Below are 1,047,776 nucleotides of genomic sequence, written 5' to 3' on the forward strand. Positions count from 1 at the left end.
GCTCCAGCCTCGGCCCTGCCCATGCTCCTCCACAAAATGGGCACAGGAGACGATCCCGAGGCCTTCCTCGAGTTGTTCGAGAGGTCGGCCGAGGCCTGGGGCTGGCCGCCCGCGGACTGGCCGATGCGGCTGATCCCGCTGCTGACCGGAGAAGCCCAGATCGCCGCACAACAGCTGCCAGTCCAGAACCTCCTGGTCAACGAAGACCTCAAACGCGCCATCCTGCAGCGGGTCGGCCGGACCCCGCAGCAGAGCAGACAGCTGTTCCGGTCACTGGAGCTCGGGGAATCTGGCCGACCCTTCGCCTTTGCGCAGAAGCTCCGGGACTTGCGGCACGCAAGTGGTTGATGGTCGACGGACGCGACGTCGAGGGAATTATAAACCACGTGGTGCTGGAGCAATTCGTGGGTCCAGTGCCACCGCCCGACGTCGCTGAACCAGGCCATCCAGTTGGCGGAGGACCAGATGGTGGCGTGCCCAGGGGTCGGCGAACCCCTACCAGCAGCTTCTCTCTCTCTCTTCTCGCCCTGTCCCTCTACCCAGGTCCCATGGAGGATTCCTACCCAGGCCGGTGCCCCGCTGGAGGACCGGACCTACGGCTGAGCCGGTTCCCGCACCCAGAGCGCCGCCCAGGGGAACAGCCTCCGCCACTGCACCTCCTGCACCCCCACTCTCCCCACGCCAATCGCTTGACCCACTTCCCGCCATTGGGCTGGGCCGGCCTGTTGGCGTTGCGGGGACCCTGGACATTTTATCGACCGGTGCCCCATGATGGAGGTGGGGACACTGGTCAGGGTCCCTGACCCACCGCAGGCTGCCCCCGATCAAGCTGGGTTGTACCAAATATCAGTGAGTATTAAGGGGGGTACCTATCAGGCTTTGGTGGATTCAGGCTGTAACCAAACCTCCATCCATCAAAATCTGATACAACCGGAGGCATTGGATAAGAGCCGCACGATTAGGGTTTGGTGTGTGCACGGGGAGGTGATGGATTACCCTTTAATGCCAGTCATTATCCAATTTCCGGGCCAAAAGCATAGTGTGAAGGTGGCCGTTAGCCAACACCTCCGGCACCCGTTAATTTTGGGGACCAATTGGCCGGGGTTTAAAACACTATTGGGTTATTCTGGGACAAAAAGGAAGCAGGAGAGGGGAGCGGTCGCTCAGGTTGGAGAGGCTGTCCCAGAGGTTCGGAACGCGGTTGAAAGAAGGATTCTTTCAGAGCGTGATGACTTTCCTCTGGAACAGTCCCGAGATGAGACGCTTAAAAATGCGTTTGACCAGGTCCGTACAATCGACGGGCAGCCCCTCCACCCCGACCGACCGCCCTCATATCCTTATTTTGCTATCATAAAAGATAAGTTGTATCGGGTGACCCAAGACACCCAGTCAAAGCAAGATACAACTCAGTTATTAGTTCCGAAGAGCCGTCGGGAAATGCTTTTCCAGGCGGCTCACTGTAATCCGATGGCTGGACATTTAGGGCAGGCAGCTACACTAAATCGTTTAATGACCCGATTTTTCTGGCCGGGCATTCACGAGAACGTGCGCAAGTGGTGCGCGTCTTGTCGTGAATATCAGTTGGTGAATCCACCGGCCAACCCAAAAGCACCTGTGCCCTCTTCCCTTAATGGAGGTCCCCTTCGAAAGAATTGGAATGGACCTCATCGGGCCATTAGAACGATCTGCACGGGGGCATCGCTTTGCATTAGTCCTGGTGGATTATGCAACGCGATACCCAGAAGCAGTGCCGCTTCGCAATATTTCCGCTAAAAGCGTGGCGAGCGCACTGTTTAAATGAATCTCCCAGGTTGGAATCCCGAAAGAGATTCTCACCGATCAAGGCACGGCGTTCATGTCACGCACTATTCGCAAACTGTACGAATTATTGGGCATTATATCGATTCGCACCAGCGTCTATCACCCACAAACAGACGGCTTGGTGGAACGTTTTAATCGCACGTTAAAATCCATGATTCGTTAGTTTGTGCAGGAAGATGCCAAAAATTGGGATAAGTGGCTAGAACCCCTCTTGTTCGCTGTACGCGAGGTCCCCCAAGCCTCCACGGGGTTTTCCTCCTTCGAGCTTCTCTATGGGCGTCAGCCCCGCAGGGTACTGGACGTGCTTAGAGAGGCTTGGGAGGACGGACCTTCGAATTGCAAAAACGAAATTCAGTATGGCTTGGACCTGAGAACAAAACTCCAAACTTTGGGGCGGCTCTCTATGGAGAATTTGTTACAGGCTCAGGACAAGCAAAGTCGGCTGTACAACAGGGGGGCTAGACTACGCAAATTTGCACCGGGAGATAAAGTACTTGTATTGCTCCCCACATCCAGCTCTAAATTACTCGCGAAGTGGCAAGGGCCGTTTGGCGAGTCGGGGACCTCAACTATGAGGTTGTCCGATCAGATAGGGACGGGGCACATCAAATTTACCACCTCAACCTCCTTAAAAAATGGAATGAGGCGGAGTCAGTGGTGCTGGCGACGGTGGTTAGTGGGGAGGAGGATCTCGGTCCAGAAGCGAGTTCAAAACCCCAATCTCTCGCTCTGGCATTTGGTGGAGACCACCTCTCGCAGTCCCAGATCACTGACATACGTAATTTACAAGCAGAGTTTGCTGATGTGTTCTCGCCCCTACCTGGTCGGACAAATCTCATTCATCACCACGTTGAGACCGAACCGGGCGTAATAGTACGCAGCCGGCCGTAACGTTTACCTGAACATATAAAGAAAATAGTTCAGGATAATTCAGTAATAGAAGAATCCAACAGTGACTGGGCAAGCCCGATAGTTTTAGTGCCTAAAACCGACGGCTCCGTCCGGTTCTGTGTGGATTATCGCAAGTTGAATGCTGTGTCGAAATTCATTGCATATCCAATGCCACGGGTTGACGAATTACTTGATCGGCTCGGTACCGCTCGATTTTATTCGACACTGGATTTGACAAAAGGGTATTGGCAGATCCCCTTATCTCCAATATCTAAAGAAAAAACTGCTTTCACGACGCCGTTTGGATTACACCAATTTGTTACTCTTCCTTTCGGCTTGTTCGGGGCTCCCGCAACCTTCCAGCGCCTGATGGACAGAATTCTCCGGCCGCATACTGCATATGCCGCTGCTTACTTGGATGATATTATCATCTATAGTAATGACTGGCAGCGGCATATGCAGCATTTGCGAGCTGTCCTCAGGACGCTGCGAGGGGCGGGGCTCACCGCCAACCCAAAGAAGTGTGCAATTGGGCGCGTGGAAGTTAGGTATCTGGGCTTCCACTTGGGTCATGGACAGGTGCGTCCCCAAACTGATAAGACAGCAGCAGTTGCGACCTGTCCGAGACCTAAGACCAAAAAGGAGGATAGACAGTTCCTGGGGCTAGCTGGATATTACAGAAGGTTTGTGCCTAATTATTCGGACCTTGCTAGCCCGCTGACTGATCTGACTAAAAAGGAAGCACTAGATACTGTCCAGTGGACGGAGCGGTGTCAGCAGGCCTTTACTCAGATAAAGGCTGCTCTATTTGGCGGACCGCTCTTACAGGCTCCTAACTTTTCTCTCCCTTTTTCCCTACAGACTAACGCTTCGGACACAGGGCTGAGCGCAGTCTTGTCCCAGGAGATCGAGGGTGAAGAACGGCCGGTGCTGTACATTAGTTGGAAGCTCTCGAAGAGAGAGACTATGAACAGCACCATTGAAAAGGAAGCTTTAGCCATCAAGTGGGCCGTTCTCACCCTCCGCTACTACCTCCTGGGTCGAGAGTTCACCCTCTGTTCGGACCACGCTCCCCTGCAGTGTCTCCACCGCATGAAGGATACCAACGCGCGGATCACCCGTTGGTATCTGGCCTTACAGCCTTTTAAGTTCAAGGTGATCCACAGGCCGGGTGCACAGATGGTTGTGGCTGACTTCCTCTCCAGGAGGAGAGGGGGGAGGCTGCAGGCCGGACGGCTCCCCGGCTTGAGTCGGGCGGTGGGGGTTTGTGGCGAGGGTGTACGAGTCCCAGCCACGCCGACCCCTGTCTTCTTCCATCACACCAACACTGAACCTTCACTACAAAGCCATAACCGCATAATTATGTATAAATAGACCAGACACCGTCAGGTCTAAAATAGTACACATCAGTTAGAAATAACCCAACATACTACACCAATGAACCCAGACACTGTTGGGGTTATAAGTGGGTTTATATATGAAATGTATGGAATATAACCGGCAAAGCAGGTTTTATATATGTCATATAACCGGCCAAAAGCGGGTTTTATATATGTCATATAACCGTCCAAAAGCGGGTTTTGTATATGTCAATATAACCGGCAACGGCGGGTTTATGCATGAAATAAAACCGGCCAGCAGCGGGTTTTATATATATATATGTGAATGAGATTGTGCACAGTAATATATGACAAGACCGGCCACCGACGGGTCTTAATCATGCCGAAAACACCTTCGCCTGCAGGGAAGGCACTTCCATATTATAGAAACTCAGAAATGTGGAAGGCGAGGACCAGCGGCCACATCACAAATATCACTAATGGGAATGCCAGATGACCAAGCCCATGACGAGGCCATACCTCTGGTCGTATGGGCCTTGATACCTATAGGGCAAATTTGACCCGCTGCGGTATTAGCCATAGAAATAGCATCCACTATCCATCTAGACAGTCTTTGTTTAGTGACTGGATCCCCCTTGGATCTACCACCAAAGCAGACAAAAAGCTGTTCTGATTGTCTAAAAGACGCAGAACGCTCCAGATAGATTCTCAGTGCTCTGACAGGGCAGAGAAGATTAACCTCTCCATCCTCTGCAGAAGGAGGGAGGGCTGATAATGTCACCGCCTGTGCTCGGAACAGTGTTGAGAGCACTTTCGGAACGTAACCATGTCTGGGCTTCAGGATAACTCTGGAGTCATCTGGACCCAACTCCAAACATGCAGGGCTCACAGAGAGCGCCTGCAGATCACCCACTCGCTTGATAGATGCCAACGCCATAAGGAGAGCGGTCTTCAGCGAGAGAGGTTTTAGATCAACCGATTGGAGCGGTTCAAAAGGCGGACCTTTCAGAGCCCTCAGGACCATGGAGAGGTCCCAAGACGGCACAGACGGAGGTCTGGAGGGGTTCATTCTCCTAGCACCTTGAAGGAATCTCACGACCAGGTCGTTTCTTCCCAGTGACTGGGCAGCCACCAGAACATGATGTGCTGCTATGGCTGCCACATACACTTTGAGCGTGGACGGGGAGCGACCCGCATACAGCAGCTCCTGTAAGAATGAGAGAACCACAGATATCTCACATGACTCCGGGTCAGCCTGATTTTTCGAGCACCAGCTGGAAAAACCCGACCATTTCAAGCATAAAGGCGCCAAGTCGACGGGGCTCTGGCTTCAGATATGGTGCTTAAGACCTTCTCAGGAAGCTCCTTGGGTACCCGTTGAGGGGCCAAACATGGAGGGCCCATAAATCGGGTCTCGGATGCCACAATGTCCCGTTCGCCTGTGTGAGGAGGTCTTTCCTCAGAGGAAAAGGCCATGGGATTGTGTCCGATAACTGAACCAGTTCTGGGAACCACGGTCTGGTTTTCCAGAGAGGGGCCACCAGAAGGACTGGGCACCCGCTCTCTCTGATCGGTTTGATAACTTGTGGAATCATCGAGACGGGGGGGGGGGAAAGGCATAAAGGGGGCGGTTGGGCCAGACATGGGCCAGCGCGCCCCTATTCTTCGAGAAGAACAATTTGCAGTGGGTGTTGATTCTCGAGGCGAAAAGGCCGATTTCGGCCTCGCCAAACACCTTCAATATCAGACTGACTGTCTGTGGGAGTGTTGCCCCGTGAAAGCATATCCGCGCCCACATTCTGGACGCCCAGGATATGCGTTGGTTATGCGTCAGGTTAGTTTGTGCCCATAAGAGGAGGTCTCTCGCCATCGCATGCAGGTTTCCTGACCTGATGCCCCCCTGGCGATTTATGTAGGCCACCACTGACGTATTGTCTGTGCGGACTAAGACGTGGTGACCTCTGAGGTTCGACAGAAATGCTTTCAGGGCTAACCCAACTGCTTTCATCTCCAGACAGTTGATATGTAAGCTCTGCTCCGTGCTCGACCAGAGGCCGGATGCAGGCATGCCCTCGTGCAGCACTCCCCAACCCAGGTTAGACGCATCAGTAAGAACCACTTTCCTCCTGGAAATTGTTCCCATTGTCACCCCCTCGTGGTACCAGTTCTGAGCCCACCAGGGAATCAGGGTTCTTAAACAACCGTGATTCACCATAACGTGCAAGCTGCCTGACTGCCATGCATGAGTTGGGACACAGCGTTTCAGCCAATGCTGCAGCGGGCGCATGCGCAGTAATCCCATGCGGAGTACTGGCGATGCTGCTGCCATGAGACCAAGCAGTTTCTGAAATTTCTTTGAAAAATGAAAGTGCCTGCAAGCACTCGCACCGAGAGTGCGCGCTCTGGTGTGAGTCGCGCTGTCATAGCTCTCGAGTCTAAAACTGTGTCCAGAAAGATCACGCTCTGGCTGGGGGTTAGTTTGCTTTTTGAAACATTGATTGTGAAACCCAGGCATTTTAGATGGCCGAGAATCAAACCCCTGTGAGCTAATAGCTCGATTGTCGACTGTGCCAGCACCAGCCAGTCGTCGAGATAATTTAACATGCGCACTCCCCGATGTCTCAGAGGAGAAAGCGCTGCATCCACACACTTCGTGAAAGTACGGGGTGCCAACGATAGACCGAACGGCAGAACGGTGTATTGATAACCCTGGCCCTCGAAGGCGAATCTCAAGAATGGCCTGTGACGAGGATTTATTTGAATGTGAAAGTAAGCATCTTTCAGATCCATTGTGACAAACCAATCCCCCGGGCGCACTTGTGCGAGGATATGTTTGATAGTTAACATTTTGAAAGGCCGTCTCATGAGAGCTTTGTTCAAATGTCTCAAATCTAGAATGGGTCTGAGACCGCCGTCTTTTTTCGGAATCAGAAAATGGCGGCTGTAAAAACCCATATGTTTTAGCGCAGGGGGGACTAATTCTATCGCCCCTTTTGCTAATAGATTCTGTACTTCGGTGCGAAGCACGTGACCCACGTTGCTTTTCACCGAAGTCTCGAGAACCGCCTGAAATTTCGGGTGTCTGCGAGCAAATTGGAGCGAGTAACCACGCTTTATAGTGTTTATGACCCAACTCGACACATCAGTGATAGCTTGCCAGGCTAGAACCCGTGTGGCTAGGGCTTGACACACTGATTGGGGCTGGTCGCCTAATGTAGGGGGACATGATACCCTTATATTGGGAGTTGTGCACACACTGAGTATTGGACTGACTGTAAAAGCATATAGGGCGCTGATCTCCCTCGAACAGGACCGAGATGACTGAGCTGGAGAGATTGAAGCACGCGGGGACGTGGCCGGCGTGCGTTCACAAACGTCTGTGCTATCTGGATGCCGTTGGCTGAGGCGCTTCTTCCTCGGCTGAAGTAGGGCCGGAGAAGGAAGCGCGGGTGACGTGGCGCCGCCGTCTCGAGAAAGAGCTAGCCGAGTTCGCAGCACGGAGATAGGCATGCACTCGACAGAGAGTGCATTCTATGCGTGGTAGAGTCCCATGCATGAATACAGCTTGCGTGTTCGTAAGCCTCGCTTAACACGAGGCATATGGAACAACGCTGATACAGATATAAACACATAATAAACAGAAAAGGATTGAAAAGGATATCGCCGGATAGCCACAGGAGAGACGGCGTCAGGAGAAACACGGTTGAGATGTGTAGTCTGCTGAACTGTAGCTCGCTCGGGCTGAAGGCTTGTTCCTATGAGCTGTTCTAGCTGTGCAGCTGCAAATGCACTTTACAAAAAGGCTTCAGTAAATCGAGGAAAGAAGTTTCCGCCACTGCGTATAGCTACGCAATACGAAGTGACCGTTCGAAAGGGAACAAGTATTTCCCCCTTTTTTCCAGTACAGAATGTGTAAGGCAGTACTGCATTAGGAGTTTGCTCTCATCCTCATTTATATAGCGCTTTTAACAATGTAGATTGTTTCAAAGCAGCTTTACAGAGATAAACATATAATTTAAGGTAACAAAGATAGGTAACTCTAGACCAAATGAACACCCTGTAATTGTTCACTTGGTCTATAATATATTTTTTTAGCCCAAACACACTTGTCTCCATTCACACTTTTGTCTATGTTTTATTTAAAATTTTGTATTTCTACTTTGTAAAATAAAAAAGTGATATTAAAGTCGTTGATAGAAGTGTAAGATTTTCTTTTGTTTTTACGTATATTTGCAAAATGTCAAAAAATAAATGAGATCAACAAAATGACAACTTTATTTAGACAACGCAGTGGACTACAATATCATGCTGTAAATTATTTAGGCAACAAGAAAATAACACGCAGTGATAAAACACGCCAGTGAACTAAAATCCTAATGAATTCATTCACAAAACACCCCAATCACTCACACACACACACACACACACACACACACACACACACACACACACACACACACACACACACACACACACACACACACACACACACACACACACGAGAACGAGGGAGAAGATTATTCCTCACAATCAGCATCAATCGTTGACAAACACATAAAGTCAGCGTCTCATGTTGGCAGAGCAAACAGTCCTGAAATCAGCCATTTAGCAGCAGAACAGTGAATGAGTGGCAGTACTCTCCGCACTAAGGTTAAGGTGTCACTAAAAGGCAGAAAGCCCTAACTCATCTACCTCACATTTACCCCCCTAGGCTAACTATCTTTCTATCTGCATCTCCGGAGGGCCTATTACCCCTGTGGGCTTTGAGATCACTTTCCCCACATTAGTCACCACCTCTCTGTATCCTATGGGATTAATATCCTGCCATGATTCAAAACTGAAAAAAAAGTTCTGAAAGGTTGAAACTAAGTGTTCGAAATCTCAAAAAAATAAGATTTGCAAGCTTGCAAAATGTAAAAAAAATAAAATATCTCTGCAAACATTGTTGTTTTTGAGATTTCAGATTTCGCTGAGGTTGATAAGTGCCGATCTGGACATTCAAAAGTTTTCGCACCATTCTTCAGGAACAACAACTTCATTGATAAAATTATCCCACCATGCACTGGTTCTTCCCAGCTTAACTCAAAACCGACGCTCCATGTACGGTCGATACCACCGCTGCACACGGGAACTGTCACAGATCGCTGGAATAATAGCTTGCCTCCTGCGCATGTAGGCAGTTATAGCTTGATGAAATACAGAATTTACTTGCACTAACGTAATTGGTAGTCCAGGCTGTTGTTGTGCGTTTTCTTCCATTGTATGACATCCAATCAGAGAGCCGAGCGTGAGCCTCTGCGTCATCGTTTCTAAAGTCATCCGTTTTGACCCGTCTACACTAAAACGCCCTCCAGTGATTCAAAACGCAAAACGGGGTCGGCAGCGTTTCTAAACTTCTCTGTTTTAGATCTTCGTTTTTGCCGTTTTAGTGTGGACGGGACGTGCAAACGTAGCAAAAGGTCTGCGTTTCTAAACTAAAACGTAGTAGTGTGGATGAGGCCTCAGACTGAGCGAAAATGAAGCTTCGCAACCTCGCAACTTAAAAAAAAAAGCCTGGAGGGAGGGCCTTCTGCTCTTGGCCAATGCGTTGCTGTCTGCTGACGTACAGTCCAATCACAAGTCGTATTTACTGGAAAGGTGGGATTGACCGACTGCTCCGCCAATGACAAAAGCGCACAGGATAGAGACTATGCTGTTAGTACCGGAAAGATAAATGATCAGTTCATCTCTTCGATTTCGAGTCGTTCGTTCTTCAAGTCAGACTCACAAACCCATAGCACTATGCAGAAACATAGCGGCCTATCCCATAGACATCATATAGATAGATGCCCTATCGACCGCTACTGCCTATTGGCGCGGACGAGCCGTGGGGCCGCCATCTTAAACCGTTCACCCGCTCCGCTCAGTGTAATCTGTTTGGCAGGTGCAATGAGCTGCCAGCGCATTTAATTAATCATATCTCACTGAATACCGAACTGATTTTCACGCGGGTTTTTTTTGCTGCAAAGGTCATACGCGTAGCTACGATACAGGACACATTGAATATTTTGTTCACAAAATACAACCAATAGTACGGTAATGTTAAATCTTAAATCTTACTTGTGAAAAGTAATCCCCGAGTGATGGTCCGCCGATTTGAGCAGGAATATGCTGCACAGTGCTCTGGCATCTACTGCTGCTATGCAATGCAAATAGGAGTGTGACCGGTTTAAGATGGCGGCCGCATTTCTTGCGCCACAGCGGCCAAAAGGGCATCCATGATATCTATGGCCTATCCTACCCGATCCTACCCATAAGTCATTGCGCGTCGGTGACGACAGCATTTTTATTTTAAAAAATTACGGATGATTGTTCTTGTCGCCTAGCAATTGTGACAGCGGGAGTAATATTTGAACTGCACTTTTTTATATTCAACTGGGTTTTAAATTCCCATAGTACGGAACCCGGAAAGTCTCCTGTGGGGGAAAAAAACATTCCGTGGCGACGGTTGTGCAGTCCGTCCCCTCAGTTTATAAACTGTATCGAATTCTTAAACTGTTCCCTCGGTTTATCAAATCGTGCCCACGATGATTCAACCAGGCCACCTGCGCTATCTCACGACCAATTCGTACGAATTTGTACGAGTGATTAAAAAGTGGCTAATTCGTATGAATTCGTACGACCTCACTCGTACGAATTTGTAGGATTTGTCTGAACCCACGTGATGGGTAGGTTTAGGGGCGGGGTCAGGGGTAGGTTATTCGTACAAATTCATACGAATTGGGCAACTCGTAAAATATGTACGATTTAGCAAAAATCTTACTAATTCGTACAAGTGAGGTCGTATGAATTCGTACGAATTAGCCACCTCGTAAAATTCTTACGAATTGCCGTGAGATCGGGCTGGGATGCTTGCTTTGCATTGTGTTTAAACTTTTAAACACATTTTTAAAAATAAACATTCAGCAAACATTCATACATTATTTTATGATTAACATATTACTGTCTTCAGTGAACTCATTTATAGTTATAATTATAAACAAATAATAATAATAATAATAATAATTATATTAGTACATTTAGGCTACATATTTAGAAGCCGCTTTTATAAAAAAAAGGAACAAAGCAATTCCTTAAATGTCAGCCATAATACTGGTTAGACAATAATAATACAGGGCTAAGATTATCATAAATAAACACAAGATTTTGACGCATATCCAAGTGTTTGTGCAGAGTGTGGAGCGCGCACTGCATGGTACGGAGGCGCGGGCGCGGACACTTGCATTTTTCTATCAACAGTGGAAACAACTTAAAATAGGCTACTTTATCATTTCCGATCATACAGAAAAGAATAATACATCATTCGCAACTACTTTTATTTGTGCAAAAACGAATGGACGCAAAAGTACACGGACCGAAGACTATCAAACTTTTTCTACAAATACATTATTTTAAATATTTAATAATATAACGAAAAATGAACGGTTGTTGTAGTCTATTTTAAAACGCAAAGTTGAGCACCAAAATTTTAATTTGAACTGCACACGCTAAATGCTGTGCAAAAAAAATATATTGACGTATTTTCAGGTTTTTTTTAATGACTTACCCTTTATTAAATATTTGAAATATTCACAAATTAAAATGGAAAAATGTCGATTTTACTGGTTTTCTAAGGCCAAATTAGAACCTGGAAATTATATTGGAATTTGTTCGTTTAAAAGTATACATTTCAAGCTTTGTATAGGTAGGCTATTTTTTGTTTCAGTTCATTTTTTAGGCGCGCTCAAGTTCACGGAGATCATGGAAGCGCGCCTGATTGTTTTATTTTATTTTACAAAAGCACAACGTTTTCTTGTTATTGTGAGTCTACACAAATAAAAATATTGTGAGTACAGTTTATAAACTGAAGGGACGGAGTGCACAACCGTCGTCGGATTGTTTTTTTTCCCCACAGATGGAGGGTTTTTTCCCTCCATAATACAGGGTTGAAATATATATTTACCATATTCATATTCATCACATTTATGCTACATAATAAAAGAATGTTACCTTGATGCGATTTTGTAGGCTAGTGTATAGCCTAAGTGAACATTTGAACCATATGCCCATGTATGTTTTCTTTTCTTTTCATTACACTTTACGTAAATTAACACCCAATACTTGAACAGTTTGAAGTGTAATCTGGCAATTCATGAAGCAACTTCTGAATTGGGACGCAGCAAATTCTGGATCCATAGCTGTTTATTCAATTATAAAAAATGAATGATCAGGATGGCAGCTGTAGCCTACTCTCGCACCGTTGCTTGGCGCCAGGAGCGGTAATCGGGAACACCTGGATGCGCATCCTACGAAGGCTACATGGTGCGTCCTTCGAAGCACGAATAGGCTGCATCCTTCGAAGTCCGCGGCCTTCTGAGGATAGAGCCTTCACATTGGGACACAGCTTGTATGGGACTGACAGGAAGAACAAAAGACCCCGTCCCGAACCCGAAGACTCCAGACTTGCGAGAGATTAACTAATAATTTCTGTCGTGACTTCATGTACTTTATGCGATTTTGCGCGCATGCGCGATCAACACAAAATGAACGAATCACTCTCTGAGACAACTCGGTAGTCCCGAGTCATATTAAAGATTCGTTCAAAATGAACGAATCGTTCATGAACGACACATCACTATTGCGTATCCTGTGCGCTTTCGTCATTGGCGGAGCAGTAGGTCAATCACACCTTTCCAGTAAATACGACTTGTGATTGGACTGTACGACAGCAGACAGCAACGCATTGGCCAAGAGCAGAAGGCCCTCCCTCCAGGCTTTTTTTTTGTTAAGTTGCGAGGTTGCGAAGCTGAGTTTCAGAGCAGAGCTGCGTGACAATGCTGCCACAAATCACGTGAGTCGCAATCGCAACTGAGTGGGCGTATCTCCGCAAAGTGGGTGTTGTAAACTCAGCTCTGAAAAAATAGTCTGCAATAGGAGTGCAAATGTAATGTAATGTGATACGTTTCGCCCTTTCGAACATCAGTTTTCAGAGTTTCAAAACTTTTTTTCACCTATTCGCACACCAGTTTTCAGATCATCATTTACAAGGTTTCAAATCTGGAAAACAAACTAAACATTGGGAGAACAGTGACAAATTCGAAACTCTGAAAAAATGATTGCACAACACCGTAAAAAAACGTCTCGGTTACGTATGTAACCCTAGTTCCCTGATAGGGAATGAGACGCTGCGTCGAGCTGTGGGAACGCCTCTGCGTGTGTGCGTCATGAAGCACGTATGGAATCAGTCCAATGGAGAGACGGAACGTCATAGGCGGGTGACGTCATCGACCAGGAAACTATAAAGCACCCCCAAAACACAAGCGCGACAGCTTCTGATAGGCCTGAAGGAAGCGCTAACGGGCATGCTGGGAGTATGGCAGAACGACGCAGCGTCTCGTTTCCTATCAGGGAACTAGGGTTACATACGTAAATTTACGTATACGTAAATAAAAGTGCTGGCTAATGCTTATCGTAAATTCTCTAAGATTGTTATTCACGTCGACACTAATGATGTTCGACTCCGCCAGTCGGAGATCACCAAAATTAATATTAAAGAGGTGTTTGAACTCGCAAGTACGATGTCAGGCACTGTAATTTGCTCTGGCCCCCTTCCTGTTCGAAGGAGTGATGAGATAGTTAGCAGATTGTCATCACTCAATGGCTGGCTGTCTAAGTGGTGTCCGCAAAATAATATAGAATTCATAGACAATTGGAAAAGTTTTTGGGGCAAACCTGACCTGTTGAAAAGAGATGGTATTCATCCCTCCTGGGATGGTGCTGCTCTTCTCTCTAGTAATTTGGCTCATAGTCTTAGAGACAAAACATGACAATCTGGGGATCAGGTCAGGAAGCAGACAAACTGGCTAAACCGACCGTCTGCTAGCGGCCTCGCGTCACCAAGGTCAGATAAATCCCATCACATAGAGGCTCTTTCACCTAGATATCATCATATAGAGACTGTGTCTGTTCCCCGAATTTGGAAATCCAAAAAACGTCCAAACCGATCTAAGGTTAAAAATGTAATTGATATTCAACGAATAAAAAATTGATATAATACAGATGAGCAAACGATAAAGCTTGGGTTGCTGAATATTCGATCCCTTACTTCAAAAGCACTCATAGTTAATGATATGATTTCAGATTATAACCTAGATGTGCTCGGTATGACAGAAACCTGGCTAAAACCAGACGATTACATTACTTTAAATGAGTCCACCCCTCATGATTACTGTTATAAACAACTAACTCTATTGGAGTTAGACAACACGTGTCAGGACCTACTCATTGTCGTAATCATACTCTAGATCTAATATTATCACATGGAAACAATGTTGAAGCTGTTGAAATTCTGCAGCAGAGCGACGACATCTCAGATCATTATCTAGTCTCATTTAAATTACATTTAGCCAAGGCTGCAAAGCCAACTCCGTGTTACAAGTATGTTAGACCTATCACTTCTGCCACTAAAGATTGCTTTATCAATAATCTTCCTAATCAGTTTCATCGTCTCAGCATCCCAGATAGCTTAGAAGAACTTGATATTGCAACAGAAACTTTTAACTCTCTCCTTTCCAGCACTTTAGATACAGTTGCTCCGTTGCGCTTAAAGAAGATTAAAGAAAATAGTCCAACACCGTGGTACAACGAGCACACCCGGGCCCTTAAGAGAGCAGCCAGAAAAATGGAGCGCAACTGGAAGAAAACAAAACTAGAGGTATTTCGGATCTCATGGAAGAAGAGCTCGATTGCTTACAGAGAGGCTTTAAAAGCTGCTAGATCTGCTTATTTTTCAACCCTATTAGAAGAAAATAAACATAATCCAAGGTATTTATTTGAAAAAGTGGCTACACTAACGAAAAAGAAAGCTTCAAGCCCAGAAGTTTCCAAGAAACACATCAGTAATGACTTTATGAACTTCTTCACTTATAAGATTGATAATATTAGGGACACAATTATAACTATGCAACCGTCTACTACAGCATCACATCAGGGAGTGCATTTTTAGTCTCCCCGAGGTAAAATTTGATTCATTTGTTGCCATTGCAGAGGAAGAATTTTGCAAACTCGTTAATTCATCTAAATCGACAACATGTATGTTAGACCCTATACCGACTAAACTACTGAAAGAGATGCTTCCAGAAGTCATAGATCCTCTTCTTAACATCATTAATTCACCTTTGTCTCTAGGATACGTACCAAAAACCTTTAAGCTGGCTATGATTAAACCGCTTGTAAAAAAACGCAACTTGATCCTACAGAATTAGTCAATTACAGGCCGATCTCAAATCTACCTTTTCTGTCAAAGATACTAGAAAAGGCAGTATCCTCACAACTGTGTTCCTTTCTTAAAAGAAATGGTATCTGCGAGGATTTCCAGTCAGGATTTAGACTGCACCATAGCACTGAGACTGCTCTCATTAAAGTCACAAATGATTTGCTCTTATCATCCGATCGTGGTTGTATCTCTCTATTAGTGTTACTTGATCTTAGTGCTGCATTTGACACCATTGACCACAACATTCTCTTAAATAGACTAGAAAACTATGTTGGCATTAGTGGAATTGCACTAGCATGGTTTAAATCATATTTATCTGACCGCTATCAGTTTGTAGCAGTAAATGAAGAGATGTCTTATCGATCACAAGTTCAGTATGGCGTACCACAAGGCTCAGTACTAGGACCGTTGCTGTTCACTCTGTACATGCTACCTTTAGGAGATATCATTAGGAAACATGGCATTAGCTTTCACTGCTATACTGATGATACTCAGCTCTATATTTCTTCCAAACCTAACGAAACTCACCAATTCACAAAATTATCGGAATGCATAGTTGATATAAAAAATTGGATGACTAGTAATTTCCTACTACTAAATTCTGAAAAAACAGAGATTCTAATTATTGGACAAAAAACTTCCACACGTAATAACCTAGAATACCGTCTAACACTTGATGGCTGCTCTGTTAAGTCTTCGTCGTCAGTTAGGAACCTGGGTGTGCTCTTTGATACCAATCTTTCATTTGAAAGTCATGTGTCTAGTGTCTGTAAAACCGCATTTTTCCATCTTAAAAATATATCTAAATTACGTCATATGCTCTCATTGACAAATGCGCAACAACTAGTTCATGTGTTCATGACATCAAGGCTAGATTATTGTAATGCTCTACTGGGTGGTTGCCCTGCACACTTAATAAACAAACTACAGCTAGTTCAAAACGTAGCCGCTAGAGTTCTTACCAGAACCAGGAAGTACGACCATATTAGCCCGGTTCTGTCAACACTGCATTGGCTCCCTATTAAACATCGTATAAATTTTAAAATATTGCTGATTACTTACAAAGCACTAAATGGTTTAGCTCCCCAGTACTTGAGCGAGCTCTTAACGCATTATAGTCCTTCACGTCTACTGCAATCTCAAAACTCCGGCCAGTTGATAATACCTAGAATATATAAATCGACTGCTGGCGGTAGATCCTTTTCCTATTTAGCACCAAAACTTTGGAACAATCTTCCTAACATTGTCCGGGAAGCAAACACAGTCTGTCAGTTCAAAGCTAGACTAAAAACACATCTCTTTGACCTAGCATTCACACAACACTCTATAGACTTCTATAATTTAATATTAGGCTGCTTAGATTAGGTCAGCCGGAACTGGGAACACTTCCCTCAAATCCTGATGTACTCGTTACATCATAAGAAGAATGGCATCTACGCTAATTTTAGTGTCTTTGTTTATCCCGAGGTTTTCCCGCAGCCTGCTGGATCCAGGCCGTTTCCAGATCTGACGAAGGACTTTCGCCTGGACCTGATGACAATGCAGTGCTGAAGTGCCAACTAGCCTCTCCCTATGGAGGATCCCTATACCACTCTACAGATAAAGCGTTGTGGAATTTTTCGGTTCGCGTATCTACCCAAAGTGATAAGATAAAATAAAAATTCTGCATCAAAATTTATAGACAAGTAGTTTGTTTAGGCATGGTTTGTAAGGAATTATAAACCTGCGCACATATATTCAAACGCACATAACTATAGAATCACTTCTTAATGCGCATGTGAACGCCATCAGCGTCTATCACAGGTTCACGTTTAAAGTCTGTTTAGAGAGAACGGTGTCGTCTTAGCGGCCCCTAATTTAATAACAAATGATCATTTAGACGGAAGTGAATCAATCAAAACTAACTTTAGCTGGAAAAAACATTTTTCAAGAGCCACTATAAAACCAAACCAATCTCTGTTACCTTAAATTATATCTTTATCTCTGTAAAGCTGCTTTGAAACAATCTACATTGTTAAAAGCGCTATATAAATGAGGATGACTTGACTTGACGTAACCGAGACGTTCCCTTTCAAGGGAACTCGAGCTGCGTCAAGCTGTGGGAACGCCAATACCCACGTCGCCATAGGAGCAAATGACCGTCATGTGGGAACTAGCGCACAGAGGACGAGAGCACCTGCGCCCCAGGAGTGGAACTTAAGTCCAATTCATAGAACTTAACAAATGTATGCGGTGAGGACCACCCAGCCGCATCACAAACATCACTTAGCGATACTCCTGACAACAATGCCTTAGAAGCAGCCATACTCCTAGTAGAGTGGGCTCGTACAGCCAAAGGTGAAGGCTGACCAGCCGACTCATAAGCAAGTGAGATGGCCTCAACCACCCACTTGCTCATTCTCTGTTTAGACGCGGGACACCCTTTCCTGGGTGGCCCAAAGCACACAAATAACTGTTCTGATTTCCTCCACAGGGCAGCTCTGTGGACGTAAGCGTCTAATGCCCTAACCGGGCAGAGAAGGTTAAGTTTCTCCTGATCTGATGACACAAAAGGAGGAGGATAGAAAGCCTGCAGCACTGTAGGTCTAACAGCATTAGTAGGGACCTTAGGGACATAACCTGGTCTAGGGTATAGAAAAGCCTTAACCATACCAGGCGAAAACTCCAGGCACGAGGGTGCAACCGACAGAGCCTGCAAATCTCCGATTCTCTTAAGTGAGGAGATTGCAAGCAGAAAAAGAGTTTTATACGTGAGAAATTTCTCAGAAACTTCCTCAATAGGTTCAAAGGGGTCCAAAGAAAGGCCCTCTAGTACAATGGCCAAATCCCAAGTCGGCACCCTCATACGAACTGCAGGCCTCAGCCTCAAAGTGCCACGAAGGAAGCGAGTTATAAGTGGGTGTCTCCCAAGAGAAACTCCACTGAAAGGGACATGGTAAGCAGCTAGTGCCGCCACATACACCTTTAGTGTGGAGGGGGATAACCCTGCAGAGAAACGCTCCTGCAGAAACTCCAGCACTGCACCCACTGGGCCGTTAACTGGGTCCTGCCGGTGTTCTGCACACCAAGAAGTGAAAAGTTTCCACTTCAGGGCATATAACTTCCTCGTGGACGGAGCTCTGGAGTGAAGGATGGTCTCAACAACCTCAGTTGAGAGACCAGATTCTATGAGCTGGGCCCCCTCAGAGGCCAAGCCCACAGTTTCCACAACTCTGGGCGGGGGTGAAATATCGTACCGCCCTCCTGAGAGATTAGATCCCTCCTGATCGGAATCTCCAAGGGAAAGTCGTCCAGAAGAGATATTAGATCCGCGAACCATACTCGGCCCGGCCAGAACGGGGCTACTAGCAGTAGGCTGACCCCGTCCCGGCGAACCCTCTCCAGAACTCCTGGTAGCAGAGCAACCGGGGGAAAAGCATACAGACGTGACCTCGGCCACGGCTGTACCAGAGCGTCCAACCCCAGAGGGGCTGGCTGACTGATGGAGAACCACAGATGACAGTGCGTTGTCTCCTTGGAAGCGAATAGGTCCACCTTGGCGCGACCAAAACTCAACCAAAGGAGCTCCACCACCTCGGGGTGGAGCCTCCATTCCCCCGGCCTCTGCCCCTGCCTCGACAGGGAGTCTGCTACCACATTCAAATAACCAGGAAGATACATAGCTCTCAGAGACCGTAACTTCCCCTGGGACCACAGGAGGATCTGACGGGCCAACTTGTAAAGTGGACGCGACCGCAGGCCCCCCTGATGATTTATATACGAGACCACATGTTGTCTGACTGAACTAGCACATGATGACCTCTGAGGTCTGCTAGGAAGTGTTTCAAAGCTTGGAACACCGCCAACATCTCTAGACAATTTATATGCCATGATAGATGATGGTCCTGCCACAGACCTTGGGCTGGACGACCACTCATGACCGCCCCCCACCCTGTGAGGGAAGCATCCGTCGTTAGCATTAACCGACGACAAAGAGCCCCCAACACAGGCCCTTTGGATAGGAACCAGGTTTCTTTCCACATGACCAGAGCACAAAGGGAGCGCCGTGTGACTTTGATCGTGCAGAGGGGATTTCCCCTCGGGGAGAATCCCTTGGTCAGGAGCCACCACTGCAGTGGTCTCATGTACAACAGGCCGCAAGGTATAACGTTGGACGCTGCTGCCATCAGACCCAACAGTCTCTGAAACTGTTTACAGTGAGTAGCTGGCCTAGCTTTACTTGTTTCATAGCTGAAAGAATCGAAGCGATGCGGGTCGGAGAAAGTCGCGCCCGCATCGAGACCGAATCCCAAACAACGCCCAGAAAAGTGGTCTTCTGAGAAGGAGATAATACACTTTTCTTTGCGTTCAGCCTCAACCCCAACTTTCTTATATGAGCGAGAACGACATCTCGATGCTGAACCGCCATCTGCTCTGTCTGAGCTAAAATCGACCAATCATCGATGTAATTGAGGATACGAATGCCCGGAAACCTCAGGGGCACTAAAGCTGCATCCATGCATTTCGTGAAAGTGCGGGGTGATAAAGCTAGCCCAAATGGAAGAACCTTGTACTGGTACGCCTCGCCCCCGAAGGCGAACCTCAGGAACTTCCTGTGTTGCGGAAGGATGGAAATATGGAAGTACGCGTCCTTCAGATCTATCGTGACAAACCAGTCCTCGGATCTGATTTGTGACACGATCTGCTTGATAGTGAGCATCTTGAATTTTAGCTTCCCTACCGAGCGATTCAACAGGCACAGATCTAAAATTGGATTCGTTCTATAGCCTCCTATTGAAGGAGCGCTTTCACCTCTTGTTCCATTACCAGAGCCTGCTAGGGGCCCACCACTGTGGGCAGAACCCCTCTGAATTTTGGTGGACGACACCTGAATTGGATAGCATAACCCTTTTTTACTGTGTGCAGAACCCACTGAGATATTTTTGGAAGGCTTTTCCACTCTGCCAGAAATACTACCAAGGGTACCAGTCTCTCGAGACTGGCCTCTGGTATAGCTTGAGCAGCAAACACAGCGCCCTGTAACGGCGCACCGGCAGGGAACGACTGGCTTAACTGCTCTGAGACCCTCCTCAGAGGGGGCGAGCGTCCCTCGGGAAAGCGCTCGCTGGGACCGTCTGTGCCCCGGCATGAAGGCGGGGTTGGCAGAACGGCCCCTGAGGGCACCGAAGAAGAGCGGGCACCGTGTAATGCGGTGAAAACCTCTCTCCCACGGCAGGGACCACCCTCAGCAGCCAGTGGCGTCAGGACTTCTTCTTTGCCGAAGCCTTCTTGGCCATAATAACTGTCCTCAGATCAGTTTTGCCAGAAGACTTCGGCTGAGAGTGCCGCGTCTGGTCCCACTGTTTGGAAGGGGGAGCGCGAGACGCGACACTCTGCTTCTGTTGCGCCCTTTGTGAGGAGCTGACTGACGGCCTGGACTGCTCCCGCCCAGCAGTACCGGGGACATGAATTTTAAGAGGCATAAATTTCTGAAACGCTGCCGACTGTTTCTTCTCTTCCTGAAATCTATCTATGACAGTATTGACAGAATCACCAAAAAGACCATGAGGAGAGAGCGGAGCGTCCAAAAGAAAAGCTTTGTCTTTTTCTTTCATGCCAGAGAGATTTAACCATAGATGCCCTCTGCGGCCACCAGGGCTGCCATAGTACGGCCCATTAGCTTGGCCGACTCCTTGGTGGCCCGCAGAGATAAATCTGCAGCCTGACGCAGTTCGCGAACTACGTCAGTGCTGACCTCTTGAGTGTCACTCACATCCTTTAATAAGTCAGCCTGGTATGCCTGCAAGATGGACATCGTGTGCAGGCACGCCGAGGCTTGACCGGCTGCCGAATACGCCTTACCCACTAAAGCTGATGTACTTCTAAGAGGCTTAGAGGGTAAAAGTGGTGCTTTAAAAGAAGATGCAGCTTCAGCAGAAAGATGACTAGCAAGCGCCTCTTCTGCTTTGGGCATCGCCCCATAACCATGAGAATTTGCCCCCACAATGTTTGAATAAGTGGACGTTTGAGGGCTAAAAACACGATAAGAGACCGGCTTTTTCCACGATCTCGAAACCTCTGTGTGGAGATCAGGGAAGAAGGGCAAGCACCGGCGTGGAGGTTGAGAACGGGAAGGCAAAAATCTTTCATCTAATTTAGATTTTTCTCTAGACTCCTGCCTAACAGCTGGCCACTCGATGCTTAATTTAGAAACAGCACGAGTGAGCACCTCCATAAGCTCCTCACTTTCGGGAGAGCAAGATGGCGAATCATCGACATCTCCCGCATCCAGACTAACAACATCCAGATCCTCAGAACTGGATAGTTGCAGTACTGGGGCCTCAGTTCGGGGGGAAGAAACCGCAGAGCGTGCTTCCGAACCCGAGACTGAGGCACTGGATCTAACAGGTAAGGGCTGAGATAGGGCAAAGCCCGTCTCAAGCCCCGCTGTTAGATCCATCTGCGATCCCCACGAATGACGTCGCCGCTCAGCCTCGGCATAAGCGGGACCCGATCCGCGGGGATCGCGAACCGAACCACTCTCCTCAAAGAGTGATCGGCGGGAGCGGAGCGTTCTAAGAGGCAAACGCTCGCAATGCTCACAATCAGCCCCCTCGAGAGCTGACTGGGCATGCTGCACTCCCAAACAAACAACACATAAGCTGTGTCTATTCCCGCCCGTTAAATAGCGCGAACAGGGAGGAACACACTTCTTAAATTTCTGTTCGCTCGCCATTGTCTCTCAATTTAATATATATATATATAGTTTTTTTGAAATAGTGAAACTCCTGCTTAGTGACAGACAAAAACACTTGAGACAGATCCACATATAGCGCTTACTGAAGGCATAGAAGCCGTTCGCTCTTGTTTTTTGGGGGTGCTTTATAGTTTCCTGGTCGATGACGTCACCCGCCTATGACGTTCCGTCTCTCCATTGGACTGATTCCATACGTGCTTCATGACGCACACACGCAGAGGCGTTCCCACAGCTCGACGCAGCTTGAGCTCCCTTGAAAGGGAAAGAGGGTTGCACTTCTGAAGAAGGAAAACTCAAAAACAAAATTATGTTTGCATAGATTTTTTTTTTACCACTTTGCGAGCCTAAAAAACTCTGTTTTCAGAGTTTCAAAACTTTTTTTCACACAATCACACACCAGTTTTCAGATCACCATTTACAAGGTTTCAAACCTGGAAAACAAACTAATACAGTGGGAGAACACTGCCAATTTTGAAACTCTGAAAAATTGTTTGCGCAACATTGTAAAAAAAATGTTGCAGTTCTGAAGGAAATCTAAAAAACAACATAATGTTTGCAGAGATATTTTTTATTTTTTTACATTTTGCAAGCTTGCAAATTTTATTTTTCGATCTTGCAAAACTTTTTTTTTAAAGATTTTGAGTTTTCCAACACTTAGTTTCAACCTTTCAGAACTTTATTTTCAGTTTTGAATCATGGCAGGATATTAATCTAAATATCTAAATTAAAACCTTCTCCTCCTCATAAGGTGAAAGCAATCAAGTTCGGCTGCCCTATTACCCCTAAAATCCACTGGATCCGTCTACAGCGCGGAACGTCAGCGCCACGTTTTTGATGCGTCCCTAGCTCGTCGTCAAAGTCCACTGGAAGCGTCTCAGACGCGTTTCAGCAGCGGAGCGTTGGTCTCCACAGGGTGTTTTATTTGGAAAATCGACCGGATCCTCTATGCCGTTATGTGTCTGACTTCCTGCCCCGGTACGATGTACTCTGTGCTGCATGACGCGGCAAGCGGCGAAAATAGACCTGCTACCTATTCTCTGCGAAGCGGAGCGGAGAGACGGATCCAGTGGATTTTAGGGGTTAGGCTACAGCCAATTAGAAATTCACGACTTTCTAATTGAGTAGCCTTACCCCTAAAATCCACTGAATCCGTCTACGGCGCGGAATGTCAGCGTCGCGGATCCCGCAGCTAATCGCGGCCAATTATAGTCAATGCTCTAAAGTCCACCAGCTGCGGACGCAGCGCGTCTCAAAAGCGTCCCAGAAGCGGCTCTCCGCGCCGCTTCGCTAAAGATAGTCGCCTAGTCTATTTTTTACGGACCCGCGTCCAAGCCGCACCATGAATACAAAATAAAAGTCAAAAAACACTATCAATTTCAAAATAAACACCCTGTGGAGACTCCGCATCCCTACAGTTTGGACAACAATGCCTCTGATTGGATAGCAAGTAGGAAATAACAACAGAAAAAACTAATAGAAAGAATTCACTTAATTAAGTAACCCACTTACCTATTGTAGAAGCACAAAGAGGAAAATTGAAGAAAAAAATCAATAAGGTAGCACAATTAACTGTCTGCTCCTGAGCAAAAAGAAGACAAATGAACAACAAATAAACAACGCTCCGATTCTGAGGAAAAATGAAGACGTCACCAACCATCCGCTGCTGAAACGCGTCTGAGACGCTTCCAGTGGACTTTGACGCCGAGCTAGGGACGCATCAAAAACGTGGTGCTGACGTTCCGCGCCGTAGACGTAGACGTAGCCGTAGACGTCCTTCTCATTAGAATAATGAGAAGGAACCAAATCGCTTACCATAGCTATGCAGACGACACACAGCTCTACTTATCCCTATCGCCTAACGATTACAGCCCCATTGACTCCCTTTGCCAATGCATTGATGAAGTAAACAATTGGATGTGCCAAAACTTTCTTCAGTTAAACAAAGACAAAACTGAAGTCATTTCGTTTGGAAACAAAGATGAAGTTTTCAAGGTGAACGCATACCTTCAGTCTAGGGGTCAAACAACTAAAAATCAAGTCATGAATCTGGGTGTGTCTCTAGAGTCAGACCTTAGTTTCAGTAGTCATGTCAAAGCAATAACTAAATCAGCATACTATCACCTGAAAAATATTGCAAGAATTAGATGCTTTGTTTCCAGTCAAGACTTAGAAAAACTTGTGCATGCTTTCATCACCAGTAGGGTGGATTATTGTAATGGACTTCTCACTGGCCTTCCCAAAAAGACCATAAGACAGTTGCAGCTCATACAGAACGCTGCTGCTAGGATTCTGAGCAGAACCAGAAAATATGAACACATCACACCAGTCCTCAGGTCTTTACATTGGCTGCCAGTTACATTTAGGATTTATTTTAAAGTATTATTACTGGTATATAAATCATTCAATGGCCTAGGACCTCAATACATTGCAGATATGCTCACTGAATATAAACCCAACAGATCACTCAGATCATTAGGATCAAATCGGCTAGAAATACCAAGGGTTCACTCTAAGCATGGCGAGTCTACTTTTAGCTATTATGCCAGCCGCAGCTGGAACCAGCTTCCAGAAGAGATTAGATGTGCTCCTACAATAGTCACATTCAAATCCAGGCTCAAAACACATCTGTTTAGCTGTGCATTTACTGAATGAGCACTGTGCCACTGTTCGTCCGACTGTTTGCACTGTATTTTATTTTATGTTTTAATTACTCTGATTTCATGTGATTATTTCTGTATTTTATCTTTTATTCTAAACTGTTTTAATTATTCTGATTTCTTTTGATTATTTTAATTTCTTCTATGTAAAGCACTTTGAATTACCATTGTGTATGAAATGTGCTATATAAATAAACTTGCCTTGCCTTGCCTTGCCTAGACGGATCCAGTGGATTGGGTTACGGCCGTTTCACACCGCAAGCGTCAGCGGCGCGTGAGCAGCGCGTATTTTTTTCGGCGTGCATGTTAATCAATGAGTGCGTTCACACCGCGAGCAGGAGCAGCGCGTGAGCGACAAGCAGGAGCGTCGCGTGAGCAGCAGTGAAGCGGGGTTTCGGCTCCTAGTCTATTTTTGCTGCGCTGCTCACGCTTAATTACGGCCGTAATTGAGCGGTCATAAACACATTTGAAGTTAATTCAAAGCCCAAACTGAATAATTAAAAACAAGTTTTCTATACAGTACATTTTCTATAACATTTTATTTTCTTTATGTTAGTCTTCATTTCCTTTTGTGACATACTGCAATTCTTGTTAAAACACACTAGACATGCAAATTCTATGCGTTTTGGACACTTTTTGTGTGAAATCATATTCATTTTGTCCATCAAATGTGTGCTTTCACTTTAATTGAGCGTGAGCAGCGCAGCAAAAATAGTCTCGAAGCTGAAACCCCCGCTTCACTGCTGCTCACGCGACGCTCCTGCTTGACGCTCACGCGCTGCTCCTGCTCGCGGTGTGAACGCATTCATTGATTAACATGCACGCCGAAAAAAATATGCGCTGCTCACGCCGTTAAATGCCGTTGCTCATGAAACGGCCGTTAAAGTGAAAGTACACTTTTGATGGACAAAATTAATATGATTTCACACAAAAAGTGCCCAAAACGCATAGAATTTGCATGTCTAGTGTGTTTTAACAAGAACTGCAGTATGTCAGAAAAGGAAATGAAGATAACATAAAGAAAATAAAATTTTATAGAAAATGTACCCATTAAACTTGTTTTTAATTATTCAGTTTGGCCTTTGAACAAACTTCAAATGTGTTTATGACCAATTTCTTAAAACAAATTTTACAAAAGTTTTTGTAAGAATTGCTTCCTTATATGTAGCCTAGGCTATGTAGCCGGGGAGCCGCTGTTGTGACGCCTGTACAAACGCTTCCAGTGTGAATACTCGCGCGCGTCTGCAGCTGCAGTGACGATGTAGTAGCGCTGACGTGCTGCTCACGCGCCGCTGACGCTTGCGGTGTGAAACGGCCGTTAGTAAGGGAGAATGTTACCGCACACCACATAACTAATTAGAAGTGTTGTACAATCTCTGCAATCTGAACTTGTTTTACATTTTTAAAAAGAAAGACCGATTATAATGCAAATATAGGCTTTAATGACCTCACGGTGACATCATTCTTGCTCTGGATTTGAAAGTTGAACTAATTTAATCAATAACTTTTTAGAAGAACAAAGAATAATCACTTTTGAATAAAGTGAACAATTTAAAGTGACCAAAAAAAAAACACATTAATTTTATTCATTTTAGGACTTTCATTTTAACATAAAAACAACTTATCTTATATCAGCAAATCACCTCTCAATCCCCAACCAGTGTCCCAGGGTATAGGTTGTTGCAACAACAGAACTCTTTGTATTTGACATTCATCTGTGATTGTATAGTACATGTCCAAGTGAGTTTTATTTGTATTAGACAAATGTGGCTACAGTGTATCACAGTTTGAGAGATCTAGCACAAACAACCACTACTGCTCAAACAAAAAGTTAGGCTACCACACGTCGGTCTACTCCTATATAATTTCTTTCAGGAAAGACAAATCTAGTTTTACTACATTTATTCTTCATCCAATTCAATATTTTACTTTATCATATAGTTGTCAGCGGACATACTAAAATGTGTGTTTTATTTAAGAATTGCTGATGTAAAATCAGTTCTGTGTGTGTGTGTCATCGCATCGCTCGCGCGGTTAGGGCGTGGCCATGAGCTGTGATGTACAGTCAGAGCTCTGTCTGTTTTCCGCTAGGTGCTTGAAACGCCATGTGTTGCGCTCACGGTGCGTCACATTACTTCCCTACTGCTAATGCAAACTGTGAAGACACAGATGCAAGCCAGTTTAAAGAGGAACCTCAAACAATAAAAACAGCTCTGAATTATTTCAGGGTAAGTATTTGCACACTACCTCTTGAAAATCCCATATATTATTGTGACTTTCTGTAATAACTTTCTGCTCGTCAGTGGGAACTTCCTAGGAATCTGTCAGAATTTATGTATCTTTATCTGCCTCTAATGGTTTTAAATAATTCTCTTCAGGGAATTAATGCAAATGTTTTTTTGTGTGGTTTTTTTACACCAACAGATGGCCATGTTGGCAAATCACAAACTTTGGAGATCCGTGGATTATTGTTCTTTTGCCAGTGGACAAGCACCACAGAGTGACAGACAGACACATGACATCCTAACTAGCCTACTGTCTAAAGGTGTTTCTCTGTGAAGTGTGCAGCAATGGATTCTCTGTACATCGCTATAGAGCTAGTGATTGCCGTACTGTCAATCGCTGGTAATGTGCTGGTGTGCTGGGCTGTGGCCATCAACTCCACTCTTAAGAATGCCACTAATTACTTTCTAGTGTCACTAGCCGTGGCAGATATTCTGGTTGGCTGTCTTGCCATCCCTTTTGCCATCACTATAAGCATTGGACTGCACTCAGACTTTTATGGATGTCTTTTCCTGGCGTGTTTTGTTCTGGTACTGACTCAAAGTTCAATATTTAGCCTTCTTGCGGTTGCCATCGACAGATATCTGGCTGTAAAAATCCCCCTGAGGTGAGTGTTTCACGCTTATTAGTATTTCATTTTCATTGTCACTGAATTATTAATTACTACCTATTTATGACTCTTGGTTCTTAAATTACAATGGTAAAAAGCCTTACCTATATATACACCTAAACAGTGTATAGGCTACAACATTCCGCGCGTGACACCATAGCATGAATCTGTTCTTCAATGTCTTTGGCATTTTCAGCAGTACTTTTTTTCATTAGTATTGTTTAGTTTTTTCATCTTAAAAACACAACAAAATGACATCATCTTTCTTAAAAGTCGGTTATATCGAGTAACTATTATTCAGTTTATTCAAACACACAACAAAATGACTATCATCTTTCCTGAAAGGCGGTTATATTGAGTAACCACCTTTGAGATAAAGCAGCCTACTGGGATCAATTTGATGCTCGTGCGTCTGTTGCAATTCGTTCGAAGTTCATCTAGTTCATCAAAGTTAAAACACTGAACGACTTATTCAGGACACAGGACAGCACGAAGATGGCATACGCAGTCACAGTATACTGAACCTAAACTCGGCTTCCTGAAATGTATATATATATATATAGGTCTGATTTTCTTAATCTGTGTTGATCTGTTAATCTGATGAGGGCGGTTGAAAAGAAGGTTGTTTGTTGTCAAAGAATATGCCCTGATGATGAAGGACAGGGCTATGATAACAAACTTCAAGGATTAGGATTAAGAGAAAAAAAAAGATCAACAAAAATAAGTGGCAGTTCTAAACAATTAAATCTGAAATATATATTCTACATAATAAATAAATAGTTCCTTGTCGTTGCAATGCACATCATTATTTGAATGGTTGTCTCACGCAGTAAAAGGACCGAAACAGTTGTTTTACTCTTAGAATGTTAAACTAGCTAAAATGTAAATGTTTTCAAATCTCACGTTTTAGAGTGACATCTTTTCACACTGCTCAGTGTTGCTCGTGCTGCCCTATTTCTTCTGAATAAGTGGAAATCATTGGAAAGAATAGAGAAAGGAATACACTACATATCGACTGGTAAACAAAGGAAGTGTGCATGTAATTGCTGTAGCAATTACTGAAATTGAATATGCAGGGCTTGGGTTTCACTTCCATAGCCAACACTGTGTTAAGTCCTGTGGTAATAGAGTTTCTCTGGATTCAGTGTTTGATGATAGTGTGGAACAAGGGCTTTTCTAGAGTTTGATCATCACTGATGCTTTATGCATTGAAACTGTTTTACCATGGTCATTTTATCAATTTGACTAACCAAATTACCTTCATCAATGCAAAATTTACATTTTTCAACGGTTGATCATACCTAATGTAATTAAAAATTCCTGACAAAAAACACAAACAAATTCACTAGCATTTTCATGTGCAAACTGACTACATATTACCATTCATTACCTAAATGAAACAATCACTTCTAAAATCTTTCACTCATGATGACTAAACCAAGCCACAGACGATGAGAAATTAGAAGAGATAAGCAAGCATTCGTTTAGCAGTTAAAGGAATAGTTCATCCAAAAATGAAAATTCAGTAATTTATACAAACCTTTATGTCGTTCCCAACCCGTAAGACTCTTTTTCATCTTTGGAACACATATAAAGATCTTTTTGATGAAATCTGAGAGCTTTCTCTACTATAAAACTATAGTAGTTTTGTGCTTTCTGGCTATAAACTGACTTTGTTTATAGCCATTTGATTTTGAATTGATTTTTTGACATGCGAACATTGCACAAATATACAGTTTCCCGCTGTTTGCGCATAACAGATATTCTCCTACATTCGTCATAAAAACATCTCCAACTCATAAAGCTGAACCGTTGTGTCGTGCTGCTTATTTATCACGCTGTAAAAATGCCCCTCCACACGGCCAAAACCAGTCGTCTGTTTCCAAAACAAGGACTGGTGGGACGTTGTCCTGCTCCACTTCACAGACGCTGAGTAAAAGGAGAATTTTAGAATGATGGGAAACTAATTTGTATGACACTTTATTCAACAGGAAGAACAGCTCGTTCCGCGCGACATACGTCATTACGCTATTGCTACGTCGTTGCACACGCGCAGTCCTTTCAGTTTCGGTTTTCAATCCGATCAAGTGTTTACATGTCCTCTCGATCGGATTAGAAAAGGAATAAACCACACCTTTCAATCTGATCAAAATTTAATTTGGATCGAGCTCTATTGGATTAATTAAGGTCTTGATTAAGTAGTTAAAGCTACAATATGTATTTTTTTTCACCGCCAGAGGTCGCATTTTCAAAACAATAACAAAGATGAAGCTTGATGGAACATGAAGAAATGTGGAACTCTGGGAGATGTTGTTTTAACCATCCAGAGGTGTATAGAATTCACGAATCATATAAATTATATATCAGCTAATAAAATAGTTTTTGTATCACCTGTACGTTTGATCACATTATGTTATGTCATCGTAATGAATTAGCTGCCAGGAAAGTGAAATGTAATGCTATATTAGCCTGTTACTAAAATGTCTATTTGTCAAATTATTTGGTTGGTTAATGCTGTGCAGTTTTACACGTTTAAAACAATCGTACTAAAAGTACATTTGAACAAACCCACAGTATTTACAAGTAATGGCTAAATATTTTTGTGCAACACATACTTCATTTCACTGCCATAGACTTGGTCACCAGACTTGATAAAAAATACTGAAGTAAAAATATAAAAGTGCAATATAACTGTAGTGTACAATAAATCATATATATTTGCTTACCTGTCTATTAAAACAAATGCGAGAGCGACAGATCAAGTCCAAGTTTGTCACGAAACCCTCCTCATCCTGAAAACGCCACGCCGATATTGATCCTTGTTTTATTTCTCCGTTTTTCCCAAAGCCTATTTGCCTATGTTTAATTTTTTTGGGATTTTCTGTACTCGCCAATCTATAATCGTGAACCATGATGACTGAACAACACAACAGCGGTTTGCGTACATAAGCATACATAGATTCCTCATTAGCGGCTTATTATTATGGCCCATTGAAACGGCTGCTAATGAGGATTCTATGTATTGCCTCTATGGTTTATACAAGCGGAAACCGAGGATATTACGGATTACTTCATTGATATGCGACGATGACCAGGGATGAGCCATTATTAAAAAACGGAATTTCTCTGGATTTACAAAATCCTTGGGAACTTTTGGGATGATGTACAGTAAGTACACAACTATTTTCTGAAGAGACACAGTCTCTTTATATGAACAGATTTAACGTAGGCTTGTATTCACATTTAAACATCAGCGGACATAAACAGAAGTTCAACCGGACCTGCTTGATGGACGAGAACAAACTTTTGTGGATGTTCAAACGTGCAGCGTAACACATGACAACCTCATTGGTTCTTGCAGAATCTCAAATATACTCTGTAACACATGAGAACGAACCTCATTGGTTCCTGCTGAAGCTTAAATGTGCTGTGTAACACATGAGAACAAACTTTGTTGGTTCTTGCTGAAGTTTAAATGTGCAGCGTAACACATGAGAATGAACCTCATTGGTTCTTGCAGAAGCTCAAGCGTGCTTCATAACACACTAGAATGAACCTCATTGGTTCTTGCAGAAGCTTAAGCGTCCTGCGTAACACATGAGAATGAACCTCATTGGTTCTTGCACGTCAAGCGAACATGCTTGAGCTTCCATTTACCACAACTGGTGTGAGTTGATGAATGTTTCTATGTGAATAAAAGCCTAAATTCAATCTGTTCATCATAAAAAGTGATAGAGTCTCATCAGAAAATTTGGACAACCGCTCAATTCATATGGATTAGTTTTTTGATCTCTTTATGAAATTTGTGAAGTGTCAAAGTAGTAGTTCTCTTCATTCAACTAAATAATACAAATTCACATGCTACTCATCATCACGGCGATAAGCCCTAGTTACCTTTCCTCAGCTACAACGTCGTCATAATAATGCCTGGTCTGACTGAGAGTCGAGGATTCCACAAGGAAAAGTGGAGGAGGAGCACAGCGAGTGGGCGTGCAAAGGCGTATAATTAAAGAGGATTTTTGGGTATCAGCCTTCAAGTTTTAAATATTTCAAACTATGTAAATGATAACATTCAATGAATAGGAAAGCCTGTGTTTTGCGTACCAATTTTTCAGATGCATCTATCTTGTACTGTTACTTACCTCATCATACAATGATTTTTCAGGTAACTTTACTGGGGCTCGTGCCCTTGTAAAAGGGTCTAGTGGCACCCCTGGTGTAAAATAAGGAAATGCTTACAGTAGGTGACTAATGAAAGCCTTTCAGTGCACTCCAAATCATCTCAGATCCTGGGTGGTCATCTTACTCTTACTGTTTAATGGGCAAGATGAACGAATGTTTCTAGTTATGCCGTAGCTACTGGAAATACAGGCTTTTGGCATGATCGCTGTTAGTAGATGATCCAAAAGAAACCAAGTTTCCTCACAGTTCTGCCAAACAGTATTCCCGCTTCGGTTTTCATTCACCATACTAGACCACCACGTCTTTCTCTCACGCACATTCTCCGCTCTCATCTGTCTGTCTCTCTCTCTCCATCTCTTTTCCTGCGTATAAACAAAATCTCAGTGCTGACTGTTTAGCTGCATGTCCTCTGGCAGAAGGATTTAAATAGGGTTCAAGTTTCCTAAAATAGTAGGCCGCTATTATATAAATGTAAGCGTGGGCTTGAATCAGTTAGGAGCATCTTTTTTGAATTATTGGTTTTAACATAAGAAGAGGTGGTTAATGGCAGGACTTCCCCTTTCATTGGTGTGTGTATATATATATATATATATATTGTTTTTTATAATTTTATTTTTTTCTGAGTTGTCACCAGTTACCAGCATTTTTCAATAATATCATCTTTTTTTGTTCTCCATAAGAAATAAATATAATAGTGATACAGGTTTGGAACGTCATGAGGGTGATTTTTTTTTTTGAAAAATGAAAAAAGAACAAAAAAACATTTTGGATAAATTGTTTTGGATGAACCATCCATTTAATGTTCTTATTTAGCATTTAATGACCCTAAAAAATTAGATCGGTCATAAATAAGTTACAGCAAAGTGGGTTGGCGAACCATTACAGCAAAGTGGGTTGATGAACAGGTCAATGTATTGATTTTTTTTTTATGTGAAAAAATCCATTGGTGATTTTTGTCACAGTGGGAATGCAGGACAATGCCCTTAACCAATGATCATTAAATACAGAGTGTTTGGAATCAAAATTATTTGGAGTTTGGAATGCTGCTGGCCTTTTTTCTTTGGCAACATAATCTGTTTTTGGGGCGAAGCATTCTTTTAATGCTCCTGCTCACATTGTTAAGAGCAAAGCGTCTGAGACCTTCCCTTTAGTGCCATTGTGTAAACTGTTTTCACTTACACTAGAGCCTGTTGGCAGAGATCTTTGGTTTAAAGCGGAAGAGAGGCAGCTGAAGAACGGTAGGGTTAGAGGAGGGATTTGTGTGCGAAATAGAATGAAGGGGGGAAGAGAGAGAGGGTGATTGGGATGCCAGCGGGTTGTTGTCATGCCACAACTAATCCACTTTTCCCTCCATTCATGTGCCCTAAGAGTAGAGGGAATTTGGCACTGAGAGATAGAGAAAAGTGTTAAAGCTGAAAGAAGTGTCTAACAAAAAGAGTCTGTGCTCTTGGAGCTAAATGTAATTACATCATGTATCCTTGAATCTGAAACAAAGATTTTAGATAATATGGTTTAAATTATGCACTGCAAAAAAAGCCAAGGATGGAGAAAATAATGTGCAGAATTAGAAGTCAAAGCAATGGCCTTGCATCAAGTGCACATGCTCTACAAAATGATGCTGACATGGGTGACGTGAGTGTCTTTCCTAAGCGCTTTCCCATGATGCTATTGTAGGAATTGCTAAGGTTGTCACTGTGGACTTCCGGTTATGAGGTGTGCAGAGTAGTCGCGCGCTCAGCCTGCTCCTGCCGTTTAATTTTTAATTTTGTTGTCAAACCTTTATCTTTTTATTTAAAGTGTCAAAAAAGTTTAATAAACTGGTTGTAAGTGCCTGGTCCACTCTATCATGTCTAAGGCTAAAGGAAAGCACGCAGAAAAAGATAAGGAGTGTTCTTCAACGCCTAGCATTTCCATGGCCGACATTAGCTCACTCCTGGACGAACACAGAGAAGCCCTTTCGGATGATTTTAAATCCTCATTCGAGTCTCTTGCATCTACACTGGACAGCATTCATTCCACCATTACTGATCACTGGCAACGCATTGATTCTCTGGAAGTTAACGTCACTTCTGTTGACCAACGACTTCAGCATCTGGAGGGCGCTTACTCCGCTTTGCAGAAAGATAATGAGTTGCTTAAACTCAAAGTAGCTGATTTGGAGGGTCGCAGCAGACGCCAAAACATTCGGATTATAGGCTTACCCGAATCGATTCAAGGTCCTCGCCCATCCACGTTCTTTTCTCAACTACTTGTTGATGTTCTTGGCACGGAGGTCCTCACTTCACCCCCTGAGCTAGATCGCGCGCACCGGAGTCTCGCTCCTAAGCTGGCTCCGGGAGGCAGGCTGCGGCCTGTTATCCTGCGTTTCCAACGATTCCAAGTTTAAAAGACGTCGTAATCCGCGAGGCTCGCAAACGGGGTGTCCTGCTTTATAAAAGCCATACGATTTGTCTGTTTGACGACTACAACCCCGACGTTTTGAAGCAGCGTGCCGAGTACAGAGGTCCTATGGCCGAGCTATACAAGCGTGGATACAAGCCAGCGCTCCTCTACCCGGCCAGACTGCGCATCACTCTACCCAACGGGGATAAAACGTGGGTTCCATCCGCTTCAGATGCTGTCAAATTCGTTCAGGACCAGGACCAGGACTCCCACACGAACTCGTAAGCAAGCCAATTGACACTTTCTGATGTCACTATAAGAGTCTCTGCGGTCGAGGCTGCTATGGCGGTGCAGACCTTTTTCCTGTCTTTCATCGCATTCTTCGTCTTTTTACAGACGGTAAATGCATGTTACAGTACCCACTTTTTTTTTCTTTTTTTTAAAGTCCTGTATTTTTTGATTTTTACAACATGCATCCGTGCACTGTACACCTGCTGTAAGGTGAATGCTGTTTTGTTATCTTTTCAGTTGACTATTTACATGGGCCTCCCGGGTCTTATAAGTCCAAGCCTTGTTTTTTTTTTTATTTCAATGTGTTTTACTCTGGATTTTTGATAAGGTGTGACTTGTACTCTTTAGCTTTAATTGCACTTATATGTGTGGGCAGTGCGATTGCTATAGGGAAGTAGTAATACTCGCTGATCGTTGTATCAGAGTTGTGTTCGTTGCTGTTTTTGTTCTTTACGTCAACTTATTATTATTATTATTACTTTTTTTGTATGTGTGTTTAATTTTGTGTGCTACCTCCTAGTCCCTCTCTTTTGCTGCTGGAAATCTGTCATGGGTGCAGAGTTGTTGGATTATATCACCTCTAATATATCCTTTCTATATTAAATTATAACGCCAAGTTGGCATCTAGTGGTGGTTTGAGGTTTACCAGCTGGAATGTGAAGGGGCTAAATTCACCTGTGAAACGCAATAAAGTGATTGATCACTTGAAACATTTAAACACTAAAATTGCTTTTTTGCAGGAAACCCACCTTAAACCAACTGATCATCTTAAACTTCGTAGAGGGTGGGTAGGCCAACTCTACCATTCTTCATTTTCAAGTAAGACCCGTGGGACTGCAATCTTAGTGCATAAGTCAGTACCTCTGTCTGTCTCTAAAGTCATATCGGATCCCAATGGTCGCTTTATTATTGTTACAGGGAAAATTTTTGGCACTACTCTGACGTTAGCTAATGTGTATGGCCCAAACTGGGATAATGAGGATTTCTATAAAAAACTTTCTTTTTTCAATTCCTGATATAGTGTCTAGTCACCTTATTCTTGGTGGAGACTTTAATTGCTGTCTTGATCCCTCACTCGATCGCTCATCCAATAAGCCCCTCTCTCTATCTAAATCATCTAAAGTTATTCAGCTGTTTATGGAGCAGTATGCAGTCTCTGATGTATGGCGCTTCTTCAATCCCAGTGATAAGCAGTTTTCTTTTTTCTCTCCCGTACATGGTACTTTTACTCGAATCGACCTCTTTCTCATTGACAACAAGCTGCTCTCTTCTGTTAACAACAGTTTCTACAGTCCTATAGTTATTTCAGACCATGCCACTATCACAGTGGATATTTCATTTCCTGGTGTGTCCTTTACTCGATCCCCATGGCGCTTTAACTCGTTTCTACTTACTGACCCGGATTTTATAAAAAACATTAATAGTCGCATTGATCTTTTCATTTCCACTAATGTTAATTCAGAAGTGTCAGCGTCAACAATTTGGGAGGCATGCAAAGCTTATTTACGTGGAGAGATTATTTCTTACTCTGCTTTTCGGAAAAAGTTCACTGTTGAAAGGAGTATCTCTATCTCTAGGGAATTGGCTGACCTGCAGTCCAGATGTGAAGACGCACCTGAACCTGGACTAATCAAAGAATTGCTTGCTAAAAAGTCTGAATTTGATATTTTGCATTTTACAAAAAACTAAGGAGCTGGGGGGTTTAGCACTACCTAACTTCTTGTTTTATTACTGGGCTGCAAATGTTCGTAACATATTATTCTGGTGCTGTTCCAGTGATCATTAGCCCTGGTTGAGGATTGAGGAGGCTGCATGTTGCAGCTCTTCGCTTTTGTCTCTTCTGTGTCTTCCTCTCTCGTTGTCATCTTTAACCTACTCCAGTAATGTTATTGTTAAAAATTGTCTTAAGATCTGGTGTCAACTCAGACGCCATTTTACTTTACAGTCAACACCTCTTATATGCCCAGTGCACTTTAACCCCCTCTTTCCTCCCTCTTGCATTGATAAGGCTTTTGTGGCCTGGGTGGACCACGGGATCAGTTCCATTAAGAATCTTTACATTGACGGAACATTCGCTTCTTTTGAACAATTGACTCAAGTTTTTAACTTACCAAGGTTTCACTTTTTCAGGTATTTGCAAGTCCGGGACTTTGTCCGTAAGCATTTTCCGGGGTTCCCCTTGATCCCACCCTCCACCATTGTAGATACCATATCAAATATTAATCCTTATCAAAGAGGGGCCATCTCCACGATATATAACACCTTTTTCACATGTTACCCCTTGGCCTATGATAGTCTGCGGAGTACTTGGGCCAGGGATCTTAATATAGAGACAGAGACATGGCAGTCGATTTTGAAACGTGTACACACGTCATCTGTTTGTGCTCGCCACGGGGTTTTACAGTGTAAAGTTGTCCACAGAGTACACTGGTCTAAAAGTAAATAGCCCGCATGTTACCTGACATTGATCCAAGCTGTGACAAGTGTCATCTAGAACCAGCTAATTTAACTCACATGTTCTGGACTTGTCCTACTTTATCTTTTTTCTGGGAGTCTGTTTTTGACTCTCTTTCAGCTATCACTTCTGTTAATATCCATCCCTCTCCGCTAATCGGTATGTTTGGAATACCTCCTGATTACTCGTTGCCATCTCATTTCGTTGAGTTGGTAGCTTTTCTTACGCTGCTAGCGAGACGTTGTATTTTGATGAACTGGAAGGGTCCTCACACTCCTTCTCGTACTCAGTGGATAAAAGATGCCTTATTTTTTGCCAAATTGGAAAAAATTAAACACGGTCTTCGTGGTTCCTTGGATAAATTTTCAAGAATTTGGTTGCCTTTTTTAGAGCATGTTAAATCTGTACAGCTGGATGCAGTCTCAATTGACTGACTGACCACCCACCCTACTATCAATGTTGGTTATTCTGGCAACACACATTATTTACTAGGTTCTTGGATTACTCAACTTTACTTAGTGGACCTAGTTAAGGCTTACTTTGGCCTATGTCTGTATTATTATATACAGTTCTGTTATATCATATACTGTACTAAACTTGTCAGTGGGTTGAAGGACTTAGTGTTGGTGTTTTTGTATTGATTTTTTATTAATGTTTATTTATTTTAATTTTTTTTTTATTTTCTTTTTTGGTATTAAGTGTTTGTCTCTGTTGTTGTGAAAAATCCAATAAATAAATCATATATTAAAAAAAAGGTTGTCACTGTGCTTTTAGGGTGTTTTGGGTGCTAGGTGTTTACTGACTTCAGCTGAACCATCACACTGTTTTCTTTTAAAGTTGCTGAAGCTGAAATGAACTCTGTTTGCATTATTGATAAATTTTCCTGTTATCACTGTAAAGCCGCTTTGAAACAATCTGTATTGTATAAAGCGCTATATAAATAAAGGTGACAACTAGCAGTCAAAACACTCACCCCCAAATCACTGTAATGATGTTCTTGTCTGTAAATGACTCCTCCTTCCGTGTAAGTCTATCAGATTTTTTTTTAAGTCTATGAGATCTCCCAATTGAAAATAATTAGTCCAGTAGCTTGGCTGCATTTTTTTGAGTGCTGAGTACATAACAGTATAATATGGCACACATGCTGGAGGACAAGTTATGCATCAAAGTTTGATTAGTAAGAGGTTTGTTTAAATTAATAAGCCAGTGTTATTGTAGTATTATAATATAGTATTTTTTATTAATATTCTTGTGTGTGTGTGTGTGTATATATATATATATATATATATATATGACTAATACTAAAGCTATATATATATATATATATATATATATATTAGTTTTAGTATTAGTCATTTTATGTACTCATGTTTTTTGTTGTTAATGTTTTAGTCATTTTAGTACTGCAATTTCAACTCATTTCTAATTTTCACTTTGAGTGTTTAAGTTTTTCGTATAATATTTATATTTTATTTTGGTTACCAAAAACTTTTTTTAATAGTTTTAGTTAAGCATAACAACACTGCCCTAAATGTATGGAACAGTAACAGTAATGCTTGTGCAATAATGTAGTTTTCTGCAGGCAAACTTGTTTTATCAGTGCTTTCCCAACCCCCTCTCTATCTGTCACTGGGGCAGCACCACTGACGGCTCTGGCAGTCCAGGTCTCTCAGAGAAAGGTTATGGTGGGTGCGATGAATAATGCACCTCGTGTATTACTCATTTAGTCCATCAGTAGAAGAGGAATCAGAGCTGTCTGAGGATTCCTGATGAAGCGCCTCCAAGTGAAAGCTGAAGCCATCAGTCACTTGAGTGTTTATGTTGAGCTCTTTTCTCCTGATGAATGTCATTAAACTATAGACTAAATATAATGCTACTGGCTGCAAACAAATGATTCACAAGCTTTTTGTCAGAACTAAGTTCCTTTTCTGAGACTTTTTTTGTTTTGTGTTTTTGCAATTACTTTTTTTGTTGTTAAAGTGGAAGAACTGACTTCATACATCCACTAAAAATCAAAGTTCACATAGGTATTTTAGCAGAGTATCCACAGGTATAGTTCACTACTAAAGTTTGACAACCACAATGTGGCCTTTACTTTTTGTAAGTATGTTTATTTTGAAGAATACATCTGTTGAAACTTCAAAGTAGAATATAAAAATAGTGAAATATTTAAGGAAATAAAGTTACAGTGTGAGATATAATTTTTAAACAAAATGAATCTATACAGTGGGATCCAAAATTCTAGGGAATCTGGGAATTAGTTTTAAACCTTAAAAGTTTTAGGATTTTATAAAAACAGAAATGTGGCCTAAAATAAAGAAGAAATAATATTCTGCAATATTTCTAGGTCACTAATCAAATAAACTAATTTGTGACATTGATCATGTGGCTGTTTGTACAAATGGTCAGATGTTCTAATGCATAGGGATGGGCAACTCCGGTCCTCGAGGGCCACTGTCCTGCAGAGTTTAGCTCAAACCCTAATTAAACACACCTGAACAAGCTAATCAATGTTTTCAGGATTACTAAAAAAATATTTTTTGTCAGGGTTGGAGCTAAACTCTGCAGGACAGTGGCCCTCAAGGACTGGAGTTGCCCATCCCTGATTAGAACATCATTTGGTTTATCCCTATTTTGCATTTATTTTACTAATGCACATGCAATTGCAGATGCAAAATAGAAGCATTTTTATTAGTATTCTCAGACTTTTGGACCCCACTGTACAATATAATGAACTCAATGTTTAGCCAAAACTTGCTAAGTCTTTATTTATTCATCTTTTTTTCTCTGTACAGGTATAAGGAGCTTGTCACAGGGAAAAGGGCAAGAGAGATCATTGCCATTTTATGGATCTTATCCTTTATCATCGGACTCATCCCATTTGTGGGCTGGAACCGTAAAGACTTGTCCTGCTCCAGAAACGAAAGTGGCTCTATACAGACTGGCAACAGCAGTGATGCCGCTGACATGGAAACAGGCTTCTTGCAAAGCTGCTGCCTCGAGTGCTTCTTCGAGAACGTGGTGGACATGAGCTACATGGTGTACTTCAACTTCTTTGGTTGTGTGCTGCCGCCTCTGCTTATCATGCTGGGCATTTACATCAAGATCTTCACAGTAGCACGTAAACAGCTACGTCAGATCGAGCTCAAATGCAGCGTGAGTAATGGTGAGAATCACCACCATGGACTGCTGCAACGGGAGATTCGTGCCGCTAAATCGCTCTCCATCATTGTGGGCCTGTTCGCTCTCTGTTGGCTGCCTGTGCACATCTTGAACTGCCTCACTCTCTTCTACAGCGAGTTGGAGAAACCCAGTTTCATCATGAACACTGCCATCATCCTCTCGCACGCCAACTCTGCCGTCAATCCCATTATCTACGCCTACCGTATTCGGGAGTTCAGATTCACTTTTAGGAAGATTCTGAACCGCCATTTCCTTTGTCGACGGGACGATTTGTATCGCAGCTCCACTGGAAGCAGTATTCACAGAGACCAGATTACAATGACCATTGACCCTCTGCTATAGTAGTCTTTGTCAACCTTTTTGAGAGAAATGTTTACAGGCCAATGAACTGCAAACAACAAAGTCATAATCATGATGTCTAGCATGGCCCACTATTCATGAAGACCTTTCACATTGAGGACACGCTAGAAAAAAAAACCTCAATCACTACAAATTTGTGGAAATATTTATAGATTGTATTTCCAAGCACTAACAAACTTGAGCAGCGGCCTTAGGTCAAGCTAAGTGTTTATATTAACACAGGAATGAAAGCTAAGGGCTATCAGTGTGTCTCTGGAAATGCTGAATCACATGTATGAGAAACCTAAATGAAGATCCTGTAGAACAATAAAACAGTAATCTTGGGCAGCTTTAGTTCAATCTTCAATGATCTCGCGTCTGTAGAACAGCCCACAGGAACAATCTGTAATTATAAGGCACATCAGTTGAATACACCACCGTGGAACAGGGCACACAAAGAAACCGTGTCTGAGTGCTTGAAAGTATTAGGACTTTTCTTTTTTTATGATTGAGTCTAGACTGCTCCTATTGAGGAGCTGAATATACTGAATATACATGGATGAAAAATTACCCCACTTTTAGTCTTTTAATTATTTAAAAGGCATGTTTTCCAAGGAGTTACACTATAGCAGTACTGGTCAATCCACAGCTCAGTTAACTTCAATTTCATATTTAAAACCAAAATGACTCCTTCAAAAATCTCAATAAACATACTGTTCAGTGACCTCAGTAGTATTTGGACAGGCACACTTCAAAATGAATTGCATTACAAGACAAAAAGTGCCATAATTATCTTATTCTGAATTTTTGTCATTTTATTTTATAATATAAAAATTTATAAATATTCTTTCAAATAAATGTAACTTTGAAGGAGGCCCTGTTACTACATGACCATTATGCTCTCTTTCTTTCTAACATCTACACAGTGGGGTCCAAAAATCTGAGACAACTATTGAAAATGACACGTTTTTAAGGGGCGGCTCCTTTAAAGGGGTCATCGGATGCAAAATTCAATTTTAGATGGTGTTTGCATATAAATGTGTCTTTGCAGTGTGTGGACACAACCACCATAAAATGAAAAAATCCATTCACTCAAATCCTTTTAATCCTCAAATAGTCTAAACAGTCTCAATAATCAAGCCGTCTGGATTTTCTGAGCAATAAGATGTCAAATTGCTCATGCTCCGCCCAGGACCGCTGACGGACTGTCCCGTTTTAGCATATTTCCGCCCTCAGCCATTTGTATAAGTGCTGCCAAGGCCTGTCAGTAAATGGCAACGGTTATGATTGGCTAACTTCCTTGCATAGGAATAAAAGTATCAATGGCAAGTGTTTTGAAAACATTATCCATATAAATCCGTAATTTACAGGTAAAGCATTATGAAATTGTTTATTTGTGGTTTGCCATGTTGCTGCTCTCAAATCCAATACAGCTGACTGCTTCATCTGTCAAAAAAGAGGCATGATCTGTCATCATGCCTCATTTACAAAACAATCTGCAGTCAAATTCTCAGTACAAGCTTATAACCCTTCGACGCGATCCACAATGCCATTAAAAATAAACCATCCACTCGTTCCTGATGCTGGTATTCTTCTGAAGTCTCTACACAATGAGCTGTTTGAACAGGACGCGTCAAAACAATCGTTTCACATGAATGTTTCTGTTTAACTCTTTCATTTGTTCTCGCCTGCAGACTCAAGTGCGTGGAGTACGTCAGAAAGTTGTCACTGTTCCTGTGCAGGCATCTGTATACACAGTGGTGGATTTAGCAAATTGGGGGCCCAAAGCAAAGGTACGTATGGGGCCCCCCCATCCCATCTTTAAAAGAGAACGGAAAAAAAATTACTGACTGAAAGCTAATCTATGGGGAAGTAAAGGTTGGAGAGGAGAAAAAAAACCTTCACCCTTTAAACCCTGCATACATTTCTTTACTCCAAAATGAAGATGGAAAGCAGAGAACACACAAAGTGTAGTACTACACAAACTAATAGTCATGATGGAACCCAACAGAGAATACGGTTTCAGATAACACCTGTCTTTGCCAAAATGCCAGGAAAACCAGCACTGTTTATTATTTTTTTAGATGAAATCAATATCAATATAACCAGCAAGACAAGTAGTTAGGGTAAACCCCCACAAGCGGCAATATACTTATATTAGCCATATACAAATATTGCCAAGATGAATAATTGACTTTGTATGAGTGAGTGAGGGAGGTTGCAATTGGCATTGCACTTGAGATTGACATTTCAAACATTCTACAAACAAACATTTTTATGTTTATACTAGTTTATATATTTTATAATGTAATAATTTCACAGCTAATCTACAAATGAATGCAGAGACAACATAAAGACAGTATATTTTAAATACTTGTTTAATGGCATCTTTTTATGAATGAAGGTCAGTAGACCTATCACTGATACTAATACAGCTATTGATGTCTGATGCCCCCCTGCCCCGCCCCCCCCCCCCCAAATTTAAACATTAATTATGACCATCCAACATGACAGTGTAATTGAAAGCTGAAAAATTAACATTTATTAGGCTTCAAAAAATATATAACAACTTTTAATTTACGTGAACTTCAAACAATCATCACATAAACCCATCATAAATGTCATATTTACTTTTGCCCTTTCTGTAGGATGTAACGTTATACACGTTATCCTCACCTAGCGTCACTTCACATCTAACTGCAGCTGCTGTAGCGGCATGTATCCCTAACAGAAGGCGTAAAAAAGTGTGTCATTTTTTGGTAGCGTTGCCAAATACATATCGGTGTCTTTTTTCTTTTATTTGAGCCGCTTGGGTTACTTCGTTTCATTTTTGCGTTTAGACTCGTCTTGCTTCGTTGTGTACTTCCCAGTCTTCCTGTCATTGTGTTTATCTTTCGCCGTTTCGCGCCTCGGCGCGCAACGTTACGGACTAGTCCATTTTATTGAGAAAGTAAGGGGTGTTATGTGTAGGGACAGATAACCATGAACTGGACATTTAACTACTACTTCAACATTTCAACGTATTTCTTAAGAATATTAATAACATTTACTATGCTTTTGAAGCGTTCACGATGATATACAGACAGGGGGGTTGGGGGCCCCCCTACTATGACCGCTGTTAGGGGGCCCCAGGCAGCCGCCTACCTATGCCTCTATGTTAAGACCACCACTGTGTATACAAATAAGCTTTTATTTGCTTTTTGATGCGACAATTGTCAGCCGTTAAACCACTGAATGCCAAATAACAATGCGGTGCAAACTATTCGTCGATGTCTAATTTTCATCTTACTAATTATTTGGGTGAATGTAAATGTAGCTATTGGAGGCAGGCATATGCGAATAGATTTGCCAGTGTGACGTCAGAAATCTCACAATATCCAAACGAGCCATTTTTGGAGCTTGATAAAAAACAAAAAATCTTTATTTTAGAACCTTAAAATTAGATTTGAATCCCATATTTTCACTGTGGTCTCAGACATTTGGAGCTCAGTTATATTAGTGTCCCCAGATGTGGATGTCCATGTTTCTGTTGTCTGTCTAATGTGTCACAGCCCTTAGGAACACATTTGTTATTGAATGTCTGACTTGTGACAAAGTACCCAGACTGAAACAACAACAGCTGACCTGGAGCAAAGACTGTCTCCTCTAGAGAGAGATTTACAGTGTCACGACTGGAACTGGATAGTTTATAATGCTCTGTACTGTGAATACTTGCAACTCTGTTCTATAAATCACCAAGCACCTTTACAGTATAACCACAGATTTGGAGAGAGGTCTGATCCTCAACTAGCTCATCTAGGCCACATATTGAAAGTATAACAAATATGGTTTATAAAATTGAAAAGCTGAGAGCTGTTGCATTATTGTCCCCAGGTTAAGTCCCAATTTCCATCCCTTGCCAATTATTTCTCTCGCCACTATATATCTGTTGAGTAAAATTGGCAAAATAAATAAATAAAAATTTTTATATTTGGTGTGTGTTCTGAAGAGATCCTATTATTTAAAGAAAATTAATTGCATTTACATTGTGCACTAATTATGTCAGGTTATATTGTTAAAATAGCAATTGTAAGTCATTTGGATAAAAGCGTCAGCTAAATGAATAAATGTAAAACCTGACCAAGTGAAAGTTCATATCACTGCTTTAAACTGTTCTTTTGAGTATTGGTTACAAACAATTTCAGCAGAATTTAAGCACAATGTGCAATTTAAGCACATTTTATGGTGGTTTATTCAAAGTTCAGATGTTCTGATAGCATAAGTTCACGACACTTTTTAAAAATAAGGACACATAGTTGATGGTCTAACATAACCAGTTAATGAGCCCACATTTAGAAGTCATTTTGAAATAAAGGAAATGTATTATTATTATTAGATTTTGGGAGTGAATTGAACACTGTCCCCACTGTTTTTCAGTGTAAACAAATTACTTACTGGAAACAGCTGAATCAGACAGTGTGTGGATTTCATAAGCTCTGGTTTTTGTACCCAACTCAAACTGACAGATGCAATGATGCGTTTGTCCCTGACAATGACATGCCTTTTCCAACCGCCCCAAACTCAAACGAGTGCACATCCACAGCTGTGCCAACAGTCAAACCATGTTTCTATTTATTGAGGGGAAGAAAAACGCTCTCATTTTTGTGTTTTTAACAATCCTTTTTGTTTTACATCTAAATGATGTAAAAATAAATATATTTATTATTATTTGTAAGGGCTAAACTACAGGAGTGTGCCAGACATCTTGGACAATGGAGACGAATCTGTACTGCACTGCAAATGTTAGCTGACGTTTTATTCCTTTGCTGAAGTACTGTCTGGAGAAAGCAGTGAAACAAAAGGCCTTTTTTAACCAGTCCAGTGTAACTGAATTTTACTTTACAAAAAAAAGAAAAGAAAAAATGTCTGTGCTTTAAAATGTGTATGTTTTTGACGTATGTATTTGCCACTAATCAACATACACTGTGATGTTCTCTTTATGTTGGAAAATAGTTTCACGACAAAAACCTTTAGCATCAAAATGTCTTATTTGATGTAAATACATGATGCATGGTGAATTATTTTGTTAATAAAAGCAGTTTTGTATCTTTTGTGCCCTCTTCATATGAAACTTGGACAGTTTTAGCTCAGCTCAACTATGTTGCTGCTAAAATATCAGCGGCCCCATTATTTAAAAAGAAAACGTGTGTCTGTATGTGTGTGTTGTGAGAAAAAGTATACACGCAGCCTTTGTTCAAATAAACTTTTAACTAAGCCAAAGAAACAAAGTCCATGATTCTAAACTAGCTGATATACTTTAGTGCAAGTCAGAGTTTACCATATTTTAGTTCCCCAAATCATAATTAATTATATTTGTCCCACTATAGTAAGTGTCTTTGACTATAATACTATGTATTAAACTTTTAATTAATCATTACAATGCAATGCACTAGTTGTGTACATACACATTTTTGCATTGTACTTGTAATTAAAAAATAACTGCATGTAATTACAGCTATTATTAATTTCTGTAATTACATCTATAATTACACTGTTGACACTTCCCTTACCCTTAAACATACCCATTTCACCAAACCTGTCCCTAATCTAACACGTATTCCACCTCAATAGAACAACCTGAACACATTAAGCACATTGTACCTAACAATGTTTATGTAGTAAAGACATCTAAAATAAAGTTTGACCCACTCGTTATTAAATACCACATTGCCAAATTCTTGTCTGAAACACACAGAAAAAAAACTAAGCATAGAAGACTCAGAAAAAAATAACTAAAAGTTTATCTACATCTTGAAAGTAGTAGTTCTGCTACCATAAGTAAATATGCAGAATCAATATACAATAGGTAATGTAGTTTCTGCCAGTTAATTGGATACTGGCAGAAAATGTAACAATCAGTGTCATTGTCAAGTACTGCTCAGGTAGTAGATTGTACACAATACAATATAGGTTCCATTTTCCATTGGCATTTTCCATTACTTCCATCAGTTAAATATGAGACAATATGGCACTCCTGCAGAACATGGAAACTGAAATTGAAATACTGTACAGTAACAGCATCGGTGGAGTGACGCGGCAAGACATGTCATCGATGGATATACATTTCACCTGATATATTTCTGTATCTTTCGCTTCCTCTTTCTTGTTCCATTTTTTGTATTTCAATTACCTTTAACTTACACTAAATAAGTTCCCTTTTTGCATAGATGGAGCAGGAACAAACTCAGGCTAGATGTGCTTCATGACATTCTATTTAAATTTTATGCTACAAGTAACTTGAAAATACTTCCTCCTTTAAAACACAAGAACTTCCATCCCAGGATAAAAGTTCCAGATAAATAATTTGTTATTAAAGAGTCCACATTCACAAACCACTATAATTTGAACAGTAAAGTACACTGTATGCATGATTTTGGCATGGCACCAATTCGAATAATACATTTAATGCAGCAAATTCAAATTCTTAATGGATATATTGCCTCGAAAGATGAACACTTCCTTTATACTCACTAAAAAGCTGTCACATCTCAATTCATCACAATAATTCAGTTACGCTATAATTAATGAACCTGACTGCAAAATTAATCTCTTATTTAGCCTACATAATGTCTACACCTGGTTTATAATAAGTTAACTTATAACGAGAGGATTTGCGAGTGTGCTGAACTAAGCACTGGAAAAAAAACTCCAGAGTTTTGAGCGGCAAGTGGATTCTAACTTAAATGCTTCTGATTGGCCATTGTTTTCAATAAATGTTTGTGATTAGCTACATTAGTCAACACTGCAGTAAACAGAAGCTTTTGACGCTCTCAAGAGCGGAAACATCGACTTATTACAGAGAAAACTAATCCTAGACCAGTAGTAATGGGCAGCTCTTCATTGGTGCTGTTTCACAATGGAAGCAGCACATTTTTCCAGTCCCCATGTTAACAGATTGAGCAGGGGTGTCCAATCCTGCTCCTGGAGGGCCACCCACTTTCCAGCAGAGTTTAGCTCCAAACACAACTGAACCAGCTAATCAATGTCTTAAAAGGCATACTAAAAACTTACAGGCAGGTGTGTTGAGGCAAGTTGGAACTAAACTCTGCAGGACAGGGGCCCTCCAGGACCGAGTTTGGACACCCCTGGATTAGAGCATTCACACTGCATGCCAAGACAAAGCAGCGCATAGCAGGAACAGAGCAGAGGCGGCAATGCCGCGATCCGAGTCTATTTGCTGTGCCGCTTAATCTGAATTAAAGCCACAGTTAATGTTCAAAATACACCCGAGGTAACACGAAAAATAACAAATTTCACCATAAAATCATATGAGAGGTGTTTCATGTTTCACAATCACCATATGACATTTAGTGCTGTGAAAATAAATAAAAATAAATGAAAAAAATAAAAAAAATCACAAAAACATCACTGTCAAGGTTTTTTGCCCAAAACATCAAAGGCCAGTTTACACATTTTTTGTTTTGTTGTTAAGACCAAGTATTGTAACCCATAATCAGAATTTGTCCTCTGCATTTAACCCATCAGTTAGTGCAAATGTGCACACACATTAGGAGTAGCAAGTAGTGAACACACACACCCAGTGCAGTGGGCAGACATTTTTACTGTGGCGCCCAGGGACCGATTGGGGGTTAGGTTGCTCAAGGGCATCTCAGTCCTTTCTTGCTGGTATTGAGAATCTAACCCACAACCTTACCAGTCAGACTCTCTAACAATTAGGCCACGACTGCCCCTATTTGATTCGAACTAGATATATACAGAATGTTTATAGCCTATGCATATGTGTGTGGGACAGTAAGAGGATGCATGGTCGCATCAAGTGTCCACACAAGTCCTGAAAAGTGAAGCCAAACCATTTGGATAGCCCCCTGGTACCTGGCTGCAGTATAGGTCTTAAACCCCGCCCTCTCCATGTAATCAAATGTAAACCCAATTACATTTAAAAAATAAAAAATAAATAAAAAAAATCCCACACTTTGTCATTTTACTTAGTTCTTATAACGCAGACTTATGTTCAAGTGATCGTTTACCTAATAAGTTTGGTTTAGTTTTTTGATGCTATAAAAACGTTTTGTAATGTCATGATTGACAGCTGTGCTTGCAATTGAGTCTGCGGGAGTGGGAATATGGCAGGAATATGGGCGGGACATTGATGCTGCGGCTCCACCTCAGGATCACTACTGTGCAGAATCAGGCTCTGATCGACGTAATTGGCAACGACCATTTACTGGAATATCTAGGCATAATTTATCTACATGATGAATCGCACAGCACCTGGTTGAATCGCAGCAGAGTATGCTGCCCATCATAAATCAAAGCACACGACAGATGTCAGAGGAGAACACCTGAAAAACCTGACAGAATGAACAATACTCATCTGTATTTTTAGTACCAACTTGTGGATCAGCATGAAGTGTGAAAGCGTGCTGCCTCCAGTCTGTGTGTGCATCCAGTGTGAAACAGACGTTTCTCTGTGAAACTGTGAAACAGAGGTTATACAACTGAACGCTCCGCCTATTCCTTTTTGTAAAAAAAATAAAAAATAAAGGCTGCATTTATACTGCAAGTCATGTGCACAGATCCGATCTTTTGACCCATCTGTTTACATTCACTTTAGACAGGACTGGCATCCGATATCTGTTTACACATTAATTCCCGCCCAAAATGATTTTTGGTGATCATTCTACTATGCACATGGTAGACCCTGGTTTTGAAAGGCCGCACTATTAAAATTATTTATGTAATTCATGTTGGGTGGTCATGATTATTTGCCAGCATGGACAAAGTATAACAGCTGTCATGACTCATGAATGTTTTGCAGCGCAAAATGTGACGAAACAAACATATAGTCCGGAAATTATTTTATTTTATCTACAGCTCAGATGTCAGATATTAAATTCTGAAGTGAAATAAAGTAGCCCTTTAGTGTATTTTTTAATGAATTTCAATTAATTAACCAGCAAGAGAAAGGCACATCTTTCTCATAATACAGCATTAAAAAGTTAACGTAAACGTAAACGAATCGTCCTTGCCTTGTGGTGGCTTGGAACTCAAAGGCGTGTTTAGATGTAGTTTGGATGACCAGATATTGGATATGTATCTGATTTAAAACCTCATTTGGAAGTGGCTCAGATCGGATGCGAAAAAATCGGATCTCGTGTGGATTTTTGTTTTTAAAAATGTGGAACAAATTCCGATCTGTGTCAGATGTGAGTAAAAGATCAGGGCCCGTATTCATAAAGATTCTAAGAATCCTCTCAAAAAACTCTTAATTTAGCTTAAAATCTTTTACGTAGGAGTCTTAGCTTAAGAGCAATTTGGGACCGATCTGAGAGCAACTCTGAGTAAGGAAAAGACAAAAACTTTTATCTTAGTGAGGAGGCGGGGCTGACCCCGTTGCTATGTATGACACAATCTTTTGAAGACTGTGATTGGTAGGTTGTCCAAGAAGGAAAAAAAGAGTGATTTTAAGTATAGGGTCTATTCTAACCCTTCACTTTGAAATTACATGTGTAATCTTTCCGATTTGACCGTTCTCATACACATACATTATATATGTGTATATAAATCCTTTTTTTATTTACCATACTGTTAATTTCCTATAAGGTATTTAATTGGATTAGAATGATAAAAATTGTTCCACTCTTTCCAATTACACTGATTGCTGGCACGTCTATTTAAGTGGTGGTTTGAATGTTGGTTTTAATGTATCAAACATGGAATCAAAACCAAGAAGGATGAGAAAGCCCAACTGGACAGAGGAACAGTGTTTACTGTGAGCCCAGTTAGTGGATGAACGCAAGGCCATTCTTAAAGGAAAATTCGGCCCGGGTGTCACAGCACGTGGCAAGAAGCAGACGTGGGAGGGTATAGCACAAACTATTAACGGTTCATTCCCCCTGCTTGTGCGCACCAGTGAAGACTGCGAGAAATGCTGGTACGTGGTGCAATCAAAAGCCAGAGAGGAAATTGCAGCACACAAGCGGGAGTCATCACGCACAGGTGAGTGCTATAACACTTTTTTTTTAAATCGCTGGTAAACTTATCTTAAACAATTATAAGTATACTGTACATGTGGTTCACTGTATTGTTTTCAAGGGGGGGGACTACAAAAATGGTAATTTTAATAAACCAACAGCCAAGTAAAACAATATAAAGACACATTTTTCTTTAATATAGGCAAGGCCATTTCTCATATTTCTATGAACTGAAAAAACCCTAAATTGGCCTAAATTTATTTTAAATAACAGAAATTAAATGTTTTCTCCTTTCAGTTCAGTTTCTCCTTCAGCAGAAGAATGGGGAATAAAAATTGAGCTACTCAAAAATAAAACTAATAACAAATAACATTTTTTTGGTAACACTTTAAGGTAAGGGTACATGAATTATCATAAATTCATGCATGAATTCTGCATTCATTCATGCATTAATATCTCATGAATCATCAGGTACTAACACAAGTTCAACATTTTTCATTCATGACTTCATGGATGAACAACACCTTAATTAAAACATTAACTAAGATGAGCACATCATCATGAGTTATGATTTATTTCGCATGATCATGATGTTTTCTTTGTTCACAGTTATGCCACCATTAATAGCACATTGTTCATCAGTGTTTCAAAGGACTAGTCACCACTTTAGTTGAGGGGCCACACACATGATGAATTCCTTGATAGATAATGCTTAGTTAATGATGACTACTGTATTTGAATGTCAACAGAATTTGTGTGCTATGAGTTGCGATTGGTCTATTTTGGGGTCCGTCCAATACAGTAGTCATCATTAACTAAGCATTATCTACCAATGACTTCATCATGTGTGTGGCCCCTCAACTAAAGTGGTGACTAGGTCACTGACCTAGACAAAGAACAAAGAAAACATAATGATCATGTGTAATAAATCATAATTCATGATGATGTGCTCATCTTAGTTAATGTTTTAATTAAGGTGTTGTTCATCCATGAAATCATGAATGAAAAACGTTGAACTCGTGTTAGTTCCTGAGGATTCATGAGATATTAATGCATGAATAAATGCAGAATTCATGCATGAATTTATACATGAATTCATGATAATTCATGTACCCTTACCGTGTTACACATTTTTTTGTGTCTTTTTGTGTCATAATATCTTTCTAATGAAAATGTTGGTTAAGGTGTGTCTGTTTAGTCACGATTTTTATATTACATTCACTGTAACTTACATGAAATGCAAATTAGTAAACTGGGCTCTGTAAGGATTCCCACTTTAGCCCAGATCCCTCCCTTGTGGAGAGTATTCTTCATCATCCTCTTCATCAGCCCGATTGTCTGTGGGAGGGTCTGCAATTTGTCTAGCTTTACAGATGCTATGAAGCCCTGCACAGCCCTGCACTGTTATCACTTTGCAGACCTTTCCTGGTGCCAGTCGCACCTCTCCATGCAAAATGTGAAAGCGCCTCTTTAGTTGACCAATACCCCGCTCAACTACGGCTCGAGTTTTCTTGAGAGCTCTGTGAGTTAATGAAAATGAACAGAATTCAGTTGATATTTTCAAAATATAATGGGTTATTTGTGGGAGGTAGAGTAGCTTACAAATCTGCAACACATTTGTTGTTCTCTAAATTTGAAGTCCACACACATTACTTGTATGTTGTCACTCTTACCTGTTGTAATTTAGCTGTGACCCCTGGTCAGGACAGAGGTAAGGTGTGAGGAGCCATGGTTTACAAGGATAACCACTGTCCCCTAACAAGTGGCAATTTGCTGGAATACAACGTCCTTCAAACAGATGTCTCAGGCCACTCTCTGCCAGTATCCTGGTATCATGTGTTGCGCCGGGCCATTTTGCAACAATGTCTACAATCCTATAATATGCACTGAAAACAACTTGAACGTTTATGCTGTGGTACCTCTTTCTATTAACATAAACGTCCTCATCTTCTGACGGTGCAATAATTCGGATGTGGGTTCCATCAATTACTCCGACAACACCAGAGAAGCCTGCTATATTCATAAATGCAGTTTTTTGAGACTGCAAGCTGGGAATGTCCAGTGGAAACGAAATGAACTGCGGCACAATAAGAGGTTCTGAAAGTGCTGTAATTGTTTGTGTGATCACTCTGCTTACAGAAGGTTGTGACAAACCCAAATCATCACTGCTGCATTGTTGCATTTTCCCAGTTGCCAAATATCGTAATGTAGTGATTTCTTTTTAATTCTGGCACTATGGCATTTCTGCGCTGTGTCGGATATGTTAGCGCGTCTCTAATAAGATCAGTCACAAACATGATCCCTGCACGATCTAATCTGTAGCGTCTTATTAACTCACTGTCATCCATTGTCTTCAACATTTCTTCTCCCTCTTCGTCTTTCTGCCATTTTCTCCTCTGCTAAAGAAACTCTCTTAAGCCTCTTAAAAGTCCTGATCTGTGCTCCTAACAAATTTGACCTTAAGACCTCTTTTAACGGTTAAAATGCTTTCTGAATTACTTTTTTCTTTACTAGGATTTTTTCTTTAATTTTAAGAGTAAACGCCCATATTTCTAAGAATTTTCTAAGAATTTTGTCACTAGGAGCTACTCTTTTCATTAAGATTCTTTATGAATACGGGCCCAGATTTTTTCTGTCAGTGTAAACGCAGCCAAAATTCCTATAATGAGAAGAAAAAAAACTACAAACTTACAAGCAAACCCTTTAGTCTCCAAATTGATGTTTTGCCCATGCTCTACTGCCAATAGAAATAGTGTATACATTTGTAAAGACTCTCTGGACATACCAATTCGTGTGAATATAATAATAATAGCAACAACAACAGGGTTTTTACCACGGTTGTCATAAAAAATATAAAAAGTTAATTTTCATTTTTTAATGCATGACAAAATATAACAACACAAATATTTAATAAACGGTTCACAGATTTATTTTATGAATGCAACTTAACTAAGAACAAAACCCCAAAAGTAAAGTATTTGAAAGACAGAGCCTCACAGTCTCATTGTTTGTTGCTGAGACTCAGTCTAGAGAGCAGAATCTTCAAACAAACAGAAACTCCAAAAGTAAACGCAATCATGCTCAATGAACAGATGTACAGTCTCTGTAAAAAGATCAAATATTTTGCGAACACATACAAACATCTGGTATTTAGGGTTCAGCTTTGCTCATTTATTTACTTTCACAACATGTTTTTTTTATAATCTACAAAAGATCATCTTTCGAAAAGAAACACTGGGTTTTAATGCAAGTACACAACAATTTCCGAACTTTTAATTCTCATAGGCAAATGACAAGGAAGTCCAGTGTAATCCATAATGACAATAAATACCTGAATTGCTGCATGGAAGTTCTTATTAGAGTCCCTCTCTACTTCAGGATCAACTATTTATGTGCTGGCCTCAGTCTGCCCTGAGAGAATGTGGGTCATCTGCTGATCTGAGACCTGCTCCTGCTGGCACAAACCCATGGCCTGACTCAAGCAGGCCGCCAGGAGGTGCTTACACTAGAGAACACAGATATGGAAAACACATTTTAATAAAATGGCTCGAAATAATGGTAAGAGAAGAGCTTTGGTCCGACAGAAATAAACATAGAGGTTATACAACTGAACTATTCTAACACCAATTTGGTTATATAAGAATGACACTGTATAGGCTCAAGGTAAGATATGTTTCAAACTAATATTTATTGTGTGTAATGAATGATAGGAAATGCACAAAGCACCCATCTGTTCTCAATTTACTGTCACTGGCACTGCAGTCAAATCTGCGTACACACAAAACCACTGAAACCGACTCAAACTGATGTAGTTTACATGCCAGAACAGTACGAGGGTCTGTAATTCTGACACGGATACACTAACAACAGAGAAGAAGACTTATTATATAAACAAGCTGAATACAATAATATTAGGCACAGTAGCTTCTTTTCTTTTCTTTTTTACCAAGAACTTTATTGAACAATATGAAAAACCATAAATGGCCTGGTACAAAATTGGGATGAGTCGATATTCGATTAGTTAGCGGAAGCATAAAGCTTGCCACAAAGAACCGGCAAATAGCCTAATCATTATGAATGTGTCAAATATAACAAGGAGATTTGATTAATTTTATTAATAAACTAGTGTTTTCTGTGACGATGCTGACTCGCCACCTTCGCAGTATTGTGAAAGTGCCTATAGAGAGAAATGCACACTTCATACGGATAAGAGAGTTGTCTGCTTCTTTTCGTTTTGAATTGTTTTGTTTAAAAGTAGACATTTCAAGCTTTCTATAGATATATTACTGAGTTTCTGTTCATCTATGAAACAAGCTCCAGTTCACGAGCAATGCAAGTTATATCGCGCTGGCGCCTGCATGTCCTGATTGTAATGTCTGCTATATTTGCTTCTTATTTATTAAATCCAGGCAAATGGTTGATGAAACATTGATTCAAATTATGATACAATTTATACAAAACAAAATTCACTTTAAAGAAAGGCTTTATACAAAACTTAATAAAGTGGTCAAAATGATGTCTCTCAATATTGTGCATTGATTAGGCTACTCATATAGCTACTATCCACTTTTCATATAATCAACATAGATCAAATGGAAAAAAATAACTTATTTAAACATAAATATGAAACTAACTTTACTTTAATGGCTACAACACGTAGGCCTACAGTAAAGAGGAATTTAATGTCGGAGCGAACGCCATGTCACCAGTGAGCATGTGGGGCAGAGGTGCGTTTTTTGAATAATAATCAAATAATTCCCAGCGATCGTCGAATATTATTTTTGCTTGAAATGCCCATCCGTACAAAATACGAAATGTCTTAATCAGACAAAATACAAGCATCATAGCATAAGAAAGAAATGCAAATAAAGAAGTAAAATAAAAATACATTAAAGTAGGCCTAAATAAATAAAGAAATAAAAGCGGCTCAGTAGCTTCTGCAGCACGAACACAAGCATGTAGTCGGCAGTTGTTGTTGCTGGCTACTAATTTGGCGTGTCTGACTAATCGACACGTGGGGTGATGACATCATCGCAGAGGTGGGAGTAAGTCACACATGTGCAAGTCACAAGTCTTAACCTTCGAGTCTCAAGCAAGTCCAAGTAATTTTTTTATAAAGGCAAGTCAAGTCAAGTCACTCCCTTATGTCAAGCAAGTCAAGTCAAGTCGTAGCTTGGGTCACAAGTCACTGGCAAGTCATACAAACGTTTGACGATTTCACTGAATTTATATATTAAAATAAGTTTAAACTACAGAAGTTGTGGACTATGGTTTTATTTGCAACATTTTTTTTAATATATGCATTTCCACATATAGCTGAGTGGTTACTACAATAAAAATCTAAATGTAACTGAAATTAGGCCAACATTAAAGCATGAAAAAATAAATATGCCTCAAACATTGCAGAAGACCATTAAAAGGTATTAAACAATTCACAATTCAAGTATAATTCTTATGCGACCAAAGGCATTCTTCCAACTGGCATCCCCTTAATACAAGTTATATATTTTTAATTATGAAGTTAAAACCGCCAATAGGTGGCGCCAAATTACCGTATTAATGAACGAGTCATAGAAGCATTCATTTAACTTATGTTCAAAACGGCAGATTCGTTCTGGAACTAAGCAACTAGGTCACTGAATCACAAATACGCATAACTCTGTCTGTGGCTTGTTTGGAACTATTGTCATTGGAGAAATCGAGCAAAAACAGAAAATACTTGGAATATTAGGCTATGTCTAAATGTCACATCACAATATTCACTCTTTGTTTACTGAACTGTTTTATAAAATCATTATCACATTTGCAATCGCGTCAATATTCTGGAAATATTTTTTTAATATCATATGTTATAATTATGAAAATAACTGATACTAGGGCATTTTTTTCCACCACATTTTGAATTTTGGGTGCAATATTAATTCTGCTGGCATTTTGATAACATCTAATAGATGTAACCCCTGATAACATCTAACCCTGCTTTAAGAGAAACATAAAACACGACAAAACATTAACAGTTTTCTATGTTGTTTTTTGTCATTGGAAAGAACGACATATTTGGCTTTAAAGCATGATTTAAAAAGAAATGTGGCAAATGTTATACAAAACATATGACATCATTAATTATCATTTGAATATTGACAACATTAAGCTACATTTGTAAACATAATTGTGTATAAAGAGGCATGCTGTTTTGACTAATATTCTCGATTTAAAGATAGTCAAATTAACTATAACAAACAGGTTAAACAAGCCATAGCTTACTTTTAGACGTGGTGAATGAAGTTCGACTGTTCGAGGTTGTGATGGTCGTCCGATATCCCTTGCCAGTTATTATGCGTACAGCAAATCATCTTGTATGAATATAGTCAATTTCTAGTGTTTATATCCAAAAAGAAACGATGCTGGGAGATGTTTTTGTATTTAGCGCGCTCACCGTGATGTATGTTTTTCTGGGCTTGTGCAGTGTCACGCAATCGCGCAGAATCTGATGACTGGCGTCAATGGTTCCGTTGCTTTCATTTTGTTCATCAATTGATGTTGCGATGATAAATGTATATCAAGTCATTCTCGAGTCATACAGTTCAAGTCAAGTCAAGTCTCAAGTCATTGGATCTCAAATCAAAGTCAAGTCGAGTCATTTTCTTAATTTAGTCAAGCAAGTCTCAAGTCCTTAAATTTGCGACTCGAGTCTGACTCGAGTCAAGTCATGTGACTCGAGTCCCCCATCTCTGCATCATCGTCTCACAAAATATACGGATTATTATTATTGACATTCATGTTGGTCTACATGCTTGACTGCACCTGGAATCTCCCCCTACACCCCTGACCCCCGATATAGAGCCTCACCAACCCACCAACTCACATCTGATGAGAATCCCACATCATGTTCTTCTAGGGTTTGGCAGAGCAGGCAGGTTTATCACATTGAGGCGTTATCTAGCACATCAACTAAACTCTATTGCATTACACAGAGGACTATAAATAAACAAGAAAACCATTCCTCTCAGATCACATGGGTATAAAATGCATTTATATTTTGTTGCAGCTCGATAATAAAGGGAGGTCATGCTATCAGAGTGAAGCAGTGTATTTTGGGGCTGTCTCTGGATTTTCTTTCTCAGACTGGAGAACTAATTTTAGTCTCATTCCCTCCCCTGGGCTCAAAAGCAGGCTGATGCACATGCAACTGTGTGACAACAGATACTGGGGTCTCCTTTTGAAACAGACAGTCAAGAGAAAAGAGAAAACAAATAAAACCCCTGGAAATAACCACAGCAACAGGGAGCTGAAGAAAAGAGAAAAGGAAGACGCTTAAAATGAAATCAAGCAAATAAAAAAGAAGAGTTGCTACTAGGATGTTTGACCACAAATCTACTAGCATCACTATAAATACTGGGGTTCCACAAGGATGTGTCTTGTCACCTATTTTATTTTCCATAAACACAAATGAAATCATTAGTGGAATTAAGGGTACAGTATGTTACTTTTGAAATACGCAGACGACCTGGCTTTGGTGGCTTGTATGACAGATAAACAGTCCCTGATGGTTGGCTGGTTCCATGACAGTTCCCTAAAGTTGAATACAAGTAAAACCAAAGAGTTGTGTTGTGGGGGGTTTCATCCATCCAAAATCTCTTTTTCTCTTCTGAACCACTTGGGTTAGTGGAACAGGAAGTGGAACAGGTTGAATCCTGAATATTTATGTACTGTGATTGACAGCCGACTGTCCTCTGCACAATATGTGAACAGTGTCTGCAAGAAGGCTCGTCAGAGTTTATTTCTTCTGAGACGGTTGAAAAAAGGATTCATGTTAGACAGGACATTTTGACAACAGTGTATTACAACACTTGTGGAATCAGTAATGCCATTTAACATTGTTTCTTGGTATAGCTTACTTTCAGCTGAAAATAAGAAAATATTATCAATAATTATTAAGCAGGCATCTAAGATTACTGGGATCTCGCAGCTTCACCTCTCAGACCTTTATAATATGGCAGTAAAGAGGAAAGCAGCTTCTATTATTACAGACTCCACATTCTGGATTATTCACATTATTACAGACTCAGACTCTCTGTGATTCTTTTCATCTACTTCCATAAGGGTGCCGGTTCAGAACTCCCTTAGCTAGGAAGAAGGCTTATAGGAATTAGTTTGTGCCCAAAGCAGTGACTATTTTAAACAAGGTCAAGTGAATGTGTGTGGGTTGCAGGATTGTAGCCTCCATTGAAAATTTTTTAGATGTCTGTTACAATAATGAATTGTATGTTTATGAGTGAATGACAGAAATAAACTTGGAGAATGTATGTTGAATTGTATGTTGTTGATATGTATTGAATAAGAGCTTTTTAACCGAAGAAAAATTTCTATCACCAGTGATAGACAATCAAGTTTTTCTAAATTCTAAAAAAATTATTTGATGACCAAATAATTAACTTTAATTAAAAAATGTATATATATATATATATATATATATATATATATATATATATATATATATAAATATATAAAATCCATCTCTTTTCAAATGCATGTAAGTGCAAAAAGGTTTTTAAACAAAATCACCAGACAACTAATTGGTAATTATATTAGTTGTCAACAATTTTTTAACATCAATATCCATCAGTCTTATTGCTTATGGTTTGATATCAGCCCTACAAGCAGAAAATATTATATAAAATAAAAAAAAGAAACAGGATGAGGGTCTCAGGGGGTCTGTGAATGCAGCTGTGTGGTTGTGTGTGAGAGCAGAAAGAGGAAGTGACCTCACCATCAGACTCTCATTTCTCTTGAGCACAGAGAAAGTGAAGGCGGGGCATGGGCAGTAGTGACAGGACGTGAAGCACGTGTACAGATGACCTGATCCACCAAATACCTGTTGGAGAGATAACGGAGAGAGAAACAAAACTGAAATGTGAGATGAGTATTATGCTGAAGTTCACCATCACAGAGGATTTCAGCTTCCAAGAATACATACTTTGATTTTACAGTGTCAAACAATACAGGCAGACAAACAGTCAGATTGCCCTGTTAGGTCTCTACCATTACAACATATACATTGTATGTATGTGTATATACAGGTCCTTCTCAACAAATTAGCATATTGTGATAAAGTTCATTATTTTCCATAATGTAATGATAAAAATTAAACTTTCATATATTTTAGATTCATTGCACACCAACTGAAATATTTCAGGTCTTTTATTGTTTTAATACTGATGATTTTGGCATACACATCATGAAAACCCAAAATTCCTGTCTCAAAAAATTAGCATATCATGAAAAGGGTCTCTAAACAAGCTATTAACCTAATCATCTGAATCAACTAATTAACTCTAAACACCTGCAAAAGATTCTTGAGGCTTTTAAAAACTCCCAGCCTGTTTCATTACTCAAAACCGCAATCATGGGTAAGACTGCCGACCTGACTGCTGTCCAGAAGGCCATCATTGACACCCTCAAGCAAGAGGGTAAGACACAGAAAGAAATTTCTGAACAAATAGGCTGTTCCCAGAGTGCTGTATCAAGGCACCTCAGTGGGAAGTCTGTGGGAAGGAAAAAGTGTGGCAAAAAAACGCTGCCGAACGAGAAGAGGTGACCCGACCCTGAGGAAGATTGTGGAGAAGGACCGATTCCAGACCTCTGAGGACCTGCGGAAGCAGTGGACTGAGTCTGGAGTAGAAACATCCAGAGCCACCGTGCACAGGCGTGTGCAGGAAATGGGCTACAGGTGCCGCATTCCCCAGGTCAAGCCACTTTTGAACCAGAAACAGTGGCAGAAGCGCCTGAACTGGGCTACAGAGAAGCAGCACTGGACTGTTGCTCAGTTTTGCATGTCATTCGGAAATCAAGGTGCCAGAGTCTGGAGGAAGACTGGGGAGAAGGAAATGGCAAAATGCCTGAAGTCCAGTGTCAAGTACCTACAGTCAGTGATGGTCTGGGGTGCCATGTCAACTGCTGGTGTTGGTCCACTGTGTTTTATCAAGGGCAGGCTCACTGCAGCTAGCTATCAGGAGATTTTGGACCACTTCATGCTTCCATCTGCTGAAAAGCTTTATGGAGATGAAGATTTCATTTTTCAGCACGACCTGCCACCCGCTCACAGTGCCAAAACCACTGGTAAATGGTTTACTGACCATGGTATTACTGTGCTCAATTGGCCTGCCAACTCTCCTGACCTGAAACCCAAAGATAATCTGTGGGATATTGTGAAGAGAAAGTTGAGAGACGCAAGACCCAACACTCTGGATGAGCTTAAGGCCGCTATCGAAGCATCCTGGGCCTCCATAACACCTCAGCAGTGCCACAGGCTGATTGCCTCCATGCCACGCCACATTGAAGCAGTCATTTCTGCAAAAGGATTCCCGACCAAGTATTGAGTGCATAACTGAACTTAATTATTTGAAGGTTGACTTTTTTTTTGTATTAAAAACACTTCTTTTATTGGTCGGATGAAATATGCTAATTTTTTGAGACAGGAATTTTGGGTTTTCATGAGCTGTATGCCAAAATCATCAGTATTAAATGTAGGGTCTGGACCAATCAGACACACACTAATTATTCATATTCACTATATTTAATGAATATAAAGGTCTATGAAACTCTCCCCCAAAACTAACCTCACAAATGAAGTTACTTTGTCAGCCGGGTGTCCGGTTACAGAACACTTTAAGACTGATAACAGACTTTACGACCTCAAAGGAATGTGGCCACATGCGCCACATGCTTAAGAGAGAGAGACCATCTTTAATTAAATAAACTTTGCGGTGTTACTCTGATCTATGAAGGAACATGCCTCACAGAAACTGTGATGATTTACTGTCTCGTGTACTATTAGGTATAACAACATGGTATGTTTGATTGGGGTGTATGTGGTTGAACAACCACCCAACGGTCAATATAACCTCACCTGTATCATGCTTCCTAGCAAATTAATCCTCATTTAATGACACACACTTTGATGTACATCACCTTCTCTTAGAATGCAATGTGAATTTGTTATGTCTATTTGAGCTTGAATGAACAGTCTAAGCATGCTGGGGACAAAGACCATAAATCAACTAAGAGCCGCTTCCCCTCTCGGACATGTCACCTTACTCATAGGTCCATTCAAACCTTAGGGGCTGGTTCTTTCTAAGGGTATATCAGAGGCAGGCAACAGTGACCGCCCTCTCTTAGTTTTTTCATCCAGCCGCAACACTGTTCTGGTGAGACTGGGGAGCCCCCTCCCCCTCCACGGGGGCCCCAGGGCCCAGCAGGCCTCGATTCCAACCAGATCCGGCCTCATGGAAAAGAGAGAAGACTCTCTCACAAAGAACCAAGGACAATCTCAGGAGTTTTGGAACAAAGACTCCAACCAACAAAGACTCCAACCAACAACGACTCCAATCACCCATCCTTCCGACTTCCTCACTTCTCCTGGGTGCTTGGCGTGGCCTCAACAGAGTCCCAGGCCTTCACCAAACCAGTCATGCGTTCCTTGAGAAAGAGAACGCTCAACCAACTTCCACTTGTCACTGCCGGAACCATCAACGACTCCAATTTTCAACAACTTCAAGAATTGTTCCCATTACAAATGCAAGTATTCAATTCAATGAAATGTGAAAATGAAATTCTGATGGTTCTTCTCATAGACCCTCTTCCGGTTTCCAATTTCATCCTATCACTAACCTATTTATGTATTCATGTGTGTATGTTGTTTAGTTTATTTATATTCATATAAATATCTATATTTAGTTAATAAAACTTGTACATAATATGTATTTGGTTCTGTTTTGTTTGCAATACAAGTCACTTTACGATCACGGTTTTTGCTACTGGCTCAAAGTACTGTACAGGCGAAGAAATAATTATTCTTCGGTGGCCATGGAAGATACCCTTTATTAGAATAAATTAATAATCAAAATAGTTCGTTGGAAGAACTGATTAATTGATTGTAATATTAATTCAGCCACATCAAGTTAATCCAATTAACTGACCCAAATATTTATAATTAATAATAACAAGATATTATTGATTATTAATATTTCCAAAAAGCTGAGTTCCTTACATAATGGTGGAGAATTTTAAGGCATCGTATTAAACATTGTATGCAAGCAGACAGTAATCAATCATATGTTGTCCCATAAGTTTTATTAACATCTCATACATGCACGTACAAGTTTCTGAGTAAATCAGCAAAACTATAGCTTGAATATGCCTTCCTACGAATGGCAGAAAGTTCACAAATGCTATAATGCATATTTAAATCGTACGATAAGAAACTCCTGATATTAGCGAAGAAAGCCTAATTTCAGATATAAATCGAGCATAAGCCTTCTCTGACGAAGAAATCTCAGATTAGCCGCGCGCATAAATGGTACCAGAACTAATTAACCTGATATGGACGAAGAAATCTCCATTTTCAGCATTTTTGAATGTGATCTGAGCGATGTTCCTCAATCACCGATTAAGGCCTTATTATGCGTTACGTCATTCTATTCATATTGAACCGCTGAAGCGCTCATATGAAACAATCGCGTCGAATTAGTGGTATAAATTCTAGCTTAGCTAACTAGTAATTTGCCATTGTCTGTGAAAGAACGGTGCTGTTTTGATTTGTTAAAAAGAGTCACTCACACGCAACGTCGTGTCTAAGCGAGAGACTCAGTGCAAACTGTCAGCACAGCTCGATCGCTGCTCCGAACGATCTGTGTTGTTGGTTGGCATTGCGTCCGGAACGCGAGCAGGCGTTCCTATCTAGTTTTTCTGACAACAGCACCAATCTCACAGACCCTCGTGTAAACAAGCGACGGTTGTAGCCAATAGCTCCCTCAATCCTAACTTACACGCATGACTTACAAGTAAAACCCTCTACCTCGAGTGATAGTTTTAGCACCGCCTAAAAACTTAGACACGTTAGAGCGTAAAGTGTAACCTTAAACCAAAGACTATAGATTTTGCGTGATTTGAACTGAGTGATTTGAACACGAGTAATGAGTCAAAGCTCTTCGAGGCTTTGAATCAAAGGAGTCAACTGAGTCACAAATGACTCTTTGTTTGAAGCGCCCTCGCTGGCGACCCCTGCTGGTCAAAACAGTGGAAGTGTAGCGGAAACTCAAATCAACGGAACACCTTTTACAAACCAATCGCAAAGGTTTTATCAAAAGGTGTAATCAGGTAATGGCAATCCGCGAGCTACCTAATATCGTTTAATATGAGGTGTCTTTCAAGGCATAATATCTTAGTAAACCGTAGGGCTCGTTTTATGAAAGCTTGACTTGAAAGTCAATCAGACCCTTTATCAAATGCGTCATTAAATGTGTACGAATCTATAAAGTGATACGAGATCACATAGAGACCAGATACACAATGGTTCACGAACCGTTGAAATTTAAAACAATTTCGAAACAGCTATGACGCGTAACGAAGCCCAGTTTAATAAAATCACGTGACCTTAGCAGTGATACACTCCGAATGATTTGAGACGAATGATTCACCCTGGTGTCAGAGCTTCACGAAGCACGTCTCATAAGAGGGTCAAACCACCCTCTTCTCTCTCGACCCCTTCCTCTTGGTTTCACTTTCAGATTGAAACCCAGATACTTTGGGTTTTTATTTCTGTTTCTTTTATTTTTACTTAAATCTACCCCTATTTTATGTTGTGTATTTACACCTGTTGAGCCTGAATAGTCCTATTCAGTTAAATTGAATTTAATTAAATTGGGAATTTAATTAAATCAATTTGCTTAGTCAAGTTCCCCTCTAGTTACCAGAGCTATGAGAACACACAATGTTTACATACATTTTTTTATTTTTTTTTATTTTATTTCAATTTAGTTATTTACGTTTGTTTCAGCCTGAATTCTTATATTCAGCTAAAGAAAAAAAGAAGGGCTTAACTAAATTTGAAATTTAATTAAATTACTTGATACGCTTCCCTTTCCTTTTAGTTTTCTTAGAGCTATAAGGACGTTCTAACTTTACCTTTACCTTATTTTAGATCACTAGTCACTATCCTCATCTTCTCTCTCTCTATAGGATTACAATATCTAGCGACTGTTGTTTCCATAGCGAGTTACACAGGTCATTAATATCCTACTTCCTGTCTGTGTTTTACCCATCCTCACTCCTTAGCACCAAGCTAAGTACATGAAGTACGGCTAAACACAAACGCACAGTAGGCCCCAGACAGAACTGGAAACACTTCCCATTGTTTCTTCTTCTTCTTTTGGACCTTGAGATGTCTGATGTGTCCCTGGTAGCTTAGTCTAACAGCAGCATAACCCATAAGTGACTCCTGTTTACCTATGTCTCCTAGCTAAACCTAAATAGGTAAAACACTCCTTTCTTCCTCTTCTTTTCTGGTTTCATCCCATTGTTTTATTTTGGTTTTGCTCTATCTGTTACTCTCGTAGCACAACATGTGAGAAGAACCATCAGCATTTTTGAGTAATAGGTTATGACATGTAAGAGCCCAGTCATCAGTCGATGCTGCTTAAAGCACGTCAACTAAGATACTCAAAACTTTTTTTTTTGTTGTTGTGTGTGCTCACCAACACTAAATTTTAGCTGCTCCACATAGCCATTCTCCCACACATATAGCTCACCACCTCTGTAGAAACTTGCATTTGCCTTTGCCATTTCTCTCTCGTGTTCCCACAAGTGTTCCAGTAGGCCTCAGACACCCAGCCCTGCCACCAGGACCACCTGAAGACCCGGCAGAGCAGTGTCATGGACATCCTTCAGCCTGAAGCAGGCAACGACCTGCCACGGCAGAGGAAGGAACAGTTAGGCAACAATGAAAGCAGACGTCTGACACCCAGCCTGAGCCACCAAGAGCTGACCAGCATTATCTTCTCCTTGGCCATGCTCCCGTAGGCCTCAAACAGGAGGTAAATGAACTAACGCTGCCAGCCACAGGACTCCACAGAGAACGAACCCTGCTCAACGGGAGAAGGCACAGGACAGATGCAAGGACCCTGACAGAGCAGAGCAACTGAAAGAGATCATCAGTTTTCAGGCGGACGACAGCTCTGAGCACCTGCAAACCGACGGGTAAAGAACTGTTTCACTCAAAGAACTTAAAGAAATGGTTGAACTCAAAGAGAGCTAAAGCCATCAATGTGCAGCGGAAGTCCGAACACTGACTTAGCGATGCTGTAACATTATTGACGCACTCCATGTGGTCCAAAGAGAGCTGCAGCAGTCCAACCCACTGCAAATGGACCACACAAGAAAGATGGACCCTGCTGACCTTCACATTAGCAGCGTAAGCTTCCCCAGCCCTGCACAAAGGGGGGAGGAGCCAAAGCCTTTGGCTTAACACTTCACCAGACAGTGCCCTGAGAGCCCCTGCAGCTGCAGGAGGAAAAGGTAAATCAGACAAACCCTGAAATGGCACATGAAGTGACACTCAACAATCTCAAGTGAAAGGTCAGAAACATCCCTGCCAATCTACGAGACATTGATTTTCACCTGCAGTCTCCAACCGGTATGGCACACCGAGACAGACTCCATCTGATCTGGACACATCCAGCCCAGCTGGGCCCTGCCCAAACACCAAGCAGGACAGACCTAGAAGGCCCTGTGCTACCACCACCAACTCCGAACGAGTTGTCTGTGGAACTTACAACGAACCTGTGACGGAGGAGGACACAAGCTTCAAGAAACATTTCCTCCAAAACCAGTTAGTCACCATATTTTCACCTGCCCCCACGCAATGCCCACTCAACGATGTGTGACCTGATGCGGAAGGCCTCTAACACAGAAGGCCTCCCCAGAAAGGGTTCCTAAGACCCCATTGATCCTGAACTGCAAAACCAGAAGCCACACAGCATGAACACAATGCAAGACTCTGCTAAAAAGTCCCTGGTCAGCATAGGACATAAAACGTTTAAAGTAGATGAAAATGGGTGCTCAAAGAGCAGCAAGACTCTGCATTAGTAAAAATAGAATTTTACTGATATAAAGAAAATCTTGAATGGACGTGTAAGCCTCACCTGCCAACAGACTATGCACGACTCTTTTGAAACAAACATTTGCTACATGCTGGTTGAATTGGCACTGCTACACATTAGTTTCCATGACAATGAAGGGTTACAGGAAAACTAGCATGACCTAGAGCCCCTTCGTAACTACTGTTATCCTAAAAAAGTGCTTATTTGATCATTCCGATCCAAACGGGCCATGATATGCGATACACATTTTGATCACTAGCTGATGGCTTGTCTAAATGCAGATAAAACGATAGCTGGAATTGACATCTCTACTTAAAATAATAATAATAAAAAATAATAAAAAAAGGGGTCTTAACTGGTATCGGTAATTTCAGCATTAAAGCGTAAGTCTGTTTGACAAAGGAATCTCATCTCAGCGGCATGCAAACTGTACCGGTATTTATTAGTCTGCTTTGGTTGAAGGAATCCAAATTGCAGTATTGCTTAATCTGTTTCTGACGAAGGAATCTCAGTACAGTGTTATATACACGTAGACTTGGGTGATGCTCCCCTTTCTACAAAGTAAAGACCTTACAAATTATTGTTAGGTTGATGTAAATTCACCTAAATTTTGGCTGCATCTACAAGCAGAGAGCTACCTAGCGATCAAAACTGTTTACTCGCTGAAAAGTCAGTATTTATGCACGAGATGGACGTAACTATATAGGCTTAGACAAGCTTTTACTTACAGCAAATCTATTTCCTTACTTTGTAAACGAATAGAATAAGTTGTGTAAAGTAAAGAGAAGAGTTCCATGAGTAAAATTAGCAAATGCCAAAACACATTAGCATTTTACTGAATGTAACATCAAGTTCTTGAAAGACTTAAAGTATAGGCGCCCCCTTTTAACCCGTTTAAACATGCATAACTCAGTAAAATGTGTAGACATTCTTCAGGTACTGTTGAATTGTTCTGACATGCACTGGTTCCTATGACAACGACTTGTCACAGGAAGTGCTAACTCGTGACGTCATTTTGTAATCAAACCAGCCTAGGTGGCTAAGCTAACTTAACCTAGCGTCCATCCAGCTTAGGCTAAGCTAAGCTAACCTAGCATCCATCCAGCTTAGGCTAAGCTACATAATAACTTCTACAGTTAGCGGTTAGCATCATTTACTTGAAGCCTTAATTACAGCTTTTATGTATACAGCGCAAAGTATTCTAAAATACTTTCTTTAACCCCATTTAGGGTTTCTAATTTTTCTCTTTCCTTACTTTCAATTCTTCTCAGCTGAATTTCACCTTCACTAGTTTAGGCATAGTCCTTGCTGAGCGCTGTAGGCTAAATTTGCAGATGCCCTGGCAATTAAACCCAAGTTTAATTACATGTAAGCTGTGTAGCTAGAGAAGATTTATTATAGTTATGAGAATTTTCATCAGCATATTGACTAAACCTTTGGAGGGACACACACGGTGTGGTCTTAAACACGCAACAGCTGTGACCCACTAGGGAGTGTTGGTCCAGGCAAATCTAAAGGTTAGTCACTAGTGCTATTGATTATTCTCAATTTCAGATCATTACCGCTGTTTTGATTACTTACTTTATTTTTTTTATTTTATTCTTTTATTTCCACTTTGATAATAATAGCAGTCAGCTATTCCCTTGTCTATTCGGTCATCTATATGATTTAATTCCATTTCCTCTCTTGTTCGAATGTGGTTCTATTTCCCATTGGGCCCAGAAAGGAAACAGAGACACCTTTATTTGTGATTGTGTTTATTTTCAACAAGTGCACTCATTTTTGTGACCCTGCGACACAAGTAATTTCAACAATTACTAGGGCATAACTATAGTCCTGAGGATTGATAATAAGCATAATTTGAATAGGAAAGCTGTCCCTTTTCCTCCTATCCTTCACTTCGTCAAGCCGCAGTGAACCACCATTTAAGTCCAGAGAAATAATTTAGTCATAAGAACCATCTTAAGTCATTTATTTCATCTCGGCTATGCCCTTTCCAGGAAATACTCTAGGAACCACACAAGTCTTAGCCTCCTAACATCCACAGCTAAGATGATAAAGATACAAGAGACACATCACTAGCTAGATACACATGAAACACCTAACTTTATGCTACATATCTAGCGAACCCATTAAACAGTGGTTCTGAACTTTTAGGGTCATGAATTAGTCTCTCACCACAAGTGTGCCAAAATGTCACAGAGCCTCTGCTTAACCTGACCCCAACCTTCCAGCTTACCAAAGACTATGACAAACCAATGGACACTATGAGAAACCACCTCTAACCCCTCCAACCACCCACGAACGCCGTCTGCACCCACCGACAACCGGTGCCCCAGACAACTGAAATCAACAAGCACACGCTGCGTGCACAGGACAACACTCTGTGTTATGCACCTGATGACATCGCTGCGCCAAAGCTTGTGGTGCCACAGTGCAAAAGGGGGGTTCATGCCAGTGTATGCCCATGACGCAGCATGTGCTGCACACCGCAGCACCAGAACACCGAAGCAATTGGCATACCGGCGTCCTCGAAGCGGAAAGACTGTCCTAGCCAACAAAGGACGACAGTCGCTGAGATCTTTCCTCCCTTTCTCTCTCCCTCTCCCCTTTGTCTGTTCCAGGATGCTGCTGTGGTTAGTCTTCCTGTGCCTCCAGCCAACCAGAGGACAGCCGCAGTCGGTCATCTCACCAGGTCCGGTATCAGGCAGCGTCCCGAAGGAACAACCGGGACTCCTTATCACCAACTGCAGGACCCACACCCTGAGTGTATGTTCGACTCCACTCCCTCGCCCACGCTGAGGCCAATGTCGAACACATGCTCAACCAACTTGAAAAAAAAAATGTCACACAAGCAGAGCCAGATGGACACAACCGCCACTGCCGTCGGAACTCTGTTAACATTGGCATGTCCAGTGTCAACGCACTGAACCTAGCCACCGTGAGACAACGTGTGGCTGAAATTCAAACTGAAATCCCACAGCTAAAAGGGCAACTCACAACACAGAGTGCCTCCCTGCCGTCCATCGGCAAGACATCGAAGGGAACTGTGGTAATTCTCAACACCCACAGCGTTTGGCTGAACCAGACAGTGAACTCCATGAAACAGCTGTTTACTGTCTTCCAGAATGACTTTACTCAAACTCAGCTGGTCTGCAGTCTCTGATCCAAGACACACGCTGCCCTGCTGAGGCCAAACCTGAATCAAAGCTGGAAACCTCATCCTTCTTCAAGAACCACAATTTCACCCTAACTCCAGAATGACAGGTGATACCCAGTCAAGGCACCTTCTGCCCCAACACCTGCTGCAGAGACCTGTACTGGGCTACTGTCCACATCAACCGCCGTGGAACGACCACCACTCCAGAAGACGCCAGCAACCAGAGGCCACCATGGCCTTCCAGCCTTCTATGACAAAGGTGTGTCTGATCTGTCGGCACTTTCAACATCATGGTTGTCCTTGAGGGGGACAACAATGGTCGAAAGGGGGGGATGTAGGGTCTGGACCAATCAGACACACACTAATTATTCATATTCACTATATTTAATGAATATAAAGGTCTATGAAACTCTCCCCCAAAACTAACCTCACAAATGAAGTTACTTTGTCAGCCGGGTGTCCGGTTACAGAACACTTTAAGACTGATAACAGACTTTACGACCTCAAAGGAATGTGGCCACATGCGCCACATGCTTAAGAGAGAGAGACCATCTTTAATTAAATAAACTTTGCGGTGTTACTCTGATCTATGAAGGAACATGCCTCACAGAAACTGTGATGATTTACTGTCTCGTGTACTATTAGGTATAACAACATGGTATGTTTGATTGGGGTGTATGTGGTTGAACAACCACCCAACGGTCAATATAACCTCACCTGTATCATGCTTCCTAGCAAATTAATCCTCATTTAATGACACACACTTTGATGTACATCACCTTCTCTTAGAATGCAATGTGAATTTGTTATGTCTATTTGAGCTTGAATGAACAGTCTAAGCATGCTGGGGACAAAGACCATAAATCAACTAAGAGCCGCTTCCCCTCTCGGACATGTCACCTTACTCATAGGTCCATTCAAACCTTAGGGGCTGGTTCTTTCTAAGGGTATATCAGAGGCAGGCAACAGTGACCGCCCTCTCTTAGTTTTTTCATCCAGCCGCAACACTGTTCTGGTGAGACTGGGGAGCCCCCTCCCCCTCCACGGGGGCCCCAGGGCCCAGCAGGCCTCGATTCCAACCAGATCCGGCCTCATGGAAAAGAGAGAAGACTCTTTCACAAAGAACCAAGGACAATCTCAGGAGTTTTGGAACAAAGACTCCAACCAACAAAGACTCCAACCAACAACAACTCCAATCACCCATCCTTCCGACTTCCTCACTTCTCCTGGGTGCTCGGCGTGGCCTCAAAGAGTCCCAGGCCTTCACCAAACCAGTCATGCGTTCCTGGAGAAAGAGAACGCTCAACCAACTTCCACTTGACACTGCCGGAACCATCAACGACTCCAATTTTCAACAACTTCAAGAATTGTTCCCATTACAAATATAAGTATTCAATTCAATGAAATGTGAAAATGAAATTCTGATGGTTCTTCTCATAGACCCTCTTCCGGTTTCCAATTTCATCCTATCACTAACCTATTTATGTATTCATGTGTGTATGTTGTTTAGTTTATTTATATTCATATAAATATCTATATTTAGTTAATAAAACTTGTACATAATATGTATTTGGTTCTGTTTGCAATACAAGTCACTTTACGATCACGGTTTTTGCTACCGGCTCAAAGTACTGTACAGGCGAAGAAATAATTATTCTTCGGTGGCCATGGAAGATAACCTTTATTAGAATAAATTAATAATCAAAATAGTTCGTTGGAAGAACTGATTAATTGATTGTAATATTAATTCAGCCACATCAAGTTAATCCAATTAACTGACCCAAATATTTATAATTAATAATAACAAGATATTATTGATTATTAATATTTCCAAAAAGCTGAGTTCCTTACATAAAACAATAAAAGACCTGAAATATTTCAGTTGGTGTGCAATGAATCTAAAATATATGAAAGTTTAATTTTTATCATTACATTATGGAAAATAATGAACTTTATCACAATATGCTAATTTTTTGAGAAGGACCTGTATACAGTCGTGCTCAGAATTAATGGTAAATATGATCAAAACTGGCTGTAAAAAATAAATCTGTATTGTTTATCCTTATCCTTTCATTAAAAAAATTGCCAAAAATCTTTGTCCACAATTATTGGCACCCTTTTATTAAATACTTTTTGCAATCTCCTTTTGACAAGACAACAGCTCTGAGTTTTCTCCTATAATGCCTGATGAGTTTAGAAAACAACTGACAAGAGATCAGAGACCATTCGTACATACAGAATCTCTCCAGATCCTTCAGATTCCCAGATCCATGTTGGTACTTCTCTTCAGTTCACTCAACTCATCAGGTCAGGGAACTGGGACGGTCACAACAGAAGCTTCATTTTGTGCTCCGTAACAATTTTTTGTGTTGATTTTGATGTTTGTATTGGATCGTTGTCCTGATGGAAGATCCAACCACGGCCCATTATAAGATTTCTAGCAGAGGCCATCAGGTTTTGATTTTTTAAATGTTGATATTTGATAGAATCCACAATGCCATGTATCTGAACAAGAAGTCCAGAACCTCCAGCAAAACAATATGCCCACAACATTAAAGTTTCAACGGTATATTAAATTGTACACATGGGGTACGTTTTACCCTTGTGTGCACCAAACCCACCTAGCATGTTTGTTGCCAAAAATCTCTTCTTCTTTTTTCCCATCTGACCACAGAACCCTGTGCCGTTTGAAGTTCCAGTCATGTATGACAACTGAATTTGCTGGAGTTTGTTTTTGGACGAGCGAGGAAGATTTTTCTTGAAACCCTCCCAAACAACATGTGGTGATATAGGGGTTGTTTGATTTTTTTTTTAATAGGCTTTCTGACCCCAAGACTTAAGTAATCTCTGCAATTCTCCATCTGTGATCCTTGAAGAGTTTTTGGTCACTCAAACTGTTATCCTCACCATCCATTAAGGCAACATAGACACATGTCCTCTTCCTGAAAGATTCGTAACATCTTTAGTTGATTGGAACTTCTATTTTATTGCCCTGATGGTCAAAATGGTGATTTTCAATTCTTTAGCTATTTTCTTACAGCCACTTTCTATTTTGTGATGCTCAACAATCTTTTGTGTTTTCTTCATATTTAAACTCCTGTGAAACAAGAAGTCATAGCTAGACAATGTCATGTTCCTAATCACCCTGGTGTGCTAAAAAAGGTAAACATTAATGGGAATATACTTCAGAGATATTTGACTCATAAAAAATCCTAGGGGTGCTAATAATTGTGGCCAATGTGTTTTGGAGAAAAACATTTATTTCATAATGTGATTTCTATTTCTATTTTTCATCTGTACTCCCTGAAGCAACTGTGTGACGTTGTCTCTTCGCGCTACGAAGACTCTTAAGGTACAACTTAACTAAAGGTATACCATTTCTAGGCGTGTTCCCCGAACCTTAGGAAGCTGCTTAAGATATACCTTCTTTTGCGCGACGTTACCAGGTGCTGTCCGTGGCGATGGTGCTGAATTGGTTGATATCGATGGCTCGAGAATCAATTATTCACTCGTGCAGGGGTTGCTTCACTGCATTTTGTGAGAAAGCGGTGTTTTTTATAAAAGAAGCACTTCAGAAATAGTTGAAATAGCATTTATTAGGACTCATGGGATATTATAAAAAATAATCCAAAATATAATAGCCTACCCTACATATTTTAAAATTGTATCATATATTGCTGCCACAATAACCATTTCAAATTTTTACGTACTTTCTTCTCTTTCCCATTTTTGTTCGCTGAGGTGGAGCTGCGATGAAATATTGTTCTTGTAAATACTTTCCAGCATTTCAGTAAAAAAAGTGTACATCTTACGTATGGTGCTCAGCAGTGATCAAAAAGGATTTAAACAGTGAATTTTGAATCTCTTCTTGTAAACTCAGAGATGTGGATTCAGATGGCAATTAAATTACCACACGACGTGTGTGGAAAAACAGTAGGTAATTTGGCCAGGGATTTTTAAGCAGGTTGGGTGAGAAAAAACACTGACATTATGGATTCAGACGGCAATAAAATCAACGACTTACCCCTGTAAATGTTTAAAATACCGTACGAGACCATGAGAAACAATTAGGGTCCAAATAGGACTTAACTGACAGTAGCCTTCACTGGCCTTTGAAAGTGCTCCGCAGACGGCGCCGTCTTTTAGAACAACTATTCGTTGTATCGCTGCCATACTTTGAGCAAACTCCCCACCACAATCATTCCCTATGTACCTTTGAATGTTGTTAGATTTTTTATTATATTATCCAGTGTAATGACTATTTTATTCTTTGCATGAAAACACGAATTAGCCTAATTGAACACTGTCTGGGTGTATTCAAACGTTAGAATTATATTCGTATAGACCTGCAAAAATGATAAGGTAAAGCTAAGAGTGGTCCAGACCAACGTTCCGAACGTATGACTTAAGGCCTCATTATGCTTCTGCGTCAACTCCACGGCGTAGCTACGCCGTCACTCCTAAGGCGTTGTGGCCATTTTATGGTTCTGCGTCAGGTTGAGTTGCATCGCGGTGCATCTGACCAATCACAGCCCTTGTGATCTGCGTTGCCTCGACGCATAGTTACAATTTTTTTGAGGTGCACGTCGAGCTACGGCGGAGGGGTTCGCGGCGACGCAGAGGGGTCTGCGGAGGTACGCCGTCGAATCGACGCAGAAGCATAAAACAGGCTTTACAGAAGTCATACGTTCTTAATTAAGAACATTTCGGGACATACTTATTAACGATATGGTACAACTTAAGGTGTAACTTAAGAATGACGTAGCATTAAGAAGGTTTCGGGAAACCCAGTCCTGGTCATTTAACTAAGAAAAAGGGTAAAACATAAAAAAAAAAATGGTAATAAGAACTAAAACAATCTAACAAGAACTAGGACACACTTTGCAAAGCAGCTTCAATTCCTTCTTAAAATGCTGACAATGTGTGCATTGGGGTACATCTTCATTTTTCAAAAGGAAAAGCCTCCAGTTGTTTGAGGTATGAAGTAGTTGGAAATCTCATTTGCATTCTGCGCTCTGGAACGTCACAGAGAGATTTAATGTGTGTAGATCTGATGACTGGCAAGGTCAAGAAATGTGTATGATTTGTTCAGCAGTAAATATGGGATCATTACCATCCTGGAATATGGGAACATATTAAAATAAAATAGCTCCATATTTCTTGTTTGTCATACAATCATATAGCTCAACAATCCAGTCCAACAACACCTACATGATGGCCCCTCATCCTAGGGCAGCATGATTAAACTAAATAAAATCGAAAATGCGATATGGCTTAGTGTGTTTATCAAATCACAAAGGCTATGATTTCATTATATAAAACATTTGCTTCATTTGTGTTTCAAAATGAAAAGTGGCAGCGTTTTCATCCACATGAGCAGCTCATGACCCACCGGTGTTTCAGTGTCTCAGAGTGGCTCGCTTCACAGTAAATACTGCTCCACCATCTTTGCATGTGCTCAGAGTTTGGGTCGCTTTAACATGCATCTGGGAATGCAAAATGAAACGACCATCCTCCCATGCTTGTAATGAGAAGTACTTATCAACCAAAGAGCTTTAGAGGGCTTTAAATGCTTCCTGTGGTTTTCTGCCAAAAGTCTGATAGTTAATGTTTTGAAATTAAGAAACAAGGCAGCCATACATTTTACAGTTGTAAAGTGAAAAATGAAAAATTGAATTGAATTTGAAGTACTTAAATTTGTTATTTTACAGTGAAATATTAAAATTTTTGTAGGGGATTTTATTTTGTAATTTTTATAATAATAAGTATTATTATTTTACATTTTAAATCGCAATCACAATTTTTGGTAACACATTACAATAAGGTTTCATTAGTTCATGTATTAACTAACATGAAGTAACAATGAACAAAACATTTGTTACAGTATTTATTAATCTTTGTTAATGTTAGTTAAGAAAAATGCAGTCGTTCATTGTTTGATCATGTTAGTTAGTTGTCACAGTGCATTAGATGAATAAATGCTGTAGAAGTATTGTTCATTCTTAATTCATGGTGACTAAAGTATTTAACGAATAAAACCTTATTGTAAACTGTTACCCAATTTTTTTCAGAACAACAGCAATTAGTAACCAAACCCATCCAACAGCTTGCTAAGACACGGAGGAGGCCGCAGGATGCATTTGACCAAGTACAAATTTATCCAGGTGTAAGAAGAACTACAGAGGGGGAAATAATTATTTGATCCCTGCTGATTTTGTAAGTTCGCCCACTTACAAAGAAATGAAGGGTGTATTATTTTTATGGTAGGTTTATTTTAATGGATAAAGACAGAATGTCAACCAAAAAATCCAGAAAAAAAAACATTATATAAAGTTAACTAATGTATTAAACTACATTAGTTCTAATGTATAACTACATGAACTAATGTATTAACTAAGGTTAAAGGTTATAAATTGATTTGCATTACAATAAGTATTTGATCCCCAAGCAAAACATGCCTTAGTACTGGGTGGAGAAACCTTTGTGGGCAAGCACAGAGGTAAGACATTTCTTGTAGTTGGTCACCAGGTTTGTACACATCTCAGGAGGGATTTTGGTCCACTCCTCCTTTACAGATACTCTCAAAATCCTTGGCTGTCATTTGGCAACTCAAAGTTTCAGCTTGCTCCACAGATTTTTTATAGGATTAAGGTCTGGAGACTGGCTAGGCCAAGACCTTATTGTGCTTCTTTCTTGAGCCACTGCTTTGTTGCCTTGGCGGTATGTTTTGGGCCATTGTCATGCTGGAAGACTCATCCACGACCCCTCTTCAGTGTTCTAGGCAGAGGGAAGAAGGTTCTCGCCCAAGATTGAATGGTACCCCGTCCTTCAGCTCCTCAATACAGTATAATCGTCCTGTACTCTTAGCAAAGAAACAGGCTCAGAGAATAATGTTTCCACCTCCGTGCTTGACTGTAGGGATGGTGCTCTTGGGGTCATAGTCAGCATTTCTCTCCCTTCAAATACGGAGAGTTGAGGATGCCAAAGAGCTCAATTTTGGTCTCATCTGACCACAGCACTTTCTCCCAAGCCTTCTCTGAATCATTAGATATTTATTGGCAAACTTCAGACGGGCTTCTATATGTGCCTTCTTGAGCAGGGGGACCTTGCGTCTGCTGCAGGATTTCAATCCATTGCGGCATATTGTGTTACCAATAGTTTGCTTGGTGACTGTGGTCCCAACTGCCTTGAGATCATTGACAAGATCCTCCCGTGTAATTCCGTGATCCCTCACCTTTCTCATGATCATCCTTAGACCGAGGATTGATTTTTCAATTTGTATTTCTTTCATTTCTGAATAATCAGGCCAACAAAAGTCTCCTTGTCACCAAGCTTATTGCTGATGGTCTTGTAGCCCATTCCAGCTTTGTGCAGGTCTACAATCTGGTCCCTGACATTTGACAGCTCTTTGGTATTGCCCATGGTGGTGGAGAGTTTGGAATGGAATATACAGATTATGTGGACAGGTGTCCACTGACATTAGGAGTACTTTCTAATAGTGACAGGACTAATCTGCGTTCCACATGGGCATATAACCAATCTGTGGGAGGCAGAATTCTTGCTGGTTGGTAGGGGATCAAATATTTATTTCACTCAATCAAATGCTAATCAATTTACAACATTTATATAATGTGTTTTTCTGGATTTTTTGGTTGATATTCTGCCTCTCGCTGTTAAAATAAACCTACCATAAAAAAAGAATAGACCCTTCATTTCTTTGTAATTGGGCGAACTTACAAAATCAGCAGATGATAAAATAATTATTTCCCTCACTGTATAATAAAATACAACAGTGCAAGTTTTGTGCTCCTTATATCCCTTTACTTCTGTCTTCCCGAAATTAATCCCCTCCCCCAATTTCCTCAAAACTCAACAGAAAAACACACAAGACCTCTTTAATATTTTTTTCATAGAAAGCAATAAAATGAAATGGAAATCTTAAATCATCTGCATTTCTACAAACTGGTCATCTCATAAAATAATCATCACTTAACATTCTATAAGCTCCTTTATTGCTATCCATCTGTGTAAGCTGAAGTATCAGTACTAAAATATAACTTATGAAGGTATTATCTTGATGAATGAATCTTAGTGTAGCGGAAAACTCATCAGACCACACACTTTATTATCAGACCACGCACTCCATTATCAGGCAAACACTGATAAATCCCCTGCAGTAAAGCTGCTCCTCTCCCCTTTGAAGAAAAAAGGCCTCTCTTTGTCAAAGACTGACACCTCATTGCGGTGAGTCACAGGGAGGATAATTAGAAATGTGGAGCCACAGGAGTGAAAGCAGTGCAAAGGCCAGATACGTCGCAGTAGGAGAGAGCAGGACTGACGCTGACAAAACGTAATACTCACAGGATAATACAACACACCACTTAATTTCACATGCTAAGTACCTTCATAATGCACACTGAACATCACTCCTGTCTTTTTCACAATACACTTTGTCTTGACTTTGAGAGGAAGATTCTGACAGACCATCAACCGACAGCCAGCAAGATAAAGCCTGGTCTCATTTGTTTGGAAATTCGGCGAGGGTCAGATTACTGTAACATGGCCTTTTGGGATTCATTGAATTAGACAAAAAATATGACAACATCAGCATAAAGCAAATTTAATGCTTCCGCAGCAAACAGTGTTTACAGCATTATATAATACACTGTGAAGTGCCATTGTTGGTTGTCAGCAAATGCAACTTGCCATATTCTATCTACATATAAAAATACAAGAATCAGCTCAAATGTGCGCATTTGAAATTTCTTGACCCTGTATAACAGTGGTTCTCAACCTTTTTTGGGCCGGCGTCCCCCTTCCCTTTATCGAAGTCCCTTACTGGCCCCATCAAATAAAATGTAGTTTTGATTATTATTCTGTTTATTATAATTAGGCCAATTATTATATTTACACAACCAAGCAAATGTTTGGGGTCTTTTTTAAAGAAACTGATACTTTCATTCAGCAAGGATCCATTAAAATAATGAAAGAGTCTCAATAGAGGGATAAAATAAAGTATTTTACTCTGTACATTGTTTGGTTCCTGCTGTAGAGCCCTTGCAGCAGGATAACTGGGTGTCTGTGAGAAGGCATAGTTGTGGGACAAAATACCGCTCTTCCATTCCATTTAGAACATCAAACAGGTTCTCCCAACTCAGAGACGCACCCACTGAGAATCATGTTGAAAGTGCCCTAGTTATTGCCACCATAGTCACATGGCCAGAGCACCTGACATCAAATCAAATTTAAAAGTGCTGGCTAATGCGAATTGTAAATTCTCTAAGATTATTATTCATGTCGGCACTAATGATGTTCGACTTCACCAGTCGGAGATCACTAAAATTAACATTAAAGTGTGAACTTGCAAGTACAATGTCAAGACACTGTAATTTGCTCTGGCCCCCTTCCGGTTCGCCGGAGTGATGAGATATTTAGTAGACTGTCCTCACTCAATGGCTTGCTGTCTAAGTGGTGTCTGTAGAATAATATAGGGTTCATAAACAATTGGAAAAGTTTTTGGGGCAGACCTGATCTGTTAAAAAAGAGATGGTATTCATCCCTCCTGGCATGGTGCCACTCTTCTCTCTATATGGCACATAGTCTTTTATTTGAAACTTGACTATGTGATTCTGGTTCAGGTCAGGAAGCAGACAGACTGGCTAAATTGACCGTCAGCTAGCTGTCTCACGTCACAGAAGTCAGATAAATCCCATCACATAGAGACTCTTTCACCTAAATACCATCATATAGGGACTGTGTCTGTTCCACGAACAAGGAAATACAAAAAACTCATAAACCCATTTAAGGGTAAAAATTTAAAGCGTAACACTCGCCAAAATCCAACAGAGGGTCTTTTTGTGAATCTACCCGAGGCAAACTTTCGTTTAAAAGCATAATTAGGATGGAAACACCACTTATAAGATTCAAAAGGCAATTTGATGAAAATACGGCCAATCTTATAAGTAATTCAAAATCAAAAAGTAATACAAAATCATTCAAAATATCACGATCATTTTTTTTGTATCAGTCGATATCGATAATTAGCACGATAAATGTCAAATCTTTATTTCTTTCAGGTTTAAAGACAAATTTTTGCTCCTAATTGAAAGTTAATTGAAAGAAACCAGAGTGTTAATTGCAGTATTAAACTACTCTCTATTGTCAGAACATATCATGACAAACACTTGCCAAACAGGTGAACATTTCACATATCTGAGGTAGAACATTCAAACATTTGCCATTTTTCCTTAACAAAATAAATATCTTCATATTTTCAAGTCTTGAAACAGGTTTGTGTTGCAAGGATCTTCAGCACAGTTTGCAGTGCAGGCTGCAATATCAATATTACATGTTTTGTCTCGAAACGCATATTTGACAGTGAGTTGACAGTAGTATTAGCTTGAGTTAGGATGCAGATTTACTATGTTAAATTTATGTTCATTACCAAAAACAGTAACATCTGTTAAAAAAAAATGTAATGACTTCATTTTTATTTGGTAAAATGTAATATTCAGACGGTTTGAATTGTATTAAAATTAACCATTGGTCATCCAGTATCATGCATTCAAATCATGATAACCACAGATAAAACCAGGAATAGCCTATAGCACCTCACAATCATGGCAAAATGTAACTACGGTTTCTATGATATTTGTATGAAAAACCGTAGCCTAAATAAATTAATTAAATACTGAAATTATATTCCATTAGTCCTTTAATACATTGTCTACATTAATAATATAATACAATTCAATATGTATATCCCACATTTCATGGTGCAGTTAATATTACTAGGCTAACGTTACAGTAAATCCATGGTAAATGATGGGAATTTGTAGACGGAAAAGCCTTCTGACTGTAACGTTGCGCACATTGTTTCTCCTGTTTGTCAGTGCTGTTTCCTCTGCCTTTAAACTGGTTTAAATCACTGAGACATTTGTGTTCTTCGCTGAATTCAAGCGCTTCTCACTGGATCTCAAATGGTCCATGTGGCGCGCGGTTCAAATGAGTTTCGTTCCGCTTTTGATGCATAAACATTATTGAATATTTATCGAACTCTTGATATCGTTTTATCGAGGAAAAATTATATCGCAATAATTATCGTTTTATCACCCAACCCTAATTGAAATATGAAATGCAGATGAACAAATTATAAAGCTCGGGTTGCTGAATATTCGATCTGTTTTCGATCGATCGATCTGCTAAAACCAGACGATTACATTACTTTAAATGAGTCCACCCACTAAACTTATTGTTATAAACACACGCCATGCCTTAAAAGGAAAAGGTGGAAGTGTGTCTGTAATTTATAGTAATATCTTCAGTATTACTGCGAAGTCTAGTTTCAAATATAATTATTTTGATTAGGGCTGCAACTAACGATTATTTTGATAATCGATTAATCGGACGATTATTTTTTCGATTAATCGATTAATCGGATAGAAATTAAATTAGATTTTTTTTTTTATTATACCTAAATAAAACCGTAAATCAGGGTATTTATGTGTAAAAGTGTACTTTAAAAAGTGCAAAAGCCACACATTGAGTTTTACTAATATCAATATTTGCATTGTTTTTAATGATAATTGCTGATGGCAAGTTGACAAACATGATTATTGTTAAAAAAATGATATCCAACATATTATGTTTTAACACAATTTTTGTTAAAACAAATTTACACAGACATGTTGTTCAGATGTGAATATCTGAACTAAAAACAAACTAAAAACATCTAAAATATATAATTCATTTAATTTTTATTTAAAATTAATTATATATAAGGAATATAAGGATAAAGAATATAATATATATTATATATAATATATAAAAGAATATAATATAAGGATAAATTGATTAAATAAATATAGAAAGACTGAAAACAATTGTGTGAATGTAGAGCCGCAGTAGATCGCGTTTGAAAAACAATTAAAACTTAGTAGACAAATGCTATAAAAAGAGAACGGAATGGAGGTAACGTTACCCAGCAAGCTAACAGGCTTGAGTAAAGGACAGGAGAAATTATGCATTAGGGCACAAGCATTCGCTGAAAACCACTGAGTACAGTGACTAAAAAACAATATTTTACTGCTGCTGTTATTAACTGCCTTTGTATTTAATGCTTCACTTTGTAAACACCGTTTTATTTTAACCTATTTCTGCGGTAGCGCTATTTTAATCCATCACTTACGTTGCGAGCGAACTGATTGCACAACCTGATGCTCGAGACAAAATACAGACATCCCGGAAGTCCCGGGAGTCTCCCGCATATTGATTGCGGCTCCCTGATGCCCGCGAATTAGTTCAAACTCCCGATTCCCGAAATCTAGAGCGCGCAAGCAAGAGCGCGCGCGCTACACTGTTTGGAGCAGTCTCTTCTGTCTCGCATAGACAGAAGAGACTGCTCCAAACCGTGTAGCGCGCGCGCTCGGCAGAGCGCCTGAGGGAGAGAGACCTTGCGTGTGTGTGCGTACCAGTAAACGCTCCCCGTGACGTAAGCAGACCAACTAATCGATAATGACATTCGTTGACAACGATTTTCATAATCGATTATAATCGATTTTATCGATTAGTTGTTGCAGCCCTAATTTTGATGTGTTGGTGCTTAATGTAACACTATCTAGTGACAATGATAAATCCTGTTTGACACTTGTGCTGGCTACTGTCTACAGGCCACCGTACAGACTTTATCAAAGAATTTGTTGATTTTCTATCAGATTTAGTACTGGCTGCAGATGAAGTCGTATTTGTTGGTGATTTTAATATCCATTTAGATAATGAAAAAGACCCATTGGGTTTGGCATTTAGAGACATTCTGAATTCTATCAGAGTACACGTGTCAGGACCCACTCATTGTCGTAATCATACTTTTGATCTAATATTATCACATGGAATCAATGTTCATGCCATTGAAATTCTGCAGCAGAGCGATGACATCTCAGATCATTATCTAGTCTTGTGTATACTCCATTTAGCCAAGGTTGCAAAGCTGATTCCCTGTTACAAATATGTTAGAACTATCACTTTTGCCACTAACGATTGCTTTATTAATAATATTCCTGATCAGTTTAATCTCCTCAGGATCCCAGATAGCTTAGAAGAACTCGATATTGCAACAGAAACTATTGACTCTGTCTTTCCATCACTTTAGACACAGTTGCTCCCTTGCGCTTAAAGAAGATTAAAGAAACTAGTACAATGCCGTGGTACAACGAGCAAACTCGGGCCTTCGAGCGTAGCCAAAAAGATTGAGTGCAGCTGGAAGAAAACAAAACTAGACGTTTTTCGCATTTCGTGGAAAGAGTACGAAAGAGAGAACCCTCTGGGGTCTAAGGTGTTTTTGGGGTCCTTGAGATGTTTTGACATGCCCTGACATTTGTGTTTTTTTCAGTTGCTTAATCATATTAATGGCAATGGTCAAGTCAAGTCAAGTCAAATATATTTATATAGCGCTTTTCACAATACAGATTGTATCAAAGCTGCTTCACAGTATCAATCAAAACAACTTAATGTTTGTTTATTACTGGAAAAAAGACATCCAAGTTTGGTAGAGCTGATCAATGGTATGATTGGTTAATTAATTTGAATATCCCCAACTGAGCAAGCCAAAGGCAACAGTGGCAAGGAACCGAAAAACTCCATCCAGTGACCTAATGGTGTCCTAACACCCCATCAGGTGACCCAATGGAGAAAAAAAAACCTTGGGAGAACCCAGGCTCAGTCGGGGGCCAGTTCTCCTCTGGCGTTTATGAACTAGAGGCCGAATTTACAGTAACTGTAAGATAAAAAATTTATATGAATGCCTGGCTAAATAGATGCGTCTTCAGTCTAGTTTTAAACTGGGAGAGCGAGTCTGAGCAACGAACAATATCAGGAAGGCTATTCCAGAGCTTCGGAGCTAAATGTGAAAATGCTCTGCCTCCTTTGGTGGATCTGGATATCCTAGGAATGACCAGAAACCTCGAATCTAGTGATCTTAAAGAGCGCGATGGATTGTAAGGCGATAGAAGATCCGTTAAATAGACTGGAGCTAAACCATTTAGAGCTTTATAAGTCAAAAGCAATACCTTGTAATTAATACGGAACTTTATAGGTAACCAATGAAGTGATGATAAAATCGGTGTTATATGATCATATTTTCTTAATCTAGTAAGAACTCTAGCGGCTGCATTTTGGACTAACTGTAGCTTGTTTATTGAAGATGCAGGACAACCAGCTAATAAAGCATTACAGTAATCTAGTCTCGAGGTCATGAATGCATGAACTAACTTTTCTGCATCAGAGACTGATAGCATATTACGTAACTTAGCAATGTTTCTAAGGTGGAAAAAGGCTGTTTTTGTAACATATGAAATATGCTTTTCAAAAGACAGGTTGCAGTCTAATGTAACACCCAGGTCTTTTACTGTAGCGGATAGAGTAACAGGGCATCCTACTATGTTAAAGTCGTGCTGTGAAAGGTTTTGTGGACGGTTTTTAGAACCGATAAGTATTACCTCTGTCTTGTCTGGATTTAATAAAAGAAAATTATGCGTCATCCAATCTTTTATATCTTTAACACAATCTGTCAATTTGGATAATTTAGCGTATTCATCTGGCCGTGAGGAAATATATATTTGAGTGTCATCAGCATAACAATGGAAACTAATTCCATGTTTCCTTAGAATATTACCAAGTGGCAGCATATATATTGAGAATAATAAAGGGCCTAACACAGATCCCTGCGGCACTCCATAGTTTGCCGAAGTTATAATCGATTTTTCTCCATTTAAGTAGACGAAATGGTAGCGGTCAGATAAGTATGACCTGAACCAGCTTAATGCTTGTCCTTGAACACCAGTGTAATTTTGCAGTCGATCTAAGAGTATTGTGTGATCTATAGTATCGAACGCAGCACTAAGATCAAGTAAAACTAGTACTGAGATACAGCCTTGGTCCGAAGCTAAAAGTAAATCATTTGTGATTCTAACAAGCGCAGTTTCAGTGCTATGATGTGGCCTGAATCCAGACTGAAACTTTTCATAGATGTCGTTTTCTTGCAAGAAAGAGCCGAGTTGAGCTCTCGGCTGACAATGGTGACATTACACTATTTATCACAAACAGGGCTACCATAATATGTGAGCAACATGTATGTACATGTTTGTATTCTTGATAGAATAATGTTTATGCATGGTTATTGAAAAAACTAAAAATTAAAGTTTCTGAACTAAGTCCACAAAACGCATATTAAATATGTGTCCACAATACTTTTGACTAATGGATGGGGTCGCCTAGAGTTTTTGCTTCAAAATGATCTGAAAATCATCCTGCCTAATCATTCACATAAAACAATAGATTGATTTAAATCTTCACTTTTTGTTTGGAAAGGCAATATGATCCAACATGATCATGAATAATTATGTGGTTCACACCAGAGAAGATAATGACCCGCATAATGAATTGCATAATGAGCCTTTCATTCAGGTGCGTCACACAAGAAAGAATGCGAGGACTATATATATACAGGTCCTTCTCAAAAAATTAGCATATTGTGATAAAGTTCATTATTTTCCATAATGTAATGATAAAAATTAAACTTTCATATATTTTAGATTCATTGCACACCAACTGAAATATTTCAGGTCTTTTATTGTTTTAATACTGATGATTTTGGCATACAGCTCATGAAAACCCAAAATTCCTATCTCAAAAAATTAGCATATTTCATCCGACCAATAAAAGAAGTGTTTTTAATACAAAAAAAAAAGTCAACCTTCAAATAATTATGTTCAGTTATGCACTCAAGAGTCAATACTTGGTCGGGAATCCTTTTGCAGAAATGACTGCTTCAATGCGGCGTGGCATGGAGCCAATCAGCCTGTGGCACTGCTGAGGTGTTATGGAGGCCCAGGATGCTTCGATAGCGGCATTAAGCTCATCCAGAGTGTTGGGTCTTGCGTCTCTCAACTTTCTCTTCTCAATATCCCACAGATTCTCTATGGGGTTCAGGTCAGGAGAGATGGCGGGCCAATTGAGCACAGTAATACCATGGTCAGTAAACCATTTACCAGTGGTTTTGGCACTGTGAGCAGGTGCCAGGTCGTGCTAAAAAATGAAATCTTCATCTCCATAAAGCTTTTCAGCAGATGGAAGCATGAAGTGCTCCAAAATCTCCTGATAGCTAGCTGCATTGACCCTGCCCTTGATAAACACAGTGGACCAACACCAGCAGCTGACATGGCACCCCAGACCATCACTGACTGTGGGTACTTGACACTGGACTTCAGGCATTTTGGCATTTCTTTCTCCCCAGTCTTCCTCCAGACTCTGGCACCTTGATTTCCGAATGACATGCAAAACTGAGCAACAGTCCAGTGCTGCTTCTCTGTAGCCCAGGTCAGGCGCTTCTGCCGCTGTTTCTGGTTCAAAAGTGGCTTGACCTGGGGAATGCGGCACCTGTAGCCCATTTCCTGCACACGCCTGTGCACGGTGGCTCTGGATGTTTCTACTACAGACTCAGTCCACTGCTTCCGCAGGTCCCCCAAGGTCTGGAATCGGTCCTTCTCCACAATCTTCCTCAGGGTCCGGTCACCTCTTCTCGTTGTGCAGCGTTTTTTGCCACACTTTTTCCTTCCCACAGACTTCCCACTGAGGTGCCTTGATACAGCACTCTGGGAACAGCCTATTTGTTCAGAAATTTCTTTCTGTCTTACCCTCTTGCTTGAGGGTGTCAATGATGGCCTTCTGGACAGCAGTCAGGTCGGCAGTCTTACCCATGATTGCGGTTTTGAGTAATGAAACAGGCTGGGAGTTTTTAAAAGCCTCAGGAATCTTTTGCAGGTGTTTAGAGTTAATTAGTTGATTCAGATGATTAGGTTAATAGCTCGTTTAGAGACCCTTTTCATGATATGCTAATTTTTTGAGATAGGAATTTTGGGTTTTCATGAGCTGTATGCCAAAATCATCAGTATTAAAACAATAAAAGACCTGAAATATTTCAGTTGGTGTGCAATGAATCTAAAATATATGAAAGTTTAATTTTTATCATTACATTATGGAAAATAATTAACTTTATCACAATATGCTAATTTTTTGAGAAGGACCTGTATATATATATATATATTAGGGCTGGGTATTGACACAAATTTCACAATTCGATTCGATTTCGATTCACAAGCTTGCAATTCGATTCGATTACGATTCGATTCAATATTGATTATTTTGGATATCAGGTACAATACATGGCAAATTTTCTCAAGGAAAACAAATCTCTTAACCAATGCTGTAAACTATGGGAGTCAGTTGTATCATTAAAATTGTTTCATTAGCCTACTATAGCCTAATATTAAAGGTAAAGATTTACTGATTTGTATACAAACAATTACACTTTTATTTATTTTTCTAATAATAAAGTTATATGAAATATAAATATTTAAATGGTGGCTGTCATAAAAACTTGCCAGATTTATTCAAACATGCATTAAATATTGAAAAACAAAATAATTATAAAATAACATAAAATGCATATGTAATATGGTGCATATATTTAGCAAAATGCTCCTCTCTAGAGTTAATTTTTCTAGCTGACTAACGATTTCATGGTCACTGGATATGGTTTTTCTGAAGTAAATGTGACGTTACATGACATTGTTTACAAGCTGTTTCACTGACGTCTTTCCTCGGTTGAAACAATGATTGAGCGATTCCATGTGACAACAAGGATTTCGATAAGTTATACTCTATCTTTTAACACACTTTCAGATGCTCATTCATGTTTATTTCACGCTGTAACTGGTAATATTAAGGCGGAAGAGAAGATTATGTGTGCTAGGCGCTGCTGCTTCTCTTGAGCTGCGCCAGAGCGATCTCACGCCACAGCGCCAAAACGGTATTTATGTTTTTGAATTTCGTAAGAAAATGGACGTAATTTGAAATCTGAGACTTTGTTTCATATCAATAGTAACAAAGCACAAAGATTATTGCGTTTATTGGATGGGATGCGCGCTACAATGTTCCATTCATTCATCAACTGAAAACAGGATGACTAATCGATTCTTGGGATTTAAGAATCGATATCGGTTCGTAAAAATGAGAATCGATATTTTTTACCCAGCCCTAATATATATATATATATATATATATATATATATACAGGTCCTTCTCAAAAAATTAGCATATTGTGATAAAGTTCATTATTTTCCATAATGTAATGATACAAATTAAACTTTCATATATTTTAGATTCATTGCACACCAACTGAAATATTTCAGGTCTTTTATTGTTTTAATACTGATGATTTTGGCATACAGCTCATGAAAACCCAAAATTCCTATCTCAAAAAATTTGCATATCATGAAAAGGGTCTCTAAACGAGCTATTAACCTAATCATCTGAATCAACTAATTAACTCTAAACACCTGCAAAAGATTCCTGAGGCTTTTAAAAACTCCCAGCCTGTTTCATTACTCAAAACCGCAATCATGGGTAAGACTGCCGACCTGACTGCTGTCCAGAAGGCCATCATTGACACCCTCAAGCAAGAGGGTAAGACACAAAGAAATTTCTGAACAAATAGGCTGTTCCCAGAGTGCTGTATCAAGGCACCTCAGTGGGAAATCTGTGGGAAGGAAAAAGTGTGGCAAATAACGCTGCACAACGAGAAGAGGTGACCGGACCCTGAGGAAGATTGTGGAGAAGGACCGATTCCAGACCTTGGGGGACCTGCGGAAGCAGTGGACCGAGTCTGGAGTAGAAACATCCAGAGCCACCGTGCACAGGCGTGTGCAGGAAATGGGCTACAGGTGCCGCATTCCCCAGGTCAAGCCACTTTTGAACCAGAAACAGCGGCAGAAGCGCCTGACCTGGGCTACAGAGAAGCAGCACTGGACTGTTGCTCAGTGGTCCAAAGTACTTTTTTCAGATGAAAGCAAATTTTGCATGTCAATCGGAAATCAAGGTGCCAGAGTCTGGAGGAAGACTGGGTAGAAGGAAATGCCAAAATGCCTGAAGTCCAGTGTCAAGTACCCACAGTCAGTGATGGTCAGGGTGGTCCACTGTGTTTTATCAAGGGCAGGGTCCATGCAGCTAGCTATCAGGAGATTTTGGAGCACTTCATGCTTCCATCTGCTGAAAAGCTTTATGGAGATGAAGATTTCATTTTTCAGCATGACCTGGCACCTGCTCACAGTGCCAAAACCACTGGTAAATGGTTTACTGACCATGGTATTACTGTGCTCAATTGGCCTGCCAACTCTCGTGACCTGAACCCCATAGAGAATCTGTGGGATATTGTGAAGAGAAAGTTGAGAGACGCAAGACCCAACCCTCTGGATGAGCTAACCAAGGCCGCTATCGAAGCATCCTGGGCCTCCATACCACCTCAGCAGTGCCACAGGCTGATTGCCTCCATGCCATGCCGCATTGAAGCAGTCATTTCTGCAAAAGGATTCCCGACCAAGTATTGAGTGCATAACTGAACATAATTATTTGAAGGTTGACTTTTTTTGTATTAAAAACACTTCTTTTATTGGTCGGATGAAATATGCTAATTTTTTGAGATAGGAATTTTGGGTTTTCAAGAGCTGTATGCCAAAATCATCAGTATTAAAACAATAAAAGACCTGAAATATTTCAGTTGGGTGTGCAATGAGTCTAAAATATATGAAAGTTACATTTTTATCATTACATTATGGAAAATAATGAACTTTATCACAATATGCTAATTTTTTGAGAAGGACCTGTATATATATATAATCCAAATATAAATGTTGATGGTCCCTTTTGAACATTCTGTTAACTATAAGTAACTTTGCAACTCCATGTCAACATATCTGCAAACTCTTTATTGTGAGGGTCCTCCAACAGACACTAGAAGTACTGACTAGAAGTAACTTTGCAACTACATGTCAACTTATTCTAACCCTAACCCTACCAGTCTACTAATACTCTACTAATACTCTAATGAGAGTTAGTAGACATGAAGGTGCAATGTTACTTACTGTATAGACAACAGAATGTGTTAAAGGGACCATCAAAATAAAGTGAAACCATAAATTAAAGTCAAAAGCACATTTTTAGTACATAGTCATACCTGGAAACAAATCCTGTTCAAATAGGCTATATGGGTCATTCTAAAGAATTGGTTCAAAGTTAGAGTTGGAAACATCTTGAAAAGAAAATAGTCTTTTTCCATAAATTTCTTAAAAAGTATTCTTTTTTTAAAAGTAGGCCAATACATTTTATTATACATATTTCATAGTTAAGTATTCATTAGTTTGATATAGTTTACATTGGAACAAACACTATAATAACAGTTAGTTGATGAGTTTATTTATAACAAAACATACTATATATTTAACATATGAGCAAAAACTGGCTAACAAAAGTTTATTTGATGTCTATTTTAGTGTAATAACCTTAAAAATCTATCCAAAACTAGTCAACGAAATATTGTCTTTCATATTTCGTCTGTAACATAGTAAACAACTGCCGTTCTTTCATTCACACACAGACACCCGGCTGATTCATATTTAAACAGTCTTTTTGCAAGCTGTAGTCAGGGTTCCCACACCTTGGTTAACTTCAAATTCAAGGACCTTTCAAGGACTTTCCAGGTCCAATATCCTCAAATTCAAGGACTTAATGTAGGGACACATTTCAAGTGAGAAAAAGGTTACATCATGTTACCTTGTAAGATACATTGGTACAGTTACAGTTAGTTGTGTCAAACGACTATGCAAAAAAGCTTTTTTGGCCATATGACAGAGATCTGATATTCTATTTGTCGTATTTCTGTTTTGCATAAAACTGAAGAATATGCGGTATATTAACTTTTGCATGGATTTTATTGAAAATAGCTTAGCCTCATGTAACCAGAAGTTTTAAAGGTGCACTGTGTAACTTTTAGCGGCATCTAGTGGTGAGGCTGCGAATTGCAACCAACAGAAGTTATGGTCATCTGAGACAAAGATAAATAAAGAGATGGTTTACTTAATTATTCAGTAAAATAGGTTATTGCAAATATTATTGTTACTTGTTAATCATTGTGTCAGTGTTTTATCCGCTGACTTTAGCTTGCTTCTTTGCACGAAGAACAACAGTGACGAAACAAACGCATTTGTCTGTTTATGGCTTCTGTAGAAACATGGTGGCGCAAAATGGGTATTTCAATGTAAGGGGACCTACGATGTATGTAGATAGAAACGGCCCAGTCTACGGTAATAAAAACATAACAGTTCATTATGTGAGTTCTTTATACACCTCTGAAAATATAGTTAGGCCATCCTTAAAAATATTCTTGTTTGCCGTAACCCGACCGACCCTGTCAATTAAGGACGTACCCAATTATTTTATTTTTTTCCCTTTTAGTCCGACCGACTTGCCGGTTGTAACTTGCGTTAAGATCGACCGATTTTTTTTTACTCTTCAAACAACTAATTAAATAAACATATTAAATAAAATAATATTAATTATATTTTAGTTAGTATTGTGAAAGTTGCTTATGCCTACATACAAACGTAGGCTACGTTCTTTCTTTTAGATAAAAACCCGTGCGCCGTCATCGCCATCTATAATTGTTTACACCATTGGTCTACGCATGTCACACTATGGCTTGTACATTCGCTTCGTTTCTTTCACTGTTCGCGCTTGGTAATGATTAGGGATGAGTACCAAGACTCGGTATTAAATGGGCCCCGGGGCTGAATTTCAGCCATTTCTATATATGATAATATTAAACCATTTGTCTGTGATGCAATTTTGCTATTCGCAGTACTGAAGAGAGAGAGAGTGATCTCTCACGCGTAGCCACAGCGCGCACAACACGACAGCCCTGCTTAATGAGTGACAATGAGGACAGAACTAAACATTCAAACGTGGTTACACTTTATATCTGGGATATTATTCTAATTTTATTTTAGATTTCGGCTTTCAAAGATTAGAAAAAAAGATATTTGAGATGAAACCATTACAACTCATTCTGTCTAGCGCAACTTCCTTCCCTTCACAGCGATGCGCTGTCATTTCTTCATAAAACCCAAACGTACCGTCAGAATCAGCACGATCGGTGATTGTTGTAAAATGCAGACTCTACTGTTGCTAAATTGCGGACGCATTTAATCATTGAAAGAGCTATTAAAAGCACAAAAATCGCCGCAAGAAACGCTGTTCACAAGGCGACGCGCGCTCCGAAATGGACTGCAACGAGACAATAAAAGTATACTTAACTTTGGGCTTCATGTGCGCATCTAAACTATCAAATATTCATAAAATATAAAAATGACCAGCTCTGACATTCACTGAAACACAGTTTATGTCTTAAATGGGCGTAAATAGTTGGGAGAAAATGATGCTGCATCATTCACCTATTAGATCTGCACTCGGTCTGAAAGGGGCAGCGTCTAATAAACCTGCTGACGATTGAGCCGTTAATGCGAATCAAACAACAAAAGGCAGAGAAAATCACCCACAGCTCTTGAATGAATAACTTAAACTTTAAAGGGTAACTAAACCCCTGGTCAAAAGTAGGCAGAGCCCAGCGGAGATAGAGGCGACGAACCGAGGGCGGGGCTGAGCGGGGGGGCGTGCACCGCAGTGACAGCTGCTGTCAAACTAGCTAAAAGGGCGTGACGCAAGTAGCTTTGCAACAGAGCGGTCATTTGAAGTCGAGAACTTTTCTCCCCCACCTTCACATGAAGTGGAGGAGGGTGAATTGTCTGTGGACACCAGCTCAAACTGTCATTTTGTTTTTATAAATATTTTGACTACTGTCAAAAGTCATTTTGAGGTAATTTTTTCCAGGATTATTATGACTATTACGTTCAATATATTTTCCTGCTATGTGAAAAAAATAATCAGCAAATCGCACCGGCGTGTTTGTCGACACCAGAGGATTAACTTTAGCCTAATAAGAAGGAACATAAATTGTGATTAAAAATATATGCTCACTCACATCATGATGCCGCTGCAGAGGTGGAGTTCATGCAGGTATGAAGAGTAGCGTTTGGCGGCGCGAGCTGTGTGGAGAAGCCCATTTCCACCTCCATTGCGTTGGAGAAGCAATCCCACGTAAAATGCAGGTTGCACACTGGAGCGAATTGCGAGATTAACTACCTAGGCTACACGAAATAATCTAAATAACCATATAAATGCTATGCTAACTAGATGCTAATATATACAGTATCTATCCTGATCGTTTTCAATACTTGTAATTCCAACTCCTGACTCGCTACAGTAGTTTTGACGGAACCAGATGCTTTTATACCAGGGGCTGCCAAGGGCGTGGTGAGTTCGCACCAAGGGCGTGACCGAGTGACGTCAGAGAGTATTCTACGTAAGAGAGTACCCGTACTGCAGGAGCTTTCCGTTTAACCTGAAGAGGGCAGCACTCAGACGTTTTTGCACCATATATTTGAAAATTAAAACACTTTATACCCAAATGTCAAAAAATGTACTGGAATCAATGAACAGCATTTATGAAGATCCATTCTTACAGATAATTAACTAAAAAAAGTTGTTTTAGTGTTTAGTTACCCTTTAATAAGCATTAATCTATCTATGATAAACTATGCAGTGTTATTTTACATTTGATTACTAAATTATATTTATTTTCAGACAGAAACACTTAGGCCTACCTGAAAAGTAATTTTAGAGCTTCCTGAAATTAAAGCACTGTGTATATAATTTGTATCTTTGTTTAATTGTATTCTTTTTCTGAACATGTGTTTGTACTTATTTTTGCTTATCGTATCCTATCTCATGTATATAAAAAAAAGCCTGCACACTGCTGCATAACAAATAGCCTAAATATTTTATTCATTTTGTTAAAGCATTGATTTTTCTTTTGCTATAGATATTTTACATTTCAAAATATAAAGCAAATGTTAATTATTACCCGAATGTAAAAAAAAAAAAAAAAACACCAAAAAGAACCGATAAGAATACCGTTCAAGTACCGGATCGATAAGCAGTATCGGTAAGAGTAGTAATACTATTAAAACCTTAACGATACCCATCCCTAGTAATGATGCAGTAAATAAAATGTTTGCGGTCACCGTTCAAAGTCATATGGGTTTGGGCACCATAATAAATGCATTCTAAAAATGCATTAAAACATCTCAACACCGCTTTAACTTGGCACGAAGTTCTGGAAAAACTGTGCCCAGATCTTTTCCCCTCCTTCTCACCTGTCTAACGGTGATCGTGTCGACTGACCAGAAGGAAACCACTAAAATGTTGGTGGAGGAAACTCCAACTATTGAGGACGTCCTACAATTTGACCCTAAAATCAAAGTGGTTTCTTTTAAATTGAAATTTCAAAGTGAGCCACCACCACCGGCCTTTTTTTTTAAAACCAAAAATGTGTTTTAGGTGGACAGATCAATACAGTACACAAAACATGTAGGATGTTGGAAAATAACAATGTCTTTTCTGTTAACCAAATGCTTTTTAATATTCGCTATTACTTCAATGCAAGTGAACATGCTCACCGTTGTGTGTTGCTTAGTGACGTGTGTGTTCAAGTAAGCCAGAAATGGGCAAATTCTGCGCAATACGCTGTATTTAATATATCATGAGGACTCACGAGTTGCATATTTGCGCTAAATCGGCACAGATTTGGTTCCAAAGTTCATTTTTACCCTTATTTGGCGGGTTGGAGGGTGTTAATTTCAATCCCTGAATGTTGCACTCCTGTTTGTCATTGTGCACAAAACTTCATGCCAATAAATCATCAAAAATATTGCTGACTTGTGCGCGTCTCAAGCACCCTCTTTGCGTTAGTCCTAATGCCTGTTAGTTGTCTGTGGGAAATTTTTTTTTACATTTTTTTCCTAAATATTACACAATGCACTTTTAAGATATATGAATATACTTTTAAGTTTTTCTTACCTCATGGGTTTACATTATCTTAACAAGCAAAGCAATTCAACATTACTTAAAATATTTGGGCAACAGATTATTACAAATGTTTTATGTTTATTGAAAACAATGCACAAGCCCTATTCGGACATTAATTGTTTCTCATGTGTTGAGGACGTCTGTAAAAAAACATTTGCATCATGCATGGCACCTCAGTGATAAAACTCATGCATTCGGATGGCGATATATAGACGGTGGTAGAGCGGGTTTTGTAAGTCCACGAACACACGAACGTGGTCAGTCATATGACTGTCTGCTGTAAATAAAATGTCATATGCTTGGAATAATACGAATACATTTTTATTTTATTTAATAAAATAATGTATCATTTTATAATTTAATTCTCATTCATTGAGAAATGTCATTTTTTTAATTGTTTGACAATTCTCTCATGATATTTGGCACAAAGTGATGAGCCATGACCCATCTTTGCTTAAAAAGACTGAGAAGTACTTTTACACCCAAACATGATACCCTCAACTATTACCAATTCACCTGCTCAGTGTGGACTGTTTCAAAAGTTGGATAATCTAATTTGGATAATCTTTTCACTTTTATTTGGTCTCTGTCCCAACTTTTTTGGGGTGTGTTGCAGCCATCAAAATTTGTTCATATTTACAAAATACAATTTTGTTGGTCAGTGAAAACATTGGAGAACTTTTCTTTGTACTTTTGTCAGTTAAAAAAAGGTTAAATAGAATTAACAAATCACAGATTCTTGATTTTAATGCATTTTACAAAATGTCCAAACTTTTTCTGATTTGGGGTTGTCTTGTAAATACTTTCCAGCATTTCAGTAATAAAGTACATCTTTAAAATTACAGTTTAGCTCAACAGTTATCGTACTTATGGTGATGTTTATCAAAAAAATAAATTAAAAAAATTACGCAGGTGATGGGAGACAAACACTGACATTCTGGATTCGGACGGCAATAGAATCACAGACCAACTACTGTAAGTTAAATGATGAAAATACCTTACGACCCCATGAGAAACCATAACCGTCCGAATAGGGCTATTGACTGAACATATTATTTGGGTTCGGTGTAAGCACTGAAAACATATCACAACATGATATGCAGATCATTATAAAACATTCCAAATATCTTGAAACTTGCATTTTCCAGGCATCACGTTTCAGCGGTTTCAGCCTATTTTTGCAATGTTTCACATAGGGCTGCACGATATTGGAAAAAACTAACATTGCAATATTTTTCTTTTCTGCGATATATATTGCGATATGAAAAAACAGAGGAAGTTTCACCAGATTACTTCAGTTGCTCAATTTGAAAATAATTGAGCATCCTAAAAGAATTAAAAACTGATAAAAAATAATATTGAGATTGCTAATTCACTGTGCATGCAGAGCCTGCTCGTCCCTCACTAGTTACAAACCGTGTATCCAAGAACTCTTAAATTGGAGTAAATGATGTTATATCAGACAAACGTCTCTTGTAGATTAGACATGGAAATTGAGAACTTTCCAAGTTTTCCTTTTCTATCAAGCAGCAAAAAAGTTGAGGTGGTTGAGTTAATTTGACTTGCTTGGTATTGCACTGTTCTGCGATGTGACTATTGCGCAAGAGCACATTGCGATGATGATGCTCCGGCGATATATTGTGCAGTACTAGTTTCACGGTGTGTCTGTGAAACTTAACGTAACGTAATGCATAAATGTGCGTAACTAAGGTACATCAAGCACAAGCCAAGAAGTGTAGGTGAAATAACACATTAGCGGACCGGAGGGAATAAAATGGCATTTTTTTCCAAAAATTCAAGCACTTTCAAGGACCTGTATCTGTGAATGTATATTTTCAAAAACTATCCAGAGCCTTGGGAAAAATATTTCAGATTCACAAACTTCCAAGGATTTCAAGAACCCGTGGGAACCCTGTGTAGTAAACAAGAGCGCCCACCTGTGCCATTAATTCATTCACACACAGAAACGTGATTCAAATTTACATAGTCTTTTTGCGGTTTACAGACACTATTCCATATCGCGATTAGAACAAAGCACAAGAATAAAAAACTTACTATTCACAATTCTCAGCTGGATGCGTTGCTCCACGAAATGAAAATAAAACCAGCTCTTGTTCTGAGGTAAATTTCCCAGGCTTATTCCTCACAGCCTCGCAAGACGACATAGTACATTAATCTGATTAAACTTGGGTGTGTTTTATCGAGTTGACACGTTTGCATGTGTTGCCTCAGATCATTTGCGTTTGAATAGCGCGCGCTCTCCGTGGGCGTCACATTAGCAGAATAATGAGCTGCGAGAATGATGATAAAGAGAATGACTGACATCTCTCTCTTTTTATATAGATTACATAAACAGAGAATTTTTATTTTAGTTTTGAATTAGATAATTCAAAAGTACAGACAGAGAGGCAGAAAGCACACCCTGTTTATTTTCTTTATTTTACAAAAGAGCACTATGCACAATGTTTTATTTCAATTGTAAGTGGACACATAGACATTTAACAGTTCATTTTTTCATATTTCTTAAGTCTGTATGCCCAAAAATGACAGAGTATTTTAAGTCTATTTTGCTGCTATGTGAAAAAAAACAAGCAAAACGTGCCGGTGCGTTTGCCGACCCCAGAGGGTTAAAAACTGTTTTCGTCTCTCTTAGTAGAAAACAAACACAACCCTAGGTATTTATTTGATACAGTGGCTAAATTAATAAATAAATAAAGCTTCTACTTCTGAAGGTTCCAAACAGCATAGCAGTAAAGACAATTGAGAAAAATATTCGTATTCATAATATTTGGAAAACAATTATAACTATGCAACCGTCTACTACAGTATCGCATCAGACAATGCATTGTAGTGTCCCTGAGGAAAAATTCCATTCATTTGTTGCTATAGGAGAGGAAGAATTTTCTAAACTGGTTAAATCATCTAAATCAACAACATGTATGTTAGAACCTATACCGACTAAGCTACTGAAATAGAGGCTTCCAGAGGTCACAGATCTTCTTCTTAATATTAATTAATCTTTGTTACTAGGACATGTACCAAAAACTTTTAAGCTAGCTATTATTAAATCTCTTATTAAAAAAATGCAACTTGATCCTAGAAAATTAGTCAATTACAGGCTGATCTCAAATCTACCCTTTTTGTCAAAAATACTATAAAAGGTAGTATCTTTACAACTATGTTCCTTTTTAGAAAGAAATGGTATCTGCGAGGATTTCCAGTCAGGATTTAGGCTGTATCATAGTACTGAGACTGCTCTCATTAGAGATGATTTGCTCTTATCCGATCGTGGTTGTATCTCTTTATTAGTGTTACTGGATCTTAGTGCTGCATTTGATACCATCGACCACAACATTCTTTTGAATAGACTCGAAAGTGATGTTGGTATTAGTAGAATTGCATTAGCATGGTTTAAATCATACTTATCGGACCGTTATGTTTGTAGCAGTAAATGAAGAGATGTCATATCGATCACAAGTTCAGTATGGAGTACCACAAGGCTCAGTACTAGGACCGTTGCTTTTCACCCTGCACATTAGGGCTGCACGATTAATCGTTAAAAGATCACAATTTCGATTCAACCCCCCCAAACGAACGAGACTATTTTATTTGGAGGATGTGGGGGGCTGGGTGACCTCAGAATGACCCATAAATATTCTTTAAATATCTAAAAAAAATCGAAGCAGCACAAACAATAAAGCAAGTAACAGCACAAATGAAGTAAAATAGATTGAGCCTATTTTGCCGACGTTTTGCATTTGGTGGGGGCGGGGCCAACTTCACGCAGTGATTGACAAGAGCGGGAGGGAGGGGGCGAGGCAGGGGCGTGATCGGCCCGGAATGCATTTTCAATTTGCACATTGAATTTTGCTACATTCATTGCGGGACATTTAATGAAAATGCAATCGCAAGTGTCTTAACTGTGAATGTAAATGCAATTAAGAAAAATAACATTTAAATGATCATTTTGCTACAGTTTTTGCTTGAACATTTTAAACAGATCTAATAATTTCTTTAATATATTTTAATTTTAATTTTGCAACTTATAAAGCGTTAAAATATGTATTCAATTTACATATTAAAACATATGTATGAAATGGCAAATGTAAATTATATAATTGAATTATCATTTTCATTTAGCACCAAACGTAGCACAAATGTAATGGAAAATGTTAATTTAAATACAGAAATGCATTGCCATTTTACATATTGCATTATCATTTTGCATATTACATTTCAAATTGAATATTGCTACACATAAGCTTCCATAGCTATATGCCTGGTCATACATTTGATACTCTTCTCCATCATTTAATTATTGAAAATGAAAAACAAACATTTCTTTTAACCCTATAAAGCCTACTTTATCATAATTGATATGCAAATTTCTAAGGCCACTAAATTATTATTATTATTATATATTAAACAAAACTTTGCAGAAAAGTTAATATTTTTAGCAAATAAACAGTATAATTGTACTAAATGTCCACTTACAGGTCATAGTACACATGTCTTTTTGCTGTGAAATCTTTGATTTGTATAAGGCAAATGTAAGGATAACTTTTATATTGCAACTAATATTTAAAAATGAACACTCACTGGAGTGAAGCAAATTGGGTTCTATACTCGTTCGTCTGTCATACTTTTTCTTTTTTGAAAAGTAATTTTAAAATGTGTTCAGGCTTTTGAAAAACGTTGATTTGTACATCTCTCAATTATGATGATGTTTTGACCCAAATATGTAGAGCTCATAAAAGTAAGCACTTAAATAATTTACTAATACATGTTATTGGGAAATACGGAGTGAAAAATGATACTTAAATGAATTTTATGCAAGTAGTCTGCTATACTGTTGACTTTACACTGAAGATCTCATTAATTTACCCCACATTTTATCTTATAAAAATATCAGCAACTGCACTAAATTGCATATTTTTGCCCAGTTTGGACCTCTAAATAAAATTGTGGTGTTTTTTCCTCCTTGAGGTATGACTTCCAAATGTTCCTGTATATGAGCCAAAAAAGGCTGATGTATCAAATAGCATGCCTAAAAAAGCATGTATAGTATGTAAGCCTTTTAAAAATTGTCTAAACGTTCAATAAACAATGATTAGAAAAAAGAAAAAAATAGACTAATATTCTAAATTGTCAGGCTTTACAGGGTTAAATTTAATTGAATATACCATCTGCTTTCCGTGGGTGGTAATAACACCAGGCAAATAGGGATGAGTTTCGTGAATAAGCAACAATCTAATAAGCCTAATTTACAAAGTAGGAGTGTGTTGAAATAACAATGATTGAATTTAAATTGGGCAGCACTATACCAGGACATAGTGACTGGTTTAAACTGGACTGCAGCTGGTCACTGAATAAGAGTAAGAGGTTTATGTGCTTAAATACAGCTTGAAAAGTGGCAGTTAAAGTGATAGTTCACCCAAAAATGAAAATTAGACCATGATTTACTCACTCTCAAGCCATCCAAGGTGTATATGACATTCTTCCTTCAGACGAGAACAATCAGTGTTAGATTAAAAAAATGTCCTGGCTCTTCCAAGCTTTATAATGGCATTGAATGGTCGTTTCTGTTTTGAAGTCCATAAAGTGCATCCTGAGCTTGGAAGCTTGGAAGAGCCAAGAAATTTTTTAATATAACTCCGATTGTATTCGTCTGAAAGAAGAATGTCATATACACCTAGGATGACTTGACGGTGAGTAAATCATGGGCTAATTTTCATTTTTGGGTGAACTATCCCTTTAAGTGAATTTGTCCCCTTTACACATTTCAAAAACAGACTGGGCCAACAGTCTGTTGAGCATAGTTGAGCTAAACTAAGAATTTGCTCTGAATATCACCCACACTTCCAAACTGCCTGGGGCATGAAGAGAGAAGGGAAAAGAGATTAGACAGGAGATGCTACCATTCTGTATGGATATGCATAAAACATGAAAGAAAAGATTGTGTGAAATGAGTGAAGTAAAGGTCTGAAATCCCTAGTAAAGATCACACAGAGAGTATATGAAAGGGGCGGGGCAGTGAAAATAAATAGATTTCTAGGAATTGCTGAAAGAAATGCACTCGGTTTATTTTTCCCCTTTCCTAAAAATCTTTTTCCTGGAATGTCACCACGCCACTCACCGCAAGAGCAATCATAATCTCAAGCATAGTAATTTGAATCTTCTTTTGAACTTAACTGAAGATATTCAAGTGATGATGCGAGTCCACCTTACAGGTACATATTAGTAACAATCTCAGCTTGAGTTCACATAAAAAAATAAGTGTCCTCATTTTAAGCCCATGTGACGTGATTCAGCAAAACAGGAATTTTAACATGTTGAAAATGTACAACAGGATTATATAAATCTGGAATAGATCGTATCGTGAAAAGTGGTTGTTACAAGATTGAAGTCAGGTGGATGGGAGGAGAAGGGTTCAAGTAAAAGGAATGCGTGAAGACAGCCAAAAAGGAGGGTTGTTTTAGAGGTAGAGCAGTTAACAATAACATTTTGATTGAACATTATAAACACTTTTTTTTCTTTGGAATAATATGCATCAATGAATCATTCAAAATAAGGCAAGTTTTAATTTCATGCTGACAGTTTGTTTTAGAGTGTCCCCTCTTGAGTGTTTTTCATAACACAAAGAAATTTGAACAACAGCGGAAGCAAGCAGTCTTACTCAAACTTTACTTTAACAGACGTGACCATGTGGTGGTGTCTTTGCACAAAAGAGGATTTTAAAGTCTTGTGTAATTTACATGAGGCACAACAAAAATCAACATAGGCTTGTAAAGCAGTCGGTTTGAAAAACACTGGCCATTATTTCCCAGCGGCCCAAAGGCCAGTAGAGTCATTAGTGTCAGTGGAGCATTATCACAACAGCCTGAGCCTGGACTGATCTGCTGCTGCCAGTGTGAGCTACATTATGCAGCGGAAGGGAGTTTCACCATTAGACCAATGGATGAGCTGCCCATGTCCTGTTTACTTGTTTATAGTTTAGCAGACAGCCAAAATCAGAGGCAAAGTATCACATGTAAACGAGATTTTTAATATCACTGAAAAATGCCTGGAACTTAAATGTAAGAGTATACTGTATAAATGATAAACAATTAACAACTGGTTAAATGTAAGCTACTTTACCATATAGTTACTTTACCAGTACCATTCAGCTTCGCCACGATATAAATACAATTACATTTTAAAACGTATTAAAATAGAAAAAAAAGGTTGTTTTCAATCGTAATTTCACAATATTACTCTTTTTACTGTATTTTTGATCAAATAAATGCAGCCTGAGCATAATACACTTTAACATTTAACATAAAAAATCCCTTAAAATAGTTTTTAAATAAAAAAATTAAAAGAATCCTCCCCTTAATAGTTTGAAGGGAAAATAAATAAAAGGACCAGAATCACATTTAATTTTATCTTAATTAAAGAGTTGTGTTTCTTCTTTCTTTTGTTATCAGTTAATGGCCTAATGTACACTAGGGTACCATTTAAAGCTTTGCTATTTCTGTCCTATGTACTAGTGTAACTAAACAAAACTGCAAAAATAGCATATAGTGTAAAATGTTTTCTCCAACACACACCAGACTTCCACAGGTCACTCAAACAGCTGTTAAAGTGTATTTCAGTCAGTGAAACTGTAAGCAACAGTAGAGTGTTTGAGATTTATATCAACATGGAAACTACCTCATGGTGTCAGAAAAACATCCATGTCTATGTTATTTCTTGACTCTACCTACGCTACTGTAGGTAAGGACTCAATAAAGATTGTAAGTGAAGGTCACTGAACACTATGGCAACTGGACTGCAGCCCCAGGGCAGGACGTTATAAACCACAGCTGATCTTAATAGAGTATGACAGTCACAATGACATATTAATGAAGATTCTTTCCCCAGAGAGGGGCTGACTGACAGGATATTGGCTAATGGACCAACTGGAAACATTTACTACCACCACAAAACGACCCACCAGTGAATGTCTGCTACAGAAATGCAGCTGGATTTATGGTCTGAGTGCACCACAGACTTACACTTAAACAAACACACTTTTGCAACAAAAAAAAAACTCGAGGCCCAAAAGAAATCTGTGGACTGATTTGGTTCTGATTTCGGAGAAAACTTTAACCATGGAAAATACATCTGGTTGTACCACACTCTGAAGTGTGTTTAAAACTAAAAAACAGTTTGGCCTAAATATTTCTGGGGCATGTGTAAAACATACGGCGAATTCTCCAAAATCCAATTTAAGGTACTTGCACACTGAGTCCGAATTCACGTCCAAATTTTTCACACGTTAAAGAATAAATATGACCTCATGTTTTGTCAATCACGTTTACACACTGCCTCCTAAATTTTCGTCCGTCATAAAAAAAATTTGGATCGGATAAAGCCCAGTCCCCGCGTGCCTCACAATCTTCTCGGGACACCCCCTCACTGGTGCTTTTCTCGCAAAGGGATCTATGCCCCTCCTCTCAAGCGGCAGGACTTGTTTCGTTTGGCGCATCTGAGGAAGATGGCGACGACAGCCTGTCTCTGGTTGCATCTGAGGTAGAAGAGTGGCCGGGCTCGACAATTGACCCCGCCTCTCAATCCCAAGCCAGCGGAGAACGAGCGGGGACGTTGAATTTATTTGCATCCTCACGAAAGCCTTCAAGGGCCTCGACATTGAGTGGTCTCCGCCTCAGGAGCCCCCCAGAAGCCGTCTCGACGGGTGATTTCTGCCGGGGCGTCAGCAGACCCTTCGTCAAAGACCCCGTCCAGCAGCTGAAGTTCACAGACGCCTAAAGCCTGCAAAGCACTACCCGCTCCCGAAGCGTCAGGGCCCCCCGACCCAAGCTTGTGTTGGACCCTGAGCCTTGGAAGCCCTCCTAGTCGAATGACGGGGGAAAAGAGAGGGTTTAAGTCCTGCCGCAGCCGGACCTCCCTCGAAGAAAGCTTCTGCACTTCTCTTAGTCCCCTCTTCAGTTCAGGTGACTGGAGATGTTTTAACTGTAGAAAGTGGGCCCGTTTCAAAACACGCACCCCTACAAACAAATGCTGTAACGACCCAAATAAAGCACATAAAGAGCACTTTTAAATTAACCCCCCATATAACTACAAACAATGGGTCAATGTAAGGTGCGTGCCACTGCAGAAAAATGCTGTTTTTACAGCAGCTCATACAGAGCGAGAACTGAGTGTTTTCCTAACAGCCCCCCTCACAGTTCGGCCGGTTGGAAATGTTAAAAAATCAGTCACCAGGTCCGTTACAAAGCACGCGCCACTGATAACAAAAGCGGCGTTTATAGCAAACCCAAAACACTAGAAAAACAAAACACTTCCCCTGAGACAGCAGGATCTAGGATCAATCTTGCAAAGAGCACGCTGTTTCCCAGCCTGGTCGAGCCCGGAGAAGTGCCTACATATCGAATGCCTTGAAATGAGAGCGGTTTATTTAGCCCTGAAAACCTTCCACCCAGATCTGACGGGACACCACGTCATGGTCCGCACGGACAACATGTCAGTGGTGTCCTACATAAATCGCCAAGGCGGCCTCAGATTGGTCAGCCTGGATGTTATGGCCAGACTCCTCCTCCTTTGGGCATATGCCAACTTGCGCTTGCTAAGAGCGGTGCATGTACCGGGCATTCTGAACTAAAGTGTGGATGTGTTATCCAGAGACAAAGTTCCACCAGGGGAATGGTCTCTCCACCCTCAGACGGTTCACATGATCTGGAGCACTTTCAGCAAGGCAGAGGTCGACCTCTTCGCCTCAGCAGACAATGCTCACTGCCCAATATTATTTTCAAAGAAAAGGGATGCACTGGCCCACAACTGACCCTCCCACAGGTCATTGAACGTATCAAGGAGAGCAAGTGCTCAGTTCTCCTAATAGCCCCCTTCTGGAGATCCAAAACTTGGTTCCCAGACCTGGCGAAACTGCTGAAGGCAGCTCCCTCGCCCATAACGCTGAGGAAGGACCTCCTTACGCAGGCGAACGGGTCCATCTGGCACCCACGCTCAGATCTGTGCGCCCTACATGTATGGCCCCTCAATGGGTACCCAGGGACCTCCAAGAAGGAGTCCGAAACACCATGATTAAAGCTAGAGCACCATCTACCAGACGCCTCTATGCTCTCAAGTGTTTAGCGTTCGCATGCTGGAGTGCAGCACGAAACGTAGACCCTTCCCCTGAAAAGTACCACTAGTACTTTCTTTAGGAGCTGCTGGACGTGGGCAGGACCCCCTCCATGCTCAAAGTATATGTGGCGGCCATAGCGGCTTTTCACGTTCCCATTCCATGGGGAAAAGTGACCTGGTCATTCGTTGCCTCTAGGGGGCCAGGAGGCTCAACCCGCCTTGGCCACCCTCTGTTCCTTCCTGGGACCCCTGTTTGAGCCAATCCAGACGGCTGACCTTAAACCGCTTTCACTCAAAACCGCACTCCTACTAGCACTGGCGTCGGTCAAAAGAGTAAGCGACCTGCAAGTGCTTTTCATAAGCACTGCATGCCTTGAGTTTGGGCCTGGCGTCTCCAGAGTCGTGCTCAGACCAAGACACGGCTATGTTCCTAAGATGCTCTCAACACCGTTCAGAGCCCAGGTGATATCGCTATCAGCTCTTCCCCCGTTGGAAGATGATAATAATTTGAATCTGGTCTGATTTGTCAGGGCTCTCAGAATCTATCTAGAACGCTCCGCCACATTCAGACAGTCGAAACAGCTCTTTGTATGTTTTGGTGACCACACTAAAGGTCCGCCGGTCAAAACACAGAGACTTTCTAGATGGATAGTGGACGCTAGTTCCCTGAGAGTAGGGAACGAGTATTGTGTAGCCTGCCATGCTATTACGCTTGGCTCAGGTGCTGTCGCTTCAGTCTATTTAACCTGATTCTATGGCAAAATGGTCTGCTTATGGTTTGTGTAGTTGCTGCAGCACAGGCAATGAGCGAGCTAGGCGCTCTGCTCTTTGCTCGCTGTGCAGCTGCACTGCATTTTAAAATAAAGGCTATAAAATTCTCGAGAAAAGGAGTTTTCCCGGTGCATATAGCTGCACAATACTCGTTCCCTACTCTCAGGGAACCAAGGTTACGTTAGTAACCGATTACGTTTTGACAATTCAGAGCCACCGAATGACGAATATTAAAAACGCATCGAAAATTTCGGACTCAGTGTGCAAGGACCTTTAAAGTTGAGAATGTGATCGGAACGATTTAGCATCTCAGGGTACACGGTAGAAGCACTGACCTGGGGGCGTATTTCAGAAACTTTCTATTAACTTAAGTCTTAAGTTAAGATCTGACAAGTTAATTTAGGATTTTTCACAAATTTGTATTAAAGTAGCAAATCTGAAGTTGATTTAGGATTCTTATCCTATCTTACAAAATCTCATCTTACCTGTAGTTAAGAAATCTTAAACCCCTCCATCGAGTCCGGTAATCAACTCTCAGGTCTGTTACCAAGCAACCAACGACACACAAAAACAGCTGCTAAGAAGTAAAATGGAAAAACTGGAGAACGGAGAAACAAATAAGTGGTGCTTTTCGTTAAGTTTTGATAAGCTTGGTAGAAAAGGCAAAGCCTAATCCTTTTATTTTATAGGAGTCTGTAATTATTTGTCAGACTTTTGTTGTCAAAGTGCAGCACATCATTTGGGTGTTCACAATGTCTTTCCACCATCAAACAATCGCTGTTCTTCATCTTGTATCATTTGTTCCGATATTAACATAACACAGTACTGAGATTAAATTGCAGGAAATATTCCAATCACCCTAATATTCCAATCACCCTAAAAATGACTGTGCCACATCTTCACACCAAAGCTAAAAAATTATTTTAGATTGCATATTAAGGTACTCAATACATCCCTCTCACATTTCATTGTTCCTGTATTTTACTTCAGTCACTTTACATTCAGAGAGGCTCATCTGGCATGAGAGAACAGAGTTTAAAACTTGCTGTCTCATCACAGCACGATAAAGATGATCTTGAAACATGTCACACACATAAAAAAAAAATCATGATATAGTAATATTTCATTCTAATAATTATACAACAATACTTTTTTCTCAGAACTCAGTATTTGGAGTCACAATAGACCAACGCTACTTTTGCGTCATCGAAGGGTAACGCCCCTTTTTGGGGGAAAACAAACGGATACAGGGTTACAGAGGTGTCCCTTTGAAATGGTCGAAAACTGGATTAATGACCCCACGCAGTGGCCAAATATGGACTATTCAGACATCTACCACTATCTCGTGGAATCACCAAAATGTTGCCTATTTTTTTTGTCATTAACACACTCACAGTATGACAAACTAGATGATGAGGCCATGAGGGATGTTCCATTGTGGCGGTTTGTATTTTGGTGAAGAAATGATTTTCTTCTTCTTCCGAGAATTCAACACAGGTAAATACACTATTATCTCAGACCATGCCTCTGTTCGTTCAAGATAGCTTGTGAAATGATATATTAAAAATGTTAACCAAACCTAAAGTGATGGGAAAAGATGAGAGTTAGTTTTGCATTAGTTTTTGCGTTTAATTGCATAACTTTTGTGTTGATATAGGCTATATATTTCCTCCCAGCTCTTTATTTCATTCTCCAAAGTTTCTCTGGGGAAATTTTTCGTAGAAATTTTATGACCGAATAAAACTTTCTCGGGCAATTCAAAAGTTTTGCAAGTGAACGTAGAATAGAGATATAACGTTAATTTGTTAGGATCATACAGACTAACGCTACATATTTTGCCGTACAATGGTAACCTTTTTACAACTTTCAGAGTCCTAGCACTCTAGACACAAGCAGAAACCAGCCAAGTCCACTTTAGTCCTAGCCTGCCATTATTTCAACAGTAAAATCAGTTAACAGCCAAGGTAGCGTGCCTAGTGAGAGCTAACGTTAACGTTAATCACGTAGCTGCTAGCAGCTAACTAGTATAGCTAGTCGACAACAAAACTATGTCAATAGCTTAAATCAAGTTAAATATGATCCAAGTGACATGGCCTCATCGTCTAGTTTGTCATACTGTGAGTGTGTTAATGACTGAATTAACACTATTCAGACTATTCAGAGTGTGTAGATGTCTGAATAGTCAATATTTGGCCACTGCGTGGGGTCATTAATCCAGTTTTCGACCAATTCAAAGGGACATCTATGTAACCCTGTATCCAGTAGCTTCTTTAAATGCCGCTCACTGTCCTCGGTCGGCAAAGAGAGCGTGTATGTTTGTGCCATTTTTGCTATCAAGAAACTTTGCAGATCTAGAGCGAGTTCTGTTCTCAGAGGAATCCGTTTGTTTTCCCCCAAAAAGGGGCGTTACCTTTCGATGACGCAAAAGTAGCGTTGCTCTATAGAGAAGCCTACAACATTCATTTTCCACATAACTTAAATTGAAACACATATGAAGTAGCGAAGCACCAAGATTCTTAAAATCAAAAATATTCAGCCGAAACATCATTTTTTGCCAAAATAGTTTTAGAAAGGCAGAAATCATCATCCAAAACAGTGACGTTTAATTATCTATTTCATACACACAAGGAGGATAAGCTACAGAGGGTAAACATGTCAGCAGTGTGGATGCCAAATTTTGGCTAAATTAAGTGTTTAAGTAAAAAAATTATTTTGGTGCATCACTTATTACGGAGAGACAGAACATTAAAAATATTAAAGAGGTATATGTTACTTGTGAACTAGTTTATTGTCTGTTTTGGGTTCAGTTTGTTTCCATGGTTTTCCATTGTTTGATTATCAGTTACACCTGTTCTCCATTTCGTTAGTTGGTTTGCCCTGTGTATTTAAGCTCTGTTTCTCTTTCATTTCTTTGTCGTTCTCATCACGTGTTCCTGGTTGTTCAGTTCAGGTTTTGAGTGTAGTATTTTGTGCTCAGAGTTTAATAGTTATACAAATCATTACCGGAGGCGGACAGAGTACACAGCTTCATTACTTGAGTAAAAGTACAGATACACCTTGCTAAATTTCACTCAAGTACAAGTAAAAGTACTACATTCAAATGTCTACTTAAGTAAAAGTTAGGGATGCACGATATATCGACCACATATCGACATCGGCCGATAAATGGTCTTTTTTGATGTTATCGTTATCGATCCGATAAGAAAATTGGGCCGATATATCAAAGCCGATAAATAATAGATTATTTACTTCAGTTGAGAGATGCCGCTGTTCGCCATGATGGTTCTGAATGATTGGATTCACTTCGAAAAGGAAGAATACAGTTCAGTGTAACATGTGCAGCACAAATCTGTCACATAAGCTTCATAACATTATAATAAGAGCACGCCTGCAAAAGAATGTTGTGAATTCTTGTTCGCCAGTGTTTCAGCGCGAGCGCGTTGTGTCGGAAAGAGCGCGTCTATGGAGTTAAGCCTTCATGACGAGCACAGTCAAGTTCTCTTGAGCATTCGCAGCATTCTGTGCCATTGTAAGTTGTAATATGTTTATTTTGTGTGTGTATGTATATATATATATATATTTATATATAGGATGCGTTTGGTTGAGTTAATAAACGATGCACTAGCGCTTCATTGTGATCATCTTTATCTTTAGCGTGCGCAGCTCAAACAGCAATGCACATTTCTAACTATAATTTGGACTGTCATATATATGCCATTATAATGAGAACACTATTGTAATAAAACGTTGTGATTTCTCTGGGTTTAGTTGCCGTTTCAGCGCGTTGTTGTGGAATAGCGCGTCCAGAACAGGGAGATTAACCTACACATTATGACCAGCACAAGTTCGATTGTGCATTCAAGTCATTTTGTGCAGATAAGTCGTAATATATAGCTGATTTAATATAAATATCTGATTAATCTCACATGTGATGCGTTTCGTGGATTTAAACAACCTGCATGAAAAGTTCTTCAGTCTCCCGGTGCTCGTTCTCTTCAGCTTCAGCGCGCGCAGATAAAACAACAATGCAACATATTAAAAGCTATGATTGGGACTGTCATATGATTATAATTGTATTCACTATTTTAATAAATTTGTAAATTCTTTGGGTTTGCATTCTTCAGCAACCGTTGAGTTGATTAACCTTCTAGCAAAGCGATTCGATAACGTTCGTTCTCTTCAGCTTCAGCGCGCGCAGCTCATACATCAATGTCATTTGAAACAGTAACTAAGCATGCTATTAAAGATGTTTACTATTACTGTAATATCAAAAATGTTTAATTTTTTTCAAAAACATTGCATTATAATTAATAACTAACATTATTTTGTTCTCGTATTATTTTCATCAATGATATGGTTTGATTAAAATCATTTCCTTATTGTCCTTGCGGAGGCGATTCCATTTATTTTATTGATCGATGGCACAAGCATTTTGTTTCTTTAGGCTATATGCATCCCAATGTTATCCAATGACTTGTTTGCATTATTTAGGTATTTTAGATTTTTTTATAACACTTTACAATAAGGTCTCATTTGTTAATGCATTAACTAACATGAACTAACAGAGAGCAATAGCCTTTGTTATTGTTAGTTAAAAAAAAATGTGTGTTCATGTTAGTTCAGTGCATTGACTAATGTTAACAGATACAACTTTTTAAAAATGTCTTATAAAATGTTGAGCTTAACATTAACTAAGATTACTAAATGCTGTAGAAGTGTTCATTAATTGTTGGTTCATGCTAACTAATGCTAACAAAATTAAACCTTATTATGAAGTTTTACCATTTTTTAATGAAGAAAGTTGCCCATAGGAGTGTAAAATTAATTTTAAAAGTTAAGGAATCTTGTTCAAACTATACTGTATTGTATATGTTGTACTTGTATATATAAAAGTGTTTGAGACAAGGCTTTTAATGGTGAGCCTTTTGATATTGTATACAGGCTATCAAAGTATATCAAAATTTTAATTTAGATTTATCGGCCAATATAGCGGTTATCGGCTTACAAATGTAAAGAATTATCGGTTATCGGTATCGGCCAAAATGTCCATATCGGTGCATCCCTAGTAAAAGTACTGAAGTACTTGTTTTTAAAAGTACTTTAGTATCAAGAGTACAAGAGTACATTTTCTAACTATTGCATTACTACTGTCACATAGCTTACATTTATGTACAGAAACATCCTACATGAAAAATGTTAATGTTAATACCTTGGAGAATGTAAAAGGAATTGAAAGTAAAATCAAGTAATTTTCATGTTTTTACCATGTTGCTTTATTTAACATTTCTCACTTGCCCATAAGGCAATAGCACAATGGCAACGCTCTGACAAACCTCTGCTAGAGTTTTAATGGATTTTTTGCACCCACATTTGAACCTGTTTCGTCCATGGATTTGACTTTGGTGGAAAGCTGAAGGTGATTGCTGATACAGGCTGTCCCAATCAGTGGCGCCTGCACAATCCAATCACGTTTGAGAGGGAAACAACAAATTGAGGATTTCTGATAGGAGTGTGCCGGTTTCAGAATTGGTGATGACGGTTAGCCTATGACGCGAGCCAAATGTGACAGTTCGTAACATAACCGTCGTCGGGGGGGGGCAACTTAGTTTGAATAAACGAGCAGACACTGATTAGCTACTTGCTCTGTTTATTTAAAATTAACAGCAAGACAACTAGAAGTGAATGAGCTTTCCATTAAATGAATCACACACAGTAAACAAATCCTTAACAAAAAAACAACAACTTTGCAATGAACGTGCTTTGTTTTAAATAAATCACACACAAACAAAACCTTAACAACAACAAAAAAAAACTTTGCAATGAGCTGCAATTTAGACACGCAAACTGGGTGCCGGTGCGGATACATGCTCGGGCAGATGCGGCTTGAAGCTTGAAGTCGTTCATCCTCGGACGCGGCGTCGCGCGCTGTTACAAAAAAAAAAAAGCCGTGGACACAGCCAAGCGAAATGAGGTCTTGACGGTCTTGCGTCATTTTTGCCGCGCACACCTTCGCGCTCGTGCGGACCATACACGGTAAAAGAAACGGACGCATCGAGTATAAACAAGGCTTTACTCCATGTCAGCGCGTGCTCTGATCAGTAAAGGGGCACAGACCTCTCCCGAATCATCTCCAGCAGTAGCAGAAGCACCACTAACTCCGCCTACGTTTCCTTCGTAAGCTGATAATATTGGTATTCTCTATGATAAAAAATGTTTGTAAAAAAAATGAAATAACACGGTTTTGGCGGTTATAAAGTTCTAATGACGGTGTTCAGCTATAACCGTCGGTCTCACAGTTATATAATAACCGTTACACCCCTAGTTTCTGAGAATTTTTTTTTCCTTTTTTTTTATAAGTAGTAACGGGTACACACGGTTATGGATAGAAATGTAGTGGAGTAAAGAGTACAATATTTGCCTCTCAAATGTACTTGAGTAAAGTCATGAGTACTCACCAAAAATTATACTTGAGTAAAGTACAGATCCCTCCAAATTGTACTTAAGTACTGTACTCGAGTAAATGTACTCCGTTACTGTCCGGCTCTGATCATTACTGATAGCAATAAGATCCAGCCGATGCAATGAGTAATGAGTACAAAATGAACCACTTACACTGAGCTTCGTGACGCACTTCCGTTTGGAAAAAGTACATCTCACTTATTTCTGGTTGTTTACTTTCAATGTACTGTGGTCAATAAGTTGATCAGACACCATCTAAAATGAATGTCCACAATAAGATTTAAAAATTTTCCAACTTTTATTGACAGGAGAAGGTATATTCTAATGTTTACTGTGTGCAGAATTTTCCAAACTTATCGGAACATGAAGTTTTAATCCAACCCAAGCCGATCTGAGAGAGCACCGTGTGTTAAAAATACGCCATCATTCACCACAGGGTGTCTGTGTTCATCTAAACTAGTGACTGCGATGCTGAAATGTATGAGAACAGATGAATAACATCAGTACGAACGACGAAAATGTATTTATTTGGATTAAATATTTTAATCATTCTGTGTCATTTAATCATTGTGTCACAGTAGTTGACTGTCATTCTCCTCTACGCTGTGAACTGATTGAATAGCCAAGCCTATTTAACATTGTTATAGGCCCCTCGCGAGCATTCATTCATTTCAACTATTTTAAAAGACTGGAATAAACACCAGAGTACACAAGCAATCATTTTAATAGTCAATTTCATTTAAAAATGTAACGGGTATGAAATGTCCAAAAAAGAGAAGAAAAAAAACTGCTTAAAACAGCTTAGTGGATAAATATATTTAGCCTTTTTATCATTCAGAGTGGACAGTTGGAAAGAAAATATATTTATAGGAACATTTCAGCAGGCTCAAGATAATTAATACTGAGATCATTGTTCATTGTTTTAATCAATTGGCAGCCATAAAACATAGAGATAATCTGCATTCTCATGTATGTAGGTGCGCTGAACGCTCTAACCGGAAACTCCCGATATGTACTAACTAGAACGCAGAAGTAATTGTGCAAGTAATCCAATGGGAGAGAAAAAAGAAAAACATGTTCAATGTTTTCACATTATTGAACAAGAACACAAATTATTCCTGGAAAATACCTAAAAAAACATTTAATTACAGAAAATACTTCAATTTCCTGTAAAATTAAACTAAGCCTAGAATTACTGATGACAAATAGAGATGATAAATGCACAGAGGCAACAATGACTATCCAAAGCTGAATCACAGCAGGTCATAAAAAGGGCTGTTAACTTTTATTACTATATTGTTCATAGTTTTCTTAATGTTTGCTTTTCTTCTGTGCTGTCTTGCAGTAGGCGTTTAACAGACAAGCCTGGGTCTGTTAAACCCAGTTTAACAAACATATGTTGAGATCTACGGTCAGTCACGTGAGGAATTATGGGAAAACTGAGACAATTACACCCACCAACTGCCTCCTGGACATGGCTGATCACTCTAGACACTCAGGAACTGAGAGTTCAACATGACGAGTTCACCGTGGGTGGTGTTGGGATGTTTGACCATGGACCGTGGTTTGGTCACTATCAAAGATGGACGGGTCATAGCAAACTAAGGGGATTTAGGTCACTCTGGCTGACGGAGCATTTGTGAACTCCTTAATGGGTCATACAACCTATTTTAACACCAGTTAGTCCTTATGGCAGTTGTGAAAAATGCTACAAACATTTCCGTGGAAGGCTGTGGAGTGGAGGGGAGACAGATAGCACAACAGCGGCTTCTGATCCAGTCACTCTTATTACGTAAAAGCATCAAAGTGTACTTCAAAAAATGCAAGCTGCAATTCACCATTGCACACATCAAAATGAACAAATACACTCACCTAAAGGATTATTAGGAACACCATACTAATACTGTGTTTGACCCCCTTTTGCCTTCAGAACTGCCTTAATTTTATGTGGCATTGATTCAACAAGGTGCTGAAAGCATTCTTTAGAAATGTTGGCCCATATTGATAGGATAGCATCTTGCAGTTGATGGAGATTTGTGGGATGCACATCCAGGGCACGAAGCTCCCGTTCCACCACATCCCAAAGATGCTCTATTGGGTTGAGATCTGGTGACTGTGGGGGCCATTTTAGTACAGTGAACTCATTGTCATATTCAAGAAACCAATTTGAAATGATTCGAGTTTTGTGACATGGTGCATTATCCTGCTGGAGGTAGCCATCAGAGGATGGGTACATGGTGGCCATAAAGGGATGGACATGGTCAGAAACAATGCTCAGGTAGGCCGTGGCTTTTAAACGATGCCAAATTGGCACTAAGGGGCCTAAAGTGTGCCAAGAAAACATCCCCCACACCATTAAACCACCACCACCAGTCTGCACAGTGGTAACAAGGCATGATGGATCCATGTTCTCATTCTGTTTACGCCAAATTCTGACTCTACCATCTGAATGTCTCAACAGAAATCGAGACTCATCAGGCAACATTTTTCCAGTCTTCAACTGTCCAATTTTGGTGAGCTCTTGCAAATTGTAGCCTCTTTTTCCTATTTGTAGTGGAGATGAGTGGTACCCGGTGGGGTCTTCTGCTGTTGTAGCCCATCCGCCTCAAGGTTGTGCGTGTTGTGGCTTCACAAATGCTTTGGTGCATACCTCGGTTGTAACGAGTGGTTATTTCAGTCAAAGTTGCTCTTCTATCAGCTTGAATCAGTCGGGCCATTCTCCTCTCACCTCTAGCATCAACAAGGCATTTTCGCCCACAGGACTGCCAGATACTGGATGTTTTTCCCTTTTCACACCATTCTTTGTAAACCCTAGAAATGGTTGTGCGTGAAAATCGCAGTAATTGAGCATATTGTGAAATACTCAGACCGGCCCGTCTGGCACCAACAACCATGCCACGCTCAAAATTGCTTAAATCACCTTTCTTTCCCATTCTGACATTCAGTTGACGGACAACCTGAAGACGCAATATGCGTCATTTCCGATTCTTCTTCCTGTATCCAAAGACAACAACAACAGCAGCAGCACGCGGATAATGAATAGTTCGGGGCAGATAGCGATCGCATTTGTTTGCACTTTGGTGCTGGTACTGACCTCGCTCCAAAAGTATGCTGTGCTGCGTCTCGCCATGTTTACTTCCGGTATACTGCACACGGGTTTTTGTATGTGCCGAGAAGTTTCTCTACTCAAAAGACCAAGATTCCTTGCGAATAGAACATGCGCAGAACACAAATCATTATGAGGATATGCCGATACGCGTTTACATGACCAAAAATTCGGGTTAGAAAAGGGGTACCCCAGGTATCATATCCGGGTTTTTAAAATCCGGGAAATGAGCATATTCGGGTTTTTGCCGGTGTTTACATGGCCGTGCGTGACCGGGTTATTGCTAATATCCCGGTTTTGAACGGGTTATTGGCTGCATGTATACGTAGTCAGTGACCTTTCAACGTGATGACGTAGTTCCCGGCACGTTGCAGATCAGCTCAATCCGAACAATTGTAGTTAAAAAGTATATATATATATTTTTTCTTTTTGAAAATGACCTATCGTTTCGCTAGATAAGACCCTCTTCCTCAGCTGCAATCGTGCACAGACTGTTGAAGCACTTCAAAGACCTTTAAAACTGCATTGATTTGGACTTCAAAATAGTGGTTGCTATTGAAGTCCATTATTCGAAGAAAAATCCAGAAATCTTTTCCTCAAACTTAATTTCTCATCCACTGAGGAAAGAAAGACATGGATATCTTGGATGGCATTGGGGTGAGTAAATTATTAGGAAATTTTTCATTTTGAGGTGAACTAATCCTTTAATTATCCAGTTTTCTTTTGAAATTAAAATAAATGGATTCTAATGAATGGATTACATTGTCTTCTACTGTATGATGTGCAACACAAAAACCTCTGTTAAAATCTCAGAATATGTAATGAGGTTATCCTTGACAGTATTAGGGGCAATTTACACCGAACATGTTTTTGCGTTTAAAAAGAGTGAGAAGCAGGGCAGTGGAATGGGGGCGGATTTTTTTTTTTTAAATTGAACTTCTTTTAACTTAAACGCTACATTTTAAGAATGGTTTGTTTTGCTTGCTATGTGAGCCAGAGCATGTGAGCGAAGCGGAGCGGTGTGACGCTCAGCTCAATATTCCGCTCTATGCGCGTGCGCTCCACTCAGTCGCTCGAGTCCCAAGCGAACGTTCCACTGATGAATCGCTCACGCTCTTCGGTAAAACAAATCCCGCTCAGATCCCGCTCAGACATAAAATGTCTCTGTAGGCTACTTGCTTTCTGTTTGTACTTTGTAATGAATATCTCGAATAAATGTATCATTTACAGTAGCTAGGATTGTAAATAGAAGTTATTTCGGGGTGATTCTGAATAAAAGTCTGTTCTTTTTATTCATTTAAATGCATTAAATTAACTTAATTAAAAAACATTTCTAAGACCTTTGGCAAACTTGTTTATTAAATGCAGTAACTGAAAAGGTATATTTGATTTTTGTTATTTTATTTCCGTGAACATAACAGCAGTTGCAAAACAGGCATATTAAAACGCGCGCGCACACACAAACAAGATGCATCCTTAAAACAATATTTGAACTCCATAACCAACCCACTATTGCTTTAGCTAATTCACCGATTCTAAAACTACCAAATCACAATAGGGCATTCTGAGTAGAGCGAGCGGCGCTGAGCGGACGGAGCGAGCGGAGCGTAATCTTGAGAAAGGCGCTCTCCGCTCAGTAGGAAGTATTACCGCTCCGCTCCGCTCCCCTCTCCGCTCACACTCCGCTCCGCTCACATGCTCTGATGTGAGCACAACAGTCCAAGACGTCTATTTAGCACATTTACATGAATGGAAAACAATGGAAAAGCAGAGCAGTAATATTCTCGACCCATGATTTTCTGTGCAATAACTTGATAATTAAAATCAGGGCAGATTGATGTTTTAGCTAGTAATGGACAAAAATGAGCTTTTTGCTCAAACACACAAAAAAAATGTGTTTAGTCGAACCGAAACCAAAAATAAAGTTTCTGTAATAAAACTTAGGTAATTTAACTATTCTGTGCAGGGTAGGGTTGGGCCGCGACGGCTGACAGACATCACTTGATCTGTAACGTGAGATGGGCGCAGCCATGTTTGTTTGGGCCGCAGTTCAGAGATTCCTGTCTGTTGGATTTTTTACAGCACGTGAACACATCAGTTTCTCCCGAAATACATGAAAGTAAGTGGCCGGTGAACTGGGAGAAGAATAGAGTAAACTTTATAGTTATTTAAACTGTTTATCTGATATGAATAAAACACGTCGGCAAATATATTTTAATGGATTGTTATTGCTGCTTCAATAGACACCATTGTGTATTTTACAAACTATAAAAGTATGGTTTTGCTATAAATTATATGCATTTAAATGTCAGAAACCTAAAACAAACATTACGTGGTTAAAAACACTGAATAGTTGTGATATATGACAAGCGCTGAGCGCGACCGTGTTTGGCTCAGCACCAGCCATAGCGCAAAAGCACAGTTTGAATTTTGCAGTTAAGTAATGTCACGTCACTGTACATTCGCTCCTTGGTCGTCAGCTACTGCAGAGCGTGCCAAAATAGAAATTGCTGATGAGATGTTGAGGAAAATATCTAGTGGAAAATGAGAATGCTACTTTAGCCGTAAATAGATGTTGACATTCAAAATTTTCAGTCACCTGAAAAGCGCCGTTTCGGTAAATTATCCTCCAAAACCCTTCTGGCCGAAAACCAAAATTCTGTATTTTTGACATTTCAGCCAAATATTTTCTGTTGCCAAAATTTCGATGCATTACTACTTCGACATTTTTATCACAACTTCCGCCAAACATGGTTTAAATAAGTTTTTTTTCAGCAGCTGTGTGGAAAAACTTGATATGAGAGATTTTATAATGTTGCAGACATTTTTTGGCAGTATTTAGCAAACTCCCTTCTACCTGAAAAGCCTTTTGACTGCTAGGAGATGACACACATGTGACAGACCGTTGGTCCACCAGGTCCAATGCCTGAAGAGCACATGGGCCAAACACAAATCTCAATCTGAAACAGAGACAGAACAAGAGCAAATATACTTAGGGCATTTTAACACCTGTAGATTGTTTGTTTTGTTCCAAAACAGGGATTAAAATTGTTACAATGTTGCAATTTCTTCTGCGAAATAAAATACAAACGAAATATTTGTCGTAGGCTATCATCCTTTTTCCGTGTAAGGGTATTTACCATGAATGGCGTCAGCGCTGGTCAGCATTACACAGCGCGAGGAAGCCGTGGGGGGAAACCAGTGAGTCACGCATTGAATCAATGCCATTGGTCTTTGCCCAAAAGTGAAGCATTGCAGGCCAGCTGAGCCTTGAAAAGTGGAGCTCAAAGTTAAAAAATAATGAACACCTTGTTTCATTACATCTATCATTTAAGGAATCAGCTTTTTTGAACGTTTTTGTTGAACGGTTTAATGACTCACTCAAAGACAGTCCGTTGGCATAACAACTTCACGCTGAGTGACAGTCTTTCAATGCGCAGAGACGCTGTTTAGTTTCAGTTACATTGGTTACATTGTTTTTGTGTATGCTGACCACATCATAACACGTATTTATATAGCAACAAATAAATGGCGGTAAAACGCATATCGTGCTATTGAGCCACTCAAAATTACCGCAAGGGAAAATCCTTCACCGCGACAGCCCTACATACAGTTAATGTGTACTATTAAGTGCACTTAAAGTGTTCATATTGTGTGTACTTGTTTTAATGCACAAGATGTTAAGCATATGATTGTAATTAGTATGGGAGGGATCTCCCGATTTGATACTATCACGATGCTTTGGTGCCGATGCGATATGTATTGCGATTCTACAAGTATTGCGATTCGATATTGCAATATATTGCAAATTTTTTTAACACTAGATCATCGGGAAAAGTTAAATAATACACTTATACAGACTGTACTTTTTTTTTTTTTTTACCTTTTTTTGATTATACATGATGTATAAGATGAGTTATATTTACAAAAACTCATCACCACATCTTTCTGACTGTTATTTCTGATGCATCATACAATACTAAATTCTCTTGAATAAATGATCCAATAACAAATTCATTTTTTAACAGTCACTTGTCGCCACTTAGTGGCGAAACAATGTAATCGATAAATGCGTTATTTTAAGCACCAAGTTTCTATCAAAACCTGATTCTGATCGCTATCGTAGACATCGATGTCATCTTCTCCTCTTATTGTCACTTCCACTTCATGTAACATATATAGCATAGCCTTCAATGTCAGCACAGGATTTACATGTGATAAATGCAGGAAGATAGTCTGGCTGACGGAGAAGATTTCGGAACTAGACACGCATCCAAACTTTAACCCTCTGGGGTCTAAGGGGTTTTTGGGGTCCTTGAGGTGTTCTGACATGCTCTGACATTTGTGCTTTTTTCAGTTATTTATAAACATGTTAATGGCAAAGGTGTAATTCACTCTATATAGCACAAACAGGGCTACCGTAATATGGGAGCAACATGTATGTACATGTTTGTATTTTTTAGAGAATAATGTTTATGCGCGGTTATTGAAAAAACTAAAACTTAAAGTGTCTGAAATAAGGCCACAAAAAATGTTTGCTTCAAAATTATCTGAAAATCATCCTGCCTAATCATTTACACAAAACAATACATTGATTTAAATTTTATAAGACACCTTTTGTTTGGAAAGGCAATATGCGTGGAGGCGTGTTCACACCTGAGAAGACAAAGGCCGGATAATGTGCCACATACATAATGAGCTGCATATTAATTAGCCTTTCCCACAGGTGTGTCACAGGATCCCAAAGAATGCAAGGACAAAAGAAATTATCTATATATACATATTTTACAATTAGAAATTGTAAACAGTTACAAATAGGTTACAATTACAACAACAATTACAAATTTAAGAATATTTCAAGTGTATTTCTTTGTAAAAAGTGTACATTTTATCATGCGTATCAAAAAAGGCAGGATTCATTAGTTTGAATATTGGAACAAACACTATAATAACATCTTAGTTGATAATTCAATATACCTACATTATTTTTGACAAAACATCATACTATAGTATATTTAACTATGAGCAGAAATTGGTGAACAAAAGTGTACCTTAATGTGACAGTAGTCTTTTATTACAGTCAAAACTTTATAATCTATCCAAAACTAATCACAAAATCTTGTCTAAACATTCATATTTAGTCTGTAACATAATGGCCCTCATTTATCATTCTTGCGTAGAAACGGGAGTATATGTTGGCGTAAGATTATGCTTACACTCCTCTCACCGCCTGATTTATGAAGCTGTGCGTACCTTTGAAATTCAGGTGTACGCAATACCTGCCCTTGATAAATGCTGCGGCTGAAAACGATCGTCATTAGAATAACACGCCCCTATATATTCAAGTATCCGCTTCCCCCACACCCTCATTTTACGCCATGGACAGACGGAAGACGGCAAAGAGGAGACATTTCTCTGGAGATCAAGACCATCACCATCATGAAAAATTATTATTAAATCAAACAACAATATTGTTGATGATAAATTCAAAGTTAATTATATTTTTTTTCAAAACGCTATAAATCCATCCATTTTTTGTCTAAAAAAACAACAAAAACAAACATGAAATAAATAAAAGCCAAACAAAATAAATAGTAAAATAAATTAAATAGTAAAAATGAAAATAAATATTTCCAATGTCACGTTCCAATATTGTCCACCACATAAAACAAATAATTTAAAAATAACACACAAATACAGTCCTTTATTACAACAATGTTAAAAATACATTCAAATCATTTAGTAACACATTTAGGCTGATAGTCATTCGTGCCGAACTTGAAAAGTAATGCTAACAATATTCAGGCCTACTATTAGGCTACGTGTTGTAGCCATTAACTAAGTGCATTTAGTTTCATATTTGTTAAAAAATAATAATGTTATTTTTTCCCCATCTATGTTGATTATGAAAAGTGAACATAGGCTAAGATAGGATGCGCAATATATCGGGAGACATGCTCAGACATGATTTTGGCCACTTAATTAAGTTTTGTTTTGTAGAAAGCCTTTCTTTAAAGTGAATTCCGTTTTGTATAAATTGTATCTTAATTTTAATATTTTTTTCATCAACCTGGATTGCCTGGATTTAATAAATAAGCAAATAGCAGAAATATAATCATGAGTCATGACATGGAGGCGCGGACGCGGTCCCTTGCATTGCACGTGAACTGGAGCGCATCTCATCACAAATTAACCGAAACTCAGTATATGCCTCACAGACATGAGAAATTTATCTACAAAGAAAGCTTGAAATGTCTTTAAACGAAACAATTATAAACGAAAAGAAATAGGCTACTCTCTCTACATTTACATTACATTTACATTTATTCATTTAGCAGGCGCTTTTATCCAAAGCGACTTACAAATGAGAAAACAATAGAAGCAGTTAAACTAACAGTAGGACAACAATACGCAAGTGCTATAACCCCTCTCAGTTTAACTTTAGTGCATTTTCTTTTTATAGAATAGAAGAGAAGAGAAAGTGAAGAGAAAGTGTTAGTACTACTGAATCAAGTGCTGTCGAAAAGTGCTCTCTATAGGCGCGTTCACTACGGAGTTGGTGATCATCAATTTCATCTTTGCAGACACAACACTAGTTTATTAATAGAAATAAAATACAAATTTATTTTTAAAAATGGCGTTTATCGCGTTTTGGAAAAGAGCTCCTCATATCTTTTAGTTTGTCAGTGCGTTTTGTGGTGTAAGGAATTGTTTTTCTGCGCATTTCCGCACTAACTCTAAACGTGCGTACATGTACACCACCTCCTGACCTGGCGTAGGATTTGAGCGTGCCGTACGCCAACGTCCATATTGATAAATATCAAAGTCACCGTGGTTTTGGGTGTACGCCAGGTGTACGCTGGAAATTTGGTGTACGCACTTTTGATAAATGAGGGCCATTGTGTATGATATATTAGCATATACATGTGAATTTGCAGTTTGTTGCTTATACATACATTTTATTTCAACATATTTCAGTCTATTTTTACTCATCTTAGTAGGCTATAGCAATATAGTTTGGATGTGTTCATGTAAACATAACGTTTACTAATGTAGATGCGAGAGTGAATGAACGGCACAGACACGCGCTGTATAACTGTAGTAGGGCTGGACGATATGGCCAAATTTTATATCACGATATATTTCTTAATTTCGGTCGATACGATATAATTCCGATATGAACAATATAAAAGCCTCAGAAAAACTGCCAAGAACGCCCATAACAGATGTCTATTCCTACAATCTTCTGAAAAATGAATTTGCCAAGTCTATGAAATCTGCTGGAGTCTTTCGCTACTGCACCATAACAAACTACATGAAGCAATGAAATAACCCATCATAACAATAATATTCTCTTTTCAATACCTGCTACAAGACTATGAAAGCATATGGGTAGCAATATATAGTTTGAAATGTAATATGCAAAATGAAAATGTAATATGTAAAATGGCAATGCATTTCTGTTTTTAAATTTACATTTGCCATAACATTTGTGCAACATTTGGTACACAAAATGGAGGAATTTTTTTCCGATTTAAATCCCATTTCCTGCATTTACATAAATTTAGGGACTATGGTGTTACAAAATCCAGGAAATAATTAAGATGGTTATAATGATAAATTCTGCCAAAAATAAAAGTAGGCTACTAAACTATGTATAACAAAAATGTCTTACTTTTTTCAAGACTTGAGATAATCATTTTATAAAGTCAAAAATGTTCACCATTAATGTTTTGTGTGTAAATAAAACTGAAATATACAGCAATTGAATAAGGTTATCAAATAGTCTGAACTGCATAAATTATAAATTAAATATAGATTAATCCTTATTAAAGCTACACACGTTCTTTAGACAAGATCAGTGAGTAATTTGCTCTGTTCCCCTTTGTTCTTTGGTTAACTTAACTGACAGACAGAATTGGCTGCTGTCCCTTTAAGATCTGTCGCTGATGAGAGGATCTTACGCATTTAATTTTCCCATATAGGCTACTCTTAACTTTCATTTAAGATTTTATTTAACTCATTTAGACTGTTCTTGTGAGGATACAATTGACAAAACGGACATTTTGGCATGTGTGTGTTATTATTCAAGCGCTAAAGGAAGAGAACTGGATTCTGCGCGTCGTGTGTGTGTGTGTGTGTGTGTGCGCGCGTCAGGACATTCACAGGGAGCGATACCTGCTCATTAGAACTTTCGGTGAGCTATTTTTAGAGTGTGGACGCGACGTTCCTGGCCGCGGACGCGCGCATCGGCACAGTCTATCTCCTGATCCTCGTTTGATGTGTTCCCGCTGCTAGTCGGACTCGGCAGTCGTACTCCGGCACATTTTGCAGCACGCTGAAACACCGAAACACCACTGAATTAATACCACTGAATTAGTCTTTCCTCTCTTATCAACTATTTCGTATGCTTTCTCCTCACTTGTGGAAGCTCGTTCAGTCACATTTGCATTGTGGTCAGGGGCGCTCATTCTGTGGCTGAAACTTGCCGCGTTGGAGATCCGCTGTTCTGAGCAGTGGCTGCGTGTCTGTGGTGTACGTCATCAGGAAAGTAGCCAATTGTGTTCTGCTCTTTCTGACGGCTGCGGGCCTAACGTCAGTCAGTGACAAATGCTGCTATGTATATGAAATATCGAAAATGTGTTTAAAAATCATATCACCGTTATCGAAAAAAAAAAATATCGCGATATAAATTGATATTGAATTATTGTCCAGCCCTAAGCTGTAGTAAACAAAGCGCGCGCGCCTGTGCCGTTCATTCATCATTTAGCCTACACACAGACACACAATTCATATTTAAACAGTCTTTTTGCGGTTTACAGTCAGACACTATTCAATATCGCGATTAGAACAAAGCACTTAATGGATACGCTGGATACGCTGTGTACACAGCTGTAGTAAGATACTTACTAAACACGATGTGTTTTATAATCCAGCTGGTGGGCGTTGGCATGTTTGAATGGCTTGCCTTAGATCATTTGCGTTTGAATACCGCACGCTCTCCGTGGGCGTTGCACATTAACGCGTAATAGGTATAATGAGCTGAAAAGAAAAAGACTGACATCTCTCTCTTTTCATACAGATTACATAAACTGAGAAGATTTTTTTTTATATAAATTAATTCAGTTAAAAGAAGAGAGTTCAAGCTTCATTATGGAAAAACACTCGTGCCTGTATGACAAGTATTCGCGGAATTACAGTTAATTTTTCGGACGCGTTTCAGAATGGACTTAACTGACAGAGAGAAGGCAGAACGCGCATCATGTTTGTTTTTCTTTATTTGGCGAAAAGCACAACACTTTGTTTTTATTGTGAGTATCCACAAACAAATTGACACTTATCAGGATCTAATGATGTACAACACTTAATATGTAAGATAAAAATCAACAGAGTATTTTGAGTTTCTTTTGCACTGATAAGAAAAAAAGCGAGACTACGACCTCAGAGGGTTAATTGTAAGAATGCAAGGGCTTTAGATACTAATTTGGATGTGATTAGCTTAGCGAACACTGAACATTGTTCGGTTCCGGCTGTAGTAGAGCCTGTACGGCAGGGCAATTGGGTGACGGTGAGACGCTTTAGTCGCGGGAAAAAAACTCCACTCTTCTGTTCCGATAACAACATCAAATAGATTCTCCCCACTCAGTGAAACACCCACTGAGAATCCTCTTGAATGTGCCCTAGTTATTGGCGATTCTATTACACGGAACGTGAAAATAGAGACACCAGCCACCATAGTCACATGTTTGCCGGGAGCCAGAGCGCCTGATATCAAAGCAAATTTAAAAGTGCTGGCTAATGCTAATCGTAAATTCTCTAAGATTACTCTTCACGTCGGCACTAATGATGTTCGACTTCGCCAGTCGGAGATCACTAAAATGAACGTTAAAGAGGTGTGTGAACTTGCAAGTATGATGCCAGGCACTGTAATTTGCTTTGGCCCCCTTCCTGTTCGAAGGAGTGATGAGATCAGGGCTCGCAAAAACCCCGACGAGCTATCTGAAATAGTGTAATCAAATTGCTCCTTTTAATCACATTATTGACTAGTTATTTTGAAAAATATGACCGTGCAAGATTTTGGTCATGCTGATTTATCCGCAGCGCAATTTCTCATGAATCTCCGTGCCTGTTTCAAGAGAAACAAATGATCAGTGACGTAAGTTTGTTTTAAAAAGCTGGTGGGACAGGTGTGTGTGTGTGGGTATGTTCCTAATACAATGCAAAATCAGATATAAAAAATTCAAATAACAATTTGAGAAAAAAATAACATTACAATGTCTAGAAATCAATTTCAATAGTAACGTTACATTGGGTTTAATAATTTTTTTAATTAGATCCACTAATATTGTTAGTGCCGAGAATTTTCAAGTGAATAAATTAATAGATCAGCGATTTTGCTTGTGTACCTTAGTGGTCTTGTGGTTAAAACTTTTGCCAAGCGTGTCAGAGGGTCTGTGTTCTCATCCGCACAAGTATAGATTTTTTTTCCCATCATTCTTTCATCATTTTCTTATCAAAACCTAAAATGTTCATCAGTGGTTACAGTATATATCAAGCAGGGACACATTTGTGTGCATTTTGTTTTGTGATTTCACCAGAATGAAGAGTCTCCGCAACGGCGATAGAGTGAAGCGCATGTCCGAGTGAAGACTGTGTGAGCCACAAGAGAACACTGTATCCATGCAACAGTAAGAAGTTTATTGAAGATTCTAAGTAAAGCCATTTTGAGTTGATCCTTGTGTCTCCGTGGTTGATTGAGCTTTATTTTGAGTTAGAGGCAGAGAATGACGTGTGGTATCAGTTATTAACTCGACTCCTACTACTAAAACGTCTCGATTACGTTAATCCTCGTTCCCCGAGGAAGACGTGAGTCAGAAGTGGTTCTGACCGTAAAGCGGAAGCTCAGCAACTGTGGCAAGGGGACTCAAGTCTCTGTTCACTCCTCGGGGAACGAGGGTTACCATACGTAACCGAGACATTCCGCTTCGTCAGCTCACTGTGACTCCGAAGAATGATTCTGACGAATGGGGATATCTAACAAAACGCCACGGATGCTGGCCCTTCCAGCGCTCAGCTCGAGCCTCCTGGCCTGATCGCAGTGTTGGGCAGAAAGTAGGAGCTAGCAGAGAAGGTCAGTCATAGCTGTTCCACAAGACCCACTCAAGACCCTTGGGGAAGGGAACACTGCAGAAGCCACATCCTACCCCGGAGGGAGGCACTGTGACGGATACACATATGGACTAGCCAAGCAGGGTAGTCTACTGTTGTAGTGTTGCTTTGTTCTGATCCCATCTGACTTCTGACCTATAATGCTGCCTAAATCATAATCATACAGTGTTCGACTGAGCCTGGGTTCTCCCAAGGTTTTTTTTCTCCATTCTGTCACCTGATGGAGTTTTGGTTCCTTGCCCCTGTCGCCTTTTTCGCCTTTCTTCGCCATTGGCTTTTGGCTTGCTTAGTTGGGGACATTTAATTCTGTATTTAACAACACTATTACAACATTATTTTCTTGTTATCTCTGTAAAGCTGCTTTGAAACCATCTGTATTGTAAAAAGCGCTATATAAATAAAGGTGACTTGACTTGACCTGTACTACCCTGCTTGGCTAGTCCATATGTGTATCTGTCTATGGCAGTCTATGGCAGTCTCTGTGGTGGTTCCAGCCTAGATATAGGGGGGAAGAAAACCAGCAGAGACAAAGACACGGGCTTGTCCGCAGAGGATCTGATCGTGAAGGAATACACATATGGGGTCGCCGCAGGGACCGCTTCATACAGTATGGACACTAACAGGTTCCAACAATGCATACGAGTTTAGGCCTGGCGTCAGACGCTTCGCAACGTCTGACTGCTGAAGGGGTGCCAGAGGAACTCACAGGGTTAGCCATTTCTGGGGAACACTACTGGAGCAAATAGATGCACGTATCCGGCCCATGGGGGCGGGAGTGGCGTTGCAAGCCGACACTAAAAATGGGTCCCTCGCGCTACTGGCCACTTGGGGCGAGTATACGGGAAGATACGGGCTCTACACGGAGGCTAAGAATCTAACGAACGTGTTAGGTGTCGTGTCGCCCAGCCCGCAGCTCTACATATATCTGTCAGCGAGGCGCCCTTGAGCCAGAGTAGCCCTTTTCTGCTGGCCACCAGAAGAGGAACTAGATCGGGGAATAGGCAAATAGACTCCACCTCGTTTGAGGCACTTGAGTCTCGAAGCACCCAGGTGCTGAAGCAGGGATGACCTCGTCTACATAAAAAGGACGATAGTGCAAGCCTGCTGTGAACACTCACATTGTCATTGAAGTCGCAACATTCTGAGCTGTGAAAACAGCTGTTTTGCTATTGCGGCCAGCTATCGCTGTCTGCACTGTAACACTAACAACAGCTTGAAGAGGCGTTCTCCTGAAGAAGCAGAATCGTCTTTTGAAGTTAACCCCCTGGAGTCGGCTCTCGCTTTTTTTCTTATCAGTGCAAAAAAAACTCAAATAACTCAAATTTTTATCATACAGGCAAGTTTTATACATCATTAAAAACTGTTAAATGTCTTCTTTTTTTGTGTACACTAATAATAAAAACAAAAAGTTGTGTTTTTGGTAAAATAAAGAAAAAAAAAATGATGCACGTTCTGTCTTCTCTCTCAATGTGAGAGAGCATTCTGAAACATGACAGAAAATGATCTGTAACTCAGCCAATACCTGCCACCCACACATGAAAGTAATGTCTTTACAAAGCTTGAAGTCTCCTTTTTTAAATTAAGTAAATCATATCAAAAACAAATATTCTCGGTTTAAGAAATCCGTAAGAAAGCAGCAGCATGTACAGTTTCTCCAGCCTGAGCTCATTAACTTTAATTTGACCACACCCCCACGGGCACGAGTTGTTCTCATTCAAATGATCCACGTGAAGGAACGCAGAGTTGTTAACGCTCTCATCAGCTCTAAACAAAGAATCAGCGACTCCAGTATTTCTCTACTTTTCATCAGTTTGGAAGACTGTTTGTGCTGTGGATTTACCTTGGATTTACCTCAGAAGACGACGTTTTGATTATGAGAATTTTTAAGGTAAGAGACATAATAATAAGTGTTTTATTGTTGCATAGACTTTACATTGTAGATACTAAACTGGTGCCAGCCTAAAATGTTATGAAATGAGATACAAGTATGCTAGTATGAGTGTTTATTCTAATATGGTGAATATTTTAATGTTTAGACCTGTGCTTACTGTTAAATACTGTGTTTGTGGATATCTGCTCAGACGTAGATGTATAATGTAACAATAATGTTTCATAGTTTGGAGCGGCTCGATCGCTGCACGCGCTGAGTTTGGGTCTGAGTCACGCTGTGTGTTTGAAAAGCAAAACACGCCACGCATTAGGCTTCACGCCAAACTCATCATTTCATAACGAATAGAAATATTTGAAGTAACATATGATAAACAATATATGTTTGTCTAGTGTAATTAATGAAGTGTTCATTTTTAACGATTTATAGGCTGCCTGCTATCTAGGCTATTGTTATTATTTCATGCAGCCCTACACATGCCTATATACAAGGCACAACAAACTAGGTGTTCGTATATATATTTACAAAATACATATACATACATACACTGCCGTTCAAAAGTTTGGGGTCGGTAAGATTTTTAATGTTTTTAAAAGAAATCACTTATGCTCACCAATGCTGTATTTATTTGATTAAAAATACAAAACAAACCCAGTAATATTGTGAAATATTATTTCAATGTAAAACAGCTGTTTTCTATGTGAATATATAGTAAAAAGCGTAATTTATTCCTGTGATCAAAGCTGAATTTTCAGCATCATTACTCCAGTCTTCAGTGTCACATGATCCTTCAGAAATCAGTATAATATGATGTGATGCTCAAGAAACATTTATGATTATTATCAATGTTGAAAACAGTTGTGTAATTTTTTTTTAGAATTCTTTGATGAACAAAGTTAAAAACAACAGCATTTATTTGAAATAGAATCTTTTGTAACATTATAAATGTCTTTACTGTCACTTTTGATCAATTTAATTCCTCCTAGATGAATAAAAGTATTGATCCATTTTATTTATTTCCCCCAAAAAATAAAATAAAAATTCTTACTGACCCCAAAGTTTTGAACGGTAGTGTTTAATGTTACAAAAGATTATTTTTCAGATAAATGCTGTTCTTTTGAACTTTCTATTCATCAAAGAATTCTGAAATAAAAATGCAAATAACTGTTTTCAACATTGATGATAATGAAAAATGTTTCTTGAGCATCAAATCATCATATTATACTGATTTCTGAAGGATCATGTGACACTGAAGACTGGAGTAATGATGCTGAAAATTCAGCTTTGATCACAGGAATAAATTACACTTTACTATATTTACATAGAAAACAGCTGATTTACAGTGATTTGATTTCCATTACACGAGAGTAGATGTTAAAACTTCATGCCGATTTGTACTCGGCTTTCGCCAAGATAAGCACCAACTAAGACGTAGCTTTACAGTAACCTATACTTCTCCATCCATTTACGCATCTTTCCAAATGTGATTCCAAAGTGATGTGAATCTCCTTCTGTCTGGTGTTAATATTCAACGGCTGCAACCACAGTGCGGTTCCCTCATGACAACCGTCTTGAGATTGAGCAGAGTAGGGGACATCTCTAGGGACTTCAAGTGGGCACCTTCCATCCTCAGTGTTTCGTCGACTAGCCCACGACACCTCAAGAGGGCTCGACAGTGACTCTGGCGTCCAAGAGTCACCCCCCTCCGTCCCCCACTCAACTCAGCCCAGCTTACTGACCTTTACATCCCTCCTGCTGCTGAGGCTGCTCCTTTGACCAAACCACAATCTCTCACAACCTCTCCACAACCCGACCATACGCGCCAACCCGTTTGACTAAGGCTGTCGAGCCCCACTGCGGACGTTAAAGCGGTCAGTGGCAACGGTTCCGTATGGCATACTACCGCAAAACACAATATCTGTCTAAACACCAATCCTCATTCACGCAAAATACACAGGAACGTAATAACTGTAATTACTATGCAAACTATACAAATAAACCAACAGACTCATCAAATTGAAGAATTTTTCGAAACCGTAGCATGGCGGCCTGTACACAGCCAGCCAGACTCTTTCCGTCTCAACCACAGCCAGTTGCTGCTCCTCTCTGCTGCTTCAGATAAGTTCTTTACTGTGCGACGCAACTCTTGGCCACTGAAATCCTCCGTATTATTTCAAAATATTACACATAATGTGTGTGTATATATATATATATATATATATATATATATATATATATATATATATATATACACACATTATGTGTGTGTGAGTGAAAAATCTAAAATGTATTCCCAGAATCGTGCAGCCCTATAGTTTGTCTTGATATCAACTTGCGGGGTTGTTGTTACGTTGTTACTTACAGCTGTTTTTTTGTTTTTGTTTTTTAGAAAGGGACCAGATCCCGCTGGATGAGTCCTGCTGACTTCAACATTCACATGAGTCTCTGTACATGAACATGGTAAAATGAAAAGTCAAACACCTTGGACATGACAGGTATGTAGGCTACTATGTTTCAGGAATGGCACAAAGGTGTGTGACTGTTTAAGTCTTTGTCTTTAGATCAGTGTGTTTACTAATGTGCTTTTTGTCCTTTGTTGTGTATCTTTGGATTATGTTGTGTTGTAAATAAATCGAGACAATCTAAAAGCCATTCTTTTTTTAATTTTCCTCATTCTTTGTGCAAGGCTCCTCATATACCCCTTTTCCACCAAAAAAGAACGGGTTCGGAACTGGTGCTGGTTCAAAGTTGGTTCGGAGTTGGTTCAACTTGCGAACCTCCTCAGAACCTGTTTGTTTTTCCACTTCTAGAGCGCCCAGCGAACGACGTCGTTACGTCACTGTGTACGTCGCTTTACGTCTCAGCTAGAAACGCTTGCAAGTACAACATTACTTTGGGATTATCTCTAACTCGTGAACCAAGAAGGCTTTAAAAACAATTGAAATATGTAAGTCTTTTAATCTTTTCCTTTGATCTGTAATCTTTTCTGATTAGTTATGTACACCTGTCTTGTCTTTTTTTTCTCTCCGTTTATTTGTTCTATTTTGTGACTGTTTTCTTCTTTGCTTACATAATGTTTTCAATTAAAAAAATTAAAAAAAAGCTAGAAATGCTTGCGCCAACTTCAACCATAACAATTACAATGGCGGACTACATCGTGTTTCTGCAAATGTTTCTCCTGGCTTTGCGGTCAGAAAAGATGTTTAGGACACATCTAAACCCGCCCCCAGCCCCCGACGTAAGCATGACGTGGTAAAAGAACGGTTCTCTGGTTCTAGTCCAGCAAAGAGTTGGTGCCGCTTTGGAACCAGTTTTCCTGGCCGAGAACCGGTTCTTTGGCTGTCGAAACACAAAGAACTGGTTCGCGCGCAGGCACCGGCTCCGAACCGGCTCTCAAAACGCTTTGGTGGAAAAGGGGTAATAATGATCGGGCATGATAGCACCTGATAGGGCCATTAGGGGAGGGTCTTTGTCTTTCTCAGGTGTAAAATGCATTCATATTAATGAGAGATTCACGCATCCTCGCATAAAGCGTTCTCACACAAAACAAGTCATACAAATTTTAAATCAATATATTGTCTTATCTAAATGAGTATGCAGGATGATTTTCACATAGTTTTGGAGCAAATATTTTAGGCTATGTGATACAATTTTCAAAAGTCTTGTGAAGAAATAATCAATGGGTTTATTGACCTTATTTCAGTGACATTTTTTTTTGTTTTTTCACAAACCACGCATAAACATTATTATCTTAAAAATACAAACATGTACATACATGTTGCTCACATATTACTCTAGCCCCGTTTGTGCTATATAGAGTGAATTTACACCTTTGCCATTAACATGTTTATAAATAACTGAAAAAAGCACAAATGTCAGATTATGTCAGAACACCTCAAGGACCCCAAAAACCCCTTAGACCCCAGAGGGTTAAAACACTCTCAGATAAGATTGCAGAACAGGAACAGCATTCACCGTCTGGCTCCGAAGCGAAAGACAAGGACGCGAGGCATTATATGCTCGTACCGCGATGCACAGCAGCTGGTGCGATTATCGAATGCCAATGTGCATTGGCTCGTTTAGTTACACTCGAAGTAGATAGGCTCTCGCAAGTGATCCCCATTTGTCAGAATCACTTCTGACTCACGTCAATGTGAGCTGACGAAGGCGATCTAAAAATACAATATGGTGATTTAAATTATATTTGTACTTTCACTTTTTAGGAGTTCTAATTGCAAAGCGAGTCAAAATGACTATTACCAAACTTTAAAGGGCTAGTTCATCCAAAAACTAAAAGTCTGTCTTCATTTACTCACCGTCATGTCATTCTCGTGTGTAACGCATGCACATACATTAGAACGTCAGTTTTACAAATATTACAGAATTGCAGTAAGTGCGTTGATCAGCAAATCTGTTTATCAAATAAAGTGATATGTGTCTGCAGAATGCAGTTTACATCACCGATACATATTGTTGAATTTTATATTCCGCGATATATTGATATATCATTACACCCCTGATTTTTTTCTTGGTTCGGATAACTTTCACAAGATAGCCTTTCTAAATGGACCAAAATTTGTAAAGTGTAAGTAAACTGTCCTCTCATTTGTCAGAGTGCACGTTTATGTTGTGGGATTCCACTCATATCATTAATCTATGGTGGCCGAGAGAGCTAAACGTGCTGCAACTGAAGAAGACACAAGCAAATAGAAAAACACCTGCAAATTAAGAAAACATCTTATAATAATAATCACAACCTTTATTTTCTATAGCGACTTTAAATGTACATCTCAAAGCGCTGTTCGATCCCCATTTTCCACCATCTTCATCAGTTTCACAACACATGTGTGCTCTAAATAATTTCCTCATTATTTTCACCTGGGATGTTCCCATGATAACGCAGCATGGTGTCCATCAGCTCAATAGCTGTTATTACCAGAAATATCTTCTTATTGCTGTTAACATAAGTGTTGCAAATAAAAAAACATTTTATACAAAAAAGTTTTTAAAATATGCGTTATATATTTGTGTGCGAGTGTCCCAACTTTAAAACTTGCTGTCTCATATTTAGACCCTGCGTTACCTAACATTTCTTATGAAACATAACAAAATTTGTACAATGTAACTGATATACAGATTAATATCTTTCCCTCATGTTCTTTTTCTCTATATTTTCCATTTATTTAATTTAGTTTTCTCATTAGTATTCTCATGATATTGAAATACATTTTGTATATTGTATACAAAGTTGTATGTCATAAACATGTCATCGCTGTATGTTTTGCAAAAAAAATTTAAATAATAATAATAATAATAATAATAATAATAATAATAATAAAGTAGACTTTGAGCTGTAAGCATGTCCCAGCCGGGTTCGTCGCTTATTGGGGTCCCCTGGAAACATTTCCGCTGTGGTCTGTGCTATTTGCAGCGCATTTCTTTATTTGGTTGTGATTATTTGGAGCACACACGTGTTGTGAAACTGATGAAGATGTGTTCTTAATTTGCAGGTGTTTATCTATTTGCATGGGTTTTCTTCAGTTGCAGCACGTTGAGCTCTCTCGGCCACCGTAGTAATCCATCCGGATGGGTAAACAATACCTTTGCGGGCTCAAAGAGGGTATGAGCATGACGTCACCGTCGAGAGAGAACCAAAGAAATATAAATAACTGATTATGTTGCACACAAAGTATGCGTTTTCCCCGAGAGGTTTTTCTTTTTCTATGATTTTTTTGTATAGTAAAATAAAAACCTGTAGCTGCAGTTTACCCCTTTTTTGACCAAATAAAAAGTTGTCACATAAATACCTTGTCAGAAATACCGTAAAAACTCATCAAACTCTGTAATAAAGCCTGGTTCGTTGGGTTGGATTGCTTTCTCAATCTCACGACAAGTAAAATCGGTCCGATATGCCCTTAATGTAGGCCGAGACCAACTCATTTAGGGCATCTCGGACCGATTTTTTTTGGTGTGGATCAGAGCAAGATTGCCATATTCATAAATGCCTAAACTAACCGAACTAAGTGGGAAACGCATCAGGTTCCGAAACAAATGCTCCAAACAAGCCAGGTGTTAAAACGCCCTAAGAGTTAACATGGGAATTCATCTCTCTACCTAGAGGAAACCATGCTGGGTGAGATAAGACTGACAAGAACACAGGAAGCTGGGGCAACAAACCTCAGCACTAACTTTTAACCCAAAACATGGGCTGTTTCCTGTCTTCACACACACACAAAAAAATAAAATAGAAAATGTAATTTGTGAGCCAATCATGTCCTGAATTTCTAATTCAGAGAGAAGCATACATAAGCTAACATATGGCGTGATGATGACACTAAAACCACAATCAATCACCCAATAAAGCTAAAAGTGCTGATCTGTGAACAACCATTTATGGGGGAATGTGATACCCACATTACATCCCAGAAGAGTATTTACTGTGGTTTAGTGCTTCTCTCAGTGGTGGCCTGATGACTATCATTGTGGGTTTGAGGACCCTTTTAAAGTCATGATTTATTCAGACAATGACGTCTGTAAAGACAGTGATGTAAAGACATGCGTGTGTGCTTGAAACAGCCTGTGCTGAGTACATCTGGTAGTTAAGAGGTACGAGCTGGTTTCTGCACAGTGTTCAGTGCGGAATAACACAAAGGTCAACAATTGACCTTTCTCAACTCAACGGGTCAAAAGCATCCAAAATACTACCAGTCAGTAGTTTAAAGCACCTATGTGTAGTTTTTTAGGTATTTTATTATCTAAAATCAATATTATTATTCAAATGTGTCCTCAATGGTGTACAAATACCTCTGCCAATTATCTGACTTATCCTCGTAAACGAAGAATTTATTATCTTTATACACATGTGACCGGTAGGTCCACGGAGGCTTCCATGTCGTTCCGCCATCTTGAAAAACTATAATAGCAGAGAGGGTCAAAAAGTACTAGGCCAACGCGTTTCCACAACAAGTTTTTGTTCAGAGCCAGCGTCACGTAACTGAAAGCAGCAGGAACGGAGGAGCAGAGCAGTGAGAGGCGCTTGTCACTGCCCCGGCAAGTTTAAAAGGCTGCATTGCACTGTTATTATTCATACTGTAACATTAGTTTGTTCGTTGTGTCAAGTTGCAGTTTGTTTGAAATAACAAACCTGTTCACCCGAAGGAAAATTCGACAAAGTTCTATTAGAAGACATCCTATCATAGCTTTTTGGGACATAACAGCTACCGTAGATGCAACACGCATTTGAAAAAGCGAGGCGGACAATTCGTTTGAATGCAAAATACAATTTGACCGCTAGGTGGGAAAAAATTCCTACACAATGTCCCTTTAAGGCCAAACCTTATAATATTGTAAACGTGACTTAAGAGGAAGAAGAGGATAAAAAAATTACTTACGCTATTAGTAGGTCATCTGGTACTATACGAAAGAGGGAAACAAAGAGATACATGGTTACAGTTTTATAAACCTGAGAAATGTTAAAGCACCAAGCATTATGTTAAAGCACAAAAGCAACTGGCGGTCTTTTGGCGGTCTTTTGACTGGCGGTCAAAAGTTTTGAATAATTTAGATTAGTCTCTTAGACTAGATAGTCTCTTCTACTCACCAAGAGGGTGCACTTATTTGAACAAAAATACAATAAAAACTGTGATATTGTGAAATATTATTACAACTTAAAACAACTGTTTAGTTTTTTATATATATTTTAAAATGTCTTTTATTCCTTTTATGGCAAAACTGAATTTTCAGCAGCGTCACATGATTTTTCAGAAATTCTTCTAATATGCTGACTTGGTTCTTTTCTTCTTATTATTATAAACTTATTATAAACATTTCTTATTATTATCAACATTTCTTATTATTATCAATGTTGAAAACAGTACTGCAACTTCATGATAAATGATCATTCAAATGTTTGGGACAATAGAAAATCAAGGATGTATTAAATTGATTCATATGTATACTCGTATGTTACAAAATATTTCCATTTCAAATAAATGCTGTGCATTGAACTTTCTTTTCATCAAAGAATCCGGTAAAAATTTAGTTTCCACCAAATTATTTTAGCAGCAAAAAACAAAAGCCAGCAAATTACAATGATTTCTGAAGAATCATGAGACACTGAAGACTGAATTGGCTACTGAGAATTCAGTTTTGACATCACAAATAACATTTTAAAATACATTAATAATATTTCACAATATTACTGTTAACTGTATTTTTGATCAAATAAATTCAACCTTGGTGAGTATAAGAGACTTCTTCCAAAAACACTTTCTAAACTTTGGACAGCCAGTGCATGGTAAATGAAATACAAAATCTGGAAAAAATAACTACTTAATAGTTAAGTACATGTTAAAGATAGTAATAATAACCAATTATCAGTCATCCAAAACATCCTAATTTGGTTGTTTATTTTGGTCACCAATGTTCTCTGGAGAAAGACCCAAACAAATACAAATTGAAACGACATCTCAATCTCAAACACACTAGAGCGATCATTACTTCTCTAATCATCCTCCCTAGATATTTCTCTCTGGCATTGCTTGACATCAAAATACCAGCAAAATAATGTCGTTACTCTTATACAGATGTTCTGCATTAGGTCTTGTCTGCACACACATAAAGGTTTCACAAAAACTCTTATGAGCTTATTGATATTCTGATACATTTAATACAAGGATTCAAATTGCCATTAGGTTCTGAGGAACATGATGCTTTAAGGACATATTTTAACCGAAGTCCCTATATTTTGAATTTTATATTAAAGAAAAGCCTCAATACCATAGGCCATAAGACACACATTAAAAATAAAATAAAACCCACAGTACATGTTAGCTGTTTCAAACAGTTGTGAACTCCAGCAGTTGTGCTTGAAAGACATGCTGCTGTCTGATAGATGGGCCATGGTATTAGTGCGCTACCCTGTGTCCCAATTAGAAATTGCAGCTATTGCTACTCTCTTATCTTCTAAACTAAAGAGTAAAACGTTATTGTTAAAGTTCACTAACTTCACTGTTCACTTGATACATATGTATTATTAGGCCTAAGCTATGTTTTATGTCTGAGACCTAACTGAAAATCTTTTAACTAGAAATAAACTGAAATTTTATGGTCTAGATGTTTTAGGTTAAATGTGAAGAACAAGTTGCCTTTTGGAACCATATCAAATCGTGCTGAGCACATGATTATCATACTAAACCTACTATCCAAATACTGTAAAACTCATATTTGTATTGTAATTATGAACTGAAAATTATCCCCTTGCCTTGTTACACAATTTACTTTGATATTATCATTTGAAGGCTATATCACAATATGCACATTATGTACACTTGTGATCAGAGACTTCTGTGTACTGTGTGTGTGTGTGTGTGTGTGTGTGTGTGTGTGTGTGTGTGTGTGTGTGTGTGTGTGTGTGTGTGTGTGTGTGTGTGTGTGTGTGTGTGTGTGTGTGTGGCCTGGTAAACCCTACCTTATGGGGACAAAATGTCCCCATAAGGATGGCAATATCTGAAATCCTTGTTCGTGTGGGGACATTTTTTGGTCCCCATGAGGAAAACAGCTTATAAATCATACTAAGTGATGTTTTTTGAAAATGTAAAAATGCAGAAGTTTTCTGTGATGGGTAGGTTTAGGGGTAGGGTTAGTGTAAGGGAATAGAATATACAGTTTGTACAGTATAAAAATCATTATGTCTATGGAAAGTCCCCATAAAACATGGAAACACTACGTGTGTGTGTGTGTGTGTGTGTGTGTGTGTGTGTGTGTGTGTGTGTGTGTGTGTGTGTGTGTGTGTGTGTGTGTGTGTGTGTGTGTGTGTGATTAGCTTATTGTGTAGTACTATGTATGTTAACTAGTTTTCTAGTGTACTGCAAATGTTTCTGTAATGTTTCATCAGTCAATGGCTTCATCCAGCTGACTTGATATCAGTGAGCTTGAGCTTAATACTTACCCTTATTTGTCTCAGAGTAAGTTCTCTGAAGGTCTTTCAAAATCTGCGCAGCAACAGAAAGCAGAGATGAGTCCATAATTTACCTGAAAACTAAAACACGTTTCATTTGTCATTGTATAATAACGCCTGTAAATAATGTAAAATTTTTAAAGCTTTTCATTGGGATCTGTAATTATTTATATTATATATAACGATAGTATACTATGAAATTACTTGTCTTTAGTATATTTTTTCTCTTGCAAAACTGTATTGTGTAGTTAATTACAGGAGTTAACACTTAACGTTACTAGAAGTGTTCATATTTAGTATGTCCTCTCTATTAAGGTGCTTCTCAAACCTGTCCTGACCTGGAGTCTCCACCACTGTCTGCATATTTTTGCTCAAATGAGCTGGTGAGTGGACTGTACAAAATGTGCAGGGATGGGGAAGGTTTGAGAAGCACTGGAAAATGATCTTAAATTATCTAAACTACCTGAAACAAGCAAACCAATAAAATCAACAACTAAACATTGTATCTGAAAAAAAAACTTCAAGACGATTCGATGGGCGATTCTAAAAGCATCAACTGACCGAATATCTGCTGAATATATAAAGATTCGCGTGCCGCGTTTACACAGTAACTTACATATATTTACCGTGTTCGCGTTTCCCGCATAGACAGTAAAAGACAGTGCTGTTTCCCGCAGCACTCATTTGATGTTCTTCTTCTTCAGTAGTTTGTAAGACGTATAACATACCGTTGGTTTTTACCGCCACCTATGGTACTTGGACAGCATGGACAATTTATTTAAACCCTTTAAAAAGAAAAGAATATAACCCAGTAATAATATTAACAACTACTAAAATAATAGTAATAATAAAACAAACAATTGAGAAGAATAAGTTTCTTCTTCAATTTTAACTATTTAATACTATAATTTCCTCTGTAAAATGTCTGCACTGAAAATGTGCTGGGGCCTGATAGCCTATAAACGTTGCATATGCACAAAATTAAATATGAATGGTTATCATTATTTATTAAATCAGATTTACCGTTTGACCTTTTTTTAATTACCGGACCTTTTCTCCTAAAACTATAAATTGAATTAATTAATGCTGGAGTAATTATTTTACTTTCTATAATTTATGTAGACTATTTAAATTAGTTCTTATAAAACTTAAGTATTAAAATGAATCAATATTAATTTAACTGTGATTTCACTGTGAACAACTCATACAATTGCCTAATAATCAAATTTACTATGCCTTCACTATGTATTAACCAGTCTATGGTATTAACATGTGAGCTAGAGTGTGTCATAGGTATGCTTGTAATTTGCATTTGCAGAAAAAAAAATATATATATTATTACACAATATTTTTGACAATGGCATTCATCTTTTATTTTAGTGAAGTCGAGGAATTTGACAGAGCGATTGCAAAAAGAAGGGAAAAAGAAAGAACATTCGCCTACCAGAAAGTAATTATTTTACCTTTTGCATTTACATTACATTTTACATTTATACATTTAGCAGACGCTTTTATCCAAAGCGACTTATAAATGAGGAGTTTTTTTGATGCAATTGACAATTCTTTCTTCCTTTTTTCTCCTGTTTACAGCAAGATGATGTTTAGGTGATCGTTAAATAATGTACAGAATTGTTTATTATTGGTGTTTTGTCTATTCTTATTTGAGTTTTGCTTCACATTCAAAGTATCAAAAAACAGGTTCTGTAATGTTAGCATGGTATAATGTTAATTAGACAATTATAGGTTGAAGTGAAAGAAAAATTGGAATTTGAATTAAAAAAAACATTGTAGCAATATAATATCACACAATATTTTTCAGAAGATAGTTCAATCTGTAATTGTATCCCTTCCATCAGTCATTTTCTTTCAATTACACCCACGCTCAAAAAATAACTACTGGGTAATTTGTTAGTCAGAGAACACAATGAGTTTTTTTGGCACATGCATTAAGCAGGGAACGCAAATATTTATTTGGAAAACTTTAAATAAAACTAGAATGTACATTTCCAGAAGAAAATGTGAAGTGGTGCTTGCAGTGGCAAAACTCGCCACTCGGTTGCTAGGGCGTTGTTAGGCGGTTGCCAGGGTATTCTGGGTGGTTGCTATGGTGTTGCTAGGCGGTTGCTAGGGTGTTCTGGGTGGTTGCTAGGGTGTTGCTAGGGTAGTTGCTATGGAGTTGCTAGGGTGGTTGCTAGGGTATTCTGGGTGGTTGCTAGGGTGTTGCTAGGCGGTTGCTATGGTGTTCTGGGTGGTTGCAATGGTGTTGCTAGGCGGTTGCTACGGTATTCTGGGTGGTTGCTAGGCAGTTGCTAGAGTGTTCTGGGTGGTTGCTAGGGTGTTGCTAGGCGGTTGCTAGGGTATTCTGGGTGGTTGCTATGGTGTTGCTAGGTGGTTGCTAGGGTGTTCTGGTGGTTGCTAGGGTGTTCTGGGTGGTTGCTAGGGCGTTTCTAGGCAGTTGCTAGGGTGTTCTGGGTGGTTGCTAGGCGGTTGCTAGGGTGTTCTGGGTGGTTGTTAGGGTGTTGCTAGGGGGTTGCTAGGGTGTTGCTAGGTGGTTGCTAGGGTGTTTTGGGTGGTTGCTAGGGTGTTGCTAGGCGGTTGCTAGGGTGTTCTGGGTGGTTGCTAGGGTGTTGCTAGGGTGTTCTGGGTGGTTGCTAGGGTGTTGCTAGGCGGTTGCTAGGGTGTTCTGAGTGGTTGCTAGGGTGTTGCTAGGTGGTTGCTAGGGTATTCTAGGTGGTTGCTAGGGTGTTGCTAGGCGGTTGCTAGGGTGTTCTGGGTGGTTGCTAGGGTGTTGCTAGGCGGTTGCTAGGGTGTTCGGAGTGGTTGCTAGGGTGTTGCTAGGTGGTTGCTATGGTGTTTTGGGTGGTTGCTAGGGTGTTTTAGGTGGTTGCTATGGTATTCTGGATGGTTGCTATGGTGTTACTAGGTGGTTGGTAGTGTTCACATTTGGTTACTATAGAGTTTTTATAATGTTCATGGCATGATTTAGCACTTAGCTAATCAATATTAGCATGTAGCTATTCACAGCTAGCATGTTTAGCATGTTGAAAGTCCTGTGTGCTAGCATGAGTCAAAAGACCCAACCCCCATCTCTATACGATGTTCTGATGCAGAGATGTAGGTCTTGCAAAATGATTGCTAGGGTACTCTGTTTGGATGCTAGGGAGTGGCTTGGCAGCTGCCAATGATGAAACTCCAAAGGCTGCTTGTCAGTATGAATGCTATAAACCAACTCCCATGCCTCTGTGACATTCAGAATGGACGATATTCCTCTTTGGATTTTGGTTGCTAAGGTGCTCGACAATGGTTGCTAGGGCGTGGCTAGTAAGTGTTGAGGTGATTCAGGATTGGCTGTTTGCTGCCCCGAGTCAAACGAGACCACCCTCATGTTTCTATGACAATTCAGTCCAGAGATATCCCTTCGATCTCTTTCAATGGAAGTCTATGGGAGTTGTTGCTAAGGTGCTCTAAATGGTTGCTAGGACGTGGCTTGATAGCTTCACAATGATCCTGAGAGACTGATTGGTTGTCTGAGTAAAATGAGCCCGCCCCCTTGTCTCTATGACTCTGTGATCCAGAGCTATGTTCAATACAAAATCCCTATGCAATGTGTAGAACGGCCCATTTAATGGGCCGTCCAACACCATAGTAAGTCAATGGGGAAACTTTGGGCAGCTCCTGCCCCCCAGGGGTGCAACTTTTACCCCATTGTGTGGTATGTTCTTACAGAGCCTGTCAGCCTCTTCAAATGTGGTAAATTACACGTTTCTGCGACATCCTCCTTCCGAGCTACGACTCGTCAAAGTTTGATGCAATGTTAAGTCTATGGGATTTTTCGGCCGGTTTTTCGCCCCTGGGGCGAACATCGTACCCCTGACCCCTTATAAAAGTCATAGCACACCATTCCCGAACAGGCCGCACGTTTTGACGCCTCATTCGTGGGTCTGTGACAAAAACTGCGGGAGGAGTAGCGCGTCAAAAAGTGGCCAGAATAATAATAATAAGAACTAGAATGTACATTTCCAGAAGAAAATGTGAAGTGGTGCTTGCAGTGGCAAAACTCGCCACTCGGTTGCTAGGGCGTTGCTAGGCGGTTGCCAGGGTATTCTGGGTGGTTGATATGGTGTTGCTAGGCGGTTGCTAGGGTGTTCTGGGTGGTTGCTAGGGTGTTGCTAGGCAGTTGCTAGGGTGTTGCTAGGGTAGTTGCTATGGTGTTGCTAGGAGGTTGCTAGGGTATTCTGGGTGGTTGCTAGGGTGTTGCTAGGCGGTTGCTATGGTGTTCTGGGTGGTTGCAATGGTGTTGCTAGGCGGTTGCTAGGGTATTCTGGGTGGTTGCAAGGCGGTTGCTAGAGTGTTCTGGGTGGTTGCTAGGGTGTTGCTAGGCGGTTGCTAGGGTATTCTGATGTTGCTATGGTGTTGCTAGTTGGTTGCTAGGTTGTTCTGGTGGTTGCTAGGGTGTTCTGGGTGGATGCTAGGGCGTTGCTAGGCAGTTGCTAGGGTGTTCTGGGTGGTTGCTAGGGTTTTGCTAGCGTAATCTGGGTGGTTGCTATGGTGTTCTGGGTGGTTGCAATGGTGTTGCTAGGCGGTTGCTAGGGTATTCTGGGTGGTTGCTAGGCGGTTGCTAGAGTGTTCTGGGTGGTTGCTAGGGTGTTGCTCGGCGGTTGCTAGGGTATTCTGGGTGGTTGCTATGGTGTTGCTAGGTGATTGCTAGGGTGTTCTGGTGGTTGCTAGGTTGTTCTGGGTGGTTGCTAGGGCGTTGCTAGGCAGTTGCTAGGGTGTTCTGGGTGGTTGCTAGGGTGTTGCTAGGGTAATCTGGGTGGTTGCTATGGTGTTACTAGGTGGTTGGTAGTTGTCAAAGATGGTTACTGTTGAGTTTGTAGCATTTTATTGGCATGATTTAGCACTTAGCTAATCAATATTAGCATGTAGCTATTCACTGCTAGCATGTGTAGCATGTAGCAAGTCCTGTTTGCTAGCATGAGTCAAAAGAGCCAACCCCCATCTCTATACGATGTTCTGATGCAGAGATATTGGTCTTGCAAAACGGTTGCTAGGGTACTCTGTTTAGTTGCTAGGGAGTGGCTTGGCAGCTGCCAATCATGAAGCTCCAAAGTCAATGTGAATGTATCAACCAACCCCCATCTCTATACGATGTTTTGATGCAGAGATATAGGTCTTGCAAAATGGTTGCTAGGGTACTCTGTTTGGTTGCTAGGGAGTGGCTTGGCAGCTGCCAATCATGAAACTCCAAAGGCTTCTTGTCAGTATGAATGATATAAACGAACTCCCACGCCTTTGTGACATTCAGAATGGAAGATATCCCTCTTTGGATTTTTGTTGCTAAGGTGCTTGACAATGGTTGCTAGGGAGGGGTTAGGATATGTTGAGGTGATTCAGGATTGGCTGTTTGCTGCCCCGAGTCAAACGAGCCCACCCTCATGTTTCTATGACTCTTATATCCTGAGATATCCCTTTGATCTGTTTCAATGGAAGTCTATGGAACTTGTTGCTAAGGAGCTCTAAATGGTTGCTAGGGCGTGGCTTGATAGCTTCACAATGATCCTGAGAGACTGATTGGCCGTCTGAGTAAAATGAGCCCGCCCCTTTGTCTCTATGACACTGTGATCCAGAGTTATGTTCAATATAAAAGCGGTTTCTATGGTGTAGGACGGCCCATTTCATGGGCCGTCCTACACCATAGTAAGTCAATGGGGCAACTTTGGGCCGCTCCTGCCCCCCAGGGGTGCAACTTTTACCCCATTGTGTGGTATGTTCTTACAGAGCCTGTCAGCCTCTTCAAATGTGGTAAATTACACGTTTCTGCGACATCCTCCTTCCGAGCTACGACTCGTCAAAGTTTGATGCAATGTTAAATCTATGGGATTTTTCGGCCGGTTTTTCGCCCCTGGGGCGAACATCGTACCCCTGATCCCTTATAAAAGTCATAGCACACCATTCCTGAACAGGCCGCACGTTTTGACACCTCATTCATTGGTCTGTGACAAAAACTGCGGGAGGAGTAGCGCGTCAAAATGTGGCCAGAAGAATAAGAATAAGAACTAGAATGTACATTTCCAGAAGAAAATGTGAAGTGGTGCTTGCAGTGGCAAAACTCGCCACTCGGTTGCTAGGGCGTTGCTAGGCGGTTGCCAGGGTATTCTGGGTGGTTGCTATGGTGTTGCTAGGCGGTTGCTAGGGTGTTCTGGGTGGTTGCTAGGGTGTTGCTAGGCAGTTGCTAGGGTGTTGCTAGGGTAGTTGCTATGGTGTTGCTAGGAGGTTGCTATGGTATTCTGGGTGGTTGCTAGGGTGTTGCTAGGCGGTTGCTATGGTGTTCTGGGTGGTTGCAATGGTGTTGCTAGGCGGTTGCTAGGGTATTCTGGGTGGTTGCTAGAGTGTTCTGGGTGGTTGCTAGGGTGTTGCTAGCCGGTTGCTAGGGTATTCTGGGCGGTTGCTATGGTGTTGCTAGGCGGTTGCTAGGGTGTTCTGGTGGTTGCTAGGGTGTTGCTAGGCAGTTGCTAGGGTGTTCTGGGTAGTTGCTATGGTGTTGCTAGGCGGTTGCTAGGGTATTCTGTGTATTCTGGGTGGTTGCTATGGTGTTGCTAGGCGGTTGCTAGGGTGTTCTGGGTGGTTCCTAGGGTGTTGCTAGGGTGTCTGGGTGGTTGCTATGGTGTTGCTAGGGTATTCTGGATGGTTGCTAGGGCGTTGCTAGGTGGTTGCTAGGGTAATCTGAGTGGTTGCTAGGGCATTGCTAGGGTATCCTGGGTGGTTGCTAGGCTGTTGGTAGGGTGTTCTGGGTGGTTGCTAGGGCGTTGCTAGGCAGTTGCTAGGGTGTTCTGGGTGGTTGCTAGGGTTTTGCTAGGGTAATCTGGGTGGTTGCTATGGTGTTACTAGGTGGTTGGTAGTTGTCAAATATGGTTACTGTTGAGTTTGTAGCATTTTATTGGCATGGTTTAGCACTTAGCTAATCAATATTAGCTTGTAGCTATTCACTGCTAGCATGTGTAGGATGTAGCAAGTCCCGTTTGCTAGCATGAGTCAAAAGAGCCAACCCCCATCTCTATACGATGTTTTGATACAGAGATATAGGTCTTGCAAAACGGTTGCTAGGGTACTCTGTTTGGTTGCTAGGGAGTGGCTTTGCAGCTGCCAATCATGAAGCTCCAAAGTCAATGTGAATGTATAAACCAACCCCCATCTCTATACGATGTTTTGATGCAGAGATATAGGTCTTGCAAAATGGTTGCTAGGGTACTCTGTTTGGTTGCTAGGGAGTGGCTTGGCAGCTGCCAATCATGAAACTCCAAAAGGCTGCTTGTCAGTATAAATGATATAAACCAACTACCATGCCTCTGTGACATTCAGAATGGAAGATATCCCTGTTTGGATTTTGGTTGCTAAGGTGCTCGACAATGGTTGCTAGGGCGTGGCCAGTAAGAGTTGAGGTGATTCAGGATTGGCTGTTTGCTGCCCCGAGTCAAATGAGCCCACCCTCATGTTTCTATGACACTTATATCCTGAGATATCCCTTTGATCTGTTTCAATGGAAGTCTATGGAACTTGTTGCTAAGGAGCTCTAAATGGTTGCTAGGGCGTGGCTTGATAGCTTCACAATGATCCTGAGAGACTGATTGGCCGTCTGAGTAAAATGAGCCCGCCCCTTTGTCTCTACGACACTGTGATCCAGAGTTTTGTTCAATATAAAAGCGGTTTCTATGTAAGTCAATGGGGCAACTTTGGGCCGCTCCTGCCCCCCAGGGGTGAAACTTTTACCCCATTGTGTGGTATATTCTTACAGAGCCTGTCAGCCTCTTAAAATGTGGTAAATCACACGTTTCTGCGACATCCTCGTTCCGAGCTACGACTCGTCAAAGTTTGACGCAATGTTAAGTCTATGGGATTTTTCGGCCGGTTTTTCGCCCCTGGGGCGAACATCGTACCCCCGATCGCTTATAAAAGTCATAGCACACCATTCCCGAACAGGCCGCACGTTTTGACACCTCATTCATGGGTCTGTGACAAAAACTGCGGGAGGAGTAGCGCGTCAAAAAGTGGCCAGAAGAATAAGAATAAGAATAAGAATAAGAACTAGAATGTACATTTCCAGAAGAAAATGTGAAGTGGTGCTTGCAGTGGCAAAACTCGCCGCTCGGTTGCTAGGGTGTGGTACATTATTGCATACGAGCCAACAAACACGTCTGTACGATATTGTGGAGCTGAGATATGGCTTATTCATGTGTTTGTATGGTTACTAGGGTACGCTATATGGTTGCTATGGTGTACTTATACAGTGTTGTGGCAAAAATTCTGTTAAACATCATCACTGCGTAAGAGACACTCAGAGTCAAATTAATAAAAAGAAAAGTATTTATTCTTGCAAGAATAGGTTCAGTCTAGTACACAGAAGTTACGCTGTGCAAGAGAGTGACACACAACAGGAAGATATGAGACAGCCTTTATACTGTTTTCAAGGTTCCTCCTCACCCGCTGTACCTTTCACCCACTCAGATAAGGTCCTTACTGCTGTTCAGTTTCTACTTAAAGACACAAACTGGTACTGAAATAAACTGGCCAAAACTGACTGTCTCTAAGGTCAGAGGTCCTGTCCCATATGTTCCTGAAAAGTCACGCACAAGCACGTACACACATATACTTTTATACATTGAATAGGTTCTTTCTCTTATGATACCTGTTTGGGATCAATGACTATTAAAATTTCCACAACAATTCCCCCCTTTTTATCATTCAGATTACCCAATCATAATAATAAAAATAATAGAACAAATTTTAAGTCATTTCATCACACTTATACTCTTCATCTCTGGTTTTCACTGACCACTCTCTTAAACATTTGTGAAATAACATTTGGAAAAGTAAAAAGCCTAGGCTGTTTTTGTGGGGATAGTCCCTTAACTATTAGCAAGCAAGTAAAGACTTTATCTGCGGCCGGGCTGAATGAATAAGCACTGTTATTGCACTCCCGACCTAGGTCGGACCCTCAGTCACCTCAGTATAAACAAGAAATAGTGTATAGTTTAAGTAGGAAACACATCAATTTAACACATGGCATTTCAACAGGCTAAGAAATACGAAGAAATAAAAGTAGAATAAAATCCCTCATTTCGACCCCTCTCCTTGTACGTCAACACATAGCGGATAACCACAGCTTTTAACCTTCTGTTCATATCAAAAACATTCATAGAAATAAAGAAAAAGAAAAGGAAACATACACTTTAGCACATGTCACAGTAGCTCCCACTACTTGTATCATCATATTTTGTTCATCCAATTGAACAGACTCCCAGCTTTAACCAGTCTCTGTACTGAGCTGGAAACACACTATAATGCATGGTAAACATAACAATATTGATAATCCTATCGCTGAAATTGGTAGTACAGTACCCCCAACCCCCCAAAGATTAACCAATCTTATCCATTTACCATCAGTCCACGCCCATTTCCATACATCGCCTCCATTTTCCTAACCATATTTTCTTAACTTTTAACTCGATTCAGCCAATGGTTTTACTTAGTAAGCTCTATTTAACACCATATTTAATAAAATCTATCCAGAAAAGGTTTTATATTTTTTTTTATCCATTCTTTTAACCAATGTAGTTGTTCAAAATTAACTCTAATATTTCCATTACGGACACAATCAATATATTTTCTACATTTACAATCAAATCAATACCTAGTTTGATTCAATCAAACAAAATCATCACAAAAACAGATTCTTCTGTTAAACTTAAACCATCAGTTGTGTTGATCATCTCGTTCGCCCCACGGACGTTCCGTGTTCTTTTACCTTTAACTTTTAATTCAAACATGCTGTGGTTCTACTTAATAAGCTTCAACAATTATCCCTATAATTTACATTAATTAATAGATCTTCTCTTCCCAAAAACATTTTCCTTAAATATTTCCTAATGAATAAGTAACCAATCAAATCTTTTGATCTAGTGTATATCAATACTAAGCCCTATTTTGATTTAATCGAATCAAATCCTCAAAATAATCACAAAACCACATTCTTAAACCATTAGTTGGTTCACATCCTCCTCCAGGCGTGTTGATCATCTCGTTCGCCCCATGGACTATGGGATGGTTGTGGCCTGTTGGTGTGGGTGAGAGGCTTGGACCCAGGTGTCACACTCTCCAACCATTTTCTGATCCTTATAAGGTTTTCCCTTAAATCACGACCGCACCCCCACTGGAGTGAACTGTCACCTGTGAATGGAGACCTTAAGTATTTTGTTAGTGACCGCTTGTCTTGCCGCTCGTCCCCTTTGGTGTGACCTGTGGAATCAACAACCTGGAACATTATCTCCGGATAATTTCTTGCTCACTTAATAGCACTCGGGGTCCTTTTACCCTGAAAAACACTCAACCCCTGTCCTCATGTCCACACAATATTTATACATTTGGAACAGAATTAGTTCTGTTTGATCCAATCCTTCCTGACATTCTGTAAAAGGAAAATTTTAAGTTATGCGCTGCGCAGGTGTAGCACCTTTCTGCCACACTAATAACCCAGGCCAGGACAGTTAGCCAAATTCATCCATAACCATTATTTTATTGGGCCCATTTTGCCCTGTCTCCCAATCCTGCATGCTCTCTGTAAAGAGAAACAGATTTCGAGGTTATTGTCAGATAGTAAAGTACGTAGTTTCTTTTGTCTACTGTTCTCCCGTGGCCTTCGATGCCCTGGCGTTTCCTGTTGAAACAATCTTTGTTATTGGTGTGTGCGGCACACTCACAGACATCCATTTTGTTAGGCAGAAAAAATGGCTTCTTTCAGGGCTTTTATCAAATTACCCCTAGTGTTCTCCCAACATTTATTCAGCAAATGTGAACCCCTTAATAAACCATATTTGGCAATTGTTATACCATCTCCCTCTTGATGCACGACACAACTCGAGCATCAATTTAACATAACATTTAACATAGTGTTTTTTATAAAGTTTGCCATCAACACTAACCCAAACGTTGTCCTTCAGACAAATTTCCTTCAGACATCTTTCTCTGCCTCTGAAACAAAAATATTACATTCTTCACTTAAAGCCACAATCTCATCTTCTTATCGATGTATTTGAAAGGCAACGGCCCTCAGTCTCACAGCGTATTCTGCTTTTCAGGCCTGTTGTTTGGTCTCACAAGTCAGTCATCTACAAACATTTCCAAAGTCATCAATTTTCCCTATCGTGCTGTGCAGACTTGGTCAATGTCAGTCAATCATTTCTCCCCCTTTGTTCACAATAATCATAAATGCGAGGGGCTCTCTTGATAATTTCATGTTGACTTAGCCAATATGTCACTTTGTTTTTTCCCTCAAATCTACAACATTTTCATTTATCTCAGCCCATGCCAGATGGTGATCTACAACTACACAATTCCAATTTACTGATCTTCAAATCTACATTATGTATGACAAAAGTATTACTACCAGACAGAGCTTGATGGCCAATCAACTTAAAGCTTGTCCCATGTTCTGTATTGTCTCTTCATCAGAATTATCAGCTTCTTTGAAATTTGTCATTTGCCTTAACCCATCTGTAATGATAAACTCATTCCAGAGGTTAATGACGCAATATACACACCATTCAGGCGGAATATTAGTGCCCCAAACTAATACATACAAGACATAGAGTGCAGTCACCATCACACACACTAATATTAGACACATATTTTAACTGTTCATTTTTAATGTTCGCTTTTCATTATATCATCTCTAAAAAGATTTAAATTTTAAGTAAGATTTTAAACTTCACATTTTACTGTAGCTTTTACCTATTTTTACATGGTCTCTTAACCAGTTACAAAGCATGTCTGTTCATTATTCATTTCATCTTAGCAAAGTCAGCTGGGTTGTTTTGGTTCATTATCACTATTTTGTTCTTTAGCTTGCTCTATCAGGCCGATAACAGAAAGACAGACACAGTTACCATCCCTTCCTCCACTCAAGCAGTCTCTCTCACTATAAACAAATAATCTTTTTCAACAGCCTCCTAAGACTGTAATTTAGACAAATTGTAATATTAAATTTATTACATTAACCTTTCACCATTCACCTTTGTTATCCAGACTCTTCTCAAATCTACAAAAGCCTGTCTTCATCTTTAGCCACCACCATGTCCAACGACCTTCAGGAGTTAAAACTATGTTATAAACATATTAGCTCAACATTAACTCTTCTATACATTTTACTTGCCCATATGGCAACCGACATCATGTCCCTCATATAATTAAGTTTTGTTACTGTCTCCGCAGCAAATAATGGCAATCACCTCATGGAATCAGCTGGCTTTTGAAAGTCCACTCCCGCTAATCATTTATCTTTAATTTTCTTCTCTTCAGGGTGTCGTCCCCTGGCATAGTTTCAGACACTTGTCACAATGAAAAACAAGCCATACAACGAATGCGGTTTCTGGTGAGTGGTATAGAGGAACTCACATTTCTGGGTCAGACTGCCGTAAAGTTAATTTTAACCTCACAGCCCATCTCACCTCTCAATGCTCTGCTGACCCCGGTGGCCTCCAGTAATCAGCGCTCAACTCTCATACCTTTCTCACAAATAACACCTGTTTCGTGACCCCCTGCGTTGGGCTGTCCCCTGGCCAGGAAGATCATCCCGTCATTGAGTAGCCACTCGTACACACGTACACACTGGTGACCGCTCATTCCCAATACAATCAGTTTTCTTGAACAGAACTCAGCTGTTTTCTGGAGCTTAGGAAAGGCACGTTCAAGAGTCACCAGAGCCATTCCGATTGCCTAATAGTGTTCACAGGGAGACAGGTTAATAACAACAGTATTTAATCACTTAAATCCATTAACTATCTTAAAAGCAGCAACCTAGCTACTTAGACTATACTCAATGAATTTAGATCACAACCGTACATTCAGTGTACTTCATCTGTAGCCGGAGCCATCGGTCCTGAATGGTGGAGACTAAATTAGACAAAGTTGTTACTGGTCCTAAAATACGCTAATCAAAATGTCACCTCTATCGTTTAAGGTCTGTATTATTATTTTAAAGACTTCTTTAAAGTCATTCAGTTTTACATTTAAAACATTTACAAATACAAATTGCCCTCTGAACGGCAATGATTTCTTTTAACCTCTCCATGTCTATGATTTTCAACTGAAACACTGTGCTTTACTATCAAAAAATTTCTTTTCACTTATGACACAGGCTCAGATAACAGCTTTTATCTGACATTTAATGAGAGAGACTCTGAGGCATCCAAGACTGGTACACTGCCCTCTTATAAACTTCTAACATCAAACTTTATCTACCATATTTTAACTCTAGCCCAGCTTAAGGCCTCTTTGCCAGAAATTACATACGTTTTCAAATAAACATAGTTTTACAGTTGTCCTTTGCCCACGTCAGGGAATCTAGACATTACAAATTTCCACTCAGATTGAGTCTCTGTCGCACTGGCTGTTTCAGCCACAGCACACATCAGATTTAGATAAGCGAACTGTTTCATTACAGCCAATAGCAGACTTATCTTTTGAAAGCAAAACATCAGCCTCTAGCTCTTTCATGGTCAACTTTTCAAGCTGTTTGTTTACTCAGATGCCTTTCAACACATTTTACATTTAGCAACTGTTAATTCAGTAGCCTACTACTTCTGCTTATTTGTTCTTACATAAAAATAATTATTCTAGTTCTCAATAACGTTTCACATTTCTCAATCTCAATTACCATAGTTTAATATTTGACTTAAATTTTTCCTAGGAGTTTATCAATCTCCAATTAGGATTTAATTTTGACGAGGCAAGCACTCTCTGCTTGTGATACTTTTGCAGTTATTGTAAATCATCTGTGAGATTAGTCTCTCTATATAGTCTAAAATCTTTTTTTTTTAATGTTTAATTACAACACAATCATCCTGTTAGTTACTTTGATATATTTTGCTACTCACATTTGTTGGAGTCATTATCTGTAATTTTACCTCAACCTTTATTCATCAATTCACTTATAAAAATTACTATTATAGATCTTTTCTTCAAAAGGATTCACTTTAAGAGTTCAATCCTTTGACCTTGTTTTTATCTCTTGTTCCTTCTCAGACGAAAATGTTAATATCATCATATTAAACACTGATCTACTTTCAAGCCCACATTAACACCAGAAATTTATATCACTTAATTACACTTTGTTTATTACACCTTCTCGGTGGGCATTTACAGTTACGTGTTAAATTGTCCTGCTGACCACAATCAAGACACTCTCTGTCATCTAGTGGGTTCATGTGTCAGCCTCAACTACAGCATCAGACACCTGTCCTTTACTATAGTTTGATCACTGTGAGCTTGCAAACGGCTCCAACTTACTGCACACCCTTGAAGCAGTGTGTGTCCCATTCAGGAATGTAAACAGAGCCACTGATTAAGCAGTTCTCTGTATTCCTTTACAGTCCACCAGTGGCGGATTTAATCACAATAGCCAAATCATAATCTTCATCATTATCATTGGCCGCACATTAATTTTAATAAGCTGCATCGAAATGCTCAAAATATTCTAAGTTGTTTTCACAAAGATTTCGTTTAACTTTAGTCATACTTGTCCAGGGAAATTATCCCCGACCCATAATTTCATTTATAAAACAGACAATATCTTTTGCTTCAATTACTTAATATCAACAAATATCCAACATTATACATTATTGATTTCCAGAATTTTTGGTCAAAGTAGTCTTTACATTTTACTAATTTGGTATTATCATCAACAACCGTAATTACAGAACAAGTACATATCTAACATCCGGGAACCGGGCTGAATAATCAAACCCTGTTGCTGTACCTCCAGCATAGCTGGACCCTAGGTTCAAAACACAATGGTTATCAAACTAAAACTAAACCTAATTTCAATCATTATTTTACCATTAAAATATAGAATTTTTCCCCATTTTGCTTAATGAAACATTCCTTATCTTTATATCACATTAATCCCCGTTAATCATACAATGCCTTATTTTATTCTAAAACTTTTCATATCATTTAAACAGTTAATTTGACTTCCATAAATTCTGTCAGACCATGTCTATTTTCATCACATATAGTTTTCTACTATATTTCTCCTTTCTTTTCTCAAACATGCCAGTTCCTTCATTATCTTCTCCTTTCTTTTCTCAAACATGCCAGTTCCTTCATTATCTAACCAGTACATGATTGTTTGCACAATCCCCACACACACATGTCTCACACACCACCTTTTTGTTTTTTCACTTCAATATCTAAAACATACATTTCCCCCCATACTTTCCTAGTTCTACAGAAAACCGGTGTATCAAATTTGGCATGCTTACTCTGAGATTTTCCCATACTGGCTGTTTTCTGTTCCCTGTGGATTTCTCTTCAACGCGCGTTTTCTCTAATCTGTTTAGGCGTCCCCAACAGACCCGATTCTTTCTTTTAACCCAAATCGGTCGGGTTGCACTATTAGTGCCCTCCTAATTAAGGTTTACCAAAAACTGTTCTGGTTCCCCCTAATTAGCCTCAGTACCTAAAAACAATTTGCTCCGTCGTGGAACAACTAATTTTCAGGGTACCTATCTGTTTGAAATCTCTTGATCTGTTACAGTTCTCACTTAATCCCAGATTATTTATCTGCTTGAAATTTCTTGTTCTGTTACAGACCTCAATTAATCTCAGATCATTTTCCCTCGTATCTGTTTGAAATTTCTTGATCTATATAGATCTCAATTAATCTCAGATTACGTACCACAGAAACAGCCTTCAGCCAATATGGTTCAATTTCACTCTTCTCCCCAATTAAACTGAATTTAATTAACTTACCCAAAAGAAAATAAATTGAACTGTCTCTTACCAGAGATGCTTCTGTTGCCACCGGGTTCTTTCAATTGATTCCAGTGGAGTTTCTCCTGGCCCTGATAGCGGTCGGCCCCTCTCTCTGAAATTTACGAGGTAGAGCTGGAACTGCTCAGTCCAGGTGGCCAAACACCGTCCGCTCTCAGGTCCAGAAGGCACTTCCAAGGAATCCCACTCTGACACCAAAATTGTTGTGGCAAAAATTCTGTTAAACATCATCACTGCGTAAGAGACACTCAGAGTCAAATTAATAAAAAGAAAAGTATTTATTCTTGCAAGAATAGGTTCAGTCTAGTACACAGAAGTTACGCTGTGCAAGAGAGTGACACACAACAGGAAGATATGAGACAGCCTTTATACTGTTTTCAAGGTTCCTCCTCACCCGCTGTACCTTTCACCCACTCAGATAAGGTCCTTACTGCTGTTCAGTTTCTACTTAAAGACACAAACTGGTACTGAAATAAACTGGCCAAAACTGACTGTCTCTAAGGTCAGAGGTCCTGTCCCATATGTTCCTGAAAAGTCACGCACACGCACGTACACACATATACTTTTATACATTGAATAGGTTCTTTCTCTTATGATACCTGTTTGGGATCAATGACTATTAAAATTTCCACAACAACAGTTTATGAGATGATATTTGAGTCAAAAAAGCCAAACTCCATGTTTTTACTATTTTCTGGAGCTGAGATATGGCTTGTAAATGTAGTTTTATGGTTGCTAGGGTGCCCTAAGTGGTTGCTAGGGCACGGCTATGAAGTTATTATATCACTACTTATTGGCTTCTTGATAGGCCGAGTCAAAAGAGCCCAACCCCATGTCTGTCCGATATTTCAATTGGGTGATTATAGTTTAATGTTTTGTGTTTTGTCCTGGACAGAATGGAAAATGTATATTACCACATGCATGTACAGACGAAAGTCGCATACTTTCACATTCAGATAGCTCTGATCACAGGCACTTCGTGGGATTCGTGTTCAAAGGTGTCACTCCTCACGTTCTAGAAAAACGCAGCTAGTGCTTTTCCCTTTGAGAGTCAGTACGGAGCGCGTTACCTAGACGACAATGCAAAGAATTAAAGCCCCGCCTCACCCAGTTCGGGTACCGGACCTGGTTGAAACAATCATGCATTAGTTCTGGGGGGTTGCTATGGTGTTGCTAGGCGGTTGCTAGGGTATTATGGGTGGTTGCTATGGGGTTGTTAGGCAGTTGCTAGGGTGTTATGGGTGGTTGCTATGGTGTTGCTAGGTGGTTGCTAAGGTATTCTACTGGTTGCTAGGGTGTTGCTAGGCGGTTGCTAGGGTATTCTGGTTGGTTGCTAGGGTGTTGCTAGGGTATTCTGGGTGGTTGCTAGGCGGTTGCTAGGGTGATGCTAGTTGGTTGCTAAGGTGTTGCTAGGCGGTTGCTAGGGTGTTGCTAGGCAGTTATGGGTGGTTGCTAGGCGGTTGCTAAGGTATTGTGGGGGGTTGCTAGGCGGTTGCTAGGGTGTTCTGGGTGGTTGTTAGGCGGTTGCTAGGGTATCCTGGGTGGTTGCTAGGCGGTTGCTAGGGTATTCTGGGTGGCTGCTAGGGCGTTGCTAGGCGGTTGCTATGGTGTTGTAGGTGGTTGCTAGGGTATTCTGGGTGGTTGCTAGGGTGTTCTGGGTGGTTGCTAGGGTATCCTGGGTGGTTGCTAGGCGGTTGCTAGGGTGTTCTGGGTGGTTGCTAGGGCGTTGCTAGGCAGTTGCTAGGGTGTTCTGGGTGGTTGCTAGGGTGTTGCTAGGCGGTTGCTAGGGTATTCTGGATGGTTGCCAGGGTGTTGCTAGGCGGTTGCTAGGGTGTTTTGGGTGGTTGCTAGGGTGTTGCTAGGTGGTTGCTAGGGTATCCTGGGTGGTTGCTAGGCGGTTGCTAGGGTGTTCTGGGTGGTTGCTAGGGCGTTGCTAGGCAGTTGCTAGGGTGTTCTGGGTGGTTGCTAGGGTGTTGCTAGGGTAATTTGGGTGGTTGCTATGGTGTTACTAGGTGGTTGGTAGTTGTCAAAGATGGTTACTGTTGAGTTTGTAGCATTTTATTGGCATGATTTAGCACTTAGCTAATCAATATTAGCATGTAGCTATTCACTGCTAGCATGTTTAGCATGTAGCAAGTCCTGTTTGCTAGCATGAGTAAAAAGAGCCAACCCCCATCTCTATACGATGTTTTGATGCAGAGATATAGGTCTTGCAAAACGGTTGCTAGGGTACTATGTTTGGTTGCTAGGGAGTGGCTTGGCAGCTGCCAATCATGAAGCTCCAAAGTCAATGTGAATGTATCAACCAACCCCCATCTCTATACGATGTTTTGATGCAGAGATATAGGTCTTGCAAAATGGTTGCTAGGGTACTCTGTTTGGTTGCTAGGGAGTGGCTTGGCAGCTGCCAATCATGAAACTCCAAAGGCTGCTTGTCAGTATGAATGATATAAACCAACTCCCATGCCTCTGTGACATTCAGAATGGAAGATATCCCTCTTTGGATTTTGGTTGCTAAGGTGCTCGACAATGGTTGCTAGGGCGTGGCTAGGAAGTGTTGAGGTGATTCATGATTGGCTGTTTGCTGCCCCGAGTCAAACGAGACAACCCTCATGTTTCTATGACAATTCAGTCCAGAGATATCCCTTCGATCTCTTTCAATGGAAGTCTATGGGAGTTGTTGCTAAGGTGCTCTAAATGGTTGCTAGGGCGTGGCTTGATAGCTTCACAATGATCCTGAGAGACTGATTGGTTGTCTGAGTAAAATGAGCCCGCCCCTTTGTCTCTACGACACTGTGATCCAGAGTTATGTTCAATATAAAAGCGGTTTCTATGGTGTAGGACGGCCCATTTCATGGGCCGTCCTACACCATAGTAAGTCAATGGGGAAACTTTGGGCAGCTCCTGCCCCCCAGGGGTGCAACTTTTACCCCATTGTGTGGTATGTTCTTACAGAGTCTGTCAGCCTCTTCAAATGTGGTAAATTACACGTTTCTGCGACATCCTCGTTCCGAGCTACGACTCGTCAAAGTTTGACGCAATGTTAAGTCTATGGGATTTTTCGGCCGGTTTTTCGCCCCTGGGGCGAACATCGTACCCCCGATCCCTTATAAAAGTCATAGCACACCATTCCCGAACAGGCCGCACGTTTTGACGCCTCATTCGTGGGTCTGTGACAAAACTGCGGGAGGAGTAGCGCGTCAAAAAGTGGCCAGAAGAATAAGAATAAGAAGAATAAGAATAACTAGAATGTACATTTCCAGAAGAAAATGTGAAGTGGTGCTTGCAGTGGCAAAACTCGCCACTCGGTTGCTAGGGTGTGGTACATGATTGCATACTAGGCAACAAACATGTCTGTACTATGTTCTGGTGCTGAGATATGGCTTATTCTTGTTGTTCAGGTGGTTGCTAGGGCATTGCTAAGGTGTTCTGAGTGGTTGCTAGGGTGTTTTGGGTGGTTGCTAGGGTATTCTGGGTGGTTGCTAAGGTATTCTACTGGTTGCTAGGGTGTTGCTAGGCGGTTGCTAGGGTATTCTGGTTGGTTGCTAGGGTGTTGCTAGGCAGTTATGGGTGGTTGCTAGGCGGTTGCTAAGGTATTGTGGGGGGTTGCTAGGCGGTTGCTAGGGTGTTATGGGTGGTTGTTAGGCGGTTGCTAGGGTATCCTGGGTGGTTGCTAGGCGGTTGCTAGGGTATTCTGGGTGGCTGCTAGGGCGTTGCTAGGCGGTTGCTATGGTGTTGTAGGTGGTTGCTAGGGTATTCTGGGTGGTTGCTAGGGTGTTCTGGGTGGTTGCTAGGGTATCCTGGGTGGTTGCTAGGCGGTTGCTAGGGTGTTCTGGGTGGTTGCTAGGGCGTTGCTAGGCAGTTGCTAGGGTGTTCTGGGTGGTTGCTAGGGTGTTGCTAGGCGGTTGCTAGGGTATTCTGGATGGTTGCCAGGGTGTTGCTAGGCGGTTGCTAGGGTGTTTTGGGTGGTTGCTAGGGTGTTGCTAGGTGGTTGCTAGGGTATCCTGGGTGGTTGCTAGGCGGTTGCTAGGGTGTTCTGGGTGGTTGCTAGGGCGTTGCTAGGCAGTTGCTAGGGTGTTCTGGGTGGTTGCTAGGGTGTTGCTAGGGTAATTTGGGTGGTTGCTATGGTGTTACTAGGTGGTTGGTAGTTGTCAAAGATGGTTACTGTTGAGTTTGTAGCATTTTATTGGCATGATTTAGCACTTAGCTAATCAATATTAGCATGTAGCTATTCACTGCTAGCATGTTTAGCATGTAGCAAGTCCTGTTTGCTAGCATGAGTAAAAAGAGCCAACCCCCATCTCTATACGATGTTTTGATGCAGAGATATAGGTCTTGCAAAACGGTTGCTAGGGTACTATGTTTGGTTGCTAGGGAGTGGCTTGGCAGCTGCCAATCATGAAGCTCCAAAGTCAATGTGAATGTATCAACCAACCCCCATCTCTATACGATGTTTTGATGCAGAGATATAGGTCTTGCAAAATGGTTGCTAGGGTACTCTGTTTGGTTGCTAGGGAGTGGCTTGGCAGCTGCCAATCATGAAACTCCAAAGGCTGCTTGTCGGTATGAATGATATAAACCAACTCCCATGCCTCTGTGACATTCAGAATGGAAGATATCCCTCTTTGGATTTTGGTTGCTAAGGTGCTCGACAATGGTTGCTAGGGCGTGGCTAGGAAGTGTTGAGGTGATTCATGATTGGCTGTTTGCTGCCCCGAGTCAAACGAGACCACCCTCATGTTTCTATGACAATTCAGTCCAGAGATATCCCTTCGATCTCTTTCAATGGAAGTCTATGGGAGTTGTTGCTAAGGTGCTCTAAATGGTTGCTAGGGCGTGGCTTGATAGCTTCACAATGATCCTGAGAGACTGATTGGTTGTCTGAGTAAAATGAGCCTGCCCCTTTGTCTCTACGACACTGTGATCCAGAGTTATGTTCAATATAAAAGCGGTTTCTATGGTGTAGGACGGCCCATTTCATGGGCCGTCCTACACCATAGTAAGTCAATGGGGAAACTTTGGGCAGCTCCTGCCCCCCAGGGGTGCAACTTTTACCCCATTGTGTGGTATGTTCTTACAGAGTCTGTCAGCCTCTTCAAATGTGGTAAATTACACGTTTCTGCGACATCCTCGTTCCGAGCTACGACTCGTCAAAGTTTGACGCAATGTTAAGTCTATGGGATTTTTCGGCCGGTTTTTCGCCCCTGGGGCGAACATCGTACCCCCGATCCCTTATAAAAGTCATAGCACACCATTCCCGAACAGGCCGCACGTTTTGACGCCTCATTCGTGGGTCTGTGACAAAACTGCGGGAGGTGTAGCGCGTCAAAAAGTGGCCAGAAGAATAAGAATAAGAAGAATAAGAATAACTAGAATGTACATTTCCAGAAGAAAATGTGAAGTGGTGCTTGCAGTGGCAAAACTCGCCACTCGGTTGCTAGGGTGTGGTACATGATTGCATACTAGGCAACAAACATGTCTGTACTATGTTCTGGTGCTGAGATATGGCTTATTCTTGTTGTTCAGGTGGTTGCTAGGGCATTGCTAAGGTGTTCTGAGTGGTTGCTAGGGTGTTTTGGGTGGTTGCTAGGGTATTCTGGGTGGTTGCTAGGGTGTTCTGGTTGGTTGCTAGGGTATTTTGGGTGGTTGCTAGGGCATTGCTAGGGTGTTCTGGGTGGTTGCTAGGTGGTTGCTAGGGTGTTCTCTGTGGTTGCTATGGTGTTGCTAGGCGGTTGCTAGGGTATTCTGGGTGGTTGCTAGGGCGTTGCTAGGGTATTCTGGGTGGTTGCTAGGGCGTTGCTAGGCGGTTGCTAGGGTGTTCTGGGTGGTTGCCTGGGTGTTGCTAGGCGGTTGCTAGGGTATTCTGGATGGTTGCCTGGGTGTTGCTAGGCGGTTGCTAGGGTGTTTTGGGTGGTTGCTAGGGTGTTGCTAGGTGGTTGCTAGGGTGTTCTGAGTGGTTGCTAGGGTGTTGCTAGGCGGTTGCTAGGGTATCCTGGGTGGTTGCTAGGCGGTTGCTAGGGTGTTCTGGGTGGTTGCTAGGGCGTTGCTAGGCAGTTGCTAGGGTGTTCTGGGTGGTTGCTAGGGTGTTGCTAGGGTAATTTAGTGGTTGCTATGGTGTTACTAGGTGGTTGGTAGTTGTCAAAGATGGTTACTGTTGAGTTTGTAGCATTTTATTGGCATGATTTAGCACTTAGCTAATCAATATTAGCATGTAGCTATTCACTGCTAGCATGTTTAGCATGTAGCAAGTCCTGTTTGCTAGCATGAGTAAAAAGAGCCAACCCCCATCTCTATACGATGTTTTGATGCAGAGATATAGGTCTTGCAAAACGGTTGCTAGGGTACTATGTTTGGTTGCTAGGGAGTGGCTTGGCAGCTGCCAATCATGAAGCTCCAAAGTCAATGTGAATGTATAAACCAACCCCCATCTCTATACGATGTTTTGATGCAGAGATATAGGTCTTGCAAAATGGTTGCTAGGGTACTCTGTTTGGTTGCTAGGGAGTGGCTTGGCAGCTGCCAATCATGAAACTCCAAAGGCAGCTTGTCGGTATGAATGATATAAACCAACACCCATGCCTCTGTGACATTCAGAATGGAAGATATCCCTCTTTGGATTTTGGTTGCTAAGGTGCTCGACAATGGTTGCTAGGGCGTGGCTAGGAAGTGTTGAGGTGATTCATGATTGGCTGTTTGCTGCCCCGAGTCAAACGAGACCACCCTCATGTTTCTATGACAATTCAGTCCAGAGATATCCCTTCGATCTCTTTCAATGGAAGTCTATGGGAGTTGTTGCTAAGGTGCTCTAAATGGTTGCTAGGGCGTGGCTTGATAGCTTCACAATGATCCTGAGAGACTGATTGGTTGTCTGAGTAAAATGAGCCCGCCCCTTTGTCTCTACGACACTGTGATCCAGAGTTATGTTCAATATAAAAGCGGTTTCTATATTCGTCCTACACCATAGTAAGTCAATGGGGAAACTTTGGGCAGCTCCTGCCCCCTAGGGGTGCAACTTTTACCCCATTGTGTGGTATGTTCTTACAGAGTCTGTCAGCCTCTTCAAATGTGGTAAATTACACGTTTCTGCGACATCCTCGTTCCGAGCTACGACTCGTCGAAGTTTGACGCAATGTTAAGTCTATGGGATTTTTCGGCCGGTTTTTCGCCCCTGGGGCGAACATCGTACCCCCGATCCCTTATAAAAGTCATAGCACACCATTCCCGAACAGGCCGCACGTTTTGATGCCTCATTCGTGGGTCTGTGACAAAAACTGCGGGAGGAGTAGCGCGTCAAAAAGTGGCCAGAAGAATAAGAATAAGAAGAATAAGAATAATAAGTATGTGAGATAACAATAGTGTTGCTTTGCCATAGGCAAGCACCACTAATAATAAGTATGTGAGATAACAATAGTGTTGCTTTGCCATAGGCAAGCACCACTATTAAGTATGTGAGATAACAATAGTGTTGATTTGCCATAGGCAAGCACCACTAATAATAAGTATGCACAATAACACTAGTGTTGCTTTGCCATAGGCAAGCACCACTAATAAGAATAAGAATAATGAGTATGCACAATAACACTAGTGTTGCTTTGCCATAGGCAAGCACCACTAATAAGTATGGACAATAACAATAGTGTTGCTTTGCAAAGCACCACTAATAATAAGTATGCAAGAGAACACTAGTGTTGCTTTGCCATAGGCAAGCACCACTAATAAGAATAATAAGTATGCACAATAACACTATTGTTGCTTTGCCATAGGCAAGCACCACTAATAAGAATAAGAATAAGAATAAGAATAAGAATAATAAGTATGCACAATAACACTAGTGTTGCTTTGCCATAGGCAAGCACCACTAACTAGAATGTACATTTCCAGAAGAAAATGTGAAGTGGTGCTTGCATTGGCAAAACTCACCACTCGGTTGCTAGGGTGTGGTACATGATTGCATACGAGCCAACAAACATGTCTGTACTATGTTCTGGTGCTGAGATATGGCTTATTCATGTTGTTCAGGTGGTTGCTAGGTGGTTGCTAGGGTGTTCTGAGTGGTTGCTATGCGGTTGCTAGGGTGTTTTGGGTGGTTGCTAGGGTATTCTGGGTGGTTGCTAGGGCATTGCTAGGGTGTTCTGGGTGGTTGCTAGGCGGTTGCTAGGGTGTTTTGAGTGGTTGTTATGGTGTTGCTAAGCGGTTGCTAGGGTATTCTGGGTGGTTGCTAGGGTGTTGCTAGGGTGTTCTGGGTGGTTACTATGAGGTTGCTAGGTGGTTTCTATGAGGTTGCTAGGTGGTTGCTAGGGTGATCTGGGTGGTTGCTAGGCGGTTGCTAGGGTGTTCTAGGTGGTTGCTATGATGTTGCTAGGTGGTTGCTAGGATATTCTGGGTGGTTGCTATGGTGTTGCTAGGCAGTTGCTAGGGTATTTTGGGTGGTTGCTAGGGTGTTCTGGGCAGTTGCTAAGGTATTCTAGGTGGTTGCTATGATGTTACTAGGTGGTTGGTAGTTGTCACAGATGGTTACTATTGGAGTTCTTAGCATTTTCTTGGCATGATTTAGCACTTACCTAATTGCTATTAGCATGTAGCTATTCACAGCTAGCATGTGTAGCATGTTGGAAGTTCTGTTTGCTAGGATGAGTCAAAAGAACCAACCCCCATCTCTATACAATGTTCTGATGCAGAGATATATGTCTTGCAAAATGGTTGCTAGGGTACTCTGTTTGGTTGCTAGGGAGTGGCTTGGCAGTTGCCAATCATGAAACTCCAAAGACTGATTGTCAGTGTGAATGATATAAACCAACTCCCATGCCTCGGTGACATTTAGAATGGAAGATATCCTTCTTTGAATTTTGGTTGCTAAGGTGCTCAACAATGGTTGCTAGGGAGGGGCAAGGAAGTGTTGACATGATTCATGATTGGCTGTTTGCTGCCCCGAGTCAAACTTGTGTTAACCCCATCTCTATATGATGTTCTGATACAGAGATATAGGTCTTGCAAAATGGTTGCTAGGGTGCTCTGTTTGGTTGCTAGGGAGTGGCTTGGCAGCTGCCAGTCATGAAACTGAAAAGGCTGATTGTCAGTGTGAATGATATAAACCAACTCCCATGCCTCTGTGACATTCAGAATGGAAGATATCCCTCTATGGATTTTGGTTGCTAAGGTGCTCGACAATGGTTGCTAGGGAGGAGCTACGTAGTGTTGAGGTGATTCATTATTGGTTGTTTACTGCCCCGAGTCAAAAGAGTCCACCCTTGTGTTTCTATGACACTTCTATCCGGAGATATCCTTTTGATCTCTTTCAATAGAAGTCTATGGAACTTGTTGCTAAGGTGCTCTAAATGGTTGCTAGGGCGTGGCTTAATAGCTTCACAATGATCCTGAGAGACTGATTGGTCATCTGAGTAAAATGAGCCCGTCCCCTTGTCTCTATGACACTGTGATCCAGAGCTATGTTCAATACAAAATCCCTATGCAATGTGTAGAACGGCCCATTTCATGGGCCGTCCTACACCATAGTAAGTCAATGGGGCAACTTTGAGCAGCTCCTGACCCCCAGGGGTGCAACTTTTACCCCATTGTGAGGTATGTTCTTACAGAGCCTGTCAGCCTCTTCAAATGTGGCAAATCACACGTTTCTGTGAAATCTGATTTCTGAGGTATGACTCGTCAAAGTTTGTTGCAATGTTAAGTCTATGGGATTTTTTGGGGCGCTTTTTTGCCCCTGGGGCAATTACCGTACCCCCAATCTCTTAGAAAAGATGTAGCACACCTCTCCTCAATAAGCCGCACGATTTGACGCCTTTCTCAGGGGTCTGTGATGTCAGCATGTATTTTTTATAACATAGTAAAAGGTTGCCTATGGCCTACGGTTGCTAGGGTGCTGTAATTGGTTGCTAGGTTGAGGCTATGAAGATTTTAGACCATTACTTATTGGCTGCTTGATAATATAAATCCTCTGAGGGAGAGAGAGAGGGAGAGAAATGCAGGGGTGTCAGGCCCTTTGTGTCTGTGTGTGTGAAAAAGTCCGTTGGGATTTGAAATTCTGACATCGTACACCCGATCGCTTAGAAAAGTCATAGCACACCTCTCCTCAAAGAGCCGCACGATTTGACACCTCACTCAGGGGTCTGTGACAGAATTTGCGGGACGAGTTACGCGCCAAACTTTGTTCAGAATAATAATAAGAAGAATAACTAGAAACAGAGCATTTCCTGCGGAACATGCGTGTGAATGCTTAAAATGCTTAACTGAAATGCAAAGAAAGAAAGAAAGAAAGAAAGAAAGAAAGAAAGAAAGAAAGAAAGAAAGAAAGAAAGAAAGAAAGAAAGAAAGAAAGAAAGAAAGAAAGATGGATTAGTTAGAAAGAAAGAAAGATGGATTAGTTACAAAGAAAGAAAGATTAGGTAGAAAGAAAGAAAGATTAGGTAGAAGAAAGAAAGAAAGAAAGAAAGAAAGAAAGAAAGAAAGAAAGAAAGAAAGAAAGAAAGAAAGAAAGAAAGAAAGAAAGAAAGAAAGAAAGAAAGAAAGAGAAAGAAAGAGAAAGAAAGAAGGATTAGTTAGAAAGAAAGAAAGATGGATTAGTTAGAAAGAAAGAAAGATGGATTAGTTACAGAGAAAGAAAGATTAGGTAGAAAGAAAGAAAGAAAGAAAGAAAGAAAGAAAGAAAGAAAGAAAAGAAAGAAAGAAAGAAAGAAAAAGAAAGAAGGATTAGTTAGAAAGAAAGAAAGATGGATTAGTTAGAAAGAAGGAGATTAGGTAGAAAGAAAGAAAGAAATATTAGGTAGAAAGAAATGAATGAAAGAAAGAAAGAAAGAAAGAAAGAAAGAAAGAAAGAAAGAAAGAAAGAAAGAAAGAAAGAAAGAAAGAAAGAAAAAGAAAGAAGGATTAGTTAGAAAGAAAGAAAGATGGATTAGTTAGAAAGAAAGAAAGATTAGGTAGAAAGAAAGAAAGAAAGATTAGGTAGAAAGAAAGAAAGAAAGAAAGAAAGAAAGAAAGAAAGAAAGAAAGAAAGAAAGAAAGAAAGAAAGAAAGAAAGAAAGAAAAGAAAGAAGGATTAGTTAGAAAGAAAGAAAGATGGATTAGTTAGAAAGAAAGAAAGATTAGGTAGAAAGAAAGAAATAAGGATTAGGTAGAAAGAAAGAAAGAAAGAAAGAAAGATAGATTAGTTACAAAGAGAAAGAAAGAGGGAGGGAGAACAGGAGAAGCAGAAGCATAAATGCAACAAAAACCTGTAAAGTTCCTTCAGAAAAGAGCTCAGTGACTGTGCACCAATCAGAACACAGGACCAATTATGTGTGTCTCCCTTTGATCTGTGCCCCTTTGATCTGTGCTAATCAACATCACCTGTGCAATCAGCTTTCCTATTTAGAAAGAGGGCAAAATCGCTGATACTTGGCCTCGAACAAACCTCCCTAGAGACAAAACTATAGGTTGTATCGGCGAAATGACCTGACCGTGACCGTGAGCGAGACAAGGCCTTTGTGAACGATGTGATGTATTTTTTGTGTGGATAGAGTTGAAAAAAGAGACCACTTTGGCAAGTTGAAAAACTAGTGATCACAGCATTATGGACCAAAGTTTGACCTGAATTTATAATTGCTGCCAATGGAGGATTGTCTGTCACTCTTGTCCTTTGGAAGGACACAGAGGAAAAACTGTAAGTCCCAGGGATTTACTAAACACACATGAGGAAGCAAAACAAAAATACCTACGTTTCAAGTATAATTACATGCCCGAAGAGTTAAAATTGTGGCCAGGCCAGCGATTTAAAAATTATTTTTTACGATTAGTTTTCAAGCTGGCTCTCTCTAGCAGATGACATCACGTGCTCTAGCTCTGAACAGTCTCTCTCATCCGCTTCCATTAAAATCTGAGAAACGGCTTGAAAAACTTCATGAGACTAAAGTAGAGATTGTGAAAAAAGTATAAAAGATTTCAAAAAGTTGAATACAACGTTAATAGCTTAAAGATTTCTCAACATTTTAAAGTTGAAATGACAAAAATAGCTGAAAGTATGCAGAAGTAGTGGGCTTTGAAAGCAGAAGGAGCATAAAGCAGGATTTGAAGAATTCTCCATTGACTTACATGTTAAAAAAATGCACAAAAAGATTAATAATTTAAAAAGTATAAAAGTTATAAAAAAGAAAAATAATAGCACACATGTCCTTGAAAAGCTGAACATTTTGATACTTGAATGGTTTTTGTAGCACAAAGTAGAGAGGAGTTGAAAGCGACCACGGAAGAATACGGAATAATAATAATAAAGATTTGGATTTCAATAGTGTGAATGCTTGAAAGCATTCACACTAATAAGTATGCACAATAACAATAGTGATGCCTTGCCTTTGGCAAGCACCACTAACTAGAATGTACATTTCCAGAAGAAAATGTGGAGTGGTGCTTGCAGTGGCAAAACTCGCCACTCGGTTGCTAGGGTGTGGTACATGATTGCATACGAGCCAACAAACATGTCTGTACTATGTTCTGGTGCTGAGATATGGCTTATTCATGTTGTTCAGGTGGTTGCTAGGTGGTTGCTAGGGTGTTCTGAGTGGTTGCTATGCGGTTGCTAGGGTGTTTTGGGTGGTTGCTAGGGTATTCTGGGTGGTTGTTAGGGCGTTGCTAGGGTGTTCTGGGTGGTTGCTAGGCGGTTGCTAGGGTGTTTTGAGTGGTTGTTATGGTGTTGCTAAGCGGTTGCTAGGGTATTCTGGGTGGTTGCTAGGGTGTTGCTAGGGTGTTCTGGGTGGTTACTATGAGGTTGCTAGGTGGTTGCTATGAGGTTGCTAGGTGGTTGCTAGGGTGATCTGGGTGGTTGCTAGGCGGTTGCTAGGGTGTTCTGGGTGGTTGCTATGATGTTGCTAGGTGGTTGCTAGGATATTCTGGGTGGTTGCTATGGTGTTGCTAGGAAGTTGCTAGGGTATTTTGGGTGGTTGCTAGGGTGTTCTGGGCAGTTGCTACAGGGAACTACACTGCGACCACAATGGTCGCATATGCGACCTTTTGAAATGCCATTGCGACCCTAATTTTTAATGGGTCGCAAATGTATCACTGATTATTTTTGTACCTATGTTTTTAGGCAATATGCTATGCTTTACTATGAGCATTTATTAAAACAGAAATGTGTATTTTAAGAATACGTTTTATAACGTGCTCTGAGCATTCAACACATCAAGTTGGCTTCAGCCCCGCGACCGTTACTTAGATTAAAACGTACCATTGTATCAGTGCTGCGCGAGCTCTCTCTCTCAGAAACACGGACGCGCGCACACAGAGAGAGAGAAGATAATTGTAAAATGAAAATTGGCTATAGTTTAAATTTTGTTCTTGCTTGTTTTTTTTCTGTCAAAATGTCAGAAAGCATTTTGTATTATCCATCCGTGTTTTTAAAATTCGTTAAATGACGGCCGTTTTACTGCTAACACAGCCCTCATTATAGGCCTATGTCGGATTCATTTAACTTATACTTGATATTATTTTTATAATAAGTGATTTGTTATGCTATTATTGGACTTCTTTCTATTCATTGTCAACTGTTTTCTATAAATATGTTTGTATTGGCTAACATTTATTCAGCTAATGCGTGTCCTGTTTAAAATGTGCAATGTTCAAACGCAAAGACAGCACGTCACAAATAGAAGCCGTTTTCCCTGTATATTGGAATAATAAATACAACACTTTTTTTTTCAGCATTTTTTTTTTTACTCTTTTCTAGGGGTTTCTTAATTTTAGACAAGTTGACCAGCACACATTATATGCAATGCAATATAATGCATGCGTGTCCTATGTGTGACATATTTTGCACACAGGTAAAGGTGCCCAATATCAGTCATTTCTAAAGTAAAAAAAAGAAAAGAAAAGTGTTTTTAAAAATATCTCTTTATTTGATTATCAGTAAATTTGTTTTCTATACAGAGATATCGACCATAACAGCAATATTAATATCGGTTATCGGTATCGGCCACAATTTTCACATCGGTGCATCACTACTTACGAGTTCACGAGTCTGCCCATCTGTGCAAACCATAGCATGTTGAAATCCATTTTGCTCTTTATTGTGTACAGTATTTTCTATTGCAGTAAATCTATCCCAACCAATGTTAAAGAAAACAAAAACAAGGCGGCATGTGGTTTAAAACATGGCAAGTAAAATAAAAAGCACATCTGTATGCAATACAGTTTCATTATTGTTGATTATTATCCAGAGCGGCTTACTATAAATAATTTGTGCGACCAAATCATATTTTGCGCTAGTAACTGAAAAAGTTAGTAGTGCAAGTGCCACCAGTGGAAAAGGTTAGTGTAGTTCCCTGTGCTAAGGTATTCTAGGTGGTTGCTATGATGTTACTAGGTGGTTGGTAGTTGTCACAGATGGTTACTATTGGAGTTCTTAGCATTTTCTTGGCATGATTTAGCACTTACCTAATTGCTATTAGCATGTAGCTATTCACAGCTAGCATGTGTAGCATGTTGGAAGTCCTGTTTGCTAGCATGAGTCAAAAGAACCAATTCCCATCTCTATACAATGTTCTGATGCAGAGATATAGGTCTTGCAAAATGGTTGCTAGGGTGCTCTGTTTGGTTGCTAGGGAGTGGCTTTGTAGCTGCCAGTCATGAAACTGAAAAGGCTGATTGTCAGTGTGAATGATATAAACCAACTCCCATGCCTCTGTGACATTCAGAATGGAAGATATCCCTCTATGGATTTTGGTTGCTAAGGTGCTCGACAATGGTTGCTAGGGAGGGGCTACGTAGTGTTGAGGTGATTCATTATTGGTTGTTTACTGCCCCGAGTCAAACGAGTCCACCCTTGTGTTTCTATGACACTTCTATCCGGAGATATCCTTTTGATCTCTTTCAATAGAAGTCTATGGAACTTGTTGCTAAGGTGCTCTAAATGGTTGCTAGGGCGTGGCTTAATAGCTTCACAATGATCCTGAGGGACTGATTGGTCATCTGAGTAAAATGAGCCCGTCCCCTTGTCTCTATGACACTGTGATCCAGAGCTATGTTCAATACAAAATCCCTATGCAATGTGTAGAACGGCCCATTTCATGGCCCGTCCTACACCATAGTAAGTCAATGGGGCAACTTTGAGCAGCTCCTGCCCCCAGGGGTGCAACTTTTACCCCATTGTGAGGTATGTTCTTAAAGAGCCTGTCAGCCTCTTCAAATGTGGCAAATCACACGTTTCTGTGAAATCTGATTTCTGAGCTATGACTCGTCAAAGTTTGTTGCAATGTTAAGTCTATGGGATTTTTTTGGGCGCTTTTTTGCCCCTGGGGCAATTACCGTACCCCCGATCTCTTAGAAAAGATGTAGCACACCTCTCCTCAATAAGCCGCACGATTTGACGCCTTTCTCAGGGGTCTGTGATGTCAGCATGTATTTATTATAACATAGTAAAAGATAGTTACTATAGAGTTATTATAGAGTTCTTATAATCTTTATTAAAAAGTGCCTTTGCTATGGCCTACGGTTGCTAGGGTGCTGTAATTGGTTGCTAGATTGAGGCTGTGAAGATTTTAGACCATTACTTATTGGCTGCTTGATAATATAAATCCTCTGAGGGAGAGAGAGAGGGAGAGAAATGCAGGGGTGTCAGCAGGGCCGGATTAACAATTAGGGCAATTGGGCACTTGCCCAGGGGCCCACGACATCTAAGGGGCCCTGGGCACCAGGGGTGAAGTGGCAATCGGGAGAGTCGGGAGTTTCCGCTGTGGGCCGGTAGTGTTTCGAGGCCGCGAGGGCCGGTCTGATAAAATGTATTCATTGCAAGTTCGCCATGCGCACTTGTGGCCCAAGCGAGGGGAAGAAAACAAATATTTTGGATAATAAGTATGCACAATAACAATAGTGATACCTTGCCTTGGCAAGCACCACTAAAAAGAATAATAAGTATGGACAATAACAATAGTGTTGCCTTGCTTTCAGCAAGCACCACTAACGAGACCGTAATATTGCATCCTAATGTTTTCAATGGCATTTGGATAAGAGTGTTATACGATCTTCTGAACAGCAGGAGGCGCTGTCTTGAAAAACGAGTAGTCTGAGAATCCGGGACCCTGAGTGGGGACTGTAGCTCAAGGGGGTAATCCATCAGCCGGAAGTTGAAGCCTCGCGGGAGCCGCCATTGTAGCAGAACTTGTTAGCATTCCATTGACTCCCATTCATTTTGGCGTCACTTTGACAGCGAATAACTTTACATCTGAGGCGTCCAAAGACTTAATTTGTCCATTATTTATTTCTAAATAAACACGACAATGTATAAAAGGCTCCATTACTTTGTATCTTACGTTATGGCCCCGTAGAAGCCGTTTTTGTTAAAAACAGGCTAACGATTGCATCATAACCACGCGACTTTATGTCGCACAATAGAGACATTACCGTATAGACAAGAGGAGAAGCTCGCAGGCAATCATTTACTGTCTATGAGGCAATCGGGGGACATAGAGGCATAAAGTCAAGGGAGAAGCCCATAGATAGAGAGTCCATAAAAGCAATGGGACAAAATATTTTTTTTTCAACAATGAATTTGAGGAATTAGGTGATTCAGATTTGTTTTGCCACAGCTACTAGAAGATGTACAACCGTCAGACTGTCGTCACACTCAGTTTGAGCCTGCGGAGTCGCTTAGCCATCAGACAGGATGTGCAATAATCGGGCTTCAGTCAGTGTCCGTCTATGGAGAGTGTTGGCACTTCCTATTAGCCCCGTTGTATATCATCTTGGTTGCCGTTCCATTAGAATTCCACTGGAGGTGATCGCGGGCGAGTGCAGAATGAATGGGAGTCTATGGAGCTAGACGGCTAAATGTATCCCTTTCTCCTGCTTGTCGTTGAATCAACGTAGATTTTATTGTTGATTCCGCAAGTTCAATATAGATTATAGACCAAAAGTCGAATCAACGAGTACTTATGTCCTTTCGATTTCTTACATTGTGGCGGTTCTACCAACCGCCAACACCTAAAGAGGCGGTAATGCATTTATTTTTCTTTGTAAATAAATCACAAACACATTTTTTTTAGATATTTTTATTCCTTTCACAATGATGCTAGTTCCCAATCTGAGTGCACGCATTTCGGTTAATAGTAGTGATGTGTCCTCCCGTATCGAGGCTTCGAACCGTGTGTCGAGTAATCCGGGATGATTTGTGTGAAGCGCGTATCGAGGCTTGTGTCAGTGAAGTATGTGGTGACGTTTGAAGCCTCGCGAGCTGCCTGTACCACGTGACTGCTTCAGGAAGTGGTTCGCGGTTTGGTGGTCTATTTGAAATATAAGGGCCAGCAAAATGCAATGGATTCCCCCTCACATTTTGTGGACTTGGGACTTTGCGAGTTTGTTAGCGATCTATTAAAGCTTCTTTTTTTTGCGATGGAACCATGCGATGTCATTATAGTCACACTGCACGTTTTACATTTATTGTCCACTTGATGGCACAATAGAGCAAATTAAGCACCATGATGCTTCGGCACATGAGTGAACCAATTGGATGGAACGATTCAATGCTTTATGAAGCTTCATCACGCCATCACTAGTTAATAGTATTCATTTGAGAAGAATTGTTTAGTGATTTATACCTGTCTTTTGTTTCTCCACATGCGTCTGCCGAGTCATCTGCCAAAGGGGGTGCTGGACTTTGAGAGCACCTTTTATACTCCACCACAGGAAGTGGAAGGAACCAACTCCTGGCCGTGGGCAGAGGGACTCTGAACTACAAAGTTTTTAATAACACAGCAGCATGTGGATATTTTGTTTGTTAGGTTAATATTGGGTTTCAGTAGTGTTTCTTTGTACAGTATATTCTTATGGTTGGTGGTTGGGTTTATTTTGGGTCTTTTTAATTGTAGTCAATTAAGTTTTCCCCCTTTGTGTTTGATGTAGGTTAGCCTGTGTGTATATATGCCACCATTTTGTGTCATCCAGAAGGTCAGATTTTTTTTTACGTTCCGATTTATGTTGTGGTTCTGTTATGTTGACCTAAGTTCAGTTGAGACCCACTTTGATTAATTCTGTCGTTACTTTTTTTTTCCTAATGATTTGAAACTTTGTTTGATTTGTTGGCTAAATAAAGCAATTTTTTTGCAAATCCTTGACCTTGTGCCTTGCCTTTACTGCTTGGTCCGTGACAAGTGGTGGCAGCGGTGGAATCATTCACTACAGGACACAAGGGGTTTGGACTTTTTTTATATCTCCCCTTCTTTGCTGGAATGCCACGAGGAGGAGGAAGTAAAAGTACTGGAGGCGGTCAAGGACTACCAGTGGAAATTGAAGATCAAACCGACGATGGAGCTACTGGTGGAGGCACTGGCATGGAGGATAAAGATGTGGCAGACCCAACCATTGGTGACCTGGTAAGCATCTTTCGTACTCACATGGGGCAGCAGCAAGCCCGTGAGGCCAGATGGGAGCAGGAAGCAACCAGGCAAGAGAAGAGGTTCAAGGCACTTCAACACCAGTTTGGTCTTCTGCAATTGGAAGTTCAAGCAAGGAACTCATCTGCTTCTGGATCACCCTCTCCCCAGCAGAATAGCCAGGGTAATGGAGCGCAGGTTAGTTCACCATCTCAGGCAGCTTATCCACCAATAGCGTTCAAGCAGGGTGACTCTCAGTATGGTCAGTCTCATTCACGCTTCTGTAAAGAGCCTAAGCTTCAAAAATTAACTGATGCAGATGATATTGAACATTTTCTTATTACCTTTGAAATGATAGCAGTGGCCTGTCAGTGGCCAAAAGAAGATTGGGGCTTTCGACTTATTCCATTGCTGACAGGTAAGGCTAGAAGTGCCTATGTACACATGGATTTTGACGAGTCTCTGGATTATGATAAAGTTAAATGTGCCTTTCTCAAGAAATATGATATTAACCCTGAATCATATCGGCAGAGATTTAGATCTCTTAATGTGGAACCTGAGGAGACCCCAAAAGAGCTGTATGTAAGACTTAAGGAGCTTTATGGGAAATGGGTTCAACCAAGAGACAAAACTGTCGATGAGATTGGTGAAATTATTATTCTTGAACAATACTTGCGTATGCTGTCCCCTGAGTTGCAGGTTTGGATCAAAGAGCATGACCCACGGACTGCGGCAGAGGCTGCTTCATTAGCAGATGTGTTTGTAGCCGCACGCCGTAAAAATCCTTCCTGGGTTTGCAAGTCCTGGAAGGCTTCAAAGGATTTTCAGAAACCTGTCTTGGCTCAGCAACGCCCGTGATCACCAATAAGTAAGTCACCTGTGAAGGAGAATCGGCCACTTGCTCATGGTTCCGGTAAAAGTTTTAATGCAGTGCTTTGTTATTTATGTGGGCAAGAGGGGCATACAAAGCCAGCCTGTCCACATAATCCAGTAAAACTTACACAGATGTGCTATGCACCCTGGAAGAAATGTGAGCCTGGGGCCGCAGGTGAGGCAATCCCTTAAAGGGACATTGGTTGAAATTAATGGTTGAAACCTGAGGGCACTTATTAACACTGGAAGTAATCAAACACTAGTACATCGACGTTATATTCCTCCCCAGGCTGTCTGTACCATTGAGACGGTCCCTATTTGTTGTGTCCATGGGGATGAGAAACCTTATCCAACGGCAGATGTGTATGTCAAAGTGCAAGGGCAGACTTACCTGCTAAATGTTGGTGTCACTGATAACCTGCCTTTCCCAGTTGTGTTAGGTCATGATTTACCAGTGCTTCTTGACCTGATACAGCAGAGTTCCACCTGCAGCATGGCCTTGACCCGGGCTCAGGCACGGGCATCAACATCCCATCCAGGTGAAACAGATTGCACTTTGTTCTCTGCCTTTTTATGATGCCGAGGTTGAGGCCGAGCCAGGGAAGTCTCGTAAGTCTCGCAGGCAAAGACGGCAAAAAAAGTTCTATCACACAGAGGGAAAAACCCCTGTGAGGTCAACCGCTGAGCTGCCAATGGGTTTCCAATTACCGGTCAACATGGTGCAACTGCAGCAATAAGATGCTAGTTTATCTGACTATATCCAGAGTGCAAAGGCAAATGAAGGGAGAACTGATTAGGAGCATGGGTTTGAAGGCTATATCCTACAGAACAGTCTCCTTTACTATCAACACCGATCAAGAAACCAGCTGGTGGTTCCTAAAGTAGCTAGACAATCAGTACTTGCTTTAGGTCACTCCATTCCCTGGGCAGGCCACCTGGGGAAGCACAAAACAACAGCTTGTATCCACCACTATTTTTATTGGCCTGGTTTACGTAAAGATGTAGCCCAGTTCTGCCGGAGTTGTCCTCAGTGCCAGCAAACAACAACAAAACGTCCAAACAGAGCTCCCCTTCAGCCTCTACCAGTGATCAATACACCATTTGAACGTCTAGGACTGGATGTTGTTGGTCCAATGGAGAGGAGTAGGTTGGGGAACAGATTTATGCTTGTCGCTACGGATTATGCTACAAAGTACCCAGAAGTGTTTCCCCTGAAGTCAGTTAAAGCAAAGGCGGTAGCATCGTGCCTGGTTCAGTTCTTTTCAAGGGTTGGGTTTCTCAAAGAGATACTCACCGACCAAGGCACCAACTTTATGTCTAAGCTGCTGAAGGATGTGTATCAGTTGCTCGGAATCAAAGGTTTGAGAACTATACCTTATCCACAAACTGATGGGCTGACGGAACGGTTTAATCAGACACTCAAACAGATGCTCTGTAAGTTTGTTGATGAGACTGTCTCTGATTGGGACCAGTGGTTGCCTCGCCTTCAGTTCGCCTACAGAGAAGTGCCACAAGCTTCCACTGGGTTTTCACCATTCGAGCTGCTATATGGTCGTGAGGTGAGGGGGCCTTTGACCATCCTGAAAGAAATGTGGGAGGGACCCTCAATTGAGAAAGAACCCCTTAATGTTGTTTCTTATGTTCTTCAGATGAGAGAGAAACTGGAGAAAATGGCTACGCTGGCACAGGAGCACATGGCAGCTTCCCAGTTCAAGCAAAAGGCTTGGTATGACCGCTTGGCGAAAGAAAGGAGTTTTGAGGCTGGTCAGAAGGTGCTGGTGATGTTGCCTACACAGGAGAGCAAGCTTCTGGCTAGATGGCAAGGACCTTATGAGGTAATTAGAAAGATCAGCCCTACCACATATGAGATCTCCACTCCAGGTCGGAGCCGTCCAAGGATCCTGCACATCAACCTGCTGAAGGAATGGATTCCTAGACTGGAGGAAAATCCAGTGTGGAGACCGAGCGTGATGCTTATCCGGAGTGTGGGGGATGAGGAGATGGAAGAACAGTACTTGCCAGTGCCTGCCCCGTCAGTGCCTAATCTGGATCACCTCACAGATGTTCAGCAGTCACAGGTGAGGTCTCTTTTTATACCAGAAGTCTGTCAGGTAAACCCTGGCCATACAACACTGGTAGAGCATGACATTGTGTTGAAGAAAGATGCCCCTGTTAGATGTTTGAGTTACAGAATTCCTGAGCGCCTGCTGGGCCCACTGGAAAAATAAATTAATCTGATGCCGTCTCTTTGAATCATCGAACCCTGAAAAAGTGAGTGGTGCAATCTTGTTGTCTTGGTGCCTAAAAAAGATGGCACAATCAGATTTTACATTGATTTCAGATATCTGAATGCCATTTCCAAATTTGACTCCTATCCAACACCCCGTATTGATGACCTGATTGAACACTTAGGCAAGGCAAAGTACCTCACTACCATTGATCTGTGTAAAGGCTACTGGCAGGTCCCGTTAGCCCAGTCATGCCGTGAGTTAACAGCTTTCAAAACCCCCTGGGGACTCTATCATTTAACAGTTATGCCTTTTGGGGTGCATGGGGGCCTGGCTACTTTCCAGAGGCTTGTTGATAGAGTTCTGGGTGGCATGTCAGATTTCGCCTTGGCCCACCTGGATGACATTGTTGTCTATAGTAACACCTGGGAAGAACATCTGCAACATCTTAAAGTTGTCTTCAAGTGTCTCCAGGCTGCAGGACTCACAGTGAATGCTGCCAAGTGTACCTTTGCCAAAGCAGAAACTGAGTACCTGGGCCATGTCATTGGAGGAGGGGTCATCAAACCACAGGTGCAGAAGGTTCAGGCCATCCAGTCTTGCCCACTCCCACAGACCAGAACTCAGCTCAAGTCTTTTCTCGGTATGTCAGGTTGGTACCACAAATTCATACCTAACTACTCTGCTAGAGCAGCTGTGCTTACAGATATGACCAGTCCCAAAAAACCCAATCAGCTCTGTTGGACAGAAGAGGCCGAAACAGCCTAAAAAGACATCCAGCAGGCACTTAGCAGCGATCCTGTGTTGTACTGCCCGGACTTCAAACAACCATTCATTCTGCAGACTGACGCTTCAGACCGTGGGCTTTGTGTTGTGCTCCTTCAAGGCCCCGAAGGGTCCCGTCAGCCAGTGGCATATGTGAGTAGAAAACTCTACCCAAGGGAGGTGCGTTATTCTACAGTGGAGAAGGAATGTCTAGCAATCAAATGGGCTTTGGACTCTCTCAAATATTACCTCTTGGGGAGGGAATTTACCCTTGAGGTGGACCATAAAGCCCTGAAGTGGCTGGACAGGATGAAGGATACAAACAGTCGAATAACCCGTTGGTACCTGGCCATGCAACCTTATAAGTTTGAAGTACATTAAATCCCTGGCAAGCAGAATGCTACGGCTGACTACCTTTCCCGCTGTCCCAGCGAGTCTCCAGAGGAGGGGGAGTATGTGGCGGTTCTACCAACCGCCAACACCTAAAGTGGCGGTAATGCATTTATTTTTCTTTGTAAATAAATCACAAACACATTTTTTTCTAGATATTTTTCTTCCTTTCACAATGATGCTAGTTCCCAATCTGAGTGCACGCATTTCGGTTAATAGTATTCATTTGAGAAGAATTGTTTAGGGATTTATACCAGTCTTTTGTTTCTCCACATGCGGCTGCTGAGTCATCTGCCAAAGGGGGTGCTGGACTTTGAGAGCACCTTTTATACTCCACCACAGGAAGTGGAAGGAACCAACTCCTGGCTGTGGTCAGATGGACTCTGAACTGGCGCCAAGCAACGGTGCGAGAGTAGCCTACGGCTGCCATGTCCCGATGTGAAGCCTACCCAGCCTTCGAAGGACGCTCCGCATGTAGCCTTAGTAGGATTCCTGAATTGAGCATCCAGGTGTTCCCGATTACCGCTCCTGGCGCCAAGCAACGGTGCGAGAGTAGCCTACGGCTTCCATGTCCCAATGTGAAGCCTACCCAGCCTTCGAAGGATGCTCCGCATGTAGCCGTCGTAGGATTCCTGAATTGTGCATCCAGGTGTTCCCGATTACCGCTCCTGGTGCCAAGCAACGGTGCGAGAGTATCCTACGGCTGCCATCCTGATAATTCATTTTATATAATTGAATAAACAGTATTTTGTTTATATTTTACTATAATATAATATAATATAATATAATATAAGAACCTTATATTATTAAATAATTAAAATAATGTAGGCTATTTGTAGAAAAAGTTAGTCCTGGGTCCGTGTACTTTTGCGTCCATTCGTTTTTGCACAAATAAAAGTAGTTGCGAATGATGTATTATTATTTTCTGTATGACCAGAAATAAGTTGTTTAAGTTGTTTCCACTGTTGATAGAAAAATGCGAGTGTCCGCGCTCGCGCCTCCACACTCCACTTGGATATGCGTCAAAATCTTGTGTTTATTTATGATAATCTTAGCCCTGTATTATTATTGTCTAACCTGTATTATGACTGACATTTGACGAATTGCTTTGTTCCTTTTTTTGATAAAAGCGGCTTCTAAATAAGTAACCTACTAATAATAATAATGATAATTAGTATAATTATTATTTGTGCTTATAATTATAACTATAAATGAGTTCACTGAAGACAGTAGGCTAATATGTTAATCATAAAATAATTTATGAATGTTTATTTTTATATAATAAAACCTAACCTTGTGTTTGTGTTATATTTCTTTTTTATATGTGAAGTCTTTTTTTGCTTATTCTATTATACTGAGCTTTTTCCTCCCAAAAATGGAGTTTTAGAAAATTGAAGAAATTATCCATTTTAAAAACTGAAGTTTAAACACAATGCAAAGCATCCCTCATAAACAGGTGGCCTGGTTGAATCATCATGGGCACGATTTGTTAAACCGAGGGAACAGTTTAAGAATTCATGAGTACAGTACAGGTCCTTCTAAAAAAATTAGCATATTGTGATAAAGTTCATTATTTTCCATAATGTAATGATAATAATTAAACTTTCATATATTTTAGATTCATTGCACACCAACTGAAATATTTCAGGTATTTTATTGTTTTAATACTGATGATTTTGGCATACAGCTCATGAAAACCCAAAATTCCTATCTCAAAAAATTAGCATATTTCATCCGACCAATAAAATAATTGTTTTTAATACAAAAAAAGTCAACCTTCAAATAATTATGTTCAGTTATGCACTCAATACTTGGTCAGGAATCATTTTGCAGAAATGACTGCTTCAATGCGGCGTGGCATGGAGGCAATCAGCCTGTGGCACTACTACAGGTGTTATGGAGGCCCAGGATGCTTCGATAGCAGCCTTAAGCTCATCCAGAGTGTTGGGTCTTGCGTCTCTCAACTTTCTCTTCACAATATCCCACAGATTCTCTATGGGGTTCAGGTCAGGAGAGTTGGCAGGCCAATTGATACCATGGTCAGTAAACCATTTACCAGTGGTTTTGGCACTGTGAGCAGGTGCCAGGTCGTGCTGAAAAATGAAATCTTCATCTCCATAAAGCTTTTCAGCAGATGGAAGCATGAAGTGCTCCAAGATCTCCTGATAGCTAGCTGCATTGACCCTGCCCTTGATAAAACACAGTGGACCAACACCAGCAGCTGACATGGCACCCCAGACCATCACTGACTGTGGGTACTTGACACTGGACTTCAGGCATTTCCTTCTCCCCAGTCTTCCTCCAGACTCTGGCACCTTGATTTCCGAATGACATGCAAAATTTGCTTTCATCCGAAAAAAGTACTTTGGACCACTGAGCAACAGTCCAGTGCTGCTTCTCTGTAGCCCAGGTCAGGCGCTGTCTGTTTCTGGTTCAAAAGTGGCTTGACCTGGGGAATGCGGCACCTGTAGCTCATTTCCTGGACACGCCTGTGCACGGTGGCTCTGGATGTTTCTACTCCAGACTCAGTCCACTGCTTCCGCAGGTCCCCCAAGGTCTTGAATCGGTCCTTTTCCACAATCTTCCTCAGGGTCCGGTCACCTCTTCTCGTTGTGCAGCTTTTTTGCCACACTTTTTCCTTCCCACAGACTTCCCACTGAGGTGCCTTGATACAGCACTCTGGGAACAGCCTATTTGTTCAGAAATTTCTTTCTGTGTCTTACCCTCTTGCTTGAGGGTGTCAATGATGGCCTTCTGGACAGCAGTCAGGTCGGCAGTCTTACCCATGATTGCGGTTTTGAGTAATGAAACAGGCTGGGAGTTTTTAAAAGCCTCAGGAATCTTTTGCAGGTGTTTAGAGTTAATTAGTTGATTCAGATGATTAGGTTAATAGCTCGTTTAGAGACCCTTTTCATGATATGCTAATTTTTTGAGATAGGAATTTTGGGTTTTCATGAGCTGTATGCCAAAATCATCAGTATTAAAACAATAAAAGACCTGAAATATTTCAGTTGGTGTGCAATGAATCTAAAATATATGAAAGTTTAATTTTTATCATTACATTATGGAAAATAATGAACTTTATCACAATATGCTAATTTTTTGAGAAGGACCTGTATATAAACTGAGGGGACGGACTGCACAACCGTCGCCACGGATTGATTTTTTCCCACATGGGAGACTTTCCAGGCTCCGTACTACGGGAATATAAAACATCGCTATTAGGTCCTTAACAGATATAATTTTGACTGTCCTGTTGTGTTAATTTCATATGTTGATATTATCAGATTATAGATTCATAATAATACATATTATCGCCTATTTTTGTGAATTTTTTTAAAACTTTTATTTGCTATTTATGGCGTGTATGTTAAGCTCATAAGAATCTTTTTTAGCATAAAATTATTTTGATTAAAATAAATACTCTGACTAAACATACTTTGTTAATTATCACAAGCTTTTTTTTTTTTTTTTTTTTGTGTCAAATTGTGTCATCAGATGCATGTGCCTGAACTCAATTTTATAAGCTTATCGTAGTGTTCCCCATTCATTTCTAATCACCGGTCATTTTTGACCTGGGATCACCATGGATGTATAAAAGTTAAATAAAATGTTATGAAAATTGTCCAAATTTATTGTGTTCAGATGGCATGTGTGGACAAAGTCATAAAAACTTGTAACAGTCAGATTAAATAATAAATTTTTTAGAGAAAACTTTCGACTGGAAACACATTTTCATTGCCCAATACTTAACTGAGTTTGTTTTCTTATGTTGCAGGATACACTATTCACCGATGTGGCCTAGGGTGTAGGGATAAACTCTATTACCACTGCATCTATTGTCAGTCTATGCTGCTGCGTAAGGGTTATGCCACTTTGTAAGGCCGTCTAACTCGATCCAATGGCGGTATTCGAATTAGCGGCGAAGGTCTCTGCGTGTTACTGTCTTTTCTCGCGGCAAAGTATTTTTGGTTAAATGAAATACATTTTATCTTATATATTAACTCGTTTCATCTGACTCCATAAAATGAAAAGGTTTTTCAATGATATCTGTCAATCATTAAATATACGTTAATGTTTGACTATTCCTTTTAACTCCAATGAAAATAAAGTCAAAGTCTGTTAGAATAGGCCTAATCAAATATAACAATTTATTATGTCAGGTAAATGTATTATTAAAATTCCATAATCAATGCAAACCATCAAATGTTCTAGAACAAAGAGGAAAATCCTTTACCCGACACTGTATGGCTACGTGAGCTGAGAGTCGCGAGACCCTCAACCACACGGGCTAATCTGAATACAGAAAAACAGCCTTTAGCTCTCGTTGCATTTTCCTTATATAGCCAGACCTTATTTGATATGTAAAACTTGAGTTTAGTGGAAATGTACTGTATTCCCCCACCATTACTGGGGGTAGAAGTTGACCATCTGCTAAGAATAGTTGAAATTAGCCATCATGAATTTACACCTTTGGGAGTGCCTATAGAGACCACATTCCTTTGTGTGCCAGTCATTCCTAAACTCTTAAAAACCTTATTACCTTTTGTTTTACTTCTTTGGGAATGAGATTATTTAGTTCAAATTTACTATCAGATTTAATGTTATACCTTGACAAATACATCTTTAAAAAGATATAAGACTCAAGATTCAGTATTTGACCACTATTGTATTCTGAGAAACTTATAGTGACAGTTATGTCTTAATTTGTGTCAGGAGTTATGAAATGAAAAAATGAGTCGATACCTTTAATATGAATTATGAGCGTCAGCTGGTCCATTCATAAAAAACACTCCGTGTGTCGTCATGACAGCGATTCACAAAGCAACGTCCCTCAGGGCTTTAGCTCAAAAATGTGCAGACTTATAGAAATATTGATATATTCTCATAGATTCACATCATATTTCTATAGACAGGAATAATATTTATTGAATTTATACCCAAATGCGTCGATGTAATCATTATGATCGCTTCTTACTGAGATGTGCTGTGTTTTCAATTCATACCAATAGCCTGAGGGCGCTACATGCACAATAATGGTCCATATATGGATCATGAAGTAGACCCATAGTCATGTGACATTCCAGCACATCACCGATACAGAAAGTAGCTGACAGAGATCGCTGTAACATGCAGATAAAGATGTTTTGAAGACAATAAACATGATTGCAATGATATTTGAGTTACCTGTGTTCTTCAAGCCATGCCAGGTATTTCATAATAATAGATTATATTTATAATATTATGCTAATCGATATAGATTTCATCATCGTGCAGAACACTATAAATAATACATTTTCTGTCGGATTTTTTTGATCTGAAGCCAAATTAGATCACAGAAGATTATTTAAAACACTCGACTTGCGTTATATAGTAAGTTTAAAGCATGAACATGGTTTTAATCTAAATGGTCGTGTATGGTGTGCTAAGCTAACATGCTAGCTAGCCCAGGTGCACCTGCCACCAGCAGTTATTGTTTTATGATTTTTTTCTAAATGGGAATGCTTCCTGAAATGTTTCAGTGCATTTGATACCAGTTTCAAATATTTAGTGAGAACTTTGATAAAAGAAATTAGGGTTTGAAGCCCTATGAATAGCCTGTGAATAGCCAGTCGTTAGTAGCTATAATGAAAACAAAATAAATGCATATTTAGAGCCATAACCAGTCTGGAGAGGTGTAAATGTGTGCAGGGGAGACTGACACTGAATGGGGCTCGTTTGCACCACAAAACAATAGAGACAATAGACTGAAAAGATGACTCACAAGATGACTAAACATCAGTTTGCATTTTAGAGTCTAATCAAAATAAAGTAATTTGACATGATCTTGAAAAACATTTTATTTAAATACAGAGTTTTAGACTTATCATTTTCAGATTTTAAATATAAAATGGTCACACATATGGCTTAGCTGCAGTGCATTTCTAGATTGCTCCAGGGCCAACTTCAATTTTATTTTCATGAAGATGTTTCATAAAAATACATTTCTAATAACTTTACAAAACTTTGAAGCTATTTAAAAAAAAATCATTATGACAATAATTAATTCTACATTTACAATAAACTACCAGGTGTCAGCTGTCAAATGAGATCATACTTGTGCTTTTAGTGCAAAGGGTTCATGAACTGTATCTGTTTCAGTTTGGGTATGTCATTTCTGGGGATTTTTCAAAAGTGGGCTTGCAGCTTAACAGGTTAAAAAACATTTAACTGTGTGCCAGAAATATCAGTCTACATCAGTAGATATTTCAGAGCCATCTTCTGCCTAGGGCTGGACGATTTTGGCTAAAATCATAATCGCGATTAATCGAACAAGTTACCTCGATTACGATTATTGAACGATTATTTAAAATAAATTATTTCTCATGTGTCACTGGCAAGGCTTATACTGTAAATATTCACGGTTATTTTTTTAATGAAAGAATGCATAATCCTATCTTTGTGATTCTAAAATAAGGAAACACACAGATAGCTTTTAATGCTTACTTATTAAATATTTAAAACAATTGAATCAAACAAAGCATATAATGCTTGAAATAAAAACGTCTTATAAAAAAGTAATTAAGTTTTAATGTAAAAAGAAAGTTTCCTAAAAATATAGAAAATAGTTATTTTGGTAAACAAAATAAATTATTGTAAATATTGCCATCTTAAAAGTAAAATATAACTTGTATAAAACTAATCCTTTTCATATTGTGTAGCATTTGTAAATCCTTGTGTTATCGAAACCTGCTTTGTGGAGTGGAGGCACTTGTTGCTGGGCGTTTGTCAGTCTCTCTCTTTTTTGGCGTGTTTCTTTGGTACAAGCGGCTCCTGTTGCTGAGTTGACTCAGTGTTTGAGTTCCCTTTCACACAGAGATTCCGGAAAATACTCGGATAAAGTGGCCCGGGATTTGACCCGTTTGACTTTGCTTCATTCACACTGGCAGTGATTTTCCGGAATCAACAGAGTGCGTTCACACAGACACGCACAACCCGCAAAGACACGTGACATGTCCCAGCGGCGTCTATAATTTGCTTATGAGCTGCGATTTCTCTCGAGAAGCCACGCTTGTGCATTTTTTTTCTCTGATTCGATCATAAACTTGCGCGTTACGAACCGTTTCACGCTGGCGAACGATCCCGGCCTAGCGCCATCATTACAACACGGCATTGATTATGGCTTTTGTTCACACAGCGCGCGTTCCGGGACTGAACACGGCAATGTTACTATGTCCCCAACCTGCCATCAATCCCGGGTCGTGTTTGCGTTCACAGAAGGTGTTTGTTCTGGCAATTTCCCGGGATCAACGCGCTGTGTGAAAGGGGCTCATGTTGCTTCAACGTCGCAGACTGGACGGGGCGGAGTTACGTGACTACACACGCGGTAATATGTTTTAAGGGGAAAGTACATTAACACACAGTGGGCGGAAATATTAATAGGATTAAAAAACCGAAATAACCGACATGGTAAAATTACGTCGGTTCTAGGCTCTGAATTTCGGTTTCGATTATTTTTCGATTAATCATCCAGCCCTACTTCTGCCAGCATAGTGCAGTGTCCACCTTGTGCAGAGTCAGCCTCTATAATTTTGCCGTGTCCACCCAGTGCAGAGTCAACTGACCAAGGCATTCGTGCAGTCACAAGAGTCTGTGTGAGACCAGTTGTCCGGGAAAGGTGTCCTATGTGCAATGTGGTTATGAATAAACGTAACATTAGAAAGCACATTGACCGTAAGCATTCCAACCAGGTTTTGGACGTGAACTCCAAACACCACCTTATGAGTGAGTGTATTGATGAGGTAAATGGTATATATTCTGTCCAAAAGACGTTCCATGGTCACAGTGTCCCTCTTCATGTTCAGAATAAAACATGGGGTGAAAATCATCGTGTGTCCTGTGAGTCACAGGAATGTCAAGTAAACATGGATTTGGCGTGGAGGAGTGGCATGAAAGCCAATAGATGTGTACATCTGAGGTCAGTCACTTACTGTACCAACACAGCTAAGTCTAAAACACTACGGGAGGATTCACTGACAGAGATGGTGCAAACCAAATGGTTTAATGAAGACACAAGGGAGGGTTGCGTTGCACGACAAAGCTTATCCAGAGATGAAAATGTCCCTCTATCTGTCTGCTTAAATATTGGATTTCCTCAAATCAAGAAAATTGTATCTGTATTTGAGCCCACAGTGTCATATTACAGTGTTCTTGGACGAGTTATGGTGGTGTACAACACCAAATTAAACTCGTGGCATTGTCCATGTTCAAAAACGAGACGTTCCTGTCCATATATTTATGTGGCCAAGTGGCATTTTTTTGAAAGAGCAGCCTGAGTTGTTTAGGACAGTCCGTAGCACAGAAGAGGTGGTGGATTCAGTTGGTGAAACAGACAAGCATGAATGTCTGGGGGGCCCAGAGGAGGGAGAGGCCGTTCTATCTTATCCACCAAAAGGTGATGACCTGAGCCGTATGGTGAAATACATACTGACAGACAAGAAGCTACCTGCTGTGTTGCCCGATCATTTACGACTCCCATCAAAAGAATTCCAGTACCCAAGACAGGAAATGATATGCCAGAGGTGTCCAGGAAATGTGCCTCTCAGTGAACCGGCACTCATCACTGACAAAGCGAGAATCCTCACCAGCTTTGGCATTATTGAAGGTAGGTTACAATTCTATACACCAGATTTTACAATGTCACACGCTAACAAATGTGCCTTATACGTAAATATATTTCTCAGTTTAAATTAATGTATCTCCTGTTGAATCATCCAACCTCTAGATGTTTCCACTTACTGCAAACGTTGTCCGGTCTGTGACTTGTGTTACCGTTATCAAGAGTGGAAAGAGGGTGTGCACAATTTCAGTGACCACATATTGCTAGACCTGCCCTTGTGTGTCTCATTGAGAAACCTACTTCAGGTAATGTCTTTTGATATCAACATGACAAGCATGGCTTACGAGATCCATGAGAGCGGCAAGAGAACGGTGCGTGATTGATGAGCGTCATCACTGGTCTTGGCAATCACATGGCTTTAGCCCACCATGCTTGTCATAATCACTATGTTGATTTATAACACATTTCAAAAATTGTTTTGTTGTGACCCATTTACAAACCTAAACAAATACCAAAATTCAGCTATTGTTTTACCTACCCTAACCCTAACCCTACCCCTACCCCTACCCCTACCCTAACCAAGGTCCGTACAGCAGTCAGCAGAGCAGTAGATTACCTTCAGCTTAACACAGGAGTTAAGTTCCCTTCAAAGGATGCAGTGCTTCATGCGTATCTGCACTTTGAGGCCCTCACAGACCACGACTACAACTATTCCTGTGTGATCTGTGGTGATCACCCTGCTGTGGTCATAATGGATTTGCACAAAAAGGGTGCCTTTCATTTGTCAAGTAAGAATATGTCTGCTTAATGTACTGGTGCAACTGTTGTCAGTTTTTTGTTTTTTTGTGAAAAAAAAAAATATTTTTCTCTTCTTTACTTTTTAAGTAAGTGATCTGGAAGATCCTCCTGAGAGTTACAACGAGGAAGTGGATATTGACATGTTTTGGGACGCACTGGCTATGGAGATGATTGGTCGTGGATTTGTAAAAAGTAATTACAGCTTAAGAGCCTTATGATACCAATACCATTTGCATAATAATCCAAGATGTATTAACAAATAACTCTTTCTGTAATTCTGTGAAGGTTCAAAACACAATCCATTTTTGGTCCCACCAACTTACCACTTTTGCGCTCCATGGATTGGTCCACGCACAAGGTCAGATGTTGTACTCAATACAGAGTTTGCTAAAGTACAGGCTCCGCAATCTGTAGCTGAAGTGCAAGAAATCACAGTCACTGAGGACCGCCTGACAGATGAGCTTTCTAAACAAAAGGTATGTCAGTATTTAATCAACAAAGCATACTTAAAACATACTTACAGTTTGGTGCATTATGGAAAAAATTAAAATTAATCTTACCTAATTTAATATTTTTCTAACAGGACTACAGGTATTATATGTTCACATGCTTTTCTTTGTCTTACTTTGTTGACTAGGTGGGAGTTTTATGAAAGCTATGTAGAGAGTGTGGCTTAGATGCCACAGGATCTCGTAATGATCTTCTTCTTAGAATTTCCCTAAGATGAAATCAAGACAAGCTTACGATAAGGTGTTCCAGAAAATTTGGGTTGCCTCAGGTAATCACATTTTCATTGAAACATGAAGTGTTGGTGAACGGTGCATACTTTATTATGCTATTTGAAAATTGTACAAACGCCTAAACTTTACATATCGGAGTTCTAACCTGGTAGAAATGGAAGGTATTTTCAATGTAAAACCTATTACAAGTAAAAGTGAAGTACAAGAATATTCTACAAAATGGTAGCCTTTAATTCTTATACTGTCTTTATTTTAAAAAGCCAATTTTTTCCTCTTTTTAAAAGCCACTGTTAAATAATGTGTTTGTCTGTTTATAACAGCCACCAAGAAAAAGGCTGAAAAAAAAAAAACAGGTGGTGGTCCTGCACCACCACAATATACCCCAGCAGAGGAGCTGGCCCTCGGGTTGAATGAAAACCGACCCATTGTGGAGGGCATCCCTGGGGGCAGCTCTTCCTCAGACCCAAAGCCAGGGACCAGTAGCAGCAACACCTTTATTATTGGTAGGCTAAATGAGTTTTCAATTCTCTTAGTACACTGTAAAATTATTTGTTGCTGCATTAAATGAAGTATAATCCAAATGGCTTGTACAGTAATTTAAACCGTTTGTGAAAGTGAAAACTTCTAAACTTTTAGTTAATATAAAATATATTGCCATGAGTTATTGATCACATTATATTTTTTACAGTGTAGTTAATTGTAATGACAATTTTTTTTTTCCCCTCTTTTGTGCAGTTTTACATAATACACCAACACTTTTACCTGTTCCCAAGCAAGTGGTGGCTGAAGCATATGCAGTAAGTTGTGTACTTTTTCTAACTTGCATAAAGGGAAGAAAGTGCAACACTTTGTAATACCCATTTATTTCCATTGCACAGGACAGTGAAGAAACCCTCTCAGATGACTGTCCTTTGGAGGAAGAACCTGTAAGTGCATAAATAACTTTACACTAATTTGTATATACTTGTGTACCTATTCTTTCTGTCTGCAATATGAGTTGCAGGAGTCCACACCTACAGAAAGGCCTACAGAAAGGCCTACAGAAAGGCCTACAGAAGAGTCTGCACAAAGAACTGATACAGAGGTGGACAGTGTTGTACTTTTACTTTTTACTTTTGTTGCATGAGGCATGTTTTGACCCTTTTTCTTTCACAAAATGACACAGGGTGACATCCGTTCCCTATATAAACGGCATCTTCAACAAAAAATTGAGTATTTTGACCTGAAAAAACACAAATTAAGAGGAGAAATTGAACTTGACAACTTGAAAAAGAGAAAAATTGCACTAGAGATAGAGTTGCTTCAAAAGGACCTTCAGAGTAAGTGCTAATACATCATTTGACACATAGTAGTATTGCTGACTTTACATAACTATCTCTTATTGCAGGCAAAGGATGACTTGCTGGCTTTTCTTTATAAAGAATTGTTTAAATAAAACTCCAGGAACTAAGCATTTTTGTCTTGTCTTTTATTACACATTCAAAAATGGTGTTCCACAATTCTGTCCCGTGCAGCTCTGCCACTAGGTTGGTCCAAGTGCACTGGCTGGAGGTCATCATCAGGCTGCACCCCCACCACAGGGGTCCTCTCCTTTCTGATAGTGGCAATGTTATGCAATATGGCACATGCAACAATTATGTCACAGGCCCTGTCAGGTGCAACCCTCAGACCCTTCAGACACTGAAATCTTTCCTTTAGTTGCCCAAAGGTCATTTCAATGCGTGCCCTTGTCCTGGCTAGAGCTGCATTGTAACGGGTTTGTGGTCCAGGGTTTGGGTCAGGGAATGGCGTCATGAAGTACTGCCTGCAGGCATAGCCCCGGTCACCAAGCAGGACCCCGTCAAAATTCCCTGTATAATGGAAAAATGCAGTTTTGTTAGGCTCAGTATAAGTGTGTGTAATACTGTGAGCTTGACATTTATAAGTTCCCTTACCACGTTCAAATAATGTGCATAAATGTGACTCTCTGAAAATTCTTGAGTCATGCACTGATCCTGGCCATTTTGCTTCCACATTTGTTATAAGGAACATAGAGTCACACACCATCTAAGAGATTTTAGTCAGTCAACTGCATACTTTTTGATTACATTAATTTTTTTATGTAATATATTACTAATCTGGAATATTATAAATTGTAATAGTAACTTGCCTGCACATTTACACTGTGAACCCCCTTTCGGTTCACAAAATCCCCTTCATTGGGCCCTGGTGGGACCTTGATGGGGACGTGTGTGCAGTCTATGGCACCAATCACGTTAGGGAAGCCTGAAGGACACATACTGTTAGTCATACTTTTTGGCATGGTCATGATTGCATGTCATTAACAATTATAAATGTACCTGCAATAGCAAAAAAATTCTGCTTTACAACCTGGGGTCTTAAGTGGCTTGGAAATACCACAAAACCCCCTAAAAACTGCTTGAGTGCCAAGTAAACTTTGCGAATGGCACGACAGACAGCACTTTTCACTAAGTTCTCTGCATCTCCAATAGTGTAAAGGAACGTGCCACTCGCAAAGAATCTCAGGGCAATGCACACAGTCTGTGCAGTTGTCAAAGCCCGACTCCTCCGTGTTGAACATTTAATGTGTGGTTCCAGCAAATTAATGATGTAAATAACACCCTCACGAGAAAAACGATATCTCTCAAAAATTACACTGTCGCGCTGCGCTAAAGGATCCTGTCTATCCTGCAATACGCGATTAATTCGAAAAGCTCTGCGAATTATCCTCGCACCTTCCAAAACAGTTTGCTGTTTTAAAAATGGACAAGACATGGCTACGACAGACTTCCCGTATCACCTCCGCTTATAAAGCCGCAATCTAATCCTGTTTACATGAAATAAGCCTGCTCGCGAGCAGGTTCAAGCTGGCGCACCTGTTGCTATGACAGCAAGTCTAGGATGAGCTTCGAAGAACCAAACGATCCAAGATCATGCCAAATCGCCAACAATCAAATCCAGCTAACTGAGTTAGCGACGTACGAAGAACAGGCCCCTGTACTACAAAAGTACCATGGAACTTCACTTTACATGCTGGTCAGAAGGCACTGGTATGAATGTTTAGAAAATATACAACCAAAATAAATTATTGTAATTTTATTCATTGATAAATAATATTTGAGAATACCTGAACATTGTTTCAAGCTTGATTATGTCCTGGACACAATGAGGACTCCAGATGAGCAAATAGTGGATGTTGGCACAACCACGCTAAAACACTGACTTCATATCATTGGGTCTAGATCATCATGGAGTTGAGGCAACAGTAAGTTGTATGTTTGTATGTATAACAGTTTGTTTACTGCCACATAAGAAATGATTCACAAACATTTTCAAAAACCTCATTTGCCTCTAAATTGATGCAATTATACAGATTGCCAATTGCTGTTTCCAAATGATGAGCGATATTGGAATACATCAGGTATATTGATATGAATGATTACTCTCCCTCAAGATATTTTGCATGTTAACTGCTGTGTCAGTTCTAACAATTATTGAATTGATTAATTGTCAGGGAAAGGATGTACATGCCATTCATGCATATGTAATAGCAAGCTGGATGCCCCCTTTAAAAGCAGATCCTAATCTGTCTCTCCCAGTAAGTGAGCACTTTCTTGCCATTTCATTTTGATGCTTAAACACAATTGCATTTTGTGCCCATTAATATGAAAACTGTTATCTACTTTCTGTATGCATTTTCTCTTCAATATTATCTCAAAAGGTTGATGAAGCATCTAAGGACATGATTCTCCTTCCCATGTGGAAAACAAGACACTGGGTGTTGTGTGTAGGTTTATTTTGATATACTTCTGTAGACTATGTGTTTCTCTTGCTTGTTTGGCTTATTGGTTGGTGTTCTCTACAGTATGGTAAGTACACAAAATTTTTAGGCATTTGTGAAAAAATTATTAAACTGTCTAAAACAAATGTTTGTGGAACAACTTAAGTGCCCAAAACTATTTTCGTAACACTTTAACATACTGTTTGATTTCTTTGCTTTTCAAAATGCATGATTATGGTAAGTTACAAGACCTTTATCAGTCTGTTATATCAAACATAACATTGCAAAATTAATATGTTTCAGTATGCCCTACACATTGTATTGAATAAACCCGTTGATTTCACTGCTGTAAGTCTTATTTATCCACATTATATTAATATTATTGTTGTTAATGTTATTCATAGTATTCATTGAAGTATTGCTTTTTTCTCAGCATGACATTCCAGTCATCAGGCGGTGGTGGTGCCTTCTCCTCATGGAGAATTTTGCTCTTAGAGGGTAGGGTTTCCGATTATGCTTTTTTTAAAAACCAAATCATTATTATTTGTCCTTTAGCAGACACTGTTATCCAGAGTGACTTAGTAAACTAACTTCAGGGACAGTCCCCCCTGAAGCAACTTGGGGTAAGTGCCTTGCTCAGGGACAGAATGGTGACAGCCCCAGGGATTGAATTCACAACCATACTGTGTTCCATTTGGAAGCACAGAATATTGATGACTAGATAACCACCTGCTGCATTCTGCACAACTTTATGTTCTCATTGTTGTCTTTTTGTATTTTGTCAGACATGGAAGGTGGTTTGCACACTGGGCTGAGGAGGCCATGGCAGTTGGATCTTGCCTCACTGACAGTGAAGTACGTTTTTTTTGTCAAAGGTTGTTTTTTTAAAATCAGATTTTCAATATTCGACAATATACTATACTTAGACTTTCAGGGGACACAGAGATCAGTTGGGTTCTAAAAACACACACCAAGTAAGTCCCATTGCTCCAGGGTTGATCCTTGAAAGACGCTAAAAGACCCCTGTGAACATACACATGTAACCCAAGCCAAATGGTCTAGAGCTAGTCTGATCATTACAGGCATGTACTACTTTAAATGTATGTTCTTGCTAAATGTAATGTTGTAGTTTTATGATGTGGTATTAAAAAGGGCTTAAAAGTCATACATTAAACTGGTGAACAACTTGTATTAGTGTAGGGACATTGACCTTTGTTATTTTTGTTTGTTTTTGTAAAGTGGATTGATACAAATACCTGAATTCTCTCATGTGTAAATTAGAAGTATATCAACTCTGCCAATATGATGAGCAGCATCAGACAAGGTGTTGAATGGTTGAAGGAAAATCGCCAGCTGATGAAGAGCAAGTACTTGCCACCACGTATTTTCTGCATGGAGGAGGAAGATGCACTGAATGCCCTTGCTCGACTGCATACACATCGTGACACAGTTTTTGATGAGGATGATGAAATAAGGTCCCCATTCTATTTTACATTTAAAAACAGAGAGGACATGCTCTTTTTCATGTCAGAGGTTAGGGACAACAAAAATGTTAGACTGTCATCCTTTTACAACCCTGACATTTAATTTTTTTTTCTCTTATTGGTGACAGACTTGGTGTCTGCCTGTATGTATGTCTGTAAGCCTGTCTGTCTGTCTTGTCTGTATGTCTGTTTGTATGCCTTTCTGTATGCCTGTCTGTATGTATGTCTGTCTGTATGGTAATTGAATTAAATTATTAAATTGTATTCTTGGTAATGGCTCCGAAAATTAATAAAATATTTGAAATTATTGTAAATAGTTTGTGTTCAAGTCATTTGTTTCATTCGTGTTCAAGTTTACACATTAACCCCAATCAGGTTTAATTAACTTTTAATAAAGAATTATTAGACTTATATTGACTTAGACAAATAGTTCACCTTTTTAATGTCAATATGGAAGTTTGTGTGTTATATCAGGCATTTAACAATTAAGTGTGTACAAATTATACCAGGCTGTTCGTTTTTGGAGGGAAAACGTAAAAGATTGAACTGTTCATAACACAAACATTGTTTTATTTCAGTAAAGGACTCTGAAGGCCTGCGAGCAACAGTAGGAGCAAAAAATAACTAATAAGCTACAATAATTAATTGGTAACAATAATCATTAGATCGTTTTAGGACAGAACAATGTGACAGCGCATGCGCGGGTACGATCGTTTTAGGACAGAACAATGTGACATCGCATGCGTGGGTACAACTGTTCTGGTGAAACTGCGCATGCGCGGGGTAAAACTGCTGGGGTGAAACTGTTAGGGTAAAACTGTGGCTCTGCGGCTCTGCAGTCAGATATTATTGAATAGAAGTGCTGTCGTCACCGGCACGCAATGACTTATGGGGTAGGATCGGGTAGGACAGACCAGAGAATGGCCGTTTCTCAAAACCAAGAATGCAAAGAACGGACTTGTGTTCTTGGGGAGAACGCTCTTGCTAGTTGTTCTTGGAAGAATGAACTTATGGCGATGATACACAGGGCAACTTTTTGAGCAATGTTGATGGGCAATGTTGCCGTCAACGGGCAACCAGATGAGACACAGGGCCCACAACCGATCTAAATTATCCAGATAGAAATATATTGCCCATTTTCAATGGGAAAGTGCCCAAGCAACAATCACTGGGCAGGATTGCCCAGCAACATTGCTCAAAAATTTGCCCTGTGTATCATCACCTTTACAAGGTGAGGAGCACACAGAACGCTGCTGGCAGTTTGAGGCGATGTGTTCTTGCTGGTATTGCGCAATACCCCCGCACAGCGCTGTCTTCAGTACCCAAACATAACAAGAATTATTGATGATAACAGCCAGGTTTTATCGCCCAAGCCTACTTGGAATTCCTCCGACCAGTAAAGAGAGCCTTGTTGGCCGCTCGCCATTCAATCAATGCAGCGGTTTCCTCAGATGTCCCTTGGTTTAAATGAAAATGTTATCACATTAATTAGAATGTGTGGCGGGGGGGCGTGGTCTCCCAAAGTCTGTAGCGAGAGACGAGTCAGCGAGTTGTGCGGTGAGTAAGTGGGTCAAGTGCAGATGATGAACACCTGTGTCTGATTGCAGTGATTGGCGTGGAGACCGCATATAAGCTGCCAGGAAAGAGAGAATGGGGAGAGAGAGTGGCTTGGGACTCGCACGGGACCCACAGCAGTTACCAGCAGTGTTAGACACGGAGAGGAAAGAGTGGTCGACGGAACGAACTGAGCTATTGAGTAACGGGAAGAGTGATCGCTGGACTGAACCTTGAGAGCTGGAGACATACAGTGAGAGCTGGAACAGCGGGCAGAGTGTTTTTTTTTATATGCTGTAGTGAGATCTACGGTGAAGGCGCACGAGCGCACCTTTCTTTTGTTCTGTTATTTTTTCTGAATAAAGGACGAGTCCCAAGTTCGCCGACCGTGTCTTCTTCTTCCTTCACCCACACTGACTGAACTTTGTTACACTGGTGCCGAAATCGAGGAAGGAGAAGACCGCCGCCGCCATGCAGAACCCGCCAGGAACGCCATCTGCGGACCTCATTCAAACGCTCGCGTGTCTTCACAGGGAACAACACCACGCCCTGCTGGCCGTAAAGGAGGAGCAAGACCAACGGTTCCAGCTGCTTCTCCAAGGCCAGCAGGAAGACCGCGAGCTGTTCCGGAGCTGGCTCGACCGGGAGATTCGGGCCGTCCCTAATCCAGCTACGGCCTTTGCCCCGCCCCTCCCTCTCAACAAGATGGGGTCCCAGGATGATCCGGAGGCATTCCTGGACCTGTTTGAGAGGTCGGCCCCGAGTGGACTGGCCCCTGCGGCTCATTCCCATACTATCAGGAGAGTCGCAGATAGCTGCCCACCAACTGCCAGTCCAGAATCTCCTGGTCTATGAAGATCTGAGGCGCGCCATTCTACATTCTCCTTGAGCCTGAGCGAGTTCGGCCAGCCCTTCGTCATGGCGCAGCAGCTCCGGGACTCCTGCCGCAGATGGCTGATGGCCAACGGAGGCGACGTAGAGGATATTATCAGCAAGGTGGTACTGGAGCAGTTCATCACCAACCTGCCCAAGAAGACCGCGCAGTGGGTCCAGTGCCACCGCCCGACGTCGCTGGACCAGGCCATCCACCTGGCGGAGGATCACATGGTGGCGTGCCCAGGGGTCGGCGAGCCCCTCTCCTCTGTCTCTCTTCTCCCTCTCTCTCTCTTTCGTCCCCCTCTCTCCCCAAACCTGTTCCCCTTCCCAGGTCTCGTGGGGGGCTGATGCGCCGGCCGGCATCGAGGTGGAGAACGGGGCCGCCGGCGGAGCCCCTCCCCTCCCCCACTGGGGCGGCGGGGAGGCCTGGGCCGGCCTGTTGGCGCTGCTGGGATCCAGGACACTTTATAGACCGGTGTCCGGTGATGGAGGTAGGGACACTGATCCGGGTCCCCGACGCGCCACAGGCTGCCCCCGATCAAGCTGGCCTGTACCAGATACCAGTGAGTATCAAGGGGGGTACTTATCAGGCTTTGGTGGATTCAGGCTGCAACCAAACCTCCATTCATCAAAGCCTGATTCAACCGGGTGCATTGGATAACAGCCGCTTGGTTAAGGTACGGTGTGTGCACGGGGTGGTGGTGAGTTATCCTATAATGCCGGTGGTAATTCAATTTAGGGGACAAAAGCATAGCGTAGAGGTAGCAGTTAACCCGCACCTCCGACATCCGCTAATTCTGGGGACGAATTGGCCTGCTTTTGGGAAATTATTAGGGTCTTTATGCCCGGATGCATCTTGGGGAAAGAAAAGCAAGGGAAAGACAGCGGTTGTTCAGGTGGGAGATGCTGCAGGGGAACGGAGTGCTCTGGAGAGAACTATCCTCACCGAGCGCGATGATTTTCCCCTGGAGCAATCCCAGGATGAGACATTAAAACTTGCATTTGATCAGGTCCGTTCCATCGACGGCCAGGTACTCCACCCGGACCTTATCCCTACTTTGCTATTTTGAAGGATAAGTTGTATCGGGTGACCCAAGACACCCAGTCAAAAGAAGATACAACAGTTGTTAGTTCCGAAGAGCCGCCGGGAAATGCTTTTTCAGGCGGCTCACTGAAATCCAATGGCCGGGCATTTAGGTCAAACAGCGACAATAAACCGGCTCATGGCCCGATTCTTTTGGCCGGGCATTCACGAGAACGTGCGCAGGTGGTGCGCGTCTTGTCGGGAATGTCAGTTGGTGAACCCACCGGCCAATCCAAAAGCACCATTGTGCCCCCTCCCATTAATGCAGGTCCCCTTCGAACGAATTGGTATGGACCTAATCGGGCCATTAGAACGGTCAGCACGTGGGCACCGCTTTGCGTTAGTCCTGGTGGATTACGCAACGCGGTACCCTGAAGCAGTCCCGCTTCGTAACATTTCTGCCAAAAGTGTTGCAAAAGCGCGCTCTTTTCGTTAATCTCCCGGGTGGGAATCCTTAAAGAGATTCTCACCGATCAGAGCACGGCGTTCATGTCACGAACTATTCGCGAACTTTATGAATTATTGGGCGTTAAATCGATTCGCACTAGCGTCTACCACCCACAGACAGACGGACTAGTGGAACGGTTTAATCGCACTTTGAAGTCCATGATTCAAAAGTTTGTTCAAGAAGACGCCAAAAATTGGGATAAGTGGCTAGAACCCCTCTTGTTCGCTGTACGCGAGGTTCCCCAAGCCTCCACAGGGTTTTCCCCCTTCGAGCTTCTCTATGGACGTCAGCCCCGCGGGGTGTTAGATGTCCTTAGAGAGACTTGGGATGACGGACCGTCCGCTAGTAAGAACGAAATTCAGTATGTCTTGGACCTGAGAACAAAACTCCACCCTTTGGGGCGGATATCAATGGAGAATTTGTTACAGGCCCAGGACAAACAGAGTCAGCTGTACTACAGGGGGGCTAGACTTCGTCAATTTGCACCGGGAGATAAAGTGCTTGTATTACTCCCTACTTCTAGCTCTAAATTACTCGCAAAATGGCAAGGACCTTTTGAGGTCACACGGCGAGTTAGCGATCTCAATTATGAAGTAGTTCGAACGGACAGGGGCGGAGCACATCAAATTTATCACCTCAACCTCCTTAAAAAGTGGGTTGAGGCAGAGTCAGTGATGCTGGCGACGGTAGTGAGTGGAGAGGAGGATCTCGGGCCAGAGGCGAACACAAAACCACAATCTCTCGCGCTGGCTCTTGGTGGAGATCACCTCTCACCCTCCCAGCTCACTGACTTGAAAAATTTCTGGTCTTGCGAAGTCTGTAGCGAGAGACGAGTCAGCGAGTTGTGCGGTGAGTAAGTGGGTCAAGTGCAGATGATGCACACCTGTGTCTGATTGCAGTGATTGGCGTGGAGACCGCATATAAGCTGCCAGGAAAGAGAGAACGGGGCAAGAGAGTGGCTTGGGACTCGCACGGGACCTGCAGCAGTTACCAGCAGTGTTAGACACGGAGAGGAAAGAGTGGTCGACGGAACGAACTGAGCTATTGAGTAACGGGAAGAGTGATCACTGGACTGAACCTTGAGAGCTGGAGACATACAGTGAGAGCTGGTACAGCGGGCAGAGTGTTTTTTTTTATATGCTGAAGTGAGATCTACGGTGAAGGCGGACGAGCGCACCTTTCTTTTGTTCTGTTATTTTTTCTGAATAAAGTGCGAGTCTCAAGTTCGCCGACCCTGTCTTCTTCTTCCTTCACCCACACTGACTGAACTTTGTTACAGAATGCAATTATATAATAACAGCGCTAAGAAAAGTAACATTTTCTTACAGTTGTGGGTCTGGCTTTCTCATGCCATTTTTGCTCTGCTGCTATGGTCTCTTGACTGTGGGGTAAAACGAGTTTTTAGCATGACTGGCCGGTTGGCTCGCTAGCTACACCCGCGTGCGCTTATGGAGATTCTTCACTACCGAAAGCGTTTGAGCATATTTTTGATTCGCCATAAATTTTCATAAAAATGGCAATATTGGAAATCTACACAGTAGATTTTTCGCATCAAATGTTCTCAGATGTGAATTTAGTGATGAAATAGCATACTAAATTGTAGAAAAACGACTTACTGTTGTTCTGCCTTTCTGCTCCCTGCTCCTTTCCTTGAATGCCGAAATGAATGCTGGAATATTTCTGCCGTCAAGTTCACACAAGGGGTGATTCTCAATATCCCTCCTCGTCTCCTCGCTCCTCTGTCCTCCATCCTATGACCCGGAAACCAATCAAGTACAGCCATCTTGAAGGACATCTCTGTGGCGAACAGGACGGCCGAGGGACGTGAGAGAACGGCGCGAGGCCGGTGGTGTGATTGCTAATGAGCAACACCTGTGAAGCACACCGGTCTCGCATCTCTCACGGAGGAGCGGGAGCATAAAGGAGGAGCGACGACGTTGATGATCGAGAGAGGAACAGGCCTGTATTTTAGTTGAGTTTTGTTTTTTATATTTGTGTTTTATTTTAGCCAGCAGTCGTCCGCAAGGGGCTGCTGGCGGTATTTTAGTTTGTTTGGTTTTATTTAATAAAGTATGTTTAAATGTTTGCCGGTTCCCGCCTCCTTCTTCCCTGAACATTGCTACAATCTCAATTCTCTAATTGCACCGCGAGGAGTGAGGAGGCTTTCAGAGGAGTTATGAACGAGGATACACAGGTGTATCCTATGCGGAAGTGTTTTATTGACTAAACGTGAGGCACGTATACATTCTCCTCCCTCTTCACATCGGTCACAATCTTTTTAATTTATAGTTTACCTTTGCAGTTTATATAAACCACACATCTCACATATTTCAACACGGTATCTTGCTTTATTATTATTCATTATGAATTTCTTAAATAAACAAACTTCAACAACATAAGGACAGACCTTTGAGCGCTGCTGATGACGCTGTGAAGTGACGCTCGAGTGATCAAGTATTCCAATGTATAAAAAAAAAGATTTAATTCGATTCCTCCGTCCTCGTTTTCTTTCCTTGCGTCCTTCCCTCACAACCTACAGGGGAAGGAGCTGAGGCGCTAGGAAAGGAAGCGAGGAAAGGAAACGAGGATGCACAAATAAGAAATGAGAAGCACCCAAGTTACCAACCGATGCATCCTCGGTAAAATGGGCGTTTCAAGAACACTTCCGGGATTTTTAACCTTTCTTGCCAAAATGCAAACAGTGTATTGAGACAGTACTTGGGCAGCGACTGATGACGTTTCACAATTCCACAAGAACACAAGTACAGACAAGAACGCATATTGAGAAACAGGCATTGTCTAATATAGGGAGAAGTTTCACTCCCAATAAACTTCCGGGTTCTGAACTGCAGTTCCACTCTGGAGATATACCCCTAAAAATCTACTTTTCTCAGGATATAATTTTTTGTCTAGTAATTTGAATGTTGTTTTCGAAAGGAGATGTAAAGAAATTACAGATTACTGGGTGTTAGATTTTTTAGAGTCACTTATTTGCTTTAAAAAGTCTTTTAAAATGTCAATGACGTCATACACATCGTACGACCAGAGAACTGGAACTGCTTTACGGCAATCTTTCAGTCACTCTGATGCTTTCGCGATCTCACTTTCTTTTCTCTCGAGACATCGACAACACAGCTGACACAGGTAAATACACGTGCTAGAAGAGTTTTTGTTTTGTTGTTTTAAAAGACCATGCCAAAAATACACACACATACACACACACACAGTAAAAAAAAAAAAACTCCTATAGGTAACTCCTAAATAACCCATTCAGTCTGTAGAGGGTGATTCAGTGTAGTAGTTCAAATATTAACAAAACAATTTGTGTAGCAAGCTAGTAAGGGAAGAGTCCCCCCTCCCAACACGTATCGTTACGATCTGTGATAGCCCGTGCAACCTGGCCGATTTTGTACTTTAGCCAATTTGACATTTGGCCAACTTTCCCTCCCACGTGAACCACCGTAAATTCAGGTAGGCTTTGACAAGACAGGAGCACACTTACCGTTTTTCGTCCTTGGGAAATGAGAAATAGGACAACCCTTTCCCACTATTAGAACAATTTATCATTGCACACCTGCGAGGCATTTTTCTCCTTTTTCAATTTTTATTGATAATTGGCACTATTGAGTGGGACATGGGTGGTTGTTGTTTAAGGTGGCAATACTATACCTTATGTATCCTGTATTTCCTAACAAAATTGCGAAATTGAATTGGGACAGCCTTCATTGCGCCGCGGTGACGCAATCGGCCTTCAAATGCGGCCTTCGAAGATGCAGCCTTTGAATTGGGACATCCTTCGTTGCGCCGCTGTGACGCAATCGGCCTTCAAATGCGGCCAATCAGCCTTCAAATACGGCCTTCGAAGGACGTAGCCTTCACATTGGGACACAACTTTGGAGTCTGGTAGTGGATCTGACACCTGCGAGATCAAAGATGGACAGCGGGATTCAGGCTCATGCACAGTGTTGCTAATAAATGTAAGGTCCATGTAAGCAGTCCAAAAACAAGAAATAAACACTTAACCAAACCAAGACAGACTCTTGGAAGTGGGTGACAAAATACAAGGATTCCATAACAAGTGATTAAACAGACAGGGTATAAATAGACAGACACTAACAAGGTGATAATGAATAATGAGTCTGACAAGGGTGATGGGGATTGTAGTCCAATAGTGATTGACACCCTTTCAAGGAAGAGGACCTCTAGTGGCTACCCAGGGGACATCACCCAGACATTGTGACATAAATCATATTTTAAAATATATTAAAATCGAAAACAGTTTTTTAAATTGTAATAATATTTCACAAAATTACAGTTTTTGCTGTATTTTTAATTAAATAAATACAGCATTGGTAGATAAGTGACTTCTTTTAAAAACATTAAAAATTGTATCAATCCCAAATTTTTGAACATGTACATTGTGGCGAGGGACGGCCGAGGGACGTGAGAGAACGGCGCAAGGCCGGTGGTGCGATTGCTAATGAGCAACACCTGTATAGCACACCGGTCTCGCATCTCTCACGGAGGAGCAGAAGCATAAAGGGGGAGCGACGACATTAATGATCGAGAGAGGAACAGGCCTGATTTTAGTTGTTCTGGTTTTTGTATTTGTGTTTTATTTTAGCCAGCAGTCGTCCGCGAGGGGCTGCTGGCCGTTATGTTTATTTTGAGTAAGCCAGCAGTCGTCCGCGAGGGGCTGCTGGCGGTATTTTAGTTTGTTTATTTTATTTTAAATAAAGTATGTGTGATTGTTCGCCGGTTCCCGCCTCCTTCTTCCCTGAACATTGTTACATACATAAAGAAAAATGAATAATTATATTCAATACAGGAATAATTATATTCCCGTACAAGCCGTTTTGTAAAAATAGGCTAACGACTGCGTCATAACCACGCGACTCTCTGCACTCACAGCTAGCAAATAACTACAACCACATCCACAAAGATTGTAATTTAGACAAAAGATTAGTTGTCAAAAAATCTTTATTGGTGTCAGTAAATCTATATAATTGAACAGCTCGATTGTGGTCTCAGCCTTGAAAACTTGTGCAAGTAGCCGTGATACCCAATTATGCTGCACGATTAAGTAATTTTTCGAAAAGAAAAGCTGCAATTTCAACATGTTCAAGCATCCAGAATTATAGCCATGCTAATAACGTTTGTAAGAAACCAAACCGTTTGTAAATCCGTCAAGATTTCAGCGAGATAAGAGTAGTTGTGTTCGTGCAGATCACAGATCTTACATCAGGTACCACAGAGCCCGCCAGAAAGCTTGCCTGTGACAAGATGGCCGCCTGTGATGACGATAGAGACTCAGCCGTAAGACATCAATGCTGCGTTCCAGTCAAGGGGGTTATCCATCAGCCGGAAACTGAAGCCTCCCGGGGGCCGCCATTGTAGCAGAACTTCACCTGCTGTTAGCATTCCATTGACTCCCATTCATTTTAGCGTCACTTTGACAGCGAATAACTTTACATATGAGGCGACCAAAGACTTAATTTGTCCATTGTTTATTTCTAAAGAAACACGACTGTGGTGGGGGAGGAGTGGTTCAGCGAGGTCTGCGACGAGAGAGAGAGTGGAGAGACGAGCGGCGGTAAGTAGGTCAAGTGTAAAATGATACCTGTGTCTCGTTGCAGTAATTGGCGTGGGGAGACCGTATAAAGCAGACTTGAACCAGCGATCGAGGAGAGAGAAGGGCTGAGGTCTCGTGGGAAATGGGAAGAGGTCTTTGGTAAAGACAAACCTGATCGAGTGTTTTGAAACTGTGAATGAGATTTGTGTTCGACGTGCGCATGTGGCGCCAGACAGGGCTGGACTGGGACAGAAAATCGGCCCTGGCATTTTGGCACAGACTGGCCCACTACATATGATCATAAACACCACCCATCTTTGCACGCCCTTGAATATGTTCAACTACTATTCATTAAAAACACTAATGGCATGTAATGAGTGAGTAGGAACGAGTGAGAGTTAACAGATGAAATAAGTACAAAACTGTAATTTATTAATACAATTGAACTATACTCCGCAGCGATGCATCAAAAAACAAGCTATAAGCTGCACTGGCATAGCAATACCAGTGTTTCCCACAGGATCTTTGGTAAAACTGTGGTGGGTGGACCTCTGTCCCTCTAGGGGGGTTTGGGGGCATGCCCCCCCTAAGAAAATTGTGTGCATTTTAATGTTAAATTCATCAATCTGGTGCACTTTGAATGTTAAAAATTAAAAGCTCCAACCCATTTTTAGTGTGCAAATTAAACACAGAAAAAAAAAACTCTTTTAGTATAAAACTATATTTACTATATTACACTACTACATAATAATAGTTATAATTAATCTCAAGACAGTAGCCTAATAGCCATATATTGTAAAACAAATGCACTGAAAAATAAAGAAAACTTTCATAATTAGTTTAGTACTAATTTATAAACTTGAAAGAGATAAGCACATGATCTTTTATTTTGACGGAAACTGCATCAAGCTTTTATTTTGGCGGAAAACATGGATACAAACGCGTCTCATTAAACTTCTAGTAAATTGCTGTAATCGTCAACAATGCAGATGTGGAAATAATGCGTAACTAGGTAATGGGTTCCTACACTCATAGCCAAAGTGTTTTAAAAAGTAGTTCTGCTTACCACAGGCTCTACACTTTCTCATCTCTCTCCTGATACTCCTCACTATCCTCATCAGCCACTGGAGCTGATGAAGGTCCTGCTGCTGCAGAAAACACATATACTTTGACACATTTTACAGCGTCTGCTTGAAGGGCCTATATCTATTTTTCACGCTATTTCTCTGCACATTCCTTGCGTTTCTTCTCCATCTCTCAGACTATAGACAGATACACTTGACACTGCACGCTCACTCAAAACACAAATGGGGAGGTGTTTCAAGATGTGATTGGGCCAGCCCAGTGTCAATCAAGAAAACAACCAATGGGCCGCTGATCTACGTGTTTCATGGGCCGGTCTGTCTTTGCAAAAAAATATGAATTAACCCACTAACCCAGCGCCGTCAATTAAACAAAACAAAACGAATGGGCTGCCGATGTACGAGTTTTATGGGCCGTAAAAAATAAATAAAAATAAAAATATGAGATGTATCGGCCCAAAAAGCACGTCGGCCCACCGGGCATTTGCCCGGTATGCCAGATTACCAGTCCAGCCCTGGCGCCAGAGCTATGAGTTATTAAATAAAATACCCACGAGTCTCAGCCAGCTGACCCCGGTCTCCTTCCTTCACACTCACACGACAAGGGCTTGTATTACAACGACAATGTATAAAAGGCTCCATTACTTTGTATCTTACGTTATGTCCCCGTAGATGCCGTTTTTGTAAAAATAGGCTAACAATTGCGTCATAACCACGCAACTCTCTTGTCGCACAATAGAGAAATTACGTGTAGACAGGAAGAGAAGCTCGGAGGCAATCTTTTACTGTCTATGAGGCAATCGGGGGGACATGGAGAAATAAAGTCAAGGCCATAGATAGAGAGTCCATAAAAGCAATGGGACAAAATATTTCAACGTTTTTGAGGAATTGGAAATAATTCGGTATGTGGCACAGCTACTACAAAATTTACAACTGTCAGACAGGTTGCTCACGTCACATCTACGTCGTCAAGCTCAGTTTGAGCCTGCACAGTACTCTCAGCCATCAGGAAGTGAGTGCTAGGGCTGTCGCGATAACCGCAATATTGCAGTACCGCACTACTGACAGGCCAACCGCAGAGAAACGCAAGTAACCGCAGCAACCGCGAACCGCGTTTTCTTTTTTCATAAGGCAACCCTTCGTAGTTCATACCATGTGTATTGAATGTTAAATAAGTTAATAATGATAACAAGACTGTTTATCATGGTGATTTGTACAGAGAATTTGGACGTAAGCCTAAACAGACAGTGAATGTGTTCGACTGAGCGCGTGCGATTACCTGCGTCTGTCTTTGAAGTCAAGTCATGTATATTCGTGAAAAGGTTGCCGTTTCCAAGGAAAGCGAAATATTTGTCGTAGGCTATCATCCTTTTAACGTGTAAGGGTATTTACCATGAATGGCGTCAGCGGTGGTCAGCATTACACAGCGCGAGGAAGCCGTGGGGGGAAAGCAGCGAGTCACGCATTGAATCAATGCCATTGGTCTCTATTAAGTGAAGCATTGCTTCAGCTTTGCCCAAAAGTGAAGCATTGCTGGCCAGCTGAGCCTTGAAAAGTGGAGCTCAAAGTTAAAAAAATAATGAACACCTTGTTTCATTACATCTATCATTTAAGGAATCAGCTTTTTTGAACGTTTTTGTTGAATGAACGGTTTAATGACTCACTCAAAGACAGTCCGTTGGCATAACAACTGCGCGCTGAGTGACAGTCTTTCAATGCGCAGAGACGCTGTTTAGTTTCGGTTACATTGGTTACATTGTTTTTGTGTATGCTGACCACATCATAACAGGTATTTATATAGCAAATAAATATAAATAAATAAATGGTGGTAAAACCGCATATCGCGCTATTGAGCCACTCAAAATTACCGAAAGGGCTTCACCGCGACAGCCCTAGTGAGTGCTTCTAATTGGGCTTCACGTTTCTCCGTTGAAATCAAGGGGGTCTCTGTGTCCATTTCTTTTACTGTCTATGGTTCCAGTCCACAATTGACCCTTCGCTAAGCCCCGCCCTCCCTAGTTACTGTTGCTATGCCTGAACTACCTTTTTACAGTCTACGTGCCTGACCAGCTTTCGCGCCTGTCACGGTGTGTATGCACCGGTGTCATACATTCCCAATGAGATAATTAGTAATTTTTGGCGAACATATGAAATATCTGAGAGAGTAAGACAAAAGGATGCAGTATGCATTCGTGGGATATATCCACGACATAATATGCAACCGATTAGAGAATAATTTTATAAAAATTGAAGCTAAAGCCTATAGTCCCAGCGCAAGCAGCAGCCGCCTCATACGCTGACCAGAAACACACAAATTGAGGAACAGCTATGTTCGTGCACAGCAGGGTTAGTGAAATGTTAAAATAATCTAATAATTATAAATCAAACATCTTATCCATAAATCTTCTTGTGGAATAACACTAACACCGGGAGAGCACTGATCAGATTGGGTAAAAGTTACTCAGGCAGGGATAGTAGGCCGTCGATTAACAAAATGCTGAAATATATTTTAAAGTATGTCAGTGAGCCTCCGTCTTGCCTTTAATCGTCTTATTTTACGTTAAAATATATGCATTATGAACAAAGAACCGTCATTATTTCCAAGCAATAGGTGTTTTTGTTAATCCTGTGGACATTTAGTTGTGAATGGGGTCTCCCACACTGCTTGATCCACATCCATCATTTCTCCCCTTGGCTTTTAGATTTTCGAGAAGGAAAAAAATTCCACTCCCACGTCCAAACTTTTAGGATACCGGGCATCAGATTTGCACAATCCATACGCACAACGCTTCGGCATGTTTCCCTCGCTCGAAAGCTTGCCAGACCTCCCGTGCCTAGTTACGGTTGCTAAGACACGATTGGCCAGTGGCGGTTTTCGGGCATGGCTCAGCGAAGGGTCTATTGTCATGCCCTTCACTTACTAACTTTTTTTTTTATTGTTATTTATTTTTATTTTTTATGGGTAACACTTTATTTTCATGGTCCCCTTTGAACTTACTAACTTCCCTCCATCTCGTTCACTTGGATGTACGTCATTGCTAACGTTGCATGAATGCCCACTACTGGCGGAAACTGCAATTGGCTGAACTGCACGTCCTAAGCCCTCGATCACTTGGAATCTTCTTCTTCTTCTTCTTCTTTTACAGTTTAACTGGCGGTTGGCAAACCAACTTAAGGTGCATTTACAGCCACCTACCGGACAGGAGTGTGGTCGTCGAAAATAGTCAGAGGGAATTATTCATCTATGCGCACCTAGACCTATGGTATAAATATGCACATATTAAATACGGTCAAACAAACCCGTATTTTTGAGAAACCTCATGACTTGATTTTTAACACTTTTAGATACATCTCCTAAGAGATTAACTAAAGTAAGTGTTTTCTCTTCTTTTCTTCTGACATAGGACTGATGTTAAACTGCTATGCTCTTTCATGTAATTATTGCACTCTATTAGGACATGCTCAGCTGTTTCTGGCTGACCGCAATAATCACATGCTCCTGATGTTTCCCTATCCGGATCAAAGATATATTGAGACCTGAATGGCAAATCCTCAAACATGTCAGCACTGCCTCTTCTCTCCGGCTTCCATCCCTAGACCTACCCCCTCCCATATTTCTTTGCACACAGTAAAGATGTCTGCCAGTGTCATTACTATCCCACTGCTCTTGCCACATCCCCATCACTTTATTCATGATTTCAGAGGGACATTGTTGTTAACCACATCCAATTTCAAGGCCTGTTTAGCTAGAATATCCACCTCTTCATTTCCATCAACACCTACATGGGCAGGGACCCAAACAAACTGAACACAGACCTCTTTACTATGCAGCTGAAACAATATATGGTATATTTTGTATAATATATATAGTCTGCATGACTTTCCTGTTTTTATGCTTTTATGCTGTAGCGTCAATTACTTGTTTTAGGGAAGTTATTAACTCAAAGGGGGAATATTATTTATAAGATAATGAATATACATTACCGCATACACAAATTAAACTATCCCAAATAGGGACTAGGCTAAGCCTCCCCGTATATGAATCATTAACACGATTGCTCGTATTAATTATTAATATATGTTGGTAAAATCAGATCAATTATCAGGGTAAATTTTCATGTTATTCAAATGTAGTTTATCAAGCAATCTGTATCTGACTGGAGGCGAAGCTTCCTTATCACAACTTACCGGCCTGTAAACAGCAACAATACCCAAACAGTTATTTCACAATGAGACCCAAAGGATTTTTAGGAAGTTCTAGACAACCTAAAAACAGCATTTCTTTTAGATTATACTTGCATTGATATGGGGCGTTTTTGCGCAGCTGGTTTGAAAAGAAGTGTAGGCTGAATGTCCGGAGTTTCGCTCGGACGGAGGTAGGTAGATGTTGCGATCTCTTCAGCTCGTACGACAGATGATTCATCTTAAATTCGTTTCGTTCATGAATACACTTAACGAAGGAAAACTATCAACTGAGGTAGATCAACAGAAAGAAAAACTTAGATTAAAACAAATTTTAGAAGGCAAACGAAGAATTTCAATAATTGAAATTCTTGTTGAAGAAGGGTGGACCTCTCTCTCTGGCGTAGGACTGCAGAGAACAGACGTGGCGCTCCGAGTTTTGAAGGAGCCAGAGGCACACCTTTCTTACGTGCCTGATCCAATCGTTTGGGAGGAGGCGTGGTGGCCAACTTCGTTCCGGCCCATGTACAGAGGAGGCAGAAATGAATCATAAAACATTTATGGACTAGTATTAATAAAATAATGCAATATGTTGCACTTTGGGTGAAGGATTCTATACCATTGGATTTCTCGGATCATAACAATACCACGCAAGGTATTCCTGTGAGCTCGTAAGATAAAGATACATGATTCTTCATGATTAAACGCATATCAAGTTTGATTATACACCCTAAAGCTTATAGTTATAGCAATTGGTCACATGGGGATCGTGAAACACACCAGAGAAACATTTCATAAATTTAGAAAGGTACTTTGACCACAGGTAGTCAGGAATGAGTGTTTCTGTGTGTGTGTGTATGTGTAGAAAAGTTCATCCAGCGTTCAGCGGAGTGGTGAACTTTTGCTCACCCCCTGCGGGGAATTGTATGTGCGTATTCTGTGAATTGATGAGTTTAACACCAGAATAGTGGTTGACTATCTGGCTTCACAATGTCTTGTTTGTGTGGGGTAATCTCCAAAAAGGGGACCCTGGGGAGTTTTCCTACGGGATCTCCAGTCAGAGCGGCGCCTTTTGGTCACATGTCGGTAAAACAAGGCATTCCTTTGTTTACTCATTAGAGAAAAGCGCCGCGTGTGCTGATCAGAATCACTAATTTAATCAAGTCCGAACACCATTTGCTTTGTGTCACAGTCCACGAAGAGTGGAGCTGTGTTTGCAAATTAGAAACCAGTAATTTAGAAGAAATGGCAGAACTGACCATCTGCTTGCTGTTACAGTTCCCCCCTTGATGGTTCGGCAGGACCCGTGTGGGTGGGCCAAGAAAAATGGGTGGGCCTTGGGTGGGCCAAGACAATGGTTCGACGAGTCGAACCATCACGATCACACTAGTCAGATGGCAGGTGAATCATAAAAGTAGGATGCTGAAGATGGTTGTTAGGACTGAGGGCTCAGCTCGATGAGGTTCGCTGCGTTCTCTAGCGGGGAGTCTTCTTTCCGAAGGCCCCTCCGGAACCCTCCAGACACGGCTTTTGTGAGCTTGGCTGTTGAGGCTCGCGTCTCGTTGATTCGTCGGTACAGGATGTAGGCCAAGCCCAAGGTTAGGGTGTGGCCGATGATCGTTGAAATGCACAGGGCGGTCTCAGTGGCGGTCCATGCTTGAACGACAGGTGAAGTGTTCAGGATGGGCAATCTGGACAATGCTTGGAGGCCTGTGTCAAGGGGAGCGATGTCGATGATCTGTGACCCCACTTCCTCAATACATTTTTCCAGTTCTGGATCGAAAGTGAAGTTGCGATCCCTAAAGAAGGATGGAATCTCTAGCTCGGATTGGTATTCTTCACTCGGAAGGTGGTACAAGGCTAGGTTGTCCAGGTGGAGGATGGCTCCTCGTGGGACCTGAATCCACATGGTTTGATTCAGCAGGTTGACATGTGTAGCGGGGTCGTGCTGGTCATAGGTCAGTGTCGCCGACAGTACTGGAGTGTTAACGAGCCACCGGTTTCCCACAATCTCGGCTTGCATCTCGGTGACCTGGCTGCGAGGCTTGGCATCCGCCGGGCAACGTGTGTCACTGGCCAGATGTTGCAGGCCGCAGATTCTATCAGTGTTGTCTCTGAGGAACGGTTTGCCAGGGCAGAGATAGTGAATGTCTTTGGTGAGGGTACACATGTGCAGGTTCCGGGCTAAGTACAACTGGGTGTTGCTGTCGTGGTAAGCTACCACCTCGGGTGTCCGTATCCTCGCTGTGCAGGGTCAACATACAGTGGAATGGCACTGCCCAAAGAGTAGGCAAGGTGGATTTGTAACGGGTCAGTGGGTGTTGTTATGGCGGAAGCCAGCACGGTTTGCACCAGACTCAGGGGTATCAGGTATGGCGGGATCCTACGCATGGCTAAGCTGTCCATGGAGGAACTTATTTCTCGGAGCATGTCGGTCATTAATGCCGTGACCAACTGTGTTCGGGCAAAGTCATTCTGGAAAACTGTGAACAGCTGTTTCATGGAGCTCACAGTCTGATTCAACATGACGCTATGAGTGTTGAGGATTGTCACGGTTCCTCTCAGTGTCTTGCCAATGGTTTGCAGGTATGCACTTTGTGTGGTGAGATGTTCTTTTAACTGTGGAATTTCAGTCTGAATTTCGGCCACGTGCCGTCGCACCGTGGCTATGTTCACAGCGTTGACACTGGACATACCATTGTTTAACAGCGTGCATACAGCGGCAGCGGCTCCGAGCAACGCTCCCAGGAACCGCTATGAATGTTTGTTGTGTCCTCCCAATTCAGCTTGGGTGACGGTCATCTTCTCGAGTTGGTTTAGCATGTGCTCGACATCGGCTTCGACGTGGTTGAGGGCGGTTTCTGTCCATCGGGCACCAGCCCAGCCGTACTGGGCTACCGCTTTTGGGTAGTGCACACGGTAGACATTTCGAGGGTTGATTCGCACGTACACCTTCTGCGTGTGCGTTCGGCAGTTAGTAATCAGAAGTCCCGGTTGCTCTCTCAGCACGATGCCCGAGGCCGGTCCTGGTGAGATGATGTCGGCTGGCGGCTGGCCTCTGGTCGACTGAAAGCACATGATGGCAATCCACAGCAGCATCCTGTTACAGGCAAGAGAGAGAGAGGTATGGAGGAAAAAGGGGGAAGAGAGAAGGCACAGGTCAGCGAGGTTTGTCCCGGGTTGTGTGGGACAGTCTTTTCGCTGCGATGACGGCGGTTCAGTTTAGCTTGCATTGGCCCCTGCCTGTCGGTCCCCGCTAGTGGCCAGATGTCTTTTGATCTGATTGGGGTGGACCCATTTGAGAACTGGTTCTCTCGATCCTCGTTTTAGCTGGATTTGGTACGCAACGGGGGAGAGTTTGTTCACAATCTCTTGAGGTCCCGTCCAGTGGGGCAGGAACTTCTTTGACAGCCGCTGGGGTGGCAGGGCGAAACTGTAATACAGGACTTTTTCGCCCACATTGAGTTCCTCGTGTGATGCCTTTCGGTCATAGTATGCTTTCTGGCCTTCAGCGCTGTTTTTCAGGTGTTGCTGGCTGAAAGCGAAGGTTGTTTTCAAGTGTTTATGTAGCTCGTCCAGATACTGGAACGTGGTGTAGGCGGTGACAAGGTTGTGGTCTCCTGGTTGATACAACAGGTGTAATGGCAGGGTCATCTGCCGGCCGGTCATGAGATCAAACGGGGACACCCGTGTTGATTCCTGCGGGGTGGCTCTGATGGCCATCAGCAGAAGGGGGAGTTTCACATCCCAGTCTTTCTGATTAGCCAAAACGTACTTTCTTAGCATGTGGACCACCGTTCGGTCCGATCTCTCTACCGGCCCGGATGAGATTGGATGGTGGCTGATGTGAAGTTTAGCTTGTACATCTAGACATCTCCAGATCTTTTGCATGATCCCGGCAGTGAAATGGGTACCTCTGTCTGAGTTGACTCTCAGTGGCAATCCGAAACGGGAGAAGATGTGGTTCATCAGGAGATATGCCGTTGTTTGGGCAGTGTTGTTAGGTGCTGGCAAACACTCTACCCACTTGGTAAACTGACACACCACCGTGAGAAAGTACTTGTTGCCTCTTGTTGACCTGTGCAGAGGTCCTACCCGGTCATTTTGGAGGTCTGACCATGGGAACGTGATTCCTCTGCATTGCAATGGGGCTCTGTGATTTGGGTTTGTTGGTTGGAACTGACAGCAGACCAATCATTCTCTCACATACTCTGCCACATCTTGCTGCATGCCACCTGTCAAAGTGTCTCATACGTGGCTCTGGTACCATGGTGTCCAGCATAGGGTGTGTTGTGGGCGTGCATTAGCAACACCCCCCTCTGACACAGTGGCACCACGAGCCTAGGTGATGTGGTGTCATCGGGTGTCAAACCATAGAATGTTGTCCCGCACACGCAGCATATGTCTGGAGTTGTGTAGGTGTCTGAGGTATGAGTCATTATCAATGTCTGAAGGTGAGATAGGGTGGCAGGCGGGGTCAGAGAGGTGGTCAAGAATTGTCTTTATGGCAGTGTCTGTGGTCTGCATATCCGCGATATCGTTGTTGGAAATTTGCGGAGTTAGCGATAGCAGCTGTGAAGCTGGCGCCGTAGCAGGCAAGTGCCGTTTGCTGCGGGTTAGTACCGTTACATGGGGGGTAGGTGTGGGGTTTGGGGAAGACCACAGCTCACTGTGGAGGGCGCCCGCTTTGGCTAGGGGATCAGTGCAGTCATTAAAGTCTTTGTCTTGGCCTGGCAGTGTGGTCTTGTGATGTTATCACATTCCTGGAACAGGTGTTGGTTTTTGACAGGCTTGTTGTTTACCGTTTTGAAACCATTTAGTTGCCAGATCGGGAGGTGGCACACAAAACTGAGTCGGGCATAGTTAGAGTCTGTGCAGATGAGAAGTTCTCTGATGTTATGGGCTGATACAATTTGCAGAGTTATGAGAATGGCTGCTATCTCTACATACTGTGATGATTAGGGGCCCAGTTTGAAGTGTTATGGTAGCCATGGGTGGTTGTCAACCCACAGTACCCCTGCACCTGTGTAACCCGGGTGATCCAGGCTACATGTAGAAGAGTTGAGAGAGATGTAAAAAGATGAGAAAATTAAGAAAGAGAATAAGAGAGAAAAACGAGTGCTTTAGAAGAGAAAGTGTTTCGTCCAATCATGGATCGCACTGCATTGATTGACACTCCAACGAGCCAATGGTAGCAGCGCACTGGGACGGCGCCGGCGACACTGACACTGTCAGAGACAGTGAGAGAGAGAGAGAGCGAGTCAGACGAAACAGATGCACATTGAGTGATCTCTAGATATTCCGCATCAAAATATAGATATTGAGAAAAAGAGACTTGAATGCAGTCTAAAGATTACATTTTTGAGTGAAAGTGATTGAGCTTTGAAGAGCTGACGTCGAAGTGAGAAGACGACGAGGCAGAGAATCGAGAATAATAACCGATGTAGATACACGGAGCACCAAAAGCACCACAAATTATCTTCTTATTGGATAAGATGTAAAATTCTTGCCTTGGTGAGTTGTTTTTTTGATATTGACTGTTGAAGACTCAGCGGCAAATCAGTAGTGTGATATTAGCGTTCATATAGGCCGCTTATGCATAGTGTGTGAGCTAGTGCTAATTTGCACGTTGGGCTAAAGCTAATCACATGTGAAGATGCAAACGAGTCAATGAAGAGTGACAATGCCGTGTATAAGTGTCAAGATATTGAGTTAATATGTTGTTTGAAGTGTATACATGATGTTTGTTAATGAAAATGTTTGAATGGAAGATTAATTATTGTTCTGCCTTGTGTTTTTGCAAGGCTGGGTTTTTCGTTTTGTTTGTGTTTTCTTCTGAGAAATTGTGATCACCATCCTGGACACGTGAGACGCACATTAGCGTATGTAAAAGGCGAGCCACCCACGGAGACCATTTGATTGCTGAACTTTGACCTCGATTTCATCGAAACTGGTATGAGACATCTTTTCCTTTTGCTTTTGGACAAATGGAACTGAGACTTTTTTTCATATTTTTCCTTGAGCTTTGAACGGAGAAACTTTGATTCTGAACTGAACGGTTCTAAAGAGTCAACAACTCTTTTGATCCGAGTCATTTGATTCTGAACTGACATTAACTGAATGAATTCAGTGAATCTTAAATATTTGATTCATTTGGTTGAAAAGACTGTTGCATTTTGAAGGGAAAGAGTGATTTGAATTACTGAGCTGTAATATTTTGTTTTGAGAACATTGTTTATTGTTTCCTTCCAACTGTATTGGGGTATAAACAAACTGAGTCTGAGTTTTCTAAGAAGTTTTATTTTATTTCTGTTTTGTACAAAGTATATGACAATTGTTGTCAATTGAGTTGAATTGAGTTAATGAGTCCAGCTTCCTGAAATTTAAAAAAGAGAATTGATTATAAGCATTATCATACATTGTACGTTGTTAAATGAGAGTATTGAGATTTACATGCTCCAGACGAATTGCAATTAAGAATTGTTTCCAATGAATGCAAGATTCCAATCAGTAAACAGAGCTCTTGGTTTTCACCTACCTGCTGTGTTGCTTCCCTCTCTCCAGTAGCCGATCCTCACCTTCTGATCAGTTGGCCCATATTGAACCATATACGTGTGACACATCAGACCTACCACGTGTGCCATCGCTACACCTGCCTTTAGGATGCCCTTGTGGTTGTAGGAGCATCCGTCGACGTAAGCCATGGGCATGCCTTCGCACACATTGTTGTCAAAGTACCTGTGACAGGTCAGTGGTGGCTGTTGGGGCTCTGGTGTGTCCAGCATCGCAACAGGTGAGTTGTCAGAGCAGTTTTGACATGCAGCCAGGCGGTTTCCCAAAGCCGACTTGTGATTCTGTGCATATCGGGCCTCATCATCTCGTCCTTGGAGAGCCATTAACCATGTGGCTATGCGTGCATTGGTTACTACGCCATCTCGGATGCGTTAGCTGTTGAGGAACATTACGGGCTGGTGGCACGTGTCTATGATAACATTCTGTGCTCCAATGTAGCTGGAGAAACGCTGTATGGCCCATACTGTACAGAGCAAAGCTTTTTTGCAGTGTGAGAATTTACATTCTGGAGGGAGAAGTGTCTTGCTGGCATATGCGACCACCTTCTTGTCTTGGTCGTGCCGTTGGTATAGGCCAGCACTGAGACATTGGTCAGAAAATCCAGCTTCCAGGGAGAATTCCTTTTGAGGGTCGGGGTAAGCAAGACAGGGAGCTGTGCATAAAAGTCTTTTTAGTTCTGCCATGGCGTGTTGTTGAGCGTCTGACCAGACGAAAGGGCAATCCTTTTTCAGCAGAGCTGTGAGGGGCCTGGCGATGTCTGAATAGTTTTCGATGAACTGTCGAGAGTAATTGCATACCCCTAGAAAACTTTGCAGTTCAGAGACGTTAGTGGGAGGCTTGTTGTTTTGATTGGCGTGGATGGGGTTTGATTGTGGTTCGATGCCATGGGGTCTGATGAGCACGCCCACGTAGTTGACCTTGGTTTGACACCACTGTCCCTTGTGGAGGGCTATTTTGGCGCCGGCAGCGGACAACTGGTTCAAAACATAGTCTACTTCTTTCAGGTGGTCGGCCACCATCTTGCTCTTCATGAGAACATCATCTACATAAATCAGGTTGTAGTAATGTTCAGGGAAGAAGGAGGCTGGAACCGTGCACCCCCATGACCGCGCTGACCTCTGCTGGGTTGGAATGGTCGTGACTCTCTGTGGACAGGTTTGTAACTGAGGTGCTGTGCGCCCTCTAGGGACAGCTCTGAGCGGTGCTCAGAGATGTGGCAGATTGTGGGGTTTTTCACAGTCTTTTCAGAGATTGTTCTTTGTTTGATGTATGCTTTGTGAGCTAAGTCACGCAGTTGTTGGATCGACATAGTCCGCAGCTCGGATAAGACCCCGAGATGATGCGATAGGGTAGGGTGGAGATTCCGCAGGAACAAAGTTTTGAAATTCCAGTCCTCTTCCATGCCTGGCTCATAGCGTGATCCGAAGTAGGTTTGTCGGAGGCGGCCGTAGTAAGCTTGTGGGGTTTCCAGCCGGGCTTGTTTCAGATCCATTACCGCTATGATACCTTGGTCTGATTCTGGATCGGAGAATTTGCGAATCAGAGCTTGCCGCAATTGCGGGTAGTCCTTCTTGACAGTTTCTGGTTGACTGTCTAGGAAACTTCAATCGTCACAGCTCGAAGTGATCCTGAGGAGGTACAACTTATCCCAAGTAGTGGCGTTGGCCACGGTTTGTTGGTGAAAGTCAATGTCTTGTAAATAAGAGTGGACATCGTGACCTCCTTCTGGATTGGGAGTGATGGTCGGGATGTTTCTAGCCAGCTTGTCCAGTTCTTTAGGGGCCGTGCGGTACCTGTTGGCCCGACCCTTCGGGCTGTGGCCCCGCCCTTCGTCAGCTGGTGGGAATTCGTGGCGGCTGGCTAGTGTGATGTCGCGCCAAGGGCTTCCCTCCGCTTCGTCAACTTTGGGGGTTTGGCTGACAAGTGCAGGCTTGCTGGTGAGGGGAAATGGAGTGATGGGTGTCTCCCCCTCCAGGTCGCCCTGCAGTTTGTAAGCATACTTAAGTTCTCTGTGAACAACGTCAAGTTCATATTTTAGATCTTGTCTCTGTTGGACAAGCTCGTTAATTTCAGCTCGGGCTGCTTGAAAATGTCTTTCACATGCCTTGGCTTTGGCCTCTCTGTCTTTTAATTCAATCTCTGCTCTTTTCAAAAGAGCGTCGCCACGTAGCAGTTTGTCATGGAGTACCTCCGTGGTACGTTTCTCCACGGAGGTGGAACGTTTCTCCACGGACGTGGAGACTCTCTTGTCTGTGTCCATGCGCAGATCCTCCAAGGTCTTTTGCAGTCTTTCGACTTCCTTTTGTAATTTTGGGCGTTTAGTCCTTGGCTTCGACCTCCAGAAGTAGCTGATCCAGACGTCCCTGCGCGTGGTCCTTCTGTTTGCGGGCCTCCTCCAGTTGAGTCTTTAGTCCTGCGATTTCCTTTCCCAGATTGCCGTTATCCACCTCCGCCAAGCATGCCTGTGCCAGTTGTGTAAGTTGTGGGCTAGGCTTCCGATTATCCGGCTCCATTCCTTTGAATTGTAGGCTTGTGTGGGGTCATTGGACATTAGCAGGTCTACGTCAGCGTCCAGTTCCTGTCGGGTCAGGAGTTTTGGGTCGCCAGCGTCCTTGGGCAGACAGCCGGTTGTCATGGCTCTTAACCAAGCATCCAGATTGCTCCAATGGGCCGCGGGGCTGGAGGCTCGTGACATTCTGGTTCACTGTAGGTGAGAGAAACACGACACACACAAAAAGGGCCAATGCAAGCTTGTTTGAGGCTAACGAGCTGTAGTACGGCTGTGCCTTCTATAAAAATTTTGGCTAACTGATGTAGACAGTTAGGCGGCCAATTTACACGGGTCAGCGTGGGACCCGAAATAGAGGCTGCTCGGTTGTCACTCTATCATTTAGCTTCCTTGGGGTCTCTTGGTGAACTGAAATAAATAAATCACAACAGATCAAAACAAATCAAATCAAAGTTTATTTATAAAGCACCTTAAAAAAACACACTGTGTACCAAAGTGCTGTACAATTTCAAACGAATAAGATAAAACACAATAAAATACAAGGAAGAATACAATGTAAAAATGAAGAAGTAATAAAATACTATAGATATAAAATCAAAGTCTAGCAGTCAGCAAAGGCTTCATCAAACAAATATGTCTTAAGCTGAGATTTAAACATGGTTACAGTAGTAGAAGATTGGATGAACATTGGTAACCCATTCCACAACTTAGGAGCAGCGACTGAGAAAGCACAATCTCCTTTAGTTTTTATACGTGACCGAGGAATTTCAAGGAGCAGCTGATTTTGTGATCTCAGGGTTCTCTGTGAGCAACTCAAATGTATAAGTTCAGAAACATATTTTGGTGCCAGTCCATGCAAAGCTTTAAAAGTATATAAAAGTACCTTGTACTTTATTCTAAAATGAACTGGTAGCCAGTGTAACGAGGCCAAAATAGGGGATATATGATCCCTCATTTTTGTGTTTGTCAGCAACCTTGCTGCTGTATTTTGTACCCGCTGAAGACGTGACAGAGAAGACTGACTTATACCCAGATACAGAACATTACAGTAATCAAGACGCGAAGAAATAAAAGCATGAATTACTTTCTCCAGGTCACTGAATGATAGGATAGATTTAAGTTTAGATATATTTCGCACTTGAAAGAAACTATTCTTCACCACCGAATTTATCTGTCTATCAAATTTTAATTCTGTGTCAAAGATAAAACCCAGATTCTTAACCTGTGTCTTCAAATAGGATGACAGAGGTCCTAGTTTTCCAGCTATATTATTTGCACTGTCATTAGGGCCAAATATGATTATTTCTGTTTTATCCTTATTTAACTGGAGAAAGTTATTATTCATCCAGGATTTTACCTCTTTTAGACATTCAAAAAGTGTTTCCACAGATTTCTCATCTCCAGGCTTTCTCAGAACTTTCTCAAAACAAAAACAAAAGGAAGAGAATATCGAGAGGGAAAGAATAACTAAAACAAAAATATCGCAGTGAAAGTAACACCAAGGTGAATTGACCTGCGCTGTGGTGTAACCACTAATAACTCAGAGGGTGTGTCTTAGGGAGAAAGAGGTGAACCAAAAACTCAGAAAATATATCCGGGGGAATATCTAATATTCTGTGGCTTATACTAAGTGACAGGGTTTTATCAAAATTCAGTTTTACCTGAGGTGAACTGAGGTCAAACCCAGCTGGCCCCAGCGAGCGTGGTCAAACACTCCGGCGCCACCAAACACTTGACCGCCGTGACCTCGGGCTCTTCGTTGCTCTGCGTCACGGTTACGCCCTCTCAAACAGCGCGTGACTGTAAACACAACCTGATTATCTCCGAGATATCAACCTGGTGACTGCACTGCAAAGGTGGGTGGGGCCCAGAACCCACCAGCGAACTGGCGTGGCGACGCCTATGGTTTGTGCCCCGGTCCCAACAATTGACTTGTGCGTCGGCTTGGTGGTTGAACCTTCGAAGCACCAGGTTACTGATGTCACTTACTGCATGGCGAAACCAGTGGCAGAGATAAAAGAACTCGAGAGCCACCTCACGGTCAGTGCCGGCGACGCCAGTCGGCAGACTCGCCCACAGAGGTCAACCAAGGACTCCCACAATCCACCGCAGGTGCTGAGACTTTTACCTATACACACGCAAAATGGAATGAACAAGGTTCAAAGAGCTTAAAGTGAATCAAGATTTTTTTGCTTAAACCAAATTGAGTAATTTAGATATGTTGAAATAAAACAGAAACTACAATAAACCTGAAAAGGGATAATGTAGTAAACAAAATGACTTTGAAGAGAAGATTAATTTAACCTGGAAAGGAAAAACCAACTTAAGAGATGAACGGCTTTTGCCAACTAATGATAGCACAGAAAGTAATTAGACACGGATGGTAGTTATTGAAAATAACCTAACCCGATCGGAAGTTAGCAATTAACCCAGTGCATGTGGAAGCCGGAAGGGGGAGCGGTAGGCCGCTGTAGTGGGTTTGGAGCCTCAAGGGGGCGCACTTCCTTGCTGTGGTTCACCTTGACTGTTTGACACCATTAAAATTTCAATTCAAATTGGTTTAAACTCAAATCCAAATAAGCCTGGGGGAAAACTGACAGAGAATTAGAATGATTTCTTATAATAATCACAACAACACTGAAGTTGTTCGTAATGATTATAAAATAACCATCGGGAAAAGCATACATGAAATTGATTTCATACAGAGCACGTTCAGTAGAGGCTGATAGTTGGCTTGGGAAGGGTGTCTGCCACTAGGTGGCGTCTTGCTTTTCAGGGGGGTTATCCGATGACTAAAATGTGAGAAATTTATAGTGAAAAGACAACAAAACCAAAGAAGGAAAAAAAAATTAGTTTCAATTTAAATCAAATCTAGATACACTGGGGAAGGAGAAACAAAAGTTTTTGTTGTTGCAAAGGAATCAGAATGATTTCTGAAAATAATCACCTATACAACTGAAGTTATTAGTACCGATTAAAAAAAAATAAAAAAAAAAATAATAATAATAAAAAAAATATACATGTGTATATATATATATATATAAATATAACTCCGAGCAGTGATTGCGGGCCCAAGCCAGTGGCACCGCCACCCCGGTGCCTTTTACGGTGCCGCCAGCTTTGGCCCTTCATCGCTGCTCGCAGCTATATTTATATATATATATATATATATATATATATATATATATAAGAAGCCGCTGACACCGCCACCCCGGTGCCTTTAGGGTTATTGTGCACAACGTGCAAAAACGTAACCCCGCTTTGTCTGTTGAAAAGAAGTGTGCTGTAGAGCTTGCATCAGTGTGGGCTCTGCAAAAGTGCGCATCAAGGGCACATATCAACCACAAAGTATGCGTGAGCCAGAGATAGGAGTAAGTCAAGTCTCAAGTCCCTACCATCAAGCAGAGGTAGAAAGTCCAGGGGTCAGAAAGTAAAAGTCCTGCCATATTTGTATTCCACCCATGAACTCACACAGCAAAAACTTCAGTGTTAAATTAACTTTCCTGCGTTTCCACCTGATCGATTGCTCCTGTCTGCCTAGCTGCCTGCTGTGTTTTGTTTGCTTCGAGGCTGTAAGCTCCGTCTAAGCCTCGTATTAGCTTTGTATTTCTTTCTGTTTGGAACCATCATTTACTACTCTAAAGACTCAGGGGCGGATCTAATCCATGGGGAATTTGCATATCATAATTAATAATTGGTAATTAATAATTATTCATACATGTTTGGATTAGATCAGTCTTACATGTTAATAAAACTCCCGATAAGGGATGATATGTCATTTTACCTGCATACATGTCTGTGTATCCTTGCACTTAACCACAAGTTGATTGCAATTAACTACACGGACCACGTCTTACAAAACAGGCTAAATTGATTAGCTCAATTGTCAGACTAATATTTGTGGGAATCCACAATATCATCTTACTTTATAGGATTTCAGGAAAAGCAATTCTGTGGCCACAAGAATTGGGTTTCCTGCCCTATAAACACATACTCTTTAAAGTATCTTTAATTTGTAAGCTTGTTGCTATAAGATCTTTTGACACTTAAGGGACTTGAAAATGAGCAAAAAGGCAGTGCATCAATCAAATGAATATAATGAATTTAATAAGGCAGAACTACTTATGTATTTACTACGGTTACATGGGATATATGTATTTACAAACATAATAAACAACAAAACACGATAAGGCATCGATGAACGAGAAATGCATAGAGACAGAGCTCGTTTGCTGTTCCTGATCCTGATCGATTGCTCGTGTCTGCCTAGCTGCCTGCTGTGTTTTGTTTGCTTCGAGGCTGTAAGCTCCGTCTAAGCCTCGTATTAGCTTTGTATTTCTTTCTGTTTTGAACCATCATTTACTACCATTTCTAGTTGTTTATACTACTAAATACAGCTTAGACAACATCCCAGATTAACCTGACATCGCTACCTTCCGTTATTGTTAGAACAACACGCTAGTAACTCGCTAGCCTGTTAACGCGCCACCCGTGCGGTTAGTTATTTATTTTTTATTTTTTCCCTCCGCGCCCACGCCTCTGAGTTCATAAAAAGCCCAGGTGAGTAAGAATCAGTCAACAAACACGGTGAGTAATGTCTTGTCCTGTTATTGTCACCTGCACTTCATGTTACATGTTTAGCATAGCCTTCCCCGTCGGCAATATAGGGTTTATATGTGATAAATGCAAGGAAACAGTCAGGCTGACGGAGAAGATTTCAGAATTAGAAACACGCATCCAAACTTTAATTGAGGATAGTAAGTGTGCTAGAGCTTTAGATTCTACTTTGGATGCGCCTAGCATAGTGAACTCTTTACATGATTCGGTTCCGGCTGAATTATTGCCTGTGCAGCCAGGCAGATGGGTGACAGTGAGGGATCACTCTAGTCACGGATCAAAAAACCACTCTTCCGTTCCGATTACCACAACAAATCGATTTGCCCCACTCAGTGAAACACCCACTGAGAATTCTGTTGATTGTGCCCTGGTAATTGGCGATTCTATTACTAGGAATGTGAAAATAGGGACACCAGCCAACATAGTCACATGTTTGCCGGGAGCCAGAGCGCCTGACATCAAAGCAAATTTAAAAGTGCTGGCTAATGCTAATCGTAAATTCTCTAAGATTGTTTTTCACGTCGGCACTAATGATGTTCGAGTCCGCCAGTCGGAGATAACCAAAATTAACATTAAAGAGGTGTTTGAACTCGCAAGTACGATGTCAGGCACTGTAATTTGCTCTGGCCCCCTTCCTGTTCGAAGGAGTGATGAGATAGTTAGCAGATTGTCATCACTCAATGGCTGGCTGTCTAAGTGGTGTCCGCAAAATAATATAGAATTCATAGACAATTGGAAAAGTTTTTGGGGCAAACCTGACCTGTTGAAAAGAGATGGTATTCATCCCTCCTGGGATGGTGCTGCTCTTCTCTCTAGTAATTTGGCTCATAGTCTTGGAGACAAAACATGACAATCTGGGGCTCAGGTCAGGAAGCAGACAAACTGGCTAAACCGACCGTCTGCTAGCGGCCTCGCGTCACCAAGGTCAGATAAATCCCATCACATAGAGGCTCTTTCACCTAGATATCATCATATAGAGACTGTGTCTGTTCCCCGAATTTGGAAATCCAAAAAACGTCCAAACCGATCTAAGGTTAAAAATGTAATTGATATTCAACAAATAAAAAATAGATGATGCAGATGAGCAAACGATAAAGCTTGGGTTGCTGAGTATTCGATCCCTTACTTCAAAGGCACTCATAGTTAATGATATGATTTCAGATTATAACCTAGATGAGCTGTGTATGACAGAAACCTGGATAAAACCAGACGATTACATTACTTTAAATGAGTCCACCCCTCATGATTACTGTTATAAACATTAACCTCGCCTGAAAGGCAAAGGGGGAGGTGTTGCTGTAATTTATAGTAATATTTTCAAAACCACTAAAAAATCTAGTTTAAAACATATTTCTTTTGAAGTGTTGGTGCTTAATGTAAAAATATATAATGTAAACGATAAATCAAGTTTGAGAATTCTGCTGGCAACTGTCTACAGGCCACCAGGGCACCATAAAGATTATATCAAAGAATTTAGACTTTCTATCAGAATTAGTATTGACTGCAGATAAAGTCCTAATTGTTGGTGATTTTAATATACATGTAGATAATGGAAAAGATGCAATGGGATTGGCATTTAAAGACATTCTTTACTCTATTGGAGTTAGACAACACGTGTCAGGACCTACTCATTGTCGTAATCATACTCTAGATCTAATATTATCACATGGAATCAATGTTGATGCTGTTGAAATTCTGCAGCAGAGCAACGACATCTCAGATCATTATCTAGTCTCATGTAAATTACATTTAGCCAAGGCTGCAAAGCCAACTCCGTGTTACAAGTATGTTAGACCTATCACTTCTGCCACTAAAGATTGCTTTATCAATAATCTTCCTAATCAGTCTCATCGTCTCAGCATCCCAGATAGCTTAGAAGAACTTGATTTTGCAACAGAAACTTTTAACTCTCTCCTTTCCAGCACTTTAGATACAGTTGCTCCGTTGCGCTTAAAGAAGATTAAAGAAAATAGTCCAACACCGTGGTACAACGAGCACACCCGGGCCCTTAAGAGAGAAGCCAGAAAAATGGAGCGCAACTGGAAGAAAACTAAACTAGAGGTATTTCGGATTTCATGGAAGGAGAGCTCGATTGCTTACAGAGAGGCTTTAAAAGCTGCTAGATCTGCTTATTTTTCAACCCTATTAGAAGAAAATAAACATAATCCAAGGTATTTATTTGAAAAAGTGGCTACACTAACGAAAAAGAAAGCTTCAAGCCCAGAAGTTTCCAAGAAACACAGCAGTAATGACTTTATGAACTTCTTCACTTATAAGATTGATAATATTAGGGACAAAATTATAACTATGCAACCGTCTACAGCATCACATCAGGGAGTGCATTATAGTCTCCCCGAGGTAAAATTTGATTCATTTGTTGCCATAGGAGAGGAAGAATTTTGCAAACTCGTTAATTCATCTAAATCGACAACATGTATGTTAGACCCTATACCGACTAAACTACTGAAAGAGATGCTTCCAGAAGTCATAGATCCTCTTCTTAACATCATTAATTCATCTTTGTCTCTAGGATACGTACCAAAAACCTTTAAGCTGGCTATGATTAAACCGCTTGTTAAAAAAACGCAACTTGATCCTACAGAATTAGTCAATTACAGGCCGATCTCAAATCTACCTTTTCTGTCAAAGATACTAGAAAAGGCAGTATCCTCACAACTGTGTTCCTTTCTTAAAAGAAATGGTATCTGCGAGGATTTCCAGTCAGGATTTAGACCGCACCATAGCACTGAGACTGCTCTCATTAAAGTCACAAATGATTTGCTCTTATCATCCGATCGTGGTTGTAGCTCTCTATTAGTGTTACTTGATCTTAGTGCTGCATTTGACACCATTGACCACAACATTCTCTTAAATAGACTAGAAAACTATGTTGGCATTAGTGGAATTGCACTAGCATGGTTTAAATCATATTTATCTGACCGCTATCAGTTTGTAGCAGTAAATGAAGAGATGTCTGATCGATCACAAGTTCAGTATGGCGTACCACAAGGCTCAGTACTAGGACCGTTGCTGTTCACTCTGTACATGCTACCTTTAGGAGATATCATTAGGAAACATGGAATTAGCTTTCACTGTTATGCTGATGATACTCAGCTCTATATTTCTTCCAAACCTAACAAAACTCACCAATTCACAAAATTATCGGAATGCATAGTTGATATTAAAAATTGGATGACTAGTAATTTCCTACTACTAAATTCTGAAAAAACAGAGATTCTAATTATTGGAAAAAAAACTTCCACACGTAATAACCTAGAATACCGTCTAACACTTGATGGCTGCTCTGTTAAGTCTTCGTCGTCAGTTAGGAACCTGGGTGTGCTCTTTGATACCAATCTTTCATTTGAAAGTCACGTGTCTAGTGTCTGTAAAACCGCATTTTTCCATCTTAAAAATATATCTAAATTACGTCATATGCTCTCATTGACAAATGCGCAACAACTAGTTCATGCGTTCATGACATCAAGGCTAGATTATTGTAATGCTCTACTGGGTGGTTGCCCTGCACGCTTAATAAACAAACTACAGCTAGTTCAAAACGCAGCCGCTAGAGTTCTTACCAGAACCAGGAAGTACGACCATATTAGCCCGGTTCTGTCAACACTGCATTGGCTCCCTATTAAACATCGTATAAATTTTAAAATATTGCTGATTACTTACAAAGCACTAAATGGTTTAGCTCCCCAGTACTTGAGCGAGCTCTTAACGCATTATAGTCCTTCACGTCTATTGCGATCTCAAAACTCCGGCCAGTTGATAATACCTAGAATATATAAATCGACTGCTGGCGGTAGATCCTTTTCCTATTTAGCACCAAAACTTTGGAACAATCTTCCTAACATTGTCCGGGAAGCAGACACAGTCTGTCAGTTCAAAGCTAGACTAAAAACACATCTCTTTGACCTAGCATTCACATAACACTCTATAGACTTCTATAGTTCAATATTAGGCTGCTTCGATCAGGTCAGCCGGAACTGGGAACACTTCCCTCAAATCCTGATGTACTCGTTACATCATAAGAAGAATGGCATCTACGCTAATTTTAGTGTCTTTGTTTATCCCGAGGTTTTCCCGCAGCCTGCTGGATCCAGGCCGTTTCCAGATCTGACGAAGGACTTTCGCCTGGACCTGATGACAATGCAGTGCTGAAGTGCCAACTAGCCTCTCCCTATGGAGGATCCCTATACCACTCTACAGACAAAGCGTTGTGGAATTTATCGGTTCGCGTACCTACCCAAAGTGATAAGATAAAATAAAAATTCTGCATCAAAATTTATAGACAAGTAGTTTGTTTAGGCATGGTTTGTAAGGAATTACAAACCTGCGCACATATATTCAAACTCACATAACTATAGAATCAATTATTAATGCGCATGTGAACGCCATCAGCTTCTATCACAGGTACACGTTTAAAGTCTGTTTAGAGAGAACGGTGTCGTCTTAGCGGCCCCTAATTTAATAACAAATGATCATTTAGACGGAAGTGAATCAATCGAAACTAACTTTAGCTGGAAAAAACTTTTTTCAAGAGACACTATAAAACCAAACCAATCTCTGTTACCTTAAATTATATCTTTATCTCTGTAAAGCTGCTTTGGAACAATCTACATTGTTAAAAGCGCTATATAAATGAGGATGACTTGAATTGACTTGACTTGGCATTAACATGCGATCTTCGTGATCCGATCAAACAGATCGGATCATTAGCCAATCAGGACATTGTGCGTTTACATTTGTTCACATTAAGTAGCCTCTGTATCTGGATAACCGATCGGATTTCTGTTTCCTGCATAAATTAGGTCTGTGGCACGACACCAGATTAAGAGTAAAGATGATACAAATTAAACAATGTCCCAATTGCTTTCACTCACTCATTTTACTTTCAATCTCCAGTAATTAGATAAAATTAAATTTTTTTGAACGAAGGAATACTTCCAGAGTTGATCATACAAAAATAACTGGGTTGATTATGTTAAACATCGATCATCTGAGTTTAAGCTTATAGCGTGCAATGACTATATTGACAGAAATGGGAGATTGATAAACATGCTGAAACAATAAAAACATTCAACATTTAAAACATAAAAATAAATCAGATTCCGATTATTCCTCTGGCAAAGCAGAGTGCAGCTCTTTAAGATCTCATGACTGACTGTGATTGTACAAGCCGGCGATCGCCTCGTTCAGATAATGTTGCAAAAAATGAAAAATGACACACATAGTTGGTCTATCATGTAAGTCTAAATAAGATTGACGTTTATTGTAAGGTTCAAATAAGTTTCATTTCTTGTCTAAACTGCGTCTGGCCATTATTTTCCGACAGTCACGCGGGGAGACTGGGCGGGGATTTAAATTACGTCCACCTGTGAATGCAGACACGAGGGCTGGATTGCGTTTACATTACACTGAGATCCGATCACAATGCGTCCTCGACTACCTCCGAACCTGGACACGCTGATCGGATAACATTCCGATCAGAAGCGCGTTTACACCAAGCGGCAACCTCCCCGTCTCTCTCTTGAAACCAACACGGAAGTGAATTAAACTGCAATTCATCGACTGACCGCTTGAGGCAGGCTGCAAAAGTGAGTCAAATCTGTATCTCCCCCATGTTAAAATCCCCAACTTTACAGCAGAAAAAAATATGTTTACAGCCTGGAGCAAAAAGTGGTTTTGGTCTATATAGCTAATTTTGCCCTTCATGACAACTGTGAGGGGGGTGAATTTTTTTACACCTCATCCGTTTAAATTATATTAAGCCTTAAAGTTCTGCATAATTAAGGGCGTGGCCACTTGCGTGACTGGTGGATTGAGGCTGCTATAACTGCTAGCCGACGTTTGTCTCTGTTAACGTCACCCTCAGCTGCTGTACTTGCCATCTCTGCAGTGTTTGTGCTTTTTTCGGGATTATTTCATACAATTTAATACACGCATTATACCTTTGCCCACGCCGTTGGATTCCGTCGGTGTCGAGTATGGAGGGAACAACCAGCGTTGTATTTCCAGTTGTTTTCCTCGCATGCACTAATGGATGTCTGACAATTTTGTTGCTTTTTGGAGTATACTGTACAGGCTACACTCGTTATGCGGTACCGTTGCTCTCAAACTTTTAAGTGTTAAATAAAAAGTACCATGAGAAAATCCTGCAGGTGTCAGTGCTTTCTCTCCGTCCATGCAATAGATACACACCCTTGAATGAGCGCGGATTTCTAGTGCATTTACTTGAACTTCTGAGGTCATATTTTTGGTTTAACCCATTTGAGAAATTGAGAAGCGGCCAAAATCAGATTTTAAAATCAACTGAACTGAATAAAGCTCTTGATGAACTTGACCTGCGATGCCGCACTGACTGACATGTATGCGCATGAATCACTGTCACACGCACAAGCTCAGAGCAATATTGTAAGTTACTGCATGATAATACATTTTTAACTAGCAGAATAATAATGCATCCCGATACACATAGTCTCACTTTTAGTTACGTCTTTTAATTATTATAGTATTTTGAAGGGCAAAAACATGAACTTTAACTATTGGCTTTACTTCTACATTCAGCTGTCACTTTAGCACGAGGCCAGTAGCATAGCATTAGTACCTCAGCTCCACCCACGCTCCGCCTCTTTGCCCATTTTCTTTTATCCGGGAGTGACGAGAGCTGACGCGATGCCAAGATGGCGACGGTTGGCCCCGCCTACTTTAGGCTTCAAAAGCACTCTTCAGAAACCTACGGGTGACGTCACGGACACTACGTCCATATTTTTTTACAGTCTATGGTTTACACATGTCTTTTCAATGTGTATGTGGACAACATCCGGATACAGGTCGCATGTTAATGCCAAGTGTAAACGCAGCCCTTTGGCTCCAGACTCAAGAGTGTTAAAGTGTTAAAATGAGTGTTAAATTAACACTCAATAGTGTTAAAGTTAATGAGCTAATTAAGGCTGCAGTCTTTAGCCTCCTTGTTAGAGCGTTTGACTCTCATGCTGGAGACCCGGGTTCGAGGCCCGCTCGGAGTGGGTCGAGTGGGACCAGGGTGAAGAGGGGTTACATTGGTGCCGTGACCCGGATGGGAGTGAGGTTTAGGGGGGTGAGTGTAACGGAGGCCAGCTAGTAGTCGCTGTGCAAGTAAACCTCACTCCTCTGATCTCAAAAGGCTCTCTAGCGACAGATGCTAGAGGCTGCAGTCTTTAGCCTCCTTGTTAGAGCGCCTGACTCTCATGCCGGAGACCCGGGTTCGAGGCCCGCTCGGAGCGGGTCGAGTGGGACCCGGGTGAAGGGGGGTTACATATATAAAAAATAAAAGCATGCATTTTCAATGGATGAAAAAAATCCATTGAAAATCTTCACCTTTTCAAGGCTTGGGCCCTAATAATCCTTAGGAAAACAACAGGGCCTTCGCCTTTTCAAGGCTTGGGTTCGATCGCAACCGCGCCTCTCTCTCTCTCTCTCTCTCACACACACACAAAGTTCTATCGCGCCATCGCGCCTCTCTCGCGCGCACACACACACTCCAGCTTAAGAGAGAGGCGCGCGCCATCAAACTGTGTTTGTGTGTGTGAGAGAGAGAGAGAGAGAGAGAGAGAGAGAGAGAGAGAGAGAGAGAGAGAGAGAGAGAGAGAGAGAGAAGCGCGGGCGCGATCGAACTGTGTGTGTGTGTGTGTGCGCGCGTGTGAGAGAGAGAGGCGCGGGCATGGGCGCGATCGAACTGTGTGTGTGTGTGCACAGTGGAAACATACTCCGTCATTTTTTTCATACAGGACATCATTCAGACTGCAAACTGTTTACTTATATTTGTGTACACTCGCTATAAAACACAACATCCTCAGTCACATACGTAATATATGTATATATAAATATAATTTTGGACACAAGAGGGCAGTATAGCCCTATTTATGATTTTGTGTTTAAACTTTCACTGGAAGAGACCCCCCCCCCCTTTCCTTCTCACCCTCCCTACACAGACACACACACACAGAGAATGGCAGGGAACACTCTCTCTGTCTGAGAGAGGGAGAGAAAATTCTCAGAATCCACATTTAAACCACAATATCTGACTTTCTGTTGGTCGGAACTAATAACTGTAAATTAGAAAGTTTTTCGGCTTGAAGAGAACAATATACACGCCAAGTTTTGTAACTGTAGGTAAAACTCACTAAGTTATAACACACTTTATGTGTCCTCCTTTAGTCATAAATTCATTTCCTCGCCACGGCCAAACCGTTCGAGATGTCAAAAATCCGCTGGCAATTTATCATCCTCAATGTCTTGACTTCATGCTGACCGAGTTTCGTGGTGTTTGGATTAATTCTCTAGGAGAAGTATATAAAAAATAAAAGCATGCATTTTCCAAACAACCCATAATAGCTGACTTCCTGTTGAGCTTTCGTTAAACTTAGAGCACGAAAGTTGTTCGCCCCGATGAGATCTAAATATGTACCGAGTTTCATATTATTACATGCAAGCATGTTTGATATATGGACATGTGTTCGAGTCGCATTCCAGGGGGCGCTGTCGAGCCCCCGTGCCACGCCCGGGTACCAGCTTCAGCCCGGCCCTGATGGCCGCGGGTTCTGACCTGTGTGCAAAGTTTCAAGAGTTTTTGAGCACGTTAAGGGCCCCAAAACCTTGAAAAACATAAATAAAGGCATTCTCACTCAGCAGACAAATCCCCATCCCCCAAACACACGGAGAGACGTAGGGTCAGAGAGAGAAGATGAGAAAATTCTCCAAAATATCCACATTCAAACCAAAATATCTGACTTCTTGTTGGTCTGAGCTAATAACTGTAAATTAGAAAGTTGTCCAGCTTGATATGAACAATATACATACTGAGTTTTAAGATTGTAGATAAAAGTATAGACCTAACTCCCCCTCTTTTGTCAAAAGGTGGCGCTACTGAGCCCCTGCACCACGCCCGTTTCTGAAACTTTGCACATGTCTACTGGCTAATAAATGTGATGTGTCTGTCGAGTTTCATGCAATTTCAAGTATGCTAAGAGTCTCAAAAGCATAAAAAAATAATCTTAAAGTTTGATGCGTTACCACGGCAACAGTATCTAAGATATCAATAATCCTTTCACAGGTCTACATCTGCCGTGTGTTTACATTATACACATAAAGTTTTAAGCAAATCAGGTAAAAATAAGAGGGTGATTTAAAAGCATTTTGAAAGTGACACACTTCCTGCTGCCAGTTGGTGGCGCTATAACTTTGAATCACAATAGTCACATCCATGTGATCGGCCTCTTACAGCGAACACACTGCTGAAGTTTCATCAAGATCATTCAATGTATGCAGAAGTTATAACACACTTCCTGTTTCCATTATTCGCCATAAATTCGTTTCCTCGCCACGGCCAAACCGTTCGAGATATCAAAAATCCCCTGGCAATTTTTCATCCTCAATGTCTTGACTTCATGCACACCGAGTTTGGCGACGATCGGGTGAATTCCCTAGGAGAAGTGTTTCAAATTCATGAGCATGAGTTTCCAAACAACCCATAATAGCCGACTTCCTGTTGGGCTGGCGTAAAAAGTAAGAGTACGAAGGATATATGAAACGATGAGATCTATATGTGTACCGATTTTCATATTAATTCATGCAAGCGTGTTTGATATATGGACATGTTTCCGAATCCCGTTCCAGGGGGCGCTGTCGAGCCCCCCTGCCACGCCCGGGTACCATCTTCCGTCCGGCCCTGATGGCCGCGGGTTCTGACCCGTATGCAAAGTTTCAAGAGTTTTTGAGCACGTTAAGGCCCCCAAAAGGTAGTAAAATAATAATAATAATAATAATAAATATAGCTGCGAGCAGCGATTACGGGCCCAAGCCGGTGGCACCGCAACCACGGTGCCTTTAGTTACCTAAAGGCACCGGGGTGGCGGTACCGCCGGCTTTGGCCCTTCATCGCTGCTCGCAGCTATATTTATATATATATATATATATATATATATATATATATATATATATATATATATATATAAAGCCGGTGGCACCGCCACCCTGGTGCCTTTAGGGTTATTGTGCACGACGTGACACAAAATATCTGCTGGCTATCTGCCGAACGGCTCTGGTAGTTCCGCTTCAGCACTGATGATGTTGTAGAAATAGTGCGCTCTGGTTGGTCTGGATTATTCGGGATTTTTTATTTTACACAGAAATAAGTTATTTATAATTCAGATGAGAATAAAGTTAGTGTTGATTAAAATGAAGGAAAACAAATATATTGATCTGAAATATAGCACATTAATTTTAAATATATTTAGGTTCAATTACCAAACATACAATCTTAATTTAATTGAAGCAAACAATACATTTAAAAGATATGGGTTGTATGCACTTTTTTTTAATAAAAAAAGATATATATCCAAAAAACAAGGCCTTAAAGGGTTAAACTCTTGTCACTGTAACAGACACAATCTCTCTCTCTCTCACACACACACACACACACACACACACACACACACACACGTCAAGTCACTTCCATTTTAGATGCAATATTGAATAAGCAGAAAATTCGGATTTTCTGCTCTGAAAATATAAATAAGCATAAAAATTGAATAAGCACTTTTAATATTCTAAACAGAATAAGCACTAGTCGCTAATGAATAAGTACTAGTACTTAATGGAATAGATACTAGTATCTAAAAAATAAGTACTAGTAGCATGAAAATAGAGACTAGTAGGTTAAAATGATAAAATGTTAAAACGGCTTGCCATATTGGCTCAGAGAGAGAGAGAGAAAATGACCTTTTAGATACTAGTACCTATTAATAGATACTAGTATTTATTCAATAAATACTAGTACTAAGTCATTAGATAATAGTACCTATTAAATAGATACCAGTACTTATTCATTAGCTACTAATACGTATTCAAAAGAATATCTAAAGAATAAGCACTAGTATCTAAAGAATAGGCACTAGTACTAAAGAATAAGCACTAGTCGCTAATGAATAAGTACTAGTACTTAATGGAATAGATACTAGTATCTAAAAAATAAGTACTAGAAGCATGAAAATAGAGACTAGTAGGTTAAAATGATTAAATGTTAAAACGGCTTGCCATATTGGCTCAGAGAGAGAGAGAGAGAAAATGACCATATTCAAACCAAAATATCTGACTTCCTCTTGGTCTGAGCTAATGACAGTTAATTAGAAAGTTGTCCGGCTTGATCTGAACAATATGCGTACAGAGTTTTATGATTGTAGGTAAAACTATAAAACTAACCCCCCAACTTTTGTCAAAAGGTGGCGCTACTGAGTCCCTGCACCACGCCCGTTTCTGAAACTTTGCACATGTCTACAGGCTAATAAATGTGATCTGTCTGTCGAATGTCATGCAATTTTAAACAATTTCAGGCATGCTAAGAGTCTCAAAAGCATCCAAAAAGAATATTAAAGTTTGATGCGTTGCCACCAGTATCTAAGATATCAATAATGCTTTCACAGGTCTACATCTGCCGTGTATTTACATTATACAGATGAAGTTTGAAGCAAATCGGGTTAAAATAAGAGGGTGATTTCAAAGCATTTTGAAAGTGACACACTTCCTGCTGCCAGTTGGTGGCGCTATAACTTTGACTCACAATAGTCACATCCATGTGATCGGCCTCTTACAACGAACACACTGCTGAAGTTTCATTAAGATCAGCTAATGTATGCTGAAGTTATAACACACTTCCTGTTTCACGTTTCTCGCCATAAATTCGTTTCCTCGCCACGGCCAAACCGTTCGAGATATCAAAAATCCCCTGGCAATTTTTCATCCTCAATGTCTTGACTTCATGCTGACCGAGTTTCGTGGCATTTCTTTGAATTCTCTAGGAGAAGTACTTTAAATTCCATTGCATGCGTTTTAAAAACAACCCTAAATAGCCGACTTCCTGTTAGGCTGGGGTAAAAAGTAAGAGCATGAAGTATATATGAACCGATGAGATCTATATGTGTACCGAGTTTCATATTATTACATGCAAGCGTGTTTGATTTATGGACCAAGTTTTCGGACCCCGTTCCAGGGGGCGCTGTCGAGCCCCCCTGCCACGCCCGGGTACCATCTTCAGCCCGGCCCTGATGGCCGCGGGTTCTGACCCGTGTGCAAAGTTTCAAGAGTTTTCGAGCACGTTAAGGGCCCCAAAAGTGCCCGAATAGTCGTAAGAAAAATATAGAAAATGAGTTTCCAAACAACCCATAATAACCGACTTCCTGTTGGGCTGACGTAAAACTTAGAGCACGAAAGTTGTTTGGCCCGATGAGATCTATATGTGTACCGAGTTTCAGATTATTACATGCAAGCGTGTTTGATATATGGACAAGTGTTCAAATCCCGTTCCAGGGGGCGCTGTCGAGCCCCCCTGCCACGCCCGGGTACCATCTTCAGCCCGGCCCTGATGGCCGCGGGTTCTGACGCGTGTGCAAAGTTTCAAGAGTTTTTGAGCACGTTAAGGCCCTCAAAAGTGCCCAAAAGGTAGTAAAATAATAAAAAGAAGAAGAAGAAGAAGAAGAAATATAGCTGCGAGCAGCGATTACGGGCCCAAGCCGGTGGCACCGCAACCCCGGTGCCTTTAGTTACCTAAAGGCACCGGAGTGGCGGTGCCGCCGGCTTTGGCCCTTCATCGCTGCTCGCAGCTATATTTATATATATATATATATATATATATATATATATATATATATATATATATATATATATATATATATAAACAAGCCGGTGGCACCGCCACCCCGGTGCCTTTGGGGTTACTGTGCATGACGGGCAATAACGTAACCCCGCTTTGACCTTTGAGAAGATGTGTGCTGTAGAGCTTGCATTGGTGTGGGCTCTGCAAAAGTGTGCATTGAGGGCACATATCAACCACAAAGTATGCGTGAGCAACCTTCTGAAACCTAAAATGAAAAATGAGACACCCTACGGTCTCATGGACTTAATGGACACATGAAATAAGTACACAAGTTTGAAAGTTAAATGAAGTGTGCCAAGACAGAATATTTGCCTGATCTGATTAGAAAAATAGTTTGTGTGTGTGTGTGTGTGTGTGAGGCGTGATTGAACAATGTAGACATAAAAACATACTCCGTCCTTTTGTTCATACAGGACATTATTCAAACTGCAAAGTGTTTACTTATATTTGTGTACAATCGCAATAAAACACAACATTGTGCTTTTGTCAAACTGTACTGCTAAACTACAACTGTCACCCAACCAAAATCTCTTACACACACACACACACACACACACACACACACACACATAGTTTAAAAGCAAAAAAATCTTTTGGACATTCATCATATTGCATTGGTTTTCATTTCTTGTCCTCGAACAGAGCCCTAATCTGTTTATTTTTTCAGTTACACATTCTACATTGATTAAAAAAGAAAAATCAAATGTGTTTTTATTTTATACATAAATAAATAATCTATCATTCAGATGAGAATAAAGTTAGTGTTAGTTCAAATTTTAAGGAAAACAAATATATGATCTGAAATATAGCACATTCATTTAAAATTCATTCATGTTCAATTACCAAACATACAAATCTCAATGTAATTTAAAGCAAACAATACATTTAAAATATATGGGTTGTATGCTATTTTTTTAATATAAAAAGATATATATCCAAAAAGACAAGGCCTAAACTTTAACAAGGGTTAAACAATCACTGTAACAGACACAATCACACACACACACACACACACACACACACACACACGTCAAATCACTTACATTTTAGATGCAATATTGACTTTTTTTCTGTTTCAGCAGCGAAAATAGTTAAACAAAGATCACAGCAGAACCATCGAGGATCTCACAGCAACGCGTTCTCATTACTGAATGATTCAGCATTTTGAACGAATCAGTTGACTCAAAGATTCAACGACCAATCCATAATCTGTCTCATTCATGAATGACTCAGCCGTTCGAACGAATCGTTTGAACGAATGAATCAATGACTCGCTCATTAAAGACGGTCGCCTGGCGACACCTAATGACGGTTTAGTGATATGTTTAAAAGTATCATTCTTTCCAACGATTGTTAATTAACTCATATTTGAAACATAAGCTATATATATATATATATATATATATATATATATATATATATATATATATATATATATATATATATATATATATATACACATGTATACACAAAAATAAAATAAAAACACATTTGAAGCGTGTTTGCTTACTAAATTGTGAGCTGAACGAAAGTTGCAGCAAAGATCAGCAACAGGAGTCAAAATTCATTAATCACGAGAGTGAAGAGCTGACTGAAAAAAATGATGACGGAATATTTTGTGTAAAAGCGCCTATTTAAGCGAATCTGTCATTTACTCATTTGTTGTTGTGTTTTACCTGAAAACCGGAAACAATCGGCCCCCGATATGGTGCTAATTTTAAAGTGACACTAAAAAGTATGCGGCTGCACTGGCATTCATAACGGTGCGCGTCCATGGCGACGAGCGAGCAGAACAGAGCGAACGTTTTTTCATTTCTACTTCCATAGAAATTCATTCGAGCGCACTGCGAGCGCCACCACTATAAATGTCCGTGCGGACGTCCTTATACTTTACTTTCACTTTTATATTAGCGATTTAAAAGGCCTCGCTGGTGTCTAATGCCGATTAACCGGTGGGAAAAGATCCTCACAGCCACATACCTAATATATTTATATTTAATTACAATAGCCATACCTGATAAAAAAGTTTTATGTACTGAGTTGATATCATTTTGGACACAAGAGGGCAGTATAGCCCTTTGTATTACTTGATGTATTTATTTTTTAACTGAATAGCACATTCTGGCTGTTTTTAAACTTGTACATTATTCTTAAATTGAAAACAAGAATAAAATGGGTTTAGTTCTGATATTTGTGTAATTTTATCTAGAAATAAATGGTGTATAATTAATTTTTTAGAAGATATGAGGCTTTTAGTGTTTACTTTTTTGACATGACTTTAATCCCTCGCCATAGCAAAACAATTTGAGATATTCAATAGCCATTCACAATTTAGCTTCTTTAATGTATTTTCATCATGTTGAAAAAGTTTGGTGGGAATTGAATAAACCACTTAAGAGGAGTGGGTAAAAAATCAGAGGCTGATTTTGCCAAAAATCCACATTAAGACCAAAATAGCCCACTTCCTGTTGGGCTGGTTTGGCCCGATGAGATCTATATGTGTACCGAGTTTCATAATATTACATGCAAGTGTGTTTAATTTATGGACCAAATTTTCTGACCAAGTTTATGGACCAAGTTAATTTAATTAATAAACTAATTATATAAAACTATTTTCAATGCACTACAATTCAACTGGTTATATGCCTTTACTTATTAATACAACTTATTTAAAAAATACAAGGCGTAAGACATTTATTTTCTTTTTTAATGCAGGCCAGACCAAACAGCAGTGAAATGGTTAATCTAGCCCCCCTCCCCCTCCCCACACTCACAGACACACACACACACAGAGACGTAGGCTCAGAGAGAGAGAGACATAAAATGACAATTTTCAAACCAAAATATATGACTTCCTGTTGGTTGGAGCTATTGAGTGTAAATTAGAAAGTTGTCTGGCTGGAGGAGAACAATACACATACCGATTTTTATTACTGTAGATAAAATTAATCCCCCCACTTTTGACAAAAGGTGGCGCTACTGAGCCCCTCACCACGCCCGTTTCTGAAACTTTGCACATGTCTACTGGCTAATAAATGTGATGTGTCTGTCGAGTTTCATGCAATTTCAAGTATGCTAAGAGTCTCAAAAGCATAAAAAAAGAATATTAAAGTTTGATGCGTTGCCACGACAACAGTATCTAAGATATCAAGAATCCATTCACAGATCTACATCTGCCGTGTGTTTACATTATAGTAGTGAAGTTTGAAGCAAATCGGGTTAAAATAAGAGGGTGATTTCAAAGCATTTAGAAAGTGACACACTTCCTGCTGCCAGTTGGTGGCGCTATAACTTTGACTCACAATAGTCACATCCATATGATCGGCCTCTTACAGCGAACAGACTGTTGAAGTTTCATCAAGATCAGTTAATGTATGCAGAAGTTATAACACACTTCCTGTTTCCATTATTCGCCATAAATTAATTTCCTCGTCACGGCCAAACCGGTCGAGATATCAGAAATCCCCTGGCAATTTTTCATCCTCAATGTCTTGACATCATGCTGACCGAGTTTCGTTGCGATTGGTTGAATTCTCTAGGAGGAGTATATCGAATTCCAGAGGCATACGCTTCCAAACAAACCATAATAGCCGACTTCCTGTTGGGCTGGGGTAAAAAGTAAAAGTACAAAGGATATATAAACCAATGAGATCTATATGTGTACCGAGTTTCGTATTATTACATGCAAGCGTGTTTGATTTATGGACCAAGTTTTCGGACCCCGTTCCAGGGGGCGCTGTCGAGCCCCCATGCCACGCCCGGGTACCGCCTTCAGCCCGGCCCTGATGGCCGCGGGTTCTGACCTGTGTGCAAAGTTTCAAGAGTTTTCGTGCACTTTAAGAGCCCCAAAAGTGCCCGAATAGTCGTTATAATAATAATAATAATAATAATAATAATAATAATAATAATAATAATAATAATAATAATAATAATCCTTAGGAAAACAATAGGGCCTTCGCCTTTTCAAGGCTTGGGCCCTAATAATCCTTAGGAAAACAATAGGGCCTTCGCCTTTTCAAGGCTTGGGCCCTAATAATAATAATAATAATAATAATAATAATAATAATAATAATAATAATAATAGTAAATATATATATATATATATATATATATATAAATATAGCTGCGAGCAGCGATTACGGGCCCAAGCCGGTGGCACCGCAACCCCGGTGCCTTTAGTAAAGGCACCGGGGTGGCGGTACCGCCGGCTTTGGCCCTTCATCGCTGCTCGCAGCTATATATATATATATATATATATATATATATATATATATATATATATATATATAAGCCGGTGGCACCGCCACCCTGGTGCCTTTAGGGTTATTGTGCACGACGTGACACAAAATATCTGCTGGCTGTCTGCCGAACGGCTCTGGTAGTTCCGCTTCAGCACTGATGATGTTGTAGAAATAGTGCGCTCTGGTTGGTCTGGATTATTCGGGATTTTTTATTTTATACAGAAATAAGTTATTTATAATTCAGATGAGAATAAAGTTAGTGTTGATTAAAATGAAGGAAAACAAATATATTGATCTGAAATATAGCACATTAATTTTAAATTTATTTAGGTTCAATTACCAAACATACAATCTTAATTTAATTTAAAGCAAACAATACATTTAAAAGATATGGGTTGTATGCACTTTTTTTTTAATAAAAAAAGATATATATCCAAAAAACAAGGCCTTAAAGGGTTAAACTCTTGTCACTGTAACAGACACAAACTCTCTCTCTCTCACACACACACACACACACACACACACACACACACACACACACACACACACGTCAAGTCACTTCCATTTTAGATGCAATATTGAATAAGCAGAAAATTCGGATTTTCTGCTCTGAAAATATAAATAAGCATAAAAAATGAATAAGCACTTTTAATATTCGAAACAGAATAAGTATCTAAGATATCAAGAATCCATTCACAGGTCTACATCTGCCGTGTGTTTACATTATAGTAGTGAAGTTTGAAGCAAATCGGGTTAAAATAAGAGGGTGATTTCAAAGCATTTTGAAAGTGACACACAATGCGTTTCCAAACAACCCTAAATAGCCGACTTCCTGTTGGGCTGGGGTAAAAAGTAAATGCACGAAGGATACATGAACCGATGAGATCTATAATTGTACCGAGTTTCATATTATTACATGCAAGCGTGTTTGATTTATGGACCAAGTTTTCGGACCCCGTTCCAGGGGGCGCTGTCGAGCCCCCCTGCCACGCCCGGGTACCACCTTCAGCCCGGCCCTGATGGCCGCGGGTTATGACCCGTGTGCAAAGTTTCAAGAGTTTTCGTGCACGTTAAGAGCCCCAAAAGTGCCAGAATAGTCGTTAGAATAATAATAATAATAATAATAATAATAATAATAATAATAATAATAATCCTTAGGAAAACAATAGGGCCTTCGCCTTTTCAAGGCTTGGGCCCTAATAATCCTTAGGAAAACAATAGGGCCTTCGCCTTTTCAAGGCTTGGGCCCTAATAATAATAATCCTTAGGAAAACAATAGGGCCTTCGCCTTTTCAAGGCTTGGGCCCTAATGAGACACCCTACGGTCTCATGGACTTATCAAGACACATGAAATAAGTACACAAGTTTGAAAGTTATATGAAGTGTGCCAAGACAGAATATTTGCCTGATCTGATTAGAAAAATAGTTTGTGTGTGTGTGTGTGTGTGTGTGTGTGTGAGGCGTGATTGAACAATGTAGACATAAAAACATACTCCGTCCTTTTGTTCATACAGGACATTATTCAAACTGCAAAGTGTTTACTTATATTTGTGTACAATCGCAATAAAACACAACATTGTGCTGTAAGGAACTCAGCTTTTTGGAAATATTAATAATCAATAATATCTTGTTATTATTAATTATAAATATTTGGGTCAGTTAATTGGATTAACTTGATGTGGCTGAATTAATATTACAATCAATTAATCAGTTCTTCCAACGAACTATTTTGATTATTAATTTATTCTAATAAAGGGTATCTTCCATGGCCACCGAAGAATAATTATTTCTTCGCCTGTACAGTACTTTGAGCCAGTAGCAAAAACCGTGATCGTAAAGTGACTTGTATTGCAAACAAAACAGAACCAAATACATATTATGTACAAGTTTTATTAACTAAATATAGATATTTATATGAATATAAATAAACTAAACAACATACACACATGAATACATAAATAGGTTAGTGATAGGATGAAATTGGAAACCGGAAGAGGGTCTATGAGAAGAACCATCAGAATTTCATTTTCACATTTCATTGAATTGAATACTTGCATTTGTAATGGGAACAATTCTTGAAGTTGTTGAAAATTGGAGTCGTTGATGGTTCCGGCAGTGTCAAGTGGAAGTTGGTTGAGCGTTCTCTTTCTCCAGGAACGCATGACTGGTTTGGTGAAGGCCTGGGACTCTGTTGAGGCCACGCCGAGCACCCAGGAGAAGTGAGGAAGTCGGAAGGATGGGTGATTGGAGTCGTTGTTGGTTGGAGTCTTTGTTGGTTGGAGTCTTTGTTCCAAAACTCCTGAGATTGTCCTTGGTTCTTTGTGAGAGAGTCTTCTCTCTTTTCCATGAGGCCGGATCTGGTTGGAATCGAGGCCTGCTGGGCCCTGGGGCCCCCGTGGAGGGGGAGGGGGCTCCCCAGTCTCACCAGAACAGTGTTGCGGCTGGATGAAAAAACTAAGAGAGGGCGGTCACTGTTGCCTGCCTCTGATATACCCTGAGAAAGAACCAACCCCTTAGGTTTGAATGGACCTATGAGTAAGGTGACATGTCCGAGAGGGGAAGCGGCTCTTAGTTGATTTATGGTCTTTGTCCCCAGCATGCTTAGACTGTTCATTCAAGCTCAAATAGACATAACAAATTCACATTGCATTCTAAGAGAAGGTGATGTACATCAAAGTGTGTGTCATTAAATGAGGATTAATTTGCTAGGAAGCATGATACAGGTGAGGTTATTTTCAAGTGGAAGTTGGTTGAGCGTTCTCTTTGTTGGTTGGAGTCTTTGTTCCAAAACTCCTGAGATTGTCCTTGGTTCTTTGTGAGAGAGTCTTCTTTCTTTTCCATGAGGCCGGATCTGGTTGGAATCGAGGCCTGCTGGGCCCTGGGGCCCCCGTGGAGGGGGAGGGGGCTCCCCAGTCTCACCAGAACAGTGTTGCGGCTGGATGAAAAAACTAAGAGAGGGAGGTCACATGTGGACTGTCTCTAATAAGGCCTGGAGAAGATCCTCCCCTAAGGGTTGAACTCGACCAATCAGAAAGGGGACATGTCTGAGAGGGAAAGTGGCTCTTAGTTGATTTATGGTCTTTGTCCCCAGCATGCTTAGACTGTTCATTCAAGCTCAAATAGACATAACAAATTCACATTGCATTCTAAGAGAAGGTGATGTACATCAAAGTGTGTGTCATTAAATGAGGATTAATTTGCTAGGAAGCATGATACAGGTGAGGTTATTTTGACCGTTGGGTGGTTGTTCAACCACATACACCCCAATCAAACATACCATGTTGTTATACCTAATAGTACACGAGACAGTAAATCATCACAGTTTCTGTGAGGCATGTTCCTTCATAGATCAGAGTAACACCGCAAAGTTTATTTAATTAAAGATGGTCTCTCTCTCTTAAGCATGTGGCGCATGTGGCCACATTCCTTTGAGGTCGTAAAGTCTGTTATCAGTCTTAAAGTGTTCTGTAACCGGACACCCGGCTGACAAAGTAACTTCATTTGTGAGGTTAGTTTTGGGGGAGAGTTTCATAGACCTTTATATTCATTAAATATAGTGAATATGAATAATTAGTGTGTGTCTGATTGGTCCAGACCCTACAGTGCTTTTGTCAAACTGTACTGCTAAACTACAACTGTCACCCAACCAAAATCTCTTACACACACACACACACACACACACACACACACACACACACACACACACACACACACACGCACACGCACACGCACACACACACACACACACACACACACACACACACACACACACACACACACACACACACACACACACACACACACACACACACACAGTTTAAAAGCAAAAAAATCTTTTGGACATTCATCATATTGCATTGGTTTTCATTTCTTGTCCTCGAACAGAGCCCTAATCTGTTTATTTTTTCAGTTACACATTCTACATTGATTAAAAAAGAAAAATCAAATGTTTTTATTTTATACATAAATAAATAATCTATCATTCAGATGAGAATAAAGTTAGTGTCAGTTCAAATTTTAAGGAAAACAAATATATGATCTGAAATATAGCACATTCATTTAAAATTCATTCAGGTTCAATTACCAAACATACAAATCTCAATGTAATTTAAAGCAAACAATACATTTAAAATATATGGGTTGTATGCTATTTTTTTTATATAAAAAGATATATATCCAAAAAGACAAGGCCTAAACTTTAACAAGGGTTAAACAATCACTGTAACAGACACAATCACACACACACACACACACACACACACACACACACACACACACACACACACACACACACACACACACACACACACACACACACACACACACACACACACACACACACACACACACACACACATGTCTATGTTACTAACAGGGGACTATCACTTTTCATAATATAACTTTAAATATCTATTTTTTTATTTTTTTAAAAACCGACCAAGAGGGGACCTGAAACTCTGACCGATTTCTACCTTACCAACAGGGGACTCGTATAGCCTGCAATGGAACTGTGTGTGTGTGAACAGTGAAGTGAACTGGCAGGGAAATCTGTCTTCATAATGTATTGTAATATATATATATATATATATATATATATATATATATATATATATATATATATATATATATATATATATATATATATAGTGTGTATATGAGTTAGTGACATTGAAGTGAACTGGCAGTGAAGTCTGCCTTCATTGTTTAATATATGTATATGTATTCACTTTGTAAAAGTGGGGATTTAACACTTACTAGCATGAAGAACAATTATAAAAACAAACCGTGCATGATTTAACCTTTTATAAATCCTGCAATATTAGCCTAAAACGCCTAAAAAAGGCATACCCAAATTAAATTGCATGCTGTTCTTGAACCATTTGGAGTATATACATGCTTTTGGTCTCTTTTGAAAGGTGACACTCAGAGGTTCATTGTAAGTCTTACTGGTATTGAGTATACCATATACATGTCTATATTACTAACAGAGCAGTATCGCTCCACACTGGCCAAGAGGGGACTTTCTGAACGATTTCTATCCAACCAAGTGGGGACTGTGTGTGTGTGTGTGTGTGAAGTGAACTGGCAGGGAAATCTGTCTTCATTACAGTTACATTATATATATTTTATATACATTATTTATATATATATATTCACACAGGCATCAGAGATCAAAATATGTATAGATAAACATATACAATATAATATTAAAAAGAGAATGACCAAACCATCAGTTATCAAAAATAAAAAAAATAAATTTGAGTAAAGACCATTTGAATCTGTTTTTCATTCAACGTGTAAAAATACAGACAGCCCGAAGGAGAGGCGAGAAGGCGCCTCTTATCATTCTTAATATTATTTTCTTATTTAACGCTCTCTCTTCATAGATACTTTCTATGCTTTGTTATGCAGTCCCTAACAATTTACTTGCCATTGTTATGTGCCATTGCACACACACATGTCTATATTACTACCATATACATGTCTATATTACTAACAGAGCAGTATCGCTCCACACTGGCCAAGAGGGGACTTTCTGAACGATTTCTATCCAACCAAGTGGGGACTGTGTGTGTGTGTGTGTGTGTGTGTGTGTGTGTGTGTGTGTGTGTGTGTGTGTGTGTGTGTGTGTGTGTGTGTGTGTGTGTGTGTGTGTGTGTGTGTGTGTGTGTGTGTGTGTGTGTGAAGTGAACTGGCAGTGAAATCTGTTAGTTACATTATATATATTTTATATACATTATTTATATATATATATTCACACAGGCATCAGAGATCAAAATATGTATAGATAAACATATACATATATATATATATATATATATATATATATATATATATATATATATATATTCACTTCACTGTCACTCATATATATATATATATATATATATTAGGGCTGTCAAATGATTAATCGTGATTAAACATTTGACAGCCCTAATATATATATATATATATAATATATATATGAGTTAGTGACAGTGATGTGAATATATATATATATATATATATATATATATATATATATATATATATATATATAAGGTAGACCTCAAATATGCATTTTCTTTTTCTTAAACATGCCAAGATAGGACCTGCGACTCTGGACGATTTCTACCTTACCTACAGGGGACTCATATAGCCTGCAATGGATCTGTATGTGTGTGAACAGTGAAGTGAACTGGCAGTGAAATCTGTATTCATTTTGTAACTTATACATACTTATATATATATGTGTGTGTGTGTGTGTGTGTGTCATTATATAATGTTCAAACAGGCATCAAAGATCACAATATCAATATGCATAGAAAAACATATACAATGCAAAATTAAAAAAAGAATGACCAAACCATCAGTTATCAATTTTTTTTTAAAATAATTGCTTGAGGAAAGATCATTTAAATCTGCAACGGGGTAAAAAATACAGACGGCCAGAGTTCTAAAGCAGAGGCGAGAAGACGCCTCTTATCATTCATAATATTATTTTTATAATATTTTTTTTTCTTATTTAACGCTCTCTCTTCATAGTTTCTATGCTTTGTTATGCAGTCCCTACAATTTACTTGCCATTGTTATGTGCCATTGCACACACACATGTCTATATTACTACCATATACATGTCTATATTACTAACAGAGCAGTATCGCTCCACACTGGCCAAGAGGGGACTTTCTGAACGATTTCTATCCAACCAAGTGGGGACTGTGTGTGTGTGTGTGTTTGTGTGTGAAGTGAACTGGCAGGGAAATCTGTCTTCATTACAGTTACATTATATATATTTTATATACATTATTTATATATATATATATTCACACAGGCATCAGAGATCAAAATATGTATAGATAAACATATAAAATATAATATTAAAAAGAGAATGACCAAAGCATCAGTTATCAAAAGTTAAAAAATTAAATTTGAGTAAAGACCATTTGAATCTGTTTTTCATTCAACGTGTAAAAATACAGACAGCCCGACGGCAACAGTTCAAAAGCAGAGGCGAGAAGACGCCTCTTATCATTCTTAATATTATTTTCTTATTTAACACTCTCTCTTCATAGATACTTTCTATGCTTTGTTATGCAGTCCCTTTAGGGATTATGACAGAAAATAGCTCTTTAAGGTAACAATTTCTATGATTTAATGCAGAATAATGATTTTATTAATCAAAATGAACTTGGTCCCTAGTCAGATGGTAACGAACGATACCAGTTTGGCTACTTTGTACATTTCTTGCCATCACAAACACACTGTAAAGATTTTGGAGGTCAATCTCAAAATGTTATGTGGCCTTGCTGCACTGAACATTTTTAGTTGGTTCAGTTGAAATATATGAAGTAGGGATGTTCATTTAACATGTTTTTCTGACTGACAGCTGATGCTTGTTAACCAGTCATCATCAGTAACTGACATTATTTGAAGGTTAGATTAGAAGTAAATGGAATGAAGTGTCTGTGACCCATTCAAAATATGCAGTGCTTCTGTGAACACAGTAAACCAGAATACAAGTGTATACATAATAAAAAGTCCTACTCAAATTAACAATTAACAAACTAAAGTGCGATAAATAGTACACGCTTCAGGGTCTGTTTCCACGTCATAACTTTTTGGCCATTCATTTACACGAAAATGCCATTTTGGGGGCCCGACAATGCAAGCTTTTAAAAACGAGTTTCAAAGTGCAAGGTTTTGAAAACGATGCCTTTACTATCTGCATGTAAACAACATAAATGTGAATTTGTGAAAATGGTACGTCATTCCATGTCTCTATAGCACGTATTGTGTTTATCGTGCAATTTATACACGAAAAGGAGTTTTTACGTGCATATGATACGCATGGGTAGATTTAGAGTAGGTTTAGTAGTGGTGTGGGGTACGCATGTATTATACGTTTGGGTTAGGATTAGTGGTGTGGGGTGTGTGTGTGTATTATACGGAATAGAGTGTGTATCATATGCACGTAAAATACGAATTTTCACGTAAAAATTGTACGATAAACACAATGCGTGCTATAGAGATGCATTTTCATGAGATCAGGCTGGTCAAGCACAAGCATATAACATGTTCACATGCGTACTTATGATCACATGTTCACACGTTCATGAGGATTACGTGTTCGCGGGTTTATTTTTTGACAAAGCGACATCAACTACTGGCCTGGCTTGCATAATACTGCTCTTTTAGTGTTTAAAGGGTTTGTTTGTAGACAATGTTGTAGTTGTATTTAACAATATTTTACATTTTACACGCAGTTTTGACTGATATGTGTAGTGTATTACTTTAGTTTGAAAATTACTTCAATTATCTTTTTAACTGTTAACTGGTTTCAATCTTATTTATGGAACAGAAAGTTTTTGTCAGGGTCAGTCATTTCTCCTCTTCTGTCGCTCACCTCCACAAGGATCGATCTTGGCGCCCTCCCTTTACTCGTTCTACATGCTACCATTGGGTTCTATTTTAATAAGACATGGTGTTTCCTTCCATTCTTATGCTGATGACACCCAAATATATATATACCTATTGAAAGAAATGAACCGTCTGCTTTCATCTGTATATATCATTGTCCAAATATGATTGTGTTTAAAAAAATGCAAGTTAATGCCAAGTGTATAGGACCTTGTTTATTTTTTTGAATCAGTGAATATTTACATACACACACATTCAATCACTAGTTTTTGTTGCTGAGAGGTAGACAGTAAAACAACAATATGATAATCTCTACAAGATCCTCGGTTTATGTCTAAAAAAATAATTAAGTAAAAATATAGAAAATCATATGGGGTTATAGCAATGTATTGGTGAGTAAACGGTGAACTAGATTAAGTATGCAGAACTCCAAATAAACAATGTATATCCAGCCGTCTATTATCGCTGAAAAACACTGAGAAGGGTGATCATGAGTCATGACCCAGATGTGAAGTATCCATGAAGTAACTGCTATTCACTAGTGTGAATTGAGTTGTTTTAGTTACAAAAAACAGCAATATCCTGTCATTGACATACTGCTTAAAACTATTCTTTTGGAATGTGTGGTTAACAATTTACATTCAAGCTAGGTAAATTTGCCTTCACATATGATAATCACAGGTTATTGCAGTTTAGTAACTTCCATCCTGTTTTTATCTCGCTAGACCAGGTGTTAATAGGCTACATTAAATGCTTCAATTCACCTCAGATATACCAGCAGTAAAACAATCAGAGGCAGAATTGAGGCAGAAAAGCATATTGTTGTTGTAAATAAGCTATTCATCTAAGCGGTATACAAATCATTGTAAATAACCTGTTCAGTTGTAACAAGTGTATCATCTGTTTTTGCTTCGGCACTTATTATATTGTCTGCTCTACTCTTCGCAGAAGGTGGAAAAACATTTTGCCCACAACTTAGGGATGTGAAAATGGCTGTCACTCATTTACTTCACCTTACTTTATAGTTATTTAACGATTACATACTGGTAGTTGATGGTAAAACGTTAAAAAAAGTTAAAGTAAATAGGATTTTAAAAAGTCAAATACTTGTGTTCAAGTTCATATGTAAAAAACAGGAATTTTCCTTTTTAAATGGTTAGTTCTGTGGATATCTTAATAATATGGTAAAAGCTATTATGGAATGATTAAAATGTAATCTGTTTCCCTGTGGCATTTTATTTAAAAATCTTTAATCCCAATCAGAGCATTTGAGCAAAGATTCAAGTGCGCTCAACTCAAACGTTCCCAACCCAAGCAAACGCTCCACTCGTGTGCCGCTTACGCTCATCAGTGAACACATCTGATCAAATCCCGCTCCAACAGGTTGTTTTCTCTGTGCTAGATATATATTTCTCTTTGTCATAAACTTCTTGATCAAATGTCTTAATTGCAGTTGGCTTATGGATAACACTTAAGATATTTGTGAATTTAATCTCCTTAGCTCTTTAACCTCAATAATTTATTAATCTCTGTGAGGAGCGCAATGTAAGCAATCGGTAGTTATTAATATTTTTTAACTGGAAGTTATTACAAGCACTCGATTACGGTTTCTTATTTTGAGACAAAACACAAAAATAACATAAACATCCACTTCCATTCATAATTTCTTTTATGACCCCTCATCTGAGCCACACCAAATAAAATACAAACATACATTAAACGATACACTGTGGATATTTTGAAAACGTCTTAAAAAAATTGAATGAGGAACTGACTGGACGTATAGTAAGGGATGCAATTGTTAGAAATTATTTTTGACAGGATCATCTCTGATGATTGTTTCTTTGAAATTAATATGCGGCCATGAATGACAGCAAAATGGAATATATTATTTTTGTTTGTTATTGAAATCTGTTTGGGGGATTATTTAATGGGGACAAGATCATTTTCATTTTTACTTTACTATACTGTATAGCTTAATTGGTAGCATATGTCTACTTTATCTACTTTAGTCAAGTGCAAAATATAAATAAAAGTATGTACACTAAATTATACAAATTTATTATTTGACCAATTTTTAAGTTAGTACATTTTCTTCCTGGAATCCATCCCCCTGTTGAGATCAGGATAATCCTGTGTTTTCAGGTCAAGTCTTGAACAACACAAACTGAAGGTTTGATCCAGATTGAAACTAGGATTAGAATCCGTGATCTAATCTGATTTCAGATTCCTTCTTCCCCTTTGAACAACCCATTTTCAAGATTTGATCCAATCTGATAACCAAAATCCGATCAGCTTACTTTTGAAGAACTGGACCTTGATGCTAATTATATATCATGATTTATTTGGTCAAAAGAAGTCTCGTAAGAATTTTATTTTTACTAGAAAGACTATTGATATAAGATAGGTGAATATATATTATGATCAAATAATTGTGATGCATTACATGGGAAAATGGCTAAATAAAACAAAATAGTAATGATAATATATGAGGATCATGTCGCGTACCCTGCAGATGTGTGAAAGATTTGCAGACTGGCAACAAAAGAAACATGAATGGGCCATTTTGCAGTGGCAGCCATTAGAAAACAGGGCAAAATGGGGCCTACATGAGCTCAATGATTGTTTTAAATTAGCATTTTATTACCCTTCTCTAAAAACACATGCCATGAAAATTATTCATTGGCCCATTCAAACTCATTGGCCCAGTTACACAGACAGGGCTCAATTAGGACATTTAAGCAGCTTTTATAAGCATTCTTTAGAAAAACAAAACATTACTGGTGTGAACCTTGAGACAAAACAATGGCTCTGACATATGTTAAGATATGCTTTCAGTTAAAACAACTCAAACATGCATTTTAGTTTAAGACTAGCTTAAGCTAGTTTTTGAGTTTGTTTTAGAGACACCATCCTTAAATTTGGAATGGAACATAAACAGACATGGTTTCAGCTTTGTTTGTGTTCCTAGATCCATTTATCACATCCCTGTTTCAGACATTCAAAATATGTATTATCAAGTATTATCAATTTTATTACAGTTTTTATATTTGAGCTAACATATCTGTATCATACTAACAGTCTGAGTAAGTAACATTAAGCTCTCAAGTGTCGGCCTACTAAAGATAGGTAGGTTATGTGTAGTCAGCAAATCTTATGACATACTCATATGTCACTTATTCCCCACCTGCAAAACAAGGGCTGTCTTAGAAAATGTTAATGTGTTTAAATGTATATACATTGATATATAAACGAGTATGCAATTAATTAACATGTGGTGTGACTTGACTGTATAGTGCTAAATTACAGAGCTGATTGAAACATATCCCAATGGCTGTGATCAGATGCTTTCTCACCGTGTTTTCAGTCCCTGAGTGGACTAAGCTGCAACCCCCACTACCTGCAGGACATTTGCATCTCTATGGAGAACGGCTTCAAAGGCGAGACTGTGAAAGTTTTACCTTAGACCTAAAAATACACATGCTTTAAAAAACAAGTCATCCTATTTACATGCATAATCTGCATGCATAACCGGTAATCGTCCCAATCCGTACATTAAATGTGCAGATTTTTATTTATTTATTTTTTACATTGTGGTAAATTACTTTTTCCTGTCTTTTAAAATCTTTTAAATAGTAAATTAATTTTATCTCGCCTACCTTCTTTAAATGCTGCACCATCCCATTGTTTGATATTATTTTTTAACTTTTTCTTTATTGACTTTATCATGTTTTATCTGCCATTGATATAGGTTTGTGTTCTGTGCTCTATTTAAAATGCATACACAATAATACTAATTATGGAAAGGACTTTTTCCTGATCCAGTTGATGTTCACAACTGGATTTAAAACTAATTTACCAACAGATTCTACCCTTATTTTAAACTAGCTATTTGATTTCAATCACAGACACATTTGCATAACAGAACCAATAATGGTGGCTAATCATGGTTTATCCGATGGCCCAATCACTGCTGAGATAGCAAAATGTGTATCTCTCTATTCCGGGTTCCTAACTCACACTTCATTGTTTGCCATTTGAAAGAGCACAGCTTTAGAAGACTTCTACACGATTGTTTCCTACATTGGAGAGTTATCTTTCTGTTATAGTCTAAAGACTTATCTACCTACAAGATCCAAAGAAAAAGCGCACTGAGCCATTTCTCATCTCACTTTTTTTCTTTCCGAAGTAAAAGGTAAGTTGCACATTCTAACTTCATGTTATGATGATTTGTAAATGCTAACATTATACAATTGCAGAATATATGAGTCCCCTGTTGGTAAGGTAGACATCGGTTTGACTCGCAGGTCCTATCTTGGCATGTAAAAAAAAAAAAAAAATACATATTTGACGTCTACCTATATATATATACAAACATTGTTACAAACAAACCCTAAAAGGGCTGTATTATACAAGCCAGGCCAGTAGTTGATGTCGCTTTTGTCAAAAAATAAACCCTGCGAACACGTAATCCTCATGAACGTGTGAACATGTGACCATAAGTACGCATGTGAACATGTTATATGCTTGTGCTTGAGCAGACTGATCTCATGAAAATGCATCTCTATAGCACGCATTGTGTTTATCGTGCACTTTTTACATGAAAATTCGTATTTTACGTGCATATGATACACACTCTATTGCGTATAATACACACACACCCCACACCACTAATCCTAACCAAACGTATAATACATGCCACCCCACACCACTACTAAACCTATACCCTAAACCTACCCATGCGTATCATATGCACATAAACACTCCTTTTCGTGTATAAATTGCATAATAAACACAATGCTCGCTATACGCTAAATGAACATCCCTACTTCATATATTTCAACTGAACCAACTAAAAATGTTCAGTGCAGCAAGGCCACATAACATTTTGAGATTGACCTCCGAAATCTTTACAGTGTGTTTGTGATGGCAAGAAATGTACAAAGCAGCCAAACTGGTATCGTTCGTTACCATCTGACTGGGGACCGAGTTCATTTTGATTAATAAAATCATTATTCTGCATTAAATCATAGAAATTGTTACCTTAAAGGGCTATTTTCTGTCATAATCCCTAAAGGGACTGCATAACAAAGCATAGAAAGTATCTATGAAGAGAGAGTGTTAAATAAGAAAATAATATTAAGAATGATAAGAGGCGTCTTCTCGCCTCTGCTTTTGATCTGTTGCCGTCGGGCTGTCTGTATTTTTACACGTTGAATGAAAAACAGATTCAAATGGCCTTTACTCAAATTTAATTCTTTAATTTTTGATAACTGATGGTTTGGTCATTCTCTTTTTAATATTATATTGTATATGTTTATCTATACACATTTTGATCTCTGATGCCTGTGTGAATATATATATATAAATAATGTATATAAAATATATATAATGTAACTGTAATGAATTCAGACTTCACTGCCAGTTCACTTCACACACACACACACACACACACACACACAGTCCCCACTTGGTTGGATAGAAATCGTTCAGAAAGTCCCCTCTTGGCCAGTGTGGAGCGATACTGCTCTGTTAGTAATATAGACATGTATATGGTAGTAATATAGACATGTGTGTGTGCAATGGCACATAACAATGGCAAGTAAATTGTTAGGGACTGCATAACAAAGCATAGAAAGTATCTATGAAGATAGAGTGTTAAATAAGAAAAATAACATTATAAAAATAATATTAAGAATGATAAGAGGCGTCTTCTCGCCTCTGCTTTTGAACTGTGTCCGTCTGTATTTTTACCCCGTTGTAGATTTAAATGATCTTTCCTCAAGCAAATCTTTTTTTTTTTTGATAACGGATGAGGTTGGTCATTGTTTTTTTATTGTATATTGTATATGTTTATCTATGCATATTGTGATCTCTGATGCCTGTGTGAACACACAAACACACACACATACACACACATATATATATATATACAAAAAGTTATAAAATGAAGACAGACTGCACTGCCAGTTCACTTCACTGTTCACACACAGGTCCTCTGTTAGATAGGTAGACATCGTTCAGAGTTGCAGGTCCCATCTTGGCATGGTTCATTTTTTTTAGAGTAGAAATTATGTTTTAGTTAATAGGCAGCCGATACTATCAGTCGCATTATTAATATCTTGGTGTTCTTGACAATAAGCTTAAATGGGATATGTTGAACGGTCATATAGTGTAAGTATAAAGCCACAACAGAGAATTAATTTCCTAAAGCAATAACTTTCCTGTAATGTCCACAACATAAAGCTTCAGTTGTTTTATAGTGCTTTCATCGAAAGTGTTATGATATTCAGTATTATTTGTTTGCTTTTGAACTGTTGCCGTCGGGCTGTCTGTATTTTTTACCCGTTATATGTCTTTTCAATGGTCTTTCCTCAAAAAAATATTTTTTTTTAATTTTTGATAACTGATGGTTTGGTCATTCTCTTTTTAATATTATATTGTATATGTTTATCTATGCATATTTTGATCTCTGATGCCTGTGTGAATATATATATAAATAATGTATATAAAAGATATATAATGTAACTGTAATGAAGACAGATTTCACTGCCAGTTCACTTCACACACACACACACACACACACACACACACACACACACACACACACACACACACACACACACACACACACACACACACACACACACACACACACACACACACACACACACACACACACACACACACAGTCCCCACTTGGTTGGATAGAAATCGTTCAGAAAGTCCCCTCTTGGCCAGTGTGGAGCGATACTGCTCTGTTAGTAATATAGACATGTATATGGTAGTAATATAGACATGTGTGTGTGCAATGGCACATAACAATGGCAAGTAAATTGTAGGGACTGCATAACAAAGCATAGAAAGTATCTATGAAGAGAGAGCGTTATATAAAAATATAGTTTATAAAAATAATATTAAGAATGATACGTCTGTATTTTTACCACGTTGTAGATTTTAAGGGATAGTTCACCCCAAAATTAATATTTTTTCAGTAATTACTCTCCCTCATGTTGTTTAACCCAGTAAGACTTTCGTTCATCTTCGGGACACAAATTAAGATATTTCTGATTAAATCTGAGAGCTGTCTCACTCCTCCATAGGCTTCCAAGGGACTGAAACTTGCCGGCCCAGAAAAGTTATTAAAGAAATTGTTAAAATAGTCCGAGTGACTACAGCGGCTCAACCTTAAGTTTTTCAAGAGACGAGAATACTTTCTGTGCGCAAAAAAATAAACAAAAATAACGACTTTATTCAAGTATTAATTTCCTTCTCTGTCGGCCTCAAGATTTCACGTAGTGTAACATCGTAGAGCTTCTGGTTCAACGTCACACGCAGGCTCACTATTGGCCGACACTGGTCATGTGTGTGTGTGTGTGTGACGTCTTCCGAAGATGAACGAAAGTGTTACGGGGTTGAACAAAATGAGGGTGAGTAAATACTGACAGAATTTTCATTTTGGAGTGAACTATCCCTTTAAATGATCTTTCCTCAAGCAATCTTTTGTGATTCCCGTGTGAACATTATAATACATATATATATATATATATATATATATATATATATATATATATATATATATATATATATATATATATATATATATATATATATATAATTTACTAACACGTTCTAAGTGATCTTATGAACCACTGACAACTCCTAAATAACTGGTTGGTAAATAATGCTATACTTCATTTAGACATTGTAAATAGATCATTAATAAAGTATGAAAATACAATTATTAAACACATTATAGATATGCTATTAAAACAAGAATAAAGCATTTATAGCTGTATTTATATAATGCTTATTAATGTATTTTAATGCTTAATAAATGATGAATTATCAGTTCACTAATGCTTAACTAATGATTAATAGCATGCAGTTATTACAAAGTTACCCAAAGTTCCTTAACAAAGCAGCCAGTTAAACAGCAGCTCTACAGTCTCAGAGACTCTCTGGGACAGCAAGCCATGCAAACAATAGAGAAGTGTGAACGACGTGTGTTAATGGGCCATTGCAGTTCCTGCTCCAGCCTACAGGAGCGCTGCTGAGTATGGGCTTAAACACACACACACTTGCAGGTCCCCACTTGGTCAAAAATGTAAAAAATTTACCAGAGCGTTTTTTACTTGATTTGAACATGTTTTAAAGCATGACCAACAGGGGACTTGAAAAATGTCCCCACTTGGCTCGGCGGTCCCCTGTTGGTGAGTGTGTAACGACACCAAGGTCCCCACTTAGATAGGTAGACAAGTACACACACACACACACACACACACACACACACACACACACACACACACACACACACACACACAAACACACACACACACGTCAAATCACTTACATTTTAGATGCAATATTGACTTTTTTTCTGTTTCAGCAGCGAAAATAGTTAAACAAAGATCACAGCAGAACCATCGAGGATCTCACAGCAACGCGTTCTCATTACTGAATGATTCAGCATTTTGAACGAATCGGTTGACTCAAAGATTCAACGACCAATCCATAATCTGTCTCATTCATGAATGACTCAGCCGTTCGAACGAATCGTTTGAACGAATGAATCAGTGACTCGCTCATTAAGACGGTCGCCTGGCGACACCTAATGACGGTTTAGTGATATGTTTAAAAGTATCATTCTTTCCAACGATTGTTAATTAACTCATATTTGAAACATAAGCTATATATATATATATATATATATATATATATATATATATATATATATATATATATATATACACACATGTATACACAAAAATAAAATAAAAACACATTTGAAGCGTGTTTGCTTACTAAATTGTGAGCTGAACGAAAGTTGCAGCAAAGATCAGCAACAGGAGTCAAAATTCATTAATCACGAGAGTGAAGAGCTGACTGAAAAAAATGATGACGGAATATTTTGTGTAAAAGCGCCTATTTAAGCGAATCTGTCATTTACTCATTTGTTGTTGTGTTTGACCTGAAAACCGGAAACAATCGGCCCCCGATATGGTGCTAATTTTAAAGTGACACTAAAAAGTATGCGGCTGCATTGGCATTCATAACGGTGCGCGTCCATGGCGACGAGCGAGCAGAACAGAGCGAACGTTTTTTCATTTCTATTTCCATAGAAATTCATTCGAGCGCACTGCGAGCGCCACCACTATAAATGTCCGTGCGGACGTCCTTATACTTTACTTTCACTTTTATATTAGCGATTTAAATGGACTCGCTGGTGTCTAACGTCGATTAACCGGTGGGAAAAGATCCTCACAGCCACATACCTAATATATTTATATTTAATTACAATAGCCATACCTGATAAAAAAGTTTTATGTACTGAGTTGATATCATTTTGGACACAAGAGGGCAGTATAGCCCTTTGTATTACTTGATGTATTTATTTTTTAACTGAATAGCACATTCTGGCTGTTTTTAAACTTGTACATTATTCTTAAATTGAAAACAAGAATAAAATGGGTTTAGTTCTGATATTTGTGTAATTTTATCTAGAAATAAATGGTGTATAATTAATTTTTTAGAAGATATGAGGCTTTTAGTGTTTACTTTTTTGACATGACTTTAATCCCTCGCCATAGCAAAACAATTTGAGATATTCAATAGCCATTCACAATTTAGCTTCTTTAATGTATTTTCATCATGTTGAAAAAGTTTGGTGGGAATTGAATAAACCACTTAAGAGGAGTGGGTAAAAAATCAGAGGCTGATTTTGCCAAAAATCCACATTAAACCAAAATAGCCCACTTCCTGTTGGGCTGGCTTAAAGTTGTTTGGCCCGATGAAATCTATATGTGTACCGAGTTTCATAATATTACATGCAAGTGTGTTTAATTTATGGACCAAATTTTCTGACCAAGTTTATGGACCAAGTTAATTTAATTAATAAACTAATTATATAAAACTATTTGCAATGCACTACAATTCAACTGGTTATATGCCTTTACTTATTAATACAACTTATTTAAAAAATACAAGGCGTAAGACATTTATTTTCTTTTTTAATGCAGGCCAGACCAAACAGCAGTGAAATGGTTAATCTAGCACAGAGACGTAGGCTCAGAGAGAGAGAGACATAAAATGACAATTTTCAAACCAAAATATCTGACTTCCTGTTGGTTGGAGCTATTGAGTGTAAATTAGAAAGTTGTCTGGCTGGAGGAGAACAATACACATACCGATTTTTATTACTGTAGATAAAATTAATCCCCCCACTTTTGACAAAAGGTGGCGCTACTGAGCCCCTCACCACGCCCGTTTCTGAAACTTTGCACATGTCTACTGGCTAATAAATGTGATGTGTCTGTCGAGTTTCATGCAATTTCAAGTATGCTAAGAGTCTCAAAAGCATAAAAAAAGAATATTAAAGTTTGATGCGTTGCCACGACAACAGTATCTAAGATATCAAGAATCCATTCACAGGTCTACATCTGCCGTGTGTTTACATTATAGTAGTGAAGGTTGAAGCAAATCGGGTTAAAATAAGAGGGTGATTTCAAAGCATTTAGAAAGTGACACATTTCCTGCTGCCAGTTGGTGGCGCTATAACTTTGACTCACAATAGTCACATCCATGTGATCGGCCTCTTACAGCGAACAGACTGTTGAAGTTTCATCAAGATCAGTTAATGTATGAAGAAGTTATAACACACTTCCTGTTTCCATTATTCGCCATAATTTCGTTTCCTCGCCACGGCCAAACCGTTCGAGATATCAAAAATCCGCTGGCAATTTTTCATCCTCAATTGCTTGACTTCATGCCCACCGAGTTTGGTGGTGATTGGACGAATTTCCTAGGAGAAGTGTTTCGAATTCCATTGCATGCGTTTCCAAACAAACCATAATAGCCGACTTCCTGTTGGGCTGGGGTAAAAAGTAAAAGTACAAAGGATATATAAACCGATGAGATCTATATGTGTACCGAGTTTCATATTATTACATGCAAGCGTGTTTGATTTATGGACCAAGTTTTCGGACCCCGTTCCAGGGGGCGCTGGCGAGCCCCCCTGCCACGCCCGGGTACCATCTTCAGCCCGGCCCTGATGGCCGCAGGTTCTGACCTGTGTGCAAAGTTTCAAGAGTTTTCGTGCACATTAAGACCCTCAAAAGTGCCCAAATAGTCGTTAGAATAATAATAATAATAATAATAATAAATATAGCTGCGAGCAGCGATTACGGGCCCAAGCCGGTGGCACCGCAACCCCGGTGCCTTTAGTTGCCTAAAGGCACCGGGGTGGCGGTACCGCCAGCTTTGGCCCTCACACACACACACACACACACACACACACACACACACACATACACACGTCAAGTCACTTCCATTTTAGATGCAATATTGAATAAGCAGAAAATTCGGATTTTCTGCTCTGAAAATATAAATAAGCATACAAATTGAATAAGCACTTTTAATATTCTAAACAGAATAAGCACTAGTCGCTAATGAATAAGTACTAGTACTTAATGGAATAGATACTAGTATCTAAAAAATAAGTACTAGTAGCATGAAAATAGAGACTAGTAGGTTAAAATGATAAAATGTTAAAACGGCTTGCCATATTGGCTCAGAGAGAGAGAGAGAGAAAATGACCTTTTAGATACTAGTACCTATTAATAGACACTAGTATTTATTCAATAAATACTAGTACTAAGTCATTAGATACTAGTACCTATTAAATAGATACCAGTACTTATTCATTAGCTACTAATACGTATTCAAAGGAATATCTAAAGAATAAGCACTAGTATCTAAAGAATAGGCACTAGTACTAAAGAATAAGCACTAGTCGCTAATGAATAAGTACTAGTACTTAATGGAATAGATACTAGTATCTAAAAAATAAGTACTAGAAGCATGAAAATAGAGACTAGTAGGTTAAAATGATTAAATGTTAAAACGGCTTGCCATATTGGCTCAGAGAGAGAGCGAGAGAAAATGACCATATTCAAACCAAAATATCTGACTTCCTCTTGGTCTGAGCTAATGACAGTTAATTAGAAAGTTGTCCGGCTTGATCTGAACAATATGCGTACCGAGTTTTATGATTGTAGGATAAAACTATAAAACTAACCCCCCCACTTTTGTCAAAAGGTGGCGCTACTGAGTCCCTGCACCACGCCCGTTTCTGAAACTTTGCACATGTCTACTGGCTAATAAATGTGATCTGTCTGTCGAGTTTCATGCAATTTCAAGCAATTTCAGGCATGCTAAGAGTCTCAAAAGCATCCAAAAAGAATTTTAAGGTTTGATGCGTTGCCACGGCAACAGTATCAAAGATATCAATAATCCTTTCACAGGTCTACATCTGCCGTGTATTTACATTATACAGATGAAGTTTGAAGCAAATCGGGTTAAAATAAGAGGGTGATTTCAAAGCATTTTGAAAGTGACACACTTCCTGCTGCCAGTTGGTGGCACTATAACTTTGACTCACAATAGTCACATCCATGTGATCGGCCTCTTACAACGAACACACTGCTGAAGTTTCATTAAGATCAGCTAATGTATGCTGAAGTTATAACACACTTCCTGTTTCACGTTTCTCGCCATAAATTCGTTTCCTCGCCACGGCCAAACCGTTCGAGATATCAAAAATCCCCTGGCAATTTTTCATCCTCAATGTCTTGACTTCATGCTGACCGAGTTTCGTGGCATTTCTTTGAATTCTCTAGGAGAAGTACTTTAAATTCCATTGCATGCGTTTTACAAACAACCCTAAATAGCCGACTTCCTGTTGGGCTGGGGTAAAAAGTAAAAGTACAAAGGATATATAAACCGATGAGATCTATATGTGTACCGAGTTTCATATTATTACATGCAAGCGTGTTTGATTTATGGACCAAGTTTTCGGACCCCGTTCCAGGGGGCGCTGTCAAGCCCCCCTGCCACGCCCGGGTACCACCTTCAGCCCGGCCCTGATGGCCGCGGGTTCTGACCCGTGTGCAAAGTTTCAAGAGTTTTCGTGCACGTTAAGAGCCCCAAAAGTGCCCGAATAGTCGTTAGAATAATAATAATAATAATAAATATAGCTGCGAGCAGCGATTACGGGCCCAAGCCGGTGGCACCGCAACCCCGGTGCCTTTAAAGGCACCGGGGTGGCGGTACCGCCGGCTTTGGCCCTTCATCGCTGCTCGCAGCTATATTTATATATATATATATATATATATATATATATATATATATATATATATATATATATAAAAAGCCGGTGGCACCGCCACCCTGGTGGCCTTTAGGGTTATTGTGCACGACGTGACACAAAATATCTGCTGGCTATCTGCCGAACGGCTCTGGTAGTTCCGCTTCGGCACTGATGATGTTGTAGAAATAGTGCGCTCTGGTTGGTTGGATTATTCGGGATTTTTTATTTTATACAGAAATAAGTTATTTATAATTCAGATGAGAATAAAGTTAGTGTTGATTAAAATGAAGGAAAACAAATATATTGATCTGAAATATAGCACATTAATTTTAAATTTATTTAGGTTCAATTACCAAACATACAATCTTAATTTAATTTAAAGCAAACAATACATTTAAAAGATATGTGTTGTATGCACTTTTTTTTTAATAAAAAAAGATATAGATCCAAAAAACAAGGCCTTAAAGGGTTAAACTCTTGTCACTGTAACAGACACAATCTCTCTCTCTCTCTCACACACACACACACACACACACACACACACACACACACACACACACACACACACACACACACACGTCAAGTCACTTCCATGCAATATTGAATAAGCAGAAAATTCAGATTTTCTGCTCTGAAAATATAAATAAGCATAAAAATTGAATAAGCACTTTGAATATTCTAAACAGAATAAGCACTAGTCGCTAATGAATAAGTACTAGTACTTAATGGAATAGATACTAGTATCTAAAAAATAAGTACTAGTAGCATGAAAATAGAGACTAGTAGGTTAAAATGATTAAATGTTAAAACAGCTTGCCATATTGGCTCATAGAGAGTGAGAGAGAGAGAGAGAGAGAGAGAGAGAGAGAGAGAGAGAGAGAGAGAGAGAGAGAGAGAGAGAAAATGACCTTTTAGATACTAGTACCTATTAATAGATACTAGTATTTATTCAATAAATACTAGTACTAAGTCATTAGATACTAGTACCTATTAAATAGATACCAGTACTTATTCATTAGCTACTAATATGTATTCAAAAGAATATCTAAAGAATAAGCACTAGTATCTAAAGAATAGGCACTAGTACTAAAGAATAAGCACTAGTCGCTAATGAATAAGTACTAGTACTTAATGGAATAGATACTAGTATCTAAAAAATAAGTACTAGAAGCATGAAAATAGAGACTAGTAGGTTAAAATGATTAAATGTTAAAACGGCTTGCCATATTGGCTCAGAGAGAGAGAGAGAAAATGACCATATTCAAACCAAAATATCTGACTTCCTCTTGGTCTGAGCTAATGACAGTTAATTAGAAAGTTGTCCGGCTTGATCTGAACAATATGCGTACCGAGTTTTATGATTGTAGGTAAAACTATAAAACTAACCCCCCCACTTTTGTCAAAAGGTGGCGCTCCTGAGTCCCTGCACCACGCCCGTTTCTGAAACTTTGCACATGTCTACTGGCTAATAAATGTGATCTGTCTGTCGAGTTTCATGCAATTTCAAGCAATTTCAGGCATGCTAAGAGTCTCAAAAGCATCCAAAAATAATTTTAAAGTTTGATGCGTTGCCACGGCAACAGTATCAAAGATATCAATAATCCTTTCACAGGTCTACATCTGCCGTGTATTTACATTATACAGATGAAGTTTGAAGCAAATCGGGTTAAAATAAGAGGGTGATTTCAAAGCATTTTGAAAGTGACACACTTCCTGCTGCCAGTTGGTGGCGCTATAACTTTGACTCACAATAGTCACATCCATGTGATCGGCCTCTTACAACGAACACACTGCTGAAGTTTCATTAAGATCAGCTAATGTATGCTGAAGTTATAACACACTTCCTGTTTCACGTTTCTCGCCATAAATTCGTTTCCTCGCCACGGCCAAACCGTTCGAGATATCAAAAATCCCCTGGCAATTTTTCATCCTCAATGTCTTGACTTCATGCTGACCGAGTTTCGTGGCATTTCTTTGAATTCTCTAGGAGAAGTACTTTAAATTCCATTGCATGCGTTTTACAAACAAACCTAAATAGCCGACTTCCTGTTGGGCTGGGGTAAAAAGTAAGAGCATGAAGTATATATGAACCGATGAGATCTATATGTGTACCGAGTTTCATATTATTACATGCAAGCGTGTTTGATTTATGGACCAAGTTTTCGGACCCCGTTCCAGGGGGCGCAGTCGAGCCCCCCTGCCACGCCCGGGTACCATCTTCAGCCCGGCCCTGATGGCCGCGGGTTCTGACCCGTGTGCAAAGTTTCAAGAGTTTTCGAGCACGTTAAGGGCCCCAAAAGTGCCCGAATAGTCGTTAGAATAATAATAATAAATATAGCTGCGAGCAGCGATTACGGGCCCAAGCCGGTGGCACCGCAACCCCGGTGCCTTTAGTTACCTAAAGGCACCGGGGTGGCGGTGCCGGCGGCTTTGGCCCTTCATCGCTGCTCGCAGCTACATTTATATATATATATATATATATATATATATATATATATATAAAAAGCCGGTGGCACCTCCACCCTGGTGCCTTTAGGGTTATTGTGCACGACGTGACACAAAATATCTGCTGGCTATCTGCCAAACGGCTCTGGTAGTTCCGCTTCAGCACTGATGATATTGTAGAAATAGTGCGCTCTGGTTGGTCTGGATTATTCGGGATTTTTTATTTTATACAGAAATAAGTTATTTATAATTCAGATGAGAATAAAGTTAGTGTTGATTAAAATGATGGAAAACAAATATATTGATCTGAAATATAGAACATTAATTTTAAATTTATTTAGGTTCAATTACCAAACATACAATCTTAATTTAATTTAAAGCAAACAATACATTTAAAATATATTGGTTGTATGCACTTTTTTTTATAAAAAAAGATATATATCCAAAAAGACAAGGCCTTAAAGGGTTAAACTCTTGTCACTGTAACAGACACAATCTCTCTCTCTCTCTCTCACACACACACACACACACACACACACACACACACACACACACACACACACACACACGTCAAGTCACTTACATTTTAGATGCAATATTGAATAAGCAGAAAAATCGGATTTTCTGCTCTGAAAATATAAATAAGCATAAAAATTGAATAAGCACTTTGAATATTCTAAACAGAATGAGCACTAGTCGCTAATCAATAAGTACTAGTACCTAATGGAATAGATACTAGTATCTAAAAAATAAGTACTAGTAGCATGAAAATAGAGACTAGTAGGTTAAAATGATTAAATGTTAAAACAGCTTGCCATATTGGCTCATAGAGAGTGAGAGAGAGAGAGAGAGAGAGAGAGAGAGAGAGAGAGAGAGAGAGAGAGAGAGAGAGAGAGAGAGAGAGAAAATTACCTTTTAGATACTAGTACCTATTAATAGATACTAGTATTTATTCAATAAATACTAGTACTAAGTCATTAGATACTAGTACCTATTAAATAGATACCAGTACTTATTCATTAGCTACTAATACGTATTCAAAAGAATATCTAAAGAATAAGCACTAGTATCTAAAGAATAGGCACTAGTACTAAAGAATAAGCACTAGTTGCAAATGAATAAGTACTACTACTTAATGGAATAGATACTAGTATCTAAAAAATAAGTACTAGTAGCATGAAAATAGAGACTAGTAGGTTAAAATGATTAAATGTGAAAGTGGCTTGCCATATTGGCTCAGAGAGAGAGAGAGAGAGAGAGAAAATGACCATATTCAAACAACAATATATGACTTTCTGAGAGTCGGAGCTAATTACTTTAAATTAGAAAGTTGTTCGGCTTGAGGAGAAGAATATACATGCTGAGTTTTGTAACTGTAGGTAAAACTAACTAAGTTAAAACACACTTTATATGTCCTTTTTTAGTCATGAAAATTAATTTCCTCTCCGCGGCCAAACCGTTCGAGATATATCAAAAATCTGTCCGCAATTTAGCATCCTCAATGTCTTGACTTCATGCACACCGAGTTTGGCAATGATTGAATGAATTGCCTAGGAGTAGTACTTCAAATTCCACAGCGAGCGTTTTCCAAACAACCCATAATAGCCGATTTCCTGTTGGGCTGGCGTAAAACTTGACCGGGGGAAAGATGTTCGGCCCGATGAGATCTATATGTGTACTGAGTTTCATATTAATTCATGCAAGCGTGTTGGATATATGGACCAAATTGTAGGACCCCTTCAAGGGGGCGCTGTTGAGCCCCCCTGCCACGCCCGGGTACCAGCTTCAGCCCGGCCCTGGTGGCCGTGAGTTCTGACCTGTGTGCAAAGTTTCAAGAGTTTTTGAACACGTTGAGCCCCAAAAGCCCCTGAAACCTTGAACTCCATTAAAAGCAATAGACAAATCCCTCACACACAGAGACGAAGAGAGAGGGAGAGAAAATTCTCAGAAACATCCACATTCAAACTAAAATATCTGACTTCCTCTTGGTCTGAGCTAATGACAGTTAATTAGAAAGTTGTCCGGCTTGATCTGAACAATATGCGTACCGAGTTTTATGATTGTAGGTAAAACTATAAAACTAACACCCCCACTTTTGTCAAAAGGTGGCGCTACTGAGTCCCAGCACCACGCCCGTTTCTGAAATTTTGCACATGTCTACTGGCTAATAAATGTGATCTGTCTGACGAGTTTCATGCAACTTTAAGCAATGTCAGGCATGCTAAGAGTCTCAAAAGCATCCAAAAAGAATATTAAAGTTTGATGCGTTGCCATGGCAACAGTATCTAAGATATCAATAATCCTTTCACAGGTCTACATCTGGCGTGTGTCTACATTATACACATAAAGTTTGAAGCAAATCGGGTAAAAATAAGAGGGTGATTTAAAAGCATTTTGAAAGTGACACACTTCCTGCTGCCAGTTGGTGGCGCTATAACTTTGACTCACAATAGTCACATCCATGTGATCGGCCTCTTACAGCGAACACACTGCTGAAGTTTCATCAAGATCAGTTACTGTATGCTGAAGTTATAACACACTTCCTGTTTCCATTATTCGCCATAAATTCGTTTCCTCGCCACGGCCAAACCGTTCGAGATATCAAAAATCCCCTGGCAATTTTTCATCCTCAATGTCTTGAATTAATGCTGACCGAGTTTCGTGGCATTTCTTTGAATTCTCTATGAGAAGTACTTTAAATTCCATTGCATGCGTTTTACAACCCTAAATAGCCGACTTCCTGTTGGGCTGGGGTAAAAAGTAAGAGCATGAAGTATATATGAACCGATGAGATCTATATGTGTACCGAGTTTCATATTATTACATGCAAGCGTGTTTGATTTATGGACCAAGTTTTCGGACCCCGTTCCAGGGGGCGCTGTCGAACCCCCCTGCCACGCCCGGGTACCATCTTCAGCCCGACCCTGATGGCCGCAGGTTCTGACCTGTGTGCAAAGTTTCAAGAGTTTTCGTGCACGTTAAGAGCCCCAAAAGTGCCCGAATAGTCGTTAGAATAATAATAATAATAATAATAAATATAGCTGCGAGCAGCGATTACGGGCCCAAGCCGGTGGCACCGCAACCCTGGTGCCTTTAGTTACCTAAAGGCACCGGAGTGGCGGTGCCGCCGGCCTTGGCCCTTCATCGCTGCTCGCAGCTATATTATATATATATATATATATATATATATATATATATATATATATATATATATATATATATATAACAAGCCGGTGGCACCGCCACCCCGGTGCCTTTGGGGTTACTGTGCATGACGGGCAATAACGTAACCCCGCTTTGACCTTTGAGAAGATGTGTGCTGTAGAGCTTGCATTGGTGTGGGCTCTGCAAAAGTGTGCATTGAGGGCACATATCAACCACAAAGTATGCGTGAGCAACCTTCTGAAACCTAAAATGAAAAATGAGACACCCTACGGTCTCATGGACTTAATGGACACATGAAATAAGTACACAAGTTTGAAAGTTATATGAAGTGTGCCAAGACAGAATATTTGCCTGATCTGATTAGAAAAATAGTTTGTGTGTGTGTGTGTGTGAGGCGTGATTGAACAATGTAGACATAAAAACATACTCCGTCCTTTTGTTCATACAGGACATTATTCTTTTGTCAAGCTTTTGTCAAACTGTACTGCTAAACTACGACTGTCACCCAACCAAAATCTCTTACACACACACACACACACACACACACACACACACACACACACACACACACACACACACACACACACACATAGTTTAAAAGCAAAAAAATCTTTTGGACATTCATCATATTGCATTGGTTTTCATTTCTTGTCCTCGAACAGAGCCCTAATCTGTTTATTTTTTCAGTTACACATTCTACATTGATTAAAAAAGAAAAATCAAATGTGTTTTTATTTTATACATAAATAAATAATCTATCATTCAGATGAGAATAAAGTTAGTGTTAGTTCAAATTTTAAGGAAAACAAATATATGATCTGAAATATAGCACATTCATTTAAAATTCATTCAGGTTCAATTACCAAACATACAAATCTCAATGTAATTTAAAGCAAACAATACATTTAAAATATATGGGTTGTATGCGATTTTTTTTATATAAAAAGATATATATCCAAAAAGACAAGGCCTAAACTTTAACAAGGGTTAAACAATCACTGTAACAGACACAATCACACACACACACACACACACACACACACACACACACACACACACACACACACACACACACACACACACACACACACACACACACGTCAAATCACTTACATTTTAGATGCAATATTGACTTTTTTTCTGTTTCAGCAGCGAAAATAGTTAAACAAAGATCACAGCAGAACCATCGAGGATCTCACAGCAACGCGTTCTCATTACTGAATGATTCAGCATTTTGAACGAATCGGTTGACTCAAAGATTCAACGACCAATCCATAATCTGTCTCATTCATGAATGACTCAGCCGTTCGAACGAATCGTTTGAACGAATGAATCAATGACTCGCTCATTAAGACGGTCGCCTGGCGACACCTAATGACGGTCTAGTGATATGTTTAAAAGTATCATTCTTTCCAACGACTGTTAATTAACTCATATTTGAAACATAAGCTATATATATATATATATATATATATATATATACACACATGTATACACAAAAATAAAATAAAAACACATTTGAAGCGTGTTTGCTTACTAAATTGTGAGCTGAACGAAAGTTACTGCAAAGATCAGCAACAGGAGTCAAAATTTATTAATCACGAGAGTGAAGAGCTGACTGAAAAAAATGATGACGGAATATTTTGTGTAAAAGCGCCTATTTAAGCGAATCTGTCATTTACTCATTTGTTGTTGTGTTTTACCTGAAAACCGGAAACAATCGGCCCCCGATATGGTGCTAATTTTAAAGTGACACTAAAAAGTATGCGGCTGCACTGGCATTCATAACGGTGCGCGTCCATGGCGACGAGCGAGCAGAACAGAGCGAACGTTTTTTCATTTCTACTTCCATAGAAATTCATTCGAGCGCACTGCGAGCGCCACCACTATAAATGTCCGTGCGGACGTCCTTATACTTTACTTTCACTTTTATATTAGCGATTCAAAAGGCCTCGCTGGTGTCTAACGTCGATTAACCGGTGGGAAAAGATCCTCACAGCCACATACCTAATATATTTATATTTAATTACAATAGCCATACCTGATAAAAAAGTTTTATGTACTGAGTTGATATCATTTTGGACACAGTATAGCCCTTTGTATTACTTGATGTATTTATTTTTTAACTGAATAGCACATTCTGGCTGTTTTTAAACTTGTACATTATTCTTAAATTGAAAACAAGAATAAAATGGGTTTAGTTCTGATATTTGTGTAATTTTATCTAGAAATAAATGGTGTATAATTAATTTTTTAGAAGATATGAGGCTTTTAGTGTTTACTTTTTTGACATGACTTTAATCCCTCGCCATAGCAAAACAATTTGAGATATTCAATAGCCATTCACAATTTAGCTTCTTTAATGTATTTTCATCATGTTGAAAAAGTTTGGTGGGAATTGAATAAACCACTTAAGAGGAGTGGGTAAAAAATCAGAGGCTGATTTTGCCAAAAATCCACATTAAGACCAAAATAGCCCACTTCCTGTTGGGCTGGCTTAAAGTTGTTTGGCCCGATGAAATCTATATGTGTACCGAGTTTCATAATATTACATGCAAGTGTGTTTAATTTATGGACCAAATTTTCTGACCAAGTTTATGGACCAAGTTAATTTAATTAATAAACTAATTATATAAAACTATTTGCAATGCACTACAATTCAACTGGTTATATGCCTTTACTTATTAATACAACTTATTTAAAAAATACAAGGCGTAAGACATTTATTTTCTTTTTTAATGCAGGCCAGACCAAACAGCAGTGAAATGGTTAATCTAGCCCCCCTCCCCCTCCCCACACTCACAGACACGCACACACACAGAGACGTAGGCTCAGAGAGAGAGAGACATAAAATGACAATTTTCAAACCAAAATATCTGACTTCCTGTTGGTTGGAGCTATTGAGTGTAAATTAGAAAGTTGTCTGGCTGGAGGAGAACAATACACATACCGATTTTTATTACTGTAGATAAAATTAATCCCCCCACTTTTGACAAAAGGTGGCGCTACTGAGCCCCTCACCACGCCCGTTTCTGAAACTTTGCACATGTCTACTGGCTAATAAATGTGATGTGTCTGTCGAGTTTCATGCAATTTCAAGTATGCTAAGAGTCTCAAAAGCATAAAAAAAGAATATTAAAGTTTGATGCGTTGCCACGACAACAGTATCTAAGATATCAAGAATCCATTCACAGGTCTACATCTGCCGTGTGTTTACATTATAGTAGTGAAGGTTGAAGCAAATCGGGTTAAAATAAGAGGGTGATTTCAAAGCATTTAGAAAGTGACACATTTCCTGCTGCCAGTTGGTGGCGCTATAACTTTGACTCACAATAGTCACATCCATGTGATCGGCCTCTTACAGCGAACAGACTGTTGAAGTTTCATCAAGATCAGTTAATGTATGAAGAAGTTATAACACACTTCCTGTTTCCATTATTCGCCATAATTTCGTTTCCTCGCCACGGCCAAACCGTTCGAGATATCAAAAATCCGCTGGCAATTTTTCATCCTCAATTGCTTGACTTCATGCCCACCGAGTTTGGTGGTGATTGGACGAATTTCCTAGGAGAAGTGTTTCGAATTCCATTGCATGCGTTTCCAAACAAACCATAATAGCTGACTTCCTGTTGGGCTGGGGTAAAAAGTAAAAGTACAAAGGATATATAAACCGATGAGATCTATATGTGTACCGAGTTTCATATTATTACATGCAAGCGTGTTTGATTTATGGACCAAGTTTTCGGACCCCGTTCCAGGGGGCGCTGGCGAGCCCCCCTGCCACGCCCGGGTACCATCTTCAGCCCGGCCCTGATGGCCGCAGGTTCTGACCTGTGTGCAAAGTTTCAAGAGTTTTCGTGCACATTAAGACCCTCAAAAGTGCCCAAATAGTCGTTAGAATAATAATAATAATAATAATAATAAATATAGCTGCGAGCAGCGATTACGGGCCCAAGCCGGTGGCACCGCAACCCCGGTGCCTTTAGTTGCCTAAAGGCACCGGGGTGGCGGTACCGCCAGCTTTGGCCCTCACACACACACACACACACACATACACACGTCAAGTCACTTCCATTTTAGATGCAATATTGAATAAGCAGAAAATTCGGATTTTCTGCTCTGAAAATATAAATAAGCATACAAATTGAATAAGCACTTTTAATATTCTAAACAGAATAAGCACTAGTCGCTAATGAATAAGTACTAGTACTTAATGGAATAGATACTAGTATCTAAAAAATAAGTACTAGTAGCATGAAAATAGAGACTAGTAGGTTAAAATGATAAAATGTTAAAACGGCTTGCCATATTGGCTCAGAGAGAGAGAGAGAGAAAATGACCTTTTAGATACTAGTACCTATTAATAGACACTAGTATTTATTCAATAAATACTAGTACTAAGTCATTAGATACTAGTACCTATTAAATAGATACCAGTACTTATTCATTAGCTACTAATACGTATTCAAAGGAATATCTAAAGAATAAGCACTAGTATCTAAAGAATAGGCACTAGTACTAAAGAATAAGCACTAGTCGCTAATGAATAAGTACTAGTACTTAATGGAATAGATACTAGTATCTAAAAAATAAGTACTAGTAGCATGAAAATAGAGACTAGTAGGTTAAAATGATAAAATGTTAAAACGGCTTGCCATATTGGCTCAGAGAGAGAGAGAGAGAGAATGACCTTTTAGATACAAGTACCTATTAATAGATACTAGTATTTATTCAATAAATACTATTACTAAGTCATTAGATACTAGTACCTATTAAATAGATACCAGTACTTATTCATTAGCTACTAATACGTATTCAAAAGAATATCTAAAGAATAAGCACTAGTATCTAAAGAATAGGCACTAGTACTAAAGAATAAGCACTAGTCGCTAATGAATAAGTACTAGTACTTAATGGAATAGATACTAGTATCTAAAAAATAAGTACTAGAAGCATGAAAATAGAGACTAGTAGGTTAAAATGATTAAATGTTAAAACGGCTTGCCATATTGGCTCAGAGAGAGAGAGAGAGAAAATGACCATATTCAAACCAAAATATCTGACTTCCTCTTGGTCTGAGCTAATGACAGTTAATTAGAAAGTTGTCCGGCTTGATCTGAACAATATGCGTACCGAGTTTTATGATTGTAGATAAAACTATAAAACTAACCCCCCCACTTTTGTCAAAAGGTGGCGCTACTGAGTCCCTGCACCACGCCCGTTTCTGAAACTTTGCACGTCTACAGGCTAATAAATGTGATCTGTCTGTCGAGTTTCATGCAATTTTAAGCAATTTCAGGCATGCTAAGAGTCTCAAAAGCATCCAAAAAGAATATTAAAGTTTGATGCGTTGCCAAGGCACCAGTATCTAAGATATCAATAATCCTTTCACAGGTCTACATCTGCCGTGTATTTACATTATACAGATGAAGTTTGAAGCAAATCGGGTTAAAATAAGAGGGTGATTTCAAAGCATTTTGAAAGTGACACACTTCCTGCTGCCAGTTGGTGGCGCTATAACTTTGACTCACAATAGTCACATCCATGTGATCGGCCTCTTACAATGAAACACACTACTGAAGTTTCATTAAGATCAGCTAATGTATGCTGAAGTTATAACACACTTCCTGTTTCACGTTTCTCGCCATAATTTCGTTTCCTCGCCACGGCCAAACCGACTAATGCACTTATAGCACAACCTTCTGTGTTCTGCGTCTTTTCAGTATGCGTTGTTTTCAGCTGTCTGCCCTATTATTGTGCGTGCACTTCGCTCGTCTCGCGGATTTATTTTTTTACGCTGTGTTTTGTATGCATGCTTTTAACAGCTGTTCTGATGTTGTATGCACCAGCTAGGGTTGCCAACCGTTCCGTATAATACGGAATCGTTCCGTATTTGGCACATAAAAGGCTTGTTCCGTATTGAACTGATACGGAACGCACTTTGTTCCGTATTTTTGAGAATCAATTCAGTGCAAATCCATGACAGACGCATAGCTTCTAATATATATGTCAGACAGACTATGATGAATGAACGAAGACCCGCTGCTATAATGGCAAATTCGGGGACTTGGCGCCCCCTTGACGTGCTCTGACGTGTAATGACGTAGAGTTGGCTCATTGGTCGCACCTCAGAGGCGCCCGCGCCATTGGATGTGCAGTTCCCGCAGCACAGCCTATGAGCGAGCCAGACGCTCAATGTACGAGCTGTGCAGCTGCAAATGCGTTTTACAGGCTTCAGTAAATCGAGTAAAATGTGTTTCCGAAGACATTTGTAGGCTATGATAAGAAAATTTACTAAAATTAAAAATATATATTTTTTGCACTGGAAAGAACATTCTACAAGTCTAATTCTATTGAATAAGTTCGCACAAGGCTACAGAAAACTGTTGTGTTTATTTTTCTTCAAATGCAGTCTAAGCCGATGAGTTTTGAATGTTATATGTTGTATTTGTTTAAGTTAAAAAATAAAACGTATTATAAACTAAACAAATACATGGTTCATTTTTGGCAAAATGATCATGATAGCCTTTATATATCTATGTGGTTAAGTCTTGTATATTGATTAAGCCTACTTTGCTATTCTATAAATATATATGCGACAGGCCTAATAAGTTGCATTATAATATGATATAAAATGTATGAATTTCAGGGGTTATTTTTCAAAATTTTCTTCCGTGGGGGCATGCCACTACCACAGTTCTTTTTCAGTTTAGTTCTTTGTTGTATTGACCTGCTTCGGCATGTGTAACATTTTTCTGTCAACGTCCCGCGGATTTATTCCGGACGCTGTGTTTTGTATGCATGCTTTTAACAGCTGTTCTGATGTTGTATGCACCAGCAATTCTTGTTTCATTATGTTGTATGCGCCAGCGCCAATATACCCTTGTTGCTTCATTATTATCACTCTGTGATATTAGTCCCGCGTCGGCTCCGACCGTGTTCAGGGCGGAACTGTAGGCGCCAGCGAACTTTTGGCACTCTGCCAGCTAGATGCATGATTGTTTCAACTAGGCCGTTACCCGAACTGGGTGAGGCGGGGCTTTAGTTCTTTGTTGTATTGACCTGCTTCGGCATGTGTAACATTTTTCTGTCAACTCGCACCCGCGCCCCTCTCTCTCTCTCTCTCTCTCTCTCTCTCTCTCTCTCTCTCTCTCTCTCTCTCTCTCTCTCTCTCTCTTTCACTCACACACACACACAAAGTTCGATCGCGCTCGCCCCCTCCCCCCCCCCCCCTTCTCTCTCCCCCTCTCTCTCTCTCTCTCTCTCTCTCGCGCGCACACACACACACACACACACACACACTCCAGCATTGCAATCTTGACATCGCAGCCTGTTCATTATGCTGTGTTCACACCAAACGCGAATAAAATCATTATACTCTTTTGTTGAAGTATTTTCCATGAAGAATAATAGGCTATTGAACTCACAATTCAAGCAATCAGCCCCAGAAAAGGCGCTAATTTTGAAATTAAACTAATGGCTGCATGGGCATTCATAACGGTGCGCGCCCACGGTGAGGGACGAGCAGAACAGAGTGAACGTTGTTTAGTTCATTCCTACTTCCATAGGAATTAATTGAAAAAGCTCGCTCTACTCTGCACCATTTGTCTTGTGCGGACGTCCATATTATACTTTCGCTTTCAAGTTAGTGTTTTTAAACCCCCCAGCGGTGTCACATGTTGATTAACCGGTGGGAAATATTCCCATAGTAACATCCCTAATATATAAATATATATAAATTCAATAGGCCTACCTGATTTTGAACACAAGAGGGCAGTATAGCACTATATATGATTTGGATTATTATTATTTTTGACTAAACAACCATTCTGGCTGTTTTTAAACTTAAAAATAATTCTTAAATTGAAAAAAAGGAATAAAATGGGTTTAGTTCTAATATTTGTATAATTTTATATAAAAATAAATGGTGAATAATTACATTTTAGAAAGATACGAGACATGCCCTGATTCTTTTTTTGACATTACTTTAATCCCTCGACCATAGCAAAACCGTTTGAGATATTCAATATCCGTTCACAATTTAGCATCTTCAATGTATTTTCATCATGTTGAAAAAGTTTGGCGTGAATAAAATAAACTACTTAGGAGGAGTAGCTAAAAACTCAGAATCTGAAATCCACATTCAAACCAAAATATCTGACTTCCTGTTGTTCGGAGCCAAAATCTGTAAATTAAAAAGTTGTCCGGCTTGATCTGAACAATATGCCTACCGAGTTTTATGATTGCAGGTAAAACTATGAAACTAACCCTCTCACTTTTGTCAAAAGGTGGCGCTACTTAGCCCCACACAGACACACACACACACACAAACACAAACAGAATGGCAGGGGGACAAGAAATCCATTCAAACTACAATATCTGACTTTCTGTTGCTCTGAGCTAATGACTTTAAATTAGAAAGTTGATTGGCTTGATGAGAACAATATGCGTGGCAAGTTTTGTAACTGTAGGTAAAACGAGCAAAGTTATAACACACTTTATGTGTCCTTTTTTAGTCATAAAATTAATTTCCTCGCCACGGCCAAACCGTTCGAGATATCAAAAATCCCTCCGGAATTTAGCATCATCAATGTCTTGACGTCATGCTGACCGAGTTTGCTTGAAATCCAATCAATTCCCAAGGAGAATTAAATAGAATTTCAGGGGTATGCGTTTCCAAACAAACCATGATAGCCGGCTTCCTGTTGGGATGTCGTAAAACTTAGAGCACGAAAGTTGTTTAACCCAATGAGATCTATAAGTGTACAGAGTTTCATATTATTACATGCAAGTGTCTTTGATTTATGGACAAGTGTTCGAATCCCAGTCCAGGGGGCGCTGTCGGTCCGCCCTGCCACGCCCGGGTACCAGCTTCAGTCCGGCCCTGATGGCCACGGTTTCTGACCCGTGTGCAAAGTTTCAAGAGTTTTAGAGGATGTTAAGGGCCCCAAAAGCCCCCAAAACCTTGATCAACAATAATTAAAAGCTTTGTCACTCAAACAGACACATCCCCCTCCCCCCACAGACACAGAGGTATGCAGAGAGAGGGAGAGAGGGACAGAGATTACTCCAAAACATCCCATTTAAACCAAAATATCTGACTTCCTGTTGTTCGGAACCAAAATCTGTAAATTAGAAAGTTGTCCGGCTTGATCTGAACAATATGCCTACCGAGTTTTAAGATTGCAGGTAAAACTATGAAACTAACCCTCTCACTTTTGTCAAAAGGTGGCGCTACTGAGTCCCTGCACCACGCCCGTTCCTGAAACTTTGCACATGTCTACTGGCTAATATATGTGACATGTCTGTCGAGTTTCATGCAATTTCAAGCATGCTAAGAGTCTCAAAAGCATCAAAAAAGAATTTTAAAGTTTGATGTGTTGCCACGGCAACAGTATCAAAGATATCAAGAATCCATTCACAGGTCTACATCTGGCGTATGTTTACATTATACAGATGAAGTTTGAAACAAATTGGGTTAAAATAAGAGGGTGATTTCGAAGCATTTTGAAAGTGACACACTTCCTGCTGCCAGTTGGTGGCGCTATAACTTTGCCTCACAATAGTCACATCCATGTGATCGGCCTCTTACAGCGAACACACTGCTGAAGTTTCATCAAGATCAGTTAATGTATGCAGAAGTTATAACACACTTCCTGTTTCACGTTTCTCGCCATAATTTCGTTTCCTCGCCACGGCCAAACCGTTCGAGATATCAAAAATCCCCTCGCAATTTTTCATCCTCAATGTCTTGACTTCATGCTGACCGAGTTTCGTGGCATTTCTTTGAATTCTCTAGGAGAAGTACTTTAAATTCCATTGCATGCGTTTTACAAACAACCCTAAATAGCCGACTTCCTGTTGGGCTGGGGTAAAAAGTAAGAGCATGAAGTATATATGAACCGATGAGATCTATATGTGTACCGAGTTTCATATTCTTACATACAAGCGTGTTTGATTTATGGACCAAGTTTTCGGACCCCGTTCCAGGGGGCGCTGTCGAGCCCCCCTGCCACGCCCGGGTACCATCTTCACCCCGACCCTGATGGCCGCGGGTTCTGACCCGCGTGCAAAGTTTCAAGAGTTTTCGTGCACGTTAAGAGCCCCAAAAGTGCCCGAATAGTCGTAAGAAAAATAAAAGAGGAGAAAAAAAAATAAAATAATAATCCTTAGGAAAACAATAGGGCCTTCGCCTTTTCAAGGCTTGGGCCCTAATAATAATAATAATAATCCTTAGGAAAACAATAGGGCCTTCGCCTTTTCAAGGCTTGGGCCCTAATAATCCTTAGGAAAACAATAGGGCCTTCGCCTTTTCAAGGCGTGGGCCCTAATAATAATAATAATAATCCTTAGGAAAACAATAGGGCCTTCGCCTTTTCAAGGCTTGGGCCCTAAATAATCCTTAGGAAAACAATAGGGCCTTCGCCTTTTCAAGGCTTGGGCCCTAATAATAATCCTTAGGAAAACAATAGGGCCTTCGCCTTTTCAAGGCTTGGGCCCTAATAATAATCCTTAGGAAAACAATAGGGCCTTCGCCTTTTCAAGGCTTGGGCCCTAATAATCCTTAGGAAAACAATAGGGCCTTCGCCTTTTCAAGGCTTGGGCCCTAATAATAATATATATATATATATATATATATATATATATATATAGCTGCGAGCAGCGATTACGGGCCCAAGCCGGTGGCACCGCAACCCCGGTGCCTTTAGTTACCTAAAGGCACCGGGGTGGCGGTGCCGCCGGCTTTGGCCCTTCATCGCTGCTCGCAGCTATATATATATATATATATATATATATATATATATATATATATATATATATATAAAAAGCCTCCCTGGTGCCTTTAGGGTTATTGTGCACGACGTGACACAAAATATCTGCTCGCTATCTGCCCAACGGCTCTGGTAGTTCCACTTCAGCACTGATGATGTTGTAGAAATAGTGCGCTCTGGTTGGTCTGGATTATTCGGGATTTTTTATTTTATACAGAAATAAGTTATTTATAATTCAGATGAGAATAAAGTTAGTGTTGATTAAAATGAAGGAAAACAAATATATTGATCTGAAATATAGAACATTAATTTTAAATTTATTTAGGTTCAATTACCAAACATACAATCTTGATTTAATTTAAAGCAAACAATACATTTAAAATATATTGGTTGTATGCACTTTTTTTTATAAAAAAAGATATATATCCAAAAAGACAAGGCCTTAAAGGGTTAAACTCTTGTCACTGTAACAGACACAATCTCTCTCTCTCACACACACACACACTGGCTGGTACACACACGTATAGCTTTGAAAGACGCTGGAACACGCAGACGTCAGCAAGCTATAATCAAGGTATTTCAGAAATTGAGGAACACGCTCAATTCTTACCTTATTGTTGTGTGCTATTTTATATCTTGGGTTATTTTACTGCAGTTGAAAATAAAACATATATGGAGGCAGACAGACTAGAGTAACAGCTCTCTCTGGGGTGCATTCACTCAAGCAGCAGAATCCAATTCATTCAAACAGGGCGCGCGCTGCGCGCTCTCCATACGTCACACACAGACTCTCGAGGTACGGATCTCTCATCCGCACAAAATGAAAAGATAAATTACTTCGTATATGCTTACAATTTAGGTTAAACTGCCTGCATTCTCCACCAATAAAATGTAGCGGTTATACACCCGTATAAATATAACTAATTATTATTCATAACGGATTATGATCAATAATTAATAGTTTAATTCTTTTCAGAATTTACTGTAGCAGAATCAATAGTATGATCATTTTATCAGTTCATCCAATGAACGGGAAGCATAAACAATTATTAATTCTAGGAAATATAATATCTTCCTGGCCAAGAAAGACTAATTCCCAGCTAAAAGCTAAATTTAGAAATAATACAAGGTTAAAAGCATAGGTAGCTTTAGATCGCAGTTCAAGACAATACATCTGTAAGCACATAACACAAGACAATTATTTTTAAAATATAAACAAGACTTTATTGATTATCCTAGAACATAAAACTAATATCTAACACAAACACACGCACACAAACATTCATACGAGTTGCAGAAAGAAGAGAGTGAGGAAAGAATGAGTTTTAAGAGTGAGATGGTGAAATCCCAAGTTTCTATATGCACTTATAAGACATGACCTGAACGAACCATCAATCATTAATTTAACCCTTCTATCGTTTCTTAGGCGGGTTATGCAATTATATCTATATATACCAGTTCAGCTAAGAGTCTGGAGCCTACTTGCTTGTCCATGCGTTGCTTTTGGGGATTCTGGGAATCCGTCATAAAGGGGGTTTCCCGGTCCGTTCGTTTGGCTGATCTTCTCGTGTGCCTGGATAGATCTTGGACAGCCAGTCACGTAGTGTGTTGGCGCGGATGAATGAAAGTCTTTGAAGTTGGAAGCTGGTTTTGCAGTTGAAACGTTAAAACGAAACTTTGCAGCAAAACTTAACTTAGAACCGAGACTTTTAACGAGAAAATAAAGAAAAACTTAGGAAAGAAAGAAAATTTAGACGAGAGTAGATGATGATGGCTTGAATGAAACTGTTGAACCCGTCCTTCTGATCTTAATTTGGGTTCTTTGTCTCTACGCGTCTACATGGTTACTCTAACCATCGTCTGCTCCACCCGACTTGTTGTTCTGCCGAGACCTTTTTCGAGAGAGAGCCCGCCCGACTTCTGTTCTATTCTTCTAGCGCATTATTCTACTCAAGTCCTGTTCGGGTCTAAGGTTTTAAACTCAAGTGTTTTGTCCCGCCTCCTGGAGGAATTTGGAATTCGGACAATAATATACTATATGGTTATTTGAGAAGGGGGTCTTTTCTATCCCCCCCCCCCCCCCCCTTTCTCTCATCGTGAATCATGTGTTATCTGTGGTCTGCTTACTCATCAGCTCGAACAGAGGATTCAGTTTAGACATAATTTCCATTTTAAGAACATAAACATTTTTACACAGATTTCAATCAAGCCACCTTCTGAATCAATAATATATGAGCATAATGATAGGAAACACGATACACTTTCATTCACACAGGTAATAGTTACAACAATTAGATGACTTATATGTGATTAAGCATAATAGACACATACAGGGGTCATAGACACAATATAGAATTATGTAGTTGAACGATGTTAGATTATAAGTTCGTCAAGAATTGTTTTGTGATGATTGTATGCATTTTTATATGAAAAGTCTCTTGTCTCTGTGGTTTAAGAGGTCTCAACAATGAGGTCATTCAAAGGTCTTCAAGAAGGGGGAAGTCTGTTTTACATCTCTGTCATGGGACCTTGGTCCTTAAGAAAGACGTAGTCTGTTAGTCGCAGGGGTCCGGTGACCTCTTGTTAGGGCCTCTTGTTTCACCATTTCTGAACAGATCTGTTTTGCCAAATTATAAAACATTGACAACGTTCTTCCTTTAGTTAAACAATAAAAGGTCCTTCCAAGGCAGATCATCTGGAGCCTATGGCTCTGGGTCTGGTGATTTGATTCTGGAATGTGAAGACTCTTTGTGGGATCATGTATGAACAGTCACCTTAAAGCTTCAATAGCGTTTGGTTCATTCTCATTGTCTCTACAAAGCATAGGAATTACAAAGATACAGCTTGATACATAATTACACACGTTATAGTTACTTTAAAACTACAACAGCAATATATGTATTCCCATCTGACTTGGGCATGCCGACACACATAAAAACATATCAAATATATTTCGGTAAAGTCTACTAAATGAGGAAATTAGTAACGGTCCATGTATGTGTGTGCGTTTTGTAGAGAGCTTTCTCAGTCTCTTCGGAGAGCCGATTAAAATCTCTGTGAAGCTCGGACCTAGAGCTGGGGGTAATGTGTAGATTGTTCTGGCATCGCTCTGAGTGCCATAAAAGTGTTGAAAGGGCCATCTTCCCCAGACTTTTTGGTGCTGAGCTGGTTAATTATTAGACAGAGTCACACAGTTTGCAGTTTAAGGAAACTTAGCAAAAATGTGTTCATTAACAACGATGATTCAGCTTACACGAATCATGATTCATCCAGATGCATATGCTAAAGTCCCCCTTTTCGACGGATGAAGTCCCTTTGCGGACATCACCGGACGACACTCATTACAATGGGCGGATGGCAGGTGAATCATGACGGTCGTGTAGCAGGTGTTTCCTACTTGTCCTCTGCCTTTGGTTCCTCAGGCTGAAGGTCCATTTCGATAAGGTTTGACATGGTGTCTGTCGTGGCACCCCTTTTTCGCAGGTTCCGTTTGAAGCCTGGAGGAAAATGTCTCTGTGCTTGGTCATGGACGCAGACATCTCATTGACTCTTTTAAACAGGATGAAGGCCAGGCCCAGGGTCATGGCGTAACCTTCTGTTGTAGAGAGACACAGCGCGGTGTCAGCTGCGGTCCAGGCTTGGACGACAGGTGAGGTAGTCGAGATGGGCAGTCGAGACAAAGCTTGGAGGGCTGTGTCGATAGGAGCAATGTCGATTAGCTGGGATTCCTCTTTTTCAATCCCCAGTTCCAGTTCTGGATCTAGGGCGAAGTCGTGCTTCTTAAAGAAGGATGGGATTTCCAGTTCTGATTGATACTCTTCGCTTGGACGACGGTACGATGCCAGGTCATCAAGGTGGAGGATGGCACCATTCGGTACTTGAATCCACATGCTCTGGTTGAGCAAGGTGACACGGGTGGCACTGTCATGTTGGTCGTAGATGAGTGTAGCTGTGCGCACTGGGGTGTTAACGAGCCACCTGTCGCCTACAATCTCTGCTCGTGTCTCGGTGACTTGAGTTCGAGGCTTGGCCTCGGCAGGGCAGCGTGTGTCGCTGATCATGGGTTGCAACCCCCAGTGTTCTATAAATTTTAATGCAGAATTTTATTTTATCTTATCACTTTGGGTAGTTACGCGAACCGAAAAATTCCACAACGCTTTATCTGTAGAGTGGTATAGGGATCCTCCATAGGGAGAGGCTAGTTGGCACTTCAGCACTGCATTGTCATCAGGTCCAGGCGAAAGTCCTTCGTCAGATCTGGAAACGGCCTGGATCCGGCAGGCTGCGGGAAAACCTCGGGATAAACAAAGACACTAAAATCAGCGTAGATGCCATTCTTCTTATGATGTAACGAGTACACCAGGATTTAAGGGAAGTGTTCCCAGTTCCGGCTGACCTAATCTAAGCAGCCTAATATTGAATTATAGAAGTCTATAGAGTGTTATGTGAATGCTAGGTCAAAGAGATGTGTTTTTAGTCTAGCTTTGAACTGACAGACTGTGTCTGCTTCCCGGACAATGTTAGGAAGATTGTTCCAAAGTTTTGGTGCTAAATAGGAAAAGGATCTACCGCCAGCAGTCGATTTAGATATTCTAGGTATTATCAACTGGCAGGAGTTTTGAGATCGCAATAGACGTGAAGGACTATAATGCGTTAAGAGCTCGCTCAAGTACTGGGGAGCTAAACCATTTAGTGCTTTGTAAGTAATCAGCAATATTTGAAAATTTATACGATGTTTAATAGGGAGCCAATGCAGTGTTGACAGAACCGGGCTAATATGGTCGTACTTCCTGGTTCTGGTAAGAACTCTGGCGGCTGCGTTTTGAACTAGCTGTAGTTTGTTTATTAAGCGTGCTGGGCAACCACCCAGTAGAGCATTACAATAATCTAGCCTTGATGTCATGAACGCATTGTAGGGTCTGGACCAATCAGACACACACTAATTATTCATATTCACTATATTTAATGAATATAAAGGTCTATGAAACTCTCCCCCAAAACTAACCTCACAAATGAAGTTACTTTGTCAGCCGGGTGTCCGGTTACAGAACACTTTAAGACTGATAACAGACTTTACGACCTCAAAGGAATGTTGCCACATGCGCCACATGCTTAAGAGAGAGAGACCATCTTTAATTAAATAAACTTTGCGGTGTTACTCTGATCTATGAAGGAACATGCCTCACAGAAACTGTGATGATTTACTGTCTCGTGTACTATTAGGTATAACAACATGGTATGTTTGATTGGGGTGTATGTGGTTGAACAACCACCCAACAGTCAAAATAACCTCACCTGTATCATGCTTCCTAGCAAATTAATCCTCATTTAATGACACACACTTTGATGTACATCACCTTCTCTTAGAATGCAATGTGAATTTGTTATGTCTATTTGAGCTTGAATGAACAGTCTAAGCATGCTGGGGACAAAGACCATAAATCAACTAAGAGCCACTTTCCCTCTCAGACATGTCCCCTTTCTGATTGGTCGAGTTCAACCCTTAGGGGAGGATCTTTTCCAGGCCTTATTAGAGACAGTCCACATGTGACCTCCCTCTCTTAGTTTTTTCATCCAGCCGCAACACTGTTCTGGTGAGACTGGGGAGCCCCCTCCCCCTCCACGGGGGCCCCAGGGCCCAGCAGGCCTCGATTCCAACCAGATCCGGCCTCATGGAAAAGAGAGAAGACTCTCTCACAAAGAACCAAGGACAATCTCAGGAGTTTTGGAACAAAGACTCCAACCAACAAAGAGAACGCTCAACCAACTTCCACTTGACACTGCCGGAACCATCAACGACTCCAATTTTCAACAACTTCAAGAATTGTTCCCATTACAAATGCAAGTATTCAATTCAATGAAATGTGAAAATGAAATTCTGATGGTTCTTCTCATAGACCCTCTTCCGGTTTCCAATTTCATCCTATCACTAACCTATTTATGTATTCATGTGTCTATGTTGTTTAGTTTATTTATATTCATATAAATATCTATATTTAGTTAATAAAACTTGTACATAATATGTATTTGGTTCTGTTTTGTTTGCAATACAAGTCACTTTACGATCACGGTTTTTGCTACTGGCTCAAAGTACTGTACAGGCGAAGAAATAATTATTCTTCGGTGGCCATGGAAGATACCCTTTATTAGAATAAATTAATAATCAAAATAGTTCGTTGGAAGAACTGATTAATTGATTGTAATATTAATTCAGCCACATCAAGTTAATCCAATTAACTGACCCAAATATTTATAATTAATAATAACAAGATATTATTGATTATTAATATTTCCAAAAAGCTGAGTTCCTTACATAATGGTGGAGAATTTTAAGGCATCGTATTAAACATTGTATGCAAGCAGACAGTAATCAATCATATGTTGTCCCATAAGTTTTATTAACATCTCATACATGCACGTACAAGTTTCTGAGTAAATCAGCAAAACTATAGCTTGAATATGCCTTCCTACGAATGGCAGAAAGTTCACAAATGCTATAATGCATATTTAAATCGTACGATAAGAAACTCCTGATATTAGCGAAGAAAGCCTAATTTCAGATATAAATCGAGCATGAGCCTTCTCTGACAAAGAAATCTCAGATTAGCCGCGCGCATAAATGGTACCAGAACTAATTAACCTGATATGGACGAAGAAATCTCCATTTTCAGCATTTTTGAATGTGATCTGAGCGATGTTCCTCAATCACCGATTAAGGCCTTATTATGCGTTACGTCATTGTATTCATATTAAACCGCTGAAGCGCTCATATGAAACAATCGCGTCGAATTAGTGGTATAAATTCTAGCTTAGCTAACTAGTAATTTGCCATTGTCTGTGAAAGAACGGTGCTGTTTTGATTTGTTAAAAAGAGTCACTCACACGCAACGTTGTGTCTAAGCGAGAGACTCAGTGCAAACTGTCAGCACAGCTCGATCGCTGCTCCGAACGATCTGTGTTGTTGGTTGGCATTGCGTCCGGAACGCGAGCAGGCGTTCCTATCTAGTTTTTCTGACAACAGCACCAATCTCACAGACCCTCGTGTAAACAAGCGACGGTTGTAGCCAATAGCTCCCTCAATCCTAACTTACACGCATGACTTACAAGTAAAACCCTCTACCTCGAGTGATAGTTTTAGCACCGCCTAAAAACTTAGACACGTTAGAGCGTAAAGTGTAACCTTAAACCAAAGACTATAGATTTTGCGTGATTTGAACTGAGTGATTTGAACACGAGTAATGAGAGTCAAAGCTCTTCGAGGCTTTGAATCAAAGGAGTCAACTGAGTCACAAATGACTCTTTGTTTGAAGCGCCCTCGCTGGCGACCCCTGCTGGTCAAAACAGTGGAAGTGTAGCGGAAACTCAAATCAACGGAACACCTTTTACAAACCAATCGCAAAGGTTTTATCAAAAGGTGTAATCAGGTAATGGCAATCCACGAGCTGCCTAATATCGTTTAATATGAGGTGTCTTTCAAGGCATAATATCTTAGTAAACCGTAGGGCTCGTTTTATGAAAGCTTGACTTGAAAGTCAATCAGACCCTTTATCAAATGCGTCATTAAATGTGTACGAATCTATAAAGTGATACGAGATCACATAGAGACCAGATACACAATGGTTCACGAACCGTTGAAATTTAAAACAATTTCGAAACAGCTATGACGCGTAACGAAGCCCAGTTTAATAAAATCACGTGACCTTAGCAGTGATACACTCCGAATGATTTGAGACAAATGATTCACCCTGGTGTCAGAGCTTCACGAAGCACCTCTCATAAGAGGGTTAAACCACCCTCTTCTCTCTCTCTTTTTCTCTCTCGACCCCTTCCTCTTGGTTTCACTTTCAGATTGAAACCCAGATACTTTGGGTTTTTATTTGTGTTTCTTTTATTTTTACTTAAATCTACCCCTATTTTATTTTTGTGTATTTACACCTGTTGAGCCTGAATAGTCCTATTCAGTTAAATTGAATTTAATTAAATTGGGAATTTAATTAAATCAATTTGCTTAGTCAAGTTCCCCTCTAGTTACCAGAGCTATGAGAACACACAATGTTTACATACATTTTTTTATTTTTTTTTATTTTATTTCAATTTAGTTATTTACGTTTGTTTCAGCCTGAATTCTTATATTCAGCTAAAGAAAAAAAGAAGGGCTTAACTAAATTTGAAATTTAATTAAATTACTTGATACGCTTCCCTTTCCTTTTAGTTTTCTTAGAGCTATAAGGACGTTCTAACTTTACCTTTACCTTATTTTAGATCACTAGTCACTATCCTCATCTTCTCTCTCTCTATAGGATTACAATATCTAGCGACTGTTGTTTCCATAGCGAGTTACACAGGTCATTAATATCCTATTTCCTGTCTGTGTTTTACCCATCCTCACTCCTTAGCACCAAGCTAAGTACATGAAGTACGGCTAAACACAAACGCACAGTAGGCCCCAGACAGAACTGGAAACACTTCCCATTGTTTCTTCTTCTTCTTTTGGACCTTGAGATGTCTGATGTGTCCCTGGCAGCTTAGTCTAACAGCAGCATAACCCATAAGTGACTCCTGTTTACCTATGTCTCCTAGCTAAACCTAAATAGGTAAAACACTCCTTTCTTCCTCTTCTTTTCTGGTTTCATCCCATTGTTTTATTTTGGTTTTGCTCTATCTGTTACTCTCGTAGCACAACATGTGAGAAGAACCATCAGCATTTTTTGAGTAATAGGTTATGACATGTAATAGCCCAGTCATCAGTCGATGCTGCTTAAAGCACGTCAACTAAGATACTCAAAACTTTTTTTTTTTTGTTGTGTGTGCTCACCAACACTAAATTTTAGCTGCTCCACATAGCCATTCTCCCACACAGATAGCTCACCACCTCTGTAGAAACTTGCCTTTGCCATTTCTCTCTCGTGTTCCCACAAGTGTTCCAGTAGGCCTCAGACACCCAGCCCTGCCACCAGGACCACCTGAAGACCCGGCAGAGCAGTGTCATGGACATCCTTCAGCCTGAAGCAGGCAACGACCTGCCACGGCAGAGGAAGGAACAGTTAGGCAACAATGAAAGCAGACGTCTGACACCCAGCCTAAGCCACCAAGAGCTGACCAGCATTATCTTCTCCTTGGCCATGCTCCCGCAAGCCTCAAACAGGAGGTAAATGAACTAACGCTGCCAGCCACAGGACTCCACAGAGAACGAACCCTGCTCAACAGGAGAAGGCACAGGACAGATGCAAGGACCCTGACAGAGCAGAGCAACTGAAAGAGATCATCAGTTTTCAGGCGGACGACAGCTCTGAGCACCTGCAAACCGACGGGTAAAGAACTGTTTCACTCAAAGAACTTAAAGAAATGGTTGAACTCAAAGAGAGCTAAAGCCATCAATGTGCAGCGGAAGTCCGAACACTGACTTAGCGATGCTGTAACATTACTGACACACTCCATGTGGTCCAAAGAGAGCTGCAACAGTCCAACCCACTGCAAATGGACCACACAAGAAAGATGGACCCTGCTGACCTTCACATTAGCAGCGTAAGCTTCCCCAGCCCTGCACAAAGGGGGGAGGAGCCAAAGCCCTCGGCTTAACACTTCACCAGACAGTGCCCTGAGAGCCCCTGCAGCTGCAGGAGGAAAAGGTAAATCAGACAAACCCTGAAATGGCACATGAAGTGACACTCAACAATCTCAAGTGAAAGGTCAGAAACATCCCTGCCAATCTACGAGACATTGATTTTCACCTGCAGTCTCCAACCGGTATGGCACACCGAGACAGACTCCATCTGATCTGGACACATCCAGCCCAGCTGGGCCCTGCCCAAACACCAAGCAGGACAGACCTAGAAGGCCCTGTGCTACCACCACCAACTCTGAACGAGTTGTCTGTGGAACTTACAACGAACCTGTGACGGAGGAGGACACCAGCTTCAAGAAACTTTTCCTCCAAAACCAGTTAGTCACCATATTTTCACCTGCCCCCACGCAATGCCCACTCAACGATGCGTGACCTGATGCAGAAGGCCTCTAACACAGAAGGCCTCCCCAGAAAAGGTTCCTAAGACCCCATTGATTCTGAACTGCAAAGCCAGAAGCAAAGCTAGAATTTTACTGATATAAAGAAAATCTTGAATGGACGTGTAAGCCTCACCTGCCAACAGACTATGCACAACTCTTTTGAAACAAACATTTGCTACATGCTGGTTGAATTGGCACTGCTACATTAGTTTCCATGACAATGAAGGGTTACAGGAAACACTAGCTCCAAATAGGGCATACCTTGACGCCATAGTGTAGGAAAACCACCTGAGTTTTAAACTACTGTTAACCTACAGGCGTGCATTTGACCATTGCGGTCCAACTGGAACACAACATGCGATACGCATTTTGATCACTGGTTGCTGGCTTGTCTAAATGCAGATAAAACTATAGCGGGAATTGACATCTCTACTGTAAGTGAAAGAGTCTTAGATTTCCAACTGGTATCAGTAAGTTCAGCATTAAAGCGTAAGTCTGTTTGACAAAGGAATCTCATCTCAGCAGCTTGTAAACTGTACCGATATCTATCCTGCTTTGGTTAAAGAAATCCAAATTGCAGTATTGCTAAACCTGTTTCTGAAAAAGAAAGCTCAGGACAGTGTTATATATACGTAGACCTGGGTGATGCTCCCCTTTCTACAATGTAAAGGCCTTACAAATTATTGTTAGATTGATGTAATTCACCTAAATTTTTAGCTGCATCCACAAGCAGAGAGCTACCTAGCGATCAAAACTGTTCACTCGCTGAAAAGTCAGCATTTATGCATGAGAGGGACGTAACTATATAGGCTTAGACAAGCTTTGACTTACAGCAAATCTATTTCCTTACTTTGTAAACGAATAGAATAAGTTGTGTAAAGTAAAGAGAAGAGTTCCATGAGTAAAATTAGCAAATGCCAAAACACATTAGCATTTTACTGAATGTAACATCAAGTTCTTGAAAGACTTAAAGTATAGGCGCCCCCTTTTAACCCGTTTAAACATGCATAACTCAGTAAAATGTGTAGACATTCTTCAGGTACTGTTGAATTGTTCTGACATGCACTGGTTCCCATGACAACGACTTGTCACAGGAAGTGCTAACTCGTGACGTCATTTTGTAATCAAACCAGCCTAGGTGGCTAAGCTAACTTAACCTAGCGTCCATCCAGCTTAGGCTAAGCTAAGCTAACCTAGCATCCATCCAGCTTAGGCTAAGCTACATAATAACTTCTACAGTTAGCGGTTAGCATCATTTACTTGAAGCCTTAATTACAGCTTTTATGTATACAGCGCAAAGTATTCTAAAATACTTTCTTTAACCCCATTTAGGGTTTCTAATTTTTCTCTTTCCTTACTTTCAATTCTTCTCAGCTGAATTTCACCTTCACTAGTTTAGGCATAGTCCTTGCTGAGCGCTGTAGGCTAAATTTGCAGATGCCCTGGCAATTAAACCCAAGTTTAATTACATGTAAGCTGTGTAGCTAGAGAAGAATTATTATAGTTATGAGAATTTTCATCAGCATATTGACTAAACCTTTGGAGGGACACACACGGTGTGGTCTTAAACACGCAACAGCTGTGACCCACTAGGGAGTGTTGGTCCAGGCAAATCTAAAGGTTAGTCACTAGTGCTATTGATTATTCTCAATTTCAGATCATTACCGCTGTTTTGATTACTTTATTTTTTTTATTTTATTCTTTTATTTCCACTTTGATAATAATAGCAGTCAGCTATTCCCTTGTCTATTCGGTCATCTATATGATTTAATTCCATTTCCTCTCTTGTTCGAATGTGGTTCTATTTCCCATTGGGCCCAGAAAGGAAACAGAGACACCTTTATTTGTGATTGTGTTTATTTTCAACAAGTGCCCTCATTTTTGTGACCCTGCGACACAAGTAATTTCAACAATTACTAGGGCATAACTATAGTCCCGAGGATTGATAATAAGCATAATTTGAATAGGAAAGCTGTCCCTTTTCCTCCTATCCTTCACTTCGTCAAGCCGCAGTGAACCACCATTTAAGTCCAGAGAAATAATTTAGTCATAAGAACCATCTTAAGTCATTTATTTCATCTCGGCTATGCCCTTTCCAGGAAATACTCTAGGAACCACACAAGTCTTAGCCTCCTAACATCCACAGCTAAGATGATAAAGATACAAGAGACACATCACTAGCTAGATACACATGAAACACCTAACTTTATGCTACATATCTAGCGAACCCATTAAACAGTGGTTCTGAACTTTTAGGGTCATGAATTAGTCTCTCACCACAAGTGTGCCAAAATGTCACAGAGCCTCTGCTTAACCTGACCCCAACCTTCCAGCTTACCAAAGACTATGACAAACCAATGGACACTATGAGAAACCACCTCTAACCCCTCCAACCACCCACGAACGCCGTCTGCACCCACCGACAACCGGTGCCCCAGACAACTGAAATCAACAAGCACACGCTGCGTGCACAGGACAACACTCTGTGTTATGCACCTGATGACATCGCTGCGCCAAAGCTTGTGGTGCCACAGTGCAAAAGGGGGGTTCATGTCAGTGTATGCCCATGACGCAGCATGTGCTGCACACCGCAGCACCAGAACACCGAAGCAATTGGCATACCGGCGTCCTCGAAGCGGAAAGACTGTCCTAGCCAACAAAGGACGACAGTCGCTGAGATCTTTCCTCCCTTTCTCTCTCCCTCTCCCCTTTGTCTGTTCCAGGATGCTGCTGTGGTTAGTCTTCCTGTGCCTCCAGCCAACCAGAGGACAGCCGCAGTCGGTCATCTCACCAGGTCCGGTATCAGGCAGCGTCCCGAAGGAACAACCGGGACTCCTTATCACCAACTGCAGGACCCACACCCAGAGAGTGTATGTTCGACTCCACTCCCTCGCCCACGCTGAGGCCAATGTCGAACACATGCTCAACCAACTTGAAAAAAAAAAAATGTCACACAAGCAGAGCCAGATGGACACAACCGCCACTGCCGTCGGAACTCTGTTAACATTGGCATGTCCAGTGTCAACGCACTGAACCTAGCCACCGTGAGACAACGTGTGGCTGAAATTCAAACTGAAATCCCACAGCTAAAAGGGCAACTCACAACACAGAGTGCCTCCCTGCCGTCCATCGGCAAGACATCGAAGGGAACTGTGGTAATTCTCAACACCCACAGCGTTCGGCTGAACCAGACAGTGAACTCCATGAAACAGCTGTTTACTGTCTTCCAGAATGACTTTACTCAAACTCAGCTGGTCTGCAGTCTCTGATCCAAGACACACGCTGCCCTGCTGAGGCCAAACCTGAATCAAAGCTGGAAACCTCATCCTTCTTCAAGAACCACAATTTCACCCTAACTCCAGAATGACAGGTGATACCCAGTCAAGGCACCTTCTGCCCCAACACCTGCTGCAGAGACCTGTACTGGGCTACTGTCCACATCAACCGCCGTGGAACGACCACCACTCCAGAAGACGCCAGCAACCAGAGGCCACCATGGCCTTCCAGCCTTCTATGACAAAGGTGTGTCTGATCTGTCGGCACTTTCAACTTCGATCATGGTTGTCCTTGAGGGGGACAACAACGGTCGAAAGGGGGGGATGTAGGGTCTGGACCAATCAGACACACACTAATTATTCATATTCACTATATTTAATGAATATAAAGGTCTATGAAACTCTCCCCCAAAACTAACCTCACAAATGAAGTTACTTTGTCAGCCGGGTGTCCGGTTACAGAACACTTTAAGACTGATAACAGACTTTACGACCTCAAAGGAATGTTGCCACATGCGCCACATGCTTAAGAGAGAGAGACCATCTTTAATTAAATAAACTTTGCGGTGTTACTCTGATCTATGAAGGAACATGCCTCACAGAAACTGTGATGATTTACTGTCTCGTGTACTATTAGGTATAACAACATGGTATGTTTGATTGGGGTGTATGTGGTTGAACAACCACCCAACAGTCAATATAACCTCACCTGTATCATGCTTCCTAGCAAATTAATCCTCATTTAATGACACACACTTTGATGTACATCACCTTCTCTTAGAATGCAATGTGAATTTGTTATGTCTATTTGAGCTTGAATGAACAGTCTAAGCATGCTGGGGACAAAGACCATAAATCAACTAAGAGCCACTTTCCCTCTCAGACATGTCCCCTTTCTGATTGGTCGAGTTCAACCCTTAGGGGAGGATCTTCTCCAGGCCTTATTAGAGACAGTCCACATGTGACCTCCCTCTCTTAGTTTTTTCATCCAGCCGCAACACTGTTCTGGTGAGACTGGGGAGCCCCCTCCCCCTCCACGGGGGCCCCAGGGCCCAGCAGGCCTCGATTCCAACCAGATCCGGCCTCATGGAAAAGAGAGAAGACTCTCTCACAAAGAACCAAGGACAATCTCAGGAGTTTTGGAACAAAGACTCCAACCAACAAAGAGAACGCTCAACCAACTTCCACTTGACACTGCCGGAACCATCAACGACTCCAATTTTCAACAACTTCAAGAATTGTTCCCATTACAAATGCAAGTATTCAATTCAATGAAATGTGAAAATGAAATTCTGATGGTTCTTCTCATAGACCCTCTTCCGGTTTCCAATTTCATCCTATCACTAACCTATTTATGTATTCATGTGTGTATGTTGTTTAGTTTATTTATATTCATATAAATATCTATATTTAGTTAATAAAACTTGTACATAATATGTATTTGGTTCTGTTTTGTTTGCAATACAAGTCACTTTACGATCACGGTTTTTGCTACTGGCTCAAAGTACTGTACAGGCGAAGAAATAATTATTCTTCGGTGGCCATGGAAGATACCCTTTATTAGAATAAATTAATAATCAAAATAGTTCGTTGGAAGAACTGATTAATTGATTGTAATATTAATTCAGCCACATCAAGTTAATCCAATTAACTGACCCAAATATTTATAATTAATAATAACAAGATATTATTGATTATTAATATTTCCAAAAAGCTGAGTTCCTTACAGCATGAACTAGTTGTTCCGCATTTGTCAATAGAGCATATGACGTAATTTAGATATATTTTTAAGATGGAAAAATGCGGTTTTACAGACACTAGACACGTGACTTTCAAATGAAAGATTGGTATCAAAAAGCACACCCAGGTTCCTAACTGACAACGAAGACTTAACAGAGCAGCCATCAAGTGTTAGACGGTATTCTAGGTTATTACGTGTGGAAGTTTTTTTTTCCAATAATTAGAATCTCTGTTTTTTCAGAATTTAGTAGTAGGAAATTACTAGTCATCCAATTTTTGATATCAACTATGCATTCCGATAATTTGTGAATAGGTGAGTTTCGTTAGGTTTGGAAGAAATATAGAGCTGAGTATCATCAGCATAACAGTGAAAGCTAATTCCATGTTTCCTAATGATATCTCCTAAAGGTAGCATGTACAGAGTGAACAGCAGCAGTCCTAGTACTGAGCCTTGTGGTACACCATACTGAACTTGTGATCGATAAGACATCTCTTCATTTACTGCTACAAACTGATAGCGGTCAGATAAATATGATTTAAACCATGCTAATGCAATTCCATTAATGCCAACATAGTTTTCTAGTCTATTTAAGAGAATGTTGTGGTCAATGGTGTCAAATGCAGCACAAAGATCAAGTAACACTAATAGAGAGATACAACCACGATCGGATTATAAGAGCAAATCATTTGTGACTCTAATGAGAGCTGTCTCAGTGCTATGGTGCGGTCTAAATCCTGACTGGAAATCCTCGCAGATACCATTTCTTTCAAGAAAGGAACACAGTTGTGAGGATACTGCCTTTTCTAGTATCTTTGACAGAAAAGGTAGATTTGAGATCGGCCTGTAATTGACTAATTCTGTAGGATCAAGTTGCGTTTTTTTTTAATCATAGCCAGCTTAAAGGTTTTGGTACGTATCCTAGAGATAAAGACGAATTAAAGATGTTAAGAAGAGGATCTATGACTTCTGGAAGCATCTCTTTCAGTAGTTTAGTCGGTATAGGGACTACCATACATGTTGTCGATTTAGATGAATTAACGAGTTTGCAAAATTCTTCCTCTCCTATGGCAACAAATGAATCAAATTTTACTTCAGGGAGACTATAATGCACTCCCTGATGTGATGCTGTAGTAGACGGTTGCATAGTTATAATTTTGTCCCTAATATTATCAATCTTATAAGTGAAGAAGTTCATAAAGTCATTACTGCTGTGTTTCTTGGAAACTTCTGGGCTTGAAGCTTTCTTTTTCGTTAGTGTAGCCACTTTTTCAAATAAATACCTTGGATTATGTTTATTTTCTTTTAATAGGGTTAAAAAATAAGCAGATCTAGCAGCTTTTAAAGCCTCTCTTTAAGCAATCGAGCTCTCCTTCCATGAAATCCGAAATACCTCTAGTTTTGTTTTCTTCCAGTTGCGCTCCATTTTTCTGGCTGCTCTCTTAAGGGCCCGGGTGTGCTCGTTGTACCACGGCGTTGGACTATTTTCTTTAATCTTCTTTAAGCACAACGGAGCAACTGTGTCTAAAGTGCTGGAAAGGAGAGAGTTAAAAGTTTCTGTTGCAATATCAAGTTCTTCTAAGCTATCTGGGATGCTGAGACGATGAAACTGATTAGGAAGATTATTGATAAAGCAATCTTTAGTGGCAGAAGTGATAGGTCTAACATACTTGTAACACGGAGTTGGCTTTGCAGCCTTGGCTAAATGTAATTTACATGAGACTAGATAATGATCTGAGATGTCGTCGCTCTGCTGCAGAACTTTCAACAGCATCAACATTGATTCCATGTGATAATATTAGATCTAGAGTATGATTACGACAATGAGTAGGTCCTGACACGTGTTGTCTAACTCCAAAAGAGTTAAGAATGTCTTTAAATGCCAATCCCATTGCATCTTTTCCATTATCTACATGTATATTAAAATCACCAACAATTAGGAATTTATCTGCAGTCAATACTAATTCTGATAGAAAGTCAGCAAATTCTTTGATAAAATCTTTATGGTGCCCTGGTGGCCTGTATACAGTTGCCAGCAGAATTCTCAAACTTGATTTATCGTTTACATTATATATTTTTACATCAAGCACCAACACTTCAAAAGAAGTGTATTTAAAACTAGATTTTTTAGTGGTTTTGAAAATATTACTATAAATTACAGCAACACCTCCCCCTTTGCCTTTCAGGCGAGGTTCATGTTTATAACAGTAATCATGGGGGGTGGACTCATTTAAAGTAATGTAATCCTCTGGTTTTAGCCAGGTTTCTGTCATACACAGCACATCTAGGTTATAATCTGAAATCATATCATTAACTATGAGCGCTTTTGAAGTAAGGGATCGAATATTCAGCAACCCAAGGTTTATCGTTTGCTCATCTGTATTATATCTATTTTTTATTTGTTGAATATCAATTACATTTTTAACCTTAGATCGGTTTGGATGTTTTTTGGATTTCCAAATTCGGGGAACAGACACAGTCTCTATATGATGATATCTAGGTGAAAGAAGCTCTCTATGTGATGGTATTTATCTGACCTTGCGAGGCCGCTAGCAGATGGTCGGTTTAGCCAGTTTGTCTTTTTCCTGACCTGAGCCCCAGATTGTCATGTTTTGTCTCTAAGACTATGAGCCAAATTACTAGAGAGAAGAGCAGCACCATCCCAGGAGGGATGAATACCATCTATTTTCAACAGGTAAGGTTTGCCCCAAAAACTTTTCCAATTGTCTATGAATTCTATATTATTTTGCGGACACCACTTAGACAGCCAGCCATTGAGTGATGACAATCTGCTAACTATCTCATCACTCCTTCGAACAGGAAGGGTGCCAGAGCAAATTACAGTGCCTGACATCATACTTGCATATTTTCACGTTCCGTGTAATAGAATCGCCAATTACCAGGGCACAATCAACAGAATTCTCAGTGGGTGTTTCACTGGAGTGGGGCAAATCGTTGTTGTGGTAATCGGAACGGAAGAGTGTTTTTTTGATCCGCGACTAGAGGGATCCCTCACTGTCACCCATCTGCCTGGCTTCAGCCGGAACCGAATCATGTAAAGAGTTCACTATTCTAGGCGCATCCAAAATAGATCCTAAAGCTCTAGCACACTTACTATCCTCAATTAAAGTTTGGATGTGTGTTTCTAATTCTGAAATCTTCTCCGTCAGCCTGACTGTTTCCTTGCATTCATCACATATAAACCCTACATTGCCGACGGGGAAGGCTATGCTAAACATGTAACATGAAGTGCAGGTGACAATAACAGGACAAGACATTACTCACCGTGTTTGTTGACTGATTCTTACTCACCTGGGCTTTTTATGAACTCAGAGGCGCGGGCGCGCGAGAGAAAAACAAATAAATAACTGAGCGCACTGGTGGCGCGTTAACAGGCTAGCGAGTTACTAGCGTGTTGTGCTAACATTAACGGAAGCTAGCAATGTCAGGTTAATCTGAGATGTTGTCTAAGCTGTATTTAGTAGTATAAACAACTAGAAATGGTAGTAAATGATGGTTCAAAACAGAAAGAAATACAAAGCTAATACCAGGCTTAGACGGAGCTTACAGCCTTGAAGCAAACAAAACACAGCAGGCAGCTAGGCAGACAGGAGCAATCGATCAGGATCAGGAACAGCAATCCACTATTCAATATCGTGATTAGAACAAAACACTTAAGAATAAATGACTTACTACATCAGCTGGATCCGTTGCTCCTCGAAATGAAACTACCAGCACTTCTGGTACATTTTCCAGGGTAATTAGATAGTATTATTCCTCACAGGGTAGGGATACGCTGTGTTCACAGCGGTAGTAAGAAACTTACTAAACATGATTTTATAATCCAGATGGTGGGCGTTGGCATGTTTGCATGGCTTGCCTTAGATCATTTGCGTTTGAATACCGACATAACTTGTACCTAGGAAACCTTTCAAATTTTTGATCAAATAATAATGTGATTCATGAATGTATAAATTTACGGTCTTTGGATGTATTTCATCCATGTTTTTGTTTTCCCTGAGCAGTCCCTGTGAAAAACTACAATTTTTAAATGTAAATTTCTTTCGAAAATGCTCAGATCATGAAACCCTATTTTATTATCTGGTGTAAAGGCATAAAAAAAAAAGTTTGGTTCCGGTTGGTTGTCAGTTGAGGTCATGGGTCGGTAGGGACTTTTTTTTTTTTTGTCCAGTGGCAGCAAGTGATAGAAAGGAAATTATTCATATTATTTTTTTAGTTTTTATTTACAGTAGCGATGGAAAAGCTACTCTATTTTTTCATAACATAGCCTACCTATACATGTACTCTACCACCTTGTGTGTCCCACCATGTTACACACACACACGCTGATTTTAAATGTGTGCGCGGGGGCAAACGGGACGCCAGACGTCTCGTGAGTTCAGTGTTGGAAAGATCAGTTGTTTTAACCATTCATTAAAACGAATCGGTTCAAATGAGTCATTAGTTCGCGAATTGGACGTGTCATTATCGGACGTGTGCGCGTTGTGTGATTATCCCGGCGGCTAGGACATCCCACAAGATTTGTGTCATCATCACAGAAAACATTTCATCACAGGATAGTTTTTACTTTTATTTAAAGTGTGGTTTATATGTCAGCTGAATGTGTGGAACGCTTTGCAGAGAAGATAAGGCAACGTATTTTAGCACAATTCCCACCCAGCCGTAATTCAGGAAAAAAGAAATCTCCGAATGCTCCACATGAAACTTTAGTCTTCCGACCTTGCCATCGTGTCGATTTATTTTCATTAATATGTGCGAGGGAGAGAGAGCAAGACCATGCTTAGTTTTGAGACGTTGAAGCCTATACTTTCGCCTGGCTCCGCAGAGAGACCGGGTCTCTCTCTCTCTCTATCTCTGCTCGTTCAGTTCATGCGCCCTGTCATAAGCGCAGCAGTGCATCTACATGACAACAACGATGTGTGAACGCCCGTGGCTGCCAGACCCGTCGCCAGACCTCAGTCTTAAGGGGGGCATGTGAAATGCATGGGGGGGGGGGGGGGGGGGGGCACAATTATTATTAGCCTACAGCCTACGTATATTTATAATAATCAACTCTAGTCGCGCAGCACGTAATCATCACTTTTAAACATATAACCAACCGCAATATGACCAGGTCGCCTATAGGCTAGCCTACACCAAATTACATAGAAGCAACAGGGGCGGATCTACTGGGGTGGCAGCTGCCACCCCTAGTAAAGGTCTTGCCACCCCAGCTGCCACCCCATTGATGTCAGCCAGGCCGGCTGAAAATAAGAGACATTTACGGTAAAAATCTTTGTTTCCTGGGCGCCCCTAAACGCATCATGTGTAGAGCCTCTCCCGCCGGCGCCTCCCTCTCTCCCTCTCCCTCTCCCTCTGACATGCGCAGTCCAGCCAAGCAGCGACAAGTTTCAAGTGAGGCTCACGTGGACACACACGACGAAACACGGTAAGAAGAGAACACGCTTTTATACATCATATTTTCAAAAATGTCTTACATGCAACTCTATCAGAAGGGTCGATAATGTTACAATGGGACAGCCCGCCTCGCTAATATTGAACCAAAAAAAGTATTCTTGTTTTTAATGCGAACGCGGTGAATCCAAATGGCGGAGTCATTTGACCCTGCTTGCCTGCAAAGTAATGAGAATATCATAACGGCGTCATCATTTTATTTTCCTTTTAATTGCAAAGGTGGACAGATCAACACAGTACACAGAACATGTAGGATGTTGGAAAATAAAAATGTATTTTCTGTTAACCAAATGCTTTTTATTATTCGCTAGTGCTTCAATGCAAGTGAACAAGCGCGCCGTTATTTGTTGCGCAGTGACGTGTGTGTTCAAGTAAGCCAGAAATGCGCAGATTCCGCGCAATACGCTGTATTTAATATATCATGATGACTCACGAGTTGCGTATTTGCGCTAAATCTGCGCAGATTTGGCTACACGAACTTCCCCAGCAAAGTGAGTAAACATAGAAACACGCCAAATTGGCTCGTGATTTGACAGCGCGATTGGCGGGTGTTAATTTCAATCCCTGAATGTTGCTCTCCTGTTTGTCATTGTGCACGAAACAGAAATATTGCTGACTTGTGTGCGTCTCAAGCGCCCTCTACGCTCGTCCTAATGCATGTTAGTTGTTCGTGGATTTGCCTATATTTGGAGTTGAAAATGGAAACCTCTTCTTTAGACATGGAAAATCGATTTTACAATCGATTCATTGAACACTTATGTCTCACAAATCGAACAGGATTTTTTCACAAAAGTGACAGCCCTATTTGCAGTACGTTTAGTAAGCCATTATTTCAATCTCAGTGTGGTACTTTACTGTCATATAAATAACATGTATATCGTTCAATCATTAAAAAAAAGGAAAACTGAATTATTGACACTTAAGATGTGTTCATGTATCAAAACGAAACAGATCTTAAATCAAATGCATGCATAAAAAATGTCCAGTATGTCAAACATTGTTTACTTGACCCCACAATACTGTTTAATGGCAAAGACTAAGTGTTTCTCTTTCTTTTTTCTTTTTCTATAATGATGATGACCTAATGAATGGGAGAGGAGAGGGTTGGTCCTGATCTCCCATTGTGGCAGTAAGTAAAGTATTTTTGAGACATTGGATAATATGAAATATTTATTTTAATTGAATATTTTATTACATGAATCCCTTGTAGCCTAAAAATGAAGCGGAAAAGCAAATTTAAGTTTCTTGCACTTAAATGCACTTCCACTTGCAAATGAAATTATTTGCAAGATATTATTTTGTACTGGAGTGATGGCATTACCTGCTGTATTGTTTTTTATTGTGACTATACTGTATACATACATTTTTGCACTGCTGTTGTTCAGTATGTTCAACAAACATTATTTTACAGATGTAAAATATAGTCTGAAAACCAGATTTGCACTAATTGCACAATGATTTTTTTGTATCTACTTTTTGAAGGATATTGTGCTGTTCACACTGGATAAAATAAAACAAAGGATAAAAGATATTTTTTTTGTTGTTGTTTTTTTAAGGAAAAACATGTGAAACAATGTTAAACACATAAATACAGTGCACCAGCAGCATATAACCTTACATTGTCAAAGTGGTTTAACAGTTACAATACACAGGAAAAAGGCAAACCGTGTGGTTATAGACCTATTCACAGGGGATTAGAATTACCTAGGGACCTCAAGTTAAAAGGTGCTTCTAGTCATGTGTGAATCTACATGTCGGAGTTTGGAAAGTGTTTAAACAGCGTAATGAAATGTATTTTTACCGGTATATTTATGTCCGCAATTAAGCTAAATGTCATGCTATCAAAGCATTACTCTGACCAAAATTGTGTTTTTTTTATCCATTTAAAAAGTATAAAAGAGAAAATTACAGCGTTGCAGACATGAACAGTTGTACAATCTCGTGCATTCCATTTTTAGTCCTGGTTTGGAAAAGTCTTCCAGGTTTTGTCCTTGTCTGGAATTGTCTAAATTCTAGTGTAGTCATCAACCTGGCACTTTATAAATGCATTGTTTCAAGGACTAGTTGCAATCCAGATCTTCAAAGCCTGGTTCATTTAATCTTTTTTTGGTCTGTATAACAAATGTGATGTCTCACATCTGCTCTAGAAGCTAATTGGGTGCTTACAGAGGCTCACTCTCAGTTAGCACTTTTTACAGGACAAAGAATTATAATAACTTTATAGCTAAATAAGGAGCCAGGTACCAACTCCTGTGGCTCCCAAGATGATGATTTAAAAAAAGATTATTATTATTTTTAACAAAAGTTTACATTTTATCTGAGTTAGAAACCCCCTACTTATAATATGGACAATGCTACTATTTCTATATAGTTTTGGGAGGCTCAGCCTGCATCTAAACGGAAAAATTGCCTTGCGATCAAGCAAAACTTGCGTACCCCTGCTATAAACATTCGCCACCCCAGAAATTATCCCTGACCCTGCTTTCCACCCCGTGATTTTTTTCTAGATCCCCCCCTGAGAAGCAATGTTATGAATATCCATAAAACACTTGACTATACAACATATTATATGTAACACCAGAAGCATCTCTCAAACATTGCATTTTAAAGCAGTCAACAGAGAGATATGCATTGCCATGAGACATACACACGCACGCACATACACTCGCACAGAGACTTTGAATCTACCGGTACTTTGAGTGGAGGCAGCGCTGTCCTCTCTCCAGTCCCTCCTGTCAGTACAGCGGGAGGCGGCGTTTCTCCGAGCAGAACCTCCTCATCGAAGTATTCTTCCACTCGGAAGGAACTGAAGCGAGTATGCCGGGGAAACCTCGTTTTGAAACAGCTTTCAAAAATGCGCGGTAACTGTTGAGCGGCTTAGTTGTACGTAGCCTAACGTTATTTTTAGTAAGGCCGTGATAGGCTGTTGCAGTGTAGATTCCCATCAATCAAATAAAATCACACCATTGTTTCTTTATATTTTTATCGTTTTAATGATAAAGAATGCAACACAAAATTAGCAACTATGATAATATTAAAATTAAATTATCTGTGCCTCAAGTGGGGGGGCACAAGCATTTTTTGGGGCGGGCCCAGCCCCCTATGGGTAGCGACGGGTCTGGTGGCTGCCTCGTTTGTTCGCATTGCTGGAGGACAACAGGCTATACAAATACGGCGATGTACAAAAACATAAATTATAGTTCGCCTCAAAGTTTTTTATTTGTGTATTTATTTAATTTGCATTATTTCTTCCCCAAACTCATAAAATAAATTTGGGTCGCACATAAATTGACAGGGTCGGTCTGAAACCGGTGTTGTGCCGAATTTCGACCCCCTGCCAAATTATTACCCCCCTCGTTGAAGTCAGTACCTGATTGCCTAATCCTAACCCCACCCCTAATCCTAACCCCTCCCCCACAACTAATCCTAAACCTACCAATGCTAGGGGGGTAGTAATTTGGCAGGGGGCAAAATTCGGCACAACACCGGAACCAAACAAATTTTTTTCTTATGCCAAATCCACAGACTGTGTGGATGTCTTTTGCTGTTTTTTGTAACTGTTGATCTGTGAATTCGGGGTTCAAAAAATGCGCGAGACAATAACTAAGACACATGTTGTCATTCAAATTCGTTGGACAAATAATGCATATTATTTCGTTTTATTACTTCACTGATGGCAATGTCTGTGATTTTCCTACGTGGCCCCCGACCTCCCTGGTGATCCATAGCTACAGAAACTCTTAGAGATAAAAAGTTGTCTGTTGACACATCTCTGTTGCTTTGTGCAGCTCGTTCAATTTGATCAATGAATAATGATGGATCATGAATGCTCTCAGGTGTTAATACAGCATTTATAGACGTAGGTAAGCTGTCACCAGTTAGTGCTATGTTCACATAGCCCGAATCGCCTGCCGTCAGTTGAGAAAAATGTACAATCTCATTTAAAATATTGTGTAGACGATTATTAAAATCTGCCAAATCGTTTGTATCTATTTCATGGAGATTCAGTGTCCTATGGATTTCTAGTCCGTTGAAACGGGATCGAGAAGTTATTACAAAGTCGCCTAAGTGCCCTCCTTCAGTCGTCAGTGTATGAATTTTGTCCTGACTAAGACCCATATTAGGGAGCTGGTGATTATAATTCGAAAACCCATTACCGGACCATGGATTTCCCATTACCCATTACCCATTACCCATGGATTTCTAGTCCGTTGAAACGGGGTCGAGGAGTTATTACAAAGTCGCCTACGTGCCCTCCTTCAGTCGTCAGTGTATGAATTTCGTCCTGACTAAGACCCATATTAGGGAGTTGGTGATTATAATTCGAAAACCGAAAACTCGAAAACCGAAAACCGATTATAATTTTCATCATCATCACGCTCAGGCGTTTCTAACCATGTTCGTTGTTCGACTATAATATTTTGTAATCTTTCGGGTATGGATAGTTCACTTGAGTTTAGCATCCTTAGTTGTTCACGTATTAAAAGACGTAATTGTTCATTAGTACTGTGACGCCTTGATCTTATGTGTTCTACGTCTTCATCTGAGTCTGACTGCATATCAGTGTAAGATCTTTTAGAAGACATTTTGTTTTAATGTGTTACTAGTAGACTACAAATGAATACTCCAACACCGACACCGTTCACAAATAATATTAATGACTGCTAATGACTACGGATAACAACAACCTGTAGCAGTAATACAAATAACAATAAGAGTCAAATTAATAAAAAACAATAACAATCAAACAAATAAAAAGTAATCATCAAATATGAAAACTAGAGATAATAAAATGTATATTATTTCTATTTTTTTCAATAATTATTCCTCTCCAGTATCTTGTTCCTCTGAACTTAAACAGCACCCAAAGTCCGAGCCGTGGGCTCGTGCAGGCTTCGCAGGTGTTTCTTATAATCCACTCTGTCAGACGGTCCACAGTCCGTTAGTTTAGAGAGTTTTTAAACAGCCATCCGTGTCCTGTCATACTATGGGTGTGTGTGTGTGTGTGCATGGGAACTTTCTGCTGTCTTTTCCCACACGCACGTCATCTGTGAGGGGCGAGAATGGGCGAAGCCATCATGGGTTCGCGTGCTGTGTTCAGGACAGTCATTTGTGTCAGACCGCTGAGCTGAACGGTCACTATTTCACGATCCTGAGCGTGGGGATCTGTTGTTATTTTTTCTCACGCCTTTTCAGCACCTGGCGTGGGCGTGTCATGGGAGGAGTCTGTGTCTTGCTCTGAGCACAGTTTCAGTCTCTCTTTTTCCGGTCAGACCTCTGGAGAGTTTGGACGTGTTTCGTTGAGCTCCCAGGAAATTACATTTACACAACTTTGAACTGGATTACTTTTGTTCTTCTTTCAACAAACGGACTTGTAAAAACGTAAGGCTATTTCTTTGATACTGTGATTTTTAACACGATGTAGTTTTTAATATCATGACGTGTTTTTATTTAAAAAAATGTAAATAAAACTAAAGTTATGTGTATTTTAAACTTTATACAACCTTTTATACGCCTTTAAACACTATGTCATTGTGAAACTACTACTTTTGTTCAAATATATGTTAGAAAATAGATCTATTGCTTGATATAAAATTTTAATACATGCGGTTTTAGTTATTTTTGTGATTGTAAACCCCTTTTTTAAAACAGATGTTTTATGTAAAAATGGAACATTTTACAAAATAATGTGTGAAGGTTAAATGCTTGTACTGTGTCTTAATGATATAAATAGGCTTAATAGTTTTAAGCACTATACGTGTTATGTGAAAATTAAGACTTTTTCTTAATATGCGTGTTAGAAAATATATGTATTTGATAGATATCAATTTTAACATAATGATAGGTAAGCAGAGTTTTAACAAGTATTTACACCAGATGACAAATATATACATATATATATATATATATATATATATATAACATAGATCATTTCTGATAACTTTAAGAAAACACTATTTAAACTTTTTCATTAATGTTTTAATGTTTTACAAGTGTATGAACACTAAGACATATGTATTTTAACTTTATAACCCTTTAAACCCAGTGTTATTGTGAAAAAACACATCTTCAAATATAGTAATTAGATGTTTTAATTCTAGAACATTTTGTTAACTTTAAGAAAACACAATTTAAAACTTTTATTTATTTAATTATTTAATTATATTTTTAAATGTATTAATTATTTATTTTTTGTCTAAACGTTTTTAACATTTTACAAGAGTATGAAGACCGCTAAAAACACTTTTATACATTGTTTTAACATGATTTTGAACACTTTCAGATGTGTGTAAAAAGGACCATTCTTTAATAAAAACACTAAACCTATCTCAATAACAAATTGTGTTTATTATTTTTATAACTGTTGGTCCATTAAATCTCATGAAGCGTTTTCTTGGTTTTCTATGGGAGGGAAACGTAACGTACATTTAACGCTTTGCGTTCATATTATGTGCAAATTACTTTTCTATGCTTTATTACTAGGCATGGTGTTTCCTGAGTTTGGCCTTTTCATACCACTGTCTTAAATGCTTTGTGTTCATATTCTGTGTTGATCTGCGTTTCTGTACATAGTAGCCTATGCATTATTAGTATGGTATTGTTTACTGAGTTTGATGATATCATTTATTTATTTTAATATCAGTCTAATGCATTAAGCCATGTTAGCATTTCAGATCTTTATTTTTTTAAAGCAACAATAAATATACAAAGATTTGTACATGCACCTCACAACAACACCTTCAGATCATATTCAGATCGTCCCCGAGAAGCGGGTTTCGTGACATCATCACATATAACAGAAGTCCCATTTCATTGGCTAGGCGCCAACCATTAAAACGGCTCCATTGAACACCCCCACTCCCGCCCCCCTTCCTCTCTCGCCACCACTGAAGCCCCGTTCACACCGCCAGCGACACGCAGCGACAAAGCGACATGATCCCATTCATTTCAATGGAGCGCTGGCGACACCCAGCGACACGAGCGACAGTGACCGTTGGCGACAGAATGTGGGCGTGTCAAGCCCCGTTCACAGTACTGATCCACTTGTCCGTGCGACACTTCTGTTGCGCCGCGCTCCACTTTATTCCTATGGGTGACGTCACGCGACTTTAACGTGCCCGCAAAGCATCCCGGGAAGGCGGCGCTTCATTTGGAAAAATGCTGCGCGTCAAAAAGCTGGCCGATGCCCATCTTTATGCAAATGAATCCGTCAAACGCGACGCGTCTATCCAATAGAAGTAGTCTCTCGAAGGGCCTTTGTTCTAGACTGGCCGCTGGGTCAAAACCACGCCCATAGCGGTAAACTTGAGGAACGCCCATCAACTTACAAATGTGGAGAGGTGTGCGACACCACGCTTCAGTCGTGTCACACAAGTGGATCAGTACCGTCACACCGCCAGCGACACGCAGCGACAAAGCGACATGATCCCATTCATTTCAATGGAGCGCTGGCGACATCCGGCGACACGAGCGACAGTGACCGTTGGCGACAGAATGTGGGCGTGTCAAGCGACAAGAGACAAGCGACAAAAATTGAGAAATTTCAACTTTATGCAAATTGAGAAGCGATTTTCGCGAGCGACAACCAATAGGAAAGAAGCCTTTTCAGTGGAGCTCACGTCACCGTCTCGAGTGCAGGCAAGAGAGAAGAGTTCGAGGATGATTACACTGTTTAATATGATTTCACTGTAACCACATATATGGATATAATAAAATGATGCATGGAAAAGAAACTGTCGACATCTCAGTGAGTTTAATTCATACATTTATAGTTCGAGTTGTCTAATTTTATGATGCAAGTTTAGTACTGCTGCAGTTCATTTTACAGTTTCCCCTGCATTGTTTTGACTATTAGGGACAAGAAAATTGATTATTTGTCAAATACAAATGACGTTTTAGTAATTTGACAGTATGAGTGAGTTTAATTTGTTGATTGATCGATCGGTAATCTAGTAAATTATTTAATCCACTGAACACTGCTATGGTAATATAAAAACACTCTCCCAACAGCATATACTGTTTCTTTTTAGCCTAATTCCTAGTCAAATTAAAATTGTATAGTTGTATATATCACTTGTGATTGTATTTTGTATAGATATGGCCAGACGTGCAGTCTACCAATAACATTAGAGCGACAGCACTACGAACGCCCACAAGCGACATCACAGTACAGAGCCTAGCGACATACAGCGACAAAGTCGCTGGCGGTGTGAACGGGGCTTCAAGCGACAAGAGACAAGCGACAAAAGTTGAGAATTTTCAACTTTATGGAAATGAGAAGCGATTTTCGCGAGCGACAACCAATAGGAGTGAAGTCAGTGGAGTGCACGTGATCCGTCTGCTTTACTGCAGTGTCAATCCAAGATGGAGGAGAAGTTGATTTTAGCTGTTAGCAATTTCCCCGTGCTTTACGATATGTCTCTGTGTACATACAGAGACACATTTAAAAAAAATATATGCATGGAAAAACGTGTCTGGGTTTGTGGGGATATCAATTAAGTTTTGACTAAACTGCATGCAATATGGTCTACCTATTACAGTACAGTGTGTATGTATTCTAATAACTTGTGTGTTCTGCAAAACACTAGTAATAAAAACGGTACTATTTAATTACAAATTATAATTTAATTACTATTACAAATAATGAGTGTGTACTATTACATGCATATGTAAAAATAGAGAGTGAACCTACACGTGTGTGCAGTGCATATAATTATATATATATATATATATATATATATATAAAACAGGTGATGCTGCTATCATTATACATAATGATAATGTGTGTGTGTGTGATGTGTATGTTTGTGTTTTGTATTTTTAGTGGATTGCACAAATTATAATTTAATTACTACTACAAATAATGAGTGTGTACTATTACATGCATATGTAAAAATAGAGAGTGAACCTACACGTGTGTGCAGTGTATATAATTATATATATATATATATAAAAGAGCGTTAATCTCGCAATAAAAAATTTGACGCGGTTAAAACGGGTTTGCATTAACGCCGTTAATAACACGTTTAACTGACAGCACTAATATATATATATATATATATAACAGGTGATGCAGCTATCATTATACATAATGATAATGTGTGATGTCTATGTTTGTGTTTTGTATTTTTAGTGGAGGAGTGTAGGAAAAAGTGGAAGAACCTCAGTGTTCTTCCACTTTAGGAGGGAGATTAATAAAACAAAAGACCAAAAGAGAAGTGGGTCAGCAGCAGAGGGTCACAAACCGTGGAAGTACAGTGCCATCATGGGCTTTCTCAACCCTTTCATGGAGGCTAGACCCAGCAGTGGGAACATGCTGGAAAGGGTTAGGGAGCCCATGATGGCAACTGATCAGAGAGACGCGTCAAACTGGAAGGTAAAGCAAGTCAGCCAGTCAGTACTGAGCATCCAGGAAGTTCCAGCGTTCAGCCAGGAAGGTCCAGCGTTCAGCCAGGAAGGTCCATCGTTCAGCCAGGAAGGTCCATCGTTCAGCCAGGAAGGTCCAGCGTTCAGCCAGGAAGGTCCAGCTTTCAGCCAGGAAGGTCCAGTGTTCAGCCAGGCAGACCAAGAGCAGGCAGCCCCAGCGTTCAGCCAGGAAGGTCCAGCGTTCAGCCAGGAAGATCCAGCGTTCAGCCAGGCAGACCAAGAGCAGGCAGCCCCAGCGTTCAGCCAGGCAGACCAAGAGCAGGCAGCCCCAGCGTTTAGCCAGGCACACGTAGCGAGCAGCCAAGCAGACAACATATTGAGGCAAGAAGGAGAGCGCTCGAAAAGACAGAAGGGTGCAATGACGGTATTCGAGAAACAACTCATGGCTGCATTACACAGGGCAGAGGCATCATCTAGGCCACAATGTGTACCGTCAGAGGACCCAGATGAACTATTCATTCGAAGCTTGTTGCCCCAAATTAAACAGCTAAAACCAGGAAGAAAAGAGAGGCTGAAATTTGAAATACACAAATTAGTTTATGAGGCCAAGTGTAGTCCAGAAGAGGAAGAGAGCGGGGTACAGCTGACAAGGCCATGAGGGGTGTTAGTAAGCTTATTTACCCTGATGGTCCTGTCAGCTGTACCTTGTGTTCATAGTGTTTACACTTTTTGATGAACTATTCATTCGAAGCTTGTTGCCCCAAATTAAACAGCTACAAACAGGAAGAAAAGAGAAAACTAATTTGTGTATTTCAAATTTCAGCCTATGAGATCCAGTGTAGTCAAGAAGAGGAGGAGAGCGGGGTACAGCTGACAAGGCCATGAGGGGTGTTAGTAAGCTTATTTACCCTCATGGTCCTGTCAGCTGTACCTTGTGCAGTGTGTTCATAGTGTTTACACTTTTTGTGGTCCATGTTAAAAGACCATAACTGAAGTATTGTTAATCAAAATAATGAATGTATATATGTTTGAGGAGGAGAGAGGAGCCTATAGCTCGTGCCTCGAGAAAATAAAAACATCTGTTTGGTTTTGAGTATCTCTGAAAAACATCTGAGTTCAATTTTGATAAATAAATGCATACATTTGCCTCAGTTTTCAATCTGTTCCTTTTTGTGATTAAGTAGATAAGTAGATTGCTGAAAAAATAATTATATTTAAAAAGAGAATAATTTACTACATTTACCCTTATGATTTGCAATATAAAACAATTTAGTACATAATACAGTTTATAGCATATTAGAGAGTGTTTACAATACTGCATTGACTATAGAACAAGATTTAATATCTGCACTTTATGCATTTGGGGGTGATGTGTTTGCATAAGAAATGACACATGAAAAAAATTGCTCTTTTATTCAAATGTGGGTGGCTCTTAAAAGCGCCTTTGGTTTGTGTTTCTTCCGTGAAGAATTTCTTATGCCTGTGGCTGCCAAGGAACTGCACCCTCAGCACTGAAGTGCTTCACCAGTGTCTCCCTCGCACGCATTGCTTCCCGTGCAGCATTGTTGCTCCCTACTTGGCTGATGTCGTGCAGTCCAGAGGCTTCTCCGTCACAAGAATGGGAAACCGTTCTCCTCGTTGTCCTCCGCAGGAAGTTGTGTAGAACACAGGTGGCCTTTACACAGGTATCTGCATTGGAAGGACTAATGCCGATAACGCGCCGGTACATTCGCCACTGTGCTGCGAGTATACCAAACGCATTTTCCACAGTTAGTCAGTTTAGCCTGTAGTTAAACACCCTGTGTCTACTGGAAAGGGTGGTACCTGGGAAGGGTCTCATGAGGTCTCTACGGAGAGGGAAGGCTTCATCTGCCACAAAGACGTAAGGCTGGGGCCCCAGGTGCTCTGCTCCTGGCAGCAGCGTGTCCTCCGGTAAGCCAAGGGTGACACGGCGAAGGGCATAAAAAAAAAGGACTATTAGCCAGAGTCCCACCATCACTGGTCTTTCCATAACTGCCAACATCTATGATGCGGAAGCAGTATTTGGCATCTACAACTGCCAAAAGGACAATAGAGTATGTCCCTTTGTAGTTGTAGAATAGTGTCCCAGAGTTGTTTGGAGCCTGGATCACTACATGCTTCCCATCAATAGATCCTACACAGTTTGGAAAATTCCAGCGATGGTAGAACTCTGCTGCAATTTCCCGCCAGTCTTCTGTGGTGGGTACAGGCATGTACTCCTCCACCAGGGAGTCCCAAATGGCCTTTGCCACTTCTGCCACAATACCAGCCACAGTACTGTGTCCAACCCGGTAACTGAAGGCAATACTGCAGAAAGAATCCCCTGTTGCAAGGAATCTGTAAAAATGTGAAATATGCAATTGTCAAATCAGAAATTCATATGTATAATATGTTTAGCTATTAAAAAAAAAGACTGAATTCAATATAAGAAACAGCTTAATACCCTTTAAATCATACTAGGTTCGGTAGATGCATATATATATATAATACCCTTTAAATCATACTAGGTTCGGTAGATGCTTATATATATATATATATATATATATATATATATATATATATATATATATGTGCATCTACGGAACATGTGATGATTTATTAAAGGATATTAATCGGATATAATTAATATTATATAATATAATACATACACACACATATATACATATAGGGCTTCATGTTACAATTAAACTTAAGTACTTAAAGCTTAATAAATAGGTTACTCACCGTAAACAAATTGCCAGCCGTTCACCAGTTGAAATGGCTCGGCGGTAGTTTGTGTCCTCCTTCGCAATTAAGGGGCCAACTCTCCGCAGCAGCACATCAAACTGGGTCCAGTCCAGCCTGAAGTACTGCTGGAACCGGACTTCATCCAGCCGCAGTTCCTGCACCAGCCGGTGGTACTCGCCGTGCTGACTCCGAGCCTGAATGGTTCCGTGAACCCAGACAGACCGGCTTTTGCGCTTTCGCCGCAGATATGTAGCCGCAATGGCAAAAAGCAAGCGTTGTTCCTCTTTCATTGTTCACGTATTAAATTTAATGCACTGATTCCATTTAAATATTAAGTCATTTCCCTCCAAAATGTTTGTTTTTAGCGGCAAGAGAAATGATTCGATGTCAATAATGTAGGAGGGTGATCTGCTAATGACGTTTATAGGCAACCCGTAGTGGGAACGCCCACTAGCGACATGCATCTCTTGTCGCTGGCCACATGCAGCGACAAAATCGCTGGCGGTGTGAACGAGGCTTGAGTTGCAAGTAGGGGTGGGCGATACTGCAAAATACCGATACCGATACCTTTTCATTTTAAAAGCATGCACTTGAACTTACACGCACTTTCCTGTGCTAGAACAGTGTGTCATTTTTTATTGGGTGAATGCATCATTAATATGCTAAATCTGAATACGTTTTCATGACCACTAAATATTTTGTGATTTGTGCTCTCAACTCGCCCGTAATTAGTCAGTGACTTTTAACAAACTACCCTAATTATAGTAAATGCACTATTGTACACTAGCCTACTGTTCAAAAGTTTGAGGTCTGTAAGATTTTTAATTCTCTTTTGCATTTATTTGATCAAAAATACAAATAAAAATGTAATATTGTTTCAATTTAATATAGGGTATTCTGTAATTTATTCATGTGATCAAAGCTGCTTTTTCAGCATCATTACTCCAGTCTTCATGATCCTTCCTGAAGAGAATTCATTTTAATATGCTGATTTGCTGCTCAAGAAACATTTCTTATTATTATCAATGTTGAAAACAGTTTCATGTGTTTGTGTGAACCATGATACATTTTATGCAAAATTATTTGATGAACAAAGTTGAAAGAAAAGCATTTATATGATATAGATTATTTTTTAACAGTGTAAAAGCCTTGGCCGTCACTTTCGATCAATTTAATGCATCGATCCTTGTTGAATAAAAATATTAATTTCATTTAACAAATTTTACTGACGTCAACATTTTGAAACGTTATGTAAACCTTTAACTTGTTTATTGCGAAATAACTCCCGATGTTTCTCTGTCATCTAAGCAAGGCTTTGTTTCCCAAACACACTGTGAAAGAAGCACCAGCATCGAACACTCTCTGTGATTGACTGGTTTCATCTTGTATCCAGATGAGAAATAGTTCTACTCTACACAATTATTTGCTACATCCACTTATTTTTCAAATTAGAAGCTTTTTTTACGCACTGAATTGCGTTCGAAATTAATAAAAATTACTGGTAAAAAAACACACATTTGGATCGATATTTTTATGTGAGGATCGATCCTTTTCGATACCACGTCAGTATCGATACTTCAGGATCGATCCGCCCACCCCTAGTTGCAAGTGCACAAGTCAGTTTTGCACCTAATAATATCGCGAAAAGAGTAGCAAAAGTCAAGGCGCGAATTTGAAATTGCAGTGACAGATTTGAGAAGTTGCAAGTGCCTACTTGAGGTTGTACTGCGAGTGTGAATGTAAGAATACGTGCAAATATATATTACTATTTTGTGTCTGTCATTGTATCTTTGTGAATGTCATTTTACACATTTGTGACTGCTTGTCTGCAGCTTCAAATACAGAATACAGGTTTGTGACTATTGTCTGCGAGTGCAAATCTCATTGTTCAAGTTCATATTTTTATTTTACAAGTTTTCACATTGAAGCTGTGAGCGTACACGTACGAATATTTATTGTACAAGTTCTCAAATTCACATCTACGTGACCAGCAAGCAAATTTGCGTCTAAAAGACGTCTAATAGCCGTCAAAACACAGCCCAGACGTCTAGGCTAAAACACGGCTAAATTTGGGCTGTCAGTGAAAATCTGATAATATATATTTTTTAGCCTAAAACCTGAGATAAGCTCTCTAGTCAACGTGTACCCTCGCGCACACAGACAGACATACTTTTAATGACTGAGAACAGTGCAGAGTTTTGAAAAGCCTCCTTCTGCAGAGGACCATCCCCCTTCATGTTAAATTTCGCCATGAGGGAATTTGTGAAAACACTCAAATAAAAAAAATAAAAATGAGGTTGATTAACAATTGCGGTTAAAGAATGACATTTAAGAATGAACGTTAAAGGAAGTCTTTTTTAAGTTTCAGATTTGCTTATTAAATACTTATTCAGTATTGGAAGCAGAATATTTTACAATTGTTGCACATTTTGTTGGCTTTACCTGTCTAACATTCTTCTTGCACTGTCTTTGAGGTTTTTTCCTCTGATTTTGCACAACTTCGCCACCTGAAAAAACAAATGCCAATGTCAGTACAGGTAGTATTACAGTATATGCATAAGTTTACAAGTATTCACCAACCTTAAAGATTGATGCCCATTGACCAGCAAGTTTTACATCACAAACCCTATAAAACTCTATTTCAGCAGATTAAATTAATTAATTTAATACTACCAGTTATTTAGTTTAATTGTTCATTATAATTTTTTTTTAAATAATTATTGAAATTTTAAATCTTTTTTTTTTTACGTTTTATAAAAATAAAATCAATTTGAAATGTTTCAAACTCAATCAAAATTACCTAATGTACAATGAAAAAGATATGGTTTTTTTGGCTCATAGTCTCTTATTATTCAAAAAGCCATTGTTCAGTCATAGATTCAATATTATAGTTCAAATATAATATAAACTTGTCAAAGATGAGCGTTTTATGAGGAAAAGTTGCTTTAGAGTGTTTTTTTGTTTTGTTTTGTTACCATTGCTGCCCGGATATTTTCACTTTCCAACTGCCTCTCTAGGTTTTTGAAATCCTCCTCAGGGGCCAAGGTAGGCATCTGGAACACAGTGTCTGGCTCCACGTTTTTTCCAATTTTTCTAATGAACATATAAAGAAAATTAAATAGGTAATTCCCTAAATAAAGAAGTCATGTAATCATTTACTCACCTTCACGTGGTTCCAATCCTGTATGGGATTCTTTATGGTGTTCTCTGTTTATACAGGTTCTCGAGTTTTGCTACCAATTTACCTTCATATAAATTTTGCTCATCCGCAAATTAGTATGTGAATTCAACCAATGAGAGTTGCACACTTCTAGAATATTTTCTCACAAATGTCTTGTAGGCCTATATTTTTTTAGCACAAACACAAGTAGCCTACATAACTATAACTGCTTGAATCTGCTGCGACAAATCTCAAACACTGTTTTTCGCTTTCAAGTGACAAGTTTCAAGCGCTCTCCCTTTTGCACAATTGATCTATGTGAAATGTGTAGCAAAAGTGAGCTGTGCATCTGTGGAGGCAGTGAATATTCATGAGTTTCCCTGGCATGCGCGTGGAACTGCTCATTTTAGTTCAAGGTGCTGGTTTCTCAGCAGGTTTAATTAATTTTTTTTTTAAAATAAAGGTAAATATAGTTTCTGCGTCAACTTAAACTAAAATTCTGTATCGTTTCGTAAAGTTCATAATGTTTCTATTAATTTGCACGTTTTGTGCATTCGTCATATTCATGTATAACGCACAGCAAACTTCAACTCATCCTATAAATTACACCGCTTTAAAACTGTGTCTTTTACTAATCGTTATCATTTGTTGATTGCAATAAATGAAATAAACCCTCATAAATGTATCTGTAGGCTAACACCTTTTTTAAAATATATCCTGGTGTGATTGTTCTTCAATTCTTGTTCATTTAAATAAGCCAAATCATTTAAGACCACACACAATGTGTTGCTCTAATACACAAGTACAATTTGGATGAAACAAAATTGCATGGACAAAAGTGGATAAATTACATTTGGTAAAACTAGGTTACTGTAAATGAGGGAGAAAAAAACAAAACATTATTTTACAGAATATAATAAGCAACCAATTTGATGTTTTAAAAAAATTATATTTACAAAATATACATACTGGAAAAATAATGTAACAATATTTTTTTTTAATGTTTTGATTGCAAGGTGTGTTTGTGCTGGTTTTGAAATAATAATATATACATCTTTATATACATCTTACTGTTCAAAAGTTTAGTAAGGTTCTAAGGTAAGGTACCTCTAAGACTACATTTATCTGAAAAACAGTAATATTGTGAAATATTTTTATCAACTGTTTTCTATTTTAATGTTTTAAAAAATTATTGTGATGGCAGAGCTCGTTACTCTAGATGTCAGTGTGACACGACCCTACAGATAGACCCTTCTAATACTGATTTGCTGCTCAAGAAACATTTCTGATTATGATCACAGTTGAAAATGGTTGTGCTGCTTGAGGTGTGGAAATCATTATGCAGCATATGTTTTCAGGATTTTTTATGAATAGCATGTACAAAAGAACAACATTTATTTAAAATTATAATTTTTTTGTAACATTCTAAATGTCTTTGCTGTCATTTGTGATCAATTTAAGGAATCCTTGACCTTGCCTGCTATGAAAGTACAACATTTCTTAAATCATGATTCCAAACTTTTGTCATGCAAATCTTAAGTGATGAAAATGCCAGAATGTCATGTTTTAACATCGATCCAACAAAGTTTAAAAGGTTTCATTTTTCAAGAGTTCAAGTCAGAAGTGCCTCTAATTGAAGCCAAATTAAGAACATACATGTTTATGGAACTTTAAAAAAATGTTGAATGAGTGTTTGTTGTGCAACAAAATAGATCATGCATTTGTATCAATGATCATCATTATCATCCAGGCACACAGTGCAACACATAAGGACAAAGAAATAACATTACAAAGAGAAACATCAAAACGTGCAAACTAATAAAAACATTATGAGCTTTTTGAAATGATACACAATTGTATTTTAAGTTCGCGCTGAAATTATACCGAGATAGCAACATTGTTTCGGCCCAGATCCGTCCTACATCGGGCACTTGTGGAATACTCTGATCTGGCCCACATGCTGCTTGGAATGACGGCCCTTGGGCGGGCCGCTCCTGTTTGCCAGATCTAGGCCACAAGCAGGCCATAGCAATGTCAGCCAAGAGCAAAGAAATAAACCAGAACTGGATCTTATCTGAGCCACAAAGTCTTTGTATATTAAATACAGAGTCATCTAAGCCTTAATAAGCCTGTTAACTGGCAGAATCATTGAAGGAAAGAAGAGAACAGAAAAATAGACGAGCAGAAACACAAGAACTACAACTGACTTCAGACACAGTTAGATGAAATCAACTGAAGATAAAAACAGACATTAAATCTCTGAAGGATTAAACAACTCCACAAACAGCATTTCCAGCTTCACTTATTACTAACCAGACTGACTTTATTTCTGTCAGACGTCTAAAACATTCTTATTGAGAATTAACAGGGGTTTTACACCAATGTGTTTCATTTAACGTCACCATAACAGTGATCAGTGTTTTCATTAGTTCATTAGTTCATTAGGGCTCTTAACTCTTATTTGATCTTTTGTCTTTCTTAGCTGCTGAGACAGTGTGTGTGTTCAGCACATTTGTAGCCGCAAAGGAAGCTAAAGTGAAATGAGATCAGATCAATGATTGTCCCCTGTTGCTGGTTTTGTTATCGTCATGAAGTAGCCTGAATCAATGTCAATCGATTTTATCGCAATTATCACATTTAGCCTACATTACAAATTATTACAATAATGTTGCATTAAATCCACCAGTACTACGATAACCATTTACAATATTTTACCGAATGTGATCATAAAAATGTATTCTTGTATGGCACACACAGATATCATCAATCAGCGTATGTATCTCAACAATGGTGACAATCAACAAAATATTCAGATAATCGGATCAACTCTGATCATCACAAAAAAGCTACTTAATGTCTTTTCAAAAACAACAGCAAAAAAAAGCAAATATTTAGGGTTAAACATAATAGGACAATTCAGCTGCATAATTTATTCATGCTGCAGTGCATGCTGGGAGTTTTGTACTATGCTTGTACCCAGCATGCATTGCAGCAAGGCACTTTTGATTGTCACCATTGTTGAGATTCATATGATGATTGTTGATGTCTGTGTTTTTCACTCTACACCAATTTAATGTGCTGGTTGTTAAAATCTGATTGCTGGAATATAGGGTTTGTATCATAAATGTATTAATGTTCAATAAAATTTGTTGGTTTAATGCAAATGACATCAGAAAGTCAGGTTACTTCGTGATGACTATAAATGCTTCAACAGGTAACCATCATCACCTGACCTCATTTCACTTTAGCTTTCTTTGCTGCTGCAAATGTGTTTGACACTGTCACAGCAGCCAATTAAGTCAAAAGATTAAATCAGAGTTAAGAGCCCAACTAATGGAAACACTATTCACTGTTATGGTGACTTCAAATGAAACGGAGTTAAACCTCAGTTAATTCTCAATAAGATCTTTTTAGGCGTCTGACAGAAATAAAGTCAGTCTGCTTGGTAATAAGTGAAGCTGGTAATTCTGTTTGTGGAGTTGTTTAATCCTCCTCTGCTGAGATCTTCAGAGATTTAATGTCTTATTTTATCTTCAGTTGATTTCATCTAAGGCTGTGTCTGAAGTCAGTTGTAGTTCTTGTGTTTCTGCTCGTCTCTTTTTCTGTTCTCTTCTTTCCTTTAGTGATTCTGCCTGTTAACAGGTAGACTTATTAAGGCTGAGATGTCTCCATATTTAATATACAAAGACTTTGTGGCTCAGATAAGATCCAGTTCTGGTTTATTTATTTGCTCTTGGCTGACATGTGGCATTGCTATGGCCTGCTTGTGGCCAAGATCTGGCAAACAGGAGCGGTCTGCCCAAGGGCCATCATTCCACGCTGCATGTGAGCCAGATCAGAGTATTCCACAAGTGCCAGATGTGGGCCAGATCTGGGCCGAAACATTGTTGCTATCTGGGTATTTAGCTTTTTTAGAAGGAAATATTAGTTTCTCTAAATACCCGGCTATGTGTAAATGTGGCATCAAGCAGTTGTAGCCTCATACTTGTGTTTGTGCTAGAAAAATATACAAGACTTTAGTAAAAAAAATATTCTACAAGTGTGCAACTCTCATTGGATGAATTCACATACTGATTTTTTTCCCCATGTTACGTTTCACCAAATGCAGAACAATGCTTGCAATAACCAAGAATGTTTAACATAAACATTTATATGTGCATCCATACAGTTCAACTTAACTTTTACCAAAAAGTTGCCTGCACTTTTGGTTGACAATTACTTTCTTCTTGCTTACTGTGAGACTTTAAGTTACATTGTCTTTCAACCACATTGGCTTCCTTCTAAAACCATGTCTCAAGACATGGATGTTGACATTTTCCGGTGGTGGAGCAGAAGCCATCGCTCAGCTCGTTATTGTGTGTTCCTTTTTTCTTTATATTCTGCATAGGGTTTCTAAATTTTGATTACCCGTTCCTGACATGTACAGGTTTTCTCACCCTTACAGGGTCACCTTCATTTCAATTCAATTCAATTCAATTCAATTCACATTTATTTGTATAGTGCTTTTCACAATACAAATAATTTGAAAGCAGCTTTACAGAAACCTGAAACTCTGTTACTCTGAAACAGAGTCCACATTACGATTTAGAGTGTTCTGTTATCAGAGGTAACTTAATGAGGTAAGTTATGTATTTCAGAAATGTATACTGGTATACAAAATCACAATTAGCGAAAAATGTATCAATTTAAACAATGTAATAATTTAATGCAGAAATAATGATCTCATTGTAGTAATGAATACCTGTTTGTTAACAAATTATTATTTAGGAAAATGTAGCATTTGTTGATTCAAAGTTTGCATCATCTAAAGTCTTCCCAGGAGTTGGCGCCATCTCTTCATAGGTGTTGAGCATCCAAACTGGAGCTGACATACTCTCTAGTTACCTTAGGATTGGCATCCCAAGATAAAACAGAGAATCAAATAGAAAATAATTTGCGTTTAAGCAAGAATAATCATATGCTTTGATTTTATATAATTGTATGTTAGGAGATGCATTATATGAATGCTAAAGAGCTGCGTCTTTAATCTAGATTTAAACTGGGAGAGTGAGTCTGAACCCCGAACATTATCAGGAAGGCTATTCCAGAGTTTAGGAGCCAAATGTGAAAAGGCTCTCCCTCCTTTAGTGTACTTAGACTTAGGTACTACCAGAAGCCCAGAGTTTTGTGACCTTAAAGTGTGTGATGGATTGTTGGGCGATAGAAGATTAGTTAAATACACAGGAGCTAAATCATTTAGGGCCTTATCAGTCAGTAACAATACTTTGTAATTGATACGAAACTTAGGTATCCAGATAATAAAAACATTGGTGTTATATGATCATATTTTCTTGATCTAATCAGAACTCTAGCAGCTTCATTGTGGACTAATTGTAGCTTGTTTATTGAGGATGCAGGAGAACCAGCTAGTAAATGCATTACAGTAATCTAGTCTAGAGGTCATGGATGCATGAACTAACTTTTCTGCATCAGAAACAGACAGCAGCTTATCAATGTTTCGAGGTGGAAGAAGATTGTTTTTGTAACATATGATATATGATTTTCAAAAAGTTAAGTTGCTGTCTAACATAACACCCAGGTCTTTAACTGTAGAGGATGAAGTTACAGTACAACCTTCCAAATGCAAATTGTAATCTAAGAGATGTACAGGTTTTTGGTCCAATATGTAATACCTCAGTCTTAGCTTATTTTAATTGAAGAAAATTACAGGTCATCCAATATTTTATATCTTTAACACACTCTGTCAACTTAGATAATTTAGAGAATTAATCTGGTCGTGATTAAATATATAACTGAGTATCATTGGCATAACATTGGAAATGAATTCCATGTTTTCTTATAATATTACCAAGTGGCATCTGTAAGGGGATTTACAGTCAAAGACCTAGAACCAGATATGATGAATGAAAACCCGGAGTCAGAATTATAATAATTTAAAGAACAGTTTTACTGAAGATAGTTTGCAGTTTCATCAGGCATTCAGTCAGCTTCAAGACTCACAAGGAGTTTGTTGCTTACAATTACAAAGATCACAGCAATTATACCCTTCACCAAGGTCTAAGCTACGTCCTTGCTTCAGGTTGAATGATTCTGATTGGCTAAGAAATAGTTAAACATAGTGATTTTCCACACATATACAGATAGACTGAAACATATCTCCATTGATTATGCAGCTGACACTCGGACCCTGAAGTTAGGCACGTCGTGACCTTCCAGGTCGCAGATTTAGGTTGCAACTCAGTCAATCTCCAATAATGCCAGTGGTGAACGTAAGCTAAGTGGCACAAAAATTCTATGTCTAAAGTCTTAGCACATAAGAGTCAGTTACTGGGAATTAAGGAAGCCCATCAGTAAACAGGGTTTTAGATGTTGCAGGCCATTTGTTCTCAATATATTGAAGTTGACAATCTGCTACCTGGTTGTCAGCTCCACGTTTGTATTCCATGTCATAATTGAAACGGAGCAGTCTGGCAGACCATCAAGCTACTCTCAGTCCAGTTAACCCATGCCCTTAGTAGTCAACAGGGTAGTCAGGGCTTGGTGATCTGGTCTTAATTTGAATTGTATGCCCCACAGATACATTCACCAATGCTCAATGGCCCAGACACAAGTCAAGTTAAGTCAAGTCAAGTCACCTTTATTTATATAGCGCTTTTTACAATACAGATTGTTTCAAAGCAGCTTTACAGAGATAACAGGAAAATAATGTTGTCATAATATTGTTAAATATAAAAATTAAATGTCCCAAACTAAGCAAGCCAAAAGCCAATGACAACTAAGGCGAAGAAAGGCGAAAAAGGCGACAGTGGCAAGGGACCAAAACTCCATCAGGTGACAGAATGGAGAAGGCTCAGTCAGGGGGCCAGTTCTCTCCTCTTTCACAATATTTATCCATTTATCCAATTCCATCTGGTTGGGGATTGGAGTCATAACGCCGGTATGGAGATTAGTTTGTTGTGAGGTGTCCAAGAGGTCTTCACAGGGCTGATGAGGCTGGCACTTCAGGGATACGTTGTCGTCATGTCCATGTGATAGTCCTTCATCAGATCTGGATATGGCCTGGATCCGGCTGACTGCGGTAAAGCTCGGGATAAACAGAGAGACTAATAATAGCGTAGACGCCATCCTTCTTATGATGTACCAAGTACATCAGGATTTATGGGAAGTGTTCCCGGTTCCCGCTGATCTTAACTATGCAGCCTAACATTGAATTATAGAAGTCTATAATGTGTTATGGGTATGCTAAACCAAAGAGATGTGTTTTTAGATTTGAACTGACAGACTGTGTCTGCTTCCCGGACAATGTGAGGAAGATTGTTCCAAAGTTTTGGTGCTAAATAGGAAAAGGATCCTACGCCAGCAGTCAATTTTGATATTCTAGATATTATCAACTGGCTAGAATTTTGAGATCGCAATAGACGTGAAGGACTATAATGCGTTAAGAGCTCGCTCAAGTACTGGGGAGCTAAACCATTTAGTGCATTGTAAGTAATCAGCAATATTTCACACTTTATACAATATTTAATAGGGAGCCAATGCAGTGTTGACAGAACCAGGCTAATATGGTCATAATTCCTGGTTCTGGTAAGAACTTTAGCGGCTGCATTTTGGACCAGCTTTAGTTTATTTATTAAACGTGCAGGGCAACCACCCAGTAGAGCATTACAATAATCCAGCCTTGATGTCATGTACGCATGAACTAAAACTTTTTAATTGAGGGCATATGATGTAATTTAGATATATTTTTAAAATGAAAAAATGCGGTTTTACAGATAATAGACACGTGACTTTCAAATGAAAGATTAAAATGAAAGAGCACACCCAGGTTCCTAACCGATGACAGGGACTTGACAGAGCAGCCATCAAGTGTTAGACAGTCTTTTAGGTTATTACGTGAGGAAGTTTTTTGTCCAATAATTAGAATCTCTGTTTTTTCTGAATTAAGTATTAAAAAACTGGATGACTAGTAATTTCCTATTTCAGCTATGCATTCCGTTAATATTGTGGATTGTTAAATTTCGTCAGGGCGTGAAGAAATATAGAGCTGAGTATCATCAGCATAACAGTGAAAACTAATGCCATGCTTCCTAATGATATCTCCTAAAGGTAGCATGTACAGAGTGAACAGCAACAGTCCTAGTACTGTGCCTTGTGGTACACCATACTGAACTTTTGACCGATAAGACTGTAAATGAAGAGGGCTTCATTTACAGCTACAAACTGATAACGGTCAGGTAAGTATGATTTAAACCATTCTAGTGCAATTCCATTAATGCCAACATAATTTTCGAGTCTATTTAAAATAATGTTGTGGTCGATATACAGTACTAAGATCGAGTAACACTAACAGAGTGATTCAACCACGATCGGATGATAAGATGGCAAATCGGATGGCAAATCATTTGTGACTCTAATGAGAGCTGTCTCAGTACTATGATACGGTCTAAATCCTGATTGAAAATCCTTGCAGATACCATTTCTTTCTAAAAAGGAACAGTTGTGAAGATACTGCCTTTTCTAGTATCTTTGTCAGAAAAGGTAGATTCGAGATCGGCCTGTAATTGACTAATTGTGTAGCATCAATTTTTAACAAGCGGTTTAATCATAGCCAGCTCAAAAGTTTTTGGTACGTATCCTAATGATAAAGATGAATTCATGATATTAAGAAGAGGATCTATGACCTATCTCTTTCTTGGCTAAATGAAGAATCAATCAACATTGATTCCATGTGTAGCCCCCGGTAAGGCTATGGACATTTAAACACACTCAAGAGAACAGCAGCCGACAATGGATTGGCTGTAGCCTCTGCCGTCTAGCAATTGGGTGGGTGGGCAGTGTTTTGGCACTTCACACTTCACCAGGGTCACTGAACGCTCCTCGTACTCAGTCTCGACCTTCCAACATGTTTCAGAAACACACACGCACACCAACAGTAGTGCCGTTGGAAATCACTCACAACACCTTGCGCTCCTAACAGCACCCGGAACACTGCTGCACTTTAACCCGTTCGCAGCTAGCTACAATGTATGGCTACAGGCATAAGCACCCCAGGTGCCTATAAACCTGCCTGCTCTCAATTACCAAACCACTCCCACCCACATCAGGTAACGTAGCAATACGAGGTGGAGTGAAGGCGAGCAGAAACGAAGGAGGAGGGAGATGAGAGAGAGAGAAACAAAAGGACGCCTCAAACCCACAGGCTACACATGTGATAATATTAAATCTAGAGTATGATTATGACAATGAGTAGGTCCTGACACGTGTTGTCTAACTCCAATAGAGTTAAGAATGTCTTTAAATGCCAATCCCAATGCATCTTTTTCGTTATCTACATGTATATTAAAATCACCAACAATTAGGTCTTGTTCTGCAGCCAGTACTAACTCTGATAGAAAGTCAGCCAATTCTTTGATAAAGTCTGTATGGTGTCCTGTATACAGTAGCCAGCACAAATCTCAAATGTGATTTATCATTTACACTAGATTTTGTTACATTAAGCACGAACACTTCAAAAGAATTATATTTGAAACTAGACTTCTTAGTAATTCTGAAAATATTACTATAAATTACAGCAACACCTCCCCCTTTGCCTTTCATACGAGGCTCATGTTTATAACCGTATTCTTGGGGGGTGGAGTCATTTAAAGTAATGTAATTGTTTGGTTTTAGCCAGGTTTCTGTCAAACACAGCACATCTAGGTTATAGTCTGTAATCATATAATTTACAACTAGAAAATAAAGTTTGATGAGACAAACTTTAAGTTGGCTTGAGAAAGCCGGACCAGAGAGTTTGAATAAGTTTAAAGTTTAAAGAAAGAAAGATTAGTTAGAAAGAGAAAGAAAGATGGATTAGTTAGAAAGAAAGATGGATTAGTTAGAAAGAAAGAAAGATTAGTTAGAAACAAAGAAAGATTAGTTAGAAAGAAATATAGATTAGAAAGAAAGATTAGTTAGAAAGAAAGATAGATTAGTTAGAAAGAAAGAAAGATTAGTTAGAAAGAAAGAAAGAAAGAAAGAAAGAAAGAAGAAAGATTAGTTAGAAAGAAAGAAAGAAAGAAAAAAAGAAGAAAGATTAGAAAGAAAGAAAGAAAGAAAGAAAGAAAGAAAGAAGAAAGATTAGAAAGAAAGAAAGAAAGAAAGAAAGAAAGAAAGAAAGAAGAAAGATTAGTTAGAAAGAAAGAAAGAAAGAAGAAAGATTAGTTAGAAAGAAAGAAAGAAAGAAAGAAAGAAGAAAGATTAGTTAGAAAGAAAGAAAGAAAAAGTAAAAAAGAAAGAAAGAAAGAAAGAAAGAAAGAAAGAAGAAAGATTAGTTAGAAAGAAAGAAGAAAGATTAGTTAGAAAGAAAGAAGAAAGATTAGTTAGAAAGAAAGAAAGAAAGAAAGAAAGATTAGTTAGAAAGAAAGAAAGAAGAAATATCAGTTAGAAAGAAAGAAAGAAAGAAAGAAAGAAGAAAGATTAGTTAGAAAGAAAGAAGAAAGATTAGCTAGAAAGAAAGAAAGAAAGAAGAAAGATTAGTTAGAAAGAAAGAAAGAAAGAATTAGTTAGAAAGAAAGATTAGTTAGAAAGAAAGAAAGAAAGAAAGAAAGAAAGAAGAAAGATTAGTTAGAAAGAAAGAAAGAAAGAAAGAAGAAAGATTAGTTAGAAAGAAAGAAAGAAAGAAGAAAGATTAGTTAGAAAGAAAGAAAGAAAGAAGAAAGATTAGTTAGAAAGAAAGAAAGAAAGAAGAAAGATTAGTTAGAAAGAAAGAAAAAGAAAGAAAGAAAGAAAGAAAGAAAGAAAGAAGAAAGATTAGTTAGAAAGAAAGAAAGAAAGAAAGAAGAAAGATTAGTTAGAAAGAAAGAAAGAAATAAGAAAGATTAGTTAGAAAGAAAGAAAGAAAGAAGAAAGATTAGTTAGAAAGAAAGAAGAAAGAAGAAAGATTAGTTAGAAAGAAAGAAAGAAAGAAAGAAGAAAGATTAGTTAGAAAGAAAGAAAGAAAGAAAGAAAGAAAGAAAGAAGAAAGAAGAAAGATTAGTTAGAAAGAAAGAAAGAAAGAAATAAGAAAGATTAGTTAGAAAGAAAGAAAGAAAGAAGAAAGATTAGTTAGAAAGAAAGAAAGAAAGAAGAAAGATTAGTTAGAAAGAAAGAAAGAAAGAAAGATTAGTCAGAAAGAAAGAAAGAAAGAAAGAAAGAAAGAAAGAAGAAAGATTAGTTAGAAAGAAAGAAAGAAAGAATTAGTTAGAAAGAAAGATTAGTTAGAAAGAAAGAAAGAAGAAAGAAAGAAGAAAGATTAGTTAGAAAGAAAGAAGAAAGATTAGCTAGAAAGAAAGAAAGAAATAAGAAAGATTAGTTAGAAAGAAAGAAAGAAAGATTAGTTAGAAAGAAAGAAAGAAAGAAAGAAGAAAGAAGAAAGATTAGTTAGAAAGAAAGAATTAGTTAGAAAGAAAGATTAGTTAGAAAGAAAGAAAGAAAGAAGAAAGATTAGTTAGAAAGAAAGAAAGAAAGAAAGAAGAAAGATTAGTTAGAAAGAAAGAAAGAAAAAGAAAGAAAGAAAGAAAGATGAGTTAGAAAGAAAGAAAGAAAGAAAGAAAGAAGAAAGATTAGTTTGAAAGAAAGAAAGAAGAAAGATTAGTTAGAAAGAAAGAAGAAAGATTAGCTAGAAAGAAAGAAAGAAGAAAGATTAGTTAGAAAGAAAGAAAGAAAGAATTAAATAAGAAAGAAAGATTAGTTAGAAAGAAAGAAAGAAAGAAAGAAGAAAGATTAGTTAGAAAGAAAGAAAGAAAGAATTAGTTAGAAAGAAAGATTAGTTAGAAAGAAAGAAAGAAAGAAAGAAGAAAGATTAGTTAGAAAGAAAGAAAGATTAGTTAGAAAGAAAGAAAGATTAGTTAGAAAGAAAGAAGAAAGATTAGTTAGAAAGAAATATTAGTTAGAAAGAAAGAAAGAAGAAATATTAGTTAGAAAGAAAGAAAGAAAGAAAGAAAGAAAGAAAGAAAGAAAGAAAGAAAGAAGAAAGATTAGTTAGAAAGAAAGAAAGAAAGAGAAAGAAAGAAAGAAAGAAAAAAGAAAGATTAGTTAGAAAGAAAGAAAGAAAGAAGAAAGATTAGTTAGAAAGAAAGAAAGAAAGAAAGAAGAAAGATTAGTTAGAAAGAAAGAAAGAAAAAGAAAGAAAGAAAGAAAGATGAGTTAGAAAGAAAGAAAGAAAGAAAGAAGAAAGATTAGTTAGAAAGAAAGAAAGAAAGAAGAAAGATTAGTTAGAAAGAAAGAAGAAAGATTAGCTAGAAAGAAAGAAAGAAGAAAGATTAGTTAGAAAGAAAGAAAGAAAGAAAGAATTAAAGAAGAAAGAAAGATTAGTTAGAAAGAAAGAAAGAAAGAAAGAAAGAAAGAAAGAAGAAAGATTAGTTAGAAAGAAAGAAAGAAAGAATTAGTTAGAAAGAAAGATTAGTTAGAAACAGTGGCGGTTCTAGACCATTTCAACTGGGGGGGCCAACCTGGGGCCAGTTGTACTGTTAGAGGGGCCAGTTACATTTAGACCTTATTGTTGTCATATCATTTTCTGCACTGCACTGCAGGCATTAACAGGCAAAATACCATGTTTATAATCATTCAACAATGCATTTGCATTTCCATTATATTTTTACATTTGCATTACATATTCACTATTAGTCACAGTAACTGTAATTGACATGATGTCCTTCTTTCTCTTCATTTTGGTGAGAACTATAGAGCAAAAGCAATGGGGACCAAGAAGCGTATTAATTAATTTACTGAAAATAACTGACTTGCTAGGTAACTACTAACCGTTTACAGGGTTCCTGCACACTTTTCAAAGTCAAATTTAAGGCTTTTTAAGACCTGAAGAAATCAAAATTCATACCGTACATTAGGGGTGTGCAATATTGAAAAAATATATCTCAATATTTTCAATGTTTTGTTGATAATTAGATGATATTTTACTGATTGTGTTTTTGTGCTGGTGCCATGGCTGGTTTAGGCCTGTTGTTGACAGCAGACTTACAAAGATATTCATATTTTTTAATATTCTATGCAGTGGTCAGTTAACAGCAGGGACTGAAATTAATTTTTTTATTCATTTTTTATTAATTTAATTTGCCACCTTAAATTGATTTCCAGGGGCATTTTCACCTATATATGGACATTCTTTCTAAACTTATTTAGAGTTATGAATCACCTTTTATGTCAAATACTAACATTCAAATTATACAGTAATTATACTTATTTATACAATAATACTTAATTATACAGTACCACTGTTACCAGTCAAATGAAATAATTTAATCAATATCCATCTTTGCAGTGCAGAGGTGACACAGAAGCGGCATTAATATATTTACACTCCATTTATAATTGCATAAATAAAGCTATGAGATTTTTTTTAAATCAATATTTAAATATGAAATGATTTCTAATTGTAATGTTCTAATTAAAGGGTACTTTAAATATGAAACTAAAACCGCCAGTAGGCGGCGGCAAGTCACGGTCTTCATAAGTGAGTTGAGGGATTCATTCATTCAACCGATTCGTTCAAAAGGCTGATTCATTCGGGAAAGGAGCAAGTGATTCCTTCAAAACGCGGATTTCAGTCAATAAATCATCGCTGTCTGTTGCATTGAGACTCTGCTACGGTTTCATTTTGAAATTCTAGTCGGCGAAATAAAGGGAAAACAAACAATATTGACAATATTGTGTCTAAAAAGTAACTCCCAATGTTCACTTATTGTTAATTTAACTGTTGTAAAACATCAATATCACAGTTGCAATTGTGCACGGGAAAACGGCACTCTTGCTGATCTGATATTCTAATATAAGAACATAATATGATATAAATATAAGACATAAACTAATTTGGGGACATAGCCTACCTATGAACCGCACACAGCAGTGAAAGGACGAGAGATAAACGCGATGTCAGCTCACAGTGCCTCGTATACAGTTAAAACATTGATTACAATATCATAATAGACAATACACATCGCACACCCGATACGCACATAAAGAATGAACTTGCAACTGACCAGCTTTCTCCTTCTCTCCTCTCTCGCGTGCAGGAGACAGACGTTATTCTGCCGCGATTCCCGCGAATGTGATGCGAATTGTCACGTGAACAAGCAAATCCACAAAGATAGAATAATAAATTAAAAAAAATACGCATACAACGATAGCAAAAAAACAGTTTTGTAAAAAATATTTCACACTCCACATTTAGGGGGGCCACAAGGGGGGCCAAGCTTGTTGTCACAGGGGCACGGGCCCCCCTGGCCCCCCCTCTAGAACCGCCACAGGTTAGAAAGAAAGAAAGAAAGAAAGAAGAAAGATTAGTTAGAAAGAAAGAACGATTAGTTAGAAAGAAAGAAAGATTAGTTAGAAAGAAAGAAGAAAGATTAGTTAGAAAGAAGAAATATTAGTTAGAAAGAAAGAAAGAAGAAATATTAGTTAGAAAGAAAGAAAGAAAGAAAGAAAGAAAGAAAAAAGAAAGATTAGTTAGAAAGAAAGAAAGAAAGAAGAAAGATTAGTTAGAAAGAAAGAAAGAAAGAAGAAAGATTAGTAAGAAAGAAAGAAAGAAAGAAAGAAAGAAAGAAAGAAAGAAAGAAGAAAGATTAGTTAGAAAGAAAGAAAGAAAGAAAGAAGAAAGATTAGTTAGAAAGAAAGAAGAAAGATTAGTTAGAAAGAAAGAAGAAAGATTAGTTAGAAAGAAAGAAAGAAAGAAAGAAAGAAAGAAAGAAAGAAAGAAAGAAAGAAAGATTAGTTAGAAAGAAAGAAAGAAAGATTAGTTAGAAAGAAAGAAAGAAAGAAGAAAGATTAGTTAGAAAGAAAGAAAGAAAGAAGAAAGATTAGTTAGAAAGAAAGAAAGAAAAAGAAAGAAAGAAAGAAAGAAAGAAAGAAGAAAGATTAGTTAGAAAGAAAGAAAGAAGAAAGATTAGTTAGAAAGAAAGAAAGAAAGAAAGAAAGAAGAAAGATTAGTTAGAAAGAAAGAAAGATTAGTTAGAAAGAAAGAAAGATTAGTTAGAAAGAAAGAAGAAAGATTAGTTAGAAAGAAGAAATATTAGTTAGAAAGAAAGAAAGAAGAAATATTAGTTAGAAAGAAAGAAAGAAAGAAAGAAAGAAAGAAGAAAGATTAGTTAGAAAGAAAGAAAGATAGATTAGTTAGTAAGAAAAAAAGAAAAAAGAAATATTAGTTAGAAAGAAAGAAAGACAGAAAGAAGAAAGATTAGTTAGAAAGAAAGAAGAAAGATTAGTTAGAAAGAAAGAAAGAAAGAAAGAAGAAAGATTAGTTAGAAAGAAAGAAAGAAATAAAGAAAGAAAGAAGAAAGATTAGTTAGAAAGAAAGAAAGAAAGATAGATTAGTTAGTAAGAAAGAAAGATAGATTAGATAGATAGATAGATAGATAGATAGATGGATAGATTGATAGATAGATAGATAGATAGATAGATAGATAGATAGATAGATAGATAGATAGATAGATAGATAGATAGATAGATGGATAGATGGATAGATAGATAGATAGATAGATAGATAGAAAGAGATAGACAGATGGATAGATAGATAGATAGATAGATAGATAGATAGATAGATAGATAGATAGATAGAAAGAGATAGATAGATGGATAGATAGATAGAAAGAGATAGATAGATGGATAGATAGATAGATAGATAGATAGATAGATAGATAGAAAGAGATAGATAGATGGATAGATGGATAGATAGATAGATAGATAGATAGATAGATAGATAGATAGATAGATAGATAGATAGATAGATAGATAGAAAGAGATAGATAGATGGATAGATGGATAGATAGATAGATAGATGGATAGATAGATAGATAGATAGATAGATAGATAGATAGATAGATAGATAGATAGATAGATAGATAGATAGATAGATAGATAGATAGATAAGTTCATTAGTACATATAGAATGGTAGTTTAATTGAGTCTTGGGCTTCAGGGAGTTTAGATTTGAGTTTTTGTGTTGTACACTGCTGGGCCACCGTAGCCTTGGCTCAATTTGAACTGTTGCAATGAAAGTCAATGGGATTTTTATGATTTTTAATATTAATTTTTAAGAAATCTGAAAGTCAAATCAGTCTGAAAAGATATAGCACACTAAGTCAGAACAGTCTGAAGGTCTGACCCGAGTTTGGAGTTTGTAGAGTTAAAGCTCTAGGAGGAGTAGCAGTCAGAAAATTTTGGTTAAGAAAAAGAAGAAGAAAAAGAATAATAATAAGTTTAAATAGGATTTCAGTAAGTTGGCTTTCACAAGCCAACTTAATAAGTGCTTTTGAAGTATGGGATCGAATATTCAGCAACCCAAGCTTTATCATTTGTTCATTTGTATTATATCCTTTTTTAATTTGTTGAACATCAATTAAATTTAGATGGGTTTGGAATTTTTTTTGTATTTCCTAATTTGGGGAACAGACACAGTCTCTGATGATATCTAGGTGAAAGAGATATCCCATCTCAATGGGATGGGATTTATCTGACCTCAGTGACGTGAGACAGCTAGCAGGCGGTTGGTTTAGCCAGTTTGTCTGCTTCCTGACCTGAGCCCCAGATTGTCATGTTTGAGCTCTGAGACTATGTGCCATATTACTAGAGAGCAGAGCAGCACCACCCCAGGAGGAATGAATACCATCTCTTTTCAACAGGTCAGGTCTGCCCCAAAAACTTTTCCAATTGTCTATGAATTCTATATTATTTTGCAGACACCACTTAGAGGGGTTCTTTTTCAACTACAGAGTAGTCCTTTGTCAAAAGTTGTGGAAGCTGTCAGCTGTCACAGCTGTCAAAGTTCTGGAAGCAAAAGCCACAGTTCCTTATATTCCGACATATCTGGATGGATCTGAGACAGGATACCACCTATGCCATAGTTCGAAGCATCTGTTGTGACAATTGCGGGCAAAGCAGGGTCAAATAAAGCTAATGCAGGCCTCTCTGCAATCAGTTCTTTCACTTTCTGGAAACTTCTGTGTGCTTTGGTGATCCATGTGAAATTTCCGTGGTAATACTTTACAATAAGGTTCATTAGTTAACATTAGTTAATGTATTAACTAACATGAACTAACCATGAACAATCCATTTGTTATTATTTTTTAATCTTTGTTAATGTTAGGTAATACAAATACAGCTGTTCATTGTTAGTTTATGTTAGTTCACAGTCCATTCACTAATGTTAAAAAGATTTTAATAAAGTATCAGTAAATGTTAAAATTAACATGAACAAAAATTAATAAATGCTGTATACATACAGTTCATTAGTTAATTACATTAGTTAACATGAACAAATAATGAACCTTATTGTAAAGTGTTACCATTTTCGTTTCCTCTGGGCTCTCATAGGCTCAACAACTGCTGCGTAGCTCGGAATAAATTTAGCATACCAAGCAGAGAGACCTAGAAATAATCTTAGTGTGGACGCATCTGAAGGGCATTTTGTATTGCCTCCAAGTGGCTGTTGTCTGCCATCAACCCCTCTTCGGAAATGGTGTGTCCCAGGAATGTAGATATCTCCTGGTGTAACTTACATTTCTCTTCATTTAGACGCAAACCTGATTCTTGCAGTTTGTGCTGCACTGTTTTGAGGTGGGCATCATGACAATTATATCATCCAGATAAAACTGGACACCTGAAACATCTCTGAGAATAATAGACATCAGTTTTTGAAATGCTGCTGGGGCTGACACTGATCCATAACAGATTATCTTAAAAACGGAACAGGCCATGATCCATAACAGATTATCTTAAAAACGGAACAGGCCATCATGTGTTATAAATGCAGTCAGGTCTCTGCTTTCGTCATGTAGTGGAACCTGATGGTACACATATGCAAGATCGATTGTTGAAAACAACACAGTGCCTCTCAACTGTGAAAACAGTTCCTCGATGTGTGGAATGGGATAGCAGTCCACAATGATTGCTTTGTTGGGTTCCCTGAGATTCACACATTCTGATATAGTGTCAAACTTTACTACAGTTTACTATAAGTTGATCAGGCAATAAGGCAAGGCATCCACTCTTTCCATAATGTCTACCACTAACAGATGGTTCAGCTCAATAGACACAGGATCCCTTAAAGAAAAAGGCAGCCTGCAAAATGTGTGTTGCACAGGGATAGCATTTTCACGGAATTTTACTTTATCTACAAAGTTTTTTGCACAGCCAAAGCTTGGTGTGGCAGAATGAGACACCTGCTGCACAGGCTGTTTTTGGAGGTGATTACGTAATATCTTCCTTGAACCTGTGCCTAAAAGGAAGTCTATGCCCATCAGTGGGTTTTCACTTTTCATAACATAGAATATAGCAGGTACTGAACATTCTTCATTTTGTGCACAAGTCTTAATACATCAAGTACAGGAAGGTCATCTTTTGAATATCTGACAAGACGCACATCAGACTGTTCCAGGGACAGCTTAGAAAAGTACTGCTTGTATATACACTCTGGCAACAAAGATCCTGTATCAACACTTGATTATTGTAGTGCCTGACAATATACCCACTTCAATGTTACACAATTTTGTTTGCAGCAGGAGATGTGCTAGTCATGTACAAAACTGTCAGTTCAGGAACTTAAATTTCACAGATGTTCTGTTTCCGTGCAGAGTAATGATACTGGATCTTGAAAGCAGGGATTTGATCCCATCTAGACACAAAAGCATTCAGGCACTGCTCAGGCTCTTTAAATTCATCACAAAGGTGTTCACCTCCAGTTTATGTGCAGGCCATTCCAGTTTTATCATTTTTATATCGATCTCACTTCTGAAAAAGAAAATTATGAACTAACTTTGTGATAATGTTGTGTAATGTAGCATTGTTTGAGCATGTGAGCACATTGCACTTTATGTAATTGATTATCACTGGAGTTTTATAAGCTTTTTATATGCCATGCTGTAAATTATTTAAAGTTTTTTACAGCTATGAACTGTTTGATTTTTTTTTTTTGTTAAACTTTTGCTGTAATATATCCAACAATTCACACCATTGTAAAATCATCTCCCCCAAGCATATTTAAGATTTTTGACTTAAGACATACCTTTAATAAAACAAAAGACATGCTGTGCTCAAGGTACAATTTTATTTATTTTACTTTTGTGGAAAAAAGTCACATCAACATTTACCCTTGTTAATACAGTATACTCAATATCTTTCCAACAGAAATACAATACACCAGTTTTTAATTTCCTTTTAATCTTATATTAAAATATCAGATAGTTAGCAATCTAACAGTGCTTATGAAGTACGTCACCAGATTTTTTTCCCCCCTCTGCTCTGCCAGTGGCCTTCAGCAGTGAAGTAAAAATAATAATTAAATAAAATCATAATACAAAAATGAGCTTTTGTGTTTTCCTGCCTACTTTTTATCTGACAAGCTGAACATGCAAAAAAGGGCATTAACACAGATCTTTCTACAGAATACACTGAAGCATCACCAGACACTTCAAATTGCAAAGGTGACATTAACAATGTTACCTGACAATGTTTCCTCAAATCAAGACATAAAGTTTAGAATTTTCCAAGTATAATCTTACTACATTGCATTTCATGACTTGTCCCAAAAGCTGGCTCATTTAACTGTTATTTTCTCTCTTCTAAAGTATAATCAAGTCTATACCGACAGTTAGAATGAATCAAAAATAGGCCAAAAATCGCAAATGAAGGACTCAATAGAGTCTCAAAGTGTATTAGACTGTACAGGCACAATTAACAGTACATATTCGAATAAATATGGCAATTTTTGGCCTGGATGTACTTGGACAAGGAAGGTCTGGGATTTTCAATGTTTTGCCCATGAGGAAAAACTTACAGCAGATTTTATTTTTAACAAAAGCATTTGCTCTGTCTCTCTCTTACACGCACACACGCACGCACACACGCACGCACGCACGCACGCACGCACACACACACACACACACACACACGCACGCACACACACACACACACCTCACTGCCCTTGTAACACAACTGTACAAAAGCTTATGAAACAAAACAAAAACAAATAATATTCATAAAACATGGAAATGCTGATGTTTATTGGAATGTCTCTTGGGGAAGAGAGCAATTGCAGTTCACTTCCAGCCTCGGGATCACTGAACTGGGCTTTAGAGGAGCCATCACAACAGATGCAGACATCCCAGCATGCATCTGCAACTCTGACTAACCAACATTCCAGGACACTAATCTTCAGATGGGACGGTAAACAGGGTGTTTAATGTGGTAGGAAGTGTGTTTGTGTTTGTCAGGACTCCTGTGTGATAAGTACATTTCTATAAGGTGATACCGAATCCTGGGCTCGCTCCAGATCACCCTCCTCTCGGTGCAGTTCTTCTCCGTGCTGGAGTGAAGCTTAAGCCCCCTTTACACATGAACATGACTGGAGACAACAAATGCAGGGGAGAGCGGGCACAGTCTCTGTGTCCCCCTGCTGGACCATTGGCTTTGTACAGAAGTGGTGGGTTAGACGTCAGTTGAGAAATAGAGTGTATTCTTCTTCAGCTCAGCGAAGGATATTGGTGGATGCTGCAGGTAGTACAGCAATACCTGAACCTGTGACAGAGGAGGAAGAGAGAGGATGACTACAGTGATGCAATGATTATACTATCCTGACTCTAACAATCTCACAGCATTAAACATAAAACTGTCAGCATTATTCACCTGAACCACTAGATGGTGCTCCAACTCCTGCATGAACACCACTGTGAGTTATACTGAATAAACTGATAAAAAAAAAAAAAAAAACTGGGAACTACTACTTTTTAGTATAAAACTTGCTAGATTTGTTTAGAATCAGTTTAGAACCAGTACTGACTGAAGAAGAGGGAATGAGCACAATAATGTGTTCCAACCAGGCACAACAAAAGAGGACACAATATTTATAGTACCGTAATAACAATAATGGTTTTCAAGGACTACAATCAGAGATCTCACTTATCAAACAATATCTTTAGTATTTTTTAAATTCTAAAAAAAAGTAAATAGATTGATAAAAATATACTAATAAAACAAAATGGTAAAAATAAGTGCAGCACATGGGAATATCAACAAAGCCCTAGAACTTTCAATGCATTAAAGAGCAAATAGAAAGAGGGCATACACTTCTTATACGATTCTAATTAACCTCTTGATGCACACCCCCTTTTGAGCCCAAAACAGGAAAATGATATGCCTGAACTCAAATGGTTGTCTTTCCTTTACCCTTTAGAGTATGAGCATAGTTGTGGTATCATTTGAAAGAAGACGGATGGAGCTTTATTCTCAAAGTTTCAGAATGAATACAAAATAAACTAAAATATGATAAATTAAAATTCATTAAAATATGATAATAATAAGAATGCTTGCAACTGCTAGAAATATGATCAATACAAAGAGACAAGTCTTAAGAAGTTATGTTTATGTTTGCAGGATGGAAACTTCTGTCACGGCTGGTTAAGACTTTTGGCTCATGTAGATTGTTCAGTTTGAGATATGTCATTCACAAACCAAAGGGCAAAACAGTCAAAGTGCCTCTTCAATTCTGATACAGTAATCACGCTGGTTTAAATGACACATGACCGCATAAATAAACGTTTGAACTGAAGATGGCCTGGGGTCGTTGTGTAATGACAATACGGAAATCAGGAAAATGGATTAATCACAGACCACATCAGTTTCACTGTAATAATGATACACTGAAAGTGTATAGTGTATACCCATTATAGTGATATACAATCTATCCACGCTGGGCAAGACTCCACGAGTCCTTTCCATACACTTTAAAACTCTTGACATGAGGATTCACTGTGTAAGTCAGGACTGACCTGTGCCATGACATCATGTGACCAGATGTCGGAGGCCAGCGTGATGTGGGCCTTACTGCTCTCTGACTCTGAGGGTCTCAGCAGAGTTGGGCCAAACACTGTGGCCAAATTATGCAGAGACATCTTATTAACCGGCTCCTTCTCTGCCACCCTAAAATGAGAGGAAACCAAACATCAATACTGTCACATCTCGTTAACAATCATTAAGTTGAATGTTTCACAGTTTATGATGACTCAACACATGCACTGTAGCTCAAGTGTGATGTACAGAGTTAGCCAGCAGGCGTCTAGAATGAGCAGTGTTCATGATGTGCAGTGAATGTGATGTGTTAATTGGCGGCAGTTACAGTTGGCAATAACGTCTCTAGAGAGATTATTTGTGACAGTGTTTATAAACCCGAGGCCTAGCTTGCTAATTCCCGACGTTTCAGAGAGATTTGTGTGAATTGCGACAGCAGTTTCACATGTACTAAAATAAAACATTTATGATGGTGACTAAACTGATGTTGATATAAGGTGTCTGGCTTTAAAGAGTCAATGTAAACAACATTTAATCCAGACCTCTCTTAGGTTTGACCTCATGTAGTAAATTTGTTGAAAATTGCTGTTTACTGCTTAAAGAAGTTTGGGGTCGGTAAGATTCTTTATTGTTTTTGAACAAATATACTCATCCAGACTGCATTTACAGTAGGTAGTCAACCAAAATGCCTATTCATGGCATTAAAAACAACCCTGTCACACGTGACACTTGTTCGCAAAATCACCACCAGGTGGCACAAAGGGACGTTTTGCAACATTGCTCTGTGTAATTGTGACAATCTAGGCTACTTGTAAATGAGATAAAATAATGAAATAAATTACTGGTAATAATAATAGTAATATAGTATTATAACATTTAAACTTGGCTAATTATGTATCATATAAGTGCTTAATGTTCCAGTTGTTTGACTCCTGTTACAGTGAAATATTGCAGTGATGGAAGTGTGCTTACATTTTACTATACAGTACTAGCCAGTATTTTAGATTTTTAGACGAGGTGTGCATTATGCCTTTAAATAAATAAAACGACAGAAAAGGTGGATTTTTAGGTGGAACAGAGCTATAGTTTTCTTACAAATACATTTATTTACTTTGTCAATATTGTGAGCAAATTAGTGTGACTAAATAATTTAAATATAAAATGTTCGAAACTACATTTAAGCTAATTAAGCCTAATTCACTGATGAATTTCAACAGGTCATGCATGCACACAGTTTCACTGTAATAATGGTACACTGAAAGCTATAAGCAGAGCACTGATGTGCATCTTTAAACTTTTAAACACACCAAACCACAACACATTATAGCGATATACAATCTATCCATGCTCCACGAGTCCTTTCCATACACTGTAAAATTCTTGACATGAGGATTCACTGAGTAAGTCAGGACTGTGTGCAATGACATTGTCGGACCAGAAGTCGGAGACCAGCGTGATGTGGGCCTTACTGCTCTCTGACTCAGAGGGTCTCAGCAGAGTTGGGCCACACTACAAGCGTACTGCACCCGAGCCCAACTTAATCGCGAACCGCGTCCGTGCACAGTACGCAGAGATCACACTAGTCAAACGAACCAGAATTTGGGGGTCAAACGTGCTTGGGCGTACACTATGAAATGATCTTGCGTGAATTCTCTTTGTTTGTCTGTCTCAGACGCTCCTAATAGATATGGGGGATTGGGAAGGATAGTGTAGGACAATATAAAGATGTAAAAAAGTGTCAGATAGCCTGCCTGATAATGTGTTTTAACTTAAAGAGCAGGCAAAGGCAAAGTTCGTTTCAGGATAAATGCCTCAATGTGTCCAATCTTATTAAGCGTTTCAATTAGTTTTGTAGGGTTTAGAATGTTTCAGCCGTGTGTTATTATTGTCAACAATCTGGTATTACCTAACATGAACTGTTGAGGAACGTGGCGGTCAACTTTTATGGAAAAAAGGCTAAATAATTTGTTACAGTTTGTTTTTGTAATTGGTGTGTATGATGCGCAGCGGCATATACAGTATAATTATATACAATTATATTATATAATTATATTATATAATATGAAGTGTTTCTTTCTTCCATTTGTGAACATTTAATTTCATTACCTACATGAGAGAGGGAGCACATCAGCGAAGGGAGACAAAAAAACTTGCTGGAAGAGATCCAGCGTGTCCGAGAGAGAGGCAAAGAAAAACTCTGCTCTTAATTAATGCTGTCAGAAAATTTTATTAATCTATTGATGTCAGCAAACATCATTGAAGGGGAAATATTTAAAATGTTGTTTTACATCGGAAAGTGTTTCGAATCAATAAATTAATAAATTTTTATTTGTGACAAATATTAAACTAGAGACAAAATAATTATGTAGTTCCAAGAGCCTGAACCTCGAGCCCGGGAATTGAACTCAGATCACCTGTAGCATGGCTACGGTACATGATATATAGCGCTGCCCCCAAGGCTTCTGCCTTATCACTGTTAAAACTACGCTATCACTCTTAATACTCCAAATGTGTAGCCTATATAATTCACATTTCTATATTTTTTTTTATTTTATTACAAGGAGAAATTAACAGAATACATATTAAGAATATTTTTTTTATAAAGCGGGGTATTAGTACCTCGCCATTAGTACTTAGTCCATGAAAAAGTAAACAATTTTGACATTTAGGCTACTGTTCTGTTTGAATTCATTCTAAATGAATGATAGTATTTTATTGATAGTATTTATTTTTTGTAATCTCCAAATGGCGCAGTTGACTGCTGCTCGCAAAAACTGTGAAACATCCACATGTGAAACGTGAAAATCTATGGTTATAGTGACTCTTAGGGATTAAGAGCAGAAACGCATTTCCCGCCGCAACCATGGCGGTACCCGTGGCGGCCTAAAAAGCATTCTGGTTGAGTATCATCTGTATTTGTTAAAAACAGTAATATTGTGAAATGTGACCCTGGACCACAAAACCAGTCACATGGGTCATTTTTTTTTAATTGAGATTTATACATCATATGATAGCTGAAAAAATAAGCTTTCCATTTATGTTTAATGTATGGTTTGTTAGGATAGGACAATATTTGGCCGGGATACAACTATTTGAAAATCTGGAATCTGAGGGTGCAAAAAAATCTAAACATTGAGAAAATCGCCTTTAAAGTTCTACATTCATGTTTGTGATTGTGCTACATTCACTCAGAAAAATAAATAAATGTTTTATATATTTACGTTAGGAAATTTACTAAATATCTTCATGGAACATGATCTTTACTTAATATCCAAATGATTTTTAGCATAAAAGAAAAATCGATAATTTTGACCTATACAATGTATTGTCGGCTATTGCCACAAATATACCCTTGGTACTTGTGACTGTTTTTTGTGATCCAGGGTCACAAATATTATTACAAAAAAAAAAAAAAAAAAAAAAATTCATTAAATCATTATAATATTCTTATTTGCTGCTCAGGAAACACTGTGTGTGGGCTCTTACCTCTTCAGGTGTTCCAGTAGGGAGAGGAAAGTGATGAGATTTGGGTCTGGTAGTGACCGCAGCAGATGCATCATGCAGTTTTCTTTTGCTGCAGGATCTGATAGAGCTGTGATCAAGAGGAGTGTGATGATATTATTACACTAAATCATATGGATTCAAATGACCCTATTTACTACATATCACACTGTTATAACATAAAAATAAATAGTATAAAAATGTTTTAATGCTCTTTTAGGATGTTGAAACAATAAATGTGAAAGATCACATATGAAAAGTCATACCAATGCCCTCCATGAAGGCCGGGTACAGCCGGTCTGTGAGAAGAGGTTCTGGCAGCTCTCTGAAATACAATTTCAGTGTCCCTGCTATAGCATTAATGTCCATATCACTTAACATCATCAGGATATCTTTGGTATCTGAGTGAGAGAGACGGAGAGACGGAGAGAGAGAGAGAGAGAGAGAGAGAGAGAGAGAGAGAGAGAGAGAGAGAGAGAGAGAGAGAGAGAGAGAGAGAGAGAGAGAGAGAGAGAGAGAGAGAGAATTGTGTAAATTATTTGCCACATAACAAATGCAGGTTGAGTAATAAGCTCCTGGCATGACATATGACATAATAGTGAGTAACACATATATGTTATCTTAAGGTACGGCTCTGGATACTTCCTGCAGACTCTGTGTGAGTTTATTGAGCCAGCTGACAGCTGGAGGGGGTCAGGCCTCTGCATGGCCTTTCCCACAACACTGTTGCTGCTTTTAGACTCAATACACAGACCTTACAAAAAACAGAGAGAGTAAACAGAAACCAAAAAGAGACTGATGGGAAATAATCAAGAAAAGTCAAAGTGGAGAAAAATAAGGGAAGGGATCTGTTTTTTGCACCAGATTAAAAGCCACTCTGTGCGAAGCTGATGCAAACTGCCATGCCATCCCCGCCCACAACAGATTCAAATCAGATTGCAAAGATACCACCATGTCCACATAAAAAAATAAAGTCCTCCTGTAGTCAATAGTTTTTGTCAAAAATTCCTATGAAAATAATTTCTTCATGCCTTAAAATAACTTGAATGTAACTCTACACACTTGATTCATTTAGTATACATGGATCCACGAATATGCATATTTGTCCCCGCCTCCACTCAATCACATAATCTCAGAATACATGATTCATATTTACTGTAGTAAACTCTACACAATAGCAAGTGGAAATAATGGTTTAATTCAGCCATATATGTTTGAAACAGAAACTGATTCAGAAGAAGTGAAAGAGCGAATTATTGCGTTTTATGTATCGCTCTCTACGTCGAAAACATAACGTTAATTGATATGATTAACATTTGGCTTGACTACATTAACAAACAGTTAATAATGTGTTGTTAATGTTACACAAACCATGTTCCCATTCGCCATCTCAGAGTCAGAAAGCTGCCTTCTAAAAATCAACATCCTAAGAAGAAACACTTTGAGCAACTTAGAACATCAGTGGAGAAAGGGATATAGATCTTCATAACATTGTAATATACATTATATACATACAATTCACCCGCTATATTGCCAAATGTACCAGATTTTTCATATCAACAGAACAATATACCAGGAGAATCTGGCTTCTCTTGAGACGCCCTTGCTTCGCAGCATAGTTAATGATGCTAAAGCACGCCCTGCATGTTGACGGGATTGGTTACAACATGTTTGTGACGGTATGAGTCTTTGAGACTGTCTTTGGTAAACTGCATTTTTTAGAAGAAAGTACACAGCAATGATGTTGACTGATGAATTTGCACATGGTTTGTCTTAAAGCATATTAAAAACGCCCTATAGACATATAAACAACATTAAAAACTAGATTTTAAGGCTCATTTTGTACTTCTGCATATATAGTAGTTGTCATATCCTAGTTTGAGCGTGTGAAGTGTGATTGGCTAAGAGTCTCTTACTGGCGTCAAACGCAGCTTTGAGAGCCTGGATGTCTGTGGCCACTCCAGAGATCCTGTAAATGCCAACTTCATCAATACCTCTCTTCTCCACCTCCTCAATGCATTGCCGCACAATGTATGGCACCTTAGATCGTTCGCGCCTGTGGAACAACAACAGGCAAAATAAGTGTACATGATGTAAACAATCTAAACATACAGAAAACAACTGTGCAGGCTTTTTTATGAATGAAAAATATTGCTGCTCAGCAGGGCTGGACTGGGGATAAAATTCAGCCCTGGACAAATCCAGCCCATCTGGCCCCAAGTTACCATGTGAATGTTTTGCTGGGTTATAGGGCCTTAAATTGGAGTCAATAAATTAATAAATAAAAAAGAACAGAAACAAATGATGATATATATATTATTGAATACATGGTAAATGGAGTTAACAAACTTAAAATTGCATTTTTGTCACATAGAAATTAACTTGACTGTAAAACATTGATTTTGAGTTATGATGAAGCAAATTTACTGCTATTAAATTCTGTCATAATTTACTTTCCCTCATGTCATTCCAAACCTGTATGACTTACTTTCCTTCTGTGAAACGCAAAGGAAAATATTTTGAAGAATGTTGTAACCAAACCATTTGGTTACCCTTGACTACTGTTTTGTGCAAGTGAGCGGCCGGATCGCATTAAGAGTTCTCTGTTAGAACGGTGTCGTGTTAACGGTCCCTAAGTTAATAACTAATGAACTTTGCAACGGAAGTGAATCAATCAAAACGAACTTTAGCTAGACAATAACTTTATTCTAGAGCTGCTGTAAAGCCAAAACAATTTCTGTTACTTTAATTTCCTATTATCACTGTACAGCTGCTTTGAAACAATCTATATTGTTAAAAGCACTATATAAATGAAGGTGACTTGACTTGACTAAGTTTAGTTATGATAATAGGAGTTCAGCTTCTGAAATACGGTGTAAGCAGTAGACCAATCACTACAGACTGGGCCATCTGGCCAATCAGAGCAGAGTAGCTTGTGGAAAGGTGGGATTAAAGAGATTGATTCATCCATCGAGTTGTTTGAGAATCATTGAAAAATGTGGTGATGTATATCATGAGTAAAATAAAATAAAGCGTTTTTGACCTTGCATGTAAACCTGTTGTAGGAGACCTACAAAACAAACGACGGAATGAAGGAGACCATGTAGTACGATGGCAGCATGTCTGAACCATTTGACATCGAAAACGGCGTGAACCAAGCTTGTGCTCCAACCCTCTTCGGAATCCTCTTCTCCATTCTTCTGAAACATGCTTTTGGGAATTCAACCGAAGGGGTGTACATGCACACAAGATCAGACGGTAGACTCTATAACATCACAAGACTCAGAGCAAAAACCAAGGTGCGTGAGATCATCATTAGAGACATGCTTTTTGCCGATGACGCAGCAGTCACCTCTCACACTGAACAAGATCTACAGTGTCTGATGGACAGATTCTCCCAGGCCTGTAAAGACTTCGGTTTAACCATCAATCTGAAGAAGACCAACGTGCTAGGCCAAGATGTGGACACACCACCTGTCATCACCATCGACAATTACGAGCTTGTAGTGGTCCACCAGTTCATGTACCTGGGTTCCACCATCAGCGACAACCTTTCCTTAGATGCCGAAATCAAAAAACGCATCGGAAAGGCCGCAACAACCCTAGGACGACTGGCCACTCGCGTCTGGGAGAACGCCAAGCTGACCACCCAAACCAAGATGGCACTGTATAAAGCCTGCATAGTCAGCACCCTCCTGTACGGGAGTGAATCCTGGACAACATATGCCAAACAAGAGCAGAAGCTGAACAGTTACCACATGCGATGTCTCCGCCGTATCCTTGGCATCAACTGGAACGACAAAGTGCCCAATGCCCAGGTTCTTGCCTGTGCCAGCCTCCCCACCATGTACACGCTGCTCAGACAACGCAGACTGCGCTGGCTTGGCCACGTTTGCTGTTTGGAAGACGGGCGGATCCCCAAGGACATCCTCTATGGTGAACGTGGATCTGGCAAAAGACCCCAAGGTCGCCCCCAGTTGAGATATAAAGATGTCTGCAAGCGTGACATGAAAGCCCTCACATCAACACAGAGATTGTTGATGTGCAGCTGGGGCTACCTGCTCAAGAAACAGCTAAATACAGGCGAGGAGAAGATCTTGAAACTACCAGAAGAGAGGAGAGCCAGGCAGAAGACACGCGCACACGGACATCCACCCACGACCAACTACATCTGCACGTTGTGCAGCAGAGACTGTCACTCCCGCATCGGTCTCACCAGCCACCGATGATGCTGTTTTAGTTTCAACACTACAAACTCTTAGGGCGCAATATGCATGGTCGACAAATGACCGAAGGAGGCCTACTACTATGAGGTAAAAAAATAAAACAAATGTACAGACAAATTCACAATGAAATCAACATCCTTCATTTAGAAAACAGATAGGGTGAATTTTCATTTCATTCTGACTTTAAAGGTGATGGTACAACTTTTTAGAGCAATGTTACCGGGCAAATTGATGCTTTGGCTTTTTCCCATTGAGATTGGACAACAAATTTTCTATCTGGATACTTTAGATCGGTCATGGGTCCTGTTGTCTCACCTGGTAACCTGTTGACGGCAACAATGCCCAACAACATTGCTCAAAAACTTGCCCCATGTATCATCACCTTAAGGCTTGGCATTTCACTTACTTTGTTACCACGCTGATTTTGACCCCAAACACACCACTCTGTTTCTTTGATGGTGTCCGCTTTAAACTTAAGTCCCGACTTGTAAACTTCATGGAAAACTCCACTTTAATCTAAGAAGGAATAAGTAATGAGATAAATCCACATAAGTCACAGGAAACTACGTGTAATGCAATAATGCAAAAAGTATCAATATGTTTAATGAGAAATATATTAGTACCCCATTCATTTCTATGATGTCCATATGCCAGTTTTTGGACTGCACGGTCTGTGGGTCCAGCTGTAAAGAGACAAAGAGAAATGAGAGTGAGGATTGCTTCATCATTAAGCACCAAAAATGTATGATGCAATTATTGCTGCTCAATGCAATGCAAACACAATGAGCTCAAAGAATACTGTCATAGGTCAAAGGCTAGTGCTGAGGAGACCAGAGCGGACCATGAGTGCTGATGGATTATTAAATTAAATGCATAGTCCACCCAAAAATGAAAATACTTTCATCATTTATTCACCCTCACCCACAACTGTATGACTTTCTGTCATTAAGAAAAGAAAAAGAGAAAAAATATATATTTTTGAAGATTGTTGGTAACCAAACAGTTTTGGTTCCCATAAAAAAAATACAAAATAATAATAATACTAATAATAATTCATTACATTTATATAGCGCTTTTCTCAGGACTCAAAGCACTTTACATAGTAGGAGGAATCTCCTCAACCACCACCAATGTGCAGAATCCACCTGGATGATGCGACGGCAGCCGTATTGCGCCAGAACGCCCACCACACACCAGCTTACTGGTGGAGATGAGACAGTGATGAAGCCAATTAGTATATATATATGGGGATGATTAGTAGGCCATGATGGACAGAGGCCACTGGGCAAATTTGGCCAGGATTTTTCAGGACCTCGGTTTAACATCTCATCCGAAGGACGGTCTTCTTTTGTGTTCATCAGAAGAAAGAAATTCATACAGGTTTCGAATGACATGAAGGTGAGTAAATGATAGAGTTTTCATTTTTGGGTGAACTATCCCTTTAAGGTCGGTGAAAGAAATCAGAAAAATATTTTAACAATGAATACCAATAAATTGCCTCCTAAGGGAAACTGTTCCAAGGCTCAGACAGCCCCAGTTTTTAGTCTTTCAGGACAAATGTGGTTTATCAGGGTATGAGTGTATTTCAGGTTTACACATTTTTGAGCGATATAAACGATGATATAAACATCTGCACTGTCAAAATTCAAATGTATTTATTTGCATAGCAGTTTTCACAATACACATTGTTTCAAAGTAGCTTTACAGAAAATCATGATGTTAATGTTTATAATAACTTAATATCTTCATGCCTTGTGGTTGCAGTTAGAAGTAGTCTATACCCATACTCCTCAGGCAACCATTTTCAACCTACAACAGGGTCTTATTTTTTCTAATCTATTTTCTCTCTCTCTCTCGCTTTAAGTGTTTTTTTTTTTGATAAAGAAAAATCATCAAAAAATTCCCAGGCAGTCCTTTCTATAAAAAAACCCTGGGAAATGGACAGACAGTTTTGCCCTTAGTTATAATATATCCAGACTGTAAATGTGATAAAGTTAACTCTACTACACTGCTGAATAAGAGTCCAGCATGGATGAATCAAACCTGAACACTCTATAATGAACACGGTCTTCACAGTAACACAGCACTATAAACAATATGAATCAACAAAGCAAGAAATAAGAGTCAATACTGCAATAAACTTGTAACAGTCATAAAACGGTTATATTACGAGATTAAGCCATTAATGTCACATATTCCAGAGTGTTTACTATTACGCATAATTCACAATAACTCACACTACAATATTTAGGTGCTTTACTGTCCTGTGAACATACTACTCTGTGCAAAATCTGTGCTGTTTCCATTAACAAACAATTTGCTGAGGAGAAGAAACTTAGTCACACACACTCTCTCTCTCTCTCTCTCTCTCTCTCTCTCTCTCTCTCTCTCTCTCTCGCACGCACGCACGCACGCACACACGTTTCCCAAGCTACAAGCCACAGACAAGATGGATGGTGGGGAGGGCTCTTTAGGGAAGAACCTCCCTACTCTTAAACTAACCTGTCAATCAAACACAAAAGTGAAAGTCAAAATAATAAAAAACCTGACAGTCTTGACCATGTCTCAAACCAGTTCTCTACCGCTGATCACTGTTAGAAATCGTATTGCATTTAATTAAACTTCACTAACAATCAACATGAAGTAGGAACATAAGGGAACACAAACAGCACAAATGCTGACAAAACTCCCATAAAATGAACATTTTCAAGAAAACGTGTCTTAGGTTGAATAGCTTTTTATGAGAATGTCTAATAAAGTCTGTCAAACACATAAAACTGCATTAGCTTGTATCACTAAAATCAATTCTCTCAATGCAATTAGTGGGCAATCATCATTACTGATGCTGTTTATATACACATAATAGGGCTATAATGAGATTCTTATTGGATATTTATGGAATGTTGGAGCCTTGTTATTATCCTACTAAACCAATATGACATGTTTACACCAATTAAATTAGCAGGGTAATAAATGGATATTTTGAGACCATCTCATATTTTAGAGACATATTGCCCATGACACGCAATCATGATGGTCTGCATGGGTCCTCTCTGATATCATTTCGTTACTCATTTATTTATTTTACCCGGTACATTTCTGCACTACATCTTTTTTGATTTGATGGACAACAAATTCTCAAAAAAGTAATTATTTTCATTAATTTGTTCAGTTCATTTTTGACTGTATGCCTCAATAAAATATCAAAATGTTTTGTTTTTTTCTATTTAGAAATTAAAAACATGTTTATCATAGAGGAGGTGTATTCAAAACCCTGTATAAACTGCATTTTAAGTATTTTTCTTTAATAACTTAATATATCAGGACAAAAAGGTGAGTCATCTCACTGACCCACTGATAAACACATCAATTACATGTGGATGTCACTCTGCTTCATGAACTGTTAATAAACATAACCATATTTATCACTCTAAACATTTCTGAAAGCCATATTCTTGAATGTGAATGTAGCCTCACAGCACTCAAATTCACATGCTACACATGACCTTATCTGAGCCTTTCTCTAATCTTCTGGCAACTCCTACAGTACTTTATTAAAAATATATGGAATCAAATTTTCCATGATATGTCTAGAAAAACCTTTAATACAGCTAAACGGCTTACCCACTCAAAGACTCGCCTCATCTTCCCAAGTGCTTTCCTCCAAACTCTTACTAAAGGTCCCGGGGAATCACCACACCAACACCACTTTTCACTTTCCTCTGGGAAATTTTGTGATGAAAGAGTCCAAACTGAATATCTATGCTATGGGATTATTTCAACAGCATACACAATTGATTCCCTATAAACCAGCCTGGATATCAAGATGGTGGTGGGGTGAAGGTCAGAGTGGAAACTTTTGTTCTCATCACTCTCTACATGGAGCAACTATCTTCAAGATAATACACCAGTCAGTAGTATCTTCAATGTCCTCATTTAATCGTTCAGGGATTATACAGACAAAACAAAGATGGGAGCTTCTCTGCTCTGAATTGGTTTAAATTTAATCCCTGAAGTGTCAGCAGAGCTTGTGTCAACTAGACTCTCCCCTGTGAAGGCCTCATAGACACGACAGCCATCGGCACTGATCCTCAACAAACTCGTCCCCATACGCACGTGATGACTGCAATCTTCCACCAGATGAACTGCATAATATAATGTTCCGATCCAATCTGACTTCTGACCTGTAATGACGCCTGGATCATAATCATACACTCTTTGTTCGTTCTGATGGAGTTTTGGTTCCTTGCCACTGTCGCCTTTTTCACCTTTGTCGCCATTGGCTTTTGGCTTGCTTAGTAGGGGACATTTAATTTTATATTCAACAATATTATTACAACATTATTTTCCTGTTATCTCTGTAAAGCTGCTTTGAAACAATCTGCATTGTAAAAAGCGCTATATAAATAAAGGTGACTTGACTCTAATATCAGCCACATGGAGATTTATCTTGAATATGGGAGTGATTACAGAAATATACAGTAAGAAAAAAAAGGTAAAACATTATTTAACAGTGTTCTTGTTACATGTTACACAAACTTATTATAGTACTAATAGTAAAGTATGCATAATTGCAAGCAACTAACAATAAACCAAACCGTAAACCTAATCCTACAGTAAGTACATGTTTTGAATTAATATTACTTTTTATTTATGTAATTATGTATTAAACTGTAACAAGAACACATTAAAATAAAGTGTAACCAAAAAAAAAAGTACTGTGGTAGGTACAGTGATGGTATCAGATGGTATCAGACACCATGGTATTTACATTATTTAAAATTATGATGGTAATGCCAGTGGTGCAAACAACAACATGGCATTACCATGGTAAATGTCCAGAAAACATAGTATCAGCAAGATAAATATAAAAAGAACATAATACCATAGTACAAGTCCAAAAACATGATATTACCACAGGACATAAACCTGATATTACCATAGTAAATATCCAGCAACCATAGTATTACCAAAAAATAAATATAAAACAAACTTATAACAACTAGTATAGAGCACATAGACTGAACTTTGGAGATACAGATCCCCATTCTGTTCTCTTCTTTCCTCTCGTTCTCTAATTCAGCGTGTCCCTCCCCCTGCCCACCCCTTCTCCCTCTGTACTGCCAGCCTGCTGATGTACAGAGCAGGAACACAGTGTTCTCTGGCCGGCTACTCTCTGCTCTCTCTAGACTCAAAGAGACTCTGCATGGAGGATCCTTACAGAGAACAAAGGGAGGAAGAACATGATATCAGTTCATTTGTTATAAATACAGCAGGTGCATGCTGCACACACAAGGCCTTGTTAAGATTGCTATAAAGCCTCACTACTCCTCTGATTACGTACATGTATACTATTCCTCAGTGTAGAGCCACACACACACACACACACACACACACACACACACACACACACACACACACACACACACACACACACACACACACACACACACACACACACACACACACACACACACACACACACACACACACACACACACACACACACACAGGTTTTAGCTTTGAGAAGAGCTGCTGACTGACAGACTGCACATGGTTTAGCAAACAACTGACCTCACTGGCCAATTATGCTGCTCTCTCTAAAATAGAAAGTCTCTTTAAATACATCAACCAGATACAAACACAAACAGGTTTTAGCTTTGAGAAGAGCTGCTGACTGACAGACTGCACATGCTTCAGCAAACTACTGACCTCACTGGCCAATTATGCTGCTCTCTATAAAACAGAATGTCTCTTTAAATACATCAACCAGATAGTTAAGGTAATATCTGCAGAAACACACCCAGTCTACCTTCTGAATTGCAATAACACAGCTCTGTTTGATCAAAGTAAAATCAAATATTTAATTCACATTCCTTAATTAGAGTTTAAAACACTGTCAACATCCCTTTCTTCTCTTCCATTCCCTACTTCTATTCCTAACAATGAACTGCACAGAACAAATGTTTTACACCAAATCATCATATTAGAATGATTTCTGAAGGATCATGCGACACAGAAGACTTGAGTAATGGCTGCTGGAAATCCAGCTTTGACATCAAAGGAATAAATTACAAATGTAAATATTAAAACAGAAAACAGTTATTTTAAAATGTAATATCACAATATTTACTGTATTATCAAAGAAATGCAGCCTTGGAGCTTAGGAAACTTCTTTCGAAAACCTTGTACACTATATTCACATTCACACCCATACTGAGTCAGTTGTTCATAAGAGTCAGTTGTTCATGTACCCGAAATTAATTCTGTATGTTCGGACAATAAAATAAAACGATGAGACAGGAAGGCTAGCTCACAACTAATAAAACTATTTGTTTTATCATAGTACTGAAGATTCAGTAACAGTGCAGTCAACACTCTCAAGACACATACATTCAATTTACATTTAAAGGTGCAGTAAGCAATTTCTGAGAAACGCTGTTCAAAGTGGATCGGCCCGAGCACCACAACACACTTGAAACCAATCAGCAGTAGGGGGCGTATCTACACTCATGATGGGGAAGGAGAGAAAGTGAGGTAGAGGGAGATTTGAAGAAAGGCTGTAGAAAGAGAGTTGGCTGAGAGACATTACAAAATAAAAAAGGTCAGAGGAATATGACTGGAAAAAGGAGGGTTATGATCAGACAAGAGCTTTAGGACCAGCTGGGGTCGACCACCTCGCTTTTTTTTCTTAGTGCGAAAGAGACTCAAAATACTCTTTTTATTTTAGTCGATTTTTGTCATAAAGATATATATTATACATCACTCGAAACTGTTAAGTCTACTTTTATTTGTGTACACTCACGAAAGCAACAAAACTTTGTGCTTTTGTAAAATAAAGAAAACAAACAGGGTGTGCTTTTGCCATCTCAGTCTCTGTGAAAACGTTTCAAAAATGAACTGAAACACAGCAAATACTTGCCACTTCTAAAATGAAGTCATATAGAAAACAAATATTCTCTGTTTATATAATCCGTATGAAACTAACGAGAGGTACAGTTTCTAAAGGGTCTGCTTATTATCTTTAATCTGACCACACCCATGATCTGCACAGCCTTTTACATGCTAATCATCCAAGTGAACCACGCTAATCAATAAACGCCCCCATCACCTCAAAGCAAAGCATCAAGCTCCATCATTCTTCTTCTTTTCATTGAGTTTGGAAGATGCACTGTGAGGAATAAGCCTGGAATTTACCTCAGAAGAAGAAGAACTCGATTGATCCAGCAGAATGTGTTATTGTTACATAAACTTGTATACAAATTTTACTAGTTGAACTAGTGCCGGAGTAAAATGTGTCGACGGAAACATGTTGAAATATGAAATATAGGAAGGCAGGCAACATTTCAATGCTAAATAAATGTACAACCTAAATTGTAAATTAAATTGTAAATCTAAATTAGCAAATATGCTAAAATAAACCACAAATAGCTTTGTTCAACAAAGCTCTTAGTAAAATCTCACGCTGTTCCATAATGTCCTGACCATCCTATTCATCAATATCAGATGACATGCTCAAGCCAGACACCCAAAGTTACCCTACACACATCTCTCTGTAGCATGAGACCAGTAGTTACAACTCTCATTATGGAAACGTCTTGGCATTTGCAGGAGAGTGTGTGTTTGTTCAGTGTGTGGTGTGGGAACAAGCTGTAATTACTGTGGTATTCAGAGTTTGGCGTGTAGGTCAGGCTGATGTTTGCTTTAGTGTTCTGATTCACTGGTCTGATGTCACAAACTGGGCCTGCTGGGCCTCTTTCAGCAAACGTAACTTAATCACACAGGAAATGCCAATAATCTGCTGACTCATCAATGACATCCTCAGATATTTCACCATCATCGTACACATTTTGGTCTATAGCATATTTAAATCTCTTCCATTTAAGCTAAACACAACACTTGACCATACTTAAAAATGTACTGTGGTAGTACCAAGGTACAGTGACAGTATCAGATCACTATAGAATAGAACTTTGATATATACCATGGTATTGAATGATTATCATATATGGTAACTGTAAAAAAAAAAAAGGTAAAAAGCACTGTTACTTTTATTTCTTTGAACGTCGTATGGAATTATTGGAATTACCTTGGAGTACCATTTAACTACTATGGTTCAAGAATACCAAAGTACCATGTATTACCATGGTACTGGTACGTTTTTATATGGGAAGGTTCTTCGAAGAACACAATTGTTGAAGTAAAAAAAAACATGATCAAATAGTTTTTGTTTGTGTGACTACTAAAAATAGAACTAAAGTAACTGCAAAAAACTACCCCAGAAGTCGAGAAACCCAACTATTGTAAATACCCTGATAGTTAAGATATACTTTAAACAGACATTTATTACAGCAGTTACCATTAGATGCTAATGTCTCTGTTGCTAATAAATACAAACCAGTTAAACTAAAAGACGACAGCATCATAAATCAAGCTAAACATCTGCTAAATGAGAACCAGGAATAATATTAATAACTCCTCATGGACCCATTTTGTAAAATGCACAAATCAGAAGACAAAACATGAAAGAAGGATTGAATTATACCAATATTAAAGAATTCCAAAAAGCATCACGGTCGCTCTTTATTTTACAGTATGTGCACTTACAGGGTACTTAAGGTTCAGGGTTAGTACCTAGTTATTACCCAGTTATTGTAATTACTATAAGTACATAGTATGTACATGGGGAACAGAACTATAAAATAAAGTGCTACCAGCATTACTATGTATTTTTAACATGCTACAGTGAAAACTTTTGATGTACCATGCACAGTAAATGCCACTGCATAGGAATATAAGAATTTATGTAATGTAAGGTGTTAATTAACAACATGTACTTAAAGGTTGTATCAGTGATTTCTGGCCCAAAAATAAATGTCTAATCTTTCCTAACGATCCGCTAGCTGCCCGCCCCATAAGCATGCTGTCCAAAAACCGCGTCTCTGTAGTGAAAGTGAAAGTGAAAAGTGAAAGTGAAGTGAAAGTGAAAGTGACACGTGATGGCCAAGTATAGTAACCCATACTTGGAATTTGACCTCTGCATTTAACCCATCCAAGTAAGTGCACACACATTAGGAGCAGAGTAGTGAGTAGTGAAAACACACACACACTGCAAACGTGGATACACACACCCGGAGCAGCGGGCAGCCTTGAGTGGCGCCCGGGGAGCGATTGGGGGTTAGGTGCCTTGCTCAAGGACACCTCAGTCATATTCCTGCCGGTACTGGAATCGAACCAGCAACCTTTGAGTCACCAGTCCAACTCTGTTACCATTAGGCCATGACTGCCCCTGTAGGCAGCCTAGGCTCTGAGATCTGCACACAAAAACAAATGGGTACAACCACCACTCAAAACCAAAATAAACAGTGTTCCAACCAATCACTGACAGGGGCGGGTGTTGCTCCGATTTCGCGTCCAGCCGTGCACGAGCGCAAAACCTCACAACACCCGCCCCTGTCAGTGATTGGTTGGAACACTTTATTTTGGTTTTGAGTGGTGGTTGTACACATTTGTTTTTGTGTGCAGATCTCAGAGCCTACGCTGCCTACAGAGACGCGTTTTTTGGACGGCATGCTTATGGGGCGGGCAGCTAGCGGATCGTTAGGAAAGATTAGACATTTATTTTTGGGCCTGAAATCACTGATACAACCTTTAATATAGGGTTTGGGCTTGTAATTACGCATTAATTACTTAAGTCTACTTATTACTATAGAAAGTACATGTAAAAACAATGTAACAAGGACAATAAAATAAAGTGCCCTCACATTGGCAGCAGAAGATTTATGTGGGTGATAAAAGCATCCATTAGCATAATAGCTGGCATTTAAAGAGGAGCAAGGTTCATCAGTGCTTCAGTCATTAGCATGTTAAGACATGGAGCACCATTTGTGAGGCAGTATAGGCTGGAGAGAAGTTACAGAGGATAGGTTCATCTCTGGGGACATATTATTCTTCTCATGCATAATACATCTCTTTCACACAGACCCTCCCTCCTTCTGTTCTTTTCTTCTTTTCAAAAGAGGAGTAATTGCCACAAGGGTCACTATTACAAGCATTAGTGTAAACTGTGTTCTTCTACAATTAGTTTTCTCTTTCATGTGGCAACAATTTAGCAAATTCAGTACAATAGCACACATTCCTTGAGTCCTGAGGTTTGTTAAAGGGAGAGTTAACCCCAAAACAAAAATTCTGTCATAATTGACTCAACCCCAATTTGTTCCAAAACGGTATAGACTTTCTTCTGTGGAATATAAAAGAAGTCAATGAAAGTCAATGGGGTCCAATGTTGTTTGGACCCATTTTTTTGTTTGTTTTTGTTTCGCAGAACAAAGAAAGTCATACAGTGAATGACTGAATGTTTAATTCTGGGTGGACTATCCCTTTAATGTCACAGTAAGGAAAAAAAGTGCTCATAAAATACTGTACAAATGAATCACACTAGCATTAGGTTAGCAAATTATTCATATCTGTGCTTGCATAAAGAGCAGTGATACTTGACTGGTTTTGCTTCAGGACTGACTAACATTTTACATTGGACCTCGAGTGGTGACCCAACACAGTAGCAAAAATATGAACAGTCATACAAAAGTTATTTTCAGTCAATCATCTACATAATTTGACTAGTGACAGATGAATGTCACCTTTCATATTGACAACCAAATATTCAAGAGCAAGGTGATGAGCATATTTATATTATTGTCTTAACTATATATGATTATACTGTTATTTTCATTTTATTATTAGCATTTACCACTTTTTTACCCATGCTGCCCCAAACAGACCCACAAACCTGCAATTCATTCAGTTCAGAACCTTTGCTGTATTGAGTATGGCTTTATCTGAAATCACTCCATACACCCTTTAATGCACCATTGAACACAGATAAACACACACACTCTCTTGGCCTCAAAGACTCATTCAATATTCAGTCAATGAGACTGACCATCTGTGAGAGAGCTCACAAGTGTGTTTCCAAGCGCTGCAAAACGGGGTTTGTTTATAAATGTAATTGGCAGTAAGTGGCAATTATCTGTATATCTATTACACCTGTGTCTGATTATGATTATATATGAGTAAATGTCTTTGTCTACCTTTGACACACAGTCTTTATTGTTCAGTACCTGTTGGAATACAAACGCAGGGTGTGTCTACAGTACATGTATATGATTTAAAGGCAGAATTCCTTTATATAAAGGAATATGCTCCTAGAGCAAAACAATACAGAATGATGTTGGAGAAACAACAGAAGAAGAGGAAGTCATTGAAAGACAGACAGGATAAAAAAAGAAAAGAGGTAGAGAACTTCAAAAGAGCATGGGCTCAGCACACGGAAAGACTGTGTCCTGCTTTGTTGTGTACACTCTTAAAAATGAAGGCTACAAAAAAAGGGTTTTTTGCAGTGATGCCATAGAAGAACCATTTTTTCTTAGTCTTAAAAACATTTTAATCTGTAGAACCTTTTGTGCAAAGGAAAGGTTACATGGATGTTAGTGGTTCTTCGTGGAACCTGCCAATAAAGAACCTTTATTTTTAAGAGTGTAGAGTGAAAATGATGTGTTACAGCTACAGGATCCTAACCAAGGGGTTTTTGTCTGTTATCTGTCTGTCTCTATCGTCAGTCCTGGGTCAGTGGATCAGGAAGAGGATTAACTCCAACTGGGCAGAAGACACACATAAGTACAGCAGAGACTATTTAGCTTTGTTTTTACAGCCAGAAAGACTATGCACATAAATTACTGCTCAGGTGCTGGCAAGGCAGATACCCCATGTGGAGACACCTACATTTCTTTCACTCACTCACTCACTCACTCACTCACTCACTCACTCACTCACTCACTCACTCACTCACTCACTCACTCACTCACTCACTCACTCACTCACTCACTCACTCACTCACTCACTCACTCACTCACTCACACACACACACACACACACACACACACACACACACACACACACACACACACACACACACACACACACACACACACACACACACACACACACACACACACACACACACACACACACACACACACACCTACTCCCACAAGTTACATGCAGAGTCTGAAGGCACTGATCTCATCACAGCAGGATGATCATTCAGCAACAGTGAATGTTGAGCTACAATTAATTGGATCATGTGCCATTCACCAGTGCAATCCCATCAATGTTATAATACTGTAGTTATAATCAAAACAACACCCATCCCTTTCCTCTAAAGCAGGTCAGTAAGATTTATTCGATTTTTTTTAAAATAAATCAATACTTACTCAGCAAGGATGCATTAAACTAATCAAAAGGGACAGTTAAAGAGCTGCAGTCCATAACTTTTTTTTTGTGTTCAAAATGTATCAAATTTATATAATAAGCGACTACAATCACTACGGTACACCTATAATAAGTGCTGTATTCAGATTATTTTAGAGGTTGTACATATTTTGGGTTGTACCACTGCGGAGTAGCACAGTAGCTGCATGATTCGTCAAAGACATAAACAGAGAGAAGTAGCTCCGGCTACAATGTTCTACCGCAAGACACATGCAGTTCTGTTAATTAACCGCTTGAGTGCCAAAAGTTACGGACTGCAGCTTTAACATTTTGTTACAAAATATTTCTCTTTCAGATAAATGCTTTTCTTTTGAACTGTTAATCAAAAAATCCTCAAAAATACCATGATTTCCACAAAAGAATTAAGCAGCACAACAATTTCAACACTGATAATAATAAGAAATGTTTCTTGAGCATCAAATCAGCATATTATTAGAATGATTTCTGAAGGATCATGTGACACTTAAGACTGGAGTAATTGGTTGATGAAAATTCAGATTCGCCATCACAGGAATAAATACATCTTTAAAAATATGGCGCTTTTCCACTGCATGGTACGGTACGGCACGGCACAGGTCACTTGTGGCCCTTTTCCCCTGTATGGCTCGGCACGGCTCACTTGTGGTGCTTTTCCACTGCATGGTACGGTACAGCTCGGCTCGGCACGACTCACTTGTGGCGCTTTTCCACTGCATGGTACGGTACGGCTCGCTTCGGCTCACTTTAAATGGTACCACCTCTGTTGAGGTTCCAAGGGTACCGTACCGATACTAAAATGTGACGTGGACGCACTGTAGATGACTGATTGGTCAGACAGACAGAATCGTCACTACCGGCGTCATTGTATTTGCGAGACATCAAACCCGTTCGATTTAAATAGCCAGTAACAGCCACCGCTGTAGCACCTGTTTTAAAACTGCTTGCTTGAAGAAGAAAACAACTTCCAAAAAAGAAATTGCTGAATCGTGGTCAGTGGACGAGAAGCGCAGACGTTCCTCGTGTTGGTTGCCGAGGAGCGGATAAACTATAACTAACTATAACTATTATGATCAGTCATAATCCCACCCACTTTGAAGCGATACTAACTAGAGTGGAAAAGCAACCGAGCCGTGCCGCGCCGTACCACGCAGTGGAAAAGCAAAGCGAGCCGAACCGTACTGAGCCGTACCATCCAGGTGAAAAGCGCCAATAGATACAAATAGAAAACAATTATTTAAAATTGTAATTATATTTCACATTAACACTGTATTGAGTTCTTACTGAACCCAAAACACATCCTGTGATTTTAAGTAAATTCAATTAATAATTATTTAAAAAAATATGAATAATGTTCAATAAACAATTAACTCTCCTATTATCTTTGGGGTCTATTTGACCCCATTCAATGTTTAACGTCTGTAAATATATAATTATTATTATTTTTTTTTTGCTTCAGATTTAATGACTTTTCCTAATTTAAAGGGGACAACTCTGTAAACATAAAATTAACCTGCTGATATTTTTTCAATGTCCTGTACACATTTTGTAGCATCGGTGTTCCTTGGGGTCAATTTGAACCCAGGCTCTTTTAGCTGTATAAAACATAAGAAATATAAAAATTTCACACACATTTGTTTTGGTTGTTTTATTGAGGTCACTATAGCATATTATAATTGTATAATGTTCGTTATAATTTTACATAAATTGATTCCCCCCGTGCCGTGGGGGAGGGGAAAACATAATTCTCACGGTTTACCGAACAAAGGGGAGGAGCAAACATTATAAAAGCATGAACTGAGGCCTTCTAAACCATTTCTCTTTGTGCTCTGTGTGCTCTCTATGTTCTCCATCTCTCTCATTTGAAAATGACATCTAAACACCCTTGGCACCCTCGTCCTGATCTTTGGAACCTCCACGTGTGGCTCCTGGACGGGATGAGGCAGGTTGAGTATCCTAATACCAGCGGTGGTTGCTACCATCACTTCCGCTTAGCATCGTCCACGAGACATGTCTACACGTTGAAGTGGAACCTCTTCATCAACTGGGCTCTTCTCACCAAGAAGACCCCCGGAGATGTTCGATCAGTGTTGTGCACAACCTGATCGTCAGGTTCCTGAGGGGAGCGAGGAGACTGAATCCTCCTCGCCCTCCTCTCGTTCCCTCTTGGGACCTCTCAGTGGTTCTAACTGCCCTGCAGAGTGCTCCCTTTGAGCCTTTGTAATCAGTGGAGCTTAAGTTCCTGTCAATGAAGACAGCGCTCCTGGTTGCATTGGCCTCCATCAAGCTGGTAGGGGACATGCACACATTCTCCATTGACGAAGCGTGCCTGGAATTCGGGCCGGCTTACTCTCATGTGATCCTGAGACCCCGGCCTGGATATGTGCCCAAGGTTCCTACCACTCCCTTCCGGGACCAGGTGGTGAACCTGCAATCGCTGCCCCTGGAGGAGGCAGACCCAGCCTTGGCACTGCTCTGTCCAGTACGTGCTCTCCGCTCTGCCTAGTACGTGCTCTCTGCGAATATGTAGACAGAACGCAGTGTTTCAGGACCTCAGACCAGCTCTTTGTCTATTATAGTGGGAATCTGAAGGGAAAGGCTCTCTCCAAGCAAAGGTTGTCTCATTGGAAAAGATAGTGGACGCCTTTGCTTTGGAATACCAGCAGAAAGGTCGACTGTGCCCCCTTGATGTGACTGCCCACTCCCCGGAGTGTGGCGTCCTCCTGGGCTCTAGCGCATGCCGCCTCGCTAACAGACATCTGCAGAGCTGCAGGCTGGGCGACACCGAACACATTCGCCGGATTCAACTATCTCCGAGTAGAGCCTGTGTCCTCTCGTGTACTCGCTTCAACCCGCTAGTACTGGACCCGCTCAGGTGTCTAGCTTGCTCGCCATTCCACTCCACGGACTGGAAACGTGCGATATTGTCCTCAGGTGAGCTTCCCCGAAAGCCCTGAGCTCCTCCAGTACGTCGGCGCCAGTGTCTATTGCCTGCGCGTCGGCTAGGTGCCTCCCGTGTGCATGGTCCCTCCTTTCAGCGACCCCCACATGTGTATTTCCACTGTAAGCCTCTCTGAGCATGTGTTTTTCCCTTGGCAAGCCACATTGCCACCCCTGGGGTTGAAATATTCCACCTGTGGCTGGACACCCCAGTGTTCTCCATATGCATCCCTCCGGGTCATATGTGTATTCTTTTGAGATTTTTTTGAGAATTATACATAATCTGAACGCTGAATGAATAAGCTTCCCATTGATGTATGGGTTGCTAGGATAGGACAATATTTGGCCGATATACAAATATTTGAAAATCTGGAATCTGAGGGTTGCAAAAAAATCGAAACATTGAGAAAATCGCCTTTAAAGTTGTCCATTTATGTTCGCGATTGTGCTGCATTCATTCACAAAAATAAATGTCTTATATACATACGGTTGGAAAGTTACAAAATATCTTTATGGAACATGATCTTAATTTAATATCATAACGATTTTTGGCATATAAGAAAAATCGATAATTTTGACCCATACAATGTATTGTTGGCTATTGCCACAAATATACCCGTGCTTCTTGTGACTGGTTTGGTGATCCAGGGTCACAAATGTTCCATCATCAAAACCTTCCATTGTCTGAAAAAAATTTGGATTTTGATTCTGCATCACTGAATAAAGATTAATACATTAATTTCTAAATCATGCTCTGGATCTCAGCTATAAGAGCCTTTGTAAATGCATGAGAATAGCTGGTGTTATTAATAAAAGATTATACAATGGTGAGTGTGAGAGTAAAGGTGTGATCAACTGATCTTCATCAGTGGGTGGGTGATACCCGCCAGGGGCTCTGAGGACAGCAGGTTAAAGTGATAATTAACCTCTAACTGCAGCCAGAAACACACACACACACACACACACACACACGAGCGCGCACACACACACGAGCGCGCACACACACACACAAAAAAGTATATTTAATGTCTCCATGTACAGTTAAGTTGTAATATGTAATAATCTTCTGAAATTGAATACAGGTCAGATGAAGACAGGGGCACACAGGAAGATGTTTTAGGTTGGGGGTGCTATGTGTTGTTGTTGTTGTTTTTGTGGGAGGGGGGGGCACTCATTTAAACAGCATGCAAACCGGAAAATTTGACTGAATTTTTTACATTATTGATACTGCTTGCAATCATAATTCAATGGACAGGTCTACGTGAATTCAGCCTTTAAATAAAATGGGTATTGAGCGGTTTACACCAGAATAAAAGAGCCTGAAGGGCAAAAGGCAATAAAAATGAAAAAACAAAAACAAAACACGGTCTACCTTACACAACTTGCTTCCTGTGTGCATGTTTTAAAGAACATAATTCAACATATAAATAACACTTTTTTAATAGTGTTAAAAAAACACTATCACAAATAGTGTTTATCACAAATAAATTACTAAATGCTCAAAATTAATAAATGACCAAAATTTTAATTCTGACAGACACATATTCAAAATCACTTTCACGGACCTTTACCTTGACTGTTCCAAGCTGGTGGAATGACCTGCCTAACTCAACCCGAGCTTTTCATCAACATTTGACCCATTAATACTAACACTTACTATTCTATATATCTATACCATACATATGTACACACACACACACACACACGCACACAAAAACTTAACAGATTAATTTAAATGTTACTATATAGTAGTTAAAGAACTCAAATAAAGTGAGACTAACTAGTTATAGGATCAACTTTCTGCATTTCGAGACAAACAGCATGAAAAAGTGCAGTTTGCATTCAGTGACTTTCAGTTAGTTAAAGGCCAGGAAACAGACAGAAAACTGATAAAAAGAATGAGACCAGAAGCTAAAGAGAGAGCAAAAGTCAGAGAAAGAATGAAAGAGCGAGTGACCTTTTGCCGGAGCAGTTTACTCCGCACGCGGCCCCACAGTTTGGCGCCGCTGTTGGTGTGCTTTTTGATGGGTGAAGGATCGTCCACACAGCAGTGCTGCTCCACGCGCTCACACACTGAGTTTAGATTACAGTCCGTCACCATGATCTCTGTCATCCTGACTTTGTTCCTCTCGCAGCCACGCACAGAGAAAGAGAGGGGGGCGCTGACCCCCGGAACACCAGTACAACGATTCCCAAGGTAAAATCAAACTCTTCCCAAATTCTTCACAGCAAAAGGATAAAAAAACACTTTTCTAAAAGAATTAAAAATAAAGTAAAACGTTTTTTTTTTCTTCTTGTGCCTTTGTGAGATCACAATTTTCACTTCTTGTGTTAAGTGCCCTCTGAGGACAGAGCGATTAACAAAATGATAAAAAAATCAGCAGAAAAATGAACCCTGTGAAATAAAGGGCTCATTTCTGGAGGAAAGTAAACATTGACATGTTTTTGCCTTTTCTCAAGCTTAATATTTGAACTATAGATCCTTCAGTGTATGTTAAAGTAACACTCTCCTCCGCCTGCATCTCTCTCCTGCTGCGCTCTCCTCAACATCTGATCTCCAGAAAACAGAGAGTGAGAGGAAGAAAGAGTGGGAGGAGAAAAGGAGAGAGGGAGGGAGGGAGAGAGGGAGTGTGTGAGTTGATTCTATCACAAAGCAGTTTTTAAGTCTCCAGATGCGCGACGGAGGGAGAGGAACACAGATTCATAAAGGAGTAACGTTCTTTGTGTGCTGAGTTACCTCAGTATCATCAGAACATTTTACCCCAAATCAATAGAAATAACTATTATTTAAAGAAATTATTTTTTTGGATAAAGAAAAAAGTCTATTTGTAGAATTATTTTTTATAACAAATAAGCACATCTCTCACAATCAGATCAGATAAATATACAAAATATTTTATTTCGAGTAAATGGTCTTCCTTTAAATGTATGGTTTTCAAAGAATTATCAAGCAGAACAACTGTTTTCAACACTGATAATAATAAGAAATGTTTCTTGAGCACCAAATATCATTTTAGAATGATATCTAAAGGATCATGTAACGTGATGTATAATAAGGGCTGCTGAAATAATATTTCACAATATTACTGTTTTTACTGTGTTTTTGATAAGCCTTGGTGAGCATAAGAAACTTCTTTCAAAAATCCTTACCAACCCCACATTTTTGAATGGTAGAAAATAAATACAAATCGATTTATTTATTTATTTTATATTTCTACATAATTGTAACTTTTATACAGTCTTTAGTGTTGATTTAATAAAAAATAATTGTATAAAGTATTTTTTACTGTAATACTTTATTTACAGTAATGAGAATCATCACTGAGAAGAAGAAAAAAAAGAGTAAGAATCAAAATTTTAAGATGATTAAATTACTACAAATAATTTGATGGAAAACATACTTGTCTTGTCAGAAAAATAGTGTAAATAATGCAAAAATAATTAATGGTCCTAAAATATACGGCAAATATTTCTTCTTAGATTTCTGTTTTGACCTGGGCATGAAATATGACCTGGACATGTTTTCCTCACACTTGGCCAAAAACCTGTCAGTGACTGCCATCTGAGACCTGACCTGAATCACCATATTCTCTACTTCACAAACACAAAGTTAAAGACAAAAATACTCTTGTAAGAATTGATAAATTAGGAAATTCCAGGCAGTCTGTTTCGGGGGACTACCAGACACTGAGAGGACAAAAGGACCTCTCTGGAGATTACCATTTGAACTGGCCTTCATGCACCATTGAGACGAAAGTCTCACCTCCGAACCAACTTCATCTACATCTCCCCTCACCCCCACCTGAATGCACCCAAGAAAATGTAGTTTTAATGTGAATGATTATCACAGAGTATTTTCATGTTTAGAATTATTTAAAATGTCACGGTGCGACTGGTACAAATGTCCTATTTCCAAATAAGTAAAACAAAGGGTAATAAGGTTTTTGAGATTTTATGGATAACTAGCACACAAGGAGGTGTTGGCCTCTAGACAAAGGGTCTCCCTACACCCAGAGGTGCTACCTCTGAATGCAAATGTCTCACTGTTAGCAAATGGTTACTAGCAGGTAAATTTCCACTGTGAATGATGTTTAGATTTGAAATGAGGTCTGGGTATATAATGAAACGCAGCGAGAGCTCAGGGCCTTTTCTGTACTTCAGATCGGTCCGTGAGGCTGAGAGGAAGACCTCTCAGCCTCATGTATTTCTTAAAGTCGGGTTTGCATCTTCTCTCTATTCCAGAGCATTTGATGTTTTGTATCGATTATCTTTGAATTGATTATGAAATTGGCATGATACATTTACCTGACATAATAAATTGTTACATTTGATTATTTTAACTGACTCTGACATTGTTTTCATTGAAGAGTTAAACGGAATAGTCAAACATTCGCTCACTTTTAGTGAGGCACAGATATCATTGAAAAACCTTTTCATTTTATGGAGTCAGATGAAACGAGTTAATACATAAGATAAAATGTATTGCATTTAACCAAAAATACTTTGCCACGAGAAAAGACAGTAACACGCAAAGACCTTCACCGCTAATTCGAATACCGCCATTGGATCGAGTTAGACGGCCTTACACTCTTAAAGTTTTTGTGTCCGTGAAGACAAACATTTCATCATCTGACACTATTGTTACGGAGCACATTCTCTGCTTCAGTAATCTCAGCAGTGTGTGTCATTGGGAGCCTATGGCTGCATCTTGTGGGTGTTGGTGCATAGTATATATGTTGGTTATGTAAGCAGGAGTAGGATTGTTCTACATCTTCTGTCCTCGTGCTTAGTCTCTGGAGCTGCACGCAATGGTGTCAACCATGTAATTTTTCTTCTCTTTCTTTCCATTTGTCCTCATACCACCTTTCCTACATCCAAATCTTATTGCATAAGACCGGGAAAAAAACACTGTATTACTAGTTCTTTGTGAAAACCTCACAGGCACTGCAGGAACTGTGTCTGGTGTACGCAAAGATCAAAAGGGTGTACTTAAAAAAAAGTGGAACTAGTGCTGCAACATGCACCTAAGCACATCCAGTTACTCAGAAGTCATCTGAACATACTTTTCAGTTCCCCATGGAATCAGCATCCACAAAACCCGGCGGCACAATTCAAACCAAAAAAAATTCACAAAGTTCCATGTATTCCCTGCTTCCTGTGTGCAAGTTTAAAAAAAAAAAAATTGGCTAATTTGATTTAAATCAGTGTAGAAACTGTTTAGCATAGAAAGTGTACAGAGTCCATCTGGCTCGGGATTTTCAGAGCTGAGAGATCAAGACTGTTGAAGATCAGGTCAATATTCAAAGACATGTAAAATGATCAAGCTGCTGTTGGTTTGGCAAATATTTACAATAAGGTTTCATTTTTTAAAGTCCCCCTTTGGTTAAAATCAAGTTTGTAATCTTGTTTATATGTCTGTGGTGTTTTTAATGTGCTTTAAGACAAACCATGTGCAAATTCATGTCGACATCATTGCTGAGCATTTTCTCTTTAAAACTGAGGTGAACCAATGACAGTCTCAAAAACGTGGCTTGAAATCGCTGGTGTTTCTGACGTCATAAACTACCTTGTAACCAATCATGTCAATGTGCTGGCGGGCTTTAGCATATCATTAACATTGAACTAGCAGGGGAGAGATAACATCAAACAGATAGCTGTTAGATAACATAGGCAAACAAAAGGCTAATCATATTACAGTTATGTGTCCGATGTAAAGAGCGAAATCATTGTGCAGCGTTAATATCAGTAAGTTGGCCAAGTGAATCTCTGAGCTGGTGTGCGCGAGTGGAGGCGGGGCTAATCAGCATATTCATGAATCCACATATATTAAATGAAGCAAGGTGTCGAGTTACATTTAAGCTATTTTAAGGCATGATGAAAAAAATAAAGGGATACAATTACTGACTACAGTGGGACTTTAACACTAGATAAGTACATTAGTTAACATGAACTAACAATGATGAATTCTCCTAAAACATGTATTAATCTTAATTAATGTTAACATTTAGTAATCACACGTCATCAGCGCTTTTTAAGTTGGAATCTCGTAATTATTCTAATTCTAACGAGTGAATGCACCTTTACAAAACAGCTTTGAGTTATAACAATAACCGTTAATATGTTGTGTACGTTCATTACTATTGTAAAGTTTTGTGCTTTGAGACTTGAGGTAATTTGAAAGTGTTCCTCCCTCGACCAGCACAATCTCTGGTGATGCTTTGCAGACTCTGCTCTGGCTGTGCGCGGTCATGTGTTTTGGAAGAGGTGTGGCTTTGGAAAGAGCTCTTGAAGGGACGGACGGTGGGATCTTTTCCCTTTTTATGCTTTCAAAGCTAGCTTGCTATTGCTAGCCTCTACGTAACTGCACAGCCTAGCTTTATTGTACCTGAGCTAACATGAACTAACAACGAACAGCTGTATTTTTATTAAATATAACTAACAAAGATAAATAAATACTGTAAAAGTTAGTATTACTCATACTATAAAAATGTATATTACTCATAAATATTGTCTTTTACATTTTTCTTCTACTCTGTTTTTTTTGTAATGGTACCAAATGCAGTTACTCAGATATACTTCATTTTATTACTTACATTTACTCAGTTCATATGGTATATGTAATTGATATCACTGCTTTAAAATTTACTCAATATTTTTAAAATATAAAAATGTTTCACCACAATTGTTTCGTAAATCATAGTAAAAGTTTTTAGAGTGCACCTTGAACAGAAGAAATGTTTCCTCTGTGGTACATCTCTTCTCCAGAAGCATCATGCCCCCTTAGAGCAAAGTGATTTTGAAAGAAACTTCAAAAATATTTAAAATTATTATGAAAATAATTATTTGCACAGTAACCTGAAATGACAAAAAATTGTAATGACAAGACAAGAAATTACAGACAGACTCGATGATGGTGAGATCAGATCTCCATGTAGAGAATACCGGCTGTTGTCAGACTCCGTGTGCATACAAAAATCTCACTGAATTATTTTAATTAATGGCAAAAGAAATGTTTGGAAATGTAAAGATATACAAGATATAAATAACTGGCTTAAATTTTTAAATTGCTAATATATATATATATATATTTCATGTCTTGTCTTGCCTATAGTACCAAGTGAGCCGGGACTGAAACTGGTGAACCCTCCAAAAAGCAAAAATAGGTGCAGGATGCCCTTGTTCTTCTCTAGGAAAGTAGAACAAAATAAATAAATAAATAAATAAATCGAGTCGACTTTAGCATATAAAGGGGTTGGTAAGTGCTTCAGAAGGGTTCTCTCTTTCATCTTTTTAGAAACAACTGACAGTGATGCTTGTTAAACAGGTGAAGCTAAAGGCTGAAAGAGGGAGTTTAGATGAGGGCAGACACTCTATTCTCTTGCTTTTCTTTTTCTTCTCTGTCAGAGACTGGCAGCTTACAACAACAATGCATGAGGGAGGGGAACGGTTTTCATCTCACAGTCATTTTTCTTTTTTTTCTTCTCATGATTGTGATGACGTCCTGCTCTCTGTGGTTTTCCATTACACTGGTTGAGGGTGATCGAGTTCAGCATCCCACAACCTTAAAGGACAAGTGGCTTGGAGAATGGATGGATGAGGGTTGTCGCTGAGATAACCACAGGTCGATGTTCAGCAGTGGATAAAGCAAAGCTCACAATGACGTCTGTGTCTCATGACCTAAACTATTATAAGTGACAACGAATAAACTTAAACCAGAGGTACAATCATAACCTCAGTCCACAACCTTGTCTCACTAGTTATTCATGGACTCAATGACTACATCTGCATGAGGCATTCTGACCAGAGCCACACACATAAAGACAGAAAAAGGGTGGCCTTGTAACCATACGCTTATGTCTAAACCACATTTGTCCATTTTCAGATGCCACTTCACCGTAATCCGAAAGTCAAGTCAAGTCACCTTTATTTATATAGCACTTTTTAAAATACAGATTGTTTCAAAGCAACTTTACAGAGATAACAGGAAAATAATGTTGTAGAAGTCAGAAGTCAGATTGGATCATTATATTATGCAATTCATCTTGTTGAAGATTGGAGTCATCACGCGTGTATGGAGACGAGTTAAACATACTTCTTTTAGCGTTTTCATAATCACAGAACTCAACTCTACGAGATAATAATGTTTATATACAATGGTACTTTACATGCGTCCAAAAACATACTGTACAGCAATAACCAGACATACTGTAGTAGCAATTACAAGACATCATCAGTTGACATTATATTTAAAATGGTGTTTCATTTTTTTTTTAAAGATGCTAAAAAATGTCTCTTACAAAAAAATGCTCACCATGGCTGCACTTATTTAATCAAAAAGACTGTAAAATCAGTAATATTGTGAAATACAACATTATTACAATTTAAAATGCCTGCTTTCTTGTTTAATGTATGTTAAAATGTAATTTATTCCACCCGTATAAGAATAAGAATAAACAAAGAGAGCAGAAAACATGACAAGTAGTACAGCACAGATGTGTGTAATGGTGGTGATGTCGAAAGATGGGGATGGGGCTGGTTAAGGGGTGTGAGGTGTGTGAGGATGTAGTGGATGCTGTATAAGCTAATAGTCACACAGAAAATAAGAACTACCATTTTGGGCACTGGTAATACCATTGTATCCTTTAAAATAGCCCAAAATACCATAAATGAATACAGCGATTACTCATTACTGTGGTATACATCAAATTAAAAAAATATCACCATCACTGTACCATAGTTAAGTGTATAATTCCATCAGATGTAACACAAAAGTCATCGGGACAAGGATCTGCTACTGCACAGAAACACTGTGTCTGAATCACAATGATGCGGAACAGATGGAGAGGGGGAGAAGGAACCAAGGACAGAAAACAGGATAGGGGTTCCAGCCTTTCATGTGAGGAGCTGAGGGTTGGGTTTGTGAGGTGTGTCCTGAGGGAATGAGAGGGATTCTGAGTGCATTAGCAGCCCCTGCTTTCATGTGCGGAGTGCAGAGCCTGTCCCACATGAAACAAACTCTAATGATGGTTTTTAAATGGGACATCGGATGAAATTTTCACTTTTTTAAAAAGCTTTTTTTTGCATTTAGTTAGGTATCTGATTTGTCTGCCAACTGTTTAATAAGACGTTTTATAAGTGATGATTCGTTTTATTTTTGAAGGGAATGCGCCCCCATATACCTATATTAGTTTATGTCTGAGCAAATAATTTTACACCAGACTGCTTTGTGAACGAGGGTCAATACAAAAGTACCAACTGTTCGTGATCCAGCTTAAAGTTTCCGGAGCAATACTGGTTACGGCAGTAATGAAAGGGAGAGCACGCAGTTTATTACAGTTTATCAGAGTTGTTTTACAGATATAAAGTTTACCAGTTTATTTATCTTTTGTGTGATGTACTGTACAATAAACTTCATAAAACTCATCAGTAAAGTTTTGGCCATCATTTGGACGGGGTCCACTACAACAGGCATGTACTAATAGTGGATTAAAGAAAGATGACAACAGTTTATAACTAATTAAACTAAACTATACCTGTTATATATATATTCTCTGGTTCTCTAGGCATTATTGTCCGACTGACCAACTCCCGTTCGAACTGAACAGTGCTAATGACAGTTTTTGACATTTTCAGTGTGTGAGATTGTCCTGTTTTGATGAGCTCTTGTTTTTGCTCACCCCCCAAAAAGTGGCAATTTTAACATGCTATAAAATATTATCTCTGTGTTTTGAGCTAAAACTTTACATACACACTCTGGAGACTTATTTTACATCTTGTAAAAGGGGCATGCAATGTCCCAATTAATAACAAAAGCAGCCTCACAGTTATCATTCATCAACTCTTTCTGCGTGTGTGTGTGTGTGTGTGTGTGTGTGTGTGTGCGTGTATGTGTGTGTGTGTGTGTGTGTGTGCGTGTGCAGCACCTGAGGGGCAGAAAAAGTATTAGAGCACCATGACAGATCCCTAGATGATGCTAGGTTGCCACGGTAACTGTTTGCGCTACAATAACAATTTTAACCAAATCAATTTTCAGAACAGCCTAACTCTGACGTGCTGCAAGTGGAATTTTTTTTTAATAACAGCTCTGATGCAAGCATCTTTAGATATGCATCAACCATTTTAGAGACTAACAATGACCTTAATAACAACAACACAAAATACACACTCTCCACATCTGAAGACACACAAAAGCAGTTTTCGCTTTCTTTGAAATGTCACTGTAGTATCTCTCTCTCTCTCTCTAAGTGTGTGTGTGTGTGTGTTTGTGTGAGAGAGTGTTTTTAATGAACTCGACAGATTGTCCCAGTTTTATCTCATTTGAGCATCATGTGGATGATATTGTATCTGATATTCCACAGCAATGATTAAGAATCCCAATATTCTGTACGGGGATTCTCTGTGATTTCTTCTCATAAAGAAATATCTGGGTCATACTTAAGCACAAAATCAAATGAAATAATAAAATTAAAATAATAATTAAAAAATAATAGAAAGAAGAAATAATAAAAACAGGGAAAAACAATTCATTAAAAAAATGAAGCATATTTTAGGAGATATTTTAGCATGAATTAAAATGTACAAATGTATAAATATAATAAACTTTTTTGTTCACATAACAGCACTGACAATATGATGAATATGTGTAATATTAATAGTAGAGACAAAATCCACGCTCATATCATAACAGCATATACAAATTGTTTTATAACATTAAAACAATATTTAAAAAAAAAAGGTATTTAGGGGACATTCATGCACTCTAAAATAGTCTGTAAAAAAGGGCCTAATGTACTGTTATTATGAATTTTCCATGTTGATTTTTTCACAGGTGTTTTCACCATATTTTGAATTATGCATTGTGTTGTGTTACAGGATTAAGGAAAATGTTTTTCTTTTTAGATTTAATTTATTTAGTTTTAGTTCAACTTTAACGTATTTAATTTCAGTTGGTTGCCAAGGAAAGATTTCAAGTTTTTCATGTAATATTTGTATTTTATTTTAGCATTTTCAATTAACAATCTAGTTTAACAGTACCAAGCCCAATGTAGACCCCCATTGACAGACTCTTACCAAGTCAGAGTGTCTAACTGCAGCTCTTTGATACATGAGGTAGGTCGGGGGAAGATGACCCTCTGGGCAAGATTATTATTAACTAAATTGTCAAAATACAATTTTAAATACAATAGTTTATTAAGTATTTTACATTAATGACACTAGAAATATATATCAACTCAGAAATAATTCTTATAATACCAATAATTATTATATTAAAAGTAATTTATACATTCTGTAAAAGTTTATCCAGGGGGTGGGGTGGGGTGGGGGCTTCTTACCCCAGGTAGGGCGCCATCTTACCCCTCTTTTAATAGGTGACATGTTGTGCTATAACAACTAAAGTAGCAAATGTTTCTATTAATTTCCTATAGTAACACATTGGCTGATACATCTTCATCCACCATATGCTAAACTTATATCTAAATATGTTACAGTTTAAAAGTGTATCCACATTGTTCTTCAAGGGGCATCTTCTCCCATCATTTCCTATGTCTAGAGTAACGAAAGGAGAAAACTCTCTCACATTCTCTTTCTCTTAGAGTAAATCCAATAACCCTCGAGATGAAGCAGGAAGAGGTAAACCTCTTGCCAAAGGGATGGAGGTATGAACGGAAATAAAGAACCCATGAGCATGCGTTTAGTACAGTAAGTATACAAGGAGATGTGAGCTTACAGCTGATCTCGGATCAGTTGAACTTTACTGTATGGATCACTGTACAGAGCAGGGGTTCATGTCACGTCATGTCATGTCGGGCACCTCTCAGATGGTCTCAGGGTGTGTGTGCTGGTTCTGACATGCTTTACATTGACTGTGGGGTGACTCGAGTGTGTGTAGGAGTGGACGCTGATGTGACAGGTGCGTGCGTGTGTGTGTGTGTGCGGTGACCTATTTCCAGAAAAATGGAGACAGTAAACAGAGTTCCGAGGTTTTTCAGAAATTAATAATTCAGTCTCACTCCAAAGAACAGGCACAGAACTGCCTGCCATGGAGAGAAAGAGAGGCAGAGAATTAAAGGCTCTGTTCTAAAATCTAGTAAGGTCCCCTTATTTTTAAAATAAGATATATAAGCTATATCACAAACAAAACAAAACAAAAACTTGAATTGCTCTGTTAAGTTAGCTTGAACTCTCCTGCCATCTAGCTTTAAAATGAATCGCAAGTATCCGCTGGGTCACCATAAATGACAAAATGACTTCCATGTGAAAATAGCGTATTTTCTTAGCGATATTTTTTCAAATGAATAAATGGATGCCGCATTATTGGGACAATAAAGCCTACACCCTACACCTACACCTAACCTAACACCTAAACACTTTATTATTAAACAAACATTAGACACTTTATTATTATGACACTATATATTTGTGTTCTCGATCCACCAGGCACTGTTTTGTGCAAATGAACGGCCGGATCGCATTAGGGGGTTTCTTTTAGAACGGTGTCATGTTAGAGGCCCCTAAGTTAATAACTAATGATCGTTGTGACGGAAGTGAATCAATCAAAACTAACTTTACCTAGACAATAACTTTATTCTAGAGCTGCTGTAAAGCCAAAACAGTTTCTGTTACTTTAATTTCCTATTATCACTGTAAAGCTGCTTTGAAACAATCTACTGTATATTGTTAAAAGCGCTATATAAATGAAGGTGACTTGACTTGACTTGATCTGAGAGAAGAGATGAACAAAGACTGTGCATCACTTTTCATGTTCAACACCACACAAAGCAGATGATAGTTGTTTTTTTAACGCAGTGACAGCGGAGGCCACTAAAACATGACTTTTTGTGCCTGATCAGGCAAATATGAACTATGCAATATATTACTAAATACAATTCCAATTATTATATGAATAAACCGTAAAAAAATAACTAAACTAAACTCAATTGATTCTCTGTATCTGCATGAACTCAAATCCTCCTCCTGGTCCGCATCAACTGCTTGTCTGTGCGTAATCCAACGCATCAAGGGAGACTGATGAAGAGGCAATTGTGATTAGCTTTTGCTACTTTGCCTCAGATAGACGACTTCTAATGGCAGGTTTAATTTTGTCCGAGAGGTTGAACCCGCGCTCTGCTGTCACACTGGTGTGCTCTCGCCACCAACTGTACAGGGGTGGGAATTATAGTTACAAGTTACAATAGATCACCAAGTAATATCTGTGAAAACGACGGATGGCTTTCAGATTTTTCTGTCACTGCTAAAAAACTCAATGACATAAAATATTCAATAAATACGACCTCTGGTCTAGGTAGGCAGCTCACTAGAATTTGAAGCAGAGCAGCAGACAGAGGGATACAGACAGAGAGATACAGACAGAGAGCAAGCATTATCTGTGATCACAGTGAGCAAACACAGCAATTAGCATGTGAAAGTAAACAATCAATATGAAGCCTGCACCACCAGCCATACATTCACATAATGAGCTTCTCCACGGAGCCGCACATGGCGCTAACATCATTACAGAAGTGCTGAGGAGAGAGAACCATCCTCAGGCATACAGCACACATATAATATGGCTATACACATTCTGCGTGTTTATTTATCTCTCTCATTTAAACACACTTATGTCATGGTGTTGAATGATTACACTGAGGAGAGTTTTCAGCCACGGCAGCTAGTGCTATTTGAGGTAAAGTACATAGATAATAATGTGCAGAACAATGTGCAGACTAGTTGAATGATATATATGTATATACATTTTTTTTTTTAAATGTCACATACCGATTACAATATCTAGAGGACAGCGTTGCTACAAATCAAAATACATAATCTGTATAGTTATTTATCATTAATAATAATGTAATTATTTGTAAAAAAAAAAATACACCCACTACAAGTTAAGTACTCTTGCGAGAACTTTCACTTCGTATTGCGAAGCTATACGCAGTGGGAAAACTTTGTTGAGAATATTGAAGCCATTATTTTAAAACGCAGTGCAGCTGCACAGAACCCACCAGAACGTCATTTAGGCATTCTGACGTCATCTGGCGGGTTCTGCTTATATAGGTATCTGGCAGGTTAATGGTGATTCATGGGAAGGAGGCGCTGAGTTGAAGGTGCCACGTGCCGAGTCCGCTGATTAGGTCGCTCGTTCTGCTGCAGGGGCTCGTCGGCGTCAGAACCCCCCAGAATGCCTGTATAAGCAGACCATTTCACCACAGAATCAGATTTAATCTCCTTTAGCGAACACCTTCACTGATCTCCGAGCCTTGCCGTCGATGAGCCCCTGCAGCGGAACGAGCTACGTGATCAGTGGACGCGGCACCTTCAACTCGGCGGCACCTTCAACTCGCCGCCGCCTTCCCCCTTGCGCTCCCGCGCTTCCTTCCCTCCCAGTCCCCGCGTGCCTCGCTCTCTCCTCGCGAGACCCCCTCATCGGTGCTTATCTCGCAAATGGATCTATGCCCCTCCTCTCAAGCGTCAGGACTTGTTCCGTTTGGCTCATCTGAGGAAGATGGCGACGACAGCCTGTCTCGGGCTGCATCTGAGGGAGAAGATTGGCCGGGCTCGACAATTGACCCCGCCCCTCAATCCCAAGCCAGCGGAGACGGCGTTAGAACGAGCGGGGACGCTGAACTTCTTTGCGTCCTCACGTAAGCTGTCAAGGGCCTTGACATTGAGTGGTCTCCGCCTCAGGAGCCCACCACTGCACCCATCATAGCCCTGCAGAACGACTTCTACCCTCACCAGTCGCGCTCACACCGCCGCTGGCCAGGCTGCATCGGCTGGGCACGCTATAGCAATACTTCAAGTTTTTCAGGCCAAGCTTCTCCGCTCTATGGAAGAGACTGGCCCAGACCCTGAGGCCTTTGGGGACTTGCGCAGCGTAGGGCTGGGCGATATGTCCAAAAAAATATATCAGTTTTATATCAGTCGATATCGATAATTATCACGATAAATGTCAAATCTTTATTTCTTTCAAGTTTAAAGGCAGAATTTTGTTCCTAAGGGATAGTTGTAGAAATAAGAGCGTTAATTGTGGTTTTAAACTAGTCTTTATTGTCAGAACATATCATGACAAACACTTGCCAAACAGGTGAACATTTCGCAAATCTGGGGTAGAACATTCAAACATTTGTCATTTTTCCTTAACAAAATAAATAACTGAATAGAAAAATATATTTCTTAGTTTCTGCATGTGTTAATGGGGGATATTGTTTCAAGTCTTGAAACAGGTTTGTGTTGCCTGACTTTGATGGCCCGTATCTTCAGCACAGTTTGCAGTGCAGACTGCAATATTAATATTACATGTTTTGTCTCGAAACACATATTTGACGAGTTGACAGTAAATCTCCATCTTAACTCAAGCTAATACTACTATGTTAAATTTATGTTCATTAACAAAAACACTAACATCTGTTAAAAAAAATGTAACGACCACATTTTTATTTGGTAAAATGTAATATTCTGACTGTTTGAATTTTATTAAAATTAACCATTGGTCATCCAGTATCATGCATTTAGATCATGATAACCACAGATAAAACCAGGCATAGCCTATAGCACCTCACTATCATGGCGCCACTGACTTGGCCCTGAAGCGCCACCAAAACCACCGCCCAGGCGCTCGGCAGATATATGGCCAGTCTGGTTGTGCTGGAGCGGCACCTCTGGCTAAACCTTACGGAGATCAAGGACGCGGATAGAACCGCAGATTCCCAGACCTGGCCCTGACCCCTTGGAAGCGCACCGACTGGTACCAGTCAGGTGTAGACATGGGATTGGTCTCGAGAAGGAAAGTGGTTTCAACAGATGCCTCCAACCTGGATTGGTCTCTCCACCCTCAGAAGGTTCACATGATTTAGAGCACTTTTGGGAAGGCAAAGGTCGACCTCTTCGCCTCAGAAGGCAATTGCTCACTGTCCAATATTCTTTTCAAAGAAAAGGGATGCGCTGGCCCACAACTGGCCCTGCTCACCGTCCACATTTGTGACATTTTATAACCTAGAGGGCCCTGCTCTGCTCCGACAGATGCTCTGTCTGAAACATAATGATGTGCAGAGAGAAATAAAGAAAGAAGGGACGGGAAAAGAGAGGACTAAAGTATACTGTGCTTCAGTGGGTGTGCAGTGGGCAACAATAACTGTGAATAAGTGTGATTACCAGCCACTTACTTTCAATCTCTGTAAAGCAGCACTTTGTTTAAATACTAAAATCACGTGCTCCACTTTTCAGCTCAAAACTCATGTCTTCATACAGGGGTGCAAGAACACACACACACACACACAGATATACACCAACAGATATGTTCTTTAGTTGTTGTGTAGCAGCACTAATGCACTTAAATGCAGCATGATGTCTATTATGTAAGACAGCACCGCAAAAAACGAAATCCGATTATATAAAGACAATTATAATTGCTCAGTACAATTATGTCTGGAAACTTTGAGTGTTATTGCATTAGCGAGTCTTCAACAAAGGGTCTTCCAATTATTGTTTGGCTTTAAACTAATTTTTGTGTAGAAATTAGAAAGTACAAAATGAGGTTAACAAAAAGTAAAAACATTAAGAAATATTAAATAAATAATACAAATAATTAAAATAAATTAATACATTTTTTTGACTGTGTGCATCAATAATGGTGATTACTTTAATGGCCTAAAATATAAGATAGTATATATTATAATATAATACAATATAAGGGTCAGGTTAAAAATGCACTTTCAAACATTACATTTTTCCTGTTGTGTTTCTCTAGAGCTGCAATACATCAGAAGGGGAGCGAGATCTGATCGGCTTATTTTTTGACATGCTTGCAGAGAAAGGGTTACTAAAACAAAGTTACTGGGTTGTCACTTTTCACGTTTTCTGGGTTGGTAGATGCACCAGGGACCCGATAACAGCACTTTAACGAAAAAAGTCAGATTTTCTATCACATATGTCCCCTTTAAATTAGCTAGATTGTTTTAATATTAATAATTTAAATTTGTTTAAGTCATCCTTCAGCCCCCTTGAAAGTTTGCTGGGGCCCATTAATGGAGTACTGCGTAATATCTTACGCTATAGGGAAAACCTCTTTTCCACAAGATATTGAAGCTAAAAATTATCCTTAATTTTGAATTAATATAAAACGCAGTGCGGCAGCGAGCAGACATAGGCAAGACGGCTCACGCGCCTATTGGCTGCCCTGCGGCAACAGCAGCAGCCTATCGAGAGAGGCCCTGCGTGACACCATATCCAATTGGGGCATTTCGCGCCCATTTCGTCACGTCCCGCCAGAAAGGGCGTGGCCTCATCCTATAAATATAGCTCGATGCGCTGATAAAAACTGTTTTTCATCGTCGAACCGAACCAGAGCGTGTTGTAAGCACGGCAAGATACGCAGTACTCGTTCCCTCTCTAGAGAGAACCGAGGTTACGTTAGTAACCGAGTACGTTCTCTTACGAGAGTATCTCTCGTACTGCGTAATATCTTACGGTATGGCGAACACAGTGTAACACGCCGTGCGTACTGGGATCCAACACCAAAGTCCCAATGGCAGTAGCCCAGGGCACGTATAGTGCACAATCACCATAGACTCACAGAGAATCGGAGAAGAGAGGCTGCAAGCATCAATCCCCCTGAAATAGCATCCTACAGGAGCTAGTTATGTTAACAGTGTTTCACGCAGACAGGGTGAACATGTTCAGCCTGAACTGGGTAATAGTATGGGTTATTCAACACCCATGGAGCTGTTCTATCGATCAGTGAGCGATGCACAAGCAAAACTCAGCATCTGGGCTGGCGCAGCGGGCAGATAGCACTGAATTCTAGACCGACAGAAGTTTGGCTTGTAAGACGGGAACCTTTAGGTTATAAAACCTTATAAATGCAGACGGCGAGGCCCAGCCCGCCGCCGTACAGATATCTCACAGGGTAATCCCACTATACCACGCCCACGACGAGGCCATGCCTCTCGTGGAGTGCGCTCTGACACCCAAAGGACACTGCAGGCCCTTAGAAGTGTAAGCCAGCGCTATGGAGTCGACTATCCATCTGGATAGGCTCTGTTTTGATGCGGCCAGTCCCTTGGAGTGTCCGCCAAAAAAAACACAGTGTTTTTATTTCTCAGCACACCGGAGCTCTCCGGCCGGCGTTATGCCGTGGCCAGAGCCCAGATTTCATTCTACCTCTAGCTATTCACGCAGATGCGTGGGCGAAGCTTCCCGGGGTATCAGAATGGGTGCTGAACACTATAAAAAGAGGCTATTTGCTGCAGTTCGCTCGCCCGCCGACGCCCCCCAACTCACGGCGCAAGTTGAAACGACGGTAAAAAACAAAGTATCTCATCTACTTCGAGCCGAGATAGCGAACTACTGAGCAAAGGGGCAATAGAACCTTTATCTCAGGCTCAGAGCAAAGGGGGTCTATACAGCAGATATTTTCTGGTACCGAAAAAAGACGGGGGTCTCAGACCCATTCTAGATCTGCGACAGCTGAACAAAGCGCTTGCGAAGCGCCAGTTCAGAATGATTACAACCAGGAAAATCCTCGCGCAAGTTCGCCAGGAGGGCAGCCCGACCGCGCTCAGCTTCTCTATGACAGGTTGTGGAGGGAAGGCGAGCGGGACGAGCCCTGTGGGGTTCGGCATGTCTGTGAGGGAATGTGGGCGCGGGACAGCAGGCACACTCACTGCACTGAGAACACTGTCGGCTTGCGCCGAACTGAATGTGTGTTGGTTTCGTTTTTACAGAAACCGTGGGACATGCATCGTGTAGTGTTTGTGGGCACTGTGTCGTGGACACATTCACTACATTTATTGCACAATCGACGTGAGTCGATTTTATTTGTGCTAGCCCTGTACTGTGGCGGGCTGTGTCTGTGTGTGGGAATGGGCACTGAGACGTGGGCATTCTTACAACACTCATAACACCATCGGCCGTGGCCGGAACACAAGAAAATACACTCTTTATTGGATTTATCTGGGTAGCCGTAAAAATGGCTTTTGTGTGCAGGCAAGCGGGCTGTGGAACCAGCTTGTTTACTGCGGAGTAGGCTGTGACAGTCGCATTGTTTGGAACTGAACGAGCGAGAAGTTTTGGTGAAAATCCGGCCACAGCGGGATTTGAACACCGTCGCTTTCCTAGAGAGGCTAGGAAGGCTTTGAGACCTCGGGCTTGATTTCAATTCTCGGCCCGGGCCCGCACTGAGGGGGCGGTGTCCAGCAGAGCAAGAGTGCGGTCTTTGGTCTCGGGCCTGGCGGCGCTGAGAAGCGGCGGCGGCGGGTGGTTCTGGCTGTGAGCCCCGGGCAGACGGCTGTTTCGAGCGGCCTGCTGCGGAACCAAAGCGCTTCGGCAGGAAGTGCTTCATAGCCTGTGATGTCTTCTGCACCTCGACGAATCTGTCCGTGAAATCCTTGACGGCAGATCCGAAAAGGCCATCTGTGGAGATGGGCGCGTCGAGGAACACAGAGCGCTCCGCTTCCGTCATCTCAGACAGCGTTAGCCACAGATGGATAGCCACAGGATAGAACAGGCCTTGGCTGGTTCGTCAAGCTCAATGGCGGAAGCGGCAGCAGACGCCGGCCGCTGTCCATGGGTGAGCGACTCGAGCGATGCCGGCGAAGCTGGCGGGTGAACCGGCGAGCTTTGGCTGGCAGGAGGGAGCTCGGGGGCGCGCTGAGCACGGCGCTTCTTACGCCGCGGCACCACAGCGGGCAGAGGTGCGGGCTCCGAGAAGGATGCCAGGCGAGTCCTCAGAGTCACCATAGGCATCAGCTCGCAGTGAGGGCATCCGCCGTCAGCGAGCGCGAGAGCCGCATGATCTTCACCCAGGCATGAAACGCAGAATACAGAAGACATCAAGTTTTTTTGTCAAGGATGATGTCATAAAGTAAATCAGTCTTTTTGTTTAATGAGCGTACATTAAGGTGCGCGAACCTGATGAAATCAGGGCGTACTTTGTCAGAGTATATAGTAGACACTTGTGGATAGCATAAGTTCGCAGCTCATACTCTTCAGCAAAGCTCACGCATCGCTGGATCCAGAGTGAGAAGCCGCACCGTTGACACAAGCCTTCTGCGGGACTAGCCCTTGAACCTTTAGCCGCTGGCCTTCACCTTCCCGCCTTCAGTCGCCGTACCTGCTACGCTTTCAGGCATATATATCCTTTACCTCTGCTGAGAGTGTTTGTTCGCCGTTGGCAAAGATGAGGCAAAGATTTGTGTGAGGCAAAGATATGAGGCAAAGATTTGTGTATCAGTGACCATAAGCTTTTGAGCTTTAACTTAACTTAAACTACAAAAGAGGGTTATTAGTTTTAGAAATCTTAAAAATATTGATCTTAATCAGTTTTCATGTATGATCAATGAGAGTCCTGCAGTTAATACTGTTGATCACTATAATTTAATTTTATCATCAACTCTGGATGTGCTGGCCCCCAGGAAGGAACGTGTCGTTTCATTTTCGAAATCTTCACCCTGGTTTACTATTGAACTCAGGGCCCTTAAAGCAAAAAGACAGGCAGTTGGAACGACAATATAAAAAATCAGGGCTCACCGTTCATAAACTTATGTATGATGAGCATTTGGTTCGGCATAGCGATGCCCTCAAAATATCAATAACCGAATATTACTCTCAAATCATTAGTGACGGAACTGCAAAACCAAACAAGATGTTTAGAGTAATCAACAAAGTCCTTAAACCTACCAATTCACTTATTTGTTCCACTGTGCAGCAGTGAAATAAGTTTCTGATATTCTTTACTGATAAAATTGAGAATATTTATCAGTCTATTACTTTTGTCTCTTTGTGTGCACCTCCTGAGATTCAGCCTGTAATTTGTCCACTTACTCGGTTTTCTAGTTTTCAAACGGTCACCATTGATTACATTTCCAATTTAATTATGACGATGAGTTCCTCTACCTGTACTCTGGATCCTATTCCAACTCATGTTCTCAAGGAGTGTCTGTCATCTATCAGTCCTCTCATTCTGAACATTGTTAACGCTTCTCTTACTACTGGACTTGTTCCCCAAGCCCTTAAGGTTGCTTCCAACACACCCGTTCTTAAGAAGCCTGGGTGTGATGTGTCTGATATGTCTAATTACAGGCCAATTTCTAATCTTACTTTTTTGGCGAAGGTTTTGGAACGTGCCATGTCAACTACATTCTCACTTGTCCATGAATGAGCTTTTAGAACCTTTTCAATCTGGTTTTCGATCAGGACATACTACTGAGACCACTGACTCTGGTGCCCTTACTATCTTGGTGCTGTTAGATTTGAGTGCAGCTTTTGATACGCGTTGACACTTTATATTGATTGAGAGACTCAAGACTTGGCTTGGTATTTCCGGTACAGTGTTGGAGTGGTTTAAATATTACCTCACTGCTCGTACCCAGTTCGTGACGTTAGAAAATAATAAATCTAACGTTGGACAGGTATGTCATGGTGTCCCTAAGGGGTCTTTCCTTGGCCCAATACTTTTTAATATTTACATGCTTCCTTTAGGACAGATTATTAGAAGGCATGGTTTGGGGCTCCACTTCTATGCTGATGATACTCAGATTTATATTAGCACAAAAACCAATATCACAGGTACATCAGCAACCCTTTCTGACTGTCTGCACAAAATTAAATTATCGATGTACCACAATTTTCTTAAATTAAATAGTACTAAGTCAGAGGTTCTTTTAGTTGGTACCCCTGCAGCTACCTGTAATGGTAAAAAATTTAATTTAGACATTGAAAATAATGTACTGTCTCCATCACCTCAAGTTCGCAACCTTGGTGTAATTTTTGATTCTCACTTAACACTTGAAGCACATATCAAGAGCATTTCAAAATCTGCATTCTTCCATTTAAGGAATATTGCCAGGATCAGGCCTTTTCTTTCATTACCTGATGCTGAGAGGCTTGTCCATGCACTTGTGACCTCTAGGCTTGATTATTGTAATGCCCTTTATCTTGGCCTACCTGCAAAGTCCATTAAGCGACTGCAACACATACAGAACTCAGCTGCACGTGTTCTTACACATACTCCTTTTCGTCAGCATATCTCTGGTGTGCTTAGGAACCTGCATTGGCTTCCGGTACATGCCCGTATTGATTTTAAAACTCTTATTTTAACATATAAAGCTGTGCATGGAACTGCACCTTCATATATATGTGATTTAATTACGCCATATATGCCCTCTCGATCTCTCCGCTCCGCCCACTCTTTTCTACTGAAACAGCCTTCTTGCAGACTGAAAACCGATGGGTGAAAGAGCTTTCTCTGTAGCAGCCCCCAGGTTGTGGAATGCACTTCCTTTAACGGTTAGGAATGTTACAACATTAACGAGTTTTAAGAAACTGTTAAAAACCCATCTTTTTTAAGAAGGTGTTTGTGTCTTAAACGGTTAGTTCGCCCATTTAAGACATGAAGTTGTATGGAATCCTTACCAGCACTATAGTGCATACACACTGACCCACTTTGTAGTCACCTTCCTGGTCAGAGTTCTGGCCGCTGGAAGTTTTTCAAGAAAGTACTCCCGATTAGTTTCCGGGGCCTCAAAACTGTGCGTTTTTACGTGAAAAAAATAATTTGCGTTTCAAAGCTTGATTAATTTAACACACAAAAAACACCCCGGTCAAAATTCATACCTCAGTTTTAATCGGCACTATTTTCTTTCCATTTCTATCAATCCGCGCTGCTGACAACGTCAACAGTGCGCACGTTCCGATCAGCTGTTCCATAGTGTTTACACAATCGATTACGAAACGACGTAAAAAGTAAAAAATGAACGATGGTGCGAACTTGTAAATTTCCAGGCTGTGACCACAAGAATGTGCCGGGATCACCATTCAGATTCCATCGTTTTCCTGTTTCGGATATCAGCTACGAGACAGCTTTGGCTGGTTGCCATCGGCTACTCTGCGGGAGCTAAAATATCCAGAATCAAGGATTACCGTGTGTACAGTGCTCACTTCAGCGAAGACGAAAATTACATCCCCAACCAAGGAGGAAAAAGAAAAAAACTGATTTTAAAGATTTGGAAAACACGTGAAAAGATGTCTAATATAAAAACAGTATATAGGATATAGGTACAATTTGCTCTTGCTACAGCTGTGGGCCCAGCATCAACTTGGACAACTTCATCTCTGTCCTCTCGCTCTCTCTCTTCCCGTTCTATCTCCATCTGTTGAAGTTCGGCATCGGTATACTCCGGTTCATAAAGATATCCCTTTGGCGTTGTGCTAAAATTACTTTCATCCTCATCTGCTCCGTCTGACATTGTGCTAAAATTGGTTTCATCATCAGAAGTTTCGCAGTCAGACATGTTGTCAGTGAGTCGCGCTATCAACAGCTGATCGGAACGTGCGCACTGTTGACGTTGACAGCAGCGCGGATTGATAGAAATGGAAAGAAAATAGTGCCGATTAAAACTGAGGTATGAATTTTGACCGGCGTGTTTTTTGTGTGTTAAATTAATCAAGTTTTGAAACGCAAATCATTTTTTCACATAAAAACGCACAGTTTTGAGGCCCCGGAAACTAACCGGGAGTACTTTCTTGAAAAACTTCCAGCGGCCAAAACTCTGACCAGGGAGGTTACTACAGAGTGGGTCAGTGTGTATGCACTATAGTGCTGGTAAGGATTCCATACAACTTCATGTCTTAAATGGGCGAACTAACCCTTTAATTGGTGTATGTTAATGTATCTTAATTTTTAATGTATTTACTTTTGTACTGTACTTGTAGCGCTTTGGATACAAGAAAAGCGCAATATAAATAAAATGTTTTATTATTATTATTATTATTAAGTCAGTGATTTTTTTATAGAAGTTCTACTTTGATGTTTGTAGTGCTGGTGCTTTATCAGGGACGAATTTAGTGATGCAACTTCTCAGAGAGGGTTTTAGCATCCTTAATACTCTGGATATTTAGCTAGAGACAGTAAATATATTTTAATGGCTATATTATATATAGATAGCTAAAACAGTCTGCCGAGAAGCCTCCATATTGATGCTTTAAAATATTCTAATTCTAGTCAGACTAAACACCCAACACCCCTTTAAAAATCAACACTAAAATATTGCTATAGCACCACTGCTACACATATTAACACATACAAATGCAGATAAACACATAAACAGATTTATACAACTCACAAAGTTGTGTAAAAAAAAAGAGCTGTTCTATGGTTCATTATCACGATTCAAATCACCTTTTTATTTAATATTCAACAATATTATTGACCTGACTGCACTGACGATGTTGTATGAGAACTGAACTGAGCTGGGCGATGACATCACTTACTCTAAGATCTGGTTGTTGACACATGGCAAAGATAACTAAGAGATTATCAAGAGGTCTCTGATAACAAGATCTAGGTGATACGCTGGAATAATAAGGTGTATTGATTCTGTTTTTGGTTCTCTTTGGTCCGGTAGTAGGTCTGAGAGATTACAGTCAGCTGATTAAACAGATTGTTTGGTGCCTCCAGAGTGTTTAAAAAGAGACCAACCCAACCCTTCCAGCATTTAGAGGAACATTCAACATACACTCATTTGCAGAGGTCCACATGTCCAAAAACACACAGACAAGAAACAAAAGTGTCAGTACATGCAATACAGCAAAGAATAAAAAAATTATAATAATAGTAAAATGTACATGTATACATGCATATCTTAATCTGTGTATATAATCTGTAAATTAATCTATATTAAGGGTCTATTTGGAAGTATTTTCATGAATTAAAGGTGCATTGTTTAATATTTCTGAGTATCTATTGACAGAAATGGAATATAAGATCCATAACTATGTTTTTAGTGGTGTATAAAGACCTTGCATAATGAACCGTTATGTTTTTATTACCTTAGAATGAGACATTTATATCTCCATAACCGCGGGCACCCCCTTTTATGGAGGTCGAAATATTGTGTCGTCATGTTTCAACTGTAGCCGACAACGAACAAACAGCGCTACAGAGCGCGTTTCGTCACCATCTTGAAAAAGAAGTTTAAAAGTTTATAAAAACCTTACTTAATGAACCGTTATATTTGTATTACCTTAGAATGAGTTTCTACCAGTTTCTATCTACATACACCGCGGGTCCCCTTACATTGAAATGCGCCGACATGTTTCTACAGTAGCCCTAAACAGACAAACGCTACTATCGTTACTATGTTTCTCTTCGTGCAAGGAAGCAAGCTTAGTTCAGCGAATAAAACACTGACACAATGATGAACAAGTAACAATAATATTTGCAATAACACATAGTTCTACTGAATAATTAAGTAAACATAATTTCTTAATTTATCCTTGTAAAGAAACCTCATTGCTGAACTGGCTACTCTCTGCTGTCTCAGACGATGACATATTTCCCTGTCGGCCACCGTAACTGTAGTCCGTTGCAATTCGTAACGTCAACACTAGATGTCGCTAAAAAAAATCACACACTGCACCTTTAATCACTGTTTTTATTGCCCATGTGTAAGCAGCTTGTCACAAAAAAACAAAAAAAAGTATATAGGGGTTTCTTTCCTTTTTTTCCTCCATTCTGTCACCTGATGGAGTTTTGGTTCCTTGCAACGGTTGCCTTTGGCTTTTGGCTTCCTTAGTTGGAGACACTTAATATTCAACATTATTGATATGCCTGCATTGACACCATTATACGAGAACTGAGCTGGACAATGATCACTGTTTTCTCCAGGGTAGCTATATATATATAAATGAACAAAATTAATAACTTTTTTACAACAAAAATTAACCATTACTGAACAGAAACAAACTTTGTTGCATTATTTTCCTGTTATCACTGTAAAGCTGCTTTGAAACAATCTGCATTGTAAAAAGTGCTATATAAATAAAGGTGATGACTTAAAATATACTTTATAATCAAACTATCATAATAGTGTAATTTTAATGACCTCTTCTGTTGCCATGATGCCAATGAATTGCAGAGCTTTTGCAAACAAATCCACATATGATCAGATACTTTCTCAACTGCTGCTTTCTCACAGCTGTCATTTTTGTTGTGTGTTTATTGCTATTGAGAGGAAAGTTTATAGTACAATTACATATTCATCTAAACGTTGCTCTTAGCAGCGTGGATGGCATCTAAATGTTGGTTAAGAGTATATTGCTTCAGAGGTATTTCCAACTTCTTTCTTCTAAGCAAAGAACAAAAGAGAACTTCGCCGGTGTAGTGCCGAATTATGTGAACCTACTAGGAGGTGTAGTGATGGTAGGGTTAGGTCGGATTAACTCAACACATAACACACACACACACACACACACACACACACACACACACACACACACAAACACCTTTCTCTGTGTTCAGGTTTGATAGAAAAAAAAAATACACTTCAAATCAAATATATTTAAAATTTGACAAAACCTATAGTCTTTGAGAATGTTTAAATATAAATATAAATTCAAATCCACAATCTAAGAAAAGTAAGCCATTACGTCTAAAAACAACTAAGGAATTCTCTAGAAAACTCCAGTGAATGAAAACAAAATGAACACAATGAATTTGAGGTGACCAGACCATTTAGATTTGACGCTCATGGTATCGAAGAAATTGTAGAAATCGAAGAAATTGTATGTGAAATTAGTTGAGACGCCTGTAATGAAAACAAGCCCTGGATATCTCTGGATGACATACACTTTTGTGACATCCGATGCAATGTACATGCGACACCAAGACTGGAATCCTGGATTCATTACAGATAGTGTCTTTATATCTGAAGAGAACAGCCTTCACCATATCAAACCCTTATCACACACAAACATTCTCATCTTAACACACCACATACCTTAAAAAGAACAGAGAAAAACAACAAAAATCTAAGTTGAAAAGCTGTAAAAAAAAAAAAAAGATATATATATATATATATCTTTTTTTTTTACTTTAATATAAAGCCGAATGTCTGTATGAGTCTGTCTGGAGGAGTGAGTAGGAAGTGACATCTAAAGGTGAGGGAAAATGTTCCTCTGACATTTCTGTCAATTCTGTCATTTTACTGAAGACTGCTGAGCCAAAATGCAACTTTCAGTCAGCCTGCTTGTTTAACTCAGGAAATTACATTTGAGTGTGTAACAGACCCAAATAAGCTGATCTTAGAGGGAAACTTGAGGGAAAATGGCAGGTCTAAAAACACTGCTGCATGTATGTGTGCCATTTTCTTGAAAGGCAATTGTCTTTCCCTTAACAGTTGTGTCAACAGTAAATATCTTATGGGCTGAGCATGTGCGTATGTGTTGTGTAAGTGATTTAAAGCAATAGCCTCATGGTTAAATAGTTAATCCACTCATCCACTGTGGCTGTAGCTACAGATAAGAGGCAGATAAAGCCCAGCTAAAGCGGCCAGAGGCTGAGCTATTAACTACTTCTCATGCAGTCTGTGCGCATCTGAATAAATAAGCATTAGGAGAATCTCTGACCAGGAGAATCACATCAAAATTCAAGCAAAACACACACGTTATCCACACAAATGTATGTGTATTCCTTAAATCCTATAATAATACTGACATCTGAAATCACGTCTCTGCTGTCAATATAAATCAACTATTGGTGTTGAGGTAGCAGAAGTAAGGTATTGTTTGATGGTTCTCCGAGGAGCATACAGCATTGATCAGACCTGACCACATGTGGACAACAGCCACAGTTTAAAACAATGGTAACATTTAAAATAAAACACACATTACAGCCATCTGCAGGAACAAATTAATATAATTACACAAAACAGAAGACTGTCGCAGGAATTACATTTTTGTAGGCCAAAACCTGAAAACGAGTTAGCATTTAAGCACTTCCGATTCCATCGTCCTGAAGTCAGTGGGTTTTTAGTTGAATGCCTGAAATAAGGTCTGAGGTGAAAACAAGCTCATGATATTTGTGAAGATCATCATGATAAAAAAAAGGCACAATATATCACATCCGGTCGGTTGGGCAGTTGCATACAGTCTAGCACACAAAAGTTTTGGACATATGAAGCTAAAATTTTATCTGAAAATTCCAGTTTGCCAGTAATTAACAAAATACAACCCAGGTCACTGACTAGGTCACTAGTAATTATACAGTAAATAGTTTTTTTTATTAATTTTGCTTTAGTATTAATAGAAAAAGAATGTTGATTTAAAGTTACCTTATCTTGTATTATAAATTTAAATTTGGAAAAAGGAATTGGTCAGAGTGAATTTTGATTAGTTAAGGTCAGAGGTTAGCTTCGCCTCCAAAAGAAGTCAAAGGTAGAGCATGAAAGAACAAGAGAGAGAGCAGAATGTGTGGGAGAACAAGATTCAGAGCGACACGAGACACTGAATTTGTGTTCATGAGCTCTTAAAAAGACAATTTAGATTCACATTAAAAAAAAAATATATTATTAAGGCGAGACACGGCAGGCAAAAACATCGGGTTTTTTTCACTGGTCAATTTTGAGATTTTGGGCTATTTGTCTTCAATAACATGACTTCTTTCAGACTTGTGGTGAAAAAAAGTCCGAAATACACATTTAGGTCTTTATTTTACTACACTTTGTCTGTTTGCGTCTGTAGATTTCTCATAAATTCATCAAAAGTTGTCGTTTTAAATCATCCCTCTGCTCCGCGATCGCGATCTGCACCCTGTCATCACACACACCGTTGGAAAGCTCTCTCTCTCCTGTACAATACTGCCGGATCCAAATATGGTCATTTCCTTTTTATCAGCAACCAATCGTGAAAGTAAAAGGGGGGATTTTACTCTAAATGCGCAATCTCATTGGCTAATATGAAGGTATTTTGGTGCAAAACTACTGAACGCCTGTGACAGTGAAATTTGTAGTTGTAGAGAATAGCCACACATGTGTATCAGTAAATTTGAAGTCAGAGAGAGAAATGCATTAAGAGTTGCAAACTTGTAGACTTTTTTTTCTCTCCCGCAAACACAACTACTTTGTTACACCTTCTCAAATTCTTCATTACAGGTACACAAATCCTATTCTACAAATCACAAATGAATAAACTCGTGCGCTCACATTTTTGCTACAATTGCTGCAGTGAATATGGTGCAAAACGCATTTAAACACCCGCATCAAAAAATATGAAGTCACGGAGAAATTTTGCTCATCCGCAAATCAGTATGTGAATTCATCCAATGAGAGTTGCACACTTGTAGAATATTTTCTCACAAATATCTTGTATATTTTTCTAGCACAAACACAAGTACATAACTACAGCTATTTGAATCTGGTGCAACGAATCTCAAACACTTTTTTTCGCTTTCAAGTGACAAGTTTCGCGCGCTCTCCCTTTTGCACCATATATCTCGTTAAATGTGGAGCAAAACTGACTTGTGCATCTGTAGAGGCAGTGGGCCTACATGAATATTCATGAGTTTCCCGGGCATGCGCGTGGAACTACTCATTTTAGTTCACTGTTCACTCAGAGGTTCACTCCTCGTTTCTCAGCAGGTTTAATGGGTTATTTAAAAAAAAAAGTAAATATAGTTTCAGCATGAACTTAAACTACAAATGTGTATTGTTTCCTAAAGTTCATTATGTTTTTATTAAAGGTGCAATGTGTAAAAAATGTGAGTATCTATTAACAGAAATGCAATATGACATCCATAACTATGTTTTCAGTGGTGTATAAAGAACTTACTTAATAAACCGTAATGTTTTTATTACCTTAGAATGAGACATTTATATATCAACATAACCGCGAGAATCCCCTTCTATGAAGGTCGACATATTGTGACGTCATGTTTCTACCGTAGCCGACAGCGAACAAACAGCGCTACAGAGCGCGTTTTGTCACAACCTTGATAGAGAAGCAGCAGAAAGCTAGAAGCTAGCCATAAACACAGTGAGTAGTGACTTTTCCCTTGTCAGTGGTGTAAAATATGTAGTTGGATTGTTTCATGTAACTTAGTTCTTCTCCCTCGCTGTGTTATGGCTTTGCTATGTGGGGATAAATGTGCTGGTTACTTTTGTGAGACAGCTGATTAGTAGGCTACTCTTGTTATTGACCGTAAAACAGTAACGTTACAGGAATCACCAACCCGTCGATCTTGGAAGTGTGTAGTAAATGGTGTCTAGGGGATGCGGAGGCGCGCGCGCTGTACAATCATGCCATTTTTGCCGCGCGCACCTTTGGGCTCATGCGAACGCGTCGAGTTTAAACAAGGCTTTACGCTTTAACCAGCTCAGCCACAGTAACAGCTCATATTGAGCCAGCTAAACTTTTACTTTCCTGTTAGAAACAATATATAGTTGCATAGTTTCATGTGGTGCTTCTCCCTCACTGTATTATGGGTTTGCTATGTGGGGGGAAATGTGCTGGTTACGTTTGTGAGACAATCAGCTGATTACTATTATTATATTATATATTAAGACCCTTGATCCTCACCTGACTATGGCTTTGTAAACTTTATCCATGATGTGGTTTATAATGGACTGTGGTACAGAAACAGTGACAATGTTACACACTCTTGGCTTACTCTGGCTATTCTCTGCTGTCTCAGACGACGATATGTTTGTCCATTTTCAGGCACCGTAGCTTCTTCGAAAGGGAGGGGTGAGCAGTGGGCTGAGCCCTCAGTGCAACTCGCAGCCGCACCGCTAGATGTCGCTAAAAACCTTAAATCTGCACGTTTTGTACATTCATCAATGACTGAATGATTGCAGGCATTCACTTTGTGTATAGGCCTATATAAAGTACAGCAAACTTCAACTCGTCGTATAAATTGCACCTTGCGAAGCTTTAAAACTGTGTATTTTACTAATTGTTATCATTTGTTGATTGCAATAAATTAAATAAACCCTCATAAATTTATCTGTGGGCTAACAAATATATCCTGGTGTGATTGTTCGTTCATTTAAATGAGCCAAATAACTTAAGACCACACAGAAGCATGAATGTGTTGCTTTAATACTTAAATACAAATTGGATTAAACAAAATTGTATGGACAAAAGTGGATACATTACATTTGGTACAACTAGATTACTGTAAATGAGTAAAAAAACACTTAACATTCTTTTACGGAATATAATAAGCAACCAATTTGATGATCTAAAAGAATTATATTTACAAATATACATACTGGCAAAATAATGTAACCCAATTTATTTTTTTTGGTTGCAAGGTGTGCTTGTGCTGGCTTTGATATAATAATATATACACTACTGCTCAAAAGTTTGGTATTAGTAAGGTTCTAGGTAGGGTATCAAGATTACATTTATCTGAAAAAGAGGTAATATTTTGAAATATTATAAATAGCTATGTGAAAGTTTTCTATTTTAATGTTTTAAAAAAATGTATTGTGATGGCAGAGCTCATTACTCTAGATTTCAGTGTCACACAAGCCTTCAGAAATCATTCTAATACTGATTTGCTGCTCAAGAAACATTTCAGATTATGATCACGGTTGAAAATGGTGGTGTTGCTAGATGAAGTGTGGAAATCATTATGGAGCATAATTTTTCAGGATTGTTTATGAATAGCAAGTACAAAAGAACAAAATTTATATAAAATTATTATTTCTTGTAACATTATAAGTGTCTTTGCTGTTATTTGTGATCAATCTAAGGCATCCTTGACCTTGCCTGCTATAAAAGTATAAAGTTTTTTAAATCATAGTGATTCCAAACTTTTGTCATGCAAATCTTAAGTGATGAAAATGATGAGAATGTCATGTTTTAACATCGATCCAACAAAGTTTAAAGGTTTAATTTTTCAAGAGTTCAAGTCAAAAGTGCCTCTAATTGAAGCCCAATTAAGAACACATGTTTTTAGAACTTTATAGATCATGCATTTGTATCAATGATCATCATTGTGTATCATCCAGGCACACAGTGCAACACATAATGTCAAAGAAATAACATTACAAACATTACACTGATATGGTTGTGGAGTTATTTCCCAGAGATTATTGCCAGAGATGACACAGTTTTAAAGCTTCATAATAAGGTATCATAAGAGCTTAGCAATAAAAAGTTAAATGTTAATGTATTTAGGAATACTCTATATCTGCTCTTCTGTTGGAAATAAGCGTTGCTGTAATCATTCAGCTGTTCTGGAATTTCTGGTTTTACAGTAAAAGTGATATTTTTTTGTAAATTTATATTTTGTTTGTAAAAAATTTGTATATTTTTTATTGCAGTGACATTCAACAAATGACAACAAAAGACAGTTTTAAATCATTGCATCATTGAAAAAGGATCCATTTTAAGATTATTTTATTTGTGTTTAAGGGTCTAAATGGTCTTGCCCCACCTTACATCTCTGAGCTGCTATACCCCTACAGGCCCACCCGTTCTCTCAGGTCAGCTGACCAACTGCTCCTAAGTGTGCCTAAAACAAAGCGCAAGCTAAAAGGTGACCGTGCTTTTGCTGTAGCAGGTCCGAAATTGTGGAACGATCTACCTTTGAACATTGGACAGGCATCATCATTGTCTGTTTTTAAGTCTCTTCTTAAAACCTATCTTTATTCTTTGGCCTTTGGTAATTGAAATTGATAATCCAGGTTTGGTTATATTGATTTTATTGGTTCATTGTATGGCTGTGTATTTGTTTTATTTGTTTTATGGCTTTTTATTTATTCATGTATTGTTTTTACTGTACAGCACTTTGTGTCCATTTTGGATTTTAAAGTGCTTTATAAATAAATTTTGATTTGATTGATTTGATTGCAATGTAGGCTACAAAGGAAAAGCACAACGAAATGAACGAGTTGAAGTTTGCTGTACTTAATATAGGCCTACACGAAGTGAATGCCTGCAATCATTCAGTCATTAACGAATGCAAAAAAAACGTACAAACTAATAAAAACATGATGAATTTTATGAAATGATGCACAATTTTATTTTAAGTTCGCGCTGAAACTATATTTACCTTTTTTGAAATAACCCATTAAACCTGCTGAGAAACAAGGAGTGAACCTCTGAGTGAACTAAAAATGAGCAGTTCCACACAGTTCCAGACTTCAACTTTGCCCGGGAAACTCATAAATATTCATGTAGGCTCATGTAGACATTGGACGTCACGTCACGTCACGTCCAATGAGGGCGCTTTGCGCCCTCACGCGTCATAGCCCGCCAAAATGGGGGTGGCTTAGCGTATAAAAGCCAGGCTCGTAGGTTGCCTCACTGATTTCATCATCTTCAGCGAAGCTCTCCGCATCGGTGGACTCTGAGAGAAGCTGACACTGTTGAAACCAGCAACCAGCAAGCAGAGGAAAGAGCCTGAGGAAGCCGGCCATCTTCGCCGCCTTCAGCCTTCCGTGCCTGCTACGCCATCCGGTGACGAATATCCTTCAATTCTATTGCGTTCTGTGTTCTATCTTAAAGAGCGTGAGGCGTTTTTCTAAAAATGCATTCCATTTCCTGTGGCTCGTACAGAGCCCCGCCCAGCGCCGGAGACGGCCATGTGCTCGGCGCTCTCTGCCTGGGCACGGAACATGGGAAGCGCTTCCGCAGTCGACCCTGCGGGCTCGACTTGAGGCCTTCGCTGCAAATACTGTCACCCCGGAGCTCGCAGGATTATGTTACATCCCGCCAGCTTCTCTCTCTCCTTCTCCACCCCTCCCGGACGCGCAGCTGCCGGCTTTGGCCCGCACTGCCGCCGCCTCAGGGTCGGAAGCTGAAGGAACAGACCTAGGTGACAGCTGTTCCACCCTGACAGCGAGGAGTGGTCGAGTTCTCATCACTCCGACTCCTCCTCGATCCAGGAAGGCTACAAAAGCTACTGCAGCGGCGTATTCGGCAGCCAACGAGCCGGTAAAACAACCCGCTCGCCTGCACACACTGCAGTTGCTACGGCAACCCAGACGAATCTCTCAAAAGATGGTTGAGTCCGGACGTGGCAGGAAACATCTGAAACATCTCGCTCTGTCAGTCCCCTAAGAAAAGGCTACTGCAGCAATGTATTCGGCAGCCAATGAGCCGGTAATGCTACCCGCTCGCCTGCAAAATCTCAAGAGTATAACGTCTGGTTATCCGGCTCTTGCCGTGGTGCTCTAAGTGGAGCATTGTGCCCATTGTGTATTGTATCTCAGTGTTCACCCCTACACGCAAGCACGTTAAGCACGGTCTCTCACACTCACAGAGCCCACTCTCATAAAGCTGGCAAATGCCGCTCGAGTGTTAGATGTAGAGAATGTGCCCACAAATCTGTGCTCACACCTACTCGCTGCCCGCTCTGTTACACGGCAACAGCCTCACAGCGGCCATGTTATGAATGTAAGTCACGTGCCCGCTCACGAGCGCTCACGCTTACTGACAAACACTTCGCCCCAGGCTCCGCTCGCGATAAATATCGCCACGAAATGTTCCAGACCGGCCTTTGGCCTGTGGTCAGACCAAGAGAAACACTTCAACATAAACTGTCTGGAAATGATAGCGGTCGAGAACGCGTTTAAACGCTTCCTCCCATTCATACAGGACCACCATGTACTGGTCCGCTCGGAAAACATGTCGGTGGTGTCCTACATAAACCGTCAGGGCGGTGTCAGATCCAGAAATCTCTGCCATCTGACGGAACGCCTTCTTATGTGGTCTCAGGTCCGCCTGCGCTCGCTGAGAGCCTCGCACGTGTCAGGCCATTTGAACGACGGTCCAGACACACTGTCCAGGAACCACATCCCCCCGGGGGAATGGTCTTTGCACCCCCAAACAGTCCAGTTACATAGGCGCCTTTTCGGCAAAGCGAAAGTCGACCTGTTTGCGTCAAAAGACAACGCTCATTGCCAGCTGTTCTTTTTCAAAGAACGAGGATGCGCTGGCCCAAATCTGGCCCAGCCTCCCACTTTTTGCCTTCCCTCCGGTCTCTCTGTTACCACAGGTAATCAAGGGAATCAGGGAAACGCGCCACTCGGTGCTCCTTATAGCCCCGCGCTGGGAGAATCAAACTTGGTTCACGGGGCTGATGCGGCTGTCCCACACAGCCCCTTGGCCGATTCCCTCAAGCCCGCAGGCTCAATCTGGCATCCCCATCCAGAGCGCTGGTCTCTACATGCATGGTTGATCAACGGATGCCCGTTGAACTGCCAGAAGAAGTGATGAACACGATCACGCAATCCAGAGCCCCCTCTACGAGGCGGCTTTACGTGTCTAAATGGTCGGTGTTCTCCAGATGGTGCGCTGATAGAGATCTAGACCCTCGAATGTGCGGGGTCCAGGGGTTGCTTAGCTTCCTTCAGGAGCTGTTGGATAAGGGCAGGTCCCCATCCACGCTTAAAGTCTATGTGGCAGCCGTTGCAGCGTTCGCTGAGTCGACGCGCGGCCAGTCAATAGGAAGGAACGAGCTCGTCATTCGCTTCCTTAGAGGAGCTAGACGGATAGACCCCCCGCGACCCCCCTCGGTTCCCATCTGGGATCTTTCACTGGTCCTAGAGGCCCTGAAAGCTTTCCCCTTTGAACCGTTAGACTCCGTGGACCTAAAGTACCTCTTGCTCAAAACCGTTTTTCTGACAGCTCTGTCATCAGTTAAACGTGTGGGGGATCTACACGCGCTATCTGTTAGTGCTGCGTGTCTTGAGTTCTTTAAGTCCCTAAAATATTGGGCACCCCATTCAGAGCGCAGGTCATTGCTCTCTCGGCTCTGCCTGCATCCGACAGTGAGGATGATGTGAATCTCCTCTGCCCCGTCAGGGCGCTCAGGATTTACATTACGCGCTCCGCCTCTTCCAGGCGTTCGGAACAGCTCTTTGTCTCGTTTGGTGGGCGCACCAAGGGTCTCGCCGCCGCGAAACAGAGCCTGTCCAGATGGATAGTGGAAGCTATCACATCTGCTTATATGTCTAAAGGTCTGCAATGCCCTTTGGGCATCAGGGCGGATTCCACCAGAGGCGTGGCCTCGTCGTGGTTCAGCGGAATTTCCATTCATGACATTTGTAAAGCGGCAGGCTGGGCCTCTCCGTCTACATTTGTTAGGTTTTATAACCTGGAAGTTCCCGCCTTGCAGGCTAGACTTCTGTCAGTGTGAGCAGTGTGTTGTCCTGCCCAGATTATCATGCGCGGACTTCCCTCACGCGACGTTAGCTCTCCTGGTTGAGCTGCACTATAGGTTGAATAGTTATGGACCGGCGATATATACCCTGTATACCCTGTATGTGCTTATAACATGTGCTGGTCCGCATTGCTGGCCACCTGTTTCCCACTTATCTATGTTCCCCGGGAATCCCTGGGACTCATGAAGTGGAAGCAGGGAGCGCACGGCGTTGAAAATGGGTTTTCCCGTAGCGTAAGCTAGCTTACGCAATACGAGAGAACCTCTCGTAAGAGAACGATACTAAGTTACTAACGTAACCTCGGTTCTCTCTGGAAGAGGGAACGAGTATTGCGTAACCTCACCGTGCAGGCGCCACGAGCGTCTTATTGCTTCAGCTGATGAAACCAGTGAGGCAACCTACGAGCCTGGCTTTTATACGCTAAGCCACCCCCATTTTAGCGGGCTATGACGCGTGAGGGCGCTTGACGTCACGCGCAAGGCTCAGTGGTAGGTTGCAGCAGTTGCCGCAGGGCAGCCAATGAGCACGCAATATGGCCTGCTCTAGGTCTGCTAGCTGCTGCACTGCATTGACAATAAATACCAAATTAAGGATAATGTTTGGCTTCAATATCTCGAGCAAAGATGACTTTACCCTTAGCGTAAGCTAGCTTACGCAATACTCCTTCCCTCTTCTAGAGAGAACCGAGGTTACGTTAGTAACCGAGTATCGTTTTGCTCCACATTTAACAAGATATATGGTGCAAAAGGGAGAGCGCGCGAAACTTGTCACTTGAAAGCGAAAAACAGTGTTTGAGATTCGTCGCAGCATATTCAAGCAGCTGTATGTACTCGTGTTTGTGCTAGAAAAATATACAAGATATTTGTGAGAAAATATTCTACAAGTGTGCAACTCTCATTGGATGAATTCACATACTGATTTGTGGATGAGCTAAATTTCTCTGTGACTTCACATTTTTTGATGCGGGTGTTTAAATGCGTTTTGCACCATATTCACTGCAGCAACTGTAGCAAAAATGTGAGCGCACGAGTTTATTCATTTGTGATTTGTAGAATAGGATTTGTGCACCTGCAATGAAGAATTTGAGAAGGTGTAACTGTTGTGTTGTGTTTGTGGGAGAGAAAAAAAAGTCTACAAGTTTGCAACTCTTAATGCATTTCTCTCTGTGACTTCAAATTTACTGATACACATGTGTGGCTATTCTCTAGAACTACAAATTTCACTGTCACAGGCGTTCAGTAGTTTTGCACCAAAAATACCTTCATAGTCTGATGCTAAAGCTTTAAAGCCCATTTTCTCAAAATTACTTTACTCTCATACTCCAAGTCCGAAATCTCCACTTCAGTAGCAACTATATACACCAAACTTTCCAGTCTTGTACCTAGTTATATTATGAAGACATTTACAGAGGGATTTGTAAATATATTATTCCTAGCCTGATTTACATAACATTTTATTCCAAAAAAACATGGCAAAAATATATTTTTTAAGACTATTGGCAGTATATTCGGATTTACAGGATAACAAAAGTAGATATCCATAAATTCCTCTGTAATTTTTTTCCCCATCTAATATGTGAACACAATGAAAAAATAATTTTGAACCTGGCTTTATCCAATACTCAGATTTCGTTTTTTTAAAAGATATTCAAATTAGCGCATATTTAATTAGATAATGCCTCATTTGCATATTTAAACATTAAATTACAGAAAACTTGTAATACATTTTTTTCTTGTAGGTAATCAACTGGCAACGTTTTATGGTGATATCTGCTAGTTAAAAAAATTACCCTATTCACCTGTAGTGACTTTAAAGTGAGAGATAACCTTAGAAGCTCAGCTTTAAGGAAATAGAAGCAGTCAAAGAAAAACATGTAAACAAACTGGAAAGTTAGTAACGAATGTAAATGACGAAGAAAATTGTCTGGATTAAGGCCAAATCAAGAGATAAAATGCTTTATTTTCCTGTTTCTTCTTATTTTTCCTTGGCTGGGTTTTCCTTGGCCTTGGCTGCTCTATTGTGATCCTGAACTGTACGGTATATCCTTAATTTGAATTTAAGTATCTATTGTGAACTTAATAGTTTATTGTTGTTGTTTATTTGTGTTTTATTCATATTATTTTATTTGTCAAAGGATTCAATCGTATTTGATTAAGTTAAGAACAATACATCCATTTACTTCTATTAGTTTACATTTATCTATCTGAGTCTGAGTTCTACATTTCAGTCATTTCTGTTATCAATTCTATACACTCCACCGAGTCGAACTAATCTTCTGATATCTGGTCCTTAATATATATTGATCACATGTACCATAGCTATTACTATTACCATAGCTATTATAACAGGTGAGTTACAAAAACATTCTGTCATTTGTAAAGATCATGGCTGGTTAAAAAATATGTTGCTTGCCACTTCAGTGTGTTGGCCCTGGTTAAGTAGAGACATACTAGGGTCTTTTGCACCGGATAGTTTTAGGAACAAGCCACCAGGGTGACTAATGGTTCCCGAACGTTTTTATGGTTACATTCGCACCGCCAATAGGAACTGAAGCGACGTAAGCCACGCTTGTTTTTGTGACTTTTATTTTGACGGTGCAGCGGACCTTTATTTTGATGGCGCCGAGAACGCCAGAGTCTGAGCAAACAGCGCTCGCATTCTCCATGTTCATTAGTTTACGATCTGTCTAACAGTCCTGTCTAATACGTTATTAGATAGAACTGTTATAGAAAGTAAACAGTAATGAAAAATTATTAGCGTATCCCGTGTGGTTGATGTCCAGTGTTTCTAGATGAGCAGAAATACATAATCATGTTTGGCTAGGTTCCCTCAAAGTTGTGTTGGATTTTCTTCTCCGTGTAAAGGTTAAGATGCCCATCTATCACTGTTTTCCATGTTCATATTGTTAGTTTCTGGAGAAAATATATAGGCTATAATCTGTGCATTTACACAGGCTTTTTAAAAAATGGTGGGTGCTGGTGTTTCGACTACGTTCGGCCAATCAGTGTACACTAACGTCACGGATAGTTCCTATAGTGCTGGTTTAGACCCTACTCTGAAGTAGGAGCTAAATTAGTTCCATCAAAAGGAGTTCCTAAAACTAAAATCGCTCCTACTGTAGTTCCGGCGGTGTGAACGCGCCAAAAACCGGGAACTTAAGCGAATAGTTCTAGGAACTATGAAAAGGTTCCTCGGGTGCGAAAGCCCCTACTGTATCATGGTGGAGGGTCAGTTTGAAGAATCTTGCCGAGCAAGTTACTCAAAGTTGGCCCGTTTAGAGACAGTAATTGTAATAACGACACTTAATTTTTAATGCCACAGACATTTAATGGAAACTATATCACTCTCTTTAAAATACTGAGGATTGTTACTTCTACAGGATGCCCTGATAACAGCATACATTTTAGTCACTACGCCACACCAACCACCTAAGCATAATTTTAAGATTGTGGGTGTCTGGTCACAATCTTCTGTGATGGTTCTTTCCGGTGATCACTACAAAGACCATCAGGCCTCACCAATGCAGAGAGAAACTGAGATAGAAAAGAGGACCAGCAGGAAATTAGGAGTAGGAGATCATGGTTTGCACAGAGGGCCTGACCAGAAAGTGAAGTATTGGAAAAAGACAAGAATAGCTGAAAGAAGAAAAAGAGAGAGATCTCCATGATCCCCAAGAGAGGGAAAATCAAGGGACTCAAAATGTTCTGTCCTGGTTCCTCAAAGGACAAAAATAGAAAAGACAGATTACACTGAGGGCAAAAATCTGGCATGATTAACAATGGGAAATTTGATTAGCTGGTTGGCAAATATAAATGGCAGCCCAGGGCCATGTGTGTATGAACTCACTATATATTCAGGAAAAACTAACAGAGGCCAGCAAGAATGCGAAAGGGAACAAAACAGATTCAACTTCACATATAACACAGTCTTCTATATCAGTAACACACAGTTAGAATTAATTATATAAATTGTGAGTGTCAATATACACATAAATTAAAATAAAATATTCATATGTTAATACTACACAAGATAATATTGCAGATAATTCAGTGGCACTAACTATCTAGTTGACACTCCAACACTGTAGGTGGCAGTATTGCATCTTAACGCTGATTAACGCCCATCAAAAACCATAAAAAATAAGACAATGAATGATGCAGTGTGTAGCACCGACTACCTAAAATAATGTTCCAGAAGATGACGGATGAAACCTTGGTGGTTACCTTGGGTGAACCATTTCAGACTGGAATATCAAATATATCTTGATTTGATCTAAAATATTATTTGAAACGAAAGCAGAACAAAAGAGAAACCACCATCCGTGTAAAAAGCAGTGTTACTCAACCTTCACATATAGGATGAACGTGCCAGTCACCGCTGATATGCAGCAACTCCACTTTGAAATAAAAATACACAAACACATGTTCAATAATTGGCTCTACTTTCCAAAATTCACTCAGCAAGTTGGAATAATACTTACACTGAACATACAATAGAATATTTAAAAAGTTTGGTCTTAATAAGACATTTCAATGTATTTCAAAGACGATTCTTATGTTCATCATGACGTTGATTTGTTTGATCAAAAATATAGCAAAACATCACTATTCTGAAATATTATTACAATTTAAAAAATACCTCTTTTATATTTTAATATATTTTAAAATGTAATTTATTCCTGTGATGGCTAAGGTACATTTTCAGCAGCCATTATAGTCTTCAGTGTCACATGATCCTTCAAAAATACTTCTAATATGCTGATTTGGTGATCTAGAAACATTTCTTATTATTATCCATGTAGAAAACAGTTGTGCTGTTTAATAGTTTGTGGAAAAGTTAAAAAAAATGTTCAGGATGAAAGTTGTAAAGTCAAGTCAAGTCAAGTCACCTTTATTTATATAGCGCTTTTTACAATACAGATTGTATCAAAGCAGCTTCACAGTGATAACATGAAAATAATATAACAGAGTTTGTTTCTAAAAGAAAATTGCGTCAACGTCCACCTTAAGTAAGGCAGATAAATAATATTATTGAATATTAAATGTCCCCAACTAAGCAAGCCAAAAGACAAGGCAACAGTGGCAAGGAACCAAAACTCCATCAGGTGACAGAATGGAGGAAAAAAACCTTGTGAGAAACCAGACTCAGTCGGAGGGCCAGTTCTCCTCTAGCCAACGAAGGAACAGTGCATGATTTATGATTCGGGCAGCATTACAAGTCAGATTGGATCGGAACATTTAGAATATTTATCCATTTCCATCTTTTTGAAGTCCAAGTAATCACGCCGGTGTTGAGACGAGTTGTTGAGGATCAGTGTCGTCCACCATAGAGGGTCCATATAGCCGGTGTTGAGTCGTCTCTTCACAGGCTTTGTGATTGGGGTATCTGAAGTCTCCGTGAAAGGCTGGATACAAACTGGAGCTGACGAACGCCGTTTTTCTCGGGACTCGCGTAAACTGCTGAAAACCAGTTTTTAAACTGAGTCAGGCCCGTTTACTGTAAATAAATTGTTGCTCTTAAATTTTCCTGTATAATAAATGAAACTAAATGAAATGATTTAGGGACAACAGATGGAAACTAGCACTTGTAGCTAACTCTGGCTTGTTTACAACAAGTAACTTGTTTGTTGATCAATGAGCATTGTCCCTATCAAATAAATAAATAAATAAATAAAATAAAAAAAAGTTAAAAAACAGCATTTATTGGAGCCCGAAATCTGTTTTTTTAACTGACATTTTTGATCTATTTAATATATCCCTGCTGTATAAAAGCATTAAATTCTTTCAAAAGAAAAACAAAAATCATCTTACTGACCCTTAAGTTTTGAACGGGATTGTGTGTATATTTCTGTATATGCAGTACTGTGTATTTGATCTGATATATTAGCAAACATTATGCTGTGTAACACAATGGCCTGTTCTGTTGGCCACAAATCCACAAGAGGAAAGCATCTAAATGATTTCTTTGTCAGAGGGAGAATATATTTTAGAAAAAAATAAGAAAATAATGTAAAACACACCAGTATACAGCAGTATAATAAATACAGCTTGAAAATTCTCTCAATTCAGTCGAAAATTTAAATTTTGAGCCTGAATGTATATAAATCATTACTGAAAGGGTGGGAGAGTGTTTGGTGTGGATGAAGGATGTGTATGAGATGAAGTGTGTTCCCCGGGGGTCTCCAGAGCAGTGTGTGGGGGCAGGGCTGCGGGTGGCAGGTACATTGCCCTCTCTCTGATTTATGTTTTCAACATGGGGACATATTGTTTTAATTGAACCACCTGCCATCACTCTTTCTTTGTTCTCATATTCTTGTGCTCTTTCTTTTGATAAAAAATGCCAGCTGTGATCTCTGATTAAATACTATGTTCATTTGGACAAAACAATGTTGCTGTTCTTTTTTTCTGACTGTTGTTTCTGTCATAACACTGTCACAGTATACAAATCCATTGGTTCCTTCTCGTCTCGTGTTTATGTTGTTGTATGAAAGCACGTGTGTAGTGGTTGTGACATTCCTTGATCCGCTCCAGCTGTTCATCATCTCATCACCAGCTGCAGCAGATCTCATCTCACTATATATACTCACTGCCTTCTCATCCTCTTTGTCAGATCGTTTTGGTTGATGTCTTGTGTGGTGTTCCTGTCAAGTCTTCCTGCCTTTCCTGTCATCGTGTTCCCGTGGTTTCGTTGTCTTGTTGTGGATCGTCGTTTCGTGTCTTCACTTCACAGACTCCACTTCACGGATTATTACTTCACGGACTCGCACTTCACGGACTCGCTCTTCACGGACTCGCACGCTGGCCATCAAAGTCCCTGCGCTGTCTGTCCACGCCCGTGTCTATCATCTGTTCTGTGTTCGCCTGTATAATAAACCTGAGTAAACCTGCTATTGCTTCCTGTTGTGCTTAAACGTCATGACAAACACTTTTGAGTAGTTTCATACATGTCTTGCAAAGAGACGATTTCTATAGAAAGTGTTTTAATTATATATGGTGTGGCTCAAACCCCTCAATGTAGTATTTCACCATGTTGAAATGACGTGAACCAGTGTTAGCTGAAATTGCGAAATCTAGTTTGGTGATGGAAAGAGCAAAAATTTGACAATGGAACAGAATTATTATTGTTCTTTACCAGCAGAGACAACCAGACAATCAGTATCTGTACAGATGAAGAAGCAGAAAAGATCTAAAGCTAGAGGACAGAATGCAAAAGACAAAAAAGAGCATAAACATCAGTACGGTATACACAAGGTGGAAGATTTGATTATGGAGAAAAACTTAAGTAGTGATGCTTCTTTTGTTAGACTCAAACACATACAGCAGCATGTAGACTAACTGATGCCATTTATAGGCAACAAATCTGTCCTATCAATTTGTTAGAATGTGCACCCTACAGAGAGTTTGTGTGTGAATGCGTATGTATCTGCTTGCACCATAAAACACCCATCTGTTAGTGTTGATAGATTCTGGGGCCTCTAGGGATTGTAGGATGTTTGAGAGAGAAGGAGAGAAACAGAGGAGACATGACATATTACAAAAAACTTAATGGACGGAGTAGTCGTGATTAATGAATGTAGTATTCAGATTACAAGACACACCATACATATGAGCACAGCCACTGAAAAACAATAACGGTGCATCCACGCTCACCATATCCACATAAAGACAACCCGAAGATGGCAAAACCAAGAAATCATGCGTAATGGATTTTTTGTGTGTAATTTTATTGTGTAACAAACCAGATGCAGAGCTATTAAAAAGTCTAAAATGACACCAGACCATGAAGACAAATGAAGACTCTTCATGGCTGCTGAAGGTGTTGTGAACAAGCTCATCAGCAACCAGGCTGCCAGAAACTCTGAGTTGGCACAATTATGTTTTGAGAAGGTGCAGGTTTGTGGACACACCTCAATGCGCAAAGAGAGTTAAGTATGGGACCAGGAGAGAATTGTTGGCTATTGTTTGTCTCGGTAGGGAGCATGAGAGGGGTTCAGGGTGAGATGAGGTCCTGTACTGATGGGGTTTGTTGCAGTTGAAATGACATACAAATTAATGGATGGATACTAGGGGTGGGCGATATCTCGATATTTAAAATACATCAAGATATTTTTTAAACACGATATGGATTTTGACATATCGGATATATATATATTGTTTATATTTAATTCTGATTTCGCCGCTTTGTCTTCTCTGCGCTGTGCTCGCCCCCGCCTCCTTGCTTTTGTTCCCCCTCCCCTCGCGTGTTGTCTCATTCAACATGGCGGCGCCCGCAACTAGCCCGGAGGCTACAGAACTCGTTTAAAAAGTTCGTCTTAAATGCTGTCTTACATGCACTTCTTGAGGCACACACGCACACTAGCAAACACACGCAATGTCTCTCGCTCTCTGTCCCTCTCTGGCGTGCGCGCGCTACACGGTGCTCTCTCCCTATCTGCCGTGCGCACGCTACACGGTTTGAACCATGGTTTGAACATTCACACAGCCTTTCGAAAACGATACATTTCCCGGCACATGTTATTAAAAAGGATGACAATCCCGGTAAAACGGGACAGGTGGCAATTATTTTTGTATACAGCAATTAATTTGTATACAATTATTATTTTTGTATACAGGGATTTTTTTTTTAATGTCGCAGAAGCACTTTGGACTACATGAACTGCCTACCTCTTTGCACTCCAATAAAAAAAAAGACTGTGGTATTTGGCATATTTGTTTTTGCATTAGTTTTTGTTGGGTTATTTTTCCTGTAAAGATATCGAGATATATATCGTATATCGAGATATAGCAAAATATATCGAGATATATTTTTTGCTCCATATCGCCCAGCCCTAATGGATACGCTCAGCATGCGTTTCACATGAAAGTAGCTGTCCAATCAACTGTTAGTATGTAAATCTATTGCTGACATCAGAGTAGGTACTTATGGGGTTTGTTGGAGTTGAAATGACATACAAATCAAAGTTTATTTAGTATTCAACCCCTTGGTCCAACTAGACATAATAAAACCATTAGGAGGATGGGTAATATTATTGCATTATCCCTAAATATTAGGGATACCTCAGGGCTCTACAGTGCGACCATTTTGCTCGCATATGCCCCTAAAAATCGATCGGTGCGAACCGGAAAAATGATTTACGAGCACAATGTGCGAGTAACTACAACCTACCATAATCGAAAACGAGAAGATAACTAAATAAAAACTAGTTTTGAATGACAAAAACTATGACGAAAATCTATTGATATTTTCGTCAACGAATAAAAACTAGACAAAAATGTTAGATAGTGACGATTTGGGAAGCGATCCAGTCAGAACTGATGTCCTGCGTTTGTAGATGCGCATATTTGTCCTGTAGTATTAGGGACTTGCTGCTGATCTACCAGCAGCACACGGGTTCACATGCGCTGCATGTCTCATGAAATATTAAAAAATGTAAACGTTTGGGAGAATGAGTAGAGCAGCCATATAGATCTGAATGAGAGTGACGACGACGCATAGTTCCCTTTCGAGAGGTCTCTCCTATTGCGTAAGTAGCTTACGCTATGGGAAAACTCCTTTTCTCGAGAATATTGAAGTCTTTATGTAAAACGCATTGCAGCTGCAGAGCAGACAGCAATGAGCGAAGGAGCTCGGTCATTGGCTGTGCTGCGGCAACTTGCTCGAACCAATGACGGGGCGACTCTGAATGCGCGGCCAATGAGCGCGCCTCCCGCCCGCGCGCGTCAGAGCCCGCCAAGATGGCCGTGGCCAAGAGCTATATATTGGGCACCCCGTCATGAGAGTTCTTTAGATTTAATCTCCTTCAGCGAACACCTTCTTCGCTGAATCCTCCGGATTATTGAAAGCCTTTGCCGCCGTGGAAAAGCATACCAGCGGGATTGCTACGAGGACGTCTGCATCTACAGCCGCCTTCGAACGCCATCCTACTGAGCCACCCGGCGCGCTACACGCTACACGCAAGTATTTACATCTGTTCGGCCCGCGACATTTGTAAAAGAGCAAATTTCTGAGGCGTTGTTTCAAATGCCTTCCTGCGCGTCGTACAGAGACCTTCTTCCGGACGGGGATCGTCACATCATCTGCGCTCGCTGCCTGGGCCGGGAAATCGCAAAGGCTGCTTTGACCAAGGGCGGATGCCCGGAATGTGACGACCTGGGTCTCTCCGCACTGCGGGCTCGCTTCGCCGCTTTCGCCGCGAGCGAGCCCATCGCCGACACCCCTCTGTTTGAGCCGCGTGTTAAGAAAAATGCGCCGCTCACAGAGGCTTCCTGAACCTGAGCTCAGTGACGTCACGCCGAGCCAGTCTCCGCATGCTTCACCGCCGCTCTTGTCTTCCCCACCGCCGGTTCAGTTCACTCAGCCGGACCCACACCACTCTAGCAGAGCGGTGGGCCTTGTGACTTTCGGCGCATCCGAGGACGACGGGGGAGTAGATGACTCTTTGTCCATCGACGCTGCATCTGACGACTGGCCGGGCTCCACTTTCGACCCCGCCCCGTCGACGCTAACTAGCACGAGTGGGGGCTCCTCTATGGATACAGAGATTGTCCGCATCCTCTCGAAGGCCGTGGAGGACCTCGGGCTCGATTGGTCTTCTCCCGAAGAACCAACCCGAAGCCGACTGGACGAGTGGTTTCTGCAGGGGCGCCAGCAGGCCCCTCGGCAAAGGCCTTCTCCTTTCTTCCCGGAAGTTCACGACGAACTCACCAAATCATGGAAAGCCCCCCACTCTGCGCGTCTGAAGCCTTCTTCCTCTGTGGACGGCGCGAAGGAAAGAGGCTACGAGGGAACGCCGCCCCTCGAGGAGGCCGTGGCCAATCATCTCTGCCCGCCCTCCACCACCGGATGGAAAGCCAAGGCTTCCCACCCCTCGAAAGCCCTGCCGCACTACTTCGGCTCTCGCTGGTCGCGCCTAAGCCGCCGCCGGCCAAGCTGCGTCAGCGCTTCACTCAATGGCGGTACGTCAAGTGTTCCAAGCCAAGCTTCTACGCTCCCTGGATGAGTCTGGCCCCGAACCCGGAACCTTCAAGGACCTACGCAGCGCGACTGACATAGCCCTGCGAGCCACGAAGGCCACCGCCCAGTCTATTGGCCACGTAATGGCTAATTTGACTGTTCTCGAGCGCCATTTGTGGATGACTCTGACGGAGATGAAGGACGCGGATAAGGCCCCGTTTCTGGCCGCGCCTATCTCCACCAGCGGCCTGTTTGGACCGGCAGAGCAAGGTTTCGCCGAACGCTTCACTGAGGCCCAGAACGCTTCACAAGCTATGCGCCATTTCCTGCCTAAACGCTCCAACTCATCGCAGAGCAGACAGAGGCCGCCACAGCCGCAGCGGGCTAGAGCAGCCCCCACCGCCTCTCAGCCCGCGCCTCAGACTGACGCTCGATGCCGCTCGCGCTCCCACAACCGCAAGCCGCCTCCTGAGCGACGGGGTCCTCGGCCCAAGATTGTGCTGAACCCTGAGCCTCGAAAGCCTTCCTAGCCACAGGAATGAGAAGAGAGAAGTGTCTCGCAAAAGCCGGACCACTCTATCTGCAAAATCTCAAACATTACCCAGTCCCTGTACAGGCGGCTGGAAATGTCTATACAGCAGTCAATGGGCCAGTCACAGAGCTCGCTCACCTGCAAACAAACGCCATTTTTACGGCGACACACAGAAAACACAAAAAGAGTCTTTTTCTGCCTGTGTTACTAAGGGTTCACATGTCCACAAAGTGTGCATTCCCAGATACTGTCAAAACAGTGCCAAATTCATTCCCAGCTCAGGCTTCACGCCCCATGAATGTAGATCACGTGCCTACGGTCATGTACGCACCACTACACACAAGCACTGTTCACACAGTTATGAATTCATCCCCAGTAAAAGCGGGAAACATTATAAAAGTGACGCGTGTGCCTACCACTGTCTATGCACCCCCACTTATAAACACTGTCCCTACAGTGTCAAACACAACCCCAGCTCAGGCTGCGAGTTTTACAGACATAGCGTGCGCTGTTGTAATCACACACGCACCCATTCACTCAGCTGCTCAGCGCGCGCCCGCGCCTCTGAGAGCTACGAGCTCAGGCGATTCGCTGGCCGGGTCCCTACGTCACAGCGGCCCGCCCCTAGTCTGTATTCAGCCCATATCTGTACACGCAGCGGCATTCCAGATATGCCGAAATGGGTGTTGAATATAATAAAGCACGGATACTCGCTCCAGGTCGCTCGCAGACCACCACGTTTTACGACTGTGGTCGAAACGAAAGTGAGAAAGGAGTGTTCGCATGTTCTACGCACCGAGGTGCGCAAATTAATAGAAAAGGGCACTGTGGAAACTGTTTCCCCCTCTATGAGCGGGGCAGGTTTTTACAGCCGCTATTTTCTCGTCCCGAAAAAGGATGGCGGTCTCCGCCCCATCCTAGATCTCAGACACCTGAACAAAGCACTAATGATTCGCTCATTCAGAATGTTAACAACCAAACATATCCTCGCACAAGTACGCCCAGGAGATTGGTTTCTCTCAGTGGATCTGAAAGATGCCTACTTTCACATTCCAATAGCGCCTCATCACAGGCCTTTTGTGAGATTCGCTTTCGAGGGACAGTCTTACCAGTACACAGTACTTCCGTTCGGCCTGTCCCTGGCTCCCCGTACATTCACGAAATGTATGGATGCAGCACTTTCCCCCCTGAGACGAAGGGGAGTGCGAATACTGAATTATCTCGACGATTGGCTGGTCCTAGCACAATCAGAGAGTCAGTTAATAACACACAGATCTTTGGATTATCAGCCATCTAGAATGCCTGGGTCTAAGAATCAATTTTGCAAAAAGTATACTATCTCCCAGCCAGAAGATTTCTTTCCTGGGAATAGTTCTAGACTCGATGCAAATGACAGCTCGTCTCTCATCAGAGCGCGCGCTCACCATCCGGCGCCTTGCAACATCATTCAGGGCGGGCGCGCGCGCCCCCATCAAGCGGTTTCAGAGGATGCTGGGTCTCATGGTCTCAGCATCGGCCGTACTCCAGCTAGGATTGTTGCATATGCGTCCTCTCCAACGCTGGCTCAAGAGCCGCGTCCCTGCTCACGCGTGGCGTTCGGGCCACCTTTTAATCAGAGCGAACCACGGCTGTATAAAAGCCCTGACACACTGGAAAGCCGCCGACTGGTACCAGTCAGGCGTGAGTCTGGGTGTGAACACAAGGAGAAAGATGATCACAACACGTGCCTACAAAATTGGTTAGGGGGCCCTTTACGAGGGCAGACCTGTCTCCGGCTTTTGGTCAAACCCGGAGAAGCGCCTACACATAAACTGTCTGGAGATGAAAGCGGTCGCTTTGGCTCTCAGAGCCCTGCTTCCACATCTAAAAAACGAACACGTCCTGGTCCGAACGGACAACATGACGGTAGTGTCGTACACAAATCGCCAGGGTGGACTCAGGTCGAGCTCCATGCATTCAATGGCCAGGAGACTCATCTTATGGTCCCAGCACAACTTGCGCTCGCTGAGAGCAGCGCATGTTCCAGGCGCGCTGAACCAAGGGGCAGACATGCTATCCAGAGACAAGATTCTCCCAGGAGAATGGGCTCTCAACCCGCTGACGATTCAGTGGTTATGAAAAATCTTTGGCGAGGCGGAGGTCGACCTCTTCGCCTCGAAGGAGAATGCAAACTGCTCTCTTTTCTTCACGAAAAGCACGGACGCGCTCGCCCAGAGCTGGCCGAGCCGCCCCTTATATGCTTTTCCCCCGATCGCGATGCTGCCACAGGTCATCAGTCGGGTCAGAGAGGAGAAAAACGCAGTGCCTCTGATAGCCCCACTCTGGAAGAACCAAACATGGTTTCCAGAATTGATGCAAATGCAATCTGCACCACGGCCGATTCCACTGAGGCCAGACCTCCTCAGTCAGGCCAGCGGGATGATATTTATGCCAAAACATGGGTATATTCCTAAAGTGCTCACCACTCAGAGCACAGGTTATCTCCCTAACTGCGCTATCGTCTCCTGCGCTATCGTCTCCGGCAGACGAACACGACGCTAACCTACTCTGCCCCATTCAGACAGACAGAACAACTGTTTGTATGCTTTGGCGGCCGTACGAAGGGTTCCGCCGTTTCAAAGCAGAGAATCTCTCACTGGATAGTTGAGGCTATAGCTCTGGCTTATGAAGCCAAGGGACTTCAATGCCCCTGGGGAGTCAAAGCACACTCCACCAGGAGTGTGGCTTCTTCCTGGGCGTGGTCGAGCGGGATACCGATCGAGGATATTTGTGCGGCGGCAGGCTGGGCCTCACCGTCCACATTTATCAGGTTTTACAACCTACAGGTCCCGACATTGCATTCCAATGTACTATCAGCATGATGCTAGTAGAACTATGAGTTCGTATCTAGATTATGTATGTGCTTGTGTCACACTGAGCGCCTTCTGTCCGCTCTTTACTTTTTTCCCACATATAAAGCTCGCCTCTGCCGGCTAGTTGGATGATAACTTTGCTTTTTAGCTCAGGCACCTGCCTCTGGCTATCACTGGCGTTTTGCATGGTGTTCCCATAGCGTAAGCTACTTACGCAATAGGAGAGACCTCTCGAAAGGGAACGACTCGGTTACTAACGTAACCTCGGTTCCCTGAGAGGAGGGAACGAGTATTGCGTAAGCTGCCGTGCTTGTGCTTGGTTAGTTCGCTTCAGGCGTTTTAACCTAAAGAACTCTCATGAAGGGCCGCCCAATATATAGCTCTTGGCCACGCCCATCTTGGCGGACTCTGACACGCGCTGGCGCAAGGCGCGCTCATTGGTCGCGCATTCAGAGTCGCCCCGTCAGTGGTTCGAGCAAGTTGCCGCAGCACAGCCAATGACTGAGCTCCTTCGCTCATTGCTGTCTGCTGTGCAGCTGCAATGCGTTTTACATAAAGACTTCAATATTCTCGAGAAAAGGAGTTTTCCCATAGCGTAAGCTACTTACGCAATACTCGTTCCCTCCTCTCAGGGAACCGAGGTTACGTTAGTAACCGAGTCGTTTTCTGTGCGCATACACTCGACTCGAAACGTGCAGCCACACACACACACACACACACACACAACGCGCGAAGACTGCATTTAGCTCTCTTTCGTGTCTGAATGGACAAATACACAACATTATGTCGAAATGTCCGTTTTGGAAAGTATTCTATTTTCGAATACTATTTAGGACGGATAGTATGCGAATTGGGACGCAGCAGTAAACTGTGTCGGTTAAGTCTTAAACAGTTTTGAGTGAATCGGATTTGCATCAGTGCAATTGGATCCGCATATCATTGGACATGATCCGATGTCTTAAAGTGACAGTGAGTAATAAACCTAATGTATGGCAAGCCGTTTTAACTTTTATTCATTTCCAGGATATGAATTCTTGATATCAACAATTCAATTTTTGATATCAACAATTACATTTTTGATATCAACAATTACATTTTTGATATCAACAATTTAATTATTGATATCAACAATTTAATTCTTGATATCAACAATTAGATTCTTGATATCAACAATTGAATTCTTGATATCTGTAATTGTATTTTAACTAGTGAAATGTCACCATAGGCTGCCATTCAAAATTAATTTGTTGATATCAACAATTGATTTCTTACTAGTAGAAATATAATTTTTCATATCAATAATTACATTGTTTCTAGTAAGAATGTGAATTCCTGATATCAATAATTCAATTGTCACTAGTTGAAATGTCTATTCTTGATATCAACAATTTAATTGCTACTAGTAAAAACTTTCATTTTTGATATCTGAAAATGTATTTCTGATATCAATATTATTTCAGATATCTAAAATGTCTTTCTTACTAGTAACAATCACATTCATGATATCAGAAATTAACATAGTCACTAGTGAAAATGGAATTATTGATGTCAAAAATGAACATTGTTACTAGTAGCAATTCAATTGTTGATATCAAGAATAGACATTCCAACTAGTGACAATTGAATTCTTAATATCAAAAATAAAGGTTTTTACTAGTAAGAATTGTATTTCTGATATGTGAAATTGGAATTGCAACTAGTAAGAAATCAATTATTGATATCAACAATTGATTTTGAATGGCAGCCTATGGTGACATTTCACTAGTGAAAATACAATTACAGATATCAAGAATTATAGTTTTTACTAGTTGAAATACAATTCTTGATATCTAGAATGAGCATTTTAATTAGTAAAAATGTGATTGTTGATATCAAGAATTAGCATTGTTACTAGTGGAAATGTAATTTCTGATATCAAAAATTGCCATTGTTACTAGTATAAATCTAATTCCTGATATCAATAACTATAATTTGAACTAGTTAAAATTGAATTGTTGATATCAAGAATTCATATCCTGGAAATGAATAAAAGTTAAAACGGCTTGCCATACTAATGTAGTCTGTGTCCTTAATATTTATCAAGCAACAAAAGAAAAAGAGAAAAGCATTCACTGCTCGTTAATAGCTTTAATAAGGATTCATTATATTTCATTCATACAAATAAATATGTCTGCTGCTTGAAATAATAAAGAATGATGTATACAAGTAGTTATAAAGAAAGCATATCATTCATTGAAAGAAGACTATTCTACTTTAGGAAAAGTGGTTTTATTTAATTTTAAGATATTTTTTAAGTCACAGTAGTTAAATCTGTATATGTATTGTATGTTCAAACTTTAAAATCATTCATATTAACAGGTTAATAGATGTTTTCTCCGGGAGTATATGGGTTTGGACATTTTAGAGAAATTCTAAATGAATGCATTACAATTGAACAAAACCCATTATATTTTAGTCATCTAAATTGTTTTATTTTTAGTCTAGTTTTAGTTGACTAATACTAGTAAATACTAATACTCTCATTTAAACTAGTTTCTCCTCCATGTTGTGGAAAAAGCCTCTGCAGTGAAAGATGCAGATTCACAGGTGTGCCGATGTGCTCCTCCTCCTGAGAGCAACACGTTCCCCTTGTTCTGTTTTACTAAAGTGATTGTAAAGTGTGATTTATACTTCTGCATCAAAACGACGGTTTCACACCATAGTTGAACAGAAAGAGAAGGAGCACACACGTTGTGTTTATATATATATATATATATATATATATATATATATATATATATATATATATATATATATATATATATAATAAACAGTTTGTTAAACTCTGTTACTTGAACATTTTTCACTGCGCTCCAAAATGTCTTTGTGTGCTCCTAGATTTTTTCATTTAGGAGCACATGTGCTCCTTGGGAAAAACCTTAGCGTAGAACCCTGCACATATTAGTGTGTTACAGTTCAGCATGCCAAGCAAGGAAGACACGATGGTGATTAATCCACTGCATAAATCTCCTGCATGGGAACATTCTGGCTTCCCAATACATTACAACAGCGATGGTCATAAAGTGTGGGCAAAACAGTCACTCTTTGTAAACTTTGTTCGATGCAAATGCCGTATGCTCTAATATGACCAGTCATTTACGCCATCATCACCCGGGTGTTTGATAGTGCGCAAGCGCAGGTAAGACCAAGACACACTTTGCCTTCTGCGTTTAAACAAGAAGGGTTTGTCTGTGTCCCGCAGTCCTACAAACCACGCCCTTACAAGTTACGACCTTCAACTACAAACTCGCGAAGAAACAAAAATGGATCTCTTTGACCAAAACAATCTTTTGAAGTAAATATTTTATGTTTTACAGAATATATAAAAGGTTTGCAAGGCTAACTTATATTGGTTTCATATCTTATGAAGTATGAAATAACAGCTATTAAAAGTATCCTAGCAATCATAGTAGGTTATGTCTTAAGTGAGCGTAAACACAACGTAAAGACAACGCTTGTGTAACAGTATCAGTTCTGGGTCCATGCATTGTCTTACAGCAGCCTAATATTCCTGCTGCTGTCTGTGTTTTTAATGACAAAGAAATCACCCACAGCTCTTTACTGAAGAACTTTTGTAACTTTAATAAGGATTAATCTTCATTTATTGCATTCTTTGTGTATTTATACACTTATATATACACAACAGTCACATAAAACTAAAAGGTAAAACAGTCATAGCCTATATGATTACTGCTTTTGCTGTATGCAGCCTAGACGAAAAATAACATATGGCTCTCTTTAAATCATATATGTAGGGCAGTGTATTGTGTTTGACAAAACAGAGAGTAGAGGGGATACAACCCCACCCAAAGAGTTCATTATAGAGTTTCCACATGGACCCTCACCAACATTTCACAGCCAAAAAGCTGAAAAGACGTGAAAAGACCATAAGATAGTGACTAGGGAGAGAGATAGAAAAAAAGCAAGGGATGAAGAGGAGGACGACTCCCTCAGGGAGAGAGAAAGAGGCTGGTGAGGAGAGTACTCAGAAGAGTAATGCATAAAAGCAATCTTACACACATAAATATATAAAATATAAATAATAAATAGTTTTTATTTTCCCAGAGAACTATAAGAAATTACATAAAATCTATTAGATATAGGGATGGGAATCGAAAACCGGTTCCACTCGAGAACCGGTTCTAAATTTTACGATCCATCGATATTGTATGCCCTCGACGTTAACGAGTCCTCTTATCGATGCTCCTGCTCTGAGTCAGCCATAGTATGTACAGACCGTGAACTCACAACTGTCCCTTTTGTCCTTTATCAAGCACCATAGCACCGCGTCCAAAGATAATCTTTGTCCTGCAAAGTCTTATTTGATCAGTGAGTAAAATTGTCTCTCTCTGGTAATGTAGATGAACCGCTGCGCTTGGGACAGGGCGCATGTTAAACTGATCGAGCAGAGAGAGAGAGAGAGAGAGAGAGAGAGAGAGAGAGAGAGCCCCGGTCGCGCGCAAGCACTCTCTCTCTTCGGAGCAAGGCGAAAGTAGGCTTCACCGTCTCAAAACTAAGCGCTGTCTTCCTCTCTCCCTCGCACATATTAATCAAAATAAACGACACGATGGTAAGGTAGGGAGACTAAAGTTTTATGTGGAGCATTCGGAGATTTGTTTTTCCTGAATTGCCGCTGGGTGTGAATTGTGCTAAAATACGTTGCCTTATCTTCTCTGAAAAGTCTTCCGCACATTCAGCTGACATAATCACACTTCAAATAAACGAAAAAAAAAACGATCCAGTGATGAAATGTTTTCTGTGATGACACACATCTTGTGGGATGTCCCAACTGGCGGGATAATCACACAACGCGCACACGTCCGATAATGACACGTCCAATTCGCGAACTAATGACTCATTTGAACCGATTCGTTTTAATGAATGGTTAAAACAACTGATCTTTCCAACACTGAACTCACGGGACGTTTAATCGGTGTATAACTAATCGGTAACACTTTACAACAAGGTTCCATTTATTACAGAAATTACATAAAAAGTACAGTTTGCTTAGTCAAGTGTAAGCATTAAAACGACTTGTTTTCCCCCCCGAAAAAGACTACTTTTTCCCACACAGTGCTATCAGGAATCGATAAGAGAATCGTTAAAGAATCGGATCGATAAGCAGAATCGTTAGTGGCATTGATATTGATAAAATCTTATCAATTCCCATCCCTAATTAGATAAACTAAAATAATAATAATGACGTTATTAGATAGAAGATAATAGAAGACAGCATTCAATACTGTATGTTACTTGTAATTTCATTTTAATTGTTTGTGAAATTTACTAGTATAATTTCTGAGAGAAAACCTTCAAAAATCTAATTTTTTGATGGATATATGGACGACAGATAGATAACACCTTATTCGTGTAAAGTGCAGGACTGACATTAAATGTTAATTACATTAAGTAATGTGTCTTTTCAATAAACTCCCTAAAGCTTGTCACATGTCAACATGTGAGTGTTCGCATTTGATTGGTCATACAGTGACAAATACTGATTAGTTTTCAATAAGAAGAGCTGGCTGGTTGACTCTCTACAAAAGGATAACAGCACTTAAAATGTATTTACAATAACAGACAAAAACCCTAGAGGTCAAAGATCAACTCCCAGTGGTTCAAAGCCAAGTAGATGTACTGAAACAAATGGTCTCAGTGATATTAATGTATGACTTCTTCTGAGTCAATCCTGGGACTAGCACCATGTCCTAACCACGACTAGTGACTGGCAGCAGCATATGCAGCATTTGCGAGCTGTCTTTATGACGCTCCGAGGGGCGGGGCTCACGGCCAACCCAAAGAAGTGTGCAATTGGGCGCGTGGAAGTTAGGTATCTGGGCTTCCACTTGGGTCATGGACAGGTGCGTCCCCAAATTGATAAAACCGCAGCAGTTGCGACCTGTCCGAGACCTAAGACCAAAAAGGAGGTTAGACAGTTCCTGGGGCTAGCTGGATATTACAGAAGGTTTGTGCCTAATTATTCGGACCTTGCTAGCCCGCTGACTGATCTGACTAAAAAGGAAGCACCAGATACTGTCCAGTGGACGGAGCGGTGTCAGCAGGCCTTTCCTCAGATAAAGGCTGCTCTATGTGGCGGACCGCTCTTACAGGCTCCTAACTTTTCTCTCCCTTTTTCCCTACAGACTGACGCGTCGGACAGAGGGCTGGGCGCAGTCTTGTCCCAGGAGATAGAGGGTGAAGAGCGGCCGGTGCTGTACGTTAGTCGGAAACTCTCGAAGAGAGAGACTATGTACAGCACCATTGAAAAGGAAGCTTTAGCCATCAAGTGGGCCGTTAAAAATAAAAGCCTGGAAATAAAAGCATAAAAGCCGGCTGGTGCAAGAGAGCGGAGAGAGAAGGACTGGGTACTCGTGCACGACACGCGAGCTGAGCGCTGAGGATGAAAAGTGGAAAGAGTGTTGCCTAATATAGTGGAGTGTTATTTTAAATAGTGGAAAGAGTGATATTTTTATATAGTGGAAAGAGTGTTCTCTGGACGTGAACGAGGTTTATGTTAAAGCGCACACAGCGCATTTTTTTCTGTTTTGGACCAAATAAAAATGTACGAGTCCCAGCCACGCCGACCCCTGTCTTCTTCCATCACACCAACACTGAACCTTTACTACAGTAAATTTCCAGTTCTCCTCACAAATTACTGACAAAGAGGGGCGGTACTTACTGGTCAAAGGTCTTATAGACCATAAAGAAGTTACATTAATGAATGTATACAGACCACCAGGACATGATAAACAGCTGATCAAGGAAGTTTTTAATATGATCTCTACGGAAACGTCAGGGGTGTTGATATGTGGGGGGGACTGGAACATCCAGCTACAGCCATCCTTGGACTCCTCAAATAGAATAAAAAACATAAGATCTGAAGCGTTATATGCTAAAAAACTGCTTAAAGAAATAGGAATGATAGACATATGGAGGGAACTCCACCCATATGATAAACATTTTACTTTTTTTTCCCACCCTCAGTCCGCATACTCAAGAATTGACTATTTCTTTATGCTAAATTCAGATAGACATAGGATTATAAATTGCGATATAGGGGTAAGAGTCATTTCTGACCATGCAGGGGTGTACTTGACATTGCATTTAGACAACAAGCCCAAAGAGACTTTGTGGAGATTTAACACTAGCCTTCTGAATGACCCTCAAAGTCAAAAGTATATAAAGACAGAATTTAAAGATTATATGACCTATAATGATAATGGAGCAGTGTCCTCTAGTACATTATGGGATGCGGCAAACGCTGTTATTAGAGGTAAACTTATGATGTGGTCGGCTCAGAAGAAACAGGAAAAAGAGAGACAAATTAAGGACTTGACTGAAAAGTTAAAATCACTGGAGAGTAAACATATGGAGTATAATGACCCTAATATTCTAAATGACATAACGAAGACTAAACAAACCTTAAATGACCTATATGAAAACTAAGTAGAGAAGAGAGCTAAACTAATTAAACAAAATTTCTATGAAAATGGCCCAAAATCTAAGAAACTACTTGCATCGAGAATACGAAAACAACAGGCCAAGAGATCTATATATAAAGTGAAGGACCCCAGAACCAATGAGATGTACCATAATTTGGAAGACATACAAAATGCCTTTGAAACATACTACACAAAATTATATGCTCAACCTCCGACAACAGAGTCAGCTGTCATGTCATCCTTTCTAACATCTTTGGATTTACCATCTTTAGGGACAGAGCAAAATAAAATAATAACCCAGGAGATAACAGACGATGAAATAAGGCAATATCAAGATTGAAAGCGAATAAAATGCCAGGCGCCGATGGGTACCCATCTGAATGGTATAAAATCCTCAGGGAAACAATAACACCAATGCTCAAGGATTGCTTTAATTATGTTCTTGGAGGTGGCGAGACCCCGCTGTCCTGGAGACAAGCCGTAATCTCAGTGATCCCTAAAATGGGTAAAAACAAAACGGATTGCTTATAGACCTATATCAGTTTTAAATATAGATTATAGATTATATGCGTCAATACTAGCAAAACGATTGGAAAACATAATCCCGGATCTGATAGACACAGACCAGACAGGCTTTGTAAAAAACAGGCAAACCCAGGACAATGTGAGACGGGCTCTCCACCTCATTGATTATATGAGAAACAGTGACATGGTATCAGTGGTTATAAGTCTTGACGCTGAAAAGGCTTTTGACTCTGTCTGATGGGAATATTTATATTTGGTCCTTAAGCGCGTTGGTTTCGATGACCAGGTAATTAGATGTTTGAACTCCCTATACTCCTCTCCTACGGCTAGAATTAAAATAAATGGGGACTTATCCAAAACAATATTTCTTGAAAGGGGGTGTCGACAGGGATGCCACCTCAGTCCCACTCTATTCGCCCTTTTCATAGAGCCTCTGGCGCAGGCAATCAGAGATGATAAGGATATAACGGGGGTATTGATAGGAGACACTCAATATAAGATATGTGCATATGGAGACGACATACTCGTGACACTAACCAATCCTAACGTAAGTTTGCCCAAATTATTATCTCTTCTTAAAGAATTTGGTTCATATTCCGACTATAAATTAAATCTGCATAAAACTCAAACGCTTACTTTCAACTACGAACCACAAGAAAACATTAATACAATCTGTCAATTTAAATGGAAAGGTAATACTATTAAATATTTAGGGGTACACATACCTAAAGAGGTCTCTACCATTTATAACCACAATTACATTCCTATAACAGCATATATTAAAGCAAACGTAAACCGTTGGTCATTACTACCAATGAACATGCATAACCGAATAGATGCTATAAAGATGAATATACTACCCAGGCTGCTTTTTCTTTTTCAATCATTGCCTGTAGAAGTGCCTCTCAAACAATTCAGTGAATGGAATAGAATTATCTCATCTTTTATTTGGGTTAAACAAAAACCAAGGATTAGATTTCAAACATTACAACTACAAGGACAAAGGTGGTATGGCTCTACCGTGCCTGGAAGATTATTATAGAGCAGTTACGTTCTCTGGTTTGTTGGTGTGACCCTGAGTGTGATGCTAAATGGAAGGACTTAGAGCAAAGTCAAAAAAGCATACCTCTTCAATCTATACTGGGTGAAAAAACTCTTCTGAAGAAACATCTGAACAAACTAACTAATTGGATGACAGCCCCTTTTAACGTCTGGCACAAACTACTTAAAAATAAGGAATTTGAAAGAAATACACGAACATTACGTTGGGTGGAATATGATACAGAATTTGCACCAGCTAGTCTGGACAGTAGATTTAAGCAATGGACTAATTCAGGTATCACTTCGTACTGTATGACATCCTCTACTGACGGTTTGGATGCCTTTAAAAAAACTCATAGATACATACTATTTAGGAAAGGAAGATTTCTTCAGATACCTTCAATTGAGACACCACTTTGATAAACATATTAAAACTACTGGAGAGAAGGGAACAGACCTGATTAGAATATTCATCGACGCATATAAGGGTAATACTAGCAGAAAACTGATTTCCAAGTTATATTCATATTTACAGTTCAGGGCCGGCCCGAGGCATAAGCGAACTAAGCGGCTGCTTGGGGCCCCTTGGCCACCAGGGGGCCCCCCAATCGAGTCGAAAAATCTGAAATTTTTTTTAGATGACTTAAACAAGTGACATAAATGAATGAATTAATATGAATGAATGAATGAATGAATGAATAATTAAAGACAAGAAATTCTGATTTCATGATCAATATACCTGCCTACAACTGCTGCTGTGTTAAGCCATGTCACAAAAAAGGACGTATCCCTCTGGTGCCGAAAATAGAAAGAAGAAAATGACAGAGGAGGAGAAAAAAAGAGCAAGATAAAAGTATGTTTGCATGATTATTTACGGTATGTTTTGTGCAGCAATTGACCCATTCCTATCTACGGCAAGCCCAGAGGGGAAAAATACATTGCATACACACATATACAACGAACAACGAGGGTATTATAGTAAAAGACTTTGTTGGATTCTGTCATGTAGGCTACAATCCAACAAAGTCTGTTACAATAATAATAACACACACAAAAAAAAAAAAAAGATTTTGAGGACAGTTACACTGTATTGAGACAGTTGAGAAATAATAATATTTTTACAGTTTTTAACAATAATTGTCATTGTTGAACCCTTGCTCTTATTATGTTTCTGAATTCTCAGTTTTGTCATTATTTTAGCAAATAATTTATTTGATATGTTTTGAGACAGTTTGTTTTAAGAAGTTTCAGAGTCAGTTGCAACTTCCGGTTCACAGGGACTTTAAACACTGTTGGAAACATTTTGGATAATGTTAAATAAATGTTAAATGTCATTAATGACTCACCCTCATGTCGTTCCAAGCCAGTAAGACCTCCGTTCATTTTCGGAACACAGTTTAAGATATTTTAGATTCAGTCCAAGAGCTTTCTGTCCCTCCATTGAAAATCTATGTATGGTATACTGTCCTTGTCCAGAAAGGCAATAAAGACATCATCAAAGTAGTCCACGTGACCTCAGGGGGTTAGTTAGAATTTTTTGAAGCATCGAAAATACATATTGTTCCAAAAATTACAAAAACGATGACTTTATTCAGCATTGTATTCTCTTCCGGTTCTGTTGTCAATCCGCGTTCACGAGGCCAGTGACGCTGCTGACGTAAGACGCTGCTGACGTGTTATCTGGTGTGTCCGTGTATTCGGGTTCAAATAAATATGTCTGGTTAAAAAAAATGCAAGTCTTCCCCTGTGTCGAAATCCTTAGACATGTTTGCAAAGATTGTTTTGTTTACAGCGTGCGTCTCCCTCAGACTGTGAACGAAAGCTCGGGCGCACCAGATAACACGTCAGGTCGTCTTACGTCAGCGGACTCATGAAAGCGGATTGACAACAGAACCGGAAGAGAATACAATGCTGAATAAAGTCGTCGTGGAAACATTTTGGATAATGTTAAAGGGTTAGTTCACCCAAAAATGAAAATTATGTCATTAATGACTCTAAAAAATTCTAACTAACCCACTGAGGTCACATGGACTACTTTGATGATGTCTTTATTGCCTTTCTGGACAAGGACAGTATACCATACATAGATTTTCAATGGAGGGACAAAAAGCTCTCGGACTGAATCTAAAATATCTTAAACTGTGTTCCGAAGATGAACGGAGGTCTTACGGGCTTGGAACGACATGAGGGTGAGTCATTAATGACATTTAACATTTATTTAACATTATCCAAAATGTTTCCAACAGTGTTTAAAGTCCCTGTGAACCGGAAGTTGCAACTGATTTTACTTAAATGCTGTGACGTATTTCCAAGTGAAACGGCGGGGTCTTACTTTAGCACACCTCCTCTCCATCTCTCGCTCATAGCAGACTAATGGTTGGAGGTGAGTGGTTAAGCGTTTTCATCCTAAGTCATCAAACTGACGTCATTGGAAAAGGATAACATTATAGACCGGAACTAAATTCTCAGATTTTAATTAAAGATTACCACGACAAACTACAGTAGTCAACATTTGAAGTGGATATACACGTTCTTGTCTTAGGACAACTTTGATTAACTTTTTTGATCCACTTCAAATGCTGACTATTGTAGTATGCAATTTACCAACAAAATAATCTACCTTTCATTAATATGATATTCTAATATCGATCTAGCTTACTGCAATGTGTAACAAGTGTCTCATACCAGTCACTGAGCTAAAGCACAGAGTAACGTTATAACAAAACATAACATACTTGTGGCTATTTCATTAGAATGATATTAAATTTATGAAAATAAAATTATGTGAATTTAAGTATTCAAAAGTAACTGTAAAAAAGCTCAAGTTCAGGGAAGAGGGCGGATGTTAAACACAATTTTAATCGTAAAATGAACATACACATCAAAACAAAAGGAGCAGCAACATCTGACTGAAGCATGTACGAATTATAAAAACAGCAGCGTAAAATGTCTCAGGCTCTCGGCCCTGCACTGCTTCATACCACAGTAATGCTAAATAAACTTTAATACATTAGCTCATGCATGGACATGATTTCTGCTCTGTTGTCCATCAGCTGTGGAGGTGAAGACAACTCCCCCCATGATTCCACGCTCATTCACAGCTTCATCAAGCTACGCCTTAGTTATTGTTTTGAATAAACGACAGATGCATTAATGTCAAGTGTATTAAAAATGTGTACCTCATGGTGTTAGATACTTAAAAATAAGTCCTGAAATTCAGACATACAATTATTTAGCATACCCAAATAATTAAAGGAAATGGGTTCGAAAAGTTTCATGGTCACACATTGACAGAAATATTACTGGAATATCTCAGTTATAACCTCTCAAAATAATCTAAAATAGCTTCAGTACCCACCTGTATACTGCACAAAGACTCTTCTCACTATCAGTTTCAACACACTCTTTAAACTCACTTAAATATGAACAAGAAATGAACAAAATATTTGCCAAACAAAAAAATATAGGCTAGTTTACATCAGGAGAGAGTTAAGTGGGCCACAGGTCACATACACTAAAGGGTGAGTGTGAAGTGCACCTCTATAAGAGCAGCTGTGCCTTCTCACTTTGAAGAGGTTCTTGACTTGTTTTCTATTACTAGAGAACATACAGTAAGATGGTTGTTTGGTGTGTGCGCACATGCACACACGCACACACGTTTTATGGGTAGACATAATGATTTTTATACTGTACAAACTGTAAGTTCTATCTCCTAACCCTAAACCTACCCATCACAGAGCACTTTCTGCATTTTCAGATTGTCAAAATACACCAAGAATGATTTGTAAGCCATTTTTCTCATGGGGACCAAAACATTTCCCATAACATAGGGGGAGGCCAACACAGTAAATCTACAGTATATGAAACACTGTGAATCTCACTGCAAACAATAATTTTTTCCAACTAGAGCTGTCAAAATTAACGCGTTAATTTGACGATTCTTTTTTTTCAGTTTAACACGTTAAAAATATTTAACGCAATTAAAGAAGCATCTGTTTTTTGGTCATCCTTTGGCTGTGCTACAGTATATGATCACGCTTTCATTCATTCAAGTGCCAATAAACCATTCAAGCACGATTAGACTCAAAAAAATAATTTACTCAACTCAATCACGCAGTCAGCTGTCAAGAAAACTTCATGGATTCAATTCAGGTCAGAAATATCATGGATGGATTTGATTTGGGTGGATGTACTACCAATTCTATACTAAGGTTAAGGTTTGGGTGTTTTAAGGTTAGTATTTTTTTCAACGTTATGTAGGCAAGCAGCACTGTGATTGATATGTTCATCTTTAGAATCAACTCTGGGGTGGGGTTTGTGCTTAACAGTTTTTTTTTAAATAATTTTATATTGAGTAACACAGAATTATAACATTAATTTTAAAAGTATTGGTTCGCAACACAAGCCCTATGTCCGAATATGGCGACCAACTGTATAGTAGGCAAAAAACAGTATGTGAGCTACTGTGAGTAGTAGTGTTAATTATGTCAGCTATTTTTTTTTATTTAGTCCTGTGTCAAATGTACTAGTTATTACCATATTTAGTCAATAATTTTTATTCGAATAAGCTACTGGGAATTTTATTCTTGTTTTAGTCGATGAAAACTTAAGTCACATTTTCGTTATGATGCATTATGGTTAAAGTGATAATCACAATTATTTTACTCAAAATTATAATTATAATCGCAACAATTGCTGTCATTTGAGAAATTTATTTTTACATTTCATAGTAATTATTGCACTTTCTCTTCACAAATTAATAGAATGTCAACTCATACACATGATTTTATTTAATCTAGTTTCCTGATTTATTATAGGCTATTTATCATATAAATTTAGCACTCTCTATATTATGAAAACTGGTAAAACATGACATGTTTCTCAAAACTTTAAATAGTACTTCCAATAATTGCAAATTATATTAACTTTTCGATTAAAACTTCAGCAAAAAAGACTTGTATTGGATTGTAGGTTTCATAAGTGTATTTATTCGGCAACCACAATCGCAAACAAACGAGATTTTTGGATTTACAGTTCATCACTGAAAAGGTTTTATAGCAGATTTAGTCGCAGCAAAAGCGGAAGGAACACAGACTGGCTATGTGACACTTTCATTTGAGCAGAATACCTCAAATGAGATTGCTAAACTCCAGCTTTGTCTGTGTTTTCAGATCATCTGCGCTTTTTCCGCAGTGTAGAGAAACCACATGCGCATGGTTGCCAGATTGCAAATATTAAGTAAAACATGGGGCAGAAAACCTATCCTTTTTTAACAGGAAAGCTTTGATATGGGGCATTTCAACTATTGACATCTGGCAACCGCAACCATGAAAGCTTGTAGAGACTTGTTCAAAAAGGCTGCATCCGAAACTGCATACTTCCCTACTATATAGAATGCAAAAAACAGTATGTGACAAGAGTAGTATGTCCGAATTCCCAGTACTTATAAAAGTACTTATACTCATACTTCTTTCTGTGAGATTCTGAAGTGTGCATACGATGGACACTTTACTATCCCACGAAGCCACAGGACAGGATTTGTGAATGACAGTGAAGCTATGTAACTGACGCTGGTAAGTCACATGATAATGACAACATGGCGAATGTCATACATTCATGCTTCACACATTCATACTATATAGAATTTTTTTAGCGGTTGAGAAGTAATTACTTATTCAAATTAGTACTTACTCAGGGTCTGCATCTGAAATCACATACTCTATCTGTAATATTTTGTCGTCTCTTTTTCTCAGACAAAAACAAAAGAAGAATCTGGTAAAGTTATTTTGAACAATATTTTAATCTCATCTTTTTTCGTCAACAATATTGCAAGTTGATATAGTCACAATTATCGCTTAATGATGTTGAAGTTGTCTTGTCATCGTCTCGAAATTTCGAAATTAACGAAATTAACACAACAGAGTAGTATGTCTGAATTCAAAGTTTTTATAAAACAGCAGGCAAAAAATACCTGGATGACTTACGGCGAGATTATGAAGTGTGCATCCGATGGACACTTTTCTGTCCTATGAGGCCACAGGAGAGGAGTTGTAGTTAAAAGAATAAAATGAATGGCAGTAAAGCTACACAACTGACAGTGACAACCTGGCTGATGTAAAACATCCAAATTTTATTCATATTACACACATTTGAGAGGTCCTGAAGGCAAGTCTCAATCCTTGATGGTGAACAGTATCTAGCACTTGCAAATATGATTTTCTAGCAGAGCTATAAACTATGCTCCCATAAGCCAGGAACAGACCAACAGTCTATACAGCCACAAAAGAACTGTGCAATCAGCACCCCATTTTGTTTTTGCTAGTACCATAATAATATTAAACGCTTTTAAACATCTGTTCCTTAGATACTTTAAATGGGAAATAAAAGTCATTTTATTATGCTAAATTATTCTAACAAAAGCCACTAATTTCCTAAATGCCTTTTTTCCCCCTCATCCTGTGGAGTTTGTTTGCACCCTCATAGGCATAAAGCATCTCTGCAACGTCTTTATTCCCAAAATAGCATTACTATCAGTGTTTCTGCCTGTAGAAGTAATGCTGTGTGTGCATGTTTAGCTTGTGGTGGTAACGTGTATATCTGTACGTACTAAAGGAAGTGACATACACAATACACATCACATTCTCTGTGAAAACAAAATCATCTCTTTTGCTGTTAATTGACCTCTGGCTATGATCCCAAGAGAATAGCACAAACATAAAACAGAAACAAACCTCCTGTGCAATTAAATCCACCTCATTTTTAGTCCCCTCATAAGCTGCCCCAGATTTAAAAGAAGAATGCAATACTTTAAGAAGAAGAATTTGACTGAGGTTTAAGCATAAAGCTTAGCAAAACAGGACAAATGGCTTGATAATAACAGTAAAAAAAGTAGCATCAGTGACTCACACGGTCGTCAAAGTGTTGCCACAACAATGAAGATCAATGAAGGCTTTATTCCAGTAAAATAAAATGGGCATGTTTACCAGCTTTTTTGTCATGGATCTGCTCAAAAATTCGTCTTGAAAGGATTTATATGATGATTTCTAACGTAAGCTGCATAGCGTAAAACGCATTGATCTCAACACATACTTACTCACTTAAGTTTAATTGGGGCATTTCCCATGTATGTGAGGAAAAAGAAATGTAAGCCATGGGTTCTCAGGCAGTAAAGCTGCCAATGTCAAAAATAAAGCACCACAACACCCCATCTGCAGAGCACACGCTAAAACCAGACAACAATAGAAATGACTCACATCAGGAAACCACCACAATTTAAATCTGTCCTTTTGTGGTCTAAACCAGTCTGGTGGAGTCTTACTCAGACTTGAGTGTTTATTGTTGCACACATGTAGTGTTTAACAATGTGTATATCTCTTTATCCTACCTGTACTTGGCCCTTGCCCATGATCTTGTCCACGATCTCATTATCATCCTTATTGATCTTTGATTTGTCGTAACACTTCTCATAGCACAGGATCCGCAGACACTGAGAGCCCTCCAGCTCTATTTCAAACTCCTGTAGGAGAACAAATAAATTAATTGACAGATACATGATGGTAATAATTGGTCAGGTGAATCTTAATTATTATCATGACATGACAAAGCTCACCTCATTCCAAGTTGGTTCTGTTGTGTCCCTGAACACGCGCGTTTTGGCCTTACTGACGAAGTAACCGAAAGAGTCTACCTCCAGCGTACAGTACATATCTACAGAGAGAACACAACAATAATGACCTCATGAGAAAAAAAAAAACATTCATAAAAAAAGGTCATTCGAAAGCTGTTGTTACATACACACACCTGCAAAAACAAAACAGTTGAATTCTATATTATTTGAGGTCCGAGGTTTGATACCCATAAACAGCAGTAGTCAAGTCAAGTCAAGTCATCCTCATTTATATAGCGCTTTTAACAATGTAGATTGTTTCAAAGCAGCATTACAGAGATAAACATATAATTTAAGGTAACAGAGATTGGTTTGGTTTTATAGTGGCTCTTGAAAAATGTTTTTTCCAGCTAAAGTTAGTTTTGATTGATTCACTTCCGTCTAAATGATAGTTTGTTATTAAATTAGGGGCCGCTAAGACGACACCGTTCTCTCTAAACAGACTTTAAACGTGAACCTGTGATAGACGCTGATGGCGTTCACATGCGCATTAAGAATTTATTCTATAGTTATGTGCGTTTGTATATATGTGCGCAGGTTTATAATTCCTTACAAACCATGCCTAAAGAAATTACTTGTCTATAAATTTTGATGCAGAATTTTTATTTTATCTTATCACTTTGGGTAGGTACGCGAACCGAAAAATTCCACAACGCTTTATCTGTAGAGGGGTACAGGGATCCTCCATAGGGAGAGGCTAGTTGGCACTTCAGCACTGCATTGTCATCGGGTCCAGGCGAAAGTCCTTCGTCAGATCTGGAAACGGCCTGGATCCGGCAGGCAGATAAACAAAGACACTAAAATTAGCGTAGATGCCATTCTTCTTATGATGTAACGAGTACATCAGGATTTGAGGGAAGTGTTCCCAGTTCCGGCTGACCTAATCTAAGCAGCCTAATATTAAATTATAGAAGTCTATAGAGTGTTATGTGAATGCTAGGTCAAAGAGATGTGTTTTTAGTCTAGCTTTGAACTGACAGACTGTGTCTGCTTCCCGGACAATGTTAGGAAGATTGTTCCAAAGTTTTGGTGCTAAATAGGAAAAGGATCTACCGCCAGCAGTCGATTTATATATTCTAGGTATTATCAACTGGCCGGAGTTTTGAGATCGCAATAGACGTGAAGGACTATAATGCGTTAAGAGCTCGCTCAAGTACTGGGGAGCTAAACCATTTAGTGCTTTGTAAGTAATCAGCAATATTGTAAAATTTATACGATGTTTAATAGGGAGCCAATGCAGTGTTGACAGAACCGGGCTAATATGGTCGTACTTCCTGGTTCTGGTAAGAACTCTAGCGGCTGCGTTTTGGACTAGCTGTAGTTTGTTTATTAAGCGTGCAGGGCAACCACCCAGTAGAGCATTACAATAATCTAGCCTTGATGTCATGAACGCATGAACTAGTTGTTCCGCATTTGTCAATGAGAGCATATGACGTAATTTAGATATATTTTTAAGATGGAAAAATGCGGTTTTACAGACACTAGACACATGACTTTCAAATGAAAGATTGGTATCAAAGAGCACACCCAGGTTCCTAACTGACGGCGAAGACTTAACAGAGCAGCCATCAAGTGTTAGACGGTATTCTAGGTTATTACGTGTGGTTTTTTGTCCAATAATTAGAATCTCTGTTTTTTCAGAATTTAGTAGTAGGAAATTACTAGTCATCCAATTTTTAATATCAACTATGCATTCCGATAATTTTGTGAATTGGTGAGTTTCGTTAGGTTTGGAAGAAATATAGAGCTGAGTATCATCAGCATAACAGTGAAAGCTAATTCCATGTTTCCTAATGATATCTCCTAAAGGTAGCATGTACAGAGTGAACAGCAGTGGTCCTAGTACTGAGCCTTGTAGTACGCCATACTGAACTTGTGATCGATAAGACATCTCTTCATTTACTGCTACAAACTGATAGCGGTCAGATAAATATGATTTAAACCATGCTAGGGCAATTCCACTAGTGCCAACATAGTTTTCTAGTCTATTTAAGAGAATGTTGTGGTCAATGGTGTCAAATGCAGCACTAAGATCAAGTAACACTAATAGAGAGATAAAACCACGATCGGATGATAAGAGCAAATCATTTGTGACTTTAATGAGAGCTGTCTCAGTGCTATGGTGCGGTCTAAATCCTGACTGGAAATCCTCGCAGATACCATTTCTTTTAAGAAAGGAACACAGTTGTGAGGATACTGCCTTTTCTAGTATCTTTGACAGAAAAGGTAGATTTGAGATCGGCCTGTAATTGACTAATTCTGTAGGATCGAGTTGCGTTTTTTTAACAAGCGGTTTAATCATAGCCAGCTTAAAGGTTTTTGGTACGTATCCTAGAGACAAAGATGAATTAATGATGTTAAGAAGAGGATCTATGACTTCTGGAAGCATCTCTTTCAGTAGTTTAGTCGGTATAGGGTCTAACATACATGTTGTCGATTTAGATGAATTAACGATTTCGCAAAATTCTTCCTCTCCTATGGCAACAAATGAATCAAATTTTTCCTCAGGGAGACTATAATGCACTCCCTGATGTGATGCTGTAGTAGACGGTTGCATAGTTATAATTTTGTCCCTAATATTATCAATCTTATAAGTGAAGAAGTTCATAAAGTCATTACTGCTGTGTTTCTTGGAAACTTCTGGGCTTGAAGCTTTCTTTTTCGTTAGTGTAGCCACTTTTTCAAATAAATACCTTGGATTATGTTTATTTTCTTCTAATAGGGTTGAAAAATAAGCAGATCTAGCAGCTTTTAAAGCCTCTCTGTAAGCAATCGAGCTCTCCTTCCATGAAATCCGAAATACCTCTAGTTTTGTTTTCTTCCAGTTGCGCTCCATTTTTCTGGCTGCTCTCTTAAGGGCCCGGGTGTGCTCGTTGTACCACGGTGTTGGACTATTTTCTTTAATCTTCTTTAAGCGCAACGGAGCAACTGTATCTAAAGTGCTGGAAAGGAGAGAGTTAAAAGTTTCTGTTGCAATATCAAGTTCTTCTAAGCTATCTGGGATGCTGAGACGATGAAACTGATTAGGAAGATTATTGATAAAGCAATCTTTAGTGGCAGAAGTGATAGGTCTAACATACTTGTAACATGGAGTCGGCTTTGCAGCCTTGGCTAAATGTAATTTACATGAGACTAGATAATGATCTGAGATGTCGTCGCTCTGCTGCAGAATTTCAACAGCATCAACATTGATCCCATGTGATAATATTAAATCTAGAGTATGATTACGACAATGAGTAGGTCCTGACACGTGTTGTCTAACTCCAATAGAGTTAAGAATGTCTTTAAATGCCAATCCCATTGCATCTTTTCCATTATCTACATGTATATTAAAATCACCAACAATTAGGACTTTATCTGCAGTCAATACTAATTCTGATAGAAAGTCAGCAAATTCTTTGATACAATCTTTATGGTGCCCTGGTGGCCTGTAGACAGTTGCCAGCAGAATTCTCAAACTTGATTTATCCTTTACATTATATATTTTTACATTAAGCACCAACACTTCAAAAGAAATATATTTTAAACTAGATTTTTTAGTGGTTTTGAAAATATTACTATAAATTACAGCGACACCTCCCCCTTTGCCTTTCAGGCGAGGTTCATGTTTATAACAGTAATCATGAGGGGTGGACTCATTTAAAGTAATGTAATCGTCTGGTTTTAGCCAGGTTTCTGTCATACACAGCACATCTAGGTTATAATCTGAAATCATATCATTAACTATGAGTGCTTTTGAAGTAAGGGATCGAATATTCAGCAACCCAAGCTTTATCGTTTGCTCATCTGTATTATATCTATTTTTTATTTGTTGAATATCAATTACATTTTTAACCTTAGATAGGTTTGGACGTTTTTTGGATTTCCAAATTCGGGGAACAGACACAGTCTCTATATGATGATATCTAGGTGAAAGAGCCTCTATGTGATGGGATTTATCTGACCTTGGTGACGCGAGGCCACTAGCAGACGGTCGGTTTAGCCAGTTTGTCTGCTTCCTGACCTGATCCCCAGATTGTCATGTTTTGTCTCTAAGACTATGAGCCATATTACTAGAGAGAAGAGCAGCACCATCCCAGGAGGGATGAATACCATCTCTTTTCAACAGGTCAGGTTTGCCCCAAAAACTTTTCCAATTGTCTATGAATTCTATATTATTTTGCGGACACCACTTAGACAGCCAGCCATTGAGTGATGACAATCTGCTAACTATCTCATCACTCCTTCGAACAGGAAGGGGGCCAGTACAGTAAGAGTAACAATCTATATTACTTGGCAGGAGAATTATTCATTTTATTTCATTTTATTTTTTATAAAAATATATTATAAATTATTTTATATTCATTTTGTTTTATATAATATTATATAATGTACGTCAGAGGGTACCAGCTAACCACGCCCTTGCCTACAGAGAGATGCGTCTCAGGTGCACGCCCCCCCTCCGCTGGGCTCTGCCCACTTTTCCAGCATTTTTCAAATATTGCCAGTGGGTGGAGTCAGGCTCTGACCAGGGGTTTAGTTACCCTTTAAAACCTTGAAAGATTTTCTCAACCCTACTGGTCAACCATATATTATGAAAAGCATCCATATGTTTCAATACTGGCACACAATACAGCGTATTAACCCCTCTCAGAGTCTTTTGGCGGAACAGGCACACAAGGTTGGTGGGACAACCACCAGTGAACACAGCATTTGTCTTATCTATGTGTCTAAAGGTAGGTACTCACCAAACCGACGGCAAAGAACTAGAGCTGATGAAAGCCGATTGTGTTGTCACCTCGCGTCGAGGAAAAAATCTGTGATAGAACACACCGAAAGGACTACAGGCGACTGTCAACTAGCACGCTTGTTCTGTGTCTGCGTGTAAAGGAGATAACTGTCTATTTAAGCATATATATATTTGTCTATATTCCGTTTGGAATATCAATCATGCTAATCACAATCTTTATTCCACTCCACTCATGTTATTATGAAAATATTCGCGGTGGAATGCTCAGGCAAGATGACGTAAAATTACCGTCTTGATTTCTTTGATTGCTTTTCTATGGTTGCATTTGCACCGCCAGTAGAAACTATGAGGTGACGTAAGCAGGCAAATCGAGCAACATCATTTAAGCGCGGCATTCAACAAAGTCAACAACTGGAGGATGGAGGACGCTGTGATTGTAGCTGTGCTTCTGTTATGCGGGGTACACTCTACAAGATATTCGGGGTGATTTTGGTAATTGATAGTCTGGTGTGTAATGTGTATGTTAATAAATGTAGTTTCTTTAAAACTTTATGTAGTTTCATAGCGTGTTTCTTTATAATGGAACTGTATGAGCATGCAAACACACCAGCTTTATTGCCACATAATAAAGGTGCAGTACATTCAGCACATGGCCAGAATGATTGTTTACATGAGATGACATCACAATGTCATCAGTGGGAATTTCAGGGGTTTCTTTGAGACTGGCTTTTTGATTTGGGGTCAATTCAGTTAATAAAATCATGGTGGAAACAATCTGCCCCTATTGCAAAATAAGAATACTTTAGAATAATTTTAAAAAGAGTAATTATTATTAATATAATCTACATTAAATTAATATATTTAAGTGTGAACTGAATATAATGTTTTCAGACACTTAATTGCATGTTAATTGAAATTCAATGAAAAAGTATTATAGCAGGGGTCTTTTTCAAAGCGATAGAGACATGGAGCAGGGACCCCCGACACAAAATGTGTCAAACAGAGTTACATATTAAGCATATAGCCTTCGATATTAATAGAAACGAACTATATTGTGATTAAGAATTAGCTATATTAAGACAGTAGATCAGAACTATGCACATTATTGTTGTTGCACATGCATCTCTGTATATTACTTTTCATTGTTAAAATTGAGATTAATACATCATAATAAACAAAATAACATGTTTCAAAATCACAATTCATTAGTTGTTTGCAGTTGTTTTGCAGAGTCATACATTTTTAATTAATCAGATGAACAATTAAACATTTACCTGAACTTTAGTTTCTAGTTTATTAAAAATTCAGATTTTAATTTTACTAGTCAGATGGGCAATTTAACATTTTGATTGTAGCTGTGCTTCTGTAATGCTGGGTAAACACTACAAGGGGTGATTTTGGACCGATTTCTCCCCTTCCGACAATCAAAGGTAAAGTCTCAAATATCTTGATGGTTCAACAGATTAATTTACCAGATTTCATGGTATGAGGTGTGTTAAAAGTGTTAAGAGTGTTAATCTGCACGGAAGCACATCTGAGCCGTCCAGATCTTGAATTGTAAAACATTCAACCCCAAGGAAATGCGCACACACTCTGGAGATTATCACGTGAAACGAAAAAATACCCAATCAGAAAGCGAGCTGACAGAAGACTCACCTCCAGCTTGCGCTGTAACATGTAAAGTCCATGTTCACACCATTTTCACGACTTCATCTAAACATTTTTTCCCCCCCTGTAAATTTTCTGTAAAAAGCAGTCCATACGCTAAGCGCCATTTCTTCTTGCCAGTCGTCATTTTACTTTAAAGTCACGTTTGATGTGAAATATTTTGCGAAGGGGGGACTCTGTTGTTTGTGAACAGAATCTGTTAGTGTGTGGTGTGCTTTCCTGGTCACATTGCGGCACTCCACACACTAGCGGAACAAAACGGTTAAATCTATGATTTATTATCATCATGTTTGTGGTCTCTAATATTTTGAAAAACTAATAAGATTTTAAGAATATTTTAGTGTGGCCCCAGCTTTATGTGTCGTGGGTTTCGTCACAATGGAGATGGATGTATAAGTTATGAGATTAAAAGTGCAAAAAGGAGGGCTAAGAGACGAAATTTCCCAGGACAACTTGCTGTGCTACATATGGAGGCTGAAAAAAGAACAACGCCACAGACAAAGGTGGCAGGTAAATGGCGTTAAAATTGGCTTTCTGTACATTATGTTAGTTTGTGGGGTAAAATGTACTCGGTTACTAACGTAACCTCGGTTCTCTCTAGAGAGGGAACGAGTACTGCGTAATATCTTACGCTATGGGGAAAACATCTTTTCCACGATATCTTGAAGCCAAAAATTATCCAACATTTTTAATTAATGTAAAACGCTGTGCAGCAGCATGCAGACATAGGCAAGACGGCTCGTGCGCCTATTGGCTGCCCTGCTGCAAGAGCAGCAGCCTATCGAGAGAGGCCCTGCGTGACATGACACCCAATGGGGGCGCTTCGCGCCCATTTCGTCAAGTCCCGCCAGAATAGGCGTGGCCTTGGTCTATAAATACGCTCGACAGGCTGATACAAATTGGTTTTCATCACTGAAGCGAACCAGCGCTGTTGTATGCACGGCAAGATACGCAGTACTCGTTCCCTCTCTAGAGAGAACCAAGGTTACGTTAGTAACCGAGTACGTTCTCTTACGAGAGTATCTCTCGTACTGCGTAATATCTTACACTATGGGGAACACGATGCAACACGCCGTGCGTACTGGGATCCGACACCAAAGCCCCAGGGGCAGTAACCTGGGGCTCATATAGTGCATAATCACTGTAGACTCACAGAGAGTCGGAGAAGAGAGGCTACAAGCATCATTCCCCATGAAATAGCATCCCACAGGAGCTAGTTATGTTAACAGTGTTTCACGCAGACAGGGTGAACGTGTTCAGCCTGAACTGGGTATAAGTACGGGTTATTCAACACCCATGGAGCTGTTCTATGTGAGCAATGCACAGAATCCGAATCAGAATCAGAATCAGAAAGAGCTTTATTGCCAAGTGTGCTTGCACACACAAGGAATTTGTTTTGGTACTGAGGCTTCCAGTGGACATATACAAATACAACATGAAACAGCAAGCACAAGCAATGCACAAGCAAAACTCAGCATTCTGCGCCGGCACAGCGGGGCAGAGAGTACTGAATTCTAGAGCTTAGCCTGTAAGGCGGGAACCTCTAGGTTATAGAACCTTATAAATGCAGACGGCGAGGCCCAGCCCGCTCACATACAGATATCATGCAAGGAAATCCCGCTAGACCACGCCCACGACGAGGCCACGCCTCTCGTGGAGTGCGCTCTGACACCCAAAGGACACTGCAGGCCCTTAGAAGTGTAAGCCAGCGCTATGGCATCGACTATCCATCTGGATAGGCTCTGTTTTGATGCGGCCAGTCCCTTGGAGTGTCCGCCAAACAAAACAAAGAGCTGCTCAGTCTGTCTGAAGACAGACGAGTGGGACACATAACCTCGCAGTGCCCTGACGGGGCAAAGGAGATTAGCATCCGCCTCCTCATTATTCACCGGGAGGGCACACAGGGAAATAACCTGGGCCCTGAACGGTGTGTTGAGGGATTTGGGCACGTACCCGTGCCTTGGTTTGAGTATGACTTTCAAGTCGTTAGGCCCAAACTCCATACATGACGCGCTTACTGAAAGCGCTTGTAAGTCCCCTACGCGCTTCATTGAAGCAAGAGCCACAAGAAATACCGTTTTGAAAGACAGGTATTTCATGTCTGACAAATGGATTGGCTCGAATGGGGCACCTTTCATGGCTTCCAGAACCGTAGAAAGGTCCCACACAGGGACTGAGGGGGGTCTGGGAGGATTCAGCCTCCGAGCTCCCCAGATGAATCGCACGACCAGGTCGTTTTTCCCCAGTGACTGGCCAGACATCGGTTTTGCAAACGCTGCTATGGCCGCCACTTATACTTTGAGCGTGGACGGGGTTCTACCCTTATCCAGCAGCTCCTGAAGGAAGGAGAGCACTTCCGTAACCCCGCAGTCTACGGGTGAAAAGCACTGAGCTTGACACCAGGTAGAGAACACTGACCATTTCGAGGAGTAGAGCCGTCTAGTAGACGGGGTCCTAGCCTGCGTGATCGTGTTTAACACTCCCTCCGGGAGGTTAGCGGGTACCCGTTGATGGCCCATGCATCTAGGGACCATAAATCCGGGCAAGGATGCCAAATCGAGCCCTTTGCCTGAGAGAGGAGGCCTCTCCTCACCGGTATAGGCCACGGGGCAGTGCTGGTCAGCCGCATCAGGACTGGGAACCAAATCTTGTTCGTCCAGAGCGGAGCCACGAGCAGCACTGGGCATCCATTTTCCCTGATTCGTTCCAGCACTTGAGGCAGGAGCGAGACGGGGGGAAAAGCATAGAGGGGGGAGCGGGGCCATACAAGGGACAGCGCATCCCTGCTCTTGGAGAAAAAGTTCGGACAGTGAGCGTTTTCCTGGGACGCGGTGTAGCGACTATTCCCCTGCTGGGACATTGTCTCTGGACCGTCTGTCTGGTCCCAGAATCAGGTGACCAGGCACATGCGCTGATTTCAGTGAAATCAGGTTGTGCTGAGCCCAGACCAGGAGGCATTCCGTCAGCCTGTAAAGGTTTCGGGACCTGACGCCGCCCTGGCGATTTATGCATGCCACCACTGACATGTTGTCCGACCGGACTAGGATGTGGTGGCCTTTTATCTGGGGACGAAAACCCGTAGTGCGTTGTCGACTGCCAGCATTTCCAGGCAGTTTATGTGTAGGAGCTTTACCCGTTCCGACCACTGGCCAAAGAACGGTCTGCCCTCGAGCAGCGCTCCCCATCCCGAGGTGGAGGCGTCCGTGGACACCACCATCACACTCGAGGGAGCCCCCAGACTCACGCCTGACTGATACCAATCGGCTATTTTCCAAGGTTCCAGAGCCGAAAAGCACTTCATGTCGACTCTGAGGCGAAACAGACCAGAGGTCCATGCCCGGGGCGGGACTCGCGCTTTCAGCCATAACTGCAGTGGGCGCATGCGAAGCAAGCCCAGCTGAAGTACTGAAGATGCTGAGGCCATGAGACCCAGCATTTTCTGAAACCTTTTGAGCGGGACTATAGAGCCGCGGCGGAAGGATTTCGCGGCGCGCTTGAATGTCCAGTCCGCGCTCCGGCGACAGACGTGCTGTCATAGACAGCGAGTCCAGTACTGTCCTAGAAAATAAATTTTCTGGCTGGGAAACAGCAAACTCTTGGCCCCATTTGACTGTAAGACCCAGATTCTCGAGATGCTCGAGTAATGTGGCCCTGTGTTCTATGAGCTCTGAGTGTGATCGAGCTAGAATCAGCCAATCGTCCAAGCAGTTCAAAACTCGCATGCCCTGAAGTCTCAGGGGTGCGAGAGCAAATGTACGGAGTGCTAGGGACAGGCCGAACGGTAGGACTCTGTATTGATATGCCTGGCCCTCGAAGGCGAATCTCAAGAATCACCTGTGACGTGACGCAATCTGTATTTGGGAATAGGAGTCTTTCAGATCTATTGACATGAACCAGTCTCCCTGGTGAACTTGCGCGAGGATTTTCCTGTTGTCAGCATTTTGAACTGGCGCTTCAAAAGCGCTTTGTTCAACTGCCGCAGATCTAGAATGGGTCTGAGACCCCCGTCTTTTTTCGGTACCAGAAAATATCTGCTGTATAGCCCCCCTTCGCTCTGAGCCTGAGATAAAGGTTCTATGGCCCCTTTGCTCAGTAGTTTCGCTATTTCGGCTCGAACCGCGGGGACGTCGAGCGAACTGTAGTAAAATAGCCTCTTTTTATAGTGTTCAACACCCATTCTGATACCCCGGGAAGCTTTGCCCATGCATTTGCGTGAATAGCTAGAGGTAGAATGAGATCCGGGCTCTGGCCGCGGCACAGCGGCGGCTGCAGAGCTTCGGTGTGCTGAGACATAAACACTGTGTTTAAAGTGTGCGAGGCGGGGGGCGCGCCGATCACGGCGGGCAGCCTGGTCGCGCTCGATTTCTCTATGACAGATTGTGGAGAGAGAGCGAGCAGGACAAACCCTATAGGGTTCAGCGTGTCTGTGAGAGAATGTGGGCGCGGGACAGCGGGCACATTCACTGCACTGAAAACACCGTCGGCTTGCGCTGACTGAATGTGTGTTGGTTTCGTTTCTACAGAAACCGTGGGACACGCATCGTGTAGTGTTCGTGGGCACATTCACTACGTTTGCCCAATCGACATGAGTCGATTTTATTTGTGCTAGCCCTGAACTGTGGCCGGCTGTGTCTGTGTGTGGGAATGGGCACTGAGACGTGGGCATTTTTACAACACTCATAACACCATCGGCCTTGGCCGGGACACCAGAAAATACACTTTTTAATGGATTTATCTGGGTAGCCGTAAAAACGGCTTTTGTGTGCAGGCAAGCGGGCAAATGAACCGGCTTGTTGACTGCTAAATACGCTGGAACAGTCACATCGCATGGAACTGGACGAGCGAAATGTTTCGGTGAAAATCCGGCCACAGCGAGATTTTAACACCGTCGCTTTCCTAGGATGGCTAGGAAGGCTTTGAGACCTCGGGCTTGATCTCAATCCTCGGCCGGGGCCCGCGCTGAGGGGGGCGACATCCAGCAGAGCGAGAGCGCGGTCTTTATTCTCGGGCCTGGCGGCGCTGAGAACCGGCAGCGGGTGGTGCAGGCTGTGGCTGTGAGCTCCGGGCAGACGGCTGTTTCGAGCGACCTGCTGCGGAGCTAGAGCGCTTCGGTAGAAAGTGCTTCATACCCTGCGATGTCTTTTGAACCTCCTGGAATCTGTCCGCGAAATCTTTGACGGCAGATCCGAAGAGGCCCGCTGATGAAATGGGCGCGTCGAGAAACACAGAGCGCTATGTATCCGTCATCTCAGACATCGTTAACCACAGGTGTCTCTCAGCCACGGTGAGAGAGGCCATGTTCCACCCAATGGCTTGTGGAGCAGATTTCGCGGCGCGTAGAGCCAGGTCTGTAGCGCTCCTTAAATCCGCAACGCTGATCGATCCCGCGCCTTCCTCGTCCATTTTTCGGAGGTCGGCCTGGAAGATCTGCAAGATGGCCATTGTGTGTAGCGCCGACACAGCTTGCCCGGCGGCGGTGTAAGCGCGACCGTGCATGGCTGACGTCACTCGGCAGGCTTTAGATGGCAACACCGTCTGTGCCTGTGTCCAGCAGAGGGCGGGCAGAGATGTGATGCTACCGCTGCTTCCACAGGAGGAAGAGAAAAGTACCCTCTATCTTTCGCACCGTCCACAGTGGAGAATGCAGCAGAGACAGAGGTACACATCCTGGCCGAGAAGGTGGCGTTCCAAGACCTCACAACTTCTTCGTGAATCTCAGGAAGAAAAGCCGCGGGTCTGGACTGTGATGGGGCGTGGTCCTTCTTGAGGAAGCATCCATCCAGCCGGTTGCGCGGGGGCTGCGCGGGCGCCTCCCAGTCGAGCCCGAGGTTGTCAACGGCTTGAGAGAGCAGATGCATCAACTCTAACTCAATGCCAGCTCTTCTCCCGGAAGGCTCGCGAACAGCGGGGGGAGGTCCACAGAGCTCGCCCAATCCTCACTGTCTGACGCCAGGATAGAACAGGCCTCGGCTGTTTCGTCGAACTCAACGGCGGAAGCGATGGCAGACGGCGGCCGCTGTCCGTCGGTGAGCGACTCGAGCGATGCCGGCGAAGCTGGTGGGCAAACCGGCAAGCTTAGGCCGGCAGGAGAAGGCTCGGGAGCGCGCTGAGCACGGCGCTTTTTACGGCGCGGCGCTAAAGCGGGCTGAAGTGCAGACTCTGAGAAGGTTACCAGGCGAGTCCTCAGAGTCACCATAGGCATCAGCTCACAGTGAGGGCATCCGCCGTCGACGAGAGCGAGAGCCGCATGATCCTCACCCAGGCAGGAAACGCAGATGAAATGACGGTCCCCGTCGCTGAGTGTGGCTCGGCACGAGCCGCAGGATCTTTGCATCTTTAAAAAGACGCTAGCTCTTTTACAATACAGAGACAGAGAGAGAGTGTGAGTCGCAGCGGCGAACACACACTCTTAGCAGTGAAAAAAGATATTAACGCCGGAAAGCGTAGCAGGTATGGCGGCTGAAGGCGGCGAGGTGAGGGCCAGCGGCTTCAGGCTCGTCCCGCAGAAGGCTTACTATCAGACGGCATGGCTTCTCACTCCGGATCCAGCGATGCAGTAGTGCTTCGCTGAAGAGATGAAAATCATTTTGTATCAGCCTGTCGAGCGCATTTATAGGCCAAGGCCACGCCTATTCTGGCGGGACGTGACGAAATGGGCGCGAAGCGCCCCCCATTGGGTGTCACGTCACAAAGGGCCTCTCTCGATAGGCTGCTGCTGTTGCCGCAGGGCAGCCTATAGGCGCGCAAGCCGTCTTGCCTATGTCTGCATGCTGCTGCACAGCGCTTTACATTAATCCAAATTAAGGATAATTTTTGCCTTCAATATCTCGTGGAAAAGAGGTTTTCCCCATAGCGTAAGATGTATCGCAGTACGAGAGATACTCTCGTAAGAGAACTGTGGGTTTACAAGGCTTTTTAAAAATGGGGGGTGTCTGTGTTTTGGCATGGATTCGGCCAATCAAGTAACACATATGTCACCAGCTATTGTGCTGGGTTAGCCCCTATTCTGAAGTAGGAGCTAATTTAGTCCCCCCCAAAAGGCATTCCTATAACTAAAATCGTTCCCAGTTCCTTCGGTGTAACACCAAAACACACCAAAAAGTGCATATTTCTGCCAATAGTTATAGGAACTATGTAAACATTCCTTCAGTGCGAAATACCTACGCACACACGCATCTCTAATAGTATTTGAACTTTATCACATCACTATAGTGTGTGGTCCACTGACAGCTTGATGGATTAAGGCACGCCTTGACCTCTGATCTCTGCAATGCGTGGGGTGTAATGTTGAGACAGGAGAGAAATGAGGTGATGTTCAATTAGCATGGACATGGTGTCAGACAGAGGCAGTCAGCTTCAAAACACACCGTGGGGATTGTGAGTATTGCTTAAACAAGAGTATGTAGTTAATTAGGCCACTGGTAATTTGATAGTCTGGTGTGTAATGTGTACGTTGATAAATGTCGAGTGGGTGTGTTTCTTTATAATGAAACTGTATGAGCATGCAAACACACCAGCTATTGGCACAGAATAAAGGTGCAGTGCATTCACCATTCAATGTCATCAGTGGTAATTCCATAAGAATAAGCTATATTGTGTTAAGACAGTAGATCAGAACTATGCACATTATTGTTGTTGCACATGCATCTCTGTATATTACTTTTCATTGTTAAAATTTAGATTTATGCATCATAATAAATAAAATAACATGTTGTGAAATCACAATTCATTAGTTGTTTGCAGTTGTTTTGCAGAGTCATACATTTTTAATTAATCAGATGGACAATCAAACATTTACCTGAACTTTAGTTGCTAGTTTATTAAAAATTCACATTTTAATTTTACTAGTCAGATGGGCAATTTAACAATTACATGAACTTTAGCTTAAGGTTTACTAAACCTTAACATTTTAACTTTGCTGTGAGATGGAATCAATGAGTATGTGAAACGAGTGAGGGTTTTCTAGTAATGTGCTGATATAGCAATATCAATGTACAGCGAGACATTTAAGCCATTACTTTTACAAATAATTAGAATAGAATTTAAAAAATATATTAATAAGAATATTTTTCTAGCAATCTATTAGTCTGCATTTAGCCTACATTGCGCGTCTATTTTGACATACCATATTTTTTGTCCCGTGCAAGTATCACTGTTAATTGCAATTTCGAGAGTGAATCCTACATTTATGTGTAGATGTCATTACCAAAACTTTGCAGCATGTAATTGGCCATCGGTCCTCTTAGCAGCATGAAAAACAATACTTTTATTCAATGGTTAAAGGTGCATTGTGTAATATTTCTGAGGATCTATTGACAGAAATGCAATATAAGATCTATAACTATGTTTTCAGTGGTGTATAAAGACCTTGCATAATGACCCATTATGTTTTTATTACCTTAGAATGAGACATTTATATCTCCATAACCGCGGGCACCCCCTTCTATGGAGGTCGACAAATTGTGTCGTCATGTTTCTACCGTAGCCGACGACGAACAAACAGCGCTACAGAGCGCATTTCATTACTACCTTGAAAAAGAAGTTTTCAGTGGTGTATACTTAATGAACCGTTATATTTGTATTACCTTAGAATCATAGGCGCCGATACCGTTGGTGCTCCGGGGCTCGAGCACCCATGGAAAATACCGATCACCCACGTGTGTGCCAGACTGCCAGTAGGCTACATTGCAGTTGGTGCTATGTGAAGCGTCTGTCACATTGTGATTGGTTATGTCGCTGTCAGTTGCCTGCTCCATATCATATCCACCAATCACAGCGTTTTTCGGATGAAAACGCCTCTGATCGCGGTTACGTGTCAGTTAAACTTTTGATCTCCAATCCTGTCTGTATTTGTGAGAAGTGCCGCTGTCCTGAGCTATGGTCCTGAGTTGAAAGATAGTCTACTTTACGGCTTTATTATCAAGTAAATGGGTGTGTGCGTTCGTGTCGGCGGCTGTCCATTTCCTAAAAGGGGTCGCACACCGGACGAGAAGCGCAGCGCCGCGTAGTGCCAAGTCTTTTAAAATTCGAACATATTATTCTTTATGAGTGTAACTTACACACACCGGCAGCGCCCAGCTACGGCTATAGGACCTTGTTCAAAATCCTGCCGTGCCACAGAGCGCGATTTACATAGTTTAATATTAAATTTACATTTATTTGTCTCAAATCGTCGTTAATGTACTGACTTCAACCTGTGCTGCAATATACATTTATTTTACATTCATTTACAGAAAACCGCTGCTTGAATGAAAATCGCTGATGTTATCGGATTTTCAGGTGATATTCTCAATTCATTCAGTTAACGGACCCCCCGGTTGTATTTAATTGTACAGTAGCCTACAATCGTAACATAGTAGCCTACAGACATTATCTTAATTCCATAATGTCCTTAAACATAACATTACAATATTGCTAGCCATAAACTGACAAACGAAACGTGTTTGTCTGGTTAGGGCAGGGGTAGGCAAGTTCGGTCCTAGAGAGCCACTGTCCTGCAGAGTTTGGCTCCAACACTGAAATAAATCCTCATCTGCCTATAGCCTTAGTAATCCTGAAGACATTGATTAGCTTGTTCGGGTGTGTTTGATTAGGGTTGGAACTAAATTCTGCAGGACAGTGGCTCTCTAGGACCGAACTTGCCTGCCCCTGCCCTAAACAGACAAACGCGTTTCGTTACTATGTTGCTCTTCGTGCAAGGAAGCAAGCTTAGTTCAGCGAATAAAACACTGACACAATGATGAACAAGTAACAATAATATTCGCAATAACATATAGTTTTACTGAATAATTAAGTAAACATCATTTCTTAATTTATCCTTAAAGAATAAAGAAACCTCATTGCTGAACTGGTTACTCTCTGCTGTCTCAGACGATGACATGTTTTCTTGTCAGCCACCGTAACTTTTGTTGGTTGCAATTCGTAACCTCACCACTCGATGCCACTAAAAATCACACACTGCACCTTTAATTCTACTTGGCTTTGAAAGCTGGAAAGAGCGCAAACTCAAAAACACAATGGAGTGTTTGCCAAATCCGTTTCGCCAAAAATATTATATTATCACAGTATCACCTGAGGGTGCTCTTGCTTTCGTTTCAGAGTGCTTATAGTTTTAACCCATGTTTTAATTTTTTAACAAAATATTATTTGTGATCAAACATTAATTGGCAGACCCCCTAGAGTACCACTGCAGAACTCCAGTTAAAGACCCTTGTATTATAGTTAACATTTATATTAAACAATTAGCTGAACTTTAGAGGGCTTTTAGACCCACTTACGTAGATATTTAAGTACATGTTTATGTAATTTCATAATTATTTCTTATATTATTTATTGCTGTTATATTTTTCTCAGCTTTGATTTTATGTGTAAATGAAAATCCATTAAAAAAAAAGACCTTTATCAGAACCATCCTTTACTCCACGAATGGCCCATTTCCTGCAGCCCACTGCCCTCGCTCTCAATACTAAAAACATTAAATAAGGGCAGCTATATCTCTCATCATGGTCAGATGAGGCTTTAGTTTTTAGTAGCACTAGGCACAGAAACCTAGTTTTCAGAGAACAGTAAATACTATTTATAAAAACATAAATATCCAAGAAACATTAATCAGGATAAAAAAAATGGAAACGATTGGTAGGGAAGGTGCTCAGGTTTGGAGACGGTGACCACATCAAACCTCAATGAGAGGGGCACTTCCGTGCAGTGATTTTAAAAGGGTTCTGATATAGTGCACCATCATTCCTTCTGCCATGCTTTTGACTCGCCATGTGAGGTTTGTGTATAGCAAAAAGCTCAATGAGAAGCTTCTTCAAGAGGTTGTAATTGAAAGGTTCCATTAGATAAAAAAGTGATGAATAAATAATCTCAGAGTAATAAAACTAAGAGGTTTGGCACTTTGGTGCATATGAAGAAAGACAATAACCACTGAAGGTTCTGTATTATACAAAGAGTGTAACTGTTCAGGGTTTTAAATATTATCCAAGTGTTCATGGTTGCCCCACACAATAGTAAATGGGAAGTGCCGTAATCTGGGGGAGGAACCGCATCATCTGGCTGATGTTCCAAGATGAAATGAGCTGGTGATGAGGGCCATATGGCAGCTGGTCCATTCACACACACTGTATACTTGCAGATTAGTTTCTTTTCTACAGATTAGGAAGCTTTATAGAGGGATATGTAGGGATAGAGTTATGCGGTTATATTTAGGATATTGTATCCGTTATTTTTCTTCTTATTATTATTATTAAAAATGAGTTCACCCGATTCTGCTCTTCATGCTGATCCCATTCAACATATTATATTAAGTCTCCGCCCATTACAGTAGTGACCATTTTTTTTAAGAGTACAGTTTTTTTTGTAACTCCTTCAAATTGTCTCCAATTCTTACAAAAAATGTGTCAGATGACCTTTGGACATGACAAAATAGACTTTTTTTTATTCGTCTTTGAACGAGGTCCACACAAAATTAGTTCAGAGGCTGCATCTCGGTCAAACTTTGATCAATCGAAAATAAAATTGCTGGGCTTCATCGGAACCATCGGTCCATGACAAATTTGGGAATAGCAGAAATTGGCTCATCTAAAAAATTGCTATTTTTGCTGATAACTTTTGAACAATTTATCAGAATCTTGGTGTCTATGGATTCTCTGTGTCATGCCGAATCCGTGGATACTGATTCTGTCAGGATTGGACGACCCACATGTCCACCATTTTGAAATTTGACATAAATTGCAATAACTTTTAAACAATTTGACATATCTTCACAAAATTTGGTTTGGATCATCGACCGCATGTCCTGAAGTTACCTGAGACGTTTGAACACAACGCCACCTAGTGTTCCAGAGATGTACGTTTTTATTTTTGCAAAAACGGTTATAACTTTGGAAAACCTTGTTCAAAATTTGATCTATCATATTTGATATATCATTTGTTATTTTTCAACAATGTGACTGTCCAACATATAGCAAATGGGTAGCAAATGAAAAAAATTTTTTCGCTACTCCTACCACAAATTTTGCTCAATCTTGTCCAAAATCAGCTCAGATGATCTTTGGACCGAGCCACACAGAAATGACTGAACGGATTTTTGATACTCGCTACCGTTCCTGAGAAATATCTCTCCAAATTTGACCCTGTCTGTGTTTGTGTCCTCAATGCTAGTTAGTTTAGCAATCTAATCTGGTTAACATGCTAAGTAATGCTTTTGTGTGCTCATTCTCACAGTGAAAGCTCTCATTGGCAGCCTGCAGAATCATTGTCAACTGAGTGGCGCAATCTGAAATTCCATGTGCCCCGAAACTTTTAGGTTGTGGGTTGCAATCCTGTTTGGCACAGTGTCTTTCTAAAAATGATCTCATCCGTACTTAATAAATTTAACATGGGGTGCATTTACGTATATACAAATTCTTCATTTTGAGTTGATTTTGACTTGAACTATGGAACTTCTGCATCTGGGTAGTTAAGGCAAGTCAAGGCATGCAGGCAGATAGACAAGGCAAGGCGTGCAGGGAGGGAAGGCAGATAAGACGAGAAAGTTGCGTTCCTTGCTTGGCCCCGTATAACTGCTTGCAGTTCTTGTTACATTAATGTTAATTATTTTTACTATATTATAAATGTTCTGATTTTTATTGTTCTCTACGGTTCAAAAGTTTGTTGTTCAAAGTCTATTATACTCAGCAAGGCTGCATTTATTTGATCAAAAATACAGTACAAACAGTTATGATGTGAAATATTTTTAACGTTTTTAAAAAACAGTTTTTTTATTTAAATATATTTTAAAAATTAATTTATTCAAGGATTCAAGGATTTTTACTGTCATTCCATACACGGTTACATGAAGGAATGAAACTAAGTTACTAAGGTCCCGGTCAAAACCCAAGATGAAACATTAACCAATAAAAACATTAGAATCTAAGGTGTATGTTTATGCAGCGTCATCAATAAATAGCATAATAAGCAATAAAAAAACTAGAATAAACAATGCAAAAATAAGACAATAATTAGTGCAATAATTAGTAATAAATAAGAACATACATAATCAAATAGTATTGCATGCTATTGTATGCACATCCAAGTACCTATGTTGTTGCACGCAAAGTAGATGAACAAGAATTTGGAGCCCAACCTTTTTCCTAAGGGAAGCGGGGCAAACAGTCCATATAGGCAGTGTGGGAAAAGTCCTTGATAATACTGGCCACCCTGTCCCTGCATCTAGTATTTTAAATATCCTCAATTGTGATGTGATGATACTCTCCACCTACACATATAGAAGAATGTAAGGACTGTAATGCCCAGACCAGCCCGCTTGAGCCTCCTCAACGAAGTACAACCGTTGATTGGCCGCATTTATTTTACTCATAGCATTAGTATGCCAAGTTAGGTCATAGTCCACTGCTACATCATCTGCAAATTTCACAATGTGGTTGCTTGAAAAGTAGCTGAGCCAAGGTCAGCAGAGAGTGACCTCCTGACATCCACTATGGTTACACTAGGAAGCAGCAAATCCTATGAGAATGCAAGTCTGGTGCTAGGGGAAAGCAGGGGACTCAATACACATCCCTGGGGAGAGCCAGTGTTGAGGTTAATGGGAGAGGAAGTGATACTGTGGATTCTAACAGTCTGTCTCCTATTTGTAAAGACGACCAATACCCAGTTGAATAATGCTGGACTCAAACCGAGTGCCTCAACTTGTGCCCCAGTGTTTGTGGTACACTTTGTGTTAAAAGCAGAGCTAAAATCAAGAAAAAGCAGTCTCACATAAGAGTCCCAATTTTCCAGGAGGGTGAGGGCCATATCTGTTCCCCCCATATGCATACTGGTGGGGGACAAAGTCGATTCCTTTTTTAATGTGTTCCATGTTCTCAAAGCACTTCATGACTATCGGAGTTAGTGCTACTGGGCGGTAGTCATTTAGGCACAAAACTGTTGAAATCTTTGAAACAGGGATAATGGTCGCAGATTTAAATCATGAAGGTACCTCGGCTTGAAAGAGTGAGATGTTGAATATGTCAGTTAGTAACTCAGATAGCTGTAGTGCACAGTCTTTCAGAACCCGGCCGTGAATGCTGTCTGGGCCAGCTTCCTTGCAGGGTTTGACTTTCAGTAGGGACCTCCTGACATCCACTATGGTTACACTAGGAAGCAGCAAATCCTATGAGAATGCAAGTCTGGTGCTAGGGGAAGTATTAAGGGCTTCAAAAAGAGCATAAAAGTTATTGGGAGTATCTGGAAGGGATGGATCCCGAGGGCATTCAGTGTCCCTGCTGTCATAGTCAGTGATGGCCTTGATGCTCCGGGGGTTGTTGGTAGAAAAATGACCCTGTATCTTTGCAGCATATGCAGTCTTGGCTCTTTTAACAAACTCAAGATGGGGAGCAGCTCTGTGAGTTCACACTGCTTTGATTCTAGGTGCTCTAGTGCAACAAACGTTTAATTGCAATTAAACTTTCTATTCAGTTTAATGTTGTTAAAGGGGTCATATAATGGTACATGCACTTTTACAAGTTGATTGTACTGAAATGTGTGTTGGCAGTGCCTGTACACAACCATCATATAATGATAAAAATCCATCCAGTGTTTTTGTTTTAATCTCCTTATGTTTTCCCCTGCCTCAAATTGAGCCGTTCGTTTTGTGATGTCAATAAAACAGACGCCCCCTCCCACGATTGTTAATTGACAGCAGCGTTTCTATGGTTTCAACACAGACCCGCCCTGAGCGAGCTGTCATCATAGTCCGCCATTCTACACTGGAGCAGAATGGCGTCTAAGCGGTTGTGGTGTTCTGTTCTTGGGTGTAATAAGCAACACAGCAGTCATTTTAATGTTCCTAAATTCGAACCGCTGAAGACGCAGTGGCTGAGTTTTATTTTTGAAGGGAATATCCCAACTATCAACGTAAATGCTTTTATGTTTGCGCTAATCATTTCTCACCAGACTGCTTTCTAAACGAGGGTCAGTGTTAGATCTGGTTTTGCTAAGAAGCTGGTCCTGAAAACAGAATCGGTACCAACTATTCGTGTTCCTGCTGCGCCTCTAGAAGAAGTGAGTGCACGTTTTATTAACCTTAAATATTAATCTTTGCAAATCGCTTGCACACTTCACGATGAATGTGGCTAATGTTTACACTCAGGGTATATTACGGCATGTTTTCTATGTAACGTTACGATGTTCTCAATATAATTCATAATCCCACGTTTATAATGAACAACGCGTTATGGTTAATATTTCAGCACTGACGGTTGTACCTAACACCAGCGACTATTTATATAAAAGGACTTTGCTAACACTGAGATTTACATTTACATTTATTCATTTAGCTGACGCTTTTATCCAAAGCGACTTACAATTGCAATATTTCAGAGGTCGCACGCCTCTGGAGCAACTAGGGGTTAAGTGTCTTGCTCAGGGACACATTGCTGTCTCGCAGTGGATTCGAACCCGGGTCTCTCACACCAAAGGCATGTGTCTTATCCACTGCGCAATCACCACCCCCTGAGATAACGTTACGCATCACTGACAAGCCTAGGTTACATTTACCAAAAAAAAGTTTTTCAACATCAGTCTGTCAAAGAACTAACCTATACATCAGTAAACACATAGCGTCTGTATCTCACTACTCTAAGTTACCCTGCCAGAACATAAGTTACAAAAATAGATCAAAGTGACATTACGTTAACAAACCATTCAGAAACGTCCTGTTCGAGCCTTAATTGTCGAACTTCTTCGGGGCGTCATCTTGTTCTGGGTCCGACTCCTGTTCAAATTGATACGGTTGCAAAGATGTGTCCTCAGAGACTTCCGCTGCCATTCTTGTTGCAAAATATACCCTCAACTGTTGTCAAGGCAACACTCCATGTGCATTGTGTCAAAACGCCCCACAGAACAGAGGGGCTGAGTGGGCAAAGATCATTATCATTTAAAGGCATATGCACTGAAATGGCGTGCTGAAAACAAAGCTGTTTTTGACCATGTAAAATTGGTCACAGGTGGGGCTGTGAGGGAACTTTGAACAAAGAATGAGGAGAGCTTTTAGAATGACTTTTGGATTTATTTACAGCACAACATAGTCCTAAGATACAAAAGACAAAAAGGCACATTATTGAGCACACTGATCTAAACAGAGAGATGTGAACAGTCACATATTGTGCCCATTTCCACGTTGTTTGCTTCATAATAACATGTTCATGTACAGAGACTCGTGTGAACGTCAGCAGGGCCCACCAGTGTCATCTGTTCCCTGTATATATATATATATATATATATATATATAAATATATTTGTATATGTATATATATATATATATATATATATATATATATATATATATATATATATATGTATATATATATATATATATATTAAAAAGACAACTGTGACCATACTTATATCAGGAGAAACTATGGGGTAGGTCTTGGGAAGAAAATTAATTGTGAATCTCAGGTTAATACTTGCAGTCAATTTCCTTCTTGCTGCTCTGAGCGCTGCTGTATCACCAGACCTGAATGCAGAATCCCGGGCTCTCAAAGGATTTGTAACCTCAGGATTCATCCAAGGTTTCTGATTCGGATGGATAGTAATTATTATTGTAGCAGTAACATCATTCACGCTCTTACTAATATAGCTCATACACTTGCTTCCACACATTTTCTATGAGAAACAAACGTTAAACAGGGAGCTTTAGAAGCTGCTGCACTCCTGTGTGTCTCCATCTTGTGATGGTAAAGCTGTATTTTCAGCATCCAGTTTACTAATAATATGTGCAAATGATAAGATGGAGATACCATGAAAACAAAAGAAATAGAGGTTGGAAACTTGCAGAAAGGCAAATATAATTAATTTACTCTAAGTGTTACTTAAAATTGTGATTGGTATTCTGGGTCAGTATTTACCCCCTAAAACTCTTTGTATCAGGAGGCCAATGTCAATGACCCAGTTCGCATTAATGGCCCAGAGCGAGGATTTGGCTGTTTCCTGTCAGAGTGGATGACGGCCTTTAATAAGACTCCAAAAGGAGGATTCAATCAGAGGCTGAGACTGAGAAAGTACATCCTGGTATAAAAAGATATTCAAACACCTGCACATCCTTCTGAAAAACACATTTGCTCTCACTGTCATATTCAGGATGACCACAACACCACCAACTCCATGACAAAAAAATGAAGCAAGCATCCAAACACTTCAAAACAGTCTAACACAATGGCTCTTTTGAATCAGTCTTGAGGAAGTACATTATGTGAATCATTGGGGCTTTAAAACAGATGTCTGATTGTTATCTGAGCTGAACTACAGAATCTGCTGGCCATATGTGTCCATTATGCAAATTCACATTAGTATACTTTACATAGACCCGCTTTCATTCAAGCCCTGACCTCATAAAGCAAAGCGACATAATGTGTAAATATATATGCAAATATTCATGAGTGAAACCCCCACAGGAAAAATGATCCAATTATGGCCTGGCAGCCATGGTGACCACAGTGCTGACCTATGTTATGAGTAATGTTTGTTTTACACTCAATAAATTTTGTAATTTGTCCTGTGTGACGGAGCCGACTGGATTTGAGATTGGAGAGTTTTCAGATCCAGATTCATCTCTGCCACTTTCATCTATGCTAAGAAGTAACAGAGGAGTTTCCATGTGCAAGAATCAACTCCCACAGTGTACTTATTTCATCTTTTGCAGAGGGCTTTGTCTGCTTGATTTACAATCAACATGAAACTGTGTTCTTAAAAAAAGAGTCTTAAAGTCGTATACGGAAAGAACCAAACCAGCCAGCTACAAGGTGAATCACAACATTAGAATCTTTGATTTAAAGCAAAAAGGTCTTCGAAAATCTGACAAAAAGACAAAGGTACAAGACCATGTACTTAACAGCTGTAATGAGGGAAAAGAACTACAATCCATGAAGCATTGCGAACGACAACTGAATTAATAACAATGAAGAAACTACTGATGTGACCTCTCTGGTGGGGACGGAGCCAAAGTTAGTGTGTGGGAGGTTACCAGCTAGATATAGTGTGCCTCACTTGTATGCACAGCTCAGGCACTCAGTGAGTGTTGTTTGTGTACATGCAAAATATACAAACTTACCCATTAAGGTATACATCAATGTATGGGTAAAAGTTCAATATTACCCAATGATGTTTGTTCTTTATGTTTTCAGCACAATGTCTAGGATAATCTGGAATTGGTTTTGACAGTGAATTATGCATAGGAAAAACCGTAAAGACATTGTTCTAAATGTTAACTTTAAGCTATGCAAATTAACCTCATGCCAAAGAGGGGCCAATACGGTGGCCACCTCTGACAGCATTAGCCAATCAAAAGCTGAATCTGAAAGCCACCAATTTGCTAATACCTCCTTCTCAGGAGAGTTTAAAAAGGTTCTGAGTGGTTCTGGTTCCAGGTTCCAACTCTATGGAGTTGTGAATATGCTCTCTCAAAACTCTGTCTTTATTTGAAGAGACTCCTTTCACTTTAGCCATTTTATTGGTTACTGCTTAAAATTGGCAAGAATAAAAGGTAGAAATATTCATTCTTCAAGTATTTGCCCCTTTTTTTTCTCTACAAGAAATAATTGCAATTGCAAACAAGAATCGAAAAGAACCGGATTTGATAAGCAGAATCGGAACCAGAATTGAAATCGCTAAAATTGAAATGATACCCAACACTAATTCTCAGTATATACGATTATATAATTTGCATTAGATTTTGCATAGCTGATGTCAGATAACAAATAATCTCTTGATTTATTTGTTGAATTCAGAATAGCAAGTAATAACTTATTACTTCCAGAGGAACTACAGTTTGTCTTTTCATAAGATAACTTGTAACTGCCATAGTAACATCCGACTCAGTCACCTACATTTATCAATCTTTGTTTTGCACTTTATCCATTCAGTAGTTGTTAGTTACTCGTGTCTATCATTTTGTTAATAAAACCCTTTTATTACACTTGTTACACATCTACCTTGTGTTGATAATACAATAAGAGGATCTACAAGTTAACGATATCTCACAAATCCTTCAGATAGATTGGTCAGATGACAAACTTCCTCCAATTTATATCAATCTAATTCAGTTTTGTTCTTTTTGATTTGTTTTGTTCTGAAGCTAAGCAGGGTTGAGCCTGGTCAGTAACTGGGTGGGAGACTCCCTGGGAAAAGTAGGTTGCTGCTGGAACACGTGTTAGTGAGGCCAGCAGGGGGGTGCTCACCCTGTGGTCTGTGTAGGTCCTAATGCTCCAGTATAGTGACGGAGACACCAAACTGTCAAAAAGCACCGTCCTTCGGATGAGATGTTAAACCGAGGTCCTGACTCTCTGTGGTTATTAAAAATCCATGGATGTCTTTCGAAAAAGAGTAGGGGTGTAACCCCGGCATCCAGGCCAAATATGTCCATTGGCCTCTCTCCATCATGGCCTTCTAATCATCCCCATATATACTACTAATTGGCTTCATCACTCTGTCTCCTCTCCACCAATAAGCTGGTGTGTGGTGGGCGTTCTGGAGCAAAATGGCTGCCATCGCATCATCCAGGTGGATGCTGCACATTGGTGGTGGTTGAGGAGATTCCCCCTTCTATTTAAAGCGCTTTGAGTACCCCAAAAGTGCTATATAAATGTAACTAATTATTATTATTATTATTACAGTTATATGCAATAGTGTTTACAGCTAAATGATGGCATGTTCATCTCATGCGAACACATGAAAAAAATGTTTCTCAGTAATACTCTTACTCTTTCATCCCAACATATGAAGCTAATTACTTGTTCTCGGCATAATAAAAAAAACTACTAAGTGTGGGAAAAGCTGATTTATACAGCTGTTACCTATACTCTTATTTTATTATTATTCAAATTAACTATTATTAAAATTAACTACGGTATTTTCTTTTAAAACATCAAAAGGTAGGTTTTTTATACTTTTTTTTTCTAAGAAACTGAAATTCACATTATTGATTTATTATGCAGGATAAATGTTTGTTCTAGTCTTACATTCTACCAAACAACACAACAGAAAAAAAGCAAAACAAACAGTCTGCTAAAGGCACGTAAAATGCACAAAACACTTTAACTTACTGGCAGATTCTTTCAAGCCCATGGCTTTATGGACGATCACATGCAGGAAGCCATACAGACCAGGAGATTCTTCATCTGGAAGAAACAAGAAACACTCAGTAAGTGTATGTGTGTCTGAGAGGGAAATGAGTGAATTTATGAAGTGTGCAACTCCTTGCTTTAGTCATCTTTGAACAACAGCTCTCAAAAGGAAAGACGACACCTGGTGTATTCCAAAGCACTAGTGTCTAGTAATCTCTGTTTCCCTCTCTGTGCTCATCAGTAAGAATGTGAGCAGCTGGTGACTGAGTTTATGTCTGTTGTAATTTTAACAGTTCTATTCTAATAGTATATCTCCTGTCTGTGTGATCCATTTCTCTGCTGGACTGGTAATAGTAAATATCAGGTAGTCAGTAATGCAAAGTCAGATTGACTAGAAATATGACGGACTAAAAGTTTCTTAGGGCAGTGCTTTTATAATTTTGATGTCATGCACTAGTTGCAATATCTATTACATATAGATCAGATCAAGTCAAGTCAATTAATCATAAAACATGATTAATGAAAACAATATTTATGATAAGCCCCAGAAAATGTGAGGATTCTTATAGACTTAAAGGCTCATGTTCTGAGAGGAATCCTGCTACACGTGAGGGGTCTCCAGGATCACTGAACCAGTCATCACTTCAGGGTGGCCTTGACCGAATTTTTCTCTCTCTCTCACACACACACACACACACACACACACACACACACACACACACACACACACACACACACACACACACACACACACACACACACACACACACACACACACACACACACACACACACACACAGGCTTATTGTATCAATATTAGAAGCAGTGGGTGGCAGTGCTCAAGTTGCAGTCTCTCTTTCTCTACGTTTATTTAGCAGAAAGTGAACTAACAATCATGGACCTGATGGTGTTTGTGGATATGCGATCATAATCCAGTCCAAAAGTAAGAATCAAATGTAATCTCATCATTCGGTTTGATTAAACTCAGACTCACCTTAAAGAAAAAGTCAAATCATCTCTGCTCCAATAGCACCACTACATCATTGCAAAAAACAAAAAAAATGCTGTTTTGAAACACCTTTCCTACACAAACCCCTCATCTACCTTTAAAGATGAGTCAACTTTCCAGCGTGTAAAGAAAGTTAGGAACCATTGAGTTTTGCTCTTTCATGTTAAGCAAGAATGTTTGAACTTCACATTTACCATATTTGATGTGCTCTATGTTGTTGATCAATGTTTCTTTAGGTATATTTACAGCCCCACGCGTGAGGGGCACACATTTCTTTCGGCGTGCCGTGCATGTTAATTAATGAGTGCATTCACAATAGAAGCAGGAGCAGCGAGTGAGCACCAAGCAGGAGCAGTCAGAATTGGGAAGCAGTGAAGATGGGGTTTTGGCACCGAGTCTATATTTGATGCACTGCATTAGAAATTGAGCATGAAATTAGAAATAGTGAAATTTATTTTGTCCACACTTTTGATGGACAAAATAAATATGATTTTACACAAAAAGTGTTTTAAAAGCAAGTATGTCAGAAAAGCAAATGAAGACTCAAAAATATTTACAGAAGATGTACCCATTTTAACTTGTTTTTAATTATTTAGTTTGGATGAAAGAATGGTGTATTATAAAAAAAAAACTAAAGTAAACTAGCCAGAAAATATGATATATAAACTTTCTTTTTGTTTATGTAATACACAGACAGGTATATAGGCAAGCACTACCCAAATCAAACCCGAGTGTGCATTTTTTGTTTGTTTGTTTTAATCCGCAGAGTTTGCTGTCTTGTAATATCAAAATATGACTGAAACGACAAGATCTGGGCTGTTTTCTTGGTTGTTTGTGTTGTTTACCATTTACATGCGAATGTTGTACACATCCCCATCTTAACAAACTTTCAAGACCATCAAGTCTAAGACCAACTTCTAAAAACAAATTTATAGTTGTCTTTGTAAAGAAATACTCGCTTATGTGTAGCCTTGGAGCCGCTTCTGTGATGCTGTACAAACTCTTCCAGTGTGAATACTCTGGTGCGTCTGCAGCTGTAGTGACAATTTAGTCATGCTGACGTGAAGCTGATGCTCAAGCTTGCGGTGTGCAATGGCCGTTACACAGCCAAGTTAAGGCTGCTCTAAGCTTGAGTGTAAAGATGCAATGTTCCATAAAAGCCAGACTAAATAAGTCAAGTCACCTTCATTTATATAGTGATTATAACAATATAGATTGTTTCAAAGCAGCTTTACAGTGATAATTGGAAATTAAAGTAACAGAGATTGTTTTGGCTTTACAGCAGCTCTAGAATAAAGTTATTGTCCAGCTAAAGTTAGTTTTGATCGATTCACTTCCATCGCAACGATCATTAGTTATTAACTTAGGGGCCGCTTACACGACACCGTTCTAACAGAAAAACCTTACTGCGATCCGGCCACCCATTTGTCCGCTCACAACAGATAATGCGTCTGGTTTTGTCAGATTAGTGTGTTACCATCTGTTTGTGTTAGTCGATGCTTGTTTTCACAGATTGAACATGTTCGATCAGCATTTGCATGCCTGAAAAATGTCATCTGTGTTGGTTGCTGTCTGTCTGTGCAATGTGAAGTGGCCTTTACAGTAAAACATAGTTGGGCACCACTTGGTTTCTTGAATTTTACTTTTAATTTCTGAATTTAAATTTAGTTTTAAATTACAAGTCAATTCTTGAATCTGAAATTTAATATAGGTAATAGAGTAAAAAGGATGTAGAAATGCAATTCTAATCATAATATTTATTAAATTATTTAATGAAATTAAAATGAACTGAAATTTTTAGAAAATTGAAGACAATAAAAGAAAAGTTTGTCAAGACCAATTTTTATAGCTTAAACTATTGCTCAAAGTTTGAAAGTTTTAGGCTTTTGCCTATAATGTATTCGCTACTGAACTTTTATGCAATCAATTCCACTTCCTTTAATTACAATTCAACTTCCTGAGTGTTGTAGCCAATTCAGTTCAAATTGAACTCATGGCTTAAGAGTAAATTCTAAAATTCAGAATTTTGCCAAACCTGGAATAAAAATCAACAATTGTTTAAAAACATTCCAACATAAAGAGATCTTGAAAGCCTCATAATTCATTTTAGTGTTTGTACCTCACATCCTAAATTAATTTAAATTCACAACAAGCATCCCAAAACCATAGCATTTCATGAACCCACATTTAACCAGTCCTTTTCTGAGGATCAAAGCAATAACTAGGACTTTTTCTGTTTCCTTTCCTACCTCCTCCTTCAGCAGCCGGCCATCATTTAATTACTGTTCTCTCCTTTTAAGAGCTCCCAGTGTCACCGTTCCTTTCATAATGAAGACAAATACTTCTTATAGTTCTGATTTGTCAGCTCAAACTACTGGTATCCAGAGGAAAGAGAGTATTTGCGAGTGTATATGGGGTTCATGGGGGTATGTATGTGGCAGGGCTTGCATTCCTTTACCAGATGCTCATCATTTCACCTTATTCCCAGCATCTTAAATTTTGTAGCAGGAGGGATGTTGTGGGGTTCAGGGAATGATCAGAGGGGGTCTTTCTGTGTCACGCATACAGTAAACACATTCATTTTTGCTTTAAATCCACAGTGGTTTGTGCTTCTGTAGATGTTCTTTAAGTTAAATATATATATATATATATATATATATATATTCATTCTCCTCTCAAATCAATATTTTATGTATGGTCAGAGTATTGATAAAAATAAATAAATAATAAATAAATAAATATTATGTCATCCAGGTATGGACTCACTCTCTTGTTTCATGCGAATGCAGCTGCTGCCATTTTCCAACAATTGTTTTGTTTACTGTAATGGATTATAAAATAACAAACAGGTAAGATTTAAAAAAAGTTTAATCTCAAATCAATATCTCTCATCCACATAATAATTTAGGAGGTGAAATATCATGAAATAAGGGGTATGACTGTGCCATATACCTTAAATCTCCATCTAGTTTGAACTAGCCGCTTGCTAGCAACTGCTTTCTTCGCGGAAGCTTTGCATTAAAAAGCCCTAATAAAATAAAATTGAATAAAAGTCAATACTCCGTGTCAAATTATTAACTTACAGTATGTGGCAAGTAGCCGTGTAATAAGTGGGATAATGTACATCCAGCCAGTTGTTATCGCAGAATAAAATAAATCCCTTCAGTGTGACGCAAGACCTGATAGCCCTGATCACCCTGTTGGGGTTTATTCTGCAATAACAACCGGCTGGATGTACATTATCCCTTAATTTTCACCAAGCGATATATTATACAGTATTCTCACATTAAGCAATATATACTATATATATTTATCAAATCTTGGGTGCATGATTGTTTATATCACAAAAATGTAAACTGTATTGTAATACAGCTCTCTATATAAAGTTGGATATATGATTCGCATACAGACAATACACTCAAATAAGGCAATATATAATATATAGCAAATCTCAAATGCCTGATATTAATATATTATGAAAATGAACAACATGAATTTCTATTAAGCTGCTTTGAAACAATGTGTATTCTGAAAAGAGCTATATAAATAAATTTGACGTGAGGTTTTGCGTTACAGTAATTGTATCATGGGATAAGCAGGTTTTAGAAGAGGTTTAATGCATTTCATGGCTAAATGCATTATGTTTAAATCTACTTCCAACCACTAATAATACAAAAAGAGAGGTTTGGAGTTCGTGTACAGCATATGTCCTTTTGATAGTGACTAACTCCAGCTCTGCTAACTGGGGTTATATGTAGGAGATGCTGGACAGATGGCTTTAATGTCATCCAAATCGAAAAAAAGTCCACATAAATACAAACAACCAAGTTCAGAAACTATCCCCTGCCCTGCCAATGTAGCAGCCTCTACATTGCACAGGTTATCAGACGAGTAGAACCAGACTGTAACCTAGATTTCTGAAAATCCCATTTGGACTTTTGCACTGTGATGGAAAGAGAAAGAGAGGAATGAAGAAACTGGGGTAGTGAGTATAAATAAAAACTATTGGGATGAGGAGCTGAAGGCATTTAACTGGAAACAAAAGGGAAAGAAACACTGGAATGGAGAATAAGCTTTGTACTGAAGTTCTCCTCAAGTCAAAGACAAATGAGAAGTATGAAAAACTAATACTAACTAAACTAAATGTATTTCTGGACATCTGATATAAACTGAAATTGATTTCACTGACATATTTTACCCTAGTCTCCCCAGATTCAGACAGCATTTACATTTGACCCCTCTAGAAGTAACTATATCAGATAGCAGAGAAAAGAAAACGTGAAAATATGTGTCACTTACCATCTTTGGTGCTGGTGACGGGAATGTTGTGGACAGTTCTGAGTTTGAAACAGGAGCCGGTTAACACTTGCAGCTCTACCGAACTCAACACACATGCCTGCAGGTCTAAAACACACACACACACACACACACACACACACACACACACACACACACACACACACACACACACACACACACACACACACACACACACACACACACACACACACACACACACACACACACACACACACACACACACACACACACACACACACACACACACACACAGTGAGCTCTAAAGTTAAGAGCTATACAGTTAAAGCACTAAAATTACTAAATGGAAATAAAGTAAAACGGAACTAAAACTAAAATAAAAAATAAATTAGATTTAAATAATAATATAAAAAATGGAGAGAAAAAAATGACAAGCACATAACATTTCTAAAACAAAATTAAAATGAAAACTAAACATATAAATAATAATAATATATAAATAATTAAAAATAAAAATATGATACACATGCATTGATGAACGTTCATGATGTCGACAGAAAGGTAGGACATTTTTAGGATAATTTTCAAGAACCATTATGACTCCAAATCCCCCAAATGTCCAACACATTATTTAAAGCCCACTTCCATCTTGGATGACAAATACAAAAATGATTGATTTTTGGTAAAAATTTTAAACATAAAATGCAATATATGTTTTGTAAAAAAAAAAAAAATTAAAAAAAAAAAAAAAACAGAAAAGAGATTACTATATGCACCTGGTCTTTCTGGTGTTAAAAAAAATATTATAAAAAATACAATAATAAAAAAAAAAGATTAATTATCCAAAAAGTAAACAGCTTTGTGAACACAGAAAAGGCAGAAATAACCAGGTGGAAATAAACTCATAGTAAGTGAGAGCTCACCAGTGCATCTAATTTTAAGTTATACATTTTTATTATAACCTATTGTAAATAATTATAAATAAATCATCTTGCTGCCTTCTTGATAAATTTGCTAAGGCCCTATAGTGGAGCTATTAGTTTTAAATATTTTCAAACCTTAGAGAGCATTACTGGAGTGACAGCGAGGCTAATACAGAAATTATGGATTGTGTAATTTTGTAATGATGATTTGATATTGTAAGGGAGAATAATAATGATATTTTAAAATAACACGTTTTCTTACCTTTCTTCGTCAGTTTCTGAATGCTTTCCCTCCATTCTGACCTCTCATAATCTGAGGACAGCAGGAACAGGTAGCTCTGGAGAGAGAAAGACAGTGAATACAATAACAATGGCTCCCCCTATTGGAAAGCTACAAATAACAGAAGCATAACATTCAAACAGAAAACATGTATGCGTCATGTGAAACAAGTGTTAAAAAGATATCTTTTCACAAATAACAGTGTTGTAAATCAGATGACTGTGCGAAGCGGTACCTTGCCGTGTTTGTTGTGGATGCGGAATGGGATGGTGGGGGAGTGTAACAGCAGACACGACTCCTGCTCATTCATCTTCTTCCTTAGACGATCCACATTACGACTTTGACCTTTCTGTGCTTTCTGTTCACACACAAATCAATCTGGTATTCGTACATTAAACATGCACTTACAGTTGTGGTCAGAATTATTGGCACCCCTGGTGAATAAGGTCAAAGATGGCTTTAAATATAAATCTGGATTGTTTAAAAAATCTAAAAAATTAAAATGTAAAAGAATTGAAGGGGGGGGGGGGGGGGGGGTAAACATTTTTATAGGTTTATATTAGTTTATATATTTATAATATATATCTGTATAAAATACCCACGTCACCTCCGCACCTAACAGCAATTTTGCTGGTTCTGAGTGTTTATCACACTAACGTACATATTTTGCAACAGGAAATAAAAAAGATAAAATTATTAATTATTAAGACTATTAAAATAAATTGATCATATACATTTTTCTTCAAAACGATCTAAATTTTTAATGCCTGTAGGATTCAAATTTAATGCTGTTTAATGCCATTTAAGGTCTTAATTTTCACAAAATCCATTTAATGTATTTTAATGCTTTTTAATGCCCTGCGGAAACCCTGATTGAGAGGACGTGTGTCTAAATTGTCCTAATGCTCAGCGAGGGGGAAAGTTTGAGTGGCCAAAGACTCTCCAAGGATAACAGATGGAGAATTGCAGAGATTACTTGAGTCTTGGGGTCAGAAAGTAAAAAAACAACAAAAAAAAACAACAACCTCCACATCACCACATGTTGTTTGGGAGCGTTTCAAGAAAATTAATTCTCGCTCATCCAAAAGCAAATTCCAGAATATTCGTTTGTCAGACACGACTGGAACTTCAAAAGGCAGCAGATTCTATGGTCAGATGAAACAATAACAAAAAAAGAGCTTTTTGGCAGCAAACCCACCAGATGGGTTTGGGGTAAACCGGGATAAAAAGTACCCCATGCCTACAGTAAAATACACCGCTGGATCTCCCAAGCAAAAACTCCAAAGGTGTGACCTCTGTGGAACTTTAAAGCAAACTTCACAGTAGGCTTGCTGTGAGTCGGTGTCGCTAATGTTACCAGTTACATCCCTTTTGGGTTTCACATTTGGTTTCAAGGTGAAATTTTATTAGGCGCCTATTTAACCAAGTTTTTCACTGTTTCACCGTTTTTTTGTTGTGTTTTTCATTACGAATAATAATGAACCCACCATTCAAGTAATTGCCACACCTAAATTGGCACTAATTCTAAAGCGAAAGTAAAATGCACATTTTACTTTCACTTTTGAATTAACGATTTAAAAGAGAGGTAAAATGGGTGAATCGCCATTGGCTTTTTTTTTTTTACGAAAAGGAACTTTACGAAACTGCTTCAACTGCAAAGCCAATGCAAGAATTGTACAAATAACTGACTAAACAGAGGTTTAGTAATAAGCTGTGAACCCTTTTAACAAGGCTTTGAAAATAATAAGATGATGGTTCTATTCATGGTTAAATTAAAGCCTCACGTTTCCGATTTCATTCTGTCACTTACCATTTTACCCATGTATGTGTGATTGTGTGTATGTGTTTGTTTAGATCAGTTAGATCTGTTCATGATTTAGTTAATAAAACTTGTGGACAATACATATTAGATTTTGATACAATACATATTTGAGTCAATTGAACGATTTCTGGTCTTGTTACACGCTCTAAACGCAAAACATGCCAAGAAATGCATTTACACTGCAATTACAACTGCATAAAAATTTTACAAGATGCAGCAAGTCCTAGGTGTGTTTGACATGAAGCAGCGCTGCGCAGATCGTATGGCGATTAGAGAGCAAACAGCTCTGTATCCTTTTGAATCGCTCTCGCTGTACTATGATTTCATTCACCAATAGGTCTGCACAGCGCCCGTTTCAGGTCAAACACACCCAGGCTGTTCGAAATCGCCCCTTATATCCTCATTCACTATTCCTTACATTAGTCCACTCATATAGTACACTTGAAGGAGTGAATGAAAATAAGTGAGCGAATTCTGACACTGAGGGTGCCAAAAGGGCTTTTGCTTTTGCATAGTTTGTGCTTGCTGTTTAATAATCATTTGAAAGTTAGCAAACTGGCAGCTCCCATAGTAATGAATAGATCTCAGTAATGGAAACTATGTATAAACCTTGTCAGATGAAAAACCTACACTAAAGGAAAATTATAAATGTTGCCTTGGCAAATATCCTAAAATGTAAGTTGAACCACTAATATCACTAACTGGAAATAAACTAAAACTGAACTAAAAGTAAAATAAAAAAATACATTTAATTTAAATAATAATATAAAAAAAGAACATAACATTACAAATAAAATAAAAGTAAACCTGAACATATACGGTAAATCATAAATAATTAAAAATATTAATAAAAACTATATTAGTACATAAATAATACTAAAATAACACTGCTACACATGTAGTGTTGAACATGCAGGATGTCCATAGAAAGGTAGGACATTTTCAGCATTGTTTTAAAGAATCATTATGACTCCAAATCCCCCTAATGTCCAACACATTATTTGAAGCTCACTTCCATCTCGGATGTCAAAGACAAAAAATTTAACTTTTGGTAAAACATTTAAACATGAAATTCAACATACTTTATGTTTTGAGGCTCTTAATGAAAAAAAAAAAGCGTAGAAAAAAGATTACTATATGCAACTCTTTCTGGTGTAATGTGTTAATAGATTATAAAAACTACAATAAAAAATGAATAATTTATTACATTTAATTACACAATTTAATAATCAATTTAAATATTTATACCTCTATATTATGCTATACCCACATTAGACAAACGGTTTGGAAAATAGATGTGATGGATGATATAGCTGTGAGTGCCATGTTCTGCCGAGACACAGAAATGTATTCGGCATGACCCTCACAGTGCTTTATGGGTATTCTCTAGCCATTGAGCCATTGTACATCGATTGTTCACTCATTATTGTGATGCATTATGGGATTGAATGAGTACACTCCATAATGTCCACAATAGTTTCGGACACCACTACAAATGGGCGTTCCCTCAAAAAGTGGCCTAAGGGTTTAGGGGAGATTTCTAACACAGCCCTACTCTCTTAAAGTGAGTCAAAGCATTCGCTCAGCTGATTCGTTCAAAATGGCTGATTCATTCAGTAACAAAGCAAGTGATTACTGACTGTGCTTCTGCATGGGTAATTAAATCACTAAACCAAATCGTTCAGAAATGAAACACCACTGTGCGTTCCTCAGAGACACTTAACTCTTTTGCTGTAGCTTTGTTTGGAACTATTTTCATCGGAGAAATGAAAGCAAAAACAGACAGTATTGACAATAGTATGCCTAACATGTCACTTAATATTAACTTTATTGAAAAGTTGTACAAAATCAATATCACTTTTGAAATCTTGCTGATATTCTGGAAATGCTATCTTATGTTATAAATATAAAAAAATAATTCATACTAGTGTGTCTGTGAAAGTTTTCATTATGGCTGATGCTATCATCCTCTCAATGTGTGTTTATGAGCTTTAGTGGAAATTATGTTATCAGGCTTCCACAGCATATTAAAGACTCCAGAGCTCCACTGCTTAGTCGTTAATGTGCTGATGTTATATTATATCTTGACAATGTTATGGACTACTCTGTGGTGCAGTAATCGCTCTGAGCTGAAGCAAATCCCAGATGAGAAGATCCGACAATCCCAGAAGTGAGGGCTCTTACAGGGGAACTCGTTCGATTCTCTAATTGCCAGCTAGCATAAACAAATTTCACTTTAAACACTCATCAACAATTACAAATTGCCGATTAATGATTATATACAATCTTAATAGTAATTATTAAGAATAATGTGGTTTTCAATTGGTAAACTGTGCTTGTAAAAATATTTGATCAGAATATCAACTTGCCTAATAATTATGTACGTACTGTAAATATATACAGGGTTTGCTCAATTTCCAACCCTAAGTATAGGCAATGTCTTAAGCACCACTAATATTAAGCTTAACATTTAGCTTAGTTTTTATCATAAGTCCTCATTTAGATCTTACCTTCTCTTTCTGGATCTCGCTTTTGATGGTGGAGATCTTGATCTTCATCTCCTCGATCTCGTGCTCAGAGAGTGTCTGGACGTGAGGAAGAGAGTCCGTGTCATCCAGAGTCTGGAAGCTCAGATCAGCCAGAGGGATGTACCATTTACACTCATACTGCTGATGCCTCCTGACAAACACACAAAGAGAGAAACATACTTGAATGTCAAATAAAAGCATGATTTATTATGTTATTTTTAGTTTAATTTTAAATTTTGCTTTAAAATACCTAAATTAAATTGACAACCTTAATATATTTATATATTAAGTAGATAATTTGAGTGTATTAAGTTGTTCCTGCTTGCAAACACATGCTTCATGATATCATTTTCTTCCTGGCTCTGTTGAGACTAATGTAAGCAAATAATTGAAGCACTCACTATGGAGAATACAGTACACACACGCACGCTTCAGGAATCAAAATGTGCAGAAATGCTTGATAAAGCACTCTTATTGTGAGATGATTGTGAAGCCCAGCATGGCTTTGCAGCAGAATATAATCTGTTCACCATCATGCTTAACAACCAATTAAAATCATCTCCTAATTAATTCAGTCTGAAAAACATACTGAATACTTCACAGTCTCTGCCAGTGCTGAGAACAAAACCCAGAACTGAATGTCCCATAATGCCGAGCATGTGAGGCAAAGTAGATTATGGCTGTGTCTGAAACTTAAAAATGCTGCCCTCAGAGGATGCATTCCCAGGTTAATTCCAAATGAATGTTAGCTTCACTTCCTGTCTCCTGAGATACTTTCATCTGATCGATTTTTGAAGGTAGCATAGATGTATCCTTCACTGCCTATGATATTCCACAATCCTGTGCGTTCCATTCCATGACAGTTGAGCTAAAAAAAAAATTAAAAAATGACATCTGAAAGTTGGGGTTGGTGATCAGTTTGTGTGTAAATATACATTTATATTCGCTTAGTCCCAAATCTTGCTCTATTTTGTTGTAGATCATTAAACCGTTACGCTGACTCGGAAGCCTGTTCGAAATCAGTTTCAGGAGGTATCTTCATGTGCAAATGCACAGCCTATAGAGTGTGTGTGTGTGTGTGTGTGTGTGTGTGTGTGTGTGTGTGTGTGTGTGTGTGTGTGTGTGTGTGTGTGTGTGTGTGTGTGTGTGTGTGCGTGCGTGCGTGCGTGCGTGCGTGCGTGCGTGCGTGCGTGCGTGCGTGCGTGCGTGCGTGCGTGTGTACTCTGCATGCAGAGTAACAACAGCTATCAATCGATATTACGATGTCTTTGACATAGTGACCATGACAACAACAGAGTGCCAAATGATAATGCACCTTTGTAAATTAACACTTAATCTACAGGCACCAAACACACAACTGCCTGTAGTGTGATTTATGCATGTAGTGGTAATACATAACTGAGAGAGAAAGTGAGTTTGTGTTAACTAAAAATTTTGTTTCAAAGTTGTTAATAAATCAAAGATTATTGGAGTACATTTTACAATAAAATACTATTTCAGTATTTCTACTTTAAAATGTTGTTTTATTCAATGTGTTACTTGCCATTTCTTTGCAATTATTTAGTAAAATTTATGAGTATTTTTGAGTGAAAATTTTAAGAGAATCCTACACCAATTTGAACTGTCCATGTTCATACCCAACTGCTGTCTTTTTCATCTTGGCACAGAGCAGAAGGTCTGTGAAGAGGAAGACATGACGGAGTTTACGCGTCCCCTCCGACACCTCCACCAGGAAGCCATCCTTCACCAGCTGACGAGCCTGTGATATTTAAAAAATGAAATATTGATATCAAGTCAATACTACACACACAATTAATCCAGTGGCAGTAATCTTTTTGACACTTGAACATAGTAGGTTGCGGTATTGCACCTTTTTATATGATTTTATACAGTTATGATTACAAACTCTCTTTCTGCCTCACTACATTTGCGTTTTGAGTTATCTTCTTATTGGTTAGGGGTATGTTTCCTGCAAGCATTGTTGGCAGACATGGCTGACTATGGTCGCATGTAGTTCAACGATTCAGTGTTTCCAGAAAACAGTTTCAACAAATAGTCATAAATAGCATTACAAGTTGCCACAGTGTGGGTGGAACTACAGCTCTTGACCTGTGGTTATAAGAACAGTTTCCTGTTAGAATGACATGTGGACTTAAATAGATCATTCTCTTGAGCAAATAGCAATAACTGCCTTAATTCTTCACGGCATAGTTTCAACAAGGTGAAAATTCCTCCGAAATGTTGGTCTTTATTTGACATGATAGCATCATGTCAAATGATCCGACACGCAGATTTGTCAGCTGCACATCCATAATGTGAATCTCCGTTCAACCACATCCCAAAGATGCTCTATTGGATTGAAATTTGGTGACTGTGGAGGCCATTTGAGTAAAGTGAAAGAAGTTTGAAATGATTGGAGCTTTGTGACATGACTCATTATTGTGCTTATAAAGGGATGGACATGGTCAACAACAATACTCAGGTAGGCTGAGGTGTTTAAATAATTCTCAATTCAATTGGTACCAAGGGGCCCAAAGTGTGCAAAGAAAATATGCCCCACATCATTACACCACCAACAGCAGCATGAACCATTCATACAAGGCAGGATGGATACATGTTTTCATGTTGTTTATGCCAAATTCTGGCCATACCATCTGAATGTTGCACCAGAAATCAAGACTCATCAGAACAGGCAACGCTTTGGTGAGCTCGTGTGAATTGTAGCCTCAGTTTCCTGTTCTTAGCTGACAGGAGTGGCACCCAGTGTGTCTTCTGCTGTTGTAGCCCATCTGTGTCAAAGTTATATGTTGTGTATTCAGAGATGCTCTTCTGCATACCTCGGTTGTAACGAGTGGTTAGTTGAGTTACTGTTGCCTTTCTATCAGCTCAAACCAGTCTGGCTATTCTCGTCTCACCTCTGGCATAAACAAAGAGGAATTTTAGCCCACAGAACTACTGCTCACTGGATATTTTCGCTTTTTGTGAAAATTCTCTGTAAACCCTACCGATGGGTGTGCGTGAAAATCCCAGTAGATAAGCAGTTTCTAAAACACCCATGTCACCAACAACCATGCCACAAATGACATAATGAATAAAAATGTATTCCGTAGAAAAGTTTATCACTTTAAAAGGAAAAGACAGTCATCTTGTCTTGTTGTTTATGCATATATCCTATAATTTGGGATCAATCATTTATTATTATTTTTTGTCATTGTTTAATTATCTTAGGAGATTCTGTTAAAGGACTCCAACCCTGTCATACTTTCCCAACATAGATATTCTTGTGTTGCTGGCACAGCACTGTGTAGCCACACAACTGTACCAGACAGCACATTCTCTGCTTAGCTGGCACAAACCCAGAACAATTGTAAGTTTAAGTGAATTTTGAGAAGAATGAGATAAATGATTAATGGTTACCCTGTGTTTTCCAATGATGTTCCTTGAATTTAAAACATGTACTGTTTATGTGTCTCAACTCATACGCTTCTTACTAGACCAGGACCTAAAGTGGGTGTGTTAGATAAGTGAGATATCCTAGACATTGTACTGTTGGGTGTGTCTCTAGGAAAAGGGTTGGCTAACACTGACTCATCCTTATATGCCCAATTGGTATTCCTAGTGAGTCCAGCAATGTCCTGTCAGTGGGATGGTGGTTTTATCTGCATGAACCTAAAGAGAATAAAGTTGATGGTGTCTTAAGGTGCACACTGTAATTAATTAAAAATTTAATGTAGTATAATTATATGAGATTTTTCACCATGTGGACAAAGAGATAGTTCACCAGTAAAATTCTGTCATTTATTGACCCCTCATATTGTTCCAAACCTGTATATCTGACTTCTGTGGAACTCAATAGGAGATGTTAGGCAGAATGACAGGCTCAGTCACTAGTCACTTTCATTACATATTTTTTCCATACAATAAAGAAAATTATTATTTCTGTCTAACAGTTCCTTTTGTACGAGTATGGAATGACATGAGGGTGAGTAAATTACATGAATGTTTGGGTGAACTATGCCTTTAAACTGGCAGGGAGAAATATTTGAGGTAAAAAAAGAAAAACGGTCCTTTTGATTTAAGGAGTACCCTGTACCCAAGCTGCCTAATAATAATATTATTGCATTATAGTTGTGATCACACAGTTAGTTGTGATCACGCAGTTAGTTGTGTAATATAGTAATATAGATCACACAGTTAGTTGTGATCGATAGTTAGTCCAAATATGACAGAAAGAGTTTACTTTTACCACAGTTTGCTATCAGAGAATACTATACCGGAAGTGCGCATACAACTGAGATTTTACGTAGAGAAATATGTAGGCATTAGACCGTGCATAGAGTCTATTCCGCCAACTATGCATTATACCATGATGGTTAAGAAGCGAGTTGTATGGCTGCAACTTCTGATTATTCTCATAATTGAATAATCTGTTGATTATTTATTTGAATAATTGATCTGTCAGGTAGGGAAAAAACCCAGATATATATTGATACAAAGCTGGCTCAAGTTGAGGTGTTATTTTTTTTTTTGCTGTGGAATGCCCACACAGACCAAAACTAAGAAAAGAAACATACCAGATTCAGAATAAAATGCTATTAATAAAGTAGGTTTGAAAACACTCTTAAAAAGGCACTGATACCTCACCGGTCTTAAAGCATTACTTACAGCAAAGGACTGTATATGCAAAATACATTAAACTTCGTACTCTCTTCTGTCACACAAAGTTGCACAAACACACCTCTCCCTTTGGTGTGGTCACGGCAGTCCTGCTCGGGTCAATCTCTTCATTGATGCTGGAAAGGAAGTTCTGGGATATTCTAAGAGCATCCTGTAGTAATGGGTAGTCTGGATGATCCTTAGGGGTGTGTTTCAACAAGTCCTTATATAATAAAACAAAAATACAACATACATGAGTTTTATTTGTATTCTTAAATTGATAATCCCACTACTAAAACAAAAATGATAGTTATAAACCTACACTACAGTTCAGAAGTTTGGGGTTGGTGAGACTTTTTAAATGTTTTTGAAAGACTGAATTTATTAGTAAGAACCGGAATACTGTGAAATATTATTGCAATTTAAAAGAACTGTTTTCTATTTGAATATATTTTAAAATATATTAAATATATGTAATATATGGAATTTATGCCTGTGATGGCAAAGCCGAATTTTCAGCAGCCATTACTCCAGTCTTCAGTGTCACATGATCCTTTAGAAAAATTTATAATTTGCTGATTTGCTGTTCAATAAATATTTTTTTTTATTACTATCAATGATGAAAACAGTTATTCTACTTAATGTTTTGATGGAAACCATAATAATTTTTTTCCCAGGATTCTTTGATTAATCAAAATAAAGGAATTTGTTTTAAATATAAATTGTTTGTAACATTATAAAATAATTAATTAATAATCTTTACTGTCACTTCTGATCAAATTAATGTGTCCTGGTTTTATTGTATTTTTTAATCTTGCTGACCACAAAACTTTTGAATGGCTGTATATATGAGGGAGTCACATTTTGGACAAAGATACTGGTGGAATTTGTATCCATTTTCAAAGGTTATAGTACCTCTCGTCGAGGATTTACGAGTTTTGATGAGATATTTTTTGGTGGAAACCACCTTCTACTGACATCTGGATTTGTAATGGCCTTAAATCCGTGATAAAAAAATCAGGTCTGACATGTTGATACTCGAATCTTAATGGATATGATGATCTTTAAACGGTAGAATTTAGTGTTGGAGTGTCTCTTTATGGCACAGTTAACTATGGTTTACTGATAAACGCCCCAACTCCAAAATGCCATCACAGACAATATGCAAATACTAAGAACATCTAAAGACAACCTAAAGACAACCTCAAAAGTGCACATTCTTTCAAATTGACTGCAGTTAAATCTCTACAGAGTTTACAATGAACGTGAACACATATTAACCTGGTTAAACTATAAGACTCAATAGAGTCTTATACAAATACAAATAGAGATTTATTTGAAACACTGCAAGCTCCATCAGGCCTAAAATAATGGTAGGCCTAATGTCACAGCTGATTGCATCTGAGTGCTTTTGTGAGTGTGCATGTGTGACTCCAGAAAAATACTAGCCTGTGCATTTGCCTTAGTAGAGGTGACCTTACGATTTTAAAACTAACTATACAACCAATAGACGTTTATATTTTTAGAGAGAGCAACTCACATGCAGGACAAGAGTGCTGCGAGTGACACGGTCAATAGGCTTGTAGAGGAGAGCTGTAAAAACAAACATTAAATAATTAATAAGAGAGTGATCATAAGTTATGGAATATTATTTTATAAGATATGTATAGATTTTAACTAAAAGACACTCATACTTTCAATCCTAAAAATGCTCAAAATGCCAAACACACCCAGAGAGAGAGAGAGAGAGAGAGAGAGAGAGAGAGAGAGAGAGAGAGAGAGAGAGAGAGAGAGAGAGAGACAGAGAGAGAGAGAGAGAGAGAGAGAGAGAGAGAGAGAGAGAGAGAGAGAGAGAGAGAGAGAGAGAGAGAGAGAGAGAGAAGAAATACCCATTCCCAAACTATTACACAACTGACTGAGCTGCCAGATACTAGGGGATAATAGCATCTCTGAGCACTGTACAAATATGAGCATCCAGGACAAATGAATCCAAACACTGAGAGGAGTCTCGGTTTATGTCTTTAGCTCACTGTAAATCCCCACTCTCAGTAAGCTGGCAGACTGAGAGAGAAAGGAAAATGCATATCTGTCAGCTCATACAGTATCATGCCCTCCCTTAACACTGCAGTGGGATATGAACACCTCATACCATACACTTTATACCAAGCTCTTGCTATTCTGTCCAATTTATACAATGTGATATCGTTTTTAAGCCAACTGTAATTCCTAAAGACTGTAGCCTATATCTAAAAGAAAATGTTCTGCTTTTTTTTTTTTTTATAATGGCGGCAAATGTCTCATTATGCAAAATTTTACACTGGCATCATTTTTCACAAACATTCGATTGCTAGTCAAAGGAAAATTTGCAAACTTTAATGAGGGCTTTAGATTTTTTCAATCAAGAAATAATCAATACAATACTGCTTTGCATCAATATGCAAACAAAATTCAATATTGCACTAAGGTATAATTTTAAGAGCCTGTACTTGAAAAATACTGGATATTCTGAATAATGTATTGTGGTTACGGCCCTGCACTAACCACTGAGCCAAAACTTCAACACAATCATTTCTGTAATTTCTGTTGACCTCAATTAAAAAAACACAGCTTATCAAAGTCAGACTATTGTCTTCCAAGAAAAACCAGTCAGGTACAAGGAGCACTGTTACGGAAAGTATATTGACATACACACCCTGATAAGGGTCTCCTGTGAGCAATCTTCGGAAAAAAGAGCTTTGTCTCTCATTTCATTGACAGCACTAGTGAGAGACTTCTCCACATTCTCCTCTGCGGTCACATCTTCATCTTCTGACAGGGTTATGATGGGTTCCAGTGGTGGTCCTGCTTTCTTTCATTCTAATTGATGACGTTTCCCACCAGTTCGTACTCACTCATACTCAATGAATCGAATTATAGACTATATTTCACATCACAAAAGAACGAAGCTCTCTGACAGGGCACATTTCCCATGTGCCTCTGCAAGGCTGAAGGATTACAGTGGAGAGAGTGTGGTGACAGAAATGTTTGAGGAGGAGGAGAGAAGTGAGGTGCACTAGTAGATAAGTGTCATTTATCAATTAAATGACCAATCTTTAATCATATTTGCTAGTTTTCATTTGCATTACTGTTTGCAGGGCTTTATCAGCATTTTCTATGGTGATTTGGGGGCAAAATCTGTGGAATTTTGCTGAATGGACCATAAAATCAACTAAGCACATTTTCTGAAGAAAACATTTTTCTGAAGAAAATATGATAGGTGCTTGCATCTCCCATAGTTTGGGTTGTTGGAAGGGTGTTGTGAGCGTTAGATGTTTGAGTGTTTGTTAGTGTTTTTGGGGCAAACCTGACCTGTTGAAAAGAGATGGTATTCATCCCTCCTGGGATGGTGCTGCTCTTCTCTCTAGTAATTTGGCTCATAGTCTTAGAAACAAAACATGACAATCTGGGGCTCAGGTCAGGAAGCAGACAAACTGGCTAAACCGACCGTCTGCTAGCAGCCTCGCGTCACCAAGGTCAGATAAATCCCATCACACAGAGCCTCTTTCACCTAGATATCATCATATAGAGACTGTGTCTGTTCCCCGAATTTGAATCCCCAAAAAATGTCCAAACCGATCTAAGGTTAAAAATGTAATTGATATTCAACAAATAAAAAATAGATATAATACAGATGAGCAAACGATAAAGCTTGGGTTGCTGAATATTCGATCCCTTACTTCAAAAGCGCTCATAGTTAATGATATGATTTCAGATTATAACCTAGATGTGCTGTGTATGACAGAAACCTGGCTAAAACCAGACGATTACATTAATTTAAATGAGTCCACCCCGCATGATTACTGTTATAAACATGAACCTCGCCTGAAAGGCAAAGGGGGAGGTGTTGCTGTAATTTATAGTAATATTTTCAAAACAACAAAAAAATCTAGTTTTAAATATACTTCTTTTGAAGTTTTGGTGCTTAATGTAAAAATATATTATGTAAACGATAAATCAAGTTTGAGAATTCTGCTGGCAACTGTATACAGGCCACCAGGGCACCATAAAGATTTTATCAAAGAATTTGCTGACTTTCTATCAGAATTAGTATTGACTGCAGACAAAGTCCTAATTGTTGGTGATTTTAATATACATGTAGATAATGGAAAAGATGCAATGGGATTGGCATTTAAAGACATTCTTAACTCTATTGGAGTTAGACAACACGTGTCAGGACCTACTCATTGTCGTAATCATACTCTAGATCTAATATTATCACATGGAATCAATGTTGATGCTGTTGAAATTCTGCAGCAGAGCGAAGACATCTCAGATCATTATCTAGTCTCATGTAAATTACATTTAGCCAAGGCTGCAAAGCCAACTCTGTGTTACAAGTATGTTAGACCTATCACTTCTGCCACTAAAGATTGCTTTATCAATAATCTTCCTAATCAGTTTCATCGTCTCAGCATCCCAGATAGCTTAGACGAACTTGATATTGCAACAGAAACTTTTAACTCTCTCCTTTCCAGCTCCGTTGCACTTAAAGAAGATTAAAGAAAATAGTCCAACGCCGTGGTACAACGAGCACACCCGGGCCCTTAAGAGAGCAGCCAGAAAAATGGAGCGCAACTGGAAGAAAACAAAACTAGAGGTATTTCGGATTTCATGGAAGGAGAGCTCGATTGCTTACAGAAAGGCTTTAAAAGCTGCTAGATCTGCTTATTTTTCAACCCTATTAAAAGAAAATAAACATAATCCAAGGTATTTATTTGAAAAGTGGCTACACTAACGAAAAAGAAAGCTTCAAGCCCAGAAGTTTCCAAGAAACACAGCAGTAATGACTTTATGAACTTCTTCACTTATAAGATTGATAATATTAGGGACAAAATTATAACTATACAACCGTCTACTACAGCATCGCATCAGGGAGTGCATTATAGTCTCCCTGAGGTAAAATTTGATTCATTTGTTGCCATAGGAGAGGAAGAATTTTGCAAACTAACTTTAATTCGTCTAAATCGACAACATGTATGTTAGACCCTATACCGACTAAACTACTGAAAGATAGGCTTCCAGAAGTCATAGGTCCTGTTCTTAACATCATTAATTCGTCTTTGTCTCTAGGATATGTACCAAAAACCTTTAAGCTGGCTATGATTAAAAAAAAAACGCAACTTGATCCTACAGAATTAGTCAATTACAGGCGGATCTCAAATCTACCTTTTCTGTCAAAGATACTAGAAAAGGCAGTATCCTCACAACTGTGTTCCTTTCTTGAAAGAAGTGGTATCTGCGAGGATTTCCAGTCAGGATTTAGACCGCACCATAGCACTGAGACAGCTCTCATTAGAGTCACAAATGATTTGCTCTTATCATCCGATCGTGGTTGTATCTCTCTATTAGTGTAACTTGGTCTTAGTGCTGCATTTGACACCATTGACCACAACATTCTCTTAAATAGACTAGAAAACTATGTTGGCATTAGTGGAATTGCATTAGCATGGTTTAAATCATATTTATCTGACGGCTATCAGTTTGTAGCAGTAAATGAAGAGATGTCTTATCAGTTATCACAGCAATGGACCAACTTGGTTTCCCCAAAGAACCTTTCATTGAGCAGATTTTAAAAGAAACATTTTTCTCTTAGTATGAAAGAATATTTTAATAATCTCAATATACTTTTACATAATAAAGAACTTCTGTAGTAAAGGCTCCAAATATCAAAGTATACCCACGATTACCAGACATCCTGCTGCAGTGAAATTAGATAACATTCTCCGGCAGAATTAAGCTCTAAAACAGTTTAACCTTCTGATCAGATAGCATGGTCACAATTAAAACAAAAATCACAAACCAAACCACACAACAATCATGAATTGAGAGTCATCCAGATCATCAGCTTGTCAAAGCATTAAAATGCAATACAGTTACCATAGGTGCAGTTACAACACAGACGGAGAACTAGAAGAATCTCCATGACAAACTTCCACTGATCCTGCAGTCTTCTCTAAATGCTCTCTCACTACTTCCTTCTCATTCTGCAGCCCCTTTTATCCATCCCTCACAAACATGGCAAAGACAGAAAGAGAGAGAGAGACTCATACACTCCTGCTCTCCCACACTCCAAAACACTCAGAATGAGCAAGCACGCACTCTTCCTCACACACACACACACACACGCACACACTTGAGTTGTAAGATGCTCCATACACAAGTAGAAAGATGCAGAGCTAAACTCATTCTTAAGAGACACTGCTCACAGCTCACTTACACATACATGACAATTCACTCTCGCAATGAACCATTAATCAACATATCAAATCACATACAAACAGATTCAGGCTTTCACATACTGTAAATACAGTTCGCACATGCATGTCATACACACATCACAGATCAATAGATACGCTCTTACCCTCCATGGTGGTGCAGTCCTTGGATTCTTTTGGACCTTTAACTTTCAGATTCTGTCAACAGAAAAGATCCCTACTATAAGCACACACCAACACAAGTGCACATATATACAGAGCTCGCGTCTGGCTCAGAAAGCAGAATGTGACGTATACATCCTGAATGGAATAATGAAGAGAAATGTGATGCAGAAGGCTGCCTGTGTATGTATGAGTACAATAAATGCATCAAGCTGAGGATGATAGCTAGATGTGATGTGAACATGCCACCACAATGTTGTGGGCCTGTTGCTATGCAGTTGCTAGATCAAAGGAGTCAAGCCCCAATTGTATTTTGGGGTCTTAAGATATGGAAAGGCTTTTCCAATTTAAGTTTATGTAATTTAGCCTGTTTCCATGTGTCAAACTCTGTTTAATGCATCAAAGCAAAATCTAGATGAAAACTAGATGTTTTAATACTTTGCATTTTTAATTCTTAGGGTTAAGTGTTTGTTCAAATGATCATTTTAGTAATTCCCAAAGATTTCGCACTCACACCTAAAGTGTGTGCACTACTCACATAAAGCAGCCTCTCAAACAGCTTGAGAGTACAAAAAGTTCTTTTTCATGGCTTATGGCACTTAAACTGTCAAATACATACCAAATTGCAAAAATGCCCATCTTGCAGAGTATTCGGGTAAATACAGTGAGATTTGGAACGCAAATAGTTGAGAGAAAACGCATGTTGTGTAACAGTATATTGGATCTGTGTACTTAAAGTCACAGCAGCCTGATAAACCTTTTGCTGTCTGTCATGTTAATCAAATAACAAAAGACAAACAAAATCACTTGCTGCACTTGAAAAAAAATAACTTTTGTAGCTTTAATTGAAAGCATTAATCTGTATTTCATTTCTACAATGAAGACTATCCAGTGTTATTTTATATTTGATTACTTTAATTTCTGTATTATTTTTTACCTGAATAATACAGTTAGACCCACCTGAAAAACTTAAAGCCATGTTTATTTAATTTGTCTATTTAATTCTATTGTATTTATTTGTGCTATCGTTTGCAATTTGTTTATTTGTTCTTATTTTATCACTGACTGTTTACTTTTCTTTTTTTTGAATTTAGTTCAACGATTCAAATAAAGCCTATGTGTAAACGATTGCAATACAATGACCCAAATTATCAAAAAATGATAACAAAATCAATAAATTATCTGTATGGCGGTATATGAGGCAGTTTTCCCTGTGGTATTGGAAAATGGTAAGAAATATCGATCATTATCAAGGTATCGTTTCGAAGTTGGAAATTCCAGTATCGTGACAACACTAGTGCTGGATGGTCGGAGGTAGATGACCTCACCTCAGAGATCTTCTGAAATTGGATGTTGGCCTGGCTGCATTTCTCTGCTGTCTCCACTGCGACTTTATAGTTGTCCACAAAAGCTTTGTACACACCGAGCTGACTGGCCTGAAAAATAAGCAGAGGAAAAAAGGTGGTAAACGCAGTACAGACCCACACACAAAAGGGCTTTTCACACTGTGCTTAACCATGGCTTATTGTCATTCTAAACACCGTTTTTAACCCCGGGTAAAGGAAAATTTCACATTTGTAATTTAGAAGCAGGGTTAGTACCGCGTGTTTTCTTTCCTTAAAAGGTAACTGAATTTGTGATGTGATTAATTAATTGTACGCAATAAGATGAGGATATTTTTTTTTTATCATTTAAAACTTTTCACAGACCAATATATATATTACATTCTTTTGAATAGACTTAAAGCAACGATAGTGAAGGTCGAGAGAGGACAGGTCTGAACTATTTTGAACTATCTCGACTGTTCTGTTTTATTTAAACCTTCGTTTTGTATTTGTTTATTTATGTATTAAAAGTCTTTAAACATTACCCAGTTCCCACCTCCTACTTCCCACAACAACATCCTGCTTTTTTTTGTTTTTTGTTTCTAACCTGTAGCACTTTGAGATCTTTTGATGAAAAGTGCATTATAAATAAAATGTATTAATATTATTTAGTCATATCGATCACAAGTTCAGAATGGAGTACCGCAAGGCTCAGTTCTAGGACCATCGCTTTTTACCCTGTACATGCTACCCTTGGGAGATGCCATTAGGAAGCATGGCATTAGTTATCACTGTTATGCTGATGATACTCTATCTATAAATAGATCTATATTTCTCCATGCCCCAACTAAAATAACCAATTCACAATATTAACGAAATGCATGCATTAACTAGTTACTAGTTACATCCTACTGCTTAATAAAAAATTTTTAAAAAGTGTTTCCAATTATTGAACAAAAAACCTTGGCACGTAGTAACCTAGAATACTGTTTAACACTTGATGGCTGCTCTGTCAAGTCTTCTTCGTCAGTTAGGAACCTGGGTGTGCTCTCTGCTACCAATCTTTCATTTGAAATCCACGTTTCTAGCATCTGTAAAACCGCCTTCTTCCATCTTAAAAATCGATCTAAATTACGACATATACTTTCAATGGCAAATGCGGAACAGTTAGTTCATGCATTCATGACCCCAAGGCTAGATTATTGTAATGCTCTACTGGGTGGTTGCCCTGCACCCTTAATAAACAAACTTCAGCTGGTCCGAAACACAGGATCAAGAGTTCTTACTACGCATGATGTAGTCAGCCAGATCCTGGCCATATCCGGATCAGAAGGTGAACCTGCGCCTAGACACAAACACAAATCATCCCTGAAGTGTCAGCAGAAATTGTGTCAACTAGACTCTCTCCTATGAAGGCCTCATCAACATGACAGCCATCGGCACTTATCCTCAACAAACCTGTCTCCATACCAGCATGATGACTCCAACCTTCAACCAGATGGAAATGGATAATATTCTGAATGTTCTGATCCAGTCTGACTTCTGACCTGTAAGGCAGTCTGAACCACAATCATACACAGTTCATTTTGTTGGCCAGAGGAGTACTGAGCCTGGTTTCTCCCAAGGTTTTTTCTCCAATCTGTCACCTGATGGAGTTTTGGTTCCTTGCCAATCTCGCCTGGTGTCGCCTTTGCCTTTTGGCTTGCTTAGTTGGGGACACTTATTATTCACCAATATTATTGATCTGCCTACATTGACACCATTATAAGAGAACTGAACCGAGCTGGACGATGACATCACGGTTTTCTCCTAAGCGGCTGTATAGATAAATGGACTAAATTAATAACTTATTTACAACAAAAATGAACCATCACATAACTTACTTAAGCTGGACTATGACACTATTTTCTTCTAGATCTGCTATACAGCCGAAACAGACTTTGTTGCATTATCACTGTAAAGCTGCTTTGAAACAATCTGTATTGTAAAAAGCTATAAATATAAATAAAGATGACTTTACTTTATTTAACAATTGAGACATTGTAAAGTGTTACCAAAAATAATTCTGTAATGCTATTTGGCCTTTTTTCAAAACTAACGAAACGTTAAAAAAAATTAATTATGAAAGGTGGTAAACACAGGTCTGGTAAGTCCGTGCAATTTTTTAAATCAGAAACATACATTCTTAAATAAAGGGAACACTAATATTACATACAGTTCACCGTGAATATGACATAAATGGTTTGCAAGGTTTGTGGAATTAAATGTTTAACTGTGGAATTAAATACACTGGACATGGCGATATATTGGTTGACCACTATTTCAGATTTAAAAAAGCAAAAAGATCTAAAGCACTGTCATTCAAACTCTGCCTTGATCTCTGCTCTCTCTTTTATTCTTCCTATTGTCTTTCATGATCCATGACTTCTGTAAAGTTATGGATTGCTGTATATTTGTGCCATGAGTTAAGAACTGCATGATGTGAGCCTGTGTTCTCAATCTCCATCCCAGCATGCTCCTCTCTCCCACTGCTCGGGAGAAGTCTGAAACACAACACATCACACAGACGTGCCATCGTCGCCAAGCAACCCTGCATCAAGCACTGTGACTTTTCATCAAGTGAAATACAGACAAGAGCTGATACGCGCATACATGTCACCAAGACGCAAAAAGAGGAACATTTGTTGTGAAGAGAGAAGCATTTGTGGGAAGAGATGGCCAGAGAGAGTGAGTAACAGAGAAAGAAAGAGAAAGGGTGACTAATAGAGAGAAACTCTGCCTCAAATCCACTACATCTGAATTTGCTCATCCTAAACCATTCCTTCTGTTCAAAAACAAAACTTTTTTCCTCTAGTCTCTTTTATGCTTAGTCTTCCGTGCTTCTTTTCCTCTTCGCTGAGTTTCCAGAGCAATAGCGAGCCTCTAATTACTCCATCTGCTAACTGAACCACTGTCAAAAAGTTTTTCTAATCACACACAAGTGTGTGTGTATGTGTGTGTATGTGTGTGTGTGTGTGTGTGTGCGCGTGCGTGCGTGCGTGTGTGTGTGTGGAAAACTTAGAAGAATCATGTGTCATTGAAAATAAAAGTCCTGCCAACCCGCCAAATGCAGGTGAAAATGTATATGCGTAATGCATATCAATACACTATTCAATTTGGCGGGTTATGATTCATAAATTAAAGTTCTATCACTTTGCATGGCATTGCAATTACAGCCCTTCCCCTAAAAGTAGCCTCAAACATTAGCAGAACAATGCATAAAGAGGTTCGCACACTGAGAGAAACGCAGCGCAGAGCCACATCTTTAAAATTGAAACACGTTGTTGTTTTTTTACCGTACGCACATATAAGTACGTAGCTTACCGACTACGCCACAGGAGATTGTGTATTACCGTACGTTCACACCGCCGCCGACTTGAGCGGCAAAGAAGCTCTGGACGCCCTGTCAAGGACGCTTGTCAAAAAGTAGGGGGAGGCTTGTTGACGCTTTGGTCGCTCTGATGTAGCAGGGAGAAGATAAGTGTCACAACATGAAATGTCATATGAGATTGGTGTTTTTGCATTCCACTTCACTGCTTTTCTATTTAACTATGTAAACACGCGCTAGACTGTGTGCTCGAGCTTTGTGTCTTTTGCTGTGTCTCGCGCATGTTTTAAAAAATGCGTCAGTCAAGTTAAAATAAGTTCAACTTTAAGAACAAAAATGTAAACTATCCCAGCTATTTTATCCCATGCCTCGTTCTTTTGTAACTGGTCCCTATAAGCAAACAACGTCATATCATAAATGATAGGAAACCCAGCAACGGCGATTATTAGCTTCTCCTCCATTTTATCTGAACTAATGTTTGGGTAGGAACGAACGTTTACATCGTGTGTTTCTCCGGAATCAGCCAGCGCGGAGGACGTCTATATTCCGATTGGTTGTTGGCTTTTGCCGCTGCTTGCCGCTGAACCGCATCATAGCTCATTACCATAAAGTTAAAGGGTAACTAAACACTAAAACAACTTTTTTTAGTTAATTATCTGTAAGAATGGAGCTTCATAAATGCTGTTCATTGATTCGAGTACATTTTTTGACATTTGGGTATAAAGTGTTTTAATTTTCAAATATATGGTGTAAAAACGTCTGAGTGCTGCCCTCTTCAGGTTAAACGGAAAGCTCCTGCAGTACGGGTACTCTCTGACGTAGAATACTCTCTGACGTCACTCGGTCACGCCCTTGGTGCGAGCTCACCACGCCCTTGGCAGCCCCTGGTATAAAAGCATCTGGTTCCGTCAAAACTACTGTAGTGAGTCAGGAGTTGGAATTACAAGTATTGAAAACGATCAGGATAGATACTGTATATATTAGCATCTAGTTAGCATAGCATTTATATAGTTATTTAGATTATTTCGTGTAACCTAGGTAGTTAATCTCGCCTATCGCTCCAGTGTGCAACCTGCATTTTACGTGGGATTGCTTCTCCAACGCAATGGAGGTGGAAATGGGCTTCTCCACACAGCTCGCGCTGCCAAACGCTACTCTTCATACCTGCATGAACTCCACCTCTGCAGCGGCATCATGATGTGAGTGAGCATATATTTTTAATCACAATTTATGTTCCTTCTTATTAGGCTAAAGTTAATCCTCTGGGGCCAGTTGCACCAACAGGGCTTACGCCTGGTCTTAAGGTAAGTAGGTCTTAACTCAGCATTCTAAGTCCGACCTAATAGTTACGACTGTTGCACCATCCAGGCTTAAGTCCTCTTCTCGCTAAGACCGGGCGTAAATCTTACGCCTAGTCAGTAGCAGGCGTAAAGTCAAAATCTAGGCATATACTAGCGTTAATAGGCCTATCCGTTTTCCGACAGATAATGTTTCTATAGTAACCACTAAAAGCAAGTGATTGTTCCTTGAATCGTTAAAATGATTTGTTAAAAACGGTCAAAAAATCTTCCTGTCTGTTGCATGGAGACTCTGCTACAGTTTCATTTTGAAATTCTCGTCAGCAAAATAAAGGGGAAAAAAACAATATTCACAATTGTGTCTAAAAAGTAACTCACAATGTTAACTCATTGTTAATTTAACTGTTGTATAAAATAAATATCACATTTGCACTTGTGCACATGAAAACGGCCCTTTTAATAACATATGATATAAGTATAAGACAAAAAAACTTATTTTGGGACATACCTATAACTGCAGTGACACATCACGCAGTGAAAACAAGCACGAGAGACAAATGTGATGTCAGCTCGCAGTGCCTCGTCCATAGTTAAAACAATGATTACAATATCATCATAGACGATACATTACGCACACTCCTAAGCACATAAAGAATGAACTTACAATTGAACTGACATTTATTACCAACGTTCTTCTACCTCACCTCTCGCGTGCAGGAGACAGACGTAATGCTGCCGCGAATGAAGCGAATTGTCACGTGCTGAATGTACAGCTCTATTAACTGAATACTATTTTAACCCCTTAACTGTCACATTAAAAATGAAAGTTTCAATTATTAACTGAAAGTCCTTTCCTTTTTCTTGATCCTCCATTGATATGGCTACAAGTTAACCAAACAGCGGAAGATAGTTTACAACGTAACCCCAGCAACGCATGCTGCTAGGCAACCGTGGCCATTCACAGGAACGCGCATTGCTAAAACCAGGCGTAGTTAAGCCTAGGCTTAAGTTTGGTTGGTGCAACCGACGTTAGGTCAACTCTAAAGACTGGTCTTAACTAAGACCTACTTAGCAGTTAGGACCAGGCTTAGTAAAGCCCTGTTGGTGCAACTGGCTCCTGGTGTCGACAAACGCGCCGGCGCGATTTGCTGATTATTTTTTTCACATAGCAGCAAAATATATTGAACGTAATAGTAATAATAATCCTAGAAAAAATTACCTCAAAATGACTGAATATAAGAATAATCGGATGCCGATCGCGATGCGGGAGTCAAGACCGCAGTTTGAGCTGGTGTCCACAGACAATTCACCCTCCTCCACTTCAGGTGAAGGTGGGGGAGAAAAGTTCTCGACTTCAAATGACCGCTCTGTTGCAAAGCTACTTGCGTCACTCCATTTTAGCAAGTTTGACAGCAGCTGTCACTGTGGCTCTCAGGTGCACGCCCCCCTGCTCAGCCCCGCCCTCGGTTCGTCGCCTCTATCTCCGCTGGGCTCTGCCCACTTTTCCAGCATTTTTCAAATATTGCCAGTGGGTGGAGTCAGGCTTTGACCAGGGGTTTAGTTACCCTTTACTACTTTCAACTTTCTGATTGACACTCAAGACGCTCAAAACGCCCAAAACGCGACACCGATGGATTTGACGCTCCTTGCAGCTGAGAGAAGCCAGCTTCCATTGAAAATGAATGACTTCCGGTAGCTTTGGAAGCTCAAGTCGGCGGCGGTGTGAACGTACAGTTATGCACTTTTCAGTAACAGGTTTGTTTTTGTGGCTTGAATAAATATTTTTCTTCCCAAATACCTTTATTCAAACTCATTGACAGCAATTTGTTTATTCTTGAAGTAAACCTGTATTGTAATTAGATTCAGCATTTTGAACAGCCACACTGAACTTGAGAATGCGAGAACAGAGTGACGCGACCGGTGTGCGGTAAGCCTGCCTGTGAGATGTCTGAGGTGCGGACAGGCGCTTCCCGTCTGCTGTGCGACCGATCAACGGTCCGACAGAACCCTATAGGAGACAATTAAGAGGCTACTTTTTCCAACCTGTTCTCAAAAAATGCCCTAGTGTCTTTATAGCTGCGTGCAGGTAGACTCATGGCAATTATGAGAGAAGTCAAAGAGAATTTTGTTTGAATGGTATCCAGTAGTATGTTCCTGCACAACCGGAGGTTGCAGTTTCAGGACCCCAGTTTTAGGACCGCAGTTTCAGGACCCTAGCTTTTTGTGACAGCGCCACCTACGGAACTGGATGATATAGCGGTGGCAGCGGTTTCAGGACCGCAGTTCTAGGATCCAGGTGGTTTAGTTTGTACATAGTATCAAGATCCACCTATTATCTTAAGTCTTGTTAGAAAAAAATAATTATATATACATATATATATATATATATATATATATATATATATATTAACAAAGAAGATTATTGATTAGAAAAGCTCCTACAGCAGGTGGATTAGAGCAAGTAGCATCAAGCTACATGACACAATTTAAAATATTAATATTACACTTTTACTTAAAGCTCACTTTAAACCACCATCGATTATTTGTATGATATTCCGGTCGCGGTTTAAAATGGTTTTAAGTTTAAAAAAAAGATTTTGAAATATGTTATATAGCATTTTATATGCAGCTAATGGCTACACCTTGCTTAGCATTACTGTAAACATTCTTTATTCATATGAAAATATCGAAAATCACACACAAACCACATATACTCGAAATCGTGCATTTATTAGCTTCTTGTTTCAAGTGAAGAGATGTGTCTTAGCTTTGTTATCACGGAGGTCAGAATGAGGAAGTGTACACAGCAGCGCGTCATGCAGAAGGGCAAGGATGATGATTGACAGCTCTATAACGAATAAGAGAGTGCAGAGAACTGACGCAAATCAGGAAGAGGAGAGATAGATCCATAGGCATATCTCACTGTGTTCGCTGGTTGAGCTTCAGATCGCATAATTTAGTGGAATATGAAAATCATTATTTCTCCAAATATGTGCACCATGGACTAAGAGCCCTGGTGGATGCTGTATGTATGTGAACACAAATAAACCGGAGAAGACGTGAATGACTGGTTTATGAGTGATGATTTCTTTTCAAAATAAAGAACGTTACAGATTAATAATTTTGCACTCCTGTCATAAATTAAGAAATTAATGTCACTGCAAACTAGTTTAATCATAAACAGTGGTCAACTATCGAAACTGGAGTTTTAAATATTTCTAATGATGCTCAGTTTGTCCAGATCAAATAAGTAAGAGTGTGATGTTTTAACGAATAATGAATGTTGAACAATAATCTGGGGCCGTCTGTGATCTTTGCCACGAAAGGGGTTAAATAATGAGTGTTTTCGGTGATCCAGTTCGGTAGGTGGCACTGTAACAGAAAACTAGGGTCCTGAAACTGCAGTCCTAAAACTGGGGTCCTGAAACTGCAACCTCCGGTTGTGCAGGAATACCCTTCTCATGGTATATGCAAACAGTGATTGTGACTGCTGTAAAGGAAATCATTATAATGATTCCGAATCAGATTTAATAATAAATATATTTTAATCTAAGCTGTGGCTTAGATAATCTGGTTTATTTCTGATATTTTTGTTTTGGCTATTAGAAGTTCTGAATGGCTGGTAACTTAAAAATTCAGTAGCCAAATTGGATGGTGAGTGGAAAAGTTAATATCAAACCCTGGTCATAACCTCCAGCCATCTGCTTTTTGATTCAGGAGATAAATTAATTGTAGCTTGTAATGATGAGCAGTAATGCATGCTGGGTAGTGCCAAATAAAATCCATTCAGAGTGGAACAATGAATTTAACAGCACAAGATAACTAAATACATTTACACTGTATTCTGTTATTGATTTAAAATTTAATAGCATCATGAATGTGCTTTTTTCAATAGTTCAGTACAAGCAGTTTCACTATATATATATATATATATATATATATATATATATATATATATTTTTTTTTTTTTTTTTTTATGGTACTAATTAATATAATTGAACAATGTATTTTCATTTAATAATAGCCTAAACAGTGGGGAAAAGCCTTTTTTTATGCAAACAAAATGTTCTGCTTTTCGTAAAATAAAGAAAAAAAATATGATGCACGTTCTGTCGTCTCTCTCAGTGTGAAGTTCATTCTGAAACGCGACAGAAAATTAACTCAGCAAATACTTGAGAGATATGTTTTTAGAAAGCTTGAAGTGTCTTTTTTTAATGATGTAAATCATATCAAAAACAAACATTCTCTGTTTAAGTTATCCATATGAAAGCAACGAGATGTACAGTTTCTCAAGCACGTCCTCATTAGCCTATCTCTAATGTGACCACACCCACGCGCACAAGAGCGATTCACATGCAAATAGTCCACATGAAGAAACGCAAACCTTTAAACAACCTCATTACCTCAAAACGTCATCATTCCTCTGCTTTTCATCAAGTTTGGAAGACACACTTTGAGTTTACACTGGATTTACCTCAGAAGAAGAATGCAATTTGAAGATAGGATTTTTAAGGTAAGAAATGCATTATCACTTAATAATTAGCGTGTTATTGTTGCATAAACTTCACATTGTACTAGTTGAACTGGTGTCAGACTAAGATGTATGAGATCGACGGAAACGTTGAAATATGAACAATAGACAGGTAGGCAACCTTTCAATGCTAAATAAATATACATGTACAACATGAGGATATTTTAATCTTGATAATATAAAACACAGCATGATATAAAAGTTGGCTAGTATGAGTGTTTACACTAACATGATGAATATTATAATGTTTAGACCTGTGTTTACTGTTAAATACTGTTTGTGGATATCTGTTCAAACATAGATGTTTGTAACAATAATGTAAAGCATTGTAAGTCTATCATATGTTTATTTGTTTCTCTGGTGTAGTGTACTGAAGTGTTTCTTTTTATTGATTTATTGTTATAGGCCGCCTGCATATCTGTAAATACAAATTATTATTATTTTATGCAGCCCTACAAGTATATAAGGCACAACAAATCTAGTGTTAATAATATACACTCACCTAAAGGATTATTAGGAACACCATACTAATACTTTGTTTGATCCCCTTTCTCCTTCAGAACTGCCTTAATTCTACGTGGCATTGATTCAACAAGGTGCTGAAAGCATTCTTTAGAAAATTTTGGCCCATATTGATAGGATAGCATCTTGCAGTTGATGGAGATTTGTGGGATGCACATCCAGGGCACGAAGCTCCCGCTCCACCACATCCCAAAGATGCTCTATTGGGTTGAGATCTGTGGGGGCCATTTTAGTACAGTGAACTCATTGTCATGTTCTAGAAACCATTTTTGAAATGATTCGAGCTTTGTGACATGGTGTATTATCCTGCTGGAAGTAGCCATCCCAGGATTGGTACATGGTGGCCATAAAGGGATGGACATGGTCAGAAACAATGCTCAGGTAGGCCGTGGCATTTAAACGATGCCCAATTGGCACTAAGGGGCCTAAAGTGTGCCAAGAAAATATCCCCCACACATTACACCACCACCACCAGCCTGCACAGTGGCAACAAGGCATGATGGATCCATGTTCTCATTCTGTTTACGCCAAATTCTGACTCTACCATCTGAATGTCTCAACAGAAATCGAGACTCATCAGACCGGGCAACATTTTTTTCAGTCTTCAACTGTCCAATTTTGGTGAGCTCTTACAAATTGTAGCCTCTTTTTCCTATTTATAGTGGAGATGAGTGGTACCCGGTGGGGTCTTCTGCTGTTGTAGCCCATCCGCCTCAAGGTTGTGCATGTTATGGCTTCACAAATGCTTTGCTGCATACCTGGGTTGTAACAAGTGGTTATTTCAGTCAAAGTTGCTCTTCTATCAGCTTGAATCAGTCGACCCATTCTCCTCTGAACTCTAGCATCAACAAGGCATTTTCACCCACAGGACTGCCGCATACTGGATGTTTTTCCCTTTTCACACCATTCTTTGTAAACCCCAGAAATGGCTGTGCATGAAAATCACAGTAACTGAGCAGATTGTGAAATACTCAGACTGGCCCGTCTGGCACCAACAACCATGCCACGCTCAAAATTGCTTACATCACCTTTCTTTCCCATTCTGACATTCAGTTTGGAGTTCAGGAGATTGCCTTGACCAGGACCACATGCCTAAATGCATTGAAGCAAGCCATGTGATTGGTTGATTAGATAATTGCATTAATGAGAAATTGAACAAGTGTTCCTAATAATCTTTTAGGTGAGAGTATATATATTTTTGTGAATATTAAATCGCTATTTTAACCCTCTGGGTTCCAGAAAAGTGCCGGCAGGTTTTGCTGTTTTTTTCCAAATATCAGCAACATAGACTTAAAATACTCCGTCATTTTTGGTCATATAAATAAAATCAATACATGATTATAAACTATAGAGGGTCTTCTTTTTTTGTGTACACTCACATTAGCATCAAAACCGTGTGCTTTTGTAAAATAAAGAAAATAAACAGGGTGTGCTCTCTGCCTCTCTGTCTTCGTTAACTTTTTTTCTGGAGCAGTCTCTAAACTTAAACAAAGCTCAGCGAAAACTATTCACACAAGCATGAGCAATATATATTTATAATCATTTAAGTTCGTACTTTTAAAATATCTAATTCAAAACTAAAATAAATATTATCTGTTTATGTAATCTATAAAAAAAGAGAGAGGTGTCAGCCGATCTCATTATCGTTCTCTCAGCTCATTATTCTGCTAATGTGACACGCCCACGGAGAGCGTGCGGTATTCAAACGCAAATGATCTGAAGCAACACATGCAAAGTGCCAAAGCCCCTCATAAACACGATAACACAACAAATGTAATCATCAGATTAATGTACTATTTCTTCTTGCGAGACTGTGTGAGGAATAATCCTGGAGCATTTACCTCAGACCATGTGCTGGTTTATTTTCATTTCGAGGAGCAACGGATCTAGCCGAGAAGTACGTTTTTTTTTATTATTGTTCTAATCGCAATATCATAGTGTATGTAAACCGCAAAAAGACTGTTTAAATATGAATCACGTCTGTGTGTGAATGAATGAACTGAACAGTTTTTACCAAACCCTATTGCTATACTGAGATGAGTGAAAATCGACTAAAATATGTTGAAATAACGTTAAAATGTCTTTGTATTAGCAACGTATTAAACTGCAAATTAATATTTTTATGCCCTAATATAGGCTCATAAAAACAACAAAAGATATGCCTATGTTATAGACGAAATATTAAAGACAACATTTCGTTGACAAGTTTTGAATAGATTATTAACTGTTTACTGTAAACTAGACTACTGTCACGTTGAATAAGCTTTTGTTCACCAATTTCTGCTCAAATGTTAAATATATTACGCTATTTTTGTTTTGTCAAAAATAAAGTCATCAACTAGGATGCTATTATAGTGTTTGTTCCAATGTAGGCTGTATTCAAACTAATGAATCCTTAACTTTGAAATATGTATGATAAAATGTATACTTTAGTTTTTACAAAGAAATACGAAATATCCATCTGAGAAGTTTTTTTTATTATTGTTCTAATCGCGATATCATAGTGTATGTAAACCGCAAAAAGACTGTTTAAATATGAATCGCGTGTGTGAATGAATGAACTGAACAGTTTTTACCAAACCCTATTGCTATACTGAGATGATCGAAAATCGACTGAAATATGTTGAAATAACGTTAAAATGTCATTGTATTAGCAACGTATTAAACTGCAAATTAATATTTATATGCCCTAATATAGGCTCATAAAAACAACAAACGATATGCCTATGTTACAGACGAAATATGAAAGACAACATTTCGTTGACTAGTTTTGGATAGATAATTAACTGTTTACTGTAAACTAGACTACTGCCACATTGAATAAGCTTTTGTTCACCAATTTCTGATAAAATGTTAAATATATTAGGCTATGTTTGTTTTGTCAAAAATAAAGTCATCAACTAGGATGCTATTATAGTGTTTGTTCCAATGTAGGCTTTATTCAAACTAATGAATCCTTAAATTTGAAATATGTATGATAAAATGTATACTTTAGTTTTTACAAAGATATATTACACTTGAAATATTGTTATTTTAATTGTTTCTGTACTTGTAACCTTTTTAATAAAATAGCAAATAATATATTTACAAGGTAGATCTTAAAAGGTCAATATAAGCCTTCTCTTCAAATTATTTGTATTGTGTTTTATTAGTGACAAATTTGGGGAGAGGATACATATCCAAAACTTTCTGAAAATACAGTATGAGAATTAACTACACAATTACTAGAAATGTTCACCTTGGATATTATACAATTTGCAAGCAAAAATACAAGTGGAAAAATATTTTTTTTTCTAGATGTTTCCAACTGTGAACCAATTTTATAGTATACATATAATTATTTTCTTGTGTCCTTGTATTCTTTCTTGTGGCTCAGTGACACACCTGTGAAAAGCTCATGATGCAGGCTCATAAAGCAGGTCTTTTGTCTTCACAGGTGTGAATCAGACCATTATACATGAGTCACGCCCATTTCGCATATTGCCTTTCCAAACAAAAAGTGTTTTACTAAATTTAAATCAATGTATTGTTTTATGTGAATGATTTGGCAGGATGATTTTCAGATCATTTTGAAGCAAAAATCCTAGGCGAGAACATCCATTAGTCAAAAGTATTGTGGACACATATTTAGTATGTGTTTTGTGGCCTTATTTCAGAGACTTTAAGTTTTAGTTTTGTCAATAACCATGCATAAACAATATTCTCTCAAAAATACAAACATGTACATACATCTTGCTCACATATTATGGTAGCCCTGTTTGTGCTATATAGAGTGAATTTACACCTTTGCCATTAAAATGTTTATAAATAACTGAAAAAAGCACAAATGTCAGATCATGTCAGAACACCTCCAGGACCCCAAAAACACCTTGGACCCCTGAGGGTTAACCTGAGATTCACAATTAATTTTCTTCCCAAGACCAACCCTATAGTTTCTCCTGATATAAGTATGGTCACAGTTGTCTTTTTAATTTATATATTTATATATATATATATATATATATATATATATATATATATATATATATATATATATATACAGGGAACAGATGACACTGGTGGGCCCTGCTGACGTTCACACGAGTCTCTGTACATGTTATTATGAAGCAAACAACGTGGAAATGGGCACAATATGTGACTGTTCACATCTCTCTGTTTAGATCATGTGCTCAATAATGTGCCTTTTTGTCTTTTGTATCTTAGGACTATGTTGTGTTGTAAATAAATCCAAAAGTCATTCTAAAAGCTCTCCTCATTCTTTGTTCAAAGTTCCCTCACAGTCCCACCTGATAGGGCCATTGGAGGAGGGTTTTTGTCTTCCCAGGTGTGAAACACATCAATATTCATGATGATTCACACCTCCTTGCATACAGCTTTCTTACACAAAACATGTCTTACAAATTTTAAATCAATATATTGTTTTATGTGACTGAGTGGGCAGGATGATTTTCACATTGTTATGAAGTAAAAACTATGTGATACATTTTTCAAAAGTCTTGAGAACAAATAATCAGCAAAGGTTGTATGGCCTTATTTCAGTGACCAAAATGTTTGGTTTTTTCACAAACCACACATAAGCGTAATTTTCTCAAAACTACAAACTTTTACATACATGCTGCTCACATATTATTGTAGCAGAGTTTGTGCTGAATACAGTGTGATCAGACTTTAGCCATGAAAATGTTACAAGTAACAGAAATAAGCATAAATGTCAGAGCATGTCAGAACACCTCCAGGGTCCAGAAGTTAAACATTTGAAATTTGCTTAGCAACAATATTTTTTAACTGGATCAAATAGTGTCAATAGTCTAAAAAATATTTATATAAAAATTCTATATCCCCCAGCTCTACATTTTCACAAAACGCCAGAATGATAACGTCCCACTTAACTCTGGCGAAAACTACAGAAATCAGCAGAAAAGGAACGCCTGTCATTCACATATCCTATTCTACATTTCATATTTTGGATAATGCTTTCAGCTATCAGTTAGTTAGTATAGTTTATTCGTGGTTCGATTTAACACACACTACTGTTCAATAGTTTGGAATCAGTAGGATTTGTTTAAAAAAAAACACCTTTATTCAGCAAGGATGCATTAAATTGATCAAAAGTGACATTTTACAAAATATTCCTATTTCATATAAATGCTGTTCTTCTGAACCTTCTATTCATCAAAGCATCCTGAAAAAAAACATAACAGTTTACACAAAATATTAAGACGTACAACGGTTTTCAACATTGATGATAATAATAAGAAATGTTTCTTGAGCACCAAGTTAGCATATTAGAATGATTTCAGAAGAATTGTCTGACATTGAAGACTGGAGTAAAGGCTGCTGAAAATTCAGCTTTGTCATCACAGGAATCAATTACATTTTAACATATATCAAAAAAGAAAACAGGTCAATCTAAATTGTAATACTATTTTGCAATGTTATTGTTTTACTGTATTTTTGATCAAATAAATGCAGCTTTGGTCAGCATAAGAGACTCATCCAAAAAAAATCATCCATACTCCTAGATTTAAAATACACTACAGTTTAAAACTTTGATTTCCCATAACGCACTAAACGCAGCACAGAAAAAGGCCCTAGATTCACAAAAGCACACAAGAAATTTGCATAACATCCATTAAAGGGGTCATATAATGCCATTTTTGTACCAGTTAATATGAATCTTTAGGGTCTAAATGAAAACTTTGTAATATACTTTTATTAAAAATTATCATTAGTATTATAAGAAAACACAAATTGTACATGGTCAAAAACAGCTTTGTTTTCAGCATGCCATTTCAGTGCATATGCCTTTAAATGATAATGATCTTTGCCCACTCAGCCCCTCTGTTCTGTGGGGCGTTTTGACACAATGCACATGGAGTGTTGCCTTGACAACAGTTGAGGGTATATTTTGCAACAAGAATGGCAGCGGGAGTCTCTGAGGACACATCTTTGCAACCGTATCAATTTGAACAGGAGTCGGACCCAGAACAAGATGACGCCCCGAAGAAGTTCGACAATTAAGGCTCGAACAGGACGTTTCTGAATGGTTGGTAACGTAATGTCACTTTGATCTATTTTTGTAACTTATGTACTGGCAGGGTAACTTAGAGTAGTGAGATACAGACGCTATGTGTTTACTGATGTATAGGTTAGTTCGTTGACAGACTGATGTTGAAAAACTTTTTTTTGGTAAATGTAACCTAGGCTTGTCAGTGATGCATAACGTTATCTCAGTGTTAGCAAAGTCCTTTTATATAAATAGTCGCTGGTGTTAGGTACAACCGTCAGTGCTGTAACATTCACCATAACGCGTTGTTCATTATAAACGTGGGATTATGAATTATATTGAGAACATCGTAACGTTACATAGAATACATGCCGTAATATACCCTGAGTGTAAACATTAGCCACATTCATCGTGAAGCGTGCAAGCGATTTGCAAAGATTAATATTTAAGGTTAATAAAACATACACTCACTTCTAGAGGCGCAGCAGGAACACGAATAGTTGGTACCGATTCTGTTTTCAGGACCAGCTTCTTAGCAAAACCAGATCTAACACTGACCCTCGTTAAGAAAGCAGTCTGGTGAGAAATGATTAGCGCAAACATAAAAGCATTTACGTTGATAGTTGGGATATTCCCTTCAAAAATAAAACTCAGCCACTGCGTCTTCAGCGGTTCGAATTTAGGAACATTAAAATGACTGCTGTGTTGCTTATTACGCCCAAGAACAGAACACCAAAATCGCTTAGACGCCATTCTGCTCCAGTGTAGAATGGCGGACTATGATGACAGCCCGCTCAGGGCGGGTCTGTGTTGAAACCATAGAAACGCTGCTGTCAATTAACAATCGTGGGAGGGGCGTCCGATTTATTGACGTCACAAAACGAACGGCTCAATTTGAGGCAGGGGAAAACATAAGGAGATTAAAACAAAAACACTGGATGGATTTTTATCATTATATGATGGTCGTGTACAGGCACTGCCAACACACATTTCAGTACAATCAACTTGTAAAAGTGCATGTACCATTATATGACCCCTTTAACAACATTAAACTGAATAGAAAGTTTAATTGCAATTAAACGTTTGTTGCACTAGAGCACCTAGAAACAAAGCAGTCTGAACTCACAGAGCTGCTCCCCATCTTGAGTTTGTTAATAAGACACACATCACACACATCGTCCACACACACCTAGTCAGCTATCTACCTTGATAGGATTTATGGCCATCACAGACAAGTGAAACATCTGTTTCTTTGGTTTCACACACAAGCCTGAATATAGCTATTATTTTCTTCTGGCAGTACCTCTCGGCATATCCTCTCTGCTAAACTGTTTATTTCAGTCTCAAGTTCAACAGATGCTCCTCTATCCTTCAGCTCTTCGTCTCAGAGGAAGATGATTCTTATCAGATGTATTTATATAGTCTAGCAAAGTACTGCAAGATGTATTTTGTCTCCTTGATATGAGCCCACATACAGTATATACCCATATAAAGATAGATCAATACATAATGCTCAACATTCTTATGTTTTACCACAAGGTGGCGCTGCCTTAAATATTTTAAGTACCTTCAAGGCACGATGCCGATGACTCATAAAAAATTTCCTAACAATACCCTAATGCATTCATAAAGTATAAAATTTTATATCACAATACTGTATTGATGTCAATGTCAATTTCATGTTTTGTTCTATTATAGCGCCAACAAGAGGCACTATCCCACTTTTTTATGTGTCCTCAGAGTGAGCCCACTCTGAGGGTGGGTGTGTCAAATTTGGGGAAAAAATCTAATTTTGTTTTGAAGTTATAGACATTTATATGTATAAACACATACAAAATTACCCACACCTGACTTTGTTTGCATTTTTATGCCACTTACTATTAATATTTTGACATTTGACCTATGTTTACAAACTTCTGACGGTGGTTTCGTCTCAATCGGTCTAACGGTTTCGAAGATATTGGAAAATGTTTTTTAAGCGCTAAATCACAACGCGAAACCTAGCATGTTTGGTATCATTGGACTCGGCAATGATTCAGGAACCTAATGAGACTCCCGTGAAAATAACTCAACCACACCCAGAGTTATAAGCATTTGAAAATTTTATTTTACCACAAGGTGGTGCTGGTTTGAAACTTCTCAGGCTCATTCAGGGCATCGTACTGATGACCCATAGCAAGTTTCGTAACGATAAGTTCATGTGTTCATAAAATACAGCATTTTGGTACAAAATTCAAAATGGCCGACGCCTAAAATGTCGATATGGAAAAATTGGATATCAGTCGACTTGGCATGCCGCTCTGAATCTAACGTGACCACCTTTATTATTTTTTGATAAATCGTTGTGAAGTTATTAGCAAATAGAGACATTTTTCATATCTCCGGACCAGTATGTGGCGCTGCGCCGAAACGCAGCATGTAGCCTCAAATCATGTTTGTGATGACATGTACCAAATTTGGTCTGAATCCAATAAAGTGTTGCGGAGATACAGCCTTACATTTGTTTTCGCAAGCGCTACATAAAATTAGTTTGCACGGTATTTGAGAACGGTTTGGCGAATCGACATGAATTTCATAACTTTTTGTCAGCACTGCCTGAAGATGATCTGTTTCAATGTTCGTGCAAATCGGACGAACCGTCTAGGACGAGTTCGAAAAAGTAGGTTTGTTGGACAATTCAAAATGGCAGACATATTTTTAGGACGGAAAATTACGTCATAGGGTGCAATCGAATCGGCATGAGCTCAGGAATTTTGTTTCTACCCATTACCCAGGTGCAGACAAACGAGAGCATTGTGGAGTATGGGTCTATAATTCCACTACCCCATGGCTGACATCTTATAACCCAGTGAGTAGCAGATTAATCTCTGCTACATTTGCCTCGAAACCAAGGAATGGAACGGTGATACAGTGCTATGCTCCAACAGCTGACAAACCTGATGAGGGCGATGAACAGTTTTATAATTAGATAGAGCAATTATATGCAGTGACTCCCCAAACAGAATATATTGGTAATTACATGTGACTTAAATGCCAGAGTTGGAGAAAATGCAGAAGAAACGGTTCTAGGAAAATAAGGGCATGGCGACAGTAATGAATGGGGTCAGGTATTTACAATCTGGGGCTCAGGTCAGGAAGCAGACAAACTGGCTAAACCGACTGTCTGCTAGCGGCCTCGCGTCACCAAGGTCAGATAAATCCCATCACATAGAGCCTCTTTCACCTAGATATCATCATATAGAGACTGTGTCTGTTCCCCGAATTTGGAAATCCAAAAAACGTCCATACCGATCTAAGGTTAAAAATGTAATTGATATTCAACAAATAAAAAATAGATATAATACAGATGAGCAAACGATAAAGCTTGGGTTGCTGAATATTCGATCCCTTACTTTAAAAGCGCTCATAGTTAATGATATGATTTCAGATAATAACCTAGATGTGCTGTGTATGACAGAAACCTGGCTAAAACCAGACGATTACATTACTTTAAATGAGTCCACCCCCCATGATTACTGTTATAAACATGAACCTCGCCTGAAAGGCAAAGGGGGAGGTGTTGCTGTAATTTATAGTAATATTTTCAAAACCACTAAAAAATCTAGTTTTAAATATACTTCTTTTGAAGTGTTGGTGCTTAATGTAAAAATATATAATGTAAACGATAAATCAAGTTTGAGAATTCTGCTGGCAACTGTATACAGGCCACCAGGGCACCATAAAGATTTTATCAAAGAATTTGCTGACTTTCTATCAGAATTAGTATTGACTGCAGATAAAGTCCTAATTGTTGGTGATTTTAATATACATGTAGATAATGGAAAAGATGCAATGGGATTGGCATTTAAAGACATTCTTAACTCTATTGGAGTTAGACAACACGTTTCAGGACCTACTCATTGTCGTAATCATACTCTAGATCTAATATTATCACATGGAATCAATGTTGATGCTGTTGAAATTCTGCAGCAGAGCGACGACATCTCAGATCATTATCTAGTCTCATGTAAATTACATTTAGCCAAGGCTGCAAAGCCAACTCCGTGTTACAAGTATGTTAGACCTATCACTTCTGCCACTAAAGATTGCTTTATCAATAATCTTCCTAATCAGTTTCATCGTCTCAGTATCCCAGATAGCTTAGAAGAACTTGATATTGCAACAGAAACTTTTAACTCTCTCCTTTCCAGCACTTTAGACACAGTTGCTCCGTTGCGCTTAAAGAAGATTAAAGAAAATAGTCCAACACCGTGGTACAACGAGCACACCCGGGCCCTTAAGAGAGCAGCGAGAAAAATGGAGCGCAACTGGAAGAAAACAAAACTAGAGGTATTTCGGATTTCATGGAAGGAGAGCTCGATTGCTTACAGAGAGGCTTTAAAAGCTGCTAGATCTGCTTATTTTTCAACCCTATTAAAAGAAAATAAACATAATCCAAGGTATTTATTTGAAAAAGTGGCTACACTAACGAAAAAGAAAGCTTCAAGCCCAGAAGTTTCCAAGAAACACAGCAGTAATGACTTTATGAACTTCTTCACTTATAAGATTGATAATATTAGGGACAAAATTATAACAATGCAACCGTCTACTACAGCTTCGCATCAGGGAGTGCTTTATAGTCTCCCTGAGGTAAAATTTTATTCATTTGTTGTCATAGGAGAGGAAGAATTTTGCAAACTCGTTAATTCATCTAAATCGACAACATGTATGTTAGACCCTATACCGACTAAACTACTGAAAGAGATGCTTCCAGAAGTCATAGATCCTCTTCTTAACATCATTAATTCGTCTTTGTCTCTAGGATACGTACCAAAAACCTTTAAGCTGGCTATGATTAAAAAAAAAAAACGCAACTTGATCCTACAGAATTAGACAATAACAGGCCGATCTCAAATCTACCTTTTCTGTCAAAGATACTAGAAAAGGCAGTATCCTCAAAACTGTGTTCCTTTCTTGAAAGAAATGGTATCTGCGAGGATTTCCAGTCAGGATTTAGACCGCACCATAGCACTGAGACAGCTCTCATTAGAGTCACAAATGATTTGCTCTTAGCATCCGATCGTGGTTGTATCTCTCTATTAGTGTTACTTGATCTTAGTGCTGCATTTGACACCATTGACCACAACATTCTCTTAAATAGACTAGAAAACTATGTTGGCATTAGTGGAATTGCATTAGCATGGTTTAAATCAGATTATCAGTTTGTAGCAGTAAATGAAGAGATGTCTTATCGATCACAAGCTCAGTATGGCGTACCACAAGGCTCAGTACTAGGACCGCTGCTGTTCACTCTTTACATGCTACCTTTAGGAGATATCATTAGGAAACATGGAATTAGCTTTCACTGTTATGCTGATGATACTCAGCTCTATATTTCTTCCAAACCTAACGAAACTCACCAATTCACAAAATTATCGGAATGCATAGTTGATATCAAAATTTGGATGACTAGTAATTTCCTACTACTAAATTCTGAAAAAACAGAGATTCTAATTATTGGACAAAAAACTTCCACACGTAATAACCTAGAATACCGTCTAACACTTGATGGCTGCTCTGTTAAGTCTTCGTCGTCAGTTAGGAACCTGGGTGTGCTCTTTGATACCAATCTTTCATTTGAAAGTCACATGTCTAGTGTCTGTAAAACCGCATTTTTCCATCTTAAAAATATATCTAAATTACGTCATATGCTCTCATAGACAAATGCGGAACAACTAGTTCATGCGTTCATGACATCAAGGCTAGATTATTGTAATGCTCTACTGGGTGGTTGCCCTGCACGCTTAATAAACAAACTACAGCTAGTTCAAAACGCAGCCGCTAGAGTTCTTACCAGAACCAGGAAGTACGACCATATTAGCCCGGTTCTGTCAACACTGCATTGGCTCCCTATTAAACATTGTATAAATTTTAAAATATTGCTGATTACTTACAAAGCACTAAATGGTTTAGCTCCCCAGTACTTGAAGGAGCTCTTAACGCATTATAGTCCTTCACGTATATTGCAATCTCAAAACTCCGGCCAGTTGATAATACCTAAAATATCTAAATCGACTGCTGGCGGTAGATCCTTTTCCTATTTAGCACCAAAACTTTGGAACAATCTTCCTAACATTGTCCGGGAAGCAGACACAGTCTGTCAGTTCAAAGCTAGACTAAAAACACATCTCTTTGACCTAGCATTCACATAACACTCTATAGACTTCTATAATTCAATATTAGGCTGCTTAGATTAGGTCAGCCAGAACTGGGAACACTTCCCTTAAATCCTGATGTACTCGTTACATCATAAGAAGAATGGCATCTACGCTAATTTTAAGTCTTTGTTTATCCCGAGGTTTTCCCGCAGGCTGCCGGAACCAGGCCGTTTCCAGATCTGACGAAGGACTTTCGCCTGGACCTGATGACAATGCAGTGCTGAAGTGCAAACTAGCCTCTCCCTATGGAGGATCCCTATACCACTCTACAGATAAAGCGTTGTGGAATTTTTCGGTTCGCGTACCTACCCAAAGTGATAAGATAAAATAAAATTCTGCATCAAAATTTATAGACAAGACAAGTAGTTTGTTTAGGCATGGTTTGTAAGGAATTACAAACCTGCGCACATATATTCAAACGCACATAACTATAGAATCAATTCTTAATGCGCATGTGAACGCCATCAGCGTCTATCACAGGTTCACTTTTTAAGGTCTGTTTAGAGAGAATGGTGTCTTCTTAGCGGCCCCTAATTTAATAACAAATGATCATTTAGACGGAAGTGAATCAATCAAAACTAACTTTAGCTGGAAAAATCATTTTTCAAGAACCACTATAAAACCAAACCAATCTCTGTTACCTTAAATTATATGTTTATCTCTGTAAAGCTGCTTTGAAACAATCTACATTGTTAAAAGCGCTATATAAATGAGGATGACTTGAGGTATTGGTAAACTTTAGAGCAGAGCACAAACACCCTTTTCTGTCTACATAATAGACACAGATACACATGAAGAAGCCCAGATAGGGTCACCAGAGCCCAGATTGACTACATTTTGATCCGTGAATGGTGGAAACAGTCAGTTAACAATGCACGCACACATCTGAGTGCAAACTGTGACTCTGACCATAGCCTAGTGATCAAATTAAGGTTTAGAAAGAAAACAGGTAGTAAACCACTACTACTTGATCTGAAGAAACTCAACAATGAGGAGTTCAAGCAGCAATATCAACTTGAAGTAAAAAACAGATTCGATGCACTACAAAAACTTGCCGAATACCATACAACAGATAAATTGTGGAAACAACTGAAAGATACAAAACTTGAGGCTTCTAAGACGACATTACCAAAAAAAAATTCCCAAAAGAGAAAGAACAGGATTTCAAGTTGCACCTTTGAATTAATAAATAGGAAGCGTGAAGCTAAAACTAAAATCTACAGGGGAATATAGAAATCTCAGAAGTAAAGTGCAGAAGATGCTTAGAAGGGATAAAAAGGTAGAATTGGAAACACTGTGCAGTGAACTGGAGGAGAATTCAATGAGGGACAACAGCAGATCAGTTTTCCAAACGGTGAAAAAAAACTTACCAGGATTTTCAGCCCCGCACTGTAGCCATCAAAGATTTTTGAATGAACCAGAGATTGTGTGTCAGCAATGGAAGGAATATTGTGAGGGATTGAATCGGAAACAATCTGTTACGGTAATTTCTATTATCACTGTAAAGCTGAAACAATCCATACTGTTAAAAGCGCTTTATAAATGAAGGTGACTTGACTTGATTGTACGATAATTAAGAGGAAAAATAAAAAAACTGATGTTCAAGAAAGAGAGCCACCTCCTTTGAAGGTCGAGATCCGTCTTGCCCTGCTGCAATTATCTAACCAGAAAGCAACGGGTCCAGATGAAGACACTTGATCGATTGCAACAAATCTGTACAGAAGTGTGGGACCATGGGATTTGGCCAGAAGAATGGACAAGAATGCACAATCTGTTTCATTCCTTGCAACCTTTGAATGGTAGTGTACAGTACACTACATAGAGAGTCATTGTACGATTTAGAAATAACATCTAGGGCCTTTGAACGGTGTGTTTGGCAGGTGGACTCACCAGTTTCTGGAAGAGATGTCCAACAGTGACCTTCTCATCCCAGTGCTGAATGTTGAGGAAAAGAGCATCATAAAACTCCTTATGAACCTCAAAGATGTCTTGGATCATGAAGAAAATAGTGTCAATCTGCTCCATTGTCAGCACTGGCTTCGATGTAGTAGCTGTAGCTTTGAGTGGCTTCATGGGCTGAAAGAGAAAGAAAGATAGAGAGTTGAATTATTACACATTCACTATAATACGTTGCATGTATATACATAAGAAGTATTAAATTGCCGTATGCAAGACCCTCAAATTTAATTTTCAAGTCAAGTCACCTTAATTTATATAGAGCTTTATACATTACAGATTGTTTCAGAGCAGCTTTACAGTGATAAACAAGAAAATAATGATCAATGATGCAAACAGCTCTAAAGAGACAATAGTAAACAGTAATTTTTCAGTGTTGACTCAGGTTGGTTCAATAACTGTGTAAAGTTCTTCAATTATGGAATCAGTTCAGTTCATCTATAAAGCAGATGTGGAGAAAACAGTGATGTCATCGTCCAGCTCAGTTCAGATCTCATCCAGTACAGTGAATTGAATATTGAATATAGAATATTAAGTGTCCCTAACTAAGCATGCCAAAAGGTGACAGTGAAGAACCAAACTCCATCCTCGGGAGAAACCAGGCTCAGTCGGGCTCAGGTCAAGTCAAGTCAAGTCAAGTCAAGTCAAGTCACCTTCATTTATATACTGCTTTTAACAATATAGATTGTTTCAAAGCAGCTTTACAGTGATAATAGGAAATTACAGTAACAGAGATTGTTTTGGCTTTACAGCAGCTCTAGAATAATGTTATTGTCTAGCTAAAGTTAGTTTTCATTGATTCACTTCCGTTGCAAAGATCATTAGTTATTAACTTAGGGGCCGCTAACACGACACCGTTCTAACAGAATACACTCAACGCGGTCCGGCCCGCTCATCCGCACAAAACAGTGCCTGGTGGCTCGAGAGCACAAACCCTGTAATAGATTCCAAGATGCAAGCCTTGAAATATTTGGGGAAAAAAGGTTATCTCTGCGCAAACCTCAAAAATACAAACCCGTGAAAATGCAGTTGGCGTGCACATGCGCATCACGTGTTTAGTCTATAAGTATGCACGTTTGAATATATATGTGCACAGGCGTGTAGTCCTTCTTTACAAACCAACCCTCAACAAACTACTTTTCTGGCCTTAAAAAATGTATAATAAATAATTATTTATTGCTTCCGCGTAGCCATGTGAACCGGAATTATCCCGACAACGTTTGCCAGTTATCCTCTGGCCAGACAACTGAACATGGTGTGGTTTAATTCCTGCATCACAAGTTAGATTGTGGATTTTCACCACTTCTGAGGTGATTTTAACTGAATGAAACCATCAAGATATTTTCACTGCATTTAGATTAGCCAAATTTCATGTAGTATCCAGTGGTACACATTGACTGGTGGGTCAATTTCTCTCTCCACTTCCCTCGAATTGATAGATCGACTTACATTTGTTTATTTTGCTTTTGCAATGCTGTCCAGACTGAACAGGTTTCAATCACTCTGTGTTTTTCTAAATTTAAAAAAAAGAAAGCACATGACTACGCCGTGTAAATGAGAGAAGAATAAACATTTCACAGCACAGGTATTCATGAGTGTTTGCTTCATTTCTTTCTTCAGGGCTGATAACACCGTGTTAAAGTGCAGGACGGTTATTTTCAGATCAGTATGATTCATAAGTTGCTGCTCTTTATTGCCTCATGAAACTGCTTTATGTTTGCAGTTTTGTATTCCTGTATTGATGCATTTCTGACTGAAGCAGGAAGTCTCGTCAGAGCATGTAGAAGAGCTCACCTCTTGAAATTGCCAGTAGCCTTTAGTTTTGTCACAGTCACAAATCATGATTTCCAGCTTGTTAATACAAGTCATGTCCACATTCTCATTCTAGAGAGCATTTAATTGAACAAAAAAATACTGATAATATTTTGGACATTTTCCCAGAAAAACTTGCAGTAAAATTTAAATCTATTTATCGTTTAAAAGTTTGGGGTCTGTAAGAGTTTTGTTTCATATGCTCACCAAGTCTGCATTTATTTGATCAAAAATACAGTAAAAACAGTAATATTGTGAAATATTATTACAATTTAAAATATTTGTTTTGTATTTTAATATATTTTAAAATGTACTTTTTTCCTGTTATGGCAAAACTGAATTTTCAGCACCCATTACCCCAGTCTTCGGTGTCACATGATTCTTCAGAAATCATTAAAATAAGCTGATTTGGTGCTCAAGAAATATTTCTTATAATTATCAACATTAAAAACTGTTGTTCTGCTTAATGTTTTTGTGGAAATCAATTTTTTTCATGATAAATAGAATAGATTTTTGATGAATAGAAAATTCAAGAGATCTTTGGTAACAAAAGTAAAAGTCTTTGCTGTCACTTGATCAACTGAGATGTGATCATTACTACAGTGGTCTTGAAGTCATTGTATCTGCCGTCACCAGAGCAGAAGGATTCAATTAAATACTCTTCAGGGAGCACTTAACTTACTGACAGCCAGCACTTCTGCTCTTGAACTGTAATGAACAAATGATAATGTTACCATGGGCATTTCAAAATACCATGAATAATTCCTTATTATGCATTATTTTGATTTTTTTATATGCATTTTAGGAATACTTTTCTATAAACGGTTTAAAATTTACAGTACTGCCTGTATGCTGCGTCAAAGAGACATGCGCATTCTGATGTAAACAACAATGTACATTAGAAGTATGGCGTAATGAGTGAAGGAGACGTGCTGATTCTGAATAAAAATCCACATTTACTCTTTGATAGTACTGCAGTTATCGCATTAGGAAAAGCAGAAATGCACCAGTTACCCTGGCAACTCGTAAACAAAGCAGGCTGCGCTGCTTTCGGTTTCAGAACACTATGTAGGCTAAATGTTTCAAACAGACATTCAGATTTTTGTATTCGTTATGGTGTTCATCACAACGCCAAATACTTAAATACTCAATACATAGACATAACATAAAGGCTATTTATTTTCAAACTTAAACATTTTTACATTTTAATCTGGACTAAAGCATGCCATAGCCTATATACTGTTTGAAAAATGTTATGATTCTTTATTGTTGTTCGGTAACATTTTACAATAAGGTTTAATTTGTTAACATTAGTTAATTTATTAGAACACATTCAGTAATCTTAGCTTATGTTCATTTCAACATTTGCTAATATATTATAAAAATCAAAAATTGTATCTGTTAATATTTTTTTATTATTATTATTATTTAGCCTTTATTTAACCAGGAGAGAACCTCACTGAGATTAAAATCTCTTTTGCAGGAGTGTCCTGGGCCAAGATAGGCAGCCCAGTTATACACAAACAACAATACAACACACAATAAGATATCATTAAAAGTACAGCCTTAGAAGCATTTGCAAATCACTAAATCTTTTTCTAGTGTATGCATAAGTGTTTTGAAATTGCTGAAAGACACCAAATGATTTAGCCTCAATTTAATTTGGAGAGAGTTCCATTCTGAAGCTGCAGCATATTTAAAAGCTGTTTTACCTAGATTAGTTCTAGCTGGAGATACATGGATCTCCATGTAAAAAACAAAAGACCAAGAAATTCTATTATATAATACACAATACTATGTAGAAAATTTATTATTCCACCATGATACACACAGCATCCAGGGAGGCAAGAAGATAAAAGGGAGCATGCATAGCATGTCAAGAAACGGTAAGAAAGTCACAAGCTTCTTCCTTGCATTAAATGAAAAGAAAGACTTAATGGTTACTGATTGATTTAGTTCCGTTCATGTGTGTTAAGTTAATTTGTCCCCTCTTGTTTGCTGTGCATTTAAACCCTGTTTTTCTTTCAGTTCATTGTCAGTTCTATGTAGGGTTGGGTACCGAAACCCGGTACTGATATGGAACCGGTACCTAAGTATGTATGTAACCAGACCAAATCAAAAAGCAGTTTTCGGTGCCTCATTTCGGTGCCACTTAAATGCCTCAGCTGTTGGTTGAAATATTTGCCCTCTGGTCCTCCGAAACGGACGTAAGAAGTATCATCACTGCAAGTGATTGCTAGTAACCCTTTGCCGTACGATCGTTCACACCAGTGTGATTAGAACGTTCAGTTCACGTGATCATCAACTTCTAAAATCAAATTTGCATCGCGCGTTGGCTGGCGCTAAGCCAGAGACAGATGCACTCAGCACTGTCATATATCACAACTATTCAGTGTTTTCCACCAGATAAGGTTTATTTTAGGTTTCAGACATTTATATACACGTAAGTATTAGCAAAACAACATTTATAGTTTGTAAAACACTGATGTCTATGGAAGTGGCAATAACAATCCTTTCAATTATAAATTGACTACGTGTTTAGATACACATTGTGTAGGTAACTGTTAAATTTACTCTTTTCTTCTCATACTTCACCAGCCACTAACTTTAATGTATTTCGGGAGAAGTGGATGAATTGACATGTTGTAGGCCTAAATCTGACAGATGCAATTCTCTGAACTGTGAACATGGCACCCATTGTGCGTTATAGATTAACATGAACTAACATGAATCATGATCATTATAAAGGTTTTTTATGACAAAACACATTCACTTAGGCAAAATGTATTTAAGAATATATATATATATATATATATATATATATATATATATATATATATATATATTTACTTTAAAATTTTAATATATTCAATTTTAAGAACTTTTTATTTTATTACTTTTTATTTTTAATTTTACTTTACTTTTCAATAAAAAAAGCTGTTCTTTAATGTCATTTACCATCGTTTTAAGGCTCTTTTTTTTAAAGTACCGGTTCAGACACCGGTATCGTTTTAAAAGTATCAATTAGGCACCAGTATCAAAAAAACAAACAAACAGATACCCAACCCTAGTTCTACGTTGTGTTAGGATAGGTTGTTCTGCTCTGTTTATTGTTCTTGAGTTCTGTGCGAATAAATACTAAAACTGCTTGCGTTTAAATCCTGCATTCAACCTTCATTGCAACCAACCATTACAGAATAATGCACTGTTAAAATGGATCTAGCAGCAGTGAGAGTCCTCCTCCTCTCGCAGGGGAACCAGTCCCTCGAGAGACAAACAAAGGCCTACCTAGAGTTGCAACGTCTTGTCCATTACAATGACGACAGCTTGTGTGTTTTTGTGCGTGCTCTGGTCTCTGCGTTGAGGCCTGCCTGGAGACAGACCTCGAGGGACATTCAAGGAATGTGCGTGGACTAGGTACTCTGCAATGGTTACCCTTTTACGATCGGCGAGAGCGAGGAGGAAACAAGCATGCCGGCCACAGAGTCTGTTCCAGCAAGAGAAATCCCCAAGTCTGTTCCATTGAGAGAAATTCCCCAGTCTGTTCTAGTGAGTTAAATTCCAGAGCTAAGCCCAAAGAGTGCAGCACTGACCATAATGGCTCTGGCATTGTGTGTCTGGGCCACACACTCATCCGCTCCAGCCCCTGAGCTGAGTCCAATGATGGATCCAGCCCCAGCCCCAGCTCCAGAGTCCACTCCAGCCAAAGAGCCCGTGTTCCAGAGTCGGCTCCAGACCAAGAGCCCACTCCAGTTTATAACCCCATAGCTCCTACCAATAAAATTTTGGGGGGTGCTATACGTCCCTGGCCATAGTGGCAACAGAGGCTGATCCTGCAACTTCCAGCGCCTCCCTGGCCCCCTGAACTGCCGGTGCCTCCCTGGGCCCCTAAGCTGCCTGCACCTCCCTGCAGGCTTCTTGATCTGTTAAGCCACCACTCATCAGCCTCCAGGGTTCCCACCCTTCCACCCCTGTGAATGTATTATGGCGTGAGGATAAAACTTCTGGGAGGGCTGGGTACTGTCACATTTTGGCCTTGTTTTTATTCATTTTTGTATTTCATGTCTTGTGTTTTGCTGTCAGTGAGTTAATTAGTTCTTTATTTTAGTCTTATATAATAAGACCAGCAGAGGTGGGAGTAAGTCACACAGGTGCAAGTCACAAGCAAGTCTCAAGTCTTAACCTTCGAGTCTCAAGCAAGTCCAAGTAAATTTTTTATAAAGGCAAGTCAAGTCAAGTCAAGTCACTGCCTTATGTCAAGCAAGTCAAGTCAAGTCGTAGCTTGGGTCACAAGTCACTGGCAAGTCATACAAACATTTGACGATTTCACTGAATTTATATATTAAACTAAGTTAAAACTACAGAAGTTGTGGACTATGGTTTTATTTGCAACATTTTTTTTATATATGCATTTCCACATATAGCTGAGTGGTTACTACAATAAAAATCTAAATGTAACTGAAATTAGGCCAACATTAAAGCATGAAAAAATAAATATGCCTCAAACGTTGCAGAAGACCATTAAAAGATATTAAACAATTCACAATTCAAGTATAATTCCTATGCGACCAAAGGCATTCTTCAAACTGGAATCACCTTAATACAAGTTATATATTTTTAATTATGAAGTTAAAACCGCCAATAGGTGGCGCCAAATTACCGTATTAATGTACGAGTCATAGAAGCATTCATTTAACTTATGTTCAAAACGGCAGATTCGCTCTGGAACTAAGCAACTAGGTCACTGAATCACAATACGCATAACTCTTTCTGTGGCTTGTTTGGAACTATTGTCATTGGAGAAATCGAGCAAAAACAGAAAATATTTGGGATATTAGGCTATGTCTAAATGTCACATCACAATATTCACTCTTTGTTTACTGAACTGTTTTATAAAATCATTATCACATTTGCAATCGCGTCAATATTCTGGAAATATTTTTTTAATATCATATGTTATAATTATGAAAATAACTCATACTAGGGCATTTTTTTCCACCACATTTTGAATTTTGGGTGCAATATTAATTCTGCTAGCATTTTGATAACATCTAATAGATGTAACCCCTGATAACATCTAACCCTGCTTTAAGAGAAACATAAAACACGACAAAACATTAACAGTTTTCTATGTTGTTTTTTGTCATTGGAAAGAACGACATATTTGGCTTTAAAGCATGATTTAAAAAGAAATGTGGCAAATGTTATACAAAACATATGACATAATTATTATTTGAATATTGACAACATTAAGCTACATTTGGAAACATAATTGTGTATAAAGAGGCATGCTGTTTTGACCAATATTCTCGATTTAAAGATAGTCAAATTAACTATAACAAACAGGTTAAACAAGCCATTGCTTACTTTTAGACGTGGTGAATGAAGTTCGACTGTTCGAGGTTGTGATGGTCGTCCGATATCCCTTGCCAGTTATTATACGTACAGCAAATCTTCTTGTATGAATATAGTCAATTTCTAGTGTTTATATCCAAAAAGAAACGATGCTGGGAGACGTTTTTGTATTTAGCGCGCTCACCGCGATGTATGTTTTTTCTGGGCTTGTGCAGTGTCACGCAATCGCGCAGAATCTGATGACCGGCGTCAATGGTTCCGTTGCTTTCATTTTGTTCATCAATTGATGTTGCGATGATAAATGTATATCAAGTCATTCTCGAGTCATACAGTTCAAGTCAAGTCAAGTCTCAAGTCATTGGATCTCAAGTCAAAGTCAAGTCGAGTCATTTTCTTAATTTAGTCAAGCAAGTCTCAAGTCCTTAAATTTGCGACTCGAGTCCCCCATCTCTGAATAAGACTATAATTATTTTTTTATAATTAGTCGTCCTCCGTCCCCTGAATAAACCCAGACAGGGTGATCAGCAAAAGGGGCTTGAATCACCCTGAAGGGGTTAATTCTGCAATAACAACTGGCTGGATGTACATTATCTTGCTTATTACACGGCTACTTGGCACATAACTAAATAATTAGATTAATATATCTTTAGAATTAGAAAAATAGATCTGAGTCTAAATGTTTTATTAGCTCTTTAAATGCAAAGCTTCCAAGCTGAGAGCAGTTGCTAGCAAGCGGCAAGTTCATATTAGACTGACATTTAAGGGAACTTATTACATGTATTTCACCACATAAATACAACCACAAATCAGAAAAAGTTGGGACATTTTGTAAAATGCAATAAAATCAAGTATTTGTGATTTGTTCATTCTATTTAACCTTTTATTAAATGACAAAAATACAAAGAAACGTTTTCCAATGTTTTCACTGACCAACATAATTGTATTTTGTAAATATGAACAAATTTTGATTTTGATGGCTGCAACACACCGCAAAAAAGTTGGGACAGAGACCAAATAAAAGTGAAAAGATTATCCAAATTAGATTATCCAACTATTTTGAAACAGTCCACAATGAGCAGGTGAATTGGTAATATGAGGGTATCATGTTTGGGTGTAAAAGTGCTTCTCAGCCTTTTTAAGCAAAGATGGGTCATGGCTCATCACTTTGTGCCAAATATCATGAGATAATTGTCAAACAATTAAAAAAAATCCCATTTCTCAATGCAAGATTGCAAAGAATGTATGCCTTTCATCTTCTTCAATACATAATATTGTCACAAGATTCAGGGAATCCAGATAAATCTCAGTCTGTGTAGGGCAAGGCAGTAGACCTGTGTTGAATGTGTGTGACCTTTGAGCCCTCTGATGGCATTGCACAAGATACCATCATGCTAATCCGTTAAATACAGCCACATGTGCTCAGGAGTAATTTGGAAAACCGTTTTCACTGAACACTGTCTGACTCTGCATTAAGAAATGCCACTTGAATCTCTGTTACGCAAGGAGAAAGCTTTACATCAGTTCTATGTCGAGATGCCGGCGACTTCTCTGGGCCTGAGCTCATCTCAGATGGTCTAGAAGACAGTGGGAATGTGTGCTGTGGTCAGATGAGTTCATGTTTCAGCTTGTTTTTGGGAGAAAATGGACATCGAGTTCTCAGTCCCAAAGACGAAAGGGACCAACCAGACTTTCACCAGCGACGGGTGCAAAAGCAAACATCTGTGCTGGTATTGAGGTGCATCATTGCAAATGGTATGGGTAACTTGCATTATTGTGAAGGTACAATTGACATGGAGGAGGCATATAATTGGATTGTACATAGACAAAAACTGCCATCAAAATGATATCTTTCCTGGGAAGCAAGACAATGCCAGGCCTCATTCTGCACGTGCTACAACTGAGTGGTTTCTAGACACTCTGCACCATATAAGGGATGTGCCTGCCTGCCTTACTGCAGTCCAGATATGTCTCTTATGGAAAATGTATGACCCATCATGAAAAGCAGAATCAGGCAATGATGACCACAGACTGTTGAGCGGCTGTCTTATATCAGACAAGATTGGGCAAATATTCCACTAGCAAAACTCCAACAATTAGTATCCTCAACTCCCAAATGATTAAAAAGTGTAATTAAAAGGAAAGGTGATGTAACACAGTGGTAAACATGTCTCTGTCCCAACTTTTTTGGGGTGTGTTGCAGCCATCAAAATCAAAATTTGTTCATATTTACAAAATACAATTATGTTGGTCAGTGATAACATTGGAAAACATTTCTTTTTACTTTTGTCAGGTAATAAAAGGTTAAATAGAATTAACAAATCACAGATTCTTGATTTTAAAGCATTTTACAAAATGTCCCAATTTTTTCTGATTTGGGGTTGTAATAATGGGGATAAGGGATATTACTTTAAGATGAAACTGTTTTAAAATCAAACCTGTTTGTTATCTTATAATCCATTACAGTGTACAAAAAAATCATAGCAAAATGGCAGCAGCTTCATTTGTATGAAACAAGAGACAACGAGTAATTGTCATCCGCGATACCGGATGACAATTAAATAACTGTACACAAAATATTGATTTGAATTTTAATATTTTATTAGCTCACCAAACGCAAAACATCCACAAAGAAAAAAAGGTCCTAGCAAGAAGAAAGCGCGGACTTCGATGACGGTTACCTATATGAGCCAATGTAATTCGTTTTTATCAGTTGTTATCGGGGGATAACATACCGCTGGATGGAGTGATTGACCAATAAGAATCATGTATGACACATAGCCGTATAATAACACAGAATAACAACTACTGGAACAAATGTAGTTAATTGCTCATTGTAAAAAGTAGCTCATTGTTAGTTAATGGATTAGCTAATGTTAATCTAATGTAAATTACTAATGTTAACCTCACTGTAAAGTGTTACCTATTGTTCTCTTAAGTTATTTTTCACTTTAATCAGTCTGAAACATTTGTTTACTTTATACATTTTAGTGTATTTTTTATCATATTTAAATGTTCTTTTTGTTATATTAAAAAGTTTTCTTTTGCAAGAGGACAACACTTTTTTGTAACTTAATTCAATATCTTGATAATGTATACCCTGATAAAAGCTTCAGCATTTGACCCTTCGCTAAGCCCCGCCCTCCCTAGTTACTGTTGCTACGCCTGTCAAGCTTTCTGCTTCTATTACAGTGTGTATGCACCGATGTCAGACATTACCAATGAGATAATTAGTAATTTTTGGCGAACATGTGAAATATCTGAGAGAGCAAGACAAAAGGGACCGCAGTATGCATTCGAGGGATATATCCACGACATAATATGCAACCGATTAGAGAATAATTTCATAAAAATGTAAGCTAAAGCCTATAGTCCCAGCGCAAGCAGCGCCTCATACGCTGACCATTCAAATGGGAAACACATAAACTGAGGAACAACTATGTTCGTGCATAGCAGGGTAAGTGAAATGTGAAAATAATCTAAAAATTATAATTTATCCATAACTCTTGTGGAATAACACTAAAGCAGAGAGAGCCGCGATCGGATTGGGTTAAAGTTACTCAGTCAGGGTAAAGTTAGGCCGTCGATCAACAAAATGCTAAAATATATTTTAGAGTATGTCAGTGAGCCTCCGTCTTGTCTTTAATCGTCTTATTTTACGTTAAAATATATGCATTATGAACAAAGAACCGTCATTATTTTCAACTTCTAAGCAATAGGTGTTTTTGTTAATCCTGTGGACATTTAGCTGTGAATGGGGTCTCCCACCCTGCTTGATCCACGCCCATCATCTCCCCTTGGCTTTTAGGTTTTCGGGAAGGAAAAAAATTCCACTCCCCCGTCCAAATTTTTAGGATACCGGGTATCAAATTTGCACAATCCATACGCACAACGATTCGGCATGTTTCCCTCGCTCGAAAGCTTGCCAGACCTCCCGCGCCTAGTTACGGTTGCTAAGACACGATTGGCCAGTGGCGGTTTTCGGGCTCGGCTTAGCGAAGGGTCAATTATCGTTACATGAAAATTTGATACTGTCACATGCCTATTTGCTACACTACAAGTTAAAGGTTTGGACACACTTGACTGGATTTATGTTCTCATGTTCTTAAAAACCTTCTGATATAAAGACTTAAGGCCTATTCACACCAGGATGAATATTAGAAATATTGAAAAATTTGATGCAATAAACATTTTAATTCGAAAGAATGCTGTTAAAGGGACAGTTAAAGCTAAAATGAAAAATCCGTCATCAATTACTCTCCCTTGTGTCGTTCCAAACCTGTATGACTTTCATTAATCTCAGAAACACAAATTAAGATATTTCAAATTAAAACGTGGGAGATTTCTGTCCCTCCATTGAAAGTACATTACACCAAAACTTTGAAACATCAAAAACTTTATAAAGACATCATAAAATTAATCCATAGGGGTTTTAGCACTGCGCTGCGGCTTAACCCTGGGTTAGCGTCGTTCTAAATGCCGCTTTTAACTCCGGCTAAAGGAACAAAGTTTGTTTCACACTTGTAATTGCACCACTTTTAACCTGGGGTTAGCTCCACTTTTGTAGTGCCAAACGTGTGCAGTGTGAAACAATACGGTGTTAGAATGTTATGACTATACTTGGCAACCAATAGCATGCCTCAGATCATATTCAAGTGCTTTGGACGGTGACAGAAACAAGGCTTGTTATATAAGCACTGGTTTCAGCGTGTCAGGGGAAAAATGTAAAATGGTGACAGAAAACACGACAATTAGAATTATAGAGACCTATAATTCTTACCTTTATAGTCCAATTGTTGAGGGCATTTTGTTCATTTAGATTATTTTCCTGACTGACAACCGAAGCTTTTTAACCAATTACCATCCGGTAAAAGACCAGATTAGAATGTCAAATTTAAATTTTATTAAATTAGAATAGATGTGTCTGTGACCCATTAAAATACCAAAATAAATTCAAGGAGTTTAGTATTACATTCGTAAATAGCAGCATAAACACAACGCTCCACAAACAAGTTCACGGAAAATGAGACAGCAGAAAGCATATCGTATTTGTTTACTTTATTTCTTTATTTTATTAAATCCAACTGATCGCGCAGATGCCTTACACGTGTGCTCACACACAACATATATGTTCTACTGTTGCTAACTTGACATTTCTGCGAATTCATCATCAAACCAAAATGCAGTCAACCAAGTATGAAAGTTACACTGCTCAAATTAATTGGTCAGCTGTACAATCTGTGTCAGTTAGAATGCCCACCGCCCCACCAAAAACATATTTTGGATGAATTACAAATTTGGATGACATCAGAATGACAGGAATCATGTCCCCCTCATTTTAAGATATGATTGGAGGAGATGAATAAATGTGTGCTTGCTCATTTATATACAGTATGCTCTGCCAAAGTATTTGTAGCTATTTTGCTTGTGGGTCCAAAGTACTGTGTAATATTTGGACGGGGAGTGTGCAGCAGAGAGCAGATGTACATAAAACCCAGATCTGTTGTAATTAATAAATCAGCAGGTTTACTTAAACTAAGACAGGAGACATCCAGTTGTTCCTAAAAGACTGTAACAGTAGGTGGCACAGTGTGTGTCCAGCATAATTAGCACACTGCAAATACTCAAAACCATTGGTTCTCTTACGAGAGGTTCCCTCTTATTGCGTAAGTATAGCTTACGCTACGGGAAAGATTCATCTTTTCGAGATATTGAAGCCAAAAAATTATCCTTAATTTTTGTATCCATTGTCAACACAGTGCAGCAGCTAGCAGACCTTGAGCAGGCTGTCTAGCGTGCTCATAGGTTGCCCTGCGGGAACTGCTGCAGCCTACCACTGAGCCCGACGTGACGTCACGTCCAATGAGGGGCGCTCGCGCCTTCACAGCATCGAAGCCCGCCAGAATGGGCGTGGCTAGCGTATATAAATAGGCTCGTAGGCTGAATTCTCTGATTTTCATCTCTTCAGCGAGCTCTTCGCATCGCTGGATCTAGAGAAGCCGCCGCCGCCGTCGAAACAGCGACAAGCCAGCTAAGGACAGTGCCTGAGGAAGCCGGCTATCTTCGCCACCTTCAGCCTTCCGTGCCAGCTACGCTATCCGGCGACGCATCCTTACCTCTTCTATCTAAAAGAGCGCGAGACGTCTTTTTCAAGATGCCTCGCTCCACTTGTGGCTCGTGCAGAGCCCCTCTCAGCGTCGGAGACCGCCAAGTTAGCTGCGCTCTCTGCCTGGGACCGGACCACGCTGCTCTTGCCCTCTCTACCGGAGGATGTGAGCACTGTGAAGAGCTTCCGATGTCAACCCTGTGGGCTCGACTCGAAGCTTGCAAAACTGAAGCTGTCAGTCCGCCCTTTGTGGGACCGCACAGGAAGAAGCGCCGGTCTCAAGACCCCCGGAGCCTGCGGCCGCCGTGACACGCTCGCCTCGCCTTCTCCTCCGCCCTTCACTGACGAGCAGCCGCCGGCTACGGCTCGCTCTGCCCCCGCGTCTGACTACGAGGCGGAAGGACCCGCCACTATGGACAGCTGTTCTATCCTGGATTCTGATAGTGAGGGATGGTCGAGTTCTCAGCACTCCGCCGCCTCCTCGACCCAGGAACCGCCATCGAGCGCCCGCTGCCAGGCCTGCACCCTTCCTCCCAGAGCTGCACTCTGAACTCTCAAAATCGTGGAATGCTCCATTCTCCGCGAGGCTCCAATCCTCTGTCTCCGCGTCCCTCTCCCAAGTGGACGGCACCGCCGAGAAGGGATACAGCTTGATCCCCAGGGTTGAGGAAGCGATTGCTGCACATCTTTGCTCGACCTCCGAGAGATGGCGCTCAAAGCCTGCTTTGCCATCTAAAGCCTGCAGGACTACATCCTCTCTTGTCGGTCGTGCATACGCCGCCGCCGGACAAGCAGCTTCCGCCCTTCATTCCATAGCTGTCCTTCAGATCCTACAAGCCGATCTCCTCCGTGAATGGGACGAGAAAGGCCCGGATCCAGCTGCCGTAACGGACCTGAGAAGCGTGACGGATCTTTCCCTTCGCGCTACCAAAGCTGCAGCTCAAGCCCTAGGTTGGTGCATGGCCTCGCTGACTGTCACAGAAAGACACCTTTGGTTAACGCTGGCTGACATGAGAGTCTGAGCAGTCTGCCTTCCTCGACGCTCCTCTCTCCCACTCTGGTCTCTTCGGCCCTGCAGTGAACGGAATCGTCGACCGTTTTTCTGAAGTTCAGAAAACCTCTCAGGCTTTGAATCTGTTCCTGCCCCTTAGCGCTAGCTCCGCTGCAGGTCACCCACGAGACCGGCCGCCTGCATGAGCCACTACACAGCGCCCAGTTCAGCCAAGACAGTCCAGCCAATCCTCGCAGTGACAGGGCGGCCGCCCCAGATCGCTCTCAGCTAGCCACAGCAGACCGCACCCCCCACGTGGGCCGCGGCCAAAGATCACGCTGAAATCTGAGCAAGCGAAGTCCTCCTAGCAACAGTGAGAGGGAAAAAACGCCTGGGTCTCGCCGCGGCCGGACCACCGTCAAAGCTTTTCGCCCTGTCAGTCCCCTTAACACAGGCTACTGCAGTGAGTTATTTAGCAGCCAACGAGTCGGAAACACAACCCGCTCGCCTGCACACAACCGCCGTTTTTACGGCGAACCAGAGAAATCTCAGAAAGAGCATAATGTCTGGTTATCCGGGTCACGCCGAAGGTGTTCTAAGTGTAGAAAAAGTGCCCACACCACAGTGCTCACCCCTACACACAAACACAGCACTCCCCATGTCACTCGCAGAGCCCACTCTCATAAGCTGGCAAATGCCGCTCGAGTGTCAACTGCAGGAGATGTGCCCACGTGCCCGTGCCCACATCTACTATCTGCCCACTCTATTACACGGCCAAGTCACGCGCTTCACAAAGTGCAGACTCATATCAATCAGGTTCTGGATGTAAGTCTCATGCACGCTCGCAAGCGCTCGCGCTTACTAACAAGCACTTCGCACAGCGCCGCGCGCGCACCACGAAGTGCAGCCTTACATGAGTCAGAATATGAACGTAAGTCTCGTGCCCGCTTCCAAGCGCTCTCCCTTACTTACATGCACTTCACCCACGGCGTTAGACGCGCGTCACAAAGTGCAGCCGCATACCGATCAAGCTATGAATGTAAGTCCCGTGCCCACTCACGAGCGCCCACGCTTACTAACATACACGCTGCCCACGCCGCCGCTCGCGCATCACAATGTGATTGTAAAGCGCTCCCCATTCACAGCAATCGGGACGGCACACATGAATCAGGCTGCTGTGGCTGTCAGCGAGCCGCACCATTCAAGCACAGAGAGCGCGCACGCCGCGCTCATTCCTCCGGTTCAGTTTCTCGAGCCCGCACAGCGCGGCGATCAGAACCCGGAGCTCATTCTGCCCCTAGCTGCACGTATAAAACCATGGGAAGCGATTCCAGGGGTATTAGAATGGGTGCTAAGCACAATAAAGCAGGGCTATGCATTACAGTTCGCTCGCCGTCCCCCACGCTTTCGAGCATGGACCGCAACGACAGTGAATGCGGAAGTAGCACATCTACTTCGCTCAGAAATAGCAAAACTGCTGTGCAAAAGGGCCATAGAACCGGTGCCGCCTTCTCTGAGCGAGTCAGGCTTTTACAGCTGTTATTTTCTCGTGCCCAAGAAGGACGGGGGCCTCAGACCCATACTAGATCTGAGAAATTTGAACAAAGCTCTTATGATAAGACCGTTCAAAATGATTACAACCAGACAACTCCTCGGGCACGTTCGCCCGAGAGACTGGTTCATATCTCTTGATTTGAAAGATGCCTATTTTCAGATTCAGATAATACCACGTCACAGGCCATTCTTGAGATTCGCCTTCGACGGGAAGTGCATGGACGCGGCACTCGCCCCCCTGAGAAATCAGGGTATGCGAATTCTGAACTATCTGGACAATTGGCTGGTTCTAGCACAATCAGAGTCAGAAATACTGTCTCACAGAGCTGTGTTCCTCAGCCACCTGGAAAGCCTGGGTCTCACGGTCGACTGGACCAAGAGCTCATTAGTGCCCAGTCAGTCAATTTCCTTTTTAGGAATAGAACTGGACTCCGTGGCTATGACGGCCCGCTTGTCAACTCAGCGCGTGCGCTGTGTTCAGCAACTGGCCGCGTCTTTCCAGAAGGACAGCACCGCCCCTCTGAAAACATTCCAGAAGATGCTGGGTTACATGGCTTCAGACGCTGCGGTACTTCAGCTGGGTTTGCTACGTATGCGCCCGCTACAACGCTGGCTGGCCGCTCCCGTGCCTCACCGAGCTTGGAAGTCAGGCTGTGCCCGGATCAGAGTGACTCAGAGCTGTGTCACAGCTCTGCAGCCCTGGTTACTGGCCAACTGGTACCAGCGGGGAGTGGTTATGGGGACGGTCTCATACCGGAAGGTCATCTCGACAGACGCGTCCAACACGGGTAGGGGTGCGCTCTTCGAGGGCAGACCAGTCTTTGGCCTGTGGTCAGACCGGGAAAAAGTCCTCCATATAAACTGTCTGGAAATGATAGCGGTCGAGAATGCGCTGAAGCGTTTCCTCCCGTTTATACAGGACCCTGCACCCTCAAACAGTCCAGTTGCTATGGCGCCTTTTGGCAAAGCGGAAGTCGACCTATTTGCGTCAAAGGACAACGCTCACTGCCCAAAGTTCTTTTCAAAGAACGAGGACGCGCTGGCCCAGACCTGGCCCAGCCGCCCACTATATGCTTTCCCCCCAGTCTCCCTGTTACCACAGGTGATCAAGAGAATGAGGGAAACGCGCCAATCAGTGCTACTCATAGCCCTGCGCTGGGAGAACCAGCCTTAGTTCCCGGAGCGGAGCTGTCACAGACAGCCCCGTGGCCAATTCCGGTGAGAGCAGATCTCCTCTCTCAAGCTCGCGGCTCGATCTGGCATCCCCATCCAGAGCGCTGGTCTCTGCACGTATGGTTGACCAACGGTTACCCGTTGCCCTGCCAGACGCTGTAATGAACACTATCACGCAGTCTAGAGCTCCTTCTACCAGAAGGCGTGGGGTGGTGACGGCGCAGTGGATAAGACACATTCCTTTGGTGTGAGAGACCCGGGTTCGAATCCACTGTGAAACACCAATGTGTCCCTGAGCAAGAAACTCAACCCCTAGTTGCTCCAGAGGCGTGCGACCTCTGAAATATAACAATTGTAAGTCGCTTTGGATTAAAGCGTCAGCTAAATGAATAAATGTAAATGAATAAATGTAAATGTAAATGTGCGCTGACAAAAATCTGGACCTACGGAAATGTGGGGTTCCGCGGTTGCTTAGTTTCCTGCAAGAGCTACTGGAAAAGGGAAGGTCCCCTTCCACGCTCAAAGTCTATGTGGCAGCCGTCGCAGCGTTCTCAGAATCGGCGCGCGGCCAGTCGATAGGCAGGAACGAGCTTATCATCCGCTTCCTCAGAGGAGCCAGGAGGATGAATCCCCGCGCCCCCCTTCAGTCCCTATGTGGGATCTTTCTTTGGTCCTCGAGGCCCTGAAAGCATACCCCTTTGAACCTTTAGACTCTGCGGATCTAAAATACTTATCACTTAAAACCATTTTTCTGATCGCTCTGTCGTCAGTCAAACGTGTGGGGGACTTACACGCGCTGTCTGTTAGCGCCGTGTGTTTCGAGTTTGGCCCGAATGACTCAAAAGTCATCCTCAAACCTAGACATAGCTATGTTCCCAAAGTGATTGGCACACCCTTCAGAGCACAGGTCATTTCACTATCGGCCCTGCCAGCATCTGATAGCAAGAGTGATGTTAATCTACTCTGCCCAGTCAGGGCGCTGAGATTTTACATTACGCGCTCCGCCCCTTTCAGGCGCGCCGAGCAGCTTTTCGTTTTGTTTGGTGGGCCAAAGGTCTCGCCGCCTCGAAACAGTCTATCCAGATGGATAATTGATGCGATTGCAGCTGCTTATACAGCGAAAGGTCTGCAATGCCCCTTGGGCGTCAGGCCTCATTCCATCAGAGGCGTTGCCTCTTCGTGGGCATGGTCCAGTGGAATTTCTATCCATGACATATGTGTGGCAGCGGGCTGGGCCTCCCCGTCCACCTTTGTCAGATTCTACAACCTGGAAGTTCCCGCCTTGCAGGCGAAACTACTATCAGTGTAAGTGAGAGGTCAGTTCTGCCCAGATACTATCGTGCGCAAGTTACTCTCATGCCACTAGCTCTTCTGGTTGAGCTGCACTGTATCAGGTGATGTGCTATATGCTTATACATTGACCGGCGTCGCCGCTCTGTATTCCCTGTGAGTGTTTTTATTGCGCTTATATTACATGCGCTTATTCCCGCTGATCTGGGATCCCCGTATCTTCTGGGACTCATAAGTGGATGCTGGTGCGCACGGCGTTGACAAGGAGTTCCCGTAGCGCAAGCTATACTTACGCAATACGAGAGAACCTCTCATAAGAGAACGTACTCGGTTACCTAACGTAACCTCGGTTCTCTCTAGAAGAGGGAACGAGTATTGCGTAACCTGCCGTGCTTGCGCCACGAGCGTTTTTAGCTTCAGTCGATGAAAACCAGAGAATTCAGCCTATGAGCCTGTTTATATACGCTAGCCACGCCCATTCTGGCGGGCTTCGACGCTGTGAAGGTGCGAGCGCCCCTCATTGGACGTGACGTCACGTCGGGCTCAGTGGTAGGCTGCAGCAGTTCCCGCAGGGCAGCCTATGAGCAAGCTAGACAGCCTGCTCAAGGTCTGCTAGCTGATGCACTGCGTTGACAATGGCTACAAAAATTAAGGATAATTTTTTGGCTTCAATATCTCGAAAAGATGAATCTTTCCCATAGCGTAAGCTATACTTACGCAATACTCGTTCCCTCTTCTAGAGAGAACCGAGGTTACGTTAGGTAACCGAGTACGTTTTCAGGGTGTGTGTGTGTGTGTGTGTGTGTGTGTGTGTGTGTGTGTGTGTGTGTGTGTGTGTGTGTGTGTGTGTGTGTGTGTGTGTGTGTGTGTGTGTGTGTGTTACTAGTTTGTGCTCCTAATGGTTTTAGAGAGGACATCATTGTTTATCACAGGGGTTTCATTTTTGCTCTGCATCCCCTCTTATCAAATTCAATGAACAATCTAGAAACCCGCTGTTGATTCAACTCCCATTAGATTGTGATTAGAAATCATGGCAAGAAAGAGACTGGCACAACTGATTGAATCTTTGACTGCTGTGATACATTGTTGCACAGAATACACTGGACAGCAGTTCAAAAAAGACAGGAAATGACACATTCAAACAGCAGAGGAACAAAGTACTGCTAGACTTCAGATTTCAGCTTTTTCTATAAATAGGAAATGCTGCTTCCTGATTGGCTTAGTGTACGCATGCTGCACTCTAAACAGCCATATTGTGGAAAACTAACTTTTCCTTTTCCTACTCTTATGAAATGTAAGAGTAAACATATTCAAAACAAAAACTAATAGCAAATCATAACTATATTTACATTAAAAAAATTTAAAGGTAAAAGATTGCAAACAGCAAGGGTAATCGATGCTGATTGGTCAATAGGTGTGTTTTATTTACAATAAAGCACGGCTATAATTGCTTCACCCAACAGATCTGTGTCACTGTGTGACACCCTTAGCAACCACCATTAGCAACATAAACAATCAGTATACTGTGAAATCTGTTCCATGCAATATGAATTTCGACAAAAGCAGCTGTTTATTTATGTATTTAAGTAAGACCAACCTCTGCTGGCATTATGTCCGTGACATTCACATTTAATTTTGAGGCCACACGTTTCCCCCTCAAATAATGTTTTCACATGTGGTTATGTATATGTGGAAGCAGCACACAGTTTCCAAGTGCAGTGGAAATTATTTTATTTTAAAGTTTTCTATTTCAGTACTGTATAATGAACTGTAGTCCATTATACTGTGTTTATACTGGGCAACCTTCACTTCTTATGTTGTGCTGAACCGCAAACAGGTCTGGTTTCAATTAAAAGATGCAAAACGAACATTTTCTCATGCATAGAAATAAGCATATGTATGTGTGTGAGGAAATATCCTATATTGTGCAGATGAAAACAGTTTCTAGTCATCCATCAGATGATGGATTATATCTAGGATCATTTTCTTGTCGTTTATTGTCACTGTCAGGGACAATTTTTTCTGGAAGGATGAAATTTAAAGATTTTAATTTTAAAAAGTGACATATTAATACATATATTTTCATCTTTAACATTTGTATTATGGTTACCCTTTTATAAAAGCAATAAGGTACTCTAGGCATGCTGCATTGTGAAGTCACGGCTGAAGGGGCTGTGCTTCAACAGCAAACCTCGAGTATGTTATATTGCTTACTTAAAACACTCTACACACCAAGGACTGAGATGTTCCTACATCAATTATCATAAAGTGTGAGTGACAATATCCGTAGCAGTAGTACTCACTAGCAGCAATGCATCCAGCTGGTTAATATAGATTTCTTCACTGGCCAAGAAGCCTGACAGAACCAGTTTCTTCATTTCCAGACCTTTTTCCATGTCTCCCTGAAACAGAAACACATACAATACAGATGAATCAGGTGAATCTAAAAACATATAACGCGCACTGGGGCTATCAAGCTTCAAAACTGATGCAAAATCATAGTGGTCCAAATGACTTATGCTATTGTATTTAAACCTGATATTCACTGCACTGCAGTGAAAAACAGAAAGCTGCTTGGTATGAAAGTGATTTCAAAAAAACTATGTGAGCGGTGCTTTATAAATTGCTACACTATTGACACAATGGACCTGTTTTTGTAGTGAAATTGAAAAAGTGCCCACAAATCAGTGCTCACCCCTACACATAAACACAATGCCCCACGTGTCTCACACACTCACAGAGCCCACTCTCATAAAGCTGGCAAATGCCGCTCGAGTGCTAAATGTAGAGAATTTGCCCACAAATCTGTGCTCACACCTACTCGCTGCCTGCTCTGTTACACGGCAACAGCCTCGCAGCGGCCAAGTTATGAATGTAAGTCACGTGCCTGCTCGCGAGTGCTCACGCTTACTGACAAACACTTTGCACCAGGCTCCGCTCGCACAAAATATCATCACAAAATGTTCCCCATTCCCAGCAATCGGGTCATCACAAGTGATACAGACAGCCACCGCTATCAGCGAAACGCCGTACCCGAGATCCGAGGGCGCGCGCACCTCGCACACACCTCCGGTTCAGTTTCCCGAGCCCACAAGTGCGGCGATCGGAACCCGGAGTCCATTCTGCCCCTAGCTATACATGTAAAAGCATGGAAGGCTATTCCAGGTAGGGCGGTAGTACTCTGGTAGAAAAAAAAAATGGTAGCCAATTTTTCTATGATCTCGGACTTGTCTCGGACTCGCTGGTATTCGGACTCGGACTTGTCTCGGTCTCAGCCACTGGTCTTGCCAAATATGCCTTTTGGTCTCGACCGAGTCCAGGTGTCTTTATTATGCTCCCAGTAAGCACACATAAAAGCCATTTATATGCGCGCTGTTTCTTTGCTCTGGTGTGAGCCACGATTGCGCAAGAACCAGCCAGTCATCGAGATATAATTCAGCACGCGCACTCCCCGGAGTCTCAAGAGAAAGCACCGCGTCCATGCAATTCGTAAATGTACGAGGTGCTAGGGACAGACCGAACGGCAGAACTGTGTATTGATAAGCCTGCCCCTCGAAGGTGTATCTCAAGAATGGCCTGTGATGGGGGGCTAAATGAATTTGAAATTATGCGTCTTTCGGATCCACAGTGAAACACTGCTATTATGAGGTATCACCATATGTCATCATTCTGTTTTCTTTAGATTAGAACAGGGGTTTTCAACTGGTTCTGTGCCAGGGACCACCATTCTGACTAACAAGTAATCGGCGGCCCACTATTCTGTGTGTGTGTGTGTGTGTGTGACGAGAAAGCTTCGACGATTTCATTTGAAAGCAACGTTAACATACGATAACTGTACGAACAACATAACTGTAAATCCATATTTAACATAATCTTCACTGTATTTTCTTTTTCGTTTCCCACTACGATTCCCTGTTTCCTCCGAAGTTGTCTGAAGAGCATGCAGCAGAAGCCTGTCCATCTGTCCTGACTTTTCTCACTAAAAAGTGATCCATGCTGGTGCTGACTAGCAAACTTCGCCTTAGTTAGAAACGTTAGCTGACAGCTCCACTCCACTCCAAGTAGGCTGGAATGCATGTCACGGACCACATGCAATGCCGCCGTGGACCACCAGGGGGCCGCGGACCACCGGTTGAAAACCCCTGGATTAGAAGATTATATGATATCAACGGGAATGTCTATACTTAAAAATCCTGGGTGTTGTGACACTGTTTTTGCTTTTAGATCAACAAATAATAACCCAAAAAGATTGTCTTTCACAAGACTTTTTTTCCCTGTCCTGGACTCGGTCTTGACTCGGACCTTTTTGGACTCGGTCTTGCCTTTGACTTGAACCTCTTTGGTCTTGGTCTTGTCTTGGACTCGACTAGTCCTGGTCTTGGACTTATCTTGGACTCGACAAAGGTGGTCTTGACTAAAGCCCTAATTCCAGGAGTGTCAGAATGGGTGCTGAGCACAATAAGACAGGGCTATTCGCTGCAGTTCGCTCGCCGTCCCCCTCGCTTTCGAGCACGGACCAAGACGAAAGTGAAAGCGGATGTAGCGCATCTACTCCACGCAGAAATAGCCAAACTGCTGTGCAAAGGGGCCATAGAACCAGTACCTCCTTCTCCGAGCGAGTCAGGCTTTTACAGACGCTATTTTCTCGTACCCAAGAAGGACGGAGCTCTAAGACCTATCTTAGAACCTGAGATATTTGAACAAAGCTCTCATGAGAAGTCCGTTCAAAATGCTCACGACCAGACAAATTCTCGCACAAGTTCGCCCAAGAGACTGGTTTATCTCTCTCGATCTGAAAGATGCGGATAGTCCCCCGTCACAGGCCATTCTTGAGATTCGCCTCCGACGGTCGGGCATATCAATGCACCGTCCTCCCGTTCGGCCTGTCTTTGGCACCCCGTACATTTACGAAGTGCATGGACGCGGCTCTCGCCCCCTTGAGAGAAAAAGGGCTGCGAATTCTGAACTATTTGGACGATTGGCTGATTCTAGCACAGTCAGAGATAGAACTGTTATCTCACAGAACAGTGCTTCTCAGTCACCTGGAAAGCCTGGGTCTCACGGTCAACTGGACCAAGAGCTCATTACTGCCCAGTCAGTCAGTTTCCTTTCTAGGAATAGAACTGGACTCTGTGGCTCTGACGGCCCATTTATCAACACAGAGCACGCGCCGTGTTCGACACCTGGCCGCATCTTTCCAGGAGGGCAGAATCGCTTCTCTGAAAACATTCCAGAGGATGCTGGGCTGTATGGCATTGGCTGCGGCTGTGCTTCAGCTGGGCCTGCTGTGCCTACGCCCGCTACAGCGCTGGCTGAACGCCGAAGTGCCTCACCAGTCTTGGGTTTCAGGCTGCAGACGGATCAGAGTGACTCAGAGCTGCGTTTTGGCTCGGCAGCCCTGGTTAGCGGCCGACTGGTACCAGCGGGGAGTGATAATGGGAGCCGTCTCACACCGAAAGGTCATCTTGACGGACGCCTCCAACTTAGGATGGGGCACCCTCTTCGAGGGCAGACCGGTCTTTGACCTGTGGTCAAACCAAGAGAGACGCTTCCACATAAACTGTCTGGAAATGATAGCGGTCGAGAACGCGCTCAGGTGCTTCCTCCCGTTCAAATGGGACCACCATGTGCTAGTCCGCTCGGAAAACATGTCTGTGGTGTCCTACATAAACCGTCAGGGCGGTGTCAGATCCAGAAGTCTCTGCCATCTGACAGAACGCCTTCTTGTATGGTCTCAGCACCTCCTGCGCTTGCTGAGAGCTGCGCATTTGTCAGGCCACCTGAACGACGGCCCAGACAAACTATCCAGGAACTATGTTCCCCCAGGGGAATGGTCCCTGCACCCCCAGACAGTCCAGTTACTGTGGCGCCTTTTCGGAAAAGAGAAAGTCGACCTGTTTGCGTCAAAAGACAACGCTCATTGCCCGATGTTCTTTTCAAAGAACGAGGATGCGCTGGCCCAAATCTGGCCCAGCCTCCCACTTTATGCTTTCCCTCCGGTCTCTCTGTTACCACAGGTAATCAAGAGGATCAGGGAAACGTGCCACTCGGGGCTCCTTATAGCCCCGCGATGGGAAAATCAAATCTGGTTCCTGGAGCTGATGCGACTGTCACACACAGCCCCCTGGCCGATTCTGGTGAGGAGAGATCTCCTCTCTCAAGCCCGCGGCTCAATCTGGCATCCCCATCCAGAGCGCTGGTCTCTGCACGTATGGTTAATCAACGGATAACCATTGTCCTGCCAGAAGGAGGGATGAACACGATAACGCAATCCAGAGCTCCCTCTACGAGGCGGCTTTACGCGTCTAAATGGTCTGTGTTCTGTGTTGACTTTTATACGCTAAGCCAACCCCATTTTGGGGGCTGTGACGCGTAGAGGGCGCGAAGCATATTGGGCGAGACGTTACGAGCGAGGCTCAGTGGTAGGCTGCAGCAGTTGCCGCAGGGCAGCCAATGGGCACGCAAGATAGCCTGCTCTAGGTCTGCTGGCTGCTGCACTGCGTTGACAATATATGAAAAATTAAGAATAATTAAGGATAATTTTAATTTCTCAATACCTCTAGAAAAGATGACATTACCCGTAGCGTAAGCAACTTACACAATACTCGTTCCTTCTTCTAGAGAGAACCGAGGTTACGTATGTAACCAAGTACGTTCTGCATTGCAAGCGCAATGCTGTACCAGGTGAGCTACCAACCAAGTTTGCTTACAGCGGAAAAGGAATAAAGATGGAGAAAGCTATGTGACACAACGGTCAAAATGTATTAGTTAGCAAATCATACACTATGGTAAAGGTGTTTTGAGGTGATTGGTATTGAAAATCAATTCATTACTAATGGCCCTCCAATATGGTATAAGATACAAGACTACTGGCACACCTGGCAGATAAAGATAATCCGTGGATAAAACTAACAAGTTTGTAAAAAATAATAACAGACTTTCAAACTCTCAAGGTGAAACATGGTCTGGTAAATCAAGACTTCTATCGGTATCTACAAATGAGAAATAGATATGATGAAATTACAAAGGGGGGTGCAGACAGAAGGGTCAGCATCATTCTGAATATATTCCGATTAGCTTATAATGTGAATAATATTACAAAAATCATAGGGCTGTACCAAGGTCTCCAAAAAATTAAACCAATAAACATGCAATATGTCAAAAAGAAATTGTAAAAGGAAATAGGCACAGCAATAGACGAGAATGACTGGGAAGTAATGTGTAAAATGCAACAGGAGAGAGAGGATTGAAACAAACTGTAGTAAGCACAATATGAGATTTTATCCACTTGTCCCTATGTATGTATATAGTTTATTGTGTAAAAAATGTAAAAAAATTAAGTTATAAAAAAAGAGAAAAATTCATTGACAATCTGAGTCTGTAATCATATTTTGTGTGAAAAGGAATAAAAGTTGTTTGTGTTTTACTGCCTTTAGTGTTCATTTCAGCTGGGAACTGTAGTGAATCATAGGCATAGGTAAATTTTTGTTGTAATATTCAAGAAATTTGCAACACCTGTAGTAAATCAAACCATGTGTTCAGCTTGTCCTACTACTAGTCTGTTCTGATTTTATTTCTCTCTCTGGCATGAAATTTCTCAGGCAGAGACACACCCTGAGAATTCACCCATCCAGGTACAAAGTTCAAACTGTTTCTGTGTTTGTGTGTTCAAACAAAGACACAGACATGCTATCTAAACCCATCCATTTGAACAAACACCTGTGAATATGAGTGAAAGAGGAAAACTTAAGGAGCCTTCAAGTGTAATCCAACTTTCAAAAGTCTGCTTCCAATGTTTTTGCACCAAATAAACCTTTAAACCAAATCCCCCTTTGAACTTTCCATTTACAACGGCTCTTGCTTATGAGTTCATAAAAAAATTTTTTGGAACAATTACTGTAAGTGTAAATTCTCCCACCATGTCTGTCCACCAAAACCACCAAAAATACATGAGGATAAATCAAAACATGACTGGGTCTGCTTGAAACCCATGAAATTTGATTACATAAAGGAATAAACAGCAGTTCTATCTGAAAAGACAGGAAGTACCACCCTTATGACTAACTACATAAAGAAAGCGGCCAAATATCCCCACCATTGCCCTTATAATTCACTCACAAACCCTCCTTTGTCCAGAGAACTATTTATTCTGTGACTCTCTTGAAGGGAAAAAATGAACACGTTTCAGACTCGTTATAACAGTTATAAATATCCTGTGTGAAAATGATAATCGTGAACGTGTAAAAAATAAAAAAGGATTACTTTTGAAACAGATTGTGAAAACCCTGAAGAACCCTTTAAAGACCATCAAAGGGATAGTTCTATAGTCCAAATATTAATATTCTGTTATCATTTATTCAGTCATGTTTTTCCAAAACTGCACTCCAAGACTTTCTTTCTTCTGTGGAACATGAAAGATATTTTGAAAAGAATGTTGTTACCAAATTTTGGTGACCATTAAATTTTATTTTAGGGAGACAAAAAAACTAAAACAAAAAAACTTGAAGGAAAAAAAAACAGAAGAAAGGAAAGTCACACCACAGAACATTCTGGAGTCCCTCTCACTTTAATACTTTTTGGACCTTGAATGTCATTGCATTAGATACAATATCTCAAAACAATTACAACCAACTCTTTTCTTTTTTTTTACATTTGAACCTAATGCAATTAATTTCATTTTAAGTGAGAGCGATTTGAATTCATGTGTGTTGATGTTCAGAATTTAAGTTTTGCACAGCAGTACTTAATGAATAGCAGTGACTACGGTGCCTAGTGCTCATAGCGATAAGATATTGATAAGGAATGATGACAGACACAGGAAGAAAATTATTTATAAACACAGTTGTTGTCATTAGTGAAAGACCGAGAATGGGCAAACATTAAATAAGAGGAAGTAACAGAGACTGAGAAGTTCCTAAACTGTCTAAACAGACAATGTACAGCCAGACCAAGAAATGCATTTGTCTACCAGAATGTGTGTGTGTGTGTGTGTGTGTGTATATATATATATATATATATGTGTGTGTGTACATATATATATATGTATATATGTATACATATATGTATGTATGTATATATATATATATATATATATATATATATATATATATATATATATATATATATATATATATATATATATATATATATATATAGTCACTATTAATGAATGTCCATGTTAGACTAAAGTGAGTCTAGGAAAGTTTTCCTAAGTGTCACTTATTTTCCTAATTAAAATGGATAATTGTTGTAAAAAAGTATTTGCAAGCCTAATTTTGATCTGTGAGAAAATCATCTGATTTTGACTGAACACATCAACATACCTGTAACTGGTGAGAGCTGTGACGCAATGGATATTGCACATGCTCTTCACACATTGAGCTTTGGTGCTCAGATAGCTGATGCAGGTTTGAGTCTGCAAGATATCCTGAAATTATTAGTAATGATCCACTGACATTTTGGCCCACCATATATGACACTAATAGAATGCTAATAGAAGGTTAATTTAAAATGAGCAGTTGTGATTAGTTTTATTAAGGTGAAACGCTATTTATTAGTGGTGCTTGCTTTTAAAAAACAAAACAAAAAAAACTTGCTTTTTTAAAGACAAATGTTAAATTTCAGCAAACTTCCCACATATTTTGTGGTATGGACCTGAACAATACCTCACATTTGGGTGGAGGAAAGGAGTGCCATTATTTGGTGGATGATAAGATTGATACGATGTGGGGGGGTTTGGGGGGTTTGATGTGGTTTTTTTTATTTTTTTATAAAAAAAATCTATGAAATAAAATATTGACTTCCACTGAAAGGGAAGTATAAAATATCTATTTTATACCGTTCAAAAGTTTGGGTTCAGTAAGATTTTTTAAAGCAATTAATACTTATATTCAGCAAGGATGCATTACATTGACCAAAAGTTACAGTAAATACACTGTTACAAAATTTCTATTTTAAATAAATTACGTTCTTTTGAACTTTCCATTTATCAAAGAATCGAATATATATATATATATATATATATATATATATATATATATATATATATATATATACAGGTCCTTCTCAAAAAATTAGCATATTGTGATAAAGTTCATTATTTTCCATAATGTAATGATAAAAATTAAACTTTCATATATTTTAGATTCATTGCACACCAACTGAAATATTTCAGGTCTTTTATTGTTTTAATACTGATGATTTTGGCATACAGCTAATGAAAACCCAAAATTTCTGTCTCAAAAAATTAGCATATTTCATCCGACCAATAAAAGAAGTGTTTTAATACAAAAAAAAAAAGTCAACCTTCAAATAATTATGTTCAGTTATGCACACAATAGTCAATACTTGGTCGGGAATCCTTTTGCAGAAATGACTGCTTCAATGCGGCGTGGCATGGAGGCAATCAGCCTGTGGCACTGCTGAGGTGTTATGGAGGCCCAGGATGCTTCGATAGCGGCCTTAAGCTCATCCAGAGTGTTGGGTCTTGCGTCTCTCAACTTTCTATTCACAATATCCCACAGATTCTCTATGGGGTTCAGGTCAGGAGAGTTGGCAGGCCAATTGAGCACAGTAATACCATGGTCAGTAAACCATTTACCAGTGGTTTTGGCACTGTGAGCAGGTGCCAGATCGTGCTGAAAAATGAAATCTTCATCTCCATAAAGCTTTTCAGCAGATGGAAGCATGAAGTGCTCCAAAATCTCCTGATAGCTAGCTGCATTGACCCTGCCCTTGATAAAACACAGTGGACCAACACCAGCAGCTGACATGGCACCCCAGACCATCACTGACTGTGGGTACTTGACACTGGACTTCAGGCATTTTGGCATTTCCTTCTCCCCAGTCTTCCTCCAGACTCTGGCACCTTGATTTCCGAATGACATGCAAAACTGAGCAACAGTCCAGTGCTGCTTCTCTGTAGCCCAGGTCAGGCGCTTCTGCCGCTGTTTCTAGTTCAAAAGTGGCTTGACCTGGGGACTGCGGCACCTGTAGCCCATTTCCCGCACACGCCTGTGCACGGTGGCTCTGGATGTTTCTACTCCAGACTCAGTCCACTGCTTCCGCAGGTCCCCCAAGGTCTGGAATCGGTCCTTCTCCACAATCTTCCTCAGGGTCCGGTCACCTCTTCTCGTTGTCCAGCGTTTTTTGCCACACTTTTTCCTTCCCACAGACTTCCCTCTGAGGTGCCTTGATACAGCACTCTGGGAACAGCCTATTTGTTCAGAAATTTCTTTCTGTGTCTTACCCTCTTGCTTGAGGGTGTCAATGATGGCCTTCTGGACAGCAGTCAGGTCGGCAGTCTTACCCATGATTGCGGTTTTGAGTAATGAAACAGGCTGGGAGTTTTTAAAAGCCTCAGGAATCTTTTGGAGGTGTTTATAATTAATTAGTTGATTCAGATGATTAGGTTAATAGCTCGTTTAGAGACCCTTTTCATGATATGCTAATTTTTTGAGACAGGAATTTTGGGTTTTCATGAGCTGTATGCCAAAATCATCAGTATTAAAACAATAAAAGACCTGAAATATTTCAGTTGGTGTGCAATGATTCTAAAATATATGAAAGTTTAATTTGTATCATTACATTATGGAAAATAATTAACTTTATCACAATATGCTAATTTTTTGAGAAGGACCTGTATATATATATATATATATATATATATGTTAAAAACATTATTACAAGTTTACCGTTTTGAATAGAGCTAAGGCAAGCAGATAGTTTTGTACACTGGCTGGTTATGTACTTGCTCAATTTATTTTGGATAATTTTTAACCCAAAAACAGTTACGGACCGGAGCTTTAAGCAGAACAACTGTTTTCAACATTGATTATAATAATAAAAAATAAAAAATCTAGAGCACCAAATCAGCATATTACAATGATTTCTGAAACATCATTGACACTGACGACTGGCTGCTAAATTCAGCTTTATCATCAAAGGAATAAATTACATTTAAAAATATATTCAAAGAGAAAACAGATATTTTAAACTGTAGTGTACTGTATTACTGTTTTACTGTATTTTTGATCAAATAAATGCAGCCTTGTTGAGCCTTTTTTTTTTTTTAAATCGGTAACAATTTATTTAAGGTGACAGTTACACATTACTACACATACTTGCTATAGTAATAACAGTAAATTATGCATAATTACAAGTAACTAATTATGTTATTATGCCCTAAATCAACCCCTGACCGTAAACATAAATCTATAGTAAGTACATGAATTTAATTAATATTACTCAGTACTTACTTGAGTTCAATGTAACTATGTCACCTTAAAATAAAGTGTAACCAAAACAATCTTACCGACCCCAAACTTTTAAACGTTCATGTAAGAGAGACAAAGAGAGAGAGATTCAGGCAGAGATCTATGGACCAAAATATCAGAGATTGAGGGGTGTTTTTTTTTTTTTTTTATGGGGGATATTCTGACCACTTACATTTTATGTCAAAATATAACATGTAAACAATGTAGTAAACTAAGAATTGCTCCTCTCTATCCCGGTCCTCTTTTAAAACATGTGCTGCTTAACAGCTAAAATGTCTTTTTCTTTTTCAACTCATTATACTGTCCATCTTCTGTGTACATGGACAACAGTAACTCAAACTCACATGATTCAGGTCAGTCTTAAACTAAACCCGTTTAGAAGCACAGAATTTCACAATTGTTTTGACCGATAAAGGGATAGTTCATCCAAACTGATGAACATTCTATCAAATTTTATTCTCACTCACAAAAAAACAACAGCAACAACAAAAACGGTCAGACAGGTTTGGAATGACATGATGGTGAGAAAAATTAACAGAATTTTTATTTTAGGGTAACTGAGCCTTTACGAGAACGGTGTGTTTATGGCCTGTGTGCTCTGAATGTGAGTGTCCAACTATAGAGAATATGAGATTGTGCTAATGATAGCCACAAAGTGAAGTAACTGCTGGTGGAGTCTGAGGAAGCATGGATGCTCTTATAGAAACACTAAACATCCCAAATCAAACAAACTATAGCAAATGAAATGCAAAAGGGTCAAAATCACAGCAACAGTTGGTGTACAGTTGCTGTATTTGTGCAAAAACTGTCCCAGTTTCTGCCTTTATCTGAAAGATTTCTGTCTTGACAATTGTGTTAGAACAGGATAAAGATCATTAAGACCATACAGACTCACCGTTGCTACATATGACTGGTACAACCTAAGCGAAAGAGAACTGAACAAACATTAACGCCACGTCGTGAAATGTTTTAATACTTTTTCACCTTACTATTTTTAGCCATTGAGAAAAAAGCCAGCAGAGGAAGAGAAGTGCTGTCTTGTCTCTTCACCTCTCAGCCTGTCTCTCTCTCACCTTAAATGTCCTGAGTTCCATTGGGGTGAATGGACAGTCTGAGTCCATCTCATTGTCAAACAAATCTTCATCCTCCAGAACTTTGTCCAAAAGACCTAGCACCTCATCCTCATCCTCCTCCATGCTGGCGGCTGATCCCTCTCTCTCCTCTCCCTGCGTTTCACTCACTGCTTTCTTCCTTTCAAGTTTTGAAAAGCCGCTTGTGACAGATCAATGCCTCCACTGGAATTCTACCTCTTCTGCCAACTGAGGTTTTTTTCTCTCTCTCACTGGAACGGTAACATGTCCTCCCTCTCACACAAACACATAAAGAGCTACTTGCTTCCTCTCCCTCGTATACACACACACATCGAATGGCCCGCCTTTGCACTCTCACACACACAGGCTTGAGCTGATCACGTCCCTCCCCTTACCGCAGTTCTGTCTTCCTGTTGTGTGTCAATTCCGGGTGCCCTGGGTTAAGAGACTGTCCACCATTTTCCTTTCTGGCCTTAACAGGTCTCTTTCTTATTTTCTAACTCTCTTTGTTGTTCCCACTTTATTTTAAGTGTCTTTAACTACCATGTACAAACATTTAAATAAATAATTTGATACAATGCATTTATTGTGTACACGTATTTGAAAAATAACTGCATGTGATTAATTTCTGTAGGTTACTATAATTACACTGTTAACCATGGCTGTGCAAAGGCAGGTCGCTTGTGGCACCTTTAAACCTAACCATACCACCAAACCTGTCCCGTATCCCACCACAATAGCAACAAAACTGTTTTGCAATTCAAATACTTAAGTACATTGTACCTAACATTTATTCATTTATTCATTCATTCTTTTTTATGTAAGTACATAGTAATTAAGACACCTTATATAAAGTGTGAACTTTTTGGGTTACACTTTATTTTATGGTGTCCGTGTTACAGTGTAATTATGCATTTAAGTACTGTGTAATAATAATTAACAACATGCATATACTATAGGGTGTTGTGGCAAAAATTAACAGATCATCATATCACTGCGTAAGAGACACTCTGAAAACCAAACTGTCTTTAAAAAGTATTTATTCTTGCAAGAAGGAATCAGTCACCACACAGAAGTTAATCTGCAGAGTGAGTGAGACCAAGTCAGGAAGGGCTGAGCAATCTTTATACCATTCTCCAAGGTTACAGGCTGTGTCTTTTCTTGGGGCAGGCTGCCAAATAAGGAATGCACAGATTGCATGTGCTCTTTATTGTCACAAACTGAAAGTGGAACACTGAATTTAGCTGCACCCTGACCTCTAGGGCCCAAAGCCTTGTTCAGCCGTTCCTAAAACGCTTCACTCTGCATGTTCACAAATTCTAATATATCTCTTGTTCAAACATCACACCAAATAAGCAGAAAAACATACTGTGGTCCTTCGTAATGTTTATTACTGATCAATGAACATTACAATTTCTATTACAAGGGTTAGGACTAGGATTGCGGTTTAGGGTTAGTTGCATGTAATTATGCATAATTTATTGTTATTACTACAGTAACTACACACTGTTTTACACACTGTAAAATAAAGTGTTACCAATTTTTGTTTGGTTGTTCCTGTTGATTTCAAATATTATAAAACTACTTAAGCCTGAATGAGTTTAATAGCAGGTTTAATCACTGAATAATCTTAGGACTGTAGGGCCAACCAACACCCTTAAAAATAAAGGTTCCAAAACTGGATTTTCACAGTGATGCCAAAGAACCATTTTGGGGTCCCCAAACAGGGCTCCAGACTGCGACCAAAATGGTCGCATTTTGCTACATTTTTTCCAGCCGATGTGACACCACCACGTTGCCCAACTGATAAGAACCACTATTTCTGTTGCATATGAGAAACATAAAATAACAAATGAAAAGAAGGTGAAACAAAACCGCACTACTCGTTTAAGCTGCACTGCATAGACTATTTATAAGCTTGGACCAATATTAGACAGCGCAGCACAAGCTCAGAACAGGTACTCTTGGGCCAATCTCGAATATGCAACACCATTACTACATAGCGCTGGGAGAATAATGCATATTAGAATAAACTATAGAATAATGTATATTATTCACATGTATTTATATACATTACTATTCAAAGAACCTTTTGAGAGTGAAATTAAAGCACTTTTTAAGGCCTTTAAAGTGCTTCACACTTTTTCCAGCACTTCAAAGGTCAAATATTATCCAATTTTAATGTTATTTTAATGATGATTTGGAAAACTAAAAGTTTATAGATGTTGGAAAACTAACACTTATTTAAAAAGCCATGAAATTACAAATATAACCAGTAGATGGAGGAAGAGGAGCGCTTATTGACTTATTAGCCATTTCAACCAGTGGTTGAACGACTTCACATAAATGTAGACTTACAAAAAAACTGAAGTCGAGTCGACGTCTATTAGTCGCTGATTACGTCATTAATGAACAAATAAGCCTGAACCTTGAGCTGGGAGTCGAACCCGGGTTGCCTTGTGCACAGTTATGGCATTTGACATAATGCTGCCCACAATTGCTCCTATATAACAGCTTATTTTTATCAGTTCTTTTGTCTTTGAGTCGTTATATTTCTCACAGATTTCTGCTAGTTCTAAATCAGATACAGACAAGGTAGCACAGTGAAGATTACATCTATATGAATGCATTAGTGACTGCGTTTGAATTAATTCTACCTGACAGCGTCTCTATACTAAGTGAAGCTGTGAGTTTTAGTTACTAAGACTATATGCTAGAATTTTTCAGTTTCTAAGCTATTTTATTGATACATCACAGAACAGTGTTGACAATCCATTTCTTCGCTACCGGATGTTTGTGTGCGTGCGATCTGCACATGATGTGCAAGCTTCTGTATGTGTGTGCGTTACAATGCAGCAGTGCATTCCTTTAGAATGGTAATTAACTTATGTGTACAATAAGCTGTTTAAAATGCGCATTCATAGCATCTGAGCATCCAGATGGTATGATCAAACATGATGATCAAACATCTTGTGAGGCGCTCTAGGAATATGCATTTATTTGTCATTTTAACTGTTGGAAACGGAGCGCAAAAGTGGACTTCAAAGATTTCATATCCTGTTGCGTCCTCAATAGGCCAAGATCAGCGACTAGTCGACGTCAAGAATACGAGATTCTCTGTCATGGAAGAGAATTAAAGTCGACTAGTCTGTGCAAACCCTAATTGCGACTCCCTAATGTACGGAAAAAGTAGGAAATCACAAAGTATTATGAAAAACAAAAACTTTACACAGAAAACAAGTAAAGAGTGCGCATTTTATAATCACTAAAGATGTCGGTCAGATCATTATGATACTATAGAACAACAATGGTACATTTAATAAGAGTAGAGAGTGTTCCTCGACACGCCCATCTCCCCAGCTGGCCTCTTCGGATCTGCCGTCAAGGATTGCGTGGACAGATTCGTCGAGGTTCAGAAAACGTCACAGATGATGAAGCACTTCTTACCAGAGCGCTCTAGTTCCACAGCAGGTCGCTAAAAACAGCCGTCTGCTAAGAGCTCCAAGCCGCAGCCGCAGCCCACCGCCGCTGCTCCTCAGCGCCGTCAGGCCCGAGACCACGCTCTCGCTCTGCTGGCCGCCGCCCCCCTGCACGCAGGCCCCGGCCAAGGATTGAGATAAAGCCAGAGGTCTCAAAAACTTCCTAGCCTCCTCAGGAAAACGAAGGTGTTCAAATCCCGCTGCGGACAGATTTTCACCAAAACTTCTCACTCGTTCAGTTCCAAACAATGTGACTGTCCCAGTGTATTTTGCAGTAAACAAGCCGGTACCACAACCCGCTTGCCTGCACGCAAACGCCGTTCTTACGGCGACCCATTAAATCTCAGACAGAGTGTATTTTCTGGTATCCCGGCCACAGCCGACGGTGTTATAAAAATGCCCACTGCTCAGTGCTCATTCCAACACACAAACACAATACAGGGCTCGCACAAATGAAATCGACTCATGTCGATTGTGCATTAAACGTAGTGAATGTGCCCACGACACAGTGCCCACAAACTACACGATACATGTCCCATGGTTTCTGTAAAAACGAAACCATAACATATTCAGTCAGTCATATCGAGAACCTGGGTCTAACAGTCAATTGGGTGAAAAGTTTGCTGTCTCCCAGCCAGAAAATTTGGTTTCCTGGGCACAGTACTGGACTCGCTGTCCATGACTGCCCGCCTGTCGCCGGATCGCGGCCTGAACGTTCAGCGCGCCGTGAAATCCTTCCGCCGCGGCACTATAGTCCCGCTCAAAAGGTTTCAGAAAATGCTGGGCCTTATGGCCTCAGCATCTTCGGTACTCCAGCTGGGTCTGCTTCGCATGCGCCCACTGCAGTCATGGCTGAAAGTGCGAGTTCCACATCGGAGGCGTGGGCCTCTGGTCTATTTCGCCTCAAGGTCGATCTGAAATGCGTCTCAGCTCTGGAACCATGGAAGGCGATCGACTGGTATCAGTCAGGCGTGAGTCTGGGGCCTTCCTCGAGTGTGATAGTGGTGTCCACGGACGCCTCCACCATGGGATGGGAAGCGCTGCTCGAGGGCAGACAATTTTTTGGCCAGTGGTCAGAACGGGAAAAGCTTCTACACATAAACTGTCTGGAAATGATGGCAGTTGACAACGTGCTGAGGCGCTTTTGTAAAAGGTCACCACTTCCTGGTCCGATCGGACAACATGACAGTGGTGGCCTACATAAATCACCAGGGTGGCGTCAGGTCCCGAAACCTTTACAGGCTGACGGAACGCCTCCTGGTCTGGGCTCAGCACAACCTTCTTTCGTTGAAAGCAGCACATGTGCCTGGTCACCTGAATCTGGGACCAGACAGACTGTCCAGAAACAATGTTCCAGCAGGAGAATGGTCGTTGCACCCGCTGACGATCAGACTGCTGTGGGAGACATTTGGCAGAGCGTAGGTGGACCTGGTCGCGTCCCAGGAAAACGCTCACTGTCCGAAGTTTTTCTCTAAAAGCAGGGATGTGCTGGCCCCGCTTCCCTCTTTATTCTTTTCCCCCTGTCTCGCTCCAGCCTCAGGTGTTGGAACGAATCAGGGAAAACGGATGCTCAGTGCTGCTTGTGGCTCCGCTCTGGACGAACCAGGCTTGGTTCCCAGTCCTGATGCAGCTGACCAGCACTGCCCTCTGGACAATAGCGATGAGGAAAGACCTCCTCTCTCAGGCCAAGGGCTCGATCTGGCATCCTCGCCCGGAGCTATGGTCCCTGCACGCATGGGCCATCAACGGATACCCGCTAGCCTCCCGGAGTCTACCCGTCTACTCGACGGCTCTATTCCTCAAAATGGGCTTTTCACTCCTAGACTGCGGGGTTACGGAAGTTCTTTCCTTCCTTCAAGAGCTACTGGATAAGGGCAGAACCCAAATCAATGCTCAAAGTTTATGTGGCGGCTATAGCAGCGTTTAATAAACCAGCGTCTGGCCAGTCACTGGGGAGGAACGATCTGATCGTACGATTCCGCAAAGGAGCAAGGAGGCTGAACCCTTCTAGACCTCCTTCAGTCCCCATGTGGGACCTTTCTACGGTTCTGGAAGCCATGAAAGGTGCCCCATTCGAGCCAATCCATTTGTCAGACATGAAACATTTGTCTTTCAAAACAGTGTTTCTTGTGGCTCTCGCTTCGGTAAAGCGCATTGGGGATTTACAATCGCTCTCGGTGAGCGCGACATGTATGGAATTCGGTCCAAATGACTCGAAGGTCATACTCTAACCAAGGCACGGGAACGTGCCCAAATCCCTCAAAACACCATTCAGGGCCCAGGTGATTACCCTGTCCGCCCTTCCGGTTCATGATGAGGAGGAGGACACGAGTCCCCTATGCCCTGTCAGGGCGCTGAGAACTTATGTGTCCCGCTTGTCTGCTTTCAGACAGACTGAGCAGCTCTTTGTTTTATTTGGCGGGCGTTCTAAGGGACTAGCCACATCAAAACAGAGCCTATCCAAGTGGATAGTCGAGGCCATAGTGCTGGCTTACACTTCTAAGAGCCTGCAGTGTACTGCTGCCCAGTTCAGGCTGAACGCTGTTTACCCTGTCTGCGTGGAACACTGTTAACATAATTAGCTCTTGTAGGATGCTATTTTATGGGGAATGATGCTTACAGCCTCTCTTCTCCGACTCTCTGTGAGTCTATGGTGATTATGCACTATATGAGCCCCGGGCTACTGCCCTTGGGACTTTGGTGTAGGATCCCAGTACGCACGGCGTGTTACACTGTGTTCCCCATAGCGTAAGATATTACGCAGTGTGAGAGGAACTCTTTAAGAGAACGTACTCGGTTACTAACGTAACCTCGGTTCTCTCTAGAGAGGTAACGAGTACTGCGTATCTTGCCGTGCTTACAACACGCTCTGGTTCGCTTCGACGATGAAAATCAGTTTGTATCAGCCTGTCGAGCAATATATATAGGTCAAGGCCACGCCTATTTCGGCGGGACGTAACGTAGTGGCGCAAAGCGCCCCCAATGGATATGGCGTCACGCGGGGCCTCTCTCGATAGGCTGCTGCTGTTGCCGCAGGTCAGCCAATAGGCACGCAAGCTGCCTTGCCTATGTCTGCATGCTGCCGCAACGCGTTTTACATTAATTCAAAATTAAAGATAATTTCTCGCTTCAATATCTCGTGGAAAAGAGGTTTTCCCCATAGTGTAAGATATTACGCAGTACTCGTTCCCTCTCTAGAGAGAACCGAGGTTACGTTAGTAACGGAGTACGTTTTTAACCTGATGGTGAAAAAAGCAGCTATAGAGGCCAAGAAAGAACTTTCTAATTTTAACCTGCTAATTTTAGCTAATAAGTGTGTTCCACTTTGCATACTATGCAGTTATTTTTCATTTGCTTACTTTTTTTTAAATTTCTGTAAATGAAAACTACTATTAGACCTACCTAAAAAACCTAAGCACTGTTTATTTAATTTGTATCTTTGTTATATTGTATTTATTTGTGCTTTTGCTTGTAATTGCTTGTGATTAGGCTATTTGTTCTTATTTTATTACTGACTCTTTACTTGTCTTAAATAATGTTTTAAATTTATATTAGTTAGGCTAGTAGTTTTAAGCTGCTATCGTAATTGGAATAGAAAATTGTGAAGTTTCACTTGTTAAAATTTTGGTGTCATTACTGCCTGTTTTTTCAGTAAGTTTCATGGCCGGTAAAAAAAAAATATATGGCCGGTACATTTTCTTAAGTCACCGGCCATTGGCAGGTGTGGAAAAAGTTTGTTTCAGGCCCTGTGTATATTTATACATCATCTGGGACACAACCAATGAATCTAAGGCCACGTTCACGCTGTCAGTCCAAATCCAATTATTTGTGTATCCGATTGGAATCTGATCTAAAAATAGTGGCGTCCACATTGTGTGCAGCTGTTCAGATCTGTTTTGAGTTGGTTTATTCCATGCTGTTGTCTCTGCTGGTTTCAAAACACATCTCTGTTTCCTATAACAACGTTGACATTTACGTTTTACGTGGCGTGAGAAAGTCACATAAACCACGAGAAATCGGATCAGAGCAGTCAGACTGAAATGGATTTCGAGAAATGCGATTTGAATAGGATTTCAAACCACATATGTATGTAGCTTGAAACAAAGTAGTAAAAATCGCATTTCATGTGATTTTTCTGCAATTCACACTTGCTAAATTGATTGAATTTCGATTGGATATGCACAAAAATCGGATTTGAACTGACTGAACGTAGCCTAATTGAGCAGACTGTTTACTAGCTAAACACTTGAGTATTTTGATGTATAATAGTCAGTTACATTGTTAGAGAAAACTTATTTATTATACCATTTAACCATTTAAAATAGCAATTTTCTATTTTAATATATTTTAAAATATAATTTATTCCTGTGATGGCAAAGCTTAATTTCAAGCAGCCATTACTCCAGTCTTCATTGTCACATGATCCTTTAGAAATCATGTTAATATGCTGGTTTGGTGCTCAAGAAACATCTCTTATTAGCATCAATGTTAAAAGTAGGTGAGCTGCTTAAAATATTTTTGTGGAAACCATGATGCTTTTTTCCCGCCTTTTTCGCCTTTCTTCCCCTTTGGCTTTTGGCTTGCTTAGTTGGGGACATTTAATTTTATATTTAACAATATTATTACAACATTATTTTCCTTTTTATCTCTGTAAAGCTGCTTTGAAACAATCTGTATTGACTGTATAAATAAAGGTGACGACTTTTTTTCAGGATTCTCTGAAACTTCAAAGGAACAGCATTTATTTGAAACAGAAATCTTTTGTAAAAAATGGTAATCTTTGTAAATATCTTATCTTGATCCGGGCCGTACTAAAAATTTTTCTTTCAGATTCAGCAAGGGGTATGTAAATTTAAAAACAGAACTTTATTTTTTAAAGAATATAATTTTTAGTTAATATTTTTGCTATAGAGACAATCTATATATTTATCTCTCTATGTAGTGTCTCTCTATCGAACAATACAGCGACGAGATGAATCTAGGATATGGCCAAAGGTAGTTAATAATGGTTGTTAAAGTTATTAATAAAAGTTATTATAGTAAGGTACCAAGACAATTCTGCCATTTTTATTTTAGGGGGTTTCCTGGATCAGAAAAGGTCCACAACTCCTCCTTTAATGGATATAAAGCTCTCCTGTACTCCCAGCAATAATACTCAATGCATCAATGAAAAACACTCAAATTCACATTCCCATCACCAACACGTCCACATGTGATGATTTAAGGGGAGACAGAATTTTGTTCATTAATCAAGTTAAAACTCTTATTGGGTGATACTCTATTAGGAGTGACTGCTTGCAGTGTACACACGCATATTTTTGACTGATCACAGCCAAGCACACATCACACTCATCAACATGTCAAACTATTTATCAATCTTCCTGACAAAGTCTGTTAATGTTTCATGATCATTAGAATCATCATCATCATCATCATGGAATTACATTTGAAAAATAAATGGTAATACTTGAACAAAAGTCATTGAGGAATCCCTGATGATTTATCTAGAGCTCAAAAGAGGAACTAGAACCGAGCAAGATGGCAAATGATGGCATAATACTCTGGCTTCTCTTTTTCTCACAGAACCTGTATACACTGGTTGACAACATTATCATTCAATGGGAACTGATATAAATGAATGGTACACTAGTTCATCTATCATTCATTTGATGTTGTGAGGCGAGTCTGTAGAAACAGGCCTCTGATGATGTCTCTGTGCAGTGGTTACATAAGGCTCTCAGAGCTCCTCACAACACTGCCCACATGATCAGGCCCTCTGAGAGGCTCTAATGAAAGCGAGAGAGGAGGCAGAGAAAACACAGAACATTTCTAATAAACCATTTGCTTATGTCCTTCTCCATGCTTGACTTCACCTGCAATCAAGCTAACAGGGGCAGGTAACTGCTTTGTTTTCTATATCATGTATAGATAGTTACTGAGCCATACTAGAGTAAATTTAAGGCTATGGGGATGAGATTTTATTGATTTATTTATTATTTTGCTTGTTTGCTGTATTTAAAAAACAACAACTGTCAAACAGATAAAATAGTATGTATATAATTTATGTAATTTTATATATATCAAAATAATTGAATTTATAAATGTATTATATTTTTTATAATCATGTTTTCACCATGCAATACATTTGTTTCATTGCAATGTAGAATAAACTTTCAAATATGTGATATTCCTATATCAGGTTTCACAGCCTATATTTGTTAAGTAATGGAGCAGAACTACAATGGCACAAACACTGTAAGGCAGCACTTAATCTGCTCTACCACTAGATGGAGATGCTGTTGTAAAAGCTTGAGCCTGGTCACACACGTCACTATCAATTTCAACACTTTATCACTAATTATCTGTCACACAATGGTAATATTCATGCATGTTCAAAATGGGCATAAATACATGTGACAAACACATACACCTCAATGTCAATTTAATCTCTGAACTGCACATTACAAATGGCCAAACACATTCATCATTACAGAATGATTAACTTAGCCTATAGAAATAGCCACTATTATTTGTCCGTCTGATTGGAATATATTTGAATATTTGACCCTTGGATTAGAAATAGTGTTTGTGTTATCTTTGTGTAAAAAAATTACAGTTGGTTTGGTATTTTTTATCTTTATTATCTAAACTTCTTTTTCCATCAGACAAACACCTTTGATGTACAATATTTACATGAAGTACCCCCTGAGATTTCAATGATTAAATAAAACATTCACATTTCCACGGTTCTCTTATGTTACACATGCAGGCAAATTAATACAATATTTAAAATAGTCTTTTTTTGTATGTTTTATTTGGAATTTTATTTGTAAGTTATTTATTTTAATTTTAATTTTAATTTTATAATTGAAAAATTAGCATTTCATCAACCCGCTGCAGTTCTCTCAAGGACCCTAGTTTGAAAAACACTCAACTAACGCAATTAAATTGCTTCTTATTGTTTTAGGCATTAAGGCATTCAATTATAATCAGTATGCTATTCTGAGATACACCAGGTGAGAATGGACTCAGCAAAGCATTTATTTCATTGCCTGAAGCTATGAAAGTGATTTGGCAAAACAACCACACCATTATTCGTCATGTCAATAAGCCCACCCAAGTGAAAGTGAAAGCAATGAAGAGAGTGATGCTGGCTGATTGTGAGCTGACATTTACAACAAAGGCTGGTCAGTTTAAACACTGTGGTTCAATGAAAGCAGTGCATTAATATAGAACACACACATTACTTGCTCACAGTGATCAAAGATCTCACTGCAATATTATTGCGATACAATATAATTTCCTATATTTTGATCAATTAAGCACAGCCATGGTAGTCATCTGAGTCTTCCATCAAAAACATTAGAAAAAAAAACATACAGACCTCAAAATTTTGAAAGGTAGAGTACATTTTTGGATGAACTATCACATTAAGAGCATCAATGAAAACTACAGTCATTACAGTTGAACACCAACACATACAAAGCTCCATATTTCATAAGGATTTTGTATAAGCATGAAGGTCCACACCTAAACAACCATCACTGGGGTGTAAGCAGATCATATGGAAATGTATGAATGAGATCGCACAATCAGCCAAAATATGAAAAGGTTACGAATTGCCTTGAAAGTGTGTTGAACACACAGATTTGCACGACACCTAATGTCTTTAATCCAATATATGAATAGAAATAACATAGATTTCACTAATTGGCATTAAGTTTGTTTACAATTACACCAGTAAGCCGGTTATTACAAAAAATCTGCTTAAGACGCTAAAGAGGTTTTTGGCAGCATGTTAGCGGCATCCTTTTAACCAACTGTTTAACGGCTGCTTTTTTTTAATCCTAAACACCAACACACACACACACAGTCAAACATACGGTCATACCCCAGGCAGTAGCCCTTCAGGTAGTGTGGATGAGACAGCCTCTCCGTCCTGTCCCCGTGCACAGAGATGAGGGGACATGGTGGGAGACTCGTCTATAAAGGGCATGGTCTCTGAGCCATCCTGAGACTTCCTGTCCTCTGCAGTATCTCCCTCATAGCCATCAGTGTTGTAGTTGAAGTCTGTGGGGAGAAACAGAAGAGGTGTAAAGTAGAGCAACAAAAACAACTTGATATGGGTAATGTCACGATGAAATGGAAGTAGCAACAGATAATTTATTCCATATTGTGACGTAAATCCGAGTGTAACAGATTATTGAAAATGAGAAAATGTAGGGTGGGGACTTGGTTCTATACATCAGTTGTTGATTGGATTTTGACATGGAATTTGTACTCAAAAACGGAGGAAAGATGAATGTGAGTTTGCAATGGTTAAATGATTGGAGACATCCTGCTTAAGTCACCAGAGAGAAGACTATCGTTTCACTGGAAAGTCTAATTATGACATTTTTGATAATTATGACCAAATTAATTGCATGCCAACTTTAAAGGTCAAACAAGATATCTGCTTCACTAGTGGCACCAATCAGAACTGCAATAATAAAAATGATTGTTTGACAATAGGGTTTGCATTGTCGGAAAACAGGTAGTCCCACCTTAAACTCACACCACTGGTTAATGTCGCCATGTTGGGCTGCTCAAACAAACATTACCAATGTTAAAGGTGCCACTGTGCCAAAAGTTACATTATTGGGAAAATCAATAAAACAAAATGGGGCAATTAGTTGTCTGTGCCGAACATGGAGGGTGTTTTCTGAGTATAATTAGCTGGCTCTGTAGGATAAGATGGAAAGGGATAGTGGGAAATGAGTGAGCATTTTTGAGATGCTGTAATGCACCATTACACAGGCTGCTGTGGAGGTGATTTATTAAAACTCTGCCAATATCAAAGAGCCAAAGCAGAAACAAACAGAGAAACTATTTGAACGGCAAACTAATGCACACCTTTTTTGATTACTTGGTTTACGCAATTAAAAAATCGTTGACAAAATGTTACACTAAACAGAATTAACCGAACCAAGAATACATTTCAATGACATTTAAAATGTGCTATTATCACACTGTTTACAATAATGCATTTAAACCCTGCTAGCCTTCTATTGGTAAGGATCTTTCAAACTAAAAGTGTTTTGAAGCAACAACAACAAAAACTAGAAATCATTTATTTTTATTGCAAGTTTGCAACGTGAGGTGACATAAGTGATACTACATGCTAAAACATCCTAACGGTACCTAGTAATACTGTATTACTGTATGTTAAAACTTGCAAACAATGTATTAAAATATGATAGCTTCATGCTTAAAATGCTAGTAGTAACACCTAACAAAACGCTAAAAAATTCTAGGAACATGCTTATCTATCTATCTATCTATCTATCTATCTATCTATCTATCTATCTATCTATCATCTATCTATCTATCTATAGCATCTATCTATCTAGCATCCATCTATCTATCTATCTAGCATCTATCTAACATCTATCTATCTATCTATCTATCTATCTATCTATCTATCTATCTATCTATCTATCTATCTATCTATCAATCCATGGTTGCAAAGCTTTTAAAACTACTTACAACTTTCTGATCAGGTTATTTTAAGCTAATGTAACCCGGGTGATCCAGGCTACCAGTAGAAGAGTTGAGAGAGATGTAAAAAGATGAGAAAATTAAGAAAGAGAATAAGAGAGAAAAACGAGTGCTTTAGAAGAGAAAGTGTCTCGTCCAATCATGGATCGCGCTGCATTGATTGACACTCCAACGAGCCAATGGTAGCAGCGCACTGAGACTGCGCCGGCGACACTGACGCTGTCAGAGACACTGAGAGAGAGAGAGCGAGCGAGTCAGACGAAACAGATGCACATTGAGTGATCTCTAGATATTCCGCATCAAAATATAGATATTGAGAAAAAGAGACTTGAATGCAGTCAAAAGATTACATTTTTGAGTGAAAGTGATTGAACTTTGAAGAGCTGACGTCGAAGTGAGAAGACGACGAGGCAGAGAATCGAGAATAATAACCGATGTACATACACGGGGCACCAAAAGCACCGCAAATTATCTTCTTATTGGATAAGATGTCAAATTCTTGCCTTGGCTGGGTTTTTTTCCGTTTTGTTTATTTTTCTTCTGAGAAATTGTGATCACCATCCTGGACACGTGAGACGCACATGAGCGTACGTAAAAGGCGAGCCACCCACGGAGACCATTTGATTGTTGAACTTTGATCTCGATTTCATCGAAACTGGTATGAGACATCTTTTCCTTTTGCTTTTGGACAAATGGGACTGAGACTTTGTTTTTTCATATTTTTTCCTCGAGCTTTGAACGGAGAGACATTGATTCTGAACTGAACGATTCTAAAGAGTCAACAACTCTTTTGATCCGAGTCATTTGATTCTGAACTGACATTAACTGAATCAATTCAGTAAATCTTAAATATTTGATTCATTTGGTTGAAAAGACTGTTACATTTTGAAGGGAAAGAGTGATTTGAGTTACTGAGCTGTAATACTTTGTTTTGAGAACATTGTTTATTGTTTCCTTCCAACTGTATTGGGGTATAAACAAACTGAGACTGAGTTTTCTAAGAAGTTTTATTTTATTTCTTTTTTGTACAAAGTATATGACAATTGTTGTCAATTGAGTTGAATTGAGCTAATGAGTCCAACTTCCTGAAATTTGAAAAAGAGAATTGATTATAAGCATTATCATACATTGTATGTTGTTAAATGAGAGTATTGAGATTTACATGCTCCAGACGAATCGCAATTAAGAATTGTTTCCAATGAGTGCAAGATTCCAATCAGTAAACAGAGCTCTTGGTTTTCACCTACCTGCTGTGTTGCTTCCCTCTCTCCAGTAGCCGCTCCTTACCTTCTGATCAGTTGGCCCATATTGAACCATATACGTGTGACACATCAGACCTAGCACCTGTGCCACGCTACACTAACATTAAAGTTTGTCTTGAAAGTTTGTTTATCTATAGATTTTGAATACACATGATAGTATTTCACAGAAATTACATTGAATTTAACCCAGAATATTCCCTCTTTAACTGACCTTAAAAAATACAAAGGGGCTCATATAGAGGACCAAAAATCTCCCGTTAAAGTGTTTATGAGTTCAGTATAGTATTCACAGGAGACTTGTCTTCATTAAAATGGAAAATGACAAACTCCCACGTGGCCAGACACTGGCACATAAAAAAAAGACCTGCTTGACAACTCAACCCTGAGGGGCGGGGCCAGCCCCTCTGTTACCATGGCATTCCCTAAGGTTGTTATTTTATTTTGTGATGACCAATCATAATCTAAGGAGGAACAGACCAATTGTAACTCAACTTGGTCACAATAGCATATTCCTTTCACTTGAAAACACACACATTGTGTGTCACATCAAAGTGACTGCCTGTCTTTCAATAACTCGAAGTAACAAAGCAAATATCGTAAGGCACCGTAAAATTTGTGTTTGTTTTATTTATTTCACCTCATCTTTTATATTAACAATACAAACAAAGATTTAGTTGGTTATACATTCTAATTCTTATGTCTATGCGTGTGAGAATTCTTTAGACATCAATAGTGTTCAATAGATGGGCTGGTCATAAGACAGCAGAGGAAATAACTGCTCGGTTTAACTGCTGAGCAGGAAATGGGTTGAACAGGCTCTCACATCCGCTTTGCCTACAGCACATTCACACAGGGTCAAAATGACCTGCGCTGCCCAGAGCCAATCACTCCACCAGTCACTGCTGCCGCAGCAGGTCACAATCACCTTGTGTGAGGTGCATGCACAGCCCCAATGTTACTGCCATCTTGCTTCAAATTTTATATAGTTATGATTCATATTTAGGAACCCTAAAATATATTTCAATGACATTTCACTGAAATGATCATGAGACTTTACCAGTTACGCTACAAGAACGTGTATGAAATATGTAAAAAATATGGCTTAGGAGTAACATTTCAACCCAAACTTAAAAATTAAGAAAGAAAAAAATATCTTAAAGCAAATAAGTCTATTTTAAGACCACTAACATTTTCTACATTGTGCATGACAATTAAGCAGAGTTTTCCCTGTTGTTATCGTTAGTATAAATAATGGCAGTATTTGCTGTGATATACCTTTACTTTACGTTCATTCACAAAACAAAAAAACTATTCTATTACAGCTTTTATTAACTGAAATACAGTAAAAAAAAAAAAATGAGTTAAAACAAAAAAGAAAATGTAATGAGAACATTGATAACAATTTTTAATAAATCTCAGAAGTAAAATTTCTGAATAATACATTGAGTTAATTGTCATGAAATTGTCACAATATTCAATCTAATTAAATAATAAATCTAAATATATAAAAACATAAATATTTTTTTATAATTAAATTCAATAAAATGCACATTAAGAAAATACAAATCCAAAAGAAAATATACAAAATTCTAAAAATAAAATAAGAAATAAAATAAGAAATATTATTTATTTATTATTTTATTTTTAGAATGTTGTATGTAAAAACATATTAAAGCATAAACAACAAAAAAATTACTCTAAATAAACAAATAAATAATTTCTTTGTGGTGTGTCTCACTCTCAACATCCCTTTGATATTATAGTTCCCAAAAGAAAAAAGCACAAATACTACTAGATATAACTAAACAACAAATCAAGGTTTAATCTACACCTCCGTTTTTCAAAAACTCATTATTACACTCATGAAGCAGAAAACACAGAGCACACTGTCAGGCCTTGATGCCTGGTTAATGTGCTTAGAAGAAGAATGAATTGGTACATCGGCAAACCTGAAGTGCGTCTTTGGCGGAGAGATACTACAGTCGCATGTGGCTCCTTATACATATACTGACTGCATTGTGGGATTTTACCAACTGGTTTCTGTAGCTACGAATCCATGGGGAAGAAGAATCCAATATAAATTTTATGGTATGAGGGATGTTTTAAAGAGATTTACAAAGATCCCACATAGTGTGATTAAAGCATTTAACCTAAACAACTAGGGATGTTGAGTATATAAATGTAAGTGTTGAGGATATAAATGTAAATACTCTTATTTAATGGAGTCAAATGAATGCAATTGCCAATATTCAGACATGTAAAAAACACAGTACTAAATGCACACGCACACGCATACACACACAGTAACATACACACTTTATCCATCTTACCGTGGGGTGAAATGATTGATCGCAAGACACATACTGCGTCGAAGAAGAAAGCCATACGGATGCTATCCTAAACCTTACATGTACACTGAACACAGTACCAACCAGACCAGACCTCATCTTATCAGAGGAACAAAACATCCACACACACGCACATGGGGGATGTAACCAGTAGGAACCTTTGAAAACGTTTTATTTAAATTCATGGAAATACAACTCAAGGTAAACAAGAGGCAGAGGTGAATGTGAAGAGCTGTTCATACTTAGTTACTGTTAGCAAAATAGGCAGGACATTTGTATTTCATCATGAAATTTTTGGTTTGTTTTCATTGTTTTTGACCCATGCAACTTTGTATTCTAATAAATTAGGTTGTTTCGATAGCAAAATTTCAGATACCAGTGAAATTCGACAATTCTCGAATCCAATGGCCACTGTGATGTGGGGGCCTAGCTCTGAGGGCTAAACGACACTGGTCACACACTACACTCGCTTACATTCCCTCAGTAGCAATCCTCCACCCATCCATCTCCCTGCCATGACTCACACGATTGCACACACGCATATATTTACATATTACTGCCTGTTTTGTTGGTCTTACCGGTTTTATGTGATGTGTGGTTTCCAGGAATGTAGCAGCAAACCCAAATGCTGTTTGATGTACTACTTTATAGCGTTATAGCGTTGCTACAATGCTTCCCGGGCATGGCGCCGACCGGAAACCACTGTATGATGTAAATGTATATAAGTATTTATTGGCTATATTGTGTATATTGTGCATTGTTGATTTGTTTAATTTTTATGTTTATGTTTTGTTTTTGTAAATAGTATTCACTGTAAATATATATTTGCACCGCTGGATTTGTTCATTTTTGTTCATTTGTTCACTGTAAATAAACAACAACTTTGCACTGCAGTGCAGATACGAGCCCAGCCGTCTTTTTTCTTTTTACATCTTGGATTCTAACCACACCCAAGAAGGGTGCTGCAAAGCTCCATTTTCACAGTCACGTACACGCTAAGGGTGTCACGATTTCGATTTTAAATCGAAATCGATCGAAATTAATTCACAAACTCAAAAATCAAAATAAAAAATGGAATCGTCGATACTGCCACGCCCCCATGTTTATGATAATTTGATCCATTCCAGGGATCACCGGGCGCTCGGCGCTCATGTTCCCCGCCTGGAACAACCTTTCCTCGGCTAGTTCTGACGTTTGCCGCTGACTCTGTAGTGGTAATTCGTCTTGTGTACATCTAACGGGTGATCTTTGGTCTCGTGAATCGATAATTCATTCCCTGGCCAATCGTTTTGGCTGAGGGCTAAGTGAAGTTTCATATATTTAGGCTATAACGTTTTCCGTTGTAACGTTAACGTTAGACTAGCGCTGAATTTGTATGTTTGACTGAATTGTTTGCTTTATTTCTTATTGCATAGCTTCTTGTAACGTTACCTTTTACTTATACTTTTATAATGGCTATTATTGATAAAACTGAAATTTAACAAAAAGAGATAGGGTTGAGTTTTGTCATTTTTTATTACAAGATTATCACTGTAATGTTGTTTATTGCAACATTTGTACAAATGCACATATTTCCTGGAATATGTTTAATATTTTTTTTAATTTAAACGAAATGCGGGGTTGTGTTTTATATTTCGTTTTGTTATAGACACAGTCTGTCAGTTCAAAGCTAGACTAAAAACACATCTCTTTGACCTAGCATTCACATAACACTCTATAGATTTCTATAATTCAATATTAGGCTGCTTAGATTAGGTCAGCCGGAACTGGGAACACTTCCCTCAAATCCTGATGTACTCGTTACATCATAAGAAGAATGGCATCTACGCTCATTTTAGTGTCTTTGTTTATCCCGAGGTTTTCCCGCAGCCTGCTGGATCCAGGCCGTTTCCAGATCTGACGAAGGACTTTTGCCTGGACCTGATGACAATGCAGTGCTGAAGTGCCAACTAGCCTCTCCCTATGGAGGAGTCCTATACCACTCTACAGATAAAGCGTTGTGGAATTTTTCGGTTCGCGTACCTACCCAAAGTGATAAGATAAAATAAAAATTCTGCATCAAAATTTATAGACAAGTAGTTTGTTTAGGCATGGTTTGTAAGGAATTACAAACCTGCGCACATATATACAAACGCACATAACTATAGAATCAATTCTTAATGCGCATGTGAACGCCATCAGCGTCTATCACAGGTTCACGTTTAAAGTCTGTTTAGAGAGAACGGTGTCGTCTTAGCGGCCCCTAATTTAATAACAAATGATCATTTAGGCGGAAGTGAATCAATCAAAACTAACTTTAGCTGGAAAAAACATTTTTCAAGAGCCACTATAAAACCAAACCAATCTCTGTTACCTTAAATTATATGTTTATCTCTGTAAAGCTGCATTAAAACAATCTACATTGTTAAAAGCGCTATATAAATGAGGATGACTTGACTTGACTACCGTTAAACATGCTGTGAATAATATAATCAGGTCTATACATTGCCTGAACCACATTTGTGTGCCTATAATGTTTAAAATTTATTTAAATGAAAATGAAAAGAGGCAGAGTGGTGTTTTATAACATATTTCGTTTTATTGTTGCCTAAAATGTACATGCAGAGTGAGCTGAGTGACACTTTCACGAATGCGCTGTTCCATTTGGAGAATACCGGACTCGCGTCCTCAGGAGTCCTTCTGCTGAGAACTTTAAATACTTGGTATTGAGAAATGCCTAATGTCGGCGGTTGTCTTCTTGTGACAAACATGCCGAGAAGCAAGGACAAGATCTGCTGTATGCCATACATTGGTGTTTACTTTGTCGCTTTCTTCTTCGCGCGAAAATGACGTTGATGGCTTCTTTCCGGCAAACACCACGCCTATCAAGTAGGGTACTGTTGGCGGTGGAAACGCTAGCTGGATCATGGTTTACTGACCAGACCCGAACCAAACCGTACTGTACCGTACCGTACTGCTCAGTGGAAACGAGCCATAAATGTTATACTTTTAACAGGCAAATTCCCCAAACACATCCAAACCAATCTTGATCAAATTCTGAATTAAGAAATCATTATAATGCAGTCAAAAGTAATTTACAGGGAACATTAATACTTGACCTTCCGAGTCTTTTGTTCATTTGTCGCGTGACAGAGGCAATGAACGGATCGTTCATGAAGGACTCATCACGGCGCGGGGAAAAAAAACACACGCGTTGAAAGGCTGTGAGTCCTCTAACCTGGATTCTATGCCCCAGCCCGAACTTGGCCGATATTTCCCGTCACTATCCTCGGGCCGGGATCTTGATCTATAGACATGCACTCCCAACGCAATAGAGGGCCGCGCGGGACTAGATTTGATGGCCGAGTGCGAGCGCGGGCGGTAATGCACTCACTCTGTGTGTGCGGGAGAATAAAAAGATTCGCGGGACTCCCGCAAACTAGAAATATCTATGAATAAAACATATAAAAACTAATACATTTTTTTCATCTGTTGCAAAAAAGCAACAAGAACAACTAAAACAAAATAGAAACGATTTACAGGCCAGAGTTTCTATTTATAACATGTTTGCAGCGTTGAGCGATTTAGCCAATCCCGGACATATGTGTTGATTTCTTGAACGCAATGACCAATCAGAAGCATTTAAAATAGACTCTCCTCACCGCTCAAAACGGACTTTTTGTTCAGCGCTGAATTCTGTACGCTGGCAAATCCTCTAATTATAACAAACAAAGTGTAGGCTATATATTATGAAAGATTCATTGTGCAGTCAGCTTCACTGATAATAACAGAGATGTGTGAGATTGAGATGAACTGATGTCAGCTTTTTAGGAGCAACAGCAACCTGTGCTTAAAAAAAAAATCGAGAATCGAATCTAACCGCGACCTTAGAATCGAAAATGTAATCGAATCGAGGATTTGGAGAATCGTGACACCCCTAGTACAAGCTGCAGCTAAATTTACCCTTTAGTCCTTAATCCCGTTCTGTACTCACAGTCAGGTCAGTCAATTTACGGGATTGCATACGCATTCTACAACTAAATTAACAGAAAAATGCAGGTAGTGACAGCCGCATACTAAAATTATATGCAGTGTCTATGGAACCAAACACCACATTATTTGTCAATGACGTATTTAAAAGCACATCAGAGATCTCCTCTGCATGTGCAGTTTAAAGGGGTCATATGATGCGATTTCTTGTTTTCCTTTTTCTTTAGTGTGTTGTGTAGATGTTTGTGCATGTATAAGATCTGCAGATTTACAAAGCTCAATCTCAAAGCCAAAGAGATATTCTTTGTAAAAGTTAAGGCTCAGCCACACCTTCCTAAAGCGCTTCATTCAAACATCTCCCACAAATCTACATCAGTCTGTGGGGGCAGAGTTTCATAACACCGCCCAAATGTATATGCAAAGAAAGGAGGCGTTACTTTTATTCTCGCTGTATTATTGTTGCCGCCGCCGGTACCGCCATATCGTGGAGACGCTGTGTTTTTCGTTGCGAAAGCCAAACCACTTTGTTTGGCCTTCCAAAAGAGGACACAATTAGAAAACAGTGGTTATGCTTTATTTACAACACTGTTCCAGAACAGTACAACCAAAATATTCGACTGTGTGCTGCGCATCTTTCGGAGGATTGTTTCTAGAACCTGCGAGAGTACAAGACCGGCTGTGTACAAATGCTGATTCTAAAAAGTGGGGCAATTCCATCTTTGCAAGTACAGTCTGGAGCTTCTGACTCACAGACACAGCCTGGCTGTAAGAATGTTTTCATATTTTAAGAATTTGCAACTGACAATTCTAATGCGCCTTTTGAGCAGTATAGAGTAGCGTTTGTTTGTCGTTTCGACGATCACAAATGCAGACATGGTTTTATGTTTACATAGTGTTTGATGTTCCAAATATGGTAAGGGGCGTGAAATTTCCGTCTCACGGAATTTGGAATAAGATATTTGGGCCAATCACAATGCACTGGATCGCTGGACAATCAAATCACACAGCGCTTTTCAGAACGATGAGCTTTGTTAAAAATCTACGCGTTTCAGAAAGGGAATGCGTTATGTGCAAAATCAAGCGCATTAAACGCTAGGGCTGCAACAACTAATCGATAAAATCGATTATAATCGATTATGAAAATCGTTGTCAACGAATGTCATTATCGATTAGTTGGTCTGCTTACGTCACGGGGAGCGTTTACTGGTACGCACACACACGCAAGGTCTCTCTCCCTCAGGCGCTCTGCCGAGCGCGCGCGCTACACGGTTTGGAGCAGTCTCTTCTGTCTCGCTTGCGCGCTCTAGATTTCGGGAGTTTGAACTAATTCGCGGGCATCAGGGAGCCGCAATCAATATGCGGGAGACTCCCGGGACTTCCGGGATCTTGGGATGTCTGTATTTTGTCTCGAGCATCAGGTTGTGCAATCAGTTCGCTCGCAACGTAAGTGATGGATTAAAATAGCGCTACCGCAGAAATAGGTTAAATTAAAACGGTCTTTACAAAGCGAAGCACTAAATATAAAGGCAGTTAATAACAGCAGCAGTAAAATATTGTTTTTTAGTCACTGTACTCAGTGGTTTTCAGCGAATGCTTGTGCACTAATGCATAATTTCTCCTGTCCTTTACTCAAGCCTGTTAGCTTGCTGGGTAACGTTACCTCCATTCCGTTCTCTTTTTATAGCATTTGTCTACTAAGTTTTAATTGTTTTTCAAACGCGATCTACTGCGGCCCTACGTTCACACAATTGTTTTCAGTCTTTCTATATTTATTTAATCAATTTATCCTTATATTATTCTTTTATATATTATATATAATATATATTATATTCTTTATCCTTATATTCCTTATATATAATAAATTTTAAATAAAAATTAAATGAATTATATATTTTAGATGTTTTTAATTTGTTTTTAGTTCAGATATTCACATCTGAACAACATGTCTGTGTAAATTTGTTTTAACAAAAATTGTGTTAAAACATAATATGTTGGATATCATTTTTTTAACAATAATCATGTTTGTCAACTTGCCATCAGCAATTATCATTAAAAACAATGCAAATATTGATATTAGTAAAACTCAATGTGTGGCTTTTGCACTTTTTAAAGTACACTTTTACACATAAATACCCTGATTTACGGTTTTATTTAGTTATAATAATAAAAAATCTAATTTAATTTCTATCCGATTAATCGATTAATCGAAAAAATAATCGTCCGATTAATCGATTATCAAAATAATCGTTAGTTGCAGCCCTATTAAACGCATTGTATTAAACCAAATACACAAAACAAGGTTCTTTTTAGAGCTGTCATATGACCCCTTTATAAAAATAAAAAGGATAGAGGTACGAGCCTTGATTCATTCATGTTGCCAGATCTTGCTAGAAAAAAAGCAAACAGGAATAAACCCATAATAAACTCTAATAAATCCAGCTGCTTTATATTGTGACTGTTTTATAGTTGCTCACTTCAATTATTCCAGTAACTTTTCATTTTATGAGCCAAGCCCAAAAACGCTTATAATAAAAGGACATTGGAACACTGCAAGAGCATGCTTAATGAAGCAGCCTTCCAAGCATATACACAACAGAACATAAGGGGTCTTTTGTTGCTATAATATTACTTTTGGCAAAATAGTGGATACCAAGCACGCGAGAACGTGCTCTGTACGCACACAGAATGAAAATTTACAAGGGGATTCAGAAATTTACAGTGTGTACTATACATGGCAAATTTCAATACCACAGCAAAAACTTAGTCAAATTAAGACACACGACTGAGAGGGAGTACATCTATAAACAGTGTGCAGTAGTCCGAGTAGCAGTAAAGGAGGCAATCAACTTCGCGGCCACGCCAAGTAATTGATAAGGCGGCGTGCAACACTATTTATAGGCAAGATTATGGAAGTAAAATAATGTCAAATGTTTTTTAAACAAAAAGCATGTTGAATTGTACTACTTGAAAAAAATAGGCATTGCATTAAAGGAGCATTTCACCCCCTTGGGAACATTCATCTTTATTGAAAGTGGGTCATATATGTAGTCGAAATATAATAAAATTTTCAAATTTGGTTCCTTCTTGACCGAGTAAAGACAGAAAGTAACCTTAGGGCGCATTTGTACTGAAAAACACAACTCCCACAATGCACCACATTGCACAGCTCTGCAAGCCACTCCCACTAATCCAGAACAACACTGAGGAGGTATCCGCCTGCTTGTATTTTAATGCATAGTATTTTTAGGGCTTGCATTTTTATGGGCTGAAATTAAGCATGGTTGAATATTTAAGCTGTGAATATTTAAATTCAAAACATTTCAAAGACATTTTCATTAGTAAAATTTCAATAATCCATATTCCCCTTTTATATTTCACTTCCAAAATATTAAAACTGATTAAAAATACAACCTATAATATTCAACAGGTGGTTTTTGGTCCATTTTATTTCGCTTTGCAAATTCCAGAAATTCAAATTCAAATTCAAATGCAAATTCAGTGGTTCAAATTCGACAGTAAATTCAACGTTGACATCCAGGAACTGCAGGAAAAGCAGTAGATTACCGAGAATAATCTCCATCTGCTGTTAGTCGACCTCACCAGCAGGGGGTGCAAGCGCGTGTTGTTGACGAAGTTAAACGGTTAGAGCAAGCCATTCATTCATAGAAACTCATTTACAACAATGTAAGTGTATCTGTGATTATTATGACGTCTGTTTTATGTGAAATTCAGTGTCTTCACGATTACTTTTCCTGTGTAGCCTACATGCATCTTTCTCTACCGTGAACGAGATTATAATGTTAATCTTATATTGCGGCAATTGTGCTGCATCCAGTACTAGAGTTTCCCTCAATACTTCAGGATTCCCCCTGCTGGACATATAAAACGCTTAACGTAGCTTAATGGACTAATAAAGTGATATAAAAGACCAAACTCGCAGGCAAGCAGGACTCAGAATATGAACTTAACGTGCAAAGTTTAATGCTCAGCGTTTCTCAGTGATACTGGCATAAAGTTGGCTTGCCATTGGACATTCGCACAATTAGGGACCGTCTCTAAAGTTACATACGACATTGGTATAAATGTTTCTAAATTCAATAGCATTTGAAGAGAACGACTTAGTCATAAAACCAACTGTAAAGTGTTCATGTAGGTGTCAGGCATAATGCGCAATTTATTCAAATAAATTGAAGTTTGCTATTGAAGTTAGAAACGTTTAGGCCTATACGACTACCAATGTTACTTTAAAGACGGTCCCTAAATGTGCGAATGTCAAGCCAATTTTACATTTAGTCTTTTAGCAGACGCTTTTATCCAAAGCAACTTACAGTTAAACTAACAATATAGGACAACAATATGAAAGTGCTATGACCCTTCCCAGATTAATGTAATGCAGTACATATATGTAGGCATACTTCCCCAATAAGGTGCGAGTTAAGCGTTTTGTCCTGATTGAAGGGGAATCATCCTTGAGTATGATGAGGTATTGAGGCCATGCATGCACCTCACACTGTCGCCAAGGCAACAGTTACTCACATCCCCAATATGTCCTAATTATTCAGATTCCCCATTCAGATGACATGACTCTTCCGTAAGTACTCAAACAAGATTCACAGAGATTCCACCAGTGGACATGAGCAGGATGACAGAGCGCAGAGCAGAATAGAGTGATAAATATATCTGTTTAAAACACAATACATATCTTTCATCTGCTCAAATTAAGTTTGAAGGCTTCCCTTTTAAGGACATCAGACTCTCAAACCGTGCCACACATACTGTAAAGGTCCATTTATCAAGGAAGATAACTATAACAATAACTTTAACTTTCTCACGGCTGATGAATACACTGGGCTTAACATCATCGTTCTAAACACTGCTTTTAACCCTGGGTAAAGGAACGTTTCACACCTGTAATTTTGAAGAGGGGTTAACGCCGCTTTTTAGGAGCAAGGTTAGCACCTCTTTTGCGCTTTTCAACATTGCTTTCATTGATTCAGAAAGATTTACTAATCAATTCTGATTTATAAAAATGAACCCTTCTCAAAAATAAAAAAGTGTTGTGTGCAAAAAGCATCTCTAACACAAAAATGCCTTTCTAAATTGTAAATTTGTTAATTGTTTTCCTAAGTCGATAATTTCACAGCGTCTACTGTGTCTCACTTGAATTAAATTCAGATAGTATGCAATGAAAGTCAAACTATCCATAGTCCTGACTAGAGGTCGACCGATAGTGGATTTTACAGATACCAATATAAAATGGATACTGGATATAAAATAAAGCATAACACTCCATGTAAAACAGTGCTGAACTGAAATGAGCTAAATGAAATAAATATATAAATATGAATATATTAAAATGAGAAGTTCTACAGAACAGATTCTACAGAAAGTAATTTTAACATTAAAATATTACAGGTTTTCTTGCTCTATAACCTAGAAACATAGATAAATTTCATAGGTAACACTTTGCAAGTCCCATTTGTTAACAAGGATGTATTAGCTAGCTTTAATGAACTATATGCATTATGCTATATACATTTTTTTTACAGTAAAATAAAAACCTACAGGTAAAATTAAAATTAAAAGTCAATTTAAAATGTATTAGTAAATTTTGACATTAACAAACTAACAATGGACAATACTACAACATGTATTAACCTTAGTTAATGCTAAAAATGTAATCTTATTGTAAAGTGATACCATTTCATTTTAAATCCAAAGAGTCCGCTATGCTTAAAGATACCCATCTTTAAATATCTGCAAAGGCCAGAGCATTAAAATTGCATAAATGTATATTACATGTATAGTATAGTCTCTCAATTTATTTGCTTCTATATTAGAACACTTGATGATTATCTAAATCAAAATAACAATATGTATTGCAGTGATAAAAAAGAACTGAATCGAATGCATTTCTGATTTGTTTTTGTTTCTGTTGGCTACATGAACATATCAATGTTGAGAAAGCAATCACGTCACTAGCTTTATATATGCAACTTCGCTGGCTAATGAATGCATAAAAGTGACCAGCTGGATATAAACTAATGTAAATAGATGGTAACAATTGTGACATTAAACATTTGGGTCAGGTTTACGTGCGTCTTTGTCACATTGCTTTAACCGCTTGAGGTACTAATGTTAGAGTCCTCACAGCCTCGACGGCAAACATACTGCTGTTCTTTCTCTGCTAATGCAGCATCTAGTCAACAAATTAATTACTTTATAATGATATGGCATCATGGACTGTTGAGTTCTGTATTCATAGTGTTACAATAAACAACACGCGGTGCCAGTGATAGTTTGTTATTTGGCCTCTAGAGGCCGCTCTCACTCTGTATAATGCCAGCAATCTCTTCTCAGTGCTCTCATACTGTGTAATGATAGAAGCACACACTTCTCAGCCACTCCAGCAATGGATGCAACCCGGAAAAACTATCGGTATGGATTGTTGCCGATAACGATAGTTCCACCAATCAACTATCGGTACCGATATCGGCAAAACCGATGAATCGGTTGATCTCTAGTCCTGACCAGGTCACGTAAAGGCATCCCCATGGTTGTGTGCTACCAGAGAACAAAGCTGTTTTAAACAGACTAGAGACAAAAGGTCACAGTCTTAATATTATACATTTGTGATGAGATCTGAAATTTTCAGCCCCACAGTGTTGCTGCACCGGCAGCGCTCCAAGCATCATAATTACACTGATTGATACAATGTATTGGGGAACTTGGAGGGCTTTTAATTAGAGATATTTAATTATCCTGATTACAGGAGTACAAAACACACCAGACAATCAAGGGGTAAATGTCAGTTAACATACTAAGCTTGTGACATCAGCCTGAGGTGAAAAAAACGATTTCAAGAACTGACCAAACTCTAGATAGTACGCCCTAAAACAAAACTAACAGAACTAGTAAAATGTAGACATTGTTCAGAAGTAGCAGGGCTTTAAATGTGTGTCATTCAGCAGAAAAAAAATCTCTCAACTTGTAGGAAACAATCTGGTTTGAATTCAGCATGCCATGTCACATTTTAATAAAAACCTCTTCCCCACGACTTCCTGTATTTTTTTTTCCACTGAACTTACCATCACTGAACTTATTTAATTTGGACAATGATGCTATTTTCTTCTAGATCTGAAGAAACAAACTCTGTTGCATTATTTTCCTGTTATCACTGTAAAGCTGCTTTGAAACAATCTGTATTGTAAAAAGCGCTATATAAATAAAGGTGAATTGACTTGCTCTCACTACTTTACCATGGCAAAAGCCCAACAAAAATGTAAAACAATGCATAGCAAAGCAAAACAATGAATTTGGCGAAGAAAAACATGAGACAATGCAAAGCCAAGCAAAAAAAAAATACAAAGCAAAAAAAAAAAAAAAAAACTCTAAACCCAAACCAAATCCCAGTTTTAGACAATGTAGGTGAGTGGCTGGGTTACTTGGTGAGCTGATCCTTCCTCAAAGGACTACCCAATGAACAGCCTCAACTGAGTGTTTATGGGAGTACTGGAAGAACCTGTAGTGCTTGACTTGACTATTCACTTTTGTAATTCCTTAAAAAAAACTGGAAGGAAAAAATTAAAAGAGAAAGAGAGAAGGGAAAAACAAATGGGCATGTTACACAACACCTGCATAAAACACTTGTCAGCAATGTCCCTCAGTGCGGTCATCCGTCAATGCCAATCGGTCATTACAGACAGACCTAGGAAAACTCCACTGATGAAGTAATATACACAGATCACAACATGGATATGTCTTTTTAATCATCTTAAATTCCAACAGGTTTAAAAAGACATTTCAAGAAAACAAACAAAAAACAAGCAGATTGCCACTTATTTGCAAATTGAAACCGTACTGATTTAGAAAGATACAGTTCAAATCAGTGAACAGCACTGGTTTGAGAATGATTAACCCACATGGGCCTCTCTTTTTTTCTAAGTGCGAAAGAGATTCAAATAAATTAGTCGTGTGTTAAATCAGTCAGGCCAGTTTAGTGTACACTCACAAAACAAAAATGGTGTGCTTTTCATAAAATAAAATAAAACAACATAATGCACGTTCTGCTGTCTCTCTCTCAGTGAAGTCCATTCTGAAATGCATAAATGAACTAACTCAGCGAATACTTGCCACACAGACATGAGAGAAATGTCTTTAGAAAATTTGAAGAGTCTACTTTTAAATGAAGTAATTCATATAAAAAAATTTATATTTTCTGTTTACGTAATCCATATGAAACCAACGTGAGGTTCAGTTTCTCAAGTCTAGCTCATTATTTCTAATGTGACCACACCCACGTGGTGCGCAGTCTTTGACATGCAAATTGTCCATGTGTGAGGCACGCAAACTTGTTAAGGCCCCCATTACCTCAGCAAACAAAGCAACAGCTTCATCATTCCTTTCATCAAGTTTGGAAGGGGCACTGTGCGAAATAAGCGCTTGCATTTTTCCCAAAAATAAACGTTAAAGGGACAATGTGTAGTTTTTTAGGTATTTTATTATCTAAAATCAATATTTTTATTCATAAATGTGTCCTCAATGGTGTACAAATACCTCTGCCAAGTATCTGACTTATCCACGTAAACGAAGAATTTATTATCTTTATATACAATGTGACGGGTAGGTCCACGGAGGCTTCCATGTATTTCCGCCATCTTGAAAAACTATAATAGCAGAGAGGGTCAAAAAGTACTAGGCCAACGCGTTTCCACAACACAACGTTTTCATTCAGAGCCAGCGTCACGTAACTGAAAGCAGCAGAAACGGAGGAGCAGAGCAATGAGAAGCGCTTGTCACTGCCCCAGCAAGTTTAAAAGGCTGCATTGCACTGTTATTTTTAATGGCGGACCATACATATGCAGAGCCACAGGAGAAGAAATCCTCGTCGCCAAAAAAAGTCCAAAATTGAACGTAAAAGGAAACTTGACCGGAGATTACAAAAATTTAAAACTCGACGAAGTGCTATTAGAAGACATCCCGTCATAGCTTTTTGGTACATAACAGCTACCATAGATGCAACACGCATTTAAAAAAGTGAGGAACTGAAGAGCACAATTCGTTTGAATGCAAAATACAATTTCACCGCTAGATGGGAGAAATTCCTACACAATGTCCCTTTAAGGGGTCACTGGCAGACAGCTCTTCCACAGGCGGCATTTAATACGGTCATGATTTTCATCCAAAACCTCAGAATGTATGAATGAACCCAGTGTAATGGATACTTTGCAATTTTAATAAGAGTGAATACATCTTCACAAGCCAGGGGAAATTCAGGGATGTTTTAGCATGTGTTATGAAGGCTGTGAGTGTCTTTCTGAGAGTAGCTGTACACACACAGACTGTGGGAATTAAACGACATGAATTGCATCTAGAGCAGAGGTGTTTTTCATGTGCAGGCAGTGGCGGATCTAGAAAATTTTAAATGGGGGGGGCAAAGGGGTGGCAAGAGGTCTTGGCAGGGTGGCAGGGGCAGACGGTGGGAATCCCTATATGTGAATTGCTTTAACAAACACAAAAACAAAGTATTATTGTTTAATCATGCCATTACACACTACAAAGGTTTTTAATTCACAACAGGAATAAGCCCAGTGCAGTGTTCAAACAAAACAAAACTGTGCATCTTTTAAAAAGTAAAATTATAACAAGCAAAATGAAAATATAAAAAAACAAAGTACAATAATTGTGTCCAAGGACTTTTAGCCTTAATGGTTAGGCTCCAGCTACTTTCTTCAACTACTCTTGCCTGCAAAAGTCAATATGTGAAAACCTCTGGTTATCCTTGTATTAGGGGTGGAACGGTACACAGAAGTCACGGTTCGGTTCATACCTCGGTTCAGACATCACGGTTCGGTATGATTTCGGTACAATGGAGTGAAAAGCAAAACAAAAATGCAGAAGGCATTTTTATAAATGTCTTAAGCCTTGTATTTTTTAAATAAGTTTTATTAATAAAGGCATAGAACCAGTTTATTTGTAGTGCACTGACAATAGTTTTATATAATTTAATTAGTTTATTAATTAAATTAATAAAAAGACAAAGACCTTGCGATATGTTTGGTATGTTTGAATGAATTTAAAATTACTTTGCCATATTTCAGATCAATATATTTGTTTTTCTTAATTTTAATTAACCCTAATGTTATTCTCATCTGAATTATAAATAATTGATTTCCGTATAAAATAATAGCCTACTAGGCTACCATTAAAAACCAACTTTGAGTTTCTTTTTTTAATCAATGCAGAATGTGTAATTTAAAAGTACAACTGTCTCTGTGTGTGTGTGTGTGTGTGTGTGTGTGTGTGTGTGTGTGTGTGTGTGTGTGTGTGTGTGTGTGTGTGTGTGTGTGTGTGTGTGTGTGTGTGTGTGTGTGTGTGTGTGTGTGTGTGTGTGTGTGTGTGTGTGTTCGTTCGTCCGTGCGTGCGTGCGATTTTGGTTGGGTGATAGTTGCAATGGCGCCGTGGCCACCCCTGGCCGACTCCTGGCCACCCCAATGGCCAGTATAAATTTTAGTAGCATCGGTTATGCATTTCATAAATAAGTCAAAAATATTCTTTAGTAAAAGAAGACGGGGTATTATGTGTCGTGACGTGCTCTTTAAGTGCCAAATGGTTACAGTATACTGCTACAGCAGCTTTTTGATGTGTCTTTGCCGCGTTTTGACAAGCAGGGATGCAAACAGCGCGCTTTTCGGCGCCTCCCGCTTTTTTCACGTCAGTTTGGGTGACAAAGTCATCTGAAGTCATTCCATAGCTTAATGTGAGGGACAGAAGTCTATTTACATCATTAAAGTATACGGAAACTCGTTTTCCCTCCTCTGCGGCTGTCAATCATTCTCCATTCATATTCAAACAGCGCGCGCGCCTCTTGGATGCACGGTAAAACTCTCTCCAATATGATATATTCACATTATAATGCATGATCTGTAGATAAAAGGCTGTAGATTTGCATAAAATTACTTTATTTTGTTGGAGTTTGTTGCTGTTTTTAAACGGCACACGGTAGTGAGCAGTGTTGTGCCTGAACGCGTTCATTGAACGATAGTTCATGAACTCGTTCATATTTTGGGTGAACGTGAACTGCACATACTGTATTACTGCCTGATGAACGTTACTGTGAACTCGTTCATTCTGGTGTCTGTGAACAGCGCGCGCACAGTTTAACTTCATTCATTAGGGTGCCAGATTTCTATAGAGCCTTCCAGGCGAAACCCCGGCTAAAACACACCGTAAACAGGCCTTAATATGTAGCGGAAAAAACACCCAATCTGGCAACACCAGCCGCCAGCGTCGCAAGGCCGAATGCGTCATCAACACAAAATGCAGCAAGGAGGATCGTTTGATCATTTAAACGGGTTGTATGACAAGGTCGGTGAGGATGGGAAAAATCTTACATTTCTGTTCAAACTTTGCCCACCGATAAAATAATTGCTATCTCTAATTCATGGGTTGTGGCAATCATTTTGAAAAATAATAGCTCGCAGCAACATATGGAAAAAAAGAACTATGAATGAACTAGTTAAAAATTTTAAAGTATGAACTGAACTGAACTAGTTCGTTTTAAAATTTGTGAACTGAACTTTAACTAGTTCATGTAGAAATTGAACTTTCCCAACACTGGTAGTGAGTCGTTTAAACCCCTTAAGCTGTATCAATATTTATTGATACAGCGCAGCGCTGCACACGGTGACTCCATGTTGCTTTGAGCACATCATTTTGCACCCGCGAATCCCGCGATGCGCATACACGCTGTGTGCGTGCTGTTTTTCATGTTATCATGGGTTTGCGCACTGAAATATTATTAAAAGCCAATATATTTTGTTATACCTAGCCTGCTCAATACATTTAAAATAAGCATAATTTAATTGTATATTATTTCTTTGTAGTGTATATATGCACTTCTGAATTCTTGACATTAATATATAAATATAAAATTGTGAAATGTATGATTGCCTGATTGAATTTTATAAGAGAACTAATAGTAATTTGTTTCTATTAACATATTTAGATTTTATAAAATTACTGTGCACATTTTTTCAAGAATTACTTTTTGCTGCTGATTTATACACTCATTAAGTTTATTAAAAATTCATAATACATTTATGTAATATTTAAAGGTGTTAACTGTAATCTTACACTGCAAAATAATAACTTAAAAAGGATTAAATTCATCACAATTATGTAAGTATCTTGAAATATGCCGCGGGGCGAGGGCCCATATATATATATATATATATATATATATATATATATATATATATATATATATATATATATCATATCTGTATAATATATATCATTATATATAATATAATATATATTAGTAGGGCCCTACCAATATCATTAGTAACATTAAATATAACACAATAAACCAAAGTATATCAGTAGGAGTTTCCTTAAGTTTTTCTGATAGTTTTCTACAGGCCGGTTTGCTACAACAGTAGAATAAAATTCTGAAATTATGGTTTATAGTTTTGGTGTGCCACCCCAAGATTTTAAGTGGCCCCATCTGGCCACCCCTATGAAAAATTTCTGGAGGCGCCACTGGATAGTTGTAGGTTACAGTTTGACAAGAGAGTGTGACAAAAGCACAATGTTGTGTTTTATTGCGAGTGTACACAAATGTAAACACTTTGCAGTTTGAATTATATGTTTACGGAGTATGCTTTTGTTTCCACTGTTCGATCGCGCTCGCGCCTCTCTCTCTCTCTCTCTCTCTCTCTCTCTCTCTCTCTCTCTCTCTCTCTCTCACACACACACAAACACACACGCACGCACACACACATACACACACACACACACACACAGTTCGATCGCGCCCGCGCCTCTCTCTCTCTCTCTCTCTCTCTCTCTCTCTCTCTCTCTCTCTCTCTCTCTCTCTCTCTCTCTCTCACACACACACACACACACAGTTCGATCGCGCCCGCGCCTCTCCCTCTCTCGCGCACGTACATACACAGTTCAGCATTGCAATATTGACATCGCAGTCTGTTCAATATGCTGCGTTCAGACCAAACACATTTTATCGCTATTTAAAGTTTTATTTATTTTTATACCGTGTAGGCCTATTCTACGTGTAAATTCGTGCACCGAACAATTGGATTTGCTTAGCTAATCAAATGATCGATCTCCTAACTGGCACTGTATTGTGTGTTGTAACTAACGGCGACCATCAGTAAACGTTATTGATACAAACAATTTATATTTTTTATTAAGCTGTTCTTGTCTTTACAAAAATCAAATTAGGCTAATCAAAGGGAAGAGTGCTCTTACAAATCACGAGGGAGCGATTTGACCGCTGATTTTGGCCAACGTAATGGACTCGCTGTTTTTGCTGATGCTGGATCGTTAAACGTGTGTTTGACTACACCTGGGAAACTCACTTCACCTTCAGAGGCTCTGGGGCAGCTCAGTCTCTCCAGTCGGGTTGCAGGGCCACCGCACCGCAGCAGACTCGCTGTGTGTGTGTGTGTGTGAGTGTGAGAGCCAGACTGAGCGAACGCCGCTCTGCACGACACGTTTGAATCAGGGACGTACTAAGTATTTGAGGGATAGGGGGAGGGATTTAATAAAAATTAAATTGTTCAATTTTGGTAAATGTATGTTTAGTTCACTGTTTTGAGAAGCTTGCGAGTTGTTTTTACAAGTAAATTTTTTGGATCATCAAAGTTAGGGGGGCAGCTAGAGGGGGCAAGGCTCTAGAGTGGGGGGGCACCTGTGCACCATGTATTCAAATGTAAATCTCATTCTTAAAACATAACTAAACTGTATCAGCAATGAAAATACAGTGTTTGCTTGTGTATATGTTCATGACAGATAGAAAGCGAGAAAGATCAAATTCTCAAAATATTAAAAGGAGGTGGGAGAAAAAACTAGATTTGCATTTCCAGAAGGATTGCATTTTCCTATCATTTGCAATTTGTTTATTTGTTCTTATTTTATTACTGAATGTTTACTTAAGTTTCAAATAAACCCTTCTTGTGCTGTGTGTAAAATATTGCACCAAAAAATTCCAGTATTGTGACAACATTACTTCCTAACAGTCATCATGTCAAGCATGAATAATAACGAAATAAATCAATAAATTGCATCACTTTTTCAGGGGTTTTCTCAGCAGTGTTGAAATATAAGAACAACATGATCAAAATCTATTTTCTTCTAAATTAGAAAGTTTTTCTACCAAAAGAGACTATGTACTTGATATTTTTTATGTTTTTAGGTATGCTCAACAGAGAGCTGGCATAATACTTATATAAAGCTTGAATGATCGGGAGGTAAGAGAAGAGAGAGGAGATGAGAACCCCTGCGTTGAGAGCACTCCACATTGCTGCTCTCAGATCCTCCCCACCCTTCTTTCTCCTTTCTTCCTCTTGACTGGCCTGAATCATTCATCATGCCCCGGTGGAGTAAAGACAGACCGGAGGTCCAATTGGCTGAGCCGAGTGGTGTGTGGTCTGTAATGGTGTGCTCTGATTGGTTAACAATCTGAGGGCAGAGTTAAGAGGCCCCCAGTTACCAGCTGGGTAGGGCAGGGCAGGGCATGTCTTCGGCCATGACAACACACACACTACACACATGCACACACAAGCTCCTTGGTGAACAAAGGACCAAAAGGCAGAGTGTATGAGCCAGGGCTGAGTGACCTCAGAGATCTAATCATGCATTTCATGTTAAAATAAATCAATCTCAGAACTGCACAAATAACAGCCACTTTGTGTTTTTTCAGTCAAAAATGATTTTACCTTCCATTTATATATATTTTTTATTTTTTATTTAATCCATTTCCACTGGGACTACATGAATCATTTTCACTGATGTTTATTTAAAATTGCATAAACTGGGCAGGGATTAGCTGTTCTCAGTATGCTTTGTATAGGACTGTATTGAGAGAGTGAATATTGAAATTAATGTGTTTTTATATTTTAAGTGTTCGTTTGTGTATGTGTTTATTTTGTATGTGTTCATGAAACAAGTTCATGTTTAATGGTCAGTAATTGGACTGGATGATACGATGATAAATATTGTGGATAGGGCTGCATGCTTTTATGGAAGAATATTAATGCCAAATGTGTTTGAAACAAAAAAGCTTGTTGAATTGCACCAATTTAAAAATATATGCATCGCATTAACCATGCTTGCATTTTAATGCACTAGCTATAATTGTTATGGGCTGAAATTCAACATAGTCGTATATTTAAGCTGTGAATATTTCAATTAAAAATATTTCACACACAATTTCATTATTAACAATTCAATAATCCATATTCACCTTTCAGATTTCACTTCCAAAATATTCAGTCTGTTTAAAAATACAACCTATTATATTCAACAGGCAATTTTCGGTCATTTTATTTCACTTTACAAATTTGCTTCCACAAATTCAGTGGTTCAAATTCAACAGAAAATTCACCACTGCACATCCAGGAACTGCAGGAATACCAGTAGAATGCCCATGCATGATCTCCATCTGCTGGTAGTCCACGCATGTGCGTGTTGACAAAGACCAGAGCAAGAGCAAGGTAGAGAGACTCATTCATTCACAAAAACTGATTTTCAGAAATGGAGCAAGCGGTATATGTGATGATTATTAGAGCCAGTATACATGCGGAAAACCTGATAAAGACACAAAAGTTGTGTTTGCGTTTAATTCAATTTCTTCACTGTCACTTTCCCTGTGTATGTGCAGCTTTCTCTACCGTGAACTAGATTATAATGTTATTCCCCTATGCTGAGGTACAGATCAAACATTACATCTGAGGTAGACATATTTCTCTCGGTTGTTTAGTTTCCTTAAAGGGGTGGTAAAACACGATTTCACTTTTCTAACTTTAGTTACTGTGTAATGTTGCTGTTTGAGCATAAACATCTGCAAAGTTACAGCGCTCAAAGTTCAAAGCAAACGGAGATATTTGCTTTTAAAGAAGTCAATTTCTAAGTACTACAGCAAACAGGACTACACTACTTTTGGACTACACGACATTCCTCCAGGGTTGCTGACGTCAGCAACCCCAATAAACCCCTCCTCCGAGAATACGAAATAAGGTGGACGAGGCCATTTTATATTGCGTTGGGGAAGAGTTATTGTGGTATAGGAGTGTTGTTGCCGCCACAATGTCATTGAAACGCTGTTATTTTCATCAGTGCCCGGATTGCAGGTCCACTTTGTTCAGCCTTCCTAGGGTCGCGGGAGTTAATTGGTTAATTGGTTAAATGGTTAATTATTACCCAAATCTCGCTCTCTGTGCTGCACATTTTACGGAGGAAAGCTTCCACAATCTTGGCGAGTTCAATGCAGGATTCGCACAACGGCTTGTGCTGAAAGATGGAGCAGTTCCAACTTTAAGAACAGAAGCTGTGGTTTACGAGCCACAATCTGTAAGTATGATTTATTTTTCGTCGATGTGTTTTCCTGTAATAGTTCATATTGTTAATTGTACGTTGTAGCAAGGAAGTAAACAAATGACAACGCTGTTTGGCTCTGCAAACCAGCTTGTTAAATGCTCATTCATACGTAACGTTATCCGACAAACACCTAACGTTACAAACTTTTTTTAAATCTCAACAGCGAAGTTGGAATTAGAGTAAATTATTCTTTGATTAGAGCTTTTATGTATTGTTTATCACTTGTTTATATACAGGCATGCAAAACATGGTTCTGTGTTTGATTTGGCTACTGTAGTAAATCCAATGTTTAGTGTTCGTTTTGGGTTATAGTTCTGTCTACAGATATTTGGCTACAATCGATCTAAAAATACAAAAGTAACCGTGCCATACAGTCAGTAACGATCACTTTAGATCCGCAGTCTTTACTCAAAAAAAATCCCTTTGAGGACTGTAGTATAATTTGTTAGAACGATTATATGAAATTCTTGTTTATGAAGCTTATTTTTAGTAATACTATAATTAGTACAATTAAATAACAGCGTATCTAAAAAGTAATGAGACAACAAAAAACAAACCTTTCTGAAATGTCATTTAACAGCCGTTCTTGAACAGGTTCTGCTCGATCATCTTCACTAACATTCTCTGGGTCCGATTCGGGCTCAAATTGGTATGGTTTTATTGACGCCATCGTTTATAATACACCAAAGCACAAATTAGGCTACCGGTAAAGGTACGGGGCGTGACGCACTAGTCGGTTAGTGAATCACAACACACTGGGCCAGCTAACCAATCTGAGCCCATTGCGTAGTTTTGAGGGACTGGCTTCATAGAACCCGGAAACCATCAGACCGTTTTTACAAGGAGGGACAGAGCAGTGTAGAATAAAGGTAAAATATATGAAAAATAATGCAATTTTTTTAAAACCAAGCATGAACACATGTTACAGTGCACCCCACAAACACAATCAAGCCTTTGACAAATGTGTTTTACCACCCCTTTAACTTTATATCACTGCACTGTACTGCAGCACTGGGGGTTCCCTCAATATGTCAAACTACAGGATTCCCCCACGCATATAAAATTCTTAAAGTATCTAAATGGATTAATACAGTGATATAAAATACCAAACTCGCAGCCTATAGTGGATGTAGGCTATAGGCTACAGCCAAGCAGATGGACTCAGAATATGAAAATAGCGGGAAAAGTTTCAAGCTAAGTGTTTCCCAGTGACATACTGGCATAAAGTTGACTTGACATTGGACTTTCGATATTCGCAAACTTGGGGACCGTCTCTAAAGTTACATTAGTATTCACGTTTCTGACTTCAATAGCATTTGAAGAGAATGACATACAGTCATAAAACCAACTGTAGTGTTCAGGTAGGTATCAGGCATAATGCACAATGCACTTTTTAGAATCTTGATATTTAATCAAATAAACTGTCAAATCATGTGTACATATAAGAAGTATTTTACTTCCTGTAAACACAAAATATAACAATTTAAAGCTCTATAGCATTTGAAAAGAATGACTTTAAAGTGTTTATGTAGCTGTCAGGTAGGATGCACAACTTTTAGTTGTTAATATATATATTAAAGAGAAAAAATAGCAATATTTACACATGATTTGACACAGGATTAGTTTATTTTGCATTAAAATGCAAGCATGGTTAATGCAATGCATATTTTTTTCAATTAGTGCAATTCAACACGCTTTTTTGTTTAAAACACATTTGGCATTAATATTCTTCCATATGCTTTTTCTTCCCAGAAAGAACATTAAATATGACTGTTGTTGTATAATTTTCCAGTTTTAAATATAATTCAAATTGATTTAACCATTATCATATTCAATATCTCATATCACATTATTTAACAAGTTAATCGCATATTGCATTTTTCTTTAATATTGTGCAATGAGAAGGATGTTAATAATTATAAAAGCCATAATAAATTGATTTATTTCAGAGATTTATCCTGAGGTACAGTAAAGATTATGTAGACATCTTTGTGTTGTGCATAGACTTAAAATCTTTTTTTAGGGTGACTGATATCAAGCTTAACAGTTTCTCTTACGAGAGGTTCTCTCGTATTAAGTAAGTTTATCTTACGCTACAGGAAAGATTCATCTTCTCGAGATATTGAAGGCAAAAAATTATCCTTAATTTTGTATTCCTTGTCAACGCAGTGCAGCAGCTAGCAGACCTAGAGCAGGCCATCTCACGTGCTCATTGGCTGCCCTGTGGGCAACTGCTGCAGCCTACCAGTGAGCCCGGCGTGACGTCACGCCCAATGAAGGGCGCCCGCGCCTTCATAGCATCACAGCCCGCCAGAATGGGCGTGGCTTAGCATATTAAAGTAGGGGCTGTGGGCTGACTTCCCTGATTTTTCGTCTCTTCAGGGAGCTCTTCGCATCGCTGGATCTGAGAGAAGCCACCGCCGCCGTCGAACAAGCGAAACAGCCAGCTTAGGACAGCGCTGAGGAAGCCGGCAGTCTTCGCCACCTTCAGCCATCCGTGCGAGCTACGCTATCCGGCGACATATCCTTTTATCTCTATATTCTGTGTTCTACACTTCCTAAAAGAGCAGCGAGACGTCTTTTTCAAGATGTCTCGCACTTCCTATGGCTCGTGCAGAGACGCTCAGCATTGGAGACCTCCCATCTGCGCTCTCTGCCTGGGCCAGGAACACGCAGCCTCGCCCTCTCGATGGAGGATGCGAGCCCTGCGGGCTCGAATCGAAGTCTTTAACCACAGCGCTGCGCGGCTAGCTCTCTTTACGTTACAAGAGAGTTTCCCCGCCCTCGCGCCCCCGTTTCGCGCTTCATGCATGACCCGGACGGGCATCATCTGTGTCACATATAGGTCCCGTGCCCATTACTAGTGCGCGCGCCCTCATACAAACACTGTTCCCAGTTCTGCTCGACCAACGAGCAAGCGGCTAGCTCTCTTTACGTTACAAGAGAGCTACCCCGCCCTCGCGTCGCCGTTCGCACGTCATGCAGAGCCCGCGCGCCGCGCTTTCGGCTCCGGTTCAGTTTCACAAGCCCGCAAATGGCGGCGATCTGAACCCGAATGCCATTCGCCCCCTAGCGGCTCACATAGCTGCGTGGGAAACTATCCCAGGGATTTCAGAATGGGTGCTGAGCACAATAAAGCAGGGCTATACACTTCAATTCATTCGCCGTCCCCCGCGCTTTCAAGCCCGGACCGCGACGATAGTGAATGCGGAAGTAGCACACCTACTTCACGCAGAAATAGCAAAGCTGCTGTGCAAAGGGGCTATAGAAAAGGTACCGCCTTCTCTGAGCGAGTCAGGTTTTTACAGCCGATATTTTCTCGTACCCAAGAAGGACCGAGCCTTCAGAACTATCCTAGATCTGAGACATTTGAACAATTGCTTGCGAAAAGACCGTTCAAAATGCTTACGACCAGGAAAATCCTCGCGCATGTTCGCCCGAGGGACTGGTTTATTTCTCTAGATCTGAAGGATGCCTATTTTCAGATTCAGATAACACCCCGTCACAGGCAATTTTTGCTCCAACGCTGGTTGAAAGCTCGCGCATCCCGCCGAGCCTGGGTTTCTGGCGGCCAGAAAATCAGAGTGACTCAGACCGTCATAGCGGCTCTGCAGCCCTGGTTAGTAGCCGACTGGTACCAGCAGGGAGTGATGATGGGAACCATCTCTTATCAGACGTGTCCGACTCGGGTTGGGGCGCGCTGTTCGAGGGCAGACCGGTCTTCGGCCAGTGGTCAGACCAAGAGAAGTGTTTTCACATAAACTGTCTGGAAATGATAGCGGTCGAGAACGCGCTGAAGCGCTTCCTCCCGTTCATACAGGACCAACATGTTCTTGTCCGCTCGGACAACATGTCTGTGCTATCCTATGTAAACCGTCAGGGCGGTGTCAGATCCAGAAATCTCTGCAATCTGACGGAACGCCTCCTTATTTGGTCCTGTAGCGTAAGCTAAACTCACGCAATACGAGAGAACCTCTCGTAAGAGAAAAATACTCAGTTACTAACGTAACCTCGGTTCTCTCTAGAGAGGGAACGAGTATTGCGTAACCGGCCGTGCTCGCGCCACGAGCGACTTCGCTTCAGTCGACAAAAAAGCCAGGGAAGTCAGCCTACAGCCCCTACTTTTATACGCTAAGCCACGCCCATTCTGGCGGGCTGTGATGCTATAAAGGCGCGGGCGCCCTTCATTGGGCGTGACGTCACGCCGGGCTCACTGGTAGGCTGCAGCAGTTACCCGCAGGGCAGCCAAAGAGCACGCGAGATGGCCTGCTCTAGGTCTGCTAGCTGCTGCACTGCGTTGACAATGAATACAAAATTAAGGATAATTTTTTGGCTTCAAAATCTCGAGAAGATGAATCTTTCCCGTAGCGCAAGCTAAACTTAGGCAATACTCGTTCCCTCTCTAGAGAGAACCGAGGTTACGTTAGTGACTGAGTATCGTTTCCATGGATTCATGCGTTTCCAGAAACCAAACAGGTGCTGGATCTGTTGCACTCGCTAACACATTTAAAGCAGGACAGGACTGGAGCAAGAGACTCAAGGGGAAGTAGTACACCACTATCAAATCACTGCAGCATTATGTAAGAGCAAATGTCTCCACTAACCTCTGAACAGCTTTACTACAAGAGTTTACTCTAATGGGTCACTCTTATCTCTCTCTCTGTCTTAGAGGCCTTGCCTCTCTGAGGCCTTGCTTTCTTTGACATGGAAATACGTTTATAACAGAAATTGAAGTTATAATTGTAATTGAAAGTGAAACTGACACTGTTTTTTTCATGTTTAATACTGTAAAGTATCTACTGTAAAAGTGCTATATAAATAAGACTGGAGTGGTGAATTGCAGAGCTCGCACAAACATAAAACGTTTCTATGATCAGGTGCTCAGCGCTATTATTTTTGTTGTGCGTTTATTTTGTTATTGAGAGGAAACTTCACAGTCAATATTTACTTATTCATCTATATACTACTCTCAGCAGTGTGGGTGGCATCGAGATGTTCACTAATAGTATACCGCAGGCTCCATATTTCAAACTTTTTTTGTACCCCTAAGTAGGGCTGAGCGATTAAACAATAACAATAATTATCACAATGTCATTTTCCACAATAAAATTATAACAAAAGTTTGATACGTGTTCATTATACTGTTTATGCTGTAATTCATGTTGAGCATTGCGTGTTGTACTGGTGCCAGTACCAATTTGCCTGACTGATGATAGGCGCTGTTGTGTATGAAAAACATTAAACGGCAAAGCGCTCCAAAAGTGGAACTAAACAGAGCTGCTCGTTTGCACTGCACGCCACACAAAACATTTATCAGCTTTGCTCAAAACACACCACAGTGTGAGCTTAGAGCGAATGCTTCCTCTCTGACCATCTCAAACACACAACCACTAAACAGCGCTGTGAGGTCCAGTAAAAAGCGTTCCAGTTTGGTTCTCCCAAACAAATCAAATGATTTGTGATTTAAACTAGTTCAAAGCCAGATAAAACATCACTGACATTCTCACCAACACTGGCGAGGAAAACAGGAGAAACATTTAGCCACAACAAGTTAGAAGTTACAGTTAGAAGTCACAACAAGTTACAGTTAGAAGGCTTTTCAATCCAAAAGTTGCCAACATTTAACATGATTTACTGTAGTAACACTAACTGAAAATATGATATTGTGGCAGAAATGTGAAATATTCATATCCATTTTCTTTTATATTAATATAGACATTAAATGTATTAAAAGAGTTATGGAATATAATTACAGTATTTTTTTGTTTTGGTTTGTTAGTAAGCTATAGAATTTTATGAGCCCTTGTATTATACTAAATTACTTTAGGCTACTGTTTTTCATAACAAATACTATAGAAGCAATATAGTTACTTTTTAGCATGGTAGTGAGGTGAAATACATGGTTTTATTGTTTGCATAATCCAAATACTATGTAAGACCAAATTTTACCCTATAAAAATGAGGTTGTTACAATTATTTTACAGATGTTACTGTTCACTTATTAATGAACATAAATTTATATCTACATCTTTATATCTGTATCTGTACTCGTGTACTGCATTTTTGGGGAATGTTTACTGCAAACTTAATTATTTACTTGAAGAGCTTAACTGAAGATCTCATCAGGGCAGAAAGAGAGTCACACATATCTCAAACATCATACATGAATGCCTCTCTTAAAAAACTGTGTTGGCTGGAAATGGTGTGTCTTGTTCTTCTGCAGTATGAGTGAGCATAAAAGCAACTCACTCCCAGCTTCAACTATACACTTTACAGCTCTACATAAAACCCAGGAAAGCCAATTTGTGTAAAGACTTTACTGCAAACCGGCATCCATGAAAACGGAGCTTAAACAAAATGAAGGCTGACATGGCCACAGTACACAGACTAAACACTGAGACAGTGCTGTTTTCAACTGTGCTTAACATTAATAATAAGTAATGTTCCTTGAGCACCAGATCAGCATAACTGACACATTCTGAAGGATCGTGTGACACTGAAGACTGGAGTAATGACTGCTGGAAATTCAGCTTTGCCATCACAGGAATAAATTACATATTCAAATATATTCAAATAGAAAATAGTTATAGTCTTCTTGTCTTTGAAATGGTAAATACTGTAATAAAATTAATAGACTACTGTAATAAAATTAATACCGTTATATTTTATATATCTGTTTCACGTCAAGTCTATAAAAAACACTCTCCTTAAATACATGTTTTTAGACCCTTGACCCCTGCGCACCTTTTAAACTTCTGTCAAGAGCCTCTCCAGTCTGGAGGATTACAGACTCGTCAAACACCTGACATCCATCTTTAGTACTGCACTTGACTAGATGCTTTGGTAAATGGCACTAGCACATTATGTCCACTTTCTTATAAGCTGGTTTGCTGAGAAAACGTAAATGTCGATGTACTGATGTCCCTCCTGTAGTAGTAGATGTGTTACCTCTCTCTTTCTCTCTCATGTAACAGATCTTGTCTAATGCTCATCCACAGTCACAAGAGAAGCTGTGCTCAATAGATCTGTGTGCCTCTGAAACAAATTTGTTAAAGGTGAAGTAAAATGCCTAATTGAAATTTGGTCGCACAAACATATTTCGGAAAAACTGTCCAAAACACAAATACCAACGACAGCTACAAAGAAAGCCAAATAAGCAAAGAAAGCAAAATAAGCCTGCAAAGCTGTTGTTTACCTATTCTGACAGATGACTGATACCATGAGGCGCGGAATCTCAGAACATAAATGGGTGCACTCTGACCAATGAGATGACAGTTTACTCGCATGTGACTTGTATTAACAAATTTTGGACCATTTAGAATGTTGCTTTGAAAAAAGCAAACTAAATCAAGAAGAAATTGCAACATAGCAACAATTTTAATCCTTGTTTCAGAACAAAGCAAACCATATGAAAATGCCCTAAAGGATGCTAAAGATGGCTATATAGTGCATCTTACTCAGATTATTCTATGGGCAGAATTATGATAAGAATGTGTCTTTTTTACAAAAGGTGTTACTAAACAAATTTGAAATTTTTGCCGCCAAGTGATAAAACTGCCGAAAAAATGGAAGGGGCCTGAGGCACATCCAATGACCAGAATATCTTAGAGATGAAGGGATAGTTCACCCAAAAAATTTAATTCTGTCATTTACTCACCATCATGTTGTTCTAAACCTATATGCATTTTTTTCTTCTGCTGAACACAAAAGAAAATATTTTTGAAGAATTGTGATTAGAGGTCGACATACTGATTGTTTTTTTGACACATGTGACTGTACGCTGCACCGAGTGGGACACTTCAGATGTGGAAAGTTAAAAAAATTGTATATATATACAGTACATGTTTTCATATCAATATTAAGTAATTCATTTGTTGACTCGATGCTGTATTAGTGGAGAACAGCAGTTTGTTTGGCAACAAGGCTGAGAGGACACTAACATAATTACCTCAAGCAGTTAAAAAACAATGTGACAATGTGTGTGTAAAAATCAGGGGCGTAGAATTTAGTAGGGACGCTAGGGACGTGTCCCTACCAATATCCAGTGACACTGATTTGTCCCTAGCAATAATTTCGATCAAAAATGCAAATATTTTTATATATAACCACTGTTGCCATTGTGTTTTGCGTAGTTCTTATTTTATTTTAGTCCCGCCTCCTGAACACACATTGCTAAACTGATTGGCTTTGTGTTTTCTTTCTAACTTGTGAGAGGCTGTAGCTACATTTGATTGTGCGAAGCGGCAATGCACCTCGAAGGAAACCTCCTCGATGCGGTAAACTAGGGAGTAATCTACAGTTCTGTGCACAAACATACGGGGCAAATCGCGTCAAATGATTCGGGGACAGCTCCGTTTTTACAATATAATGTCACGTGTGACAATCGCAGGATAAGTGGCAAACATTGCTCTTAGGAGACTGAAAACATGGTTCAGAACAATGGCACAAGTTGTTGTGTGTTATGTCCAACAGGACAAACTGGACAGTAAGGATGTGAAAACAAATATGCTAACAGTTAATTTCTGTTAACGGGATAGTTTCCTTAAAAAGTGAAAATTCTGTCATCATTAAGTTGTTTCACACCAGTTTCTTTCTTCTGCTGACCACAAAAAAAGTTATTTTGAACAATGTTGGTAACTAGACAGTTCATGGGCTCCATTGACTTCCATAGTATTTTTTTTTTCTTACTATGGAAGTCAATAGGGTCCATCAACTGTCTGGTTACCAACATTCTTCAAAATATCTTCCTTATTGTTCAGTAGAAGAAGGAAATTTATAAGGGTCTAAAACAACTTGTGGGAGAGACAGAATTTTCATGTGGGTGAACTATTCCCTTAACTAACCTTCTAATGACAGATGCAGACATGTGTTTGGCTTCTTCAAAAAGCAAGGAACAAGACCGCATTGCACTATTGCACTGCACTATGAACGGAGGAAAGTTCAGTCTCTGTTAAACTCCCTTCTTGTCTTTAATAGTTGTCCTAACATTACAGAATTCATTAACGTATTGTTAAGGTCAATATAGACTAAAAACCTTAATATTATCCTATTAATTTCCTGATTCCTCAGCTTCTGGGAATGTCCCCACCAATCTCAAAACCAAACCTGCGCCCTTGGTAAAAAATACATGCAAGTCTGACCCAAATGTATGCATTAATTTATATCCAGCTGGTCACTTTCATGTATTCGTTAGCCAATTAAGTTGTATATTTAAAGCATGTGACGCGAGAAAGCAAATTGAAACGTTCATGCAGCCTACAGAAAGATATAAACAAATCAGAAACACATCTGATTTCAGTTCTTTAAAATTTTAACACATTATTTTGTGTACACTCACAGCTACGTACATAATCATCTTCTTTTATGTTCTACAGAAGAAAGTCAGTAATACAGGTTAATGAATGACATAATGGTGAGTAAATGATTCAGAATTTATATTTTTAGGTGGACTATCCCTTTAAGGGTGGGCTCTTTTCTGCCAGTAATCAACAATCTAGCAACCACAATATAACAGTATTACAAAGAAATAATACAATATAACAATATAACACTATTATAAAAAAATATGCACGTGCGTGCGTGCGTGTTAAATCTGACACAAAACAGGACTTCAAAAAGAGATGCAGATTTACAGGAAGTGACAGGAGGAGGGATCATCTCAGTGAGGGAGAATAATCCCATGAGACGCATGTTCTACCAGCCGCATTCAGTCTAACAAAGAGAGTTTGACCACAGCTGCTGGATCTGAACACACACACACTTCACATCAATGTCTGACTAAGTTTACTGCCTCTCAACAACTCTGAAAAGAGGAAACCATGACAACAGAGCAGTAGAGCAGGCAGGAGATGATATCAGCGAGGCAACTGGAGAAAATGCTGTGAGGAGGTGGAAGAGAGATCCATAGAAATAAACTGAATATATGGCTTTAATAACTAGATTGAATCCATTTACATTCCAGAGACTGAAATGAATAGATAAACAAACTGATGAAGAGAATTTTATGTTTTCGGAAGACAAAAAATTCTGGCAAAGTTAATCCTCCATTGGCATGTTATGAAAACATCAAATACAATATATACCACTGTAAATGTATTCTCACTAATATTGATATTAGCCCCTATGGAAAGATCACGTCATTTGAAATGTACATCTTTTATTAAGCAAAAAGCTTTTTAATGTTTAATAACACCCATAAATTATTTATTGGCTGTACTTTTTAACAAGGCCATACCTTCAGCACTGAACAAAAAAGGTTCAAGGAACAATGAAAACCGTATCAGTCAAAGCTAACCCAGAAACACTGTTATTGTTATAGAAGCGGTTATTGAGGCTTGTTACTTTGTTAATGAGTTGTTGGATAATTTGTTAGAGACTGAACAGAAAATATCTACATATCAGGGGCTGAAATGTCTCTGTGCTCTCTTGCTCTTTTGTTCTCTTAAATTCTCCCTTTCTCTATTTGAATTAGGTGAAGTGTGCTTAAAGCATGACCAGAAGAATGAATTCGTTTTACCAAAGTAGAGAAAAATAAGTGAAATAGAGTAACATAACAAACATGCAAATGGAATAAATAGAATTTGTTTTATATTCACAAGAGTAAAAAAACAATAGTATTAAATGAAACAAAACGAAACAAGAAATAAAGCACAAAAGCAAATTATATTTATAAAAATATTTAATATTTATTAAAAGATAATTTAAAGAGAAATTAGTGCTGGGCATCCAAAATAGTTTGTGTGTGTGTTTACATAATATGTGTGTGAATGTACTGTGTATAATTATTTTGAATATATAAATACATACACATGCATGTATATATTTAAGAAAAAAATGTTATTTATATATAATATAAATGATGTATAAATATATACAGTATATACATGCAAATATTTATTAAATATATAGATGCATATATACTGTATTTATTTATACAAAATAATTATAAACAGTATACACAAAAGTGCAGAGTGAGGTCCTTGTACACTGAGTCCAAAATTTGCGTTTTTTCGTATTCGTCATTCGGTTGCTCTGAATTGTCTGAATTGTCAAGACACCTCTAAAAATGCTTGCTATGGATGCGAAAAACGCAGAAAATCGAACCCGATCCAAATGTTTTTATGACGGACGAAAGTTTCGGAGGAGGTATGTAAATGTGATTGACACAACGTGTCACAACAATCTCATATAATTTAGTGTGAAATTATGGGGTGGTGGGGGGGGGGGGGGGTGTTTGTGGAGGATTAGTCTTTTCCTGGTTAACTGCCCAATACATCTCCTTAGTAAATGAAACTAGCTCTCCCTCACATATACCCCCCAAGCCCCCCCACCCCCTCCCCCTCCCTCTAGTGTGATCTGCGCGTTTCTGCCAGTCTTTTCTCCATTTAACGTTCTCTGAAAGCCCTTTATGTAATTCAACCTTACAGCCAGAGCAAATGAACGGCAGACTAAACAACCACAACAAGTGCATCTCCTCGGCCTAGCATTACACACAAACCCCTGCTGACAGCTTCTGACCACATGACTTCCACCCAGAGATAAAGAGCCCATCAACACAACATTTGAATATTCATGAGAACAGCATGTACTTTGGGTCTCAAACAAACAAATTTGGAATAAAATCACTGTTCACCACGAAAATTTTGTATATTTTTAATAAGTGCATGGAAATGGTACCTTGAGAAAAATGAGAGTGAGGAAAGAAGGAAGAAAGGGATGAGAGAAGAAAACCAAAAGGTAGAGAATGACGAGAAAACAGGGATGAGAGATGGAAGAAAGGAAAAGAGGTAAGAGGAGGAAAAGAGAAGCTAGAAAAAGTAAAAGAAGAAAGAGGAATAAAAAAGAAAATGGAAGGAGAAGAGCAGGAAGACGGGGATAAAAGTAGGAAGAAAGGGAAAAGAGAAGATATAGAAAGATGCGAAAAGAAAAGGTAGAAAACAAGAGAAAACAGGGATGACAAGGGAAAAAGATGAAATATGACGGAATGAGACTTTTTACTTAACATAAAAGTACATAAGTGGTATTATACCACAGTGACCTATTAAGATAAGAATACCACTGAACAGTACTTTGATACCATGGTACTATTTAACTACCATATTCATGTATCATTGTACTTGTTTAAAAAGGGCTGACAGACGTCACAGAACAAACACCGATACTAAACAAACACAACATGCTCGAGAGGCTCATTCACATACAGTAAAATATAACATTATAAGCACAGGCAAATTCAGCAAAACTCTCACACGTGAGTAGAGATGCTAGAACGAGGAAAGATGATGTATACGTACTGCTGTAGAGAGTGTTTATCCAGGAGAGCCTGGGCAGCTCGCGAGTGCTCAGGTGCTCCATCCCCCCGCCTGCCGTCTCCTCCAGTGCTGTGTCTCCTCCGATCTCTTCCCTTAAACTATCTCTCTCTTTACTCGCCCACAACTCGTCTGATCTCCTTAGTGATGGAGGGAAATGGACATATCTGAGTTTGAGATACAGAGCCGCTATGTGTTGCCGAGGAGAGATCGACGTGTCAGTTCGTACTACAGCTTCTCACATGTAATACAGGCTGGAGCCGCTCGCTGCCAACGGTTGCTATGGGAAGGAGAGGCACTCCTCCCCCCTCTCTATCTCTATCTCTCTCTCTAGCGCACTCATTCACTCTCATTCAATCCCCTTTTCTTCAGTCCACTGCCTCAATTTTGTAATTTCATTCACTCTTATTAGGGGCTAAGCACTGAAAGTGCTGAAGTTGCACTCATGTTTATGCTAATAACTTTTGAACCTTAACGGTTAGAAACAAAATTTTTCCCATCTGATTCCTTGGCTCAAGATGATTCAATTGCACCCTATGACGTCATTTTCCGTCATGAAAATGTTTCAATCTTCAGACCATGCCGACAAAAAGTTATGGAATTCAAGTTGATTCGTCAAACCGTTCTCGAATACTCTCAAACTAATTTTACATAGCGCTTGCGAAAACAAACTTAAAGGGGAAATGAAGCAGTCAGTCAAGTTTACATGATATAAAAGATGGATTTCCACTATAATCAAAAATTATATAAGAAACATGACAAATGTTAACATATAAAAGAAACACCGTTATATGCTTCTTGGCAAGGGCGCCGAGAGATACATACAAAGATGCATGTAAGCTGGTCGAACCAGCAAACAACTATGATTCCACAGGACGATACATTCGATTTAATTTCATTCAGGTAAGTAAATTCCAACCAAACAGATTATTACGCCACGATAGCACGATCCATCTGCTGTCAAGACGCTGATCTTGACCATGTATTGCAACCATGGTGTTGATAAGAGACAGGAATATGATGGCAGACATCGCGAGACATCGTTTCCATGTGCAGTTTGTTAACGTTAGACGTCGTCTTTTTGTCTGGTACTAATAAAGTTCACTAGCTAAACACTAAGTTAGCGTTAGCTAGTTCATGCTTACAGCTGTTAGCTAACAATGACTGTACCTAACGTTAGTTGTTTGCTGGTTCGACCAGCTTACATGCATCTTTCACTGTATTTTACTGAACTCAGCACAGAGCAAACCCACCCTGTGACGTCACCGGTTATAATACTGCACAATGGCGGCGCCCTTGCCACGAAAGATATAACGGTGTTTCTTTTATATGTTAACATTTGTCATGTTTCTTATATAATCTTTGATTATAGTGGAAATCCATCTTGTAAATCATGTAAACTTGACTGACTGCTTCATTTCCCCTTTAAGGCTGTATCTCCGCTAGGGCTGGGCGATATGACGATATTATCGTATATCAACGATGTCTCAAGTATCGCGATGTCAATTACAACAGTCTGTTTCCAGACGATAATCGTCAATATCAAAAAATGACAATTTACATAGCCCTAGTTATACACATACTTATTCACATGCTATAACATGAATGAAATATTTTTATAGGCTAGTTAGTAGGATTAGGAATAGAAAATCGATTATTCTTGATAGTGTTCTTTAAGCGAAAGACGAAAGACTTCTGCATGCGCGCTGTTTTCTGAGCTGCGCACTCATACAAAGCGCGCAAAGAGCCACCTCTCACTAGCCGCGTTTCCATTACCCTTCAGATTGCGCAAATTGAAATTGAGAATTGAAAATACGCCCAATGGAAACATGTAAATTTCGCGAAAACTCCCATTTATCGCCAAAAAGTTTTTACGCTCGCAATGAGGTGGTTTTTCAGGCAATTTGAAAAAGAAATATTTTGCAAAACTGCAATGGAACCAGTTTTTATGCATTTACAGGTCACCTGAGGTAGATGACGCAGTATGTTTGGACAGAGTACGAGACAGTTCTCTATTAAATTCATAAAAGACAAAAGAATTACAGGAATACTGGATTCTAAACCTCAAAGAAATGCCACAATCAAGACTTCGAAGCAGATATGAGGGAGAAACACCTAAGTATAAGGGTCTTTCCTTACCATTAATGCTTGGATAACACACATACGTCTCCTTTGATTAATAATAATGGCCAGTGCAGTGGCTGGGATATACGTAAACCTACCAACATCAGTAATCGTAATTTTTGGAATGACTTATCCCAAGAGGAAAAAAATTACGTTTTAGTCACATAACATCAGTTAATGGAAACGCCGTCATTTCGCAATAGTTTTTTGTCAACATTTAGAAAAAAAACGCAAAAGTTTTGCGTTCCTTTTTGTGTATCCTGATACTGCCAGCACAGCAGATCCCGCGGCCCGACCCAGCACACAAAGAGTGACATCCCGCGGCCCGACTCCGCACACAAAGAGCGACATCTCCCAGCCCATCTTGAGGATTATGAAGTCCAGTTCCCTGCACACCTCCACTCAGCTCCACCCCCCGCTGATGCCTTTTCACAGAGACATTCTAGATATTCCACTAGGTCCATTTCCTCTGGTACAGCCTCTAACACTACATCCAGTTCACGCCACAGTGCATCAAGTAGAAATCCAAGACACGCCCTCTCTGATGTCCAAGCTGCATTGCTAGAGTAGAGATTAAAGGCTCTTGAACTAGAGGAACTACAACACCAGATCGAAGAGGACACTACAGCAGGTGAAGAATGTCAGAGACTTGATGACCAAGCCAGAGAAGCACTCAAAGCCAGAGAAGCATTGGCTAAACAAACCGCTACACGACGGCGTCTCAAGAAAGTACAAAATGAGCTTGAGGTTGCCAAGCTATCACGTCACTTCTTAAACAGGACACCTATGATGTTAGCAAATCACAAATCACAATCTAGCATTACCAGTAAATCACCTGAAGCACTACCTGAAGCAAGCCCACCTCAACAGAAGGCTGCTAAAAGTGATATTTTCATATCATCTGACCAGGAAATGCAGGGACACGCTCTCTCTCTCTCTCTCATATCATGCCTTGGGCAACAAGGAACCCCCATAACAAAACCCTAAAAAGACATCCCTGTACCCCCCAAACCCCACCCTCACATACACAGACAAGGGTTGTAATAAGTCAGACTGAACAACTTAAATTAGGACACAAAGGTATCCTTGGAGGATTCCCCCCAACCTCTCACACCAAGATGCCGGCACTAAACCCAAGACAAAGAACACAATCCACACACACACACGTACAGTATACTCGCTCAATACAGATTCATAAACACTAAACAGTGCATCTCAGAGTATCCACTTAAACACTCAAGATCTATATGTGCACAAACTCATAAACACTTATGTCTCGCCAGAGGTCGTTTGAAGTCAGACTTTTAGAAAGGCCCCCAAAGACCCCAAATCAAAGCGCTGTCTCTTGCCAAGTGTGTGCGCGTGCGTGCGTGAGTGTGTGTGTGTGTGTGTGTGTGTGTGTGTGTGTGTGTGTGTGTGTGTGGCCACTCGTGGCAGAGATAAGCAGCAGTTCATTAAATATGGATCTGACATTACACACACACACAGCTCTTTGTTTCTGATGAAGGCCACCAGGGGGCTCGTGATAGAGATGGGCTTCACAAATAACAATAAGATTGCACACTAGACTAAAAAAAAAAAAGAAACTTTAATTAATCTGATTAGTGTAGGGGTGTGTGATACCGTCTACGATAATATCATGATTGTTGTTTTAATGATGTGCGATCTAAAATTTAGTAGGCCCTCACATTGCAAAAACACACAGAGAGTTGCACGGATACACTACGTGATGTAGTCTAGTAGGTTAGACTACAGTGTGCTGGCGCATTTAGAGCACATTTAATCGATTTAAATGCATTTAGAATGGCCTCAATATTCAAGTAAAGCAGCAAAAATTCCTCTAGATGTCTTTTATATAATTGAATAGAGTTAATCACTATTACAAGAAGAGTGCCATTTTTTTGCAAATATCACCATGATTACAAATGTGATACTGATTTTATACAATCGGTCAATAATAAACAAGTTAATATTTAGTGACTTACATTTTAGACACAATATTGCCAACGAAAATGTTCCAAACAAAACCACAGGAATGTTTTGCGTCTCTGAGCAACACACGGCTGTGAATGAACGCATCGTTTGCATAAACGAATCAATGACTCACTCATTAAGACAGTCAAATCAAAGCCACTAGAGGGCAAGCCTGCAACCTATTGCCAGGGGTGTGAAGTAACGAATTACAAATACTCACGTTACTGTAATTAAGTAGTTTTTTTCAGAAATTTTACTTTTTTGAGTAGTTTAAAAATTGTGTAATTTTACTTTTACTTGAGTACATTTTAAGTGATGTATCGGTACTTTTTCTCCGCTATTTTCCTTCTGTTTGTGGTCGTTACTCGTTACATATGCTTGTTTTAGCCTAATTTCATTTTATTTTTATCCATCAACGTGATTGGATTGAGTAATCGGTCTCGTGACTGTCATCAAATCAAATTAAGCATAGAAAACTTTAACCGCCTATTCCTGCTGTTACTCGTGACTGCTGTGGAAGTGCATTCTTCACGCATCAATTCAATCCAGATATCAGCGTCTTCCTCTAATATGCTAAAGGTACATTTCACATTTCTGCTTAATATGATATTTATATAGGCAGGCCTGTCTAAATGGCCAAACATTTGGTCTGAGGTTGGGGGTATTGCGTGACGAGTTCATAATGCGGTGAATTCCCGCTCCATTTACTTCACAATCACATTATAGAGTGAAAGTGAAAAGTGAAAGTGACACGTGATGGCCAAGTATAGTAACCCATACTTGGAATTTGACCTCTGCATTTAACCCATCCAAGTAAGTGCACACACATTAGGAGCAGAGTAGTGAGTAGTGAACACACACACACACTGCAAACGTGGATACACACACCCGGAGCAGCGGGCAGCCTTGAGTGGCGCCCGGGGAGCGATTGGGGGTTAGATGCCTTGCTCAAGGACACCTCAGTCATATTCCTGCCGGTACTGGAATCGAACCAGCAACCTTTGAGTCACCAGTCCAACTCTGTTACCATTAGGCCATGACTGATAGAGAGACGCGCGTCACGATCTGTGCACTGCCGCGTCTCGCGCTCGCCATGCCGCCAGATTCAGAATCAGTGCGCTCTATGAACCATGGCGTTAACTTGAACTGCATTTATTCTGTCAGTCTGTGACTAACGTTACAGCTCGTTAATAAACAACGTTTTTTGATTGATCCATTATACGATCCGTCTTCATTTGGCAAGTGCACTTGCGCAAAAACATTTTTCATGTTGAACTTTTGTTTTTTTGTGTGTGGATGCTGCTGATAAAACAGCTTCGCCGAGACTACAAAGAGACATGCGTGTGTGTGTGTTTGTGTGTGTTTGTTTGTTTCTTTTGTAAAAGTTTCCTGGATATAACTTCCCTATTTAATGCACAATTTTCCTTACAAATTATATTATCAGCAGCATTACAATGTGAGTAAATGTAGCCGTGTAAAATGTAAGGGATGATGCCACTCTTCTAGAACAATGTGGATTTACGTTTAAATTCTAACATATTTAATAGCATGGAATTAAAGTGTGTAATTAGTGTTGGCTCACTATCTTAGCCTTTTTCAGTGCATTAGGTGAGGTAATCTGATAATATTAGTGATTCTCATTTATCAAAACACTAACATTGGTACCGTTTTGCAGAGAAATTGGGTATTTTTTAATCTCTCTATTTAACCCATCTCATGGTGTGTGATGCTGAACTATCATATGAGTTTCTAAAGCTTTTTGAATTCTTTGCACAGTTATGAATATTGATATTTTATGTGCAACAATAGCATGCTCAGGCCCAGTTTCTTTTCGCCTAATTTTAAATGCTTTCCCCCCCCCCCAAATAATATGATTTAAATGGTGATGAGTGTACTGATTTGATGCATTTTAAAAAGATGGATGATATGTATTCTTCAATCCTTCTGACAAAGAAGAAAATATAATGTGAATTACAGTATGTGCAATTTTTTTTAATTTATAAATTGTAGTGCACAGTGTTTATTATAAGGGGTAGAATCCGCAGCTCAGTACTCACTACTCACTACTCATGAGTACTTTTAAATAAGCTACTTTTTTACTCTTACTCAAGTAGTTTTTTGGACAAGTACTTTTTACTCTACTCACACTACATTTTTTGGAATGTAATGGTACTTTTACTTGAGTATGTTTTTTCATTACTCTTTCCACCACTGCCTATTGCCAAAAAAAAGAGTAACGGCTGATCCTAACGCTCGGCTGTGGCGGTACGCAGGTAAGGAGACCACAGGCTGTGGTCAATGGAGAAGAATGGAGAAGAAGCTTCACTATACTGAATAAACCGCTGAAATAGCTTATTTAATGAATCATTTAATGCCTGTCCACTAATCTTCAACATGTTTTACGCCAAACAATACTTTTGTTGGGAACGATATGTAGATTTTACTATGATAAAAGGTTATTTTATAAGAGAAGGCAAAGAAGGGAAAGTCGGGACAGGTAAGACTCATTTACGGCATTACCATAATATTTAATAGTAATATTGAGTGACATTGTAGGTTATATTGTCTAAAGAAAGTAGAAAATACAGATGTTTTCTTTCTTTGGCTTTCAGGTTTTACGAGTTATGATAAGACTTGAATTGTAATGACTATTATAACTGCATGTATGCATACGCATTTTAACGAATAAAGAGAAAATGAAAATGTAATTGTAAATATTGTGTCATATTGTTGTCACGGGGTGGTTCAGGGAAGACTGACGAAGAACATAGTTTCAACACTTTCTTTAATTATTGAAGCACAGAAGACAGGCGAACAGGTTAGACAGTGTGTAAACACAACAGAGTGAATCACACGAACAATACCGGACACTGAACAGAAGACAGGCAGGAACTAAATACACAGAGAAGATTGATACAAATGACAGGCAGCTGTGAGGGAGGTAATCAGTGTCCAAGGTAACAGATTGTGGCGGGAAACACAGACAGGGGAACACACGTGAAAAAAATCAAAACAAACTGAAAGTCAAAAGAGCCTAATGGTGACATAACGCCCCCCTCCAGCAAGGCGCGTCCTCGCGCCGTAATGCAATAACGGAGGGAGGACCGGAGGAGGTTCTGGCGGTGGACGAGGTGAAGGTGAAATGCAGGAGAGAGGCTGGAGTGGCAGGATGGTGAAGGGATGACGACGATTCCCTGATGGCACAGATGGAGATGGCCTGGTGGCGCAGACCCAGAGCCGTCCAGTACCGACAGCCCGCAGCAGAGTAGAAGGAGGGAAGAAACCAGGTGGTGAAGAGGCTGATGGTAGCTGGGGGATGACCGACAGAGACTCGGTGGCAGGATCCAGCGGCGCAGATGGAGAGCCGTTGGACTCCAACAACGTCGCTGGAGAGGTAGAGCCAGGCGAGGTGGAACCAGATGGCGGGCTGACCTGCTACTCGACGTCAGGGGGACTCCCCAGAGACGATTCAGGGCTGCGAACTAGAGGTCTGCGCGGGACACAATTTTCAGACCCGCTCCCGCCCGCTCCCGCAGTGTTCAGTCCCGCTCCCGCCCGCTCCCGCAAAGATTTGTCATTTTTAGTACCGCTCTCGCCCGCATCTGTGATATAATGTCCCGCTCCCGCCCGCACTTTCTGTCTGACGAAAGGTCTTGGGGAAAAAAATGCGGGCATACAAAATTCCTTACCAATACTTGGTAACATATTTATTGGTCCCATATTACGAACAGCATAATATTCACAACAGTGCTTTATCTGAAGCACTAGAGGCGCTCTGTTCCTCGTCCATGCTGTCTATTTTGAACTTGAACTAGCTTTCGTATTCGAACTCGGAGCAGCGGGAAAGGAATTGTCTCTAAACAAGTGTGCGTGAGATTAGGCCCCGCCCTACCCGACAACATTCACAAGTTTAGGCTGCTTAAAACGTTTTTATTGCTGCCAATCAGAATCTCCCTCACAACTACAAATTATGTACGCTACTTTAATCATTTATATATTTTACTTTATACTCATATTTAATTTGCGGGAGTGCAGCGTATCATCCCTCCCGCCCGCACCCGCAAGTGCACCTCATCATCCCGCCCGCTCCCGCAATGACCTTTAAAAATTTGTCCCGCGCCGCACTGTTTTGCGGGAGTGCAGACCTCTACTGCGAACATCCAGCAGGAGTACATCGACCTCAAATATGGCTTATTATTTAAAACATGTAAGCAACTTTACATGGCTTCTGGCTTTAATGTTAACTTTTAATAATAGCGCTCAATAATAGCGCATATTCAATTGTTTGTGAAGAGTGTGGAAGCTATTAGCTTGCTTACTACATGACATTTAGACGCTGGCGCGATCACTTGCATTTAACTTAAAATACTAAGTCATTTTTGGTCATGCATCAAGAGTAGCCTAATACGTCATTTGAAACTGACAAATTGTATTTGTGTTCACTCAAAATAACTAAACGTTGTGCTTTTTTAAAATAAAGAACACAATCAGGATGAGCTTTCTGCTGCCTCGGTCTCTGTGAACGTGAGCCCGTCAAAAAATAAACCGAACCTAAGCGTGAACTATCCTCACAGACATGAGAAATACATCTATTGAAAGCTTGAAATTTCTATTTTTAAATTAACCGATTCAAATGGAAAACAAATACTCTCAGATTATTTTATGAAGCGTACAAATAGGTGCGTGCACTAGCCTACTGTGAAGATGCTGTTTTTTCACGACACATTCATAATAATTATTAATAAATAATTTTGTCCACTGTGGCAAAGTTTTATGCGTGGCCATGAGCGCTGATTAGGCCATGTATAGGCAATTAAAGGGCACCTATTATGCCCCTTTTTTCAAGATATAAAACAAGTCTCTGATGTCTCTAGAGTGTGTATGTGAAGTTTTAGCTCAAAATATCTAACAGATCATTTTTTGCAGTATGTTAAAATTGCCACTTTTTGGAGGTGAGCAAAAACGCACCTTTTTGTGTATCCCTTTTAAATGCTAACGAGCTGAAGAGGGCGGAGCTTCAAGAACTCGTGCTCTGGTGTCAGCATAGATATAAACACTAAATGTAGCCTTGGCTACGGCAGTTCATTGGAACGAATGCGTCAATAGAGCCGCCATCTTGAAACAGGGGAAACACTCATCAGCGTCAATGTAGGAAAAGGTCTAATGGAAATAAAATCACCATAAATCGTCATGAATGCGATTTTCTAGTTGTTTTGGTTCGTTCCAACGGTCAGACGTGTATTTATTATAGAGTCCAGAGAAATGTAAAAAAAATTACAAAATTTCGCAATCTTGTGAAATGTAATCCCTTGCTGTCTGGTTTTTAGATTTCGTTCGTGTAAACATCCATACGCAGCACAAAAGTCCGGCATCATTCATGAATTCTGCGTTACCTAGCTACTTCCTATGACAAGACCCCTGTTCCAAGATGGCGGCGGTTCTGACACATGTTTAGAACCCCAAGGCGACATCAAGTGTTTATATCTATGTGGTGTCAGGACAATAGGCCTATTTCACAAAATGGCGGCCGAGACCGAAAGTAGGGAAGTGATACTTCCGGTCGCGCCCCACCGCCCTCTACGATCGCCATTCATTCTAAAAATAGACTGTGAACAGCTTGTTTTCTCTCAGTCATTAATTTACCTGCCAAAAGTAAGAATAGCAGATGTTATCCATTTTGTTGATAGTTTTCAGGGAGCTGTGAAAAAAAAAAAGTTCCATTCATTTAAATGGCATGACACTTGATGACTAAGCTCACACTTACTACAATCTACTTACTACTGATTGATTCTGAGATTCACTTACTTAGCTATAGCTAAACAAAATAAATAAATAAATTGAAATGATGTCTGATTGTAGGCTATGTGTGAAATCTAGTGGCTTTTGTTGAAATTTCATGAGATTGCAGCAATCTTCCACTAGATTATGGCTCATTTTTCATGTTACCACCATGAATGAAACTAAGAATTGTACATCTTTACATTGAATTTGACCTAACGTTGCTAGTAGGTCTAATAATGAAATTAAGGCAAATAATTAAAAAATGGTTAGACGAAAAACATTAATGAAGTGAGTGATATTACATGTTTTAAAAATTCATGATGTTACAAAATAACATTTTACTGTCTGGGAAAAGAAAATATATTCCCTATATATGAATGATCATTATATTAAATGGTTTAACAGTATATTTGAAATTATACAGAATAATATAGTAAGTTAATATATTACAATATATTGAATAATACATAAGGAATTTCCCCTTTTCATACATTTAAAAATGTGTGACACTATATTTACTAATATATCATAATGTATGTAATTTTATATTCAGTAATACACTTCATAATAGATGTATATGTGATCAGATATGGTACTCCATTCGTAATATATTGCAGATATATTTACTCGGGCAGCATTAACACACATAGAGAAATATATAATGTAATACATTTCTTATAGTTTTTTTTTAAATTATTTACATCATAAATGTTTCATCTTTTCAAAGTAGTTATCAAAAACACAAGCACACCTGAATGTACTAAAGTGTTTAGCCAAAGACTATCACTGTGCCGAGGAGTGCACAGCCATTACTTTCAAAATATAATAATTATAGTCTTAATGGTATTCAGCCAATCGTCAACCTTACATATTCATTCACATTTAAATGTGAACATGAATGTGCAATATATGTACACAATAAAAGATAAAACTATGTGAATGTTATTATTTTTTGTCTTCATTTATGAATATTTTATATGTATTAATATATAGCCATACATGGTCAATGCATATATTTCAGTATATTGACAAAAATAAGCACTACTTTCCCATATATGGAAATATATTATGTAGGCCTAATACATCACATTATATTTTGCAGTATATTGCAATGTATTTTTGGAGATCCTAAACAACACCAGTGTACACCCTAAATGAACAGGACACAAGGTTTAGGCCTAAATAAAGATGTGAAATATGTGAAGGTCTTTCTATCACTTTCTTTAGATCACACTTAAAACCAACAATCCACCTCAAATGGTAGCTAATACTTGTTCTTGTGCTGATGGAAGTTGTCCTGCTTGCATTACTTTACCAGACAGCACATTTTGCATTTTAGGAACAAAAATGGTCCAGCTGCTCTTGCTTGCACAAGCAAACAGCAGGCCTGGCAAAGGCCCCGCACCAAGATAAAAATGAAAAAAGGGAAAGAAAGTTACAGAAAACATCTTCTTCAAACAATTTTAATTTGCGGTTAATAATAATAATAAATAAAAGTGCTTGACGTGCAAATCAGATACCAATCAAGTACAATATAAACATGTTTTGTCAGGGCATCACTCCCGAACCGGCATCAACACTCTATCAAAATCTGCTTCCTCCTTCACACCACAGACACGTCTTTTTGCCATCTGTGTCTGGCATACTTTAACTTCTCCCCAGTTGTTCCATGAAAAACTGTAAAACACGGCGTGCGGTGTAAGGTATCTACGACCGGACTCTCGTACACGGACATCATCCTCCGTGAAGTGCTTAGCACACAAAAAAGTGCCCGTTCTCTTCATATAGCCCAAATCCAACGCTTTTTCAACATTTTGTTGCAAGGAAAGCTGTGAAATGATAAATAGGGTTGTTTTAAAGGTACGCAACAGGACTGACCGCTTTTACAGTCTCCGCTTTGATATATAAAATATTAGTGTTTATAAAAATTAACTTTAATTGAGCATTGGATGACAGTAAAGATAATCTAAATGTATAAAAAGGAGGAAATGACCATGTGCACATTTAAGTATCGATACTGGCCAATACTGAAAAAATAAAATATTGTAAAATAAAATAAAATAAAAAGTGATATGGTACCAGAATATTGTGCGGTCAATGATGAAAAAAAATAATGATAATCAAGATGGGGGGACTGAATATAAACATTTAGAATCATGAAAGGGGCAGCAGAACGCTGGATGGCAATCCAATATGGCGTCGGGTAAAGCAGGTGTAGCTATAGCTCTCTTAGTGTCAGGAGTCTAGTTTTATTTCTCTGCTTGTTTCTCTCTCTCTCTTACTTGTGCTCTCGCACAGCTGAACCCATTCTCAATCAGCATTCACTCCTGCTCTTCTCACACCTGTTTCCCCTTGCCCTGATTTTCTGGCTATTTAGACCTCATGTTCTCTTTCCCTCTTGTCGGTTTATTGTTTGTTCGTTCATGTCTGTTACTGACGGTTTAGTATTGCTACTGTTTCCTGTCCTGTGTGTACGCATATGTCAGATGAGTTACTGCCCCGGCTATCCTGTGTCAAGTCTGATTCTCTGTGCTGCGGTAACTGCCTGGTGGACTCTGCGCTTGCCTATTCCTGTGAGCTCTCCCTGACCGCTTACCTGCATCCATCATCCTGCCTGGTTTCTGTGTGGAGATCGTTTTCCTGTTCTGCGTTCATCAAGACGACCTGTGATCGGCAGACAGCCTTTGTTGCATTTATCTTCTTTTCAATAAATCACTAACCTACTTTCGCATTTGGGTCTATTTCGAACTGTTACAGAATAAACCGACCATGACGGACCCAGCGAACGATACAACCATCCGCTCAGCCGTTGAACTGCAGGGAGCATTGCAGGGCAGACATTCCGATGAATTAGCCACTGCCAAACACACCGTGGATTCACTCGTAGCCCAGGTGTCGGATCTTACTGGTCAGCTTCATCACCTGCGTCAAGACCAGTTCTCTACTGGGTCGCAACACACCTCCGAGGCTCGGATTAACAATCCTCCCTGCTACTCTGGTGAGCCTACTGAGTGCCGTGCATTTCTCACCCAGTGTGAGGTGATAATTTCTCTTCAACCTGTCACGTATGCCTCCGACCGCGCCAAGGCTGCGTATGTGGTTTCCCTTCTCACTAGTCGAGCCCGGGAATGGGGAATGGCTGTCTGGGAGGCTGGAGCTGATTGCTGCGACCAGTTTAATTCATTCAAGGATGAGATGTTGAAAATTTTTGACCGTTCTGTCTTCGGGCGCGAGGCTTCTCGTCAGTTGGCTGCGCTTTGTCAAGGAAGACGCTCTGCAGCTGATTATGCCATTGAATTTAAGACTTTATCTGCTACCTGCGAATGGAATGAAGCTGCGCTCACGGCACGCTTTCTGGAGGGCTTGAATGATGAGCTTAAGGACGATATTTTTGCTCGAGAATTTCCCTCCAGTCTGGATGAGCTGGTTGAATTAGCCATTCGTTTAGACAACCGTTTCGACTTACGTCGACGTGCTCGTTCAGACGTCACGGGATTCCGGGGAGCCCCATTCACTCAGACTGTGTCACCTGAACCTCATCCTGAATCAGAGCCAATGCAGCTAGGGAGAATACACCTCTCCTCTGCTGAACGCCAGCACCGTATTCGAGAGAGGTTGTGCCTTTACTGTGGTGGCACGGGTCACTTTGCTGCCACATGTTCGGTAAAAGAGAGAGCTCGCCAGTAGTTAGCGGAATATTGGCGAGCGCTACCCCACTATCCCCATCCTTCAGTTCCCGCTCCATGATTTCAGCCATCCTTCGCTGGGGTACCAGTTCTGTTGTCTGTTCTGCTCTTATTGACTCCGGGGCGGAGGGGAATTTTGTTGATGAGAGGTGGGCTATTGAACATGGTTTGCCCCTTCATGAATTAAAGGATACACCCACAGCCCTCGCCCTGGATGGTCACGTTCTTTCCAATATTCCCCTGGCTACTGCCCTGGTGAGTCTCACCACGTCTGGCAACCACCAAGAAAAGATTTCTTTTTTTGTTTTTCAGTCCCCTATGGCCCCCATTGTCCTAGGACATCCATGGTTAACTAAGCACAATCCACATGTTAACTGGTCTGATAGTTCTATTGTTTCTTGGAGCTTGTCTTGTCACACCAATTGTCTTGTCTCTGCTGTTCCCTCTGTTTCTTCTTTGTCTGTTTTTCAGGAGGAGTCTATTGATGTATCTGGGGTTCCGGAGGAGTATCTCGATCTGCGAGCGGTGTTCAGTCGATCCCGGGCCGCTTCTCTCCCTCCTCATCGCCCTTATGATTGTAGTATCGACCTTCTCCCTGGCACCACTCCTCCTCGCGGGCGTTTGTATTCTTTATCCGCTCCTGAACGTGAGGCGCTCGAGAAGTACCTTGATACTTCACTTATGGCCGGTACCATCGTTCCTTCCTCCTCCCCTGCCGGTGCGGGATTTTTCTTCGTGAAAAAGAAAGACGGCTCTCTGCGCCCCTGCATCGATTATCGTGGGCTGAATGACATCACCATTAAGAACCGGTATCCTTTACCATTGATGTCATCAGCCTTTGAGATCCTGCAGGGGGCAAAGATTTTCACGAAGTTAGATCTTCGTAACGCGTACCACTTAGTGCGCATCAAGGAGGGGGATGAGTGGAAGACGGCGTTTAATACTCCGTTGGGGCACTTTGAATATCGGGTTTTACCGTTCGGGCTGGTAAACGCCCCAGCCGTTTTTCAAGCGCTCGTAAACGATGTATTAAGAGACATGCTCAACATTTTCGTCTTCGTGTACCTGGATGATATTCTCATTTTCTCCCCATCTCTCCAGGTACACACCCAACATGTGCGTCGCGTATTACAGCGGTTATTAGAGAATCGCCTCTATGTTAAGTCCGAGAAATGTGCGTTTCACCTCCAGTCAGTTACTTTCCTTGGTTCGGTCGTGTCTGCGGAGGGCATAAGCATGGACCCCTCCAAGGTTCAGGCGGTCACTGACTGGCCTGTTCCTGAGTCTCGCTCAGCGCTTCAGCGGTTTTTGGGGTTTGCAAACTTTTATCGCCGTTTTATTAGAAATTTCAGTCAGGTTGCCGCCCCTTTGACTGCGCTCACATCCGCAAAGTGTCGTTTTGTCTGGTCCGAGGCTGCCCAATGTGCTTTTGAGCGTCTTAAATCTTTGTTCACATCCGCTCCCATTCTGATTTCGCCTGATCCTAAGAATCAGTTTATTGTTGAGGTGGACGCGTCTGACGTCGGGGTGGGAGCGGTTCTCTCGCAGCGCTCTGCTCTTGATCAGAAGGTTCACCCATGCGCATTTTACTCGCATCGACTCTCGTCTGCCGAATGTAATTATGATGTGGGTAACCGGGAGCTTCTAGCTATTCGACTGGCCCTGGAGGAGTGGCACCATTGGTTGGAGGGATCCTCCTGTCCGTTTATAGTCTGGACTGATCACTGTAATCTTGAGTATATCCGCTCCGCCAAGAGGCTTAACTCTAGACAGGCTCGCTGGGGTCTTTTTTGCGGGCGTTTCAATTTCACTATCTCTTACCGTCCCGGGTCAAAGAACATTAAGCCTGACGCTCTTTCTCGCCAGTTCTCCTCCTCTGAGGGTCGTCCCACCACCGAGACCATCCTACCTGAGGGATGTGTGGTTGGGTCCGTCACCTGGGGGGTGGAACAGCTGGTGCGAAAGGCTCTTTCTCACACTGTCGTTCCCCGTGAGTGTCCTGAGGGAAAGCTATTTGTCACCAAGTACGCTCGTCCGGCCGACCTTCTTTGGGGTCAATCATCTAAACTGTTCGCTCATCCGGGGGTAGGTCGTACTTTGGCAGCTGTCCGCCAGCGATTCTGGTGGCCTGCCATGGAAGGGGACGTACGCCGATTTGTTGCGTCATGTTTTGTCTGTGCCCAGCAGAAGTCCAGTAATTCGCTCCCCGATGGTCTGCTTTGCCCTCTCTCTTTTCCCTCCCGGCCTTGGTCCCATATTGCCCTGGACTTCGTTACGGGGCTTCAGGGGGGAAGCCCCGTAACGAAGTCCAGGGCAATATGGGACCAAGGCCGGGAGGGAAAAGAGAGAGGGCAAAGCAGACCATCTGCAATACGGTGATTCTCACTGTCGTTGATCGGTTTTCGAAAGCGGTTCACTTTGTTCCTCTCCCCAAGCTTCCGTCGGCTAAAGAGACTGCGCAGGCGGTTGTGGACCATGTCTTTAGAATTCACGGGCTTCCTTCCGTTGTTTCGGACAGGGGACCCCAGTTTGTCTCTAACTTTTGGAGGGAATTCTGCAAACAGATTGGTGCTACTGCCAGTCTCACTTCAGGGTTTCACCCACAAAGTAATGGGCAAGCTGAGCGCGCTAATCAGGACCTCGGTCGTATGCTCCGCTGTTTGGCGGCTCATAACCCCACCTCCTGGTGAGAACAATTGACATGGGCGGAGTACGCTCATAATTCTCTGTCTTCGTCATCCACTGGCCTTTCCACGTTTTCTTGTTGTCTGGGCTACCAGCCACCTCTGTTTCCCTCTCAGGAACCAGAGGTCGCCGTCCCCTCGGTCCAGGCCTTTATTCAGCGCTGTCGTCGCACCTGGCGGAGGGTGAGGTCAGCTCTGTGCCGGACCAGGGAACGCACTTGTCGTATCGCCAATCGTCACCGTTCCAGAGCTCCCAGGTATGTTTGTGGGCAAAGAGTTTGGCTTTCCACACGTAATTTACCCCTTCAGGCACCCGCTCGGAAACTGGCCCCCCGTTTCATTGGATCTTATGCCATCACTAAGGTCATCAGTCCGGCGGCTGTATGGCTCAGGCTACCACACTCTCTCAAACGTGTCCATCCTGTTTTTCACGTCTCGTGTATTAAACCTGCGCTCCGCCTCCGTTCTGCTCCCCTCCCTTCCCCCCCATTCTCAATCAGCGTTCACTCGTGCTCTTCTCACACCTGTTTCCCCTTGCCCTGATTTTCTGGCTATTTAGACCTCATGTTCTCTTTCCCTCTTGTCGGTTTATTGTTTGTTCGTTCATGTCTGTTACTGACGGTTTAGTATTGCTACTGTTTCCTGTCCTGTGTGTACGCATATGTCAGATGAGTTACTGCCCCGGCTATCCTGTGTCAAGTCTGATTCTCTGTGCTGCGTTACATATGCTGTAGGGCTGCAACAACTAATCGATAAAATCGATTATAATCGATTATGAAAATCGTTGTCAACGAATGTTATTATCGATTAGTTGGTCTGCTTACGTCACGGGGAGCGTTTACTGGTACGCACACACACGCAAGGTCTCTCTCCCTCAGGCGCTCTGCCGAGCGCGCGCGCTACACGGTTTGTAGCAGTCTCTTCTGTCTCGCATGCGCGTTCTTGCTTCCGCGCTCTAGATTTCGGGAGTTTGAACTAATTCGCGGGCATCAGGGAGCCGCAATCAATATGCGGGAGACTCCCGGGACTTCCGGGATGTCTGTATTTTGTCTCGAGCATCAGGTTGTGCAATCAGTTCGCTCCCAACGTAAGTGATGGATTAAAATAGCGCTACCGCAGAAATAGGTTAAATTAAAACGGTGTTTACAAAGTGAAGCATTAAATACAAAGGCAGTTAATAACAGCAGCAGTAAAATATTGTTTTTTAGTCACTGTACTCAGTGGTTTTCAGCGAATGCTTGTGCACTAATGCATAATTTCTCCTGTCCTTTACTCAAGCCTGTTAGCTTGCTGGGTAACGTTACCTCCATTCCGTTCTCTTTTTATAGCATTTGTCTACTAAGTTTTAATTGTTTTTCAAACGCGATCTACTGCGGCTCTACATTCACACAATTGTTTTCAGTCTTTCTATATTTATTTAATCAATTTATCCTTATATTATATTATTTTCTATATTATATATATAATATATATTATATTCTTTATCCTTATATTCCTTATATATAATTAATTTTAAATAAAAATTAAATGAATTATATATTTTAGATGTTTTTAGTTTGTTTTTAGTTCAGATATTCACATCTGAACAACATGTCTGTGTAAATTTGTTTTAACAAAAATTGTGTTAAAACATAATATGTTGGATATCATTTTTTTAACAATAATCATGTTTGTCAACTTGCCATCAGCAATTATCATTAAAAACAATGCAAATATTGATATTAGTAAAACTCAATGTGTGGCTTTTGCACTTTTTAAAGTACACTTTTACACATAAATACCCTGATTTACGGTTTTATTTAGTTATAATAAAAAAAAATCTAATTTAATTTCTATCCGATTAATCGATTAATCGAAAAAATAATCGTCCGATTAATCGATTATCAAAATAATCGTTAGTTGCAGCCCTAATATGCTGTTACACTTAGCATATGGATTACTTTTAACTTTCCTAAGACCAGTTGGTAGTACCAATACATTTTTAAATAGTGTTAATTTTAATCCTCAATGTCTTTATGGGAAATTATTCTCGAACAACATTGATCTTGGATATGGGAGGCATGTTTTAGCAATGACTTTTATTTTTCCATCCTTATACTATCGGCTGAAGAAACACTCCAAGCCCCCAGCCCGTCTTCGACATAGTGATGCGTTAATTATTTTATTCTGTCTTTTATTATCTGGAGATATTCATCCGTGTCCAGGCCCTATTTACACCAGAATGGAACAGGACGATTCTATGATGGCGGACATGATACACACTTCAACTGTCTCACAGGTACGCACTTGTTGTGGCGAGTCATTGCGTGATTACACCCAACCAACTAACCTCCCTTTTTCTGGCGCGGCTGGTGTTGTCGTGTTTCCTCGGGGCGTTGGCACTGGTGTCGGGGCCGCGGGGTCTGGTGGTGGTCCGGCTGGCCTGTCTGTGTGTTGGGACGGCCAGGGGAGTCGTGTCTCGGAGGGTGCTGCTGTGGATGTCGGGCTTGCCAAGGGCGTCGTTGCTGGTGTGGGGTGTGTGGAGGTCGAGCGGCCCGGTGATCGTCGTGGTCTTCGGGGACTGTCCGGAGCGGAGTTGGGCTCGGATGCTGGCGTGGGGATCTTTGGCTCGGCGGGGTTGTCAGTGGACGCGTTCGTGTCGGCCGGGTGGAGGAGTGGAGGAGATACTGATCCACGGAGGACTTCTGATTTTATTGATCTGAACTTACCATAAGATAATATACGTGGAGTTGGGACAAAGATAAAAACTGTAAATAAGAGAGTGATTAATCCAGCTATCCTAAAAAATAGAAAATGGAAAATATTCCAAACCCTTAATCAATCTAGAATAGTTTGGGATCCTAAAGCTAAAATTAAGGGTCTCTTAGGAGGTCATCTAAACATTAGAAGTATTAGATCGAAAATGTTTCTACTGCATTCATTCAGGTGCCTGGTTTTAATGTCTTTAGAAAGGATCGAGAAGGTTCCAAGGGTGGTGGAATAGTGATATATATAAAGAATAGTATTCAGTGTAACGAAATCCAGTGGGTGAATTGTCAGGAATTGGAATGCATTGGTTTAAACATTGTTTTATCTCCACAAATGTCGTTTACTATCATTGTAATCTATCGTCCCCCTTCATCTAATTGTAGTTTCTATGAAAATTTTGATACTTTACTGAAAGAATGTAATTTTAACAAGGAGTTAATAATTATGGGTGATTTTAACATTAATTGGGAAGATAAATCTACCAGGAAAAATCTTAAGCAGATAACTGATGGTCTTGATCTTAAAAAAAATTTATTTTGGACCTACTAGAATAACTAATTCTACTAAAAGTCAAATTGATCTGATATTTACAAATAGACCTGAGCGAATTCTGAAATCTTGTAACATGATAACTGGTCTGTCTGACCATAATATGATTTTGGTAACTAGGAAGCTAACTAAGAAGAGGTTTAGCTCATTTGTTAAGAAATGTGAATTCTTTGGGATACCAAAGCATAAACAAGAAAATTTTAAAGGTGCTATTCAGCAGGTAGAATGGGATAATTTATTACTGGGTATTGATTATGAGGAAGATAGTGATATTTTTACAAAAAGATTAGGAAATATTATTACTGATTATACCTGTAAACTTAATCATAGAAAGAAAAACAATATGGTCCCATGGATAAATGTAGATATTCTGAATTTGATGAAAGATAGGGATCATGCTTTGAAAACCTCACTAAAAACTAAATTGAGTAGTGATAGATATCGATTTACCATGTTGAGGAACTTTGGGGTAAGGAAATTACAGAAAGCTAAAGCAGATTTTTTCCTCACTATGATAGAAAAAGCAAGAGGCAATCCTAGAATTATTTGGAATCAGTTAAAAAAATTAACAGATTATTAAAAAATTTACACAAAATGAAGATAAGAAAATTCTAGAACTTAAAGTTAAAGGGAAATCAGTAAATAATCCAGCTGAGATGGTAGAGATTTCTTATCATCATTTTGTTGATTCCGTTGAAACTATTACTCGTTGTTTTTCGCCTGCGTATTCTAATGCCTGTCCAGTTACAACAGTGGACCCTGCTTTTAGAATAAGGCCAGTTAGTGACTTTGATGTTATGAGAACAATTAGATCTCTTAAGTCATCTAGAGCAAAAGATAAATATGGTATGGATGTTGTTATGCTCAAAGAAGTTTGACCCTAATTAAACCTATTAGTAAAGTTATTAATCTTTCAATTTCCGAGGAAAAATTCCCAAGTGCGTGGAAGTCAGCGATTGTTGTTCCAATATTCTAAAGTGGAGACCCCCTTTCTATTGATAATTATAGGCCAATTAGTATATTACCAACCGTTTCGAAAATTATGGAGAAACTAGTTGCAGAACAAATTAGTAGTTACTTGAGTAGTAGTTCATTTTCAATGCATTCAATGCAGTTTGGTTTTAGAGCAAAATACTCAACGGAAACCGCAAATTGTTTTTTTTATAGAAAATATTAAAACTCTCTTAGATAAAGGTGGTGTAGTTGGAGTAGTGTTCCTTGATCTAAAGAAAGCCTTTGACACCGTTAATCATGGAATCCTTATGTCTAAATTAGCTTGTTTTAATTTCTCATCAAATACACTTAACTGGATAGAGTCATATCTATCAGATAGATTTCAATGTGTTAGACTACATAATCACCTATCTAATGATCTAGGAATATCAACTGGTGTTCCGCAAGGATCTATCTTGGGTCCAATGCTTTTTGCTATGTATATAAATGATTTTCATCTTTCATGCCCTGGCACTAATATACAAATGTATGCAGACGATACAGTGATTTATATACATGGTAATAGTCTGACACAAGTTGCAAATGAACTTACGGATTCCATGGCTAATGTGTCGTCATGGCTAAAAGAGAACTGCTTGCAACTAAATGTGTTCAAAACAGTATGTATTTTTTATCTAAGTCTAATAGTATTAATAGGGAGCCTGATGTTTACGTGTCAGGGATGAGGCTGCAAGTAGTGCCACAATATAAATATCTGGGAATACTGATTGACTCTAAACTTACATTTAAAGCTCACGTAAAAAAGGTTTGTAAGCAGGTTAAGTTTAATCTATATAATTTTAGGCTTACTACGGATAACATGTCATTAGAAGCAGCTAAGATGTTTATGAATTCTATGGTTATTTCTCACATGACTTTCTGTTTAACCACCTGGTCTCAGGCGAGTTCAGTGACTCTAAAACCATTAGAGTCCTTATACAAACGTACACTTAAGATCTTTGATAAGAAATCGGTACACTCTCATCATTGTCCAATACTGGAAAAATATAAACTCTTAGGTTGGGAAAACATGATTAAGTATGCTAATATATGCCTGATGTATACAATTATTTATGGTTTATCTTCTCCCCCTCTTGGTCAGTTAGTTTGTATTAGAACAAATGATTATCATTTTACAGGAGGTGCATTAAGACAAGACTGTATCATACCGCTTAGACGAAGTAAATTTGGTCAGTCTGCCTTTTCTGTCAAAGCTGCACAAGAATGGAATAGTATTCCGACAACTATAAGAGATCTAGACACATATGCTTTATTTAGGGTTCAACTGAAAAAGTGGTTAATCAGTACTCAGATTTGTCAACATTAGAATCTCATATCGGCTAGCCATCCTATTATTGTTTCTATTTGCTTGATTGTTTTAATTGATCAAAAACTGTTTAAATAGCTTTTATGGTACTGTGTAATTATTAAAATTTCTATTATGTATTCTTAATCATTTTTTTCTTTAGGTTGACTTGTAACATCTTGTCCACGGACTACGGATGAAAAATAGCCTTTGGCTAATTCTGGTACATTTACAGAAATGTTTTATTAATGTACAATGTCCCTGTCAAACTAAATATAAAAATAAAAAAATAAAAAAACAGTCCCTTTAAGAATGAGTCACTAACTGATCAACCACTAACCTAAATACTGTGTGTGGCACACTGTGGCTGTAACGGCCCTGTGAAACACCAAAACACAGACACCCACTTCACAGATTATATAGACGGCATTCAGATAGTAGATCAAACACACACCACAGGGCACACACATATGCAACATTTGTCCTCTTCCTGTTGAATCACAAATGGCCAATAAAATTTGATTCTTGATTCTGCTGAGTGGTCCGAAAGCCATTAACTTGCTTTTGTTGAGAGCTTCAGACTGCAGTCATGAGCACTGAAAGGAGCTGGATCTCGTAGCTCAGTAACACACTGCAGACTGGGGAAAGTCTGTCACCCTCTGCCCCCATGACTGACGGGACACCCATAGATCTTTTAAACAAAAATGGGTATGGAATGGAATGGGGGTCTGTACACTTGTCTTATGCTGTGTTCACACCAAATGCAAATTTAATTATTTGCGCAAGTAGATTACATACAAAGTCAATGCAAAGACGCGAATAGACTGACAAATGACGCAAATTGGGTGACAATTGCCACGAATGCTCGATATTCGCCTCAATCACGTCTTCCGTGCAAGTTGAAAATTTTCCATTCGAGCGTAAAATTCGCATGGCGCGTTGTCACACAAGCCAATCAGTTAAAAGCTTTTTGGTAAGTCTGTGCACTGAGCGTGGTACAGCGAGGTGTGCAGTGAGAGAGACAGAGTTTTGCCTGGCTACTATTTTCTCTGTAGCTGGCTAACCCTTCTATTATAAAATGTAAAGAAATATTGTCTCGGTTACTTATGTAACCTCGGTTCCCTGAGAAGAGGGAACGAGTATTGTGTAAGGCTAGCTTACGCTATGGGAAAACTCCTTTTCTCGAGAATATTGAAGCAAAATGTTTTAAAACGCAGTGCAGCTGCACAGCAGACACAGATGAGCGGCTAGCACGGTCATTGGCTGTACTACAGCAACTGCACGAACCTATGGCGAGTCAGCTCAGATGCGGAACCAATCAGGCTGCCTCGGTTACTTACGTAGCCTCGGTTCCCTGAGGAGAGGGAATGAGTATTGTGTAAGTCTAGCTTACGCTATGGGAAAACTCCTTTTCTCGAAAATATTGAAGCAAAATTTTTAAAACGCAGTGCAGCTGCACAGCAGACACAGATGAGCGGCTAGCATGGTCATTGGCTGTGCTGCAGCAACTGCACGAACCTATGGCGAGGCGGCTCAGACGCGGAACCAATCAGGCTGCTCCGCGCCTTGGCACGTCAGAGCCTAAGCCCTTATAGTGGCCCATTCAGCCAAAGGAATCCAGGTTAAGTCGACTGAGGCGATCCCCTGATCAAAGCACAATAGCACGGCGGGTTACGCAATACTCGTTCCCTCTTCTCAGGGAACCGAGGTTACGCAAGTAACCGAGACGATCCCTTTCGAGAGGTCTCTCATATTGCGTAAGGCTAGCTTACGCTATGGGAACCCCCTTCAAAACGCTGTGCGTGCTTAACTTCGCTTTATACAGTAGCCCGAAGCCAGATGCCTGAGGCTAATAGATGAGTAAAGTTTATGAATCCCAATAGAAACCGGTCAATTGACAAGTCTCGTATATGAAAGAACAAGGAAATGGGCCTAATAGGGCCAAATCCTTATAATGTATGTATATAAATAAGGATTGTAGTCTGAGTTTAACCAGGACCAGATATGTATCGGGTACTATGGCCTAGGGGAGTTTGTGCTTGCATATACACTGAAAGAGCCCTCGCTTGCAAAGCGGGAACTTCCAGATTATAAAATCTGATAAATGTGGACGGCGATGCCCAGCCGGCCGCTGTACAAATATCTTCCATGGTTATTCCACTTGACCAAGCCCATGACGAGGCCATGGCTCTTGTGGAATGAGCTCTGACACCTAAGGGGGAATGCAGGCCCTTAAACTCATAAGCCAGCGCGATAGCGTCTACTATCCAGCGCGATAATCTCTGCTTTGTCACACCGAACTCTTGGTGCAGTGCCCCTTGGTCCGCCAAAGCATACTAAGAGCTGTTCTGACTGCTTCAATGAGGCTGAACGCTCCACATAAACTCTGATAGCCCTGACGGGACAGAGTAAACTCACGTCTCTTTCGTCTACTGGTGAGGAAAGAGCTGCTAGTGAAATGACCTGCGCTCTGAACGGAGTTGAGAGCACTTTAGGAACATAACCATGCCTTGGCTTAAGGACGACTCTGGAGTCGTTAGGCCCAAACTCAAGGCGGGAAGCGCTTATTGACAGCGCTTGTAAATCGCCCACTCTCTTGACTGAGGCGAGCACCATTAAGAGAGCGGTCTTTAACGAGAGATGCTTCAGGTCCACAGACCGTAGCGGCTCGAATGGGGCACCTTTCAGCGCTTTCAGGACCGTGAGGATGTCCCAGATAGGCACAGAAGGAGGTCGCGGAGGGTTCAGCCTCCTTGCCCCTTTAAGGAAGCATACGACGAGGTCGCTTCTTCCTAGCGATTGGCCGGACACAAGAGCGTGAGAAGCTGTTATGGCCGCCACATACACTTTGTGTGTGGAGGGGGTACGACCCGCGTCCAAAAGCCCTTGTAAGAAGGCGAGTACACTCGATACTTCGCACGAATAGGGGTCTAGGCTCCCTGCAGCGCACCAGCCAGAAAATACCACCCATTTCTGAGTGTAGAGGTATCTAGTTGACGGCACTCGTCTCAGTGATTGTTTTCAGCACCCTTTCCGGGAGACACCCGGGTATCCGTTGAGGGGCCGTACATGAAGGGCCCACAAATCGGGACGGGGATGGCAGATTAATCGGTTTGCCTGCGTGAGGAAGTCTCTCCTCAGCGGAACTGGCCATGGGGCTGTTTCCAGTAGCTGTGCCAGCTCGGAGAACCATAATTCGGTCTTCCAGAGAGGAGCTATCAGTAGCACTGTGCACTTGCTCTCCCTGATCCGATCGTTGACCTGTGGTAACATCGTGACCGGAGGGAATGCATAAAGCGGGCGGCTCGGCCAATCGTGGGCAAGAGCATCCTCGACCTCTGCCTCTCCGAAGATGCTCCATATTAGCTGAACCGTTTGTGGGTGAAGAGACCATTCCCCTGGGGGAACATTGTCTCTGGATAACATATCCGCACCCTGGTTCAGAATGCCTGGCACATGCGCCGCCCTTAGGGAGCGCAGGTTGTGCTGAGCTCATAAGATGAGGTTTTGGCCATGGTGTGCAGGTTGTTTGACCTGAGACCACCCTGGCGATTTATATAGGACCAGGACGTGGTGGCCTTTTAAGTACGGGAGAAAAGCTTTCAGCGATAGATCGACTGCTCTCATCTCTAGACAGTTTATATGTAGGCGCTTCTCCAGGCTTGACCATAGGCCAGAGACGGGCCTGCCCTCGTAAAGGGCCCCCCAACCTAGATTGGAGGCATCTGTCGAGATCACCTTTCTCCTTGTAACTACACCCATACTCACTCCTGACTGATACCAGTCGGCTGCTTTTCAGGGAGCCAGGGCTCTGATACAGCGGTGGTTCGCTCTGATTAGTAAGTGGCCAGATCGCCATGCGTGAGTTGGTACATGGGGTTTTAGCCAGCGCTGGAGCTAAAACGCATTCTATCTGAACGACCAATAACGCGGCCGCTATTTACATTCCATATAATCTGTAAACTATTGCGTTACTGAGGCAACTTTGCATTTGTATTACATTTCAAAGAGCTCCATTAACAGCCCCAGTGTAAATTTGAAACCATATCCGTACCGACTGGGGCCGATCACAGGCAGAACGTAACAGTTATGAAAAGAGAATGGTTTGGACCGAAGGTGGAAATGCGGCTTTATGGCGCTTTTCCACTGCATGGCACGGCACATTTCGGTACGGCACGCAAACACCATAATCAAATTTTCCTCTCCCATTAACCACTTTGCTTCTGTACCTCTGTCTGTTCTTTTCACTACTATATTCCTTAAATCCGCTAAGCAATTAACCCTCTCACCTGTCTGTCTCTCTCTGTGCAATTTCAAAGAGTTTAACTAGCATGACTGTATAATAAATATACTGCTTAATACTCAATACAAATAACCAAAAATACTACAAAACAAATCCAAAACATAAACAGCAAAAGAACAAAACAGGCCAAGAAAAAGTATATTATGCTCACCAAGGCTGCATTTATTTGATTAAAAATATAAATAAAAAATATTTTTAAAAAAAACAGAACAGTAATATTGTTAAATATTATGATGATTTATAGTTTTAGATTTATAACTGTTTTCTATTTTAATATATTTTAAAATTACATTTTTTAGAATAAATTCCTATTTATTCTAATATGCTAATTTGCTGCTATTTATAAATTATCTCTCTCTATAACTATATTTTAAACTGAGCTCTCATTTCCTGAAACACATAACCATGACTTCAAAACTAAAAAAATAAGTGATGTATATGCTGGCGAGACATTGTGGGCTAGTAATCTAGACATGGTTTGACATTAAATACTGGATTTATTTTACAGTGCATGTGTTATGTTGACAGGCTTCAGTCTGCAGGTGGGAAAGCAGAGCTGTTCCTAGATCCGTTCGGGAGGGCTTCACATTCAGAAGAATGAGACAAAGACTCACGTCCTTCTGAGTGGACGTGCTGGCACACATTCAGTACAAAAAAAAATCTGTTAGATCTATTGAGGTCACAGCATTGTGCTCTGATTGGCTAGTGTGTACGGTGGTCGGATATCTTGTATGCACAAAACATATCACAGTGTAGTGATCAAACAAGAATATCATTGGTGTGACTAAGGGTGCTTTCACACTAACAGTTTAGTTCAAAATCCTTTGTTTGTAAATTACACTTTATAACGTGTATTTTTGTTAAGGAGAAAGTAACAGATAGTGATAAAGAGAGAGATTGAGAGCAAGGTAGCTCTATCCGAGCACTTGGTATTTTTCCAAAATATCATACTTTGCCTGACACTGTTCTCTGACAAACTAAAATCCATTAGTTTATACATATTCACTCAAAGCCTGCTGACCACAAACTGAGCACTCAAACACTATGCTGCCATCTAGTGATGCCGCTGTGTTAGCATTCTGGTAATATTTAAAGGTGAACTATGTCCTTGTTGTAATACTTCCTCAGAAGAATGCAATCAAAATGCAACATGGCCATTACTGCTTTTATAAAATATAGTATAATATAATGTTATATATACAGTGTCCTTACATATGTTACATGTAAATTCATTATGTGGCATCCCTCCAGCAGCAAATATAGTCCCATATATATAAAATAAGGTTAACAGTTGGCCTGAACATTGATATTTGTGTATTGTTCATTGATGTTCATTTCACAGTTATACTCAGGGCTCGATTTGAGGGGGGGTGGCATCCCCCTTGTTGGAAAAAAAATACTAAAAGCATCCCCTCTGTAAAGAATCACCATTCCCTTTACCATTCCCATTAGATTAACAGTGTTGTGTATTATGTAAAATGTATCATGCAAATTAAGGTTACACTTTATTTTAAGGTCTCATTGTTACAATGTAATTATACATTTAAGTATGGAGTAAAATTAATTAACAACATGTACTTACTATAGGGTTAGGTTAGGATTGGGATTTGGTTGAGGGTCAGTTGCATGTAATTATGCATAATTTAGTATTATTACTATGGTAAGTACATGTAACATATGTAACAAGGACACTGTAAAATAAACTGTTACCCAAATTAAATATTGAAATTCGCAATTTAATAATTGATTTTATTCCTCAATATATGCGTCACTTTGCTTGAGTGTTAGTTTGTACTCATGAAACTCATTCAAACACACAAACATACAGTAACTGTACACTAACAGCTCTGTCAGAATTCCACGCCCTCACATTCAACCTCATATCTCCTTGAAAAGATGTTTTAAGAGAGAAAAACAGCATTCATAAAGATCAGATATTTCCATGTTCATGAGGGCAGCTCTAACTTCTGTGGATATTTATAACTAACAGCAAATCAATATCAACCGCTCATAATGTCAGATCATGCAGGTTGAGAGAAAAAAAAATAACACTTCTAATTTCAAAGAGTTCACAGTATCAGTACAGGTTTTCTAAACCAAGCGGAAATGATGGTGGGCTCTGCGTGTCTGCAGACACTGTAAACAACAATGCCCCTAAACTCACACCACCCTCTTCCTGTTTAGAAGATTTATTCTTTGCAGAATCTCAGTGCAAAAACATCATCAGGATTGTGTTCGAAATGATAATGTTCAAAAGTTGACATTCTCAATACTGGTGGTGCATGGAGGACAAAAATATACTATTACATAAACATATTAAACAAAAATATACCCAAATACATCATTATAATTGATAAAAGAATTATATGAATCAGCTAATTAACTAGTTGAATAAATAAGTTTTTTTCTGTGTTTTTTTTTTTCAAACAATGTAACTAACTATTATACATCAATATACTCAACTGTTTTAGCTAGTAAACAGTCTACTCAATTATACGTTCAGTCAGTTCAAATCCGATTTTCGTGCATATTTGATCGAAATTCAATCAAATTTAGCAAGTATGTAAGGCAAAAAAATCAAATGAAATGCAATTTTTACAAATTTGTTTCAAGCTACATTGCCTACATATGTGGTTTGAAATCCTATTCAAATCACATTTCTGGAAATCCGTTGCAGTCTGACTGCTCTGATCCGATTTCTCGTGGTTTATGTGACTTTCTCACGCCACGTAAAACGTACGTGTCAGACGTTGTTATAGGAAACATGCTGAAAGTCGCTGCAGAAATAAGGTTCTGTTGTTGCAAAGTGCCGGATGATCAGAAAATGACAATATAACGAGACGCGTTTTGAAACCAGCATAGAAAGCAGCATGGAATAAACCCATGCATACCAGCCTCCTATGTTTCTTTCGTTGCCTCAAAAGACGCAGTAGTCCGGCGCGACGGCTACACATTGTAATGTTGTAAATAAGATAACATCTGTATTGCAAAACCCTCCATGTTGCGGATGTTGTTGTTGTTGGTGTTTTTGGCATATGCCTATCAACGCAATGTCATTGCCATAGAAACCAATGCAGATACAGTCCCCTCCAAAAGTATTGGAACAGTAAGGCAAATTCCTTTGTTTTTGTTGCTCACTGAAGACATTTGGGTTTACGATCAAAAGATGCGTATGAGACAAGAGTTCAGAATTTCAGCTTTTATTTCCCTGGTATTCACATCTAGATGTGTTAAACAACTCACGACATACCACCCTTTGTTTGAACCCACCCATTTTTAAAGTGAGCGAAATTATTGGAACATGTGACTGACAGATGTTTCTTGTTGCCCAGGTGTTCCCTTTTAGGTTGATTGTCCAAACATTAGCTCTGCATGACTAGTCTAAGTTTTCATCCTTGGTTCAAACCTATAAAGACTGCATTTCCTGTTAAAGAGGATAAACCAACATGAAGACCAGAGAGCCGTCTATGGGAGAAAAGCAAGCCATTGTCAAGCTGAGAAAAGAAAGAAAATCAACCAGAGCCATTGGACAAACATTGGGCAAAGCAAGCACAACAATTTGGAATGTCCTGAAAAAGAAAGAAACTACTGGTGTACTGAGTAACAGACGTCGAACAGGTCGGCCAAGGAAAACAACCGTAGTTGATGACAGAAATATTGTGAGAGCTGTGAAGAAAACCCCTAAAACATCAGTAAGTGACATCACCAACAACCTCCACAGTGCAGGGGTGAAGGTATCACAATTCACTGTTTGAAGAAGACTCAGAGAGCAGAAATATAAAGGCCACACCACAAGATGCAAACCTCTGCAAAAATTCAGAAGTGTACAGAAACATTTTGTCTGCCAATTTACGGAGAAATGCTTTGAAACTAATCGGGAGGAGGTTTATCATGCAGCAGGACAATGACCCAAAGCAGACTACCAACAAAACAAAGGACTTCATCAGGGGAAAAAAGTGGAAGGTTTTAGACTGGCCAGGTCAATTACCTGACCTTAACCCAATAGAGCATGCATTTCAGCTCATTAAGAGGAGACTGAAGGGAGAAACACCCCGAAACAAACAAGAACTGAAAGAAGCTGCAGTAAAAGCCTGGAATAGCATCACAAATGAAGAATGCAACAGTTTGGTGATGTCGATGGGTCGCAGGCTTGAGGCAGTTATTGCAAGCAAGGGTTATGCCACCAAATATTAAATGTTATTTACTTTAAGATTATTTGTACTCAAAAATGGGTGGGTTCAAACAAAGGGTGGTATGTTGTGAGTTGTTTAACACATCTAGATGTGAATACCAGGAAATAAAAGCTGAAATTCTGAACTCTTGTCTCATACTCATCTTTTGATCTTAAACCCAAATTTCTTCAGTGAACAACAAAAACAAAGGAATTTGCCTTACCGTTCCAATACTTTTGGAGGGGACTGTATTTCGTAAAACGAAAGAGTGGCGTGGACACACAAATCGGATCTGAACAGTTGCGATACACAATGTGGACATCAATATTTTTAGATCAGATTCCAATCGGATACACAAATAATTGGATTTTGACTGACAATGTGAACATGGCCTTAAGATTCATTGGTTGTGTCCCAGATGATGTATAAATATGCACAGGGCCTAAAACGAACTTTTTGCCACACCTGCCAATGGCCGGTGACTTAAAAAAAATGTACCGGACATTTTTTTTTTACCGGCCATGAAACTTCTCAAAAAACAGGCAGTAATGACACCAATATTTTAACAAATGAAACTTCACAATTCTCTATTCCAATTACGATAGCAGCTTAAAACTACTAGCCTAACTAATATATTAATTTAAAACATTACTAAAGACAAGTAAAGAGTCAGTAATAAAATAAGAACAAATAGCCTAATCACAAGCAATTACAAGCAAAAGCACAAATAAATACAATATAACAAAGATACAAATTAAATAAACAGTGCTTAGGTTTTTTAAGGTAGCTCTAATAGTAGTTTTCATGTACAGACATGTAATAAAAGTAAGCAAATGTAACACTGCATAGTATTCGCTGTATAAATTAAATATTCTTATTAATTAATTAATCCTTATTCAAGTTACAAAAGTCAAGAGCAGTGAGTGTTTTTTTCTTTTCTTTGTGTGAGTGTATACTCGATTAACTATACCTACTGTTGAGGACCAAATGACCTCAACTTATATAGTGAAATATCATGACAACCGACATACAGGTCTGAAACGATATGAGGGTGAGTAAATGATGACAGAATTTTCATTTTTGGGTGAATTATCCCTTTAACAACAATTCTGCTCTGATAGACTAATGCCAGGGTCACAGGGAGACAATGACTTTTGTAAAATTCATCTGTTAAGAGCACACAGGATGCAAGCCTTGCAGAAATGTCCAGCACTTCTCTATTTCACCTGGTTCGAGACAGAAGTGAGACTGATGAAGAGGGGGAACGCTGTGAAAATATATTTAAAGATGGCCATCTTTAAGCAGGACTGTTTGGATTTATATGAAATGGTAACACTTTACAATAAGAGTAAATTTTTTTTACATTAACTATAAGGATAATAACAGTATTGTTCATTGTTGATTTCAACATTTACGAATACATTTTTACATTTTAAAGTTGTACCTCCTAACATTAATGCACTATGAACTAACATGAATGATCAAGGTATACTATTTTAATATTTTTATATATATTTAAAAAGTACAGTACATTTAAAAAAAAAAATTAATAAAGTTCAGCACTATTTTATGTGTTATGTCTGTTTTCATTCAGTATCTATTTTAAAAACTATTAGTTGATTAATCAGTTATCAGCCAGCGTGGTCCAACATAGTTATCGTTATCGGTAAAATCCACTACCGGTCGACCTCTAGTTTCAACTATATGTAACAAGAAATTTTTCAACATAGGTTGTTTTCAAAACAATTCCACTCTTGTAATAGTGGGGATGTTGAAAATTATTTTGATATGCAAAACTGTTACCCAGAGTTGGGCATGTTACTTTTAAAAAAGTAATTAGTTATAGTTAATAGTTACTTCTCACAAATAGTAACTGACTCAGTTACTGAATTACATCATTATAAAAGTAATTAATTACCGGGGAAATTAACTATTGAGATCCTTTTTTTTTAATGTTCAAATATGTCAAAAACCTTTGATGCCCCAATATTAAATATGTTAAATGAATGAAATGGACACTAAATAGAATAAATTATTATTATAAAACATTGCACACTAATCTACACTTTTTTAATGTTGCTGTGGGACAATGTGAGAGACACCTATTAAATGCAATATATTGTTGTAAAAATTATCATTAGTGGAACAATAAAACACAATAGATTAACTTTTAATATTTATTGCACAGACCACAACTGGCCAACAAATAAGTCTAAAAATAAATTATGTTTCTTAAGAAATGTACCAAAAATGAATACATAATAATAAAAATATAAATACATACACTCTTTGTAGTGCAAATTAAAATTATAAAACTGTCACACAACTTCACAACCGGTAGACATACTGTAGCCTACTTGAAGTATTTTCTTCCTCACAAAAGTGAACAGTTTAACAAAAAGTGCTCTCAATATAATACTGAACAATTTACCAAAATAAATAATAATAATAAAGTATAATATTTTGGGGTTTTATTTTTATAACCTACAGAGAAACATCATCATCATAGGTTATATAAGCCAAATTCTAGGCGTGTTTGCTGCACGTGTTCACAACCGGTCAAACAAAGATTTTCTGGGAACGTTCCCTGCAGGTTATTTTTGGGTTTTATTTTATAACCATGTAAACTAATTAAAACGTTGCAGATGATACCAATAGGCTACAGATATTATCCTAATGCTGAAATGTGTTATTTATATATAAACAAACTATATAATGCTCGGACACACTCGCTCTCTCGCACACTGTCAAGCGCGCTCTCGGACACACTCGGTCTCTCTCGCACGCTCGCGGCGTTCGCTTCGCTATTGTCCAGTCCGCCGCCTCATAAACACACACACACACACACACACACACACACACACACACACACACACACACACACACACACACACACACACACCAGAGGCATAATAGGTCTCCTTTAAAGACTATTTGTTACTATACAAATGCAGAAATATTGGTAAAATAATTAAAGATGTCACACTCCTGACAGCTTGGCCTGATAACATTGGTGTAAAAGCTTCTCAAGAATGTTTCTAAAAGATATTATCAGCTGAAACACATGCTAAGCATGCTCAAAAGTCTCATGGTTATAGTACGACTATAGAAATCACTGTTATCATTTAACCGCTTGAGTATGTAAAGATTCACCCTCATACTTGCTCTGCAAAGCAGACTTTTTGATGGGAAATCATCAAGCAAACAGGACAGACCAGTGAGCCGTCAGCAGATGTGCCTCTCGGGTAAAACTGCAGTGATTGTATCGGTTCAAGTATCACAAGGTACATGCACACAAACAGTGTACTTCAAACCTACTACAAAGGTCAGAGAGATAACACTGCTGAAGATCTGTTTAAAGACGTACAGAAAACTTCTAGCATGTCTTTTTGCTGTTGACAGGCAAGCTTGAAATTTCAGAAATGTACTATGATAAATAGTGCTTGACCAATTCGGGTTTTTCAATGTTCGATTCGGATGAATTAATCAAACAGGGTGAACAATAGCTGATATAAAAATAATATGCATTTTTTGAAAAGTAAATGACATGTACACAAAAGTGTTAAATGAACACTTATACAATCTTTATGGCATTAATGCACAAAAAAATATTTTGGTTACGGATAAACTGGTAAGTTTAAAGGGATAAAAAAAAATTGTAGTTGTCAACCTTATTTATTACAATACAAGGATACACGGATCAATAACTAAAAAAAACAATAACTATTTTATTAATTTATTACTCTCTTTGTGGTGGGGCCAGTGAAAATGGAATCATTAAAATCAGTGAATCAAATTGAGATCTTGTGAATCGGAATCGAAACGGGACATCTGAATCGATACCCAGCCATAGTTCACACAGAAGGCACTCTAGCAATTTTCTGGGATCAACGCTCTGTGTGAAAGGGGCTATGGAGAAAGAAAGAGTACACATTTGTTCACATTTACATAAACTTCCAACTAAAACCATTTTGGGGGGGGTGAAAATACTTTACTAACATGCCTAAGACTTTTCCACAGTAGTGTGTGTGTGTGTTTGCGTGTGCGTGTGTGTAGTGTGTGTGCAGTGGCGTCATGCCCATTCAAAGTGAGGAGGCACGTGCCCCCTCAGATTTTTCCTTCCTGATAATTTTTTTTGTCACAACTTTATTCCTATTATGCTCCATAATTACCAGAGCCTATAACGACTCAAATGTATTCTTCTGGATGTGTAATAAATCGGTCAGCATCAGCCCGCCCCTTTTTCCTAATATGGTGTTTGTGTATATCAAATCTAGAGGGCTACGCTCGTAGCGCTCTAGAATCTTTGCTGTGTATGTTCAAGCAACTCACTCGTCTCGCACGTTGAGCTGGCAATGTTTTACAGATGGTCTTGAAGTGGTAAGTGGGCAAAGCAAAAAATCGGCATTGAATTAGTTATCGGATGATATTAAAAGGTAGTAGGATTATTTGTGGTTGTTACTGGAAATTTTAACTTGATCAAAAGGTTATGGATTTGATATTAGCTGCGAATTCAGAGCATTAACTTAAGTTGTGTAAGTGTAACGTTATCGATAGCTAGCCTAGTCTAACCGTAAACTAGTTGGCTAACGTTACTGCCTACCATACAAAGCCAATAAGCAATAGTAACGTTATCTGATCGGTTTTGAAACATCTGTTCTGTTCTGTTATGTCTTGTTTCAAAGTCTCCAGCTGGTTCAATTGTTTTCAGTTTCATAGAAACGAGGGTGTTAACGGGCTAGTGTTAACCTTATTCAGCACTGAAATCGGTCAAACTTCTTTCAAAAGTCCTTCATCACATATTAATATTAAAATAACTTAATTTCAGAGCACCACAAAGTCAGACCTCAGCACCTTTATGTACCTTTAATGTAAGATCGAAACAATTGCAACGTCTCAGATTGTCCCCCCCCCCAGAATTTTGCCTTGCATATGACGCCCCTGTGTGTGTGTGTGTGTGTGTGTGTGTGTGTGTGTGTGTGTGTGTGTGTGTGTGTGTGTGTGTGTGTGTGTGTGTGTGTGTGTGTGTGTGTGTGTGTGTGTGTGTGTGTGTGTGTACTTGTACAACTATCTACTCACTTTCTGAGACCCCTTCAAAGGCCTGTTGGAGGGTCAAAACTTGGTTTTAGGGATACGGTTATAATTAGGTTAAGGGTAGGTTTAGGGTAAGGGTTCGGGTTAAGCACTTAGTTGTGATGAGTAAGGTTAGGGTAAGCGGCTAGAGATTGCATTGTGTCAATGAATGTCCTCATAAAGATAGATGTACAAGAGTGTGTGTGTGTGTGAGTGTGTGTGAGTGTGAGTGTGAGTGTGTGTGTGAGTGTGAGTGTGAGTTTGAGTGTGTAAATTATTTTTTGGAGTTAGACAAAAAAAAAAGACTGTGCTACACTTGTTTGAAATCGATAGAGTCAGTTTTGAGAAAAATCATGTTAAAGTTTTCTGAAAGTTCCGAAACAAAGTGACCTAGCAACCATACCTTAAAATCCATGGTTATAACACCAAATTTCCAAGTCAAAACCAAATATCTATAGGAAAAATGTATATTGAACTTTTTTCCCAATGATACCTCAATTGTTTTATTATTTATTTATTTACTTAAAAAAATATATTAACAGACAGCCTAGCCTATATATTCAGACCTACTGTACCACACAGATATAATATAATGTTACACATCAGATGTTTTTTTTTCCCAACAGTTAACCAAATGTTTATTTAAGACATAACAGATAATGTTTGCATTAATACTCGCCAGGACAGATATTTTGAAATACTGTAATTCTGTGTAGGCTATACAGTATGTGTATATCAGGATTGCAAGCTGTCTGAGGCGTCTTTATTGTTTGAAAATACCATTTCATTGGTTCAGACTCATGCCATCAAGAGTTCACTATGAATATTCACAAAGTTGGAATATACAACAATACCAAACTTGTGCTGAGGGGAAGCGCGAGAAGCGAATAGAGAAAAACTGCATTTTTATGGGCAAAGGAAAGGTACTCCTATCCGAAAACACACAAATAAAGTTACTTTTAGATGTTTAATTGCGCTGGACGAGGGCTTAATGAACACATTTTTGTGAAAACCTTGTTTTAAAAACAAGCTGAAAACCACATTTTTCACTTGTTTTGCCTATAGCTCGTGCGCATTAGCCCGTCATCATTAAAGCTATATATAGTAGTTGTGGTGCTGCTTAATTTTTGGTGGGTGCTCTTAAGGCTGGTGCGCCTTACTTTTATATGTACAATTTAATAATTTAATAACAAATGATCATTTAGACGGAAGTGAATCAATCAAAACTAACTTTAGCTGGAAAAAACATTTTTCAAGAGCCACTATAAAACCAAACCAATCTCTGTTACCTTAAATTATATGTTTATCTCTGTAAAGCTGCTTTGAAACAATCTGCATTGTTAAAAGCGCTATATAAATGAGGATGACTTGACTGACAGTATGTATGTATGTATGTATGTATGTATGTAAGACTGGAAAAACTGGAAGAACTGGAAGAGAGGGCAACTCTCTGAGAAAAAGGAAATTAACATTTGAATTCTCTCGTGAAGTTAGCATCATCATCTGAGACGCAAGTCTCACCTCAGAATCATTCTAATCTACATCTCTTTCCCTCTTCCCCCACTCCTTCTCTCTCATGCTGAGATCACCAAAATTCACCCAAAAATCTATATGGTTTAATGTGAATAATTATCATACAGTATTATATATGTTTGGTATCATTTGAAATGTTTGAAATTCTAGTCGGCTGTCATCAGCAGGGCCTTGTATCAGCGGATGGCGGGCAGGAAAATTGGTTGGTGCGGATGGATGGCGGATGGAGGATGAGTTTTGTGATGTGGTTGCCGATGAAATAATAGCCGATCCGCGCATCTCTACTCACAAATACAAATGGCTCATTCCCAAAGAAGTAAACCAAAAGCTAATAAAGTTCTTAAGAGTTTAGAGATAACTTGCACACAGAGGGTGTGTCTTCCAGGCAAATGCCATTCTGCTCTCAAAAGGTGTAAACTCCAAATGCAAATTCCCATTGTTAGTAAATGTTTCCATGTGTAAGAAGTTTCTGTTTATATAAAGAAATGCAAAAAGATGCTCAGGGCGATTTGTAGCTCAAATTAGCCTGTGATGGGGAGTGTGGGCAAGACACTCAGCATCATGTATTTTCTATCAGGTTCGCATCTTTTCTCTTTATTCCAAAGCATTTGATGTTTTGTATTTATTATCTTTCAACTGAATATGAAATCGGCATGATACATTTACCTGACATAATAAATTGTTACATTTGATTTTATTCTGACTTGCTCTGAAGTTGTTTTCCCAAGTAGATTAAACGGATTCGTATGTTACCGCAAAATCTGCTTCAGATTAGTGACGACTAATATTTGGCAGTAATTCAATTGTACGTGGTCTTGTAAAGACAAGAAGTGAATTTCCGTTTAGGACAGCAAAATGCTCCTTGACCAACCTAAATGTGGGTGTATCTTACCTCTGTTTTAATTTAATGTTACTTTAGATAAGTGTACGTGGGAAACCACGGCATGGCCAATGCAAATCTATTATAAGAGAAGTAATGTTGGTCGACTTATATCTGTAGTAGTGGCCATACCTCTGCCTGAAGTAAACGTTACTTTAAATTCAAGTATACAAAAACCACGGGGGCTTTACAAAAGTATATTTGATTGTGTAAGCGTGAATGCGACCATCTCAGGTGTATAGGCAATTACCTCTGTTTAGTGACCGAGGCTGGTGAGTTTGTGATCGTGAGGCCCACGTTAAACAGAAGGTGTGAGGACCTCAAAGCGACATAGCTTACTAATATGAACGGGTAAAATATAAGTAAAGAGTATGTATGATTTTAAAGGTTCACAGTATAGCAATTTTTATGAAAAAAAGTATTTGTAACGACTGAGACAAATTAGACACAATTATTTGTTTTAGTTAACAAATAATATTTAAAACTCACTCTGGGATCTGTGGTCCCATCCCCCAACGGGCAAGAAGGATCTTTGGTTACCATGACTACAATCTAATAAGTGGGTTTTATTGCTGTTAAAAATGTGATCATGTGGTCCAGACAGAGAAGACAGAAACGGACTTTAAAACAAACTTTGCTGCATTAATAATAGACGAACGGATCTATAAATGAACTATACGCGTAGGAGCCATTATACGTGGGGGGGGGGGACATGTCCCTCCCACATTTCAAAATCTAAGTTTTGTCTCCCCCACTATTTCCCAATGTAAGATTTTGTTTTGCATTGCCTGCCCATCATAATCAAGTTATGATTGATTATTAATATTTCCCCTTTGAGCTAACTAGTTACATATTTAACAACAGAAAGTATATAGTCCACTCCATGACTGCATGACACTGTTTTTTTTATATTTAATTTAATACTGTAAAGCTGCTTGCTTTAAAGCAATCTATTGTATAAAGTAACAATTACTGTAATATTGTATACATTACTATCCTAACTACAGGGTTAATTCAAATGAGCACTAAAACTGCAGGAAAAGCAAATTAAACAACCTTTATAATGCTAGTGAATAGAACAGGATTCAGCTTAGATTACTACAGCTAAGAGCTGTGACAGATGCACAGAAAACCTGCACTAAATCAATAAATCTGGTTCCTATTTCAGCAGAATGAGTTCCCGAATGCTTATCACAATCCAACAGGCATTGAATTACTTTTAACCGGGGGTGTGTTGGCCTGGAGACAACAATGTTGTCCCTGCGTTTAGGGAGGACGAGCCTCTGAGAAAAACACATTGTAACACCACAGTAACTGCATCGAGGTGTGGATGATCGTGTATATCGCATAACACAGCAGGAAATGAGATGCATCTTAAACTTGCTTTGGTTTAGTTGCAGAGCTGCAAAGTGAAGCTAATGCATACAGACCTTTGGAATTGCAGACCATCTTCACCAGTTCACATACTGCACACACCATACACCAAGTATAAGAGGACTTAAGAGAAGGTTCAATATCCTTTTCCCTAGGACAGCCTGATTGCCATGGTAACACCCATAGGTATAGCCACGGGTGTGCCGGTACCACCCACAGTGGCAGCTGGCACACCTACAAATAGATGCAGAATTATTTTTTAAGTCTTGATAAAAAATATTTTTCTAAACTTGGCCTATTGTTGTTTACTTGCAATTTGTTAATTTAAAATTTAAAAAAAAAATGTATTATTATCGTTAAAAAAATATATGTGACATTCGGACTCCCAACCAATCCCCAAACAGCCGCTGACTCTCTGATGGTAACAAGGTTGTGCTGTTGAGACTCGCGCCTCATGAGGAGAAATGGAAACAAATGAGCACAGTTCACACAAAGAAACTTAATGAACATATAGCGGTAAAAATTCATGTGGAGTTTTTACATTTATAACATGATATGATACAATTAAGCAACATCACACGACAAACAAGTGCTGAATACCATATAACGATTGAAAATGTGTCACTGATTTCATATGATATTTTAAACAAGTAATTAATATTAAGTCACTTAGGCCTATATTTTAGACACAATATTGACTGTTTTTGTTGTATTTGAGCAGGAAAAATAGTTCCAAACAAAGATCACAACAGAACCACAGCGCATCTCACCAGAACATAACCGCATTACTGAATGATTCTGTCATGATCCCGGTATTCTCTCCTATCTGTCTCCCTCTTGTGTTTTTCAGTTTCCTTGATTCATTCACCATCACTCTGACACACCCATCATTCTCACACGCGCTCCCTTCATTCACACACACCCCGCTTAGACACACCCTCTTACTATCACGCTCATTCATTCTCCGCCAGCTGATTGCCATCAGTCTTTACTCTATCTCCAGTTTCACCTGCTATTACTTTCTTCCTAATTAGCGTTCCTACTTCTAGGTCTCATTTTTCCCCTTTCCTCTGCCAGATTATTGACTATGTTAACGGGTGTTACATAGCTTACCCGTTCGCATCTTGTCTTGTCCTGTCGACGTAAGTTTGCAAATTGTGCACTGCAAGTGCTGGAGATTACTGAAGTCTTCCTGATTACCTGCTACAAGACACTTTCTGTTCATCTGATTACCTGCTACAAGAGACTTTCTGTTCATCTGATTACCTGCTGCTAGAGACCTTCTGTGTGACTACTCTACGCAGCTTGCATTATTTTAATTAAAAGAACTGTTGTCTCGCAGATTGCATTTGGGTCCTTTTTTCCTGAACGGATTCCTGACAGATTCAGCGTTTTGAACGAATCGGTTGAGTCAAAGATTCAATGACCCATTAAACAACTGCCTCATTCCTGAAAGATTCATCTTTGAACGAATCGTTTGAATAAATGGCTCAATGACTCACTCATTAAGATGGCAATCTACCGCCACCGATTGGTAGTTTAGTTTCGTGTTTAAAAGTATAATTCTTTCCAATATTGCATATTTGTATTTTCAAAAACTATTTAAAACAATCTCATAACATTATTTAATGGCGTTGTAATTTTTCACTGTCAATTATTTAATTTGATTGGTAGCAGCCATATAGTGTCTCATTATTTTAATTTAATTTATTGATAAAATTTAAGAATTTAAAATGAAAGATGAAGCATAGCCTATATTTAAAACGATTAAGGAAAAATACTCTTTATAAAGGTTAAAATATCATAAATGTGCAGATTTAAATATTTCAAAGTTTACTGAACACTGATAAGAATATTGCTTTATTATTGCATTTTTTTCTGGACAAGCAATATTTTTACTTGGACAAGTATATGACCGATTTACAAGCAAGTGAAAGGCTTAATGTCGAGCCCTGAGTTATGTTTTATATAGTATATGGTTATGTGGCGAGCCTGAGTATAGTTTTACACATCAGCCCAGTCTATTCTGTAAAGTTAGTGATATGCAGAGTCTGGGTTTATTGCACATTAATCTGACAATAAATGTGGCACACCCAGTTTTTCTTATGCACACCCAGAGACTCTTTTCTGGTGACGCTGGTGGTAACACCTGAAAGTTATTCCAGCAGCTAGATTCACCACTATTTGTCAACATTAAAAACTCAAAGACAAAATAGTTTCTAAAACATGTTAGTTTGGGTCATCAGTTTAAGGGTTCAGTTAGGGTTCAAGTGGATCAGGATGGCTGACTAGATTACTAGTTTTTCTAGAATGTTTGAATTAGATTTACTATTTTTATATTGCAGTAACTACATTGCATCCTAACTATGCGAGACAAAAACAACAAGCATTACTTGTCTCTCTTAGAAGTTAATTTGAGTTTCTTTCCAAAACAGCAGAAGGCTGAAATATGCTTTCATGCTTGATTGTTGTTTGTACATATTTTACATTATTACAGTACCTCTCTCCCCTATCTGCCTCGAACGCGTTGTTTTCGATGAAACCCCTCCTTCCGAAATACGAAATGTGCTGTGATTGGTTAGCTGGCCCAGTGTGTTGTGACTGGCACCGCACTGGGGAAATTTCAAGTCCCTTACCATAACCCCGAGTTTCATCTGCTCAGGTGTAAATATTAAGGATGGCGTCAATTTCAATTTCAATTTCAAAAACAAAGGGTTGTCCAGAACGGATTTCATGCACAGACTTTGCCAGCACGGATTTTACAGGATGTTTCAGAGTGGTAAGGTTTTTTTTTACATTTTCTTAAACATTTTAGATACGTTATATATCATTTAATCATGATATTTGTTGGAAAACTAAGTTGGCTAGCAGGTGAGTAGAGGCAAAGCTTTGCCCTTTGTTTACATCTTAGCAACTACATAAAACATATCATTGGAACGGTTAATAGAAAACACAACTACAAATAATAAGACATACAAGCTGTGATCCAAAAAGAACAGGTTGTCCATTTCAGGTGACGCTTTTGTGCGTAGTCTGCATTGTGCTCATCTTAGGTTCTGGAAGCTGTTCTCCGTAAAATGTGCAGCACACAGATACATTTTGGGGTTATAATGTTTATGAACAATGTTAAAAATACATTTTAACTACTCTCGTCAGCTTTAGGAAGGTCAAATAAAATGAGTTTTGGAAAAGGGCTTGACAAAACGGCATACCAACAACACTGTCTTCACAAATGCAGCCTCGTCCCCTTTTTTGCATATTCCGTTGGCGAGGATTATTTAAATGAGTAACATTATGACATCACAAAGTCCGGAAAAAACGCATTGTAGTCCAAACGAGTTATTCTTGTAGTTCTTGTAGCTGCATTTAAAAATCTCAGTTGCCTTCCACTTTATCTGAACTATGTTGATTAGAAATATTACTCAAAGCAAAATAATATTTGCGAAGTATTTGACAGCATATCTAAACGATGTTTGAGGGTAAAGATTTCTGTTGTAAACTGAACTGTGTGTTGATCTGTTAAATATCTTTTCTATTTTTTTATTTTATTTATTTAAATATCGTTTTTTTTAACATCAATTTAAAATCAAGTTTTGTTTTGACAGACTTTTGTCTGTGTAAACAACAAGACACAGATTGTAGTTGCTATCATATCCCCCAAAGTCTTTCTCTCACAGACACAGAAACACAAGTTCATGCACAGGCTTGGCAGACAGTGAAGAGTATTCTCTTTCTCAACCAGCTGTGTAACACGCCTCAACAAGCAAAGCATTTAACATAACTTACAATAATGAAAAAATTAAGGGAAAATCATGTATTTCACTGAGGCATTTTCTACAAAACAGACTAAAACAGGTTTTATGATTACACTCAATTCAAAAAAAAAAATCCCATTTTCTACATATTATGCCCTTTTACAAAGTCTTGATTTTGCTTTTGGGGTCTAGTAGAATAGGTTTTCATGCTTGAATGTTCAGAAAACACATTAGCCAGGAGCCGATACTGATCAACATACTACTAACGGAACTCAACTAGGCCTCACCCCCTAATTTTTTTTTGCATATGCCTTAGGCGGGTTTTATTTAAATGAGGAATATTGTGACCAGGGCTGCAACTAACAATTATAATTTTTATAATCAATCTAAACTGACGATTATTTATTCGATTAATCAGATAAACAATCCAAAAATACTTTATTTTTATTAAAACAAATATTAATTTGAATCCATTATTTTAAAAATGTCATTCCACATCCTGCCCAAGGTTGTCTTCCAAACAATATGCAATATAAAAGGCTATGAAAACAAACATAGTGAATGTATCTAATCAAAAAAACGGATCACCACTATTATGTTTTTTTGAATATTCACTTTCATGCAGTGTGTAATATAGCTCTACAAAGTAACGTTCTACAAAGTTGTAAACTCGAAACTAGTGCCCAATAAATAAAATTGTCGTCTCCCAAAAGAAAGAACTAACTCTGAACCGCCTAAACGAGTCGTTTGTCATTTGAATCCCACTGTTACGGTTTTAAGTCTCAACTTGACCCGTCCTCAAACATGTAATTTTTCTGATGACTGCTTCTCAAATCTCATAGTTCAACGCGAAATTCGCAAAACACTTGCTCTAGAAAGATGTGTTAGTACTCAGTTTTCTTGGACCAGCTTGCTCCTCAGAATCACAAACCTTTCTGTATGAATAATAATTGATGTATATTTTCTACCGGGTGTTTAACCCTTGTGCATAAATTAAAAAAAGTTACACATAGGCACATAGAGGACAAAAATGTCCGTGTCAAAAAACTGTCATAAAAATGTGAAGCTTGGGAGCACAGACTTAAGTTTGGTATCATTTTAAAGAAGACCCATGGCAGATTATTGCTAAAGTAAAAAATATATAATAAGTAAATCTCCAAAAAAGTTATATAGGTATAAGTTTATGAAAATTATTTATGAAAATTATTTTATATAAAATATATATTTTATAAATCAAGTTGAACTCTAACACGGCAAGAAAATCAAAGCCATAAATCTAAATAAGTTTTGTTCCAAATTTGAGGATGATATCTCAAAAAATTAGCTTTCGGTAAGAGTTTGTTTGGGCGCAGTAACAGATTTTCCCCATTGGGTGCCAGCAAAACTCCACTGGTGCACACAGTGATTGCATTTGTTATTTGCATTTGGAGTTTTTCTCTCTCAATATTACAAACACACACATGCACACACACACATACTAATCACACTCTGACATCCATACCTACACACCCACACAAATTTCGTTGCATAATTTATCCAATTGGCTCTATAATATGCCGAAGCATGAAACAGGAATAAAGCGATATTTGTTTTATAGGCCAAACCTAAAAAAAAGGCACCATCTGATAAAAAAATAGTAAAAATTTAAATTTTGAAGCCTTGCCAACAGAATGAAAGCCTCTTAAGAAATATTGCAACATTTTATAGTTGAATGGCACTGAGATTAAAAATAGCAGTTTTAATGGGTTTCAATGGGGACATTTTTGTCCAAAAGGCACTGAGAGGGAAGTATTTTGTGAACCTAGTGCAAAAAAGATTTTTCAAAGGAAATGGGGGTGAAATAGTAAAATTACAATAAAAATACACACCTGTGCCAAAATTCATGCAGTTAGCATTAACACAAAAAAAAAGTTACACATAGCTACAAAGTGGACAAAAATGTCCATGTCAAAAAACTGTCATAAAAATGTTAGGCTTGGGAGCAAAGACTTAAGTTTGGTCTCATTTTAAAGAGGACCCTTGGCAGATTATTGTTGAAGTTAAACAAGAGAAAAAAGTGAAACCAAAAATGTTGTATAGAGGTTTATGTTTATGAAAATTATTTATAAACATTATTATCGTTATTTTATACAAAATATATATTTTATGAAACATGTTGAACTCTAAAACTGCTATAAATTCAAAGCCATACATCTAAACAAGTTGTGTTCCAAATTTGAGGATGATATCTCAAAAAATGAGCTTTCGGTAAGATTTTGTTTGTGCGCAATAACAGAATTTTCCCATTGGGTGCCAGCAAAACTCCACTGGTGCACACAATAATTGGATTTTAGATTTGCAATTGAGTTTTTCTCTCTCAAATATTACAAGCACACACACACATACACACACATTTTTTTTTTTACACACAAACAAACCACACTCTGACATCCATACCAACATACCCACACAATTATCGTTGCACAATTTATCCAATTGGCTCTATAATATACCGAAGCAGAAAACAGGAATAAAGCGATATTTGTTTTATAGGCCAAACCTGGAAAAATGGCACCATCTGGTAAAAAAATAGTAAAAATTAAAATTTTTAAGCCTTGCCAACAAAATGAAAGCCTCTTAACAAAGATTGCATCATTTTATAGTTAAAAGGACCTGGGATTAAAAATGGCAGTTTTAATGGGTTTCAATGGGGCCATTTTTGTCCAAAAGGCGCTGAGTGGGAGTATTTTGTGAAGCTAGTGCAAAAAAGATTTTTTTTAAGAAAATGGCGGTAAAATAGTAAAATTCAAATAAAAATACACACCTGTGCCAAAATTTACGCAGTTAGCATTAACACAGGCTAAGTGATAAAAAAAAACTGAAAAGGACAAAAATGTCCATAAGGATGCACAAGGGTTAAGATAAGTAGTTTTGTGTATTATATTGTGTTAGTTTCCTGCTAACCGACGTTATTACTGTCTTACTGAAATAGTTCTGCAAATTACCTGTGGGCCCACTATTACCTGAAACTTTGTCTTTTAATGCAGATTGTCTGTCGTTCTTACTACTTTGAGTAAAGATAAAGGATGGAGCAAGATTTGTTTTGCAAACTTTAATGTTATCAGTCATTCACGTTAGTGCTCGGCTAACTGTTATTGATACAGTTAATACAGTTCCTGCATGTGCACCTCAATAAATTATAAATATACTCTGGTTTGTTGATGGACATCAGACACTTGTTAATGCTGATGGTGAGGAATTACAGTTGCAACATCTCATAACGTACCACAAAATGAGAAGCGTATCACTGAGAAAGGTCCTGATCAAGTCGTCCTTGTGATGGAGGTTCGGGTTGAATAACTAGTTCTTCCAATGTTTCATCATCGGACTCGCACTCATAAATATAGCAAAATCAACGTCCTAGTTACGGTCTTTACAGTGTGTACAATCACTGAGGACTGAGGAAGCCTCCTCAGCTGAAATTTAGTTATGGTAATGGGCGTTTAGCTTCCAACAAGAGCTGTAAGCGGTAGACCAATCATTACAGACTTGGCCGTCTAGCCAATCAGAGCAGAGTAGCTTGCGGAATGGAGGGATTTAGAGAGACTGATTCATCCGACGAGTCGTTTGGGAATCATTGAAAAATTGCACTTACTTACTTATATAAGGTATGAGGAACACATTCACTCATCTTATCATAGTAATTATATTACACAGGCCACTGAGTGCTCGACAATAAGGACTATTTGATGGGCCAGGGCCAGCGTGAAAGACACTCAGGCCAGTTGACGGAATCGGGCCCGATCGGGCCAGTGCTGCTTCTTCAAGGAAATTGATAATTTGCGCATTTTTAAGCCTTGCCAATTTAAATATTCAAGCGCATGTAGAAACGAAAATACCCACATCTCCCAGTTTGGTACTTAGTGTGAGTATGATAAGTACTATTATACTTATTAATAACAATAATAATAATAATAATAATAATAATACGATAGTATTAGTACTAATAATATTAGTACGAAAAGTACTATTATACGATTATAGTGTGATAAGTTTTGAGTGTGCAGCAACACACATCCAAAGCGCGCAGTCGGAACGCTGTGTCTCCATTTGCGCAAATAATCTTTCACGTCTTCCTGAGCTTGCACAGACATATTCACACAAAATTATGTCAAATTGCCTGTCTCGTCGAGTATCAAATTACATGTTTCCTGTATGAAATAATTAGCCCTCTATATGTCGATGTAGACCTTAGTTGTGTTAGTTATTTAGCAATATGCTTCCGCGTTCAGGTGGAGTGTATTTTATGTTTATTTGGTGCTACCTGCATCGATTGTTATAGTGATATAGTGTCATTCTGCATAGCCACTTAAAGGTGCAGCTGTACAGATATTAAAAGGCATATAGTGACATTCTGTTGCACTGGATTAATGTCAATTATTATTTTCTGTACTGTACTGTTGTGAATGATGACAATGAGCATAGTATAGTATTCCTTTATTTGTTTATTAATTAGTTATTATCATTCCATTATTTCTTTTCTTTCTCTCTGTTCAGACTACATACACTCAATTATACAAACTTGTATATTGTCATCCTGATCTTGGAAATAAAGATGATAAAGGATTCTCTGGCCGGAATCTTTCTGTAGTGTTCCCATCCGAAAAAGAACCACTAGTCCATACTTTACAATAATTGTGACGTGTACATTCCCGGGGAAAAAAACTAAAGACTAAAATCGAGGAATTGCAGGGAGTTCAGAATACAGTGCTTACTAATATGGAGAATTACTCACTTTGGAGTGAACTTTGTGCTTTGTAACTTTACATACCTTTTTCATGCTCAAACAGCAACATTACAAACAAAAAACAAAAAAATGTAAAAAAGCAAAATAGGTCCTCTTTAATAATTATTAGGGCCATTTATACCTTTATTGGAAGAGGATAATTAGGTAGATACAGAGTAGGGAACAGGAACGGGAAAGAACCTCAAGCTGGGAACCAAACTCGAGGTAATCTGTATTGCAACCACAGTATAATGAGCCAATGCAAATGTACATCAGAAGAGCAATGTGCTGAGCTTCATGATATAATATCTATATTAGAATGTAAACTTGTGAGGCAGGCAGCGATCTTCATGTGAAGAGATAGTGAGACCTCGAAAGTGAAACATGACAGGAAATCAGACTGTGTCAAGGGGTGCAATGCAAACCCTAACCACATTTTTTTTGGTAAATTTTCTTTTCTGATCCAGCTGCATCCTGCCAGCAGTGCAAATAAATGATAGACTAAGTTAATTAAGCTTGTGTCAATAACCAGATTGTGTTGTAAGATTTTTGGCTTCTTTATAACGGAGTCATTACACACACAAAAACTGGTGCATACTTGAGACATAAGAGAATTTCACACAATGAATCTGATCTTATTCAAAACTGAAACTACACACAGCCTTTTAAAATCCTTTGAGGCTTTATAAAATTGACTGATAATTAGGTCAGAAACATTTGTATTACCAATTGTGATAATGTGGTTGAGGCTAATAATAGACTGTTTCAAAGCATCATAGAGACAGCAGTTTCCAAAGTAAATCAACCTCACTTAATATAAGTAGCTAAACTCTTGATTTTCATCTGATTAATAGTGGCTCTATAAAACGGTATTTCCCTTTAAACAGCTCATATACACCCATGGTAAACTACCTAAAACTGACAGGAAGTCAGAGAACATTTAGTATTGGTGTGACTGGAAAAAGATACTAGACACCACCTCCAAAACCAAATATTCACTGAAGAGTCAGTGCTATTGCTGAGTTAAGAACCTCAGAAATATACATGGGCTTGGTTAAACTAAAACTTGTGTGTACTAATAACACAACATAACAAATATGTAGGGGTGTAACAATACACTCAAGAGAACAAGAGAACCATATTGTAATAAAACATTGTGAATGATTTCGGTTTGCACACCCTCATGCTGTTGGCAGTAGGTGCACATTGCAGTATAAAGGCTAACGATTAATCGATTAAATGATCGTTAATTTGAACGGCGATCGATCATGGGAATTTGTGTAAATTAGACACATATGCTTGCACTCTGTCACTGACTACACATATTTGAAGTAATGTAGGCCTCTTTTTACGGGTAAAATCAGAAATTGGCATTAGCAGGACCCCCAAATATTCCCCCATTCCACCCCTATTAAACAATACATTATATTCAGCATCATGCCACTGAAACTCTGTAAACTTTCATTTTTTCTCATGCAGTACACCCGCACTTTGCGCCATTCCAGCGCATATCCACTTCAGATGATCAATGCAATCTACCACAGTTCTAATCAGAAAGCAGGTCAAAATGACCATTCCAAAACATAAAAGGGTTAGTTCACCAAAAAATGAAAATTTACCCAACCATGTTGTTCTTGTGTGCCACACACACACACGTTTGAATGTCCGTGTTTACTACAGTATAAGCATCGATTAACAAATCTATTCATCATATAAAGCGATCGTGTCTCTTCAGAAGACTTGGATTAAACCGCTCGATTGATTATTTTTACGATGCCTTTATGACCTTTTTTTGGATCTTTTAAGTTTTAGGGAAATTGACTTCAAATGGAGGGACAGACATCTCTCAGGCTTCATTAAAACAAAACCTTCATTTTTGTTTGGAGGATGAACAAAAATCTTATAGGCTAAAAATAGGGGTGTAACGATACATTGATATGGATTGATACATCGATCAAATGACTAACAGCGTAAATATCTATATATTTTTCTTTTTTTAAATGCATCTTTATTTTGACACTCATGTTAGCCATATCTGCAAGCAATCTCTGTCAACTGTCCCAACACATTTCTGTCAAACTGCGTGTTCTCTTTTAAACTGTAAATCGTGAATCGTAATGTAGCAACCTAGCGGTACTTTTATCAACGGCAACCAGAAACTGACACAGACAACAACGTCATGTGTGAAAGTATTTTAGATTTGCAAATTTTAGAGACCACGGACGACTGAAAGACTTTCTTCACTGTACACCAGCAAACTCATTGCCTTTTCATTCTGACATTGAAAAAGGCTATTCACATAGTTCATGCAAACCTCCAAGGATTTTTGTTTGTGTGTTTATATCATAGACTGTAGCAATGGACGTAGTGTCCGTGACGTCACCCGTAGGTTTCTGAAGAGCATTTTTGAAGCCCAAAGTAGGCGGAGCCAGCCGTTGCCATCTTGCAGCGCGTCACTCCCAGTTAACCGCAAATTGGCAAAGAGGTGGGATTAGCTGAGGTGACGTGATAGCTAACAGACAGCAGACAAACTGTTAGTAGTGTAAACTTGATCCTAAAGAATTGTATTAATTACAGGCCGATCTCGAATCTACCTTTTCTGTCAAAGATACTAAAAAAGGCAGTATCCTCAGAACTATGTTCCTTTTCTGCAAGGATTTCCAGTCAGGATTTAGACTGTATCATAGTAATGAGACTGCTCTCATTAGAGTTACAAATGATTTGTTCTTATCCGATCGTGGTTGTATCTTTCTATTAGTGTTACTGGATCTTAGTGCTGCATTTGATACTACCGACCACAACATTCTTTTGAAATTTATTTGATTTATTGAAATTTATGGAAATTCATTTGAATTCATTCTTTCGAAAATAATGTTGACATTAGTGGAATTGCATTGGTATGGTTTGAGTCATACTTATCTGACCGTTATCAGTTTGTAGCAGTAAATGAAGAGATGCCATATCGATCACAAGTTTAGTATGATACGATGATGAAAACGATGAGCCCCCTGACTTTAAAAAATATCTCTCTCTTTTATTCCAATTGGTTATTGCGGCATTTGTGGCAGTTCCTGAGGTCTGATTTGTTAGCGTTAGACCGCATGACTTCCAGACTGGCGAAATAAAGTGAAATTGGATTTGAAAGCGCACACTGCAGTGATGCCTGGAATCACTTTGATCATAAAATGCAGTTAAGTGCAAGATGTGCAGCGCCAATCTATCATATGCATAACATAACATTCTAATGAGAACACGATTGTAATAGAATGTTGCAAATTCTCTGTTTTTCATACTCTGTTAAAGGAAGTTACGAGTTCACGAATTAGCTACACATAAGACTTGCACGGTCAAGTTCATCCTTTTGTGCAGATGCAAGTCCCACGATTAATTTTATGTTGTCTAGCCTATATCTAACTAATCTCAAATATAAGACGCGTTTGGTTGAGTTTAATAACCAGGTAGCAAAACGGTGCAGTTTACCGACCGTTCATTTACTCTTCAGTTTCAGCTCAAATGCAATGTCCGACATAAAAATAATTTTTTTAGCTCTTAGTATGAATATGTTAGCCTTAAGGTTATGAATAAGCTGGTGTGTTCCAAAACAATGACAAAATTCGCATTTAGGAAATTTGAGCACTCATAACTTACTGTCTTTAACTTCCGCTAAATTGGATCACAGATTTTTATGACATCATCGCAGATTTCAGTTTCTCATCACATCTTCTGTCCAATCAAATGCTCTCTAGAATCTGAAAGTGTCCCGCCCCCTATGCTATAAATACCACCTGGCCAAAGCGACCTCGGTAGTAAACCCATGCTCAGTGTCAGCTGGTCGTGCTCATCAATTCTCTCAGCACAAAATGTCTTAGTTCAGTGTTGGAGTTACTGGGGTAACAAACTCCGGGATATTGGTTTATTTCGAGTCAGAGGGACTGTCAGGCACGTCCGAAAGTGAGTAACTTTAGAAAACTCGCAAACTGCTTTGAACGATTCAGTTCGATTTGGTGAACTGGTTGGACCAGTTCAATAAAAAGTAGAGCCCGACCGATATATCGGTCTGCCGATATTATCGGCCGATATGAGACTGTCGCAGATATATCGGTATCGGCGTATATGATGCAAATATATATATATATATATATTTTTTTTTTTATATTCTGTTTATGTATACTGTATTCTATATATAGTACCAGTCGAAGGTTTGTACACAAAAATGGGAAACAATTGCGTTTTCCAACTGTATGTTGGTTAAGAATGAAGTGGCTAGAATTGATTCACACCTACTATGGTATCCAACGTATCATCAGCGCTCGGATTCGCTTTCATCGTGCTGTCAAGTACGACTTGCAGTCTGTGAGGTAAACTAAACGAAAAGGGGGCGGGGCCATTCAATAGGTCCCGCCTTAGCTTCATGTTTCAGTGGAAATTACGTCAACGCATCACACAAAGCTGCGCGTTGCAAGGCACTTCAGTGGGCCTTTAATAATGCAGCAGTGTTATTTTGTTCTCATTTTTAATAGTAAACCTGTTTTTTTTTTAAAGTTGTTTCTCGTTATGGCTTCGAAAACGCAGAGATGACTGATATTTTTCTATCATGGAAAATAAAATTAAGTGCAAGATGTGCAGCGCCAATTTACACGCCATATATAGCATCCTAGCGAGAACATTGTTTTATTTTCTCTGTGCTTTATTTACCTTTGTATCAGCATGCTGTAGGGAAGAGCGCATCCAGAGTTCACCTTTTAAACAAATGTAAAAACTGTAAAAAACTAGCACGCCCAAGTTCACATGCGCATTCACATCCTGTTGTGCATATGCAAGTTGTAATGTTACATTTATGTTATGTATCTAGGATATCTGATAATTAATCTCATAGGATGTCATAGAACGGGTTTCTGTTTACTGGAGATCATCTACTTACAGCTTTATCTCAAGCAGCTATTCCTTTTAGATGTTTTTTAGATGTGAACACTGATGCATCATAATCTAGCAGTGTTGTTTGTTCTAGTAATACGTTTATGTTTCCATAGACATCTTTTCATGTCATATTTTTATTTGTCAACATTAATTTTCATAACCATCTTAAATGCATTAAAAGTTTTCTGTTTTCAGTTGAAAGTTGTGTAAGCAGCCGCTAAGTTAATAACTAATGATTTTTACTCCAGAAATGAATTAATTGAAAACTTGCTAGACAATGACTTTCTTCTTGAGCTGTTGTACAGCCAAAACAATCTTTGTTGCATTAATTTCCTATTATCACTGTAAAGCTGCTTTGAAACAATCTGTATTGTAAAAAGCGCTATATAAATTAAGGTGACTTGACAAGGGATATCATCCCATTTCTTTTTTGTAATATAGCCTATATTGTGACACAATATATCAATATTATTGTCACGATAGCCACGCACTTCCTGGGTTTACTTGGACTACATTCCCCATCATACACCTCCCTGGACTGGTTACACCAAACACCATACACCTGCACTGCACTGATTGCACACACACCTGCACTTCATTTACACACACATAAAAGCCACTTCCACACACCACTTCTCTGCGAAGTCTTGATCTGCCCCGGCCATCATTTCTGAGCGTTATCTTCCCGAGTTTGATTTCTGTGTTTGACCTGTGGATTGTTTATCGTTGCTGACCCTTCTCCGCCTGCCCTGACCCTGGACTGTTTACTGGACTCTGATTCTCTCTGCCTGCCTCGACCCTTTGCCTGTCTACCTGGTTTGTCTCAGCCTTGCCTTCTCTGTTCTGTTTGCCACTGTTTGACCCTTCTAATAAATGCTACAAATGGATCCCCTTGCGTCTGCGCCATCATTACAATTATGCACAATATTACACTCCAATAAGTCATTTTTCACTGGTTCTCCAACACTCTCTTAGCATTTATCTTCATCTCTATCTCTCTTCCACACATCCTCTACAGGGGCCCAGATGTTTTACTGCCTTCTGACCCACTGCAACACAATCCCAGTCCCTGATTATTATCCAATATTAAAGAGCAACATGCAGGTTGAATTTATTTCTGAATTAATACTTTAAATTGTCTGCAGAGGTATTTTAAAAACAAATATGTAGAAATTACTAATGAAATCTCATTTGATATTGAGATTTTGATGAAAATGTACTAGGCTCTGGAATACGCCTTTCCCGCTATAGCAACGCGTCATATGACGTAGGCCGAGGTAAATAAAAGAGCTTGCGGTCAGCTTTCTCATTGTTGGGTGTTGGTGTAGTTAGAGCAGTATTGAGAGACAGAAAGTTTTAGATCGAGTTTTAGAGAAGCCATAATGGTAAATTATTGTGTTTGTGCTAGTTGCACGAATTCCAGCCTGTCAGGACATCGTGTCCATAATTTTCCTTCTAGGAAAAACAGGGCTTTTCGGTCTTGTGTGCGTTTTGTGCAGGTGAAGAGAGCAGACTTCACTGCCGCGTCTGTTACCACACACTCGGTCGTTTGTGGCACACATTTCACTCCGGAGAATTATCAACCTGCAGATTTGATGGAGTCTCGGATGGGATTTCGGAGTAAGGACCACGTGAGGCTGATTACTGATGCTGTTCTCTCGGTGCACTCGATGGAATCAAGTCCAACGTCAAAGTTTACACCGCCGACGCCATAGACTCACAATGTCCGCACAAGCACCTAGCCAACAAAAAGCCATCAGGGAGACCCTTGCCTCTCTTACTAATCTGCCCCTCTCCTGCAGGCAAAACCGCGTACTGGAGTTTTATACAGATATGACTGTTATGGCGCTTTTCCACTGCATGGTACGGTACGGCTCGCTTTAAATGGTATCACTAACTGCAGTTGAAAAGCAAACCGAGCTAAAGCTGAGTCATACCACGCAGTGGAAAAGCAAAGCGAGCAGAACCGTACTGAACCGTACCATGCAGTGGAAAAGCGTGATTAGACTGTTGCTATTGGAGCTTAGGTATTGTCATTATTAATTTGTTGTTATGGCATGGTATTTAGTCAATGTAGATAGTGCTAACCAGCTTGGATGGACTGCACAATCACTGTCAGCGTAGAATATGAGAAGACAAAACGTTGCTGGCTTAAATTAAGACAATCTAAATGGATGTTTAATCAAGAACAAGGTCGAACGTATGTTTGCTAAAGCAGATTTATTTGCAAAACACCAAGGTACTAGCCATACAGTAGATGAAACGGCGTTAGTCACGGTGCTAACTTGCATGAACTCACCAAGTCACTTGCCCTATTCGCCACTGGTTTTCTTGACACCACAACTCTACTTCTCTCCTCTGCCCATTGTTCCTCCCCCTGATCTCCCCCTGACTACTATCTCGCCTAGGAGGCTCATAATTATAGGCCTGTGGGCCATCATAAGCATGTTCGTCCACATCGGAGAACTCGGTTTCTTCATTGGCACCCATTGTAATCTGAGCTTGAACTTGACCAGACTCCCTCGCCGATCGTCACTTCCGGTTAGTGCTTTACAGACGCGGAAGTTATTTTATCACAATTTATCTCAAAATATTGTTAATGGCTAAATATAAAGGGTGCTCCGATTGATCGGTCGCCGATCATAATCGGCCGATAATTGCTTTGGGATGTGTGATCGGCGGTCTCTATAAAGGCCGATCCAGAAAAGCCGATTAGATGACGCAAAACTCGCGAGACAATTTTTTATGCCCTGATAAAAATGGCTTCACTGGCAATTCTACAGGGTGTGTGAAAAAGACAATTCATTAGCAATCAATCTGCAATGTGTGTACCATGCCGCTGCCGCTTGTCAAACTGCAGCCTCTCTGCTCAATCCGTAATTAAATCCATCGATCCGCAAATGACGTTTGAGTTCTTAAATGTTCTAGTGGTACAGCTTTTGCCAAGCGTGTCAGAGGTTCTCAATAACCAAGCACATGTTGCTTGCAGATAAATACATAGGTGTCAATTCATGATACATTGTCTTCTCTTAATTGTAATACTTAATGTACATTGTTGTTAAATATAGTTTAATAAATAATGCTACATGATAAATAGAAGGCTTCAAATAGACCGTGTAATCGCTGATCGGTATCGGTATCGGGTGATACAGCTTCCAGTAATCGGTGATCGGCCCCAAAAATCCTGATCGGAGCACCCCTACTAAATATATATTACTCCAGTTAAGAAAATCTAGTTGTTCTATCATCAACATACACTATGCTATATAGGGGTGTCCAACCTGCATGTTGCTCTTTAAATGAACCAAAATGTCATGAACAAAGTCTAACAGAGCTGTGCGAGTGATGTGCATGCTAACTTCACTGAAAATCCCAGATAAATCTAGTGACACTGAACAAACATGGCATTGTTATGATTGTATAACTTGAATCAACTAATCAACTAAACTGCGGAAACAGATATGTTTGCCTGGATGCTTCTTATCAATCCACTTTAGAATGAACACTCAAAGGTTCATGTTCCAAAAATGGGTTCTGATGTGGTCACGGATAGCAGAGAAAAATATAAAATGCAAATAATAAAAATAATCGGTAACACTTTATTTTAATGGTCCCTTTTGAACATTCTGTTGACTATAAGTAACTTTGCAACTAACATGTCAACTAACTCTCATTAGAGTATTAGTAAACTGTCTGCTTAATATCTGCTAACTCTTTATTGTGATGCTCCCCCAACAGACACTGGGGACAAGATAAACAAGCCAAATAAATACAACAAACATTTTTGTTGTTTACAAAATCAAAGGTTTAAATCAATCAAGGTAAAACAACAAAAAATTTTGTAAAATCACACCACTGTCCAAATGTACTTTCCTAACAAATATGCAGTATCTAGTATGCTGCCTTACCACACGTTTAAAGTAAATACAAAGTTTGGGCATATGGTGTCTGGGTTGGGATCTCTTTGATCAACATAAAAGTTATGCATCAAATTTTACGTAGATGGGTCAATGCCAGTAAAAGACTAGCAGCATGTGAGTATTTCTCATAAAGCACTGCACGTGCTGTTCCATCACAGATTTGGGGCCTCTTCCTCTTTGCCACAGTGGTGTTGTGAAAGCAAATTATGGATGCTCAACTGACCTTATTGGGAGATAATTAATTACATAAGACTCTTGACTCCAGTTTTTCCATTTCCTCACTAGTGAACGAAACCTGCTCCAAGCGAGAGAAAACACAGAGATATAGATTTTGCCTTACATGTACAAATTTTCTGAGCCTATAGTAAACATGCCTCTCAATCTCCAACATTATGGTTAAAATGTTCAACTGCAAAACATGTAACCTGATATCCATTTGGAAAGATTCAGTAATGACTGTTCATTGAGCAACATCCTCTGACACACATACCCAACATGCGCTTCTACAGCCTGTTTCACACTGGATCCGCAGGCAGAGCGGAGGCAGCGAAGAAGCTGTGGATATATTTGCATCGGCGTATATGCAGCAGATATGCCACCGATATGAACAATTTTATACAGAACATTTAACGCAGATAAAATGCTTGTAAATTGTGTAATAACGTAGTTTGTCCTTTGTTTGCTACTGCCGTTCCTGGTCACTGTGTGACAAGAGCCAACCCTTTCACTTCAGTAAGGAGGTCTCTTGTTCAGGCAGCAGCAGACAAGCAGTCAAGCGGTGTCTTCATGACTCAGAGTCAAGCGTTGTCTAACAGTAAGTTGCCAACTAGTTTGTGAAATACATAACTTACTGTAAAGTTAATAAACAATGAGCCCATAAGTTTCCCTTTTCAAAATAAGTCCAATACTGTATAACATTAACCCTGTCCCTTAAAACTGCCATTTTACTCAAGCTTATCACATCAGTCACATTTGCTAAGTCAGCATAGTTTGTCAGTACAGTTAGTCACGTAGCAGATTGAAAAGTAAGTATGCTGCAGTCCAGTAGACGGTGGTGCGTTGGTGGCTTGAGACTGTTGAATGGTGATTTAATGCTACGACTACGTTGTAACCTAGTTGGCGAGACGTAATGCTATAAAGTAAATAAACAATGTCCCCGTCTTTTACTCTAACAAAAAGCTTATCATACTTGTTTGCTACATTAGCTAGCTAGCCACGTTTCATACCTTGTCAGCGGAGTGGAAGCTAGCTAAAGTGTACGCATCTTACACCGAACGGGAGCAGTGCGTTGCGAGAAAAGACTAGTAGAACCCATTATAATCAGTGATGTTGTCTACACTGGATGACGCTCGACTCAAGTGACAAATCTACGACAGTAAACTGATGCCACGTTCTATTTATGACGTACTGACTCGAAGGACAAATGTTTTGCAACTATGTCGAGTCCAGTGTTGACAGCTTTTAGCTGTTGCAACGCGAGCGACAACAGTCGCGTCCGGTGTAGACACGGTGTTAGCCCATTCTGCCTATAACGCTACATTACACATCAAGCACTATTCCAATAATTTATGTAATTATAATACATTATATAGGTACACTGCATAATGAGTACTTTCACGTTTAGTACATTTTACAAAAAAAATAATACCTGTTGCAATTGTTCAAACATTAAGGATGTTGTGTACACAAATTCATATAAAATTTTTAATTTAAGTGATTTTAGTGTTAGCCTTAAAAAATGTCATGTGGTGTGACCTTGAATTATCTTAAAATTAATTTCCTTAACATGCTTAACATTTTTTTACAAGTTCTTAGTAATTAAAGTGTTTAGAAACAAAGTATTTGCATTTCTTTTAAGTTTTTGTAAATAATTATCACATTTTTTGTTCTATAATTTTAGAGTTGCTGCCTTAAATCTAGTTAACAGACTTATTTTTCCTGTAAATCATATTAAACTGATAAAAATGTTTTAAAAATATCATTAACTTAAGCATACTTTATCAGTGATTCATATTTCAGCCACAGAAATAAGATATTTTATTTTAAATTTAATACAGAGATTGCTTTTATTGGTCGCACCACATGATGAGTGGTCGCACCAAATGACAACGAAGACCTTATAAAGTTAAAAATCTATTTAAAGAGATCGATGAACAATGCATTTTATACAAAAAATAGATTTAAACCAAATTTTATACAAAATTCACAGAATTTTCCTGAACACAAACATTTTATAAACTTTTTTTTATAAAAATCACATCGCAAACATAAGTGCACCATTTCATTTAACTGGACTTAGAATTTCTTTCTAAAAAATAATAATGTTATATATATAAATACAAATATTGTATATAGGTAACATTTGGGGTCAATTTTTTAAGTAATTAATACTTTTATTAATCAAGGACAAATTAAATTGATAAAAAAGTGACAGTAAAGATATTTAGGCTAGAATGTTACAAAATATTCTATTTAAAATAAATGCTGTTCTTTTGAACTTTCTATTCATCAAATAATCGTGACATATAAAGTGTATCACAGTTTCCACAATTTCCAGTAGTAACAAAAATAGTATAACTAAAATCCTCAATCCAGAAATTGAGTGTTAGATCTAGAGCATAGATCAGCATCGATAATAATCAAGTTTCTTGAGCAGCAAATCATGATATTAGAATGATTTCTGAAGGATCATGTGACACTGAAGACTGGAGTAATGAAGCTGAAAATTTAGCTTTGATCACAGGATTAATTACAGTTTACTATATATATATATATATATATATATATATATATATATATATATATATATATATATTCACATAGAACCCAGCTATTTTAAACTATAATAATATTTCACTCTTATCCTAGCAAGGTACCCCACTCTTCCTGCAGAGTCAGAATTTTTACTTTACTTGGCATTTGCATCTGGTGAAATAGATTAAAATAGTTTTAAATAAATAAATAGACATTAATAAATTTATTGCTAATAAATGCATAATTACTAAACTAAAATTACATGCTATAACTTTTTTGTTGCATTTTTCTCATATTGTACAAAGAGTAAACATAAACCGTCTGAAATATAAAAAAAAAAAATCACAAATTGCATAAAAATCTATTCCAAATTATACTAAATTAAAGTACTTTTTGTATATAAACCATCAATTGAATATAAAAGCACAAAACCTGTCACAAAACCCCAATCTAACACATATGTCTATCATGAAAAACAGTCTGCAGTGGTCACACCACATGATATTTGGTCACACCACATGATATTTTCAAATTCAGTCAAAATTTACATGCACAGAATTGGTCACCTGAACAAAACAAGCTAGCTTTCCACAAAAGGTCAATATAAAATTTAGAATAAAAATCTATATTTGTAGAAATAACTTTATTATAAATTTTTACCACATGTATACCACATACCACATGACATCCAACTTTGGTAACTGTATACCAACCATTACAAAGGTTTATTTTTTTTCCTATTTGAGAGAATTACAAACCTGCTTGTGGCTTCATGGGTCCTTGTTAAATTGGTATATGATGTAACTTCCTGTGTTTGAATAGTTTTCAACATAAAAGTCCCAAAATGGTAGTTCCTTGATGGTCGCACCACATGATAATTCATAAAATGGACATCATCAGACAAAGTTTGTTTATATATTATGATGGAAATATAACTACAAATGCTTTGATTTTTTTTTTTACAGAATTACAAAACACTTTGGAAATCATGCCAAAGAGTGCAGAAAATAATTTGTAATTAATTTAGAGTAATTTCAAAGACGTTTTCAAAACAGAAGTTAGGCCCGGACGGTCGCACCACATGATATTTTGAAACTTAAAATATCAAAAAAAGTTACAAATAACTGTTTTTTTAAAAGTTAAATTGAGTACATACATGGGAGAGGTACTACAAATATACAGTATCTTTTCATGCATTTAAACCCATTTTTACCTGAACAAATGCAATCGGACAGAATATTTAGGCATCACGTCATTGACCCATATACGATTTTAAATGTAATTTAACATTTTCATTACGGTATTATTAATTTTACTTTAGTAAACGATCTGAGTACTTCTTCCACCACTGCTAGAGACTAGAGGAAATAAGACTAATAATAGAAGATAATAAGGTTTTCCAGTGACACTCATTACATTAAGCTATTTTTGATATAACGTTATAAATAAAAAGATGAAGTCATTAGTGAAGATTAAACTACAGTATTTAGATTATAATATAGAATAGAACATGCAATGCAAACTAGTTTGGTTCCAGCTCAAATATATTATTCTCATTCTATCATTCACCCTGCCTCCATTCCCTTACGAAAAAGAAGTTTATTCAAGTGTGCTATTAGTATAAAATAAGACTAAAACTAAAAATAAGAAAGTATACTTTGTCTAATTTGTATATACTTCATAGAAATATATTTTATGTACTTCTAAGAAATATACTTCAAATTGCACTTAAGTATACTTGACTTATACTGACAGAAAAGTCTACTTATATTTGGCCTATACTTGTTGATCGAGGTATACTTAAAAGTCTAATTAAGTATTCTAAGTATTCTTGGCTTGTACTTGTGTTTACTATTTTGATTGAGTAGCTTATTACATAATTTTTTTTAAACATAATATTACACACTGTCTTATAAACTAACATGTTCAAGTTTATATAGTAACAAGCTTGCAGGTGGAATAGCTTATAGAGTAAATAAAATAAGCATGGAACTGAACCTGATCTTGTACACAGCGATAATAATCCATTACGAAAAATAACTTCTCAGAAATACACTTAAAATTACACTTCAGAATACTTGACTTATACTGAGAGAAAAGTCCAAGTATATATGGGCTATGATCGAGATATACTTAAAAGTATAATTAAGTATTCAAAGTACACTTGGCTTGTAGTTCTATTAACTCTTTTGATCGAGTAGCCTATTAAATATACTTTTTTACATAGTTTTCATATACAGTCTTATGAAACTTACATTGTTTGAAAATATTGATTAAAATATTGATATAAAACAGATATGTTTCTAATTCTGCGAATCTGAATTTTTGTGTAGGCTAGTCCACTGGTAGTGTACATAGGAATTTACTTTAATTCTACTTTACTCTTTACCCACCATTGACTGAATTTTCCAGCTATCCAGTGTTAATTTTGTCAGCAAATTTTGATTTAGTTTTAGTCTTAGTCTTTTGACTAAAATGCCATTTAGTTTTAGTCATATTTTAGTCATCTGAATTGTTTTAGTTTTAGTCTAGTTTTAGTCGACGAAATACAATAACATTTTAGTCGACTAAATCTACAGTAGATTTAGTCGACTAAAATATAATGGGTTTAGTTCAATTGTAATGCATTAATTTAGAAATTCTCTAAAATTTCCAAACCCATATACTCCCGGAGAAAACATCTATTAACCTATTAATATGAATGATTTTTTAAGTTTGAACATGCAACACAGATACAGATTTAACTGCTGTTACTTAAAAAATATCTTAAAATGAAATAAAACCACTTTTCCTAAAGTACAACACAGTCTTCTTTACAATGAATGATATATTCATTCCTTATAACTACTTACACATCATTCTTTATTCTTTCAAGCAGACATATTTATTTGTATGAATTAAATATAATTAATCCTTATTAAAGCTATTAACAAACAGTGAATGCTTTTCTCTTTTTCTTTTGTTGCTTGATCAAAATTAACGACACGGACCGCATTAGGTTTATTGCCACTGTTGTGTAGCCTATTTCTCCATTCAGACACGAAAGAGAGCTCAATTCAGTAGCCTACTCGCGCGCTGTAGGTGTATTGTGCATGACTGCACGCTTCGGGTTAGGTGTGTGCGCAAAGAAAACCGCACCGAATAGAGCTCTTTTTTGCATCGTCACTCTTATTCAGAGATCTATATGTCTGCTCTACTCATTCTCCCAGACGTTCACATTTTTTAACGTTTTATGACCGCGGGGTAGATCACGTTACAGTAGCCTACAAATGTGCGCATCTACCACACACGCAGGACATCAGTTCTGACGGATCGCTTCCCAAATCGTCACTATCTAACATTTTCGTCTAGTTTTTATTCGTTGACGAAAATGTCAATAGATTTTCGTCATAGTCTTTGTCATTCAAAACTAGGTTTTATTTAGTTATCGTCTCGTTTTCGTCTGTGAAAAAATGTCGTTGACGAATAATTTTCGTCGTTATTTTCGTCAACGAAATTAACACTGCAGCTATCCATATTTTCACTGTTATACGGTAGGGGGCGCTATAACACATCTTCTAGTACAGAATCCGGATCAAAAAACACAGGAGAAGAAGAAGCTGAAACTAGTGATAGAAGATTGCTCACTCAAATGTAAAATAACGTGATCATCAAACATTAAACCGCGTGTAAATCAAAACTGCTTAATGTTTCCAAATGAAATTAAGCATTACACATGAAGAGAAAACGACTGTGAAGCTTTGGGGTTGTTGGACTCGATCTACTCCATCTGTGTTTTGATCATCGTTCTGAACCTGATCAAGGTGTAGGCTAGTCTTTGACAAAAACTTAGTTTTGTTTGAAAAAAAGATTTTTTCAACTTTTTTTGTTTAAAATGTTTCCTTTCTTTATGAAAAAGGATGCATGAAGCTAATAAAATGTTATAAATATTATAAAATAATAAATTAAATTACAGTTAAAGGTATTTTTCAAGTATAAAAAATAACATTTGAACATAGTAGCATAGGCCTACTGCAAGTGCAAAAATAATATGATTTCCATTACATGAGAGTAGATGTTAAAACTTCATGCTGATTTGTACTCGGCTTTCGCCAAGATAAGCACCAACTAAGACATAGCTTTACAGTAACCTATGCTTCTCCATCCATTTACGCTTCTTTCCATATGGTGATGTAAATCTCCTTCTGTCTAGTGTTAGCACACACAACGGCTGCAACCACACTGCGGTCCCCCCCAAGACAACCGTCTGGATTGAGCTGCGTAGGGGACATCTCTAGGGTCTTCAAGTGGGCACCTTCCGTCCTCAGTGTTTCGTCGACTAGCCCACGACACCTCAAGAGGGCTCGACAGTGACTCTGGCGTCCCAGAGTCACCCCCCTCTGTCCCCCACTCAACTCAGCCCAGCTTACTGACCTCTACATCCCTCCTGCTTCTGAGACTTAACCACAATCTCACAATCTCTCCGCAACCCAACCATACGCGCCAACCCGTTTGACTAAGGCTGTCGAGCCCCACTGGTGCGTTAATATGCAGTTTCAGTGGCAACGGTTCCGTATGGCATACCACCTACCGCAAAACACAATATCTGCCCAACCACCCGTTATTCACGCAATATACACAGGAACGTAATGACTGTAAATACTATACAACCTATACAAAAAAACCAACAGACTCTTCAAGTTTTCAAGAATTCTACGAAACCGTAGCATGGCGGCCTGTACACAGCCAGCTAGAATCTTTCCGTCTCAACCACAGCCAGTTGCTGCTCCTTTCTGCTGCTTCAGATAAGTTCTTTACTGTGCGACGCAACTCTTGGCCACTGAATCCGACGTCTCTGAAGAACCTGGTTGTAGAGTGTGCCACAAAACCTCGACAACCCACTTCCACTGGATAAACTTGGACTCTCCATCCTCGCTGTTCTGCTTCAGTGGCCAGCTGAGCATACCGCAGTTTCTTCCTCTCATATGCCTCATCTACCGCATCCTCCCATGGCACTGTTCCCATGGCAACTCGATCAGTTGAACAATGCGTGCTGATCCAGACCACAAAACAATTTCTGGTCATAGGTTAGTGGTGGCAATCTCAGGTGGAAAAATAAGCAGTTGATCAAGATCAGCAAGCATCTTCCAGTCCCTAGCAGCTTCCAGTTGTCCTGGGCGAGAATTGGTGTTAGCACCTTTTCTTGGTGGTTGCTCGCCTGGGCGGAGGAATATTGTCTTCTGCGTGTAATGTTTTGCTAGAACAGGCGGCAACTTATTGGTCATACTACGCTTGCCTTCCAATGCTAAAGCCAAACATTGCAATACTTGGTAATGGCGCCAAGTAAACCGACCTTGGCTAAGAGCCACCTTACATCCTGTCAAAATGTGCCTTAATGTGGCAGGTGATGAACACAAAGGACAAGAGGGATCCTCTCCTACCCAGAGGTTTAGGTTCTGCGGTGATGGGAGAACATCATATGTTGACCTAATAAGGAAACTGATCCTTCTCTCTTCCATTGACCAAAGTTCTTGCCAGCCCATTTTGCGTTGTTCCACACTCTCCCATCTCATCCACTCTCCCTGCTTGGCCTGGGAAATGGCCTTTATACATCTCATCCTCTCCTCCTGCTTTCGCACCTCGTTGACTACCAGCTTCCTCCTTTGAGCTGGGCCTGCCTTGTGCCACTTAGGAGGAGCTAAACTAAGCCCAAAACCCCCTCTTCCATGCTGTACCTGTCCCACAATATCCCCAATTTGAAGGTCAGCCTTTGCCTCTAATACAGATTTCTTTGCTGACCACTTTCTACCAGTTTTTACCACAGGGGCTGCCTCCCTTACACATTTGTCGCGTGACTCTGCTAAAGTCATTTCCAGTCTGACCTTGGCACACTTAAACTCCTCGGTTAAAGCAGAGACTGGCAGCTGCAATACTCCTTTACTATAAAGTCCCACTCTGCTGAGGCAGCGTGGAACTCCCAACCATTTCCTGATGTATGAACTTATTAACGCTTCCAGCTTATCCACTGTTGTCAAAGAAACCTCGTACACAGTCAGTGGCCACAGCAACCTTGGCAGTAGACCAACTGAAAGCACCAGAGTTTTAGTTTGCCTGGTAGAACACAGCTGTTTATGCTCTTCAACCCTTCCACTGCTTCTAGTCTAACTTCTCCCACTCGAACTGTGTCCTTTAGATCCCCATCGTACCATCTCCCGAAACTCTTCACTGGCTTCTCAGAAACTGTTGGTATTGCCTCACCATTAATCAAGAATGTTTTATCTACTACCTTTCATTTAACTATCGAGATAATCCTTGATTTAGAGGGCTTAAATTGCATTTGTGCCCATTCGATATTATCTGTTAACTTCCCCAATAACCGATTAGTGCAGGCTACTGTTGTATTCATGGTTGTCATGTCATCCATGTATGCTCTGATTGGTGGTAGTCGCATCCCAGAAGCCAAGCGCTCTCCTCCTACTACCCATCTTGATGCCCTAATGATTACTTCCATGGTAAAAGCCAGTGGAGAAATGGTGCATACTGCCATTATTCCAACCTCTAAGAATTGCCATGCGGTGCTGAATTTTGGAGTTGAGAAAATAAATTGCAAATCTCCAAAATAGGCTTTCACTAAATTTGTTATTGACATTGGTACTCTAAAAATATCAAATGCTGCCCAAAGAAGCTCATGTGGCACTGAACCATATGCATTAGCCAAATCCAGGAATGGCACATGGAGCTCCTTCCTCTCCTTTTTAGCTGATTGAATTTGTTGCCAGATAACATTGATGTGTTCTAAGCATCCTGAGAACCCTGGAATGCCCGCTTTTTGAACTGAAGTGTCAATGAAGCCATTCTTTAATAGGTAGGTTGACAATCTCTGCGCAATAATGCTGAAGAAAATCTTACCTTCGACGTTTAATAGTGAAATAGGACCAAACTGACTGATGCTTGTAGCATCTTTTTCTTTAGGTATAAAGACTCCACCTGCTCGGCGGCATGCTCTACGTACAACCTGCTTTTCCCATGCCACTTTAATCAATTTCAACAGAATTCGTAGAACTCCTGAAGCACTCTTTTACACTCTGTACGGAACTCTGTACGGAACTTAAAGTACAGTTAAAGGTATTTTTCAAATATAAATAATAACATTTGAACATAGTAGTATAGGCCTACTGCAAGTGCAAAAATAATATATAAATAGTAAACTATTATATGTATAATGTTAAATTCACTTAAAAAAAACTTATAGTATAAAACTGCTAAACTAGTAGTTTACTGAGAGTACACTAAAGGAAACCGTGCAAGTATACTTGCAGTATAAAACTACTAAACTAGTAGTTTACTAAGAGTACACTAAAAGAGCAAAAAGAATATATAATTGGTAAACTACAAGTATGATGTTAAGTTCACTTAAAGGGACTATGTGTAGTTTTTTAGGTATTTTATTATCTAAAATCAATATTTTTATTCATAAATATGTCCTCAATGGTGTACAAATACCTCTGCCAATTATCTGACTTGTCCTCGTAAACGAAGAATTTATTATCTTTATATACATGTGACGGGTAGGTCCACGGAGGCTTCCATGTCGTTCCGCCATCTTGAAAAAGCTTTAGTCTGTTGCCAAACCCTATCTGTTTGAACCGCGAGAGGAATCAAAGCTTACGCTACTCCTACATCGCATCAAGTGTTACTCTTTTGGTGTAAGTCGACTTGCGTAGGCCGTCTGCTGTTAGCTAGTTATTTTAGTTGATAAAGTTTTCTTACACAAATGCATCGCTTAGCTTCAGAAGGCCTTTATTAACCCCATGGAGCCATATGGATTACTTTTATTATGGATGGGTGCACTTTTTTGAGCTTCAAAATATCATCCTCCATTCACTGACATTATAAAGCCTTGAAGAGCCAGGACATTCTCCAATTGTATTCATCTGAAGAAAAAAGTCATATACCTGTAGGCCTACACCTAGGAAGGCTCGAAGGTGAGTAAATCATGGGGTAATTTTAATATGTGGGTGAACTATCCCTTTAAAGTTTGAGATATTCCTCTAGTTTAATTATTTGAACAGGCCTTTTAAGTTTGGGCAAAAACTCCTAGCAAAGAAGTGTTTTTGTGGGGGTTTTTTCACAGTGCTGAATGTCATATGGTGATTGTGAAAAACCTCATGATTTTATAGTGAAATTTGTTATGTTTATCTGCGACAAAACGACTGCCTCGGCATGCAGTGCGAATGCTCTAATAGGCTCGTTTGAGATGTACCTCTCCTTGTCTAAAATTTAGACGAGAGTAGGCGGCTGCAGTGAGGGGAGGAAGTGCAGCCGTCTTGGACAGTTCTCTCTTCCCGTAGTGGATAAGACACCTAACGAGATCAGAAGTGGATATCGCAGGATTCACACTCATGCACTGTGTTGCTAATTGAGTTGTGCAGGTATGAAGTCAATTTGTTGGCCAATCGACAGTTAGCATCACACTGGTTCTCTCGACAAAAACCCAATAGGATTTTTCCATAGGCTTTTGGATTATCGCACAAAAAAATCAAGCTCTGTGATCAAATAAAAGGTTTATGATACACGTTTTGTCCATCAAGATAATTTCCAGAGATGAACACAACTTTTATGAATTTTGAAGCCTAAATGCAGTCACCAGAAGTAAGAAGCTAAAGGTAGGCTATAAACAAACTACACCACGGTCCCATGATTTCAACATTTTCTACATAAAGACATTTTCCAAGAAAGTTTGAGTTAGAATAGTTCATAAGAGCACGATATTAAGCATAATGAGGCTGTAAAAGCGAACCAAGCTTTTTGATCATATTCAGTGAAATCGACACTATAATCCGACAGAACAAAATAAATAAAGTGGTTTTAGAAAAAAACCTGAGCTTCTAACTCCACCTGGAGAGTGCTATTTGTTTTGCAAAAATCCACCGCTCCCGGATCATCGGGTCTAATCAGCGCAGGGGGGTGTGAGATCTGACTGTCAATCACAGGTCGTGCACACACCATCCCTCGCGCACGTTACAATCACATGCACAGGCCTGAAGTTCACCAAGTAAGGAAGAGTGATGGCGGAAAATATCCCAATTCCTTGGTTAACCTCAAGCTAGGTCAAAAGCAACACAGGAAAAGAGAACACCTGCTGAAAAGAAAGAAGTAAAGAAAGAAAGCGACCGTGGCCGTAAATAAACCAGGATCAACATCTGATCGCATTTGAAAGGTGAAGAGATTTACGTGATTTAATTGGGTTCAAGCTGGATGCAGAGCTTGCAACATTTCTTCTCGACAGGTAATTGTGCTTTATCAACCAGTTACTTTATTTCTTAGTGTTTTGTTAGTAATCTAAGTATGTTTGCCCAAATGTGTTGGTATGGTTAGCTAACGTTAGCACTTGTTGGGCAGGTTCGTTAGCTTTGTTTGCACTGAAATCCGTGTGAACGTAACGTTAGGTGGATAAACATGTCCAGATGAAGGTAAAGTTTGGCTTTAGGGATGGGACGATTACCGGTTTCACTATAAACCACGATAAAATGTACTGACGGTTAGTGATATCGTTTAAAATTCAATTATCATTAAAAGCGTGTTTGATTATCGCGATTTTAATAACTCACTATAAATCCTGTCCAGCCAGCAACAGTCTGACGCAGGCGCGCAATGTTGTTGTTTTTTTTATTCGAGAAGGAATGGCGGAAGGCAGTGGCCGTGTTCGGGAGATTTTTCAGCCTTTTAAGAGGACCAAATCTGAGGTGTGGTCATATTTTGGCATTTACAAAAATCCTGAGGGAAACTTAATCGAGGAACGTCACTGTCTGCAGAACATGCACAAAAAAAAGTCGCTGCGATAAGGGTAAACACTTCAAATCTGCCGAGTTGTCCTGTGTGACCATCACCCACTGTTGTAGCGAACGCAAGGCAAGTTAACTTTGACCTCAATACTAAAACTACGTCTTGGAAATAATTGGGCACAAAATGTTGTTTTGAGTTGAAATATTTTATCTCACTCACTTGAAATAAACTTGAAGCTTCCGCGAAGAAAGGTGTGCAGCAATAAGTGGCTTTGAGCCAAAGACGAACGAACAAGTTCAAACAAGACTATTAAGAGTGACATTTAAGAGATAATAATGTATATTCATTGTACACTTACAACAACGATTTCTTTTTACCACATAATTATGGGGACATATTGAATAGAGATTAATGTCTCTATTCTTACCTGTTAAATCCATTTTGTACAGCGTACAAAACTCGTCCAGACAAGATGATCACAACAATATTATCAAACTCTGTAAACAATAAATCAACTCTGATTTCATTTTCAATACAATCAAAAACGGAGACGCTAGATGACAAGTTGTATTTGAATGAAATGAGAGCGCGCGTCCGATTTGATACATGGATGTGCGTTGTGTTATAATATCTTGCTATTGACGACAGTCTTTATAAGGAAGGAAATGCCAAAGAATATAATCTTGCTTTAAAAAGTGCATAGAGCTGCTTGTTTTATTTGTTGTTTGTTGATTCTTTTGTTTGTTGATATAAAACTTGTTGAAATGTTTTCAGTGTGAGCATCAGTTCTTTTTTAACACTTTCATCTCGTTTTAACAAAACCGTGATAATATTGATAATCACGATAATTTCGGTCACTATAATCGTGATATGAAATTTTCATACCGCCCCATCCCTATTTGGCTTTTTGGAAGAATCAATGCTACTCTATCTTTCTTACGAGATTAAGAACAGTATTAAAGCTACTGTTATTGTATGTGCTATCTGACTAGCTCCAAATTAGGGCTGGATGATTAATCGAAAAATAATCGAAACCGAAATTCAGAGCCTAGAACCGACGTAATTTTACCATGTCGGTTATTTCGGTTTTTTAATCCTATTAATATTTCCACCCACTGTGTGTTAATGTACTTTCCCCTTAAAACATATTACCGCGTGTGTAGTCACGTAACTCCGCCCCGTCCAGTCTGCGACATTGAAGCAACATGAGCCCCTTTCACACAGCGCGTTGATCCCGGGAAATTGCCAGAACAAACACCTTCTGTGAACGCAAAAAAGACCCGGGATTGATGCCAGTTTGGGGACATAGTAACATTGCCGTGTTCAGTCCCGGAACGCGCGCTGTGTGAACAAAAGCCATAATCAATGCCGTGTCGTAATGATGGCGCTAAACCGGGATTGTTCGCCAGCGTGAAACAGTTTGTAATGCGCTAGTTTATGATCGAATCAGAGAAAAAAAATGCACAAGCGTGGCTTCTCGAGATAAATCGCAGCTCATAAGCAAATTATAGACGCCGCTGGGACATGTCACGTGTCTTTGCGGTTTGTGCGTGTCTGTGTGAACGCACTCTGTTGATTCCGGAAAATCACTGGCAGTGTGAATGAAGCAAAGTCAAACGAACCCGGGTCAAATCCCGGGACACTTTATCAGTGCATTTTCCGGAATCTCTGTGTGAAAGGGAACTCAAACACTGAATCAACTCAGCAACAGGAGCCGCTTGTACCAAAGAAACACGCCAAAAAAGAGAGAGACTGACAAACGCCCAGCAACAAGTGCCTCCACTCCACAAAGCAGGTTTTGATAACACAAGCATTTACAAATGCTACACAATATGAAAAGGATTAGTTTTTTTAGTTTTATACAAGTTATATTTTACTTTTAAGATGGCAATATTTACAATAATTTATTTTGTTTACAAAAAGAACTATTTTCTAAATTTTTAGGAAACTTTCTTTTTACATTAAAACTTAATTACTTTTTTATAAGACGTTTTTATTTCAAGCATTGTATGCTTTGTTTGATTCAATTGATGTATATATTTAATAAGTAAGCATTAAAAGCTATCTGTGTGTTTCCTTATTTTAGAATCACAAAGACAGGATTATGCATTCTTTCATTAAAAAAAATAACCGTGAATATTTACAGTATAAGCCTTGCCAGTGACACATGAGAAATAATTTATTTTAAATAATCGTTCAATAATCGTAATCGAGGTAACTTGTTCGATTAATCGCGATTATGATTTTAGCCAAAATCGTCCAGCCCTACTCCAAATACTCCATGGTGTTGATGGATGCTGATGAGAAAATCTTCACAGAAAATCTGTTGCACACGCACTGACGAGCATGAACTCGTTGGGAGGGTATTCGTTGATAGTGGGGGAGGGACATGAGTTGTAAACATTCAAAATTTTGCCTAAGTCCACTCAATCTGCCAGACTTGCCAACTGCAGCTTTAACTGTTAGGCGTGATGACGTTTAATGTCCCAGACAGCCCATTTAGCCACTTGTTAGCAACCGCCTTTTTCAAGACACGTAACAAGTCAAAAAAAAATCACGAGTGGGATAATACTGATGTATTTTATGTCATAGAATAAAACGTGAAAATGCCTTGAGCTTGTGTTCACCACAGACCTCATTACCTCCATTTAACCAAAATCCCCCACAAAAAAACAAACAAACATTGACTTCAGAGCAATGGAACCGGAATTGCTAAAATGCTAACTTGTTTCCACGCTTTCTCCTACAAAGTGGCGTCATACCAGCATCACTATATAAACTGGATGTAATTTAAATTCTATTGATTTATATGAAAATAAATATAATGAACAAGACACCCAAAGTAGGCTACCCAAAGTAGAAATGTGTGTTTATCAATAATTTTTACTTTAATACAGACATGTTTTATATATTTTTTAGAAATATGACAACAATCACATAGCCCATAAAGAGATCGCACTGTTAGGGAATATTCACACATGATTTATACACATAAAACATGATATTAGTAAAAAAAATAAATTATGAAACATTTTAAAAGAGAACAATATATCACGGTTGTTTAAACTAACACGCATTAAACTGTGTCTTCAGCTGCGCCTGACTGCGGAGTAAGTTACATCAGAGTTAGTCGGGACTACACTTGGACGCATTTCTAACCGGCATGCATTTCGCGGTGATCACCTCTGATCGATTCTGCGGAGATTTTGCTCATCTATATTTCCAAACGAGCCTAATCTGTTAACATCCATGCGCGCCGAAAAAAATACGCACAGTTTACTTTACGCTCTGCTTAGGCATTCAGTGTAAACCGGCCTGAATTAATGATAAGTGATAAACAGTGGGAGCTCACATTCCTCCCGAAGGCATCTTAATTGGCGCAATGCAGGTGGTAAGAGGTATGGCAGGAGTTTTTAGTTGTTAAGCTTGTCCTACCTGCAGAAGAGTCGTCGTCATGGTCGGAGGTGAGGTATCCGTCAGGTGTGCTGCGTCCAGACCCGTGAGAGCCGCGGAGCGCCAGTGAAGGAGACAGTCTGCCGTCATCCGAGTCCAGATCTCGACTCATGCGGACCCGAGGATTCAGCCGGTGACTCTCCCGGACGTTACTCTTTGGGTTGAGAATGTTTTTTTGCAGGAATTTTACGTTGAGCTCCACGTCCTCGAACTCGTGGTCACTGTCCTGCGCGCTGCTCCGTTGCTCGGCAACGCACAGAGCGATGTCACGAGGAGATGGGTGTTCTTGGAGAACATCGGGCTTTTTCCGAGGAGGGGGGGGGGTGGCCTTACCTCTCTTGCCGATCATGTCCCGGCTGAAAGGCTCTACTTCATCTCTGCTGTCTGTCCCGCAAGTATTGTTATTCTTTGAATCTGCCTTGTTCCAATATTTATCAATATCATAACGTTTCTTCTTCTGCGCGATTGCGGTCTGAAGGTAAATCACCTTGAACTTCTCCTCCGACAGAGCCTGCTGTAACACCTTCAGATTGGCTTTGCATGTCTCCAGCTCTGCTTCTATGTCCTCCGCCGAGTTGAGATTCATCACGGGCACCTCGCCGTCGGGAAACTCATTCCTCCAGTGCTTCTCAAATTCCGCCTGTTCCCACATTGTCCAACAAGAGTATGGGGGAAGGAAAGTCCCTGAATATGTATTGTTCCTGCTAAAACAACTTGGGTTCACTGCCTCAAATACCCGTTGTGAAGTAGCGACTGCTCATTTTCCCTTTCTCGCGTATCCACTCACTCACACACACCACTGATCAGTTTACAACTGAATAAACTTTCCGCTTCCGCTATATTGAAAAGTATTGACGTCAGCTGTACACGGAGCCAATCAGATCCATTGGCCGTTTACATTAAGTAGCGCAAAATCCCAGCCTGTGGTTGCTTTTTTACACAACATTTAAGCCACATCTGTTGAGCATAGCTATTGAGTAAATAAGCCTTCGCTTATTGAAAAACAATTCAGTTCAGGTTGACAAACAATTGTACTTTTTAAAATGTAAATAAATAAATAAATAAATATAGCCTATGTAGTTTGATGCTTACAAAATAAGCAAAATAAAATAACAGTGCACATTGAGTAAACAAGTGAAAGTACAAATAAAGTGCAAGTGTAAACATAAAAAAATGAAATTAAAGCACTTAATCATAATATTTAACATAACAATATATTGTTAACATAACAATAATATTGTTAACATAACACTAACTAAATAAGCCTATATGATAAATTATATGATAATATAAGTATAAATGTTGGAGTTGGAGCAATAGTAATGATGAGCAAAAATTTAGTAATAAAGATATTCACAGAAATCTCTGTGGGGATCGCAAGATGGGTTTCATTGTTTTACAAGCAAATTCACTTTTTTGCATTTTTTTTTATGCATTATCCTATATTCTGCTCTGCATGCATTACTTTCAAGATAGTTTGCGGCAGGCATTTATGTCCCAGTTGAGTCTAATTAATGGTCCATTTTCTGTTCAGAGCCTATTTTTCATTCAGATTCCCCTTCTCGCCCCGATGTCAATACCATTAGCAGAGAAGTGCAGGACAAATTTGATATGGGTATCATAGTGTCACTGGAGAACTGGAATGGCCGGGTTCCAGCAGTTATATGAGAAACTGAAGATGAGAGATGTGTGTCCTGATAGCCGTACGTCACATTGGAGACGGGTAGGGGCACAGGGCTCTACTGCATGGATCAATCCACTTTAGAACTTGATATGCTACTTTTTTTTCAAATATTACTAGCAATTTACTTGCAACTAGCACACCATGAATACGTGTTTAATATGTGTGCTCATACATTAGCACTGGACATTCAAACGCAGTTTCAGCTATACTGTACAGGAAACCATTTGAATAATTCATGAGATTTTGCATCCTTTGGTCCCATTCTATGACTATCAACTTCATGCCTTGTAAAATGTAATTGTGTTGGACATTCTGAGGTTAATGTGATACCCCCCCACTTTCAATTATTTTACTTCAATGAAAGGTTAGATTTCTGCCATTTTTTATGAAAGATCTAAAGGATAAACAATGCAGATTTATTTTTTTACAGGCATTTTTGATCATATTTACCAGGGGTTCAATTAATTCTGACCACAACTGTATATATATATATATATATATATATATATATATATATATATATATATATATATATATAGTGTTATGTATATAATAAGCTTATATAGTGCAGTCAATGCTAATACATTTGTTGCTTTTATTGCTTCGTCTGCTATTTCTGATGTTTTTGATTTCACCTGTCCATCTAAGATATTTGATTTGTATCACTCTGCTATTGCTGACGTTTTAGACGAGCATGCTCCAATTAGGACTAGGTCTGTTCCCTTGTCCCACTTCTCTCCGTGGTTTAATGCTGAGCTACGTGCTATAAAGCCCAATTTAAGCCCAATTTATACTTCTGCGTCGAACTCATGCCGTAGCTACGTCGTAGGCTGTGTGTAGTGCGCGTCCCCTTCGGCAAACCCTAGGCTGATTTATACTTCTGTGTCGGACCTACGCCGGAGCCTCTACGCCGTAGACTACGCTTTGGTTTTAATTTATACTTCTGCGTCGTTGTCCACGTTGACGCACGCAGAGGGAGCATGCGAAACCCGAGGGAGCGGTTTGAGCAGACCAATCACAGCGCTTGCGTCCGCATAGAATTGACGCGTTTTTACATTGTTGGTGAGGTGCACGTCAGGGTACGCCGAAGGGTACGCGCGCTACTCACAGCCTACGATGTAGCTAGGGCGTAAGTTCGACGCAGAAGTATGAATTGGGCTAACGTGCACCTCTCCAAAAATGTAACAACGCGTCAATTCTACGCAGACGCAAGCGCTGTGATTGGTCTGCTCAAACCGCTCCCTCGGGTTTCACATGCTCCCTCTCGTGCGTCAACACGGACAACGACGCAGAAGTATAAACTAAAACCAATACGTAGTCTACGGCGTAGAGGCTCCGGCGTAGGTCCGACGAAGAAGTATAAATCAGCCTTTATAACTATTGCTGCGTCGAACTCACGCCGTCTCTACGTCGTAAGGCTGATTTATACTTCTGCATCTGACCTACGCCGGAGCCCCTACGCTATACACTACGCGTTGGTTTTCATTTATACTTCTGCGTCGTTGTCCGCGTTGACGCGCAATTACACATGCAGAGGGAACATGTGAAACCCCAGGGAGGGGTTCTAGCAGACCAATCACAGCGCTTGCGTCCGCGTAGAATTGACGCGTTGTTACATTTTTGGAGAGGTGCACGTCAGGGTACGCCGAAGGGTACGCGCGCTACTCACAGCCTACGGCGTAGCTACGGCATAAGTTCGACGCAGAACTATAAATTGGGCTGTAGGCTGTGCGTAGCGCGCGTACCCCTCGGCGTACCTGCGCACCTCTCCAAAAATTTAACAACGCTTCAATTCTACGCGGACGCAAGCGCTGTCATTGCGCCTTACGACGTAGCTACGGCGTTCATAAGTTCACTTAAAAAACGTACAAGTACTTGCAGTATAAAACTACTAAACTAGTTTGTTCAATGAGAGTATACTTCAAAGTATACTTTCATAAACTAAAAAAAAGTACTACTAGTATAAAAATAGTAAACTACTACATAAAGTATACTTAAAAATATAATGGCAGTGGATTGCAACCATCAGTTTGAAGCTCAAAAAAGTGCATTCATCCATCATAAAAGTAATCTACATGGCTCTGGGGGTTAATAAAGGCATTCTGAAGCAAAGCGATGAGTTTGTGTAAGAAAAATATTCATATTTAAAACATTATAAAGTAAAATAACTAGCTTCCGGCCAAACGAACATACGGATTCAACTTAAGTCTAAAGCGCAACTTATGAGAGTAATCCGACGTACTGCTGATATTTGGTCCATGACGCAGTAATCTACTTCCGACGTCATAAGTTGCGTGAGTTGCGCTTTGGATGCGAGTAGACTGCCTATGTTTGGCCAGAAGCTATAATTTTACTTTGTGTAAGAAAAATATTAATATTTAACACGTTACAAACTCATCGCTTTGCATCAGAAGGCCTTTATTAACCCCCTGGAGCCATGTGGAGTTATTTTATGATGGATGGATGCACTATTTTGAGCTTCAAACTGATGGTTGCAATCCACTACCATTATAAAGCTTGGAAGCGTTAGGGTGTTTATTAATACAACTCCGATTGTATTTGTCGTAAAAAAGAAAGTCATTTACACCTAGGAAGGCTTGAGGGTGAGTAAATCATGGGGTAATTTTCATTTCAAAGTGAACTACTCCTTTAGTCACTCAATTGTCTTACTACCTCTCTGACTTACTTTCTCCCTATATTCCCTATATTCTGGCTGTAAACTCCGTTGTCTGCCGAGATTTCGTCTATCATCTATGGGGGTCTTTCTCCGTTATAACTCCTAGGCTATGGTGCTCTCTGTCCCTGGCTCTTAGGACAATAACCACACTGCATGAATTTAAGTCTAAACTCAAAACCTATTTGTTTAACCAATATTTCTGGTCATAATGTGTTTCTTCTTAAACATTTTCTATTACTCTGTATACCAGTCATAATGCTTATTAGTCATATGCACCTGACTTATTCTTCAACTGCCCCCATTTCTTTGCTGTCTTTTATTACAATATTTCGGTTTCTGGCAAATGTATACTCTCTATTTTACTGATTATGTTTCTGTTATTGTGAAGCGTACTTAAGCTTGGGAAAGGGACTATACAAATTAAAAATATTATTATTATATAGTTATTTATTTTAACAGGTTAACAACCAAAAGGGATTTAAAGGGATAGTTCTCCCAAAAATGAAAATTCTGTCATCATTTCCTCACCCTCATTATCATTCCAAACCTGACTTTCGTTCTTCTTCTAAAAGATATTTTGAAGAATGTTTAAATTGTTTAGTCCTTACAGTGAAAGTCAATGCGGTCCAAAACAACATTAGACCCCTTTGACTTTCATTATGGTCAGAAAATATCTTATTTTATGTTCAACAAAAGAAATGTTTAAAACATGTCATACATGTTTAAAATGACATGAGGATGAGTAAAAATTTTACAAACATTTTTGGTTGAACTATTCCTTGTACATTTGTTTGTAATACATGAAGGAAACATGAAATGAAAAAAAAAGAAAGAGTGAAAAAGAAAAACTGCATTATATAAAACTAATTATAATTGGGAAAAGGGAAAATTACTTGTTTTTGGTGTGGGAGGAAAAAACTGTGAGTAAGATGATAATTATGAGACAGTTGGGGGGAGGAAAGAGGAAGAATGTTCTGTTACATTAGAAACATTCACTAAGGCTAATGCAGTCATACCTCTGAAAAGTTGAGGGCTCATCTCATCACATCTTCACCTGATGCAAAAGGTTCAGTCTGTGTGAACCATCTGAACCATCTTGATCTTGGTATAACTGTTAGGATTCCTAAAAATTCCTTGTAGTTATATGCCATTGAGCTTAGAGCTTTTTATAAAACTGGCATCACAACAGACAGTGTCAGAAACTGAAGTCCCGATTAGGTCATCTTTTATTTGATATGCATCAATGCATTTAACCCCTGCTTGAATAGCAGCCAAAGAGAGAAAGTCTTCCTGTAAATTCAAGATTGTTTTAGTAGCTCATGCCATTATCTGATGGAAGGTCAGCACAATAGTTTTCATTTGGTGAAGAGAGAAACCTTAAGAAGGCTTTGTTTGTTTATTCCAGTTCCATTTTACTCCATCCCAGGATCGCAAGGTCATCTTTACTAAAAGCCTATTCAACTTTTGCCAATCAGCAGTGACATGATACATAACTTGGTGATTCACATCACTCCACATTTTCTAGCAAACTGATGAATGGTATTATTTGTGTAAAAGGAAGGACACAGTGATGAACCACAATACCAATCTGAGTTCAAATCTCTTGGTATTTGGTGATTTAACAAAGATTTAGATGGCCATTTTATGTTAGTAAATATATTTGCCCATCCCACAGATCATATAGGTTTGTATGATATACTAGAAAGGATTTTTCAAAGTTTTAAATATACAAAGATTAATCTTGTAGGTTTTTACAAAAAAGAAAACTGTTTCAGTTTATCTACTACAAAATATCGTGTTTAAATCATTGTTAATTGCTGTTTGTTTGTAATTATTTGTGAAATTTACTAGCAATTTTTGAGTGAAAATTGTTTCTACTGCCTTTTTTTCATTGACGCATGTGAGATTTGATAATGAACTTCTGCCCTCTAGTGGTCAATTTAACAAAAGCAGAACATATACTGCTGTGGTATTGGTAGTAATGTAAATTTTGTTTTGCAAATTTTGCTGCTTCAGTAGATATATTTTTTCAAATGTTTCTGTGGTATACTGGAAGACATTGATAAGTATTTCATAAGTTTTAAAGACTTTTATTGGCAAAAACATCCAGTATGCAAAGAGTCAACATTTACAATCATTGACCCTTCTTCATAACCCCTGCAATTCACTCTGGCATGCTGGATAATAATAATAATAATAATAATAATAATAATAATAATAATAATAATAATAATAATAATACATTTTATTTGTAAAGAACTTTACATTTGACACTAAATCTCAAAGTGCTAAAAACACATCATGTAAAAAAGGTGAGACTAAAAACAAGCATTAGCTATTAAAATAAGCCTGTGTAAAAAGATAGGTTTTTAGTCCTTTTTTAAATGTGTCTACTGTTTGCGGGTCCCTGAGGTGGTCTGGAAGAGCGTTCCACAGACAGAGATCAGCGACTTGAAAGGTCCTGTCGCCCATTGTTTTGAGCCGTGTCCTGGGCATGACGAAACGGTGCTGTTGGCCTGACCGGGTTCTTGTTGATGAATTTGGTATGAGCAACTCAGTGAGATAAGTGGGGGCCGCACTGTGCAGACAATGATGGGTCTGAAGAAGGACCATATATTCTATGCGGGACTGAATGGGTAACCAGTGCAGTGAATGGAGGATGGGGGTGATGTGCTCATGTTTTCGCACCCCCATCAGGACCCTAGCAGCGCTGTTTTGAACATACTGGAGCTTTTGAAGGCTCCTGCTAGGAATCCCGATGAGGAGTGAATTACAGTAGTCCAGCCTGGAGGACACAAAAGCATGGACGAGGTTCTCTGCAGCAGAAAGGGAGAGGGAGGGGTGCAGTTTGGAAATATTGCGTAGGTGAAAGAATGCAGTTTTGCAGATGGTGGTGACATGACTGTCAAAGGAAAGGTGGGGGTCAAATTTTACCCCTTGGTTAATAATAGAGGAAGAGAGAGGAGTGGTGTGTCCAAAAATGAAACAGTGGTAATTGGAGAGGAGCGGAGTTGATGAACAATACCAGTTTGAATGGCCTCTGTTTTGGAGCCATTTAGCTGCAGGAAGTTTTGACTCATCCACGCCTCTATCTCCTCCAGGCAGGAGTTAAGGCGTGCAGCCGTGACAGAGGGGGAGCTAGAGGGAGTAACTTGAAGGTACAGTTGTGTGTCATCAGCATAGCAATGGAATATCAACTTCTGGTCCAAATCCTGGCTGATGACTAGTGCACAGAGTTGATCACAATTAGCTTGTCCACTCACCTTTTGGGGATTGACTAGGTTCTCTATGGGATTGAGATCTGTTGAGTTGCCTGGCCACGGATCCAAAATTTCAACGTAATGATCTTTGAGCCACTTCATTATCACTCTTGTTTTGTGACAAGGTGATCAATCATGCTGGAAAATGCACAGATGATCATCACAAAATTGCTCCTGGGTCGTTGGGAGAAGTTGTCATCTAAGTCCAAGTCTTCACCTCAGATCCCACCTGCTGCCAATACTGAACAATCTTTGCAGTGGTGGTTACGTGATTCCGTAGCTGACTCCTCAGGAGGAGGAAGTCCTGATGCTTGCTGGGCACTCTGGGACGTCCCTTCTTCACTTCAGTTCACTTTCAGGAGTAATATTCTTTGCAGCAGTTTCCTAGCATGTGAGGCCATTTTGATGGAAAGTGACGATCGCTACAAGTCTTTCTTTGGAGGTAACTACTGCTAACACAAGAACACAACGATTGGAAGCACTTCTTCCCTCATTTTATAACAATCAGTATGCTCTTATAATCCAATCAAAATGATAGGGTAAATGAAAATCTGTTCACATTCATGTCATTCATGTAGATTTAATAAAGACCTTTAACTTTTTTTCTGTATTATTCTTTCTGGGAAGATCTGTGTGAGACAAAATAGAACTCTCTGGTTGTATATTGTAATGATTTACTCCATATCAATCCATCTCATTAAGACTGAAAAGACTTCATGTAATACAAATACATTTGTGACTGCTTACATTAAAATACATTATATTCCACATTTTGACAACATTGAACTTCATCAAGCAATACTTAATACCTGGACCTTAATGACACCACAGAAGACAGTGTGCGATCAAATGTATGGAATAATTGGTAAATTTTTTAAAAATAATCAAGATTCTTCTTCAATTTGGGATAAATTAAGTGAATGTGTAATTTGTTGCATAGATAGGTAAAACACATTTCAAAATATAACGCACAACAATGAGTCTTTCAACAATTTCAACAAGCCATATCACAAAACAAAATCACAGTGAAAACAGAGTACATATTTCTCTGAAATCATACTTCTGCCAAACAAAGCCCTAAAATGCCTGCTGAGCATTTTATAACATATCCAGCAATCCAGTCTACTTTCTATATAATATAAAACCCCAATTCCTACTGTATGTTCCTACTGTAACTCTTTCTTTCAGACTCTGTTCAATTAAGACAATACTTGGGTTGCACCACTGAAATGAGGATGAAGTAAGGAACTACACAACTTATACTACAACAGACTTTTGCATCACAAACAGCACAAAATATACACTTTCGATACGATTAATTCCCCATGATGCATGATGTAAAAGTACAGTGCTTTTATTTTAATTTTATTATGAGGTTATTTTGTGGTTGTTTTAAGGCCGTTTCAGGTCAGTATTTGAGTCAACTCTGAGTTGGATCAGAGGCTAGAGGGCAGTGAAGACTTTTCCTGAGCTTGTGCTTTCCACATACACTACACCAGGATCTGAATTGTGCAGACATATATACTATATGTATATATGTAGACCTATATAGGTAGACCTATATAGTAATTAAAAAATCTGGGAATATAAATTCCTCTCTACATACTGCGGATTTCATCAAACAATTTCAGTACAAAACACACTATATTTGGAAGTCATTAAAAGTGTTATAAAACACACATTTTAAAAATAAAAATCGATCTTAATCTTCAGACTACAAATAAAAAACAATTTACTTTTTGCATTCATAAATTTGTATGGAACCCTATAGGGATATGGCGTGGAAAAAATATGGGATGGGAGGGAAAAATATTTTTCAAAGCTTTTGCGTTCTCTCGCAGAACTTTTGCGTTCCCCCTAGAAACTTTGTTATCTCGCAAAACTTTTGCGTTCTCTTGCAACCTGTTGTTAAAATATGAAATATGGTCAGTGCTTAGTTCAAGGAGTTCAGTAAAGTTGGCAATATTCACACATTCAAACTTCCCGGAACAATAACTCGTGAGCTAAACCTTTTTAAAAGACAACGAGCAACAACCTAAATTTCCTCAAAACGAGCTTTATAATATAAATTGATCTCTATGAACAGGCTGCTGAGGGACAAGTCCTAAGGTAGCGTCTACAAACTGCAAAATCCAAAAAGCGTTAAAAATAGTCATTAACTATTTCTGTTAAGCTCACTTTTCTGGAAAGTTTCGAAGTCGTGATCTGATTGGTTGAATTCTATAGGATGTCCGGGAGATGTGTGTGTTGCGTTCTTTAACAGTCTGCCTGGAAACAAATGCCGTGTCGGCAAACCCCTTTATGGAAGAACGCCGTTGTGTTTATAACTGTGACAATGAGCGCTTATCAGGATCTACTAAACGCTGGATTCTAAAAAGAGGTAAAGTTGTTGCAATAAACTTGCACAATGTACTTGGATGAATAATTTATTAGATGCACGCTGGTCTGTTATTGTAGGAACATCGATATATATTTTCATGCCCCTAAACCCGACGCAGAACAAAGCAAACTGTGATTGGTTGCGTTACATGTCAGTCAAACGTCCTCATGGGTGTTCCTTGGCCAATAAAAGCTGTGATAGAGTCCAGACATTCTGCCTTCAGTCTAAAGGTCTGGCAACGCAAGACTAACATCAGTGTTACACACTGTAGTGTCACCAGTTTACACATCAATGGTCTCCTATCATACTGGTAATACTACAACACTTAGTTTGATAAAAATGTGCTTTTGCATAATTTAATATTAATATTATTGCATAATATATAAAAATAAGACTTTTTATTATGAAAAATATTCAATAACTTCACTGTTCACACTGTAGGCCTACTGTCACCGAGGGGCGTAATTTACGGGTGGGACATGTCCCCACCCATTTTTTGCCAGGCTCGATATTGTCCCCACCACTTTTTAAAAGTAATTGAAAAATATATTGCGGAAGGTATATATTAAAGGAAACGCACAATCTACAAATCGGCATCCTTCATAATCGAATTCATTAATTTAACAATTTTTTTCCGGCGGTCAGAAGCTTTTCAACGTCCTCTCCATGATGAATATCTGTTGTGATTGCGAATAACAGTTTCCTGCGTGTAACTACCGCTGCATTAACATTTGTTGTGAATGTACGTCTTTTTTTACAGTATTGGGACTGAGGCGCCAGAACTCCAGCTGATAGAATGTGCGCTGTAGCACGATACTACCATATTTTAGTTTCTTATTGTGTTTCCACAACAATGTTAGTGAGTAAATCTACTGAAACCATAACAGTGGAGTGTGATGTGTAAGACGTAGAGCTATTTATAAATTACTATTAGTATTATTTGAAGTTAACATAATAAAATATGTAGACCTACACCAAAAAAAAGTAGTTGAGGATAAATTCTTTAAAATTGGGCAATTTCAGCGTCATGGACGTGACATTTGCAGTCAAAACTTGAAATATAAATTCTCAGAAAATGCGTTTAATACTGAAACATCTGTTTATATATCAATACTCCCTTAATAAAGGAGTCCAGACATTAGAAAAATATCAGTATACACATGTTTTATATTTAATATGAGGGAAATACACGAGACATGACAAAAAAATCTTTAACTTTTAGGTGGCAAAATATTTTTTTAGTAATTCTATGAATTACACTGTGGCAAGGGGGGCGTGGTTCAGCGAAGTCTGTGACGGGAGAGAGGATCGGGAGACAGGTGCGGCGTAAGTGGGTTAAGTGTGAATGACAAACACCTGTGTCTTGTTTCAGTAATTGGCGTGGGGAGACGGATAAAAGCCATGAGGAAACAAGAGACTGGGAGAGAGATACCGGTAACGACTCTTGAGTGAACTGGACTGAGACGGAGAGAGTGAGAAAGGAGAACGCTGAGAGCGAGTGACTTTGAAACTTGAGTAGCGTCTGTTTTGTCCAGCGCGTGGTGCGCATCTTTTGTTTTTGTTTGACAATTTTGTTTTGATTAAAACACCCACAGTCACCTGAAGCCGACCCTGTCCTCTTCCTTCCCTTTATCTGAACATTTCATCCACTACACTGGTGCCGAAACCCGGGAATGAAGACGGAAGCCGCCGCCAGCATGCAGTCACCGCCATAAAATGGGTCCGCAGGACGACCCTGAGGCATTCCTGGACCTCTTCGAGAGATCAGCGGAGGCAGGTGGGTGGCCAAAAGAGAGCAATGGCCGGTGCGCCTCATCCCTTTGCTGACCGGAGAGAAGCAAGCGGCAACCCAACAGCTACCCGTCCAGAATCTCCTGGTTTTCGACGACCTGAAAAGAGCCATCTTACAGCGGGTCAGCCGGAGCCCAGAGCAACATCGCCAGCGGTTCCGTTCCCTGGATCTGGGCGAGAGCGGCCGACCCTTCGTGTTGGCTCAACAGCTCTGGGACTCCTGCCGCAAGTGGCTGTTGACTGAGGGAAGCGACGTCCGGGAGATCATCGACCGTGTGGTGCTGGAACAATTCATCAGCCGTTTGCCGCGGAAGACTGCGGAGTGGGTCCAGTGCCACCGACTGGCGTCGCTGGACTTGGCCATTCAGTTGGCGGAGGACCAGCTGGTGGCGTGCTCCAGGGGCCGGCGAAAGCCTTCCAGCTGTCTCTCTCTCATCTTCTTTTTCTTCTCCTTCCCCCTCTCCAACCTCTTCCCCTCGACCTGTTCCCCTTCCCAGGTCCCGTCCTCCCGGACCGTTCCGTGGCCCTCCCCGGGGACGGGGGGGGGGGACTTCGCTGGATCCGGCAGGAGGCCTGAGACAGGACCCGGTTTCCTTTCCTCCCCTCTCCCCACGCCAGTCACTTACCCCACTTCCTGCCACTAGAGCGGTGGGGAGACCTGGGTCGGCCTGCTGGCGTTGCGGGGACCCGGACCACGGGGATAGGGTGAAGTATTCGCTCATGTCTGCTCTGATCAAATTTAGGGGGCAAAAGCATGGTGTGGAGGTGGCAGTTAACCCGCACCTCAGGCATCCGCTGATTTTGGTAACTAATTGGCCGGGTTTTACAGAATTATTGGGGTTGTTGTGTGCGGATGTCTCTTGTGGAAAAGGGAAGCAGGAGAGGGGAGCGGTCGTGCGGTTGGGAGAGGCTGAACTGGGACCTCCGGGACTGGGTCCAGGGGATCCGAGCGTAATTGGGAGACAGATTCTCCCAGAGCGTGATGATTTTCCCCTGGAACAGTCTCAGGATGAGTCGTTAAAACATGCTTTTGAACAGGTCCGTACTATCGACGGTCAGCCTCTCCAGCCCGCTCGACCGCTCACTTATCCATATTTTGCAATTCTGAAAGACCGGTTGTATAGAGTGATACAAGACACTCAAACAACTGAAACTACAACCCAATTTTTGGTACCAAAGAGCCGTCGGGAAATGCTTTTCCAGGCGGCTCATTCATATCCCATGGCTGGACACTTAGGACAAATAACAACACTTAACCGTCTCATGGCCCGATTCTTTTGGCGGAGCATTCACGAGAACGTGCGTAGGTGGTGCGCGGCTTGTCGTGAATGTCAGCTGGTAAATCCGCCGGCCGCCCCAAAAGCGCCATTGCGCCCCCTTCCGTTGATCGAGGTCCCCTTCCAACGAATTGCGATGGACCTCATTGGGCCATTAGAACGGTCAGCACGGGGACATCGCTTTATATCCTGCAAGATATCCTGAGGCAGTGGCACTCCGCAACATCTCCGCTAAAAGTGTAGTGGATGCCCTGTTTCGTCTAATCTACCGAGTGGGGATCCCGAAAGAGATCCTCACTGATCAGGGCACGGCGTTTATGTCACGTACGTTACGCGAACTTTACGAGTTATTGGGCATTAAATCGATTCGCACCACCGCGAATCCGAAAGCTTTCACCCACAAACGGACGGCTTGGTGGAACGATTTAATCGCACATTAAAGACAATGATTTGTAAATTCGTTCACGAAGACGCCAAAAATTGGGATAAATGGTTAGAACCCCTATTGATCGCTTTGCGCGAGGTCCCGCAAGCCTCCACGGGGTTTTCCCCCTTCGAGCTCCCTTATGGTCGTCAGCCCCGCGGGGTGCTAGACGTGCTGAAGGAGACTTGGGAGGAGGGACCCTCGGAGAGTCGAAATGAAATTCAGTATGTCCTGGACCTGAGAACAAAACTCCACACTTTGGGGCGGCTCTCAATGGAGAATTTGTTACAGGCTCAGGACGGACAGACCGAGAATTTTCACCGGGAGATAAAGTCCTTCTATTGCTTCCCACGTCGAGTTCCGAATTACTCGCGAAGTGGCAAGGACCCTTTGAGGTCACACAGCGAGTCGGGGATCTCAATTATGAGGTGCTTCGAACGGATAGGAACGTGGCACGTCAAATTCACCACCTCAACCTCCTAAAAAAATGGAGCGAGGCGGAGTCAGGAATGCTGGCGAAGGTGATTAGTGCGGAAGAGGATCTCGGACCAGAAGCGAATATCAAATCTCCATCTCTCGCACTGGCTCCAGGTGGAGATCATCTTTCGCCGTCCCAGCTTACTGACGTTGCCAGGTTGCATGCAGAATTTACCGACGTGTTCTCGTCCCTACCCGGTCAAACCAACCTCATTCAGCACAATATTGAGACCGAGCCGGGCGTGGTGGTGCGCAGCCAGCCATATCGATTACCCGAACACAAGAAAAAAGTGGTTGAGTCTGAAGAGGCGATGCTCGAGATGGGGGTAATAGAAGAATCCCACAGTATTTGGGCGAGCCCGATAGTTTTAGTACCTAAAACGGACGGCTCAGTTCGGTTTTCCGTGGATTACCGCAGGGTGAATGCTGTATTGAAATTCGATGCTTATCCAATGCCCCGGATTGACGAACTGCTTGATCGGCTCGGCACTGCTCGTCTTTATTCGACGCTGTATTTAACTAAAGGATATTGGCAGATCCCCTTATCGCCTATTTCTAAAGAAAAAACAGCCTTTACGACGCCGTTCGGATTACACCAATTCGTTACGCTTCCGTTTGGGTTGTTCGGGGCTCCAGCCACCTTCAAGCGTCTCACGGACAGGATACTCCGGCCACATGCTGCATATGCCGCTGCCTATCTGGATGATATCATCATTTATATTAATGACTGGCAGCGCCATGTGGAACATGTGCGCGCGGTTCTGGGAGCGCTGAGACTGGCTGGGCTGACGGCCAACCCAAAGAAGTGTGCGGTTGGGTGGGTAGAGGTCAGATATCTGTTCGCATTTATGAGGAAAACAATGTTACGGACGTGACAGTTCTCCGTTACGGACATGACCGCTCTGAAAGCGACTTTAAAAATTTCACAGAGACCTCAAACAGAAAGCACAAAGCCTTTCTTTAAAGTGAATTTCGTTTTTTAATAATTGTATCTTAATTTTAATCAATGTTTCATCAACCAATTGCCTGGATTTAATAAATAAGAAGTAAATATAGTAGAAAATAGATCATCAAGGCCCGTACGGAAACGGGAAAGAAGGCATTTCTGTATTCTGCACCTTCAGGCCTACTTTGCAAAAGGACTTGAAACTTATTGAGTTAATCTCGCTAAATGCTTTTAAATCCAAAATGAAAGATTTAGAGGCAGATGCGTTAATATGTAGGCTAAATGCTTTTAGACTGTAAACATTATTTTAAATGATTATATGAATTCTGCGTTATTTGTCTGTACCTATGTGTTTGTACTGTTGCCTGTCTTGGCCAGGTCACCCTTGCAAAAGAGGTTCTTAATCTCAATGGGACTCTCCTGGTTAAATACAATATCACGGAGGCGCCGGCGCGTGAACTGGACTCTCGTCTCATAAATGAACCGAAACTTAGCATATAATGTACTTGCCTCTCACAGACCTGAGAAATATATAGAAAGCTTGAAATTTCTAGGCCTACTTGTAAACAGAACAATTCAAAACGAAAGAAAACAGACTGCTCTCTGCTTATTTAATCCATGAAATGTGCATTTCTCTCTGGCGCGTTCACTACTGTGAAGATCGCGAGTCAGCATCGTCAACTAAATCTTTGCAGCCGACACACTGACACCGAAAACACTTGTTTATTAATAAACAATTAAAATGTCTCCTTGCTATATTTGACATATTCATAATCATTACTTTTGCTGGTTATTTGTGGCAGCTTTTAGATATTTTATGTGCAGCGCCATGTTACATGAACGCGTCAAGCCTGTTTTATGCTTCTGCGTCGAATCGACGCCGTACCCCCGCAGAACCCTCTGCGTCGCCGCGAACCCCTCCACCGTAGCTCGACGTGCACCTCCAAAAAATTGTAACTACGCGTCGAGGCGACGCAGACCACAAGGGCTGTGATTGGTCAGATGCACCGCGATGCAACTCAACCTGGCAGGCAACCTGGGCCACGACGCCGTAGGAGTGACAGCGTAGCTACGCCATGGAGTTGACGCAGAAGCATAATGAGGCCTTCAGGCGTCACTGCTTCAGCACCGAAAACATGTTTTTTTTATTTTTTTTTATCTAAAATCAAAAATCGTGATACGAACCGAATTGTAGGTTTGGTCTATCGTTACAGCCCTACTAAGATGAGAAAGCAGAAGTTTAGTCGTTTGTCATGGTTGTAAAAAAAAAACAATGCGCTATCTGAACATCTTTGTGTCACGAGGGTGGTTCAGGGAAGACGGAGGCAGAAGATAGAATCCAAAAACGTACTTTAATCCACAGAAAGGAAACAGGCAAACAGGCAGACGGGTGTAACAGCGTGTAAACACAAACAATACCGGACAACGAAGTGAAGACAGGCAGGAACTTAAATACACAGTGAAGATGATTACAAAATGACAGGCAGCTGTGAGGGAGGTGATCAGTGTCCATGGATACAGATTGGTGGCGGGAAACTCAGACTGGGGAACACACGTGTCAAAACAAAACAAACTGAAAGTCAAACAGAAGCCTAATGGTGACATAACGCCCCCCTCCGGCAAGGCGCGTCCTCGCGCCGTAGCAAGATGACGGAGGGGGGATCGGAGGAGGTTCAGGTGGTGGACGAGACGAAGACGAAGTGCATAAGAGAGGCTGGAGTGGCAGGATGGTGAGGGGAAGACGACGATTCCCTGACGGCATAGATGTAGATGGCCTGGTGGCGCAGACCCAGAGCCATCCAGTACCGACAGCCCACGGCAGAGTAGACGGAGGGAAGAGACCAGGTGGAACTGAGGCTGACGGTAGCTGGGGGATGATCGACGGAGACTCTGCGGCAGGATCCATCGGCGCAGACGGAGAGCCGGTGGAATCCAACGACATCGCTAGACTTGGAGACCCAGGCGACATCGCGGCGACGAGTGCTGGAGATGGAGCCAGAGTACCCGAGAGCAGAGGCGAAGGTGGAGGGAGGGAGGACAGAGGTGACGCCGAGGGGAAGGAGGAGCCCGCTGTAGCCGAAGGGGTGGAGGGATGGAGCGTAGCGGACTGACCGTAAGTCTGTGGCGAAGGCAGAGTGAAGACTGACCAAGGGGGAGCCGGCAGGATGAGGGAACCCGCTGCAGCCGATGGTTCGAGGGTCTCTGGTGGAGGCGTAGGTGGGAGGAGCCAAGACGGAGCCGGCAGGTCGACAGGCCGAGATGGAGTGCAGAGGACTGAGGCTGGAGGCAGAGCCATGAGATCCTCACGCCCGAGTGCTGTGGATGGTGGGCTGACCTGCGTCTCGACATCCGGGAGCCTCCCCAGAGACGATGTAGGGCAGCGAACATCAAGCAGCGGCGGGGCTGGAGGACTGGCTGAGCCTTGAGGTGAGATGGTTGGACTTGACAGGTTGATGACAGGGCGGATGCAGTCACTGGAGAGGTCTGAAGACAACGATGATGTAGATGACGGGTGGGACAGGGTGGGAAACGGTAGTTCCTCAGAAGAATCTTTCAGCCAGTCCTCATGATCCGTGGATTGGGTCCCCTCGTCCGCAGATGTCGTGGGCTCACACCCCTGGTCAGACTCCTGTTGGAGCTCCTCCTCCGGGGCGAGGGTCAGCTCTGTCCTCTTCGTCTCGGGCTCTGGCTGACGCGTCAGGGCGGGTGGTCGCTCTCCGTCTGCGGGGGGCAAGCACGAGTTCTCCACGGTCGAGGGTGGTAATCCGGGCTCTGGGTCTGGCTTTGTGCTGGATCGGGGCTCGACGCTCTCCAGACACCTGACGACAGCCTCCATCCAGTTCCGGTTAGAGGTGTCTGGGAGGTCGATGTGTTGATGGAAGTTGGCCCCGATCCAGAACAGGGTTTTCAGGGTTTCGTCGTCGAGGGGGCTGGTGACTGCAAGGTGAAAAAAATTCCGGGTCAAAGACAAAAAGTTTTTGCTCTTTTGAGCGAGTTGAATAAAGTCAATATTATCCATGTTTAGGTCCGGTATTCTGTCACGAGGGTGGTTCAGGTAAGACGGAGGCAGAAGATAGAGTCCAAAAACGTACTTTAATCCACAGACAGGAAACAGGCAAACAGGCAGACGGGTGTAACAGCGTGTAAACACAAACAATACCGGACAACGAAGTGAAGACAGGCAGGAACTTAAATACACAGTGAAGAGGATTACAAAATGACAGGCAGCTGTGAGGGAGGTGATCAGTGTCCATGGATACAGATTTGTGGCGGGAAACTCAGACTGGGGAACACACGTGGCAAAACAAAACAAACTGAAAGTCAAACAGAAGCCTAATGGTGACACTTTGCCAAGCGCAAACGTAATCAATAAATTATCAGGGAGGGTCGCCTTTTTTCACAATCATTTTGGAGGGTCATAGAAAAATTTATTAGCCTACTGGCGAACAGGCAAAGGGAGGGTCAAGTCTTTTTTGACTACAGATCTCAAAACTCCTCCGGTAGCCCCTTAAATAAAAAAACGAACAGTCCCCAAGTTCACTGATCTTGCGTATTTTTATATATTTTTTAGGCTAACCTAGATGTGTTGTGAATGTTACGTTTTGCTTATTCGGATGCTTATAGACATATTTGTGAATGTGATACATGCATGTGTGTAGGCCTACATCACAGTGAAAATTAAGTGTAGCCTATTTCCAACTCTGAACTCAGTCCCCAAGTAAATTCGGTTATTAAATAAACAAATAGCAAAACGAGTTGTGCGGTGTCCCCACCACTTTTCAAAGCAAAGTTACGCCACTGCTGTCACCAAATATAATTTACACATCAATGCTGTTCTGCTGGTCATAATCCAACACTTAGTTTGATCAAATGTGCTTTTGCATAATTTTTATACATTTTTATTATGAGAAAAGTTCAATAGCTTCACTGGAACACATTGTACTGTCACCAAATGCTGGTTTTACTACAAACACTTAGTTTGGCAAGTAATAGCACATAAAAAAATAAGTAGGCCTATTCTTTACACAAATTATGTCGGTACCCAGCTGACATACTAGTTACAAACATAGCTTTTGCATTATAGCCTGATTGCTACTGAATTTGATGCCATTACACTGTATAACTGTGAAGTTATTGAATATTTTTTTAAATAACACTGAAGTTATTGATTTTGTTTAACTATTAGCAAAAATAATTTTATCAAACTAAGTGTTGTTGTATAACCAGCAGGAGAGCAGTGATGTGTGAACTGAATTTGGTGACAGTAAAGTGTGCTACAGTGAAGTTATTGAATATAACTTAACAAAATAAAAATCGTAAAAATTATGCAAAAGCACATATTATCAAATTAAGTGTTGTAGTATGACCAGTAGGAGATCACTGATGTGTAAACTGAATTTGTTGACACTACAGTGTGTAGCATTGAAGTTAATGACTATTTTAGTAACGCTTTTCGGGTTTTTCAGTTTGCAGACGCTCCCTTAGGACTCGTTTTGAGGAAAATTAGGTTGTATAGCTCCTTGTCTACATCAGTATTTCCCAAACCTGTCCTGAAGGACCACCAACACTGGACGTTTTCTTTGTCTCCCTAATCAAACACACCTGATTCAACTCATCAGTTCAGCGTTAGCATGATTGGAAAGAGGTGTCATTTGTATTTTAACAATGTTTATCTCACAAGTTATTGAGCCGGGAAGTTCAAATCTGTGAATATTGCCAACTTTACTAAACTCCTTGAACTAAGCACTGACCATATTTCTTTATACTTAAGTCCAAATTCAAAATAAAACACTATGAACCGATCCATTGCCAGCGGGACATTAAACAGGAAGTGTTTGTCCAAACTCACAACAGGTTTTGTGAGAGAATGCAAAAGTTTTGCGAGAGAAGAGACAAAGACCTTTTGCGAGAGTACACAATAGCTTTGCAAAATATTTTTTCGTCCCATCTCAGATTTTCCATATATATATATATATATATATATTCCACCACCATGTCCCTTTAGAGCAGGGATGTCCAAACTTAGTCCTGGAGTGCCACTGTCCTGCAGAGTTTAGCTCCAACCCCAATTAAACACACCTGGACCACCAGCTAATCAAGGTCTTATAGGCTAGAAACTTCCAGGCAGGTGTGTTGAGTCTGGCTAGAGATAAATTCTGCAGGACAGTGGCCCTCCAGGACTGAGTTTGGACACCCCTGCTTTAAAGGCTCTGAAAAATATGTAATTGGTCAGATTTAATATATATACACTTTATCTCGTTATGAAATAAATGTTTATCTCCAATACATGGCCACATTTTTTATGCGCTGTTTTATTTAATACTTTTTGCATACTCCATTTGCCAATTTAACAGCTCTCAGTCTTCTCCTATAATCCCTTATGAAGTTGAAGAACATCTGGCAGAAGATCAGAGACCATTCTTCCATACAGAATCTATCCAGATCCTTCAAATTCCGAGGTTCATGTTGGTCCACTCTAATCGTCAGTTTACCCCACTCATTACAACCCATTTTTGTGTTGATTTTTATGTTTGTTTTGGATTATTGTCCTGATGAAAGATCCAGCCATGGCCCATTATAAGATTTCCAGCAGAGGCAGTCAGGTTTAGATTTTTTATCTGTTGGTATTTGATAAAATACATGATGACATGTATCTGAACAAGATGTCCAGGGCCTCTGACAGAAAAATAGGTCCACATCAGCAGTATTTTTAACTGTCCCCTGAGTGCACCAAACCCATTTTGTGTGTTTGCTGCCAAAAAAGCTTGTTTAGTTACTGTATATCTGATCACAGAGCCTGGTCCCATTTCAAGTTACAGTAGTGTCTGGATATATACTTGAGTTTGTTTTTGAATAAGAGCAGAGGATTTTTTAGTTTCCTTAAAACCCTCCCAAACCACTTGTGATGGTGTAAGGGCTTTTTTGAGGCTGTCTGACCACAAGACTCAACTTAATTATGCCATTCTCCAGCTGTGATCTCCAGCGATTCTCCTTGGAGGGTCTTTGGTCACACAAACTATTCTGCATTAAGACACAAAATATAGACACTGTGGCGAGCAGGACGAGGTCGAGGCCCATGGGAGGACGGTGCGAGGCCGGTGCCTTGATTACTGATGAGCGACACCTGCTCTGCGCACCAGTCTCGTATCTCTCACGGAGGAGCGGAAGCATGGAGGAGCGACGATGGTGAAGGACGAGAGAGGCCAGGATTTATGTTGTGTTGTTTATGTTTTATTATGTGACAGCAGTCGTCCGTGAGGGGCTGCTGTCTCTTACTTTCGTTTTGTGTTTGTTTTATTTTGTTATTAAAATTATTGATTGTTCACCGGTTTCCGCCTCCTTCTTCCCATAACATCTAACCTTGTTACACACACATGTCCACTTCTGTTGGAATTTTTAATTATAGCCTTGATGTTGAAAATGGGAGATGTCAATGCTTTAGCTATTTTCTTACAGCCACTTTCTATTTTGTGACACTCGTCAATCTTTTGCTGCACATCAGAACTATATTCTTTGGTTTTACAGATTGTGATGGATGATTAAGGGAATTTGGCCTTTGTGCCACCTCCAATTTATACTCCTGTGAAACGGGAAGTCATGGCTGGACTGTCACGTTACAGTTACAAAAAGTGGAGAGGAGGACTCAAGTGCAGCAACGGATGATTTATTAACAAAAGAAAACAAAACACAAAGCAAAAACCCAAAAGGGGGAAAACACAATAAATGAGACATTAAACAAAAACTGAACCTGAAGAACAAACACTGACTCTGAACACGAAGACCATCACACAGAAACTGGGAAAACATATGACAACGATCCGACAAAGACTGCAAACAAGAGGGGACTTAAAAAGGGTACAAATCAAGAGGGAACAGATGGAAGAACTCAAACACTAATCAGGTAACAAGGGGGAGGGATCAAACAATAACGAGAGCACATGGCCCAACATAACAAAGACACCCAAGTGCAATACAAGACAGGACAGACACGTGACATTACCCCCTCCCTACGGAGCGGCTACCAGACGCTCCATCAGGCGGGACGGGAGGGACAGACCAGGGCGGGACGGGAGGGACAGACCAGGGCGGGACGGGATGGACAGACCCGGGCGGGACAGACCAGGGTGGGACGGGAGGGACAGACCAGGGTGGGACGGGAGGGACAAAGCGTTTAGTCCTGGGAGACCTGGGCGAAACACAAAGTCCATCGGGCGGCCAGGGCGACGCAGACAGTCCACCGGGCTGCCAGAATCAGAATCAGAAAGAGCTTTATTGCCAAGTGTGCTTGCACACACAAGGAATTTGTTTTGGTACTGAGGCTTCCAGTGGACATATACAAATACAACATGAAACATAATACTACAAATTATAAGAATAAAAAATAAAAATATAAATATATGAGAATAAAACTATCACAGTTGGGTTTAGTCAGAATAGACATTTTCAGATTTACAGATTATGAACCTATTTACAGTGTTTTGTAAATAGGTTCATAATGCGACGCAGCCTGGTTCGCATAATGCGACGCAGACAGTCCATCGGGCGGCCAGGGCGAAGCAGACGACCCATCGGGCGGCCAGGGCGAAGCAGACGACCCTTCGGGCGGCCAGGGCGAAGCAGACGACCCATCGGGCGGCCAGGGCGGCGAAGACCCATCGGGCGGCCAGGGCGGCGAAGACCCATCGGGCGGCCAGGGCGGCGAAGACCCATCGGGCGGCCAGGGCGTCGAAAACCCATCGGGCGGCCAGGGCGGCGAAGACCCCTCGGGCGGCCAGGGCGGAGACGACACCTCGGTCGGCCAGGGCGGAGACGACACCTCGGGCGGCCAGGGCGGAGACGACACCTCGGGCGGCCAGGGCGGAGACGACACCTCGGGCGGCCAGGGCGGAGACGACACCTCGGGCGGCCAGGGCGGAGACGACCACTCGGGCGGCCAGGGCGGAGACGACCACTCGGGCGGCCAGGGCGGAGACGACCACTCGGGCGGCCAGGGCGGAGACGACCACTCGGGCGACCACGGCACAGGAACAGAAACCGGCACAGGAGCAGACACCGGCACAGGAGCAGACACCGGCACAGGAGCAGACACCGGCACAGGAACAGACACCGGCACAGGAACAGACACCGGCTCAGGAACAGACACCGGCTCAGGAACAGACACTGGCACTTGCTCCGGCTCTGGAGCAGACAGTGGCACTGGCTCCGGCTCTGGAGCAGACACTGGCACTGGCTCCGGCTCAGGAACAGGCTCTGGCTCAGGAACAGCCACCAGAACAGCAACGGCCACTAGGACAGACACAAACACAGAAACAAACACTGGCTCCGGCTCAGGAACAGCAGGCACTGGCTCCGGCTCGGGAACAGCAGGCACTGGCTCCGGCTCGGGAACAGCAGGCACTGGCTCCGGCTCGGGAACAGCAGGCACTGGCTCCGGCTCGGGAACAGCAGGCACTGGCTCCGGCTCGGGAACAGCAGGCACTGGCTCCGGCTCGGGAACAGCAGGCACTGGCTCCGGCTCGGGAACAGCAGGCACTGGCTCCGGCTCGGGAACAGCAGGCACTGGCTCCGGCTCGGGGACAGCAGGCACTGGCTCCGGCTCGGGAACAGCAGGCACTGGCTCCGGCTCGGGAACAGCAGGCACTGGCTCCGGCTCGGGAACAGCAGGCACTGGCTCCGGCTCGGGAACAGCAGGCACTGGCTCCGGCTCGGGAACAGCAGGCACTGGCTCCGGCTCGGGAACAGCAGGCACTGGCTCCGGCTCGGGAACAGCAGGCACTGGCTCCGGCTCGGGAACAGCAGGCACTGGCTCCGGCTCGGGTAACAGCAGGCACTGGCTCCGGCTCGGGAACAGCAGGCACTGGCTCCGGCTCGGGAACAGCAGGCACTGGCTCCGGCTCAGGAACAGCCGACACTAGCTCTGCCTCCGGTTCTGGAACAGCAGAGACTGGCATCTCCAAGATCCGAGCCAGACGCTCCAGATAGTCCGTCACAACCTTGGCGGCCACGCCAAAGGGGATCTCTGGCTCTGTCCCAGACTGGACAGACGGAACGTGATCAGTCTCTCGCTGGGCAGACGTGACGTGACCCGTCTCTCGCTGGGAAGACGGGACGTGAACAGTCTCTCGCTGGGCAGATGGGACGTGAACAGTCTCTCGCTGGGCAGACGGGACGTGAACAGTCTCTCGCTGGGCAGACGGGACGTGAACAGTCTCTCGCTGGGCAGACGGGACGTGAACAGTCTCTCGCTGGGCAGACGGGACGTGAACAGTCTCTCGCTGGGCAGACGGGACGTGAACAGTCTCTCGCTGGGCAGACGGGACGTGAACAGTCTCTCGCTGTGCAGATGGGCGTTTCCTCCTCCTTTTCCGTCCGTGACGGCGAGAAGTAGGCTCTAAGCTGTCCCTCACTGGCCCAGGATCGAAGGGGGGCCCGGATGGAGAGTGGTGTTGAGCCTCTTCTCGACCCTCTCCTCCTCCTCTACAACATCCACGGGTCCCCGAGAACCCGGCCAGACGCTCCGACTCCGCCCTTTGATGAACCATAAAAGCGAGGGCCTGAAAAATATTCATTCTGCCGGATTCATTAGAGGACGGAGTAATTCCGTCATGAAAGATAGTGGAAAACTGGGTCGATCCAAATGTAGCGATTGCGTAGTCTGGACAATCCAAGTCATCGTCGTCCATGCAAGCGTCTTCATCCATCCAGTCAAAATCATCGTCATCCATGCTGCTGAGTCCTCAAATGGGTCGGATCGTTCTGTCACGTTACAGTTACAAAAAGTGGAGAGGAGGACTCAAGTGCAGCAACGGATGATTTATTAACAAAAGAAAACAAAACACAAAGCAAAAACCCACAAGGGGGAAAACACAATAAATGAGACATTAAACAAAAACTGAACCTGAAGAACAAACACTGACTCTGAACACGAAGACCATCACACAGAAACTGGGAAAACATATGACAACGATCCGACAAAGACTGCAAACAAGAGGGGACTTAAAAAGGGTACAAATCAAGAGGGAACAGGTGGAAGAACTCAAACACTAATCAGGTAACAAGGGGGAGGGATCAAACAATAACGAGAGCACATGGCCCAACATAACAAAGACACCCAAGTGCAATACAAGACAGGACAGACACGTGACATGGACAATTTCATGTTTTAGTCACCCTGGTGTGCTAAAAATATAAATATGAATGGGACTATACTTCAGAGATATTTTACTCATAAGAATTTCTAGGGGTGCTAATAATTGTGGCCAACATGCTTTGGAGAAAAACATTTATTTCATAATGTGATTTTCGGTTACAATTTTTTTTTTTTTTCGCTTTAGACATTCTACTAACTATAAGTAACTTTTCAACTACATGTCAACTCACTGTAATTAGAGTAGACTAGTAGACTTTCAGTAGACTTTTAGGTAATGGTTAGGTGTTAGGGTTCGGGTTAGGAGATCAAGTTGCCTTGTAGTTGCTAAGTTACTTATAGTCAGTAGAATATCTTTTGGTGGACCAACAAAATAAAGTGTTAGCAGATATTAAGCAGACAGTCTAATAATACTCTAATGACAGTTAGTTGACATGTAGCTGCAAAGTTACTTATAGTTAGTAAAATGTCTAAAGTGGACTATCGAAATAAAGTGTTACATGATTTTCTCCCCACTTTTGATTGATTTACTAAAATACTTTTAAAATGTAATTTATTCTTTTGATGGCAAACCTGAATTGTCAGCTTTATATTGTATATTTATATTATATATTTATTGTCAGCTCAAATAATAAGAACTGCATTTATTTTAAAAACAACTTTTTAATTTATTATCATTTTAAATTTATTTTTTAATGTGTCGTTTCTGTATAAAAGTGTTACCACCCCAAATCTTACTGCCCTAAATGGATGGTACTGTTATAATATAGACTTTACTATAAATAAATTATATATATATATATATATATATATATATATATATATATATATATATATATATATATATATATATATATATATATATATATATATGCATATATTTATCAATTTGTATATAAATAAAAGTATTTATTTTAAATATTGTATCTGGTCACAGTGTCTTTTTTTAAGGTAATTTGAGTAATTTTTTGGCTATTTTACTGTTCAATTAAATTGTTCTGTGGTGTAACAAGTCAAATTTTAAAATATTATAAAACTGTATTAGAATTATTCAAAAATAAGAAATGTTGTTTTAAGTGCTTTTACATTAAGTACAGTGCATTTTTAGGAGAAAACATTACTTGAAAGCTTTTCTGATCGCATTGGCAGCCAGAATTTCTCTACAAGTGGTCATGAATGCCTGCTGTTTCTCATAATAGGCAGCCTCATTAATAAACGTGGGGTATACTGTGCTGGCACCTTCATAAAGGATTGTTCTCCCATTGAAAGTTAGGAACATAGGGTCACCGTGGTTCAAAGGCTCCCAATCACAGTCCTACACAGAAAGAGAAAGGAAAAGGAAAAAGAACAGGACCATTACTGTGGAAAACCAGTGAAGCTTGAAGTCAAAATAAGCACAGCAAACATCTGAGTCATAGGACACATTTTTGTACAAATGTTCCCCTCTCTCTGTCCCTGTCATAAAGAGCAACTCTTTTATACATCGCTCAAGGGCATGCATTTTCCTTTAAAAAAAAACATGCTTCTGTATGCATTTACTATATGGTCCATTTAGAATACCTGTAGATGAGGATGCACCATAGCTGTGATGTTGCCGTTGGTGTCCCTGGGGTAGTCCATTCTCTCCTGGACTCTGAAAACTTCCACTGTACATGGAGGAAACTCCACACCTATGACAGGTTAAAAAATCATGGAAAATGAAATTATTCTCCTAAGAAAAAGGAAAAAGAGACATCACTCTTTGGGGAAAATTCAGTCATTCCAAAATGCCATGACTTTCTTTCTTACAGTAAACATTTAAAAAATGTCTCAAAGTTTTTTTTTTGTGAATATAATGAAAGGCCAAAACTTATCGTGGCGTTGTGACAAGTGATTGGCTAAGTGCGTTATGAGGTTTGCTTTAGTTCTCTTGCAAACTTGCATTTATGTTGCGTCACAATGTCCCCCTCTTGATTGCCTGTATGACAGTAGACCAGAAGCATTCATTTATATTTTAAAAAGTTAAAAAAATGAAGTGTTTCACTTCAGAAGACAATAATTAATCCACTGTATTTGTATGGATTACCATCACAATCGCTGTGTGTGGTTTTGAAAGTGTCAAATGAGCAGCAGCCAGGCATTCAGTAGCATTATATGGACTCACAGATGGATTTTCCTAAAAATCTTTGTTTGTGTTTATTTGAAGAAAGAAAGTCAAATAAATCGGGGATGGTATGAGGGTGAGTAAATGATGAGAGAATGTTCTACTCTATTTACAGTGTCCTTGTTACATGCAGCCTACATGCAACTTCTGTTTCGGTTTTGTTTTCATTCTATTCCCTGTGCTGCTTTTCCTGAGTTCTGTTTGCTAGTTCGTTTCTATGGTTTCTGATAGGATTATGTTCACCTGTTAAGTTAGTCTCCTATTTACCATTAGTTTAGTATTTTTTATTTACCATTAGTACCATTAGTTTCCTCTGTTCCTTGTAATGTGTACTGTTTAAAGTGGTTGTGTTATTTTGCTTATTCCTGTAATTTTCTGAGTATTTCCAAGTTTCCGAATTTCCGAATTTAAATTTAAAGACTATTTTGTTTATTGGATTCTCCAGCTTCATTACAGCCACACCTGACACTTATATCGTGAGCAAAAATACAATTCACAATAGATTATATAAACATATATATTAACTGGCATAGCTAACATTCCTTTAGAATGTTAGCTGGCATGGTCTTGAGGTTGCTGGCATGGTCTTGAGCCTTTCCTTTGTATAGATCAGCCCTCCATTCGGCTTGGTTTTGAGCTGCCTGGGGCAATGAGACTTTGGAACAGTCTTCCTAAAATTGTCCGGAAAGCAGACACACTCTGTCAGTTTAAATCTAGACTAAAAACACATCTCTTTGACCTAGCATACACATAACACATAAACTTCTATAATTCCATGTTATAATTCCACCTCTCTACAGATAAAATACTGTCAAAATAATTCCAGTTCACATGGCTACGCGGAAGCGATAAATAATTCTGTATTATAAATTTATAATAAAGGCCAGACAAGTAATTTGTTGACGTACATTTGTAAAGAAAGACTACACGTCTGCGCACATATATATTCAAACTCGCATACCTATAGACTAAACACGTAATACGTATGTGTACTCCGTCATCGTTTTCACAGGTTTACGTTTTTGAAGGGCAGAGATAACTTTTTTTCTTAAAAATGTTTCCAGGTTTGCACCTTGTAACCTATTTCAAGGTTTGCGTTCTCGAGCTCCAGGCACTGTTGTTATGTGAATGAGCGGGCCGGAGCGCTTTAAGGGTTTTCTGTTTCGGCCCCTAAGTTAATAACTAATGATCTTTGCAATGGAAGTGAATCAATCAAGACTAACTTTAGCTGGACAATGACTTTATTCTAGAGCTGCTGTAAAGCCAAAACAATCTCTGTTACTTTGATTTCCTATTATCACTGTAAAGCTACTTTGAAACAATCTAATGTCGCTTTTCCATTACCAGTACCAGCTCAACTCGCCTCGTCTCGGCTCGGCTCGCTTTTCGCTCCATTTTCCATTGCAGATAGTACCTCCCCAATAGTACCTGGTCGTCATAGCGACGCCGCAGGAAACTGCAGTGACGTAATCTTCAACGCGACACACCCACTATCCACACACAGGACAATGGAGGAAATCGGGCGTCTGTTTTTGATCCTCGGGATATGGCTGTTTCTCACACAGTGACACGGCGTATTCTTCCGAGTTGCCATGGGTAAAGTTATATCTATTTAAAAATCACACAATCCCTGGCCAAACTATTTAAAAATGGTGGGGTTATTCAGGATACTCCGTCTGGCGCGTGCAATGATGAAGCAGTGAATAGTGACGATTCTCTCTGACCAATCAGCAGTCTGCCGTGTTTACACGTCACATTTTAATATCGCCTCAGCTCGCTCAGAACCTCGCCGGAGGTGATACGAAAAAAAGTACCCGAAAGCAGGTACAGGTACAACTTTTACGCAGTGGAAAACCAAACAAAGGCGAGTCGAGTCGAGGCGAGCTTGTACTGTGTAGTGGAAAAGCGGCATATATGGTTCAAAGCGCTATATAAATAAGGTCATTATTTAGCACTTAAACTTTGGACTAGTCTTCCTAGCATTGTTCGAGAAGCAGACACAGTCTGTCAGTTTAAATCTAGACTAATAACACATCTCTTCAGAATCAGAATCAGAATCAGAAAGAGCTTTATTGCCAAGTGTGCTTGCACACACAAGGAATTTGTTTTGGTTCTGAGGCTTCCAGTGGACATATACAAATACAAATACAACAAGAAACATAATACTACAAATTCTAAGAATAAAAAATAAAAATATAAATATATGAGAATAAAAGTATCACAGTTGGGTTTAGTCAGAATAGACATTTTCAGATTTACAGATTATGAACATATATTACAGTGTTTTGAATATTATGAATAAATAAATCTACATATAAGTATCACCTGAGTTGTAGGGTATTGCACTAAACAGTGGGAGTATTGCACTTAAGGCATATGCCTTGGGAGATATGTTAACTGTTCAGGAGGGAAATGGCCTGTGGGAAGAAACTGTTCCTGTGCCTAGATGTTCTAGTGGCCAGTGATCTGAGTCGCCGTCTTGACGGTAACAGTTCAAACAGGAGGTGTCCAGGGTGAGTGGAGTCTGTGATGATTTTACCTGCTCTCTTCCTCACTCTGGAAGAGTATAGATCCTGGAGGGATGGCAGGGGGGCACCAATAATCCTCTCCGCAGTCCGGACTGTCCGTTGTAGTCTCCTGATGTCTGATTTGGTAGCTGAACCAAACCAGACAGTGATGGAAGTGCATAAGACAGACTCAATGACGGCTGAGTAGAACTGAATCAGCAGCTCCTGTGGCAAGTTGAACTTCCTCAGCTGGCGAAGGAAGTACAGTCTCTGCTGGGCCTTTTTCACAGTGGAGTCAATGTGATTGTCCAACTTCAGGTCCTGAGAGATGATAGTGCCCAGGAACCTGAATGACTCCACCGCTTCCACAGTGCTGTTCATGATGGTGAGTGGGGGGAGTGCTGGGCTGTTCCTCCTGAAGTCCACGATCATCTCCACTGTTTTGAGCGTGTTCAGCTCAAGGTTGTTATAACTGCACCAGACAGCCAGCTGTTCAACCTCCAGTCTGTAAGCAGACTCGACACCGTTTCGGATGAGACCGATGACATTGGTGTCGTCGGCAAATTTCAGGAGCTTGACAGTGGGGTCTTTAGAAGTGCAGTCGTTAGTGTACAGGGAGAAGAGCAGTGGGGAGAGAACGCACCCTTGGGGAGCGCCAGTGCTGGTGGTGAGAGTCCTGGATGTGAGTTTCCCCAGTCTCACTCGCTGCTGCCGGTCCGTCAGGAAGCTGGTGATCCACTGACAGATCGAGGATGGTATGGAGAGCTGGGTCAGTTTGGCTGTGAGAAGATCAGGCATGATGGTATTGAAGGCCGAACTGAAGTCCACAAAGAGGATCCTTGCATAAGTCCCAGGTCTGTCGAGATGTTGCAGGATATAATGCAGTCCCATGTTGACTGCATCATCCACAGACCTGTTTGCTCTGTAAGCAAACTGAAAGGGATCCAGCAGGGGTCCAGTGATGTCCTTCAGGTGGGCCAACACCATTCTTTCAAACGACTTCATGACCACAGACGTGAGAGCGACAGGTCTGTAGTAATTAAGTCCAGTGATTTTGGGTTTTTTGGGGACAGGAATCATAGTGGAGCGTTTGAAGCAGCAGGGAACTTCACACTGCTCCAATGATCTATTGAAGATCTGCGTGAAGACCGGGGCCAGTTGGTCAGCACAGGCTTTTAAACAAGCAGATGAGATGCCGTCTGGGCCTGAGGCTTTCCTAGTCTTCTGTTTTTTGAAGACTCTGCTCACGTCCTCCACACAGACCTTAAGCTCAGGTTGGATGGCAGGAGGGGGGAGTGGGAGTGCAGGAGGTGATGGTGAATGTGTGAAGTGCAGATCAGACCGGGTGTGTGGTGTGAATGAGGGCTTTTCAAACCTGCAATAAAATGAGTTTAAATCATCAGCCAGGTGTTGATTGTCCACAGATCGGGGGGATGGTGACTTGTAGTTGGTGATGTTCCTCAGGCCATTCCAGACTGATGATGGGTCGTTGGCTGAAAACTGTTTTTTCAGTTTATCAGAGTAGCTTCTTTTAGCAACTCTGATCACCACCTGATCTCTTTAACCTGACATACACATAGAACATTATACATTTCTAATATTCAAATCAGTTCAATGATTGTTCGGCTGCATAAACTAGGTCAGCCAGAACCTGAAACACCCAATGTACTCGTTACATCATACGAAGAATCGCATGTACGCTAATATTAGTCTCTATGTTTATCCCGAGATTTAGTGGAGTCAGACGGATTCTGGCCATATCCAGATCAGATGGTGGACCTACGCCTAGACACAACCACAATGCATCCCTGAAGTGTCAGCAGAAATTGTGTCAACTAATCTCTTTCATGTGAAGGCCTCATTGACTTGACAGCCAATGGCATTGATCCTCAATAAACCTGTCTCCATACCGGCAGGATGACTGCGATCATCATACACTGTTCATTCGTTGGCCAGAGGAGAACTGGCCCCCCAACTGAGTCTTGTTTCTCCTAAGGTTTTTTTTCTCCATTCTGTCACCAGATGGAGTATTGGTTAATTGCCACTGTCGCCTTTGGCTTTTGGCTTGCTTAGTTGGGGACACTTAATATTAAATTTTTTTATTGATCTGCCTGAATTGACACCATTATATGAGAACTGAACTGAAGTGAACGATGACATCACTGTGTTCTCCAGATCTGCATAGACAAATTCACAGAATTAATAACTTTTTTACAACAAAAATGAACCATCACTGAACTTACTTAAGCTGGACTATGACATTATTTTCATCTAGATCTGCTGTACAGCCAAAACAAACGGTCTAACTCCATTCACTGGAATGCTCGACTACCAACCTCCTCTCTTCCCATGGTCAGGAAAGCCATCTGAAGAACCATCTGTAAATCACTGGTTCTGGGAGAGTGGGAGGGTGTGGGATGAAGCTCACCACCTGCAGAAGGCAGTGCGCCGACACAAGAGCCTCTCAACGTGGTACATCAGACTGCACCTGCCCTGCCGAAAGGTTAGTCCCAAATACATAGGTCTCTTCCAGGTTGTCAAACAGATTAACCGCGTCACCTATGAGTTAAAACTCCCAGCGCACTACAGAATTCACCCAAAATTGCATGTATCCCTCCTCAAACCTCACTATTCACCTGATCTCCAACCAACATCTGTAAGAGAAAGACTTGCATTATTATAAGTTCTCAGGCCACCAAAACGCAGTTGTCATGTGTGGCGACTGAGACCAATCAGACACAATTATTTGTTATTTGTTAACAAATAATCTTTAAAGCTCACTCTGGGACCTGTGGCCCCATCCCCCTAGCGGGTGCAAGAAGGGCCTTTGGGATACCATGGATACGATAGATAAGTTGGTTTTATTGCTGTCAAAGGAATGTGGCCACATGCGCAAGAGAGTGACAATGACACAATCCTTAATACAGACTTTGCTGCATTTATCATAGACCAACTGATCTATAAATGAACATGCATCCCAGAAACTGTGTGAATGATTTAGTCTTGTGTACTATTATGTATATACTATGGTATGTATTTTATTATACAACCAACCAACGGTCAATGTAACCTAACCTGTATCATGTCTCCTACCTAATTAATCCTCATTTAATGACTCACTTTGATGTACATCACCTTCTCTTAGAATACAGTGTGGATGTGTTATATCTATCTGAGCATTAATGAACAGAAAGAGGGTAAGGCAGAGGTCTAACCACACTTAGGACAAAGACTCATAAATCTTGCCCACAGAGGAAACTCCCGCCAGAAAGTCCACCTTTCTCATTGCTAAAGCAAACTCGGAGAGGTGTGACTTTTCTCAGGGTTACTAGAGACAGTCCACAGTGACCTCGCTCTCTTAGTTTTTCTCATCTGGCTGCAACACTGCCTCTGCTGATACTGGGGGAACAAACCCACAGGCTATGACCACAGCCTGCCAGGCCTTGACTCAATCAGCCATGTGCTCATGGAGAGAGAGAACTCTCAACCAACTTCCACATTTGAACAGTCACGGAACCATCAACGACTTCAATTTTCAACAACTTCAAGAATTGTTCCCACTACCAAATGCAAGTCTCAATTTAAACATTGTACTTTGAAAATAAGCCAATGGTTCTTTTCATAGTTCCCTTTCCGGTTTCCAGTTCCATGCTATCACTCACCCTATTACCTATACATGTATTTATGTATTTATGTATTTATGTTTGTTTAGTTTAGTTATGTTTGTGATTTAGTTAATAAAACTTGTGCACAATATTTATTTGGTTCTGATTCACTGCCAGCAGACAACGTCTCTTTTACGATTTTTATCTTGTTACATGCTCAAAGCGCTGTACATAATGTAGTGTTACAAATTTATTAAATGTTTTAATTTAGGCTCCAATACAATAGTATAGAAACTGAGAAAGTTTAGTAGACTGAATTTAGATATCAGAGTATCAGCAAGAGATTCCTTGCCAGTCCTGTTCTCTCTATTGTAAGTTAAATGAGTCAGATTACTGAAACTCTCACCCTTTGTTCTAATGGCTCTCGGAGCCACTGTCCCACTCATTGAATAGTCTGGCTGATTGGATTAGCATCTCAAACCTCTGAGTTACACTGTAATGCTGATGAGATCAGGGCTGTGGAATTTCCGGTAAAGTGTTGATTCCTGTGCTTCACATTTACATGCTTTGTACACCTTTATGTAAATATGTAAAGAAAAAGTTTCACAACAATGCTAAGAAATAATTATTTTCCGTAGCCATGGAAGATACTCCTTTTCTTAGAATAAATGAATCATCAAAAGAGTTCGTTGGACGAACTGATTAATTGATTGTAATATTAAGTTAGCTACATCAAGTTAATACCATTAACTGACCCAAATATTCATTATTCATTATTGATTATTAATATTTCCCCTCTGAGCTGACTCGTTACACATGTAAATCAACAGCCAGAATGCATTAAAAGTTTTCTGTTTTCAGTTGAAAACGGTGTTGTGCAAGTGCCCCCTAAATTAATAACTAATGATTTTTTACAACGGAAATAAATCAATTAAAAACGTACTTAAGCTAGACATTGACTTTCTTCTAGAGCTGCTGTACAGTCAAAACAATCTTTGTTGCATTCATTTCCTATGTTCACTCCAAAGCTGCTTTGAAGGGGATAGGTTTTTGTAGAGTCAAAAGCTTTGGTTAGATCTACAAAGGCAAAGTAGACCGGCTGATTTTGTTCTCTTGATTTCTCTTGTAATTGTCTCAGCAAATATCATGTCTGTTGTGGAGTGGTTGGGCCAAAAGCCACATTGGGACTCAGGATATATGACCTCAGCTAGCTGTTGAAGGCAAGTCAATAATACGCAAGCCAGGACTCTCCCTGTAATGCTCAGCAATGAGATTCCTCTGTAATTTTCACAGTCTCCACTGTAACATTTTTCTTGTAGGGTACCCCCTACATTGGGATACATCTTTGCATACTTGAAATCTTGGGTAATATGCAAAGAGCGCCAGCACTTCAGAATGAGTTGATGGAGATGGCGGGCTAAGGGTTCTATTCCAGCTTGGAGAAACCCACCTGGTATTGCATCAGACCCTGCAGCTTTGCCTCTGCCCAATACTTGTACTATTGTTATTACCTCATCTAACTCTGATTCTGCATCCAAGTAATTTTGAAGTGGCAAGCCTTGAAGATGAGCTAAAGTTTCATAATTAATGGTGCTTTTTGAGCTGTATAACTCACTATTACTATTCAATGTGCAAGTTTTCTCATTTGTCTTCAATGATGGTACCATCTTTTCTCTTGAGCACACCACAGGTCTGGGTGGTATGTCCTATTGCAGTTTTGATAGCCTTGATAGTTTCTTGCAATTTCAATATTAGGGCATAGTGTGTCCCAGTATTCTTTGGCACATTTCTGAAATGTTGCTTGTGCAGCAGATTTAGCAGCATGATATGAGCTTGCTGCTTGTCTTGTGGTTCTTGACTATAGCTTGACACTTTTCCTCAAGAACTAGTTGAGTAATTTGTAAGGAGGCATTGCACCAATGAGGGTTTTGTCCTCTTTTCTTTCCAAAAGTTTGTAGAGCAGAGTCATAGATCACATTTCTTATGTCTTCCCATGTCACGGTTCATAAATCCTATGTCTCCTTCTTGTCTCGTTTTACTGTTGTTGTGTGTGTGTGTGTGCTGATTAGGTGGGCGTGCCGGCTCATTAGCGATCATCAGCAATCAACTCATCACTCCCGTCACCAGCTGCAGCTCATCTCATCATGTATACTGTATATACTCATCACTTTCTCATCTCCTTTGTCAGATCGTTGTTTGTGGGTTCCCGGATGTGTGTTCCAGTCAGCGTCTCGAGTCTTGTGCCTTCCTTGTTCCTGTTCATGTTCCTGTGGATTTACGTTGGATTGTTCTCATCTCTGGACTCTCTTCACCAAGTTCATCTGACCATCGGGGTCCCTGCGCCACTAACCTGTCTTCTCTGGACTTTGCCTGTTAATACTTCAATTATAAATAAAGAGTTTCACTTGCACCTTGCTTCCTTCTCTCAATTCCTGACATCCCAGTTAGTGTTAGGGTCTGGGGAATCGGGAATGTTCTGCAACTTTTCTTCAAGCCTGCTGTCGTATTCCTCACTGAGATTTGGGAGCTTTGTTTTGTGAATGTAAATTTTTTGGGACAATTTCACTTGATGGTGGAAAGGCTTTGGTTTAATGGTTATGGATGACAAACTATATTGTGATCAGTGTCACAGTCAGCGCTGTGGTACAGTACTGGGCAAAAGTCTTAGGCACGTTAGTATTTTCAGCCCAAAAAATGGTTTCAAGACAGTATTTTGTATATTTTGCTGTAGTGTGTCAGCAGGAAATATTAGTTTACATTTCCAAACATTCCTTTTGTCAGTAATTGTAATAATCCAGTGAGATTTTTGGAGTCTGACAACAGCCGGTGTGGTCCACATGGAGATCTGATTTCACCATCATCGAGTCCATCTGGGATTACATGAAGAAACAGAAAAAACTGAGTCATACTAAATCCAGAAGAACTGTGGCAACGTCTCCAAGACGCTTGAAGAAACCTACCTGCAAAGCTGAAAAACCATGTGCAAGTGTACCTAGGACAAAAGCTGCTTTAAACACAAAGGGTGTCCATTATCAAGGACAGCTGTCTTTCTAGCATTAATATTTCCGCAGACTAGACCTTTGTATGTGGTCATTCCAGTGGTCATTGTCCTTACATTCCAAGTTAAGAAAATGGGTTTCGACTTTTTGGATGGGATAGAACACCCATTCTGGTAGTGCTGTGGTGAGTGGTAGCACCTTATTGGTCAGGGGCTGCCTGAATTAAAGAAGGCAGTATCTTAACATGGATTGGTCCCACCCACTCTAGAATGAGATCCCTAGCATCATCCCCATTTCTCTGGCTTATCACTGGTAACTACCTCAAATTGGGATTTTGATTTCTGCAAAGTCATATGGTTTCCTCTGCCGAAGAAGTGGTTTGTCGACTTGTTTGTCACTGCCAGGACAGTTTAAGATACCTTGGGTGGTCCTAACACTTTTCAGCGGCTTCTCTCGTTCAGGTCCTAATTGATCAGAGGAGAGGCAATGCCAGTACATCTGAGAGACAAACCGGATGCAGGGGCTGCCAAAGGAGTAAGAAGTGCTGGGGCTCAAAAGCCTTATTGGGGCCCCAGCTCCATTGAGTGGCTGTTGATCTTCATCTAGTAGGATACTAGCAGTGTTGTGCAAGTTACTTCCAAACTGTAATACATCATACATTACTTGTTACTATTATTTAAAAGTAATTCATTACCTTACAATATTACTGTCTCCGAATTGTAATGCGTTACATTACTCCTGTATTACTTTTGAGTTACTTTCACCAAAATAGCTATACAGTAGTAGAACTTAACATTCTAAGGCTGTAACGATATGCCATATGAAACCGAAATCGGACACTCAGATCCACGAACCTGCAGAATCGCGACACACCCCTTCCAACTCCAAGAGTTATCCTTTCCGTCCAGATCCAATGCTACCACATCTTTAAATTACTATTAGTATTATTTGAATTTTGAAGTTAACATTATAAAATATGTAGAGCTACACCACAAAACTAGTTGAGGATAAATTATTTAAAATTGGGGAATTCCACGAATTGGACGTGACATTTGCAGTCAAAACTTGAAATATAAATTCTCAGAAAATGCATTTAATACCAATATATTGAAACCTCTGTTTATCCATAGGAAACCCCCTTAAAAGAGTCCAGACATCAGAAAAATATGAGTCTACACATGCGTTTTATATTTAATATGAGGGAAATACACACGCATTCATGCGTGACAATTTTTTTTTTTTACTTTTAGGAGGCAAAATATTTTTTTGTAATTCTGTGAATTACACTGCGCAAATCAAAATAATACTACCGACCGGATGAAGAAGGGTTGGGTCACCACAGAACATAAAATATTTATTTTATTTTATTTTTCGTGTTCGTATTTATGAGGAAAAAACAATGTAAGGACGTGACAGTTCTCCGTTACGGACGTGACCGCTCTGAAGCGGCACTAAAAGACTGTTTTAAAACTTTCACAGAGACCTCAAACAGAACAAACAAAGCCTTTCTTTAAAGTGAATTTCGATTTGTACTAATTGTATCTTAATTTTAATCAATGTTTCATCAACCAATTGCCTGGATTTAATAAATAAGAAGTAAATATAGCAGAAAATAGATCACGACACGGAGGCGCCTGCGCGAGCGCGTCTCATAAATTCACCGAAACTCAGCGTAGGCTATAAGGTAGCCTAGCCTACTTCACAGACCTGAAAAATATATATATATTGAAATGTCTACTTGTAAACAGAACAATTCAAAACGAAAGAAAACGGACTGCTCTCTGCTTATCTGTATGAAATGTGCATTTCTCTCTGGCGCATTCACTACTGCGAAGATCGCGAGTCAGCAACGTCAAAATCATCTTTATTAATAAACAATTAAAACGTCTCCTTGCTATATTTGACATATTCATAATCATTGCTTTTGCCGGTTCTTTGTGACAGCTTTTAGTTGCTTTCCTTACATCATGTATCAAAAACATGATTGCGTAGGCTAATGAAAACAATAAAAATACCACCTAAACATAGCCTAACTGTTTAGAAAGAAAACACAGAACAAATGGAGTAGCCTAATGCGCATACGTCCATCTCGCTAATGTACAGTCATCTTCTTCACCCATTAGCTGCTTTTCCACTGGCCAGCGCGAGCACAGAGGCCGAAATCCTGACTCACGGCTCTCCTGTAAAAAATAAATCGCTATAAAAAATATATAAGACGCTGCCATTAAGTCTTTATTTACAAACTTGGACACCACACGCGGCTCTTGACTGACCACGAACAGGTAACTTAGCCTACTTGCATTTTTCATTCGTTAATGTCTCGCGATCTTGGTGTTTTTTTTTTGTTGTTGTTTTTTTACAATTAAAACTAAAAGTGTGATGTAACGCAAGCGTAACTGAACATGTAATTTAGTAAAATATTACTGAAAATAGGAACTTACGCACACTATCAGTGCTTGCAAATAAAACTTTAATTTAGCAGCAACGTTTCGGTCTTTCGACCTTCATCAGGCATATACAAATTTACAAACTCTTCCTATTTGAAATACACACATGACCAATCAACAAAGTTACATCTGTAACCACTTAAGCCCATTGATAATCTATAATTGACAACAATTCATCACACAGTTACACCCCGTAATTGTACTCGATTGCAAACATACTTAGAAACAATACATTTAAAACATTTAAAAAAAAAATAGAAACCATAGACAGTGATTCGAGTGCACATGTTTCGACTTCTTTTTTGGACAGACGAGCTCCTCCACGAAGACCACAAAGAAAAAATGTCGAAGAGGTTCAAGAGCCTCAAAGAAGTTTTCGACCGTGGACTCGCAGCTTCTCTAAGAGACGGTAATTAACATCTCCGAAAAAGAACTGTCTGATGATCAGATTTCCGTTTTATCTAAAGGATTGTGCCTACTAGTGGTGTTTTTGGTCTAAAAGTGGACATGTTCAAATGTTTTAGACAGATGAAATTACGATACTTTTTTCTAAATCTGACTCGGTTTCACCTAGGACACTTTTTAAGCCAAAAAGTAATTTCTGCCCTAATGTGTCGAACCATCCACTCATACTTTTTGTCGTTTGGTCGAACAAGATGTGATGGAAACTTGCTCTATAATTACAATTACAGAAAACAAAGTTTTATAAAAAAAACTTCACAATGATCCCACGAACACTTATCGATCTGACATCCTGACCTTTGTAACAAATGCTAAAATATCAGGTTGGATATCTCAATCGGAATTTAATTTCTTGTATTGTCAACATCCGATTAGACCTGTTTTTACACTCTCCCTAAAATCCATAAGAGACTTATAGATCCTCCAGGTCGTCCAATTGTAGCACAGACGAATTCTCTATTATCACCTCTTTCTCAGTATGTGGATTTTTTTATTAAACCTTTTGTTCATTCGTTACCATATTACATTCGGGATTCTACTGATTTCATCAATAAGATTTCTGATTTACATGATTTACCGGACAATTCTTTATTATTAACTTTGGATGTAACAAGTTTATATACTAACATTGCACATGAAAAAGGGCTTAATGCCCTTAGACATTATCTTTTGTTACGTGAGGTTGCTAATCCACCCTCAGAGTTTATTATTGAGATGGCTTCTTATCTTTTGAAATATAATTATTTCAGTTTTGACAAGGATCTTTTTCTTCAAATTAATGGTACAGCGATGGGCTCGAACTTTGCCCCTAACTATGCCAATCTATTTATGGTTTTTTTTTTAGCAGAGTTATGTGTTGAATGCAGACAATAATCCCTTTTACTCGTGTATCATTAAATGGTATAGATACATTGATGATATTTTTTGTATTTTTTTGGGAGATCATGAGGAAGCTCGAGAACTTGTGACTGTTTTGAATGGCTTGGTTGACGACTTAGAATTTACTTATGAAATTAATCATTCTAAAGTACACTTTCTTGATATGTGGGTACAGAAGAACGAAGGGAGGTTGATTACAACTTTGTTTACAAAAGAGACCGATCGCAACACACTTTTACTCGCCACCAGCTTTCATCCGACTTTTTAAAAAAAAGGACTACCTAATGGCGCTTTTCCACTGCATGGTACGGTACGGCTCGGCTCGGCACGGCTCACTTGTGGTGCTTTTCCACTGCATGGTACGGTACGGCTCGTTTCGGCTCGCTTTAAATGGTACCACCTCTGTTGAGGTTCCAAGCGTACAGTACCTATACTAAAATGTGACGTCGAAGCACTGTAGATCACTGATTGGTCAGACAGACAGAATCGTCACTACCAGCGTCATTGTATTTGCGAGACATCAAACCCGCTAGATTTAAATAGCCAGTAACAGCCTCCAATGTTTTAAAACTACTTGCTTGACTTGCTTGAAGAAAAAAAAACTTCCAAAAAAGAAATGGCTGAATCGTGGTCAGTGGACGAGAACCGCAGACGTTCCTCTTGTTAGGTGCCGAGGAGCGGTAAACTATAACGATCAGTCATAATCCCACCCACTTTGAAGCGGTACTAACTGCAGTGGAACCGAGCTAAAGCGAACCGAGCCGTGCCGCGCCGAGCCGAGTCGTACGTACCACGCAGTGGAAAAGCAAAGCGAGACGAACCGTGCCGCGCCGAGCCGAACCGTACTGAGCCGTACCATCCAGTGGAAAAGCGCCATAAGAGTCAGTTCTATAGATTGAGGAGGATATGTTATTCTGATTCCGATTTTATTGAGAAATCAAACATTATGAAAAATAGATTTTTGAATAGAGGTTACCCTTCAGAATGGGTTGATGAAGCATTTAACACATCTTAAAGGCCATCTTTCAATTTAATTGTATAACTTAATTTATACAGAATCTTGTATGAAAATGTCAATTTAAAAAGACATCTATAAGAATACATATGTTTTACAACACCCACAGGCAGAAATTAAGAAAAAAGTGTACCTATTCTAAGCTAGGCTCAAAAAACCCGCCCTTTTACAGAGAACGCATCATATGACGTAACGACAGGCAAACAAGTAGGCGTTGCTGCCCTGGTTCTCAGTGTGGGTTTACGTAGTCTGATAGGTGGTAACAGAAAATAGAGCTTGTAGTTATCGTTTTATAGTTGAGTTGGTTTGAATTGTCACAATGGTGAATTCTTGTGTTTGTTTTGGATGCAACCACTCCAACTTGTCTGGTCATCGGGTCCACCCATTTCCAAACAAGAAACACAAAGATTTTGTGCTTGGATACGTTTCGTCCAGGCAAAGAGAAGCAATTTCGCTGCCTCCTCGGTGACAAGACACACGGTGGTATGTGAAAAACACTTCACACCGGACAGCTACAACCAAGGAGATTTTATGGAATTTCGCATGGGATTTCGACGAAGAGAGTGGGTTAGGCTGGCAAATGGAGCTGTGCCATCGGTGCATGCAAGTCCACATGCAAAATCTGGCGGGATTGAAGAGTCTCACGTTAACGTTAGCAGAGAATCTGCGCGTCGAAAACGGGAGCTTTGCACAGTAAGTCTTATAATAAATGCATTACATGTTGCATCGAAATGTAGCTCTGCATGTAATTTCTGCAAATATATTTTTCTTGACGTTATAATGGATTAGTCTTGGCATGACTTTTGCTGACTGTAGCTGTTCTGACTTGAGAAGTTGGCACCATGAAGTCACGCCGTCAGCTTACTCTTGTTACGTTAACCCCATGAATCTCTTTAATAATAGCAATACAAATACGTGTTTTTTTCCTGCGGGACGGGATAAGACACAAAATCAATGCATCTCTATTATTGTGCGGGAATAAATTTGCGGGCGGGAGTGTAAGTTAACACATACGTTGCGGGAACGGGTGATAATGGTCAGAAATTCGGCGGGCGCGGGCGGGAACGGGTGGTAATGGTCAGAAATTCGGCGGGCGGGAACGGGTGGTAATGGTCAGAAATTCGGCGGGCGCAGGCGGGAACGGGTGGTAATGGTCAGAAATTCGGCGGGCGGGAACGGGTGGTTATGGTCAGAAATTCGGCGGGCGCGGGCGGGAACGGGTGGTAATGGTCAGAAATTCGGCGGGCGCGGGCGGGAACGGGTGGTAATGGTCAGAAATTTGGCGGGCGGGAGCGCAGGACTCTAATACACTTATTTTATTGAGTTAATAAGGATAATCTTTTTGGACCAAGTAATGCTTTATAATATTAGTTCTCTTACGAGAGGTTCTCTCGTATTGCGTAAGTTTAGCTTACGCTACGGGAAAGATTCATCTTCTCGAAATACTGAAGCCAAAAAATTATCCTTAATTTTGTATTCCTTGTCAACGCAGTGCAGCAGCTAGCAGATCTAGAGCAGGCCATCTCGCGTGCTCATTGGCTGCCCTGCGGGCAACTGCTGCAGCCTACCAGTGAGCCAGCCGTGACGTCACGCCCAATGAAGGGCGTCCGCGCCTTCATAGCGTCACAGCCCGCCAGATGGGCGTGGCTTAGCGTATAACAATAGGGGCTGTAGGCTGACTTCCCTGATTTTCGTCTCTTCAGCGAGCTCTTCGCATCGCTGGATCTGAGAGAAGCCACCGCCGCCGTCGAACAGCGGACAGCCAGCTTAGGACAGCGCTGAGGAAGCCGGCCGTCTTCGCCACCTTCAGCCATCCGTGCGAGCTACGCTATCTGGCGACGTATCCTTTACCTTGCAATTCACAATGGTGAATTCTTGTGTTTGTTTTGGATGCAACCACTCTAACTTGTCTGGTCATCGGGTCCACCCATTTCCAAACAAGAAACACAAAGATTTTGTGCTTGGATACGTTTCGTCCAGGCAAAGAGAAGCAATTTCGCTGCCTCCTCGGTGACAAGACACACGGTGGTATGTGAAAAACACTTCACACCGGACAGCAACAACCAAGGAGATTTTATGGAATTTCGCATGGGATTTCGACGAAGAGAGTGGGTTAGGCTGGCAAATGGAGCTGTGCCATCGGTGCATGCAAGTCCACATGCAAAATCTGGCGGGATTGAAGAGTCTCACGTTAACGTTAGCAGAGAATCTGCGCGTCGAAAACGGGAGCTTTGCACAGTAAGTCTTATAATAAATGCATTACATGTTGCATCGAAATGTAGCTCTGCATGTAATTTCTGCAAATATATTTTTCTTGACGTTATAATGGATTAGTCTTGGCATGACTTTTGCTGACTGTAGCTGTTCTGACTTGAGAAGTTGGCACCATGAAGTCACGCCGTCAGCTTACTCTTGTTACGTTAACCCCATGAATCTCTTTAATAATAGCAATACAAATACGTGTTTTTTTCCTGCGGGACGGGATAAGACACAAAATCAATGCATCTCTATTATTGTGCGGGAATAAATTTGCGGGCGGGAGTGTAAGTTAACATATACGTTGCGGGAACGGGTGATAATGGTCAGAAATTCGGCGGGCGCGGGCGGGAACGGGTGGTAATGGTCAGAAATTCGGCGGGCGGGAACAGGTGGTAATGGTCAGAAATTCGGCGGGCGCGGGCGGGAACGGGTGGTAATGGTCAGAAATTTGGCGGGCGGGAGCGCAGGACTCTAATACACTTATTTTATTGAGTTAATAAGGATAATCTTTTTGGACCAAGTAATGCTTTATAATATTAGTTCTCTTACGAGAGGTTCTCTCGTATTGCGTAAGTTTAGCTTACGCTACGGGAAAGATTCATCTTCTCGAAATACTGAAGCCAAGAAATTATCCTTAATTTTGTATTCCTTGTCAACGCAGTGCAGCAGCTAGCAGATCTAGAGCAGGCCATCTCGCGTGCTCATTGGCTGCCCTGCGGGCAACTGCTGCAGCCTACCAGTGAGCCCGCCGTGACGTCACGCCCAATGAAGGGCGTCCGCGCCTTCATAGCGTCACAGCCCGCCAGATGGGCGTGGCTTAGCGTATAACAATAGGGGCTGTAGGCTGACTTCCCTGATTTTCGTCTCTTCAGCGAGCTCTTCGCATCGCTGGATCTGAGAGAAGCCACCGCCGCCGTCGAACAGCGGACAGCCAGCTTAGGACAGCGCTGAGGAAGCCGGCCGTCTTCGCCACCTTCAGCCATCCGTGCGAGCTACGCTATCTGGCGACGTATCCTTTACCTTGCTAAAACCTATTCTAAACCTATTCTAAAAGAGCAGCGAGTGTCTTTTTTAAGACGCCTCGCACTTCCGGGGCTGCGAGCTCTGTGAAGCGCTTCCGCTGTCGACCCTGCGGGCTAGACTCAAAGCCTTCAACACCCCCCGCCTCTCCTCACCGACGCGCAGCTGCCGCTCACGAGCCTCACTAACGTCGCATCTGAGAATGAGGCCGAGGGACACGTACGAGCACGCGGCTAGCTCTCTTTACGTTACAAGAGAGCTACCCCGCCCTCGTGTCCCCGTTCGCGCGTCATGCAGAGCCCTCTCGAGCTCTCTGCATGACCCGGACAGGCTTGAGCGCCGCCGTCAAAATGTCTCGCCCTGTCAGTCCCCTTAGATAAGGCTACTGCAGCGGTGTATTTGGCAGCCAACGAGCCGGTAATGCAACCCGCTCGCCTGCACACATCCGCCGTTCTCGCGGCGACCCACAGAAATCTCAAGTGAGTATAATGTCAGATTAAGAATGTAAGTTACGTGCCCACTCACGAGCGCTCACGCTTACTAACAGACACATCGCCTCCGAAAAGACGTGCGTGTCCCGCTGCGGCCGGACCGCCGTCAAAGTTTATTCCCTGTCAGTCCCCTTCAAACAGGCTACTGCAGTGGTTCAATTAGCAGCCAACGAGCCGGTTTGTTGACCCTCTCGCCTGCACACAAACGCCGTTTTCACGGTGACCCAGAAAAATCACAAAAAGAGTATTTAATGTCTGGTCCGGCTCATGCCGTCAGTGTTGTAAGTGTAGTGAAAGTGCCCACGCCCCAGTGTTCACCCCTACACATAAGCACTCCGAACCTCGCAGAGCAGACTCTCATAAAGCGCAGAAAAGCCGCTCGAGTGTTGAATGTAAGAAATGTGTCCACAAGTCTGTGCCCACTATCTGCCCGCTCTGTTACACGATCAAGAAAGCAGGTTATGAATGTAAGTCTCGTGCCCGCCAGAATGCGTTCACGCTTGTGTGGCAAGGGGGGCGTGGTTCAGCGAAGTCTGTGACGGGAGAGAGGATCGGGAGACAGGTGCGGCGTAAGTGGGTTAAGTGTGAATGACAAACACCTGTGTCTTGTTTCAGTAATTGGCGTGGGGAGACGGATAAAAGCCATGAGGAAACAAGAGAATGGAAGAGAGAGACCGGCAACGACTCGTGGCTGTACTGGACTGTGACGGGAGAAAGGAGAACGCTGAGAGCGAGAGACTTTTGAGTAGCGTCTGTTTTGTCCAGCGCGTGGTGCGCATCTTTTGTTTCTGTTTACGAATTTTGATTTAAATAAAAGACCCACAGTCATCTGAAGCCGACCCTGTCCTCTTCCTTCCCTTTGTCTGAACCTTTCATCTACTACACTGGTGCCGAAACCCGGGATAGGAAGACGGAAGCCGCCGCCAGCATGCAGTCACCGCCACCATCGCCACTTGCGGACGTGGTTGCTTCCCTCGCGGTCCTCCACCAAGACCAACATCGGGCCCTGATGGAGATGAGGACCGATCTGGAAGGGCGGTTCCAATTCCTCATCCAAGGCCAACAAGAGGATCGCGAGAGGTTCCGGAGCTGGATGGACCGGGAGGTTCGGCCGGGTTCAACGCCCCCACCGGTCGAGCGCCCCCACCTGCCCCTGAATAAAACGGGTCCGCAGGACGACCCTGAGGCATTCCTGGACCTCTTCAAGAGATCAGCGGAGGCAGGTGGGTGGCCAAGAGAGCAATGGCCGGTGCGCCTCATCCCTTTGCTGACCGGAGAGGCGCAAGCGGCGGCCCAACAGCTACCCGTCCAGAATCTCCTGGTTTTCGACGACCTGAAAAGAGCCATCTTACAGCGGGTCGGCCGGAGCCCAGAGCAACATCGCCAGCGGTTCCGTTCCCTGGATCTGGGCGAGAGCGGCCGGCCCTTCGTGTTGGCTCAACAGCTCCGGGACTCCTGCCGCAAGTGGCTGTTGGCTGAGGGAAGCGACGTCCGGGAGATCATCGACCGTGTGGTGCTGGAGCAATTCATCAGCCGTTTGCCGCGGAAGACCGCGGAGTGGGTCCAGTGCCACCGACCGGCGTCGCTGGACTTGGCCATTCAGTTGGCGGAGGACCAGCTGGTGGCGTGCTCCAGGGTCGGCGAAAGCCTTCCAACAGTCTCTCTCTCCTCTTCTTTTTCTTCTCCTTCCCCCTCTCCTACCTCTTCCCCTAGACCTGTTCCCCTTCCCAGGTCCCGTCCTCCCGGACCGTTCCGTGGCCCTCCCCGGGGACGGGGGGGGACTTCGCTGGATCCGGCAGGAGGCCTGAGACCCCAGCCCAGGGGCTCGGGGTTCACTACCGCTGGGGCGGACCCGGTTTCCTTTCCTCCCCTCTCCCCACGCCAGTCACTTACCCCACTTCCTGCCACTAGAGCGGTGGGGAGACCTGGGCCGGCCTGCTGGCGTTGCGGGGACCCGGACCATTTCATAGACGGGTGTCCGGTGATGGAAGTGGGGACAATGATCCGGGTCCCGGATGCCCCGCAGGCTGCCCACGATCAGGCTGGCCGGTACCAAATACCTGTGAGTATAAAGGGGGGTACCTATCAGGCTCTGGTGGATTCAGGATGTAACCAAACCTCGATCCACCAAAGCCTGATTCAACCTGAGGCATTGGATATGAGCCGCATGGTTCGGGTAAGGTGTGTGCACGGGGATGTGGTGAAGTATCCGCTCATGTCTGCTCGGATCAAATTTAGGGGGCAAAACCATAGTGTGGAGGTCACTGTTAACCCGCACCTCAGGCATCCGCTGATTTTGGGAACTAATTGGCCGGCTTTTACGGAATTATTGGGGTTGTTGTGTGCGGATGTCTCTTGTGGAAAAAGGAAGCAGGAGAGGGGAGCGGTCGTGCGGTTGGGAGAGGCTGAACTGGGACCTCCGGGACTGGATCCAGGGGATCTGAGCGTAATTGGGAGACAGATTCTCCCAGAGCGTGATGATTTTCCCCTGGAGCAGTCTCAGGATGAGTCGTTAAAACATGCTTTTGAACAGTTCCGTACCATTGACGGTCAGCCTCTCCAGCCCGCTCGACCGCTCACTTATCCATATTTTGCAATTCTGAAAGACCGGTTGTATAGAGTGATACAAGACACTCAAACAAAAGAAACTACAACCCAGTTGTTGGTACCAAAGAGCCGTCGGGAAATGCTTTTCCAGGCGGCTCATTCAAATCCCATGGCTGGACACTTAGGGCAAATAACAACACTTAACCGTCTCATGGCCCGATTCTTTTGGCCGGGCATTCACGAGAACGTGCGTAGGTGGTGCGCGGCTTGTCGTGAATGTCAGCTGGTAAATCCGCCGGCCGCCCCAAAAGCGCCATTGCGCCCCCTTCCGTTGATCGAGGTCCCCTTCCAACGAATTGCGATGGACCTCATCGGGCCATTAGAACGGTCAGCACGGGGACATCGCTTTGCATTAGTCATAGTGGACTATGCAACGCGATATCCTGAGGCAGTGGCACTCCGCAACATCTCCGCTAAAAGTGTAGCGGATGCCCTGTTTCGTCTAATCTCCCGAGTGGGGATCCCGAAAGAGATCCTCACTGATCAGGGCACGGCGTTTATGTCACGTACGTTACGCGAACTTTACGAGTTATTGGGCATTAAATCGATTCGCACCAGCGTCTTTCACCCACAAACGGACGGCTTGGTGGAACGATTTAATCGCACATTAAAGACAATGATTCGTAATTCGTTCACGAAGACGCCAAAAATTGGGATAAATGGTTAGAACCCCTATTGTTCGCTGTGCGCGAGGTCCCGCAAGCCTCCACGGGGTTTTCCCCCTTCGAGCTCCTTTATGGTCGTCAGCCCCGCGGGGTGCTAGACGCGCTGAAGGAGACTTGGGAGGAGGGACCCTCGGAGAGTCGAAATGAAATTCAGTATGTCCTGGACCTGAGAACAAAACTCCACACTTTGGGGCGGCTCTCAATGGAGAATTTGTTACAGGCTCAGGACAGACAGACCCAGTTATACAATAGGGGAACGAAACTAAGAGAATTTTCACCGGGAGATAAAGTCCTTCTATTGCTTCCCACGTCGAGTTCCAAATTACTCGCGAAGTGGCAAGGACCCTTTGAGGTCACACAGCGAGTCGGGGATCTCAATTATGAGGTTCTTCGAACGGATAGGAACGGGGCACGTCAAATTTGTCACCTCAACCTCCTAAAAAAATGGAGCGAGGCGGAGTCAGGAATGCTGGCGACGGTGATTGGGGCGGAAGAGGATCTCGGGCCAGAAGCGAATATCAAATCTCCATCTCTCGCACTGGCTCCAGGCGGAGATCATCTTTCGCCGTCCCAGCTTACTGAAGTTGCCAGGTTGCAAGCAGAATTTACCGACGTGTTCTCGTTCCTACCCGGTCGAACCAACCTCATTCAGCACCATATTGAGACCGAGCCGGGCGTGGTGGTGCGCAGCCGGCCATATCGATTACCTGAACACAAGAAAAAGGTGGTTCAGTCTGAATTAGAGGCGATGCTCGAGATGGGGGTAATAGAAGAATCCCACAGTAATTGGGCGAGCCCGATAGTTTTAGTACCTAAAACGGACGGCTCAGTTCGGTTTTGCGTGGATTACCGCAGGGTTAATGCCGTATCGAAATTCGATGCTTATCCAATGCCCCGGATTGACGAACTGCTTGATCGGCTCGGCACTGCTCGTTTTTATTCGACGCTGGATTTAACTAAAGGATATTGGCAGATCCCCTTATCGCCTATATCTAAAGAAAAAACAGCCTTTACGACGCCGTTCGGATTACACCAATTCGTTACACTTCCGTTTGGGTTGTTCGGGGCTCCAGCCACCTTCCAGCGTCTCATGGACAGGATACTCCGGCCGCATGCTGCATATGCCGCTGCCTATCTGGATGATATCATCATTTATAGTAATGACTGGCAGCGCCATATGGAGCATGTGCGCGCGGTTCTGGGAGCTATGAGACTGGCTGGGCTAACGGCCAACCCAAAGAAGTGTGCGGTTGGGCGGGTAGAGGTCAGGTATCTGGGATTCCACTTGGGTCACGGGCAAGTGCGTCCCCAAATTGATAAGACAGCAGCCGTTGCAACATGCCCGAGACCCAAGACCAAAAAGGAGGTGAGACAGTTCCTGGGGCTGGCGGGATATTATAGAAGGTTTGTGCCTAATTATTCGGACCTTGCCAGCCCGCTGACTGATCTCACTAAAAAGGAGTCACCAGATCCGATTGAGTGGACGGAGCAGTGCCAGCAGGCTTTCACCCAGGTAAAGGCTGCTCTATGTGGGGGGCCGCTACTACAAGCTCCTGATTTTTCCCTCCCCTTTTTGTTACAGACCGACGCGTCGGACAGGGGGCTGGGAGCAGTCCTGTCCCAGGAGATGGAGGGAGAGGAACGGCCGGTGCTGTACATTAGTCGCAAGCTCTCAAAGAGAGAGACTAAGTACAGCACCATTGAGAAGGAATGTTTGGCCATCAGGTGGGCCGTCCTCACCCTCCGGTATTATCTCCTGGGACGGGAATTCACCCTCTGTTCGGACCACGCACCCCTCCAATGGCTCCACCGCATGAAGGATACCAACGCGCGGATCACCCGTTGGTATCTAGCCTTACAACCTTTTAAGTTCCAGGTGGTCCACAGGCCGGGTGCACAGATGGCTGTGGCTGACTTCCTCTCCAGGAGGGGGGGGGGGGGAGGAGGGAGGCTGCAGGCCGGACGGCTCCCCGGCCTGAGTCGGGCGGTGGGGGTATGTGGCAAGGGGGGCGTGGTTCAGCGAAGTCTGTGACGGGAGAGAGGATCGGGAGACAGGTGCGGCGTAAGTGGGTTAAGTGTGAATGACAAACACCTGTGTCTTGTTTCAGTAATTGGCGTGGGGAGACGGATAAAAGCCATGAGGAAACAAGAGAATGGAAGAGAGAGACCGGCAACGACTCGTGGCTGTACTGGACTGTGACGGGAGAAAGGAGAACGCTGAGAGCGAGAGACTTTTGAGTAGCGTCTGTTTTGTCCAGCGCGTGGTGCGCATCTTTTGTTTCTGTTTACGAATTTTGATTTAAATAAAAGACCCACAGTCATCTGAAGCCGACCCTTTCCTCTTCCTTCCCTTTGTCTGAACCTTTCATCTACTACAGCTTGCTAACACAAACCTCCCCCCGGGCTCAGCCCGCGCGTTTAAGTGTTATCACAAAACGCAAGGCATTAATAAAACGCTCCCCATCCATTATGATCGGGGCGTCAAATACACTTGTAAGTCTAGTGCCCGCGCACACGCGCTCACGCTTACAGGAAGCTTTTCCGCCCGGAGCGCTGCTCGCGCGTCAAAGAGTGAAAAAAGAATGTTCCCCATCCCTTATGATTGGGACATCTCACATAAATCAGCCGATCTCGGCTTTCAGCGAGGAGCCATTGCCCAGAACCGAGAGCGCGCGCGCCGCGCTTTCGGCTCTGGGTCAGTTTCACAAAAGAAAGCAGGTTATGGATGTAAGTCTCGTGCCCGCCAGAGTGCGTTCACGCTTGCTAACACAAACCTCCCCCCGGGCTCCGCCCGCGCGTTTTAAGTGTTATCACAAAACGCAGGGCATTAATAAAACACTCCCCATCCATTATGATCGGGGCGTCAAATACACTTGTAAGTCTAGTGCCCGCGCACACGCGCTCACGCTTACAGGAAGCTTTTCCGCCCGGAGCGCTGCTCGCACGTCAAAAAAATGACAAAAGAATGTTCCCCATCCCTTATGATTGGGACATCTCACATAAATCAGCCGGTTTCGGCTTTTCAGCGAGCAGCCATTGCCCAGAACCGAGAGCGCGCGCACCGCGCTTTCGGCTCCGGTTCAGTTTCACAAGCCCGCAAATGGCGGCGGTCTGAACCCGGTGGCCATTCGACCCCTAGCGGCTCACATAGCTGCGTGGGAAACTATCCCAGGGATTTCAGAATGGGTGTTGAGCACAATAAAGCAGGGCTATACACTTCAATTCATTCGCCGTCCCCCGCGCTTTCAAGCCCGGACCGCGACGATAGTGAATGCGGAAGTAGCACACCTACTTCACGCAGAAATAGCAAAGCTGCTCTGCAAAGGGGCTATAGAAAAGGTACCGCCTTCTCTGAGCGAGTCAGGCTTTTACAGCCGATATTTTCTCGTACCCAAGAAGGACGGAGCCTTCAGACCTATCATAGATCTGAGACATTTGAACTAAGTGCTTGCGAAAAGACCGTTCAAAATGCTTACGACCTGGAAAATCCTCGCGCACGTTCGCCCGAGGGACTGGTTTATTTCTCTAGATCTGAAGGATGCCTATTTTCAGATTCAGATAGTACCCCGTCACAGGCAATTTTTGAGATTCGACTTCGACGGTCAGGTACATCATTACACCGTCCTGCCGTTCGGCCTGCCCCTGGCACCCCGTACATTTACAAAGTGCATGGACGCGGCGCCCGCCCCCCTGAGAAGTCAGGGGCTGCGAATAATGAACTATCTGGACGATTGGCTGATATTGGCACAGTCAGAGACAGAACTGCTATCTCACAGAACAGTGCTTCTGAGTCATCTGGAAAGCTTGGGTCTCACGGTCAACTGGACCAAGAGCTCATTACTGCCCAGCCAGTCAATTTCCTTTTTAGGAATAGCACTGGACTCGGTGACCATGACGGCTCGTTTATCGACACAGCGCGAGCGCCGTGTTCGCCACCTAGCCGCATCTTTCCAGAAGGGCAGCTTTCTCCCTTTGAAAACATTTCAAAGGATGTTGGGCTGTATGGCATCAGCTGCAGCGGTGCTCCAGCTGGGCCTACTGCGCATGCGCCCGCTCCAACGCTGGTTGAATGCTTGCGTGTCCCGCCGAGCCTGGGTGTCTGGCGGCCAGAAAATCAGAGTGACTCAGGCCTGCATAGCAGCTCTGCAGCCCTGGTTAGTGGCCGACTGGTACCAGCAGGGAGTAATGATGGGAACCATCTCTTATCGTAAAGTCATCTCGACAGACGCTCCAACTCAAGTTGGGGCGCGCTGTTCGAGGGCAGACCGGCCTTTGGCCAGTGGTCAGACCAGGAGAAGGGTTTTCACATAAACTGTCTGGAAATGATAGCGGTCGAGAACGCGCTGAAGTGCTTCCTCCCGTTCATACAGGACCAGCATGTTCTTGTCCGCTCGGACAACATGTCTGTGGTATCCTTTGTAAACCATCAGGGCGGTGTCAGATCCAGAAATCTCTGCAATCTGACGGAACGCCTCCTTATTTGGTCTCAGATGCACCTGCGCTCGCTGAGGGTGGCGCATGTGCCTGGCCATTTGAACAACGGCCCAGACAAACTGTCCAGGGACAATGTTCCCCCAGGGGAATGGTCCCTGCACCCCCAAACGGTCCAGAAACTGTGGCGCCTATTCGGCAGAGCGGAAGTCGACCTATTTGCGTCAAAAGACAACACTCAATGCCCGACGGTCTTTTCGAAGGACGAGGACGCCCTGGCCCAGGTTTGGCCCAGCCTCCCGCTATATGCTTTCCCTCCGGTCTCTCTGTTGCCACAGGTGATCAAGAGAATCAGGGAAACGTGCCACTCGGTGCTCCTCATAGCCCCGCGTTGTAAGAATCAGATTTGGTTCCCGGAACTAGCACGGCTGTCACATACAGCTCCGTGGCCGATTCCGGTGAGGGCAGATCTTCTCTCTCAGGCTCGCGGCACGATCTGGCATCCCCATCCAGAGCTCTGGTCTCTGCATGCATGGTTGATCAACGGGTACTCGTTGCCCTGCCAGAAGGAGTGATGAACACGATCACGCAGTCTAGAGCCCCTTCCACGAGAAGGCTCTACGCGTCTAAATGGTCGGTGTTCTCTGGATGGTGCACCGACAGAGGTCTGGACCCACGGACATGCGGGGTGGCGCATCTGCTCACCTTCCTACAAGAGCTGTTGGATAAGGGAAGGTCCCCATCCACGCTCAATGTATACGTGGCGGCAGTGGCAGCGTTCGCAGAATCGATGCACGGCCAGTCATTGGGAAGACACGAGTTGGTCATCCGCTTCCTTAGAGGAGCTAGAAGGATGAATCCGCCGCGCCCCCTGTCGGTTCCCATGTGGGATCTTTCATTGGTCCTCGAGGCCCTGAAAGCTTTTCAATTTGAACCACTAGACTCCGTGGGGTTGAAATATCTATCACTGAAAACAGTCTTCTGACTGCACTGTCGTCAGTAAAACGTGTAGGGGACCTGCATGTGCTGTCTGTCAGCGCGTCGTGTCTTGAGTTCGGACCGAATGACTCTAAAGTCATCCTCAGACCTAGACATGGCTATGTCCCTAAAGTGATGGGCACTCCATTCAGAGCGCAAGTTATTTCGTTGTCAGCTCTCCCAGCATCTGACAGCGAAGGTGATGTGAATCTCCTCTGCCCTGTCAGAGCGCTGAGGTTTTACATTACGCGCTCCGCCTCTTTCAGGCATTCGGAACAGCTTTTTGTTTCGTTTGGTGGGCGCACCAAGGGTCTCGCCTCCTCGAAACAGAGCCTGTCCAGATGGATAGTAGACACTATAGCGGCCGCTTACGCGTCAAAAGGTCTGCAATGCCCTCTGGGCATCAGGGCTCATTCCACGAGAGGCGTGGCCTCTGCATGGGCATGGTCCAGTGGAATTTCTATCCATGACATATGTGTAGCGGCGGGCTGGAGCTCCCCGTCTACCTTTGTCAGGATTTATAACCTAGAAGTTCCTGCCTTGCAGGCTAAACTGTTGTCAGTCTGAAGGAGAGGTGTATTCTGCCCAGATCTCCTGCTCAGATCACTCTCACATGACTCAGCTCTCCTGGTTGAGCTGCACTAAGTAGGGACTGTGCCATGTGCCTACACAGACCGGCGCGCTGCTCTGTATTCCCTATGTGTGCTTATGTACAAGTGATGGCCCGCGTGGCTGGCCACCTTATTTTTTCCACTTATGGGGTTCCCCTGAAAGCTCAGGGTCTCATGTGGATACTTGGCGCGCACGGCGTTGACAAAGTGTTCCCGTAGCGTAAGCTAAACTTACGCAATACGAGAGAACCTCTCGTAAGAGAACGATACTCGGTTACTAACGTAACCTCGGTTCTCTCTAGAGAGGGAACGAGTATTGCGTAACCGGCCGTGCTCGCGCCACGAGCGACTTCGCTACAGTTGACGGAAACCAGGGAAGTCAGCCTACTGCCCCTAGTGTTATACGCTAAGCCACGCCCATTCTGGCGGGCTGTGACACTATGAAGGCGCGGGCGCCCTTCATTGGGCGTGACGTCACGCCGGGCTCACTGGTAGGCTGCAGCAGTTGCCCGCAGGGCAGCCAATGAGCACGCGAGATGGCCTGCTCTAGGTCTGCTAGCTGCTGCACTGCGCTGACAAGGAATACAAAATTAAGGATAATTTTTTGGCTTCAGTATCTCGAGAAGATGAATCTTTCCCGTAGCGTAAGCTAAACTTACGCAATACTCGTTCCCTCACTAGAGAGAACCGAGGTTACGTTAGTAACCGAGTATCGTTTTCTGGTTTTCTTAGTTACATCGAAGTTGCCTTGGTTTTCTTTGACTAATCAAAGCTGGTATCAACAGGGCACATGCGAGGGGATGCAGCTCGGGACTATTTTGAAAAGATTAGCAGTCTTTTAAATAATACATGAATGGGGGATTTTCATGAAATGACTACATTTTTTAAAGTTCAAAGTTGTAATTTTGGTCTGTTTTCAGATTTTGGGAGAGAGTGTTGCCAGCAAAGACAGGGCGGGTGTAACTGCCACTTCAGATCCTGAAGATGATGGAGATGGAGACATCTCTACAATGGACCCTGAGCCAGTAGTGGTCCATCGTGGATCACAGTGCAACATAAGATGTTTACATCGTTCAATAGGTAGTTAGCTTATATCTAGCATTCACCATACATGCCATATACAATCACAAATAAGGATTACATGTCAACATTTTTCATGATCTCCATGGTTACTATTTTGTAGTTTACACTTTTCAGACAGTAAACATTAAAAATTATGAACTTCATAATGTTAGAAAAATATATTTTGTACTGGGTTGCATTAGATAGTGCATGTGTTGTTACCAATGAATGTACAATGGTGAACAATTATTAATATTAATCTCTTTCATCTAAGCTGTTCAGGTAAAGCCTCAGATGGTGGCTGTGGGGATTCAAACTGAAAGGTTTGAGCATCGCAGATCTACTCCACTGGCCAGTCCTGAACAAAGTAATGATGAATGGTCATTTTCTGATATCATGAACCATTCTGGTGATATGTCATGGAGTCCAGGGGAGGAGATGTTGAGTGAGTCCTCTGAGGAGGAACCAGAAGAGCTGGAATCTCTCAGTGACCCAAAGTAAAAACCTTTTTATTAATGGAAACTGTTTCTGATTGTGTATCAAAAATGTCATAGTCAGAATTAATGTGTTTTTTCCATTTCTTGTTTTCCAACATGACATCATGACTTTGCGTAAACATACACGCCACTTTCAAGTCAAGTGGCGTGTTATCTATACGCATTTTGAGCTATCCGCGTGTATGTCCACGCCGAAATCTTTTGCGTGTATGTCTACGCCATTAAATGTCCGAGTGATTCCGCGTGTATGTGTACGCCGTTAAATGTCCGAGCGAAACGAAGCAAAATCTATATTTACATCTGTGGAGCGATCTTTTTTTTCCTAGGATGGTAGGAGAACACTCATAAATGGTATTAACCCCAGTGACGGGTAGGTTTAGGGACGGGGTTGGGGTAGGTCATATATCTATATATACATAATACAGTAATATAACGTTAGGTCAAAGGCGTTGATAAACACGCTGAAAAGCGATTATGCGTGTTGATAGCACGCCAAAAATGGAAATACGAATTGGCGTGTCATACATACGCCATTTCATGAGATCAGTCTGTGTTTTCAGTGCTGTTGACAAGTTCATTGTTTGCCAGAGGCAGTTGCTGTCCTTGTTCACGGTTTGCCCTGCATGCTGTGGGGAAACCCAGGGACACATAATGCACCCGGAAGGAACCTTCATAAAAGTTAAGCAGGTTATGTCTTAATTGTCAACTGTCTGTGAGGAGCTGAATTATAGATTGTGAATGTACAGTATGTATATTAATTATTTGTGTTTTAACTATACAGGCATTTCACTGCCTCATCTTAAAGCTACTTGAGTCTTGAATCTTCTCTCATCTTTCAGGCCTGCGGAACTTGTGGTTATGAGCGTTACTGGCAAAACCAAGAAAAGGTGCATCGAAACATGCCTGCCTGCAACCTTTTACTCAGCGGTGCAATTCACTTCTCAGGTTGCATGGCTACTCAGACCATCAGGATGCTGAAGCTGTTTGGACTGCAGTGCATAAGTCCCGGCACTTTTTTCCGCCATCAGCGCTATTACAATATCCCTTCTATCGTGCAGGCCTGGAGGAATGAGCAGAGGGGGATCATCAGGGAGTTGAAGGAGACCGGAGGTGGATTGATCCTGTCTGGTGACTGCAGGTAGAATGATCCAGCTCACGTCACTGATGTAGAACAGGTCAGTGTGTTTTTGCATTAACCTCTAAATGTAACTGTTTTTGACGTTCTTAGATCAGATTCTCCTGGACACTTTGCCAAATATGGTAGCTACTCCTTGATTGAGGATCGGATTAACAAAGTTTTGGATGTTCAACTTGTCCAAGTAAGTTGATGTCACACAGAAATCTTGTGTCTGATTTAGTTACTGATATTACTGATACTGTTCAGTAATAATCAATTGATTTTACAGAGCTCAGAAGTCCCAAGCAGTATCAATTACAATAACAATAACAACATAATAAGCAGTATCAATACGTAACCCCATGTGTACTAATAATTACTTGTGTTATGAAATGCAACAGACTATATGACAGAACATGTTTTATTCCTGGATCACCAGCAGCCACTAAACTGGAGAGTGTAGCTGCCAGGAAAGCACTGGTAAAGGATATTCGACAATTGTCGCCTCAGCATCAGACATTCTCCCTGGAGGCCTACCATTCCCTCATTCTGCACTTTGCTCCCAAACACACTGGCTTTTCTTTTCTTGGGATGTACAGCAGGTAGGGTTATCACTTAAGCATCGATACTAATAAAATTAGGTATTTTTTTTAGTGCTGGGCAACGATTAATCGCATCCAAAATAAAAGTTTGTTTACATAATATATGTGTGTGTACTGTGTATAAATATTTTTTAAATATATAAATACACACATATGCATGTATATATTTAAGAAAATATGTTATTTATATATAAAATATTATATTTATATATTATATTAATTATGTATAAATATATATACAGTATATACATGCAAATGTTTCTTAAATATATACATGCATATGTGTATATTTATATATAAAAAATTATTATACGCAGTACACACACATATATTATGTAAACACAAACTTTTATTTTGGATGCGATTAATCGTTGCCCAGTAAAAAAAAAAAATCAGGATATTGCAATACTTTTGTAGCAGGTAAATGATGACAGAATGATTATGGCTAAAAACTAATGCAGTCTTGTATAGCGGACCAAAATGTTATTGATTGATAACAGCATTACATATTGTTTGCAAAAAAATAATTGCAAAGTTGAGTCATTGTCTTAGACCCATTTGAACTGAAAACATTAATGTCATGTATTTCTGTTGCTTTTCACTGCATTGGGTTAGCTTTGGAGACCTAATGTTCTATCTACTTATCTTCTATAGACTTCTCTTGGCAGCCCTACATTTCAATAGTAATGGCAACAGAGATGTAGCTCGAACCAGTGAGGGTGAGGCACGCTACGCTGTTCGCTACCCGCGGTTTCGGAAAGGTGGCTGGGTAGTCCACCCCATCAAGGAGAAACCATCTTACGGTTAGTAGTTTCACTTAGTTTCTCAATATCTTTTTTTATGTGAGTCAACCATGTTATTACATGTGTTCTAAACATCTCTCATCAAGGATACGCAACAAATCTGATGGTCTCTCTGGTAGAGGAATACTCCAAGTCACCACAGGCCCTACAAGAAAGCAGTGCTGTCTTGTCCTCTGCTGCCCCGCCCCCCCTCACCAATTCCCTCCAGAAGGTTCCCAAGGATGAGGCAGTCAGCCTCCATCTCGCACGACACTCGCACATAACACGTAATAAAAGATAACTTTGACCAATACAGTTTGTTTCACTATGAATTTATTAATCGTCTTCTAAGTGGGGCCACTGGAAACCGTTGTACGTGTGTCCCTCCTCTGCAAACTGCCTCCTTATTGCTGACACAACACATGAAGGTATGGCTTTCCTAATGTCCCTGCCTAGTATTCCGTACGCCCTGCCTAGTATTCCGTGCGGACAACCTGCCTGTATGCCGTGTATCGGAACTGCCTGTGGTGGAGATTGGGACCTAATTACATTTTGATCATACCATGTTTTCATAGTAAACAATTCCAATGGTAAATATTGAATGTCCTGTTGGCTGATATTCTACTGTACTACACAACACCAAAGTTGTTTTTATAGTAAGTATATGGAAACCACTGAGTTTAAAAACCTGCTTAACAGGATTTTCTATGTTGGTGTAGAAAAGCTGGTTCTTTAAATTGCAGTGTGAAATAATTTTTGCTCAAAACATACTCTGGCCTGCTGGCTTGGAGAGGGCCATGCTCCTGTCTGTAGTTCAAGTATGCTATCTGCAGCACAAAAGGATTCATACAGGATGCTTCAAACCCTGGATGGAGTGTGAGGCAGGTAATGTCTTCTGGGGGATCTAGGTTTTGGACAAGGGACCAATAGGCGTCGACCTCCCTACAGCACACACTCTCCACTGCTGATGGCATAGCCTCACATCTACCACACAAGCACCTGTTAAACAAAATGTGCCAAGATAAACTCACGCATTTATCTGCATGCCTTACACTCAGTCCACGTGACAATAAAAGATCCTTGTGACAATGACTATATTTACATGAACAGCATATTCCCGTCCTAACCGGAACACTAACCGCTTTCATACACATACTCCGTAGTACATGCGAGCTCATTTACATAATGTCCGTCGGAAATACTAGGGGAGTAGTATAGCAGCCGGCTAAGTTCGGAAAATCTGGAATCTAAATGAAACATTTTAAGACGCATGTTGCTAGCATAGGTGGTGACAATATACAGGTCCTTCTCAAAAAATTAGCATATTGTGATAAAGTTCATTATTTTCCATAATGTAATGATAAAAATTAAACTTTCATATATTTTAGATTCATTGCACACCAACTGAAATATTTGTGGTTTTTTATTGTTTTAATACTGATGATTTTGGCATACAGCTCATGAAAACCCAAAATTCCTATCTCAAAAAATTTGCATATTTCATCCGACCAATAAAATCAGTGTTTTTAATACAAAAAAAGTCAACCTTCAAATAATTATGTTCAGTTATGCACTCAATACTTGGTCGGGAATCCTTTTGCAGAAATGACTGCTTCAATGCGATGTGGCATGGAGGCAATCAGCCTGTGGCACTGCTGAGGTGTTATGGAGGCCCAGGATGCTTCGATAGCGGCCTTAAGCTCATCCAGAGTGTTGGGTCTTGCGTCTCTCAACTTTCCCTTCACAATATCCCACAGATTCTCTATGGGGTTCAGGTCAGGAGAGTTGGCAGGCCAATTGAGCACAGTAATACCATGGTCAGTAAACCACTTACCAGTGGTTTTGGCACTGTGAGCAGGTGCCAGGTCGTGCTGAAAAATGAAATCAGATGGAAGCATGAAGTGCTCCAAAATCTTTGATAAAACACAGTGGACCAACACCAGCAGCTAACATGGCACCGCAGAGCATCACTGACTGTGGGTATTTGACACTGGACTTCAGGCATTTTGGCATTTCCTTCTCCCCAGTCTTCCTCCAGACTCTGGCACCTTGATTTCAGAATGACATGCAAAATTTGCTTTCATCCGAAAAAATTACTTTGGACCACTGAGCAACAGTCCAGTGCTGCTTCTCTGTAGCCCAGGTCAGGCGCTTCTGCCGCTGTTTCTGGTTCAAAAGTGGCTTGACCTGGGGAATGCGGCACCTGTAGCCCATTTCCTGCACACGCCTGTGCACAGTGGCTCTGGATGTTTCTACTCCTGACTCAGTCCACTGCTTCCGCAGGTCCCCCAAGGTCTGGAATCGGTCTTTCTCCACAATCTTCCTCAGGGTCCGGTCACCTCTTCTCGTTGTGCAGCGTTTTTTGCCACACTTTTTCCTTCCCACAGACTTCCCACTGAGGTGCCTTGATACAGCACTCTGGGAACAGCCTATTTGTGCAGAAATTTCTTTCTGTGTCTTACCCTCTTGCTTAAGGGTGTCAATGATGGCCTTCTGGACAGCAGTCAGGTCGGCAGTCTTACCCATGATTGCGGTTTTGAGTAATGAAACAGGCTGGGAGTTTTTAAAAGCCTCAGGAATCTTTTGCAGGTGTTTAGAGTTAATTAGTTGATTCAGATGATTAGGTTAATAGCTCATTTAGAGAACCTTTTCATGATATGCAAATTTTTTGAGATAGGAATTTTGGGTTTTCATGAGCTGTATGCCAAAATCCTCAGTATTAAAACAATAAAAGACCAGAAATATTTCAGTTGGTGTGCAATGAATCTAAAATATATGAAAGTTTAATTTTTTTCATTACATTATGGAAAATAATGAACTTTATCACAATATGCTAATTTTTTTAGAAGGACCTGTACATGGATGCTTGAAAAAGTCGACAGCAATATTGCTAAATATGATTTATTAAAGATACTGCAATGTGATAAACATGGAGACAACGTTAGCCACAATTAGCTATAGCCTGTGGTCACTCACCAAGACACCTGACCAATCCTCCACCGATTCTCCTCACACCACAACTCTATCTCTCTCCTCTGTCCATTTACCCTTCCCCTTAACTCTGCCTGACCCCTCTCTCGCCTAGGTGGCTCATAATTATAAGGCAATGGCCCATCGGAAGAGTTGACATGAACCCCTACTGCAACCTCTTCAATGTCTGACTCCATTACGAAGAGATGAGATTTACCGGCCGTTGCGTCACGTCCGATCAGAGCGTTTTTGACAGCGGAAGTAATTTTACTCACAATTTCTTTAAAAAACTTTTTTAATGCACATTTATGATTAATTTCTTCACGCAAATCGAGTTCCTACAGTATTTATCTACACGTCTATTCACAGGGATCTTCAACTTGAAAGATGGGCTTCAAAAAAACGAGGTCTGAGTTGTTAAAAAAGACAAAAAAAGCAAGAAAGTATTCTTTCACTTGTATTACGACTCATTCACCAAATTCTTACACGTTAAAATCAATTTTTAAAAAACATTTGCATCTGTTGTCTTCTGACCCGGAGTTCAGCGGAGTTTTCAACATCCTCCTTTGATTGTTTATAAACGTGCTAGAAATCTAAAAGATCGTTTGGTACATGTTCGTTTTCAAAGTGTTAGTCCTCGTCCATCTCAAAGTTTGCTTAGTCAAATACAGAATGGCAATTATCGTAGTGGTAATTGTGCTCAATGCAATAATACATGTAAAACTTATTTTTTCTGTCATCCAAGAACCGGCAAAAAATATACTATCAAATCTGTGATTACTTGTGTCTCGACTTATGTTGTTTACTTGATCCGTTGTCCGTGTGGGTTAGGTTATGTGGGGAAAAAGTCACGGCAATTAAAACAAAGAATTAGTGAACATAAGAGCTCTATCAGAAGAAAAGATGTAAATTATCCAGTTGCAGCTCATTTTTTAGCCTGTAATCACAATGTTTCCTCTTTACGCTTTTGTGGTATTGAAAAAGTGAATGTGCGACCTAGAGGGGGTGACATTGAATTGCTCCTGTTGAGACGTGAACTCTTTTGGATTTTCACACTCCAGACTTTATTTCCTAGTGGTATGAATGATGAAGCATTATTCAATGTGATGTTATAATTTTTTAAAAAAATTTTTTTTAAATGTATTGTTTTTAAGTATGTTTGCAATCGAGTACAATTACGGGGTGTAGATGTGTGATGACGTGTTGTCAATTATAGATTATCAATGGGCTTAAGTGGTTACAGATGTAACTTTGTTGATTGGTCATGTGAGTATTTCAAATAGGAAGAGTTTGTAAATTTGTATATGCCTGATGAAGGTCGAAAGACCGAAATGTTGCTGCTAAATTAAAGTTTTATTTGCAAGCACTGATAGTGTGCGGGAGTTCCTATTTGTAGATTGTCGATCAAGCTTGGTCTTCCTTTCCTACGCACCTATCACCAACAGGTGTGCGATGGCTTTTGTTCATTGATAAAATATTACTGAAAATTGATTAGTAATGCCTTACACTACTGCATTACAGCAAAAAGTAATATGTTACTGTAATACATTACTTTTGTAACGCCTTACTCCCAACACTGGATACTAGTGAGAATGTTCCTCTGCTAATAGAACAATGGTGGGAACCATCAACTATTGGTCAAAGTACCCTATCGAGACATCCCCTGTGGACAGTTTCCAGCCATTTAAGTCAGTGTCAGTGTGCCTGCAGGTATTAACCGACAGGTCTTCTATAGGAGTGTGTAATCCATATGCTCACCTAACAATTCGGCTATAATTAATTACTATTACTCAGTACTTAAATGCATAGTTATACTGTCACAAGGACACCTTAAAATAAAGGGTTACACTTTATTTTAAGGTGTCATCATTACAGTGTAATTATATTTATAAGTACTGACTAATATTAAGCAACTACATGTACTTACCATAGGGTTAGGGTAGGATTAGGATTAGGTTGAGGGTTAGTTGCATGTAATTATGTAATTACTGTTATTACTATTGTAAGTACATGTAACATATGTAACAAGGACACTGTAAAATAAAGTGTTACCAAATAAAGTGTAACCAAATTTTAAATGTTTGGTGAACTATCCCATTAATTACTGATCAGTGTTTTATGTAGCTAACTTATGTAAATTAGAAGCATGTGTATTATGCTTAGGTCATGTTGTATTTTTTCAGCTTTGCTTCCTTCAGCTGGGAGTGGGATCCAGCTGGTCTAAAAATGTAATAAAAGCAAAAATGTTTTGTAAATAAGCCAGACTATTTGACAGTTTTGGTCTGTCCACTTTCCACAAACACAACACAACAGTTTGCAACACATTGCAGGTGCACAAATCCTATTATACAAATCACAAATTAATAAACTCATATGCTCATATTTTTGCTACAGTTGCAATATGGTGCAAAACGCATTTACACACCTGCATCAAAAAGTCACGGAGAAATTTTGATTCAACATTACAAAGTGATATTTTATCAACATAACTTTTGCACCATCAGTTAAAGGTCCCATATTGTCAAAACTGAAATTTCCTGGCTTTTTTCATGATAAGAGAGGTCTAGGGGCTATGTAACTACCATATAAGTTTCAAAACAGTCGATCCACAGACAAATGCACACAGCCTGCATGAAGTAGCTGTGCCTTTTCACGAGCTGTTTTGACTTCCGTATATTTGTGATGTCAGAACTACTCAGTCACCAATGGTGGGTCACTCAGAAAACAACAGGCCAATCACTCTTGAATATTAAGTAGACAGGCCAAAATCGACCTGTTCTTCGCAGAACTCCTGAGAAAGGAGCCGTAAAAATATATTGACTTGGTTTTTGGTACTTATACCACCAATATATTCTTAAGGACATCAAAACCTAAAATAAAACTTCAGAAAGTTTTACAATATGGGACCTTTAATGTTGAAACTATGTTGAACAAAAAATGGATGGTAATGCTATTGAATCAACATTACACTATGATTGATTCAACATCACTGATGCTGAATCAGCTCTGAAATTAACAAAAATAATCAATGGTAATATTGCTGAATCAACGTTACACTATGATGTTGAATCTACATCACTGCTGTTGAATCAGCTCTGAAATTAACAAAAATAATCAATAATCAATGGTAATATTGTTGAATCAATGTTACACTATGATGTTGAATCTACATCACTGCTGTTGAATCAGCTCTGAAATTAACAAAAATAATCTTTGGTAATATGGTTTGATCAATGTTACAATCAATGTTGAGGTTGATTCTAAATACATTTTGTTGAAACACTGAAAATACAACTGAAAAGGAATGTCAAACAATGTTGCCATTTGATGTACCAAGTTAATGTTGAAAAAAAAATAACATTTTAACTATACAAAATTTGGCGAAAACCTTGTAAAAAAAATGACACCTTTCCAGCAGTTGAGTCAATTTATTTTATTCAATCAATCAATGACAAAAAAATATTAAAAGATTCTTCTTTAAAAATGAAAGGGGGAGAAATAGGACAAAAGCATTTCAACCTTTAAAAATAAAATTGGCTTCAGAAGTCTGATGTCATAACTACAGGTGTTCCAATGGTTCAGGTTTTTAAAAATATGTCTTGCATCAGACTACTGCCTCTTTTTCTTTGGGTTCTCTGAAATCTGAAAAAGAAAGCATGCTGTTACTCAAGAACAAGTCAATTCAGTTGTCATACAGTCACATTCAATAATGTTAATATACTAAACACAATACGAATCACTTTTTTTTTAAGTTGCAGGACAAAAAATATTCGAACTAAGATTATAGTATCCTTAAATTCTGTTCTTAAATTTATTTTCCTAAAATCTATGAATGCTTCAATATCAAAAGAAAGCACTATGTCAGGGGTGTCCGATTTTATCTCCAGCTCTAATTAAACACACCTGAGGCAGCTAATCAAGGTCATTAAGATCAATGAAAACTTGCAATGCTTCATGAAGAGGAACAAACACCTCTGAGCTATAGTCATTAACTACATCTCAGTTAATTTTCTGTGAAACTACTTAGGCTACGTTTACACATAGCCGGTTATTTAGAGAAACAAATATTTCCCCTAGTTTTCAATAATAACATCGTGCACACAACCCGCATAAATACGCCTCGAGCTCCATCATAACTATGCCAAACCTATGGGCGGCAGTGTAGGGAGAAGGATAAAGCCATGCAAGCCAATCAGAATCGACAAGAGAGAACCTAAAACCCCGTTTCTCCCAGTTGACACGGCAACACATAACCGGCGTTTACAGAAATCAAATCTAATCTAATCTAGTTTATAGAAATAATCGTTTTCTGTGATAAAAACGGGGTTTTCGTGTAAACGAGAGGCCAAACCGCAGGGAAATATCTGCGTTTTCCCTTCGTGTAAACGGGGCCTTAGCATTCAAGTAAAAAGTTTATCTTGTAGAATAAAAGAGCTTAGGTTTTTTTAATGAAAATTTCTTTAAAAGGATAGTTCAGCCCGTAATGAAAATTCTGTCATCATTTACTCACCCTCAAGTTCCAACCCTGTATGAGTTTCTTCTGTTGAACACAAAATAAGATATTTTAAAGAATGTTGGTAACCAGAAAGTTGACGGTGGCCATTGATTTCCATAGTAGGGCAAAAATACCATGGAAGTCAATGGGTACCATCAACCATCACGTCTGGTTAACAACATCCTTCACTCTATCTTCTGTTGTGTGCAGCAGAAAAAAGACCTTCATACAGTTTTGGAACAACATGAGGGTAAATAAATGATGACATAATTTTAATTTCAGGCTGAACCATCCCTTTAAAGCTGCAGATTCACCTTATGTAGTCCTTAATTTCTTTACATATCACAAAATAGCCATGTCAGTCACTTTCTTAATAAACACAAGATGTTTTTGTTATTGTGTTTCAGTGGAAACAAGCTAAACTGAATGGAAATCAGTTACATTTCTCAAATTTAATACAGATTCAGGAATATGGATGGTTACCTAATTAAGCAGTGATAAGGCTCAGGATATCATCAAGTCCCAGGTCAGGTGATTATGCTGTCGACAACAACTGTGTATAATCAATGTCAGCATTATCAGGAGGGTGCTTCTCTTTTTTTTGAATTTTTTTTATTGTCCATCTTCATCTGCCTTCAGTCCTACTAAAGGAGAAATGTGCTCTGCATGCAAGCACTGACGGATGCAAGACATGGGCTATGTTTGCAGTGTAACATTCTTGCTCATGTTCATGTCTCCTGCACTTCAATAAATCTGTTAAATGATGTTAGAACATTATTCAGGAAATTCCTAATAAACTTTACTAAAGCAAGATGCATCTTTTAAGAATGTAGAAAAATAGATGCTTTATTCAAACAGTTTAGTAACTTTTTAATTTATCTAATTACAGTGAGTAACAACACAAATCAAACACAAATAAGCACGCAAAACAAAGGAACAGAGAAATAAGGTAGATGCACCATTGTTTGAAACTGTGCTAGAGAAGTCATGTAAGTATGTCAGGTGCTTCAACAAACAAGAGGTCTATAGGATGCACCTATGTTTTCTCTCTAATGAGGAAGCATTAGACTACTGAGAAGTGCACATGCAAAACCATAATGGGCATTTACCAATCAGTGGTCAATTTCAAACTACAATAAATGTTTTTCAACCATTTTTCAACAGACTTGCTAAAATCATGAAGGCCCACCCCTAAACCAAGACCCAGTGGATTAGAGCAAAACGGGTAAGGCGGTTGAAAATGCCCATTGTGATTTAAAAAACACCCCACTAATTGAGAAACACCCACTAATGTTCTGCAGAGATACATGCCGGAATGATCTTGTGCTCATCAACTACAAATTAGGGCTGAAACGATTCCCCGAGTTACTCGATTACAAAAATTCCTCGAGACAAAAACTCTGCCTCGAAGCCTCGTTAAATTCCTATGACGCGCACTATACGCGCGGCGCAGGGATTTGATTGTTTCACACGGACCGTTTATCCACACGGACCTGTTCAGGAAGCATATATTTTGAATTTGGTTGGCGCGATGGCGGAGAATAAATATGTAAATAAACGGCAGAAATTGTCTAAAGTGTGGGATCATTACACACTTAATTCACTTAATACACTTAACTCGCTGAAACAAGGTAATGTAGTCTAAGCCTATTGATGTTCGCTGATTTTAATCCCATACTGTATTTGTAGCGATGTCGTGATGCGGTTTGACTAGATATGATTTTTAGCTCTGATGACATTTTTAAGTAATAAATGTAACTATCACGTTCAATTGCAAGAGAGTATAGCCTAAAAAAAGAACCCCTTCACACACACACACACACACACACACACACACACACACACACACACACACACACACACACACACACACACACACACACACACACACACACACACACACACACACACACACACACACACACACACACACACACACACACACACACACACACATGCCAGTCAGACCAATTGACCCTTCACAGGGAGCTTGATTGACAGGTGATCTGACCAATCACACTTCGCCATCCGCCATTTTGTCTGACAAAGCAGTCAGGAGAGTTAGTAGATTAACATGGGAGGATTTGAACTTGAAAGGCTGAATATACTGACGCCTTTCCACGGTTAAAACAACATTCCTTCTTATGTTCATTCATGTTTATTTGATGCTATAAATGAACTAGAAGGAAGAGATGATCGGTTCACGAGCAGCTTTAACTGAGGCTCTACAGCGATCTGTCACGACACATTAAAGATCCACAAAACGGTATTTATTGTTTAAATTTCTTTTTAAAAATGACCAAATTTGAAAGGTGAGACTTTGTTTAATATGTTTAATATCAAAAGTAACCGAAAAGTAACCTGGTCTGTCCTGTCTGTCAGCGTATTATCAGTCTCCTCTCTGATCCGCGATGTATTTTTCACTGCGTGAGAACATGGTGTGTGCGTGAGAGCTGCGTAGCTTGTCGGACATAGCGACAGTAACTAAGGGGGGCGGGTCTTTGCGAAGGGTCAATTGCAGCAATGCATCACATATGCTTAAACTTTTATGTAGCCACACAACAATAATTTCATCATGCATTCACTGTACACACCGGGACGTGATGGAGGAACAAATATTGTATTGCAGTCTTTGCGAGACCTTGTTTGTATTTCACGTCTGCCAAATAGTTACAGACAACAACAAAAAATTAAAGTCCCCAGCCTGTTGGTTTTTAATAAAGATTCGGAGTACTCATTTTTCAGTTAAAACGCACGGAACAAAAAGTCCGTCAGCTTTTACTGCGTGTTCAACAACAAGTCACGTTACAGCTCTTCTTCAGCATTAAACTACCAGAATACACAAATATGCTTAGATGCTTAGAGTGGTTATATTATAACATCTTAAAGGAAAATGCACATATGAGAAGCTTTATAACTTGCATACTATATAAATTAGTATATAACTTATAACAGCTTTAACTGAAATAGACACAAGTTTAATATAACTATTCTGTTAATAAAACACACAAAAAAAATATCTGATTACTCGATTAATCGATCGATTAAGTGCTAGATTAATCGATTACAAAAAGAATCGATAGCTGCAGCCCTACTACAAATCAATGTCACTGTCTCCACCCATGTGTGCTGTTGGCTTTCATCAAAATTTCAATGCTGATCCAACGCACTTTAAACATTGAAATGTCAATCTCAACCAAAATGATGGTTTGGATCAAAACTCAACATTGTATCAATGTCACCATGCTGTCTGGGACAAGTACATAACTACAGCTGCTTGAATCTGCTGCGACGAATCTCAAACACTGTTTTTCGCTTTCCTATATACCTTCATAAATTCAGAGTAGCACATTTTTCCATCTTGTACTGTCTTCATGAAATGTCAATAATATGTATCATTTACACTCATGCGATGAACATTCAGCATTGTAAAGCTGTCAGGTTTTGGAATAGGCATGTGCTGACACATGTGGTCACTAAAATAGCACTTTCCAAGTTGGAACAACGAGTTTTGGTATTATGATAGGCTATGTGTTGCCATTTTTAGGGGCCAAGCACCGAAGGTGCGGAGGCATCTATTGTGTCTGTTCCGGCTCTTATTAGTGGTGCTTGCCAAAGGCAAGGCATCACTAGTGTTCTCTTGCATACTTATTAGTGGTGCTTGCCAAAGGCAAGGCATCACTAGTGTTCTCTTGCATACTTATTAGTGGTGCTTGCCAAAGGCAAGGCATCACTAGTGTTCTCTTGCATACTTATTAGTGGTGCTTGCCCCATGGGCAAAAAAAAGGCCGAAAAATCGAATAGACTTAACATTGAGACAAACTTTGACCACTCGTATTTCTGAGCGAGAATTTCGCAGAAATGTGTGGGTCACTACAATTGAAGAGGCTGGCAGGCTCTGTAAGAACATACCTCACAATGGTATAAAAGTTGCACCCCTGGGGGGCAGGAGCTGCCCAAAGTTGCCCCATTGACTTACTATGGTGTGAACGGCCCCTGAAATGAATGTGTTAATAGTGTCACAGACCCCTGAGTGAGGCGTCAAATCGACCGGCTCATTGAGGAGAGGTGTGCTATGACTTTTCTAAGCGATCGGGTGTACGATGTTCGCACAGCGGACCAAAAAGCGGCCAAAAAAGTCCCATTGACTTAACATTGCGGAATGTTCAGAAATTTAAATCCCAACCGACTTTTTCACACACACAGACACAAAGGGCCTGTGCCCGGTTGCATAAAGCACCTTAAGTTTTTCCCTTAAGTGTGATACTTAAGGGGCGATTTCCCCTTACCTAAGAGAATAACTTAAGGGTGTTGCATATAATCTCTTAAACGGTTCTCTTAGGTAAGGGAAACATTTAAGTGATTCACGACAGCGATCCTGGATTCACGTTATAAAAGTCTGTTGTTGCCATAGATACGCAAAACACTAACACTAGCAATTACGCGTTTTCATCAAATAAAGTAGGCCAATAAAGTAGGCTAGGATATCGGAATGGATAAAGAAAACAAAAAAAGAAAGCCTAATTGGACAGAGGAGGAGAAATACATTCTTCTTGACGAATATGATAAAAGAAAAACAATTTTGAAAAGCAAACTAAATCCCCATGTAACTGCTGCAAAAAAACAGAAACAGTGGGAAGAAATAACGGAAAAAATCAACGCAAGGAATCTTGATGTGAAGAGGACGGTTCAGGAAGTCCTTAAAAAATATGAAAACATCACTGTGGTCGCAAAAAAAGAGTTGAGCGCTTATAAGAAAGAAGCCCACAAAACAGGTAAGATTGAGCAAGACTAGCGCTACGCTTTTAAGATTGTAAGCACCGCACCCTGGTGAAGAGTGCGCTTTATTGCTGTACAGTGTTAAGACCTAACGATTACAAAACTGACCAACAGGTGGAGGACCCCCACCGGCTGAGTTGTCGGACTGTACTATAATGGTACAAAACATCATTGGAGCTGACTCACCTGTCCTGTCTGGCATCTGTGGCGGTTTAGAGAGTGAAGCTGAACCAGTGCAACAGTGTAACATAGAGTGAGGCATTAAGTTATTTTCCTGTATCATCATATAATAACAGTGGCTTAGAGGATACATTATTATTTTGACATCATTAGAGACATAATACGTTATAACATAATGATTTAACTGACATTAATGTCACATTTAGACCCTTGCAGCACTCTGAAAAACAACTTCAGCACCATCAGATCGTCACCAGAACGCCGATACAGGCAACCCCTAAGTAATGATTTATGTTAACTATTGCTTCAGCCTATAATTAATCCAGCGAACAGCTTTAATATTATTTTTTAAGATTTTCTTAATTTTCCCCATTACTTGCGTATTTCAGAAGACCGCAAATATCACCTGCAGCCAAATCAAGAGAAGATGTGCTGGAACTGCAGACAGAGGTTCTGCAGCTTCAAAAGGAGAAACTGCAGCTGGAAATTGAAAAACTAAAGAAGGAGACGGAAAATCAGGAGCTCTATAATTTTATTCTAAATAACAAACTTTTACAGCTAAAGGCTGAAGGAAAAATAACAATAACTACAATTGAGTAATTTTTTGACAATTGTTTTTTTAGATTTCAGATTGTGTGTGTGTGTGTGTGTTATAATAATAAAAACTACTACTACAACTACTACTACTACTACTTCTTATTTCTTCTTATTAAGATGACTTCTATTAATCCAACTATATTATCAGTTAAAGAAAGCATTTACAATGGCATCTCTAGCAGCATATCCAGCCTGTTGGAAATCGTGATTTTGAATCAGATGCAGTTCCTCATAGCCCTCTTCATTCCCGTGCTCATCCTCTTCTTCGATAGCAGAATATGTCTTGGAAAAGTTGAAGAGCACAACACACGCTACAATAATTCTGCATGCCCTTGAAGGCTCAATACGCAGTTCGCTGTGGAGACAGTGAAACCTGCGCTTCAGCTGTCCGATGGTCCTCTCAATAATCGACCTTGTGTGGGTCAGCGCATTATTGTACTTTTCCTAATCGGGTAAAAAAAATAAAGAAAAAATAATAAAGATTTTTACCAGTAGGCTATAAACAGTGCTTTAAGATACATACTATGAAGGTAATGTATTGCATAAAAGATTTTCTTTGAGAGTGCAAAATATTTGAGGCTTTGATTATTTTAAAACATACGCAAATCAGGTAAGGTGTTACAGAATTGACAACGTGTAGCAGCAACACAATAGAAAGTGCATACCTATTTTAAATACATATTTTAATACATTTATAATTCAGTAAACTACTGCTAATATTTCTTTAATGCTCACAAATTGATTAACATTTTCCATGCAAATCTTTTAGGCACCAAATTATACCTTCATAGGAATATACGTATTAATTAATTACATGCCTGTGCAGCATTACGGGGATTCATGAAGGGCGTCATGAGCCATGGACGGCAGGGGTGACCACTGTCCCCGAGCAGGAGACCAGTGTGCACTCCAGCTTCAAAATCACTCCCTAGTTTGCTCTCCGCCAAAATCCTGGAGTCATGTGTACTCCCGGGCCATGATGCAACAACATTTGTAATTTTGCAGAGATGGTCACACACTAATTGTACATTAATTGAATGGTAGCCTTTTCGGTTTACGTACTGGTCTTCGTGTGTTTGGGGCGCCTGTATTCTGATATGTGTGCCGTCAATAACACCACATATGCGAGGAAAACCTGCTTTCCGAAAAAAAACTGGTTTGAATGACCTCCTGGTCATGATGGGATGGAAACTTGACCGTTGCGTTTAAATGACGGGAAAGAGCCCCCGCAACCCGGTGAACCACTCTGCTGACAGACGATTTATGCACGTGGAAAACATCTCCCACTACCGTCTGAAAACTTCCAGTTGCAAAAAAACGCAGTGCTATAAGCAGTTGTAACACTGCAGGTAAAGAGTGGTTGCGATGTGTGACATGGTCAAGGTCGCCGTCTAGTTTGTTAGCGATGTCAAAAATTGCGCGTCGATCAAACCGGTATTCAAGCAACAATTTTTCATCGCTAAGATGGTCCAAAGGGTTCTCCCGATCTCTAAAAATTCGTCTTTGCACATAATTATCTTCAACTGGTTCCATAAATTCAGCCATGTCGTCTTATTTTTGTCCGCGTTACTCTTAAGGTTACGATTTCCAAACCTTAAATTATACTTAGGGAAATGACCGTTAAGGGGTTTTATGCAACAGTTAACGCTTTTTAAGGGATTACTTAAGGGAAAAAACAGCATTTAAGGGAAATTCTAAGTGTTTATGACGTTTCACTTAAAAAAAACGTTAAGTAACACTTAAGGGTATTTTTCTGCAACACCCTTAGATTTAAGGGAAACATAAGGGCGAACTTAAGGGAAAATGTCACTAAAGGTGCTTTATGCAACCGGGCACTGACACCCCTGCGTTTCTCTCCCTCTCTCTCTCCCTCAGAGGATTTATATTATCAAGCAGCCAATAAGTAATGGCTTAAAATCTTCATAGCCTCCCCCTAGCAACCAATTATAGCACCCTAGCAACCGTAGGCCATAGGCACTAGGGGTCACTACAATTGAAGAGGCTGACAGGCTCTGTAAGAAAATACCTCACAATGGGGTAAAAGTTGCACCCCTGGGGGGCAGGAGCTGCTCAAAGTTGCCCCATTGACTTACTATGGTGTAGGACGGCCCATGAAATGGGCCATCCTACACATTGCATAGGGATTTTGTATTGAACATAGCTCTGGATCACAGTGTCATAGAGACAAGGGGACGGGCTCATTTTACTCAGATGACCAATCAGGCTCTCAGGATCATTGTGAAGCTATTAAGCCACGCCCTAGGAACCATTTAGAGCACCTTAGCAACAAGTTCCATAGACTTCCATTGAAAGAGATCAAAAGGATATCTCCGGATAGAAGTGTCATAGAAACACAAGGGTGGTCTCGTTTGACTCGGGGCAGCAAACAGCAAATAATGAATCACCTCAACACTACGTAGCCCCTCCCTAGCAACCATTGTCGAGCACCTTAGCAACCAAAATCTATAGAGGGATATCTTCCATTCTGAATGTCACAGAGGTATGGGAGTTGGTTTATATCATTCATACTGACAAGCAGCCTTTGGACTTTCATGACTGGCAGCTGCAAACCTACTCCCTAGCAACCAAAAAGAGTACCCTAGCAACCATTTTGCAAGACCTATATCTCTGCATCAGAACATTGTATAGAGATGGGGGTTAACTCTTTTGACTCATGCTGGCAAACAGGACTTCTAACATGCTACACATGCTAGCTGTGAATAGTTACATGCTAATAATGATTAGGTTAGTGCTAAATAATGCCAAGAAAATGTTTAGAACTCCAACAGTAACCATCTGTGACAACTACCAACCACCTAGTAACACCATAGCAGCCACCCAGAATACCCTAGCAACTGCCTAGCAATACCATAGCAACCACCCAGAACACCATAGCAACTGCCTAGCAACACACAGAATCCCCTAGCAACACCATAGCAACCACCCAGAACACCCTAGCAACCACCTAGCAACATCATAGCAACCAACCAGAATACCCTGGCAACCTCCTAGCAACACCATAGCAAGCATCCAGAAACACCATAGCAACCACCCAGAACACCATAGCAACCACCTAGCAACATCATAGCAACCAACCAGAATACCCTGGCAACCGCCTAGCAACACCATAGCAACCATCCAGAATACCCTAGCAACCACCTAGCAACACCATAGCAACCACCCGGAACACCCTAGCAACCGCCTAGCAACCACCCAGAACACCCTAGCAACCACCTAGCAACGCCCTAGCAACCACCCATAATACCCTAGCAACCACCTAGCAACACCATAGCAACCACCCAGAACAACCTAGCAACCACCTAGCAACACCCTAGCAACCACCCATAATATCCTAGCAACCCCCTAGTAACGCCCTAGAAACCATCCAGAATACCCTAGCAACCGCCTAGCAACACCATAGCAACCACCAAGAACACCCTAGCAACCGCCTAGCAACCACCTGAACACAGGAATAAGCCATATCTCAGCACCAGAACATCGTACAGACATGTTTGTTGCCTCGTAATCAATCATGTACCACACCCTAACAACCGAGTGGTGAGTTTTGCCACTGCAAGCACCACTTTACATTTTCTTCTGGAAATGTACATTCTAGTTAGTGGTGCTTGCTGAAAGCAAGGCAACACTATTGTTATTGTCCATACTTATTAGTGTGAATGCTTTCAAGCATTCACACTATTGAAATCCAAATCTTTATTATTATTATTCCGTATTCTTCCGTGGTCGCTTTCAACTCCTCTCTACTTTGTGCTACAAAAACCATTAAAGTATCAAAATGTTCAGCTTTTCAAGGACATGTGTGCTATTATTTTTCTTTTTTATAACTTTTATACTTTTTAAATTATTAATCTTTTTGTGTATTTTTTTTAACATGTAAGTCAATGGAGAATTCTTCAAATCCTGCTTTATGCTCCTTCTGCTTTCAAAGCCCACTACTTCTGCATACTTTCAGCTATTTTTGTCATTTCAACTTTAAAATGTTGAGAAATCTTTAAGCTATTAACGTTGTATTCAACTTTTTGAAATCTTTTATACTTTTTTCACAATCTCTACTTTAGTCTCATGAAGTTTTTCAAGCCGTTTCTCAGATTTTAATGGAAGCGGATGAGAGAGACTGTTCAGAGCTAGAGCACGTGATGTCATCTGCTAGAGTGAGCCAGCTTGAAAACTAATCGTAAAAAATAATTTTTAAATCGCTGGCCTGGCCACAATTTTAACTCTTCGGGCATGTAATTATACTTGAAACGTAGGTATTTTTGTTGTGCTTCCTCACGTGTGTTTAGTAAATCCCTCGGACTTACAGTTTTTCCTCTGTGTCCTTCCAAAGGACAAGAGTGACAGACAATCCTCCATTGGCAGCAATTATAAATTCAGGTCAAACTTTGGTCCGTAATGCTTTGATCACTAGTTTTTCAACTTGCCAAAGTGGTCTCTTTTTTCAACTCTATCCACACAAAAAATACATCACATCGTTCACAAAGGCCTTGTCTCGCTCACGGTCAGGTCATTTCGCCGATACAACCTATAGTTTTGTCTCTAGGGAGGTTTGTTCGAGGCCAAGTATCAGCGATTTTGCCCTCTGTCTAAATAGGAAAGCTGATTGCACAGGTGATGTTGATTAGCACAGATCAAAGGGGCACAGATCAAAGGGAGACACACATAATTGGTCCTGTGTTCTGATTGGTGCACAGTCACTGAGCTCTTTTCTGAAGGAACTTTACAGGTTTTTGTTGCATTTATGCTTCTGCTTCTCCTGTTCTCCCTCCCTCTTTCTTTCTCTTTGTAACTAATCTATCTTTCTTTCTTTCTTTCTACCTAATCCTTATTTCTTTCTTTCTACCTAATCTTTCTTTCTTTCTAACTAATCCATCTTTCTTTCTTTCTAACTAATCCTTCTTTCTTTTTCTTTCTTTCTTTCTTTCTTTCTTTCTTTCTTTCTTTCTTTCTTTCTTTCTTTCTTTCTTTCTTTCTTTCTCTCTTTCTTTCTTTCTTTCTTTCTTTCTTTCTTTCTACCTAATCTTTCTTTCTACCTAATCTTTCTTTCTTTCTAACTAATCCATCTTTCTTTCTTTCTAACTAATCCTTCTTTATTTTTCTTTCTTTCTTTCTTTCTTTCTTTCTTTCTTTCTACCTAATCTTTCTTTCTTTCTTTCTACCTAATCTCCTTCTTTCTAACTAATCCATCTTTCTTTCTTTCAAACTAATCCTTCTTTCTTTTTCTTTCTTTCTTTCTTTTTTTCTTTCTTTCTTTCTTTCTACCTAATCTTTCTTTCTTTGTAACTAATCCATATTTCTTTCTTTCTAACTAATCCATCTTTCTTTCTTTCTAACTAATCCTTCTTTCTTTTTCTTTCTTTCTTTCTTTCTTTCTTTCTTTCTTTCTTTCTTTCTTTCTTTCTTTCTTTCTTTCTACCTAATCTTTCTTTCTTTCTTTCTTTCTTTCTTTCTACCTAATCTTTCTTTCTTTGTAACTAATCCATCTTTCTTTCTTTCTAACTAATCCATCTTTCTTTCTTTCTTTCTTTCTTTCTTTGCATTTCAGTTAAGCATTTTAAGGATTCACACGCATGTTCCGCAGGAAATGCTCTGTTTCTAGTTATTCTTTTTAGTGGTGCTTGCCATAGGCAAAGTAACACTAGTGTTATTGTGCATACTTATTATTCTTATTCTTATTCTTCTGGCCACATTTTGACGCGCTACTCCTCCCGCATTTTTTGTCACAGACCCATGAATGAGGTGTCAAAACGTGCGGCCTGTTCGGGAATGGTGTGCTATGACTTTTATAAGGGATCGGGGATTCGATGTTCGCCCCAGTTGCGAAAAACCGGCCGAAAAATCCCATAGACTTAACATTGCGTCAAACTTTGACGAGTCGTAGCTCGGAACGAGGATGTCGCAGAAACGTGTAATTTACCACATTTGAAGAGGCTGACAGGCTCTGTAAGAACATACCACACAATGGGGTAAAAGTTGCACCCCTGGGGGGCAGGAGCGGCCCAAAGTTGCCCCATTGACTTACTATGGTGTAGGACGGCCCATGAAAACTGCTTTTATATTGAACATAACTCTGGATCACAGTGTCATAGAGACAAAGGGGCAGGCTCATTTTACTCAGACGGCCAATCAGTCTCTCAGGATCATTGTGAAGCTATCAAGCCACGCCCTAGCAACCATTTAGAGCTCCTTAGCAACAAGTTCCATAGACTTCCATTGAAACAGATCAAAGGGATATCTCAGGATATAAGAGTCATAGAAACATGAGGGTGGGCTCGTTTGACTCGGGGCAGCAAACAGCCAATCCTGAATCACCTCAACACATCCTAACCCCTCCCTAGCAACCATTGTCGAGCACCTTAGCAACAAAAATCCAAAGAGGGATATCTTCCATTCTGAATGTGACAAAGGCGTGGGAGTTAGTTTATATCATTCATACTGACAAGAAGCCTTTGGAGTTTCATGATTGGCAGCTGCCAAGCCACTCCCTAGCAACCAAACAGAGTACCCTAGCAACCATTTCGCAAGACCTATATCTCTGCATCAAAACATCGTATAGAGATGGGGGTTGGTTGATACATTCACATTGACTTTGGAGCTTCATGATTGGCAGCTGCCAAGCCACTCCCTAGCAACTAAACAGAGTACCCTAGCAACCGTTTTGCAAGACCAATATCTCTGCATCAGAACATCGTATAGAGATGGGGGTTGGCTCTTTTGACTCATGCTAGCAAACAGGACTTGCTACATGCTACACATGCTAGCAGTGAATAGCTACATGCTAATATTGACTAGCTAAGTGCTAAATCATGCCAATAAAATGCTACAAACTCAACAGTAACCATCTTTGACAACTACCAACCACCTAGTAACACCATAGCAACCACCCATATTACCCTAGCAACACCCTAGCAACCACCCAGAACAACCTAGCAACCACCAGAACACCCTAGCAATCACCTAGCAACACCATAGCAACCACCCATAATACCCTAGCAACCGCCGAGCAACACCCTAGCAACCACCCAGAACACTCTAGCAACCGCCTAGCAACCACCCAGAATACCCTAGCAACCGCCTAGCAACACCATTGCAACCACCCAGAACACCATAGCAACCACCCAGATTTACGCTAGCAACACCCTAGCAACCACCCAGAACACCCTAGCAACTGCCTAGCAACGCCCTAGCAACCACCCAGAACACCCTAGCAACCACCAGAACAACCTAGCAACCAATAAATTGGTTATTTTATCAATTAAAAAACCTGTCGGTTATTAAAAACCTGTCGGTTATTGATAAAATGACAAAATGATTGACTGGGAGGACTTTAAATGCTGAGGTCAGGCAGTTCATATTTAAATCAGTGCTGGCTGACTAAATGACCTGAGAGTATAACTGTTTGTCTTGAAATGCCCCACACTATCCTGGCAGAGAAACAGATGGCCATGGGGGAAAGAAAGTTAAGTAAACATAAAGCATCTATAAACAATATGAAAAACACATTATTCAAATCTTCTATATCTCGTCTAATTGTGTAACACATCTGAAAAACACAACATTATGGTTCCATACTGTCACTGATTGCACATGATTACTGGAGGTTTATATTAGAGAATATAGGAAATAATCCTATTATAGCCACCCTGGTTGCCTTTGAAATCCCTTTTTAGCATGTTGATCTCTGCTTAACTTCCAATGATCTCACCACTATTGAAAAGCTCGATGAAGTCCAGAGCATGCTTCAGTATCGTCCTCATGGACTCAAATACATTGCTTCTCAAAACGCCCTGTGGCTGAGGGCCCACTTCAAGACCTGCAATAGAAACACATCTATATAAGTCAGTGGTTCTCAACTGGTGGGTCCCAACAAAGGGTCATGTGTCTATTCTGATTGGATAACAGACAGAGGTGCAACTGTTACGGTAACACTTTACAAGAAGGGTGCACTAATAAGCATTAATTCATGCTTAACTAATGCACAAATAATTATGAGTTTATGTATGATTCATGAAGAACTAAACCATTCACTAATTATTACCGCTTCAGACAGAAATAAAGAGTCTATCTGATTAATAGATAAAGTAATATATGAATTGCTATTAATTAAACATTTAATCATATATTACTCCTTAACAAAATATAGTATTAACTAAGTATAAATTAATGTGTTAGCCATAATGGGTCAAAGCCATGCATTTTAACTTCTAAATTGTCTGCTTTAATTAATCATTAGCTAATGATTTGCAAAGATATCATTATGATATGACTTTACTTGTTGAGGCATATGACTATTAACTCATTATTAAGTAATATGGCATTAGGTTTATGGATTCTGACATCCCTATGTACAGTGGAATCCTTGTTGTAAACTGCTTGATATTGAAATCCATGGCTTAGCGTGGATGTCAAAACCAAAATGACATATTACTTACTTAATAATGAGTTAATAGACATGTGCCTCAACATAATCATAACATAATGATATCTTTGCAAATAAACATGCCATGTAAGATGTAGCTTCCATTTTTGCAGTGTAAAGATGACTATTTGTTGATGTTGATAAAATGATATTGGTAACAGTCTATTGTATTCTGAATGAAGTTATTGGTTCAATTAAAGTATTGTAATATTAAACTATTCAGCAGTCCAAATATTAAACAGATTTGGGCTGCTGAATATCCCAGGACTTTGTACTCACCAATTGGGTGTTTGGCCACTGAGCGTGTGGTTGAATACTTCAGCTGTGGGTGTTCATTTAACAATACTGAACAGGTGTGGGGGGCCATAGCTTTCTGTAAGGGGGGAAGAGCACAGGTGTCTGTGTAAAGATGATTTGCTTAAGCCCTTATTTTATGACAATAAGCAAAATCTGGGTATTGGTGCTGTAACGTTTTCCCAAACTTGTTATATGCTGGGGTGCCAGACAGGATTTACAAGATGCACAATTTCAAGTATTTCAAAATTGCCTTTTTTTGGTTAGAGAGAAAAAAAAGGAAAAAAATCCGTTCAATATATGTCCAGCCACAAAACAGGCTACAAAAACTAAACAAAAATATAGCTGCAAGCAGCCATTACCAGGGCCAAGCGCAAGAAGCGGCAACAGATGCCATCATGGGTGGGAGTGGCAGACCAACTGCAGCAAGGAGCAATTAAAGACATTTTAAGAGAATTTTGGCAAAATGGCTGAAAAATCATATATAAAGTAACTTATAAGATGATTTAATGGTTTATCACTTTCAACAAATAGGTGGCGCAGTTACGAAATCGATTTGATGTGGTCAGAGTGAGGTGACAATGACACATACAAAGTTTGGTGTCAAAATGTCAAGGCATTGCAGAGATAAAGACTTAAAGGTGGGGTATGTGATTTGGAAAACGACGGGCAGATTTTGAAAATACACAATTCAAATGGTCCTACCTTCTTTTCTCCAACGCTGGCCTTGACTCCACTCATTTGAAGAACATGGACGCGCAATCATGCACGAGCGAAAACTCAGATGCGCCAGAGATTGTAATGACGATTTACTACTAATCATGGAACCGGCTTTACTGACGATGCGCATGCGGCACGAGCTTTGAGTAGGCGCACGAAGGGGGTCACACGCGCTGGGGGGAGGGGGTGTGGTACGACCGTTTGATTGACGAACTTACTGTCCAATGATTCTAGGTGGTCTTGGAAATGATTGGCTGGAGTTTTTCGAGTCCTGCCCGTTCCACAGATGATTAAATTGCTTAATTTTCATTTCAGTGCTTCTAACTCAGTGGCTGTAAGTGGGTTAGGAATAGGGTTTCATGTTATTTTGAAAAAATGGACAAAAAAGAGAATCACATACCCCACCTTTAATAGTTATTTTGGCAGCATGCTTCAACTTTGCTGCTGCGGTATACGAAAACGGTTTCGTCTATCGTCACGAAATCCATAAGTTTTAGTCGGCATGGTCTGGAGATGATATGATTCGATTTTGGTGAAAATCGGATGGATGGTCTAGGAGAAGTTCGAAAAAGAAGGTTTTGAAAGTAAATAAAGATGGCGGACAGGAAGTTCGTCCAAATACGTCAAACTTGGTATCTATGTTCTCGGCATGACCCAAGGAATCTAGTAAGACCAGTGTCATTACAATAGGCATATTTTGGAAATATAATTTTAACTTTTGACCAAAAGGAGGCGCTGTCTCAAAATCTTTTGAGTACCTTCAGGACATGTGCTGGTGGCAAATTCTGAGTTTCATAATGTTACAGCAATGCATTTGTTAAGTATAGCATTTTACATCACAAAACTGTATTGAAGTCAATGGGAATTTCATGTTTTGTTCTATTATAGCGCCACCAAGAGGCAAAATCTCAAAAAAAAATTAATGTGTCCTTGGAATGAGCCCATACATGTGTGTGCCAAATTTGGTGAAAATATCTCAATTCGCTTTGGAGTTATAGACATTTATATGAAAAAACGCATCAAAAATGACTGACACGTGACTTTGATTTAATTTTACTACCCCTTACCATCAATATTTTGGCATTTGGGCTTCAAATTATTATTAACAAGCTATGGTTCCAAACTTCTGACGGTGGTTTCGTCTCGATTGGACTAACGGTTTCGAAGATATCGGCAAATGTTTTTTAAGCGCTAAATCACAACGCTACACAAACCGTAAGGCAAAACCTAGCATGTTTGGTATCTGTGGACTCGGCAAGGATTCAGGAACCTAACGAGATGACTCCCGTGAAAATAAGTCAACCACAGCCAGAGTTAAAAGCATTTGAAAAATAAAATTTACCACTAGGTGGCGCTGTTTTGAAAATTCTCAGGCTCCTTCAGGGCATCGTACTGATGACCCATACCGAATTTTGTAACAATTCGTTCATGCGTTCAGAAAATACAGCATTTTAGCTCATAATTCAAAATGGCCGACAGCCAAAATGGCCGATCTGGAAAAATTGGATATCAGTCGACTTCACATGATGCCCTGAATCTAACGAGACCACTTTTATGATTTTTGGACAAACCATTCAGAAGTTATAAGCAAAAATAGCCATTTTCTGTATCTCCGGACCAGTAGGTGGCGCTGCGCCAAAACGCAGCATGTAGCCTCAGGCCATGCTTGTGATAACATGTACCAAGTTTGGGCTTAATACGATAAAGCCTTGCGGAGATAAGGCCTTACGTCTGTTTTTGTAAGCGCTACATAAAATTAGTTTATGAGTTTATCAAAATCGGTTAAGCGAATCCACTTGAATTCCATAACTTTTTGTCCCCACTGAAGATGATCTGGTGCGATTTTGGTGAAAATCGGACAAACCGTCTAGGACGAGTTCGAAAAAGTAGGTTTTTTGAACAATTCAAAATGGCGGCCATATTTTTATAACGGAAAATGACGTCATAGGGTGCAATCGAATCGTCATGAGCTCTGGAATCAGAGGAAAAAATAATTTTGTTGATAGGCCTAACGGTTCAAAAGTTATTAGCATAATAAAAGTGAAAATTTGGACAGGTGGTGGCGCTAGAGGCAATGAGTTAGAGACATCAAAATTGGTGTATTTAATGTTGGGACTGTCCTCTATTAGAATGTCAAACCAAAAAAACGTTCCCGGAAACGGTTCTATGGGCTGCCATAGACGCCCAGTCGGAAGAAGAAGAAGAAGAAGAATAATAATAAGAACCGGAACAGATACAATAGGTGCCTCAGCACCTTCGGTGCTTGACCCCTAAATATAGCTGCAAGCAGCCATTACCAGGGCCAAGCGCAAGAAGCGGCAACAGATGCCATCATGGGTGGGATTGGCAGACAAACTGCAGCAAGGAGCAATTAAAGACATTTTAAGAGAATTTTGGCAAAATGGCTGAAAAATCATATATAAAGTAACTTATAAGATGATTTAAAAGTTTATCACTTTCAACAAATAGGTGGCGCAGTTACGAAATCGATTTGATGTGGTCAGAGTGAGGTGACAATGACACATACAAAGTTTGGTGTCAAAATGTCAAGGCATTGCAGAGATAAAGCCTGAATAGTCATGCTGTGGTATACGAAAAATGGATTCGTCTATCAACACAAAATCCATAACTTTTAGTCGGCACGGTCTGGAGAAGATACGATTCGATTTTGGTGAAAATCGGACAAACGGTCTAGGAGGAGTTAGAAAAAGTAAGTATTTAGTGAAAATCAAGACGGCAGACAGGAAGTTTGGCTGACTTTGGCAAAATTGGTATCTTTGTTTGCAGCATTACCCAATGAATCAATTAAGACCAGAGTGATTACAATAGGCAAATTCCTTCAAAAGTTATTAGCATTTTTGGAAATATAATTTTAACTTTTGACCAAAAGAAGGCGCTCTCTCAAAATTTTTTGAGTACCTTCAGGAGATAGTGCTGGTGGCAATTTCTGAGTTTCATAATGTCACAGCAATGCATTTGTTAAGTATAGCATTTTACATCACAAAACTGTATTGTCAATGGGATTTTCATGTTTTGTTCTATTATAGCGCCACCAAGAGGCAAAATCTCACAATTTTTTTCATGTGTCCTTGGAATGAGCCCATACATGTGTGTGCCAAATTTGGTGAAAATATCTCAATTCGCTTCGGAGTTTTAGACATTTATATGAAAAAAAGCATCAAAAATGACTGACACGTGACTTTGATTTGATTTTACTACCCCTTACCATCAATATTTTGCTGTGGTTAAATGGTTCCAAACTTCTGACGGTGGTTTCGTCTCGATCGGACTAACGGTTTCGAAGATATCGGCAAATGTTTTTTAAGCGCTAAATCACAACGCTACACAAACCGTAATGCAAAACCTAGCATGTTTGGTATCTGTCCTTTGTATTTAATGTTGGGACTGTCCTCTATTAGAATGTCAAACCAAAACAACTTTTCCGGAAACGGTTCTATGGGCTCCCATAGACGCCCAGTCGGAATAATAATAATAATAATAATAATAAGAACCGGAACAGATACAATAGGTGCTTCAGCACCTTCGGTGCTTGGCCCCTAATAATAAGAACCGGAACAGATACAATAGGTGCCTCAGCACCTTCGGTGCTTGGCCCCTAATTAATCCAGTTGAAAAGACAATCAGTAATTCCAACAGTAATCCACAGCAAAAATAGTTCAAACAGTCAGTGGGAGAAAAACCGGAGCACGATCCATTAGAATACCGACGATAACACTCGTAACACTCACGGATAAAACAATGAATCGCCATGGGAGTCTTCTAGAGGACCTCCGCGAGGTACACTCAATGCCTCCCGACAGCTGCCGCCATCTTTTTATGAGCGACGCACGTCATCCAGATAAAGGTAACTAGGGGCTGGACTAAAGATGTCGCCATCTTGATTCGGGCACTTAGCCTATCTTATGGTGACTGTAGATTCATATAATATAGAGATTTTTTGATATTTGTGGATAATGATCTCAGAGTTACTTTACAGATGAATGATGACTGATAAATGTAGGACAAGTAAATTTTTCATTGCAATGTATTTATTTATTCCATGATGACATCGTCACACTGCCCCCTCCTTAAGAAAAGCCGGCCATTAAGGTAAGGCGTCAAATCAGATGTCTTCAAATGTCTTTCTCCGTAAATCCAAGAAACTCCTCCTCATCACTGTCCTTATTAAAGATTTCTAGTAATCGACGTTGTTGTTGTGCTTCAAGTTCCTGTGCAGAGGGAAAGCAGGGTTTGAGCCTGGAGACGCGTACCTCTCTTAAGTCTTCTCCAGTGTCCTCCAGGACAATTTCATAGTTCAGAGCTCCTAATTTCCGGACTATCCTCTAGGGCCCTTGCCATTTTGGAGCAATTTTTCCTTAAAAAAAAGTAACTGCCTCGGAATAAGGGTGAGTGCGCATCCAGACTCTGTCCTTCTCCTCAAACACCACTTCTCTCCGATTTTTGTCATAGTTACGTTTTTGACGTTGACAAGCTGAATGTAGTTTCTTCTCAACGTACTCCTTCATTTGATTTAATTCTGTCAATTTTCCATAGCAAGAATCGTCAGGAGACACATTTTGTGGTTGCAATAGCTCATCCATGGGCCATCTGAGTGAGCAATTGAGATTCAACTCTGCTGGGGTTACTCTTGTGGACTCATGGATGGCAGAATTAAGAGCAAACCTGAACCCTGGTAAGAGCTTGTCCCAATTTTTATGATTGTCACTGACATACGAAGCCACCATTGTTTTGAGTGTACGATTCACCCTTTCAGTGAGATTTGTCCGTGGATGGTATGCAGTTGTCATTTTATGTCCGATGTTCCAATTTTTACAGAGCTCCTGGTACACGGAGGAGACAGATTATGATCCTCGATCAGACGATATGTAATCTGGGACCCCCCCCCATCGGGTAAGAATTTCTCTGACAAGTATCTGAGAGACAGTCTCTGCCTGTGGCTTTGTGCAGGCTGAAAAGCTCAACCCAACGAGAATAATAGTCCACTGTAGGGTATGGACAAATCAGACACACTCTAATTATTCATTATATACAAAGGTTTATGAAACTCCAAAACTAACAGCCCAAATGAACGAACACAAGGGCAGAAACAGTGTCATGTTACAGGGCATGATAAGGATTTTACGACCTCCGAGGAATGTGGCCACATGCACAAGAGAGAGACTATGGAAGACCAGACTTTGCTGCATTAATCATAGACTACCTGATCTATAAATGAATATGCATAAAACTGTGAAAGAAACAGTGTAAATGGTTTACTGTCTCGTGTACTATTAGGTATATATTATGGTATGTATCCTGGTATACAACCAACTAACGATCAATGTAACCTCACCTGTATCATGCCTCCTACCTAATTAATCCTGATTTAATGACTCACACTTTGATGTACATCACCTTCTTCTAGAATGCAGTGTGGATTTGTTATAGCTATCTCAGCATTAATGAAGGTATAACCACGCTAGGGACAAAGACACGTAAATCAACTAAGAGCCACTTTCCCTCTCAGACATGTCACCTTTCTGATTGGTCGAGTTCAACCCTTAGGGGAGGATCTTTTCCAGGCTTTATTAGAGACAGTCCACATGTGACCTGCCTCTCTTAGTTCTTTCATCCAGCCGCAACACTGTTCTGGTGATACTGGGGAACCCCCTCCCCCTCCACGGGGGCCCCAGGGCCCAGCAGGCCTCGATCCAACCAGATATGGGCTCAGGCAGGAGAGAGAAGACTCTCTCACAAAGAACCAAGGACAATCTCAGGAGTTTTGGAACAAAGACTCCAACCAACAACGACTCCAATCAACCACTCTTCCTCACTTCTCCTGGGTGCTTGGCGTGGCCTCAACAGGGCCCCAGGCCTTGACCCAAACGAGCCATGCGTTCCTGGAGGAAGAGAACTCTCAACCAACTTCCACTTGACATTGCCGGAACCATCAACGACTTCAATTTTCAACAACTTCAAGAATTGTTCCCACTACAAATGCAAGTATTCAATTCAATGAAATGTGAAAATCAAATTCTGATGGTTCTTCTCATAGTCCCTTTTTCCGGTTTCCAATTTAATCCTATCACCAACCTATTTCTGTATTTCTGTATATATGTGTGTTTAGTTTATTCATGTTTATGATTTAGTTAATAAAACTTATGCACTTTATGTATTTGGTTCTGATTTGCTTACAATACGAAGTCACTTTACGGTTTTTGTTCTTGCCACATGCTCAAAACGCTGTACATACTAAGAAATAATTATTCTTCTGTGGCCAGGGAAGATACCCTTTTCTTAGAATAAATTAATAATCAAAAGAGTTTGTTGGACGAACTGATTAATTGATTGTAATATTAATTTAGCCATGTCAAATTAATCCAAATAACTGACACAAATATTCATAATTAATCATAAGTTATTATTGATTATTAATATTTCATATAGCTAGGTTCCTTACACCACAAAAACTATCTGAAAAATATTCCCAGATGAGCTCCTGGGGAATTAACCTATTAAATCCACTCCCAGCATTTCCCATGGACGTTGTACAATGGTTTGTTGCAAGGTGCCGGGAAGTCAACGACATTCAGGTTTGTAACGCTGACAAATGTGACAGTTTTGCACAAACTCTTTGACATCATGGTTCAAGTTAAGCCAGTACACCAAAGCTTGCAATCTTTTGAATGTTTTGAATCTGCCAAGATGACCAGCAAGAGGCTCTTCATGAAGACACTGGAGTAGTTGAGATCGGAGAGTTTTGGTATGTAAACTTGGTACACAATTTTGTGTGGAAACTTTACAATTCTGTAGACTTTATCCTCTAATATGGAAAATTTTGTAGAGGAATTGACAGTGATTTCTCCTGATTCAACTATTTGTTCGTACAGATGGTGAATGTCTGGATCTGCTTTCCAGATGTCATGATCGGTGATTGGCAGATCTTGTTTTCTCAGATTTCACCTTTAACTTCAGAGATAGAGCAGTGGAACAAGTCAGAAGGCTCGGTTCATTGATGTCCACAGGGGCTCGGGACAAAGCATCAGGAACTGTATTATATTTCCCCTTCCTATACTCCACTGTGAAGTTAAATTCCTAGAGTAAAGAGCCCACCGAATTAGACAAGTGTTAGGTTTCTGTGTTTTGAAGTGGCAAAATTGTCACAATGTGGCCAAGAAACTTCAGAGAAGTACGGAAGAAATGAGTTTTCTTCATATCAACAGTCAGGTTGGCCTCTTTCAATTTATCCAAAACAGCATGGATATCCTGGAAGTGCAGTTCCATCGATGAAGAGTAGATAATTATATCATCCAAATAGACAAAACAGTTCTTTCGCTGTAGCTCTCCCATGACTCTTTCCATCAACCGCTGGAAGGGCGCAGGTGCATTTTTGAGGCCAAAAGCCATGACCTTGAAATTGAATAGCCCCTGACTGCAAATGAAGGCAGTTTTATCTTGACTCTCCTCTTCCATTCGAACCTGCCAATATCCACTGTTTAGGTCCAGGGTGGAAAAAACGACAGCACCACTCAAGGACTCAAGAATTTCTTGGATGGTAGGAAGCGGACAGGCATCTGATTGAGAGACTGAATTTACCTTTCCGTAGTCCACACAGAAATGGTATCCACCAGTTTTCTTGGGAATCAATACCACGGGAGAAGACCATGCTGAGGAGGAAGGCTCAATGACATCAGCAGCTAACATCTCATCAATGAGCTGATAACCTTCTGCTTCGTAGGAGAAACACGATAAGGCTTTTGTCTTATAGGAACATCTTGGGTAACATAAACTCTGTGTGTCAAAACACTTGTTTTACCCAAAACATCTGTGCAGACATCGGAATTCTATTTGAGTTGTTTTAGAAAACGTTCCCTTCCTCTTTCATTTAGGCAGGTGTAACCCATGACACGTGATAACTACTTTGCGTCAAACTTTACTAACAGACCAGTGGGCTCAAAAGATTTAGGTTCGTCCGAGGAGAGAGATAATGCAGCAGCAGTGAACACTCAGACAACAAGTTAAGGTAAGAACAAGTTTGAATTTTATATTTTATATTGAAACAATATAAAATTAAGAGATTAATACAGAAGTTTTTTTTTCTCAAGGTTGTTGATTTTACCCCTCTCTTCCTTTCAAGGTTTTATGGCTGTTTCTCGTTGTTAAGGTAAGTGGATATTTCTCTTTAGTTTTTAAACCATTTAATTGGCTTATTTTCTTTATTTTGATACCTTGTTGTTAGATTGTAATGATAATTAATCACCTATTTGAACATGGACTCGTATAACCTAACACAAATGTAAATAAAAAATAGAAAAGTTAAACAAAAAAAACAAAACAAAATTATGTTCACTCTGAACGTAAAAATCACAGAATTGTCCAAAAGTCTGATGTTTCTCAATGAACAGATCAGTTCATTAACTCAGACCCAAAAGTTCATGAGGTACTTAATTCAGTCGTCCAATTCTGTCCTGGGTTGAACAGAATGAATTGATGTATGATTCTAATCCTATCGTTCGAAGATGAGCAAGTTCAATTTCAGTTTCTCTTTCAACAGGAAATCAAAGGATTTGTGCGCTCGTGCTGCCGTTTGCTTGAACTGAGGCGCTACAGTGATCGAGCAGAAAGAGATCGCGACAGCTCGAGAGACGTCTATGGTCTCACTCCAGTCTATATTAAATTAGCCAATTGTTATTGTGAAATTTATTGTGCTTGCAATTTATGACTGTATAGGCTGTGAGAGTTTATGCCTTCGGGAGGGGCGGATGTGCGCGTGCGCGAGTCATTCAGAACAAAAGACAAAATAGCAAAACAGAACTTGGCAAAATAATCGTTTTTACTGGATAAATTTGGGGACATCATTTACGCATATGGAAGTGAGAGGTTTGGTGTGGAAAAAAGGAAGGAAAAAGTACAAACTACTCCTGGATTGTCTAGACGGCAGCAGAAAATTGAAGGGTTAGTTAGAGAAAGGAGACAGCTAAGGAAGCAATGGAAAAGAGCGGAACAAAGTCAGAAGGAGGGACTCAATCTCTTACAAAGGGCCATAAAAGATAAGCTTGCAACATTACGCAGAGCTGAGCGCCTACGGAAACGCTACAAAAAGAAGGAACGTGCGAGGGCTAATTTCTATAAAGATCCATTCAAATTCATAAAGAAGTTATTCACCAGTGAGAAGAATGGCACTTTAAAAGCATCTAGGGTTGAGCTAGAGAGATATTTGGAGGAAACGCATACAGATGCAAAAAGGCATGAGCCTATGTCAATTCCGTCAGACATCCCACCTGTCAATCAACCAGAATACCAAATGGAGGTCTGTGCACCTAAGTGGAAAGAGATAGAGCAGGTTGTGAGAAAGGCAAGGGCTTCATCATCTCCAGGGCCTAATGGAGTTCCGTACAGAGTGTACAAGAGTGCTTCAGGAGTTCTAAGGATTCTTTGGAAATTGATAAAAGTGGCTTGGGAAAAGCAGGTTGTACCTAGATCATGGCGCCGAGCAGGGGGAGTCTTTATACCCAAAGAAAAAGATGCTACAAGCATCAGTCAGTTTCGCCCTATTTCACTATTAAACGTCGAAGGCAAAATTTTCTTCAGCATTATTGCTCAGAGATTGTCAACCTACCTATTAAAGAATGGCTTCATTGACACTTCAGTTCAAAAAGCGGGCATTCCAGGATTCTCAGGATGCTTAGAACATATCAGTGTTATCTGGCAACGAATACAATCAGCTAAAAAGGAGAGGAAGGAGCTCCACGTGACATTCCTGGATTTGGCTAATGCATATGGTTCAGTGCCACATGAGCTTCTTTGGGCATCATTTGATTTTTTCAGGGTACCGATGTCGATAACAAATTTAGTGAAAGCCTATTTTGGAGATTTGCAATTTAGTTTCTCAACTCCAGAATTCAGCACTACATGGCAATGCTTAGAGGTTGGAATAATGGCAGGATGCACCATTTCTCCACTGGCTTTTACCATGGCAATGGAAGTAATCATTAGGGCATCAAAATGGGTAGTAGGAGGAGAGCGCTTGGCTTCTGGGATGCGACTACCACCAATCAGAGCATACATGGATGACATGACAACCATGACTACAACGGTAGCCTGCACTAATCGGTTATTGGGGAAGTTAACAGATAATATTGAATGGGCACGAATGCAATTTAAGCCCTCTAAATCAAGGAGCATCTCAATAGTTAAAGGCAAGGTAGTAGATAAAATATTCTTCATTAATGGTGAGGCAATACCAACAGTTTCTCAGAAGCCAGTGAAGAGTCTAGGGAGATGGTACGATGGGGATCTAAAGGACACAGTTCGAGTGGGAGAAGTTAGACGACAAGCAGTGGAAGGGTTGAAGAGCATAAACAGCTGTGCTCTACCAGGCAAACTAAAACTCTGGTGCTTTCAGTTTGGTCTACTGCCAAGGTTGCTGTGGCCACTGACTGTGTACGAGGTTTCTTTGACAACAGTGGATAAGCTGGAAGCGTTAATAAGTTCATACATCAGGAAATGGTTGGGAGTTCCACGCTGCCTCAGCAGAGTGGGAGTTTATAGTAAAGGAGTATTGCAGCTGCCAGTCTCTGCTTTAACCGAGGAGTTTAAGTGTGCCAAGGTCAGACTGGAAATTACTTTAGCAGAGTCACGCGACAAATGTGTAAGGGAGGCAGCCCCTGTGGTAAAAACTGGTAGAAAGTGGTCAGCAAAGAAATCTGTAGTAGAGGCAAAGGCTGACCTTCAAATTGGGGATATCGTGGGACAGGTACAGCATGGAAGAGGGGGTTTTGGGCTCAGTTTAGCTCCTCCTAAATGGCAAAAGGCAGGCCCAGCTCAAAGGAGGAAGCTGGTAGTCAACGAGGTGTGAAAGCAGGAGGAGAGGATGAGATGTATAAAGGCCATTTCCCAGGCCAAGCAGGGAGAGTGGATGAGATGGGAGAGTGTAAAAAAAAATGGGCTGGCAAGACCTTTGGTCAATGGAAGAGAGTAGGATCAGTTTCCTTATTAGGTCAACATATTATGTTCTCCCATCACCGCAGAACCTAAACCTCTGGGTAGGAGAGGATCCCTCTTGTCCTTTGTGTTCATCACCTGCCACATTAAGGCACATTTTGACAGGATGTAAGGTGGCTCTTAGCCAAGGTCGGTTTACTTGGCGCCATGACCAAGTATTGCGATGTTTGGCTTTAGCATTGGAAGGCAAGCGTAGTATGACCAATAAGTTGCCGCCTGTTCTAGCAAAACATTACACACAGAAGACAATATTCCTCCGCCCAGGCGAGCAACCACCAAGAAAAGGTGCTAACACCAATTCTCGCCCAGGACAACTGGAAGCTGCTAGGGACTGGAAGATGCTGGCTGATCTTGATCAACGGCTTATTTTTCCACCTGAGATTGCCACCACTAACCTACGACCAGATATTGTTTTGTGGTCTGGATCAGCACGCATTGTTCAACTGATAGAGTTAACAGTGCCATGGGAGGATGCGGTAGATGAGGCATATGAGAGGAAGAAATTGCGGTATGCTCATCTGGCCACTGAAGCAGAACAGCGAGGATGGAGAGTCCAGGTTTATCCAGTGGAAGTGGGTTGTCGAGGTTTTGTGGCACACTCTACAACCCGGTTTCTCAGAGACGTCGGATTCAGTGGTCAAGAGTTGCGTTGCACAGTAAAGAACTTATCTGAAGCAGCAAAAAGGAGCAGCAACTGGCTGTGGTTGAGACGGAAAGATTCTAGCTGGCTGAGTACGGGCCGCCATGCTACGGTTTCGTAGAATTCTTGAAAACTTGTATTTACAGTCATTACGTTCCTGTGTATATTGCGTGAATGACGGGATGTTGGGCAGATATTGTGTTTTGCGGTAGGTGGTATGCCATACGAAACCGTTGCCACTGAAACTGCATATTAACGCACCAGTGGGGCTCGACAGCCTTAGTCAAACGGGTTGGCGCGTATGGTTGGGTTGCGGAGAGATTGTGAGATTCTGGTTAGGTCTCAGCAGCACTGTTGGTTTATTTGTAGAGGTTGTATAGCATTTACAGTCATTACGTTCCTCTGTATATTGCGTGAATGACGGGTGGTTGGGCAGATATTGTGATTTGCGGTAGGTGGTATGCCATACGGAACCGTTGCCACTGAAACTGCATATTAACGCACCAGTGGGGCTCGACAGCCTTAGTCAAACGGGTTGGCGCGTATGGTTGGGTTGCGGAGACATTGTGAGATTGTGGTTAGGTCTCAGCAGCAAGAGGGAAGTAGAGGTCAGTAAGCTGGGCTGAGTTGAGTGGGGGACGGAGGGGGTGACTCTGGGACGCCAGAGTCACTGTCGAGCCCTCTTTAGGTGTCGTGGGCTAGTCGACGAAACACTGAGGACGGAAGGTGCCCACTTGAAGACCCTAGAGATGTTCCCTACTCCGCTCAATCCAGAGGGTTGTTATGGGGGGACCGCACTGTGGTTGCAGCCGTTGTGTGTGCTGACGCGCAAATACACTATTAACACCAGACAGAAGGAGATTCACGTCACCAGATGGAAAGAAGCGTAAATGGATGGAGAAGCATAGGTTACTGTAAAGCTACGTCTTAGTTGGTGCTTATCTTGGCGAAAGCCGGGTACAAATCAGCATGCAGTTTTAACATCTACTCTCGTGTAATGGAAATCAATTGTACTATTTTGGAGATCGTTGGGAGCCGAAATTGAAATCAAAATTCGATTAATTGCACAGCCCTACTTAGCAGATATCATAGCTTACTGAAAAGCACTGCGGGAGTTTTTCAGCATTTCATAAGAAATTTGTAACATCACTTTTCCATTTACGTTCTGCTCTTCTACATGCTCGCCTCAGAGAGCGGATGGTATCATTGAGCCATGGTTCAGTCTTAGATTTTGACTTCTTAGCTTTTAAAGGAGCAGTGGTATTTAAAACCTCAGAGCATACAGTATTAACCAGACTAAGATGTTCTTCAGCAACCAAGTCGGGTAAGGGTGACTCCAGGGACAGAGACAGACACACCTCATTAAAGGAGTTAGTGAATTCATCATGGAAACGAGGAACGATTCAAAGGAACGAGTCCAATGTGCAATAGATGAAATGTGCGATCTTGTAGGACGAAGGGACATAGAAAACATAACAGGCATATGATCAGAGATCAGAGTCTTAAAAACCCCAACATCAGTAATGGAAACGCCATGAGAGAGTACCAGGTCCAAAGTATGTCCATAAGTATGTGTGGGATCTTTCACCCACTGAACCATGTTAAATGAGTCAATGAGATTTAAAAACTCCATTGTTAGAGGAATTGACTGACAGCACACGTGAATATTAAAATCCCCTAGCAGAAGAATATTGCTGTAATTAGTTACAGGGGGGCGATACACCAGCGCTAACAAAACAGGATCGTCGAATTCCAGTCTGTATTCGACTGGAAGCTGAATGAAGCTGTACTTCAAAGCTACTGTAGAATGTAGACGGAACAGAGTGACAGTAGCTACTAAAAGTGTTCTTTTAAATTACCGCTAGACCACCTCCGCGGCCAGAAGAGCGGGGAGAGTTAAAGAATGTGCAGCCTTCCGGAATCAACTCAGCAAAAGGACTTAAATCACCAACCTTCATCCAAGTTTCTGTGATGCACATAAAATCCAATCCGTGGGTAGTGAAAAAGTCATTTAAAATAAACGTCTTATTGACTAGCGATCGAGCATTAATCAGAGCCATCCTGGAAGGTGATACCGTGTCAGAGATCGCGGGAGAGAGGACTCTATTCAAAAAGCGAAGATTCTCAAAAGTAGCTCCACCACGACGAACACGGATAGGAGGGTAGCAGGGGATCATCGAAGGAGAATCCGGGAGATTGGTCCGAAGCCAGCGAACAGGTGGATCGAGCAAACCCCAACCAGCACATCGGCCAACGCCTAGATTCCATGTCGTCATGGAGACGAAGCTGGACGCGTGAGTAGCGTCATTTTCAGTTTGGCAGCAAACCATCCGCTCTTGCCTCCTGCGGCGCTTTCTGCGGGGAACCCCATAAGGCCAACTGCGCAGATATTCTGGAATATCCCAGGTAGAGTTTGGAGAGCAGGATTGTGATCCAGCCACAGAGATTTTTGACTCTGGGTTATATGTGGCAACAAAAGAGTCTCGAATATCCAGAAGTAACTGGCGATCATAAACCAGAAGCGAGTAGCAGTTTGATGCAGATACAAACACAAATATAGCACAGAGAAGCAGAGAGACGTCAGACGGCATGCCACATACACCGGCGCCATCTTGGGAGACACTTTCTGGTTCATATTTTCATTCACATTGAAATGTTGAATGTAGTTGCTGTAATCTGGTATTTGCCACCGGCATTTCCACCACAGTAGAAGCAGATGGTGACGTAATTGTTGGTACAGAAACATTTACTTTCACTGAACTCTGCTGTGATGACTTGAGAGCTTCAATGTCTATAGCTAATTGCTGAAAATGCTGCGTGCACTGGTGGTTCATTCTGTAAATTACTAGGCTATTTGAACTGGTCTGAGCTAGAAAGGTGTTCATTTGTTGAGTATATGTGACCCGTCACAGAAACCAGGGACACAAGTCGGCAGCACAACTTTCGAGCAAAATGAGAAAGAAGACTTTTTTTTCAAAATTGGTGAATTTCAATTTTTTGCAGAATCTGTTAATTGTAATCACGAAGAAGCTTCTCCATGTTTGAGATAGCAGTATTGGAATATTTAAAAGCTTACATTTTGAGGTTGAAATCGGCTTGTTTTCGGAGATTCTAGCATGCAGTAGGGGCGTGGCGTGTCATTGTCTGTGTGTATTTCCATACTGAATAACCCGGCGCTTTTGCCCCCGCCCTCCAAGTGAACCGCATGGCTACTTATTATGCTGTGCTTTGGCCGGCTCTATCTGATATCAAAATTCAATGAAGATGGATGCCGCAAAGATTGTCGCAGACGAGCTGAACCGTCTGGCAGTTACACCGCAAATGTTTTAGCCGCACTTCGTGGGCTCAGGAAACTGAACCGGAGGTATGGGCGCGGCGCGCGCGCCCTCAGTGCTTGAATACAGCGGCTCGGCTCGCTGACAGCGGTGGCTGGCTGTTTCATATGTGACGTCCCGATTGCTTTGAATGGGGAACGTTTTGTGAACAGGGAACAGAGTTAATGGACTGGCAACAATCTCCATAGAACATGAACTGGCACAGAGAATCGAAATAGAGGATGCAGTTAAGACCTTTGCTGCGATGAAGGCCTGCCGTGCGCGTTCTGAAATGTCAGTTAAGCTTCATTTGCTCTTTAGTCGTTATTTAAGATAACGGCAGTGGCTCAGTGGTTCGGCAATAACGGGGCGGCAGTGGCTCTGTGGTTCATGTAGGTTATCTACAAACCGAAAGGTTGGTGGTTCAATCCCCGGTTCCACCTGACCAAGTGTCGAGGTGTCCATGAGCAAGACACCTAACCCCAACTGCTCCTGACGAGCTGGGTGGCGCCTTGCATGGCTGACACCGCCGTCGGTGTATGAATGGGTGAATGTGAGGCAACTATGTAAAGCGCTTTGGTGGCCATTCGGTCTGTGAAAGCGCTATATAAATGCAGTCCATTTACCATTTTTTACCATTTAAGATGCTGAACCTGCTGATGATATAATGTGCTTGCGGACATTTCATTTGTGTGTGTATACGCACATAAGAAAGTGGTGTAAAGAGATTTGCAACAGTAATTTGAGGAGGTGAAATGTGATTATTTGGAAAATTCCTGTCATGACTGCTTAAAGAAAAATGCCAGCAGGCATTTGCCTCCTGCATAAACTTTAATATTGTTGACATTTTGGGCACACGAGCGTTGCGCACTATTTGTGTTATATGTAGGCCTATGGCTTATTGGTCTTTGTGTGTTGTTGCTGGTTTTGCGTTATATGTATATGGCATATTGGTCTTTGTGTGTTGTTGCTGGTTTTGCGTTATATGTATATGGCATATTGGTCTTTGTGTGTTGCTGGTTTTGCATTATATGCAGGCTATATGGCATATTGGTCTTTGTGTGTTGTTGCTGGTACGTTGCAAATAGAAGGGCAGCACAATTGTTTATCGCCTAGTGCGGCAGAAGTGCACTCATTCGAAGTGCAAAAAAAGCTGTAAATCACAGGGGGGAGCTTTACAGGGGGTATGGCTTATCTAAATGAGATGTAAATGAGCCCTATTGTCACCCCCAGCAGCAGAGACAGGTGAGAACTGCACAATCTTTAGAGGTCGTTTTCTCATCTTTGAGCTTTTTTAAGTGCCTACTTTCAAATGGCCACAACTTCTCCAAATATTATCAGATTTCCACATGTTACACATCGTTGGAAAGCTTGGAGATTACACTTTCAGAATCTATGAATAACTCAAAATGCCCCAGAACCGACTTGTGTCCCTAGTTTCCGTGACTGGTCACATATTGATCAGTGGTCTTTTGTATGAGATCCAGAGTATTAGCCATTGGTTCCATGACTGTATTGAAATCGTTCAATACCTCTGCATGATGATTCTTTAGTCGCCAATGCATCATGTTATTAAACTCTTTCCTGAAATGCTCAAACTGGTAACTCATAAGCTGTTTTATTTCTGTTGTTTGTTTCATAGATGCAGTATCCACATTCAAAGTGAAAGTATCTATGGTATTTTTAAAGGAACACTCCACCGTTTTTTTAAATAGGAGGTTGCGATTGCTCAACAGCCTGAGGACGTGAGGATGAGAGCCAATTTTTTCACAGGTAACGTTAACGGCGAATTTTTTTTTCAATCATGTTGTTCATGCTAAACAGGTTGAACTCAACATGAGGTTATAATAGATGAGACAATTTGAACCATACAGCTTCTCAGCATCTATCTTACAACTGAATAAAAACACAGATTCACGTAAGGAAGAGTAATAAAAGACAACTTACATGTGCACTTTTTTCTGCCTGTACTTTGAAAAATCGATGGGACGGCCGTATCCTTCAGACGTAGTACCGTCTTTCTGGTCCTATAAAGCATTTTTCCAACATAGTCCTCCGGTGCAAAATGCTCTTCGCAAACACAATACTGGCTAATTTTGTAGTGAGGTGTTGAAATACAGATATCCAGAGCAGCTTAGCCATCAATTTCTCAGTTCCACATTCGGTGGAATTCTGTGAAACATTACATTCGTGTATGTCCTTTGCTCATTCTCACAACCTTATGCTATGCAGGTAATTACCATGTTTGCTGTAACTAAACACAATCCAAAAGTGAAGATACTCGGTGCAGGTCAGGTCACGCCGGTATGTTGAGGGAAGTTGGGGGATTTCAGGTGTTGCGTGATATGACTGCGCCCAAGTAGCAGTGCTTCGCCTGTGATTCACCCTAATAGATTCCCAAGTCAATATCTGCCTAGGAAATCGCCTAGTCTTAATCTGAATTGCTATTTGTACTCGTTGTGAATACGCAGGCCACAAGAAGTAATTTGTTTGGTTTTTTTTGGATCACTTTTACTCATGACATGTGTAGCGACAATGACTTGTTTTGGGGAAATTATTAGCTTAAATGGGGAATAATATTCATCAGATCATGAATATTCATTGTCTACATACATTAAATTATCCCAAATAGGGAATAGACTAAACCTCACCGTATATGAACAATTAACACGATTGTTCGTATTAATTATTAATATGGGTCGGTAAATTCATATAAATTATGCGAGTAAATTTTGATATGATTCAAGTTCAGTTATCACACAACCTGTCCGTCCAGCGGACGTGGAGGAGAAGACTTCCTTTATCACAATTTACTAGCCGGTACACAACGAAAACACACTTTCCTGTGGCCACAAGGAAGGTTATTTTCGTGTCAGGCACTTTAGATACTTCAATAGTTAAACCAAATAGAGCTTGGAGCTTATATCGACATTTTCAGGGACTTCAAGTATGGAACCATGAGACAGATTCAATTCAAAGGATTATGGAATTTAATAAAACAAGACTAAAGATTACATAAACTACTTAAAATCACGCAGGAGTAAATATGCATAGCAAAACAAACAATTACAACGAAACAGAAAATGATGGCAATACGAAATATTGGAGAGAGAAAGTTAGAGGGTGAGAGAGAGAGAGAGAGAGAGAGAGAGAAATCTTCTCAGGACAGAACAGTTCAAACAGTTACTTCAAAATGAGACCCAAAGGCTTTTTAGGAAGTTCTAGACAACCTTAAAAACAGCATTCTATTTTAGATTATACTTGCATTGATATGGCCCCTTTTGTGCAGCTGGTTTGAAAGGAAACGTAGGCTGAATGTCCGAAGTTTCGTTCGGACGGAGGTAGATGTTGCGATCTCTTCAGCTCGTACGACGGATGCTTAATCTTAAATTCGTTTAGTTCGTGAGTGCACTGAACGAAGGAAAACTATCAACTGAGGTAGATAACGGAAAGAAAACTTAGATTAAAACGAAATTTAGAAAGCAAACGAAGAGCTCCGGTTGGAGTTCTTGTTGAAGAAGGGAACCTCTCTCTGGCGTAGGACTGCTAGCACAGAGGAGACATGGCGCTCCTGGTTTTGAAGGCGCTCGAGACAGTTTGGGAGGAGGCGTGTCGGCAAACCTCGTGGTTCGCGAAGTACACGCCTTCTGGGTCATGTGCATAGAGACCACAAATTTAGTAATAATACACTTCTAAACTAGGATTTAATAAAGTATGCCTCATACTGCATTTTGGGTTAGTGATTCGATCTTATTTGATTTCTCTGATTCCAATCATTCCACTCGCGGCATTCCTAGGGCTAGTAAAATGCAGATACGTGATTTTTCGTGATTAAACGACTGTCAGACTGCTCACATATCATAAAAGCTTACAGTTATATCAATCAAGTCACAAGGGAATCCTGAAAACAACCAGAAAACATTTGTACATTTGAAACGTTACGTTTAACTACACGTGGTTCAGAATGATTGTCTCTTTGTGTGTGTGTTTGTGTGTATTCAGAGTTCGTCGCGTGGTCAGTCACGCGTTGGACTCCTGATCGTCTTCAGTTCCGTGTATGTGTGTGCGTCCTTCGGATTTGATGAGTTTTAAGTCTGGATAACAATGACCAGTGTGGTTCGATTACACAAGGTTGTCTTTGTGGTGAGGTGTCGTGCAGAGGGGACACCACGGGATCTCCGGCCAGAGAGGCGCCCCTGGTAAGACAGAGGATCCTGTGATTACTTATCAGAGAGAAACGCCGCGGGGGCACTTCTGGCGTCGGTAATTTAATTAAGTCCCAGCACCATTTGCTTCGTGTGTGAATTGGTAACTTAAAAAGTCCCATGACATCTGTTTTTGTCACAATCTGAAGAGTGGAGGAGTGTTTACTTAATTAGAATCTAGTTGATTAAAACCACATGATTGCGCTGATCATCTGATTATGGCTACATTCCCCCCTTGATGGTTCGGCAGGACCCGTGTGGGTGGGCCTCGTTGAACCATCACGACCGCATTGGTCAGGTGGCAGGTAAATCATGTAGGTAGATTGCTGCAGGTGGTTGTTCGGACTGAGGGTTCAGCTCGATGAGGTCCGCAGCATTCTCTGACGGGGAGTCCTCTTTCCGGGGGCCTCTCCGGAAACCTACAGACACAGCTTTTGTGAGCTTGGCTTTAGAGGTTCGCATCTCGTTGATTCGTCGGTACAGGATGTAGGCCAGGCCCAGGGTTAGGGTGTGGCCGATGATTGTTGAAATGCACAGGGCGGTGTCAGCGGCGGTCCATGCTTGGACGACAGGTGAAGCGTTCAGGATGGGCATTCTGGACAATGCTTGGAGGGCTGTGTCAAGGGGAGCGATGTCGATGATCTGTGACCCCCCTTCCTCAATCCATTTTTCTAGTTCTGGATCGAAAGTGAAGTTGCGATCCTTAAAGAAGGATGGAATCTCTAGCTCGGATTGGTATTCTTCACTCGGAAGGTGGTACAAGGCTAGGTTGTCCAGGTGGAGGATGGCTCCTCGTGGGACCTGAATCCACATGGTTTGGTTCAGCAGGTTGACACGTGTAGCGGTGTCGTGCTGGTCATAGGTCAGTGTCGCTGACCGTACTGGAGTGTTGACGAGCCACCGGTCCCCTACAATCTCGGCTTGCGTCTCGGTGACTTGGCTGCGAGGCTTCGCATCTGCAGGGCAGCGTGCGTCGCTGGCCAGATGTTGCAGGACGCAAATCCCATCCGTGTTGTCTCTGAGGAACGGTTTGCTAGGGCAGAGATAGTGAATGTCTTTGGTGAGGGTACACATGTGCAGGTTCGGGGCTAAGTACAGCTGTGTATTGCTGTCGTGGTAGGCTACCACCTCAGGTGTCCGTACCCTAAAATAAGTGTTGCTCTGCCAAAATCCCACGTTGACAATGTCTTTGAGTCGGTAGATCCGGCTTGACTCTATGATGGGTAGATTTAAGAGGAAGCCTACCTCTCACTGTGCAGGGTCAACATACAGTGGAATGGCACTGCCCAAAGAGTATGCAAGGTGGATTTGTAATGGGTCAGTGGGTGTTGTTATGGCGGAAGCCAGCACGGTTTGCACCAGGCTTAGGGGTATCAGGTATGGCGGGATCCTACCCATGGCTAAGCTGTCAATGGAGGAACTTATTTCTCGGAGCATGTCGGTCATTAATGCCGTGACCAACTGTGTTTGGGCAAAGTCATTCTGGAACACTGTGAACAGCTGCTTCATGGAGCTCACAGTCTGATTTAGCATGACGCTATGAGTGTTGAGGATTGTCACAGTTCCTCTCAGTGTCTTGCCAATGGTTTGCAGGTATGCGCTTTGTGTGGTGAGTTGTTCTTTTAACTGTGGAAGTTCAGTCTGAATTTCGGCCACGTGCCGTCGCACCGTGGCTATGTTCACAGCGTTGACACTGGACATACCAATGTTGAACAGCGTGCCTACGGCGGCAGCGGCTCCGAGCAACGCTCCCAGGAACCGCTTGGAACGTTTGTTGTGTCCTCCCAATTCAGTTTGGGTGACGGTCATCTTCTCAAGTTGGTTCAGCATGTGCTCGACATCGGCTTCGGCGTTGTTGAGGGCGGTTTCTGTCCATCGGGCACCTGCCCAGCTGTACTGGGCTACCGCTCTTGGGTAGTGCACACGGTAGACATTTCGAGGGTCGAGTCGCACGTACACCTTCTGTGTGTGCGTTCGGCAGTTAGTAATCAGAAGTCCCGGTTCTTCTCTCAACACGATGCCCGAGGCCGGTCCTGGTGAGATGACGTCGGCTGGCGGCTGGCCTCTGGTCGACTGAAGGCACATGATGGCAATCCACAGCAGCATCCTGTTACAGGCAAGAGAGAGAGGTATGGAGGAAAAGGGGAAAGAGAGAAGGCACAGGTCAGCGAGGTTTGTCCCGGGTTGTGTGGGACATCTTTTCGCTGCGATGACGGCGGTTGAGTTTTAGTTTTCATTGGCCCCTTCCTGTCTGTCCCTACTAGAGGCCACATGTCTTTTAATCTGATTGCGGTGGACCCATTTGAGAACTGGTTCTCTCTGTCCCCGTTTTAGCTGGATTTGGTATGCAACGGGGGAGAGTTTGTTCACAATTTCGTGAGGTCCCGTCCAGTGGGGCATGAACTTCTTTGACAACCCCTTGGGTGGCAGGGCGAAACTGTAGTACAGGACTTTGTTGCCCACGTTGAGTTCCTGGTGTGATGCTTTTTGGTCGTAATATGCTTTCTGCCCTTCAGCGCTGGTTTTCCGATGTTGCTGGGCGAAAGCGGAAGTTGTTTTCAAGTGTTTATGGAGCTCGTCCAGGTACTGGGACGTGGTGTAGGCGGTGACGAGGTTGTGGTCTCCCGGTTGATACAGCAGGTGTAATGGCAGGGTCATCTGCCGCCCAGTCATGAGTTCAAACGGGGACACCCGTGTTGATTCCTGTGGTGTGGCTCGGAGGGCCATCAGCACGAGGGGGAGTTTCACATCCCAGTCTTTCTGATTAGCCGATACGTACTTTCTTAGCATGTGGACCACCGTTCGGTTCGATCTCTCTACCTGACCAGACGCGATTGGATGCTGACTAATATGAAGTTTAGCTTGTACCCCTAGACATCTCCAGATCTTTTGCATGATCTCGGCAGTGAAGTGGGTACCTCTGTCTGAGTTGACTCTTGGCAATCCGAACCGGGAGAAGATGTGGTTCATCAGGAGATATGCTGTTGTCTGGGCAGTGTCGTTAGGTGCTGGCAAACACTCTACCCACTTGGTAAACTGACACACCACCGTGAGAAAGTACTTGTTGCCTCTTGTTGACCTGGGCAGAGGTCCTACCCAGTCAATTTGGAGGTCTGACCACGGGAACGTGATTCCTCTGCGTTGAAGTGGAGCTCTGTGATTTGGGTTTGATGGTTGGAATTGACAGCAGACCAAGCATTCTCTCACATACTCTGCCACATCTTGTTGCATGCCTGGCCAGTATGCCACCTGTCTAAGTGTCTCATACGTGGCTTTGGTACCGTGGTGTCCAGCATAGGGTTTGTTGTGGGCGTGCATTAGCATTACCCCCCTTTGGCACAGTGGCACCACGAGTCTAGGCGGTGTGGTGTCATCAGGGCCAAACCATAGAATGTTGTCCAGCACACGCAGCCTATGTCTGGAGTTATGTAGATGTCTGAGGTATGAGTCAGCCTCGATGTCAGATGGTGAGATCGGGTGGCAGGCGGGGTCAGAGAGGTGGTCAAGAATTGTCTTTATGGCAGTGTCTGTGGCCTGCATATCCGCAATATCGTTGTTGGAAATTTGCGGAGTTAGCGATAGCATTTCTGAAGCTGGTGTAGTAGTAGTTAAGGGACGTTTGCTGCGGGTGAGTACCGCAACGGCGGGGTTGGGTAAGGGGTTTGGGGGAGACCACAGCTCACCGTGGAGGGCGCCGGTTTTGGCAAGCGCATCGGTGTGGTCATTAAGGTCTTTGTCTTGGCCAGGTAGTTTGGAATGTCCCTTTACCTTTTTCCAGTACACGGTGACATCGTGTGTTTTTGTGATGTTATCACATTCCTGGAACAGGTGTTGGTGTTTGACAGGCTTGTTGTTTGCCGTTTTGAAACCGTTTTGTTTCCAGATTGGGAGATGGCAAACAAAACTGAGTCTGGCATAGTTAGAGTCTGTGCAGATGAGAAGGTCTCTGATGTTATGGGCGGATGCGACTTGCAGAGTTATGAGAATTGCTGCTACCTCTGCATATTGTGATGACTGGGGGCCCAGTTTGAAGTGTTGTGGTGGGCATGGGTGGTTGTCAACCCACAGTACCCCTGCACCTGCCTGTAGTATGCCCTCGTGGTTGTAGGAGCATCCGTCGACATAAGCTGTGGGCATGCCTTCGCACGCATTCTTGTCAAAGTACCTGTGACAGGTCAGTTGTGGCTGTTGGGGTCCTGGTGTGTCCAGCATCGCAGCAGTTGAGTTGTCAGAGCAGTTTTGACATGTAGCCAGGCCGTTTCCCAACGCCGACTTGTGATTTTGTGCGTATCGGGCCTCAACATCTCGTCCTTGGAGAGCCATTAACCACGTGGCTATGCGTGCATTGGTTACCACACCATCTCGGATGCGTTGGCTGTTGAGGAACATTACGGGCTGGTGGCAAGTGTCTATTATAACTTTCTGTGCTCCAATGTAGTTGGAGAAACGCTGTACGGCCCATACTGTGCAGAGCAAAGCTTTTTCGCAGTCTGAGAATTTACATTCTGGAGGGAGAAGTGTCTTGCTGGCATATGCGACCACCTTTTTGTCTTGGTCGTGCCGTTGGTATAGGCCAGCACTGAGACATTGGTCAGAAAACCCAGCTTCCAGGTAGAATTCCTTTTGAGGATCGGGGTAAGCGAAACAAGGAGCTGTGCATAAATGTCTTTTTAGTTCTGTCATGGCATGTTGTTGAGCGTCTGACCAGACGAAAGGGCAATCTTTCTTCAGCAGAGCCGTGAGGGGCCTGGCGATGTCTGAATAGTTTTCGATGAACTGTCGAGAGTAATTGCATACCCCTAGAAAACTTCGTAGTTCGGAGACGTTAGTGGGAGGCTTGATGTTTTGAATGGCATGGATACGGTTTGATTGTGGTTCAATGCCATGGGGTCCGATGAGCAGGCCCACGTAGTTAACCTTGGTACGACACCACTGTCCCTTGTGTAACGCTATTTTAGCGCCAGCAGCGGACAACTGGTTCAAAACATAGTCTATTTCTTTCAGGTGGTCGGCCACCGTCGTGCTCTTCATGAGAACATCGTCTACGTAAATCAGGTTACCTCTCATCCTGGCGTCTGGGCAGGCTTTGTTCAGGAAGATGTTGAACTCAGCTGGTGAGTTGGCATACCCGAACGGGCATCTGTTGAAGGTGAACTGTCGGTTGCCAAATGTGAATGCCAACTTGTGTTGGTCTTCTGGGTGCACCGGAATAGTCCAGAATCCAGAGGCCACATCGAGTGTAGAGAAGATGGTTGCTCCTCTGATTCGGGGTATTTCCTGTTCCAGCTGTGTCATGGGCCACCGTGATAATGGCACCTGTTGATTCAGCTTTCGATAGTCAATGGTGGGCCGCCATTTCCCATTTGGTTTGAGAACGGGCCAGATGGGGGCAGAGTAGGTGCTGTTACATGGACGGATGACACCTTTCTCAAGCATGGATTCGATGATTTCCTGCACTGGTTCGTGCGAGGCAATGGGAATTTTGTACTGCTTGACGAAAGTGGGAGGAGCCTCAGGATGCGTGGGGATGCGCACCGTGTGGAGGTGGGTGAGGCCACAGTCTAACGAGTCTTTGGCAAAGGAGTCTTTGAACTTATAAAGGACTTGTCTTAGGCTTTGGCGGTCTGCGTCGTCCTGAAGCGCATCAGCATCTTGTAGAATTTGCTGCACTTGAGATTCAAAGCCTTGATATGGCTCCTCTGTCGGTGTGTCATCGGTCGGGTTGATTTTTAAAGGTGTAGCAGGTGCATTAGTCTCACTGACAGGCTGGTGAGTGACTGTGTACACTGCGAAGTGTTGGTCCTCTGTCAGCTCAGTTCTGCACACTTGGTCTTTGGCTACTGACATGACAGATGTGATAGCAATGAGTTGGAAGGGTACTGTGAACACTGTGTTGTCAGTGTGCCCTTCAGGTATCAGTGCAGGTGGGATGGGCCCGATGATAGGTAATACAAGTTCAAAGTCATGAAAGTCGTGGCTCACTAGCCATCCTAGCCTGTAGGATCTGGGGATGTTGATGTTCGTTGCTGTGCAGTTGTTGAACAGAATGTAGACTACCCGAGATGACACTTCTGTGAGGGGTGTGGCTTCGAGTGTGAGTCCCAGGTTTCCACATTCAGGTGAAGGTTGGAAGAAAGCCAGCTTGTGGTTTAAGGTTTGGCCACGTCGCATGATGAGCCGTACAGTGACCCCTTTAGTATAGGCCGGTATCACTGTTCTCTGTTCGTTAATTAGGGTGCAGACTTCTGGGATGGTCTGCCCTGACAGTAGATTTTCATGATCGATGAGAACAGGTGGTTGTAAAGTCATTGGGGCCCATACCACTTCATTGAGCATGTCCACATGAGCTTTGAGACGAAGCAAAACGTCTGCTCCAATGTAGACATCGTGGACCGGATCCGGTAGGATCAGGAAGTAATGGGTCAGGCACCGGTTATTCCACTTTAATTTCAAAGCACAGATCCCTTTTGCAGCTATCATGGAAGATGGATGTGCGTTGAGAGGGAAACGTGTGCGTTTGCTGGTATAAGGCAGGTCCGGTGTTTTGTCAATGATTGCATTGAATAATGAGAGACTGATGGCTGAGTTGTCTGCCCATAGTGCTAGGATAATGTCTGTTGTGGTTATATCTTGCAGTTGTAGGTCAGTCCTGACCTGAGGGCAGTAGGTATCAGAGCCTCGGCTGGTTTTGAAAGTACAGAGTAGTGAACTTGACCCCTGATCAGCTGTTGTGACTGGGTCGTCATGTCTGGCTGAGGGAATTCCCGTGAACCCTGTGACCTGACATTCTGGCTGAGCAGACATGTGTGGCTGGAGGGGGAGGGGTTCACGCACCTGAGCCCAAACTTGCAGGTGTTTGAAGTCCAGTAACGGCTCGAATCGATCCAGCAGGTCTTTGCCTATGAGAAATGGATAAATGTTCATTGGCGAAACGTAGACAGGGTGTACTAGGCTCATAGGACCAATTGCCAGGTGAATGGGAGCTACGTTTCTTAGTTGAATGTCATTTTGGCTGTATGACTGCACGTTCAGCTCACAAGTGTGGAAGTTAAGAGTTCGATTTTGTCTTAGAGCTTCAAATTTGAGTCTTTCAAAGAGTTGAGCCGAAATTAGCGTGAGATCGGAGCCGGTGTCCACCATGGCTTCAATTCTCACCTCCTTTTCCAAAGTGATGGTTAGGTAGAGTTTGCGTGCCACTCCTTTTTCGATCAGGTTCCCCAGGAGTTTTGGTGTGGGGTCTTGCGTGTTGATCGATAAACAGTGCGGGTATGTGTCGTGTGGCTCGTTGTGGGTGCAGATCAACAAGACAGCACTGTCTGGTACCTTTGTGTGAGCGCTGCTGCAGTTTTGTTCAGGAAGTGCAGCGTTTTGTTCAGGAAGTGCGGTTGTCAGCCGGAGTGAGTGAGGGGTGTTGTCAGTTGGTGATGCAACGATGAATTCACTAGTCTGTGGCAGACAAACAGTGTTCTGGGGGGCTGTCAGTTGGAGGGAGTGAGTGGAGCTGTCACTTTGTGATGTAACAGCGAGTTCCATAGTCTGTTGTTTGACAGTGTCTGTGGGGCTGTCAGTGGGAGGAACGTTGGGAGTGGAGTTGGCTTCAGGCCTAAGGTTTAGTCATGCGGTGTCTGGTTTATCTTTGTCATCCTTGCGAGGTTTCTTTTGAAGAAACTCTCTCAGCACGCTCAGAAGTTCTGCAGCTTCAACCGTGGCTGTGTTGTTTTTGTTGGATTTTGGCTCCAACCGCAGCTTATCAGTGTCACGTCGAGAGGGGTCCTTCGACCGGCTCTCTGGGCTTAGTGTTCGGGGAGATGGAGGTCGGCTCCTTCTGGGTTGCCGGCCGGCTTCCCAGGTGCCCCCTTCCGTTTGGTTGTGGGAGGGGCGAGGCCGGTCCCAGAATTGCCTAGAGTGGTCGTTCTGTTGCCTTGGGCGAGCACCCCCACGACCGCGCTGACCTCTGTTGGCCTGAAACGGTCTTGACTCTCTGTTGACAGGTTTGTAAGTGGGGTGCTGTGCGCCCTCTAGGGGCAGCTCTGAGCGGCGCTCAGAGACGGGGCAGATTGTGGGGTTGCTCACAGTCTTTTCAGAGATAGTTCTTTGTTTGGTGTATGCTTTGTGAGCCAAGTCACGCAATTGTTGAATTGACATAGTCCTTGGCTCAGCCAAGACTCCCAGATGATGGGAGAGGGTAGGGTGGAGATTCCGCAGAAACAGGGTCTTGAAATTCCAGTCCTCTTCCATGCCTGGCTCATTGCGTGATCCGAAGTAGGCTTGTCGGAGGCGGCCGTAGTACGCTTGTGGCGTTTCGAGCCGGGCTTGTTTCAGGTCCATTGCCGCTATGATACCTTGGTCTGATTCTGGATCGGAGAATTCACGAATCAGAGCTTGCCGCAATTGCTGGTAGTCCATCTTGACAGTTTCTGGTTGACGGTCGAGGAAGCTTCTCACGTCACGGCTTGAAGTGATCCTGAGAAGATACAACTTATCCCAAGTAGTGGCGTTGTCCACAGTTTGTAAGTGAAAATCAATGTCTTTTAAATAAGAGTGTACATCGTGACCTCCTGCTGGATTGGGAGTGAAAGTCGGGATGTTTCTAGCAAGCTTGTCCAGTTCTTTGGGGGCAGTGTGGTGACCGATGGCCTTGCCCTTCGGTCTGGGGCCCTGCTCCTCTTCAGCTGGTGGGAGCTCGTAGCGGCTGGCTAGAGTGGTGCCGCGCCGTGGGCTTGCTTCCCCTCCTTCAGCTGTGGGGGATTGGCTGAAACGTGCAGGCTCGCTGGTAAGGAGAAACGGAGTGATGGGTGTTCCCCCCTCCAGGTTGCCCTGCAGTCTGTAAGAATGTTTCAGTTCTCTGTGGACAATGTCAAGTTCATCTTTTAGATCTTGTCTCTGTTGGACAAGCTCGTTAATTTCAGCTCGGGCTGCTTGCAAATGTCTTTCACAGGCCTTGGCTTTGGCCTCTCTGTCCTTTAATTCAATCTCTGCTCTTTTCAGCAGAGCGTCGCCATGTAGCAGTTTGTCCTGGAGTTCCTCCATGGTCCGTTTTTCCGACTGCAACCTCTTGTCTGTGTCCGTGCGCAGATCCTCCAAGGCCTTTTGCAGTCTTTCCACTTCCTCTTGTAATTCTGGGCGAGTTTCGTCCTTGGCTTCAGCCTCCAGAAGTAGCTGATCCAGACGTTTCTGCGTGTGGTCCTTCTTTTTGCGGGCCTCCTTTAGTTGAGTCTTTAGTCCTGCAATTTCCTTTTCCAGATTGGCGTTGTCCTCCTCCGCCAAGCGTGCCTGTGCCGCTAAGTTGTGAGCTAGGCTTCCGATTATCCGGCTCCATTCCTTTGAGCTGTAGGCCTGCGTGGGGTCGTTGGACATTAGCTGGTCTACTTCGGCGTCCAGTTCCTGTCGGGTCAGGGGTTTTGGGTCGCCAGCGTCCTTGGGCAGGCAGCCGGTTGTCATGGCTCCTAACCAAGCATCCAGACTGCTCCAATGGGCCGCAGGACTGGAAGCGCGTGACATTTTTGCTCACTGTAGGGCGAGAGAAACACACACAAAAAGGGCCAATCCAAGCTTTTGTTTTGTTTTTGAGGCTAACGAGCCGTAGTACGGCCGTGCCGTCTATAGAAATTTTGGCTAACTGCCGTAGACAGTTAGGTGGGCCAATTTATGCAGGTCAGCGTGGGACCCGAAAATAGAGGCTGCCTGGTTGTCACTCTTATTGTTTAACTTCCTTGGGGTCTCTGAAAGAAACAAATCACAACAGAACAAAACGAAACAAAGGAAAAGAAGATTGAGAGGGGAAAGCAAAATCAAAATATCGCAGTGAATATAACACCTAAGTGAATTGACCTGCTCTGTAGCGTAACCTCTAAGAACTAAGAGGGTGTGTCTTAGGGGGAAAGAGGTAACCAAACGCTTAGAAAATCTATCCGGGGGAATGTCTGATATTCTGTGGCTTATATTAAGTGTCAGGGTTTTATACAAATCAGTTTTGTTTGTTTTTTTACCTGAGGTGAACTGAGGTCGAACCAAGCTGGACCCAGCAAGCGTGGTCAAACTTTCCGGCGCCGCCAAACACTTGACCGCCGTGACTCCGGACTCTTCGTTGCTCTGGTCACGGTTACGCCCTCTCAAACAGCGCGTGACATGTAAACACAACCTGGTAATCTCCGAGGTATCAACCGGCCGACCGCACTGCAAAGGTGGGCGGGGCCCAGAACCCACCAGCGAACTGGCGTGGCGCTTTCGCCTATGGTTTGTGCACCGTTCCCAACAATTGACTTGTGCGATGGCTTGATGGTTGACCCTACAAAGCACCAGATTGCTGATGTCACTTACTGCGTGCCGCAAACCGTGGCAGAGATGAAAGAACTCGAGAGTCACCGCACGGTCAGTGTCGGCGACGCCAGTCAGCAGACTCGCCCACCGAGATCAACCAGGACTCCCACAATCCACCGCAGATGCTGAGGTTTTTACCTATACAACAAAAAAAATGGAATGAACAAGGGAGCTTAAAGGGAATTAAGATATTCCTTCTTAAACCAAATTGAGTAATTTAGGTATGTAAAACAGAAACTACAATAAACCTGAGGAGGGGTAAGGTAGTAACAAAATTAGAAAAACTAATTTACCTGGACAGGAAACTAAAATAAAAGATGAACGGCTTTTGCCAACTGATGATAGCACAGAAATATATTAGACAGGATGGTAGTTATTGAAAAATAACCTAACCCGATTGGAAGTTAGCAATAACTCAATGCAGGTGGAAGCCGGAAATGGGAGCGGTAGGTCGCTGTAGTGGGTTTGGAGCCTCAAGGGGGCGCACTTCCTCTCTGTGGTTCACCTGGACTGTTTGACACAATCTAAATTTAAATCAAAATTGGTTTAACTTAAATCCAAATGAGCCTGGGGGAGATTGAAAGAGGATTAGACTGATTTCTTATAATAATCGTAACAACACTGAAGTCATTCGTAATGATTATAAAATAATCCTCTGGAAAAGCATAAATGAAAATGATTTCATACAGTTTAAGTTCAGTAGAAGGCTGATAGCTGGCTTGAGAAGGGTATCTGCCACTAGGTGGCGTCTTTCCTTTCAGGGGGCTATTAATGATTGAAATGTGAGAAATTTATAGTGGAGGAAAACAAAATAAATAAAAATAAAATAATAATAATTGTTTCAAATCAACTCTAGATACACTGGGGAAGGAGAAACAAGAGTTTGTTTTGCAGAGGAATCAGAATGATTTCTGATAATAAATCACCATACTACTGAAGTTATTAGTACGATAATAAAAATAAAATAAAAATAAAACAGAACTGAGTCATCGAGACAGATAGAAATAGTGAAGGGTACACCGAGTGAGTTTGAGCAGAAGAGTGATAGCTGGCCTGGAGGAGTGCCGCCGCGAGGGGGCGTCTGTCTGTCTCCACGTGAGCTATCAGTGATTTGGACTGAGGAATTCTATGACTCAAGCCCCAATTCACTTCCGTGAATTGTACTTAAAATAAAATGTCTCAGCCCAAAAGGAGGATTGTTTTGCGAACTAGCAAGCTGTAAATGCACGTATGTATTTAGGCAGCTTATTCAACAATCATCGCAGTAAATTTGGAGGAAAGTACGACCGGGAGGGAAGCACTGGGTAGCAGGTCCTACCTGCTATTGCCCACGCGGTGGCGGTGTCGCGCTCACGCGAGCCAAACTCACGAGCGTAGTAATTTGAAACTGACGCGCGCCTGTTAAGGAAATCCAAAGTTTCCTCGCGTACAGAATACAGATTTCTACACGATACAAGTATACACACATTCGACAAGTATACTTTACGAAGATCACGGCGGATCTCTTTGTGCTCGGTCTGCACAGAAAATGAAACGGGATTTTCCACCGGGTAGCTAAGCCAGCGTTTTGAAACCCGAAGTTATCGTTGCTAACGATATAAAATAAGGATCTTTTACTGACGGGAGGATTCTCGCTCCCGCAGTTCACAAAATATACCGGTAATACGCCTGAGTGAAGATTTCTTCGTTCAAACAGGACTTCGAACAATATTAACGTACCACAGGCAAACGAAAGAAATGTTTTTCTTTTCCTTAACCTGGGCCTTTTAAAATATTGTGACTGCAGTTTTCATCACATCCAGTAGTGTTAAAAAGAAATGCTTTAGACCTCTTTCCAGCACTATCGGTGTGGCATGGCTTTTGCCTTGCTCAGTTTTTGAGTCGACTATAACGTTACACAATGCAGACGCACGTACGCAATATTAAACTCTCAAAACACACATGAATATGAATCTGAATATTGGTCTCAAAATGAAGTTTGAAAATGCCCGCGTTCTTCCACCATAATATGTAGCGACAATGACTTGTTTTGGGGAAATTATTAGCTTAAACGGGGAATAATATTCATCAGATCATGAATATTCATTGTCTACATACATTAAATTATCCCAAATAGGGAATAGACTAAACCTCACAGTATATGAACAATTAACACGATTGTTCGTATTAATTATTAATATGGGTCGGTAAATTCATATAAATTATGCGAGTAAATTTTGATATGATTCAAGTTCAGTTATCACACAACCTGTCCGTCCAGCGGACGTGGAGGAGAAGACTTCCTTTATCACAATTTACTAGCCGGTACACAACGAAAACACACTTTCCTGTGGCCACAAGGAAGGTTATTTTCGTGTCAGGCACTTTAGATACTTCAATAGTTAAACCAAATAGAGCTTGGAGCTTATATCGACATTTTCAGGGACTTCAAGTATGGAACCATGAGACAGATTCAATTCAAAGGATTATGGAATTTAATAAAACAAGACTAAAGATTACATAAACTACTTAAAATCACGCAGGAGTAAATATGCATAGCAAAACAAACAATTACAACGAAACAGAAAATGATGGCAATACGAAATATTGGAGAGAGAAAGTTAGAGGGTGAGAGAGAGAGAGAGAGAGAGAGAGAGAAATCTTCTCAGGACAGAACAGTTCAAACAGTTACTTCAAAATGAGACCCAAAGGCTTTTTAGGAAGTTCTAGACAACCTTAAAAACAGCATTCTATTTTAGATTATACTTGCATTGATATGGCCCCTTTTGTGCAGCTGGTTTGAAAGGAAACGTAGGCTGAATGTCCGAAGTTTCGTTCGGACGGAGGTAGATGTTGCGATCTCTTCAGCTCGTACGACGGATGCTTAATCTTAAATTCGTTTCGTTCGTGAGTGCACTGAACGAAGGAAAACTATCAACTGAAGTAGATAACGGAAAGAAAACTTAGATTAAAACGAAATTTAGAAAGCTAACGAAGAGCTCCGGTTGGAGTTCTTGTTGAAGAAGGGAACCTCTCTCTGGCGTAGGACTGCTAGCACAGAGGAGACATGGCGCTCCTGGTTTTGAAGGCGCTCGAGACACGCCTTTCGTACGCGTCTGATCCAATCGTTTGGGAGGAGGCGTGTCGGCAAACCTCGTGGTTCGCGAAGTACACGGCTTCTGGGTCATGTGCATAGAGACCACAAATTTAGTAATAATACACTTCTAAACTAGGATTTAATAAAGTATGCCTCATACTGCATTTTGGGTTAGTGATTCAATCTTATTTGATTTCTCTGATTCCAATCATTCCACTCGCGACATGCCTAGGGCTAGTAAAATGCAGATACGTGATTTTTCGTGATTAAACGAATGTCAGACTGCTCACATATCATAAAAGCTTACAGTTATATCAATTAAGTCACAAGGGAATCCTGAAAACAACCAGAAAACATTTGTACATTTGAAACGTTACGTTTAACTACACGTGGTTCAGAATGATTGTCTCTTTGTGTGTGTGTGTGTGTGTGTGTATTCAGAGTTCGTCGCGTGGTCAGTCACGCGTTGGACTCCTGATCGTCTTCAGTTCCGTGTATGTGTGTGCGTCCTTCGGATTTGATGAGTTTTAAGTCTGGATAACAATGACCAGTGTGGTTCGATTACACAAGGTTGTCTGTGTTGGTGAGGTGTCGTGCAGAGGGGACACCACGGGATCTCCGGCCAGAGAGGCGCCCCTGGTAAGACAGAGGATCCTGTGATTACTTATCAGAGAGAAACGCCGCGGGGGCACTTCTGGCGTCGGTAATTTAATTAAGTCCCAGCACCATTTGCTTCGTGTGTGAATTGGTAACTTAAAAAGTCCCATGACATCTGTTTTTGTCACAATCTCAAGAGTGGAGGAGTGTTTACTTAATTAGAATCTAGTTGATTAAAACCACATGATTGCGCTGATCATCTGATTATGGCTACACATGCTACCTGACAACATAGGATTCCATTCATTATGCTAAGCTAGCGTCGGCGCTGCCAAACTAAAACAATGCTTGCACTGAGACAAAAATGCTTTTGCCCACGTATCTTAATGTAGGGGAGACGGTGAATAAGCCCTATTTCAAAAAACGGTGGAGTGTTCCTTTAAGCTCTTCAACTTCAGTGAACAAGGTGTCTTTTTGAGTCAGAGTGTCCATGAATCCAGTTAATCCTAATGAGGGCTGAGATGACGGTGATATTGGGGGTCTGAGATCAAAACTTCTGGTTATGTCCAAATCCAGCAGATTATGTTGAGATGAAAGGGCCTGAAAACCTTCCAATGTACTGCTAGGAAAAGAGGATTGAGTTCCATCTTGATCTAAAGCCATAACATCCATAAGATCCTCTTTAAAAGCCTTGGGTGGAGTTTGGTTTTGATCTCCCGCCGTTTAATGTCGAGACCTGCTTGGAGATGCAGCCATTTTGCTTGCAGAATTGGTTGTTTGAATGATGAAGGGTGGTTTGAGTGTATTTTCTTTCGCACAAGTTTTTAATATTTGGGTCCCATCTGGGGTGCCACTTTTATGTAACGTTTTCCCACACTCATTATATGCTGGGGTGCCAGACAGGATTTCTGTCATTAATTTAAGTTTCAGTTAAAGAAAACGTACAAAGATCTTGTGTGGTCGGATATCTCTTTCACAAAACCCGTCACTTAATTAGATAAGGATTTACACCAGTAATCAATACATAATATATGTAGTAATAATAATACCCATATAATAACTCTTAAATAGAACACAAACCATTCACTACGACAGGACACATATAATTGCTTTCAAATATGTATGTTCACCACAAGATGCACAATTTCAAGTATTTCAGAATTGCCTTTTTTTGGTTAGAGAGAAAAGAAAAAAAAGAAAAAACAAAATTCAATTCAATAATTGTCCAGCCACAAAAACGGGTCACAAAAAAGAAACAAAATTAGTCTAGTTCAATAGACAATCAGTAATTCCGACAGTAATCCACAGCAAAAATAGTTCAAACAGTCAGTGGGAGCAAAATTCCCAATCAGAAACGGTCAACAGTCAAGTCACGTCAAACAGTCATCCAGTGCAGGCTAAATTGTACTCAAGACTCCTTTTTTAAAAGTCTGGTCCACATTTTCCGGGACTTCTCAGAAGTGAGTATATAGCAGACATCCCAAGTCTCCCGGAAGTTCCGGGAGTCTCCTGCATATTGATAGCGGCTCCCTGATGCCCGCAAATTAATTCAAATCTCCTGGAATCTAGAGCTTGCAAGCTCCAAACTGTGTAGCGCGCACGGCAGAAAGGGAGAGAGTGAGAAACCTTGCGTGTGTGTAATAATATCAGTCTTTAAATGCAATAAATATTTAAAGTCTACCTAAAATCTACCTTTAAAGTCTACTTTCTGCACCAGGAAGCTCATTGACAGGCTGAACATGGAAGGGCGCAAATGCAAGATTCATATCCGCACCTTGGGCCATAATAACGCAGTTGAAAGCTCCGTTGTTGACGGTCTGGAAATTTCAGGAGTTTCTGGTAAGTGCTTTTATCCACTTTCCAAAGTGTGTACCCAGAAAGGGATGCCTGTCTCTACAGCCAATATAATCAGTGAAAGGGAGCTAAGAAAATGGCATTATTTAAAGGATGTAAAAACTCCCCATATAAATGCTGACGTGGACCTATTAATTGGCACAAACGCCTCCAAGTTGATGGAGCCTTGGGAGGTGATTAACAGTCGTGAAGGTGAAGGACCCTACGCGATCAGAACCCAACTGGGATGGGTAATAAATGGTCCGATACAGGGAAGTAGTGACTGTGGAAGTGACCACACTTTAGTTTTCGCCAACAGAATTGCCCTTGACAGAATTGAAGAACTGTTAACCAGCCAGTACAACTATGACTTCAATGAGCAAGCTTCTGTCGAAAAGGAAGAAATGCCAAGGGAAGAAAAGAAGTTTGTCGAATTAATGGAAAGCTCTGCTCAGTTTAAAAGCGGACATTACACGTTTCAAATGCCTTTCAAAGGGAAAGATGTTTCGATGCCAAACAACCTTGGTGTTGCCATGCAACGTGTTCATGGTCAAAAAAAGAGACTTCAGAAAGACGCAAGCTTTCAATGAGAGTACAACAACTTTCTTGCTGATGTTATTAGAAATGGCTATGCTGTAGAAGTGCCACAGCATCAGTTGGAAACGCCAGCAGGGAAGGTGTGGTATATTCCACACCACGGCGTGTACCATCCACGGAAAGGAAAGCTACGAGTGGTGTTTGACTGTGGAGCAGAGTACAAAGGGATCTCACTCAACAGTCAGCTCTTGCAAGGACCGAACCTCACCAGCTCGTTAGTTGGAGTTCTTATGAGGCTCAGACAGGAACAAGTGGCTGTAATGGCGGACATAAAGGCTATGTTCCACCAGGTTAAGGAGGCAGAGAAACACCGGGACTACTTAAGATTCTTATGGTGGCCTCAAGGTAACCTGAAGCAAGGTCTTGTAGAGCATCGCATGACTGACCCTTTATTTGGAGCGGTTTCATCACCCAGTGTCCCCTGTCTTGCTCTTAGAAAAAACGCTGAGGACAATAAGGCTAACTTTCCAACAGAAGTGATTGAAACGGTCAAATGAAACTTCTATATGGATGACCTATTGAAGAGTCTGCCCTCTGAAGAGGATGCAGTCACCATTGTCAAGAACCTTATAACCATTTGCGGGAGGGGAGGGTTTACCCTCACTCAATGGATTAGTAATAGCCAAGAAGTGCTTCAAAGCCTCCCAGAGGATCTCAAGTCCAAAAAAAAATAAGTCCAAAAACCTGCATGAGCTTGATCTGGATAGGGATAAGCTGCCGTTAGACAGAGCTTTGGGTTTGCAGTAGTGTATCGAGACGGATACTTTCAAAATCAAGCTGAAAGTCAAGGGTAAGCCGGCAACCAAGCAAGGCATGTTATCCATCATCAGTTCCATTTACGATCCATTGGGGTTCCTGGCACCTCTAATACTCCCGGCCAAGTTGCTGTTGCAGGGGTTATGCAGGACAAAGTGTGATTGGGACGATCCAATACCTCCAAGCTTTCCAGCAGAAGGGGAACAAATGGCTGACAGATCTTGAGAGGGTGGCATATTTCAAGATCCACAGATGTGTGAAGCCTGCAGGATTTGGGATGAGAGGATTCATGTTACTTTCTTATTTGGCAAAGCCCGGGTGGCCCCTTTGAAGACTGTCACCATTCCCCGTTTAGAGCTTACCGCTGTTGCAGTACGAGTGGACAAGATGCTCAATCGGAGCTCCAGTTTTGCACTAAAGACGACTTGCTTTTGGACTGACAGCACATCAGTTCTTAAGTACATAAAGAATTAGAACCGAAGATTTCAATCCTTTGTAGCAAACAGAGTAACCACCATCAGGGTCAACTCGGAAATTGAGAAGTGGAGATACGTTCCCACTTCTCTGAACCCTGCTGATTATGCTTCATAGACTGTGCACCTGGAAGTGGCCTATTCTCTTGACACAGACTCGTGCATCAACGCGTTGTGAAGGTTCATCTGTCGAAGAAGACAAGTCTCGCACTTGAGATCTGACAATGGCAACAACTTTGTGGGTGCAGAAAGGGAGTTGCGAGAAGCCTTAGCCTCTTCGAATCATGATTGCATTGAAAGAGCCTTGTCCAAAAAGGAAATCAAGTGGAATTTAAATCCCCCAGCTGGGTCACACCACGGTGGTGCATGATACGGATGAGCAGGAAAATCTTGTGCTCTGTGCTCCGTCAACAAACCTGGGATGATGAAGGGTTCCATACCGTGCTTTGTGAGGCTGAAGCTATGCTTAATGATCGCCCCATCACAAGATTGTCAGAGGATCCCAACGATCTTGAGGCGTTGACGCCTAACCATCTGCTACTCCTCAAAGGAAAACCAATCCTCCCACCAGGATTGTTCAATAAAAGGGATGTTTACGCAAGGAGAAGGTGGAAACAAACCCAGTACATTTCGGATCTCTTTTGGAAGAGGTGGATCCTCGAGTACTTACCGCTTTTACAGGAGCGTCAAAAATGGAACCAGGGAAAAAGGAATTTTGTTCCTGGAGATCTGGTCATGGTTGTGGACTCAACAGCACCACGTGGGTCATGGATGCTAGGAAGAGTCCTGGAAACCTTCCCTGAAAAGAGAGGTCTGGTACGTGTGGTTCGTCTGAAGACCAAGACAAACATCATGGAACTACCCATAACTAATATATGCTTACTTAATGAAGCTAAAGAGTAACTGGTTCCTTTGAACTATATTTTGGTATTCGTGGCTCTTTTGAATTTGGTGTAATTGCTCCGGCAGACGCAATTAGGGGCTGGAGTGTATGAGCCATATTCATTCTGTATTATTCTATGTAATTTTGTATGTGCTTGTAACTCAGCTGATTTTGACCCAGCTGGGCAGGTCATTTAACTTAGAGGAAACCCAGACACAGTGTGGCGGTTTTTTGGAAGCAAACCGTTTTTGACTGTGCCTAGTGTCTTTCCTACAGGTGAACAAAGCAGTTCGGTGTTTTGGTTACATGTATTTTGAGTAAATATATTGCCGCTGTATGATATATGCAAAGGAAAATAAACTTGCTAGAGAATAGTAACATTACGGAAGTCTATGTTTGATACAAGTGAGGACAAACGTGAACACGTCTAATTTAATCCGCTGTATTAGCAACCAGTACTAGACTTCGTTTAGGGCTTAGTCAGTACAGACAGCATTTAAAATAGAAATCTTTTGTAACATTATAAATGTCTTTACTGCTACTTTTGTACCTTGCTGAATAAAACTCTTAATTAATTTTTTTTAAAACAATGAAAATATAATGCTAAATTGTTTTAATAACATTGTACAGTATAATTGTTACTAGTTTCTTACTTTGATATAATGCACCATCTGAAGGTTGAAGAGGTCTGTTGAGCTTTCCAGAATGAGGGTGGAGCCCATGTTTGAGGTTGTGTTGTGAAGGTCAAAGATGACATCATATGCATCTGAGCTTCCTTTGGGCCCGAACATCTGATTGATTTCCTTGGCCCTCTGGACTTCATACGGCAGCCCTTGAACATCTGGAGCACTGTGGATGGAAAGTGTCTTATCAATATTAATTAACAATTACAGTAATAAGCACACAAATCATTAACTCTTTTAACAGATAAGTGAATGACAAAAGATGCAGCTATTAAATCAATAATATCTAATTTACTTATTTAAAGACAAATCTAAACTAGAGACTTGAGGGACCATTATGACTTAGATTAATATTTTATTTACTGCTCCAACTGCTTAGTTAGAAAAAAAAAGGTTCCATAAATATTCCTATTCCATAAAACCACCAAATGTATACACTTTGTTGATACTAGGAATAACATATACTACAGAGATACATATAACAAGCACACAAAGCAAGAGAGGACAGAAAAATAATGCAGAGAATTTCATAAAGCTTTCCAGCTGATTCAAAAGAATTCATAAAACAATCAACATGTGAACATCTGTTGTGTATCTGTTGTCAGAACAAGGCCAGGACAAGCGGTCAGTCCGTGAACGAGACAAGAGCGCGCAAGTCGTTTTTTTCTGAATATCCAGTTCTCCTGTTGTTTCAGTGTAGTATCTACCAGCAGGTAAGGTTGTTTTCGATTCTCTGGTTATTTTCTTGTTTTGCCTTCTCACAAATTTGTATTTTAATTAGACGCATTCCCACTTTATATAACAGCCGCTCTGAATAATATTGCAGTTTAAATTGTATAGCACTTAAGTGAGCGCTGTCCAACAGCTAGTTTCGATTCCTCTCCCATTATTCGGGTGATTTGCGTTTGCTGTGTTAATTGCTGGGCAGAAACAGCAACTGTAAAACAGATATAAAGTCGAAGAGATCCAGAACAAGGCCAGGACAAGCGGTCAGTCCGTGAACGAGACAAGAGCGCGCAAGTCGTTTTTTTCTGAATATCCAGTTCTCCTGTTGTTTCAGTGTAGTATCTACCAGCAGGTAAGGTTGTTTTCGATTCTCTGGTTATTTTCTTGTTTTGCCTTCTCACAAATTTGCATTTTAATTAGACGCGTTCCCACTTTATATAACAGCCGCTCTGAATAATATTGCAGTTTAAATTGTATAGCACTTAAGTGAGCGCTGTCCAACAGCTAGCTTCGATTCCTCTCCCATTATTCGGGTGATTTGCGTTTGCTGTGTTAATTGCTGGGCAGAAACAGCAACTGTAAAACAGATATAAAGTCGAAGAGATCCAGAACAAGGCCAGGACAAGCGGTCAGTCCGTGAACGAGACAAGAGCGCGCAAGTCGTTTTTTTCTGAATATCCAGTTCTCCTGTTGTTTCAGTGTAGTATCTACCAGCAGGTAATGTTTTTTTCGATTCTCTGGTTATTTTCTTGTTTTGCCTTCTCACAAATTTGTATTTTAATTAGACGCGTTCCCACTTTATATAACAGCCGCTCTGAATAATATTGCAGTTTAAATTGTATAGCACTTAAGTGAGCGCTGTCCAACAGCTAGTTTCGATTCCTCTCCCATTATTCGGGTGATTTGCGTTTGCTGTGTTAATTGCTGGGCAGAAACAGCTGTCCTCACTCAGGCGTTAGTACGCATTATATCTATGTAGTGCGCGCGCTGTCGCGGAAGCGCCAGCGGAAGCGCTCAGCCTCCTCGTGTGAAGACCGACTCGGGTAAAGACCTCTACCTGTGCGACTCCACCGAGCAACGACACCAGCTACGCACTTAAGTATCTTCTTCTCCCTTTCCTTTCCTACTTGTACTCTATTTCCCTTAATCAACATGTGCTTTCAATACATTCCTGTTGTCTCCCGACAACGCACTCTCATCACGCACAAAAGGCAGCGCAATACTGCTAATCTGCGTCCCGTTCTCTCATCCACACACACACACCTCTCTCTCTTTCTATGGGTCTATGGAATTGTCAGTCAGCAGTCAATAAAGCTGACTTCATTCCTGCCTTTGCATCTCTTTCAACTCTTAATATCTTGGGCTTGACTGAGACCTGGATCCGTCCAGAAGACTCAGCAACCCCTGCTGCTCTCTCTAACAACTTCTCTTTCTCTCACACCCCTCGCCAGTCTGGTAGGGGTGGGGGGATTGGTATTCTCATTTCTAACAATTGGAAATACTCAACTCTCTCCTCTCTATGCAATAACAACTCATTTGAATATCACGCTATTACACTTACAACCCCCTTTAAGATCAAGATTGTAGTCATTTATCGCCCCGCAGGTCAACTGGGAAGCTTTGTTGAGGAGCTGGATGTGCTGCTGTCCTCTTTCCCTGAGGACGGCACTCCACTTGTAGTCTTTGGCGATTTCAACATTCATCTAGAGAAGCCGTATGCTACAGATTTCATCTCTCTCCTAGCCTCATTCGATCTCAATCGGCTCATCACCACAGGTACTCACAAGTCAGGCAACCAACTGGACCTGGTCTACACACGCAACTGCATCACAGACAACATTTTGGTGAAACCTCTCCTTGTTTCAGATCATTTCCTCATTACTTTCAATCTACAACTCACTATCCACACTCCACCAACTCCCCTACCAGTTACCTTCAGACGAAACCTGCGCTCACTTTCTCCCTCCCGTCTCCCTCCCGTCTTTCCTCTGCTGTGTCATCTTCTCTTCTCTCACCCTCACAATTCTCATCTCTAGATGTGAATACCGCAACGGATACTTTATGCTCCACATTAACTTCTTCTTTAGACACTATCTGCCCTCTCTCCTCCAGGCCAGCACGCGCTACCCCCTCTAACCCCTGGTTATCTGAAGTTCTTCGGGAACACCGGACTAAACTCAGGGCAATGGAGAGGAAATGGCGCAAATCAAAAGATACATCTGACCTGAGTATGAACCAATCTCTGCTCTCTTCCTTTTCTGCTGATGTTCATGCCGCAAAAGCTTCATATTTCCACAACAAGATCAACTCCTCCTCTAACACACGAACACTTTTCAAGACATTCAACTCACTCCTCTGTCCACCTCCACCACCACCCACCTCCTCGCTAACTGCTGATGATTTTGCTAACTTCTTCACTAACAAAACAACAACCATTAGCAGTCAGTTCTCTCCCACACTTCTACCAGCACTCACACACATCATCAACTCATCCCTCCATACTGGCATTTTCCTACAGCATTTAAGCAGGCTCGGGTAACCCCACTGCTTAAAAAACCAACTTTAAACACATCACTTCTAGAGAATTACAGACCTGTCTCTCTCCTACCTTTCATTGCAAAAACACTTGAAAGAGTTGCTTTCAACCAAGTATCATCTTTCCTGTCTCTGAATAACCAGCTGGATGTTAACCAATCTGGCTTCAAGAAAGGGCATTCGACCGAGACCGCATTACTTTCAGTCACAGAAGCCCTGCGGATCGCCAAAGCTGCTTCCAAATCATCAGTTCTCATTCTCCTAGACCTGTCTGCTGCCTTCGACACTGTGAATCATCAGATCCTTCCGTCCACCCTCTCATCACTGGGCATCACTGGATCTTCCCTCCACTGGTTTGAGTCCTATCTCACAGGTAGGTCATTCAGGGTCGCATGGAGAGGCGAGGTATCCAAAGTACATCGACTGACCACAGGGGTTCCCCAGGGGTCAGTCCTTGGACCCCTCCTCTTCTCCATTTACACCACATCACTGGGACCCATCATACAGGCACATGGTTTCTCTTACCATTGCTATGCTGATGACACCCAGCTCTACCTCTCATTTCAACCAGACGATCCCACAGTAGCTGCACGTATCTCTAGCTGTCTGGCGGACATCTCGGCATGGATGAAGGAACATCACCTGCAGCTCAATCTGGCAAAGACTGAGCTTCTTGTTCTCCCTGCCAATCCGTCTCTACAGCACGACTTCCCTATCCAGTTAGACTCATCCTCAATCACCCCATCATGGTCAGTCAGAAATCTTGGAGTAATCTTTGATGACCAGCTAACCTTCACAGATCACATTTCAAAGACAGCTCGATCATGCAGGTTTGCAATGCACAACATCAGGAAGATCAGGCCTTACCTAACTGAGCATGCAACACAGCTTCTTGTACAGGCCCTGGTTATTTCTAGGCTTGATTACTGCAATGCTCTTCTAGCTGGTCTTCCATCATGTGCAACTAAACCCTTACAATTGATCCAGAATGCTGCTGCTCGTCTTGTATTCAACGAGCCCAAAAGGGCCCACGTCACTCCGCTGTTCATCTCCCTGCATTGGCTACCACTCGCTGCTCGAATCAAGTTCAAGGCGCTGACACTTGCTTACAGATTGTCCACCGGCTCAGCTCCCTCCTACTTTCACTCGCTCCTACGGGTCTACATCCCTACCAGAAGCCTACGATCGGCCAAGGAGCGACGGCTCGTGGTGCCTTCACAGCGAGGCACAAAATCACTGTCCAGAACATTCTCATTCACGGTTCCATGCTGGTGGAATGACCTACCCACCCTCGTCCGTAATGCAGAATCCCTGACAGCATTCAAAAGACAACTGAAAACTCATCTCTTCCGTGAGCACTTAACATAAAAAAAAAAACCTTTCTCTTGAAATCTTCGCTTGTCTGGTTTATGCTACTCCGAGCAATGTTTGAACTTTGTATTCTGAGCACTTCTTGCGTTGTTTTTGCCTCTCCACGATGACTCGCTTGGTTTAATCCTCAAATGTAAGTCGCTTTGGATAAAAGCGTCTGCTAAATGACTAAATGTAAATGTAAATGTAAATGTAAATGTGTATGTTTTGCAGCGCCTCACAGTACATTGCATATGCAGTGTGTCACGAACTGTGCTTTTCCTGCTGCCTTTACCTTTGCTTCCCGCAGCCCAGAAACAACTTAGAACTACAAAATACTTCACCAAACTTGACCTTCGCTGTGCCTATAATCTCATTTGCATCCGAGAGGGGGGCGAATGGAAGACAGCGTTCTCCACCAGCAGTGGGCACGATGAATATTTGGCCATACTGTTCGGATGGGAACAACAGTGCGTCAGTCTTCCAATCCTTCATCAATGACGTCTTCAGAGACATGTTGAATTGATGGGTAATTGTTTACATCGATGACATTCTAATTTACTTCAATTCCCTTACTGAACATACTAACTGTATGACAAGACAAATAAATAAATAATTGTCACACCTGCGCTGTAACCAAGCTCTGTTGCCTGCCGGTCTCCTTCAACCATTACCCATTCCCTGACAACCATGGTCTCACATTACCATTGACTTTACCACTGACCTCCCAATATCACAGGGCAGTAGTGGCCTACTGGTTAGCGAGTCCAACTATTAACCCAAAGGTTGCTGGTTCGATTCAGGAAATGACTGAGATGCCCTTGAGATAGGCACTTAAACCCCTAATCGCTCCACGGGCCCACAGCATAATGGCTGCCCACTGCTCTGGATGTGTCACGGTTTGCAGTGTGTGTGTTTTCAATACTCACTACTCTGCTCCTAATGTGTGTGGTTAAATGCAGAGGACTAATTCCAAGTATAGGTTACCATACTTGGCCTTCACATGTCCCTTTCACTTTTTTTTCACATTCAATACCACCATCTTAACTGTAGTTGTTACCTTTTCTAAAGCATGTCGACTGATCCCATTACCCAAACTACCCAAAGCCTTAGAGACCGCTGTACAGCATTTCGTTTCCACAGCCTGCCTGAGGACATCGTCTCTGATCGGGTGCCCAATTCACTTATCGGTCTGGAAAGCGTTCTTCCAACAACTCAATGTTACTGTTACATCTGCATGTATTTGTGATTTATTTGTTCTGTGTAATGATTTGTCTGTCCTCTAGGGGGCGACAATGTTCTTGTTTGTGTCTTTGTCTTATTAGGAACTGATTGCCTGCACCTGTGGTGGATCATGTAGGTTTGGGATTGGAAGTCTAAGGCCCTGTTTACACGAAAATGCTCACGGGTGAAAACGTAAAAATACTTTATCAGATGTGCCTTTCGTTTACACTGCGACAGCGTTTTTGGGGCTTAAAAACGCAAAAAAGTAAAACCACCCTCCAGAGTGGATATCTTAAAAATGCTCCACCGTCGCCATAAACGTTCCCATCTAAATGGTAAAAACGCAAATCTGCTCACGGTGGCTCTCGTCGCGTACGTGTTCACGTCACAGGCATGCGCCAGTACAGGAAAATAACAACCAACATGTCGCATTATTTCCATACGTCGGACCTTCAAGTTGCCCTAGCAGCTCTGATAAACGTACAAGAGTCTTTTTGCTGTTCGCTTCACCATGTTTTGATTTCGCGCTACTAGGGAGAGAAGTAGAAGGAAGGTTGTACGCAGGCGCGCGGACTTGTTGTGTGGCAGTGCTTCACATTGCCACCTAGCCCTCTGGAGTGCATACTAAATCGAAATTCACACAGTTTTGCATCACCATATGCACGCAGTACTGAAAAGTAATCTTGTTAAGTTGTGTTTTTTAGAAAGGCCCTTAGTAGAGGAAACAGATGATCCTTTTGTGGGAGATCATGCCTTTCGTTTGTGAGAATTGGCTCTGAAAGAAAAAAAGTTGGACTTCGAAAATGCAAAATTAGAATTACGAAGACTTGAATAGGATCATCAGTTTGCATTAAAACTAATGGAATTAGAAATGACCGCTAAGAAGGGTACCACTGTCTCTGAGTTTGATGTGGGTCGAAATCGGAGGATGGTTCCTCCTTTTTGCGAAAGGGATGTTGAGAAATATTTTAGTCATTTTGAGAGAGTTGCTATTACTTTAGAGTGGCCTGTAGATTTTTGGTGTTTACTACAATGCGTGTCCACTGGTAAGGAAGCAGCAGATTATGAAACAGTGAAATCCGCTATTCTAAAAGCCTTTGAGAATTAGTTCCGGAGGCGTATAGACAGCGTTTCAGACATTATATAAAACTTTCTGATCAGACTTATGTGGAGTTTGTGCACGAGAAAGAGATATTGTTTGATTGATGGTGCGCTAGGGGTGTAAATCGGAGCCTTCATGACGATTCGATACGATACCGATTTCTTAAGCCAACGATTCGATTATTTTCGATACTTCAGAATTCCCCGCGATACGATTCGATACGATTCAATAATCGATATTTTTACATGATATCTATTAAGTTTCAAATAAATCAACAAATTTTTTTATAATTTGCCTTTTATTGAGAATACAGGAACAGTATTCTATTCACATAATGTGTATGTTGTGCTCAATGCACTGCAAAACAGCAAATATAACAGTTACTACATACAGTACAAAACTTGATTCTATCGAATCCTGGTGTGTTTCCGTGCATCTTACGTCATCGCAAACGTGCACGACACATGATAGAAAACAAAACGCGGGTCAATATATTGTGTTTTTTATTTTATTTGGTGCTATTATGCACAGCTGAGTGAACAACACCGGTTTACTGTGTGCCGCATTTGGCTTTTTGCTGATTGCAAACGCAGGAGACAGTGGATTTCCATTAATGTGTTGCCCTGAGTCCACGCGCTATGTGTGTGTGAATACACTGCAGACTCTCTCTCGCTCTTATCCAAGGTAAATTATCAACACTATCAGCCCTTACATGTGTTTTATTTAACTAAATACATCATAATCAGCTAAAAAGCATGCGCAGGTCACTTACTTCCTGAACAAGTGCGCACCCGAGTCCGTGATGCTTTCACATTCACGCGAGCCGCGGCACGGTTCGAGTGCAACCGAACTCAGCGCACCTCCTCCAGGCAGTCTCGGGTTTGGTACTCCAGTGCGCACCAGGGTCAGCGTGACAGACAGCGTTTACATAATTAGAGATTTTTCATTCGAACCGTGCCCGTTCCGTTCCGAGTTGGTGTGAAAGCACCCTAGACTTTTCAAGAAAGCTGTTGAAGTAGCCTTTTGTACACGTTAGCGCCTGTTAGTTTACGTTAGTAACTGCTAGCTTGGAATTCGCCGACTAAGTGACTGACGGTGCATTCACACTGGCAGTTTAGTTACGTTAGCCCAGTGCATAACAACAATCGTTTGTACGCATATGAGCGGATGCTGAAAATAGACAGGCGGCAAAAAAAACACATTAATCGATACTCTTGCGGACGCATCGATGCATCGAATCGTCGGCTGTATAATCGATGCATCGATACGAATCGATTAATATTTACACTCCTATGGTGCGCGTCTAAAAAAAAAGCAGAACAAAGCAGAGAACAGTTGCGTCAACTACATTTACATTTATTCATTTAGCTGACGCTTTTATCCAAAGCGACTTACAATTGCTATATGTCAGAGGTCGCACGCCTCTGGAGCAACTAGGGGTTAAGTGTCTTGCTCAGGGACACATTGGTGTCTCACAGTGGATTCGAACCCGGGTCTCTCACGCCAAAGGCTTGTGTCTTATCCACTGCGCCATCACCACCCCCATCATCAGTTGCGTCAACTAATGTTGGTGGAAGACTTTAAAAAAGGTTTACCTGCTGTTCTTTCTACATATATAAACAAACAGAAAGCTGAGACATTTCACAAGGCTGCTACGTTAGCTGATGACTTTGTGCTGAGGCATAAAGTAGTGTTTAATGAGAAGTCTTGGGACAGGTCTCCTGTTGCTTCATTTGTCTTAAGTTCTAAAAAGTCATCTGGCAATAAAACAATCGTTCCTTGTCATGACAGGGCTTGCTTTTATTGTAAAGCTTCTGGACATTTAATTGCAAACTGTCCCGTTCTTAAAAAGAAGTCCAGTCCAAAGTCTGTTTGTTTGATTTCAGGTGATTTTTATTAAAAATATGTTTTTTTCATCTGACTCCGTGATTCAGTCAGAGAAGGCTGGATATGGGCCGTTCCTGAATAATGGAACTGTCCATTTCTAGTTCAAATGAGTTTGTGGCAGTAAGCATCCTTCGAGATACTGGGGCTGCTTTATCATTCATTTTGGAGGGCGTATGACCATAGTATGAGAAGACGGCTACTAGTACTTTTGCTCTAGTTCGAGGTTTCGAAATGGGAGTTATAGAAGTTCCGTTACACAGAATTCACCTGAAATCTGAATTGGTGTCAGGGAACGTGATGGTAGTTGTTCGTTCGTCTCTGCCAATTCCTGACGTAAATTTCAACTTAGGAAACGATTAAGCTGGAGGCAGTGTGTGGAGTTGTTCAAATGTGCCACCTGAATTTGTAACGTGCCACCTCTTGCTGCTACTACTGACGTGTAAAGCACCCTGATGTGTTTTCAGCATGTGTGGTTACACGCTCTATGATTAAACCTGATGATATCTCAGAGGAGGTGGATTTAAGTGATACGTTGTTTGTAAATGCTGATTTAACCAATTTGTCTTCTGCTGCTCCACAGGATGAACTAGATCCACATTCTTCTGAGTGCTGAAAAAGTTTTTGAACATCTTGATGATTCATCTTTGTCTTCTGATAAACTAATTGCTACTCAAAGGTCAGATCCTTGCTTCATTATTTGAATTGGTTTGTACAGAGCAGACGAGTGAGAATGCACCCCAGCGATACTTTCTCAGAGATGGGATATTGATGAGAAAATGGGCGCCTTCTAACTCTTCCGATATCTGGAATACCGTCGATCAAATTGCGATTCCAGTAGGTTATCGAGATATTAAGTGTGGCACATGATGGTACGGCCGGTCATTTGGGTGTAAAAAAAGACCTCCCATCGAATTTTGTGTAATTTTAATTGGCCTGGTCTGAAGAAAGATGTTTCCCGCTATTGTCAAACTTGTCATGTCTGACAAATGGTAAGGAAGCCTAATCAAATTATTACTCCTGCTCCATTACCAGTTCCAGTGGTGACTGAACTGTTTAAACACATAATCATTGATTGTGTTGGGCCTCTTCCCTGTTCAAAGTCTGGTTGTAAATACTTGCTAAGAAAAATGTGTGCGACTACACGTTTTCCTGAGGCGGTACCTTTACGTACTATAACTGCGAGAACGATATCTAAAGCACTCCTTAAGTTCTTTACGCTGTTCGGTTTACCGAAGGTAATCCAAAGCGATCAAGGTACTAATTTTACATCTCGTATGTTTTCGCAAGTGCTTAAACGTCTCCACATTAAGCATAACACTTCTTCTGCTTATCATCCAGAAAGTCAGGGTGCATCAGAAAGGTTTCATCAGACCTTGAAATCTATGCTTCATGCTTATTGTTTTGAGCTAGAACGAGATTGGGTGGACGGAATTCCATGGCTACTTTTTGCGAGGTAGTGCAGGAATCACTTGGGTTTAGTCCCGCTGAATTGGTCTTTGGCCATACTCCGCGTGAACCTTTGGCGGTGTTGAAAGAAAATTGGCTATCCGGTCAAAAATGTAAAACCCTTCCTGAGTAAGACTGATATTCGAACCTGTCTTCATAGAGTTTGTGAATTAGCTAAGCAAAATCTTGAGATATTACACCAGACACGGTGTAACGCACCGATATATATCGGTTCAAAATTTCGGTTATCGGTCTACTTGATCTGTACTAATCGGTATCGGCATCGGCCCTTAAAATCTCATATCGGTCGACCCCTAACTAGTTTTATACAGTTCATCCTGGGATAAGCATTTGAACTTGCTTAGAAAGTTTTTTTTCTCGTTTGGCAGATGCAAAGTTCACTGTCAATTTAGCTAAATGTAAATTTGGTAAAGCCAACCTAATTTTTTTTTAGGTAAAGTGATTGGAGGGTCAGGGTCAGGGTCAGGGTCATTATTTCAGTGGTCAGACTCGTGTCAGAGTGCTTTTAAGAATAAAGTCCTTGTTCGCCAGTCGGAGATCAATAAAATTAACGTTTAAGAGGTGTGTGAACTCGCAAGTACGATGTCAGGCACTGTAATTTGCTCTGGGCCCCCATCCTGTTCATAGGAGTGGTGAGATACTTAGTAGTCCTCACTCAATGGCTGGCTGGCTGTCTAAGTGGTGTCCGCAAAATAATATAGAATTCATAGATGTGAATTCATAGATTCATAGAAGTAAGTGGGTCAAGTACAAATGACAAACACCTGTGTCTTGTTTCAGTGATTAGTGCAGAGAGACAACATAAAAGCGACGGGGGAACTTCATTCAGGGAGAGAGACACTCAGAGATCTGTGGGTGAGTGCACTGACTAACCGAGAGGAAAGAGTGTTGGTTGAATGCCGAGTGCGGGAAGCGCAAGGACGTGATCGCTGTTAATATTGGACTTTGTTGCTGCTTTGTTTTGTTCATTTATAAATAAATACCCACAGCCTCCGCAAGCCAACCCTGTCCTCTTCCTTCCTGGAACTTGAATTCTATTAGAATAGACAATTGGAAAAGTTTTTGGGGTAGACATGACCTGTTGAAAAGAGATGGTATTCATCCCTCTTGGGATGGTGCTGCTCTTCTCTCTAGTAATTTGGCACATAGTCTCAGAGCCCAAACATGAACTGGGGCCCAGTTCAGGAAGCAGACAAACTGGCTAAACCGACCATCTGCTAGCTGTCTCACGTTACTGAGTTCAGATAAATCTCATCACATAGAGACTCTGTCACCTAGATTTCATCATATAGAGACTGTGTCTGCCCCGAATTAGGAAATACAAAAAACTTCCAAAGCCATCTAAGGGTAAAAATTTAATTGATGTTCAACAAATAGAAAATAGATATAATACAAATGAACAAATGGTAAAGCTCGGGTTGATGAATATTCGATCTCTTACTTCAAAAGCATTTATTGTTAATGATATGATTACAGACTATAACCTAGATGTGCTGTGTTTGACAGAAACCTGGCTAAAACCAAACAATTACATTACTTTAAAGGGGCACTCGGCAACTCTAGCTATTTCTTCGCTGATTTTTACTTTTGTTGTCGCATGTTTTCTCAATGAGCTCCCCCTACAGCTGTGAGGCGTATATTTCACAACAATGTCGTAAAAAAAACTCACTTGCGGCACCCTACTCCCCCTTTCTAGCGCTGCTCATGTGCATTTGTTATTATCAGAGCCGGCCAACTTTATCATGTTGAGCTATGTCTACCGAGGTGGGTAATACATCATACACATTGAGGGCGGCGTGTGTGTTTATGTCGAATTGCCGTAAAGCAGTTTGTGTTTCTTGCTCGTTCTCGCTTCTCACGAGACTTCCTATTTCCAACTTACCGGGACGTTAGTCCCCATGTTGCAAGGTTGGTTTTCCGCCTAGGAACGTTGGGGGGAGCGGGGAAAGTAACCATTCTCACCGGAACAGGTTATTAAACCATCCAAACTGATTTCTAAACGGTTTTATTAAGTTGAAATCGTTGCCGAATGCCACTTTTAATGAGTCCACCCCCCAAGATTACGGTTATAAACATGAACCTCGCCTGAAAGGCAAAGGGAGGTGTTGCTGTAATTTATAGTAATATTTTCAGAATTACTAAGAAGTCTAGTTTCAATTATAATTCTTTTGAAGTGTTGGTGCTTAATGTAACAATATCTAGTGTAAATGATAAAGTTATTTGCTAGGTTAAACGAATTAGGATTTTTGAACAATCGGTTGAATAAAGGATTCAACTCTCTCATTAAGGTGGAGACTTGCTGTCACCTACTGGCAGTGTTAGTTTCATAGTTAAAAATAGACTTATTTCATTTTTTCAATCATTTCATATTTCTACATTAAACTTTTTCAATTTAAAACATTAAAGGGTAACTAAACCCCTGGTCAGAGCCTGACTCCACCCACTGGCAATATTTGAAAAATGCTGGAAAAGTGGGCAGAGCCCAGCGGAGGGGGGGGGGGCGTGCACCTGAGACGCATCTCTCTTTAGGCAAGGGCGTGGTTAGCTACTTCCAACAGGAAAATTCAACTGCAGTAGCCACCGTTCAACCTGAAGAGGGCAGCACTCAGACGTTTTTACACCATATATTGTAGAATTAAAACACTTTAAACCCAAATGTCAAAAAATGTACTCGTATCAATGCACAGCATTTATGAAGCTCCATTCTTACAGATCATGAACTAAAAAAAGTTGTTTTAGTGTTTAGTTACCCTTTAATATCGTAACATAATTTGTGTAATTATAATTTGCTGTGTAAATCTATACATGCCACATCTAAACAGCCTGTGTCAATCCAAAAATGGATTTTATTTGTACCGACTACCTTTTATTTGGTCAGAATAGCCATACACAGTATCTTTGCATTCAGATGGAATTTGTTGACTAAATTTAAGCATCTGACATAAGAGTTTTTTCTTGGCTTTATTATTAGAGTTTTGATCTTCTCTCAACCGAGAGGGCACATCCTACATTATATTGTATTATAATGACAATTTAATACTAGCCTACCACTAAAAATATATACTATGGAAATCACTGGGGTACATCAACTGTTTGGTTACCCACATTCTTCCAAATAACTTCAACAGAAGAAAAAAAACTTATTCAGGTTTAAAACAACTTGAGAGAGTAAATGATGAAAATTAAATTTTTTGGGAGAACTATCTATTTAATGTTAATAAAACAAGAAAATCTGTATATTTTCCTGCTTTTTTGTCCTTAGCCAATCACATGCCTGATTCTTCTGGATGTGTAATAAATCGGTCAGCATCAGCCCGCCACTTTTTCCTAATATGGTGTCTGTGTATATCAAATCAGCGCTCTAGAATCTTTGCTGTGTCCTTCTCCTCAAACACCTGGAAATAGCTTACTTAGTTTAACATTTGTAAGATGAATTCTATGGAAAATCTTAAATTGAATCAGACTCAGTTTGGCACAGGATGACGAAGAAATAACCCTGCCAGCAGCCACTTCCCACCAATCCTGATCCAGACTAAGTCCGAGTTCTGTCTCCCATTGATGTGTAAACCGAGCAGAAGGCAAAACATAAGGAAGAATTAAATTGTATAAAATGGATATAGAGCCATGTTTCTGTATTAAACACTTCTCGTATAAAGAAGGTTCAGACAAGTTTGGGAAGGAAGGACGGTGAGAATGAACAAAATTGCGTACTTGAAAAAAACGAAATAAGTTAGACTGTGGTATATTGAATTTCATTGCAAGATCAGAAAAGGTTGTGAAAACTCCGTCAATAAATAAATCAGAAAAATATGAGAGGCCTCTATTTTTCCATAAGACATAAGCAGAATCTAAGGTTGAGGGCACAAATAAATGATTATTGCAAATACGTTAAGTACATAAATACATAAAGAGAGGCAGCAGCAAGTTTAAAGTGTTGTCTGAATTGCCTCCAAATCCTAAGGGAAGAACAAACAACTGGATTTGTAGTGTATTTTGAGGGGCGATTGAACAAAGGAGCACACACCAAGGCAGAGAGCGAGGACGAAGAGCAAGACTGTGCTTCTAATACACACCAATCTATATGGGGAGAATTATACCAACTGTGGATTTTGCTGATATTTGCTGCCCAGTAATAAATCAAAAAATTAGGCAGAGCAAGACCCCCATCTTTTTTATGTCTCTGAAGATATGCCTTTCTTAGCCTGGGAGGTCTTCCCTGCCATATAAAAGTAGAAATAGCCCCATCCAACAGTTTAAAGAAGGACTTTGGTAAAAACACTGGAAGGGTCTGAAAAAGGAACAAAAACATGTAAAAAATGTAAAACATTCATTTTGATTGACTGAATTCTACCAAATAGAGTAAGAGGAAACTTATCCCAACGTTGCAAATTTAATTTGACTCGAGTGACCAATTCGGAGAAGTTATATTGATATAGTAGATCAAAAAAGTGCAAAATATTTACCCCCAAGTAGCGAAACTTTGTGGAGGAAACATGAAAAGGCAGGGCCTCCACTGGGATTTGTTTAGCCATGTTATTTACTGGAAAACATTCACTTTTGTTTATATTAAGCTTATAACCTGAAAAAGAACTAAAAATGTTAAAAAATTTCCAAAGATCTGAAACAGAGCCGATAGGGTTCGCAACAAAAAGCAAAAGGTCATCAGCGTAGAGCGAGACACGATGTTCTATCCCTCCTCTAACAATACCTGAAAAAAGAGAGGAATTTTTCAAGGCTATGGAAAGAGGTTCTATTGCTAAAGCCAACAATAGAGGGGAAAGAGGACAACCTTGGCGAGTACCTCTTGAGAGCGGGAAATATTGGGATCACAAAAAATTTGTTCTCACACAAGCAACAGGAGCAGTCTACAAAAGGCGTATCCATGATGTAAAAATGGAGCCAAAGCCAAATCTATCTAATATAGTAAATAAATAATTCCACTCAACCCGGTCAAAGGCCTTTTCCGGATATAATGAGATGATTATCTCACTAGATGAAGAGGTGGATGGAGAGAAAATAATATTTAAGAGTCGGCGAATATTTAATTATAATTGTCGTCCCCTAATGAAACCGGTCTGATCTTCAGAGATTATTTTAGGAAGACAGGGATCCAGACGGCAAGCCAGCACCTTAGCCAATAGTTTAACATCAGAATTTAACAAACTTATGGGTCTCCAATTGCCACATTCATCTGGATTCTTATCCCGCTTGAGTAAGAGTGAGATAGAGGCCTGAGTGAGAGTTAAGGGAAGAGAACCAAGTGCTAAAGAATCATTGTACATATCTAACAACAAAGGTGCCAGATTTTTGTCAAACATTTTGTAAAAATCAATCGGAAAGCCGTCTGGACCTGCTGCCTTACCACTTTGCATAAGCTGAAGACCTTTCAAAATCGCATCTAACTCTAGAGGCTTGTCAAGATCATCTGCTACCGCTACATCAATACGAGGAAAATTTAAACTGTCTAAGAAACTATCCATGATGGAATCATCTTTAGGTGGTTCTGATTTATAAACATTTGAATAAAAAGAGAAAAAAACATCATTGATGTCCGATGGATTTTTAGTTAAGGAACCAGAAGAATCATATACCTGAGTAATTAGACGAGAGGCAGTTAATACCTTAAGCTGGGATTCCAGTAGCCGAACAGCTTTATCTCCATGCTCATAATAAGTAGCTTTAGTTCTTCGCAGCATAAATTCTGCATTTTTTGTACTAAGCAAATCAAATTCCGATTTTAATTCCAATTTCTTAGTACGCAACTCAGGGGTAGGATTATTAAGAAGCTGCCTATCAGTCTCGATGATGTATTTAACCAGGTCTTGTAACTTTTGTTTACTTTGTTTGTACACTTGTACAAACCAGTGTATGAAATAATATAACCTCGGATTACAACTTTGAATGTTTCCCACAATAATGAAGGAGAAACAGAATCTGATTTATTAGTCTCAATAAAGTATCGATATTAGTACTTATATACTTACAAAATTCTTTATCAGATAGTAATCCTGAATCAAACCCCCACTGATTTCCCCTACTTCTAATATTAGAAAAATTTAGGTTTAGAGAATGTGGTGCGTGATCGGAAATAACTATAGCCGAATCTTCAGAGGAACGAACTAATGGCAAGAGAGCTTTATCTAGGAAAAAATAGCCAATACATGAGTAAGATTGGTGAACACTAGAAAAAAAAGAAAATTCCTTTTTTGACGGGTTCAGAAAACGCCACGGGTCAGCACAACCGGTCTGAGTCATGAATACAAAGGAATTTCTAGAAAGAGGTTTGACCCTCACTTCATTCTCATTGAAAAGGACAAATAAACCCTTTTAAACCACTTCCCCGCCAAACACAGAATTTTCCGGGTTTCTGTGTTTTCACTGGGGACGCTGACACATCTCCTGAAAGAGTACTGAATCTCCTGAATGAAGCACATGCAAAGAAGATGCAGAAAAAAGCGATCTCATGTGTAATCCTTACCATATGTAAAATAACACTATCATCAACATTAAACAGCATATAAATCAAAACTGCCTAATGTTACTGAATGAAATCTCAACCTAGGATGAGCTACATGTCAAGATTCAGGGGTGTTGATGGACTTGATCTGCTCAATCTGTGTTTTGATCATCATTCTGAATCCTGAATGTAGTCTTTGACAAAAACATGATTTTCTCAGCTATTTGCTCAAAATGTTGCTTTTTTTATGAAACTTACCCACATTCAAATGTTGATCAAAAAGAATGCATCAAATTTTGTTTAAAAACAGAGGGACTTTTGATATATATGTTCAGATATTTATACAGCAAAATATTCTGGGGGCCATGAAATTTTGGTGAAAATTATCAAAATATATGGGGGCCATGACATTTTTGTAAAAATTATCAAAAACGTTACAGTGGCTGGCAATTTTCTTTTTTAATTCTAGCGGGGAAATAGTTAACTAAAATTACATGTGTATCAACTTTGGTATCTATGAACTACAATTTGTGTTCCCCATTTGTACATTTACATTACATTTTGCTAAAACATTAGTATTATTAGAATCTTGAAGGTTCTTCTCTTTGTAGTGGTTTCCCAGGGTGATGTGATGTCGAGTGCGAGTGCGTTAAGCATGTAACTTTCCATGATAACATGTATATGCAATGCAATGTTCGAACAGTACTTCAACTGTGCAAAGTACAAACTTCTCTCTTTACTGCTTAGTAAAGAGACATTTGTACTTTCCACAGTTGTTAGTCTGAAGTTATTACACTCTTAAACACCCAATAAAATTCCTTCTGCTAATGTCCTGCTAGAGAACAAAGAGTCATAAGGTTACCCTCCAAAAAAGCAACTTCTTATTGGCTCACTCACCTCCAAAGGGTGTGACATCTTTACACTTTAAAAGATCACTTATCACAAGAACTTCTTTCTTTCCTGTATTCTGCTTCAGCTCTCTCTCCATTGCTAAACTGTATGAATGTGTGTTTGTGTGTGTATGTTAGATAAGTCTTTAGTCTGGTTAATAAAGTCTTGTTTGTGTCACATGTACAGTTGTTTGTGGTTCATGCTCATTTACTAGAGTCCCAAATCATGCAGATTTTCGCTACATGCTCTGAGTAGTACTGTGCAGTAAGAAAATGATTTACCCTCCCCCGGACAATAAAATGTAATTCTTAGAATTAATAAATAATTAGTGTTCACTGGCCGAACGGGTTAGATGATTGTGGTATTAATTGTCCTTGAGTTCTGCATGCTTGCGAATCCTCTTATTATAACAAAGTATAGACATTATGTTAGAAATATAAGCTTTGGATATCTTTATTGTTTTTGAGATCACGTCAGATGAGAGACAGCTTTTTAGTGATAATAAAGGGATCGCTCTTTGCAGGCTTTCTAGGCAAAATCAGTTCAGAATTTTTAATAAAACTTTTTTTTTCAAGCTTGACCAGCGGCCATGTACACAAAGATTCAGGAGTGACATCAGCTAAATTAATGTATTTAAGCAATTATTATTGTCATGTATGTGAGTGTATATATATATTATAATATATATTTATTTATATATTAGGGGTGTATTACTTATGGTTCTGTTTTTATCAGGGTTTTACGATCAAAGTTTCCATACGGTCCAGTTTGTGCTATGTTCAGGGAAAAAGGACAACTGTCAAATAAAATTAAAGAAAAATATAGCTGCAAGCAACAATTCGGGGCCAAGCCCAATAAAAGGGGGTGTAGCGCAATGCAGAGCAGGAAGAGCAAAAACAGCAAAAATGGAACTTACAGATTCAGAAGTACAGGTGAAAACTAACTCAAAATTAACAGAAGTTCAGATGAGAATGAACACAGAATGAACAAAGAAAAACTTTCTAATACTAGAGGAAGAAAGATTAGTACAATGCTTACTGGGATGATAATAAAGGAATTGAAATTACACAACATTACACACAATTTTATAAAGTTGTCCCACATAGACTATAGCACTTCATGGTTCCTGCTGCTGACCAACTTTATGGAGATGCAGATTTCATTTTCCAACAGGACTTGGCACCTGCACACAGTGCCAAAGCTACCAGTACCTGGTTTAAGAACCATGGTATCCCTGTTCTTAATTGGCCAGCAAACTAGCCTGACCTTAACCCTATGGAAAATCTATGGGGTATTGTTTTGAGGAAGATGCGATATGCCAGACCCAACAATGCAGAACAGCTGAAGGCCACTATCAGAGCAACCTGGGTTCTCATAACGCCTGAGCAGTGCCACAGACTGATCGACTCCATGCCACGCCACATTGCTGCAGTAATTCAGGCAAAAGGAGCCCCAACTAAGTATTGAGTGCTGTACATGCTCATACTTTTAATGTTCATAATTTTCAGTTGGCCAACATTTCTAAAAATCCTTTTTTTGTATTGGTCTTAAGTAATATTCAAATTTTTGGAGATACTGAATTTGGGATTTTCATTAGTTGTCAGTTTTAATCATCACAATTAAATGAAATAAACATTTGAAATATATCAGTCTGTGTGTAATGTATAATGAATATTATATCCAAGTTTCACTTTTTGAATGGAATTACTGAAATAAATCTACTTTGATATTCTAATTATATTACCATCACATGTATACCAAAATATATATATATATATATATATATATACTGTATATATACACATACATATATGTGTTTTTTTCTCCACAGAAGAGCAAGAGTTATTGCTTGAAGGATATGCAGAATTTGAAAACTTAATTAAAACGCCAGGGAACACCTCAAAGTGTGCAAAAGCCAAGAGAGAGGGCTGGCAAAACGTAGCAGACAAATTAAGTTTGTAGTTAGATGTTTTTATCACTTATTAAAGTATATATTTTGATATTTTAATCATTTCTAAATAATTAATAACTTTGTTCATTGTAATGTCAGAGTCACCACCCACTACTAGAACATGGGAACAAGTAAAAGTGAAGTACTAGAATATTCTACATAATAGTAATTTGTACTAACTAATCTCTTTTAAAAAGGCACTGTTAATAAATGTTTGCCTGTTTATAAAAGCAACCAAGAAAAAGGCTGCGAAAAAAACAAACAAAAAAAAAACAAACAGGTGGTGGTCCTGCACCCCCACATTATACCCAGGCAGAAGAGCTGACCCTTGGGTTGAGTGTGAACCTTGTGGAGGGCATCCCTGGGTTCAGCTCTTCCTCAGACCCACAGCCAGAGGCCAGGAGCAGAACACCTTCACTGCTGGTAAATGAAATTTAAATGATCCTAGTACACTGTAAAATAATTTGTTGCTTCATTAAATTAAGTAGGCCTATAATCCAAATGGCTGTCAACTCATATCAGCTGTTAAACCTTGAGTAGCAATGAATTGCTTTGACTTGTGAAATTCTACATGTGTGACTGTGAAACTACATAGTTAATGTAAAAAAAAATATGTTGCCATGAGTTAAAATTCGCTCTCGCCGCCCTGCAAGCGACGCCGTGGAAAGATTCGTGAACGCTCTGATGCTCTGACGTAGATCGCACGCGTGGTCTTTTTTACAACTGTATTTAAAGGGGCCACAAAGCAAACAAGCATGTCAATTGTTATTTTTGCAGAAAATTGATCGATGGAAAAAACTTAACAATTATAGTGACATGTTTGCTAATGAAATAAACAAATTAAAAGACATTTGTGTGGTGTGGCTTTTGTGTTCATGGTTAAGTGCTATTATAATTTGCATTCCCGCTGAAAAACAAGCATTCTAGCGCGAAAATATTGCCTATAAATACTAGTGTTGCGCGCCTTATTAAATTCAAATGATCAACCTCCTCAATTTTGCTTGGGAACTAATGTGGTCGGAACCAAAGTTTACAGGACTGCGTTCTCTGGACTCCTCTCAAACGGAGCACTTCTATATTCCGATTGGTTGCCGCCGGTTGCCGCCGAACCGCGTCATTGCTTATTACCATAAAGTTGACCTGACTTCAACTCTCCTCGCCGCTCTCACCGTCCATGACAATGAATGACTTCCGGCCACTTTGACGCTCTCGCCGGCGGCGGTGTGAACGCACAGTTATACCGCAGCGGGTCAAGTTTGCCCTATCGGCATCAAGGCCCATTCGACCAGAGGTATGGCCTCGTCATGGGATTGGTCATCTGGCATTCACATTAGTGATATTTGTGAGGCGGCCGGCTGGTCCTCGCCGTCCACATTTATGAATTTCTATAATATGGCAGTGCCTTCCCTGCAGGCGAAGGTGTTTTCGGTATGATTAAGACCCGTCGGTGGCTGGTCTTGTCATGTATTACTGTGCACAATCACATTCACATATATATATAAAACCCGCTGCTGGCCGGTTGTATTCATGCCTAAACCCACTGTTGCCGGTTAAATGCACATATATAGAAAACCTGCTTTTGGCCGGTTATATGAGATATATAAAACCCGCTTTTGCAGATTATATTCCATACATATATAGACCAGCTTTGGCTGGTTATAGTTCATATATTAACCCATGTAATATTTTAGACCTGATGGTATCTGGTCTATTTATACATAATTATGCGGTTATGGCTTGTTCTGTATGCTCAGGGGTCCTGAGTTGCAGTGCAGCCAGTTACCCAGTGCGGCGTTTTGCATGGCGTCCCCACTGCGTATAGCTACGCAATACGAAGTGACCGTTCGAAAGGGAACTACTCGGTTACTCACGTAACCTCAGTTCCCTGAGTTAGGGAACGAGTATTGCGTAGCCAGCCGCACTAAAGTAACATGGCAAGTTGTCGCACAAAGTGTCCGAATTCACTCACTCGTTTTCATTGTCTGCATCCGAAAACTTAGGCAGCTGACGTGTTGCATCGCAGCGTAATGGTTTAATGATCTACATCAAAATAGAGAGAGCTTTGGTGATAACTAAGCGAATCTAATTACTACAATAATGATTACTCGCTAGAAATGACACCAAAAGTTGAAAATGTTGGTCAAAAACATACATTTACATTTATTGACCACCAACCGCAACTTTCAGGCACCATCTTTATTTTTCTAGCTCAACTGTCCCAGAATGGAAAGCACAGGATTGTGGGATATCAAAGGCAGCAGAGGATACATTTATGATGCCTTCAAAAATCGATTAGATAAAGGTCTCTCAGGAGATAGGAAGTAAAGCTAAAATTGGATTCGGACGGGCCTTAATGCCTTCCTACCTTGGAATGCGTCCTCCGAAGGCAGCATTTATCAGTTTTCGGATGAATTTACTCCTTCCAGTAGCCTGGCAAGCCAGACCCACATCCAGATGTCAGGTCTGGGAACTCACCATTGGCATGCCTCAATCCGAGGGGCAGGATAAACAGTTGTCTTTCAAATTCCCTCTGCAAGCAATAGGATAGGGCTACAACCAACCAGAGCAACGAACGGTTGTGGCTGATTGAGTCCCATGCTTTTTCCCACCTGTTGAGCTAGTTGATATATTAAACTTTTGCCGCATCCGGTCGTCAAAACTCCGAACACATCTTCCTTTTTTAAGAATGACTTAAGTGTTTTTCTTAGTTCTTTTCTCAAAGAAAAGCTTAACTACCAGTCCTCCAGAGTCGCGGCCAAAGCCGATTCGAAAGACCGCTGTTCACCAGCAGGAACGGTCATCTTCTTTGTTTTCAAGTAGCACGGAATTCACGAAAGCAAATGTGTGCACATTTTTAAATAAAATATTATTTGCAAATTTTTTAACTAGCCTACAATTACCTAACATTTCTTACCATTCTTATTTATTTTTCTTTATTCCCTTAAATACCGACACTGTAAAATGTCACATGTATGACCTTCAATTTAAATTCAAAGACTTATATAAAATATTTCAAGCTCCAAAAAGGTCCTCAAATAGTCATGGAAAAATCAGCACTTGTTACGTGTTGTCTATGATGCAATATTAAAGCAATACTTTCATGACCCCAATCACGCTTCACTCACGTTTCTCAACAGTCGTGACACGAGCGGCTCGGATCAGCTGACTGCTCCCTCCATCCATTGATACTTTATCGCACGAGTCAGTGATGTTGTGTCACGTAAATGAGACGTTTACACGGAATGTGTTTAAAAATAGCTAGATTGATCTCAACCCAATTCTCCTAAAATGATTTTATTTAAAAACAGCGCGAGACGAAGAAAATAGAGGTGCAACACAGCGGCCACAGACGTCGAGCTGACTAATATGGTAACCTAACAATAAACAACACATAAATGCAACAATGTACCTGGAAAACACACGAGCCTAAAAGTTTTGCTACAGTTTAAAGACCATTGATCTTCACAAGACTGCTCAGTTTTATAAAACTGCTATTCATGAACACGCCAGACTTTTATATATGTAAAAGATATTTACCTGAGGTTCTCGGGCGTAAAGGCTCTGTTCAAATCCGTGTTGATGTACCTGGTACATTTCTCCACTGCTCTGGGGTTGCTTATGAACGGCTTAGTCACCAGTCTGTTTCTTTCTATCTCGGCTGCATTTTGTATCCACATATTTACCAGCATAATGCCGGAAATCTCATTTCCATGTGTGCCTCCAAAAATAGCAACTCGTTTGGCTTCTTGTAAACATGAAATATTAGCACGCGAACTCATAGCGATAGCTGCACGGACGTGCGCGGTTCACGAAAGACAGAGCGCAAAGTTTCCACACAACTGCCGTCGTCGCGATGTGACAGCTGTTCATTTGAAGGGTAAGCATAAGCACCAAATTTAAGAGTGTCCGTGTCATCTACGTTAAACGCGCATAGGTTGGGTTTCAACACATTCGCAAATTGGCTGCATTTCGCCATGGTCACAACAATGTCACATGAGATTATAGGCTACGCGGAGAATAAATAAAAACGAGCTGGTGGCCTATGCACATATAGGCTACAAGTTAAATATAGTAGGTCAACTTAAAAGGAAACAAGTCTATAATGCTGTCAGAGAACATTAGCTTTTTAGGCTACTCCAACTCATTATCTGCAAATCAAATTAAAGTTAAAAATTAAAGCAAAGCGAAATTTAGGCTAAATAGGTTAATGGGGTTTAAGATATAGGCTATTAGTAATATCTCTCTAAAATGAGAATCAGATATATTAAAATACTAATAAAAATGACCTGTTTTGCCCAGAGGATAACTGGCAACTTTTTAAAATGTTCCAAATTTGGATAATTTCTGGTAGCGAAAGAAAAGCATTACATAACTTGGGGGCTATGAATGAAACCGTTTTAAGGCTGAAGTGAAAGAGTGTTAGCAGAACGGAGAAACCGTAACGGAGTATAGGCCTATGGACTAATGAGATCAAAAAGATACACTGGTGCCGTCCCAAGTAGGCCTAATGCTTTAAATGTTAATTCAAGAATGAATGGGAAGCCTGTGCAACTGTGAGAGCATTGGTGTAATCTGTTCACATGGGTGAACACAATAACAGCAGTTTTTTTGAATATACGGATTTAACGATTTGAGGCCATGTTATGAGCCTTTGCATCAGCACAAGATATAAATGATCAAAGTCTTGCAATATTCCTGAGTTGACAGAAGGCGATGTAAATTTGAATATCAGCAGTCTAGCAGTAATACCCAAGGCCATTCCTAAAAATCTACCTATGTGGAAGCATAGCCTACATATGCTGAATAGAGTTGGGCCCAACACTGAACACAGAAACTACCTGCCAAGCTGACAGTATAAGATTTATGATTTCCCAGACTAACAAACTGGGCACAATTAGTCAAGTAAAATCTAAATTAGAGCCCAACCGATGTGGATTTTTGGGGGCCGATGCCGATATTAGGGAGTAAAAAAAGCCTGATAATGATATATCGGCCAATATTATTAATGTGTATATTATAATACAGTAGCAATATTATTTATGTGTATATTATAGTACAGAACCAGTCAAAAGTTTGGACACCCTTTCCCATTCGTGTGTACAAACTTTTGATTGGTACTGTAATATAGAATACAGTTTACATAAACAGAATTATATATATATATATATATATATATATATATCGCAATACCGATATATCTGCGACAGGCTCATATCTAAATCAATCAAATACCATCCTGGAAAGGCTGCACAGCTGGCTGGGTCTATTCAATAAGACAGAATGAAATATGGTGTTAAAGGGGTCATCGGATGCAAAATTCACTTTTATAGTGTTTGCATATAAATGTGTCTTTGTGTGTGGACACAACCACCATACAATGAAAAAAATCCATTCACTCTTTTTTTTAATCCTCATAAAGCCAAAACACTCTCAAAAAAAATCAAGCCATTTGGATTTTCTGAACAATAAGATGTCATATTGCTCATACTCCGCCCACGACCACTGATGGACTGTCCCTTATTAGCATATTTACACCCTCAGCCATTTGTAAACTGTCCGCCAAGGCAGCACTTTATGTGTCTTGTGTGTGCCCGTGGAAGAGAGGGGTGGGGTGAGCAGTTGCTCATCATTTAAAGAGACATGCACCGAAGGGGTATTTAATGCTGATGTATTGTATTGGCTGCAAGTAAATCACAGTAGTGTTGAAATTCATAGCAATAGCACAATTGTGAGTGATTTTTATACATCATAAACAAAATATGTAAAATTAAAATAAATAAAAACATTTGCACTTCTTAAGCAAATGATTCATTAAATCACTCATAAGGTCACATCGCCAATTACTGGAATAACAACGTGACATGCAGAATCAGTTAAAAATATCCAACCATGGGCTCACTCGAATAATACATTTAAATTCAAGGACTGGCGCTGCTGTCATGAAATACCATTTATATAATGATTCTTACATCTGTGGAACATAAAAGTTAGTCAGAAGAAATGTTGGTAACCTAACAATGGTAATTGATTTACATGGGATGAACAGAAAAAAAAACGGAGACGTTTCTAAAAATATATATTTTCTTATTAAAGTCATATAGAACTATATTGAACTATCCATTTCAGCCCTCTGAAAATTTTAACAGGAAAACATTCACATAAAAATATCATCACTCAAACATTTTTAAATATTTTGCAATGTAGTCATTCTTGAAAAAAGAAATGAAAGGCGTAAGGTCAGTAAAGATGCGTTTATCACATGGGGGAAACCCATATTTTATTTCTTTATACATTTCCATTATGGACACTACTCTGTCCATATCACTTACTCTGCTACAAAGTAGTACGCTCTGAATTATACTGACCAAACACATTGGTTGTCTATAAAAATACAGATTCAGATGATAAAGTTTCTGATTCTGTGCTCAGTCTAAATGAAAGTGTATAATGTCTGCACAATGAATAATAATTGAATTAATTTATATTTTCTAATTTAAAATAAATACATTGATCCAGAGATCATTGATCATCTACATATCTACAAAACAAAAGGAAAACAATGTACAGGTATACACGTTATTTCAGGAGATATGTTTTTTAATACAATGAACTGCCAAATTACTTTTTTGTATTATTTCATCTTACTTTAAATGAAATCAAGCCAAGTATCACAAAAAATTCTTTAAAAATAAATTTAAAAAAATCTTTATCACGTTTATACTTTTCCATTTGTACGTATCTGTAAACTCTTACTGCTTTCCTATTAATCTTTTATGACCATTCATCCTGAAAAGAAATTCTTTTACCCAGTTTTTTTAAACCTTTGTCCGTCTTCTGGAGGTCTAAAGGTCAGGTCTAAAACAACAATATATCAACCTCTGTGAAATTATTTTCTATCACTCTATCATGTTCTTTCTTGTTCTTTCTACAACATACGAAAAGACGGAAGCATAGTTTCATTCATAATGATGGTCTATTAGCTAATAGACCATCATTATGAATGCAACTGTGCTTTCGTCTTTTCGTATGTTGTTTGTGCAACAACGCATCAGCCAATATAGATGATTGGTTCTCTTGATCCCTTCTTTAGGTTCTCTTCATTTGTATCATGTTTTCTTTATGACTGAACAAAGATATTTCCATTACACTCAGTTTGAACAGAACCTGCTTTGTCATTACACCTGGTCTTTTGGGTGTGTCATCTCAATTTATCGCTGTAGGTGAGTCAGTGTTAGGAAACATGGAGATTTTCTAATTTTCAGTGTACACCTTCCTCTTCTTTTTTATCCTTTGTATTATCTGCAGGAACCCCAGAATTTCACAATGAGGTAATAATGCTGGCCTGTCAGTCTGCATTGCTGTGTTGTATGATTGAATCAATCCCCTTTTTTCATAATTCTGCGCTATCGTTCCAGTATGCGACTTATGCTTTCATTCATTTCCTCTCTTTCTTTTTTTCTTTTCACTTTCTTTGTAATCATCTTAGGTGGTTTCGACATCGGACTATGAGTCTCTTCAAACTGCACTGTACGATAAGAACATTCCAAAGTCAATTCACCGCCTACATTTGTAATGCAATCATAATCTTTTTTTCTTCATCTTCCTCTCAGGTGTTACAGTTTCTTGCATTTGAGCAGAGGAAGAGCTAAAGTCAGAAATGAAATTAATAGAAAAAGTTGACCGTTTCCTCTTCTTTTTGCGTTTAGTGCCATTTAATTTAGCTTCTGTATTACTTTCTAAATGTTCAACATCACTTGGCCTTTCTTCAATAGACTGTTGAGTAGTTGATCTATCAGTTACATTATCAACCCGAGACCCCAAACTCACATCCAGAGCAAAATCAACAGATTCATACTGACACTCTTCCCCGTCATTCTTTTTCTCCCTCACAGATTTTAATCTTGTTACACTAGGTGACAGACATCGTTCAATTTGCTCTGATGTCTGTAAATTCTCATGGTGATTGGTCTCAGTAGCTTCAAAAATTTGAATCGACAGGGTATCTGTAGCACTATTCTCCTCTACGTATGCAGTCTTTTTCTCTTTGTCTTTTCTCTTCTTTTTTCTTTTGAGTGTCAGCTCAGTAGTTTGTGACTCAATGAACTGATCTGTCTCAACCGAATGAACATTGTCCATACTATGAGTAACTGCATTAGTATCTGTATCCACCTGCTCTTTTAATTTGTGTTTTTTCTTCTTGTTTCGTTTAAGTTCTGCAGTATTTCCTGACTGCGAGTCTAACACAGCATTTTCCAGTCCAATGAGGTCAACTTCAGATTGAGAACTTGCATTCTTACTTTTCTTTTTGTGTTTGGCAACATTTAAAACATGTGCTCCATAACATTCCAAATGTTCAGCTGCATTGCTCTGCCTTTCAATAATCTTTTGTGCTCTCAGTCCAGCGACGACAAACTGAGACACAGAACACGCATCCAGATTCAAATCAACAGATTCATACAGACGTTCCTCACTCCGATCCCTTTTTTTCTTCTTTTTCTTCCCTGAGCTTAATCTAGTTACACTGGGTGATGGACATCTTGTATTTCCCTCTGATGACTGTAAATGCTCAATCCGATCGGTCTCAGTGGCCTCATTGGATTGAATCACATTATTTCCTCTCTTTTGTGGAGATCTATCATCAATGTGCTCCAAAAGTTCATTTGATGAACCAACTGTTGTTCTTTCTCTGTCCTTGTTTGCTCTCTTTTTTGTTCTTCTGGATGGCAAATCAGTAGATTGTGACTCACTGTATTGAAACTGCACAATGTCATTGATATCTGCAGCAAGCTCTATTGTCTTTGGCTCTTTTAGTTTCTGCTTTTTTGCCCTTTTCTGTTTGTCCTTTGTGATAACAGTGTAAGTGTCATCTGAACCTAAATTAATTGGTTCTGCTGTGCTCTCTGGCTGCATGCCTGATACTTGTTTTTCCAGTCCAATAATGTCATCAATTTGAGGAGAACTTAAATTCTGACTTTTTTTCTTGCGTTCGGCAACCTTTAATATATTTGCTGTATTACCTTCCAAATGTTCAGCTGCACTGTCATTGCTCTGCCTTTCTTCATTGACCTGATCCTCCTGTTGCTCAAACACTCTGAGACCAGCATCAAACTGAGACATAGAACTCACATCCAGATCAGCAGATTCATATTGAGACTCTTCAGTCTCATCTCTTTTTTTCTTTTTCTTCTTCACTGATTTTAATCTAGTTACATTAAGCGACGGACACCCTGTAATTTCCTCTGATGTCTGCATATGCTTAGGGTGACCAGTCTCATGAGCTGCACTGGATTGATTCCCTTCATTTATTGTCAACTCCGCTGGTCTATCGAAGTCTAAAGTTTCATTTAATGGGATGTCTGTAGCACTATTCCCCTCTACATATGCAGTCTTTGTCCTCTCCTTGTCTTTTCTCTTCTTTTTTGTTCTTTTGAGTGTCAACTCAGTAGTTTGTGGCTCAGTGAACTGGACTGCCTCAACAAACTGATTTCCTACACCAGGCTGCACATGCTCACGCTCTTTTAATTTGTCCATTTTCCTCTTTTTCCTCATAGCCTTTTTAATAACATTGCTATCTGCCACTGTAGATAAAATAATTTCGTCCAAGAGCTTAGACGTCTCCTCTGATTCTAAAATTGATGCTGCAGTTTGCTCTTCGTTTGTTACTCCATTCTCTACATCACATAACTCCCTGTTTTCTCTGCATGTTGTTTTAAGTTCAGTGACATAATCAACAGAACTCACTTTCTGACTCACATCTACATTTGTATCACATTCTATCAAAATAGTAGCACCCATTTTCTTCTTACCCTTTCTTTTTCGTTTAAGAAAGCTCATTCCAACATTTTTAAACAAAGGACTATCTGTAGTATCCGTTTCCATCTCCACCACCGTTCTTTGTTTACCCACGATAACATGTTCACTTGAGTAAACTTCCCTTAATGGTTCATCAGCTAGTGGTAAATGTTTAGATGATGCTTGCACAGTCACAGTCTTTATTCCTGTGACTTCAGTTTCCTTATGAGAACATGACATTGATTTTCTCCTTTTATTTTTATGCCTTGTTTTATCCTCTCTTCTTGACAGCAGTTCAGTATGTAGGACAACAGGACTCTGGCCTGTCATTTGGGATTCAGTGTGTTTGGTACTGTTGACGTCTTGAATTGTAAACCGCTTGGTTGGTTTTCTTGTTCCAAACACGAATACTGATTCTCCTTTCGTCTCTATTTGAGTTATGTCACTTTCACCGTCCTCATGTGCATGATGTTCACCATCACACCATCTGGGTGTTCCTGGTCCAAATATGGACTCAAACTGTCCTTCAGTCTCTATTTGAGTTACATCACTGTCTTGATCACTGTCCTCCATGTTCGCTTTAATAGATGGGGTTTTATGAATTTGATTGTTCTTATGTTTCTTCAATGGCATGAATAAGTCCACTGAGCCAATGTCACTGTCAGACTGTTGAATTTCATTCTGTACAGAAATGTCTCCCCCTTGGGGTGAAAAGATGAAATTGCTTTTGTTGGAAAGGTGATTGTCAGTTCTTGTCCTCGTGTCATCCTCCTGCTCCATTTGACTGACTGCCTCTACAGAGTGTCTCTGTCTCTCTTCAATTACCACTAAATTATTTCCATGTGAGTTCTCAGCACACTGAATGATCTGCTTATTAGGAGGTTGTATGCATTTGGAAGAATCTGCGTCTTCAGCATCTGAACATGAAGCTAAAACCTCATGTGTCTCATGTCGTTTTTCCTGCTCCACCGAGAGAGAGACACCGAAAGATTCTGATAAAGTCCTGGGTACAGCTTTGCTTTGGGGAACTTTTCGTTTCTTTTTTGATTGTTTTTTAACAGAAGCAGTGGTCTTATTTGTCTTGGTAGATTTAGTTTTTCTTTTCTTTTTTCCACCAACATTAAGTAACTGTTCTTCTTTGTCTTTTGACAGTAAATCCTGAGTCCTCTTCTCCAAGATGGATTGTGGAAGCCATTTTTTTTTTTCTTTACTGTAACATATAACAAAAATGTTCTTATCCTGAAATAAAGACAAAACAATAACAGATTAGTACACAGTGATAAATATAAATATATATGCATCACTCCGCTTGCAGCATTTCTCACAACAAGTGTCACGGTGGACGAGCAAAAACAATAATTTCTCACAAAAATACTACTGTTGTTGTGTCATGGAATGTAGTTTTAAGTAGGGCTGCCCCCTAATAGTTGACTAAACGTTAGTCAACTATTAGGGGGTTAGTCAACTATTAGTTAGTCATTTTAATTTTGTTTAAAAATGTCGCAGAAAAAAGAAAAAAAATCCACAGTGGCATGTGCCGGTATCAAATTTAGGCATGTGCCGGTATCAAATTTTCATGCTGCGATAAATTGAGCTTTTATGACGGTATACGGTATTATCACGATATTTTAATTGCATAAGAGAAACAGATGATTGGTGGTATCTAAAAAACAACAACTTGCATCACAATGTGTAATTGTGATTGTCAAAACATTTGGTAACTAAACAGAATTTTATTAAGTTTAGTGACGTTACAATGTTTACTTGGTACAATGACTGGTAGGCTACTGTTTGTATTATTGCTTAACACAATTTTCACGATTTCAATTCAATTCTTAGATTTGATTTCAATCTTGATTCAATATTGACTCATTTGGATAAATGTGACCTATCACGGAAAGTAGAGACACATTTCGGTTCCGGGGCATTTTGAGTTATTCAGATTCTGAAAGTGTAGTCTCCAAGCTTTCCAACGATGTGTAACACATGGAAATCTGATAATATTTGGAGAAGTTGTGGCCATTTGAAGGTAGGCTGTCAAAAAAGCTAAAAGGTTAGATAACAGCCTCTAAAGATTGTGCAGTTCTCACCACTCTCTGCTGCTAGGAGTGACAATAGGCCTCATTTACATCTCATTTAGATAAACCATACCCTCTGTAAAGCTCCCCCCTGTGCTTTACAGCTTTTTTTCTTTCCTGAGCTAGCTAATAACAATAGGTAGGTATGGGAAGGTCTAAACATGGACTAAACATGAGTAACGTGTACGTGTTCTTAGAATGAACACAAAACGACAAACTGTGATGTTTATGGAAACTCACCCCCAGGACCGCCGAATGCACTTCCGCTCTAGGCGAAAAACAATTGTGCTGCCCCTCTATTTGCAACGTATACCAGCAATAACACACAAAGCCCAAAATGCCATATACATATGACGCAAAACCAGCAACAACACACAAAGACCAATATGCCATACATATAACGCAAAACCAGCAACAACACACAAATACCAATAAGCCATAGGCCTACATACTGTATAACGCAAATAGTGCTCAACGCGCATGTGCCCAAAATGTCAACAATATTAAAGTTCATGCAGGAGGCAAATGCCTGCTGGTATTTTTCTTTAAGCAGTTATGACTAGTGATCGACCGATGTATCGGTTTGCCGATATTTTTCCCGATATTTAAGCATTTTCCCATAATCGGGAATCGGTTTTGTAATATCGGATTTTCCGATAAACGGCGCCATCTTGTGGCCGTTTTGAGAATTCCGCCATTGCAGCCCGCGTCTGAGGAGATCAGTCAATAACAACTCTGTGCATTGGTAAAGTATATGTTCTACTTGCTTTGCTTTAATTATTCAACTTTATTTAACATAACAGACATGCATGCAGAAATGAGATTTGAGACATAAATGCCTGATATAGTTTATTTATGCAGCTTGGTTCTAAAAAATTGAGACGAACTCATTGAGCCACGTAGCGTAATCCGTCATGTCCTTCCCCAATAAAGACGTAACTTTACATGAATTAAATAAAACAGACATGAATGAGTGCATGTTGAAAATAAAAGCGCTGAATTTAATTCTCTATCTGTTGTATTTGCTCACCATTAGTCTCGAAAAAAAAGTTCGTTCATATTGCTGAGCACTCACTGGGTTGATGATCAGGAATGCTCAAGCACGGTCACTGAATGAAACTTTTGACAAGATTATCTTGTTTAAACACCCTAGATTATATTATCATTTACTACATAGCAATTATTTCGCTAATACACATCCAAATATACCGCTTTGTGGAAATTAATTATTTATTACCTGCACGCGCGATCGCGGTTGAGTAACGTATAGCCTATAGTTATGTGTAAATGCATCTAAACAGCACTTTGTCATAAAGCATTTCATGATCTAGACCGACAAAAATATTAATAATAATTAATAACATACTAGTTGGAAAATACAATGATGTATATGCTGTTTTATTTGTTACTTTCCTGATGTTATAGGCTATTCCAGCTAATATTATGCAGTGAATTAATATTACCCAGTGAATTATTCCTCACTCTTAGTTTAAACCTATTAAACGGCACATAAACCTTCTAAAACTGTTTAAAATGAATTACATTTCTGCAAAGGTGATATGACTCCCCTGTCAATTATTTTTTCCATATGAAAACATTAGACTTTTAACATTTATTTTGCCTATTGTTAACATTGTTGCTGCTGATGCTTATAAATGATATGTATAATTTAGATATAAATTATATAATGCAATAATATAAATGTTTTTATTGTAATTTGATTAGTTTACCATTTATGAAAACAAATAAACATATCCAAATATGTTAGAATAGTTTTTGTGCTTTATTTTTTTACCTCATCAAAGCTTTTATTTTTAAACAAAGACACTTAGTAACAGTGCACTTTATTTTTTAGACTCAGACCCCTCTATTTATTTGTGTATAAATATAAAGGTTTTTTTTTTGTATGCAAGGAGGGAGTGATTGTTATAAATAAAATGGTTTGTTCAGTTCATTTGTGTTGTAATAATTGTGCCAAAAACAGAAGTATAACAGTAAATAAATATCGGTTCTGCATATCGGTTATCGGGCACATACACATGCAAATAATCTGTATCGGTATCGGTTATAAAAAATCAATATCGGTCGATCACTAGTTATGACAGGAATTTTCCAAATAATCACATCTCACCTCCTCAAATTACTGTTGCAAATCTCTTTACACCACTTTCTTATTTGCGTAAAACACACACAAATGAAATGTCCGTAAGCACATTATATCCTCAGCAGGTTCAGCATCTTAAATAACGACTAAAGAGCAAATGAAGCTTAACTTACGTTTCAGCGGCACTGAGGCACTACAGCAATCTGTCACGTCACATTTACAAGTGCCAAAACGGTATTTATTGTCTGAATTTTGTAATAAAATGGACAGAACCTGAGAGCTGATATTTTTTCAAATCAAAAGTAACCTGCTCTGACTAGTCTGTCGGTGTCAAGTGTCCTCGTTTCTCCTTCTGCCATGCTGCTTATCCATGTGAGGATTGTTTACATTAGACTAGAGTGCGCACTACGCCACATGCACACAGTGCTTTTAGATGTGGGGATTGTTTACATCAGAGTGCGCACGCGTTATGAACAGCACGCAGTGTTTTTTTTAAGCGTTGACGGAAAATATCCTAATGTGCGTAATAAAAATCTAAATACGGATCTATTATTTTTCACGGTATTTTGAAGTGGCCGCGATAACAATATCTTGCATATTCATTACCGCGATTTATCACATTACCGAATACCGGCACATGTCTACTTTAATGTTAACCTAAATAAATGTGAGCTATTTTTAGGCACATATCCAAGTGTTTGTGCAGATTGTGGAAGGCAGCTAAGGTATAGCACGCTTTCCTGCACTTGCATTTTTTTTCAACTTAAATTTTTTTTGTCAAACAGATATCGCTCCAAACTCAGGCATCATTGGACACTTCCAACAGGACAATGATCCCAAGCATACTTTAAGGCATGGTTGCAGAAGTAGTCCTGGAAGATTCTACAGTGGCCATCAGAGTCACCTGACTTACTAGAACCCCATAGAAAATCTGTTGGGATTTAAAATAAAATAAAAGTGGTTACACTACCTTGACGAGGCAGAAAAAGCAAGCTATCAACAGCGGCAACCAGATTTCTGAGAAGGCAGGTTCAGAAAAACCCTCAAGTGACTGCAAAAGACCTGCAGCAAGACTTGCTGGCAACAGGCACTGAGGTTTCAGCTTGCACAGTAAGGCGCGTACAAAATGCATGCCAGAACTCCAAGACGTACACCACACTACTGACCTAAAAGCACAAGTAAAGTCGGGTCCAATTTGCTCAAAATCATCTAAATAAGCCACAGAGGTTTTGGCATACTGTTCTGTGGAGCGATGAAACAAAACTGGAACGTTTTGGCCCAATGGATCAGCGGTATATATCTGGGAGAAGAAGAATGAAGCGTATGCTGAAAAGAACACTGTCTAGAGTTAAGCATGGTGGTGGCTCGGTAATGCTCTGGGGCTGCTTTGCATCCACTGGCAGGTTTGTGAAAGGCAAGATGAGGATTAAAGTATCAGGAAATCCTAGGAGAATACATCATGCCTTAGAAAAATCTTTAGTCAGGGGCAGCCCTAGTTTTAAGAGGTTTATTTAGGCGAGAATGTTGTTATTTAGACCTCAAATATGTGATTTGTAAACATAGCATCTATTTGCCAATTTGTTTAGACCAGAGGTGCCCAATCCTGCTCCTGCCGATCAACTGTCCTGCACAGTTCATCTCCAACCCTAATCAAACACACCTGAAGCAACCAATTAAGGTCTTCAGGATCACTTGAAATTAAAGGCAGGTGTGTTTAATTAGGGTTGGAGATGAACTGTTCAGGACAGTCGACTGACAGGAGCAGGATTGGGCACCCCTGGTTTAGACATTTGAGGTGTGAGCCCCAGGCTGTCGGCGGCTGTTCAGCGCTCATGGACTGGCCTATATCATGGATATAGAGCGATATCGCACAACTAGTGTGATATTGCTTGTATACAACAGTTTGACTGCACAAGCGTTTAACTAAAAAAAGAAACAACAAAGGAGTGTTTTTTGCTGCCATCGAACAGTGTAATAATATAGCTAACTCTATATATATATATATATATATATACACACACACACACACACACACATACACACTCACCTAAAGGATTATTAGGAACACCTGTTCAATTTCTCAATGCAATTATCTATCAATCACATGGCAGTTGCTTCAATGCATTCAGGACCATGGTCCTGGTCAAGACAATCCAAAATGAATGTCAGAATGGGGAAGAAACGTGATTTAAGCAATTTTGAGCGTGGCATGGTTGTTGGTGCCAGACGGGCCATGCTGAGTATTTCACAATCTGCTCAGTTACTGGGATTTTCACTGATGAGTCTCGATTTCTGGATCCATCATGCCTTGTTACCACTGTGCAGGCTGGTGGTAGTGGTGTAATGGTGTGGGGGATGTTTTCTTGGCACACTTTAGGCCCCTTAGTGCCAATTGGGTATCGTTTAAATGCCACGGCCTACCTGAGCATTGTTTCTGACCATGTCCATCCCTTTATGGCCACCATGTACCCATCCTCTGATGGCTACTTCCAGCAGGATAATGCACCATGTTCAAGAAACCAATTTGAAATGATTCGAGCTTTGTGACATGACAATGAGTTCACTGTACTAAAATGGCCCCCACAGTCACCACAGGGTTCCTGCACACTTTTTAAAGTCAAATTTAAGGCTTTTTAAGACCTTTTTAAGACTTGAAGAAATCAAAATTAAGACCGTACATTAGGGGTGTGCAATATTGACAAAAATATATCTCGATATTTTAAACGTTTTGTTGATAATAATTAGATGATATTTTACTGATTGTGTTTTTGTGCTGGTGCAATGGCTGGTTTAGGCCTGTTGTTGACAGCAGACTCACGAAGATATTCATATTTTTCATATTCTATGCAGTGGTCAGTTCACAGCAGTGACAGAAATGATTAATTAACGTGCAATATTTGCCACCTTAAATTGATTTCCAGGGGCATTTTCGCCTATATATGGACATTTTTTTCTAAACTTATTTAGAGTTCTGCATCACCTTTTATGTCAAATACTAACATTCAAATTATTCAAATTAAATTATACAGTAATTATACTTATTTATACAATAATACTTAATTACACAATAATTATACAGTACCACCGTTACCAGTCAAATTAAATCATTCAATCAAAATCCATCTTTGCAGTTCAGAGGTGACACAGAAGCAGCATCAGAAGAGGCATTAATATTTACACTCCATTTACAATTGCATAAATAAAGCTATGAGATTAGTTTAAAAAAAATCCATATTCAGTATTTAAATATGTAATGATTTCTAATTTTAACGTTTTAATTAAAGGGTACTTTAAATATGAAACTAAAACCGCCAGTAGGCGGCAGCAAGTCACTGTCTTAATACCGTAAGCGAGTTGAGGGAGTCATTCATTCAACCGATTTGTTCAAACGGCTGATTCATTCGGGAAAGAAACAAGTGATTGTTCATTGAATCGTTAAAATGACTCGTTTAAAACGTGGATTTCAGTCAAGAAATCATCGGTGTCTGTTGCATTAGACTCTGCTACGGTTTCATTTTGAAATTCTCGTCAGCGAAATAAAGGGAAAACAAATAATATTGTCAACATGGTGTCTAAAAAGTAACTCACAATGTTAATTTATTTTTAATTTAACTATTGTATAACAAAATATCACACTTGTGCACGGGAAAACGGCACTCTTACTGATGTGATATTCTAATATAAGAACATAATATAAATATAAGACAAAAACTAATTTGGGGACATAGGCCTACCTATAACTGCACTGACACATCACGCAGTGAAAGCACGAGAGACAAATGCGATGTGAGCTCACAGTGCCTCGTACATCGTTAAAACAATGATTACAATATCATAGTAGACAATACACATCGCACACCCCTACGCACAAAGAATGAACTTACTACTGAACTGACATTTGCCAACTTTCTTCTTCTCTCCTCTCTCGCGTGCAGGAGACAGACGTTATTCTGCCGGCCGCGAATGTGATGCGAATTGTCACGTGAACAAGCAAATCCACAAAGATAGAATAATATAAAATAATACTACGCTAATTAGATAGTTTTAATTTGGAAAACATTTAGATATGTCTAAGTCGAAGTGTCATCTAAAATTTAAGACCTTTCATAAGTAAAAATAAGACTTTATAAGACTTTTTATGGCCTTAAATTTTACAAATCTAATTTAAGACTTTTTAAGACTTTTTAAGGATCCGCGGGAACCCTGCACCAGATCTCAACCCAATAGAGCATCTTTGGGATGTGGTGGAACGGGAGCTTCGTGCCCTGGATGTGCATCCCACAAATCTCCATCAACTGCAAAGCGAGTTAGACGCTCTGCTGTGTTCACTGTGCAGCTGCACTGCATTTTAAATTATTGCTTCAATATTTAGAGGAAAAGGAGTTTCCCCACTGCGTATTAGCTACGCAATACTCATTCCCTTACTCTCAGGGAAACAAGGTTACGTTAGTATCCGAGTACGTTCTCAATTGCTAACAAGTATCGGTCAATACTGAAGCCACATTTTCAAAACTCTTCACACATTCAGCAAAACAGAAGTCAATGCGGACCAAACTGAGAATAATTTTTCATTGCTTTCACACAATATTGATTCAGCGACCACATTTTCCAAAAACCATGAACACTTCTGTCATTCATATTTCACCTGCAAAACTATACATTTGCAGCACAGTTTTCAAATGCTAACAAACTGCTTTCAAAACTGATAAAAGCATTCAAATCAGAATGATGGCAAACTCTGTGCATTTCTGCAGGAATTATATTGATATTAGGGCTGCACGATATATCGTTTTAGCATCGATATCGCGATGTGCGCATCCACGATAGTCACATCGCAGGATGTGCGATGTAAGTAGCCTTAGGGATCGTAGTTGATCCTTGATTCATGATCATTACTGGCCAGCAGCTCCCCGGCCCGTAACGCTTGCGATTCACGGATTAATTGCAAAGTTTAACCATCATATAGTCGAAGTTTATCATTTGCATGTGTTTTTAAGTCCTGTCAGTTTAAACAAGCGTAAGACTGGAACGTGCGCGTTGTTTTCTGTGAGCCGGGCAGACACAGAGATTTGTGGTCTTTCTCTTATTTCTGAGCTTGCACGAACACGAGAATTCAAAATAAAGTCAGAATGCCCTTTCTGCATTGAACATTTTTGGCGGCCGCCAAAGCGTATTTTTTCCCGCCAAAGCCTTATTTGACCGGTGACTGATAGATGACTGACTGTTGCGCTTGTTAAACAGAGAACGAGCAGAGAGAGAGAGCCCTGGTCGCGCGCGCGCACTCACCGTTTTCAAACTCTCTTGCTCTCTCTCTCTCCCTCCCTCGCGCATATTAATGAATTAAGTTGATTGAATATCTTTGAGAATACACAATGGTAAAAGGTCGGAAGACCTAAGTTTCACGTGAAGCATTCGGATATATTTTTTTCCTGAACTACCGCTGGTTGTAAATTGTGCTAGAAAAATCTTCTCTGAAAAGCGTTTTCCCACACATTCAGATAAACCACACTTTCAATAAACAAACAACAACAAAAAAATCTATCCAGTGATGAAATGTTTCCTGTGTTGAGACAAATCTTGTGCGATGTCCTAAACTGCCGGGATAATCACACAATGTGTGCCGTGGTCCGTTAATGACACCTCCAATTTGCGAACTAATGACTCCTTTGAACCGATTCACTTTAATGAATGGTTACAACAACTGATCTGTCCAACACTGAACTCATGAGACATAACAAATCGGTAACACTTTACAATAAGGTTCCATTTATTAAACTCTAGTTAACTACTTTAGTTAACTATAATAGTTTCTATGCAGATTTACTCCATTACAAAATCACCCCAGTCATTCAGATGATTCATTGTTTCCTAAGTCATCTGGAGAAATTGTTTTCATATCGCGATATATATCGCTGAAAAATAAAATATCGCAATGTAATTTTTTCCCAATATCGTGCAGCCCTAATTGATATATAAAATATTAGCAGAATATTTACAATGAAATTAAATTATTATTACAAAAACTAGTAATTAGGTCTAACCCACCCCCTTAATCTGCAGTAATTACATACCACTTTTGTGACTTCATGATCACTGTTGTGGTCATCCCCCTCAGAGTTATCATTTAGCCTGAAACAAAGTTTGTTTTTCATTAAAACTAATATATTTATTTTACAATTATATTTATATTTAGTTTGTTATTAATTAGAACTTACCCAGACTCCAGCATATATGGACTGATTGCTCTTCCCATTTTTACATAACCCTCCTTGATTTTCTTTATGCATTTGAGGAACCCACCAATTTCTGAGTTCTAAAAAAAGAAATACAACAAATAATAAACATGCATAAATTAATTATATTTAAATGACAGTGAAAGCATTATAACAACCAGTGGGGTTTTTTTCATTTATTTTTTTCTAGAGACCAAGAGCCATATTCACAAAACATTTTATCTTACCACTAAGAGTTATCCTAAATGACAATAAAAGTTCTTACTTAAGAGTTTTCTCTTAAAACCTATACACAAATCTGCTGAGACCAACTTTTACTAAGGACTAGAGAGAAGAATTCAGCTAAGGAAAAGGGTGGGGTTGACCTCATTGCTATGGATGATGTCAATACGCTTACTGTACGTTCGTTCACACCGCCACCGACTTGAGCTTCCAAAGCTACCAGAAGTCATTCATTTTCAATGGAAGCAGGCTTCTCTCAGCTGCAAAGAGCTTCAAAACCATCGGCGTCGCGGCAAAAGCCAGCAACCAATCGGAATGCAGACGTCCTTCGCGCGGGCTGATTCCAGAGACACATACCATGTAAACTTTCGTTCCTACCAAAACATTAGTTCCGTGAAAATGGAGGAGAAGCTAATCATCACCCTTGCTGGGTTTCTTATCATTTATGATATGCCGTTGTTTGCATATAGGTCATGAACCCAAAATCTCCAAGTCTGACGTCTTCTCCGCAAATACAATACAGCAGCACCAAACACAACAACTTTGCGATTATCCATGATCCAGTGATACACGTTTGAGAATGAGCGCAACTTTTATTTGAAATATTTACGAACGCTCGTTTGTCACAGTAACACTGATTTGACCAATCGCACAAATGCAAATAATAATAATAATAGCTAATTATTCTTTTTTCCTCCGATCAAATGTGACCAAAACGGTTATAAAAATGCTGTCATTATAAAAAATGCTGTCATTATTAAAGGTTTATTCAATGTATTGCTTGTTTTTTTCTGTTTATTACATTTAATGTTGTGACACTTCACTTCTCCCTGCTACGTCAGAGCGGCCAAAGTGTCAACAACCTTCCCCGTACTTTTTGACAAGCGTCCTTGGCAGAGCGGCCAGAGCTTCCTTGTCGCTCAAGTCGGCGGCGGTGTGAACGTACAGTTACTATGACCACAGTGATTGGCTGATGGAATTCAAGCAACAAATTATACTTTATAAACAAAGTTTGGGAGGAGCATGTTCAAACTGTCAATCTAATCAGCTTGAGATGAGGCAGATTGCCAACAAAAGCAATAAAGGATTGTTTGCGATTTGGTCTAAATGACTTAGGAGTCCTCTTGAATACTCCTAATGCTTTACAGATTTAGGACCTGTTTTAGTGCTAAAATGCTTTGTGAAAAAAATGTAGGACTCCTAGGACTGAAACGGCCATTATTTTTAAGAGTTTCTCCTAAATCAGTAAGTTAGGAGCTACTTTTAGCCTTAAAGGGGGTCATCAGATGCCCATTTTCCTCAAGTTGGTAAGATTGTTTAGGTTCTTCATGTTAAGTTTGTAACATACTTTGGTTAAAATTCCTCAATGGTTGTGTAAACCAACAGCCTTTTTACCTCAAAAACAGCTCTGGTTCACAGCGACCCGTTTCGGTGCATGTCTCTTTAAATGACAATGAGCAACTGCTCACCCCACCCCTCTCTTCCGTGGGTCATGTCGACAAGACACAAAGTGCTGTCTTGGCGGACAGTATACAAATGGCTGAGGGTGCCAATATTCTAATAAGGGACAGTCCATCAGTGGCCGTGGGCAGAGCATGAGCAATATGACATCATATTGCTCAAATTTCAAATGGCTTGATTGAGTGTCAATGGACTTTTTTCATTGTATGGTGGTTGTGTCCACACCACTGCAAAGACAAATTTATATGCAAACACCTTATAAAAGTGAATTTTGCATCCGATGACCCCTTTAAGATGTTTTGTGAATATGGCTCCAGAAGCATTTTATCAGACAATGTAATTAAAAAAAAAAAAAAAAAATACACAAAGATAACATGAATAAACGCCACCTCTAGAATCTGGTGCTTCTTCATGGGCAGGTGCCGCTGTCTGTGCGATTTCAACAAAAAGGGAAAAGTAGCTTTTTGAGGGGGAACATAATCAATCCTTTTTCCTCTTTTTGGGCACAACGCATGCAGACTTTCACTTCCCTCTTCATATTCTGTGTCTTCATTTTCTGGGACTCTGCTGGTGACCCCCTCTCCATCATCACCAGTATCATCAGAGATGGACTCTGGTCTCTTAGTTGATCTAGTGTGTCGTCTCTCAGTTCGGACTGCTTTGGTCACAGACTGTGTTACAAACAGGCTTTCACCAGAGTCACTGTATAGGGGAATGCAGAAAAGTGATGCAGTGCATGAGAAAACATTTACAAATGAAACATTTCAGTAAAATGAAATACTATTTTGTGGTTTTTCGCACTAAAACTTCATCTTAAAGCATGATTTTATGGAGAATATTTGGAAAAACAAAACAACTTAATTTAAACCGAGCTTTTATTGAAAAAGCACGGCAGCCTCATTCTTGTGGTGCGCTTGAAGGTGTGGGTGTAAATTAGAAGTGTTACCTCGCCATACTGCCACCATAATCGGGAAAAGTTTACAGATTGCCTCAATGTTTGCACGTTCCCCATTTAAATACAAAATATTGCCAAATAGGTGCTTTTACATTTCGCTTTGAAACCAAATCTTTTTGCCATCGTCTTGTCAGTAAGCTCACCTCACTCTCGTCACTTTATAAATTAAATCTGTCATCTTGTCATAATCATTTGTTAACAAACAAGTATTCATTACTTCAATGAGCTCATTGTCTCTGTATTAAATTACTACATTGTTTATATTTATAAATATATAGATTAGTGGTGGGCCGTTATCGGCGTTAACATGCTACGTTAACGTGAGACTTATCAGGCGATAAAAAAAATATCGCCGTTAATCTATTCTCAAAGTTGGGTTGGGATTATAAAATAGCTTTTTCGAATATCGTTATATTTTCGCGGAATTCCATGTGTAGCCTAGAATATTTGACTTTGACATAATTGACGCCACGCCTACTGTCACAGATCAGCAGGGTATTTTCCTATCAGGGACACAAGGTGTATATTTTTACATGTTACGTTGGGTGACGTTCCTCTCGTTACTTTATTTTAATGCAATTACATGTTGTTAAATGAGTTTATTCCAAGCGCGCTGTATCTTTGTATGGGCATGAGCGATGCTCAATTTACAAATGAATCTCTCTTTTGAGTCGATTCTGTTCAAAGACTTCATCAAACAAGTTGGCAGATCTGTCTAAGTCGGTTCGCGAATCAGTCTGAATGATCTGTTCAGTTCCTCACGCACTGAATCGTCTGAAGCGCGTTCAATCACCCTCGACTCTGATTCGTAACAGGAAGATTTAAGAACATCAAGAGCGTTGGATGAAGTGGCCATGGATCTACAGTTTAGTCTAGTGAAAGCAAATCTGCAAATGCATCATATTTTTGCCAGCGATGAAGATCTTTATTAGTTGAACATCTTCGTAAGCTGTCTGTGAATGAATGTTTCCACAGGACGATAATGTTACATTCGATTTCATTTCATTCAGGTAATACATTTTACAACCAAACAGATTATTACGTCACGATAGCACTACTAAAAAGTATGACATTATCCGTTTTTTTGGACATATACATTAATTTATAGGTTACAAAAAAAATGCTTTAGAGCGTCGGCGCACTGGCAAAGGTTAACAGGTTAAATAAGCTAACGTTACCATTGTGTACAGTTTATGAAATGAACACCCGCAATCCCGCGGTAATGTGTGTGTATTGCGCAGTGGCATAGTCTTTGCTCCTCTGTTGTCGAATGGCATCTTTGGCAGAAATTCACATCCCTACGCGAAGCGAACTATTCTCAAAGACATACTTTTAATCATTATTTGCGTAGCAAACATATTCTGAATGCCTTCGGCAGAATTCAAATGAGCCATTTTAATCTAGATTAATCTAGATTAATTCCAAGATTACAGTGAGATTAATCTAGATAAAAAAAAAATGAATCTATGCCCACCTCTAATATAGATTTATATATAAAAATATGGACTTGCTTCCCTCGCACCCTCCTGCTCAGACTCGACGCTCACGCAGGTTACTAGATTGAGGACACCAAACAGGAACGAGCGCAATTGACAATGGAATGCGAGGAGATTTACACACTAATGCCTGGCTCACACTACAGGAGTTTTAGGCCGATTTATGCCCGATTTCCCCCCACCGAGATCTTGTCGAGGACCTCGATCGGTTCCGATGTTCGGCGCGCAGATTATCTGGTAATGTGAAGCGTTCACAGATCGAATCTTGCACCACCCGATCTGCTCTCACACAAATCGGGCTCGCCCCGATCATATCAAACATGTTTGATATTTATCGGGATGAGCAAGATTGTGATTACGTCAGTACTGTCACAATAGCCAATAAGAAACAAGTAGGGCTGTCGCGGTGAAGGAATTTCCATTGAGGTAATTTTGAGTAACTCAACAGTGTGATATGCGGTATTATCTTTATTGCTAAATAAATAAGTGTTATGCTGTTGTCAGCAGGCACGAAGACTTTCATGTTCAGTAATGAAACCGAAACTAAAAAGCATTGAAACGAAGTGGAGTAAACAGAAGATACAATGTCAAAATAAGGGTCCACATAATATAATAACAGAAATAAACCTGACAATAAGCTTGTTAGACCATTGTTATATAAAGGTTAGTTCCGATCCTCGAATCTCACTTTACCAGAGGCTTTCTGCTGATATTTCACCAGTATCGGCCCGTCTCTGCGTGTTATAGACGGGCTGTAACTCAGTCCAGTTACATTGTTACAACACTAGGTGGCATCAAGCAATGCCTTTGAGTGAGTCATTAAACTGTTCATTCAACTGATATGTAAAAAAAAATTTTTTTGCAGATTCATTCTAAGATATATGAAACAAGCTGTTAATTATTTTAAATATTTATTTTGAACTGTGAGCTCCAGTTTACAAGGCTCAGCTGAGCAGCAATGCGGCGCATGGGCAACGATAAAGCTGATGTTTTACTTCATAGAGATCAATGGCATTGATTCATTGTACTGACCAGAGCTGACGCCATTCATTAGAAATATCCTTAAATGTTAAAAGGATGATTTTTTTTTTAAGATTTCGCTTTCCTTGGTCACGGCAACCTTTTCACGATTATGACTTGATATGATGGACAGATATTTTGTTTACATTCACTTTTCCACTTCCAATCTGTTGCGTGAGATCACGTGATCATGGTGGAATCATATCAAGGCGCTTCCTCTGGAACGATAATCTTAATAACTTTGTGTAGTGTGTGATGCGCCGCGATTTTCAAATCTTGTACTGTGAGCATGTTTAAGATTTGAGGAAAGAAAATCTGCAAAGATTCTCCTTAAAGGTGCAATGTGTAATATTTCTGAGGATCTATTGACAGAAATGCAATATAAGATCCATAACTATGTTTTCAGTGGTGTAAAAAGACCTTGCGTAATGAACCGTTATGTTTTTATTACCTTGGAATGAGACATTTATATCTCCATAACCGCGGGCACTAGCGATGCGCGGGTCGGCTTTTTTTCCAAACCGCAGGTCCCGTTTTTCTGAAATTATTTGGCCCGCCCAGCCCGCCCCGCACCACTGTATCTATTTTTACAACCCGCCCCGCCCCCGCGACCGTTAAATAGACATAGGCATTGTAATGTAAATGAAAACAGCCTTTATTTCAGCCCGAAAGTGCTTGGAAACATCGCCCTGTAAACTGGCAACAACATTGAACCATAAATTATTATGAATATGAACCATAAATCAGGTCATATTAATAAGATACATTTTTAATATTTACAAAGCAGCGTTTGTATCCATCTAATAGGCTAAACCATTTTTTTATTTCTTAGACCCCCCACAAATGTCTTGACATGCTGGAAGTGCCCGTTTTGTGGCTCTCCTGTTCTTCACTTCACGTAGCCGATACTGCTGTTGTCTCCTGCTGCAACTATTTCTGAGAACCGGTCCCAAACATTAGATTTAGAGGCCTGACCTTTTTTTTCTTTTAATTATCCATCTCCACTTTTATTTCTGAGTTCTTGTTGTCGTGACTGGCGGCGGGAGCTGCTTGGCGCGCCGCTTTCGTGACGTGTCACGTGACGCCAAAGGTTTGGGGACATCACGCAAGTTACGTTGCTACGGCATTCGTATTGTAACCTTATCAAAGAACCTAATAAAAGCAACATGCATGAATTAAAAAAAAAAAATAATAATTTAATGACCCGCCCCAACCCACCCGGCAAATAAAGTGACAATTTCTTTCCCCGCCCCAACCCGACCCGTGGGTTACCCGCAGGGTCCGCGGGTTACGAGTCGACCCGCGCATCACTAGCGGGCACTCCTTTCTATGGAGGTCTACATATTGTCTCGTCATGTTTCTACCTTAGCCAACAGCGAACAAACAGCGCTACGGAGTGCGTTTCATCACTACGTTGATAAAGAAGTTTTCAGTGGTGTATAAAGACATTACTTAATGATCCGTTATATCAGTGGCGGCACCAGGGGGGAGCTTGGTGGTGCTGTAGCTCCCCCTATAATAGCCATAGCACCCGCCCAGCACCCCCAAGAAATGTCTGTAATTTTTTTATATTTATATTTTAATGTCATGTTTGAATAGTCTTTTTCATGTTGTGAAAAATGGGTATTAAATAATAATTTAAAAATATATATTAAGTCTAAAATAACATGAGGCTCAAACAGGCGATCTTCTTTGGCCAATGGACAAGCGCCCGGCGAACGTTTGCAGACATCCCAAGTCTCCCGTATATTGATAGCGGCTCCCTGATGGCCGGAAATTAGTTCAAATCTCCCGGAATCTAGAGCTCGCGAGCTCCAAAACCGTTTAGCGTGCGCAAGACAGAGAGAGCGAGAGACCTTGCGTGTGTGTGCAAATGTGCGTGTGTGCCTCATGAAGCGCATGTAAGACGATTAATTGCATCTCTAACAGTATATTCAATCCGTGCATTAGGTTTTAAAGTGACATCAGCTTAAAATACCTGCTACCATCAATGTTAATTGGGGTGTAACAATACATCATTATATCGAGATATAAAAATGTGACTATGTATCTAGGTAAACGATATGATTTGTTTAGCTTGCTGTATTTATAAGGTATAAATTATCCAAAAATGTGAATTGTTTCATGTACTCACCCTCATGTCGTTTCAAACCTATAAGATTTTCGTTAAACTTCCAAACACAAATGAAGATATTTCAGAGAGAGATTTCTGTCCCTCCATTAAAAGTCCATTCCTCTAAAACTTAAAAGATCCCAAAAATGTCATAGGCATTGTAAAGTTTAAGTGACATTACTAAATTAAATTACTACTGTATATAGTATAATTATGCAATGGGGGAATATTTGTGGGTCTTGATAATTAAATAATAAATTAAGTGCTCAAATGGATCATATATACATATATATAAACACACACACAAGTCTTTTAAAGGGGACATATGCTTTTAAATCGTTCCTTTTTACATATAAATCATACATTTGTGGTCTATATAAAGCGGAACTGCAATGCTTGGGTCTGAATTCCTCATTATTATAGCTCCACAGGCCCCTTTTCTACCCCTTTTCTGATGTGCGTCAGAGCAACTCGTTTTGGTGCGGTCTCTTTAAATGCAAATGAGACACTTCATACCCCGCCCCCTCTCCAGGTTGCAGACGTGACACTTGTTTCAATCCCACCCCGTTCGGTCATTTTTCTAGTTTGATAGCAGAGATACGACTATCTAGCGGGACAGAAACTTTTTATTCACACGTTATTAACAAAATGTCAACAACGGAAGACTTGTCCATCAAGCCTTACATGTTCGAGCCAGAGCCGGACCCAGAGCGAGATGAAAATGAAGACGACGAACCTGCAGAACAACGTCTTCATATGGATGTATCGCAATGGTATGTTACTGTATTTACAGTAACTTCTCCATCCATGCCCACTACTACAATACTGCATGTTACGACCATTTAACACTCACAAAACAAAATATAAGTTATATTATACAAAATTAAAGAAATCACGTTATTATTTCACGTAAAAACGTTATTTACAGCTTACCGAAGTGCTCTGTTCGTCGTCTCCAAAGATAGAAGAAATGACCCCTCAATCTGACGAAGTCTATCGGCAAATCCTTCTTTATACTGGCGGAGGTTGCTGAAGTAGTTATCCTTGAAGTGCTTTGTTCATGCACACAAAAATTTGTATGTCACGACCAGCGTCGGGCAATAGTGAGCCTATGTGTGACATAGCTCTACGCAAATCACACTACGTTAACTGATAGAGGCCCACAGAGAAGGAAATGAATAGTTGAAATAAAGTCGTTATTTTTGTTTGTTTTTGCGCACAAAAAGTATTCTCGTCGCTTGATAAACTTAAGATTGAGCCACTGTAGTCACTTGGACTATTTTAACGATGTCTTTAATAAATTTTCGGGGCTGGCAAGTGTCAATCCCTTAGAAGCCTATGGAGGAGTGATCCAGCTCTCAGATTTAATCAAAAATATCTTAATTCGTGTTCCGAAGATGAATGAATGTCTTACGGGGTTGGAACAACATGAGGGTGAGTAAATACTGACAGAATTTTAATTTTTGGGTGAACTATCCATATTTTTATTTGATGAATGAATGGAACATTGTAGCGCGCATCCCATCCAATAAATCGCAATAATCTTTGTGCTTTGTTACTATTGATATGAAAAAGTCTCAAATTACGTCCATTTTATTACGAAATTCAAAAACAAATACCGTTTTGAGAGTTTTCAAGAGAAGTAGCAGCACATGATCTTCTCTTCCACCTTAATACCAGTTACAACGCGAAATAAACATGAATGAGCATCTAAAAGTGTGTTACAAGATAGAGAACAACTTATCGAAATCCGTATCATGTCACATGAAATCGCTCAATCAGTGTTTCAACCGTGGAAAGACGTCAGTTAAACAATTTGTAAACAACAACATGTAACTTTACATTTACCTCAGTAAAAACATGTGACCATAAACTCGTTAGTCAGCTAGAAAAATTAACTCTAGAGAGGAGAATATATTCATTATAATTTTATTCATTATAATTTGTATAATTATATTTTTATAATTATGCAATTATAATTTTTAATGTTCTTCAATATTTAATGCATGTTTGAATAAATCATGACAGCCACCATTAAAATAATTCATATTACTTTCTTATTATAAAAATAAATAAAAGTGTAATTTAAGTGTTTGTATAGCTACAAATCAGTTAATTTTTACCTTGACTCCATACTTACAGCATTAGTTAAGAGATTTGTTTTCCTTGAGAAAATTTGACATGTATTGTACCCGATATCCAAAACAATCAATATTGAATCGAAATCGAATTATAAGCCTGTGAATCAAAATCGAATCGAATTGTGAAATTTGTGTCAATACCCAGCCCTAATTTTCACCTGCCATTATTGCCTTGGGAGCTGATGTTCCAAATATGCTAAGAGGCGTGACACTTCCGTCACACGCTTAAATTATTTGGGCCAATCACAATGCACTAGATCGCTGGCCAATCAGAGCACACTGCACTTTTCAGAACAATGAGTTTTGTAAAAATCGCGTTTCAGAAAGGCGGGGCATAGAGGAGCAACTTGCACTATTCAGTTCGAGGTAGATTATGAGATGTAATCCTTCACCATCAGCATTAACAAGAGTATGTCCATCGACAAACCGATGTGTATTTTTCTAATTTATTGCGGTGAACGTGGGAACTGTATCAATAACGGTGCACATCAGCTGAGCTCTAGCGTGAATGACTGATGTAACAAACGTCGGTAAAACAAATCTTGCTCCATCCTTTAGCCTATCTTTACTCAAAGTAGTAAAAACGACAGACAATCTGATAATAGTCATTACTAGATGCAGTTTTAAATAATTGTGGTGGGTGGCCCACAGCTGCTTAGCAGAACTATTTCAGTAAGACAGTAATAACTTGATTTAACCAGTTAACAGGAGACCTGCACAATATAAAACAACACTAAGTATTTTAGATCAGTAATTATGTTACATCTATACCTCTATATATCTATATCTATATATATATACACACCAATAATTAGTCACTTATAATATATACATCAATAATTAGTCACTTACAGGTTGTGATTCTGGGCGTGCATTACAGAAATATCCTAACTTTAGAATCCTATCTTTTCTGTTTGGTAATCATAGCAATTTCAGTTAAGACTAGGGCTGAAACCATAGACAGTAAAAGAAATGGACACAGCGACCCCGTTGATTTCAACGGAGAGAGTTGAAGCCAAACATGGGCACTCACTTCCTGATAGCCAAGCGTTCTGCGCAGGCTCAAACTGAGCTTGATGACGTAGATGTCACGTGAGCAACCTGACTGACAGTTGTAAATCTTCTAGTAGCTGTGCCAAGGATATTTGAAGTGTATTAACAGTAGCATTATGAGCAGAACACATGGGTATGCAGTATGAACAATATAGACAGATATGTGCAGTTTAATAACAGTAACATTTTAAGAGTAGTGTGGGTGTGTGTGGTTGACCCTGTCAAAGCAGCCCCATGGACGTGGTTATAATAATTAATTTAATATAACATATTACGCTATATAATTACAATATGACATGATAAAAGAAGTGGCTAAAATCGACTTTAAAATAGCCTACTTTAGGATTGTAATCGTTTCAGTAGCCTATCTGCAGTTCTAGTAATTTTAGTTAGTTAGTTTAGTTTATTTTGAACATGTTTATGTATATATCTATTAGATTTAAATATTTGGCTAGTACACACACACACACACACATAATACAAACAAACATAACAGATAAATAAATGCATGTAGGCTACAGCACAATCTTCCAAAATGATTAAAAATGATTCAAATATAGGCACATATGCAAATAATTTTTTCCCTTCTTTTTCGTTTCTTTCTACATCAAACAGAATAATAACCCATCCAAAAAATACTTCTTAGTATGAGCCCAGGAACCATATAATAATGTCCCCTCGAGTCATTTTCGTATCCATTCAATATTACATGACCATATAATATTCCAATATATAAAGAATTGTGAGCTAGGTGTAAAATCATGTAGTTTTGGCTAATAAATCACGGTCACAAACACTTGAACAAAACCGTTTTTCTTTATTTCACGTTATGTAGGCATTTTGTTCATCTTCAAGCGTAGATGTGTAAATAAATAAAGGAACAACGTTAACCGCGATAGACATTGAGATGTTTTTTTTCTTCTTCCATTGCCTGTATAATTTCCTGATAATTAATTTCCCCATCCCCCGTAGGTGTAGTAGTAGATAAATAATTTAAAGTTCGTGGATAAATGTTACTTCATATGTATTCACTTGCCACATATCGAATTATTTCCAATTCCTCAAAAACGTGGTTTAAATATTTTGTCGCGTTGCTTTTATGGACTCTATCTATGCCATGGGCTGACTTTAGACAGTAAAAGACTGCCTGCGAGACTGTGCGAGCTTCTCCTCCTGTCTATACGGTAATGTCTCTATTGTGCGACATAAAGTCGCGTGGTTATGACGCAATTTTTAGCCTATTTTTACAAGAATGGCTTCTACGGGGCCATAACGTAAGATACAAAGTAATGGAGCCTTTTATACATTGTCGTGTTTCTTTAGAAATAAATAATGGACAAATGGAGTCTTTGGACACCTCAGATGTAAAGTTATTCGCTTCAAAGTGACGCCAAAATGAATGGGAGTCAATGGGATGCTAACAGCAGGTGATAGCCAGCTACAATGGCGGCCCCCGGAGGCAGCTTCAACTTCCGGCTGATGGATTACCCCCTTGGCTGAAACGATTCCTCGAGTTACTCCATTACAAAAATTCATCGAGGCAAAAACTCTGCCTCGAAGCCTCGTTAAATTCCTATGACGAGCACTATACGCGCGGCGGAGGGATTTGATTGTTTCACACGGACCGTTTATTCACACGGACCTGTTCAGGAAGCATATATTTTGAATTTAGTTGGCGCGATGGCGGAGAATAAATATGTAAATAAACGGCAGAAATTGTCTAATGTGTGGGATCATTACACACTTAATTCACTTAATACACTTAACTCGCTGAAACAAGGTAACGTAGTCTAAGCCTATTGATGTTCGCTGATTTTAATCCCATACTGAATTTGTAGCGTTGTCGGCAGAGCTGCCAACTGTCGAGTTTAGCTTGGCGTGAGAATTCTCCAACGGGGTGCGGGGGGGGGGGGGGGGGGGGGGGGGGGGTGGGGGGGGGTGTACTGTCTGCCAGAGGTGGGAGTAAGTCACACATGTGCAAGTCACAAGCAAGTCTCAAGTCTTAACCTTCGAGTCTCAAGCAAGTCCAAGTAAATTTTTTATAAAGGCAAGTCAAGTCACTGCCTTATGTCAAGCAAGTCAAGTCAAGTCGTAGCTTGGGTCACAAGTCACTGGCAAGTCATACAAACGTTTGACAATTTCACTGAATTTATATATTAAAATAAGTTAAAACTGCAGAAGTTGTGGACTATGGTTTTATTTGCAACTTTATTTTTTTTTAATATATGCATTTCCACATATAGCTGAGTGGTTACTACAATAAAAATCTAAATGTAACTGAAATTAGGCCAACATTAAAGCATGAAAAAATAAATATGCCTCAAACATTGCAGAAGACCATTAAAAGGTATTAAACCATTCACAATTCAAGTATAATTCATATGCGACCAAAGGCATTCTTCAAACTGGCATTAATACAAGTTATATATTTTTAATTATGAAGTTAAAACCGCCAATAGGTGTCGCCAAATTAGCGTTATATTAATGTACGAGTCATAGAAGCATTCGTTTAACTTATGTTCAAAACGGCAGATTCGTTCTGGAACTAAGCAACTAGGTCACTGAATCACAAATACGCATAACTCTTTCTGTGGCTTGTTTGGAACTATTGTCATTGGAGAAATCGAGCAAAAACAGAAAATATTTGGAATATTAGGCTATGTCTAAATGTCACATCAAATATTCACTCTTTGTTTACTGAACTGTTTTATAAAATCATTATCACATTTGCAATCGCGTCAATATTCTGTAAATATTTTTTTTTAATATCATATGTTATAATTATGAAAATAACTCATACTAGGGCATTTTTTTCCACCACATTTTGAATTGTGGGTGCAATATTAATTCTGCTGGCATTTTGATAACATCTAATAGATGTAACCCCTGATAACATCTAACCCTGCTTTAAGAGAAACATAAAACACGACAAAACATTAACAGTTTTCTATGTTGTTTTTTGTCATTGGAAAGAACGACATATTTGGCTTTAAAGCATTATTTAAAAAGAAATGTGGCAAATGTTATACAAAACATATGACATAATTTATTATCATTTGAAAATTGACAACATTAAGCTACATTTGAAAACATAATTGTGTATAAAGAGTGATGCTGTTTTGACCAATATTCTCGATTTAAAGATAGTCAAGTTAACTATAACAAACAGGTTAAACAAGCCATAGCTTACTTTTAGACGTGGTGAATGAAGTTCGACTGTTCGAGGGTGTGATGGTCGTCCGATATCCCTTGCCAGTTATTATGCGTACAGCAAATCTTCTTGTATGAATATAGTCAATTTCTAGTGTTTACATCCAAAAAGAAACGATGCTGGGAGATGTTTTTGTATTTAGCGCGCTCACCGCGATGTATGTTTTTTCTGGGCTTGTGCAGTGTCACGCAATCGCGCAAAATCTGATGACTGGCGTCAATGGTTCCGTTACTTTCATTTTGTTCATCAATTGATGTTGCGATGATAAATGTATATCAAGTCATTCTCGAGTCATACAGTTCAAGTCAAGTCTCAAGTCATTGGATCTCAAGTCAAAGTCAAGTCGAGTCATTTTCTTAATTTAGTCAAGCAAGTCTCAAGTCCTTAAATTTGCGACTCGAGTCTGACTCGAGTCAAGTCATGTGACTCGAGTGCCCCATCTCTGCTGTCTGCACACGCAGCAAGGTCTCTCACTCGCTTACGTCTCTGCCGTGCACGCGCGCGGTTTGAAGGACAATATCGGTCTCGCATGCACGCTCGCTCTAGATAGATTACGGGATATTTTAATTAATTTGCAGTATAACTAGTCGATCACGAGTGGCTCAACAGGTAGATATATAGATAAACTCATCTTTCAGGCATTTGACTGACCGGGTTGACACTTCAGCGTGAGAAATCGGGGGTGTGGCGTGAGAATTGGGTCAATTGCGTGAGTCTCACGCTCAATGCATGAGAGTTGGCAGCCCTGATGTCGTGATGCGGTTTGACTAGATATGATTTTTAGCTTTGATGACATTTTTAAGTAGTAAACCTAACTATCATGTTCAATTGCAAGAGAGTATAGCCTAAAAAAAGAACCCCTTCACACACACACACCAGTCAGACCAATTGCAGCAATGCATCACATATGCTTAAACTTTTATGTAGCCACGCAACAATAATTTCAGCATGCATTCACTGTAAACACCGGGACGTGATGGAGGAACAAATATTGTATTGCAGTCTTTGCGAGACCTTGTTTGTATTTCACGTCTGTCAAACAGTTACAGACAACAACAAAAAATTAAAGTCCCCAGCCTGTTGGTTTTTAATAAAGATTGAGTACTCATTTTTCAGTTAAAACGCACGGAACAAAAAGTGCGTCAGCTTTTACTGCCTGTTCAATAAGTCACGTTACAGCTCTTCTTCAGCGTTAAACTACCAGAATACACAAATATGCTTAGATGCTCAGAGTGGTTATATTATAACATCTTAAAGGAAAATTCACATATGAGATAGCTTTATAACTTGCATACTATATAACTTATAGTATATAACAGCTTTAACTGAAATAGACACAAGTTTAATATAACTATTCTGTTAAAACACACACAAAAAAATATCCGATTACTCGATTAAGCGATCGATTAAGTGCTAGATTAATCGATTACAAAAAGAATCGATAGCTGCAGCCCTAGTTAAGACCTCATTTAGGACAAAAGCTACTACAAAATTACATTTCTAAAGTGCATAATCTTATCCTAAATACGGATGGGAAAATGGGTATAACAGAAGCATCCTAAAAGTCTTAACTTATTAATTTTAAAATTATTTGAAAGCCAAATGTAAAAATCACATAATAATAGCCCTGTCTGAGAATGACGTCACATTTATTAATGATACAAGATGAAGAACAGCGATGTTTGATGGTGGAAAGACTTTGTGAACACCTAAATGATGTGCTGCACTTTGATGATAAAACTGACAAATTACACTCCTGTGAAATAAAATCAGAATCATAAAGAGCTTTATTGCCAAGTGTGCTTGCACACACAAGGAATCTGTTTTGGTGCTGAGGCTTCCAGTGGACTATACAAATACAACAAGAAACATAATACTACTAATTATAAGAATAAAGAATAAAAATAAAAATATATGAGAATAAAAAGTATCACAGTTAGGTTTAGTCAGAATAGACATTTCCAGATTTACAGATTATGAACATATTTACAGTGTTTTGAATATTATAATAAATAAATCTAAATATAAGTATAAGTATCATCTGAGTTGTAGGATATTGGACTAAACAGTGGGAGTATTGCACTTAGAGGCATATGCCTTGGGAGGTGTGTTAACTGTTCAGGAGGGAAATGGCCTGTAGGAAGAAACTGTTCCTGTGCCGAGATGTTCTTGTGGCCAGTGATCTAAGTCTCCGTCTTGACGGTAACCGTTCAAACAGGTGGTGACCAGGGTGAGTGGAGTCTGTGATGATTTTACCTGCTCTCTTCCTCACTCTGGAAGAGTACAGGTCCTGGAGGGATGGCAGGGGGGCACCAATGATCCGCTCCGCAGTCCGGACTGTCCGTTGTAGTCTCCTGATGTCTGATTTGGTAGCTGAACCAAACCAGACAGTGATGGATGTGCATAAGACAGACTCGATGACGGCTGAGTCAGCAGCTCCTGTGGCAAGTTGAACTTCCTCAGCTGGCAAAGGAAGTACAGTCTCTGCTGGGCTTTTTTTACAATGGAGTCAATGTGATTGTCCCACTTCAGATCCTGAGAGATGGTAGTGCCCAGGAACCTGAATGACTCCACTGCTTCCACAGTGCTGTTCATGATGGTGAGTGGGGGGAGTGCTGAGCTGTTCCTCCTGAAGTCCACGATCATCTCCACTGTTTTGAGCGTGTTCAGCTCAAGGTTGTTGTAACTGCACCAGACAGCCAGCTGTTCAACCTCCAGTCTGTAAGCAGACTCGTCACCGTTCCGGATGAGACCGATGACAGTGGTGTCGTCGGCAAATTTCAGGAGCTTGACAGAGGGGTCTTTAGAAGTGCAGTCATTAGTGTACAGGGAGAAGAGCAGTGGGGAGAGAACGCACCCTTGATGGGTGCCAGTGCTGGTGGTGAGAGTCCTGGATGTGTGTTTCCCCAGTTTCACTCGCTGCTGCCGGTCCGTCAGGAAGCTGGAGATCCACTGACAGATCGAGGATGGTATGGAGAGCTGGGTCAGTTTGGCTGTGAGAAGATCAGGTATGATGGTATTGAAGGCTGAACTGAAGTCCACAAAGAGGATCCTTGCATAAGTCCCAGGTCTGTCGAGATGTTGCAGGATATAATGCAGTCCCATGTTGACTGCATCATCCACAGACCTGTTTGCTCTGTAAGCAAACTGAAAGGGATCCAGCAGGGGTCCAGTGATGTCCTTCAGGTGGGCCAACACCATTCTTTCAAACGACTTCATGACCACAGACGTGAGAGCGACAGGTCTGTAGTCATTAAGTCCAGTGATTTGGGGTTTTTTGGGGACCGGAATGATAGTGGAGCGTTTGAAGCAGCAGGGAACTTCACACTGCTCCAATGATCTATTGAAGATCTGCGTGAAGACCGGGGCCAGTTGGTCAGCACAGGCTTTTAAACCAGCAGATGAGATGCCGTCTGGGCCTGAGGCTTTCCTAGTCTTCTGTTTTTTGAAGACTCGGCTCACGTCCTGCACACAGACCTTAAGCTCAGGTTGGATGGCAGGAGGTGCAGGAGGTGATGGTGAATGTGTGAAGTGCAGGTTAGAGCCGGTGTGTGGTGTGAATGAGGGCTTTTCAAACCTGCAATAAAATGAATTTAAATCGTCAGCCAGGTGTTGATTGTCCACAGATCGGGGGGATCGTGACTTGTAGTTGGTGATGTTCCTCAGGCCATTCCAGGCTGATAATGGGTCGTTGGATGAAAACTGTTTTTTCAGTTTTCAGAGTAGCTTCTTTTAGCAACTCTGATCTCCTTTGTCAGTCTGTTTCTGGCCTGGTTATACAAGATTTTATCCCCACTTCTGTAAGCATCCTCTTTGGCATGTCGAAGGTGTTTGAGTTCCCCAGTAAACCATGGTTTATCATTAGAGAATGATAAGAATGTCCTGGTAAGAATGCATGTATCCTCACAGAAACTTATATATGATGTTACAGTATCTGTGAGCTCATCCAGATCGGTGGTAGCAGCTTCAAAAATAGTCCAATCAGTGCAATCAAAGCAGGCCTGTAGATCCTGCTCTGCTTCATTGGTCCATCTTTTAACAGTCCTTAACACAGGTTTAGCTGATTTCAGTTTCTGCCTGTAGGTCGGAATAAGATGAACCAAACAGTGATCAGAGAGCCCTAAAGCTGCTCGTCAAACGGAGTGATACGCATTCCTTATTGTGGTGTAACAGTGGGCCAGTATATTACTGTCTCTGGTGGGTATTTTGGTAGTTCACGGGAAAGATTTGCTTTGTTAAAATCCCCAATAATTATAAGAAGAGAGTCCGGGTGCCTTTGTTCCGTTTCAGATATTTGTTCAGCCAGCTGTTGTAGCGCTCACGCACGCGTCTGGAGGGATGTAAACATTCACGAGAATGAAAGAGGAAAACTCCCGTGGCGAGTAGAAAGGTTTGCAATTAATGAAATGGGTCTCTAAGTTAGGAGAGCATATCTTGTTCAGTGTTGTTATATCTGAACACCAATTTTCGTTAATGTAGAAACACAATCCACCACCTCTCGTTTTCCCCGTTAGCTCCGCGATGCGATCCGCTCGGAACAGCTGGAAGCCCGGCAGATGTATTGCGTTGTCCGGTATGGCTTCACTCAGCCAGGTTTCAGTGAAGCACAGAGCAGCAGAGTTAGAAAAATCCTTGTTAATCCTTGTGAGCAGAAGTAGTTCGTCCATTTTGTTAGGAAGGGATCGGAGGTTCGCAAGATGAATGCTGGGGAGTGCAGTGCGCAGGCCGCGCTCGCGGAGTTTAACCAGCGCGCCGGCACGCTTCCCGCGTTTGCGTCTGACCGCGCGTTTTAACAACAATGCTGCACCTCCGACGAGAATGTCCAGCAAAACGTCTGAATAATCAATAACTGTATAGTTTTCTGGTGTGTTTCCTAGGGCATAAAAAAAAAAAAAAAGTTTGGTTCCGGTTGGTTGTCAGTTGAGGTCATGGGTCGGTAGGGACTTTTTTTTTTTTTTGGTCCAGTGGCAGCAAGTGATAGAAAGGAAATTATTCATATTATTTTTTTAGTTTTTATTTACAGTAGCGATGGAAAAGCTACTCTATTTTTTCATAACATAGCCTACCTATATGTACTCTACCACCTTGTGTGTCCCAGCATGTTACACACACACACGCTGATTTTAAATGTGTGCGCGGGGGCAAACGGGACATCAGACGTCTCGTGAGTTCAGTGTTGGAGAGATCAGTTGTTTTAACCATTCATTAAAACGAATCGGTTCAAATGAGTCATTAGTTTGCGAATTGGACGTGTCATTATCGGACGAGTGCGCGTTGTGTGATTATCCCTGGCGGTTAGGACATCCCACAAGATTTTTGTCATCATCACAGAAAACATTTCATCACTGGATAGTTTTTTCTTTTATTTAAAGTGTGGTTTATATGTCAGCCGAATGTGTGGAACGCTTTGCAGAGAAGATAAGGCAACGTATTTTAGCACAATTCCAACCCAGTGGTAATTCAGGAAAAAACTAATCTCCGAATGCTCCACATGAAACTTTAGACTTCCGACCATGCCATCGTGACGATTTATTTTCATTAATATGTGCGAGGGAGATAGAGCAAGACAGTGCTTAGTTTTGAGACTGTGAAGCCTATACTTTCGCCTGGCTCCGCAGAGAGAGTGCGCGCGCGCGACCGGGGCTCTCTCTCTATCTCTGCTCGTTCAGTTCATGCGCCCTGTCACGAGCGCAGCAGTGCATCTACATGACAACAACGATGTGTGAACGCCCGTGGCTGCCTCGTTTGTTCGCATTGCTGGAGGACAACAAGCTATACAAATACGGTGCTGTACAAAAACATAAATTATAGTTCGCCTCAAAGTTTTTTATTTGTGTATTTATTTCATTTGCATTATTTCTTCCCCAAGCTCATAAAATAAATTTGGGTCGCACATAAATTGACAGGGTCGGTCGGAAACCGGAACCAAACAAATTTTTTTCTAATGCCCAATGTCCAGTAGTTCGTCTTTGGTGAAACTGATAGGAAAATAATGACTAAACACAGGACAAACGAACAAAAATAACACAATAGCTGGAGAGTTCCACACCGAGGCAGCCATCTGCGGCGCCATCTTGCAAATATATATATTTTTTATAACAGGATTAGGCTTTGCCTTTTCTACCAAGCTTATCAACTTCATTTAATGAAAAGCACCACTGTGGCGAGCAGGACGAGGCAGAGGGCCATGAGAGAACGGCACGAGGCCGGTGGCGTGATTTATAAGCGACACCTGCACGACGCACCGGTCTGTATCTCTCACGGAAGAGCATCTGAAGCGTAAAAGGAGGAGCTACGAGAGAGGACCAGGCCTGAAATATTTATGTTATGTTTTGTTTACTTTATGTATGTGTAGCAGTCGGCTGTGAGCGGCTGCCGCCTTTACTTTCGTTTTGTGTTTATTTATTTTATGATTATTAAAGTTGTTAAATGTTCGCCGGTTCCCACCTCCTCCTTCCCACAACAACATATCTTCGCTACAATCGTTTCTTCATTTTAATCTTTAGCGTTTCTCCGTTTTACTTCACAGCAGCTCTTTGCGTGTCCTAGATTACATAGTAACAGAACTGAGAGTTGAATACCGAACTCGATGGAGGGGTTTAAGATTTTCAAGTTGGTCCAAGGAGCAAGTTGGTCCAAAAAAACTGGGTACTAACCTATCTTTCTAGAGCAAGTGTTTTGCGAGTCCCAAATTGAACTCCGAGATTTGAGAAGCAGTCGTCAGTAAAATGAAGGGAACACAGCAAAAGTTTGCAATTATATTGCTGTGATGTCGTGTTAAAGATAAATTTTAACCAGCTGATTCTTCACAGCCTCATCAATTACTGAAAATACATAATCTGAAAATACAGCGGAGAGCACAGAGTCTTGGTATTGACGATATATACACACAAATGAGCTACAGCAAGATGTCCTGTCCACACAGAACATAGGCGGGCATTATGCAAATGTAGTAAGTCGTGATGTAGTAACTTCGCGAAAATAGATTCGAACTCCAAACGACTCGTTTGAGAGGGTTCAGTCGACTCAGTCTACAGTAAACTAACTTTATTTATGATGCATTTTCAGCTTTACAACTATGCAGACTGTTTACATTCACATACAGCTACATTAAAGGGATAGTTCACCCAAAAATGAAAATTACCCCATGATTTACCCACCCTCAAGCCATCCTAGGTGTATATGACATTCTTCTTTCACAAATACAATCGGAGTTATATTAAATATGTCCTGGCTCCTCCAAGCTTTACAATGGCAGTGAATGGCCTTATATTTTTCAATCAAAGTGCATCCATCCATGATAAAAGTGCTCCACACAGCTCTGGGGGGTTAATAAAGGCCTTATGAAGTGAAGCGATGCGTTAGTGTAAGAAAAATATCCATATTTAAAACTTTGACTAAAATATCTAGCTTCTGGAAGACATTTTTTTATATAACTCCAATTGTATTTGTCTGAAAAAGTGTCATATACACCTAGGATGACTTGAGGGTGAGTAAATCATCAATCAAATTCTCATTTTTGGGTGAACCAACCCTTCTCACTGCATGAAAGGTAATTTTCAAAAATCCATAATAGGGGCACTTTAAAAAATGTCTCACATGCATACCTATGGAATAACTAATATGTGTTATCTGAGAACATGATTATATTAAAAGAAAATATTTTTTTTCATTATTTTTGTTTCAGATTTGCTAAATAGTAATGGTGAGGTTAATCCTTAATTTACTTCGTATAGAGATTACTGTTTGCTTGTGAAACGCATCTCATCTAAATTGCAACACATTGTGAACACATCACCATTATAACTCAATTGTTGGGCAGATTCCAAAACTTTTCATTGGAGGCATTTATAATTTTGGATTATAAATGTAACAATTTTTACATTAGAAAGTGTCTCGCTCAAAATGTAGCTGTTACCCAAAAGCACTTGAAATGGAAACAAATCTTTTCTATAGCCTACCCTTTATTGATAAAATATGTTCAGAGACTAATAAGTTTTGCCCAAAAAGATAAAAGAAGTTAATGTCAAAATATTGCATTGATTTTGTCCTTGCTATGGGTGGGTGATCTGATCATTTTAAATTGTGATCAATCTTAAAGACGTCCACAATCTAAATTTCAAGAGAATCGTAGAGATTGTGTTCTTTTTTCTCCTTGGCGTGTCTCTATCATGTGTCTCATGCGTGGTGACGCATTTGAAAAACAATTCAACAGGGCTGTGTGTGATGAATAAAATTTTAGTTTCGGCGTAGACTTTGGCTTCCAACTATTGTGCAATAAGATAAAATTATTATTGTGCCATACCTATAATTTAAAGCGGTGTGCTTTCACCCCTACTTAAAAACTTAACATCCAAATCAGTCACATCATGCAACGTGACTATCATAAAATGCAGTCTACTGCGGGACATGCTTTGTTTTAAAAAGAGTTATTAAGAAAAGCGCATTAAACTGTTAAAGAGACTGATCCTCATGCGCTTTGTGCGCACGCTGCAAGACAGAGCAAAACACGGACGAGCAAAGTATAGTTGGGGTTTTACGTGCCTAAACGGTCAAATATACACAAAAAATGTCAAAATGTCTGTCTTGGCGAGTATTTGCAGTTATGTCTTAGTTAGGAAAGAAATCGGATGTGTCATATTAGATCCATGCATTCAGTCTTAAAGCATAATGCAAAACCTGTGCAGTCTGTGTCATTAATGTTAAACAAAAGACAAAATCACTCACTGCTCTTGAGTGAAGAACTTAAGTTTTATTAAGAATCAATGTATATTTAATTCATACAGTGAAAACTATGCAGTGTCTTACAGTTGAACTAAGGGTTTCATGACTGTTTTGACAACTGACTGTTTAATGCCGAACAATCAACTGTGAACTGTGTTTTAAATTGTGCAAATATAAGTCCATAGGCTTGTATCAGTCTGGATATTCTCGATTGTACATCTCAAAATTGGGAAGATTGCAATTAAGATCATGAATTGTGATTGTTCGTTATAAAATCGTGATATGAAATTTTGGGAAGATCGTCCACCCCTACTCCTTACCATGCTTTTCTTTATAAATTAAAATAAATTCTTTATAAATTCTCACCACAATTCTCTTTTTGCAACCTTGAACCTGAAACTCTCACACCTTTATTTTGTAACTAACTATTCTAAAGATTTTTGGAAGCGAATATCTACGATAAACTTTAGTCTTATTTCAAATAATTTGCAAATAGGGGTGGGAATCTCTAGGCACCTCACGATTCGATTACGATTCAGAGGCCTGCGATTCGATTCAAAAGCGATTATCGATTATCTGAATCTTTTGTGTGTGCGTGTGTGTGTGTGTGTGAATATAAATACTTTGCTTTAAAAGTACAAAGTAATGACCCATAAAGAATTAACGTACAATATATTTTATTAACATTGCAAAGAACCAACAGGAAAATAAATGTGTGCCTGAACTAGCAGCATACTTGTAGTAAATTAATAATATAACAACAACAGGTGTTCTGACGATTCATGCTACCCATTGAGATGTGCTACTTACTGGTGCATGTGCAGACTCATTTTTCTTCTGCTTACCACGCCCATAAATCTATGCATCCTTGCTGTGGATACTTGTAGGAAACTTTGACAGGTCAAAGATGAATATTTGATGATAATTTTTACTTTTCACACCGTTTTAAAAATAAAAACAGTACATTATACTGTACTCTTAACTTCGAATTTTATTATAATTTTATTTCATATAATAATATCATTTTTACTTGTTATATCAAATGTGATAATTGCCAGTTCATTTAAAATATCCAAATATGCTCCCCATACACTTACCCTGATTAAAATGAAATAACGATGTTATAATATTGTGAGATTTACACCATTATGGAAACAATAGAGAATGAATCAACATTATCTATGATCGATTCGCGTTTGGGTAGCATTTTTCGACAAGGCAGCAGAAATCGTCTGAACACCGGTACAGCCCAGAGCCATAGAGAGAAACGGCTCTGGTACAGCCGAGTGTTTTTCCTCCTCTGGGTGGAAACGTGTCATATGGCTTCTCATATTTGTCGTGTTGCCGAAATATTTTAGTTTTATTCTACAAAGCTTACAACTAGTGTGGCTCTTGTCCAGCTCCTTTCCCCCTTCAACTTCATAGAAGCCAAAATATTTCCACACGTCAGCTTTTAACGAGGAGGGTGTTTGGATTTCGCGCTCAGCCATCGCGTCTCTGTTATGTGCGCACGCCACAGACAGACGGTCCGGGCACTGCACTTCCACGCTGCAGAGTTCCGTCTTTTGCGTTCCGTCTATATTACGTCATTATAAATAGGCTACATATCTAAAAAAAAATTTTTTTTTTTTTTGAAAATCGATTTTTGACATTTGTGAATCGATTCAGAATCGTCCACGTCCGCATCGCGATGCATCTAAGAATCGATTTTTTCCCCCACCCCTATTTGCAAAAATATATCACTATGATCCTCTTCTTGGATTGTTATACTGGTTCTCCTACAATTGACAACACATTAAAGTTAATAATTCTCCATGGGAAGTTTGATTTACATAAAGCTAAGGTAATGTCTGTTAAAAGCTCTTTTGACTTAAAAATATGCTATGACTCATTGAATGTGTAAGACTGGAAAAACTGGAAGGACTTTAAGAGAGAGCCACTCTCTGAGAAAACAAAGGAAATTAACATTTGAACTCCCCCTCATGCACTATTGAGATGAAGGTCTCACCACCCTCTTCCTAATCTACATTTCTCTCCCCCATTCTTCATCCTGGCAGAGATCTCCCAAACTCACACAAGAATCTAAATGGTTTAATGTGAATGATTATCATTGAGCTTTATACATGTTTGATATTATTTTAAATGTCTCATTCCCAAAGAAGTAAACCAAAAGGTAATAAAGTTCTTAGGAAGTTTAGAAATATCTTCCACACTGGAGGGTGTGTCTTTGAGTTAACACCTTCTGACAATTTGACTGAATGCTAATTTTCCACTGCTAGCAAATGGTGACTTGCAGGTAAATTTCCACTGTGGATGATGTTTAGATTTGAAATGAGGTCTGGGTATATAATGAAACGCAGCGAGAGCTCGGGGCCTTTTCTGTGTCTGAGATCGGCCCGTGAGGCTGAGACTTGCGAGACTCTCAGCCTCACGCATTTCTTGTCAGGTAAACTTTTTCCTCTTTATTCTAGAGCATTTGATGTTTGCATTGATTATCTTTGAATTGGTTATGAAATTGTAATGATATTGTAATGATACATTTACCTGATTTATTTATTTGATTATTCTAATTGAATTTGACAATTTTTTCATTCAAGAAGTTTAAAAAGAATAGTAAAACATTTGCTCATATTTAATGATGCACAGATATCATTAAAACCTTTTTCATTTATGGAGTCAGATGAAATAACGAGTTAATACATACGAGAAAATGTATTGTATTTAACCAAAAATACTTTGCCGTGAGAAAAGACTTGTAACACGCAGAGACCTTCACCGCTAATACGAATACCGCCATTGGATCGAGTTAGACGGCCTTACAAATGCTATTACAAGAAAGTAAAGAATTAAAACATTCCTTATTCTGAAAAAATTGCAGAATGTAATGCTGTCCTTGTATGAAACAAGAAAAATAATATAAATGGTTTAAGACCAAAAAAATTCTTTTGAAAACATGAAAGATTTGTTACATGTATCCCCCATGTCTGTTGATTGTTAAATGTTTTTGTTTCTTGAAATGTAATATAAAAAAAGGGAGAAAAGGAAGAATCCCGGAAAAAAAAAACGAGTGGATCAGGTAGTCCGAGGTGGTGTGATTGAGTGGAGGACAAATTTGCATATTAAAAGGATTATACACCCAAAAATTTAAATTTGGTCATCATTTACTTGCTCTATCCTAAACAGTATGTGAGATTAAAATAAGTGTCCCCTAAAGCATAGTATTTTGAAAAGAGTATGCCAGAAGTCCCCAGATGGTCTACTATTTCCGGTCGATTTTTCGAAGTGTGGATCCGTGCTCACTATAACGGTTTATATTGCCCACAACCCATTGCGATTTGGAGGATTCCGTTCAGAACTACAAACACAAGTAAAAAGTCTTTAGATAAAGGGGTTTAAGTGACTAATAATCAACATTTAATCTGATTAAAATATGTATGTAAGGTTAACTTATCCGTGTTATATTTCATCTGCAACAACAATGTGAACTTTTCTAAAGAACCGTTTGGCTATTAACTTTTAAACGCATCGATATGTATAAATACCCTTTTCTCAGAATATCAGAAACAGATCTTTATTTTCTTTTAGTGCAAGGAAATATTTGGTATCTGCAACCTTTTTACCACAATTGGATTATGGAGATCTACTTTATATGAATGACCCGGGCCAGTACATTATTATTATTATTATTTTATTTTATTTATACCGTTTATCATAGCGGTTTACGTTACATTACTGGTTATAGTTAAAGCACATTATTGCACTTTATATGATAAACCTGAATTGACATCTTTGTATACTCGAAGAAGTTTTAATTGGCATTGTTTTATTTATTATGTATTATTTATCTATTTGTGGTCTAATACCATCTTACTTGTCTCTCTGTGTTTCTAATACAAATGTTTGCTACAATCTTCTTTCTAATGATTTGTTATATCTTAAAAGTTCCTCGGGTTCGAACAGAGCTAGGAAAAAAAAGCCTATACATATAATGCTTCAGGTTGGAATACTTTACAAAACATCTAAAGCTGACTATGCTTCCATCAAAAAACAAGTTTAAGTTACTTTTAACAGATTATGTGTTTTATCCTTTGGTAAATTGCTGTTGTGATACTAAATTGTATTTTACTGTTTTGATGATGTGTATTTGTATGTTTATGTTATTGTAGCTGCTTTCTTGGCCAGGTCACTCTTGTATAGGGCTGGGTATCGTGTTCGGTACTTTTTAGGTACCGACCGAATGTCTTGTTTTTCGCATTGACGTCATATAGAGACTAGATGCCCTATTGGCCACTGTGGCGCAAGAAATGTGGCCCCCATCTTAAACCGGTCATACTCCTATTTGCGTTGCATAGCAGCAGTAGATGGCAGAGCACTGTGCAGCATATTCCTGCTCAAATCGGCAGACCGTCACTCGGGGATTACTTTTCACAAGTAAGATTTAACATTTAACATTACCGTACTATTGGTTGTATTTTGTGAACAAAATATTCAATGTGTCCTGTATCGTAGCTATGTGTATGACCTTTGCAGCAAAAAAACCCGCGTGAAAATCAGTTCGGTATTCAGTGAGATATGATTAATTAAATGAGCTGGCAGCTCATTGCACCTGCCAAACAGATTACACTGAGCGGAGCAGCTGACCGGTTTAAGATGGTGGCCCCACGGCTCGTCTGCGCCAATAGGCAGTAGCGGTCGATAGGGCGTCTATCTATATGATGTCTATGGTTTTTCGGTACCAAATTTCGGTACCTAAGGGGTTAATCTCGTCAACGTCAGTGAAACAATAAGCATGCAGCATGATTGGCTGTGGCGGAAAAACACTAGTTTACGCGGCTGCCCAGAGACGTGCCTCCTCGTACGTGAGGCTGTAGTGTGTGTGTGTGTGTGTGTGTGTGTGTATATATAATGGCGCATTTCCACTGGATGGTACGGCTCGGTACGGCTCAGTACGGTTCAGCGCGGCGCGGCTCGGTTCGCTTTAACTCGGTTGATTTTCCACTGCAGTTAGTACCGCTTCAAAGTGGGTGGGATTATGACTGATCGTTATAGTTTATCCGCTCCTCAGCAACCAACAAGAGGAACGTCTGCGCTTCTCGTCCACTGACCACGGTTCAGCCATTTCTTTTTTGGAAGTTTTTTTTCTTCAAGCAAGTCAAGCAAGTAGTTTTAAAACAGGTGCTACAGCGGTGGCTGTTACTGGCTGTTTAAATCTAGGGGGTTTGATGTCTCGCAAATACAATGACGCTGGTAGTGACCATTCTGTCTGTCTGACCAATCTGTGATCTACAGTGCTCCACGTCACATTTTAGTATCGGTACGGTACGCTTGGAACCTCAACAGGGGTGGTACCATTTAAAGCGAGCCGAAGCTACCCGTACCGTACCATGCAGTGGAAAAGCGCCACAAGTGAGCCGTGCCGAACCGAACCGTACCATGCAGTGGATGGTACGGTACGGCTCGGCAACCTTTGACGCTTTTCCACTGCATGGTACGGCACGGCTCGGCTCACTTGTGGCGCTTTTCAACTGCATGGTACGGTACAGTGCGGCTCGCTTCGGCTCGCTTTAAATGGTACCACCTCTGTTGAGGTTCCAAGCGTACCGTACCGATAGTAAAATGTGACGTGTAGCACTGTAGATCACTGACTGGTCAGAGAGACAGAATCGTCACTACCAGCGTCATTGTATTTGCGAGACAAAAAAACCCGCTAGATTTAAATAGCCGGTAACAGCCACCGCTGTAGCACCTTTTTTAAAACTACTTGCTTGACTTGCTTGAAGAAAAAAAACTTCCAAAAAAGAAATGGTTAAATCATGGTCAGTGGACGAGAAGCGCAGACGTTCCTCTTGTTGGTTGCCGAGGAGCGGATAAACTATAACGATCAGTCATAATCCCACCCACTTTGAAGCGGTACTAACTGCAGTGGAAAAGCAACCGAGCTTAAACGAACCGAGCCGTGCCGAGTCGTATCACGCAGTGGAAAAGCGCCAAAAGCGTGCCGTACTGAACCGAACCGTACCCTACCATGCAGTGGAAAAGCGCCATAACGTCCCAACCCAGATAGATATGTGGAATATGTGGAAATTATCAAAAGTGTACCAGACTCGATGCCAGAAGCACGCAATGCAATATTTTCAACAAGATAATTGCTGCCAAGATCCGGCAACACGATAAATCTGATAAGGCACTTAAAAGCGCACAGAGTAGAAAGTTTATCCGTCTTCGACTGCAAGAACTGGAGCACGGCACAAATAAGCGAAACACAGTGTATAGGATACTTGCCTCAGTCACAGACATGAGAAATAGTCCTAAAGACGGTCAAAATATGTCCACTTTTAAACGAAACAATTAGAAATTAATAGTTTGCTTATGTAATCCATATAGGCGCGCACATGTTCAATTCTGCAGGAATGACGAGTCAGCATCGCCATATTCATCTTTGCAGCCAACACACTCAGTAAACACTTGTTTATTAATAAACAATTCAAATATCTATTTGCTATTGTTTCCCGACACATCCATAATCATCAGGCTACTTTTGCCAGTGCTTTGCGGCAAGCTTTATGTGTGCTGAGTGTGAGGCATATATCCCGCACCCCAGTAGCCTATATTTAATTCAATTCACATTTATTTGTATAGCATTTTTCACAATACATATCGTTTCAAAGCAGCTTTACAGAAAATGCATTGTGCTAAATTACAATTTAGAGTGATCTGTTATCAGAGTTGACTGTGTGTAATGCATTTCAATTAATTTTCATTCAGTTTCATTGTTAAACAATGCATTAAGGCAGAAACAATGAGCTCATTGGAGTAAAGAATACATGTTGTTAAATGATTAGGAAACAGAAAACTTTAGCATTGGTGCTTTTTTACAGACTCAAAATATGAGTGTAAAAAAAGTCAACAAACTGAAAAAACAAAAGTTTTTTTTAGGTAATGTTATATTGTTAAAACTGGTATCGAAAAAAGTATCGTTCAGGAACCAGTATCGAAATCAAGGTATTGGTATCGAAAATTTTGTTACGATACCCAGCCCTACTCTTGTAAAAGAGATTTTTATCTCAATGAGTTTTTAACCAGGTTACATAAAGACTGACTGACTGAATGAATGGAGGAGAGTCTCAGCATGAAAGACCCGTGACTAGCAGATCAACATGCTACTGCATTTCTCTCCAATACAATAGTAGGTAATTAAATGTGGAGGATTTTATATTTGACAAGATTATTGACGGATCCGTTTACGCAACAGGATGCGTGCAAGTAAGCGATAGAGAGCAACCGTTAAAGACGCTATTTTATGACGTGAGAGTGTGTCCCAAAGTGTGTCTACTCTTCTAATACAACTAGGGCTGCAACAACTAATCGATAAAATCGATTATAATCGATTATGAAAATCGTTGTCAACGAATGTCATTATCGATTAGTTGGTCCGCTTACGTCACGGGGAGCGTTTACTGGTACGCACACACACGCAAGGTCTCTCTCCCTCAGGCGCTCTGCCGAGCGCGCGCGCTACACGGTTTGGAGCAGTCTCTTCTGTCTCGCATGCGCGCTCTTGCTCGCGCGCTCTAGATTTCGGGAGTTTGAACTAATTCGCGGGCATCAGGGAGCCGCAATCAATATGCGGGAGACTCCCGGGACTTCCGGGATGTCTGTATTTTGTCTCGAGCATCAGGTTGTGCAATCAGTTCGCTCGCAACGTAAGTGATGGATTAAAATAGCGCTACCGCAGAGATAGGTTAAATTAAAACGGTGTTTACAAAGTGAAGCATTAAATACAAAGGCAGTTAATAACAGCAGCAGTAAAATATTGTTTTTTAGTCACTGTACTCAGTGGTTTTCAGCGAATGCTTGTGCACTAATGCATAATTTCTCCTGTCCTTTACTCAAGCCTGTTAGCTTGCTGGGTAACGTTACCTCCATTCCGTTCTCTTTTTATAGCATTTGTCTACTAAGTTTTAATTGTTTTTCAAACGCGATCTACTGCGGCTCTACATTCATACGATTGTTTTCAGTCTTTCTATATTTATTTAATCAATTTATCCTTATATTATATTCTTTTATATATTATATATATAATATATATTATATTTTTTATCCTTATATTCCTTATATATAATTAATTTTAAATAAAAATTAAATGAATTATATATTTTAGATGTTTTTAGTTTGTTTTTAGTTCAGATATTCACATCTGAACAACATGTCTGTGTAAATTTGTTTTAACAAAAATTGTGTTAAAACATAATATGTTGGATATCATTTTTTTAACAATAATCATGTTTGTCAACTTGCCATCAGCAATTATCATTAAAAACAATGCAAATATTGATATTAGTAAAACTCAATGTGTGGCTTTTGCACTTTTTAAAGTACACTTTTACACATAAATACCCTGATTTACGGTTTTATTTAGTTATAATAAAAAAAAAATCTAATTTAATTTCTATCCGATTAATCGATTAATCGAAAAAATAATCGTCCGATTAATCGATTATCAAAATAATCGTTAGTTGCAGCCCTAAATACAACTATATTTTTAAGATTTTAACCCAGAAGAGGTGAAGGAATTGAGAATGAATTATCTTACCTTTCAAAGTCTCCCTAAAGTGAAAGAAATCCATTTTAAAATTATAAATGGCATATACCCATCTAAAGAATTCCTGAAATCTAAATTTAATACCGGAGAAAACTCTTGTCAATTTTGTGAAACTGATATTGAAACCACAGAACATATTATTTATTATTGTAATCATTCAAAGTTGTTTTGGTCTCAATTGTACAGTAAACTGTCATGTATTATTATGTGTAAACCCCCTTGAATACAAACAAATCAAATTTGGTGTGAAAAACTGTTCACAGTACTACTTGGTTAATAATCTTTTTGAACTTACTAAATACTTCATTCATAAATGCAGATTTTTGAAAAAAAAACTCATTTCTTCATTTTACTAATGAACTTAAAGCTTTTGCTGTTTCACTTTGCACCCTTTCAAATAAGAAAGCTTCTACAGTAGACACTTTTTTCAATGAGCTAAAGCTCATTTTAGCTCCTTTACCCCTTTCAAGGACTTACTTTTACATAAACGTAATTCATTTATTTATTTTATTATTATTTTATTTACTTTTTTGTCTTCTTGATTGTATATTTGATTTGAGACCTCATCAGACCTGTTTGTTCAATACCCATTTTGTCTGTAAAATTGAATTTCAATTAATAAAAAATAAAATAAAAACTCTTCTAATACACACTCAAAAGTATGTACTTTTTCTTCACAAAAAGAGTAGGCCTACGTAATTTTAGGGCGTAGTATGAGTAAGTTAGGTGAATTGAGCCGCAGCATAAGATACTTTGAAGAATGTTGGTAATCAGCCAGTTGACGGTAGCCATTGACTTCATTGGTTACTATGGCCTGGAAGTCAATAGCTACCATCAACTCTTTCATAAAGTGAACTATTCCTTTAATGACTCGGCGTAAATTAAACGAAGCAAGGGTGTAGTTACATTCAAGTAATTTTAAGGCACGAAGAAATAATTTTCACAGTTTTATTGACTGCAAGGAGACTTTGAAAGAGGATGAGAAGCAACACAGCAGTCTAGATTCCATGTCCATTCTTACTTTCTTTCTTTTTTTACCTGTCCGAAGAAGATCTGTGGACTGAAGCATCTCGTCTCTTCTCAAAGGTGCTGGTGAACTGCTCAAAGCAAGCATTGATAGAACTTACAACATCAGGCGGAGGAGTTTCGAGGAACAGCTCTGAGTGCGGGTCCAAGTCGATCAAATCGCTAACGTGCGCCACAATCGGTACGATCTGCTGTTTGTTCGGCGACTCAATTTGCGTTCTGACGTCTTCGCTTCTTAGAGCCATGGTTATTTAATTTAATACTATAACGTTATATGACATTAGAATTGTCATGTATTCGTAGACTTGGGTGATATCGATAATTTTTGCACCTCTAACGGGCGCTTATGAGGCTCGGGCTGTAGGCTAAAAGGTTAAGCCTGCACAAAAAAGGAAATCATGTATCAGACAGCGTTTGCCTCTATGCCAGACATATCCACATGTGTTAATATCTAATATGGCGGGCGCCATGTAGTTCCGCCCAGGAAATACCATAGACAGTAAAAGAAATGGACACAGCGACCCCCTTGATTTCAACGGAGAGAATTGAAGCCCAACAGAAGCACTCACTTCCTGATAGCCAAGCGTACTGCGCAGGCTCAAACAGAGCTTGACGACGTAGATGTGACGTGAGCAACCTGACTGACAGTTGTAAATCTTCTAGTAGCTGTGCCAATCTGAATAATCTGATTTATGAATAATCTATCTTGCAGAGACGGGGAAGCGTGACCTGGAGCAACTTTTGGTAAGTATTCTGATTAATTATTTTGTCATTTTGCTTAATATTTATTTATTTTTAAATGTAACGCCAGTTCGCCATATTAAGTTAATGCATAATATTAAGAAGTTATGTAAAATGATATTCAAGAACTTGTGTATATGTAAGGAGATAACATACTAGGCAAAGGCTAATTATTGCTAACTAAATTATATTTAAGATTAGTAATTAAACTTAAACAGCTAATGTAAGTCAAATGTAAGTTAAATGAGTCATATTTATTTAACTGCCCAGGGAGCGAATATTTTAAATACAGTGGCGCAGCCAGAGGGGGGTCCGGGGTGGCACTGGACACCCCTGACATGCGATTGGCCACCCCGGGTGCCACCCCAAAATTTTATTTGCTACTGGCAGTTGCTGATGCTGATTTTTTTTAAAATTACGTTCGCCGGCAGCGCGGCTCGCGTAGTTTTCAAACGGACGAGCAGAGGACGAGAGACGGTTGCAAGATACCGAACTTCACCGAATAAGAAAACATCATATTTGAAGTAAGCTTTTAAGGTTTAGCATCAGGGTGGTTTGCTCCCAATAGCCTACATTAGGCCTAATACACGCATATACAGTACCTTGCCGTGTGTAGCCTACGTTACAGTATACAAATGTTCTTGCTAATGTGAGGATAGGAGATCAAAACGCAGGCAAAGAAGAGCAGAAACAAGCGATATCATAATGCGATCACTATAGGACTATGAAGCTTTATGGGTGTAGGTTGTTGATGGACTCGATCTACTGTGTTTTGATCATCATTATGAATCTTATCTAGATAGTAGTCTTTGATAAAAATGCGATTTTCTCAGCTTTTTGCTCATGTTGCTTTTTATGAAACTTGCCAACATTCAAGTGTTGATTAAAAAAAAAGATGCACGAAGCTAGAATAACATTATTTTTTTGTTTTTGTTTTAAAAGCACAGGGTTTGTTCTTTCTTTTGGTATGTCCAGATATTCATACAACAAAATATTCTGGGGTGCCATGAAATTGTGAAAATTACCAAAACCACTTTTTTTTTATACTGGCAAGAAAGAGTTAAATGTTGGTAATTGGATGATGATTAGAATGTGATTATGATTGGAATCATATTTTAAATTTGTCATATTTTTGAACAGGGTCAATTAAACATGAAAAGAAAGGGAGAGATATCAGTTATTTTAAAATAAGCACAAACATAGTCCAGTCATTTTATGAAAAAAAGTTTGAACAAATTGCAACAGAAGCAAACTCAAATAATTTTGTATCCTCATTATGTCCTGAGTAAGGAAACAAAGTCCCTAAGAATCCCATTAGGGGAAAGTTTCGAAATCTGTTTCTGGGGATTCACTTTTTATTTTACTTACCTTTTGTCTTCTGCATTCTCCTTACCCTTGTCTCCTGTTCTTCCCTTAGACTTGTCCCCCAGAAACAGTCGCACAGACCCAGCCCCAAACCCCATCTCTTAATAATTAAAAAAGGCTGGTTTCTAAAGTACTTCTTCCTGCCTCTATGTATTAATGCTCATGGGTAGCCTAAATGGGTTCCATTCAGACCTTAACATTAAGTATTTTACTGTTATATGTCAACAAGATTCAACAAGACATTTTCACCTGGCTAGACCCAATGTTTAGATCTGTTGTGGTATTTATGCAAATTACCACATACGTAATTAGATTATGCACCGTTTGTCCATCTTAACAAACAATTTTTAAAAACTTGGAATACATTTTTTGTTTGTCTTGATGTAAGTAATCAATCAAAGTAATCAATTTTCATGGTGATATCTAATGGTTAAACTTTTTACCCTATTCTCATAAGAAAAAGGCTATATTTGTGTTTTTTTCTAAACTTTCCCTAATGGGATAGCCTACTTTGGGACTTTTTTTCCTTACTCAGGACATATTGAGGATACAAAATCAGTTGAGTTTGCTTGTTGCAATTTGTTCAAGGTTGACCCCCATTTTGGCTTAAAATGACTGGACTAACAGGCAGATCAGGTGCAAACAGACCCCCCAGCCCTTGCATCACCACTGGCTAGTCAGAGTCAGTGTGGTCAGACTTCAGAACCAGCAACAGGTCAGAGCATCTACCAGACACAAGCAGTCAATCACATACCCAATTCAGGAATTTAAGTTGAGATGATTTTGCCAGATTAAAAGGATTGTTCACCCAAAAATGAACACAAAAAAAATAATTATAAATTAAATAATTAGAACTAGAATTATTATAAATTATTATAAAGAAAGAATTATGTTGTATTTAATCTTCCCAGGATAAGATTTTATATTGATGGGCAATAAAATTGTTTAACTTTTTCAAGGACATGTCTGCTTGATGCCTGCTATATCTAATAAAAGATTAAATTAAATTAAATTTTTTTTTGTTGTAAATGTGAGTTTTTTTGTAAATAAATGCAGCAGTTCATAACAGACACATGCGGTATCTTATCTACTTGGTGGTTCAGCTTTGTTTTCTGCAATATTTTGGATGTTCAACACTTCGACACAAACAGATTGACCCAATTCCTTCCACAAGCTTTTCCACTGTGTGTGTGTACTGTGTACCCCCGAAAGTAGCAGTGGCCACCCCCTGGCCACCCCATGTATAAAACTCTAGTTCCGCCACTGTTTAAATATAATTTAAGCACGGTGAAATTAGGCATTGGTAAAGATAGCATGCTTGCTGGGCATATAATTGACATGATTGCTTGATGCACATGATGTTGTATAATGTTAATGGTCGCCGAATAGAACCACAAAATGGCGTTAACTGTTATCTACACAGAGACCGTAAAAGATCTATCGCAAAATTAATCTTTTACATTAATTCAAAAGAGACTGTCCTCCTCCAAAAAAAGACCATAAAGGTCGTATGTGCAAGCAGTACGACCTATACTTACGCTTTAAAGCTAAACGCCCTCTAGCACTCATTTTAATAATGACGGTGTGTGTCATGAAATGGCGTTCGACCGTCGTTACCAATTAAAATACTATTTGTTTTATTATATTTACTCGAGATTGCTTAATACAGAAAACTGAGGTGTGTATATATATATATATATACATATATATATATATATAATGTATACAATGTATTTGATGTGCTTTTTTCTTCAAAAATTATTATTAGTAAGTAAAGAACCACATAAAAATAATTAAACTCTTATCAATTTTTTTTAAATAACTTAAAATAAACCTTTTGTAACGAGGTTAAAAAACGATGAAAATGTTTTAAAAGCACTACATATTATAAAACCATGACATATATATTTTATCATCTGTAGTGCTTTTAAAACATTTTCAGCGTTTTTATAGATAGATTTTTTTCTTCAGTTCAGATAATTTTTTTAACAATATCACCATTTGACCACGTTCTTGTGGCGCTGAATAAATAAATAAAAAATCGATTAACCAAGAAAAGGATGAAGAAAAATGAGGAGAAGAGGAGGAGGGGGCGTGGCCAGTTTTTTCCTGACAGTCATAGTAGTAGGTAAGGTGTAAATTTTAAGTGCTGCTGTTTTTTATATATTTATAAGTAGTCGTGTTAGTTTTTTGTAATTCATGTGGAAATAAATAATTGCAGTTTGACGTCTGGGTTACAAATCAGTTGCGATTTCCATTTTACTCATTAAGAAAGTAACTTACATTATTTTCTTGCTACCTAATATCTAGCTAGCTTCATCGCTAGCAGCATGTTGCTAGCTTACATGCAAAATCCTTGGTTCTCAATAAACTATCGAAACAGGATTATTAATGGGACCTTCCCTAAATTATTCCCTTAAATTAATTAAAATAAATTCAGTTTGTAGCACAGCATAGTTCAAATGGATGGCAAATAGTAATTAGCCTAAATTATGACCAAGACTTGCATAATACCTAAACATTGTCTGACTAATCAGATTCTCTGTCATGAACTGCAATTTCTGCCATATTGCCACAAATAATTTCAGCCTAATGTATCCCAATATATGCTATATCACAGAATATATCCCATTAATAGATCCCAGTATATTTATATAGTGCTTTTTACAATACAGATTGTTTCAAATCAGCTTGAATTATTTATTTTTTAGCTATGGAGAAAACAGTGATGTCATCATCCAGATCACTTCAGTTCTCATATAATGGTGTCAATGCAGGCAGATCGGTAATATTGTTGAATATTAAGTGTCCCCACTTCACATGCAAAATAAATAATACCCACTAGTGCATTCAGATTTATAGGCAGGCACAGGTTGACAAGGACCAGTCCGTGCGGACTCTTACAGAGCCCTGGTTGTTTTGACTAATCATCTCATCTGTTTGTTTTCAGGTTTTTGTACCCATCATTTATCACTGAAATATTTTACAAATCAATCGGTTCTTTTAAGAGCCAGTTTCTTTTTCCTCCTCTCTCTTTCCCGTTTTGTATTTCTTTGTGCTTTTACTCTATACTTCAATTATTTTAATTTAAAAACATCTACAAATGGCATCAGAGTCATTAAATCAATTTAATGAATGGCTGGAAGCAGCAAAAACCATGGCTGATGAGTTGGAAACCCAAAAAGTATTTCATACATTATTTCTCTATCATGGTATTTACCTTAATTTAAAAGAAAATGCCTCTGCAAATGCTTTCCCCAAATTTATCATTTAGTTTTTACTTTTAGACTAAAAAGAAAAGGGGAAAAAAGGGGACTGAAGTCTCCAATGTCTCCTGGAGGAAGAGAAACCAGCAGGGGAACATCCTACCTCAACGTGTTCGGAAGAATCGATCTGGTCAGTAAAATATATATGCATTGCATACTGTTGTTCACAAGTGTCTAAGCTTTTGGTCAGCAGTAATGTTTTCTATATCATTACATCTTGTGTTTGCAGTTAAACCTGCTGGCACTAGGGAGCTCTCAGAGGTTGAGGAGGTGCAAATTGATGACATTCCACAAGAGGTCCCAAGTCTTGGTAAGCATATTGAATTGAAAGCCTAAATAATTTCAGCTTTTATATTTAAATTTAAAATGTCACATATAGGCAACTGTCAAAAGTATGTAATTCACATTTCTATCATGCATATGAAGTGACAAAGCCATATAAGAATTGGGTATTCAATATATACCCAATATGCCTACCCAATGTTCCTGCAGAAGGAGCTGGCACAAGCTGCAAATGCAACATTCTTTTGTATAGACATTGCTTGCAGGTAGATAGCCATTGCCAAATGATAAATTAAGTTTTTACTGATGTTTACCTTTAATAATATATGCCATGCATGGGAATAACACACATTTTATATATTATGGAATTAGAAAATTAATATGGTAACAAGTCACATAGGTCCTGGTTTGTCTCCTTACCAGTTTTGTCAAATTTTCCCATTACAGGTACTGGCCTTATTTGGAAAAGATGGCAGAGAAGTTATCTGAGCTCCAACCACTGACCATGATGTAGCCTTTTCTCTCTGTAATGCATGCCAAGGCTCACACTGGCAAATGTGAGGTACAGTGTGCAAGTTAAGTTTACGTTTAAAGTTTTTAGAAACGTATTATTGCAGCATCAGAAAAATTTAGCTTGATTTTTATCTGTGTAAATATGCACGTTTCAAAAAAAATAGTGCACATTAGTGAAATACTTTAATGCAGTGGTTTTCAAACTTGTCCTGGAGGACCCCATTACTGCATTGTGTACAGTTTGTCTCCCTTAACTGACACACCCAATTCAGGTCTTGCAGTCTCTACCAATGAGCTGATGAGTTAAATCAAGTGTGACATATAAGCGAGATATACAAAATGTGTAGTGATAGGGGTCCTCAAGGACATGTTTAAAACCACTTATTTAGTGTGTGTGTGTGTGTGTGTATATATATATATATACACACACACACACACACGCTTGTGAACGCTTATGAACTTTTAAAACATAGTTAACATTACTATCAGTAATCCTACTGATCATTCTGGTATAACAGCGGGGCTGTTTGTTGGATATGCTTCCTAAACCCTTCCAAAAGTTCTAACTGCACAATTGCAGTTGTGAAAACTTTTCTTTCATTATTATCCTACCTCAGAACATTTTATATTTTCTCATATTAAACATCAAAATTTGCTCATGGCCAAATTCAATTGAGGATACAAAAACAAGATTTGATGATAAAGGTCTTGATCGTATTCTTTGGAGCAGGTTAGGTGGGGCGGTAGAAGCCAGGATGGTGCAGGAAATACTGTTGGTGAAGAGGTGGAACAGGTCAATAGCCCCTTTCAAGGGCAGCTCTTACTACAAAGTACATGACCAAGTCAGGTTGGTTGAAAAAAGGGTTAACCCTTGTGTTGTACACACAATGCTAGATTGTACAATTGATTTGTTCTTATTGGTTTTGTTTTTTATAGGCAGAGGAGATATGATAACTGTGCTTGCCATGGGATGGAACCACAGGAAGGTGCAGAGTCTCCACAAGACACTGGCCAAAAGATTTGTCAAAGTAAGAAGCCTACACTGCACATTAACCCACCGGGTCTGAGGTGTTTTCTGGGCCCTGGAGACACTATAATCAAGAAAGTGGGTCATCCATTGCACTCCGGCTATGCTTGTCCCTGCGAATTCACCAAATGTATAATCTTGACTGCATAACTGGCAATGACTGTGATCGCGCTCTCCCTGCATTTTTTTCGGGGGCATTTGTGGTAAATTTTCCAGTTATGCTATGTTTTCTGTCATTTTTTTTTTTAAATAGACTACACAGAGAGCAGAAATGGAAGCAGCCAATCTTGAGAGTCTCAAGCAGGAGTTAAACATCTCTATGGAGGATGCAGATCGGTGGGTGTGGGATGTCAAGCAATGGGCAGCCACTGGTATGTCTAATCTAGGCGCTGGTGTATAAATTAGTACTTTACTTACATAAACTTCTCTACATTTTTGCAGTGACACTGTTTTTTCTGTAACGGTCGACTTTGCTTATTTCTGGTTTTCAAGAGAGACACAGTGCTCACAGTAGCCAGGAAGAGCTCCAGAGAGAAATCGATGAGATTATTTATTCCATCCGAAGAAAGAAGCATGATCTGTATCGACAAAATGGTATTTGCTGCTACATCACTCAACTTGGAATTTGGAAAAAAAATGTGTTTCTAATAAAAAAATTTATTCTTACAGACAGCAACCAAACAAGGCAACGCAAACGGAGGAGACTTGGTGAGCTCAAAAAGACACTTAGAGAGAAGATAGTGCTGTACAACACCATTCCTGTCTGTGAAGAGAAAATTGACAGCAAAGCAGCATGCAGTCTCTCTGATGATTTTATTCTGCCTTGGGAAGAACAAGGAGATGGTAAGTAATGTGTTGTATTTTTGTGCTTTTTTAAATTCACAAAATACAGTTGATTGTTTATACATGTAATAACAGTGAGCGATTTAACACTGCCACCCTGTAAAAAAAAAGGTGCAACATACAGTAAAGAATAAAACATAATATATGCTGTTGTTATCTGAAATATAATCTGTAATGTTCCCATATGATATAGTGATAATCTAATAGATATTGTTACTCCTATAAGACACATTCTATACTAGTAGTGGTCATCACTTTTCTTTTTATAAGAGCTCCAATAACCAAACACATTCAAGATGAAATCCATATCTATCCTGAAATGGCAAAATCCAACCCAAGCATGAAATACATATGCCTACAAATTAGACACCCTACATCATTCAATATGTCTTTAATAAAAATAAAAAATAAACACATATCTTAATACTGGGATGAGCATTTCTTTAACTTTCTGTTATATTGTAGTGTGATGTTTCAGTTGTTGTCAATTAGGTGTATTGGCTGGATTATTATATGCATACTTAAGGGATGAAACAGTTAGGATATTTTCTATATTTACTACCCTTATACATTTTATAAAGTACTTAATATTATTCTCAAGGAGCTCAAAATTACTAATGAAGAACACTGTGCTAGACGTAAAGCTGAATATGTTGTGTTAGAGTTAAAAAAAATGTTTCCTCCACTTTTATTTTCAAAAACAGTGGTGAGTCTCCGCTTGAAGAGGCGAGTGTTTGACCAAGTCATGCTGGTCCGGCGCATGGAGGAGGAGAAGATAATAATTGTAAAGGAGATGACTCAGCATTATCAACATCTAAAAAAAACATTGGAGAAACTGGACAGTCTCCTTCAGGAGACTAAATAGGACATCAAGATCCATAGTATGTACGATAAATATTTTTTATTATTTTATATGTAAAAATATGTTGATGCCAGTTGCCATTAACCAGGATGTTACAGTTTCCTGTAAATATTGCTTCAAATCTAAAATTTTAAATCACAATACCTAATGAGCTGTTATTTTTTTTTTTTTGGTTTTGTGTTTTTATGAAATGCTGCCTAAATATCAATGTCAATTTTCTTCACTTTTTACTTAAGAGCCGCCTAGAGAGCTGACCGAAGAGGGACACAGGGGGCTATACTGCTGTATCTTACACAAGTGCCACATTCTGCAGAAAAAACTTGCAGCAGTCACCAGCACCAATGGCAGTGTCAACACAGACCCTTTCTTCTTCACGCTGGAGGAAGATGTTGAAGAGTACAGTGAGGACAACAGCAGTCCAGAACTTTCTGAAGAAGAGTCTTAAAGTTTTAGCACTAACATTGCATTGGATCAAATCAGACTCTTGAGTTTTGAGTCTGGAAAATAAATATTTTTCAGATGAATTAAATAAATAATAAATAAGTAAAAGTCATTCTAACCCTGAGCTTCTGTGTCTGTTGTTTTTCTCACACCAACATGTTCTAATTCTTTGCAGATTTGGATAACAGAAGGCTCTACATTATCCATGTGCCTCTTTCACCATTGTTACAGAGGCATAGCTTGCTTACTTGTTACTTTTATATTTCAGATTTTACATGTGGCATTACATTTCACCTTAACTGTTAAAAATCATTTGTTATTTATGCACATTTAATAAATATTTATATTAACTTATACATTTTGATCTTTAATGCAATATAGTTCATATTAATTTGTATGCACAGACTCAATATTTAATCTCAGTTTTATATCCCATTTTAAAATATATTAAGTAATTTTAATAAAACTAACTGTTTATTTTCTTAAATACTAAAATATGATTTTATATGTTAACATGAACTTTATTTGTAGTACTCATGAACAACACAAAATACTTATACAGATTTTGTAGAATACAGTGTATTTATCATTTATATATTACAAATATATATTAATTATAATTTTTTTCTGTGTGTGTGAGAGAGAGAGCATATGCAAATATAATCCCTGTGAATCATTGTGTTGCAGGATTGTAGTCCTGTAAAAAATCCTGTTTATAGATGGATAGGTAGGTTAGGGTTAGGGACATGTGGTGTGTGTGTGTGCATATGCAAATATAATCCCTGTGAATCATTGTGTTGCAGGATTCTACTCCTGTAAAAAATCCTGTTTATAGATGGATAGGTAGGTTAGGGTTAGGGACATGTGGTGTGTGTGTGTGTGTGTGCATATGCAAATATAATCCCTGTGAATCATTGTGTTGCAGGATTCTACTCCTGTAAAAAATCCTGTTTATAGATGGATAGGTAGGTTAGGGTTAGGGACATTCGGTGTGTGTGTGTGTGTGTGTGTGTGTGAATGTGAGTGTGTGTTTGAGAGAGTGTGTGTCTGTGTGACAGTGTGCATGTCTTTGTGTGAGAGTGTGTGTGTGTGTTTGAGAGAGTGTATGTGTCTGCGCAAAACTGCGCATGTGAGAGAGAGTGTGTGTGTCTGTGTGTTTGAGTGTATGTGTGTGCGCATGTGAGAGAGTGTCTGTGTGTGTGAGAGAGTGTGTCTGTGTGTGAGTGTGTGAGAGAGTCTGTGTGTGTGTGTGTCTGTGAGAGAGAGAGAGTGTGTGTGTGTGTGTGTGTGGGGGGGGGGGGGGTTTGCATATGTGTACTGGTTTTCCTATCATACAGATTTATGTATTTTAAAAATGCAGAATGTTTTTTGTGAGGGGTAGGTCTGGTGTTTGAACAGAATAAAAACCATTCCGTCTATGGAATGCCCCCATTATGATAGGAATACTAGTGTTTGTGTGTGTGTGTGTGTGCAAAGTGTGGGACTCCAGGGAAAGGACCAGAGGCACACAAAATCATGATTAATTTTATCAATTCTGCTATTTATTGTTTTTAAATGTGTAGCAAAGACAGCGGTTTTCCATAGCAATGATTAGATCTCTCAGTCCAATAACAAGTTCTGCAATGAATGATTTTATAACAGAGGGAAATTCTTGACTACTGTACATTACCCAATTATATCAAAGCCCAGTGGCAGCTGGGCGTGTCTTGGGGCATCCTTCAACAAAAAGCATTTTCTCGTATGTATAGTATTTAGTCTTCCTTGTATTCTTACCTGCAGAGAAAGGAAGTACCAGCTTCAGATGCTTCTAGCCCAAGGCCCAAAAATATATTTGTCTATCCTCCCATACACACATTATAGATTTAAAAACACATCTTGAATGTGGGCTAATAGGTCCTTTAGGGTAATGAATAATAAAACTGAATAATAATAATAATAACGTGGCTTTCTGAAATTTTCAGCAGTAAATGCATTTAGTTACAGTGCATATATTTTTGCTCTTAAATGACAGATGCAGATAACAGAAACAGAACACAAGAATCAATCAGAACTGATATGCCTTAAAACTGAAAGACAAAATTGCAAGTGTAACTGTCATACAAGGCATCTACTTTACAACCTAGCAACAAACAATACATCGGAACACACACACACACATCTTCAGGATAAAGTGTTAGTCACAATGTTCATTATTGGAATATAAATACTAATAATCTTGGTTCTGTACAATAAGATGAGTTTTCAGTTATGTAACCCATATAATGTATTTTGTATATTATATAATGTAATTGTTTGAAAATATGCATTCAGCAGAGGATTTAATTATTCACACTAGTCAGAATGTGTCACATTTTTTACTCATTTGATTGAGTGTTCCCAATCAATTATAATATCATTGTTCAAGACAAAAAAAATGCAGTTCTCAACAAAGGCTTGATAAAAAAGTAAACACTTAAAACTATGAGTGGTTGAAAGCATTAAAGAATAGATAAAAATTAAAAGCACAACATTAAATTGAAGTCTGAAGTCCTGATCAGACTGCAACTTCAGTTAAAACTGAATAAATGTTTATGTAATGTTTATAATTTTTCTCTGTTTATATTTTTGTTAGTTCTGTCAATTTTCTACAGTACAGTAAACTTCAAATAATATCCATACCATCCAGAGCAAGGATGCCACTGCACCAACACCTCCGCATGACCCTTAGCAGAAACAGAAAGAAACATGGGTAAATGTTAATGACATTTACTTACAACACATGAAGTTACAATCATACTTCTGCTGAACGGTAAATACAACATTAAATCCAAGTGAAATTAATAGTAAGTGGGACTAAGTCTACCATAATAAAACTTTAATTATTAATTATTAGAATAATTCAATTACTTTATTACTATATTATCAATACAATTTTGTAAAATATGATACAGCAGTTTTTATTTGTCGTCACACAACCATTACTATAGTCAAGATTTTAATTTGCACAACTTAAATTGTGAAGTAAAATATTTCTTATTAAAATCCACGGTTGAACATTATAACATGAATTATATGAATACCTAAACCTTAAATTAATTATTTTGTATATTTGGTCATGTTTTTTGCAATTACATTGGAAGTTATTGTGAATGTGTTTTTAGGTTTGTTCATTATTTCAGGATTTTTAAATGTTTTTTGAAACAAATCTCCCTGATTCTTTTCCTCAATTTTTTTTGTAGGGGAAACTGGTTGATTTTTTATGCATGGGGCATTCTGAAAAAAAATTAAAATATGTATATAATTAGTAACAGACATAAGTAAAAGAAAAAGTTCAACACACATCTTCTAGACATTACCATGTGTGTCATGGATAAAGCAATTTTTTAAAAGGAAAATCAAAATTGCAGCTTAGTGTAAACATACGAACAGAACAGTTTTGATTGATGTTACAGTAATATGGCAATGTTAATTTTTTAGACATGGGAATTCCCATAACACACCACACTTGTGTGTTTTTGTCTTTTTTTGTTTAAGTTACCGATTTTATTGTTTGGTGACTGTCTTTTTACAATGCTCACATGCTCATGATAAAGTAGTCAATCGTTACGAGATGTACTGTAATTATTATTCCTGCTGTTACATCTTAGATTCATGTTTTTTAAACACTGTTGGGACACTTAATTTCATGATTTGTATGAACACGGGGAATGGTCAAAACAACACAAATTCTTTACATATACATATATGTATAGTGTAAATACACATATTTAACTTAGAAAAGCTAAGAGTGCCACAGCATTTGTTCATTAAAAATGTTTGACTTCCAGAGTAATATGCTTTCAATTTATTAAAATTGATTAATTAAATAAAGCTGTAGAAGCTTTCAATTTCAAAAGACATTTTCAATTTTATTATCATAACCAAACACAATGGTTCATAGCACATGTACTTCACTTTGTTATTCTTCTATTCATTTACCTTTAGATGGGAATAAATCGGAAGGCTCGCACATTCAAAGAAAATAGCTTACTTCCAATGGTGCAAAATAAGATGGATACTAAATGTACGTTTATTAATTATATATTTTTTTACATTAAATAATTTCGCAGACGATTTTATTCAAAGCAATTTACAAATGAGGAGAACAATAGAAGCACTCAGATCAACAGGAGGGCTTAGGTACTGTATGGTCATAACACTGAATAGCTTGCTATAAATATGTTGCAATGTGTGCAAAAGAAAATATTACAATATGTACATTGGTAGAATTCTAACCCAGTCCTTTTCAAAAAACAATGAGAAAGGCCCTGTTCTTTCAGCAATAAAACTGTGATCACATTGCAAAATCAAACATAGCTTTGATTCATATGTCAAAAGGAAAATCCTCAAATCAACAAATCCACACATACCTTTATGATCTGCTTTATTTGTCTTTTTTTTCGTGAGGAAGAGACTGGGCCTGGAATGTCTAGCTCAGTGGACAGTTTAGAACAGGTAGAAAGGGTAGAGGCTGGTGGCAGAGGAGAAGCCAGAGAAGAAGATAAAGGACTAGACTAAGAGGAGATGAAAACTGGATGAGTCAGGGGGGAGACTGGAGGTGCAATGGATAAAGACATAGGAGATGTCAAGGAGGTTGTGACCGAAACAAGAGAAGCCAAGGAGGCAGATGCAGGAGGAAGTAAAAGAGTGACAGACTCAGGGCTGAGCAGAGGTGTGGACTCTGATGCTGGGTCTGTTGGTGGAGTCTCTGTCTGTGAGCTGTTTAGGGCAGAACTCTCTCCCATGCTGCTTGCTTCTTTATCTGCAATAGCCACTGTTGGAAAAAAAACTGTGATGTGGACACGAGAATAATAATAATAATTCAGCTGTCACGAGGGTGGTTCAGGGAAGACGTAGGCAGAAGATAGAATCCAAAAACGTACTTTAATCCACAGACAGGAAACAGGCAAACAGGCAGACAGGTGTAACAGCGTGTAAACAAACAATACCGGACCATGAAGTGAAGACAGGCAGGAACTTAAATACACAGTGAAGATGATTACAAAATGACAGGCAGCTGTGAGGGAGGTGATCAGTGTCCATGGATACAGATTGGTGGCGGGAAACTCAGACTGGGGAACACACGTGGCAAAACAAAACAAACTGAAAGTCAAAAGAAGCCTAATGGTGACATAATGCCCCCCTCCGGCAAGGCGCGTCCTCGCGCCGTAGCAAGATGACGGAGGGGGGGGATCGGAGGAGGTTCAGGTGGTGGACGAGACGAAGACGAAGTGCATAAGAGAGGCTGGAGTGGCAGGATGGTGAGGGGAAGACGACGATTCCCTGACGGCATAGATGTAGATGGCCTGGTGGCGCAGACCCAGAGCCTTCCAGTACCGACAGCCCACGGCAGAGTAGACGGAGGGAAGAGACCAGGTGGAACTGAGTCTGACTGTAGCTGGGGGATGATCGACGGAGACTCTGCGGCAGGACCCATCGGCGCAGACGGAGAGCCGGTGGACTCCAACGACGTCGCTGGACTTGGAGACCCAGGCGACATCGCGGCGACGAGTGCTGGAGATGGAGCCAGAGTACCCGAGAGCAGAGGCGAAGGTGGAGGCAGGGAGGACAGAGGTGACGCCGAGAGGAAGGAGGAGCCCGCTGTAGCCGAAGGGGTGGAGGGATGGAGCGTAGCAGACTGACCGTAAGTCCGTGGCGAAGGCAGAGTGACAACTGACCAAGAGGGAGCCGGCAGGACGAGGGAACCCGCTGCAGCCGATGGTTCGAGGGTCTCTGGTGGAGGCGGAGGTGGGAGGACCCAAGACGGAGCCGGCAGGTCGACAGGCCGAGATGGAGTGCAGAGGACTGAGGCTGGAGGCAAAGCCACAAGATCCTCACACCCGAGTGCTGTGGATGGTGAGCTGACCTGCGTCTCGACATCAGGGAGCCTCCCCAGAGACGATGTAGGGCAGCGAACATCAAGCCGCGAGGGGCTGGAGGACTAGCTGAGCCTTGAGGTGAGATGGTGGGACTTGACAGGTTGATGACAGGGTGGATGCAGTCACTGGAGTGGTCTGAAGACAACGATGATGTAGATGACGGGTGGGAAACGGTAGTTCCTCAGAAGAATCTTCCAGCCAGTCCTCATGATCCGTGGATTGGGTCCCTTCGTCCGCAGATGTCGTGGGCTCACACCCCTGGTCAGACTACTGTTGGAGCTCCTCCTCCGGGGCGAGGGTCAGCTCTGTCCTCTTCGTCTCGGGCTCTGGCTGACGCGTCGCGGCGGGTGGTAGCTCTACGTCTGCGGGGGGCACGCACGAGTTCTCCGCGGTCGAGGGTGGTAATCTGGGCTCTGGGTCTGGCCGTGTGCTGGATCGGGGCTCGACGCTCTCCAGACACCTGACGACAGCCTCCATCCAGTTCAGGTTAGAGGTGTCTGGGAGGTCGATGTGTTGATGGAAGTTGGCCCCGATCCAGAACAGGGTTTTCAGGGTTTCGTCATCGAGGGAGCTGGTGACTGCAAGTAGAAAAAAATCCCTGGTGAAAGACAAAAAGTTTTTGCTCTTTTGAGCGAGTTGAATAAAGTCAATATTATCCATGTTTTGGTCCGGTATTCTGTCACGATGGTGGTTCAGGGAAGACGTAGGCAGAAGATAGAATCCAAAAACGTACTTTAATCCACAGACAGGAAATAGGCAGACGGGTGTAACAGCGTGTAAACACAAACAATACCGGACCACGAAGTGAAGACAGGCAGGAACTTAAATACACAGTGAAGATGATTACAAAATGCCAGGCAGCTGTGAGGGAGGTGTTCAGTGTCCATGGATACAGATTGGTGGCGGGAAACTCAGACTGGGGAACACACGTGGCAAAACAAAACAAACTGAAAGTCAAACAGAAGCCTAATGGTGACATCAGCAAAAACAAATATATAAAATAAAGTTTTATTATAGTTTCCTAGTTTTATTTATTTTATTATTATTACGTTTAAGTCCACGTATGAGTTGTATTTATTAATGTAATATCAATTTGACATTATCAAATAACATCCCGCTCAAGTTTTCTTATGTAATTTCCCCTATGTAAAAAGGTTGGGAATATTATTTTTATATAAATTTTTTTAAAACCTAAGGTGAGAAAAAATAAAGTCTGCTTGGCCATGTGCAAATGTATATACTGTCGGTAAAACCTATTACTACTGTCTTTTCAAATTAAATGAGGATGCATTAACAAGCAATAAAATATGTGAAAATTTAGCATGCATTGCACATTTGTCATTATTACCCTTTAGAAGACTTTCATACAACCTCTTTATTGTAAGAAAGCATCCTGAGTATTTTCTGTATCCATCTTCCATGGACAGAAGCACTCAGCAGAAAAACCATTTGAGTTTCTCCTGGCAAGGAGAAGGATTGGGAACCTCTCTAAAAGGTCCCACTTTTGGAGCTGGAATGTAATTGAGACAATCATAAAACTGATAATATTATAAATAACTACAAGTTCACACAGATAGACAGACAGACAGAGAGAGAGACAGAGAGAGAGAGAGAGAGAGAGAGAGAGAGAGAGAGAGAGAGAGAGAGAGAGAGAGAGAGAGAGAGAGAGAGAGAGAGAGAGAGAGAGAGAGAGAGAGCGAGAGAGAGAGAGAGAGAGAGAGAGAGACTTTTTTGACTTTTACAATCCTTTTATTCTACATAGTTAAAAAAATGTAGATATACATTAATCCATCACATTCACATTAGACACATTTTTTTTAAATAAAATAAACATATGTATTACATGTTCTTATCACATCCAAATATAATACACCCAATAAAACAGCCCAATATAAATAAGCTATTAGTATACAGAAACCATAATTTTGTTATTATTTTTCTCAACAATACAAAAACAGGATCAAGTCTAGGACAGTCACAAAACATATGAAAAATAGTATCACCTGCATCACAAAATGGGCAATTCGATGTAACATTTTCATTCATCCTTGCAACAAACTGATTTGTAGCTAGGATACAATGGATCAATCTCCACTGGAGATCACCAAATCTCTTAGAAATTGGAGGTTTATACAGAATTCTCCAAGATGGAAAAGTATCTTCCGATATAGAGAGTTGAGATCTCCTTTTAATATCGACTTTTCCTTTCAATTGACCCAAATGTAAAGTTTTAACACATATGTGATACAATATTTTTTTCCCCATACAATCAAAAACCAATATTACATTACCCTTTAATAAGGAAATACAACCAGAGTCATCAACGCCACATCCTTTAGGAAACACCTTTAATGGAGGAAAGTTCAGCCATTCAACACCATCCTCCAAAACATGATTAATAAAGTGCTCAAATGAGAGTGGAATGGAGGATGTGGCGAGGGGGGCGTGGTTCAGCGGACTCTGTAGCAGGAGAGCGAGGGCGGAGCCGAGCGGTGAGTAAGTGGGTCAAGTTCAAATGACGAACACCTGTTTGTGATTTCAGTAATTGGCGTGAGGAGACCGCATATAAGCGGGCTGTGCTGATAACGGAGGGGAGAGAGAGACTGGAAGCTCGTGCACGCTGACGGTCGGGACGAAACGTCTATTAAGCTGTTAACAGTGGAAAGAGTGCTGCCTCGTTGGATGTTTATGAAGCTGTGAACAGCGGGAAGAGTATTGCCTTACATGTGCAAATTGACTGTTTTTGTTTTGAGTTAATTTTGAGAGCGCAAGAAAGCGCTGTGCAAAGAGGACCTTTAATAAAGTGCACGAGCTCCACTACTTGCCGACCCCGAGTCTCCTTCCATCACCCACACACGAACCCTGAGTTACATCACACTGGTGCCGAAACCCGGTATGGAAGGAGAGGCCGCCGCCAGAACCACTCTGTCAACGCCATTTGCGGACATCATCAACGCGCTCGCGGGACTCCACCAACAACACCAGGAGGCTCTGCTGAAGATGGAGGATCAGCAACAGCGCCGTTTCGAGGCACTCCTCCAGACCCAGCATGAGGACCGCGAGCAGTTCCGGAGCTGGCTAGACCAGGAGGCTCGGGCGTCTCCTTTGTCGGCCCCGGCCACGGCCCTTCCCCTCCACAAGATGGGTCCACAGGACGACCCGGAGGCGTTCCTGGACCTCTTTGAGAAGTCGGCCGAGGCCGGGCGCTGGCCGCCCGCGGACTGGCCCATGCGTCTGATCCCGCTGCTCTCGGGCGAGGCGCAGATCGCCGCCCAGCAGCTGCCAGTCCGCAACCTCCTGGTCTATGAAGACCTGAAACGCGCCATTCTTCAGCGGGTCGGCCGGTCCCCGGAGCAGAGTCGTCAGCAGTTCCGCTCCATGGAGTTCGGGGAATCCGGCCGGCCCTTTATCTTTGCGCAACAGCTCCGGGACGCGTGCCGCAGATGGCTGATGGCCGAGGCCCGCGACGTCGATGGAGTCATCGAGGTGGTGGTACTGGAACAGTTCATCGCCCGTCTGCCAAAGAAGACCGCACAGTGGGTCCAGTGCCACCGCCCGACGTCGCTGGACCAGGCCATCCAATTGGCAGAGGACCAGCTGGTGGCGTGCCCAGGGGTCGGCGAACCCCTACCGACATCTCTCTCTCTCTCTCTCCCTTCTCCCTCTCTCTCTCTCTCTCGCCCTGTCCCTGCTCCCAGGTCCCGAGGTGGCTTTCCACCACGCCCGGCGCCCCGCTGGAGGACCAGCCCTGCAGCTGATCCGGCCCCTGCATCACGTGCGCCGCCCCGGGGAACCCCATCGATGGTTGGCGGTCCGCCAACCCCGGCCCCTGCAGTCTCCTCACGTCAATCACCTGACCCACTTCCCGCCACTGGGATGGCGGGGAGGCCTGGGCCGGCCTGCTGGCGTTGCGGGGACCCTGGGCACTTCGTGGATAGGTGCCCGGTGATGGAGGTCGGAACGCTGGTCAGGGTCCCCGACGCGCCACAGGTTGCCCCCGATCAAGCTGGGTTGTACCAGATACCAGTAAGTGTAAAGGGGGGTACCTATCAAGCTTTGGTGGATTCAGGTTGTAACCAGACCTCCATCCATCAAAGTTTGATTCATCCAGTGACATTGGATAGGAGCCGCGTGGTTAAGGTGCGGTGTGTGCACGGTGAGGTGGTGGGTTACCCCTTAGTGCCAGTCACTATCCAATTTCGGGGGAAAAAGCATAGTGTAGAGGTGGCAGTTAACCAGCACCTCCAGCACCCGTTGATTTTGGGAACCAATTGGCCGGGGTTTAAAACACTATTGGCTTATTTATGTACGGGTGCTTCTGGGATTAAAAGAAGGCAGGAGAAGAGAGCGGTGGTTCAGGTTGGAGAGGCTGTGCCGGGACCCTCGGGGTCTGTCTCAGAGGAACGGAGCGCTTCAGAAAGGGAAATCCTTTTTGAACGCGATGATTTTCCTCTGGAACAGTCCCGAGATGATACGCTCAAAAATGCGTTTGATCAGGTCCGCGTGATCGACGGACAACCTGTCCACCCAGACCAACCGCTCTCGTATCCTTATTTTGCCGTGATAAAAGATAAGTTGTATCGGGTGACCCAGGATACCCAGACAAAACAAGATACAACTCAGTTGTTAGTTCCAAAGAGCCGCCGGGAAATGCTTTTTCAGGCGGCTCACTGTAATCCGATGGCTGGGCATTTAGGGCAAGCAGCTACACTGAATCGTCTAATGACCCGATTTTTCTGGCCAGGCATTCACGAGAATGTGCGCAGGTGGTGCGCGTCTTGTCGTGAATGTCAGTTGGTGAATCCACCGGCCAACCGAAAAGCACCTTTGTGCCCCCTTCCATTAATAGAGGTCCCCTTTGAGAGAATTGCCATGGACCTCATCGGGCCGTTAGAACGATCCGCACGGGGGCATCGCTTTGCATTGGTTCTGGTGGATTATGCAACGCGATACCCCGAAGCAGTGCCGCTGCGCAACATTTCTGCTAAAAGTGTTGCGAGTGCACTGTTTCAGTTAATCTCCCGGGTGGGAATCCCGAAAGAGATTCTCACCGATCAGGGCACGGCGTTTATGTCACGCACAATTCGCGAACTGTACGAATTATTGGGTATTAAATCGATTCGTACCAGCGTCTATCACCCACAAACGGACGGCTTGGTAGAACGATTTAATCGCACGTTGAAGTCCATGATTCGTAAGTTCGTACAGGAAGACGCCAAAAATTGGGATAAGTGGTTAGAACCCCTCTTGTTCGCTGTACGCGAGGTCCCCCAAGCCTCCACGGGGTTTTCCCCTTTCGAGCTGCTCTTTGGTCGCCAGCCCCGCGGGGTGCTGGATGTACTTAGGGAAGCTTGGGAGGACGGACCTTCGGATAGCAAAAACGAAATTCAATACGTCCTGGACCTGAGAACAAAACTCCACACGTTGGGGCGGCTCTCTATGGAGAATTTGTTACAGGCCCAGGACAAACAAAGTCGGCTGTACAACAGGGGGGCTAAACTACGTAAATTTGCACCGGGAGATAAAGTGCTTGTATTGCTTCCCACTTCCAGCTCTAAATTACTCGCTAAGTGGCAAGGACCGTTTGTGGTCACACGGCGAGTCGGGGATCTCAACTATGAGGTCCTTCGATCAGATAGGGACGGAGCACATCAGATTTACCACCTCAACCTGTTAAAAAAGTGGAATGAGGCGGAGTCAGCGTTGCTGGCGACGGTAGTGAGTGGGGAGGAGGATCTCGGGCCAGAGGCGAATTTAAAGTCTCAATCCTCCGCTCTGGCCATTTGCGGAGATCACCTCTCACCGTCCCAGATCGCTGACATTCGAAACTTACAAACAGAGTTTGCTGATGTGTTCTCGCCCCTCCCTGGTCGAACAAACCTCATACAGCACCATGTTGAGACCGAACCGGGTGTGGTGGTACGCAGCCGGCCATATAGATTGCCTGAGCATAAAAAGAAAGTAGTTCAGGCTGAATTAGAGGCTATGCTGGATATGGGAGTAATAGAAGAATCCAACAGTGACTGGGCGAGCCCGATAGTTTTAGTGCCTAAAACTGACGGCTCAGTGCGGTTCTGTGTGGATTATCGTAAGGTGAATGCTGTATCGAAGTTCGATGCATATCCAATGCCACGGGTGGACGAATTGCTTGATCGGCTCGGCACGGCTCGATTTTACTCGACACTGGATTTAACAAAGGGTTATTGGCAGATCCCCTTGTCTCCAATGACTAAAGAAAAAACCGCTTTCACGACGCCGTTTGGATTACACCAATTTGTTACCCTTCCTTTCGGCTTGTTCGGGGCACCTGCCACCTTTCAGCGCCTGATGGATAAAATCCTCCGGCCGCATGCTGCATATGCCGCGGCATACTTGGATGATATTATCATCTATAGTAATGACTGGCAGCGGCATATGCAGCACTTGCGAGCTATCCTCAGGACGCTGCGAGGGGCGGGGCTCACGGCCAACCCAAAGAAGTGTGCGATTGGGCGCGTGGAAGTCAGGTATCTGGGCTTTCACTTGGGTCATGGGCAGGTGCGTCCCCAAATTGATAAGACGGCAGCAGTTGCGACCTGTCCAAGACCTAAGACCAAAAAGGAGGTTAGACAGTTCCTGGGGCTAGCAGGATATTACAGAAGGTTTGTACCTAATTATTCGGACCTTGCTAGCCCGCTGACTGATCTAACTAAAAAGGAGGCACCAGATACCGTCCAGTGGACGGAGCAGTGTCAGCAGGCTTTCACCCAGATAAAGGCTGCCCTGTGTGGCGGGCCGCTATTACAGGCTCCTAACTTTTCTCTCCCTTTTTCCCTGCAGACTGACGCGTCGGACAGGGGGCTGGGCGCCGTCTTGTCCCAGGAGATGGAGGGTGAGGAACGGCCGGTGCTGTACATCAGTCGTAAGCTCTCAAAGAGAGAGACTATGTACAGCACCATTGAGAAAGAAGCCCTGGCCATCAAATGGGCCGTCCTCACTCTCCGCTATTATCTCCTGGGGCGAGAGTTCACCCTCTGTTCGGACCACGCTCCTCTGCAGTGGCTCCACCGCATGAAAGATACCAACGCGCGGATCACCCGTTGGTATCTAGCTTTACAGCCTTTTAAATTCAAGGTGATCCACAGGCCGGGTGCACAGATGGCTGTGGCCGACTTCCTCTCCCGCAGGGGGGGGGGGGAGGCTGCAGGCCGGACGGCTCCCCGGCCTGAGACGGGCGGTGGGGGTATGTGGCGAGGGGGGCGTGGTTCAGCGGACTCTGTAGCAGGAGAGCGAGGGCGGAGCCGAGCGGTGAGTAAGTGGGTCAAGTTCAAATGACGAACACCTGTTTGTGATTTCAGTAATTGGCGTGAGGAGACCGCATATAAGCGGGCTGTGCTGATAACGGAGGGGAGAGAGAGACTGGAAGCTCGTGCACGCTGACGGTCGGGACGAAACGTCTATTAAGCTGTTAACAGTGGAAAGAGTGCTGCCTCGTTGGATGTTTATGAAGCTGTGAACAGCGGGAAGAGTATTGCCTTACATGTGCAAATTGACTGTTTTTGTTTTGAGTTAATTTTGAGAGCGCAAGAAAGCGCTGTGCAAAGAGGACCTTTAATAAAGTGCACGAGCTCCACTACTTGCCGACCCCGAGTCTCCTTCCATCACCCACACACGAACCCTGAGTTACATCACAGAGGATTTAAAACCCCGAACAAATCCTTCAATAATTCTAAGAGAATTCAAGCCAACTTGATCAGGAAGTGACTGTGAAGTTCTCCATTGGCCTCTATTTAAATCAATCAAATCTATAACTTTAGTGACACCAGTATTCAAAAATCCATTGATTAAAGACTGAGATAAATTTGATGGAAGCTCAATAAGAGGATTAAAAAAAATAGGTTCTTCCACACCATAATGCTCCTCAACAGTTCTTGATATTTCAAACAAGTCCCATGATTTGAGCACTGAAACAAAAACTAAAAGACAAAGACTTTTTGACAAAAGTTTTCTTCATTAGGAATAATTCTTTGTCAATACCTATTCCACCAATATCTTTAATTATAGATCTCCCAAAAAACACCCAGGGCACATCATTTGTATTATACAATAATTTCTGCAATGTTTGCATCCTCATTGCCAAGATCTTTGACTCCAGATGTGTAAGCCCTTGACCCCCCTCTGCAACTGGAAGGTAAAGGACTCCTGGATGAAGCCAATGACATCCATCCCAGAAAAGATTAACCAATACTCTTTGTACACTCTAGAACAGTAGAGTGTTCTACTGTCCAGAACAGTAAACCTATGCCACAACATTGAGGCAATTATGTTATTAATGACCAAGCATCTTCCTCTAAAAGAAAGCTGCAAAAGTTGCCATCTCCATCTCTGAAGTCTACCATTAACACGATCAACTAATCCCTCCCAATTCTTCTTTTCATATTGATCATTCCCAAAGTAAACTCCAAGCATTTTAAATCCATCCCTGCCCCATTTACACTGTTTTGGCAATTTTGGAGGTACAAAATTTTGCCAGTCACCCAGCAAAAAAGATGTACATTTTTCCCAATTAATACAAGCAGATGATACTTTTTGAAAATTATTTAAACAAGAAGTTAACCTGTTAATATCCTCAGAATTTTTCATAACAATCGTTACATCATCCGCATAAGCGGTAAGTTTAATGGGGGCTATTTCAGGGGAATAAGGAAGAGAATCACCACATAACTGTTTCCTCAGCATAATTAAAAGCGGTTCTATAGACATCGCATATAGACGGCCTGATAGAGGACAACCTTGCCTTATACCTCTGGTTACTGAAAAAGGTACAGCAGCTTAATACAAGATACAAAGTATGGACCAAATCCAAAAGCTTCCAGAGTCTTAAACATGTAGTGGTGGTCTACTCGGTCAAAAGCCTTCTCCTGGTCCAAAGAAAGCAAACCAATGTCCAACTTGTGTTTATTTGCAATAGTAATGATGTCTCTCACCAAGAATAAATTATCAAAAATTGTCCTTTTAGGGATGCAAAAAGTTTGATCCACGTGGATTATGGTTGCCATATGTTGTTTGAGTCTGTTAGTCAATGTTTTCGACAAGATTTTAAAATCAACACATAACAGTGAAACTGGTCTCCAGTTTTTCAAGCATCCAAGATCTCCTTTTTTGGGGATCAATGTTAACATTGCTCTCCGGCAACTTAAAGGCAGAGTCCCTCCATTAATGCAACCCAAAAGGACATCATATGAATCTTGGCCCATTAGTTTCCAAAAGGATTTGTAAAATTCCACTGAAAGTCCATCCAACCCAGGTGACTTCCCGAGGCCCAACTCCTGAACAGCCTGTGAAACCTCAGAGAAGGTTAAAGGATTGTCAAGCTCGATCCTCTCGTCCTCTGAAATGTTTGGCAAATCGTGTAAAAATTGATCTGTTACTGAGTCATCACACTGGTCAGAACAATACAAGTCCTCATAAAAAGAAATTGCACAAGACTGAATCTCTTGCTGGTCAGTTGTCACTCGACCATTTGGAAGTTTCAATTGATGAAATTGTTTTTGCTCCCTTTGTCCCTTCATTAATTTGGGGAAATCTAGTTCTTAAAAAAGCAAACTTTCCTCTTTCCTCCAACAGACTTTTCAACAGAAGCTTACTCTCTGTGATGTGACCAACAGAAGTTAAGTCATCACGAACATTTCTGACGCTTTGTTCAAGAATAGTTTGTTCAAGAATCTTCATTTCTTCTTTTAGGTTTCCGATACTTTGTGCAGTATATTGTTGACAAAAGATCTTTATATGGACTTTGCCAATATCCCACCATTGACTCTCTTCTCTCCAAGATTCCCAGAAAAGATTGAAAGATTGAAGAAAATTGTGATCTTGTAAAAGTCTATTATTGAAATGCCACTGTGATTTATAGATTTTAGAAGATACAACAGAGACAGATATGGAAAAATAATGGTGATCAGAGAGAAAAGAAGGAGAAATACAACTATTAAAAAACCTATCTGTGTGTCTTTTTCTAACATAAAAACGATCCAATCTGGCTCCAGACAACATATTTGAATTACTCTTTAACCAAGTATATTGTCTAGCCCCAGGAAAAGCCTCCCTCCATAAATCAATTAAGTCATGGTAATCAATCAGGTTTTTCAAAATTCCAGCAAATAATGGATGGGGTTCCTCATGGTTCCTATCTAAAGATGGATTTATTGTACAATTAAAATCCCCCCCATCACGACAACATTATCTTGAGGACACTGTAACAAAGCATCAGAAAGTTTTCCAAAAAAAAAGTACACGCTCCTGACCAACACTTGGTGCATAAACATTAAAGAAAGTATAATCAATTTCACCAAGAGTAATATCTAATCGCAAAATTCTACCAGGCATAATTTCTTGCATTAAAGGTTGGTTACCAATACGAGACGAAAAGAGCATGGCAACACCTGCACTTAAATTTGTTCCATGACTCAATAAAACATTGCCCTTCCAATCTCTAACCCAGTGTGCCTGATTTTGTGAGTCTGTATGGGTTTCTTGAAACAAGATTATATCTGCTTTTTTTAAGATTAAATAATCAAACAAAGCAGCTCTCTTTGCTGTACCCCGACAACCATTAATATTAAAGGTCCCGATGTTTAAGAAAGTCATGAAACAAATAAAAATGGGGCAAAAAAAACCCCAGAAAGAAATACATGGGGAATCATAACTACATTATTATTTCTTGATTTTCAATCTTTGCTTAACAGCACTCATATGTTTATTAAGTCTGTAACGTTTGGGCTGGTCAATTTCCTCAAGTGTAGCTTTTCTCATAGCCATAGAAACAGATTCAACAAAAAGTTGTAAATTAGGAAAATAAGTCTCAACAGAATGTTCAAACGAGTAATCGTTTCAACTTGTTCTTCATTTTTTTCATTGATGTTCTCACCCACACTATGGTTTTATGTAGCTGGAGTTTCTTCCTGTACATTAGCAGGTTCATCCTCATTTTCGACTACACTCACAGCCTCAACAATTAATGGGCATGCCTGCTTTATGTGTCCATATCTGACACAATTGAAAAATTTCATTGATTCTGTGCTAATAAATACTGTGTAATCCTTGCCCTGTAAAGTCATCTTTCTAGAGACATTTAAAGATTGACAATCTGCATTCAACACCATTTGTGTTTGGCACCTAAAAGACATTATGTTTCAACTCCGTTTTTTTTTTTGGCCCAGAGGAATCATCTTTATAGGTCCCACTAATTTGCCGTCGCGAACAAGCAAGCGCTCTAATGAGTCGTTAGGAATAAACGGGGGTACGTTAGATAACATCACTTTTTTTGCCTGATTAGATAGCGGTAAAACTGACAAGAAAACATCCCTCACAGACAGACCACGCTCAACCAAACTGTTTACCATCGACTCCTCTTTAAGAAAAATAACGATGGCTTTATTCATTCTGGATGCCGATAAGATATTACGAGCACCCAACTCATCACCAATAGCATTTAAAACATCTTCAACTGTGATTGATTCATCCGGCATGCATTTGCATCCATGCCGTGCAGTTAAAAATGAAAAACCATCAGAATGTGTCCCCATTTCAGCAACACTTGACACAACAGATTCAAATTACACCCTCAAAACGATAACAGATACACAAGAAAAATGAGGATGAAGAAAAACTACTCGGTTACTATCGTAACCTCAGTTCCCTGAGAGAGGGAACGAGTATTGCGTAGCTATACGCAGTGGGTGAAACTCCTTTTCCTCGATTTACTGAAGGCTATATGTAAAACGCATTTGCAGCTGCACAGCTAGCACACTGAGCGTCTGGCACTCTCATAGGCTGTGCTGCAGCAACTGCACATCCAATGGCGCGGGCGACTCTGACGTGCGACCAATGAGCTAGCCCAACGTCAGAGCCCACCGAGGGGGCGTGGCCTAGCCTATATAGACCCCCGAAGTAGCCATATTATAGCAGGTTTATACGACTGAAGCGACAACTTCAACAGTTACTATAGTGCGGGCGGCTACGCAAAACTCGTTCCCTCTCTCAGGGAACTGAGGCTACGATAGTAACCGAGTAGTTCCCTTTCGAACGGTCACTTCGTATTGCGTAGCTATACGCAGTGAGGACGCCATGCATAACGCCGCACCCTAAGTAACTGGTTGCCCTGCAACTCAGGACCCCTGAGCTAACAGAACAAGCCAGAACCCAACAAATATATTTATATACATAACAGACCAGACACTGTCGGGCCTGAAAAATATATATGAGTCAGTACAACTGACAGAATATACTAACAAAACCAGACACTATCGGGATTATTAGCACAATTTTATAACCGGCCTAAGCGGGTTTTATATATATATGTATATGATTATGCACAGTAATCTTTGTAGACAAGACCAGACACCGTCGGGTCTTAATCATACCGAAAGTACCTTCGCCTGCAGGCAAGGCAGCTCCATACTATAGAACTTCATAAATGTGGAAGGCGAGGACCAGCCGGCCGCCTCACAAATATCTTGAATGGGAAAACCGGATGACCAAGCCCATGACGAGGCCATGCCTCTAGTCGAGTGGACCTTGACACGTATAGGGCAAACCTGACCCACTGATGTATAGGCCATAGAAATGGCATCCACTATCCATCTAGACAGTCTTTGCTTCGTGACTGGATCACCCTTAGATCGGCCACCAAAGCAGACAAACAGCTGTTCTGACTGTCTAAAAGACGCAGAACGCTCCAGATAGATTCTCAGCGCCTTGACAGGGCAGAGAAGATTAACCTCCCCATCCTCAGCCGAACGAGGAAGGGCTAATAGCGTAATAACTTGTGCTCTAAACGGCGTTGAGAGCACCTTGGGTACGTACCCATGCCTAGGTTTGAGAATGACTCTGGAGTCATCCTTCCCAAAATCCAAACATGCAGGACTCACAGAGAGAGCCTGCAGATCTCCCACTCGCTTGATAGATGCCAATGCCAACAGGAGAGCAGCCTTTTGCGAGAGTGGTTTTAGATCAACCGATTGGAGCGGCTCGAAAGGCGATCCCTTCAGGGCCCTAAGGACCGTGGAGAGGTCCCAAGGCGGCACCGAAGGGGGCCTGGAGGGGTTAATCCTCCTAGCGCCTTTCAGAAACCTTACCACCAGGTCATTTCTTCCCAGTGAGTGGCCAGCCACCAAAGCATGATGCGCTGCGATGGCTGCCACATAAAGTTTGAGCGTGGACGGGGTGCAGCCCACGTCCAGTAGCTCCTGCAGAAAGGAGAGTACCACAGATACCTCACATGACTCTGGGTTAACTTGATTTTTCGAGCACCAGCTGGAAAAACCCGACCACTTCAAAGCATACAGGCGCCGAGTAGACGGGGCCCTTGCTTCATAGATAGTGCTCAAGATTCTGTCAGGAAGGACCCCGGGTACCCGTTTAGGGGCCACACATGGCGGGCCCATAAATCAGGTCGGGGATGCCATATCGTTCCGTTGGCCTGTGTGAGGAGATCCTTCCTCATTGGAACAGGCCAGGGGATCGTGTCTGACAACTGAACCAGCTCCGGAAACCACGCTCTGGATTTCCAGAGAGGAGCCACCAGAAGGACTGGGCATCCGCTCTCCCTGACCCGTTCGATGACCTGTGGGATCATCGAAACGGGGGGAAAAGTATAAAGGGGGCGGCTGGGCCAGGGATTAGCCAGTGCGCCCCTTTTCTTCGAGAAGAACACCCTGCAGTGGGTGTTTGCTCTCAAGGCAAAAAGGTCGACTTCGGCCTCGCCAAACATCTCCCATATTAGACTGACCGTTTGAGGGTTCAGGGACCACTCGCTTAGGGGAGCTTTGCCCCGTGAGAGCATAACCGCGCCCAGATTTTGGACGCCCGGGATGTGCGCTGCTCTCAGAGTGCTCAGACTGGCTTGTGCCCACAGGAGGAGTTCGCTTGCCATTGCATGCAGGTTGCCTGACCTGATGCCACCCTGGCGATTTATGTAGGCCACCACTGACATGTTGTCCGTACGGACTAGGATGTGGTGACCCCTGAGGTTTGACAGAAAAGCTTTCAGGGCCAAACCAACTGCTTTCATTTCCAGACAATTGATATGTAAGCTCTGCTCCGTGCTCGACCAGAGGCCGGAGGCAGGCTTGCCCTCGTGCAGCGCTCCCCAACCTAGGTTGGACGCGTCTGTAAAAACCACCTTCCTCCTGGAAACTACCCCCATGGTCACCCCCATGTGGTACCAGTCCTGAGCCTGCCAGGGAATCAGTGTTCTTAAACACCCGTGATTCACCATAATGCGCAGGCTGTTTGACTGCCATGCATGGGTTGGCACACGCCGTTTCAGCCAGTGCTGCAGCGGGCGAATGCGCAGTAATCCCAAGTGGAGTACTGACGATGCAGCTGCCATTAGACCAAGCAGTTTCTGAAATTTCTTCAGAGGCGCACACTCACGCGCCCTGAATGCAGCCGCCAGTGTCTGTAAAGAGAGCGCGCGCTCTTGAGTAAGCCGCGCTTTCATTGTCACCGAGTCTAAAACCGTGCCCAGAAAGACAACAGTCTGGCTGGGGGTCAGTTTGCTCTTGGTCACATTGATTGTGAGCCCCAGGTATTTTAGATGGCTGAGAATCAAATCCCTGTGAACTATCAGTTCGTCTCTCGACTGCGCCAGCACCAGCCAGTCGTCGAGATAATTCAGCACGCACACTCCCTGACTTTTCAGTGGGGAGAGCGCTGCATCCATACATTTTATGAATGTGCAGGGTTCCAGGGACAGACCGTACGGCAGAACGGTGTATTGATATGCACTCCCCTCGAAGGCGAATCTCAAGAATGGCCTGTGACGAGGGTCGATCTGAATATGAAAATATGCATCTTTCAGATCCATTGTAACAAACCAACTTGCGCGAGAATTTGTTTGAGTGTTAACATTTTGAAAGGCCGTCTCCTGAGAGCCTTGTTCAAATTTCTCAGATCTAGTATGGGTCTGAGTCCGCCGTCTTTCTTTGGAATAAGAAAATAGCAGCTGTAAAACCCCGAATACATTAGCGCGGGAGGGACTGACTCTATCGCTCCTTTTGCTAATAAATTCCGAACTTCGGTGCGTAGCACGTGACCCACGCTGCTTCTCACAGACGTCTCGATAACCGCCTGGAATTTCGGGGGTCTGGGAGCGAATTGGAGCGAGTAGCCTCGCTTTATAGTGTTTATAACCCAACTCGACACACCGGGGATGGCTTGCCAGGCCATGGCCCGTGTGGCTAGGGCATGACACACTGAATGGGACGGGCCACCTAACATAGGGGGACCTGATACCCTTATAATGTGATTTGTGCAAATACTGAGTGTTTGACTGACTATACAGGCTTTTGCCCGGGCGGAAGTCAGTGTTACAACAGGGAGGGGGCCACCTAGTGAAGGGGGACCGTGAACCCGTGTGTTGTGATTGTGAAACATGCTCTTTTTGTGCTTTATTTGGGTCGCCGTGAAAACGGTGTTTGTTTGCAAAGACGTGCTCACTGCTGCAGGCCTGTTTACAATAATAAAATCCCCAGCCGCCTGAATTGAACAGGGAGCTGTGGGAAGTTTTGCTGTTTTTTTCGAGGGTTGTCCGGCTAGCGCGAGACACGAGCCCTCTCTCTTTCCTCCTTGTGCTAGGACGACTTCGGAGGTACCTGGTCAATCACGGCGCTGGGCCGCGGGCCTTGACGCCGGGGGAGCGGGTAGCACTTCGCGGGCCTTGACTGGCGGTGGTTATCAGCGGCCATGGGGCGGGGCTTAGAGGCCTATACAAATTCTTTTTTATTATACTTTCTAATGTTATGCACAAACTTCTAATTTAGTGTTCTTTATCAGACCAGAGTACACCGGAAAAACACACAGATGTTACACTTCAGTCGGTTTGCACTGAAAAAAAATTTGCTGAATTGCTGTATATAAATATATCAAATGCATGTGTAAAAGCTAAATATCAGGGATTATTTACTTACTATTTTATGACTAACATCTGAAAGATAAACCTACCAGTAGATTTGTTGCATCATTAACTTTGTTCACACTGCTGTTTTTTTTTTTGACGGTTTCCATTCTTGGGAAAGCTGTTTTTTTCTTTTCTCAAGCTTTTTCTTATATGGCTGCTTGGCACTACAGTGTGGACATGTTTTGCTTGCTACTCCAATTTTTTTAGAGCACATGTAGCAATCCTTTAGAGTAGGCATCTGTAAAAAAAGAAAAGAAAAAGAAACATAAATGATTTGTGTTATGGGGGGATAATAAATATTTTTTTACCCCTACTATGTTGACAAGATTCAATCTCAGAAAATATTGTCACCACAGTGACCTTGTCACCTAACTTTCAAATAATTTAAAGAAAACTGCAACAGTATAATGCTAATCAGAACCTGGTTTTGAAAATTGTTTTATCAACTTAAATTCAACATGAAATCAAAATTGACCCCATTTACTTTGTTAGTGCATATTTCTAGTCTTGTGGTGAACAATTAATCCATGCAAGTTAATGCACAGAAAAAAAATGTTTGCCATGGTGTTCCTTTATCAAAATCCGAAAAGTTACTACTATCTGGAATAGTGTTCCAAACCGAGATGGAGATGAGGATCGCTAAAGTAAAACCCTGCCCTCAGTTTAATATTCCCTTTCACTTGGAAATACATCACAACACTGGAGAAATGCCGTTTGCAACTTCCGGTTCACAGGGACTTTAAGACATTTTTTTGTATTTGTGGTAGCCTTCTATCAGAAGCACCAGAAGAGGGCTATAGAAGAGGTTTGAGATAAAATGTTATAATAAATAATTATAGACTGTTATAAAGAGGCATACATTATATATATGGTGTGTTTGTATAAATACCCATATATATATATATATACTTATAATTGATTCATGTGACCTAACACAAAACCATTGAGGCACTGTGTAAAAATCAACATCAGGTTCCTTGTGTTAATCACCTTTGTTGTCTGTCCTCTAGCCTTGTTTGTCGTTCGAACAATGTTTGTTCTGTTCCCGGCTTTACACCTGTATGAAGAAATCAGAGAAAAATAGCACAATGTACTATATAGTACAATGAATATATTGGTCAGACTATTTATGTTCACTGTTTATTATTATCCTGCTAATTCTGAAGAGCTGTTAAAAGTTTTTGTATTTATTTTATCTCCGGTCCACACTCCAGTATAGTAGGTGGCGGTAATGCACCATTAATGTTGGATGCCAACCGCCGTAAAACTACAAAGAAGAAGAAGAACCCCTGAAGGCATCTGTAATGGGAGCTTCATTCAAATTAGCTGTTTGTGTGGTTAAAACACCCCGTTTCCAAAAGATTGTTGGAGTTTAAGGCTTCTTTACATTTATTATTCTTTATTATTAACTCAGGATACACACAAATGATCATCACAGATCCCGAGCATCATAACACCCTACCGGAGTCAAGCGGCGCGTCAAAAGCAAATAGCCGATTATCTTCTGCCCTAGCAGTTTCAAATCATGTAAGACTATGTTTGCAATGTTAACACATTTTGCCCATGACGTCGGTTTTCTTACCTGAAGATATATGACGTATAATATAATCTTCTTTATTGACTATGCTGGCTACATGAAAATTCATAATTCGTGAGAGTGTCTACTGGACGCGGTGCAGCGCGACACGATGATTCACTGATAGTAAACGAATGCCTGTTCTTCTTCTGAAGCGGCTACTACACGCAACTATAGCCTACGGAGGACACATCATTTGCACATTTGCTCCTTTGTCCAATGTAGAAAGCCTCGCACGGGGACGGGGTTGACACAATGTAATAAATTACAAAACGGATGATTTTGTCTTTTAAAGCAAAATCGTTGTGACAAATAGCTAGCTATAGGACATGAATATTATGTAGAATACAAAATATCAGCCCAAATGACCATCATTGAAGATGTAACAGCGTGTAGGCTAATGGGGTTTTGAGTGGATAATGCAATGCTGAAAAAATACATATTTGCATTTATATTGGATGCTGTAAGTAACTTTTACAATACAATATTATTAAGTCTGATTTTATGAAATATTATTTGTGTGATCAAGTGTTTAAGCGGAAAAATTCAAATCGCTTGTCTGCTGGGCATTTCACTTTTAAATGCATGTTATATATTTAATCATTAGATCCACGGACCTGCTATTTAGGCTAAAACTTGAATGAAGAAGTGGGAAAAGCTGTTGTGACAGTAATTTCCCCAATATTACATATACTCGCGTATTTATCACGAGGTTGAATCCAGTTATTCATTAGTCAGCAACGCATTGATGCTTTTCTGTTTTATCATGAATAACGTGACGCTTCCATAACGCGTTGTTCCCATTACCTGAGCGCTGTTCCTCTGCCATTTTCAAAGGCTCATAAAAAAGTGTCTTGGCTTGATACACAGTTTAATGGTCTATCCGAATTTTAAACATATTTTACCGAAGCAATATTATGGGCCTTATTAGCCTTACACTTCCAATTTGAGCCAATGCAGATTAATGAGCAAAGTTATTTCAGGGCGAGACTGCTCTGATTGCACAGCCTTAACTGATTGGTTGCAGTGCCATAATGGGGTTTTGAGTGGATAATGAAATGCTGAAAAAATACATATTTGCATTTATATTGGATGCTGTAAGTAACTTTTACAATACAATATTATTAAGTCTGATTTTATGAAATATTATTTGTGTGATCAAGTGTTTTAACGGAAAAATTCAAATCGCTTGTCTGCTGGGCATTTCACTTTTAAACGCATGTTATATATTTAATCATTAGATCCACGGACCTGCTATTTAGGCTAAAACTGTCATGTCTCAACGGATCACAGGAAGGAATAGCAGGTAAATAACTCTTTATTAAATAATAAGGAAGTCCAAACAGAAAGACACGGGTGTGGAAATGGTGACACAGGGTCAGATGGTAAGCGTGGTGAATCCCAAGTGGTGCGGTGAAGACAGACGGAGAACAATCCACAAACGGTGATAATCCACAACCGACGATAATCCACAATCAAGACGAACTTCACAGGAACACACAACAAGAGACTCAGGAACACAAGACTGGAACACCGACACATCCAACAACGATCTGAAAATGGAGATGAGAAAACTGTTTGCATATATAGTGAAATGAGATTGGCTGCAGCTGGTGATGATATGATGATCAGCTGGAGCGAATCAAGGAATGACACTCAATCACGCCCACAACACACGTGCTTTCATGCAACAACAACAACACGAGACGAGAAGGAAGCAATGAATTAGTATACCGTGACAGTACCCCTTCTCCTAAGAACGCCTCCTGGCGTTCTCAGACTCCCTTACCTGTCGATTGTAATCATCGATCAGAGAGTGATCCAGAATGTCTCTAGCAGGTACCCAACATCTCTCCTCCGGACCGTAACCTTCCCAGTACACCAAGTACTGTAATCCACGTCCCCTCCGCCTCGAATCCAGAATACGATTAACTGAATAGGCGGTGTCCCCATTTACGAGACACGGCGGGGGGGGGGGGGGGGGGGAGAGGGGATAATGGGAACCAGGACTGGCGGATTAATGTGAGCATGAAACACAGGTTTAATTTTGGAAACGTGAAAAACGGGGTGTACTCTCCTGTACGCTGGAGGTAAACTAAGGCGGACTGCCACTGGACTAATGATCTTGGTGACAGAACGGGCCAATAAATTTGGGAGCAAGCTTATTAGAGACGGAACGGAGAGGAATGTTCTTAGTAGAAAGTCACACTTTTTGACCGACGACGTATATGGGAGGCTTTGACCGGTGGCGATCGGCCTTAGCCTTGGTGCGCGCCCCCACTTGCAGTAAAGTCTCGCGGGCTCTAGTCCAAGTGCGGTGACACCTCTGGATTAGGGCGTGGGCGGAGGGAACCGCGACCTCGGATTCCAGACTGGGAAAAATAGGTGGCTGGTAACCTAAACTACATTCCAACGGAGATAGGCCCGTAGCCGACACTGGTAACGTGTTGTGGGCGTACTCCACCATGGAAAGTTGTTGGCTCCATGAGGAAGGATTCTTGGAAACTAAACATCGCAACACCCTTTCCAGATCTTGGTTGGCTCTCTCGGTTTGACCATTGCTCTGGGGATGAAATCCTGAGGATAAACTAACCGTCGCTCCCAGTAATTTACAAAATTCTTGCCAAAATTTGGACACAAACTGGGGTCCTCTGTCAGAAACCACGTCCATCGGGAGGCCATGTAAACGAAAGACGTGGTCAATGACGGTCAACGCTGTCTCCTTAGCTGAGGGTAATTTGGGTAAGGGAATAAAATGAGCCGACTTCGAGAACCGGTCTACAACGGTCAAAATGACTGTGTTACCCTGGGAGGGTCGGAGGGCAATAATGAAATCGAGAGCGATATGGGACCAGGGTCTCGAAGGGAATGGCAGCGGTTGAAGGAGCCCATCTGGGGGTCGATTGGAAGTCTTACCAGTGGCACAAACCGAGCAAGCCAAAACAAAACTGTGAATGTCACGAGCCATAAGTGGCCACCAGCATCGTTGCTTGACTAGAAATTTAGTACGATAAACTCTTCGGATGTCGAAGGGATGTCGAAGGATGCATCCTGTCGTCTGTGGGTGAACACTGGGACAGGACTGCTCCTACCTCTGACGCATCAACCTCCACCACGAACTGCCGTGAATAATGAGGGGCAACGAGGATGGGAGCTGAAACAAAGCGGCTCTTGAGTTTGGCAAATACAGCCTCGGCTGTATCTGACCACCTGAACGTAGTATCGGGGGAGGTCAAGGCAGTCAGAGGTGCGGCTAGTTGGCTGGAATTACGAATAAAACGTCGATAGAAGTTGGCGAACCCCAGAAACCTCTGTAGGGCCTTACGGGAATCTGGACTTGGCCATTCTACCACAGCCTTAACCTTCTCAGGGTCCACACGCATTCCCTCAGACGAGATGATGTATCCTAGGAAAGGAACAGACTGTGCATGAAAATCGCATTTCTCCGCCTTGACAAAAAGCCCATTCTCTAACAAACTCTGAAGCACTCGTCGGATGTGTTGCACATGTTCCTGGAGAGACGAGGAAAATATCAATATGTCATCCAGGTAAACATATATGAACTGGTCTATCATGTCTCGCAACACGTCATTGACCAGTGCCTGGAAGACTGCTGGGGAGTTGGACAGCCCAAAAGGCATGACCAAATATTCAAAGTGCCCCCTGGGGGTGTTAAAAGCAGTCTTCCACTCATCCCCCTCCCTGATGCGAACCAAATGATAAGCGTTACGCAAGTCCAATTTCGTGAAGATGGACGCTCCCTGCAACCCCTCGAAAGCTGAAGACATCAACGGCAAAGGATAAGTATTCTTTACCGTGATGTTATTCAACCCCCAGTAATCAATACAAGGCCGCAGAGACCCGTCCTTCTTCCCCACGAAAAAGAACCCCGCCCCCGCTGGAGAAGAGGAAGGGCGGATGAGCTTGGTTGCCAGAGAATCAGAAATATATTTCTCCATAGCCTCCCTTTCAGGAACAGAAAGTGAGTATAACTTGCCTTTAGGTGGAGACTTACCTGGCATTAAATCTATGGCACAGTCATAGGGACGATGAGGAGGAAGAGAAGCAGCACGAGGCTTACTGAACACAGGAAAGTGTTCAGTAAGCCTCGTGCTGCTTCTCTTCCTCCTCATCAGATCGTGGTACTCCTCGGGCACGTTAGACAAATCCCCTACTTCCTCCTGAAACACACAAACAGGCACAGACGGACAAGCAGACACGAGACAAGACTTATGACATTCCTTGCTCCACTCCAGTATAGCTTTATGTTGCCAATCCACTCGGGGGTTGTGACGGGTGAGCCAGGGATGTCCAAGAACAATGGGTGCCAGGGGTGAATCCAGAATGTAAAAACAAATTGTCTCGGAGTGATTGCCTGAAGTGATGAGGGTGATGTCTTCAGTGGTAAATGAAATGGTGGGGAGTTCTTGACCGTTAAGTGCATGTACTGCAATCCTTTGTGTGAGTGGTCTGAGGGGAATCTGAAATTTGTGTGCAAAAGTGCTGTCCATAAAGTTACCTTCAGCCCCGGAATCCAAAAGTGCTCGACCGTCGTGCTGGTGAGCTGACCATCTCAGTCTTACCGGAAGGAGAGTAGATGTGGATGAGGTCTTCTGGGCGGAGATCCCACCCGATAGTAGCCTCATGCTTACTATCGGGCTTGGCCTTTTACCGGGCAGTTGTAAGCGTAGTGTCCCGAGCCTCCACAGTATAGGCAAAGGCCCTGGGATCTCCAACTTTCCTTCTCCTCCCGGGAAGCCGAGCTCGACCACCTGCATGGGTATGTGATCGAAGACTGGCCGCTGGACCGTTGTTCCTCGACTCCTCCTGTAGAACGGGCGGACAAAACTCTACTCCCGACCCATAGCCAGCCGCGCGTCCACCCGTAGAGCCAGGTCGATGAGGCCATTGAGAGTCATTGGGAGGTCCAGGGCGTAGATCTCCCTCTGGACGCGGTCAGCCAACCCATGCAGGAACATGTCCCACTGCGCCTCCTCGTTCCACTGACATTCGGCCGCCAGGGTTCGGAACTCGATCGAAAAATCTGAGACCGACCTCTCACCTTGACGGAGGTCGGCCAGCACCAGTCGCCTCTCTCCCCGCGACGGCACGATCAAACACCCGTCTCATCTCCGCGGAGAGTGTCGGGAACAAGCCACAGCAGGGATCTTGATTCTCTCACACCGCCGTCCCCCATACCGCTGCTTTACCGGTTAGTAAAGTTAACACAAACGCCACCTTAGTCTGCTCATTTTGAAATGTTCTGGGCTGTAGAGCAAAATGCATGGCACATCTGGTCAGGAATGCTCTACAGTATGCAGACTCACCCGCGTAGCTCTCTGGAACAGGTAGGCGTGGTTCGGCGTGAGTTGGATTCTCCGGTGGAATGAGGGGAACGGCTGGTGTGGGTGGCGCAGCGGGAGCTCGAAGAAGTAGAATCTGCTGGGTCAGCTCGGACACCTGCGTCACCAAAGCTTGTACCGCACGACCCGTGTCATTCAAATTCCTCTCATGCGAGTCCATTCTTCTCATACTGTGTTGAACAAAGTCCTCCATACTGGTCGATGAAGTACCCGCTGCTTCCATGGTAGGGTCAGATCGTTCTGTCATGACTCAACGGATCACAGGAAGCAATAGCAGGTAAATAACTCTTTATTAAATGATAAGGAAGTCCAAACAGAAAGACACAGGCGTGGAAATGGTGACACAGGGATGTCGATGGTCAGCGTGGTGAATCCCAAGTGGTGCGGTGAAGACAGACGAAGAACAATCCACAAACGGTGATAATCCACAACCGACGATAATCCACAATCAAGACGAACTTCACAGGAACACACGACGAGAGACTCAGGAACACAAGACTGGAACACCGACACATCCAACAACGATCTGACAATGGAGATGAGAAAACTGTGAGCATATATAGTGAAATGAGATTGGCTGCAGCTGGTGATGATATGATGATCAGCTGGAGCGAATCAAGGAACGGAGCTGTCACGTGGTGAAGTAAATATTTTACAACATAAAAACTTGATTTTAATATATGAGACATTAATTTTGCATGCTATTTATTCCATATCTAATCTAGATGATATGAAACATTATTATTATTCTAATGTAAAGAGAACCAACATACTTTAGTGCAAGAAAATAGTTAATCGTGTCTGTGTTGCAGAGATGGGGCACTCGAGTCACATGACTTGACTCGAGTCAGACTCGAGTCGCAAATTTAAGGACTTGAGACTTGACTAAATTAAGAAAATGACTCGACTTGACTTTGACTTGAGATCCAATGACTTGAGACTTGACTTGACTTGAACTGTATGACTCGAGAATGACTTGATATACATTTATCATCGCAACATCAATTGATGAACAAAATGAAAGTAACGGAACCATTGACGCCAGTCATCAGATTTTGCGCGATTGCGTGACACTGCACAAGCCCAGAAAAAACATACATCGCGGTGAGCGCACTAAATACAAAAACATCTCCCAGCATCGTCTCTTTTTGGATATAAACACTAGAAATTGACTATATTCATACAAGAAGATTTGCTGTACGCATAATAACTGGCAAGGGATATTGGACGACCATCACAACCTCGAACAGTCGAACTTCATTCACCACGTCTAAAAGTAAGCTATGGCTTGTTTAACCTGTTTGTTATAGTTAACTTGACTATCTTTAAATCGAGAATATTGGTCAAAACAGCATGCCTCTTTATACACAATTATGTTTTCAAATGTAGCTTAATGTTGTCAATATTCAAATGATAATAAATGATGTCATATGTTTTGTATAACATTTGCCACATTTCTTTTTAAATAATGCTTTAAAGCCAAATATGTCGTTCTTTCCAATGACAAAAAACAACATAGAAAACTGTTAATGTTTTGTCGTGTTTTATGTTTCTCTTAAAGCAGGGTTAGATGTTATCAGGGGTTACATCTATTAGATGTTATCGAAATGCCAGCAGAATTAATATTGCACCCAAAATTCAAAATGTGGTGGAAAAAATGCCCTAGTAGCCTATGAGTTATTTTCATAATTATAACATATGATATTAAAAAAAAATATTTCCAGAATATTGACGCGATTGCAAATGTGATAATGATTTTATAAAACAGTTCAGTAAACAAAGAGTGAATATTGTGATGTGACATTTAGACATAGCCTAATATTCCAAATATTTTCTGTTTTTGCTCGATTTCTCCAATGACAATAGTTCCAAACAAGCCACAGAAAGAGTTATGCGTATTTGTGATTCAGTGACCTAATTGCTTAGTTCCAGAACCAATCTGCCGCTTTAAACATAAGTTAAACGAATGCTTCTATGACTTGTACATTAATACGGTAATTTGGCGACACCTATTGGCGGTTTTAACTTCATAATGAAAAATATATAACTTGTATTAAGGGGATGCCAGTTTGAAGAATGCCTTTGGTCGCATAGGAATTATACTTGAATTGTGAATGGTTTAATACCTTTTAATGGTCTTCTGCAATGTTTGAGGCATATTTATTTTTTCATGCTTTAATGTTGGCCTAATTTCAGTTACATTTAGATTTTTATTGTAGTAACCACTCAGCTATATGTGGAAATGCATATATTAAAAAAAAATAAAGTTGCAAATAAAACCATAGTCCACAACTTCTGCAGTTTTAACTTATTTTAATATATAAATTCAGTGAAATCGTCAAACGTTTGTATTGTTTGCCAGTGACTTGTGACCCAAGCTACGACTTGACTTGCTTGACATAAGGCAGTGACTTGACTTGACTTGACTTGCCTTTATAAAAAATTTACTTGGACTTGCTTGAGACTCGAAGGTTAAGACTTGAGACTTGCTTGTGACTTGCACATGTGTGACTTACTCCCACCTCTGCTGTGTTGTGTGAGGGGAAAAAAACACAGGACAGTTTAATCACTTTTGTAGTAGCCTAGGCTGGCTCCATTTATCATCAAAACAAAAATAAATTACAGATTAGGTGGGTGAGGGCGAGGGCGAGGGTGATCCTTGCTCCGATGCGGGACAGCAGGTCATCAAACTGGGCGCGGGACAGGCGGAAGTACCGCTGAAAGGGGCCGTCATCCACAGCTCCTGGAGCAAATGGTGAAACTCGCCGAACTGGGTTAACCTCCGAAGGGTCTGGTGGACCCAAATACGGCGATGATGATCCCTACGCCACTGTTCTGCTCTCCAGAGCAAATACAGAGCGATGACTCTCTCGATAAATGACCCATCAACAACAGACATCTTGTAAAAAGATGGCCGCCAATGAAGTGGTTTTCAATCTTTCTGACAAATAACTTCGCAGAGATCTTTGATGCCAGAAATAATTAGACTTTATTTTCGAACGCCGTTCCGTTCCATAGAACGGCACTCTAACGCTCTGGCCCTCCGGCCCACTGGCCCTCTGGCCTTCCAGCGCCCTCCCAAGTATTTTTTGGTTCAGAGTTATATACATACATCTTCTTCCGAAGAAGGTAACACACCCTATAGATAGTTTTGGGTAAAGTTCTTTTACCATGTGACTTCTCAGAATAGAATTTTCTGCAGCAAACAACATTCCATTCAAGGTCTCTCACATACACAGAGGGAATCCAAAGTCACAGACAGAAGAAATAATTGTGTCCAAATATATAGCTAAATTACTTGTTTTCTAAATAATAAAATCTTCAACATTCCCTCCTTTGAGGCTTATCTAAGCCTCACTTTCACTAGCCTTTTCCAGAGTGTAGTTTAAAAATCCAGCTCCCTCAGTTATGCTACCTAGTGACTCAATTGAGTCACTCATTCTCCTTTCCAATAACTAGATTATGCCACCACACTCCGGAGCATAAGAACCAAACATCTCTCTCCATACATTTTTCTTGCTTTCAGTTGTTTTTTCGTTCTTTCTTTTAATCGAGAGAGTAAAAGATTCTCTACTCCTTAATTAAAATTAAATTAAAGAATAAGACAGTGTTATAAGTGTGTGTATACATTTTTGGTTCAGCATTGCCTGTTATTGACACAGTTATGTAGAGTATATCAAACATAAAAGTCTCTTATACTATTGAAAGTTTTCTTGCGGTGTAGATATCCTCTTGGGTCTGGCTCATCAATCATCTTCTTCGTCCTCAATTCCTCATTTAATCAACATCCAGGGTTTGTTAATATCAATTTGGTTGCCCTCTCAAATTAGTTTTCATTATCTTTTTTCCGCATTTCCATTCTTTTAACGTGGTTTTCCAACTATTGATCTTAATATACAAAGTACACAACAGAATAATGACCCACTTTCAATATCCCTTATTGAGCAAACCTTAATTTTCCAAACTTTTAAGTTTTCCTTAACTTCTGCTCTTAAGTTTTTCTTGACTCAATCGTAATTGCTAAATTTTCCTCCCTGCGCAATATTATTTAGTAAAAGTGCAACACTGATCACCAAACATAAGTCAGTTTACTTTTTTCACATAATTGTTTTTCTCCTAATGCAGACAAAGCATTATAATAAATCTTCTGCTTATTATAGTAGTCTAATTGATTTATTAAGCATTTTTGTTCTACTTGATCCATATGACTATTAATTCAAAATATGGCTGGGTAAACATAACTCTCTCGTTTTTATCACTTCTTATGAGAGAATATCATTTCTTAAATTCGAAGAATCCATCTTTTAGTCAGTCAATTTTAGTGAACAGAACACTTTACACCTATCTAATAAATTGCAATACATTTCACTTACTGTCTATTTTATTACCAAATTTAAACAATAAATTCCATTTTGACCTTTTTAATCTCGCGTATTGCTTCCTATTCTCATTGTAGCTCCTCAGTTCAAGACTAAACTGAATAAATTTTCTTCGTTTCTACTAATTTCTAAATAATCTATCATGAATAAACTAATTATGTCTCATGTAATCACTCTAACTAAGAAAGCTTCAGAGCAATGTTACATTTATCTCATAAAAGTCATTCAATAAACTCATTAGACAATTAGAAAAATAACTCTAGAGAACAACTTTTTGCACTCTTACATATTCCGTACATTTCTTTTTCTTTATATCTAACAATCTAAAAGTTTGTCTATCAACCATTTAAACCATTAGCATTATAACTTAATCATTATTAAAACTTCCTTGTGTTCGTATGCAACTTATTTTTAATCTTCAATACTTCTGTTTAGTTGACATATAATATGACCTTATTTCTGATAGTTTTTCAATCTAAGGATTACTTCTCTGTTAGAAATGTAATTTCTGTTCCTGCCCTCCTCTGTTGATTTCATTGCTTTTACCCATCTATATCATGTCCACATAATCCATTACCAAGTGTTTTAATAGTTCTTCTGGTATACTGATATATGGCCTGTTTTTGTCGCTGTTCTTTTCTTAACTTTGTTTTTGCCTCAAATTGCACAAAACTTTGCAAAAATGCCTTTTAATTTAAAATGCCTTTAATTTTATCTTCATTTTAATTTTTAATTTCCTTACCTTACTCCCCCCTTTGCGCACTGGTTTAAAACCATTGCGCATCTGGACTGAGAATATTCAAAAGTATTCATTGGTTTGACAATCTGTCCTTCATGTGAATACCAAATATCTATTTTTGACCCCCCTCTGGTGCCATTTAGATTGTACACAAGGGCCTGTTAGTTATTGGATTTCAATAAGTTATTGTAAGTCTATAAACTTTCTATAAGTACTTTCTATCAAGCACTACTTGATATAATTTTAACTAATCAATTGCATATTGAATCAATTTGTATTCTTATCAATTAAAATTAAAATTTAATATTTGTTAATACTTGCTTTAATTTCAACTGTAGCCTTAAATTAATTAAGTATACCCTTGTATTGAAAAATTTCATCTGAGTATAAGAATTATTTTAAAAGTTATTTTCAGTTCTAATTTTTCCTTCATGAATTTTTTTAATTCCCACTGTACTATATTAATTTCTTACATTAATTGTTAACATTATTTTAGTTTCTTTTCTATTTTTCATTATCATTGTTTTCTATGTTGCTTTAATATATTTTTCTCTTGAATCGCTTTTTGTTTTGGTGGGGGTTATTATTAAGTTGCTACTGAATCTATTCAAGGGCTGAACATTCATGCATAGACGGATTCATGCATAGACATTCACGGTAGACGGATTCACTGGTTCCTTCTTGTCTTGTGTTTATGTTGTTGTATGAGTGCACGTGTGCTAGAGGCGTGTGTAAGAGGCGTGTCTGTATGTCATTACCTGATCCGCTCCAGCTGCCCATCATCACTTTCACCAGCTGCAGTCGATCTCACCATGCTACTTATACTCACCGCTGTTCTCTCATCTTTGTCAGATCGTTGTTTGACGTTCCCCTGTCTGGTCTTCAGGTTCGTTTCCTGCCTGGTGTTCCTGTTCGTCGTCTTCCTTGTGGATTTTGTCGTCTCACCGTCTGTCTGCACTTCACCGGATTTGACCATCGAAGTCCCTGCGTCACCATCCCACCATCCGACTTACTGTTCTGGACTTTGTTACTTTCCTAATAAATTGTTTAACTCACGTTTGCTTCCTGTCGTCAGTTACTATGACAGAACGATCTGACCTAGGAATGGAAGCAGCGAGCGTCTCTCACTCTTCATTAGAAGAATTCATTCATCACAGGATCCTAAGAATGGATTCACAGGAAAAGGATATCGGAGATACGGGCAGAGCAGTTCAAGTCTTGGTGACGCAGGTGTCCGAGCTCACCCAGCAGATCCAGCACCTACGGATTCCCACCGCGCCACCCACACCAGCCGTTCCTCCCGTACCACCAGGAAGCCCCTCCCAGTCTGAACCCCGGCTACCTATTCCAGAAGCCTACTCAGGTGAACCATCGCACTGCAGAGCATTTCTCACCCGGTGTTCCATGCACTTCGCTCTTCAACCTCGCACTTTTCAGAACGAGCAGGCCAAGGTGGCGTTCGTTTTAACTCTGCTGACTGGGAGAGCGGCGCTTTGGGGAACGGCGGTGTGGGAGAACCAACACCCGTGCTGCACCTCGTTCCAGACACTCTCCGCCGAGATGAAGCAGGTATTTGACCGGGCGGTCTCGGGAAGAGAGGCGGCCAGGGAATTGGCCGAACTACGGCAGGGATAGAAGTCCGTCTCCGATTACTCGATTGAATTCCGGACCCTGGCGGCGGAGTGTGGATGGAACGAGGAGGCGCAGTGGGATATGTTCCTGCATGGGCTGGCTGACCACGTCCAGAAGGAGATCTACGCCCTGGATCTTCCCACCACTCTCAATGGACTGATTGACTTGGCTCTGCGGGTGGACAGTCGGCTATCCAGAGTCGAGCATCGGATGACGTCCACTCGCAACCTCGTGGGGTTCGACGGTCCAAGATCCAGCGGCAGGGACGTGGTCAGCCCCACTTACGATCACGAGCCCATGCAGGTGGGTCGAGCTCGGCTTTCCCGAGAGGAGAGGGAGAGGCGGAGATCCCAGGGCCTTTGCCTGTACTGTGGAGGAGCCGGACATTTTGCCCACAGCTGCCCGGTAAAAGGCCAAGCCCGATAGTAAACCTGAGGCTACTATCGGGTGGGATCTCCGCCAGGAAGACCTCATCTACGACTACATCGACCTCCACCCTCCTCTCGGTAAGACTAAGATGGTCAGTCCACCAGCACGATTGTCGAGCACTGTTGGATTCGGAGGCCGAAGGTAATTTTATGGACCATAACTTTGCACGCAGATTTCAGATTCCTCTCAAACCCCTCACTCATCGGATTCCAGTTCACGCACTCAATGGTCAGGAGCTTCCCACTATTTCACTATCCACTGAAGAAATCACTCTCATCACCAACCACACGGAAACTATTTAATTTTTTATTCTGGACTCACCCTTGGCACCTGTTGTTCTTGGACATCCATGGCTCATCCGACATAACCCCCGAGTGGACTGGATTAACAAGTCTGTGCTGGAGTGGAGCAAGGAATGTCATAAGTCTTGTCTCATGTCTGCTTGTTCGTCTGTACCTGTTTCTGTGTTTCAGGAGGAAGCAGGGGATCTGTCTAACGTGCCAACGGAGTATCTGGACCTGAAGGAAGTGTTCAGTAAGTCTCGCGCTGCTTCTCTTCCTCCGCATCGTCCCTACGACTGTGCTATAGACTTACTGCCAGGTACGTCTCCGCCTAAGGGCAAGTTATATTCACTTTCGATTCCCGAATGAGAGGCCATGGAGAAATATATTTCTGATTCTCTAGCAACCAAGTTCATTCGCCCTTCCTCTTCTCCAGCGGGGGCGGGGTTCTTTTTTGTGGGGAAGAAGGATGGTTCTCTGCGACCTTGTATTGATTACCGAGGGTTGAATAACATCACGGTAAAGAATACTTATCCTTTGCCGTTGATGTCTTCAGCCTTCGAGAGGTTGCAGGGAGCATCCATCTTCACGAAATTGGACTTACGTAATGCTTATCATTTGGTCCGTATTAGGGAGGGGGATGAGTGGAATACTGCCTTTAACACCCCCAGGGGGCACTTTGAATACTTGGTCATGTCTTTTGGGCTGTCCAACTCCCCAGCAGTTTTCCAGGCACTGGTCAATGACGTGTTGCGAGATATGATCGATCAGTTCATTTATGTCTACCTGGATGACATATTGATTTTTTCTTCGTCTCTCCAGGAACATGTGCAACACGTCCGGCGAGTGCTTCAGAGGTTGCTAGAGAATGGGCTTTTTGTCAAGGCGGAGAAATGCCTTTTTCATGCACAGTCTGTTCCTTTTCTAGGGTACATCGTGTCGTCTGAGGGAATGCGGATGGACCCTGAGAAGATTAAGGCTGTGGTAGATCGGCCAAGCCCAGATTCCCCTAAGGCCCTGCAGAGGTTTCTGGGGTTCGCCAATTTTTACCAGCGTTTCATTCGCAACTTCAGCCAGCTAGTCGCGCCTCTGACTGCCTTGACCTCCCCCAGAACTGCGTTCAGGTGGTCTGACACAGCCGAGGCTGTGTTTAAGAAACTGAAAGGCCGCTTTGTTTCAGCCCCCATTCTCATCACCCCTGATTCATCACGTCAGTACGTGGTGGAGGTCGACGCATCAGAGGTGGGAGTAGAGGCAGTGTTATCCCAGCGTTCAACTGTAGACGGCAGGATGCACCCTTGCGCGTTTTTGTCTCATTGTTTATCCCCAGCCGAAAGAAATTACGACATTGGTAATAGAGAGCTGTTGGCAGTCAAGTTGGCGTTGGAGGAGTGGCGCCACTGGTTAGAAGGGTCGGGGGTACCTTATATCGTCTGGACCGATCATAAGAACCTCGAATATATCAGAACTGCTAAAAGATTGAACTCCAGGCAGGCTCGGTGGGCACTTTTTTTCGGTCGCTTTGATTTTTCCCTGTCATACCGTCCGGGGTCCAAGAACATCAAACCCGACTCTCTATCTCGTATATTTGATTTTTCCGAACGCCCGTCCACTCCCGAGTGTATTTGTGCCGGAGGGATTACGGTCAGACGTTATCCAGTGGGGTCACGGTTCCAACATAGCTTGTCATCCAGGAGTTAATCGCACTGGGTTCCTAGTCAAGCAACGATTGTGGTGGCCACTTATGGCTCGTGACATTCACGATTTTGTTTTGGCTTGTTCAGTTTGCGCCACTGGGAAGTCTTCCAATCGACCCCCAGACGGGTTACTCCAGCCGCTGTCGGTACCTTCGAGACCCTGGTCCCATATCGCTCTAGATTTTATTACCGCCCTCCCACCCTCCCAGGGTAACACAGTAGTTTTGACTGTGGTGGACCGATTCTCGAAGGCGGCCCATTTCATTCCCTTACCCAAATTACCCTCAGCTAAGGAGACAGCGGTTACGATCGTAGATCACGTCTTTCGGTTACATGGCCTCCCGCTAGACGTGGTTTCCGACAGGGGACCTCAGTTTGTGTCCAAATTTTGGCGAGAATTTTGTAGATTACTGGGGGCGACGGTTAGTCTGTCTTCTGGGTTTCATCCCCAGAGCAATGGTCAAACTGAGAGAGCCAACCAAGATTTGGAGAGAACGTTGCGATGTTTGGTTTCCAAGAATCCTTCCTCATGGAGCCAACAACTGTCTATGGTGGAGTACGCACACAACACATTGCCAGTGTCAGCTACGGGTCTATCTCCGTTTGAGTGTAGTGTAGGTTACCAGCCACCTATCTTTCCCAGTCTGGAATCCGAGGTTGTGGTTCCCTCCGCTCACGCCTTTGTCCAGAGGTGTCACCGCACCTGGACTAGAGCCCGTGAGACTCTACTCCAGGTGGGGGCACGCACCAAGGCCAAGGCCAATCGCCACAGGTCAAGGCCTCCCGTATACGTCGTTGGTCAAAAAGTGTGGCTTTCAACTAAGAACATTCCTCTTCGCACCGTCTCTAATAAACTTGCACCCAAATTTATTGGCCCGTTTACTGTCACCAAGATCATTAGTCCGGTGGGAGTCCGCCTCAAATTACCTCCCGCGTACAGGAGGGTTCATTCCGTGTTCCATGTATCCAAAGTCAAACCCGTATTTCATTCCCACATTAATCTGCCGGTCCCGGTTCCTCCCCCACCGCAACTCGTAGATGGGGAGACCACATATTCGGGCAACCGTATTCTGGACTCTAGGCAGAGGGGACGCGGATTTCAGTACCTGGTGGACTGGGAAGGTTACGGTCCGGAGGAGAGAAGTTGGGTTCCTGCTAGAGACATCCTGGATCACTCCCTTATCGATGATTACAATCGACAGGTAAGGGGCCCTGGGAACGCCAGGAGGCGTTCTTAGGAGGAGGGGTACTGTCACGGTAGACGGATTCACTGGTTCCTTCTTGTCTTGTGTTTATGTTGTTGTATGAGTGCACGTGTGCTAGAGGCGTGTGTAAGAGGCGTGTCTGTATGTCATTACCTGATCCGCTCCAGCTGCCCATCATCACTTCACCAGCTGCAGTCGATCTCACCATGCTACTTATACTCACCGCTGTTCTCTCATCTTTGTCAGATCGTTGTTTGACGTTCCCCTGTCTGGTCTTCTGGTTCGTGTCCTGCCTGGTGTTCCTGTTCGTCGTCTTCCTTGTGGATTTTGTCGTCTCACCGTCTCTCTGCACTTCACCGGATTTGACCATCGAAGTCCCTGCGTCACCATCCCACCATCCGACTTACTGTTCTGGACTTTGTTACTTTCCTAATAAATTGTTTAACTCGCGTTTGCTTCCTGTCGTCATTTACTATGACAGGTTGATGTTGACTATTGTTTGAGAAGTTTTCATCTCTGTTGATTCTCTCTTCTTTGCACAGGTCCTCTCATTACTGTGTTTCTGGTGAAAGTTTGTCTTCTTTTTCTATTCATGATTTGATCATTCTGTTAGTCTTGTCATCTTTACATCTTTCAACAGGGTGACTCTTGAGTCGTTCGTTGCAATGGACTCTTTCTCTCATTGTCAGCATGTCCTTGATCCCTCACTTCCGTTGTGGGGGGTTGCTGAAGTCAGTTGGTTTATTTTACGTTGAGAGGCATGGACTCAAATATCACTCTGTTGATCACTTCCTCTGAAATTACAAAGCACAGTTACTGGTTCTTTTTGTTAGACTCGTCCCAGAATCCTTCCTGGAATCGAGCTGCTGCTATCTGTAAATTAAAGCTTAATTATTTTTGTTAGTGAAAACAACATGTGATTTCAATCATCTGCTCATCTGTCCCATTGTCCTTCTCGATGTTACCTGTAGAAAGGTCATGTGGGCTGAGTGGTGTCCTTTCTGCTTTCATTAACAACAGTGCTTTAATCCATATATTCTCATTTGTTTTTCATAAATTTGACTTTTCATCATTATTTGCAACTTTTTGCATTTTTTCCAATGTAATTTCCAATGTACTCTTAAAATTAGTCAATTCAACTCAGTTATCTCTTTGTCTTGAGTTCCACTATTAGCACATTATTTATTAGGCATCTTGGACAATACTCAACCCACTTTGACAAAAGTTACAAGACAATATTTCATACTTTTGACAAAGATCAGCTCCATCATGATATGCTGAAAAGAAAGGCAGACATGTTATGCTGCAAAGAAAGTCAGATATGTTATGCGCTGCGCAAATGTGGCACTGTTTTTTATTTTTTTTATTTTTTTTATTTTTCTATTTTCATTCTTTGTTTTTTCATATTGTTACTTCAGTTCATGACCAGGAAATTTGACCAAATCCATCCATGGTCATTATTTTATTGGGCAGAATTTGCCCTGTGGGCCCACATGTTAAATTTTAAATACAGCTGTATTGGCTAAATAATTGATTTGCCTTAGATGTTTCTTCAAACACCATCTCTCACTCATTCACACTCAGTGTCTCTCTCACACACACTGGCCAGCATACATTCTTGCAGGTTGTGCTCTAAATGTGGCATCCTATAATTTTAGCCACAAGGTCTGATCAGGTCAACACAACTATGTCAAACACTACTGAGAAGTGTCAATGATCATAAGGTTTAGTTTAACACCGTTGTTATAATCCTTTTTTCTTTTTAAAAATTCTAATAGACTAAGTATTTTAGAATAATAGGCCTGCCATTGTAATTTTTCAAATACATTTTGTCATTTGTTTGTCTAATTTTTCCTATTCTTTTTATTTTTGCTCATGAGCTGCTTTATGAAAAAAATTGGAGATCTCTGCATAATCTTGGATCCATGGCCAACAACATTTCCATCTCATTATCCCAGTTTTGACAGCATTTTTTGTGATTTCATAATTTTGGACTTTTGGAGTAATTTTTTCTCCAATCTATACCTCTAAAAACTTACCAAAACAAAATGGAGTGACCAGTATCATTGTTTAGCAAACACTACTAATAATCTTTGACATTTTGTGTCTATCTTTTTCTTTGGTACAGAATAATTTTTCTCATGCTTTTAGCCCTATATTTGTTTAATGTAATAGCCCTCACTATAACAAATACAGTCTCAGTTTGAACTATTTAGTGAGTTGAGCACCCACTTGTCTCTTTCAGTGTATTCTTTCTTATTTATAGGGCTGGACTTGAACCTATACTGAAAAAGCAGAGAGGGTTAGTTTAGCAGAGAATATAAAGAATTGCTTATGAGACCAGTGAATAATCAGAATGAATAAAGTTAATCTAATAATTAACTAAATTTGAAGCAGTCTCTATAGAGCGATCATTGAAGTTGCCACACCTGTGTTGCCAGTAAGGGAAGGATGTCGGTCAGTTTTTCTGTTTTTAGATTATCAGTCTGTTGAAGCTTCTTAGCTGTCGCTGTGCATGTGTCGTCAGCCTAGCTGTCACTCAAAGGCTTGGTGTAGTAGACTGTATATTGGCTATGCTGTTTCTCTGCCTCTTCTGAGTTTGGGCTTTTGATAGATTTTGCCTCAGCTTTGCATCTCAGGATTTTCCTCTTGCCCTCAGAAAAAAGTCTCCGGTGAAATAGTGAAAGTTTCACCTTTTCCAGCATTAAATCAGTCTTTCTCCATGCTGAGTTTTCCAGAGAGTGGTCATCTTCAGAAGGGGAGCTGAAAGCCCCTCACCCACTCTTCTTCTTCTCTCTGCAGTCGTCTTTGACCTTTCACCTCTTCCATTCGACACTAAAGCCATCTGAAACTTGAACACTCAGAGAGCTGCATAGATCAAATTAATCTTTATAAATATTTGTTCCTGAGCTATCAGCTTTTTTGTCTAAATTCCACTTTTTAACCATCTTTTTCCTAATTCTTTTATACTATATAATAATCACTGGTTGACAACAGCAGTTCTCCCATTCTGTTTTTAGTAAAGCAAGTTCTTCGTTGCAGGAAAAAGCAAGCTATCTCTTCTTTGCAATATCAGCAATAATCTAACATTTGATTTTCTGAGTATAATACAATTAAATAATTTCCCCTATCATAAAATCAGACATCAATCTTTTTCCTATATTTGCATGCTGTGCTCAAAATAACTCACATGGTGAATACAATTTTGCTCAGCCATTTCCAACAATTCACATTACTACAATCCTAAGATTGCTGTAAATTATTTATGACTGTTGAAACTTTGTCACTTTTAGCACACTGCACAAGTTATTTTTTCCTTAGCACAAACTTAATTATCTACAATGGAATCATTTTTCTCACTTTGTCTTCAGGGATAATGAGATACAAATTTTACACGTCTTCAGATATAAGATATAATATATTAAGCATGTGCATTCTTATTTATTTATCCATTAATATATATCAGTCCATTTATTAATATATATATTTTATACTTTAACTTATTTATACTACAATAATCTGTAATATTAATATCTTGAAACAATTGTTTTCTTTTACTATTTCCTTTATTTTTACTACCCATCATTTATAAAGTACTTGTCCCTCAAGTTCATTCACACATTCCTTTATCCCCTATTTTTAACCACAGGCACAGTCAAGCAGACACACAGGATCCCAGAGACACACACACAAGCTATACTCTACTTACAGTGTTACTCACTGTCTTTATAACAATACATCACTGATACACTTCCCCAACACAGTGAAAAATAACTATATAAAACTTAGCCTACCCGAGCAGACTTTTTTTTTAAACCTATGTTTGACAAAACGGTAACCGCAGGCTATTAGCGTCCCCGAGCAGTCTCTTGTTAAATCTTTAACAAGACGGTAACCGGAAGCTTAACTTGATCTGTACGCATGCTATACCTGTATCCGTCCAGGCCCACTTACAAGTAAACACAGATCAACACGGATATCTTATCAGTACTTATAATCCTCTGTGTACATGCTATCTTATTATCCGTCGAGGCCCTCTTAATAAGAAACACAGAAAACTAATACTAAACTTCATCTGTGTACATGCTATCCCATTATCCTTCAAGGCCCTCTTAATAGGAAACACAGAAACCTGATACCCTATATCAGTATACTTAATGATACCCAATACCATTATAATGATAACCTATATCATTATACTTAAATCTATAAAAAACTGATAACCTCTACCAGTAAATTCAAACTCTTGCTAATCATCCATCCAGGCCCTCTTGATTTAGCAAACACAGATCCTTACATACGTACGACAAAACCTTTAGCGGCACATCAGCAGTACCAATATTCATACAATCTGCAGCAGGTTATATAAACACAGGCAAACACTAACGGGAGCTCCGCCGCGCTATTACACATTACTTGATATCGTCAACAACAATAGACACTTATTTCTAGAATCAAATATCCTCTTTTCAATTTTTAGTTCTTTAAACTTGGAGAAGCATTTTAAAGGGTCTTACCACTCTGGCTCACTGGTGACAACACATACTTTTTCAAAAAGTATTTTTTCACAAGTACTTTTTGCTCACCTCAAAGTACAGTGGCCACTGTTGTCTGTGTCGGTCACCAGTGTCGCCTTTCGTGGTTCCTTCTGCTTCAAAACCCAAGTCCCATCTGGGGTGCCAAATTAAGTGGTTTTCAATCTTTCTGAAAAATAACTTCGCAGAGATCTTTGATGCCAGAAATAATTAGACTTTATTTTCGAACGCCGTTCCGTTCCATACAACGGCGCTGTAACGCTCTGGCCCTCCGGCCCACTGGCCCTCTGGCCTTCCAGCGCGCTCCCAAGTATTTTTTGGTTCAGAGTTATATACATACATCTTCTTCCAAAGAACACACCCTATAGATAGTTTTGGGTAAAGGTCTTATACCATGTGACTTCTCAGAATAGAATTTTCTGCAGCAAACAACATTCCATTCATCTTTCACATACACAGAGGAAATCCAAAGTCACTGACAGAAGAAATAATTGTGTCCAAATATATAGCTAAATTACTTGTTTTCTAAATAATAAAATCTTCAACACCAACGGGGTGCATGCCGGTTAGAAATTGTGTCCGACTTGATGCCGACACCACATGACTGTGACGTATACCATTAAAATAGCGCAAGAGCGATTCGAGAGCAGCCGCAGGACTCAGCCAGCGCAGATTCTCAAGAGCAGTTGCATGGGCTCTGATGACGACACAACTGTTCCATGATTGGCCCGATTCACCGCATGACGTGTGACATATCACTTGTGTTTCGTGTTTATTCGAACACCTTCAGTTCCACTAATGTTCACAAATCTGTTTTTTTATAAAAGTAAAATCTCTTTTCATGTAGTCGCGATGTTACTGTAGTAGCCTATATTGTGTCATGTTTATCAAAATAAAACTGATTAAAAGACATAGACCCCATTGCATTATTTAAATAGTAGCCTATAGGCTTATGTTGAACTTATTCTTGAACAAACGTAAGCATAAAGTATTAAATGGAAACGTATCTGAAATGAGTATTTGACAAATATTGCATTTATTTCACTTCAGCTGTGGTAAAGTATGCAAACACCACGTGAGCGATCACTACGGGAACCAGAAAGTGTCCGACACGTCTCTGTTTGCAGCTCCTCCCCGCCTGCACGCTGCAAACTCGCCGATCGATTACGGTACATCCAGCCGCAGCCGATGTCGAACCGGCTGCGGCTGGATGTAACCGATCGGCGAGAGTTGCCACGTGCAGGCGGGGAGGAGCTACAAACAGAGACGTGAAGTCGGGCACTTTCTGGTTCCCATAGTGGCCGCTCACGTGGTGTTTGCATACTTTACCACAGCTGAAGTGAAATAAATGCAATATTTGCAAAATATAAAGATGTTTCAGAGACATTTCCATTCAATACTTTATGTACTGCTTTATACAGCGTCTGTTTGAACAAGATAGTTACTACTATCAATGAAGTGGAATCAACGTTTTTTTTATCAGTTTTATTTTCATAAACATGACACAATATAACATCGTGACTACATGAAAATAGTTATAAAATATGATTTATGAGCTTTAGTGGAACTAAAGGTGTGAGAATTAACACGTAACACGTGATCGTTGTCATGCGGTGAATCCGGCCAATCGTGGAACAGTTGTGTCCTCCTCAGAGCTCATGCAACTGAGAATCTGCGCTGGCTGAAGGCTTGTTTGAGATGAGCAAAATCTGCGCAGAACCGATCACCGGTGATCAGCACGTAATGCATGCCGGTTAGAAATGTGACCGAGTGCGGTCCGCCTTGCTCTGATGTCATGCTGACGTGTCTCAAAAAGCTCTCGCGAGCGCAAGGCGCACGTGTCGGATTCTGCAGTCGCGCGCAGTTGCTCTCCACCGACTGATCAAAAGCATGATGGGAAACGACTTGCTGACGACACAGTTTAATGTTGATTGGTTTAAACAACCGTGATGTATTGTTCTCTTTTAAAATGTTTGATTTTAAATCATGTTTTATGTGTATATGTTATGTGTGAATATTCCCAAACTCTCGGACAGTGCGATCTCTATGGGTTATGCAATGTCATTTTATTATATATATATAAAAAACACATAGCCTATGTCTGTATTAAAGAAAAAAATGATTGATAAACACTTATTTGGAATGGAATTAAATAACAAGTACTTTGGGTGTCTTGTTCATTATATTTATTTTCATATAAAAGCAACAGAACTTAAATTACATCCAGTTTATTAGCAACACTGTGCACGAGCGTGAATCCCGTGAATCCCGTGAATCCCGCGATATCCATCATTGATCTCGCAGGTGTCAGATCCACTGCGAGAAGCGAGAACTGTCCGTCTTGCCTGCTCTTTTTTCACTCCTCCCTTCACTGCAGCCGCCTACTCTCGCCTATATTTAATGCGAGACAAGGCGCAGTCCTGCGGCTGCTCTTGAATCGCTCTCGCGCTACTTTAATGGCATACGTCACAGTCATGTGGCGTCGGCGCGGCATCAAGTCGGACAACATTTCTAACCGGCATGCACTGCTTCAAGTCAGCCACCGATCGGTCTGCGCAGAGCTGCATGAAGTCGAACAAGCCTAAAGAGTTGCGACACACTTTGATGTCTGCGCTATGGCTGTCACGTGGTTCATGTAAGCCCCAATAGTTCCAAAACATACACTGGCTGTCATGTTCTTCTACTGTGTGGGACAGACAGCAGCGATTACATTATTGAACGGTAAATATAAAATAAAACACACACCCAAGTACTTTTTCACCTGTTACTGTAACGGCAAAAACCACAGAAGCAATAATGCAAGTGAAGGAAGTTTAATGAACAGATCCACAGCTGGAGCCTTCGAGAATCGGTCCACCACGGTTAAAACCACCGTGTTACCCTGAGAGGGTGGGAGGGCGGTGATAAAATCTAGAGCGATATGGGACCAGGGTCTCGAAGGAACAGGCAGCGGTTGAAGAAACCCATCTGGGGGTCGATTGGAAGTCTTGCCAGTGGCACAAACTGAGCAAGCCAAAACAAAACTGTGGATTTCACGAGCCATACGTGGCCACCAGAATCATTGCTTGACTAAAAAACTAGTACGGTTAACTCCCGGATGGCAAGCCACGTTGGAACAATGAGCCCACTGGATAACGTCAGACCTTAATTCCTCTGGCACAAATAAACGGTTCGGAGGGCAGGCGGGCGGAGGCATTACCCCTTCTAAGGCCGTCTTGACCTTCGATTTGACCTCCCATACGAGTGTGGAGACGAATAGATTCCCCGGTAAAATGCACTCGGGAGTAGACGGGCGTTCGGATCGATCAAAAATGCGCGATAAAGAATCGGGTTTGATGTTTTTGGAACCTGGGCGGTACGAGAGAGTAAAGTCAAAACGTCCGAAAAAAAGTGCCCACCGAGCCTGCCTAGAGTTCAATCTTTTGGCAGTTCTGATATATTCCAAATTCTTATGGTCGGTCCAGACGATAAAGGGTACCCCTGACCCCTCCAACCAGTGGCGCCATTCCTCCAACGCTAACTTGACTGCCAACAACTCCCTGTTACCAATATCATAATAGCGTTCGGCAGGGGATAAACGATGGGATAAAAACGCGCATGGATGAACTCTGTCGTCTGTGGGAGAATGCTGAGATATCACCGCTCCTACCCCCACCTCTGACGCGTCGACCTCCACCACGAACTGCTGTGATGGATCAGGGGTAATCAGGACAGGGGCCGAAACAAAGCGGTCCTTCAGTTTGGCAAACGCTGCCTCAGCAGCGTCTGACCACCTGAACGCAGTTCTGGGGGAGGTCAAGGCGATCAGAGGCGAGGCAAGTTGGCTGAAATTGCGAATAAAACGCCGGTAAAAATTGGCGAATCCCAGAAACCTCTGTAGGGCCTTACGGGAATCTGGGATTGGCCAATCTACCACAGCCTTAACCTTCTCGGGATCCATGCGAATTCCCTCAGACGACACAATGTATCCTAGAAATGGAACAGACTGTGCATGAAAAAGGCATTTCTCCGCCTTGACAAAAAGCCCATTCTCTAGCAGCCTCTGAAGCAATCGTCGGACATGCTGCACGTGTTCCTGGAGAGAAGATGAAAATATCAATATGTCATCCAGGTAGACATAAATGAACTGATCAACCATATCTTGCAGCACGTCATTGACGAGAGCCTGGAAGACTGCTGGGGAGTTGGACAGCCCGAAAGGCATGACCAAGTATTCAAAGTGCCCCCTAGGGGTGTTAAAAACAGTCTTCCATTCATCCCCCTTTCTAATGCGGACCAAATGATAAGCATTACGTAAATCCAATTTTCGTGAAGATAGACACTCCCTGCAGCCTCTCGAAGGCTGAAGACATTAACGGTAAAGGATAGGTATTCTTTACCGTGATGTTGTTCAACCCTCGGTAATCAATACAAGGTCGCAGAGATCCGTCCTTCTTCCCCACGAAAAAGAACCCCGCCCCCGCTGGAGAAGAAGAATGACGGATGAACCCAGAGAATCAGAAATATATTTCTCCATAGCCTCCCTCTCCGGGACAGAAAGTGAATATAACTTGCCTTTAGGCGAAGACTTACCTGACAGCAAATCTATAGCACAGTCATAGGAACGATGAGGAGGTAGAGAAGCAGCACGAGACTTACTGAACACTTCCTTCAGGTCCGAGTACTCCGCGGGCACGTTAGATAAATCCACTGCCTCCTCCTGAAACACAGAGACAGCAACAGACGAACAGGCAGACACAAGACAGGACTCATGACATCTACCACTCCATTCTAACACTGATTTCTTTAGCCAGTCGATCTTGGGGTTGTGTTCAGTTAACCAAGGGTGTCCGAGAACAATGGGTGCAAGTGGTGAGTTCATGATGTAAAAGGAACATGTCTCAGTGTGGTTTCCAGATGTGGTGAGTGTGATGGGTCCGGTGATGAGAGAGATGGTAGGAAGATCTTGACCGTTGAGTGCCTGAACTGCTATTCTACTGGTGAGTGGTAGAAGGGGAATGTTAAATTTTAGAGCAAAACCATGGTCCATGAAGTTACCTTCTGCCCCAGAATCCACCAGTGCCTGACAGTCGTGATTGTGACCTGACCATCTTAGTCTTACCGGGAGGAGGGTCGATGTAGATGAGGTCTTCGCAGCGGAGATCCCACCCGACAGTAGCCTCAACCTTACTGTCGGGCATGGCCTTTTACAGGACAGTTGTAGGCGAAGTGTCCAGCGGCCCCGCAGTAAAGACATAGTCCTTGGGATCTCCGCCTCTCCTTCTCCTCCCGGGAAAGCCGAGCTCGCCCGACCTGCATGGGCTCGTGATCGTAGACGGGGGTGACCGCGTCCCCGCCGCTGGATCGTGGACTCTCAGCTCCTCCCCTGGCCCGATTCGTAGGTGCTCTTCGTTCCACTCTCGATAAACATAAGCCAGCCCATGCAGGAACATGTCCCACTGCGCCTCCTCGTTCCAGTGACACTCTGCCGCCAGGGTTCGAAACTCGATGGAGTAATCAGATACTGATCTTTCCTCCTGTCGTAACTCTGCAAGCATCCGAGCTGCCTCTCTCCCGGCAACCGCCCTGTCGAAAACCCTTTTTATCTCGGCGGAGAGTGTCTGGAACGAGGCGCAGCATGGATCCTGGTTCTCCCACACCGCCGTTCCCCAGAGAGCCGCTTTCCCAGTCAGTAATGTGAGCACAAATGCCACCTTAGATTTCTCCTGGATGAATGTGCGAGGCTGCAGGGCAAAGTTCATAGAGCAACGTGTTAGAAAAGCACGACAGAAACTTGGCTCACCATCGTAGGTCTGTGGGATGGGTAGGCGGGGTTCTGACTGGGAAGCTCCCTCAGATGGAATGAGGGGAACGGCCGGTGCGGGGGGCGCAGTGGGATCTCGTAGCTGTTGTATCTGCTGGGTGAGCTCGGACACCTGCGCCACCAGTACTTGGACAGCGCGTCCCATCTCATTGAGGTTCCTCTCCTGGGTCTCCATGCGCTGAATGCTGGAGTTAACAAAATCCTCCAACGGGTTCACCTCACTCGCTGCTTCCATTATAGGTCAGATCGTTCTGTAACGGCAAAAACCACAGAAGCAATAATGCAAGTGAAGGAAGTTTAATGGACAGATCCACGGTCAGATGACACAACAACAAGACTGGTAGCGCAGGGACAAGATGGACAGGGTCCACGTGAAGAGTCTTGATGTGAAGTGAAGTGAGAATCCAGGTGAGGTGAGGTAATCCACGGCAGTGATAATCCCAGGGAAACACGAACAAGACACGAGCTGACACGCCGACAGGAAAGGATAACCACACACACGAAGGACTTCCAACAACGATCTGACAATGAGAGTACAAAACAGTGAGTATAAATAGGGAATGGAATGAGCTGCAGCTGGTGAGTGGATAATGATCAGCTGGAGCGCTGATCAGCTGGATCGCTGATCAGCAGAACGGAGTGGTAACGCCCACTCACACACACACACACAGATAACAACAGAAACACGAGACAAGAAGGAATCAATGAATTTATGAACCGTGACAGTTACTGCATTATTGCATTTAGTTAATGTCAGTTTTGCATTTGGAGAGGCAGGGTGACAACGAAATACTGTATATTACTTAGATTTTTAGGTTTTTTTTGGAGGGAAAAGCTTAGTGTTAATGTTCGCATGGGTATTAGCACTGGGTTTAGCGGCTTTCATCTGATGATGGACGTCTCATGATATTTATTTTAGCACAACTGGGCTACATTAGGCTATTGATCCGTGATCTTGCTCATAAATTCCGATTCAGCCATTAGCCTACCTTCGTGATCATGCAAAGAGGTCTGCGGTGGCGGTCCGTTCAGAATTCCAACCAACATAAAATATAAATAATTACGCTGTGCATGTACAAATGAATGATTTAGGAGGGAAATGGACTGCTCCCATAACGTAGAAAGCAACGACTATATTTCCAGCAATGTTCGGTAAATATTAACTTCATAAAATGAAACCGGAGAGATAGTTAATGAGTGAATTAACTATGTTCCTAAATACGTAGCTAAATAACTGTTAACGGGATTCATTTCAGTATGGCTAATGTACCCCTTCATCCTACCCTAATCATAGACTAAACCATTCATCAGAAAAACACACACAAATACATGTATACGATGTACTGTGTACAGTACACATGTATATATATTTCAATCACACATTGCTAACCCTAACCCATACACATAATATATTAATTGTGTATTTATATTATATATATATATATATATATATATATATATATATATATATATATATATATATATATATGAATGCATGTGTATTTATGTAGGCCTATATATATTACACAAACACACATTTTGACAAATATGCATATATACACACATAACCCTAACCCATTTAAATAAATGGATTGTGTGTGTGTTTTTATATATAATATTATATATATATATATATATATATATATATATATATATATATATATAATCAGGTTACCATAAGTTAGCTAACGTTAGTGTCACGTAAGCTATAGCTGCAATTAACCTATTATCTTCCAATAAACATTAACTAAAACTGACTCCATAAAATATAACTACTGACTAGATTCACGAGAGTTCGGCTAATGTGTTTAAAAGTAAAAAAATACAATAATTTTATTAATTTACCAGCGAGCGTACTTCAGAAACACTGAAAATGAATGGGGTTCAATGCTGGAACTATCAGTGTTTGGAACTATTGGCCCTGTCCCAAATGGCACACTCCGGACTTGTGGACTTCCTCAGAGTCCACACCTCGTGACGTCATGTGGTGCAGACCTATAGGGCCCTTAGCGCTGTCAGGAATCAATCAGATTCATTCCCATCCACCACTCAAAGGTCACTCTCCCCGGAATATTAACCAGTCACACCTGTTCACAATCAGTCACCTCGTTACCCAGCCCTATAAAACACTCACGCACACCCCAGTCATTGTCAAGCCTCCAACAGGAGAAGACCGTTACCCACGATTTCCCGAAGTTTCCAAGTCTGCCAACGAAGATCCATCACGTAACTATACTCACCCCTGAATATACTCACCTTTGTCTCCCTGTCTTGCTGTCTCCAGTATTCCAGTCTGGTTCCCTGTTTCCTGAGTCCTGCCATTTGAATCCAAGTGCTCCACGTGTCCACCGAGATCTCCCTGTTCCTCCCTGGATCTGAAACAGAAAAGTATTCGTATCACTGGACATTGTCTACCCACGTCCAACTCTCTGAAGAAGGGTCTGCTCACCTGGGATCCTCTGCACGACGTGATCGTCAACGCACCTGCACATGAACTTTGTCTCTGCACATATATCACTGTAAATAAACTCACGTTTGCTTTCACTTACCTCCGCCTCTGTGCCTGTATCCTGACAGAAGGCTTGACCAGAACAGAAAAGTGAAACAGCGCGATGGAAGCTACCCGCCATGGTGATAACCCTGTACAGTCTACAGCCGCTGTTCAAAATTCCGGTCAGTCTACGCTCAGCACTTCCGCAGACTCCACTTCTTCGATGATATGCTTCGCTAACCAAGCATCACGTCCAGCGCCATTCTCCGGACGGGCGGACGATTGCAACGGGTTCCTGCTTCAGTGTTCGCTCGCTCTGGAACAGCAAAATCAGTTATATCCCACAGAAAGATCGAAAATCGCTTCTATCATCCAACAGTTATCCGGGGCTGCTTTGAGATGGGCTGAAACCATGTGGTTACAGGAGTCCACTACCGTTGGTTCCTTCCTCACTGGAGCAACTGCGTGAGGCCAAGATGTTCACTAAACTGGACTTGAGGAGCGCATATAACCTCATCCGAATTCGAGAAGGCGACGAATGGAAAACCGCGTTCATCACCCCTGCTGGCCACTACGAATATTTGGTTATGCCGTATGGACTGGTCAACGCTCCTTCCATCTTTCAAAGCTTTATGGACGAGGTATTCCGAGATTATCTGAACCGATTCGTAATAATCTACATCGATGACATTTTAATCTATTCCAAGGATCCAGTGGAACACCAACGACACGTCTCCTTAGTCCTCCAACGGCTACGTGAGTTCTCTTTGTTCCTAAAAGCAGAAAAATGCTCATTTCACCAAACTTCAGTCGAATTCCTAGGCTATCAACTCAGTGAAAGAGGAGTACAGATGGACGATCGCAAGACCAAGGCGATCACTTCCTGGCCAACCCCACAGACGGTAAAAGAATTGCAAAGATTCCTTGGCTTTGCCAACTTTTATCGGAGGTTCGTTCACCAGTACAGCCTGCTAACAGCTCCTCTAACGTCACTCCTAAAGGGAAAGCCAAAAACGCTGCTCTGGACTGAGGAAGCCGACCACGCATTCCAGTCTTTGAAAACCGCCTTCACCACTGCCCCTCTACTCCGACATCCTAATCCCGAAGAGATGTTCATCGTAGAAGTCGATGCCTCCACCACTGGAGTAGGAGCAGTGTTGTCTCAGTATTCCAATTTGTCACCCAAACCTATGCCATGTGCGTTCTTCTCCCACAAGTTATCACCCGCCGAAGTAAACTATGATATCGGCAATCGGGAACTCCTGGCGGTAAAACTTGCGCTTGAAGAATGGCGACACTGGTTGGAGGGCGCCAAACACCCGTTCCTGGTTCTCACCGACCATAAGAACCTCCAGTATCTGAAAGAAGCAAAACGACTCAATCCACGCCAGGCTAGATGGGCGCTTTTCTTCACTCGATTTCACTTCCAGATCTCCTATCGTCCAGGCTCCAAGAACGTCCGAGCGGATGCTCTGTCTCGTCTCCATGCTCCTGAAACTCACCATGAAGAACCCGAGAACATCTTGCCAGAGAAAATCTTTGTCAATCCCATTCAGTGGGACTTAAACGAACAACTGATGGAATTGTCTCGAAACCAACCCAGTCCTACGGAATGCCCAGCTGGGAAAATCTACGTACCCGATGAATTCCGTATATCACTTATCTCCTCAGCGCACTCCTCCGTTGGTACGGGTCACCCAGGAGTCACCAAAACCTGCTCCACTCTCCAAAACTGCTACTGGTGGCCCAACATGCTCCGAGACGTCAAATCATTCATCCAGGGGTGCATCCTATGTGCAATGAACAAAAACCCTCGTCATTTGCCCGCAGGAAAACTCATGCCTCTACCCGTTCCCCAAAGACCCTGGTCGCATATTGGGGTGGATTTTGTGACTGATCTTCCACCCTCCGAAGAGAACACCTGCATCCTGGTGGCCGTCGACCGCTTTTCGAAAGCGTGTAAGCTGATTCCCCTGAGAAACTTACCCACAGCATTTGCAACCGCAGAACTTTTAATGGAACATGTCTTCCGGAATTTCGGCCTCCCATACCCCTTTTCCACCAAAAAAGAACTGGTTCGGAACTGGTGCTGGTTCAAAGTTAGTTCGGAGTTGGTTCAACTTGCGAACCTTCTCAGAACCGGTTTGTTTTCCCACTGACTAGAGCGCCCAGCGAACGACGTCGTTACGTCACTGTGTACGTCGCCATACAGAAACGCTAGCAAGTACATTATTTTGGGATTATCTCTAACTTGTGTACCATGAAGGCTTTAAAAACAATTGAAATAAGTAAGTCTTTTAATCTTTTCCTTTGATATGTAATCATTTCTGATTAGTTATGTACCTCTGTCTTGTGTCTTTTTTTCTTTCCGTTTATTTGTTCTATATTTTGACTGTTTTCTTCTTTGCTTACATAATGTTTTCAATAAAAAAATAAAATTTAAAAAAAGCTAGAAACGCTTGCGCCAACTTCAAGCATAATAATTACAATGGTGGACTACATCGTGTTTCTGCAAATGTTTCTCCTGGCTTTGCGGTCATAAAATATGTTTAGGACACATCTAAACCCGCCTCCAGCCCCGCCGTAAGCATGACACGGTGGTAAAAGAACGGTTCTCTAGTTCTAGTCCAGCAAAGAGTTGGTGCCGCTTTGGAACCAGTTTTCCTGGCCGAGAACCGGTTCTTTGGCTGTCGAAACACAAAGAACCGGTTCGCGAGTAGGCACCGGCTCCGAACCGGCTCTCAAAATGCTTTGGTGGAAAAGGGGTAACAGAGGACATTGTATCAGATAGGGGGCCTCAATTCATTTCAAAAGTTTGGCGAGCCTTCTTTGCACTGATGAATGTCACCGTAAGTCTCACTTCAGGGTATCACCCACAGGCTAATGGTCAGGCAGAACGAAAAATCCAGGACGTCAGCCGTTTCCTCCGAACTTTCTGCCATGCCAATCAGCACCTCTGGAGTCGTTACCTCGTGTGGGCAGAGTATGCCCAAAATTCCCTTAGACAAACCTCCACCAACCTGACTCTGTTCCAATGCATTCTGGGTTACCAACCTCCACTGTTCCCGTGGACCGGGGGAACCCTCAGAAGTCCCAGCAGTTAACGCCTGGTTCCGGGACAGTGAGAGAATATGGAACCAAGCTCACCATCACCTCCAACAAGCCATAAACCGCCACAGTCACTTTGCAGACGCTCACCGAAGCAACACCCCCGAATACCAACCTGGACAATTGGTTTGGCTCTCAACAAAAGATATCCGGTTGAGACTACCCTGTCGCAAGTTAAGTCCAAGATACATCGGTCCGTTTCCCATAACAAGACAAATCAATCCAGTTACCTACCAGCTCCGTCTGCCAAGTCACTACCGCATCCACCCCTCATTCCATGTTTCCCTCCTGAAGCCCCATCACTCACCTGTTCCAGTCCCCTCTACAGATCTAGCACAAGATGAAAATCCTCCGGTACTCCCCATTGAAACAGAATCCATCTTCGCTGTAAGAGAGATCCTGGACTCCCGACGTCGGGGTGGTCTACTCGAGTATCTGGTTGACTGGGAAAATTATGGACCGGAAGAGAGGTGTTGGATACCTCGTAAGGATATCCTTGATCCCATGCTACTCACTGCCTTCCACGAACAACACCCTGACAAACCTGCTCCTCGACCTCGAGGTAGACCCCCACGACGTCGGGGTCCTAGGTCCGCTGGCGCGGACGCTGGCGCGGACGCTGGAGGAGGGGGTAGTGTCAGGAATCAATCAGATTCATTCCCATCCACCACTCAAAGGTCACTCTCCCCGGAACATTAACCAGTCACACCTGTTCACAATCAGTCACCTCGTTACCCAGCCCTATAAAACACTCACGCACACCCCAGTCATTGTCAAGCCTCCAACAGGAGAAGACCGTTACCCACGATTTCCCGAAGTTTCCAAGTCTGCCAACGAAGATCCATCACGTAACTATACTCACCCCTGAATATACTCACCTTTGTCTCCCTGTCTTGCTGTCTCCAGTATTCCAGTCTGGTTCCCTGTTTCCCGAGTCCTGCCATTTGAATCCAAGTGCTCCACGTGTCCACCGAGATCTCCCTGTTCCTCCCTGGATCTGAAACAGAAAAGTATTCGTATCCATGGACATTGTCTACCCACGTCCAACTCTCTGAAGAAGGGTCTGCTCACCTGGGATCCTCTGCACGACGTGATCGTCAACGCACCTGCACATGAACTTTGTCTCTGCACATATATCACTGTAAATAAACTCACGTTTGCTTTCACTTACCTCCGCCTCTGTGCCTGTATCCTGACAAGCGCGAGTCCACGAGGGCGCATTGAGAGGTATTTTTGGGAAAGACTCGATCGTCACGCCGGAAACAGGAAGAAGGTCTCAGCTCAGACGTCGAAGCTGAATAAACTTAAAGGTCATCTCATCAGTCCCTTTATTAGAAAAATATCACAAATATTTAAAAAAATTACAGTCTTTAGCATCGAGAACAGGATTTATTTTATTTTCCCAAATCTTATGTCCATGTGAACTACACTGCCTGCTTTTACCGTTCTATAATTGTATATGCCACCTGGGCATTAGAATAGATGTCATGGTTATACATGATCAGTACAGTTGTACATAATAATTCATAATGTTCAATTTTAACACAAAATTAAAATGTAAATGAGTTTAAGAAAAATGTATAGGTTTCAATATTCATACTACGTTTATATGACTCAGTAAAGCCATGACATTCGGTTCTATTTATGTAATGAATCATAATGCGATCGTATTATTTAACACACTATTATTATGTTTGAGATATCAACCACTGGTCGATAATGTTTGTATAAACTGTAAGTAACCACTGGTAAAATGTACGCCTATATCATGGAGCCTGCATCTATGCGGGCTTCGCGGAAGACCGCTTCAAGGGTACAAAGGGGGTGCTGCTGAGCACACTTCAGAGCGTTAAAATGCTAAAAGGGACGGCCTACGGACTCGTAGACTCGGCGAGCACGCGCAATTTAAGTCCAAGAGACCGAAAGTCCGCATGAAATGCGCCATTTTGGAAATTGGACAGGGCCACACACACGTCCAAGGCGATACTCGTACATTTTAAACATTCAAAGGTTTTTGTGCACAGTTGTATATCTACGAATTGTGTTTTGCATTTGTGAAATGTATTTTATGACTATATAATTTTATTTTGCCCATGTGAATTGCTTTTTGTGAATATAATTATTTTTCATGCACGTGAATTTGTGTGTGTGTACGTGAATTAGGTTTCATGCATGTGAAATTGTCTATGCATGTGTGAATGATGTTTTTTGCGTGAATTATAATTGAGACTATTCTGCTTCCATATCTAACGCCTTCCCTAAAAGTCGCTAAATGTCGCTAGATGACGCCATACGCCAATTAGCATATTCATGACGTCATCGCGTCGTACGTTAAGCCGTCATCGCGTGCCTGCCTAATGTGTTTCCTCTATAAATTCTTGCTCACATTCTGTATTTTAATATAATTTAATATAGCCAAATGTCCAATAAAGCTGTTCTCATTACCTATATTATTTTTGTCAGACAATAGAACAAGTAGCTATGATATAGTGAATGACTAAATTTGTTTATATGTGTACAATTATCTGAATTGAGAGAGTTCGGGAACTTAATGAAAGCTCTGTGATAGTGAGTATTACAAAATAAGCACAAGAAAAGAAAGGAAATTAAAATGGTCAAACAAAAATCGTCAAAAATTAAAACAAAAGAGAAGCAGATAAATGACAAGTCTGTGGAAAAACTAAAAAAAACTGGCGCGCCCTCAACACATGAACGTGCTGCTGCTCGTCTCAACCATTCACTGAACAAGGTAGACGCAGCTCGAGAGCTCCCTTTCAGGGAGAAAGCAAGAGCTCGCGCTGGCAGGACAGGACTGGCAACATTTGGAGGTTACTGAGGTTTGTCTAAAAAGTCGCTAGATTTGTCGTTAGTGGCTTTTTTTTTTAAAATGTCGCTAAAGGGGTCTGAAAAGTCGCTAAAAATAGCGACAAAGGCGCTAAGTTGGCAACACTGCCTGGGATAGAAGAGTATCCGTCCGTTGTGCACTCAAAAATCTGGGCGAAAGCAGTAAGCCATCCGGGAACTTCTCGCCTACTCTTTTATGAATACTGATATTTCGAACGTACTGCTTCTTTCACGTACTGTTTTCGCCAGTATGTAGTAGGAAAGTAGGCATATTCGAACGCACTACCGTCCGATTCTCGCGATAATTAGCACGTCACCCAGTTAATTCTCGCCTACTCTTTTATGATTCGTACATACTTTTCGCTCGCCTACTCTTTTTCCCCTACTATAGCCTATAGTCGCTACTATAGCCTATAGTAGGGAAGTATGCGAATCAGAACGCAGCCAGAATATATATCTATGGAGCTACCCGTATAACGGCCGTTGGAGCCCTCTGCTGGTAGGGAATCGTAAGATGACCACTCGAACACTTCCGGTGGCTTCACTGCCTGCTGGACATAGACATATAGAGCGGTTTAGAACGTCATGAGCAATCCAGTCATTACATAGATCAGTGCATAAAACACATTTTACACACCTATTTAAAAAGGGTTTATTTAAAGTAAAATATATCCAATGCAATTAATCATCTAGAGATTAAATATAAAGTGTCTGTATAATTATTTTATCAATTTTCAGGGCTTGTTTCGTTTGTTCCATGGATGGTCAGCTAAACAGGCTAATAAGAGACTATTAACTACTATTATTCACTTTAATTATACTATTGTCTCATTAAAACGTCTAACATTGTATAAAACTAACAAGAGATCAGGAAAAAACACGGAGACTTGTTCAGTGGTTCGCCGAAGGGGGCGATCTCAGTGCATCCACATGATTCATGGGTTCACAAAGATCGCCCCCTAGCATAGACAGTATCCGTTATGACGTAACGACGCATCGTTTACTGAAATCGCGTGACTTTGGCAGTTTGATACATAAGTTTGATACACTACCGAGTCTGAGTGATTAATACACACACCAAGACGGATGGCAAACACAAGCAAGACCGAGAAGTTCCAGCTGCATGTTCCAAATCTCGAGGAATTATGTCAGGGTAATAATCGCATTTCATTTTAATGTGTGTATTTATATAACTATTGCTGCTAAATGTGTAGGCCAACTATTTTCCTTTCATTGTGCTTGAGTAAAACCACATGACATGAGTCCAAAAATCAACATGACTATTTTAAATAATTTTTGATCTTTACACGCATTTAAAGCAGACTGGTAAAATTCAAGGCGTAATAGTAAAAATAAATACACTTAAAGCTGTGTAGGCCTATAGTATTGCCTATAACAGTATTATCATATAGTTTTTGAAAGAAAATAAGGGCATCAAATATTATTTCTCTATTATTTTCCTTCTAATTTAAAGGCAGAGGAATTGAAGAATCAATGTTAAACATTTATTTTTAAAATCGGCATGAAACGAAATTTGCATGAATCGCCTTTTCTTTCCAATACGGGTTATGCGCATAGACAGGGGTTATGCGCAACAAATATTCTATTAAACAGTTTGCATCGCTTCCGGTTCCGGTCTTTGTGTGTGTTTCATTAAATAAACAGCTCTTTTTACATTTTTAACATTCGAATAATAACACAAATTGCTTCAATACGTGTAGGCCTACTTAATCTTGTCTTTTTGTCTAAGTTGAATTCTATAAAATGTTTGTTTTTTATTTTATTGTATTTATGATATTATGTTGTTAAATGTTTCATTTGTATCTGCCGTGTAATTGCATGGCAGATACAAATTAAACATTTAACAACATTGCAATAATAATGGCAATAAGCCTAATTACAACAACAATGTTTCTGATTTAGAATGTATGTAAAACTGCTTTTTAAAATAGGTTTATCAGATATTTGTACCCAAAAGATGTTTTCCAGATGAAAGCGATCTTTAAAAGACATCTTGGAGACGTATGTGTGCTATCTGATATCAGTGTCCCTGAGCCTAAAGCTGCATTCACACCAGGTCCTAATTACAGTAATTATGAAATGACAACACTTGTCGTTCTAGGACATTTATATCCCATGACTAGGATGCAAGGGAAGGAAGCAAGGAAAGAAAATGAGGAAGGAGGAATCAAAGGAAATGATATTTTTATATTGTAAAATTCTTGATCACCTGAGCGTCCTGCACTTATGTTGTTGTTATTTTAAAGTATTGTTATATAAGAAATTCATAATAGATAATAATAAAGCAATTTAAACTAGTAGGGAGGGATGCACCAATATGAAAATTTTGGCCGATACAATAATTCTTTATGTTTGAAAGCCAATAACCGATGTATATTGGCCGATAAATGTTAATCCAAATTTTGATATAACTTTTGAGAACCTGATTACAAAAACAAAAGGCTCACCATTAAAAGCCATGTTCCAAGCACTTCAGTGTGAATCAAACATACAGTTGTGCTAAAAAGTTTACAAAGCTCTGGCAGAATCTGCAAAAATGTTAACGATTTTAAAGAGGTCTTATTATGCTTTTCCACTTTTTCAACTTTGGTTAGTGTGTAATGTTGCTATTTGAGCATTAAAAAAGACCTGCAAGGTTACAAAACTCAAAGTCCACTTTAAAGAGAGATATTTCAGAATCCCCTTTTCAAGAACTACAATGAACAATGTATGTTTGGACTACAAAGCGATTTTTACGGATCTTATGAAGTCACAATGTTAATAATTTAAATAATCTTCGCCCACGGAGTACGCAAAAAAAGGGGACGAGGCCGGTTGGATTAGAGAAGACAATGTTGTCGCTACGTCGAAGAAACATTGTTTTTTCCACGTTTCCAAAACTAATTAGTTTGACCCTCATAAGGCTAACAAACTTAGAGTGGTTAATTTATTTTAAACACTGTTCATGAACATTATAACCTCAACGTTTATCTGTGTTGTGCACATTTTATGGAGAACAGCTTGTATTCTGATGATACAGTTCACCGCTCCTTAGGAAAATTAACGTCTCGGTTACGTATGTAACTCTCGTTCCCTGAGTAGTGAACTCCTACGTCTCGTCGGAGGAGTTTCCAACGAATTGGGAACACGCTAGGGAGACCAACTGCCTTTGAGTGAACTAAAACAAGCCAATAAACATTGGCATGCAAGATTTGCATTCCGCGCGCCGCCTACCAGTGCGGGATAAAGCGGAAGCAAGCGCACACATTTGTTTTTCGCTGAGGAGCTGGACGTTGTCCAGTCCTCCGCGAAGGTACAGCAGCATGGCGACGGGACGAGACGTGTCCGTTCCCTACTCAGGGAACGAGGGTTACATACGTAACCGAGATGTTCCCTTTCGTGGGAAGTCCTACGTCTCGTCGGATGAGTTTCCAACGAATTGGGATCACGCTAGGGAGACCAACTGCCTTCGAGTGAAATAAAACGAGCCAATAAACATTGGCATGCAAGATTTGCATTCCGCGCACCGCCTACCAGTGCGGGTATAAAGCGTAAGCAAGCGCACACACTTGTTTTTCGCTGAGGAGCTGGACGGTGTCCAGACTCCGCGAAGGTACAGCAGCATGGCGACGGGACGAGACGTCTCCATTCCCTACTCAGGGAACGAGGGTTACATACATAACCGAGACGTTCCCTATTTTGTTATTTTGTTTTGTTAGGGATCCCAATTCGTTGGAAACTCCTCTGACGAGACGTAGGAGTTTCCAACGAATTGGGATCCCTAACAAAACGCCATGGTGCTGGCCCCTTCCAGCGCCCAGCTTAGCTACCCGCCTGAGTTTCTTATCGTCTTAGGCGGGAGCTGCTAGGAAAAATCACACTGCTGTTCTGCAAGACCCTCTCAGTGGATATGGATAACACTGGAAAAGCGTGCCCAACCTGTGGGAGGAAACCCTGCGGAATCTCCTGCCCGCCCGAAGGGAGGCACTGGAATACACATGTGTACTAACCCGTGGGGTAGTGAAATGCATGGCAGTCCTTGAGGTTGTCCCAGCCCGAAGGGTGGGAGCGTACTCAGCAAGGACGACAGAATGGTCTGTCGAGGGGAAAACACGTTGCTAGCCCGGAGGGTAGCTGGATCGTGGAGAAAATGGGTCGCCGAAGGGACCACTGTAGGCCACCCAGTCTACACACAACTCCTACGAGAAGTAATAGACCTGGCGCCGGGCGATCCACCTCGCCTGGTGCCGAAGGGTTGATGGAGGAACTCACGAGGTTAGCCATATGTTGGGGAACAAACGGAGTAAGAAGACGCACGTATCCAGCCGAGAGGCGGGAATGGCGTAGCAAGCCAACATAACCTAATTCCTCGCGTTACTGGCCGTAGTGAGTACACGGGAGGAAACAGGTTCAACACGGAGGCTATAGAATCTAGCGAACGTGTTAGGTGTCGCCCAGCCCGCAGCTCTACAGATGTCTGACAGCGAGGCGCCTTGCACGACAGCGAGGCGCCTTGCACAAAAGCCCAGGAGGAGGCAACACTCCTAGTAGAGTATGCCCTCAACTAGTGTTGTCACGATACTAGAATTTCTAACTTCGATACAATACCTTGAAAAATATCGATATTCAATACCATTTTCAATACCACAGAGAAAAAAACTGCCACAATATTAAGGGAGTCTTTTTTTTATTTAAAGCTAAATATAACAAGTCTAGAAACTGACAATGAGGTATATTTTACATGAACAAAAATGTCCTGAGTTCTATCTGTTAATATTTTTTCATTGGACCAGAACTAACATGATCCGTTGTGTTTTTATTACCTACTGTTATCAAAGATTAAAATATACTGTAAAAAATGCATTGTTCATCGGTCATAAATGCTGGTTAATACATTAACGTAATTTGATGAACAGATTTGAACGTGCATGCATCACACGCGGAAACAATGCTCACTGGATCGGCATGAAGTCAAGTCACCTTTATTTATATATTGCTTTTAACAATACAGATTGTGTCAAAGCACTTAACAGTATCAAATTGGAGGATAGCGTGTCAGTAATGTATAATAATAAGATTAAACATTCAATTTTCAGTTAAAGGCATTTCATTGTTGAATTCAGAGATGCCATTGTCTAGCTCAGTTTAGTTTAATTAGTATCTGTGTAATCAAATTGATGATAATCGCAATGAAGGCAAATTGCAGAATTAAATAATAATTTTTGAATAAACTTAAATAGGCACAAGTTAATTTACATTTGACCACAGTTACAATATTTACTTGTCTATGATTCCTCATTCAGATTATGATAACTTTCAGGGGTGGTAAAAGTACTCAAAAATTATACTCGAGTAAAAGTATATATACCTAAATAAAAAATGACTCCAGTAAAAGTAGAAAGTCCTCCATTCAAACATCACTTGAGTAAAAGTACAAAAGTATCCGATTTAAAACGTACTTAAGTACCGAAAGTAAAAAGTAAATATTCAAACTGTAAATATCAATAATTAAACATTGCATATCACTCCCAAAACAATTGATCTGTTTTAATTGAACAAATTATTAGACACTGCAATTAAGAATTTGTTAGATTTGCAATCATAAGAGACAATGAAGCACCTTGCATCAATTCTAAACAATTTCATTAAGTTTAGTGACAGCATATTATGGTGCAATGACTGGTAGGCCATTCTTTGATACAAAGTTTACAATTTCAATTCAATTATTGTGGTTTGATTTAGGGGTGCGCCGATCCGATACTCAGTATCGGTATTGATCCGATACTAGCAATATTTGCCGGATCGGGTATCGCCAGACGAGACCATCCAAATCCGATCCGATATTGTAGCCTACGAATGTTATTGTTATACAACACAAAACGCACAAAAACATTATAAAGCACTATAATGTTTCCGTGTCCTATATTCCAAGTTTTCTGAAGCCATTACATATAGTTTAATGTGAGGTACAGATTTAAATCGTTAAATTAATCTTCACCTAAGTGCTTCCTTCCGCTGCAGCTGTCAGTCATTCTCAGCACTCAAACAGCGCGCCGCGCTCGGGTAAAACAGTCAACACGATGAAACTCTCTCCAAGATGAGTCAAGATCTGTAGATAAAGGTCTATGGTTTGCATAAAAGCACTTTAACGTGCTGGAGTTTCACATGTTACTTTCTACCGGGTGTCTGTTAGATCACAACACAACTGATCAGTGATCACAACACTGGAGTAGAGAGCGATATAATTGCTCTTCACGCGCACATTAACTGAAATTTAAAACTGTTAAAAGGCTCAAACTAATGAATAAATAAATAAATATATGTATATCTTACTTTTGTGCTTTGAACTTTTCAATGCGAAGCGCTGCGCGACGTGACTCCTTGTGGCTTCGAGGGCATCATTCTGCGCACGGGATGCGCATAAGTGTTTCGTGCCGCTCTGAATTGGAGCCTTTCATATTACAATATTTTTGCGGAATGGCAGTTTATTGATAGCCTTAGTTGTTCTGTCCAATCTATCATATGTTGCTGCTTCATTAAAAAGTTGCGCTTGAAATTTTAAAATAAATGTCTTTTAATTATATAGTACATATTTTGTCTGTATTGTTTTACAAAGTAAGGAAAATAATGATTAATTCAAGCTTTGATGCCTTTAACAAAAGAATAATCACAGTCTCTTCCCCACAGTGAGGCATAGAGATACAGTTTATTAGGTAATTTGGCACTGTTTTTTTAATTATTTTTTTAGTATTGGATCGGATCGGTATCGGCCAATACTGAGTCCCAGGTATCGGAATCGGTATCGGAGGCAAAAAAGGTGGATCGTGCCACCCCTAGTTTGATTCCGATCTTGATTTAATAGATTCATTTTGATAAATATTTGGTACAGTAGATACATGTTAATTTTTAAATCAAGAAAATCTCACCTAATTCTGTAAACATAGGCTACAGAGAGCCCTGTCAGCTGGTATTATTACATGTTAAAAATACATGTGATTTTTCTTACAATAACAACTTTATAATATTTTAATGATATAAGTAAAAATATAATAAATATATAGTGCACATTTAACAAAATACTAATTTATAATAATATTACATATATTATAAAATACTAATTTTTCTAGCCAACTAACATACTATGGTCATTAAATGTTTGTTTTTTTCCCTGAGGTAAATGTAACGTTATGTGACATTGTTCTCCAGCTGTTTTATTGACCTCTATCCGCAGTTGAAAAACACTGATTTATTGATATTATGTATAAGGTATATACATTTCGGTAAGTTGTACTGTATCTTTCAACATAGGCTACCTATTATTGTTCATTTGTGTTTATTTACAATTAACTAGTAGTAAAGAGATTAACGGCACCCCATAGCAGGCGCTAGCTATCTGTCACGTCACATTTAAAAGCTCCAAAACGGTATTTATTGTCTGAATTTCATAATAAAATTGACAGAACCTGAGAGCTGAGAATTTGTTCCATATCAAAAGTAACCTACTCTGTCTTGTCTGTCGGTGTCAGTGTCCTCTTTGCTTCGCGATTTTTCTCTGCGTGAGAAAATGGATGTGTGTCGTGAGAGCGTGTGGAAAGTGTCAATTGCGTGAGTCTCACACTGAATGAGTGAGAGTTGGCAGCTCTGCAAGAGACATGTTCCATAACATTAGCTGCATCAAACAGAAGATGTGCAAGATACAAGGGATCTTAGGATCATTGCTGGGCAGAGCTGCACCTTCACCTGTTTCTGCGGTCATCTTCCACAATGGCGAACTGACTGCTATGTGAGCTCTGCTGGCAAAGAGCTTGCGCATTCTTTTTTTCAAAATAAAACCAAGTTTTTCATTGGTTTGGAAAGCCAGTGTAATAAATACTTGGAGCAGGCATGGGGAAATGTCACTGAGTAAAAAGTAAACTTTGTCTTCAATATTGTAGTGGAGTAACAGTAAAAGTAGATGCAAATAAAACAAACTCAAGTAAAGTACAGATCCCCGAAAAAAATAGTTAAGTAAAGTAATGAAGTATTTCTACTTCGTTACTTACCACCACTGGTTTCTTTTAGGATTTTTCTAGCAGTGGGGGCAGGTCTGTCCAAACAACAAACACCCCTGATGCTGAGCATATATGCTGCTAAATGGTAACCCTGTGTGGTGTTTGTCAACCCGCCTTTGGAGAGAAGTGAAAGTGACCGCTCGGCTAGTATCGGTGTATCGGTACTTCGGAAAAATTAGTATTGGTACCGTTCAGATATTTCAGTATCGATATTTATCGAAATATCGATATTTTTGACAACACTACCCTCAACCTAGGTGGGCAAGGCACGTCCTTGGAAGAATATGTCCGGACAATAGCATCCACTAGCCAGTGGGCTAACCTCTGCTTGGAGACAGCCGTCCCCTTCTGCTGGCCTCCGTAACAGACGAAGAGCTGATCTGAGGTCCTGAAGCTTTGCGTTCTGTCCACGTAACAACGCAGAGCGTGGACGGGACAGAGAAAATCAAGGGCTGGGTCTGCCTCCTCCGGGGGCAGCGCATGCAGGTTCACTACCTGATCTACAAATGGAGTGGTAGGTACCTTGGGCACATATCCGAGCCGGGGTCTCAGAACAACGTGAGAAAGGCCGGTCCGAACCAAGGTTATAATCGTTAACGAAAACGAACGAAAAAACGAAAACTAGGTGAGAAAAAACATTGTCGTTAACTGAAATAAAAATAAAAACGAGTCATTACAAAAAAACGATAACTAACTAAAACTGTAATGTGTGTTTGGCAAAACTAACTAAAATAAAATAAAATTATAGAGTAAATGTCCTTAGTTTTCGTCTTTGTCAATGTCTTGGGCCGCCGCACCGGCCGCCACATATTGCGTTTCGTTATTCATTTTTAAAAAACGCAGCGTATTCGTTCAGCTGCATTTCCTTTCCCTGCTCTCTCTCTCACATACACGTGCGCACGCGCACACACACACACACACACACACACACACACACACAGCCCCTCCCCTCCGTGCACACCGCGTCTCCATGAAAACGAGTGTTCGTTGAAAGCAAGTTCGCGAAAGGTTGGTATCTCGTGAACATCTTTACACAATCACACATTAAAAAGTAGTATAACAAATATTTTAAATTCTGAATACAATTTCGTCAGTATGTTAATGTCGACCCGAGAAGCGATTGCGGCTTCTTTAGAAAGTTTGAGGTAAAATGCAGTTGGTTTGTCGATGTCAAAACACGATATAAGCTGTGATTCAAATATTAGCTAAAGCTAAATAATGTTATGTCATTTTTTTACTCTAACACTGAATGTTTGCTGCTTCAATCCAGATGAGTGTTGTATAGGGTAAATTTAGTATGGCTGTGAAAATTGTACAGCTGTGGGATTTGTATAGGTTGCACATTTTGTATAGAAGATGTGTAACGTAGATTTTTTGTACGGCGTGTGGATTTTGTAGAGGTAAAGAGATTGAGCTCCTAGCAATGTCTTGTGTGGCTCATAAATGTGTTGATACATGCCGTTCATGTGTGTCTTCTTTAGTCTGTTGGCTATTTAGGTTTTTTCCTGGCACACGTCACTTACACATTTTGCACTTACTGCGGAGTGTTGTGTAGACTATTTACATATTTGTGCTCATATGTGACCCTGGATTACAAAACGAGTCTTAAGTAGCACGGGTATATTTGTGGGAATAGCCAACAATACATTGTATGGGTCAAAATTATCAATTTTTCTTTTATGCCAAAAATCATTAGGATATTAAGTAAAGATCATGTTCCATGAAGATATTTTGTAAATTTCCTACCATAAATGTATAAAACATTTATTTTTTTGAGTGAATGCAGCACAATCGCGAACATAAATGGACAACTTTAAAGGCGATTTTCTCAATGTTTCGATTTTTTGCACCCTCAGATTTCAGATTTTCAAATAGTTGCATCTCAGCCAAATATTGTCCTATCCTAACAAACCATACATCAATGGAAAGCTTATTTATTCAGATTTCCTGTGATGTATAAACCTCAATTTAAAAAAAATGACCCATATGACTGGTTTTGTCATCCAGGGTCACATATGTACATTTTATGTAGCTACTGGTGTTATTCTTGAATACATATTTCTAAAATTGTATGATTTTTTTGTTGAGTTATTATTACACAATACTTTTTTCGGACCTTCTTGAATCTTGCCCCTGACAAATAACCAAAATTACAAAAAAAGACTAAAACTAACACTAAAACTAATAAAAACTAAACTAAAACTAAGCATTTTCAAAAAATAAAAAATAAACTAAACTAGCAAATCCACTTTAAAACTAATTAAAACTAAACTGAATTTGAAAACAAAAAGTCAAAACGAAATAAAAATAAAAACTAATGAAAAATGCAAAACTATAATAACCTTGGTCCGAACTCAAAGCACGATTCGTCGATCAAAAAACCTGCAGATCCCCTACCCTCTTAAAGGAGGCCAAAGCCAACAGGAGAGCTGTCTTCATAGACAGGATATTAAACTCAACCGTTTGCAATGGCTCAAAAGGGGGCCTCTGAAGTGCTCTTAGCTCTAGAGTTAAGTCCCAAGAGGGAGACAGCCTTCTCTCCAACCCATCTTGCAGGAAGGAAAGCACGACTCTGATCGGGCAAGTTCCAGGGTCTTCCCGGTGGGAAGAACACATTTACATTTACATTTATTAATTTAACACCAATCGATGAACAGGTTCCACTTCAATGCATAGAGGCGCCTCGTAGAGGGGGCTCTAGCGGAAGTGATGGTGTCTACCATAGCCTGTGGTAGGCCACCTAGAACCTCTGCGTCCCGTCCAGGGACCAGACATGAAGATTCCAGAGGTCTGGACACGGAGGTCTGCCATAGGGTGGGAGGTCTGTCTCTTCCAGAGGTCTGCCATAGGGTGCCCCGTCTCTGAGAAAGCAGATCCTTCCTCAGAGGAATGAGCTGTCGCGAGGAGCATGAGTTCCACGAACCAAGTCTGGTTGGGCCAATACGGCGCAACAAGCAGGACCTGCTCCTCGTCCTCCCTGACCTTGCACGAAGTCTTCGTGAGAAGGCTCACTGGGGGAAACGCATATTTGCGAAGGCACCAGGGCCAGCTGTGTGCCAGTGCAGAAGCAGCCCATTGAGGCGGCACAAGGCTAAGCTTACTGCGTGCAACTCTAGGCAGTTGATGTGCCAATGCAGTTGAGGCCCCGTCCACAGACCTGAAACTGCATGCCCGTTGTACGTGGCCCCCCCATCCGTTGGCAGAGGCATCTGTGAAAACCACAGCATGCCTTGACACCTGGACTAAGAGGACTCTGGCCCATAGAAACGCAGGGTCCGATCAAGGACTGAAGGTTTGGCGACAGTGCGGGGTAATGTTGACCCGGCATTACTGCGGCTACGGCTGCCACAGACCTGCCAACCTGTACGCATTTTGCGTAGAGGATACTCATTTTGACCTCAAAGTACGCTGGCACGATTTTTCACTCTAAACTACGCAAAAACCTGGTGACGCTTCTGTGCACGCGCAGTCCTCAAATCAAGCAACAACCAAAGAAGCAGAGTTCGACCAATCATAGCGCTGGGTTCATTCCCCAAATAGCAAGCGGGAATGATTGACAGATGCGTAAGGCCTATCATTAAAAAGAGGCTGAAAATCGGCAGCAATAAAGAATTCCGTTTGATCCTCTTCCACTCCCGCGGCCCCTGCAGTATGACTGAGTTCATAAGCGAGGACAGTAGTAGTCACAGCACTTCTGACTCCTTAAGGTAAACAGACTGGGGTGGATGTGTAAAGTTGAAATATTAATTTTAGTTAACTTAATCTGGATTCGATGATCATACGGGAGTAATCGCATGCATGGATTATTTTAAAATACTAATGGTCATGGTCACTCAGGTAAGAGGAAAACATCATTCAGCCATGCAAATTATAAAATGCTTAAGTATTGATGAACAATAAATCTATATAAAATTAAAATTGCTATGGCTTAGTGATTATGAAGGTTCTGTAATTTGTGGATTACTGATAAGCACGAGTCTGGAGAAAAAGGCGTTTATTTATTCATTCTCAGTGTTGAGAAACATAGTCTGCATGTGTTACGTTATTGAGTTAATAATAACTAAAGTACCTAAGTATGTTACATAATTATTTTGTATGAAAACTAGCGCATTAGTTACTTGGATTAAAAAGTACCGTTGTATCAGTGCTGCGCTCTCTCTCACAAACACAGACAGCAAAACTAAGAGAGCGTAGATAATTGAGCACAGAGAGAGAAGATAATTGTAAATTGACGGACTAAGTTTAAATTTTGTTTTTGGTTGTTTTTTTCTGTGAAAATGTCAGAAAGCATTTTGTTTTATCCATCCGTGTTTTTAAAATTCGTTAAAAGACAGACGTTTTACTGTTAACACAGCCCCATATTTCGGATTCATCTAAACTTATACTTGATATTATTTTTAGAATAAGTGATTCGTTTTGCTATTATTGGACTCCCGTCTATTCATTGTCAACTATTTTGTATATGTTTGCATTGGCTAACGTTTATTCAGCTAATGCGTGTCCTGTGTGTCTTGCATTGTCTCAAAAAAATGACAACCCCCCCGGATGCTACGCAAAAAAAATTTAGAAGGTTGGCAGGTCTGCTGCCATATGCCCCAGTAGCCTCTGAAACTGTAACAGTGGGACCGCAGACTTGCCTTGAAAAGATTTGAGGCAGTTGAGCACTGACTGGACGCGCTCCTCGGTGAGGCGCGCAGTCTGACCAACCGAGTCCAACTCCACACCGAGATAATAGATCCTCTGCGTGGGGCAGAGTTTGCTCTGGTCCCAGTTGACCTGAAGCCCCAATCGTCTGAGGTGCTGGAGCACCAAGTCCCTGTGTTCGCACAACAGATCTCGCGAGTGAGCTATTATGCGAACGCCATGTTCTCTCATGGGAACAATGGCCGCCTCCACGACTTTCATGAAGACACGGTTGACAGGGCCAAGCCGAAGGGTGGGACCTTGTACTGATATGCCCGACCCTCGAACGCAAACTGAAGAAACGGTCTGTGACGAGGAAGAATCGAGACATGAAAGTACGCGTCCTTCAGGTCGATCGCTGCAAACCAATCCTGGGGACGGATGCATTCGAAGATGCGTTTCTGCGTGAGCATTTTGAACGGGAGCTTGTGTAGGGCCCGATTCAAAACTCGCAGGTCCAGGATCGCCCGTAACCCACCGCCTTTCTTGGGTACAATGAAGTAAGGGCTGTAGAACCCAGACCTCATCTCGGCTGGAGGGACCGGCTCGATCGTGTCCTTCGTCAAGGCAGGGGCATCGACACTCCGCACATGGCTGAAGCGGCCCCTGAACTTGGGAGGCCGGCGGGCTAACTGAATTGCATAGCCGAGCCGAATGGTACGAATGAGCCAGTGGGACGGACTCGGAAGCGCTAGCCAGGCCTCGGGAGATCGTACCAACAAGCCCACGCGAGCCATCGGCGTACCCGCGGAGGGGCAGCGAGGTGGAAGGCAGGAACCGGACTCCCGAGGCATTACTGCGGCTGAGAGAGGGGTCTGGGTGTGCGGGGCAACACCTACCTGCTTCCACCGGGGGACAGGCAACAGGGAAGGCCCGGAGGCGTTCAGCTGCTGGCTGTCCCGAGGCGAAGGAAAGAGGGGAAATGAGGGAGGCCCGGAGGCATCGAGTCCTGATTTCCGCAACTCCTTGCCCCAGCGGGAGACGAGGCCGTAACGGCGTCACTGGCGTATGAGCGCTGGGGTGAGGGGAATGAGAGCGCCGAGGCAATGTGGCGGTGCACACTGTCATTCTGACCCTCATGGACGGGGGAGACTGGGAGCGGCGAGGCACTTGGGCGACCTCGGCTGCCAGTCTCGACCGTGAGTGACCCAGAGGAAGTATAAACTGCTCTTATTGAAACCTTGGGTACCACTGACGTTTTACTGGTCAGCGGCAGAACAGAAACAAAAGAAAGATTCTCCACCCGGCCCTCCTCCGGGGGAAGGAGAGGAGCAGAGGTCCCCTCCTGAAGACCAGTCACCACGTCCCCTGGGTCGCCCGTTACAGGGTTGCTTACCCCTCCTCTTGCCGGAGGGCTAAAACGAATCCTGAGCGGGCTGGGCGCGTCATTAGCGGCCGACACCCCACTGCATTGAGAGGCGAAGGCGGCGGCAGGAGTGCGCCCTCGGCGACGAGCAGCCGGGGGCACAGCCGACGGGGACGGGGCATTTTCAGCAGCCCGTCCCCGGGGGATGACCTCCAACTGCTTCTGGGCAGCGGAGAACTGTTGGGCGTAGCTCTCCACCGCGTCGCCAAAGAGGCCACTCTGGGGGGAGTTCAGGAACCTAGACTTGTCCAACTCGCGTATATCAGCCAGGGTGAGCCAGAGATGTTGCTCCTGGACCACCAGCCTGGACATGGCCCGGCCCAGGGAACGTGCGGTAACTTTCGTCGCCCGGAGGGCGAGGTCCGTCGCCGCACGCAGCTCTTGGAGCACACTTGGGTCGGTACCACCCTCCTGCATGTCAGAGAGCACTTTGGCCCTGGTGGACCTGGAGAAGCGCCATGGCATGCAGGGCAGAAGCAGCTTCTCCACACGCACTGTAAGCCTTCCGAGTCAGACTGGAAGAGAACCTACATGCACAGGAGGGGAGCGCAGGGTTACCCTGCCAGGTGGACGCGGTCTGAAGACACAATTGCATCGCAACCGACCGGTCCACTGGGGGGACGCCTACGTATCCCTTCATTGGCCCGCCATCGAGAGTGTTGAGGGAGGAGGAGGGAGTTCACCTGTGTCTGGCCGCCAGAGGGGCCATCCACGATCTCGTCACCTCGTCATGCACTTCCAGAAAGAAAGGAACCGGGGCGGGGCGCTGAGAACCAGCCCGAGTCGCCCCGATATACCAGTCGTCAAGCCGCGAGGGTTCGGGACACGGTGGAGGGTTCCACTCGAGCCCGACACTTGCGGCCGCCCGGGAAAGCATAGCAGCCATTTCCGGATCCGGCTCGGCTAACGTTACCACACCCCAAGGGGGCAATGCAGTTAGGTCGTCATCTCCAGAATATGACCGCTCTTCCTCCGATGCAGCGATCGACATCCGGTCCTCCGGCGGAGCCCCAAGTAAATGCCTGGGACCACACGGGATGGCCCAGCACGCTCCTCCGGAGGCTCCAATGGCAGCGATGCGGAGGAGTGAGGAGCCTGCAGGGGTTTTTCACCCGGCTGGACATTGCTCACTGTAATCCTCAGACCACCAATGGGATTAGCCGAAGTAGCCTTTTTCTGAAGTGAACCAGAAAAAGAACTAGATCGGGGAATCTTCAAAGGGATCATGACCATCAACCGGCGACAGATATTGACCGCATCCAGAAACACACGGATGAAACGTCATCCTGAAAAGGACGCGATCTTCACCCGTGTTGCACTTTTAGAGAATGCTCTCTTTAATGTTCTGAAGCACACAGGGATAAACGCGGCAACACAGCGGGTAAACTGCAAGCCCGCTGTGTGCACTCAACCGAATACCAGCTGTGAAAACAGCTCTTTCAAAAGATGTAGATCGCGTGTAGTCACAACCGGCACTCGGGAGCTCGCGAAGATCACTGAAGCGTCGTCACACCAACACAGAGAGTTCCTGGAAAAGAGCAGACTCGTTGAGCGCGGAGAAAACACTTTCTCGAAACTCGTTCACTCAGAGGACTCGGCTCCGAAGCAAAAAGCAAATGTGTGTGCGCTTGCTTCCGCTTTATACCCGCACTGGTAGGCGGTGCGCGGAATGCAAATCTTCCATGCCAATGTTTATTGGCTCGTTTTAGTTCACTCGAAGACAGTCGGTCTGCCTAGCGTGATCCCAATTCGTTGGAAACTCCTCCGACGAGAAGTAGGAATTCCCACGAAAGGGAATCATGGTTTTGCGATCTATTACTGTTTGTTTTACCTTTATTTTCCCAAAAATATCATGATTAAATGATGGATAACATCGTATCTATAATGTATAAGAAATTTACAAAAAACATACCACTCTGAAACGTGTTGTGAAATCCGTGTTTGCAAAGTCTGTGCATGAAATCCGTTTTGGACCATCCTCTTGTTCATTAACATTGTCAGGGACTGAATCAGGCTCGAATTGGTTTAAAAAAATGACCCCATTCAAAAGTTTACATACCCTTGATTCTCAATACTGTGTGTCATCATCTGGATGATCTACGACTGATTTTTTTGGGGGTGAAAACTATTTGAATTTGAAGATCAATGTAAATTGTATTTAATTTGTCTCCTGGGAAACGAGTATCTTCTGTTGCTTCCAAATGACAGTACTAAATGAAGAAAAAAGATAATTCAACTTCAATTTCAACCCCCTGAAATTGGTTCCTGTTATGATACAGGGGGAATATCGCCTGGCTGGAAAAGGCTCTCAGCCAATCAGATTCGAGAACCAGAAAGAACTGTTGTGTGTATATACATATATTATTGTTAGGGATGTAACGATTCACTCATCTCACGATGCGATACGATTCACGATACTGGTTTCACGATACGATTTTCTCACGATTTTTTTAACAAATGAGATTTAAGACTAATTATAAATGAAAAAGTGTCCTTTTTATTATTTCTCAAACAAAATGCTGCACATTTTTATTTTAAAATATATTTGTCAAATAATAAAACTACATTAACCTGCTAAAAACGGACGCCCCCGTACCGGGGACAACGGGGCTTAAAAAAAATTCCCTTCAAGGTTGTTTCAACTCAGTCTTTCTGTCTGTCTGGTCAAGAGGCTGGACACTGGTACCTTCGCTATGTATAAGACTGTGTAAAATTAGTAGGGCCTACCACATTGACAGGAGTTTTACATTGTAATAAAGGCAAGATTCTAATTTTGTTATAATTTGTATCATTACACTATAAGAGTTAAAAAAACAGAAGGAGGTAAACCAGATTCCTCGTTGCCACGGAAACACTGATGCATCTTGTGATCTCCGTGGCTCTCGCACTTGTCATATTAATGACTTTTACATGAAAACGGAGGTGACTGGTGCTTCTCACGGTGGTGATTATTATTAGTCTACGGAAAGTCAAAATGCCGCCACACCTCCGATTTGAATGAGTCAACATCTACCCTTGCCGTCGCCATGTGTTTGACGGCGCGAGCGCCCACCAGTCTATGACACACACTGGCGCGGCGCGAGCGGAGCAAACCGAGCGTTTTCAGTTCATTCCTGTCCTGTGGAAGTTGAGTGCTCACACAAGCTCAAGTTCCATGAATGGAGTGAAAACACTCGCTAGCTTCGCGCCAGTGTGTGCTCGCTGCTATTGTGCCTGTAAAGCGAGGTTCACAACTTCACAGTAGGCTATTCAGTAAACGCGCCCTGCTGTTTAAAAAGTGTATCGCGATTCGTTTATCATTTCAGCCGACTTGAATCGTCACACACTTTTATCGATTTTCAACCGGTTGCGAGTGAATCGTTACACCCCTAATTATTGTAGTCATGGAGTTTCCCGATGTGAGCTGTCAGTTTGAAGCAGTTAGTCAGGCCTCCACAGACAGTGACACAGACACTGTCATTCCTAAGCGAGATCCAAATCCACACAAATGGCCCGTTCAGGGCACAAGCAAGAAAAACTCACTGTTTAAAGAGTCAAAGCTAGTCCACAGTCTAGTAAACGTTGGCAACCACTTTAGGTTATTCTTGACTGTGCCGATGTACACTGCATCATATGAAAGAAATGTTTCTCGCTTGCTCCAACTGAAAAGACACTTGAGAAACACCATGAGACAGGAGGGACTCTTGGACATTGCAGCAGAACATTGATTGCATTGATGTGGATTTGGATAAAGGCATTAATCGCTTTAATGCCATGCCTGGTGAATGCCGTTTAGCCCTGCACAATGGCATAGCGGACGGGCAGGGCACATTAAATTATTATTATTATTTTTAGCCTACTTTTATTATTAAATAAATATTAAAAATTAATTTACCCTGCAATAATTTCACAGCGCTTAACCAACGTGCTGCAAGGATATTAAAATATTAGTTAGATTAGCTTACTTCCCTATCAAAAACAGCTTGATTAACCCAAAATACTTCTCAATTCAATAAAAAATAGAAAAAAAATCACTATGGGAAAACTCCTTTTCTCGAGAATATTTTTAAAATGCAGTGCAGCTGCACAGCAGACACAGATGAGCGGCTAGCGCGGTCATTGGCTGTCCTGCGGCAACTGCACGAACCTATGGCGAGGCAGCTCAGACGCGAAAACCAATCAGGCTGCTTAGCGCCCTGGCGCGTCAGAGCCCGCCGGAATGGGCGTGGATTTAGCCTAAAAATTGGCCCATTTAGCCAAAGGTAGTCAGGTTAAGTCGACTGAAGCGATCCCTGATCAAAGCACAGTAGCACGGCGGGTTATTCTATACTCGTTCCCTCATCTCAAGGAACCGAGGTTACGTAAGTAACCGAGACGTTCCCTTTTCTTGAGGTCTCTCGTATTGCATAAGGCTAGCTTACGCTATGGGAACCCCCTTCAAAACGCTCTGTGTGCTTAACTTCGCTCCATATGTAACCCGAAGCAGATGCCTGAGGCCCTTATGGCGCTTTTCCACTGGATGGTACGGCTCAGTACGGTTCGGCGCGGCACGGTTCAGCTCGCTTCGCTTTTCCACTGCGTGGTACGACTCGGCGCGGCACGGCTCGGTTCGCTTTAGCTCGGTTGCTTTTCCACTGCAGTTAGTACCGCTTCAAAGTGGGTGGGATTATGACTGATCGTTATAGTTTATCCGCTCCTCGGCAACCAACAAGAGGAACGTCTGTGCTTCTCGTCCACTGACCACGATTCAGCCATTTCTTTTTTGGAAGTTTTTTTTCTTCAAGCAACTCAAGCAAGTAGTTTTAAAACAGATGCTACAGCGGTGGCTGTTACTGGCTATTTATAATCTAGCGGGTTTAATGTCTCCCAAATACAATGACGCTTGTAGTGACGATTCTGTCTGTCTGACCAATCAGTGATCTACAGTGCTTCCACGTCACATTTTAGTATCGGTACGGTACACTTGGAACCTCAACAGAGGTGGTACCATTTAAAGCGAGCCGTACCGTACCGAACCATGCAGTGGAAAAGCGCCACAAGTGAGCCGTACCGAGCCCAGGGTTCCCGCGGGTCCTTAAAAAGTCTTAAAATGTCTTAAATTAAAATCCGGGAAATTAAGGTCTTAAATTGTCTTAAATTTACCGTAAAATTGCAGTAGGTATTACATTTTCAGCCGGTCTGCTTAATGACAATAGGGAAGCACAGTGGTCCACCGTAAAACATCTAATAGTTGATCAATTTAGTACGTGTGAAATGAGTGTCCGCGATTTAATGTCTTATTACGGTAGGTCGGCTACAGACGCTGAAGTCGGTCTGCGCCTGCGTGCCGCCATTACGCGGTTGTCGAGGTGAGGTTCAAAATGCAAAGATGGGGAAGTGTAAATTTAACGACAAGTGGATGGAAGAGGATGCATTTAGGAGGTGGTTGGCGCCGGCTGAAAATAATAATGAGGCAATGTGTAAATTCTACAAAAAGACCTTTTCAATAGGGACCATGGGGCTCAAAGCCGTTGAGTCGCACATGAAAGGAGGAAAGTACCAGCGGTACCTTGCAGCAGCTAGTCATAGCGGGTCCAGGTTAATCCTTGCATTGTTTGCAGCTTGACCTAACGATGTTACTAGTTCAGACGCCACCTAACAGTCAGCTATAACAAGTTTCATTTCACCGCCAAACAACCAAAAGGCAGAGTTACTGTTGGTTCTCCATACTGTGACGAGGCACAATTCATTTAAATCTAACGAGGACATACCTGACATCTTTGCTGCCATGTTCCCCGATTCGCTGCTCGCAAAGTCATTCACCTGTGGTGAAATAAAACGGCATATGCCGAATATGGCATCGCTTCATTTATCAAGAAAGAGCTATCGTGCAGAATTAGTGAGAAGCCATAAGTCGTCATGTTTGACGAAAGTTTGAATAAAACGACAAAGAACAAACAAATGGACCTTCATTTGCGGGGGGCTCCATTTCTGGACTACTGATGATGAGACTGGCACACACTACGTCATCTCCCGCTACTATGGATCGGTATTCATGGGTCACTCCAGAGCCGAGGACATGTTGGGTCATTTCAATGTAAGTAACTTTACGATTGTGTTTGAAATCGCATATTATTATTCATACTAAGTGTGGTGTAAAATTAAGTAATGCTAGTGCGGTTTAAAGCTCTTATGCTAGCGGTGTAAACGCCAACACTCCCCAGGTGTTCACTCCGGGCATAAGACTGGTTATGTGCTCCAGTCAGGTCACAGGTTTATGGTCACTTTGACAATCTAACATAACAATAGGTTACTATCGTAACCCCGGTTCTCTGAAACATCGAGTGGAGAGATCCACCTATGGGAAGGGCATCCGTACCTGACCTCTGCAGAAGCATCCAATTGCACCAAGTCTGGCTAGACAGACAGAAGCGCGCAGCCAATGCCAGGTGAGGCCACACCCCCTCACCTAAGGGCATATAACATCTGGGCGCGCTGCTATTCCTCAGTAAGTATATTCGCTTCTCGTGCAGCAAGCGGGGCAAAGCTGGTGGATCTCTCCACTCGATGTTTCAGAGAACCGGGGTTACGATAGTAACCTATTGTTCTCTTTCATCATCTCGTGTTCGAGATCCACCTATGGGAGAGACATGGACAGCTCCCCGATTGCCCAATACACTCACAGTGAGGTTCTGAAAGCCAGAGAAAGACGGTCACCCCGGGGAGGCGGTGCCTGACACGTCCATTAATCATGAACCTGCAAAGGTGACGCCACACCGACTGCTGTGGACACGCAGGACATGAAGCATGCATGAGACACATACATGAAAGTACCCCCAACCCACCAAGGCACATAAACTAAACCCATAACGGGAAGTAAATGTTTGGTGGCAAGAATGAACATGACCAGCCGGGCCATTCACTCTTATTGGTTTCAACAGGGTACAGGGAAGAGCTAAGAAGACCCAACCCCTAAAACCGAATGTGCTACCGAGGTTCTGGTGACATCCAGCCGGTAGTAACGCACAAAGGTATGAGGAGAAGCCCAACTGGCAGCGGAGCAGATGTCCTGCAGTGACACTCCCCTAAACAAAGCCCAAGAGGCGGCTAAGCCTCTTGTGGAATGAGCTCTGATGCCCCTTGGGGGCTGCACTCCCTTTGCTTCATAAGCCATAGTTATAGCGCCCACAACCCAATGTGAGAGGCGTTGCTTCGATATGGGACTCCCTCTGTGCGGAGGGGCCCATGAAACAAAGAGCTGGTCGCTCTTCCGGAAAGCGCTGGTCCTGGTCATATAAGCCTGTAAAGCACGGACTGGACACAGAGCATTCAGCCTCTGATCCTCCAGAGAGGTAAAAGGTGGAGGGTGAAAAGCGGACAGCTCCAACACCTCCGAAGTGAACGCAGGGAAGCACTTCGGCATGAAGGCCGGGTTAGGCTTAAGGGAAACCTTATCTCCACTGAGGGAGAACTTAGTGCACGAGGGGTGAACCGAGAGTGCATGTCGCTCACTGACACGTTTGGCAGATGCCAAGGCCAAGAGCAAAGCTGTCTTGAAGGACAGCAGCTTAAGGGAAATACTCCCCAGGGGCTCAAAAGGATGTTGAGACAGTGCTTCCAGCACCATGGAGAGGTCCCATTCCGGAACAGTTCTCCTGATGACTGGCAACGAGCGGCGTGCACCCTTCATGAATCTGCGGATTAGAGGGTGCTGCCCGACAGTAGAGCCCTCAAAACCCACATGACAGGCTGAAATCGCAGCCAAATAGACCTTAATGGTGGAAAAAGACCTCCCTTTTTCCATGAGGTCCTGAAGGAAACACAAAATATCAGGAACTGAGCACTGATAAGATGTGAGACCGCGCCCATCGCACCACCCTTCGAACACGTGCCACTTACAGCCATATAAGGACCGTGTAGAGACGGCCCTGGCATTCTGAATAGTGGCGACCACACGCGGCGAAAGCCCAAGTGCGTTCAGGTTCGTCCTCTCACGGGCCAGGCCCAGAGAGCCACCCTGTCCGGGTGGGGGTGGTAAATCTCCCCGTTGGCTTGGGACAATAGATCCGTGCGAACGGGAAGGCGCCACGGCTCGGCGTATAACAGAGGAATTATCTCCGCCAGCCATGGTGCCTTGGGCCACCTGGGTGCTATCAGAATGAGAGACAGGCCCTGCTCTCTCACCCTGGCCAATGAGGGAATTATCAGGCACAGGGGAGGAAAAGCATACAGGAGCACTCTGGGCCATGGGTGGGCCAGTGCGTCTACCCCGAGGGGCGCGTCCATGTCCCTTAGAGAGAAGAACATAGGACAATGGTAGTTTTCGCGCGAGGCGAATAGATCTACGCTCGCCCGTCCGAATCTCATCCATAGCATTTCCACTATCTGAGGGTGAAGACGCCAATCTCCGTAGATTGGGTTTCCCCTTGATAGCAGATCCGCACCTCTGTTCAGAATGCCCGGAACGTGAGTTGCGCGTAACGACAGGAAAACCCGTCTGCTCCACACCAAAAGCTTGTAAGCTAGAGCGTGGAGTTTCGACGAGCGCATGCCGCCCTGACGGTTGATATAAGCCACAGCCGTGGTATTGTCGCACCGTACTAGAACGTGATGTCCCTGCAGGCGAGGCAGAAAATGATTCAGAGCTTTCCAAATGGTTAAAAGCTCTAAATAGTTTATGTGCGCTGAACGTAGTCTGTTTGGCCACAGACCGTTCACCGTTCTGCCCTCCTGGGTGGCACCCCAGCCTGTCAAGGACGCATCTGTCGTCACAACTTTCCGTATCGTAACCGCCCCCAGAGGGGTTCCCCGTGCGTAAAAGTTCTCGCTCTCCCAGTGGCGCAAGGTCGCCGAGCAGGCGCGTGTCACTGTTACCGAGCGGCAAAGGTCGCGAATCGGGCTGAAATGTAGTGACAAGACCCATTTCATGAACGCCCTCATCCTCAGAAGTCCCAATGGCACAACTTGGGTGGATGAAGCCATGAGACCCTGTAGCCTGAGACATGTGCGATATTGCACTTTCGCCCCTTCTCTGAACTGCGTCAGACAGTTCATCAGAGAGCGAACGCGCTCTTGAGAGAGGCGCGCTCGCATGGAGACCGAATTCAACTCCAAGCCCAAGAAAATGACATTCTGACTGGGCGTGAAATTGCTCTTGCTCACATTCACTTGAAACCCGAGCGATGTGATGTGCGCGAGCACACGGTCGGTGTCCTGCAACACCTTCTCCTTTGATTCGGCTATGATGAGCCAATCGTCTATATAAGTCAGGATTCTCAGACCTGATATTCTCAGAGGTGCTAAGCCCGCCTCCGCGCACAGACAGAAAGACCGGGGACTCAAACTGAGTCCAAACGGAAGAACTGTGAATTCGTAACATATGCCCTGGTAGGCGAAACGAAGAAACTTCCTGTGCGGAGGATAGATGCTTATGTGAAAGAAAGCATCTTTCAGATCGACTGATGTGAACCAGTCGTTCTGTTTTATGGCACGGGCGAGTGCGCCTTGTGTCAGCATTCTGAAATTGTATTTCCTCAAATGTTTGTTCAACACTCGAAGGTCCAAGATAGGGCGGAGAGAGCCGCCTTTTTTCGGGACCAGAAAATAACGGGAATAAAAACCCTGGTTCATCAGATTGGGAGGTACCACCTGAATCGCTCCCTTGTTTAAGAGAGATGAAATTTCCTCTTTCAGAATGTGAGAGGCGTTCTCTTCCGTGTGAGAAAAGAGAATGCCGTTGAAATGCGGGGGTTTTACTGCGAATTGCAATCTGTAACCCTGCATTACTGTACGCATCACCCACTCGGGAGCTGAAACGGTTCGCCAAGCCGCTTCGTGACTCGCGAGAGCTCCCGCTCGGGCCAGAGCGGAGCTGTGTGAGACCGACAGGTTTATTTGTGATGCAATGGCGCCATCTAGTGGGTACACTAGAGGCGACATGCAGGGGTTCGGAGGGATTTCCTCTCTCTGCAGTGAGATGAATTCTCTCTGCGGAGAGAGGTTTTCCCGCCGAAACGAATTCATTTGATTCGTATTTTTTTGTGTTTTGTGTGTTTTGTGTTGGGCAAACACTGGGGCCGAAGCCTTTATTGAGAGAGTGAGGGGAACAGAGTGTGGGCAGTGTGGTGTCACTGAGCTTAAACTTTCCCTTACAAAGGGCCCCCTGAACGTGGGGGGAAAACACACATCTCTCGAACACACGAGCTGGGCAGTCTCGTTTACACACGGAGAGCTGACCCATCCGCGGGACCCCCTGGGTTTTTTGGACGGGGGTCCTAGAAGAGGAGGGGAGTCCGAAGGGCTTGCGGCCCGTGAACATGGACTCGAAGCCCCCATCGGCTGAACATCAGGCAGGCCGCTTGCGTTTCGAGTCGGTGGGGTTGGAATTCGCAGGTCTCCCGGCCGCGGCCGCGGCGGGAGCGGGCTTACCCCAGTGCTTGTGTGTAGGTGCTGGGTTATGTTGCCGAGGGGGTGGTTTGTTGCGGGGCTTTTCTCTGCCCTGATGAAACTGTCGTCCCGTGGCCGGTGGGTTAGGCAAACGCACAGGGGGCGCCTGGCGTGGGACTGACTTCCTAGGAAGGCAAAGTTTGAAGGCCTCATCCTCCTTTTTCTTATCGTCACACCGTTGTTGCATCAGTGCGACGGCGGGGCCGAAGAGAGCCCGGCCGGGCTCCACCGGCGCGCCCGCGATGCGCCGTTTCTCACTGTCAGGGAGTCCCGACAGGTTCAGCCAGAGCGCGCGCTCTCCGACCACGGAAAGCGCCATGGAGCGCCCGCAAGCTTGGACGGCCTGCCGAGCGTTACGGAGGACGAGGTCGTTCACCGTTAGGATCTCCTTCCACAGGGTTTCAGAAGGATTTCCCTTTTCCAATTGTTGCCCTAACTCTTCAAGGATCTCCGCCTGGTAGGCGGAGAGGAGCGAAGAAACGTTAAGGGCCCTGACAGCCACGGCCGAGGACTTATAAGCTGCCTGGTGAACGGAGGCAGCAAAACGGTCCATCTTGTTGGGCAAGACCGGCTTGGGGGGAGCGAGCAGCCCGCCCTGAGCGGGGTTAAGGTGCCTGGCGATGGAAGGTTCGACGGTGGGAGGTTCGCCCATACCGTGCGCCGCCATGTCCTTAACCTCGAGTCCCGTGAGACCGTGTTTGAAGTCGAGCGGGTCGCTCCAATAATTTCTCATGTGCTTCGCGCACGCCGGGAGGATGGGGAAGAGTTGTTTCCTCGGGCCGGGAGGGGGTCCCAGCACTTTCCCATCATAAATATCCCTCTCCTGGTCGGTGGCGCTTTGCGGTGCCGGCCATTCGATGTTGAGACGAGCGGCCGCTCGCTCACACACTTCCAGGAGGATGGCTTGAGGCAGAACCGCGTGGGCCGTAGCCTGGGGAACACCAGAGGGCGGGATGGCCTCCTCGTCCTCTGAAACCCCAAGAATGGCCGCATCCTCCTCTTCGCCAGAACCGGGCAGGTCGTGGACGAGAGTGAGGTTGTCCCCGAAGATGTCCTCCTCGGGGAAGGCGGGATTGGGCTGGTCAGCCCAGACGAGAGACGTTGCGCCCCGGGAGGCCCCCGGTAGCGCGTCGTCATCACCGTGTCCCCCGTCCGAGTCAGAAGGGCTGAGCCCGGTGCACTGTGTCACTGCCACCTTAAGACGGCGTTTTAGCAGCTTCCTAGGCAGCAAGAGGCAGAAACTGCAATTCTCCGGGTTTTCAAGGGCTTCCCGAGCGTGCTTAAGACCCAAACAGACCACGCAAAGCTGATGAAGATCCTTAGCTGCGATGAGGGCACCACACGCGGCCGGGCAGGCCCGTGACATGCTATCCCCTGGAGAGGCTGCAGGCTTAGACAGTGACATACCAGCGAAGAAAACGGAGAAATCCGTGGCGGGCAGCCGTGAGGAGAAACGGTGAAAATAGCGAGAGCGTGGGCGGCTCCGAATGCAAAGCAGCAGTAGTTGAAAAATAAACAACTGTCACGTCCGGCGGAGGCTGATCTGGTCGATATGTCCTCCTGAAGACACGAGGTGAGCAGTGTAAAAATCCAACCGAGCTGTGAGATGCAGAGATCGCGAGAAGCGAATGTCAACTGAGGAATAGCAGCGCGCCCAGATGTTATATGCCCTTAGGTGAGGGGGTGTGGCCTCACCTGGCATTGGCTGCGCGCTTCTGTCTGTCTAGCCAGACTTGGTGCAATTGGATGCTTCTGCAGAGGTCAGGTACGGATGCCCTTCCCATAGGTGGATCTCGAACACGAGATGATGAAAGAGAACAACACATTAGCTCAGAGTTTAAGAGGTATAACTGTTGGTAGATGTGGTCTATAGTTTAAATATGCCGAATTGTGATTTTATGGGCTGTTGGGCAAATGTAGCTGCTGCTAATGTAGACTGTCACTTAATTTACTGCCATAGCAACAGTAAACATTCCCTTAAGGGTTAATGAGCTGTAAATAGAGATGCAGAAACAAGCTATGTTTGTAAATACACATTAGATATTGTATTTTACCACCCCAAATACATAATTTCACCAGTTAGTAAACCTATAGAAAATAATTAATTTAATTAGCAAGATTTACCATTACATTTATAGGCCACGCACATAGAAAGACCACTGTGACCATATAAGGACTTGAAAAGAGCACATTAACCAGTACTACTGTTACAATCTGCAGAAAGTTTTTTAATGTAAAAGCTCACATTTTTAATGTACGAAGGCATCCTGTATCATAACTAATGTCTGTCGTTTGTAATAAAACAAATCTGAATTGAACTCACTGAACCTATACCCATATACCAATTATATAATGATTAACGTTAATTATCGCCTGTGTTTGTGTATGTTTGCATTTTATTGTTTAGGTGTATGTATTTGTGTGTGTTTGTGTCGGGGTTTTGATGGATGTTTTTGATCTCTCTCTCTCTCTCTCTCTTTCTCTCTCTCTCTCTTTCTCTCTCTCTCTCTTTCTCTCTCTCTGCTATATGAGAACAACCATTATTATCATATTAAAATGTGGATTACTTGACACATTGAATTGATCTTTTTCTTTTTTTTTTACAAATGTGCAGGAAGGTACAAAGGAGCTGAATCTGAACAACATGCTCTCACTATCAATGGATGGGCCCTCTGTAAACGTCTCTGGTTACGTATGTAACCTTATTTCCTTGAAGGGAATGAGATGCTGCGTGAAACGCTTTGGGAACGCCCCTGCGTGATTGCGTCATGAAGCACGTATGAAATCACTCCAATGGCGAGACGGAACGTCATAGGCGGGTGACGTCATCGACCAGGAAACTATATAAGCACCACAAAACACAAGCGCATCAGCTTCTGATAAGACTGAAGCAAGTGCTCACGGGCATGCTGGGAGTATGGCATGCTGTGCTTTTTCATTATAATGTGCATCTCTGGTCATTACAGTACTGAAGGTGGTTCTCATGGGTATGAGAAACCATTTTTAGGGACTCCACTTATGGTCACAGCACACAGAGGAATGTCTACATCTGGCTTTGCACTAGAGGTGCCGTGTGCCAGACTGTCTTCTATACTCTAGTCCTGTTTTTTGCACTGAAGACCAGGTCTGTTTGTCCAGTGTTATGGTTCTTCAGGATAATTTTACAATCTCTATAAGTGCCCACTGGAACTTTAAAATAGTAGAGACAAATTATAAAGATTTTAATATTATGGACAATGGACATGGTTCGTATTTGGGCACAGTCCATTGATGCGGATGTAATTGTTCTAACTGAAACTTGGCTAAGCAAATCTGTTTTAGACAAGGATATTTGTATTAAGGGTTATAATGTATATAGGTCTGACCGACCAAAAAGGGGTGGGGCGTAGCAATATTTATTAAAAAAAAGATTTCATGTTAAAGTACTACTTTTTAAATCAGTGAGTAAACAATTTGAATTTTTAGCTCTCGATCTTGAGGTTTCTAAATCTCCCAGCATAACAGTTGTCGGTTGCTATAGAACACCGTCTGCTGATAGTAGTGCGCTCCCTTCTTTATTCCAACTCTTTTCAGCTCTTGATGCTAAAGAATTGGTAGTTCTAGGTGATTTAAACTGGAACTGGTTGCATTCAGCAGCTGATGAATTTAAAACCTCCATAGTTCTGGGCGGGGGTGAAGAATCAGTCCACTCGCCTGAGAGAGAAGGTCCTTCCTGATCGGAATCGCGAGAGGAGAGCAGTCGAGGAGAGAAATTAGGTCCGCAAACCAAACTCGGGCCGGCCAGTACGGGGCTACCAACAGTAGACTGACCCCTTCCCGGCGAACCCTTTCCAGAACTCCTGGGAGCAGAGAAATCGGGGGAAATGCGTACAGGCGTGACCTCGGCCACTCCTGTACCATCGCGTCCAACCCCAGAGGGGCTGGATGACTTAGGGAAAACCACAGTGGGCAGTGTGATGTTTCCCTGGATGCAAATTTGACCCGTCACAGAAACCAGGGACACAAGTTGGCAGCACAACTTTCGAGCAAAGTGAGAAAGAGTTTTTTTTCAAAATTGGTGAATTTAAATTTTTTGCAGAATCTGTTAATTGAAATCACGAAGAAGCTTCTCCATGTTAGAGTTTATTTTATCTATTGGTATATTTAAAAGCTTACATTTTAAGGTTGAAATCGGTTTGTTTTCGGAGATTCGAGCATGCAGTAGGGGCGTGGCGTGTCATTGTCTGTGTGTATTTCCATACTGAATAACCCGGCGCTTTTGCCCCCGCCCTCCAAGTGAACCGCATGGCTACTGTGCACATGTGCACATGTTGTTTGTTTATGTACTGTGCACTGTGCACATCGAACTGTGCTCTGGCCGGCTCTATCTGATATCAAAATTCAATGAAGATGGATGCCGCAAAGATTGTCGCAGACGAGCTGAACCGTGGCAGTTACACCGAAAATGTTTTCGCCGCACTTAAGTGGGCTCGGGAAACTGAACCGGAGGTATGGGCGCGGCGCGCGCACCCTCAGTGCTTGAATACGGCGGCTCGGCTCGCTGACAGCGGTGGCTGGCTGTTTCATATGTGACGTCCCGATTGCTTTGAATGGGGAAAGTTTTGTGAACAGGGAACAGAGTTAATGGACTGGCAACAATCTCCATAGAACATGAACTGTCACAGAGAATCGAAATAGAGGATGCAGTTAAGACCTTTGCTGCGATGAAGGCCTGCCGTGCGCGTTTCTGAAATGTAAGTTAAGCTTCATTTGCTCTTTAGTCGTTATTTAAGATGCTGAACCTGCTAATGATATAATGTGCTTGCGGACATTTCATTTGTGTGTGTATACGCACATAAGAAAGTGGTGTAAAGAGATTTGCAACAGTAATTTGAGGAGGTGAAATGTGATTATTTGGAAAATTCCTGTCATGACTGCTTAAAGAAAAATGCCAGCAGGCATTTGCCTCCTGCATAAACTTTAATAGTGTTGACATTTTGGGCACACAAGCGTTGCGCACTATTTGCGTTATATGTAGGCCTATGGCTTATTGGTCTTTGTGTGTTGTTGCTGGTTTTGCGTTATATGTATATGGCATATTGGTCTTTGTGTGTTGTTGCTGGTTTTGCGTTATATGTAAATGGCATATTGGTCTTTGTGTGTTGTTGCTGGTTTTGTGTTATATGCAGGCATATTGGTCTTTGTGTGTTGTTGCTGGTTTTGCGTTATATGTAGGCTATATGGCATATTGGTCTTTGTGTGTTGTTGCTGGTACGTTGCAAATAGAGGGGCAGCACAATTGTTTTTCGCCTAGTGCGGCAGAAATGCACTCATTCGAAGTGCAAAAAAAGCTGTAAAGCACAGGGGGAGCTTTACAGGGGGTATGGCTTATCTAATGAGATGTAAATGAGCCCTATTGTCACTCCCAGCAGCAGAGACAGGTGAGAACTGCACAATCTTTAGAGGTCGTTTTCTCATCTTTGAGCTTTTAAGTGCCTACCTTCAAATGGCCACAACTTCTCCAAATATTATCAGATTTCCACATGTTACACATCGTTGGAAAGCTTGGAGATTACACTTTCAGAATCTATGAATAACTCAAAATGCCCCAGAACCGACTTGTGTCCCTAGTTTCCACAATTTCCTAGGTGACAAATAGGTCTAACTCGGCACGACCGAAATGTTTCCACAGGAGCTCCACCACCTCGGGATGGAGTCTCCACTCCCCGGGCCTCGGCCCCTGCCTCAACAGGATGTCTGCACCCTGATTTAAATACCCCGGGATATAAATCGCCCTTAATGAAAGAAGCTTCCCCTGGGATTAGAAGGATCTGGTGAGCCAGCTGGTATAAAGGGCGCGAACGCAGACCCCCCTGATGGTTTATGTAAGAGACCACCGATGTGTTGTCTGACCGGACAAGAACATGATGACCTCTGAGGTCTGGGAGGAAGTTTTTCAGAGCCTGAAACACCGCCAGCATTTCTAGACAATTTATATGCCATTGAAGATGATGGTCCTGCCACAGACCCTGAGCTGGGCGACCACTCATGATCGCCCCCCCAGCCTGTGAGAGAGGCATCCGTCGTTAGTGTTACACGACGACACGGAGCCCCCAACACAGGCCCTTGGGACAGGAACCAAGGTTCTTTCCACATAGCCAGGGCGCGAAGACACTGTCGCGTGACCCTGATCATGCGGAGCGGGTTTCCCCTCGGGGAGAACCCCTTGGCCCTGAGCCACAACTGCAGCGGTCTCATGTACAACAGGCCGTAAGGTATAACGTTGGACGCTGCTGCCATAAGACCCAACATTTTTTTATATTCTTTTACAGTAAGTGACTGGCCTAGCTTTGCCTGTTTGACGGCTAAGAGAATCGAAGCTATACGAGCAGGAGACAGACTTGCCTGCATCGTCGTCGAATCCCAAACCACACCCAGAAAAGTGGTCCTCTGTAATAATAATAAATAAATAATAATGCATTTTATTTAAAAGCGCCTTTCTGGACACTAAAGGTCGCTGTACAAAGTAAAAAAACACCAGAATATGTAAAATTAATCAAGAGAATAAAATAAAACATAAAGCATAGCACAAATACAAGTAAACAGGACAATGGATATTTCACAGTAAAGAAGATATTTTGAACAGGTAAGTCTTGAGTATGGATTTGAATTCTGTGAGCGAGTTTATGTTCCTAATGTGAGATGGAAGAGAGTTCCACAGTTTGGGTGCAGAGCAGCAGAAGGCTCTGCTCCCCATAGTACTGAGGCGGACAGAAGGAACAAAGAGATGAGTGGAAGAAGAGGATCGGAGAGTACGGGACAGGGTAACAACATGGAGGAGATCAGAGATGTAAGGAAGAGCAAGATTATGGATGGCCCTGTAAGTAAGCACGAGAATTTTGAACTCAATTCTACGTTGAACCGGTAGCCAATGTAATTGTTGAAGAATAGGAGTAATATGGTGAGAAAAGGGAGGTTTGATTATAACACCTGCTGCCGAATTCTGGACCAACTGGAGCTTATTTAGGGTTTTATGAGGGAGACCAAAAAGAAGAGAATTACAGTAGTCAATACGCGAAGTAACCAGGCTGTGAACAAGGATGGAAGCAGAGTCAATGGTAATGGAGGGGCGGAGACGGTTGATATTACGGAGATGGAAATAAGCTGACCGTGTGATGCTATTAATGTGAGATTGAAAAGATAGTGTACTGTCGAGGATGACACCCAGACTCTTGACTTGAGGGGAGGGGAAAACTGCGGTATCATCAACAAGGAGAGAAAAACTGTCAAATTTAGAGAGTGTATTTTTAGTGCCAATGACAAGAAGTTCTGTTTTATCGGTGTTCAATTTTAAGAAATTATAACTTAACCGGGATTTTATTTCTTGTATGCAGGAGATGAGGGAAGAGGGAGGAAATATGGAATTTGGTTTACTGGAAAGGTAGAGCTGGGTGTCATCCGCGAAACAGTGAAATTGAATATTAAATCTACGGAAAATATTGCCAAGTGGTAAAATGTATGTGATGAAGAGGAGGGGCCCCAGGACAGAGCCCTGTGGCACGCCTGAGGTAACTGGAGACAGCTGGGAACTAAAGGATTTGATAGTGATGAACTGAGTGCGGCCAGATAGGTAGGACTGAAACCAATGTAAAGGAGTGTTAACAATGCCAATGGAGGATAACCTATGGAGGAGGATGGAATGAGAAATTGTGTCAAAGGCCGCACTCAGATCAAGGAGAACCAGGATGGATAACAGACCAGAATCAGCTGCAATGAGAAGATCATTACTTATTTTGAGGAGTGCAGTTTCTGTGCTATGTAGTGGACGAAATCCAGACTGAAAAGGTTCATAGAGCGAGTTGTGCGTGAGGTAAGTGTGGAGTTGAGCAGCAACTATTTTTTCTAAAGTTTTAGAAATGAAGGGTAAATTAGAAATGGGACGAAAATTATTGAAAATATTTGGATCTGAACCAGGCTTTTTAAGTATCGGAGTGACAGCAGCAGTTTTGAAGAGTGAAGGAACAATACCATTGGTGAGAGGTGCATGTATAATGATGGAAATAAGGGGGAGCAGGGAGGGGAGGCATGATTTAACCAAATTAGTAGGAAGGGGATCTAACAGACAGGTAGAAGGCTTTGACTTACGAATTGTTTCAGCGATCTCAGAGAGACTGGGAAGTTGAAAAATGGATAATAATTGTAGTGGTTGGGGAGGATCATATGAGGAAAACGGAAGGATTTTAGGATCAATGTGACAATGGATGTTACGAATCTTATCATTAAAAAATATCAAGAGGTCATTACAAGTGGCAGTAGAATACATGTGCGAAGGAAAAGAATCAGGAGGCTAGTGAATCTTATTAAGTATGGAATACAGTGACTTAGTGTTGCCTCTATTGGAGGTAATGAGACCAGAGTAATAATGTGATTTAGTTTGTGCGATTGAGTCCTTGTAATAAGATATATGAGCTTTATGCATTTCCTTATGGATAGTGAGACCAGTTTTCCTGTAAAGGCGCTCGAGCAATCTGGATTTAGTTTTCAGAGTCCGGAGTTGAGGAGTGAACCAGGGAGCAGACTGAGTGAAAGAAACCGAACGAGTTTTAACTGGAGCAAGAGAGTTTAGAATAAAAGCTAATTGATCATTATAGTGAGTAACCAGGTCATCCGGTAAGGAGTTATTGACCAGCAGAGGAATATTATCAATACAGGAGGAGAGAGTATCAGGATTAATGTCCTTGATATTCCTAAAGGAGATAGACCGGGCTGGTTTGGTAGAGAAGAGCTGAAGTGTAACACCAAAAGAAATAAAAAAATGATCGGTGATAAGGAGATTGTCAACTGCACAGTTAAAAGGAGTAAGTCCAGAGCAGCACAGTAAATCCAGACAGTGACCTTTGGAATGAGTTGCACAGTTAATGTATTGACTAAATCCAAAGCTGTCCAGACAAGATGAGAAGTCTTTGGTGAGAAGAAGATTGCTATTGTCCAAATGAATGTTAAAGTCCCCAAGCACTATTACATTAGATGAGAGTGTAGATAAGTGAGCAAAGTCGAAAATTCAAGCAAAAAGTCCTTGTGTGGCTTAGGGGGACGGTAGACTGATGTGATGATCGTTGGGGTTGGTCCTTGTAATTTAAAAACCAAAGACTCAAATGTATTAAAATCAGGAACAGACACCGGCAAGACTTTCCATTTCTCGCGATGGAGACCTCCTCCGCGAGAACCGCGTGGTTTGCAATGATAAACAAACCCCGGAGGAGTAGCGTCATTAATTTGGGAAAAGTCATTTGGCTGTTGCCAGGTTTCAGATAAACACATAAAATCAAGGTTCCGATCATTGATGAGATCGTGAATGAAATGACCCTTTCCAGTGAGAGAGCGGATATTAAGGAAGCCAAAGTTGACGGTAGTGTAGCCACATCCATACGTGGTATTAGCCGACCTGGCTAGGCTGGCCAGCGAAGAATGATCAGCTGCCTGGCTGGAATTCCTGTGAGGACGACGACGAGAAGTGGACCAGAAGGATTTAATTGCAGTGGAGTTTCCATAGTGATTGTTCCTACGTGACCCGCGGTGGATATATCTCCGGCGGAAAGGATGAACGCTGTCCATATCGGGATGTAGTGGAGCCGATCGAGATCCAGGTATATGGCGAATCCAGAGGAGCTCGGCAACTGAATACTGGTACAAACCAGCAACAGGTTGGTGGAGGATTATTGATAGAATCCAGATGAGTGCAAACCAAACGTAGATAGCGTTGGTCCCCATGGTAAGCAGTTTCAGGAACAGACCAAAGTAGAAGCTGGAGGTAGATACGTGTTCTCTCACTAAGCATTAATGGTTGGATGAGTGAAAATCCATAATCCAGTAATACAAATACAAAATCAAAGCTTAAAACATTTAAAATTCACCGGTGAGTAGCGGCAACTAAACGCGCCAGCGTGCACTCAAACCGGAGAAAGCACACTCTTCTTGGGGTTGAGCCTCAACCCCAACTTTTTTATACGGGCGAGTACGACATCTCGATGCCGAATCGCCTGATGCTCCGATTGAGCTAGAATCAACCAATCGTCGATATAATTTAAAATGCGGATGCCCTGGAGTTGCAGCGGAGCCAGAGCTGCATCCATGCATTTCGTGAAAGTTCGGGGAGACAGTGCTAGGCCGAACGGAAGAACCCGATATTGGTACGCTTTGCCCCCGAAAGCGAACCTCAGGAACTTCCTGTGTTGTGGAAGGATGGAAATATGGAAGTATGCGTCCTTTAGATCTATCGTGACAAACCAGTCCTCGGACCTGATCTGTGACACGATCTGCTTGAGAGTCAGCATTTTGAACTTGAGCTTCCCTACTGAGCGATTTAATAGGCGCAGACCTAAAATTGGACGTAACCCGCCATCCTTCTTCGGAATAATGAAATATCGGCTGTAATAACCCACTCGCTGCTGGGAGGAAGAACTCGTTCTATAGCCCCCTTCAGCAGAAGAGTTTTCACCTCTTGTTCCATAACCAGAGCCTGCTCGGGGCCCACCACTGTGGGCAGAACCCCTCTGAAGCGAGGCGGGCGTGATCTGAACTGAATCGCGTACCCATACTCGATAGTCTGCAGGACCCTTTGAGATACATTTGGAAGGCTTTTCCACTCTGCCAAAAATTCTACTAAGGGTACCAGTCTCTCGAGACTGGCCTCTGGAATATTTTGAGTGGCAGACACAGTGCCCTGTAACGGCGCACCGGCAGGGAACAACTGGCCTGACCACTCTGGACCACTCCTCAGAGTGGACGAGCCTCCCTCGGGAAATCGCTCGCTGGGATCGTCTACGCCCCGGCACGCAGGCGGGGTAGGCAGAACGGGCTCCTGAGGGCACCGAGAGAGAACGGGCACCGTGTAATGCGGCGAACACCCTCCCCTCTCGGTGGGGACCACCCTCAGCATCCTGACGCTTCAGGACCTCTTCTTTGACGAGGCCTTCTTGGCAACGATAACTGTCCTCAGCCCTGCCCCTAGACGATCTCGCGCGCGCGCGCCCTCAGTGCTTGAATACGGCGGCTCGGCTCGCTGACAGCGGTGGCTGGCTGTTTCATATGTGACGTCCCGATTGCTTTGAATGGGGAACGTTTTGTGAACAGGGAACAGAGTTAATGGACTGGCAACAATCTCCATAGAACATGAACTGGCAAAGAGAATCGAAATAGAGGATGCAGTTAAGACCTTTTCTGCGATGAAGGCCTGCCGTGCGTGTTTCTGAAATGTAAGTTAAGCTTCATTTGCTCTTAAGTCGTTATTTAAGATGCTGAACCTGCTGATGATATAATGTGCTTGCGGACATTTCATTTGTGTGTGTATACGCACATAAGAAAGTGGTGTAAAGAGATTTGCAACAGTAATTTGAGGAGGTGAAATGTGATTATTTGGAAAATTCCAGAAATGACTGCTTAAAGAAAAATGCCAGCAGGCATTTGCTTCCTGCATAAACTTTAATATTTAAACTGCATAAACACGAGCACAGGGTCCGAAATTAACACCCGCCAAGCGCCAAATGCGGGTAGATTTTCCGTTTGGCGAGTAAATCTCAAAAGGCTATCCGCCCCCCTGGCGGGTGAATGTTCATACCAAAATAGTAATGTAATAAAATATTTATTACAATTGCATTTTGTAATGTTATAAAATATCTAGCATGATGGCTACGGACATGACGGAGTTGTTGTGTTTGCGGGATGGGAATTGAAAGTGACATGGCGGACCTGAAGAACGAGCAGAGAGAGAGAGAGAGACAGCGAGAGAGAGAGAGAGAGAGACAGCGAGAGATAGAGAGAGAGAGACAGCGAGAGAGAGAGAGAGAGAGAGAGAGAGAGACAGCGAGAGAGAGAGAGAGAGAGCCCTGGTCGCGCGCCCGCACTCTTTCTCTTCGAAACCAGGCGAAAGTATAAACAAGGCTTCACCGTCTCCTAATCGCTGTCTTGCTCTCTCTCCCTGGCACATATTCATCAAAATAAATCAACACGATGGTAAAGGTCGGAAGATCATAGTTTCATGTGGAGCATTCGGATATTTTTTTTCCTGAATTACCGCTGGGTGTGAACTGTGAATTGTGCTAAAATACCTTATCTTCTCTGAAGCGTTCCGCACATTCAGCTGACATAAACCACACTTTAAATAAACGAAAAAACCTATCCAGTGATTAAATGTTTTCTGTGTTGACACAAATCTTGAGGGATGTCCTAGCTGCCGGGATAATCACACAACGCGTACATATCCCATAATGACACGTCCAATTCGCGAACTAATGACTCACTCCTTTGAACCGATTCATTTTAATGAAGGGTTAAAAAAAACTGATATTTCCAGTCCTTCAGTTACTGATCAGTCAGAGTAAATGGAGTAAAAAAATAGGCAGAGTAAAACTAAATATTTTTTTGAAATAATTATAATATATATTATTATTGTGTAAAGACTCTGGGGCGGATCTAATCCGTGGGGAATTTGCATGTCATAATTAATAATTGGTAATTAATAATTATTCATACATATTTGGATTAGATCAGTCTTACATGTTAATACAACTCCAGATAAGGGATGATATGTAATTTTACCTGCATGCATGCTTGTGTATCCTTGCACTTAACCACAAGTTGATTGCAATTACCTGCACGGACCACGTCTTACAAAACAGGCAAAATTAATTAGCTCAATTGTCAGACTAATATCTGTGGGAATCCACAATATCATCTTACTTTATAGGATTTCAGGAAAAGCAATTCTGTGGCCACAAGAATTGGGTTTCCTGCCCTATAAACACATACTCTTTAAAGTATCTTTAATTTGTAAGCTTGTTGCTATAAGATCTTTTGGCACTTAAGGGACTTAAATGAGCAAAAGGCAGTACATCAATCAGATGAATATAATGAATTTAATAAGGCAGAACTACTTATGTATTTACTACGGTTACATGGGATATATTTATTTACAAACATAATAAACAACAATACACGATAAGGCATCGATGGACGAGAAATGCATAGAGTGTGGACAATGGAAACACGTGTGAGAGGGGAAGGGAGAGAGAGAGAGAGAGAGAGAGCATTGGCAACATTCCCCTGACAGTCCCCTGCCTGTGACAACACGAAAACATCATCTTAATGCTTCTTAGAAGCTCTATAAAGAGATATACTTAAGTTTCTGGGTCTCTCTGTGTCGCGGCATTCCTGCGCGTGCGTGAGCGGAGTCCTTTAGGAAGCGTCACTGGGTGCTGCTTGGCGCGCGTGTTGAACGGAGTTTCCAAGTCTTTGGGGTAACATTACCAAAGGAAAATAGTTCGGATAAGTTTGTTTCACTTTGTGGAAGTGAACAGAGTCGACTACGGAAAACAAAACTTTGACTAACAAAGAAAAGAAATAAAGGTCTCTACGGGGAAATCACGCGGAGTTAACGTCACATCTTCGCATGGCTGGTGAAGAAGCGTGTGTGCGTCTCTCGCCACGTGGTCACGTGCGCGTGTTTCTCCTTCAAAACGAGCGCGCTCGTTTAAAGGTCCCTTGTAGATGGATTTGCTGAAGAGATATGTCACGCGGTGTTCTTTTCACTCGTCGATTGGAATTAAACACGGAGACTTATCTAAGACTGAAAAACACAAACTAAACTAGAAACAAATAAAAGAAAGGCGAAGAGCTCGCCCGGAGGCGAGACCCTACATTTTTACAGTCAAGTAACAGAGAGACGAGCGGAGGGGGGAAGCGTCATTTATCACCTTGGAGAAATCCGGCCTCTTCCTGTTGACTTGGCCAATTAGAGGGTTGGAATTTCACAGGCGGGACTTTGGTTTTTATTGCTCTTTGTCTAAGAGAGAGACATTTGAAACCGACGAAATTAGGGTGTTTAAGAGCAGAATCTTCACAATTCTTATAATACTAATGCGTCACAAGTTTAGCAAAATGTAATGTCAATTAACAAATGGGGAATGAAGATTGGAGTTTATCAAGACCAAACTTGCCACAAATGGATTTGGTTAAACATTAGTTGGCCGAGTTTAAAACATTATCGCATTAGAGTTGTCGAGAAACATAGACCAAACCACAAAAAGGCAACTCATGAAATAGGGAACTTAGATACATTGTTCATACAATTCTCAAGTGGATATATAATAGCATATACTGTATATATATGAGTACAGGATTCATTTCTCCTCCTTGGTTAGAATTCAGAGAGGGTGGCAGTTCTGTGAACATTCCTTTGGGTCGTAAACGCCGTTATCTAAGAACACCAGTGATGTTAGTTATGGTCTCTTTTCACTCCAAAGATGGAAAACATAGTAAACTATATTTTTCATTAACTTCTTAGATATATTTGGCTCGAGCAAGTTGAGCGATTTCGTTTAATACCAATCACTCCGTGTTTGTTACGCATACAAGGATATATATAAACTCTTAGACCTTTATAGAAGTCCGCAAGGTTCAACTACATAACTAACAGTCCTAGATAGACAGGATACAGTATAAACTTCAAACATACAGGAATACATCATGTTTACATTTCATAATCATTCATTTCTGGGTTTTAATGTTATAGATGCATATATGTGTGTGTGTGTGTGAGTGTGTGTTGTCCATTTGCGCATCTGGCATTCCTTCCTCGCTGGGGGGGGGTTTGGAGATAACGGTCTTCTTGGATGTTGGCTCGCGAACAAATCAGGATCGCGCGAGGATCTCTGTGGGGACTCATTACGCTGTAAAGGTGTCACAAACTAATCTACCCTCCAGACTGGCTGGCGCTAACGGAAGATTTAGAATTGGAAGAGTCATAGGTTGGGGCTTTAGAAACCCCTGTTAACGTGTGTTTATTGTGTTAAGGAATGCTGACTCCATGATTCTGCGCTCATACCCTACAATTGCATACTTTTTTTAAATATACAATTAATACATTTCATTTGTACAGAACTATTTTTATAGGCACCACCACAAAAATATTATTTTAATGTGTGTAAATTGTGTAATATGTGTGTGTAAATAAAAGTAAGAATGGAAAATAATAGACCAGAAATATAATGCCAAAAATGTTTAAATATAGCCTATATAAATTAATGTATATGTGACACAAAAAGGCTGTTTATTATTTTGGCCGGTAAAAAAAATGCTTGGCTGGTGGATTTTTTCATCAACCAGTCCCAGTGGCAGGTGAGCCAAAAAGTTAATTTCGGACCCTGGTTGCGCACTATTTGCGTTATATGTAGGCCTATGGCATATTGGTCTTTGTGTGTTGTTGCTGGTTTTGCGTTATATGTATATGGCATATTGGTCTTTGTGTGTTGTTGCTGGTTTTGCGTTATATGCAGGCATATTGGTCTTTGTGTGTTGTTGCTGGTACGTTGCAAATAGAGGGGCAGCACAATTGTTTTTCGCCTAGTGCGGCAGAAGTGCACTAATTCGAAGTGCAAAAAAAGCTGTAAAGCACATGGAGGAGCTTTACAGGGGTATGGCTTATCTAAATGAGATGTAAATGAGCCCTATTGTCACCCCCAGCAGCAGAGAGAGGTGAGAACTGCACAATCTTTAGAGGTCGTTTTCTCCTCTTTGAGCTTTTTTAAGTGCCTACTTTAAAATGGCCACAACTTCTCCAAATATTATCAGATTTCCACGTTACACATCGTTGGAAAGCTTGGAGATTACACTTTCAGAATCTATGAATAACTCAAAATGCCCCAGAACCGACTTGTGTCCCTAGTTTCCGTGACCGGTCACATATATAGTCTCTTTCTATATATCTATATATATATATATGTATATATATTTGAAAAACTCCTACCTAGCAATTTCTAAGGACAGACAGAAACACTTGAGACACAGACTTTTTCATACACGGAGCGCTTGCTGAAGACTCAGAAGCTGATGCGCTTGTGTTTTGGGGGTGCTTATATAGTTTCCTGGTCGATGACGTCACCCGCCTATGACGTTCCGTCTCGCCATGACGCACTCACGCAGGGGCGTTCCCACAGCGTTTCACGCAGCTCGAGTTCCCTGAAAGGGAACTGGAAGTTTGTTGAACTCTTACAAGAGGAACACAGGGGCAGTGTGGTGGAGCCCAACTACAAATAATTGGGAGTTGTGGCCTTCACACGATGCACAACTCGTTCAAGAATGGCTTTGCAGTGTGACAAGTTGAGAAAGTCCTGAAAGCCATGCACTACCTGTTTCATTGTGCACCTGCAAGGAGAGAGGACTTTGTGTTAGTGACAAAGTGTGATACATTTCCTCTGCCATTTTGCGGACATCGATGGCTGGAAAACCTTCCAGCAGTGGAGCGAGCCATTGAAATTTGGCCATATATTGTCAGCTATGTGGATCAGGTCAAAGCCAAGAAGCTCCCCAATCCAAGGTCATCGTCATATGACACCATCGCAGAAGCCCGGATGGATTACTTCATCTTGGCAAATTTACACTTCTTCATGAGTGTCTCAAGAAGTTTTTAGATGCCCCGATGATTCCCTTCGTCGGCAGAGATTTAGAGGATCTAATCAGGGTAGGCCTAATGACTACTACAAGTATATTAATGGTTTAATCATTCAAGCACCGTCATTTACAGAGGATATGAACAATAAAACAAAGTACTGAGTTTTCAGCATGATGATGTTTGTAGAAAGTATTGTAAATACTGTAATACTTTTTCCAATTTTGTTTATATTTATTATGCTTGTGCTATTCTATTTTCAGAGCCTTCTCAGATGCTTCATAAAGCGAGACGTCCAGGTTGATGTTTCCCCAGTAAAGCTGGTCAAGCTTGATGTGACAGACCAAAAGCTTTGGGTCAGTCCAAAGCAAGTGGACATTGCCATGGGAGCCACAGCTTCCCTCAAGGTAATATTTATCTTAAAATACTTTATCATTGTGCTATATGAGCTCCAAAGTCACTTGACTAGTGAAGTATTTATGTTGAGAAATTAAGAGATCAGTTTAATTATTTTGACATCAAGCAGTTGACCTATTAATTGGATCTGTCAAATGTTGTGTAGTGTAAGTTACACATAGGGAGAGTTTATTTGATGTTTCAGGTGATGTAACTTTTGTGCTTTTGTCAGGGAATGTCAGGCAGTCAGAGTGGTGGAAGTGAGCGTGAGGTGTTACTGTTCATGCGAGACAGCCAGAGTGCCCTGTCAAAAATTTGTCAGAACATTTTATTGAAGTGCCCCCTGAAGTACCCCTCTGTCCGAAATATGATGTGCCTGGACCCCCAAAATATGCACAAAGAACCTGACATGTGCCTGCAAAAAATTAAGGCCCTCATCATGAAATTTGTGCAGGATAAGTAGCTGTCAGGAGGAGTCACAGCAGGTAACATCTGTAGACATATCAGAAATGTGAAAAATTAGCCTAGTGTTTATCAAAGGGAGTCTTATTTTAGGTATCATACTAGCCTATTATTTTGCAGTTAATTTTTTTGTTTTATTTTATTGGAAATACAGCCTATGAGTTATAATAAATGTATGTATGCCTAATATATGTTCTTAGACATAATAATTGAAATATAGTTGAAAATATGAGATGCATCTTGCAGAGTATAGTGAAAATAAAACAACAAAGTATAATTTTAACTAGAAAATATTACAGATGTGCTTGTCTTTATCTAAATGCAGGTGATAAGATTGCCCAACAATTTCAGAAGTTCCTCTTCAGTGAGGCCAGAGGAGAGGAATTCATGGCCTTCAGTGCATTGGATGGAAAATCGCGAGTTGACAGCTTCCTGCATAAAGCCATGAATGGATATGCAGAGCTTTGGAGCTTTGTGGAAAAGCTGCTGCTTCTGTCCCATGGACAAGCTACTGTGGAGCGTGGGTTCTCCATAAACAACGAGGTGGAGATGTGCAATATGAACGAAGACACTATAGTCACACAGAGGCTAAATCTGTGACTATGTGAGGATGTGTGGTGGAGTGGTCAAAGTGCCTCTAACTAAAGAGCTGCTAAATGAGTGTGCATCTGCACGCAACCGGTACAGGATCTTCTTGGAAGATGAGAGGAAGAAAAAGGAAAAGTCAAAACAGATGAACAAGAGAAAAGGGGTTGAAGATGAGCTTGAAGAGCTACGCAAGAAAAGAAGAAAAATCTCAACTGTGTTCGAAACTCTAGAAAAGGATGCAGATTGCCTTGCAGAGAAGGCTGAGAATACAGCAGGGACCAAGATGGCAGAACTTATCACTAAATCCAATTCCATGAGAAAAAGATGCAAGGAAAAGAGAAGGGAGTTGGTGGACCTAGACCATGAAATTGAGTAGAGAGCAGCAGAGCTGCGCCACATGTCTTGAGCAGAATTTGGGATGTTACGAAACAAAGGGTTTCTCTCTTTAAAAGTCATGAAATAACATTTGTGTTTTCTAACAGTTATGTAGATTATTTGTCAACTTTTTGGCTTGTGAAAGGCTGTTTTGAGGACATTATTGAGCTTATTTTCAGTATTCTATATGGTTCCTTCATACAAGGCATTGTGTTGTTTAGTGTAATCTAACTTATCTGTCACGTTGGCTCTGTTCTACATCACAAAGGAACAAAAAAATAAAAAGGTCTCAAAGAAAAGTATTTTTACTTTTTTTACTTACTGAGTTTACACATTGCACATAATTGATACCAAATGGAAAACTTTTAAGTTTTGATTCTGATTCTGATTTCCATTGTAGGAGGCAATAAATTGAGTAGCCTATTCCAAAGAAATTATGAATTTTTTGGGTATTAATTTATATTTGTTGAGGTCTTAAAAAGGTCTTAAAAAGCATTAAATTTTACTTTTAAAATGGTGCAAGAACCCTGGAGCTGAGCCGTACCATACCATGCAGTGGCGCCAAAGCTTGCCGTGCCGAACCGAACCGTACCGTTCGCAGTGCAGTGGAAAAGTTCCATTAGAGGAGTAAAAGCTATGAATCCAATAGAACCAGTAATTTTGACAAGCCTCATATAGGAATAAAAACCAGGAAATGGGCCAGACAGGGACAAGTATGTATGTATATGTAATATAAGAACCGTAGTTCGAGATAGCCAGGACCAGATATGTATCGGACCCTAGGCCTAGGGGGGTTTTGCGCTTAAACTTATACTAAAAGGACCCTAGCTTGAAAAACCGGAACTTCCAGGTTATAATATCTCATAAATGTGGATTGCGAGGCCCAGCTGGCCACCGCACAGATATCTTTATCGGTATTCCACTTGACCAGGCCCATGATGAGGCCATGCCTCTCGTGGAATGAGCTCTGACGCCTAGGGGGCAATCAAGGCCCTTAGACTCATAAACCAGCGCAATAGCGTCTACTATCCAGCACGATAATCTCTGCTTTGTCACACCGAGCCCTTTGGTGCGGCCGCTAGGGCTATGTATCACCAACAATGTCACGATACAATACGCATCACGATACTAAAGCCACGATACGATACGTATCACGATATGGATCAATTTGGAATTTAAATTTCTTTTTGAGCAGAGTTTAGTAACAGTAATATCTTTGAGTATATAACAGTTGTGATAACTGAAAAACTATTTAGTTTGTGTCATTAAATGAGAGTTAAATTAAATTAGTGTTAGAATGTGCACCAAACACAGTAATTTCTTTACATTATGTGGAAATCATTTTAAACAAATAAATACAATAGAATAAAGATAGCCTACCAATAAAGAGAAAAGTTTTTGAATAGGTCTAGCACTAGTATTCAGAAATACTAGAAACTTAATAAAGTAATTAAATGTAAAATAACATTGGGTAGTATTTTAGTCCTGACTAAATTAAATACATCGACTATAAATCCAGATTCCTTATAATTAAAGCTATCTTTTGTTGTTTTGACAACATTATTAATGATAGACACATATGGCTGCTGTCACTTTAAGAGCTAGTGCACGGATCCTGTTTTCATTATAGTGTCACATGCATTTTATGCTTATTTAAGACATAACCGACTGTGTTGGATACTCACCAAGACCGACATTTGACATCATTTTGTTTGTTTTTGTCTGTAAAAGCGATATAATCCGTGAAAAAGAACTTTTGTTACTCACAGGATGTTTGTGAGGCGGCTTTACTCTATGTATGCATGCAGAGAAAACCATCTCTTAGAGCGCACGCGAGTACTGAATAGTGTAAAATCGCTTGAATGTTTAGCGTGGTAAGACTTAAAAAGACGAGCGAATGGTAAACTTAAGTGACAATGCAATGCTCGCCCGAATATGCAAGTGAATATTCCGTCATTTCCCAACTCCTAAAAGCGAGAGTGTAGTATGGACGCCTTAAGCGCATTTGACGCTTGCCTTGAGCAACCCATTTTGAGAGACAGAAGACGTGGCACACCTGAACACTAAATCAATGTTTGTGGGAATTTCCCGCATTATAAGTGGGAGACCTGCGGGAATGTATAGAATAATGCGTAATACTCGCAATCCCGTGCTGAAATTCGAGCCCTGAATTGGCTACATTGAAAAGCACGACAGTATCGATACAGCAGTTGCTGTATCGATACGCGCATCGTCAGGAGTTCATGACGATGTATTGTCGTATCGATACTCTGAGCACAGCCCTAGCGGCCGCCAAAGCATACAAAGAGCTGTTCCGACTGTCTGAATGAGGCAGAACGCTCCATATAAACTCTGATATCCCTGACGGGAGAAAGTAAATTCACGTCTCTTTCTTCTTCTGGTGAGGAAAGACCTGCTAGTGAGATAACCTGCTACTCGTGTTGCTACTACTCTCCGGCGCCGCCATCTTTGTTTTGGGTCTGACGAATCGACGCACATATTTTGCGTCCAAGTATTTTTTGCCCTACCCTGGGGGAACATTCTCTCTGGATAACATATCCACACCCTGGTTCAGAATGCCTGGCACATACGCCACTCTTAGGGAGCACAGGTTGTGCTGAGCCCATAGTATAAGGCTCCTGGCCATGGCGTGCAGGTTGTTTGAGCTTTGACCGCCTTGGCGATTTATGTAAGATACCACTGCCATGTTGTCTGTACGGACTTGGACATGGTGGCCTTTTAAGTATGGGAGAACGCTTTCAGTGATAGAGCAACCGCTCTCATCTCCAGAAAGTTTATATGTAGGCACCTCTCCGGGCTTGACCATAGGCCAGAGAAGGGCCTGCCCTCGTAAAGGGCTCCCCAAGGCATTTGTCGAGATCGTTTTTCCACTTGTCACCACACCCAAACTCAATCCCGACTGTAACCAGTAGGTTGCTTTCCAGGGAGCCAGGGCTTTGATACAGCCGCGGTTCACATTCTATATGGCTGAGGAGCCAGGATCTGTGAGTTATCAACTGTTCCTCTGATTGGGCTATAACCAGCCAATCGTCAAGGTAGTTTAACACTCGCACACCCCGCTGTCTCAGGGGGGCAAGTGCTGCGTCAATGCACTTCCTAAAAGTACGAGGTGCTAGTGATAGGCCGAACGGTAGTACTGTGTACTGGTATGCCTGCCCCTCGAAGGCGAACCTGAGAAATGGCCTGTGATGGGGCGATATCTGGATGTGAAAATAAGCATCTTTCAGATCCACTGAGAAAAAACAATCCCCCGGGGCGAATCTGCGCAAGGATTTGTTTGGTTGTCAGCATCCTGAATGGTCGCATCATAAGCGCTTTGTTCAGGTGTCTGAGGCCGTCATCTTTTTTCGACTGCAAAAGCCAGACTCTATTTGAGAAAATGGGACTGTTTCTACAGCACCCTTTTCTAACAGTTTCGACACTTCGGTGCGAAGGACGTGAGCCACATCTGTCTTAACTGTCGTCTCGACCACGGCTAAAAGGCGCGGAAGTCTGCGAGCAAACTCTAGCGAGTAGCCTCATTTTATTATGTTCAACACCCAATCTGAAATACCGGGGATGGCCTACCAAGACTCGGCCCGCATAGCTAGGGGTTGAATGAGAACTGGGGACGGGCCTCTGTGTAGTAGGGACCCGGCCGCCCAGCTATCTTGTGTTTGCACTGCATTGTGAACAGCGCTCACGCTTATGGGCGCACGCTTTCTTTACATTGGGCGCACCTTTTATCACTGAGTGAACAGTTTTCACATGTGGTGGTGCATACTTCATAGTTGGCACACAACTCACATTTATCACATCTCTCACACGAGCTGAGGGGAGAATTGATATTACGGTGGCCATGTTTATGTGTAGAGGTGCGTACTTTATAGGGGGCACACTCACTACATTTATTACACTCCCAGCATGAGCTGGAGGAAAGCTTTACAGCGGGCACACCTTTCATCACATCTCCATCGCGAACTGGAAGAAGAACTTATTCTGAGTGAACAGTTTTTATGTGTGTGTGATAAATACTTCATATAATTGGCATACAACTCACATTTATTACATCTCCCGCACGAACTGAGAGGAGAATAGATATCACGGTGGCCATGTTTATGTGTAGGACTGCGTACTTTATAGTGGGCACACTCACTACATTTATTACACTCCCAGCATGAGCTGGAGGAAAGCTTTACAGCATGCACATTTCATTACATCTCCAGCGCGAATTGGATGAAGAACTGATACGGAGTGAACAGTTTTTATGTGTGGGGGTACATACTTCATAGTTGGCACACGAACTGAGGGGAGAATAGATATTACGGTGGCCATGTTTATGTCTAGGGGTGTATACTTCATAGTGGGCACACGCACTACATTCATTACACTCCTAGCATGAGCTGGAGGAAAGCTTGTGTGTAGGGGTGCGTTCTTTACAGTGGGCATGTGACCTACATATGTTGCATCTCCAGTGCAAGCTGGAGGGAAACAGACAGAAAAGTGCTCTTTTCGTGTTGCTATTGGTATAGTGGAACAACATATGTTTGCAGGGGAGCATACATTCAGTGGGCTCATAACTTGCATTTTGGATACCTCTAGAGCTAGAGAGGATTGCTGGCCATGCTTCGTCCAATCGCACTTATGCTGCACTTAGATGGGGGGTGGGGTCAAAGTTGAGCCCGACCAATCCCCGTCTTATGAAACAGGAGGGCGTGAGGGGCGAGGTCGCTTTCTGTACGTAAGGAAGCTGGCCGCAAGAGTAGTGAGAACAGGCGTTGTGACTGAGTGAATGCAGTTTCAGCGTGGCTGTATCCCAGGCAGGAAAATGCATTCATTGTGTCCGTCCGAGTCATGTAGACAGTTCATACATGACGTGCAAAACGGAAGTTAAAATGTGCTGTACCCATTTCACCTACAGTCATAGCCGGAATTCGAACACAGGTCTCTGGCGCAGAAGTCTTAGATTCCATCACTGAGCCACAGGGAAGAGAATGACGTAAGACAGTTAGCGTGCGCACATAGGAAAGCGGTATGTTCTCATCTGAGAACAGCCGTCGTGCGTGATGGAGTTTCAGCGTGGCTGGATTCCAGGCCGAAAACTCACTCATAGTGTCCGTCTGGGTCAGAGAGCAGAGAGCTCGGCATGACGCGCAAAACAAAACAAGGCACGCGGGGACTGGCCCGCTGTGCTATCGCACGTGTCTGTCCGCTCTGCCATCCTTTGTGAGCGTTGCTTCATTTGCGTGGCTCAATCAAAGGGAGAGAGAGAGAGCGGGAAGTGTGGGGTAGTCGTTGGCGAAAACAGCCAGTCGAGCGTGGTCCCGGCCCAGAAAGGAAGCACTGAGGATGTGACGGTCTCCGCCGAAGACCTCTGCACGAGGCACATTTTAGAACGAGGCATTTGCAACCGCGCTTTGGAAATTGCTCTTTTAGAAAAACGGTGACGCTCATCTGTGTCTGCTGTGCAGCTGCACACTGCCTTACGCAATACGAGAGACCTCTCGAAAGGGAACTACTGTCTCACCTTCATTGTTTAAAGACCCTTAAAAGTCTCAGACTCAGACGTCATGCCCACAGACCGTGTGCTTGAATGTCTGATGCATATGGCACACTTAACTGGAAACACTTCTGGATTTTTGAAGTCGTCATCTGGTTGGTTAAATTCTACAGAATGTCTGTGACACCAAAACCCCTAGTGGAAGAAGAACGCCGTCGTGAGCGCTTACCAGGATCTAAACACTGGATTTCCAAAAGTATGTGAAGTTTGCAGCTCCATTGTTGCAGTAAACTTGCACAACATTCTTGAATGAATAATTGATTAGATGCACGATGGTCTGCTATTGTTGGGACATCGACTTTACATTTTCACACCCCTAAACATGACGCAGAACAAAATGTACTGTGATTGGTTGCGTTACATGTTAGTTAATTGTCCTCTTGGGCGGTCCTTGGCCAATGAAATCTGTGATAGAGTCCAGACCTTTTGCCGTCAGTCTAAAGGTCAGGCTACGCAAGACTAAATAGACCCTTTGTGGTGAAAATTGAAGTATGTCTATGTGATGTTTTTAATATGATTTAAGACAAACCATGTGCAAATTCAGCGAGTTGGTTTGCAAGAATGAACATTTATTAACATAAATAAAACAAAATAGCCTTTAAAACAAGTAAACATGGTCATCTGTAATGTCTGTCTGGTGCATGGATGTTAATGTATCAAATATAGAAAACAAAATACTCCAAAACAAATAACAAAATAAAGTTAAACAAGCGAACAGCCTAAGCCTTTATAGAGGGAAGAACAGGTGGACGTCGTTCCCTCGATGAGCCTCCGGCCTTAGCAGGAAGAGTTGGAGACCCGTCACACCATTCTGATATATCGACTTGTATACGAGCCTGTATAATTCTGTATAACTCTTCCACTTCTTCTTCTGAATCAGTTTCGAGGCCGAATCATAGCCCTCCTGGCACTTCGGGTGTGGATAGGTTTTGAGCCACGGGTCTTAGGTCTCATCATGGGTTCAGATTCCCGCTAAGGAGCTGAAGCAGAGGCTGGTGCGGGCTGTTAAAAGAGCACTGCTCAGAAATAGAATGAGAGGACATATATATTTTAGATTGTTCTTGCACCTTGAGGAAGCGCTCAGAGAAGGAATCCACAGCAGTCCCGAAAAGGCCAGAGGTCTGTTGCATTTCAGAGTAGGTTTACAAAAGTTTCCTAAGGTTCACAAAACGATACAAATCAAATCTGTTTTAGATCAGGTTCAGTGGGCTCACAATGCTCTTATGGAGCTCAACTAGAGTAACTACCAGCTTCTTGTTCACCACTCTAACCTAAGCCCTTCTCCATTGTTTTCTCAGTTTGGCAAGGGGGCCAACTCTAGGATATAATTTATATATAATATATTATATAAATTATACATAGTTATTATACTTAAATTATAAATGTAATAATTAGTAGCAAAAGATGGGCAATTTTGTTAAAATAATTTCACTATAAACTGCTTTAATTTGGAACAAGAGATATAGAGGGAATGGTTTATTGCATCTGATATACTGTATGTCAGCTGATAAGTCCAGTTTTGTTTTGCAATCTCTTACCCAGAATAAAACCTGCTCCAGAACGCAAGTTACCATGGCGATGAACACCGCTAAAAACCAATCCACCTTCTTGAGCCAAAAAAAAACAGAGCTTGATAAAACTAATCTCAAACTTACCTGGGTAGCAACTGAAACTACCTTCATGCAACTGGCCTCAGAAGGGTTCATCGGTGCATTAATGAGGATAGCTTTCTCCGAGTCCTTTATACAGTATCAGTCCGGGTCAGATGTCTTTCCAGCACAATGAGACTCCTCATACTATGATCAACATTTTTGAAGCCAGGTCCGTGGCGCTTCAGAGCTCTTTAAACAGTTTGGAGTCAGGGCTATTCTCTTTTGTGTTTCAGGATCTTGGTCTGAAACACTTTCAGAGTGCAGCCTGACTGAGGGAATCACTCGTTTAGAGGGCTCAGTGGGGGAAGACCATTCCAGGCCGAGCCTTTTCTCTGCCTTGGTCATGATGTGGAGGAGTTCCTCATGGAGGGGGGGGGGGGGGGGTGGTTGGAGGGGGGGGGGGGGGGGGGTTGGAGGGGGGGGGGGGGATGTTACATAGAGGTGGAGACACTCTGAAACATCAGCATGACAGTGTAACTCAGAGCCTCTGAAACAAAGCATGTAAATAAAAGACAGAAGTCAGCCCGTTCCCGGAAATTCCCCAGACTGATAACATCAGCATGACAGTGTAACTCAGAGCCTCTGAAACAAAGCAGGTAAATAAAAGACAGAAGTCAGCCTGTTCCCGGAGATTCCTCAGACCTGCATTATCATAGAGACAAAAGCCCAGGTGTTCTTGAGAAGTAACAAAAGGTTAATGTCATCATCTATGCCTCCAAATGGTAAACACTTGTGTGAACTTTCTCAGTTAAAATAGTGTTGAACCTAAATTAAATATTTAATAAATTTGTAACACTACACCCCCCACCTTTTTTAGGGCGTCCATACTTTATAGTGACTAATATATTTGTGTGTGTTACAGTGTTGGAATCAGGACTGAATAAGAATTTTTCTGATGTAAAAGTGTCTGTTGCTGACTGTCCAGATCTTACACAAGAGCCTTTCAGGTTTCCTGTCAAGGGTGAGTACAGATGTAAGTCCGTATATGTCAAGGTGTAACAGGCTCTTTAAACAACATTTGTTACTTTGTATTAGGTATTTGTGGCAAACCACGTATTACTGATGTGGGAGGTGTACCCTATCTGATTCCTCTGGTCCAACTTGACAAGGTGCGTTAATGAACTGTAAATGTAATTTCATACAGAAACACATTTGTAAAACTAACCGATTCCCCTCAAAGGTTTACAACATGAACCTTGTATCGAAGGAGGTGGAGCTGCCTGGTGCATTTATTCTTGGTGCTGGTGCTGTCTCCTCCAAGACTGTTGGTATAAATGGAGAGGTCTGTATAGCTGTATACCAGTGGCAGTTTTTCCAAATTCGATTTTCAAGACCTAAAAAAATTAACGGTCCTTTTAGTACGTTTACAAATATGTTTAAATTTATATTAATTTGCAGTGGCATTCTTAAATGAAAATGTTTACTCCTGGATAGTTCTACATATGGTGGTTTCGGTATAAAATCCAAAACACTGTCGTATCTACCAGCAAAATGTAAACAAAAAAGTCATATCATTTTTCTTCTTGTTGGTTTAATAAAGAGTTCAATGGGTTTTTTAACACTGTATTGTCTTGTTTTCTCCTAGTTAATGCCTCTGGTGCTGACTGAAGCTAAGGGGAGACCTGCGATGAATGGCAGTTATTTTTCCTCCATCAACCCAGTGGATGGAAAATGTCTGCAGGAAAAGTACAGTGACAGGTTTCATGACTGTGACTTTGGCCTCCTTGCAAACCTTTATGCATGTGAGGGCAAACCTGGAAAGGTAAGAATCATGGGTACTTTGAGTCTCTGTACAACCTCAGTACTGTTATTGAGTTACTACATGGAGTTTTTCCTTTACTAATTATCAGTAGCTCACTCCTAATAATCGTTTCATTACATAAAACCACTTCAAATGTTTTGACTGAATATTTAATACCACAATTCAAAAAATTTCTCAGTAAGTGTTTTTAAATGTTGAAGAAAAAAGAAGTCTCTTATGCTACAAATAGTTGAGCTAAAATACAGTAAAATTGTGAAATAGTATTATTACCATTTAAAATAACTGTTTTTATATTTGAATATATTTTAAAGTTTTGTAATTTTATTCCTGTGATGGCAAAGCTGAATATTCTGCAACCATTACTTCAGTCTTCAGTGTCACATAGTCCTTCAGCAGTCATAAATCCTACTGACCTCAAAGTTTTAAATGTAACAAGGTATGAAATAACTACAATTGCAGGTCATTGAGGTGAGAGCCTGCAGAAGGACTGGAGAGGACAGTCTTGTGAGCTGCATGAGAAAGACCATGGAAGAACATTATGGGGATAAGAGCATGGCCCTGGGGGGAACTTTTGTCATACAAAAGGGGAAGGCAAAGATCCATATCATGGTAATAATTAAAATTTTAATATTTTGCAGATGCAGAAATAAAATTCACCTAAAGATTTTGATCTCATTTACCCACCCTCATATCATTCCAAACCTGTAGAGTTTCTTTCTTCTGTGGAGCATAAGAGAAGATATAAAAAAAAAAAACATCTCAGTGTTTTTGTCTATACAATTTAAGTAAATGGGCACCAAAACTGATTTGTTACCAATATTCTTCAAAATATCAACTTTTGTCTTCTGTAGAAGAAAGAAAGTCTTACAGGTTTGGAACAACATGAAGATGAGTAAATGGTGACAGATTTTTTATTGTTTTTGGGTGACACTTTAAGATGTTAGGGAGTTATTTGCATCTTTTAAATAACAGTATTTCACTTGTGAATAATTTTTTATGAGCTTTGATGATAATTTGCAGATCACTTGAGTTTTGTTGAACATCCTAGCTGGGTTTAATTTATAACACATCTGTAAAGAAGGTCTTTCTCCATCATTTCTATGGATTTAAAATAGCATTCAAAAGTTTTGGTTATTAAGAGTTATTTAAGAAATTAATACTTTTATTCTGCAAGGAAGCTTTAAATGTATTTTCTATTTCAGAAATAGAATATATACAAATAGAAAAATCTTTGAATATTTTATAAAATGTTTAAAACATACTAAAATAAAAAAAAGTTCATTTAAAAATAATATATTTAGTTTAATTTTTATTGATACTTTTCAATCAGTGTTACAAAAATAAAAAAGACAATACAACATTTGTTCAGTCAGGCACAATAAAAAAATAAAATAATAATAATAATTAAAGCTGCAAGCAGCATTTATCGGTGTTCAAGCAGTTAAGGCCTTTAAGCACAAAAGCATCAAAAGACAAAGTTTTATTTAGCATACATTTAACCACTGACATAATAGATGGAAAAGACCATTTACAGCCCATACAGGCAATTTACCATAGGACATATATGGTTTTAAAGCTTTTTAACAGTTATAGCGGCACCTATGGTCCAATCTCCATAAAATGTTGCACTCTTGTTAATGATGTTATGTCACATATGCTCAGCAATTTTTTGTGAAGTTCTGAGTTTCTATATATGATTTATAGGCTTTTGAGTGTATTTTGACACGCCCATTTTCTAAATGACTCTGTTACAGCCAACCAAATGCAAAATTTCAATTATTTCGATAATTATTGATCTAGAGAGTCCAGAGAATTGCCCTAGACTGGTTTGGGGGTCATAGGGGTCATACTCTGATAGGTTCTCCCCAAATTGAGGCCTACCATCTGGCCGAGTTTCAAGTCTCTAGGCCTTAAGCCCCGTTCACACCGCCAGCGACAAAGCGACATGATCCCATTTATTTCAATTGAGCGCTGGCGACTTCCGGCGACATTGACCGTTGGTGACAGAATGTGGGCGCGTCAAGCGACAAGCGACACAAGTTGAGAAATTTCAACTTTATGCAAATGAGAAGCGATTTTCACGAGCGACAACCAATAGGAAAGAAGCCTTTCAGTGGAGGCCAGGTCACCGTCTCGAGTGCAGGCAAGACAGAAGAGTTCGAGGACGATTTCACCTTTTATATGATTTGACTGTAACCACATATAACCCCTTTCATATAATAATAAAATGATGCATGGAGAAGAAACTGTCGACAGTCTCATTGAGTTTAATTCATACAATTATAGTTCGAGTGGTGTAATTTTATGATGCAAGTTTAGTACTGCTGCAGTACATTTTACAGTTTCCCCTGCATTATGTTGACTATTAGGGACAAGAAAACTGATTATTTGTTAAATTCGAATGACGTTTTAGTAATTTGACCACACGAGTTTGTTGAGGATCAGTGCCGATGGCTGTTAAGTCGATGAGGCCTTCACAGGGGAGAGTCTAGTTGACACTAGGGCTGGGCGATATGGCCAAAAAAAATTATCACGATATTTTTTTTTATATCAGTCGATATCGATAATTATCACGATAAATGTCAAATCTTTTTTTCTTTCAAATTTAAAGGCAGATTTTCGCTCCTAAGGGAAAGTTGTAGAAACCAGAGCGTTAATTGTGGTTTTAAACTACTCTTTATTGTGAGAACATATATAGAAAAATATATTTCTTACTTTCTGCATGTGCTAATGGGGGATATTGTTTCAAGTCTTGAAACAGGTTTGTGTTGCCTAACTTTGATGGGATGTATCTTCAGCACAGTTTGCAGTGCAGGCTGCAATATTAATATTACATGTTTTGTCTCAAAATGCATATTTGACTGTGAGTTGACAGTAAATCTACATCCTAACTCAAGCTAATACTATGTTAAATTTATGTTCATTAACAAAAACAGGTTACATTTTTGTGGACTGTTTGAGTTTTATTAAAATTAACCATTGGTCATCCAGTATAATGCATTTAGATCATGATAACCACAGATAAATCCAGGCATAGCCTATAGCACATCACTATCATGGCAAAATGTAACTTTATGATTTCCATGGTATTTGTATGAAAAACAGTAGCCTAAATAGATTATTAAATACTGTAATTATATTCCATTAGTCATTTAATACATTGTCTACATTCGTAATATAATGCAATTCAATATGTATATCCTACATTTCATGGTGCAGTTATTACAGGCTAACGTTACAGTAAATCCATGGTAAATGGATTCAGTATCAATTCAGATTCTGACTGTATCATTTCACACAGTGTTCCTCCTGTTTGTCCGCGCCGTTTCATCTGCCTTTAAACTGGTTTAAATCACTGAGACATTTGTGTTCTTCGCTGAATTCAAACGCTTCTCACTGGATCTCGGGACAGAGACAGATCAGAGTAAACGCGTCTGCTCTCGTGAGCTCGCGCTGCGCTGTGCTGCCGTTTGGACTTTGAGCCGAGCGGATAAATGGTCCGTGTGGCGCGCGGTTCAAATGAGTTTCGTTCCGCTTTTGGCGCATAAACATTATCGAACATTTATCGAACTCTTGATATCGTTTTATCGAGAAAAATCATATCGCGATAATTATCGTTATCGATTTATCGCTCAGCCCTAGTTGACACAATCTCTGCTGACACTTCAGGAATGCGTTGTGGTCGTGTCTAGGCGCAAGTCCACCATCTGATCTGGATACTGCCCGGCTCCGGCTGATTACAGTTAACATCGGAATAAACAGAAAGACTAAAATTAGCGTAGATGCCATTCTTTTTATGATGTAGCGAGTACATCAGGTGTTATAGGAAGTGTTCCCGGATCCGGTTGACCTAATTTATGCAGCCTAATAATCATTTAAAGCTGCAGTAGGGAGTCTTGAGAAAATGTTGACTTAGCCTGAAAATTTGAACAAGCACAACTTACAGATCCAACCCCCTTGCTCTCTGCTACGCTACAGCCCTCCCTCCACAGCTCCTCCCCAAGAGCGGAGCCTGCCGTGAACGCGCAGGCTAGTAAGCAGGACCACCGATGACGGCGGAATTATAAACTGTTATGGAACATTCACTAATAGGGACGAAACATCAACAATATGCTTTACATTGACTATGGCCTGCCCATACTTTGACTACAAACTTGGTCCTCAAATCATTATGTATTTTGCAATACATGTAACTTTATAAGGTTGCACTCTTTCTATAAGTTATAGCTACTAAGATAACGTTAAAGGATTAGTTCACTTTAAAAAAAAACTTTTGCTGATAATTTACTCACCCCCATGTCATCCAAGATGTCCATGTCTTTCTTTCTTCAGTCGAAAAGAAATTAAGTTTTTTGATGAAAACATTCCAGGCTTTTTCTCCATATAATGGACTTCAATAGGACACAAACGTTTCAAGGACCAAATGACAGTTTCAGCGCAGCTTCAAAGGGTTTTAAACGATTCCAGACGATGAATAAGGGTCTTATCTAGTGAAACGATCGGTCATTTCAAAAATAAATAAAAAACTTTAAGTTTTATAAGCACAAATGCTCGCCTTGCTCTGTTCTGTGATGCACGTTCGTGATCCTGTTCGAACTCGTTCATCCAAATGAACAAATCTTTTTTCGAGTCATTCATTCGTTGAATGAACGAAATGACTCCAAAAAAGACTCGGTCAAAATGAACAAATGTTTTTTCGAGTCATTTCGTTCGTTGAATGAACGAAATGACTCGAAAAAAGATTCGTTCATTTGGATATACGAGTTTGAACAGGAGAGTCACGAACGACGGTACGCGCTCGCGCTGTGCAAGAGAGGGGTGATCAGCGCGTACACGAGCGTGATTGACACTGCTAAGACATTCCTCCTGGCTCTGATTGGTTGTTTCTGACCGGGAGCGGTGTATTTCTGCAAATGGCAGTAGGACCACAGGGAGGAGCCAGAGGAGCTTGATTTTTTCACAGATTACCTCTCATATTATACTTTCAGGACATAATGAGAGTTTTAACAAATATTTGTTTACAAAAGCTACCTACTGGAACTTTAACTGATTTGTATAATGTATAGTGTTCTATGTGTATGCCAGGTTGAAGATATGTGTTTTAATCTAGATTTAAACTGACAAGAGTGTTTCTGCTTCCCGGACAATGTTAGGAAGATTGTTCCAAAGTTTATGTGCTAAATAGGAAAAGGATCTACCGTCAGCAGTCAATTTTGATATTCTAGGTATTATCTACTGGCCAGAATTTTGAGATCGCTTTTGAGATCTAAAATAAATTTGTCAGAAATTGACCTGAAAATTTATGTTCAGAAATATGCCAATGCTAGGAAAAGCGAAAAATTATAAGTTTGGCCCACCCAACTTGGGAACTTGGGCATCAAAATTATCCCTAAACTTCCTAGTGGTAAATACAACTTGAGAGAGTGTTCATGTCCAATTCCCAACAGAAAATGTCTGGGGCTAATTTAAATGGGAAAGCTGATGTTGAAAGAGCTCTTGCGGTGGAGTTAATTGGAAAAAAAATTGCACAAATTTGCTCAAATTTATCCCCAAACCCAATTTTTTTAAACATATAAAATAAATTGTCCCACTCAACTGTCGAAAGCATTCTCCACACTGAGAGAGATCAGGGCCTCTGGCACAAATGAGCCAGATGAGGTGTATCTTGTTCATCAGCCTTCTAAAGATAAAAAAGCTTTATCAATTTTTTACAAAGCCAATGTTGAATAACAGTTTTTAACCTTAGAAAGAGAAACTTAGCCAGGATTTTCACATCTATGTTAAGGGAAATTGGATAAGACCCACAGTTTGAGGGTTTTTTATCAGGTTTTAAAAGCAAAGAGGTAGACTTATAGGGATTTTTCAAAACTGAGAGAAGCAGTGGGGAAAGCTGAGGAGAAAAAAACCTCTGCAGGGATTTTCTGCTCTGTATCTGCGTAATGGCTTTCACAATTTTAGTTAGACTAATAGTATCATCAAATTTGGCTCTTGATTCACTATTGATTTGAGGGATGTTGAGATTTTTTTTTTTATTGTCAACAAGATTAGAATGTTTAAAGGAGTTTGACTGGTAAAAAGAAGATTAAAAAAAAATGATTGAATAATTGAAGTCTAAGTTGAAATCCAAGTTCTTTACCTGGCTTATCACCAAACTTAAAGAAACTGTGTCATGATTTAGGTAAGCTGCTTAGCATGGATAGTAGAAAGTTGATATATTCAGATTACAAAAAAAGCCTTTTCATTATATAATGGAGTATGATGTTGTACATATTTCTGGAGTTCACAGAGCTATTTATTACGCAACTTCTTGATATAAGCAGAACGAGAAAGCGTTTGAAAGCTTTGAGCGTTTCCAAAAGATTACATACAGAAATCTATTCGGTATTGTTGATCTCAAGAAAAGTTTAAAAAAGAAAAAATCATTTTTGGAGATAAACTCTACAAAATAGAAGAAAAAAAAAATCTGATAAGATTAACACCTTCATTCTCCAAACACGAGAAGACATACAACAACCAGAGGGCTTTTTTTCATCAAATTAATGCTGCTTTGGTGAGCAGACCTTTCAAAAACAATAAAAAAATCTTACTGATCCCAAACTTTCGAATGGTAGTATAATAGTCCGTTTCCAGATGTAATGTTGTGATTCTTTTTTTTTTTTTTTTTTCAACTGTTAAACTCCATAGAAGTTTATATAGCTACTTCAACTATGATTCAATAAAAAATTAAAATGTTACAACATAAATTATGTAAGTTCCTTATATCTTTTCACTGCTCTGTCTTTAAGCCACGCAAATTCTCTACCTGCCCTCTAATCACCAATAAGGATGTCGATAACTGGCTCAGGCATTTTGAAGTCAGTGCACCACTGATCTTTCAAACTGTCATGGTGTCCAGAGACCCAGTGAGTACCAATCCAGTAGAAATGTCATACTGTCATACTTACAATATTTTTAAATTAACTAAAGTTTGTTGTGCCCAGTTTAATTTCTGTTGTGCACAATTCACAGGGTCTTGACCTGAGAGTGGAGCATACCCATGGCTTCAGTCACCATGGTGAGGGAGGCCATTACTACACAGATACCACCCCAAACACAGTGGAGTACCTGGGATACTTCCTCCCTGCTGAGCTCCTATACCGAATCGACCGACCCACAGAGACACACAATGTTGGCCGAGATTAAACTGTTGATAGTTCCGATTTTTTTTTAATGCTGTAAAAACATTTAAAATGGAATTAATGAATTTGCTTTTTTACTCCAACCACTGTATACTGATGAATAATAAAATAAATATAATTCTTGAAATTATAATTGAGAGTATTGACCACAATCCAGTCAATCTATACATCAATCTCTACATTTTGTACTTGATATTCAAGCCATTTCAATTAGCTACATTTTTACATTAATGTCAGAGGGAAATTAGCCTATTAGAATATTCCTAAAAGTGAATTTTTACACTATACAGTACCTTTTTACTAGTGACAGACTTGCAACACTGGGCATACTCACATTAGACAGACTCACATACTCACCTTAGTGAGAACCCGGAGGGGTATTCCAGAAAGCAGGTTATGCAACAAAATCGTGTAAGTTTAAACATTAGTGAGTGTATAACCTCAATTTTTAGTTCCAAACACTAAGGTAACTTTCAGGGTATGAAAGTAGGCATAGCACCTTACTCTGGAGCAAGTTATGTTCCACTTAAAAGTCACAATGTAACAGAAGTAGTGACAGAATGTTAACATAACTGACTGTAATGTTCAATAAAGTGACTAATGGGATTTTTGATCCCCTCCCCTTTCTATTTTATAAAGTATATTGATCAGATATTGATAAATCTATAGGTACAATAGCGTCACAGAATCTGACTGGTCAAACACATAGCAACCACAATATGTGACTGCTATTTATTTCACTATAACTGACTGTAATGTTCAATAAAGGGACTCGTGATGTGTGACCACCTCCCCTTTGTATTTTATAAAGCATATTGATCAGATATTGTTAAGTCTATAGGTACAGTAGGGTCACAGATTCTGACGGGTCAAACACATAGCTACCGAAATATGTGACTGCTATTTATTTCACCATAACTGACTAAAATGTTCAATAAAGTGACTCATGTGATGTGTGACCACCTCCCCTTTGTATTTTATAAAGCATATTGATCAGATATTGATACATCTATAGATACAGTAGGGTCACAGAACCTGACGGGTCAAACATAAAGCTACCGAAATATGTGACTACTCTTTGTTTTACCATAACTGACATTTTAAAATAAAGTGACTAATGGGATGTGTGACCACCTCCCCTTTCTATTTTAAAAAGCTTATTGATCAGCTATTTAACTGACAACTGATTTTTAATCCTATTGATTTTACGATTTCTAATATTAAATTCAAAAGCAAAACGGGTTGGAGTGAAAGTGGCTAATATGAGCCAATAAGTGCTACTCTGCTGCGATCTACTGGTTATAGTGGTAGTTTTGGTGTCTTTTTTGTTTTTAAATAAAAGTGTTTTCCATAAAATGATGGATTTCCTACATCTTGAAACTTTAAATTTTACAAATGGGGACAATTTCTGCAGAATGAATAAATAATGTTTTCGTTATAATATTTTTTAAAATAGAATTTGAAGTTCTGGAATGTCCATTTACAAACATTGTGTTTCTTATTCAAATTTTCCTATTATCTTCTATTCTGAATTTCAATCAATAAAACTGGTTCATTGGCAAATGAGGTAATTATGATAACTGCACTAAAATATAAACACAGCATTTACTTGGGGGTACTTGAGGCTAAAAATGTTAGGAACCACTGTTTTAGATTATTTAATCTGTAAGTACTTTATAATAAAAAATATTAATAAAATCAACCCTTTGTGCTGAGCTAAATAAACAACCTAATTTGCCCAATGAAATTAGCCCAAGCTTTGTTCTGTCCTATATTTACCCAGCCCTTGGGCTAAAAACAACCCAAATAGGCACATATGTATGTGAAAGGAGAATGTAAGAGTGTGAGAGTAGAAATATGTGTATGTGAAAGGAGAGAGAGAGTGTGTGTGTGTGTGTGTGTGTGTGTGTGTGTGTGTGTGTGTGTGTGTGTGTGTGTGTGTGTGTGTGTGTGTGTGTGTGTGTGTGTGTGTGTGTGTGTGTGTGTGTGTCAAGTAAAGTCAAGTCACCTTTATTTATACAGCGCTTTTTACAATACAGATTGTTTCAAAGCAGCTTCACAGTGATAACAGGAAAATAATACAAAGTTTGTCAGATCTAGAAGAAAATAGCGTCATAGTCTAGTTTAAGTAAGTTCAGTGATGGTTAATTTTTGTTGTAAATTTAGATAATTTATATATATAGCCACTCTGGAGACAAAAGTGATCTCATTGTCCAACTCAGTTCAGTTTTCATAATGGTGTCAATGTAGGCAGATAACATTGTTGAATATAGCTGCAAGCAGCAACACGGGGCCAAGCCCTGGAAGGCACCGCAAGCAGAACAAGTACAGCAAGCTACAAGTACAGCAAGCACAGCAATTACAGCAGGTACTGTAAGCACAGCAGCGCAGCAATTACAGCAGCGCAGCAAGTACAGCAAGCACAGCAGCGCAGCAATTACAGCAGCACAGCAAGTACTGTAAGCACAGCAAGTACAGCAAGCACAGCAAGTACAGCCAGCACAGCAAGCACAGCAGTGCAGCAATTACAGCAGCATAGCAAGTACTGTAAGCACAGCATCGCAGCAATTACAGCAGCACAGCAAGTACTGTAAGCACAGCAGTGCAGCAATTACAGCAGCACAGCAAGCATTTAAGCTCCAACAGCAGTGAAGAGCCGGAAGAACAAAAACAGCAGAAATGTATAGTACATGCAAATGTACATCAAGTACAGCTGCACATAAGAACAAAAACAGCAGAAATTGAATGTACATGTAAATGTACATCAAGCACAGCAAGCAAAGCAGCACATCAATTACAGCAGCACAGCAAGTACTGTAAGCACAGCAGCGCAGCAAGCATTTAAGCACCAACAGCAGTGCAGAGCCAGAAGAACAAAAACAGCAGAAATTGAATGTAGATGAAGAACAGATAGGTTCAGAAGTACAGATAGGATGAAATGAAAACAAGCCGCTTTAGCGCAATGCAGAGCAAAAGATTAGACCTATGCATGAATCAACACAATTTTTATACTCATCCAACACGGGGTTCAAACCCAAAACCGGAACAGCTCGGGATTAGTAACACAGGATTTAGCAGACTGCGCTACTCAGAGGACATACAATCACAAACTGCAGAGGAGAGCCTTCACTACAAGAATGAGCAAACAAAAGCAGGTTAACCAGATTAGCATGCTAAGCTAGCTTAATGCTAATTTAGCTTATGACGTGGTACATCCAATCCTGGCAAAATAGATATCCTCGGATTCGACATGACACAAGGAATCGATAGACACCAATTTTATGATTTTGTGACAAACTGTTCACAAGTTACAGCCTGTGAACCAATGTTGGGTCGACCTTGTTAAATTTGCGACATCATAACTTTTTTTTTCCAGTATAGCAAAAAAATCGGGAACAGTACTTCTATGCGGCTCGGTCTACAGATCATTTGAGCAAATTTTGGACAATTTTGGACAAATTCTGAAGGAGGAGTAGCGAAAAAACTGTTTTACATTCGCTCCAATATGGCGACCAGTCACATTGTTGAAAAATAACATATGAGATATCGTTGAAATTGACATAACCCAAGGAATATATTGACATAAAGAAATCAAATTTCAAGCAATGTTAGCAAAAGTTATAAGCGTTGTTTCAAAAAACAATGATATCTCTGGAACACTAGGTGGCGCTGTGATCAAACTTCCGGGCCATGCTAATGGTGATCCATACCAAATTTGGTGAAGAAATTTCAAATAGTTTAAAAGATATTGCAAATAATGACAAAATTCAAAATGGCGGACAAGGGGTACATTTCATCATGGCAAAATTGATATCCACGGATTCGGCATGACGCAAGGAATCCATAGATACCACAATTATGATTTTCTGACAAAGTGTTCAAAAGTTATTGGCCAAAATAGCAATTTTGCATATCTCATCACCCGTAGGTGGCGCTGTTCCCAACTTTGGCATGGTACCTCAACACATGCTTCCGATGAAGTGTACCAATTTTCGTTTCGATTGATCAAAGATACAGCCGAGATACAGCCTCTTGCCAATTTTGGGTGGACCTCGTTAAGTTTGCAACATCATAACTTTTGAACAAAGATGAATAAAAAAAATCGGGAACAGTACTTTTATGCGGCTCAGTCCGAAGATCATTTGAGCACATGTTTGGACAAAATTGGACAAAATTTGAAGGAGGAGTAGCGAAAAAACTGAATACTGTACATTTCAAAATGGCCACTACTGTAATGGGTGGGGTCTTAATGTAAGGGATTGGTTGTGATCAGCATGATGAGTGGAATCAGGTGGACTAAGTTTCATGTCTCCAGATCAAAGGGTTCAAAAGTTATAACCATTTCAATATTGAATTTTTGAACTGGTGGTGGCGCTATAGAGTTGGTCCTAGAGGGTCAAAAATTGGTCCAATTACTATTCATTAGCATCACTACAAGTGTGCCAAATATCATAATTTTCCTACTTACGGTTCATAGGGCTGCCATAGACTCCCATTTGCGGAATAATAATAATAAGATTAAAGCTGCAAGCAGCCTTACGGGGCCAAGCCCCGTTCTTTTTTCTTTCTAACTAATCTTTTTTTTTACTTTAAACTATTTAAAACGTTAAACTACTTCAAACTACTTTAAACTAATTTAAACTTTAAACTACTTTAAACTAATTTAAACTTTAAACTACTTTAACCTTCTTCAAACTTTTTGGTCCAAACTTTCACAAGCCAACTTAAAGGTTGTCTCGACAAACTTTTTAATCTAGTGTTTTACTAGGAATCTTTTGAACATTGCGCAATTCACATGTTTTAACGCTTGCTACACATTGGATTTGATTAAAACAATCTTCAAAGTTATAGCCTCTTGCTTTACTCAGCTTTTGCTTTATACTCATACACTGTGGTTTGCTTAATTTTACAGAGACTTAAGTTGTTGAAGGTAGAACTGCAGCAATTGGCTCCAAATTACATAAAACTCCACAATCATCTGAAGTTGTATAATATGGGGCTTGAACCCACTATCTCTGTGTCAGAAGCCTATCACTCATCTCATTGCGCCACTGGGAAGTTGTGTTTTTGCCAAGATGCAGAAGGCGGTTTGCCTTGTTTGGATACATGATTTATTAAGTTGGCTTGTGAGAGCTAACTTACTAAAATCCTATTTAAACTTCTTCTTTTTTTCTTTTTCTTCTTAACAAAAAAATCTGACTCTAACTCATCCTAGAGCTTTAACTCTACATACTCCAAACTCGGCTCAGACACTCAGGCTGTTCTGACTCGAGTTGCTATATCTTTTCTAACTAATTTGACTTTCAGATTTCTTAAAAATGAATATTAAAAACCTTGAAAATCCCATAGACTTTCATTGCAGAATGTTCAAATTGAGCCAAGGCTACGGTGGCCCAGTAGTGCACAAAAACTCAAATCTAAACTGGCTGAAGCCCTAGACTCAATTAAACTACCATTAAATGTACTAATAAACTTATCTATCTATCTATCTATCTATCTTTGCTTTCTTTCTATTTTTCTAACAAATCTTTCTTTCTTTGTAACTATTCTTTCTTTTTTCTTTGTAACTGATCAATTTTTTAACTTTAAAGTAGTTTGAAGTAGTTTAAAGTTTTAAATAGTTTAAACTAATTTAAACTTTAAACTACTTTAACCTTCTTCAAACTTTCTGGTCCAAACTTTCACAAGCCAACTTAAAGGTTGTCTCGACAAACTTTTTAATCTAGTTTTTTACTAGGAATCTTTTGAACATTGCACAATTCACATGTTTTAACGCTTGCTACACATTGGATTTGATTAAACAATCTTCAAATTTATAGCCTCTTCCTTTACTCAGTATTTGCTTTATACTCATACACTGTGGTTTGCTTAATTTTACAGAGACTTAAGCTGTTGAAGGTAGAACTGCAGCAATTGGCTCCAAATTACATAACATTCCATAATCATCTGAAGTTGTATAATATGGGGCTCGAACCCACTATCTCTGTGTCAGAAGCATATCACTCATATCTCATTGCACCACTGGGAAGTTGTGTTTTTGCCAAGATGCAGAAGGCGGTTAGCCTTGTTTGGATACATGATTTATTAAGTTGGCTTGTGAGAGCCAACTTACTGAAATCCTATTTAAACTTCTTTTTCTTCTTAACCAAAAAAATCTGACTCTAACTCCTCCTAGAGCTTTAACTCTACATACTCCAAACTCGGCTCAGACTGTTTTGACTCAAGTTACTATATCTTTTCTAACTGATTTGACTTTCAGTTTTCTTAAAAATTAATATTAAAAACCTTAAAAATCCCATAGACTTTCATTGCAGAATGTTCAAATTGAGCCAAGGCTACGGTGGCCCAGTAGTGCACAAAAACTCAAATCTAAACTGGATGAAGCCCTAGACTCAGTTAAACTACCATTCAATGTACTAATAAACGTATCTATCTATCTGTCTTTTCTTTCTTTCTTTCTAACAAATCTTTCTTTCTAACTAATCTATCTATCTTTCTTTCTTTCTTTCTAACTAATCTTTCTTTCTTTCTTTCTAACTAATCTTTCTTTCTTTCTAACTAATCTATCTATCTTTCTTTCTAACTAGTCTATCTTTCTTTCTTTCTAACTAATCTTTCTTTCTAACTAGTCTTTGTTATTTCTTTCTAACTAATCTTTTTTTCTTTCTAACTAATCTTTCTTTCTTTTTTCTATCTAATCTTTCTCTTTCTTTTTTTTACTAATCTTTCTTTCTTTCTTTCTTTCTAACTAATCTTTCTTTCTAACTAATATTTCTTTATTTCTACCTAATCTTTCTTTCTTTCTACCTAATCTATCTTTCTTTCTTTCTAACTAATCTTTCTTTATTTCTTTCTAACTAATCTTTTTCTAACTAATCTTTTTTCTGTCTTTCTAACTAATCTTTCTTTCTTTCTTTCTAAGAAATCTTTTTTCTTTCTAACTAATCTTTCTTTCTTTCTAACAAATCTCTTTTCTTTCTAACTAATCTTTCTTTCTAACCAATCTTTCTTTCTAACTAATCTTTCTTTCTTTCTTTCTTTCTAACTAATCTATATGTCTTTCTTTCTAACTAATCTTTCTTTCTTTCTAACTAATCTTTCTTTCTTTCTAACTAATCTTTCTTTCTTTCTTTTTTCAAACTAATCTTTCTTTCTAACTCATCTTTCTTTCTAACTAAACTTTCTTTCTTTCTAACTAATCTATCTTTCTTTCTTTAAACTATTTAAAACTTTACATAAACTACTTCAAACTACTTTAAACTTTAAACTAATTTAAACTTCAAACTACTTTAACCTTCTTCAAACTTTCTGGTCCAAACTTTCACAAGCCAAATTAAAGGTTGTCTCGACAAACTTTTTAATCTAGTTTTTTACTATGAATCTTTTGAACATTGCACAATTCACATGTTTTAACGCTTGCTACACATTGGATTTGATTAAACAATCTTCAAAGTTATAGTTTTACTCAGCATTTCCTTTATACTCATACACTGTGGTTTGCTTACAGTTTTTCTCAGTTGCTAAAACACTAAACCCTATTGTCTGAACCAAATGCTCAGTTGCCTGAACCCACTGATTGAATCAATCACTCTTTTGGCAAAACTATAAGCACTTTTCACCTGTTTAGACACAACTTGCCAACACATTTTCATTGTGATGCACCCGTGCTGCATAATGGTGAGCACAGGTGACAAAAGTCAAACACAATTAAAGCAAAGGTGTCACCGCTTGAACACAACAACTCAAAATTGATCACACTTGTGGCTAATGATGTGAGGGACATATACAGTAAGCCAGTTCAGAGAGCACTGGTTTGTGAGGCCCTACAATGGACAGAAATCTGAGAGGAAGAGTTCGTCTGAGAGGAGGTCGAGGTGGTCAGCGAAGACAAAGAACAGTAATATCTGATGAAATCAGAGCTACTGTGATTGACCATGTTCTTGTCCATGGTATGAGCATGGGGGAGGCTGGACAAAGGGTACAACCAAACATCAGTAGACTCACTGTGTTCACCATAATCTGAAGATTTAGAGAAGAGAACAGGTAATTACCTTTTTTTGACATTATAATACAGTATGTAAATGTTGACAGCAATTACTGTATGACATACTATATACTGTACCACAGTATACTGTAAGTAAATATATGTTTCAGTACATCACTGTACCAATGTACTGTAGAATTGTAATGGAGGGTTGGTCTAACTGTTTGTAGGCCTGGTATTCCATGTATATTTTTTGTAACTCCATGTTCTATTTTTGTAGAATTGAAAGACTGCCACATGGGGGATCACTAATCCTCCACACACCAAGAGACCCTAATTGTTGATATGGTCCGTGAGAACAATGCCATTAAACTGAGTGAAATTCAGCAAAAGATCATTGAGGACCATGTAAATTTTGAGGGTATCAACAGTGTCAGCCTCTCTACTGTTGATCGTGTCCTCAAGCGCAACAACTGCGCATGAAACCGCTATACAGAGTGCCATTTGATCGCAACTCAGACAGAATCAAAGAGCAAAGATTCCAGTATGTACAGGTTGGCATATATCCAGACACATTCAATGTTGATTACTCTAAGTTGTGATTTACTGTAGTGGCCTAAATCACTTTTTCCATATCACTTACAAAACTATATCTATTTCTAGAGAGGGTTTTTCAACTGGATGCAATGGAAAGACCCCATGAATACATCTACATGGATGAAGCTGGGTTTAATCTCACCAAAAGGAGAAGGAGAGGCCGTAATGTGATTGGCCATCGGGCCATTGTTGGTGTTCCTGGGCAGCGTGGTGGCAATGTCACATTATGTGCTGCCATCAGCAATCATGGGGTTGTCCACCATCATGCCAACCTGGGGCCCTACAACACTCACCAGCTCCTGATTTCCCTCAATCACATGCGAGATGCTCTGTTAGGGCAGCAGGATGAGCATCCCATCTATGTTGTTGTTTGGGACAATGTGAGTTTTCACAGAGCCCTCCAGGGTAGAGAGTGGTTCAATATGAACCAAGGTTTTATCAATCTTTGCCTTCCACCGTACTCCCCTTTCCTAAACCCCATTGAGGAATTCTTCTCCTCATGGCGGTGGAAGGTATATGAACGCCAACCTTACACCAGGGTAAATCTCCTGCAAGCCATGGGACTTGCCTGTGGTGACATCGGTGTGGAGGCACGCCAAGCCTGGATACGGCATGCCAGGGGGTTTTTCTCCCGTTGCCTGGCCAGACAAAATGTGGCCTGTGATGTGGATGAAGTCCTGTGGCCTGACCCAGTACGGAGACATGATGCTGTGGCTGAGTAATGCACTTATTTGTATATTTTTGAACTTTATTTTTACACACACACACTTACTGTACACAAGTGGCAAACGCATAAGATTTCTGTTTGTTTTTACAAGTGCTATGTGTAAATACACAAGATTTCTGTTTTGTCTTTTTGTACAAGTGCTAAATGCACAGTTTTTTTTTGTTTTGCAACATGCATTTAGCCTACAGTGAACAATAAACATTTATTTCTCCAGCTTCATGTACTGAGCATTGTGTTTTCTATCTTTCTACGTAGTGTTTAGTGACTGTTCAGTAGTGTTTTTAATTTTGATTGACTCGGGGCACGATTTGACAACATAGTTCAGTTTTGAGCACAGATTGAACTGTTTTGAGGTGAAAGTTTGGTTTTGGAAGAAGAGTCTGAGGTTTTGTGAATGTAGCTTGAAAATTGGGTTTTGTGTTCACAGTTTAGAGAAAAGGAGAGCAGCTTTCAAGAAATGTGTCTCAGCAATCGAGAAAAACTGTAATTTTACAGAGACTTAAGTTGTTGAAGGTAGAACTGCAGCAATTGGCTCCAAATTACATAACATTACACAATCATCTAAAGTTGTATAATATGGGGCTTGAACCCACTATCTCTGTGTCAGAAGTCTGTCACTCATCTCATTGCGCCACTGGGAAGTTGTGTTTTTGCTAAGATTCAGAAGCCGCTTTCGGTTGTTTGGATACATGATTTATTATGTTGGCTTGTGAGAGTCAACTTACTGAAATCCTATTTAAACTTCTTCTTTTTCTTCTTAACAAAAAAAATTCTGACTCTAACTCCTCCTAGAGCTTTAACTCTACATACTCCAAACTCGGCTCAGACACTCAGACTGTTCTGACTCAAGTTGCTATATCTTTTCTAACTAATCTTTCTTTCTTTCTTTCTATCTATCTGTCTTTCTAACTAATCTTTCTTTCTTCTTTCTAATCGTTCTTTATTTCTAACTAATCTTTATTTTTTTCTTTCTTTCTAACTAATCTTTCTTTCTTCTTCAACTGATCTTTATTTTTTTCTAACTGATCTTTCTTCTTTCTTTCTTTCTTTCTAACTTTTCTTTCTTTCTTTCTTTCTTTCTAACTTTTCTTTCTTTTTTCTTTCTTTCTTTCTTTCTTTCTAACTTTTCTTTCTTTTTTCTTTCTAACTAATCTTTTTTTTTTACTTTAAACTACTTCAACCTTCTTCAAACATTCTTGTCCAAACTTTCACAAGCCAACTTAAAGGTTATCTCGGCGAACTTTTTAATCTATTTTTTTACTAGGAATCTTTTGAACATTGCACAATTCACATGCTTTAACGATTGCTACACATTGGATTTGATTAAACAATCTTCAAAGTTATAGCCTCTTGCTTTACTCAGCATTTGCTTTATACTCATACACTGTGGTTTGCTTAATTTTACAGAGACTTAAGTTGTTGAAGGTAGAACTGCAGCAATTGGCTCCAAATTACATAACATTACACAATCATCTAAATTTGTATAACATGGGGCTCGAACCCACTATCTCTATGTCAGAAGCCAGTCACTCTTCTCATTGCGCCACTGTGAAGTTGTGTTGTTGCTAAGATGCAGAAGGTCAAGTTCAAGTTCAAGTGCACAAACCAACAAATATAATGACATAAAGCAATCAAATTTTTAACTATGATTTCAAAAGTTATAAGCGTTTTGGCCAAAAAAACGTATATCTCTGGAACACTAGGTGGCGCTCTGTTCAAACTTCTCATGTACCTTCAGGACCTGGTGTTAATGATCCATACTAAATTTTGGTATCTGTAAAAATCGGTATCTGCGGATTCAACATAACACAAGGAATGCATTGATACCACATTTATGATTTTCTGACAAACTTTTCAAAAGTTATTGGCCAAAATAGCCATTTTTACCAGATCTCATGACCTGTAGGTGGCGCTGTTCCCAACTTTGGCATGGACACTCAGATCATGGTTTCGATGAAGCGTACCAATTTTCGTTTCGATTGATTAAACTTTGGCTGAGATACAGCCTCTGAACCAATTTTGGGTCAACCTCGTTAAGTTTGCAACATCATGACTTTTTTTTTTAACCAGTATGGCATGAAATTCTGTTCAGTCATTTCTGTGCAGCTCAGTCCAAAGATCATTTGAGCAAATGTTTGGACAAAATTGGACAAAATTTGAAGGAGGAGTAGCTAGTAGTATTTGCTATGGCGGAAAGTCACATTGTTGGAAAATGACAAATGAGATATTGTCTGAATCGGCATAAACCAAGGAACATAATGACATAAAGTAATCAAAATTTGAACAATTCTTTCAAAAGTTATAAGCGTTTTTGCAAAAAAACGTATATCTCAGGAACACTAGGTGGCGCTGTGTTCAAAATTTTCATGTCCCTTCAGGACATTTTGTCGATCATCCTTACCAAATTTTGTGCTAATATGTCAAATAATTTAAAAGATATTGCAATTTATGACAAAATTCAAAATGGCGGACACGTGTTACATCCAATCCTGGCAAAATTGATATCCACAGAATCGACATGACACAAGGAATCCATAGATACCACATTTATGATTTTCTGACAAACTGTTCCAAAGTTATTGGCCAAAATAGCTATTTTTCATATCTCATGACCCATAGGTGGCGCTATTCCCAACTTTGGCATGGAACCTCAGAACATGCTTCCGATGAAGTGTACCAATTTTCGTTTCGATTGATCAAATTTTGGCCGAGATACAGCCTCTTAGCCAATTTTGGGTGGACCTCGTTAAGTTTGCGACACCATAACTTTTTTTTCCCAGTAAAACAAAAAAATTGGGAACCGTACTTTTATGCGGCTCAGTCCAAAGATCATTTGAGCACATGTTTGGAGAAAATTGGACAAAATTTGAAGGAGGAGTAGCGAAAAAACTGAATACTCTACTTTTCAAAATGGCCACTACTGTAATGGGCGGGGTCTTAATGTACAGTATTGGTTGTGATCAGCATGATGAGTGGAATCAGGTGGACTAAGTTGCATGTCTCTAGATCAAAGCGTTCAAAAGTTATAACCATTTCAATGTTGCATTTCTGAACTGGTGGTGGCGCTATAGAGTTGGTTCTAGAGACTCAAAATTTGGCTCAATTACTTTTCATGATCAACTCTATAACCATGCCAAATTTCATCATTTTCCTACTTACGGTTCATAGGGCTGCCATAGACTCCCATTTGCGGAATAATAAGAAAACTAACAGATACAATAGGTGGCTCAGCCCCTTCGGGGCTTGGCCCCTAAATATAGCTGCAAGCAGCAATACGGGGCCAAGCCGCTGAAGGGGCTGTAGCGCAATACGAAGCCAGAAGAGCAAATACAGCAGAAATAGAATGTACATGAAGAACAGATAGGTTCAGAAGTACAGATAGGATGAAATCAAAATGAACAGAAGGTCTGATGAGAATGAACACAGAATGAAGTAAAAAAACAAGATTATTTCTAATCCAAGAGTAAGAAAGATTAGTACAGCTCTTACCCGCATAATAAAGGAATATAAATGACAAGTTTATACACAATTTTAAAGTTGTCCCTCATAGGACTCGAACCCACTATATATGGGTCAGGTGTCTGTCACTCATCTTGTTGTTCCACTTGGCAGACACGCATCTACAAAATTCAATAGTTTCAAGAGAGAATAAAGTCAAAATTAAGAATTTTGAAGAAAATGAAGAGCATAGAACAATGAATTGTACATAAAAGCACTGCATATTGTATGTGACAACTTCAGATGAGACCATTCTTAGGCACAATGCCTGGAACAGATGCAACTTCTGCATCTTTTCCTGCCACAGTACCCCATGCGGTCTGGGCACGTGTCTCACAGGATTCGAACCCACGACCGCAATGGTTCGGGATTCGTGACACGTGGTTTAGCAACTTGCGCCACTCAGAGGACGCAAATTACACAGCTGCAGAGGAGAGGTTTCAGTGTAAGAATAAGCACACAAAATCATGTTAACGAGATTAGCATGCTAAGATAGCTCAATGCTAATGTAGCTTATGTTTATCCTGATAGCTGAAGAGACGCATTAGAAAGAATGGCATCTGGTTAGCATGCTAACCCATTATTATGCTAAGCTAACTAGCATAAGGCAACAAACACAGGCTAGGTCAACTTTGCAGACAAATACCTCGGGAACGGTAGCGAATATCAAAAATCTGTTCAGTCATTTCTATGCGGCTTCGTCCAAAAATCATCTGAGCAAACTTTGGGCAAAATTGAGCAAGATTTGAGGAGGAGTAGCGAAAAAACTGTTTACTGTTTGCTTCAATATGGCGGACAGTCTCATTGTTGGAAAATGACAAATGAGATATCGTCTGAATCGGCTTAACCCAAGGAACATAATGACATAAAGAAATCAAAATCTGAACAATATTTTCAAAAGTTATAGGAGTTTTTCTAAAAAAATATATATCTCTGGAACACTAGGTGGCGCTGTGTTTAAACTTCTCATGTACCTTCAGGACATGGTGTCGATGATCCGTATTAAATTTTGTGAAGATATGTCAAATAGTTAAAAAGTTATAGCAAATTATTACAAAATTCAAAATGGCGGGCACGTGGTACATCCCATCATGGCAAAATCGATATCCACGGATTCGGCATGATGCAAGGAATCCATAGATACCACAATTATGATTTTCTGACACACTGTTCAAAAGTTATTGGCCAAAATAGCAATTTTTCAAATCTCATGACCCATAGGTGGCACTATTCCCAACTTTGGCATGGAACCTCAGAACATGCTTCAGATGAAGTGTACCAATTTTTGTTTCAATTGATCAATCTTTGGCCGAGATACAGCCTCTTAGCCAATTTTAGATGGACCTCGTTAAGTTTGCGACATCATAACTTTTTTTTTCCCAGTGAAACAAAAAAATCGGGAACAGTACTTTTATGCTGCTCAGTCCGAAGATCATTTGAGCACATGTTTGGAGAAAATTGGACAATATTTGAAGGAGGAGTAGCGAAAAAACTGAATACTGTACATTTCAAAATGGCCACTACTGTAATGGGCGGGTTCTTAATATAAGGGATTGGTTGTGATCAGCATGATGAGTGGAATCAGGTAGACTAAGTTTCATGTCTCTAGATCAAAGGTTTCAAAAGTTATAACCATTTCAATGTTGAATTTTAGAACTGGTGGTGGCGCTATAGAGTTGGTTCTAGAGGGTCAAAAATTGGTCCAATTACTATTCATTAGCATCACTACAAGTGTGCAAAATTTCATCATTTTCCTACTTACGGTTCATACGGCTGCCATAGACTTCCATTTGCGGAATAATAAGAAAACTAACAGATACAATAGGACAATAGGTGGCTTCGGGCTTGGCCCCTAATTACACAATTATCTAAAGTTGTATAACATGGGGCTCGAACCCACTATCTCTGTGTCAGAAGCCTGTCACTCATCTCATTCGCCACTGTGAAGTTGTGTTGATGTTAAGATGCAGAAGGTCCATAGTTCAAGTGCATAAACCAAGAAATATAATGACACAGCAATCAAATTTTTAACTATGATTTCAAAAGTTATAAGCGTTTTGGCAAAAAAAATAACTTATATCTCTGGAACACTAGGTGGTGCTCTGTTCAAACTTCTCATGTACCTTCAGGACATGGTGTTGATGATCCATACAAAATTTTGGTATCTGTAAAAATCAGTATCTGCGGATTCGACATGACACAAGGAATGGATTGATACCACATTTATGATTTTCTGACAAACTGTTCAAAAGTTATTGGCCAAAATAGCCATTTTCACCAGATCTCATGACCTGTAGGTGGCGCTGTTCCCAACTTTGGCATGGACACTCAGATCATGGTTCTGATGAAGCGTACCAATTTTCTTTTCGATTGATCAAAGTTTGGCCGAGATACAGCCTCTTAGCCAATTTTGGGTGGACCTCGTTAGGTTTGCGACACCATAACTTTTTTTTTTCCAGTAAAACAAAAGAATCGGGAACAGTACTTCTATGCGGCTCAGTCCGAAGATCATTTGAGCACATGTTTGGAGAAAATTGGACAAAATTTGAAGGAGGAGTAGCGAAAAAACTGTTTTACATTCGCTCCAATATGGCGGACAGACACATTGTTGGAAAATGACAAATGAGATATTGTCTGAATCGGCATAAACCAAGGAACATAATGACATAAAGTAATCAAAATTTGGACAATTCTTTCAAAAGTTATAAGCGTTTTTGCAAAAAAACGTATATCTCAGGAACACTAGGTGGCGCTGTGTTCAAAATTTTAATGTCCCTTCAGGACATTTTGTCGATCATCCCTACCAAATTTTGTGCTAATATGTCAAATAATTTAAAAGATATTGCAATTTATGACAAAATTCAAAATGAAGGACACGTGGTACATCCAATCCTGGAAAGATTTATATCCACAGAATCGACATGACACAAGGAATCCATAGATACCATGATTTTATGATTTTCTGACAAACTGTTCAAAAGTTATTGGCCAAAACATCTATTTTTCATATCTCATGACCCGTAGGTGGCGCTATTCCCAACTTTGGCATGGAACCTCAACACATGCATCCGATGAAGTGTACCAAATTTCGTTTCGATTGATCAAATTTTGGCCGAGATACAGCCTCTTAGCCAATTTTGGGTGGACCTCGTTAAGTTTGCGACACCATAACTTTTGAACAAAGATGAATAAAAAAAATCGGGAGCAGTACTTTTATGTGGCTCAGTCCAAAGATCATTTGAGCAAATTTTGGACAATTTTGGACAAAATTTGGAGGAGCAGCAAAAAAACTTCATACTGTACTTTTCAAAATAGCCACTACTGTAATGGGTGGAGTCTTAATGTACGATATTGATTGCAATCATCATAATGAGTGGATTCAGGTGTATTAAGTTTAATTTTTCTAGATCAAAGGGTTCAAAAGTTATAACCATTTCAATGTTGAATTTTTGAACTGGTGGTGGCGCTATAGAGTTGGTCCTAGAGGGTCAAAAATTGGTCCAATTACTATTCATTAGCATCACTACAAGTGTGCCAAATTTCATCATTTTCCTACTTACGGTTCATAGGGCTGCCATAGACTCCCATTTGCGGAATAATTATAATATGAAAACTAACAGATACAATAGGTGCCTTGCCCTTCGGGCTTGGCCCCTAAAAACTAACAGATACAATAGGTGCCTTGCCCTTCGGGTTTGGCCCCTAATAATAAGAAAACTAACAGATACAATAGGGGCTTAAGCCCGTTGGGCTTGGCCCCTAATAAGAAGAAAACTAACAGATACAATAGGTGCCTTCCCCTTCGGGCTTGGCCCCTAATAATAAGAAAACTAACAGATACAATAAGTGCCTTGCCCTTCGGGCTTGGCCCCTAAAAACTAACAGATACAATAGGTGCCTTGCCCTTCGGGCTTGGCCCCTAAATATTAAGTGTCCCCAACTAAGCAAGCCAAAAGCCAAAGGCGGCAAAGGTGATGGTTACAAGGAACCAAAACTCCATCAGGTGACAGAATGAAGAAAAAAACCTTGGGAAAAACCAGGCTCAGTAGGGGGGCCAGTTCTCCTCTGGCCAATGAATGAATAGTAGGGGTGTAGCGATTCGTTTTAACAACGATTCGATTCGTATCACGATACGTGGTTGTCGATACGATTCAAGGACGATATTGGTTCATTTAGAACGATACGATCCGAAACGATTCAGTGACTTGAAATCGATTCAGTAACTTTTTAGCCAAAAATGCAACCAGTGTGACTGAAATAAATACCTGGATACTGGACAGTGCAGGTAAAGTTTCCTAGATTCCTGTTGTTTCTTGTAAGGGAATCAGGTATCAATTAATTATGGATATAAACAAACAAGACAACAAAAATTAATGGCAAATGCATTCACATTTTATTTGAAGTGCAACCAACAATTTAGATTGAATTTGACACAAAAGTTTAAACTTTCCTGCTCTCATTTTCACTATTCAAAACGTTTTGAATAAAAGTACAGTAAGTGCAACCAACATTTCAACAGTAGGTTTACCTGCTACTTCTGCTTTTGTTTTTTAACAAAAATATTGCAATATTAATATAAAAAATAAAGTGCAACCAAAATTTCTTCAGGTTGAATTAGCAGTGGCTGAACCTGCTACTACTCTCATTTTAATAAACAAACAATATTTAACAAAAGATCAAGTGTAACCAACTACTCTTCAATGACTAAAGATTTTTTTTCAAAAATATCAATTGATCAACATGATCTGGCCGCAGAGCACTTCTCTGTGCATTCACTATGTCGCCAGCAGTACTAAAAACTCGCTCTGCTGGCACACTGGTGCCTGGAATGCACAGGTACCGTTTAGCAAGGGTTGAAAGTACAGGTAGCTCTTTCTCCTGAGATCTCCACCACTTCATGGCATTTTCAGTCAAAGGCAACGCATCTTTTGCTCGGTAGCTTATCACCTCTGCTCTGGCTGTCTCGCTTGTGGATTTTCTTTCTCTTTGGGTGAAGGAATCGCCAAACAGTGCATCTAAGGCTTTCTTCTTACAAGGAGGTGACTCATTTGGAGCTACAATATAATAAATGTATTTCAAAATATAGTCATGTCTCTCATTAATACAAAACAACAATCTTTTGTTGGCATCACATGAAACACACCTGTGGTCTCTTCATTGAATCCTGACAGCTTTGTGCTTGAGCTTCCCTCATCTTCCTCCTGATTTCCCATTGCTTGCATCTATTGATGTAAGAATGTGTGAATTGTTCAAATTTCTGCTCTGTAAGACTAAACACATAGAAATTTGGAGGAGATAAGAACAGATGAGATTTGAGAGAGGATAAATGAAAGGGGAGAAGAGAAAAGAGGAGGGGAGGAGATGAGAGAGGAGAGGAGAGTAACCTGGTCTGCCTCAAAAAACAGTTTTGCGTAGACCTGTTCTCTGTCCTCTTTTTCCAGGTAGGGCAGTTCTTTAAATCGTGGGTCCAACGCTGATGCTGTGTAAAGAACAAGAATATTGCATTCATTGCATTATTAAATTAAGCCGACCTGACGTTGCAAGTGATGACCACCTCCTCATACATAAAATAAGCAGAAGATTAAACTTAGTAAACTTAGTATGTTTAAAAGAAATGTGGTACAGTGATGTTAAGCCACCAAAAACTAAGAATTTTATAGCAGATATCTTGTTTACTTTTCCATATGAAAAAAACTCAACTCAAATTCAAACTTGAAATAGTAAAGGTGTGGCATTTTACAAATTAATAACCTTAAATTGTAACCTGGTTGATTTTAATTAAGGCTCCAAATTAATTACCTATGTTGAGAGCATCTTGGGTGCCACTGTAGCGTGTGGAGAGGTCATTGGCCATCACCCTCTTGATCTCTGCAACCAGGGCTGAGTCGTCTTCACATGGCTGAAGGTGTTTCAGCAGTTTTGCTTGAAGTGGAGCAATTACAGAGAGAGTTGGCTGGTCTTCTTCACACATAACAGTAGTTGCCATTTTGACAGGACCCATCAACTGAACAATGTCTTCCATGTTGGCAATATCACTCTCACTCAGCGTGCCTACATCTGTGACCCCCTTTTTTCGTAGATCCTTGGACATCAGAGTTGCCATTATAGCTGGCTGTTGTTCCAAAAAACGTTCAAGCATTTCGAAGGAACTGTTCCATCTGGTGATTATGTCTTGGATCAGTTTATGTTTTGGTAAATCCATCAGAGTTTGTTTTTCCTGTAGGGCGTGACATGCAATCGTGCTGCGGTGAAAATATCCAACAATTTTTCGCACTTTCCCCAACAACCTGGAAACACGCTCCACCCCCAAACCCTTCTGCGAGGCGAGGTTGAGTGTATGTGCGAAGCAGGTAATGTGTGGACTGAACTGGGCTTCTGCACCGGCCACAATCATGTTCCTGGCATTATCTGTGACGATGGCAGGATTCTTGTCTGAGATTTCCCACTCCATGCAGGCTTCACGCAGTAACGCGCCAATATTTTTACCAGTATGGGCTTCATTTAAAACTCTGGTTTGCAGAACAAAGGTCTTCATTTTCCACTGCTGATCAATGTGATGAGAGGTAATTGTCACATACCCTTGATTTGAGCATGACGTCCAGCCATCCGTCGTTATGGCTACTCGTTCAGCTTGAGAAAGCGACAGCTTCACGTCATTCTTAGTACTTTCGTACAATGCAGGAATAACTTTTTCTGAGAAGTGTGGTCGGCTTGGTATCGTGTACCTTGGCTCCAATGTTAGAATCATTTCACGGAACCCCGGATTTTCAACCACACTGTACGGTCGCATATCTTTGCAGATAAACTTGGCAATTGTTGCCGTGATGTTTTTCGCCCGAGCTGAGTTTTGGCCTAGTCTCTGACTAAACATGCAGGCGAGGCCTGAGGCTTCTGCAGAGTTGACTTTACCTTGCGCTGCGGCTGCAGTAGCGGGAACGCTGCAAGAGGTGCCTGGACGGTCGGTGTTGTGTGAAATCCCATGGCGCCTTAGTAGGTGGCTAGAGAGATTTGTCGTGTTGCCGTTGTACTTTACTTGACCTTTGCATATTCTACAAACAGCGAGCGACTTATTTAAAACATCGCCGTCTTTGCAAAATCCAAAGTGTTTCCACACACTGGACCGCAATGGAGGCTTGATGATTTCTCGCTCGTCGGCATCTCCTCTGTATTCCGCCATGCTATGTTTTGACTTTGCGCCGCTGCTGGCGCGTGGCGATGACGTCACATATAGGCAGACTAAATCGAGTAATGTTTAACGCCTTTATCATTAAAAGTGCTAAGAAAAAACGTCCATATAAAGTCTGACGTGCTTAAATCAAAAACGTTATTTCCTAGTATCGATACAATCGATTGATTACCTTTTAAAACGATATTAGATCGATAGATGTCGTACGGAATGCCAATTTGCCGAGCACAGATCGATGTAGTTGGATCATAGGAATATAAATCGATACATCGATGCATCGATGAATCGTTACACCCCTAATGAATAGTGTATGATTATGAATCAGACAGCATTACAGGTCAGAAGCCAGAGTGGATCAGAACATTCAGAATACTTATCTAGTTCCATCTGGTTGAAGATCGGAGACATCACGCCGGTATGGAGGCGGGTTTGTTGAGGATCAATGCCGATGGCTGTCGTGTCGATGAGGCCTTCACAGAGGAGAGTCTAGTTGAAACAATCTATGGTGACACTTCAGCGATGCGTTCTGGTCGTGTCTAGGCGCAAGTCCCACATCTGATCTGGATACGGCCCGGATCCGACTAGTCTTAGCCTTAGACGTCACGTCCACGGACTGTGGGCTGAACGTCTGATGCATATGGCACATTTTTCTGGAAAAACATCAGGAGTTTGTAATTCGCAATCTGATGATCTTGAATTCTACAGGATGTCCAGGAGACGTGTGTGTCGTGTTCTTTTTCGGTCCACCTGGAAAAAAATGCCGTGATGCCAAAACCCCTTGTGGAAGAAGAAAGCCGTTGTGTTTACAACTGTGACAATGAGTGCTTACCAGGATCAACTAAACGCTGGATTTTAAAAAGTATGTGAAGTTTGCGGCTCCATTGTTGCAGTAAACTTGCACAACGTTTTTGAACGAATAATTTATTAGATGCACGCCAGTCTTTTATTGTAGGGACATCAACATTATATTGTCACGCCCCTAAACATGACGTGGAACTAAACATACTGTGAATACACATCAGTCAAACGTCCTCTTGGGCGGTCCTTGACCAAAAAAAGCTGCGATAGAGTCCAGACCTTCTGCCGTCAGTCTGAATGTCTTACTATGCGAGACTAGGATCCGGCTGACTACATCATACGTTGTGGTCGTGTCTAGGCACAGGTCCACCATCTGATCTGGATACTTCGGAATTAACAGAAAGACTAACATTAGTATAGATGCCATTCTATGTGTTATGTCAAATGTGTGTGTGTGTGTGTGTGTGTGTGTGTGTGTGTGTGTGTGTGTGTGTGTGTGTATTATATACACCCACACTTAGACATGTACATAATATATATATAAGTATAATAATATACGAACACATACAGTATGTAAACAAAAACTTTTATGTTGGATATGATTAATCAGGATTAATCAATTTGACAGCACTACTTTTAACACTTTATTTCTTCCAAGAGACATTTTATTGACTATAACTTTACAAGTGCATGTCCAGTTCCCTTTCAGTTGATAACGTCGGACGTAGGCTGGAATGGGGATCATCTTCGAGTACTATTGAACGAGCCAATTCGCATCACACACACACTCCGCCCCCGCAGCGCGGGTATAAATTGTTTGTGTGTCTGTCTGTTCCGCCGCTGGCTCCCAAAAAAAAAAAAAAGCGGAGCAAGCGATACCCACACTTCAAAGAAAGAGAAAATTTTTATCTGTGCCTGCGTCCCAAGAGGGCCAGTCTTGCGGGTGTGACCCTGTATAGCGATTGTTGCAGATTTTTCTTTTTCTAACCAAACTACTCTATCTTAAACTTCGGCGAGTCTCCAGTCGACTACAGCCTTTTATCTAACCTATATTTCAGCGAGTCTCCAGTCGACTACAGCCTTTTACCTAAATTTCAGCAAGTCTCCAGTCGACTACAGCATCCATCTAGTCCTATACTCCAGCGATAATATCATAATAAATCTTCATTTCATTAAAATCTACCACACCTTACACCCCTCAGCCCCCCCCTTGGTTGCCAGCAGGCAGCTTGGTGCGTTCGAGGACCCGGTCATCCACCTTCTCACGCGCCCCCTGCCGCAAGTGGAGACAGGTAAGTGTTGCAAAGCACACTAACACCACACTCTCAACTTTGCTGCCCCACCTCAGGCTCGGCTATCGCGTACAGGTCAGTGATAATCATCACATTAGGTGTTGAGCAGACATGCTCCTGAAAATCCAGTGATATTCATCACACCTAGTGTTGAGCAGTGCTCCTGACTTGTGCGCGCTTATCTTATCTTGCTGGCGAAGAATTTCATATAGCCACTCCTCCAGCCGGTAGGCCAGTTGCAAAACTCGTTCTTCATGCTACTAGGTGGTGGTTCATGACCATCTTGGCCCAAGATTGGTCTGCAGCTTTGACCTCAATGACATGTGCTTCAGATCTCTACGTTCCGCGCCGCAGGCCATCCTGTGTGTTGCGCGAGAGGGTTGAAGTATCAGTACAGAGTCCTTCCCTGGTCTTCAGGTTAACTGGGAGAGAGTAATCTCGCCCACGGGTTGACTATCTCTTTTTCAGTTTTGGAGGTGGACTTGGTCCAACACGTCTCTACAATGAGAGTGTGTTCAGCTGGTGCTTATAGAAGTGAGAAAGGGTCCCACTGAAAGAACTTTCAGAGGCTCCTGGGGCACTGCGAACTATCAGGGTACTAAAAGGGTACACGTCTCAGATTATTAAATAAGTAAAACAAAGTTGTAAAAGTAAAGTTTAAAAAGGTTATAGAAGTCTATGAAAATTGTAAAAAAATATATAAAATACATATTGCTGAATATATTATATTAATATATATATATATATATATATATATATATTATATACAATACATTTTCAACTCTAAAACTTCAAGAAAACCAATGCTAAATATCTGAACAAGTTATGGGCCAGATTTTAGGCTGATATCTCAATAAATGAACTTTAGGGAAAAAATATTTGTGTGTACAGTAACAATCTGTTCCACTAGATGACATCCAGACTCCACCCATGACTCTTCGTGATCTGAACCTTATATTTCCATACTATTCCAAATATTTATGAAGTAGATATCCTAATAGTTAGGGCAGTAATGTTAATATTTGATTTCAATTAAACCTCTAAAAAACCCCAAATGTACGGAATGAATCAAAGCGCGTATTATAGTTGTGTTATAATGTAGAATGGCAAGTTTCCCACGGGTATATATATATATATATATATATATATATATATATATATATATATATATATATACATATAAGCTTCAATTTTATTAAATTGAACAAGCACAACATTCAGCATTCAATCAAATATTCTTAAATATTTATTATTATTAATAATAATGTTATTTCAACATAATATCTCGTTATTTCGACATAATATGTGTGCGTGCATCAAGCAAGATGCCTTTGTAAATCCGGTGACATGAGTGCATTGATTTTTATTAATAAACTAGTAGCGGCTGCAAAGGTGAAGTTGACAATCGCCGTCTCCGTAGGAGAGAAATGCACATAATGGATTACATAGAGTACCGGTAGTCTATTTCTTTTCGATTTGAAGGGTTTCGTTTAAAGACATTTCAGGCTTTCAATATATATTTCTGATGTCTGTGACATATACGCTGAATTTCAGTTAATTTATGATATGCGCTCTAGACAGTTCATGTGCAATGCAAGTGAGTTCATGTGCAATGCAAGTGACGCGCCGGCGCCTCCATGACATAGGCCTATTGTCTGCTTTTTGCTTCTTATTTATTAAATCCAGGTAATTGGTTGATGAAAATTTTATTAAAATTAAGATATAATTTAAACACAACAAAATTCTGTTTAAATAAAGGCTTTCTACAAAACAAACTTGATCTGACAACTTCATGTCTCCCGATATATTGCGCCTCCTATCTCACTCTCATTGTTAACTTTTCATAATCAACATGGAGAAAAAAAAAACATTTAACAATTTACTCCATTTTTTTTCCACCTCGCCAACGATAATTTCTACTTCACATTGAGTGTAGTTATGTGTCTTGGTTTTCCTCTCTGTGTTTGCCATGATTTCGCAATCGATGAATATTAACTTGTGGGCGTTTCACGGACTATTTATGGGCAACTATGGGCGTGACATGAAGCCGCAAAAGCTGCGCTACATTTAGAATTGATTGTGATTTATTAAGGGAAAACTACGTAGGATGTGCGTGCGTGCGCACGGTTTTATGAATATATATATATATACTCAACTTGTATATTTGGCCTTACACCTAAAGCATAATTGCACTGATTACTGTCAACATTACAACATTGTCCATTTGTATTGTATCAATTCTACAGCAAACCAGAAATTATAAAATAATAAAACAATTAGACAAAGTGGATAACGTTATAATCTTACAGTGGATACAAATTATCAATACTTTTCACACAATTCAAAGAATAAATATCTGAATTCATGATTTATAAAAATGTCTTTAACCTCTATTTTTAAGACTGCCCCTCCCCGACACCCGTGGGACACTTGCCATTCTACATTATAACATAACTATAACACGCGCTTTGATTCATTCCGTACATTTGGGGGTTTTAGAGGGTTAATTGAAATCAAATACTAACATTACTGCCCTAACTATTAGGATATCTACTTCATAAATATTTGGAATAGTATGGAAATATAAGGTTCAGATAACGAAGAGTCTGGATGTCATCTAGTGGAAAAGATTGGTACTGCACACACAAATATTTTTTCCCAAAAGTTCATTTATTGAGACATCAGCCTAAAATCTGGCCCAGAACTTGTTCAGATATTTAGCATTGGTTTTCTTGAAGTTTTAGAGTTGAAAATGTATTGTAATATATATATATATATATATATATATATATATATATATATATATATATATATATATATATATAATACAGCAATATGTATTTTATATATATTTTTTTTTTACAATTTTCATAGACTTCTATAACCTTTTTAAACTTTACTTTTACAACTTTTTCCTTGGATGTATTCACCTTGTCTGCACTGCCGAGTCTACTCACTTCATCCCCGGATACTGGACTATCACCACTGAACATTCACCAACCGGTTGCCTGTCGAGATCCCTGCGTCATTCGTCATTCGTCAATTCATCTCTGTATTGTGTCTGTATAAAAAAAAGGTCATTTTCAATGTGCATTGAAAAATATCATGTAAGCTATGTACTTGTTGCATTGCAGTGCATACAAGAACTAACTTATTCCCATATAGTGCATTAAAGAGAGAATGTGCTTTGAATTGCGTTCTACAACTAAATTATTTACTTGTGTGTTGAAGAGAAATCAATAAATTAGCTGCTGCAGTACAAATAGAACTACCTCATTCCGTTGTGTAACGAAGAGATAACAGAAGTTGCATATTATATAAGTTACATGCATTACATATAAGTTCTACGCGTACAAGCTACTAACTTACTCCTATGTGCCAGTGGCGTAGCAAGTCAGTCCCGGGCCCATATGCAAAATAAAATGGTACGGGCCCCCCTAACCCCGCCCCCAAGTACATTGAAGATAAATTTATGATACATTTATAGACGTTCACTGTAGTGTATCAAGAAAATACCATACCAAACAATATCATTAAAAAAACCCAACAACTTTTCACAACCAGAACGGAACAAAAACAAGTCTAAAACCAACCAAGGCTCAGCCAATGTCAATATTAATGAACTAATGATCTTGGCACGGCGGCCCAAAATGTAAAAACTACTTACTCATTTTAGTTGCATTCTCCGGGCCTTTCTTTCGGCAAATTCATCCACGATGTCACTGGTGTTCAATTGATGGCTTCGTGCATTCTCGATGGAAAGAATTGCCAGTCCTGATAGTCTGTTTTGCGACATGGTGCTCCGCAAATAATTTTTTATTAGCTTCAGTTTTGAAAATGAACGCTCCGCTGAAGCAACAGTAACAGGGATGGTGAGAAAGAGAACTAAACGGGGCACATGTCACTGAAGCTAGATGTGATAGAGTTGTTCTCAACGATCAAAAAACTGGCCAGATCTTGAACTGTTTTCATCCCAGAGATTTGTCTTTTAAAGGCTGCACGGAATGCGATCAATTGTTGTGGAAGGGCTGGAGACAAGTCTTTGTTGTATTTTTCCATTAACCTCTGTGCCCCTTCGTATATCACGTTCTTCTCCTCAGTTGCAAGTATGTGTGGCTGGACCACTCTGAACAAATCGGCAACTGATCGCAAAGCTGAAAATCGCCGACTCAGCTGGGAAATTATGATGTCTAGGCAAGCATTAAAAACATTTACCTTGAAGTACCTTTCAGCATCAGCCAAACGCTCATCCTGACAGAATTCATCGAAATGGCGCTTTGCCCTTCTAATTCTTTCCTTTTCAAAGGTTTGTTTCACTCCCCACTTCTCAGCCATGAATTGTGCGGTTGCTTTTGCCTCCTCGAAATTTTCCCTGAACCTGGTCAACTCCGCGATGGCAGTGTCAAGTAATTCTGTAGCTTTAAGAAGATCAGCATCCTTCGCCTGTAGCATTTTTGAAATGACATTGATTTGTTCCAAGACTTCACTTTGAAGAACTATGATAAAAACAAAGTCAAATCTTTCCATCAGCTTTATCAAAGCCATGGACTCGTTGCGCTCATCTGGCTTTTTACTGGTAAGGGAAATTTTGGTCAGGGCCTTCAACACGTCAACATATCTGTATCTGATTGCAGACACGGCATCATTGCGCGATGCCCACCTGGTAGCGCACAGTTTTTTCAGCGTGATACCCGGAGTAGTTTTATCAGTAATCTCAACCAATACATCCCACCTCTTTATACTGTGCGCAAAAAACACGTACAATTTTTCCATGGTGTTGTAAAACTTTGTCAGCTCTGTTATTGACTTAACTGAATCATTGAGGACCAGATTTAAGTTATGGGCAGCACAGTGTACATAAGTGGCATTTGGCTGTCTCTCCTGTATCCTTGCCTGAACTCCCGTGTATATGCCACTCATGTTCGCAGCCCCATCAAATCCTTGGCCACGGCATTTTGAAATCTCAAGACCTTTTTCCTCAACCGAACGTATAATTTCATTGGCTATTGTGCCAGCGGACGAGTCAGGCATTTTCTGGAATCCCAGAAAAGACTCGTTGATTTTCACAGCCATTGCAGAACCCTGGCTATCTCTCTCTATGGTTACATACCGAAAGATTTGACTCATCTGATCCACTTTAGATACATCTTGAGTCGTATCCATGATCACTGAGAAAAACGGCGCGGCCTTAATTTCACTGATAATTTCTTTCTGGACAGACTCCGAGAGTATACCAATAAGTTCATTTTGGATTTCTGGGCTGAGATACTTAACGGAACCAGCAGGGCGACTGAGCAGCTCCTTCAAATATGGATCATACTTAGCCAGTAGGTCGATGATGGACAGAAAATTACCTTTGTTGAAACTTTCAGTGTCTTCAAAGTGTCCCCGAAATGCAAGGTTGTTTGATGCCAGAGTTAAAGTGACATTAATGATCCGGTCTAGAACCTGCCTCCAAAAATTAACTTGTTGACGGATTTGCTGTTCTGACGCCTCGTCGATAGTGCCATGCAAACGCCACTGATCATAAACACTGCAAGCTGCTACATGGCACTCTGCGCCTTCATGCTTGGAAATTTTATTTGACAGGGTCTGCCATGTTCTTATTCCTTGTGTCCATGCCATGTTGTAGCTTTTGTGACTGCGGTCTGCAAATAACCAGCATGGTTCACAATATGCTGCGTCAAGCTTAGGTGAGTAACACAGCCAAGATCTCGGTAGCTGAATACCAGCTTTTGTTGTGGTGGAGTAAAAACTCGTCGAATAGCACCTGTCTCCTTGCAATGGATCTCGAGGAAATGGACCGGGGGGTTTGCATGAACCTTGCGACACAATAAAATGCTTTACTTGCCCATCTGTTAGTGTGTCTGGATAGTTTCCTTTATCTGTTGGGTAACCCGCTGACATAATTCCCGCCGAATATCCAGCTTTTGGCTCGTCTGCGACTGCTTCTTCACTCCGGGACTCTTGGCACCTCATCAAGCTGTCAGCAGCTGCATTGTTGTTCTCATCCAAAGACATGCAACTGCTAATATTAGCTGGCAAAACTTCACTCTCACCTTCAACATCGTTGTCATTCGCACTAGGTCGGCACAAAAAACTGTCTATTTTTGGTAGTTTTTGTGTCGCGACTAACTTCTCCACCTTCTTTTTTCTCTTTAAGGCCCCACTTTTATGTTTGTATTTTTCCATCCTTTCCCATCCAATGTTCGATTAGCTAGTGGCTAGTATCCTCTCTCACACTGTTTTCTTTTTTTAATTTGACGCGGCGATGCAGTCATATAAAAAATGACGGCACAGTTCTACGGCAGCCGCCGGGTGCAAAAAATAATAAACGCACACAACAAGAAATGACGGAGAAATTAGACATTACGGAGACACAATAAATTATTACACATGACATGCATACAAAAATATATTTATTGTGGTTACTCTTTAAAAATGAATTATCTCGTTTTAATTAAAAGTTTCCCATGGGCGGGGCCCCCTATCGGCCCGGGCCCATTTGCACGTGCATACCTTGCATGCCCAGACGCTACGCCACTGCTATGTGCATTCAAGAGATATTATTTGTGCTGTTGCGTTGTATTGCATAAACGATCTAACTCATTCCCCTGTGCAATGCTTTCGCATTGCATATAACTTGTTAATTTGTGTATGAAGGAAAATTATTGCATTAACTTTTGAAAAAACAACCCGCACATATTTGGTATGGCATTGCAAACAACTACTTTATTTATGTACTCACGAGAAAACATGAGTGGTTACTTTACAATCCTTACAATAACTAAACTCATTCCGTTGTGCAACGAAGAGGTAACATTGTCAGGAGTCTAGTTTTATTCCTATGCTTGTTTCTCTCAACTCTCTTTCACGCGTACTCTCGCACAGCTGAACCCATTCTCAATCAGCTTTCACTCCTGGGGCCTGTTTCAATAAGGAGGTTCAACCAACTCTGAGTTAAAACTTGAACTCTGAGTTGACTTACCCTGAGATGAGAAACTCTTAGTTTTCGGTTTCAGAACAGCCGAAATGAGTAAGTCCAATCAACTCTAAAGCCTGTTTTATGCTTCTGCGTCGAATCGACGGCGTACCCCCGCAGACCCCTCTGCGTCGCCGCGAGCCGCGAACCCCTCCGCCATAGCTCGACGTGCACCTCCAAAAAATTGTAACTACGCGTCGAGGCGACGCAGACCCCAAGGGCTGTGATTGGTCAGATGCACCGCGATGCAAGCAACCTTACGCAGAACCATAAAACAGCCACGGCGCCGTAGGAGTATGGCAAGCCGTATTATACGGTGGCCCAGTAGTGCACAACACAACGACATTTAAAAAGCAAACATAAGTTCACAACACAACGGAATTAACCCACAACACAACGAAATGAATCCACAACACAACGTAAAATCCACACAACGGAAATGAGCCACAACACAACGGAAAATCTACAACACAACGAAATAAAGTTGCAACACAACGGAAATGCTCCCGACCACTAGAGGGCTCTCGGAGCGCTGTAAATTTAGTTTTCCTTGCCATTATTCAATAGAGTCAGCAGTCTATAAAAATATATCAACACCACGATTAGTTTTAACAGTATGTATAGCTAACCATTGCATATCGACATTTATTCATTCAAAATCACCTACGTGCAGTATAGCTGCATATTTATATTTTTTATATTTATAGAACGCTTTGACGCGCTACCACAGCGCATGATCCCTAAGGGAATGTCTGTCAATTCCTCCAAGTTGTTAAAACATATCATTTGGATTTATTCAAAATCCAAAGCTTGATTGTATTTGATAGACTGACTTAATACAGGTGGCTTTTTTCCAATACCCTTCATGTATTTACAGTAAACAATTATTTTTTAGGAGATTTCTGTAAAAGTTTTTTTTTCTTTTATCATGTTTCAACGGTTGTAGTTCCTATTAACCAGACTGACTTACAACAGGTGAAATTGTGGAAATAGCTCCCTGAATGCACAGTACAATATTTTTTTATATATATATAAAAACATTATGGCTACTGTAAATCAAAAAAAAAAAAATTAAATGTCACAAAGCGTGTGGTTCCTATAGTGACCAGACTGACTTATTACAGGTAGAATTGTGCCATTACTTTCCTGTAATTCTGCAATTCGCCAAATGGTTTTTATTTTTATTTATCAAATTATATTATAATAAATTATACGTGTAACCACTTGGTGGAATTGGCAGACGTTCCCTTAGGGATCATGCGCTGTGGTAGCGCGTCCAAGCATTCTCGTGTATAAATACGCAGATATAATTCATGTAGGTTATTTTGAAGTAATATTTTATATCGATATACAATGGTTACACTTAAAACTAATTGTGGTATTGATATATTAGACTGCTGACTGACTCTATTGAACAATGGCTGGGATAACTAACTTTACAACGCTCCGAGACTTTACAACGCTCCGAGAGACCATAGTGGTCGGGAGCATTTCCGTTGTGTCGCGGCTTTATTTCGTTGTGTTGTAGATTTTCCGTTGTGTTGTAGATTTTCCGTTGTGTTGTGGATTTTCCGTTGTGTTGTGGCTCATTTCCGTTGTGTTGTGGCTCATTTCCGTTGTGTTGTGGATTTTCCGTTGTGTTGTGGATTCATTTCGTTGTGTTATGGATTCATTTCGTTGTGTTGTGGCTTAATTCCGTTGTGTTGTGAACTCATGTTTGCTTTTTAAATGTCGTTGTGTTGTGCACTACTGGGCCACCGTAGTATTAGGATTTAAACCTTTGTTCTGACTATCTATAAATATATTTAAAGTAACAATTGTATTTTGACGAGTGATAATTATAATTCGCCTAGTCAGATTGACAATTAGAGATATCTGCTATTATAATTGCACTAGTAAGAAATCCGATTTGAGATATCTGTAATATATTTTGACTAGTCAAAAATCAATTTAAGATATTTGTAATGATGTCATTGATATCTTTAAAAGACGCACCGTTTATCCGCAAAGGTAATTAGAGATATCTCTAATTCGATTTCGACTAGTCACAATTGTATTTTAAGATATCTGAATTGTACTCGCTCCTAGTCGAAACCACTGTTGCTTGACGTGAAACTACATTTCATCTGCACCACCCAGAGTTCCTCCCCTCCTCCTTAGCTAACCGCTAACAACTTTAGTCTGCTTTTGTTTTCCGAGAGAAAAGGTATGAAGTAGTTCAGGGATTATTAAACGATGGTGGCAGCTGTTCTCGACAAAATAGCAAGAAAGTGTCAACAAATTGAAAGAGCTCAAAGTCAGGGAAATTGTGGTGAGCGCGAACTTCGTGCGATAGATGACTGCTTAAGAAATGCACAGAGAATTTCGTATTTGCTACCTATTGAGACGTATGAAGAATTGAACAGAAATCTGGATGAAATTCGAACAATGCTGTCAACGCATTTGCAGAATGAGGGAACAACAGCTTTTTCCGTTTCTCGAAAGAGCTCAAGTGAGTTTCTGGTTTTTAAAAACCAGGCCTATGTTCTTTATCTGCAGTAACCGCATACACAAGCGAGGCATCTCGGAAAGTTTGTTTTTGTCTTGTATATGTGTTTGTTTATTGTCTGCTCTCTACTTTGGTCATGACGATAGCCATGGTAATACAACTGTAACTTTCCCCTCGGTCTGCATTAAAAGTAGTCTAACCAGTGTACATGCTATTCACTTACAAAATGAATACAGTTTTAATACAAATTCAAATCTATATACCTATTGTACATAATACATAATTAAAAGTATGACTGTAAAACAAACTGTAAGCCTACATAATTTTATTAACATTTTAGAAGAAAATAAGGATTAAAGAAACAATTATTTGAATATAATACTGCTTGCCATTAGGAGCTACATCTCAGTAATACAAATATATGTTACTTTCAATTGCAGGTAGACGAGGTAGACCAGCCATTCAAATAACACGTGACCAAATTGAATTTTTAATGAAGCAAGGTCACACAGTCAAGCGAATGGCAAGAATGTTAGGGTGCTCATCCTCATTTCTGTACAAGAGGTCCAGGCTGCTTGGTGTATCAATCAGGAGCAGAATGTCAGGAGTGGATGATGAAGAACTTGAAAATGTAGTGAGACGACTCCAATGCCAGTATCCAAATACTGGAAATGAGGTAAGCCCTGTTTGATTCCATTTTAAGGTCTGTCCTATCAGTTCATAAACTAATTATTTATTTATTTATTTATTTATTTTATTTTTTCAATTCAATGCAACCATTTTAGATGATGCGAGCCTTACTGGTTGCTGGTTAAATTATAGCCTAGTGTAGACTTGCATTATCCAATTTTGATTTATAGAATCTACATCCAAATATGTTCACACACATGCAATTACCACAACCTAAGCAGCCATTGTAAATCATAATACTACAATAACATTATAACAGTTCACCATATCGTCCTGGCCTAAAACGACTAAATGTTAAATCATTAAGACATTTTAGATCCAATGACGTTTTGTAAAGCTGGTTTGAAAGAGTATGTACTGCGAAACTGTACAAATGTTTCACTTGATGCATTTATTATATGAATTATTAATACATTACATACAATTATTCTAAGTATAACACAGTGTAGTTTGTATTTTACTCCTATAATCCCTAATATTCCAGTTGTCCTTATGTTGCCCTACACTTCCCCATTTCTTGATTATTAGACCCTGCTTTTTTCATCATTTATTCATGTAAAAAAAGAAAGGAAAAGATTTGTTCACAATTACATTTAAAGTGTCTTTTGAGATGTCCAGCATAACAGAAACCTGGGAACTGTAAAAAAAAAGTGGGACCTGTAGGACCTCTTTGTTCTTCACACTTTACTACCTATAATATTTAACTTACATTTTGTATTTTTATTTTTACTTTTAGATGGGGCTTTGTGATTCATGGTGCAATCGATGGACATTCCCGACTAATCACATACCTAAATTGCAACACCAACAACTGTGCCAGTACTGTGCTGTCTCAGTTCATTCAAGCAACATGCCTTTACGGTCTGCCCTCTAGGGTAAGGTCAGATCACGGTGGTGAGAACTTACAAGTGGCCTTGTTTATGAACCTTGTACAAGGACTTCAGCGTTGGAGTCACATTACTGGGGAATCTGTCCACAACCAAAGGATAGAACGTTTGTGGAGGGATGTATTTTTACATGTGCTACAATCATTCTACAGCATGTTCTACAGTCTTGAAGATTCTGAACTGCTTGATCCCAGCAAATGACCTTCACAAAGTTTCGCTCAGCATAGTTTTTCTTCCACAGATCCAAGCTAGACTACAGCACTTCAAAGAGGCATGGAATCACAATGCTTTGCGGACAGAAAACAATAAAACACCAATACAGATATGGACAGAAGGAATGCTGTCAATGATAGGAACTGACGACACAGCCATCAACAATGTGTTTGGAGACGATCTTTACAGGCCAGAACATTTTAATGAACTCCTGGTTCAACATGGCATTGAGTCTTTGCCCACAGCTGAAAATGAAGACATCCCAGCTGTAACTGTTGAACAGCCTCAAATTAACCTTACTCCTCAGCAAATGGAAACGGTTTCCCATGCTATTGACCATATTGCAGATTTGAAGCTTAAGTTTCAGGTATGTTGTGCAGAAATTGCTAATGTTTTGGCAAACTAGTGTTGCAGATTAGAGTGTTATAAAGAATGTCATTCTTTTGTAATATTTTAATATGTAAAGGGCGGTTTCCCGGACAGAGATTAAGCCTAGTGCTAGACTAAAATGGCCCTTTAAACCAGTTTAACAGAAATCTGCTTTCTCTGTCATGGCTTTAAATAGTCCTAGATTTAGTTTAGTCCAGAGTTTAATAAACTGATTTCCTGGAGGAAGATTAGAGTTACCCCAAGACTAAATTGAGTCTTAAATTAAACCTACCAGGAGGCAGGTTTAACTTCAGATTAACAATGTGTTTCAAAGAAGACACATGTATTACTAGTATATATATACAGTTGTGGTCAGAATAAATGGCACCCCTGGTAAATATGATCAAACATTTTCTTTTGATCTTCCATTTAAAACAAAAAGCAAAAATCTAACCTTTCATTGAATTAAAATAATTGAAAGTGGGGGGGAAATCACATTATGAAATAAATGTTTTTCTCCAAAGCACGTTGGCCACAATTATTGGCACCCCTAGAATTTTTTTACGAGTGAAATATTTCTGAAGTATATTTCCATTAATATTTACCTTTTTTTTTAGCACACCAGGGTGACTAGGAACATAAAATTGTCTTCTTGACTTTTCAAGAATGACTTCTTGTTTCACAGGAGTTTAAATATGAGGAAACACAAAGGCCAAATTCCCTCAATCATCCACCACAATGAGTAAAACCAAAGAATATAGTTCTGATGTGCATTAAAAGATTGTTGAGCATCACAAAATAGAAAGTGGCTGTAAGAAAATAGCTAAAGAATTGAAAATCCCCATTTTGACCATCAGGGCAATAATTATGAAGTTCCAATCAACTAAAGATGTTACGAATCTTTCAAGTGACAGGTTTGGCACGCTCTCCCTTTTGCACCATATATCTCGTTAAATGTGGAGCAAAACTGACTTCTGCATCTGTAGAGGCAGTGGGCGGAGCCAACATGAATATTCATGAGTTTCCCTCCTCGTTTCTCAGCAGGTTTAATGGGTTATATATATATTTTATAAGGTAAATATAGTTTCAGCGCGAACTTAAACTACAATTGTGTATCGTTTCGTAATGTTCATAATGTTTTTATTAATTTGCACATTTTGTGCATTCGTCAATGACTGAATGATTGCAGGCATTCACTTCGTGTAGGCCTATATAAAGTATTTAGATTCTTGTGTGAGTTTGGGAGATCTCACCACGAGTGGGAGGGAGTGGGGGTCGAGGGAAAGCACGAGAGTGAGTTCAAATGGTTCAATTTCAAAAGAAATGCCTGGAAGTCTGTTTGTATCTATCTGAGATACAAACTGATATCTGAGGATATCTGAGGTACTCAGTCTCACCCTCTGCAAAACATATGTCTACAAACAGACTTCCAGGCATTTCTTTTCTTCCATAGCTGATGTGTGCTGTTCCATATCTGATGTTTATTTAGCTTGCTTAAAAATAATTTTCTCTTGTTTAGTAAAAAAAAATTTCTGATGCCATTGTTTTCCTTGTATTTGCTTCTCAGTTCCATGCAATTTTTAGCTTTTCTTGGTTCATTCCATGTTTTATAGGCTACCTCTGTCATGGTAATTCAGATTAGTACAGCTGGTTTTAAATTAATCTGGTTTATTTTAGTTCAGGGCTCCATAGTCCAGGTGTAACTAATCTGTACTTAATCTGTGTTACAGAAAGCCATTTTTAAGACACGATTAACTATTCTAGATTAAGGCCTACTCCAGGCTTAATTTAAGCCCTGTCCGGGAAACCGCCCCAAAAGGTTTAACTACAAGAATGCTCTGTTAAGAATTAATAGATGCTGACATTGAAAAAATGATTTTCTATGAAAAGCTGGTGTACAAGTGTGAGAACCTGAAGAAACAGTTAAAAATTAGCAATGTAACACTGTTTTTCCACAATAAACACAAACATGCATAATGCAGAAGTTACAATGCATTTTATTTTGCAATGGATGCACATCTCAAAAATATTTGACTTCAAGGTGCTTGTTAAATGAAACTTTAAATTTATAAAAGCTGTACTCAGTTGTAACTACCTAAAATTACTTTGTGTAAAAAGGTAGGCTAATATTAAAGCTTAAAGGGATAGTTCACCCCAAAATGTAAATTCTGTCAGTATTTACTCACCCTCATGTTGTTCAACCCCGTAAGACCTTCGTTTATCTTCAGAACACGAATTAAGATATTTGTGATTAAATCTGAGAGCTGGATCACTCCTCCATAGGTTTCTAAGGGATTGAAACTTGCCGGCCCTGAAAAGTTGTTAAAGAAATCGTTCAAATAGTTCAAGTGACTACAGTGGCTCAATCTTAAGTTTATCAAGCAACGAGAATACTTTTTGTGCGCAAAAAGACAAACAAACAAACAAAAAGTATTCTCGTCGCTTGATAAACTTAAGATTGAGCCACTGTAGTCACTTGGACTATATTTAAACGATGTCTTTATTAACTTTTCAGGGCCGGCAAGTAGCATGAGCATGAGACTTCTGTAAGTCATAAATCATTGACAACATTTTATTTTCTTTGCTGAACTATTCCTTTAAAAAAGGAAAAATTAACATTCTTCTTTTCATTCCAAAAACAAAGAAACTAAATAATACATTAGTACTATCTGAGGGTGAGTGTACAGTGACAATTTTCATATCTGGGCTAACTCCTTTTAGCAATAAGATACAAACTCACCACAATGCAACAAAACCCCATCCATTATGGATGCAGTTCTAGATTTAACCATTTCAGGCAACACCAAAATTTGGGCTCTGCATGATTCCCTCTGTCATGTAGGTCTTGAACATTTCATATTCTGTGTGTATCGGCAGTCGTAGTATAATGAGGCAAGTATTGGCCTCTGGAAAGATTTTCCTGTCTTGATGGAGGAACTCTATTTCTGGGCGGTGGGGGAAACCCAGAGGTGGCACTGTGGAGACTCCAGTGACAAACTCCATTATCATCTCAAGAGTGACTCAGTCTCACCCTCTGCAAAACATATGTACAGAAAATCACAAACCTAAAAAGACTAACCTATTATAAAATGTGTGGTACATGCAGTTATTTCACAGTGATATTTTGATCTAAACAGAACATCCAGTCTGTCTAATTATGACTACATCTAGCTGCATGGTTTCTATATTTTGTCTGATTACAAAAAAAATAAAAAATACAATCCTAAGTATTTGTTCTGCATAATGGTTAGATTCACCACAAATAAGATTGTTTTCTTCAAATCAAAGTCACTGTTTTTATTAAGTACTCTTTGTTTATAGAGGACCAATAGCATAAAACAAATACAAATTACACATTACAAGAGATTAAAAGCCACATAAAGTAGCGTTAGCATTCTAGCTATTAATTTAATTGCATGTGTCCTGCTCATAATGAAACAGTCTGAATATAAATATTTACTGTAATTGTAGTGATTCAGGACAAGGTCACAAACACAATTTGGAAAATGGATTTAAGTATTCACACATTATACTGTAGAAATTTTAAACATTTTGAATTTTTTTTTTACATGGCATACCTTTAACATTACATAAAAACATGTCATACCTTCAACATCAATCAACCAGTCCCTCCAGTAGCATATGGTCTGGTTTTCCTTTGCCCTTCTGTTCCTGCCTTGTGGGGAAAAGTTCACATAAAAAAGACTGCAGAGGTCCTTTGCTTGAAGGGGTCTCTGCTCATTGACGAACATGTCATAAAAAGTTGCAGGATATTTCTGCATCTCTTCCAGCAAACCGAGAGTTTGAAAACCTGCATAACAAACATAGCAGTCAATGGAAGTTTCAAGCTGATGATAGTTATGTTGTCAAAAAGGAAAGGCTTAAAATTTTACTTCACCCCAAAAAAAATTAAATTCTGTCATTAATTATGACGGTCTACCCATAAGACCTTCATATACTGTATGTTTTCAACACAAAAGGTGTTCTATCATGAAAACTCTCAGGAGATGTTAGCATGGTGGTATCTTTATTTGTGTTCTGGAAGTTAACTTAAGTCCTGGGGTGTGGAAACCCATACGGGTGAATAATTAACAACAGAATTTCAATATTTTGGGCAGACTAACCCTTTAAATCACTTACTGGTCCAACGCAGCTCGCAGTCTCCCATTCACAAAGAACTCTGCGGCTGACTGGACAAGAGAGTTCCTTTCTGTCAGGTGTGATGTATATCTCAAGGCACCAATGATACTTAAGCTGTCTGCTGCTTCTGCAATGGCACAATTTGCCTCCTGAACAGTTGTTGCTTCCTGTATCTAAAACAGTTGCGAAAAAAGCTATTTTACAATTGTGAGGAAAAACCATCTGTATCGGCACAGAATGAAACTGTTAAGCAAAGAGAACCGTCCGTCAGAAATTCCTACAGAACCATTATAAATACTTTTAAAAGTTAATATTTTACACCTCAGTCACCCCTGGCTTAATTTTTGTTATTAGAATTCAGGAGATCTGTTCATAATTGGACAATTTTAAATGCAGGTGAAAACAGGACTGTCACCCATACATTCTACAGTCTTACATTTCTAATGTAACAGGAAACCTGAGACAATTTTTTAAACAGATTCATCTTTTTGACTCTTTGTAGGTCTCATCTTTGTCCAAACTCTTTTTCTTAGAATTGCATAATATGAACTAACAACTGCAAGTTATATAATCAAAATGGTGTACTATAAAGTCATGACTGTGAGATATAAACTTTATAAGTCAACTCTATAAGCTTTATAATCACAATTGCAAGTTTATATCCCATAATTCTGAGAAAAAAATATTGCACAATTGTGAGGAAAAAGGCAGATTTGTTAGATAAAAAGTCAGTTACCTTTTTTATTTTGTGGCAGCTTCCACAAAAACATCTTTGCATATGAAACAGTTATATATACACATGTGTAACTTGAATACTTTACACATTGTTATTATAACAGCTGTATAGATTAACAAAGTGTGAGGTGTAGATTATAGGATTATATTTAGATCTACCCTCATCAACTGAAAGGTTGCAGGAAAGAGCATTGAGCATTGATCCAAGTGAATGCAGTGATCTCATCATTGCAACATGATTTCTGCGTTCTCACAAAATCCTTTTATCATAACTAATAGCGCAAACAAGGTGTAAATAGCATGAGACATATAGTACAGTGTAGCACTGTCATTATAACAGTTTACGAGTCTGGATTCAATAAAACCTTTTACTGGACTACCAAGTTAGATATTATTTCTGAAACAAGCAGAATGTTTTAATAGTACAATGTGAAACTTAGGAAATTTGATTTGTCAGTTTATGAACCCTTAAAAAAAAAAAACACAAAAGATCAAAAAGACTATTCGACTGTTAAGGTGGAATCGAAAAGCATAATCTGACCAGTAGTGGTGGGAGAAAAAAAATAGCAATTTTTTCCATGGATACCGAATAGCTGAATAGCATTACAACATAACCTAACACAAACGCTTTCTGTTTTAACAGGAGTACTGACCTTGTGTGTCTACAGCCAAATTCCGGTCTTTCTCATGGCCCTGAAAGACATTTGATTGATGGATGGCCCGCATCAACAACCGCAGGTATTCTCTAGTAGGGCCGCCTTCATCTATTGCCCCTTCCCCATTTTCCTCAGCATCAACAAACACTACATCTAATTTTGCTAGTGGGTTGAATCGTCGCCGCTTGACAGCTTGCAGGCTGCACTGTAGTATGTTTTCTCTGAACACATTTATTTGGTTTGCTGTTGGGCAAATGTTTCCATCAATTTTGCTTTGCAGTTTTTTTAGAATGGTCTGTAGGTCAACCCTGCAAGAGACAAAGATTGGATTGTTTTTAGTCAAATGCTGAACATTATGGTATATTTTAGAATATTGCTAGTTGCATAAAGCCCCGTTCACACATGCAGGGACTTCCAGTCACAAAGCAACCTCATCCCATTATTTTTAAATGAAGAGTTGGTGGCTTTGTGTGTGTGTGTTTATGTTAATTTGCAAATGCATAAAAGTTTTTTTTTAACTGTAAGTAAATAAGCATATATAGGAACATACTCATCTAGGGCCACAGACCTCCCTTGATCTATTAGGGATAGATCTACAATGTCTGATTGCTGGGGAGATGGAGAACTAAGTGGTGTCTCTTCATCAATATCAATGACAATTGGCTCTGTAGGTTGGTCTTCAAAATTAAAATTAATGAATGGAGTCTGGGCTGTGAACAAAGCCACAGAAGGCTGTACAGAGGGCAGAGACTGGACTAGGGATAGAGCGACTGGAGACTGGACTGGGGATAGAGCGACTGGAGACTGGACTCTGGATAGAGCGACTGGAGACTGGACTGGGGATAAAGCGACTGGAGACTGGACTGGGGATAGAGCGACTGGAGACTGGACTGGGGATAAAGCGACTGGAGACTGGACTGGGGATAGAGCGACTGGAGACTGGACTGGGGATAGAGCGACTGGAGACTGGACTGAGGATAGAGCGACTGGAGACTGGACTGGGGATAGAGCGACTGGAAACTGGACTGGGGATAGAGCCACTGAAGACTGAACAAAGGGCGAATCCACTGGAGGCTGGGCAACATTTACAGGGTCACAGTCTTTTTCCTGAAAAGAAAAGAACAGAACTATAATGACAAAACTGTGATTTAATAAGTAGTGTTGAGTTAAAATTGTTGATTTCTCAAATTTAATCAATTCTCATTTAGACAATCTGATTCTTAAATCCCAAGAATTAACCTTTTACTCTATGCTGAGTATGCTCTATTCTGAGTTAAGCTTGAAGCACACTTTATGACTAGCTGAATCATTCTAAGGAACTCAACACATTTGAAGACTATATACTTACACTGGAAAAGATTCCAAACACTTACACACAGACATTAATGTAGACTCACTGTAATCACAGACTGAACACAACTGTACTGACCTTATACATTTGGGCATGATGAGTTATAATCTGTCATGTACTGGATTTTATTTGGTAAATGTGTTTCCATCTTAGTTTATGTGCATGTTTTCATGCAAAATGCACATAAAAATAGGTGGATGGACACATAGCGAGGTTTCAAACATTCAAGACCGATGGAGAGGGGGTTTGTAGTCACTAATAATACAAATTTCAACTGATAAAAATGTTTATTTAATGTTATCCATGTTATATTTCATCTTAACTAACAATGTGAACTTTTAAAAATATCCATTATGTCATCAAGTTTTAAATGCATCATTATGCATGAATTCTAGAAGAGTCTTTAGACTTTAGGCTTTAGAGTCTTTACAGGCTTTCCTGTAGCTCAAACAGTAGAGCGTTGGCGCTAGCAACGCTCATGGGTTTGATTCCCAGGGAAAGCAAGAACTGACAAAATGTAAAATGTGTACCTTGAATGCAATGTAAGTCGCTTTGGATAAAAGCGTCTGCCAAATGCATAAATGTAAATGTCTTTACATGCAAGACCCACAATTTTCAGATCAACATACTACTTATTTTCTCTCAGGCTAGTAGCAAATTAAATTAAATTAAATGTGGAGGATATTAACTGTGAAAAGTTGATTGACAGGCCAGTTTATGGTGTCCGTTAAAGACACAGTTTTATGACTGGATAGTATGTCCCAAAGCTTGGCTACTCTTGTCTCACACACTCAAAAGTATGTACTTTTTCTTCACAAAAAGAGCACATACTTTTAGGGCATGGAATAAGTAGGCAAACTGGGATGCAGGGATTCTTAACAAGCCTTAGGATCAAATTTAACAATCAGGCCAAAAATTATGATCATTTATCAATAAAAACGTAATGCGTATGGCCAATTCAAAATCAAAAACTTGCCCAAGTCATACTGTGGTAGTAACTTACCAGATTATCAAAAGGTGATGTCCAAAGGACATACAATGTACAGAACGGTTTGATTCCATGATCTGAAATTGACCCAGTAGAAGTGCTCTCTATAGCATTTGAAGAAGTAGCTTCCTGGATTCTGAACACCTCACTGGCCATTTCATCTTTTCCAATAAAGTCAAACAAGACCTAAAAACAAAGAGCCCATGATGGCAAATATTAATAAAATAAAGAAATTCAGAAATGAGGAAAAATAACTAAATAAAACATCTATGAAAAAAAAACTTAATCCTTCTTCACAATGAACGTCTTACTTGAATTGGATCAGATATGATGAACTTCCTCTTATTCACATCTCCATTTGGATATTTGGCTTTCAGATATTCTCCATCTAGAGGTTCAACACGGGCTGCCATTCGCTGGCGTCTTTCCTCAATGGCCTAAAAAAAATATGTATATGTATATATATATATATATATATATATATATATATATATATATATATATATATAAGAAAATTAAACAATAAAATATTTAGTGGCAACACTAACCTTTTTGCGCTTTTCTTCCAGAACCTTGTAGCAGCGCCTCCTTCTGTCCTGCAATACCATATATGTAATACACATTTTTGTTTTAAACAAAATTGAACCTTGGCAAGCAAACTGCGAATAGTCAAAAATGACCTTTTCTATATCTGCCAACAAAGAAGCATTATATTCTTCATCTTGCTTGGAACGTACAGCTCGCCAATCCTGAAGGAAATAAAGTACAACTATGAGTCACAAATCAGTTATATTTACAACATCAAAAATAACTTCACTCACACAGAGATTTACAGATTCTGTAGTCTCAGCACTGAAGGAGGTTTCATCAAGTGCTGTAGTGCTGGATGATTGTTGTGAGTTCTGGGGAATGGCTGCGGATGGTGTCATTACCTAAGAGAAGACAAAAAAATATAATGACAAAGAATTTGTTAGAGCCACTGCACAGTAATGAAGTTACTTGAACTGTCACCTAACATAAAATGTGCACTCTGCATAAACATATAATTTATATTAAGGTTAAATGAAAGGCCAATTCAACTGAACATGTCGGAAAGAAATGTCACATTCATTTAAACATTTAGGGCCAGATTTACTACACAGGACAAATTAGCATAAAAACACAATCCCATAAATGCACTGATGGATTATACAGTTCTGTGGGTGATTTATATAAAATTACATTAAATAACTTCACTCACACACAGATTTACAGATTCTGTAGTCTCAGCACTGAAGGAGGTTTCATCAAGTGCTGTAGTGCTGGATGATTGTTGTGAGTTCTGGGGAATGGCTTCGGATGGTGTCGTTACCTAAGAGAAGACAAAAAATACAATGACAAAGAATTTTTTAAGAGTTACTGCACAGTAAAGAAGTTACTTGAAGTGTCACCTAACATTAACCCCTGGTTTCACAGACAAGGCTTAAGGCTAGTCCCAGACTAAAATGCATGTTTGAACTGTCTCAACTGAAAATATCTTGCTCTGACAGATGTTAAAATATGTCAGCTCCATTGTTCTTTCACAATATGCACAGATGTAACATATTCTTGCACATCATTTTAACTAAGGCCTATTGGCTTAAGCCAAGGCCTGTCTGTGAAACCGGGCCTTAATGTGCACTGTGCAGAAACATATAATTTGTATTAAAGTTAAATTAAAGGCCAATTCAACTGAACATGTCTTAAAGAAATGTCTCGTTCATTTAAACATTTAGGGCCAGATTTACTAAACAGGACAAATTAGCATGAGAACACAATGCACTGATGGAAGTGTAAAGTTCTGAGAAGTACATTGACGAACATTAGTGCATCACATCATAAAGTTTGGTTATGACAAAGGAGGGTTGTGCTGGAGCAAAAGTAAATCTGGCCCTTGGACTTTGTTTAACATGTAGTGAAGTCATACCTGTGAAACGTCAACTCTTGGGACTATATAGAGCCTGCTCTTTCCAATTGCTTTTTTTAGGTCTTTCACACTATTTGCATGCACTTTTTCTATCTTCCGTCCTTTTCCTGCTCTTGCCAAATAAAAACCTATTAAGTTTAAATTCACAGTTGGGTAGCTTTGGCAGACAAAATTGTTTAATTCAGACAGAGTCCAATTTAATTGAATTTTTGATCGTTGGATTCCTCTCCCTGTTGTTTCATGCAGTGGTCTACCTACAAAATTGAAAATACACTTAAGCAACATAAAATAAACAACAGCTCATCAGCTAATCATATACTGTATGTAATAGATCAGGTTTAATATACAGATCACTACCAAGTTTGGTTAACAATAAGTAACATTTCCTGTTTTTAAAAGGATTATTTATTTTCCTGTATTTAAAATACGTTCATGCCCACCAAGAAAATACAATAAGAAAGTATAATAAGAAAATCATTGCAGTGTAGAGAGCTCCATTGATTATGAGTTTTTGAAAGTGTACTACTTTGCATACCTCAAATTGACCTAAAGTAATAAACAGCTTCAATGATTATAATGCCAGCAATCTTTGCTCACTTTTTTAAGGTTGTATTAAGGTTTTTCATGCTACTAACTACAAAATAAAAAGTTTTTGCTTTAATAAACTCATTGAAATGAGCAGCTAAATCCAAGTGACTATGATGACCATAGCAATGGATGAAACAAAACAATCTGATACTGTGTGTCAAATCAAATGATTTGTGCATTAAGTCTTAGAGTGTAAAAGCTAAATTATAGGGAAAAATTTTTAAAAAACAAGAGTTCTAAATACTTGTTTTTATGATCTGTCATGACAGTAATTTCTTTTTATAAATAAACAGGATCAGCTAATGTTTTGAGCAACCTCCATTACAAAATGGTTTTGAAATTTATTTTGGAATTACAATTCAAATAACACTGTGTTACATCTGAAATCCTTATGTATCAAGTATTTATTTAGCCAATCCCATGTTCGCAGCCCGTTCAAGCTCTGTTGTAGATGGTAAAATCTCAATATCTGGGCCAGAGAGGAGGAAAAGGTGTATTTGCCAGACAGAATTTTCTTGCCTTCCCGGTGGTCCTGGCATACACAAAAATACACAGTTAAATAATATCTTAAACATTGGTAAATCAGTCAAAACGCTACAATAAATAACTTACTCGTTTACGTTCCTACACGAAATCCGAAGACATTTCCACTGACATGTAATGACTAACGTTAAATGGAGCAAATCCGACCATATGTAAACATGGATAAACATTTAAAATCTAAAAAAAATAGCCTACACCAGATAACTTCTGTCTGATATATCACTTTGATATTACAATTTATCAAACATTACGACAAAATGAAAAACATATTTATTATGGGGCTAATGAGATAAATAGCTAAACTTATCTTAGTAAACGGTTAATTGACAACGCAAAACACTCCCTTGATTTGCAAATAAAGCAGTTACTATTCCAGTGTTAATAACTTACACAGTTACTTTTACAGTAATTTCATTACCTGAAAACCAGGTCAGGCCGTTTGTCACGAATCTGGTCCATGCACTTCCGGTCAATCACCACCAGAGGTCACCAAATCACAGCATGGACTCTTGCACTTCACTACAATCCCCATCATTCATTGCATTGACGACTCACACAGCTGATTCCACTAATCACGCTCACACCTGAGAACTATCACACACTATCTCACACTCTTCATAAGCCTTGGACTTTCTCTCCCTGATGCCGAGTATTGTATTGCGTTTAGCGCTCCCCTAGTGTTAGCTACTCTACTGAGCCCATCCAGTGTTCATTGCCTTGCCTGTTTCCTAGTGATGGGCAGATCAAGGCTTCGTGAAGCAATGAAACAGTCGAAGCAAATGTGCCATTTTGTTTCGAGGCTTCGAATCAATCCGAAACCCGTCTCCACGGTGACACCTAGTGGTCACTTGCAGGTGTTGATCTGAAACAACCTTTACAAAGAGCTAATAAAAAAATGTGTTTTTTTTTTTGTTTTTTTTATTGTATTTTTGTAATATATGAAGCTTGTAACCTGTAGTCTCTTCACATTGCATAATGTGATTTTGGTCATGAAAAATTAATATTAATAAAAATAAATCAAGCCACAATGTCTCCCTTTCTTAAAGATTTTTATTCAAAAATATTAATTTCTCTGCTGTTGAAGGACTCAGCCTACTTCTTTTTTTACAGATAATTTCTCCAGCCTTTGAAAAAATTCTCTCACAAGGGACACTTGTTGCTGGCATACAAAGATATTTTTTAGCTAGGACATACAAATGAGGAAAGATTACTGCTCTCTCTTTCCAGTAAGTTAGAGGATCATGAGTTCTGGGCAAAAACGCATCGCTGAGGTATTTTTTCACTTCCACTGTGGCATCAGCTGTAGGATTGTGTATCATCTGGGTCTCACGGATACGATTGTCAAAATGTTCCCATAAACTGTCTTGTGTTTCAACTGGTGTTGATGATGATGGGCCTGATGTTGACATTTGTGGTTCTGAATTAAAAGAAAACGGCAATTAGTAACAAATCATAAACTGACAACACATATGAAGTATAAATTTCATGAATCACATTACATAAGATAACATAGACTGAAACTCACCAGGAGTTGTGTTTGAATGCATCAGTGAAGCACACTCCAGTGTGATGTGCTTTTCAGCATCCAGGGCTTTGGCAGGATTTCCAAAAGCCACATTTTTAAACCTTGGGTCCAGCAGTGTAGCCAGTGCCAAGGCTCTAAAAGTCTTGTACCCTCCACATCTGGAGTGCAGACCTTCTTGTAGATGTGAGCCTATGAGCCAACACAAGAGAAAACCATATTAATTAAAATAATGACAACAATATGAGAGTTATGGCCAATTACACGTATGGTCATAGTGTCCTACCTAATTGTACAGTTGATTCCTGCGTTGCATTTCCTTTTTTCTGTGCAAGCTTGTGCTGCAACATCCTGTACAATGGTATGAGCTTTGAAGCAGACACTCTCTGTTCCTCTGACATCTCTGTTGTTGCGAGTTTGAATGGTTGAAGAAGTGTCAATGACTGTTGAATAATGTCATACTCAAGACTTGTCAGGGGAGCAGTATCACTGTTTAAATTGGCAAGTGCAGCACCCACTGGCTCACGTTGCTCATACAAGCGTTGTAGCATGTCGAATGTACTGTTCCATCTCGTTTCTACCTCCTGTATCATTTTCAGACTTGGTCTGCCCATCAAGCTCTGCATCTCCACAAGCTTGTCCTTTGCTTTGCAGCTGGATCTGAACAACCCCACTATCTTTCTGGCTTTCTGGCGAATTTCATTGATGACTGGGGTTTGATCCAGGGCCTTTTTCACTATCAAATTCAAATTATGAGCAAAACATGGGACATGGCGAAGGTTGAGTAGCTGGGCACTTAGGATCATGTTGGATGCATTGTCAGTCACCATGCAGTGAACTTTGGAGGTTATTCCCCACTCAGCCATTAGCAAGGCTTTAGCCTCCATGAGATGCTGGGCTGTGTGGGTTTGGTAAAACCTCCTTACACCCAGTAAAACAGTTGCCATTGTTGCCTCTGGTGTTATGTAATGGCATGTTACACCAAGATATCCATCCATATTAATGGAAGACCACATGTCAGCCGTAAGGCTAACAAATTCCGCCTTTTGTAGGTCCTCCATTGTCTTCTCCTTGGTTGTGTTGTACCTTTCGCTGACCATTGTTTTAAGCGCCTTCCGGGATGGGAGGACATAGCTTGGATCAAGCTTGTTCACAAAGGCCCTGAAACCCTCATCCTCCACGATGGTGAAGGGCTGCAGATCCTTCACCACCATGTTCAGAAGAGCATCATCCAATTCCCTCTGTCTGCCTTTTAAAAGAGAAGATAAAACATACTTTCAGACAAATATATTGGAAAAATAGTAGCCTACCGTGAAAGTAGTCTACTGGTTCATTTGGAAACCTTCCTAAACAAAGTTATGTTTTGAATATATATGCTCAGTGTGCAGAGAAAGATAAAGTGCATTATAGAAATACAACAATTACAAAAAAACAAAATGATGTCTTGGCTGTAGATTGGGTACTCATATGTAGACATATAAAATGTATATTCACAAAGTATAATATTATATTGACAACATTTGTTTTTAAAGTGATTGGCAGTTGTGATTGGGATGTTAGGCATGTCTTAGTCCATGGCCTTTCTAAACAATGGCCCAACACTTAGTTATTATATTTCACTTATAATTAGCCTATATTTCAAACAATGCATACCTTGCTTAGATGGCCCAGCAGTGTCAGTAGCAGGCCTTGGTACAGGGGGAACACTACCATCCTCTGCACCCTGCAGAATGGCAGGATGAATGCTCCTCAAATGGCGCATCATGGATGATGTATTGTTGCAGTAGGCTAGCTGCCGATCACAATACACACATCTCACTTTATTTGGGGTTTCCAAATGGAAATGCTCCCACACCACAGATGTACGGCATCTCTTCTGTGGAGCCTCCATTTCTATCTATCTATCTATCTATTTTATATGTAGCCTATCTATCTAATAATCTATATGTATCTGTAATATATGTATCTATCTATTAATATATATATATATATATATATATATATATATATATATATATATATATATATATATCTATCAATGCATCTATTAATGTGTCACTATATGTACTCTGTGTGTCTCTAAGTCAATGTGTAAATGTAAATTAAATCCTAAATATAAACAAATCGCACTATAAATGTCACTATATCACCAAAAATCCGCTATCTCAAAACCAAACTCCTCTCACAAAATCCCACGATATGAAAATGCGTTGACAAAACTTTTATACTGTGTGATTGTGTGATTTGTTCCCGAACCGACCAATCAATGAACCCCTGATTCGGAGGAGCACTCCACCTGATGAAACACTTAAGGCTTGTTCGACTTGAACCGGCGCTGCACAGACCGATCGGTTGATGACATCAAAGTACCGCGAGAGCGATTAGAGAGCAGACGGCTCCTTATGCTTTTGAATAGCTCTCGCGGTACTTTGATGTCATCAACCGATCGGTCTGTGCAGCGCCGGTTCAAGTCGAACAAGCCTTTAGACGCTTCATTTAGCCGTTGTCACGTGACGTGGGTGTTTTGAATCACGCTTCGGATCAGTGTTTCGAATCATCTTTGCTTCGGGATCTCGCAAAGCTTCGGAACGTCTGTTTCGCGCCAGCCATCCTTACTGTTTCCCTGTGTTCTGATTCTAGCCTGTGTTTCCTGGATTTACCCCTAGCCTAGCCCTTTGGACTCTGTTAGCGCCTTGTTCGGATTTTGCTGGTTACCTGGATTATCTCTCTTTGCCTTGCCCCTGTTGGATGTTGTTTGCCGATCGTCGACCCACGCTTTCCCTAAGGATAACTCTGTGTCATGCCTCTGCCATTCCTGTTTGCTGTTTGTTGACCTTGCCTGTAAGGATGGCTGGCGCGAAACAGACGTTCCGAAGCTTTGCGAGATCCCGAAGCAAAGATGATTCGAAACACTGATCCGAAGCGTGATTCAAAACACCCACGTCACGTGACAACGGCTAAATGAAGCGTCTATAGGCTTGTTCGATTTGAACCGGCGCTGCAAAGACCGATCGGTTTATGACATCAAAGTACCGCGAGAGCGATTAGAGAGCAGACGGCTCCTTATGCTTTTGAATCGCTCTCGCGGTACTTTGATGTCATCAACCGATCGGTCTTTGCAGCGCCGGTTCAAGTCGAACAAGCCTTAAGTGTTTCATCAGGTGGAGTGCTCCTCCGAATCAGGGTTTCATTGATTGGTCGGTTCGGGAACAAATCACACAATCACACAGTATAAAAGTTTTGTCAACGCATTTTCATATGGTGGGTTTTTGTGAGAGGAGTTTGGTTTTGAGATAGCGGATTTTTGGTGATATAGTGACATTTATAGTGTGATTTGTTTAGTTATATTTAGGATTTAATTTACATTTACACATTGACTTAGAGACACACAGAGTACATATAGTGACACATTAATAGATGCATTGATAGAAATAAATATATATATATATATATATATATATATATATATATATATATATAGATTAATAGATAGATACATATATTACAGATACATATAGATTATTAGATAGATAGGCTACATATAAAATAGATAGATAGATAGATAGATAGATAGATAGATAGATAGATAGATAGATAGATAGAAATGGAGGCTCCACAGAAGAGATGCCGTACATCTGTGGTGTGGGAGCATTTCCATTTGGAAACCCCAAATAAAGTGAGATGTGTGTATTGTGATCGGCAGCTAGCCTACTGCAACAATACATCATCCATGATGCGCCATTTGAGGAGCATTCATCCTGCCATTCTGCAGGGTGCAGAGGATGGTAGTGTTCCCCCTGTACCAAGGCCTGCTACTGACACTGCTGGGCCATCTAAGCAAGGTATGCATTGTTTGAAATATAGGCTAATTATAAGTGAAATATAATAACTAAGTGTTGGGCCATTGTTTAGAAAGGCCATGGACTAAGACATGCCTAACATCCCAATCACAACTGCCAATCACTTTAAAAACAAATGTTGTCAATATAATATTATACTTTGTGAATATACATTTTATATGTCTACATATGAGTACCCAATCTACAGCCAAGACATCATTTTGTTTTTTTGTAATTGTTGTATTTCTATAATGCACTTTATCTTTCTCTGCACACTGAGCATAAATATTCATAACATAACTTTGTTTAGGAAGGTTTCCAAATGAACCAGTAGACTACTTTCACGGTAGGCTACTATTTATCCAATATATTTGTCTGAAAGTATGTTTTATCTTTTCTTTTAAAAGGCAGACAGAGGGAATTGGATGAGGCTCTTCTGAACATGGTGGTGAAGGATCTGCAGCCCTTCACCATCGTGGAGGATGAGAGTTTCAGGGCCTTTGTGAACAAGCTTGATCCAAGCTATGTCCTCCCATCCCGGAAGGTGCTTAAAACAATGGTCAGCGAAAGGTACAACACAACCAAGGAGAAGACAATGGAGGACCTACAAAAGGCGGAATTTGTTAGCCTTACGGCTGACATGTGGTCTTCCATTAATATGGATGGATATCTTGGTGTAACATGCCATTACATAACACCAGAGGCAACAATGGCAACTGTTTTACTGGGTGTAAGGAGGTTTTACCAAACCCACACAGCCCAGCATCTCATGGAGGCTAAAGCCTTGCTAATGGCTGAGTGGGGAATAACCTCCAAAGTTCACTGCATGGTGACTGACAATGCATCCAACATGATCCTAAGTGCCCAGCTACTCAACCTTCGCCATGTCCCATGTTTTGCTCATAATTTGAATTTGATAGTGAAAAAGGCCCTGGATCAAACCCTAGTCATCAATGAAATTCGCCAGAAAGCCAGAAAGATAGTGGGGTTGTTCAGATCCAGCTGCAAAGCAAAGGACAAGCTTGTGGAGATGCAGAGCTTGATGGGCAGACCAAGTCTGAAAATGATACAGGAGGTTGAAACGAGATGGAACAGCACATTCGACATGCTACAACGCTTGTATGAGCAACGTGAGCCAGTGGGTGCTGCACTTGCCAATTTAAACAGTGATACTGCTCCCCTGACAAGTCTTGAGTATGACATTATTCAACAGTCATTGACACTTCTTCAACCATTCAAACTAGCAACAACAGAGATGTCAGAGGAACAGAGAGTGTCTGCTTCAAAGCTCATACCATTGTACAGGATGTTGCAGCACAAGCTTGCACAGAAAAAAGGAAATGCAACGCAGGAATCAACTGTACAATTAGGTAGGACACTATGACCATACGTGTAATTGGCCATAACTCTCATATTGTTGTCATTATTTTAATTAATATGGTTTTCTCTTGTGTTGGCTCATAGGCTCACATCTACAAGAAGGTCTGCACTCCAGATGTGGAGGGTACGAGACTTTTAGAGCCTTGGCACTGGCTACACTGCTGGACCCAAGGTTTAAAAATGTGGCTTTTGGAAATCCTGCCAAAGCCCTGGATGCTGAAAAGCACATCACACTGGAGTGTGCTTCACTGATGCGTTCAAACACAACTCCTGGTGAGTTTCAGTCTATGTTATCTTATGTAATGTGATTCATGAAATTTATACTTCATATGTGTTGTCAGTTTATGATTTGTTACTAATTGCCGTTTTCTTTTAATTCAGAACCACAAATGTCAACATCAGGCCCATCATCATCAACACCAGTTGAAACACAAGACAGTTTATGGGAACATTTTGACAATCGTATCCGTGAGACCCAGATGATACACAATCCTACAGCTGATGCCACAGTGGAAGTGAAAAAATACCTCAGCGATGCGTTTTTGCCCAGAACTCATGATCCTCTAACTTACTGGAAAGAGAGAGCAGTAATCTTTCCTCATTTGTATGTCCTAGCTAAAAAATATCTTTGTATGCCAGCAACAAGTGTCCCTTGTGAGAGAATTTTTTCAAAGGCTGGAGAAATTATCTGTAAAAAAGAAGTAGACTGAGTCCTTCAACAGCAGAGAAATTAATATTTTTGAATAAAAATCTATAAGAAAGGGAGACATTGTGGCTTGATTTATTTTTATTAATATTCATTTTTCATGACCAAAATCACATTATGCAATGTGAAGAGACTACAGGTTACAAGCTTCATATATTACAAAAATACAATAATAAAATAAAATAAAAAACACATTTTTTTATTAGCTCTTTGTAAAGGTTGTTTCAGATCAACACCTGCAAGTGACCACTAGGTGTCACCGTGGAGACGGGTTTCGGATTGATTCGAAGCCTCGAAACAAAATGGCACATTTGCTTCGACTGTTTCATTGCTTCACGAAGCCTCGATCTGCCCATCACTACTTGCCTGTATACGACCATGTTTTGGAATAAAGCCCTGCAAATGGATCCGCACGTCTCTCGTCTTGTTCGCCGCGTCACACCGTTGGCGTTCTTCTGAGATTTTTTGGCGCGCTCCTCGAAGATAAAATGGTTAGAAAAGGCGGGGCTTAGCAAAGGGGTGGTTTGAGTACACAATTAAGATATCTATAAAATAATTTCAACTAGTCAGAATGTTCATTCAAGATATCTACACTGAAATTCTTCCTAGTCAAAAAGCAGACTGAGATATCTATAATTAAATTGAATATATCTTTAAATGAGTTTTGACTAGGACAAGTTCCAATTCAAGATATCTCTAATTAAGTTTTGCCTAGTCAAAAATCCAGTTCAAGATATCTACAACTGTAATAAATTACTTAAAGATATCTACATATGTATTTTTGGATATCTTTAAAAACGATGAATTAATGATATCTCCAATTTGATTATGACTAGACAAAACCCAGTTAGAGATATCTCAAATTATAATTTGCACTAGTGACGATTCAATTACAGATATCTCTAATTGAATTGCCAATAGGCTACTGCAAATTATAATTTGAGATATCTCTAATTAGAAATCCAGCGGAAATAAATGTTTTACAGATATGTTTATTTACAATTTCTACTAGTCAAAACTCATTTGTAGATATCTGAAAATATTTTCCAACTGAAGTCAATGGAAGAATATGACTAGTCATAAAAGCATTATAGATATCTGTAATGTATATTATGAGTAGTCAAATTAACATTGCAGATATCTTCAATGCATATTATGACTAGTCAAAATCACATTGTAGATATCTTAATTGCAATTACAACGAGTCAAAATTGCAGAAGAGATATCTGGAACTGGAATTATGACTAGTCAAAACTGATTTATGACTAATACGGGAAGGAGTATTTAATGTTAAAACGGCTTGCCATAGTAGGAGTGACGGCGTGCCTACGCCGTGGAGTTGACGCAGAAGCATAATGAGGCCTTTAGTTGACTGACTCTGAGTTAAGCGCGTGCACCACAACTATAAAAAGCCATTATCAATGGAGCGCCGATATTATGAGTCACCATGGTAACAGCGCCAAACAAAAAGAGGTCTGCATATTTCTCACCAGCAGTACGCAAACATTTTTTTTTAAGCAACAGGGCAGCAGCGGCGAGCGAGATAGTTAGTTTGGGAGAAAATAGTTGCTCGAGTCAATGTGTAAGTTTAAATTTTAATTACTGTTATACAGTGTTGGGTGTAATTACCAAGTAATCTAAATACTGTAATTTAATTAAAGGGATTACTCTTAATTCTTCTGTAATATAAAGTAAAATATGATGTCATTGCATTAAATACTGCATAGACTATAGAACAATTCTGTATAAAACAATAGTGGATTTTACATAACATTTTTTAAAGGTATATTTTTTAATGTAACCTTCTCTCTCTACTCACTTTGGTCAATTCAAGAATAATTCATGCAATTGTATATTGTTAATTTGAAAGCATTAAAAGTGCAGTTTATGGTCTCTTTTTGTATTGTTCAAGTGGTTGAGGTTGTAGGGTATCTGGACTGTGTCAGGACGACTCATGCACTTATACATGTAAGAATGCTTTTAACCTCTCTGACTCTGGTTCATAACTCAGGTTGGGCACCACAGAGTCTGCCCCTAATGGCGTTCATTGACACTTTCATGGCGAACTGAGTAAAAACCAAGCCTCCCCTTTCCAACGAGAAGGAACTTGTGTACGACACACAGCAGGGGGGGGGGGGGGGGGGGGGGGTCAGGCCTCAAAGATGTTATCTCCTCAGAGCCAAGCGAACACGTGTGAATTATAGCGCTAATTGTTGTATGTGGGAATCGAAAAACCGATGCCTAATTCCTGTTGTCCCTATGTGTGTGTGTAGAAAAAAATTCCTGCCACGCCGTTTTGTGAAATATAGCCGAAAAAAAAAAAACCCGCTGAGATTTTATTTTGGATAAGTGTGATCTTACAGAAAACAAAGCGTCTGCACGCTCAAATTTGAATCACACATGGAAGCAGGCTGGTTGTTATTCCGCTGACAAACACTAGAGGGCAGCCCTAGGCCTAAGTGCTTGACAGTTCTCGAATTATGCACCGCCCCCTGACTTTACCCTCCATGAGCGAAATAGCGCCATCTCGTGGACACTAGTAACGAGGTCGTCCTTTCCTAAACAATCTCTCTCATCACAATTTCAGATTTTTCCAGTGAATTTCTGAAATTGTGCTTCTAACTTTCAATGCATGTGCAAGTTCCAGTTTTACTAACATGATTTCACTCATGACTGTGTACACTTATTTTGAATTTGGTTCAAACCACAGTTGAATTTAAAATTTAAAAGTAATTAGTAGCAGTTTCTGATGACCACTTAGGAGGAATGCGCCCCTTGTGGCCTCCCCCCTCTACGTTAACTCATCACTTAGTTCCTAACATCATTCTTTTCTGAAGTGGCTTTCTCCCAGTTGGCTTTATTTTGGTTATTATCATTGATACCTCACCATAGACGTGATCATCATCAAATATAATGCCAACCTTTAATTTCCTACACTTATTCAAATTTGGTTTGAAACAAACAAATTTCAAGTTCAATTTGAATTAAGTCTCCTTTCCTGTTGGGAATGGTTTTATGGCTTTATTTCTATATTTCCTTTTTCAAATTATTTTTAATAATTTTGATTTGATACGTTACGTTATGTATTTGATACGTTATGACAACTGTATCCTTACTATTCTAGAAGTTACTTAACATCTATGCATACACTTGATTTGAATTGTATTTAAACCAGTTTGAATGCAATTTAAATCAAGTTCTCTGTCAGCCAGGTTGACCACTAAGAGGAAGTGGCCCAAGACCACTAAGAGGAAGTGGCCCAAACCATTTTGGCCCAAACGCGCCACTACAGCTTGCTTCCTCCTGTGCTCTTCCTGCTGCACTTAATCTCTTCTCTGAATGGAGGCTAGGTTGTTCTGATAATTAACATTGTCATAATTCCCTTTTTGTTTGTACCATAATTTTAGTTAAGCCGTTGCCTTTGATGATTTTTCTACAAAAAATAGACACTCAATTTGATTTAGATAGAGAGAGCTTTAATTCACGTTGAGGTTCACTTGTCCTTCATCCTGTTTTGTGTTTGTAGGTAGAAATTTCTCTCATGCTGTGGTAATTTGACAGTCATCTCTGCTTGGGGTCCAGCAGGCTGGTTCGTCTGACCTGCGTCACCAGCGCTGACTGAGCACGAGTCTCGGACTTTCCTGTATTTCTCCGTTGGTGCGGCCCGCAATACGACATCACCAATTTGGCACTGCCGGTTGTGTTCAAGGTCGAGTTGCGTGAGGGCACACATCGATACAGAAATGCGGAAGGGCCCGGGACACTGCTGTCAAGTGTTTGGGGACAACAAAAAGACAAACCACAATGCTGACTCCAACCCGAATGACCTCAGTTCACCCCAGGGAAACTAGAAAAGGTATTAAATCCATCACTTAGTATTGGCCACAGAATCTAGAGATTCCCCCGGTCATTGAAGTGTTTGGCTCCCTCCTCCTCTCCGAGCCACAAACCGCAGGCTTAGGCCTCCTCTTCCCCTGTAACACTTCCTGTGTACTATTAACGCCATTTCATTACAGACCTTCCCATCTTGGATGGTTGCATGTTACTTCAAACTTTGCTATCTTGCCATTGCTCATTTCTGTTGTGCTCTGTTCCTTTCAGTTCACCTAGAGACAGAACCTATCTGAGACAACAAGGAACGCTGAATAATAGTTTGACAACCAAGCCGTTAGCATCAACAGGTGACCCCTAAGCTACCGCCCCGTTAAAAATCTTTATTCAGGCCCATGTTGACCTACCCAAATTGTCCCACCAAATGATTTAACTGTCAGCATCAGTTAACCAAAATTTTCATACACGGCATAGCCCGTATTATAGCTTGTTAAACGTAGAACGAACTTGCATTGGTCTCTCTGTGTGTGTTGTGTTCCTCTCGCCCACAGTGAAGCCAGTATGTTCCGGTCCTACAGTCCCACAACCCGCTGGGACAACCTGGAGACATGGCTGAGATTCATGACATCTCCATTCCTGACCAAGGTCGCCAGTGACTCAGAGCCCCGAGCCAAGAGCCTCGCAGACGTGGACAAGCTGATGGCGCACAAAACAAGCCAAAGCTCCCACGACAAAGACCGGTCAGACACGTCAACCTCACTTGCCAGCTCATCGCACAAGCACGTATCCGCGAAAGGAGCCGCATCGCCCTGGAGCACGAAGTTGCAACGCTAAGGATGCAAGCCGAGGATGACAACGACCCCGAGCTACAGAAGGAAGTGGAAAGACTTCAAACTGCCCTATCTGATCTTCATCTGCACATAGACCAAAGAGTGCAGTCAGAGAAAAGTACCAGAGAGGAGCTCAACGAGAAACTCCGACAAAAGTGAAGCCCCTTGCAAAGAGCAGAGACTGAACTTAAAGAGACTCGAAAGCCACGGCCTGCGAAAGAAACTCGCAAGAGGCCCGTGCTACCATCCACAAGCTCGTTCAGCAGAGACAAGATCTCAAACACGAACTTGACAACGTTCACACAGAGTTGCAACACTCTTATAAACTGCAGCATGACCGGAAAAGGGGAAACGCACACCACAAGTTTCCCCTGACCGGTCCGCACCTTTCAGCCAAGAACCCAGAGCTCTACAGGGGGGTGAAAGCCCACTGTTCAAAACATCACCAGCCAGCCCACAAGAACCCCCGTCAGCAGCGAGGGGGGAAGAGCCTTTCCAGGAGAGCCCCTGCCACTAACCATGGCATGGCTCCCAAAAGACTTAACAAGCTGGCCAGAAACATCCCTACGTTCACTCCGAACCCTGCAGGAGGCCACAACGTGCACGCCACCCGCAGGACATTGACTTTCACTTACAAACTGTTACCAACGTCACCGCGTGGGACAGATCGTACCTGCTCAGAACCACGTCCAGTCGTGATGCGCGCAGCTTCCTCGACCGTCAACCAGAGACAGTCAAGTCGGACTACCAGCCACTGCGGCAGGCCTTCACTAAAGAATTCTCTGATCCAGAATCAGACCAAAGACTAATCACAGCCATGGACCTCAATCAGCCCGGCATGGAGGATGATTTCAACTTCAGAACTTTGTCTCTCCGAAATCTGCACCCCACAGTGAGTCATCACCTAGACATCCTGGCCTGACCACATAGCATGACTACTCAACAGCTAAAAGAAGCTTACACCAAGCAAAAGACTGTGTCCGAAAGACTTTGAAAAAACCCACAATCTACTCTGTCTCTGAGTCCTACTCAGAGCTGCCTCTAGAGGGCGCCCCACAACACCATAGCCCTGTTTACTGAGAGTCAAGACCGTTCCAGGCCACTAGAGGGCAGCACTACTGCGATGGTGCTCGTCCAAGACACCAGAGCGAGCGCTTTGACAGATTCTGGGACCTGCAACAACCACCCGACCACCCAAAAGGTGGAGCCACATGGGAAACCGACCAATGGCCCAGAAAGAGCCGAGCCCCATCGACAGACCATCAAGCCAAGACAGCCTGGAGCGGTACCCCTCTCAACATGCCACTGGTAAGCACAAGTCTGAGCACACATCAGACAAACACAGTGCCGCCACGTCTGAGACAGCCGAGACCCTGAAGTCACTGAAAAGCTTCTTCACAAAAGACTTTCCAAAGAATACAAGAGGAACGAGCCTGACATCCTATGCCTGAGCGCAAGACCTACAACAGGCACACAGAACACTGCTCGTCAGCCTCAGAGCACAGAGCTAACTGTCACATCACAAAATGACAGCATCACCCAGCCACCACAGCTGACAGCTGCCCAGCCTGAGCAAGACGGCACAAGTTCCCATGTTTTGGCTACCTGCCTCCGCAGCAAACCACATGAGACCGGCCCTAACTGCCCATCGATCACCACACCAGCCCCTACGCTAAGACTCCTGGGGAACCTGATCGAAAAGGGGGGTGGCCCGGAAACTCTACCTAGCCATCACTTTAGAAAATGAGGTGAGCCTGGATGCCCTGGTAGACACCGGCTCAGACCTCACTTTAATGTCAGCTCAGCCCTTTGAAAGACTCGGCACTAAAGCTAAGAGCAAAGATTCGAACTCTTATACCCCAAACGTGACAGCTGAACGTGCAGTCGTACAGCCAGAACAACATCCGGCTCGAACAGGTAGTTCCCATTCACCTGACAGTCTGGGCCCAAGTTCAAGAACCCCTCCCCCTCCAGTCACACAGGTCACCGAAGCCAGACTGGCCGGTCACAGAGGTCACGAGAACTACAACACAGCCAGACTCCAAGGTCACAGAGTTCCCAGGAACTCCAGCAGCCATCCATGGGTACACAGCCTCAGCACCAAGTCAAGATTCAAGTTCGCTACCCTGCACCTTCCAGCTCGCCAAAGACCAAGAAATGCTGCTCAACGATGCATGAACTGATACAGAAGGCCTCTAACACAGAAGGCCTCCTCAGAAAGGGTCCCTAAGATCCCATTGATTCCGAACTGCAAAACCAGAAGGCACACAGAATGAACACAATGCAAGACTCTGTAAAAGGGTCCCTGGTCAGCATAAAACATAAAACTTTTAAAGTAGATGAAAATGTGTGCTCGAAGAGAAGCAAGACTCTGCATTAGACAATTTAGAATTTAACTGATTTAAAGAAAATCTTGAATGGACGTGTATGCCTCACCTGCCAACACACTATGCACAACTTTTTCGAAACAAACATTTGCTACATGCTGGTTGAAATGACACTGCTAAACATTAGTTTCCATGACAATAAAGGGTTACAGGAAACACTAGCTCCCAATAAGGCATACGTCACCTTTACGCCATAGTGTAGGAAAACCACCCGAGTTTTAAACTACTTTTAACCTACAGGTGTGCATGTGCTCAGTGCGATCCAAACGAACACAACATGCGATACGCATTTTGATCACTTGTTGCTGGCTTGTCTAAATGCAGATAAAATAATAGCTGAAATTGACATCCCTACTGTAAGTGAAAGAGTCTTAGATTTCCAACTAATATCAGTAAGTTCAGCAGTAAAGCGTAAGTCTGTTTGACAAAGAAATCTCATATTGTAAACTGCACCGATATCTATTCTGCTTTGGTTAAAGAAATCCAAATTGCAGTATTGCTAAAACTGTTCCGGACATAGAAAGCTCAGGACACAGTTATATATATGTAGACCTGGGTGATGCTCCCCTTTCTACAATGTAAAGGCCTTACAAATTATTGTTAGATTGATGTAATTCACCTAAATTTTAGCTACAAGCAGAGAGCTACCTAGCGATCAAAACTGTTTACTCGCTGAAAAGTCAGCATTTGTGCATGAGAGGGACGTAACTATAGATGCTTAGACAACCTTTGACTTACAGCAAATCTATTTCCTTACTCGGTAAACAAATAGAATAAGTTGTGTAAAGTAAAGAGAAGAGTTACATGAGTAAAATTAGCAAATGCCAAAACACAGTCGCATTTTACTTAATGTAACGTCAAGTTCTCGAAAGACTTTAAAGTATAGGCGTCCCCTTTTAACCCGTTTAAACATGCATAACTCATTTAAAAGGTGCAGACATTCTTCAGGTACTGTCGAATTGTTCTGACATGTTCTGGTTCCCATGACAACGACTTGTCACAGGAAGTGCTAACTCATGATGTCACTTTGTAAACAAACCAGCCTAGGTGGCTAAGCTAACCTAACCTAGCGTCCATCCAGCTTAGGCTAAGCTAACCTAACCTAGCATCCATCCATCCAGCTTAGGCTAAGCTAACCTAACCTAGCATCCATCTAGCTTAGGCTAGGCTAACCTAACCTAACATCCATCCAGCTTAGGCTAAGCTAAATAATAACTTCTACAGTTAGCAGTTAGCATAATTTACTTGAAGCCTTAATTACAACTGCTGTTTATACAGCCCAAAGTATTCTAGAATACTTTCTTTAACCCCAGTTAGGGTTTGTAATTCTTCACTTTTCGTACTTTCAATTCTGCTCAGCTAAAGTTCACCTTCACTAGCACTGTAGGCTAAATCGCCAATTAAACTTAAGCTTAAGTACATGTAAAATGTGTATCTAGAGAAGAATCTGTATAGTAATGAGAATTTTCATCAGCATGTTGACTAAACCTTTGAAGGGACACACAGAGTGGTCGTGAACACGCAACCGCTGTAACCCACAATGGAGTGTTGGTCCAAGCAAATTCAAAGTTTAGTCACTAGTGCTACTGACTATTCTCACATTCAGATCATTCCCGCTGTTTTGACCACTCACCTACGTTTTATTTTTATTTTTACTTTAATAATAATAGCAATCAGCTATTACCTTGTCTTTTCGGTCATCTATATGATTCAATTCCATTTCCTCTCTTGTTGGAATGTGGTTCCATTTCCCATAGGGCCCAGAAAGGAAACAGAGACACCTTTATTTGTGATTTTGTTTATTTTCAACAAGTGCACTCATTTTTATGACCCTGCAACACAAGTAATTTCAACGATTACTAGGGCATAACTATAGTCCTGAGGATTGATAATAAGCATAATTGGAATAGGAAAGCTGTCTTTTTTCCCCCTATCATTTACTTCGTCAAGCCGTAGTGAACCACTACAAAAGTCCAGAGAAATAATTTAGTCATAAGAACCATCTTAAGTCATTTATTTAATCTCGGATAGGCCCTTTCCAGGAAATACTATCGGAACCAACATAAGTCTTAGCCTCCTAACATCCACAGCTAAGATAAGGATACAAGACACACTTCACTAGCTAGCTACACGTGAAACGCATAGCTTTATGCTACATTCCTAGCGAACCCATTAAACCTTGGTTCTGAACTTTTAGGGTCATGCATTAGTCTCACCACAAGTGCGACAAAATGTCACAGAGCCTCTGCTTAACCTGACCTTAACCTTCCAGCTTACCAAAGACTATGACAAACAATGGACACTATGAGAAACCACCTCTCATACCCCTCCAACCACCCACGAACGCCGTCTGCACTCACCGACAACCAATGCCCCAGACAACCGACGTCAACCGGCACATGCTGCGCCGCACAAGACAACATTCAGCGTTCTGCACCTGATGCCATCACTGCGCCACAGCTTGTGGTGCCACAGTGCAAAAGGGGGGTCATGCCAATGTATGCCCATGACGCACCATGTGCTGCACACCGCAGCACCAGAGACACCTGCAAGACACCGAACCAAGTGGCATACCGGCGTCCTCAAAAGCGGAAAGACTGTCCTAGCCAACCAAGGACGACACTCGCTGAAATTTTTCCTCCCTTTCTCTTTCTCTCTCCCTTTCACTTTTACCAGGATGCTGCTGTGCCTCCAGCCAACCAGAGGGCAGCCGCAATCGGACATCTCACCAGGTCCGGCATCAGGCATCGTCCTAAGGGAACAACCAGGACTCCTTTTCTGCCGGACCCGCACTCAGAAAGTGTGTGTGCCACCTGATCCTCGCAACGCCTACAGAACACAATACAGCTGGGTAGGGGCCGATGGACAGAAGACGCCCTCACTCACGCTGAGGCCGATGTCGAGCACATGCTCAACGAACTTGAGAAAATGACTATCACACAAGCGGAGTTAGGTGGACACAACCACCGCTCCAAACAGTTCCGGGGAGCTTTGCCTGGAGCCGCCGCCACTCTGTTTAACACTTGTATGTCCAGTGTGAATACAGTGAACCTAGCCACCGTGAGGCGGCATGCAGCCGAAATCCAGACCGAGATTCCACAGATAAAAGAGCAACTCGCAACACAGAGTGCATCCCTGCAGACCATCGACAAGACACTAAAGGGGATTGTGGTAATTTTCAACACTCACAGCGTTCTGCTGACCCAGACAGTGAACTCCATGAAACAGCTGTTTACTGTCTTCCAGAATGACTTTGCTCAAACTCAGCTGGTAACAGCCCTGATGACAGACACGCTGCTGGAGGTGAACTCCTCCATTGACAGCCTAGCCATGGGTAGAATTCCACCGCACCTGATACCCTTAAGCCTTGTGCAAACCGTGCTGGCTTCCGCCATCACCACGCCAGCTGACTCTCTACAAATACACCTCTCCTACCCGCTGGGTAGTGCCAGCCCACTCTGCGTCGACCCCAAGCAGAGAGAAGTGGGTTTTGCTCCGGAACTTACCCATCATAGAGCCAAGCCGAATCTACCGGCTCAAGAACATTGTCAATGTCAGATTTTGAAAAGTAACACTCACATCAAGATCCGCACGCCGGACGTGGTTAACTTCAACAACAGCTACACAAAGCTGTCCTTAGCTCCGAACCCGTACATGTGCACATTGACCAAAGACACTCACTATCTCTGCCCTAACAAACCCTTCCTCGGAGACAACACTTTCGGAATCTGCAGGCTGCAGATCAGCGACACCCCCTGCCCTGCCGAAGCTAAGCCTCGCACTCAAATCATCGAGACCCAAGCAGAGATTGTAGGTGACAGGGCTCGTTAACACTCCTGTGCGTACAGCTGCACTCAATTACGACCAGAATGACACTGACACCTGTGTCACCTCGCTCCACCAGAGCATTTGAATCCAAGCACCGAAAGGCGCCATCCTTCACCTTGACGACCTGGCATGGTACCATCTTCCAAGCAAAGATTTAGATTAGAACTGGAAATCCCATCCTTCTCCAGGAACCACACTTTCACCCTAACTCCAGAACAGGAGTTGTGGTTTGCGAAAGGGGGATCCCAGCTAATTGACATTGCTCCTACCGACACAGCCCTCCAAGCTTTGTCTCGACTGCCCATCCTGACTACATCGCCTGTTGTCCAGGCCTGGACCACAGCCGAATCAGCGCTGTGCATCTCTATGGTACCCAGCCACACCCTGACGCTGGGCTTGGCCTTCATCCTGTACCAGGGACCCAACGAGATGCGAACATCTACAGCCAAGCTCATAAAAGCCGTGTCAGGAACTTTCCGACGAAACCCTTCGGAAAGAGTGTACCACACCACAGACCGCTTTGACCCTCATCGAGCTGAATCCACAGCCCTAACAGCCACCTGCTACCCGATCATCATGATTCACCTGTCATCCGTCCATTGTGATGATTGTCGTCCGATGATGTCCACACAGGGACTTCATCTGACAAAAAGGGGGACTGTAGGGTATCTGGACTGTGTCAGGACGACTCATGCACTTATACATGTAAGAATGCTTTTAACCTCTCTGACTCTGGTTCATAACTCAGGTTGGGCACCACAGAGTCTGCCCCTAATGGCGTTCATTGACACTTTCATGGCGAACTGAGTAAAAACCAAGCCTCCCCTTTCCAACGAGAAGGAACTTGTGTACGACACACAGCAGGGGGGGGGGGGGGGGGGGGGATTGGGGTCAGGCCTCAAAGATGTTATCTCCTCAGAGCCAAGCCAGAATGGAGACCAGAGCACATTCAAACACACACACACAAGAACCTTTCTCCAATATCCTCACTGTAAGGACTGGGCGAGGGGTGAATCTGAATAACTAAATACATCCTAGCTAAAATCCCATTGCCTTCAGGCCCAAAAAGCCTGGATGTAAATTAACATACACACACACACACACGCATCCCCCACAAGGGAAGCCCGCTCAGGACAGAGCGTGGTGTCCTGTTACGAGACATTTTTATGACTGACTGGAATGTCCCAAAGAAGGTGATTCTAAAGAGAAAGAAACTTCTCTTTTTAGACATTTAACCAGATATATTCGATGTGTTTTTATGTGTGTCCATTTGCCCATGTCACATTGGAATGACTATGATTTTATCGTAGCTTAAAGTGAATTATAAATACCTTCATTATGCATTTCAAATATAACTGTCTATTCCCATAACTTGTACACATAGTTCTGGACACCTCCAGAATGCTTTCGGTGTGATCAATCAGAATACGTACAGTAATATCCAGTAAAATATAGTTTACTATGTTTTACATCTTTGGAGTGAAAAGAGACCAAAACTAACATTACTGGTGTTCTTAGATTACAGCGTTTACGACCCAAAGGAATGTTCACAGAACTGTGGCTCTCTCTGAATTCTAAACAAGGAGGAGAAATGAATCCTATATTCATATATATATATATATGCTATTATATATCCACTTGAGAATTGTATGAACAATGTATCTAAGTTCCCTATTTCATGAGTTGCCTTTTTGTGGTTTGGTCTATGTTTCTCGACAACTCTAATGCGATAATGTTTTAAACTTTGCCAACTAATGTTTAAACAAATCCATTTGTGGCAAGTTTGGTCTCGATAAACTCCAATCTTCATTCCAATCTTCGTTGATTGTTTACTGGCTCTTTGCTCATTTTCAAGTCCCTTAAGTGAAAGACCTTTAGCTACAAGCTTACAAATTAAAGATACTTTAAAGAGTATTTTTTTATAGGGCAGGAAACCCAATTCTTGTGGCCACAGAATTGCTTTTCCTGAAATCCTATAAAGTAGGATGATATTGTGGATCCCCACAAATATTATTCGGACAATTGAGCTAATTAATTTTGCCTGTTTCGCAGGACGTGGTCCTTGTAATTAATTACAATCAACTTGTGGTTAATTGCAAGGATACGCATGCATGCAGGTAAAATGACATATCATCCCTTATCAGGAGATTTATTAACATGTAAGACTGATCTAATCCAAACATGTATGAATAATTATTAATTACCAATTATTAATTATGATATGCAAATCCCCCACGGATTAGATCCGCCCCTGAGTCTTTACAAGGTTGATATGGGATTTATAAAGTAATTAGTAATAAGTAGACCAATACTTTCTAGAGATAGTAATTGTTACATTAATCTAATTACACTGTTGAAGATGTCATTTGTAGTTAGTAATTAATAACTATTTTAGAGTAACTTACCCAACTGTTATAATATCAGAGATGAAACTGAAGAACAGTATGTTATTCAACCTAATTTTAATTTTCATGTAGGTGCAATCCTGCAGGCATTAAAAGAACATGGCAGCAGCTGAAAATGAAATATAAAAACATAATTCAATCAGGTAAGGCTTGAGCATATCATGGATGTAGGCTACCTGACTTTACAAACATTTGACATATTCAATAACTAAATAGCATCCAGTGTCTTGCAGTGCAGCAGCATTTTTGACATAGCTCTAATTAACACAATTAAATGTTCATTCTCATTTGACTTCTACTCAGCCAACAGAAAGAAGGAAGAGGCTCGCAAAGATGGAGATGGAGATGAAGTTGTAGAGGAGATGTAGATGCAGATGAGATGGAGATGGAGATGCAGAGGAGATGGAGATCCAGAGGAGATGAAGATGAAGATGGAGATGCAGAGGAGATGCAGAGGAGATGGAGATGCAGAGGAGATGGAGATGCAGAGGAGATGGAGATCCAGAGGAGATGAAGATGAAAATGGAGATGCAGAGGAGATGGGGATGGCCCTGAGCCTGAATGCTGGAAGGCCAATGGCTGAGGGAATTCCTGAAGGGACTTCAGAGCCAGTCACTCCCGAAGATTCAAGTGCCTTCATAAAATGTAAGAGGTCTACATATGTGTTATTTTTTATATAGGCTGTTTTTGATATTTCCATATATTTTACTTTGGGTTGGGTTTTTTGTTGCTCCCAACAGATTCTGATGGTAATATTTGTCATTTGGAGCCTCCTGTCCCAACAGAACCCCAGACAGTTGGAAGTAGCCTACTCAATACACCAGAAATTATGACAAATAGTATTATAAAATGTGCTCAACCAAATTCTCATCTTCACAGGACGATGGGGATGAAGAAACAGTTTCTGCTGCCACAGAGAGGCCTACAGAGGAAATGTTAATATTATGTGTTTACACATCAAACAATCTACACATTCACATTTCTTCACATTATTTATGTGGAGTAGCCTATAGAATCTAAGTTTATATCTAAGTATAAACGGATATTCTTATCTCTCCCCCGTCCCCAGAGTGTGGAAAAACAGCAGGAGGAAGGTCCATCAACTTCTGGTGCACAGATGAACACAGTTCAGAAATTTTCAGTGAATGCCACAGTTTAATTCTGTAGAATTTGTTTAGAACTACATGATGTAACTCTAATCTACTGTATTTTCAGTTGCCAGTTAAGAAATTATATAGACTTCATCTTATTAAAAAAATTGGGGCAAAAAACAGCAATGAATAAATGTACCGAAAGAATGAATGAGGTGTTTAAACACCGCTTCCTCTTTAAAAAAGGGGAGAAGACCGAAATAAACTCTGGGTTTACGGAAGTAAACCTGCTCCCGACCAGGTTAGGTTCACAGAGTAAGTTACCATGGTAACTGACTCTGAGTATAAGTTACCTCTCTTTCAGAAACGGGCTTGACTTACCCTTCTTTCTCAGGTTTGACTTACCTCCCATTCTGAAACAGAAAACCCAGAGTTTCCCTCATTTCAGGGTTAACATACTCAGAGTTTTCACTTAACCTCCTTTCTGAAACAGGCCCCTGCTCTTCTCCTCGATCCTCGACTCCTCGCGGTGCAATTAGAGAATTGAGATGTCCTTCAAGATGGCTGTGCTTGATTGGTTTCCGGGTCATAGGATGGAGGACAGAGGAGCGAGGAGACGAGGAGGGATATTGAGAAGCACCCATTGTTTGTTCGTTCATGTCTGTTACTGACGCTTGAGTATTGCTACTGTTTCCTTTCCTGTGTGTACGCATGTCAGATGAGTTACTGCTCCGGCTATCCTGTGTCAAGTCTGATTCTCTGTGCTGCGGTAACTGCCTGGTGGACTCTGCGCTTGCCTATTCCTGTGAGCTCTCCCTGACCGCTTACCTGCATCCATCATCCTGCCTGGTTTCTGTCTGGAGTTCGTTTTCCTGTTCTGCGTTCATCAAGACGACCTGTGATCGGCAGACAGCCTTTGTTGCATTTATCTTCTTTATTTTCAAAAAATCATTAACCAGCTTTCGCATTTGGGTCTATTTCGAACTGTTACAAACATATGTGCTCTTGCATTGCTTTGCCTACACGATCAAATGTGCATTGAAGAATAACATTTGAGCTATTCACTTGTTTTGCAATTGTAGCGTATTAGCTCTATGAAATATTAATAACCAATCATAACTTGTTGTAATTGATTATGAATATTTGTGTAAGTTAATCGTGTTAACTTGATGTAGCTACATTAACATTACAACCAATTACTCGGGTAATCCTGTGAACCCTCAATAGTGGTTATTAATTAATAGAAATGTACATTTCCGGGGCATTGGAAATGTCTAAGTACTACAAATAGTCAAGGTCTTACGTATATGATTAATGACTGCGAATATGAGCTTGAGACATAGACAACTTTATGAGTGATATGAACAAGACTTTATTAACTAGACTAAACATTTAAACTACTCTAACATACTGTTACGGGCCCTGGTCTAGGTCAGGGTGTAACATACAACAAAACAATACTTCTTAGTTAGCAATTTTTTATTCCTCTTTTCTTGCTCTAACTTGTTTTCAGAGCGGTAGACTTTAACATTTACAAAACAATTTCTTGAAAAGAAAGAATCAAACAAAGAAAAAAAGTTAGAAGCAAGATATTCAGGGGAGAGCTAATGCCAAAACAATAAACAAACAGCAACTAACTTTCCCCACGAAAACTAACTTCCCTACCAATGAAATGAAAGAAACAAAATAACATACCCTATCTCCTTATCTAGCCCAATAAACAGGAGAAAAGTAAAGACCCTTTTGGCGTACAAGGTAAACAAGGCACTCACCCCCTACGGCTTCATAAATAATGGCACACTTACATTGGGCACTAATGATTTAGAAACAGATCACACTGTATCAAAAAAAAGTTAACACTCTGTTAACACCACAAAGAGCACTAAGATCACAATCTATAGTTACATTTTCACCAGCTAACACACACAGTACAACAAGTGCAGTCAAAGAGGCAGAGAGAGATCCCTCCAGAGGAATTCCAGGGAATTTATAGTCCAGGCCTCATCTCTGGTCCAACCACCAACAACTTCGCATTAAGTCCAGGACCAATCCTAAAGGAGGAGAAGGAGACAGCAGAAACAAAAGCAGAAACAACATAGCTGCATTACGTCACAAACGTAACACCCCCACCCTTAAAATTACAAATCATTATTTGTAATCACAAAACAATTATTCATCCCCAAATGTGCATGGGGCACGTGACAAGGCATCAGCAAGCACATTCTCACACCCCCCCTTGTGCCGAATCTCCAAGTTGAAGCCCTCAATCAAAAGAGACCAGCGCATTAGTCTTTGAATTTAATTTGACATGAAACAGAAAGACTAGGGGATTATGGTCTGTATACACCAGGATGGGGACATTACCAGCATCAAGATAAACTTCAAAATGCTGAAGTGCAAGCAACAGCGCAAGGGCCTCTTTTTCGATTGTGCTATAATGTTTTTGCGATTTCGTAAATTTCCTTGAAAAATAGCAGACCGGATGATCAATTCCCATAACATCTTCCTGAATAAGGACTTCCCCTGCTCCCACCTCACTCGCATCCACTTCCAATTTAAATGGTCGTGAAAAATTTGGAGCTGATAGAACTGTGGCACTATACAGCAACGTTTTAACTGCATCAAAAGCTGACTGACACTTTGAAGTCCACTCAAAAACTTTAGATTGACTCAGTAAGTTAGTAAGGGGTGACGCAACGTCAGCAAAGTTCTTGGAAAAAGCACGGTAATACCCTGTCATTCCCAAGAAAAGACGCAACTCTCGTTTCATGTGGGAGATGGAAAAAATCAATAATGCACTCAACTTTTGAATTGACAGGACGCACTTGACCCACACATTTCCCAAGATAGGTCACGACAGCTTTACCGAACTCACATTTAGCAAGATTCAATGTAAGAGATGCATCACTTAGTCGATGAAAAACTGAATACATACTTGCTAGATGCTGTTCCCAGTCAGAAGAATAAACGACAATGTCATCCAGGTATGCCTCACAGTTTTCTAACCCAGCCAGGACTATCCTCATTAGGCGATGGAAAGTGGCGGGTACATTTCGCATCCCGAAAGCCATCCTCTTGTATTGCAGGAAGTGTTCAGGCGTAACAAAGGCAGATATTTCTGAAGCCCTGGGCGTCAAAGGTACCTGCCAGTAACCTTTTAACAGGTCAAGCTTAGTCACAAACTTTGCAGCGCCAACCCTATCAATGCAATCATCCATCCTTGGTAAAGGATAGGAATCAGGTTTCGTTATGGAATTTACCTTGCGGTAATCTGTGCAGAATCGAAATTTGCCATCCGATTTAGGCACCAACAGACAGGGTGAGCTCCATGAATTGGAACTGGGTACCACAAAACCATGTTCTAACAAATATGCAGTCTCTTCTTGCATTATTTTTCTCTTGATGGGGTTTACACGATAGGAATTTTGCTTGATTGGAGAGCAATCACCCACCTCAATATCAAGCTCCAACACTGTGGTCTGACTTGGCACATCAGAAAAAAGAGCAGGGAACTTTTTAATGAGCATAGTAACATCACTTTGACACGTTTCACTTAAGTAACACAGATGGGACTTTAAATCCTCTAAAAGCTTAGAATTGTCCAACCAAGCACACGATACATCTCGCATTCGAAGCCCATCCTCCTCAGGACAGTATTTAGCTGCCATAGCAGCAGAGATGGAATCAGTGTAATTTGGCATACTCTGAGCTACATCGTTTTGAGCAACATCCCTCATTACATAGGCTTTGAGCATATTAATGTGACATGCTCGTTTTTTGTCAGGAGTATTAATGACATAATCAGTGTCACTTAATTTCTGCTTGATAGTGTAGGGACCCGAGAAAAATAGCAGACCGGATGATCAATTCCCATAACATCTTCCTGAATAAGGACTTCCCCTGCTCCCACCTCACTCGCATCCACTTCCAATTTAAATGGTCGTGAAAAATTTGGAGCTGATAGAACTGTGGCACTATACAGCAACGTTTTAACTGCATCAAAAGCTGACTGACACTTTGAAGTCCACTCAAAAACTTTAGATTGACTCAGTAAGTTAGTAAGGGGTGACGCAACGTCAGCAAAGTTCTTGGAAAAAGCACGGTAATACCCTGTCATTCCCAAGAAAAGACGCAACTCTCGTTTCATGTGGGAGATGGAAAAAATCAATAATGCACTCAACTTTTGAATTGACAGGACGCACTTGACCCACACATTTCCCAAGATAGGTCACGACAGCTTTACCGAACTCACATTTAGATTCAATGTAAGAGATGCATCACTTAGTCGATGAAAAACTGAATACATACTTGCTAGATGCTGTTCCCAGTCAGAAGAATAAACGACAATGTCATCCAGGTATGCCTCACAGTTTTCTAACCCAGCCAGGACTATCCTCATTAGGCGATGGAAAGTGGCGGGTACATTTCGCATCCCGAAAGCCATCCTCTTGTATTGCAGGAAGTGTTCAGGCGTAACAAAGGCAGATATTTCTGAAGCCCTGGCCGTCAAAGGTACCTGCCAGTAACCTTTTAACAGGTCAAGCTTAGTCACAAACTTTGCAGCGCCAACCCTATCAATGCAATCATCCATCCTTGGTAAAGGATAGGAATCAGGTTTCGTTATGGAATTTACCTTGCGGTAATCTGTGCAGAATCGAAATTTGCCATCCGATTTAGGCACCAACAGACAGGGTGAGCTCCATGAATTGGAACTGGGTACCACAAAACCATGTTCTAACAAATATGCAGTCTCTTCTTGCATTATTTTTCTCTTGATGGGGTTTACACGATAGGAATTTTGCTTGATTGGAGAGCAATCACCCACCTCAATATCAAGCTCCAACACTGTGGTCTGACTTGGCACATCAGAAAAAAGAGCAGGGAACTTTTTAATGAGCATAGTAACATCACTTTGACACGTTTCACTTAAGTAACACAGATGGGACTTTAAATCCTCTAAAAGCTTAGAATTGTCCAACCGAGCACACGATACATCTCGCATTCGAAGCCCATCCTCCTCAGGACAGTATTTAGCTGCCATAGCAGCAGAGATGGAATCAGTGTAATTTGGCATACTCTGAGCTACATCGTTTTGAGCAACATCCCTCATTACATAGGCTTTGAGCATATTAATGTGACATGCTCGTTTTTTGTCAGGAGTATTAATGACATAATCAGTGTCACTTAATTTCTGCTTGATAGTGTAGGGACCCGAGAATTTGCCTGTAATGGTGACCCTGAAAGAGGAAGAAAGACAAGCACCAAATCATCTTCCTGGAAACTTCGATAAACACTCTTTTTATCAAAGCGGGTCTTCATTTTAATCTGAGTGTGGCCCAACTCTGAAAGTGCCACTTCACGAGCTCGGTGTATGCGTTCTCTAAACGAATTCACATACTCATGTATGCTAGTTCGGGGGGTTGTCTCTGCCAGCAACTGTTCACGAAACAGTTTTAACTGCACAGTGTGCCCGAACACTAATTCGGCAGGAATAAAACCTAAGGATTCCTGAACGGTCTCTCGTACCGCAAACATGACCAAGGGAACACCCTCATCCCAATCTTTCCCAGTTTCAAAACAGTACGTACGCAACATACTTTTCCAGGTCTGATGAAAACGTTCTAGTGCTCCCTGTAACTCTGGGTGGTAAGCGCTAGAAAGTTTATGCTTTACAGACAAACAGTCCAGAACCTGAGAAAACAGCTTGGAGGTAAAATGTGTACCTTGATCCGACTGTAGAACTCAGGGAATACCAAATGTAGAAAAAAATTTGACCAGTTCTTTAGTCACATTCTTAGCTCTAATGGTACACATAGGAATCTCCTCGGGGTACCGAGTAGCAGCACACATTAGAGTCAGCAGATACTGATAACCAGACTTAGTCTTGGGTAATGGACCGACACAATCAATAATAATTCTCTCAAATGGCTCAGACACAACTGGAATAGGATGAAGAGGAGCATTAGGAATTCCCTGATTAGGTTTACCAGCTAGCTGGCACACATGACACGACCGACAGTACTCTGAAACCGCTTTTTTCAAGCCAGGCCTATAAAAATAATGAAGGATGGGACTAAAAGTCTTGTTTACTCCCAGATGGCCAGAGAGAGCATGATCATGAGCTAAACACAAAATCTGTTCACGATAATTAGAAGGGACCACTACCTGAAATACAGTCTTCCAGCTCAGATCCTTCTCTGATGGAGACCACTTACGCATAAGCACTCCATCCTCCCAAACATAAGCCACATCCTTATCTGCCACTTCATCTTTTTGTACAGCCTCCGTGAGACATTTGACTAGAGACGGGTCAACTCTCTGCGCTACCGCCAGCTGTTCTTTCCCGGTTCCACGCATAAACTCAAACTGGACTGCAACATCCTGGTCAAAAACACACACATTAGGAGAAACATCCTGCACACAATTCTTTCTGTCAACTTTATCAGTCACAAAGGTTTCAGACACATCTACAACATCATCAAACTTTCTAACCTGAGCACGGGTTACCGCACAGGCGGTAAAAACAGAAGGAAACTGTTCGCCCACATCAACCTGCTCACCAAACCCAGACACATCTGGCTTGTCCACCACAATGGGCTGAGGAAACACCTTACCACCAGCAAAATCATTGCCTAATATCAAACCTACTCCTTCTATCGGAAGCTGAGCACGTTCTCCTAAACTTACAACTCCTGTGAACAAATCAGATTGGAGGTAAACGGAGTGCAAGGGAACTTTAACACAGCCGAGCTCAATGCCACGGACTAACACGCTTGATCCGCAGTATGACTGCTCTGAGAAATCTAGAGCGCTTTCCACAATAAAAGATTGAACAGAACCTTTCTTCTGTGTAGATATAGCCTAAATTCACCTACGTTGGTATGGCAGGGTAAATGACGGTTGCTAGGATGGTCGCCCTCGCCCAGTAAGTTTAAAAAAATGATATAATTAATTGTAAATTAAATATTTTAAACACTAATATTAAAAGGAAAGAATTTGCCTATAATAGGCCTAACGTCGTTCACGCATGAACTGTCATCAGCCTGACAATCTAACAACTAGAGAGAGAACAACATAGATATTAAAATGCATACTCTTCTGAGTTTTATGACGTAGACCTTGTGTTTCATTAAAATGTATTAGCCTATAATCTAAAGGATGCACGCTTGTGCGTGGGGCACCGGGTCATGCTAAGAGTAAAAAACACGCCCGTGTCACGTTGTAAAAAACGCATTTTATTATTAGCGTATTCAGAAATAGTGTAAAAGAATGGTAAATAAAATACTAAATGAACATTATAAACACTATGAATAACAAGCTATGCATATTTTACTTCCCCTTAGCCTAGCCTATGTCAAATCTTTAAATGAATGCTAGCCTATCCTAATAAGAAAACAACAAAAATAAAAAAAATGTAGCCGCGTATAATAAAAAATATACATAGTAGCCTATCAAAATAGCCTATTGTGCCCTTTATTACAAACAACATTTAGCCTATATTTTAAACACCAAGCCTAAACAAATTTATTTGAATCAAAACTGAAACTTTACCGACGTTGGGTTCGCACCAGGTTCTCTCATTCGGCCCAACGTGTCCATATTTGCAATGTAACATTTGGATGCTAACTATTAATGTAAACAAGGCTTCGTACTTCAGGCGAGTCCTAATATAGACGAAGGCTAAATCCGCACTTCAAGGGAAATGAGTTTGGAAGAACAGCAAGTTATGACTGACCGGCACAGTCTTTATATTGTATAACTTTTATATGTTTGGCTGACTGTTTTATTTTAATAACGAACAGGCTGCGTGTCAAGTTTGTAATGCCAGAAGTGAACTGATAATATGTTGTGTAAGCGCGATGCTCTGGCGCCATCACTTGGATTTGTTCCTCGGCTGGGGAAATAACTTAATACTCTGTCGTTTAATACTTTGTCATTCCAAACAGTAAAATGTATATTTTAATTTGTGTACATTCAAAATGACTACAAAATGTCATGCCTTTGAAAAATAAAGAAAACAACACGATGCGCTGCTTAAGCGCGTCTCTGTCTCATTTAACATCTTTCTGGCGCACACCATAAAATAAACCAAAATACAGCGATCAGCCTTTTTGGCGCGCCTACTTTTGAAAGTCAACATTTAGATTATCTGACGTAAAATGCATTATATAAGCCTAAATCACTTAGGAATAAATCACAGCGTGCTTATGATAAAAAACGTGACTTTACAGTCCGGAAAATAGGGAAATAGCTAATTATTTCACGGACCCCCTGGCACTTGAAGGACTGATGACGGAACAGTTTGATCTTTGGCTGACAAATCAGAGGAAAGGGGCGTTTCATTCCCGCCCACTTGTATATTCAATCGAATATTCAATGCTATTTATTCATTTTTCTACCTCAGAGCGATAAACGAAAATCAAGCTGAATTCTTGTTTTTCGTTTCTATGGAAAAAACTAAAGTTAGCGAGGTGATTGTAGACTAAAACTGGTCAGGGGATCTCTGGATAATCCGTAATTCGTTTGTAATTATAAAACGAAAATAGCGTTTTTCTGTTTTTTGTTTCAAAACGAAAAACCAAACAACCGTTTTTGGTGTAGGAATCAAAAAACGAAAAACCAATTAAAAACGGCCCGCATTTCGTTTTTGGCGATCATTTTATCGTTATTCCTTTTTGAACAAAGAATGAAGAGAGTCTTTGAACTTCAGTCAATTTGTTTTTCGTTTATAAACCAAAAACGGAAGTCACGTGGTATATTCCTTTTTTTGACGCGAAAGTAACCGGTAACACTTTCAAAATAAAAGTAGGCTAACTATAGTTAGTGAGGTGATTGTAGACTAAAACTGAACTAATATAACGTTTTTTAGTACAACTAAAGTAGCACTGGGTGTGAAAAAAACACTTTAGTTAACTGAAATAAAAATTTAAACTAATAAAATAATAACTCAGCTGTTAGGGAGAATTAAACATTTATAAGACCATTGGTGACCTGCAACTTCAGATTAAGACAAGTGAACTCATTTTATATATAGCTTAGGATAGCAGGTAGCCTATTTATTTATAAGTTTCTATTATTTAATTCACATTCTGGTTTTGTAACATATTTATAGCCCTTCTTGCTATGTGGAAGCTGAACCAGCAGAGGTCACTCTACCCCCTTCTGTGCACCGACTCTTTCTGTGGGACAACAGGCAACAAGCGTTTGACCTTTTGACTTGTGTTTATATCAAGATAAGAGAAGGCAAGCAAAGCTACCAACAGAAGCTAATCACTGAGTTTGAAGGGTGTGCAGAACTTCACCTGCCTTCCAGCTCCTCTTTCTATGGCACTATAGCTGCTAAACACTCTCAGATTCCACCATCTACTGTTACCCCTTCTGTGTCAAAACAAAACTCTTCCAAAACAAATCTATAAAGTTGTATACTTTTTCTTTTGCATTTTTCTCCAGTGTAATATAGCCTACTTATTATGTTAGTTAAGTAGATTAAATATTTGTTATGCAGCTTGTAGTTCTCATTAGTTATGTAGACCTACTTGTGTGTGAACCCTAGACAACCAGCCAAATAACAGCAATAAACAGCTAACATAAGAAAACAACTGAGGGAGAATCAAAAGAAGAAACAGTCAAGCAAATTAAATAAATACAGCACAGCCATGAGAACTAGAATAACAACAATACATTTAAATAAATAACTTAATGAAAAGCATACAGAATAGTTCTACCTGTGACAACTAAAAAAATGAAATTTGTTTGGGTGAATGTTCAATTTTAACCATAAACATAATAGTAGCATTGTTTGTTGGGCTGGTGATAAAGGAAAATCAACCACTAATTTGTGCCCTGGTCACTCCTTTTAACAGTTTCCATTGCACTCCATTTAGTGGCACTTGTGTCCCACTATTTCCAACAGAAGCATTACTAGTGACACTGGGTGCCGCACTTGTAGCACCAAAGTCACAATTAGTCTTAGGACACACTTATTTCAATATCCAATTCCACAAAAGTAGTGCCACAATTCAAAGATGTGGCTTACCATAAACCATGATGTAAATATCTGAAAGTGACAACAAGGCCCTTTTAGGGTGCCGGAGGAAGGAGTGGTGTGCTGCTTTGTCCTGCCAGTCCAGCATTTATTTGAAGAGAGAGTGATGGTAGGTGACTGGGGCCAGTCTTAATACTATCATCAGTCCTTAAACCCTACACACAGTGCACAGGATCACATCCTCCAGGTATTGGGTCAAATCTGGAAGGTCCTGAGATGAGTACCAGGGAGAAAAACTAAATGATTTAACTACACTTTTATTTTACTTTACACAAGTACCAAGAGTACAGAGCACTGCCTTTCCCTGGTGGTTCATCAAACAGAATTAAACCCCAAAAAAGCACTAAAAGATCTGAAAGTCCCAGAGCTAGAGACCATTTTTGACTGAGTAATGCTAGGTTTCACACACAATAGGTCTACATAACTAACCAGAACTACAAGCTGCATAACAAATATTTCATCTACTTAACTAACATAATAAGTAGGCTATATTACACTGGAGAAAAATGCAAAAGAAAAAGAAAAAGTATACAACTTTATAGATTTGTTTTGGAAGAGTTTTGTTTTGACACAGAAGGGGTAACAGTAGATGGTGGAATCTGAGAGTGTTTAGCAGCTATAGTGCCATAGAAAGAGGAGCTGGAAGGCAGGTGAAGTTCTGCACACCCTTCAAACTCAGTGATTAGCTTCTGTTGGTAGCTGTGCTTGCCTTCTCTTCTCTTGATATAAACACAAGTCAAAATGTCAAACGCTTGTTGCCTGTTGTCCCACAGAAAGAGTCGGTGCACAGAAGGGGGTAGAGTGACCTCTGCTGGTTGAGCTTCCACATAGCAAGAAGGGCTATAAATATGTTACAAAACTAAAATGTGAATTAAATAATAGAAACTTATAAATAAATAGGCTACCTGCTATCCTAAGCTACATATAAAATGAGTTCACTTGTCTTAATCTGAAGTTGCAGGTCACCAATGGTCTTACAAATGTTTAATTCTCCCTAACAGCCAGAGTTATTATTTTATTATTTTAAATTTTTATTTCAGTTAACTAAAGTGTTTTTTTCACACCCAGTGCTACTTTAGTTTTACTAAAAAACGTTATATTAGTTCAGTTTTAGTCTACAATCACCTCGCTAACTATAGTTAGCCTACTTTTATTTTGAAAGTGTTACCAGTTACTTTCGCTTCCAAAAAAGGAATATACCACGTGACTTCCGTTTTTGGTTTATAAACGAAAAACAAATTGACTGAAGTTCAAAGACTCTCTTCATTCTTTGTTCAAAAAGGAATAACGATAAAATGATCGCCAAAAACGAAAAACGGGCCGTTTTTAATTGGTTTTTCGTTTTTTGATTCCTACACCAAAAACGGTTATTTGGTTTTTCGTTTCGAAACAAAAAACAGAAAAACGGTATTTTCGTTTTGTAATTTCAAACGAATTACGGATTATCCAGAGATCCCCTGACCAAAACTGAACTAATATAACGTTTTTTAGTAGACTACAACTAAAGTAGCACTGGGTGTGAAAAAGGTCCGTGTACGTTTTGATAGTTTGTTTTTTCGTTTGAACCACAAAACAAAATAACAAGAAACCACTTTTTTTCGTTTGTCGTTTCAAACCAAAAACAAAGAAACGATTAAAAAAGAGCCGTTTTCCCGTTTTTGGTTTCTGAATCAAAAAACGAAAAACGACTAAACCAAATTCAAATAACGGTCCGATTTTGTTTTTTTTAAATTCCTTTTTTCATTTCTCCGTTTGAAGATCTACATTAAAAGGTCAAAAAAACGGATAAATGACTTCAAAATCTGTTTTGCACACGTGGGCGGCGGTCATGAAACGCCCCTTTCAGCCGATTGGTCAAGCGTATCTGAGCATGTGACGTCATCGGTCAGGGGGGTCCGTTTACGTTTTGATAGTTTGTTTTCCAATTTGAAACGAAATAAGCAGAAACGAGAAAACGGCGCCTTATTCGTTTCGAAAAAATGAGATTTCGGCTTGATTTTTCGTTTTTTAGTTCACAGGCAAAAAACGAATAAATGACTTCAAAATTCGTTTTCCACATGTGGGCGGTCCTGAGACGCCCCCTTCCGCCGATTGATCAAGCAAATCTGAGCATGCGACGTCATCAGTCGTCGCTCAGGTCTTTTCAACAAAATAATAGTCCTCTACTATGGCTACCGATTCTTAAACTGTAAAGGGCAGGTCCTATTGGGCTTTCTTCTGTGCAACTTTACGCGTTTCACTGAAATCTTTACATGAGAAATATTAAATATTAGTCTGCAACCAGCCCGTTTTATTTAGCTGTGCGGAGTTAAATCTGTTTGGTGAAGCTGCGCTTGACAGCGGCGAGCGGGAGAGGCTCACAGACCAATGTTCAGTCAGCAGTCAGAACTTTTCTTTTAGACAGTATACGCTCCGCACGGGATTGTCGTAGTACGGAGCCCGGGAAGTCACCTGTGGGGAAAAAAAACAATCCGTGGCGACGGTTTTGCAATCCGTTCGCTCAGTTTATAAACCGTAGGCTAGGCTACTCACGAATTCTTAAACTGTTCCCTCGGTTTAACAAATCGTGCCCACGGATTAATAAACCGTACCCACGAGTTTCTAATCCGTGGTCTCAGATTTGTAAACCGTGCCTTCAGTTTTTGCAATCTGTACCCACAAATTCATAAACCGTTCCCACGCTTTCGCAATCCGTTCCCACGGGTTTGTCAACTAGGCCTACATTTGTGGCCTCTCCCCCAGTCTGTGCCGGACGATTCAACCATGCCTCCTGTTTAGGGACGCATTTCATTATGTTTAAACTTTAAATTTTTATGTTTACATTTTTTTAAATGGATAATTTCTTGAATTTTCTAAAAAACGACGTAGCCTATATCTTTGAAGTAATTTTTTGGGGGAGGAAAAAGCTCATTATAATAGAATAAGCAAAAAACGACTTCACATATAAAAAAGAAATATAACACAAACACATTTCCAAAACTGTAAAAGGTTAGGTTATATAAAAATTAAAACATTCATAAATCATTTTATGATAAACATATTACTGTCTTCAGTGAACTCATTTATAGTTATAAACGCAAATAATAATAATAATGATCATTAGCCTATTATTATTACATTGGGCTACATATTTAGAAGACGCTCCAAAAAAGAAAAAACAAAGCAATTTGTCAAATGTCAGTAATAATACAGGTTAGACAATAAAAATACAGGGCTAAGATTATCACAAATAAACACAATATTTTGACGCATATCCAAGTGTTTGTGCGGAGTTCATTTGTTTTTCTTTTTTTTTTACCCGTAGGCTAATTGAAAAACGAAAAATTAAAGGTTGTTGTATTTTTAAAACGCAAAGTTGAACACAAAAATTTGAATTTTAACTGTAGGCTATACACACCAAATGCTGCGCAAAAAAATTAACAAAATAAATACTGACGTGTTTTCAGATTTTTGTTTATGACTTTTTGCCCATTTAAACATTTAAAATATTCACAAATGAATATTGAAAAAATGTCGATTTTACTGGTTTTCTAAGGCCAAATTAGAACCTGGAAATGGTATTTTACCCGCAGTGCTGAATGATAAGCCATATATCTGGAACCTTATTTATAGAGAGCTTATTTATAGGCTAATGATAATAAATGTGTCTGAAAAAATAACGAGACATTTTAATTGTTTGTTTAAAAGTGTACATTTCAAGCTTTATATAAGCAGGCTATATTTTGTTTTCAGTTCATTTATGAGACAGCGCTCCAGTTCATCATGAAAGCGCGCCTGATTGTTTTATTTTACAAAAGCACAACGTTTTCTTGTTATTGTGAATTTGGACAAATAAAAGTAGTTGCGAATCATGTATTATTCTTTTCTGTATGACCGGAAATGATAGAGTATTTTAAGTTGTTTCCACTGTTGATAGGAAAAAAATGCAAGTGTTCGCGCCCGCGCCTCCTTCGCACAAACTTGGGTAGCTATGCGTCAAAATCTTGTTTATTTGTGATAATCTTAGCCCTGTATTATTGTATTATGACTGTAATTTGACGAATTGCTTTGTTCCTTTTTTGGATAAAAACGCCTTCTGAATATCTGGCCTAAATGTAATAATGATAATTATTATCATTTGCGTTTATAAATGAGTTCACTTGAAGACAATAATTAAATAATTTATGAATGTTTTATTTTTTTTATATAACCTGACCTTGTGTTTTTTATATTTATTTTTTATTGGCTATATATGTGAAGTCTTTTTTTGCTTATTCTATTATACTGAGCTTTTCCTCACAAAAAAAATGACTTTAAAGATACAAGTAGCCTAAATGTCTTTCTTTAGAAAATTCAAGAAATTATCCATTTAAAAAAAAATAAGTTTAAACATAATGAAATGCATCCCTAAACAGGAGGCCTGGTTGAATCATCCGGCACAGACTGGGGGAGAGGCCACAAATCCGTGAGTACAATTTACAAACCCGTGGGCACGGTT

The 1,047,776-nt window shown here is 40.4% G+C and overlaps 11 protein-coding genes and 6 long non-coding RNA genes across 31 annotated transcripts; 9 read left to right on the plus strand and 8 right to left on the minus strand.

Moving 5' to 3' along the window:
- Nucleotides 1–26,796: 26,796 nt before the first annotated feature.
- On the plus strand, nt 26,797–44,586 carry adora2b (adenosine A2b receptor). Its single transcript, XM_077231919.1, has 3 exons — nt 26,797–26,966; nt 27,163–27,628; nt 39,737–44,586. Exons 2-3 carry the CDS (start codon nt 27,309–27,311, stop codon nt 40,464–40,466), a joined length of 1,050 nt encoding a protein of 349 aa, XP_077088034.1. The 5' UTR covers nt 26,797–26,966; nt 27,163–27,308; the 3' UTR covers nt 40,467–44,586.
- On the minus strand, nt 40,728–138,616 carry zswim7 (zinc finger, SWIM-type containing 7). 5 transcript variants are annotated; one of them, XR_013204185.1, is made up of 8 exons: nt 138,548–138,616; nt 138,498–138,516; nt 137,873–137,962; nt 135,315–135,336; nt 117,724–117,826; nt 59,208–59,312; nt 53,769–53,942; nt 40,736–40,866 (listed from the first exon to the last, which is right to left on the minus strand). XR_013204185.1 is itself a non-coding variant. In XM_077231931.1 (7 exons), exons 3-7 carry the CDS (start codon nt 137,946–137,948, stop codon nt 40,768–40,770), a joined length of 405 nt encoding a protein of 134 aa, XP_077088046.1. In that variant the 5' UTR covers nt 137,949–137,962; nt 138,498–138,516; nt 138,548–138,616; the 3' UTR covers nt 40,728–40,767. The 5 variants fall into 5 exon arrangements, 4 of the variants coding, with proteins under 4 accessions (XP_077088046.1, XP_077088044.1, XP_077088043.1 ...); XM_077231931.1 differs by lacking the exon at nt 53,769–53,942 and having other exon boundaries at nt 40,728–40,866; XM_077231929.1 differs by lacking the exon at nt 40,736–40,866 and having other exon boundaries at nt 53,366–53,942; nt 138,508–138,516.
- Nucleotides 138,617–187,165: 48,549 nt separating this feature from the next.
- LOC143739401 (uncharacterized) lies at nt 187,166–187,475 on the plus strand. Its single transcript, XR_013204181.1, has 3 exons — nt 187,166–187,243; nt 187,325–187,372; nt 187,450–187,475. It is a non-coding gene; the product is annotated as an uncharacterized LOC143739401 (long non-coding RNA).
- Nucleotides 187,476–187,479: 4 nt separating this feature from the next.
- On the plus strand, nt 187,480–187,896 carry LOC143738973 (uncharacterized). Its single transcript, XR_013204110.1, has 2 exons — nt 187,480–187,765; nt 187,834–187,896. It is a non-coding gene; the product is annotated as an uncharacterized LOC143738973 (long non-coding RNA).
- A 121,923-nt stretch (nt 187,897–309,819) lies between these two features.
- Nucleotides 309,820–310,774, minus strand: LOC143738974 (uncharacterized). The gene is made up of 3 exons (XR_013204111.1): nt 310,661–310,774; nt 310,128–310,192; nt 309,820–309,956 (listed from the first exon to the last, which is right to left on the minus strand). It is a non-coding gene; the product is annotated as an uncharacterized LOC143738974 (long non-coding RNA).
- Nucleotides 310,775–329,898: 19,124 nt separating this feature from the next.
- Nucleotides 329,899–650,544, minus strand: abr (ABR activator of RhoGEF and GTPase). 6 transcript variants are annotated; one of them, XM_077231905.1, is made up of 23 exons: nt 649,686–650,544; nt 539,261–539,439; nt 516,828–516,926; nt 496,181–496,366; nt 472,372–472,479; nt 471,028–471,079; nt 466,168–466,220; nt 464,710–464,850; nt 461,609–461,730; nt 459,954–460,122; nt 455,857–455,979; nt 455,604–455,679; nt 454,440–454,544; nt 449,111–449,185; nt 422,576–422,673; nt 422,351–422,482; nt 341,006–341,065; nt 340,789–340,898; nt 338,073–338,212; nt 336,423–336,557; nt 336,142–336,247; nt 332,637–332,787; nt 329,899–331,386 (listed from the first exon to the last, which is right to left on the minus strand). In XM_077231905.1, the coding sequence occupies exons 1-23, from the start codon at nt 650,353–650,355 to the stop codon at nt 331,297–331,299; spliced, it is 3,180 nt and encodes a 1,059-aa protein (XP_077088020.1). In that variant the 5' UTR covers nt 650,356–650,544; the 3' UTR covers nt 329,899–331,296. The 6 variants fall into 6 exon arrangements, with proteins under 6 accessions (XP_077088020.1, XP_077088018.1, XP_077088022.1 ...); XM_077231903.1 differs by having other exon boundaries at nt 461,582–461,730; XM_077231907.1 differs by lacking the exon at nt 649,686–650,544 and adding an exon at nt 577,180–577,621.
- A 6,716-nt stretch (nt 650,545–657,260) lies between these two features.
- Nucleotides 657,261–792,320, minus strand: aspa (aspartoacylase). Of its 2 annotated transcripts, XM_077231924.1 has the most exons (7): nt 791,926–792,320; nt 768,769–768,964; nt 729,683–729,776; nt 728,690–728,797; nt 676,327–676,436; nt 676,006–676,081; nt 657,261–657,773 (listed from the first exon to the last, which is right to left on the minus strand). In XM_077231924.1, exons 1-7 carry the CDS (start codon nt 792,165–792,167, stop codon nt 657,709–657,711), a joined length of 891 nt encoding a protein of 296 aa, XP_077088039.1. In that variant the 5' UTR covers nt 792,168–792,320; the 3' UTR covers nt 657,261–657,708. The 2 variants fall into 2 exon arrangements, with proteins under 2 accessions (XP_077088039.1, XP_077088038.1); XM_077231923.1 differs by lacking the exon at nt 657,261–657,773 and having other exon boundaries at nt 675,772–676,081.
- On the plus strand, nt 686,507–700,049 carry LOC143738909 (uncharacterized). Its single transcript, XM_077230983.1, has 4 exons — nt 686,507–686,625; nt 695,209–695,296; nt 695,411–696,655; nt 699,974–700,049. Exons 1-4 carry the CDS (start codon nt 686,507–686,509, stop codon nt 699,974–699,976), a joined length of 1,455 nt encoding a protein of 484 aa, XP_077087098.1. The 3' UTR covers nt 699,977–700,049.
- Nucleotides 707,010–708,216, plus strand: LOC143739415 (uncharacterized). The gene is made up of 3 exons (XR_013204188.1): nt 707,010–707,163; nt 707,818–707,966; nt 708,053–708,216. It is a non-coding gene; the product is annotated as an uncharacterized LOC143739415 (long non-coding RNA).
- Nucleotides 720,185–722,636, minus strand: LOC143739416 (uncharacterized). The gene is made up of 3 exons (XR_013204189.1): nt 722,491–722,636; nt 722,159–722,215; nt 720,185–720,292 (listed from the first exon to the last, which is right to left on the minus strand). It is a non-coding gene; the product is annotated as an uncharacterized LOC143739416 (long non-coding RNA).
- Nucleotides 725,826–726,425, minus strand: LOC143739414 (uncharacterized). Of its 2 annotated transcripts, none has more exons than XR_013204187.1 (3): nt 726,401–726,425; nt 726,001–726,106; nt 725,826–725,848 (listed from the first exon to the last, which is right to left on the minus strand). It is a non-coding gene; the product is annotated as an uncharacterized LOC143739414 (long non-coding RNA). The 2 variants fall into 2 exon arrangements; XR_013204186.1 differs by lacking the exon at nt 726,401–726,425 and adding an exon at nt 726,247–726,263.
- Nucleotides 792,321–794,635: 2,315 nt separating the features above from the next.
- On the minus strand, nt 794,636–841,182 carry pho (phoenix). 2 transcript variants are annotated; one of them, XM_077231901.1, is made up of 5 exons: nt 840,632–841,182; nt 810,668–810,980; nt 808,578–808,675; nt 808,434–808,491; nt 794,636–799,419 (listed from the first exon to the last, which is right to left on the minus strand). In XM_077231901.1, the coding sequence occupies exons 1-5, from the start codon at nt 840,862–840,864 to the stop codon at nt 795,967–795,969; spliced, it is 4,155 nt and encodes a 1,384-aa protein (XP_077088016.1). In that variant the 5' UTR covers nt 840,865–841,182; the 3' UTR covers nt 794,636–795,966. The 2 variants fall into 2 exon arrangements, with proteins under 2 accessions (XP_077088016.1, XP_077088017.1); XM_077231902.1 differs by lacking the exons at nt 808,434–808,491; nt 808,578–808,675; nt 810,668–810,980; nt 840,632–841,182 and adding an exon at nt 803,333–803,509.
- A 3,312-nt stretch (nt 841,183–844,494) lies between these two features.
- Nucleotides 844,495–850,083, plus strand: LOC143739410 (uncharacterized). Its single transcript, XM_077231926.1, has 11 exons — nt 844,495–845,909; nt 846,013–846,121; nt 846,221–846,301; nt 846,721–846,835; nt 847,517–847,633; nt 847,723–847,814; nt 848,067–848,184; nt 848,306–848,407; nt 848,483–848,656; nt 849,361–849,537; nt 849,755–850,083. The coding sequence occupies exons 5-10, from the start codon at nt 847,621–847,623 to the stop codon at nt 849,519–849,521; spliced, it is 660 nt and encodes a 219-aa protein (XP_077088041.1). The 5' UTR covers nt 844,495–845,909; nt 846,013–846,121; nt 846,221–846,301; nt 846,721–846,835; nt 847,517–847,620; the 3' UTR covers nt 849,522–849,537; nt 849,755–850,083.
- Nucleotides 850,084–908,771: 58,688 nt separating this feature from the next.
- On the plus strand, nt 908,772–967,737 carry bkgd (beta-keto-L-gulonate decarboxylase). Of its 2 annotated transcripts, XM_077231920.1 has the most exons (8): nt 908,798–909,031; nt 958,701–958,799; nt 958,874–958,947; nt 959,019–959,120; nt 959,424–959,600; nt 960,060–960,209; nt 966,386–966,502; nt 966,609–967,737. In XM_077231920.1, exons 1-8 carry the CDS (start codon nt 908,965–908,967, stop codon nt 966,780–966,782), a joined length of 960 nt encoding a protein of 319 aa, XP_077088035.1. In that variant the 5' UTR covers nt 908,798–908,964; the 3' UTR covers nt 966,783–967,737. The 2 variants fall into 2 exon arrangements, with proteins under 2 accessions (XP_077088036.1, XP_077088035.1); XM_077231921.1 differs by lacking the exon at nt 959,019–959,120 and having other exon boundaries at nt 908,772–909,031.
- Nucleotides 967,738–1,002,463: 34,726 nt separating this feature from the next.
- Nucleotides 1,002,464–1,014,206, minus strand: LOC143739405 (uncharacterized). Of its 2 annotated transcripts, XM_077231917.1 has the most exons (15): nt 1,013,244–1,014,206; nt 1,012,961–1,013,149; nt 1,011,854–1,012,852; nt 1,010,305–1,011,424; nt 1,009,600–1,009,710; nt 1,009,181–1,009,291; nt 1,009,040–1,009,108; nt 1,008,908–1,008,955; nt 1,008,671–1,008,796; nt 1,008,375–1,008,545; nt 1,006,571–1,007,127; nt 1,006,018–1,006,328; nt 1,004,630–1,004,802; nt 1,004,097–1,004,300; nt 1,002,464–1,003,523 (listed from the first exon to the last, which is right to left on the minus strand). In XM_077231917.1, the coding sequence occupies exons 4-14, from the start codon at nt 1,010,587–1,010,589 to the stop codon at nt 1,004,181–1,004,183; spliced, it is 2,082 nt and encodes a 693-aa protein (XP_077088032.1). In that variant the 5' UTR covers nt 1,010,590–1,011,424; nt 1,011,854–1,012,852; nt 1,012,961–1,013,149; nt 1,013,244–1,014,206; the 3' UTR covers nt 1,002,464–1,003,523; nt 1,004,097–1,004,180. The 2 variants fall into 2 exon arrangements, with proteins under 2 accessions (XP_077088032.1, XP_077088033.1); XM_077231918.1 differs by lacking the exons at nt 1,010,305–1,011,424; nt 1,012,961–1,013,149; nt 1,013,244–1,014,206 and having other exon boundaries at nt 1,009,193–1,009,291; nt 1,011,854–1,011,910.
- Nucleotides 1,014,207–1,017,031: 2,825 nt separating this feature from the next.
- LOC143738975 (E3 SUMO-protein ligase ZBED1-like) lies at nt 1,017,032–1,021,206 on the plus strand. The gene is made up of 3 exons (XM_077231034.1): nt 1,017,032–1,018,166; nt 1,018,261–1,018,449; nt 1,018,558–1,021,206. Exons 1-3 carry the CDS (start codon nt 1,017,239–1,017,241, stop codon nt 1,018,884–1,018,886), a joined length of 1,446 nt encoding a protein of 481 aa, XP_077087149.1. The 5' UTR covers nt 1,017,032–1,017,238; the 3' UTR covers nt 1,018,887–1,021,206.
- A 5,838-nt stretch (nt 1,021,207–1,027,044) lies between these two features.
- Nucleotides 1,027,045–1,032,757, plus strand: LOC143738977 (uncharacterized). Its single transcript, XM_077231035.1, has 4 exons — nt 1,027,045–1,030,951; nt 1,032,236–1,032,306; nt 1,032,467–1,032,513; nt 1,032,674–1,032,757. The coding sequence occupies exon 1, from the start codon at nt 1,028,838–1,028,840 to the stop codon at nt 1,029,759–1,029,761; it is 924 nt and encodes a 307-aa protein (XP_077087150.1). The 5' UTR covers nt 1,027,045–1,028,837; the 3' UTR covers nt 1,029,762–1,030,951; nt 1,032,236–1,032,306; nt 1,032,467–1,032,513; nt 1,032,674–1,032,757.
- The last annotated feature ends 15,019 nt before the right edge of the window (nt 1,032,758–1,047,776 follow it).

The sequence above is a fragment of the Siphateles boraxobius genome, unplaced genomic scaffold (assembly GCF_051911475.1).
Source record: "Siphateles boraxobius isolate OS27281-9 unplaced genomic scaffold, OSU_SipBor_1 16, whole genome shotgun sequence".
NCBI classification, from domain to species: Eukaryota; Metazoa; Chordata; class Actinopteri; order Cypriniformes; family Leuciscidae; genus Siphateles; species Siphateles boraxobius.

Coding starts and splice junctions, on each gene's coding strand:
- LOC143738909 (XM_077230983.1), top strand. CDS start 686,507: ATGCCAGTACATCTGAGAGACAAACCGGATGCAGGGGCTGCCAAAGGA. Junction 686,626..695,208: donor TGGCTGTTGATCTTCATCTA/GTAGGATACTAG, acceptor GTCTTGTTTCAG/TAATTGGCGTGGGGAGACGG. Junction 695,297..695,410: donor ACTCGTGGCTGTACTGGACT/GTGACGGGAGAA, acceptor TTTAAATAAAAG/ACCCACAGTCATCTGAAGCC.
- LOC143738977 (XM_077231035.1), top strand. CDS start 1,028,838: ATGCTCAACGAACTTGAGAAAATGACTATCACACAAGCGGAGTTAGGT.
- adora2b (XM_077231919.1), top strand. CDS start 27,309: ATGGATTCTCTGTACATCGCTATAGAGCTAGTGATTGCCGTACTGTCA. Junction 27,629..39,736: donor GCTGTAAAAATCCCCCTGAG/GTGAGTGTTTCA, acceptor TTCTCTGTACAG/GTATAAGGAGCTTGTCACAG.
- zswim7 (XM_077231929.1), bottom strand. CDS start 137,948: ATGGACTCATCTCTGCTTTCTGTTGCTGCGCAGATTTTGAAAGACCTT. Junction 117,827..135,314: donor CCAGATGACCTACTAATAGC/GTAAGTAATTTT, acceptor TCTCTGTTTCAG/ATTGAGATTTGTGTTTGGCC. Junction 53,943..59,207: donor AGAGAAATGAGAGTCTGATG/GTGAGGTCACTT, acceptor TGTGTTCTCTAG/TGTAAGCACCTCCTGGCGGC.
- abr (XM_077231903.1), bottom strand. CDS start 650,355: ATGTGGGAACAGGCGGAATTTGAGAAGCACTGGAGGAATGAGTTTCCC. Junction 472,480..496,180: donor GACATCTCTTCCAGAAACTG/GTGAGTCCACCT, acceptor CTTATTTTTCAG/GCCAGTCAGCTCGGTGTGTA. Junction 338,213..340,788: donor AAAATCAGCGTGGTAACAAA/GTAAGTGAAATG, acceptor GTTGTTCCACAG/GCGCGAACGATCTAAGGTGC.
- LOC143739410 (XM_077231926.1), top strand. Junction 847,815..848,066: donor TGGCCAAAAGATTTGTCAAA/GTAAGAAGCCTA, acceptor TTTTTTAAATAG/ACTACACAGAGAGCAGAAAT. Junction 848,408..848,482: donor TGATCTGTATCGACAAAATG/GTATTTGCTGCT, acceptor TTATTCTTACAG/ACAGCAACCAAACAAGGCAA.
- LOC143739405 (XM_077231917.1), bottom strand. CDS start 1,010,589: ATGTTGCTTAAGTGTATTTTCAATTTTGTAGGTAGACCACTGCATGAA. Junction 1,009,292..1,009,599: donor CAGAATCTGTAAATCTGTGT/GTGAGTGAAGTT, acceptor GTCTTCTCTTAG/GTAATGACACCATCCGCAGC. Junction 1,008,956..1,009,039: donor TGTTGGCAGATATAGAAAAG/GTCATTTTTGAC, acceptor ATGGTATTGCAG/GACAGAAGGAGGCGCTGCTA.
- pho (XM_077231901.1), bottom strand. CDS start 840,864: ATGGCTCTAAGAAGCGAAGACGTCAGAACGCAAATTGAGTCGCCGAAC. Junction 808,676..810,667: donor AGAAGCACCAGATTCTAGAG/GTGGCGTTTATT, acceptor TTCTTTTTTTAG/AACTCAGAAATTGGTGGGTT. Junction 808,492..808,577: donor CCATATATGCTGGAGTCTGG/GTAAGTTCTAAT, acceptor ACTTTGTTTCAG/GCTAAATGATAACTCTGAGG.
- LOC143738975 (XM_077231034.1), top strand. CDS start 1,017,239: ATGGTGGTGAAGGATCTGCAGCCCTTCACCATCGTGGAGGATGAGAGT. Junction 1,018,167..1,018,260: donor GGAATCAACTGTACAATTAG/GTAGGACACTAT, acceptor GTTGGCTCATAG/GCTCACATCTACAAGAAGGT. Junction 1,018,450..1,018,557: donor GCGTTCAAACACAACTCCTG/GTGAGTTTCAGT, acceptor CTTTTAATTCAG/AACCACAAATGTCAACATCA.
- bkgd (XM_077231920.1), top strand. CDS start 908,965: ATGGCAAACACAAGCAAGACCGAGAAGTTCCAGCTGCATGTTCCAAAT. Junction 959,601..960,059: donor GTGAGGGCAAACCTGGAAAG/GTAAGAATCATG, acceptor CTACAATTGCAG/GTCATTGAGGTGAGAGCCTG. Junction 966,503..966,608: donor TCATGGTGTCCAGAGACCCA/GTGAGTACCAAT, acceptor CACAATTCACAG/GGTCTTGACCTGAGAGTGGA.
- aspa (XM_077231923.1), bottom strand. CDS start 792,167: ATGAGTTCGCGTGCTAATATTTCATGTTTACAAGAAGCCAAACGAGTT. Junction 768,965..791,925: donor TTTACGCCCGAGAACCTCAG/GTAAATATCTTT, acceptor TTCCATCCACAG/TGCTCCAGATGTTCAAGGGC. Junction 728,798..729,682: donor AGTGGCCAAACACCCAATTG/GTGAGTACAAAG, acceptor TTTCTATTGCAG/GTCTTGAAGTGGGCCCTCAG.